Raw genomic sequence first — 1,129,506 nt, forward strand, 5'->3', positions numbered from 1 at the left:
TCCAGAGATGCACCTTCTCATATGGATCCCTACATTTTGTCAATGGGCTGACAAGGACACACGCTGAATTTCATAGCCCAGCTAACACCAAATTATCCTGACTTCAAGTGAGGGATGATGGGAGAGGGGTCTATAACAAAGCACCCATTTGAAAGTAAGAACCAATAGCTTAAATTTTAATATAGTATCTGGAGCTCATCAATGGAGGAAAAAGCAGAGGATGGATACTAAATCTTTCCTGTAGCCAAAGACTAACTGACATTCTGATCAAGAGTATTTCCACTGCAGGTGACATAGTACGTTCCAGCTACCATGATGCCATATTCTAGCTTTAGGATTAAAAGTGCTCCATACATCACATAATCTAGTTCAGACGAGTTAAAAGGGAGCGGTTCTGGAAAGTAACATGTTTTAAACTAGCAAAATAGGAATAAGACTTGAAAATTTAGACTGACAACAGAATGTAACATTATTCAGTTCTTCATTTTTCAGTAAATTTGGTGAGAAGTCCAGCTCCTAGACCACTCTCCCTGTAAGAGTGAGCTTCTCAAAGTATAACTGATCCACGCTGTAGAAGGTTCTAAAGATGCTCTCAACTCATTAACGTGTTTGTCCACATGTTTCAAGAATAATTCAGTTTTAATAATGCATGGACTTCCATGTAATGGATAGGTGGGTGTTCACTGGCAACTGGTGGAGCTTGAAGAAGGGATGGGGTTGAAGCTTCATTTGGGAAACTAGGGGCATTACGACCATTCCATGTGAATAGTGATGTGGTTAACCAGTACAAAGTATTCAATATATACCATTACCCATGTCTACCATTTTCCAGATCGGCTATTCAGGATGCAGCAATTAAAAGAGTAACCAGAGAAGTGGTTTAAAAGACTGCTACTCGATAAATGGTCTAATAGCTCATAACCTCGCTTACATGGGTTAGATAGAATAGATTGGGAAGACCGCCCAGTTGTCCCTTCTCCTATCTTTGCATTAAAATCGCCCCCAGACATATCCCAGCCAATTTGTACTTTCCAAATAAATTGTCCAAGTCCTGGATAAAGTTAAGAAGGTGAACAAAGTCAGCATTAGGTGTGCTTACGAAGTCATTATTATAAAAATTGATAAAGCAGATGGAAGCCCCTCGTGTATAGATCAGTACTTGGAAGTTAGCATTCTCGGTTGGAATTAGTTTTACTCTACCACCTGAGGCAATGCTAACCCATATTGATAGACCCCCTGAAGGTCTGCCATATTTAGGGTTAGGGGAAATGGTATTAAAACACTCATACCCTTCGAAATAAAACTCTTTGGTTGCCCAAGTTTCTTGAAACATAAGGATGTTGAATGTGTTTATCATAATTGCCCAATCTTCTATATTTAATTTTGAGGCCAGACCTGCCACATTCCAACTCAGCACCTTCAATATTGAGTCAGGGCAATCAATTACTTGAATCGTTTCCACCCCAGGACTGGTATTAGAAGTCTTCTTGGCTACCACATGGACCAGACCGATTTGAGTTTTGGTTGGGAGTCAATCAAGATTGTCTAAATCGGAAATAGCTTAAAATCTATTAGCCGACTGATGGGACGGGCTGAGAAGTGGACACTGTATAGATGACGGTTTATAAAAGAAATCAAGTGGTAATACACAGATGTTTGTAGAAAAAAGGCATTTGGTTTCTTTTACTGCTAGTATAGATCCGACAGTCCTAGGCCGAGAAAAATTAATAACAATGCAATCACCCCTGATAGTTTTTGCTGCAGGTCCCACCCAGCCTACCCTTCGTACCATTAAAATGTCATGTATATCAGACCTCCTATATCCTTTGTGTTTAGCCAGCCAGTCCACACATTTATTCCGCAGTTGTTCCCAGGACTCGGATTTATTTTTCTCTAGTGGTGATACCCCTGCAAGGGTTATCACATATGGGCAGGATGCAGGGGGTAAATTTAAGACATCCTGATTAGATACTACATGCCCCCTCAAGCCAGTATCAGCTATACTCGTACTGACTATCGGACCCTTTTGAGAATCAACAGGGTTAACATTTTGAGTATTAGCAAATCGAGTATATGGCTTAGAGGCTAGGGGGTTTCTCGTTTTATTATTAGAATCAAGGGGGACAGGCAGCAACTTTACAATTTGGGGCACTTGACGAGCCGGTTGCGCATTCTGGGAAGGATTTTCCAAGGTGCTAACCTGTCGAGCTAGCTCATTGCATTCCCTACAAGATGATATTGCCTTAGTAGTTAGGGATTCCAGACGATCTAAACGCTTCCATAACTTATCAAAACTTGTGTCCACAAGCCCTTTAAAACGATCAAACAATGTATCAACTATGATGTCTATAGCAGTATCCCCAAGTGTGAAGTTAGAAAAAGCAGTCTGCGTGGACTTCATCTGAATGGGATTATCTTGGATGTCCACATCAACTAGGTCAATAGAGTCACTACTGGGAGTTGGGTCTGCGGGGACCATGGGGCCCTTAATCCACATATTTAACGTTGTACGTTGTGAGTTCAGGCGTGGGGGCTGTTTCCGTTTAGAACAGGGTGGTCTCACCACCTTCCTCTTCTTTCTCGCTCCACTTACTTCTGGGTTAGGGGTTGTGGCCAGATTGACTGTGGTTAGTGTCGATGAAATAGTTGGACTACACCCAGATTCAAAATTTACAGTCGATCCTATGGGGCCCCGCCCTTCCAACCCGGATGTATTCTCTCCAGTAGGGATGTGAGGTGATTGTTCAGTAATTCTGTGCATCAGTACCTCTGGGTTACTTATATCATTTTGTGCTTCACATTGGGGTTTAATGGGGCCCAAGGACCATCTTCTCTCCGTCAGCTCGATCTCAGTGCTGACCATATTCGCCACCCACTCCAACATTGTGTCAATTGATGTAATTTTGCGTGCAGGGGTGGTAGCGTTACGTTTGCCCATGTTGACAAAACCCCTACACATCCATAAAGTACCAAATGAAAAAAAGCACCACTCGCCACTGCAAAATACAGTTGTAGTTCTAGCTCTGTCTTCGGTTGTTGGAGGGATAGCCCAGCCCAGCCCAGCCTCCCTCGGCCCCTGACGGCCCGCCCTTTGCCCGGGCTTCGCACGGCACGCGCCCGCGTCCTGCGAAGCGGGAGCCGCGCTGTTATTTGTGTGCCTCCGGGCGCGACAGGCAGCAGAGCAGTATGGGAGGCGTAGTCCTCTCTCTCTCCGTGTGCAGTGGCGGCGGCGGCAGTTCCTCAGCGGTTCATCATCTGTGTATTTAATGCTTGATTCTGTATTTTTGGTTATTTTGCAGTTCAGGTCATTGAAATTACATAGGTTGGGGTACCAGGATTCCAATATTCACTCAGGGGGGGGCCTTGTGTTCCAAAACTGATTCAGTGGGGGTCCACAGATTCTAGTAACAATTAAATAGGGGGTCCGCAGCAGAAGTTTAAGAATAACTGGGCTAGAGCAGTGGTTCTTAACCTGTAGTCCGGGGACCCCTGGGGGTCAGAGAAACCTACTCAGGGGGTCCAAGACTGCTTAGAAAATTAATTAACATTAACAGGTTAATAAAGTGTATGCAACAAAATAAACACAACGTAAAGCTGCAAATTTTAAAACATTCTGGAAATCTGAAGGAATTTGAAATAGGTGGCTAAAAATGAAGTTGGTACTGTCAGATTTATTCTTGGGAGCAGTGCAAGAACATCAAACAGAATATAGTATGAACGATGAGTGGCCTTAATTGACTTTATAAAAGCTCCAATCTTAGTATTAAAACTAAACATTTTGATTTTTGTAAAAATATTTGTGAATTAAATAAAATATGTAATCGTTTGTGAATTGGTTGGGTGCATGCTCGTTTTTTTTTTAGTTTTTGTGTTATTGTTTTGTGGTTCAAATCATCGAAAATGCTTGAGCCGAGATCCCCGGCTTCCAGTAACGACTCAACGGGTGTCCATGGATTCCAAAAAGGATTCAGTGGGGTCCCAGGAATCGGTAATGATTTAGTGTGGGCCAACCGAAGACAAAAGGAGAACCACTGGGCTAGAGAATAGCTCCTGCTCACAAAATGTAGCGACCTTGAAGAGTGAAGTTTATTAATCAAACATGATTACATTTTAACTAACTTTTAAAGCCCACTTTACCACGGAACAGGTGTTAAATAAAATGTATAATGAGGAGCATTCGCAAATCTAAGTAAAATTAAATCCCCTTGGTTTTTAAGCATCAATTCGCGAGTGTTTCTAATCATGGATACACTGCCACCTAGCGGCTCATTTCTAGAACATTTTAGGATTTACAGACAACAAACAGGGACTGTAAAAAGCATCCGTATACTTTCAGGGATCAGACAGTTTGAGCAGAAATAACGGCGATAGGTTTCAAGACTTCCAAACATGTTCAATTATTGGGGGCGGAGGTGTCACATTTTTCTATCACATTTAGAGAAACGTCTGGGAAAGTCTTACTGCATATATCTATATAGAAAGCTCTTTTGTAAAGTCCTCTGTTCTCAGCACATCAAACTCGTTGACTATGGAAGATTCTCAATCAAGCTCAGCTATTTCTCCTGATCAGGGACTAAAAAGGCTCTCCGAGAGGGTTGTGAAACTCAACAGTGACCCGCAAGGCAAAGGTGTAGACAACCGGACCTAACGATACATTAAGGTCAACAGTTCAACAAAACGTAAGGCACACGAATCTAGAAATATTCTCTTCTAACGTGAAGAATCATGTCACACGGCATTGAGTGTCAACAAGCAAAGGAATATCACTGGGAAACATACGATGTACACCGATGGTCAGGTTGCTGGATGAACTTAGTTCGTTTTTCTTTACAGGACTGCAAATGTTTCCAACTCCAAGTGAAAACTTCTAAAGATATGTCGGCATCAATGGCGTAGCTAGGGGGGGGGGGGGGGGGGGGGGGGCGGTCCGCCCCAGGCGGCACTATTTTCGGGGCGGCCAGCGGCAGCTGCGTGGCACTGGTGCTGTCACTGAGCAGCCACTACACCACACGTGTTACTGTACGTGCAAGCGCACCTGCTTGCACCCAAATGCCGCACCACACAAAATGCTGCTCCACCTAACAGTGGTGGTGCGGCGCCGGGCCTGGCGTACTGTTTATGTGGGTCCCAGGACCGTCAATCTTTTAGCGAGCGTAAAGCGCTACCAATGACGGCCCTGGGAACAATTTGTGGCCAGCCCCGCGGTGTCTACTGCAAGCAAAGCTACATGGCTATCTTTCCCTTCTCCATAAAACCCCTCGTTTTAGACGCTTCCTGCTCCCAGCCTGACCAGTCCTCCCCAGTCCCTGTGGTGTGTTCGAAGGCAGAGTGAAGGTGAGGGTGAGTGTGTCTTCTCTGTTTATTTAAACTTGTCATTTAGTGTTGCGTGCACGAATTCAAAGCACATTTCACCGGAGTTTATTTTCCGTCACATTGAGAAGAGCTGTGAACTGGGAGACAGAAAGCATCGGTGGGGGTGGATAGAAGGTAATAAGGAAAGGGTTACAAGAGAAGCAGACACAAGGGGAGGCGGTGCAGGCAGAGGGGGAGATGGTGCACGCAGAGGGGGAGATGTGCTGGGGGTGAGATGGTGCAGGCAGAGGGCGAGACAGGACAGGCAGAGGGGAAAATGGTGCAGGCAGAGGCTAGATGTGCAGAGGGTGAGATGGTGCAGGCAGAGGGTGAGATGGTGCAGGCAGAGGGAGAGATGGTGCAGGCAGAGGGGAAGATGTGCAGAGGGTGAGATGGTGCAGGCACAGGGGGGGTTGGAGCAGACAGAGGGTGACACGGTGCCCTCAGAGGGCGAGATGGTGCAGGGAAGGGGGACGAGGTGCAGGAAGTGGGTGAGATGGTGCCAGCAGAGGGAGAGATGGTACAGGCCAAGAGTGAGATGATGCAGGCAGAGGGTAATGTAGCGCAGGCAAGCGGGAGATGCTGCCAGCAGAGGGGGAGATGGTGCAAGCAAAGGGGAGATGGTGCAGGCAGAGGGTGATGTGGCGCAGACAGAGGGTGATGTGGCGCAGACAGAGGGAGAGATGGTGCAGGCAGAGAGTGAGATGGTGCAGGCAGAGAGTGAGATGGTGCAGGCAGAGAGTGAGATGGTGCAGGCAGAGAGTGAGATGGTGCAGGCAGAGGGAGAGATGGTGCAGGCAGAGGGAGAGATGGTGCAGGCAGAGGGAGAGATGGTGCAGGCAGAGGGAGAGATGGTGCAGGCAGAGGGAGAGATGGTGCAGGCAGAGGGAGAGATGGTGCAGGCAGAGGGAGAGATGGTGCAGGCAGAGGGAGAGATGGTGCAGGCAGAGGGGGAGGTGGTGCAGGCAGAGGGGGAGGTGGTGCAGGCAGAGGGGGAGGTGGTGCAGGCAGAGGGGGAGGTGGTGAAGGCAGAGGGGGAGATGGTGCAGGCAGAGGGGGAGATGGTGCAGGCAGAGGGTGCGATGAGATGATGCAGGCAGAAGGTGAGATGGTGCAGTCAGAGAGTTATATGGTGCAGGAAGAGGGGGAGATTTCTGCAGGCAAAGAGATGGTGCGGACAGGGGGTAAGATGACGCAGGCAGAGGGTGAGATGGCGCAGGCAGAGGGCGAAATGGTGCAGGCAGAGGGCGAGATGGTGCATGCAAATGGTGAGATGGTGCAGGCAGAGATGGAGATGATGCAGACAGAGGGGAAGATGGTGCAGAAACAGCCCGTAGCCGGAGGTAGGTGTTTTGGGGGGGCACGATCCCCAATAAAAACACTTGGGTCTCGGTGATGGGCATGGGTTTCGATCCCTCACAATATCTTTTAATGAAAGACATAATATGGTGAGATTTAAAAGAATGTTGCACATTTTGCAGTATTTTTTAAGTGTTATTATTCTATATTTACAACTGTTTTTAATAATATATTGGAAATGGCACATTTTAAAGCACAGTGAGCAAGGGACACTGCTACTTTCAGTAAGTATGTGTTAAATGCTCTCCAATAAAACTGCTGAAAAGTAAACACACATGAATGTAATTAGACGTGATATTGTGTGCTCCCCCTCAGCACTCCTTTGGGGAAAGCTGTGACAAAGGCAGCGTTTCTAGGTACATTTTGTAAACAACCATTGATAATAATTTAGGGCCTAGTTTATGAAAAGTGTGGCATCGCTGGTTAAAAACAGCGATGCAACACTTTTCATTGCGCCCTCCTTGCAACACCGTGGATGGGTTGTATTTACTGTATGGAGCTCCATGTCCCAGGGAGTCAACAGATACGTCAGGAATCCTGACGTATCCGCTGGCACAGTAATGACGCATTGCTGGAGTGTGCCAGAAACTTGAGGCAACTCTAGCAATGTGCCATTGCCCATGGGCGAGTCCCATGTGAAAGGCACTGCGTCAGTCCTTACGCCTGCTTGAAGCAGGCGGAAGGATTGTGATGCAGTTAAGTTGTAGAAGTGGCGCAGTGAAATCAGTGGCGTAGCACTATTTCCGTGGTGGCCAGCGGCAGCTTCGTGGCACTGGTGCTGTCGCTGAGCAGCCAGTACACCACACGTGTAACTGTAAGTACAAGCGCACCTGCTTTCACCCAAATGCCGCACCACACAAAATTCTGCACCACCTCCGCCTAACTTAGTGGTGGTGCGGCGCCGGCGTACTGTTTATGTGGGTCCCAGGGCCATCAATCTTGTAGCGAGCGTCAAGCGCTACCAATGACGGCCCTGGGCATAATTTTTGGCCAGCCCTGCGCTGCAGCGGTGATGCACACTATCGCGCACGCCGCACACCACCACATGCGCTCTCTTCTGAGTGGAGGAGTCTCGTCCCGGGAAATGCAGATCTGCTGCAGACACTGTCTGCATTTCACACGGGTCGGATGTCAGGTCTGTTTCCTTTCCCTTAACCACAGTGTTACTGGGTAAGAAGTGCTTTCATTGGATGTCTGTTGAGCGCGCAGCTCTTCCACTGTATGTGAACAGCAGAGCGGGTGACTGCCTCGTCGCCAATGGCGTTCAAGCGTTTGAGCAACCAGGCGTTATAGCAGTCCATAGCACGCACAGGTTTTTGCATGTGGGGCATACTGAATTTTCTCTGATTTGCTTTGTTTGTGTAACAAGAAATATAACCAATATATTTTCTCTCCTTTCCTATAATCAGTTTTTGTTTTGTTACTTTGTGTTCTGTTTTTATTTCTGAAAAACCTTCGCGTAAAATGGTTTATGAACATAGGTTGCATCTTGGAATTTTTTCGTTATCCCTTTTTACCCTGGTTTATCAGTTGATATAATATTGACACGAGCAACCCCCTTGAGCCATTCCCTTAAAAGCAAACAGCAAAACTTGTCCAAAAGAGAATTTGATCTGATCAATGTTTGCACGAATGCAGGCCCTCCGCACATTATCTGAGTAAAATGCATCATTGCAGCGCGCTACAATTCTCTGCTCGTCTGTATTATCAGCAGCTGATTAGTATTAATCACGTCGGGGTCCGCACTATATTTACTTCTGGGTCGATAAATCGAGTTCCTTATTGACTAGTGCACTAATAACATTTGTTATGTACGGCGTTATAAATTTTAAATTATAAGAGTACAATTGTATATGTACCAACTAGTGCCTGTCATGTGCGCCACCGCCAACCAGTTTTGGCTATTAAGATAATATTTTTGGCACATACTTTCAATGTTTAAAACGCAACTAGAATGCGGCCAAAAAGGTAAGACAAGCTGGAAGTGTGGCCACATAGCATTTGACCATATCACTTGAACTTGTGCTTGGAATCATGGCAGTCGTAGTCATAATTTGAACATAGCCTGTAGGTGTTGCTCAAGTCACAGATTTAGCCAATGGCGATAACGGTGCGTACTTTTTGTGAGAAATCAAACCATTCTGCACTGAACGGATGGAGTGGAGCGTAGAATGGCGGGAATACGCAAGGGCCTCTCCTTGTGGCGTGCGATACTCTTTTATCCTGGGTTAGAGGGGATTGTTTCCAAAAGTGTGTGGATGAACTTGTTTTTCGGCTCCAATATTTAGTCACCTTTTGGGTGACCGCAAATGTTCTGTCGTCATATCGCGCACAAACAGAAAATTGTCCCAAGGCGCTTGAATGATAGTTACTTCTGCCCAGATTCAAACGATTTGCCCACCTTACTGGTATTTGAACCCATGACATGTGTGTTGCCGCACAGTGCTTCTTCCCAACAGGCCCTGTTAAAGGAATTTTTATTCAGGTGGGCCAAGGATACATTCGGGTGGGCCACTGCACGCCCAATTGTTACTTATATGCCAGGCCTGCTTCAGGGCCCTCCTTTATCTCTCCTTTGTCTTACAAGGGCTCATTAATACACATTATTTTCTTTCCAAATCCCTTTCTAAATGTTATCGCTCTCGAAATAGAGTATATTTCTTTGTAATGTCTCTTTGATGGGAATTGAAGGTTTCTGAGGTGGGAGTATCCTGCAAGTGACACTTCTTGGGCTCTCCCTCATGACCTCCTCAGGATTCCCTCAGCTGAGAACAACCCATAGCTCTTTCAAAAAGCTTATTGCAATTGTGAACTGAGCACTCAGTGAGCTGTGAACTGTTCACAGCTCTTTTTGTGCTCAGTTCAAAACTGCGAGCTGAGAATTGGGAGAGCAAATAGCAGCTGACAGCTCTCCGAGAGCTAAGTTCACATTTGTTGTTATGCTGCTATGGTTTATTAATACAAGCATGTATACCTTGGATTCCTGGCACTATAGAACAACTCAATAGGAAAAAACAGTGTAATAAAAACAAGGAAAATCATAGAGAATTATAGATCAAAATGATAAAATACAGATTACATACAAGTCTTAAGTTTTTTTTTATGCACAATAGGGGAAGGTCATTCTCTAGCCAATGCAAATTAGAAGGCCCTGTCCCAAAAGGAAGCTATTTTATTCCTGAGGACATTCAGCAAATTTTTATTTGTGGCGTGCAAAGTTAATATTGGGCTGTATTATTAAAGTGTATCCCTGATACAAAGAGGAGAGAAAGAGTAGATAGAACGGTGTACAATCACTAGGGTCTTTTATGCCTCACAAGAAGCCAGCGGAGGATCTCATAATTAGCGTAACTTGTCCAAGAGTCTGAAAATGATACCGGGACAAGTTCAGCATATTTCTGTGTGGCCCAACTTCTTGGCAGGGTGAATGGTGTTCACCTTGAGAAAATAGTGGGTGGACGCACGCAGCAAACTCAGCTCCAACCTTTGCTTTCACCTGCAGTGGAATAGAGAGTGGTGTCGTAACTTAAACCCTGCCAATCCACCCCCGCTGCTCACCGTCCTTTTTCCCCAGCCCCGCCCGCCCCTTGCTACTGGCCATGGGTGGCAATCTGAGGGATAGCCAAGGGCGCCAGAAGCTCTAGCTACGCCACTGGTCGGCATGTACGGGCACAGTAAGGCTGACTTTTATGATGAACGTAAAAGGCCTCTTCGTAGGCTCTGTGCTATAACTCGTGGAATGTTGTATTCGACTGGGCAGCAAACACAAACTGAGGTAGTGAGATATTGAGGCCACTCTGTATCCTCGTTGCAGCTCGATGTCCCCCCATTTTACTATCTACAAGTGGCATTGTTTATCACAAAAGGCAGCTATGATCCGCACAACATAGGTACCATTCTGAAAGCGCAACAACGTTCAGAGTCAGCGTGCCACTAAGTTAGTGGGCGTACTAACCCAGGAAAACAAAACAAGAGTGCCCTTTATCTTAAATGTCAACGAAAGGTATACAGACCTTTACTTTGTAAGTTCAGAACATTTACACAATTTACACTGAAATCGTGCCCATATAACAGTTTACAAAGAAGTGCCTTTTCACCACGTACATCAGAGAACCAAAGAGGTCTCTTAATCTTCAGCCCCATATGCTGATGGTTTCATTTATTAAGAAAAGCTTTAATAATGACACAAACAGAGCATACTTTGGTAAGTGGTTGACAGACTACTTTGGTGGAGTCGTATTCAATGACCGTGGTAGATACACTGAAAAAATGCCAAAAATGTCTCAGGCTGGCTTATTGCTAAGAAAAGATGAGATAATGTAACCAAAAGTCTCATCTTTACTCTTTCCAAGGTCATGCACTAATTCCTCCTTCACCATGCAGCCTAATGTGTAAAGTTTTAGGTCTTGCTTACAGATAGCTTCAGGAGTCAGTTGCCGCCACACCTGTGTACAATATACATTTTTAGTGTTCTGGCTCAGGCCACTGCTTATCATTGGTTGGCTTCTCGTCAGTCTCATTCACTTGCTTGTTATTCAACAGCTTTTCTCCTCTTCTTTGTTTTGTCCCTCCCTAAGAGCATAGCTTCTTAACTAGCCTTTTGACTGGATTAGTTGAATCTTTTCATGGCTGAAATCAGGGACTTTTCTCTTTCAGCATGTTTTCCACTCACGCGGTGCTTCTCTCTCAGATCCTCAACTCGTGCTCTTCATGTTGCTTTCCCCATCCCTCACTATTCCAGCTTGCTTTTTTTCCGTCTAATTTTTTCTTTCACCAGCTCTCCCTGCACATTTTACTAGAATTCTTTTTTAAACAGCTTCAATTTGCTAGGGGGAAACGCCTTCCTCCATAATGAGCTTTTGCGCATTGTTATTATTTTTCAATTTACAACTCAGATGTAGGCCTACCACATTTGAACGGCAAATTAAAAGTAAAAAAATATATAAATATAAGTTGTGCAGCTGTGCTGTAAAACATATGTGATCACGCTTGAGTCACCATTTTGGTTTTTATTTTTGCCATGACGGGCAGCATCGGTAACAATTTCGTTTTTCCTTTTGGTAATGCTGTTCAGCATAGGCAACAGGCCCTGGCAAAGCCAAAAGGTTGGCTAGCGTTTAAATGGTAATACCTACTGCCTTAACCAATACTCGTTTAATTCGTCATGAACCTTTTTTCTGGCTCTAAAACTACAGAGAGGAAACATTTTAAACATAAATTTCCCTTGATTTAATTGTTCGAGGAATTTCATACACGCAAAGGTAGCTGACATATGCAAACTGTTTAAAATTTGGCTTAATCACAAACCAACAGCTATTTGGCGTTATGTTTAAAGAAAAGCATCAATCCTTTCATACATAAATGTATTTACCATATGAATGAATTTCCCAAAATGATGTAACTAGGATATTTCTTCAACATTTTTGATCGATGATGCTGAACTATATTATTCTATGGCTAAAGATGTGATTTTGAGATTTGTCAAAGTGGGACTCAGACAAAACACAGTTTGCAATTTTTTTTAAAAAGATGCATATAAATAACATTGTTTATAATACATATAAAAAGTGAATTAGCTGTGCAAACGAAACTGCAATTTTTGTTGGTCATAAAGGGATAAAAAAGGTACAACCACCCCCCCCCCCCCTTTAAAATATAAAATTAAAAATTAAGTATTGTGCCATTAATATCATACTAAGTGACAGCAACAAAAAAACATAAGGTGTCATACTGCCCTCAAATTGAGGGAGGGTGGGTGGAAGGGGAGGGCTGGTAATCACTATTTTGTATATCTGCCACCTGTGATATACAAAGATCTAAGAATTAATTTCACCAAACCCTACTTATCAGTGGCCTTGCCTCCAGCCACAACTGGGCAATATGTAGTTATGCAAGGATAATTGCCACGAATATAATCCCTGTGTATTTCCGAGGGACATCTTTAGTTGATCCTAGAAATATCAGTTTAGATGAGAGGAGAATATTAATATCCAAGCACATTCTTAGGTCTTCACAAACACTTGCCACCAGTAACTCTATTTCTGTACAGTGAATAAATGTGTAGTGTCGTCATTAGTTTGAAGGCAGCTAAAGCAATCGGAGTCATTTCAACAGCCCCACGAGTGCAACCTTTAGGGAGCAAAATATATGCTCCTGTATTATTTTTACAGTGATTGATTTTAAGTCGGGATACATTCGAGTCCATTACTCTTTGGGATACTTAGCTCTATCTTAGAAATAGTGATTACCTGTAAGACCCCAAGGCCATCCCTCAGCTATCAACTGTTTATTATTGGGTTGCTTCTACTCCAATAAATGGTACACCTGGCCTATTAGTCCTTTTATATATTGTGGACAACAAGAACTCTATATATTTTATGCGATCCAAATGTAGATCAGACATTGGTATTTTTTTATTACAAAATGTCGAATCTGCAAATACAAAAAAAAAATCTCACAATATTAAAAGAAGAAAGAGTGGAAAAGAGAAAAAAAGTAGAAGAGTACTGCCGTGCCAAGCGGGTAGTCTCAGCTGTGCAGGATAAGTCAGCAACCCTGGATGCCAGGGGGGAAGAGTGCCTGCCGTGAAGAGTACTGCTGTACCAAGCAATCAATAGCTTGTGTGTTCCGATGAGCCAGTGACCCCAATTGCCAAGTGGGGCTGCCGTGAAGAGAGTCGCTGTGTCAATTGTGTCGGAGCCAATGTGCAGTGATGGACAGTGATGCCGTAAGCCAGAGCTGGCCACCAGGACCAATCAAGAAGTGAGACCTGGTCGAGATTGTGACAGCATTAGAAAGGCCACAGTGGCGACCCTAGTGGGCCTGAGCAGTGACTGAGGACCAGTGCCAGGATCTTCAACCCACCACCCCCATATGCCAGATGGGGGCGCTGTGAAAAAAGCTGATGTGCTGATCAGGTCAGACCCTGTGTGCAGTGGAGAGACACTGGTGCTGTATGCCAGAGTTGGCCAACGGGACCAATCAAGAAGTGCTACCTGGTCAAGATTGTTATCAAAGTAGAGAGGCCACCGTGATGACTCTAGAGAGCCTGAGCAGTGACAGAGGACCAGCACCAGGATCTTCACCCCACTACCCATGGGAAGAGACGAAGGACGTATTCACCTTGAAGGAACATAAAGAACCCCCCTTCCCGAGCCGCAAAAGGACCGTGTGTGAGGAACTCTAGGAAAGCCACATGCAGCCATCAGGGCAGTGTATAAAAGTGTTACGGGAGTCAGCTGCTGCAGCTCCAGCGTTCACCGATTGAGCACGCTCAGACTCCGGTTGCTCCAATCCCACTGGTGCAGTAAGACTGATTTTGGGCCACTCCGTCCTGGGGAACTTGCTTGCCAGATAGCGTGTCAGCAATGGAACACCTTCGACTTTCATACAGTTGGAGTGGGGCATCTGAGACTTGGACTACTATTAGGGCTTAACCTGAATGTTGCCAACAGTGAATGGGGAATAACCACTATCGCTAACTTGAGAACAGTGTAACTCATGTATCGACCTATGAAACACTAGAGCCATGACCTTTGAGGACTATGTATGGTTTATGAGTCTCATTTTACTTTCCAGTTGTAGATGAATACTTTCATCACAAAAGCAAGTATTTGATTGGACAATCATTTATTGCTGCTGCACGTATTTTTAGTTTTGAGCCTTATTTACCACCTATGTCCATCTACCAACCCTCAGAAGTCATGGACTGCTCGACCTGAGCTACTACTGAGAAGCATAAGTGCAGAAGGGGCTACTTGGCCCAGTTGCTCAGGATCCATAGTAGATCATGGGACATTAGGAGCAGAAGGCCTCAAACACCATGGCTAGGCCCAGTATGCCCTGTGGTCCTCTGAACGGGGTTCTAACAGTTACATACAAGTCAGGCCTGATTGTGTGCCAAAATTAAAGCACTGACTATTTAGAGTGTAAAAGTGTGTGTGTTTTACAGGGAGAGAAAGTAAGGCAGGATTAAGAACTGGATATTCTGAATTATAATGCCAAAGGTGTAATTCTAATAGTGTGCAATATAGCAATATCATTTCCAGAGCTGTAAGCGGACATTAGTTGAACAAAACACAGTACTAAAAAATTCATGCCTTGTATAAATTAGACTTGGAAGGAAAAAGACATTGCTACATTTACCGTCCTTCTGTAGCAGATGCATGGCTACTTCTGGAGCAATTATAAAAGAAACGGCGGAGCAGGAAATCCACCTCTTCTCTCCATAGTGAAGAACTGAAGGCAAAAGTATGAAGGGATGTGCGGATTTAGGAGGCGCAGACACAGGGAACCTTAAGGGGACACACCAAAGTGCTTATATCCGACTGCAGACCTGATGCGTTTAGAAAGCATACAGAGACATTTACACGGCTTGGCTCGGAAACAATTAGGAAGTTTAAATAACCATTCAGCCAACATAAAATTCATGAGGCTGAGCTATTCGGTAGGATCTAGATTAATCAAATATGGCATGTAGGGATGTGTGATGAAATATGCTTGTTTTTTTCTAATGTTCAATACATTTTCTATTATAGATGGACTCCTGACTGTCACGTAGAAACCACCGCGAACACAAGCACTTTCGTAAAGCAGCATGATGCGGTCAGGCAAAACGCTAGGACCATGTACTGATGGTGCTGGGATCCTACCGTAAACCTCTGGTGTCTATGGGTGTGCATAATTGAAAAATGAAAATAGGCATGCCTGAAAATCAGAGACACCAACGCATCTCCCACTTTGAGGGCCACCGACATTATCCTGAACTTCTCCAGCCGAATGTACAAGTTCAGAAGGCACAGACCAAAGGTGGATATTGTATCTGATCTCCATCCTTCTTGGGCACCAAGAAGTAAACTCCCATGCACCTTTTTTCCGTAGGTACTACCTCAATGACACCTTTGATCATCAGGGCAAGAACTTCTTCGACCCCACTCCACAACACATAGTGAAGGTAAAGGGCAACAGAGCTAGCTTGGGGTATAGCTTTTCATTAAAATATATGATGCTAGAATTCTAAATGGATTTTAGGAAATCATGATAGTAGATGGATTTATTATATTGTTTTGAATAACCAATTATAGTATATTTACTCTGGTCACTCAATCTGAATGCACATCTTCTGAGGGGACGTTGTTCTGTGTAGTCCAGAATAGGACTGCTCTAAGATGGCAGCTGCTTAGCATACAGCAGCAATGTTCAGGGTTGACCTCCTCACTTAATATTTAGTGTAGAGGGGCATCTTTGTTACTTTGATCTAGACTAATGACTTGAAACCCAATTATTCATACCACCTAATATTACTATCTGCTGCTGCGTATAACAATATTTAAAATCCTTATAAATGTAGAAATGTTAAAGCATTGCTATTACAAGATTATGCTCAATGGAATACTTTATGTATTAATCGCCTTAATCAACTGTCTGAAACTTCTGTTTTATGCAGTGCTCGGAAAGCCACAAGGGACAATCAGTGAATGTTAGATTATCGAGTATTTCTAAATATGAAAAGTTTGCTCTTTATTTTTACTAATGCAGGACAAACATTTTTGTGCTTTTCTAAATAGGAATTTGTACGTGATCACGGCACATGGGCGTGGTAATGCCATACAACATAACTCATCAAGCTATGAACTTTGTCCTCAATATTAAAGGAGCCCCAATGATTCATAGTCATATACAAGGAGGATTTTAATCGTTACAAGATGCTGACACTTACTTTATTCACATTTCTAATTATTTGACTACTTAACTTATTGGGGTTTCGTGACAGCTTATAAATGTGTATTAAATAAGGGAAATTATTGAATTAAATGAATAGAATTTAAGAACATTTATTAATAGGGAGATGTGACAAAAATGACCACACTATTAGAATAATAAATAAACAGGAAGGAAAGTGACTCCAACACAATACTTGCCTCATGGCAATGGGAAAATGACATTTTCATATTACTGTTTAAGACCAAAAAGTAAGTGAGTGACATAAAAACAGTCAATAAACAAGATGTAAACCTTGTAGTTCAGAGATTTATTTTAGAAAATCAGTGCCATAAGAGATACATGGGGATAGCTCCTTGAAGTCGTTTAGAGAAACAAAAGCAGCCCTTTGGTGAGTGATTATTTTTGTGCAAATTATGTTCAGCACAGGTGTTGGGAATAGCAAATCAAATACGATATATAACTAGTCTTCATTAATATAGAAACTTAAGAATTGTGTATTAGACTTATTTTGTCAAAATGATAGAAGGTATAGTCATCTACTACTGAATACAAGGATACAATTACTTAACGTGAGCTTACTCTCTGGTAATGGTCTAGATGTGCAAGTTGTAGTGTTAACACTTTTGTTCAGGGCTTGTGCTTGGTCTTAACATGAGATTAGTGCTGTAATTCCTAAAGTCATTTTGTATTCTCTTCAAGTTGATATTGGATTTATCTAATTTTGTTTTTAACGGTTATTTGGAGGATTTCTTTCCTGACAGCCCTGAAGAAGTCTCTCTTTGTTGGAACTAAATGCGGTGGCTGAATGTTGTGTTTTTAAAAAAAAAATAACAATGAGGTAACAATAACTGAAGGACTCCATTTTGTAACGTTGTAGTGCCCGTCTCATCTTTGTATGAATGTTATTTACTTTTTGGGGCACAGTGACAGTCGATGAAAGAAGGAAGGCACCCTTTAAAGGAACAGTCTTGAGTGCAGCAGGGTTTCCTACAACTACCTCGGTTCAGTGATTAGAGCTGCCCTATAAGATAACATGGGTTATTGTGTCCACAGTTAAAACTAAATAATCTTGTGTTTAGAAGCTATGAAGTCTTTTGGGATCTTAGCTCTGGCTCTCAATACCACACTCTGTTTTTAGTGTTGAGAAATGAACTTACCTGTAAATGAAGCCTTTTTTCTTTAGTAAGACTACACTGTCTTGGCATCGGAATTACCACCAGTTATTTTATGTATACTGTGAAGGAGGGTCTAACCTCTCACCATCTCCTAGAGTAAATCTTGCCAGCTCAACCTTGCTACCCTGAGAGAGCACAGTTCTAAAAGGAGTACCTAGTCATCCGGGTGATGTGGAATATTTAAATTTTAAGTATGGTGAAAACTTCTTAAGGATTTAATAAAAGGTGATAGGAAGTCAAAAGATGGACAACAAAATGAAATTAATGACACTTACCTACTACTAGTCCACACTCAGGACAGATCATGTCCCCAGCTCTGTAATCTTCAACCAAAATGGCATCCGGATGGTTTGGACATGTCACTCTTGGAAGGGCATCCACTCTAACCAAGGAAAATAACATTAAAATCTATATGTTTTATACGCTACAAGACAGAAAAGTATTGTATCAAGGTATATCATGCATTTAAATAAAGTGAGCTTCCATGATGAACATTTTTTTAGTTTCTATAAGAAATTGTAACAGAATATCAGTTTAACAGATACATATACGTTTTGGGGAAAAACAAACTGCTCATTGAAGACTGAATAAAAACATTTCTAAAACTTTAGAAATCAGCTTTTCCAACAATGTTGCTGTCTTTTGTGTAAGTGACAATAGCTGCTGTGCACTAAATCAGAAATCTATGGATCATGTCTATTAACGTTTAAACACATTTCAAGTACTTAAAGCTTAAAATGTGAGGATGCACTTACGCTCAATCACTCCTAAATCCCCTTGTGTCCCGAGAGACTGCGAGAGAGATAATAGGAAAACTTCGCAAAACTGATATAGTGAAGTTTACACTTGGAACACATTAACTTTTTTTTAATAGAAATTTACAAAGCATTCTTGGTGTATTCCTGGAAATTTGGATAGTTGTGGATTTCCAGGAGTACAGAGATATGCAACTATTCCTGCAAGAAGGAATGCAACATTTCTGCATGGGGAAACATGATGCAAAAAAGTATTGGCAATTCAAAATGGCCCAATTTCGGTGGGACTCTCTCCTCTTCCCCACTCTAAAATACATTTACTGCCGCCCTTAACCGGAATACATTTGCAACTACATTATTAACCCGGGAATAGTCGCAAACCTGCCATTTGAAGATTTGCTTGGAGAAAAATATCATTCAGGCAGAACGTCCATATAATCAATTCTTATATGCGAGGACCAAATCATACAATTCCTAATGATTTCAATTAGGATTGGAATATTACAATCAAAAAGGCTTTTCGTTTTGCCACCTACATTGAGCAAAGGTGTGCAAACAGATTTGTGAATTACCTAAGAGAGCTTTCCACAAAAGTCACTTCATCATCAATTGTTTCACGGATATGGAAAGAAAACATTAGTCAACTTGCAAGCCAATGAAACCCGAGCACACTGGCTCCACCCCTGTACCATTTTCCAAAGTTTCTGTTCTATTATGGTAGGTACAGCTTTCTTTCTCGAATAAAAATGCAGATTCTTTACAGATTGCCTCTTTTTAAAGAATTCATGGAAATTTCAGAGGAAAGACTCCACACAGATGACTAAATAGACAAATATTATAGACTGTCTAAACTCAATTTCATAAACCACTAATCCTTAAAACGGTGAAGTTGACAACACACGACTTTCACCTTTTCTAACAACTAACCTCAGCATGCACCCTCTCCATGTTTTTGTTATCAAATATTTGCCTTAGTTTAAGAATTATTCCCAAGCTGGAAAGCTAATGTACGGCCCAAGAGAATCCGCATTATCTTATTACTTACGCAAATCTTTAAAATAAACACTAAAACTTCATCTAATCAATTTCACTAAGCCAAGGCAAGTACAATCAAATGTATTTAATATCATACACACAGTTTATCTATTGTACTATAACTGCTGGAACTTACCAGGTTTAAAATTGTTTAAAATGTGTTGCTCTTCATGACAGATCCGTTCACCGGTTTCCGGAGACCTCCTCAATTTCACTTAAGCAGACATTCAAACTTTTGCCAACAAGAACGAATGTAGAAACAAGTAATATATATTTTACAAGAGCTTTTCATTCTTTTCCCATTATCTTTTCCAATTTATTTTGTAATTTACACTTGGGCTCTCTTCATCTATATACTTAAATGGACCATCACATCACCTGGGAAGTTAATGCTTGGAGGACCCCAATAACTACTAATGTGGTACCAGAGACCTGCCTACACAAAAAGCCGGTATTTTGACAATTTTGGCATCACCATTTCTGGAGACCATGTTGAAGTGTTCAAATACACATACCGTCAAAAAACCAATGAGTAGGAAAAATAAAATTAACTTTTTACTTAAAATTGCCAAATTTTGATCAGTTAAATGAAAAAGGCGAACAATTGGATATGATAAGTGATTCAATAATACAAAAAGAAGAAATTGAAAACTGGAAACCGAATTACAGGAAGAGGTAACACGACATAACTTGTTTTGAACAAAAGTGTGAGGGATTAGAATATCAGTCTAAAAGACCTAGAAGCATCACTGCGAAGGGAAGATGGAGTCTGTGCCTGAAGTGGTGCCACCGTTTACCGAAACCCATTTTGTGCTGCTAGCAGAGTTGCATAGGGGAGTGTGGATCGCTATGCCTGTCTAAGACTCAGGATCCCACATTACCAGCAAATCGTGCCGTTTGACAAGTTGGAAAACACCTGCTAAGCAAAGGAGCTGACCCTGCAGGGGGCACCACATCCAACGTTACGTGGCACTCCTCAGAAGATCCCCAGGAGTCTGGACTATGTGGGGGGGGCCTTTTTCTTAGTGCATGAAGGTGTTGCAACACACAGTTCAGCAATGGCCTTAAACAATTACTCTATGACTCATGGTAAGGAAACCCCACCTAGCGCCTCCACCCGACGGCCTTTATTATTTTTTTCTATACCCTGATGAAACATCTAGCCCAGTAATTTTAGACAGAACCGCATCAATCCCAGCTGGGGTCAGGACAACACCCAAGGCCACTTGAGTACTCCCACCCCAGCTTTGAAGCCTTACTATAGCTCCAGCCGATCCAGATTGTTACACGTCCTCGTGCTGAGCCCCTGCACACACTAATTGTTTACCTGTCTGCTTGTCATTTGAAGAACAGTGCTTGTTGCTGGGCCCAGCTGGGACTGGAGGCATAATTCTCCAGCCTTTCTGCTGGTATAAAGGTGCCCAAACAAAGATGGTGACCCTGAGCAAGGCGTAGCTGACTAACACAGAAGTGGCACATTCATTCAAGATATATCCACCAGGTACCATTTTGTCTCTGCTAACACTTAACACACGTTATCATGGCCTCAGGTAAGGCCTCACGCCATTTGCTCTTCACAGAGGTCGTGGGGAATTTTAAAATGTAGAAAAACGCCTCATCCCCAGAAGCTTCATTGGATGACATATTAGGGCCAATTACAGCTGTGGGGTTCAGATTGGGCTCCATAGAAACATCAATTATCGCTCTCACGATATAAGTGAAATCCACACTATCGGATTTAAGAGCCTTTGATAACCTAATTGAAGGGATGGAGAGCAGAATCTAACTCTAGTACTTGCAATAAAAAGTGACAGATCTTGACAATCTTGCAAGGCATGATATTAGATTGTATGGTGTTTCGAAAAAGTTTGAGAAGGACATCAAGGCCATTTTAGTAGGCCCTCTGTCCCAGTCCTGACTCATAGGCACAACCCACACTCAGGAGCTAGGACTACAGAGGGCACAGGAGATAAGAAATAGGAAGTCACCTATTGCGGAAACAGACAGACCAAGTCCCGTCATTGCGCGCCTTCTTCGCCAAGAACAGGTGCAACAGATTTTAACTGCATCAAGCAAACATGGACTGTATAACCGAGATGGACACAAAATCCATGTAACTGCAGACTACTCAACTGACACCAACAGTAAGGTATTTCTGCCCACAGACCCTAACTTCGTAAAAGGAATATTACATATGGCCTCTTCGATCGGGCGGTGATGTAGGTTGACAATGGGCCGCAAACTTAGTCACTACACGGATCCAAAAGATTTAGCACAATGTCTGATGAGTTTGTGAAACCGCATAGAGACACTGCCTCGCGACCATGGCCTGCTGTCCGATGCTACCGTCATCTCGACAAACCGTTATGGATGAGGACTGGAGCAACAGCTTGGAAGGGACCAAGTGATACAAGCAGCGTAGCTTACACATGACTCGCAGAGACAATCTAGGGCTCCACTGAAACCCATGTCACTTTCTGGCGATAAGACAGTCATGACGAACACTGATAACCTGTAACTGAGAGGCCAGATGAGTACTACCTGTATAACTCAATCTTTTTAATGTGATAACCAGTTTGTGATGATATGGTCCTTTTCTTTGAACTATCTCCTGTATTCCAGTCCCTATTCCCTTCTTCCTCTCCTCCTTTCTTTTGGGGATTGTCTCCATTAGCTGAGTAGGCAGAGGGTTTACTGAAACACTCCTGAGAGAATACTAGATCAGTTGAGTTATATGTATGCTCCAAATTAAGAAGAAGAGTACACTTTGTCAGTTTGCGAACGCCAGAGATTCATCTGCAAAGACAAAAGTCACTCTACAGAAAGTTACAAGAGATACGACCCGCCTTGGTCTTAGTACCATTTGAAAACTTATTTATCCACTACATTGAACAGAATTGTCTACTGTTCTCTGCTCACACATACACAATTGAAATCAGTCATCCGAGTTGCATCCAACACCATAACCTTCTCTCGCCTCCCCCCACCCCACCTCCCAAATCGTGTACTTCCCTCATCACATCTCATTTCTGGGGAGATACCTTACATTACCTAGAACTAATGACAACAGCAGGTGCTGACCAAGACTAAAGATAGCGACCCGACCATTCTCCAGATCATTGAATACTAATGTGCTAAACCATTGGATTAAAAGGAAAAAAGTTTTAGCATACTTAGCATCTAAAGGCATGGACATTGCACTTTCACAGGAAACACCTCACCAGGCCTGAGCGCGAGAAACTAAAAATGGATTGGGTGGTGAGGGCTATATGCAGCTGCAAATCCCCCTCCACCCCTGCTTGGAATCTCCAAAATGTAACCCACGAATCAAGCTGAAGAAATGTGGAGGGTCAGTTCTGTTGATGAAGTCACTCATGTACAGTATTTAAATTGGGGGCAGATGAGGATGGGAGAAGGCTGCTGGCCAAAACTGTGGTATGGCTCACGAGTGATCTTTGTAGGTATTGCCCAATATTAATTTATGCTCTACTCAACAAGATTTTGATCGAAACAGGCATGGCACACACGATCATGGGAGAAGGCTGGAATCTGGCACTGGATGATGTTCTAAACAGGACAGGTCTTATGACCAATAATGGTGACAGAGCAATACTTGGTGACAATTTAAAAGATCATGGTCTAGTGGACATACAGCGTCTCCTACATCCTTCGGATAAAGAATACATGCATCTTCCCGCAGCACACCTTTAACAATCCAGATCAGACCACTTCCTTCTCTCACATTCAATAGTTCCACTAACATTTGTGTTAGAAATTGGGTTTCTGGATGACAGAGGTATGCACCCTGTCCAAGCAGGAACCACAATCCTAGTCAGGGTAAGTCACAAACACACCCAAATGTAACCTGGGCTCACCCTCTGGAAGCTTGACACAGACCAGTCAGGCTTAACTTAAAAAGCAATGTGTAAAGGATTTGTGCAACACTTTAAACAGTAATGCAGTAAGAACACCACAAAGCAAGACCAAAACTATAAAAAGTAGTAGAGATATGAATTTTTAAAGAAGAACTGTAAAAGAGCGCTTAGAAGCAATAAGCGCCTATTTGGAATATCTGGATGCACAGAACCAGGGCAAAGTCAAAAGTTCAGGCAGACCACAATGGAGTGAGGTCCAGATACAGGGACCCACTTGTACCAGCTGAACAAATGTAACTTGATCCAGACTAGTTATCGTTGAAGATGCGAGGTGCAGCCCAAGCGATGCATGCGTGTCGAGCCACACAGTGGATGAGATGCGCCGAATTTCCCCACACAAGGTCATTGATGCATCGGTTCAGAGCGTAATGCGATGGTTCTGAATACAATGCACTTCTACTGCAGCGGAGGCTAAATCTGTTCCGAGCGCGATGAATGGGTTCCAAAGGCAAGGCACAGGGTCCACTCCACACAACTACAGGACGCGCCAGTTCCAATCCAAGCAAAGGCAAAGATAAGCTGGATCCAAGTGATGCAAAAGAGAATATGCGTTGGTTCCAATGGGGAAGCATGGGTTGGCTTGAAGCACCACCTTAGGCCTCGTTTCCAAGGCTGGCACCACTTGGCAGGGCAGATACACAGATGGCAAAGTAAGAGGGAAGTATTCTATGTTCCTGATACTTCAAATCAGGAGGCAAGCCAGCAAGCCCATAGTCACTCTGGGTTCAAGCTATGGAGGACCAGTCCTTCTCACCCAGGCAGGGAAAAAGCAGGCAGCACAGCAAGGCAGGAGTCCAGCAAAGTAGCAGTTCTGCAGAGTTGCAGTCATTTCAGCTGCACAGCAGTTCTTCCTGGCAAAGCGGTCATAGGTCCTGAAGTGTACTGAAGTGGTGGTGTAAAAGGTCAAGTACTTATACCCAGTTGTGCCTTTGAAGTTGAGGAGACTTCAACGAAAGGTCTTTGGAGTGAACAGAGGTCCTCCCTTCCTGTCCTGGCTGCAGACACCCTACAGGGGAGTATGCAGTCATGTGTGTGTGGACAGTACACCGCCTATTCACGTTAAGTGTAAGCCGGTGCTCAGCTCCTCCCTCCCATTTTCCCAGGAAGACCCATCAAATCATACCCAAGTTTTCATTGTGTGTGGCTAACTACAGGGAATACACAAAGCCCAGCTGTCACCCAACCAGGACAGGCAGCAGGCACCAAATGGCTAAAGAAAATGCCAGCTTTCTAAAAGTGGCATTTTCAGAATGGTCATTTAGTAATCCAACTTCACCATGAGTTGTGATTTTAAATTGTGATTCCAGAGACACCAGACTTGGAGGTCTTATTTCTTCCCAATTGGAAAATATACTTACAAAATGTAATAAAGTAATCTCAATGTTTTCCTATGGGAGAGATAGGGCTTGCAGTAGTGAAAAACGTATTTAAGGGTTTTTCACTACCAGGACATGTAAATGGTAAATGTACATGTGCAAATATTTAAATACACTGCACCCTGCCCTTGGGCTGTCCAGGGCCTACGTTGGGGGTGGATTCTATATACCTATCCACCCCTACGTTAGGGGCGGATTCTATATAATAAAAAGGAAGGGTTAGGCCAGCTAAGAGGTTTAACTTGCTAGGTCATCATGGTAGTTTAAAACGGCACACACAGGTTCTGCAGTGGCAGGTCTGAGACATGGTTAAGGGGCTACTTTAGTGGGTGGCACAAAAAGTATTGCGAGCCCACTAGTAGCATTTAATTTACAGGCCCTGGGCACATCTAGTGCACTTTGCTAGGGACTTAGTAAAATAAATATGCTGAATGGGTACGAGCCAATGTTACGATATTTAGAGGCAAGAGCACATGCACTTTAGCAGTGCTAAAGTGCTCAGAGCTCTCAGGCCAGAAAAACAAGATCAGCAAAAGAGGAGGAGGAAAGCAAAAGGTTTGGGGTGACCCTTCTGAGAGGGGCCCCTTTGCAACAATTTGGAAATTATATTTTAGCGGGCTCGATCACTGAGCGCCAGAATGCATGCGTGTCAATTGGCGCTTACACAGACCTATCCGAAAACCGTGGCAGCTAAACGTCTTCCATTATAATCTTATATTATAATAAGGAGAATGCAGGGTCGTCACGTCTGCAAAAAATACTACGGGCTGCAACTAAAGTTACTATCAGGAGCCAAGTCGAGCGTGACTCAGCGATGGTCAATAAGAAGAGGGCCAAGGGACAAGTTTTTCTTGAAAGAAATATTATGTTCTTCACCTGGGAGTATACAACACACTTTATTGAGTTCACAGGCAAAAAGACTAGTGAGGGAAAAAATGGAACTGAACAATCTTTATCCCTCAAAAGCTGAAAGTATGTTTTACAAGCTAAAAGCCCACCATTACGAACAGGGTGAAATAAAGGGTCCACCGTTGGCGGCTCAACTGAGTCAGCAAGAAGCAATGATAAGCATCCCTGCCAATATGAACAGCACTTGCCACTTAGTCCAGGAACCGAAAGATATAGGGTAAACCTCTCCTGCCTATTATGGTAAACTACTTAGTGCAGAACTAATGCGAGATGAGAAACGGGAGAATAGATTTGACAACATAAAATTATCCCGTCTTAATGAGGAGGACAACTCCTTTTAGAAAGGGAAATAAAGAAAAGAGGATATAGCACTTACTATCACAACCCTTTCCTACAACAAAGCCCTGTGGGAGGACAGCTACTCATGGGAATTTTATAAATGGGCTATAGATTAGCTTGTAGATACTCTCTACGGAGCCTTTAAAGAACCAGACCAATCTGGCAGCCATGCAACTCTCCCTAACAGGGCTTTGATTGCCATTCCCCCAAAATCCAGAAAAGCAGTGGGAGTTACTGTCCAATCTCCCTGCTAAATGTGGACATTAAGATTTTAGCGGGGATACTGGTGTCCAGGATGAAACAGTTAATACCAACACTAGTTCACCACTCACAAGTAGGCTTTGTGCCTGGACGAAGCGTCATGCAATCACATGCACCCCTTACCACATTTATTCTGGTTTGACAAAGACTCCCACGATGGCCCAATCTCTGGACACTGAGAAGGCGGTGGCAGTTTCAACTCCGCATATTTGGACATCACACTTAAAGATTGGACCTGGGAGATGAGTTAATCTCCAAAGTCAAATGGCTGTATGATTCTCACACTGCACAAGTCAATTGTGCGGTGTTCTCTCATACCCCTTTGTCATGAACAGAGGGGTGAGCCAGGGTTGCTCAGTCTCACCACTATTAATCCTGCATGTGTTAGAGCTTCTAGCAGCTGCTATTCATTGGTCCCACGACATTGTACTCCCACACCAGGGTCACTAAACAAAAGACTGGTACTATTACAAGACATGACAGACTCCCCTACACTCCTGAACCAAGAAAGACATGTGTTAGCCTCTGCAATAACTGCAGCCAAGATCTGCATCTTGAGGCATTGCTGATCCCCCCCCCAGACACCCAAACAAGAATTGTGGATTGAGTTGTACAAGACTGCTTTGTATGAGAAACTAAGTGGAAACCTTTTAACACATCTATTCCCTATTCTTCGCACACATCTGATACTTCCCCAGAAAGGGAGACCCCATAAAGCTACAAAGCCAGACTATTGTTAGTTACTCTACCGGAGAATGAGTTATGCCCATCCCCTTCTTTTTTCGTGTCTATATTTCTGTATGTCCTCACAGACGTCTTCTACCACACTATGGACTAGTGCACTGTCTTTGTCCTCCATCCCACTCCTTTTATCTATTGGAAACGTTTACACCGCAGCCAGCCCCTTTCACTTGTCTGCACCACTCACTATGTCCCCCCGCCCCCTAGAATAGGGCCCTTCCTTACCTAGTATGGGTGAGCAGTTCTTTCATGCATAACTACAACTTGGGTTATCTAAAGGTGCAAGCCCTTCACCATGTTATGGAATCTCATTCTTAGTTACCAACTATATTGGGAGTATCTAGGTCCTGTTTAGCTTCGTCCAGCTCAAAATATGTAGAGGGCATAGAACAAGGAGAATTTATCAAGCCTATACACTGGAGTCTCCGACCTTTGCCCACAGTACGTTCCATCGATTCCCTTTGTTATTCAGTTTATATTGTCGTACAGTCCAGCGTTATCGGTTATGAATAGCGATGACATTTCTTCTGCAATTACCAATGACGGTCCCTGAGGTTCTTGGGCACCTGTGTATGTGTTTGGTTATGCTTATGTATACGTACCTCAGCATTCTGATACATATGCGCCATTTGATATTTCCTGTACTGTTGACTGAAACAACTGAGTAAGAAGGAAAAAGATCTTCTCTAGAGGGATCCCATCCAGGCTGAGTAGTGCTATAGGTCCACACCAAATCTCTGCCTTCTCTGTACAGTTACATCTTTTGCAGGATAAGCTCAAAGCAATGACAACTAACCAGGCTGAATTTGCTCTACTCTGCCTCTGTAAAGTCCCTAATTACCAAGTCATTAAGGTGGGAACCCTATCTTACTAGGCTCTTAATATAGAAAATGGAGAGTGAAAACGTGCGTAGCATACAATCACCCTCAGAGCAGATGTTTAAAGCAGAGGACAATCTAAAAGACTTCCAGGATTTCTAATCCTCTTTACAACTCTAACCATCCAGAAGAAAGGCAACAAGCTGCTTACTTGTCATCAGTGCCCCTCCAGGCCTTAACCCAAGATCAGGAGGAAATGCTTGAATCCTCCAAAAGGTCCAGACGACTATCAAATCAAAGCTGGATAAAGTGCCTGGCCCTGATGGCTTTACCAAAAGCTTTTATAAAACCTTTGCTAACTCCCTAGCTGGGCACACAAATGGGCTCTTCAATGCACTTTGGGTGGAGGGGAGGGTGACTGCAAGAAATTGACTGCCCACCTTTAAACAATAATCAACACGTCAGGGTGAACTCTTAAGGTCACTAGATTAACCTGAGCTCAACCCCCTGGTATCCATGGCACACAACAGGCATGCTTAACTTACGGAAGTGTGAAATGCACAGATGCAGTACAAAAACAGTAATAAAGTCAAAATGAAGAATACAGATCCAAGATCGAATAAGAAACTAGTGACATGAGAAACATCGCTGAAATCCAGTGTTACGGTAAGATGCATACTACCGTTAATCCGTTCCTAAAATCTGGAAGTGGTGCAGACTGTACACATTATATTATGCTGCATGGGAGTTACTAGCTGGAGATGGCGGATGTGAAATCACGTTCTAAGCATTTAAACTTGTTAACGTGGAATGTTCGGGGGCTTAGTAACCCTAAAAGAAATCAGGTAAACACTTGCGTATCTTGATAGACTGCACATAGACATTGCCATTCTGCAGGAAACACATTGCGCGCCGACCGCTCATAATCATATCGGGCGCAGATGGGCGGAGACAATACACCACTCGTCATACTCATCATATTCCAGAGGGGTCGTCATCCTGATTAAAAAGGGGTTGCAGTTTGATATAGATACTACTGCCACGGATGATATAGGGCGCTTTGTTCTTATCACAGGTACGCTACGGGGACAGAGACTAGCTATCCTGAATACATATGGCCCGAACGTTGAGGATCCTGAATTCTATCATACTTTATGGTGTAAACTTAGGGATCTACCAGACATCCCTTTGGTTTGGGGAGGGGATTTTAATATCGCACTACGTGACGACCTTGATAGATCGGGTAAAACAGTTGAACCTCACAAAAGGGCTTTGGGTAAATTGAGAGATTATGATTGATAGGGGTCTTAATGACATTTGGAGACTCAGAAACCCAGAGAGAAGGGAGGCCACGCATGCATCAGCTGCACACAGTAGTTGGTCCCGAATAGATTATTGGTTAGTCTCTGATGACATAGCACTATGGTCACGCTCTGTGAATCATCTGCCCAGGACATTGTCTGATCACAGCCCAGTGTTACTTTCCTTAGAGCTGCCACTCTATGTGCCGCCCCCTTTCAGTTGGAGGTTCAATGCAAAAGCTTTACTGGATCCAGTGTATGTAACTGCCATAGGTCAGGCTGTCAAGGACTACTTTGATCAAAATAAACCCACAAGGAGGATTCTGGCCTGTTGTGGGAAGCTACAATTCGAGGAATCTGCATAAGTACTAATGCTGGCATTCTTAGGGATATAAGGCAGCAACTGGTTATGCGTGAAGACAAGCTACGTACTCTGGAGCGTGAATATGAGCGTACACAAAATACCAAAATATTGGGTGACATTACAGTTGTTCTATCCGAATATCAAACATATGCGGACGACGGACTCAAATATATAGCAAAGCAGCAGATAGCGAGATCCTATGGTGAGGTAGGTCCGGTAGAAGTTTAGCGGCTAAAATATGTGCTGGTCATGCACCGCAGACTGTCCGGGCGGTCCGGAATGGTAATGGGGAACTGCAATATGGTGCACAGGGTATACTAAGGGAATTCATGCCTGCGTACGGGGCACTGTATGCTTCGCAACATACAGCCTTCCCGGATGAAATAATGGATTACCTAGATGTAGCGATAGCGTGGCTATCGGACACGCAGCGGTAATACCTGTCCTTGCCCATCACGTTGTAAGAGGTAACGGACGTTGTTAAAATCCCTGCCAAATGGGAAAGCACCAGGCCCAGATGGGTTTACGTGCGAATTTTATAAAACCTTTATTGACCAATTGGCGCCTCATCTGGTTGAGATATATGGGAGTGCCAATGAAAAACAGATGTTGCCGCCAACATTGAGAGAAGCTTTATTAATTGCTCTACTAAAGCCAAACAAAGATCCAGAATATTGTGAGTCATACCGGCCTTTGTCAATAATCAATGTAGATACTAAGATTTTAGCCAAACTACTTGCTACTCGATTACAACCATTAATGACCAATTTAATATTACCGGATCAATCAGGATTCATCCCCTCAAGGTCTACGGCTCATAATACACGGACGCTATTTGCGTTATCGCATTATTTGACTCCTACGACTAAAGCAGCTGCAGTACTTTTAGCTGCGGCTAAAGCATTTGACTATTGAATGGTCATATCTGAACACGGTGTTATGGAGAATGGGATTTCCTTCTATTTTTCTCCAGTGGATACAAATACTGTATACTGCGCCAACGGCGCGTGTAAGAGTTAAATATATATCTGAGCCCATAGCTATTGAGAGGGGAACAAGGCAAGGCTGCCCAATGTCCCCATTGTTGTTTGCGATAGCACTTGAGCCGTTGGCATGTAAAATTCAGCAGGGGCATCACTATTCGGCGCTTCAATTTCCGCAGAGACCGTTACATAGATCGTTATATGCAGATGATATGTTGCTATATGTTCGAGACCCTGAGAATTATTTGAACCCTCTCCTGAGGGAATATATTAAGTTTGCGCAACATTCAGGCATCAAAATAAACTGGTCTAAATCCTTAATTATACCTTTAACAGATAATACTTACCCGCACCTCTTGGACTATCCACTAGAATGGCAATCTGAGCCGGTAAAATATTTGGGTATTTGGTACCATCGTGACCCCGAAATCGTAATCCGTACTAATAATGGTAGGGTAATTGACGCACTGGAAGGGAAAATAAGGCGCTGGATTCAGCTACCACTATCATTGGCTGATCGCCTAGCCATTGTATAGATGGTAATCTTACCTAAATTGCTGTACCTTTTTAATAACATACCGATCCAACCTCCAGCTGAGGTGTTTCGTCGGATTTCCTCCATGGTCCTTCAGCTAATATGGGCGGGTAAACAGGCTAGGATTGAACTACGAGCTCTCACGCTGCCTTATTCTCAGGGAGGGTTCAAGGTCCCGGATTTTTTGCTTTATTATCTATGTGCGCAAGCACAATATGCGCATTTCTGGTATCACAAGGTCCCTTACCTCACACATGTTGCAATTGAAGGTGATGCCTATCCAGTTCCATTAAACGCTATTATAACCCATCATAGGCCCCCGCTTCATAACCGTGATATAAACACTATAGACACGACAAATAGGGCGTGGCGAACCATGGGTAGAAAGGCATGCAAACTGCCATTATATGCTCCTGCACTGCTGCTTCATTGTCATCCGGAGCTTTCTGTCACTCAAGAAGAAGTAGGCATGGGTTAGCTAAGGCAAGTGGGCCTTGATACTATGGGGGATTTATACAGTAATGGGTTTTTTTATGAACACTGGATGAGCTTTCATTCATTAGCAAACAAACGTTATTATTTAAATTTAATTATCACACATTGCAAGGTGCCATGAAGAAGTTGTATCCATCTTACCCGGTGGAACCACCGACATTGTCCACTTTACAGTTGCTGTCTACGGCTAAACATATGGTGTCGAAACTTTATGTTAAACTGCAAGAAGATATAGCGGACACAACACATAAAGCTCTGGGGAAATGGAACAGTTGCCTTGACGATCCACTGACAATGGAAGAATGCGCTATGACTTGCTCACTAACTGGTTTGTTAACGCCTAATGGAAATTTGCGCATGCTGCACTACAAGTACCTTCACCAGACTTACTATACGCCGGCCCGGCTTAATAGATATGGTCTGCGAACTGACTCTAGATGTTGTCGCTGTAATGCAGAAATGGCAGATTTCGTACATCTGGCATGGTCTGGTGGTGCAGTTGCAGAGTATTGCTTAAAAGTAACGCAGATGTTGGGTACTATGGTGGGCATGGACGTTGAATGCACTGTTCGCACGTGTCTGTTGGGCCTGATACCTGGGGTACGCGCCCAGAAGCGTAAGTTTTGTGTAATTGCATTACTCCTAGCCAAAAGGAGAATATCATTGTGCTGGAACAGCAGACAGGCTCCCAAAGTCAAACATTGGATCCACGATTTAACGTATTGCAAAGATACCCTGCAAACGTATGAGGAAGAATTACCAACTGGTTCAAAGCCTAGAGACTATTGGAAATACTTGACTCAACATTTACAAGTGTATCAAGTAGATTGATTGAGTGTAACAGCTGCACTATAGAAAATTTATTTTCAGGTAACATTGCAACGTTACAGAACTGGAAGACGGATGTTGTTGTACTGCGGCCGGTTTGTTAATTTTATGTCTGGCACTGTATATTTTTGAAAATGCTAATAAACAAAAACAAAAAAGAATAAGAAACTAGTGTATCATTTAATACACAAAATGACACAAAATCCAATAAGGGGTACTAGAGATATGAATGTTTAAACTTTTGAATAGGACAAGCACCAAAAAGCACAAAGTGCCAATGATAGTCAATAGCCACTGTAAACTGGAACCTAGGGGTGACTTGAGGCTTACTGCAAAGGGGCGAGGGTCAAATACACCAACCAGGTTCTTCCAGGTCAAAGATTTTACCCTCCGACTTAGTCTTTTAAGACCCAACCAGCTACAGGAGTTCACATTTAAGGCCCTCCACATCCTCAGGAAAGGGCACTTGGAGACTCTCAGGGTATCAACCACATGCCAACAGCACAGTCCAGTTAAAGTCCAGTTGCTATTGGTCAGCCGTGCACTTCTAGGAACAGGCGTCTTGCAGCTGGTTTTCTCCCTGTAACTCAGAAGATCAGACAACTACCAATAGGAGTCAACTTTTTTGCCCTGGGTACAAGAGGGAACAGGTCCAGTCCTCCAGGGATCCTCCGAAATCACAGGGAGCAGGTCTAGTCCTCTTCTGATCTTCCACAGGTCCAGACAATTTTCTTAAGTGGGTGCCTGTAGGTGCCACCTTTATGCCTGGCACTAGCTATTGGGTGGCACTCCCTAACCAATGTGGCAAAGGTTTCCGCGCCAACACTACCCACTTTTGCATTAGCTCCTCTTTGCCAACAGTCCCAAAATGCCATGGATCAAGATGGGGAAAGTGTTTGGCCACACTTAACTTTGGCTCTGAAGGGTGGGTGTGTGTGTGTTAAGAGAGTCAGAGAAATCTCTAGTGCCCTCCAATATCGAAAACTAAAATCCAGTTTGAAGCAAGTATGGTACCCACAACAAAGCCAGAGACAAATCAGGTAGTATGAAAGCAGAGTCATTCACCAACCAGACAAGAGATCCTCAAGATGAATATTATGTGGAGTTCATTGGAATCATCTCTTCCTTTCAGTAAGTCTACGGTTTGCTCCTGGGCGGCATTTCACACCTTGTTCACACCTATTCAAGGCTGGGCACAGGTTGAGAGCTGGCAGAGGCTAATGCTAATTAGACTTCAGACATTTCAGGCAGATAAACTAACTTTCTAAAGGTTAAACCTTTCCCTAATTTTTATTGAAAATTGTACTAGACTATTGAATTGGACTTTTAGTAGCTATTAAAAATAGTGGTTTGGTTATTTTTTACGCTCGTCTCATTCCTGAGATCCAGCATTAGTATTTTAATCTATACTGTAGTTTTCTACATAGGACAGAATGGCCTGCCACAGGGAAAATCGTTTTTTGGGCTGTGTCACTGTAGGGACATGGTAATATTATACATGCCCCACTTTTAAACAAAATGCACCCTTTCTTGTAGGCTACACGGCTCACATAGGCATGACTTACTAATATCTAAAAGGCAAGGATTTTATCTGTCAAAAAGGGTCATTTTAAAAGGCTGCACTACAGATTTTAAACTGAAGTAGTTAGGTTATAATGGTAGCACTGAAGCCATGTTTTCTTTTGTCACACTTGTTAATGGCACAATAAGTGCTGCAGTCCGCTGGTAAAAGTTAATTTTTCATGCCATTGGCGTGTATCTGCACCATAAACTGTGGCCTTTAAGTAATGTGAAATACTCCCATCAGAAATTAGCTAATTGAACCAGGTTTTAAGGGGGAGCATCGTCGCTCTACTCCTGTTAAACAGGGGTAAAGTGTTCTTAAACCAGAAAAAATATAGGGTCCAACAAAAGGTGAAAAATCAGGGTGACCCAAGTAGAAAAGGCAGATTTTATACATTGACACTTCTCCCCTCCTCCCAATGAGAAGGTATACCATCTAGTAAGATGAAAATTAGGAAACATGCCTCTCTCACTGGTCCACTGTACTGATGAATGTTGGTGAAAAAATATATTCTAGAATACATGCAACCACATTAGATACCCTCCTCCAAGTCTAATCCATCCTGACTAATCAGAAATGGACACATGATATCTGCCGTTTAGTAGACCTGGTTGAAAAAGTCAAGAGAAAGTCTTTGCCAGAAGTGCCAATACTGCTAGAAGCTGAAAATGCTTTCCATAAGGGTGGACCAGTGTTTCATCGCCATGGTACACTATAAAATTTAATTCAGCTGCGGCTTCATAAAGATGGCCAAGGCGTATCATGCACCACCTCTAGTCACCTTTAATGGTAGACTGTTCCCTTTCTCACTCACGAGGGGCATCTGTCAGGAAATCCCTTGCTCCCCAATACTCATCGCTTTTATTTTCTAAACCCTTCGCTGTTATCACAAGGGCAGACGCATTGTGGAGGTGATCATATATGCTACCAGGGAACTCAAAGCAACATTTGCAGACAATTTTATCTTCACTTATGTATCCCAGACTATTTCATCACTCGCCTATGAGCCCACCTATCTGCTTCTGAATAAGCCTCCAGATTTAGAATCTAGTTAAGTGCAAAATATTAAAATTTACTTTGACCAAAGGAGTGATTGACACTTGGAAACCCAAAATGCTATTGCACTAGGTCATTCATTCCATTAGATATCTGGGTGGGGGTGGGGGGGGGGGGGGGAGAAGAGGGGGTCACATGAGCCTGAACACAGTGAACTTCTATAAAGCTAACTACCCACCCCCTATTAAATAAATTTCGAACTCAAACATGCCATTAAAAGGAACATACTACCCAGGGCCCTTCATCCTTTTCAAGCATTATCCATTACGGTTTGCAAAGACGTATTTGGCACTCACGAATTTATAGATTTTGTTTGGCAAAAAGGGCAACTTTGCTTGTCCTACAAACCTTTCTGCCAACCTAAACAGAAGGGTCCACTGGCTCTCCTCGACTTCCCCACATACTATAAAGCTGCACATCATGTCAGACTGGCCCCTCTAAGCAACTGATAAATTGTGGCTATGTACAGACAGGGAGATAGTGGCCAGACCATTTGGGATCTGGCATGCAAACATAAGCATTATCAACCTACCCAATGCCTGTCTTACCACCCCCATTAACATTAGTCAGATGGTTTGGGACTCACATAGGAGGTGCCCTGGTCTCCTCTCCTTCCCCTTACCACACACTCTAGATTCAATTCAATTTATTAAGTCTTTATTTAGACCAATCTGAGCATAAAAGACAAATAAGTAAAATCACCACAATATATCAATCATAAGCTCCAATAATTAACAAGCTATACATGACATGAGTGTAAACCATGTTAAACATACAAGTTTATGTTTATCTAAAATAAACTATACAAACGTTTTTTTGCTTTAAAAAATTTTTTTTTAAAGATTCATAAAGATCAACAACAATCCATCTAAAGTTCTAAACCCATGTGACCCTGTGCTAGCTAAAAGATACAGTACATGACCATGCGAAAGACGCTAAGTAGAAGACTGTGCTTAATGTAGTCACAGTCGCAGTCTACTTGCTTTCAATCTTGTATCGAATTCTCCACATCCATCCTAAAAACTTTGCAAGGGCAATTACAATTAACTCCCGAGTGCTGGTCTTTAATATTCGCAGTGCGGTGGCACTCGACCTAGTACCCATATTCATACAGATTGGTTTGAGCCGTTTGCTTCGTGATAAGCTGTATGCGGGACAAACAAAATGTGGGATATTGTTTCGTCCGCAATCTGGCAGAATGAGCATTTACTATTTTGAGAAGGGTACCAGGTATTAGTAAAAACTTTTGTCGATGGTGTACCTATCCGGAACTGAAAATAACGTTTCCTATCAATGGGCTTTGTTATGGAGTCCCAAAACTCTTCATACATTGGATCCTGCTTATGTTCCAGAAAAATGCTGGTCAAAGAAGTTAGTTTGGGAGAGCACACGTTACCAGCTCTGATCATAGCTTCCTTAGAAGTTTTTTGGGGGGGGGGAAACGTATTATTCGTCGGGTCTTCCCATAAATGCCTCATTCCCATGTTCACCAAGGAACTTTTCACCCGCTGCAACCAACTGATCTTGTGGGAAGAGACAGCATCTCTAATATCTTTAAAAGCTAGGGCATAGTGGACTAATTCCGGAGTAGACCAGAGTCATACTTAGTAGGCCAGCGGTCTAAATCTTGCAACCTCTGCCAGTGGGTTGCCCCCCAAAACATGGTATAAGTGTGTAAGTGGTGTGCTTTGGGGGAGGCCGATGAGTTCTCTCATGAATCTGATTTGAGCTTGGGCTATTGGATACAAACTTTCAAAACCCTAGAGCTCCGCTCCGTAAAGAATAGAAGCTATGACCTTGGTGTTATATAGCTTAAGTGCTGGACTTACAGGCTTAGTCTAGATTGACTATAACTCCTGCTTTCACCACTGCATTAACTCCAGGCACTTCCAATAACTGGGGGAAGAGAGGATGTCCTAACATATCTGGCATTTTTCAGCATGGAGAGATTCTCTCCTTTGAAAGCACATCTCCAGGGTAGGTAAGACTGAGCATTTTCACTATACCCAGTTGAGGTATTGGGCTTTGAATCCCAATATTAAGACATCAACCAACAGAGACTTAACCCCTTTTTGAGAAATGTGTGCAGGTGGCCAATTGATACAGAGGAGTAATTTTGTCAATATACAAAGTCCATTCTAGATAGTGCCCCTCCGGCATGCTGGCCCTAAAGGTGGAAATCGGCAGAGGGACTGGGGCAGAGAGACATGATGTGTAAGGGTTGCACCTTTGGCGAGATTAAATACAGACTTCTGGCTCTATACCTGGGTAGGGAAGCATGCTACTTAGTATAATTTGACTGGTACCTATGCTCAAACAAATGACAAAATATATCCAGGTTCAAGAGCTCTCTGCTGGAGGGGTGGTGTTGATTCCTGAGAACGTCAGGCATACCTGTGGGACTGCATCCATATCCAGCCTTTCTGAACAGGAATCGTGGCAGCCATGAAAACAATGCTAAGATATCCTAACACCAAATATGTTGCTCTTGTTCTTGCTGGGATTTCACTCCCACACCCTGGAACACCCAAGTAGGGCTGACCACACACTCATGTGGAATTGCTAGGAGGCGGTAAAAATGGCCATGGCTGGACAATGACGGAGGTAAGATTCACCCAACTATATGACATTTGGAACTGGAGGCTGTAGACCCGAATGGCAATGGACAGGCTACCGAGGGTGACAAGGACCAAATAAAGAGAATTAGATGCAGTAAGGACCCATTATTTTCCATGATTCCATAGTCGTGGAGATACAGGCCTTCAAAAAATCTAGTCACCCATTTGCTATGGCGAGTGATTTTATCAGGGCGAGCTAGTTTAAGGGCCTACTGGGCCATTCTGGCTAGATAGCTCAAGCTGGCAACAATCTTTGAATCTCTATTTACAGCATCATCAGCATAGAGTGGTAAGGAGTCTCTCCTGAACTTATGATGCCCCAGTTTTGGGCCTCCTATCTCAGCGTTCAAACAGATATTTACATATTAAACACATCAGATACTTAAATTCTTGTTTTTAAAAAGCTTCGTACCCAAGGTCATAAACCTTAGAAATAGAACAATTGTGTAGGTCTAAAAACGTTAAAGAAATTATTTTGCCCATACTTTTTAAATCCAAAATTGTTTAGTTGGCCAAGAAGTATTTTCTCTAGTGCTGATTAAGCAGTTTGTCGTTTCAAGTTTGATTAAATGATTTGCTTTGTTTAGTAATATTAACATCAACTTGTTTGCCAAACAATCAAATGTGTACTTTCATTCAGAAAATGAACAAGCAAAAAAGATGCCTTTAAGTCTTGTTTTTATAGTCACATTTGCTGTGCATTCAAAGACAGAGGCCAAATGCCAGCTAATGAAGTTCTACAAATTGCTGCTGCTTTTATCCTGAAGATTGGGGTTTACTTTTCTTTCTCCGACTGCCAAGTTAAAGGATTTTATAATATGAACTAAGACAACTGTGCAGATGTACATGAAGTGTGCAATGAAATATCGTAGGCTGTAAGGGGTTATGTGTACCCTACTTGTGAGCCAGATTCTCATTATACATGAAGTAAAGTTTTAGTCTAGAAAATCAAACAAAACACTTTTTTGTACAGCAGACCTGCTGAGCTCACATATTTGAAGATGCTAATGAAGAAAAAGGTTGCTCAGTAAAATATAAAATATTTGCATAGGATCACACAATTTCCAGTTTATAAAGGCAAGAGTAACACAATTAGGTCAAGTAGATTATTCAAGTCACTAGATCAGCATGTCTGGTAACATTTTTAGGATATTTGAACACCTGGATATAGGTCAAGCTAAAGGCCCAGAACCTACAGCACACATTGACATAACCACACTTCATTATGGGATTACTCATGACCAACAGTGCCTTCTGAAATATTGTTATTTCTGTGGATAGATGGATGAGTAAGGTTTATGGGGTTATAGTAATTTTGACACCTGTAATGAGAGTTATCTGAATAATCTGAACTCTCTACTGGGCTGGATTCCTGTATTATTGCTTGCAGTTTATTATATCTATGATTATGTTAAAAGCCTAATAAACATGACTAGGTTAAAAAAAAACAATTATGGCAACACAATTTGTATTACACATGCTACAAACTAATAGTTGTTTGGCAAAATAATTGAAGTTAATGTTACTAAACACAAAGCAGCTCGCTTAATCTAACTTGAAATAACAAAATGCTTAATCAGTACTAGAGAAAAGACTGATAGACCAAATAAATAATGTTGGAGTCAAAAAGTATTGGCAACGGTTCTTTCCTTAACTTTTTTAGACCAATACAATTGTTCTGTTTTTAAGCTTTATGACCTTAGGTGCGAAGCTTCTCAAATGCAAGAATTAAAGTATTTGAGGTGTTTAATATGTAACTGTTTGAATGCTGAGACAGGAGAGACAAGACTGGGGCATCATCCTGTCAGGGGAAACTCCATACCCCTCTATGCTGATGACATGTTGCTATACAGAAGAGATTCAAAGGATGTTCTAACATCAGTTGCCCAGTCCCTGAGTGTATTTGGGGAGGTGTCTGCCTTGGTAAATCTAGTCAGTTCCCCACTGACCCTGATGGAGATCAGTGCAGAGTGAACATAGGCAGTGGGGAGGTAAAGTGGGAACACAAGACCTTTTGTTACTTGAGGCAAGGCTTTACCATGCCTTATCAGAACTGTTGGACTGGAACTTGGGAAGGACATGGCGTGCCCTAAAATCTCAGTGAGTGTTTTGGAAAATATTGCCCTTAACAAGTGATGTACGGGATTGCAATAGTGAAAATGGTAATGCTACCTTGCCTCCTCTATTACGTTACAAATCTCCCAATATATTTGCCTGCAAAGTTTTTTTTTTATTACAGATCTGGATCTGGCAGCCGCAGGGCATTACTAGCAAAGTTATTTTTTTTAATAATCTTTATTCCATTTGTACTCAAAAACAACATAAAGCTGTAAATACGGCATAATAAAGCACATATTGTGGTACATCTCCATTTGCATTATTGTGCCCACTAGGTGGGGGGGATGGGTGAATCGCCATATCTGACATTACAGGTAATCAATAACATGAATTCACTTCAGAGGCTGTCAAATGTTGCTGTGCGAAGCTGTAACAAACCTAGATATAAAAAAATAAACAATACCACCTAACTAGTGTGCCTGTCCTATTGTCGTCATAAATATGTTACCTCTAAATGTGTCGCTTATGTGGAGTGCAAACTACCAGGGTCCTCCTGTGGTGGGTGCTATAATGGGAGTAGAATAGTGGAGGAGTTTTACAGTGCAGATTGCGTGTTATGCGTAGGCTCAGTCTCACCAAGCCGAAAGTGCGAGGCAGCTGTGACTATTCGCTGCACCCGCGTATGTGTAGCCCAGTGGTCCACTCGTGTATGCGCCTTTGTGTGGGTGCTCGGGGTATCTTAGGTGTAGCATCCGGTTGCGACATCCGTGCTACTGATACATCATCCGTTATCTTGTGTATCGCGGAGGCAAGCTTCTATAGTGGTTATGTATTGTTGCACATGGGGGCTGCGATGCCAGTGTCATGTTCGGCCACGTTGGAGGGCAGTCAGCCAATGCCTAGTGGAGGGGCCCATCGGGGACTTCCAGGCCATAGCCAAGGAGCGTTTGGCCAGACCCTGTGCCAGGTCAAGGAATGTGTTGAGGTTCTTACAGCATGCATTCCGTTTAGTAATGTCTAGCAAGTAGAGTGCGCCCTGAGATAAAATTGTGGTTCCCGTTGCAGCTGTCAGTATATCAGACACTTTCCCCCAGTATGCTGTGATGTGAGAGCACGTCCAGACCATGTGCATAAAGTCAGCGCCCGAGTCATGGCACCTGGGACAGATATCGATGGAGGTCGGGTACATTCGCGCAAGCCTGTGAGGGTTAAGTATGTGTGATGTAAATAGTTGAATTGCGTGAATTTCCGTCTGGCATTCATTGAGATTGTCTTGGGATTTCCCATGCATTGTTTTCATTGCTTGTCTGATTTCTGAGGAGAGAGCCATTGTCCAATATTTGCTTAATGGGGTTAATGAGGGGGCTGTGTCTGCTCTAAGGGAATTCGTAGATGGCCGTGATGGCTTTCCTGCCTGACCCATGTGTCAATAATGCCTGTAAGCCTTCAGAGGTTCAAGGTACTGTGCCGATATCCCCCCAGAATTGCATTGCCTGTTGTGTTAGTGTCGCCTAGAGAAGGAACGTTCCAGGTGGTCCACCATAGTCGTTCATCAGAGTGGCAAAATCACATAGGTCGGAGTCAACAAATAAGTCTCCCCATGTTGTCAGGCCGGCTGCCTGTCATTCGGCCAATTACGGGCGTTTTAGGAGAGTAAATGACCCTGGTGTCGTCTCGATAGGGAGATCTGGGGCACACGGTGGAGGGCGGCGTTTGGCTATTACATAGTCCAACCAGACATTACGGGCTGCCCGTAGCAAAATGCAGTCCACAGTCCGCTGGAGCTGAGTTTTAGTGCCTGACAGCCACTCTAGCAGATCTGGTTGCGACAACGTCATTGCCCAGATATCTAGTTCAACTAGGTTCTTCCTTGCAAGCATGCGCATGGGACACTGGAGCTGGGCGGCTGCATAGTATAACTCGTAATCGGGTGCTCCTAAACCTCCCTCTGAGTTAGGGAGGTGGAGCTTCGAGAGTGCTACCCTTGCTCTGGAGTTGCCCCACATCACAGATACTAGCAATGACTGTAGATCTTTGAATAGTTACTGAGGCGGTCTATACGGGAGAACAGTAAAAAAGCACAGGAGCCGAAGGAGAAGGAGCATCTTTAATATGGACTTCCGGCCCATGGGGGATAGCGGCAGGGTGGTCCAGAAAAGAAAGGACGCTCTGGCACTGGTGATCGCCTTCCCCAGGTTACCGTTTATGGGGAACGGTAGACCTGGACTCCTAAGTATTTAAATGATTTGTACACTCTAGCAAGTGGGGCATGAGGTTGTCGCTGTTCTATTGGGATGGGTGACTTCGGGAATAAGGCAGACTTATCCCAAATGACTTTCAAGCCCAACAGCCGTGCATGGGCTTCTAGTAGTGCACCTAGACCTCAGAGCACCTCGCCTTGATTGCAGAGATAAATCAGTGCATCATCAGCATAAAGGGACACTATGTGCCACTGTGTATGTACTCGTGTGCCCCATTCAGGCCGTGGCTACAGAGCGAACAGGCCAGGGGCTCCATGGCCAGGGCAAAAAGGATTGGTGAGTGGGGAAACCCTGTCTGGTGCTGCGCTCGATGTGGAAGAATGGTGATATAACGCGGTCCAGCTTCACCCGGGCTCGTGGGTTATTGTATAATATTTTCACACAACGTAGAAACTTGGGACCTATGCCAGCACTGCCAGGAAGTAATCCCACCCCAGAGTGTCGAATGCCTTTTCTATATCGAAGGCTGCTATCCGGTGTTGCTCTGGTGCTGTTTGGGCCCATTCTAGGAGTTTGAACAAGCGAAGGTTCAGTCCCATGCTCCTGCCCGGAACAAACCTGTTTTGGTCCATGTGGACCAATAAGGGGAACAGCCTCCATTAGCCTGTTGGCCAACAATTTTCCCAAGATTTTATAAGCCGAGGTAAATAATGACAACGGACCGTACGAGCTCATTAGGAGGGGGCCCCCACCAGGTTTTGGGAGGACCACGAGTACCGCCTCGCGAAGAGAAGGAGGTAGTACGCCTCCATCGAAAGTATCTTTAAATATAGTGAGCAACATGGGAGCCAACTGGGTTGAGTATGCCTCAGAGTTCTGTGGGCCAGCCGTCCATTCCAGTGGTTTTACCTCTAGCAAGCTGTTTGATAGTGTGAGATTTCAGCTTCTGTGAGCGAGGTCTCTAGGTCCTTATATTGGTCTTGCGTTACTTGTGTAAGGGCCGCCCGTTCTAGTAACAGTTGCACTGCCTGAGGGGCACCCGATTCTGGGCCCTTATATAGTGACATAATATTTATAAAAGGATTCATTGATTTGCTCCTGTGTATTGACCAGATTACCTTCCAGGGTGTATATTGCCGTGATGGGTGGTTGCGTAAGGTTGCTTTTCAACAACCATGCAAGTGTCTTGCCTGCTTTGTCACCCTCCACGTGGCACCTAGCCATGTACTGTTTATAGTCTAGGGTGAATAATTTATCCAATGCTTCCTTATGCGCTGATCTGGCTTTGGAAAGTGCTGGTAGTATGTGCGGTTCCGTGTGGGCCCTATGTTCCTGCTGTTGTATTTCAGCCCACTAGCCCTTGTATTTCTTTAGTTAATGTCACATGTGTTCCATATACTGCCTGTATGACCTGCCCGCGCAGGATGACCCTTAGGGCATCCCATTCAATGCCAGCATGTGTGCCCGTTCCCTCATTAGTTTGAAAGTGTGAGGTTATGGACTGCGATATAGTAGCACTCAGAAAAGGGTCACAAAGCGCCTTCAGAGGGAGGGCCAAGTTGGTATGCTTGGTCTGGACACGCCCCAAGTCAATAGAATTTGCAAGGGGCTGTGGTCCGATATCGTGCAAGCTGAGTATTCAGAGTGACCCACATACTCCAGTGCCGTTTCCATGCAGTAAATGCCATCTAATCGCGTGTACAGATCATGGAGAGTAAAATAGTGTGAATACACCTGGTCTGTGGGGAGTTTTGCGCGCTAACAGTTGCATCTGTGTGGCTCCTGTGCACATATGTGCAAGCCCAACAGGTTGTACTCGGAAAGGGCGGGAACGGTCCAGAATTAAATCGGGTAAGCCATTATAATCGCCGATAGTACCGAAAGGTCCCTAAGGAGTGCTGGGGTTAATGTATGAAGGAATATGGATTGCCCGGAATTAGGTGCCCAAAGTGAAACCATGGATAGTGGACGACCATCTAAAGAGCCATCTAATATCGCATAACAGCCCAGAGGGTTAACACGCATATGCATTATCTGTAGTGGGGTGCCTGGTGCCACCCAGATCAGGGCCCCTCTTGCATAGCCTGAATAAGTTGTGCTTATTATCGTGCCCCTCCATCGTTTACTGAGTGACTGCCGATTTTGTGTTAAATGTATCTCTTGAAGTAAAGCTATGGCGATTTTGTGTCTGTGGAAGAATTGATAAACTTTGTGTCGCTTGACACAACCAGCCAGGCCACGCACATTCCAGGTCACCAATAAGTAATTTTTGACGTGCATTTACAACAATAAGAAAAAGAGACAGTAAGTATACATTCCCCGCATGCGGCTAAGAGATAAATAGCACATGTAGAACAACTACAAATTCTAGCGTAGCACGCGGACATACGTTATGGATTGGCATTTTGTGGTACACTATAAACCAACTGCCCCCGCCTTAGGCCTAATTGCCAACGCGCAGGAGGCCATATGTACTTGTATGCAAACATAATAAATTAAGAAGAAAAAGAAACCAATAAATCACATAACTCAAGAGAAGTTTATAACAGACACTCATCTTGCCTGGGACGCGTAGATTCTCGCCCAGTCTCACCATGGCCTCCTGACTACCGTAGTAAAGTGTCCGTGGATAAGCCGATCAGGGGGTGATAAAATCCTTTATCCGACGGTCGCCTCCTGCTTAGATGTAGAGTTCCACGAGGATGAATTACACAGTTCAGGTGAGCCCCAGTTTCAGAAGTGGTTGACCCAGTTCATCTGAAGTTTGCGGTGTCACGGTCGGGCCGTCACCAAGCATCAACTGTTGTTGTGAGTCTGATAGTGAATATACCTGGTCCAGGGAGACCTCAGTTTCTGAGTCTGAGCAGAGAGGGAAAGTGGCGGCTCCGTGCTGTACGGCATGCTCTCTTTTCTATGATGCTTGTGCCTTGGTGGGGCGCCGACCGCTGGGTGGGCCGCGGCTTCCGCAATCTTTGGCCTTTTTAGGTCTCGCTGAGCCAGCGCATGCGCTGCTCTGCGAGAAATTCAAAATTTTGTGAGTGGCTTTTGAAAGTGCTACCACAGGCTTTTCCTGGCCTCAAGCTTGCGTTCACGCGAGCAGCCGCCATTTGGGTTTCTGTCAAGGCTCATTAAGCCTTGCGTGCCTCTCTCCGCCCTGCTTGCGCTTCAATTCCCTCCCCCACCACAGATCGCATCTTCACTAGTTTTCCGGGAGTGTGTGGAGTTCATTGAGATTAATCCATTTATGTTTGATTGTAACATGGTGGCCCAGAATAATTGTACGCAATACTGCATCTAAACGAGGTGGGAAGAATGATCTGCTAATTAAATGCCTATATAGCTTTGTTTTCACTGTTTATTTTCTTCCAAAAGGAAGAATTGTTTTCTGCTAATAAGTGGCTGGCCCAATTCTTTAAAATGTCCTAAGAACTATTTGTCTTCCTCTATGTTAAGGCAGTGAATAGCTTGATCATAATGGTTTTTGTCAGCCTTCGTTAGATTTATTTCTCTTTATGTGGCCTTTGTAGGTTCAAGAATGAGCTGGCATCTTAACATGTGGGTTGGGTTATAGTGTAGGTGGTTATAACAATTGTTTGCTCACCTAGAGACGTTTTTAGCCAGAGACAACCTCTATGGGTGAGTCGGGGGAGGTTTAATGTTCCTAACCCTGTTATTGCAGCTCTACCACATTCTCTGGTGAAGAAAAACATTGTATTAGAACATTTAGAGAGCCTACTCTCATACAAAGGCGCATGTGAACGATATGATTATGTATGACGAATATGCGGTTAAATATAAAGATTACTTTTCCATGCCATTCCTAATTTTTTTTGTCAAAGGACTTTTCTATCCAATCTATTCACATAGAGCAGGTCTGCATACAAAGGTGCCAATGGTACATCATTGTTAGTTATTTTGCCTGGAATAAAATCTATGAATGCAGTCTAGGGTTGACAAGAATAGTTACTTTAGTTAAATGTGTTTATTAGCAAAGGAAAGTTCTAGCACCTCCATATGCGATTATGCCCCCTACAACGTTCTTTCAATCATTCGAATGAAGTGATCAGGAAGGACATTTGGTGAATTAAGGCGTATCTCGAATTTTCCTTTAAACGATTTCAGCAGAACTATGCTGAAAGTACTGATCCGTTTTCCTCCTTCCATCTTCTGATATATGCTGTGCATTAAGATGTAGGGAATGGCTTCTGGCAGCGAGCAGGGTTGCCATTAACATGAATGAATCCAATCCATTATTCTGCATAATGAACGCCTGAGTGATTCATTGAGCTCTCTTTACAGATATACTTATTTTAGATTGAGACAGCACCTATAATCTGAATGCACATGATGACCGATGCACCTAGCCCACCATGACAGTAGAAGAATCAATGTTTTAATAAGTAAGGGAAAGGTAGACTGAAAATGCTGCACTGTGATCTGGTCTGCAGTGGATCCTTCCAGTGACACTCACCCCAGCTCTTCCATCCATTCTGCTCTAATCTCTTCTTCACAAACTTGCAGCTGCCCCGTTTACCACTCCCTCTCATATTCCTTCTCCCCTGTCCCATTCTTCTCTACCCACACCTTCCTCCTCGTCACTCGTGCACACTTCTCTCTAAATCTTCTTTCGCTCTGTCTCTCGCACACATATCCTCCTCTGGTATTACGCTCTTTCCTGCCACGCATTATCCACAACTCCTTCCCTTTTTTTTTAAATTCCTTTTTCCATTGGTGTCACTTATTTTTCACCTAACCTCCCATGTAACCTATTCCCCATTACTAAGTCTACAGCGCCGCAAGGTCATACAAACAGCAATAGCACTATGCAAATATGATCACTCCACTGCAAACAAAACAAGCATTGGCATAGCCAATAGGTTTCGCCTTTGGGACCTTATAAGTGTTTAGCAATGCAACAGTTGATGTTGCACCAAGGATATTGCGCTGCATAACTAAATACTTATAAGGTCCCAAAAGCTAGACCTATTGGCTATGCCAATGCTTGTTTAATTGCTGGTGTGAGTCCCCTGTGGTTTTCGCAGCAGACGCCACGCCATTCTGTTCCACCCAGTTCCAGGCATCAGCAGGAGAGTGGCAGAATACCGTGGTTCCTTTATGTTTTATTTGCAGTGAGGCTGGCTATTGTAGGGCGTATTTTCTCATGTTCGCGGAGGCAGCGTTTAACGTCCATAAATGATGTCCTGCGGTGCTGGATTGAGAATGTGTAGTCCGGTTATATGTGCATCTCTGCATTCTCGATCAACCATGGGCAGCGGGCCCTTGTGACTTGCAGGATATGGTCCCTGTCACGGTAGTTAAAAGAGGCATGCGACCACCGGCCTGGGGGTAGCGCCCAGTCGAGGAGGCCCCCCTCCCCCCCCCGGGACTCTATGGGCTCGCTCCATGGAGAAGAACTTGGAGTGCTTGCCTTGAAGGATGGCGTCCGAGAACCAGGTTTCCAGGTATAACTCCATACTCTGTCCCTCAACGCGTTCTGGCAGACCCACCAGGCGCACATTATTCCAGCGTGACCTGCCTTCTTGGTCGTCAACACAATCTTTAAGGTAGTTCACCTCATCTTGCAGTGTCTTGATTTGGGCCACCGTTGCGGACACTGAGGGCTTCACAGTGGCAATTGTGGACTCCACATCTTCTACTCGGTCTTAACTTTTTGTGGTCTTCTTGCGGGAAACTGAGCTCTACGCATACCGTGTCTATTTTAGGGACCAGGGTGGATTTAATGTCCATCAACGCCGCCATTAGCTCATCGAGGCAATGTGAAAGATCAGCCTGTGGCATTGGATGGCCCACTGTTGACTGGTCGGCACCAAGTGATGGGGCCTGTGGATCAGTGGCCGGCGGTTGCTGCCTCTCAGGTCTTTTTTTGCCCATCTTGATGGTAGTGGCACTCTATTAGTTCCAGGGGAGGGAAACAGGTGTGCTGGCCCCGATGCCCGCGTCACACTGCCGGGTTGACCACCGGTCAATGGGGATAAGTCACCAGTCCTTGCCACCGTGTGCGTAGCACCCAGGCCAAGGCGCTGAGTAATTGTGTAGGTTGTAGTGCGTGGCAGGGCAAGGCAGAGAGAATGTCAGGCCCCGTGCAGCAATTGTCCAGGGGGGCAATTACAGGGCAGTGGAAAGGTGCGTTGCCTCAACCGGATTCTTGAAGCAGGATGCCTCCAGTGTAGGCTCCATCAATAATCGCCGTGCGCCGGAGCGATACAGCCCGACAGTTGAGTCGCTGTGTGTTCCCCTCCCCTCCTCCTCACTTGAGGGAGAGTAGTGTTAATGCGGTAAAGGGCACTGTAGGACAGTCACTGCCCAGGCATGATCTCTCTCACGAGCACGAATTAACCTTGCAGGTCCAGAAGCAACCAGTGGTGCAGCCGTGCCAGGGCAGCGAGGACTGCGCCCGATGCCGATCCGTGGTAGGTCTGGTGAGCGCCAAGGTGTGGTCAGGCCTCGTAGGCCTCGCTATGCCAGCGGAGTGCACAGGTTAATTAATGACGGCCCAGTCCTTTTTGGGGCAGTCCAAGAGGCCCGTTGTAGATGTAGATCCAGCCCCCAGGTGCCCTTGCAGGTGAGAGGCTCAAGGTTGGAGGTATTACAGGGGGTGAGAGATACGGGTGGCCTGTCTGGGGCCGGGCTCATCCCCGATGTGGCACACAGGAGCCCTCTTGGCATCGGAGAATTAGCAGGACCCTCGGCTAGGCTGCGCCCTGCCGTGTCAGTCTCTGTGGCAGTCACGGACCTGCGAGTGCGACGCAACATCAAGGCGGGCCGTCTGCAGCAGATAAGGCATCCTCAGCCGAAGTGCTCGCAACGGAGGTCTGGTGGGGTAGGGGCCGCAATCCTGGGCCCGAGTCTCCGCTTCTTTGTTTCGTTGCTCCGTAACCGCAGCTGCTTCCAAAAGGTGTAACTGGATTGCAGGACGCCAGGGGTGCGTCTCGCAGTTGTCGAGGAATGCTGGCTGATCCACTACGGTTAAATGCAGGCTATTTTGTGGTCACGACGGAGTGAACTGGATATGCGTCCGCTCACGTCACCATCTTGGACACACCCCCATTACTAGCAAAGTTAAAGCTTCAATTGAATGTAAAGAACTCGGGCACAAGAATTTAAATTCTACTATTTAGATACCCAGCTACAGTGGACATTCTGGTGGCTATCTAGACACCATTTTTTCGAAATATGCCTAAAGACGTCCCAAAATGGAGAAGGTTTATTATATAGTTTGTTCCTCCCGCAAGCCTCACCCCAACACCTGCCCCGTCGCTCTTAGTGCCTCAGGAGAGGGCAACACTTCAATAGCGCACTAGTACCTATCATTAAACAGATTTGTTCACCACAAAAGAACCCTACAGGTGGAAAACAGCAGGATACATTATGATGAGGGACTTATTCTGAGATGGAGTCCTAGCCAATTTCTAAACATCAATATTAGAATACATGCTACAGGAGTCCATTCTTAACATTGGAACACAAATAATGGCGATGCACATGATATGGAAAATTGTAGAAACAGTAACATGGACTCAAACCCTGCCACCTTCAGTATACACCACGAAAAATGGGAGAAGGTTAGCAAAGTGGCACTACAGATCACTCTTAAGACACAAGGAGGGTATCCCCTGGACGACCTCAGGCATAAACGATAACAACTCAAAGATAGCAAATGGGCTTGAGCCTTGACTTAACCCAAAAAAAGTGTCTAAAATGCCCCCACACACATATATACACACACACCCCAACATTTTGCACAGAGCCTATCTCACCCCAAGAAGGGAGAAAAATAAGATGTATCCAGGGTCAACATGAGAATGCCGCAGATGTTGAATACCATCAGGTGGGTTCATACACATGAGGTTGGCATGCCCGGAAATATCACAGTAATGGAAGGTTACAGACAATAGCCAGGCAATTAAGTGATTCAGACCTATGTGAGGTGAAGGGATGTATTCTAGGCCAATTTTGTCACCCAAAAGGGTGCAGAGCTAATTCAACATTTCAAGATCTAGTGTTGCCATTTGAGAAGAGAGCCTTAACAATGGCATTAATGGCACACACTAACCATCCTCCACTCCCCATTTATTTCCCCACTACTCATCAGGTGGCGATAGTCTGTATCACAATGGGCAATATTCAAAGGTTTTTATTTTACAAAGAGTAAAAATAAGGGGGCTGAGTAAACATTTCACAGCACTGCTAGATACCCACCTCAGCTGTTCTGGCAAACTTACCCTGTCCACCCTTCTGCCACAGCCACCACCAAAGCCTCTGGCGCTACCACACATCCTTCTTAGGTCTTCTACCAGGTGTCCCTTAAATGTCTTCTGGTACTATCATGCCACGTCCTCTGGCATAGCCACTTCCCACCATCTGGTACTAGAAACCTCTTAATCCCTTTGGTACCGTCACCCTATCTTCCAGCATTGTTTAGCCTCCTCCACTGTACTCTGGCAGTCTCCACGTCAAAGGAGAGGCACTCCCAAGGCCCTCCAACAATATAGCCCCTATGTTCCCTTCCCTCTCCTTGAGTTCTCATCCCCCTATCACATCCTTCAGATTACAGTCCTATCAAATGTAATGTCACAGGATGTCGAAATCCTAAAGTATTTATTTTGCCACATAACAATTCCTCTCCTCTACTGACCCCTTCTTCTGTCGCTATTTCATCTCCTCGGTCTCCTTCCTATTTTCGTATCTCACCCCATGCCAATGTCTGATACCATTACTGACTCTATCTTGCCCTCCCCCCCACTTGTACGCCGTGGTCTTTCTGCCTCTCCCTCACTATGGTGCATGTGTCCGTTGAGGCGTCCTTGCCACCCTTCACGTGTGTCTTAAGTTTGACCTGATCTGTCCAAAACCTGCTCACGGCACGTACCACCTATCGTGCACTTCCGTGGGAAACTGCGAACACTCACCGGCTTGTTGACGCCATGATAACTCCCGGTAGCCGTCCCAGCAAGCACCGCGGCTCGTTTACTTATCACTTCTGTTCATCACGTGTTCAGTGACGAACTACGGAGCAAGAGAAGTAACAGTTCGGCTTGGACTGAGCGTCTGTAGAAACCAGTGAGAGAAACAAAAGAGAGACCTCGAACGTTGTCAAATCAGCACTTCATAGACACAAGTGTACATACATTGCTCATTTTTAGTCGAAGCAGCGGCCATCTTTGAAGGACTTTTCTGTGAGTTCGGAGTTCCCTTGACATGTAGTTTTGGGGCCATTTGTTTGCACTTTTGTGACTTGCTGCGGACGATTACATTACGCATGAAAATGTAGTATTTGTACAATAATTACCATCTGTATCAATAAATGTTTTACATACCGTGAAAGTGGTAGTAGCAGTAAAAGTACAATAGGAACGCATATATGACAACTTTTCAAGACAAATAATTGAGAGTGATTTGTGAATCGCTGCAAATACCTTCTGGGGTTACTGACGTACTGAGATTGGTTCCGTGGTATACATTGGGGTATTTTAAAGCTTGATCAACCAACACTACTGTGAACAACTGGTTGTAGCGTCCTCTCCAGCCTGGGAGCATGGAAATAAATCGATCTCACCTGGAGCTCTCTAACAGACATTTTTATTTATTTATTTTATTTATTTAGTGCATTTTTATAAAGCGCGGACGTTACCCGAAGGTGTCAGAGCGCTGTACAATAGAGCTAGTTACGTTACAAGAGAAAAGTGGTACAAAATAGAACATTACAAAGAAAAACAGGAGACTCAAAATGAAGGGTACACAAACACAACACGCAGGGGTGAGGAATGTACAGGAAAAAATACAAATTTACAATGAAGATCGAACTTCCAAGAGGGGCCTGAGAATGAAAGTATTAGTTTTGAAAGTGTCTTTGGAAGAGAAGAGATTTGAGATCAGCTTTGAAGATCCGGGTAGAGGAGGTGGCACAGAGCAATGGGGGAAGTGAGTTCCAGACTCTCACCGCATTGCCTGAGAAGGATTGCACCATCAATCTTTCCCTTTTGAAGACGGGGGGCTCAAGCAGAAGCTTTTCCGCATTGCGAGAGGGTCGAGAGCCTCCGGACAATTTCAATTTATTTGCCAGGTAACGAGGGGAGGATGTGTGCAAGGCTTTGTGTGTGATGCAGGCAGTTTTGTAAATAGATCTTGCCACGATCGGAAGCCATCGAAGAGAGGACAGGATAGGAGTGACGTGGTCGCTTTGTTATAAACCTTGAAATGAAGCGAGCTGCTGAATGGAGGATGGATTTGAGAGGGGAGAGGTGGTATTTGGCCAGGCCTGTCAGAAAAGAATTGCAATAAACCAGTCTTGAGAGAACCAGCGATTGTACCAAGGTTTTTAAGTCTTTCTCCGGGAAGAACCGACGGATCCCCCACAGAAGGCGCAACTGGTACCGTGCGTTTTTAGCAATAGAGTTGATGTGGGAGATTAGGTTGAGTCTTTTGTCAAGAATGACACCTAGGGATTTAGCGCTGTCAACAATGATGGGTTTGTTGTTGAGTAAGTTCAGCTGATCCATCCACGATTGAACGGGAGGAGGTGAGAGAGAGGTAGAAAGGAGGAGGAATTCAGATTTGGCGGGATTTAGAATGAGTTGGTGAGCTAACATCCAGTTGTGAATGGAGCTGAGAGTAGAGTTGAGTAGTGAGAGATCGAGTGCGGAAGACACCTTGAGGTAGATTTGCGTGTCATCCGCATAAAGATGGTAATGGATCCCAGATTTGCTTAGGAGGTTCCCTAATGGTTCCAGGTATAGATTAAACAGAGTGGGTGCCAGGATAGAACCTTGAGGGACGCCTTGACCTACAGCCAATGGAGATGAAAGACTGTTCGCTATCTTAATCATTTGGGATCTGTCCGAGAGGAAAGAGGCAAACCATTTAAGCACTGTGCCATCCAATACCATTATCTGTTGAAAAATGTTGAGGAGGGTGCTATGATTAACAGTGTCAAAGGCTGCAGAGAGGTCTAGAAGAATCAGAAGACACAATTCCCCAGAGTCGAGTATATGCAGCGCATCATCAATCACTTGCAGCAGTGCTGTTTCAGTGCTGCAATTTTGGATGAAGCCAGATTGGAAAACGTCGAGGAGATTATTGTCCATAATATGTAGGAAAAGTTGTTTCGCAACACATTTGTCGGTGATTTTCGAAAGAAAAGGGAGGTTGGTGATAGGGCGGAAGTTGTTGAGGTCGTTCGCATCAGCGGAGGTTTTTTTTAGCAGAGGGGTAACCTGTCCTGATTTAAGGGCAACAGGGAGGGAGCCTTGACTGAGGACGAGATTAACTAGCCCAGTCCAGTAAGAGAGAGTATGGGTGTAGAAATCGATGGCGATGACGCTAGGGATGGGGTCAGAAGATTGCCAGGTGACTAAGGATTTCCGCTCCTCAAAGGGGGTGGGGTGGGAGATCTGTTTCCACCAGTGCTTTTACCTTTTCATCAAAGAAAATAGCGAAATCGTCTGCTTTCTTTGTGGAGTCCTCTGGCTTAGTAGTTAGGGGAGAAAAGTTTGGGTTTTTGATGAGGTCAAAAAGTTTCTGGGGTCTGTTTTTGGCTGAGTCAAGGAGGGATCTGAAATGTGATGCTTTTTCATGGAAGATGTGGTTGTGGTATTTGGATCTTGCTGAACGTAACAGAGAGAGATCGGCGGTGGAAGGAGATTTTCTCCAATGTTTCTCCAGGATTCTAAGGTTTGTCCTTTCATCATAGAGAGCTTTATTGAACCAAGGTGCTGAGGGGGTGGGTCTTTTCCTTTTGCTTTGGAGTGGAGCGACATTGTCGATTTTGACTGCTAGGACTGAGAGGTGAGAACGTTGACATCAACGTTAGGGTCAAGTCTAGGAGTGACCGCATAGCAGAGTCACAAAAAGATCAATGTTTTTAGTGTTGCGGAACCAGGTAGTAGCTCTTTTAGGTTGGCCGAGAGTCTACATGGATGGGGGGAGCAGTAGTCAGCAGGTCTGCTTTGGATATAACAAGATCCAGATTTGAGCCCATGGAATGAGTGGTTTCCGAGCAATGTTGGAAGAGATCGTTGGCTGAGAGAAAGGTGGCAAGCTTGTTGGTAGCCGAGTCTTCCAAAGAGCCCCGATGGAGATTAAAGTCACCCAGTAAGATCTGCCTGTCACTTTGAGAAAATTGGTCACTGATGAAGTCAGTGAGTTCCTCCACAAAGGAAGAGCAGTTACCGGGCGGGTGGTAGATGGCATGGAATCTAAAGGGTGAGCCATGATGTATTTGAAGTTCTTGGGATAGGCATTTGAATGTACGGAAAAGGGTGGTAGGGAAGGCTTTCATTTGAAGGGAATTCCTGAAGATGATAGTGACACCACCCCCAATTTTGTCTGATATGTCATTTCTGAGGATTGAGTAGTCAGTGGGTACCAGAAAATCAAACAAAGTATGAGAGGAGTCATTAAACCAGGTCTCAGTGAGGAAGAACATATCATGATTCTGGAGGGTGATAATGTCAGAAATTTCCAATTTGTGTTTGATTGCAGATCTGCAGTTGTGGAGCAAGCAGTGCAGCTCTGACGCAACTGTTTTGGTGATGGGGGCGTTAGAGCTGTTAAGGGAGATAGGGATAAGATTCTTGAATGAGGGTGCCCGGTAAGAGGGAGGCTGGTAGGTTCGGACAGAGGAGATGGTCTGAATAGTGAACTGCGTAGAATTATTAGGAGGGGGAGTGACGCTGGTGGTCTTGTAGCTGGCTAGTAAGTTGGAGGTGTCTGTAGAGGACAGACTGTGGTTGGCTTTATTGGGGCGCGGGAGCACGGAACTCCTCGGGAGGATATTAGGGAAGGGGGACATCTTGGCACTTAAAAGTGAGATGGACGCTACAAGCTGGGAAATAGAAGAGATGAGAGAATCACGTTTATTTTCCAGGGAGAGGAGAGCTGAGCACGGAGTGTTGGGTGGTTCGATGGATAAGGGCGGGAGTGCGGAGGGTGAGGGGGGACGAGGAGGGATGGGGGAACGGAATAAGGGAGGCAGTGCAGAGGGTGATTGAGGACGGGGAGGGATGGAGGAGCGGGAAACAGGAGGGAGTGCAGGGAGTGAGGGAGGATGGGGCAGGGTGGGGGAATGAGATAAGGGAGGAAGTGCAGAGGTAGAGGGAGGGGTGGGAGGGGTGGGGGAGTAGTTGGGGAGTTGGGGAGCAAAGGTAGAAGGTGGGGAAAGATGGTGGGCGATAGGAGTGGATGGTAAAACAGTGGTGGAGGAGATTATTTTTTACTGGTGTTGAACAGAGGGTAAGTGTAGAGATCATAAATGGGAGGAGAAGGTTGATGAGTAGGAGGGGGGTCAAATGAAGGCCAAAGGTAAGGGGAGAAGAGAGGAGAAGCGTCTGAAATGGGAGGGGAGGACAGGGGGTTAGATGAATGCCAAAGGTTCGTGGAGAAGAGAGGAGAGGGGGCTGTACAGGGAGTGGAGGGAGGGGGGTCCAAGGAAGGTCAGAAGTTTGGGGAGAAAAGAGAGGATGGTGCTGGACAGGTATTGTAGGTTATGAACGGTGAATGAAGGGGGACAGGTAACAGGTGGAGTGAGGGGGATAGGGCTAGATTGAAACTGAGGGAGTAAGGGACTGCAGGGTCAGAAGGAGAGACGGGGAAGGAATTGTTGAGGAAGGCGACATGGTTAGAAAGCAAAGGAAGAGGGAGGGGAGGTTGAAGAGAGAAGGGAGGTGGAAGAGAAGAATTTAGGGGACGGGGAAGCGCGGGGAAGGGCGGAAAAGGATGAGGTGAAAGGGGGAGGGAAGGTAAGGAAAGTTGATCGGTAGACCAGGTTGTAAGACAGGTGGAATAAGAAGGGGGGGAGGTTGGTTGGATTAGGGGGAGGCAAAAGCGTTAGAGAATCGGGCAGGTGCAGGGTGGGGAGGAGGAGTGGATGGCGGAGGCAAGGCAGACGAGATAGGGGGAGGAGCATATTGGGAAGGGGGAAGAGTCGGAGAGGAGGGAGCAAAAGTAGGGGGGAACAATGGGTAGGCCTGTGACTCCCAGGAACGCGGCCTGATGGAGTATCGGGGAGTCAGGGGGGAGAAAGGGAGAAAGGAGAGGAGCTCAAAGGAGAATCTAGAGAGATCATAGTTGTATGGGTTGGACGAAGGGAGTGGAAGAGATTGTCAAAGAGAGAGAGAGACAGGAGTCTGTAGCTTGTATCATGACAGTGCCATTATTGTAAAGTGTAATGGTGAGAAAGCCATTAAAGCTAGCGAGGGGGACATTTTTAGCCGCTGTCCTTACGGGATAGATGAGGAAGAGGAGACGTTGAAGGAATTGAAGAAGCTGGTGGACCAGGAAGGGATATCGTGAGTGAAAAAAATCAAGTCATTTTTGAGTTTCCCTAGGCACCCATTATGGAACTGATCAACAAAGAGGGAATCAGGGAACTGTTCAATGCTGTTCTGCTTGAACCGTTTTGCTGCTGCTTTGGACAGATTAGGAGGATAAAGGACTTTGAAGCAGTTAACTCCCGACTTAATTCGAATGGAAGCTATGATAGGGAGAGGAGGGGCCACTAGGGTAGCGATAGCTGCAAAGAAGAATAATATGAAGAGGAGGGTGCCTGTTCTGGAAGTCGAGTGAGGATAATCCAATAAGATTGTGGACAGGAGGCAACTAGAAATGCAGGGCCAGGGACTCTGGTCTAACTCCCCTCTAAACCATCATACCGGTGGTATAGAAGGCTAGCTTGTCTCCAGTGGCGGAGAGGGAGTGGGATCATAATGGGGCAAACCCTACCACCAGGGATTAGGACCTCCAAGTATGGAAATCAGCATGGAAATGGGAGTCCCCTAGAGGATCACAGTGATAGGTAGAGACATTTATCCTGACCTGGATCGAAACTCCGGGCGAAGGTAGATGGCCGCCGTAGTAGCAAAACCAGTGGGGAGGTCTTACTGGTTAAGCAGAGACACAGGCGGTTGGAGGGCAAGTAGATTAGGACCGATAAGGAGGAACTCTTGGCCACCCGAGGTGGGCCAGCTGGCCAGAATGAAAGAGATGTCCAGGACTGGTGATTGACTCCAACGGCTCCCAGATAGCTGCCTCATTAGCTCAGCCAGCGAGGAGGTTCGTGGGAGTCCCTTCTTTGTTTACATGGCTCATGTGCCCCAAGCAGGAGGAAAATGGCTATCTCTGCAGTGTAGTCCCCCTTATTTATTTCAATTAAGTATCTTTGTCCTAGATCTGTCACTGCTGTGTATAGTCCACTTTCGTTTTCCGTTGAGTGTACCTTCCATGGGTGTGGTCCTGTTTCACTGAGCTTCATATTTAAATTATTATAATGTGTACTGTTATTTTGAATTAAAAGTATTTTAACATGCACAACTTGAAACTATTCTTGAGTAAAAGGTCATATCTAAAAACCGTGGTTCGGTGTACTGCATTGGCTCATCGTCTATATTCTCAAACGTGCAATAAAAAGATGATGCCACATCTACATTTAGTGTCTCCACCGGGCGCCATTTTAAAGTCAGCTGCCCGGCTTCAAAGCTCTATGCCGACTCTCAGGTCCTCCGTGAAAACTTGTGGCCCGCTTCCCCAGCATAACTTATGTCCCTGTGTAGTTAGCTAAGGGATCCAGGCAGCAGAGCTTACCTAGGGCCAAGAGGAAGGGCAGTCGTGTGGTAGAAATGGGAAAATGGCGTCCGTCCCTAGCGTCCACCGGATTAATGTCGGACTCTTGTTCCAGAGTCCCACTGTACTCCACTCAACAGCGCGGGCCCCAGCTGTAAATCCGAGTGCGCGGCGCCCCGGAGCCTGCTGCAGCTTCAAGGCCGTACATGCAACTTGATGTCGGGTATGAAGCGGCCCAAGACGGGTCTACAAGCGGTGGGCGCCATTATGCACAATCCAGCTGGCCGCTCAGGCCCTCTCCGCAATTGCGCCATCCACTCAGCAACAAAGGCCCCACTTGCGAGCTCCGCTGCCCAAGTTCATCGCAGCTGGGTCGGCCTCCAAATTAATAAATGCGGTGCTTACACAATGTTTCAGGGGGTTTGTTAGGAAAAGAGAGGATTTGGGGCAAAGCACAACCGCACCTATCCCTAGTGAGATTATTTAAATGAATGGTGCTAATGACCGGAGATCCAAAGCCTCTAAATCTCCTGAAGCTACACGCTTCAAACAACCAAAGCAAAATTCAATGGTCCAGCACCCAAAAAGCAACAGATATTAAACATTTGTTTATGACATAAATAATTGTCGACAGTTCGTCTTTCAAAAAACATGGACTTTCAGCAGAGACGATTCTTTTCTTTTTTTGATCCTTTATTCAGAAATTTTCTTTCAACATGTTAAAACAGACCATAGCCAACGCGTTTCATCCTCGCAAGCTTCTTCAGGGCTATAAACAATACATATATATACATAAAATTAATATACACTATTTACATAAAGTTTCTCATTTTATATTACACTATATACAATTCAAACAATCATAGCTTCTGATTAAGTAAAATTAGATATAAAAATGAATGTACAAACCATAGTGGTTCGAGGTTCCCAATTCTTTATAATTAAGACAATGAATTAACAATTCTTTTAACATGAAAGAATAAAGCAAAAGTAAAAAGGGATATACAGAAAAATGTCTGAAACAAGCAGAATCAAGGGCATTAAAAATAGATCGCAAAACTACTCTAACATCAAGCCAACAAAAAGTAAATATAGGGGCAAAAACGGAAGAAATTCTGTTTATAACCAAGTATAATGCTTACAGTGATCATGTATATAACATCCTACGAAAAAATTGGCATTTAATTGCCAATGAACAAATGCCACCTGGAAGTGTATCTAAAAAACCGAGAGTGGTTTATAAAAAAGGTGAAACATTGAAAAAGATTCTCTGTCCAAGTTACATTAAAAAAACCGACACAAAACCAACCACATGGCTTCCTTGTAAACCATCAGGGTTCTTTACATGTGGTTCGTGCAGTGTATGTAAATTTGGATGCAACAAAAAAACAGACTTCCGGTACAACACGCAAAAAGGCTATACAATTAATACTTTTATTAATTGCAATTCAACTTACACAGTTTATGTCCTTGGATGTGCCTGTAACAAAATCTATATAGGCAGCAGTATTAGAAATTTAAAAATCAGGATCCAGGAGCACATAAGGGCCATAAAAAACAAGGATGAACGTTATCCAGTAGCAATACACATCCAGGAACATCACCCATCGAAAACAGATATATGGTTTCATGCATTGGAACACATAAAAATACCGGAGAGGGGTGGTAACAGAGAATCGATTCTTAGAAGAGCAGAAGCTGGTTGGATTTGCCGCTTAAGAACAGTAGCTCTGGGTCTAAACACAAATGATGAACTTTACCATTTTTTGTGAGTCTGAATGCCCTAAAATGATCACAGATGAATAGTTCCATCTCTAAATAAATCTTGTATGGATGATGATTGACACATATATAAGGGGTATGTAATTCTTAAGAAACTGGCCCCCTTGAACCTAAAGTCTTTTCTTTAAAAGGACTATTAAGAACTACCTGGGGTATAATGCCACGCATGGGGGAGAATCGAAATACAAACAAATGCCTTCATTCCCCTTGTGATAAGTGGCATCGATATATAGAATATTATTCAAAGATGGCAGAATCTAAATAGAGCAAAAATTGATGATAAATCCTTTAAAGAGATCCTAGTACATATTACATAACTAGACAAAGTAAGACAGGGAGCACTCATTAATAGCTATATAGGGAGCATGTCATTGGGAGCACAATGTAGGATTGATGGTATTGTGAGTATAAAATAGAAATCCTCAATACACTAAACCCTCGTAATGTAAAAAGCGGTGTGTATCCTCAAAAGTTTAAAAAAAAATCTTTAATTAACAAAATTTACCTGGTATTAGAATGATTTGGAGAGTTTAATATGATACATAAAAGATTACTGCATAGTCCTTATATACGAATACTTATGAAGTGAGGAGTTTTTTTATACATTGAAGCATTCCCTATTCGAAATGGTGGTATGCTTTGAATACAAACATAACAATAATATATGAACATAACAAGTGTTTACAATTTGTTTGAATAACAAAATATAGTATTCAGACACACGCTAGTGTGAAACATTATGTTATCAAGAAAGTTTTACTTAAAAAAGTGCTATGGATAAATATAAATAATAATATAGGGCATATACATAATGTATTGTAAGATCGAATATAACCCACTAATGTTGATAAAATATAGAGCCATGTTATTAGGAAACAAAAATATATACACTAAGGGAGACGTTTTTCGAACGCGTGTGGATACACTAAAAGTTTCTAGTTAGCCATATGGCAGCATGCTTTAGTATACCATTCCAAGATGGCGACTTAAAAAAAATTGGGTGAAGTTTTGCGATAGGTTGATGATCATATGACTAGGCTGAATGAACAGAAAGCGGATACTATATACACGCATAATATTATATTATAATATTATGCTTGAGCGTACCAAGATGAAAAATTACATACACGCCATTGAAACAATCCTGTTCCAAAAGGGTGGTTTGCCTTCATAAAAAACCGAATATAATACACTGCACGATCGGGTACAATTTAGGCTCTTAAGTAAAAGAAACGAGAATAATATATGGTAAAACACCCATTCTAAGATGGCGACCAAAATCAGAAATCGCTAATGGACGATGCGCCGACTAGATACAGGTGCAGGCACATGTCTCGGTTCAAAGAATAGGAAGTGGATAAAATATATTTGTATATAATATTGCGTAAGAGTGCACCAGACAAATTAATTAAATGACTAAAAAGATCTTTTTACGTAAAATAAACGAGAATAAGACATGTCAAAGTACCTATTCTAAAATGGCGCCCAAGATTACGATTAGCTAATGAACGAGGCGGCGATCTAACACAGGTGCAGTGCATTTCAATTAAAGCTGGGATAAGTTGATGATCATATGACTATGCTTAATGAATAAAAGAAACGAGAATAATATATGGTAAAACACCCATTCTAAGATGGCGACCAAAATCTAAAATCGTTAATGGACGATGCGCCAACTAGATACAGGTGCAGGCACATGTCTCGGTTTAAAGAATAGGAAGCGGATAAAATATATTTGTATATAATATTGCGCAAGAGTGCACCAGACAAATTAATTAAATGACTAAAAAGATCTTTTTACGTAAAAAAACGAGAATAAGACATGTTAAAGTACCTATTCCAAAATGGCGCCCAAGATTAGAATTAGCTAATGAACGAGGCGGCGATCTAACACAGGTGCTGTGCATTTCAATTAAAGCGGGGTATTTAAACCGGACTATTACACTGCTTTTGGTAACAATGACGCCATGCGATCAGCCGGCAGATAAAAAACGGAAAGGTAAGCCTATGGATATAAATATTGGAACTAATGGGGAACTAATTGAATACCAGGGAAATTGCGTTTTTCTGTAGCTAAAACATTTGTGTGATATACATATTGGAACCAACTAAGACTAATGGGCAATTACTAGAATACCAGGGAACTTGTTTTTATTTTTATTTTTTTTAGCTAAAACATTTTTGTGATATAAAATTGAGGAGAAATACCCACCTTAGAATTGAGGGTTGTGTTAGTATTGAATCCCTACAGCCTTGTGAGCATGTTTAAATTAGATCCATATAAAGAATTGGGACGAAAATTTAAATATACTCAGTTTTGGATTAACATTATATCCAAATTAAGATAATAACACAGTAGCTTGTGTGCATGAAATAGAAAAGAGATAAAAAAAAGAAGGGGAAAACTAGGGAGTAATAAAGAAGTATATGTACAATCCAGGCACATGATTACCACGGATGGGGATAGCAACATACTCTTGTTATTTACTTTTTGATAGATACTCTCTGACTGAGGAATGGCGGATATTGACTAATCCAACAAACTGGGAAAATATAAGGAACTGGTTTTCCAATCGCCAGAGCACTCGTAGGGATATGCAAAGCCTGTGAAATTGGAGATTTGGAAAGTAAAAAATAGCATAAATCCCTGTGTCCTAACCTTATTATCTATTTGTGGATAACACTACGAAGTCTGTATACATATTTCGCACCTTAAAAGATCTAAAGAAATTCTTTTATATAAAATATGAAATAAAAAAAAAAAAAAAAAAAAAAATTTTTTTGATAGATATTGCAAAAACGTACACAACAAATAGACTACCTACAATCGTAAGGAAAGAGCACAGACCACAGAAAAACAAAGCTACTATTTAATGGTAAGCCTGATGGAATTGATACCCCTTTTTTACTACTCTAGCCAAGGTTGTTGAGATGCTCCAATATGACAGTATGTATTGATGTGAAACGTATACGGAATCGTAAACAAATGAAATGCGCAAGGAATAGTATATATAATTGTTCCTCTCTTGTAATTTGGAACTCAGCAGAGTGATTATGATCCCATAGGAGATGTACTGGAAATGGGCAAAAGGAAGTAACGAATTTTGAGTACTTTTGCTTTATTCTTTCATGTTAAAAGAATTGTTAATTCATTGTCTTAATTATAAAGAATTGGGAACCTCGAACCACTATGGTTTGTACATTCATTTTTATATCTAATTTTACTTAATCAGAAGCTATGATTGTTTGAATTGTATATAGTGTAATATAAAATGAGAAACTTTATGTAAATAGTGTATATTAATTTTATGTATATATATGTATTGTTTATAGCCCTGAAGAAGTCCGCGAGGATGAAACGCGTTGGCTATGGTCTGTTTTAACATGTTGAAAGAAAATTTCTGAATAAAGGATCAAAAAAAGAAAAGAATCGTCTCTGCTGAAAGTCCATGTTTTTTGAAAGACGAACTGTCGACAATTATTTATGTCATAAACAAATGTTTAATATCTGTTGCTTTTTGGGTGCTGGACCATTGAATTTTACAATGTTTCAGGGGGCCCGCTCCAGCTTCAGGGTCTCACCTGCGGCGCAACTCCAGGTCCAGGGCAATCCGCTACAGGTCCGCTCGCGGCAGGCGTCATTTTGCTCGCCGGAGCCAAAATGAATTCACGGCCCATTCTGTGCTGATTCTTCAGGCTAGAGTGGCGGTTTTAAGCCCAAAAGCTTCCGAACATGTTCCGATGCCAGATCCTGTTGTTTTTGCTGGGGTAGAGTGTGGTTAAGCTGACGTCTGGAGCATGGCGTGCGGGGTTGCCACATTTCATGCCGTTTTCAAGGCACAGCTTCATTTCTTCAGCCGCTAAGCCGCTTACTCAGCACCCATCACATACTGCAATCTCATAAGTCATAACCTTTAACAACAACACCTTAACACCTCCCAGCAAATTATGGTCTTGTCAAGTGCTACACATCAGGTTAGACATTTTATCTTATTTTTTATCATAGTTTTCCTTATTTTAAAATGAGGCTAGGAGGGCGGCAGGCGGCAGGCTGCTCTGCTTCGCCCTGGCGTGTGCGTAGCGCTGCCTGCTACGCCTACTTCGTAAACCGCGAAGCAGGCAGCTCTACGTACACTCCGTGGGCGAAGCGGAGTACTACGCCCGGGGTAATGCTTGGCACCGGCACTTAACTGTCAGCACCATATGGGAGTCTGCCACAGGTTGGCACTGTTTTTCTGATTTAGAGATGAGCACATCTACAGTTGTTTATTAATTCAAAATACATAGAAAATTACTCTTGCCTGCCACCAAAGCCATTCTTGTACTTTTCAGGATCTGGAATAGTCTGAAATGTCACACTTGTAGCAGACATGCCAACCCTCCCGATTCAGGCGGGAGTCTACCGATTTCAAGGCTAGTCTCCTGCCTCCCGATTCAAGCATCTAGAAACCTGATTCCTCTGGGTTTTAGCTGACAGGGCTTGGTATTGTATAACGTGCTAATTCTTCCAGCAATAGTCAGAGTGGCGATGCAGGGGCTCTAGGAGGGGTGAAAAACCAACAAAGCCTCATTAACGAATGGTCTTTTAAAGTCCTGTGAAGTACTCGGGGGCGGCTGTGTGGGTGCCCGGGAAGTTATTTCAGCCCGGGGTGCCACACACGGGGGGAGGGGGGCGGGGGTGGGGGGTTGGTGTATGCACTGCCAGCAATCTGCCAGGCTAGTGCACAACACTTGCATCACCCTCTCTCTGCCTGCCATTGCGCTCCATGCTTCTGAAAAGTAAGACAAAAACGTGCATTTGCGTTTCAAATGTCCGATCCTGCAGCAGCACACTTCCAAAGCCCATACACTACAGTAACCAGATTCACGACCCCATTCTCCCGATTTTTTCTGAAAAATCTCCTACTTTGCTCTTCTGAAATGTTGGCATGTATGCTTGTAGGAGTGTGATGGTTAGTGTGTTGGTGCTGTCCTTGGCAGCACATGCAGGGGCAATGAGTAGGGCATGCTGCAGTAGCCTCCTGACCAGGGCCCTGGCACGTATTGCTTTACAAATTAAGCACTGTGTATCCCTGATGAATGAAAGCCTGGCGGCTCCCCCTCGTGCACACCCGTCTCTCCCTCTCTCTCCACCTGCTAATCCCTACCCTCTCCCTCAATCCGCTCACCACTTCCGTCCTCTGCCTGAGGACTGGCTCACTGTGACAGCAGCTCAACGGGTTAAGCGCCCGCTGCTCGTGTGTGCACAGATTTCAATCCCTGGCGACTTGTCCTGTTGTTTACAGCGCAATGAAACACGTCAGCGGCGGTAGGCGCTAAGGTATTCATTGCGATCCTTCCCCAGGCATCATCCCTTTACATCATTCACCAAAGAAAGGCAGACTCAGAAAGTTCCAGTTTTCGAGCCCGGGCTGAGACAGCTCCTGGGCACACACAGCCGCACCGCACCCGAATACTTCACAGGTCTTAAGAAGACCATTTGCTTGCTAACGAGGCTTTGTTCTTTTTCACCCTTTCTTAGAGGCCCTGCATCTCCACTCTGACTATTGCTGGGAGAATTAGCCGACCCCCGCTTCCCCCCCCCCCCCAGATTTGGGACACAGTGTGAGTCGGCCCCCTCCCAAACTTCCTGCCAGCTCTGAATGAATGCCGCGACATTAGCACATTGTAAAGCGAGATTAGCACTCGATAAGAGTGTTTCATGTAAACAGATCTACTCCTTGTCAGCTGTGTTGCAATTCTTTCTGAAATAGCCAATTTCACTGAGCTTGAAGTTCCGGTACTAAAGCGCAGAAAATTTAGAAGTGCCGGTACTCAGTACCGGCGAGTACTGGCCCATTTAAAGCACTGGTTACGGATGAGAACTCCATTGACGGTTTGGGCCAGTTGTTGACTGCACTGGGCCTGGCACAGTTCTGCCCAGTAAGAGCCAAGACCAGAATAGCCGCGACCGAAATCCAGATAATCAGACACTCCAACGGCCAACTCACCTAGTATTGGCTGCACTAGACTGCAAGGTTGCTGCTGAGGCAGTCATGCACCTCCACCACTCTCCAATAACGGCCGAATCATTACGCTGACCGGGCCGCATGTTTCGAGCTGCAGCGGCTACAAGTGTGCAGCTGCCAAGGAACTGAAACTAAGGCCCGCTGCCCCGCCCGTGCCTGCCCACCACGGCGCCTATAGTGATTGGGCAAAGTAAAATCATGGGACAGACCCGCGACCTGATGTTAGTTATTGCCGGTGGTGGGTAAAATATTGTAGCCTGCCATGAGATGAGCCAGCAATTTAGAGCTTTGGCAGTCAGATGAGCTGCTAAATAGCAGCGCTCCTGCGGAGTGCTGGGGCTCTATAATGTGTGACAATTAAAGGTGGCCTTGTGGGCGTAGTGGGGCTACGTGAAGCAGCACGTAGTGTGCCCAAATCTACGCACACTACGTGCTTCGCGTAGCCCCACTACGCGCCACCCGCCTCCCGCCCGCCCTCCTTTTAAATCATACCCCCGCATTTACAATAAATACTAAATTAAAGAAACTTACCTGAAACGCGGCGTCTCCGGGGCTCCCTCTTCCATTTCAAACTTCTTCTGACAAATGCGCATGCGCGGGCTTCCGCGCATGCGCATTTGTCAGAAGAAGTTTGAAATGGAAGAGGGAGCCCCGGACACGCCGCGTTTCAGGTAAGTTTCTTTAATTTAGTATTTATTGTAAATGCGGGGGTTTGATTTAAAAGGAGGGCGGGCGGGAGGCGGGTGGCAGCGGCAGGCAGCTACGCTTCGCCCTGGGTGTGCGTAGCGCTAGCCTGCTTCGCCTACTTCGAAAACTGCGAAGCAGGCAGCGCTACGTACACTACGTGGGCGAAGCGTAGTGTCTCGCCCAGGGTTAGTGACAATGCATTTCAGTGCGGTGATGCGGATCACCACACTGAAATGCGTCCGTCTCACGCCTGATGCGTGATACTTGGCAGGGCTGCGCATCAGTGTTGCCAGATTTTGAAACCCGTCCCAAGCCCAAAGACGCTCAAGTATAAGGCCAAATTTAGCCCAACATAGACCAGTGTCAGCCTAAAGTCGAAATTCTCATATTTTGGAAAAGTAGTCTTCAGAAAACATTTTAAGGATGAATCTAATTTCTCTTCAATATACAGATAGTGGGAGGAGGCTAATGTTAATTACTAATTTTGAAGGCCAGTCCCCACTTTGACTTTTCATCTTGTACTTCTGTCACCACAAAACCAAATCCAAACCTGACATTCATCAATTACCTCTACAAACGCAGATTATAAACCGCTTTATGTCTATGAATAGAAATTTCAATATTTCAACAATGTTGCTCAAATAAAGAATACTGAAAAGGTTATGCAGAATTAACGCCCCACAATGATCTACATTTTAAGAAACATTCCCTTGTAGTAAAGTAATTGCAACACAATCTGTTTAGCACTGCTTACATTTTATGTACTTGACTGAAGATATTCAACAAAAAAACTCCTTTTCAATGGCAGTATGGAACAACAGCAAAAATAAACACCACAGCAGGCAAATCTGAAATGCAGTTTTTGTGCAAAATAAGTTTACGAAAATGTAAGGCAACAGTGTAAAAATGGAGGGTTGCTACAGTAAAACAAGAGTTCCACACTTTTCCAATTAAAATGTAAGCAGAAGCCAAAAAAAACAGACAGTCGCCTACTCTGACCGATTCCCTACCCTCCATTCCAAAGTCCTTGACCGTGACCACTTACTCTGGCACTATAAAGTATAGAGGACATTGTTTTTTCCATTGTGTTGCAGCAAGCACTCGACTAAAGATCCTAGTCTTGGCAAGCTGCAGGTGGGTTTGTTTGGGGTACAGATAAATGCAACGCTGTTGGAGCAGAAAGTAAAATGATCCGATTTCCCAGAGCTTTTGGCAACACCGTCAACACTGACACTCCCTCAACTCTACTGATACTGTCATACTGTTTGTGTTCCATTCCACTCCATTTCCCTTCATCATCAGCACTGTCCCACTCCAATACCACCATTGGCCTGGGCCCTCTCATGAGGCCCCTTTACTCCTATCACCCAGCAAGGGCTTTAATTATTCATGCACTTAACTTTAAATTCTCAGCAATTACTGAATACCCTAAGGTAATCCATGCCAGCAAAGCAGTCCATGCTTACATTTCTTGTGTTTTACTTCATGCAGTCTTCCCTAAGAATATTTCCTTTATCCAGATGATGTGTTTCTCTAGTTTCATTTTCACAAAACATACTTTTATAGTCCAAATTGTGAAACAAGTCGCCTTCAGGTCTGGGTGAGTTCAGAATGCAAGTTGACATTTATGATAGGCCTGATTGAAAGTCCAGAGGCTGAAGGCAGTACTGCTTTCTCACAGTGCCTGCCACTGGGTCATTACGTTTTTCAGACAAATTGCACATCCAATTCTTGGCCTCTTCGGAGAGCGCATAAAGCAATGGTTATTTAAATGCCAATAATAAATTAAAGCACTACTATGCATGTGCACAATGAGGGCTATAATGTGTAGGAGTCATATCATGCACACTGGTAGGTATTATATATTAAGAGAACTTGGTCTGCAGAAACACACATTCAGGATTAAAACGCTATCCAGTTGAATATGCTAATAAGTCTTTATTATTCAAAGTAGCCATTTTTAACAACCTTGGAATTGCAAAAGATTGAGGATAAAAACAAAGTTCTAAAGTGATTCCTTTCAGTTTGCATGCAGTCCCTTGATGTTGGGTTATGCCTCATTGTGCTGTATTAGGATTGCGACATATTAGCTGAAAATAACAAAAAGATCTCTCTGTTAAAAGAAGTGGCGGCCGGTAATTTTACCAGGGAGGGGGCGGCGACGACACACGCACACATACACCTCGCTTACACCCGTGCATTCACACACACGCACACACACCCACTCACAACACAAACATTTTATTAAATTATTGGAGAGTTATTTATAGCGCTAGATAGATAAACATGCATTAATACATACACACATGAAACATTAAAAACGCATAAACCTTACCTTAACTACAGCTCTCTGAGAGAGAAGCCTCAGAGGTCCCAGGAGGGTTGGGACTGCTGCCTCCCCTCATTGGCTGATTGGAAAGCAGCAGTCAGTCCCAACCTCATCACAGAGTTGGATGGGGTCAGTGAGACAGCCGACCCCACCCCACTCTGTGTCTAGGTGCCACTGATGAACACTCTGCTCTGGGCACTTCAGGGCTTAAAACTGAAGCGGCCAGGTCTGAGCAATCAGTGACGCTCCCGTTCATTACAAGTGGGAGGGCCTCAAGGCACTTTTGCCCGACTGAGGAGGTCCCACCCACAGGGCTGGGAAATCCTCAGCCTGTCAAAGTTCAGCTTACACATCCGAGAGTCTGCACATTTAGCTCATGTCCAACTCCTGCCTGACCTGAACAAGAAGAGCGTCTTTCAAGCTGGCCTTTGTGCCACCGCAACACCCATTGATTTTGTCGCTGTCCCCTATTTACAAGGGTGGTTTAAATACGAGGCAGCACCAAAATTTAAGACTGGAGAAAATCTTATCTTAACATGGCAAAACAAGGAGAAATGCCAAATTTGGTAGCTGTTTCCATGTGTGCTGCACAACGCGGTGCAGGCCGACGACGTGCATGACCAGCAATAGTGTTTCTTTCTTTTTGGGATTCATTTCACTGGGGAACGAATAAAGGAATGTAGAGGAAACAGAGGGTAAGAGACGTTTATTGAAATCCAGATTTTCAGCAAGTGAGGAGGAGAGAGACAGAAAGAGGAGGAAGAAGAGGAAAAAAGAGAGGGGGTCTGCTGCAAGTGGCAGAGCAGGAGAAGTGGACACATCTAACCACTAATCTTACCTTCTTATTGAACCTGCTGGGCTTCTAGGGACTCTCACATGCAACAGAAGCAGGCTACAGGGTTGGCCAACCAGCCCTTGCCTTGGCAGTCCTGACTCCTCGTCTCTCGAACTCCACAGCATTCCGAGTTCGCCTTGCCAACTTCCATTGAGCTGCAAGAAATAAAGGTGCCTTGCGTCCCGGCCCAGACCACTTCTGGACCACATTAGTCCAGAAGTCCAGAAGTCATTCTGGGGGCGGGCCAGCAGGATGAAGCAGGGCCGTCATGCTACCAATGATTGACAGCCCTGTCAAACTTACTGCCTAAGACATCCAGTGCGTTTTGTTCTCATTTGCTCGCCAATCCCCGCTGACCCTTGGCTGTGCGCCACTAAGTGATAGGCGCAAGTGTCGCCTGTGCTGCCCCAGCCACAAATTTGCGCTCAATGGGCAAATATCAACCCAACAAATAGCCACCCTCCAGGTATGGGTTTTCCCTGCACAAATGGACATGTTTTTGCCCATTTGTGTGGGAAATAGCCCAACCTGGCAGCACTGTTTCAGTGTGGCGGTCCACATCACCACACTGAAATGCTAAGTCACGCATATTAGCGCTTGTGCCTGTCAAGCACTGGGGCCCGAGCACTGGCGGTTATTATAAGAACAGTAGTGGAGTGGCAGTTATAGGGTGAGTGGGTCGTTACGTGGTGTGAACGGGCGGCAGTTAAAGTCAGAATTTGGCTGCGGTTGATGAGCTCATTCTTGCGCTGCGGTAATGAATCCTGCAGTCTTCGGCATGGCCAGCTCTGACACAGCTGGGCCCACCGTGGCTGACTCACTGAACACCCGGTCTCTCACTGCGCCGGCTGGAGTGGCTGTTTATTTGCAGCCCCAGAGCACCAGGTCCCCTGACTGTGGCATTTAGCTGCTCAGAGCGAGCCTGAAGCCAGCTGCCAGTCACCACAGAGAAAGAAGAGCCAGGTGGCTGGCGTGTACAGAAATGCCGCTGCTCTTGCTGCCTGTCAGCGACTTTGCTACAAATTCTAGTAAGTGTGTGCCTAGCCCTAGAGTCTGGTGTGTAGCGCTGCGAGGCCTAGACACAGCAGCTGGTGCAGCGCTGTAATTAAATACACACCCACACAGTATGCTGCGGGCTGGCCGGAAGACCCCGAGCGGTCTCGCGCCGTTTATTTAACTCCTTGGGTCGAGCCCGCCCCCAGGAGTGTGTGCAGACAGCAACATTGAAGTGGAGAGCCTGGATGGCTCTCTACATCGCCCCTTTTCTTTAGCGACAAACCATAATGGTTTCCAGGCTTACGGGGATGTACACAAAGTCTATCAGCTTCTGGCAGGGGCAGGGTTTGGCCAGAGACCATACATCTGGCTCCAGGAGTTAGAACTGGACACTGCATCCACCTGGGTGTTTGGGGGTGAAACAGTCACAACATCTTGGCTGAGCCTTCCGGCATCAGGTGCAGTCTCTTCGCTTGCAAGTGTCTTGGTGGGGAGGCCAGTGGCCCCGGCAAGCCAAAGCGAGTGAGTCTCCGGGTATCATTCAGTTCTTTCGACTCTTCATGGTTTGTGTTTGACTCAAATGTCTTCTTGAAGCTTGACATGTTCCTAGTGATGACTTGCTGTCCTCGTTGGGTAGTGACCATGGTTCCTTGTACCTTGACGTTGGTCCACTCTTCCGGTTTGTAAGGTGTCCTGAACTTTCAACCTGGGTGTCTGTTCTTAACCACTAAGCAGTCCCCCACTTTCAGCTGTGGTAATTTTGCTCTTCTGGCTGTGCTCGCTTTCAGGTTGGCCGTTGTCCTTTTAGCCTGTATGGCTGCACTGTCCCCCTCTGGGGGTTTCCACGCAAGATCTGTCGGAATGCTGTCCCGCGGGGCTCTCTTGAAGAGTAGATGAGATGGAGCACACCTGGTGGTGCTGTGTGGCGTCTGTCTGTAGGCATCCAGAAACTGGTTGAGTGCCGACTCCGCATCTTTCCCTTGATCCACAGCAATGCGCAGGGCCCGGTTGAGGGTCCGCATGAAGCGTTCCACCTCTCCATTGGCTTGAGGCCACAAAGTGGTGATCTTCCTGTGATGAATCACTCTTCCCTCCAGGTACTCTTGGAATTCACAGCCTTGGAATGGAGGCCCGTTATCTGAACGAATCTTATCCGGCAGGCCCATGAGGGCGAAGGTCTTGTCAAGGACTTTCCGGACGTTCATGAACACCGTTGTTGCCACCACCTCCACGACTGGAAACTTCGAGAAGGAGTCGACGAGCACCAGCATGGTGCGACCATCAGGGAAGCTTCCGAAGTCGATGCTAACTTTGGACCACGGGAGCTTGCTTGGCTCTTCAGTGATGACTCGCGCTGGTGCCGGGTCTCCGCCAGTAATGGTGCATGCGTGGCATTGCCTCACCATGTCTTCCACCATGGCATCCATGGCTGGGAACCAGACCTTGTTCCGTAGTCGGGCTTTGGTCTTAGCCATCCCTTGATGCCCTACATGTGCCAGCTGGATGATTCAGTGTTGCAGTGCCGTCGGGATTATGATGACATGCCCTCTCAAAATGACTCCCTGCTCTCCTTCGCTTAGTTCATGGCGGACCTGCCAGATCTGTTGCCGAGCGTGACTGTCTTCCGCTCGGAGCGACTGGGCCCCGTCCAGGAAATGTGCCCATCCGTTGTTCAGCAGGGTGTTTTTCACTCTGGTCAGTGTTGCCTTGGTGGCAGTCGCTTGGCCAATCTCCCCTAATGTCATGGCTTTGGGGCAGGCCTCGTACGAGACCATCTTCATGAATGCTTTCGAGTAGGCTACATCCGGAGGTAGACTTCGAGTGACCAGAGACTCGGGGTATCTCAAGAGGTAGTCCGCTGGGTTGTGGGCTCCAGGACGGAACATAACCTTGAAATTATATGCTTGCAGCTGGACGGCCCATCTTTCGATTCTGGTGGGCGCCAGTCTCTATGACCCTGCGAAGAGTGGGAGCAGCGACTTGTGGTCGGTCACCACTTGGAACTCCTGTCCATACAGGTAGAGGTGGAAATGCTGGCAGGCCCATTTTATCACTAGAGCTTCCCCCTCGATTTGGGTGTAACGTGTCTCAGTGTCCGACAGCGCCCTGCTGGCATATGCAACTGGCCTCCAGGTCTGATCACGCTCCTGAAGGAGGACTGCGCCCATGCCTAATGGGCTGGCATCTACAACCAACTCGGTGCACCATCCCGGGTGAAAGTAGGCCATCACCGTCTTGTCCATGAGCGCTGTCTTGCTGGCATTGAACACTGTGTTGGCCTCCACGGTCCATTCCCACTTGTGGTCACAGCGGGTAAGGGTGTGGAGTGGTTCTGACAGGGAGGCCAGGTTCGGTATGAACCTGCCACAGTAGGTGGCCATGCCGAGAAAACTGCGAACCTCTGTAGGAGTCTTCGGAATGCTTGCTGCTTGTATGGTCATAGCCTCCTTGGGATCCACCTGTAATCCTTCTCTGGTGAAGATGTACCCGAAGAAGTCAACAGACTCCTGGTAGAATGAACACTTTGCCTTGTGAAGTGTCAGTCCACAGACTTCAGGTCGCTGGAGGGTGGCCCGGAGGTGGGTGTGGTGTTCTTCCAGGGTGTTGGAGAACACCAGGATGTCGTCGCTTAAATTGATGACGCCCTGCAGGCCAGACAGTGCTTCCCTGATGGCGTTCTGGAAGACTTTGACTGCTGACGACACCCCGAAGCTTAGCCTCTTGTACCTCCTGAGGCCGATGTGGGTTGAGAACCTGGTGATGTACCTGCTCCCAGGCTCGAGCTCCAGCTGGTGGTACCCAGCGTTCAAGTCCAACTTGGAAAACCATTTGGCTCCGTTCAGGTCCGCCACAATGTAATCCATGGTGGGGGTAAGATGACATTTCCTCTTGACCGCCAGGTTTGGAAGCCTCATGTCCACTCAGAGCCGAATGGTACCGGGTTGTTTCGACTTTGGGGGCCACAACCAGCGGGGACACCCACGGAGTTGGGCCTGACACCTTCTCGATGACATTGTGGTCTTCAAGTTTCTTCAACCCCTGCTCCACCTGCGGGTGGAGGTTGAACGGCACTCTCCGGTGCCTCAGGGCAGTAGGTCTCACAGTGGTGTCTATGTGGAGCTTGAACTGTTTTCCTTTTAACTTGCCCGGTCCTGAGAATAGTGCAGGGAACTCTTGAAAGATATTTTTGGCGTGTGAATCATGGATCTGGTGAGTAAAGGAGACCAGGCCTAGGTCTTCTGCTGTATGGCAGCTGAGAAGAGTGCCTTTTTTCCCTTCTGTAATGTGGAACCGGGCCTTCGTGACATGTTTTCTGCTGGTGACTTCCGCCTCTATGACTCCTCTGAGGGGAAGTGGGTCTGTGTCATCGTAGGTGTAGATTCGGGCTTTGGTGGGTGCAAGTGGGGGCCGTGGCGACAGTCGGTCATACTGCTCCGAATCCATGACATTGACGGATGCGCCTGTGTCGATGAGTGCTTGGACAGCAGACCCTTCCACTAGGATAGAACACATCGGCGGTGGTCTTCGGTGTTTGTCCGACCTGCTGACAAAGGACACAACAAACACATCATCATCATTGTCTTCGAGGTCGAGGCAGCCCCCACGTGGCAGGTCATCTTCTTGCGACTGTGGATCATCAAGCGACACCTGGCGCAGGCATTGTGATATTCCTCGTGGAGGGTCCTGTCGGGAACAGCTGCTTCGACACACCTTGGCAAAATGGTTTATCTTCCCACAGCAGGAGCACGTCTTCCCCCTCACTCCGCACACTGCTGTTGTCGGATGATCCTCGCCACAGTTGTCGCACTCTCCACTCGTTGCCGACCTCGGAGCCAGGCGAGCTGTGCTTGGGCGCCGTTGTATCGCTTTGACCCTTTCTTCTTTGATGGGCGCATATCTTGGCGCATGTGGCGCCACAACGGTCCTGTGCAAAGCGGCCTCCATTTCGCCTGCTCGGATATCTGAGAGTTCATGAGACCTGGCTAGGATGAGGATCTCATCCAGAGAGATTTCCGGTTGTCGAAGGATCAGCTTCCGTAGCAGCGCGGAGCGGCACCCCTGGATGACTTGGCCGCATATTTCCTCCCTCTGATCCACGAAGGCGCACGTGCTGGCTAGCCTGCACATAGAACATGTCCACGGACTCCGTGTCTGACTGTGTTGCCTGTCTGAACTTGAAACACTCGAAGTCAGGGTTCAGTTGGGGGTCGAAGTGCCTGTTGAGCGCAGCCTCATAGTCGTCATCGTTCCCTGTGTTGGGCAGTGTCTCGAAAAGATCGTAGATCTCAGCACCACCGTAGTATATGGGCAGTGACCTTTTTACGGTGCCCTCAGTCTCTCTGGAACCCTTGAAATAGTGGTTCAAGCGTCCGATCCACGCTGTCCACCGTGGGGCCACCGTGGCAGGGTCAGCGGTTTCTCCGAAGGGCGGCAGTGGGGAGAAGACCGTGTGACTGTTCCCTGGGGTGGAGCGTTGGCACCTCTGTGTGGATTGTCTGCTTCGGCCTGTTGGCCAGCTGTGACTGCCGTGGGCGGCCTGCTCATGGTGGTGGCGCGCTTGGGCACGGTTGCTGTTGTGCAGTGTCTTCGTTAGGGGCCCTGGATATCGGGCATGGAACGGCGAGTGGCCACTTGTCTGGTGGGGCCTGGGGGTCGCACAACAGGCTCGGCTTCCCTTCCTTGGGCGTGGTGGCTGTGTGTTGGGGCAGGTTGTGTGGCCCCGCGGCGTTGTGCAGCACTGGTGGAGCAGGTGCAGGGTGTCCCTGTTGTACTGGAACCTGCCGGGCCTTTGCACGTGCTTTTGTCTTCCCCAGTGGGTTTGTGGACTCACCAAAGTCAGCTGAGGACTCCCACACAGGCGCTCACCGCCGTCTTGTGCATACTCCCTTTTGGCAGAAGGAAGCCTGCCGGCGGGCACGTGTTGGAGGCACTGTCACCCTCACAGGCGTTGAGTTGCTGCAGGCCTGGGATACTGCGCGACTTTCCTGGTATGCAGCAATGGCAGGCAGCCCCCAGACGTGCCGAGGCGGGACAAGGAGCACACCGGAGCGGCAGCGCTGGGCACCGGAAGTACAGTCCCGGCCACCGGAAGCAGGCTCGCGAGCGGGTGAGTCATCGCTCCTGGAGTGGCAAAGTGTCGCGGGTGGGCACTGCGTACACCACAGCGTTTTTGGTATGGCTTGGGGTCAGACATCCCTGGTCGCCAATGTGGAGCTGCGAGGCCTAGACACAGCAGCCGGCGCAGCACTGTAATTAAATACACCCCCCCACAGTATGCTGAGGGCTGACGGGCTGGCGGGAAGACCCCGAGCGGTCTCACGCCATTTAGACAGACAGCAACATTGTAGTGGAGAGCCCGAATGGCTCTCTACAAGGTGCATAAATCATTCAGTTCAAGTTGTGGGTAGTAAAGTTCCATATGTGTTTGACTTCCTCAAAGTTACATGCACACCCGCAGTCACACACAAACTTTTCACTTAAGCCACTTGACAAGCACAGACAACATGCACAGCACGCACCGTATCTCAGGCTGAGAATTGATAATGTAACATTTCTGTGCTGGTCTAAATGCAGTAACTGACACTTCTACTAGTGCTACTACATGATCTTCCACATAATTGCCCACATGCATCATGCACATTATAAAAAGTGTGCATTTAATTCACGGACAGCTGTGCTCACTGGCCATTATTGTGCGCAGTCTCACCCTTATACGGTCTACGCAGATGAGACCTTCACCCTGCTCCCACAAACTCCCGCTCACACACACGTCCTGATATAAGCTGAGTGTCTAGTACCCGTGGTCGCATCATGAGTGCATGATTTGTGGGAAGAGACAACGCTTGCGCTCAATACAAGAATACTAGTGGTGCAGTTACTAATGGACAGCACGGCCGACTTCTCCGGTGCTGTCCGAGGACATGCATGATCTGCAAAATGAAGCCTGCCAATGTCTATTATTTAGCGCATGAATGGTGAAAGGTGTGGTGATTGGAGTTAGCGGTGACTTTTGTAGAAATTCGAACAAAACCATTTCATATAAAGTGTACCATCTGTCTCCAAAGCCAGTACCAGCCACTTGTCTGCACAGAGTGCGGCTTTTCTTATTACACAAAATAACGCGCACTAGACTTTTTTTTTTTTTTTAAGGATGTTAAGTAAATTTATTTAAGTGCATTGACCACCACAGTAACACAGGGCGGGACAGCTGATTGCACCTGTGGAATACACACAGCAGCACCCACCTCTGCTGGGACTAACTACCCTGAGGAAGTGTAGAGGCGGCTGTGAAGCTGGCCTGTTAAGCTGATGTTTCTGGGAGCAGGCCTTTTCAGATCACATTATGTCCAAATCTCATTTCAGGAAGTTCACTACAGTTCTTTTCACCAGGGACGATCGGAATACCTGAAGGATTCCTTTTTTTAAGTTCAAATAATTTTATTAAAAGAAAAGAAATCAAGTGTCCATACAAAGATACACTTTAAAATTTGCATCTCGCTGCTTAGAAATAAAGGAAATAGACAAATAATACAAAGATAAAACACAAAAGAGAACAATATACAATAAATGAACCATGTGCACTATGAAAAATATGACAGAGACTTAGCGAACTCCGAGGAAGGTCAAGGTGGTTTGGGGAACTCTTTTTGAGACAATTTTGGCATAGAACATCTTTTGGCACTAAAATCAATAAATGATGTAACAGGTGACCACAAGTCAACACGTTTTGTAGCCATTTGAGGTGGGTATACAAAGGAAGTGTCTAACCTGTGACAAACAGTATACCACCAAGATCTATATGAAATCTTCGTGAAACCTTTCCAATTAATAGTAATTTGCTGAAAGGCAAGCGCTAACAATAAATCAATAATCTTAACATTAAGGGAAACCCCGTCCCATATGGAAGAGAGACTACCCAAAAAGATATGATTAACAAAAAAAGGGAATGAAGTACCATATATCAAGTTAACCTATGACCATACCTGCTTCCATAAAGTTTGTACTCGCGGGCAGATAAATAACATATGAAACAAGTCAGCATTGGGGGAAGAACAGGTCCAACATGTGTCTGGAGTGGCTGGAAAACGCTTACATAAACTGGCTGGTGTGAATAAAAGTCTGTTGTAAACAAAAAATAGTGTTTGTGTGGTATTTGCTGCTCTAGATGTCTTACGTATTTTGGACCAAATGCCTTTCCAAAGTGAAAATGTCCAGCATACCGCAAATTCTTTTTCCCAAGCGTCTTTAGTTTTTGTTTTCTGTCTATCAGTGTCAGTGCCATGTAGGTGTTTATATATAGTAGAGGCTTTAGGATTGGTTAACAGCAGGGTGTGTAGGTGCGAAGAAGATTCAGATCTATTGGGAATGGGAGGCCTGTCAGGGAGATGGGAGTAGGCTTCCAATACAACTCGTTTAAGGGAATTGTATTTATGAATAAAGAAAGATGGTAAGTTGAATGTTTGCATGAGCATGTCAAAAGGCAAAAAGTCTGAGTTTAAGAATAATTGACGAATCCATATCAAACCCATGTCCCTCCAAGTTCTCCAATGAAGGGATCTATTATGGACCAATTAATCTTTATTATGCCAAATTGTGGAATTCAAAAAAGAATCCTTCGAATCAAGAGTAGAGCAGAAAGGTAAGCCGAGTAATTTGGAAGTGTGCTTCAATATAGGAGTGGAGACGGATTGCGGTTTACGCGGAACAAAAAGATTCTCATGAAAAGAGTAAGGAGACATAAACAGGCATTCAATTGAAGTCCAGAGAGGGCAATCATCTACAGAGTCAAGCAACCACAGAGAAGCCTAATGCAATAGAAAAACTTTGTGATAAGCCTGAAAGTCTGGAAAGTTAACTCCACCCTCTGTTTTAGGACGGATTAGTTTTGATAAGGACATTCGAGATTTTTTATTATTCCATTAAAAAGAGGATAAGGTAGAATTAATTTTTTTAATTAACTTGGAAGTAATGGGGATTGGGATATTCAAAATGGTATATAAGACAATAGGTGATAACATCATCTTTATAGTGTCCAAGCGGCCCCACCAAGGCAAATAAAGAGGATGCCATTAAGAAGTTAATTCTGTGATCTTTTGAAGGCATTTATTCATACATAATGATACCATTTCTGAAATTGAAGGTGTAAAATATAAACCTAAATATTTAATATGATTTGGACTCCATTTAAATTGAGAAGCTTGAAATTGTGGGCTAAAAGTATATTTTGTTAGCGGTAATATTTCGCATTTATCATTATTCAATTTATATCCTGAGATAAGCGAAAAAGATTTCACCTCCGCTAAAAAAAGCTGGAATTGATTCTTCTGGCTTAGAAACAAACAGTAGAATATCATCAGCATAGGCTGCCAGTTTGATATGAGCAAGTTAAAAAGGAAGGGAGAAAGAGGACAGCCTGGGCGAACCTCCCTGTGTAAGTCGAAAAATTAGGAAATTAAGCCATTAGCACAAATTGCTGCACGAGGATTAGAATAAAGAAGAGACAATAAATTAATAAAATTGGGTCCAAAACCAAACCATTTAAGGGTGTAAAATAAATATTTCCATTCAACTCTATCAAAAGCCTTTTCGGCATCTAATGCAATTGCCGCCAGAGGGTGATCAAGATGTGAAGATTTAGATAGGATATCAAAAAAAGCCGTGTATTATCATTAATAACTCGCCTTTTAACGAAGCCGGATTGTTCCTTATATAGTAACTTTGGGAGATAAGAATCAAGACGTAAAGCTAAGGCTTGAGAGAAAATTTTCTAATCAATATTGACCAGCGAGATAGGTCGATAGTTTTTGCAATATTTAGAGTTTTTACCATCTTTAGGAATAAGACAGATATGAGCTTCAGAAAATGATCCAGAAGAATTTTTTGAAGAGCAAAAGAAATTCATAAGTGAGAATAGTTTGAGTAATAAAAGGATAGAAAAATGAGAGTAAAATTCAACGGTAAAGCCATCCGGGCCAGGAGCTTTATCTGTTTTGAGAGTCTGAAAGGCTTTTAATAATTCATGCTGGGAGAGGCTCGATTCTAAGGGGGAAAGATCCAAGGAAGAGAGTTGAGGTTTTTGGATGTTAGAGAAAAATTGCGAGAGGAGATGATCAGTAGGTTGGGTCTCTGATGAGTACAAAGATTTATAAAAGAGAGAGAATTCATGTAAAATTTCAGCATCTTTACATTTTAAAACTGCGTGCTCATCAAAGATAGAATCAATGTTTAGTTTGTTTTGACGGATTTTTAAGTAATTGGCTAAAAATTTTCCTGCTTTATTTTTACCCCCATAAAATTTTGCGCTGGATTTTAATAAATAAAGTGAGGCATCTTCTTTTGATTTTTTGTTAAATTCCAATTTAGCCTCTGATTTTGATGTGTAGTATAAATGTTCTAATGCCTTAATGTCTTGAAGAAGATCCGAAGTAATCTTACGCGCAGCTTTTCGTTTCTTTGCCACGTAATCTAAAATAAAAATCCTTGCGGTTGCCTTGAAGGCATCCCAAATGATTATGGGTGATAGGGAGTCTGTATTATTCCTTTCAAAATAATCTGTGAAAAATGAAGCAAAAGCTGTAGTGAATCTGGAATCTAAGAGAAGTCCATTGTTGAAATGCCATCTTCTGGGAGAGTTATTCTTAGGGAGTATATCAAAGCTAATAGAAACCGGTGCATGATCTGATAGGAGAATAGGACCAATATCTGCATTTAGAAGGGACTGTGAAATGTTATGAGATACAAAAACATAGTCAATTCTCGACTGGGTATGGTGGGTTGAAGAATAGAATGAATATTCTCTAGTAGTCAGTTTACAAAGGGGCCAAGCGTCAAGCAATTTATGTTGATGTATAGTGTGGATAAAAGACTTGTGTGATTTGTTGGGTACAAAGGACACTTTTAAATTCCTATCCAAAAAGGGGTCGAACACTTGATTACAGTCTCCAGCCAAAATAAAATTGTCTTCCATATGTTCAGAGACATGCTTCGCCAAAGTAGGCCAAAAGGAAGCGTCCCCACCCGTGGGTGCATATACATTAAGAAGAGAAACCAAAACACTCTTTAATGAAAGTTTAACAATAAGCCATCTCCCGTCACCATCCGATTCCTGCGAAACTAATGTAACTGGTAAGGATTTACGACATAATGTCACCACTCCATTTCGTTTGCCATCTCCTGGAGAAAAGTAAGCCTCACCCACCCAGCCTTTTTTTAATTTTAGAGATTCAATATCCTTAAGGTGAGTTTCCTGGAGGAAAACAATATCAGCATTCAACCGTGCCAAGTGTGACAATACTCTTTGTCTCTTAATAGGGGAATTTAGACCCCTAATATTCCATGAAACTAACTTAAGTGACTTGGGATATAAAAGTGGAATGATAAGATCAGCAAAAAATAACAACCTAATTCAATAAGATAAAAGAGATCAACAAAAGAGCAATACATGTTTGCAATGCAAAAGTTCAATATAATGCAAAGAAATTGTAAAACATTGAAAGATATAGAAAAAAGAAGAGAGAATGAAAAAGATTTAGGACACTGAGAGATGCAGAAAGTATGTGAGCAAACCCATGAAAAAATGAAAAAATAATATAAAATCGTGCAACAGTCTAATCTGTCATAAAAAGATTGCAAAGAAAAAAGAAAGAGAAGAGAGAAATATAGGAAGACCATGAATCAAAGCTATGAAAAAGTGCACAGAATAGATTCCCATAAACCAGGATGAAGAAGGAAAGTAGCAACATTAGAAGAAGTAGGCATAAGAGATGGAGGAGAAAAGGAAAAGAAGTTGGATAAAATAGTTAATGTAATGACAGGTAAAAATATGCAAAAAAGAAGACAAAACGAGACAAAAATGTGACAGACAACATGCTCTGAAGACAAAACAAAATATAGGAAGAGGTAAAAGACAAAAAAGGGAACAAATGACATACCTACAAAAAGGGAACACAAATGTAGGGACAGGTGGAACCACATGGAACAGACGAGACGTCTAGTGAGAGCTGAAACGGACCCGGGGAAAACACGTCAGGACTTGAACATGACTGTGGAAGTAAGAAGAAAAAAAGAATAAAGATTTAAGCAAAAACTTAGGTAATAAACAATGAACAATAAAAGTAACAACAGTTGAAATCAATAACAAGCGTTAACAAAGTAGCATTAGTCTATGAAATCAACGAGGATACAACTCAGCGAAGAATCTGTAAAAGAAGGAAAAAAAGATGATTAAGTAAAAGGATTAAGAAAGTCAAGTAACATGTGAAGAAAATGGTCTTGAAGAGTCCATGAAATCTGCTCTATGAGCGTTGATGAAGCTCTGCAGTCGTATCGGATCCTCATAGGACGTCGTTTTATTTTTGTAAGTGACTTTAAATAAGCACGGCTGGAAAAGGCCATATCTGGCACCCATGGCACGAAGATCTGGTCGCATATCGAGGAAGGCTTTGCGTCTGGACGCTATGGCCTTGGAATAATCTTGTGCAAAGAATAGTGTGGCACCAGACCATGAGATTCTTTGAATGGCCTTAGCCGCTGCCAAAACTTTTAATAGGTCGGTGTATTCTAGAAAATATGAGATGACGCCTCTCGGCCTCTGGTGAGATGCAGTGTTAGTAGCAATCCGACCCAGCCTGTGAGCTCGCTGTATGTTCAATATGGTATCTTCAGGCAGGTGTAAGATCTTGGGGAGAAAGGATTTAAAGAAGTCAATAGGATTCATACCTTCAACTCCTTCCGCCAAACCATAAATGCGTAAGTTATTCCTTCTATTTCAATTTTCAAGGTCCTCAACTTGTTTTTGTAACATTGAGATCTGAGAATGCATGGCAGGTACGCTTTTAGCAACAACGTCCAGTGAAGAAACAGTATGTTCCACTGTTGTAACTCTGCATCCAGCTGCAACCAATTGTCTGAAAGAACCTGTAGTTTGGTATCAGTTTCCTCAACAAATGGCCTGAGGGCCCTGATTTCCTGTAACAATAACTCTATTGAGACTGGAGAGTTCGATTTGGGCAGGGAAGGAGGATCTTTCTTAAGGCGTTTCACATTGGACTTTCCTGATGGTGGTTGTGCAGGATCCATATCTGATTTACCTTGGTCCATTACAATACCTCCAGATGCTTCCAATTTAGATAGTGCCGAAAAGACCTTTGAATTTTTGATGAAAACACGTTTAGGTGTCAGAGTAGCAGAGAGAGTGGCCTTTATTCTGCCCATCAATTTGTAGTAGAGAAATCAGGAGGCGCGTAAACAACTTGAGAACAGGGGAATAAGCAAAGGAAAACACACGCCAAATGAGCGAATGTATGGCAGAGCAGAAGAATGCACTTGTGATAAAGGCTCACAGTCTATTCCACGAACATCTGACAACAGTGAAAGACATGAACCATCCTAGACATATCCTTCAAGTCAATCATCGTGATGCATCTCTCCTTCCAGAACCAGAGACACTATTATATACACATCCCAGAGGCAGAAAGTAGCCAATATAGGAAATGCACCTTATAAGACGCCAGTAAAAAAACATGAATAAAACCAGAACCTCACTGGCACACACTGTGAAGATTTTGCAGAAAAAAAGAAAGAAAAAAAAATGCTGTAATTGCAAGAAATGGTGGCCGTAACCTCCTCACCACAGGAATGAGAAGTGAAGGTGAAACAGGGTCAAGTGCCACCTAAAACAGCAGCTGAGAAAATAATTGCAAAGTCATTAATATGTCCATCACACCATCAGATTTTTAATTGTAGACAGCACAGTAACCAGGTTGTTGCAAATTAAACAGCCGAACCAGGACATTGCTTGGTGACAAAATAGAGCTCTTGATTTGCGCTGGAGTGGAAAAAATAGCGGTTAACAGTGCATAAATTCCATGGTGCGCAAGTAGGAAAAAAATTATTGGTAGAAAAACCGTTGAAAAATTCCATGAGGATCAGCATTTTAATATGCAACGGCTTATTGGCTACAAACTTCAGTATGCTTCATGAAATGGCGGCTGTACCAGCAACCCACAGCAATAATAATAATACCAAATGACGATCACTACATATCCAAAAATGGCAGCTGGGTGAAGAAAAACCCTTCATAAGCATTAAAAACCGTTGAAAACTAGCCAACAGTAAAAGAAAAAAACATAGCCAATGTGTCACTTGAAGAGATTAAGAGCGCTCGATCCGCGCTTCAGTAAACAAAATGGTGGCGCTTCAAGCGCAACCTCCGCGGTACGCGCGTTATGAAAAATACAAAGCTGACTGTACCAGTAAAACTTTCCAAAGGTACAGCATCCTTGCGGGCAGTTATTCAGCAGCCGGGAACTGCACTAAGAAGCACGCAGCTTGGTCCCTGAGCCCGTCGTCCCTCCGCCGGTCCGGGAGCCTCACATCGGCGCTGCCATATTCGCCGGGCGCCAAGCCACGCCCCCCCACACTAGACTTTTGACAATGAACACACACACACTTCTCTTTTAATTTGCTTATAACAATTTATGTGTGCCTCAGTCTCACTCTCCTGAGGCTTGCACAATGTCCAGTGCATTCTGCGGCGGCTGGAGCAAGTCCCAGGCTGTTGTTGACCAGTCTATTAATTTATAATTAGGCAGCCGGAGAGATTAATTTTGGGGCCTCTCACATCCTGTTTTAGAGACTCGGCCTAGGTCCATGAGGGACAGGTAGGCACTGGAGTCCAGACTGATGCTATTTGATTGGTTGCCAGGGAGGTGCAAGTTGTCCCAGACACTCGGAGTAGGCTGGGTAAGGCAGAATCCTAATTGTTTTTCTGTTACCCTGCCCAGCAACACGTGTGCAACTACACTAGGCTGTGGCAGGTCTGATTTTATTTCCTCCATCAGGCTGTTCCACAGCCCGGGCCCCCAGTAATTGTACCTGTCTTGAACACGTGCTCTGAGTTCAGGAGAGGCTGAGCAGGTGGCGTTTAGTTAGGGCAGGCAGGCCTCTCTCATGTTAGTTGAGCAGTGCCACCGTGACTCGTTCTGCACTGAGAGCTCCTCACCAGCGTCTAGCATCATGACTGCAGACAGACTGACTTTGCTACTGTACAGCAGCTGAGAGTGCATGCAGCTGGCCAGTTCACTGCTTGATTTTGCTCGTAAGAAAGTGTCACTCGTAGTCGTTGAAATGTCATTCATAATTACACTGAAATTATGAAAATGTCACACATATAATCTGAAACCTTGGCTGCTATTAAGTTACGTAATTCCTCTGTGGAGTCTGCCCAGAACCACAAGGGTTCTGTCATGGTTGCACATCTCACTCCCACGTAGATTTTGCTGCAGACCACCGGCGAACTACCATAATGGCCAGTCCCGCTACCGAGCATGCGCGGGAACTGGCAACAGAGCTTAAAGCCTCTCTGACCCCGAGCTGAGATAATTCGCGTTCCAGCTTCAGGTTTCAGAGTATTCCTTCCAGGTCCTTACCTGAGCTTCCTGGTCTCCTTTTCCTTGGATCCTTTGTCAGGTCTCAGGCATTCTGCTCCCTACTTCGTTGTGTCTCCTGCCCACAGCGTTCTGCTCCCTTCTTCGTCACGTCTCCTGCTCGCAGCGTCCTGCTCTCCATAATTGGTCTCTTGGCCGCTTCTATGGTTGCTCCTTGCGTTGCTCCTTTGTTTGACCCCAGCTTCCATGTGACTGCATATCGGATAAAACCCCTGAAAAAGGAAAAAACAAACAAGAAAGCTACATTAATACTTTACGGTAACAGCGTTTCTAGCGCTAAACATACTAATTATTTTTAAGTTACTTTGATACTTATCTGATGTTGAATCAGTTTCCTTGGAGATCTGTTTTTCCCCTGCCTTTGTTTATTCCAAAATCATTCCTGAAAGCAAAAGAATTTCTGTTAGATCTACCTGACGTTAAGGTGGACTTTATTTAGTCTTATATCATTTTTACCACATCTACCCTAGGTTGGCTTTACCTTAGAGTATTAGTTCTGGAATTACAAACCCAGTCATCATGTGCCCATAGGTCGGTTTCAGTGTGCTCTTCTTCTATTTCCTTTTCTCATTTCTATTTCCTGAATTCTTCTATATTTAAGTTCTGCCTTTTTTATTTTCAGACAAACCCTCCCCCCACTCAAACAACTTCTCAGGATTATTGGAAGAAGGGAACTATCCAGGTAGTTAGAATTCCACATATTTTCTTGGATAGACTTATAGGATTAGTATTCCCTGTATACTCACACTTTCTGTCTTTTGTTCGACAGAGATTTCCCCTGACTGTTTGCTCCTGTCCTAGAGCGTCGCGGGACATATCTTAGTCCTTTATTTTCCCTTCATCCTCTGGTTACTTATGATACTTTGATGTAGTTGTGTGCAATACGTGATCAGGAGAGGTTGGGACCTTTCATCTTAGCAAACGTAAGTAGGAATTTGACAGGTTCTGGCGCACATTATAATTCACTGCACTACATCTCCCCCTTAGTTAAATAAAAAGTATAAACAAAACTCACGTCATAGTTCTTCAATGTCGTTGAAGTGCTCACACTAGTTGGCCACATCAAGTGGCATGAGGTAGATGAGATGCACTCTGATTATGCATCAATGGCACATGGTCTGATGCTTGTTCTGAACAATTAGCCGGCGTCGCCTCATTCATGATTGCAAGAGTTGATGAACGTAGAGGTAGGTGCTTAAAGTGTGATGAGTCTCATGTGATGGACTTCCCGGCACGATGTGTCACGACCGTGTGTCCTTCGCATGTCACCACCCTCAGACGATCGTCAACAAATGGAGTGTCTGTTTTCCGCTTTCGTTTCTGCTTGACCCTAACCCAGTCACCTTCATCGAAGACTGTTTCCTGACCTCGTAGACGATGATCGGTACGTTTTCATTTTGCACTTTCAAGAAGTGCCTGTGACATAAAACATATCACCATTCATGGATCAGTTGGCTATCCACTGTTGCAATTTGGGTCCGATAGCTCTCCCTTATAACTAGGTGGTAGTACTCTCACCAGTTGTGGAGTAAGGAGTTGAATGACAAACATGGAGGGCTTGACACAGGGCCTGGTTTAACTTGATTCCCTCCATCGATGCTCATTGAACTACCATTTTTAGGGTACCCGTGAATCGTTCCACAACACCATTGGCTTAGGTCTACAGAGGTGTACTCTTTTGATGCTTGACATTGAGACTGACTAGAAACTCCTTGAATTCTTTGCTATTGAACAACGGATCATTGCCAGATTTGAGAATGGCAGGGATACCCCACACTGCAAAGATGTTATGCAGCCGCTCAATTACCTTGTCATGAGTTGTTGATCATAGTTCCTCTAGTAAAGGAAAGCGTGAGTACTCATCAGTGACGTCCATGAAAGCATGTCCATTTCCTAAGGGCCAAAAAATCAACTTCAACTCTTTCCCAGGCATGTTCAGAAACGTCAGACATTGTCAATGTATGCTGCTTCACTTTAGGGGAAAGGCAGTTGGAAAGACTGCCCTCTTTTAGTTCCCTCTCAACTCGCTCATCTAGATGCGGGAACCACACTCGGGCTCTTAGGGCTCTTATGGTGGCTGCAATGTCATGAATTCCTTCATGTGCTATGTCAATGGTTTGCGGTCTTAAGCTCTCAGGTATACGATTCTAGAACCTCTCGATACAACACCTTCCTTGGTAATGGACAGTTCATCCTGTACATTTTTGAGTTTTTGAAATTTAACATTGTCAGCAAAAGGTTGAGTACTCTTCTTCCACGACTGAGTTGAAATGATGTCTTTGAGGATAAGCATGTTGTTGTCAGCATTAGTGGCAGCAATAATCTGTTCAACGGATAGGGCTGCTGGCATGCTGGACCCTACAAAGAAGTTGACGTACTCATAAGCCGCTTTGGATGTCGAACTATGACAATGTAGCAGTATTTGTGAAAAGTAATCAGCAGGGTTCTGCTCTTTACCTGGCTTGTGTACAATTGCATAGTCGTACTCTAGCTGTCGCAACCCCCACCTCTCAAAGTGAGTTGGCATGTTGGGTTTCAGGTTTTCAAAAATAGTGAACAACTCTTGGTGGTCTGTAATGATAGTGAAACGGTTTCCGTATAGAACACATGAAAATGTTCGCATGCCCACAACACATCCAGACTCTCCTTCTCCAGCTAAGAATAGCCACGTTCTTTGTCAGACAGGCTTCGACAGCCATAGGCCACAATGTGTCTCTGAGCATTCGGATGACCATTATGCTGAGCAAGGATTACCCCAGCCACACCAGACTCGCATCTACTGTGATCTCAGTATGTAACTTGGGGTCAATATAGGCCCTCTCAGTTGCGTTCTCAATTGCATTTTGTTGGAAGGTGGATTGTTAGAAGGAGTAAGTCTGCACCTAACACTAGTAATAAGGCCACCAACACAATATAAGGTCCAAATAAAGTCTCAATGAATTATTCCTTTGCTCAACCCATAGTAGCTAGCAACTAGCAGGCAGGCTTAACTTATGAGACAGGTATGTCAAGCATTTAAAACACCAATACATTAAATAAGTAAGACGCAACATACAGTTAAAATCCCACACCAATTTATATAAATAGGAAATATTTTTATCTTTAAAATGACACCAAAATGACAAAAAAACAATATAGGGAACTGAAGATATGAATTTTTAAAGATTTACCACTTTTTAGTGCTTAAAAACATAGAGCGCCAACTTGGGACATCTGGTCATGATTTTCCAGGACTAAGTCAATGTTTGAGGCAGACAGTGATGGAGCTGTGGTCAAATGCACTAAACGGGTGGCACCTGTCGAAATTTTACCTTCGGACCTAGAAACTTTCCTGGAGGATTTTCTCTCAACGCCGTGCCGCCTGCTCTAGCAGGCAGATTTCAATGCAATGTCATTGAATTGCTTCTTCGCGAGGCCTCGCTCAAATCCTGGAAGTCTGGAGCTCCTGAGCTTTCAGTGGGGGCATACCTAAAATTCAGGCCAGAATGTTTTTGAATTCTTTAAGATCATCAAATATAAGCAATCCAGCCAACGCGTTTCATTCCCATATAGGGAACTTCATCAGGCCTGTAAAAATATGAAAAAAACATATATATATTACAATCAAATCATACGGCACAGGACTGAAAACAAAACACACTATACCAAGAGAGACTATACAAAGAGAAACGAAAGGAGAACATACATCAAACACTTGACTAGACCATATAACAGACATAAAGTAATATCTACAAAAACAAATTGAAACATTTATCTAAAACTGTTTTGTGCATTATATACTACACATAAACAAAAATGTATATATAAAACTTATTAAGCTCGTGCGGGGCATCAGTACAGCTGCTAATTATTTGGACATCTAAAATCCAATACACAGCCTAAATAGCTATAATTTCAATGTACGACCATAATGGCTTGGACTTATCATGTCTAAAGTTATAAAATAGACAAAGTTAGACGAGAGCAGAACAGAAAAAAGAAGAAAGAGGAGAGGAGAAGAGGAGAAGATGAGGGAGAGTCACATTTGAAATTGATAACATAAACCCAGTTTCTGAATTTAAGAGGGAGTTAAGTACACAAAATGAATAAACAAACAAACAGAACTTTTTCCTACCAGAGAAATATGTCATTTGTAATGTCCAAATTGCCAAAGTGCCAACAGTGTTTATTAATAGTTTCAGATAAGTTGGCTTCTCACAATCGACAGTCTATTCCTATGTAAGCCTGCGTGAAGAACATAAAATTATTGGCATTGACAGACATACTTGGCTAAATCAAAAGTATGCACGTTGTATTGAAAGGGCGTATGATTAGAACATGTCTAATGAATACATGAACAACCAGTTGTTTGACAAGAGAGGACAAAACCCCAAAGTAAATGGCTCCACCCAGTTAGAAAGAACTTGAGTTGAACATATGACCCATATTGGATATGGGTTAAGAGGAAGGTACACTAGAATTAAAAGGTATAGAACTGTTTGGTTGTAATAAATTGGCAAAATCGAACAAAGATTCAGGAAAGCTCGAGTAATGTGTACATATCCTCAAAAAACACACAGAGTGAAATAGCCTATAAGCTTAAACACACCTGTATAGAATGGTTTCTGAAAATTCCAACGATTGCCAGAAAGACGGATCAGAATATGATAAAAAACACACCCAAGGAGACAAGCAGATAAAATCTATAGAGCAAAAAGATGAGAAAGCAGTTTGTCAACAACTGTATGGACACTTCTCAAACCTATCCATGGTACCACAACCAAGCGAAATTTGAAAAAAGAGATAGGTGAGGTATGTATTTCCTCTACGTTCACATGATTAGAATTAGTGTATCGATATAAACACACCTGTTATAGCAGCCCAAAATTTTCCCATGAAGTTCTAGTAGGCGAATCCGTTTGGCACAATACAAAAACCCCACAAAGAGAAGTCAACCGGTGAATATGATTTATTGCGCCTAGGGGAAAACAGAAAATATATATATAGAATTGTGGACACTTCCTAGACACAAGTAGGTACCCCCCAATTTATATATAAACATCTTATCATCAGGCAAACAGTGATAACAGGATATCATACCGCTATTGTCCACTGTTTATCCTACACAGTTTCCAAAGAATCAATAGGTCAGGTGTATTGCACTGTGGCCCATGTTCAGTTTAAGAGAATACAAACATTCCTGTTGAGTCGAAAGGAATTAATGATTAGAATAAGTAAAACGAAGATAGACGTATATCGACTATCCTGTCCATAAAACCATGACTCCCAGCAAAGCTCACTGTCCTCTTTCAGTTGTCCCTAGAATCACCTATACCCCTTCTCATACAACCATCCCCAAATCAAGAGAGTGAAAAAGGAACTACACTTCCCAGTAACCACCATAATACACGTAAACAGAAAACAAGACACTGCTTCAAATTACATTGAAAACAATTTGTCTTCAAATGAAATAACAAATAATCTCTTATCTTTAGACAGAATCGGTTCAAATACGTGCTACCGCTGCCCCTGAAATGATATTAAATTCCTTACTGCATATACCATATATCAAATCAAAACGTTAGAATCACCCATGCGGTCACATATAGAAACAATAACCCCCATATGTATGCTATTGAAATGACAATTTGCAGGAAGCCCAAGTCGCAAAATTCATTGCGATCACCCCCGCACTGCGATCTACGACGATCACTGTCCGACATTGTAAACACCCAACACCTCGAACTTTTTACAAAAAGTGTAAGGTAAAAATAGGATAGCCAGATAAGCTGACTTGCAAAATATGACGCGCTTTGCAATAGTTACAAACTAACCCTCCATCACATATTCCGGTCTGAGGGACCATTACCACATTCTAGCCACAAAAATCCATTACCATATCCAAAGAAACAAACAACCCTTCTTGTCGTCCAAAATCTTCTTACCTCAGCGTCGCGGCTGCAACTTCTTCTCTCTTCTGTGTACGATCGGAATTCTACCGCCGATGATACAAATACCCGGGGCTCCACCCCCAACCCCTTCGAGGTAGCCAATTAGATGACAAAGTGTAGCCCAATCCGAAGTAATATCTATTCATTAAGCAGAGCGGTTCCGCCATTTATAAGTGACCGAAATTGCTATAAGAAGTAGGTACATAAATGCCCCACATTGCAAATGCAAGCGTAGAAAAAAATATAACATCTAACCAGAAATACCCATGAGGCATAGTGTAGCCCAATCTGAAGCGATATCTATTCATTAAGCAGAGAGGTTCCGCCATTTGTAAGTGACCGAAAACCCCGAAATTGCTATTAGAAGTAGGTTCATGAATGCCCCACATTGCAAATGCAAGCGTCGAGAAAAATATAACGTCTAACAGAAATACCCATGAAGCAAGTGTGCCATAATAAAGCATGGTTTCTACTGGAATTCAAAGTAACGAGTCTATATAAATAGGAAATAGTATAATAAATTCTAAGGTAAAAAAACACTTGTATCACGGACGAACGGCGGGTGGTGGGGGTTGAGTGCGATATAGGTGTAATGGACATAATAAAGTAAATGGACCGCCATATGTGAGTGTTCAAAAGCTGTTGAAATTACGATATATGATGCATACAGGTAATGGCTGACCATGTAAGCTCTAATGCATAGATCAAGACAAAGTCTGCATATGGGCTACCTGAGCCAACTAAAAAGTAATGTTTAACAAAAAGGCCACAAAATCAAACAGTCAATAAAGCCTCAAGGAGTAAACCACACAATGTGTTCAGTTAATCTCTTGAACAAATATAAAATAACCACTGGGCGAGTTCAATAAAATGAGGCATGATTCCTCTTAGAGTTCAAGGTAACAAAACTAGTAAGGCACAAGAATCTATAGCCAAGTCTCGCTTGTATTACGATGGATGACTGGAGGGTGAGGGAGAGAGTTGAGCGCGACAGGGGCGTAATGGGAACAATAAAGCAAAACAGACCGCCATCGGTAAGTGGTCCAAGGTGAGAGAAAAGCCCGATCCCTCATTCTCATGAGAGTTCAAGGTCACGAAAATAGTAAGACAAAAAATTCTACAGTCAAGTACCACTTGTATTATAGCAAATGATGGGAGGGTAGGGGGGAGAGTTTGGGCGCGGCAAAGGCATAAAGGGCACAATAATACAAATTTTCTAATAAATTGAGAAAAAAGCCCAATCTTTCATTCTCAAGGAGTGGCTTATCATATAAGTTCTGATTCAATGATCAGCAAAGAGTCAGCATTAAAGATGCCTGGGTCGACTAATTAGTACTATATAGTACCAATATAAATTGGCGCAAAATCACACAGTCGGTAGAGTCTCAAAAAGCAAAACACACAATAAAGGTGTTCAGTTATTCTTTTGAAAAAAGAGAGAGACAGGGGGTAATCACGACAAAAAAGTAACTAGTATGTTAATAAAAAAGAGTTAGGAGGCAAGAAATCAAATGATCAACGGTACATATTTGAGATAGTCAAGTCCCCTCATCAGACCAATAGTACCTAATCTCCACTGACACATTCAACCATTTTCCAGAAAATAATGCATTTCATGATCTATATTGAAACCATAGGTGATGCTCCGGGGTTTGCAAATCCATTTGGATTCACATTGCCTTAAATGTAGCTCCCGATCACCACCTCTAGCTGCCATCTCTACATGCTCAATGGCATGGAACCAAAAATCAGGCTTGCCATTATGATTTTTCACAAAGTGTTCAGTGAGCGGGTATCTAAGATCCCTTTTGAGGATTGCCCTTCTGTGTTCATGAATCTGTATTTTTAAACTCTGTTTGGTGCTACCCACATATCCACATGGACAGCCAATCATGTAAACCACAACAGTGGTATTGCAATTAATGAACTTGAAGATGTTAAAGGTCAATGACCCATTGTATGAAAAACGCTGATTTTGTCCACCCCTAAATCACAGATGTTACAAGTACTGCACGTGTAAAAGCCCTTAGGTTTAAGCGACAGCCATTTAGAGCTCTTCTTTGTGTCAGTCATTACGTAACTGGGACATAGATCATTTCTCAATGTTTTTCCTCTTCTGTATGTGACTGAGGGGTTATTTCGAACCACCTTCTGCAAGCTTGGTATTTCCTCCAGTAGATGCCAATTTCTCTTCAATAGTTTAAAAATTACATCACTGTATATGGTGTATTGTGTGGTGAACCTCATACCAGGCTCTTCCCTCCTGATTTCTGTTCTATTACCCTTGGCCAATGTCGATTCCCTAGTTATTGTTCGTGCCCTCGTTTCAGCTGAATTTAGCACCTTTCTCTTGTACCCTCTTGCCAAGAATCTGTTTTTAACAAGCTGAATATTATTGCTAAAGTTGTTCTCTTCACTACAGTTACGCCTCATGTGGACCATTTCCCCATATGGTTGAACTAGCATGCGCACTCTGAGGAAATTTGATTACGGCTCCATCATGCGTATTGACACCATTGTGATGTTGCCCTCACTCAGGCACCGACGACCTTTGTAGCGTTTCTTCGTACTCTGAACTGTAACATGTTAAATGACCTTTTTCCTTTTCCTCTGAGCAAGGTACATTCTGGGACCCGGCTCGAAGCAACTAATTTCCGTGATAACCATCTATTGACCCTTGGTGATCCTTCTCTGCCTTCCCTTTGTTTTACGAATCACCACCTGCATCACGCAAACATGTCCTGTTGTAAATTAATTAAACTTAGGAATGCTCATGCCACCTGGCCTATAGGCTCAGGTAGAGAACACGACCCTAGGGAAGGAATTTCTATTACCTGTTATCCTGTATCTTGTAAAAGGAATGTTTGCTAGTGGATGACATGTTTTTTCTTTGCACATTGAGGGCGTTGTTGCTTTAGGGGATTTAAGCGCTATAAAAGACTGTGAGCCATGGATTGAAGTGGCAGTCTCCTGAGAACCTACCACTGATGTACTTCTAGGACAACTGTACCTAGCTGCAGCTAATAAATTGAAGTTCCTATGCCAACAGAGGTGTCTCTGTACAATTAAGCAGGCGAACTCAGAAGATTTCAGGCATACCCTGCGCCGCCAGGCCTAATTCAGCCTGGTGCTTCAAATGGTGCCCTCTGTGAGGCGGCTTCAGAGGTAGCGGTTTTGCCTGAAGGTCGTGAGGAACCCCGCAAGAAAATTCTGGAGGAATCGCGAACCACGTCAAGTGACCCATGTATGTCGAAGTGGTCCGAAGGTCTTTTTCAGCGCGGTTTCTCCTTCCTGACGGCTGCTGACTGCTGCCCTGACTGCCGCCTTGCTTTGGCCCCCTTTTTGGTGATGTATGGTATCTCGAGACGTTAGACGGTCCTCTGTTGGCGTAAGAAGACACTTAGTTAAGTATTGGTGGGTAGCTCCCACAATTTTGTTTGATTTGGGTCTTTGATTAGGCTATTGCAAAAGCCGAAGCCGAGGGGTGAGTACATTTGTGCTGTGTTATTTGATTTAACTTCTTGATGTTTGTGAACAGTCCAGTGAAATAACGATACCTGGTCTGAGTAAGTTTAGAAAGTCTTGTTGTTTTGGTTGTGATAGGGATTCCCGGCTGGAGGACTCTTGTCCAATTCCTCCGGTTGGAACTATGTGAATTAAATTAGCCGGCTCCCTTGAGGGAATACCTAAATAGGTTTAGGTATAAAAACATATTTCTTCCTTGGTGATTCTGTATCCCCAGGGAATTAAAATATGGACATAATACATACAAGGATCCTTTGTCCTGCGCAAACTTATGAATGGAGTGTATTTTGGCTTCTTGGACATATAGCAATCTGTTGGGCTGTTTTTTTTTTTGCAGTCTTTTGGAACACTATTAAGAAGCGTTTCTTCTAAATATGACTTGCAACTAGTATTTACAAATGGTTTGGTTTAAGTTCAGTCTGTGGGCTGTCCTTTGTTTCTGTCCTACGTGTTGATCTGTGGGTTAAATGTGTGTTTCTGTGGGTTAAATGTATGTGTCCTGAGTGTTTGACCCCTTTCTGTTTATGTCTGAAATGAGCTCAATGTGTGTTTGTGGTTTTTCTTGATGTTTTCAGTCTGTTAAGCAAAATGTCAGTTAATTAATATTAAGTAGAAATTAAATAAAAATCCAGAAATGAACCATGTGATATGCTAAATAGCTATATGTTGCTATATAATTTATAGAGTAAGCAACTGTGCACATGTATAAACTGTTAAATGCTTTAAAAAAATAAAATTAAAATTCACATTAACTAGGAATACAATGGCCTCAAAAACGAAATTGTGTGTTTTGTAGAAAAATAAACTTATAGTATTTTTTTTTTACTTACTTTTTTTACTTTACTTACATACATTGTATTAGATATTAACAGGCAAACACTGCCTCGTGTTACAACACTGAGAGACAAGCTATTATTGTCGCTAAGCAAGCAGCTCTAATAGACAGAAATGTTTACTCAGCCAGGACTTCGCCCTCAGTTGAACACGGGTGAAACTTTGCATTTCAAAATGTTGTTTTAAAAAGGTTCCAAAACTAAGGTTCATTATTTTGTATTACAGGAAGACATTTCAATTAAGGGTTTCCTCTCTTTAAGCATTTTAATAAGAATATTCTTGGTTTTAATTTAAGTTGTGTTGTACTGCATAATGAGGACATTTGTATATGGAATTTCACTTGGCGTAGGCTTTAAAAAACTAATTTTTCTAAAGGATTTGCAAGAGATATGTCTAATATTCAATATCTGCAATCTGTAAGGAACATTCTGAGGATGATTAATATGTAGCACAATTATAGGATATTTATTTTTAAGTGCCCCAAATACCAAAGTCGAAATTGGGCAAAATAGACTATTTAAACAGCATTCCTGCCCTTTAAAGTGCCTTAGGCTTCAGTATATTTAGGTATAATACAAATTTGCAGGTTGTTCCCATTTGGGGTTGCTTTTAATGTCTCAGTGAGCCAATGTGCCCAGTGCAGAGGTTTGGGTTTAATATCAAGATTGAAGGTTATAACTCTAGCTAGACCTATTGAGACGTTCATCCTTTTAAGGTTGATGAACTAAGTACCGTTGCATAGGGTAGTAACAAACATTTGTTCTAAAGCTAGTATGTTATGTTATTATGTTCTGTGAGTTATTCACAGTAAATGTTTTAATAATTTAAGAATAGAAATAAATTGTAGCCCCCAAAAGAAGTAATATATATAACATGTGTTTTTAAAAAGGGTTAATTATTGCAGGTTAGGAAGAGTCAGAATGTTTTTTTTTTTTGTCTGTGACAAGCTTCAGGGTTGAGGAGCGCAGAGCGCGAGGCAGATTTTGACCTTGAGGTCAGTAAGGTGGGAGTTAGAAGTGAGTGTAAACAGATGGAGAAACCATTGCTTGGAAAAGCTTCTCTGACAAGAAGACATTAATGCTTGCACACTATAGGAACCTTGAAAAGTGGTGGGTGTCAGGAGTGCTCGCAGTGGCTGGTTCCGCGCTGAGGTGCTATTTTTAGCTTCTCTTATAAGATAGGACAGCCGATAATCGTTACAGAGCCCTGTCTGTTCCCATATTGTTCAAGACAAAATAAAAAAAAAAATGGGTGCTGAGAAGAAAATGATACATTGGTATTTCTGCTTTTGAAAAATAATGTCCACGTAGTTGCCTTCATTTAACAAATGTGGCATTAGCCTCAGACAAAAAGTAAGATGAAGCTCTTTCTTAGAATTTTGTGGGCTACATGCCTAGGTAAAAACGATCAGCAAATTAAGATTAATTTTTCACAGGAGGAATTGTGGCGCAAGGGAACACAGAGTGTCTGTGAAAATGTTTTCCTTTTAGACAGTTAAAATTAAGGTGGCTTAACATGCTTACATGTTTTAGTCATTGCAAAATTGACAAGATGGTTACAGTTAAGTGCCACTAGGTTTGTATTCTTTATTTTTTGTGTTTTGTCAATGTGTGTTAGGTTTTGTCTCCTGATTAAAAGTTATAGTTGATATTTTTGTGTGTTATGTGAAGTGTTTTTCTTTTGTGTGTTGTGTATTTTTTTGCTTCTGTCCACAGATCATTCATGGATTGTTCTGGGTGATTCGAGGGCTGACAAGACTACAGTTGGACACGTGAGTTGGTTTGACGAAGATGTCAGTTGTGAAGAAATAATGGTGAAATGAGCACCCTGAATGGCTATAGGCAGGAAATCAGGGTGAGAGGAGACTAGAAAGGACTGAGAATGTTACAGTAGGTGAAGAGGAGTAGTGAAAAAGCAGGGGTTAACAGCCAACGAAACAGCGATGGTCCATATCATGAGGTGGTGGAACGAGTGTTCCATATGTCCCTGTGGGACCTAATCAATGTGCAAATTGCAAAAAGGAGGGTGCTGTCAGCTGTGTGTTGAAACAGATGTGTTTTTGCATAACTTCTTTGGAAAGAAATGTTTGTGTTTATTTTTGTGCATTTTGTCTTTCTATGAATTGTTCCTGCTGATCCTGTGTGTCAGAAGCGACACAGTCAGTTGTTTTGACAGCCGGTCACCACTTTGGTTACTTGCTGTCAAAAGAAAAGAGTAAGGAAATGGAATATTATTTTTGAGCCTGACAAATTAAGCAGGCCAGAATATTAGTAGTTGAGTTGCAAGTTCATTGTGCATAAAGTGCATGACATAGTGTTGTGCGTCACCGTTCATTTACATATGATATTGAAATTTGTCTATGCTTTCTGTGCTTGGTATACAGCAAGTATACCTGATGGCTTGGCATGTGTGTTTTTATTTTATGCACGTTTTTTTGTTTTTGCGTTGTGTTTACGCTTTTGCTTTTAATACTGTTACAAGCTCCCCTTTGTTGTGAGGGGATGGTCATGACGATGCCCATCGCTACGCAACAGTTGGTTGGACTTGTTCTGGTTACTAAATTTCACAGATATGATATTTCATGCTGTGAATATGACAGACAACACTTCACCAGTGCATGTCTATTTGGCTATAATGGTATTGAAAAAAAAGGATTAAAAGTGTGTCACCTGCAGTTAGTCATGTTACTGCTCCTTCCTTTAAGGGACGAGCAGCCTAGATTGATGTTCCCTGATTAGACCCTAAGGATGAACTATAAATCTGTGGCTCTTGTTAAAGGTGACCTAACTTTCCTTATGATATTGCACTTCTACATGTAGTCATAAGAGACACCAAGAGTTATTAAAGGGAGGTATCTGCATGCCCCTGATAATTTGTATCATGCGTTTCCCCTTTTGAGGTGTTCTAGATAAGGAATGTAGGAACACACAGATGTAGTAATTTAAGAGATGTTTTTCCCATTAGAAAATCATGAAATTAATATTTGTAAATCCATAAGGGACTGGCCTATCTGTAAAACTGGTGCCACTATGAACCACGTCCAGTTTTACTAATGATACCAGAATGTTTAATTGATTGGTTATTGAATTTGCCTTTTGGATTCCCCTCCTTTATATCTGTCCTACCTCATGAGCACTTTCTTTTTTCACACTCCCCTTGGAGCAACCTCTTTCTCTATTAGGAGCATTTGATATGGTGATCTGTTCCACAAGTCTCTTAGTTCTCTCTGGTCTGTATCATACCCTGTTCTCCTCAGGTTTTGAGCTGATCATGCATCTAAACTGACACATTTTCACTCTGACTCCTGCAGTCCCGCATTTTGGTGGGTCAGCACTGATTACAGCTCAGGCTACTGCTGCCATACCTTTTTGATGGTGCACTGTTCATACACATGTTGTGACTGATAAAGGAGAGACTGCAACATGGTCAATCTCCTTGTGGCTTAATTATATTGAGATTGGATACAGACTGTCATGTAGCAGATCCTATAGGCTGGCACACTGTGTGTTTGAGTGTTGGTATGAGTTACTGTGATACGTTTGGCTGGCTGTCACTCTTAGGGTCTTGAGATGATCAGTGCTGCCTTCTTTAATAGGCACCTACTCTTAAATTGATTCTGGGCTTAACTTCACCTCAGAGAGCTACTTTGAAGGTACTGGCGAGCTACCAGTGGCTCCCGAGCTACTCGTTGGAGACCCCTGGACTAGAAGTACTGCCTTTGCCTTTGCATCTTATGAGAGTGACAGTGCATTCTAAACCAGAGTTGTCCCATGGCTTCTGGCTACTCCCTTGAAGATTGCAGGCCACCTGCCTGCAGTCCTATTATTAAATACAATGAACTGTTTTTATACTAAACTGAAGGAAACTAACAACTGTGTCACATTTCCTACGTCACTAGATTCTGCGGGAATTAAGTCATAATAACCTGCAGAACATTGATTTAAGCCTAATTCCCATCAGTGACAGCTACAGATGAAAGGCGGACGTCTTGGCCCTACAGTCCCAGCACCCAGAAAGTAGCAAGGCTGGACAGCGATCGCCAGCACGCCATCAATGGTATCTCCAAAGCATCGTACTTGCTCCATCAGACGGCGCTGGACATCACAAAACCAGAGTTTCAGTGTAAAAGAGCGAAAGAGAAGGATCCCTGTTGTTGATGGCAGGGCTGGTTTGAGGCTTTAGTTTTTTATCTGTCATGTGCTGGTAACCTCTGACAGTGTGCAGTCCCTTGAGCCCCTTGGCCTGAGTTTTGGCCACCCCCCCTCTCTTTTCTTTGCTCCAACGGAAGGGCAGTGCACCGGAGGATCTAAGGCACTACATGATGAACGGAAAATTAAATAAAAGAGCAGCCCAATCATCCTCTGACGCTGAATAGCGAGTGTTGGAGCCTGAAAGTGTTGCTGAGCGTGAAAGTCTGTTGCTCTTTCCGATTAATAGTACTTGGGTCTGCATGAGATGATCTGTGCCCATGACCAACGAAGAGCACAATATCTGTAGTGCTGCCGCAGAGGAAATATATTGGTGCACTGCCTTGAGACATTGAGACTTTCGAGTGAGCTGTGAGTGTTTGCCAGGAGGGCACTCCAACGGATACTGAGAAGCACTATTTTCATGGAAGGCCTGAATGAAGAGGCCCAATGCGGAAGAAAACAACAGAGGCAGATTTGATGGACGATAGAAGCCTACCAGAGAGGCTTAGAACGGACTTTGGCATAGTTATGGTTGCACAAGCGGTTCCCGTGCAATTGCATAGAATGGGTGTTAGGAGACTGATTCTTATTGTTTTGCTGGCATTTTTTTTAGAGTAGTATTCTGTTTAGTAAAAGCAGAATGAAGTCTATCCTCTGTTGAAGAGTATCCCCATTTCACCTGAGAGCATTGATAAGGATCGCCACTGTTTCACCTGAGTATACAATAGTCACTGAAATGCATAAGAGCCCTAAAAAGGTTCGCTAAATAATTTTAGGATTTGCTTTTGCCTAGGGTTGTGAAAAAATGATAATCCTGTTTGTAATAATGGTCATTACTTTCTTCTGCTATCTGAATGTTCATTATGGCTCAATGCTTTGTTCTCTTTGTATCCCTGTTGATAGCTTACATATACCTGCTTAAATGAAATGTGTAGAATGGAAAATGCTCACCTAGCAATGAATTAGGATTTGCCTGAGTAATGGCAAAAGGAGGGTCTGAGGAAATTTGATTACGGCTCCCTTCTTGCGTATTGACACCATTGTGATGTTGCCCTCACTCAGGCACCGACGACCTTCGTAGCGTTTCTTCGTACTCTGAACTGTAACATGTTAAATTACCTTTTTCCTTTTCCTCTGAGCAAGGTACATTCTGGGACCCGGCTCGAAGCAACTAATTTCCGTGATAACCATCTATTGACCCTTGGTGATCCTTCTCTGCCTTCCCTTTGTTTTACGAATCACCACCTGCATCACGCAAACACGTCCTGTTGTAAATTAATTAAACTTAGGAATGCTCATGCCATCTGGCCTATAGGGTCAGGTAGAGAACACGACCCTAGGGAAGGAATTTCTATTACCTGTTATCCTGTGTCTTGTAAAAGTAATGTTTGTTAGTGGATGACATGTTTTTTCTTTGCACATTGAGGGCATTGTTGCTTTAGGGGATTTAAGCGCTATAAAAGACTGTGAGCCACGGATTGAAGTGGCAGTCTCCTGAGAACCTACCACTGATGTACTTCTAGGACAACTGTACCTAGCTGCAGCTAATAAATTGAAGTTCCTATGCCAACAGAGTGTTCCGTGTCTCTGTACAATTAAGCAGGCGAACTCAGAAGATTTCAGGCGTACCCTGCGCTGCCAGGCCTAATTCAGCCTGGTTCTTCAACTCCCAGCGTGTAATATCGCATTGCAAGCAGTTTCTTTTTGACACAAGGTGCTTTGAATTCGTCCGCCCTTCACATAGAAATGAAGGTCTAAAAAGTTGATGCTCTCCTTGTTGTATTCAATTGTCAATTTGACATTGAGGAAATTATTGTTCAGATATTGAAAATAATCAAGAAGTTATAACTCAGTACCAGACCACAGGCAAATAATGTCGTTGATGTACCTCCCCTAGAACACAATGTGGTCTGTCCAGGGGAAGGCACATCTACTCCAGGCATGCCCCCTCTCATACCACCCCATAAAGAGGCAGGCATAAGAGGGAGCCGACCTGGATCCCATGGCCGTACCCCTTTTCTGATGATACCACATGCCGTCATGCAGAAAATAATTTTTGGTAAGAACTAGTTTCATCATTTCAAGCACCATCTGATTTTGATCTAAATGGTCTGCCCCATCTCTGGCTAAGTAAAACTTAAAAGCTTTTAACCCAAATTCATGCTGGATGCACGTATCTAAACTTGTTACATCCAGTGTCACAAAAAACAACTCATCTGACCATTCGAAGTCTTGGAATTTTGACAGAATATCTTTGCTGTCTTGGATATAAGATGGCAAGTCCAAGACATGTCTACTGAGTTTTAGGTTGATACATTCGGAGAGCCCTTCCGTAGCTGAGCCCACCCCTGAAATTTTCGGTCTTCCTGGGGGACAGTCCCCTTTTTTGTGGATTTTTGGGAGGATGTAAATACAAGGAAATCTAGGGTTTTCTACTTTTAGATATCTGAATTCTTGCTCACTAAGTAGACCCATGTCTCTCCACTCCCCGAGCTTCAAATTGATCTCAATGACTAACTCATTAGTGGGATTGTGACCTATTTTTTCATAACACTGGGTATCCCCCAGTTGTCGTTCAATTTCCTTCTTGTAATCTACGGTGTTCATAACAACGACGTTCCCGCCCTTGTCTGCCTCCCTTATAACAACTTCTTTGTCATTCTTGAGTCTCTTTAATGCCTCTCTCGCTCCTGGTGTAAGATTGTGATGTGGCTTGTGTTTGCACCTACTTTGCTTTTCTAGTTTGTATAAACCTTCACTCACACGCTCAGTAAATATGTCAATATTACGATGGTAAGTGGTCGGGGTGAATTTAGATTTAGGACGTAAACCGCTATCAACAGTAATGTTTTCACTTATATTTAATTCCTCTAAGATTGAATGTACATCAACCTCCTCTCTATCACTCAAAGAGAGTAGACTTTGTACATTTTTTACTTCAGCTATGGTCACATTGGCATGTTCCATGGTCCCACCAGTAACATCTTTGTATAACATTTTATCATTGAAAAAATCTTTTAATTTCAACAATCTAGAGAATTTAAAAAGATCCACGTGTACATTGACAAAATCAACCTCCTGGGTAGGGCAAAAGCCCAAACCCTTACATAGTAAATTTGTTTAATCCGAATCCAATGTCCTGTCTGACAAATTAACAACCTTCAATTCCAAATTCCCATTAACCTTCTCTGGTTTACACGGCATGTCTGAACCAATTGCTGTTTCTGTCTGGCCTTTGCCCTCTCCGATCTCCTTACTGGATCCTTGGTTGTATCCGCTGTGCCTCCCTTGCCACCTTCGGCCCCCTCTCCTAGTCTTTTTTATTGTTGCCCCTTTTTTGCTTGGTTTCCACTTATCCTGAGTCTGGCCATTTCCTTTTGGAAGGTAGTGGAGGCCTCCCCTAAAGGGTGTTCCCCCGTGGTGTTGTTAGAGGATGCACTGTCTAAGGATGATAATGAAGTGCTACTTGCCGTTCTAACTCCCTCACTGTCTTCTCTAGGTTTTTTTCTTTCTTCAGACACAGTCACATTGTCAAACTTCTTTGCAAATGTATAGATTTGTCCCTCTCTATAATCCCTGTCATCGCGCTTAATCTTACGCAATTTTTTCTTTTCTCCTTCAAATAGTTTTGGTGACCCTCAATTATTTTCTTAAGGATATCATAGTACTTGTCAACTAAGTCCTTGTTCTCACAGAACTCAATCTCTTTTTCTATAGCTTCAATTTTTGACAGGAGCTTAGCCCCTTTCTCAATCGCATGTCTAATTAGTATTTGCTTCATTATCAGAGAAGCACCCTCTAGGTTCACCTCCCACTCTTTAAGAAGCTCGTCACTTAGGTCCTCAAAGGTGGGAAAGATTAAGATGCGTAACCCTCTAGGGACTTTTTTGCTGTCAATATATTGTTGGAGGATTACACCATCCCACCGCTTTGACAATTATTGTTTTTTTGGATCGCTCAAGTTTCACCAACAGGGCACGTAGTCCAGAAGTACTTTGTATTGTTTGTCCCAATTGTGTTGTGTTGGCATTTTGTCCAAACAGGTCCTGTGCCATTTCTTCTCGTTTATCATCGAAACGTGGCATTCTATCACACGGGATGGCAATGAGTGCTTGCTGGTCCAGTACAGACAGATATCCAAGAGCAACAACGGCGGACCTCCTATGTCACAATAGTTTCTGATCTGGAGCACAGTGACGCCACTCAACGGCTGGCGCAGGGGTAGATTGCACAGCAAACTCACTTATAGGAACTGGCACGAGGTGCGGCATAGGAGGTCCGCCGATGTTGCTCTTGGATATCTGAAATTCAGGCCAGGTCACGGTTGAAGGTAGCCAGCTTGACTATTGACGACGAGTCGGTCCCCTTATGGAGTTTTTTCCAAAAGTTGCTCTAAACATTTTGAACTTCTTCCTGAAGTTCCGCTTGAAGGTTCAAAGTGTCCAAAACACAAATCCAAGGGCTTAGAAGCATTGCACAGATCCTTGGAAGTTTGGGGCTACAATTGCCACAATGCACCTGGCCAAATCCTTAAAAGTCCACTGGACGCACCCCAGGCTGGGGACTTCTTGAGGGAATGGTGCAGGGAAGCTCTGTTAACCTGTTGCTTTCAGAGAGTCCACTCTTTAATCCTTTTTGAAGCAAGGCAAAGTCCTCAGGGCTGTAGTTAGAAGTGTGCAACAGGAGTAGTCCTCCAGGGAACAATCCTGTGTGGTGCAGACCAGGGTTCCAACAGGGCAGTCCTTCTTTGCCTTGTAGTTTCAGGCAGCAAATCTGAGTTGCAATGCAGCTCTCACATATGTATTCAATGATCTGGGGTGACAACCAGGTGGCACCCCTGTCCAAGGAGGTGCAGGGTGCCACCCAAAAGCATGATAGCTTCATCCAAAGTGTGGCATATTCTTCTCCCACAAAGCACTGCACTTGTAAATTCAAGATGGTGATTTTCTCTCCTTTGGAGTAAGTGATGGCTAAACCAACCCACTGGCATGGCTCATGTGTCTTAACACTTCCCCTTCACCTGCTGCAATTTCCATTCCTGGGCCTGCCATCTGGCTGGGGGTACAGGAAGAGGGGGTGGGCCTGGCTGGCATTCCTTAGTGCCCTGCCCTCTTTGAAGCCCAGTTTGATTTACCCAGCCCCAACCTGGCCTGTTCTCTGCAGCTGCAGCTCTCACTCATCAGATAACCTCAGAGCAGGCCACTTATCACCTCATCAAAGCAGCTTAGCTAAGCCTTAGCTGACCAAACAGGAGAGGCTGCTAGAAGGCTGGATTTTGGCTCACAAAAAAGAAAGCTCTAAAACCTCCTTTCTGGTCTAGTTATGATACATTCAACAGCGACAAGTTGTTGAAATTATGATTGCCAATCATTTAAGTCCTTGAAAGATATTTTAGCTCCTTCCTAGCAGTATTTATACTTAAATCACCTATTCCAATGTTAGCCTATGGAGCTAATAATCTACAATGGGGAAAAACAAAATTGGCAGTTTTCCTTCACCAGGGCATATATGCATCTTTTTATAATGTCCATGCTTATAGTTACATGGCACCCCACTCTTGGGGCACCTAGGAGAGAGCTTAGGGGTGATGTATATGTAAAAATAAGGTATATTGCCCTTTGGCAATATCTATAATTCCAAAGATGAAATTGTATATAATTTACTTTTAAAGACAGTCTGCAAAGCAGAGCTGCCTTTAAAAATGACAGCAGGCAACACAGTAGTGCACACTTCAGTTCAGGAAATCTACTGGGCCTCTAAACCTCCCTGCCTTATTATATATTAGGGACTTGTAGGTAGTTTGAATCCCCCTTGCTTTATTATATACTTGGGACTTACAGGGGTCTGTCATTTCCAATTGTAATTATACCAAATACACCAGCACACGGGCTGACCCAGGCTCAGCAACCTTAGGCTCACTATACAATAGAGTAATCCCAGTAATCCAATGTTATCCAGACTGATCACCTGCTGCTTGGCCATTCCTCCTGCTCTTTTCAGACTTTCTCCCTAGAGGGACCTCCTTTCTGCCGCCAATGGGTCAGCTTAGGCAGGTCGCCCAGTTCGGCCACTTGCACCCCTGTAGGTTCCTGGGCATCCCCCTTAAGGTCTGCCTTCTCCTGGACTGTGGGAACTTCGGGCCAGTTTCCCGCACCCCCTGCCTCTTCCCTTTCTTGCAGGCACCTGGGCCACTCTTTCAGGCTCCAGGTCCTCTTGATTACCCTCACTAGCTGCCATTGACTGAGCGGTCACACATGCCCACTCAGGCAGACCCAAGATCTCTAGATGAGACGTGTTCAAATATCATAGTTTAGTCTAGATCAGGATGTAGAACTTTCTTGCAAAATCCTGGAGTTCCCACCAAAAAATGGAAACATTTATTTTGGGGGTTCGAAAACTAGTTGGTAGCAATTCATGGCAAAAAATGAAATCTTAAACTGGTATTATTGTATAATTGCCGGGGATCTGAAGGCTAAAGAATATTTGATGCCTTGCAAGGAATAATACCAGGCAACTTGTATGATAGTCGGTGGGATAAGTATACTGAGACTGTGGAACATTTAACAGATCACTTTGTTGATGATCCTAGTAGTGGTGTTTTGACAGAGACCGTTATTATCTCATGAAAGTACCAATAGTTATGAGGCTGAGTTACTGGTTTTGGCATCCTCCTGTGAGTTTGAGGGCTCAGTTGAATAGTATTTACATGATCAAATAGTTTTAAGTTCATATGACAAAAAGACTCAGGAGGGTCTTCTGTGTTTTAAGAAACCTGAGCCTTCATATTGTGAAAGAAATTGAGTGGCATCATGGGAACTACCTAAAATGGGAACTGTTGCTACTTTTCCGCTTTTGAGCAAACCATAAGGGATGTGTGGAAGAGTGGCAAAATGAGTGGCAAAGGGAATTCTTGATTTAGAAGTGGTCCGGGTTTCTATTTAGCAAGCTTAAGTGGCTGTCATGCCAGTAGCAAGACCAGCAAGACTTGCATAAGAATGACATTTTTCCAAAATGTGCCACATTCTCAGAAAATTTTGCAAGACAACAAAATACAAGAGAATAATTAGATTAGGGTTGTTAAAATAATAAAAATTTTATTCTACCTTGGAAAACAAGTGAGATGTCTTTGCATAATTCCAAAGGGGATCTGATGTGTGATATTGTAATTGGAATATGGCATTAGATGTCACTGTTGACTCCGGTCCCCCAATTATGATTATATCTGATGAGTTATTATTCAAGAAATGGCAAGATAACAATTTCTTTTCCATCTATTATATATAAATTTGAATTTGGTGAAATCTAATTGATACGTCGGGATAATTTTGGGAGAATTTGAAATTAAAGGATTAGAATAAGGCATAATAAAGTATATGTTGCTAAAAAGGTATATTATTTTTGGTTAGAACGATAAAGGCACCTTTGTGATAGTGTTAAAACCAGTTACTTTGTTTGCAGTCTCCCTAGTGGAGTGCAGGAGATTCTGAAAGGTCAATGTAAAGTTTTCAGTGAGAAATTAGAGTGTCTTAAAGTATATGAACATAAAATACTCTTTAAAGAATCTGCTGTTTCAGTGTGCAGAATGTACCCCACGGCATCAGAGAACAATTGAGGACCACAGCAGCTTACTGTTTTGAAATGTATTGAGCCAGTTGATGCTAAGACATGGGATTTTCCCATTGTGATAGCAAAAAAATGAAATAATTAAATGAGATCTGTCTGTGTGCTGATCTTCGGTCACTAAATAAAAATGTAATAGTACATTGTAATTCAGCTACTACAATGAACAGTTTTACCCAGAATTGTTCCCATATTTATTAACAAACTTCACACTAAAATATATAAAACAGCAAAGCCTCAATAAGGTCATTTCATAGCTTACAAAAGTAGTAGAATACCATTCTTAGAGGACGACTACCTACTCTCCAAGTCATCACAAATTTTTTTCCAGTCCTGAGATTTTAACTGAAAGCCATTGAGCAAACGCTGGTCCTATTTTGGTTTAAATGTCTTGCTTTAAGCTAACAATAAGTGAGCATTGCTAGACAGTGTGTTAGTCTAATTCAGGTGTGTCCATTTTTAGGTCTCAGCTTGGCAGCGCATGCAATGTCTCTTCGAGACATGTTGTTTACAGTCAGTGGGCTACAGCCGGCACATGGCTTACCATTTGTTCCCTTCAATGTTGCTCTCATATCCTTTGTTCTAATTTGTCATTGCATGCATGCCTCATGCCCCTTCTTGTGTTTCGCTCTCACTTGAGCATGGACCAAGTATTTGTGTCCTTCCACTGCTCCCCTTTTTGGAGCTACATTTTATATTGTGCTTAAGCACTTCATTTGAGTGTTTGTGTTTTCAATCACTCTTTTCCCTTCCCACCCACCCCACATTCATTTAGCTTCTTTTCCCCTCCAACCTCAACATCCCTGTTGCTTATTTTCTGTTTCACCTCCTAGCCCCGTCTGTTATTTCTTTACCCCCCCACCGACGCCCTTTATTTGTGTTTAAGCACGGCATACGAGTTCTTGCTACTTAAGTTCCGTTCCCATTTCTTTTACAATAACAAGTTGTCATGTGGTCACATTTAGGCCCGAGTAGGTGCACCACCATTTTACATGCTCATGTTTTAAAGTTGCCATCTTTTCTTAAACGCTGATATTTGAAACACATTTGCTTGCGTGCCGTTGGCAGAATAATACTCTCTGAAATGGCTTTGCTTACATTCACACTTCTTTGTAAGCATATTATTGAGTGCATTGAACATTCTGTACAAGGGCCAAGCTCACTATGCAAAATGCTGTTGTTTGTTATTGCCCGCACACCGACAGAGCTATCACAAAAGAATCAACAATAGCGGCCTGACTTGGGCTTTGGTATGTTTACATGAGTGAAGTTTATTATAAAAACAACATCACTCCTTTGTTAAAACAGAGGAGCATTTCGCTGACAATGTTGACTTTGCCCCATGATGGAATTTGAGTCCAACTGATTCCTGTTTACCTCATGCGAGGGGTGATGCCCTGCTCTCCACTAAGACGGGCTCCCTGATGACACTTATCCACAAGTAACGGTGGAGTTAGATCACCTAACATGGATTATGTCAGATTCACCCATCCTCGACACACTATGATAAGTAGCACTAGGTAGGAGCACAAAATATAACAGTACTCATGTGAGAACATATAATTTACGTAACAGCACAATGGTTGAATTGTACATTTTCTTTACCTTTCTTGTGATGCTGATTGCTTTGTTTCCTTCTATTAATAATTGCAGCACACATATTTTACACAAGAATCATATTACTTCAGTAAATATTGAAATGCCATGTTGTATATTTCTTTGTGTATGCATGAGTTACCAAACAAAAGGGTTCTAGAACTGGTTCCACAATTTCCTTGGGGAGTCAGGGTTGTCATGTTCTTAGGTTGCAGATTCCATCTGTTACCTTGCCAGGTAAGGGGTACAGGTGGTGCACTGTGAACTAGCAGGACTCAGGCCAACAAATCCTGATGATGTGCTGGGAATCAGTCCTTCACAGTATTGACGTTTATGTTGTCCAACAAACGCACAGTTTTACTGTGAAAGTATGAACTGTACGACGTGGCGCTGCTGTTGATATTGATAAAAACGATGCTAATGCTTATGATGGTACACCTGCATACACTAATTATATTTTATCGCTATTGTCAAATTCGCCTGTCATGAACTCTCCATCAACCCCGACTCGAAAACTAAGTGATCAGACAGACTCTGCAAACCAGGCACACTGTAACTGATTGACAGGTCACAGGTGGGGGTCCCACGTAGTCGGCAGATAAACGCATGAACAGGAAACTCAGGTCCATCCCCCAGATAAGTGCACAGCTGATGGGGACTCTCCCAGGATTGAAGTCCAGGATGATGGCACGATGGCATTGGTGTCCCCAGGCCATGTGTCGAACACTGAAGAATCGACGGTCATGTCGGAGCCAGAGACAGGCATGGAAGATGTTACTGGGTGAACTTTTGTCTTCTTGGTGAGTTTCATTATATATTCTGGGGCTTAGTGTCTGCCTTTCATTCTTTTCTCTCTCTTTCTTTCCCTTGCATGGGGGGGATGTAGTGGAATTCCAGCGATTGATGTTGAGTGTATGGACCGAGTTCAACATGTGATGTCTGAATATACGGTGTTGTTTGCGTTGTTTAGGAGGTGGTCATTTTAGAGAGACTGACAGTGTTCTTTACTGGTTGATATGGTATTGTATTGTTTGCGGGGCGGGGTAGCTACCTCGACATTTGTGGTAAGCTACAGTTTGGGGGTTGGAGTTAACGATGTGAGTGCTGGCAGACTGGTGAGACATGGATATACAGTATTTTTTCTTCTTCTTGTTGTTCTGTGTGTCCAAGAGAGGGAGAGGTTTAAAGGGAGTTATTGCTGGACTCTGGCAAAGTCGCTGGAGGTTCAGTATTTATGAAGTGCTCTTAAGTCATTCTCTGGTTGCTTTTACCTGTCCAGGTTGCTATATGATGGTGGTGGATTGGGGTTGGAGGTAGCTTGGATCCCTGGTGGATGAATGAGTACAATACTATGGCTGACTGTACAAATATTGTGACATGGAGTGTGTGTGGCCTGAAGAATTACACTAAGAGATAAAGGGTCCACTCATTCCTGAGGTGAGACAAGGTGCAGATAGCCTGTCTACAGGAGACCCACCTTATCTGGGAAGAAGCCCAGAAGCTAGTTAAAAAGTGGAGGGGACAGCTGTTTCCAGCCACTTACTCTGCTTATGTGCGAGGGGTGGCTATCTGGGTTGCACTGGGGTCCAATTTAAGCACACGCATAGTGATGCGGATATAGAGGGTCGGTACCTTCTACTGCGGCACACTAGATGGCTGGCCTATCAAGCTCATTAATACTTACGCACCTAACACTGATGATAAGCACTTTTTCGATCGTAATCAGGACTTGCTGGAAGACAGTATGGGACACTCAGTGATATGTGTGAGGGATTATAACTGTATATTGGATGAGAATGAAGACAGGTATCCCCCCAGACTAGGAACTAAACCCCTGATGATCAAGTTGCTTGCCACGGTGATGCATAACTTAGGATTCTCTGACAGCTGGCGAATATCCCACCCAGGGAATCGCAAATATACCTGTTACTCTCCTATGCACAACACTTATAGTCGATTGGACCGCCTGTTGTTGGCTGGGGTGGAACCCTGGAGATCGCTTGGGGTGTCTCATCTTGGGAGGTATCGCTCTGATCATGCTCCAGTCCTGTTGCTCATGTGTGGGGGATTGTTATGCATCAAGAGCATAGATGGTGCATGCCTACTGGTCTCCTTATGGACACATATGGACAGCCTCGCTTACTGACTTTCCGGCGGTCAATTGGGGGACTGCGTCCTGCAGGGTGCTTGATTGGGAGGCTCTCAATGCGGTCATGAGAGGAGCCTGTAGAGGCACTACTTGTGGGGTTAGAAAGCAGCTGGTGGCTTTACTAGTGGATCGGGACCACCGCCTGACCACACCAGAGTGTCGGGCGCAGTAACTCGGCTCCGTAGGGTGGTGCTGTGTCAAATCTGGCAGGTGGCTGGCCTGGTTCCTTAGAAGGGAGAATGAGATCCCCCTGTGCTTCATCTCTGCTCAACCGATGGTGCCCTGGTGACGAGTCGTCAGTCCATAATGGATGTTTTTGTTCGTCATATCACTCAGGTGTATCGGACAGGTGGGGTGGGCCCTGAGGGGAGAACTGGAGTGGGAGATTACGGTGGATGAACTGGGCGAGGCCATTAAGGTTCTCAATAGATCTAAGGTGCTCGACGGGGATGGGTTTGCTGTGGAATCTATCAGTCCTATTCCGCTGTACTTAAAGACAAACTACTAGAGTTATTTCAGGAGGCACCGAGGAATGGTATTTTTCCATCCACTATGAGGGGGGCAATTGTCTGTATTATGCCCAAGCCAGACAGAGAGGCTGCGGACCCTTCATCCTACAGACCCTTCACCATGCTTAATTCGGAAATTAAGATTCTATGTAAACTGTTCTCATCCAAATTGGTGGGGGTACTCTAAGTGTTGGTGCATGAGGATCAATGCAGCTTTATGCCCGCGCGCAGCACAGCGCTTAATCTCCGCAGGCTTACCCATGTACTACAAAAGACATTTGATGATGATTGGAGGCTGGCCCTAGTCTCTATCGATCTAGAAAAAGCCTTTGATACGGTTGAGCGGGCCTATTTACAGGTGGTATGGGCTTTGGGCCCGTGTTCCGCAGCTGGGTGCGGCTTTTGTACACTGTATGGTCCGTGTTTGAGTCGGGGGTGATCTCTCGGGCCATGGATGGTGGGGCGGGGGACTAGGCAGGGTTGCCCCCTGTCACCCGTGCTCTTCGCACTTGCGATTGAACCTCCAGCTTTGTTGTTGCACCATGAGCTGGCACGGTGGGGGATTCGAATAGGGGACACTCTGCATGTTGTTTCCCTCTATGTGGATGATGCATTCATTTATGTTCGCTCCCTGGACCGATTGGTACGGATTCTGATGGGCTTACACACTACCTTCAGACAGGTGTCTGGGCTTAGGGGGAATGTCCACAAGTCACAGTTGTTTCCCTTGGGGAGCTTGATCGGGTGCCAGAGGCTCGCTTGCTGGAACTGGGCATCCAATGGGAGACTGAGGGGTTCCAATATCTCAGCATTAAAGTTTCCCATTCTGAGGCTGTTTTTGTGCGTCTAAATGTGGATACTCAATTCGAATGCGTAGCTTTCTGGTCCAGACTATTAGTGATGGGTAGGATGGCAGTGGCAAAGATGATCTTCTTACCTTGATGTCTCTACCTGGTTCAAAATATTTTTTTCCTGCTTCGACCGGCATTTTTAAAACAACTGGACAGTTTTCTTATCTCGCTGGCAGCGCAAGAGGCCCATATGCGCCTTACCCATACTGATGATATTATGACCTGGGGGTTGGTTCTGAATAACTTCAATGTGAATGGTGACACTCGCTCCGGGAGGGGTCGGGCTCTGAGGAGTGAGATTTCTAAATGGAAGGTTTATGCCATGTACGGATCGTAACGGCCAAGTGTGAGGAATTATGCTCCCTGTTTTCACCGAGAAATTGGGAAATGTCCTTGATCCATCATCCTATTATACTAAATGTATGGTTTTTATGCCTCCTAAGAGCTACACGTAATTGTTTTGTATTGTTTTAACGATTATGACATGGGCTGGATGTAAGGAAGCAACTTCCTATTGAAACCAACTGGGTTTTTTTTGCAGTTTGTTTCTTTCTTTTCTATTACTTTTATGAGAAACTCAATAAAACAAAGTTTAAAAAAACTATATATTGTAGTTGTTCACCTGGAGCAACACAGATTTTATGCACAGACAAAAAATGACTCAAAATGAATATGTTTTATTAACAAAATACCTACATTTTAAACAGCTGGCAAGCATTTGAAACTGGATAGATGCTTCTGTTTACGTACTTGCACCTTGATAAATGTGTTGTGGGCGGGAAACGCAGTTTTTTTACTTTAAAAAAAAATTGGATACACAGCTATGGATAATAGATAGGAATTTGCAGTTCATCGTAATAATGCTCCCACTTCCTCATGGCACTGCTTCCCCTCCCTCTTCATTGCACTACTGCGCCTCCATCTTCATGTCACTGCTTCTCCCCTTTCCTCCATGTGCCTCCACTCCCCTTCTTCATCGTATCCCTCTCCAATATACCCTACTCCATCACACTTCAATCTGCCCCATGCTTTCCCCATCTACCCTACTCCAATGTACCCTAGCCTACTCCAATCTATCCCGTCTACCCCACTCAATCCACCCCAATCCAATCTACCTCCAGCTACTCCACTCCAACTACTCCAATCTACCACAATCTACCCCACCCAACCTACTCTAATCTACCCCACCCAACCTACTCTAATCTACCCCACTGCAATCTACTCCAACCAGTCTACCCTACTCCAATGTACCCAATCTACCCCACTTCAATCTACACCACTCCAACTACTCCAGTCTACCCAATTTACCCCAATCCAGTCTGCCCCAATCTACCACAATCTACCCCGCTCCAATCTACCCCATCCCAATCTACTCCACCCAACCTACTTTAATCCACCCCATTTCAATCTGCCGCCTTCTAGTTTACCTCACTCCAATCTACCCAAATCTTCCCCACCACAGTCTACCCCTCACCAATCTACCCCCCATAATTTAACCCTCTCCAGTCTACCTCATCTAACTCTCTCCCATCTACCCCACTCACATCTATCTCACTCCAATCTACCCTACTCCAATCTACCCCCCAAATCTACCCCACTGAAATCTACCCCATATCTACCCCACTCCAATCTATCCCACTTCAATCTACCCCATTCCAGTGTACCCAAATCTACCCTACTCCAATCTATCTCACTCCAGTCTACCCCATTTCTATCTACCCCACTCCAATCTACCAACCCCAATCCACCCCACTCATCCTAACCCACTCTACCCCACCCCAATCTAACTCAATCATTCTCAATCTGCCCCACCCCAGTCTCCCCACCCTAATCTACCGCACCCCAAACTACCCCACCCCAGTCTGCTCCAACCTCCCCCTACCTACCCCATCAAAATCTACTTCATCTCAATCTCCCACACTCCTAGCTACTCCAAACCAATCGACACCACCCCAGCCCACTCCACTCACTTTTAGCCATGCTGAACAGCAGCCATACTAGTGTACAAGATGGCTAAAACATATTGCCAAAGTTAATAGCGCTGGTATAGGCAAAACCTACTGGCTTTGCCAATGCTTGTTTGTAAATGGGATCCAGTTACAGCTTTTTTGTTAGCTAATGGGTCGGTGAGCGCCACACAAAAAATTGCCGTAATGTGATTTTGCCATTGCCTCAATGGGTTTCCCTGAAGGGCACGTGACTTGTGCGGCACAAAATGAGAGTACAGTTTAAATATTTAAAATTGTAGGGATGGCATTCTTTAGTGGCAGTCTAACAGGTTTGCACAACATCCTAAAATGAAAGAGGATTTGGGGCAGTGTATATCATTCACCCGTGAATGTGTATCTTTCACGTTGGAATTATCTGGTTTTGCAATGACGGAGAGGTGCCGGGGCTGCTCTTTAAACATACCCACTGGAGTCTTTTGCCCTGATGGAAACGAGACCAGGGGGGCAGATTTATAAACTCCTTGCGCCACTTTTGCGTCACTCTTAACATGGGACAAGTGATGCAAATGTGGCGCAAGGGGCTTGTAAATATGCCCCAAGGTTTCGATATAATAAGATACTGGTTCACTATACTGTCAAATACGGGTGAGTGTGTGCGCGTAGCAAAACTCTGGCCTCTGGATGATAAACCAGTAAACACCTACAGACATTCAGTAAGAATAACAGAGAAAGGAGGGAGTGTAAAAGGAGGGGGAAACGAGGGAGTGGTGGTGGGAGGAAGAGGAGGGTGATAGAGGAGGAGAAAGGCAAAATAATAATCAAGAGAGAGGATGGGAGAGGGGGAGAGCTGGAGTAGGTAAAGGAAAAAAGAGAGAGAAAGTGAAGAGGGAGTTAGGGAGAAGAGAAAGAGAAACTAGTGATATATATATATATATATATATATATTCACTGAAAAAACCAAAGGTTTCAGGGGCGTTATAGTTAGGAATTGGCATTCAAAAAACCTTAGAAATACACTGAAAAAATCATAGGTTTCAGGGGTGTTATAGTTAGCTGGACATTTCCCTCGTACAAAACCCTAGAAATTCCCCTGTTATAGTTAGTTCAGCTAACTATAACTCGCGCCCCCGCAATGCACTGCTGATGACGTCACATATTACATCACTCATGACATGGCCAGTGACATCACTGATGACATCACTGATGACATCTCAAATGACATCACTGATGACATCACTGATGACATCATCCAGTGACTGTGTGTTTCTGTAAATTTTAAATATGTTTTTTATATTTATAGTGAAAGGCCTGTGGAAGAGTGAGTGGCTGTACAAGTGTGTGAATGGATGATTTTCTAGGTGCGTAACTGACTCTATAAGTGAGTCATTAAATGTATCTTACTGCAGACTAGTGACTAAACTGTGTGAATGTCTGTATGTTTCTGTCTGTTGGTGTAGAAGTGGCTGCATGGTTTTGTGAATAGCTATATGAGTGTCTATATGGGTTATCGATTGGTTGTCTGAGTATCTGTATGGGTGCCTGAGTTTTTGTGTGGGTAGGCTGTGTGTGACTCTGTGCATAGATGTGTGAGTGGGTGATTCTATGGGTGCATGGTTTTAAGAGTGCATCTGTGATGAACTGTGTGGTTGAGTGAGTGTATGTATGAGTGTGTTAGGGATTGAATGTATATCTCAGTGGTACATTTGTGACTAACTACATATGTGAAAGGCAGTATATATGCGTGTAAGAGTATATAAGTGGGTATATGTGAGAGTGTGTGATTGTGAGAGTGGCTGTATGGATGAGTGTGTGCTTGTATCAATGATTGTATAAGAGAGTAAGAATGTGGTACAAATTTTATGAGTAAGTGAACTTGAGTGTGTATAACTGCATAGGTGAGTAAATGGGAGTGTGATTAATTATTTGCATGACTGACTAGGTGTGACAGTACCTCTATGGATGATTGGTGGTGTGTGAGTGTCTATGTAGGTGTATAAATGCATATGATAGTCTTGTACTTAGTGACTGTAAGTATGAGTGACGGTACATGTGAATGAGTGGATGTGTATGTAGACCTAAGAGTTAATAAGTGGATATGTAGTTATTGGTATTGGAGTATCTATGGTTTTGAGAATGGACATCTGAAATTGTGAGTTCGTGTATCAACGGTTAAATTAGGGTGTGAGAAGATGCAGTAATTTATCACATGGATGATGTCATCAGTGATGTCATGAGTGATATTATTTGAGATGTCATCAGTGATGTCACTGACCATGTCATGAGTGATGTAATATGTGACGTCATCAGCAGTGCATTGCGGGGGCGCGAGTTATAGTTAGCTGAACTAACTATAACAGGGGAATTATGGTTTTTTCAGTGAATTTCTAAGGTTTTTTGAATGCCAATTGCTAACTATAACACCCCTGAAAGCTATGTTTTTTTTAGTGAATTTCAAAGGTTTTTTAAATGCTAATTCCTATCTATAACTTATCTCTAAAGATATCATGAAAAGCATTCTTTTTTAAAAGTAGGGTGCACATTAGTTTTGTGGAAAAGCATCTTTGTGATTGGTTAAGAAAAAGCAGTTTCAACGTGGAGTACATATCATAGGATAAAATTTGCTCAGCTCAACCACACCTGCTACTTGCATTTGGAAGGCACTGTTCGAACTTAAAACAATCGTCAAATTTTAACCTGCACGTGTCACTAAATGTTCAAGAAAATGTTACAAAAAAATATCATTAAGTTTTAAAAAATTGATGAACTTTTAACCTGCACGTATTGTAGAATGTTCTAGAAAGTGTGTTGATAGAATACGTTGCACTTTTGACTTCTATGTGTTGTTGAATATTAAAAAAACGGTTCATATGGAAAATTAAAAAGAAACCAATAGAGAAGTTTTGAAACCTAAAAGAATCAAGGAGCTATTCTAATTTATTCTTTACATGTATTTATGTGTGCAGCAACAAAATTATAGGCACAACAGCACTAGGAAGAGGAAGAAGCAGAGAGTGGAGGGAGGGGGGAGATGGGCAGAATGGCACACATGCACAATTAAGTACAACACACATATAGACTAACAATGGCCAAAATGAAACACACCAACAAGGAGCACAAGTTACACAACCCGCCAACATCACACCACTGAACCAGCATAGAAGTGAAAACCACGCTGCATTCATACAGGATGTGTACAAAGGCCAGTCGTTGGTGTTGTGGGATGTCTGCGACCGTGGTCATCATGGATGAGATGCCCAGCACGTCGCACATGGGCGAGTTCACTGTCTGTTACGTTGCCAAACAGCTGCTCCTCCCTCACACGAGCCCCCACACTAATGTACGGGGCGCTGTTGTATCTCGTGCACTCGTACGGCAAACCATTGTAATGCCTATTCGCGCATGTCCTGCTGCATTCCAACTACACCATCACAGTGCCGTTTGGAGGTGGTGCATGCCACATTACAACATCGACTGCTGCGGCCCTTGTGGCAGGCCACACCAGAACACAGAGACACACTTACCGCACTTTCTGTACACGGACATGTCCGAGACACCCTGTTCCCCTTGCCGAATAGGCACACCCCTGCGCTGACCTGTGTACCCCGGACCAACAAACGCCGGATGTACATGCAGGAGGATGCGTGCGTAGCTACATGTCCAGGCTCACTGCCAAAGCTGAGGTGACAGCACACTGTGATATTGCAGGGCTCGTGCCTATCATGCTAAGACAATGACCACAGGGACATACTTGCTCAGATGCGGGTTTGGGGGGCATTGGCGGTCCTCAAGTTGTTGCGATGAGTCTTGTGGCCCTCATGGGTATCCCTGTATCATGCTCATTGACTCTATGGCACCTGTGGGTGTTCTGGTGTGCCTCTTGGCTGTGTTCCCTTTCATGGTGCAGGTAGTTGTCCTGCTTAACACCAGCAGAAAGCAGGTGTAAAATCCCTGGTGCTAACGTGTCTTTGTTTCGCATTGCAATTGGTGTGAAAGTTGTGATGTGATTTTTTTCGTGTGCAGAACAATATACGAACTGAGCAGTGTATCTCATCAAGATTCAGCACCTGATGCACTATTCCCAATCAATATAAACACAATGAGATTTCTTAATAGATTTTGTGTGTACACTGTAAGTGCAGCCAATACCTCAGTGCAATTCAATACAGAATTTTAGTATTTAGAATAAATCGGAAAGGTGCACCTCGTGTCTTTTTGGCACGGGAACGGCTACTCTCCATTTCATTTTCAGCACTTTAACGGAAGTAAAGATGAGATAAATCTAACACACTATTCAGAAGTTGGTGCAAACTGCAGATATCACCAGTATTCCATCGATAAGTGCCCCAAAATTTAACACCATGGTGGACTCCATCAAATAAAAGTAATAAGAACAAGAAAGAGTCACACAGCAGTTAAGAGAACAACCAAAAACGTTATTAATTATTTTTTCAAACTTTATTTTTTATAATAATAAACATATAAACAATAAACTATTTTCAAACTTTATTTTTTTATTAACATATATATGAACAATAAACTAATAAACAAAATGTAACAACAATAATACAAAACAACAAGGCGGAACACTCCTGTGGGAATCATGGATGTCAACGACAGACCTGGAAAATCAGAAAGATTGTTAAAAAAAACAACAACATGGTATTCTCAACAAAATACCACAAGAAACAAATCACAGATATATAAAATGCATACAGCTAACAAAATTTTATAAGATTAACTTACAAAAACTGTAAATATTGCCGCTTTAAAATATTTACCGAATCTGAGGAAAAGTTTTTGCAGAAGGCACCACGCCCACAACGTTTTTCTTCAGTGGTGAGGAAATTTTTTACTTTTCCCAAGGGGCAAACAAAGACCAATGCCACCTTCATCACTCGCAAGATTTGCCAAAGAGTTCTGTTACGAGGGGATCCTAACAAAAAATACTCGTGCGGCACAGCAAGTATGATGAAACACCCAAGGACCCTTCATCCAAACAATCTTGCATGAGAAGAGTGCAAACAGATGAGAAACACTCCTGTTCTGTGTCTGTAAAAAAGAATCACAAATAAATGTATATCAATAACTTTAAAATTTATACTATTCCATTACTGTACAAACACATTTTATATAAAAACTGACTAAGAAACTTTAGCCCTGAACCACAAGTGTGACGATCATTAAAACACTACATGCATAGTGAATCCTACTTTGAAGCAGTTCATGCCCTAAAGCCTACCTCACTAAGGGCCATATGTAGGTAGCTAAATACCGGTCGGTAACGGCCGAAAATCGGTAAATATCCCGTTACCGACCGGTATTTAGGCAATTGAGATGTAGGTGGCTGGATTTCAGGATTCGGTAATTCACTGAATCGGAATTTTAAGAAATCGGTAAAATACCGATTCGGTAAATTACCGAATCCTGAAATCCTATGTAGGGGGCACTCAAGTGAGTGCATTTTTGGTTTCTGGATTCGTTATTTACCACCAACTACAAGTTGATGGTAAATAACGAATACCTTTTAAAAAGCAATTTTGTGCTTTTAGAAAAGTGCCATGTGGCAGACATACATGCCCTTAGGGCATGTATGTGCGCCACATGTGCACACATGCACGATTCAGGGGTGCAACAGGGTGTCAATGTGACACCCTGCCACCCATGAATATGCTCCCCCTATTACCCATTCGGTATTTACCGAATCGGTAATAGTGAATGGCTTCCCATTCATTCCTATGGGCCTCCAGGCCCATAGGAATGAATTGTAAGGGATGCATTATTACCGATTAGGTAAATACCGAATCAGTAATACCGAATATTACCGATTCGGTAATAATTATCGAATGTTTACCTACATTCTATTTACCGATTCATAAATACCGAATCGGTAAAATTCGGTATTTATGAATCGGTAAATAGAAATTATCTACATATGGCCCTATAAAACTACATGCTAACTGACTAAATGATTACAGTACTATAAGGAGACACACCGCTCAAACGTATTACTTCTAAGCGTGACAAGGATGCAAACCGGTGGTTCAACGCAGAGCTTAAGGCCACCAAACTTACTGTACGCCGCGCGGAGCGGGCTTGGAGGAGAAGTTATTGCCCCACTTTAAGACTGGAGTATACCAACATCCTTACCCAGTACAAAAAAGACATCTTGGTGGCCAAAGCCGCCTACTTCTCCTCCAAAATCCTTGCTGCAGAAAACCAGCCTAAGGAGATTTTCACGATTGTCCATAACCTGGCGTTCTCTGACAGAACAACTTTGAAGCTCGCCCCCTCCGAGGAACTCTGCCACTCCCTCAACAACTACTTCATCCATAAAATTTCTACTATTAAAGCTAACATCCCGCCCCCTTCTCCCTCTTTTGTTGACCCCCAATGCCCCCCTCCCAAGGGACAACTCACTGCCCTCCCCCCCATATCTAAGGAAGCCCTGTCTTCCTTGGTACCTTTGGTTAAATCTGGCTCTTCACTCGACCCCTGTCCTGCTCACATTCTCCGTCACATCTTTGTTTCCTGCCCGGATCCTCCCCTTCACCTCCTCAACAGTTCTCTGGCTAAAGGTGTGGTTCCTTCCCCCTTGAAGTCTAAGGTTATTGTGCCGATTCTAAAAAAACCTGGGGCAGACCCCTCTGTCCCTGCCAATTTCCACCCCATCTCCCTCTTACCTTTTCTGGCAAAGGTGCTCGAGCGCCATGTCACCGGCGCTTTGAGCTCCTTTGTAGAGACTCATGGAGCTCTCGCTCCCCGCCAGGCAGGCTTCCGCCCCGCACACTCCACGGAGTCCGTTGTTATTTCGGTCTTGGACAACCTCAGGGAGGGTATGGATACTAACCGGCGCCAGGCCCTTGTGCTCCTCGATCTCTCAGCCGCCTTTGACACTGTGGATCATACCATCCTGCTTTCCCGTGTCAGGGCGGCCGGGATCGGAGGGACCGCCTTGGTCTGGCTATCATCCTTCCTGAGCGACCGCACCCAGGCCATTCGCCTGGGTGATTTTACAGCGGACGTCCGAAAAGTCCAGTGCGGGGTTCCCCAAGGCTCCTCCCTTTCCCCCCTCTTGTTTAATCTCTATATTGCCCCTCTTATCTTTTCTCTTCAGCAAATGGAGGTCGCCGTATTTAATTATGCGGATGACCTCCAGCTGGTCTTTAACCTCTCCTCTTCCCCCTCTTCTGTCCTTAATTTTCAATCTGTCATGCTCCACATCCGGGACTGGATGAACCACAATCACCTTAAACTCAACCCCGACAAGACCGAGCTGGTGTTGACGGGTGGTTCATCCAGCCCCTGGTCCCCTCTCTTCTGGCCCTCTTCTCTTGGCCCCTCTCCGGAACCCTCTACCTCTGTTAAAACCCTCGGCATAAAACTCAACTCTCAACTCACCCTTCACTCCCAGGGTAGCTCTGTGGTATCTTCCTCTTTCCTTTCACTGCGCACTATACGCAGGGTGTCCCGTTTCTTCACCTTCTCAGCTCTCAAACTCATCACCTTAGCCATGGTGGTGTCCCGCCTGGACTACGGCAACGCCCTATATGCAGGTATCCCTGCATATAGTTTACGGCGTTTGCAGCAGATACAAAACCAGGCGGCCCGCCTGGTCTTCAATCTTCCCAAATTTCACCGTTCCTCCCCCCTCTTGAAATCCCTGCACTGGCTCCCTGTGCGAGCCCGAATCCAATTCAAGCTCGCCTCCATCACCTTCTTGGCCCGACTGGACCTGGCTCCAGCATTTATCTCCTCAGAGATCACCCCCTATGTACCCACTAGGGAACTCCGCTCGTCCTCCCAGTCCCTCCTCACTATCCCACGCTACCGGACTAAGAAGTGGGGAGGTTCGAAATTTGCTACCCTTGCCCCGATCCTCTGGAACTCCCTTCCCCTGGATCTGCGATCCATCACCCTGTACCCGCTATTTCGCAAACTTCTCAAAGCCCATTTGTTCACAAAATCCTTTGATTAAATGCCCAGCAGTCTCCCCCGTTTTTTAGCCCTGGATCTGGTTAGCAGTAGCGCCAAGAAACCGCAGGTGTACGAGCGCTTTACAAGTATTTTAAAACTCAAACTCAAACTTAAACTCAAACTGGGTGAGTGACAGGGTGTTTGCTAGAAGAGTATGAATACTAACTAGGGAATTGAAGATGTGAAACACAACTGTGTAGGTGATTAGAGGACTGCATCCATACTGCATAGGCATTTAAAGCAGTCCATGTGCTAAGGCCTGGCTCACTGTTTCACTACTTGGGTACTGACTGAATGATTAGAGTACAGCAAGAAGAGTGCCTAGCTGAATTTATAAGTGCTAGGCTTTTCGCACAGGGAATGGATTAGTACTTGGTACTGAATGGGTCACTAGAGGAATGCAAAGGCAGTGACAAGTGCTGGACTGTATGGATACTGAATAGGAAATTGAAAGTGTGAAAGACAAGTGTCTAGGTGGTTAGAAGACTGCATGCATAGTGCATAGGGGTTTGAAGCAGTCCATGTGCTAAGGCCTGGCTCAGTGTATGAATACTTATGCACTGACGGAATGATTAGAGTACTGCAAAGATAGTATCTTGCTGAATTTATAAGTATTTGGGTTTTAGCACAGTGAATGGATTAGTACATGGTGCTGAATGGGTCAATAGAGGACTGCAAAGGGAGTGACAGGGTATTTCCTGAAAGTGTATGGAATTGAAGGTGTGAAAGACAATTGTGTACGTGGTTAGAGGACTGCATGCATAGTGGATAAGGGTTTGAAGCAGTCCATATACTAAGGCCTGGGTCACTGGATGAGTACTTGGGTACTGACTGAATGATTAGAGTACAGCAAGGAGAGTGCCTGGGTGAATTTATTAGGGTTTGGCGAAGTGAATGGATTAGTACATGATGCTGAATGGGTCCCTAGAGGAGTGCAACGGCAGTGACGGAGTGTTTGCTGGAAGTGAACGGATACTGACTGGGGAATTGAAGGTGTGAAAGACAAGTGTGTAGATGGTTAGAGGACTGCATGCATAGTGAATCGGGGTTTGAAGAAGTCCATGTGCTAAGACCTGGCTCAGTGCATGAATACTTAGGCACTGACTGAATCATTAGAGTACTGGAAAGAGAGTGTCTTGGTGAATTTATAAGTGTTTGGGTTTTAGCAAAGTGAATGGATTAGTACATGCTGTTGAATGGGTCTCTAGAGGACTGCAAAGGAAGTGACAGGATGTTTCCTGGAAGTGTATGGATAATGACTAGGGAATTGAAGGTGTAAAAGACAAGTGTATAGTATGTTAGAACACTACATGCATACTGCATAGACATTTGAAGCAATCTATTTGGTACTTAGAAACTGACTAAATAATCAGACTAATTCTAGGACAGTGCTTAGGTAAAACATTTAAATGTTCAGTTTTGCCACAGTGAACAGAATAGTACATGGTACTGCACCTTAGTGTCAAACCCTGACTCATTTTATCAAAGCATAAGCAAAGACTAGCTTCTAATGCTACTAAAGCTTGACAACATGAGAGGTTTTAAATTTGTTATCTGTCAGCAAATACAAGATGTTACCAAATGCTTCTCTCACAGTTGTTTCCAAATGCACACAGACTCACAGTGTGATTCTAGACAACAACCACTATACTTAGGAGTTTACCAAAAACCATTCACTACTGTGGAAGTGGTAAGGGAACTGCACACAATCTTCATATTTGAGGACTGCACTTTTATGTCAAAGCCTAACTCATATAATCAAAGCATAAGCAAAGACTGGCTTCTAATGCTACTAAAACTTCACAACATGACCGGTTTTAAAACAGGTATCAGTCAGCAAATACACGATGTTACCAAATGTTTCTCTCACATTCCTTACCCAAATGCACACAGACTCACAGTGTGATTTTAGACAAGCAACACTATCCTAGGAGTTTACCAAAACTCATTCACTAGTCTGGAAGAGTTAATGGTACTGCACACAATCTACATATTTGAGTACACCACATCAGTGTCAAAGCATGACTTATTTAATCAACGCATAAGCAAAGACTGGATTCTAATGCTACTAAAACTTCACAACATGACAGGTTTTAAAACAGTTATCTGTCAGCAAATACATGATGTTACCAAATGCTTCTCTCACAGTGATCCCAAATACACACTAACTCACACTGTGATTCTAGACAAGCACCACTATCCCTATGAGTTTACCAAAACTCATTCACTACAGTGCAAGTGGTAAGGGAACTGCACACAATCTACATATTTCACAACTGCAATTTACTGTCAATGCCTGACTCATATAATGAAAGCATAAGCCATAACTGTCTTCTAATGCTACTAAAACTTGACAACATGACATGTTTTAAAACAGTTATCTGTCAACAAATACACGATGTTACCAAACACTTCTCTCACAGTGGTTCCCAAATGCACACAGACTCACAGTGTGATTCTAGACAAACAACACTATCCCTAGCAGATTACCAAAACTCATTCACTACAGTAGATGTGGTAAGGGAACTGCACACAATCTATATATTTCACGACTGCACTTTAGTGTCAATGCCTGACTCATTTAATCAAAGCATAAGCAAAGACTGGCTTCTAATGCTACTAAAACTTGACAACATGACCGGTTTTAAAACAGTTATCTGTCAGTAAATACACAATGTTACCAAATGCTTCTCTCACAGTGGTTGCCAAATGCACACAGACTCACAGTGTGATTCTAGACAATCAACACTATCCTAGGAGTTTACCAAAACTCATTCACTAGTCTAGAAGAGTTAATGGTACTGAACACAATCTACATATTTAAGTACAGCACATCAGTGTCAAAGCATGACTCATTTAATCAACGCATAAGCAAAGACTAGATTCTAATGCTACTAAAACTTCACAACATGACAGGTTTTAAAACAGTTATCTATCAGCAAATACATGATGTTACCAAATGCTTGTCTCACACTGATCCCAAATACACAATAACTCACAGTGTGATTCTAGACAAGCACCACTATCCCTAGGAGTTTACCAAAACTCATTCACTACAGTGCAAGTGGTAAGGGAACTCCACACAATCTACATATTTCACGACTGCAATTTACTGTCAATGCCTGACTCATTTAATGAAAGCATAAGCCATAACTGTCTTCTAATGCTACTAAAACTTGACAACATGACCGGTTTTAAAACAGTTATCTGTCAGCAAGTACACGATGTTACCAAATGCTTCTCTCAGAATCCTTATCCAAATCCACACAGACTCACAGTGTGATTTTAGACAAGCAACACTATCCTAGGAGTTTACTAAAACTCATTCACTAGTCTGGAAGAGTTAATGGTACTGCACACAATCTACATATTTAAGTACAGCATATCAGTGTCAAAGCATGACTCATTTAATCAACGCATAAGCAAAGAATGGATTCTAATGCTACTAAAACTTCACAACATGACAAGTTTTAAAACAGTTATCTGTCAGCAAATACATGATTTCACCAAATGCTTCTCTCACACTGATCCCAAATGCACACTAACTCACAGTGTGATTCTAGACAAGCACCACTATCCCTAGGAGTTGACCAAAACTCATTCACTACAGTGCAAGTGGTAAGGGAACTGCACACAATCTACATATTTCAGGACTGCACTTTTCTGTCAAAGCCTAACTCATTTAATCAAATCATAAGCCATAACTGTCTTCTAATGCTACTAAAACTTCACAACATGACAAGTTAAAACAGTGATCTGTCAGCAAATACACGATGTTACCAAGAGCTTCTCTCACAGTGGTTCCCAAATGCACACAGACTCACTGTGTGATTCTAGACAAACAACACTATCCCTTGCACTATACCAAAACACATTTCTTCATCTAGAAGTAGTACTACATTTTACTATAGAAACTTAACATAACTCATTTCACAAATTCATAAACAATGACTGGTTTCTAATTCTACCATAATATAAAAACAGCACAGTTATCTGTCTACAAACACATGAAAAACACAAATGCTTATCACAGAATGGTTTCTACATGCACACACATTGTAGAGAAAAAAAGTACTCCCTACACTTTAGCAGGAGAAATACATTAGTCTGATTAAAATCAAAATAGTCTACATACATCCCCTCACAATTAAATAACTCATCTTTCAAGTTCTTTTGTAGATTAAGAAGTATATCAATCACTCACAATATTTTCTTTTACAGAATCTCTGCACTGTGCACCTCTCAGCAAAAACAAAGAATGGAAAAGTTTCCCTTTCATTTTCCACACATATACATGTAAACATCAAATCACAATCCTTCACACATAAACTCAAAAGCAAATACACATTTCTATTGGTTAAACATTTCAACCCTTTCCAACTGAAATACATTTCAACCCTTCCCCCAATCTGCCTTCTGCCTGTTACCATAGAAAAAGATTATGGAACACTGCACTGAGCTCACAGGTCACAAGTTCAGCACACAATGTTCCTACACAAGACAGGAAGTGTGCTTGACTTTTCAACATATCAGCTTATCATATATAATGTTCCTTACAATCTGTTTTTGTTAACCAATAAGAATCATACCTTTAAAAAACAAAAATATACACCCTACCTTTCAGTGTAGAAAGTAGTCATACAACCAATGATTTCTTGTCTTTTTTCAAAAAACATTGCCGTGGATCCGCGCACCCAACGTGTGAGAATCCGTGCACCCAACGCGTTAGGATGCGCGCACCGTGCGCGTATTTCGCCGTTTTTTTTTTTAAAGTCAGGCCCCAGGGGGTCCTTCTGGGACCCCTAAGCACCTCTAGAGGGTGAGCGTATTTCCACTCTGCCCCCTTTCTATGTTCTACACACTTCTTCTCCTTGCTTCTTCAGCCTCGCTTCTACCGAGGCAGAAAATGGCCGCCAACAGTTCCTGGTTTCGAATGTAGGGAGACACTCGACAGCCAATTAGCATTCAGCGCGCGATCGGGAGGGTGCACGCTCGGTTCGAGGAGGGTGCGCTTATGGTGCGGGTACGGTCCGCGGATCCTCCGCGGCCATAGATATCACTAACTTTTTTACCCTAATTTTCTCAGGAACTACTGAACGGATTCAAACCATATATGCAAAAGGCACAAGTCCGAACTGAGGACTACCTCTTTGCCAAATTTGGTGTCATTCCGTTCAGCGGTTCGGACTGTAGCTGCGACAACAGATCCTATGGGAAATTGCATGGGGAAAATGCGTTTTGGGACCCCCCTTTTTTCTCGGCCCCCGCTTGACGGATCACCGCAAAACTTTCAGGGTAGGAGCGGAGCGGAGCTGGCCAAAAGTTTGGAAAATTTCGCGAGGATTCATGAACCGGCGCCAACGTTATTCCAAATAGAATGTTGCGGATTTCCTATGGAAAATAGGTCCTAACTATAACTATCTACTGGCAACTGCCAGTAGATAATATATATATATATATATATATATATATATATATATATATATATATATATATATATATATATATATATATATATATATATATATACATATATATATATACACATATACATATATATATATTTTTTTATTTATTTATTTATATATCTATATATATATACACATATATAGCGAGAGAGAGGTATGCATTTGTTTTATATATGTTTTGTAATTCTACCTTGGCTGAAGTACTGCTACATTTTCTTGATTTCTGAATATATATATATATATATGTGTGTGTTTATGTGCAACAAAAATCTCTCCTTTCACGCTCACCCCACTCTGTCTCATTTTCTCCCCCATTCTCTATTCTCTCCTTTTTATTTTTTGTCCCTGCTGTCTCTCCTTTTCTGTCACTCGTTTCCCCTTGCTCTTCTCTCTAGTCTCTTCTCCCTAACTCCCTGTTTGTTTTCTCTCTCTTTTTTACTCCCCCACCACCAGCTTCCCCCTCTCCCTTCATTTTTTTGTTGCCTTTCTCCTCTCTCACTCTTCTTTTCCTCCCACCACCACTCCCTCGTTTCCCCTTCCTTTTATTGTCTCTCCTTTCTCTTATTCTCAGTGTCCTCTTCCTCTCTCCCACCATTCTCCTTTTCCTCTCCATTCCTCATTCCCTCCCTCCTCTCTCTACCCTTCTCTCACTATCTCCCCAGTCACACCCTCCCTTTCTTTCTATCCCTCATCCCTCTTTTTTCTCTCCATTCGTTCTTCCCCTTCTCTGTACCTTTTGCTCGCTCTGTCTTCTCTTTCTTCCTCCTTTCTCCCTCCCTCTTCTTGCTGCACATCGCGTGCCTACATGAGAGCTCGCGTGGCCCCGCTCTTCTGAATTTAACTCAGCTAAAAATAAGTGCACAGCCGAGTGCTTGCTGAAAATACAAACATATTGCTTAGCTGTTCAAATCTTGCTCCTAGCGTGTATGTACATGAGGTGTAAACAAGCTGGGCCCCACAGGCTATGGCGCTCCAACAATGCGTAGAAAGCAGTTTATTTTATTGTATTTGTTTTCTTTTGTTTTGAATGTAGTCGGGGATAAGATTGTGCTACTGCTTGCTTTCCTCAGAAAGGGACTCCCTATTGCGAAGAGATATATGTGCCTCTCCGCAGTCAGAATGGACAGCAGTACCGATCACCTGTGTGCTGTCCCGCTCTCATCCTAAAAGGCTATTTTTACTGAGAGCCTTCGCCCGTCCACCTGCCGCTAGCACAGTGACTCATGCACGTAGGCGGGAATTATCGGTCACAGCTTTGTGGAAAGTGTGCACAAGCCGGATAAAATGCGTCACAGGGAAGGACGTTGGATGGAGGCCATATAGTGGACAAACCAGATCTAATTGGTACAATGGAAGCGAAGCAAGGCTGCAACACCCACATTCCATGTGTCAAATGAAAGTTCAGGTTTGGAAACACTGTCCACGTTGGCATGACGTTTGACGTTCATCTGACCTTAAGGTGTCCAAAGCAGCTCCTCCCATTGAATGAAGGGCTCTGTAGGGCGGCACCACCTGTGGTGAGATGGATTCCTAAAGCATCTATAGCCCATTACACCCCCATTCCACACAGCAGAGCTCTAAATAGTGCCCCATTTAGAATACAGATTGTACCCGTTATTACGAGGTATGACATTTAGGGGGCGAATGAATGTGGCCCATAATCGAGCCAAAATTGTTTCATTCAGGAATATCAGATCCCGCCACCACTGCTAAGTCTTGAGGGGGCAGTTAGCTTGCTGTGAGAAAGAGCCAAATTTATTTTCCATATGTGTCAGTTTCTCTAACAAGGAGTGACACATGGGGCCTCTCTTTTTATTTATTACATTTCAACACCGGTGGAGAGGTTTCAATTGTGTAGGTTACACAAGAACAGAGCAAATGAATGGAAGCAAAGCATTAGGTCTTACAGCACCAGCCAAGTAATCAACACCTACCTACACGTGTCACATGACTCTCCACCAGTGCCCTTAACAGCCAGAGACGGCTTGAGTGTTTCATTGTGCTGGTCAAGGGGGCTCTGGGCAAGTAGTCCTCATTTGTGACAAATATGTAAAAGGGGTCCCATAGTTTCACAAAATGTTCAAGATTGTCACGAAGGTTTGCAGATATTTTTCAATGACGTAGACCACCCACAATTCTATCTACCAGACTGTCAGAGAGGATTGTCTGACTATTCTAGAGATGGATTGTTAACAAGAATGCCGCTAACAGATGCTGGGATATCGGCGTGCTGGTCATGGAATGGAGAGTACAATTGTCATGTTCATCCACATCCTCCAGCAGCACCACCACAGGGCTGAGTGATAAGTGGAGGCCTGCAAACTCTGCAGTTTAACTGAATACCTCCTTCAAATGGGAAGAAAATTATCGCTGGTCCACCACATGAGGGCGAGGCCCCTTGTCAGCAGCCTCTCCTGCAACACATACAGATAGATGTACCTCTTTGGAGTCAGGAACGAGCGCAGAAACATCTTGCAGGCATTTGCTTTGTCCTGCATGTATATCGATACCTTGGCTATCCTACACCGAATATTAGCCCACTACTACTCATTAAGGATTCATCTCACTAGTTGCCCCACTTGACTATCTATTTATTGTTTAACAGAAGAGTCATGAGGTGTTCTCCTTGGAGGACAGTGATGACAGCATGTGCCTTCCCTCAAGTGTCCTATGAAGAAGCCCTCGGTTTTACAAAGGCATGACTTATAATGGGCCCGATTAGGAGGCAGGCTGAAACGGCTCTGACCATCGGTCGAAGCCCGTCAGCCCGCATCATACTCGGCTGGTCGGATTCCTTTCTGACCGACCCATTTTGATGGGGTCCGTCGGAAGGGAGTCGGAATGGCCTCCGACGGGAGCCTGTCCGACATTCGGAAAGCCTTCAGTAATCCCTCGGCCGGCTCTTTCCGGCAGAGGGATTATGATGGCAAATTCCCACAGCCTTTCTTTGTGGCCTTTCCGACACAGAAAGGCTTTGGGAATCTGTCTTTGGAGGTCCCCAGCAGGGCCTCCATGGGTGCATGTTGATCCCTGCACCCCGTGGCAAGCAGGGCCGGACTGGGAACTGAAAGGAGCCCTGGCAAATGTTGCCAGACCAGCCCCCTTTCGGCGAGCCCGACTGCTAATAGGAGGGTTTGGGGGGGTTCTTTTTTTGGAAAACAACAAACCAAAATGGTGAATTTTACAGCACATTTTTCATTACATATTCAATTGTATCAACTTTCAAAGCACAGTAAATAGTAGATGATGACCTTAAAGAGCACCAGGTTACCAAGTGGGGGAAAAAAAGTAGGGGAACTGTGGGCGCAGAATCAGAGGGTGGGAATAACCAAAGGATTGGATCAGTGGGCAGAGCCAGAGGTGTGGCAAGAATGCGCAAAGATCCCAATTTTTAGTATTTGTTTGGCATTTCACTGCCCAGTTTAATCAACCAATGGATTAACGTGATTATTTAAGGTTATAATGAGTTATTGACATTAAAATACATTCACAAAGTGGGATATGCTTCTAATCACAGAATGTCCCAAATACGATAAAATGTGGAAGCCCAAGCCATTTGTCGCCGAGCCATGGAGTTTCTATCATCAGCACTTCTCTCTTTTTCCACAACAGCAGTTCAAACATGAATGGCAAAATATCCTAGTTTGCAAATGTTTTCTATATAATCATGGCTCTGCCATATTTGCCTCATAATGCAAGATCTGCTGCATGATCTGACCATTTAAACTAATAAATTGTTTAAAGCTCAAACGTATCAAAAGTTAATAAAAAATGTGACTTGTGTTGCTGCGGAGTGGATGGCTTATTGCAAAGGTTGACTGGTCACCTTTCTCACTGCTGCATTTGAATGTTCCACTGGTACTAATGAGGCAACATCTTTCCAGAGACTGTTAGCATGTGTACAAATGTCAAAAATAATAAAATATCAAAAAACATACTGCATTACGCTGCAGCCTTTTTTTAATGCATAATTTAGTCAACACTGCGGCATCATTTTGTCCTCCTTTGCTGCATAATTAATTCCAGTGGCCCCACAGCACGCAGCACATGTTAAAAGTGCTTGTGAATGAAGCAAAGAGGACGTGAAGTTTGTGAACTTAGTTTGGTGTGCGTGCAAATCCTGCATTGCCAATACCTGGTGAGTTGTAGGTACTACTGCTGAAACGTGGCCAATGGAGGTACCTATGGGTGAGACAGACTGGCCTCAAGGGCAGGGCTGTCCATAGCACTGGTGGTGCCCTGTGCGTTAATGTTTGTTAGTGCCACCCAATGACCACCTCTGCCATGGATTCCCTCACAACCACCCTTTAACAGTGCCCCTCAAGTCTCCATACCCACACTCTCTATCAGATGCATTTAATTTGATTTACAGCACCACTCATACCATTGTAGGTTGTCAGAGCACTTTACATCACACACATTACACAGAGACAATCAATATGTGTGTAAATCACTGTATAGAAAATGTTACATAAGACTAAGGACTACAAGGTGTAGGAGTCACATGACAACCATACTAGTAGGTCATATAGTTTAATAGTGATTGGAAAATTTAAAACAAAATACCATGGTTGGGGGTTCTCTTTAATAATCAGAATTGACTTCTGTCCAAAAGAACACTTTTGGCAACATTAGGATAATCAAAGACTGGGGAAAAAACTAAACGCTCTAATTTATACCTTGCAGTTTGTATGCAGCTCTTAGATGACAGTTAATAGCTCACTGTTCTACGTTAGGATTTTAAAACCTTGCATGCTTCTGACGGAACCACTCCGTCATGAGCCACAGGCGCCGTGTGATCATGACGGAGTGGTTCCGTCATGCTGCGGCCGTTGGCGGCCGCTCCGCCCACGCGGCGCTGTTTCCCCGCCTGTGCGGGCGATCAGCGCAAGTGGGTGGAGTCATGACGGAACCACGCCGTCATGAGCACAACTCGCCCGTGACTCATGACGGCGTGGTTCCGTCATGAGCATGGCGGCGCCGCGCTCACCCCAAACCCCCCCAGCGCTGCGGCGGAATTCGCGCCGCAGCGAAGGGGTTAACGCATAAACTGCAAGTAACAAAAGGATCTCTCTGACAAAAGCAGTAGCCCACTAACCTATTTACATTATGTGTACTTTGTGATCTGCATGGCACATGTTCTTTGCAGCAGGCACACTAACCCTCTGAGCTACCTTTCCATGAGTCAAAACTTCCACTAGACAAAATTCCGATCTCTCTCTAGGAAGAACATTTATCACCAGAGTCATCATGACATTTTTATTGTTTCCGAAAATTGCTGGAGGCCAGGCTGGAGGCAGCAAGCGCTTTTAAAACCATAAAATACTTGCAAACATGATGCCTCCACCCAAAGTCAGCACCCGGTGCGGTCACACCGGTTGCACCGCCTTAGAGCTGGCCCTTCTCAAGTGTCCTGTGACCTCAATGACAGAGTCACTGTTGTTTTAGGGTGTGCTGCTTCATAGGCTTGCCCGCAAGACTGGAGGTGAACTTCAGTATGGATTGTGGTGGACATACCTTCAAGGTTAACCCACACTACCCACGCTAGGGGCCACCTGCTGGTGCTAAGACACCAGGGCTTCTAAGGTCTTCCGAAGCCTTCTACAGTCTAGCATGGGATTGTGCTCTCTCAGGAGAGTGGTCTGGTGGACTGGTCATGACGGCTGAACCTGGTTCCCCAGTCCCAATTCAGCAGCTCTGACCATAGTGCCACATCCTCTCCCCCACTGAACACTATACTGTCCCACTGAGAAAAACTCACACTGCCTTCAACTATAACCAAATTGTTCAGAAATCAGTGAGTGCTTTTGCCTGAAAAGTTAAGGACATGACAACAGGGCCCTGAATGGACCCATTTCAATGTCCATTATTTATATCCTTACAAAAACGTCAGCAGTATGATAAAAAGACCACATCCGTAGACGCAGAGCCACAGTACACATTTTGTTTTCTAATCCACACATTGCAGTACCTCCAGGATTGGTGCACTAGTTGCAAGCCCAGGGAAAACAAAGACAAGAAAACAAAAATAGCGCTTCACTGGCAAACTAAGTAAAAGTGGCGCTAATGTGTTTGGGTGTGAATAAAATCAATCTGGCCAGTTTGCTTCCACTCTTGTCTTATTTTATTTAGTTATTTTTCATATTTTTAACGTTTTATTCCCGATGCTGCACCTTGGAATTAAAATGTCAGAAAAATACGACATTTCCAGCAAAAGTGTCTTTATTTTTTGGATCCATTTCACAGGGAAGCAAATCAAAAAAAGGAGCGGAAAGAGAATGAGAAGCAGCCCTGCCCCTGCCCTGCCCGTCACCGATCACGGCCCTAACCAGGCCTTTTGCTTTTAATTTCGAATTCGAATCCGGCCCACGTGCCCAAGCCCAGACAGTGCCCCGCCCCATGATGAATCCTGATTACAACAGCATGCAGACCTGACACTCACAGCATGCATTGCAACTTAAATGACTGGACCGGGCGTTCCTGACTAGACTCACCTGCAGGGGGCCGGGGGGCTAGAAATAATTAAATTTCGTGCCTCGCTCCTTTTCTCTGTCGACTTGTCTCTGCCTCTGAGATCACAAGATCGATGCCTGCCTCCTTGACCTCGCACGCGCACTTTGCTCGAGCCCGGCCCCAATGCTCATGATCTCAAAAACCAGACCCCAACCTAAGGGGAGAACTACACCTCGGCTTGCTGGCCGCGCGCAGGCGTGGGGGCCGGGCGGAGGAGACATCTGCGCACTGCGCGCCATGGATCTGCTTGAGCTGCAGCAGGTGCATTTATTTAGTAAATTATTCATGGAATACTGCCAGCATTAAGCACATTTGCAATTTTCAATTATGCAGCAGATTTAGCTGCTACTAAACTGACTCAGGTCGGTCACGGTCACAGACCATCACCAGGGCCCAATTCCAAACCGGCCCCCTGGCACAAAACCAGCCCCCTGGCACAAAACCGGCCCCCACCTCATCCCGCCTACCGGGGGATTGCCCGGTGCCCGGACTTACCAGTCCGGCCCTGGTGGCAAGCACAACAAAGAATGTCCATGCACACGTTATGAGTAAATACTGTGTCAATACAGAAAGTAATGGCAAGAACAGTAGAGTAGACACAAGTTACAGAAATCCAACACGATTCTTTTTCTTTGTTTAATATGATTCCGTTGCCCAGCCAACACGTGTTTCGTCCGGGTGTAAGACCCACGACTTCTTCAGGGCATCAGGCGCAACGTGAATAGTAAGTGAATCTCTCCGCCGGTTATAATTCCGTCCCGGCTGACCGGGAAAAAAACCAATAATAGTCACTAATTGGACGAGTTACACAAGGGTGAGTAGCCCAAGTGAGTCAGGACCTGTGGGACGAGTGCGTCAGGAAGTGTCGGTGGAGTCAAGATTTCGTTTGGGGTGCCAGCCAAGGGATGAACTGCACCTCTGCTATTTATAATGAGACCATGCATTCCATTCGGAATGCATGCTCTCATTGTAAAGTATAGGATTACGACCGCTCAGGGTTCGGTCGCATCCTACTTGCTGGACTGGAACCGACGACAGGAGGTTATTCGGTTCCAGTTTCTAAACGATGTCAGAAGGACTCAGGTCCATCGGACATTGTAATCGGGCCCAATATGTTCAAACACCTATGTTCAGTGTTAAATCCATTAATCCACTTACAGAAGAATGTATACACATGTATTCTACAAATGTTTTAAAAATAATATAAGTGCATTTAGTAACGTTCACTCCTGCTTCTTAACCAGGAGTATGACCTGCTTACAATTTGAAACTAACATCAAAACAGTGGTAAGATATTATTTGAATGTGTGCCTATTTTAGGGCATAAATGTAAATGAAAGAATTAACGTTTGGGAGTCTTTATAACTGTGTTTATAAAACAGATTTCTGAAGCGTGTTTCACGGAGGGTTCCAGAATTTGTAGAACAGTAAAGTGGTTCACTGACAGACTCTCTTTTCCAAAGGTAAGGCAGCTACTGGGGGAAGGGGGGTTGATGACTTCTTCCATGACAACCTCTCTTTTCCAAAGGTGAGGCAGCCACTGAGGGAAGGAGGGTTGATGACTTCTTCCATGACAACATTGTATTTGTCCAGTCAACAGGTAGACCAGTTAGGAGGAGACTGATTTTGTTTGAAACAGTTTCTAAAAGCCAGCTTGAGGAGACAGGAAGTCTCCAAGGAGAATTCAATTGCCACTTCCCAATTACTGGAAGTTTCGATCAAATGAAATTGTAGCATAGGGAGTGGACTGATCACTTACTATTAGCTAAAAGCATGAGATTTTCAACAAACTAGGGGCGGAGTGTGCTGAATGAGAATGCCTTGTTTCCTTGGTGATTAGGTCTCGCGAGCCAAAGGCTCGAAGAGACATTTTATATGTGGGATTTTCAAAGTGCTACCCACAGTCTTTTGGCTGGCCTAAACCTTGAGTGCACGACACATGCACGTGCACAGCTGCTCCTCTGCTCATTGCATTCCCCCCTCCCTTCTCACCCAGCCTTTTGATGCTCTGCTCGATTACTTTCACTTTTGCCGCTTTGATGTTTGATCGCAAACGCGATCACTTCCGCTTGGCATAGCCTGTACTTGTTCTCTTTGTCATATGCTCTTCCCTCTGCAGTTTTTTTTTTTTTTTATACTATTGCATGCGTCTTGCGTGTAGGATGCATTCCCTTCTATTGTTCACGTTTACCTTAATCTATTATCGGCACGTGGGGCTTGTGGCGTTTTTGTTTTTAAGATTGCGTGTGTAGGCTTACCAAACCGCTTGTAACTTTACCTCACACAAAAAACAATCTTCCTTTACGTCCTACTTTTTCAAATTTTTATTTAATCATTGACCTTTCATTTATTTTCATATTTAATTAATGAATATTAATTGTCATCGCCGTTCCCCTTGTGTGCCGTTGCTCTGCGGTCTTCTTTGAAATGTGTGCTCTTCGTGTGGCTCCCGTCTTCTCCTCTCCTGTGAAGTCGGGTGTGTACTTCTGTTTCGCTATACTGGCTCCATAATGCGCTGCTGTTTGTTCCCTTGGCGTCAGTATTTCTCGGTGCCTTTTCTAGGATTTTCTTCCTCGCTTTCTGGTCACAGCTGCCCCCTGATGGTCCCTTCGATAATATCAAAACGGTTTTCAAACACAAGGCCACGCGGGCCCTGTAAGTTGGTCGGAGAATGGAGGGGGTTCAGGCCGACGTATATGCTCCATGCCCACTGTGCAAACAGATGTGACCCCTTTTAAGGATGCAGGGGCACCCCAAACCACACAGAGGCCTTGATTGACACCTAACTAAACTACTGAGGAGTGAAATTAGGGAACTGCTGTTTGTAAGCTAATGACGACTGTGGGCGACTGGGCATGTGCTCGCCACCACGGACGGAGCCTCTTCTGGGGTCAAAGGTCAGCTCGCCCACCTTTAATCACTGGTCCCTCTCATCTCCACTCTCAAACTCGGATTAGTAGTTAGGTCCATTCCATCTAACCCATCACCTCTTGCGCGCCTAGGTTTTTATTTCAGAGCGCCACAGTGCTGCAAAGATTTCTAGTTCTCCAGTGTTTGGTATGAATAGTTTTCTCAAGCCTCTTTTTATGACTTCATTGAGATGACGCAATTGCAGTACAGCGTTTGTCAAGAGAGAAACAAAACTACACTTCGGGTTGTTTCCGGGAAAGCTATGTTGTTTGATTTGCGTTGGCACATATTTCTTTTTTAATTCGCATGAAGGCTTTTAACATTGTTGTGCAGCTTGGAGATCGGGAGATACTGAGAAATTGTGCAAACAGAAGCTACTGGCCAGGATAGATTAGTCCTTTTAATTAAGGATAGAAACAATGTTGACACCGTCTGTGGCGCTTAACAGGAACCCAGGGGGAAACTCCTGCTGACTATTAGATGTTTTGCAGTGGAATAATTCATTTTGTATATGTTTTTGAAAAAAAGACGGGGATTTCCACTATTTCATATAAGAGCAAATTGAAACTAGCAGTCGCTAAAAGAAAGTGAATGTGTACATATAACTATACATATATATTTATATATGTCCGCATATATATGCAAATATATATATTACCTACTGGCGGTCGCCAGTAGGTAGTTATAGTTAGGACCACGTTTCCATAGGAAATCCGCAACATTCTATTTTGAATAACTTTGGCGCCGGTCGACGAATCCTCGCGAATTTTTCAAAATAGGTGGGGCGCTACGCTCCGCTCCTACCCTGAAAGTCTCGGGGGGATTCGTCAAGCGGGGGCTGAGATAAAAGGGGGGTCCCAAAACGCGTTTTTCCCATGCATTTTTCCATAGGACCTTTAGACAGGGCTACAGCCTGAACGGCTGAACAGAATTACTTGAAATTTGGCAGAGAGGAAGTCCTCAGGTCAAGGAAGTGCCTTTTGTAGGTTTGGTGTAAATCTGTTCAGTAGATTCTGAGAAAATAGCCTTTAAATCAATATATATCTGAGCCAGCTTACGGTGCGCTTACGGTACGCTTACCGTACGCGTACGGTGGCGTGCGCGAGCGCGATTCTGATTGGCTCTTAGATCTTAGTAAACATTCGAATCGGCCGAAACCAGGAAGCGGCGGCCGCCATTTTCTCTCTCGCACTGAGAGTGATGATGAAAATACAAAGCACAAAAACATGTAAAGGGGCTGTTTAGACAGCTCCCACACACATAGCCATGTTGAGGGAGTCCCCAAAGATCCCCCAAGGCCAAAAACGGAATTTTTTTTTTTCCGCTAATTTCGCCGATTACGCTTACCGTACGCGTACGGTAAAAAATTATATAAAAAAAAATTATCCACACTCTCCCCACCCTGTGTGCAATTGGTGGCCGAAGGCCACCAATTGTGCATGGCTTATAACAGATGAGATAAACATATAATATTTAAAAAAAAAAAAAAATGATCCACACTCTGTCCACCCCGTGTGCAAATGGTGCCCGAAGGGCACCATTTGTGCATGGCTTATAAAAATTACGAAAAATTAAAATATTACCTTTCAAAACGAAGTGCATCATATGTCCTCCATGTGCGCACGGTGCACGAAGCGCATCGTGCGTACATGGCCCATCTAGCGTAACGTGGGCACGCGGTGCGCGTAGCGCACCGCGTGCCCACCGTGCGTGCACGGCACTAACTGCGTAAAGTGGGCGCACGGTGCGCGAAGCGCACCGCGTGCTTACTGTGCGCGCACGGTGCGTGCACGGAACGAACTGCGTTAAGTGGGCGCGCACGCCACGAATGGCGTAAAGTAACTTAGCATTTAAAAAACCGTACAAATTCACTGAAAAAAACATAGGTTTCACACACGTTATAGTTAGGAATTAGCATTTAAAAAACCTTGCAAATTCACTGAAAAAACCATAGGTTTCACACATGTTATAGTTAGCGGAAATTTTACTGATAAAAAACCAATGAAATTCCCCCGTTATAGTTAGTGCTGGCAACTATAACTCACGCGACCGCAATCTTCTGCTGATGACATATGTGTCTTTATGAAAAAAAAATATTTGTAATATATGTATAGCTAAAAATGTATGGAAGAAGACATGGGCAAATAAGTGTCTAAATACAGTATTAGCATCAGCAGAGGATTGCGGTCGCGTGAGTTATAGTTGCCTGCACTAACTATAACGGGGGTATTTCATTGGTTTTTTATCAGTAAAATTTCCGCTAACTATAACATGTGTGAAACCTATGGTTTTTTCAGTGAATATATATATATTTACAAATATATATTAATACATATGTATGCATACATAAATATTTACACATATATATGCTAATAAATATATATAGGCATACATATATGCAGATGTGTACATACATATGTATGTGTATATATATATGTGTATATATTAGTGCATATTTATAAATATGCATACATATATATGCATATATATACATAGATCTATGCATATATATATATTTCCAAATATAAATGCATACATATATATGCATAGAAAAATATATATACACATATATGCATATATATACACATCAAAAACATACACTAATAAATACAAAACTAAAAAAACAATACCATTTAGAAAACAAATTAATTTAACAAAGGCGAGACCTATTGCATTTCCAATGCTTGTGTTCTTTTTTCACCCCTTCTTAGAGTCCCTGCATCCTCCACTCTGTCTATTGCTGGATGAATTAGGCACCCCCTCCCCCCCCCCGAAATTTTTATTACCCCCCCCCCACCCACACCCCCTGAAATTTGGCTCTAGTCTGGCCTCTGTCTTCCACCCTTGCACATCTGAAGTATTATTGTTAGTAATTAGAGCTGATATAGCTGGAGCATGCAGGATTTCTCAGGCTGGTAGTGCGGTGGAGTATATAGAGGTTATTTTTATTGACCCTACCATTGCAGGAAACTTAATTAATCTCGAGTTCAGAAGCTGTTCCCCGGATTGTTCTGCAATCCAAATGAGGTCCACTCCTACTCGGTTATCTCGCCCAGATGATTCTTCCAGCCCGTCTGTGGGAGAGTCATGTCTAGAACAAAATGACTGACTGTCTAAAGAACCCACTTTACCTGTTCCCCCAGCTTGTTCTTCATTATTTAACAAAACCCAAAATACTGAGTTGGATACTTCGGCCAGTGCAGAAATTCATGGTCTTACAGTAGATTTGGCAAGGATAAACCAACTGAGTAGCATCTCGGAGGCCCATCAGGTAGATAGTGTACCCTATCCAGAGTTTGGGACGCTCTTGTCCTGGAACATTGCAGGTTTAAAATCTAAGCTGAAGGATCCATACTGGGCATTGTTTATTAATTCTTATGATGTCTGCTTATTCCAGGAGACCTGGCTACTTGAGGCCCAGTTTTTTCCAGGATTTTTAAACTTCAATGTTCTGGCAGTTAAGGGCAAAAAAGGGCGCCCTTCTGGCGGTCTTACTATTTGGATCAGACAGGACCTTGGCATTGTTGTTAAAGAGCTTCCTACTTCGCATCTAGACATCCAGCTCCTCAACCTCAAGTTTAAAAATGGAAAATCACTGGACATCTATAATGTTTATGCTAGAAGTACCGGTGGAAAAAAGTCTGACACAATAGCTCGCCTGGATGAACTTATTGTGGAAATGTGGATTTTCCTGATCAGTTATGTCCCCTATCTTGGACCCCAACGGTTCTATATGCATGTTACAAGTACATGTATGTTCCCTCCAGTTCCAGTTTCTAAGACGCAAACATATGTGTGTCTACCGTCGACATGTTCTCTGTCAGATCCGCCATCAATGGGCTGGATATTCGATTCCTAAGCATGAAAGGCCACCGACTTTATATGGCTAAGTTACTCCATTTTTACAGTTCAGGCAAGTAGGCCCGATTCTGTCCTCAAAGCCTTTCCCTGCTCTCTGTCTCTGACAGCTTCAGCTTGAGCTCGCATCTGTATCCATGAACTTTGTCCTACTCCCTGTGCAGCTAACGGTGCCTGCCTCGGCCAGTTTTCGCCTGCCTGCCAAGAAGCTGTATTTCACCTTCGAATTATCTATTTTGCTCTTCAGCCGATGCATTCCTGTCTAGTGATTTAGGTAAACATTTCCTTTAGCTCACAAGCAAAGGACTCAGCCTTTCCGTCCTCCTGCAAGTGATTCATAGCCCTGCTGCCATGGAAAGTTTTCTGCCCCTCGCATCTCATATAGACACTTAGACGCTTGTACACGCACATACAGTTAGTATAGAATAGATTCTGTCTGAGAGTCCTTCCTTGTGGATAACATAGTTCTCTAAACATAGGATGTTAGATATGATTTGGGATTAGGTTGACTTGACCCCTCAGACTTCTCGTCTCCACATGTAGAGCTAAATGTCAAGTCCCCTTCACCCCCTAGTTGCACGTCAATCACACGTCATGCTGCTGCGCACGCATTTATGTTAAGTATTATCGTATAGATCCACCTATGTAAGATAATCAGAGCCAATCATGTTTCTTTTTGCTCCTTATTACGCCTAGTTTCGATTACGTGTCACTATGTTAATTTATCTTATCAATTGTTACGCCTTTTTGCATTCGTTTCATTGTAAATGTATAACCTATAAAAGTTATTTCTTGTCAATAAAGTATTGTACTTCACTTCCTGAACCCTCGTGGTGACGGAACCTGAAGGCCGCGACTCGAGTCGGCCATTTTGAATGGAATAAAGCCCATTTAGAAAACCTCTTATACCACGGATTCTGCCTCTTGTTATTTTGAGCTATTTTACTTTATTTTAAGACTCCGTATGAAATTCAGTCCGGTAAAGAAGATTTTATTTACCACATAATGGCGCCCGAATAGGGACACTTTCTCATCTCACGCGCCGGCGGTGCGTTGCAGGCCCGGTCTCCTGCCATAGCTGGACGGACCATAAACGCGTACCAGCAGGATTTCCTGTAAACTCCCTCCGGTCAAGCGGGGGTGACTGAGGCTGCGATCAACCCAGACGAGGCGGTGAGAAGTGCGAAGTATCCCGACCAGAGCCTAGCTGAGAGAGCAAGATCCGAGGTATACAGAGGCCCACCAGGCTTTTCGAAATCCCGATGTCCAGAGGGTCCGCTGTCCGCAGTCATCGAGTCCTGTCCATTCTCTGAGGCCTTCCGTTTCAAGGAGCTACTCGGTGAGTACCATCGCCGGGGAGGCGTGTTGACGCACACATAGGTTGTGCCGGTCAAGACGGATTTGGGTACACAAATCCGGTCTGCACTGTTTAGCAGTGTATATGTACTGTTTAGCAGTATATCAAGTATTCCGAAGTATTCAGTTATTGTCAAGAATTCAGCGTGGTGATTAGTTAGGCAGACTGTCATCATTGTCGGTCGTTGTTAAAATGTTTAATGTTTAATGTTTAAAGTGTTCAAATATTGTGGTATGAATGAGTGTTCATTGTTCACTGTTCATTATTGTGTTTTTCGTATTAAGTGAGTTCAAGAGTAAGTATCAGATCAGTTGTCAATATGCCGCTCTTCTCGAAGTTAAGACAGATTACTACCAGAAAAGGGGTGCTTGAAGAAGCAGTTCCTATTCCTCCTAGGGACACTCCAGGGCATTTTATGTACCATAAGCATGGCTTAGATGCCATATTGTTTCTTGATCTATGGGTAGATTATACCAAGGGATTGCCGGAAAGTCAAAGGTGGCCCGTAGCGGGAACCTGGGATGCAGAGTGCATCATGAAAGTGGAGGAAGAGTTATGGAAAAGAAAGGTCAGACAGTCACAGAAAGACGCTGTTGAGTTATGGCGTAAAGAATCTCATAGACGTACAGAAAAAGCACGTAGACAAGAAGAGAGGAGTAAAGAAAGTTCAAATAAAGCTCAAGAAAATCTATTAATTGAGGAAGGTATCCGAGTGAAATCAGAACAAGTAAATAGACAAAGAAATGCTCTTATGAATGGTATGTATCCCCTCCTAGCCGAAGGACTACCTAAGGCTGCTCCAGAGATGCCAAAAGACTTGCCACCCCCATTATTTCCAATTAAGGTACATCCTAAAGGGCATCCCAGAACCGCAGAAGATGTTTTTCTTTCCTCATATCTAGACGACGCAGCTCCCGAGTATGCTAACGCCACACCACATAGACCGTCTGGCGGAGGGGTTCAACGTCAGGATCAGGTATCTGTCCCTGTGCAACAGCAAGTCCCGATACAAGCTTCGGCAAGCACATCTGTTTCCGCATCTGTCTCCGCAGTCGATTCTTCAGAGGTATCGACACCCATAGTTGCTGTGTCACGTTCGACGAACCCATTCACACCCGACGCCCCAGATGGGGCCACGGGAGGTGCTAGCAATACCTTTACACCACCTAGAATAAATAAACTTGTTTTTCAAGAGTCAGCGCATTCACGTACACCTAAATTCGTAAGTGAACGTACGCTTAAGGAACTCCTTGTAAATTGTAGATATGACCCGGTGGTTGGTAAAGAGGACGAAATGGTCCTGGCATCATTACGTATCAGGCGAGCCGCAGAGTATTTAGCAAGGTTACCAGGAATGACTACGCATCTAGATAACATATATCATTTTGTTCAAACAGGACGAGATCCAGGATGTATTAACAGAGCTATGGAATTCCAGAAAGTAGAGATACAGGGGGAACTGTTACGTTTCCTCATAAACTGTGTGATCAGAAATCAAGACCGTCCGGGGGTAGACCCGAATGCAATGCTTATTCTTACAAGATGGAGTCAGAATATATCAGAAGGGAGACACGATAAGCAAAATTGTATAATAGCCATGTGCCGAAAAATCCGTAAAGAAATAGAGCGTATTCATGAAGAAAGATTGGGAACAGACGAGTTTGAGCAAGATGAAGTGTCCGAATCAGGGAATTCCGCAAGACAGTCAGAGACCATAGCCTATGTAGGCAGAGGAAGATCCTGTGAAAATACTAGATGTTTTTCTGATCCCATACACTCTGTATGCCCAAATAATAGCAGAACGTATCCGACGCCTGTAATAAATCTGAAGTCTCCTGAACATTCGTTTCAAGCCGCAGATAAAATACTACGAGAACGAAGGGGTTACCACCTCCTCGATTCCATGGATGAGCAAGAATTAGCCAGATCAGCTGTTCACTGGATTGACAGCCCTGAAAAATACGGTGATGAGACCGTAGCACACACGTTTTTTAATCTCAGTACAGATGAACAACGTTTAGCTGGAATCTATATGATTCAGCAACTCCTCATATTATATAAGAGCCAACATGCTGACCCTGGTCCTTTACCTGATATATTAACGGAACTACTCACGAACAGATGGAGAGGTTCTAGTAACAAGCTAATTAAAGAGATATTAGTGTCACGTAAGCAGTATGTCCTTTTTGTAAGTCCGGATTCTCTCTCGCTGCCCCGCAGAGAAAGAGCGCCGTACTATATGGATAGACAAAATCCTTTACGAGAAGTGCACCCAATAAAAGGCGAAGACAATGAGTTTCACCGTGTATTTGTTTACACACCCATATCAAAAATGGAATTATTGGAAATGAAGAAAGTAGTACCTAGTCATGACAAAGACCCAGCGGGTTTCCACCGAGAAATTAAAGACATGTTACTGATGGGAGAGTACACCTTTCCTGATATTATGACGATATTAAAGGTGCTTTTGCCTGCTGGCATTTATGAAAAATTGAAAGAAAAAGAGTGGGAAGTGGGAGACCAAAAGATAGACTGGACAGCATTAGCAGAGGAAGAAAGGGGCCGAACTGCAGGTTCAGGGCTCGGGGATAAAGTTAAACTGTTACCAGGTTTACTAGTACAGGTACTGCCACGTTTATTAACTACAAAAAAGGAAGATTGGGGTGCAATCACAGCCTGCAAACAAAAGCAAGATGAAGACACAAGCGATTATTATGCTCGATTTGAAAAATGTTTTGGTATAAATAGTGGTATAAAAGCAAGTAGTGACTCATATCCACATTTATTTGTGACAAAATTAGTGGAAAATGCATTGCCTCCAGTGAAGAATAGAATATTGAAATTCGAGAGTACCTGGCAAAGTAACACTCCGTCACAAATGCTACAAATGTTACAGTATCATCACAATAGAATTAGGGATGAACAAGAACACGAGCATAGACGCATGAAGGATACAAAAATGAAAATGCTAGTTTCTCAGACAGTACCAGCAGATGGTCACAAAAAGGGTGTGACACATTCTGGTGATTCTGCAGTTCCTGTAAAAGGAACCTGCAATTACTGTAAACAACTAGGCCATTATGTACACGATTGTCCAGTCCTGAAACGTAATATAGCTACAGGTATTGCAAAAGAGAGACCACGATTAGTTAGACACGATCAGAATGAACAAGGAACTATGCAGCATGGACAGTCCATGCCAGTTCAGCAACAGTCCATGCCAGCCTCACAGCAACCCATACAGTTTGTGCCAGCTGCACCACCGTTGCCTGCTACTGCCACACAAACCACAACACGACAAATGTATCAGACTGCACAGTATGAATACCCTGAGTATCAGCGTTACGCATGAACAAGCCTAGAGAGGGAAGTTGACTTACCGCTTATCGAGATTCCTGTAGATCAAGAAGGACCTTATGTACATAGTGAATTATTAGGTCAGGATAGAAAATTCTTACTCGATACAGGGGCAAGTCGAACAACTATAAAACGTAGTGAAGTTCCAGGGGCACCCCTCTCAGGCTCTCAAAATGTTTCCCTTGGTTTTTCAGGAAAACCTATTGTTAATGAAGTATCACAGCCTCTACCACTTACGATAGGACCTTTGACACGAACTACAGATTTACTGCTTACTAAATCATGCCCAGAAAATCTGTTAGGAATTAAAACTCTGAAAGCACTAGGAGCCATAATATGTTGTTCTCCGGAAGGAGTAAGGTTGTTTTTACGTGATTTTAAAGGTCACTATGTGTCTAGAGACATGGATCCCCGACTACAGACTTTACCAGTACATCTATGGGCACAAGGCCCTACGGATGTTGGCTGCATGAACATTACACCCTATCGAGTCACATTGAAAGCAGGAGTGGTATTACCACGAATGCGACAATACAAGTTACCGCATGATGCTGTAGTGGCTTTGCTGAAAATCATTGATGAGCTGATTGCTCAGGGAGTAGTTGTAGAAACAGACTCCAATGTATGTAATTCACCGATAATTCCGATTCTTAAACGAACTGATCCTACTGCCCCACCAGTGTACCGATTGGTTATTGATTTGCGTGAACTAAACAAGTGCATTGTACCACAATTTCCTGTGGTCCCTGATATATCATCATTATTGACAGCAATTGATTCCGAAGCAACATTCTTTACTGTAATTGATCTCAAGAATGCCTTTTTCAGCGTCCCAATAGATCCGGAAAGCCAATATTTGTTCGGATTCAGTTTAAATGGGCGCAGCTTTAAATTCTCACGCGCTCCCCAAGGATTCACAGAAAGCCCCAGCATCTACAGCCAAGCACTAAAACGAGAACTTGACAGTATCCACATGCCAGTCAATACTGCACTGCTTCAATATGTCGATGATCTGCTGATCACCGCGAGAAGCGAGCCAGAATGTGAAAAGGCTTCTCTGACAGTTTTACATTTTCTAGCCGACAAGGGGCACAAGGTGTCTGCTTCTAAGCTGCAATTCTGTGTCCAGCGAGTTATTTATCTTGGTCACTCGCTGTCCAAGGAGGGAAGGCAGCTTACACCAGATCGCATCCAGTTAATTGCTAACATGTCAATACCCCAGACACAAAAGGAGGTGCGGGCTTTCATAGGCCTCACTTCATATTGTAGGCAGTGGATCCCTCAGTACGCATTTCTAGCAAAACCACTCATTCAGTTAACCACACAGGAGGCAGCCACATCGACTGTTCTCCCTTGGACTCAGGAACATACACAAGCTTTTGAAAGCCTAAAGGAAGCTTTATGTCAAGCACCTGTTTTAGCAACACCATGTTATAGCAAACATTTTACACTCTTCGTTACAGAACGCGCAGGTACTGCCTTGTCAGTACTCACTCAGGATCAAGCAGGATCACGCAAGCCATGTGCTTATTTTTCCAGTACATTAGATCCCGTAGCTCAGGCTTTGCCTGCATGCCTGAAATCAGTGGCAGCGACAGCTTTAGCAATCAGACAAAGCGATGCCATAGTATTAGGACACCCATTGACAGTACAAGTACCACATGCAGTAGAGGTTCTTGTGAACCGAACACAAACACAACACTTGACCATAGCAAGACTTACCGGTTATGAACTGACATTGTTTCAACCACACATAGAGATCCGACGGTGTAATACGTAATTGACATACAGACACATGCCACAGCAGAAGAAATAAAGAAGTGGACTGAACTAGGAGGGATCCAGACAGATCAAGGATGGATGACGAAGGAGAAATCTGTATGGTTTCTCCCTGATTCCATGGTTCAAGCCATTATAGCTACAGTTCACAGTCCAGCACATTTAGGAGAGAAGGCTATGCTAGACAGCATTCAGCACATTTGGTTCAACAAACATTTACGAGCAGCAGCTAAACAAAAAGTTCGTACCTGTATGATATGTTGTCAGTTTAATCCAGGAAAGAGTGTTCCCGTAGAGCAGGGTGGATTTCAGCCTCCTGACCATCCTTTTGAAGTCCTCCAGATGGATTATATTCAGATGGAACGTTGTCGAGGATTCAAATATGTTCTCGTAGTTGTCTGCGCTCTCTCCCGTTGGACAGAGGCGTATCCCGTATCAGATTACACTGCCCCGACTACTGCCAAGCAGCTAGTTCGAGAATTCTTCCCACGGTACGGTTTACCACGTGTTGTATATTCAGATAACGGCCAGCCTTTCTCATCCGAATTAATGAAACATGTCTCACTTTTGTTGGGATATCAGTGGAAATTCCACTGTGTCCGACACCCCGAGGCAGCAGGTCTCGTGGAACGACATAATCAACTTTTAAAAATCAGATTGTCTAAAATATGTCAGGAAAAAGGTGTGGACTGGATAGTAGCCTTACCAGTTGCGCTATTTTACATGAGGATGGTAGCACACTCTCGAACAGGGCTATCCCCTTATGAGGTGATCTTTGGTAGACCACCGAATATGTGGGGGACGCCTATACCCCGTAAAATAACTGATGTTGACTGTAATATGCTGACAGATTACCTGGCTTCCTTGATGTCTGCACTACAATCTTGTCGTTCACAGGTAGTCGCAGCTTTTCCCGACAACACCGAGGTGAAACCTCATGACGTAATTCCCGGCGATTATGTTCTCGTCAGGAATTTCGATCGGAAAACCCAACTGGAGCCAAGGTGGAGGCTTCCTAAGTTGGTCCTGCTGACGACCAGAACAGCTGTGAAGATCGAAGGGAGAAAAGGCTGGGTGCATTCCAGCCATATCAAGAAATTTCATGGACTTCCTCCTGACACAAACAGTACTCCCCGTGTGTCTTCCCCCATTGACTCAAAGCTACCTTTGGCTGAGGCCAGTAGCACCGAACTCTATAAGCAGAAACTCAGGTCCAGATCCAAACTGTCGGACGATTTGATTGTTTAAGTCCTCTCCAAGGTGAAGCGGTTGAATCTGTCCCGACATGTATCCCTTAGGTCTGAATGATGTAGAGTCCAGAATCATAATGAAACGACATGCTTATTGTAAATTACTGCGTAGCCACTGTATTGTGACTTTATTAATTTTGTTTTTCTTGAGTTTTTTAATAGTTACTGCAAGTATATTGTTGCATATGTATTATCCTGTTCCTAAACGTGCTTTCAATATAACTGATGAACATTCTTTTAGTGACCTACCCCCACATGAGTTGTCCTATAGACTTGCGCTGCGCAATAACACCTTCATTAGTATGTTACATCATTCCCATCAGACTAGTAATGCCACCAATTGTTGGGTGTGTGGCCGACTCCCTCCTTATCAGAATAACAAAGGAGTTCTGCCTTTATTTCCACATCCGTTCACACACAATGGCTCCTGTGGAGCATGGTTTAGTTTATTAAATTCCATAGACCCAGACACAGCAGTTTATCAACAACATTGGATATGGGGAAATTTGAATCTAGTTTTATTCAAAGTCTGTCACCCTAATAAGGAGGGTCACCCCAGTAGAACAGGAACTGATTTAGAAAATGAAGTGTATAAATTAGGTAATTTTACGCCTAATCTTATGATTTTGAATGTCAAATCCGAAGTTGAACTAATTCTGCCCACTATGTCAGTATTTCCAGTCAAGGGTGAATTATGTGTGAGAAAAGTTGGTTCCATACATATGGGCCATAGTAAATGCGTTACTACAGTAGAATATAGTGATCAAGGTAAATCTTCATTTAGAGCTTCTAGCCATTCTTACTTTATATGTGGTCAGACGGCATATATGCGTCTGCCTCTAGATTGGGATGGTACCTGTTACATAGCATTCCTTTTGCCACCTGTTTTCCTAGCTCCCCCTGATTATTATCGAAATGTTCATTTAGTACACAATAGAGAGCGAAGAGATCTCCCAGTTGTCGATTATACTGAGACGGCATGGGACAAGTATGTAGATTTCAATAAAGGTATCTTTCCCTATATAGGTACAATATCAAATAGTAAGCTGATACGCAGACTCACCAAGACTCTTGAAGCTGTAGTAAACGAGACTATAGCCGCCCTAGGCAATCTGACAGAGGAACAATCAGTGATGAGAATTGTTGTTCTCCAGAATCGTCTTGTCCTTGACGTCATCCTGGCCGATAGGGGCGGAGCTTGCAGGGTCATCGGATCCAGCTGCTGCATATTCATACCAGAAAATTCGCCATCTGTATATAAAGCTATAACACGCCTTCATAAGATTGTAAGCCAGATACACGAGAATCCAGGCACTTGGACGTGGTCCGGGTGGTTTTGGAGTGTGATATCAGCCTGGGGATGGAGAGTTCTATCTTTCCTAGGTATTGGCTTTCTTATGCTCTTCAGTTGTTGTTTATGCCTGCAATGTGGACCAGCAATTTGTGGTCTGTGTGCCACATCATGCATTCCATATCACAGTTCTCGTTCAAAATGCCGGAAGGAGAAGGAAGAAGAAATGATGCTCCATGAGCAAATCGATGGAATGATGAAGATTGATATCTCTTGAAGGGCAAGTAGGGGACAAGGAGGGAATGTGGAAATGTGGATTTTCCTGATCAGTTATGTCCCCTATCTTGGACCCCAACGGTTCTATATGCATGTTACAAGTACATGTATGTTCCCTCCAGTTCCAGTTTCTAAGACGCAAACATATGTGTGTCTACCGTCGACATGTTCTCTGTCAGATCCGCCATCAATGGGCTGGATATTCGATTCCTAAGCATGAAAGGCCACCGACTTTATATGGCTAAGTTACTCCATTTTTACAGTTCAGGCAAGTAGGCCCGATTCTGTCCTCAAAGCCTTTCCCTGCTCTCTGTCTCTGACAGCTTCAGCTTGAGCTCGCATCTGTATCCATGAACTTTGTCCTACTCCCTGTGCAGCTAACGGTGCCTGCCTCGGCCAGTTTTCGCCTGCCTGCCAAGAAGCTGTATTTCACCTTCGAATTATCTATTTTGCTCTTCAGCCGATGCATTCCTGTCTAGTGATTTAGGTAAACATTTCCTTTAGCTCACAAGCAAAGGACTCAGCCTTTCCGTCCTCCTGCAAGTGATTCATAGCCCTGCTGCCATGGAAAGTTTTCTGCCCCTCGCATCTCATATAGACACTTAGACGCTTGTACACGCACATACAGTTAGTATAGAATAGATTCTGTCTGAGAGTCCTTCCTTGTGGATAACATAGTTCTCTAAACATAGGATGTTAGATATGATTTGGGATTAGGTTGACTTGACCCCTCAGACTTCTCGTCTCCACATGTAGAGCTAAATGTCAAGTCCCCTTCACCCCCTAGTTGCACGTCAATCACACGTCATGCTGCTGCGCACGCATTTATGTTAAGTATTATCGTATAGATCCACCTATGTAAGATAATCAGAGCCAATCATGTTTCTTTTTGCTCCTTATTACGCCTAGTTTCGATTACGTGTCACTATGTTAATTTATCTTATCAATTGTTACGCCTTTTTGCATTCGTTTCATTGTAAATGTATAACCTATAAAAGTTATTTCTTGTCAATAAAGTATTGTACTTCACTTCCTGAACCCTCGTGGTGACGGAACCTGAAGGCCGCGACTCGAGTCGGCCATTTTGAATGGAATAAAGCCCATTTAGAAAACCTCTTATACCACGGATTCTGCCTCTTGTTATTTTGAGCTATTTTACTTTATTTTAAGACTCCGTATGAAATTCAGTCCGGTAAAGAAGATTTTATTTATTTATTTATTCCCAGCATTCCCATGTAATTTTAGGTGCAGATCTTAATACTACCTTTGAACCCCTACTTGGTGTTGATTGGAGCATTTCGGAGGTTGAGGATAGTCTATGGGGTGCTCCAAAACTAGATCTCGAACCTGTCACTCGTTGGTCTGAACTGGCAATCCAGATCAACGCCCTCTGTTTGAATAAAGGGCTTCGTGCAACAAATGACAGGTCTGAGCAAGATAAATTAGGGTCTAATACTTTTAGGAGTGGCTCACGTGCTAGCAGAATTGATTATATCCTGCTATCACTAGATCTATGGGATGTCCTGAGGGGTATGGTGGTTATAGATAGATTGGAGAGTGATCATAATCCTCTCTCTCTGTCTACCTTGTTTTGGGTGAACCCCATTGCCCCTAACGATCTCTCTCCTCAGTATCACCAAGATGTAGTTGTCGCAAATGATATGCGACACGTGAAATGGGCCAGGGTAGCTCAAAGTCAAGAATGTCTTACCCGTATTTTTAATAGTTTAAAGCTTGCCACTAAGGATTTAGGGGTCTTGTACAACCAATGTCCATTGGAACCATCCTGCATACCTGGAATATCGATCCATGACTCCTTCTTTTTAGAACTTAAAGATATCTTTGTAAGGCCCTGCAAACCATCTACGCTTAAGTCTGACCCCTCGCCACGATGGTATACTGTCGAGTGTAGGGATGCTCGCGCGAACCTGGGTATCGCCCTGAAAACTGGCGATAGTATAAAAGTTCGCTCTGCTAGACATGCTTATAAGCAAGCAATTTTAAAATCTAAGCGAGCGTGGGACTACCAAAGATGGCAGGATCTCAGGGAAGCAGGTGCCCAAAAGGACATGAGACGTTTCTGGTCCGTCTTAAAGTGGGGGAATGGGGGTAACCCTTATAAACCCCAAAATTGGGTTTCGCAAGACGCATGGGTCAAGCACTTTGAGTCACTCTATGCTGTTGGAGAGGATTTGTCCACTTCCCCCAAGTATCAATTTACCTTTTATAAGGAAGATCCTTTCACCTTGGGTGACGTTGCTAACGCCCTCAAACTTTTGGTTCCAGGAAGGGCCCCTGGGATGGATGGAGTCCCCGCAGATATTTTTCTGTGTAACAGCGAATTTTGGGGAAACTATATCCTAATCTTAGCTAATCTGATTGCCAGAGGTGCCCCGATTCCCACTTCCTGGAAAGGCGCCGAAATTATTCCGGTGTTCAAGAAAGGGGATAAGTCCCTCCCTGCAAATTATCGACCAATCAGCCTGATTGATACCATGCAAAAAATCCTAGGCAGGCTGATCTTGAACAAAGTGCTGGATTGGGCTTCTGAAAATGCAATTCTCTCCCATTTACAAGCAGGTTTTAGAGCCAGAATAAGCACCATTGATCAGGTGTTGCATTTTGCTATGCTGTACTGGAAGGTGGTTTACTTGGGGGGAGGCAGTCTATATGCTGCCTTTATTGATCTTAGGGCAGCCTTCGATCTTGTCCCCCGGGCATCTCTATGGGCTGTCTTAGATAAGATGGGTATGCCACCTGTGCTAATTTCCCTTATCGCTAGACTTCATGTAGATAATTTTGCACAGATTAGGTGGGGTGGTGTAGGTCAAGTGACTAGCCAGTTCCCTATCCAGAAGGGGGTTAGGCAAGGCTGTGTTCTTGCTCCTACCTTATTCTCCTTGTATAATAATGACGTGGCCAAATTACTAATTGATGCAAACGTAGACGCCCCCACATTGGCAGGTGCTAAAATCCCTATTTTAATGTTTGCCGACGATTGTCTCATTATTGCCAAAACCCCGAGTGGTCTACAGAACTCCTTAGGTATTTTCGAGGACTTCTGTTTAGCCCGCGGGCTTGAAATAAATGTTTTAAAATCAAAATTTATGACCTTCAACCAGTCCAAATCTTTCAAAGGCAAAATATTTATGAACAATCTGCCATTGGACCAGGTTCAAGATGTTATTTACCTAGGTATTTGTATCCAACATGATTTGGGATGGAAAAAGCAAGTAGATTTGGCAACTCTTAAACACTCACAGCTCTCCGGTGCACAGAGTAAAGAACACATCCAATCCTTGACCAAACCTATTGATCCTGCACTTCGTGTGTATGATGGCAAAGTGGTTGGTGCTGTGCTCTACGGAGTTGAGTTATGGGGATTTGATAATTTACACAAACTGTCTACCTCTGAAAATAGATTTCTACGAAACCTTACTAAACTACCTCAGAGTACTCCCCTGTGCCCTCTGTTTTATGATCTAGGAATGAGACCAATAGCTTTAATTGCCTCATTTCGCCCCATATTGTATTGGCGGCGCTTATGGGTCACTCCAGAACTTAGGCTCTTTGCTCTTGGTCTTATGGATATTATTAGATTGGACACCTTCCATAAGGTTAAGTGGCTCCGTAGGATATATGAGTCGCTTAAGGACCTGGGCCTAACAACCTTGTGGGAGGATCCACTTAATGCTAGCTTTCCGCCTAAGCAAGTTTTGAAGGCTTTGTATTGGGAAATGGTGGCTACTCGAGTTTACAGAAGTACAGCCCCGCTCTCTTTGACTGGTGTATTCTTTGATTTCAAGGATACGACCTCATTGGCAACCTTTTGGGATGACATTACAAATCCTCTGGATAGGAAGCTTTATTTTCAATTCAGAGTAGGCAGTCTCCCAGTAAGAGAGTTTTCATCTAGATGGGCCTTGTCTAATGTGCTCAATTGTCCTGGTTGTACTGCATCTGTTGAATCTGTCAACCACTTCTTGTTTCAATGTCCATCCTATGCAATTCCGCGCCGGACCTGGTTAAAATCAATGTGCCGGCAGTTGGGCACGAGAAATGCCAAAGTGGCAGTGCGAATTATGCGTTCTGCTGAAATCCCACTTGTTTATATTTCTGTCGCTAAGTTCCTTGGAAGGGCCTGGGTGATCAGGAGTAAAATGTTGGTTGGGTAAATCATCCTAGACCCTGAAATGTTAATCTTTCTGCAAATACCTTTATTTATTGTTTTAAACCATTTTAATATGTTCTGACTATTTTGTACATATATAAATTTTTGTACGCTTTTATGACAATTGTCGAATAAAGCTTTCTTGACTGACTGACTGGTAGTTTTGTTCGAACGAAGAGGGCGGTAATCATCCTTGAAATCTGCACAGTATTTTCTGATCTGCAAACCCCCCCACCTCCCCCAGGCTGTCCCCTTGTGTGTGACGAGTGGTGCAAACCCAGTGTCAGGGAATTACAGAGTGCCCCCCGGGCGCAGACTAAGATGTGTACGTTTCATTGCATCGCACCTCGCAGTTGCAGTCAGCTGGTTAACAAACAAGCATTGACAAAGGTAATAGTATTTCCTTTTTTTTTGAAGTGAGAGTGTTTTGTTTATGCGTCACTAACAGTGCAAGCGTCCCTCACCCACTGAACACATACAGCACAACGGCAGTTCAGCGAGTATAAGGGGTCAAGAAGGTGAAAAAAAACAGAACAAGCATTTACAATGCATTAGGTCTCGCATTTATGAGAGTTTGAGCTATTGGCATTGTAAATGACAATGCCTTTTATTTATATGTTGTTTTTAAAACGGGTAAATGAAAGGCATTGTCATTTACAATGACAATAGCTTAAAATCTTGCAAATGCAGGACGTATTACATTGCAAATACGTGCTATAAAAATAAAATAAGCTATTAGCATTGTAAAGGACAATGACTTTTATTTATGTTTTGGGTTTTAAAACATAAATAAAATGCATTCTCAATTACAATTCTAATAGCTTAAACTCGTGTGAATGCGAGACCTATTGCATTGCAAATGCTTGTTTTTATTTGACTTTCAGTTTGCACCACTTAAAATATCAAATATCGGGGGCGTGGCCAAGATGGCAGCACGGTAGGGCGGAGGAGTCCTTTTGCTGCCTCCTGCGACATTGCTGACCCAGTTTACTACATGCTGGGAGTGGGGCCTGGACCGTGAGTGTGAGGCGCGGTCCCGTGGCTGCTGGCGGACTCTGGCGGGGACCGAGACGGCACCTCCCCGGAGCGCGACTCCAAGAAGCGGCTCGTAATTCCCGTAATCACTGCCCGCGCATATGTACCCTCCGGTGGGGCTCTGTGAGGAAGAGGCCGCCCTGGCTGGCGATTGCTTGGTCCTCCGCCATTTGTCCGCCTCCCTTGGCTTTTTGGGACGCCTGAAAGAGGTAGCGCTCGCGACCTTCGGCCGTCGAGTTATGCGAGGAGGTGGTGTGTGAGGACCGCTGGGTGCACTGGATTATGTGGCCTAGCCTCCGCAGCGCGGCGGCGCGAGAGCCAGGGGAGCCACTACCTTTTGTGCCCAGAGGCGGGCCTTGAAATAATTGCGGCAGCAGTCTGAACCCCCGGTGAGTGAGGGACTACGCGCGAGCTACGTGCCTGCAGCCCGAGGCTGGGCTCCTTCACTACTGCTGTGGCCGGGACAGCCCTGCTTTGACAGAGGGCGACAGCGCAGTCCACCGCCTGGATACTCCCGATTTGTGCCCCTCGCTGGGGGAGATTGGCACCTTTGGGACAGTGCGCCGCACATGCAGCTTGCTGATCTGCGCTTTGGATGGGCCTCACACCCTGCAATTAAAGCGAGCTGAGCTAGGTCTCTCGAGGCTGCGGCGTACCGCGAGAACACCATAAATCTCGAGGAGCGAGAGGGCGCTGCGGAGCACGCAGGGCGCCTTCAGAGAAATACATTAGGCCCTGCTGACCACCAGCCCTGCAGCACGTTTTCACAGCCCCTGGCCTGCACAGTGGGGCTACCGACTCCTACTCCACGTAGGTGCTATTAGACTACATCACTGCTGACCTCATACAGGGGGACCCACGGGCACTACAAAGCACCATGTCCTCAGCCCGGGCGAAGATGGAGAAGTCCCTCAAAGACTTGCTCCTTAAGGAGACAAGCGGCCCTGATATAGCAAGCACCATGCCGGTGGACCTGAGACAGTCGGAGTCGATGGAGGGGGTGGACAGCCCAGCTACGAAGGCCTTCATGATGGAGCTGTTTTCCGCTATTAAGGAGGACATCCTAGACCTGAAGGGCCAGCTTTCCACTGATCTCAAGGAGGTCTGGCATAGACGAGGTGGGTTAACGGGTGGCCATCCTTGAGGAGCACAAATTGAGCCAGGAAGACGACCCTTATCAGCTGCAGCAAGAAGTTATCCGGCTACAGGACCAAAACTTGGACCTACAGGCCCACGCAGAGGATCTCGAGAACCGCTCTCGGAGGAATAACATACAGATCCGTGCGATGCCCTGGCATGCAGAGGAAGAGGACCTCAGATCATACGTCTTGGCTCTCTTTCAGCAAGTGTTGGGGGAGGACGGCGCTCGAGACATCCAGATGGACCGGGTCCATCGTGTGGGCCTGCCCAGAGGAGATAAAGCCCCTCTGCCGGACATTCTTCTCTACGTACATAATTTCCAGCTCAAGGAGCAAATCCTACACAAAGCCCGGGCAGTTCACCCAATCCAGTTTCGGGGCCACATCCCGGCACTTTTCCAAGACCTTGCAGTGTCCAAGATGACCAAAAGGCGAGAATTCAAAGTGGTTACTTCCCATCTCTGCGACAACAGAATCCCGTACTCATGGGACCGCCCCTTCCACATTATTTTTAAGCATCAGGGAAAGCTGCGACAGATTCGCTCTCTTGCCCAGGCTCTCAACATACTGGGATTGGAAAGCGCTACGACTGAAGAGCAGAAGGAGTGCCCTCGAGATCGGGCCACCCGGAGAATCTCACGCTGGCAAACAGTTGGTAAATCATCATCCAACTTAAAGCCAGACCCAGAAACGATGGCCAAGGAGCGTGAGGCCGTCCTTTCCTCCCTCTCTCAGCCTCAAGAGCGTCAGAGCTCTCCTTGAGTTTATCATACAGTTCCTTGGGGATGGGTGTCATGGAGTGAGGCCGGAGGGACACTTGTGACTGCTCCTTCTCCCAGGCCAACAGAATGTTTCTCTGCAGCCCTTAGACCACCAGGTACTCTGTCTCTATTGACGAACCTGTGTCCACTGTTACTGTTTGCGGTTGAATTACAGAGGGATGTTTTATTATTTGTGAATGTTGTCGTTCCTTTTTGTGGGATTTCTGTACCAGGACATGTGCCTCTATATCCTCCTCTCTGGCCCCCACTCGCTCTAGCTCACCACCAGCGCTTCTCCTCCTTGTCTGTCACGGCTGCATATTGCATACTAACCCTCATACTGAATGGTTAAAGACCTGAAGATTGTAAGTCTTAACGTCTGGGGCCTGAATCACCCTGTAAAGCGCAAAGACAAAAAGACACTCCCATCAACAGCTGACCAAAGGTTCAGCACATCACCCCAGTTTTCATGAACATTAAGAGTCCTGTGCAAACACTTCCAGAGCTTGCCGCTGTAAAGCTCCACTAGTAACCAAATAAACAGTCTCTGTAGAAAGTGGAAGGTGCACCAAGGATAGAGTCGATTTTCTCCAAATATATTCAAAATAGCATTTTACTATAGTTGGTAGTAAAAGATGGACATCAGCCAACGCGTTTCGTTCCACTGGGGGAACTTCATCAGGGCTCAAATGTTAACAAAGAGAACAATACTTCCACGCTCAAGATCAACAGTCTCTCAATTAGGAGTCAATACAGTACGTCCAAAATCCTTAAGTGTAAGGCATGTAAAAATATATATATCTAGTCTGCACGTTTCGTTCTTTACGACAAAACCCTGCAATAAGGGTAAGCAAATTGCAGTCCAATCCTTGATAAGATGCTTCCGGTCTTCTCCCGCATGAAGATTCAAAACCCTGTAAACCGCACTGCGATCCTTTCTTTACTAGAGCACTCTGAGGGGGATATCTGTCTGCTGTGGAACACCCACTTGTTATCTAAGGACACTAACCGCATGCGTATTCGACGATTCCCTCATCAATACTGGTCCTCAAGTGCAGTGAAAAAGAATGGGGTGGCCATTCTCCTGTGGGCAAAATTTGAGGGCAAGGTGCTATCCACTTTCTATGAGTCCAAGGGCAGGGTCCCAGCACTCCGGATACAGTGGGAGGCCACGCTTCTCACTTTGATTAATATTTATGCACCTAACACACACCAAGAGCCATTTTTACTTAGGCATGTTGCAGAAGGCCTGGCCTCCACCTGACTCTGCTTTAGTGGTGGGTGGGGACTTGAACCTGGTTATGGACAACGACTTTGACCCGTCTGGCAAGCGATACACACAGGTGGGTGCCCTCTCCTCGGAGGGTAAACAATGGCTGGCCGATAATAGCCTTCACGATGTATGGCGCCTTAAGCACCTGACCACGCGGGATTTCACCCATTACTCTGCGGATCACAAATCGTATGTACGCCTGGACATGCTCCTTGTTTCTAATACGCTTCTACCCAGGATTAGTGAAGCCTCAAAGACACACGCTCCCTTTCTGACCACGCACCTATCTCCATTCACATACAACCGGAGGGGTTAGACCCACTCCTGCTAGATGGTGGATGAGGGTGGGACTCTTACACTCGCCTAGCACTGTAGAGAGCGTAAGCTCAATGCTCACGGACTACCTCCTACACAATGACACTGGAGATACCTCATTAACGACCCTCTGGGAAACTGTTAAATTGGTTATTCAAGGGGATCTCATAGAAATCTCCTCAGCTGATACCAAAAAGCGTAAGGAAGCCTGTCAGAAACTAGAACACGAAGTAGCGGAACTAGAGGCGATACATAAGTACGCAGGGGCCCGAGGGTCTTTAGGACCTTGGAAAGAAAGCAAATGCTTCTTAAACACATAGACCTTGAGAGGACGGAATACGCTTTGCTTTGCCTCCGCAACAAGTTCTATCTGAGTAGCGATAGGTGTGGGAGGATGCTGGCACAGAGATTACGCGCCAAAGCTGTGGCTGTGACCAACTACTCCTTGAAGCGGTCAACAGGCGAGGAGATTCACTTGGACTCCCAAATCGTGGAGGAGTTCAGACAACTCTACCAATCTCTTTATAGCGAAGAGGCGGTTAGCCCTCCTGATGCAGGCGCATACCTAGAGTACAGTAAATTTACCCGCCTCCCTAAGGTGCTGGCAGAGCTGCTGGAGGAGCCCATTCAGTTAGATGTGGTCATTTCAGCTAACTCACGGCTAAAGCTAGACAAATCCCTGGGTCCCGACGGCTACCCTGACCTGTTCTATAAAACATTCTGTAAGGAACGGGCACCTCTCTTGACCCGGCTTTTCAACTATTTCCTAGACAGTGGGGCGGTCACAGACTCCATGTCCGAAACCACGATCTCAGTTATCCTCAAGCCTAATAAGGACCCTGGGCTTTGCAGCTCTTACCGCCTGATCTCGCTGCTTAACATCGATGCGAAGCTCTTCACGGGCATACTGGCAGCTCGGCTGAACCCTCTAATGGCGGGCCTAATCGATCCGGACCAGGTGGGGTTCATTCCTACTTGCCAGGGCGGCAACAATACAAAATGCCTTCTGCATCTCGTGGACAGTGTCCATCGCTCCCATGTGGGAGTCGAGTTCTTCTCCGTCAACGCCGAAAAAGCGTTCGACAGGGAGTGCTGGAAATATTTATTTGATACTCTGCGGGGCTTCGGGTTTGGACTCCGCTTCCCTCGCTCCCACGCACTCTGGAGCTGAACTACTTGTCTCTGGTATACCAGACTAGGAAGGCACTGGATGGATGGACTAAGCTTAACTTGTCTTGGTTCGGGCGCATTGCCGCGGTAAAGATGACGGTCTTGCCGAGGATACTGTACCTGTTCCAAACTCTGCCTCTAGTGCCTCCACCCAAAGCTATGCGGGCTATGCAGCTGGCCATGAATAAATTCATCTGGGGCAACAGGAAGGCACGCCTCTCCATAGCACAACTGTCGCGCCCCAAAAGCGGAGGCGGGGTGAACCTGCCGTTGGTCCACAGATATCTTCAGGCCACCCACCTTTGGTATGTACTGGAATGGAATTGCCCCCTCTCTGAAAAGCACTGAACCTTCATGGACCAGGCAGTAGCTGGAGCAAATGTCTGGCGAGAGATCTGGCTTCCTCGTCGATCGCGGGGTCTCTACTCCTAACCAGTCACTGCAGCAACAATGAAGGTGTGGAACGCGGTGGCTCTCACGAGAGGCCTTACAACCTTTTCCTCCCCGATGACACCGATGGTTGATTACCCTGATTTCCCCTCGGGATGTAGGTCTGAGGTTGCTCAGTGTTGGAGGGAAGCAGGCTGTAAGCGCTTGGGCCACCTATTCGACCTCAACGGCATCATTCCCTTCACTCGGGTGCGTCAGGACCTCAACCTTCCCTGTACAGACGAGTTCTATTACCTACAACTACGGCAATGGGCTACCTCCGGGGCGTACTTCCACATGTTTCTTGCAAATTTACCCCTTTCGAGAGGTGGATAGCGAGCAAGAAAGAGGACAAGCATCTTATAGAGGAACTCTATGTCCTTCTTGCGCCAAACCATAAAGGGAATTACTCGAGAGGCCAACTCCGCTGGGAGGCAGAATTAGGGCGGGCTCTTATGGACAAGGAGTGGGATAACATCCATTACAGAACCCATCATATGGCCTACAATACTGCTGGAGCCGAGTCTGCGTTCAAGGTAGCATCTTATTGGTACCTCACACCCACTCGTATCCATCAATGGGACAAGAACCATACAGAGGAATGCTGGCGGGGCTGCAGCCTGACGGGCTCCCTTGCACATCTTCTCTGGCATTGTCCGAGATTGGAGAGATTCTGGGAGCAGGTGCTCAATGATATTGACACCGCATTGGAGACTGAGATACCTTGCTTCCTGGCCTACACTCTCCTAGGACTTTCGAACCCAATAACTTTCCCATTGCGGTCGTTGCGAGGAATGCAGATTGCATTACTCGCAGAAAGTCAAGCGATTCTGGTACACTGGGGCACAGCTACTGTCCCGGAACACGCGGCATGGCTCCATAGACTTTGGATGACCTTAGCTATGGATCGCCTTTCTCTAGTACAAGATCAGAAAGGCAAGAAATATGCAGAACTATGGGATCCTTTCATTGCGTTATTATCGAAAGACGTCTGAGAAGTCACTTGCCTCAAACTCTTGCAAGTCCTCCAGCTGATCCCTCAAGCTCAGGAATAGGGTGTTCCCTATCTGGGTTAAAGGGAGGATTTGGATCGAGCCTGGCAGGTGGTGTCGGGTCACTGTCTAGCATCTGAAGGAACATGGTATCGGCCCCCTCTTTCTTCTTTTTTTTTCTTTTGGGGGGGTTTCTATCCTTGCATGGGTTCCTGTTTTCAGACCTGCACTGTCTTTTCAATGGTTTTCGTTTGTTCTTACTTATCAGGCATGTTTGTTAGTGCTGCCAGCCTCCGGGTTGTAGGCAATGAAGCTGTGTGCGTACGTATATATCATATGCAGCTTTTCCTAGCCGCGGACCCTGTTGTTGTAGGCTATTGGCTGTGTATATTCATTGATATGCCTTTTAAAATGAATAAAAAGATCTGTTCCATAAAATATCATATATCCCGTCAAGTGTTGCAAGTTGTGCCCCTCTAATTTATACTGTTTAGAAGTGCTGACTTCCTGCAAGGAAAAGCTGTCCTTATTGGTAGCTGATCAAAGACTGTTAACCAGGCCTGAGAAAGCCTTGACCTTGTTACTCAGGCTGCTGAGGCACATCTGGTGCAGAGGTGAACTCAAGGGTGCCCTTAAGCCAACTGTCAAGAGACTGCGCTTAAGCACTTTGAGTGATGCATTGTGGGAAGTTGGTCTCTGTTGCCAATTAGTCGTGATAATTTCCTAAAGTTAGCAGTAGTGAGAACTTCACAAGTAGTGAAGAAATTCCGCCCAAAACATAAGTGACTTCCTCAACTTTATTCAAGGAACTAGTAAGAACCCTTCTCATTGATCAGTGAAAAGCAGGATCTCTTCATCATTTCACCCTACTCTAACCTTTTGACTCACCACCTACTTGAGAGCCCTAATGAGAGAGCTATAACTCAAGCTATCCAGTCTTTTGAGGTCCTATCAGGCTTCGCCTCTTAGATCTTTATAAAATAGACAGGGGGTAGTGGTGTCACAGACAGTCGTACATCAGAAAAACAAAGAAGTGTTAAAATGGGCAGCGTGTTGGCAAATTCCAAATATGAAAAATAATTAGTTTAGGTGCCAATCAGTGTAACAGAAACACCCCAAAGTTTGTAGTGCTAAACTTTAGACAGACAGATGTACCCCAGCACTCAAGAATATTACTACAACAGTAATTTTTTTAAATTGAAACACAAGATCTATGTATTCTATCGATCGCTCAAATTACAGGATATGACAATATTTAGATTTGTACTGGGGTTCTCTCAAATGTAATAATCAGTGTGACATTTAGTCAATACATGCTGTACATATATTCATACAATATATGTACAAAAAAAGAACAAAAGTTAACCACTATAAGAATTTCTGACCCTGCATATATTCAAGTAGACGGTGTAAGATACATTACTTATTCCTATTTGGGCCACACTTACGTGTTTCAATAGATCCCCTCTTCAATTAGTTTTTCTCATTCCCCTTTTCCAGTTCTGTGCAGAGTGCATTAACTACGGATTCATATGTTATTACATAGCCACCACAGAGGTCCCAGCATAGCGATTCAACTACACAATCTGTGTTGAAACAGGTATTCTAGATTCAATCTTGCTTTTCTTTGTTGAGCACAAGGAGATGGGTTCTTTGTTTGTTCCAATCTACAGGCATATCACAAGCTTTTTCCTAGGTCATTTCTACAATTAATTGCACTTCTTGTCACTCTGGAGAAGGGCTATATAGAATTTTCAATTTTCTCACATTAACGGCCCCCTCTTTTCTGTTCACCTGAGACTTGCATGAATCAGCTTATTAGAAGAAATTTTGAATAAAATTTGTCTTAAGGAATACATTAAATACCTTCATGTTCCCCATATCTGACATACAGTGGTTTTGCATTTTCAGAATAAAAGTAGCCCCTCTACGGTTTTTAACTCCTTGATGGTCCTGAGGAAGGTGATCTTAATCACTCTATCACCGAAACGTGCGTAGACCAGACCAACTATTTTCACAACTGGAAAATAAACCCCTATGGATCAACTTAAAACCGAAGGAAAAAAAGAAAAAGTCATTTTGGAAAAAAATGTCAGCAGAATAATACGTTGACAGATAACAATTAAAAGAACACCTTTCCAGTTGTAAAATATATGTTTTACAATCTTTTTTTGTGTATATTATGTGGTATGTGGTATGGATGTTGGTATGTGAGATTAGGCAGCTAAATCTTTATGTACATATTTTTTGTTGTTATTTGAGGGGCACTGTCAATTATTCAAGCATTATTTTTGCTTTAGGCAACGATCTAATTGTTGGTCACATTTATTGATTATGTATATGTATGTTTTTTGATAATTTATGTAAATCACAAAACAAAAAAGAAAAATTGAAAATGTTATATGAATATATAATTTTGATACAAAAAAATTATGTTTTGCTTTTGACTAAATAATAAAAACAAAAGAAAAAGCATCTATGTTGTGAAGACAGTATATTTATGGGGAACATTGTGGGGTTTGTTACATTGATTTAGAGATTTTTCTAGCCAGTAAAATGAGATAGGTTGGTTAAGAGGTCCATACTTCAATATTCTTGATTCTTTTCCCCCCTCTTGAACCTTAAATTAACCGGGGAATACCTTTTTATATAGTGTATTTTTTGCGATTTTTTATCGCAGGTATTTTGAGAACATTCATTCATACACAGTCTCAGTCTCCCTCCCCCTTCTATTTTCTTTTCTAATTTATTTTTCTTTTTAATTTCCTGTTTCTTCTGCACAACATTGAAGCCTGTTTCCAACACAGAATTGAGGATATATTCCTTCATAAATCCCAGTGACATATCATGGAAGGCCTCAAAACCTTCGGTTTCTCCGATGATGACTTTGCAGCCATGATAGGACAAATAGCAGGCAATAGTAACACCAATCCTACTATAACAAGTAGTAGCAATTCAGAATGGATGAAACTGTTAAACCTCAAAAAAAAGGCAAAGAGGATGGAGTCCCACGCTTTTTTCATGTTAGAATACCTAAAATCTGGAGTAATCCCCTCAGGACTGAGGGTTAGAAATGTGCCAGCCCTTTTTAATGAAGTACGCCAGTTCCTGGAGCGCTGGTCGCTCATCGCCAACCGGTGTTCCAGAGATTGGATGCTTCTTATCATTGAGACTGTACGAGAAATGATAAGCCCACTAAATCAAGAAATCTTGGAGTTAGAAGAAAAGCTAAAAACTAGCTCCGCCTTAGAGGATGCAAAAACCAAGTTAGATAATATCATTCAAGAAATGCAAGAGTTCGATGATTATCTAATAAAGAAAAAGACAAACAAACTGAAAAAAGACATTAGGTGGTTCTCACATGAGAAAATATATCCTTACCTCTTGAGTAACTATTACCAAGAAGGTCCGCAACAACCAGGCCAATACAATCTACGACCTGATAGAAGAAACAAAATTGTGACATTTGAAGACACCAACTCGTCTGATTCAGATTTGGAAGCATATAATGGAGGTGAAGATCCCAATTTCATTGATAGAAATCAAAGAGGCCATCCGTCTGAACAACAACATAGAGGCCAACAATCGTCTCCTTTTTTATCGAGAGGCAGAGGCAGGACAAGGACAAGATTCTCAAGGCCGGCGAGAAATTATTATCAACCACAAGACCATCCACATCAGCAGCCATATATGAGGACAAGGAACCATCAGTATTGGAAATGACATCATACTCCCTACATGAACAAATCCCCATCTTTAATTTGTCCAAACATGAGCTGTCCATAGAAGAAACTAAACTTCTCAGCAAAGGTCTCTCGTTTATACCAAGCACACAACTTAACACGTTTAGACTAAATAAAGATATTTTTTCGTTCTTTCGAAAAATAAGACTGAAAAAATATTTTTCTACAGCAAATCTAGACGAACAAGAAAATAATTATTCAGGTTGTAAACCTCCGTCCAACTTCACTCCAACTCTAGACATGGTTGGCCCAGAAGTGGCTATTTTTGAAAAGACAGTCGTTAAAGAGATAAAGAGGATAACCAAATATATCCCCAAACCGGCACCTAATCTAACCTCCAAAGAAAGAGAGGCCTGCAAATCCTTACAGGATAACTCACGTATCACTATTAAACCGTGTGATAAAGCAGGAGGAATCGTTATCATCGACACCTCTCTCTATACTGACAAAGTGAAATCCATGTTAGCAGTATCTGAACATTATCAGCCATCTAACATGAGAGCGATCAACTGTCTAAAAGACAGGATCTATGATATCACTACTAAAGCCTTTATAGATGGTTACATCTGCCAAAAAGAATTAGACTTTCTGAATAAAGCAAATACAGTAACACCTGCCTTATATGGGATACCAAAGACCCATAAAAATATCCTAGACCCCCCTCTAAGACCGATAGTTTCCTCCATTAACTCATGCACGGAGCCCTTATCGCAATATGTTGATACCTTTCTTTGCCCTCTTACCACCCAGTATGCTTCATATATCAAAGACACAGGGCACATGATATCAACACTCGAAAACACACCCTTTGACCAGAAAACCCAATTTCTTGTCACTCTGGACATAGAATCTCTTTACACCAACATCCCCCAGAACCTAGCAATAGAGGCAGTGGCAGCGCTTCTGGCTAGAGTTCCTGGGGTAAGACCAGATGGTTTCATCATAGAGTGCTTACAAATAGTATTACAACATAACTATTTTGAATTTAAACAAGATATTTTCCATCAAATCAAAGGGACTAGCATGGGGGCTTCTTGTGCCCCCAGTGTAGCTAATATCTACATGGGTGAGTATGAGAGGAAACATATCTATAATGAGGCAGCACCATTTTTTGAGAATGTCACTCAGTGGCGAAGATTCATAGATGATATTTTTTTCATCTGGTCAGGCACAGAACCGGATTTATTAGAATTCATATCCTGGTTGAACTCTAGCGATAACAATCTTAAATTCACTTGTCATTATTCATCGGACAAAGTAGAGTTTCTGGACATATGGATTATGGGCAGAGAAGGACAGCTTGCAGTTAGCCTATATAGAAAACCAACAGCCAAAAATACAATTTTAGATCATAGCAGCTACCACCCACCATGCCAAAAAGATTCAATCCCATTCGGAGAATTCTTGAGAATTAGGAGGAACTGCACCAACATGAAGGATTATATGACACATGCGGAGCAGCTACAAGGGCGTCTCCTCCTTCGTGGCTACCCAAAAAGACTTATAAAACAATCACTTAAGAGAGCCAAGTACTATAACAGAGATACTCTCTTCAATAAGGAACCTAAACCAGCACAGGATAAGTTAGTCTGTGTTATAGACCATTCCAACCTTAATTATAAGATCAAACAGGTCCTGGAAAAAAATTGGAAAATCCTCAATACTAGTGATGAAGAACCCACACAGAAACCGCTGGTAGCATTCAGAAGAAATCCTAACCTGAGAGATAAATTAGTACATAGCAGAGAACATCCTCAGGCAAAAACCACACAAACCACCATTGATGGTTTACCTCCACCGATAGGCAATTACAGTTGTGGTAATTGTCATGCATGCGCATCAGCGATCATCACCAAGACCTGGTCCTATAGAACAAGAAAAGGGAATCTTAAAACTATGACCAACTGCAGGAGTTCCAACATAATCTATATGATAATATGTCCCTGCGACTTAGCCTATGTAGGGGAAACATCTAGAGAATTCCGTATACGTTTGTCAGAACACAAATCTGCCATAAGAACAGGCAAATTACAAGCACCACTAGTCAAACACTTTATGGAAAATCAACACACAGAAACAGACCTTCGTTGGGTCATTTTAGAGAAAGTGAGACCAACACCAGGGAAAGATCCAACTAAAATTCGCAAACAACGCGAAACATTTTGGATTTTTTCATTGGATACAGTAGACCAAGGCCTCAATGAAGACATCACATGGCTAGTAACCTCCTGAATTTTTGACATCATTGTCCATACTAACAGCTGTTCACTCAGTTAAATTCCTTGCTAGGCTTAACCAGTAAGCAATATTAGTGTGGTACCGATACACAGCGCACTATACACGTCTCCCCTCTGAATAAATGGGTCATAACAACCGTTCTGATCACTTTAGAAGACCACAATCAGTCTCCCTTATGTACCGTGATTCCTTGGATTAACGTCTAGACTAATAGAAACAACCTTATACTTAGTAATATCTAGAAGCACCTCTAGACCTTGAGTATCCATAGATCTTGCCAATCTCTGCATTAGAGTATATATTACAAACCTTTTAGGATAACAAATCAACATATTTCACCACTCCAAGATGGCGCCCGCTTTGTCTCATCTCATCCCTGATATGTATATCCACATCTTTTTCGTGAGATTATTATGACAAACATTACGGACATCTATGATCAATGTACTTTGCCTACCCCTGATTTTAAAGATTCAAATTCGGCATTAAACCACTCGATTTCTATTACTGACGTGTTTTTAACAATTATAACACGTAGTAATACTATATTCCCCCTATTAGTCATGCCCGACTTATCCTCATAAATGATGCAACACTAAATACAAATATCTCTTAAACATATCAGATACAGCACACGTCGCAGTACAATACCCTCTCTGACATCTATATTTGCAGACTTTGACCTTTCCAATATGTCACCCAGACTAAACCATCGCTTAGAATTACGGCACCAACTAGGCTGATAATATCGCGATATTACGCGTTAATTAGCAGACATTTAAAGCTGGCTGTTTCCACCTACCATAAACATGACATCGAGCAACAAGAGGGACACGTTGTATTGAAGCACGAGAGGTAAGATGATATCAACGACGCCGATACCGCTTGCTAGACTTTTAACTATATCAGCTTGTTTCTGTCCATCTAATTAAAACAACTCAGACTTTCCTCATACTTTGAATCAGCTGTTCATACATAGCGAGTACCCGTTTTCTTCTTTTTTGTATAATCATCAAAGATGACTTTAGGTTTAGAATGCTCTTGATCCAACGTTCGTTTTCATAAAGCGTTATAAACCAATTGGAACCAGGAGATTCCTCGCAATTTTGTCTGCACCAGACCTATTCCAACATGGCGCCTCAATCACCGGGCTCTTAGCAGTAAAAGACTGGTCACGCATATATCATCGCGAGACTACGTTATAGTCGGTATACAGACAAATAAGCTTGTAAGCCTCCGCAAATAACTAAGTATCAGGATAAAGGAGGTTATATACTTTAGAATCTTGAAAGGCAAGACGAGATCGTCCATGTTGACACCCTTTGTTTAGGTTCACTAACTACAGCCTCACTGTGTTTGCCTAAACCTACATGTAACTACATTATAAGCAGATTCTCTCCCTACTTTGACTTAAATCAATCTGGAGTGATCAGTTAGAGTGCTTGCATACTTTGGTCAACGTTTGGTCCCCACTGACAAATCTACTAAGGTCAGTCCCCTCTTTATGTAATACGCTCGTATGTCGTAAATTGCACTAGCCTGCAATACTGATCTGATCTTCCCTTAATTTACAATATAGACGAGTCATACCACCCCGTCTGTCTAAATTACTGCCAGACACATGTTTTGCTAACAGAATATTAATGATGATTAAATAGAAGTTCCGCGCTGGAAAAAAACAGCTAATAGTTAGGCAAGCTAAGAATTAAGTAACCAACATGAAAAGACAAATAGCTTTGCTCGGTCACATAAATTTTTGGAAAAATATTCGGAAACATTTATTATCCAATATAGAGTATTGTTACTGTGGCAATGAGGTAGAAAAACTAAATTTTTCTTAATGCTACTATATCTACCTTCCAGAACCAATACCTTGAACACAATGTATAAGGTATACATGAACAACAGGCACCCCAATGTGAAATAGACAACCCTCTTGTCTGGCGTTTTGTACTTCGCTAAGAGGTAAGATCAACTATAGACTTGTTTGCACATAACCATACTAAATGTTATGGTACACATTTAACTTTCCCTATATGTTTCTAGTTTGTAGATACATTCTCATGCAAGAAGACATTAATGGCGCAAGACTAATACAGGCCACATAGAACAAAAGTTAACCACTATAAGAATTTCTGACCCTGCATATATTCAAGTAGACGGTGTAAGATACATTACTTATTCCTATTTGGGCCACACTTACGTGTTTCAATAGATCCCCTCTTCAATTAGTTTTTCTCATTCCCCTTTTCCAGTTCTGTGCAGAGTGCATTAACTACGGATTCATATGTTATTACATAGCCACCACAGAGGTCCCAGCATAGTGATTCAACTACACAATCTGTGTTGAAACAGGTATTCTAGATTCAATCTTGCTTTTCTTTGTTGAGCACAAGGAGATGGGTTCTTTGTTTGTTCCAATCTACAGGCATATCACAAGCTTTTTCCTAGGTCATTTCTACAATTAATTGCACTTCTTGTCACTCTGGAGAAGGGCTATATAGAATTTTCAATTTTCTCACATTAACGGCCCCCTCTTTTCTGTTCACCTGAGACTTGCATGAATCAGCTTATTAGAAGAAATTTTGAATAAAATTTGTCTTAAGGAATACATTAAATACCTTCATGTTCCCCATATCTGACATACAGTGGTTTTGCATTTTCAGAATAAAAGTAGCCCCTCTATGGTTTTTAACTCCTTGATGGTCCTGAGGAAGGTGATGTTAATCACTCTATCACCGAAACGTGCGTAGACCAGACCAACTATTTTCACAACTGGAAAATAAACCCCTATGGATCAACTTAAAACCGAAGGAAAAAAAGAAAGTCATTTTGGAAAAAAATGTCAGCAGAATAATACGTTGACAGATAACAATTAAAAGAAGACCTTTCCAGTTGTAAAATATATGTTTTACAATCTTTTTTTGTGTATATTATGTGGTATGTGGTATGGATGTTGGTATGTGAGATTAGGCAGCTAAATCTTTATGTACATATTTTTTGTTGTTATTTGAGGGGCACTGTCAATTATTCAAGCATTATTTTTGCTTTAGGCAACGATCTAATTGTTGGTCACATTTATTGATTATGTATATGTATGTTTTTTGATAATTTATGTAAATCACAAAACAAAAAAGAAAAATTGAAAATGTTATATGAATATATATTTTTGATACAAAAAAATTATGTTTTGCTTTTGACTAAATAATAAAAACAAAAGAAAAAGCATCTATGTTGTGAAGACAGTATATTTATGGGGAACATTGTGGGGTTTGTTACATTGATTTAGAGATTTTTCTAGCCAGTAAAATGAGATAGGTTGGTTAAGAGGTCCATACTTCAATATTCTTGATTCTTTTCCCCCCTCTTGAACCTTAAATTAACCGGGGAATACCTTTTTATATAGTGCATATATTCATACAAGAAAGAGATTTTTCCCAAAACATTTCATGTTTCTACAGTTATTTTTTTCAAGGTCCAGTTCTACTTGCTGGAAGAACAGAATAGCACGGTGAAATAGAGAAATGACTGCCAACATGTGTTTCGTTTGTAACTTCTTCAAGGCTTAGCTACGTAAGGTGGGGGGGGGCGATCCTCAAATGTTCATAAAGAATCCACCAGTGTCGTGTCATCTTTAGAACGAAAAAGAGTAGCCAAGAAATAAGTCCTTATATGTGCTGTTTGAAATCTGTTGATGTATTTCAAACATCGTGGAAGAGCCACAGGGATAAACTATTTCAGCAGTTCATGTGGTCTAGACTTCTCAAGCATTAAAGTGATAGTCAGAGAGAGCGTAGGATATGAGCATGAACTCGTCACAATTCAGGAGTCGATTATCCAAATAGGTAGTCCTCCATTCCTAATCTGTGCAAGGTTGTCATCAAAATACGTTGTATGCCTGTAAGTACCTAAGCCATGAAGAAGTTACGAATGGAACGAAACAAGTGTCGGCTGTCATGTCTCCATTTCACCTTGCTATCCTGTTCTTCCAGCAACAAGAACTGGACCTTGAAAAAATAACTGCATAAACATGAAATGTTTTTGAAAAAATCTCTGTCTTGTATGAATATATGCACAGTATGTATTGACTAAATGTCACACTAATTATTACATTTGAGAGAACCCTAGTACAAATCCAAATATTGTAATATCCTGTGATTTGAGCGATCAGTAGAATAAATAGATCTTGTGTTTCGATTTAAAAAAAATCAATTTTGTAGTAATATTGTTGAGTGCCGGGGTACATCTGTCTGCCTCTTAGATCTACGCTAGATCGATCTGAGCTAAGTAAGTTTTGAATCTGAAGAACTGAGAAACCACTTGGGGCGCGACCCAGCTAACCTGCATCAGTAATTTATTTAATAGGTTATTGGCAGCATTAAGGAACTGATGGAGCGGGGATTAAACGCCAAGTATAATCATCATACAAACCCCACCACTGGTTGTATGGACCTTTTCTATTCGACGTAGAGAGAAAGTTAGGAGCTAACATTTACATTCTTTTACATACACGGTGAAGACCAACAAGACTCCATAGGATATGACAAGGAGAGATGAAGTGAGTTTAAAAGGGATCTATTAACAGTTTAGTTCAACTCATATCATTGTTCATTAAGTACTCCATTTTAAGCATCATCATTACAGATTAGTTGATCAAGGAGTTGATATTTCAAAGTAAAGTAAAATAGGACATTATCAAGGATTACAAAATGAATACAAAATATGCAACAAGCGTGTTCCATAAAAGAAAACCCCTAACCTAAAATTACGTAAGGATAGGTTGAGAAAGGGCATTTTGTTAGGCAACTAAGATAGGGTGTCAGCTTCAGAAAACAAAACGAAGGTTTCTAATGAGAGAATAAGAATGCATGGGCATAAAGCCTTTAAATTCAGGCAGTGGAGATCAGAAGAGGTGAGAACAGTATTCTCAGACTGAAGTCAGCAAGCATCTTTCTAGCACACAAGAGTATGAATGAGAAAGTAAGGCCCAAATTCTCCTAGCTGTCTAGGAAATCAGTGCAGCAGGCAAAAATGCTGACAGGGAGAGAGCAGAAGAGCACGATAATCACAAAGATATGGCTATCTCCTCCCCACTATGCCTAGACATGTGAAAAAGCATTTCCTACTTTGTATGTGTGCTCCACAGTGCAGCACGTATACAAAGTTGGAAAAGCACGAAGAAATGAAATCATTTCTCGGTTCAAAGCCTGCTTTTCAGCTGCGGTAATTTTCGGTACTAAACCTTTTCTACTGAAGGTTGAGAATACTGTTTAGTGTAAAAAATCATGGATGGTAGCACAGGAATGCCCATGTACCACCCATGTAATGCCCCTTTGACGCAAAGTAATGCAAAGCAATGTAACACGCTCCTTTGCGTTACTTTTCCATGCAAACCAATGCAAATACCAACATGTGTTGGTTTGTGGTCCCAAAAAAGGTTTCACGTCGGTTAAGTGTTATAAAGGTAATGCTAACCCGATGCTAAACCTTTGAGAATCTGGGCCTAAGTGTCTTATTCTAAGGAACACACTATTGTAGTTCAAAAAAATCCCGTATCGCCAATATTTCAGCTCGTTCCGACTCTGAAGAGCCAATCAGTCTTCTCCAAATGCTGGGAGCAGGTAAACTCCCTACCATGTCTACAATAGTGTAGACATGGTTACGTCCTTGAGTTATTACAATGTGTATAGTCAGCTCTTCCCACAAGTTGCTCTCCCATCCTGGCATCTTCTCCTCCTTCCAATGAGAATTTCACTATCAGTTGTTTGTCTAATACATAACAAATGCCTATTCACTAGCTAGCAAAAGGCTACTGGAAAAACACAGCATCTTCAGTGGGAAGAAAACATAACATGCAAAACAATAGAAAAAGAGATGTGCAGGCCTCTTAGCCTTAAATGTATAAATGTCGATATTCAAAATGGCAATAATATTAGGCTAACTTAAATTATACAAACATGTTAATTCAAATACTGCTCAATATGACCAAATGGGGTCACCTACTACAAATTATATATTTAATAGGCATGCATTGTTTATCGTTGTAAATCACACTATGCTTAATAGTGTGTTTAATTATGCAAATTAAATGTTGCGCTCTCCAAGAACTATCGTCTGTCCGGAACTTTTTACGTTTTTGACATTTATTTCCTTGGAGACTCCCAACACTGCTATAAGAAGTTGTGGCCCATTGAGCTAGCTCGTACCAACGACCATTTCAGAATGTTATGCTACAGAGAAATGACAATGTGTGAAAGTAACTTTTCTGACTGACTAATCCTCCATCTAAAGCAGATAACATTCACTCAGAGTCAGACTTTCCCAATAGCCTTGATAGTCCTGTACTGAACCCTTGCCATATTTTCACAGATCTTACAGTCCTTATAGACGTCAGTGATCCCAAATAGGCTTGCACTATACCTCAAACTTCTTTGAGATTTATTTTAAAATCTTTAGGATTCTTTTTAGCACTTTACCACATTTTTATTTTCCCAACGTTGTGTGTTTTAACTAAACATTTATTTTTCATAAACAACCTTGTTTGGGCATTAAATGATAATACTGAATTGTTTTCTGTTTTTAGGCATCACAGCACTTCTGGCTGAGTTAAAGCCTTGAATTCGGCTAGTGTAATAACGTACTTTAAGAAAGCCCTGCTGCCCTGCCTTCTTTAACCACTGGAGGTGGGTGTTGTGATTGGTGCACCCTTCCACCACATGCAACCAGGCAGTTCTAGGTGGGCATCACCACAATAGTAGAACACATAGGTCACTGGGGAAAACATGGCGGCCGGCTAGTGGCAGGACGTGGGTGAACTGGGAGGCGAGCAGCAGAGTTTTGGCATTTTTGAGATGGAGAGCTGGAGCCATGATTGATTGCGTTTGATTGCGGCGAGTAATGGGACTGAAAATAAAAGCAGTAGCAGTAAAGAGTGTTACGGCTGGAGACTAACGGAGCTTACAGGTATAGTTTATGTTTCTGCTCGGAGCTGTAAAGCGCCCAGGCGGCCAGGCGGGAGAGAGCAACCTCGTCCTGTCAGTTGGAGGTGAGAGGTGTCCTGAGGAGAGAGCAACCACGGCAGAGCAGCCATGGCTGAGAGCGGCTCTGGATCTGCACCGGGGGCGAAGGATTCTCTTCCGGGGGAAACTGTGGAGGAGCCAGCAGAAGTGTGGAGGTTAGAGGAATTATCGAGAACAGCAAGCTTTTGCAGGACCATTCCGTTTCTGGTACAACAGAGGTGCAAGTACAGGCACTAGCGGTGCCTATATCCGCAGGGGCCCGGGAACTAAAGATAGATGGTAAGGAAAAACTAACAATAAATAACAAAGTAAGTAAAGCAAGTACATAAAGTGAGGGAAGGGGCAATGGTACTGATGTGAATACTAGTGCAAAGGGAATTTCCAGATACACATTGAGGAGTGTGGGTAAGGGGAGTAGGGTGGAAGTCCCTGAGCTGCGGGAGAATACTCCTAAATGTGTTAAAGAGAATGGTGTGAGCAGGAGAGAAGTAAAAGAAGTAAAACCTAGGGGAGGATTATTGGGTAAGGAAAGCATAGTCCGGCAAAAAAATCTAAAGAGAGGTAGTGCCGAGCATAAGATCAAAGTGACCCCCTCTCTTAGGACCTACTTTAAAGTAATACCAAAAACCCTGGTGTTAAGGGGTAATCCTGCAATGGCGGTAAGTGAGTCCCATTTCAATCAGCAACACCAACCAGTTGTGAAAAGGAATATAAGTGGCCCTCCAAATCTGGGGGAATGGACAGCAGATTTGAGCCCAAATCATTTCGAGGTATTGGCCTCGGAGATGGGGGGGGGGGGGGGGGTAGATGAGTCTCCGGAGGGGGAAGTTTCTCCAAATGCTAGTATGGGACTTTTAGACCAGGCCCCACTGACTCACAGGGGGATCCCGAAACAATGAAGCGAGCCAGATTGAGTTAATGTCTGGGGGCCATCCTAGTGCTGCGCAGAGAGAGATGGGCACTGTTGGTATAAACCCCGAGAATGGAGATTCCTCTATCAGTAGTCTGCTTGCCACTATCACGCTTAAGATACGTAACAGATTTGAAACCTCAGAGCTGAATCAGAGAGAAATAAGGTCTGCGTGCGATGTCTTGGAGAAGAAGGTAGATGATAGATGATTTAAGTGGAAGGACTCTAGCTTTAGAAGCAGAAGTAAGAGACCTTAAAGAAGTGGTGCAAGTCAACAGAAAAGAGATAGAAGGTCTTAGGGAAAGGGAGAGAGTTCAGGATGAAAGAGTGGAGCGGCTGAGGGTAAGGAAGGTAGTGATATTAAGAGTTATGTGATTCAAATGCTTAAAAGGAGCTTCAGTTGGAAGAAACGGAAGATGAAATTGCCAGAGACATTCAAAGGATCCACAGAGACCCGTTTAGGTTAAATGCAAATAGATCTAAACCTAGGAGAATCAAGGTTAATTTCATCTCGTATTTGTTAAAGAAAAAGATCCTGGATAAGGCCTTGAAGAATAAATCGTTAGATCTGGACGGAGCAAAAATCTAAATAAGATTGGATCTCTCAGTAGTAACATCAAATAGGCATTGGGGGCTGGGGAAAAGAATGGAGCCTTTAAGAAAGTTAGGAGCTTCGGTTCAGTTGAAATTCCCAGCCCTACTTAAAGTGATGTTAAATAATAAAATGCACTCTTTCCAGATTTGTTGAGGAGGTTGATAAATTCATTGAGGAGCTCCAATCGGAGGCTTAGTAATAAGGTCCCACTCAGTTGCTTTATTGTGTATTTTATCTATACGGTAACATTCGTATGCACGCCTTGAGGTTCACCCATAGGGCTTATGCCATGGGAAGTCGGTTAGGGTTTTCCAAGAGTGGGGGGGGTGGGGTGTGGTGGGGTAGGGTGGTGGGAGCACAGATTGGGGAGCATAAGGGGGAAAAATACCTCAAATGTCTTGATTTTCACCAAATTAGTCAGCACTGTCAGCTTTTTAGGGGATGTCTGGGAATAGGGCAAATGAGATAAAAATTCTAGCGTGGAATGTAAATGGGCTCTGGGTAAAGGGCAGGAGAGATAGGATTATGCAGTATGTGAAAGATTGCCCAGTTCAAGTGGTTATCTTGTTTGAGACACATCTCACAGAAGAGGAAAGTAGGAAGTTTTTTAAATCACAGAGGTGGATTGCACATGCAGTTTACACGAAGCAGACAATGGTCACGAAGGGGGTAGCACTACTGGTTAAACAAGGTACAAATATTTCAGTAGAAAGAAGAGTCTCAAATATTGCAGGAAGATGGCTTTTAGCAAAGCTAAACATTTCTGGTCAGAACTATACTTTGGTGGGGTATTACGGACCAAATCAGGACGAAACAGGTCCACTGGATGAGTTAGTTAATGAGCTCTTAGGTTTCCCAGATCAGATCAGTATGGCAGGAGATTTTAATACCATCCTGGAGCATAAATTAGAAAGATCCCAGAACTGCAGAGCGGCGTTTAATCCTAAAATGTCAGATAGGGTCCGACTGTTGATGGCTCAGTGGGGTCTTTGTGACATATGGAGATGCATGGCTGGGTAGCAATTAGGTTTTACTTATTACAACAAAAAGTATCAACATAAATCTCGGATTGAGTACTTTTTGATTGACAAGGTTTTAAAGGATTCCGTAGTGGAAGTTAAATATATTGGTGTACACCTGTAAGACCAGCTATCCTCCTTCATTTGAGGTTAGGAGAAGGGAGTGTAAGTTTGAAGTGAACGTTAGACTGCACAATTTTATCGGAGGATGAGACTGTTGAGATTCTAAGAGAAGAGATCAAAGAATTCTTTGAGATTAATCAGGGCTCAGCCACAATTAGGACAGTCTGTGATGCTTAAAAGGCCTATTTAAGGGGAAGACTAGGAACTTTAGCGGCAGGGAAAAGGCGAGATTACTACGGAAAAGTGTTGGAATTAGAAGATCAGATCCGGAAGCAGGAAGGGGTTTTGAGCAATTTAGGAAGATCGGAGGGAGGCGAGAGGGAGCTGGCCGAAATTACTAAATTAAAAGCTGGTTTGTCGGGAGTTATAAGTGATAGAGTTAGAAAGAGGTGGGAGTCCAGCCAGTTGGCACATTTTGAGTACGGCGAAGGTGGTAGTAAATTACTAGCGCGGAAGGCGAAGAGTGATCAAGTCAGAAACTTTGGAAAAGAGATCAGCTGCGAAGAGTCAGGGGTAGTGCTGAGTGATAGCCAAGGGATTAGTTTGGCTTTTCACAGATACTTTGGGGAAGTTTAGAAAGAAGATCTGGTTACAAACGAGGATAGTGTGTCGTCTTGGCTGGATTACATAGAACCTTTACCCGAAGAGGCAATGGAGGAACTAAATTAGGAGATCAGGGCGGAGGAGCTTGAAGAGGCGATAAGGGATGGCAAGCGGGGGAAGGCTCCAGGGCCAGATGGCCTTCCACTTGAGGTATATAAAGCCTTGGCCAGTACTATAATTCCAATTTTTAGGCAACTTTTTAATGCGATATTTTTAACAGATTCATTTCTGCCTGAATCTTGGAAGGAGGCAATTATAACTTTAATTCCAAAGCCCGAGAAATCCCCCAAAAAAGTGGATTCATATAGGCCCATTTCGCTTTTAAACGCCGACTACAAGCTGCAAAGGTTATGGCGGGAAAGCTAAATGGTTTTATGTCTCAGATGGTGAATGAAGACCAAAAGGGGTTTATAAGAGGAAGAGCTCTGAAAGAGCTGATGTACTCACTGATTGGCTCTATAGATATGGCAACTGCCTACGGTCTTCCCCTGGCAGTTATAGCGTTAGACGCATCTAAAGCGTTTGACCGTGTTAATTGGGCCTATTTGCAGAATGTGGTTAAACATTTTAACTTAGGTTCAAATTTCTGTAGAGTATTGAGAGGTATTTATTCTGCCCCGGAAGCCAGAGTGTTAATTAATAGGGTTTTGACACCGCCAGTGAAGATCATGCGAGGTGCTAGGCATGGTTGTCCCCTTTCTCCTCTTTTGTTTGATCTTTATATTGAGCCACTGGCCAGAAAAATTAGGAGCAGTAGTGGTATCTTACCGTTTGAGTTTAATGGCTGGACAAAGAAGGTTGGGCTATATGCAGACGATATTCTAATTTTTACAACAAACCTTATGCAAACCTTGAGAGTGGTGATGGAAATAACAACTGAATTTGGCAAAATGTCAGGATATGATATTAATAAAGTTAAGACGGAAGTGATGAGTTGGAATATGGGGGTGGTTGGGATTGATACTAAGCGTGAAATGAGATATTTAGGAGTTAAGATCACTCAGAATATTGCAGACCTCACTAAGGTAAATTTTGACCAGGTGAGAAAGGATATTGGTGCTAGTTTACAGGTTTTAACTTTATTTGGCAGAGTGAACTTAGTAAAGATGATCGTGCTGCCGAAACTAACCTTTTTGTTTGAATCGATCCCCTTATCTTTTAGAAAAGAGTGGTTTGTTAAACTACAGAGTGATATAAGTACGTTTATCTGGGCATCAAAGGGGCCGCAAATATTATGGCGCAAACTTAAGAGGAGGTTGGCGAAGGGGGGATTAGCGCTACCAGATCTATTGTTTTATTCCTGGGCCTTTTTACTAAAAAAAGGTAGAATGTTACTGGACATCCCCATAGATTCAAAGATAGGCATGGTGTTTAGAGTGATGCTGACAAAGGAAAAGGGAGCTGACGTGGGTTTTAGGTACAAATATGCTAATCCGAAATAGTTTAAGAAGGTCGGGCTTAAGATCCTAAAGGACATGGCGGAAATGTGGTTTAAAGTCAGAAAGGTCTTGAATATGCCATATTTCAGCTACTGGTCCCGATTTGGGATGCTTATTATACACAACAAAGGACCTGTTCACACGGTGATATCACAACTCGTAATCCTAAAACAGTTGTCATATATTTATACAGTCTGTTGAGCCAGTGGTTACACCATCTGTATTACTAAGGAACGGATCACCAAAAAAGGGAGAAAGAGTTAAACGAGTTAGAGTCTGTCTGTGAAAGAAGTAGCCTGTGTCTCCAATTACCCTGAATGTAGTGAAAAGATGTGAGAAAGGAATGGTGGTGCCTCACAGTAGCAACACCAAGGAGGGTAAAGCAGGAAGGTACTCGCCTGCTACCTCAAGGTCTCATCATCAGCTACCACCACTCCAGAGCAGATAAGCGTAGAGAAAAGTAAGAAAAACCCAGAAAGACAAGGTGCTAAGGTGTGAAACAAAGATTATCTGTGCATCAATTCATGCAACAGGTTCAACCCCACAATTGGGACTAGGGAATCAGAATATTGCTCCCCTGGTCCCAGTCTAAAAACTGAGCTAGATCACACTTGCTAACAATCTTTATTCTGTGCTGTGTGTCTGCTCATTAAAAAGCCGACATGTTTCATTGCCACAGGAGAAAAACTCACGGCAATTTCTTCAGGGCATGGGTCAGTCACTCCACCCTGCACCAACACTTGTCTATTTTAAAATTTCTATAGGAGACACATGGAAACAAAAAACAGACAAACAGTACATAGCATAATTAGTTGGCATCTGGTCACGATTAAAAAGTTATGCAATATTAGAGACTTCCCACACTGATTTTGTCATGAGATTTACCGGGATGTAGCCCACCATGGGCATACCTTTACCCTCAAGCACTTGTGTATGTGTATTCAATCACTCCTTCACTGGCTCTCCCAGTCACTTCCTATCGTGAATCTGTAAAACATGGCAAAGTATCGTGAGGCAATGGGTGCTTAACACTGCACAATTTTAAACACATGTGCTCTTCTATTATGCCCTTGATCTCAAATGGCACCGCGCGTGCAAGTTTTTATTGCGTATGTCTCCCTGTCTCAAACACATACTCTCACTATGGTATTTAAGAACAGAAAGGTGGGATCTATCCCTTGCTATGTTGCTACCTAGTAAGACAAATTCTCCAATATTCATTATTATTTATCATAGTCATTGCCCCCGCCTAGCCTGTGTACAGAGGGCCATACCCAAGGTAAACTTACCGTGACCGTAACAGTGTCCGGTATCAACTCAGCACCGCATCAGTCCGGCTGTTGCCTCGAGTAATTATTAACGCACTTTAGCGCGGCGCGTCACCGCGCATACTTGGCACCTCCTTCACTACGGGGATCACTATCCACGCCCTGCTAACCTCGGCGCCATTGTTAAACAGTGGAAAAGTGGTTAGAATACTGATTTCTTAGTTATTCTAACGGAAATCAGATGTTTCACTGTCAGTATTTAGAACATTAGATTCTTTTTTGTTTCGATGCAGCTTATGTAAGCTTTGTCATCTATTCATCAATACTTTTTTTTAGAAACATATATGCACTGCCCTTCACACGCCAGTGCAGATCCCAGTGTTCGTATTCTGCATAGCTTTAACCTTTTGTATTTGTGAAGCTAAAAACAGATTCAAATGTTAGTGCCCGTACTCGAGACACAGTTTTTTAGAAATTGAAGATTTGATAGCTTTATTTAGCCCGTGATGAACAATATGGCCATTGATGTATTTCTCATGCAGTTTCCAACGTAAAGATATCTTCAATATTACGTATAAATCAACAACAATTATCTCCTCCCCTCGTATGAAAAATAAAGGGTGTTGAGCACGCTGCCATGTATGCACTGCAGTTTACACGCCAATGCAGACCCCAGTGTTCGTATTCTGCATAGCTTTAACCTTTTGTATTTGTAAAGCTAAAAACAAGTTCAAATATTAGTGCCTGTACTCGAGACATAATTTTTTAAAAAGATTGCGTATAAATCAGCAACAATTATCTCCTCCCCTCGTATGAAAAATAAAAGGTGTTGAGCACGCTGCCATGTATAGATGTTTAACAAACCGTGCTCAATTTCACTCATACTAACATCATTTATTTATACATGGCTTCATAGGGTTCATAGGGGAGTCATAGGAAAATAAGCATTGCTGGGGGACCATAGTTGGATTTGTGAATTATACACTGACCTTATTCCATTCAATAAGGTCGTTCAATCCAGACTGATCTACACCCTCCTGATAGATCCACCGTGCCTCTCTGGTGCTGAGTCTGGTTTCCATATTATATTGGTCCCCCATTACCCTCTCGAGGACAACCCAACGAACATCCTTGGGGGCATGTTTGTAGGTTTGAAAATGCTGCTCCAATTTGGTGCTAAGTTTCCCTGCACGCAATGTGCTCAAATGTTCTTGTATCCTTATTTTGACCTTCCTTGTCGTAAGGCCAATATAGTGTAAATCACATGGACATGTCAGTCTGTAAATGACTTTGGATGTGTTACAATTGCTAAACTTATTTAAAAACCAAGTTTTGTTGCCAGCAAGTGTAACACTCTTTGTAGGAGATGTATATTCACACACAGAACAACTCCCGCTTGGATAATGTCCCTGCGGGACACTAGTCTCTCTCAGTTCTTGTTTCGGTCTGGTATGCACCAGTCGATCGCGGATATTAGCTGATCGTTTAAAAGCAAAACGGGGCTCGGGCATTTGCATGTCTGGAGTGCTTAGCAAATACCAATGCCTCCGAATGATTTGTCTGACTTTCGTAGAAAGTGGACCAAAAGTAGTGACCACAGGGATACATTCTCCACTTTTCTTGGGTGTCTTTTCCAAAAGTGCGGCACGTGGCGTGTTATACGCTCGTTTTCTCGCCTGTTTAATGACCTTCTGGGGTATGCTCGATTCTCCAATTTGCTGGCTAAGGCAGTTGCCTGTTCTGAGTATTTTTGTAGAGAAGAGCAGTTACGACGATATCGTAAAAACTGTCCCACAGGCAGATTATCTCGGAGAGCTCTGGGGTGATATGATCTGTAGTGCAATAACGAGTTTTCATCAGTTGGTTTTTGGTGCACAATAGTCACTAACTTGTCATGTTCTGCTTGAAAGATCAAGATATACTGCTGACAGTCTATTCACAGACCATGTGAACTTGAGGCAGTCATCCAAGTTGTTTAACCATGCTAAGAACTCGTTAAGTCTCTCTTCCGTTCCTGACCATATGCATAGCACATCGTCTATATATCTCTTCCAGAGGACAATGTTTCTCTGGAAGAGATTAGTGTCAGAGTGGATATAGTAGGCATCAAACTGGCCTACATAAATGCAGGCCAGACTTGGAGCAAATGTTGCCCCCATCGAAGTGCCAGACACCTGAAGGTACATCTGGTCCTTGAAAGCAAAAAAGTTTTCAGTCAATGCAATCTCTATGCATTGCAAGACAAAAGTCTGGGGGGTGTCATAAAACCACTCACATTCCCCCAGAGCGCGCACTGCTCCCACCAGAGTTGCTTCCTGGGGGATGCTTGTGTACAACGATTCAATGTCTATAGTGACTAAGAATTGATTATGAGGATCGTATGTTACATCTTCTAAAATTCTGAGCACATCTGTTGTGTCTTGGACATAAGAAGGTTGGGTGATGACACATTCCCTCAAAAAATAGTCCGCGAACTGCGATAAAGGTTCCAGCAAGGACTGTATGCCCGAAACAATCGAGCGTCCCGGAGGGGGTCGTTGTGCTTTGTGGATTTTGGGTACTATATAAGTACTATATAAAATGCCGGAACTCTCGGTCTCATATTGATCAAAAATTCGGCTTCCTTATATGTCAACCATTTTTTCTCCTTTGCTTCTGTAACCAGTTTAATAATGGTTGCCTGCAGTTCTTTTGTAGGATCCCTCACCAATGGTCTATAGTTACAGCGATTTCCCAGAAGTCTAGCTACCTCGGTCTCATAGTCCTGAGTGTCCATCACCACCACCGCCCGCCCTTGTCGGCCGGTTTGATGGTGATGGCTGGGTTACTCTGTATAGTTTTTAATGCTTGCCAGTCCCTATGACTCATATTGTTATGTATATCAGCCTGCATATTTTGTTCCAAAACTAAAATGTCTTGGAAAACTTTCTGTTCAAAAACCCGTATCTCAGGACCAACCGAGCTGTTAGGTAGGCAGAACTGTGACGGGCAACGCAAATTGGTCTAGAAGATCGAGGGGCTATTCTGTTCCTTGCCTTCAAAAAACGTTTTCAATTTAATCTTTCTCATGAGACCATATAGTTCACCCCGGAGTTTAAACCCATCATGTTTAGGGGTTGGTACAAACCCCAACCCCTTGTTGAGCACTTTTAGTTCATCATCAGTCAATTGATGTTTGGAGAGGTTGACCACTATATTGCTGTCACTCACAGTGATAGGGGTGTTCTGCCCCTGCTGCGTGTGATCCTTGGAGAGAATGTCTGCCAAGTTGAGTTCAAATGTTGGCGTGCGCGGCCCCTCCCCCTGCCCCTGTGACTGACCCCTCTTTGATCTACAGGGTGTTGAGTTTGTTGTCCTAAAAAAACCCTGAACATAGCTTCCAAATCCTCATTGGTTCTATCTTGGGGGTTAAATCTCACTCTTTGATTAGAGGTAGATGGTTGGGTAGTATATTCCTCATCCTCACTACTCGGGTTCTCAAATGTCCAATTATTTGGAGTTCTTCTGCCCTGTCGACGACCACCTCTCATGCCTGTTGGAAATGATGGCTGTGATTGAATTTGTTGATAATATTGGTCTTCTACATATGGGAAGGCCCATTCATGACTTAATCTATCTAGGTTCCTCCTAAGTCCCTTGATCTTTTGATTGACCATGTATGTCTGGTATTCCTCCAAATCACTTTGAATCTTAGCCAGTTGTTCTTTCATATCAGCAATAGTTGTATCTGCTTTAATTGCTTCCTCTATCTCTAAAATCTCTTTGAGGAGCTCATCGCTAAGTCTCTTTGCTGTGTTAATAATCAAGACAAGCCAATCCCGGGTGTACTTGTTAGCTATATAGCTCCAGTCCACCCGGAATTTCTTGTCTTCCAAAAAGATTTTGGGTTCTATACGCACCAGGAGACTGGCAGGTGCTGCACCCGCCCTGAGATACTCAGTGATTAAAGCTCCATGGAGCACAATCCTCACTTGTAGTTTCCTACTGTTTGATAGTCTTTCCCATTCATCACGGGCCGTTGACGTCCCATTTAGGGGGGCATTGGGTAGTAGTGATGGACCCGAAAGTATAGATGCTATATGTTCATCAGTAAAAGCCAAGCAGAACTTATCCATGTTCAGCTCAATATAATCAAAAAGAGATAGTGAAAAAAGGGTAGGCAGTCCTCGATAGTGAATCAGTGCCAACTAAAAAACAACAACTACCGCTTAAATAAACAGCATTGTATGTTATGTTATGTACAGTACGTCCTTATGAGAAAAAAATTTGTTAAAAAGCTCTCACGGCTAAGCTGCCGTTCTCAAGACCAAACACAATAAGGAGCTATAGGGGCAGAGAACAGGTCTTCCCCCACTCAGAGAATTATACACAACAAAGGACCTGGTCACACGGTGATATCACAACTCGTAATCCTAAGACAGTTGTCATATATTTAGACAGTCTGTTGAGCCAGTGGTTACACCATCTGTACTACTAAGGAACGGATCACCAAAAAAGGGAGAAAGAGTTACAAGAGTTAGAGTCTGTCTGTGAAAGAAGTAGCCTGTGTCTCCAATTAACCTGAGTGTAGTGAAAAGATGAGAGAAAGGAATGGTGGTGCCTCACGGTAGCAACACCAAGGAGGGTAAAGCAGGAAGGTACTCGCCTGCTACCTCAAGGTCTCATCATCAGCTACCACTACTCCAGAGCAGATAAGCGTAGAGAAAAGTAAGAAAAACCCAGAAAGACAAGGTGCTAAGGTGTGAAACAAAGATTATCTGTGCATCCATTCATGCAACAGGTTCGACCTCACAATTGGGACTAGGGAATCAGACTATTGCTCCCCTGGTCCCAGTCTAAAAACTGAGCTGGATCACACTTGCTAACAATCTTTATTCTGTGCTGTGTGTCTGCTCATTAAAAAGCCGACATGTTTCATTGCAACAGGAGAAAAATTCACGGCAATTTCTTCAGGGCGTGGGTCAGTCACTCCACCCTGCACCAACACTTGTCTATTTTAAAAATTTCTATAGGAGACACAGGGAAACAAAAAACAGACAAACAGTACATAGCATAATTAGTTGGCATCTGGTCACGAATAAAATGTTATGCAATATGAGAGACTTCCCACACTGATTTTGTCATGAGATTTACCGGGATGTAGCCCACCATGGGCATACCTTTACCCTCAAGCACTTGTGTATGTGTATTCAATCACTCGTTCACTGGCTCTCCTAGTTACTTCCTATCGTGAATCTGTAAAACATGGCAAAGTATAGTGAGGCAATGGGTGCTTAACACTGCACAATTTTAAACACATGTGCTCTTCTATTATGCCCTTGATCTCAAATGGCACAGCGCGTGCAAGTTTTTATTGCGTATGTCTCCCTGTCTCAAACACATACTCTCACTATGGTATTTAAGAACAGAAAGGTGGGATCTATCCCTTGCTATGTTGCTACCTAGTAAGACAAATTCTCCAATATTCATCATTATTTATCATAGTCATTGCCCCCGCCTAGCCTGTGTACAGAGGGCCATACCCAAGGTAAACTTACTGTGACCGTAACAGTGTCCGGTATCAACTCAGCACCGCATCGGTCCGGCTGTTGCCTCGAGTGATTATTAACGCGCTTCAGCGCGGCGCGTCACCGCGCATACTTGACCCCTCCTTAACTACGGGGATCACTATCCACGCCCTGCTAACGTCGGCGCCATTGTTAAACAGTGGAAAAGTGGTTAGAATACTGATTTCTTAGTTATTCTAACGGAAATCAGATGTTTCACTGTCAGTATTTAGAACGTTAGAAGTGTTTTGTGTCGATGCAGCGTATGTAAGTTTTGTCATCTATTCATCGATACTTTTTTTTAGAAACATATATGCACTGCCCTTCACACGCCAGTGCAGGTCCCAGTGTTCGTATTCTGCATAGCTTTAACCTTTTGTATTTGTGAAGCTAAAAACAGATTCAAATGTTGGTGGCCGAGCCGAGCTGCAAGATGGCCGCCGTGTAACGGGGCTCTGCCGGCCGAACGCCTAAATCCGTCAGTTCATCCGTTTTACGCCGACATCCTGTCCCGACAAAGCTGAGGCGGAGGGTGCCCGGACGTAGAGGCATCGATCCCTGCAATCCGGACCGAAATCGGTGGCGGCGATCCGGAGCGGTGCTCCCTTGAAGCCCAGGAGGTGGCTCTCCTGACTCCCGGCCGGGGATCCCAGCTACGCAAGTCCCGTGTCGCGGGCCAGAACACGACGTGCAAAGGCCGCGGCTGCCGGGGGGGGGACGAATCCTGCTGTCCCTGGCGCCCCGGACGGCCCGGGGGGCCCTAAACTGCGGCGATCTCCCCGCCTCCTGACAATCTGCGCGAGCACTGACGGGACGGCCCTGGGGCTGCGAGAGCGACGCCAATCCTGCTACCCTCGACGGTGACCCGGGTGGTGGAGTGCGCCTTCCTTCAGCCTCCGCCCGGTGCATAACTATCGAACTACGGAGGATCCAGGGACTGCGGAGTGTGTGCCCGCTGTACGGCCGCCCCAACTGCTGGTCACTAGCTGTGTGCCCATTTGGAGGGCATGTCCCGGCCTCGGACCCGCACTTGGTGAGAGCTGCAGGCCTGCTGGGCCCGACTGTGCGTTGTAGATTCCCGCTGACGGCGCAGACGGCCGGGCGGCCTTGGGAGGGAGCAGATTGGGCATGGTGGGCCCGTGACTTTGTCCGGACTCGAAGGCCTGTGCATACTCTGTTGGGCCCATTTTTCCTACCCACCCTCCCGCTGAGACTCTGATGGTGTGACCCCTTTGCTGCGCCATGGGGAAGACGGATGCTAAGCAGAGGAAGCTCCAGTTTGGGAAGCACATGGCTCAGGACACTGAAACTGTCCCAGCGTCCCAGACGGTGGTCCCTGAAACGCAGCTGGAGCCGACGCAGGACGCCGAAGATGTCAAGAGCATGTTTCGGGAGTTGAAGGGCTGCCTAAAGGAGATAGACGGCAAGTTGGACTCCATGGCCAGGCGACTGGACGGAATATCGCACAAGGTGGATCAACACGAAGAACGGCTGGCGGCGGTAGAGGCGCGGGTTGCCGACTGTGAAGAGAGTAGCGGTGATACCCGGGAGCAGCTGCTGCGCATGGACAAGGTCCTGGAGGTGATAAAGAGTCGCAACGAAGATTTGGAAGCCCGCTCTCGCAGAAATAACGTGAGAATTATTGGTATTGCGGAATCCACGAACATTGGCACTATGGAGCACTTCGTTGAAGGGATGTTCCGCGACCTGTTTGGTGAGGCCCTGTCGGCCATGTTCCTGGTTGAGAGGGCACATCGCACTCTGGGGCCGCGGCCGGTGCCGGGGGCGCCGCCGCGCCCGATCCTTGCCAGGATCCTCAACTATCGAGACAGAGACACGATCCTACGGCTGGCACGTGAAAGAGGTGAGCTAACATTCCAAAACATGGCAATATCACTGTTTCCCAACTTCACCCAGGCTGTGCAGGCCGCCAGGCGTGAATTCCTCCCGGCGAAGTGGATCTTCCAGAAAGTGGGGACAAAATATGCGATGTTATATCCTGCTAAGTTAAGGGTCCACCACGGGGGGAAACCGATGGTCTTCACGGCTGCGACGGAAGCACTCAAATTTGCGAGGCAGGCGGAGCGGGCGCTGAGAGACAAACGTTCCGGGCAGGGGACACCGCCGCACGACCAGCTTAGTGACGTTGAGTAACTAGGCCTACATTCTATGTACTCGTTGAACTGGAACGTATAGAGACGCCGGACAGCTTGGTTGTACCGTATCACTTGTTGCTCTATTACGGAGACTCTGAACTTATAGAGTGTCGTGGCTGCCGTGGGGAACAGAGAGGTCAAGGGATACGAGGTTCGGGGACTACTCTTGAACATTGACAGAGAACTTGTGAGGGGATCGGTGTTGGGCTTACCCCGCCGCAGGCAGATAGTGTATATGTTAATGGGCGGTAATGTTCGGCCACCCTGTCGCCTTTTGGACAGGGGAGTATGCCGGTGACCCACGCCCTCACAGGGATGATTCCCGTAATTTCACTGATGCAATATAGTTGTTGGGTGGGGTGGGGGGGGGGGCGAGTGTCTCAACCTGATTGGGGGGTTGGAGTGGGTGGTGAGGGGATTTGGTTAATGTTGTTTGGTTTTCTTACACTGCACTATTTGAATGTAATACTACAGGATGATGTGGCCCTGCCGCTGACCGCTGCCATGTTCTTCTTGCTGTTCCGAAATTCAGAGCGAGAGCTCTTCCTGCAGACCACATGCGCGCTGCCGCTACTGAACCCATTGCTGCGTAGGAAACACCACCGCACACATACCTGACCGCGCTGCGTTGTTTTACTTGGAATATTCGTGGTCTGAATGACCATCGCAAGATCAGATTGACCCATGCATATCTGACACGACACCAAGTTGACATCTGTTTCCTTCAGGAAACGCATTTGCCCCAAGTAACCGGGGTGAGGCTTCGACATGCTAGATGGGGCGAAATACACACGTCCGGCTACTCCAGCTACTCCCGGGGAGTGGCCATTTTAATACGGCGAGGCCTACCCTGGCAAACATATCGGGTGCATGCCGACACTGAGGGACGCTACATAATACTGCAGGGGAAGCTTTTTCACATGCCAATGACACTAGTCAACATATATGGCCCAAACTCGGACGACCCTGATTTCTTCCGACACGTCTGGCACAAGACACAGTCGCTGGGAGAGGGCGCATGCATGTGTGGCGGCGACTTCAATGCGGTAATCTCGCAGGAACTAGACAGGGAGGGAGCGGCCCGCGTGCATCACCCGCATGTGGCTGACCTCCTCCGTGGCCTAATGACGGACTATCAGCTATTAGATTCGTGGCGCGTTCTGCACCCCGAGCTGCGGGAGGGCACCTGCTTCACCCCACACAGGGGAGCTTGGTCCAGGTTGGATTTTTGGCTTTTAACCCCACAGGTACATGCATGGGTGTCGGACGCCGCACACAGGGCGCGCACCCTTTCTGACCACTCGCCAGTGGAACTGATGCTACGCGTGCCACAGCCATATGTGACGCCCTTCGCGTGGCGCTTACCAGCACAGGCCCTGACCGATCCGGTGTTCCGGGAAGATATATACCAACGCGTTACGGAATATTTTGAACAGAACACTGGCTCTGTTACGTCGGAAGGCACCCTGTGGGACGCTTTCAAGGTGGTAATACGAGGTCACTGCATCGCGGGACAGGCCGCGGTGCTGAAGACCATCAGGGGAACGCTGAAGCGGCTGGAAGACAGCCTGCATGCTCTGGAGGTGCAGTACTGTTCGGACCTATCGGCGTCAACTCTGGCGGAAACACGCACCAAGCTCACGGAATACCAGGCTGAAGCCGATAGGGAGCTTAAGTTTCTGACTAAACAGGCGGTGGCCCGCAGATATGGCGAGGGGGACCGACCGGGCAAGACGCTCGCTCTGCTGCTGCGTTCGCAGCGGCCATCCCCCTTCATCTCCTCAATGGCGACACCGGAGGGCGGGCATGCGTATACTCCTCCAACTATTCTAGATACGTTTCGGACTTTTTATAAAGAATTGTACCGCACCCGGGGTGCGCCGCCGCTGTCGGAGCTGTCGGGATACTTTGATACGATCCAGCTCATTTGGTTCAATGCACACCAAAAGGGGTACTTTGATCGCCCCTTTGAGATAGACGACGTTAAAGAGGCGATAGGCGCATTGGCGGCCGGGAAAGCGCCGGGACCGGACGGGTTACCGGCACAATTCTATAAGGAATATGCAGATCTGCTGGCCCCCAAACTACTAGCAGTATATACTGAGGCCGTTGAAGCGGGTGTGCTCCCGGAATCGATGAGAGAGGCGGTCATTATCGCCCTCTTAAAACCGGATAAAGACGCTCAACACTGCGATTCCTATAGGCCGCTGTCCTTAATTAATACGGATGCAAAGATTTTCGCGAAAATGCTAGCATTGCGGTTGCAACCGGTACTGCCACTCATGATACGGCCTGACCAATCGGGCTTTGTACCGGGCCGCTCTACGTCTCACAATCTTCGAACTTTATTTGGGGTGCTACACTACTTAGCCCCGCATGTACAAGCCGTAGCGGTGCTGTTGGATGCAACAAAAGCGTTTGACTCCCTGGAGTGGGGATTCCTGTTTCCCTTGCTGCAGCGAATGGGTATGAGTGAGGCATTCATTGGCTATATTCGCTTGTTGTATACCAACATCACTGCCCGGGTACGGGTTAACGGGCTAGTCTCTGCGCCCTTTGCCATCGGGAGGGGTACGAGACAGGGCTGCCCCTTATCGCCCCTGCTATTTGCTATCGCCACAGAGCCCTTGGCGGCTCGCATCCGACAGCACCACGCAAACCGGGGCATAGGCTTTTCGTCGAGGGCACTGACCGTGCCTCTGTACGCGGATGATATTACCTTGTATGTAACCGACCCGCGGGAAAACCTTTCGCCCATGACAGGAGAATTGATAGAGTATGGCTTGCTATCAGGTGTAACCATAAATTGGGAGAAGTCGGTTATTCTACCTTTGACGGCCGGGACGACTCGCTTTTCCCCGAATTGCCCGCTGAAATGGGCGGACGGACCGGTGCGATACTTGGGGGTCTGGATCAGCACTGATATGCAGCAAATATGGTCGGAGAATTATGGGCGTACACTGAGCTGGGTCGAGGAGCGGGTCGGCCGCTGGAAGCATTTGCCCCTTTCGCTGGCGGGCAGGATTGCGGTGGCCAAGATGGTCATCCTGCCGAAGTTCTTATATCTCTTCGGGAACATTCCGCTGCCCCTGACTGCTAGTTTTTTGCGCCAATTGCGCTCGCAGATGGTGGAGCTGGCGTGGGGCGGTAGGCAGCCGAGGGTGGCGTGGGAGACCCTGCACCCAACGCCGTTCCAGCCACATGTGGCGATAGAAACGGATAGAGCGGCACCGTTGCCACTCGCCGTGGCCCTATATGCGCCGCACAAACGGAGATGCGCTGACATAGACCCGGTGCACGCACTTAGATGGGCCTGGGATGGGCTGCGACGCAGGGCTGGACTGGACCTCTTGTATGCCGGATCGATGCCGCTGCGACATAACCCGATGTGGTCCCCGCTGCAGAATATGCACACTGGCGAGCGGGCTGCGGCGCACGGCCTTCGCACAGTGGGTGACTTGTTCCCAGGGGCTTCCTTCATCACGCTGGAGCAGATGTGTGGTGAGGAGGCCCCGACGCTGTTAGACACGCTGCTTTACTGCCAGTTACGCCACACAGGTCAAAAACTGTTTCCCACGTTTCCGGCTCCTCCGCCAGATTTACCAGCCCTGGAGAACGTGCTGGCGGTGGAATCAGGACGCAAGCTTATATCCAGATTGTACCAACGTATGCAAGCTAGCCATCCTGTAGTGATTCCGGCGGCCCGTGAGCTGTGGTCTGCGGAATTGGGTTCCGACATTTCTGATGAACACTGGGATCTATGCTGCAGGCTCCTGGGGGTCCTATCCCCTAATTACCGACTTCGCCTGATACACTTGAAATATATTCATATGATATATCGTACCCCTCACCGGCTCCACCGCATGGGACTGAGAGATTCCGATGCTTGCTGGCGGTGTCGCGCGGGCGGGGCGACCTTCATACATATGGCGTGGGACTGTCCCCCGCTGGCGGCTTTCTGGGTCAAAGTGTTAAACATAGTGGGAACGATCACTGGTCTGCAGATCCCATGCACCCCGCAGGCTACACTGCTAGGTATATTGCCTATGGTCAAGCCCAAACACCGGAAGTTGCCAGCGATGCTTCACCTACTAGCCAAACGCCAAGTTGCGATGCACTGGGGGGTGGCTACAGCGCCTAATATCAGGGACTGGGTGCGAAGCGTAGTATATTGCCAGTCGCAACTAGCGCTATATTGGGAGATGATGCCGACGCGTTCCAGGCCAAAGGATATCTGGGAACCCTTTACTCACTGGTTGGCGCAGACAACGCTTCAAGAACTGTAATTTTCATGTTCATTCCCCGCTATTGCTGGGGGACGGATGCGGGTCGGATGGCATGTAGGGCACGCTGGACTACATAGATGGGTCGGGAGACAGTACGGCGGGAGGGGGTGGGCGTATGGTTGGGTCAAGCGCATGGGGATCGAACACTTTGTGAGGGAGCATATCTATAGTATTACTAGCGGTGAAGTGGTGGGCGGCAGTCTCGTCCATAACATGTTATATGTACACAGCAGTGGATTGTATTGTTTTCTGTTGTTTAAAAATGCAAATAAAAAGAATTAAAAAAAAAAAAAAAAAAAACAGATTCAAATGTTAGTTCCCATACTCGAGACACAGTTTTTTAGAAATTGAAGATTTGATAGCTTTATTTAGCCCGTGATGAACAATATGGCCACTGATGTATTTCTCATGCAGTTTCCAACGTAAAGATATCTTCAGTATTACGTATAAATCAGCAACAATTATCTCCTCCCCTCGTATGAAAAATAAAGGGTGTTGAGCACGCTGCCATGTATGAACTGCAGTTTACACGCCAATGCAGACCCCAGTGTTCGTATTCTTCATAGCTTTAACCTTTTGTATTTGTAAAGCTAAAAACAAGTTCAAATATTAGTGCCTGTACTCGAGACATAATTTTTTAAAAAGATTGAACATTTGATAGCTTTATTTAGCCCGTGATGAACAATATTGCCATTGATATATTCCTCATGCAGTTTCCAACGTGGAGATATCTTAAATATTGCGTATAAATCAGCAACAATTATCTCCTCTCCTCGTATGAAAAATAAAGGGTGTTGAGCACGCTGCCATGTATAGATGTTTAACAAACCGTGCTCAATATCACTCATAGTAACATCATTTATTTATACATGGCTTCATAGGGGAGTCATAGGAAAATAAGCATGGCTGGGAGTCCATAGTTGGATTTGTGAATTATACACAGACCTTATTCCATTCAATAAGGTCGTTCAATTCAGACTGATCTACACCCTCCTGATAGATCCACCGTGCCTCTCTGGTGCTGAGTCTGGTTTCCATATTATATTGGTCCCCCATTACCCTCTCGAGGACAACCCAACGAACATCCTTGGGGGCATGTTTGTAGGTTTGAAAATGCTGCATCAATTTGGTGCTAAGTTTCCCTGCACGCAATGTGCTCAAATGTTCTTGTATCCTTATTTTGACCTTCCTTGTCGTAAGGCCAATATAGTATAAATCACACAGACATGTCAGTCTGTAAATGACGTTGGTTGTGTTACAATTGCTAAACTTATTTAAAAACCAAGTTTTGTTGCCAGCAAGTGTAACACTCTTTGTAGGAGATGTATATTGACGAACAGAACAACTCCCACTTGGATAATGGCCCTGCGGGACACTAGTCGCTCTCAGTTCTTGTTTCGGTCTGGTATGCACCAGTCGATCGCGGATATTAGCTGATCGTTTAAAAGCAAAATGGGGCTGGGGCATTTGCATGTTCGGAGTGCTTAGCAAATGCCAATGCCTCCGAATGATTTGTCTGACTTTCGTAGAAAGTGGACCAAAAGTAGTGACCACATGGATACATTCTCCACTTTTCTTGGGTGTCTTTTCCAAAAGTGTGGCACGTGGCGTGTTATACGCTCGTTTTCTTGCCTGTTTAATGACCTTCTGGGGGTAGGCTCAATTCTCCAATTTGCTGGCTAAGGCAGTTGCCTGTTCAGAGTATTTTTGTAGAGAAGAGCAGTTACGACGAAATCGTAAAAACTGCCCCACAGGCAGATTATCTCGGAGAGCTCTGGGGTGATATGATCTGTAGTGCAATAACGAGTTTTTATCAGTTGGTTTTTGGTGCACCATAGTCACTAACTTGTCATGTTCTGCTTGAATGTCAAGATCAAGATATACTGCTGACAGTCTATTCACAGACCATGTGAACTTGAGGCAGTCATCCAAGTTGTTTAACCATGCTAAGAACTCGTTAAGTCTCTCTTCCGTTCCTGACCATATGCATAGCACATCGTCTATATATCTCTTCCAGAGGACAATGTTCCTCTGGAAGAGATTAGTGTCAGAGTGGATATAGTAGGCCTCAAACTGGCCTACATAAATGCAGGCCAGACTTGGAGCAAATGTTGCCCCCCTCGAAGTGCCAGACACCTGAAGGTATATCTGGTCCTTGAAAGCAAAAAAGTATTGAGTCAATGGAATCTCTATGCATTGCAAGACAAAAGTCTGGGGGGTGTCATAAAACCACTCATATTCCCCCAGAGCGTGCGCTGCTGCCACCAGAGTTGCTTCCTGGGGGATACACATACACAAGTGCTTGAGGGTAAAGGTATGCCCATGGTGGGCTACATCCCGGTAAATCTCATGACAAAATCAGTGTGGGAAGTCTCTCATATTGCATAACTTTTTAATCGTGACCAGATGCCAACTAATTATGCTATGTACTGTTTGTCTGTTTTTTGTTTCCCTGTGTCTCCTATAGAAATTTTAAAATAGACAAGTGTTGGTGCAGGGTGGAGTGACTGACCCACGCCCTGAAGAAATTGCCGTGAGTTTTTCTCCCGTGGCAATGAAACATGTCGGCTTTTTAATGAGCAGACACACAGCACAGAATAAAGATTGTTAGCAAGTGTGATCTAGCTCAGTTTTTAGACTGGGACCAGGGGAGCAATATTCTGATTCCCGAGTCCCAATTGTGGGGTTGAACCTGTTGCATGAATCGATGCACAGATAATCTTTTTTTCACACCTTAGCACCTTGTCTTTCTGGGTTTTTCTTACTTTTCTCTACGCTTATCTGCTCTGGAGTGGTGGTAGCTGATGATGAGACCTTGAGGTAGCAGGCGAGTACTGTCCTGCTTTACCCTCCTTGGTGTTGCTACCGTGAGGCACCACCATTCCTTTCTCACATCTTTTCACTACACTCACGGTAATTGGAGACACAGGCTACTTCTTTCACAGACAGACTCTAACTCTTTTAACTCTTTCTCCCTTTTTTGGTGATCCGTTCCTTAGTAGTACAGATGGTGTAACCACTGGCTCAACAGACTGTCTAAATATATGACAACTGTCTTAGGATTACGAGTTGTGATATCACCGTGTGAACAGGTCCTTTGTTGTGTATAATTCTCTGAGTGGGGGAAGACCTGTTCTCTGCCCCTATAGCTCCTTATTGTGTTTGGCCCGATTTGGGATGCACCAGGCTCTCCTGAATGGACAAAAGACTCATTGGCTTTACCCTTAAAAAAAGCGGGCATTTTTAGGTGGAAGGACCTGTTGCTGGATGGTCAGATGGTTTCGTGGGGGAGGTGTGAGCAGGTAGTAGGCCCAACGCTTTCAAGGTTTAAATTTCTCCAGGTTCAAAGTTGGTTCTTGACAACAGGGGTAACGTTTGGAGATCCTAATGAATTTGAGGAAAAACGTCTGTCTACTGGTGTGTTAAAAAAAGAAATCGCACTATGGTACTGGATGATTCTGGAGCTGGAAGACAGCGCGTTTACCTTGCCAATGGATCTGTGGTGAGGATGCATGCCAGAGACCACGTTGAAAGCTCAATGGCAAGTATCTATGTCTATGCTTTACAAAATAGTTAAACCTGCGTATCTGAGGAGGAACCATCTTTTTACAGTGCATAGGGCGAACTGGACTCCACAAAGGCTTTCTAAATTTGGGTCAGGAAGAGTGGTGGTGTGTCTCAAGTGCGGCAGTCAGAGTAGAGACGACCTACATATGTTTATATATTGTCCGAAGTTGCAGCTGTTCTGGGCGGCCGTAAGTAAATGCCTGGCTAGTGCTTTAAACCTGCAGATTAAGGTAAGCGCTGTTTTGGTTATTTTTGGAAGTTTGGAATGCCAATGTACTGTTACTAAAACTGTGCAAAATTAGTATTTTATGCTATGCTTTTAGCATGTAGGGAGATATGTAAACTGTGGATATCTCCGACACCTCCAACAATGGATGATTGGTTGAAATCTATTCGGATCAGGGGAAAAGGAAATATGAATTTTGGACTCCTTCTGTGTCTAGGGGAACTTTATGAGTGGTGGAACTTGAAAAATTAATCGGTCCAACGATTAAGCCTTCTCCTACCTCTGCTGGTTATAGTCTTTTCTGCGTGAGCAGAAGGACATCGGGAAGCGTCTGCGGTCGAATAAAGGAGGAGGTCTCTTTGAAAGATGGCAGGGATGTTGTCTTGGGAGCCTTCACCTTGTTACACCTATTACAGCGCATGAGGTTTGATAACCCAAGGTTGGCATAGTTTGAAGGACAAAGGGTGGAAACAAGGCAAATGAGGACAAAAAGAAAATAGTAGAACACATGCACAGGCTAGCCCCATTACAGATGCCTCAATAAGAAAACCAGAAATTATGTAGGCCAGGTGCTGCAGAAGGCCAGTGACATGCCACTTGTGGCTTTTACCAGACCAATGACATGTAAGGTACCCAAAATTACGGGGAAAAAGGTGGGAGGGGAAAAAATAAAATAAAAAAAGTGTATTGGAGGCGTGGCCAAGCGGTCCAACATGGCGGATACGTTTTAGCTCGGCTCCCGTAGCCTCGTAAATATCTGACATAATTCTGCCGTCAAGCCCTCTCTACTGTCTTCGCTTCACATCACATTCGTCACCCCGTGCTCTGTAGCGACTCCTCATTCCCCCGCAGCTTAGAGACGACCCCCTAGGCCGCCACAGCACCGAGATAGAGACTATAGCTGGCGTTGCCTGGGCCGTGTGGGGAAACCACGCCCTCCTGTGAGTGTCGCCCAGCGGGGCTTCGGCAACCAAGCTCTGCCGTGGCCGCTGTCCGGTGGCGTGTGAACTCATCAGAATGCTGCGGACTAGGAGGGGCGACCACTGAGGTAGACATGGACAAAATCTCCCAAATAAGAAGGTGAGGTGCATCGCGCTCCTGCGCAGCTCAGGCCAGCCCATATATCGAATCCAGACATGGCATAACCAGGGGTAACATCATCATTAGATGCCATAGCACAGCTACTATCTAGAACGCGCAGTACTCCAAAGACAGATGGTTAGCCAAAGTGGGCCAGGGCGCGCATCAAGGAGGAGGTATTAATACTTTATAACATGAACTCAAGGGCCTAGAAGCAAGGCTATAGAGACAAGGCCTAGTGAATCCAACTGGCCCTTTCATTTACCAGACTCCCGGAAACGCTGCATGATAAATTGGCTTGAGACAGCCTTCGATGTAGGGAGATACGACAACACAAAATAGCACCAAGCAGCATCCATCCGTAGGAGCAAGTCTGCCAAACCTCCCGCCTAGCTTTATTTGTAACCTCCACGAATAATCAACGACACCTCTGATGACACCAGACACACTGTAAGCATGTCTAAAGGTCAGGCTACGGGACAAGCCATGAAGCAAAGCATGATTGACAAATTCGTAGGCGTAACCACTGGATCAACAACAGCCATCGACACCCAAACTACTATACCAGACAGTGCTACACTTCTTCCCGTAATGACTTACTCGCAAGACACGTCATGTTGCTGCTCCAAAATCTCCGTAATGCCGTGGAACGCTTAACCCAAGCTGTATCCAGTATCTCTGGCACAGAATATACGCTTGTCACGCTTGAGGGAAAGGTCAACACTCTTGAAAAACTTACATGGGGACTGGCCACATGAGTTGAGGATGCAGAGGGGAGAGCCTGTCGAAATACCCTAAAATTTGTGAGTTTTCGTGAGGAATGTGAAGGCTCGGACATGTGTGCATTCCTAGGTAAATGGGTCAAAACCTGGATTCCAGCTGAAAATCTCTCCTCCTGCTTTGTCCTTGAGCACGCCCACCGGGCACTCACAGCTAAACCTCCCCCAGGTGCCAGGCCTCGGCCAGTCATTGCCCAAATACTTAACTTTCACGATAGGGATATCATACTGCAGCAAGCCAGGATGCAAAAGACCCTCACCTTCAAATCCCATCCGATAAGGATCTTCCCAGACTACACCAAACTGGTGCAACAGCAAAGACAATCCTTTACTGCTGTGAAAACACGCTTCCAAGAACTACAGGTCCCATACATGCTACTCTTCCTGGCCTGCCTCAGAGTCAGCTACAAAAATAGCACCTTGCTCTTTGATACTCCTGAGGAGGTCTTCAATGGGCAGAAGAACGCCAACCGGTCAAGCATCATACACCTCCCCCCTGAGTCTCAGACAAATCCTCTGGAGACCCACGCCTACATCAGAACAATAAAAAAGATAAACAAAGGTACCGATTGAGGTCATCTTGGCGCCCAGGTCTCGAGGTGACCAGCAAGCTGAGCTACCTGACAACTGACTTGAAGAAATCTAACACTAATGTACTCCCAAACCACATGGTCGTCTACGATTATACCTCTCAGAATATACATTGCTCTTACCGGCACCAGCATGGGCTACTATATATAAACTGATCACCTCAGATTCCAGGGACTTTGGCCAGGGATGTGAAGTTTGGGAAACCATTGGACTGTTTCAGCCCTCACCCCCAGGTAGGGTTGGCACTGCTTACTTTCCGCGATAGATGCTTCAATGTTCTTTGAGGTATTAGGGTGGGATTGAGTGGGGTGGGAGTTCCAGTTACATTTTTTGTATACTTATTGGTTCAATTGCGCATTCACCATATTGACTGTACTTGGCCCTTGATCGATACACCCCCAGTTCTTCATGCCGCATGCCTTGATGATACATCAGAATAGTCAAACTCCAGTAGGGGAACTTACGGTAGTAACATGAAATGTGTGGGGTCTGTTAGACAAGATCAAACGAGGTGAAATCTTCAAACAGGCTAAACGTGCAGGGGCTGACGTTCTGCTCCTACAAGAAACTCACCTAATGTGGACTAAGCCCCCATGTTTGGCCCGCTTTGGATTCACATATGTCTTCCATTCTGGCTTTACCAGAGGCTACAGGGAAGTCACAATATTGATCCTTTGTAGAATATTCTTCAAACATACTCACACATGGGCTGATACACTGGGCAGGTATCTGTTCATTCAAGGCACGATAAGTGGTGAACCTATAATGTTGGGTAGCATATACGCCCCCCCTCCCCTCAACCAAGAATTCATTGAACATATTCTTTTTTTTATAATTCTTTTTATTAAACAGTGGGAATCGAAATCACAAGGCAAAATTCAGTACATTCTCATTTCGTATCTTGACAAGGCTCTCACTCAGATAATAATGCACAATATATTGACAATTGGTGACTTGTTACATGTCTACAATGGTTCATCTTGAGCTGGTACCAGTGGTGGGGTACAAACATTTCCTCTATATTCATTCCAGTCGTTCCAAATGCAGGACCATATTTTGGGACATGCCCTAGCTACATATACATATTTTTTATGAAACATGCACCAGTCCATGTCCCTCTTCCATGCGGAGACCGCAGGTGCCTGTGATGCCCCCCATTTCTGAGCGATGTTACGTTTCGCTATCATCAACCCCAACATGACCCAAGTGATATGTGTATTGTTTAGATCCGTGGGCTCCCATACATTCAGGAGACATCTCTTAGCCTCCAGAGGGAGTGCAGGTTCTAGCACTTCGCTCAGCACCTCATGTATCTTCTTCCAGTACTTCTGGACAAATGTGCATTCCCAAAGTATGTGGAGGAAGGTACCCTCACTTCCACAGCCTCTTCTACATTTGCCATCTACTGCTCTCCCCATCTGCACCATACCGGGTCCCGTGATATAGATCCGGTGCAAACTTTTGAGCTGTACTAGCCTCAGCCTCGCTGCAATGGCTACCTCCCGTGGTGAAGCTACCGCTGTTACCCAGTCTTCGTCGTCAAGTATTATACCATCCCATTCCCACTTTTCCCGCAATTTCACAAGGGGGTCTCCAGAGTGATTCACTAACTTCTTGTATGTGAGCGAAATGGCCTTCGTTGCTAAATAGCCATTGAGGAGTCTGTAATCGAGAGACGTGGACTCGGGGGGGGGGGGGGTCTCTCCCTTTTGGAGGCAGGATTATAAGGCATGGCGGACTTGTAGGTATCTAAAGTACTCTGTAGGAGCAAGATCATATTCTTGTTGCAGGGCGGAAAACGACTTGACCTCACCTTTTACCCATAGGACGCCTATTTTTGATATACCTATGTGGTCCCACTTGTCGAAACCTTTTGTTGACCACAGGTTCCCAAGCCGCTCGGAATCCCATAGTGGCGTAGCCAGGGTTATCCTATGGTCCCACCCCATACTTCTGGTGGCTGCCTTCCAGACCTGCACCGATTGCTTGGTTGGTCCGGTCAGGTGGTGTTTCCCGGCGTTCGAATAAAGCGCACGGTTATAGTTCCCTCCAGGTAGTACCCAGCGATCCATTGCATAGCCCGGGTCGCCCGCCTGCCTGTAAGTGCCATGGTTAATGGCTGTCAGGTGAGCTGCCCAATAATTATTTTTTTAAATCGGGGAAGGCGATCCCCCCATCATACCAGGTGAGGTTCAGTTTAGATAGTGCTATATGTGGCTTTCCATTCCATAGTAAACGGCGTTGTAGAGTCTCGATCTCTTTGAAATAGCTTGCGGGAACGAGATGTAATGAATTTTGTTGGACGTAAAGGAACCCGGGCAAGAACATCATCTTGAAAATGGAAGCTCTGCCCAGCAGCGAGAGCGGCAGCTTCATCCAACGCTCCGAGTCTTTCTTCAATCTCTGCACGGGAGGGAGTAGGTTCTGAGCGAATCTATCTGCGGGGTTAGAAGTGATATAGATACCGAGATATTTGAAGCCCTGTGTAGTGATCTGTATCGGGCAGTTCCTGGGAAGTCCGGTGAGAGGTCCCTTCGGGACATACAATACTGATTTGAGCCGATTAATGGAATATCTGCCAAAGATGGCAAAGATATCGAATACCGCTGTAAGCGAGGCCTTCGGGGATGTCAGAAACAACAATATGTCATCCGCATACAATGAGATGCGGTCCTCCCAGGTTTCAGCCCACTTAAAGCCACGAATCACCAGATCCCGCTGTACCCAGGATGCCAGGGGTTCCAGGGCCAAGGCGAATAAGAGGGGAGAGAGCGGGCATCCCTTCCTAGTGCCTCTACCCAGTTCGAACACCTCAGATTTTTTGTTGTTTACTACAATCTGGGCTAGTGGTTTCGAATAGAGGAGTCGCACCCACTGGATAAATTGGGGCCCAAAACCCATTTTCTAGAGAACTGCAAATAGATATGGCCATTCGAGCATATCGAATGCTATAGAGGCGTCCAGAGACACCAACACCGCCTCCTCCTGTATGGTGGCTGCCCTCCCCATCACCCCGTGCACTCTGCGCAGGTTTAACGCCGTGTTGCGCTGAGGCATAAAACTGGATTGATCCGGGTGTACCAGGTTATTAATGACTTTGATCAGTTGATTGGTGAGGAGTTTAGCTAAGATCTTTAGCTCGGCATTCAATAGGGAGATTGGCCTATAGGAGGAACAATCTGTCCGGCATTTACCTTCTTTGTGGATCATCACTAGGGTTGCGATTCTTTGGTCTTGAGGCAAATCCCCAAGCTCCTTACTCTCCTCAAACATTTTACACAGGTGGGGGGGCAAGAGTGTCTATTCCGAGTTTATAAAGCTCAATCGGTAGACCATTGGTTCCCCATGCCTTTCCTGAATTAAGCCCCCTAACTGCCAGTGCCTCCTCGTCCAGTGTGAGCACCCCCTCCAAGTACTCTAACTCTGACTCTGCGAGTTTTGGCAACGTAATATCTCGTAAGAGGTCAATGGAGTCATGTAACGTGTTAGGGTTCTGGGACGTATAGATCTGTTTGAAGTGGGCGGCGAATGCGTTTGCGATGTCCTGGGGTCCGTGATTATGTGTGCGTCTTTGTCAGTTAGCTCCGGCACCAGTCTTCTTGCTAGGTTTTTTGTTTGTCGAACCATGTGATTAGTTTCCCTGCTTTATCCCCTTGAACGTATATTCTACCTAGCATGTCTCTTCCTAGTTCCTTGGCCGTGTCTGTCACTAAGGCCCTATAGCTATCTTGATTTAACTGTAAAATGTGTATGGTGTCTGGGTGAGGTCGCTCCGTCGTTTCCTCTTCCAGTCGGAGGATCTCCGTCTCTAGCGCTTCCTCCTCCTTAACCTTTTCCTTTCTCACCCCCGCTATTTGGGAGAGGGCTTGGCCCCTAACCACCGTCTTAAATGCCTCCCATAGTGTCTGATACGAGCTCACCGATCCCTCAAGTATTGTTCGATCGTGGTATGAAGTGCTTTGTGGACTACCTGATTGCGGAGATGCCAATGGTTGATGGGGGCCACCCTTTCCACTCTATGATGGCCCACCACCAGGTGCATCCACAACGGGGAATGATCAGATTGCCCCTCGCCATGTGCCTGACATCTTGTATGTATTGCAAGTGGTCTGGGGGAACTAGTAAGTAGTCTGACCTGGATTGGGTGTTGTGGGCACCCGAGTGGAAGGTGTATTGGGTAGTGTCAGGATGCAATGAACGCCATGTGTCCTGCAACCCCAGAAAATTCTATAACCAGCTGTTGGATGGGCGAAGCTGTCTCAGCGGGTTTCTGTCTTGTGTGCCGTCCACCACTGCGTTCAGGTTCCCTCCCACTATTAGGAGTCCCTCGGGGATCGTCAACAGAAGTGATCCCAGGTCTTTAAAGGCTAATTCTTGGAGAGCCGGCGGCACATAAACCGACATGAGGGTCAATACCTTCCCCTCCCATTGTCCCGTGATACCCGCATATCTCCCCCGGCATCCACCCATGTAGATTTAATCATCAGGGGAAAGGAGTTCCTCAGTAATATGCCTGTTCCTCTCAATCCTGAGGTAAAGCCTGAGTGCGCAACTAGGTTGCAACCCCACCTGTTGAGGGCTTTACACGAGTTACCCACCAGATGCGTCTCCTGTAGCATTACTACATCAGGGGCATGTCTCTTCACATATTGTAGCACCACTGTTCTCTTAACTTTGTCCCCCAGACCATTAACTTTCCAGCTCATCAATTTGAACCCTTTGTCCCATTGCATACTCATTGACATTCACGTGTCACCCATGTGTCTGTGTTGCCAGATTGCGATGCCTTGACGATTCCTTAAAAACATATAACAATCCTTGAACCCCTCCCAACTCCCCCCTCCCTGCTCCCCTGCACTCTGGGCTCAAAACTGCCCATGATTACATAGAGTGCCTGTCGCCCGTTAAGTTGAACTAAGTGAAGAAAATTGGGGGTATACTCTCCTCCATCCCTCCCCTCCCTCCCACAATATATTGTAAGTGGGGCACCCTGGGTCGGTCTGCCACACGCTGGCCTGGAATGTCACTGATCCTGCAGAGAGATTATGCACCCTGGGGGCTCAGCCAGGGTCTAAAAAGAGAGAAAGCCCCCCCCCCCAAGTCAATTGGCAGAGCCTAGGTACCTCCTAGTCTCGCTGGGAGCTATGATCCGTTGGGTCTCTCCACTCGTCCAGCCAATCAGCAGCATCCTGAGCCGTGCCGGGAACAACATGGTGTATTTGAGGCCCTTGTCTCTCAGTCGCTTTTTAACCCCCAAGAATGATCGACGCTGCTTTTGAATCACTTGAGTAAAGTCTGGAAAGAAACTGACTTCCGAGTTTTCAAGTCGTATTGGTGGTGCTACTCTGGCCGTTTGTAGTATGAGGTCCCTGTCCCGATAGTTCAAAAGTGTGGCCAGTATGGGGCGAGGGGGGGCTCCTGGCTTTGGTCGCCTCCCCGGCACCCGATGGGCTCTGTCGATGATGAAGAAGTTGGATAGGGCTTTGGGCTGAAGGTGCTTGGTGATTAGGTTTTCCACAAATAGGTCTGTCGCTTGTCCCTCTGCTCTTACAGGCACGCCAAGGATGCGCATGTTATTGCGCCTACTGCGGCCTTCGTAATCGTCTAGCATCCCTTCAGCAAATTTCCGAAATGCTTGGAGCTCCCGTACCTCAATCTGGAGCTGGTTGGTATCGTCTACGAGGCTTGTCGTGGTGATCTCCAGTTGTTGCACCTTCTCCCTGTTCGTGGCCAGATCTGCCCTAATTAGCATGACTTCCGAGGAGATCCCGTCCATTCTCTGCTCCAATGACGTGCGGATCCCTCCAATGGTGTCCAGCACATCCTTCAAAGTGTGCTCTGGGGATCCCACATCCAAGCCCTCCCCCGTTTTCTCTTTGGGCGGGTGCAGCGCGGCCATGGCAGCCTTGGGGCAGGTGTATCTGTCCAGTTTGTTATTTTGAGTTGTCTTAGGGCCCCTCGAGTTTGACATATCTGTCGGGTGGGCAGCTGCCCCCGGGCGTTGGAGAGATATGTGTTGAGTCTCAGGCGCTGGTGGGGCCCGCCTGCACCGCTCCTTCTTGTGTTCCGTACCACCGCAGCCTTGTCTTGGTTGTCCAGGTTCCCTCCAGGCAACGGGGAGCAATATCGGGGTCAATGTAGCAGTCCAGTTTCAGCTGTCCGGTGGAGTCTTGGATTGGTGTATCACCTCTCCAGTGGTGAGTCCCGGCCGCCACCCATCTTGTGGGTCCACGGGGGGTGCCTGCACCTGGGGGCCCTCTGCTCGTGTTTATAGGCTCAGGTTTCTGATCAGGGCATGCACTCCTCACACGTCCTCTGCTACTCAACCGCTCTTCTCGTATTCCGCTGTTGCGACTAATGGGCCAGTACTATCGTTCCTCGTGGTTGATCCTTCAGGGCCCCCTCCGGGTTGCGTCCTCTCCGATTGCGTCTCTATGCACTCCCTTGCGAACAGCGCGTGGCACCAGCGGGGCCCACAGCGATGTCCGCGCCACGCTCACCGCGTCCGGATCCTGTCCACACCGCACAGTCCCACAGTCTTCAGGGCGCCACTTCAGCCACATCCCATTCCATACAAGCTGTATATAAGTAGGGCTCACCTCTCTTCTCTGGGCCCTGGTGCAGATTGACAGCTGGTTGTCGCCGCCTATGTCCCCCGAGAACCCCCGGGTCCTCCCGCCGATCTCAGGCCCGCTGGCCGATCGCTCCAAGTTTTAGCCGGGGGTTGGGGGGGTAAAGGGGAGGGGCCACAGCGCCGCTTTGGTGGTCACGATGGGCTTCCACCCAGGCAGGAAGAGGCCCGTCCAATGGGGCGTCTGCTCGGGGCACCCAATCACCCACTGCAGGCCGATAATTGGCGTGTCCAGATCTTCGGCTTTACGGGTCAAATTGCCCCGATCGTGGGCTTGTTTTGCTCCGCGGGTCCTCCAGCAACTGATTCCGACCCCGGGCTACGGATTAGTGAGTCGGATTTATGTGGGAGGAGGAGGTGAGCCTCGGAGAGTCCTTAGCTCGCGGCCATCTTACTTCGCCACTAGGCCACGCCCACCATTGAACATATTCTTGACACTTGGGGATCACTACCGGATGTCCTTGCATTAATTGGTGGGGATTGGAACAATATAATTCACCTAGATCATGATAGATTGTGTCACACTCCCCTACACTCTACACCAAGGGAGTCTCGTCTCGGACCCATGGTAGAAGCACTGGGCTTTTCAGACTCACGGAGGACCCTGCAGCCCACAGATGCGGGCTATACATACTTCTCTGCCGTTCATGGATTTTCTCTAGACTAGACTACATCTTTATCACCTGGGAACACATCCATACATTAGTTAAAGCAGAGATCTTGCCTTGAGGTTTATCAGATCACTCCCCATTAAACTACGGTTATTAATCAGCCCCAGGTGACTCCTGTTCTGCTGGGGACTTTTGCCATGGCACATGCACAACCCTATTTACAAAACCAACCTACACAAAGCCCTACTAGAATACTTCTCATTTAATGAAGAGCCGACGTGCTCTGCCACTACACTATGGGAAGCAATGAAACCAACCATTCGGAGTTTCGACATCAGCCACTGCACAGTGGCTAAACGTAAGAAAAGGAAGACTCTACTAAAATTCGAAGCACAGATCATAAACACTGAGAGACGTGCTTGTGAACCCAATGGTAGTAGTGCCCGCAAACAATTAGTTATGTTGCAGTGACTATATCAAAGCGAGCTACTAGACAAGGCCAAACATACATGGCAGGCTACGCAAAGTAGGATATATCAATGGGGGGAAAAATTAGGGAAACTTCTACAGAGGCTGTGCTAACACACCCTGAAACTGGTTCAGTTACCGACATTTAAATCACACACCGATGTGATGCTCACCAACCCAACAGAAATCACACACTACTATGATGAATTCTATCAATCCCTCTATACCACACATGAAGTTCTAACTGAATCCCAGATAGAAGACTTCTTCCGGGACATACCACAAAAGGCATTGACTGACACTGCACGCAAATTGCTAGAAACCCCCTCTCGCATGAAGAATTAACCCCAGCCATTTCCAATATGACAACTGGGAAATTGCCAGGACCCAACGGGTTCCCATGCGAACTCTTTAAAGAATTCACATCTATACTGGGGCCTCAGTACCTCGCTACCATCGGTGAGACCCTCAAAAATAAATGTATGCCTCAAGCTTGGGCGCCCACCTGAACTCTGCTCATCCTATCGGCCAATCTCCCTTTTAAATTCAAAGCTAAGTTTCTGGCTATGGTGCTGGTGAATAGACTGATCCCACATCTCAGGGACCTGAATCATCCGGACCAAGCCGGCTTCATTCCGCAAAGAGTGACCCGGCATAATATACGGCATAATATACGCCGAGCTCACAATACGATCGCCGCAGTGGATCGAATAGACAGACCAACAGTGCTACTTTCGGTAGATTTTGACAAGGTTTTCGATTCAGTAAGCTGGACGTATATGTTCATACTGCAGAAGCATCTAAACATGGGCCCCCAATTTATAGCTCATGTGAAATTATTATATACAGCCCTTACAGCTTCCATTAGGTTGGCAGGAACATCGACCCAATTCCCAATCAAACGAGGGACTAGACAGGGATTTTATTTGCACTTGCCATTGAACCTAAAAATACCAGGGAAAGACGCAATGCAATGTTTTGCGGCTTTGAATGCTCTCCCGAGATATCTGATCGCATAGCACCATATGCAGACGATGTCCTTGTTGGACAGGCCACACGAAGGGCTTGCTCCCTCCCCGCATGACAGGGCCTAAGCCCCGGCCCGCCAGGCGTGACCCACACGAATCACCCGCACTCCGTCTCCCGACGGAACTCCTGCCCCCGGACCTCCATGTATCACGGGACCGAGCCACCACCGGCTCCCCCGGCCGGATCAAGCCGCCATCTTGGGCCCTGCGCCACGAGGCCGCGTGGCCTCCACCCGACCCTAACCCTGGGCCTGGCCGGCCCCGGCATCCCGGCACCACCATCCACCAGGAGGTAAGCGGACCACTTGGCAGGTCAATGGGAGAACGAAGCGTCAAGGGCTCTCCCCCGCCAGGTGCCGATCGCCTCCAGCTCCCCCAGGCGCTGGCTCCACCCCCTGCTGGGTGTCTGGACACCTTCATCCCGGACCCTCCGACCTCCAAGTGCGAGGGTCCGGACATCAAAGGGCGCCAGACCTATAACTAGGGCAGCTCCGGAGCAGGACGGCAGTTGTATCCTGGAGTCGAGAGACACCGAGAGAACTCAGCCTTGACGGACTACTGGCGCTGCCGTAGCCCTATCTTGTGAACTATCGTCCTGCCTGCTGGCGCTGCCGCGGCCTTCTGCAACATCCATCCTCGTCGGGACCTGCTGGCGCTGCCGCGGCCCGTTGTAACGACCATCCTCACCGGGACCTGCTGGCGCTGCCGCGGACCGTGCATCGACCATCTCTACGGGACCTGCTGGCGCTGCCGCGGACCGTGTATCAACCATCTCCACCGGGACCTGCTGGCGCTGCCGCGGCCCGTCCCAGCTAGAACACCGAGCTCGAGGATTGTGAGCTATCCACCGTACCACCTCAACTACCAGACTGGTAACCAGACTGTCCCGCTACCCCCTTCCCCCATCTTGAGAGACTTGAATCGAGGGGACCCCTGAGTCCAGACCTCCTTGTACCTTCCATCGTACCGTAAGAAATTGCCTATAAAGAACGCTAAATCTTCTCCTTGTGTGGTGTCTGTCTGTGGGGGGGAAGTTATTTATCTGTACGATCGCTGGAGACGGCTCTCCCCGGAGACCTCTCCCCTTGTCCTCGGCCGACCCTCCCGGTCCGTCTAACATTGGTGGCCAGCGGCGCGATCCGAATCAACGCGTAATCGTACAGAGAGTAGCTCACCCCACGACAAAACCACGATGTCAGCCAAAGATAGCGGTTCCACTGAAAAGTTCCAAATAGATAAGTTGGAAGAATATAGCCACCGCGAACTTAAACAATTCTGCATGGAACTAGGCATTGCTACCACCGGCCTGAGTACCAAAGACGATTTAAAGCGCGCCCTTGAGTCGTGGGCGGAAACTGGGGTCACCGGATCCCCCGACCAAAACAGTGTCGCACCAGAGGGGAACGCCACGGCTCCCGAGGAGCGGGGAACGGGCCTCTCGCAGGAGGAGATCCAAGAAAGAGAAAGAACCAGATTACATGAGTTGGAAATGGCACGACTCAAGATGGACGGTGAACTGAAGTTAGCCGAGCAGAAACTAAATCTAGAACATCTGCGGCTCCGAGAAGAGCGAGAAGAAAAACAGAGACAGAGAGAGCTCGAGGAAAAAAGAATAACACTCGAACACGAGCGCAAACTGGCGGAAATAGAACTCCGGAAACAGAATAAAGAACCGGGGGTGCCTGAGCGACCGCACACCCCGGGAGCAACCGAGAGAAAAGTCCACATCCCCAAGGATGTTGTCCGAGAATATGTCCGAGAGGACGACATACAACAGTGGTTCAAAGCCTACGAGATCGCCATGACCTCCCACCGGATCGACCGGAGTGATTGGGGAGCCGGACTATGGGGGAGGTTCGTCAACGAAGGCCGCGATGCCCTATTGCAGCTCCCAGATCACCAGATGTCGTCCTACGACCACATGAAGGCTGCCCTCCTCACCCGCTACGGCCTCACGCCCGAGATGTACCGCCAGAGGTTCAGAGACTGCACCCGGATCCCGGGTACAACTTGGGTGGAGTACGTCAACTATTTCAGCCGAGCCTTCGAGGGTTGGATCAAGGGGAGCCATGTAACGACCTACGAGCAACTCTTTAACCTTATGGTATGGGAGCACCTGTCGAACAACTGTTTCGTCGAGCTCAGGCAGCACCTCCTCGACAGTAAATTGACTGACCCCCGGCAACTCGCCGCCGAAGCTGACCGATGGGAAAGCACCCGAGTGGGCCGGAGAGGACCGCACGAGCAAAACCGAAACAACCAAGGCCAGCACCGTCCCCGGGGAGGAGGAGGAGGCCAGGGGCGAGGGAGAGACACCATCCCGGCAACACCCGTGGCCAGCACCCCGCCCCCGGCCGGGCGGGGCAACCCCCCGATGCGCCCGGGGTTCTGAGCCAACGTCACGTGCCACCGATGCCAGCGAGTCGGCCACTACGCCAATGACCCGAGCTGCCCGCAGAACCAAACACCAAAGCCCCGCCAGGTAGCGGCCGCCGCCCTGGGGGAAGAACGACTATCAGAGGAACAGGAAGAATATGAGCCGGCCCAGCAAGAGTGGGAACCGGCCGCCATGGTTCTAGCATGCCTAGGGGGAAAGGACATGGTTCCGCGGGCCCCCCTACCCGCCAACACCCGGAAATATGGCCAATGGGTGACCATTAATGGACGTCGGGCCGAGGCCTTACGTGACACAGGCGCCAGTGTGACGGCCGTCCGCTGTCACCTGGTGAAGCCCGAGCAGATCCTGCCGAACATTCTCTGCCCCGTCCGCTCAGCCGACAATTCCGAGAGTCTGTGTCAAATGGCCTGCGTCCCCTTCGAATGGGGAGGGGTCTCCGGCCTGTTGAAGGTGACGGTCCGGGATGATGCACCCGTGGACTGCCTCCTGGGGAATGACCTTGAGAGTTCCCCGTGGGCCACCGTCGAAAGAAGAGAGCCCCTGGGGATGCTGGGCCTCCCGGACTGGGCCTGCGTAACCACCCGGTCCATGGCCGCCCGTGCCGTCCCCCGATCAGAAGATCCAGAATGGCCAGCACCTCCGCCCCCGGTCGCCCCAGTAGAGGACCACGACGAGACCCACCCCCCAGAACCAACGGCCGAAGGGGTCGCACAACCCCAGGACCTCCCCGGCCTGGCTCAGTGGCGTCAAGAAGGGGGGCCCACCCAAGAGCAGTTCCGCCAGGAGCAAAAGACCTGCCCCTCCCTCGAGGGGCTCCGCCAGCAAGCCAGCGCCCAGAGCGCAGGGGACTCCACCGGAACTCATTGGGTCTATTGGGATAACGACCTGCTATACAGCGAACAAAGAATCGCAGAACTAGGGGCCAGTCGAGTGCTGGTGGTGCCTCTCCGCTTCAGAGACTTCCTACTAACTCTGGCCCACGATGTCCCCCTGGCTGGACACCTGGGCCAGGACAAAACCTACAGTCGCCTAGTGACTCACTTTTTCTGGCCGAAGATGCGGAACGACGTCCTTAACCACTGCCGGTCCTGCCCCACGTGCCAAGCCAGTGGGAAGAGCGGCCGTAAGCTGAAAGCCCCTCTGCAACCCTTCCCAGTGGTCACCACCCCGTTCGAGTGGGTAGGAATAGACATTGTGGGGCCCCTGGACCCCCGCACGGCACAAGGACATAGGTTCATCCTGGTACTGGTGGACCACGCCACCCGCTACCCCGAGGCGGTGCCCCTACGAACTGTAACAGCCCCGGTGGTTGGCCGGGCCCTAATGGGGATCTTCTCCCGAGTGGGCTTCCCCCGAGAAGTCGTCAGCGACCGAGGCACGAACTTTATCTCGAAATATATGAAGTCCCTCTGGCAACAGTGCGGGGTCACCTACCGATTCACGACCCCCTATCACCCCCAAGGGAACGGACTAGTGGAGCGATTCAACCGCACCCTCAAGGGGATGATTGGGGGATTGGAAGAGCCCCTCCGTCGCCAGTGGGATGTACTACTCCCGTGCCTCCTCTTCGCCTATCGAGAAGTTCCCCAGAAGTCCCTCGGCTTTAGCCCTTTCGAACTCCTGTACGGGCACCCTGTGCGAGGGCCCCTCAGCCTAGTCAAAGAAGGTTGGGAGATGGCCCCCCTAAAGACCCCTCCAGACATCTTCAAGTACCTCCTGGCCCTCCGCAATCAGACCCGACGCTTCAGGGAGATGGCAAAAGCGAACCTCGAGGCCAGTCAGGAGGACATGAAAAAATGGTACGATCACAATGCCTCCTCCGTCGAGTTCGAACCTGGTCAACAAGTGTGGGTGATGTCCCCCACCGAACCATGTGCCTTGCAAGATAAGTGGACGGGGCCCTTCAAAGTGGTCGAGCGCAAAAGCCCCGTCACTTACCTCATCGACATGGGGACCCCCCGGAACCCCCTGCGGGTCCTCCACACCAACAGACTCAAACCACACTTTGTGCGCTCAGAACTCAGCCTCCTGATGGCTACGGACAGTGGGGCGGAGGAAGACTCCGAACCCCTCCCGGATCTCCTGAAGACTCAGGAGAACGACGGTTCCGTGGACGGGGTCCGGCTCTCCGATGCCCTCACCCCAGAGCAACGCCAGGGCTGCCGGGACCTCCTACTGCGGTTCGCTACACTGTTCTCCCTCACCCCCGGGATCACCCCTTGGTGCTTGCACGACGTGGACACCGGGGACAGTCCCCCTGTCCGACACCGGGCCTACCGCATGCCAGATCGGGTACGGGCCTGCATCCAAGAGGAAGTGGCCAAAATGCTCACGATCGGGGTCATCGAGCCCTCGGACAGCCCCTGGGCCAGCCCAGTTGTACTGGTCCCCAAAGCCGCTGCCCCCGGCACCACGCCTGAACTGAGATTCTGCGTCGACTACCGGGGCTTGAACGCTGTCACCCGGACCGACGCTCATCCTATCCCCCGAGCAGATGAATTGATCGACCGGCTGAGGGCCGCCCGCTATCTCAGCATCTTCGACCTAACAGCGGGCTACTGGCAGATCGGTCTCACGCCCCGGGCTCAGGAACGGTCTGCCTTCTCTACCCCCGATGGCCACTACCACTTCAAGGTCATGCCCTTCGGCATGAAGAATGCCCCCGCTACTTTTCAACGTCTAGTGAACCAGGTCTTGGCGGGGCTCGAGGAGTTCAGCGCTGCCTACCTGGACGGTATCGCGGTGTACAGCCGCCACTGGTCCGACCACCTCCTCCACCTCCAAGAGGTCCTGCAGGCCCTCCAGCGGGCCGGCCTCACGATTAAGGCTGGCAAATGCCAAATTGGTCAAGGGTCCGTGACCTACCTCGGGCACCAGGTGGGAAGCGGGCTGGTGGCCCCGCTGCAACCTAAAATTGCTGCCATCCAGTCCTGGCAGCCCCCCGTCACCCAGACCGAGGTCCGAGCCTTCTTGGGACTCACCGGCTACTACCGGCGGTTCGTGAGGGACTACGGCAGCATTGTGGGGCCCCTCACGGGTCTCACGTCCAAAAACCAGCCGAAGCGGATTAACTGGACCACCGACTGTCAAGCGGCCTTCGAAAAGCTGAAGGCCGCCCTGTGCACCGCCCCTGTGCTCCAGGCCCCCGATTACAGTCGGGAATTCATTGTACAGACAGACGCCTCCGACCACGGCATCGGAGCGGTTCTTTCCCAACTGAACCCCGAGGGCCATGACCAGCCGGTGGCCTTCATCAGCAGACGTCTCCTGGCCCGAGAACAGCGCTGGAGCACAATCGAGAGGGAGGCCTTCGCAGTGGTGTGGGCCCTCAAAAAGCTCCGGCCCTATCTCTTCGGTACCCACTTTCGGGTACAAACCGACCATCGACCCCTGCAGTGGCTGATGCAGATGCGGGGGGAGAACCCAAAACTATTGCGCTGGTCCATCTCCCTGCAGGGAATAGACTTCACCGTGGAACACCGACCGGGCCAAGACCACGCCAACGCAGATGGCCTGTCACGCTTCTTCCGCCTCGACGAGGAGAGTCCCCAGGAAGATGGGTGACTCTCCCCGCCTTCAGCTGGGGGGGACGCATGTTGGACAGGCCACACGAAGGGCTTGCTCCCTCCCCGCATGACAGGGCCTAAGCCCCGGCCCGCCAGGCGTGACCCACACGAATCACCCGCACTCCGTCTCCCGACGGAACTCCTGCCCCCGGACCTCCATGTATCACGGGACCGAGCCACCACCGGCTCCCCCGGCCGGATCAAGCCGCCATCTTGGGCCCTGCGCCACGAGGCCGCGTGGCCTCCACCCGACCCTAACCCTGGGCCTGGCCGGCCCCGGCATCCCGGCACCCCCATCCACCAGGAGGTAAGCGGACCACTTGGCAGGTCAATGGGAGAACGAAGCGTCAAGGGCTCTCCCCCGCCAGGTGCCGATCGCCTCCAGCTCCCCCAGGCGCTGGCTCCACCCCCTGCTGGGTGTCTGGACACCTTCATCCCGGACCCTCCGACCTCCAAGTGCGAGGGTCCGGACATCAAAGGGCGCCAGACCTATAACTAGGGCAGCTCCGGAGCAGGACGGCAGTTGTATCCTGGAGTCGAGAGACACCGAGAGAACTCAGCCTTGACGGACTACTGGCGCTGCCGTAGCCCTATCTTGTGAACTATCGTCCTGCCTGCTGGCGCTGCCGCGGCCTTCTGCAACATCCATCCTCGTCGGGACCTGCTGGCGCTGCCGCGGCCCGTTGTAACGACCATCCTCACCGGGACCTGCTGGCGCTGCCGCGGACCGTGCATCGACCATCTCTCCGGGACCTGCTGGCGCTGCCGCGGACCGTGTATCAACCATCTCCACCGGGACCTGCTGGCGCTGCCGCGGCCCGTCCCAGCTAGAACACCGAGCTCGAGGATTGTGAGCTATCCACCGTACCACCTCAACTACCAGACTGGTAACCAGACTGTCCCGCTACCCCCTTCCCCCATCTTGAGAGACTTGAATCGAGGGGACCCCTGAGTCCAGACCTCCTTGTACCTTCCATCGTACCGTAAGAAATTGCCTATAAAGAACGCTAAATCTTCTCCTTGTGTGGTGTCTGTCTGTGGGGGGGAAGTTATTTATCTGTACGATCGCTGGAGACGGCTCTCCCCGGAGACCTCTCCCCTTGTCCTCGGCCGACCCTCCCGGTCCGTCTAACAGTCCTAATCTTCCTTACTGACCCCCACAGATCCGGTCCCAGAATCCTTCAGATAATGCATATTTTCGGAGCTATATCAGGCCTATACATAAATATAGACCAAAGTTGTTGGTCTGGCCATTAAAAGGGACCTTGGGGAGTAGCCGCTGGGCAGAAGACCTTACAGTGGTTATGCACGGCTTCACTTACCTGGGTGTCTTCATGTCGGACAGCCAAGCAGTCTCATGAACATGAAACCTAGAAGCAATGAAAGAACAGGTCAAAACTAAGGTGAAGACCTGGTCTACACTGCCCTTGTCACTCTACGGAAAATCAGCCATCTTCAAGATGGTTTCCTTACCTCGATTACTATATTGACTACAGTCCCACCCCTATCCACTTCCTTTGCCCTAGTTCTGTCAAATCAATGCAATACTAGACCATTTCCAATAGGGAGGTAGCACAACCCGGGTTGCCCTACACACTTGCTTTCAATTCACATACTGCGGTGGTATAGCTGCCGCTGACATACAATCCTACCATGCTGCAACACATCTGCAGATCGTGAAAGAATGGTGGTATGGGCCCAGAGACAACCCAGCATATAGAGTGGAACAGTGGGTAATGGGAGAACCCTCCTTACACACACACACACTCTTATACAACAGGTCAGACCCAAAAGACCTTCCGCCTGCGACACGGGTAGTGATCCTAACCTGGCAACAATCCCTTCGCCGAATGGGTTGGTGGGGCCGCAATTACAAGGGAGACTCCAATTTCCATATTTGCTTGCTCCCACAGGTTGCAGACCTTCAGGTATTCATTGGCTGGGATCGAATCGGAATCTCAACCCTGGGCGATGTAATGAAGGGGCACATCCTCAAATCCTTCCAGGACTTCCAAAAATAATTTTGTATGCCCCTCAAGCAATTTTACAAGTATTTACAACTTAAATATGCCCTACATCCATATATTAGAAACCTAACCAACCTTCTGGAATTCAGCCCACTGGAAGGCAAACTTCTGTTGGGGGACCTAGGAGACCACAAAATATCAAAAATCTACCAAACCCTGATTACTAATAACCCCACTACCCTGGATACCCTAAGAGCAACATGGGCTACTAATTTAGGATCCATTGATGATGACGACTAGGCTGAAGCACTCCAGTCACCACGAGAGGCGACAATATCTATCCGGCTCCGACTTATACAATTCAAATATTTGCACAGGGTGTACTATACCTGACATAGATTATGGAAGGCAGGGTTAATTGCTTCCCCACAATGCCTACGGCATGACCACTCATACACACGAGCTGGTCATGCCCAACCCTAGATTGCTTCGGGCGAAGCGTCTTAAATTGCCTGACCGCAGTCCTGGCATGAGACTTACCTAGATCCCTTGCACTCCTAAATTGGACAGAAGGAATCGGGGGAAATAGAAGGTGTACTCCCAGTACATTGAGAGCACAACACGAGGAGTCACTACATCAGGAGTCACTACATCATGGGGGCGCTAGAGAGCGTGCGGCCAAGATGGCTGTGCCTGAGTGAGGCTCCCGAGCAACGGAGCCGTTCTCCTTTGGTTCTCCTGCCCGGAGTGCGCTATAGGGCTGCCAGGACTGCCTATTTCTGCCCGCGGGGTCCCGGCGCCCGGTGAGACGAGCAGTGGCGGCGGGGGCGGCCTCAGCCTGCGTGCCGCTCCCTTGGGGATCTGACCGGTGAGCAGTGCGGAGAGCGCTGGAAGCAGCGTTCGGCCGCGAGCATCACCCCACGCCGCGGCCTGCCACGAGGCAGCTGGGCCGCACGTCAAGGAGCGGACCGTCCGCGGGAGGACTGAGGACCCGCGAGGGACTCCCCTGGGGCAACGGTGCACCTGACGCCTGCTGCATCGCCTGCGCTGTGCTGACGACCACATACGCGGTGATCCTGCCAGTCCCAGCACCCCAAGACAGCAGGGGCCTGCCGCGGTGGACGGTGGTGGAGGACATGGCGGCCGGAGGCACTGGAGGCGGACATGAAGCCTGCACCGCCCAGGGGCCCGGTGAGTGACTTGATGTGGAGGGCCCCTCTCTGAGTGTGAGGCTGTGGACGGGCCCCTGGCAAGCGCCCGACTGCTGCCCCTTGGAGGCGAAGCAGATCACTGTGGTGGCGGAGGCGACCCTGGCGGCCGCGTTGTGGCCCTACTGCTCGTGCCGATAGGCCGGGATTGGGGTGAGGCGCCCAGGGGACTGACCGCTTGCCTGCTGCTGGACGCGGGGGAGTGGCTGCTACGGACCCGACGGAGTGCGGCCTGGCGGACCTTGGCTACTGGTTGCCCACAGCTCGCGAAGCACCTCCCCCGCCGGCGGCGCTGCCCTGCGCCCTGACACCCCTGGCGTTGGCCCGACTCGTGGCGGTGGGACTGGACCCCCTTCGTTAACGGCGTCTGGTAGTAATTGGAGCCCCGATCGGCCTCGTGCACCACTGAGCCCTCTGAATGCCATCGGCGCAGCAGCTGGCCATGGGGCGGCTTCGGAACAAGCAGGCTGAGACCAGACTGAGGGCGGACGGCCCTGATGCGACACCGGGGCGCCCTGTTGTGACCGTGGCGCCGCCTGCATCGACCCTGGAGGCCAAAATGGACGCCATGTTGGCGGCGGTCGACCGGCTGAGCAACACGCTGGAACAAACCCGCACCTCATTGGAGTCCCGAATCGACAAAGTCACGGTTGACTTCACCCTGCTCCACGCCGACCATCGCGGGCTGGCGGACACCGTTGCCGGTCACAGCCAGGCGCTACAGGACGTGCAGCCGATAGTGCGCAATCACTCTGCCACCTTGCAGGACCTGATCGACCGCGTTAACACCCTTGAGGACCGTGCGGAGGATGCGTAGGGCCGCTCTCGGCGCTAGAACATACGAGTCGTGGGCCTGGTGGAGGGCGAGGAAGGGCGGCGACCTGAGCAGTTTGTTGAGGACTGGTTGCGAGACATCCTGCCCCCAGGAGTGCTCTCCCCGCAGTTCGTGGTGGAAAGGGCGCACAGGGTGCCGATGCGGAAGCCTGTCCCTGGAGCCCGGCCGCGTCCTTTCCTGTTTCGCCTCCTCAACTACCGGGACCGGGACGTGATCCTCCGGGAAACGCGGAAGATGGGTGCCCTTACAATAGGGGGTGGACCGGTGATGCTGTTCCCGGACTACACTGCGACTGTTCAGAAGCGGAGGAGCAACTACCTGGAGGTGAAACGCCGGCTCCGTGAGCTGCACATCCAATACTCGCTGCTGTTCCCCTCGCGCCTCCGGGTGGTCACGAAAGATGAGACACGATTTTTCGATGCCCCGTCCGATGTTTGGGACTGGCTGGAGGAAACGGGCCAACATGGTGGCCCCCGGCCCGCGGACCCGGGGCCTGTGGTGCGTAGGGAGAAGAGGCTGAGATGGCGGAGACAGAGGGACCGACGTGGTGGGATGGGGCCGAGTCCCCCGGCTGCGCCGAGTCCGGAGAACATGCGTGTGGAGCGGCTGGAGGCTCTGGAGGCGGTGGCCACTCTGGGGTCTGTGAGCAGCCGGGGGGACGTGGCGGCTCGCATTCACAGTGACACTGAGACTGACCTGTCCTCCTCCCCGTCCATCCGGATTCCGGAAGACCAGGTGTTGCCAGAGGTGACCCCCCAGACAGCCGACCTTCTGGGGTGAACTCTTGTTTGTTTGCACTGTGTCCACTGCAGGTACCCTGGGGTGTCGGGCGGGTTGCTCCGAACTACTCTTGGGGGGGGGGAGCTTTCTGCCTCTGTTGTCCCCTGGACTGTGACTACTGGGGCCCTGTATGCTTCCGTGAGTGAGCAGGTTGGGGTGCTGCGGGGGTCGCGGGGCTGGAGGGGTAGCGCGGGTCCCCTTAGACATGGGCCGGGGACCGGGGTTCCGGGCTTGTTCTGGTTGCGGGGGAGCGGGGTGATGGCGATCCCCACACACACTCCTCTGGGGAGAGGTTGGGCGATTGGCAGCCCTACAGGCACACGAGGCCCTGACGGGGGTACCATGGGGCACTTGCAGGCCAGGACCAACGGTATTGCTCTTTAGCCCCTCGTAAACCCATCTTTGATCTGGTAGTTCACAGGCGATTGAGCCTTACATGTTTGGACGAATGCCCGGTTCTGGGGTTCGCCCCTGCGGATATGGAGTTCCTTTTGTTCATATTGTCTTTACTTTTGCCTCTTTACATTCTGCAGTGTTCTGCAGTTCTCTCACACACCATGTTCTTGCAGCAGGCGATCTGGGTAGCGGTCCTTCTGGTCTTTTTCCCCCCCCTTCCCCCGGCCGGCCCGCTTCGGCCGATGGGCCTAGTGTTGTCCGCGCTCTACACCGATGGCTGACACTGCAATAGTCACTTGGAACATTAGGGGCATGCACACACCGGCCCGCCGATATTCTGTTTTTGCCTCTCTCCAGAGACACAAGATAGGGGTGGCCCTTCTTCAAGAGACGCACATGACACGGCCGGAACTGGACAGGCTGCGCGCCCGATGGAGGGGACAGCTTTTCGGGACCACATACTCCGCGCATGCTCGGGGTACACTGGTTTGGGTACGGGCAGGCACACCCTTCATATGCTCCGAGATGGTGCTTGACCCTGACGGTCGATACACTCTGGTGCGGGGGCGGCTCAATGGGCACCCTGTGCTCCTGGGATCTATCTACGTCCCGAACGTTGACCAACCGTCGTTCCTTGATCGCCTCTCGGTGGCCCTGACCCCGTATGTGGGTCTTCCCTGGTTGCTAGGTGGGGACTTTAATGCCGTGCTGGACACGAGCCTTGATAGATCCTACCCGCCACTCCGTAGTACACAGGCAGTCTCGAACGCGAGGAACCTTACTGATTGGCTGTCACGGTGGGCCCTTCATGACGTCTGGCGCACCTTACATCCCACTGACCGGCTCTATTCATATTATTCTGCGGTACATGATCTTCACGTCCGCCTTGACAGGGTGGTGAGCTCTCCGTCGCTGGACCCTTTGATAATCCAGGCGGATTACCTGGGCCGGACTCACTCTGACCACAATCCTCTTAGACTGCGTCTCTGCTGGGACCCGGGGAGACCCCCCATTCCCACTTGGCGCTTGCAACCGGCTGCTCTTGAGGACGCGGAGTTCCGGGCCTCGCTCGGCACAGCGGTCGAACAGTTCTTTGACCTCAATGAGGGCACGGCGGAGAGCACGTTGACAGAGTGGGACGCGCACAAGGCGGCCATGCGGGGACACTGTCTGGGGGCGACAGGGAATATCCATAAGCAACTTATGTTGCTACTCACCGCTCTGGAAACCCGACTACTGGCATGCGAACGTCATGGCCAGGGTGGTGGGCGTGACTCGACCAGGCTGGCCCGGCTCCGGGCACGCCATGCTAAGCTGTTGGAGAGGTTGCGCTGCCACAACTACGCTGCCCATTCGGCACGGGTCCACGCCACATCGGACAGGGCGGGGCGATTGCTGGCCTGGCTGATCCGACAGGAATCGGGCTATGCGCCAATAGCCTCCATTCGCGGGTTGGACGGCACGCTGGTGCACACGCAGCGGGAGATCCACCAGATACTCACGGCACACTACAAAGACCTGTACACCTCGGTGGGGCGACGGCAGGCACAGGATCTTGATCTGTTCCTGGGGGCCGCCGGCCTCCCCACAATTCCGGATGCCCACCAGGAACACTGGAGGGTCCCCTCACTCTGGAGGAGATAGGGGACGCGGTGGCCTCACTGGCCTCTGGCAGGGCGCCTGGGCCGGATGGTCTCCCGGCAGGATACTACAAAGCATATCGGGAGTCTCTGGTGCCCCGTCTGCACGCGTTATATCTCACAGCCCTTGAGGAGGCCACCCTGCCAGCCTCCATGAGGGAGGCCTACCTGATCTCTTTCCCCAAGCCGGGGCGTGATCCTACTCATCTAGGGTCCTATCGCCCCCTTGCCCTCCTCAACACCGATTACAAGATCCTGGCCAAGGTCCTAGCGGAGCGGCTGGCCCCCACCGTGCCTGTACTGGTGCACAGGGACCAGAATGGGTTTGTGCCGAAGCGCAGCACTTCGCTTAATCTTCGCCGGTTCTTCCGTGTTGCCGCACACGGTGCACAGCATTGGCCACGGGCGGGCTGTCTAGTGTTAGACCTCGAAAAAGCCTTCGATAGCCTGGAGTGGGGCTATCTGGTGGCAACACTATCGCATTACGGACTAGGCCTTGGGTTTCTGCAAATGGCGGCGCTCCTCTACAAGAACCCTGTGGTCCGGGTGAGAACTGGCCCGTATATTTCCGAGGCCATCTCGGTTGGCCGAGGTACCAGGCAGGGGTGCCCCCTCTCACCCCTCCTTTTTGCGCTTGCCATAGAGCCCTTGGCGGCCACCCTGCGGAGGGTCTTGACGGACGGCATTCCAATGGGCGACACCACCCACCAGGTCTCCTTGTACGCGGATGACCTCTTGATCTTCGTGCGGGACGTGGCAAATATTTCAGGGGACCTTGAACGGGTTCTCACGGAGTTTGCAACGCTTTCCGGGTTAAGGGTGAACGCAGCCAAATCGTGTCTCTACCCGTTCCGTGATGATGCTCTGGATCCCCGGTTTCAGCTGGGGGGTGTGTCTGTCCGGTGGCAACCGGACACCTTCCGTTACCTGGGCATCCAGGTGTATCGGCGACCCGCTGACTTAGTGGAGGGTAACTTGGGCAGGGCGGTGACGGCGATCAGGGCCCAGATGCGTTTCTGGGGCACCCTCCCCCTTGCGGTCACGGGTCGCATTGCACTGGTCAAAATGGTGGCCCTGCCCAGACTCCTCTACTATTTTGCTAACCTGCCGACCTACATCCCGGCGTCCTTCTTCGCCGCCTTGGAGCGCTCGCTTCGGGATTTTGTATGGGGCAACGCACGCCACAGAGTGGCGCTCTCTAAGTTGTACCTCCCCACGGGTCAGGGGGGACTCGCGATGCCCTGCTTTGCGCACTATTACCTAGCAGCACAGCTGCAATGGGTGGCCAGGTGGTTGGCCGACCGGGAGAGGGATGACACGGCATCCATGGAGCCACCACTCCCCCTGACGGATATTATCGCATTGTTCCACCCGACGGCCAGAGTGGTCAAGCCGGGGCCCCTTCTAGTGGCGGTGGCCTGTAAGTGCTATCGGCGTGCCCTCTACTTGACTCGGTCGCATACCCCATATGCCCCTGCCATGCCGATTGAGGGTTCACCTAGCGGTCGAGGGATATTGCGCTCGACGGAGCTTGCCGACTGGCACACGGTGGACATCTGTACGCTGGGGGACCTCTACCACGATGGTGCGCTTATACCGTTCGCTCAACTGGCGGAGGAGACGGGGTTAGCGGCCGGTCAGTTCCTCCGTCACCGCTCGCTAATCGCGACGCTGACGAGTCGGTGGGGTGCTCTTCAGGAGGAACCGGCACAACACCTCATGATGCAGTACCTCCACGTCATGGGACGGGGCGGTCACATGATTCGCTGGTTCGTGGCCTCCTTGCGCACGCTGGTGGCGACGGACCTGTCTCCATTGCGGGGTAAATGGGAAGTGGATCTGGACCGCCCCATGACCGACAAGGAATGGAGGGATACGCTACGGGGGCCCACACGGGTCCCCAGGAACCTGCGGTTTCGCCAAATCCAGTACTTCATACTACACAGAGCATATCTCACTCCCGACTCCATCAATCGCTATTTCCACCGGGCGGACGCTGAATGCCCACGCTGCAAGGCTCTGGATGCTGGACTGGTGCACATGTTATGGAGCTGTCCAGCGCTCGACTCATACTGGCGGACGGTGCATGGAGCGTTACGTACTTGCGCCGGTCTGCTGGCGCGGCGGGACTGGCCATCCTGTCTGTTACACTTGTTTCGTAGAACTCCCCCCACGAAGGTTGCCTGTCGTTTCCTCGACCTGGGCCTGATTGTGGCGAAGCGGTTAATTACTAAGCGCTGGAAGGCGGCTGAGCCCCCCCGGGCGCAGGCGTGGCGGAGTTCCCTGCTAGTGTGGGCGGGGGCGGAGGGTACGGCTCTCTTGCGAGAGGAAACATTAGGCCTCAGACGCACACCCATAGCGAATCAATGGGACGTACACTTGCAGGTCCTGATGCAGCTGGATGGGGATGCCCTGGGACTCTGTGGGACACATACTGCGGAGCCACTTCCTGGAGGGGAGGGGAACGGAGGTGACACTGGGAGACCCACTTGGCGGGGAGGTCTTAGCCGAACCGGGCGGATGTGCGGACAATGACAATTGCCTTTAATAGAACGATATGTCACGGGGGATGGGGGGGCCGGGTCTGGGGGGGGATGGACTGGGGGGAGGTATCTTGAGGGTCGTATGGTCAAAGATCGAACCTGCTGCTGTTGTTCTGTTGGGCTTCTGTTGTTTAACCTGTTTTTTTTACCCCCTTTCGGTTGTTCCATGAATCTGTTTAAATGCGGGCGGTGGCCCTGACACTTATCAGTTTGCATTACTCCACACATCGTAGTGGCGATGGATCCTGCGGTTCACCGCATTCACAATTGGGGGATACTCCTCCGAGTACCAGACTCATTGCCTGTGGGATATTACATTTATGATGTATGCTATGTCTATATTAACAAAATGCTAATGAACAGATTTCATAATAATCAGGAGTCACTACATCATGAGTAGGTTCTCAGTATTATTAACTCAGGAGTTATTTAATTGTAGGTAAATATATGTAAGCATTCAAATTGAAATCTTTTTAAGTTCTTTACGATAGCTCTATATATACATACACACACACACATAAATACACATCATCATATGTATATGTTGAATATTCATCCTAGAAACTAAAGAATCAGAACCATAATTAATTACTAGTTCACTTCTTCAGGCAGAAATCAAATGAGCTTTGAACTAAATGTGTTCAACGTTTTGATCATCAAGGAAAAGAGGATATTCTGATTAGATATTAGAAAAGATGGCGGAAAGGCTCACTTTAAAAAAATGAAATGAATTGCTAACAGCTAAAGAGACCAGAAAAGATAAGACTGAGCCTGTTATGTACTGCTGCCTCCAACAAACAGCCATCTGTAGTGGTGAAAATGTTGGGCAAGCAATAGAATGCTAGAGAAAGTGATAATGTTATAGTTACCATCATCACACCCACTCCATGAACCACTGATAGCTCATTAATGGGCATTCTGGTATTGAGTTATTGTAACGTCTGGGGACAACCAACGTAAATTCTGTCTATGCAATCTTGTGGGAACAAGATGTGAATTCTAGAAGCTGATTCCCTATGCCACCTAGAGTCTTGCAACCAGTAGGGAATCAAAAAACTCTCCAGGTGACAGCAGTTCTCAGGGGAAAAGGAAGTGAAGAAAATACAAAAAAGGTGTCTACGACTCCTTCCTAGTAACTAAATTAACCCATGGTACTAGTGACTCCTTCAAAGACTAGGTCGTCAATTGGCTGGAAAATAAATAAAAAAGTGTTAAAGCCTTACTAGTCTAGATACTTGAAATAAGCATTAGAAGTATGCACTTACCTACAACCTCCCACTTTTCCATGTGTCTTTAGAGGCCGGAACCCATTCAGTGTAAACAGTGTTTAGTAATAGTCTTTTGTTTCTTGCGTATTACAAACATCCATATTTATTAACAGTCTTTTGTTGCCCAATTGTGCAACATCCATCTGTATTAATACTGTGAACATCTGTGAATTTAGAGGCAGGATAGTAAGTATATATCCACATTATTTTTTTAATTTTTTATTTTTTTATTTCAAACATGCTCAGCACAGTAGAATGCACATTTTCACATGACGAATAACATAGTATCAACAGTCCAAAAAGCAGAGACCTATGTTGCAGCTCGGAAACCTGGGTAACAGGAATCAAGACTAAACCCGTACCAAATATCCTCCCTTCGTCACAGACCAGATACCACATTAACACATTCACTCATACATTCATTGGTGGGGCCCATAACACCAACACTCACGCTTCACTTCACTAGTCTGCACTTACAGGAGAGATGGATGTTCCAAGCGCTGACATGAAAGGAATACCTTATAACCTATAGAGAGAAAATTATTTACATATCTATACACTAATATCCTTATCTCTACACATCTTAAACCTAAACATTAAAATACTCCTCCCACATGATCAATGGATCATTTAGTTGGATTGGTAGGGTGATTTAGTCCTGCTAAAACACACTCAAGATCCTTATCTATCCTCTCTCAATAAACGACCAAAACACATTTGTTTGTTAATCAATAATTTGTTTATCTAATTAATGCAAGAATTTTTTTAGTTCCATCTAGTAAGTTTATTAGTCTTTACGCAAATCACAGAACACCATATTTACCTAATCTGGCCATCGGTCATCCTCTAAATCATCAAATTTAGTCGTCAATCAGTCAGAATTCTAAAGTTCTTCATGCAGCACGCTACAGTCCCAAAGATTGGGTCAAGGACCAGAGACGTGCAAGCATTGATCAGTGCCCATCAATTTTAGGAAGTCCTCAGTTCATCAAGAAATTGGGCAGCATTCAGTCTGTCAAAGGTTCAGGAACGCAGCAGTCTTGTCGCGTCACCGTCGTCTCCGTCAGCAAAAAGGAAACACGCAATCTCGAGTCCTCTCTATTCTACCGTCATTTTATAATGAAAGTAAGGTCTAGAAGATACATTTTACAAAATTTGGGCTTCACCCATTGGTCGGTTAGGATCGTCTGGAGAGGTTTCACACAGTACAAGAGGTCATATCATTTCTCATTATGGTTCCAGTTTTTTGTAAATGTCCATTGTCAAGATACTTGGCAGGCCTCCCACCGTGGCCTTGCTTGGGTACAGCGAGAGCGGGGTCATGTCGAGGCCACTGGTACATGTTGTGGCGCAGGCGCACTTCACCCGAAACCTCGTGGAATGGTGGCCATCACGTCGTGTCAAGTCGGCGGCCACCTTGTTTTTTTTTTTTTTTTTTTAAACCTTTATTACAGAATACAAAAGATATACAAAGATGGGCCTACAACCTTCAGGCCGGCCGTTAGCAAACAGTGAGAGCATAAAATACAGTCATTAAACACAAGCGGCAAGTGATAAAGGTCCCAGAAGTCGAGGGAAGCGTTGGCGGCCACACCGGCCGGACCCCCCAAATGGCGGTTCCATTTTTATAAGAAACCACAAACAAATCCACAAGGCAGCAAAAGTCAAAGCAGCGTTATGAGCTCCCCTGGGGAGGACCCTACCGATCCATAGGATTAGGGGGGGGGGGACAGGCCGGGACAGAAACAAAGTAGACACAATGCCCAGAACCAAGGTGACAAGCAGACTAGGGAGACTGGGCCACTGCCAAGTCAGGCGTCAGTGGCGGGGTACAAATCCCGCCACGATAGGAGCTCCAGGGGCCCCACACCTTCACCCATTTCCCAGGCTTACCTCTCGCCACATACACTACCTTCTCCCGAAACATACACCAATCCATGTTGTCCTTCCACACCGAAACCGTTGGTGACCTCTGGGAGCCCCACAATTGTGCTATGTCACGCTTGGCCACCATATATCCCAGGGTCACCCACCACGTCTGCGGCACCGTATAATCAGTCGGCTCCCACACATTTAGCAGACATCTCCTAGCCTCGGGAAACAGCGCCACATGCGTGACCGCTTGCAACACCGCATGTACACCACGCCAGAATCGCGCCACCTCCGGACATTCCCACAAAATATGGATAAAGGTCCCTTACAAACCACACCCACGCTTACACAGTCCATCCACAGCATATCCCATACGCATCAGACCCGGCCCCGAAACATAGACCCTGTGGAGTATTTTGAGCTGGACGAAGCGAAGGCGGGCCGGTATGGCCACCTCTTTCGGGGAGGCCACCGCAGACACCCAGTCCTCGTCATCCAGCTCCAATCCATCGGCGACCCATGCCTCACGAAGGCCAGTCAGCAGTCCGGAGCGATCGTTGATGAGCTTTTTATAAATCAATGAGATAGTGCCATCCGGTACGTGCCCATCTAGCACTCTATCTTCCAGAGGGGAGCACTCCGGTATGGAGGCAACATCCGGGAATACAGAACACAGCGCGTGACGAACCTGTACATATCGGAGGTACTCCCTGTCCTGCAACTGGAATTCCTTCTTCAGCACCTCGAACGTTTTGAATCCCCCCCTCGTCCAGAGATCGCCCACCCTGCTGATGCCTATCATGTCCCACTTCTCAAAGCCTTTCGAGGTCCACAAGCAGCCCAGTCGCTCAGATGCATACAGTGGCGTCGCCCGAGTCAACCGATCCTTCCACCCCATAGCCAAGTTTGCCGCGTGCCACACCCGTACCGCGACCCGCGTAGGGCCCGTCATACGCACGTCGAGCGATGTAGAGTAAAGCGCACGATTATAGTCACCACCCGGCAGTAACAGTTTGTCCATTTCAAAAGCCGGGTTAAGGGCGGGCCCATAAAGGCCGTGGTTTATCGCAGCCAGCTGGGAGGCCCAGTAATACCGTTTGATGTCTGGGAGGGTGACCCCCCCGTCATACCACGGGAGCGTCAGCTTCGCGAGGGCGATACGCGGCCTCCCATCCCAAAACAGGTGGCGCTGCAGACACTCCACCTCCCGAAAGTAGCGCGCCGGGACGACGTCCATCGTGTTTTGTAAAGCGTATAAGAAACGTGGCAACGACATCATCTTAAACAGTGCCGCACGGCCGAGCGGCGAGAGCGGCAAGCGCCTCCAACGCGCCACATCCTCCTTCAGGCGCTGGAGGATGGGGAGTAAGTTCTGTTTATATCGGGCCGCAGCGTCCAGGGTAATAAAGATACCCAGATACTTAAATCCCTGCGGAGCAACCTGGATAGGACAACCCCGCGGAAGGATAGGAGCCTCCCCCGAGAGGACATACACACAGGATTTAGCCCAATTGATAACTAAGCCGGAGTTGCGGCCGAGTAAACGCAACACATCCACTAACACAATCAGTGATTTGCGCGGGGAAGCAAGGTACAAAAGAATATCGTCCGCGTAAAGGGATACGCGATCCTCATACTCGGGGGTCCATCGGAGACCACGAATCGAAGGGTGCCACCGCAGCCACTCCGCCAGGGGCTCCAAGGCAAGCGCAAAAAGGAGCGGCGACAGTGGGCAGCGCTGCCGCGTGCCCCTGCCCAGCTCAAACGGCGCCGATACTCTACCATTCACCGCCACCTGCGCCAGCGGTCCGGAATACAACAGTTTCACCCAGCCAATGAATCCCGGGCCAAACCCAAACTTAGCCAGCGTCGCCCAAATATATGACCACTCAAGCGTGTCGAACGCCATAGTGGCGTCCAAGGACGCCAAAATGGCTGGTTCTCGTATGAACGGGACCCTCGCGAGCACCCCGTGCAGACGCCCCAAGTTAAGCGCGGTGTTGCGATGAGGGATAAAGCCGGACTGGTCCTGGTGGATCAGATAGCACACCACGCCAACCAGCCGATTAGCCAGCACCTTGGCGAGAATTTTCGGCTCCGCATTCAACAGCGAAATGGGCCTGTAAGACGTGACCCGATCCCGCGGCCTCCCCTCCTTATAAATAACCACAATAGTGGCAAGACGCTGGTCCAGCGGGAGGGAACCCGCCGACCGGGCCGCGAGGAACATAGCGCGGAGATGCGGAGCCAGCGTGTCCGGTCGTAATTTGTACAATTCAATGGGAAGGCCATTAGGACCCATGGCCTTGCCAGAGGCGACCGAACGTATGGCGAGGGAAATCTCCTCAGATGTCGGGGCCGCGTCCAACGACAATTTATCCTCCTCCGAAAGGGAAGGCAGCGCAATGTCTTTAAGCAGGTCATGGGAATCCTCTTCCGAGCGGGAAGATACCGGGGAATACACCCCACGGAAATACTCAGCGAAACATTCAACAATTTCCTCCGGCTCAGTGACACACACACCATCCAGTCTCTCAATCGACGGGACAACTCGACTCGCTCTCTCCTTTTTATCCAGCCACGCAATCAATGCCAACTTGGTTTTAGGCCCAAAGGACAACTTAAGCGAAACAAACATACAAGAGTAATTAATACATAGAAATAATGAATAAAATGTTAAACCCTCACTAATTCCCTTATGTGCTTGTAATTATCTAGCATATGGCGACATTTAAAGCGTTCATATTCACCCATTGATGTCATCTAGTGCGACATTATGATAACGTCACAAAAGCAACATATATCATGCGATATTCTATTTTCCTAGTATTGGTAGGCGTACATATGTTAATTACAAATTATATAGCCATGCAAATAGCAAATCCCACATGTATTTCGTATATTAGTAATGTTGATTAAATGTCACGCAAACACATTAATAGTATTATAATTAATAGGTTATTCTAATTAGTATATTCATGCAGCATAGGGGGGGTATACAAAATTTTGAACTACCCGCTCCATCAATCCCCCCTTTGATGATTTTATCACCAAACCATTAAAATTTTGTATTACTTTTCATGGAGTTGAAGTAAGTTCTTGCTTTGATTTACATCTCAGTCTCCCCAATCTCTTCCCTTTTTGCTGTCTTATACATATTTTCCTTAACTTCCTCTAATTCTATTTCTTCAAATTCTCTCTCTTGTTTCTTATCTTTTCTCCTTAAATTTTCTCTTTTTAACTTTTTCTGAATTTTCTTCTTTTTATGACAAAGGCATCCTAATCTTAATATTAATACTAAGAAAATCAAACATGTTAATGGAAATAAGATTTTACCTAAAAAGGTACTACCTAGGTTTACTAAGAAATTCTTAATAGAAGATATTTTCTTTCCAATCTTTTCCCAAACACTTTCAACCTCCAGTGGTGCAATTTCGTCATGCAGATCAGTTATATTTTTAATATAAATTTTCAAATCTTTACTTTCGTCTGGAATGTAAGTACAACAATGTTGAACTTTCAGCATTCCACAGACTCCACCCTCTTTTGCCAATAATATATCAAGGGGAAGTCGATTTTGCATTACCATGGCACGCATGGCAACCATTTCAGTATTTACCAATAAGAATCCTCCAGCGGTGCTTGTTGACAAGCGATCCACTACTGTTGATAGTCTTCTAATTTTGTTTGCATTTAGAGATATTCCCACTGCTGGTATCAATGTTCCAAAGATGTCACCTATAATCTCTGCAGTACAAAAGGGGGTGGTGATGGACGGAGCATCAGAACCAATCAAACACTCACACCCAGTCAACAGATCTGGGTTTGATCCATCACCGTTCTTTAGCCCACTCTGCCACCCCAGTTCAGACATGGCCATATGCAAATCAGTCTGACCCTGTGCCTCATGGGAACAGTCCAACCCGAACTGCCAAGGCATGTCTTCCCTGGACCGGAAACAAGCTTCCTAGGACCGGTTTCTGGCATTTCAGCCAGGCTTGCTTGAATCCAGTGGCAAAGTGAGCAAGGGACTCACGTCTGAGCATACCCTGGCAACTTATGGCGAACAAATCAGTACAAAAGGGGGTGGTGATGGACGGAGCATCAGAACCAATCAAACACTCACACCCAGTCAACAGATCTGGGTTTGATCCATCACTGTTCTTTAGCCCACTCTGCCACCCCAGTTCAGACATGGCCATATGCAAATCAGTCTGACTCTGTGCCTCATGGGAACAGTCCAGCCCGAACTGCCAAGCCATGCCTTCCCTGGACCGGAAACAAGCTTCCTAGGACCGGTTTCTGGCATTTCAGCCGTCTTCAGCCAGGCTTGCTTGAATCCAGTGGCAAAGTGAGCAAGGGACTCACGTCTGAGCATACCCTGCCAACTTATGGCGAACAAAGCAGTACAAAAGTGGGTGGTGATGGACGGAGCATCAGAACCAGTCAAACACTCACACCCAGTCAACAGATCTGGGTTTGATGCATCACCGTTTTTTAGCCCACTCTGCCACCCCAGTTCAGACATGGCCATATGCAAATCAGTCTGACCCTGTGCCTCATGGGAACAGTCCAGCCCGAACTGCCAAGCCATGCCTTCCCTGGACCGGAAACAAGCTTCCTAGGACCGGTTTCTGGCATTTCAGCCGTCTTCAGCCAGGCTTGCTTGAATCCAGTGGCAAAGTGAGCAAGGGGCTCACGTCTGAGCATACCCTGCCAACTTATGGCGAACAAAGCAGTACAAAAGGGGGTGGTGATGGATGGGGCATCAGAACCAATCAAACACTCACACCCAGTCAACAGATCTGGGTTTGATCCATCAGCGTTCTTTAGCCCACTCTGCCACCCCAGTTCAGACATGGCCATATGCAAATCAGTCTGACCCTGTGCCTCATGGGAACAGTCCAGCCCGAACTGCCAAGCCATGCCTTCCCTGGACCGGAAACAAGCTTCCTAGGACCGGTTTCTGGCATTTCAGCCGTCTTCAGCCAGGCTTGCTTGAATCCACTGGCAAAGTGAGCAAGGGACTCACGTCTGAGCATACCCTGCCAACTTATGGCGAACAAAGCAGTACAAAAGGGGGTGGTGATGGACGGAGCATCAGAACCAATCAAACACTCACACCCAGTCAACAGATCTGGGTTTGATCCCTCACCGTTCTTTAGCCCACTCTGCCACCCCAGTTCAGACATGGCCATATGCAAATCAGTCTGACCCTGTGCCTCATGGGAACAGTCCAGCCCGAACTGCCAAGCCATGCCTTCCCTGGACCGGAAACAAGCTTCCTAGGACCGGTTTCTGGCATTTCAGCCGTCTTCAGCCAGGCTTGCTTGAATCCAGTGGCAAAGTGAGCAAGGGACTCACGTCTGAGCATACCCTGCCAACTTATGGCGAACAAAGCAGTACAAAAGGGGGTGGTGATGGACGGAGCATCAGAACCAATCAAACACTCACACCCAGTCATTTGTCACCCCAAGTGGGAAGGGTATGCCCAGACGTGGGTCCCTTGCTCTCCATGCCACTGGAATCAAGCTATCCTGGCTGAAGAGGGGTGAAACCCCGAAACCGGTCCTAGGATGCTTGTTTCCAGTCCAGGGAGGACCTGGCTTGGCAGTTCGGGTTGGACTGTTCCCATGAGGCACAGGGTCAAGACTGATTTGCATATGGCTGGGTTCAAACTGGAACGGCATGGTGAGCAAAAAAACGATGGATTTAGGCCCAGATCTCTGTACTGGGGTGAATGTATGACATTGTTCTGCATTCTGTCCATCAATTGTTGTTTTTGCATTTGTCACCCCAAGTGGGAAGGCTATGCCCAGACGTGGGTCCCTTGCTCTCCATGCCACTGGAATCAAGCTATCCTGGCTGAAGAGGGGTGAAACCCCGAAACCGGTCCTAGGATGCTTGTTTCCAGTCCAGGGAGGACCTGGCTTGGCAGTTCGGGTTGGACTGTTCCCATGAGGCACAGGGTCAAGACTGATTTGCATATGGCTGGGTTCAAACTGGAACGGCATGGTGAGCAAAAAAACGATGGATTTAGGCCCAGATCTCTGTACTGGGGTGAATGTATGACATTGTTCTGCATTCTGTCCATCAATTGTTGTTTTTGCATTTGTCACCCCAAGTGGGAAGGGTATGCCCAGACGTGGGTCCCTTGCTCTCCATGCCACTGGAATCAAGCTATCTTGGCTGAAGAGGGGTGAAACCCCGAAACCGGTCCTAGGATGCTTGTTTCCAGTCCAGGGAGGACCTGGCTTGGCAGTTCGGGTTGGACTGTTCCCATGAGGCACAGGGTCAAGACTGATTTGCATATGGCTGGGTTCAAACTGGAACGGCATGGTGAGCAAAAAAACGATGGATTTAGGCCCAGATCTCTGTACTGGGGTGAATGTATGACATTGTTCTGCATTCTGTCCATCAATTGTTGTTTTTGCATTTGTCACTCCAAGTGGGAAGGGTATGCCCAGACGTGGGTCCCATGCTCTCCATGCCACTGGAATCAAGCTATCCTGGCTGAAGAGGGGTGAAACCCCGAAACCGGTCCTAGGATGCTTGTTTCCAGTCCAGGGAGGACCTGGCTTGGCAGTTCGGGTTGGACTGTTCCCATGAGGCACAGGGTCAAGACTGATTTGCATATGGCTGGGTTCAAACTGGAACGGCATGGTGAGCAAAAAAACGATGGATTTAGGCCCTGATCTCTGTACTGGGGTGAATGTATGACATTGTTCTGCATTCTGTCCATCAATTGTTGTTTTTACCTATAATCTCTGACCAAGATTCTCTCTTTCTACGTGCTAAATAACTTCCTAACTTATGTACACCATCTTCTCCTCTTCCCATATGAAAAATCTTTGGGAAAACCAGGCCTACATAACATGTGCCATACCAATGGTCTGGCAAACGATAATACGCCCTGTTCCCAATATAATCCAGAAAAGACTGGATCTCTTCCTCCTTTAAATCCCCATCCACCCATGATTCAGTATGTATCATGGCACACACTATTCCCTACAAAGTAATTATCATATGCAGTTTGATTCCTTCTAATACACAATTTCCCTTTCTGAGGCCAATCTTAAGCCATAGTTGGACTAGCTTCTCCCTTCAAGTGTTTTTCCATTTCAACATCCCAGACTGTCTTTTCCACTTTTCCCTCAGATACTTTCTTTTGCATTTTTAATCTCCTTTCTTCAACCATATCCAAAAATGTATTTTCTTCTTTCTTTAGTCAAATTATTTCTAAAAATATATTCTAATGTTAGTTCTTTAGTCTCTAAGAAACATTTGCCTATTACTTTAGCAGGTTTTACCTTGTTTAGCTTGTTAATTGATGGTACTTGTGAAAATATGTTATCTACATCTGAAAACTGAAAAATAATATTCTAACTTCCCTGTTTGGTAAAATAAACTAGCAATTACACTACATGTTATTCCATATGTTACTAGAAGGTGGTGATAAGTCACTGTTCTGCTTGGGTTTTCGGATCAGATAGAACCCGCTCATCAGAGCCTCACTAACCCAGCCAGAACGTTACCCCCTCCCTCTCCCTAGGGCCTATTTACAATAGGTAACCACATATATCTACCACCTAAGGACAGGGAATTCCTACTATACATACCAAGACCTCTTATAATCGGCGGCCTCGCGATCCCATACGGATCCAGACCTCTCTGCCCATACAACAGTATCACAAGTGGCGGCCTCGCGATCCCATACGAATCCAGACCTCTCTGCCCATACGACAGTATCACAAGTGGCGGCCTCGCGATCCCATACGAATCCAGACCTCTCTGCCCATACGACAGTATCACAAGTGGCGGCCTCGCGATCCCATACGAATCCAGACCTCTCTACCCAGACGGCAGTCTCAGCACAAGTGGCGGCCTCGCGATCCCATACGAATCCAGACCTCTCTGCCCATACGACAGTATCATAAGTGGCGGCCTCGCGATCCCATACGAATCCAGACCTCTCTACCCAGACGGCAGTCTCAGCACAAGTGGCGGCCCCGCGATCCCATACGAATCCAGACCTCTCTGCCCATACGACAGTATCACAAGTGGCGGCCTCGCGATCCCATACGAATCCAGACCTCTCTACCCAGACGGCAGTCTCAGCACAAGTGGCGGCCTCGCGATCCCATACGAATCCAGACCTCTCTGCCCATACGACAGTATCACAAGTGGCGGCCTCGCGATCCCATATGAATCCAGACCTCTCTACCCAGACGGCAGTCTCAGCACAAGTGGCGGCCTCGCGATCCCATACGAATCCAGACCTCTCTACCCAGACGGCAGTCTCATACGACAGTTCATCCTATGATCACCATAACATACAAAAAGGGAATCAGTCTCACTATTCATCAGATCACACAAGGACTGCCAGTTTGAGCATAGCCTGTTCTCCGGTTCGAGGGGCTCCTCTTTCCCTTATTCAGTTACCACTTACCTGATCAGGGTTAACATCTGTTCATGTAGCCGCAGCTGACTAGAAGAATAGGCTACCCTCTCATACAAGAACACGCAGCACATGTTGGTTCACTACAAACTGGGTACTTTATTACTCATTACATACGCAATCACATAACATTACAATATAACACATAACCTGCAAAGAAAAGTGAAAGATTAAGTTGTGCACTCTAATAAGAAAGGGTCGACATCACCTTAGTAGTGTGTAGCCTGCACTCAGTGGTCATCTAGGTTCCCTTCTCGTCTGTGCCTCGGCTCGCCTGGAAGTCACACCTCCGCAGTCACGGATACACATCTGCACCACTATGCGCTATTCTCTTCACCCTTCTCCGAGTCACTGGGACCTCTTCCTTATCGGCTACTCTCTCCTCTCTGGCTATTCTGCTAGGAGAGTATCTGTCTCTCGGTTTTTCTCCGCCTTCAAGATGGCGTCTGTCTTCCCTGGAATAAGTAGTAGCTTTACTGCTAACGGCTAGATGCCGCCTACGGACTGAACATGTAACTGCCTCAGACTTTCACTAATATAGAGGTGCGTTTCCTCATGGAAAATTCCGGCCCGTAACCTGCCGCCCACCAAATTCTTGTACCTCCCCGTACCAAGGACACGTTCCCAGCCGGCCGGCCTGATGTAGTGTCTTCGGCATGAAGAAAAATACAATCCTTCGATAAGGGCCGGCCTGAACCGGTTCTCTCCAAGCGAATAACACCTCATAACTAAAACATTACATTTGACCTAGAAGCATCCCAAGCTGCCGGAGCAGAAAGAAAGATGGAGTCTCTCCCGTTTGAGGCCTACCAGGCCTGAATTCAGCACGGCTCCATGAAATACCCTCACTACAGGTCAGGTTATCCCTAATACTAACGAATCTATCCCCTAGGCTATGTGTGCAAGCCCTGATCTATGGGGAAGAGCACAGGATCATGTCGAAGTGCCTAGTAAATAGGCTCCATTCACTACTCTAACCCTTAGACTTGAATGATAAGAGACTGAAGTCACATTCAATCACCTTTCCTCACAAGAAGGCCGGGAAAATCGAGCAGAACAGTCACTCCCTCCGATACAGATGCTGGTAACTGCATTCAAACATAGCAGTCCCTTACGTCCATTGTTTTTACATATTCATACAGTAATTTTGAAAATACATTGTTAGAAAAATCAGTTATTGACCTGTCTTTATGCAAATAATTTCTATCTATTTTAGTTGGAACTATCTTTTGAATCTTTTCTATATTAGTTTTGTTTTCACTATGTCCTATCGTATCTATAGTAATTTTAAATGAGATCATCAGAGCAAGTATACTCCACAGAAGCATTAGTAATCCTGTACAACAACACATTTTACACCTTCGCTTCAAAAATGTACATCTACTTTTTCTACTATCTATGTTTGCCATTTCTGTAAAAATGAGCAGTGTCTTTTGACTTAGCCTCTTCTACTACACAACTAGTTTGTCTAACCCAAGGCTCTAAGCACCTACTTGGTTCTACCAGTTTTTTGTCTTTTCCCCGTAATTTATTGTCTTTCCATTAGCAGCTTTCTTGTCTCATTCAGTTTGGCATCTCATTGTCCTTCACTTTTCCTTCGGGATCTAAATACAGAACTTCCTGAACATCCGCTTCTTCTCCAATATCGGACAAGATAACTCTCAGGATTTCCGATTCCTCATCTTCCGCAACCACTTCCGGTACAGTCACCTCTGGGTTTCCTTGGCTATCCGCCTCTTCTTTTATTTCAGGCAGGGCCACATACGTCCATTCCGGCGACTTATACTTCTGGTTAGGTTTCCTCGTTCTTTTGCTTTCTCCAATTACAACTATTTCCTCGTCTTTTGATTTTTCTTGACTTGTTACTTCATTCACCTGTTCAGCTCTTGGTGAATTTACTCGTGTCAGTCGATATCTCAGCCTCTTTATTTTATTCGGCCAAACTTCGTCTTTTGCTGATCTTTTCAGTTTACTTCCATTATCAGTCTTTTCAGTTCTCCAAGCTCTTTTTCTTAAGACTCGACCTTCTGGTACTTCGTCTTGGCTTTCCTCTGACTCTGTTTCAACTTGCTTTTTACTTTCAACAGCTTTTCTTTCCACCACTTCTTTTGTTTTCCCTACTTCTGTCCCTCCTCGAGACTCCAGCACGCAATCTTCCTGCTGACTACTTGTCCCTTCCTCTAACTGGATGTTGGAGTTCCCTATATCTCCTCGGGGGTCTTCCGCATGAATCTTTCCCTCTCTCTCTGTATCTGGCACCTGTTCATCTAAATTTCAGGTGGAATTTCTCTCAATTTTTCATCTGGAACTTCTCTCTCAGCAATTTTTTTAATTGTCTTTTCACTTTCTTTTTCTTTTCCCGAACGTAGAGTTCCTTGTTCCGTTTCTGAGTCTGAGCTGGCATCAGATATCTGTAACTTTCTCCTCAGGGAAATACTTCTTGGGACAAAAGTTAGATTTGACTCTGATTCCCCCCTTTCAGGGTTTTCTTTTGTTCTTGTCTCTTCATCATCTGATTCAGTCCTAGATTCTGATTCATCAAAATATTCTTTTTCTGTGCTATCCACTGGGTTTGGAATTCTCAAAGTGTGACTTGCATGAATCCAGTTCTTCAATCCAGCACACTTCACAGCTGTTGTTGTGGTCAAAATCACTTGTCGTTGTTTTTCCCACCTTGCAACCAAACAGTTTCTTCTTCAGTGTACTTTGATTCTTACCCAGTCCCCTGGGCTCAGATCATGAGCTTGCTTCTTTTCAAGGGTGGTGGCATCCGCTCCAACCTGATGAAACACAGAATGAACTGCGTCCGCCAGGCTTTTACAGTAATCTAACACCATGTCATCAGTTATAGGCAACAGCTTGTTGACTGATATGAACACATGACGCATTGCTCTACCCATGAGAATTTCATGGGGGCTCAACCCTGTAGTTCTCTCTGGAATTGATCTAATAGTCATGAGTACTAGAGGCAAGACATCAGGCCATTTCATACCTGTGGCTAAACACATTTTTCCTATCCTGTTTTTGATAGTACCATTCATTTTCTCCACCACACCAGAGGCCCCTGGGCGATAGGCACAATGTAGTTTTTGTCGTACATTTAATGCTTCACAAATCAATTTTATGATCTCATTATGAAAATGTCTTCCTCGATCTGATTCAATTGTTACTGGGAACCCAAATCTGGGAATGAATTCCCTCAAAAGCAATTTTGCCACTGTGATTCCATCATTTCTTCTTGTTGGGTATGCCTCTACCCATCTTGAAAACAAACAGACCATAACTAGAACATATCTCAACCTGTTACAGGGAGGCATTTCAATGAAATCTACTTGCATTCTGGTAAAAGGCCCTCCTTCTCGACCTATTGTTCCTAGACTTACCACTGTCTTTCTTCCAGGGTTGTATTGCTGACATATAAGGCATCTCTGACAAAGACTCTCTGCTACAAGTCTAAATTTTGCTTTGTACCAGGTCTGCTTAAATGACCTGATCATGGCATCTCTCCCTATGTGTCCCTGACCATGATACATCCGTGCCATGGCAGACATCATGCTATCAGGCATAACTGGTCTTCCATCCCGATAGACCCACAGGTGATCCTTTTCCCTTGGTGCACATCCTTCTTTTACCCACTGCTTCATTTCCTCATCCCCTGCTTCTTCCTGCAATTGCTTTACTTCCTCCCAGGTACCCACAATGTTAGTAAACATTAAGGTGCAGGAACTCACTTCTTTCTCCTTCGCCCGATTTATAGAATTCTGGTTTCGTGCACAGTATTGGGCCATATCATTGGCGTACTTGTTGCCGATGGTGATATAATCGCCAGACTGACTCGTGCAGCACACTTCACAACGGCCAACTGCTTAGGCAGCTGTATCGCCTCAAGCAATTTTCCAACCACTCCAGCATTCTTAATGGGAGTTCCACTTGATGTCAGAAATTCTCTTGGCCAAAGTCATGCACCACACCAAATCCGTACAGATTGTCCGTTATCACAGTCACTCTCACACTCTTCCCAATCTTACATGCTCTAGTTAAAGCAAAAAGTTCAACTACTTGGGCTGATCTTACTCATTTCAGATAGGATGCTTCCATTACTGCTGCAACCGTGCATACTGCATATGCTGCACTCAACATTCCATCATCTGTTCTCAAGCAAGACCCATCTACAAACATCACAAAATCACTTTCTGGTAATGGTACATCTTTTATGTCAGGACGTGGTTTGGTACAGAAATCGAGTACATCCAGACAATCATGATCCGCTTCGTCTCTGACTTCCACCTTCTCAGCATCAGGCAATAACGTTGAAGGATTCACGTTCAAGAATCTCACAAGACTCACATTTGTTGCACCTAATATGACTTTCTCATACTTAGTCAGCCGACTATGTGTCATGTACTGAGTGCGACTCGTTGTTAAAAGGATTGCCACATCATGAGGTACAAACACTTTCACAGGATATCCCATCACAATTCCTTCACTCTGTTCCAAACTCCGACAGGTAGCAGCCACTGCTTTCAAGCACCCAGGTAAGGCTACAGCTACTGGGTCTAGCATCGATGAGAAGTATGCAATTGGTCTCCTCAGTTTTCCATGCTTCTGTATTAATACAGAAAGTGCACATCCATTCCTCTCACTGCAATACAACTCAAACGCCTTCTCATAACCAGACATTCCTAATGCTGGCGCTTCACACAAACCATCTTTCAATCGTTCAAACGTACCAAAGGCTTTGCAATCAGGGAGAAATTGCTTATCCACTGGCGACAGTATCCAAACATTCCAAGAAACATTCTCACCTCTCTTTGAGTCATGGGAGCTCTCATTCCTTTTATGATCCTAATTCTGTCTATTGTTATCTTTCTCAGTCCTTTTTCAATATTATGGCCTAAATAATGTACTTCTTTCTTGCAAAATTGTAACTTTGATGGTGACACTTGAAGTCCTCCATTAGCCAAATGATTCAGTAACGGCTATAGTGTCTATTTCACAAGCTTCACGAGTTTTCGACGCCACAAGAAGGTCGTCGATATATTGGACTAACACTGAATTCTCGGGCACCTCTAGACTTCCTAAGGATTTCTTCAATATCTGATTAAATATTGAGGGGCTTTCTGTATACCCCTGTGGAATTCGGCACCAAGCCAAAATACGTTCGCCAAAACGAAACGCAAAAATTTGCTGGCTGTCATGGTGCAATGGAATGGAAAAGAAAGCATGGCATAGATCAATCACAGTATACCATTCGGCATCATGGGGAATCTGATACAAAATCACAGATGGATTTGGTACAATGGGACAACACGATACAACGATTTTGTTTATCTTTCTCAAATCTTGCACTATCCTGAACTTTCCATGAGGCTTTTTCAGACCCATAATCGGGGAAGTACATGGACTACTCATTATTTCTCTCAAAATGCCTTGTTTTATCATTTTTTCAATCACAGGAGTAACTCCTTCAATTATCTCAGGTGCCAATTTATATTGAGGGACATTTGGATAGCTTATTCCTTCCTTCACTGTTATTTTTACTGGGTCTACATTTCTCATTAGTCCCACATCATCTCCTGTGAAATCCCAGACTTCTGCTTTTACGGTCTGTTTCAATTCTTTAGGTAATTCATCAGGCTTAAATACAGCATAGGCTTCAGTAACCTCAGTTTCCCTGTTTGCCATAGTCATTTTATACAGCACATCTTCATCAGGGGTCTCAAATGCTATCCCATCAGGGGTACAGAATATAGTGCAATTCATTTTGCCCAGCAAATCCCTACCTAACAAATTCACAGGACTTGTATCGCACACAACAAAGCGGTGCATTTCAGAGAATTTCCCAATGCTAACTTTCACTGGTTCTGTAAGATAAGTTTTAATCTGTCTGTTGGATACACCAACTACTTGGATTGTTTCATCCAAGAGAGGAAGATTCTTAACATCAGCTGACCTAACAGCTGATCGAGTAGCACCAGTATCGACTAAGAAAGTAATACTTTCATTATTTATTTTTCCATCTTCAAATGGGCCTGCCTGGTCTACTTCTAGAGTTGCGCAAAGTACGCACTCCTCTTCCTCCCTTCGGCACCGTCAATAACCTTCTGAATCGCTCTCATCGCGTTTTAGCCAATACTGCGAAACAGCGCTAGCGCGCGGCAGCTTTGTCACCTGTTCTTCGTTGTAGAATCCTATCTCATTACTGTATTACTGTGAGTTTTTGCTTTGTGGAAAAGGCGGTTTTGGCACCTGATTCTGTTGGGTAACAACCTGCTGCTGTCGCTGCTGTTGACCACTCACCTCATTCTGCACCTGTAAATTCAATGATGCATTTTCATTACTAGTACTTGGGGGAAATTTACACTCGGATTTCCAATGCCGTACTCTACCGCAATTATCACATGGGAATTTCTTTTTAGCTTCTTCTATATTAAAATTTCCCTTACCTTTCCCAGGAGTGAATTTTGGTCTGGGGCCTGTATTATTTGCTTGTTCCGCTAACTGAGCTTCCTGTCTTTCTGCCACTTTTACTTGTGCCCACATAGCTTTCTCTTTTAATTTACGCAGTTTGGCTTCAATCTCATCACTGAAATATTTGGCATGTCTCAATACTTCGTCTATTTTCTTATTTTGCCAATCTACAGTATGTTGTTTGATCATTTCACTAATTTCTGGACGTAGACCATATACAAATCTGTATACAAAATGAGTCAAGTCCTTTTCACTCAAATTTTCATCACCACTGAACTGTTTAAAGGCCAAAATAAGCCTCTCGTAATATGCATGTACCGACTCCTTACTTTCCTGATGAGTTCTGTCAATTTTCACCCAATCTGTCTCTTTGGGAGGAACTTTATTTTTCAAAAAGGCAATAACCTGTTCATATTTCTTCATAACTTCTGGGTCAGGGGCTCCTGTCTTTGGATACCTAGGGTATTCCTGTGTTGGCCAATTTATCATAAGTTTGCACTCTGTCCATAAATCTGCTGGTACTATTATGTCAAATAGACTATTCAGATCAATCCATAATACTTTAGATAATTTCACAAATGTGTCCACTTGCCTATACCACTCGACGGGCTTTTCGCGTAGTCGAGGGAAATCATTTGTAAATGACAAAATATCTTGTCTAGCCCATGGAACATGTACATATCCTCCTCCTGGAATTTCTCTCATGGGACATTCTGTTACTACCTTTTCCTTTTCTCTCACTGGGAACGCTCCAAATGTTTTATCTGAGACATCATCTCGTTTTCGGTACCACCTGCTTCTCCATTTATCCACATCTCCCCATTTTCTCAACAAAATAATTATCTCCTTAATCTGACTTATCCGTCCTGTGGTGTTCACATTTTCAATATCTTATTCAGTAAAATCTATTAGATATGGTTTTTGTAAAGCCTTCACCTTTTCAATATGTATACCCATTTCATTTGCTACTTCTTCTAGTCTTTCATGCAGATTTTTTGCTCTCATGTTACACTTTTGCACAGAAACAGTAATTCCTCATCCTGATAAGTTTTTAACTTCTCTGTGGGGATAGTTCCTACTATTAACTCTTCTAATACCATTCGTATTTTGGCCACATCTATTGATTGGGATTCTTTGTCTTTTCTTTGCAAACTTCTCAACCATTCGCTCAATTCTTCAGAAGTTGGACCTACTGGTTTCTCCACATTACTTCGTTCTGAGTCCCTTTGAGTCTCTAATACTGATTCCATTGTCATTGTATGTCTTTCTGCTATATTTGGACCTATAAATTGGTTATTCGAAACATTTGGTTCAATCGTACTCATTATCTGTCTCCATGGATTTTCATTTAGACTCTGCTTTGGCTTCTCAGTCTGTTTATTACTGTTATAAGGAACTGTTAAACAATGTTCACTATCTTTCTGTTTATCAAAAATAGGCTTCACAGGGCCTATAGTCACTGGAACAGTTACAGCTTCTAAATTTTTGGTCAATTCTCTTATCTTTTCAGTTAATTCTAAAGTTGTTTTGGCTAATTCTGCCGAATTTTCACCATTTACTTTATTATCCGATTTTCTCTCTATTTCTCTAATGGAATTAATTTTCCCTAATTCTTGGGACACTGGTTCAGTCTTAATGATTCGTAAAGTTTCTCTCATTAGGGCACTTGGTGTCAACATTTCAGATTCTGGTTGATACGGAGGTGCATTTTTATAAAACATGTCATCAAGAACATCATCTTCCGATTCATGCACTCCATACCCTCCTGATTCTACATTATGTCTCTTTTCCGTACATTTTCTACCTCCAACTTCATCAGCAGTTCACACAGGAAACAGACCTTCAGTCATACTTGCATTCCGCGCCTTCGCATTCTCTCATCATTAGTGTCATGCCCATATCTACCAAACATGTACTTATACCTTCCGCCACTCCTCTGTCTCTCTCTGTCTTTCTCTGTATTTCGCAACCATAAAGGATGCGGGGGTTTTCGGAGGGGGAAGTAACTGTCCTTCACTAGTCACAATCGGTTTGTCCTTTTTAAACCACTTCTTAATTCTCCCAAACCAGGACTTTTTCTCCTTTTCTGATGGATCGTAATACATAATTTTTTTTTTGTCTCTCGTGTATCACTAGTCTTTCCTTACGACTGTTCTGTTGTTCTGATCAATCGTAGCGCGACTCACACTAACGCACCAATCCGGAGCATTTTCGTCACTTCTGCAATTCTCCAATCCCAGCGCGTCTCACACTTGCGCACCAATCAGCGACCTCTACATCACCCTGTAATTCTCCACTCCTAGCGTGGCATACACTAGTGCATCACTCAAGGGCGTCTACGTTTCTCACTGACTAGCCAATCCCAGCACGTCTTTTCTGACGTCAACTTTTCTCGCTGTCGCAGCTCCTGCTCCTGCTCCCGTTGACCCCTCCTTTACAAAATTCTCTCGGTAAGCTTTTTACGTTCTTAAAATTCACAGATCTGTTAGTAACGACATAAAAACACCACCATCATCTGTTTCACTAACCAAGGATAGACGAAGACCTTTCTGACAAGAATTCCGTCTTTCTCGAGAGCAGCGCTTACCTCTGCCCTACTACGGAATCGTTACTTCTGTTGATAAAGCAGCACATCCCTCTACCTTACCCTACTAGCAAGCATCAGCTAACCGATTCTCCAGAATTAAGACACCTAGTTGGAAACGCAATGCTACTGAGAAATAAAACCAGAGTTTCACAATTAATCGGAATGCCTTTTCATTCACGCACTTTCACACAGAAAATGTAGTACATTCACACAGAATTCTGTCTTTCTCGAGAACAGAGAACAGTCTGTCCTACTACAGAATTATGACACTCATTAACAAAGTAGCACTTCCCTCTACTTTATCCTTCTAGCAAGCTAAGGGAACACCTACTACCTTTTCAGTGATAAGCGTTATCAGAGTACCTTCTGGACTCCTGTTACTTAATACCAACATTTCACAGGTGACCTTGCTACCATGCACTCCTCTCATACAGAAAATGCCTCTATTGGCAACAAACGATGATGTTACCAAATTGAACCCAGACAATGCGTCGTGCAACTCCAATCGTCACACGTTTTCCCCGTGTACCTACGGGCAACAACAATTCCGTCTTTCCCGAGAACAGCACTTACCTCTGCTCTACTACGGAACTGTTACAAACTTCCGACTTCCTACATCCCAGAAGCCGTGCAAACAAGATAGAACCTGACGCGACTCAACATAGAGTGTTAATACATAAATCAATACCAATCAATAATCAATAATCAATAAGCAATGTACAAGCAATAATCACCAAACCAAAACAATAAAACCATCTCTCTGCTACCAGAATAACTGTTGCAGCGCGGAAACCTGGGTAACGGGAATCAAGACTAAACCCGTACCAAATATCCTCCCTTCGTCAGAGACTAGATATCACATTAACACATTCACTCATACATTCATTGGTGGGGCCCATAACACCAACTCAAGCTTCACTTCACTGGTCTGCACTTACAGGAGAGATGGATGTTCCAAGCGCTGACATGAAAGGAATACCTTATAACCTATAGAGAGAAAATTATTTACATATCTATACACTAATATCCTTATCTCTACACATCTTAAACCTAAACATTAAGATACTCCTCCCACGTGATCAATGGATCATTTAGTTGGATTGGTAGGATGATTTAGTCTTGCTAAAACACACTCAAGATCCTGATCTAACCTCTCTCAATAAACGACCAAAACACATTTGTTTGTTAATCAATAGTTTGTTTATCTAATTAATGCAATAATTTTTTTAGTTCCATCTAGTAAGTTTATTAGTCTTTACGCAAATCACAGAACACCATATTTACCTAATCTGGCTATCGGTCGTCCTCTAAGTCATCAAATTTAGTTGTCAATCAGTCAGAATTCGAAAGTTCTTCATGCAGCACGCTACAGTCCCAAAGATTGGGTCAAGGACCCAGAGACGTGCAAGCATCGATCAGTGCCCATTCATTTTAGGAAGTCCTCAGTTCATCAAGAAATTGGGCAGCATTCAGTCTGTCAAAGGTTCAGGAACGCAGCAGTCTTGTCTTGTCACCGTCGTCTCCGTCAGCAAAAAGGAAACACCCAATCTTGAGTCGTCTCTATTCTACCGTCATTTTATAATGAAAGTAAGGTCTAGAAGATACATTTTACAAAATTTGGGCTTCACCCATTGGTCGGTTAGGATCGTCCGGTGAGGTTTCACACAGTTCAAGAGGTCATGTCATTTCTCATGATGGTTCCGTTTTTTTGTAAAAGTCCATTGTCAAGCTACTTGGCAGGCCTCCCACCGTGGCCTTGCTTGGGTACAGCGAGAGCGGGGTCATGTCAAGGCCACTGGTACATGTTGTGGCGTAAGCGCACTTCACCCGAAACCTCGTGGAATGGTGGCCATTACGTCGTGTCAAGTCGGCGGCCATCTTGGTTTTAGGCCCAAAGGACAACTTAAACGAAACAAACACAAAAGAGTAATTAATACATAGAAATAATGAATAAAATGTTAAACCCTCACTAATTCCCTTATGTGCTTGTAATTATCTAGCGTATGGCGACATTTAAAGCGTTCATGTTCACCCATTGATGTCATCTGGTGCGACATTACGATAACGTCACAAAAGCAACATATATCATGCGATATTCTATTTTTCTAGTATTAGTAGGCGTACATATGTTAATTACAAATTATTATAGCCATGCAAATAGCAAATCCCACGTGTATTTCATATATTAGTAATGTTGATTAAATGTCACGCAAACACATTAATAGTATTATAATTAATAGGTTATTCTAATTAGTATATTCATGTAGAATAGGGGTGGGTATACAATATTTTGTACTACCCGCTCCATCACCTACCTCAGAGCAGTGGAGTAGTCACACTACGAAACCCCTTGTGTGGTCCTTGGACAAGACCTGGACCCCCCACTCCCTCCCTGTGAACATTAAAATCCCCTATAGGCTTGCCATGCTCCCCAGATCTTTTCCCACTTCTTCGGGCAGCCTCTACTTTGATAAATTATTTTTCTGCCCGCAGGCACCAATCCAGGTCTGTCTTCCAATCAGCGAGTAAGGGCAGAATTGATGAGCCCTCGCTATGTTTTTTTTTTGCCACCCCTGCCGCAAGTGGCAAAAAAATGTTTTGAAACTTAGGCCATATTGTCTCCCCGAGATCATCAACAAGAGCCATTTCATGTCCATAGGTACCTCCTGGGCCAACACAGCCGCCATTGGCCACTTCACACCATCCTAGTACGTTTGTATCACTGGGCACTCCTAAAGAATATGAAAGAAAGTGCCCTCCCTGCCACAGCCCCTCAGGCATATTGAAGTGGGGGACTTCCCAATTTCCACCAACCTGGTCCTTGAGCAATAGGAGGAATGAAGAATCCGAAGCTGCACCAGGCGAAATTGCACTCGAACGGTCATTTCCCGAGGACTTTGCAGGGCCTCCTGCAAATCATCGTCATCTAGATTATTGAGTAGCTTCGCCCTGGCCTCCCTCAGAGCCCCACATGGTTCTGGTGAATTATTGATCAATTTACGGTATATCATGGATTTAACCATATCAGGGATATGGTCCATTAACAATTGATATTCCTGGGGAGAGGCTTCTGGCAACTGTTCACCCTCTTGATTATGTCGTGCTAGGGCATGCCCCTGCTGGAGATATCTATACCTCTCGCTTTCGCTTAGCTCATACTCGGTCCCCAAGGTTTCAAACTTGATATAGGTCGGATTGCGCCAAACATCCCCCAAGTGTTCTACCCCAATAGCCCCACTTGAAGAAGCCCTTTAGCCCACTCACCTCTATGAGCAAGTCACTGCACCACAGAGGGGTCAGCAGTGTTGTTAATCCCCCGCCTCCAAGAAGCCGGCCACCTCTTGCCATGCCCTAACATCGCGTGAGGGTGGGCGGAATTTGCGTAGTCGCGCTACGCAAAGATCGCGAAACGGTAAAAAATCTCCGCGAGCACGCAGAGTTCCGTGAACACCTGGAATTGCTTGTTCTGCCCGTTCACAATGCTTTTTTCCTGTTTGCGATCGCGGTTTGCGTGCTCTGGGGAAAATATCTCGCGAACACGCATTTTGAAAGCACGAACAAGCAAAAAATTCCGCGAAGCCGCGGATCGCAGAATTTTGGGCAATTTGGCGTTCTCCGCGGAACGCAAAATTATCCAAATTGTGCGAGCGGAACGGAATTTACCGCCCAGGCCTAGTATGATCCTTTGGTAGAGCGATGTACACATATATCTTCAACTCTATACCAATATTTGTATTTAATTGTGGAGTATGAGCTGTAGTTAAGATTGTGACTTTCTGTTTACCTACATTCTGGCATATTGAAAAGTCACCTTTTAAGTCTATTGCCTTTGGGAAGGAAATCCGCTGAGTTCCCTCTGTCCTGTCACAGTTGCTAACTCACCTTTTTTGTATATTAATTCTGCATTCAATTTATTAAACTGTGATACTGTGCTAAATTTACCTGTATGGGACCGATGTTTTTGTTAGCATACATTCACCCTTGGTCCCCTCAGACCTCTAGGGTCTCCTTGTTGCATTTTGGCATTGTAAATGCGACGCATCTGTGGTGGCACAAGGGGAGAATTGCGTGTCACATCTATTCTGGCGCATCCCTGCTGATTTGAAAAGATGCGCCAGTCCTTGTAAATTTGCCCCCCAGATTGGTTGCAGCCAGGGTCGCAACTAGAGCCACATTTTGAGTGGGGGAGGGGGTTATACTTCCAGCAATGGGGCAGGACAAGAATTTCCAGAAGTGGGATCTGAGCTATCCTCATAGACAATATGAGAATAACAAGCGCCAAACTTTGCAAATAAAACATATTGGACAAACTTGATATTATAGCAAGCCTGTTTTTGTAGATTTGACACTGTTCCTAAGCTACTCACAGTGATCTTTGAAAAACAGATTGAGTGCACTGAAAATTAAAAACAGCTCCTATAAAGTTGAATCTAAAGCACATAAAACATGTTTTCACAAAGATATTTCAAGATAACACCTTTTTTGCCTATTCCCGGATTCCATTTGTGCAGGACAATGTGCATGTGAAATATAATGGAAAGTTCAGAAATATGCTCCTGCCTCATAAATGACTGAAGGCACAATTTAGTTTTCCCAATTGGATGTTGTAAAATATTCATGGGTGAGGCTGCCTTTAAGTACAGGTCTCAAAATATTAGGCTTAGTGGCAGTGCTTAAGTTGAGCCGATGGTTGCAGGTGGAATCCACTTGCACTAATTTTTGGGTTACTGTACTAACTTTGCTCCCGAAGAAGAGAGAGAAAAACACAAAAGGGGGAAAGGCAAAAGTGAAAATGGAAACATTATGACAAAATGAGAAAGCAAAAATTAAAAAGAACCTGCAAGAATGAGATAAGGCTTGGTCAGGAACTGCCTTGTGGTAGATGAAAGTGGCACACAGTAGAATCAAGCCTTGGCAGTGTTGGTATTCAGCTCTCCTTACATTTGAAATTACAGAGCACAGGATCCTGAGCAAACTTTGGGCCCCGGCATTTATGATTTTATGAAATAAGGACTGCTTTGTGGGTTATCACATGTGAAGTTGGGGTAGGTAGCTGGTAAATCATAGGTTTAATTCCCCGAATACCATTCCTTCTTCCGCAGTTGTGTGCCAATGAGTTGGTAATATTACTGCATGAAAATGCACTGCCATACACCTGTGCTACACTAAAAAAAACAATGGTTATTGTTAGCACGCCACATTGAACAGTTCCCAAATATGTAAACATATTGAGCCACAATCAGTAGGAATACACCAGATGGTTGTCCACGAGCTGGCAGAGAAGTTGATTTGTAGGGAGTATTATGGGCAGAGGTGCCACTCTCAATGGCAGAGGCCTAGCTAACTACAGACACAAAGTTATTTTTAAAGATTTGTCCAGTTCCTGTAGCAATGGGCAGAATCAAAGGCAAGGGAGAGGTCAAGTAATAGGCGTGCCGGTACTCCGTTTGAATCCATTCCAGTGTTTAAATCAACCCATGTGGAAGTCAGTGCTGCTTTCGTGCCACAGCCATACCAGAATCTGTTTCGGTAATCTAAGTGAAGGTTACTTTCTTCAATGAGTGTAGTTATTTGTCTTGAAGTTGAGCTTTCAATCTATTTGCCTATAAACAGTTTGTTATTGTCTGGAAGTTAGAAGGAGACCTTGTTTGAAAGCCTCTTTGTTTTAGGTAGTTATTTTGAGAAGAGACCCTGATCCAAGGAGTTGTTGCTAGTTCTGGCTAGATCAGATGCAGTGCTATCAATGAGGATATTCTTGCATATATGAGGAGGACCTATTTATCCAAGTGATGTGTCAAACATTCAAACTCCCCTAAAATACTGACGCTTGCTGAACTGCCCACCAGAGACAGGTCCAAGGAGCTATTGGACCAATGCTAAAGTATCACTTGCAATCCTTTGGCCACGCTGTGTAGTAACAGTAACTGAACGTGTCTGACATGAGAAGATGAACAGAAAATCTCAATGCTGGTGCCTGTGTTCCCATGCAGAGCCGAAGATTTGGTGTGCTTTCACAAGCTCCAGCCACTCAGCTGGAATATTGTTGAAACATGAGCACAAGTGTCCTAAATAAGCTGGTGCGCACAGCCCTGGAGAGTTCTCCACTGTGCTACCTGCCACCACAGAGCACTGCCATCTTGCAGGCCAACAGTTGCAACACTGATCTACAGCATGGCTTCAGGAAAAGCGAAAACACCCGCTGCCTCTGCAGGCCAAGTGAGCTCAGGTGAAGGATTAAAAATTAAACCCGGGCCCAGTGCTACTTCCCCAGCTGCAATGCACCTTCCACCTAAGTCCCCACTCTATTCCATCACCAGCTCACAGCCTGCTTCCCCCTTCTGCAGCATTTACCTGCTTTCTACTCCTGTACCAAATAAACACTTGCTCCCAGCTTATCCCCACAGCCTCAGACTGATCATCAGTCCCTCACCATCCCCCAAAGCCTCTGCCCTGATCTCCCTCCTTTTGCCATCACTCTCCCATCTTGCACCGGCCACGTAGTTACAAATGGGACTGACTAGGTATCCAGGGCCTCATTTGCAAGGCCATTGCGCCACCACTGCTTCATATTTTGTGACGCCCCGGCAGCGCAGTGTGCCTGCTCCTATTTACAAAGCCACGTAAAGTCAACCTGCTTGACTTTTAATGGCCTTGTAAATATGGGCCTCTTTCACACATTACTCTGCGTTCCATGGGTGTTGCTGTGGGTGGGAATGCGTCAGAATCCTTCACCTCCCCAGGGGAGGCATAGGAGTGGTGCAACGGGCAGAAATACTTTTATTTCTCCTCATTTTTTTCCTCTTTCTATGCATGCTGCATTATGCCATCAATTATTGTTTTTGTGCAGGAAGGTGTTCCTTCCTGCACAAAAACAATCATCCCCCACAAGACACACACCGTTGCAACAAGACACAAGGGTGCCTGTACTGGCACATGGCAGCCAATTGTGTGCCAGCACAGGGAAAAGCACTCAGATGCATTGTATTGTTAATACGATGTATCTCTCTGCTTTTACAATGACGCAGCTAAGCGCAGCAAGATGGCTTCTAAATGAGGCCCCTAGTTTTGCAGAAAGAACAGATATTTTGGAGGTGCCTTGTAGAAATGTATATATTTATGACAGTTGGGTAATTTTTAGGTCTTGCCTGTGAAAGAGTATGTGCTGCTGGCGCATGCACTCTAGCTGCAAGACATATGTTATACAACGAGGGGCTTTGCCAATGCTTGTTATGTGTGCAGCATAAGAGGTGAGATCATGTAAAATGTGGGTGATTGTGAACAGTGTGAGTGAATGCAGCGTGAGTTTTGCGAATGTAGGGTGAAAGGTGTGCCAATGTGATTTCAGGGCGAGCTACATGTCTGTAAAGTGAGAGAAGGGCCATTGTGAATGCCAGTTGAGAGGAGTGCATACAGAGTGAGAGGAATGAGTGCAAGGTGGGTGGTGTGAGCGGTGTAAATGCAGAGTGAGTGATGTGCCTGTGTGCATACTGGGTGACAGATATGCCTCTCTGAGTGCTGGGGGAGCGGCACGTGTGAAGGGTGAGCTATGATAGTGAGCGCATGGTGTGAGAAGTTAGTGCAGGGTGAGTGGTGTATCCCTCTGAGTTCTGGCAGACTATTGTACCTGTGTGCAAGAAGAGTGAGCTGCGTGAGTGATGGGTGAATGCACTGCCTGTGTGAATGCAGGCTGAGCAGTGTGCCTGTGTGAGTGAAGGGTGAGAGAAGGGAGTGCAGGGTGAGTTGTGTGAGTTCAGGGTGAGTATTGAGTCTGTTTGAGTATTGTGAGTGCAGGGTGGGTGGTGTGCCCATGCGAGTGAAGGGTGAGCTGTGGTGAGTGACCGGAGTGCCTATGTAAGTGCAGGATAAGTGATGTGCCTGTGTGAAATTAGGGTGAGAGGAGTGAGTGCAGGTTGAGTGATGTTAGTGCAGGGTGAGGGATGTGCCCATTTGAGTTTGGGTACCGGTGAAAGTGCAGGTGGAATCGTGAGACTGCAGGGTGAGAGTGACAGGAGAGTAGAGTGTCATGTGAGTGCAGGCTGAGAGGTGTGCTCCTGTGGGTGCAGGGTAAGAGGAGGGTGAATAGCGTGAGTGCATTGTGATCGTTGGAAATACAGTGTGATCGCAGTGAGTGCACGATGAGGTGGGCTAGTTGTCTGAATGCAGGCTAGATACTTTGAGAAACTCAGCATATTTGTTATCCATGGTAGCGATAGGGGCCTCAGATATAATTTGTATTACGGCATCCATCCAGGATGGAGGGTGGAGAAAATAAATAATCTGTGGATCCTGCAACAATCTTTCAGACTAATGATATGTCGTAATATGTGATATATTGCTATGCCTTGAAATTGGAAAGGGTGTCACATAACTGTCAAAGCTGCTGGCTTTGAGTTGGTGAACAAGTTTCAAGTCTCAACGCCAGCTCAACATCTTGTGATCCTGGGCAAATTGATTTATCTTACCGTGGTTTGAAAAATGAATGTGTCCTTCTATAATGTAACTGGTGCTCATGCAAAGTGCCTTAATACCTTCGGGTGGAGTTCGAGCTATATAAAAATGCAAAAAAACTAATCCTAAGGTTACTTTTGGAAAATGCCTTCTCACACTGTGGCAGCAAAAGTAATTTGCAACATTAAGGAATAGGCAGAGTGGAGATGCAGGGGCTCTAGGAACGGGTGAAAAAACAAAAAAGCCTCGTTATCAAGTAAATGGTCTTTTAAAGACCTGTGAAATACTCGGGTGCGGCTGCGATAAGACGCCAGACCAGCCAGCCCACAGCAGCTCAAGAACTGTCATTGTGTGTGTCCTGGAAGCAGTCTCAGCCCGGCTGACACATATGACGGGGGTGCTGAAGCCCTCTGAGCCCTATGTGCGTTGCGCTGCTGGTTGCAAACCAGGTCATATTATATATGTACAAGCTTCTCCCAGTAATTTGAAATATCTTACTAGCAACATCTACCCAGTAAAAAAGAGAACTTTTGGAACATATGATAACTAAAAGGAATAATAACTGAACTTAAGTGTAGCTCGCCACCTTGAGGAACATTACAAGGGCAGAACTGTGTCTTTAGATTTGTTTTGGAATAGACCAAATTCCAAAGAATCCCAGAGTTAGGGAAAAAGATTCAGGTCGAGTTTTAACAGTGAAGAGGAATTAATTGTGTATTTATAATAGGATGTATGTAAAATACATTGGCTATTGCAACATAAGACTCTTTCTTGATTTCGTTTTTAGGATGCACTTTTAATAGAAGACCTGCCATCAAGAAAACATTCATGGCTCATTTGGGCATTATTGAGATTATTGTCCGGCATAGTATTTTCACACAGTGTGTATAAAATGTATTAATGTAACTTGGCATACTATATGAATTAAAACTGTGAAATATAATTCAACGAATATGAGATATATATATGACATTAATTTGAATATGATCTTTTTCAGTTTTATAAATAAATATGAAATATTGTTATGCAAAGGTGCCATCAGGATATGCTGGGTATATTGTTTAAATTATGCACAAACACATTTTGGAAATCCATTTAAATCCATTTTGAAGAGTCACCTCCTGCGGTGAGCATTATCACCTATAACAAACAGGTGTAAAAGTGAATGATCTACCAGAATGCACTTCAATGTGTAGGTAGGTCTATTATAGAACACAAAGAAATTATGTGATGTTCGGACAGTCCTCTCTATGTTTTTATATATCTGCACTTGCACTTTGCAGTCCATCATGATTCAGCCTAACACTATAGTTAAAAACAAAGGAAAGACTAACTCTGTTTACCATGAGCAAGACCATTTTGGTCGAAACGTGTTGTTGGCTGACTATTTCCCACAAGAAAACTCAGAAACTCAATTGGAATCCCGGGTAATTGTGCCCAGTTATCACGTGACAAGCCAGAAAGGCGTACATTGCAAGCATGTCACAATTGTGGGTTGACAATCAATTTGCAAAAAGCTGTACGGCCGCCTAAGAAGGAATGTTCACAAAGCTCAAGGTCTGGCGATGGCCGAATAGCTTATAGATTCCAAGAGCACCAGCTGGTTGAACGTCACTCGGTTCAGTGGACGCAGAGTCTACTCTCACCAGCAGGTGGAACACATTTTAAATCCTGTATTTTGACAGGGGTTGACAGCGAGCGGGTGAACTACTCACCGTAACCAAAAGCTGATTTTATATTTCATAAGACGTGATGGCAGCTGTAAGGGAGCAGAATAGAATAGAAGCTTCAGTGACACTGTTTTCAAATAAAGAAGCAAGTCTGCCTGTAGGTAATTGGAGCGACCAAAGCATGGAATACTCTCCCACAACACCTTAGAGTCACCACAAATCACCTGAATTTCAGGAAGGCACTTAAAACATGGTTATTCACGCTCTAATGTCCTATTCCAACCCAGCTCAATCTAAGGATGAACATCCTATAATAGCGCCAGGACACCTACGGGTAACAGACGCGCTCTGTAAATTTCTATAACATAACATAACATTCTGTGTATAATAGCTGAAACAAAAACAAACATTATGGAGAAACTCTAACTTTTGGCAAAGCGCTCAAGGCCTATTTTTCCCGCACAAAATTGTCCAAGCAGGAACCACAATCTTAGTCAGGATAAGTCCGATACACACCCTAAATTAAGGTGTGCACAGCCCCTGGTAGCTTGGCACAGAGCAGTCAGGCATAACTTAAGAGACAATGTGTATAGTATCTGTGCAACACTTCAAACAGTAACACAATGAAAACACCACAAAAAGATACCACACCTAGTTAGAAAAATAGAGCATAATTTATTTAACAAAACAAGACCAAACGACAAAAATTCAATATGTAGAACCGGAGTTGTGATTTTCTAAAGAATATCTTAAAATATAGTGCTTACTAGTATAACGTGCCTACCGGGGCTATCTGGTCAGGCTTGACCAGGTCAAAGTCAAACGTTCAGGTCAATTCTGATGGAGAGTGGGCTGGCTACAGGGTCCAAGACCAAACCGCTGCGAAGTACCTTTGTTGCATCGTTGATGGGGTTGCGATGCGAGGAACAAAGAAGCGATGCATCGTCGTTGAGATGCAGCGTGTAGGCAATGTGTTATCATCGAGCCGTGCAAGTGGAGGATGCTTCTGGAATGGAGGAGATGCGCCGCACAGTCGACAAAGCGATGTACTGGATCCTTGCAATATGTCACCACCGAAGGAGATTTGCCAGTTCCGTGCGAAACAACGTTGTTAGTGTGTAGCTTTTGTATAATGCAGCACTTTATACCCCCTTTCAAAGCCCCAGGACTGGATTGGCGACACGTGGCAGGGCAAGACTCAGATGGCAGAGCCCAAGTGCTGTTTGTTGAGTGCTTTGAAGCCTTTTGTGTCCCTGAGACTTCAAACAGGAGGCAAACAGACAAGCCCTTGGAGTCACTCTGGGTACAAGTGGTGCAGGTCCAGGCCTTCTCATCCAGGCAATGAAGGCAGCAGGCTGAAGGCAGGTCAGCACAGAAAAGCAGTCCTTCTTGAGAAACAGTCCAGCAGCGTGGCAGTCCTTCAGCAGCACAGCAGTCTTTCCTCCAGGTGGAGTATCCACAGGTCCAGAATTAAATTGAGTTGGTAGGATCAGTAGTCCAGTTTTTAACTAGTGGTGCCTTTGATGTGGGGGGAGACTTCAAAGAGGTGTTTTGAAGTGCACAGAGATCATCCCTTCCTGCCCTGGCTCCAGACTCACTATAGGGGGTTAAGTAGTACTTTGTGTGGGGACAGCACACATCCCATTAGTGTGTAAGTGTGAGGTTGTGCCCAGTTCCTCCATCCCATCCTGCCCAGGATGGCCATTCAGTCACACCTAAGCTCCCTTTTTGTGTGGCTCTCTAGAGGGAATTCACAAGGCCCAGCTTTCAATCACCCAACATGTATTGGAGACAGGCGGATAAATCTGAATTTACCATTTAAGAGTATTTATCATTACTATTCCACAGGTACAAAACAGGACAGCCTGGCCTCCTTTCAAATGGGAATTACACTTATATGTAACAATGGATCCCCAATATTAACCTATGTGAGGGGTAGGCCTCAAAGTAGTGAAAAATTAATTTGGGAGTTTTTTACTACCAGGACATGTCAAACTTAAAAGTACATGCCCTACCTTTTAATTACATAGCACCCTGCCCTATGGGCTACCTAGTACCTACATTAGGGGTGTCTTACATGTATTAAAAGGGCAGCTTAAGAATTGGCAGGGGGTTTTAAAGGCCATATCGACATGACACTGTAAACTGTACACACCAGGCTCTGCAATTACAGGCTAGGGACATGTTTTAAAGGGCTACTTAAGTAGGTGGCACAATCAGTGCTGCAGACCCACTAGTAGTATTTAATTTACAGGACCTGGGCACATGTAGTGCACTTTACTAGGGACTTGTACTTAAATTAAATATGGCAATTGTGGATAGGTCAATCAAACAATGTTTAGGGATAAAGCACACGCACTTTAGCTTTGGTTAGCAGTAGTAAAGTGCCAATGAATCCTAAAACCGATAAAAATGAATTCAGCAAAAAGGGGAGGAGGATGGCCAAAACCTTAGGAGTGACACTGCCGAAAGGGCCATTTCCAACAGCTTTCAACAAAAAGACTGTCAAAAAATGGGTCTCTGGTTGCCAGAGGTTTGCACCTTATCCAAGTAGGGACTACAATCCTAGTCGGAGTAAGCTAAATACAGTCTTTAAATAAACCTGTGCTCAACTGTAGTAGCTTGGCACAGAGCAGGCAGGTTAACTTAAAAGGCAATGTGTAAAGTATTTGTGCAACACACACATACAGTAACACAAAAAACACACCACATACATTCTACACACAGGTTTAGAAAAATAGAGACTCTTTTATCTGAGTAGAACAAGACCAAAATGGCAAACAGCCAATCATATGAATTTCTGAAGAATACATGCAAAAACAGTGCTTTGAAGTCAATATCGCTAAAAGGTTACTTAATGTCGCGAGGGACGGGGTAAATCCAAAGTTCAGTCCGGCTATGAGACTCGCGTAGGTCCTGCTGAAAAAGTACCATGGATGGAGAAAAGCTGTGACACTGAGGGCACGATGCGTCGATTTTTTTCCGTGTCGTCGAATCGCTGCGTTATCGTCGGGCTCTGTTGAGATGCAGGCAATGCATTGTCGGTGAGCCACACAGAGCATCATCGTCAGCCGCACAGGCTGTAGAACCACTGTTGAACAGCCTCTACGACAGCGTAGAAGATCAATGCTTCGGTTTCAATTGGTGCAAAGGTGACAATGCACTGGTTTCATAGCAAAACTGCTGCAGATTCCACTTCTGAGGCATAGGACCGGAGGGGGGTACATCAGGCAAGAGTAGTACTAACAGATCACAGAGTACAGCAACATCAGCAGAATTGGAGGACGTCTTTTGTATCACTGATACTTCAGAAAACAGGAGGCAAGCCAGCAAGCCCTTGGAGTCACTCTGAATTCAAGTGAGATGGGTCCACTCCTTGTTCTCAGCAGGGCAGAAATCAGCAGGCAGCAGGGCAGGTCAGCAAAGCAGGGAAGCAGTTCCTCAGAACAGTTAATCAAGGCAAAGTGATAATCCATCCAACACAGCAGTCTTTCCTCCAGCAGAGTTCTTCCTAGGTCCAGCAGTGTACTGTCTTGGTTGGGTCAGAGCCCCAATACTTATACCCAGATGTGTTTTTAAAGTCGGGGTGATTTCAGAGCAGCTCCTTCAAGTGCACCGGTCCCCTTTCATCCCAGCACTGTCTGCCAGGCTATCTGTGGGAGTGCAGGGTGGGTAATCAGCCCTTTGTGTGGGGACAGGACAAAGCATATTCAAATGTTAGTGTCAGCTCCCTCTCCCACCTCCTTCCCAGGAACGCTATCAGAATGCAGATTAATGCAGACGATTCCTCTGTCACATCCCACCATTCCTGTGTTTGTGGCTGTCTAGAGTAAATGCACAAAGTGTAGCCGTCACCCACACCAGATGTGTCTTGGAGACAGACACACAGAGCTAAGTTAAGAGCAGAGAAATGTCCACTTTCTAAAAGTGGCATTTCTAAAATAATACTGTTAAATTTAACTTTACCACTAAAGAGGATTTATCATTACCATTCCAAAGATATGAAACATGATTTAACTATTCCTTTCTAATTAGGAGTTACAGCTTTAAAGTGTTTTAAGGAATTCCCAATGCTAGCCTATGAGAGAAGTAGGCCTCACAGCAGTGAAAAACGGATTTAGCTGTTTGTCACTATCTGGACATGTAAAACTTAAAAGTACATGTCCTACCTTTTACTTACACAGCACCCTGCCCTTTGAGCTACCTAGGGCCTACCTTAGGGGTGACCTCTGTGTGATAAAAGGGGAGCTTAAGGCTTGGCAAGTGGTTTCAAGTGCCACGTCAGTAAGCTGTAGCTCTGAGAGCCTACTTGTGTGAGTGGCACCACCAGTGCTGCAGGCCCACTAGTAGCATTTAGATTACAGGCCCTTGGTATATGGTGTACCACTTTACAAGGAACGTATTCATAAACTAAATATGCTAAATAGGTTCATACCAATGTCACCATGTTAAGGGAAGAAGCACATGCACTTTAGCACTGGTTAGCTGTTGCAAAGGGCTCAGGGTCCTAAGGCCAGCAGAAAAAGATACTGCAAAAAAGGATGTAAGCAGGCAAAAAGCTGGGGGAAGACCACCCTAAGGATGATAGGTTTAACAAAGACCATGACATCACAAATATGAGGGTTATAGATCTCCCCCATACCATGTCCACCCATCCAATCATTACAATAGATCACTCTCCAAACCCGTCTATTTGACAAGTTCTCTTAGCCAGTTATCCACCTTATGTCCCCGATTGGCCTTGCAGCTCAGTGTGATCTCACGTTTTGCAAGAACCAAGGCCAACTCAATACATTTGTTCGTAACTTTAAATTTGTCCAGTCGATGATACCAGCCCGTACACACAGGCCTGGGGAGCAGGAAACATTAAGTTGAGTAACATTTATACAGGCTGAGGCCTCTTCCCAGAATCCTGTGAGGAAAGGACAGGCCCTGACAATATGATACAATTCAGCTCCCCACCACACCCCATCTAGGGCATGTGGCCTCAGCAGTATTGTAAAACCTGTTCATGCTGCCGGACGTAAGATACACTCTGTGAAGAAAATAGAAGTTAATTACCTTAAACCAAACATTCCTTGATATCTTTAGGATTTGTTCCAGGATTTTTCCCCAGTCTACCTCAGGAATCGAGCCCTTAAATCCTCCTCCCATTTCTCCCAGAGTTCAGTCAGGGGCGCAATCATATCTGCGCTGACAGGCCGATAAGAACACACAACCACTTTACGAGTGCCTGTGGAGGTGCAGATTAGATAGCAGCCCCTGATGTGCCACCACTACTATACAGAGCAAGAAGTGACCCCCTGAGAGCTCAAATTCCAGCTGCAGGTCCTCGAATGGGAGCAGCACACCTATACAAAACAGATCACCCACCCAGGCAATACCAGAGGCTGTCCACTCAGTCAATCCTCACCAATAACCCCCATTGGGCAGCACTTCCAGCCACTGTAATGGTATATCAGGAGAGTATGGGCACCCAGGCTTTCTGCAAACAATGCATCTAGTACTGCCTCAGAGCCCTGAGCGCACCAGGACTCTCTTGGGGCAGCCAACAGGGATTCAGGAGCAGTTGAAACAATTGCCGGGGCATGGAAATGAGAGGGCCCATCTCCTTTCCAGGTGACTGCCAACAATCTACCCATTGTGTGAGCCAGTGCATCTGTGCCGCAAAATAATAAGCTTCACAATACAGGCCAGGCCACCATCCGCAACCGGATGCAGTAGTTTTGCCATCGCCACTCTACGGCGACCCCATCCCCATAAAAAAACAACCATGAGCGACTTAAGCTCCTGAAATATACTTTGAGGCGTCAGTAGCAGCAAAAAGCACAGCAGGCGAGAAGTACCACCATCTTTGAAATGGCGATCGGCTAGCTACGGACACCGGCAAGGACTTTCAAAAGCCCATGTTAGAGTGACAAGCCGGATAGTAGCGTCCATAATACCTTCCAAGAGGTCCTGTGTGTCATGGCACATTTTAACCCCCAGGTTTTGTCAAGCAGGTGGGTTCCCACATCAATCCCCCTGAAGCCAGGGTCAGTCACAGTCCCACACTCTAGGGAACAAGCTAGACTTCTACTAGTTAATACCGAGGCCCAATACTGCCCCAAAATGATCCAATAAACCAACTGCTCTGGCCGTCTCTGTGGCCACATCATTAAAACAAGCATTGGCATAGCCAATAGGTCTCGCCTTTGGGACCTTATAAGTTTAGCCATGCAGCAGATTATCCCCTATTAGCATGCCCGCACACTCAACATTTTCGAATAATCGTACACTTTTTATTTAAAGTCGATATGAAATGAGCCAAGATGCGTTGGAGATGAATGGGCAGCATGCCTGGAGTATGGGTGCCAAGGCGGGACATGGCAAGTGGAATGGTGACGAGCACGCACGTGTGACTATTGACCTTGGCAGCATTATTATGATATATTGAGAGGGTGGCTCTATAAAAGGGGGGCATGCTGTATTAATGCTGTTGCATGGTGCAGCGCTGCTTACTTTTTACTTATAGTTTATAGTTACAGGCTTGCCTGATCTTTCCCCAAACCCCTTCTGTTTTTTCTGGATTTTAAGAATGAAAAGGAAGTATATGCGATGTGGAGCATTTAGCGCCATGTGTGCAGTGGAGGTAATCAGTGCCCTGGTGTTATTCCTGGCTCAGAATACGGAGGGGAAGAGTATCGAACAGTAGGAGTTGTGCCAAAGGCTACTCCTGTTGGAAGTGACCCGTTCATCAGTGCTCGTTCTGTCAGGAGCTAGACTGAACAAGGATTCTGTGATTCATAAAGTGATGCTTTCTTCTTCAAGAGGCCTGCATGCTTTTAATATATTATTTAGCCCCAGAAAACGAACCCACTGTGTTTAAATAGACTGAGAAGTGATGGCTGCAGGGCTGGAACAGGGCAATGACTGTACCACCGCATATCAGAACTTGCCATACATTTTATTGTGTTTGGTTACAATATATTGAGGAGGTGGAGATTAAACAGGCACCCAGGCATAGCAGTATTTCCCCCACACTCTCTTCCATATTATTTGAATTATTTTGCTGTGAAAAGACCAATTAATGCCGGGGAGAAAGCGCTGGTGTGCTGACACAGCCAGAAAAGACAGCATTGTGTGGTTTTTGGCACGCCTCTATGTTTTTGGGTTGCGTGGTTTCAATGCTGATCGTAATTACATATGTGAGTGTTAAACTACATTTTTATCTAGCCTTGACACATATAAGGTCTAAAGATTTCTAAATCATAATCAAAGTGTCACCATTAATGTATACTTACACTACAAGCCTTAACAATTCTGTTGCACAAGGAAGCTAATACTGTGGCAATTCATAAAGGGACTTAATTCAGTGAGAGGTACAACCAAGGGGACATGTTTTAATCAATGTTTATCTAATACAGTAAGTAACAATCAGTACGGTGTTCGGAACGGCTAATACACATGGAAATAATCTGCATTTAAATTCCCTGCATGCAAACTTCTCTCATACATATTCATTATGCATACACTCAAAACCTGACTGGATTCAGTGGCTCAAAAAGCCAAGCCCTATTTTCATCCATTTCTTTTCTCCACTTCAAACGCCGATTTGTTCAGTTTCGCCGGTTTGGTTGAATCAAATGCGGATTAAAACTGACACACAAACACAAAGACGTTTGTAAAATCAGAGATATGGATCCCACAAGAGTGTTAGCCTTTAACAATATTACACAGCCAGAGGTAAAGTTGTGGAGGGTCGAAGGCAGAAAGACACAGATGAATGGAAATATTAAGCACGACGGGAAGAAAAGATGCCCCCCCCTGAGCTCTGCATAGATAGTCGGATTCTGCCAATGCTCCCTAATTTTCTATTCCGCGGTTTAAGAGCTTTGAAAGGCTTCGTTATTAACGTGCACAAAAAAAACAAACAATTTCAAGACAAGCATGTTCGCATACACAATATTCAGTCTAATATTAGCTGTAGTACCAAGTATGTAGTATATGTGATACTATGCAAATGTGAAAAAAATCTATATAGGCAGTACAATCAGAGCCTTAAAGGATCGGGTTAGCGAACACATGAGAGCTATTAAAAATTATGATGCAAGATATCCAATTGCTGAGCATGTGTATAATTGCACAGCACAAGGTCAGATGAAATCCTTTCAATTTTATGGCATACAACATATTGCACTTGATCCACGTGCTGGAAATAGAGAGCTGAAACTGCGCAGACTTGAGGCACGGTGGATCATGCGCTTGCAGGCGGTGGAGGATGGTCTTAATTATGACCGGGAGCTGAAATACTTTTTAGGTGATTAATATCAGAGTTCATTGTTAAATAAGTAATTTGTGATTAGGTCTGGTAGTTTGAATATCATACATTATGATTTTACTTGTTTCTTGACATGCTATTATCAATTCAATCTTTGAGGGCACTATCTGCGCTTGGACTTTCCCATTACGACAGGTTCTTTACCTTTGTATCAATAAACCTTCAATTGTGTTATACGGCCTGTTTGTGTTGATACTTAACTTTGTCACACATGGGTGCATGTTGTTAGAGATTTATTGAGTGGTCGGTACTTTATTATTCTGTTATTAGCTAGGGGATCTGGTTTGATTTAATAGCTCTATTCTATTTGTAAGAGTAATGCTTACCAAACGGAATCTATCGTAATCACGATATACGATAATGTCTATGACACGTGATCACATTATTACATGGCAGCACAAATGAACTGACTCTTTATGGATATGTTTAAGGTTGGCTTAGATTATCATGTCTAAGCTTGCTAAATAACCATTTTTGGTACATCACTGCAAGATATTGGCTCTAAGCGTTATGCATGTGATTGTATTTAGGAAGTCATATGTAGTGTAATTTTATGTTTGCGTGGTGCCTATAAATACAATTGTAGAGATAGGCACTTTTTTATGCTACCTATGTACTTCATGGGAGCGGTATTGGGCAATAGTATTTATTATCGTCACACGGGCTTTTACTCTTGCCCGAGACAATTAGTTGTATATGAGTACAATTTCGAATTTAAAACTGGTGTCTGGATTTGTTTTCACTGTATGAGATACATACGATTGATGCGCGGCAATAACTGTTAGGAACTTGAGTTTATTTAAACAGATATATTGTTGAAAGATATTCAAACATGGCGCTTAAAATTATCGGCTTGGCGCCAGTGACTTCTTTTATTTTCATTCCCTCTTTTTTATGTTTACGGAAACAATTGCATGTTGGGAGTACTTGCTACCTGCACTCGGGTGTCTACAACGCTTGTGAGGTGAGTCGGGTCAGGGCGGTTGTCCGTTGAGTTAAATTGGTTTTAAGTACGGAGTGGTGTAGGGATTGCAGTAACCACAAAATTATTTTGTTCTTAGATTCTACGCACTGTGGATACGATTTGACGAAACGTACTCGTTTGTCAGTGAACTGATATCCGACGCGGCATTGCCGTCAATAGGGTAAGCGTCTGAGATGTGAAGTCCTTTTCGCTGTGTATACTAGCGTTTTTGATCAGTCGGGCTGTGTCATAAAGACTACGCACGATTCTGATATTGGAGGATATTATTAGCGGATATACAAGATTTTGGAAGGTACCGTTACCACTATGAATATTTTACTAGTGCTCTGGTTCATCTTGCCTCATGTGTGACGCAGTTAGCAGTTCACTAATTTAGTGTAATTTGTACTATTACAGGTTCTCAATACTACAGATTTATTTTTATCATTTTGTATTAGCTGCACAAAGCATGTAATTCACTAGGATTGGTGAATGAATCAACTATTAGCAATAAATCATGTTGTCACAAAAACATAATTGTAATTTTGGTTCTCACAATGTGTCTATTAGGTTCTGAGATTATTGTATAAATTGCTATATTTATTACTTTCACATTTGTGTATACCTATGAAGCACCTGTATGCACCTGTGATTCCTCTGCACCGGTACACAATTTTGGGGCATGTTTTTGTATGTTGCCCATTATTATTACAATCCGTTACAATTGATATTTATGTTGCTTCCAGCCCTGAGGAAGTCGTATGGGTTATACCCCTCAAACGCCGAAACGCGTTGGGAGTGGAAGAATCCTCTATGAATAAACAAGAAGAACTGAAGTCCATATTGGATAATTGTTTCTAATGTGTATAATTTTTCTTAAGCGTGTGCATCAATAACATTGAATGTTATATCAATCTATGATTTGAGCCTGTAGTGATTTTGGGTGGTGTTCCCTATATTGATAGCACCGCTGTAGAATTTTCATTTCTATATCTGATTCTTTAACTAATTGTGTGCTATCTTGTTTGTAGCGCCATATAGCCTCTCACACCCATCAATCATTGCCCCTGTAGGGGGCCCCTGATCTCACACTGCAGGCCAAAGGCTCAACCGTGAACATGAAGAGTAACGGGGTGACAAAGGGTAGCCCTGCAGGTTCCTTGTCCCATCACATATTCCTCTGAAATCACCCTGTCAGTTTTTACGCTGGAGTCCATTTAATAAATCTCCTCCCAAACCCCATCTTCTCCAGCACTCTATGGAGGAACCCCCACTCCAGACTATTGAAGATTTTCTCGATAGCTACCGCCATTATCTACCAATGTTTGCTTATAATATGTATCATCTGAAATCAGTGCCAAAAACCTGCAGATACTGAGCGCCGTGTTACGGCCTGGAATGAATCCTGCCTGGTCTGTGTGCACTAGTCGAGCCATGTAGGGTAATAACTGTAGCCAGGACACGACTCAGAATTGAATAATTTATGTTAATCATTGATTAAAGGCCCATATGCTCTCATATTATAGGGAGAACAGCCACGTTTCAATACTGGGATCACCAGTGCTTCACATGTAGGGGCTAGAAAGTGGGCGAGAGCTAACACTGCTCTATAAGCCCCTCCAGTTTGGGGGCAAGCACATCTAAATACATTGCATAAAACTCGACCGGTAGCCAATCTGTCCCCGGCACCTTCCCATAAGCCATATTCCCCACCACAGCCCTGATCTCTAACATCATAATGTCCTCTCCCAAGGCCGTAGCCTGCTCCCGAGTAAGCTTCGGGAGGGTGATTGGATCTAGGAAAGCGTTAATCCCGTGCTGCAATTGGCCAGGAGCACTCAAAAAGAGGGATGTGTAATACTTCCTAAATCTATCATTTATATAATTCTGCCTATAGATCTTCTCCCCCCTTGCCGTCTCAAGCTCCATAATCATGGAGCCTTTCTTAGTAGGGTTAGCCAGCCACTCCAGCATAGACCCAGATTTTTCCTGCTCCGCATATGCCCAAGCCACATACTTCCAGTAGTTGAAATACCTGATCTTCTTTACATGGACTAGTTTTCTCAGCCTCTAATAGCGTCTGCTGCAAAGCAGCATTACCTGGTCTCCTCTCTGTCACACAGTACCACCTCCTGGATCTCAACTTACAGTAACAATGTTCGCCGCACACCCACTGCCTCCGCAATACATCACCCCTGGATTACCACTTGAAAGGCATCACACTCAAGCTGCAGTGTAGATGCTGTAGCCTCATTAGTTTCAAAGTACTGCCTGATTCCCTCCCCAATCGAATGCTAGAATACTGGGTCTTCAAACACCTCAACCTGTAAACACCATGCAAGGATGTGGGAGTGCACCAACTCCCAGTTTAGGAATACAGAACCAGTTATGATCTGAGAGCGTTCTGGTCAAATTTTCAACATCCTCCACAGCCACAGGCACCCGGGAGAGCAAAGGAATGGACATGCAGCTTGTGGAGACTCAAAATGAAGAAGTAGTCCCTAGTCAACGTGTGAGTAGGCCATCATTACTCAACAGGTCCCCACTGGAGCTTCCAGCCCACAAACTTCCAAGCTGGTCTATTAAGTGGGGAGTTCTGCTGGGAGGATGCGGCATATCCAAAGCAGAGTCTGCAGCACTGTTAAAGTCATTCCCTATAATGACGGAGTGCTCCAGATAGGGTGCCAGAACCCAGGACAGCACATCCAGGAATCGGTATCTGTTTTGGCATTTACAGTGTTGAATGGAGGATAGAAGAACAGAAACCAGTCCATGATCTAGCGTGCGATTTTTGGATTTAGGTAAAGAGTGTATTCTCTCTCTATAAAATTATTGATATGATATGAATATTGGTGGCATTGGTTTTCCGGGTTTGAAAACTTTGTTTTTCATTTTTTCCTAGTTTTTCCCTTTCCTGTTTTCTGTTTTTGCACATCGTGGGGTAGCATGGTATCTTTTCTCGTATATTTTTTCCTCTCTTTATCACGCACTTCTGCTCCTTATGTGCACGGTTTTGTGTTCTTCGGTGTTGGTTCTTCACAGAATTTTCAGACATGTGTCTGGTAAGTCACAGTCCTGTTTTGCCATCTGCATGGAGAATTGTGCAAACTAAGTAAGACTCATTATTGGACTGTGTCATAGTTATCTGAAGAATATAATTTATGATTTAATATGTTTTGTTTGTTTACATATGTTGTTTATTTCGATGTTCAGTTGACAAATTTGAATTTATTGTCATATTGATAGCCCTGAGGAAGCCCTTTCGGGTGAAACGTGTTGGCTGTGGCTGTGTATATCTCTCATCCTTTTGAAATAATAAATGAAGAAGTTTCTACATTGAAGACTGTAAAGATTCAGCATTCTTGGCATATTATATGCAACTTGCTTTGTGCCTCTCTGTGCTTTGCTTTATCTATGTTTATGTATTAGGTCTTGTGGCAGTGGACCTCAGAGGTGGGCACGCACTCTGTTAAAAATTTGTTTCAGTCACATGTAGTGATTATAGGATTAGTGCGGCTTTAATTATCCCTTACTGCCATTCTCTCCTGTTAAAAGTGTCCAGAAATCTCCTAATAACTACTACATATCACCCTGTTGGGGCCACAAGTGCCCCAATTTTCTGAAAGAGTACCCCAGGGCTTACCTGTATGAGAACCCCTCGTATAAATGCTGGTATAGTAAGTTTGGCCTCGCCAGTACCAGTCCCTCAGCAGCAGTTAGGTGGGATACCTACAAGAGGGCAATATGAACCCCCCCATCAACACGGAGCATAACAGCCAGATAACGAAGTCTTCTTCGTCCCAAGCCACACACACCCAGGACCACAACAAAGATTAAGCCCAACAAAGGGCTCGGCTCAACTCAGAAAAGCAAATCCAAATCCTTAACCTCAGGACAAGAAGGTAAAATCTCCCCATCCAAACCATTATTTCAAAACCAACCATACTTGCAAGCAACACATGTGAAACAACTGTAGGGCTGGAAACCAACATGAACGTCACCTGGCTTCGCATCATACCATCCAGTCAGGGCTGATCAGAACATTCGTAGGGCAGAGGGGTCCTGGCCCACATACAAGCTACTAAAGCATCAGTCCACTCAGCATACTCCCCCTATTTCGCATCCCCAACATATCAGGAACCAACACCACTCAGAGAAGATCATCAGCAGTGTGGGGTGTCATCCGCGGCAAAACAGCATCGGAGCCCAACGCAGAGATTGAGGCTCAATCAGAGCCTGTGTCCCTGAGTCCATCATCACCCACTGTCAATGGTGGACTCTCCCCTGCTTCACTCAGTGTCACTGCCACAGCTCTCAGTTGTTCATGATGGGCCTAAGATTTAGAGGGCACTGCCGTGCTACCACTCCACACTCTCCTTCTCTACATTTTATCATGAGGTACTGCACCGGGAGATTGTCAGACAGCAGCTGACAGTCAATCCAGTCCCTCGCTTCCTGCGGAGAGGTAAAAAACTGCACACCCTCCTCAGTCACCACCCACAGCCTAGCAGGAAAAACATTGCATACTGAACCCCCATCTGGCAGAAGTGCTTATTAGCACCCAAGAATGTGTCTCTCTGCTCTTGGACTTCTCTTGTGAAGTCAAGGAAAACCATAACCCTATGATTATCAACCCTCAGGTCCCCTCGCAGCCTGGCCTGGCGCAGAATATGATCACCGTGCTTATAATTTAGTAATTTGGCCACCATATGTCGTGGGGCCGCACCAGGCGATGGGGACCACGCTGGTACTCAATGCGCTCTCTCCAGGGCAAAGAAAGGGGCGAGGCCCTCAGGTGCCACCTCCTCTTTCAAGCACGTCTCCAAGAATTTCAGCATATTGGGCTCCTCAACCAGTTCCGACCAACTGATCAATCTAATATTGTTTCTCAGGGCCTATTTTGGTATCCTCAGCCCTGTCTTCTAGAGACTTAATTCTCCCCTTCATGGACTTCCACATGCAGAGATAACTCAAGCAGCATTCCGTAGTTGTGACCCCCCCTCCACCAGGTGCTGGTGATCATCTTAAAGAATCTCTATATCTGCTACCACAGTGTCCATTAACATCTCCAGGGCTTCACTAAGTCAGTAATCGCCTACAGGATAGGGTCCAATGTGGCCCCCTTTTAGCCCTCAGATGGGGCAGGCACGGTACAGTCACCCTCCTCAACATCACTGGTCACTGGTGTATGGGGCCGGAGGGGATCCGCCTTCTGCTTCTTGGTGACTTTGCCCATAGTGTTTCCTACCAGGAGTGCTAGGGGTCTTCTCCTGGTGCCTTGAGTCAAGGCTGGAAACTCAGCAACCAAATCTTAGGGCCAACAAGCACCTCCAATTGGCCCAAAGGGGGGGGTGGCTCCGCAGCAGTGCTAAACATTGAGCATATCCCTCTGCGGGCAGGGCAACAAACTAGGATTCCACACTATGGGCCCTTCCGGTCAGCTACATGCCAGGAACCAGCAGGGGTGTGCACAATCTGCCCATCTCCAGGCCTGGGTCCCCTCTGCAGGGCAAAATAACAGGTGATTCCCCAGCTGCAGCCGATCACCAGCTGCACCAAGTTGTGGCCAAGTCCCTGGGGCCCTAAGCCGACCACCTGCACAGAGTCTAAAAGAAGTCCCACTGAGAGGGTTCACCGTAACAGAGTTCTAGGGCCTCCCTTGGCTCACATCTCCTCGTCTGAGGGCCGACCAACAAGGGCAAGGGCTGCTGCACCCGCAGCGCTCACGCAGCACTGCAGCCTCACATCCGTACCATCGCTGCCTCTCTCCTGGCTCCACAGGGCTCTCCAGGCAAAGTTTGGCCATTACTAGTTTCCCGGCTTCCATCGCAGCACCATCCACACCGGAGGACACTGCACCTGGTGATTCCTCTCCCCTCGCTCAGGGCTGCCTTATCTCCACACTGCTGCCATCTTGGGAGCGCACTCGTGATGTTCCAGCCCACGGCCAACGGAGTCCTAATTATTCTTTAACACACAGGCCATCTTTTCATATTCTTTGTCCTGATGAAGACCCGTGGTGATGCCAGATATGAGCACGACAAAATAGGTTGACGATCATTACTGGTGCTCCGTATTGCGATCAAGCATACCCCACATCCTAGCAATAAGGACATAGGCTTGAATCTCTTTGAACAAACATCCGAACACCACCATTGAGTTTTTTCTCTTGTACTGTTATGTAACATATGTAATGTCTTGTGGATTTGAATGTTACATTTGTGATACGCTGCACCCATTGTGTATTTTGAACACAATGTTGCTTGTTCAATCATTGTATTTATGAAACCAATGCCTCTTTGGGCTAGTGCAAGCTCTAATGGTATATGAATGTCAATATACCTCCAGATTCTCTAACCGTCTCTGGTGTCAATGATTCGTTTTATACATACATTTGTATAAATTGGTTTTTGGAAAAGACTTGCCAAAGAGCCCGAATTAAATTAGGAACTAAACTGATTGAAATCGAATACCCTACAGAACCAATTGTTGTTCATACCAATTGCCTTCCCCAGGTTCTGCGGGATACTGGGTCACCCCATTTACTTTAACTATCTTTGTTGATCAGCAGTCCCTGTATTCTTGTACCTGAACTACTGGCTGCTTAAGACGGGCTCCCCGGTTTGATGTTTTAATCCTTTTTTTTGTTGCCGCCAACAACAACAGTTTATACTTCTATATTAAGTCCCCTACCTCCCTGGGCAGTGACAGTGTGGTATTTTCTCTGGCAGATATCTGCCATGACAGTACCTGCGTACCACTCCTTCCAGCTGAGCTCCACTTAAAGCATAACTATCTGAAGGACTCTAAGAGCCCTGGGGCAGGTGAAGTCTTCGTAGGTTTTAGATAAGAAGTGCAGTACAGGGCCCCAGGTTTTCACAAACCTCTGGGCTTTGCCGTGTAATACCGAGGTGATCCTTTCACAGTCTGTTATCCCAGTCTCCTTTGGAGGGGACATGAGGTTTACCCCACATACAGAGCATTCAGTTACAGAGCCTTTGCCTAGTATTTTTGCATTACCTGCTTATGGTATTTCAGATTTAGCATACCACCCAGTAGTATTCTGACCAGGTACCTGGTACCTGGAGACTTTAGCATAGATTATCTATTCTATATAGCTCAGGATAATTTACAAGCACATCGTCACCTTCAGGCCGTCTCGCAGTATGTGTTGTATCCACCCAATCGGGTTACAACCCCCCAGTAAAGATTAGAAGTGTTTTCCTTTATCAAATGGAGCCCATGTGGGTAAGATGACAATAAATCAGAATCTTACTAGTCGCTTCCCTGATCCGCACATGTTATATCTCTGTAGGCATTGCTGAAGATGGTGTACAATTGTTCCTGTGTAAAATGTACCCTTGTTTCCTTTTCCCACAGGCCCTTTACTAGTAGTTTTCATATCAGTGAAATCACATGAGTATCTTCTGTTACTCTTGTTAGTGGATTCTCAAGGCCTATACGTGGGGGGGCAGCAGCCTCATTGATGTCTTTCTGCAGAACCCAGTGTCTAATATGAGTATATCTATAATGTTTGTTATCTCCTAAAGCAAAGTCTCTCTTTTACTTGTTCAAAGGATGTTATACCATTACGATAGCTACACCCTAAGGGGGTAGAAGTTGCGTAATCCCAACATGTTATCCTATTGTGTCCAATATTTGCAGTTTGTCCTAGTTATGTGGGAGTGTGTTAAGTTGGTGGCCCTACATTTTCGTTTTTGCCACAGAATTGCGCAGATGGACAATAAAGCAACATTGGTGCTCTTATTCCAATCTGCGCCATTCTATTTGGAAATGCACATGTTTCGCTTGATAATAGGTCTTAAAGCTCGGGATCTCCAACCCTCCTTTTGTCACTGGCTGGTAGGTGTGCCTTGCTGTCATTCTAGGTTTTTTACCCCTATGTATGAAATCCAGACATGCCTGTTGTAGTTCCCTCAGGATATCTTGGTCAATCATAATGGGAATTGCCTGGAAAACAAACAACACTTTTGGCAACACATTCAACCTAATAGAGGCTATACTTCTCTGAGAGAGAACCACCATACCAGCTTTGTAGATCTCTTTACATCTCTCATTAATGCCGGGAAGTCTATGTCGGGAATTGCTGCCAGTGCATATCATTGGCATCCATTTTGAGTCCAATCACCACAGTTTTGTACAAATTTAGTCTAATTCCTGATACCTCACAGAAGGCCTGTAGCTCCTCCGTGAACAGGCTGAGGAAAACCTTTGGGTTCGCCAATGAGATCAGATCATCATTGGCAAAAAGAGAGAGCTTACATTTTCTTTGCCCAGTTTGACCCCTCAGATTCATGGGTTGGAGAGAATACTCTGTGCAAGTGATTCTAAATAGAGGGCAAAGAGCACAGGTCACAATGGGCGCCATGTGCTGTCTACCACTCTATTCTCACCGCTGGTGAGTCTTGCTCATTGACACTAATGTTTGCAGTGTTTTTATTGCACCCTGCTAAAACCGTCTAAAGTGTTTTCCTGCTACTCTGTCCCTCAGCACCTCCTTCAGAGACGTGGGTCCCGTGCTCTCCCTGCCACTGGAATCAAGCTATCCTGGCTGAAGAGGGGTGAAACCCCGAAACCGGTCCTAGGATGCTTGTTTCCAGTCCAGGGAGGACCTGGCTTGGCAGTTTGGGCTGGACTGTTCCACAGGGTCAAGACTGATTTGCATATGGCTGGGTTCAAACTGGAACGGCATGGTGATCAAAAAAACGATGGATTTAGGCCCAGATCTCTGTACTGGGGTGAATGTATAACATTGTTCTGCATTCTGTCCATCAACTGTTGTTTTTGCATTTCTTTTCCGTAAGAAGTAATCGCAAAATACCCACCAAACCAGATCACTCATCTGGGTGCACCTTGTTGCCGAAAGGGCAACGGTACCCCTCTGTTTGAATCCTGAGTGATCCTTCACACCTTCTAGTACCATGTTCCAGTCGTCTTTCACCAAAAGGGTCCACATGCCAAAATTATTAATCTACGCATTGTTTGACAATAAAACTCTTCCTGACCCTGGTTTGGACCATATATTGCCACAGACAAGACATAACATCTCCTCAGTAAGCCGTTTAACAATAGCTATCTCCCCTTTCTATCTTTATGGACATTTACAGCTGAAAAGCCCACCTCCTTGGTGTTAGTGCCGACAGAGGAGTAATATTGTTGGGAGAAGGCACAGGATCGCATCTACCAAGTGCCTTTGTTTAGGTAGTGTGTCACCTTAATAAAATTCATATCTCCACGGAAGTTTGTAATTACATGGAGAACCCTGTTCTTTTTGCCGGTTTACAGATGTTCTGAGCTTCTAGGCCATATGCTGAGGGTGCCTTGCCATCTCACTGCCCAGGCTAGAATCTTTAAACTTGTGAAGGAAAATATGCAAGCAGCTGCCTGGTACTGACACCATCATTGAGAATGTAACTCCCCCCCTTTCTGGATTTCCCAATGAAAAAAACTTTTGTAACCATCTTTTAAGTATACCAGTCATGAACCTTGTTCAGTTCAAAGGTATAAATTCCCTGTTGCGGGACACCTTAGAGCAATCCCTCCCCGATGCTCCTCTCTGTGAGAAGTGCCTATTGTTTGTAAGGTTTTTAGGACAAAATATCAAGTTGGAAATAGTGATACAGAAATATTGTTGACAACAATATTCATTTATTTTATTTATTTATTTTTAAAGTTTTATATTGCGCGTACAAGATCCCGAAGGATATTAGAGCGCTTTACAAAATGGATGGAAGGGAGGACATAAAATTAATGTCGACATCAAGTAAGAATACAAAAACAGGAAAAATCGCATAATTACAAGGCAATTTAGACAGGAAGAGTAATAAAGTAAACAGCTATATAGCAGGGAGGCACACTATGCGGTAAGAAAGAGCAGCATCAAATGTTGGTACAATGGATGTAGGATCAATGGCTTCGAGCAGGTGAACCTAGCCCTTTAAGGTAAGAATTTATTCATTAGGAATCTTGTGGCTTCCAGTTTGAAAGCAGTCATTAAGGAGATTCTGCATACTTCCGGTGGAAGAGAGTTCCATATCTTTGGGGCAGTGCCGGAGAAGGTTCGGTGACAAGTTCTCTTTTTGCTAGGGATGAGTGGTTTCAGGAGGATAATGTTAGCGCTTCTTGAGGCTCTACCACTACAGGATAATTCAAGCTTTGCGCTAGGTACTTGGGAGTTTTGAGATGCAGACCTTTGTGTGCCAGAACGGCAATCTTTAACTGAATTCGAGCTTTGTAGGGCAACCATTTAAGAGATTTTAGGACTGGGTATATGTGCTCATTTCGTATGGTACCAGTCACCAATCTAGTCGCAGTGTTCATTGATGCCCTTAATAGAGCCAGGGTTATTTGGAAAGGCCACAGAGCGTAGCGCTGCCGTAGTCAAGCCTCAGGAACACAAGCGCTTGGACTACCTGCTTGAAATGAGTTTGTGGGAGGAATGGTTTGACATTTCCAAGTGTCCTCAACAAGTGGTTACACACATTGCTGATGTGATTTCTCATATTCAGGTGCTTGTCCAGGGGAGTTCCGAGGGATTTGGCAGAGTCTATGATGAGAGGGGTGCAGTTGAAAGCAGTGAGGGGATTTAGGCAAAAGTCTAGCTTGGGGACGTGGTTCAGAGGCGAGATGAGAAGGAATTCAGTTTTGGAGGTATTGAGCAGGCGATGGTTCTCAGTTAACCAATTTTACGTAGACGTTAGGGTAGAATTGAGTGATATGATGTCTTCCGGGGATGAGCTTTTCAGATAAAGTTGCATATCCTCCACATACATATGGAAAAGAATGTTCGTGGAATTTAGGGAATTAGCTAATGGTTCCAAGAAAAGGTTGAGGAGGATAGGAGATAGGGCTGACCCTTTGGGGACACCCATGAGTACTAGAGAGGGAGTGGTTTGCCTTAACTCTTTGTGATCTGTGGTGGAGAAAGGACGAGAACTATTGTAGCACCCAACCAGAGAAACCCATCCTATTCTTCAGAATGGATAGGAAGTTGTCATGATTAACCATGTCGAAAGCGGAGGAGAGGTCAAGGAGGATTAGGAGGCATGAATCATTTTGGTCAAGCATTTTTAAGAGGTTATCCATAACGTGAGTGAGAGCCGACTCGGTACTGTGCCCCTTTCGAAAGCCTGATTGATCCTGGTCTAGGAATTGGAAGTTTTCTATGTGAGCACAAAGTTGGGATTGTACACATTTTTACTAGGAGTTTGGCTAGGCTTGGGATGTTGGAGATAGGGCGGAAGTTAATGAGGTCAGCTTTATCTGTGTTAGTTTTTTTTAGTATAGGTGACACCTGAGCTGCTTTTAGGCAGTCAGGGATCGTGCCTTGTGATAGAGAAGCGTGTACAATCCTCGTCCAGGTGGGGATGAGTACATTCTTGATTTCTTTGAAGATGGCCGGGGGCAACGGGCCCTTGAAGTGGTTAGATGGGTTGATATTGTGAAGAATCTTGTTGATGTCCTTTTCACTGAATGGGGAAAGGTGCCCCATGGTGCGTTGTTCTTAGTATTCAGGCTGATAGGTTTGCATTTTTCTAAGAGGTCAAGGGGTGCTTCGGACCCTGAGGATGGCAGGAGGCAAGATAAATGGATATGAGTTGTGATTTCTCAATGAAGAAAGCAGCAAGATCGTTGAATGAGGGTAGGCTGCCTCCAGAGTCAGAGAGGTTTGGACCTACCACTGATTGCTGTTTGACCAATTTGAAAAGTTTCTTGGGGTGGTTAGCAGCTTGATCAAGTTGGTGTCTGAAGTAGTCAGCTTTAACGCACTTGATTTGTTTGTTGTAGAAGCACCTAACCTCTCTAAGGAGTTTTAGTTGTTCCAAGGAGGGTTTGGATCTCCAGGGACGTTCAACTGCCCTGAGGTTGCGGTGTTCTGTGTTTAAATTGTCATTATACCACGGTTTGGATATTTTTGTTGAGGCATTTTTTTGTTGGAGTGGTGCAATGTCATCCATGATGTTGGAGATGGTCGAGTTGTAGGAGTCGGTGAGTAGCTGAACCTCACCCAAGTCAGCTTGGGAAGGGAGGGTAGATTTACAGTGGGCTGCTAGTTCGACTGAGTTAATTGATCTGAGGTCCCTTTTCCAGATCTTTGATTTCGTTGGTTGACCCTTCGTAATCGACACCTCCCTGTTAATATAAAAGAAGATGCAGTGGTGGTTAGACCAATCGCAAGGGGTAATGCTAACAAGAGTGATGGTCTGCCCTTTTGAGATAAGGAGGTCTAGAGATTCTCCTTTATTATGAGTTGGTCGGTCACAGTGCTGAATCAGTTCTTGACCATTTAAGAATGATTTAAGGCAAGTTACCGCAAGGTCATTGGAGTTGGACCAGTGAAGATTGAAGTCACCAAGGAAGATTTGGGACACAGTTGGGTTGACATTGCCAGAGATGTTTTCCATTAGTTGCTCGATGAAGGGGAGATTCTCTCCCGGGGGGTGATAAAAAGTGTGAAGTTTACAAATCGGCAGGTTATTACTTGAGATGCTGAGACAGAGGTATTTACAGGAGGAAGGCAAAGAGGACTCCATGTGAGAAATCAAGAGTGTGTTCCTGTGAATACAAGCTAGGCCACCATCCAGCTTCCGAACTCTGTCTAGTCTAATTATGTCGTGAGTAGGAGGTAGTAGGAGGTCTAAGATAGGAGTGAAGGCGGGATTTAGCCAAGTTTAAGTGAGGATGATAATGTCTAAGTCATTATGTTAGATGAGGTCGAAGATATCGGAGGTGTGTTTACTGGCTGACCTGCAATTGAGTAGAGCACATTTAAGTTGTAACGGATTTATAGGGGAAGGAGTCTGGATGACTTTCACTCTCATGAGGTTGTCTTTATTGATGACTTTAATCTTGTGAGGAGGTCTCTGTTTGGGTTAGAATGGAAGGTTTGTAGTTGTTTCGGCGGGATCATGTTGGAGTTGGAGCTATTAGAGTACGAGTTGTGAAGGTCATTGAGATCATTGGATGCCAGGTAGGTCTCAAATCTCCTGGGTTGGGAGGGCGCATTAGGTAGGGGTATGGTTTTCAAGACGGAGGGGGCTAAAGGCTGGCCCATACGATCTCTAACACTAGGGAGGGCTCTGGGCAGATTTGCGAAGGTGAGAAAGGAGCTGATCATGGACAAAAGATAATTTGCGAGGGCTTTCAGGTCATGTAGTTCAGTAGTGAGAAAGTGCAACTGGAGAGATATATCATCCAGGCGTGCACCCACGTCTGAAAGGGGTAAGGGGTGTGTTGAGAAAGCAAATGGAGGCGGGGGGCCTCGGTGTAAGCCCGTGGGGTCCAGGGTGATGGTGAGTAGTTCCTGGGGAGGGAGTTGATCATTTGGGACTAGCTGAGCTCCATGGCCTTTGGATATGGAAGTTGTAGCATTAACAAGGGTGGTATGACCATTAAGCTGAGGGTCAGGAACAGTCCAAACAGGAATGAGTGGGTTTGACCGATCATGGTTGGTGGAGGGCATTTGCCCAGCCTCCAGCATAGTATGAGTTGTGGGGAGAGGGATGGGGGAAAAGGGATCATTTGTTCAAGGCAATGATAGTACACTGGGATCTCTCCAATCGAGGAACAGATAGAATCGGACTGGCTAGCTGTGCGACGAGTGAGCCTGAAAAGTCGCTCACCTTCGGAGTCGGGGTCTAGGGGGTTGGGGGACGTCAACAGAAGATAGAGCCACTATGTGATCATCTAAAGGCGGAGAGTGATTTAGATAGAGTGAGGGCCACCCCAAGGAGGCGGGGAACGACTGGTAATGTCCCGAGTGATGGTAGGGTGAATGCAGGTGTCATTGGGTTTTGCAGAAACCGCGTTTTTGAGTAGCGGGAAGATAATGGCTATCTTAACTAGATTGGCATTGGAAGCTTGGATTAGGATGATGCCATTGTTATAAAGGGTGATGGTGGCATTGGTGTTGAGCGTGGACTATGGCACCATTGTTAGTTTGAGACCATGAGGTGTTTTTCTAGTACCTGATATTCAGAGCATAGAGTGGAAGATTTGTCGCCAACATGCTCTTTTCCTGGTGTAGAAAATAAGGTCATTAACTTTACTACCTTTGCTTGAACAAAAGTAGACGTCCGAGATTAACGTTTTGGGCCTAGCCCTGAGTATGTGGTTTTTGGTGGCGTTTTTCGATAGGTTGGGTGGGTAGTTGATAATGAATGCGTTGGATCCTGAGGGATCAGGACTTAAATCCATTTTGAAATTGTGTCTATTGGCCGATTGTAGTGACTTATCAGTAGAACATGGATGGTGTTAAGGGGAGAAATCTTGAACCAGGTGTGTGGGATAATGTCAGCATGCCCACTCCAAGATGGTCACCAAAAACAGTGGGTGGAACCAGACCTTTTCTCTTTCTATGCCCAGCCCAAGTGTGTGGGATAATGACAATATGTCTATTCCAAGATGGCAACCAAAAGCAGAGGAGGTTATGCCTATGCTTTCCTTTCTTGTTTGGTTAACTATCCTTCTGTACTCCAGTAAAATTTTATATAGTGATTAGAAAGTAAGGGTTGAGGTGGCCAGCGGGGCATAGCGGGAGAGTGGAGAGGCAAACAGCAAATAACCCCGGCGGACTTCCGTGATCCGAGTGAGCAAGTAATTGGCAAATGAATAAAGTAGAGTAGGCAAACTTTGAGGTGTTGAGGCAGCCAGCAGGGGGCAGCAGGAGACGGGAGGTAAACAGTAAACTGCCCAAGCAGATGGCCGTGATCGGAGTACAGCACAAGGAATTGGTAAGCAAGAAGAACAGAGTTGGCAGAATTGAAGCGTTGAAGTGGCCAGCAGAGGACAGCGGAAGAAGGGAAGTAAACTGTAATCAGTACAAGCAGACGGCCATGATACACGTGACGCACCAGGAAATTGGCAGAAGAAAGAGCAATCGAATAAAGCAGAAAAGTCAAACCATGTGGCACGTTGCAGGGACATAAGAGATGTGTGTGTAACTGTGGTCGAGCTCTCAATGCAGGCAGCACCTAGGGGGGTCGATGCAGATGGGCGATGCGATTTCGTCACAAGTCACGGCTGCAATGGAAACATGGGGGAGAGAGGGGACAGCTGTGGGATATGCCAGAAACACAGGTGGTGGAAGGGACGCTCTCCCTCCGGTACATCCTCACTCACGGCTGCAGGCGACCTGCCCACCCTCGAAGCAGTCGAGCTATCCTGCGCTGCGTCTCGCGAAATAGTGGCCGACCCCAGGGGGGCGAGACAGGCCGGTTGCAGAGGTCAGGATGGGGGCTTCCGAGAGGAGATGGCTTCCTCTTGAGGACTGCAGGCCGGGACTGATCCGCAGCAGCAGGTGTCAGGTGTCGGGATAATGAGGGAGCCGTGGAAAATAGGCCGAAGCAGGCCGCTTGAAGAGGTCAGGATGGGGGCTTCTGAGAATCCTCTTAATGGGAGTTTCAGGCCGGGACTAATCCACGGCTGGTGGCGTTTGGTGTCGAAGTGAGACTATATTTTTAAGTGATATATTATTTGTGAACTACTGGGCTTGTAGAAGTATAAGTTGGAAAGTTAGGTAATAATTAACATTTAATTAACAGTTTATTACAAATGTTTCCATTAATTACTAATTATGTACATTTCGTAATAATTATATTTTTAAAGTTATTTATTAGCTGAGGTTGGTGGGTTTGTAGGGGTATAGGGTGGGAAGATAATTATTAATTGTTAAACTAATTAATACATAGTTAATAATTGATTTATTAATGAATTTAATGATTATTGATTGATTTAATAATTGGTATTGAATGTGTTATTAATTGTGGTAATTGTGTTACATTTATTTATTTTAGTTATATTTTAAGTATGGACTGCTAGGTTTGTAAATAAGGGCCAATTTCTTTAATTGATAATTATAACATCGTTAAATAATTATGTTAATTGTATCTTTCTCTCTCTCTCTCTCTCTCTCTCTCTCTCTCTCTCTCTATATATATATATATATATATATATATATATATACACATCTAATAATTTTTGGGGTTAATTCATAAAGTTTATATTTTTTTCAAATAAATTAAGTACTTTCCCTACTGTTGCATAGACTGGAATCCAAATAGTAAATTTTACCCCTCTGAAGTTCAACGCTTTACCTACTGTTGCATAGACTGGAGTGTGAATTGTAAATGTTACCCCTAGAGTCCAACACTTTCCCTAATGTTGCACAGATTAGAGAGGAAAAAGTAAATTTGACCTCTCGGAACTCCAACGCTTCCCTTACTGTGTCACAGACCTAGAATGGGAATAGTAAATGTTACTAATCTGGAGTCCAGCGCTTTCCCTACGGTTGCACAGATTAGAGTGGGAATAGTAAATTTAACCCCTCTGAAGGGCAGTGCTTTCCATACTGGTGCCAAGAATTGAGTGGGAATAGTCATTTTTTTTTTCTTTTCCGAAGTCTTTCCCAACTGTTGCACAGACTGCAGTGGGAATAGTAAATGTTAACCCTCCGGAGCCCAATGCTTTCCCTACTGTTGCATAGATTGGAGTGGGAATAGAAAGTTTTACACCTCCAAAGTGCAAAGAAAATTTTACCCCCTGGAGTCCACGCTTTGATTTGATTTGTGCATTTAAATAGCTCACGAATGCCCAGGGGCGTTTTGGCGCTCTCCCTACTGTTGTATAGACTGGAGTGGAAATAATATGTTTATTATTCTGAGAAGTCAATACTTTTTTAATAATGTTTAAATATATTGAATATTAATTATGTATTTGTTTAATTTTATATTATTTGTTTATATATATTTTTATAACATTTTTTAAAAAATGTGGGTATAAATGCCTTTTTTTGTTGTTTAAATGTAATTTGCTAATTAATTGCATGTTCTGCATTTGATTTGCTAACTTTTATGTTTTGTATATTTATATATACACACACACGTTTTTTATAGTAGTAAATTAAAAAAACACAAAAAATTTCATACATTGCAAAATATATTTTTTAATAATAGTTATATATATGTATGTATAAACACAGACACACATATATTTTTGTATGTTTATATAAGTTTATGTTTATATATAGTATCAAATGTCACATTTATTTATTTTTATTACATTATTGTTATATATTAAAACATTTAATATTTGCTATTTTAAACCATATAATAAAACCAATATTTTTTAATGCTTTTAACAAAATTAGTATGAAACAATATTTTTGGGGATATCTTTGTATTTACCTTTAGAAGTGTAAGAAAATGATATTTTCGTAATCAATATTTTTACGCAATATTTATGTTTCATGATATTGCTGTGGTCGATATTATGTCAGTGATCCGTTTGTACTCATTTCATTCCTTCTCCCATCTTGCCCCTGCAGTGACAGCTCATCCCCAGGCCCAGACTACTTATTAACAGACTGCAGACCTGGTCTGTAGCATGGCTAGCTCTCGACTCAGGCCAAGTTGTCCGACTCTCCTCCACTTCTAGTTCCTCTGTTTATCAAAGGTTTTCAATTTCTGCTTTCTTTTCCTTTTTAATGATCTCTGGGTGCTGTTTGACATTTTGTCTGCATTGCACTGTTCTTTATCGCTCCCTTTTCTGCATGGGGTACAAGGGTCTCTTTCTGGCTGATCTGAAGTGCCATTGGTTGTGGTAGAGTCCTAGAAATACCCATGAGCCTCTACTCTCCTCCCTCCACCAGAGACTCTATATGCAATGGTGTGGCCATTCAAAGCAGATTCAAAAGAGATGGCTCAATTTGTGGGGCATCACACGTCAGTGGTTGGAATTCTTTTCTCTTGAGGAGTCTTACCTTCGACAAATCCTGGTACATGTAGAATTTATGTTTTTCAGGCCTTCATCTATCCTGGATTATCACTGCTGCCATGACCTTTTACTTCAACTGAAAATTATGGATTATCCTTATAGTATTAGGGACCAACTTCTTTAATAATCATTATTCGCTATTCTATAGGTTTGATCCAGTTTAATCGGTGCCACGCTGTCTTCCAATGAAGGAGGGCATGAGTCTTTGTGTGAAGCTTTCATTGCCCATGCTTTCAAGCCGCATCAGATGGCCAGTATTCCTAATTTATTGCTCCTTGATCTGTTCTCAAGAACTTTGGGCTTTTGTTGCAGGAAGATGTTTTGTTTCGGACTGCAAGTAGTTCTGCCCTTAAGGAGACCTTTCCTTATTTCTTCTTCTTTCCCATTGGGAGATTCCTCCAAACCAAAAACCTTTGTGCCCAAGTGGTTGACATCTCTCCAGACTTTCTGCAGCTCCTGTTTGGGGTCATGAATGACCTTGGCTGATCTGAAGTGCCATTGGTTGTGGTAGAGTCCTAGAAATACCCATGAGCCTCTACTCTCCTCCCTCCACCAGAGACTCTATATGCAATGGTGTGGCCATTCAAAGCAGATTCAAAAGAGATGGCTCAATTTGTGGGGCATCACACGTCAGTGGTTGGAATTCTTTTCTCTTGAGGAGTCTTACCTCCGACAAATCCTGGTAGATGTAGAATTTATGTTTTTCAGGTCTTCATCTATCCTGGATTATCACTGCTGCCATGACCTTTTACTTCAACTGAAAATTATGGATTATCCTTATAGTATTAGGGACCAACTTCTTTAATAATCATTATTCGCTATTCTATAGGTTTGATCCAGTTTAATCGGTGCCACGCTGTCTTCCAATGAAGGAGGGCATGAGTCTTTGTGTGAAGCTTTCATTGCCCATGCTTTCAAGCCGCATCAGATGCCCAGTATTCCTAATTTATTGCTCCTTGATCTGTTCTCAAGAACTTTGGGCTTTTGTTGCAGGAAGATGTTTTGTTTCGGACTGCAAGTAGTTCTGCCCTTAAGGAGACCTTTCCTTATTTCTTCTTCTTTCCCATTGGGAGATTCCTCCAAACCGAAAACCTTTGTGCCCAAGTGGTTGACATCTCTCCAGACTTTCTGCAGCTCCTGTTTGGGGTCATGAATGACCTTAAGGATATCTTTCAGAATTTGTTTTGTTGCTCGGTAACTATCCATACCACTCGGAGGGTCTAGATCAGTATTAATGGCGGTGAGTTCTTTTTTCTTGCTATCATGATTATTTGCCATTGCTCTGGATGGTGTGAATCTGCAGAAGAGGTCCCAAACAGACTGATCTCATGTATTTCTTCATAGATACCATAGCAGCAGATCACTAGTCGGATTTGGTGGTGGGGAGCAGGGTTGTCCCCTGATGGACAATCATGGCAGTCTTTCTCAGATGGGGTTCTTGGTGGTTGATGCCAAGGCTCCATGGAGGCCTTTGTCACCTGTAAATACTCATTTACAGGTGACAAATAATCAATCAATCAATCAGGGGTTGGTGAAGCGTGGTACTCACCCGTGAGGGTCTCAAGGTGCTGAGGGGAGGGAGGGGTGGGCAGCTCCGGATCAGTCGGTGAACCAGGTCTTGAGGTCTTTCCTGAACATGTGCAGGCTCAGGCGTGCCTGATGTTCACAGGGAGCTCGTTCCAGGTCTTGGCTGCGATGTAGGAGAAGACTCTCTCGCCTGTTCTGTTTCTGCGGATGTGGGGGACCTCTGCTAGGGCGAGGTCGGCGGAGCGGATGCTCCTTTTGGGTATGTGGAAGGATACTCTCTCGTTGAGGTATTTGGGTCCGGTGTTCTTGAGGGATTTATTGGCGTGGGTGAGGAGGTTGATAATAATAATCATTGTTTTCCACCCTCTATCCTAGTCGAGCAGTTAAGTTGATGTGCCTCTTAGAATGACCAGTTAACTCCCTGTCAGTGCAAAGGACGATGGTTAAAGGCAAGTTATGAAGCGGTGCTCTAAAGAACCCAACAGTGTTCGTCGTCTCGGTCTGTGTGGTAGTGTAGTGGCTTGCCCCCTAGCTCAGTAAATCAACAAGGGTTGAGCCATACTGCATTGTCCATCATAGGCCTCTGACACCTGCATCCAAGCACTACAGAGCCTCCCCTATTGCCCCTTCAGTCTATCACTTAGCTGGGGTCAAAACTATATACAGATGACTCAACAGCAAACACGAGGCAGTAAGTTGAAACACCTTTTGGCTTAAGCGTTAGGCCCTGATTGGGTCATGGTATCAGTGACTGGCTTCTGGCTGCTGGATGGCATACCTATGCTCGTGTTAGCGCTCCAACAGATCCCCTCCAAGCCAGGCAAGGCTCTTGAAAGGTGCACTGCTATTTGAGGATCATGGTGGTCCCCGGTTCTCTGGGCCAGTGTGCCATGAGGCTCCTCCTTCTGCCCTGCAATGGACTGAGGGCATGGCTGTATCCCGGGAAGTCAATGTCCCTCCCAATCCGACAGCTCTTCTAAGACCAGCCACCCAAGTGCTCTGTTGCCACCATCAGATGCTCCCATTCTCTGAAGAGGAGCCCCAGAGATCTGGACCGGGATCCCTGGCCTTAAACTCCCTCTGGGCAGCAGTTCACCTCAGTACACTGTGTGCGGGTCCCCTGAAGTGAAGACTGGAGCAGCCCTCATCTAATTGGGCCCATCCTATCCTTCCCTGGGTCTGGCTGCTGCTTAAAGCAGCCATCTTGATTGGGGCCTCACAGCCAGGCCGGCATCAATCCAAACTGCACTAGAGTGCAGCAGGACTTCTCCCCTCAGTGTCTCTGGGAGCCTTGCTGCCCCAGGCGGCCCTCGCCAAATCTTCATGTCAGCAGGATGAAAATGTATTGCTTTATTGCTTTGCGGGCCTAGGTCTTACTGCTCTGCTATCTTGGCAATGCCCCCCACTGCGGATCTTTTGACATCTTTGAAATTTACCTCATAGGAGTCGAAGTTCATCACAGGGGCTTCAATTCATTGATGTGCTATCGGATGCAGGCAGGGCTTTTCCTCTGCAACAACGAGCCCAGGACATCGGGCCATGATGCTGATGTTTTGGCCTTGATCCTGAATGCAGGTGAGGGTGGTTATGAGGTTTCATGGCCTTTTAGCCTTATGCATCATTCTTGTCAACTATGACAGGGCGCACATGCAAGCAATGCAGGTCATCAAGGTTGCCTTTCCGACACCATTTAACATATGACACACCCACCAACGGTGTGCACAACCGCTAACCCACTTCACCATTTAACATATGACACACCCACCAATGGGAGGCTCAAATGAGACTGTGCATTATGGGAAGTGTAGTGCGGAAAGCAGTTAATCAAGTCCTGTATGGACCCTGCAAGTGGGCCCGTCCTCGATCCTATGTACGGCTGCTGTTCCACTTTGGTGAAGTGGGTTAGCGGTTGTGCACACCGTTTCCGTTAAAGCCTCTGAAGAGAAGCATATGGAGCTTCGAAACGCGTCAGGCAAATCCACTACGGAGCGGCTCCTACAAGCGGATCCCCGTCCCTACCTACACATAAATCAAGCTGCTGGTCGAGTGCTACTTACAGGTGGACAACCTTGGAGCAGAATATAACACGCGGCCGTCCAGCCGCGGAGTATGCACCACCCCGGAAGCCTTGGGGGCCACGAAAGTGGAACAGCAGCTGTACATAGGATCGAGGACGGGCCCACTTGCAGGGTCCATACAGGACTTGATTAACTGCTTTCCGCACTACACTTCCCATAATGCACAGTCTCATTTGAGCCTCCCATTGGTGGGTGTGTCATATGTTAAATGGTGAAGTGGGTTAGTGGTTGTGCACACCGTTTCCGTTAAAGCCTCTGAAGAGAAGCATATGGAGCTTCGAAACGCGTCAGGCAAATCCACTACGGAGCGGCTCCTACAAGCGGATCCCCGTCCCTACCTACACATAAATCAAGCTGCTGGTCGAGTGCTACTTACAGGTGGACAACCTTGGAGCAGAATATAACACGCAGCCGTCCAGCCGCGGAGTATGCACCACCCCGGAAGCCTTGGGGGCCACGAAAGTGGAACAGCAGCCGTACATAGGATCGAGGACGGGCCCACTTGCAGGGTCCATACAGGACTTGATTCACTGCTTTCCGCACTACACTTCCCATAATGCACAGTCTCATTTGAGCCTCCCATTGGTGGGTGTGTCATATGTTAAATGGTGAAGTGGGTTAGCGGTTGTGCACACCGTTTCCGTTAAAGCCTCTGAAGAGAAGCATATGGAGCTTCGAAACGCGTCAGGCAAATCCACTACGGAGCGGCTCCTACAAGCGGATCCCCGTCCCTACCTACACATAAATCAAGCTGCTGGTCGAGTGCTACTTACAGGTGGACAACCTTGGAGCAGAATATAACACGCGGCCGTCCAGCCGCGGAGTATGCACCACCCCGGAAGCCTTGGGGGCCACGAAAGTGGAACAGCAGCCGTACAGAGGATCGAGGACGGGCCCACTTGGAGGATCCATACAGGACTTGATTTGAAGACCTGGGAATTTTAAGCCCAGCGGTGCAGGGGAACACACCCTATGACTTCGGGTTCTTCCTGTTTCAGACCTACAGAAACACAGAGTCTTCTGGGTGAAGTCAAAGATCAGTTTATTGGCTGCAGACCAATTACAGGTATCCTAGAAGTACAACAGCGTGTATGTTCTCAGGAGACTGCTTAAAGTTACAGAAACGGGCTTCTCCTTAACCCCTTCGCTGCGGCGGGAATTCCGCCGCAGCGCTGGGGGGGGTTTGAGGGCAGCGCGGTGGCGCTGTGCTCATGCCGGAGCCACTCCGTCATGAGCCACGGTTGAGCTGTGCTCATGATGGAGTGGTTCCGTCATGACTCCGCCCACTGCGCTAATCGCCCGCACAGGCGGGGAATCAGCGCAGCGTGGGAGGAACGGCGGCCAACGGCCGCAGCATGACGGAACCACTGCGTCATGAGCACACGGCACCCGTGGCTCATGACGGAGTGGCTCCGTCATGAGCGCTGAAGGGGTTAAATACAAAATATCCTGCTTCAGGCACACATTCCTTGTTTTATGATATGGCCATATAAATGTATACATTACAAACGAAAAGGCAGAGTCATGATGACCATCCCACATTCCAGTTAAGCCAGCCCACAATTATTTACCCAGATCCAGCAAGGCTCAGATCCCACATCAGATATCAACAGGCCCCAATAAACACGAGCATCTCCTGTTTGGAAAACAAGCCATAAAGCAGGACCAGTGTGAAAGAGATTAGCTGGAGGCTCGTGTGGGATGAAAAGGCTTTATGGTGTGTCAAGCCCTGATGCTAATCACAGGTGGCCGTAGGACGGGGAGCTCGTGGGACCGGACTGACCTGGGGCAGCGGAGCCAAGCTGCCCAGGTCACAGAGAAGTCAAAGGAAGGCACATGTGCTCTAAAAGGCCCATATTTGCTTCATGATATGTAGCCTATGTGAGGGCAACCATAAGATGGCCACCGCTCTAAGATGGAACCCACGGAGTGATGTATAATATCGTATACACAGTGCTTTCATAGCTAGAACGTTATACAAAGCACTTGTACATACCGCATCGACCATTCGCGGTTCGCTAATACCGGGATAGACAGGGGTGGGGCCCTGCCTCCTACGCGGTCCCAAATTTTAAAGTACCACAGACCCTCCTTTTGCCCTTACATAGGCAATAACTACACTCATTTCAATCCGAGTCTAGGTCAATATTCACGAAGTCATGGAGATGTTGCTGTAGCATCATCCTATTACTTAGCTCGTCCCTCGATACAGGTTTCCTTACACATAATGTAGCACAGAGGCCACATATCGCAGGAGCACACTGGATGCACAGACAGAACAGGAAAAGGATGGCTAAGATCATTCCAATGACCATCAGAATCTTCCAACCCCAGGCAGATATCAGTTCCCAGAACCACCCCACCAGTGACCAATCTCCTTTATCCACGTGTATGGATTCAGATATTTTATGCAGTTTGGAGATGGCTTGATAAACTGTTGGAGCGTTATCTGGTATGAAAATGCAACAACTAGATTGGATGACCTTACATACCCCACCGCGGTCTGCAAGTATAACGTCTAGAACCATGCGGTTCTGCAAAGTCATGAGGCGATCCGCTTGGAGCTCAGCTGTCAAATTACCAAGGGCACCAGCCGTAACATTAACAGTGGATTCAACCACACGAGTCAGTTGTCTCAGGTTCCTACTATTGACCATAGGTCCCCAAAACGGCAGGAAACCCAAAAAGAAGTCTCCCGCTTCCTGACCGGCAGTATCCTCCTTACTAATCACGCCTCTCATAACTCTGGTCTTGTGATAGTCGGAGGCAGCAGTAAATGTTGGCGGTAGCAGATTTGCAATATAACATGTGCCCGAGAAATCAGGGGGCAACCATGTATATGCTCGGTCATTGCAGACAAAATATGTACCCTTGGCAGCCAAAAACGCAGGGGAAAACTGTGATGGAAAAGTGTACGTTTCAGTACAGTCACTTCTCCCCAGTTGAGCTCTTGGATTCTGACCATTACCTTGCAAACAGAACCGACCTATGTGGGGTACGACCCAAATTGGGGATGAGATTTTTCGCTGTCTTTCACCCAGACTAATACTATACCCCGTCGCGTTCCACCCTACATAAGCTCTCAATTCTTCTTTGGGAATAGATGAGTATGCATCGATATCTCTGCTCATATCGGCAACTCCTTTCATTAAAGCTTTATTATTTGTGCTAGGTCTGATGGAACGCGGTTGTCGCGGGGAATAGGCATCTAGTGCAAAGAGAAACATGGTCTGGAATGCCCATGACGATCCATTGTAACTAAACGGCATCACTAGATAAGGAATACCCTTATTAATGGTATGTGGCATTAAACCACACACCCAGCAATTGGTTGTATTCATGACTAGTTGGTGCTGGTGCAGGAGCTGAATAAACGAGTTGTTTACAAACTCTGATCGTCTAGCTTGTTCATGTTCAGGCAGAGGGTGAAAAGAGTGTGAGGAGACAGTAGGAGGAGGTATAGGCTGTACAGTGGGTGCAATGGGCTCTTGAGAGGAGAAGAATACAAATCCTACGGTAAACACAATCATACTACATAATACAAACAGATATAAAAATACAAAACGTTTGCTCTTCATTATTTTACACATTCTTGCTTTAAAGTTCATTTCCTCAGCGAGTCTCTCCATCTTGAAAAACTCCATCCTCTAATCGTGCCGCTCGCGGCGGGTGAGTATCTTCTGCTAAGGAGTACGCCTGTCGGTCCAGGGAACGCCCTAGACCAACCAGAGCCGTTGACCTAACGTCTTCGGCCTGTACCCCAAAGTCTTGGCACCGCGACCCTGCGGCTGAACCCGGATGGTGGTTCGAAAAACAAAAATCAAGAAAGTCCTTCAGATGGGAGAGCTATGGTATCAAAAACCAAAAAGGTAAGGAAAAGAATATTTATTTGTCCATAGGCCTTGGTCTTAAGTTATAGTGGAGACGGCCAGGTACTGTCTGATCTTGAAACAAGAGTTCAGGTTCTGTGGTGTCCAATCAAATTGACGGTGGCACAGCTTCTTGTAAAATAGCGTCACTCTGTTGTGCTGAAGTTGTGCCTCTCACGCGTGCATCACTGAACGGCACAAAACGAGGTACAGTGTCTGTTTCAGAGTCAGCGATACCCTCCTGGACCCACTGGTCATACGGCAGAGGCAAAGGGATCCTTTTGATGTGGGCGCCGTGGATCCAGTTCTTTTTCCCCTTTACTCGAACAGCTGATCTTGTAGACAGAAGTACGAGGTGAGGGCCAATCCAACGGGGCTCATTGTTGCTTTTGCGCTGGAAATTCTTGATGAGCACCCATGTGCCAGTGTCGATAGGGTGTCCTGGAGCCTCAGAGGCCTGGGGGAGAGTATCATGCACCTGTTGGTGTAAAACACGCAATTTAGCCGTCAATTCGTACAAATAATCAAGCAGTACTGGATGTTCGATTTCACTGAATTTCGCCGGTCTTGGCACACCCCATACATTGGCCGGGCGGCCAAAAATAATCTCGTATGGGCTAAGTCCCACTCGTGAGTGTACGGTCATTCTGGTGGACAGGAGTGCTAGAGGCAGAGCGTCAGGCCATTTAAGACCGGAGCTCGCTTGGATTTTGGCTAGCTTGAGTTTTAGAGCGCCATTGTAGCGCTCTACTAATCCAGCTGATTGGGGGTGATTTGCAGCGTGAAACTTCTGCTTAATCCCTAATCCCTCACACACATTCTTCATTACTTGGCCCACAAATTCACTCCCATTATCACTCCACACCATTCTTGCCATTCCAAACCTAGGGAAAAATTCCTTCACAAGGGCTTTGGCTGTGGATAGAGCAGTGTTGTCTTTCAGGGGATATGCCTCTATCCATTTTGAAAAGGCGCAGGCAACCACCAATACATATTTCAGGTTGTTGCACCTTTCCATGTGGATAAAATCTAGCTGCAAAACTTCAAATGGATATGATGGAGGCGCAAAATGACCAGCTGGAGTTGGGGTTCCCCTACCAGGGTTGTACTTCAAGCATACCATACAATTCTTGACCACATTCTCTGCACACGTGGGAATTCCAGCATTCTGCCATACTGGAGCCAACAACTAACAAATTCCTTTCATACTGATATGTGCCATTCCATGTGCCATAGTAACCACTGGAAGCACATACGCATCAGGTAACAACCATCGCCTATGTTCTGACAAATCAATCCAACAACCATTCTCATCCAACTTACCCGTACTTTCTCTCCACTTGCTCAACTCTTTCTCTGTGGCTTCAGCTTGAAGGGACTTCACACTCTCTATTGTGTTTTCACACATTCCAACATCACCAACCCATCTTGCAGGGCCTGCAACATACATTCGAGTCTTCACATCTTTTGCTGTTTCTTTCGCGGTTTCATCAGCAAACGCATTACCACGACCAACATCATCAATGATTTTCTTGTGCGCACTGCATTTCATAATCGCAACTTGTAACGGTAGGGTCAGTGACTCAAGGAGATCATTCACCAACTTGCAATTCTGAATCTTAGCTCCATGCGAAGTCAGGAACCCACGTTCTTTCCACAATCGCCCAAAACTGTGCGCCACGCCAAAGGCGTACTGGCTATCCGTATATATGTTCACTTTCATTCCTTCAGACAACACGCATGCTCTTGTAAGGGCAATCAGTTCTGCTGCTTGAGCCGAATTTTGTGGCACACGTGCAGTTTCAACAATCGTGTGCAAAGTCGTGATAGCATATGCAGCAGTCGTATCACCATTCGGAAGCTTAAAACACGAACCATCCACCCATAAAGTACCATCACACTCAGTCAGGGGAGTATCTTTAAGATCTACTCTCCCTTTCGTCTCTTCTTCTGTTCTGAACAGACAATCATGTTGCTCAATCTCATCTAGGTCTGCTGGAATCGGCAATAATGTAGCTGGATTCAACGTGTTGCATCTCTTTATGTGTATATGATTTGCTAACAGTGTCAGCTCATATCCTGATAATCTCGCACTAGTTAAGTGTTGTGTCTTGGTCCTGTTTAACAATGTGTCCACAGCATGTGGAACCATAACAATCAATGTATTATCCATTACTAGGCCAGCAGACTGTCGAATAGACATAGCTGCGGCGGCTGTAGCTCTCAGACAACTTGGCAATGCCCTCGCTACCGGGTCCAAGGTTGACGAAAAATATGCGCATGGACGCGGTCTATCGCCAAAAGGCTGTGTTAACACTGATAATGCGCAACCATCTTTTTCATGAACATACAATGTAAAAGGCTTGCTGTAGTCAGGGGTACCCAACACAGGAGCTGAACACAATGCATTACGCAATTCCCAAAAACTTTTCTGACACTCTTCAGACCATGGAATAGGATTCGGTGTGTCTTTGCATGTTAATGCTAACAAAGGTTTTGCCAACAAGGAAAAATTGGGAATCCAATGCCTACAGTATGAAGTAATGCCCAAGAAAGCACGCACTTCTCTCTGTGTTCTTGGCACACTTAATTGTGCAATGGCTTGAATTCTCTCTGGGGTCAGTTTCCTTCCCTCCTTCGATAAGAGATGACCTAAATAGGTCACTTCTTGTCGACAATATTGCAGCTTTGAGAGAGACACTTTGTGATGAAAGGCAGACAAATGACGCAACAATGACAATATAGCTTCTTTGCAAATCTTTTCAGTATCCGCGGCGATTAGTAAATCGTCAACGTACTGAATAAGGATAGCGCCACTGGGTAAAACAAGTGCATCAAGCTGCGCTTTTAAAGCCTGACTGTATATTGATGGACTTTCACAGTAGCCCTGTGGAGCGTGTTTAAAGCGAAAGCTTCGACCTCCTAAACTAAAGCCAAAAATGTCTCTGCTCTCCTCTGCAATTGGGATGCTAAAGAAGGCATTCTTCAGATCGATCACTGAGAACCATGCAGCGGAGGCTGGAATCATGGTTAACAAGGCAGTTATATCAGGGACAACTGGAAACTGTGGCACAACAATCTTATTAACCTCTCTAAGATCAATCACAAATCTGTAAACAGGTGGCTGTGAAGGGTCCGTTCGTTTTAAGACAGGTAAAACAGGACTATTGCAAACGTTGCCTCTTGTCTCTTCAATTACACCCTTTTTAATTAAATCGCTGACAATTGCTAACAACGCTTTCTGACCTTCATTGGAGATCTTGTACTGGGGAATGCGTGGCAATCTGACATTGGCTTTTAAAGTGACCACGTATGGCGGTATTTCCAAAAGACCCACATCATTGGGACCAGTAGCCCAAAGGCCATCCGGAAGGGATGACAATTCAGGTGGCATTGCATTTTTAGACAAATACATTGGGGAAATCACTTTCTTACCTAATGTAAGTTGTACTCCTGAGGGAGAACAATATACTGTTGCATGCAATCTTTTTAGCAAATCTAATCCTAGCAAATTTTCACCACAACCTGTCGTTAGGATGAGGGGTACTTTTAGTTCACAAGGTCCAACAGAAAGTGACATAGGACTAGAAATCGGGTTCCTAACTGGGGCGCCAGAAAAACCTACTGAAACATTCATTTCGCCAGACAAAGGCGCGCCAGGGAGTTTTGAATGCATGATTGAACTCTTTGCAGCACCAGTATCCAGCAAAAAGGGCTCCGTTACATTTGCTGTAGTTACTTTAACATAAGGTCCGCTGTGATCCACTGACACTGAAACAACTCCCTCTCTCTGTCTACGGCTGTCCTAGTAATCATTATCTTCTACATTGTCATCTTCTGCATAATAATCATTATTATAGTACTGAGCTGTATTACCAGTCGCGTTGGCTTGCTGATCAAAGCTATTTATGGTATTTTGAGGCGGAAGAGGACGCGCGTTCTGGGGAACATTTCCACGCCCTCTGCCTCTAGGAGCTTGCTGACCACCTCTACCTCTTGCGCCATACGCATTACTGTTAAGCTGCATTAATTTAGGGCAACTATACTTAAAATGACCTTCCTCTTTGCAATATGAACATTGATTGGGACCTATAGGGATTCGTGGTTGATCATACCCATTCATTTGCTGATTATTCTGGAACTGTTGGGGCTGCTGATAGATACCTTGTGTTTGCCTATAATTATTCTGTCCTCCACATGGTGGATAAGCCTGCTGCAAAAGGACCTTTGTTTTCAGTTCTTTCGTTTTCTTATCTGTTCTATCCTTCTCATCTTTATCTCTATTTTCATAATACTGTGCAGTAGCCAGTATTTGCGCTGAAGAGGAAACAGCCCAGAAACTTTCTGAGTCTTTTAATTTCTTACACAACTCGGGAAGTAGATTCTGCACAAATTTATCAGCAAATAACCGTTGGCCACCTTCAGTGCTCATGTCTTGACCACTGTGGTCGATAAACGTTTCTTCAAACCTGGTAAAGAAATCAGACACTGTCTCATCTTTCTTCTGCTTACATGCGGATAGTTTATCCCAATTTACGCGCATTGCGGGCATTATAGTCTTCATGTATGTGATAATTCTACCAGGGAGGTCTGCTACTAAAGGGTCAGGTTTCGCACCACCAACTTGGCCAGCATCTGCAGCAATGATATTAGCCCATGTGTTACCCAACTCTGCAGCGTGATCTACATTATGAATGGATCCCCATAAAGGCTGTGGAACCACATTCCCAAACAGCATATCTATGTCAGATAGATTCATTACACATGATTCGGCAGTTTGTGATAACTCCTTATAATATCCGGTAGGGTTTTTACGGGGGTCAGGCAATGTCTGCTTAAGCGCTAACACTTCAGATCGTTTCCAAGGGACATGCACCCAAACACGTTGAAAATGTGCTGGGACAGCTGGATTAGCATTTAGATCAGCAGGTCTCCACACTGGAGGAACCTCATGCATCGGATATTGGCGCGCTTTTACCTTCTTCCCCACAGGGAGTTCCTGTTCGAACAATGATTGCTGACAATCGCCATTTCTGAAGGACAGTAAAGTCGCAACTGCTTTATCTACATTGGGACCCACAATTGTACCTGTCCCAAAGTCAAATCGCACTCGACACAATTCCTGGGGGTTTGGGTTTGAACCATTATCTTCCAATTCCTCACAGAGGAATTCACACATTTTGTCAAAGACATACCTCTGTGTTGGGGCATCCCATTGGTGAAAAACGTTAACAACTGATTCCACATCATACAGTGAAGGGAAACCAATCCACCTACGCGCCAGATGATCTAACACCTCTTTCTCGTCGGGACCAGGCAGCTGACTGCGCAATTGCTTACGCTGTAAGCCGGGAGTCACACTAGATGACCCAAAGAGAGGCGACATTAAACTAGTAACTACATTAGCTAGTCGTTGTCGTGCTGAAGGAGAAGTTGAGGCGAAAACGGGGGGATAGACAGAGGGAAGAAAAACGGATTCAGATACAGGTACCTGGGTAGTGTAAGAAGGAGCGCCAGGGGAGGCAGCTGATGTGCTAGGCAAAGTCGCAGGAAGCGCGGGGGCAACAGGTAGCAAAACTGGCGACCTTTGAGAGGGCTGCACTGAAGGGATAGGAGCCAGCTGAAGAGGAGCTGGTGGCTGCGGGAAGGCTTGCGGCATATTTACTGGAGGCTGCGCATTTACAAGCTGTGGAGGTGCTGTGGCATTTTGCGCATACGGGGGTGGCGAACTTAACAAATGGGACATTAGGGAATCTTTCTCTTTCTCTTTTGTCTCATCTTGCACAAGGGGTGACAAAACAGGGTAACATTTATCAATCCCTAGTGTGCGCTGTCTGTGCAATTGCTCATTCATTTGTTCCTCCTCATTATCTTTAAATTGCACAGCTGCTTGCATCACTGACATACCTCTTTCTCTCTTATTCCTTATTCCTTTTCGCTAGCTTAATTTCCTTCTGTTTGGCTTCCTTTCGCCATAGGCGGAAAGAATCAAACATCGCCGGCCGGGCTTTCTTTTTAAACAATTTCACTTCCAAATTATCTAAGATATCTGTATTGAAACTACCATTTTGGGGCCATTTTAAAACACCGTCCTTTCTGGTGTATCGGATCCATACTTCATTATATGCAATGGGGCCCACGCCATGTTTTACATAAAGCTCATAAGTTGGAGTTCCAATTGGAGGAACCGGACATGAATCCTCTAACTGGAAATCCCTTCCACAACCCAAACAAAACAATCTTCCAAATACACTAGAACCAGGCATCTTCGCTCACTAGTCTAGTTCCAAACTTCAAAGGATTATCGATTACGATAGTCTCGTGAATACACGAGTCCTCTGGCTTTGGCGTTTGCAAACTCCAAATCAAAATAATCCCGAAGGATACCAAAAATCCCAAAGGATACCAAACAAACTGGGAGACGCTCCACTTATACTTAACTGAATATCGATGATCAATGGCGTCACCAGAAGACTCTCTCGATTGTTTCGCTGTACCAAAATCGTCAGGGGTCCAAAACAGGGCGATTAATCAGGGCAGCAGTCCTTTGTAGCCGTCGGGACGCGGAGAACCTCGCAGAAAAGACTTTCGGACCACGTCGACATGCAGGGGTCGATGAAGTGGCGGCCTTCCTCCAGAATTTCCACACGAAGCTCCTCACGAACCTCTGGCTTGGACCGGTACCGCTGAAATCGGCCCCGCATTGGGCGCCAACTGAAGTACTGGGAATTTTAAGCCCAGCGGTGCAGGGGAACACACCCTATGACTTCGGGTTCTTCCTGTTTCAGACCTACAGAAACACAGAGTCTTCTGGGTGAAGTCAAAGATCAGTTTGTTGGCTGCAGACCAATTACAGGTATCCTAGAAGTACAACAGCGTGTATGTTCTCAGGAGACTGCTTAAAGTTACAGAAACGGGCTTCTCCTTAAATACAAAATATCCTGCTTCAGGCACACATTCCTTGTTTTATGATATGGCCATATAAATGTATACATTACAAACGAAAAGGCAGAGTCATGATGACCATCCCACATTCCAGTTAAGCCAGCCCACAATTATTTACCCAGCAAGGCTCAGATCCCACATCAGATATCAACAGGCCCCAATAAACACGAGCATCTCCTGTTTGGAAAACAAGCCATAAAGCAGGAACAGTCAGGTGTGAAAGAGATTAGCTGGAGGCTCGTGTGGGATGAAAAGGCTTTATGGTGTGTCAAGCCCTGATGCTAATCACAGGTGGCCGTAGGACGGGGAGCTCGTGGGACCGGACTGACCTGGGGCAGCGGAGCCAAGCTGCCCAGGTCACAGAGAAGTCAAAGGAAGGCACATGTGCTCTAAAAGGCCCGTATTTGCTTCATGATATGTAGCCTATGTGAGGGCAACCATAAGATGGCCACCGCTCTAAGATGGAACCCACGGAGTGATGTATAATATCGTATACACAGTGCTTTCATAGCTAGAACGTTATACAAAGCACTAGTACATACCGCATTGACCATTCGCGGTTCGCTAATACCGGGATAGACAGGGGTGGGTCCCTGCCTCCTACGCGGTCCCAAATTTTAAAGTACCACAGATTAACTGCTTTCCGCACTACACTTCCCATAATGCACAGTCTCATTTGAGCCTCCCATTGGTGGGTGTGTCATATGTTAAATGGTGAAGTGGGTTAGCAGTTGTGCACACCGTTTCCGTTAAAGCCTCTGAAGAGAAGCATATGGAGCTTCGAAACGCGTCAGGCAAATCCACTACGGAGCGGCTCCTACAAGCGGATCCCCGTCCCTACCTACACATAAATCAAGCTGCTGGTCGAGTGCTACTTACAGGTGGACAACCTTGGAGCAGAATATAACACGCGGCCGTCCAGCCGCGGAGTATGCACCACCCGGGAAGCCTTGGGGGCACGAAAGTGGAACAGCAGCCGTACATAGGATCGAGGACGGGCCCACTTGCAGGGTCCATACAGGACTTGATTAACTGCTTTCCGCACTACACTTCCCATAATGCACAGTCTCATTTGAGCCTCCCATTGATGGGTGTGTCATATGTTAAATGGTGAAGTGGGTTAGCGGTTGTGCACACCATTTCCGTTAAAGCCTCTGAAGAGAAGCATATGGAGCTTCGAAACGCGTCAGGCAAATCCACTACGGAGCGGCTCCTACAAGCGGATCCCCGTCCCTACCTACACATAAATCAAGCTGCTGGTCGAGTGCTACTTACAGGTGGACAACCTTGGAGCAGAATATATATATATATATATTATCTACTGGCGGTCGCCAGTAGATAGTTATAGTTAGGATCGTGTTTCCATAGGAAATCCGCAACATTCTATTTGGAATAACTTTGGCGCCGATTGACGAATCCTCGCGAAATTTTCAAAATAGGTGGGGCGCTCCGCTCCTTCCCTGAAAGTCTCGGGGGATTCGTCAAGCGGGGGCTGAGAAAAAGGGGGGGTCCCAAAACGCGTTTTCCCCATGCATTTTTCCATAGGACCTTTAGTCCAAGCTACAGCCCAAACGGCTGAAAAGAATTACTTGAAATTTGGCAGAGAGGTAGTCCTCAGGTCAGGGATGAGCCTTTTGCAGGTCTGGTGTAAATCTGTTCAGTATTTCCTGAGAAAATAGCATTTAAAACCATATATATATCTCTATAAGCGCGCATCGTGTGCGTAGGGTAAAACTTACCGTACGCGCACGCTGCCGTGCGCGAACGCGATTCTGATTGGTTGTTCGATCTTAGTAAACATTCGAATCGGTCGAAACCAGGAAGTGTCGGCCGCCATTTTGTCTCTCGCAGTCTGAGGGGGTGAAAAACAAAGGTGGAGAACGTGAAAAGGGGGCAGGGTGGACAGTTCCTGACACCCTAGCCTTTGTCAGGGGGTCCCAGAAGGACCCCCAAGGACCAAAAGTTCCTTTAATTTTTTTGCGAAAAATCGCGGAGTACGCATAGCGTGCGCGTACGGTAGAAACGGAAAAATTACGCGAACTGCGTAACATGGGCGCGCGGTGCGTGAAGCGCACCGTGCGCGTACGGTACGCGAAGCGCACCGTGCGCATACGGTACGCGCACGGTGAAAAACCTTAAAAAAGAAACAAAAAAACCCCCATAACTTAGCATTTAAAAAACCATACAAATTCACTGAAAAAACCATAGGTTTCACACACGTTATAGTTAGGAATTAGCATTTAAAAAACCTTTCAAATTCACTTTAAAAAACCATAGGTTTCACACATGTTATAGTTAGGTGGACATTTCACTCGTGAAAAACCATTGAAATTCCCCCGTTATAGTTAGTGCAGGCAACTATAACTCACGCGACCGCAATCCTCTGCTGATGACGTCAGATATTACATCACTGATGACATATGTGTCTTTCTGAAAAAAAAATATTTGTAATATATGTATAGCTAAAAATTAATGGAAGAAGACATGGGTAAATAAGTGTCTAAATACAGTGATGTAATATCTGACATCATCAGCAGAGGATTGCGGTCGCGTGAGTTATAGTTGCCTGCACTAACTATAACGGGGGAATTTCAATGGTTTTTCACGAGTGAAATGTCCACCTAACTATAACATGTGTGAAACCTATGGTTTTTTAAGTGAATTTGCAAGATTTTTTAAATGCTAATTCCTAACTATAACGTGTGTGAAACCTATGGTTTTTTCAGTGAATATATATATACATACATACATAAAGCAAAAATGACACTGCACCTCGGGAACTCTGATTCTCAGGGTTTATTCGATAAATGGTGTTGCAAACACAGGTGTTTTCTGCACCATTTATCGAATAGAACGCTTTGAAGATATTGAGAGGATTCGCATTCCTCCTCTGCACCAGCACCAGTATGTGGAGCGCACCACATACCCTTAGACCGCCTTGATTTGAAAAAAAAAGAAAGGATATATATATATACATATATATATATATATATATATATTCAAACACACCTGGTCCTCAGCTAGTGAGTAACGTCCGTTACACCCACCTCCACACCAAGGAACCACGAACCACCGATTTGAAGCAACAAGATGTTTATTGAAGCTGTAAGTCCTCTAGAATACGCGTTTCGGGCGCCACTCGCCCTTGTTCACATCAACATATATATATATATATATTCACTGAAAAAAACATAGGTTTCACACACGTTATAGTTAGGGATTAGCATTTAAAAAACCTTGCAAATTCTGTGAAAAAACCATAGGTTTCACACACGTTATAGTTAGCTGGACATTTCACTCGTAAAAAACCAATGAAATTTCCCCGTTATAGTTAGTTAAGCTAACTATAACTCGCGCGCCCGCAATGCACTGCTGATGACGTCACATATTACATCACTCATGACATGGTCAGTGACATCACTCATGACATCACTCATGACATCTCAAATGACATCACTGATGACATCACTGATGACATCATCCAGTGAATGCGTGTTTTTCTGAAAATTAAATATGTTTTATATATGTATATCTCAAGGTCGAAGGAAGAATAAATGAGTATATAAGTGTCTAAATGGATGATTTGTTTTTGAAAAATTGATTGTATTACTGACTGATTAAGTGTATCTTATTGAATACATGGCTAAGTGAGTAATGTTTAAATGTGTAAATACCTGTATCAGTCTCTCAGTTTGTGTATAAGTGGCTGCATGGGTTGGTGAGCAGCTACATGAGTGTCTATATAGGTTATTAGTTGGTTTTTTGAGTATCAGTATGAGTGTCTGAGTGTCTGTATGGTTCAGTGGGGGGTATTACGTAGTGCATAAGTGCATGAATGAGTGACTCACTGTTTGTATGTGTTGAAGACAGCATATGTGCAGGACTGTATGGGTGGAAGAGTGTGTGTATGGGTGTGTTAGTGAGTGAATGGCTGTCTCAATAGTGTCTTTATGAGTAACTACATATGTTTTAAACTAGTATATGTGACTATTGGTGTATATAAGTGAGTGTATGTGAGAGTGAGAGATTGAAAGAGTTCCTGTATGAATAAGTATGTGTTTCTATAAGTGATTGTTTAAAAGACTAAGTATGTGTAAGTTTCCATAGAAGTAAGTGTGGTGGTGTGTGTATAACTGTATATGCAAATAAATGTATGTTTGATTCTTTATTAGCATGAGTAACTATGTGTGTGAGTAACTCTATGGATGAGAGGCATTGTGTTACAGGATGTATAGGTGTATGAGTACATATGATGTGTGAGTAAACGAATGAGTGACTGTACAGGACTGTTGGTGAATGAGTGGATGTTTATGTGGATCTTAGAATTATTGAAGAGGTTGTTGTAATTGGTATTGGTATGTCCATTTTTTTGAAAATTTCAGTCTCTATTTTTGAATGTGTGTATCAAAGGTTATATTAGGGTGAGAGGAGGTCTGCCACTCTATCACATGGATGATGTCATCAGTGATGTCATCAGTGATGTCATTTGAGATGTCATCAGTGATGTCATGAGTGATGTCACTGACCATGTCATGAGTGATGTAATATGTGACGTCATCAGCAGTGCATTGCGGGCGCGCGAGTTATAGTTAGCTTAACTAACTATAACGGGGAAATTTCATTGTTTTTTTACGAGTGAAATGTCCAGCTAACTATAACGTGTGTGAAACCTATGGTTTTTTCACTGAATTTGCAAGGTTTTTTAAATGCTAATTCCTAACTATAACGTGTGTGAAACCTATGGTTTTTTCAGTGAATTTGCAAGGTTTTTTAAATGCTAATTCCTAACTATAACATGTGTGAAACCTATGGTTTTTTCAGTGAATTTGCAAGGTTTTTTAAATGCTAATTTCTAACTATAACGTGTGTGAAACCCATGGTTTTTTCAGTGAATTTGTATGGTTTTTTAAATGCTAATTCTTACCTATAACATATGTGATTCCCATATTTTTTTTTATTGATTTTGTATGATTTTTTATTATAAATTCTTATATTAAATGTGTTTTTTTCTTTAAAAAAACAAGTTTTTTTAAAAACTTTTTATTCTCTTAAAACACTATGTTTTTTTTTTTAAAAAATCTGCAATATATCAAGTTTTCTCTTTTTTTTTTTTACCAAACAGGTAAGATATATTAGTATAACATAGAAAATCTATATATTTTTTTTTTTTTAGTGCGCGTACGGTAAGCGTACGGTAAGCGTACGGTTTACGCAATGTCCGTAATTTATCTACTCTGTTTGCATATAGTTACGCAATTTGCGTAGCCGCGCGTACTGTGCGTGGGGCGCGTAGGCGTGTACGCTACACGCGCACGTTACGCGGAAGTGTTGTGGAGTGACTGTTTTGCGCATGCGCGCGAGCGCGTGTCTTTTTTACGCGCATGCGTACTTTTACCGTAAGCGCACCGTAAGCGCACCGTAAGCGTAACGTACGCGCACGGTGGGTCATGTGATCATGAAACACAACTTTTGATTGGTTGAAACTACTTTCAGTTCTAGAACTCTCCTACACCACACCCATTCCCCTCATTTCTGCTTGTGATCCCTTAGGAGAAGGAGCTGACTTGTCTTTGTGATACGATGGCAGACCAGCACTCTTCTACTGAGAGTGAGGCTAGCAGCACCACCATCAGGCAGAGAAAGAGGAAACAGAAGAGCTCTTTCATATGGGAGTATTTCAGTTTTCCAGAGGGTGAGAAAAAAGTCAATGTTGCTTTGGTGACTTGCAAGCTGTGCCAGCGTGTGCTTTCGAGAGGAAATCCCAACAAGAAGTATTCCTTCGGGAATCACACTATGTTGAGACACCTTGAGGATGTGCATCCTAGGACACATGCACGACATACTAGAGGCAACCCTTCAGTAAGTCGAGCAAGCACATCCACAGCAGCTCAGCCGAGTCCTTCTTCGGAAGCTCAGCAGAGCCCTTCATCTGTGGGGGCACAATCACCTTTTTCTGATCCTCTGGAAACGAACCCTCGGTTTGGTAGGGTTACTATGCGGTGTTCATTTTGCCATGATCTAATTGTTCATAGGGAGACCAGTGTTCCCCTCATTAACAACAAAATAGACCAGCACAAATGTCCAACCAGCTAATGTTCCCATACTTCCTTTCCTCTGTCCCTGCATGAACACAACGGCTCTTTTAAGAGCCAACCTTACCTCTCAACTTTTTTTTAGTTTTTCTTTAAAACTTTTTTTTTTTTTTACCGTACGCGTACGGTAAGCGTATTTTTTTTTTTTTTTTTAAAACACTAAAAATCAATTACCACATCTCAAGATCCTTGAGGAATTAATAACTAAATACTAAAACTCTTTTTGAGATAAAGTGGAAGAAAGAGACCTTCTAATTTCTCAGTTACCTGTCCCACCCAACAATTTAATTTTTAATTAAAATGTAATTGAAATTACTTGAAAAAATGGTTGGTTTTTTTTGAAAATGTTCTTTCACAATCTGAAAAAAAAGAAAAAAGTATTAATATTTAATAAATCAATATATAACACAGTACACGTATTTACATATTTTTCCCCAAAAATTTTTTGCCTTTTTTTTGCTGTTTTCAGAATATATTGCATTTCACTATAAATTGTGAAAGCAATTGCATTCATCATTTAACAGTGGGCAAAAAAAAAATAACAATCTCAAAGATTGTTTTAAAAAAGCCCACAATCTCTTTTTACTTAAACATAACATTATAGAAATGCATAATATTCTAAAAAAATATCATCTAATATCAATACTTATTTCTTTAAAATACCGTCTGACATTTTTGTTTCAGAAGTATAATCACAAAAATATATCTCAAATAACTCCACAATACATCTGGTTCAATTTCCTTTAGGCCAAATAGTAATTTTAAAATTCTTTTTTGATTAAATTTCCAATGGTAATCCAATAAAATTCTAAAGTTTAAATTGTACAGATCTCACCGATTCTCTGTAACATTTTGGTTTCCGAAAGATTAATTAATAATTAAATAAGTCCACAATACAATTGTTTACCTTTCCTCATGGCCAAATAGTAATTTTAAAAATCTTTTTTGAATAAATTTCCAATGGAAATCCAATAACATTCCAAAATTTAAATTGTGCAGATGTTACCGATTTTGTCTAAATTTTTGGTTTTCCAAAGTTTCATTAAAAATTTAAAAAGTCCACATTACAATTGGTTACCTTTCCATTAGGCCAAATGATAATTTGAAAAATCATTTTTTTTGAAAATTCCAATGGTAATCCAATAAAATGGTAAAATTGTTTTGTACAGATCTTGCCAAGTCTCTCTAAAATTTAGGTTTCAGGAAGATTAGATAGGAATTTGCTAAATCAAAAGGCAAACGTTGCTTGAAAATCAATTGGGAATCATTACACAGTGTCCAGCCTTTTTCACATTTAAGATAAACTGTGTAATGTCCAGAAGTAACAGTAGGTCCTTCATGGAAAATTATTGCAACTGTTACAAAAGTTTTTCCTGAAATTGATAATTGCTGTCCTGTAAACTTCTTTATTAAAGTATCCAATTTTGAACCATCAGCTTTACATCGTTGCATCATTAAAATTACATATTGTCCGTATTCCTTTAAAATTAACGTTGAAAACATTTCAGATTGACACTCACCGCATTCCATGTTATGATTAGCATCTTTAACTAATTTAGCAAAAGTGACTGTTTTACTTTCTGGCAATGTTAAATAAATAAACCTTTCAGAATCAACATTAGAGCCACATGTATTGTAACAGTTTTCACAACTATGTTCCCATTTATAAGAGACACCAAACATATTTTCAATGGGAACCCCTTCTTCTTCCAGTACCTGAAGAAAAAACATCAAGAATTCCTGTGCGTCTTGCTGTACATTTTGAGAAAACTGTGTTCGTCCTGAACATACATCTAAAAGTTTTCTAATTTCAGTAGCACTTTCTATTTGAGTTTTATCATTACTCAGCTTTTGAAAAAGGAGACTCAACTCAGAACAGAATCTTTTTCTCTGATTTACTATTTTCTGCTCTTGCACACTTTCCAGATAAAATGCAACATTCAGCACTACATTAGCGTAGCAGTTGACACCAGAGCTATTTTCAAAATGACATCCTACAACCTCTTCTTCATTTTCCTTTTTCTTTTTGCTTGCAATTACATCACTCCTCTTTTTTTTCCTCCTCTCTACATCTTCATTACAGATATTCTCATTTCTCCTTTTACGAGAAACTACACGTTTCTCCAACACAGGATACTGACCTAAATGAGGAGCATAGGTTCTTCTTAATCTATTATACTCCTTTACACAATTTGTATCAGCACTAACTTTTGAGTCATCAAAGTCTATCATGAATAAACCAGATAATGTTTTCACTCGTGACAAAGCTACATAAGCCATACCTTCTTTGAACACAGTTGAACCAATGTTCACAAAAGCACAATCTACAGTCAATCCTTGAGACTTGTGAATAGTTACAGCATATGCTAGCGAAAACGGAAACTGCTTCCTGCGTACATATAAGTCTTTCACAAGCATGAAACGAACTGAACAACGACAAATGTCTTTAACTTCTTCTATCTGATCAAATTTTATTTTTAAACATTCAATTCCATCTTTTTTCTGATAATTAATAAAACCCACAACTCTTCCCATAGCTCCATTAACTAAACCTTTTTCAACATCCAAATTTCTCCTTAAAAATACTCTACAGTTCATGCAAACATATAGATTTTTTTCTAATCCAGCTGTTTTGGAAATGTTCTTCTCTAGTGAATCCAATTTATTTTTCAGTGTGCCTGTTAATGTGATAGTAATTCTTCCATCCTCAATTTTGTCCACTGCTTCCAATTTCCTGATATCTTCCTTTTCCAATTTTAAAAGCTCCTCATTGAATATTGAGCATTAACGTAGAGTTGGCATTAAGCAGATGACACTTTTCTTTTCTGCAATGTTCTTGTATATCTTCTTTGCAACTATTTCTTCCTTTGGAAATAAATTATGTAGCAGCCGACTCTGTAATGCTTTTTTGCCAACTTCTGTGAGTAGTCCAATTCTGATATCTTTCAGAATACTTCCATATTCTTCATCGTTTGCTTGCCTCATATTAGTAGTAAGTTCCTTGTACTCAAAGAAGGACCAAATATTTGCATTACCGATGCTTCCCAATGACTTCTTTGTGTCTTCATGTTTCACAGTATTAAACACTGGTTGTCCTTTAACTGGAGTAAGTTGTAGAAGATCCCCAAAAACTATGACATGTTTTCCACCAAATAACACGTCATAGTCTGTCCTTAGAATTTGCTGCATTCTTAAATGCACAAAGGCAAGCATTAAGTTTGATACCATGCTCACCTCATCAATAATGAGAACTTGCATCTTCTTCAATACTCTTGAAACTTCCAAGCATGCTTCTCCAGTTAGCTTGTTGTATTGTATTTTGTTCTCATGCTCCACTGGTAACATTAGCAAACGATGTAAGGTGATTCCTTTTATGTTATATGCTGCTAACCCAGTTGGAGCAGTAACCACACAAGACAAAGTAGAATTCGTTTTTTGCTGTAGGTAGCTTCTGATGACTTTTATTAGGAAACTTTTTTCAGTTCCAGCTTGTCCGCTTACATACATCCTGATTGGATGAAATGATGTGCATGAGCACTCTTTTCTTTCATGTAGAAATCCGTGATCAATTTTGCTTCTGATCTCTTCATAAATTTGTTGCTGCTCTTCATTCAGTTGTCTTTCCAAATTTTGTAAGTCTATAAATTCTTCTTGAGCTTGATTCATAGCCGTTTCCACTTCATTCATGGCTATTGATGCTTCATTTTCAACGATTGGTTGTCCTAGGGGATCTTGACTGAGTGTTCCTGAACTTTGGCTGTCTTGAGAACTGTCTCTAGCTACTTCAGCTGCAATTGTAGTTTCCTGTTCAATTTCTTCATTTAACATTTGCAGATAAGTTGAGAATGTACTGCATTGTATGCTGTCTTTGCAAGCATTAAAAGAATCTTCATAGCTTTGAAATTCTCCCAGTAGTTCATCCTCTGTACGCCATGGTTTAAACAGCTGTAAAAGAGCCAAGTAGTAAAATTCCTTTTTGTCAGTAGTGTCGCAACTCAGCTTCCTGTGATTTATCAAACTTCCTTTTGTTTGCTTCACCAAACATCCTTCCTCACCAATGACTTTATATTTTCCATTGTTGATGTCTTCTGCGGCTTTCCGTGAATAAATGTAGTTCTGCAGCACTTCATAGAGACACATGTTCTCCAGATGATGACTTCTTTTTGGATAATATGTGTCCAACATGTTTGATTTCAAAATATCTGTACTTTCTGGGTCATTCTCGGCCAAATATTCAATTTCTCCAACAGATTTCAGTACCCGATTTCTCATTGCTGCAAGGCCTAAACTTGCCCAAATTATTCTTCTTGATTTCGAGTAGAGACTTGCAGAAGATAACCTATCTGAACATTCGTAGGATCCAATTTCTCGATGCGATAACATCTTTAAACTGAAACTGTACAGCTTCTTACTGACAGTCTTCTCGTGAGAAATCTCTTCCCACATTTCTTTCAATTCAGTTTTTTCAGATTTAGTAATGTAAGACGTTACATATCGAGCAACAGCAATGGAATTGTCAGCTACATACTGTATATCCATGTTAGCATTCCACATGGATAAAATGACTGGGTTGTAGTCATTTATATTTTTTGATTCTTCTTTTCTTTTTAGGTTGTAGGTATTCTTAGGTGATTTTCTTGTGATAGTATGTCTCACAGATGACATAAAACTGTTTACTCTTCCATTTGAAAGAACAGGTCTAGGAAATCCAAATCGACATTTAGGTGCCAATTCCGATCCGGTAAAAACCGGGTACGAACCGTCGGACGGAGCCTTTTCTCCGTCCGACTCGTACCCGGTGCGAAATCCATCCGAAAATGCAAGTACGATTCATACGGAAACACCATTTCCGTACGAATCGAACAAAACACCGACCGAACAGAAACTAAACACAATTCCGATCCTGAAAGGCGCCGACGTGACGTCGGTACGCATCCAGCCTACGTTTCACGAACCAGGAAGTACGATTCGAACCGACGTCATCCCGCACGGAAAATATTTACCGGCTGCCAAAAACTGCCGGGAAATCAGGACGGCACACGCAAGGAGCAGCTGGACGCGACGAACAGACATGGACCCGAACCTACGTGCCATCCCTGCCCTCCTAGCAGTCCACCTGGCGTACAGGAACCGACGCAGACGCCGCAGAAGGTTAGCACAACAACCAGGGGCAAAGGGGGGGGCAGGGGCAGGACACACAACACCAACACATGGTACCAAATCACACATGGCCTGGACATACCTGACCATCAGGGCCTGGACACTGCCAGGGTGTGGGGGCGAGGCCAGCAACGCAAGCGTCCGCCACAACGGAAGTGGATGGTCACGCGAACCGGTACGTACCCTACCCAGGCCGCAAGAGCGTGGGTACGGAACGTACCACGCGTCCCCCTACGTCACTCCAACAATAGCGGTACGGCCCGTACCCACGTCAGAAAGGCCTTGGTACAGCTCGTACCAGCATTGCTGGGGTCATGTAGGGGTACGCGTGGTACGACCCGTAGCCACGCCCCCAAGGCCTGTGTACGGTGCGGACCCCACGGCCCCGCAACAATGGTGGGACGCACCGTACCCACCCACCAAAGGCATGGGTACGGCCCGTACCCAGGCACGCAGAGCGTGGGCAGGGGTATGTACGGACCGTACCCCCACCCGTGGAAGTACGGCCCGTACCCCCACCCGTGCATGTACGCCCTGAACCCCCACCCGTGTATGTATGCCCCGAACCCCCACCCCTGTATGTACGCACCCAAGCGCCACCCGTGTATGTACGCACCAAACCCCCAGCCGTGTATGTACGCACCGAACCCCCACCCCACCCTGGTATGTACGCCCCGAACCCCCAGCCGTGTATGTACGCCCCGAACCCCCACCCCTGTATGTACGCACCCAAGCGCCACCCGTGTATGTACGCACCAAACCCCCAGCCGTGTATGTACGCACCGAACCCCCACCCCACCCTGGTATGTACGCCCCGAACCCCCAGCCGTGTATGTACGCCCCGAACCCCCACCCGTGTATGTACGCACCCAAGCGCCACCCGTGTATGTACGCCCCGAACCCCCACCCGTGTATGTACGCACCCAAGCGCCACCCGTGTATGTACGCACCAAACCCCCAGCCGTGTATGTACGCACCGAACCCCCACCCCACCCTGGTATGTACGCCCCGAACCCCCAGCCGTGTATGTACGCCCCGAACCCCCACCCCACCCTGGTATGTACGCCCCGAACCCCCAGCCGTGTATGTACGCCCCGAACCCCCACCCGTGTATGTACGCACCCAAGCGCCACCCGTGTATGTACGCCCCGAACCCCCACCCGTGTATGTACGCACCCAAGCGCCACCCGTGTATGTACGCACCAAACCCCCAGCCGTGTATGTACGCACCGAACCCCCACCCCACCCTGGTATGTACGCCCCGAACCCCCAGCCGTGTATGTACGCCCCGAACCCCCACCCCACCCTGGTATGTACGCCCCGAACCCCCAGCCGTGTATGTACGCCCCGAACCCCCACCCGTGTATGTACGCACCCAAGCGCCACCCGTGTATGTACGCCCCGAACCCCCACCCGTGTATGTACGCACCCAAGCGCCACCCGTGTATGTACGCACCAAACCCCCAGCCGTGTATGTACGCACCAAACCCCCACCCTGGTATGTACGCCCCGAACCCCCAGCCGTGTATGTACGCCCCGAACCCCCACCCGTGTATGTACGCACCCAAGCGCCACCCGTGTATGTACGCCCCGAACCCCCACCCGTGTATGTACGCACCCAAGCGCCACCCGTGTATGTACGCACCAAACCCCCAGCCGTGTATGTACGCACCCAACCCCCACCCGTGTATGTACGCACCGAACCCCCACCCGTGTATGTACGCACCCAAGCGCCACCCGTGTATGTACGCCCCGAACCCCCACCCGTGTATGTACGCACCCAAGCGCCACCCGTGTATGTACGCACCAAACCCCCAGCCGTGTATGTACGCCCCGAACCCCCACCCCACCCTGGTATGTACGCCCCGAACCCCCAGCCGTGTATGTACGCCCCGAACCCCCACCCCACCCTGGTATGTACGCACCGAACCTGCTATAAGAATGGGGTGTGCAAAACACCCCCAGCAGTGCCCAGACACAGGAGGGGTGGGTGCAGAGTCCTCCCAGCAGTGTCCAGACCCAGGAGGGGTGGGTGCAGGGTCCTCCCAGCAGTGCCCAGACACAGGAGGGGTGGGTGCAGGGTCCTCCCAGCAGTGCCCAGACACAGGAGGGGTGTGTGCCTATCACTCCCATCAGTGCCCAGACACAGGAGGGGTGTGTACCTATCACTCCCAGCAGTGCCCAGACATAGGACAATATACCCCATCAACAAGTTCAGTGACCTACAAGGGTGAAACCCCAGATGCAGGCGGAGCCATCGCTGAGCCAGCATGGCTATATTGAACGGCAACCCTCACACATCCAGGAAATGTAGACACAGCACAGCACAGCATTTGGGAGACACCCTGCAGGGAAAATGGCCTGGGCCACAGAGGATGGAACACACCTTGGGACAATGTCACCATACAGTGAGAGCAAACATGACCAAATACCATTGGCAGAGACCTTTGTGATGGCACGCAGATGGCAGGGTACACCCCATGAGCAGCACACTCCAACATTTCACAGACCCCTAACACATTATCACCACCCCAACGCAGGGAGCACCAGCACCAACAGCAAGTCCAGGAAAGCATCAGTGTGCAAAACAAAAAGAAAAGGCTTTATTCAGCAGGAAAATATATCAGAGAAAATGTCCACTATGTACAAGGGCCATGGGCCAGCCCAGCAGCAATGTCCGGGGGGGGGGGTACACATCGGGACGTGTGTCCCTTAGCTTGCCTGCACAGTTCACAAGTCCATTTCATCCACAGAAGAGGGGGCATCAGGGGGGAGGGTGGAAACAGGCACCGCAGGGACAGGAGGGGAAAGGGTAGGTGTTGTGGGTGCAGGGAGGGATGAATCTGCCACAGGGGGGGTGCCAGCGCCAAAGGTGGAGGACAGAATGGCGCTGCACACGTCGGCAAGTTCCCCCAGCGACTCCCCCGCACCCAATCCAACCACAGGCCCCAAGGAGGGGGGGGGGCAAAGGGATGGGTCGCAGCGCCACTGGGGGAGGGTGTGGACAGGGTGGGGGACTCAACTCCCCTGGCCGGGTCCCGCCTCCACCGCTTGCGGGGTGGTGTCATCCTGGGGCTGGGGGGCACACTCGCAGTGGATGATGCTGTCACTGACTGTTGGCCAGGAGAGCTAAGGGGAGTGGATTTGGAGGGAGTGGGTTGTGTGGAATGCGGACTCCCACTGTGGCTGCGTGTTCTACGTTTCCCCCCCGACCCAGTGGGTGTGCCTTCCTCACCCTGTGTGTGCGTGACAGGAGGTGTGCGCTTCGACTTCCCTGGTGGTGTGGTGCCTGTGTCTGTTGGGGTGCGTGCACGCTGACGTCTGGATGTGCGTGGGACAGGCACGGGAGTGGGAATTGGGGATGGGGCAGGGGTAGGGGGTGTTACGCAGCGCTGCAGGAGATCCAGTGCTGCAGTCAGTGTGGAGTCTATGGACCTCAGCAACTGCCGTTGGTCAGACTGCGCAGCCGACATGCCCTCCATGTATGCCTCCATCTGGGTCAGCACCTGGGTGTGGGCATGGAGGACATTTAGCATCGCAGTCTGACCAACCTGCAACTGCCTCAGGATGTCCACAGACTCCGCACTCACCGCAGCAGTGGTGACAGGGGCAGGGGGTGCGGTGCCTGGCAGGAAGGAGACATGTGGGGACCGAGCACGGAGGGAAGGGCCACGAGCATGTGGGAGGCCGGTGATGGAACCTGAGGTGGCGGGGGGATGTGGAGGGCTGCCATCAGCTGGGGGGGCAGACTCCGCCACCTCTGGGAGCTCAGCCTCGGACCCGTCTGCGTCATAGTCTGTGTTGGCAGTCAACAGGTCCTCCGCCTCACTCCCTTCGGCCTCCGTGCCACTCCATGTGGCAGACAGGACAGCACTGCTGGCACTGGTGCTCAATCCCTCCTCCCGGTCCGTGCTAGTGTCTCCTTCCGTGTCCCCCGGCGATGCTGTGGGCAAGGTGAAGAGACAGGAGAAAATCAGACACCTGTACACTTATGTCACATGAGTCAAATATACATAGGTCACATTGCATAGCCTGAAAAGCAACAGGAGTAACACCTACAAAACAATGTACACATGTAGGCCATGGAACACACAGTTTTTCGACCCACCATGCCACTGAGACACAATGGAGATCATGACACAACAGCAAATCACTGCACCTGAAATTTTAGAGAGGAGTCAGCCTCTGGGGACAAATGTGCACGGCACCTGCACCACACTGCGTCGTCAAAAAGGGATGAGCATGAATGATATACCTTTACTCTTGCCGCATGCTGCAAAGGCAATACATGAAACCAGGCCACACATGACAGGGTCACTGCACCTTGAGCGTATGTCCAGTCAAACATCACACACAGGCTAAACCCAGCAAGGAGGATGAAGCATCTGACATGTAGGCCTTGTACGCACAACCCACCCACACCTGAGACAATCTCATTGAGACGGAGAAAGTATGTACACCTCTTACTCTGGGATGGAAACACATGGCCTCCACTAATTCATGACTGTACACACACAGCCCCTGGTGGCCATGTCCACACATCATTGACAGGCAAACATCATCAGATTGTCTCAACAACACACACAGGTAATGCCCACTGTGAGTATGCACAAGCAAAATGGGTCCCCCTGTACAGTGGACACATGTAGCAACCTGTAGGTCCTAACAGTTGAGCCCAGGGTACAATGCCACCCTACGCAACCCATGGCGAAGACACAGTGAATGGCCATATTGTTGGATGACGCACATGATACCTAGGAAGAGGTGCCCCAGGGCACAGTAGTGCCCACACTCCTCCATGGTCCAGGATGGACATGACTGCAAATTAAGCAACCGTCCCTGCACTTAGCAGGCCTCCCACTCAGGCACATCATGTCAGAGGGCACACAATTGGACATGCATGCTGGAAGGCTGTACATTTTGGAGACACACCCCTATGTCGTGATTCACAATCAGTGCCAAGTGACATGGACACCACAATGACTGAAATTGGCCATGGCACACGCAAGGTCCCCATACCTGTGGCACATCACCCCCACACATGATGCTGATAGCATAGGGCACCTGCATGAACTGCCTGCCTAAATAACCTTGTGCAAGAGTGGCGACAGACCAGGGAACACATTGCAAGGAGGGGAAGGGAGGGAGTGAGAACAGCACTGTGCTACTTTGTGGAGAAGTTGACGCACTGCACAATCAAACCCTGGCAGTGTATCCATGCAACTGCACACTTACATTGGCTGGGGACACACAACTGACACACATGTACCTACCCCCTTCCTGCTGCTGCCTCTCCTGTAGGCGCCTGTCCATATCGGGGAAGACCACCGCCAGCACACGCTTCTGGATGTGGGTCAGACGACGGCGCCCACGGTTCTTACGGCTCTCAGGTGAGTCCCCCAGCAGGAGCCGTGCAATCCTCCTCGTCCAGCACCGGATGTCCTGCCAGCGTTTCCTCACCTGAGACAGGCTCCGCCTCCGACCCTCTGTACCCCTCACGGCACTGACGGCTTCCCTCCAGATCTCCCCCTTGGCAATGGCGCCTACCTGTGAGGATGCAAAAGAGAGAATACATTAATCCACATGAGCAAAGACACAGAGACACACATATAGAACAATCCTCATTATGAACAGGCCATGGTATGCATGCAACTAATTGCACCTTTGTCATAGGGACATTATCCACTGTGGAAGGCCAAATGCACTACGTGCCAGTGAAAGCACACGGGTGGCATGAGGGGTACCACACACTCACTGACCAGGGATCACACTGTGCCTCACAGGCTACACCAGGATTATGTACAGCACCTCACAGCAGTCACCTGCCCCAGCACACTGATGCTACCTCAGCAGAGTACACAGACACACACAGGTACAGGACAATCACATGGCATTGCCAACTGCGGGTACACACCTCACTCTGCCCATGTGCCAGTAGACGGGGGTGTCACAGGTGTGGGGCTGGCTCAGCACGGCATGCACACAGCACTGCTCCCTGCTCACATCGGATGGCCAGGCCATATCCATCCCTCATGCTGCTTGTGTGCAACACTCCCCATATGCACTCACCCACATGACAGGGGACTAACACACACACCAATGTGCAGGGGACGAACACGGCCTTTGGACACTCACAGCACAGGTACACTGAACAAACACACATCCATGGGTACTGACACCTGTCACACTGGGGGGAACACAGGATCACATCAGGACTGTGGAACCAACATCCCCAGGAGGAGTATGCAGGCAGAATGTGGCATGCACCTTGCATTCATTGTCACAGTAGGCACTATGCAAGTGAGGAGTGCACACAGGAAACACAGCATGCTCTGCATGGGTGACATGAGGCCTTCCACACCCTGGGACCCACTCCAAACAACAGTGCATGTCTGTCACACATGGACACAATGCCAGAAGTCACTGTCACACAAAAGGGGCACAGTCTAAGCTAGTGGAGTCTGCACTCACCTGAACCCCTGGTCGACCATACAGGCTCTGGAACTGTGGGAGGATCACATCTATCAGGGCAAGGTTCTCCTCCTGGGTGAATGGCTGTGACCTCTCCACAGTCCTGGACATGGTGCCAGAGGAATCACTATCAGCAGCAGTGGTCATGGATGAATGGATGTGCAGGCAAGTGCTCTCTCATGGGACCTGGCTGCCTTATATATGCCTGGCTGGCCTGTTCATGTATAGGAGTACAGATTGATTGGTCAGTCACATTAGCATCCTACGTTTCATCCAATCCCTTCAAACCTACCCCAGTGTGTGGCTTTGCATGGTTTCAGTTTTGATAATGATGTCAAGTCAACATCCACATTGCAACAATGTAGATTCTTTCAAACTGACTTCTGTACGGTCCGGATCACAATATGGGCGCTGGCGTATGCGTACGCCACAGTAGTACGGACTGTACAAGCGCTTGTGCGGTCCGGATCACAATATGGGCGCACAGCATACGCCAGCGCCCATATTGTGATCCGGACCGCACAAGCGCGTGTACAGTCCGTACTACTGTGGCGTACGCATACGCCAGCGCCCATATTGTGATCCGGACCGCACAAGCGCGTGTACAGTCCGTACTACTGTGGCGTACGCATACGCCAGCGGAAATATTGGCCCAGGGACCCTATACACGCGCTCCGAGCGTATGTACGGTGCGTTTCACAACTGTCAGTGGTGACAGGCGGCACACAGACAGGAATGGAGCGGACAGGTATTGCCAAGGGTGGACACCAATGCATTGTCTGTGCAATACCACATGTGTGTGACACAGGTGTGTCAGGATGTGATGTGGCACTTTACCCCTGAGGTGTGGGCAAAGCACATGTACGATGAGCTGTGTACACATGTCGTGTGTGATGGTGCGCATTGTACCACACATCCCCTGCACTCCTTTGACATGTGTGCATGTCGTACACACTAGTGGAGCCATGAGTCACTTGCATGTCCCAGTCACGGACACCCGCACCTGTCCCCTGATGCCAGGTACACGGAATATTACACATGACACGTGTATGGCTGCGTTGCACGCTGCAACCATGTCATGTGTGTGGCATGTCTTTCCATGATTTTGCTGTAGGTGTGTGGTTCAATGCGTCAGCAGTTGCTGCTGCCAACATGTGTCTGTGTGTCGATGGGCATGGCACACTGTTCCGCACACCAGCCCACATATGTGATTTGCCATGAGGTGTGTATGTATCCAACTACACGGAGTATCAACACAAGTACCTATCCACATGCTCCCTATGTATGTTCTGTCTCGACATGTACTCCTCAAAGGCAATGTGTGTGGCCTGTCCTATTCCTATGACATGTGACCAGTGCATATCGCATCCAACTACCTGTCTGTACCATACGCATACTACTTCTGCACATGTGTGGATGTCTGTGAATCCTGTGATGCGTGTGCATGTTCACTTACACTGGCCCACAGCTAGTCTCATGCCATGTCATCGTGATCTTGCCCCCCTCCGTTAGTGGCTGTCCCTTGGTAGGAGTGTCACCTGACTGGCGTACGTGTCCAGGAACTGTGGCACAGACCTGACTCACAACGTGGCATATGTGTATTGGCTGTGTAACATGTGCTCAGTGCATTGACGATGTTGTTGTACAGTGCTCACTCTTAGGTGTTCCTTCCATTTCACTGCAGGGCTCCGCCTCTCCCTCGACGTATGCCAGACATTGCTGCCCTGCATGAACGGGACTGTATACGCCGCTACAGATTCAGCCAACGGTTGATTGATGAGTTGACTGGCCGGCTGGAAGCACAACTCCTCCCGCGCCACAGGTATCCCAGTGCACTGACACCCAAGTTGAAGGTGATGGCATCCCTACATTTCCTTGCCACGGGTACGTTCCAACATACCATTGCTGATGTCGGGGGCATGTCCCAGACGATGTTCAGCCGTGTTCTGCATGATTTCTTAGAGGCCATGTTGGTTCACCTGGATGAGTACATTAAATTCCCAAATCGTGAGCAGTTGACAGATGTCAAGCGTGAGTTCTATGCCCTGGGAGGGATGCCCCATGTCATTGGGTCCATAGATGGGACACATGTTGCGTTGGTACCACCACAGGCACAGGAGGTGGTGAATAGGAATCGCAAACATTATCACTCCATTAATGCCCTTGTGGTGTGTCTGTCCAACATGGTGATTTCACATGTCTGTGTTCGCTTTCCAGGATCAGCACACGATGCCTTCATCATGAGGCGTAGCAGGGTGCCTGAAATGATGCTGCAGCTGCGGAACGAGCGAGCATGTATTGTTGGTGGGTACACTCTGGCAGTTCAGTGTTTGGCGTCATCTTCCAATCTCACTGCCTGTGCTGACACACTTCTGTCCATGATGTTTCCTTGTAGGGGACGCTGGCTATCCCAACATGCCATGGCTGATGACGCCTGTCCGCAACCCCAGCACGGCTGCCGAGCACCGCTACAACAACGCACATGGGCGGACCAGGAGAGTCATTGAGAGGACGTTTGGACTTCTGAAGAGCCGATTCCGGTGCCTCCACAAGACCGGCGGAGCACTCCCATATGCCCCGGTGAAGGTGTGCAAGATCATCATCGTCTGCTGCATGCTGCACAACATGGCAGTGGAGGAAGCTGTTCCACTCATACTGGATCAAGATGACCAGGACCATCCACCCGTGGAGGATGAAGGCCTTGGTGACGGGGCAAGTGATGTGGAGGAGGAGGAGGCTGTGGAGGACATGCGGAGTCGGCTCATACGCAACTTCTTTGCTTAGTGGTGAGTTCCAGTGTCTGAGTGTGCACGCATTGGGCCGTGTGTGGTATGTGTTGCAATGTGTGTGTCCATCTGCATGTCTGCCAAGTGAGTCAGTGGTGTGTATTGAAGTGTCACTCAAGTGATGGCGCAATGGAAGGATGTTGTCTGAGGGTCATCATTGTCACCTGTCATGTTAACAACATGATACGTGTTGAGTACATGCTTGCGGATGTGCTCCTTTGTGCTGAATCCTTGTGTGTCTCTCTTCCACAGGTCCATGTGCATGCTGTCTGCTGGTGGCATTGTTGTGCTCCTGCTACTCCTCATGAACACAGCAACATGTGCTGATTCAGCGTCACATGCACGGGCAAGTGTTGAAATCTCCTTAGGGTAAGGGATGCCTCACGTCGTTTTGGGTGTGTGAATTGTTTGTAGTCTGTGTGCACTTCTCCGGTTCATGTGTGTTCCATTTGCATACATGGTGATCCTACATGGGGAACATGACATGGGGCAGGCTTCACCTGGAGCCATGCTCAGACTTGGTGACTGTCATGTGGCAGGGGATTGGGGATTGTGATGAGGCCATCATTGTGTGTAACACTGGCCTCGGAAACATACAGGTTGCACCGGGTTGACATGGTGTGTGATTGCCCCATCAGGGCCTCAATGGTGTATAGCGGCCTCTCCGTGGCAGCAGGGGGTGTTTAGCTGTTATCCGTCACTTGTGTGCCAGGTCAATGGGATGCCAGCATCTGTGTTGCAATGGGGGGTGCCAGTGTTGCTCCCACATGTTCATCCACATGACCTGTGTATGTGTTGACAGAGTATCATTGTCATTCCAACACACATGACTAATAAATTTGTCCCTCTGTCTCCAAGGTGCCTCTTCCCTGTCAATGGTGCCCTGTTGCCACTGTGCGTGCGGCAGGTCTGGCATAGTTTTCATAGGTGGTGCATATGTGTCTATGTGTAGAGTGACAAGATGCTAGGGGTTTGTCAGGGAGTGGGAACTGTATTATGCACAAGATGCACAGTTACATCCACCTCAATGCAAGAGAGACCATCCCCCAGGGCAACTACTACATCCGTGTCGAATCCTACCCTGCAGTCTACGGACATGTGCCTTACGACTCCCATGGTACTTGTCCATATCCGGAGTGCATCTGCACAGCTCTGCTACTGCGTCGGGCAACCAGGCCACATCAACGTCCAAACGGGATGGGGGGAATGTTTCACAGGCAGCTGCAGGATGACCTTCTCGATCCACGCCCACACTCATGATGCAGCCCACAACCCCAACACAACCATGTGGCACTGTGATCCTAAACTGCATTCTGGCATCTCCATGCATCCAACCTTGGCCTAGCCACCATTCTCAACATCCGCCTGACGCAAGCATGCTGCACATTGTAGGGACACATGTCTAGACATACCTGGGAGCGGCAAGCCAGGTCACTCCACATGATCCCTGACCTCTGCGCATGACTGTTGCTCCCCTGAATGTGTCTGTAGCCACAGTTGTGCGGGAACCACTCAGCTGGTTGGGCCCAGCACAGGTGAGTATGGTACTCCATGTTTGTATCAGATGAGACATTGGGACCCATGTGTGTCCTGGGCAAGACTGCTACCCCACGGTTTGGATGGTTGGAGTTAATTCTGAGATCAGGCATGCTTTGACTGTACGACACACACATGTATTGTAATAATGTAGAATCACGGCATCATCTTGTAAGTGTGATTAATTTATTTGTGGTGGGGTACGGGTTTGTGGGGATGACAAGAGGTGCACAGCGGGAGTGTAGAATCCAAAGTTCACTGGGGGAGTTGGTATCCTTGCCGTAGCAAAATGTCAGAGTCCATGCCACAGTCTTTGTCAACATAGGTCAGACAGTGACCAGCAAGTCCATGTGGCAGAGAATGTCATGTGCTGCTATTGGGCCAGAGGGCCAGGTGCCAGGCCAGGTGACCTGGGAGATGGTGATGTTCTGCTGACTCTCACAGTCTTTTTCGTGGACGACCCACCTTCCTGCGGGGACCCTCGGAAGCAGTCCGTGACGATGTCTGTGACGCTCCGTCGGATGAATCCTCCTCCTCCTGATCCCTCCCTGTGTCTGGTAATGGCCTTCGCCTGGTGCCACAGGGAGGGTTGCCCATGTTGTCGGCAATCCGACGGAGTACACCGGTCATTTGGGTTTGCACCGCCACGAGCTCAGCCTGTCTATCCTCCATCCTTCCTTGGTGTTGCAGTTGACAGGCATGTTGCTGGGACTGCAGGGTCTTCATCTCCTGGAGGGTCCCCTTGATGTCATTGAGGGTGGACGCAATCTGGTCCATGCCCCTGGTGTCACGCCGGTATGTATCCAGGATGTTGCTGACCTGGGACACTACCGGGTCCTGAGCTGCCTGGTCAGGTTCGCGCCTCCGCCGTCCTCCACTCCCGCCACCCCTGCCCACGTGCACCTGGCCTGCCGTTGTGGGTGCATCGGGTCTCCGGGACCCCTGAGGGATGGCATCTGCGTTGCCGCCTGCCTCCTCCTGGGTGCCCGGAGGACCGTGTCCCTCCTGGGCAGACTGGCTGGGTGGTCGTGTGCGGGCAGGGCTCCTGGACGTCTCCTGGGATGTGGCTGGAATGGGGGTGGTGGTTGGCACAGTTGTACCTGACGCAGGTGCTGCAGGTGGTTGGACACCAGAGGGGCCAGGTTGGTCTGCGTCATCCACGGAGTGGTGAGAGTCATCGCTGGCGGTGGGGTCCTCATCCCGCGGAGCCTGGTCCTGTGAGACTTCCCCCCCAGTGTTGGGGGGTGTTCGTCGACGTTGACCTGTGTGTGAGAGAGACAATGTTAACGGTGTCACATGTGGCATCCATGTTGCATGCATTTCTGATTTGGCACTCTTCCTCTGGGTAGTTGGATCTGTCCTGCATTCCTCTCACAGTGCACTTGTGCATGGCTATGTCCCTTGGCCACAGCTGTCAGGGCTTTACGCATGTGTGAGACACAATCTTAGTTGATGCATCTATTTGGGTACACAGTCAGCAGTGTGGTGTGCGGGCGTAGCGAGCCATGCAGAGGCGCCTTACGTGTTGCACTGTATGTGGCCAAATGGTGTTTTGGCAAGGCAATTTAATGTTGCAGGTAGGGGACTGAAGCATTTGTGACAGGGTTCTTACCGACACAGTGGGTGGGTATACTGGGTGTGTGGTTAGGTCTGTGCCTGCAGCACGGATGGACTCGTGCACAGATTGACACATGGACCGGTCTTCATCTACGGAAGGGGGGGTTGAGGCACTGCCAGACCTGGTCTGCATGCACACAGTCCACCGGCTGACGAGTGGGCATGGCCACACCACCCAAGGGTGATTTAGTCTCCCTGTGTCTCCCTTCCTCCCTCCCTCTGTCACCCTCCTCCCTCCCTCTGTCGGTCTCCCTCTGTCACCCTCCTCCCTCCCTCTGTCGGTCTCCCTCTGTCACCCTACTCCCTCCCTCTGTCTGTCTCCCTGTGTCCCCCTCTGTCTCCTTCCCTCTCATTCCCCCTCTCCCTCCCTCTCTTTGTCACTCTCTGTCACCTCAGGCCAGCTTCCTGGGCACACACAGTTAGCCGGTCTTTGAATGGCCATTGGCTTGTTCATGTGAGTTAGTCCCTGTTCTCCGGGCACCCATTGGGCAGTGTGTCTGAGTGTAGGCTGCTGCTGTGGCGGTGTGTGCTGAGACTCTATCAGAGCGATGCATCTTCATTGTCTGCTGTTATGTGCAAATTGTGCCTTCAGACCCATGGCATCCTGCATGGCAGCCACCATTTGCAGGCAAGACAGTACTGTGTGGGTACACACAGTTTGTATGGCTGTGCCCTGGGCCATATGGGCTGAGGGCATTGTTGTGTGCTTGTGAGTTGCTCAATGTTAGTTTTGCTGCCCCCACTCCCAGCATCGACCACATCCTGTGTTGTGTTGGTGTTTTGTGTGGCCTGTGACTTGGCATGGCCCTGATTGATGCATGGGGCATGGAGGCGCTAGTGGCATGTGTGTGTTTGTGGAGTGTTGTTGTGTCCGGTGGTGGCTTGGGGGGGGTGGCATGCATGATTGATTGTGTATGGCATCCCCCCCATGTGAGGTGAGTTGTTTGTGTACTCACCAGGGTCTGGGAGTCCTGGCAGTCCGTGTAGTCCCTCCACCGCCAGCATGGACATCACCTTCTCCTCCCAGGGATGGTATTGTACCGGTCTGGGGGGCGGCCCTCCTCCAGTGATGTTCCCCTGGTTGTGATTGTCAGTCATCTTCCTCTTGACCGTCCTCCGCAGATCGTACCACCTGGATTGGCACTCGTGCCTGGTCCTTCTGGTTGTCCCAACAGCATTCACAGAATCGACGATCCTCTGCCACATGGCGGTTTTTTCGGATATGCTGGTCTGTCTGACCAATGTCCCAAAGAGCTGTGGCTCGACTCTGAGGATTTCGTCGACAAGGTTCTCCAGCTCCTCCTTTGTGAACTTTGGATTCTTGGTGGTGGACATGGCGTGGGGTGTGGGTGTGGATGGTTGTGGGGGTGTGGGTGTGGATGGCTGTGGGTGTGTGGGTGTGGTAGTGGAGGTGTGTGTGTGAATGTGATGAGGGGGTGTTTGTGTAGGTGGTTGTGTGAAGGTATGCAAGTGTGAGGTTCAAGTATGGTGGTGTGGGTCGTCTGTGGGCTCTGGCAGCAGTGGGTCTGTTGCAAAGGCTCATGGTTTGTGTGTGTGGTCCATTTTTATTGGTCCATTTGTGGGTGTGGCTGTGTTTGAAATTTGTGTGGGTGTGTTATGAGGAGTGATTGAGTTTTGGGCGTCTGTGTGGCAGTTTGGCAGTTGCAGGTGAGTGTATGTGATGTTTGTGGGGTTGTTGGGCATGTTTGGTGGTGTGGGGAAACTCTACTTGACTCTCCTTGTGTAAATATGGTTTGTCCGGGTTCAGTACGTGTTTTTTTGGCGTCAGTACGGTCCGTACATGCACTGGTGGGGGTGCGGTCCGTACATTCCCTGGTGGGGTGGTGGTTCGGTGCGTACTTACACGGCTGGGGTGGGGGTTTGGTGCGTACATACACGGCTGGTGGTTCGGTGCGTACATACACGGCTGGGGTTGGGGTTTGGTGCGTACATACACGGCTGGTGGTTCGGTGCGTACATACACGGCTGGGGGGGGGTTCGGGGGCGTACATACACGGCTGGTGGTTCGGTGCGTACATACACGGCTGGGGTTGGGGTTTGGTGCGTACATACACGGCTGGTGGTTCGGTGCGTACATACACGGCTGGGGGGGGGGTTCGGGGGCGTACATACACGGGTGGTGGTTCGGTGCGTACATACACGGGTGGGGGTTCGGGGGCGTACATGCACGGGTGGGGGTTTGGTGCGTACATACACGGGTGGTGGTTCGGTGCGTACATACTCAGGTGGGGGTTCGGGGCGTACATACACTGCTGGGGTGGGGGTTGGGTGCGTACATACACGGGTGGGGGTTCGGTCCGTACATACACGGGTGGGGGTTCGGTGCGTACATACTCTGCTGGGGTGGGGGTTTGGTGCGTACATACACGGGTGGGGGTTCGGGGCGTACATACACGGCTGGGGTGGGGGTTTGATGCGTACATACACGGGTGGTGGTTCGGTGCGTACATACACGGCTAGGGGGGGGGGTTCGGGGGCGTACATACATGGGTGGTGGTTCGGTGCGTACATACACGGCTGGGGGTTCGGGGGCGTACATACACGGGTGGGGGTTCGGTGCGTACATACACTGCTGGGGTGGGGGTTGGGTGCGTACATACACGGGTGGGGGTTCGGTCCGTACATACACGGGTGGGGGTTCGGGGCGTACATACTCTGCTGGGGTGGGGGTTTGGTGCGTACATACACGGATGGGGGTTCGGGGCGTACATACACGGCTGGGGTGGGGGTTCGGTCCGTACATACACGGGTGGGGGTTCGGTGCGTACATACTCTGCTGGGGTGGGGGTTTGGTGCGTACATACACGGGTGGGGGTTCGGGGCGTACATACACGGCTGGGGTGGGGGTTTGATGCGTACATACACGGGTGGTGGTTCGGTGCGTACATACACGGCTGGGGGGGGGTTCGGGGGCGTACATACACGGGTGGTGGTTCGGTGCGTACATACACGGCTGGGGGTTCGGGGGCGTACATGCACGGGTGGGGGTTCGGTGCGTACATACACTGCTGGGGTGGGGGTTGGGTGCGTACATACACGGGTGGGGGTTCGGTCCGTACATACACGGGTGGGGGTTCGGGGCGTACATACTCTGCTGGGGTGGGGGTTTGGTGCGTACATACACGGATGGGGGTTCGGGGCGTACATACACGGCTGGGGTGGGGGTTTGGTGCGTACATACACGGGTGGTGGTTCGGCTGGGGGGGTTCGGGGGCGTACATACACGGGTGGTGGTTCGGTGCGTACATACACGGCTGGGGGGGGGTTCGGGGGCGTACATACACGGGTGGTGGTTCGGTGCGTACATACACGGGTGGGGGTTCGGGGGCGTACATGCACGGGTGGGGGTTTGGTGCGTACATACACGGGTGGTGGTTCGGTGCGTACATACTCAGGTGGGGGTTCGGGGCGTACATACACTGCTGGGGTGGGGGTTGGGTGCGTACATACACGGGTGGGGGTTCGGTCCGTACATACACGGGTGGGGGTTCGGTGCGTACATACTCTGCTGGGGTGGGGGTTTGGTGCGTACATACACGGGTGGGGGTTCGGGGCGTACATACACGGCTGGGGTGGGGGTTTGATGCGTACATACACGGGTGGTGGTTCGGTGCGTACATACACGGCTGGGGGGGGTTCGGGGGCGTACATACACGGGTGGTGGTTCGGTGCGTACATACACGGCTGGGGGTTCGGGGGCGTACATACACGGGTGGGGGTTCGGTGCGTACATACACTGCTGGGGTGGGGGTTGGGTGCGTACATACACGGGTGGGGGTTCGGTCCGTACATACACGGGTGGGGGTTCGGGGCGTACATACTCTGCTGGGGTGGGGGTTTGGTGCGTACATACACGGATGGGGGTTCGGGGCGTACATACACGGCTGGGGTGGGGGTTTGGTGCGTACATACACGGGTGGTGGTTCGGCTGGGGGGGGGTTCGGGGGCGTACATACACGGGTGGTGGTTCGGTGCGTACATACACGGCTGGGGGGGGTTCGGGGGCGTACATACACGGGTGGTGGTTCGGTGCGTACATACACGGGTGGGGGTTCGGGGGCGTACATGCACGGGTGGGGGTTTGGTGCGTACATACACGGGTGGGGGTTCGGTCCGTACATACACGGCTGGGGGTTCGGGGCGTACATACCAGGGTGGGGTGGGGGTTCGGTGCGTACATACACGGCTGGGGGGGGGTTCGGGGGCGTACATACACAGGTGGTGGTTCGGTGCGTACATACACGGCTGGGGGTTCGGGGGCGTACATACACGGGTGGGGGTTCGGTCCGTACATACACGGGTGGGGGTTCGGGGCGTACATACTCTGCTGGGGTGGGGGTTCGGTCCGTACATACACGGGTGGGGGTTCGGGGCGTACATACACGGCTGGGGTGGGGGTTTGGTGCGTACATACACGGGTGGTGGTTTGGCTGGGGGGGGTTCGGGGGCGTACATACACGGGTGGTGGTTCGGTGCGTACATACACGGCTGGGGGGGGTTCGGGGGCGTACATACACGGGTGGGGGTTCGGTGCGTACATACACGGGTGGGGGTTCGGGGGCGTACATGCACGGGTGGGGGTTTGGTGCGTACATACACGGGTGGTGGTTCGGTGCGTACATACTCAGGTGGGGGTTCGGGGCGTACATACACTGCTGGGGTGGGGGTTGGGTGCGTACATACACGGGTGGGGGTTCGGTCCGTACATACACGGGTGGGGGTTCGGGGCGTACATACTCTGCTGGGGTGGGGGTTCGGTCCGTACATACACGGGTGGGGGTTCGGGGCGTACGTACGCGGGCGGGGGGGGTGGTGGGGTGTTCGGCGCGTATGCGGGCACATGTCTCCATGGTTGCTATGGGAGTTCGGTTCGGACGGTGTTTTTTGCGTACGGTTGTGAAATGGGGAGGACGGGAGGGATCGTACTTGCGCAGTCGGACTTTATTTTTCCGCACGGTGGGTTTCTCGCCCGGGGACGTGTCGGTGACTTTTCCCGACCCGAGGACGTGTGGGGAAATCTTCCCAATGCGATTCGTATGGACTTTTTTCCGTTCGATTCGTACTTGGCAGTTTGTACGCTACTTTGACGATTCGGACGGAAAAAAATCCGGATACGAGTCGGACGGGGAATTTTTTTACCGGATCGGAATTGCCACCTTAGTGTAGTATTTATCTTTGCTCTTGTATTTCCGTCGACAGTATTTTCCACACCGATGACTTTGGAAACGTAAAACTTGCTCCTTTAACTTTTTCTCTTCTGTGCTTTTTGGTATAGCACATGTTGCATATTCTTCAATGTAAGATAACACTGCTTCGTCAGTATCTGTTCCAAACTTTGGGGCATCCTTGATCCACAACAGCATATGAATATGAGGAGCACCTCTTGCCTGGTACTCTTTTCTCCAAAAGAAATCCACTACTTCTCCAAGAGGTGGATTTTTTTTATTGCAGATGAAGGACATCATAGCCTCAAATCTATGATTGAAATATCTGCAAACATTAACCGGATCCAATGAGCACAGTTCTCCTGCTGTCTTGTATTCAATGTTTTTAATGTTTGAATTTGCCTCTCGTAGAAAATCCAGTAAATCATCCCAAGCGTACTCAGCACAGCTTAGGGTAAGGAACCATGTTGGTGTTCCTAAATTCCGTAACATGCATTTTAATTCACCATGGAGTCGGTACCAATATTCATTTGTCCCACGCTGACAAGCCATCAGATTGATCAGTTGTGTTTCCAAATGATCATCTTGGTGCTGCACTTTCTCCATAAAATCCTTAGCAGACACATTTTGTAAATGTACTCCACTTTTTAAAATGTGATTTACTGCATAAGATAGTGCAGACAAGTCGCTTTCAAATAAAAGATGGAACAAATAAGGAATACTTTGTCGAAATCTGGGATCTTCTGCATATAGTCTTGTAGTCCGATACTCAGAAGCTGGAATCTGTTCTGGACGTTCATCGTATCGTCCTCCTTTTCCTTTAGGAAACAGCTGGGGAAAACATCGAGCTTCCAAGCTCTCCTCCCATACACTCACGGGAGTTCCTTTTGCTTTCTTCATCTGAAACAGATCAATATTGTCTCCCATAACTTCTTTTGAATGTAGAGGATGTATGCTAAAATGTTCATAAATTTCTTCTTCCTTTGACTTGTCCACTTTTTCAATTTGTCCAGTTGGTGTTTCTGTGTCTTCTTGTAAATCTTCTTCTTCTTCTTCTATATAAATTGATTCATACCATTTGTTATTCCTTTTCAAATACAAATTTGCTCTTTGTACTTTCCGTACATCTACCAGCTCCTGCCAAATCTTCTTATTCTTTGTAGGTACACCATTAACCATAATAACTAATGGTTCAGTTTCCAAAGTATCTGCATCAATAGTTTCCATATTTTTTTTCAAATCCAAGGGCAAATACACGACTCTACCTTTTAAACCTCTCAGTAAATCTGAAGGAGGTAATTTACCAGTTTTGGGCTCCATACGTACTATGGTCTGGAACGGATGAACACATTGAATAAGTATAGACTCATATGTATTTAATTCAGAAAGTTCGGCAGGAATAACATCCAATTCTAAATTATTATGTACAGCTCTGGTTGGCATTCTATTTTCCTCTAACTTGTTGTAACAGTATTTACAAATACGCTGATCTTCACCCAATTCAAAACAATTTTCAAGAAATATATATGTGGCAAAATCCGTCCACTTATAATTATCTTCATTTTCACTCTTTCTGTAGAGATAAACATTCCTAGTTTGTTTTCTATAATGAGTTCTGCGGCAACAAATATAAGTTATATTTGGTCTTTCATTAGAGATTTTTGCAAATTTTGTTATGTGATCATTAAATGTTTTACTTACAGAGGGTTCTACATTCTCTTCCACTTCTTCCTCATTTACTGTGTCCTTTTCTGCACTGTCTTGTTCAGGACCAAAGTAACAAAACTGAATTTCATCAATAACCTTCTCTACATCTGATACCGATCCACGGAACAGAGCCCTATTCAATTCATCTAACTTTATTGCTGGACTTTTAGCAAAATACAACCGTCTCACAAACTTTCTCATTTCAGTATGATGAACAGCCAGCATCCTAAAATGATGGAAAACACTGTTACACACTTTTCTAGATAGACAAGCCAGAGAATGACCCTGCAAACCAGTATTCTCTCTCACTCTGCATGGATCTAGACTTTGAAGCACCTTAATCTTCTGTTTTACACTTTTTTTACTATATTCTCTTAGAAACTCACGAAATTTATCAATAGATTCCTGACGCACAGTGAAAATACTACTACAATTCCAAGTGTACACCGGGGCTTTAGGACGTCTCCCCATAGCCTCATCCGCCATCACTTGTACCTCATCTCTTGGAACCATTATCTCCTTCTCCATTATGCAACCATTTTTCACTTCATAAGCACGACCACTGGTGTCAACTGCATGCAGCAAACTATTACTTTGAAAATAACTCTCTTCATTAAAAAAAGGTTCACTACTTGAACTATGCATCCATTCTCCTAAAAACACTTTACAAAAGTTTGTTCTTTTCACTACTCTTTTCCTTTTGCTTTGTGATTTCAGTACATTAACCATTTTATCTAATGTACGCATCCTATTCAAAATTAAAATGAATAGTTTCCTTTTTAATTCTAATGCCTTTACTGCAATGGCTTCAATTCTTTTTTTCTCTTGTAATATTTTGCCTTTTTCTTATATTTCTTCACATCCTTTATCAAATTGGACATAACTCTTCTCTGAAACATTTTTCTACGTATCTCTTTAAACGCTGTTTTTCTGTTTAAGTTAATCTTTGGTATTGCAGAAGGTATATTTGCATTAACTAAATTCTCAATTTTTTCCTGTTCTTTTCTATTGAAAACATTCTTTCCAGTACAGACATTTTGTACATTTTTCCTTTTTTTGAAGATGTTCTTTAAAAAATCTTTTGTCTGCTTACCAGAAGACTTTCTCTTTTTCCCAACATGAGCATCTCCAACTAACTTAGGTCCTCCAGTTGTCTTCAAATATAGTTTTTTTTTTGTGGTTTTTCCTTACTCTGGATTTTGTAGGCATCTTAAATTTTGTTCACTGCTCTTCAGCAATACCTGAAAAAAACTAAAAAAAAAAATCCTTTTTTATATTTAAATATATTACTACTTTTTTTATGATCTTTTCAAATCTTAAAATACTAAGTACCCCTTTCCTAGAAGTGAAAATCACAATAACACCTTCACAAATTAAATATCTAAAAACAATTCCTGTGTGCACACAGAGTCATGCTTTGAAATTAGGCAGAAAACGAAATTTCTTTGCCAATTGGAAAGCACACATTCTACTACTTTTTTGGCAAGTGATAAGTACTTTTACAGACTGACACATTTTGAATCCACTTTTCAGATTCTGATAAAAGCACATGTCCAAACTGCTTTTTGAGACCAGCACCATGTGTAACCTGGGTGACTGACTACACTCCAGCAAGGGCAACCAGCCTTAGTGATGCTGAATGTATTTGCATTACTGACTGCAACCTCAAACCCAACTCGGTTGTGAATACTGTGCATGATTCCACAGGATAAGCAGCTGGGTGTGTGCTAAGAGTCTGCTTCTGCATAAAAAAATAGCTCCCCCTTTCCATCTAATGCAAATGTAAAATCACCAGAGCAATACCAAACAGATTTCTGAGACCAGCAACATGTGTAACCTGGGTGACTGACTACACTCCAGCAAGGGCAACCAGCCTTACTGATGCTCAATGTATTTGCATTACTGACTGCAACCTCAAACCCTAAAAGTATTCCTCATTTATACCACTACACCTTAATTTATGGTGCAACATAGTCCATATTATTTTACATGTTTGTATTTGCATTACTAAGTGCAACCTCAAACCCCACTCGGTTGTGAATACTGTGCATAATTCCACAGGATAAGCAGCTGGGTGTGTGCTAAGAGTCTGCTTCTGCATAAAAAAATAGCTCCCCCTTTCCTACTAATGCAACTGTAAAATTACCAGAGTAGTACGCAATAAATCTCTGCCTGTAATTCCTCTTTGCACACGGAGTCATGTTTTCATATTAGTCTGAAAACGTAATTTCTTTGCCAATTTGAAACCACACTTACTACTCTTTTTTTTGGCAAGTGATAAATTCACTTTTCAGATTCTTAAAAAAGCACATGTCCAAACTGCTTTTTCAGACCAGCAACATGTGTAACCTGGGTGACTGAGTACACTCCAGCAAGGGCAACTAGCCTTAGTGATGCTGAATGTATTTGCATTACTGACTGCAATCTCAAACCCCACTCGGTTGTGAATACTGTGCATGATTCCACAGGATAAGCAGCTGGCTGTGTGCTAAGAGTCTGCTTCTGCACAAAAAAATAGCTCCCCCTTTACATCTAATGCAAATGTAAAATCACCAGAGCAATACGCAATAAATCTCTGCCTGTAATTCCTCTTTGCACACAGTCATGTTTTCATATTAGTCAAAAAACAAAATTTCTTTGCCAATTTGAAAGCACACTTACTACTCTTTTTTTTGGCAAATGATAAGTACTTTTACAGTCTGACACATTATGAATCCACTTTTTAGATTCTTAAAAAAGCACATGTCCAAACAACATTTTCAGACCAGCAACATGTGTAACCTGGGTGACTGAGTACACTCCAGCAAGGGCAACCAGCCTTAGTGAAGCTGAATGTATTTGCATTACTGACTGCAACCTCAAACCCCACTCGGTTGTGAATACTGTGCATGATTCCACAGGATAAGCAGCTGGTTGTGTGCTAAGAGTCTGCTTCTGCATAAAAAAATAACACCCCCTTTCCATCTAATGCAAATGTAAAATCACCAGAGCAATACCAAACAGCTTTCTGAGACCAGCAACATGTGTAACCTGGGTGACTGACTACACTCCAGCAAGGGCAACCAGCATTAGTGATGCTGAATGTATTTGCATTACTAAGTGCAACCTCAAACCCCACTCGGTTGTGAATACTGTGCATGATTCCACAGGATAAGCAGCTGGGTGTGTGCTAAAAGTCTGCTTCTGCATAAAAAAATAGCTCCCCCTTTACATCTAATGCAAATGTTAAATCACCAGAGCATAACGCAATAAATCTCTGCCTGTAATTCCTCTTTGCACACAGAGTCATGTTTTCATATTAGTCTGAAAATGTAATTTCTTTGCCAATTTGAAACCACACTTACTACTCTTTTTTTTGGCAAGTGATAAATACTTTTACAGTCTGACACATTTTAAATCCACTTTTCAGATTCTTAAAAAAGCACATGTCCAAACTGCTTTTTCAGACCAGCTACATGTGTAACCTGGGTGACTGAGTACACTCCAGCAAGGGCAACCAGCCTTAGTGATGCTGAATGTATTTGCATTACTGAGTGCAACCTCAAACCCCACTCGGTTGTGAATACTGTGCATGATTCCACAGGATAAGCGCAGCTGGGTGTGTGCTAAGAGCCTGCTTCTGCATAAAAAAATAGCTCCCCCTTTCCTACTAATGCAACTGTAAAATCACCAGAGCAATACCAAACAGCTTTCTGAGACCAGCAACATGTGTAGCCTGGGTGACTGACTACACTCCAGCAAGGGCAACCAGCCTTACTGATGCTGAATGTATTTGCATTACTGAGTGCAACCTCAAACCCTTAAAGTATTCCTTATTTATACCAGTACACCTTAATTTATCGTGAAAACATAGTTCATATTATTTTACATGTTCCTCACATTTAAATTTCTCCCAAAACAGAAAATGATAAACACAACTTCAACAAAAGGAATTCCAATTCTATTATTCATTTCTTAATTTACCATATACATCCCCTCTCAAACTCTAAACTCACCTTTAAAATTAGTTAGCTGTGAAAGAAATGTGGCACTCAAACAGCAGATTATCAGAGCCAGGATCTCTGTTCTGTACACCTCTCTCCTCTCAGCAGAACCAGATAATGGCAATGTTTCCCTCTCTTTTTCCACACATATACATGTTAATTTCAAATCTCAGTGCTTCCCCCTTTTTTTCAAATGTAATCACACATTTCTATTGGTTGAAAACCAACCCTTTTCAAAAAGTACCCTTCCCCCAACTTGACTTCTGCCTAGTACCCTTCCCCCAACTTGACTTCTGCCTGCTACCATAGCAACAGCTCATGGAACACTGCTGTGTGGTGTCAGGTCAGAAGTTCAGCAGACAATGTTTCATTTTCAAAGTGCAAGAGTGCTTGACTTTTCAAACCTAACAGCAAATCCATAGTACTGTTCTTTGGTAACACATTTTTCTGTACCAATACAAAACATGCTTCTATAAATTTACACATACAGCCTAGTTTTTATTGTAGAATGGTATGAAACAGCCAATCAGTTTAAAAAAAAATATGTATGCCACCATTTCCAAACTGTCTTTCATTTCTTTTTACCATTCTACTGAATTACACCTCCTGAGTGCATCCAGTTCTCCTTTGAAGATGTTCACAGTGTGGATTGTAGGGCACAGCTATGTCTTCTGGAGTGAAAAGTATGCAGAGAAAACAGGTATGGTGAGAGACCTTGCTTTGCCAAATGTAGACATTAAATGGATTGGTCAGAGAGGGTTAAAGTGGCACCAATTGATGCCATTGGTGAAATCCTTCATGCAAATCCAACACCCTGACCTCATAATAGTGCACTGTGGTGGCAATGACCTAGGCACTTTGACTGGGGTAGGTCTGGAAATGCTTATGAAGGAGACCTTTGCACAACTGTTTTCACTTTTCCCTAAAACTGCCTTTGTGTTTTCTAACATATGCCAAAGGCAAAAATGGAACTGGTCCAATCATTTCTGTCCACAGATTGACAAAGCAAGAAAGCACGTCAACAAATCTGTTTCTGCTTTCCTCCGAGACTATGGTATGGGTTCCATTTACCACAACAACTTGCGTTACGACATGCAAGACATTTATAGAGGAGATGGTGTACACTTCAATGATGAAGGGAACAGAGTCTTCCTCTTGAACCTTAGAATCTGCATCGGTACTTACTTGTAGGTACCACTAAAAAATCACTTCATAAACACAACGGCTCTTTTTAGAGCCCCCTAATATCTAAACACTTAAATCTGCATTTCATTTCTTTTTTTATATTTTTTCTACCGTACGCGTATGGTAAGCTTACCGTAAGCTTACCGTACGCGTACCCCGCGATTTTTTTTAAAATTAATAAATGTTTTTTTTGTACTTTTCTGTCCTTCTTTGACCCCCTTTCAAATGTTATGGGGTCTGTAACTCTATTCCTTGCCCCCTTTTCAAGTTATCACCCTTTTTTTCTGAGTGAAACACACAAAATGGCGGCCGCCGCTTCCTGGTTTCGACCGATTCGAATGTTTACTAAGATCTAACAGCCAATCAGACTCGCGCTCGCGCACGTCACCGTACGCGTACGGTAAGCGCACCGTAAGCGCACCGTAAGCTGGCTCAGATATATATATTGATTTAAAGGCTATTTTCTCAGAATCTACTGAACAGATTTACACCAAACCTACAAAAGGCACTTCCTTGACCTGAGGACTACCTCTCTGCCAAATTTCATTTAACTCTGTTCAGCCGTTCGGGCTGTAGCTGTGTCTAAAGGTCCTATGGAAAAATGCATGGGAAAAACGCGTTTTGGGACCCCCTTTTATCTCAGCCCCCGCTTGACGAATCCCCCCGAGACTTTCAGGGTAGGAGCGGAGCGTAGCGCCCCACCTATTTTGAAAATTTCGCGAGGATTCGTCGACCGGCGCCAAAGTTATTCAAAATAGAATGTTGCGGTTTTCCTATGGTAAGAGGGTCCTAACTATAACTACCTACTGGCGACCGCCAGTAGGTAATATATATATATATATATAGTTTAACAACTAAGATGACATTTTAAAGAAATTATAACTATTTCCTGTTTTCTTCTCCAGAGCATTCCAATTTCAAGTAACAGTCCTGATAGGATTTAGTAGGAGTTATTGTAAAATGACCACAAAGCTGGAAGGTGGCTTTTGTGATTAGTGTGTTTTCTTTCTCTCTTTTCTAATCCCCTTTACCACTTTTGGTATGTTCAAAACCCCCAGTACATACTTGGGGAGGTTTGGACAGATCAAGGAGGGCAGATAGAAGTTTCAGCATTTTGGGATTACTATCACCCCCTCAGGACAGCTACAAGTACAGTTTAGTACATTTCAGCTGCAATGGAATAAGGGGCTCCTGTGCATCTTCCCTCTACTACTTCCCCTGCTACGTGTTCTGCTTAAATTGAACAAGGAACTCAAGCAAGTACACCTCACCAGTACCTCTCCTGCTGCATGCCCTGAATAAGATAAAGAATGACCAAGCCCAAATCATCCCAATTGTCCCATATTGGGTGTGGCACAGAGTGTGGCATCCAGAGCTTATGGCCATGAGCGTCTGTCCTCCGATCAAGATATTACTTTTTAGTGAGGGCCTCCTGTCTCAGGAACAGGGCAGGATCCTTAACCCAAATTTACACAATTTACCCCTCCATACATGGAGATTGAGCAGCGGCAATTGACTGCATTTGAGTTGCTACCTGAAGTGGTAGCCCTCATCCTCTTCAGAAGCCGTCCCTCTATGAAATTCATTTATGCTGGGCTCTGGGACATGTTTGTAACCCAATGTGGTGCCTAAAACACTGAACCATTGCAGGCTCTGCTGGGCAGACTTTTCATTGTTTTGTTTTTGCCCAGCAAAGCCTTGCATTGGGCACTGTAAAAGATCATTCATCAGCCTTTTCTGCGTTTGCTGGACCAATGTTCATGTTCAAATGACCTGTTATGAGATTTCTTAAGGGTTTGACACATGCTCCCTCACAAGCCGTTTATGGTGCCACATGGAGACCTTAATTTAGTCATAACATTCCTCATGTGCAAGCCATTCGAGCCTACGCACAGCTACTCACTATGTCTTATGACCTAGAAGACTGTCTTTCTCATTGTGATTACATCAATCTGTCTTGTAAGTGAAATGGAGATAGTATCGGTGCACCCGCCTTACACCATGTTTTTTCCAGACACACTGGTTCTGACTACTCTGGAGTCTTTCTTGCCAAAAAGTCATGCCTCCCTTCCACATGCTATTGGTGTTTCTGATCCACTTTTCTCCTTAGTTGTGTTTATCTTTGGTTTGGCAACAACCAATTCTACGATTTCCCATTATTTTACTCAATGTTTTGTATCTTCCCCAGCCCTGAAAAAGTCAGGGGATAGTTCCCTCATGTCACGAAACACGTGTTGGCTGGTTGTTTTTCGTTGTTGCATCATTAAATACATTTGAATAATACACTGGTATCGACCACAGATATTGGTACAATACGAGACATTTCAACCATTGTTATATCCTTATTACGTGTGCCCAGGACTGTGTTCTAATTATTGGAGTGGGTTCTTGATTCACATATTTACGGGGCTACAGGGTATTTCCCCTGACCTGGCAGCACGTGCATACTCTGAGCATAGTAGAAACCCCGCGAACTAGTCTGAGCTCCAATCTTCCTGTCTTTACTAAAAACCCCACACCGATATGAGCCTACAGATATGATCTGATTGGCTGCCACCACATCAACAAAGATGTGAAGGCAGCCATTTTAGGGCTCGGGCACTTAGTCACCTTCCTTGACAAAAAGTTCAAAAACAAATATAGGGGCAGAGAAGAGATACTCTGCACCCCTAGGACTGATTGAGGGGGGGTCCCAGAGGAACCCTCCAGGACCCAAAAAACGATTTTTATTTAAACAGAAGCACACTTTTAATAAATGAGCCCCCGGGGTGGACTAGGGCCCAGGGACGGTCGACGCGATTTATTTTTAAAGAATGGAGCACGTGGCCCCCCCTCCCTGAGCCTTATGGAGGTCCCGGGGACCCCATCCCCTGGCACATTATAAATATTTAGCGGAGAGGGGCATGTGGCCCCGGTCCCCAAGCCTTATGAATGCCCACGGACCACATCCCCTGGGCTGTTTTTAATTTTTAGGGGATGAGGGCATGTGGCAACCTCCCAGAGCCTCTTGGAGGCCCTGGGACCCCATCCACAGGGCCAAGTAATTTCATAAGGACTGGAGCACAAGCAGCCCTCCTCTGTTAACATCTTAGAGGCCCTGACGAACCCTCTGCACCCCTAGGACTGATTGAGGGGGGGTCCCAGAGGAACCCTCCCGGGCCCAAAAAACGATTTTTATTTAAACAGAAGCACACTTTTAATAAATGAGCCCCCGGTGTGGACTAGGGCCCAGGGACGGTCGACGCGATTTATTTTTAAAGAATGGAGCACGTGGCCCCCCCTCCCTGAGCCTTATGGAGGTCCCGGGGACCCCATCCCCTGGCACATTATAAATATTTAGCGGAGAGGGGCATGTGGCCCGCTCCCCAAGCCTTATGAATGCCCACGGACCACATCCCCTGGGCTGTTTTTAATTTTTAGGGGACGAGGGCATGTGGCAACCTCCCAGAGCCTCTTGGAGGCCCTGGGACCCCATCCACAGGGCCAAGTAATTTCATGAGGACTGGAGCGCAAGCAGCCCTCATCTGTTAACATCTTAGAGGCCCTGACGAACCCTTGCCCTACAGTCTAGTTTTACAATTTGAGGAGGGGATTTCTGGTCCCCCCCTCTGTGTGCTATTTACCGACCCTGGGGATGCCATTGCCTGGGGCCCGATGAGTGGTGCAGTGTCCCAGGGACCCCATCCTCCGGGACATTGCTTTGTTCCCTGCCCAGGATAGCGCGGGTAGGGAATATAAACTTTATTTCCTGCCCACACTCTCCTGGCCAGACAACACTGCTTTGCTTCCACTTGGGCGCGAGCAGGGAAAGCAGCTGCTCTCCTCCTGGGCAGGAGCAAGGGATAGAAGCCAGTCCCCTCCACCACCCATGAAGGGTGTGGGCTGGGTAGCCAGCAGTAGAAGTAGGGGCCTTGGGGCTTCATGAGTTGCCAGGTTGTGTGTGCCCCAGGTGGGGGCCGCTCATTTATTATTCACTGCTTCATTACAGAAACACAGTAATTCTCCTGGGTAATTGAATCCATGACCCCAGGAGAGATTACCAATTTTTTTTTTAAATCACTCTGAGCTCAAAATGTATGCTTTTCAGCTAGAATGCAGGGCACCCTTGTGGGTTCTATGGTTGCATTTTGTGGCCTGAAAACGGTTTAAAAAAAGACTCAATGGCATTTTTTTGTAGGGTTTTATTGGAAATATTTTATGACAATCACTTTTATTAAACATTGCAGGGTGTAAATAAAAAAAATATATATATCTCAGAGTTATTGGTGACTTTTTGACAAAGTGTGTAGGTATCCATTATATATGTTGATGGGCTGACCCCTTCATAAAGCTAGTAGACCTGCTTTTTATATTTGTGCGTTCCGACCCTTTGACAAAGTCAGAAGGACTGCCTTACTTAAAATGTCACCCTTTCCATCACAGTCAGATATGTGCGCCAGTGTGGCCTGCAGCCATGCCTTTTGCCCAACCCCATACTGTACACAGGCGTGTGTAACTAGGGCTTCCTATATATCTGTGGTTGATTGTTAATATGAACTAAGCTAACCATGAAGTGTCTGGTATAGGGTCAATGTTGCACATAACACATGCTTGCTACACCTAAGGGAGTTGTATCTGTGATGGCAATAATGATGCTCTATATTAATCTGAGCTTTTTTGTAACTACATTCATGCCTCCTCTGTCGTGCTAGTTTAGAGTGTAATATGTACAAAAGAAGATTGGACAATGTCATCAATGATGTCATTTTTAGATGTCATCACTGATGTAAATTATATCATAGAACAGTTCATGAGAGATGTAATATGCGAGGTCATAAACAGTGAGTGGCCGGGGGCGCAAGTTATCATTAGCTGTACTAACTATAACTGGTGAACTCCTGTGGTTTTGTGAGTTCAAAGCATTAATGTTGTCACTGACGTATTCACCTAACTATAACGTTTCTTTAATCTTTGTTTTTTTGTGAATATATATACACTGGAAAATCTTTCTTGAAAGTGATTATGGATGCATGCCAAGCTTTGCATGCCGTATGGACAAAGAGCCCTGCAGTCTACCACAAAGCCAATGACTAGGCTAGTGTGCTCGCAACCTCTCTTTACCTGTGCTGGCGTCCCACCCACCCTAGAGAGATTTAATTTAGCTGTGTTGGTCACTCTCGAGTGGCAATACATCCATATTTGACTATGGGAGCCTGCTCCATCCTAGGCCCTTTATATTTTGGTACACAGTTACTGGACTTCCTCTGCGTGTCTTACCAGAGAGCAGGCTTTTCGGAAATACTAACGTTCTTATTCACAGTTTCACCCTCTCATTTTTTTTTCAGAGCTGCATTATATGCCAAGTTTACTTATGCAAAAGTATTCCCCCAAGGGCTGACATTGTGTAAAGCCATGTATTCACATTTGGATATGTTTTCTGTTCTATGGCCTCCTCTCAATAATTTGCGTCCGACCAACTTATTTTCCCCGTTACTTCCTACCTAGGTGACATTTATTCACAAACGTTTAGTTCACATATTTACAACCGTGAAAAACATACAGACCAGGCAAACCGAGCAAGCAGATATAGTTAAATGCAGTTAGATTTTATCTATAATTTGGGGTCATACTAGTTAATGTTTTAGCCAGTTCAAAGGTCATGTGCTTTGTCGTTCTCCACCCCAGTCTTTCTGGAGAAACATCTCCCTTACCTCTGGTGCCTGGGGTCATTGTTTGGAGCCTAGTCCAGCGCTCCCCCGTTTTTGGTCCCAGAATCTTCTTCCTGCCAACAATGCATTGTTTGTAAACATACTGAATAATCAGTCTTACAAACTCTTGTAGCAAGAAACATTGTAAAATGGTCTGTCGTTTGCACCATCGTTTAAGTATGTAACATTTGCACAGTACGTTAAGGTATGTTTTCCCTTCAAGGGTACCAAAATATAGGGCCAGATGTATGAACACATTTTCCCATAGACACTGAATGGGTAAAACTGTTTGATACATCTGGACCATAGTTTAAAAAATATAATTTTGTCAATGCACTATAAAGGCATCCGTGATTATTAGATAATGCACAAACTGCATTTGAACGTATTTGATTCAAATAATTAAGGATTTTAAAATTACTTCTAAGACTTGAACATAGATAAGTGATTTGAAGAATTTCTCTATAGTCTGATCCTGTAAAAGTACGTAAAACCTAGGGGTCTGCTTCCTATAGGCTGAGCATGTAAAATATTTGTAATGCGCACAATATCATAATAGCCTGTTTATTAATCCCTGTTTAGGCAAAAAGCCCGTAATACCTCTGCTAGTCAATCCGAGTAAGTTTTTTGGGGTGATAAAACAGTTTTAAGGTTTTAGGGATGGGTAGTTTTTCTGGGTTGGTAAGAAGAAGCTGATCTGGACTAATGGAACAGTATACAGAGGCAATACAATTATGACTCATATATATCGATAGCTGGTTTGTAGTGTGGAAAGGAGAGTTGAAACAGCATACACATTTCTACAGGCATTAGTTGGGAGTAGTATGAACCTGAGATAACTTACACTAGGAGCTATACAAGTGTTACATACCTAGATGTGTGCCTGTAGGTCAGTGAGGGCAAGATGGTAACGAGATTGCATAGAAAATAAAGAGCAAGCAACAGCCTGCTGCATAGCAAACACAAGGAGTTGATAGACAGAGCGCTGAAACTTTTCAGACACTCACAGATCTGGGTTGAATCCATCATCGTTCTTTAGCTCTCTTCGCCACCTCAGTTCAGACCCAGCAATATGCAAATCAGTCTTGACCCTGTGCCTCATGGTAACCGTCCTTCTGTTTGCTTTGACAGCCTGCTACATGCCAGTAGTCATTATCCTGATTTTCCAAAGGGGAATATCCCCTCCTTGGGGCAAAAAGGGATTGTAGCATAGGTGAGGAATATCAAGCAGAGAGGATGATCATGTGTGAAATGAGGAAAAAGGGTATTCTATTCATGGGATGGCAAAAGCATCAAGCAGAGTGAATGAGGTGAGGAGGGAAACACTATTGCTACCTATGGGCAATAAAACAAAGCAGAGTATCAACTGGCAATCTGCACAGATCTGTAATATCAAGGGTAAAAAGTGGAATACCTTAATTTGAGAAGAAACTCTAGTAAACTAGATTGGAGGTAATCCTAATAGGCATAGGAAATGCATTGTATTAAAGGATCGGATGATAAGCCATACAGAAGTGAAGACTCTGGACCTTGTATGGGCAAGAAAAAGAAAGAATATTACAGTTATCTAACCAAGTCATGCAGTAATAACAAATTGTAATGCCTGTTTGCATCAGGGTATACAAGGAGAAGTTTACAGAAAGGTATATGTTGCTATACACCTTACAGAGTGTTTGTCCTAGATTGTCCATGCATGGAGTGGTATGTGGGGAGCATTATTTTCCCAGTGAAAAAAGAGGTTCCTTTAAACAGTGAAGGGCAATCATGAGAGAGGAAGTCAGTTAATTGGTAGATACACACTGTAAGGCGCTAGACACTGTAAGGAGTTTCACTCCTTACAGTGCTTGTAAAAAATTGAGCTTCTTTGAAGTCAACAATGTAGAAAGGCCTGCAACAGGAGGAGACATCTAATCGGAGTTCAGAAAGCTGGAATTATATTCCATTTCACTATTTGACATTCACCTACCTAGTGACTTAAAAAGTGCCTTTATTTCCAACATAACTATTTAACCTTTTGGGCTTGACATTAGGGGATTTCAGCATGGGCCAAACAAGGCTAAAAACTGGAGCTGATGTTACCACCTTAGCAGATGGCACAGCACTACAGTCCTCCCAGTACTTATACCAGGAAAACAGTGAAACATAACAAGTAATTGTATGTATTTTGATACATATTTATATTTGACTTAGATTTAGAGTTTGGCAGACATGTTACTCTGTCAGAAATGTGATGGCTATCCTGTCCACCCTAATACAAGTGTATTATATCTAACTTCCCTTGTAATACGGTGGGCAGGATATCCATCACGTTTGTGATGGAGTAACCGGTCCACCAAAGTCTATATCAGGTCCTTACTAATCTATAGATATGATGGAAAGACCAAGCTCTGTAACATCATTTTGTCTGGAGAACGACCTTTAGTAGGTTTAAATGCATGGGCCATTCCATATTAAATCTTTTTATTTGTACCACTTGAGTAGTATCGGATTCTTTCCTTTTTGGCAAGGAAGGAGGGAAAACAAAAAAAATTACACATATATATATATATATATATATTCTCTTTGAGAATAACTCGAGGTATATAGACTTTTTACTCCAGGAGTATGTCCGGGAGCTCCCCTTCTACATCAGGGACACCAGAGATTTCCTGAAGAAGATCAAATGGAATGACCAATTTGTGCGTATGACTCTGGACGTCAGCACATTATATACTAGCATCAATCATGTTGATGGACTCGGGGCATTAGCACATTACTTGGGGAAAAGACCGATGACTCTGCATCAACATACTAACATGTTACTCCAAATGGCTGAGTTGTGTCTCGACAATAATATTTTTAACTTTGATCAATTGCCATATAAACAGCTGCAGGGCACTGCCATGGGCACCTGCTTCATCCCCAGCTATGCGAATTTGCATATGGGCTGGTGGGAGGAGCAATTGCTCATGACCAAGCATGCCAGAGAAATGCATGACAATGTCATTCTGTATGCAAGATACATTGACGATTTATTCATTGTGTGGCAGGGGTCCCAAGAATCAGCACAATAATTTGCGGGAGAACTCAATGAAAATAGTTTGAATCTGTCTTTCACATGTACCCTAAGTAAGACCACTGTACATTTTCTTGATTTAGAATTGTTAGTGCAAAATAATCAGTAACATTCCAGAACGTGCAGGAAGTCAACATCTGGTAATTCAATTCTACACTTCAGTAGTTTCCATCCGACAAAGCTTAAAGAGAGTATCCCCTATGCAGCGTGCCTCCGCGTGAAGCGCAATTGTAGCACAGCAGAAAGTTTAAGCGATGCCACGGACTATTTATTTACTAGGCTTAGATCCTGAAGGTATAGCAACGCAACATTCAATAAAGCGCAGTTTAAAACATCACCAATCAAGAGAGAGGACTTGCTCTTTGGTAATAGCAACAAAACCAAGAAACCGAGAGCGTGCCAATCCGGTACCCCTAGACTCATTACATGGTACTCCACATACCCTGCTAATCTGCAAATAATTCTCCATAAGAATTGGCAAATTATCAGAAGTGATTCAGTAATTGGACCAACAGTAACGAGGGTTCCTCCCATTACATTTAGGAGAGCTAAATCAATGTGCAGCGAGCTAGTCCGTAATGCACCAAAAGCGAAGTAAGGGACTGATTGGCTGAAGTCGCACGAGGCTTCCAAAATTGTCTAAAGTGCAAGGCGTGCCGCCATGGCGTGAATATCAAGTAAGTGCTAACACCACTAAGAAAAGCACCCTTTGTAATCCGTGGCAGTTTTACTTACAAAAGTGACTTTGCAGTGCACCTGCAAGAAAAACTATGTAGGTAGCGCAATTCATCGCGTACATGTAAGGATCTTGCAATACCTACGGGTAATCGCTAACGATGACCCCAGTTATCCTGTCACTAGGCACATCAGCTCCTGTAATGGGGGCAAAGCGACGGATTTAAGTTACTTTGTTATCGACTCCATCCCCAAGAACCCTAGGGGTGGGAACAGACAACTGGCACTTAGGAGGCTCGAGTCAAGATACATTCTGTTGCTAAATTCCAAGATCCCATATGGGATGAATGCTGACAAAGCGTTGTCGGTGCATCTCTAAAATTGCTAGTATGTACTAATCCTGTCTTTCTTTCTCTTCTTTTCTCTGAAGCCCACTCTGGGCAGAATTTTATGCACACATTTTTTAGTTTAGCCGCACCTTAGATCTTTGAATGCCATAGGTAACTTTTTCTGAGGCTGGGCTTATACTTTCCTGAACTCCTATTTTTATAGTGGTATATATATATATATGTGGTAGCAGACTAGCCCACTTGGGCAGGACCCCAGTGCCAGTACTGCCTCATGCAACAAAGGCAGAATCTCTGTGTTTCCCCTCTATGTACTACTCATCTCTTGTGTTCATTGTTGACACCTTTCTAATTTATCAGTATTGACAATGCAATTGCTTAAATATCGGCAAGTCCACTGGGACGGTAACCCTGGGCCACCTTTATCGCTGAGGGTTGTCTACGATATATTTTAAGATTACTATGCGACCACTTGAGGAGCTTTGAACCACGCAGCTCCCAGGGGACACAACTAACACGCACTATGAGTACCACTTCAGTACACACTTGCAGTTCAATCTCTATGTTCCCGCTACCACAATTTTGCATACCTACTAGCCTCTTTTCTTCTTCTGTATTTCTACATACCTGACAGTTATAGCACTGGCTGTTTCAACTCGTGAACCCGTGCAGAGCAAGAACAGACTGCTACTAAGTCTGTTCTTCCTTTATTCTTTCTATTCTATATCGTGGTATCCGCCATTTTATTTCATGACTTTCACTCAATTTTATGTTTATTTTGGTTACATGCACTGAGATTATATCAGTATATATTCTGTTATTTTTTGTCACACAGACTGTTTAACAGTGTATAAAACTTTCAACTTTTATGTTTATGACATCGGTTGATGTGACAACCATGAGTGTGGTGACTATGCATTTAAGGCAATACATATTACGTTCATAATTTTAAAAGAAACAAAAAAACGTTTGGTTGGGTTAAAAAGAGGAAATCTAAAAGGATTGTAAAACAGCTGATGACTTTTACATCGTAAAAAAGTGTGATAATTATTAATACATCTAAAAGATAAGTCAAAGTGCAAAGTGATACAGTAATCAAAAGGATTATGAAAGACAGCTGATGGCTTTTAAGTCGTAAATCAGTGCAATGCTATAAGTGCATCTAAAAGGTAAGCCATAATGCAAAAGTGATACAATAATGATAGTAGAGTTGTGATGCACACCGGCAGGAGATGTGAGGCTAGTGTGTTATTTTACTATTGTCTTTTGTTCTTGCGTTTGGCATAGAGTCTTTCCAGCTACCGCAAATAACTTCCCAACTCGTGCAAGCTCCATTGGCACTGTGGTGGTATAGATAAACATTAGAGCCTCCTTGCATGTTCTTACATTTTTTGGAATGAACATAGTTCTTAGATATAGGCGCCTCGGGCTTAACAAAACTGGGTAACATCAGATGACGTGCTCTGTGGATTCTGTGTGATATTGGCACAGGCAACATCCACTGCTTCCTGTTAGTGTGGTTTCCCAGTGTGCCCTGCAGTCCTGTATTGGTAAAGTTAGTAGCCTGGTCCTCAAAACATTCTGAAGAGCTTGTCTGCCCAGACCTGCTTTCAGGTATGGTTGGCATAGAGTAGCTTTGTGTGAGTGGACCAAGCCATCTGCACCACAAATGGCTCTGATCTTTTTGATGTCCTGGTGTCTTGAAATGATCTTTCCATGCTTTTTAGCAGGTTTTTTAAGCTGGCCGTTGACAGTTGAGTGTCCGTTGGAAAATCAGCTGGCAGGCACAGTGTATTATTGGCTGACACAAGGTACCTTGCCCAATGACTAGTATTATTCGTGAAGACTATTCGAAGTGCTTCTCTGAAAGTACCAGGACTTGCCTTAGTCACATGATGATATCATTTCACTATATCCTTTTTACATTCTATGTCCATTTCTGTTAAATTAAACTCTAGTCGAATCATTGTGCGCCTTGTTGAATATGGCAGCCTAAAAACCTTTCTAAAGGCCATGATGTGCAGATGCTCCAATTTGTCGGTCAACAGGCCTGGGAAGGCAAGATGGCCATAGCTCAGTGTTGGAATTAGCTTGGCTTGCATTACTCGTCGTATGCCCTCTGTTGAATAGCTTTCAAGCTTCTGATCTAATCTGCATAGGGCATGTGGGACCTTGGCCGCTTTTGCCACCAGTGCTTTGGCCTGTAGTGTTGTTCTGCCGGTATCTGAGAATTGTACTCCCAGGTAGGTATACTTGTTTGCTGTGGCAATCCTTAATGGGCCGAGATGCCAGCCTAATAAGGATTTTCTGGGTTTATGTCCAAAGACCATTACCTTACTGCTTTGGGTTGGTTTTCCATATTATAGCGGTGTAGTGTCTCCAATGCCCTTTTCATGCCTATTCTGGTTTGGTCCAGTAGGACAAGGTCATCCGCGTATTGCATGATTGGTAATCTGAAGTGGCACAATTTGGGTGGGAAGATGTTGTTTTTAGAAGAGCATTTCCCAAGTCCGCAGTATACAAATTGAACAATGTCGGTGCAATCACGCAGCCCTGTTTTAGCCCTTTGTTTGTATAGATCTTGGCAGTTGTAAATGCCTGTGTGAGTTTAGTGCGGACCCAAATGCCGGTGTGGAGAGACATGATGGCCGACAGGAGTTTCCTCGCAATGCCCCACTTTGCAAGTTTTTCCCACAGTATATTGCACTCAATACCATCAAAAGCGGCACTGTAGTCGACAAAGCATGCGTAGAGGGGGGTGTCGCCCTCTATGGCCTTATTTGCCAGGTATGGTAGTGCAATGGCGTTATCCATTGTCGATGAGTTCAGCCGAAATCCTGTCTGGTATTGCGGTATAATTTGGTTATCTGTTATCCATGTCTCTAGCTCTTTCAGGAGCACTTTTGCAATTAGTCTATAGTTCACCAGCTGTGAAGCATCCCCTTTCTTATAGATGGGTTGCAGGATGGAGCCTTTCAATGAGTCAGGTACTCCTGAAGTATTATAGCAGTGATTGAATAGACAACGCATGTGGGGGGCCCAGAAGTCTCGATCTTCATTGAAGATACTTCCTGGTAGCCCATTAGGCCCTGGAGTCCCGTCCTTCCTGATTCCCATCAATGTAATCAAAATTTCTTTTTCTGTGGGGATGAGATCCTCGATCTCATACTCACCAAGGTATTAGCCTTCAGCCTCCATTGTTTTTGCCCTCAATTTGTCCTGATCCACATATAGCCTTTTTGCGTGGGCTGCCCATTCGTTGGCAGGTACGGCATTGTGTATGTAACTTCTGCCATTAAGTCCATTGACATGACTCCAAAATTCCCTGCTGTTGCTGGGAGCGAGCAATGCATAGATGTATTTCCAATTGTCATCTGTGATGGTTTGTTTCAACTTCCAGAGCATTTTTCTCTCCTGTGCTGTTGCGCTGCCTGACGACACCGCTTTTTACTTTCTTTAAATTGAGGCCAGAGAGGTTGGCTAACCTGTTTCTACTACATTTTCCTTTATGTGTGGATTGCCTTTCTTTGGTCAGTGCATTAGATAGCGAGGAGATGATTTCTGACCATCTAACCTGAGGACTGGTCATGCATATGTCCTGTTTCCAATTGTTGTATCTCACTTGGCTTATCGGTCCCCATTTGATGCATTTTATCAGTGCTGAATCAGTGTATGAATGAAGCTTTTTACCCGCAGTTAAGTGTTCAACATGCATCATTGTGCTTATATTGACTAGGATTGATATTGGATGGTGGTCGCTCGTGGTGGTATGTGTCACCTTGTATTCTTCACATCTCCTAAATAAGATTTGGCTCAGAAAGATGTAGTCGAGCGTGGAGATGTTTTTTGAAAGTTGGATGATGCTTCGTATTTTGCTGCCCCACTTGGTTTACGGACTCCAGGTTGAATTTGTTGATGCAAGCTTCCATAATGTTTCGACCTTTATCTCCTCGACGTCGGTCCGGGTGGCACAGGTCTCTCATGTTGAAGTCCCCGGTGAGGATGCATTCGTGGCTGGGGTTTTCATAGAGGTATTCTCTAATTAGACCTGTAATCATTCTTGTGTTTGCTATTTTTACCTTGTTGTTTGGATTGATATAGAGGTTAATTACTGCAATTGTAGTTGGAGTACCCTCTAATATTATTCCCTTTATAGTGGCGATCTGGACGTCCGGGGAATTTGTAGGCCATTCCTCAATTTGTACCTGCAGGTTTAATTTTACAAAGATTGATACCCCACCAATCGGTCTTCCAAAGATTTTTTTCTTATCGGCCAAGGTGTGTATTGCTTGGAAGCCTTTGATGGGGTTGGTGTTACCGTCCATGTTTCCTGTAGTCACAGGATATTTCCTGTTTTGAACAGATTCGTGGCTTCCTTATAACCCTAGAGTCGATTTAAGACCTACCACGTTCCAGCTTATTACTCTGAGATTGGTTCTTGTTCTTGTTTCCTCTATGTTAGGAATTTGCCCTCCCGTTGGTATGCAAGGCCGTTGAGATCCAGATCCAGTCAACCGAAATGGCATCCTGGGGTGCTCTTATCTCCATGCATTGTCTGGTTACATCCCCCTTTATGAGCTTGATTTTGATGTTATTGTCACAATGTAGGCTCGGGGTTGATTGTATGCCTTTTAGAATACTTTTCTGTGGTGCTGTAGCTGTTTGTTTAAGCAGCCTCTGTAGTAGTATTTGGGGATATTTTCAATTGGACATTTGTCTACCCGGATACCCCAATCCCTGAGTAGATCTTTTGCTGCCATGATGTTTTGGATATCTAGCTTATTGGTCCACTTTGTTAAGGTTGACTCCCTGTTACTTATCCAGGGGTAATTTTTGAAATGCACCAATTCGAGATGGCTGGATTTTAGGTAGGCCAGTGAGGGTATGCACAACAGGAGATATAGGATGTTTGAGCAATTTAAGATGTCGCCCGGGCCTCTTGTCTCGAATTCAGGCGTAAGGATCACTATATACTCCGTGTCTGGCAGATGGCCGTTATTCCAGTAGTCATGTCATCAGTGATGTCATTTGAGATGTTATCAGTGATGTCATCAGTGATGTCACTTTGCATGTCATGAGTGATGTAATATGTGACGTCATCAGCAGGGCATTGCAGGGGCGCACGTTATACGTAGCTAAACTAACTATAACAGGCAAATCTCTCTGGTTTTATATGAGTGAAATGTGCAACTAACTATAATGTCCCTGAAACCTATAGTTTTTTCAGTGAATTTCTAAAGTTTTTTAAATTCTAATTTCTAACTATAACGTTTTTAAAACCTATGGTTTTCTCAGTGAATTTCAAAGGTTTTATAAATGCTAATTTCTAACTACAATGTTCCTGAAACCTATATTGTTTTTAAGTACATTTAAAAAAAAGAGCAGAATTTTTGTAGTGAAAAACTAACTGTAACAGTAGTCTGTTATAAGTTAACAATGTTTAAATCTTAATTAGCACTAATTAACATCTAAGGGGCATATGTATCAAACTCCCGTTTAGCGAATCCTAAATTGCGATATTTTGCGATTTGCAAATTGAGATTCGCTAAGCCGGATGTAAAAAATTAATCGCAAATATATTGTGATTTCTTAAAAATCGCAAATTATTCTCAGACACCCGTTTTGCGATTTCTTAATAGCAAAATTCGCTAATTAAGAAATCGCAAAAACGGGAATCTGCAATCCAGGTGCAGCCTGATGACATCACAAACAGGAAACTGGAGTGATTTCCTGCACCTGCTTACCTGAGCCACACCGAGAGGCTGCTTGGGGAGCGTGAGGAGGCATCCTAGGAGAGTGCAACCAGCAATGGATTCCACCAAACAACAGCAGGGCAAGGATGCAGAGAAAAGGAAGAGAAAGCATAAGTTCTCAGAAAAGGAGCAGGAGGTCCTCATTGAGGAGATGGTCTGCAGCCATGAGCTCCTCTTCGGCAAGAAGGCACTGCGTGTCCCAGAGGCGAGGAAGAGGAAAATTTGTCTAGAAATACAAAATAAGGTGAATGCAGTGGGAGTCACCACTCGTACCATCGAAGAGCTGCGCAAGCGGTGGTACGACATGCGCCAGAGGTCCAAGGAGAGGGTGGCAGCCAGACTGAAGGACGCAAATCAGACTGGAGGAGGACCATCCACTGCAGAGCAGCCAACACCCCATGAGGAGCTTGTGGAGTCTACACTCCTGCCTGAGAACGTTGGTGGTGTGGCTGACATAGACAGCTCCGACCCTGCATCCAGCAGTCAAGGTAAGATGCATGCAAAATCAATCTGCACTCCTCCCCATCCAATGCACACTTCCCCAAATGCGCATAGTAAACTCCCAAAATGTCATTCCAGCCCAGGTCTTACAGCACACCCAGCAATGCATCATGGGACTCGTAGTACTGTGTCTGACAGTGTGTCCATGAGACAAAGGAAATTGAATGAAACATGTGGGTTGGGGATAAGTGAATGATACAGTGTCAGAGGCTAGCCAAAAAAAACTGTAGGAACTTTATTGATTGCCACATGCAGACAATAACACAAACTCATGTAGTCCCCTTTACATCCACAGCACATTCCAGGGCACAAGAAGACAGCGCAGAGGGAGAGGAGCCTGCACACCCTGCAGACTCCAGTGATGACACTGAGCAGCAGCCAATCCAGCGCAGGAAGTGCGTACATGTACCCCCACTGCCTCCATTTGAGGACGAATTACCTGCCACAGGGGATGACACCGACAGGAGAGAGGGGAGTCAGGGTGTGTCACACATGCCCATTCATGACACCCAAAGGCCAAGGAGTAGACCACAGGACACAAGCAGATCAAGGCCCAGGAGCAGCACTGCGACTGAAGCAGAAGGATCCGTGTTCTCAGGCCTGGAACAGAGCATGCTGCAGGAACAGCGCCTGCAAAGCAAAGCACTTAGATCAATAAATAGGCAGCTATGCCGCATACACAATGAGCAGAAGAACATGGGGGAGAGCTTCATGGCCATGGCAGGGGCGATCCGTGAGCTCTGTGACACTTTGAGGCAAAACCAAGCCGCCAATGACAGGGCTGGCCGACGTGCCAATGCACGCCTCCACAACTACATGAAGGCCGTGAACCGCCTCTGCACCACCACTAGCACCCTCACATGCAGAAGCGTAACTATGCAGGTCGAGATGGCACACTGCTGCCAGGACATAGCCCGAGGGCGTGCGCAGGTTACCACTGCTGTGGAGCAGCTGCAGACGGCCAATGCTGGTGGCAGCGCACTCATGGCCTCTGCCGACAGTGAGGACACCTCAAGTCGGAGCAGCGTCACTCCCACCTTGCCAGGGGAAGGACGACGCAGTGCCAGACAGGGCGCAGGACAAGGGAACACCATGGGGGGCACTCAGCCTGGACGTCACCGAAGGAGGTGAACATGTGCGGTGACACTTACTGCAACATGGGTGAATGAACCCTACAATGATGTTTGCACAGTTACTTGTGCCTTACCTGCACTGTGTGCACAACATGTGCTGGGGACAGCTACTATTTCTTTAATGTGAAGTGTGAATAAACACTTCACACATCATCAAGCTTTGTTGTCTCATTTCATCATTACTCACCTAGAAGTAGTTTTGTGTGATCTCTGTCCGTCTCTGGCGTCCAGCAGCTGCCCCAACTCCTGCTGCCCCAACTCCTGCTGGCAGGGGGAGCAGGGCGCTCGTCATCCGATGTGTCTGTATCGGTCACATCAATTGTGGTGCCTTTCCTCATTGCCATGTTATGTAGCATTGCACAGCTTGCCACGATTTTACAGCAGGTCTCAGGGCTGTATTGCAGTGCGCCTCCACTTTTATGCAGGCACCTGAAGCGGCTCTTCAGGATTCCAAAGGTACGCTCGATGACGCAGCGTGTAGATCTGTGTGCCCTGTTGTAGCTCCTCTCACTTGCATTTGCAGGATCCAGATTAGGGGTCAGGATGAAGTCGCGCACTGCATAGGCACTGTCACCTGCATGGACAAACACAATAGGTAAGTCAATGTCCCCCTTCTCAAGTGATGTAGTGGATGTCTTGATGTGTGCCATGAATTTACCTAGCAGGTACCCCTCCCCAAACTCTCCAGCACTCAGACGTCTGTGTATTCCACTGTGTCTGAAGATGAAAGAGTCATGTGTACTGCCGGGGTATTTGGGTACGATGTCTGTGATGATATACTTTGCATTGCACACAATCTGTATATTGAGGGAATGGTAGCATTTCCGATTTCTGTAGACATATTCAGTTGCTGATGGGGGTGTGATGGGGGTGTGATGGCCACATGGGTCCCATCGATGCAGCCAATGACGTGGGGGAAACGTGCAATCTGGTAGAAGTCCAGTTTTGTTTGCTGTAATGCCTGTTGGGTGGTGGGGAAGTATATGTGATGTGATAGCCTCTGTAGCATTGCATCTAGAAAGGCATGGAGAAAGCGCGAAAGTGCACTCTGTGACACCCCACCAACCTCCGCTATTACCCGTTGGAAACTCCCTGACGCCAGGAGGTGCAGGGAGCACAGGACCTGCACATGTGTGGGAATTGTTTGTGTCCTGCGTGTAGGGTGTTCCAAGTAGGGTTTCAGCTCCTCAATCAGGTCCATTATGGTCTGTGGGTGCAGCCTGTACTTGTCATAGATGTCCTCTTCCGTGTGCTGGAACAGAGTGATGCGCAGCCTGAATATACGTTCCTGTCTCATTCTCCTCTGTGCAAGAGCCCGAATACGCAGCCTCCTGGCTATCACGAACATTGCTGCCATTGTGGGTGGGTCTAGCTATTTTCAGAAGTGATTCTGTCCGTGAGCATTTTTCTCTCCTGTGCTGTTGCGCTGCCTGACGACACCGCTTTTTACTTTCTTTAAATTGAGGCCAGAGAGGTTGGCTAACCTGTTTCTACTACATTTTCCTTTATGTGTGGATTGCCTTTCTTTGGTCAATGCATTAGATAGCGAGGAGATGATTTCTGACCATCTAACCTGAGGACTGGTCATGCATATGTCCTGTTTCCAATTGTTGTATCTCACTTGGCTTATCGGTCCCCATTTGATGCGTTTTATCAGTGCTGAATCAGTGTATGAATGAAGCTTTTTACCCGCAGTTAAGTGTTCAACATGCATCATTGTGCTTATATTGACTAGGATTGATATTGGATGGTGGTCGCTCGTGGTGGTATGTGTCACCTTGTATTCTTCACATCTCCTAAACATGGTTCCCTCTAACCTGCGCGCCTGAGCGGGCGCGCACACCTAGGTTTCCCTCCGCGCAGACACCTACAATGAGCGCGCACTACAAAGCGCGCACTACAAAGGATTCCAGTAAATACTTCACTGGAGCCCTTGAAGTGCGGCTCATGGCGATGCTGCTGCGCTTCCAAATGCATTTCTAAAGACGTGTTTTTCGTCTTTAGAAATCCTAATGGGGGACGTTTAAATGCCTGCAACGCTGTCATTAAACAGCAGGAGAGAAGTCCGAGAGCTTTCTCTACAACCAGAGTCCCGTTGTTTCATCACCGAATGTCAACGAGCACGCTTTGTTGCTACCGAAATGGGGCACAAGTGCACGGTATATGAATAAATTAAGTTTGTGTTAGGGAGCCCGCCCGGGCAGTGGGTTCATATATACAGATGAACCAGACAGCGCTCTAGTTTACCAAGCATCGTGAAAGTGGCAAATTCGATTAAAAAATAAAATTACAATGCAAAATACATTCCCGGTGGGGGCGAACTGCGTGATTTGCCTCAGGTTCTGTGCTTGCAGTGTGCCCAGAGGTGCCCCCGCTGAGTGTGTAGCTGAGCTGTGTTGTCACTTCCCCAAAGTCGTGATTGAAGCTCCTACCTGTCTGCCTCGGAGCAGTCACAAACCTCTCATTTGTAGCGAGGGTTTCTTAACACCGAAATGCTCGTTCAGCTTGAACTTTCCACGGAAATTCATTGAACTGGTTGGTTGTATTTAGTAAACAATCACATTTGCAAAGTCCACGGACCTCTAGCTCCTCACATAGCTGCCAAGGTTTCAGATTGCCATGTGTGACATCTTCGTAATTTTAGAGTAATTATGAGTGCATTTCAATGACTGTGAGTGACTGAGAATTTCATTATAAATAAAATTGAGAATAATTTTTGCTGAAAGTATATGAGAAATCTTTCAAGCTTTTAAAGTGAAGTAAAAGGAGGTGTAAAATATAATTAGACTGCTGTTAATCAGGGGAGCGGTGCCCTTAACCGAAATCGATTACATTCAGAAACTAAAACAACAGATATTTATCCACTATACCAATAAATATATCGATCTAAAACATTAGTATTGCTAAATCTCTCTCATGTAACATAGTGATAACATTACATGCAGTGTCAGCTAAGTTTTTTTTGTCGCCCAACTGATCTGAAAATGGTGCCTGCATGTTCGTTTTCGTATGTGATTCATTTTACTAGTCTGGCATAGGAAGTAGAGTGGTGTGAAAGCCCATGTATTTAAGATGCGGCTCCATACTTATTTTTTAGGTCCAATAAAAAATATAGCATCCTACAACACTGAAAAGGAAACTAGTAAAATGTGCTTTACTAGAGAACCCATAATAATACGTTGATTTTTATAAAGCATTTTTTACTGCACTTTTGGGGCTTCTCACTTCTCTATATAACAGGTGTTATTGTTTCCTAAACTAATGGCATCCAGTTTATCGCGAGCAAAATCAAGCAATGAAGACAAGGGGAACACATAAATATCAGAAAGATCACTAATTTGAGCAACGAGAAACTAAGTTAACTGCTGCAAAACGTAAGAAATATAAACAACTTTGCTTTATCAGACTCTAGCCAAAATTGCAGACAAAAGATAAGGCACACTGAAAGCTGCGTGACTCGCAGACTCACATACAGCGACAAGAGCAGTAAGCACAGCTGCATTCTAAAGCTGAGAGTGGGAGACACGCATTTAGGTCACAACTAAGCAGGCAGCTGTGCTTTATGGGAATGCACTGTGATTGACATGATCCACACTTTACATGTACAACTGGGCGAGCAGTCCACCTATGTTTGCACTGTCTGTTGCCATTAGAATAATTGCTTGAAATTCTTTGTATTTTAAGAAGATGCCCTAATAAATGGAAAGTGTGCCATTTAATTGGGCACCAAGAATAAACCGGATACAGCCTACGCTATTTTACAAAACGCTCTAATAAATATTCGTTCCCTATGGGAGATGGTTTGCTGTGCTGTGATAGCTGATCTGGCCGGCCGGGCAGACTGAGGGTTGCTGTATTAACTAAGTGAACAATCCACCTTCATGTGCGGCTTCTGACTTTTTTGCCTCTGCATGTGAGGAAGATAGACCTGGCGCTGTCAAGAAACGGGGGTGGGACTCCTTGACCAAGAAATAAAACAGGCCACAACCCGCTTCAGATACCCGCTCTCCCAAGGCTCCACAGAGAGACACCCAAGGCGCAGCGGAACACAGGCCATGAGGATATATCAATATAAATGCATGACTTTGCATTAGAGTGCAGGTGATGCAGATCACCACACTGAAATGCGTTAGTCTAACGCCTGATGCATGGTACTTGGCAGAGCTGCCTCCACCTTTTGCTTTCTCCTTCTGTGTCTGGCTGTGGTATCACACATGCTTGTCGGTATGCTGGTTGGTCTCAGTTCAGCAGCCTCTGCTATTTTTGCTGCCCATTCACCTCTGCGGTGACTTGTTAAACGCTCTTCACCGGCGTGCTGCACCTTACTTCACTGCCTCCGACCAGGCCACCTCCTGATTTCTCCAGTTCTTCTTTTTTTTGCACTGTGTGGCGTCACTGGCTTCACATGTGCTTTTACTGTTTGTAAGATGCTTCCATCCAATACAGCACCTTCAGCTGTTATTGTTAGTCAGTTACCTATGCAGTGACTCCTAAAATGCTCCCTACTGCATGCTGCCATTCACATTTGTGTCTCCCGCCTCAAACTGCTCAATATGTTAGTTTTTCATTCCACTTCTCGAAACTGCCAGGAGTTCTGCAGTATGTGCCGTTGACACTTAGGCAGCGATTACACACACAGCAGCAGGGCTAGTTCTAGGGTTTTTGGGGCCCCAGACAGATTAGGAACAAATGAGTGCCCTTTTCATATCTTTTATTAGTGAAACAGGTTATTGCCAACTGTATACACATGACAAAGCAAAAGATAAACAAATAGGGCAAATATTTTAGGCTTAGCAGAGAATACACTCTAAGTGGCCACAGAAAATACTTGCCCAGACACTAAGTACTTAAAAGATCATCAGGCATTATGGGGCATTTGGGGAATGACTTAGTAATATTACTTATCTGATTATAAAAACAAACGTCAAGTACTTTGGAATGTGTAACAGAAAGCAAGGACTGGCAGTGGACTTCCCAAACAATAGGCCTTTGCCTTTGCCTACAAACCAGTTCACCAAGTTCTCCCACTCACCTCCATTAGAAACGTCGCAAATCAACATTTTTCAAACAATCATAACCTTTTTGAAAGTATCTTTATTTGAATCAATCAATCACTCAGCATTTTTAGTGTGCAGCGCTATCACCCCAAGGATATCTGGGTGCTGGGATGCAAGGCCTCCGTCAAAAAGCCAAGTTTAGAGTTTGTTTCTGAACTCCGCATGGGAAGGTGTCCTGGGGGAAGTAGAGGCGCTGGGCAACAGGCGGAGGAAAACGGCAGGATGAGGGCAAGAGACGCGCAGAAAAAGCAAAACAGAGGGTGAGAAATTAGCAGATAAGGCAGAAACAGAGGGCAAGAAGTGAACAGAAAAGGCAACAATAGGGCAAGAAACAAGCAGAAAGACAAGAAAGAGGGCAAGAAACAAGCAGAGAAGGCATAAACAGAGGTCAAGAATTGAGCAGAAAAGGCAAAAAGAGGGCAAGAAATGAGCACAGAAGGAGGCACAAACCAGGGGCAAGAAACAAGCAGAAAAGGCAAAAAGAGGGCAAGATACGAGCAGTGAAGTTAGAAACAGAGGGCAAGAAATGGGCAGAAAAGGCAAAAAGAGGGCAAGAAACGAGCAGAGAAGGCACAAACAAAGTGCAAGAAATGAGCGTAGAAGGCACACACCGAGGGCAAGAAATGAGCTGCTTTGTTTAACTTTATTATTGCACACATGTCTGCCATTTTTAGCCGATAGCATGTTGTATTTTTCTACTTTTATTCTTTCAATGTATCTTGCAAATGTGACTCAACTTGTGTATGTGCTGTATTGTGGTTGTGTATGTTGGTGAATGCAAGAATGAATAAGTGATTTTATGGATGCACAAGTGCAAGGATGATTGACAGGGTGCATGTGTGATGACTTATTCAGTGCTTAAACCAATCAGAGACCAAGAAGTCACTTTTAATTAAAAGCAAGGCTTATTGGCAGTGCCAATGCTTGTCATTTACCTATAAGTGGTAGCGGATCGACTTGCCTTGTTGCACATCTTATCACTCAGTTGCGCACACAAGCAATAAAAGAGTGCACACCTACATTCTATTGCCGCACGTAAGAAAGAAAAATTAGAGGGAACATTGCTCCTAAATAAGATTTGGCTCAGAAAGATGTAGTCGAGCGTGGAGATGTTTTTTGAAAGTTGGATGATGCTTCGTATTTTGCTGCCCCACTTGGTTTACGGACTCCAGGTTGAATTTGTTGATGCAAGCTTCCATAATGTTTCGACCTTTATCTCCTCGACGTCGGTCCGGGTGGCACAGGTCTCTCATGTTGAAGTCCCCGGTGATGATGCATTCATGGCTGGGGTTTTCATAGAGGTATTCTCTAATTAGACCTGTAATCATTCTTGTGTTTGCTATTTTTACCTTGTTGTTTGGATTGATATAGAGGTTAATTACTGCAATTGTAGTTGGAGTACCCTCTAATACTATTCCCTTTATAGTGGCGATCTGGACGTCCGGGGAATTTGTAGGCCATTCCTCAATTTGTACCTGCAGGTTTAATTTTACAAAGATTGATACCCCACCAATCGGTCTTCCAAAGATGTTTTTCTTATCGGCCAAGGTGTGTATTGCTTGGAAGCCTTTGATGGGGTTGGTGTTACCGTCCATGTTTCCTGTAGGCACAGGATATTTCCTGTTTTGAACAGATTCGTGGCTTCCTTATAACCCTAGAGTCGATTTAAGACCTACCACGTTCCAGCTTATTACTCTGAGATTGGTTCTTGTTCTTGTTTCTTCTATGTTAGGAATTTGCCCTCCCGTTGGTATGCAAGGCCGTTGAGATCCAGATCCAGTCAACCGAAATGGCTTCCTGGGGTGCTCTTATCTCCATGCATTGTCTGGTTACATCCCCCTTTATGAGCTTGATTTTGATGTTATTGTCACAATGTAGGCTCGGGGTTGATTGTATGCCTTTTAGAATACTTTTCTGTGGTGCTGTAGCTGTTTGTTTAAGCAGCCTCTGTAGTAGTATTTGGGGATATTTTCAATTGGACATTTGTCTACCCGGATACCCCAATCCCTGAGTAGATCTTTTGCTGCCATGATGTTTTGGATATCTAGCTTATTGGTCCACTTTGTGAAGGTTGACTCCCTGTGACTTATCCAGGGGTAATTTTTGAAATGCACCAATTCGAGATGGGTTGATTTTAGGTAGGCCAGTGAGGGTATGCACAACAGGAGATATAGGATGTTTGAGCAATTTAAGATGTCGCCCGGGCCTCTTGTCTCGAATTCAGGCGTAAGGATCACTATATACTCCGTGTCTGGCAGATGGCCGTTATTCCAGTAGTCATGTCATCAGTGATGTCATTTGAGATGTTATCAGTGATGTCATCAGTGATGTCACTGAGCATGTCATGAGTGATGTAATATGTGACGTCATCAGCAGGGCATTGCAGGGGCGCACGTTATACGTAGCTAAACTAACTATAACAGGCAAATCTCTCTGGTTTTATATGAGTGAAATGTGCAACCAACTATAATGTCCCTGAAACCTATAGTTTTTTCAGTGAATTTCTAAAGTTTTTTAAATTCTAATTTCTAACTATAACGTTTTTAAAACCTATGGTTTTCTCAGTGAATTTCAAAGGTTTTATAAATGCTAATTTCTAACTACAATGTTCCTGAAACCTATATTGTTTTTAAGTACATTTAAAAAAAAAGAGCAGAATTTTTGTAGTGAAAAACTAACTGTAACAGTAGTCTGTTATAAGTTAACAATGTTTAAAACTTAATTAGCACTAATTAACATCTAAGGGGCATATGTATCAAACTCCCGTTTAGCGAATCCTAAATTGCGATATTTTGCGATTCGCAAATTGAGATTCGCTAAGGGGGATGTAAAAAATTAATCGCAAATATATTGCGATTTCTTAAAAATCGCAAATTATTCTCAGACACCCGTTTTGCGATTTCTTAATAGCAAAATTCGCTAATTAAGAATTCGCAAAAACGGGAATCTGCAATCCAGGTGCAGCCTGATGACATCACAAACAGGAAACTGGAGTGATTTCCTGCACCTGCTCACCTGAGCCACACCGAGAGGCTGCTTGGGGAGCGTGAGGAGGCATCCCAGGAGAGTGCAACCAGCAATGGATTCCACCAAACAACAGCAGGGCAAGGATGCAGAGAAAAGGAAGAGAAAGCATAAGTTCTCAGAAAAGGAGCAGGAGGTCCTCATTGAGGAGATGGTCTGCAGCCATGAGCTCCTCTTCGGCAAGAAGGCACTGCGTGTCCCAGAGGCGAGGAAGAGGAAAATTTGTCTAGAAATACAAAATAAGGTGAATGCAGTGGGAGTCACCACTCGTACCATCGAAGAGCTGCGCAAGCGGTGGTACGACATGCGCCAGAGGTCCAAGGAGAGGGTGGCAGCCAGACTGAAGGACGGAAATCAGACTGGAGGAGGACCATCCACTGCAGAGCAGCCAACACCCCATGAGGAGCTTGTGGAGTCTACACTCCTGCCTGAGAACATTGGTGGTGTGGCTGACATAGACAGCTCCGACCCTGCATCCAGCAGTCAAGGTAAGATGCATGCAAAATCAATCTGCACTTCTCCCCATCCAATGCACACTTCCCCAAATGCGCATAGTAAACTCCCAAAATGTCATTCCAGCCCAGGTCTTACAGCACACCCAGCAATGCATCATGGTACTCGTAGTACTGTGTCTGACAGTGTGTCCATGAGACAAAGGAAATTGAATGCAACATGTGGGTTGGGGATAAGTGAATGATACAGTGTCAGAGGCTAGCCAAAAAAAACTGTAGGAACTTTATTGATTGCCACATGCAGACAATAACACAAACTCATGTAGTCCCCTTTACATCCACAGCACATTCCAGGGCACAAGAAGACAGCGCAGAGGGAGAGGAGCCTGCACACCCTGCAGACTCCAGTGATGACACTGAGCAGCAGCCAATCCAGCGCAGGAAGTGCGCACATGTACCCCCACTGCCTCCATTTGAGGACGAATTACCTGCCACAGGGGATGACACCGACAGGAGAGAGGGGAGTCAGGGTGTGTCACACATGCCCATTCATGACACTTAAAGGCCAAGGAGTAGACCACAGGACACGAGCAGATCAAGGCCCAGGAGCAGCACTGCGACTGAAGCAGAAGGATCCGTGTTCTCAGGCCTGGAACAGAGCATGCTGCAGGAACAGCGCCTGCAAAGCAAAGCACTTAGATCAATAAATAGGCAGCTATGCCGCATACACAATGAGCAGAAGAACATGGGGGAGGGCTTCATGGCCATGGCAGGGGCGATCCGTGAGCTCTGTGACACTTTGAGGCAAAACCAAGCCGCCAATGACAGAGCTGGCCGACGTGCCAATGCACGCCTCCACAACTACATGAAGGCCGTGAACCGCCTCTGCACCACCACTAGCACCCTCACATGCAGAAGCGTAACTATGCAGGTCGAGATGGCACACTGCTGCCAGGACATAGCCCGAGGACTTGCGCAGGTTACCACTGCTGTGGAGCAGCTGCAGACGGCCAATGCTGGTGGCAGCGCACTCATGGCCTCTGCCGACAGTGAGGACACCTCAAGTCGGAGCAGCGTCACTCCCACCTTGCCAGGGGAAGGACGACGCAGTGCCAGACAGGGCGCAGGACAAGGGAACACCATGGGGGGCACTCAGCCTGGACGTCACCGAAGGAGGTGAACATGTGCGGTGACACTTACTGCAACACAGGTGAATGAACCCTACAATGATGTTTGCACAGTTACTTGTGCCTTACCTGCACTGTGTGCACAACATGTGCTGGGGACAGCTACTATTTCTTTAATGTGAAGTGTGAATAAACACTTCACACATCATCAAGCTTTGTTGTCTCATTTCATCATTACTCACCTAGAAGTAGTTTTGTGTGATCTCTGTCCGTCTCTGGCGTCCAGCAGCTGCCCCAACTCCTGCTGCCCCAACTGCTGCTGGCAGGGGGAGCAGGGCGCTCGTCATCCGATGTGTCTGTATCGGTCACATCAATTGTGGTGCCTTTCCTCATTGCCATGCTATGTAGCATTGCACAGCTTGCCACGATTTTACAGCAGGTCTCAGGGCTGTATTGCAGTGCGCCTCCACTTTTATGCAGGCACCTGAAGCGGCTCTTCAGGATTCCAAAGGTACGCTCGATGACGCAGCGTGTAGATCTGTGTGCCCTGTTGTAGCTCCTCTCACTTGCATTTGTAGGATCCAGATTAGGGGTCAGGATGAAGTCGCGCACTGCATAGGCACTGTCACCTGCATGGACAAACACAATAGGTAAGTCAATGTCCCTCCCCTCAAGTGATGTAGTGGATGTCTTGATGTGTGCCATGAATTTACCTAGCAGGTACCCCTCCCCAAACTCTCCAGCACTCAGACGTCTGTGGATTCCACTGTGTCTGAAGATGAAAGAGTCATGTGTACTGCCGGGGTATTTGGGTACGATGTCTGTGATGATATACTTTGCGTTGCACACAATCTGTATATTGAGGGAATGGTAGCATTTCCGATTTCTGTAGACATATTCAGTTGCTGATGGGGGTGTGATGTGGGTGTGATGGCCCCATGGGTCCCATCGATGCAGCCAATGACATGGGGGAAATGTGCAATCTGGTAGAAGTCCAGTTTAGTTTGCTGTAATGCCTGTTGGGTGGTGGGGAAGTATATGTGATGTGATAGCCTCTGTAGCATTGCATCTAGAAAGGCATGGAGAAAGCGCGAAAGTGCACTCTGTGACACCCCACCAACCTCCGCTATTACCCGTTGGAAACTCCCTGACGCCAGGAGGTGCAGGGAGCACAGGACCTGCACATGTGTGGGAATTGTTTGTGTCCTGCGTGTAGGGTGTTCCAAGTAGGGTTTCAGCTCCTCAATCAGGTCCATTATGGTCTGTGGGTGCAGCCTGGACTTGTCATAGATGTCCTCTTCCGTGTGCTGGAACAGAGTGATGCGCAGCCTGAATATACGTTCCTGTCTCATTCTCCTCTGTGCAACAGCCCGAATACGCAGCCTCCTGGCTATCACGAACATTGCTGCCATTGTGGGTGGGTCTAGCTATTTTCAGAAGTGATTCTGTCCGTGAGCATTTTTCTCTCCTGTGCTGTTGCGCTGCCTGACGACACCGCTTTTTACTTTCTTTAAATTGAGGCCAGAGAGGTTGGCTAACCTGTTTCTACTACATTTTCCTTTATGTGTGGATTGCCTTTCTTTGGTCAGTGCATTAGATAGCGAGGAGATGATTTGTGACCATCTAACCTGAGGACTGGTCATGCATATGTCCTGTTTCCAATTGTTGTATCTCACTTGGCTTATCGGTCCCCATTTGATGCGTTTTATCAGTGCTGAATCAGTGTATGAATGAAGCTTTTTACCCGCAGTTAAGTGTTCAACATGCATCATTGTGCTTATATTGACTAGGATTGATATTGGATGGTGGTCGCTCGTGGTGGTATGTGTCACCTTGTATTCTTCACATCTCCTAAATAAGATTTGGCTCAGAAATATGTAGTCGAGCGTGGAGATGTTTTTTGAAAGTTGGATGATGCTTCGTATTTTGCTGCCCCACTTGGTTTACGGACTCCAGGTTGAATTTGTTGATGCAAGCTTCCATAATGTTTCGACCTTTATCTCCTCGACGTCGGTCCGGGTGGCACAGGTCTCTCATGTTGAAGTCCCCGGTGATGATGCATTCGTGGCTGGGGTTTTCATAGAGGTATTCTCTAATTAGACCTGTAATCATTCTTGTGTTTGCTATTTTTACCTTGTTGTTTGGATTGATATAGAGGTTAATTACTGCAATTGTAGTTGGAGTACTCTCTAATATTATTCCCTTTATAGTGGCGATCTGGACGTCCGGGGAATTTGTAGGCCATTCCTCAATTTGTACCTGCAGGTTTAATTTTACAAAGATTGATACCCCACCAATCGGTCTTCCAAAGATGTTTTTCTTATCGGCCAAGGTGTGTATTGCTTGGAAGCCTTTGATGGGGTTGGTGTTACCGTCCATGTTTCCTGTAGGCACAGGATATTTCCTGTTTTGAACAGATTCGTGGCTTCCTTATAACCCTAGAGTCGATTTAAGACCTACCACGTTCCAGCTTATTACTCTGAGATTGGTTCTTGTTCTTGTTTCTTTTATGTTAGGAATTTGCCCTCCCGTTGGTATGCAAGGCCGTTGAGATCCAGATCCAGTCAACCGAAATGGCATCCTGGGGTGCTCTTATCTCCATGCATTGTCTTGTTACATCCCCCTTTATGAGCTTGATTTTGATGTTATTGTCACAATGTAGGCTCGGGCTTGATTGTATGCCTTTTAGAATACTTTTCTGTGGTGCTGTAGCTGTTTGTTTAAGCAGCCTCTGTAGTAGTATTTGGGGATATTATCAATTGGACATTTGTCTACCCGGATACCCCAATCCCTGAGTAGATCTTTTGCTGCCATGATGTTTTGGATATCTAGCTTATTGGTCCACTTTGTTAAGGTTGACTCCCTGTGACTTATCCAGGGGTAATTTTTGAAATGCACCAATTCGAGATGGGTTGATTTTAGGTAGGCCAGTGAGGGTATGCACAACAGGAGATATAGGATGTTTGAGCAATTTAAGATGTCGCCCGGGCCTCTTGTCTCGAATTCAGGCGTAAGGATCACTATATACTCCGTGTCTGGCAGATGGCCGTTATTCCAGTAGTCATGTCATCAGTGATGTCATTTGAGATGTTATCAGTGATGTCATCAGTGATGTCACTGAGCATGTCATGAGTGATGTAATATGTGACGTCATCAGCAGGGCATTGCAGGGGCGCACGTTATACGTAGCTAAACTAACTATAACAGGCAAATCTCTCTGGTTTTATATGAGTGAAATGTGCAACTAACTATAATGTCCCTGAAACCTATAGTTTTTTCAGTGAATTTCTAAAGTTTTTTAAATTCTAATTTCTAACTATAACGTTTTTAAAACCTATGGTTTTCTCAGTGAATTTCAAAGGTTTTATAAATGCTAATTTCTAACTACAATGTTCCTGAAACCTATATTGTTTTTAAGTACATTTAAAAAAAAAGAGCAGAATTTTTGTAGTGAAAAACTAACTGTAACAGTAGTCAGTTATGAGTTAACAATGTTTAAAACTTAATTAGCACTAATTAACATCTAAGGGGCATATGTATCAAACTCCCGTTTAGCGAATCCTAAATTGCGATATTTTGCGATTCGCAAATTGAGATTCGCTAAGCGGGATGTAAAAAATTAATCGCAAATATATTGCGATTTCTTAAAAATCGCAAATTATTCTCAGACACCCGTTTTGCGATTTCTTAATAGCAAAATTCGCTAATTAAGAATTCGCAAAAACGGGAATCTGCAATCCAGGTGCAGCCTGATGACATCACAAACAGGAAACTGGAGTGATTTCCTGCACCTGCTTACCTGAGCCACACCGAGAGGCTGCTTGGGGAGCGTGAGGAGGCATCCTAGGAGAGTGCAACCAGCAATGGATTCCACCAAACAACAGCAGGGCAAGGATGCAGAGAAAAGGAAGAGAAAGCATAAGTTCTCAGAAAAGGAGCAGGAGGTCCTCATTGAGGAGATGGTCTGCAGCCATGAGCTCCTCTTCGGCAAGAAGGCACTGCGTGTCCCAGAGGCGAGGAAGAGGAAAATTTGTCTAGAAATACAAAATAAGGTGAATGCAGTGGGAGTCACCACTCGTACCATCGAAGAGCTGCGCAAGCGGTGGTACGACATGCGCCAGCGGTCCAAGGAGAGGGTGGCAGCCAGACTGAAGGACGCAAATCAGACTGGAGGAGGACCATCCACTGCAGAGCAGCCAACACCCCATGAGGAGCTTGTGGAGTCTACACTCCTGCCTGAGAACGTTGGTGGTGTGGCTGACATAGACAGCTCCGACCCTGCATCCAGCAGTCAAGGTAAGATGCATGCAAAATCAATCTGCACTCCTCCCCATCCAATGCACACTTCCCCAAATGCGCATAGTAAACTCCCAAAATGTCATTCCAGCCCAGGTCTTACAGCACACCCAGCAATGCATCATGGGACTCGTAGTACTGTGTCTGACAGTGTGTCCATGAGACAAAGGAAATTGAATGAAACATGTGGGTTGGGGATAAGTGAATGATACAGTGTCAGAGGCTAGCCAAAAAAATCTATAGGAACTTTATTGATTGCCACATGCAGACAATAACACAAACTCATGTAGTCCCCTTTACATCCACAGCACATTCCAGGGCACAAGAAGACAGCGCAGAGGGAGAGGAGCCTGCACACCCTGCAGACTCCAGTGATGACACTGAGCAGCAGCCAATCCAGCGCAGGAAGTGCGCACATGTACCCCCACTGCCTCCATTTGAGGATGAATTACCTGCCACAGGGGATGACACCGACAGGAGAGAGGGGAGTCAGGGTGTGTCACACATGCCCATTCATGACACCCAAAGGCCAAGGAGTAGACCACAGGACACAAGCAGATCAAGGCCCAGGAGCAGCACTGCGACTGAAGCAGAAGGATCCGTGTTCTCAGGCCTGGAACAGAGCATGCTGCAGGAACAGCGCCTGCAAAGCAAAGCACTTAGATCAATAAATAGGCAGCTATGCCGCATACACAATGAGCAGAAGAACATGGGGGAGAGCTTCATGGCCATGGCAGGGGCGATCCGTGAGCTCTGTGACACTTTGAGGCAAAACCAAGCCGCCAATGACAGGGCTGGCCGACGTGCCAATGCACGCCTCCACAACTACATGAAGGCCGTGAACCGCCTCTGCACCACCACTAGCACCCTCACATGCAGAAGCGTAACTATGCAGGTCGAGATGGCACACTGCTGCCAGGACATAGCTCGAGGACGTGCGCAGGTTACCACTGCTGTGGAGCAGCTGCAGACGGCCAATGCTGGTGGCAGCGCACTCATGGCCTCTGCCGACAGTGAGGACACCTCAAGTCGGAGCAGCGTCACTCCCACCTTGCCAGGGGAAGGACGACGCAGTGCCAGACAGGGCGCAGGACAAGGGAACACCATGGGGGGCACTCAGCCTGGACGTCACCGAAGGAGGTGAACATGTGCGGTGACACTTACTGCAACATGGGTGAATGAACCCTACAATGATGTTTGCACAGTTACTTGTGCCTTACCTGCACTGTGTGCACAACATGTGCTGGGGACAGCTACTATTTCTTTAATGTGAAGTGTGAATAAACACTTCACACATCATCAAGCTTTGTTGTCTCATTTCATCATTACTCACCTAGAAGTAGTTTTGTGTGATCTCTGTCCGTCTCTGGCGTCCAGCAGCTGCCCCAACTCCTGCTGCCCCAACTCCTGCTGGCAGGGGGAGCAGGGCGCTCGTCATCCGATGTGTCTGTATCGGTCACATCAATTGTGGTGCCTTTCCTCATTGCCATGTTATGTAGCATTGCACAGCTTGCCACGATTTTACAGCAGGTCTCAGGGCTGTATTGCAGTGCGCCTCCACTTTTATGCAGGCACCTGAAGCGGCTCTTCAGGATTCCAAAGGTACGCTCGATGACGCAGCGTGTAGATCTGTGTGCCCTGTTGTAGCTCCTCTCACTTGCATTTGCAGGATCCAGATTAGGGGTCAGGATGAAGTCGCGCACTGCATAGGCACTGTCACCTGCATGGACAAACACAATAGGTAAGTCAATGTCCCCCTTCTCAAGTGATGTAGTGGATGTCTTGATGTGTGCCATGAATTTACCTAGCAGGTACCCCTCCCCAAACTCTCCAGCACTCAGACGTCTGTGTATTCCACTGTGTCTGAAGATGAAAGAGTCATGTGTACTGCCGGGGTATTTGGGTACGATGTCTGTGATGATATACTTTGCGTTGCACACAATCTGTATATTGAGGGAATGGTAGCATTTCCGATTTCTGTAGACATATTCAGTTGCTGATGGGGGTGTGATGGGGGTGTGATGGCCACATGGGTCCCATCGATGCAGCCAATGACGTGGGGGAAACGTGCAATCTGGTAGAAGTCCAGTTTTGTTTGCTGTAATGCCTGTTGGGTGGTGGGGAAGTATATGTGATGTGATAGCCTCTGTAGCATTGCATCTAGAAAGGCATGGAGAAAGCGCGAAAGTGCACTCTGTGACACCCCACCAACCTCCGCTATTACCCGTTGGAAACTCCCTGACGCCAGGAGGTGCAGGGAGCACAGGACCTGCACATGTGTGGGAATTGTTTGTGTCCTGCGTGTAGGGTGTTCCAAGTAGGGTTTCAGCTCCTCAATCAGGTCCATTATGGTCTGTGGGTGCAGCCTGTACTTGTCATAGATGTCCTCTTCCGTGTGCTGGAACAGAGTGATGCGCAGCCTGAATATACGTTCCTGTCTCATTCTCCTCTGTGCAAGAGCCCGAATACGCAGCCTCCTGGCTATCACGAACATTGCTGCCATTGTGGGTGGGTCTAGCTATTTTCAGAAGTGATTCTGTCCGTGAGCATTTTTCTCTCCTGTGCTGTTGCGCTGCCTGACGGCACCGCTTTTTACTTTCTTTAAATTGAGGCCAGAGAGGTTGGCTAACCTGTTTCTACTACATTTTCCTTTATGTGTGGATTGCCTTTCTTTGGTCAGTGCATTAGATAGCGAGGAGATGATTTCTGACCATCTAACCTGAGGACTGGTCATGCATATGTCCTGTTTCCAATTGTTGTATCTCACTTGGCTTATCGGTCCCCATTTGATGCGTTTTATCAGTGCTGAATCAGTGTATGAATGAAGCTTTTTACCCGCAGTTAAGTGTTCAACATGCATCATTGTGCTTATATTGACTAGGATTGATATTGGATGGTGGTCGCTCGTGGTGGTATGTGTCACCTTGTATTCTTCACATCTCCTAAACATGGTTCCCTCTAACCTGCGCGCCTGAGCGGGCGCGCACACCTAGGTTTCCCTCCGCGCAGACACCTACAATGAGCGCGCACTACAAAGCGCGCACTACAAAGGATTTCAGTAAATACTTCACTGGAGCCCTTGAAGTGCGGCTCATGGCGATGCTGCTGCGCTTCCAAATGCATTTCTAAAGACGTGTTTTTCGTCTTTAGAAATCCTAATGGGGGACGTTTAAATGCCTGCAACGCTGTCATTAAACAGCAGGAGAGAAGTCCGAGAGCTTTCTCTACAACCAGAGTCCCGTTGTTTCATCACCGAATGTCAACGAGCACGCTTTGTTGCTACCGAAATGGGGCACAAGTGCACGGTATATGAATAAATTAAGTTTGTGTTAGGGAGCCCGCCCGGGCGGTGGGTTCATATATACAGATGAACCAGACAGCGCTCTAGTTTACCAAGCATCGTGAAAGTGGCAAATTCGATTAAAAAATAAAATTACAATGCAAAATACATTCCCGGTGGGGGCGAACTGCGTGATTTGCCTCAGGTTCTGTGCTTGCAGTGTGCCCAGAGGTGCCCCCGCTGAGTGTGTAGCTGAGCTGTGTTGTCACTTCCCCAAAGTCGTGATTGAAGCTCCTACCTGTCTGCCTCGGAGCAGTCACAAACCTCTCATTTGTAACGAGGGTTTCTTAACACCGAAATGCTCGTTCAGCTTGAACTTTCCACGGAAATTCATTGAACTGGTTGGTTGTATTTAGTAAACAATCACATTTGCAAAGTCCACGGACCTCCAGCTCCTCACATAGCTGCCAAGGTTTCAGATTGCCATGTGTGACATCTTCGTAATTTTAGAGTAATTATGAGTGCATTTCAATGACTGTGAGTGACTGAGAATTTCATTATAAATAAAATTGAGAATAATTTTTGCTGAAAGTATATGAGAAATCTTTCAAGCTTTTAAAGTGAAGTAAAAGGAGGTGTAAAATATAATTAGACTGCTGTTAATCAGGGGAGCGGTGCCCTTAACCGAAATCGATTACATTCAGAAACTAAAACAACAGATATTTATCCACTATACCAATAAATATATCGATCTAAAACATTAGTATTGCTAAATCTCTCTCATGTAACATAGTGATAACATTACATGCAGTGTCAGCTAAGTTTTTTTTGTCGCCCAACTGATCTGAAAATGGTGCCTGCATGTTCGTTTTCGTATGTGATTCATTTTACTAGTCTGGCATAGGAAGTAGAGTGGTGTGAAAGCCCATGTATTTAAGATGCGGCTCCATACTTATTTTTTAGGTCCAATAAAAAATATAGCATCCTACAACACTGAAAAGGAAACTAGTAAAATGTGCTTTACTAGAGAACCCATAATAATACGTTGATTTTTATAAAGCATTTTTTACTGCACTTTTGGGGCTTCTCACTTCTCTATATAACAGGTGTTATTGTTTCCTAAACTAATGGCATCCAGTTTATCGCGAGCAAAATCAAGCAATGAAGACAAGGGGAACACATAAATATCAGAAAGATCACTAATTTGAGCAACGAGAAACTAAGTTAACTGCTGCAAAACGTAAGAAATATAAACAACTTTGCTTTATCAGACTCTAGCCAAAATTGCAGACAAAAGATAAGGCACACTGAAAGCTGCGTGACTCGCAGACTCACATACAGCGACAAGAGCAGTAAGCACAGCTGCATTCTAAAGCTGAGAGTGGGAGACACGCATTTAGGTCACAACTAAGCAGGCAGCTGTGCTTTATGGGAATGCACTGTGATTGACATGATCCACACTTTACATGTACAACTGGGCGAGCAGTCCACCTATGTTTGCACTGTCTGTTGCCATTAGAATAATTGCTTGAAATTCTTTGTATTTTAAGAAGATGCCCTAATAAATGGAAAGTGTGCCATTTAATTGGGCACCAAGAATAAACCGGATACAGCCTACGCTATTTTACAAAACGCTCTAATAAATATTCGTTCCCTATGGGAGATGGTTTGCTGTGCTGTGATAGCTGATCTGGCCGGCCGGGCAGACTGAGGGTTGCTGTATTAACTAAGTGAACAATCCACCTTCATGTGCGGCTTCTGACTTTTTTGCCTTTGCATGTGAGGAAGATAGACCTGGCGCTGTCAAGAAACGGGGGTGGGACTCCTTGACCAAGAAATAAAACAGGCCACAACCCGCTTCAGATACCCGCTCTCCCAAGGCTCCACAGAGAGACACCCAAGGCGCAGCGGAACACAGGCCATGAGGATATATCAATATAAATGCATGACTTTGCATTAGAGTGCAGGTGATGCAGATCACCACACTGAAATGCGTTAGTCTAACGCCTGATGCATGGTACTTGGCAGAGCTGCCTCCACCTTTTGCTTTCTCCTTCTGTGTCTGGCTGTGGTATCACACATGCTTGTCGGTATGCTGGTTGGTCTCAGTTCAGCAGCCTCTGCTATTTTTGCTGCCCATTCACCTCTGCGGTGACTTGTTAAACGCTCTTCACCGGCGTGCTGCACCTTACTTCACTGCCTCCGACCAGGCCACCTCCTGATTTCTCCAGTTCTTCTTTTTTTTGCACTGTGTGGCGTCACTGGCTTCACATGTGCTTTTACTGTTTGTAAGATGCTTCCATCCAATACAGCACCTTCAGCTGTTATTGTTAGTCAGTTACCTATGCAGTGACTCCTAAAATGCTCCCTACTGCATGCTGCCATTCACATTTGTGTCTCCCGCCTCAAACTGCTCAATATGTTAGTTTTTCATTCCACTTCTCGAAACTGCCAGGAGTTCTGCAGTATGTGCCGTTGACACTTAGGCAGCGATTACACACACACCAGCAGGGCTAGTTCTAGGGTTTTTGGGGCCCCAGACAGATTAGGAACAAATGAGTGCCCTTTTCATATCTTTTATTAGTGAAACAGGTTATTGCCAACTGTATACACATGACAAAGCAAAAGATAAACAAATAGGGCAAATATTTTAGGCTTAGCAGAGAATACACTCTAAGTGGCCACAGAAAATACTTGCCCAGACACTAAGTACTTAAAAGATCATCAGGCATTATGGGGCATTTGGGGAATGACTTAGTAATATTACTTATCTGATTATAAAAACAAACGTCAAGTACTTTGGAATGTGTAACAGAAAGCAAGGACTGGCAGTGGACTTCCCAAACAATAGGCCTTTGCCTTTGCCTACAAACCAGTTCACCAAGTTCTCCCACTCACCTCCATTAGAAACGTCGCAAATCAACATTTTTCAAACAATCATAACCTTTTTGAAAGTATCTTTATTTGAATCAATCAATCACTCAGCATTTTTAGTGTGCAGCGCTATCACCCCAAGGATATCTGGGTGCTGGGATGCAAGGCCTCCGTCAAAAAGCCAAGTTTAGAGTTTGTTTCTGAACTCCGCATGGGAAGGTGTCCTGGGGGAAGTAGAGGCGCTGGGCAACAGGCGGAGGAAAACGGCAGGATGAGGGCAAGAGACGCGCAGAAAAAGCAAAACAGAGGGTGAGAAATGAGCAGATAAGGCAGAAACAGAGGGCAAGAAGTGAACAGAAAAGGCAACAATAGGGCAAGAAACAAGCAGAAAGACAAGAAAGAGGGCAAGAAACAAGCAGAGAAGGCATAAACAGAGGTCAAGAATTGAGCAGAAAAGGCAAAAAGAGGGCAAGAAATGAGCACAGAAGGAGGCACAAACCAGGGGCAAGAAACAAGCAGAAAAGGCAAAAAGAGGGCAAGATACGAGCAGTGAAGTTAGAAACAGAGGGCAAGAAATGGGCAGAAAAGGCAAAAAGAGGGCAAGAAACGAGCAGAGAAGGCACAAACAAAGTGCAAGAAATGAGCGTAGAAGGCACACACCGAGGGCAAGAAATGAGCTGCTTTGTTTAACTTTATTATTGCACACATGTCTGCCATTTTTAGCCGATAGCATGTTGTATTTTTCTACTTTTATTCTTTCAATGTATCTTGCAAATGTGACTCAACTTGTGTATGTGCTGTATTGTGGTTGTGTATGTTGGTGAATGCAAGAATGAATAAGTGATTTTATGGATGCACAAGTGCAAGGATGATTGACAGGGTGCATGTGTGATGACTTATTCAGTGCTTAAACCAATCAGAGACCAAGAAGTCACTTTTAATTAAAAGCAAGGCTTATTGGCAGTGCCAATGCTTGTCATTTACCTATAAGTGGTAGCGGATCGACTTGCCTTGTTGCACATCTTATCACTCAGTTGCGCACACAAGCAATAAAAGAGTGCACACCTACATTCTATTGCCGCACGTAAGAAAGAAAAATTAGAGGGAACATTGCTCCTAAATAAGATTTGGCTCAGAAAGATGTAGTCGAGCGTGGAGATGTTTTTTGAAAGTTGGATGATGCTTCGTATTTTGCTGCCCCACTTGGTTTACGGACTCCAGGTTGAATTTGTTGATGCAAGCTTCCATAATGTTTCGACCTTTATCTCCTCGACGTCGGTCCGGGTGGCACAGGTCTCTCATGTTGAAGTCCCCGGTGATGATGCATTCATGGCTGGGGTTTTCATAGAGGTATTCTCTAATTAGACCTGTAATCATTCTTGTGTTTGCTATTTTTACCTTGTTGTTTGGATTGATATAGAGGTTAATTACTGCAATTGTAGTTGGAGTACCCTCTAATACTATTCCCTTTATAGTGGCGATCTGGACGTCCGGGGAATTTGTAGGCCATTCCTCAATTTGTACCTGCAGGTTTAATTTTACAAAGATTGATACCCCACCAATCGGTCTTCCAAAGATGTTTTTCTTATCGGCCAAGGTGTGTATTGCTTGGAAGCCTTTGATGGGGTTGGTGTTACCGTCCATGTTTCCTGTAGGCACAGGATATTTCCTGTTTTGAACAGATTTGTGGCTTCCTTATAACCCTAGAGTCGATTTAAGACCTACCACGTTCCAGCTTATTACTCTGAGATTGGTTCTTGTTCTTGTTTCTTCTATGTTAGGAATTTGCCCTCCCGTTGGTATGCAAGGCCGTTGAGATCCAGATCCAGTCAACCGAAATGGCATCCTGGGGTGCTCTTATCTCCATGCATTGTCTGGTTACATCCCCCTTTATGAGCTTGATTTTGATGTTATTGTTACAATGTAGGCTCGGGGTTGATTGTATGCCTTTTAGAATACTTTTCTGTGGTGCTGTAGCTGTTTGTTTAAGCAGCCTCTGTAGTAGTATTTGGGGATATTTTCAATTGGACATTTGTCTACCCGGATACCCCAATCCCTGAGTAGATCTTTTGCTGCCATGATGTTTTGGATATCTAGCTTATTGGTCCACTTTGTTAAGGTTGACTCCCTGTGACTTATCCAGGGGTAATTTTTGAAATGCACCAATTCGAGATGGGTTGATTTTAGGTAGGCCAGTGAGGGTATGCACAACAGGAGATATAGGATGTTTGAGCAATTTAAGATGTCGCCCGGGCCTCTTGTCTCGAATTCAGGCGTAAGGATCACTATATACTCCGTGTCTGGCAGATGGCCGTTATTCCAGTAGTCATGTCATCAGTGATGTCATTTGAGATGTTATCAGTGATGTCATCAGTGATGTCACTGAGCATGTCATGAGTGATGTAATATGTGACGTCATCAGCAGGGCATTGCAGGGGCGCACGTTATACGTAGCTAAACTAACTATAACAGGCAAATCTCTCTGGTTTTATATGAGTGAAATGTGCAACTAACTATAATGTCCCTGAAACCTATAGTTTTTTCAGTGAATTTCTAAAGTTTTTTAAATTCTAATTTCTAACTATAACGTTTTTAAAACCTATGGTTTTCTCAGTGAATTTCAAAGGTTTTATAAATGCTAATTTCTAACTACAATGTTCCTGAAACCTATATTGTTTTTAAGTACATTTAAAAAAAAAGAGCAGAATTTTTGTAGTGAAAAACTAACTGTAACAGTAGTCAGTTATAAGTTAACAATGTTTAAAACTTAATTAGCACTAATTAACATCTAAGGGGCATATGTATCAAACTCCCGTTTAGCGAATCCTAAATTGCGATATTTTGCGATTCGCAAATTGAGATTCGCTAAGCGGGATGTAAAAAATTAATCGCAAATATATTGCGATTTCTTAAAAATCGCAAATTATTCTCAGACACCCGTTTTGCGATTTCTTAATAGCAAAATTCGCTAATTAAGAATTCGCAAAAACGGGAATCTGCAATCCAGGTGCAGCCTGATGACATCACAAACAGGAAACTGGAGTGATTTCCTGCACCTGCTCACCTGAGCCACACCGAGAGGCTGCTTGGGGAGCGTGAGGAGGCATCCCAGGAGAGTGCAACCAGCAATGGATTCCACCAAACAACAGCAGGGCAAGGATGCAGAGAAAAGGAAGAGAAAGCATAAGTTCTCAGAAAAGGAGCAGGAGGTCCTCATTGAGGAGATGGTCTGCAGCCATGAGCTCCTCTTCGGCAAGAAGGCACTGCGTGTCCCAGAGGTGAGGAAGAGGAAAATTTGTCTAGAAATACAAAATAAGGTGAATGCAGTGGGAGTCACCACTCGTACCATCGAAGAGCTGCGCAAGCGGTGGTACGACATGCGCCAGAGGTCCAAGGAGAGGGTGGCAGCCAGACTGAAGGACGGAAATCAGACTGGAGGAGGACCATCCACTGCAGAGCAGCCAACACCCCATGAGGAGCTTGTGGAGTCTACACTCCTGCCTGAGAACATTGGTGGTGTGGCTGACATAGACAGCTCCGAACCTGCATCCAGCAGTCAAGGTAAGATGCATGCAAAATCAATCTGCACTCCTCCCCATCCAATGCACACTTCCCCAAATGCGCATAGTAAACTCCCAAAATGTAATTCCAGCCCAGGTCTTACAGCACACCCAGCAATGCATCATGGGACTCGTAGTACTGTGTCTGACAGTGTGTCCATGAGACAAAGGAAATTGAATGCAACATGTGGGTTGGGGATAAGTGAATGATACAGTGTCAGAGGCTAGCCAAAAAAAACTGTAGGAACTTTATTGATTGCCACATGCAGACAATAACACAAACTCATGTAGTCCCCTTTACATCCACAGCACATTCCAGGGCACAAGAAGACAGCGCAGAGGGAGAGGAGCCTGCACACCCTGCAGACTCCAGTGATGACACTGAGCAGCAGCCAATCCAGCGCAGGAAGTGCGCACATGTACCCCCACTGCCTCCATTTGAGGACGAATCACCTGCCACAGGGGATGACACCGACAGGAGAGAGGGGAGTCAGGGTGTGTCACACATGCCCATTCATGACACCCAAAGGCCAAGGAGTAGACCACAGGACACGAGCAGATCAAGGCCCAGGAGCAGCACTGCGACTGAAGCAGAAGGATCCGTGTTCTCAGGCCTGGAACAGAGCATGCTGCAGGAACAGCGCCTGCAAAGCAAAGCACTTAGATCAATAAATAGGCAGCTATGCCGCATACACAATGAGCAGAAGAACATGGGGGAGGGCTTCATGGCCATGGCAGGGGCGATCCGTGAGCTCTGTGACACTTTGAGGCAAAACCAAGCCGCCAATGACAGGGCTGGCCGACGTGCCAATGCACACCTCCACAACTACATGAAGGCCGTGAACCGCCTCTGCACCACCACTAGCACCCTCACATGCAGAAGCGTAACTATGCAGGTCGAGATGGCACACTGCTGCCAGGACATAGCCCGAGGACTTGCGCAGGTTACCACTGCTGTGGAGCAGCTGCAGACGGCCAATGCTGGTGGCAGCGCACTCATGGCCTCTGCCGACAGTGAGGACACCTCAAGTCGGAGCAGCGTCACTCCCACCTTGCCAGGGGAAGGACGACGGAGTGCCAGACAGGGCGCAGGACAAGGGAACACCATGGGGGGCACTCAGCCTGGACGTCACCGAAGGAGGTGAACATGTGCGGTGACACTTACTGCAACACGGGTGAATGAACCCTACAATGATGTTTGCACAGTTACTTGTGCCTTACCTGCACTGTGTGCACAACATGTGCTGGGGACAGCTACTATTTCTTTAATGTGAAGTGTGAATAAACACTTCACACATCATCAAGCTTTGTTGTCTCATTTCATCATTACTCACCTAGAAGTAGTTTTGTGTGATCTCTGTCCGTCTCTGGCGTCCAGCAGCTGCCCCAACTCCTGCTGCCCCAACTCCTGCTGGCAGGGGGAGCAGGGCGCTCGTCATCCGATGTGTCTGTATCGGTCACATCAATTGTGGTGCCTTTCCTCATTGCCATGTTATGTAGCATTGCACAGCTTGCCACGATTTTACAGCAGGTCTCAGGGCTGTATTGCAGTGCGCCTCCACTTTTATGCAGGCACCTGAAGCGGCTCTTCAGGATTCCAAAGGTACGCTCGATGACGCAGCGTGTAGATCTGTGTGCCCTGTTGTAGCTCCTCTCACTTGCATTTGCAGGATCCAGATTAGGGGTCAGGATGAAGTCGCGCACTGCATAGGCACTGTCACCTGCATGGACAAACACAATAGGTAAGTCAATGTCCCCCCCTCAAGTGATGTAGTGGATGTCTTGATGTGTGCCATGAATTTACCTAGCAGGTACCCCTCCCCAAACTCTCCAGCACTCAGACGTCTGTGTATTCCACTGTGTCTGAAGATGAAAGAGTCATGTGTACTGCCGGGGTATTTGGGTACGATGTCTGTGATGATATACTTTGCGTTGCACACAATCTGTATATTGAGGGAATGGTAGCATTTCCGATTTCTGTAGACATATTCAGTTGCTGATGGGGGTGTGATGGGGGTGTGATGGCCACATGGGTCCCATCGATGCAGCCAATGACGTGGGGGAAACATGCAATCTGGTAGGAGTCCAGTTTTGTTTGCTGTAATGCCTGTTGGGTGGTGGGGAAGTATATGTGATGTGATAGCCTCTGTAGCATTGCATCTAGAAAGGCAAGGAGAAAGCGCAAAAGTGCACTCTGTGACACCCCACCAACCTCCGCTATTACCCGTTGGAAACTCCCTGACGCCAGGAGGTGCAGGGAGCACAGGACCTGCACATGTGTGGGAATTGTTTGTGTCCTGCGTGTAGGGTGTTCCAAGTAGGGTTTCAGCTCCTCAATCAGGTCCATTATGGTCTGTGGGTGCAGCCTGTACTTGTCATAGAGGTCCTCTTCCGTGTGCTGGAACAGAGTGATGCGCAGCCTGAATATACGTTCCTGTCTCATTCTCCTCTGTGCAAGAGCCCGAATACGCAGCCTCCTGGCTATCACGAACATTGCTGCCATTGTGGGTGGGTCTAGCTATTTTCAGAAGTGATTCTGTCCGTGAGCATTTTTCTCTCCTGTGCTGTTGCGCTGCCTGACGACACCGCTTTTTACTTTCTTTAAATTGAGGCCAGAGAGGTTGGCTAACCTGTTTCTACTACATTTTCCTTTATGTGTGGATTGCCTTTCTTTGGTCAGTGCATTAGATAGCGAGGAGATGATTTCTGACCATCTAACCTGAGGACTGGTTATGCATATGTCCTGTTTCCAATTGTTGTATCTCACTTGGCTTATCGGTCCCCATTTGATGCGTTTTATCAGTGCTGAATCAGTGTATGAATGAAGCTTTTTACCCGCAGTTAAGTGTTCAACATGCATCATTGTGTTTATATTGACTAGGATTGATATTGGATGGTGGTCGCTCGTGGTGGTATGTGTCACCTTGTATTCTTCACATCTCCTAAATAAGATTTTGCTCAGAAAGATGTAGTCGAGCGTGGAGATGTTTTTTGAAAGTTGGATGATGCTTCGTATTTTGCTGCCCCACTTGGTTTACGGACTCCAGGTTGAATTTGTTGATGCAAGCTTCCATAATGTTTCGACCTTTATCTCCTCGACGTCGGTCCGGGTGGCACAGGTCTCTCATGTTGAAGTCCCCGGTGATGATGCATTCGTGGCTGGGGTTTTCATAGAGGTATTCTCTAATTAGACCTGTAATCATTCTTGTGTTTGCTATTTTTACCTTGTTGTTTGGATTGATATGGAGGTTAATTACTGCAATTGTAGTTGGAGTACCCTCTAATATTATTCCCTTTATAGTGGCGATCTGGACGTCCGGGGAATTTGTAGGCCATTCCTCAATTTGTACCTGCAGGTTTAATTTTACAAAGATTGATACCCCACCAATCGGTCTTCCAAAGATGTTTTTCTTATCGGCCAAGGTGTGTATTGCTTGGAAGCCTTTGATGGGGTTGGTGTTACCGTCCATGTTTCCTGTAGGCACAGGATATTTCCTGTTTTGAACAGATTCGTGGCTTCCTTATAACCCTAGAGTCGATTTAAGACCTACCACGTTCCAGCTTATTACTCTGAGATTGGTTCTTGTTCTTGTTTCCTCTATGTTAGGAATTTGCCCTCCCGTTGGTATGCAAGGCCGTTGAGATCCAGATCCAGTCAACCGAAATGGCATCCTGGGGTGCTCTTATCTCCATGCATTGTCTGGTTACATCCCCCTTTATGAGCTTGATTTTGATGTTATTGTCACAATGTAGGCTCGGGGTTGATTGTATGCCTTTTAGAATACTTTTCTGTGGTGCTGTAGCTGTTTGTTTAAGCAGCCTCTGTAGTAGTATTTGGGGATATTTTCAATTGGACATTTGTCTACCCGGATACCCCAATCCCTGAGTAGATCTTATGCTGCCATGATGTTTTGGATATCTAGCTTATTGGTCCACTTTGTTAAGGTTGACTCCCTGTGACTTATCCAGGGGTAATTTTTGAAATGCACCAATTCGAGATGGGTTGATTTTAGGTAGGCCAGTGAGGGTATGCACAACAGGAGATATAGGATGTTTGAGCAATTTAAGATGTCGCCCGGGCCTCTTGTCTCGAATTCAGGCGTAAGGATCACTATATACTCCGTGTCTGGCAGATGGCCGTTATTCCAGTAGTCATGTCATCAGTGATGTCATTTGAGATGTTATCAGTGATGTCATCAGTGATGTCACTGAGCATGTCATGAGTGATGTAATATGTGACGTCATCAACAGGGCATTGCAGGGGCGCACGTTATACGTAGCTATACTAACTATAACAGGCAAATCTCTCTGGTTTTATATGAGTGAAATGTGCAACTAACTATAATGTCCCTGAAACCTATAGTTTTTTCAGTGAATTTCTAAAGTTTTTTAAATTCTAATTTCTAACTATAACGTTTTTAAAACCTATGGTTTTCTCAGTGAATTTCAAATGTTTTATAAATGCTAATTTCTAACTACAATGTTCCTGAAACCTATATTGTTTTTAAGTACATTTAAAAAAAAAGAGCAGAATTTTTGTAGTGAAAAACTAACTGTAACAGTAGTCTGTTATAAGTTAACAATGTTTAAAACTTAATTAGCACTAATTAACATCTAAGGGGCATATGTATCAAACTCCCGTTTAGCGAATCCTAAATTGCGATATTTTGCGATTCGCAAATTGAGATTCGCTAAGCGGGATGTAAAAAATTAATCGCAAATATATTGCGATTTCTTAAAAATCGCAAATTATTCTCAGACACCCGTTTTGCGATTTCTTAATAGCAAAATTCGCTAATTAAGAATTCGCAAAAACGGGAATCTGCAATCCAGGTGCAGCCTGATGACATCACAAACAGGAAACTGGAGTGATTTCCTGCACCTGCTCACCTGAGCCACACCGAGAGGCTGCTTGGGGAGCGTGAGGAGGCATCCCAGGAGAGTGCAACCAGCAATGGATTCCACCAAACAACAGCAGGGCAAGGATGCAGAGAAAAGGAAGAGAAAGCATAAGTTCTCAGAAAAGGAGCAGGAGGTCCTCATTGAGGAGATGGTCTGCAGCCATGAGCTCCTCTTCGGCAAGAAGGCACTGCGTGTCCCAGAGGCGAGGAAGAGGAAAATTTGTCTAGAAATACAAAATAAGGTGAATGCAGTGGGACTCACCACTCGTACCATCGAAGAGCTGCGCAAGCGGTGGTACGACATGCGCCAGAGGTCCAAGGCGAGGGTGGCAGCCAGACTGAAGGACGCAAATCAGACTGGAGGAGGACCATCCACTGCAGAGCAGCCAACACCCCATGAGGAGCTTGTGGAGTCTACACTCCTGCCTGAGAACGTTGGTGGTGTGGCTGACATGGACAGCTCCGACCCTGCATCCAGCAGTCAAGGTAAGATGCATGCAAAATCAATCTGCACTCCTCCCCATCCAATGCACACTTCCCCAAATGCGCATAGTAAACTCCCAAAATGTCATTCCAGCCCAGGTCTTACAGCACACCCAGCAATGCATCATGGGACTCGTAGTACTGTGTCTGACAGTGTGTCCATGAGACAAAGGAAATTGAATGCAACATGTGGGTTGGGGATAAGTGAATGATACAGTGTCAGAGGCTAGCTAAAAAAAACTGTAGGAACTTTATTGATTGCCACATGCAGACAATAACACAAACTCATGTAGTCCCCTTTACATCCACAGCACATTCCAGGGCACAAGAAGACAGCGCAGAGGGAGAGGAGCCTGCACACCCTGCAGACTCCAGTGATGACACTGAGCAGCAGCCAATCCAGCGCAGGAAGTGCGCACATGTACCCCCACTGCCTCCATTTGAGGACGAATTACCTGCCACAGGGGATGACACCGACAGGAGAGAGGGGAGTCAGGGTGTGTCACACATGCCCATTCATGACACCCAAAGGCCAAGGAGTAGACCACAGGACACAAGCAGATCAAGGCCCAGAAGCAACACTGCGACTGAAGCAGAAGGATCCGTGTTCTCAGGCCTGGAACAGAGCATGCTGCAGGAACAGCGCCTGCAAAGCAAAGCACTTAGATCAATAAATAGGCAGCTATGCCGCATACACAATGAGCAGAAGAACATGGGGGAGGGCTTCATGGCCATGGCAGGGGCGATCCGTGAGCTCTGTGACACTTTGAGGCAAAACCAAGCCGCCAATGACAGGACTGGCCGACGTGCCAATGCACGCCTCCACAACTACACGAAAGCCGTGAACCGCCTCTGCACCACCACTAGCACCCTCACATGCAGAAGCGTAACTATGCAGGTCGAGATGGCACACTGCTGCCAGGACATAGCCCGAGGACTTGCGCAGGTTACCACTGCTGTGGAGCAGCTGCAGACGGCCAATGCTGGTGGCAGCGCACTCATGGCCTCTGCCGACAGTGAGGACACCTCAAGTCGGAGCAGCGTCACTCCCACCTTGCCAGGGGAAGGATGACGCAGTGCCAGACAGGGCGCAGGACAAGGGAACACCATGGGGGGCACTCAGCCTGGACGTCACCGAAGGAGGTGAACATGTGCGGTGACACTTACTGCAACACGGGTGAATGAACCCTACTATGATGTTTGCACAGTTACTTGTGCCTTACCTGCACTGTGTGCACAACATGTGCTGGGGACAGCTACTATTTCTTTAATGTGAAGTGTGAATAAACACTTCACACATCATCAAGCTTTGTTGTCTCATTTCATCATTACTCACCTAGAAGTAGTTTTGCGTGATCTCTGTCCGTCTCTGGCGTCCAGCAGCTGCCCCAACTCCTGCTGCCCCAACTCCTGCTGGCAGGGGGAGCAGGGCGCTCGTCATCCGATGTGTCTGTATCGGTCACATCAATTGTGGTGCCTTTCCTCATTGCCATGTTATGTAGCATTGCACAGCTTGCCACGATTTTACAGCAGGTCTCAGGGCTGTATTGCAGTGCGCCTCCACTTTTATGCAGGCACCTGAAGCGGCTCTTCAGGATTCCAAAGGTACGCTCGATGACGCAGCGTGTAGATCTGTGTGCCCTGTTGTAGCTCCTCTCACTTGCATTTGCAGGATCCAGATTAGGGGTCAGGATGAAGTCGCGCACTGCATAGGCACTGTCACCTGCATGGACAAACACAATAGGTAAGTCAATGTCCCCCCCCTCAAGTGATGTAGTGGATGTCTTGATGTGTGCCATGAATTTACCTAGCAGGTACCCCTCCCCAAACTCTCCAGCACTCAGACGTCTGTGTATTCCACTGTGTCTGAAGATGAAAGAGTCCTGTGTACTGCCGGGGTATTTGGGTACGATGTCTGTGATGATATACTTTGCGTTGCACACAATCTGTATATTGAGGGAATGGTAGCATTTCCGATTTCTGTAGACATATTCAGTTGCTGATGGGGGTGTGATGGGGGTGTGATGGCCACATGGGTCCCATCGATGCAGCCAATGACGTGGGGGAAACGTGCAATCTGGTAGAAGTCCAGTTTTGTTTGCTGTAATGCCTGTTGGGTGGTGGGGAAGTATATGTGATGTGATAGCCTCTGTAGCATTGCATCTAGAAAGGCATGGAGAAAGCGCGAAAGTGCACTCTGTGACACCCCACCAACCTCCGCTATTACCCGTTGGAAACTCCCTGACGCCAGGAGGTGCAGGGAGCACAGGACCTGCACATGTGTGGGAATTGTTTGTGTCCTGCGTGTAGGGTGTTCCAAGTAGGGTTTCAGCTCCTCAATCAGGTCCATTATGGTCTGTGGGTGTAGCCTGTACTTGTCATAGATGTCCTCTTCCGTGTGCTGGAACAGAGTGATGCGCAGCCTGAATATACGTTCCTGTCTCATTCTCCTCTGTGCAAGAGCCCGAATACACAGCCTCCTGGCTATCACGAACATTGCTGCCATTGTGGGTGGGTCTGTTGCATTGTGGGGTGGTTTAAGTACCTTGCACCAGTTTACCACCTGCATGCAATTGGTGTTAATAGCGATTTCTTAATGTGCGAATTTCGTGAATTCGCAATTTGCGATCTTTTCATACATGTGTCAGCGAATTCTTATTTTGCGATATCCTTTTAGCAAATTTCGCTAGGTTGCGAAATCGCAATTTAAGAAATCGCAAGGAAATTCGCTATAATCTTGTTTCGCAGCCTAAGAAATCGCTAATTTAGCGATTTCTACGTTTTCTCTAAGTATGTGTTGCAAACGCTGCTTTTTGCGATTCGCAGCATTTGCGACTCATTTTTGCTTTCATACATATGGGCCCAAGTGTGGAAAAAGTGTGACGCAGCAGCTATGATACCTGACTTCGAACAACAGCGTTCACAGTTCGATTCCCGGCTCAGGCAGCACGTTAGCCCACTACTACCTGACTGTGGGCAATACCTTGCTTAATCTTCCCGACGTCCCCGAGCACCGGGACACCTCTCTGGAGGTAGCTGTACGCTTTACAAATACTGACATTTTTTAATTTAAAACCATAGTGATGGGAAATATTAGCACGTATTCTTTTTTTCTTCTATTCTGAACGATATTTTTATATCTTCTATTTAGAATTACGGCAATTAATAGATGTTTTTAGTCACGAGAAAGAAAATGACACGGTTTGCCAGGTAACAATTTTTAAGCTCTCCAACGTATTTACATATTAAGGAGCTTATACGTGTGAGGATCGAAATCGAAACCTTTACCGCTTCACATTTTGTAACTTTTCCCAACACGTGCACAAGTTAAACAGTGAAAACGTGAGCACGTGTCAACTGTAAAACGTGACATCTAAATGGGTGGAGCCGCATGTTCCTTCCATAGACTACTCAATAACCAAAAAGTATATAAACCACACCCGTTGATCGATTAGTTTTGTTTTTGCAAGTTATTTACGCGTGTCCATTCTGTGATGCAGGTTCCGTTTTCTAGCATCGGATTTTTCTTTTGCGACAACAAAACATATTATGGAGTTGTAAGTTGTTTGATTATGGCATAGCAGCTATTTATAATACGTAGCTATTTGTGATTATTTAAAGATTTGTATTTAGAAAAAAGTGTTATTGATTGTTTTTGCCATTTATATGTAACGACAGCAGCTTGTATTCAGAAACAGACAGAATAGAGAAAACACTGTTCCTTTTCTGGCTCCTTTGAGCTCATATAGTGTGACTTTGTATATTATAATATTGACACTATACTTGACCTCAGGGGTGTTGGTGACCCGTGGGCGCAAAGACTAAAGATTTATAAGTAACGTCAGCAGCTTCTCGTTCTTACTCTGTTTCCCCCCGGGATCATATAGTGTGAGTATGTATATTGTAATATTCACAGTCTCAGAGGAGTTTATGACCCGTTGACGCGAAGACGAAAGATTTCGAAGTCCCAGAGAAAAGAAGCTTTGAACATATTCACCGCTGGAAAATATTTTGTTATTCATCTTGTTTTGTGTTCATGACTTTATTTTCCTTTTCCTATTGTCTGGCATCAGTGACACTCTGTATATTGTACAGTGTCATTTTTTCAGACAACAAGAGTTGGAGATTTGTTGGCGCCAGGAGTAAACCATCTGAAATACAGCTTACTGACCTTTATAACTGATTCGATCAGATATTTTTACAGTGAGAATATGTTTTGGAATTGCACTTTAAAAAAAGATTGTTTGCATAGATACTTTCTTACTGAATGCCTTTGATAAACCCTATATTTCTGAATGATATTTTGGTATTTCTATTTTTCTCTGTTGTGGTTCCTATTCTCCTTCTCCCTATGGAATATATAGGAATAGTAGTGTATATCATGTTACTATCCTATATGTTCTTAAAGGAGTACGTGATCTCTTACCGGAGCAGTGAGCAACCTCTAAGCACTACGACAGAACTTTGCTGAGTTCCACAGAATAGAAATTGTACAAATTTTGATTTTTTTGTTGCGGTCCTTATTCTTGTTCTTCTGTGGAATACTATAAACTCACCCGGGATTTTTTAATACTGTGACTTTATAGTAGTTCAAAGGGGTTGGAGATCTATCTGTGCGAGAAATTAACAACATATACTACAGTTATTTCCGTTGATAACTTAGTACCTCACAGTTTGTAAAACTGCTGTTTTATAAAATAGTAGTTGCTAAAGAAAAACCTGTATACATAGTGCTTAATTTAATATTTTGATAAAGCGTACATTTCTATGTAATATGATGTCATTTGTGTTTAACTGTTTGTTACTTGTTGTTGTTGTTGTGACCTGAGATGATGTGGTGTGGGAGTGTTTCTTGTAGCACTTCTTTTCTACTTTATCTAAAAGTAACTGATGCCCTTTTATATTAACAAGAATATGGGGCAACTCTTTTACAAACTATAGGTGACAAAAAAGGGAGGGTATGGCCACGCTTGAGGGATATTTTATGAATTGCGTTTTTATTTGTTACCCCTCTGATATATACAGCTTCACTTTCCTAAGAAAGTATATTTGTGATTGCTTAATAAAAACTGTTTCAAACTTAGACTGAAATGTTTGCAGCGCAACCACACCTACCCGTCAGAAAAGTAAACACCACATTCTAAGTAAATAGTGCTCCTGGGAAGTATCCCACCCGTGGACTTAAGAAAAAGAAGACCACAACACACTCTGTTATTTTCCCGATATGATTTGGTGGTGCCACACAAATGATATGTGAGAATTGAAACCCTGTACGGTTAGAAATTAATCCAAGGGAGGACGGCGGCGCTGGTGCTGTAATGCCAGGGTGCGTCCACAGAGTAAGGGGCTACTTGCCCAGTGGAGAAGTGTAGCTCACTGGTTAGAGGAGGCATACCCTGAAGCAGAGGTCAGACCCGGGACCAGGGTTCAATTCCCGACGCGGCAGGGTCCGGAGCCCAATTGTCCACGGACTCGATAATTCTCGCTTCGGTGCCCACTCTAAGCACGAGTTCACACTATGCAGCTCTGGGCAACAAGCTTGCTTAATCTCCACAACGGCCCCCCCGCGGCGGGATGCCTGGCTTTCACCTTGGGGATGCCCAGTACGGGTTATCTCACAGGGAAAAACCAGGACGGGTTCCCAATGCAAGCGCCAAGATGCCCAAGGGTAAGTTGAGCGCTATATAAGAACACATAATAATAATAATAATAATAACTTGCCGATCACAAGGGAAGCCGTGTATTCTCATACACGGCTTCCCTTGTGATCGGCAAGTAGCCCCTTACTCTGCGGACGCACCCTGGCATTACAGCACCAGCGCCGCCGTCCTCCCTTGGATTAATTTCTAATTGTACCGGGTTTCAATTCTCACGTCCCCATGATAGCAGCTACTCCGCTGAACCTAATACCCTGGATGCTTCCCTCCCCGCACTCGCTATCAGGCATTGTGTGTTCAGGCTAGTTTACTCTCGTCCTGATGATGATCTATGTATCTCGGTATAGATCGAAACGTCGTCGACTCTTTAGACAGCATGCACATTAAACTCACTTGTTAAAAAGCTTGTGCATTACTGTCTCCTTTCAAAAAGCTTGTCCCTACCATTGTAATTGGCGTTAAGCTGTCGTTTTGCCTGAAAAATGTCTTTTTACATGCGATTGTCCTTATATGTTTTATGTTGAAGGATACAGGACTGTGTCCCACTCTATCACTTTCGTTTTGTTTTTGAATAATTACGGTTAAAACATTAAATCTATATGTCCGGATGGACATTTCTGCCTAATATAGTACTGATTCTGGTCTATATTTATCGTTTTCTTATTTATTTTTGTTTGAAGGACCAATTGTTTCCTATAAGTAGTAACTACCCAAGGTCCTCTTCACCCTATGGGTTCCCTTGTTGAGAATAAATATATATGTCCAAGAGAACAAGCATTTACAATGCAATAGGTCTCGCATTAACGCGAGTTTAACCCCTTCGGTGCTCATGACGGAACGGTTCCGTCGTGAGCCACGGTTGAGCTGTGCTCATGACGGAACCGTTCCGTCATGACCCCGCCCGCGCAAGATTCCGTCAGCACAGCGGCGGAATCTGCGCAGCATGGAAGGGGTTAAGCTATTGACATTGTAAATGACAATGCCTCTTATTGATGTTTTAAAAACAAAAACAAAAATAAAAGGCATTGTTATTTGCCTTGTCAATAGCTCAAACTCGGGTAAATGCGAGACCTATTGCATTGAAAATGCTTGTTAATTGCTGGTAGGTCTACGTACCAGGAGGGACCCTGCCCACGTAAAGCCCTGAGCACTGTACGTTTCAAGCAAGCGCCCTCTACACGAGACTAAAGGCTCCTTACCCTTTGACCCAAGGCACCCTGCCCAGTGACACTGGCTCCTGCTCACAGTATGAGGTTCCTATCCCTAAAACTCACCACCATTGGCTCACCGCATGAGACCAGAGGCAGCCTCAAGCCGCGCTCATGAGGTGGCATCAGAAAAGAGGCAATACCAGCACGCGCCCTGAAGTTCTCGTAAGGCGCCACTTAGGTGCTCTAAAAATGTCAAAATAAGTACAATGAAATAACAAGCCCGAGAGTTGTGTGCGCGTGTGCTAAAAGAACATTTTAAAAAGCACGCAAGTGTTGCTCAGAGGCGCTTGAGCGGGTGGCGCTGGCGATAAGCGGGTGCGTGATTGCGCATCCTGCTCTTTTGCAAAGCACATACTCGTGCTTGTGGCGCGTGGCTGCGCACTCCCGCAAGCCATATGCTGCCACAAGCACGAGTATGTGCTTTGTAAAAAGAGTTGCACGACGACTAAAGGTCTCCTATGCAGTGCATGTGCACTGCGTAGGCGAGACCTACAAAGAAAGGTAGTCAGAATGAAAGGAAGAGAGTGAGAATGGGACAGAGAGCGAGCGTGTGGAAGGGAGAAGGGGAGGGAGAGTCAAAAGAACAGAGGGAGGAGCAGACAGAGCGTCGGCCTACTGCACCCAGGCCTCACTGTTCAACTCCCATCACCTGTGTGTCTGGGACGCTGGGGTCCGCAAGAAAGAGTGCAGTCCAGCAAGTCTTTCAAATGAAACAGAGATATGAATGAGGCAAGAGATTATATTATCTACGGCAACATCGCTTGTCTGCACCTGTGCACCCAGGCTGCTGCACCCCAGCCCCTTCTCCCGCACTGTGCTCAATTGCAGCTCCTGCGCACCGAGGCTTCACTGCTCACCTGCCACAACCGGTGTGTCCAACGACATGCCGGTGCGAGCTCCTACTCCGGGGTGCCGCTCTTAGGGTGGTACAGCAGGTCTCCGGTCAGGAACTGTGTCTTGATACTACGATGGAAGGCGTCAGGAGGCCCAGGGCATTATCACGGGCTGAGCATCCACTCCGCCGATTATGGTGCCACTAACTCAGTGTTTGAAAAGGGAGAAATAATATAATGGTGGAAACGTCTTAAGGTAAATGAAGGTTTATTTCAAGCTCAAGAGAGAACACCAGTTGAGTGCATCCTTCCTTCTTGAAGTACGATCTAGCAACTGTTAGTGGTAATCGTGGTTCAAAGAGGAGTTGGAGTGCACGAGAATACACAAGGGTAAATAGTAATATATTATGCCAATGTTCACATACAAAGGAACAGAGCGCATGCTAGAAGGATAATGTGCGCGTGCAAAGCAGTTGGGCAAGTCTGTGTGCATATACATTTAGTAATCAGCTCACTACAGTGCCCCAAAATGCATGTTGTGTGTACTATAAGATGTGTACACAGCAAAAAAGTTTTCAAAAAAAGCTCTGTAAGCAGAAGAGGTGTCTCTCATCAAACGGTGTAGAGAGAATGACTAAAATGGGTGGGGTCCTCCAACTGTTACAATAGGAAATGTTATGAACCAATCAAAAGCTTTTTTTTAAGGTCAAATTGCAAGCGCGCATTTTGCGATTTTGAGAAAATATATTTACCATAATATAAGTTTATTACAGTTAGAAATATATAAATGTGGAAAATATTTGATTATCGCTTGCTCTTATATACACTTTAAATTTATTTAGATATAGTTTTGAGACATAAAAAAATAAATGAGGGAATGGCGTACCCGGCGCGATACCATACGTCTATGATGTAGCACAGGGCCTGGCAGCATGCACTCGTCGCATACGGAACGCGCAGCCGGAGCAACCCTATACGTAGATGACTTAACGCGCGTATTGGTATCGCGCAGCCGTCGCATACCAAATTAGGAGCAGGCGCGACCTTGTATGTATATGATGTTAGGCGGGACACGGTGCTACGAAGCCGTCGGATACGGAATGCGAATCCTTAACGAGTTTCGCAATATCACGGATAGGATTCGCGTAGGTGATGGAGCTTGGTACACTACCGGTACGGGAGTCTAGATTTCTAAAAAAAAAAAATATATATACATAGTTTTTGGGGAAGATATAAAAAATTACATAATTTTTCAAATAAAAAAAAAAAAGAGGATAATAGAGTTGCAAAATATTACAAAAAAAATATAGGTTTCATAAATATTAAAATATGAAATTAATATTTTTAAAAAACCTTTGAAATTCACTGACAAAACATAGGTTTTACAGATGTTATAGTTAGGAATGAGCATTTAAAAAACCTTAGAAATTCACTGAAAAAAACAGGGACGTTATAGTTAGTTGGACATTTGACTCATATAAAACCAGAGAAATTCGCCTGTTATAGTTAGTTCAGTTAACTATAACTCGCGCGCCCGCAATGCACTGGTGATGACGTCACATATTACATCATTCATGACATGGTCAGTGACATCACTGATGACATCTCAAATGACATCTGTTTCAAGTGTAACATCCACAGAAGTAACAGCAACTTCTGTGGATGTTACACTTGAAAGTGTCAGTCCATTAGTAGATATGTGAATGAATGTTTAAACGATATCTGGGGCTGTGATTGCATGTGTATGTAGGTTTGTAGGTAAATCTCTTTGTAAGCTCAGGATTATTCTAAATGTATATTTAAGGGACTGCATCGTTCCCTCTTGAATATACTACAGAGTATTAGGTTTTTTAGCTGTGTCTGCTACTGGTTACATTAGGACTAAAGTGATATCACTTATGTCTGACTAAATCAGTGAGTGTTTAGCTCCTTTTATCACTGACACTGCATATTTTACTACCTGTATGCTTTCCTAGTAAGGTGTGTCACATTAAGCTCTAGTTGGCAAATAGATGTTTAATAGGGCATATGAGTTTGTATGACTTCATATAGATCAGTAAATCTTCAAAGTATATGTATTACCTTTTAAGCATATACCAAGCTCCCTATGGCCTAGCTACATTATGGGTTGAGCCTTGTAGAGTTTAGCGCCAGGATGCAGTTATTCAGCTAGTTCAACTTTCATATTTTAAACTGCCCCACAAGGCAGAAACTGATGTTTTATTAGATACAAGTCATCACTGAGGTAGGCTGCAGCTAGCCCATTGGGCAGGCTTATATGCACTTAAAAGGTAACACATGTAGACTGAAGATTCACTGAGATATATGCTTTATACAAACTCATGAGCCCCATTAAATCCACTGTACCAACCAGAGTTTAATCTAACAAACATTAGTAAGAAAGCAGATCAGGACTAAAACACCCACTGACATAGTGACAAAAGCATCTGAAGATTGTCTGATATAGACAGCCAGACGTAATATCTGTGTAGTGCTAATGAAGGCAGTTGCGCACACACACACCTGAAAATCTAGTACTCACTAAGACATCCAGGAGACAAACCATACAGCTCTTTACAGACACATTAACATAACCATAGAGGTTACGAACAGATACGACTGAGACATTCATTCACATATCTGCTGAAGAACTGGCACTTTCAAGAGTAACATGCACAGAAGTAGCCTTTGCATCTTCTTTTGGACCTTATACAGTTTAGTTGCTAGATTCAGTTTTATTGCTTGCCTAACCTTCATATTTTAAACACTTACACAAGGCATAGACTGATCTTTTAATTAGATAAAAGTGACCTCTGAAGTAGGCTGTAGCTATGCCATATGGCTGCTATGTGCTTAAAAGGTAACACATGCACTGTGAAGATTCACTGAGCTATATGCGTTCATACAAACTTATATATAGAATTAAACATTCACCTTGCCAACCAGAGTTTAATCTGATACAGCTTAGTAGGAGTGCAGACAGGCACTAAAACACCCAGTGACATAGTGACAGAAGCATCTATGTCTGTCACGCTAATGAAGGCAGTTGCACACACACCTAAAACACCTAATACGCACTTAAACATCCAGGAGACAATCCATGCAGCTCCTTACAGACATATTTAGATATCCTTAGATGTTACAAACAGAAGTAGCACTTTACCCACAAACTTATATGCACATGCAATGACAGGCCCAGATATAACTAAGACCTTCATTCACATATCTGCTAAAGAATTGACACTTTCAAGTCTAACATGCACATAACAAGCCTTTGCATCATGTTTTGGGTCTTGTCTAGTTTAGTATCTGGATGCAGTTTTAGTTGTGGCCCAATCTATATATTTTAAAGTCCTACAAAACAGATAAACTGATCTTTCACTATATATAACTCAGTACTAAGGTGGGCTGTAGCTAGGCCATAAGGCAGGCTATGTGCTTAAAAAGAAACACATGTAGTCTGAAGATTCGCGGAGCTATATGCGCTCAGAGAAACTAATGTGCCCTATTAAACATCCATCCTGTCAAGTAGACTGGTAGTAAAACACCCACTGACATAGTGATAGGAGCACTTAAATATTGATTGATATAGAAAGGCACAAGTGTCATCTATATAGTGCTAATAAAGGTAGTTGCACACACACCTCGAAAACCTAATACTCAGTAGCATATCCAACAGCCAAACCATGCATCCCTTCTAGACCTATTTTGAGAATCATATATGTTAGGAAAACATATACTCATTTACCATGAAATTTACATACACATGCAATTGCACCTTATATAGAGACTGATACACTAACTCATATGTCTGCTAAGCAAAGATACTTTTCAATCTAATGTCTAGAGAAGTATTCTTGTATTATGATTTTGGCATTGTACAGTTTAGCCTTTACCTATAGTTTTAGTGCTAGGCCAACCTTTACATTTCAAATTCCTACACAATATATAAAGTGTTGTACTGTATATAGGTTTCCTTTTAAGGCAGTTGTACACACACATAACAAACTTAATACTGACTAATACATCCATGGAGATACATTTAGAGAAATATAGAGGTTAGAAAAAGAGGCATTCATTTACAAAGAAACTTACATACATATGCAATGACAGCTGCAGGTTCAAAGTGAGAGATGTATTCACATATATGCGAAAGAATTGACTCTTTCAAGTCTTACATGCAGAGAAGTGGTCCTTGTATCATGTGTTTGGGCCTTGTACAGTTTAGCTCCATGTATCTAGACATAAGGGAGGTAGTTGCACACACACTTCAAAAAGCCAATATTCACTAATACACCCAGTAGGCAAACCATGCAGCCCATTTTATTCTCTTTTAGTGAACCTAGAGAGGTGACAAACAGAGGCAGGTATCTATCCACAAATTTACATGCAGATGCAATCAGAGCCAAAGATATTGGTGAGACACTCATTCGAATATGGGCTAAAGAACTGACATTTTCTGCTCTAACATGCACACAAGTTGCCCTTCTATCATGTTTTGAGGCCTGCTACACTTGAGCCACTGCATGTTGTTTTACAGCTAGGGCAACTGTCTGATTTAAAACTGCTACACAAGCCATAAACTACTCTTCTACCACATATAAGTTACCACTGAAGTACTCTGCGGCTAGGCCATAAGGGAGGTTGATATGTGCTTAAAAGGGAACACTTGTAGTCTGAAGATTGAGTGAGCTATATGCACACTCATATAAATTATAGGTTTAAATAGTTAAAAAATGTAATGTGATTCTATATTTTAACTAGTGAAGTTTTCAGACTATCACCCTTATGCATCAAGCCAAAATCCAGTCGGTAAAATACCGATTCCTTATTAGCTCCCGGTATTAAGTAGAAAATACCCAATCCCAATGCATCAACCCAAAAGCAGAAATCGGTATTTAAGGAATCCTTAAATAGCGATTCTTTAAATAGGGATTCCTTAAATACCGATTCCTTAAATAGCTCTTGCATTTAAGGAATCCCAAAGTGAGATTCCTTAAATGCAATGCATCAAAGTTAAAAAATTAGCGATTTCGCTAATAAGGGGAGCAAATTACCATGAAGATGAACTGCATGGTAATTTGCAAAAACTTTGAAAAATGCACTTTTGTGCATTTTTCAAAGTGTCATGTTGCGCACACACATGCCCTTAGAGCATGTGTGTGTGCAACATATGTGCACATATCATTTTCAGGGGTGCAACAGGGTGTCCTTTTGACACCCTGGCACCCTTGAAAGTGCTCCAGCTATTAGCGATTCGGTAATACCGAATCGCTAATACAGAATGGCTTTACATTCATTCCTATGGGCCTCCAAGCCCATAGGAATGAATGGGTAGGTATTCCTTATTACCGAATCGGTATTACCGATTCGGTAATAAGGAATGTTAAGGAATCGCTATTTGAATAGCGATTCCTACATGCATAGCCTTTTGCTATTCCTTATTAGCGATTCCTTATTTTTCGCTAATAAGGAATCGCAAATGCTAATGTTGATGCATATGCCCCTATGTAGACTATTTCACATCTACTTAGCTACAGAGAGTTACAATGCCATCAAAACCTCAGAGAAGAAAACAGCAGCAAACACACCATCCTCAGAACTGAGAAACAAAAAGGGCAAAATGCAGAAAAGGTGGTCAAAGAGATAAGAACTGCTGGTAAGAGTGTATGTGTACAACTGGAAACAGTGCAAAAACAAGTAAACACAAATAAAAGTATTACACCAACTATCAAAGGAAAAAGGTCTCCGATATAAAAAGTAAGGAATTGTCAAAAAAGGAGAGGCTTAACCAGAAGGCAGAGGCAGTTCAAGGAAATCAAGAATGTTCTGTACTAGAGTAATTCACAAGTTATTAGCACCTATGAAGAAGTATAAAAGAAGAACACAAGCAGTCAGACAAAAGGAATATGTTGAAGGTGTAGTTGATAGGGCGTTTGTTCTGAAGAGGAAGCTATTTATCTTGATTTTACACAGAATGAACACATCGGACAAAGTAGTATTGTGTATGAAGAGGCAGAGTCAAAAGAAAAAACTTGTTAATATAAGTAACTTTTACAAAGTTTTTAGTGGTGAATGGACACATACTTTGAGTACTGAGCCTTCCTTAAATGAAGAGGGCTACTTGCAAGACAACATATTAGTGTATGCAGTTGATGAATCTAGACAATGTTGTGAGGTGAAGAATGGTACTGCTACTGCAAAAGAAATAATGGTACCTAGCAATGTAGAAGTAGTGATTGCTGAAGAGGTGCAAGGGTGGCGTAGACAGGACCCTGTGTACAAATGAAATTGTAGTAGTGTTTGCAGTATTCAACAACAATCAACTGATATATTGAGAAATTCCCTACAAATCTTTCTTTGCAGAAGTTTAAAATAGAAAATACGTATTTTGCAAGGATTAGATCCATGAAAAGTAAGAAAGCATACTAATTTACAAGGGCACTCATTAGCTTGCCTATCAAAAAAAGTGTGTCAAAGCACCTTTTTTCATTTCAGAATGTAAGGTGTATACCCCTCAAAAATGAGAACTTTCGTTAGAAGGCTTTACTATGTAAAAAGCTCTTGCTCTATGTTAAAATAAATATATATACATAGTTTTTGGGGAAGATATAAAAAATTACATAATTTTTCAAATTAAAAAAAAAAAAGAGGATAATAGAGTTGCAAAATATTACAAAAAAAATATAGGTTTTATAAATATTAAAATATGAAATTAATATTTTAAAAAAACCTTTGAAATTCACTGACAAAACATAGGTTTTACAGATGTTATAGTTAGGAATGAGCATTTAAAAAACCTTAGAAATTCACTGAAAAAAACATAGGTTTCAGGGACGTTATAGTTAGTTGGACATTTGACTCATATAAAACCAGAGAAATTCGCCTGTTATAGTTAGTTCAGTTAACTATAACTCGCGCGCCCGCAATGCACTGGTGATGACGTCACATATTACATCATTCATGACATGGTCAGTGACATCACTGATGACATCTCAAATGACATCAGTTTCAAGTGTAACATCCACAGAAGTAACAGCAACTTCTGTGGATGTTACACTTGAAAGTGTCAGTCCATTAGTAGATATGTGAATGAATGTTTCAACGATATCTGGGGCTGTGATTGCATGTGTATGTAGGTTTGTGGGTAAATCTCTTTGTAAGCTCAGGATTATTCTAAATGTATATTTAAGGGACTGCATCGTTCCCTCTTGAATATACTACAGAGTATTAGGTTTTTTAGCTGTGTCTGCTACTGGTTACATTAGGACTAAAGTGATATCACTTATGTCTGACTAAATCAGTGATTGTTTAGCTCCTTTTATCACTGACACTGCATATTTTACTACCTGTATGCTTTCCTAGTAAGGTGTGTCACATTAAGCTCTAGTTGGCAAATAGATGTTTAATAGGGCATATGAGTTTGTATGACTTCATATAGATCAGTAAATCTTCAAAGTATATGTATTAGCTTTTAAGCATATACCAAGCTCCCTATGGCCTAGCTACATTATGGGTTGAGCCTTGTAGAGTTTAGCGCCAGGATGCAGTTATTCAGCTAGTTCAACTTTCATATTTTAAACTGCCCCACAAGGCAGAAACTGATTTTTTTTTTAATTGACATGTTTTTATTAGGGTTTTTCATGTAATGCATTACAAGTAATAATCATCAGTATAAGCGTAAGTTATTGTACCACGGCACAACATAACATTAGGGATCTGTAAGGAAGTTAGCGTGTGCTGTAGTCCGTCAGTGGCTAAGATCTCCCGTGGTGTCTTGAGAGACTCGTCTTCCCAGTGGTCGGCTCCATCTGGCCCCCATGTATGTCGTCCTGGTCGTGCCTACATTTTTCGGCCTCGGTCGGGGGTCGGCTGCACCTTCCCATCGAGGTCCGAGCTGCGGTCCCTTCCTTCCTGGATTCCCTGTCATGTCATGTAACTACAAACAACGGTGTTGAAACCGCTAACTGGGGCTCTTGCTGCCTACGGGGCGGCTTGAACAGGGCCCTTGAGTAGGGGAGGGGTCTCGGAACTGGGTAGAGTAGGGGAGGGAAGGAGGTGATGGGGGAAGTATGGGGGGAAGAGGGAGTGCGGGGTCGGCAGACGAGAGAATCTCGTGGTAGATTAGGTATGGACTGGTGGTAGGTGTGTGTGTGGCGTGTCCCGGGTATTCCTGGGTGGGGGGGCGGCGGGCCCGCTACTTGGCATGAGGCGGGGGGGTCGGGTTCATACTTGCCCTCGCGTCACAAGGCAGAAACTAATGTTTTATTAGATACAAGTCATCACTGAGGTAGGCTGCAGCTAGCCCATTGGGCAGGCTTATATGCACTTAAAAGGTAACACATGTAGACTGAAGAGTCACTGAGATATATGCTTTATACAAACTCATGAGCCCCATTAAATCCACTGTACCAACCAGAGTTTAATCTAACAAACATTAGTAAGAAAGCAGATCAGGACTAAAACACCCACTGACATAGTGACAAAAGCATCTGAAGATTGTCTGATATAGACAGCCAGACGTAATATCTGTGAAGTGCTAATGAAGGCAGTTGCGCACACACACACCTGAAAATCTAGTACTCACTAAGACATCCAGGAGACAAACCATACAGCTCTTTACAGACACATTAACATAACCATAGAGGTTACGAACAGATACGACTGAGACATTCATTCACATATCTGCTGAAGAACTGGCACTTTCAAGAGTAACATGCACAGAAGTAGCCTTTGCATCTTCTTTTGGACCTTATACAGTTTAGTTGCTAGATTCAGTTTTATTGCTTGCCTAACCTTCATATTTTAAACACTTACACAAGGCATAGACTGATCTTTTAATTAGATAAAAGTGACCTCTGAAGTAGGCTGTAGCTATGCCATATGGCTGCTATGTGCTTAAAAGGTAACACATGCACTGTGAAGATTCACTGAGCTATATGCGTTCATACAAACTTATATATAGAATTAAACATTCACCTTGCCAACCAGAGTTTAATCTGATACAGCTTAGTAGGAGTGCAGACAGGCACTAAAACACCCAGTGACATAGTGACAGAAGCATCTATGTCTGTCACGCTAATGAAGGCAGTTGCACACACACCTAAAACACCTAATACGCACTTAAACATCCAGGAGACAATCCATGCAGCTCCTTACAGACATATTTAGATATCCTTAGATGTTACAAACAGAAGTAGCACTTTACCCACAAACTTATATGCACATGCAATGACAGGCCCAGATATAACTAAGACCTTCATTCACATATCTGCTAAAGAATTGACACTTTCAAGTCTAACATGCACATAACAAGCCTTTGCATCATGTTTTGGGTCTTGTCTAGTTTAGTATCTGGATGCAGTTTTAGTTGTGGCCCAATCTATATATTTTAAAGTCCTACAAAACAGATAAACTGATCTTTCACTATATATAACTCAGTACTAAGGTGGGCTGTAGCTAGGCCATAAGGCAGGCTATGTGCTTAAAAAGAAACACATGTAGTCTGAAGATTCGCGGAGCTATATGCGCTCAGAGAAACTAATGTGCCCTATTAAACATCCATCCTGTCAAGTAGACTGGTAGTAAAACACCCACTGACATAGTGATAGGAGCACTTAAATATTGATTGATATAGAAAGGCACAAGTGTCATCTATATAGTGCTAATAAAGGTAGTTGCACACACACCTCGAAAACCTAATACTCAGTAGGATATCCAACAGCCAAACCATGCATCCCTTCTAGACCTATTTTGAGAATCATATATGTTAGGAAAACATATACTCATTTACCATGAAATTTACATACACATGCAATTGCACCTTATATAGAGACAGATACACTAACTCATATGTCTGCTAAGCAAAGATACTTTTCAATCTAATGTCTAGAGAAGTACTCTTGTATTATGATTTTGGCATTGTACAGTTTAGCCTTTACCTATAGTTTTAGTGCTAGGCCAACCTTTACATTTCAAATTCCTACACAATATATAAAGTGTTGTACTGTATATAGGTTTCCTTTTAAGGCAAATATACACACACATAACAAACTTAATACTGACTAATACATCCATGGAGATACATTTAGAGAAATATAGAGGTTAGAAAAAGAGGCATTCATTTACAAAGAAACTTACATACATATGCAATGACAGCTGCAGGTTCAAAGTGAGAGATGTATTCACATATATGCGAAAGAATTGACTCTTTCAAGTCTTACATGCAGAGAAGTGGTCCTTGTATCATGTGTTTGGGCCTTGTACAGTTTAGCTCCATGTATCTAGACATAAGGGAGGTAGTTGCACACACACTTCAAAAAGCCAATATTCACTAATACACCCAGTAGGCAAACCATGCAGCCCATTTTATTCTCTTTTAGTGAACCAGAGAGGTGACAAACAGAGGCAGGTATCTATCCACAAATTTACATGCAGTTGCAATCAGAGCCAAAGATATTGGTGAGACACTCATTCGAATATGGGCTAAAGAACTGACATTTTCTGCTCTAACATGCACACAAGTTGCCCTTCTATCATGTTGGAGGCCTGCTACACTTGAGCCACTGCATGTTGTTTTACAGCTAGGGCAACTGTCTGATTTAAAACTGCTACACAAGCCATAAACTACTCTTCTACCACATATAAGTTACCACTGAAGTACTCTGCGGCTAGGCCATAAGGGAGGTTGATATGTGCTTAAAAGGGAACACTTGTAGTCTGAAGATTGAGTGAGCTATATGCACACTCATATAAATTATAGGTTTAAATAGTTAAAAAATGTAATGTGATTCTATATTTTAACTAGTGAAGTTTTCAGACTATGTAGACTATTTCACATCTACTTAGCTACAGAGAGTTACAATGCCATCAAAACCTCAGAGAAGAAAACAGCAGCAAACACACCATCCTCAGAACTGAGAAACAAAAAGGGCAAAATGCAGAAAAGGTGGTCAAAGAGATAAGAACTGCTGGCAAGAGTGTATGTGTACAACTGGAAACAGTGCAAAAACAAGTAAACACAAATAAAAGTATTACACCAACTATCAAAGGAAAAAGGTCTCCGATATAAAAAGTAAGGAATTGTCAAAAAAGGAGAGGCTTAACCAGAAGGCAGAGGCAGTTCAAGGAAATCAAGAATGTTCTGTACTAGAGTAATTCACAAGTTATTAGCACCTATGAAGAAGTATAAAAGAAGAACACAAGCAGTCAGACAAAAGGAATATGTTGAAGGTGTAGTTGATAGGGCGTTTGTTCTGAAGAGGAAGCTATTTATCTTGATTTTACACAGAATGAACACATCGGACAAAGTAGTATTGTGTATGAAGAGGCAGAGTCAAAAGAAAAAACTTGTTAATATAAGTAACTTTTGCAAAGTTTTTAGTGGTGAATGGACACATACTTTGAGTACTGAGCCTTCCTTAAATGAAGAGGGCTACTTGCAAGACAACATATTAGTGTATGCAGTTGATGAATCTAGACAATGTTGTGAGGTGAAGAATGGTACTGCTACTGCAAAAGAAATAATGGTACCTAGCAATGTAGAAGTAGTGATTGCTGAAGAGGTGCAAGGGTGGCGTAGACAGGACCCTGTGTACAAATGAAATTGTAATAGTGTTTGCAGTATTCAACAACAATCAACTGATATATTGAGAAATTCCCTACAAATCTTTCTTTGCAGAAGTTTAAAATAGAAAATACGTATTTTGCAAGGATTAGATCCATGAAAAGTAAGAAAGCATACTAATTTACAAGGGCACTCACTAGCTTGCCTATCAAAAAAAGTGTGTCAAAGCACCTTTTTTCATTTCAGAATGTAAGGTGTATACCCCTCAAAAATGTAAAAAGCTCTTGCTCTATGTTTAGGAAAAATGAATAGAGCTCTTTTGCATAGTAGTTTAGTAGAAGTAGAAAAGGTTTCTGATGATGTGAAATTCAGTTTTTTTGGTCCTGAACAGAAGTGTAGGGAAAAAGAAGAGTTGGTAACAACAGGAGTTGTGGAAGAGGACATAGTTATTACTGTTAGTTTTGAAAAATAGATTAGAAACGCTAACACAGTCTGTTCTGAGCAACCAAACTGTGATTGTATATGTTGTTGAGGCACTCACTACAAAAGTGAAACTCATAATGTTGATTTGTACATTAAAAGTGAAAAAGAGAATAATAATAAGTGGCGTGAATTTGCTGTTTACCCATTTGTGGAGGAACGGTTTGACTTGTCCACCCGAAAAGTTATATGCAAGTGCTGATTTAATAAGTTAGAGGAAAACAAAATACCTGCTAGAGCAGTACACAGAAACTTATAAGTAGTACCTATTCCAGAAGTACTTAAAGATGTGAATGTTTATGGATCCATATTAATACAGTCTATACATCCATTTCAAGCTATGGTTTGTATGGAGCCAAAGACAGGTAAATTACTTCCAACTGAGCTCCAGAAAGGTCTCAAAAGGTAGAGTTGTATAGTTGCCATTAGAATTTAAGAAAAATATTGAAACTATAGGGGTACGGAGAAATTTGGGAGAGGGACTTATAATTCTATTAAATGGTGTCCCTATGAAGAGTAAAAAGATATGGCAAGAGTTAGCAGATGTTAGTAAAGCTAAAAAAGCAAGTTCATATCTGGTACAAATTAACATATATTACAAAAATGTAAATATTCTTCAAGATATAACACATCTAGAGAACAACACTTCACCATCTACAGGTCAGATAGAAAAAGTGGATCAATCCAGAGTAGAACAAATTTATGAACATTATAGCATCCATCCCCGACATTCTAAAGAAATTGCTGATGATGCTATTGATCTATATCAACTTAAACAAGCAAAAGGAGCTCCCTCAAGTGTATGGGAAAAATGTTTAGAAGTTAGCTGTTCCCCACATCTCTTTCGTACTGGAGTAAGTGCTAGGTATGATGCTCGGCCTGTACAAATACCAGCGGCTGTGTAGAGGTCTACTAGACTTTATTCAGAGGACCCTAGATTTTGTCAATTTATTCCTTATTTCTTTCATCTATTTGAAAGTGACTTGTCTGCATTGTCATATGCCATAAATCACATTTTGAAAACAGCTGTAAATCTGCAAAAACCATCAGCAAGAGAATTTGTTGAGAAAAATCACGGAAAAGATGAACTGGAAAATAACTTGATTAATCTAAAAGTATGTCAATGCAGTACAAACGAATATTGATATCGTTGTCATGGTGAGCTCAAATGCATGTTGAGAAATGTACAAGCTCCTTCATGGTTTCTAACACTCAGTTGTGCTGAGTATGCATGGGATGACCTTCTAGAATTCTTGTGAAAGGCAAATATAAAAGTAATTAATCTGAAGACACCAGGAGAATTCTGCTCATTGGACCCTGCAAACATTTGCAGATATTTTAACCACAGATCTCAATCCATGATGGATTTATCTGCAATAAAACTAATCCACCTATTTGTGAAGTGACTGATTTCTTTTGGTGCAAAGAATACCAAGCCAGAGGTGCTCCACATATTCACATGCTTTTATTGGTTAAAAATGCCCAAAAGTTTGGAACAGACTCTGATGAGTCTGTGTTGCCTTTCATAGAGCAGTATTTGAAATGAAATGAAATTTGGATTTGTAACGCGCGCTAATACCCAGAGGTGTCTAGGCGCGGTGACTGGCGTCTTCCCAAAGGAGAGTGGTGACAAAATGTTAAGACAAATTCTATGATTCCAAAAGCATAGGCATGGGAAATACTGTAGTAGAAAATACAGATTGAAAGGAAAATATTTTACATGATGTCGTTTTGGATTCTCACGACCTGTGTTCTCAGAAGTTAACAGCTTTTTGTCTGCAGTCAGACACACTCTTACATGGAAATCAACGAAGAACACATACAACCTCAGAAGAGCATAAGGTTCAAAATACATCACCGACTACAATGATACAATCCTGTGATTTTGAAGATGTGGAATGCAAATATGACTCTACGGATGGTGGCACATAACTCAATTGCTGTTGCACGTTACGTCCCTTCTTATGTAACCAAGTCAGAGAAGACAGAGATGGAGGAGAATTTGGCAGAAAAGAGTCTTACAAAGAAATTGTACAACGTTAGTTTGAAAATGCTTTCCCACAGAGAAATAGACTCTTAATAATGCATAGACAGGTTAAGCACAGCTAGTTCGTTTTCTAAATCCATAGGAGTCCTGTGGGTGAGTTTAGGGCTTGCTAACAGCCGAAATAGAGCAGTGAAGTATTTTCCTGAAAAACAATATCTTGCAGAATTTCAGCCTGAGAGTACAGACATTCTGAAGACTAACAATACTGGAAACGTACTATCCAAGAAGGAGTACTCATCTTGAAATATATGAAGTACTTCAACATTACACAAATAGAAGTCATGTAAGTGAAAACATAGACGAAGGACAATTTGCACTCTTTGGATGTGAAGGCTGTTTGGTGAGACATAACAAAGGAAATTGAATTAACCATAGAAAGCTAAGTTGTCAAATTCCAGGCAAAAGAGAGTTTTTCTATTTAGCACTGTTGCGGTTGGTCAAGTCATGGCATGCTGAATCAGAGTTACTTGGACACTTTGAGTGTTATAAAGACTTGTTCAATGCTGTAAAAAACAACGTTGAGTGTTCAGTGTTTCCAGTGTATCTTCAAATGTTGAGAGAAGAGATTGGCATGAAGAAACAATTGCTGCAGAGATAGCAAGAGAGCGTTCTCAGAGCAGCCGAAGTTCAGTACCTGCAATCCAAGACCCTCTTGAAGAGACAATCATTCAAAATGAAGCTGCTATAGCTATGCGTGAGGCGGAGAATGCAATACAGCAAGCAAGACAAGAATCTGTGGGTTTTGAACAAATAATACAACAACCGAATACAGATCAAAAACATTTTGTTATGAAGTAAAAGATAATGTAAAACATGGATTCCAGCATGTGACTGTTCTATACATAAGCCAGTTCTACTCTACATAAATGGTCAAGCTGGAACTGGTAAAAGCTTCTTGATTAAAGCACTTACAGGTTATTTACAGAAAACTAGACTCCAATTTATCATGTGTAGTTACTGCACCAACACGATTAGCTGCACATAATCTTAAAGGAGTTACTCTTCATCGATTATTAATGCTACATGTTGAACATGAAAACACATTAGAATACAATAAATTATCTGGTGATCCTTGTCATGAGGTAGCAAGAGTATTAAAGAAATTGAAGCTTTTAATTATTGATGAAGTGACCATGGTGTCGAACTTAATGCTTGCTTTTATACATATAAGGATGCAGCAGATATTAAAAACGGACTAGGACGTACTTTTTGGTGGAAAACACTTGACAGTGTTTGGAGACCTGCTACAACTAACATTAGTCAAAGGACAACCTGTATTCGAGACACTATTACTTAATGAAACAATGAATTCCCTAGGAAGTATTGGAAATGTAAATATTTGGGAAAACTTTCAATACAAAGAGTCAGTAAAAAATGTGTGCAAGCATCAGATGTGCAATATGGAGATCTACTCGAGGACACAAGGGTGGGCGTTCTTACAAAAAAAGGAAAAAGTGCATTAGAAAGCAGTCTTATCAAAAATCTATTTTATGTAATGTTACAGCTGCTCAACTAATGCATAATGTCATTAAAGAAGAAAAATCTATAGTTTGTTTGATGCAAACCCTTCAAGAGTGTTCTAAATTCAGGGAACAATTACTACAAGTGAAAAAAGAAGACAATATAGAAATTACAGCAACTGATAAAATAGAACATCAGGGAGTTACAGTAGTATTCACAGAAAAACTGAAATCAAAATTAAACACTTTAGGGAAGTCTGTTTCCAAAACTGCAGGATTAGAGAAAGGGCTACGTGTCTGTAGAAATTGTCATGTAATCTTACATCAGAATTTGAATGTTGAAGAAGGGCTAGTAAATGGTGCAGTGCATGTATTCATTAACCAAACGGAAATTAAGTGGAATACAAGTTAAGTAGGTTGGTAGATGCATTGTACGTTTTTTACTCATGAAAGACTTGCATGTCCAGCAAAAGCAGTTCCCACCATCTCTAGCTTATGCTGTAACTAACCGCAAATCACAAAGGTTAAGTGTAGATGCAGCTTTCATTAATATTGGTTGTACTGTATTCAATGAAGGAATGCCATATGTAGCATTGTCGCGAATTAGAACATTGTCCGGTTTGTTTTTGATTGACTTTGATCTGGAAAAAAATAGTGCTGATGCTAGCTGTGCAAGGGAACACAATCGGTTAAGGAGTTTATTTGCGCCTCATTTAGGCCAGTGTCCAATTTATGAGAAACAAGTAATCTGTCCAAAGTGAAAGAACAAAACAGAGTATAGATGATCAACAAAAGGAAGTACAGAAGAGAAATCCCCAAGAATCAAAGAAGAGGAAACAAAATGATGAAGAATTTGTAGGTTTCCAAATCAACAACACTACAGGGATCAAGTGCTATGCAAATGTTGTCAATGAACTATTCCATTTGTCGATGTTGTTACCAAAACCAAACAAAAAAGATAGGAGAGTATATAAAGCACTCTATGGTTTGCTGCACCATTTGCAAAATGATAGAACTAGAATACATGCTGTTTCAGGACTAAGACCTCTTATAGAAATGTCTACTGGATCAATAGTATTTACTCCCAATATTCAAAAAGATACACAAGAATTTGCTATGGTGATGCTAGGAGTATTGGAGGAAGAAGGAGTAAATATTAATTACCTATTGGGATTAATATATAATTGGGTCCATAATTGGGAAGATTGTCAATTCACCTCTACTTCTGTAATCAATTAAGAACGATTCTTGACATTACCAGATTGTAAAACTGTGCCTTTTCAGCAACTTGCCAAAAACAGCAACAAAATATGACCTGCCCAAACTGTAGATCAGACGTTATAGCTACATTGTATCTACAAAGGACAGAAAAATACATTATAATAATGTAACATCGATGCAGAGCAGATGGTTCAAAACTGGATACTGAAATAAAAAACTTTGTAGCTGGACAAATATCAATTTCAGGAAGGACTTTTACTACTTTGGCAATCATCTTTCATAAGGAGTAAATACAATGTCCGGACATTATAAATTTTATTTAAGATCCCAATCTAGATGGACTGAATGCAATGACACTAACCTAAAACTAAAACCAAGACTACATAGGAGATTACCAAACTATTATCTGTTATTTCTTCAACTAAAGTTCTGAGGATTATTTGTAGATAAACACTGGTGTACCGTATTTTCTGGCATGGCATTTATGGTCTATTAGACATTGTCCAGCCTATTGGGGGTAATGTCTTTATAATATTGGAAACACAACAGTCCTTTTACATTCAACAAAGGAGATTATACAATATCTAAATCCTACATCCTATTACACTTACATACTGAGTGGATATACTGCAGTAACAGCACCCTTGACTTACCACCTAAAACTGTTTATAAAAATATAAAAAACCTTTTGCTTCACCAACAGGAACTTCTACAAACTACTGTATGATATTTTGTGTACATGGATCATCACCATTTTCCACATTATATTACCTACAGGAAACAATGGTTTCAACAGCATCTGCTTCATAATTGTATGTCATATTGTACCAGATATAACAATATAAAAAACATTTAAAAACAACACTTCTTGGATAATTGTACTAATTTTAGAAAAAGCCAATGATTAGTGAAATGTAGTGAGTGCTATGTATAGTATTACTTATTTGAAAAGATGTACTATGCAGCATTGTTTTGTTTTTTTAACAAGTCATTGATTGTTTTTTTTCCCACTGTTCGTTGATGATGCTTCATACAGAGCACTGTTTATGGTGAACAAGTATGAAAGCTGAGAGCAGTAAAAAGGAGATTTTTTTTGGGGTGTCTTATATTGAAATGTACCAGCATATGCAATGTATATTGGTATACTTTTGAAGAGGAAATTCTTACATATGTTTTCCTTTTCAGGCTGGATGGAGTACAGCAAAATTGTATGTCTCAAATTATTTCACTACAACTTAGGCCTTCATTCAATAATCCATGCACTTATTCAATCATGCATGTCCCACTCATACCTCACTGATTCACTCATTCTTACATCAAATGCACCACTAATGCACTCAATCATTCACACACCATCCTTGCACTCATTCAAGTACCACTCATGTATTCATTCAATTATCCATGCACCTTTTATGCAGTCTTTCCAACATGCACCACTCATATACTCATACTAATATCCCTGTACCACTCATTCAATCATATATGCACCACTTATGCACTCAATCATCCATGCACCACTCATGCACTCCTTCATGCAGCACTCATTCAACCATCCATACACTACTCATGTATTAATGCAATCATCCAGGCACCACTCATGTACTCATACTAACATCCACACACCACTCATGCACTCATTCAATCATCCATGTTCATCCTTATATCTGTCTCAGAGCGAGCAAGTCCTGAGTCGAATAAGTAAGCGTTACCTTAGGGGAGTGATCTGAAATCCCACAACACAGCCCTCCCTGCAGCCCGTCCTCAGCGCGGACGGGCGCAGACGGGCTGGACTCTGGCGCGACTCCGGTGCGCTCCGGCTGCGCGTAAACGCTGCGCGCAGCCACCATGACCTTAAGTAGATATAAGGCACGCCCTCCTGACGACTAGAGCGCTGCCCAAGATGGCGTCAGTATCCCGGCCCAGTCTACCCCCCCAACACTGTCCAGGAAGTCCGGTCTAAGAGGCGTGTGTCCCGCGAAAATCGCGGTGAGTGTTGCAGTAATTTTATGGTGCAAGAATGCGGATACGAGTAGTTTTAAAAACAGGGGAAAACTACAACATAAAAATAAAGCAAATGTATAACACAGGAGCTTTAAAATATCGCTAACATCAATAACATCGCTAGACCAGCAATCTAATAGCGCTACGATTAGAGCAGAGCTAGCAACTAATCATACCGTGTAGGAGAATCTCCGGCTAAAATGAAGCCTTAAGTACCCATCAGGCACGCCCTCCTGACGACTAGAGCGCTGCCCAAGATGGCGTCAGTATCCCGGCCCAGTCTACCCCCCCAACACTGTCCAGGAAGTCCGGTCTAAGAGGCGTGTGTCCCGCGAAAATCGCGGTGAGTGTTGCAGTAATTTTATGGTGCAAGAATGCGGATACGAGTAGTTTTAAAAACAGGGGAAAACTACAACATAAAAATAAAGCAAATGTATAACACAGAAGCTTTAAAATATCGCTAACATCAATAACATCGCTAGACCAGCAATCTAATAGCGCTACGATTAGAGCAGAGCTAGCAACTAATCATACCGTGTAGGAGAATCTCCGGCTAAAATGAAGCCTTAAGTACCCATCAGGCACGCCCTCCTGACGACTAGAGCGCTGCCCAAGATGGCGTCAGTATCCCGGCCCAGTCTACCCCCCCAACACTGTCCAGCAAGTCCGGTCTAAGAGGCGTGTGTCCCGCGAAAATCGCGGGATGATTCAATCATCTATGACCACTGATACACTCATTCAATCATCCATGCACCACTCATGCACTTGTTTAATCATCCATGCACCAGTCATGCACTCATTCAATCATCCATGCACCACTCAAGCACTAATTCAATCAGCCATGCAGCATTCATTCACTCATGCGAACATTGATGCACCTCTTATGCACTCATTCTAACACTCATGCACCACAGATGCACTCATTCAATCATCCATACACCACTCATTCAATCATCCATGCACTTTTCATGCATTCATCCATAACCCACACATTCTTAAATCCATGCAGCTCCAACACACTCATTTGATTACCCATGCAATATTCATTCAATAATTCAATAATCCATACACCACTGATGCACTCATTCAATCATACATGCACCACTCATGCACATATTCAATCATCCATGCACCACTTAGTCATTCAATTACCCATTCACCAGTTTTACACGCAAGTCAAGTCAAACAAGCTTTATTCAATTTCATATATAAATCATAAAAGCATTACAGACATTATAAGATAAATATACAGATATCAGAATCGCAATTAGTACGACTCATATAAAATTACATTATCATTTTGGTTAATTTATTTAAATGTAATTATATTTGAGGTTTTATATAGCGCGAACATGACCAGTTAGGGTTTCAGAGCGCTTTACAGGGATAAACACATTGCGTACAGTATAGGCATAGACTAAATACAAGGATGAGCTTAGGGAATTGACTACAGTAGGACAAAAGTCAGAGCTATATACAATAAACAGTAAAGTACCAAAATCAGCGAGCGAAATGTCAGCAGTAAAACAAGGGGAACAATTGATACATGGAGAGTGCTAAGCAATACAGGCGATTGTGCACAGAAACATAGGTCATGAAAAGGCGGAATGTGCGATAAAGGAAAGTTATTGGAGGAATTTGCTCATTAGGAAGGTTTTCGCTTCCTTTATGAAGCGTGACAAAGTAGGAATTCTTCTGATGGAGGGAGGTAGCGAGTTCTAGATTCTTGGTGCGGCCCTGAGAATTCTCGGTTATATGTTTTTACATTGCGGAAGCTGGGTGGCTGGAGCACATGGTGTCTGGCGGACTGGGAGTTTCTGGTTCTCCCAGATATCACAATTTTCTGGGAGAGATACTTCGGGGTGTTCGTGTACAAGGCTTTGTGAGTGATGCAGGCCAGCTTCAGCTGGATTCTGCCTTCAAGAGAAAGCCAGTTCAAGGCCTTCAGATGTGGTGAAATGTGGTCAAATATTTTTGAGCCAGATAAGAGTCTGGCTGCTGCGTTGAGGCAAGCTTTTAGCGGGGCCGTCAAAGTCTTTGGTAGGCCAGATAGGATAGAGCAGCCGTATTCAATTCCGGAGATAACTAATGCCTGAACTCCGGTTTTTAGGTCGGCAGTATTAAGGAAGGGTTTTAGTTTTCTCAAGTAGCTCAGATGGAACCTGCCAGTTTTGGCCATCGAATTGATGTGTTCACGCATATTTAGGTTGCTGTCCAAAGTTATCCCAAGCGATTTGGCAGAATCCACTATGGTTGGCGTGCAGTTGAGTGCTGTGATCAAGTTAATCCATTCAGGGATGTCACTGGATTTTTTTGGGGGGGGATATGTAAAGGAACTCAGTTTTTTGGGCATTCAATTTGAGCTGGTTGTTGGCGAGCCATTGAATAGTCAGATTCAGGGCATCATTCAGAAGAGACTTTGATGTATATCCGAGCGTCATCGGTGTACATGTGGAAGGAGATGTTGGCCGTGCAAAGAATTTCAGCTAATGGTTAAAGGTAGAGATTAAAGAGGGTAGGGGACAGAGCAGAGCCTTGAGGGACACCAATAGAGATCGGGGAAGGAGCAGATAGGTTGTTGTTGATGAAGAATCTCCGGGTGCGGTTCTGGAGGAAGGAACCAAACCATTTGAAGATAGTACCTCCTAGGCCCATCCTGTGTTTGAGGTGTTTCTCATGGTTGAATGTGTCGAAAGATGAGGAGAGATCCAGGAGGATCAAGAGACAGGATTTGCTTTGGTCAAGGGCTAGGAGAGCATCGTCTACGATGTGAAGAATAGTGGTTTCAGTGCTATGCCCAGGCCTGAACCCAGATTGGAAATCGTCAAGTAAATTGAAATCAGCGATGTGTTGGCTTAGTTGTAGCTGTACACATTTCTACAGCACTATCGCAAGAAGAGTAATATTCAATATAGGTCTGAAGCTGTCTGGAATTTCCGGGTTCAGAGAGGGGATGACTTGACCGGTTTTCAGGGAGTCAGATATGGACCCTTGAAGAAGGGAAGCGTTGATAATTGTAGTCCAGATGGGAACAATGAGCGGGGAGGTCGCTGCCAAGCAGTTGGCCGGGAGTGGGTCGTTGAAGTCGGTGTTTGGTTTTAAGGAGGGCTAGAATTTTAGAGATGGACTGGTCATCATAAAGTTCGAAGTTGGATCAGTGAGCCTTGTTTTTGGGTGTTGTTTCAAGGGGATGAGATGGGAGAAGGGCTCCAGTAGGAGGAGAAGGGCAGTTTGAGGTGGCATTGAGTTTGTTACCTAGTGAGTTGATTTTGGTTGAGAAGAAGGAGGAGAACTCATCGCAGGTTATTAGAAATTTAGTTGTTTCTTTTGAGGACTTCGCTAGTTTGTTTCATTGAAGTATTACTATTTTGAAGAGTTTGCGGGGTTTCTTCTTGGCATTTTCCAGTTCTGATTTGAAGAATTTTTTTGGGGACAAGAGGATATTCTTGTTGCAAGTATTTCTGGCCCGGCGGAGAAGTTTAAGATGGTAGGCTGAGGGATGCGGTCTCCACTTTCTTTCTTTAAGTCATAGAGCTCTCCTTTCGCTATTGAGGGGTCCGCTGAACCAGGGGTTTTTGTCTTTGATTTGGAACCTTTAGAGCTTTAACGGGCCAGATCATCCTACATGTTAGTCATAGTCGAATTGTAGTGCTCTGTGAGGTCGTTTACCTTAGTAAGATTAGGGGGAGGTGAAGGTCGCTCTCGCAGTGAGCTGTCAGCTTCTCGAGGTCAAGGATCTTAGTGTCTGAGCCAGTGTTTTAGTTTCACCAATTGCCCAAGACATTTCACGCGGTAGTCAGGTATTGTGAAGGTGATGGCGTGGTGGCCTGACCAGTCGCATGGCTCAATTGAATTCAGCCTGACCGCTGATGCCTTAGCGATTATCCAAAGTGGCGCCTTTTCTGTGGGTAGGTAGGGTGCATGCCTGGGTGAGTGATTGGTCAGCGAGGAAGACTTTGACAGCGTTGACTTGGGAATCATTGGGGTCTTTCCAATGCAGATTAAAGTCACAAAGGAAAATGTCATTGGAGTGGGGGGGAGACCTTAGCAGTTAAAACGGTTGTCCCTTAAGATATTCTTAAAATTAAATAAACAAACTCTCCCTCTTATCCATACCTTTTTCTGACTGCGATCGCTCTTTAAATAAAATTGAGGACACAGTAACAGATATCAGGAGAAGCCAGAGAAAGAAGAAACCCAAAACTTTCAATATAAGAGACAGGTGATGAGCCCTCAATAAATGTAAAAGAAATCTATCTCTGTTTTATACAAGACACAAAACAAGGTATAGTGCATGGTGCTTTGTTTTGTTATGTTACTACATGGGCACAATGGAAGATTATTTGCCCATCTGCATTGCTGCGGTCATATATTCAATCAATCAGCCATGTCCCACTCATGCACTCAGAATCATCCATTCACCTTTCATGCACTCATTTAATCATCCATGTACCACTCATTGAAACATCCATGAACACCTCATCCATATATTCAATCATCCATGCATCACTCATATTAACATCCATGCACCACTCATGCACTAATTCAATTATCCATAAATAACTCGTGTTTGTTCATTCATGCACCACCCATTGAAACACCCATGCACCACTCTTGCACTCGTTCAATCATCCATGTACTACTCATGCATTCATTCAACCAAGTATGTACCACTCATGCAATCATCTATGCACCATTCAAGCACTCATTCAAACATGCATACACTTGTCATGCACTCAATCATCCATGCACCAGTCATACACTCATTTAATCATTCATGCACCACTCATGCATTCATTCATTCATCCATACCCGACTCATCCAGTCATTCTTACATCCATGCACCACTAATTCAGTCATTCACACACCTATGCTCTGCTCATTCAATCATTCATACACCACTCATGCAGTCATTCAACCAATACACAACTCAACCATCCATGCACCTTTCATGCACTCATTTAATCATCCATGTGCCACTCATTGAAACATCCATGAACCACTCATCTATATATTGAATCATCCATGCATCACTCATATTAAAATCAATGCACCACTCATGCACTAATTCAATTATCCATAAATAACTCGTGTGTTTGTTCATTCATGCAGACCCCACTCATTCTTAAATTCATGCACCTCCCATTGAAACACCCATGCACCACTCTTGCACTCGTTCAATCATGCATGCACTACTGATGCATTCATTCAACGAAGTATGCACCACTCATGCAATCATCTATGCACCATTCAAGCACTCATTCAAACATTCATACACCTGTCATGCACTCATTCAATCATCCATGCACCAGTCATACACTCATTTAATCATCCATGCACCACTTGCATTCATTCATTCATCCATACCCGACTCATCCAGTCATTCTTACATCCATGCACCACTAATTCAGTCATTCACACACCTATGCACTGCTCATTCAATCATTCATACACCACTCATGCAGTCATTCAACCATCAATACACAACTCAATCATACATGCACTACTCATACACTGATTCTAACATCCATCCACCTCTCATGTACTCATTCTAACATGTATGCACCACTAATACACATTTTAACATGCATTCAACACTCGTGCACTCATGCAATCATCTAGACACCACTCATGTAGCCATGCAATCATCTATACATTACTCAATCATCCATGCACCACTCATGTACTCATTCAGTCATCCATGCACCACTCATGCACTCATTTTTACAACCATGCACCTCTTGCACACTCATTCTAACATGCATGCATCACTCATGCATTCATTCTAACATCCATTCTCCACTCATCCAGTCATTCAACCATGTATGCACCACTCATGCAATCATCTATACACCTCTCATTCAATCACCCATGGACTCATTCAATCATCCATGCACCGCTCATGCATTCATTCATTCTTCCATACCCCACTCATCCACCCATTTTTTATTTGAATTTGATTTGGACATTTGTAAAGCGCACAAAGTGCCCAAGGGTGTCTAGGCGCTGCGTGGTGAGGTGCCGAAAAAGAGTGAGAGTGGAAAAAACTTAGCTAGTGAAGAGCCAAGTTTTTAGTGCCTTTCTGAAGGAAAGCAGAGTTGGCCTGTTTATGTCGGTCGGGAGTGAGTTCTACGATTTCACTGTCCCCAGAACAAAGCTTCTTCCACCCCAACATACTTTGTTGAATCTGGAGGTTTGGCAGGAGTTTGCTCTGCGCTGACCTTAGATTTCTGGCAGGAGAGTACCAGGTAAAGTGTTGTTTCATGTACTGAGGACCATTCCCATGCAATGCCTTGAACGCTAGGCATAAGGATTTAAATTCTATCCTTTTTCCCACTGGGAGCCAGTGTAGCAGTCTGGCTGCAGCGTTCTGCAGACGTTGCAGCTTAAGCAAATGCTGTTTTTGCAAGCCCATATAAAGGGCATTACCATAATCGAGTCTGGACAGGAATAGAACTGTCACCAGTGATTTCACAGAATTTGATGGAATGAAGGACCGGACTTTTCTAATTGTCTTCAGAATAAAAAAAAGACAGTGGATGAGAGATTGTTGATCTGATGTTGAAAAGACAGGTTGTCATCAATAATGACGCCCAGATTCTTCACCTTCTTGACTGGGACCGGGGAATCACCTAGACCAGCTGGCCACCAACTGTGCGACCAAAAGGAGGTGTCGGAGCCCAGAAGGAGTACCTCAGTTTTTCCCCCATTCAGCTTCAGGCAGTTCGAGCTCATCCACCGATTCACCTGGGACATACATCGGTTAAAGCGGTCTGTTGTTTCCTCCATATTACTAGAGATAGACACCACTATCTGGGTATTGTCTGCATAGGCTATCACAGAGAAGCCAAACTGCATAATTATATCAGCCAAGGGGGTCACATATATGTTGAATAATGTGGGGCTCAGTGAGGAGCCCTGAGGTACACCACAGGGAAGCATGAAGTGCTCTGATGAGGATGTTTCGAGCTGAACGTACTGAATCCTTTTGCACAAATAGGATTCAATCAGTTTAAGGGAAAAATCCTTTACCCCTGCCTCTGAAAGTCTTCTGATCAGTATACCATGAGTTACGGTGTTGGAAGCCACAGATAAATTCAATAAGATCAGAGCGGCCTTGGCACCAGTGTCCAGGATTGCTCTGAGCTGTTCGGCTGCCATGACTAAGTCTGTTTCCCTGCTATCCCCTTTTCGGAAGCCATATTGCGAGGGATCTAGCAGATCCACCGATGTTATAAAGGCTGTTATAGCTGGAAGTTCAACATTTTTCCAGCACCTTAGCAGGGAAACATTCTGGAAATTGGTCTATAGCTGCTGGTGTCACATGGATCCAGATTGGGTTTCTTTAAGAGAGGTAGGATTGAGACTGTCTTCCAAGAATTGAGAAAGGTACCAGAACGGATGATCTCTTTGAAATTCATACAAAATTGTTCACTGATGAGATCAGGTGCCAGCTTAAATATTTGTGGGGCCATGGGTCCGAAGGTGCTCCAGACTTTGTTGTTCTGACCACCTGGGATATCTGTTCTGTATTCGGTGGGTCAAAGGACACCAATACATTGTCTGGTGTGGGAGTTGTACCGGCTGATGTATTTCCAATATAGTCGGTGACACTGTCGGTAAGGGATCTGTACACGGTCTCCACCTTATCCTTGAAGAACTGTGCTAGGGAGCTAAAAAAATCCTTGCTGCTGTCAAAGTTGGTTGATTCTGGTATTTTAACTAGACTTTTTAGTGTTGTAAAAAGTACTTTGCTAGAGTTGCTAGCCTGCAGAATTTCTTCTGAGAAATACTCGCTTTTTTTAAAATTATCATTTTCTTGTAGTCACTCGGTGTTTCTGCATTTAGCGTTTTATTCACTGCACTGTAATTCCTTCTCCATCGTCTCTCTGACTTTCTACATAGTTGTTTCTGTACTCTCAATGCATCAGTGAACCATGGATAAGAGATTTTTTTTCCCCCGATGGAGAAGGTTTTTTCCGGGTCTAGGGTGTCTGCTACTGCTTTGATCCAGTCGGTAAATCTACCGGCCGCCAGATTAGCCTCTGTTGTCAAATTGGGCTTTGAGTTGGACAAAGATGACCGCAGTATCGGAGGGTCAATATTCCTCCAATCGCTCCCTTCTAGTGATCTGCGTGGATTGTGGGGACGAGGTAAGTGATGTGTGGTAGTTACTGTAACCAATATGGCTCTATGGTCGGATCAGGTGATTGGCAGAACCTCTACAATTTTCAAAGAAGGATTCGATGTAAAAATGCCGTCTAATGTGTGTCCAGCGTCGTGTGTGGAGTGCTTGACCACCTGTCTCAAGGATACACTAGCCATCATGTCCATTAAAGAGGATGTATGTAATCCTCAAATTTTTCCAAGTGGTAGTTAAAGCCTCCCAAGATCGAAAAGTCCTCTGAATCAATACTAGATTCGATAAAAGGGCTGATGACTTTCGAGTAACTGTTTTTAGGGCCAGGAGCTCTGTAGAGCAAAAGTCCTTTGAATGTATAATTTTATTTTAGGGTAATTCTGAAAGATAGCAGTTCCCAATCTGGGCTACTTACAGTGGAGGATCCCTTAATTGTCAAAGTTACTTTGAGGATAATAGCTAGACCCCCGCCCCGTTTGTCTTGTTGATCACCTCTGATGATCGTGAAGCCTATCGGAATTGCTAAAAGCAGATCGGGGTAGGACGTTCTGTTCGACCATGTTTCGGTGATAAAAGCCATGTGTATCTTATGAGTGGTCATCATTTCAGCGAATTCTAGTTTATGTTTAATGAGACCGTGCGTTGATGAGCATACCCAAGAAGGTCTTGGACGTGGGTGTCTAGGGATTTTCCAGGTTGAAACTGTTGCAGGCTCTTGTTTTTGTAAACTGCAGATTTAATAAGCAGTGATTGCAAGCTTTGGGACCGCTTGGTAAGTCGAGCAGGGGGCAACTGTTGGACTTGTCTGTTCAGTTAAGGCTCATTAGTGCGCTCCTTGAATATATAACAATGGGTCAGACAGGGGTTGTGGCCCTGGGCACAGTCCAGGCAGCACTCATTCAATCATCCATGCACCATGCATGCACTCATTCAATCATCCATCTACCACTCAAGCACTCAAGGAATCATCCATGAATCACTCATGTACTGATTCAATCATCCATGCAGCACTCATACCCTCATTCAATCATCCAAACAGTTCTCATGTACTCATTCAAGCATCCATACACCACTCATGCATTCATTCATCCATGCATTACTTATGCATTCATTCTAACATTCATACACCACTGCTGTACTTAAGCAACCATCGACACATCAGTCATTCACTATTGCAATCATTATAAATATACCTATACACTCATTCATTCAGGTTTTTTTAAATGTAAAAATGGTTGGTTTTTTTGGGGGGGGGAGGTTTGGAGGTTTATTTTGTGATTTTTCAACTTTTACATTTTATTTTTATTTTTGATGCAAAAACTAACTGCAACTGGCAGTGGGACAACTTGATGAAGCTCTCAAAAACAGGAGAATAATGTCAAGCGCCCAAAGATAAAATCAATATTCAACATCTGTGAGTCTTGCAAGTGTTGCAGAAAGCTGTTCTACTTTGCTCACCAACACTAACCACAACGCCACAGTCCATACAATAGGTTGCCATCTGGCTAAGTTCTGGAGCAATATCTTCAGACTGTCTTTGTACGTCTGAAGGCAGTCTTTGTCCCGGTGGTGATGCACTTGCTAAAGAAGTAGATGGTTCTTCAGCCTCTCTTCATTTCTTTGCAGCTTTGAATCAGTTGCTGTGGTAAATTTTGAGGTGGTTGAGCATTGAAGTTGTTCCACAACAATATTTTTGACTTGTGCCTCTCTACAACGTTTTATCACAAATTGTGCCTTGCACAACCTTAGTCACAGTTTTGGATTCTACAGATGGAATCGTGAAGAACTCTCATGCGATGCTGCTTATTTTCTGGGACTCCCCTCATCTTCAGACTCTTCAGAATGTACTTCCTGGTCATCCTGCTGCTGCTGGTCTCCAACCTGTTGTTGGTCTGGTGGCTGAGTGGCCATTTGCAGGACAAAGTAGAGAAAATCACACCAGTAAATTGCAAACACCTCCTCACACTACAGTACTCCCAGAGAATGAACCAGAAAGGTTTAAAGATGTGTTCTTCCCACTCTTATAGTTGAAAAGAGTATCATCCAATCATATTCCTTTCTTTCCTGGTGACATGATCTTTGCGACGACTGGCGCCCTCACGAAGACTGGAAATTGAACAGAATAACATTTTAATTGAAAATATCGCAAACATAAATCTTTATTGACTCATATTACACCCTAAATGTGTATTATACAATGTAATATGTATAAATATGTATTATACACTTCATTAAAAACACGCGTTCATCACCGTTAACGATGTCATCATGACTTCCGGTATCGCCGTGATCGCGCAAAACAGCAAGTAAAAGGCATTTACTTCAAAAATTCTTACAAAGGTTAAGTTTGAAGAGTATATCAGTAACAACTTGTGTCAAATATTAATTAAAATATGTGTAAGTATGTGTTCTTGCGTTTAAAAAAATGCACTTCACGACTACAGACAGCGCCGCAGTCTACAATCACTGCAAACACATAAAACACCACAGTGAAGTGTTTTTTAAAAAAAATAAAACAAACAAGTATAAACTCTACATTACTAAACAACTAGTGTCTCCTATTAATTAAAATCTGTCTATATATATGTTTCAGACTTCCTCAAAAACATGCACCCCTTCTAATATAAACCAATATAAAAAAAGTAGGAAAAAAAACTACACTTTTTAATCCACTGAAGGAAATACAGGATTACAAAAATACACGTTACAGAGCCATTATAGATAGGAAATACAGTTTAAAAATCGTAGAAATTCAATTTAAAAAAACATAGGTTGCAGGGATGTTATAGTTAGGAAATAGAATTAAAAAAACCATGCAAAATCACTGAAAAAACCAAAGGTTACAGTGATGTTATAGTTAGGAAATAGAATTTTTAAAAACTAAGAAATTCACTGGAAAAAAACAAGGTTACAGGGACGTTATAGTTAGGCTCAGGTTTCCCTTGTACAAAACCAGAGAATTTTAACAATTTTAGTAACCTGAGCTAACTATAATTCCCCCCCCCCCGCAATGCACTGCTTATGACCTCACATAATACATCATCATGACATGGTCAGTGACATCACTGATGAAATCTCAAATGACATCACTGATAACATCATCCACAGAATCACTCACGCTGCAAATCACACCCCATTGAACCTTTCAAAGGTTCACTCCCAGTCCCACAGCACCATTCACAAACCCATTCACAGACCCATACCAGTACTTACATATCCACTCACTGACTCATAGATCTAAACACACATCTTCTCACTCGCCCATAGTCACTCATACACTCACTGACTTGTTAATACAACCACTAACAAACACTTACACACACACTCACACACTGAGTCAGTCACCCATAAAGCTACTCACACACCTACTCACTCACCTGTGTTCAATCTCACAGCCACTCATTCACCCATATAGTTACTCATACATCCACTCACTTACTTATACAGATAGTAACATGTATTCACTCACCTATAGTCAGTGACACAAGGGAACAAATCCCTGACACAGCGACTAATACATTCACTCACTCACCTATATAGTCACTCATATACCCCATCACTCACCTATTCTGCCTTTCACATACCTGTTTACTCACTCGTTTACTACTGACACATCCACTCACTCACCCACACACACACTCATACATATGCTCACTCACTCACCCATACAGCACCTCAAACACTGCATTCACTAACCCATACAGCCACTGACTCACACATTCACTCATCCATATACGCAGTCTCACACACCCATCCTCCACACACACACAGACATTCAGATACCCATACAACTACTCACACAACCAATCACTCACACATACATACAGCCACTTACAGACCAACTCAGACTGATAAAGACATTCACTCAACCAATCACTCACCCATACATTCACTCAGACATCTAACCCACTCACTTACAGTCAGTCACATACTCACTGAATCATTCGTACAGGCACTTATATACCAAAACCTTCACCAATACACGTTGTTATATATGTTTAACACTCAAACGTTTTAAAAACACTCAGTCACAAGATGTCATCAGTGAGGTAATATTGTAAATATTGTAAATTGATACTTGTATAGCACACTACTCACCCGCAAGGGTCTCAAGGCGCTTGTACGAATACCGCTGTGGAACCCATCTTGGCTTTCCCTGTGAGGTGTCCACTCCTGGGCACCCCCAAGGTGGAGGCCAGGCATCCTTAGCGTTGTGGGGGCCGTTGTGGGGATTAAGCAAGCTATTGCCCAGAGTTGCAGAGTGGGATTCCATGATTGGAATGGCACCGAGGCGAGAATTATCAGGTCCGTGGAATTTTTAAGCCCAAGACCCGCCGAGGCGGGGAATTGAACCCTGGTCCCGGGCTAGACCTCTGCATCAGGGTCTGCCGCTCTAATCATTGAGCCACCCTTCTCCACTGATCCACAGGTTACTGAACATGTCAAAACTGATGCAATATGTGAGGTCATAAGCAGTGTAATGTGCGGGCACAAGATATACTTAGCTCAGGTAACTATAACTGCTGCATTTCTCTGATTTTGTAAGAAGGAAGCCTAAGCCTAACTAGAACGCCCCTGTAACCTTTGACCTTTTCAGTGAAAATATTTATCTTGAATCCAAACATATATTAAGATTCAATATAAAAACACCTGAAGGGTTGAACACTGAAGAAGAGCTGTATGTCACCTATAATTGAGAATGTGCACTGTATTTATGGCTATTGAGTAATTTGTAAATATTGGACCTTGGCCATCTGTTTTGTGAAATGTATATATGAATATTATATATTACCTACTGGCAGTCGCCAGTAGGTAGTTATAGTTAGGACCTATTTTCCATAGGAAATACGCAACATTCTATTTGGAATAACGTTGGCGCCGATTGACTAATCTTTGGAAATTTTTTCAAACTTTTGGCCAGCTCCGGTCCGCTCCTATCCTGAAAATGTCACGGTGATTCGTCAAGCGGGGGCCGAGTAAAAAGGGGGGTCCCAAAACGTGTTTTCCCCATGCATTTTCCCATAGGACCGGTTGACGCAGCTACAGCCCGAACTGCTGAACGGAATTACACCAAATTTGGCAAAGAGGTAGTCCTCAGTTCAGACTCGTGCCTTTTGCTTAAATGGTGTAAATCCGTTCAGTAGTTCCTGAGAAAATTAGAGTTAAAAAGATAGATATATCTGGGCGGAGCCTAACCACACATCTCATCGTGAGATCTGATTGGCTGTCAGTATTTCATCCAAGAAGTGTTGGGAGCCATCTTGGGACCAATATACATGATCGCACCTCATTAAAAAGCATTGCAGTTAATAGAAGGTTTTAAGACTTTAGTTACATTATAAATCATTTGTTGATGGTACCATACTCATTTTAGGAATTGTGGTGTGTTCTAAGGGGATTCTACCTTGTGATAAAGCCTTCTGCTGTGACATCATTAATCATGTTTGAGAGAAAACTATTTTCTCATGCTTTTCCCACAGAGGTTTGGAAGGTGATCTATAAGCTAAACTGAGAGCATATTTTCTGTAAATTCACATTATCTTTCTCAGTCATGTGAGAATGAAGTCTGACATTCTCAGTAAAACATGTACATCCAACAAGGGCAGAGACTGTCAGTTGATTCCTTTGTGTTCTACTGCAGCTTCCCAGAGTGTTCTAAAGAACAACTAGAGCGCTAACAGCCCTGCTTATGACAAACGTATTGCACACCTGAAGCCATCTTGATTGGAATAAAGTGGTAACTCTTAAAACATTTAATTTAAAAAGGAACAAAACGAGGGGGTTCATTTTGCCATAGAAAGTATGATTAGTGCTGCAGAAAGAAAAATTAGGGCACATTTTGAGTGACTTCTCAAATCCTCTGCTATTTCATTAAAAAATTCTGACATGCAGACTGAAACATGCACTTTCAATACCAGCAGCAGACTTCCCTGGTGAGCAGTAGCTTTACTACAGTGATCTAATAAGCAACTAGAGTGCTAACATTCAGAATTTATGGCAAATGTGTGACACATCGGAATGCCTTCTTGATGGAATCAAAGTAAAAAACTGAAAGTATTTCCTACTGAGGAGACTGTAGTAAATGAGGAAATTAGGAAACTTCATAACAAATAAGTCTCCCAAAATGGCCACCAGAGACAAAAGAGCCCAAATGTAGCACAAATATCACCCAGATGTAGCCCAAGTATAGCCCAATGACAGAATGTCCCAGAGTGTTCTACCGAACAACTAGAGCGCTAACAGTCTTACTTATGACAAAAGTATGGCACACCTGAAGCCATCTTGATTGGAATAAAGTGGTAACACTTAAAACATTTAATTTACAAAGGAACAAAATGAGGGGGTTCATTTTGCCCTACAAATTATGAATAGTGCTGCAGAAAGAAAAATTAGGGCACATTTTGACTTCTCAAATCCTCTTCTATTTCATAAAACAATTCTGTCATGCAGGCTGAAACATGCACTTTGAATACCAGCAGCAGACTTCCCTGGTGAGCAGTAGCTTTACTATAGTGATCTAATGAGCAACTAGAGTGCTAACATTCAGAATTTATGGCAAATGTGTGACATATCTGAATACCTTCTCGATGGAATCAAAGTAAATAACTGAAAGCATTTCCAACTGAGGAGACTGCAGTAAATGAGGAAATTAGGAAACTTCATAACAAATAAATCTCCCAAGATGGCCACCAGAGACAAAAGAGCCCAAATGCAGCACAAATATCACCCAGATGTAGCTCAATGGCAGAAGTGTGCAAAACACTTATTTTTTGTGTATTTGCAGTTTTATATAGTGCAGACTTGTCAGGTATTGGAGTGCTTTACATAAGCATTGGTTACATCACACAAGATCAAATTCATTTTGGTTGTAGACATGGGGAGATTAAGTGATTTGACCAGAATCACAGAATGTTGAGCTGAAGCAGAAACTCCAACCTGGTTCACCAGTTGCAAAGTCTGCAGCTCTGGAAGTAACACCACATCCTCTCCCCTAGGTGCAATATTTAATCAAGTGGTCAACTGCATAAAAAATATAAAAATTACAAATAATTTAAAAGTTATTTGTCGCTATTTGAAAACTCAGAAAATATGTCCTCATTTTAGTTTTTTAGAGCACTAACCATAATTTTTATGCAAATAAGACCCTCTCATATATGTAATTTCTAAAGGAAATGCTCTAGGTATTACAGTTTTGATTACATCAAGATGACGCCAGGCGTTCCACACTTTTGTAATGAATATAGAATGTTAGCAATCTAGTTGTTCATTGGGATACTGTTGAGAGGCAGAGGCCAGGGGCACGGACTCTGAAAATTGAAGGCAGGTAGGAGAGTGCAGAGGCAACAATTTGACCACACTGGGCAGGCCGGTAGTGCCGTGGCAGCACATCAGACTATAGAGGGCAGTGGAAAGGGGGGCAGGGGCAACAAACCAACAATACAGGACTGGCAAGAGAGGCTGTGGCAATATAATAGACCATTGTGGGCAGAAGGGAGAGGCAGTGGTAGTACAACCATACATGCCAATAGACCCGTTTCAGCCAGGAAACGTCCAATGTTTTTAAGCTCAAATGGGCTTTATTTGATCTGTCTCCTGTCTACAATCTCCTCTTTTTCAATGTAACTCAAAGGGGAAAATCAATACCCCAGTTTTTTTTCAAAATCTCCCTCTTACCAAGTTCAAAATGTTCGCAAGTATGGTACATTGGATCACAGGAGGAATTGGGGTAGGGACATGGACTCGGATAACAGAGGACAGGAGGGACATGGAGAGGTGCACCAAACTGACCCTACAGGGCAGGCATCAGGGTTTGCAGCAGCACAATACACCACACAGGGCATGCGGGACGGGAGTGCAGCACAACAATCCATAGAAAGCAATAGGGAGGGGACAGGACCATGCACATGGACAACAGAGAACAGAGGGGGAAGAGGCAATGGTAGCTAGCTGACCATAACGGACAGACAGGAGAGAAAGCTGCAGCATAACGGACCATAAAGGGCAGGAGGGACGGATCAGGGGCATTACAATGGAACAGACAAGCCAGGAGGGAGGGAATAGGGGTCTGCACATGGAAACAGAGGGCTGGGGCAAGTGGGCAGGGCAGAAGCAGCAAGATGACCATGGAGGTCAGGCAGGATGGGCACTAGAAACAAGACACACCATGGAGAGCAACAGTGAGACTATGATGGCATACACACAGACCATGGAGGGAAGGTGGGAGGGGGTCAGGGGCAGCTAGCTGACCACACAGGGAAGGTGGGAGGGGCCATGGCAGCACAGAAGACCATGCATGGCAAGCGGGAGGGTTAGTGGCAGCACAATGGCTATGATGGGCAAGAAGGAGGGTGCAGGGGCATGCACAAAGGACCATGGAGGATAGAAGGGAGGGTCAGGACCTGGGCACAGACAAGAGAGTTCAGGGGAAGGGGCCTCACAACAGACCGCGCGGGGCAGGCAGGAGGAGCAGTTGCAGCACAACAGACCAGGGAGGGCAGAAGGGTGTGGCAGTAAAAGGGACCATGGAGGACAGGAGGAAGGGGATAGGGGCATGGCATGTGGACAGGCAGGGTGGAGGTGGCAGGGACAGGTTACAGTCATCTGACAATGCTAGGCAGGTGGGAGGGGAGTGACAGCTCAACAGAACACTCAGAGTAGATAGGAGTGGCAGGTCCATGGAACATGGTGGGCAAAAAGGATGGAGCAGGTGCATGCACAAAGACATCGGAGGGCAGGGGGAAGGAGAATAGGGGCAGCAAGCTAAGCACAGAGGCTAAGCAGGAGGTCAATGATGGGCCATAGAATTGGGCAATGGAGGGCAGGAGGAGTGGACTGGTACATCATGCTAAATGGAGGGTAGTGGCAGCACATCAGACCCTGCATGGCAGGAGGGAGGAGGCTAGTCCATGGATTCAGACAACAGAGGATAGGGAGGAGGTGGATGGGGCAGCAAGCTAACTGTTCAGAGAAGGTGGGTATTAGGAACTTTATTGTTTTTAAAATGTGTGTCTGTGCGAACTACTTAAAATATGAACAAGTATGCAGCATAATCTCACTTTTATTCAGGAAGAAGAGGACGTTTGTGACTGTGACTCCGGGCTCACTTGGCAGAAACACACCCTGACACTCCACCCCCCATCGCAAAATGTAATGCCTGTGAAAAGGGTAGGTGAACGCAGTGTTATATAGAACATAGTCCTGAGAGCACGATTGAAAATGAAAACTAGATATAGTGTATGGTATAAACTATGCACCAAAAAGTGTGATATAAGATGAACTGGGTCGTGAAATATAATATGCAATACATTGTGCACAATGACAGATTCATTGGAGAGCGCGAGATAGCACAGGCACTAACGCGTGTTATGCGATATGCGCCTTGGGAGTGTAATATGCACAGGGCAGTGTTGTGTAACCTAACTAGTCTCTAAAGCTGTAATATAAAATATGTGCTGGGGAGTGTAACGTTGCAAATGCACTGTGACAAAGATATGAATCCCAGATTGTAATATGTATGGCATAGCGCTGTGCGTTATAACATAGGCATCGAGGAAGGCACGTTAGATGGGGCAATATTACCCGTGCGAAGGCAAGTGTGGCATGACATATTCACGGGGTGGCGTTACAGGGCACATGGGCTAGAGAGTGTCATAGCATACGCACTAGCTGGTTGAATACAACACAGAGGTGTGTGGCACTCGGCGGGCACTGGTGGGTGTAACGCAGCATTGGGCTCAGCCAGGAGCACGCTGTGACTCTCAAGTGAGGTTCGTCTCCTTTCCAGAGAGTAAAATAAAAAGTATTACACATCTGGCGGTGGATGTGTGTTTTATTAACCGTGAGGGGGGTTTCTTGCATAGTTTGGTTGAATTTTTGTCGAATCCCCTTTGAATGGCTTAGTGTGCGTGTGTATTAAATGTGCCCGTCAATAGCTACCCATGTTTGTATAAATAAACGACAAGGGTGTCTACTTGGAGAGTACCCACCGGCAGGGGCGCCGGGATTCGGCACGGTAGGGCGTCAGACACGTCCGAGCTTCAATAGCGGTGTAAATACATTCCACGTGGATTCATTGTATGCATAGTCGCCTTTTAATGAATATCACGCAAATCGTCATGGTGATAGGTACATACGGTTTGTCCAGCATGTCCTAGGTGTTTCTATAAATATATATATTTTTTAAATAATAAAAAACAAAGGCCGGACCCGGGGGATGGGGTCCCCGGGGCTATAAGTGGCCTGAGGAGGGGGGCAACGCAGCCCCCCTCCTAAAGAATGAAAAAAAAAAAAAAAAAAAAAAAAGGCCATGTCCCGGGGGTTGGGGTCCCCGGGGCCGATTAAGGCCTTTGGGAGGGCCAAATTAATTTTTTTCAACAAAAAAATTAGGGTGCAGGCCCTGGGGGATGGGGTCCCCAGGGCCAATAAATTAGAAAAAGAAGGGGGGCCACACAGCCCTCCTGCTTCAAAAAATAAAATAAATTAAAGACCGGCATCGCGCTGGAAGCCACGCCCCCTTCCTTGCAGCACTCTGCAAACGCGCCCCCTGGCCAGTTGTAAGTTGGGGAATTAATTCCCCTTCAATACTGAGGGTCCCTGAGGGCCAACTAGCCCAACAGGTATCTCCAGTATGCGCCAGGGAGCTGCGTTGCAGACAGGTGTTCTGAGGCCACGCCCCTTTTTACACCTCTATGCAACGCAGCTCTGTGGCGCTTACTGGAGGTACCTAGTGGGCTAGTTTGACCCTAGGGACCCTTAGGATTCAAGGGGACTTAATCTCTCAACTTAGAACGGCCACAGGGCGCGTTTACACAGTGGGGAAGGGACCTGAGGTGACGTGTGGAAACACGCCCTGTGCCGCGTTTTAAGTTGGGGAAATAATTTCCTTTCAATCCAGAGGGACCCAGGGGGCCAACTAGCCCACCAGGTGCTTCCAGTAAGCGCCACTGCTCTGCGTGGCAGAGAGGTGGTGCAGGCCATGCCCCTTTTTACACCTCTCTGCAATGGCGCTTACTGGACGTACCTAGTGGGCTATTTTGCCCATAGGGACCCTCAGGATTCAAGGGGACTTAATCTCCCAACTTAAAAAACGGCCACAGGGCGTGTTTACAAAGTGGGGAAGGGAGGGGACGGGGCCTGAGGTGACGTGTGCGTTTTAAGTTGGGGAAATAATTCCCCTTCAATCCTGAGGGCCCCTGGGGGCTAACTTGCCCACCAGGTGCTTCCAGTAAGCGCCACTGAGCTGCGTTACAGAGAGGTGGTCCAGACCATGCCACTTTTTACACCTCTCTGCAACGCAGCTCTGTGGCGCTTACTGGAGGCTCCTAGTGGGCTAGTTGGACCCTAGGGACCCTCAGGATTCAAATTAACTTAATCTCCCAACTAAAAACGCCCACAGGGCGTGTTTACACAGTGGTGAAGGGAGGGGACGAGGCCTAAGTTAAAGTGTGCAAATACGACCTGTGGCGTGTTTTAAGTTGGGGAAATAATTCCCCTTCAATCCTGAGGGACCCTGGGGGCAAACTAGCCCACCAGGTGCTTCCAGTAAGCGCCACTGAGCTGCATTGCAGAGAGGTGGTCCAGGCCGTGCCACTTTTTACACCTCTCTGCAACGCAGCTCTGTGGCGCTTACTGGAGGTACTTAGTGGGCTAGTTGGACCCTCAGGATTCAATGAGACTTAATCTCCCAACTTAAAACGGCCACAGGGCGTGTTTACACAATGGGGAAGGGAGGGGACGGGGCCTGAGGTGACGTGTGCAAACACACCCTGTGGCGCGTTTTAAGAGGTAGTTTTAATCCCCTGCCCTATTATATACTAGGGGCTTACAGAGGAGGTCATGCTAATCACAGGGGGACCCCAACGCATAGTGTTCCCTAGTGTATGTAGGTTTTTTCCCTGTATTCTGAGTGTCTTTTAACATAGCACTGGCTCTAGGACTGGTTAGTCAGACTCAGTTACCACCAGTATCCATCTGAAAAAGTTGAGGGTACAGGATGATTTTGCAACAAGGCTTCTTTCTGCTCTTCTGTTTGTTCATTCTGCACGTTATCCTTCTTCCAGCACTTTTCTTCGTCTTTGAGGACTTCTGTTGCTTCTTTCTGCATTTCTTTTTTTTCTTTCTGTGCGTTTTTTCTTCTTTCTTCACATGTCCTATCTCTGTAGGCATAGTTAGAAATTAGCATTTAAAAAACCTTTGAAATTCACTGAAAAAACCATAGGTTTCAGGCACGTTATAGTTAGGAATTAGCATTTATAAAAAACCTTTGAAATTCACTGAAAAAACTATAGATTCAGGAGCGTTATAGTTAGCTGGACTTTTCACTCGTACAAAACCATTGAAATTCCCACGTTATAGTTAGTTCAGCTAACTATAACTTGCGCGCCCGCAATGCACTGCTGATGACGTCACATATTACATCACTGATGACATCTCAAATGACATCACTGATGACATCATCCTTGTGATAGAGTGGCAGACCTCCTCTCCCCCTAATATAACCTTTGATACACACATTCAAAAATAGAAACTAACATTTTCAAAACAATGGGCATACCAATACCAGTTACAACAACCTATTCAGTAATTCTAATATCCACATACACATCCACTCATTCACCAACAGTCCTATACAGTCACTCATACATGTACTCACTCATCATATGTACTCATACACCTATACATCCTGTTACACAACACCACTCATCCATAGAGTTACTCACACAGTCACTCATGCTAATAAAGAATCAAACATCCATTTACTTGCATATACAGTTATACACACACCACCACACTTACTTCTACAGAAACTTACACATACTTAGTCTTTTAAACAATCACTTATAGAAACACATACTTATTCATACAGGAACTCTTTCAATTTCTCACTCTCACATATACTCACTTATATACACCAATAGTCACATATACTAGTTTAAAACAGTCATTCACTCACTAACACACCCATGCACACACTCATCCACCCATACAGTCCTGCACACATGCTGTCTTCAACACATACAGTGAGTCACTCATTCATGCACCTATGCACTACGTAATACCCCACCGAACCATACAGACACTCAAACACTCATACTGATACTCAAAAAACCAACTAATAACCTATATTCTGGCAATTCCTTCTAGGTCCTTGAGATTTACACAGCTAAAGGAGTTAGCTCTGCCCTTTATGGGGCGGAACTCTGGGGCTTTTCGTCCACTGACGCTCTGCAGAGATCTGAGAACAAATTCTGCAGAGAAATAATGTCCCTTCCACAAGGCACCCCGACACTTCCTTTATTTATGGACCTTGGCTGTACCCAGATTGGCGAAATCGCGAAATTTCGCCCTTTATTATTATGGGCCCGTATTTGGCGGGTAGAAGAACTAAGCGGATATGCCAGAGGCCTCAAGGAAATCATGTCATCACCAAGCTGGTATAAAATCAAATGGCTAAAAGACATGAAAAACTTATTAATTAAGTTGGGTCAACTTGAATCATGGCTAAGTAGAACTTCACCCCCAAAGCAAACACTTAAAAAGCTTTATTGGGACTGGATTTGTTCTCAAAGAAACTCTAGCACCTCCCTGGGCAGGCTAACTGAGGACTTTCTGAGGTTCAAAGACTGCCCCAGGCGGGAACTGTACCTGGATGCAATTGGAAAACCCTTTGATAGGGCCTTGTATTTTAGATTTAGAACGGGAACCTTACCACTTAACACCTTTACTAAAAGATGGAAATCTTGTATGGAAATGTCTGAGCTATGCCCATCGTGTCTTGTTAAACCGGAAACATTAGCACATTTTATGTTTGTGTGCGGCGAATATGCTACTCCAAGGAGGGTCTGGCTTAAAAACCTATGCCATCAGCTGGGGGACTAGGAGTCATGATGTGGCAATCAGGATACTTATTTCGGACAGTAGCGTACCCTATGCTTGCGCCCTAGCCAAGTTTCTATCCTGGGCTTGGGCTATCCGAGCCAAAAAACTAAAACAATCTGTTTAATTCTTTGTCAGAAAAATTTCTTAAACTGAAAATGCTGCCATAATTGTTTAACCTCTAAAATGTAACCAACTAGTTGGCTAGTTTAACTGAACAAACATTTTTTGAAACTATTGCCCTTCCTAAATGTTGGAACAGAGATATAAAATCTTTTTAAATTTATTACTGTTGTTCTTAACTGTAACTTTTTATATATTGAGCTGCTTTTATGATAATGACTTTTTATCGAAATAAAGCTTTGACTTTGACTTTGATATAGACACTCATGTAGCTACTCACCAACCCATGCAGCCACTTATACACAAAGTGAGAGACTGATACAGATATTTACATATTTAAATATTACTCACTAAGCCATGTATTCACTAAAATACACTTAATCAGTCAGTTATACAATCAATTTTTCAAAAAAAATCATCCATTTAGGCACTTATATACCCATTTATTCTTCCATCGACCTTGAGATATACATATATAAAACATATGTCATTTTCAGAAAAACACACATTCACTGGATGATGTCATCAGTGAAGTCATTTGAGATGTCATCAGTGATGTCATGAGTGATGTAATATGTGACGTCATCAGCAGAGCATTGCGGGCGCGCGAGTTATAGTTAGCTGAACTAACCATAACGGGGGAATTTCAATGGTTTTGTACGAGTGAAAAGTCCAGCTAACTATAACAGCCCTGAAACCTATGGTTTTTTCTGTGAATTTCTAAGGTTTTTTAAATGCTAATTCCTAACTATAACGTGCCTATGGTTTTTTCAGTAAATATATATATATATATTCTGGCAATTCCTTCTAGGTCCTTAGAAGGAAAAACAAAGTCGTGTGCGGTTTTTTAAACCCTTTTATTCAGCCACTCTGCCAAACGCGTTGAGTGCAACACACTCTTGTTCACTGACTTGTCAGTGAACAAGAGTGCGTTGCACTCGAAACGCGTTTGGCAGAGTGGCTGAATAAAAGGATTTAAAAAACCGCACACGGCTTCGTTTTTCCTTCTAAGGACCTAGAAGGAATTGCCAGAATTTAATAGGACCCGCTTCTGTGGGGTCCTCCCGTAACGAAGCGACTTCTGTTTTGGAGGAGGTAGTTTCTACACAGAAGACGCTTATATATATATATATATATTTTGAGGAAGGCGTGCAGCCGAAACACGTCTGTCCGAATAGAATTTGTGTGGCAAATATTTATAATTTACCTCTCCAGTGTGCGCCTCGATCTGTGACCACAGAGAGAAGGTCACCTTTGGGTATATATATGTCAGGAATCACAGGAGGTTTCCTCCCTCTACCTCCACAGTGGCTACCATTTTCTCGCTACAAACCAATCAAAGAGCAAGTAATCCCTTTAGTTGGAATAATTGTTGGCACCACAGAAATTCCAACATGGCTGCCAACATTCTGACACTGCAACAGCACACCGCTGTTTAGCAGTCAAGTGTTTTTAGCATCAACTGCCTGAGGAATGTTCTTCAACATTCCTCTGTGCACTTCACTGAGGAATTCATAGGAAGAGCACCTGTTATTCAAAGCATCGTGGAAGTTAGTCAGGGTAGTCGCGTTTTCCACGGGGTTAGATTCGTCGGTCAACATACATACTTAAAGAAAAGGTTAGCACGTTTAATTCTGCTTATAAATAAAATAAAACTAAAATATTCTGTGAGGAATTAAATAGGTAAATGTTGGCTTATTTGATTGCTAGCCGGTAAAAGAAAAAATCTTGTGGTATTTAATTTCATAGACACGTAGTCATTCTTCTTGGCAGTTCGGAACAGTCATAGTATCTGACTGGCGCTGGCATGATCTCTCTCCACGCAGCGTCTGTCAGGAGATTCCGAAGGCTGCAAGGAATTGTTAACTGAAATGCCGGCACTGTAAACCTTTGTGCCGCGTTATGAATAATGTGGAATAGGTTCATTTAAACCTGGACGCGCCTGTGAGGAGCCTCCTCTGAAGGCTCTCGTAATATTCCAAAAGAAATCGAAATAAGAGCAAGAATGCGAGAGGTTGCCAACTCGCAGCGTTTCTAAGAAATGAAAGTAACTTAACTCGAGTTCACGGATGAACTCCGTGTTCGCGTTCTTGAGAAGTCAAGAGGGAAATAAAAATACTTCGACACAAGGTCACCAAGGGCTTAAATGTAATTAGCTAAGTAAGCTCAGGCCGTGGTGAGCTCGTATTGGAGACGCTGATGTATAAGTGTCTCCTAAAATTCAAACCTTCACATAATTATCGATTCTAAGATTTATGCAGCAAAAGAAGAAGTTGTTAAACTACAAGCACATATTTAGTCAATAGCGCCACCTGCTGCCCTTTAAACAAAGTATTAAATAGAGTTTTCTTCGGTTAAACTGAGTTATTAGTTATGCTGGAGATTTGAAAACCTGCTGAGTAGAAGAAGAGTCAGGATTAAATTTCTGTTACTCCAATATAAAGAACTCGCATTCAGTTCTTTACATGGAGGATCAGGAGCTGAGGAAAACCTGAAAAAGACAACCAAGAGAACTGAGCGAAGACTTCTCAAGCTGTAATCTACAAACAAGAGAAGTAAGAAGAGGGGCAAGCCCAAAACTCCTTCCCGGTAAGATAAGTAATCCACAGTTAATATTAAAAAGTAAGTTTAAGGTTTCCACAGAAAATGTATGAATGCAAATGTTTAATCTAGACGGAGAGTAAGGAAAGACGAAGCTGTACAAGCAGAGTTTTGGAGCTGTCTCTTCTCTGTCCCAACCCCTTTCCCCCTTTAGAACTTACCTGCGATGGAATTTTAAAAGCCTAGCAGGGAGGGTTCTGAAGGGGGCATTGGTACTTAGCGTCATTCTGCTCCTGTGTGATAAAAATAGATTGGAGGTACAGGCCTGACAGAGTGAAGTGCCCACGTTGTCATAAGCACCTGAGCAGAATGGCGGAAGGATTAGATTTAAAGAAATTAGGGGAGATTTTGAATAATATACAAAGAGACTTGGAGGCAGTCAAAGAAGAAAATAAAATATTAAGGCAAGAGATTATAAATTTTAAAACAGGAGCCTCAGTTCAAAGTACTAGTCAGGGTACCACACCTTTTGGGACTCAGAATCTCAACTCTAGTACTTCGACCCTAGCCCCCACTCAAGTCATCCACTCCTTATCCTCAGTAATCCCCCTAGCCCCTCCAGAAAGATTTAACGGAGACCCGCAAAAGGCCCAAATATTTTTGACACAATGTTCTCTCCACTTTATGTGCCGCCCCACGATTTTCCCCGATGCTCAGTCCAGAGTGGCATTCATCCTATCCTATCTTAGTGGAGATGCCGCCTCTTGGTCCATGCCACTGGTGACCAAGGATGACCCAATATTATATAGCTTGGATGATTTTAAAAAAGAATTTCTTCGCATTTTTGACCGAAGAACTGCCTCTCAAGCATCAGATCATGAATTGTTGGAGCTGAAACAGGGAAATCGGGAACTTGTGGCTTACCTAGCCCAATTCAACAAGTTAGTAGTAGAGGCCAACTGGCCCGAGGATAAAAAAAGCTGCAGTATTCTACAGGGGATTGCGAGAGGAATTGAAGGATGCTCTATCGCAAATCCCAAATCGTCCCACAGACATTTCTGCATTAGTCGATTTAACCTTGGAGATTGATTACAGGCAAAGTGAACGGAAAGGAGAACGTAAAAGAGAGTTTAGATCTAGCGTTCCTCGCTTCGACCGAGTCAAGACAGAATCCATGAGGTCAACAGAGAGTACTTCAGGAACAGAGCCTATGCAGATCGGAGTAGTCAGAGGTCCACTCTCTAAGGAGGAAAAGGAGAAAAGAAGACTAAATAAACTGTGTTTGTATTGTGGCGGAAGTGGACATTTTGTTAAGAACTGTTTAAAAAGACCTAAGTTGCCGACAAAGGAGAAGGGAAACTATAGGCACTACAGGTAGGCGGAGTAGGACCTGTGGATGTGGATGGAACTACAACTCCAACAAGTCATCAATTGGCAAACACTCTACAAGTCTCTTCATCCCATCTGGTAATGGCTGTAACGCTAAAGTTCAGGGGTAACATTTTAACTGGAAAAATCGTTATGGTAGATTCAGGAGCTACTGGAAATTTTTGTGACCACAAATTCGCTGGCCAGATCGGATTACAAGCTGTCAAAAATGAAAAAAGTGAAAAAGTCCGTGCAGTGGACGGTACAGAGTTAACTTCCGGACCTATTACTAGTCACACAGAATTAGTACATATGACTACAGTCGAAGGTCACCAAGAAACATTACAGTTTAATTTAATTGACGCCCCCCCCAATTTCAATTAATTTTAGGCCTTCCATGGCTGACCGAACACAACCCATTGATTGACTGGGGAACCCGAACTATTCAACTAAATTCAGATTACTGTACAAGTCATTGTTTTGAAAAATTACAAATCCTACGGTACCTGGCGCAGTTACTCAGTTATGCACTAATGGCAGATCCGTATGTGTGATCCAAACTACTGAGATTCCAGAACCATATCAAGATTTTTTAGACGTCTTTGATGAAATCAAGGCCGAGACGCTACCTTCCCATAGGCCTTATGACTGCAAGATCAACCTGGAGCCGGGAGCTAACCTACCTTGCAGCAGAGTTTACGCTTTAACTGAGAAGGAAAATATCTACTTGAAGGAATATTTAACAAAAAATCTCGAGAATGGATTTATCCGACCGTCTCAGTCCCCAGTCTCTTCCCCCCTTTTTTTTGTTCTGAAGAAGGGGGGGAATCTCAGGACTTGCATCGACTTCAGGGCAATCAACAGGATGACCGTAAAAAAACGATACCCATTACTTCTCATATCAGTTCTGATTGACCAAGTAAAAGAAGCAAAAATCTACACTCGTTTAGATCTACGAGGAGCGTACCATCTCGTTAGACTCCGAGAAGGTGATGAGTGGAAGACTGCCTTCAGAACCAAATTCGGGCTCTACGAGTATTTGGTAATGCCGTACGGTCTTTGTAATGCACCCGCAGCCTTCCAGTACTTTATTAATGATGTTTTAAGCGAATTCATCGATCGATGTGTGATAGTGTACATCGATGACATTCTGATTTATTCAAATACGACTGAAGACCATCATGACCGGGTCAGAGCAGTTTTACAACGTCTCCGAGAGAACTCTCTATACGTAAAATTGGAGAAATGTCTATTCAACACTGATACAGTGGAATTTCTGGGCTTTGTGTTATCGCCTAATGGAGTTCAAATGGATGCGCAGAAGGTGAAGGCAATACCTGACTGGAAATCTCCTACCTGTGTCAAGGAGGTTCAGAGTTTTATCGGGTTTTCCAACTTTTACAGACGATTCACTCATGCGTTCTCTACTAAGATATTACCTCTGACTCGTCTTCTGAAGAAAGGCGTTCCGTTCCAGTGGTCCGAAGAGGCGGAACAGGCCTTTCAGTTGATGAAAACCAGTTTCATTACTGCACCAGTTTTACTCCAAGCTGATCCCTCTGAACCTTTCTATTTGGAAACGGATGCTTCAGACTCAGCCATCGGAGGAATACTCTCCCAGAGGCATAAAGACACAGGACAATTGCATCCAGTGGCTTATCGGTCACACAAACTCAACCCTGCGGAATGCAACTATACAATTCGGAAAAGGAACTCATGGCAATTAAGGATGCCTTCAAGGAATGGAGGCATTACTTAATGGGGGCTAAACACACTAACGGTGTTCGCAGATCATCGCAACCTAAAATTCTTGCGATCTGCTCGTACTCTTACACCACGCCAGTTACGTTGGTCCCAGTACTTCGCGGATTTTGACTTCGTTATCACCTTTCGTCCTGGATCTAAGAATGGAAAAGCTGATGTCCTTTCTAGATTAGATACAGAGAATCAAACCACAGTCATTAATGATCAACAAATCATACCTGAAGATAAATTCATCGGAATGATCTTGTTGGAACCCTTTGAACAACATGTTCGAAATTCAATGTCGGACTTGGAGATGACGTCTTGGGCCTTAGTGGATCCTCAACGTTTCATACGTAATGGCCTTCCCTACCAGGGTTCCACTCTCTATTTACCCACCAAGGAACTCCAGTTAAAAGCTATGCAGGAATGTCATGACAACCCTCTCGCTGGTCACAAGGGAATTTTAAAAACCGAAGATTTGCTCAAGCGAAGTTTTTGGTGGCCCTTCATGTGCCGAGATGCTCGTCAATATGTTTTGAGCTGTGAACCTTGTGCACGGGGAAAATCAGATAGGCAGGCACCAAAAGGCCTCTTACAACCCATGCCCACTCCCCCATATCCTTGGCACACGGTTTCATTAGATTTGATCATTGACTTACCTTCTTCCCATGGTTACGACACCATTCTTGTAGTTGTTGACACGTTTAGTAAAATGGCACACTTTATTCCCTTCAAGGGAACACCTACAGCCAAACAACTGTCCCAACTTTTCAATCAACACATCATTCGCCTTCATGGGATTCCTAAAGTACTCATTTCAGACAGGAGCTCCCAGTTTCTCTCACGATTTTGGAAGGCTTACATTCAAGGTCTTAATACTGATCACCGTTATTCCACTAGTTTTCACCCTGAAACAGTTGTTCAGACAGAACGCATTAACCAAGAACTAGAACAACATCTCAGACTATATTTGCCAGATGAGGAGGGTGACTGGCCTGACCATTTATGGACTGCGGAGTACGCCTATAATAACGCCCTTAACGTATCCACAGGTTTCTCCCCTTTCTTTATAAACTCAGGCAGACATCCTAATTCCTATGCGAATTTTGATAATCTGAACATCCCTGCTCTTCAAGAGATTGCCTATCAGTTATCTAAGATCCATCACTCAGTGACCCAGAATTTGTCATTAGCGAAGGCCCGTTACAAACATTTTGCTGATCGAAAACGTAGAGAACACCCTGGGCTTCATGTAGGGGATTTAGTCTGGTTATGCACGAAAAACCTCAAACTTAAGGGTCCCCCTAAATTTCAGCCCCGTTTTATGGGCCCGTACCCAATTGAAAAGGTCATTAATCCAGTCACTTATCGACTTTCTCTTCCTGGCACTACTAAGATTCATCCTGTCTTTCACGTATCTCTTCTAAAACCAATTCACCCGGGGTTGCGTAGACTTTCCCCTCCTGATCCTCTGACTCTTAATGGTGAGGCTGAGTATGAAGTCAAACGTATTCTAGACTCTAAATTCGTTTGTAACAAACTTTTCTATCTCATTGATTGGACTGGCTATGGTCCTGATGAACGTTCCTGGGAACGGAGTACTGATGTCCATGCTCCTCGTCTAATTAAAGCATTCCATGCCAAATTCATTAATAAATCTCGTCAGGAGGAAACCCCGTTGGGAGGGGGTACTGTCAGGAATCACGGGAGGTTTCCTCCCTCTACCTGCACAGTGGCTACCATTTTCTCGCTACAAACCCATCAAAGAGCAAGTAATCCCTTTAGTTGGAATAATTGTTGGCACAGCAGAAATTCCAACATGGCTGCCAACATTCTGACACTGCAACAGCACACCGCTGTTTAGCAGTCTAGTGTTTTTAGCATCAACTCCCTGAGGAATGTTCTTCAACATTCCTCTGTGCACTTCACTGAGGAATTCATAGGAAGAGCACCTGTTATTCAAAGCGTCGTGGAAGTTAGTCAGGGTAGTCGCATTTTCCACGGGGTTAGATTCGCCGGTCAACGTACATACTTAAAGAAAAGGTTAGCACGTTTAATTCTGCTTATAAATAAAATAAAACTAAAATATTCTGTGAGGAATTAAATAGGTAAAAGTTGGCTTATTGGATTGCTAGCCGGTAAAAGAAAAAATCTTGTGGTATTTAATTTCATAGACACGTAGTCAGTCTTCTTGGCAGTTCGGAACAGTCATTGTATCTGACTGGCGATGGCGTGATCTCTCTCCACGCAGCGTCTGTCAGGAGATTCCGAAGGCTGCAAGGAATTGTTAACTGAAATGCGGGCACTGTAAACCTTTGTGCCGCGTTATGAATAATGTGGAATAGGTTAGTTTAAACCTGGACGCGCCTGTGAGGAGCCTCCTCTGAAGGCTCTCGTAATATTCCAAGAGAAATCGAAATAAGAGCATGAATGCGAGAGGTTGCCAACTCGCAGCGTTTCTAAGAAATGAAAGTAACTTAACTCGAGTCCACGGATGAACTCTGTGTTAGCGTTCTTGAGAAGTCAAGAGGGAAATAAAAATACTTCGACACAAGGTCTCCAAGGGCTTAAATGTAATTAGCTAAGTAAGCTCAGGCCGTGGTGAGCTCGTATTGGAGACGCTGATGTATAAGTGTCTCCTAAAATTCAAACCTTCACATAATTATCGATTCTAAGATTTATGCAGCAAAAGAAGAAGTTGTTAAACTACAAGCACATATTTAGTCAATAGCGCCACCTGCTGCCCTTTAAACAAAGTATTAAATAGAGTTTTCTTCGGTTAAACTGAGTTATTAGTTATGCTGGAGATTTGAAAACCTGCTGAGTAGAAGAAGAGTCAGGATTAAATTTCTGTTACTCCAATATAAAGGACTCGCATTCAGTTCTTTACATGGAGGATCAGGAGCTGAGGAAAACCTGAAAAAGACAACCAAGAGAACTGAGCAAAGACTTCTCAAGCTGTAATCTACAAACAAGAGAAGTAAGAAGAGGGGCAAGCCAAAAACTCCTTCCCGGTAAGATAAGTAATCCACAGTTAATATTAAAAAGTAAGTTTAAGGTTTCCACAGAAAATTTATGAATGCAAATGTTTAATCTAGACGGAGAGTAAGGAAAGACGAAGCTGTACAAGCAGAGTTTTGGAGCTGTCTCTTCTCTGTCCCAACCCCTTTCCCCCTTTAGAACTTACCTGCGATGGAATTTTAAAAGCCTAGCAGGGAGGGTTCTGAAGGGGGCATTGGTACTTAGCGTCATTCTGCTCCTGTGTGATAAAAATAGATTGGCGGTACAGGCCTGACAATATATCAAAGCTCCTTTGTACACTATAGAACAGGAGCACTCACGGCCGGGTGCCGGCAACACGGTGGCGTTCTGTGTAACAAATCAAGGCTCAAAGTTCCTCCTTCCTTCACTCGGAACACAGCCAGTACTCACGGGGCAGTTTGCGTAAAGTTTTTATTTACTTTTCAGCAACAACAAACACGTTTCTGCATCCGCCTTCATCCGTGTTACTAACACAACCGAGGCAGCCGTTTTTAAAGTTGTTTCAATTGCAAAAAAACCTTTTAAAATTCATAGACATGGAAAGAGGAAGATTTTTTCACTCTCAATATGTAAGTGCTATCTTTGAATGGATAAATATCATAGCTTTACGTATATGTTACTGACAACATAGTGCTTATAAAATATTGGTAACATAATTACTGCTTTATATCATCTTATTGTACCAAACATTCCAATGCTTACACAAGACATAATTTAATCATACCGTATATCGGTCAAATATTAAATATGCTCATTATTTTCACCGTATATCGGCCTATCACAGGCATATTTCAATTTCTACAAAAGCCACCAAACATTTACTAGCGTCGTATATCTACATTGAGCCCCAAATGTTGTCTGTAATCTAATGTACAATAAAACAATTTCAACCATGCCTAACAATTCATAAATGGACATGTTGTAAGCATCACTATTCAGCAGTGTATCGGCTAGTCTCCCAAATGAACCGCCAGCTCCTCCCCACTATTTAGACCTTTCGGGGCTTTTATCTGGAGGTCAATAATAAAACGAGACACTAATCTGCGTAGCCTTAAGATTCGGTCCCCCCTCTGATGTTAACTGGGACATGATCCAGGCCAAAAAACGACAACAGATCCCTGTTGCTATTATGCACAGTAGCAAAATGCCTGGCAACTGGATATGCTTGATCCTGTTGTACAATTGCCCGCATATGTTCAAGCACACGGATGTTTCCCGGGTGAATGGTACTTCCCACATACCATAACCCGCACGGACATACTAAACAATAAACTACATATGCCGTATTGCAGGTTATATACTTAGCAATGTTTTTTCTGATTTTAGTTTCTGGTATTGTGCAGCCCAAGAACCTTTTACTTGTTGTGCAGGCCTTGCACTTGCCGCATGGAAAGAACTCCCTCATTTCTTTGAGAGTCCCCTCCTTAGGCAAGTCTCTTGCTTGATGGCTGTGAACTAGCATGTCCTTAATTGCCCTGGCCTTTCTGAAAGTCACTAATGGTCCTATGGGTATGTCTTTGCCAATGGTTGCATCAGTTTTTAAAATGTGGCAATTTCTTTTGAGGATTCTTTTCAAAGTTACAGCTTCATCCGTGTAGGTGGTAATCATCCTAAATTTGTTTTCATTCAGATCTTTTTTGTTTATGCCTTTTTTGGTTTGGCACCTGGTATTGTCACCTACAAGACTATATCTAGGGATCTGCCGTACCCTTTTCAATGTTCTTTCCAAAAACGACCCTTCATAGCCTCTGTTTTTAAATCTGACAATACAGTCCTGTACTGCCTGCTCAAAGTCACAATTCCTCGTGCAATTCCTTTTTAGTTTAAAAAATTCTCCATTTGGAATGCTTTGTACTAGTTTAGACGGGTGACTACCAGACTAGGGGCTCAATGTGGATATACGACGCTAGTAAATGTTTGGTGGCATTTGTAGAAGTGTAAATATGCTCGTGAAAGGCCGATATACGGCAAAAATTATGAGCATATTTAATATTTGACCGATATAAGGTATGATTAAATTAGGTCTTGTGTAAGCATTGGAATGTTTGGTACAATAAGCTGATTTAAGGCAGTAATTATGTTACCAATATTTTATAAGTACTATGTTGTCTGTAACATATACGTAAAGCTATGATATTTATCCATTCAAAGATGGCGCTTACATATTGAGAGTGAGAAAATCTTCCTCTTTCCATGTCTATGAATTTTAAAAGGTTTTTTTGCAATTGAAACAACTTTAAAAACGGTTGGCTCTGTCGTGTTAGTAACACCGACGAAGGCGGATGCCGAAACGAGTTTGTTGTTGCTGAAAAGTAAATAAAAACTTTACGCAAACTGCCCCATGAGTGCTGAAGGAGGAACTTTGAGCTTGAGAGTACCACCGCTGCTGCTCCTGAACAAAGGGTGCATCGTCGATTCGGACCTCCCAAGCAAGGTTCTCTTAATTGCCTCCGTTCCCTCTGCAACAAGGATGACGACAGCGTGTACAGATGCAAAACATTTTTTATTTGCCGGTCACTATTGGACGCGTTTCGGCTGCCCAGCAGCCTTGTTCAGCAACAACGAAGTAAAGTTTTCAATCACTTTTTAAACACATTTTTTGCCATGTGTCACGTGAAAACTACAGTGAAATTACTAGTGAAGACAGACTGGTAGTTTTTTGTGCTATATCGTAAAACCCTTACTAAATCACCGTGATTTATCACAATTTGATTCAAATACTGACAAATTAATATATCATGAATATTGATCATTTCTAATCATTCATAAATGCATTCAAATATTGGTATAAAACCACAATAGTTGCATTTGGGAGCAAGAAACTTTATCTACATAATTATGACAGTCTTAATAGACTTGCACATGTATCGAAGTCTTCTTCTGTGCTCCGTTTTTAGTCACTTACAATTTCGCCTAAGTGGGCAAATGATCAACATGAAGTTATGTATGTACCCAAACTCCTAATTAAAATTTTGCCCAAGTGGGCACATTAGTCCGTATTAATTATAATGCACAAAGTAACTGTCTTAAAAAATGCTAAGTGCAATTGTGTAATAACTCAAATAATAACAAAATAATAACAAAGTCTTTGAAAAAGAGACATAAATAATTATTTACAAATACTGCGGGATTAGGAAGTTCAATAATAGCACCTACTTTTCATAGATGAGTATGGAAGTCTTCTACCATATTCAATACCTCCGGGATTTTGGTGTCTAATTTGATAATATAACAGGACTCCAACTTCCTTAATTTATTTTCCCGATTGCCACCCCTAATATTGGGTGGGACTGCATCAATTACATAATAAGTCAAACCTTTCACATCTTTATTTTGGAAACTTTCAAAATGGCGTGCAACAGGGTATGCTCTGTCGCCATTTTTGATTGCTCTTAAATGCTGAAGTATGCGTTTATGCACTGCCAGAATTGTACTTTCCACGTACCTCAGGCAACAAGGGCACTGGAGCACGTAGACCGCAAACTCTGTCTTCCAGTTAAAGTCACCTTTGATCTTCTTAACTTTGCTCGATAGGCCCGATGTATAAGACGTGGTATTTTTCCCATGAAGACAGGCTTTGCACTTTGGGCATTTTATAAAGCCTCGTTTCCTATGAAGCCAAGTTAGTTTGGGTTTTGTTGGTTTCACCTCTTTCAACATATTACTAACTAGTGCTTTTTTCAGGGACCTTGCAGGTCTGAATGTTATCAATGGTTTACGTGGTACCTCTTTACCTAAAATCGGATCGTTACGTACAATATGCCAATGCTTTTTTAAGATGTTACTGTGCTACTTGTTATATGTAGTTAAAAATAGGTTTGTATGTCAGGCCCATAGTTCTCAAAGGAAATATTAGGACTGCAAGAATCAGATTACAATGGGTTGTAAACGAAAAGCTTAGAACAGAAAGCCTGGTCTTGAAAGAGGACTTCATTTAGAAATGCTAGTATAATTGGATGTTTAGACCACATCTCTCTAAAATATATTGCAATAGCTTCATCTGAGATATAGCACTAAATGATAATTTGCATGCAACACTCAAAGCGCTTCACATGAAAAACCTGCCTGTCTTGCTCCGTGTTCTCTTTAAATGCTAACTGTCTTATAGCTCCCAACTTCAGCTTCATTTAAAAGCTGACAGCATTCTCGCTTCTCTAATGAGGTTTCCATCTTTTTGCCTTTGGTAGCCCTCTGTTTCTTTTATACAGTGGGTGTCTGTATTTTCTTAATACTTTTCCTGATTACCATTTAGGTCTCTGGTTAGGCTGTCCTCTTTCCATTTGGAATAGGCCGTGTCTCTTTTACATTGTTCACACCCTTACTTTTCTCCCACATCTTTCCTTTTTTTGGTCACCTTCTGCCTTACCAGGCCATATTCAAGAGTCTCATCTACCAGGTCATTTTTGACCCCCAGGGCCTTTCTCGCACTCGTCACCAACAGTGTCTTCGGAATTTCCCTACAACTGCTCATTGTGTTTTCTATGATGGGAGGACATGGCAGCCATCTTGCTTCCCACGTCGCACTGGCAACCAGCCCATTTTGGCTGTCACATTGTAGCATTAGAAGGCTAGGCTCTCTCTACCTGCCAATGTCTCCTCTGCACTGCACTCTCACAAGAAAGCCTGAAAATCCCCCACATTAAAAAAAAGTCATCAAAACTAATGAGAGAAAGCTAAAGGACTGAAAAGCACCAGGAAGCACCTATTATTGGCAGGCCAAACCCCTGACACTAGAACGGTGTCCTAAAGGGCACTGCTACTAAGAAAGACAATAATGATAAGGACATTTTAACACTGTATTGCATTAATTTTTCCTTTACCCAAAAAAGAGGGAGAAAGCAAGTGATTATTTTAGAGTTTTTAAGTGACAGGAAAGACTTTAATACTTACTGTAGCACCATCGTACTTGTGCCTATCATCAGCCCCACTAAGCACCATCACTTTTTGCATCAGATCTAAATGTGATAGGGGCATTTCCATCTCTCATTACCCTGGCTCAGTGCCAGCTTTAGCAGGCAAATAATAACTCTAGTGCACTTATTCAAGCCTCCCTTGATAAAGCCCTGGACAAACTGCCATGCATTTAGCACTTGTCCTTTGCTGGCAGCCTCTCAAGATCAATCCCACAAAATGCATTCTATCTTCCAAAAACACAAAGCGTAAAAACTACCAAGTTCCTGCAGACGCAAACACGTACATGAGACATTTCCAGTGGAAAAGGTGACAACATATAGTACACTTCTCTGAAGAAACCATGATGCTATATAGTAGAAGACAGTATAGTTAGGGCGTATAAAGTACAAACGTTAACCCATAAATGTCCATTGGTGCTGCTAAACCACACCATAGCCAACAGGTCAAGAAAGAAAAATGACCATAGTAAATAACCAAGGAAAATGACAGATCTCCAGAGCCTTCCTAAACTCCAGAAGATTAGAGTCTTGGCACAAGGAAAGTAACAGTGAATTACATTTGACAGCAGCAATCATGGAAAAGGTTTGACCACCCAGGGACTTCCAGTAATACCTGGGAACCTCAGCAAGAGACTTCCCGTGGATCATAAAGAGAGCCCAGAGGTGTGCCATTTAGAATGTTGGCATAGAGGAAGGGGTCGAGAAGCAAAAACAACTTTGTGTACAAGGCACATACATTTAAACACAGTGCATTCCCCAACTGGCAACCAATACAAGGGACACAAGAGCTGGAAGGGCATGTCGAAGTCACCTGAGATTTTAAAAATAATTTGCACAACATCTGCATACATAAAGTCCAAAAGTGACCTATTTGATTAACCCCTTCGCTGCTAGGCCTTTTCCCCCCCTGTGCTAAGCCTTTTTTTGGCTATTTGGGGTAGTGCGCCCTTACGCCCCTGTAACTTTGTGACCACATAAGGTATCCACTCCAAATTTACGTCCTTTTCTTCCAACATCATGGGGATTCTAAAGGTACCCAGGGTTTGTGAATTCCCCAGGAGGGGTCCCAGAAATTAGCCAAAATACAGCAAAATGTTGTTTTTTGGGGGGAAATGGGCTGCAAATGAAAGCATCTGGGTTTTTCCCTGCAAAGGTTATCAAAAAAGGGTTTGTGGGGCTGAAATCACCATTTCCCCAGCTTTTAGGGAATGACAGACGTTTGTCAGAAAACTAACATTTTTTACACAGTTTTGGCATTTTTCTAGGACACAGCCTATTTTTGCTATTATTTTTTCAACCTCCTTCCAGTTAGAAATGGGTGTGAAAGTAATAATGTATCCTGGAAAGCTATACATTTCAGAAAAGTAGATAAAATTCTGAATTCAGCAAGGGGTCATTTGTGTAGATCCATCAAGGTTTCTTTATAGAAACTAACAGTTAAATATAGGAAAAAATGAAAATTAGTTGAAAAAAACAGCCTTTTGTGTCAACGTTTTCACCTGTAACTTCTAATTATGACAGCTCTTTGAAAGCAATATACCGTTGCATCCGCTGGACCTTCCTGGTTGTGGGGATATATAGGACTTGTAGGTTCACCAAGAACCCGACGAACCCAGAGTCAAAAACTGAGCAGCAATTTGCAATGGTTTTTTATTATGTTCCGGGTATATAGCAATTGTTGTGGGAAAATGTATACATGGAAAAATTGGTATGAAAGACACCTATGTATTTCTGAAATGGGAACAAATCATAGAGTTTAGAAACAGTACAAATTTGCACATTTTCGAAATTGGAAATACTCATACTAGCATGAGAATCCCTTGCAAACCTAACAAATTGTCCAAAAAACCCACATTTTCCCCACATTTCTGTGGTAGAAAGTTCTGGAATCTGCGTGAATCCACAATTTTCCACCCACCACGCGTCCCCCAAAGTCTTCTAAGAAAAATGGTACCTCACTTGTGTGGGTCGGCCTAGTGCCCGCGACAGGAAACAGCGCAAAACGCAACGTGGTCACACCTCAATTTCGCAGTAAAAATGACCCTTTTTTGGCAAAGTGTCTAGCTGTAGTTTGTGAACCCTAGCTCTGCCGGCACCTAGGTAAAGCTACCAAACCCACACATTTCTGAAAACTAGACACCCGGGGGCTTCCAGGGACGTATGGCTTGCGTGGATCCCCCAACGTTTCCTAACCCACAATCCCCTGCAAACCTCAATTGTAGCTGAAAAAAATCTGGGTACTTGGGCCACCCACACAAGTAAGGCACCATTTTTATCGGGAGACCTGGGGGAACGCTGGGTGGTGGGAAATTTGTGTGAGCCCGGTGATGCCACAACTTTCCCACACAAAAATGTGTGAAAAAAGTGTTTTTTTAAGCTAATATTGAGGTTTGCGGGGGATTCTGGGTATGGAAACGTTGGGGGATCCACGCAAGCCATACCTCCCTGGAAGCCCTCGGATGTCTAGTTTTCAGAAATGTGTGGGTTAGGTAGGTTTCCCTAGATGGCCGCCGAGCCCCTGACCAAAAACTCATGGGACCCCCTTGCAAAACCAGGTTGGTTTGTGATAGGTAATATTGATGTCACATCAATAGGTTTTGGGCCCTTCCCTGCCGCGGGTACTTGGCCCACCCATACAAGTGAGGTACCATTTCTATTGGGATACTTGGAGAAATGCAGGGGGGTTGGGAATTTGTAGTTACTTTCCTCCGTGTGAAAATTTAGGCACAATAATGCAAGGAAAATGTCACAGTCCCAATTTGAGGATTGCAGGACATTATGGGTAAGATAACTTGTTGGGATCCACAAGAGAGACATCACCATGCACTCCCATGGGTGTTTAGTTTACGACAAAAACTACAGTTGTTAGGTTATTCTTAAATGAAATGTACAGCTTGGCAGAGAGACAAAACAGACAAAGATTACTGCACAGCCATCTATTCCTGAAACACACACACATACTGGTTGGATTTGGCACGAGGGCGAGTGATGGTTCAGTATATAAAATGTTATTAACAAGAGATTTCACAAAAATGAAATGCACTGTCAATAATTGAAAGGACAAAAACTGAACCAATGACTCGCAGCTCGTGAGCTGTAAAGCCACGTCAAGGCACCAACCGCTTTACAGGCCATTCACACACCTTTCATACATGATACACACAAGACCCTTCACACCACCAGGCACAAAACCAACACATTACAACATTCACAAAAACAGAATAGAATTTTATTTCTACACAACCATCTATTCCTCAAGCACACATACATACTTGTTGGATTTGGCACGAGGCTGAGCGATGGTTCAGTATATATAGTTGTATTAACGAGAGATTTCACAAAAAAGAAATGCACTGTTAATAATTGAAAGTGCGAGAAACTGAACCATTGACTCACAGCTCGCGAGCTGTAAAGCCACGACAAGGCACCAACCTCTTTACAGGCCATTCATACACCTTTCATACGTGTGACACATACAAAACCATTCACACCGCAAGCAGCGGGGCCCACCACATTACAACACTCACACCAGCAGACAGCGCCATTCAAGGGCCCATCACTTTCACACGCTCACATTCCTGACACAGCAACCACACCAGCTCACGGATTGCTTGGAGTGGCGTTTGGCTAGCAGTGTGTGTAGTGACCAGCAGCTAGTCACTACTCCCACACCGCCAGCCAAGCGTCAGTCCATGTACACCGCCAGCCAATCGCCCAACCGCGCACACTGCCAGCCAACGGCAAGGCCACTCACCACTCACCACCAGCCAAGCGCCAGTCCAAACACACCACCAGCCAAGCGCCAATCCACGCACACTGCCAGCCAAGCACCAGCCCACTCACCGCCAGCCAAGCACCAATCCACACACACTGCCAGCCAAGCGCCAGTCCATGTACACCACCAGCCAAGCGCCAATCCACGCACACTGCAAGCCAAGCGCCAGTCCACTCACCGCCAGCCAAGCGCCAGTCCAAACTCACCGCCAGCCAAGCGCCAGTCCAAGCACACCGCCAGTCAAGAGCCAATCCACGCACACCGCCAGCCAAGCACCCATCCACGCACACTGCCAGCCAAGGGCCAGTCCACTCACTCATTCTATTGCCAAACGTGAAACTGAACAACTATATCAAACCAGGCAGTACACTATTAGACTCATGGTTGCTCCCAATAACTCTTTTTAGTGTGATACAATCTGAAACTTGAGGGCACACACAGCCCAGGATTAGAAGGGCAATCGGCACAGAGCATACGACTCTGCTTCCGCACACCTCTTCACAAGCAGACTCTACATCTCTTACAGGGATTGTATTTTTGGGGCGTGGGAGGAATTAAATCAGGAAAGTGGCGATCTTTCAATCTAGCCACATCCTCCACCACTCCAACTCTAAGAACACTTGCCTGTTCCACAACAACAGGGCTTTCTATCACAGACTGATGAAACTGAACAAAAGTCAACTTTGACTCAGGAGACCACTCCTTGTACACAACAAAAGCATTGAAAGTTGCTAAATTGAAGAGATAGATGGCCAACTTTTTGTACCAAATGTACGCCTTACGAATAGCAGTGTAAGGTTTCAACCTCTGATCTACTCTATCAACACCACCCATGTGCTTATTGCAGTCTAAAATGCACATAGGTTTGCGTACTTCACCAAACTGACCCCAAACAGCCACAGGTGAAGTACTCTCATCATGGATGGTAGTCAGCATGTACAGATCCCTCCTGTACACAAATTTCACAGCAAGTAGTTCATCACTACGCAAGGAACTGCACTGCCCCCTCTGAGGTTTTTTGGAAACAAGCTCTTTTGGATAACCTTTACGGTTAGAGCGGATTGTGCCACAAGCAAAAGTGTCCACTTTGAACAATTCCTTAAACAATTGCACAGTAGTGTAGAAGTTATCAAGGTACAAATGGTGGCCTCTGTTAAACAGTCCTCTAGCAAGATTGCACACAATTTTCTCAGAAATTCCAAAAGTGGACGGACAACCAGGGGGGGGGGGGGGGGGGGGGGGGGGTCAACAGTGGAATCCCTACCAGTGTACACACGGAAATTAAAAACATCCTGTCCTACTCTCAGACAACATATACAGCTTAATTCCATACCGAGCCCTCTTGCTAGGGATGTACTGCCTAAAAACCAAACAGCCCTTGAACAGGACCAAAGACTCATCAATAGATATTTCTTTCCCTGGAGTATAGATCTCTGAAAATCGATCTACAGAATCTTAAAAAGACGGTCACAGTCAGGGTGATCTTGTGGCAACGTCAAAGTATTATCAACAAGATGCAGCATCCGAAGCAAAAGTAAATACCGATCACGGGTCATCGCAGGAAATATGGCCGTTGCCATCAAGGGACTGGTAGACCAATATGAAGCCATGGACGGCTTCCTTATCAAGCCCATCAAAAAGTCACACCCAAAAACTGCATCTCATCCAGATTTGTGAGAGTCCACCGGGTAGCTCTAGAGTGGGGCTTAAATGTGGCACTGTGGTCCCTCAAAAGCTGTTCAGCATAACAATTAGTCTGCTCAACAATCTCAGCCAATAATACATCATCCATAAACAACTGGAAGAACTGTATAGGCAAAAATAATTCACAATCCACTCTACACCCTGCATCCACACTAAAGGCAGGCAACACCGGCTGCACCATGTTAGGATCAACCCAGAGTCCAACATTTCCAGTAGGAAGCCTTGCAGCCTCAGGCTGCAATACCGATGTCTCTTGCTGCACCATCGGCACATCAGTGTCCCTCTCTAAAACAGGCACTTCATCCGCACTGAGAGTACCTTCATCCGCACTGAGAGTATCTTCATCATCCGATGATTCCATGTGGAGAGAAAACTCACTGCCTGAATCTTCCCCTCCCTCCTCTCCCTCAGACGCACTGTCAGTCTCATAATCCTGCTCAGAGGAAGATTCAAGCAGCATACCAACAACCTGCTGAGCAGTCATTCTACGGCTAGCCATAATCCTTACTAATAAAGGTAACTTGGCAAACAAGTCAACAACAACAAACACTTTGTAAAATAAGTAATAGACAAAATGTGTCTATCAGAAAGACCTACATACTCCAAAACTATACCACTCACTTGCCAGAAGCAGCGAGACTCACCACCACCTACTCTGCACAAACACAGTAAGGATCAACAATATCCCACTAAAAAAGAAAAAGAAAAGAAAATGACACATAAGAGAATGCAAAACACATCGCAAAGAATTTCATGCTCAAAACACTAACTATATATGCTGCCATTATGACACCACTTGCAAAAAAAATTCATTCATGCATGACAATCATACTCATTTGGAGTAAATACAACAAAAAAGTTTTTCTTACCAAAAAGATGCAACTACGCAAAACTGCAGAACAACCACTGCCAAAACCGCAAACAGGAATCAAAAGCTTTACACTAGAATAAAAAGGAGAAAGAAAACATTACAATCACATATGCAAATAATGCACTAGTCCACATGCTATCCGTCAGCCAAGCAAAGGTGGTAGGTGAGCCTAAAAGAATAAGGTCGATCTGGCCCCACAGGGAGCAGAAACAGGCCAAAAATTCACCCTCATAAAGGGGGAGCGACACTTGCCCAAGGGGCCACTCCCCAACACCAACATTTAAAAAGCCCTGGTGTCTACTGGCTTCTGCCCCCCATAGGGGACAGATGGGCCTGAAACCATATGGCCGATCTGCCCCCAAAGGGGCAGAAACGACCACAATAAATACCTTGCCCAAGGGGCCGCTCCCAACAACACAAAAACAATCCCTGGTGGCCTGGTGGGCATACCATAAAATTAATTATTTATTTGGGTCGATCTGCCCTTCCAAGGGGTCAGAAACGGCCCAAATAAATGCTCCCCAAAAGGAAAACGACCCTTGGCCAAGGGGCCGCTCCCCAACATCACTAAAACAATCCCTGGTGTCTAATGGCTTCTGCCCCCCGTGGGGGCGGATGGGCCTAGACTCACAAGGCCGATCTGCCCCCAAAGGGGGCAGATACGGCCAAAATAAAGGATCCCCAAAGGGGAGCGACCGTTGCCTAAGGGGGCGCTCCCCAAAAACATAATCTAATTTAAAAAAAATCCCTGGTGGCCTAGTGGACACAGGGGCAGACCCCCCTAAACAAATTGCTCCCCCAAGGGGAGCGACCCTTGCCCAAGGGGCCGCTCCCCGACACAAAAGGGCATTTACACAAAAAAAAAACATCCCTGGTGGCCTAGTAGGCACACACCTATTTTTTTTTTATTTTTTTTATCATATCTGCCCCCCCAAGGGGACCAGACCCAACTAAACAAATTGCTCCCCCAAGGGGAGCACTCCTTACCGAAGGGGCCGCTCCTCAACACACACAGGGCATTTAAAAACAAAAAAATCCCTGGTGGCCCAGTGGGGGCACACACACATTTTTTTTATATAAAATAATAACGATCTGCCCCCCCAAAGGGGGGCAGACCCAACTGCATACATTTCTCACCCAAGGGGAGCGAACCTTGCCCAAGGGGCTGCTCCCCGATAATTTGGGCATATAAATAAAAAAAAAAATCCCTGGTGGCCCAGTGGGGGCACACACACTTTTTAAACATATAAATTAATAATGAATCTGCGCAACCCAACAACATAAATTTCACCCCCAAGGGGAGCGGTCTGACACAATTTGGGCTTTGAAATAAAAAATAAAAAAACATTCCTGCTGCACGATCATATCGTGCCCCAGGCGCGATCGTGCAGCAGGAATGCTTTTTAAAAAGACATCGGAGGAAAGGAAAACCCTTTCCTTTCTTCCGATGCCTTTTTAAAAATACCGCCCCACCCTCCATGGCGAGAAACTCACCTTTCTTTCCCGACGCGCTGGAAGCAAATGGCTTCAAGCGCGTCGGGTAAACAAAGGGAAACCCTCAATGACGTGGCAGGGGAGGGCGGGGGAAGGCAGGGGGAAGGGCTTCCCCTGCCTTCCCCGGTTCAGGCAGCGAGATCGGTGTCCCACGGGGGGAGCGCCAGCGCTTCCCCCGTGGCTGGGTGTCACGACGGCCGGGAGCCGTCATGAGCACAGCCCCACTGTGACTCATAATGGCTCCCGGCCGCCGTGAGCACAGAAGGGGTTAAATTAGCCAGTGGGATCATATAGATCTTCCAATCCAGCGAGCGGTTCTTTAACAGAGGAGTCACACAGGAAGAATTAAGACACTTGGGAACACACCCCTAACTTAAAGCTTCACTTAGAACAGTCGTGGGCTGGGACTGGTCCACTAACAGTGTCCTTATGTATCTTAGGTGGAAATGCCCTTAGAATTTGAAATTCCCCACCCAAAGATCTACGTGACAACCAATTAGTCCTCTACTTCAGAAAAAAACGTAAATTATTTTTTAGCAACAAATACCTGAATACTCCCTCCTAAAACATATGTCCTACTGCCCTACTTTCTCCCTCTGACCTATTTTAACCCGACCATCATTGCCTCTGGAACGAACAGATGAGTCACTCCCCCGATTTCTGGTAAAAACTACCATCTCTACCTCCAGAAATTATTAATCTTCTACTCCGCAGTTCATTGTATATTGCAACCGTTTACTATAGCCTCATAGCCCGCCGTAGCGGTCTATAATTAAAGGCCCGAGCCAAAGGCGAGGGACTTTAACAAAAGCAGCGGGACTTTAATAGCGGTATAGCCCTGCTACGAAGGGTTATAAGGCTATTAGAGCATTCTCCCACTAGAAGGCAGAATGTTTTAAGAAATTAAACAAAGGCTTCTCGAAGCTCGAGGGGATTTAAATCCCCTCGAGCTTCGAGAGGCTTTTGTAAAACATTGGAATGTTGCTCTGCGGGCCTTTACCGGCCCGTAGAAGCATGGAGCACTCCATTGTCTACAATGGACTGCTCCACGTTCCAATGTTCTAATATGTATTATTACCCTGTATGCATATCATTTTTCTGTGCTTTCCTTGTACATTATATGCTATCCAAAATGTGTGTAGTTCTCCAATACCCCTGGGTCAAGTCAGCGCTATATAAAACTCAAAAAAATAAATAGATATCTAGAAGCATCTGGGTGCCTTGCCCCTACAATAACTTAAAGGTAGTTATGAAGTTCCTCTCAGGCCTCTCTAACTCCACTTTAGATTGGTATTCCAGGTATATCTGGGACTCCAGTGATTGGAGACATGGCGGGACCATTTTGCTTCTTGCTTCAACAGCCAACTTCCTATCTTTGTGAGATCACAACGAGAGCCTGAAGCCTGGATAAAAGATGCCTTTCATCAGGATTGGTTTCAAATGCATTGCCTTATTTTTCTCCCCTTTCCAGAGTCGTCCTATTCGTGAAGCACTTCCTCTGCAAAAAGGTCATGATAACATCTCTCTGGCCCTCCCATGCTTTGTTCTCTCATCTAACACAGTCAGCAACAGATTACCATCACCTTCTCTTCAACTCACATCTCTTCTCCTGTTGTGAAAAATCACGAGGGGATCCCGATAATGGTCAGATTTTTTGGGAGACCCTGGATGACAAGTGCTGGGCTCCAGAAACCAGATATGCCTACAGCTCTGCCTGGGCAGCTTTGTTTTTATAGCATGGGACAGGATTTTGATTCCCTTACATCCTCTTCCTACGGTCTAGCCAAATTCCTCTCTTCTCTTTTTTCTGAAGGCCTTTCTCACAGGATGTTAGTATCTGCTGCTCGGTTATTACAGCTCACCTTCGTTTAGCAAGCGCTGTGCTTGAGAAATCTATTGTTTTTAATATAAGCTTAAAAGGGACTTCGATCCCGCCTCCTCTCTTTCCTGGTTTCTCATTGGTTCCTGTGCGTGCTTCTCACTTTTACTCCATTTGTATTGGCTGTACCATATTTTCCTGCATTTATCAATGCTTGTGCCTCGTCCGCTTCTCTTTGCAGTTTCCAGTCGCTTAAATACTGTTAACATCCGCTTTGGTCGAACAATTTTTTCATACAATTTTGCCTCTTTTCAATTTTTACACTTGCAGCAGATTTATATAACAATTTATCACCAGGGAGATTAAGGGATTTGCATAGAATCACGTGATGTTGCTCCTACTGAAACAAGAACCGGGACACCCAGCTCTTGACTCAGCAGCTCTGGCCGCTGCTCCACATCCTCTCCACTCCCTTGTTACTTGTTAGGGGGCTCTTTCCTTCTCCCGGTCAATTGATAAAAACAGTACTTTATTCATCAGACTGTCGAAATCAATGCGTTACCAATGCTTGTTTTAAATAGATCTCCTTGGACAAGGACTCATTTTTGCGGTGTCTCATGAAAAGGATTTACCTCAAATAAATTCATCTTTCTGCTGTTCCTCGATCTGGGATTTCTTCGAATTGGTTTCCTTTCTGTCCGTTTCCTAGTCTCCTTGCTCTCCCTGAAGAAACTCTCATTTAAGCTTGCCTGCCTGATGTGTCCCATTTCTGTAAAAAGCTCTTAGAGATATTTATGTCTCTGGTCTGCTCTCTTGCCTCATGGCGCAATTTTCTACATTTCAGCTCACACCAAAATAGTCTTTCCTTAAATTGTCATCTTCCTTTAAGTGTAGATATATTGTAATTCTTATCTGCGTTCTTATTCAAACCTACTTCTTCTCTCCTTTAAGTGTTGCAAGCAGTTCTCTTGCACCACCCTAGCTCATAATATCGGACACCAGAGAGTACACCGCCTCTCTGGTGATCATTTCTTCCACAGAGCCATGACTTAAAAGTACTCCATTACTGGTCTAAGATTGGAGAACATGTTTAAGGCTGCATATTGGTCTCGTGCAGCAACCTTTAGAACTTTCTATCTGAAGCCAGACGAAAACATGGGTGAACGAGCCCTTTCTGGGCTTTAAACTTGCATACTGTGCCACTTTATTGTCTTGTTATAAACCATAGATTTTCCTAGTTGCAGAGAAGTGGAAATCTAAGATTTTAACAAATATAATGAAAATAGCACAATATCCAACTCACCCATCGGTGTATATTGTGGGTTTGTATGAAATCTTGAAATTCTAGAATTCTTGATCTTTGTGGGAGTATGTCTCTTGAGACCCCGATGTATTCTAATACTCGCACTTTCTTTCAGACTCTTCATAACCAGGGCATACTTCTTGATTAGACAGATGCTCAGAAGGTGCAGTCATCTCCTAACATCTTTATCAGCCTCATGCTTAAAACTGAACATCATGATCCAGCTGTCCCTGATTTCCAGTTTAACTTCATCATATTTCCCCAACCCCTATGTCGTTCTACAAGTTCGGTTTCAACATGGTCCTTTTTTTGTTCCTGTTGTGCACACTTCCACTTGTGTTTACCCTTGGCAATAAGAGGGGATTACTGATGTGGCTACTCCTTACATCCCATGGTGACATTGCAATTTGTTTATTTTCTCATCAACTCTATTGCTGCTGCTAGGATAGTATTAAAGGGATTCGCATATTAAACGTGCCTTATTGTCTTTAATAGAATCTTAGCTTTCCTCTTCACTGCAGCTAGAAAAATCCCCATTCCTTTTAGCAACTACTGAACCACAGATTAGGGGCCTTATTAAGAGTTTGGCTGTCTTGCAGCGGGCCGTCACGCTAGCATCCCGCTGCAAGAAACCCAAATCCGTAGTCAGACCCCCTGCCGGATTATGAGTTAAGAATGTGGGGGTGGTCCTGCTGCGGTGGGCCCACAGCGGTGCGTATCTAAGGCACACAGGTGTGCCTTAGACATACACTACCGTGAGACCGCAGCAGCCTGTTGCTGCACAGAAAGCAATGGCCAATGTTGTGCATTTCTTTCTGTGCAGGAACAGGGGATGCACAAATACAGGGGGGCACAACGTGTGCCCCTCTGCATCTATTCCCAGGCCAGGAGGCAAACCGCCATGGAAAGTATGGCAGTGAGGCAATTCGTAATATGCTTGGAGGTGCAACCGCCGCGGCATCACGGATACATAGGGGTTGCAGCGGTCCTGTGGCAGTTCAACTGCTAAAATTAATAGGGCTGGTAGATCGCCGTCTGGTGGTCCATGGACACGTCTTAAGGCATTAAGTAACAACCGAGCTACTAGCAATACCTGAAGACCGGAAAATCAGCTCATGTGCAGATCCTTTATAACAACTGACCTTACCATATGGAACGCACTTCCATACCCATCTGCACTTTTATCACCACAACTCTCCATGCCAGAGCCAAGCACATCATCATGTGCTTCCACACACCACCCTCCAGATGCACTTGTCTGCCTTCTGTAGCTTGGTGCATCAAAGATACATTCACTGTAATTGTGCTGTGGCTTGCATTTGTGAACATTCAAACTATGCAATACAGTGGCATATCTAGTTGGTAATAGTGTAACGTAAGCCATTAATACACAAATGATGTATCTGAACATTATTTTGACGCCATTATGACATTTCTCTTTTTCAAACTGCTTGAGCTGTTTCTATTATGAATGCACTACCATCTACTACAAGTCTGGTCAAGGTAAAAAAAAAAAAAAAAAAAAAAAGGGCATAGCCCCTGTTCTCGAATTGAGACAGTAAAGTCGGCCAAAAGTCAACAAATATTGCTTCATTTCTTTTTAGAAAAAGACTTTCAGATCCAGAATAATTTATCAAAAAATGTCCGCAGACCACTTCAGAAAGTTACATCACGATGTGCAGTTTAAAATTGCTGTAAGCCAACCATGACTTTTGATAGGTCATGGTTGACATATCTGGATTGCAGCAGAATTAATATTTAAAATATGACGTAGACTAGACAGGATCTTATGAGTGATATTAGGTGGCGCCAAATTTTATTAGAGACAAAGCGTAAACACCCCATTAGAATGGGGAGATAAATTACAGAAAACCCACCATTCACCCAACAGCTCTAACTGCTGTGTTTCTGTATGTTCACCCCAAAAGATGGTCTAACTGGCTATTTAAATCCTAAATTACAACAGTTTTAATTCCAAATTACAATCATTTGTTTCAATTTAAAATGTAGAAAGCGGTAAAAGTACATTATTTTAAAGTGTATTTTGTCTACACAAAATGCATTTTTAATCTTTCCCCAGGAGATCAAATATCAAATTTCATGATTATTGACACAAAAAAATTACATTTTACAGCCATGTAAAACAACCATTTTCAGCCTAAAACAAACGTTTCACAGTCATCAAGAATTCTCTTTAGTCCAGTTCCTCAGAATGGCCTCCGCTGAATCAAGTGTGCTGTCTTTCTGTAGGTAGAGGAGAGAACCGAAATAACATATTACACAAAGGTAACAATGATGGACTTTTAAAGCTCATTTCTAAAACAAAATCATTTAATTTACAAGGAGTTTATTTTCAAGTTTTAATATGCATATTACATATAAAGTACATTTTCTTAACCCTTTCCTTTTCTTCTTCAAGTACAACAGTAACATGGACTTTGAGTACTCAAGGAATCACTTAGCTCATGTGTATTTTATTTCAGACCTGCAATGTTAAAAATTAAAACAACAAAAAAAACCTCCAGCTCCACTGTTGGCCTTCAATACAAACACAATAGGCATTCCATGGACCTGTACAAATGCTTGGCCTCACCTTCAACCTGCAGCTCCACCCTTAGCATCTACAGAACGGGCATTGCTTCTGGAAATCTAATCAGGAGCCATTTGCTAACAAAAGGGTTCATTGCATTTGTAAAGGGAGCCCTTTCACCACAAGCTCACAATCAGCTGTTCCATTCGTGAAGGTCATTCGGCTGCCCTTGTGACTTCGCTAGAACCTGTGCGCAGAAGGCAGAAAGGAAGGTGGGGAGAAAAGGAAATACAAATCTGAGGGGGGCTGAAATAGCAACAAGGATGGAGGAAAAAGTGAACAACCAAAGCAATTAAAAAGAGACAATGGGAGGGTAAATGCGAAAAAAACATACAGAGTGGAATGTGATAAAGAACTCATGCGGAAAAAGTGGACAATGCTAAATTGGTAGAAATGAATATATCGTAGTTTAAGAGAAGGAATGAGAGAAATCGGCAAAAGATAGCAACAAAGGTGAAAGGAGAGGCTTCAGACAAAGGGAAGCAGCTTGAAACAAAGGACAGAAAAGTGAAAGTAATGAAAATAAAAAGAAAGCAGAAGGAAAATATAGAAGCCCTGGGCGATACAGGTAAAATATGAGAGATATAAGCAGAGGGTGATGCACCTAATGCAGATTAGTGTGTGTAATCTTCCACCCTCCGACTCTGGTGAAATAGTTCAGTGGTAAATAGAATGACTGCAGCCATAAATGTGTAGGCTGCAGGTCACCGGTCCTAAAAACATTCATAAAGCCCGATGGGTTAATGCACATACTGTTGAGCTGTACGTTTCATATCTCCATCACTGGCTTAAATCATAGATGGTTCATCGTGTTTAATGCCCCTGATGCAGAAATGTGCATGTTGTAGGTATCGGTCCTAGTGACAGGCCTCCCTCCCAGGTAGGGCACTTGCAGTGTGAGTTATGTATAGGAAGAGTCCTAGGGTTAAAATGAAGCGGTTCTAAAAACGAATGTAAGTGTGCATTATTGCAACGTTGCAGGAACCAAGAAAATGCATGCCTTATGGTGCACCGTGAAAACTAAACAGTAGTGTGCATGATTTCATCATTGTGTGTTGGACTAATCGGTGGATTGCTGCATGCCAGCGTGTGTGCATATTTGCAGGACTGTAGCAGGTCGGAGTCTGAGGACTATCGTAGCCATGGGGAGCAATGTGCATAGCTGCCAGTGTGCGAGTCTGGCACAGGTGCGTGTGTGTGTGTGTGTGTGTGTGTGTGTGTGTATGTATAAAGTTTAAATCGGTTTTTAATATCCGGTCCAAACCACCACTCTGCATTAGAAACTAATGCTATTTGAAAGGTGTCCTCGTTTAAATGTGCTTTGAAAGTTATTTTTAAAAGTTGAGGTGAGACGCAATCAGTTTTAAATTGTCTAAATCATTCGACCTATATTGACGTAGTGTAAATGTGATTCATTTACAAGAGTCTTTCTTAAACATGGCTCGGATTACCAATAGTTGTGCACAGGGAGGGAGGAGCCTAGCGCGCATCCAAGATGGTCGCGTGAGCACAGGGCTCCCCGGACCCTCGCTGCTCCTCGGAATTTATCCTGAGATTATCCTGATATAGTTTACGGAATCTGGAAGATGAAGGCTGGCTGAACACGGATCTCCTTTTAGAAATCGAATCGGACCTGGGAATCCTGATTTATCGTGGTCTGAACTTTTGGGACCCACCCGACGGCGGTGCCCGGTGCGAGGGCGAACTGTGGAGCCGGGGCGTAATTGAACAACAGCGGCTACAGCGCTGTGCCAGTGGCCGCTCCATCACTTTCGGTTTCACTTTTGGACTTTAAAGGGGCTGGACGGCGGAATCGCTTGGTGTGGCTGGGTGTTTCCTAGGCCTCTGCGTGAGGCCTTTGTCTCCGCCTGCTACTAGTGTTCCCATTGCCTTGGGTCCCCTCACACCGCTATATTGCGGACTCTGGTAAGGCACCCGTCTGCGGTGCCGGTGCCCATTCGACCCTTGATCGACGGTCCCCTTCGGTGAGCGTGGCCCAAATGGGGGGCAAGGGGGGCCCCGAGGGGCGTAAGACTAAAGCTTCCCTCCGCGGGGGACCGGTCCAGGCGAACAACATGGACCGCTACACTCATGGCAGAGGGTCCCCTGGAGCGGCCGGCGCCCCCCCAGACGCCGCCGGTGGTGGCACGTCCGTCTCTCCGGAGCTGTCCCTGCAGGACATCATGGGCGCCATGATGGCATCAGGGAGACCATCGCCACGCAGTACGAGGCCTTGGCCCGTAAAATCGACACGGTGGCAATCGATGTCACATTAATTCGGGCGGATCTCTCTAAAACCAACGAGAGGGTTCAAGCGCTCGATGTGCGGACTTCCACCCTTGGTGCGGATGTGTTGGACCTGCAGACCACTCTTGGCGACATCAAGATGGCCAACGATCAGATGGCCCGGCGGCTGGAGGACTTCGAGGGACGAGCCCGACGCAATAACATCCGTGTCATAGGCGTACCGGAGTCCTCCGACAACCGCCCGGTTGACCTCCTGATTGAGGAACTCATCCTCCAACAGCTGGCCCCCGCTGGCCTAAGTAAGTTCTTTGCCGTGGAGCGGGCCCATCGAGTTCCGGGCGGTCGACCGCGGCCGGGGGCCCCCCCGAGGCCTATTGTAGCCAAACTTTTCCACTATAGAGACCGAGATGCGATTCTGCAGGCCTCACGGGTCCACGGCCCGGTTCGTCATGAGAACTCGTCAATTAACTTTTATCCGGACTTCACCCAACTTGTCCAGAAACAGCGGATGGGTTTCCAGGGGGTGAAGCGTCGTCTCCGTGACCTGGGCCCCTAAGTACTCTATGCTTTATCCCGCAAAACTTCGAGTGGAACACGAGGGTCGGACTGCCTTTTTTGACTCTCCCGCGACTGTGAGTGACTGGCTAGACTCGCTGCCGGACAGGGGTGACCGGCCTGGGCCCTCTGCCGGTACCGAAGGTGACGGGTCCCCTTTGGAGTGACTTTTGGTCCTTGACTTTGCCATTTTGCACTGTTCGGCTGGGTTTTACTTCTTTTGTTCATTTTGTCTTACTATGACCTGTGTGGGGGGCGGGCGGGGACGGGTCCCTTTCCTCCTCCGGGGTCTTTTCGTAGAATGGGGTTAGTAGGGCGACAGGCACACTGCAAGTTGGGGGGGTTTTTTGGACCGCAGGGGTGCAGGGTGGGGGGAGTTGGATTTGGGGGGGGCTTGGGGGGTGGGGGGAGTTGTTTTGATGTGTGTTTTTTGTTTTCAGGGCGAGGTATTGACTTTTGTCCAGTTTCGGGGGCTGTGCTACTGGCTGGGGGACCTTTGATCTACTGGAGGGGATGGGGGGGGACGGGTTGAGGTTAATGTCATGGAACGTCAATGGGTTGGGTGACCGTATCAAGCGGGGTGTTGTGCTGCAGTATTTGCGTCGTCTGGCTCCTGATGTGGTGTTTTTACAGGAGACGCATCTGGTTGGTAATGTTTGTCATGCAATGAATAGGGGGGGATACCGCCTCGTGGCTCATTCTGGTTTCACCACAGGTTCTAGAGGGGTGGGCATTCTCCTGCGATCCTCACTTCCGTTGGAGATCACCAGGGTAGTCTCGGATGATAGAGGGCGCTATGTGGGTCTGACTGGGAGGTGGGAGGGGCAGTCCCTTTCCTTGGTCTCAGTTTACGTCCCCCCGGGCCTCCAGAACTCCACCTTTTCGGACTTGGGTCGAATGCTGCTGGAACTTCCCGACAGTCTTTTGCTTATGGGCGGGGACTTCAATTCGGTGCTTTTGGGTGACCTGGATCGTCACCCGCCCAGGGCCCTCCCCGCTGCCCAGGCATGGCTCGGCGGACTATTGGAGACCTTCGGTCTGGTAGATAGTTGGAGATTGATGCATCCGACACAATGTCAGTACACCTTTCACTCTGGGGCGCATGGGAGTCTTTCCAGATTAGACTATTTCCTTATGCCCGCGGCCCAGACTGCTCGAATTCGAGAGGTTAGGCACCTGGCGCGGGTTATCTCTGATCATTCCCCGCTGTGGCTGCTCTTTGACACCGGGTCGCGGTCTGCAGGGCGGATCGCTCCCATTAACCCTTGGTACCTGCGAGACCCTACGACTCGCGACAGCTTGGTCAAGTCGATTGACCAATACTTCCTTGAAAACGAGGGGTCGGTGTCGTCCGCAATGTCCCTGTGGGAAGCCTTTAAAACCGTGCTCCGCGGACACGCCCTCGCCCAGATAGGGGATAAGAAGATCAAGAGTGAGGCAGTGGTGAAGCTGGAGACTGACATCTCGGGGCTGGAGTCGGCCTTGGAGGCGGGTGTCACTCCGGACGGGCTCCATGCCCTCAGCTTGAAGCAGTTTGAATACAGGTCTCTTGTTACTGATGCTGCCAAGACTATGTATAGGGAGCAGCAGGGTAGATTGTATGACGCCGGGGACAAGGCGGGTAAATTGATTGCTTGGCTGGACAAGAAGGAGAGAGTGAATCGTGTGGTCCTGGAGCTTCGGGCCTCGGATGGAGCGTGTGTGACTGAGCCTGGTGAGATTGTGGAGTGTTTTGCTGACCACCTCCGGGCCGTGTACTCCCCGGTGACGGATAGGGATGAGGAAGATTCTCGCCTTCTGCTGCGGGATATTGCTTTGCCCGGCCTGTCCGTCGAGGACCGTGAACAGCTGGACACCCCCTTGTCTGTTGACGAGATTGCCACTGCGATTCGGTCCCTTCGCTCTGGCAAGGCTATGGGTCCCAACGGCCTGCCTATTGAGTTGTATAAGTTGCGCCCGGATAAAATCGCGCCTTTCCTCCGTCGTATGTTCCAGGAGTCCCTCGAGACGGGTTCCCTTCCCGCCGACCAGCGTCTGGCTACTATAGTCGTGATCCCCAAGGAAGGTAAGCCACGAGACCGCTGTGCCTCCTACAGGCCTATTTCTCTATTAAACGCCGAGCCTAAGATACTGGCTAAAGTCCTCGCCAATCGTTTGCTGAGCGTTATCTGTGATCTGATCCATCCTGATCAATGCGGCTTCATCCCTCATCGTAACACCGCTCTTAACCTGCGGCGGCTCCACGGCGCCCTCGCTAGGGCAGAGTACCTCTCCGAACCAGCCGTACTGGTTTCTTTGGATGCCACGATGGCCTTTGATACCATCGAGTGGCCATTCCTCTGGGCTGTCTTGACCAAATTCGGCTTTGGGGAGGGATTTCTTGGCTGGGTGAAGCTTCTTTACACTGGACCAATGGCTCAGGTGGTTGTCAATGGGCGGGTCTCTCGGCCTTTCGCTCTCGGTAGGGGTACGAGGCAGGGGTGCCCGTTGTCCACTCTGCTCTTTGCTCTCGCCTTGGAACCGCTCGCTGCCTGGCTCCGCTGGGAGCCCTCGATTAGAGGGATCCGGTGGGCCCCGGGCTTCGAGGATCGGGTCTCGTTGTACGCGGATGATATTCTTTTGTATCTCACCTCGCCGCGACAGTCGCTTAATGTTCTCTTTGATGTTCTTACTTCCTTTGGGAGAAACTCGGGTTTGACGATTAACTGGTCTAAATCCTGTGTCTATCCTATCTCTGGTGGCCCTCCCCTCTTGCCGCCTCGGCTTCCGATCCAACTATCTCTGTCCGGCTTTAAATACCTGGGGGTGTACGTCTCGTTGGACCCGGCCGTTCGCTATGAGCAGAACCTCCTGCTTCCACTTCGGCGTTTGAGGGAGGATACGGCTCGGTGGTGTAAGCTGCCCTTGTCCCCGCTTGGTCGCGCAGCGCTGTTTAAAATGATGTCCCTTCCCAGATTCCTTTATGCACTACAAAACTCCTTCGACGTCATTCCGGTGGCCTACTTTCGGGAGGTGGAGAGCCTGCAGAGGAGACTGGTATGGGACGGGCGGGCGCGCATCGCTCTGGCAAAGCTTACTCTCCCCTGGTACGACGGGGGCATCGCGCTTCCCGACATTAGAAGGTACTATTGGGCCTCACAGCTATCGGCCATTAACCATGCCACGTATGCGCCTGGCTTGAACCCGGCGTATGAGATGGATAAATTCCTGCTTCCCGGTGGTAACTATAATAGGGCGCTTTACTCCCGCTCGGCTGGAAGGACCCTTACGGGCCCTACTAAGATTGCGGTAAGGATCTGGAAGGCGGCTAATGTAGCCATGGGCTGGAGTGAGCGCTTAACATGTGCCACTCCTTTATTTGCCTCCGACCGACTGGGAAGCCTCTGGAAAACGAAAGGCTTTGAGCGTTGGGACACGATCGGTATTAGCAGAGTGGGAGACCTATGGATTAAGGGCGCGGTTAAAACCTTCGCGGCGCTCCAGAGTGAATACGAGCTTACTGAAAGGGAGTTCTTCCGCTACGCCCAGGTTCGGCATGCCCTGCTATCGGTCTTTGGGGTAGGGACCAAGGTCCCGGCTTCTTCGCCCCTCGAGGACCGCATACTCGATGGTCACGTGCCTGACAGCACTATCTCTCTAATTTATAAAAAACTTATTAATAATCGGGCTGACCTCTTGGTGCGTCTTCGGGAGGCATGGACGGGAGATGGGGTGGAGCTGGACGACGAGGACTGGCAGTCCGCACTGTCGTCCCCTAAGGAGGTGGCCATCCCGGCCCGTCTCCGTCTGGTCCAGCTTAAGATTCTCCACCGGGTGTACGTGACGGGTCCCCGTTTGGTTTCGATGGGATTTTCTGACGACGGGCTCTGTAAGCGGGGCTGTGGGCTTAGTGCCACCTTTCTCCACATCCTTTGGGAGTGCCGCGAGGTGGCGGAATACTGGCGCCGGGTGCATGTGGTAATGGGACAAGTCACCGGGGTCGCTCTGTTGCCGGAGGTGCGTCGCTGTGTTCTGAATGTGTGGGAGCCCAATGATTATAACGCGGCCCAGACTCGGTGGGCGGCCCTGGGGAACATGATTGCCAAGAGAGATATAGCGCAGCTTTGGGGTTCCCAGCGGCCGCCCACTGTGTCTGTATGGAAGGAGAACATGGACTGGTGCATGTTCAGGGAGAAGACTGTGTATGTGGCTCGTGGTAAACCGGGGGCATGGGGTAGAATCTGGGGGCAATGGAATCAGTATCGGGGAAATATCTGTGCTCCCCCCTGGTGGACACTTCCGAGGTTGACCCTTGATGGTTCCTTGCGTATTTGGAATATCCGAGTGTAGACCTGGCTCTCCCGTGACCCCCCCTGACCTCTTAGTCCTCCTTTCCCTTAACCGCCATCTGGTGGTCGGATGTAGGGTCCCCCTGCTGTAGTCTGACGCCCACTTCATGTCACTACGCCTCGCCTTTTGTTTTTAGTTGTTATTTATGGTAAACGTATGTATCCTGATTCCCTTAGGAGTATCCGGAGCTTCTGTAATGGGCTGGGGACCTTGGGTCGGTTGATGACTTTAACACTGTGTGAGCCTTTTTGATTCTAGCGGCCGGCCCTGGTGGTTGTAGGCCCATGCTTGTATCCTTTTTTCTGTTCAATAAAAACCTTTAAAAAAAAAAAAAAAAAAAAAATAGTTGTGCACAGAGTTGTAGCTTTACTGTACTTATAAATATACCACTTACTACAACAGTTTAGTTAAAAAGCATATTGTTGTGTTAGTCAAAGGAGGCATAACTCGACATCTGCCGCTGTATATTTTTGTTGGGTGTGTCTTACTCCATGTTTTTATGTTTGACAGTTATTGTATGTTGTGCTGTTTGTCTGTGACTGTGGGTGCAGTTGTTGCAGCCTACAGCACCTTCCTTGCTGTCGTTGCTAATAGATGTGTGTCGCGCTGGCGCATCAGTTGTGTTTTCTTTTTTGCATGTTGCAGTCCTGGGGTGTAGGTGTGTGTGTGTATCATCTATTCCCATCTCTAATTGATGCTAGTGTTACCAGCACATGTGCCCTGCGGCGCTTTTGCTTATACAAGGTGTGCTCACTCTCTCCAATGCACTGCTCTGTCCCACAATGTACCCCTCATTATATCCTCTGTCACTCCTGGCTCACCCCAAACCTCATTCTAAAACCCTTTCTCAGTTCTCCCCTCTTGTAACCCTCCTTTGACTCACCCCAAACGTCTTTTGCTACTATGATCTCCCTAATCCCTTTTTAGAGACTCTTCCCTCCTCCATCTCTCCTTTTTACTTACCTAAACCTCATTTTACTAGTATGATGTCACAAATAACACTTTCTAGGCTTTTCCTCCATTATCCAATTCAATCCAACTAACAGACTCACATGTCCACCCTCTGATTAACTTATATTTCCATATTCTAATCCACCACTAATTCTTTTGGGTTCTGGAGTAGCGTACTATGTGCTGAAAAGGGGTAGTAAGTGCTATATAAATACAATTCCAATGCAATACCTCAACATTCCGAGCCATTGGGAGCAACACCCACCACAAATATACATCTGATACCACAAAGTGACACTTTGTGGTGTGAGAAAACAAATTAATGTGTGAAGCTTCTGATGAGTCATCGCTAAGGTGAAAGATCCGTTTTAAGCAATGTCGATACATTGTTGTATTGTAAAGTGTAACTAAAGATTGAGAAGGTAGTTATAGGTTCAGGCTCTTGCTAGACTTGGCAGCCAATAAACATACCTCTTGAAGTAACATGTATATACAGTAAGGTCTATGTAAATCTGTCTTTAATGCATTTACGAAGCTTTTTATTGCAAAGTCCTCTGTCCCATAACAGCCGCATGATTGGACACTGTCTCCATCCAGTGTTAAACTTTGCCTGCAATATCTTTCGACTAGTAGCAAAAGAGGGACTTTTGTGTAACTGGCATGGGCATAAGCCATCTACAGTAGTTCTGTGGTCAAATGTATAATATTTAACTTACTGACTCTCAGGGCATTATCACAAGGTAAGCTTACGGTAAGGTTGCAATCATTTCTTTGTGGCCGAATAGGAATGCTGCGCTTCAGAGCTCCTCTCCCTGAGCAGATTTGACCCTGGCACAAACCTAGTGAAAAATGCTTAGTGGTACAGAATTTTAAAAAACATCAGAGCAGAAACACCAGTACCCACTGTAATTACCCATTTGTGAGTAGAATTTCCAACGCTGTTACATCAGTAGTTCTTGGTGCTGGATTACTGATGCTTTTGCTTTAGCCCCTCGAGTAAGGATAGTTTATTTCATTTGAAGTTTAAAGGATAGCACCTATGAAACGCCTTTGTACTTTTCTCACCCATTTTAGTCCACGTCCATGGTCAGTGATCATCTGGTGTCATGAGCTTTAGAATCAGAGACAAGCATTTCTGTCATTGCTGCAGTAGCCAAAGACTCATCTGTCCTGCCCTGGGTATCAATGAAGCAGTCTCGGGCAGATATATACTTTAGCCTAGCCGCCTAGGGCTGGTTTTTTGCAGGCTTATTAGTAGTTGGTTGCAACTGACAACTAACGGGTACATTATTTTAAGCCACTGCAGGATTGCTGTTTGATGAGAAACAGAAGTAAGGAAAGGGATTTTGCAAGACAGTGATTTCGAGGAGAATATATGGCTCACAGTCCCCTCCTGCCTTTGGCGTCCATTGGTCTAGGAAGCAAAACATTTGTGAGTTCTAGAGCTCAGAGTCTTACAGGTTACAGCATTGCATGGTTTGTGTAGATACAAAAGCATCAGAACCGCTTGCAAACTCTCTAGCCAACCACTAGTTTTTCTCAAACGACAACTGTTGTTTTCCCAGTTAATGTAATGCACTGAACTCCCAAAATTAAGTTTTACTTAATGTTATGTTGCAAATAGACTGTCAAACCATTCATTTATTTACAGGAGGTGAAGGCCGCCATCCAGAAGAGCACGAGAGGGAAAGCACCCGTGCCGGATGGTGTCCCAATTGGCATTACTAAGTGTAACATGGATCTTTGGGCCCCACTGTTGACAAGCGTTTATAACAGCCTGAACAGGTCATTTATCCCCCTGATCCTGGGCTTCCACAGTCATAGTCCAGATCTTTCAAAAGGGCAGGGCGGAGCCTAAATGTTACAGTTTGACTTCCCTGTTCGATATGCCAGCCAAAACCTTAGGCAGCGCACTGTAAAATAGAGTAGTAGGTTGGGTCACTGAAAATAACGTGTTAAAATAAATGTCAATATGGATTCCGCAGGGGTATAGGGATCAATGCCTCAACTTAAACCTGATCATTGGAAAATATACGATGGCCAAGCAGTCTGCACTATATCTAGCCTTTATATATGTATGACAATGGCCTTTGATTTTAATAAAGTGGGCTAAGCTGTGGCAATCTCATTAATCTGCAAATGGATCCATCCCTAGTCCACTTGTTGTTCTCCTTGCATATGGACATTAAGGCCAGAGTCAGGTTTGGGAACGAAGGAGAAGTCACTGATTGATTTAGTATAGTCGGTGGGTGGGGGGGGGGGGGGCAAGGGGGTGTTTTAGCCCCATTTCTTTTTACTTTGTACATACATTATCTTAGTAAGGAGCTTATTAAGTGCACCCCAGACGTGCCCATGGTGAATAGTGCCCCCTACCAGCATTATTGTATGTGGATGACACTACTACTAATTGCTCGCACCCCCAAAGCCTTACATCATCTAGTGCACTCCTTGTCTATTTTATGTCCAATCTGGATTTATCAGCTAATTTTACTAAGACTTTTATAATGACTTGTGGCCCAAAGCACATGAAACCCTTGACTATTACGATGGGTAATGAATTGCTATTAAGCACCAGCTCCTTCTCTTACCTGGGGGTCACTTTCAGCTTGTCTGGGGCTTGGTCTGTGCATATTGCACAAAGTAGGACCAGGTTTTCCAGAGCTTTTGGCTCAATGCTAAGTCTCCCATTACCCAAGGGAGAGAGGGTGTTACACCCCTCTTGCAAAAATATTCAGCACAATGCATCACTATAGCAACTCATGGGGCAGGCATATGAGGCCCAGGTGACTCTGCTGCCCTCCAAAGGGAGGAAGATCTATTTTGTCAGAAAGTACTGTCAGACCATGTGTCAACCTCCAGCTTCATTTGCCAAAATGAACTGGGCTTAGACTTTGAGCGACTATCTGTAGAGTGGCAATCCTCTTGTGGCTTTCTATCTGGAGCCCAAAAGAAGCTAAATTAACTAGAGAGATAGTTTCAGACTGCTTGGCTTGGGATAAGGGTCTTCCAATCCCCTGGCTATCGTACATCAAAAAATAGCGGGCAGCATCCGTTAGAAAGCAAGTGCAAGTCTTGTTGCTAGAATGAGCAAAAGAAGAGAGGATCAGGGCTGAAAGACAAAAATCAAGTGTTAAGCATTATTTATATTTTAATCTACCAACTACCTGCAGAACACTAACGGTGGGATAGTACTTTATTGTTCAGCTTCCGGGCTGGTATTATGAAATATTAACTTTGTTTTCCGGCTGAACATCAAGTCCAGCTCGACTCTAGGGATTGCCCATGAACTAACTTGCATAAACAAACTATGGTACATGTCCTCTTCTTCTGTGAATATTATAAAATGTATACGAAAATGTTCCTCATACCATTTCTGAAGTTTAGGAATCTACGGCTTCGTATGCAAACATAAGTAACGGGCAACCAGATAGCACCACAGTCTGAGTACCAAAGACTTGCGGGATATTAAATCACCTTCGGAAAAAAAAATACTGCACCTTGTTGTTTTTTCTCGGACAATTTTACTGCCCCATTTAGGGTTGGAATGTTGAGAAACTTGAGGATGTTCCTGAAATCGACTTGCTTTTCCAATTACTGATTTGTTTTCCCGGTGTAAAAACCTATGGGTACTAGTTGGAAAGATGGCACTACCTGGAGGAATCTGTACAGGGAAGAAAACACTGAAATGGAGCAAAGTTGCACAAATCGGAGTCGTTAAATTGCTCCTAATTACTTGGAAATGCCCCTGGCACCTGAAATGAGGGCCTTAATGTCGAATCACATTCCTGTTCAGCATTCACATGATTCATGTTAACTCGTGTTGATTGAGGAGAGAAGGTTATGAAAAAGCATACGATACAAGAAATGAAGAGATGGGAGAGACTTTTGTAGGAAGAGTCTCAAAACAATGTTATTCGACGAACCACCAGCCTGGATATGATTACGGTTCAAATAAATAAGTCTTGAGGTGAGTGCCTAAAACAAGTGAAAGGATTTTCCACATCTGATTACCTAAACTGTCTAAGTTGTTGTATAGCAAAAAGTCCTGATGCTGCTTGGATACACCGTGCAAAGTCATGGCAACTTGATAAGGGCTATTTTTCTGATGAACCGTTGAAGCTACTTCCAAGTGAATGAGCTGTAAAGAACTTGGGGCCAGATGTATGACACGCCAATTAGCGAGTCGCAAATTGCGTCGCATTTGCGACTCGCTAATTGGAACGCACAACAGTGTCCCAGACTCTGTTTGCGATTCCCAACAGGGTCGCAAATTGCATGCCTCATTAATATTAATGAGGCAGGCGCAATTTACGACCCCTTTAGGCATGGCTAGCATTCACAGGGATGGTGGCCTGCTGGGGTCAGCAGACCACCATGTCTGTGACTGCTTTTTAAATAAAGCAGTTTCTTTTTTTTTTTTAATGAGCAGCCTGTTTTCCTTAAAGGAAACGGGATGGATTTAAAAAAGAAAAATTTAACTTTTCAGTTTCATTTTTTTAAGGGCAGGCAGTGGGACCACTGCCTGCTCTTAAAAACTATTTTCCCCCATACTCACAAACGGGAAGGGATCCCCTGGGGAACCCTTTACTCTTACTTGAAGTAGGTGGTAAACTGCCAGTTTTTTGCGGCAGCAAAAAATTAGTACATAGCATGTTGACTCGCTATTAGTAAGGGTCACCCCTTCCTAATAGCGAGAGTCGCAAATACTATTTTGCGAGTCAGTGACTCGCAAAATAGCATTTGTATATGCTATTACCCTTTTTTGCGGCCACAAACTGGAGGATCTCCCGTTTGAGGCCGCAAAAAAGGGTTGTACATCTGGCCCCTGGCCTCTTGCTGCTTCATTGCCTTGGGTGCATGCTTCTGCAGGAGGCACAGGCCTTGACGTTGTGGCCTGACCCCAGACACCACAAACAGATGTTGTGTAGATCCATGATGAATATTTGTCCACAACAGGTTCTGAAGGGTTTGAAACCTGAACGTTTAGGGGGTACCTACCTGTACAGCACCTGTTAATAAAATATGGACAGTGACGAACATCATGAAGAAAATTCCCTGAGGAGAGCAAAGCTCTGGATTGGCATTCATGGCACGGGAAAATGGGGAAGGACGCCAGGTCCCAGAAGGGGCATTTTACGACTCCAGCGGCATCCCAATGGTGTCACTTTGAACGCTAAAGTACAGCCACCGCGCCTTACCAGAGTGGAAAGCGATTGAAAAGTTTACAGATTCAGTCTGATGCATGGGTTATTGAAAAGGTAAGAGGTATCTGCAGGAAGAATTATCCACCAGAAGTTTCTCTTACTGCGGGCTTTAACAAGTTGGTGGCATTAAATTATGATCAATTCTAGTATCAAATTAAGCAAGAATCTGAAGAAGTGGGATTGAATACAAATTAGCCTCATAACTAGTTGTAATATTTTCAAAATGTTCATATTACGAAAATGTGTATGTCTCTTTACGGCAATTCCACTTTTTTGAATAATGAATGCTCTGTGCAGTTTTGTTTGGGATGCAAGTGCTCCAAGAGAGCACTGAAATATGTAGTTTCCCCGTAAGAGTGGGGGGTGGGCCATGCCGAATTTTAAATATTATTCAGCTATGATCAGCCACATAGCTTTTCTGTAAGCTAAGTCTGGGGTGCCCAAGTTGAGTTTTTTTACTTTGTTCCGCTGAGCAAAGCCATTATAAAAAGTCCACTTTAAGACAGTCTAATCAGCTATTAAAATCTGGTGAATTTAGGTTAGAGAGTTTATAATTACAAAATATAATAACACTCTTTTTTGGCAGGTACCTTTACTTCCAGATACCTTTTGGGATCATTATTGTAAAATTTGGGAAAACTGTATTAAACAGCTTGGTCGAATTTTCCCCAAAATATTATATATACTTTTACTAAAATCCAGAATTTTAAGCTACCAAATGAGTCATTTTTAAAGGTATTTGACAATTAGGGATTTCTTTCAGAGGACAGATAGAGATTAACTTAAGTTAAAGCAGAATTAAATACTGTAAACGATTTTAAAGCCTTCAAATGTAAATATTAAGGCACACTGCACAACTTTTTATTCAGGGTCCGCACAATGACTTAGATGTTCATGCAAGCTATTGGGGCACCAAGCTGAATTCAATTATGGATCTGAAACTATTTCGACAGTCAATTGGCTTTGGCAATAGGCTACTGCTCTCATTAAATCTTGCAATTCAATATTACAAAACCATCTTCTGACTCCAATATACACCGGAAAGATACTGAAGTGAGGGTACATAGCAACTCTGAATTGTTGCCAATATCAATGCTTACATCTTGTTCACAACTCAAGAAGTATAGGATGCATAGGTTTACAAATTATCAAAGATATTTAATGTACAAGATTCACTTTCAACACAACTGGTCATGATGGGCACTGATAATGGCAATTTTTTGGGGTATTTTTATAAAAGGTGTATTCCAAACTCATTTTGGTGGCGATTATCATAGATAGAGTCTATATTGTTCCAGACTGGCTAGTTTGATCCTGCAAACCTTTTGGCAATGCTGGGAAAGATGTGGGGCCTGTTCTCTTATAGACCATTCCATGTATAAGAGTAAAGATAAAGAAGGTCTTAGGAGAGGCCAAGAGATATGGAGCCCAGTAAAGAATTCATGTGATCAATATTTATCTATCCTCTCCGTACGGAGGTACAAATCCTATGTAATATGCTGTTGAACGCAATGTAGGAAATGCTTTTGTATTGCCTGCATCTGCAATAATGATTTCATTATTGATGTATCAACTTCTTCACCCTAAAAATAAAATGTTAGCAAATGAGTGACAAGAAAGATAACCAAGGGTAAGCAATGATCATATTCAAAGACCCTTTAATATTGGTAAACAGTGGCCGAGATCTAAACATGGCAAGCAGTTGCACTTCAGCATGCTACTCTCTACTTGGAGCATGTCACAGAGATGTTTTATGTGCTTTGTAATGTCTCGGTGTAGCCCTCTTCACCTATTTTTTGGTTTTACATCCAAATACATTTATGGATTAATGGTGTGCTTGCTAATGTTGCATCTCTTTTGTGTATGTCTTTCATTGAAGCGGTACAAAAGGGGGTGGTGATGGATGGAACATCAGAACCAATCAAACACTCACACCCAGTCAACAGATCACGGTTTAATCCATCACCGTTCTTTAGCCCACTCTGCCACCCCAGTTCAGACATGGCCATATGCAAATCAGTCTGACCCTGTGCCTCATGGGAACAGTCCAGCCCGAACTGCCAAGCCATTCCTTCCCTGGACCGGAAACAAGCTTCCTAGGACCGGTTTCTGGCATTTCAGCCGTCTTCAGCCAGGCTTGCTTGAATCCAGTGGCAAAGTGAGCAAGGGACTCACGTCTGAGCATACCCTGCCAACTTATGGCGAACAAAGCAGTACAAAAGGGGTCCTAGGAAGCTTGTTTCCGGTCCAGGGAAGACATGGCTTGGCAGTTCGGGCTGGACTGTTCCCATGAGGCACAGGGTCAGACTGATTTGCATATGGCCATGTCTGAACTGGGGTGGCAGAGTGGGCTAAAGAACGGTGATGGATTAAACCCAGATCAGTTGACTGGGGGTGGGTGCTTGCAATGTTCAACACTCCGTCCATCATTTCCTTTGGTTTTGCTTTGTCTTTCATTGAATCCAGCATGGCAAAAGTCTGCCTTAAACTGAACTCCGACAAAGCACAGGAGATGATTTTCAAAGGAAAATGCTACCTGTGAACTTATAACTTCTGGCCACACAACACGGATACTCCTAGTCCAGGGATCACCATTCATAATTTAGGCTTCACGCATGATCCAGATTGATCCTTGTCAATCCTGGTTCAGGTGTGCCATTTTGGGGGCACATATGACAGAGAAAATATTAAATACAGTGTTCAGGTAAATGTAACCGTAATTGAAAGGATAATGCTATTGGTATGAATAGGCATGATTTGAGGGTGGAAAGGCTTCTTAATTGGGCTTTAACTTATTCGGTTTACTTTTTAAAGGGAAACCTTTATCTTTGAGAGCATCACATCGGAATAGGAGCATTATGTATAAAAAAAACACTCTGCAAAGGAAATCTAGAGAGATCACGTGGCCCAGGCACTATGCTGTTATTTTCTACAACCATCTGTCAAAAATAGTCTATTTTGGGGTTGAATGAGTCATTTGGGGTTTGGGCTCAAAAAATAAATACTATTCTAAATATTTAAAACTGCAGCTAGATTGGAGAAACGTGCAGCCTTTTAGGTTGCCATTTTGCATTTTACTCTTTTCACAGACTCCGTGCAGGCATTTACAGAGGTTTACAAGATAAGATCATCAACAATTTCAAAAGTATCAACTTACTTTGATGAAGCAAAAACGTATATACTTTTCAAACTGCGTGGTAGTTTCTGGACCACAGAATGCACTTATTGGAATAGCTGCCAATTTCTACAAAAATGAATTTAAAAAAACGATTACAATGATCAACATTCTAACAGCTCACAATAATTCTGTTTTGTTAGATGTCCTTTGGTCTTTTAGTTACACATGCATATATTACATACATTCTGAGTTTGGTGAATTACTTTGCTGGTAGAGCCTCAAGTGGTAAATATTTTGACCATGGTTGTTCCAACTGGTTGGTTTTACTAGGGTATTGATGCAGGTTTTGTATTGTTGGAACTGAGGATGGTTTTACTGCTTGCTAAAACAACAGGTTTTAACCCTTCCCAGCATGTTTTGCACACAAACTTTCTTCTGAATTATATGTGGAAAGATTTCTGTGGGAAAACCGCTTGTGTAAGCAGCAATTTGTACTGAAGATCAAGTTACTTACCTTTAGTAAAAGTCTTTCTGGTGGATACTGTATCAATCTCAGATTCCGAACCTTGTAGTAACCCCCAAGCACTAGACAGGATCTGGGGATGTTCACAGCATTGCTCCTGTGCGTCAACAGGTGGCGTTGTGCAGCTCGGTGTTGGCTTCATCGTCCCAGCAAGTGTGATACACAAGAACCACTCTTGCATGCTGGCATCAATTTCTTTCTTGATTCTGTCCGCTCCATTGAACATAGAGCCAAACATTTGGAGAGATGTGAGTGTGTGGATCTCCAGATTGGGATCTTTCTACAGACATAACAAGAGACAATTCCACAGAACGTGGAGGTGGGAGGGTGGAGAGGAATCTGCAGTTAGAGTATCCACCAGAAGGAGCATTACCAAAAGTAAGTAATTTTTCTTCTAATGGATACTTCTAACTGCAGATTCCTCACCTTGTGAATAGACACCAAAGCAGCACCTCCCAAGACAAACCCAGGCAGGTCGATAAAGGGGTCCCACAAGAGTCATGCTTTAGCCCCACTTTATTTAACATTTATGTGCCTCCCCTCGCTAAAATCATCAGAGCATATGGGTTTGATATCCTGTCATATGTGGACGATAATCAGCTGGTCAGGTCCTCTGATGAAGATTTTGACAAAGTGAAGGACTGCTTCTCAGCTGGTATAAAGGCGATTGCCAAGTGGATGTCGGATACCTTCTTCCTGTTGAACTCAGGGAAAACAGAGATTACTGTTTGGGAAAGCCCAAACCCTGTGGACTCCATATTGGTGTCAGTTAGGCAAGGCCCCCTATCCAAGCAAGGTAGTAAAAAACCTAGGAGTCAAGATAGAGCAGTACCTTAACATGAAAACAAGTCCTAGCTACAGTCGGTTCCTGCTTCTACATGTTATGCTTACTAAAGAAGGCATTACAATTTCTTCCTTTATCTGCCAGGAAGACCTTGGCACATGCTCATGTTGCGAGCCGGCTGGATCACGGCAATGCTCTACTGGCTTCTGCCAATGAGTCATTATTGTACAAATTGCAGTTCGTACAAATCACTGCAGCACGGTTGATTTGTAATGGACCGCCTAGTACAGCCTCCACTCACCTTTTAAAATCTCTACATTAGCTGCAAGTAAAGAATAGATGTGGTGGAAGATCTTTCTCCTATTTGGCCTCCACCCTCTGGAACAAATTGCCATTTTCGGTTGGAACCTGTTCTTGACTACAGTAACTTTTGGACAGCACTAAAAACTTTACAGTTTTAGATTTAGTTTTAGCCTTTTTGTGCTGAATGTGCGCCAAGATACCCTGGTTGGGGTGATTCATGCATGTTATCAAATCATAAAAAAGGTGAAGGGTCTGTGGATTGTCTCAGACTAAAACGTCTTGAAGGACCAAATGGGCAAAGTGCCCCTCCCTGGCTATTAAGTATTCTATTTATTTGTGGTTTGATCCAGTTTAGACACAGGGATTAATTAGACAAAGATCCACAGACAAGCACAACTCCACTTGCCATAAATTACCACAATGATTTAATGATTACGAACACACATAATGAATTCATTGTGTTCAGTTACATTACTTACAAGTGAACAATTTAACCTACTTTATTGTGCTAGCACAATCTATTAATACATACATATGAGAAACTTCTATAAACATAATCACAACATAAGCGAATACTGAACAGTCTTATGTAGCGTGTCCTAAAAATGATTTATGGTATGGCATGGTACTATTTGCGGTAGGCCGATTTTGAATCTTAGGGACCGACCTCAATAAAACTGGATAGTTCACTGTCCAAGCCGCTGAGCCGCAGTCGATCCCCATTTGGGAGACACAATTTATCAGTACCCCACCGCTTCAATATTAGGCATCACTCACAGAGTGAGGGTGCACCCGACGTTATAGCTCGAACTAGTGCAGCGCTCGTACAGGGTCAGAGACTATGACCCACACACACCAATAAGACCTAGGCTTTCCTAAAGAGACCCTACTGTAACTTTGGATTTCCTAATGCCTTGGAGCACCACCCAGGAGAGTCATAGCTCAGGACACATTTAATATATTTGGTGATATGATGATCACAAGGAATTCCTGATTCTGGGAGAAAATTACCATGGGTAGGCTTTGCATGAATACTTCTTATCATGACAAACAGTAGAATAAGCCAAACCCATGTGAGAAATGTTTGTCTAACTCTAAGAAAAGATACCGGTGTCCTGTAGTAATACTTTGGTTTTGCCCTGATGAAGCCCTCATTGGATTCCGATCCCGTCACTTAGGTTGAAACGTGTCAACTCCTCACTTGTGAATGAGGAGCATACACTATTTATGGCACTTTTTAAACTGCTTACTGAATGTTGGGAAACTGCAGGTGTCATTCTATAAGACTTTCGCCCTCATCAAGGCACTACATGAACTGCAGCAACAAATCTTTAAAAGTAGTCCTTAAAACATGTACCAGGTGCAGACTACATAAGAGTGTTCAGTAATTTTTTTTCTTATTGTCAAATATGTGTAAAAATGTGGTGCTATCACGATAAATAAGGTTAAATTGTTCACTTGTAAGTAACATAACTGAACACAATAAATTAATTATGTGTGTTTATAATCATTAACTCATTGTGGCAATTTATGGGCAGTGAGTCTTGCTCTTTGTCTATGGAGTTGGCTATCAAGGCATTACTGCTTCATGAACATCTGAATTGATGCCACATCACGGCTTGACAGATGTTCCGAACACATACCCTGCATGGTAACGCATTGGAAGCGGCCTTGATCTGGTCAAATGAGCTCCAGGCCCTCTGGAAGCTGCTTCTTGGACAATAGATAGCAGATCTCAACACAGAGGAGCATGCACCTTGATATTGTCCTTTTGTACACTAATTCACCCTTCTTTGTCCCAGAGTACCCCACAAAGAGCTGATATAAGCACTGTAAAAACCGAATGCTCCTTTGAGGTTCAAGCGATGAAATCTCTGCTCTTCAAGCAATTAAGTCTCGCCTCCTCTACTGAAGGGTGAGGTGGAGCAAAAAATGCTGGAAAAGTAATGGATTGGCCAACATGAAAGGGAGTCACAAACTTTGGCAGGAATGCCACTCTGATCCCAAGCACTAGTCTGTGCAGATAAAAGTGCTGTATGGCGCCTGAATGGATGGAGCTTGTAGTGCACTCATGCGACAAGCTATCGCAAACAGTATGACCGTTTTAAGCATCAGGAGACGAAAGGAACAGCAGGGCATAATCTCAAATGAAGTACGTATAAGAAATGTGAGGACCAAATTAAGGTCTCAGTAAAGCACGACAAAAGGTTTGGGTGGAATCATGTGAAATAAACCTTCAAGAAAACACATCACAATAGGTGATTTCAATAACAACGGTTGATCTGGCAAACTCAAACGGTCGAAAGGGTTGATGGATAACCTTGAACTGTTCCCAAGGCAAGCCCTTGCGGTGCTAAAGACAGCACAAAAAACAAAACATCGGACAACTTTATGTGTTATGGGTCTGTATAGCAGGAACTACACAAGGCTACAAATTTATCCCAGCACCCAGCGTAACCAGATTTTGTAGAAGGACACTGGATAATAGAATTACAGCCGTGACTTTGGGAGGGAAATCAAAATCAGTCAACTCTAGCGGCTCAATCTCCACTCATGGAGTTGTTGAATGTGCAGGTCCGTGCCCTGCTGCTACAACTGAAGATCCTCCCGAAGCGACAGTCTGATTGGAGGACAGCTGTTCTAGCCTAGAAGTTCCAGGACCACTGTCTCCTGGCCCAATCCAGAGCCTTAGAGATAATATGGGCCTGATCATTCTTGATCTTTTCAGAACTCAGGGTAAGAGAGGTAGCTGCATGAAGGAATAAAGAATGTGTCCAAGAAAGAAAGCCTTCTTGGAGCTCAAGTGTGCAAAAGTGTAGACATTGCACGTTATCTGCAGTGGCAAAGAGATCGAGACAAGTTTCTTAACATTGCTGGAAGACAACCTGTACCACTTCCAGATAGAAGTGTCATTCGTGATTTGCTAATCATCGGCAGCTGAGTTTGACTGCCCTGGCATTCAAAGATCAGGCCAGGTGGTTTACAGCCAGAGAGATTTCCTGACTTCTCAACCAGTTCAACACCAAATGAATGGCCCGTATCTCCAACAGACGAATAGGGAAGCAGGTCTCCACCGAAGAACACAGCACTCTGATCACAACCTCTCCCAGGTGGCCTTCCTAACCCAGCAGTGACATCAGTCACCAACGTCTGCCCTGGGTTCAGAAAGAGAAAGATGTCTGCTGCCGGACAGATTGTGGTCCAACCACTGCAGGTCTTTTGCAGTCTCCTCCTAAAACTGGTTGGAATCTGACCGGTTCCCCTGGTGCTGAGCCTAATGAGACCTTAGAGACCAGCGCAAAGCCCACATGTGCCATCTAGCATAGTCCACAAGCAGGATGCAAGACACCAACAGGCCAAGAAGTCTCAGAGCCCCTCTCACTGAGGCTAAAACCTCGGGATCACAGCACAAATGTCCTCAACTCATTGAACCGGAGGGAAGGCTCAATATTGCACCATTTCAGGAATGGTTCAGATTAACGTAAGCCTCTGCGAAGGAGTCAAATGCGACTCCGAAGGTGTGCAGCGACCACTGCCATCACTTTCATGAACACAAAGAAGCTGACAATGTTCTTGGCCCAGCTTGTACCGCAGGTTCCACTGTGGGGCAGCAGAATGGGAAATGAAAATAAGAGTCATGCAAGACCAGCGCTACCACCCTGTCTTCTTGATCCCGAATCAAATAGAACCTGGGCTACCCTGAGCATTTTGAATATGTATTTTTTCAGGAAGAAGTTGAGAGGGCAAAGATCTAAAATAGGACAAAGGCGCTCTTTGGCACCAGGAAGTGACCGAAATAACATTCAGTTCCTATTTATGATGCTGGAACACTCTATATGGCTTTTTTATCTAAAAGAGTTTGGACTTCCAACTGCAGAATGGACAAATGGTCCCTTGATAGCCGCTCTGAATTAGGTAGAATATGCGCCAGGTCACACAGCAATGGCAGAGGGCAACCCTGTCGATCGATTTGGCTGACCCACTTGGGGCCAGATGTATGACCGTGGAATAGCGTCTCGCAAATTGCGAGTTTTTTGCGGCTCGCAATTTGCGAGGCGCTATTTCCAGTCGGAGTCTGATCCAAACAAGTTGTAAAGGGTTTGTGGGTGACTCCCCAGTATGGGTAGTGTTCTGATATTAATACAATTCAGAACCCATACTAGGAAAGTCTGAATTAAACAATAAATTACACAGTCCAAAAATAAAGTACAATTTCGCTGGTTTCAGGAAAACATATTCAACCAAAACACTATCAAAGCATGCAAACTGAAATATGCTTCAAGAGAAGATGGGATTAAACTTGTTTTATTGAGCTGTTTGAAAGGATACCATGCCATCAGAGTGCATATTTGTAGTATTAAATAAACTATCAATTTTAAGGTAAAAATAACTTCAAGTGCAAAAACACAAGATCATTTATCTAGGCTAACTAACCTTGTTATGGGTCTCATGTACAAAGCCCTTCATGGTTTTTGCAAAACCTGCAATTCACAAAATTACAAGTTTTGGGACTCCAAAAGTGCAGTCCACAATGTACAAACGCCTTTTGCAAATCGTATCTTGGCTTGGCATGCACGAGGTGCCTGCCTCCTATTTCCATGCCGCAAACAAATGCATTGCTGGTTTGTGACCTGAATTGTGGTAGGAAACCATTGACCACTTACAGTGCCTCGAGTTTGGTAAATGATTTGCATTAGGGACAAGGCTCTTAAGCTTCTTTAGTCAATTTGTAGAACTAAATGGCCTCAGATCCTCTTCCTTCGCATTACCTTGTGGGGTCCCTCAAGTATCAACTCTGAGTCCTTTTAATTTGTACGTTACACTTTTAGCTAAACTGATCAAAACCTTTGGATTCGCGGTAGTCTCCTATGCTGATGACACCCATATTTTGGTGTCTGTCACAGAAAATCCAGAGAGGACTGCCTCCTGCTTTCATAATTGCATGTAACGGATAGGGAGATGGATGTCAAACAATTGTCTGAAATTGAACTTGTGCAAAACCGAAGTTCTGCTATTTGGCGTTCAAACATCGTCCTGGCCCCCAAACTGGTGCCCTCAGTAACTTGGACCACTTCCGACCCCTGTCGCTAAAGCAAAAAATGTAGGAATATGCCATCGCCTTATCCTGTTTTCAGATGTTTAAAACACGCAAAAAAATCTTCCGTTTTACTCCTATGGACCTAAGTAAGGCAGTGATCTCTACACTTGTTTTTTCTAAAATTGATTACTGTAGTGGACTACTCCTTAATGTGCATAAAAAATCCTTACACAAGTTACAGATGATTCAAAATGCGGCAGCCAGATTACTGCTTGGGATACCTAAATACCAATCAGTCTCCCATACTCTCCCATTACTCCATTGGCTTCCGTGAAAAAGCTGGTGGAATTCAAATCTATTTGTACTTCTTTCAAGTCCCTGCACCATGATAGCCCGGAATCCTTGAGGCAATATTCCCAGTGGTATATGCCATCAAGATCTCCAAGATCTGCATCCTTGGCTAATCTGATTATTACTAAAGTCAAGAAAGCCAATTGGGGCGGTAGAAGTTTTGTTGTGGCAACTGCCAAACTATGGAATCCTATGCCCCTGGAATTGAAGAAAAACCCCCCGAAATTATTGACATTCCGAAAGGCCCTCAAGACATGGATTTTTAATTAATTGGTATGGCTACACAGATATAGTATATCCTCTACATGTTATCTTTCTTACTAGGTTTTTATTAGGTTCTTCTTCCCTCGTGCCAGAAATTCTCAGCGCCTAGACACCTTCGGGTAGTAGAGCCCTTTATAAATTGCAATTTCATTTAATTTCATTTCAAAGTGAAAGTTGTTCCTGGGGGAATGGCCCGCTTTGGAAAAAGGAATGAAGCGATCTTCAGGAGTTCCTTCATCGTTTTCAATTGCAGGTATTAAAATTATCTGAGCCAGTAGTCATTCACAAAAGAACAATATTTTTGGTGTCTTTTATTTAAACAAACGACCTCATTGTGTTTAAATTATGGAAATAAAATGAAACATTTAGATATCTGTGTTGAGTTGCTTTATTCACTTTGTGAAAATAATGCCCCTACTCATATCATGGGAAATCCTTTACAAGTTAATAAAATGAGCGGACACTAAAAAAAAAAAAATTACTAAACCGAGAGCCATTTCAATCTCTTCCCCAGATGTATCTTGACACAAATATTGGTCACTTGGGTTGAAAACCCATGCAATATAAACAAAATTATTACTTGATTTTAGTTTAGCTCTTGGGAATCCTATAGTAATATTGCGAATTTCATTATTTTGTAAGATCCAAAACAATCTATTAAGACATCTCAATATCTGTATTTGAAATTCAGACATTTAGGAATAGCTGATCTAAAAATGTAATTTGATTCACTCAACTACGATTAACTTCGAGCTTCCATCTCTGCTTCCCTCCTCCAACAAAGGTAATTAGATTTGCCTTTTTAGGTCGAGCCTAACGCAGCGCACAGCACTGCTTAGGATGACCTCTGGGAATCACTCCGGACTTTTTGTACATGTACTGCACTGTTTCCAATGAGCACTCGTGCATGTTTGGCGTGTACCTTGCGGGAGCGAGCAGCTGCACCATCTGTTTGAAACTATCACTTTCGCGGCCACACTTGTTAAAGTAAATGGCTCTTCTGTGACTTTGAGGGAGGAGACAGGCACACGGTGAGTTTATTCAGCGAGAGCTGCGCCATCTGTTTGCAATTATCACATTCGCGGCCGCGCTTGTTAAAAGTGAATGGCTCTTCTGTGGCTTTGAGGGAGGAGACGGGCACACAGTGACTTTATTCAGCGGGAATTCCCTGCAGCAGACGTAGAGACGTGCGAGTGCAAACTACTCTGCCTCTGAAGCAAGAGGGCGAAGCAAAGGTGGATAGCGGAAGTAAGAACTCTGCAGACGTGAGCACCCTCTTCTTGCTCAATTAAAGAAACCCCTATAAGTCGAAAGGAAACAGAAGCCAGCACAAAGTCTGTGTGCGCACCTCGATGTATTTCCACGTTATCTATTATGAAATACAACTGTATAGACTGGCTCAAGCTTCCATTACGTTCAATAGATGAAACTTTGTTGATTACAGTGCTAAATATGATACAAATCAAGGTTCACTTTCTCTCTCTCTCTGTATTCCTGCCCCCTTTCTTTAGCCTTTTTGTACCTTCCCTCTCTGTTCTCATTTGCCCCCATTTTTCACTCTCCAAATTTATTTTATTGGCTCGCATTCTTTCTCCCTTTCGCTCTCTTCGTCTCTGCCTCCTATTTCTCCTCTTTTCTATCATCCTCGTCTTTATTTCCACCTCCATATCTCCCTTTCTCTTCTTGTTTTCTTTCTAGTTTCCAGCATCTCCTTTCTGTCTCATTGTCGTTTCTCTCCCTTCTCCACCTCTTTCCTCTCTCCCCTTCATTTATTTCATCCTCCATATCTCTCTCCTCCTCCTTTTCCTCTCCGTTTTATTCATTCTCTCTTTCTTACACAAACAGGCATGTGCAAAAGTCCTACTCCATTTCATTTGACACTTCTGTCGAGTATTAATTTAGTTCGCACAAATCCTTCTTTCTAACGCCACAACGAGAAAAGGCAAACTTTGGGTCTGTTACAGCTCTGGCCGTTTCATTCAGCATGGCCACGGGATGCCCACCCGTCTGTTTTTCAGATTCTTTTTTGATCACTAACCCCTTGGCCCCCCTGCTGTGACAAATCCTGCAGCTGAAGTGATTGATCACTTCTGGGCCAAAGTCGGTGTGCACCCGTGCTAATAAACAAACAAGCCAGCTGATATCCATCGCAGGAGTCAAGAAGTACACAGAAGCAAGAATACTCGCAAGAGGAGCTTTGTGACATACAGAGAGGGTGTGGGGGCGGTACTGTTCACAATCCATGTGTTTTTTTTCAAATTATCCACCCCATCATCCATATTAGGGACTCTGTTTGGATGTGGGTGAAGGGAGATGCAACCCTTCCCCTTTCTGACGTAAAGCGTCCCTTGTAGCTTGTACTGTATCTTGCCACCCCTAAAATCGTGCAACGGACGTAGGGTGCATTCTGTTGTCTACGTGCGCGCAGGCTAGTCGTAGCTGAGCAGCACCTAACAGGGTTCTTCAACCGTACGATGTGCTGAAGCTGGGGTCTGAGAGGCAGTGAGATGCAAGCATGGCAAATATAGTGTGTTTTCTGAGTGTTGTCACAAGATGCGGTTCACAATAGTTTCTCTTTCACTCTCTTTCTCTCTCTTTCACTCTCTCTCTCTTTTTTTTACTCTCTCTCTCTCTCTCATGAGTTCCTTTCTTGTTAATTTAAATAATAGGTCGAGGCAGCAGGGTGAGCGAGACGTGTTACTAGGTCCTGCAATTTTCCAAAAGTTGGTTGCTCCTGTGGTGTGCTGCTTTTGACAAGTTAATGTGTATTAGCCACACAATTCAACTCCACACATTTCCAACCCACACCACAAAATATGACACCAAACCACATAATGCAACTCAATAACACAATTACACAACACACCACATACATCCAATCCACACCACAAACGTTTGCACCAAACCACAGAATTCAACTCAACAACACAATTACACAACACACCACATAAATCCAATCCACACCACAAAATTCTATATCATGCCACAAAATTCAACAGCGCACCACATAATTAAACTATACCTCTCCACAGTACAAAATGCCAATCCACATAATTACGCTAAATAATACACAATCCCACTCCACAGATTTCCAGTACACTCAGTACCACACAATTACTATCAACATATTTCCACTGCATACTATGCCACATAATTCCACAACACAAATCCACTTCACACCACAACATTCTACACCACACAATTGCCCAACTAAAAATTCCTATCCAACCCACATAATTCCATTACACACCACATACATAACACATAGGTAAAAGAATTGCCATTTACAGCGCCAATAGCTCTAACTCAAGCAAATGCAAAACCTATTGCATTTCTAATGCTTGTTTAATAGGGTGGTTCAGCTGTACATAATGCCTTCCTGGTTATATATAAGGTAACAAAAATGCTTATAACACTTTTCTATTATAACTTTCCAACATGCTGCACAGCAGACACACTGCTCTACACCATGGCTTAAATACATTGGCAAAGCCAATAGCTCCGGTTAAACACTTACAAGGTCCCAAGGGCGAGACCTAATGGCTATGCCAATGCTTGTTTTCTTTGAAGATATTGCAAGTGTAAAAGCAGTTATATTCTACATTGTTGTTTGTACAGTTTTGGTTCCAGTGTAAAAACCTAAAAACCCCTGAAATTTACCAGTTGCTAATATGGTATACAATAAATCACACATACCCCATATAGTGCTCATGACCCCACCCATGCAAAAAGAACTATTGATGGACAGAATGCAGGACAATGTCATACATTCACCCCAATACAGAGATCTGGGCCTAAATCCATCGTTTTCTTGCTCACCATGCCATTCCAGTTTGGACCCAGCCATATGCAAATCAGTCTTGACCCTGTGCCCAATGGGAACAGTCCAGCTCGAACTGCCAAGCCAGGTCCTCCCTGGACTGGAAACAAGCATCCTAGGACCGGTTTCGGGGTTTCACCTCTCTTCAGCCAGGATAGCTTGATTCCAGTGGCATGGAGAGCACGGGACCCACGTCTGGGCATACCCTTCCCACATAGGGAGAACAGCAAAACACACAAGATGATGGACGGAATGTTGCACATTGGCAAAACATTCACCCCCAGTCACAGATCTGGGTTTGATCCATCGTTATTTTGCTCACCACGCCACCCCAATTCAGACATGGCCAAATGCAAATCAGTCTTGACCCTGTGCCTCATGGGAACATTCCAGCCCGAACTGCCAAGCCATGTCTTCCCTGGACCGGAATCAAGCATCCTAGGACCGGTTTCGGGGTTTCACCCCTCTGGAGTCAAGCTATCCTGGCAGAAGAGGAGCATCACCAAAAGGGCAAGCTGAGATCACGCTTCAATAGACTGCCAAAGACGCCTAACCTTACTAATGAGCCCAATGTCAAACCCTCTTTTTTTTAACCTCAGCTCCACTGAAAGTCAGACTGTGACATAAAGGGTCCCTCATGCTTTCGTGATGCTTTTAAACAACAACTTTATCTCGGTCCCATTAAATTCTCGCTAGACAACTCCTTCTGAATACTGTGTGTGGGAAATTATTTTGCCTGTGAATAACTTCCTAGTAATTTTATTTTTTACCCGTGTTGTTGGCAAAATCTCATTGTCGGAGGGGGCTATGCCTGTGATCCATCTAATGGACAATAATTGCACTTTAGTCTCTCGATGCACTTTATTTAACATCTGTACTGCAGATTATTGCATGTTATAAAAAAGGTATAGTGACTGTTGTAACCCCATTTGTTTTCTCTCTTTTTCTGGTTTTTAGAATTTTTTTCAGTGCTCAAGTGCCCATTGATCCTCCAGGTTTGACTCCATGGTGGATATGTTTGAATGCACTTTTGGTGCACAATAAAATATATCTACCGAGCACCGTACCAATCTCCCAGGTAGCCAACCCCAGCAAGGCAAGGGATTTGGAAGTGCATGGTGGAATTGGCCACTGTGCCCAAAATGTGTCCTTAACTTCTAATCACAGAGCCACTCCCGCAGCACATATCTTTTGGCTTTGTGCAGCGGGAATTGAGTAAAAGCCCCTGCACCAAATCGCCCATACCTACTCCTCTCCCAATCCCCCCCAAAAATTACATGCAGTTAGCAAGCTAAGACCTAATCTGGTTTGATTAAGTAAGCTTAACATGCTAAATCTGTCAGTCAGTCATTCAAATTCTTTATTCGGTTTATAAAACCTTAAAAGTAAAATGAAAATCACATTTAAATTTTTTTAAATAAATTTCAATATGTAATCCAAAGATAAAATCTTAATAACATCCTCACATTTTCATAAGTCTCAATTGATATATATATATATATATATAAGCTAAATTCATGTAGTTTACAATTAAGAACTGCATAAAATAGTCAGAGCGAGATAAATAGAATAAAAGAAGTCAATATATGCAAAGAGAGATATATTAAAATGTTTAAAACAAATTATTAGAATGCCGCTACACAACCTAAAAGAACAAACTTAATGACCTTCTCTCAAAATTTCATCTTGCCAGCTATATTTTATATCCAATCAGTTTTAAAAGAGCTTATTCATAAGGATCGATACAATAAGATGCCATACAACATAACAATATTCCTATGATGTTCCTTATCTGCACTGCAGTGGAGAAAATTAGTATATCATTTCACATATATATTCAGTTTTAAGAAGCTGAAGGTAATAAAGTGTTAGCAAGCATTTTCTAATATTCAATACCCTTAATAGTGGAATAATACATTACTTCCACGGTTTAGAATATAAGCAACAAAAAAAGATAAAGTGCATCATATTCTGGGCTGATTTAGAGTCACATGGACAAGGATCAAGGAGGAAGTCGGAATATAGTTTGCTGGGGTAGGAAACCAAGTAATATGCAATGCTGAACCTAAATCTAATCAGATAAAACGTTTTGGAATGACAACAAGAAAACAAAAGGTAAGGTTCTATGCTTCCAGTGGAGACCAGAGGCAAATATTCAGCCACTCTCTTCTTGCCCTGCTCCATATGTTCCCGGTGTTCCCTTGACAGAGTTAAAAGGTCCTGTTTTAGCTGAGTTTGATACAGTTGCATCAAGTTGCAGGTTAGAAAAACAGTCTGCTCTCCCCAAAATTTCAAGCTGCTTTCTAACATGGGTATGCCATGGTATTTTGTGCATGTGGTCAAGACCTAAGCAGTCCTGTATTCTTGCTCGATTGAGTCAGGTTCCTCTATAGACCAGATACATCGCCATAGCATAATTAGGGCGGTTTGGATAAGATGTAATAAAGGCACCAAACCTAATTCCATGTGACATAGTATAATTGGTAAACTAGTATGAGCTTCCAAAAGCCTTCTAAGAAAAAAAAATCTATTATCTGCAAAGGTGAACCATTACAAAAGCCCCATCTGTCAAATCTAGTGCAGATCCACCCAACAATGTCACAGTAAAAAGCAAATCAAACATGAATTGCTCAGGAGTACTGCAATCTTTCCACATGATTCAAAATTGTGAATCTGTGGAATTTTTTTTTTTTTAATATAAAGCGAGCTGGTGTACTACAAGGGACTAGAGGGGCAAAAATAGACAGATCAGGAGAAAAACATTCCCTCATTTACCGCATTGCAAGGTCTGACATTAGCAGTGGAAGAATAAAAGTAATTTAATCAAAACGTTGAGACCAAAAAGCTCCCTTTTGCAAGACAAGCACAAGAATAAAGAAGGATACGGACACACAGGAAATTCATCCAACCATGAGCAAGAGGTGTGACCACAGCCCACTATAAAACTTTATTTAATCAAGATTTTAAGGCTTGAGGTCACTGGTAGTGTATATGGGACTAGAAAGCCAGATAGGACAAATATAGCACTGTACCTTAGTTTGAATCATCCACTTCACAAATTTGTAGTCATATGGCTCATTCGTTTTCACATGGGAGAGATCCACTTCTAAAAGAAAGAAACGTGTTTACCATATTGCATACAGGGCTTTTGACAATTTAGGAAAAGGTGACTTCTGTTTTCATTAACATTATCTAGATGAACAAGTTACTTCCAATCAATAATGCTCATTCTAGTTGATACTCCAGCTAACCACAGATTCCACCCCCTCCAGAAGTCACACTGGATCTGGAGATTTTTTCACATAATGCTCCTACTCGCCGCTAGGTGTCATTGTGTGGCTTAGGCGCATTTAAGTGTCACATCTGCATGCAGATATAAATTTCTCATCTTTAACATTTCTGCACACACAGATGCAAAGATTGAACAACTGTTGGCTACAGTGTGTGGAATACTAACTTGGAACCTTTTAGATGTTAAAAAAGGCCACTCCAAAGAAAATGGGTGGTCTGTGAAGAGTCTGCAGTTAAAGTATCCACCTTAGAGCAGATATCAGAGTAGTACCACCCCAAGATGGAGGGTGTGTGAAGTGGGTTCAGACAAAACGCTCTCTTGCTGGAGTGAGAAGATGAAATATCTTTCCCACTGGACCTGGGTGTCAAGGCAGTAGTGCTTTGTAAAAGTATTCACAGATGACCATGTCGGAGTTTGAGTCTGGCAGATGTCAAGGACAGGCACTCAGCATGCCAATGCAGTGGTAGCAGCCTTAACCCTAGTGAAATGGGCTCTCAGACCTTTAGTCTGCAGTTTCTTGGCAGATCTTGATGCAGAGGGCTATCCACCTCACCAAGGTCCTCTTCTGCACCACCTTCCCTTTCTTAGCTCCAGAGAATCCCACTAACAGCTGATCGTCTACTTGATGGTCCTTTGGAGCAGGAGTGGAACCTATGCGAAGGCCACAACTTCTTGTGTTTTTCGACATTCAACTGTGCTTCCTGGTCTCGGGTCGTTTTCAGGTGCAAGAGGGCACATGTATCACATGACTTAGAGCTGTGTCCTGAGCCCAGACCCCCAAAGACACCTCATGTGGGTCTGTGACAGACATCGGCTTCCTGCAGTCACAGCATGGCTTGAAAGCTGTTGTTTTCAGTGGAGACACCGTTCTCTAGCACACAGTGAAAATGTTTTGAAAGTCATCTGAAAAATGACAAAATCAGGAGCAAAGCTCTGGGTCTGTGTAAGAAGGCATAGAAAGAAAGGATCGGACATTAGCATGCAACCGAGATACTTATATGCAGCTTAGCTGCATCACTTCTGGGGTGGTGTGAACCAACAGACAGCTGCACAGTAACTCCTAGTGGGACGTTGGATCACTGCTATGAAAAAATCTCTGCATCCATTCTGGCACTAGGGGTATAATCTAAGGTGTGGAACCTGCAATTAGAATCCTCCATCAGAAATAAAATTGCCATTGTCTTGAAGTATTGCATCCACAAAAGCACAATATGTTGATTTAAAATCAAAGACATCAGTCTAGAAACCTGTGCCCTGTTATGTTGTAACCCTAGGAGGAGGAGTTGGCCACATACGGGAGGGCGGAATAGAAGCACTCATCCCTATTAAAGTTATAGCCTGATGGAAGTGAACCTTGGTGCATTTGATGTATAACAGTTGATTGTAGCTCCTGCTTACAAGTCAGGTAACTCTATTAAACTATTAATATAATTATTAAAATAATTCAAAGTAGGTGCTGATGACGTGATTTAGCCCCTGGCAGAAGGAGTACCTCCTGTCAGTGTGGCAGAGTTCTTAAAGTACTCAACCTTGACAAGCGGTGCCAGTCTTAAAGTACTCAACCTTGACAAGCGGTGCCAGTCCTATTTAGCGATAACCACCAGCCAAGCAGTTATCTCTGTACATTAAAAGGAACTGCTTTCACATGGTTCCATTCAAAGTAAAAAACGTTTGGTGGAAGGCCGCTGTCGGTTTGACGGCCGTCCACCAAAACCAAAGTAAGAATTTGTTATTGAAAAACAAAAAATAATGACCCTCATGTCCGGTGAGTTGTGGGTCATTCTTTTTCTGGCCCTCACATTGCCTGTTAATAGAGTCGGGGTTTAATGACTTTACACTGACGGCCCCTACATCGTTGGGTCATTGAAGGTAGTTTTCTGTTAAAATAGCCAATGGGGACACAGTCAATGGACAGCAAATAGCCATTCCAACCCTAAATAGAAAGGGAGGGCCGTCAGGTTGGCAGGCATAGTACCCTCATAGTTTGCAAAAGCAGCTGACTGATGCATACCTCTCACAAAAAAATTACAACTTTAAGTTACTTTCCTTTGCTAACACTCTTACTGGTGGATGTGTCATTTAAATGCAGATTCCTCACCTTTTGAATCCTTCCAGGAGCCACACTGGATCCAGAATATTTTCCTCCAGTAGCTCCCGTGTTTTTGGCAGCTCTGACTCGCCTCAGGAAGTGGCGAGACCGAGCTACATGTAGGTACCATTGCTGTGCACTGACATCAATTCATTGACTTAATCATTACACACCCTCAGACGCAAAATGTCTGACAAGTTGGGATGTTGACATTGTGCTTGTAACCGTATAACCTACCAGAAGCTCACTCCATAGAACAGGGAGGCTCGCCAGGCAGAGATTAATCTGCAGTTAGGTAGAGTATCCATCAGAATTAGCTTTACCAAAGGTAAGTAGCTTGTTCTTTTTTAAAATTGTTTTTTTTTAACCACTTTATTTTTCAAATAAAGGAGAAAATTCACATTGCATTGCATATAGTTTCTTCACAACCAAAACAAATCGTACCTGACATTTTGTAGTATAATAGTGGACAAGATATCGACCGGTACCGTGGCAACACACAGCAGACAATGGTTCCCAGTCCCTCCCCCCACCCCCACCTGCGGTCCCATTCCGAACTCTAATGTTTAAGGCAGTCAATGCATTGCAAACACGCTGATCAGTAGTCTCACATCGCGTTTCCGCCACGCGGTGCTGTGCAACTGTGTGGCCAGAACCTCCCCCTCAGCCCACTCACTCCGGCAGTATGCAATTGTCTGCCTGAGAGTTGGAAGCCTGCTTAGCTGCGTCCAGGTGTGCTCTCAGCGGTTTACATATGTCTTTGGGGCAGGATGTCGGAGGCATAAGACTGGCATATAACTCTGCGTTGGTGTTGCAATACACTAAGCTACTCAGCCAATCTTGTAGTTTGGGGGCCGTCTTCCTGCCCCAGTGGATGGCCACTTCCCTTTTCGCCAGCAATAGCCCCAGGGACGCCAATCTCCTTACTTTCTTGGGAAACTGAACTGTATAACCCAAGAGGACAATTTCAGGAAGGGGGACAAGTGGAATCCCCATTATTTTCCCTATTGTCTCATGCACCTCTGCACAGTAGATCTGCAAACGAGGACAGGACCAAGCCAGATGCAGAAAGTCAGCATGTGGGGAGGTGCATTTTAAACAATTGTGTGACTTAGTAGCATCAATCTTGTGGGCCATGGCTGGTGTGAAATAGGCACGGCAGAGAAATTTGAAATGTAGCAACTTATGGCAGCTGTTAAGCGAGATGTCCCTGGTAACCACACAACACTTCTCCCATTGTTCGTCTGTGATCAACCCTCCCAGTCCTGTCTAATTTTGGAGTCATCCACAGGGAGCATTTGGGCGCAGGTCTTGTACATTCTGGAAATGAGGCGTGCGCCATTTGTGCTCTCCAGGACCAAATTAAGTGGGGGGATCGAGTCCGGTTCAACCGGATATGAGGGGAACGCCGCACGCAATGCAGATTTCATTCTGCACATTAGGAAGCGGGTCATAAAACTGCAATCAGAGAATCTGTCGTCTTCGTCTATGGATAAAGTATGACCCCCAGGGAACAGATCGCCCATCTTCACTATGTCTGCTGCTGCCAATGTACGCTGTACTATTCCTTCTCCAGTGAGTGGGAACCATCTGGTATTGGGCAATGATAGGGCGGAGGAGTATGGAGATGTGGCACCTGTGTGCTTTCTCAGCTTGTCCCAAGCCCGAGCAGTCATTGACATCGTCTGAATGTCCCGCCTGTCCCGTGGGAAACCACCCGGCAGCACCTTGCTCAATTTGTCTGGGAGAACTAGGTCCGCCTCTGGTCTTAAAAACGGGATACGGGCGTCGGGGTGAAACCAAGCGTGCGCGTAGCGGCATTGTGCTACCAAGTAGTACAATTGGAAGTCTAGGACGTTGAAACCCCCTCTGTCGTATGGCAGGGTCAGTATGGACTAGCGAACGCGAGGTCGTTTACCACCCCATACCAGTCGGATCATAAGTGTCCATAGAGTGCAAAAGAAACCGTCCGACAGGGGCACAGGGATATTATTAAATAGATATAAGAATTTGGGGAGAACCACCATTTTTAATATGGCCACCCTGCCCGCTAGTGACAAGGGTAGTCTCAGCCATTTGTCTACCTGCTCTTCTAGCTTTTGAAAGGTCTGCCCATAGTTTAAGTGTATAATCTGAGTGGTGTCCCGGTGGATATGGATGCAAATATATTTCACCGAGTCTTGGCACCATTCAAGAGGTAATTCGCAATCCCATTTGACTGTGCCCTCTGTTAGCGGGAATATGATGGACTTCTGCCAATTGATGCCCAGCCCCGAGAATCTACCAAAACGGATAATTTCACGAATTAGAGGAGCCAGGTTTAAGTGGGGCTCCCGGACATACAGGATGGCATCGTCCGCATACAGGGAAGCTAAAAGTGGGCCCGTTATGAATTGTAGCCCTCTATGCAGATTGCGCACTTGGAAATGCCTGATAAAGTGGGTCCATTGCTAGAATGAACAATAGGGGGGACAGGGGCCATCCCTGTCTAGTCCCGCGGTGTAAACAAAATGACTTGGACAGAGTACCATTCAAGCGGAGTTGAGCCGAGGGGCCACTGTATAGTAAGAAAATGATTGCGATAAAGCCATAAGGTAGACCCATGCGCTGCACCACTTCCACTAGGAATGGCCACTCCAAAGAGTCAAACGCTTTCTCAGCGTCAAGTAACACCGCTTCCGCCAGAATCTCAGGTTGTATTCTGTGCAGCACGATGAACAGTGTTCGGAGGTTCAAGGATGTGGAGTGTTTGGGGACAAAGCTAGACTGCATTGGGGAAATGATATACTCCATCAGCTGTGAAAGCTTGTTGGCGAGTACTTTCGCCAAAATTTAGTAGTCCAAGTTCAATATGGACAGCGGCCGGTAAGAACCGCATTGTTTGTGATCTTTGCCTGGCTTCGGAAGAAGGATAATCACAGCTTCACGCGTTGTGGGTGGGGAGACTTGGCTTTTCCAATGCCTCCGCATACACCTCAATTAACTGGGGGGCCAAAATGTCCTTGAACACTTTATAGAAGTCACCGGTAAAACCATCTAATCCCGGGGCAGTAGATCCCTGCAGGGTGTCTATGGCTAGTATAACATCGGCAACGGAGATTGGTTTTGCCATGAAGTCTAGCATATATTTCTCCAAGAACACCAATGCGATTTCGTCTAGGTATGCAGTCTGGGCCGTACCGTCGGGGTCTGCTCTAGATGTGTAAAGTGTAGTATAATAATCTAAGAACTCGTCCCAGATAGCCACCGTGGAAGTGAGAGTGGCGCCGGTTGCGGAGTGTAATTCGGTGATATAATTTTTACTGTAAGGTGGTCTCAGCATTTGCGCCAGGACTGTCTATCAAAGTGGAGACCCACGAGTTTGGTTGGAACAATGTTAATGTTCCAAGAGTGTGCTGAAGGAACCCGAGGAGGAATTACTATTTTCAGACTTTTCATAAAAGCCATAATGACTGGGATTTTGAACAGTGACAGATGCTGTCTGTTTTGGGGACAGGCAGCCATTGCGGCAAGGTGTAACCTAATGGAAGTGTAAGTTAAATAATCCTTTTGCAAATGAAGTAGGTAGCAGATAATGTCTTACACTGTGGCTTTCACTGAATCAATTTATTTAGGTTACAGTAATAAACAAAACATTTCCACAAACACGCTAACCCACAACTAGAGCATGTTATTGCATTAGTTGTGGGTTAGCGTGTTTGTTTAAGAATGTTCATACGTCCTTCAGGTAAATTAAGATAACCTAACTCTATGACCTCTGGAGCCAAATTGCTATATTGAGAGCTTTGGGGTCTGGATGTCGCATTTGTCCTTGATTCTGAGTGAGAAGGTCATTCTCGGCCTGTTGGGGAGCTTTCGTGAGGAACCACTGAAAGATCTAATAGTGTTGTGAAGCAGGGCTGACGCGCCCAAGTGGTAGTAGCAGCCTGTGGAGGGAGTTCCGTGGGGTAGTGAGACAGGATGTGGGGTAGTAAACACCGGAAAATGGATGAACGGAGGTAAGTAAACAATTAAATAAAACAAATTTCATTGCTTGCGCTGCATTGCATTTTGTGATGCAGCACGCGCAACGAAATTCGTTTTTTAAATTTAATTGTTTACTTACATCCGTCCATCCATATTTCGGTGTTTACTATCACCCACCCTGCCTCACGGAACTCCCTCCACAGGCCGCTACTGCCAAGTGGGAGCTACTAGGATCATGGTGACAGATGTTTGCCTGAGTATCCAAACCAGAAATGGAATGAGAGGGAGAGGTAGAAAAGCTTAGGCAAATATTCCTGACCAACTCATCTATAGCGTGTTGCCCTTGGATAGTAGGCGTGGATACCGGAAGGTGAAGTTTGGGAATTTTGTGTTTTCGGCTGTGGCGAAAAAGGTCTATTTGAGTTAAACCTCACTTTTTAATGTAAGGAAGGAACACTTGTAGCTGGAGTTCCCACTTGTGGGTCTGTTGCTGCATCCGGCTGAGGAGGTCTGCAAAATCGTTGTCTACTGCTGGCAAATGATTTGCCAAGAGATGAATGTGGTGGTGAAGAGCCCAGTTCCATATGGTCTGAGACAGCTGTGATAGTTGAGAGGATAGTGTCTCCCCCCACCCCGTTTTTGTAAATAATATATGGCTGTCATATTGTCCGTCCAGACTAGGACAACCTTGTGAGATAGATGAGGAAGGAAAACTTTTAGCACAAGAAAGATGGTGGAGTGTCTCTAGTAGCCTGGCTATTAGCTCTTTTAAGAGCTGTTGTGGATACTTTGGAGACAGGTGGGACTTGACCCCTGATAAAAAGGGGGTCGGAGGGAGCTGCCTTATATTTTTTGTCCACCTGTGGGGTGATAACTCAGGCAAAGGCTGGCTCTTTAAAAATGTCATATGCATGCCTCATCATGCCAGTAAGCAAGTGTAAATACTGTGTGTCTCTATGAGTGGAAGATAGGGTGTCAAACAAAAAATCCTGTTCCAGGGAATCTTTGTGAAGCTCAACATTATGGAAAGAAGGTGCCCTAACAAAGACATGTTGGAAAATAGTGGCGTCTTCTGGAGGGGAGGGACGAGCAGGGTATAGATCTGGGTCATTGGGGTAAGAGGATCAGAATCATATGCATCCCATCGGTCAGAATGCCCTAATGCCCCTTGTAACCCTTCATCATCTGTACCTGCTGACCACGGAGGTGTGGCATCAAGTGGGTCATGTGCTGAAGATGTATGAGGTGGTGGAGGAGGGGGTGGAGATGGTGGTGTTGGTGGAGGAGGAGACTGATGTGTAGGACTGGTGGCTTTGTCCTTCATGTTCCTCTTTTGAGGGAATAGGGCTGTCTAGTGCTTCTTGGAAGCACAGCTCCCTCTTTGGTGGTGGATCTGAATTTTCCATTGTCAAATGTCCATTTTCTCAAGAATTGGTTAGACCAGAGACATGTAAGCCGATGAAGATTTAGAGGCTTTCGTTTCTGTAATTTTTGGATCAGAGTGTTTTTTGGTCAGAGTTAGATGTGGTTGGTTGCCGGCTCGATCCTGAAAGTAGGTCTCAGTTCGAAGAGGTCGACGCCAAAGGTTTGACCTTGGTATCAGTTTTTGGTGTTGGGGCGATCAAAACAGTCTTTTGCATCAGACTATGGCCCGAAGGCAGTGATGATCTGGCAACCTCTTTGTGAGGATGTTTTGAGGTGTGATTGGGTGTTGGAGCCAGGTCAGGGGCAATAATACTCACACACTGACCAGATGGAAGGCTATGCATCATCATATCTATTTTGACATACGAGCCAGAGCTTTTATCAGGGAAGAAGGCGCCTTGTTCATCTTCCGAAGCTGGCTCCTTCTGGGCATGTTCCTCGCTGAAAATGTTGTCGGTGTCTTCTTCACTTCTGCGAGACATTTCCAACTGAAGCGCTCTTTGATCCTGAAGGGTTTCCTTAGACTGAAAGACTTACATGCGTCTGTCGGTCTGACAATGGTCCAGCAAAAGACGCAAGTTGCATGTGAGGTGTTGGTCGGTGTGCGGATACTTCGCGTGGCAACGTGGGCAAAATCTGAAGGCTGTGCATTCCATCAGAAAGGCATCCTCGATGGAACTGAATGCACGCGAGAGTAGGCCAGAGAATGCGGCACCCCAAACAGCAGTCGGTCGAAGCCCGAACTGCCGAAATTCGATAGCAGCACAGAGGTAGAAAGCGCGATCGTAACAATACCTTCAAAGACAGTAAAAAGAACCAAAGAGTCTTACCGAACAGAATCCACAAACGGAGCAAAGGCTCAAATGTCCGAACCCTATGGCAGAGAGAAAAGAATCTAACAAAGGAGTCGATGCCCATGCGCAGTGTCACAGAAAGGAGGTGTCACACGATCTCATGACTTGAAAGACTTCTTCGAAGAAAAACAACTTGCACAACTCTGGACCCAACACTAGATGGCAGGAGTATGTAGAATATGTGCATCTACAGCCACACATGCCATTGAACACAGCATTACCGAAATTAAGTAAATTTTTCTTCTGTTGGATAATTCTAATTGCAGATTCCTGACCTTTAGAATGTGTCAGGATTGTCAGGTTGTCAGCAGCACACGGTATTACAGATAACGCCACTAACCTTATTTCCAGGGCTCCAGCAGGGACGATGAATTGTTCCCTGACTCCCTTGAACAGCGCCCCCAACAGAGGAATAGAAAACCCTCCTGCGAGAGACGCTATCTGGGGGATGCAGGGAAGGGGAAACTTAAGGAAGGGGTGCAATCCTATGCTTGTTTCTGGCTGAGCCGAAATGGCGACGGTCCTTGACACCGCAAGGATTCCTGAAATAGCCTTTGTTCGTCGAGCGGGGACAGTGATGTCGTCTCACTCAGTCCCGGGTCAAGACAAACTGCACAGGAAGGGAAAACAGAACAAATGAAATCGCGGAGATAAAGAACCAACACAAGGGTATTTAGAACGGAGTACAATGGCAGCCGGATAGAAACCACTTCATGCCAAACTCCTCATAAAACAAACTTCGGTCCAAAGTCTTGCTGCTAGTATGCGCGTGAATACTAAATGATTCTATCTGGCCCTTTCTAACTCTAGGAAATAAAATAACAGTCTCGAAATATGCACTCTATCCCAGCGCACACGGGGAAATACGAACGGGACTTCTCGTTCCTCCTGCACTCAATGTTTGTACACGGAAGGCACGTAAAGCCACAGAACGCTGCAAACACGGGGAAGGAACTCGGAGAAGCAGGGGAAAATGTTACGGAGCAATTCTCCGCGGTACCTGACTCCGGTTTTCGAAGGTTCGCTCACGCTTCCTGTGAGGAGATGGGACTCGGATACTTCTTCCTCGAGGTTCTCTAAGGAGACGGGACACGGCCCGACACTGGACTATATGCGGCAATGCTTCTAGCTGAATTCCGACGGGGAGCACCATCCGCCATTACAATCCTGATATGCTTCTTGTTGTCAAGCACCTTACCCTCCTGGCGGCGGAGCTTATGTATTGCAGGCGTGGAGATGCGCCCCATGGCCTGCTGGGAATCGTAGTCTTTGGGGCACAAACTATGAAAGTGGCGAAAACCTGGCATGGGTGTGTAACGAAGCCTTGTGTTATGGGTGATCGCTACAGTACCCCTTCTCAAGGACCGACGACTCGGCGGTCGGCCCGCTTTGCCCGGATAAGCCTCATGAAAGCGCTTAAGCAATTCGGGGCAATGCAAATTGTCTTCCGGTTCCCAAGTCCTATCCTCCACCCCATAGCCTTTCCAGTCCACCAGGTAGTGTATTCGCCCGCGTACCAAACGGGAATCTAGGACCTCCTCTACCTCGTATTCCTCCTGCCCATCGATATCGACGGGTACTGGCTTCCGGGGTAAGCTCATACCGGGTAAGCAGGGTTGAAGAAGGGACACATGGAAAACCGGATGGATTTTCCATGAGTGAGGTAGAGACAATCGCATGGCTACAGGGTTGATACATTCCTCAATACCATACGGCCCTATGTATTTGGGTTTGAGTTTATTTATACCCCTTAAGTGTAAGTTCTTTGTTGAAAGCCAAACCTTGTCCCCCACTTGGTACTCGGGTTCCTTGGACCTTTTCTTATCGGCTTGGGTTTTTTGGGCCTCCTGAGCACTGGCTAGGTTCTGTTTGGCTTCTATCAAGATCGCTCGGAGATGTGCATGGTGTTCGTGTATGCTGGGTACCGGGGACTGAGCTGGCCATTCAAAAGGGAGCATATTGGGGTGATGACCATAAACACAAAAAAAAGGAGAACAACCCAATGTGGAATGTGTTGCGTTATTGTAGGCGAACTCTGCCAACCATAACAATGTGGGCCAATGTAAGGTGTTTTGCATGGTAAAACAGCGGAGATATTGCTCTAATGTCTGGTTTAGGCGTTCTGTTTTGCCATCAGTTTGGGGATGGTAACTAGAGGACAGTCGTGCTTCCATATTCAATATCTTGCAGAGGGATTTCCAAAAGCGAGAGGTAAACTGTGTTCCCCTATCAGTTATAAGCACATTTGGAAGTCCGTGTGCTCTGACCACCTGTTGGAGAAATATCAAAGCCAGTTCAGATGACGTGGGTAACCCCTTGAGGGCGATGAAATGACCCATCTTGGTAAGATGATCGACTACCACCAGGATTACTGTTTTCCCTTCACTGGGGGGCATTTCAACAATGAAGTCCATGGAGAGGGTGTGCCAGGGAGACGGGGGAATCAACAAGGGACGGAGTAATCCCGTTGGTTTGTTGTGGGTAGCTTTTCCCTGTACACACACCACACAATTCTTGACATAGTCTTTGACATCCTGGCGTAACCCCTTCCACCAAAAGGAGCGTTCCACACAGGCAATGGTTTTGTAGATCCCTTGATGCCCTCCCAGTACTGAATCATGCGCCCATTCCAATACTTGACGTTGTTGTGTCTTGTGAGGGATGTATAAAGCATGGTAGTGATAGACCAATTCATCCCTTTCCGATCTGTGTTCCGGTTCCTCCTGGATCCAAGCAGGGAGGTCTACATCCGTCAAGGAGATTTTCACGTCCTCAAGGAAATCCGGGGAAGTTAGCAGTGCCAGGGATCGTTGAGGATTTTCGACTTCGGTGAGTATGAGCGGTTGTAGCATCGGGTCGTGAGCCATTGTGTCTTCTGATTCCCCGATACGGGAGAGCGCATCCGCCTTCCCGTTCTGAGGTCCCGGTCGGTATTTGATCACAAAATCATAGTCCGAAAAGAACAGGGTCCACCTCAGTTGACGAGGGGTCAAGGCCTTTGCCGTTTTTAAAAACAATAAATTCCTGTGATCAGTGTAAATCTCAATGGTGTGAAGGGCACCCAGTAGATAATGTCTCCATTCTTCACATGCTCTTTTGATCGCTAGCAGTTCTTTGTCGGAGATGGTGTAATTGATCTCACTGGGAGAGAGTTTTTTGGAGTAGAATGCCACTGGGTGAAGTTGGCCGCTTTCGGGGTGTCGCTGGGAGAGTACACCTCCTAAGGCATATTGGGACGCGTCTGTTTCCAGAATAAAAGGAAGTTGTGGATCCGGATGGCGCAAGACGGGGGCCTGCGTGAATTTGCTCTTCAGTATTTGAAATGAGTGTGCTGCCTCTTTCCCCCAAACAAACGGAACCTTCTTTCTTAGTAGGCTGGAGATGGGTTGAATCACTGCAGAGTAATCCTTTATGAATCGCCGATAGAAATTGGCGAAACCGAGAAAACTCTGCACTGCTTTTACGTTCTGAGGGGTTTGCCATTGGGTGATCGCTTCCACCTTTCTTGGATCCATGCGAAACCCCTGAGGGGAGATGATATAACCTAAAAATGCCACTTCCGTAACGTGAAAGAGACATTTCTCCAGTTTGGCATACAATGAATGCTGCTGAAGTCTCACCAACACCTTTTTCACTTGAGTGATGTGTTCCGTGAGGGTAGAGGAGTAGATTAAAATGTCATCGATGTAGACAACGCAAAACGTGTCTAAATACCCTCGCAACACCTCGTCCATAAAAAACTGAAAAGCCGCGGGGGCGTTGCAGAGCCCAAAGGGCATCACCTGATACTCATAGAGCCCAAACTTGGTTCTGAAGGCCGTCTTCCACTCATCCCCCTTCTGAACCCTCACGAGGTGATAGGCTCCTCTGAGGTCGAGCTTCGTGAAATATCGTGCCCCCTTTAATTGATCCAGAAGCACCGGGATTAAGGGCAGGGGGTAGCGATTCTTAATAGTCACCCTGTTGAGTGCACGGTAGTCAATGCACGTTCGCAACTCCTCGCAATCCTTCTTCGGTATAAAAAAAAGTGGAGAGGATGCGGGAGACGAGGAATGACTGATGAACCCAGAGGCCAGATTATCGTCCAGATAGGTCTTCAAATACTGTGTTTCGGGTTCCGTTAAAGCGTACACTCGGCTGCAAAGAATGGCCGCTCCTGGTATCAGATCGATACGACAATCATAGGGTCGATGGGGTGGCAACCGTGTTGCTTGTTGTTTGTTGAACAGAGTATGGTACACCCGATACTCGTCTGGGAGAATCGTAGAACAGTATTTCTCTGGAGTGCAGGCGGTGGCAAGGTATGTCGCTGGTGTACTCTCGTAGTCTGTAGGACAAACGTCAACTGGTTTGCAATTTTCTTGGCAGTACATTGATGACATGGCGATCGTTCGAGCGGTCCAACTGATTACAGGATCATGCAAGGTCAGCCAAGGCATTCCTAAAATCAACCCGAACTGAGGTGCGTCTATCAAATCAAAGTGGATGTCTTCATAGTGGTCCGCACCTATGGCCATGCGAAGGATCGGGGTACGGAATCGTACCATACCTGAAGAAAGCGGCGTTCCGTCCACAGATTTCACCAGTTCTGGGAAGTCCTTCTTTACACATGGGATTCCCATTCTGAGTGCGTATTCCTGGTCGATGTAATTACCTGTGGCTCCTGAGTCCAGCAAAGCGTCCACTTGAACTTTGTCTGAGGCGGAAATCCATAAAGCCACGGCTATATGGAGGTGTGCCACGGCGGATTGTTGTGTGTTAGCTAACACCGACGAGATCATGTTAGGTGACCTGCTCAAGCCAGAGACCTCATCCTGACTTGGGCTCCTCAGTTTTCCGTCGGCTCTTCTCGTCGGGGAGCAGATAGCCCTCGCGGACTAGTGTTTCTGCTGTCTCCTGTGGTTCGGGCTCGGCATTCCCTTATGAAGTGGCCCCCTTTACCGCAATAGAGGCATAGTTTTAATCTCCTCCGTTTGTCTCTCTCTTCCTGGGATAGAGGGCCTCGAATTCCTCCCAACTGCATTGGCTCGGGTCCCTCCAGGGCTTTGGACTGGTCGTCCAGAACTGCTCTCGAACGTAGATAAGGTGCTCTTGTTTCACTCTTAGTCTTGTCCCCTTTGCGTTCCAGCAAGCGATGATCTAACTGCACTGTCAGGTCGATGAGCTCTTCGCAGGTTGGAGGCAGTTGGACTACCTGAGCGAGGACGTCCTTCAGTTCCCCTCTCAACCCCTGGTAAAACAGAGTGATTCTTTTCTCCGGGGGCCATTCCGTTTCGACCACCAATCGATTAAATGATGTGATGTAGGAGAGGAGATCTTGAGATCCTTGCCGTAAGGTGAGTAGTTCGCGGTCCAAGGTCATCATATGATTCTTCCGATCAAACAGTTTCCTTAATTCTTGGCAAAAGCCTTGGAAGTCATGGAGGATCGGATCGTTTCTTTCCATATGAGGAATAGTCCAACTGGCGGCGTTTCCGCCCATATACGACATCATAAAGGCCGTCTTCGATTCCTCGTCCTGGAACACGGCGGGTTTACAGAGGAAATGAAGTCGACATTGATTCAAGAAGGTGTCGAACTTCTTCGGATCCCCATAAAACCTTTCTGGGGGTGCCAAGGGGATACTAGTGTTTTGCACTATATGTACTGTAGGCACCGTATCCGACGTGGAGGGTGGATGCAGATTTGGGGTAAAAAACCCCACTCCTGAACTGCCAGGGTTGGGAGTGTGTATAGACGATACAGGAGGGGGCAGAGTAGCGGGTCGGATGTATGAACCCTCCCCCGGGCCTCTACGTGAAATACCCGCTACTTCCCTTCTTAACGAGCTTACTTCTTTATGCAAATCGTAATTCTCTGCTCTGGAGGTCTGTACCTCTACTCTGGAGGTTTGCACCTCCTGCTGCAGAGCCGTCAGACTCTCCAACAAGGAAGCCAATACCGTATTGGTATCCATCGTCCGGGCTGTGCGTCTTTTCGTGGGCTTGACAAACTGTCAGGATTGTCAGGTTGTCAGCAGCACACGGTATTACAGATAACGCCACTAACCTTATTTCCAGGGCTCCAGCAGGGACGATGAATTGTTCCCTGACTCCCTTGAACAGCGCCCCCAACAGAGGAATAGAAAACCCTCCTGCGAGAGACGCTATCTGGGGGATGCAGGGAAGGGGAAACTTAAGGAAGGGGTGCAATCCTATGCTTGTTTCTGGCTGAGCCGAAATGGCGACGGTCCTTGACACCGCAAGGATTCCTGAAATAGCCTTTGTTCGTCGAGCGGGGACAGTGATGTCGTCTCACTCAGTCCCGGGTCAAGACAAACTGCACAGGAAGGGAAAACAGAACAAATGAAATCGCGGAGATAAAGAACCAACACAAGGGTATTTAGAACGGAGTACAATGGCAGCCGGATAGAAACCACTTCATGCCAAACTCCTCATAAAACAAACTTCGGTCCAAAGTCTTGCTGCTAGTATGCGCGTGAATACTAAATGATTCTATCTGGCCCTTTCTAACTCTAGGAAATAAAATAACAGTCTCGAAATATGCACTCTATCCCAGCGCACACGGGGAAATACAAACGGGACTTCTCGTTCCTCCTGCACTCAATGTTTGTACACGGAAGGCACGTAAAGCCACAGAACGCTGCAAACACGGGGAAGGAACTCGGAGAAGCAGGGGAAAATGTTACGGAGCAATTCTCCGCGGTACCTGACTCCGGTTTTCGAAGGTTCGCTCACGCTTCCTGTGAGGAGATGGGACTCGGATACTTCTTCCTCGAGGTTCTCTAAGGAGACGGGACACGGCCCGACACTGGACTATATGCGGCAATGCTTCTAGCTGAATTCCGACGGGGAGCACCATCCGCCATTACAATCCTGATATGCTTCTTGTTGTCAAGCACCTTACCCTCCTGGCGGCGGAGCTTATGTATTGCAGGCGTGGAGATGCGCCCCATGGCCTGCTGGGAATCGTAGTCTTTGGGGCACAAACTATGAAAGTGGCGAAAACCTGGCATGGGTGTGTAACGAAGCCTTGTGTTATGGGTGATCGCTACAGAATGAATACCAAAGCAGTACCTCCCCCTTTGGTGGGTCTGTGAAGTCATTCAAACAAAAAAATCCTGCAGTGCCAATTGGCCAAAATGCCCTTCCCTCAAACCTAGCTGTTAAGTTAATAATGCTTTGTTAACATGTGATACCTTTGGTGCAGCCGGTCAAATACACAGGACAGGCACTCCATGTACCAGTGCAGTGGTAGGAGACTTGGCCTAGTGGAATGGCCCTCAATCCTTCTGGAGGCTGATTCGTGACCAGCTCATAGCAGATCTTAACGCAGAGGACTATTTGCCTGAATAAAATCCTCTTCTGCACTGCCTTGCCCTTCTTTGCCCTTGAAAACCCTACAAAGAATTGATCTTCCACCCAAAGTTCTTTGGTACGATTGATGTAAAAGCTTAGCAGTCTTCTGGCGTCCAAATGATGTAGTCACTCCTCTCTTCTTTGGAAGGGTGAGGTGGAGCAAAGAATGTCAGAAGTGAGATGGACTGTCAGACATGAAAGGCACCTTTGGTAGTAAGTTTGCTCTAGTCCTCAGCACCAGTTTGTCTGAAAGAAAGTTGTGTAGGGCAGCTGGACTGACTGAACTTGAAGATCACTCACATGATGGACTGAAGCTACTGAGATAAGAGAGACTGTTTTCAAGGTCAGGAGGCGCAGCTGTGCAGCGGCTCAAAAGGGGTGCATATGAGAAAATTAAGAACCAAATTAAGGTCCCATTGTGGCATCACAATGGGTTTAGGAGGAAATGTGTTGAGGAAACCTTTGAGAAATCAAATCACAAAAAGTGATTGAAATAAGGACGGTTGGTCTGGTAAACACAAAAAAGTCCGAAAGGGCATAGAGATAACCAATAACTGTGCCCACTGCCAGTTCTTGCTGTGTTCTGTTTGTGGTGTGCCCACTGAGACTTCAGATCCCACTACATAGACCTTATATGCCACATGGCATGGTTGAGGAACAGGAAGCCAAGAGTCCTAGAAGCCTCCGCACCACCCTCATTGAGACCCATAACCAAGGCTGAAACATCATGATTATAGCCCGCATGCTCTAGACTCTTTAATCCAGAAGAATGTCTGGTAACACACCATATACTGGACAGTTGTGATGAAAGGGAGGCTCTGTAAAGGAGACGTGTCATTTCAGCATGTTGATAGTGAATCCAAACAATGTCGGGAGGTTTGCTGTTGTATGGAGGTGGTCCACAATCGACAGTGGTGAGCCCGCCTTCAGTAGCCAGTCATCGAGGTAGATGAATGCTGGTACACCTGACCTCAGAAGGTATGCTGCAACCACTGCCATCACATTTGTGAACACCAAAGTAGCACTGGTGAGACTGAATGGGACACAGCAAGTTGAAAATGCTCGTGGCTCATCCTGAACCACAAGTAATGCCTATGGGCCTGCAAGACAGGAACATGGAAATAGACATCCTGCAGGTTCAGCCCTACCATCCAGTCTCCTGGATCCCAAGCGCACAGAACCTAGGCCAGCTTGAGCATTCGGAATTTGTCCTTCAGCATAAAGAAATTAAAAGGTAGAAGATCTAAAATAGGATGAAGGCCTCATCCAATTATTTCCTTGTACTGAATAATGGCGATCTACTCTATGGCTCCTTTCACTAAAAGAGCCTAAACTTTCAGCAGTAAAATGGACAGATGGTCCTCTGAAAGCTACTCTGATGTAGTTGGAAGAGGAGGTGAGTCGGAAAGAAATGGCAGGACCCTGATGAACTATCTACAGGACCCATGTGTCGGATGTTCTGGTCTGCCACTTGCGGAGCAAATGGTTGATTCTGCCTTCCACTGTGTGGTTGTGTGCCACTAAGGGCAAACTAAAGCAGCTTAGAGACTGCTGCCTCAGGGGGAGAGGACTAGTCTGTTTGCTGTCCCTGCCTGCCTGAACACAGTTTGCTGGATTCCCTGCCCTGACCCTGAAAGAACTGGTCTTGTCTGTTGTTGGGATGGTGGGCTTTGCTTTGCTGATAGGCGAAATCCCTGGCAATGCATCAAAAGGCGTTGAACTGTTCGGGATTCTGCCTTGCAAGTGTGGAAAGACCGAGAGACTGCGCTGTGGTTCTGCTGTCTTTAAAGCACGGTAGGGCAGAGTAGGCCTTATCACTAAACAGGCGACACACATCAAAGCGTACATCCATGAGAGATGCATGGACATCACCCGAGGGGCTTCCATGTATGGTGCCGGAGCACCACACTAGTCCCCACTGCCCTTATTAAATCATAGCAGTACAAAAGGGGGTGGTGATGGACGGAGCATCAGAACCAATCAAACACTCACACCCAGTCAACAGATCTGGGTTTAATCCATCACCGTTCTTTAGCCCACTCTGCCACCCCAGTTCAGACATGGCCATATGCAAATCAGTCTGACCCTGTGCCTCATTGGAACAGTCCAGCCCGAACTGCCAAGCCATGCCTTCCCTGGACCGGAAACAAGCTTCCTAGGACCGGTTTCTGGCATTTCAGCCGTCTTCAGCCAGGCTTGCTTGAATCCAGTGGCAAAGTGAGCAAGGGACTCACGTCTGAGCATACCCTGCCAACTTATGGCGAACAAAGCGGTACAAAAGGGGGTGGTGATGGACGGAGCATCAGAACCAATCAAACACTCACACCCAGTCAACAGATCTGGGTTTGATCCATCACCGTACTTTAGCCCACTCTGCCTCCCCAGTTCAGACATGGGTGTGAGTGTTTGATTGGTTCTGATGCTCCGTCCATCACCACCCCCTTTTGTACCGCTTTGATCGCCATAAGTTGGCAGGGTATGCTCAGACGTGAGTCCCTTGCTCACTTTGCCACTGGATTCAAGCAAGCCTGGCTGAAGACGGCTGAAATGCCAGAAACCGGTCCTAGGAAGCTTGTTTCTGGTCCAGGGAAGGCATAGCTTGGCAGTTCGGGCTGGACTGTTCCCATGAGGCACAGGGTCAGACTGATTTGCATATGGCCATGTCTGAACTGGGGTGGCAGAGTGGGCTAAAGAACGGTGATGGATCAAACCCAGATATGTTGACTGGGTGTGAGTGTTTGATTGGTTCTGATGCTCCGTCCATCACCACCCCCTTTTGTACCACTTATTAAATCATAAACAATGCTGAGGTCTGATTATATCACACATTTGCCATATCCTGGTCATTTTACATGGTTTGGGACAAATTAGCACAGAATTCTTCTGTGATTGCTGGCAAGATTTCTGCAGCCATGTCCCATAAATGAAGGGCAAGCCTAGCTGATGACAACATTCTCTTTCCGAATGCCTCAATTCTTTTCGACTCTGTCTGGTAGGACCATGGGAAAGCAATGAGATTAATCTTGCTACATGATGCCTAAACTACCAGCCTCTCAGCGGTAGGATGCTTTGTAAGGAAAGCAGGGTCACCTGGGGCAGTTCAATGGCATTGCACTACTTTTCTGTTCACAGATAGCCATGAACAGGATTTTTTCTTTTTATCTGTTTATTCTGAATTCAACAGGAAGAGACAAAATCCTTATACATAAGGCAGGAATAAACATTCACAATTGTACATCCGACTGGGATTAGCCCAAATCACCATGAAGGGGTCAGTTAGGGTTTTGCTGATCACCATGAAGGTGTCAGTTAGGGTTTTGCTGAATGGCAGCAACGACTGGGACGTGATCTGCCCACGTTGCAAGCCTTCAGTCAGAACGTTGTTTTTTACCTCAACAGATGCAAATTGTATGTTCAGGACTCCAGGCGCACGTCGTAGGACTACAGCAGAGGAGGCTGTCGCTTCCACAGGAGGGCCAGAGGGGGAAACCAACTCTGTGTCATGGTAAGTGTCAAAATATTGGCCTTTTATAGCTCCAAATAAAAACTGTCTCCTTTATACTGTGGGGGGAATTCATCCTTATCATTATCATTGTCACATAATGGCAGACTCAAGTCAGACTGATTGCTTCAGGCCGTCTCATAAGCAAAGGTACAGTTTTATCAGAATCAGAATGAGAAGGGGCCAGGTGCGTCAAAACTGTTCCAGAGCTTGACTTCAGCTGAGGAAGAATCGGTTCAGAGTTCCCCAGTGGATGACCAGGAGTAAGACAGAGAAGCACCTTGGCGTCATCACAATAACTCAGAAGAGTGGCGATGCTGGGACGAGGCCCCCTTGGACTTCTGGTGTTTTTTTTTTACATTTTAACTTACTCAAAAACATGGACTAAGATGACGACCTATTGCAGGAATGGCCCAGAGAGCAGGAATGGGACAGTGTTCTCGGCTTCGAATGGGATTTATGAAACTTGCTGGCGATGTAAAACATGGCTTAGTGATATTGGACTGCTTTTGGGGGCATCAGGGCACACCCATCACACTACTTGGACTCATGGCCCAAAGACAGACATCATAGACATATCTCATGGGGATCTGTCCCAGACATCTGCTTGTGACAGTCCCTACAAGGTTTAAACCGTATAGTTTTAGGAAAGGACATGTTCTTTTGCAGACTGGAGAAGAATTTTGAGAGAAAGTTTGTCTAATGAGGTGAAAAAGCTAGGAACTTACTCTGGATCCATGTACAAAGGTGTGGAAAGAAAGGAACTAACAGCAGCTCCAGTTGTTACTTCCATGGTGGAGCAAGGTCACTATGGAGTCATACAATGCAACCCATCGGTGCGCATGGTCGAAGCTGAAAAATCTTCCAGATCCAATCTAGTGCCTGGGGATATTCTAATGGGGAAGAATATGCAGTGAAGTATCCATCTGAAGTCATATCTATCAGATTGCTGTCCTCAATTATAGAACACAGTTGTGTCGCAGTCAATGGGTAAGTTCTGTGAGTAGTGCTGGATCTATCCAAGTCAGAGTCTGAGATGATGTTAAAATTGCCTACCTAGAGTACCGACTAGGGATTAAGATTGGTAACTCTGGCCCACACTTCCAGGAAGAAGGAAGAAGAAAAGTCTGTTGGAGTCAGAGATGCATAAAAGGTTATTTCTGTGCTGTGTATGATGTAGCAGCCTATTTGGTCTACTGCACACTGCAAGGTCGAAAGGGGAGTGTATTAAGGATGCTGATGGCTACTCCTATGGCATAGGTGGAGTATGATGCCATGCAAGCAGAGTCAGGCCATCTTGTATTAAGTGTGTGTGTATCTTTTGGTCTGAGGTGAAGTGTAGTGAAACATCAATGTTGTGTCTATTGCTATAAGTCTGAAACATTCGGGGCTTCTTCGGATTATTAAAACAGTGCGTGTTCCAGGTCAGTGCCTTAATTTCTCTCATAACGGACACCTGTGATATTCATGCGTGAAGATGCATGTCAGGGGCTCCCAGCCACTGCACATGAGCATATTGTGCCATACAGCGTGTGCCCAAAGTGCAAGGTTAGCATGTGCAACACTTTTAAACCATTGTGTGTGTGTCCACTATAGTGTGCGTACCACCCCCGCTCACTCTGGCATCTCCAAATAACCAGAAAAACTAGAGATCCAACAACCAACCACCAATAACCTTGCAGCAACAGTTTAACAAAAACAGCACAATAAGCCATAGCCATAGCTGTCAAAGACAGCCAGAGAAACCACCAGGTTCAATGTCTCCCAATCCAGTGGATCTAGAATTACTCTTGACATAATGAACAGTAACAGTAATAAACAGGACCGAACAGGGGGATTTGCCTTCAATGGTAAGAGCGCAGAGCCAGGTATCCCCTCTAGTTCCAAGAGGGTGGCCAAAGGGGTCAAGTTATGCACCATGGATCTAATAGAAGGGAAATGCTTTTCTGAGTTTCTATTCTGCCAATGCAGGTTAACAGAGGGTTCTAGAGACCGCTTCATGCTGCCTAGCCAAGTTTTTTCAGCAGGACAGATGTCCCAGGTTTATGTAAGTTCTGAAGCTGGCCGAGTAGCATCTCAACAGTGCTGTGTTGTCGATGTAGGATGCCATGTGGTACACAATCACAGCAAATCAGTTGAGGGTTCCATAGGTCATTTCACATCACTGATGTTGTATGGGGAACCATCCCCATCCAGATTGCAGTGCCCCAAAGGAGTTTTTTTAATTTTGCAACTGAATTTGACATTTTCGTTTGGTCGCTAAACATTTGAGATTTACATTCAAGTATGACGTGGAGCTTGGCCGGCTACAACAAAGGACAAAGTATAGCTGCTTTCTGTAGGTGATGGAGATAAACACCCTCTGGCAGTTTGTACCAGAAGGGTGAAATCCGGCTGGGTTGACAATTTGCTCCGGTCATGTGTAATGTCTTGGTGTTCTCTGCCCAGAGGCAGAGCTGTGTATTTGTCCGTAAAGTTGAAAAATCGTGCTATGATTGGTCAGGCAGGTGCTAGATGTGATGGAGCAAGGTTTCGTATAAAAGAGACTTACTCGTATGCAATCCTCTTGAATAACATGTAATAATGTAACCAACATGTTTTTGGGTACTAACGTTGCACCACATTTTAGATACTGTATCTAGGGGAAGCTTTTCTATGTGCTTTAGTAACCAGTAACCAGAGTGTCCTTAAAATGGCCGCCGAAAACGCGGGAACTCGCATGCGTCAACTGCATCTACGTAGTAATGAGAACATGTGCCCAGCAAGGACATGGGAAACTAAACTCTTGAACTTGCAAAAGGAAGAAGCCGAAACATTGTACTTCAAATTTATCGATCCACATATGAAATGCTTGTGGGAATAAACCTTGTGGATATTAAGTTTAAGGGGCGGGGTATTAGACAATAGAACTAAAGAAAGTTGTTGCACTTAGTATGGTGTGATGTCATCACCCCACTGCCTGGCCCTATCAAATTGTGGGGTGTACATAGAATTGAAACATTTGGGGGTGGATCATACACCCGAATTGATATAACAGAGGTAAGTTTAGTTAGACACACTTGATGCTGCACATGCGGATGCTATGCTGAGATGCTGCCCAAATTGCTGCAAACTGATTGAAGAATCTAACACTAGGGAAGATCTGGGGAACAACCGAGGAGGTACATCTAGGAAGGGGTCCGGACGAGCCCAAGCCGGAGAGAGTAGCACCAGAGAGGAGTGTAACGCTGGTGTTGCACTAGAAGAGGTCACCTTCCCGGTCCTAAACCTGTCCTGAATCTTTGATACTCTGATGCCGAGGTCCTCACACCATCCTAAATAATGAATATGCTACTTACCAGTATGCATCTGTTCTTGGCATGTAGGGCTGCTGACATTCATATCTGTGCATAGATCGCCGCCTAGTGTTGGGTCCGGATGTTTGCACGTTGTTGTCCTGGAAGAGTCTTCGAAGTATCCTTGGATAGGTGACTCCTCCCCTGGACTACAGTGCGCATGGGCATCCTCTCCATCCTCAGATTGTTTTTCGCCATTGTGGCAGTGATGGAGTAGATACAGAAAGTGATGACCATGCTTGCAATAATTCTGAGAGCTGCAGCTGCGACAGGCGCCGGGGAGGAGGGAGGGCGATATGAATGTCAGCAGCCCTACATGCCAAGAACAGATGCATACTGGTAAGTAGCATATTCAGTTCGAGGCATGTGGGCTGCTGAATTCATATCTGTGCATAGAATACATAGCAGTGCCCTCTATTGGCGGCGGCTACCCGTGCCAGCTGCAGCGGTCCGAAAAAGTGTTTTGAGAACAGCCTGTCCTACAGCTGCCTGCTGTTTTGACTGCACATCTACGCAATAGTGTTTTGTAAATGTGTGTGTAGTGGACCATGTGGCTGCTCTGCATATATCATGCAGGGGAATATTTCCTAGGAAGGCCATGGAAGCCCCCAACTTGCGTGTTGAGTGGGCTCGTGGTGGAATAGTTAATGTGCGTTTTGCCTTTTGATAACAGATTTGAATACACTTAACTATCCATCTGGCTATCCCTGCTTTGGAGATGGCGTTACCTTTGTGGTGTGGGGCAAAGGCAACGAACAGTTGTTTTGTCTTCCTGAAGGGTTTAGTCCTGTCGATGTAGTACATGAGGGCCCTCCGTACATCTAGTGTATGTAATGCCCTCTCTGCAACAGTTTGTGGGTTTTGGAAGAAAACGGGCAGTTCAATAGTCTGGTTCATGTGGAACTGCGATATTACCTTGGGCATGAATTTGGGGTTGGTACGTAGTACGACCCTGTTGGCGTGAACCTGAATAAATGGCTCTTGAACGGTTAGTGCCTGGAGTTCACTAACTCTTCTTAGGGAAGTGATCGCTACCAGGAAGGCTACTTTCCAGGTAAGGAATTGAATCTCGCATGAGTGTAGAGGTTCAAAGGGTGGACCCATCAGGCGTGTGAGGACCAAGTTGAGGTTCCACATTGGAGCCGGTGGGTGACTAGGTGGAATGACTCGTTTGAGTCCTCCCAAGAATGCTTTGATGGCAGGCACTCTGAAGAGAGAGAGGTGCTGCCTGGTTTGCAGATAGGCTGATATTGCGGTCAAATGGACACGTATAGAGGTGTACGCCAGATTGCATCGGTATAGGTGTAAGAGGTAACATATGATGTTGTGGATGGATGCGTCCAGCGGGTTAATGTCATTATTACCGCAATAAATGACGAACCGTTTCCATTTGGCTGCATAGCAAGCTCTTGTAGTGGGTCTCCTGGCCTCCTTGATGATGTCCATACAGTCAGGTGGCAGATTGAGATAGCCAAACTCTAGGACTTCAGGAGCCAGATCGCCAGGTTCAGCTGTTGCGGATCTGGGTGCTGAACCTCTCCATGGTTCTGCGTCAAATGCGCGGGTTTGATCCGCAGCCTTTGATGCGGTACCACGGAAAGTTCGAGGAAGGTGGTGTACCACGGCTGGCGTGCCCACGTGGGAGCAACTAGGACGAGTGTCAGGGAGTGTTGTCGGAGTTTGCGAGCCACCAGCGGTATCAACGGTGCTGGGGGAAAAGCGTACGCAAATCTGCCGGACCAGTTCATCCATATCGCATTGCCCTGCGACTGCGGGTGTGGGAATCTGGCGGCGAAGCTTTGGCATTTTGCGTTTTCGCTTGTCGCGAATAGGTCTATTTCTGGGTGACCCCACTGCTGGAAGTACGGTTGGAGTACCGATGGGTGTAACTCCCACTCGTGCATCTGGTGGCTGTGTCTGCTGAGCAGATCCGCCATCTGGTTGTCCTTGCCGGGGAGGTGTTCCGCCATGAGGAACATGTTCCTCTGAATGGCCCACTTCCACATGCTCTGAGCCAGATGAGACAACTGTGGAGAGTGTGTCCCTCCCTGCTTCTGTATGTAGTACATTGCGGTCATGTTGTCCGTCCGGATCAACACGACCTTGTTGCACAGATGCACTTTGAAAGCCTTCATGGCCAGGAAGATTGCCATCAGTTCCAGAAGGTTGATGTGCATCTTCTTCTGTTGTGTCGTCCATAGTCCCTGCACTGTGTAGTGGAGTACATGAGCTCCCCATCCCTGGAGAGACGCGTCCGCTGTCAGTACTATTTGTGGAACAGGCTCTTGGAACGGTCGGCCCTTGCAAAGGTTTTGTGGATTCCACCAATGCAGAGAGTTGTATGCCCGACCGCTCACCAACACTAGGTCTTTCAACTGTCCTTGAGCCTGATTCCACTGACGTGCTAGGCACTCCTGAAGTGGGCGCATATGTAATCTCGCGTGCGGGACTATGAAGATGCAGGAGGCCATCATGCCTATCAACTGCATAAACACTCGCGCTGGAAGCGAGTGGTTGGGTCTGAACTTGGAGATCAGCGCTTGTATGCCGGTGATCCTCAGTAAATTCGGCTGAGCTGTGGCCGCCAGAGTGTCTATAGTCGCACCTAGGTACTGTTGTACGTGTGCGGGCTGGAGATGAGACTTTGGGTAATTTAGTGAGAATCCCAGACTGTGAAGAAGGTGAATGGTACGGGACACGTGGCTTGCACATTGCTGGGCTGATCTCGCTTGAACGAGCCAGTCGTCTAGGTAGGGGTAGACGTGTATGTGCTGTCTCCGTAAATGTGCCGCCACCGTAGCTAGGCACTTTGTGAAAACCCTGGGCGCTGTTGTCACGCCGAAGGGAAGGACTTTGAACTGATAGTGCTGCCCCTGAACAGTGAACCTGAGGTATTTTTTGTGTGAGGGGTGGATGGGTATGTGAAAATACGCATCCTTGAGGTCCAGTGATGCTAGGAAGTCTCCCTGCTGGAGAAGCGGAAGGACTTGCTGTAGAGTGAGCATGTGAAAGTGCTCCGAAAGAATGTACTGGTTCAGGGGTCTCAGGTCTAATATAGGCCTGAGCGACCCGTCCTTTTTTGGAATTAAGAAGTAGAGGGAGTAAACCCCCGTGCCCCGCTCGTGGACGGGTACGACCTCGATAGCGCCTTTTAGAAGCATACTTTCTACCTCTTGCTGTAAGAGCGTCAAGTGCTCTGAGGACATAGGACGGTTTCTTGGTGGTATTGTGGGTGGAGTGGAAGTTAACTCCAGACAGTATCCGTATTTTATAATATCTTTGACCCACCTGTCCGTGGTGATGGAGTTCCACGTGGACAGGAACCGTTGTAGCCTTCCCCCGACAGGTGTTATGTGGTCGGGAGGAAGGGAGAGGGCGTCACTGCTTGTTCTTGGGGGAGGACCTGGTGTTGCCGTAGCCACGTCCTCTGCCCTTGGTACTGGAGCCACGATAGCCACCTCGGGTGTTCTTATCGTAGGTGGTCTGCGTATTACCCTTGTTATATGTTTGTTGTGACCCCTGTCCTCTGCCTGCTCCCTTGTTTCCGGGGCGACGAAAGGAGCCGCTCCGAAAGGACTGAGTTTGTAGGGCGCCCATGGACTTTGCAGTGTCCGTGTCCTTTTTTATCTTCTCGAGGGTGGCGTCAACCTCAGGCCCGAACAAAAAGTCGGGGTTGACGGGCTGATTAAGTATATTGTTTTGTACCTCAGGCTTGAATCCTGAGATACGTAGCCAGGCGTGACGTCGTAGGATGACGCTAGTGTTGATGGCCCTGGCAGCCGTGTCAGCAGCGTCTAGTGCACATTTGATGGCAGCATTTGTGAGTAGCTGTCCCTCTCTGATAAGGATTTCTGCACCTTCTTTGTAGGGGTCAGGGAGGTGTTGAAGGAGTTGCTCCATTGTGTCATAGTGCGCCCTATCGTAGCGAGCGAGGAGCGCTTGAGTGTTAGCTATGCGCCATATGCTTGCAGCTTGTGCGGCAACTCGCTTGCCGGAGGTCTCCAGCACCTTGGACTCCTTGTCCGGGGGAGGAGCGTCACCCGTTGTCTGCGAGTGTGCCCTCTTGCGGGCATTCGCCACAACGATGGAGTCGAGTGGTAATTGTCCTCTGATGTAAGTAGGATCCCCAGGTGCTGATCTGTATTTCTTATCGATCCTGGGGTTTATCACTCGTGCCCTGGTGGGTTCCCTGAAAATGTCAGTGGCTGGCTTAAGGACCCCCTTCAACATTGGCAGAGTCTTTACATGTCTTTCTGAGGATGCAAAGGTGTCCATTAGAAAGTCATCTTCGATGATATCAGAGTGAAGCTGTACATCATGGTTGTTCGCCGCCCGTTCAATCAGAGCGTTGAACGCCGCAGTATCCTCTGTGGGTGACGTTTTTGCCCCATATAGTTGTGGGTCCTGTGCATCAAGAGGTGCACTGGGGTCTGCAGGGTCGCCCCAAGTTTGGTCAGGGTCCTGCTGGTCATCAGGGTCCGTGTCCACATGGTAGGGGACTTGTTCACCCATGTAGTCCTCCAATGCATCCGTGTCGGAGCGTGTGGGGGAGGCCCGGTGTGGATCCTGGTAGGGTGAATGAAAGGGTTCATACAGGAGAGGTTCTGTGTCCACAGGCAGCTTCCTCTTTAGCGGGATCCTGAAAGGTTCCAATGGCGGTTCCGAAGTTATCCTTCGGTCGTGGAGAATCATCCTGCCAGTGTCGGCGTCGATGACGCGTGACGGAGACGGCTCGACAGGCGTAACCGCAGTTTTGGTGGCCTGTGTCCTGAGTTGAAACGCCTTCGGGATTGTGGATGGAGGCAAGCCGAAGGTAATGCTGGTCGGCACCGACGAAACCGCTGGATCGATCGAACCCGACTGGTCCTGGAGGGCAGCCTTGGTTTTGCAGCCTGGCATTGCGCCAGGCCGTACTCGGGGCGCCTTAGAGGTCGTGGCCCCCGCCAGGGTCGTCGAGGCGGCTGCAGATATCTTCTGCGCCCGTGGTGCATCGAGCCGAGGTGCGGAGATCACCGTCGACGTCTTCGACACGTGAGGTTTCGGTGTCGTCGAGGGAGTGCTGCGAGGCGTAGCAGGCGGGACGGCCCTCGGTGTCGGTGGCGTCGACGCCGGTAACCGAGCAGGTTTGTCGGCGCCGATGGCCTTCTTCCGTTTGTCGACTCCCATGTCGCCCGTCTCGAGTTCGGCACCGAAGTCCCCCTTGGTGCGGTCGGTGCCGACACGGTGCGCCGGCGTCGAAGGTGTTGAAGGCCTCGATCCGACTAGCGCCACTTTCAGTTTCGGTTTCGTAGGAACCTGAGCAGCTTTCGGTTTCGGTTTCGTGGAAGGGAAACCAGCTGGCTTAAGCGGTAATGGCTGCCGCTGAACGTCCGAGGCCGGCCCCGAGGGCGGGGCCGAAGGACTGCGTGATAGGTCTCGGGTAAGGCCCGAAGGCGATCCCTCGACCGGAGCCATAGTCTGTGGCACTGGTGAATTCTCGGTTTGAACAGGTAGGCCTTGTTCATCATCGGAGCTACTCTCTTCGGCCCCTAAGGCCTCCTCGTCGTCTCCTACCTCGGTGTCGTCTTCACCTCTGTGGAAGAGTGACTCGTCGGCCTCGTCCGATCCGGGTTCTTGGTCGGAAACGGGACTGGAGGGTAAGACTTCTACTTCTTCGACGTCGTCCGCGTCGTCGAAGATGTCAGCTGGGGCCGGTGCCGCGTGCTGCGCTTCGAGCCTCGCCGCTCGACGATTCCGCAGAGTCTTCTTTGAACGGAACCGGGCACAGGCCATACATGTCGACTCGTCGTGGTCCGGCGAAAGGCATTTGTTGCACACCGGATGGACGTCGATGTGTGGGTACTTCGCATTACATACCGGACACCTTTTGAATGGCGTCCTCGATTCCATCGTCGAAGTAGTTGATGGACAGGTAAATGCGAACAAAGTCGGTGCTGAAAATTAGTAAACTAACAGAGAGTATCGAAAACCGATCGATAAACAGTACCGACGCGAACTAAAGGCCTTGTGGCCTCGACAAAATTTTTTCCTAACTTGAGCTAAGATAGCACATCCGAACCCAATGGCGGAAAAAAACAATCTGAGGATGGAGAGGATGCCCATGCGCACTGTAGTCCAGGGGAGGAGTCACCTATCCAAGGATACTTCGAAGACTCTTCCAGGACAACAACGTGCAAACATCCGGACCCAACACTAGGCGGCGATCTATGCACAGATATGAATTCAGCAGCCCACATGCCTCGAACCTATAGTTCTGAGGGTAATGCTCGTATTTGCTCTCTGTTCTCTCTCTCCTCAGGTACTGTCATCATGAGAATTTAATTACTGTGAATTGATTGTAAGCTAACTGTACTATTTTCCTGATGGAGAATTTGGTGTATCTACGTGTATTCTGACTTGACTCCCAAAACTATTAATTTAGATAAATCTATAAAAATCATTTGAGTCTGTGGTTCTTTAAATAAAGGTTAAATGTGTTATTATTTCCTCCCTATTCTAATCTACAACTAGATCTATTGACAAAAGTACATTTACTTAAAGATACAGGGAATGGTAATGATACTGGTGTAACAGGTCTCTAAGGTAAATCGAAATTGATGACCAGCGGATATTTGCTAGCTCATTGAATGTATGAATGTATATGGGCCCAACAAGAGTTGTGTGTATGTGTGTGCCTAGAGCTGGTAAATTCCCCTGCATCAGTTTTACTTGGTAGCAGAGGCATGGTTTGTTTAGTTATTTGGGGGGGGATTGTATTTGAAAAATTGAATTATTAATTTATGTTTTAACCAAACCCGTTATGTATTGTTTTATGTTGTTTGGAAATTCCCGGGAATATTGAATAGCGGGGGGTCAATGGAATCCACACTGCAGTGTGGTTATTGGTCTGGATCGAGAAGGTGCTGAAAGTTACGCAGAACTAGAAGCACTAAGTTAGGGATTAATTTCTTGTATGTTAGTGAGAATAATTGATAGCAAGGCGTTCGCTGGTAAAAAATTTGGTTTTATATCACCTAGAACGAATAAGACAGAAGGAGTAGCAGGTTCTCTGATGCTTGTGTGAAGAGTAAGCGGAAGGGTTTTACTCGCAATGAAAGAAATGTTACTATTCTTTGAATTAGTGGGTCAGACACAATAGCAAATGTTTCTACGTTGTTAATTAATGAAAATTTGTGTGAATTTGTGGGAAAAAAATACGTTTTTGCATGATTTTGTGAAGGAGGGGTCAGTTGAGGGTGCTGCACTGACGTCACTGAGAGCCGCGCTGGGATTGGTTGAAACAGCGGGCGTATAGTTGATGCGAAACTTGTAAAGGAGGGGTCAGTAGTAAGGAGTAATACTGACGTCACAGAGAAGCCAAGCAAGCATTGGCTAAGCGATCGAGCAGAGTAGAAGTTGATTGGTCCTAAGAATAGAAAATGTGCTGGTATTGAGGAATCATTAGAATTAAAGCAAGCGCCTGATTGGTCACCAAAATAGAAATCCCAAGAATAATAATAGATAGTGGAGTTTGCATGTACGATCCAACATTAACAGGGACTCGCCCGGACAGAAGATTTATAGGATTTGCTTACGAACAGTATCTTAACAAGCACAAGCACGCAATGTATGGCGAAAAGAGAAAGATGTCATTTATACAAAAGGTTAAAAATTATTTTAAAAAGGATAAACCCATTAAGAGTAGACAAGGGATTCTTTTTTTTTTTTTTTTTTTTTGAAAAACCTTTATTTTATATCAGTGACACAGCTATTCAGCCGACATCCCGGAGGTACGGCAGCTTTAGAAGTTCAACACATGCTTGCGTTCACATATCACTGACAGGAGAGCCAAAGGTTTCATTTTGCACAAACATAAATACAACCCTAAACACAAGCAAGGCGAAAGGTACCGTAAGCACCAAGAGAGGTTCCCGTCCGGGGGGACGAGCCCCATCACGTCCAACAGGCACTGATCTATAGTAAGGGAAAGGAGGGAAAGGCAGAGACTCTAGAAACAATCACATATCAGCGGGAAAGTCAAAGCCGGAAAAGGACTAAGGGGAAAGTTGCTCCTCAGGCGGGTCCGGGTCGGGGGGCAAGCATATGTCCCCTCTGTACTGGTTCCATGGCCCCCACACAGCATGCCATTTCCGAGGGCGCCCCCTAGCACAATACACTGTCTTCTCCCTAAACATGCTCCAGTCCATGTTTTCCATCCACGCTGTCAATGTGGGCGGCCTATTGGAGCCCCACAGCCGAGCGATATCGCGCTTGGCTACCATGTTCCCCAGGGTCACCCACTGAGTCTGTGCCGCGTTGTGGTCAGTAGGACTCCAGACATTCAGGAGACAACAGCGCGCCTCAGGCTGCATAACAATTCCTGTCACCTCCCCCATCACCTCGTGGACTTGCCTCCAGAACTCCATAATCGCACCGCATTCCCAAATAATATGGAGGAAGGTACCCACCAAACCACAGCCTCTCTTACATAGGCCCTCCTCAGAGAAACCCATGTGAACCAACCTGGGCCCCGTCACGTAGACCCTATGGAGTATTTTAAGCTGCACCAGCCTCAGGCGCGCGGGGATAGCGACCTCTTTGGGAGAAGAAACTGCGTACTGCCAATCCTCATCATCTAGTTCAAGGCCGTCCCTTATCCATTGGGCGCGCAACCCTAGGAGAAGATCCGCCCGAACATTGATAAGCTTCTTATAGATAAGCGAAATCGTGCTTTCAGGCATGTGACCATCCAGGATCCGATCCTCCAACGGAGAGGACTCGGGCACCTTCTCCCCCTCCACAAGGACTGACCGCAGGGCGTGGCGCACTTGTGCATATCGGAAGAACTCCGTGCTCCCCAGCTCGTATTCCTTCTGCAGCTTCTCGAACGACTTTATCTTACCCTTAACCAAAAGGTCTCCAACCCTGGATATGCCGATCAAATCCCATTTCTCGAACCCTTTTGTGCGCCAAAGCTTCCCCAGAATCTCAGAGTCAAACAGAGGGGTGGCAAGGGTAAGCTTACCCCTCCAGCCCAGCGAGTCCGTCGCCACCTTCCACACATGGACGGCCACTCTGGTGGGCCCCGTGAGGGTGGGGTCCGACGATTTCGAGTATAACGCTCTGTGGTAACTACCCCCACGGAGCAACCAGCGGTCCATGGCGAAGCCAGGGCTGAGCGCCAGACCATAGACACCATGGTTATTCGCGCTCAACTGGGTGGCCCAGTAATAACGTCGAATGTCTGGAAGCGCTATACCACCGTCATACCACGGAAGCGTCAACTTAGCGACTGCGATACGCGGACGCCCGTCCCATAAGAGCGCGCGCTGGTGGCTTTCGATCTCACGGAAATAGCTGGCCGGGACCAGGTCAAGAGTATTCTGCAGGGCATAGAGGAAACGGGGAAGGGCCATCATTTTAAACAGTGCAGCGCGGCAAAGGAGGGAGAGCGGCAATCGCCGCCAGCCCGCCACATCCCGCCGCAGGCGCGCCAAGGGAGGGAGCAAGTTCTTCTCGTAGCGCAAGATGGGGTCGGTGGAAATATAGATCCCCAAATACAAAAAGCCCTGCTGGGCTATCTGGATCGAACAGTTACGCGGAACAGGCGGGACATCCCCACACAGGACATACAAGTGTGACTTCCCCCAATTAATGACTAGGCCCGAGTTTCTACCGAAAGATGTCAAGACGTCACAAACCACTATCAGAGATTTCTTAGGCGAGGCAAGATATAACAGAATGTCGTCAGCGTAGAGTGAAATACGGTCTTCGTGGTCAGGTGACCAACGAAGCCCGCGTATATCCGGGTGCCACCGTATCCACGCCGCCAACGGCTCAAGAGCAAGGGCAAACAGCAACGGCGACAGGGGGCAACCCTGCCGGGTGCCTCTCCCGAGCTCGAAAGGTGCCGACGCCCGCCCGTTCACCACAACGCTTGCAAGAGGCCCCTCATAGAGCAGCCTCACCCACCCCACGAATCCAGGCCCGAAGCCGAATTTGGCCAGCACCGCCCACAAGTATGCCCACTCTACCGTGTCAAAGGCCATCGTGGCGTCGAGGGACGCCACAATAGCCGGCTCTCGTATCGTACCCGTCCTGGCAATCACTCCGTGGAGGCGTCTAAGGTTTAGTGCAGTGTTACGGTGCGGGATAAAGCCCGACTGATCCGGGTGGATCAAGTCACCAAGTACCCGGACCAGGCGGTTCGTGAGAATCTTGGCAAGGATTTTCGGCTCGGCGTTGAGGAGCGAGATCGGCCGATAGGAACCACACCTATCCCGGGGCTTTCCGTCTTTAGGTATTACCACGATCGTCGCCAGCCGTTGTTCGAGCGGAAGAAACCCGTTCCTCCGCGCCTCCACGAACATGGCGGTCAAGTGAGGAGCAAACTTATCCGGACAAAGCTTGTACAGCTCTATCGGCAGACCATTTGGGCCCGAAGCCTTGCCGGAGCGCAACGCACGGATAGCACCTGCCACTTCGTCTACAGTGATATCACCATCGAGGTCTTCCCTATCAATGGCGGAAAGGCGGGGCAGAGCGATGTCACGCAGAAGATCACACGAGTCCTCAGTCGATCTATCCGAGACCGAGGCGTATACCGTACGAAAATAGTCTGAGAAACACCGGACTATACCGTCGGGATCAGTGACAACCTCTCCCCCATCCGTCAACAACTCCGGCACCACACGATTAACACGCTCCTTTTTGTCCAGCCATGCCAGCAATTTCCCGGCCTTATCACCAACATCATACAACCGCCCCTGCTGCTCCCTGTGAAGGGTCTTGGCGGCATTTGTCACCAGATCCCTATACTCCAATTGCTTCAGGCTCAAATTGTGCAGCGTGGACGTCTCAACATCCCCGTCTAAGGCCAACTCTAAAGCCGCTATCTCGTCCTCCACTTGTATCACCTCGGCGTCTCTCCGCCGCTTGGCGGCCACTACCAGGGACAAGGCTTCTCCTCTCAGTACAGCCTTAGAAGCTTCCCACAAGGACACCACGGAGTCAACTGAGCCCTGGTTTTCTCGAAAATAGTGGTCAACTGTCTTCAGCAACGCGCTGTGCAGCTTGGGGTCCCGAAAGTACCAGGGGTTAACGGGAGCCACCCTGCCCCCCGCCACCCGGCCTATGTCCAGACGTGCCCACACCGGTGAATGATCTGATATGCCCCGTGCCATGTGCCTAACCTCAGTTACCAAAGAGGCGTGTGCCGCCAGAGTGAGCAGATAATCAATCCGGGAGAGACTCCCGTGGGCCCCGGAGTGGAAGGTGTATTGTCGCTGAGTGGGGTGCCGCAGCCTCCAACAATCTACCAGGCCAAAAGTATCAAAGTCGGGAAGCCACTTCTGAGCCCCCCCGGTGTCTCTGGGCGGGTACCTATCTAGCATTCCAGAACCAACCGCATTGAAGTCCCCTCCCACCACTAGCATCCCTTCGGGGAGTTCCAACAAGGCCTTGCCCAGATCAGCAAACGTGGAGGCCTGCAAGGCAGGAGGGACATAAACAGAAACCAAAACCAACGTTCTGCCCTCCCACCTCCCCGACACGGCCACAAAGCGCCCCCTATCATCAGCAATGGTGGAATCAACCTCAAATGGTAGGGAAGCTCTGACAAGTATGCCCGCACCCCTGGATCCCAAGGAAAACCCCGAGTGAGCAATGAATTTGTAGCCCTTTCTGTTAAGTGCATAACACATATTCCCTATAAGGTGGGTCTCCTGCAGGAGGACCACATCTGGCAAGGTCCGTTTCAAAAATTGCAGGACTATCCCCCGTTTTATACGGTCCCCTAAGCCATTAACATTCCAGCTGAGTACGTTTAAGCCCCTATCCCCCATCCCTGAACACAAAGAGACCTCCCCCCCCCCCCCAGAGAACCACAATCGGACAATCCTGACAGTCATTGCTACGCCTTGCAAGAAAAAACAACAACCCCAAACAACAACCCCAACATCCTGAAACCCCCCCCCCCACCCTGCACCCCTGCGTCAGCTTACAAAGCCCCCCCAACTTGCAGTGTGCCTGTCGCCCTACCAAAAACAAATCTACAAAAAGCACCCCAAGGGTGGAAAGAACCCCTATCTTACCCCCGCCGCCCTCCCATTACTGCAATAAGGTGCGAGTCACTGTCCAGGGCCGAATCGAAGCAGGCCAGCACCGAAGGTATCACTTCTGTCCATCCCGGTCGCCTTCCACCCCATCCACGCTGTCCCTGCCGGGCTGTCGCCGAGGGAGTGCATCCAGCCAGTCCCCTGCCATGTCCGGCGATTCGAAGAAGAAAGTCCGATCCTCATATACCACACGCAGCTTAGCGGGGAAGAGCATGGCATACTTCAGGTCCATATCCCTAAGCCGCCGCTTCACCCCCAGGAAACTTTGCCTCTGTTTCTGCACCATCTGGGTGAAATCAGGGTAAAAGCTCACAGAGACATTTTGAAAAGGCACCGGGCCTGTCACCCTCGATGCTTGCAGGATAGCGTCCCGATCTCGAAAGTGGAAGATCCGGGCGACAATCGGCCGCGGGGGGGCTCCCACCTTAGGCCGTCCGCCAGGCACTCGGTGAGCCCGCTCCACCGCAAAAAACTTGCCGAGGCCCTTTGGCGCAAGATGATTCACCACCAGGTCCTCGACGAGGAGGTCCACGGAGAGCTCATCCGAAGTTTCCGGGACCCCAATAATGCGCACATTATTGCGCCAGGCCCGACCTTCAAAGTCCTCCAGCCGGCGAGCGGAGAGGTCATTCGCGGTTCGTAGCTTGCGGACCTCAGCCTGGAGTTCCGAGACATCGTCCGCGAGGCCAGTAGTCTTGAGGTCCAGGGACTTGACCCGCTCATTGGTTTTCCCCAGATCCGCGCGAATCAAGTTGACATCGACCAAAATCATGTCCACCTTGTGCGCCAGGGTCTCGAACTGTCGCCCAATCGAAGATTGCATCCCATCTATCGCCCCCTTGATATCCTGCAATGATAACTCCGAGGCTGGGGATGAATCGGCCTTCTGTGCTTCCAGCGATTGTCCCGATCCACCAGGCGACCCCTTCTGCTGGGCATAGCGATCCATATTGTTGGATTGGACATAGCCTCCCCGCCTGGTAGTCTTAGACTTCGACCTGTCTGCCTCCGATTTGGTCGACATCTCGGACAGCAGGACGGTCAGTCGCAAGAGGACGTCCCTCACTCAGGTAGAGGAGACAGGTACGACTAGGTCTTCAACAGCCAGTCAGGACCGAGTGGAGGTCTTCCAGACAACAGAGGATCTGTATGACGCACTCCCAACCCGGAGCAAACAAAGGGCGAGAAAGCGAAAGTGAAAGTGCCACGGCATCCGTCCGTCAGTTCACACCTCCCAAGGCCGCTGTTGTTCAATTAGTGGCCGGGCATCCTGCCAACGCAAGCCCCTGGCATCCTTCGGAGGTAGGCCGCAATCTTCCGCCATGCACAACTTCGGTCCCCGGTGGGCGATCTTGACCCGGACAACGTCAATCGCCCCAGCTGTGACTCATCTGCAGGATTCCGTGCATGAAAATCAGGATTTAGGACAGGATGAGTGCCGGAGGGCGCGAGGGTAGCGGGAGCTCAAGGCTCACGCGGCCATCTTGGTCAAGCGCTAAGCTCCTCCCCCCGAGAAGGGATTCTTATTCCTCCCCCAAATACGCCTGCATCATACATGATGGTGGAAAGAGGATATCATACCTGTGTATGGTTAGCAAATTGGGTAGAATACACAAAAGATGATGGAATATTAGCATTTCCTGAGTACGGAAGCTTTAATGGGAGAATACTGTATAACTTAAGAACTCGGATGAATGAATTAGAACCCAGACCTAGATTGACCCAGTATGGAAGCCTTTGAACGTGACAGACCACGACGTAACAGGACTCTAAGCAAATATTATCCAAAATTTCCCAGAGAGACTAGAGATAGTGAAATGAAACAATGGAGACAGGGCATGGTGGCAGAAGGCCTATATCCTGTGTTAACATCAGAAGAGCAGACTGGAGGCAAATGTACAGAGAAAACCAAGCATTTAACCATGACAGGTAGCCGAGAAGTAGAAGAATGATACTTAGAAGACATATCGATGAAAAGTCCTCCCCCTTATAATGACAGATTTAATAGAATGACCCCTAGTGCCCCGATGATAGGAACACCTTTGGTTCCACAAATAGTGCATGACACAACAATAGACCGGGTACTTCAAGAAAAAGAAAGGGAAGCAATAAATAAGAATAGATATGAATTAATTCAGATAATCGCTCAGATAAACGCTCATCCAGAAGCACTGACCATACCAGTGACAATAGGTCCGGTAGTCCCATTGTATGGCGAAAATTCAAACTGTCCCAAAGTTCCTGTAATACCTACCCCAAGCATAGAACCTAGAAAAGAAAAGGCAATAGATGATCAAGCAAGTGAATCAGTAATATCATTAATAGATTTACCCATAAGAGAACCAATAATGGAAACCCCAAGGAGAAATTTGCCCAGTTGTTCAAACAAAGTTAGACTAGAAACCTCAACAGGAACCAGAAGTGCCACAATAGTAACCCCAGAAGATATAGAGAGATGGACTCAAGAAACAGAGAAGCCAAAGCCACAGCCAAAAATATTAGACATTTTCAAATTGCGAGTAGAATTGGAAGAAATGGTAGCCGGAAATGTGAATTTAGACAGATTAAACACATACAGTGAGGAAAAGTTGTTGTTTATTTGTAGAAGCATCACCCGAAATACAAAAACATTTCATGAAAAGTTGACAAATCTGGCATCTGAAATGGGAATTGAGATAGGGAAGTCAAAGGTGTTACAAAAACCGTATAGAGCAGAATTTTCCGATAAAGATTTGGAAAACACTAATATGTCCGGAAGGAAACTACAGATCACGGAGTTGTTATTTCTATTACAAGAAGCACAGGTAAATCGAACAACATCTGAATATGCAATGAGAGAAACAGAAAAGGCTGAGAGGTTGTATCCAATGAGGGAAGTACCCGGAGGGGGGTATGTACAGGTGCCATGGACTACACAAGATATTTTGTTGTTTACAAATGATTTTCCTAAACTGAGAGAGAAACCAGTGGAATGGCACAGACAAGTTGAGAGGTTTGTGAAAGTTTCAAAGGTTTTGTTAAAAGATCTGGATGATCTGTTTGAGAAAGTAGTACCAGCAGATTTGTGGACAGAGTGTAAAATTACTGTAGATTGGCCTAGTGAAGAGTATCCAAGAGATTCAAAGACAGGAGCTCAGTCAGAAGATGTAATGAAAAAATATCACCAGGTGATCACTTTCCTGAAGAGTAAAATTCCCCCCAAAGAAACGGAATGGGCAAAAATAGACAGAACAACCCAAGATAAAAATTAGTCTGTGCATGCATACTACGAATGTCTTTTACAGGTGTTCAAACAGTATAGTGGTTTTGAAAGTATAGAGAACAAGGACATGACTCATTTTGTGCATCGATTTGTGACAAGGTTAAGATTGGATATATCTCAAATGATTAAGCAGCACATGTTATGTTGGCAATCAAAGCCCATAGACGAAATTTTAAAGTATGCCAAATATTGTGGGGATGAACTTGATAACAGACAAAGTAATGTGGGCTCAAGTAAAATTAGCTGAACAGCAAGAGCTTCAATTGAATAAACGGTCAGAAAATCAAGGAAGGGTACAAGGTCAAAATGACAATAATGGGGGAAAACCTCGGGGAAGATTGAACAGGGAAGAGGCAAAGAAAAGGTTTTCTTGTCAAAGGGTGCGGGAAGTTGGGGCATTGAAAAAACGAGTGTAAATTCATTCGAGTTAATAAGGACCCAAATCAAAATTTAAATCCACAGACACAGAATGAGGGGTTAATCAGTCAACCGCAACAGGGTATAGATCTTCAGAGTCAATTGCCACATGCCCCTAAGCCAAATTTTGTGATTCAAGCCAAGTACAGTGTGGGCACTGGATTCCCAGAAGGAAGTGGTAAGAAAATTTTTGTAACCTCGCAGTTTCTTTTGCAGGACCCAATTATGAGCAGGAATGACGGTGCCTGAGGGGGGAGGAAGGGGGGTGCGTTCTTGGCGCATCCCTACCGGTAGATCAGTTAGGTCCATACATAGAAGGTTAAGTAGAAGGAAATGATGTCACTTTCTTGTTGGACACTGGTGCTACCAGGTCTACTGTGAGAACAGCAGACATACCTGACCTGCCCCTCTTGGGGAAGCCATCCAAGTAGTAGGTGTCTCGAACAAACAGATTAGAACCCCGATCACAGAACCCATGGAGGTGCAAATTGGTAATTTTAAAGAAATGCACAAATTCGTAGCTTGTGTCTAAAGTCCTGTAAACTTGCTTGGAAGGGAATTATTGTGCAAAATTAATTGCACCATATTCTGCACACCAGATGGTGTCACAATACAAACCCCAGATGAAGACCGAGTTTACAAGTTCATGTTAGCCAAACAAGGAACAGAAGTAAATGAAATGTATTCAATGATAACCAAGGATGAATTACCTGCTGAAGTCAAATTGACGGTAAATGCAGAGATATGGGATTTTACTGGAAAAGAAATAGGATTAATGGCGAATGTATATCCCGTAGAAGTGACAGTGAAAGAAGGTGCTATTTATCCAAATACTCGACAATACAAAATGAGTCCTGAAATAAAGGCAGGTGTTGCAGCAGAGATTGAGCGATTAGTCGAACAAGGCATTTTGAAAGAAATAATGAGTAGCCCTTGTAACTCACCTATAATTGGCATTAAGAAACCGAACAGGAAATATAGGGTGGTTCAGGAACTGAGAAAAATTAATAAAATTGTTGTACCATGTTGTCCAGTGGTGCCCAACCCAGCTGTGATTCTTTACCAGATACCATGGAAAGCAGGTTGGTTCACAGTAATTGATTTATGTCATGCATTATTTTCTATTCCATTGCATCCAGATAGTCAGTTTTTATTTTCATTTAAATTCGAAGAGCATGTTTACGTGTGGAATCGTGTGCCTCAAGGATACACTGAAAGTCATTCAATCTTTAATCAGATTCTCAAAAGAAGTCTTGAATCTCTTGTGTTGCCCAGAGAATCAGATCTGGTGCAGTACATTGACGACCTATTGGTTGCGTCAAACACACGAGATGACTGTCACTGATTCAATAGCATTGCTAAATCATTTGGCAAAAGGTGGACACAAAGTGTCCCCCGAGAAACTTCAGTTTTGTAAAACCTCAGTCAAATACCTGGGATATGAAATAGAGAGAGGAATTAGAAAGGTGACCTCAGAAAGAATCAGAATAATAAGACAAATGCAGTTGCCACGAACCCAAAGAGAAATAAGAATGTTTATTGGGGTCGTGGGATATTGTAGGCAGTGGATTGTAGGGTGTTCTTTACTGGCTAAACCCCTGATACAGATGACCAAAAAGAGAGCAAAGGACCCCATAGAGTGGGATGATGAAAGCATGGAATCGTTTATAAAATTATGAAATTGTTTGTGCGAAGCACCTGCTTTGGGAATGCCAGACTACTCAAGGGAATTTGTGTTGTTCTGCTATGAGAGAGATAATTGTACACTCGCAGTCCTGACACAGAGACATTGACTAATGCGAAGACCAGTGGCATATTTTTCTGCTACACTAGACCCTGTGGCATGTGCATTGCCAGGTTGTCTGAAAGCTGTAGCTGCAACCTGTGTGAGCATAGAACAAAGTGAGACAATTGTGATGGGACACCCTGTAAAGGTGTACGTTCCCCATTCAGTTGTGATTTTGCTTACCAAAACTCGAACGCAGTATCTCACTCCCAGTAGGATAACCAAATATGAGAGAATACTACTGGGGGCTGAAAACGTGACTATAGTAAGGTGTACTGTTCTCAATCCAGGCACCTAACTACCTGAGCCATACCAAGAAGAGGTGAAAGATGAGGTCGTACATGAATGTCTTGACGTGACTGAACTTAGCACCAAACCGCATCCTGACATACAAGAGGAACCCCTGAAAAATGCAGATCATGAGCTATTTGTAGATGGCTCATGCATGCGACACAAGGAGGGAGGATTAAGTGCTGCTTACGCTGTGTGTACTTTGGCTGGAATAGTCGAAGCATCCTACTTACCAGAAGCCAGATCTGCACAAGTAGCCGAATTAATCGCTTTAATTAAAGCATACAAAATTGGGAAAAATCGGAGAATAACCATATTTACCGATAGCCAATATGGTTATGGTGTTGTGCATGATTTTGGTCAGCTATGGATGCAGAGGGATTTCCTGACTTCCTCAAGAACTCCCATTAAAAATTGAATTTTGTGAGAGAATTAATTGAGGCAATTCAATTACCAAAAGAGGTAGCCGTGGTTAAGTGTGCTGCTCACCAATCAGGAGATGACTATGTGACAGCCGGTAACCGATATGCTGACAAGGTTGCTCAGCACTGTGCAAGACATAAAATTGCATTAAATAAGAAAATCGAAACTTGTTGAATCAGCTGCCAACTTATGCTACTTGCAGGAGTATGATCCCGTGAGGAGGTAAAAGATCTGCAGGATGCAGTCGAAATTAGAGAAAAGGAAGAATGGGTGAAAATAGGATGTCAAAGAAGAGCAGAAGATGGTGTGTGGGTTTGTTATGATGGTAGGCCAGTAATGCCAGACAGTATGCTTGCACCTATGGCTAGGATGCATCATGGAGACACACATGTAGGCAGAGATGCAATGATTCGACTTTTCAGAAAAGATTGGTTTAACGCAAAATTCAGGGATGTAGCAGAGAGTCTTAGCCAAAGATGCTTAACATGCCAACAAATGAATCCTGGCAGGAAAACCATGGTTAGTATGGGAAAGATTGGAAAGGCAGAAGGTCCCTTTGTAAGACTTCAACTAGATTTTATTCAACTGCCTGCTTGTCGAGGGTTGAAATATGTATTTGTCATAGTTTGTTTATTCTCAAAGTGGGTGGAAGCATACCAGACCCGAAGAAATGACAGCTTGACAGTGGCCGAACTCTTAAGAGAACTCATTCCTAGATTTGGTTTTCCAGTAACGATTGAATCAGATAGAGGGTCTAATTTTAATAATGAAACAATTTGACTAATATGTGAAGCATTCAAAGTCGAACAAAAATTGCACTGCGCTTACCGCCCAGAGGCTTCTAGGGTGGTAGACCAATTGAATGGCACAATCAAGTCAAGACTCGGAAAGGTGTGTGCATCCACCCCACTGGAATGGCCTGATGCTTTTCCTCTTGCTCTGATGGGACTAGTATTGAAGTATTCCTGACAAAATTATTGGATTGAGTCCCCATGAAATACTCATTGGAAGAGCAATGAGACAAGCATGTGTACCAGGACAGAAGCTGCTGAATATAACTGATGACTTGGTTTTGGAATATTGCAAAGAGTTGGCTGACAGAGTGCATTCTATCTTTCATCAGGTTGGGGAAGACGCAGTCAACAGACAGCTGAGCTAAGCACAAGAGCTGAATACCAGTGATTGGGTAGTAGGGAACAATCACACTCGAGAATCGTGCCTAGCACCAAGGTGGGACAAACCACATCAGGTTATACTAACTACTTCAACAGTTGTAAAGTGTGCAGGATTGCCTAATTGGATTCATGCAAGTCATACCAAAAGGGTACCAGCTCCTGAAGAAGAGGATTTTCAAGTGACACGAGCAGTTGAATTTGCTAAAGGTTGCGCAGCTGAAGAATTTCCCATAGAAGATCCTGAAGTAGCTGCCCAAGAACAACCAAACACCTATCAGGACAACTGGATCCCAGTGGTGGACATACCTGAAGTAAATGTAAGAACTAGAAGTCAAGCGCAGTTAGATAGACAGGAAAAGAGTGAGAATCAGTCAGGTGTAGAAGATCTCTCTCAGGAGAGTAGAGATACAACTATTAGGGAACCTGAGCAGGAACAGTTAAGGAGGGAACAATATACTCAGACAGAAGAATATCAAAGCCCCATTCCTGAGTCTGAGGAGGGACAGGTAGGGTTTAGGGAAACCATTCAGGCAGAAGAAAGTCAAAGGGTAAGAAGACCTGAACAGGACCAGACAGGCATATAAACACAGGTTCAGGATACAGAAGAAAACCCAAACATCACCGATCCTGAACAGGGTCAGATTGAGGTGAACATATCCAGGCAGAACATGCCAAACAATAAGCCCTGGACAAGGTCAGATAGAGATGAAATCTGAAGATGAAGATGATCAAATTGTGCCACAAATAAAATAAAAGAAGCCTTGAAGAAAGTGAAAACTAAGAAAAGCCGAAAAGGTGATAATTGGTCAAGGATTATCAAGAGACGGAAATATCGCCTTAAGACAATCAGTGAAGAACCTGATCAAGTAAACAAAGTATCCAGCCAATCTGGACCTTGCACTGCAACTCCAAAATGAAGGAGCCAAAAATTGAAGAGATTGAATAACAAGTTCAAGGGTCCTTAGTGGACATATGTCATTTTGAAAGATTTTGAACATCTCGACATAAATGAAGAAAGTGACGAAGAACGGAATGTTGAACGAATGGATGAGGAAGTGAGACAGACTTGAAAGAAAAGAAGATGCTTAAGGTGTTATCTCATACCAAGTTTCTGAATTAAAGAAGAGAATCTTCTTGTCAAAAAAAAAATGTCTGATAATAAAGTTACTGGAAAATCAAAACAAAGCTGTATAAAGAAGTATTGTAGGATTTGTATATGTAGCTTATTATTAGTCTTCATAATGTGGGTAATATTAGCAATAGCTATTCCCTATTTAATGGTTACGAACAAACAGAACAGTACTAATATACATGCAAAGGTGGAAAACATTGAAGGAGATAGAGCAGACTTAGAAACACCAGATGAGTTAGATTTACACCACACTGAATAAAAACGAAACTGATTTAAATGTATTTGCAAACTTATTAGTACATTATGAAGAAACAATGGAAGTTAGTGATTGTTATGTTTGTATGAAATTGGCAACCTCAGTAGCTGAAGGGGTAACTTATCACTTACCTTTGACATATGGTATTTCATGTAGTGTATTAGCTAGTTTATTCTATAGAACTGGGAAACTACAGTATTATTATTCAAAAGTAGATGTAATATTTTCAGAGGTTCATATGCGAAAGAGCATGACCCCCCGTCCTTCGTACTAGAGACTCACAATTCATGGGTGAATATTTTCTAACAATGAAAGCAATAGATATAGCCGATGCACACAAATACAACTTAAAATGTAAATTACAGGAAGAAGAAAATATATTTTTGAATTTAGTAAAACAAAGGAGACAAGATTTCCAACCGAAACCTCTGATACCTAAATGGGCTGAGAAGGAAGACATTTTGGTAACTGGCAAGACTCATGCTGCTATGACCCTGGATTTCGAAAAGAAAGGGAAAATCTGTCTCCACAGATTAAAACAGAATATAACAATGCATTTATTGGTTCCAGTGAGTGTGAACATAATTTCTTAGTAATTGGGGACTAAAAGGAGGAACTGATCCAGTATTTCCTGGAATATATTATATATGTGGAAACAAAGCCTATTTTAGGCTGCCTGATCATTGGTATGGGAGTTGCTATTTTGGAATAGTATTCCCTAAAGTCTATCATGTTAAAAGAATCACTGGAAGCAATGATGACAGTAATGGACTAACCAGATATAAAAGAGCTAGTTTTTCTGAAATAGTAGGTGACATATTTGGTGCATTGATACCTTCAGTGGGTGTTCTGTTGAAATCTCGAAAAATCTGTCAATTGTCTACAGTAGTTGATCGGTTATCTACTGACACTGCTCCAGGATTCTTATTGATCAATACAGAATTAGTTGCTGTTAGATCTATGGTTTTACAAAATCGACTTGCCCTTGATATCTTATTAGCAAAAGAGGGTGGAGTCTGTAAAATGTTGAAAGCGCAACATTGTTGCACTTATATTCCTGATAAAAGTGTAGAAATTGGAGCGTATATTAAAAATATTACACATTTGGAAGAAGAACTGAAACCACTGGAGGTTGACCGTGTATAGAAGAAAATAACTAATCGTTTTTCCGCTATAGGTGGTTGGTTTTCTAACATAGGTAAAGGTCAAATATTACTACCAATCATGGGCATAACTTTGTTAGTTCCGATAATAATGTGAACAAACAGCAAAAGGTGCACCACTTTCAGAAAATACAATGTATTTTGAATTAGTCCATATCCATGGTGTCTTTTCTTTTCAAAATTCTTTTTTATTTTTCCTTTGTTATATAAACATTAAAAACAGCCGACGCGTTTCGTCCAACTTGGACGAAACGCGTCGGCTGTTTTTAATGTTTATATAACAAATGAAAAATAAAAAAGAATTTTGAAAAGAAAAGACACCATGGATATGGACTAATTCAAAATACATTGTATTTTCTGAAAGTGGTGCACCTTTTGCTGTTTGTTCATATAAAGTTCCAAAGTTTGGAACAGCATTGTGCTGGCGGGTGCTAATCAAGAGTGCACACTTGGGGTGAACTTGAAATATCACCAATTGATATGATGGGTCAATAAGAAATCCAGTGCTGTCCTAGAGGGATACCGTTAGCCTTGTCTTTTCAGTGTTCTGATAATAATGTGTTGCCACAAATGTAGTGGGAAGAGAAAGAGGTACGAAGTGAATGAGAAGTGTAGAAAAAGGAAATTAGACGAAATACGACTTGAAGAATTGAAAGGAAAAATCGACAAAAAAAAAATGAAAGGATCACAATTTAAAAAAAAAAGGAAGGAAGGAAAGATAGGAAGAAATCGAAATGGTAGAATGCTAAAGTTGGCATCTGATTTAATGATAGAAGCTAGTGATGGCATAAAATGCCATCAGAGAGGGGATTGATGGAGCCAGGGCTGCATGCTTAGCAATCTAAGCGCCTGCTCCACAAAGACCACAGAGGTGAAGGCAGATCTATCGTAGACACTCACTAGCAAGTGCTTTGACAATCCCCCATTCTGCCTGAGGCTGTGGATTCCAGGGATGTGTTATTTGCTTTAGTGCAAGCAACTTGGACAATCACACCTATATGTCCTACGGGGTGAACCTCCGCGTCTCCCAGACACGTGCCCCATTAATGTGGCAGTGGAAGGGTTTAAGTACCTGGGAGTCTTCATCACCACCAATAAGGCTCTGTCATACGAGCGCAACCTCAAGCCGCCGCTCGCTCGGCTCCAACGGGAGGCCAAATCCTGGCAGCACCTGCCACTGACGCTGCTGGGCCGGGCAGCCCTATTCAAGATGCTAGCGCTACCGCGGTTTCTGTACGCGCTGCAAAATTATCCAGACTTAGTCCCCAACAGCTACTTTGTGGCAATCGAGGCCGCACTGCGCGACCTCCTCTGGGCCGGCTCGCCCCGAATCTCCCTGGCCAAACTCACATTGGGATGGTACGACGGTGGTATAGCCCTCCCTGACATCCGCAAATACTACTGGGCGGCCCACTTGTCCGCGATCAACCAGGGTACATATGGAGACGGGAACGATCCCGCCTACGGCATGGACAGATGGCTGCTTCCCGGGGGGGACTATGAGATAGCACTCTACTCCAGACGGGGTATACGTCCACTGACCGGACCTACCCGTCACTCGGTACAGATATGGCACGTCGCCCAGAGGAAGCTTGGATGGGCAGGAGTCCTTACGATGGCCACGCCATTGTGGGCCTCTGACAAGTTGGGCAACCTGGGGCGCACCAAGGGGTTCCGTAATTGGGACTTAATTGGTATCTCCCAAATCAAGGACATCTGGGGCCCTACGGGGATCCGCACATTCGCCCAAATGCAAGACACATATGAGCTAGCTCACACCGAGTACTTTCGATACCTACAGGTGCGACACTCCCTCCGGGCTAACATCCCACCGGAGACCAAGATACCACAATCCTCCCCGCTTGAAGAAAGGTTGTCAGATGGGCACCTCCCGGAACACGCCATATCACTCACGTACAAAAAGCTGATCAATTACCCCCCCGACACGCTTCTGCCCCTTAGAGAGAAATGGGCCGCTGATGGGCTGGAGATAGACGACGAAGAATGGCTATATGCTCTGGCTTCTCCCCGTGAGGTCGCGATATCAGCCCGGCTGCGACTTATCCAACTTAAGATCCTTCATAGGGTATATATCTCCTGCACTAGGCTACACGCGATGGGGAGGGCGGACTCAGTACTCTGTAGAAGGGGATGTGGGGGCACAGGTACCTTCTTCCATATGGTGTGGGATTGCCCTAAGATTCAGCGCTATTGGAGAAGGGTGGTGCAGTGTATGGAGGAGGTATGGGAGGTGGAGATTCGCCCGGAGGCCAAGCGGTGCCTCCTCAATATATGGGGGCCTACGGACCTGTCACCGAAAGGGAGGCTCTGGGTGACGCTCGGACAAATGGTGGCGAAGAGGAACATAGCCAGGCTCTGGGGCAGTCCTCTCCCGCCCAAAGTGTCGGATTGGCACAGCGACATTGACTGGTGTATGCTGCAGGAAAAGACTGTATATGTAACAAGAGGATGCCCCCGGAAGTGGAGGGAAGTGTGGTCCAATTGGAATGATTTCAGGGGAGGCATATGCGAGCCTCCTCCCGAGGGGCGGGAAAGCGCAGAGGATCTGTAAACCCTAACGCTGTGGTGGCTCCGGGTGCTAAAGGATGGGGTGCGATAGTCACATCAATGGTATATAGGCGACTTATGGTGCTACGTGATGACCTGGCTTGTGGGGGGGGGGGGGGGGAAACGGCAGTTGGGCGCTGTTCACCAGTTTGGCAATAGATCCATGTTTTAGGGTTGAGTATAAAGAGAAAAGAAGTCCTGCAATATCCTCCTTTACACTGTGATACACTCACACCGTTCTAACGCCGCCGAACCCCCGGGTTGACGGCAATGGGCTGTGTTCTTAACAATGGACTTAAAGTACATCCTCCGCGGCCGGCCCGAAGGGTTGTAGGCTGTCAGCTGTGTATTGTGTGAGTCTGCAATAAAGGTCTTGTTTAAAAAAACAAAAAAAAAAAAAAAGTGGAACATGTGCTCTACGTGTACCTCAAATTGTTTTTACTATAGAAAGACTAGTAGCTCCATTGGCGAGTACAGGGTTATACGCTCACAACTCAGCTGTGCTAACTTCTGAATGGGATTACTAAAGTTGGTACTTCACGGTATCACAAGAATAGTTGCATTGAGAAAGTAACTTAAGGTCGGTAACGCCTTATCCGGTAGTAGCTGCAGATTCCTTACCTTAGAATTATCTCTTGTTGTGAGACTGGAACCGGAATCTTTATCGTGAGCAGGACCCCTGTGTGCCCATAGGTGGCGTCGTTCGACTCTGCATGGCGTCATCCGCGCTGGAAGTGATGTAGGCGCCACTCCAACACCCTGATGTTAGTTTCTTTTAGCAACTTTCCACGCCAGGAGCATGGAGCCACGAAGAACATTGACCATTTGTGTGGTAAACTAGGTCCCTAAGAGAGGAAAGCCCTTTCGCTAGAAATCCTTTAGCAGAGCAGGGATGATGGGTGGGTCAGTATGGAATCTGCAGCTAGGCTGAGTTTCTACCAGATAAGGTGTTACCAAAAGAAAGTAACCTGTTCATCTGATAGAGACTTCCAGCTGCAGATTCCTTACCCAAGCAATACCTCCCTGGAGGTAGGTCTGCAAAACGGATTCACACTAGAAAAAGTCCTGCAGGACCGACCGAGCAAAGTGCCCCTCTTGACGAACCTTACTGTCCAGGCAGTAATGTTTTGTGAATGTGTGTAGGGAAGCCCACATTGCTGCCGGGCAAATATTCTGCAATGGAACTCTGCATGCTAGCACAGAGGTCGCGGCCTGAGCTCTGGTTGAATGAGCACGCATACCCTCAAGGGTTTGCTTCATGGTCAGTGTGTAGCAGATCTTAATTCAGAGGACAATCCATTGGAAGATGGTCCGTTTCTGAACAGCCTCTCTCTTCTTTGCTCCGACATACCCCACAAAGAGATTGTCATCCACTCTGAACTCTTGTACGGTCAAGGTAGAACGACAATGCTCTTTTTTGGGTCCAGTCAGTGAACTGGATCCTCTTCCTAAGAGGAATGTTTTGGAGTGTAAAAGGTAGGCAGGGTTATGGCCGGTCTACATGAAAAGAAGTGACAACTTTCAGCAGAAAGGAAGATCTAGTGGTAAGAAACAGCTTGTGTGGGTAGATGTTTAGGCAAGGAGGCTTGGATGACAAAGCGTGAAGCTCAATGAACCTCCAGGCAGATGTGATCGACACAAGAAAGGCAGTCTTGATGGTAAGGAGCCCAAGAGGAAAATTGTGCAATGGCTCAAAGGTAGAGCACATCAGAAAAGTAAATTCCAGATTAAGGTCCCACTGAGGCATAATGAAAGGTGGAGGAGGAAATGTGTTGCAAACCTTTCAAGAACCTAGGGGATTTGAAGAGGGAGGGCTGATCAGGCAACCACAGAATGCCTGAGATGGCAGAAAGATAGTCCTTGAGGGTGCCCAGAGCACAGCCCTGCTGGGTAAGAGAAAGGATAAAGAGAAGGACCTGAAAGAGGGGAGCAGAAAGATGGTCAACCTGTTTTTCTGCATGCCATGCCACAAAATAGCCCTAACAGCAAGTGTATACAGTCTTGGTGTAGTGCGCATGGCTGCCAAGATAACAGTACAGACTTTGGGCAGAAGGTCCAATGCTGTCAACTGTCGCCCCTCAGTCTCCATGCATGTAGGCGAAGCGTGGACAGGTTCAGTTAGAGCACTCTCCCCTGCTGCTGCAAGACAAGATCCTCTCAAAGAGGCAGCCGGATCGGACGCTGGATGTTATGTTATGTTTTACTTTATTTATATAGAGCGCACATACACCAGATTGGTTTCATGGTGCTTCTCTAGAGGTGCCGGTCTGAGATGTTACTCGTATGCCTGTCTAAATAGCCAAGTTTTTAGGAGTCTACGAAAACTCATGAGGTCTGTGCAGGATCTAATTTCTAGAGGCAGGGAGTTCCAGTATCTGGGGCCTATAATGGCGAACCTTGTTCCACTGAAACGTTTCAGTTTAAAGGGAGGTATAGTCAGAAGATGCATATGGGCAAATTGCAGCTTGCGAGTCAGAATGCATCTTTCAATCAGGCTGTTGATGAATTTGAGATTTCTACCATTCAGGGACTTAAAGATAATACATCCCACCTTGAAGGCGCATCTCTGGGTTATGGGGAGCCAGTGTAGCTTCCTTAGAAGAGGAGTGACATTTTGACGCGTGTTTCCCTGAAGAATTAGTCTGGCTGCCTGGTTGTGTACTAGTTGTAGGCGGTGGGTGAGATAAGCGGGAATGCCGAAGTATAGGGAATTGGCGAAATCTATATAGGATATCACCATAGCAAGTACTGCCTGTATTTTTGCTTCCTGTGTTAGGAAGCTGCTAATTTTCTTTACTTTCCTTAGTTGGAAAAAGCATGTTGAAATTACGGATCCTATTTGAGTTTTCATTGTGAGATCATTATTAATTAGGACTCCCAGAGTTTTGGCAGATGTGGAAGGAATAGGGGGCTGTCCCAGCTGTTTAGGCCAGAACCTGGAGCTCCAGGGGTTTAAGGAGCCTCCTGTGAGAATCACTTCCGTCCTCTCTGGATTTAACTTCAGGTGATAGCTGTTTATCCAGTCACAGATGAACAGCATCGTAGTCTGGAATTCATGGATGGATGTAGGAGAGTTACTGATAGAGAACACTAGTTGGAAGTCATCCGCGTAGTTAAAAGTGTGAACTTTCCTTTCTTTCAGGGCGTGGACCAGAGGGAGAAGGTATAAGTTGAACAGATGAGGGAAAAGTGAGGATCCCTGAGGAACGCCGCATGTAGTTCTTATCTTGGGGGTCGTAAATTGGCCTAGGCAGACCGCCTGAAATCGGTTTGTTAAAAAGGAGCTAATCCATTAGAGGCCTGAGCCTTGAATTCCTGCATCCTTGACACGATCGACCAAGATATTGTGATCGACCCTGTCAAATGTCGCGGAAAGGTCCAGCAGCACCAGGGCTTGCGGAGAGCCCCTGTCAGCCTTTTCCCGACGGGTGTCCAATACTGTCAGTATCAGTGCCTCTGTGGAGTGAGCTGGGCAGAACCTTGCTTTGTGTGTGTCTAGATAATCGGACTGCTCCAAAAAGGCAGATAGACTTTTGGCCACATGGGCTTCGAGTAGTTTGTGCAGGTAAGGTAGCAATGAGATAGGGCGGTAGTTGGTTAGGATTTTAGGGTCCGGTCCTGGCTTCTTTATGAGAGGGGATGACAGAGGACTCGTTAAAGGTGTCATAGCCCTGGGACAGCGATTCGTTTGAAAGGGACATAGCTGGACTCGGGCAAGCAGTAAAGGCTTCCCTTAGGATCCAAGGGGGGTAAAGATCCCTAGGAGAGCCAGATTTTACTTTTGTCAGCAGGTCAGAAAATATTTCTTGAATTATTAATGGAATCTGTTCCAAAATGTAGGAATTCTTGGGTATTGTTGGACACGCAGGGCTTGAGCATTTGGGGATACTTGCTTCAATAGCTTTGATTTTATCGATGAAGATGGATGGCCATGCTCAACAGCTGGGGATACTAAACTCACTTTGCCCAATTGAAGCCACAAGAATGACTTGGGCCTGGTTGTTCCTGATCTTCTTGAGAATTCTAGGCAGAAGTGGTATGGGTGTGAAGGCATACAAGAGGCCCGAGCTCCACTCGAGACTAAAAGAGCCTCCGAACGAGAGCTGCCTTGGAAACTCCAGTGTGCAGAACTGCCGACATTGTGTGTTCTTGGCCGTGGTAAACAAGCTAACCAGGGCTCTCCCCACCACTAAAAGAGACCTTACACCACCTTTGGGTGGAGAGAGATGTTATTTGTGATCAGTTAGGCATCTTCGGGCTGAAGTTGCCTTCCCTGGCATTCAGATCGCCCGCCAGGTGTTGAACCACCAAAGATGTGCCCTGACATTCCAGCCATGTCCAGAGATGCAGGAACTCTTGACAGAGGGTCCACGACTCCACTTAGCCCGGACCACATGGCTGTGGTGTTGTCGGTGAACTCCTACTCTAGCCTTTCTTTGATGGAGGGTAGAAAAGCTTTCAACGCAAGCCAATCGCCTTGAGTTCCAGTAGGTTGATGTGGAATCTGGATTCCACCAGAAGTATCTGAGCTCCAGCTCTCCCAGATGGCCACAGCAATACAGGACTGACATCTGTCACCACTGTCAGATCTGCTTGGGGAAGGAAGAGGGGTTTTCCGCTGACCAAATATTTTGCATTACCCTCCGATTTCCCTGATGCTGCGCCCACTGAACCTTAGGTATCAATGCAGAGCCCGCATATGCTGCATTCAAAGCCCCAACACTCGCCTATAGAGCATATGAGCATAAAAGCCCCAGCTATTTGAGGAAGAGATTAATTCCACAATCCTGCGGGAGCACTCCGGTCCAACGAGCAAAAACCTTTATTTGTCCTGAGGACCGACAAGAAGATGTGGATGTTTGGATTCAGGATCTGACTTATTGCAGGGACACGCTGCAAACTTATGAGGAGGAGCTGCCACAAGGTCCAAGCCTAGGGACTACTGGACATACTTAATTCGATATTTACAATCGCACCAAGTTGACTAGCCATTTTGCAACACAACACCAGGTATGATGAAATGTCAGTATAATGGCATGTTGTTGCATGCTGGACGAAGGATGTTGTTGTGCCATGACCTGTAAGTTGTTTACATGTCGCCATTGTATGTTTTGCTTACTTTTGGTTAAAACATGCTAATAAAACTCTATAAAAAATAAAAATAAAAAAACAGAAGATGTGGATGTTCCTTTTCTTACCTGACCGCCAAACTCTGGAACTCCTTAATGTCAATCCTTCGTTTTGCACCCTTTGAATCAACCTTTCGCAAATTGTTGAAAACATACCTGCTTAATAAGTGGGCTTCCTGTTACAGTGTGGACTAATCCCTCACCACACCTAAGAACCGCTGGTGCCGAGAAGCCTCTTTGAAGCAGCTGACCACTTTATGCATTTTATTGTATTTTTCTTAACTGTATATGCCAGCGGGCTTGTGTCACAATCAGAGAGAGTCTCCCGGAAATCCAATACAGTGGCGAAATATTGCTATCATAGCCTGAATATCAAAGACTGGCTGATCGGGAGGATGAGCCCGAAACTGCACCAAGTCAAGAATAGCTCCGATGAAATTGAGCATCTAAGGGGGTTCAGGTGTGGACAGTGAACCCCAGTGAGTGCAGGTGGTCCACCGTAGTCTGGAGGTGAAAGATGACAGACTGGAGCAAGGTCGCCTTCAATAACCACCCGTGAGATAAGGGAAGACTGGCACCCCTGGTTTCCGCAGGTGAGCTGCAACCACCATCGCCACCTTTCTGAACACCAGAGGGGCAGTGGTAAGGCCAAAAGGAAGCTCTGCGAAGTAGAAGTGGTTGTGGCACACCATAAAACCCAGGTAGCATCTGTGGGAAAGCAGGAAGGGAATGTGAGTATGCATCCTGCAAGTCCAGCGCTACCATCCAGTCTCTCGTGTCCAGGGTAGCTAAGACTTGAGTGAGCGTGAGCATTTTGAACTACTTCTTGAGGAAGAAATTGAAAGGGTGCAGGTCTAGGAAAGGACGAAGGCCTTCGTCCTCCTTGGGCACCAGAAAGTAGCAGGAATAATGACCACAACCTACTTATGTGGGTCTCTTAGCCAAGAGAGCCATCACTTCCTGGTAGAGCAAGGAGAGATGGTCCTCCGTCAGCCTGTTGCAAGTGGGTGGTATGAGTGGAGGGGTAGTCATGAAGGGGAGGGAGTAGCCCCTTCGGACAATCCAAGAACCCAACAGTCTGATGTTATAGACCTCCAGTAGGGCAGATGATGGTGTATCCAGACTCCCACTGGCTGCCCATGATGGTAAGAGGCCATACTAAAGGGGTTTGGAGACTGCGGGTGCCAAGAGGGTGGTACACTGACCAGACCCCAGGCTGCCTGGCCCATGGGGTCTGTGGGTACCGCGCACTTGGGCACGCAGAGGCTGGGAAGCTTGCGCGCTGTGATGGCTGGGTTGGTAAAGACGTGCCAGGAAGCCCCCTCTGTGGCCACGAAAAGAGGGAAAAGCAGACTGGGGTTGGGGAGGGGCCATGGAAAGGCCCAAGAACATGGCCATAGCCTTGCAGACCATGAAGATCTGCAGGGCTGAGTCCGCCTTGGGTCTGAAGAGATGGGAGCCATCAAAGGGCATGTACATAAGCGATGATTGGACAGCCCCTGAAAAGCTAGTCGTTCTCAGCCAGGCGTGGCACCATAAGTTCACCATCAATGAAACCGCTCTGCCTAGCGAGTCGGTGGTATCCAGTCCACATCTGATCACGAACTTAGCTGCTTCTCTCCCGTCAGCAACAGCTTGGGAAAGTATGGTCCGGGCCTTCTCCAGAACCATGGGCAGCACCTGCGCAACCGAATCTCATAGCACATGGGAGTAACAGCCCAATAGGCACGTGGTGTTCATGGACTGCTAGGCTGTTGAAAGAAAATATCGTCTTGCCTAAGGGTTTGAGCCTCTTGGATTCCCTATCTGATGGGGCAGTATGGAATGTGCCAGGATTTATACGAGAAGTAGAGGCTTGGATGACCAAGCTCTCCTAGGTAGGGTGTTGCATGAGAAACTGGGGGCCCCCTGGGGCAGGGCGATGGCAGCGGGCAATTGTTCTGTTCACAGGAGTTCCTGCGCTGGGGTTTGGACTAAGATCCAGGACCTTCTCACCACCATAGCAAACAATGCTCTCTCCTCTGTAGCCGTGGTAGGGGGAGAAAGCATGCCAGTATCTGGGGAAGTGTCCAGTCCACTGGCCTCCACCAAGTCCTCACACCAGTCCAGGGTGGGATCTAGGGGCTTCTTTTCTTCAGGGTCCGGCGACCCCTCCCAATCCTCCCCAAGCCCTAGCCCATAGGACTCCAGCCTGGAAGACACGGCTCCAGTCAGCGACGAGATTAAGTGTCGGACAATGCCTCTCCAGCACCGTGTTAGAGTCAGGGATTAGAATGAGAATGGCAGCGCCGGGTGCATCGGGTAAGGTCAAAATGGTACGACTGATGCCAGTCTGGATCAATCTGTGGATCCAAGGGGCCGGACTGAAGTGGAAAGAAAAGAACTGATGCTAGCATGCTGGGGTGGTGCCTATATAGGCACCGCGCACATCAAACCGGCACAGACGACGACACGCTGAGCCGAACGACACCACCTACCGGTGCATAGGGAAATTGACAAAAATGTTTCCGAATCCAGTCTGCTGCCTGGTGATAATTCTAGGGTAAGGAATCTGCAGCCAGTAGCCTATATCATATAAACTTAACTCGATACCCACGTCACATTTAATGCAACTTTTAGGTAAATGGCAACTTTAGAATGTTATGTCAAATGGGTATGCAGTTTAAGGAACTGCTACCCTTTTGACATACGTGAAATGTATTAGGGGCACGTATGCTGGACATACAAGCGCACCTGGCCTCCTCACCCTTATTGATACAACTTTAGGAAGTTAACACTATCTTGTTTTCCAGTGACTGTTTATGGTTGTTGGCCACAAGACATCAATCTGTGGGGGGATGTGTGAATACCTCTTAGGAAGGAAAACAAAGGGCCTCCTTTGGAAGATGAGTTACCTCTTACTGTCAGGAAGGCCAGTCAGGGTGTGAACCCAAAAGGTGAGCTTCGAATGAAAGTCCTGTTTAAAGGGCAAATGGTAGACACACATGAGAGGGGCAACTCTTTAGTTCTGGTAGACTGGTTGTCATTGATGGCATTAAAGGGTAAACAGCTGCCAAATCAGTTTTCCTGTGTGCGTGTAGACCTCAGGTAGCATACACCTCTAGGGTGGGCTACCAAGCTCCAAACACCGAGAGAGGGGTTCTACCATCTTGGAAGTCAGCTGAATGTTGCATTCTGGGATGCCACTTTGCAGGAAGTCATCATCAGGCAGGTGGGGACCTGGTAGCCCATTGGCTAGTGGTCACTGCATCCCCAGAGGGAAATTTCTGGGCATACAAGTGGTACCCCTCGCACCCAGTTCTCAGATCAAGAATGCACTGGAGAGGAAACTGAAGAAGGACTGCCCCTGCTGTTCCCTGGACCTGGCAAAGAGGCTGCACGAAAGACAGGACTGTACCTGCTGATCCTTGGGCTAGCAAAGAGAGGACTGTGCCTGTTGGGTCCTCCTCAAGGAAAAGTTGTCCCTGAGCCCCAGAAAGAAGTGACTCCAAGAATCAGTTGACTGACTTCCTCTTTCAGCTACATGGCCACAAAAGCTGAAGAAGCCACCTTGGTGAGTTGGTAGCCGCTGCAGACCGCATAAGCACACAGCCTGGGAGATCATGTCTCGGTGTTTTAAAGTTGCCCCCTAGTCTGCTGGACCCGGGAGAGTCAGAGTGCTGTTTAGTCACCGAAGATGGACACTACTGGGTGGCTCGAGAAATACCTCCTTCACAGGATCAGCATCCTGTATCCCTTGCATCAGGACCACTCCATTGAAGCCTTAAACTAGTTCTCCGATAGAACAAGGAATTGGACTGGAGGCTTCTTTGACTGCGAAGTAACTGTTTTCATTGACCCCTGTGACTCGCTCCCTGTCAGATTTGGTTACAGACCGGGACGAAGTAGTCGTACTCAACTTTACAAAAGTTTTCCAAGTAACTACTAACCGTAATAGTTGCCAATGCTTATTTGAGATTTGAATAAAAAGCAATGATATACTATTTGCTTACTAATTTACATCTCCGGAACCCTCCTGTGTATTTTATTCACTTTAATGTTTAAAAATTAATAAAAATAAAGGCTAGTTTTATAAATTGGTGACAGATGTTCTTTGTGATGTGTTTCATTCTTATTCATCTGCTTTGGTACTTCTAAATGCTTTGCACTTGCTCCTTCAACAAAGCCTGATTGATTGAAGCCACAGCTACCCATGATTGAGCGAAGGTTTGCAAAAGAGCCTGACTGGACCCAAGACTGGCTGGTGATTTATTACACGGTGAGGTCAAACAACCACACCATATAATAAACAGCTTTCCTCACATGATGAATATCCAACCTGGGAGAAAGGGCTGTGAAAGGAGGGGTTGTGGGGGAGAGGGGAGGTCACAAAACACGTTATCCCCATAATTTTTTCCATAGGAAAAACTAAACCAGGATAAAGAGTAAACGGAACTAAATCAAATTTGGCAGAATGCTAGATCTTAACCCAAAAAGCATACTTATTGTGATTTTGAGAAAAATTTACAAAACTAAGGTTGAAAATGTATATACCTATTGACTGGATACTGTGAAACTGCTGCAGGATGCAAATTCAAACATTGGAACAATCTGAGAGTCAAGCGGTAGCAAGGGATTGGATTGGTTAGCGGCAACAAGCAAGAAAATGTAGCAACTGCCATTAGAGGACGCATGGACTAGGAGGGGTACTCTGACATCCTGATCCTTAGGGAACAGGGGCATTCCAGAGGGCCCCTCGCCCTGGGGCCCAAAAAAAAACTCCTGTGGAAATTTAAACAAAAAGAGGGGTGGGGGAGGGTGTCTGTGGCCGGATGGCTGCAGGCTGTGCTGTGTGAATAGTTGTGCTTAGGATTGGGTGCTGAGCCTGGCTGCAGGTCAGGCCCTGTGGACACCGACCCCTGCCCCCCTCAAGAGGACTTGCCCGCTAAAGTATCGCAATATGATATTATTTACCTTAACAAAACCTCAGAAATTCACTGAAAAAACAAACATTAAAGCAGAAGGTAGAAAGATTTTAACGTAGAAAATCACTGAAAAAAGCACTAATGTTTAAAAAACAAACATTCAGGTAAATTAGCTAATTATTAGTAACTAACATACGTTTAATTTGCACCATCACTGATTTCAGATGTCGTATTATCAGTGATGTAATATGTGAGGTCATAAGCACAGCATCACAGCAATGCAAATTATACTTATGTCAGTTGAGCGTAACTGCTGAATTTCCCTGTTATTTTGGTGGGAGGGGGTTTAAACAGTAGTGCTTTCTTAACCTTAACTTTTGTTTTATTCAGAGAAAATACATATATCTTAAAACCTGTAAAGGTAGATTTTCTAAAATATTATTCACAATAAAAAGATCGTGGCAGCCACTGTAGAAATAAAAGTCTTTAGTAAACCCTGGAAAAAGACTTCTCTTTATGCCACAATGTGTAATCACCATTCTAATTGAAAATCACATCTCGAAAATCACAAACTCTTAAAAACCGCTCAAACAGCTACTTACTAAGCACAGAAATATCAGCTATCATGAAGTAGCCTCCTTCAGGAACGACAGGATTCAATCCAGCTTCTTTGAGTAGACTTGCCATCCTGTCGCGCTTAGTTTCAAGTTCCCGAGGCAGTGAATTAAAATAACACTCCGGATCATCCATACGGTCCACATCTTTCAAAATTGATTGAGCCAAGGCTTCCTGCAGACGACACAAATAAAATAAAAATAGATTCCATGGTTTTGAACTCATAGGATTTTGTTACGCGAGTATAGTAAAATTTGGAAAGGAACATATAATTTGTACTGTAATACATAAAGATACAAACAGATATGGTACGTACATGCCACAATCAAGTATGCTGTACACCCAGAGTGGGAAGGGTATGCCCAGATGTGGGTTCCTTGCTCACTGTGCCACTGGATTCAAGCTAGCCTGGTTGATGAGGGGCGATTCCATGATACCAGTCCCAGGATGCTGGTTACCAGTCAAGGGAGGACCTGGTTTGACAGCTCGGGCTGGACTGTTCCCATGTGGCGCAGGGTAAAGACTGATTTGCATATTGCTGGGTCTGGACTGGAGTGGCATGGTGAGCAAAAGTACGATGGAATTAACCCAGATCTCTTGACTGGTGGTGAATGTTTGATTTGTTCAGTATTCCGTCCATCATTTGTTTGTGCAGCTTTTTTCACCCTACGGGGCCGAATATGATGTTGTTTGGAAAGGCTCCGAATGGGATTCGGAATCTCAGAATCCGATTCGGAAGCTATGTTTCTGGCTGAATCGTACAACTTTCCAACTGACCGATTACGATGCCCAGAAATCATTCGGGCTGTCCGATTCGGTTCCGAAAGGCCTTCAGACAGTCCGAGTCTTTCGGAGCTGAATCTTACAACTCTATGGACACGTTTACGAGCAAGCGATGACTATGACCAATTCAAACAGCCGTTCCGATTAGGCCAGCCCGACATGAAACGGTGTCGGAATCTGACTTTGGGGGCCCGTTGCAGGCCATCCTTCACCTGTCTAGAAGAAAAATTATCCCAGTGGACAACTTTTGTGAACAATAATTACTAATGCAAACGTATTCAATGGCTTACACTATAAAGTTCTATTCAAAATTGTTTATTCATGTTGAACACCCAAAGGAATGTTCAAAATCCAGCAAACATCTGGAAAATATTTACACACAATAGTGCCCCGAAAGGAAGGGAGAAAGAAAAATGAGTGCATGGAGTGAAGGTTCAATGAAAAAGGAAAGGTAGTGACATTATATACATCCACATCATTATTTACACAAGAAAACCTGTCCAGCCTGATGATTTAGCTAGCAGTTACTACAAAGCCATTTCGTTAAATCGGCACAGCGAATGAAACACTGTTAACCACACTGGCGTAGACAGTGAACAAAGTCAACGTTTCGACCCCAAACAAACGTAGGGTGTCCTTGATCCTTACACAGGGGGTCTTCCTCAGGACTGAAAAGAAGGGGGGGGGGGAGGTGTGGGGTAGGCGGGGTCACCGTGGACCACCAAGGACTGGGGTGGTTGAATGATGATGGTGGGCCTGTGGGCTCCTCTGACAGAGCGACCGGATGGCAACTTATTTTAAACGATCTTTTGTGAAGTTTTTTGCGATGATACATGGCCCAAAAACCATTTAAAGGAATTCCAAATTGCTCGAGGAGAAGTCTGTGGACCGTCTCACAAAAGACGCTGCAAATAGGCCAAATCCAAAACCATGCCACTGGGTTCAAGCGAGCCTAGCTGATGAGGGGTGATAACCCGAGACTGGTTCCAGGATGCTAGTTTACGGTCCAGTGAGGACCTGGCTTGGCAGTTCGGGCTGGACTGTTCCCATGAGGGGCAGGGTCAAGACTGATTTTCATATGGCTGGGTCCAAACTGGGGTGGCATGGTGAGCAAACGAACAATGGATGTAACTCAGATCTCTTGACTGGGGGTGAATGTACAATTTGTTCAGCATTCCGTCAATCGTTTGTCTGCACAGCATGGGAGTGTGCAGCATACTTTCAGGGTAGCTGATTTACCTGGAAATCTGAGTTTGTGCTGCAGTTCTCCCTGACGTTTGCAAGGACCACACAAAAGTGATTGTTGCTCCAGGCCAACCAAACCTTAAGGGGGACCTCAGGTCAGCTTTTAAAGGCATAAGTGTGTATGAGCAAATTGTGTAACCACAACACTTGCTTCAAAGTTTTATTTTAAGGCACTTAAGCACACAAAGGAGCTATAGAGGGAAAATTAGATCAGGCCACCCTCCACTCAAAGCAAACAACAAAAACAATTAGACCTGATCATCTAGGGCAATACATTCTTTTAACTTTGAGTGGGAGTTCATTTTCTACCCCAATAGCAACCCTTCATATTTCTTAGGTATTGTCCCTACTCATACTAGCCCCATCTTCTCATTAATTTAAAAGAACCACGCTCTGAATTTTCAGTCACTGTGTACTACACCAATACCCTCCACTTCAACAGGTATATAGAACACACAAATGTGAACCAAATTTTGTGAAAGAGTTTCGTAAAAAATTGTGAAAAAGAGAGATAGCACCTCATGTGCGCAACACCATAGGAGCTTACTGGTTAATCATCACTAGTTGTGCCCACGTTTTTCATCATTGATCGCTATCTCGCAAAAATTAATTACATTGGTGTCCAGAAAAACAGTGAAAAAATGCATATATATGTGCTGCCAACAAAAATAGACCTCGTGAAGTTAAAATTGAGCTAAGCCACACCGTCAACAAACAGCCACTTTTATTCTCAACTCGTGGGCTTATTCAAAATAAAAACATGCTTGCAGACCATGTAATGATGGGCCAACATGTTTCATTGCCTGTATATAGTAGTGGCAATTTCTTCAGGGCATTAGGTCTTAATCCTCCTTTACTGGACCCTTGTTTAGTATACACAGTGACTGTTTAAACACAAAGAGGGTTTGTCAAAAGCACAACCAGCCACTTAGATATCCATCTAATTTCATTCCCCATATGTATCTTGTACATTTACACCCACAATTCATATTTACCCGGTAGTAGTCAAGGCCCCTCGTACCAGCTATCCACCACGTCACACAGGGACTCTATTCTATTGTAAGCCCTGTTATCAATTTAAGGACACTTGTGTGGTCCCAGTTCTAAAAAAGACAAACAAACATTAATGCCTGCATGTGTTTAAAAAACTGCCCCCTGTGTGGCTCATACAAGTGCAACCCAAATCCCACATTCTTTTTGATATTTACTACACAACACTTGTGACCAGCTCGTATCCCCATCCTGTTACTAGCATCACACTATGTTGTAGTTATCAATTACATGTAAAATGACCCCACTTGGTGAGACACTGTATTTTAACAGATGACACCAGCGGACTATCTTGCAGTCAGAATGTCCCGCTTAACCCCGTTTCAATTACTGCGCTCTCAATCATCATTGAATGGTGAATCACCACACACCTACTTCTGTATCAGCTCAAATTCCACAACCTTATACTCAGTAAGTCCACCCCAAAGTTCTTACCGCGTCTCCAAACGGACGAGCGTTATCTCGTTCCCGTGTTGATCGCGGAGGGGAAGCCAGATTTAAATGAGGCGGTTCGTATCCCGAAAGCCTGCTTGTTTACAAATCACGTGATCGGCGCTGCTCTGTGGGCGCCATATTAGAGTGGGGAATTTTTACCATAATTTAGTCATGATTCCCGCACCTCATTGTGATCTGAGCTACCATCCCATTATTATAATGTATTTTGAACCAAGCTTTTCAACATATGTAGCCCGTTTTTTACATATGTAATATAATATTGCACGCAACAACAATATTGTACTCCTACATCCTAACAGTGTATGTAACTAATATCGAAGTATAACCTCATGGGTTTTCAAGAACTTATGGAGCTCATTTATATATATAGTTAAATACCCCAGAATATTATGGGACCCTACCGACTCAATGCTAATGTCTGTTTACAACTGAGTGTTCCAAAATCGTTTTGAGTGTCTAGCCTGAAATAAGAAATTCGTGGAAAGACTGAGACCAGGATAGTCTCCATAAGAATGTTGTTGGAGAGACCTCCCCATATAAACACTGTCTACTGAACAGAAAAGAGCGTAATCAATATCAGAGCCCTGATACAGTCAGTCACATGCTGACCTTATTCCACTCTATGTAGTCGTTCAGACCAATCTGGTCTGCTTTCTCCAGAAAAATCCAACAAGCCTCTTTTTTAGATAGTATTTTGTCAATGTTATGAGTGTCCCCTACTACTTTCTCAAGAATAACCCAAGTCAGTGATCTGGCTTCATGATTTTGTTCTTTAAAATGTTGTACTAGTCTTGTCGTGAGTTGTCCTGTTCGGATCGTACTCAAGTGCTCCTGGATACGGATCTTGATCTTTCTAGATGTGAGCCCTATATAATGCATTCCACACGCACAGGTCAGACGGTAAATCACATTCACTGTATTACAATTGGTAAATTTAGTCAGATGCCATATTTTCCCATTCAACAACTGAACATGACTGAACATGACCAACATAGATAATGTCCTGGAGGGAGCGTGGACTCCTTCGGGCAAAGTTTCGGACGGGAATGCACCAATTTGTCCTTTAAATTACAAGCCCTTCTGAACCTAAATCTTGGTTGGGGAATTTTGAAATCCGATGTTGACAGTACTGCCCAATGTTTGCGAATAGCCAGGCGGATTTTGGTCGCCAAGGGATCATAGGTCATGACAACCGGCAGGCAGTCAGTTTTGGTTGTCACATTTTTCTCCAACAGCACATTCCGTGGAGTGTTCAAGGCTCTTTTTCTGGCATGCCTTACTATTTTGCTCTGGTACATTCTTTCCACCAATTTCTCACATAACTCTTCTGTTGTACAAAATTGTTTATGGAGGAACAGCTCCTGTGTTATCGCAGGAATTGCCCTACAGGCAAAGTATCTCTGAGTGCCGAGGGTGGAATGACTGGTAATGCAGAAGTGAATTCCTGTCAGTTGCCTTTTGGCATACCGTGATGCACCGTTTGTCCTTACTCACCACTATATCCAAATCTAGATACACTGCTTTTTGGTTGCTAAATGACCAAGTGAACCTCAAACTTGTGTCCAAAGTATTTAGCTAAGTAAAAAAATCCAGCAACCCTTTCTCAGTTCCTGACCACATACATAAAACATTTGTCTATATACCGCTTCCAGAGGCGAAAATTCGCCTGGAAGGGATTAAACGGATGATCAATGCAATGTTCCTCGAACTGGCCCACATAAATGCAGGCCAGACTGGGCGCGAAGGTCCCACCCATTGAAGTCCCCGAGACTTGTAAGAATAAATAATGTTTGTAGCTAAAATAGTTTCTGGTTAAAGCTATTTCAATACACTGTAATACAAAAGACTGTGGAGTATCGTAAAAGCAATCTTGTTCCCCAAGTGCCTGCGCTGCTGCCACGAGCGAGGCATCTTGGGGTATACAAGTGTACAGTGACTCGATATCAATCGTGACCAAAAACTCACAAGTTGAGTCAAACTGTATGACCTCCAAAATATTAAGGACATCCCAAGTGTCCTGGACATACGAAGGTTGTTTTATAACCGACTCTCTTAAGAAGAAATCAGCCAACTGTGACAAAGGTTCGAGTACCGATTGCACACCCGAAACTATTGGGCGGCCTGGCGGAGGCCTTTGGGCCTTGTGTATTTTTGGCAGTATGTAAAACGCTGGTGTTCTCGCTTTGGGATTTATCAGAAATTCCGCCTCTTTAACGGTGATCCACTTCTTCTCCTTTGCCACACCAACTATCCCTTTGATCATCTCCTGTAGTTCACTTACTGGGTCACTAGGCAGTGGACGATAGTTCTCACGCATACCTAACAGTCTCATAACTTCATTCTCATAATATGTGGAGTTCATAATGACCACAGCCCCACCTTTGTCCACTGATTTTATGGTGATCAATGGGTTCTCCTGCAAACTCCTTATTGCCCGCCAGTCATCACTATTCATGTTATAAGACTGGTGCTGTGCAGTATGTTCTAAGGAGTTAATCTCCTCCAGTACTTTGTGTTCAAAGACTAGGACTTCCGGGCCTAATACAGAATTAGGAGGGCAAAATTGTGAAGGCTGATGCAAGTTTGTACTAAATAATGACGGAGGATCCTGTGTTTTATTAGCAAAAATCTTTTTGAGTTAAATATTTCTCATGGTCTCTGGAAATTCGATTCGGCACTTGAAAGACTCATGTGTAGGGGTAGTTAAATATCCCAACCCCTTATTCAAAACCTGCAGCCCACCTGATGTAAGCATGTGGTCAGAAAGATTGACCACTATGTTGTTCATGATTGATTCCTCCCTCGACTGCGGGTTATTCGTGGCAAAAATGTCTGCCATGTTAGATCCTGATTCTGTCGTGTACTTCCTCTGTCTCTCTGGCCTCCCCCTCTGTTGCCCCTCTGGTTTGGTCCTAAAAAAGAATGTAAAAGTGCTCCCAGATCTTCATTAGACTCCTCCTGATGATTAAATCTAACTCAATTGAGAACTACAACATAGTGTGATGCTAGTAACTGGATGGATGTACGAGCTGGTCACAAGTGTTGTGTAGTAATTATCGAAAAGAATCTGGGATTTGGGCTGCACTTGTATGAGCAACAAGGGGGGCAGCTTTTTAAACACATGCAGGCATTAATGTTTGTTTGTCGTTTTTAGAACTGGGACCACACAAGTGTCCTTAAATTGATAACAGGTCTTTCAATAGAATAGAGTCCCTGTGTGACGCGGTGGATAGCTGGTACGAGGGGCCTTGGCTACTACTGGGTAAATATGAATTTTGGGTGTAAATGTACAAGATACATATGGTGAATGAAGTCAGATGGATATCTAACTGGCTGGTTGTGGTTTTGACAAACCCTCTTTGTGTTTAAACAGTCACTGTGTATACCAAACAAGGGTCCAGAAAAGGTGGATTAAGACCTCATGACCTGAAGAAATTGCCACTACTATATACAGGCAATGAAACATGTCGGCCCATCATTAGATGGTCTGCAAGCATGCAGTTTGTTTTTATTTTGAATAAGCCCACGAGTTGAGAATAAAAGTGGCCGTTTGTTGACGGTGCATCTTCTCAATTTTAACTTCACGGGGTCTATTTTTGTTGGCAGCACATATATATGCATTTTTTCACTGTTTTTCTGGACACCAATGTATATAATTTTTGCGAGATAGCGATCAATGATGAAAAACGTGGGCACAACTAGTGATGATTAACCACTAAGCTCCTCTGGTGTTGTGCACGTGAGGTGCTATCTGGCTATTTCACAATTGTTTACAAAATGGTTCCACAAAGTTTGGTTCACATTTGTGTGTTCTATATACCTGTTGAAGTGGAGGGTATTGGTGTAGTACACAGTGACTGAAAATTCAGAGGGTGGTTATTTTAAATTAATGAGAAGATAGGGCTAGTATGAGTAGGGATAAAACGGATTAGTTACTTACCTGTAATCCTAGTTCTCTTCCAGGGGTATCCTCATCAAAGTCATAAGCATTAGAATATTCCCGCCCACGCGCGGGACCCCGGAAACACTATATTATATGCGCCCCACATATATATATATATATATATATATATATATATATATATATATATATATATATATAAAAACAAGCAATTGCAGCCTAACCAACATCAGAGCTGAAACATGCTGTAAGGAATTTCCACTAAACATATAAAACATGCATTAGAAACAGGGGAAACAACCATAAAAAATTGTTTAGAAACTGTTTTAATGCTCAGTATACAGTAGAAATTCTCATAAACCACTGAAAGCATAGTAAGCTCCCAGGCTGCATTGCAAATACCCAGTCTAACAAGACTGAAAAGCTAACCTGTAGCTGCATAGCAATAAACTGACACCATGCCTTTAAGGGACACCTAACCCCCCAACTTCCCATCATGCCTCATGGGTGGCAGTTAGCTCAGTTGTTCTTTGCGGAGACTGAAAAAGCCATGGCACAAAGAGATGACCACATCTGTCAAAGATAACTATCCTTTGCCCGGGGAGGCGGGAGGGTTGCTTATAACTTTGATGAGGATACCCCTGGAAGAGAACTAGGATTACAGGTAAGTAACTAATCCTTCTCTTCCAGGGGATCCTCATCAATAGTCATAAGCATTAGTATAGAATAGCGAGCCTCACCTCATCTCCCTGCGGGCAAAGGAGAACATAGAAATGTGATCAGAAAGCTTAACCAACCGAGCTCGGATAGAGTAAAAAAACTATCCAAACAGATTCCTCAAGGAGGCCTGGCCTACTTGAGCATCAGCCCTGGAATAAGATTCTAGGCAGTAGTGCCTCGTAAAGGTATGAACTGATTTCCAGGTGGCTGCCTTGCAGATCTCTGACATAGGAACGTCATGCAAGAAAGCAACTGTGGCCGCTTTCCCCCTAGTGGAATGAGCCTTTGGGGTTAACGGTAAAGGCTTTTTCGCCAGCTGGTAAGCTAAGGTAATGCGGGACACAATCCATCTCGAAATGGATCTCTTAGCGGCTGGGAAGCCTGTTCTCATGGCGCCATAATAGACAAATAACTGGTCAGATTTTCGTATGCCTTTGGTACTTTCTAAATAGAATTTAAGTACCCTCTTAAGGTCCAAGGAATGGAGCGACCACTCCGCCGGGGTCGCAGGATTTGGAAAGAAGGATGGCAGGGAAATGGACTGATTGATATGAAAATCAGACACTACCTTAGGGAGAAAAGATGGATGCGCCCTCAAGACCACTCTGTTATGGTGAAAAACAGTGTAAGGCTCTTTGATACACAGAGCTTGGATCTCGCTTACTCTGCGCGCTGATGTAATGGCTACCAGAAAAGCAACCTTCCAAGACAAATGCTGCAAGGAAGCTCTGTGGATGGGCTCAAACGGTGGGCCCATCAATTTGGATAACACCAGGTTCAACTCCCACGGAGGAGAAGGGTTTCTAACCGGGGGATACACCTTTTTCAACCCCTGTAAGAAGTCCTTGACCACCTGCATCTGGAAAAAAGAGGGCTGCCTAGGTGATTTCCTGTATGCCGTAATGGCAGACAAATGGACCCTGATAGAAGCATACTTTAAACCTGATCTAGCTAGGTATAGAAGATAAGACAGAATTACATCTTCCTGACCCTTTGTAGGATCAAGGTGATTTTCCCTACACCAAAGAAAAAACCTTTTTCACTTGAACGCATATGACGCACTTGTGGCGGGTCGTTTTGCTTCTTTCAAAATATGCATACAATCAGGAGGCAGATTCAAATGTCCATACTGCAGGACCTCAGGAGCCATGCTGTCAAGTTCAGTGAGGGAAGGTTGGGATGCAGAATCCTCCCGCCCATCTTGGTCAGCAGATCCGGCCTGCAAGGCAGTCTCCTGTGTGGAAGTACCAACAGATGAAGAAGGTCCGGGTACCACCACTGCCGTGGCCAGTCTGGAGCGATCAGAAGCATCGTCATGCTGGATCTGAGAAGTTTGGACACCACCTTGGGGATCAGGGGCAGAGGAGGAAAGGCGTAGGCATATGTCCCTGACCAGTCCATCAAAAGCGCATTCCCCCTTGTCCCTGGACGGTGAAATCTGGACGCGAAGGCGTGACATTTTGTTTTTTTCGTCGTCTGCGAAGAGATCTGTCTCCAGACGACCCCAACGATGGAAAAGGTCCGCCACCACCTCGTCGTGCAGCACCCAGTCTGGCTGATCTTCGAAGTGCCTGCTGAGTGAGTCTGCCTTGATGTTGAGCTCTCCTGGAAGGTGCACTGCCACTACCGAGAGGTTCCGGGCGAGAAGCCAGTGCCAGATCGCCTGAGACTCCAGGGAGAGAGGACGTGACAGAGTTCCACCCTGCTTGTTCAGGTTGTCGGTCTGGACCAGGACCGAATTGGACTCGATTGCCGGTAGGAAAGCTTTGAGAGCAAGGTGGACTGCTCGGAGCTCCAGGATATTGATGTGGTAGGTCTGTTCTTTCGCCGACCACCGCCCTTGTATCTGAAGGCACCCCATGTGTGCCCCCCAGCCTTGTAGAGACGCGTCTGTCACCACCGATTGCGCCGGAAGTGGCTGGTGAACAGGGACTCCCACCATCAGATTCCGCTGCTGAGTCCACCATGTGAGGGAGGATCTCGCCGCCTGGGAGAGACATATCCGATCTTCCCATTGACCTGTTGACTGATCCCACTGGTCCTCCAGAGTTTGTTGCAAAGGCCGCATCCGCAGCCTTGCGTTGGGGATAAGAAAGATGCAGGACGCCATGGAACCCAGCAGGGATGCCACCTGTCGGACCAACGGTTTCTGTACCTGGAGCAGTAGGCCGAATTCCGTTTCATTGAGGACAGTCTCTACTCCGAAGGGTACGCTCTTCCCATGCTTGTGTCCAGAGCGGAGCAAAGGTAGTGAATGGTTTGGGTGGGCTGCTGCACTGTCTTCTCCATGTTGACATGAAGGCCGAGATCGTGCAACTGTTGAAGACATATCTGGAAGTCGTGCCTCACCTGCAGCTGGGATGGACCTTTCAGCAGCCACTCGTCCAAGTATGGATAGACGAAGAGACCTCTTCTGTGGAGGGCAGCCGCCACCACTGCCATGCATTTGGTGAAGACTCGCGGAGCCGACTTGAGACCAAAGGGCAGGACCTTGTATTGATAATGCTTGCGGCCGACCACAAACCGCAGGTACCTGCGATGACGCTTTGCTATGGAAATATGGAAGTACGCATCTTGGAGGTCCACTGAACACATCCAATCCCCCACTTGCAGATGTGGACATATCTGATGAAGTGCCAACATGCGATACTTCTCTTTGACTATGACCTTGTTCAGAAGGCGAAGGTCCAGAATTGGCCGAAATTTGTGCTCCTGATCTTTTTTGGGGACCAGAAAGTACCGGGAGTATACTCCCTTGCCAATTTGAGACGGAGGAACCCTTTCTATAGCCTGCTTTTGGAGAAGGGTCCTTACCTCCTTTCGGAGCAGTAGTAATTGATGATGACTGGACTGTTTTGGTGGAATGTCTTTTGGGAGCGCACGGAAACGTAGCGCATATCCACTGCGCAGTATATTCAGCACCCAGCGATCTTTTGTGATGCTGACCCACTCTGCCAGATGTTGTGAAGCACTTCCTCCCACTGGAGTGGGCAACGGCGGCAGAGGAAGCCACTGTTCATGACTTTCTGCCTGCCTTCGCTGTGGTAGAGGACTGCTGCTGGTGGCCTCCTCTACCTCTGCTGGCCTTTCCTCCTCGAAACTGCGATCTTCCCTGCGCTTTGCTCTGGGTCCACTTAGGGGTTTGAACCCTCTGTTGAGGCCCTTTGCGTTGGTTGGGTCTGTAGCGGCGTCAAAACTCTTTCTTCTTCTCCAGCCCAACCGCCTTGAGAGTGTCCAGCTCAGTTTTCATGTGGGTCATTTCCTCATCTGCATGCGTGCCGAACAGAGAAGAGCCAGAGAATGGGAGGTTTAATATTCTCTGTTGAGCATCTGGCTTCAGCCCGGTCAGTTTCAACCAGGACGATCTTCTGGCGCACACCCCATGCGCGTACAAATGAGCTGCCAGTAATGCCCCATCCGCTGCCGTGCTGATTGACTGATTAGCCACCAGAGATCCCTCCGTGATAATTTCGTCTAAGTCTTTTTGGTCCTTCTTTGGAAGCTTGGCTTTAAAACGGTCCAAAGAGTCCCAGAGGGCCCTAACGTAACGGCCCAGGAGCGCCGCCGCGCTGGAGACCTTCAGGGATGCAGCCGCTGACGTACAAGCTTTGCGACCCCATGAGTCCTGAGATCTGCTCTCTGTCAGGAGGGACAGAGGAAGATGCCGATACTGCGTGAGTCTTCCTCGCTGCTGCTACTATCACAGAGTCCGCCGGAGGGTCCGACTTGACAAACACCGGATAAGAGGCAGCCGGCTTATACTTTTTTTGGATGCGAGCAGGCACCGCCTTGATGGTTGAAGGCATTAAAAAGGTGTCCATAACAGGTTCGAGGATCCCCGGAACCAAGGGAAACAGAGGGCGAGACGCTGACTTCTGGTGAAGAGTCTCAAAAATCACAGTTGTTGTGACCTGAGGGACTGACATTTGAATGTTTCGTTTCTGCGCACCTCTTTGTAGGACCTCATGATACGTATTGATATCATCAATCTGCGAGACCCTGGATACCGGGCTGTCCGAAAGTGTGGGGGGGTAATCCCGCCTCGAGGACCGGGTGGATGAAGTTGAAGAAGTAGATGGGGTTCTCCTACTCCGCCGATTATCCCTGGATGTCTCCGCACGATCATCTCGACCCCTGGATCTCCCAGCACGTTCATCTCGCCTGGGGGAGCGCGATCTAGAGCGCTGTCTCACCGGTGACCTCTCACGTGCTCGTCTAGGCGGACTCCCCCTGTCCACTTCTTCCACCAGCCTCTGGAGAGGAGACCTATGGTGCAGACCGGCATATTCTTCCATCCTCCTAGTCGCCCCTGAATCCCGCCAGTGATGCACGGGTCGCAGCCATTCGGGCGACAGCTGAACCGACGAAGTGGTCTCATGTGGTCTTGAAGGAGACCTGTGGGACCGGCCAGTATCCTTGGGACGGCTTTGAGGAGTCACTGACCTCGGAGAAGCCCTCCTGGATGAGTGTGAGGATGAATGGCGCGAAGCTGACTCCGTCACCAGTACCACGGATTCCCCAGACCTCACCGAGGCTTGTCTCGACGTCGACCGTGCTCTTGACGTTGATCTGTGTGCATGCCTGGCCTCCCGTCTGCTCGATGTCGAACGCCTTGGCGACGGATATCTGTGCCGATCAGAGGTAGGCGAAGAATGGTGCCTCGACGGCGAACGGCGATGCAAAGCCAACGACAGAGGAACCCTCTCTCTCGACATCGAACGCCGTGTAGACGACGGCGGAGCAGTGTCCATTCTCGACGTTGACAGTCTGTGCGACGACGGCTGAGGGGTAGTTCTCGCCCTCGAAGCCGAACGCCGTTGAGACAACGACGGAGACTTCAACCTCGACGCCGATCGTCGCCTGGTTGACGTTGGCCGAGGGGTCTTATCTCTCGACGCCGAGCGTCGCCTGGTTGACGCCGGCGGAGGGGTCTTATCTCTCGACGCCGAATGTCACCGGGTTGACGACGGCGGAGGGGACTTGTCTCTGGACGCCGATCGTTGCCGGGTTGACGATGACGGACGACTCTTCGACGTCGACGACGTACCTTTCCTCGACAGCGAGCACGCTGTCGAGGGTCTTTTTGAGGAGATATGTCCCATCTGAAGGTCTTTTTTCAGCGCCGAGCCCGACGCTGAAGGAGAGGGACGCAAGGACTTACTTCTAGAAGGCGTCCTGGACCTCTTGGAGCCCTTCTTGACCGGAGATCTTCTAGATGGATTCGCCAGGCCATAAATGCAAATCCTTTCCCTGTCTTTCAAAGTTCGTTTGGACAGGTTCTGGCAGTGAGGACAGGTCTTAGGATCATGGTCCTTCGGCAAACATAGGATACAGACCCTATGGGAATCAGTCTTGGCCTTCTTTTTGCCACAAGAAGGGCAAGGGTCAAAAAGGGATGGCATTTTAGGTATTAAAAAATGCCTAAATCTGTGAAAAAAAGACAGCTTCTTACTTGAACAGATAGAAAACGTCGAAGTAAGGTATAAAAAGTTGTTAAAAGTGAAATGATTTTTTGAAGAAAGCAGAAAAAAAGTGGAGCTGTGTTGCTAGGGTCCTTCCAGAAGGAGCCGGAAAGAACAACTGAGCTAACTGCCACCCCTGAGGCATGATGGGAAGCTGGGGGGTTAGGTGTGCCTTAAAGGCACGGTGTCAGTTTATTGCTATGCAGCTACAGGTTAGCTTTTCAGTCTTGTTAGACTGGGTATTTGCAATGCAGCCTGGGAGCTTACTATGCTTTCAGTGGTTTATGAGAATTTCTACTGTATACTGAGCATGAAAACAATTTCTAAACAATTTTTTATGGTTGTTTCTCCTGTTTCTGATGCATGTTTTATATGTTTAGTGTAAATTCCTTACAGCATGTTTCAGCTCTGATGTTGGTTAAGCTGCAATTGCTTGTATATATATATATATATATATATATATATATATATATATATATATATATATATATATATATATGGATATTTATATGTGGGGCACATATAATATAGTGTTTCCGGGGTCCCGCGCATGGGCATATTCTAATGCTTATCACTTTGATGAGGATCCCCTGGAAGAGAACTAAGAAATATGAAGGGTTGCTGTTGGGGTAGAAAATGAACTCCCACTCAGAAAGTTAAAAGAATCTATTGCCCTAGATGATCAGGTCTAATTTTTTTGTGGTTTATTTTAGGGCACACCAGACCCTAACTTCAAGGTGGCAAGCTTCCCCACTCCACCTTCTCCATAGGCTGTGAAGTTTGTGGGATCATCCATGGCCCCTTTCAAAACCCCTTGCAACTTTACCTCTTCCTAAAGAAGCTGCATGTACATCTACCCTTCACTAGTGGCTAATATATTTAACGTCAAGGTAAAAATTGTGCTTCCATATGCTTCTGTAATGAGAGGTGTTCTGTTTTAAGTGTTGTAGAAGAGTTCTTGAACTTTCAGGTGGCTCCTTTTGTGATACCAAATTGTGTAGAAAGTATTAAACTCAGTGATATTGCTTATTGTGCTCTGTACTCTTCATCCGTAGCAGGGCTCATAGTTTGAGGGTTGTAGGTCATTTATTGAACTGGGAAAAAACCTCAATGTTCTTTCTTTTGAGCATTTATATACGATTGCACTTAGTCTAAACAAAGTCAAGTAGACAGCAAAGTGATTTACAATTAGCAAAAGGCAATACAACCATTGTGACAATAAATCTATATCATTCTTAAAGTATCTTTACATGGCATTACATATTTGTACTATTTTTGATGCTTTGCTTTTTCGATGGCGAGAGTTTCTTCTGTGACATGAATTTGAAAGTTCATGATGCTTAATTATATCATAGCATGATTTTCTTCAAGGGTCAAACGTTGCTCCTTGTTATGATGTACTTCTATCCTATAAATTGAGGTATGAGATCTAAAACAATAGTTAGTACAAAAGCAGCAGATGTATTAAAAAAAAAAAAGAGCGGTTTTGAAACACTGATGCTGAAAAGAATCCATCACTGGATATTTTCTGAGTACAGAAGGGGTGTTGCTCAGTATCTTAGGCACTGCCCCAGATTATCGTCTCAGCATTTTCTGCTTGTTGAAGATTTATTTTCAAATAGCTGAATTTTGCAAATTCAATTGTCAACAATTGTTTACTTCCGAAGATCTTGTATGCCTTAATAGTAAGCAGAGGCTAGTTCATTATAAATATATACAAAGAATCTCCAATAATTCCAAGGGCCTGGCAGGATGACTTGAGAGAAGATGCAATATGGTGGCATTCTTGAGTCCCGGAAGCAGGTTCCATCATCTGGCCTCGAACTGCCCTGTGGTGGCAGATACTGGCCGTAGGTTTCAACGCCCTATCTTGAATGGTGTGGATGACGTATCATGGCCTTTTTGGTGAAAGAACAAGATGAACTATGAAAATACACGGCAATTGCATTGTTACATCCAAAAGGACAGGTGGTGATGAGTTGTGGAAGGGGATCCTGCCCCATTCGTTCAGGATAGGCTGAAGGATTTATATTATTACAACAACTGTATGGAAAAGCAAGTGTATTTTCTCCCACAATCAGGCAAACCGAGACATATGGATCTCTTTATGAATTTATGGAGTGAACCAAGACCAGTTCATCCACTTAAATTATTTGTGAAACGTTGAAGGGCATGGTGTGACAGAGATATTATTTAACAGTCTGCAGAGAAAACATATAGCCGGAACCCAACGACTCACCAACAAAATGTACAGATGCGTATACTATGCTGCTCTCACACGGGGTTTCTACATAAACGTACTCCAAATACTTAGGTGTTTTGACCACTGTATCAGAATTTCAGCAAGTACACAACAGAGGAACTGTATAAATGCATGTATTATATTATACATTTCTTTGTATAAAATGAATAAAATAGTTGCTTCGTTTAGTTGTGCCTTGTTCAGTTCATGACAATAAAGAAGTTTCTGCCTATTTTTTTTCACATGGCTGGTTTTAGTGCATTTAAATTGGGGATAGACTGCCTTAGCTTCTGTATCCTTTCTAATGCTCTTGCAGATTTCTTCTCATCAACATAGTTGGAGAACCCATGCAGTTGCTTTTTATTCTTTTTTGTCATTTGAAAACTTGTGAAGCTTTTCTTATACAGCACAGATTCTGTTTTTTTATATGATTATCGTCTGTTATACCAGACTGTGAGGGTTGTTTAGCGGATATATATTGGCAGAGCCTTAGTATTTTGGCTGACTAGTGCTCTCCAAGGATAATCCCTACTGGCCTTGGTTGAAAGGTTGATCAGTATTCAACATTTATGACAATCTGAGACAACTCAGGCTGGTATTTATTTAAGAAAAGTATCTGGGCATGTAGTTAGTTTGTCTTCTAATGTTGGTGCTGTAGACACAGCATGGAATATGTTTTTTAAGACCATGATTAACCTGTAGTTTCTGTTCTACCTTCAAATTATGTTCTGATATTGAACAAGAACAAAATAAAAAGAGAGTTAAGCAAAAGCAACAACACAATACACATTTTAACACCCAAAATGAAACAAATATCATGAATTAAGAACAGGTAACACAATATAATGTAATTAGTACTTACTTGCAAAGGAGTTGCACAAGTATAAACTGAATTCTGCTGCACAGTTTGCAGATGTTTAATCAGATGCGGTGGACCAACTGACCAGCCAAGCTTAAGAAAATAATAGCATACAGAATATTACTTACACATCTAAATAAGGCATACAATCTATATATTACTATACAGTCCAACTTAAGAGAAAACATAACACTTCACATCATTAATGTCAGTGATGATATCAAGTATCATGTCAAAACTGGATGAAGAGATGGTGTGTCCATAGAAAGGACACAGTCAGGTTAGGACGTTTGAGAGGAGAACTAGTTGTGTAAAGTTGGTATTAGTACGTAAGAAGTGAAGGAAAGAAAAGAGGAGGGTGGAGGCTAGACAGGGAAACAGGAGAAGGGGAAATATGAAGAAGGTGAAGAGGAAATGCTATGGAGAGAAAGAAAAGCACATCACCCATACTCTTTGCTCTAATTTTCCATCTCAAAAACGATTCTGTTGTCTCCAAGATCATCGGTAAATGGGTTGTATCTCAATTTTCCATTTCGTAGCTCCGCAGCCATAACATTTTAGATGGTTTCCTCAACTGTTTCCTTATTACAAATGTGTATTTTCTATTTTCCCATGAAGGAGCAGTCCCTTTAGAATTTTAACTGCCAGTCATATAATATTATGGAGCAATGTAACCTTTGTTTGGTAGAAACGCCATGATATTACAAACCATGAAACGTTTTCACCCTAGGTTTTGATGGTCTCAGTAACGAGGATTAGAAGTTCTGTGGAAAAACAAGGCAAATGTCTTGTTTCCCCAGTGTATCTAGCTGTTCAAAACAGCCACAGCTTCCGGAGGAAAGTGTCGGGAGGAATGTGGATCTACCAAGTGAGTCAGACCTGGAATTATGGGCTCACCTGGTAATTTTTGTCTGTAAGGAGAACCTCAATATTTCACCCAGAACACCCACTAATTCTTCACCCTCGGAATTAAGAGAACCATCGATAATGTTAACTTTGGGAGTGTGGAAGTACTGGGTGTGTGTACAGGGCTCTCATATTGAGGCCCTTAAAATGGTAGTTGGATGGAGAAGGGAGAATGGAGACGTTGTTGCTTCCAGGACTCTGCTGGAGGACAACAGTCAGGTGCTTGAAACATAGGATAGAAATCACGTCACTTATCTTATCCATTGTTTATTCGTGCTATTGAGTGAATCACTGAGCCACAGTGTTCTGGAGGAAATGTGTAGAAGGCTGTATATCAGTATGTAATGATAAGAATCAACCTACAAAAATATTAAATCCACAGTATTGACTATCATTATATTCAAATGTTATATTTATATAAAGAAGTATACATTTACTAATGTTAACATCTACTTACCTTGATGATATAGTAGATTTGGTATTTTTCTCACCCTCTTTCTCAATTTACTCTATCATCCCTTCTTCACTCGTCCCCCCTCTATTTCTCCGAGATATATTACAACCGTCTGCCTCTTTGTCACCTCTGTCACACATCTGCCTCCCCCTCTCTTACAAAAGTGTCTTTCTGTCCTGTCCACCTTCAGTTGCTTAACTGTATTTCTCATTGGTTTATCACTTCTTTCTAATACCTGACTCGCCCTCTCTTTTTGTTGCTTGTACTGTCTTTTCCTCATCTGTTGTTAGTATGTCTTTCTCATCTCTCTCACGAGTCTCAACCTCTCTCACATCTGATTGGGGCGGGTGCTCGGGGGCATCTCAGTAGTAGAACTCCCAGGTCACGAATGGTGTTATTGTCAGGATGTTACATTGTAGTGGGCATTCCACTCTGCAAGAAAGTATTCAATTAAACATTCAGTCCTACCTGTGGTAACTGCAGGCTACCAAAAGAACATAAGGCTCATGAGAGCCTTGTTTAACTTTTGTTCCTGCCGCTAGCATTAGAACATGTAAGGCCAGAGGGACCTAAAGGCAGTGCCAGGGGTAGCAAGGGGCACACAATAAATGACGTGCATGACCATAGAGTCTGCAACAGGCATCTGTTACATTTTAAGGCCTTAATATCCGAGGCTTTTGTAAGGATGGTGGAATCACAAAAACAATATATTGTTCCATCCATCAGACCCTTCTGGTCGCAGGGATATATAGGGTTATGTCGGTTTACCAAAACCATTTGATACCCAGAGCCAACAAATGAGCTGCAGCTTATAATGATTTTTCATTGTGTACCGACAAAGCAGCAATTCATATTGTAAAATCTAATGTATCAAAACGGAGTATGAAAGAAACCGATGTACTTCAAAAAATGTGCACAAGATACTGAGATCAGAAACCATGCTTATTTGTACACCACTCAATTTGGAGTTAGACATACTATTCTGTGATTGAGGGAATCTTGTAAAGGGTGTTCATCAATGCACTCTGGCTTACAACTGGATGTCAAACGCTGAATATGCTACTTACCAGTATGAATCTGTTCTTGGCATGTAGGGCTGCTGACATTCATATCTGTGCATAGATCGCCGCCTAGTGTTGGGTCCGGATGTTTGCACGTTGTTGTCCTGGAAGAGTCTTCGAAGTATCCTGGGATAGGTGACTCCTCCCCTAGACTACAGTGCGCATGGGCATCCTCTCCATCCTCAGATTGTTTTTCGCCATTGTGGCAGTGATGGAGTAGATACAGAAAGTGATGACCATGCTTACAGTAATTCTGAGAGCTGCAGCTGCTACAGGCGCCGGGGAGGAGGGAGGGCGATATGAATGTCAGCAGCCCTACATGCCAAGAACAGATGCATACTGGTAAGTAGCATATTCAGTTCGAGGCATGTGGGCTGCTGAATTCATATCTGTGCATAGAATACATAGCAGTGCCCTCTATTAGCGGCGGCTACCAGTGCCAGCTGCAGCGGTCTGAAAAAGAGTTTTGAGAACAGCCTGTCCTACAGCTGCCTGCTGTTTTGATTGCACATCTACACAATAGTGTTTGGTAAATGTATGCGTAGTGGACCAGGTGGCTGCTCTACATATATCATGCAAAGGAATGTTTCCTAGGAAAGCCATGGAGGCCCCTAACTTACGTGTTGAGTGTGCTCGTGGGGGAATCGTTAATGTGCGTTTAGCCTTTTGATAGCAAATTTGAATACATTTAACGATCCATCTGGCTATACCTGCTTTGGAGATAGCGTTACCTTTGTGGTGTGGGGCAAAGGCAACGAAAAGTTGTTTTGTTTTCCTAAAGACTTTAGTCCTGTCGATATAGTACATGAGGGCCCTCTTTACATCTAGTGTATGGAGTGCTCTTTCTGCGACAGTTTGTGGGTTTTGAAAGAAAACAGGCAGTTCAATAGTTTGGTTCATGTGGAACTGCGATATCACCTTGGGCATGAATTTGGGGTTGGTACGTAGTACGACCCTGTTTGTGTGAACCTGTATGAATGGCTCTTGAACGGTTAGTGCATGGAGTTCACTAACTCTTCTTAAAGAAGTGATTGCTACTAGGAAAGCTACTTTCCAGGTGAGGAATCGAATCTCGCATGAGTGCAGAGGTTCGAAGGGTGGACCCATCAGGCGTGTGAGGACCAAGTTGAGGTTTCACATTGGAGCCGGTGGGTGGCTTGGAGGAATTACTCGTTTGAGTCCTTCCAAGAATGCTTTTATGGCCGGCACTCTGAATAAAGAGAGGTGCTGCCTGTTCTGGAGATAGGCTGATATTGCGGTCAAATGGACACGTATAGAGGTGTATGCCAGATTGCATCGGTATAGGTGTAAGAGGTAACAAATTATGTTTTGGATGGATGCGTCTAGCGGGTTAATGTCACTATTACTGCAATAAATGACGAATCTTTTCCATTTGGCTGCATAGCAAGCCCTGGTAGTGGGTCTCCTGGCCTCCTTAATGATGTCCATACAGTCAGGTGGCAGGTTAAGGAAGCCAAATTCTAGGACTTCAGGAGCCAGATTGCCATGTTCAGCTGTTGCGGATCTGGGTGCTGAACCTCTCCATGGTTCTGCGTCAAATGCGCGGGTTTGATCCGCAGCCTTTGATGCGGCACCACGGAAAGTTCGAGAAAGGTGGTGTACCATGGCTGGCGTGCCCACGTTGGAGCAACCAGGACGAGTGTCAGTGAGTGTTGTCTGAGTTTGCGTGCCACCAGCGGTATCAATGGTGCTGGGGGAAAAGCGTACGCAAATCTGCCGGACCAGTTCATCCATATCGCATTGCCCTGCGACTGCGGATGTGGGAACCTGGCGGGAAAGCTTTAGCATTTTGCATTTTCGCTTGTGGCGAAGAGGTCTATCTCTGGATGACCCCACTGCTGGAAGTACGGTTGGAGTACTGATGGGTGCAACTCCCACTCGTGCATCTGGTGGCTGTGTCTGCTGAGCAGATCCGCCATCTGGTTGTCCTTGCCGGGGAGGTGTTCCGCCATGAGGAACATGTTCCTCTGAATGGCCCACTTCCACATGCTCTGAGCCAGATGAGACAACTGTGGAGAGTGTGTTCCTCCCTGTTTCTGTATATAGTACATGGCGGTCATGTTGTCCGTCCGGATCAACACGACTTTGTTGCACAAGTGTACTTTGAATGCTTTCATAGCCAGGAAGATTGCCATCAGTTCTAGAAGGTTGATGTGCATCTTCTTTTGTTGTATTGTCCATAGTCCTTGCACTGTGTAGAGAGACGCGTCCGCTGTCAGTATTATTTGTGGAACTGGCTCCTGGAACGGTCGGCCCTTGCAAAGGTTTTGTGGATTCCACCAATGCAGAGAGTTGTATGCCCGACCGCTCACCAACACTAGGTCTTTTAGTTGCCCTTGAGCCTGATTCCATTGACGTGCTAAGCACTCCTGAAGCGGGCGCATATGTAGTCTCGCGTGTGGGACTATGAAAATGCAGGAGGCCATCATGCCTATCAACTGCATAAACACTCGCGCGGGAAGGGAGTGTTGGGGTTTGAACTTGGAAATCAGCATTTGCATGCTGTTGATTCTCACTAAATATGGCTGAGCTGTGGCCGCCAGAGTGTCTATGGTCACACCTAGGTACTGTTGTACGTGTGCGGGTTGGAGATGTGATTTTGGGTAATTTAGTGAGAACCCCAGACTGTGAAGAAGGTGAATGGTGCGGGACATGTGGTTGGCACATTGCTGGGCTGACTTTGCCTGAACAAGCCAGTCGTCCAGGTAGGGGTAGACATGAATGTGTTGCCTCCGTAGATGTGCAGCCACAGTAGCTAGGCACTTTGTGAAAACCCTGGGCGCCGTTGTCACGCCGAAGGGAAGAACCTTGAATTGGTAGTGCTGCCCTTGAATAGTGAACCTGAGATATTTCCTGTGTGATGGGTGAATGGGTATGTGGAAATACGCATCTTTGAGGTCTAGTGTGGCCAGGAAGTCTCCCTGTTTGAGCAGTGGGAGGACTTGTTGCAGGGTGAGCATGTGGAAATGCTCCGAAAGAATATAGCGGTTGAGGGGTCTCAGGTCTAGTATAGGTCTGAGTGACCCGTCCTTTTTTGGTATTAAAAAGTACAGGGAGTACACCCCTGTACCTTGCTCGTGGACGGGTACAACCTCTATTGCGCCTTTTTGCAGCATACTTAGCACTTCCTGCTGTAATAGCGCTAAGTGCTCTGAGGACATAGGACGGTGTTTTGGGGGTATTGTTGGTGGAGTCGAGGTTAATTCTAGGCAGTAACCGTGTTTGATAATATCTTTGACCCACCTGTCCGTGGTGATGGAGTTCCACGTGGACAGGAACCTTTGTAACCTTCCCCCGACAGGTGTTGTGTGGTCGGGAGGAAGGGAGAGGGCGTCACTGTTTGTTCTTGGGAGAGGATCTGGTATTGCCGTATCCGCGTCCTCTGCCCTTTGTGCTTGAACCACGATATCCACCCCTGGTGTTTTTATCGTAGGTACTTTGGGTGTTGCCCTTGTTGTAGGTTTGCTGTGACCCCTGTCCTCTACCTGCTCCTCTATTGCCGGGGCGACGAAAGGAGCCACTCCGAAAGGTCTGCGTTTGGAGAGCCCCCATGGACTTTGCAGTGTCTGTGTCCTTTTTTATTTTTTCTAGTGTGGTGTCAACCTCTGGCCCGAATAAGTAGTCTGGGTTGACCGGCTGGTTGAGGATGTTACTTTGCACCTCAGGTTTGAATCCGGAGATTCGTAACCAGGCGTGTCGTCGTAACATGACGCTAGTGTTTATGGCCCTGGCAGCTGTATCTGCGGCATCCAGTGCACACTTGATGGATGCGTTTGTGAGGAGTTGTCCCTCTCTGATGAGGATCTCTGCTCCCTCTTTGTATTGGTCAGGGAGATGTTGTAGTAAGGTTTCTAGTGTGTCATAATGCGCTCGGTCGTAGCGAGCCAGGAGCGCCTGAGTATTGGCAATACGCCATATGTTAGCTGCTTGGGCTGCAACCCGTTTGCCGGAGGTCTCTAACACCTTGGACTCTTTGTCCGGGGGAGGAGCATCCCCAGTCGTCTGCGAGTGCGCCCGTTTACGAGCATTCGCGACTACTATGGAATCCAGAGGCATCTGTCCTCTAATATAGGTAGGATCCCCAGGCGCTGACCTATATTTTTTGTCGATTCTGGGGTTTATTACTCTTGCCCTGGTGGGTTCTTTGAAAATGTCCTTTGCTGGTTTGAGGACACCTTTCAACATGGGTAGAGTTTTAATATGTCTTTCTGAGGATGCGAAAGTATCCATGAGAAAATCGTCCTCGACGGTGTCAGAGTGGAGTTGAACACCATGATTGGCCGCAGCACGTTCAATGAGGGCGTTGAATGCGGCAGTGTCCTCTGTGGGAGACGTTTTTGCACCATATAGCTGCGTGTCCTGCGTATCCATAGGTGCGTTTGAGTCTACAGGGTCATCCCAAGCTTGGTCAGGGTCCTGTTGGCCTTCAGGGTCCATTTCTCCGGGGTAGGGGACGTGGTCACCCATGTAGTCCTCCAAAACGTCGGTTTCGGAGTGTGTCGGAGAGAAGGACTGTGGATCTTGGTGAGAGGTATGGAGAGGCTCGTAAAGAATTGGTTCCGAATCCACTGGCAGCTTTTTCTTTAGTGGGATCCGGTAGGAGTCCAAAGCTGGCTCGGAAGTTATCTTCCTCTTGTGAAGCATCATTCTGCCTGTTGCGGCATCGATGATGTGTGATGGCGACGTCTCCGTAGGAGAGTGTTCTGCAGGTGTGATCCTGGTGTGGGTGACATGTGTTCTGATTTCGAACAGTTTTGGCGCCGTGGATGGTGGCAGGCCAAAAGTGATGTTGGCCGGTGCCGGAGAAGCTTTTTGAGCCTTTTTCGGCTCGGAGCCTGACGTGTCCTGGAGGGCTGCCTTATCTTTGATGCGTTGCAAGGATGCTGAAACTTGCCGCACCTGGAACGCCGACGGTTCTTTGGCGCCGACCGGTTCCGTTGAGGCAGGCGTGGACTTCTTCGGTGCCACGGGGTCATCGAGTCGAGGAGAGGTAGTAGCTGTCGACGGCGTCGATGATTGTGCCTTTGGTGCTGCTTTCGAAGTGGTGTGAGATCCAGCAGCCATTTTGACCTTTGCGGTCGGAGCCGATTGTTTCGGTGCCGGGAGCCGAGGCGGTTTGGCGGTACCGATGGTCTTTTTCCGTGTGTCGGCGCCGACGTCGGCTGCTGCAAGCTCGGCACCGAAGTCCCGTTTGGTGCGGTCGGTGCCGACGGGTTTGGCTGGCGTCGAAGGTGTGGTGGGCTTAGATCCGACCAGTGTGACTTTCAGTTTCGGTTTCTGCTGAACCGATACGGCTTTCGGTTTCGATGAAGGGAAACCAGCCGTTTTGGGTAGTAATGGGTGCCGCTGAATGTCCGAGGCCGGGCCAGAGGGCGGGGCCGAATGGATGCGGGATAGGTCTTGGGTAAGGCCCGAAGGCGATCCCTCGACCGGAGCCATAGACTGACGCACTGGGATATCCACAGTCTGTACAGGTAGGCCTTGCTCGTCACCGGAGCTACTCTCTTCGGCCCCTAAGGCCTCATTGTAGTCTCCTACCTCGGTGTCGGCTTCGTCTCTGTGAAAGAGTTGTTCTTCGACGTCTTCCGATCCGGAGTCGTGTTCGGAAGCGGGGCTGGAGGGTAGGTTCTCCACGTCTTCCACATCTTCGTCCTCGGCGTTGATGTCGGTCGGGGCCGGTGCCGCTTGCTGCGCTTCGAGCCTCGCTGCTCGACGATTCCGGAGAGTCTTCTTGGATCGGAATTGGGCACAGGCCATACATGTGGACTCGTCGTGATCTGGTGAAAGGCATTTGTTGCACACCGGGTGGACGTCGACATGGGGATATTTCGCATTGCATACAGGGCACCACTTGAATGGCGTCCTCGATTCCATCGTCGATGTCGGGTCGATGGTCGGGTATGATGCGAAAAAGTTGGTCTGGAAGTTGGTAAACTAACAAATAACTATCGATACCGATCGGGAACAGTACCGACGCGAACTAAAGGCCTTTTGGCCTGTAAAAAGTTTTTCCTAACTTGAGTCAAGATAAGCACATCCAAACCCAATGGCGGAAAAAAACAATCTGAGGATGGAGAGGATGCCCATGCGCACTGTAGTCCAGGGGAGGAGTCACCTATCCCAGGATACTTCGAAGACTCTTCCAGGACAACAACGTGCAAACATCCGGACCCAACACTAGGCAGCGATCTATGCACAGATATGAATTCAGCAGCCCACATGCCTCGAACACAAAGAAATCCAATTGGTGATAACAAATGTTCAATTATTCTGTAGTTCCACGCATCTCCCGATGAAAACAGTACCCAACTTGTGTGGCTGGCCAGGGTCTCCATGACAGAAAGCACCCTAAAACGAGACACGGCGACAGCCCTTACCACTAATCAAAATCAATCCTTTTTCGCAATGTAGGTACCTGTGTTATGTGGGCCCAGGCTTGCACACCACCTAGAGAAACTTACCAAAACCTAGATATTCCTGAAAAGTAGACTCTCACTGGAGTTCAAGGTGGTCTGACTCTTGGATTCCACAAATTTGCTTTTTAACTTTTCTCTTTAACAGAGAAGGCCTTGTAAACCTCAACCATTTTCCTCATATTTCTGTGAAAGAACGTTCCAGTAGCTGTGTGGATTCACGAGACTTGTGCCACCCAGCATTCCCACAGGTCTTCCAAAAAAACAGTACATAATGATGTGGCTGGGCTTAGCGCCTGCAGCTCAAAAAGCACAAAAAATGACATGGCAACATCACATCTCGCTTAGTAAAATCCACACTTTTCTGCAATGTGGGTAGCTGTGGAATTTGAGCTTTAGCTCAGTCACCACCCTGGGAAACCTACCAAACCAAGACATTGCTAAACAGTAGACACCAAGAGGAGTTCAGGGGAGTATGACTTGCATGGATCCCACAACGTTTTGTTTATCCAGACAGTCTTGCAAACCTCAAAAGTTGGCTACATACACCCATTTTCCTCACATTTCTGAAACACAACGTTTGTTTGAGTTTAAGACCTGGAACTGAGACAGTGTACCACACAATATCCGCTTTCTTTAGTCAGTCATTTGGTGAAGAGACAATACCATATGGTGGCAGGGAAGGCCAGCGGTAAACCATTGTGCTTTCCAGCTCCTTTCTGAAGACTTTAAGTAGGTGAAGTCCATAAAGGAGTGTCAAAACATCTCAGGATATCAGCCGTAGCAGGTGGGAGAGGGTTGAGGGGTGTAGGGGGCATTAGTGCCCCTCAGGCAGTTCTCTTCATGAAACACCGTCCCCTCCAAGGCCCTAACCCTCCTCCCACTGTGATTTTTCTTTTGGTTGGCAGGTATTGACCTGATCTCTACACATAAACAGTGGAATGTTATATAGAATGCTCATGTCTGTTCTGGATGGCATGACACCAGTGACAGACTAATGAAGGCTTCTCCAACGAGTAGCTTGTGAGCTACTTGCAGCTCTCTAGCTACCTTTTGGTAGCACTCTTGTATGCAACCTAGCCTAATTGGGAGTGTGTTTGAGACAACAAATAGTGTATATTCAGAACACATAAAGCTGGCATTTGGAGTAAAATGTGGAATGACCAAAATATGTTTATGTTTGAGAGATCTGATGTTGGGTAGACTATTGTTATTAGTAGTACCTTGGTGCCAGGAGCTTTGGACCTATGGCATTCCAAATTGACAAATCAATTTTTACATCACTGCTGGCAGCCCTACCTAATGCACCGAGATAATCATAGCTAGTAATTTTGCATATGGTGGCCACTATTGTACTCTTGTCTGCAGTGGTCACTGTTTCGACACTAATAGTAGAAGCTCAGGATGATTTTTTTTTAACATAAACCCTTGCGGAAGAAAAAGTTCGAGACCCCTCGACTAATAAATAATGTTCAGTAAACAGTGCATCATTTGAGTCAACTGGACATTAATAGACTGTAAAAAATAAATAAAAGAAAGGACCATAACGTTTCTATAGAGAAAATGTCACAGCCCTGACAATTATGCAAGAATGCAGTTTCCTGGGCCCTTTATTCTTTTTCACTACAAATGTTTAATTTCTCAGCACATTAACTCACATGAAAGTTATAACATGTATATTTAAATCTGTTAAATATCAAATTTGTCCATTGTAACAGTTATTTTGGCTCTCACTGAAAAACTTCCTTACAGACGACATTTGGACCACTGTAAAGGTTTACAAATATCTGTGTAAACAACCCTAAAATACACACATTAACCATAACTAAAGTCAACATCTGATAGACAAACAAGTCTTGCATAATGACTGCTGCGAGTGTAATTAACTTCTTGGAAAAATCATTGGCTCAGAAATATGTACACATCATTGTCAGGGCCATATATGCCCATCTATGCTTGCAGCCTTTCAGTGTCCCTTACTAGCTTCATGTTTATAAAACCTCTGTGGTATCCTTGGCTGTCTATCTGTAGAGTGTGATAAAGCTGAAAACGTTTATGGAAATTCTGCCAGGTCATGCGGGGAGCGGTAGATCCAGTGGTTCACCACTATCAATTGTGACGCCCAATAGTATAGTCGCATATCTGGGAGTGCAATACCTCCGTCGTACCAACCCGTAGTCAATGTATGTAACGCTATAAGGGGTGCCTTCCCGTCCCATAATAGCATTCTAAACTCACTCTCTGTTTCTGAAGTAGGAGTCGGGCACCCTGTGTGGGCAGTTTTGAAGGATATACAGAAAACAGGGGAGAGCAAGCATCTTAAAAAGGCCAGCACGTCCCAACAGGGAGAGGGGCAGTGACCTCCAGTGCTTGACGTCATTACGTAGTCTCTGCAGAGGGACGGTCAGGTTTTTGTCGTGGAACATCTGAGGATCCAGACTTTTATAAATTCCGAGATAGCGGAATCCCTCCACCTCGCATCCTGAGGGGAGTTTTGGAATCACAAAAATCACCAATTTAGACCAGTTAATTGAATAACCAGAATATTTTGCAATGTTTGTGAAGATATTGAGTATTCTATTCACCGATTCATAGGGGGGGCGCCAGATATAGCAGGATATCATCGGCGTAAAGGGCTATCCTATCTTCATTTCCTTCTGCCCACTTCAACCCTCTAAACAATGGATCCTCCCTCACCCATGAGGCCAGTGGTTCTAGTATTAATGAGAAAAGCAGAGGGGACAGGGGACAACCCTGTCTTGTACCCCTTCTGAGTGAGAAGGTCCTGGACAGGCGGTTGTTGACCCTGACCTGGCCTTTTAGGTCTGTCTTTTTTCTGTCTGCTTTAGCAGATTAATCCAGTTTATGAATTTCGGGCCAAACCAGCGTTGAGGCACTTCAAAGAGGTACGGCCATTCTATGGAATCGAACGCCATTTTGGTGTCCAGAGTCAGTACCACTACGTCTTCCTCTATCAGATGTTTGCAGCCCTGAACATTATGAAGACGACGGATGTTTAATGCAGTGTTCCAACCTGGCACAATGCCAGACAGATCTGCATGAACCAATGAGGGCATCCTTGAAACCAGGCGAGACGCTAGGAGCTTGGAAAGGATTTTCGCTTCAACGTTAATTAACTAAATTGGCCTCTAGGTTCCGCAGCTGTCAGTGGAGTTCCCAGGCTACCGAATAACCACAAAAGAGGCCAACCTTTGGTCTTCCGATAAAACTCCTTTTTCATAACTTTCATTATACATTTCTCGTAAGTGAGGTGCAACTTGTGAGGCCAATGTTTTTAGGAATTCAATTGGGATCTCATTGGGCCCCATCGCCTTCCCTGATTGTACACTATTTATTGCTATGCGGATATCATCTGAAAGACCCTCCTCCAGTATATTCCTATCTTCAGCGGGCAGGGTGGGTAAACGAATATCTGCTAGCAATTGGCGAGAGTCTTCTGCCATAGCAGTGGTCGAGGAGGTGTACAGCCTCTCCAGATGATCTGCAAATGCATCTGCGATGGCCTGCGGGTCTGAGAGTATTAACTGTAATTTCAGTGATGGTAGAATAATCAGAAGGCACAGTTTGTGCGAGTTTTTTGTGCAGTTGTAAAACTGTGCATTATTAACAGCATTCAGAATATAGATTTACACTTGAATTTGCATGTGTACACTTATCTGATGGTATTGCTTTTGAAACTAGTTTGGTGTAATTTGTTAAAGTGCTATTTCTTTGCTTTTGCTAACTAGGCATCGGTTAGGCCACAGCGCCATCTTGTTCAAAACAGGGGCCGTTTTATGCAATGCAGCGCATTTTCCTTTCTAGCGCCGGGTGCACCTTTTAAAAGGTGCACCCGGCACTAACAAGGAGAGTGCGCTGTATTATATTGTATGTGCTACCCACCGGGCAGCCACAAACTTGTGCTGCCCTGAGGGCAGTGCTTTTAAGTGAAATATGTTGCGGCTGCTTCTAAGCTGCTCCATGTTTTACTGTGCAGGCGCAATCCGCCTGCACTTTTAAGGGGGATTAGAGATCCCCTTGCAGGAGGGTGCACTGAGTGGCTTAACCCACTGCAAGGGGATTTCCCCCTTTCAGGGGGCTATCGGGGACGCACTGACAGTGCGCCTCCTGACACCTTCTTTGCCTCTCTTCCCGTATCTATAATAAGGCATGGGCGCAGATGCATAGGAATTCCTTAATTTGCATGGGGCTGCGCCCTCATGAACAGGAGGGATCACCCTCTGGTGATAGCGCAGGGGCTATATGTGCACCAGCGCTATCTGTATTACAGAAAGGACGCGCACAAGCATCTGTGGCCCTTTTGGAATACCGGAGTGCCCCGCAGGCGTGCAAAGCAGGCGCACATGCCCTTTGCGGCCCTGGGGCACTTTCTTCAATACGGCCCCAGATGTCTCATCCTGAACGTGCTCTGTTTATTATTTTTTTTTGCTCACAGTCAAGCAAACTAATGTTTATTTTCATTGACGTTGTTCTCGCTGCTCTCCAAGTAATACATTAAGTCTCTTCCGCTAGTTCCCTGTATTGTAATCATTTATAATATTTCAATGTTGTTTTGTAACTAGTTTGTTCTGCCATCTTTGGATGTCTTTAGCCCCTCTAGCTGAATCAATATTCATGTGGTGGGATAGTTCTTAGTTAGTAAAGCACTATGATGCTTAATTTAACTGTGTTCTTACTTTTCAAAATTTTAATTCTGCTCACACAATGATGAATTTGAAGTTTCAGTTATGTTCCATGAGAAGATTTCTTATGGAAACCTCTGCTATTGGGGGTGAGCCACAGACCTTTTCAATACTAGGAGGGATGCTCTTTGATTTCTTACTGAATTAGTTGCACATTTGGGACAATTTTCTGCATTTCCCTATTCCTGGAAGCCTTCACTACAATGACTTCATGTATCTGCATTTGAAAGTTTTATATTGTACCTGATCAATTTTTGTAATAAATCTTCCTAACGTTTCTAATTCAGCCCTACAACTTATTGAGTCTGTCCTGACTTTATTGACTGCATTTTGATATGCTGTATGGTCGCTTATCTTGGGGACACACTGCCTCATTAAATTGAGGTTTAACAACGTCCCTGACTCGTCTGCCCCTGGGTGTGTAGTTGAGGTGCATTGCGGGGTGCTCAATTGTAGTTGTTCCCCCCCTCGTCCACAACTTGATGGTAGCATGAAATGCTCAGCTACCATGAGACGTTTGGGTTTGGAACTATATATACACTAACTTTCTTATGTTTGCTGTCACTGAGAGCCAGTAGTGCGAACGCTGGGTTTTGAATGCAGTAATTTACGGCTGCTACATCACAGTAATAGGAAACAAAAGTTTATTCCTACTGCTGTAATATCAATGGTGTCAATAGTCTTGGCAGATGAATTTCAAAACTACAACAGACTTCTATGGAGAGGTCCTGATGCCAGGGAATCATAATTTAGAAAATGCTGAAGGATGCAGATCTGGTGATGGGGGTCTTCCTGGGGCTACTCCTCGGTCCACGAATACAGTGGGGAGACTTTGGCCACGGGGGTTGATGCCCCTCAAAGTCTAGCTGGAGTCCAGTCAAAAAACAGTTACCGCTGGCCTATTGATCTCCGGTTACACTGAAACCAGCGGTTCCATTTACCTGATGATAACTTCCTTGCCAGGTGTCCAAACTACACTTTGACGACTCTCCCAGGTCCAGCAGACTTGGTGCAAGTTAGGAGGGTTGGAACTTGGTCTCTGAAGCTGCAAGTCGGCATTCAGGTGGTCTTGGCTCCCAGCTCACCAAGGCAGGCTTCTTCAGCTTTTGTAGCCCTGTAACTGTAACAGGAGGTTTGCCAAATTACTCTTGTAGTCACTTCTTCTGTCTGAGGCTCGGCGATGACGCTTACTCAAGCAAGGCGCCACAGGCACAGTTCTCTCTTTGGTAGCCCAAGGGTCATCAGCTGCTGTCTAGTCTGAATGCAGCCCTTCTTCACTGGATCTATGGTACAGCATGGCAGTCCTTCAGTCCATTCTTCAGCAGAGACATGATTCTGAGGTCTGGGTGCCAGGGGTGCCTCTTTCATGCCCATTACGTGTCCAGGGGGATGGGGCACCTAATAAGCCAATCGGGCTATCAGGTCCCTCCTGCCTGATGACGTCTCGTGAAGTGTGGCACCTAGCTATTCCAGTGAGCATTATTCTGCTCACTCTCAACATCACAGAACCCTTCTCTTGATGTGTGGAGCGCCATAGCCCATCCCAGAGGTGTGGTTACTTAGGGCTCCACTCCCCTTGACAAATCCAATTTAACTAAGGCTTTTACCCCTCTGCCTGAGATGCCAGCCTGTCTGCAAAACCAAAAGAGCACCTCCTCCTCTGTATGATCACCATTTACCCTTCAAAGGTGATTTCCCCTTTGAAGATTGCCTTTTGGGCTCACACCTTGTTTAGCCTTTCTGCCAGGGGGCAGTCACACCCCCTGCCCTGGCAGATCTTTTGTGATCCTACCTGAGAGTCGTTCACACTTCTCCGCCTGAGGGCAAAAGGCTGTCTCAAGGGTAGCAACTTATGTGCAACCTTAAACAGTCACTGGAAAACTTGTGCAACAAAGTTACAGATTTCTAAAGAGCCATTTGTGCAAAAGATAGATGATATTCACCTTGAGGAACAAGTCAGGTTTATTGTAAGGATTCTTCTGATACCTTGAAGTATCATATTTAGTACTCGCATTCATATGTTAGCACTACTGAGTTGTCAGTGCATAATCCTGTATTTGTAATTGGGCTACAAGCCTTACTATAGTAAAAAGGACTATGTGGGGTTTTTACTGTCGGGGCAGATAAAGCACATATCTTACTTTCGGCATTAGGGCTCGCTGGGGCTGGCTTGGGGTGACATATATTAAAAAGGAAGGTTTGGGTTTTGCCATTCCTTAAAATGTCAAAGTTAAATTAGCATTTTAAAACTGCTCCAGCAGCCTGCAGTGTAGACTGGGGATCATGCTATACTTTGCATTACCTGTGGTGGCCCAATAAGTGCTGCAGTACATGACAGACACTTTAACTTACATGCCCTGGGTACCCATGGTACCATATACTAGGGTCTTATAAATAAGTTAACCTATGTCAATTTGGTATAAGCCAATTAAACATACACTCTTAATGGTCAGAGCACATGCACTGAGGCCAGGTCAGTAGGGGCCAGTGCATTACAGAGTCATTAAATCAGTACCCGATAGTCAAAATTGGGGAAAAATGTGAGGGTGAAGCAGCAAAATGCCTAACCATCTCTGCTTCAGCAGGAGTAGAGGAAAGATAGGTCGAGTATTTTTTATTTGGGCACAGCGAGAGGGAGGGCTGAAGAGAGAATGGAGTAACTGAACTGCAGAATACCATGTATTGTTTTTTCTAATTTGGGCGGAGGGTGGATGATAAACGCAGAGGGTGATGGGGGTGGGTGCCAAGAGGTCAGGCCTCAAGTTTTTTAAATATTTTGCAGTGGAAGGAAGAGTAATGCTGAGGGGCAGTGTAGGAGGGTGGCATGATGCCAGTTAGTTCTGTCAAAATTTGGGTGGTGGATGGGTGACATGATCAGAGGGTGGTGGGGTGGTTGGCAGGACACCAGGTTTAATACAGGGCAGTGAAAGGATGCGGGTGTCTAGGGCTGCCCCATGGCTCCTCTACTCCTGCACAGGTGACAACTACAGTGGAAAATGGAATAAAATGCCATACATAACATAAAAATAAAGATGGGTAATTTAATAAAAAAATTAATGTTTTTCGGTTCAGGGTGAGTACATAGGCAAACCAAGTTTCTCACGCTGTCTAGTTGATGTCACAAACAACCCGTCAATGAAAAACATCCCTGTTATTCATAGTTATAAATCTATATTTTGTTAATTTACAAATGCTTATTTACACAATTTCAGGAACTGTAAAGTTAATGCATGAGCCCATTTTTTAAAGCATTCCGATTTTCTAACTATATGCGACTTGATAGATGCAGTTTGCCTTTAAGTACATTGATGGAATTTGAAAATAAAGTATACTTCTGATAAACCAAATGGGCCTTTTTCTGAAAGCTGAAAATGATCTTAGGCTCGACAAATGCAATTTTTGAGACCACAAAATTCTGCGGGTGGGGATTGTATTTATTCCAAAACTTAGCAATAGCCCCATAAGTGAAAAGCTATCAGAGCTTTACATATCACAAATACCAATTGAGTATAAATTCTTCTTCCACATACCTTCCAACCTGTAACACTGTATGCCTTCCCAGCACTTCCAATTGTTATTGTTCTTTCCCACATACCAGGCAATGTAGCTGCACATAAAGAAATTATGTTAATATTTTGTAAGTGAATCATACACTATTTTAGACTTTTTCTAAATTTGGCAGTTTTCGGAAAAATAGATCCTCAAAATTAGCTGCTCTTGTTTTCGGACAATTGTTAGGGTCCTTTTTACATGGCTATAGTTTTTCCCAACCATTGCCATCATCATAAAATAGGATAATGTGTATGGATTGTTGAGACACACCTTACAAAGGATGCTACATATTTTCCATTATGAATAGAACAGTGTTTAGAATGTGGGTTATGGTGTTGGGAAAACCTGCAAGAAGGAGCCTACGTCCGCAACGGTGGGTGGATGGGTGTGGTCTGATTTGAAAGGGGCCATGCTTTTTTCAAGTGAGGTCCATCTCAAATAGGAATTACAGAGGAGGTAGTGACGAAGATATTGCTCCAAATAAGACCCGCATTATTGGTCTTCTTTGGAGAAGTTTATGACCGACACCAAAGGATCTCCCAGAATCCTGCAGAGCAGTGGTGTCACACTGAGGGGAAAGCCCTAGACCACCAAAGATTGGCCAGAGACATCCTTACCACAGATGAGGAATATTATACTTCTACCATCCTGTTGGCGAAGACATTTCAGGTCAACAAAGCAGCGAACCACTGCAAAGGAAAGGCCTGGACATGCAGGAAAACTGACTGCTCTGACCTTTTTCTTAACCGCCAGCATTAGCAGAGTCAGGTTATTTTTAGTAATCCTTCTCCACCCAGGCATTACCGTCTGGTGAATACAGGGAAATAAATACACTACAATGAGGCCTACATTTAAAGACATAGTCAAGCATATGTTTTGAAGTGACTGCAAACACGGTTATACATGCTACAAATGGCTAACCCTGTAACAGAAATGCTAATGTCTTGAATATAAAATCAATAAAATACTTTGAAATAAGAAAAGAAAAAAAAAAAAATCAGTGACTGCATCCCTCTCCTTCCCCAACAAAGGCTCAATAGACCACATCACAGTTCTCATGATTGAAGCCAGACGTTTGGATGGGAGTTCACTTACAAAATAAAATGATTTAAGAAAATTAATCTCGAGAAAAGGCAACTAACCACAGAAATTCCTTTAACTCAAAAGAAAAGTCCTGTTTCTAAACCAAGCTACAGAACCAAGAAACATTTATGGTAGGTAAGCCTAGGTTATGAAACCAAAGCAAATGAAAACGTTTATTTTGCTTAGCATAAGACACTTCTGAGTCATGGGTAAAAAGACAAACTAATATCTCGGTTCGGTTCAAAATCTTTATTCGATTCATACAATGAATCATAAAAGCACAAAGTTAAAAAGCGATAAAATACACAATTAAGATAATCCATCTATAAAACAATAATTGTAATTTGAAAATCCATCATACAGCATAAATACAAATCCCATGGCAAAATACAGTTCTACAGCTAAATTATCCATAGCGTTTCCTAATCTGAAGTGAGACTCGTATGAAATTTAACATGGCACCTCAAGTTTCAACAGAAGATAATGACAACAAGTAGTCGTAGCCTTCTTTATAAGTACATGGTTGCCGCCCCTTCAGGATAGGCTTAATGAATCTAGTCCTTGGTTCCTGATATAAAGAACAAAAGAGGACAACATGTATGGTACTTTGGCTAACTCTGTCATTACAAGGACAAGGGGGTAGCCTCTCACACCAGCCCCCTTGTTTAGGAAAGGCGAAGAGAAAATGAAGGATATTTAGCCTAAACCTCGTAAAGTAAAACCGCCATTGGACATTGGTTGTAAAAGTTAAATAAAACTGATGCTGTAACTTAGGTGCATAACTAGTTGGGCCTCCCTAACAAGATGTATCTAAACATTTCCAATAACTTGCTTTAATTTGGGTTTTTATGTTTCCCTGGATATTTTCAGGATTATCATAGGCATAACCCAAACCTATCTTGTTCAGCATGTCACTGACATATGACAGCCAGGGGATCTGCTTTGCATTATCCAGGCTCATACAGTCTAAAAGAATTTCTCTGGAGAGCTGCAGGTCATCAGATAACCATATTTTACCCCATAATAATAGGGGCGACAGACGGATAATATCAGTCACTTTGGTCATTCCCATTTCGTTATGACAAAAACTGTTTGATGAGCCCGATGGGATCAATAATACCCGTTTTAGGAATTTATTTTCCATCACCTGTATTACTGAGGGATTTTCGGTCCCCCATACCCCTGCCCCGTAGGTGGCCACAGACAAGCATTTGGATATATATATCAGGTTTTAAGATGCGCAACAGGTTTTTGACCCAGCTTACCACAAAAACGGAAAAGACCTTCTATGGAGCGGGTGGCACTCTGGACTCGAGCCTTCATTAATGGGGCCCAACTTAGTTTGTTGTTGAAAAGATTTCCAAGGTAATTAAAATTATCCACCTTTTCAATGGTAAAGTGATTCACCACAAATTTCCTTGATTTTGACCCTTTTGGACCACAGACCATTGCAAAAGGTTTTGCAAAGTTTACTTTCAGGTCAAGGTTCAGCATAAAGGTGTTAAAAGCATCTAGGCACACCTGCAAACTATTTCCAGTGAGGGTCATCAAAACAGTGTCGTCTGCATATGAAAGTATGGGAATACTCCTACCATTTACCTTTGGAAAGTCACAACAGTGGTCCAACAAATACTTCTCCAATCCGTTTGTGTATACTAGGAACAAAAAAGGCGCCAAAATGCAGCCTTGACGCACCCCCTCAGTTGAGGGAATGGATTTTGTTGTTTCGCCCCCAGGTCCAAACCTTATAGCCACAGACGTTGCTGCATGCAATCTACGGAGAAGTGTCACCAGGGGTTCTTCAAAACCCATGTCGTCCATCATCTGCCACAACTTACTTCTACAAACAGTGTCAAAGGCACTTGACAAGTCCATGAAGGCAAGGTAAATTGCAGAACTCCTTGCCTTCATGTACTTGCCAATTATTAGCGCCAAATTCAGACACTGTTCAACTGTCCCCTTCCCACTTCTAAATCCATACTGGGAATTCACAATTAGACCAACAGAGTCTACCCATGTTTCCAATCTGGCCAAAATGACCCTTCCCAATAATTTACATGATGCATCAATCAAAGATATAGGGCGATAGCATCGGGGATCACACCTATCGACCTTCTTAAAAATCGGCACCACCACTGCCTCCTTCCACGATACAGGGATACGACCAAGAACAACAGCCCTAAAAACGTTCAACAATAATGGTGCCCATACTTCAGTATTGTGTTTAAAAAAGTCCAAAGGGACAGCATCAGGGCCCGGGGCTTTTAATAGTATACCTTTCCTCAAGGCTTCTTCAACCTTTTCCAATGTGAGCGAAGAGCTAAGGAGCGAAGCTGTGGATGGTACCACCAAAACCCCTGCGTCATCCAACAGATCCGGAAGTAATAGTGCTTTGGGATTAAAAATTTTACCAAAGTGAGCTTCCCAAGATTCACCAGTAACCTGCGTCACTATGCTTTCCTTGTCGTCACTTTTAAACAGGGGGCGATTTACTACTTCCCAGAAGAGCCTACTATCTTTTAACTCAGAGGCCTTCTCTAGATCTTCCCAGGCACGGTTTTTCAACTCCTGCTTCCTCTTTGTGATGGCCTCTTTATAGGCCCTTCTAGTCGATCTTATCAATTCTTTGTTTCTTGGTTTTTGTATGAGGGCCGCTTTTAGGGATTTATGTGAGGCGGAGCATGCGGAATCAAACCATCTAAAACACCTGGTTTTTTAAGGTGCTCAGCCACGTGCCCGCATAATTTTTCGAAACTCCCAATGACCTTGTCTGAGTCAGATGTTGGCAATAGGCATGAATCGATCTCAGTTTCACAAACATTCAAAATCTCCGCCTCTAGGCCTACAGCATCTATTTTCCCCCACTTCATGGTAACACCCTGATTTTTATTATATTTTATGGGTTGCTCCCAAACCGGATGTTTTCTACTAGCAGGAGCACACAAAGATAGCATTAAAGGGTTATGATCACTTACAGCATTTGCTATTACCTCAAGCCTATTAACATAATGGAGAAAATTACTGGACACAAATACAAAATCAATAGTGCTCATTGCACCTCCTATTCCCTGAAAGGTTGGTATTGGCGATATGTCTGGGGCGACCCAGGGCTCTACCATACATAAATCATTTAAGACAATGATATTATTTAAAGCGTCCCCCTGGGGCGTGTGTTTAAAATGCATCAGGGGCTGTTCGTTTAGGTCCTCAAGACCACACACATTTGAACCCCCGTACTTGCACAATGAACAATTAAAATCGCCAACCCAAATAACAGATAATAGAGGTCGTTCGCTACGAGCCTTACGTATTGCTTCCTCCAAACTCTGAATTGTGGATACATCATTCCTATCAAAAACATTGTGGTACCAATTAATTAATAACAAGGGCTCTGGGAACAAATTTTCCAACAGGAGCAACTGGTACCAGGGAGTATCCACTATTTTTGAAGTTATCAAGTTCTTCAATTTAATGGAGAGTGATGTCATTATCCCACCCCTAGCCCTCCCAGCTGGTGATGGCACCGCCAAGACATTAAAAGATTTCCCCACCCGTTCTACTCCATGTCTCCTGGAAGCACAGGATATCCTGGCCACCCACGTAATCCAGCCAAGCTTCGTCCTCCAACCTACCCGCAAGACCTGCAATATTCCATGAGATTAGGCACAACGTATGTTCCCCTAGTTTATCATCCACAAGCTCTTTTGGAGTTACCAGGTCGTGCCCAATAATAGGTGGGTTTGGCACACAGCCCAAATTACTGACAACCTGAGTGTCCAAAAGTAGATTAGGCTGTGCATTGTGGTTGAAAACATCCACCACCGAGTTATCCTTCTGCCTTTCCCCCTCATTCTCCACCATGGCCAGATCTGGAGTAAATGAAACATTTTCCCTTTTCTTGTCTAATGGTCAATCTAAACCCTCCATTCCCGCCAATGGGTCAAAACGGTTTCTTAGAGGAATATTGTTATTTGACATCCACCCTAGGTATTCCTCCCCCTGAAATCTTATTCTTGATTGATCATAGGGCAATTGTATGAAACTATTAAAACTTTTCGGCCCCATGTAACCTCCATCACCCTGGTGCCACAAACCAGGATGATTTTGGGAAGGTCGAGATGCAGTATTACTCTGTATCCACCCAGAGTAACTATTGCCCTGCAATCTTGACCCAGAGTAGCGAGGATTAAAGGGAGCATGATACAGGTTGGAGTAAAAGTATTCAAGGCCTATACATTGAATATCCCCCATTCTGGCAAACCTTGCTTTGTTACAAATTAAGTCCTTGACCCACCTATCCCTAAAGTTAATAAGGATACAATCCCCCTCTAAATCCTTCTTGCTTGGACCAACCCAAGGGACCCTTCATACACTTAATATTTTTGTAACAGAAGCTGGGGGAAGTGGTCTATTGTTGTCGAGCCAAAATTTGACTTTATTTGATAAATCCTGACTTGATTCATGTTTATTTTGTGCGACCACTGGGACACCTGTCAGGATGGCCATAAAAGGGGCAGAATCAGGAGGTATGTTCACACAGGTTGATTTGCTTGAAGGTGCCATTTTACCCAAGACTAATGAACTGCTCAGTGGAGTTAATTTATCTTCAGGTGCAGCCGCTAGCTTAGACGTAGTTGAGCTCAATGTTGACGCCATAGCTGTAATAGACATTAACTGAGTGCCCACATCAGCCGCCAATGTAGGTTTAGTTGAAGCTGACTGTACGGGGATTCGCTGGGAATCAGCAGATGCAATAGGCTGGGATAGATTACTTTGATTTTGAATAGAATTTTTCTGAGCCCCCTTCTTTGTTCTAATACGATTCCCCAAGGACTCAGGGGTTTTACTGTTATTAGCCAGAGTTTCCAGCGAATGTGTGTTAACTGATATTAAATGCTCTAGTTGGTCCAATTTTAAGTTAACAATTTGTGTTCTCTCTATAAGGGGTATCAAAAGACTTTTTACCAACTTCTCAATGTGTATTAACAAATCTTCGTTGGTATTATTTTGGCAGCAATGAGTCAGATAACCGGGATCTCCCGATCGTATTCCCCTTCCCTTCATGTAACCTCCCCCTCTTTTACGTTTGCTAATTTTTGTAACTGCTTGAACAGGATCCGAAACTTGGGATTGTAAGGGAATAGGCCCCACCAAGTTCAAATTAGAGTGTTGGTTCCCATCCCCAATGGAACTCAATACAGTACGATCCTCTATTGGGCCGTTCGCTACATCATCCATAGGTATTTCTTGAAAATCTGGGGTTACAACTAAATTTGGGCTAGCTTCCAAATCATTAACTATACTCTTTTCAGGAGTGACCACAGAGGCAAACCGTCCCAGGGATGAACGTTTCCCCGTAACTAAATCCAGAGACAAACGCTTTTCTGTGAGGGCGATTTCTTTATCCAGTATCCCTGTAGCCCGGATAATGAAATCATCCAGGGTTCCAGTGGCTTTACCGCTACTTGACTTTACTGTGACCCGCCTACCCTTCCCTGATAATGAGGACATCATTAAAAAGTATATACAATTTAAAAATACGGATGCTTCAAAAAATAAAAATAAATCTAAACTTACACACAGTGACTACATTAAGTATCTCATCACATTCGTAACTAAAACATACTTTAAGTCCTCAAGTCCACAGTGAAAGAGAATGGGCCCGGCCCGTCCCTGTACGCCCTTGGACGGCTTATCCCCGGGCGCTCCCGCGTCGCTGAAATGACCTTCCCTTAATAGGAGGGGTGAATAGGTACGGGGGCGTGACGAACAGGGAGAGCAGCCCAGGTGGAAGCAATTGGGCACGCAGGGACTCCTGGGCAATGGAGTCCCCTGCAGCTCGCAGCCCTGTTGGCTACTGCTCACCCCGCTTAGTTCAACCCTGTTCCAGAGCACCCTTACGGTGTTAAGAGGGCGCTGCGGGACCCGCGCAGCGGGTCCGGCGAGTTGCTGGCGCTGAAAAGGAGTCTCACTGTAAATCCCACGACGAACTGGACTCGTGACACGTGCTGCTAAGAACTTTGAATCACGGAGCTTAGCTGCATCTCCTGTTTCATTTAGTTACGGTGCCTCTCTCTGAAGCGCCCACGCGCTGTTCCCTTTCCCCTCGATGATAAAGACTGAAACTGACCTCGATAATCAAAAAATGTTAGCTGAAGCAAGAGGTGAGTGAGTGCTGTCTAGAATCCAGGGCCAGGCAAAGGATTGCGCAAAATAATGGCCAACTGCCCCACTGTAATTAGAGCATGTGGTTTCAGCCCGTGTTCAATATTAAAAAATACAAGTAATCCATGTAGAATTAGCCAATGTTCATGTGAGAAAATGGGTTGTTGGTTGAGTGGGGTGTTAACCCTGCTCAAGCAACAGCCGCAATCCCTGTCAGGGTGAACCAATAAAGTAATTAAATTAATCTGTGCTTAATCCTCTGTGTCAGCTTGGCACAAAAGCAGTCATGCTTAACTTAGCGGCAATGTGTAAAGTATTTAAACGGCACATAAACAGTAATAAAGTGAAAACACAACCCAAGAAAAATTTCACACCAATTTAGAAAAATTGAGTAAGTTTTAATAAATTATTTTACACCAAAAAAAGAGTGGGTCTGAGGGTCCTATTTTTATAAAGATCAAAAAATGAAGGGGGGGCTGGATCACTTGTACCTTCATAACCAGGGTCGTTAGTGATGCCTCTTGTAAAAAACCCTCATACACGTACGTAGGTGGAAGGGCGGTATATCTTGGTTCTCCGCCTATTCGTAGCGTCACAGCATCATCATAGGGTTTACTTTTCGGTATGCTGACCTCCACCAGGAGGTAAACCACTGGTATTGCAGTAGTGTCCAGAGACCAAAAGTTAAGTGCTCAGTGTGGAGTGAGGTTAAAATTCTTTCTACATCCTCTTTAGGGAGCAATTATTTATTGAGAGGGGTATGTTGAAGAAATTAAAAACAGTGAGTGTGCATATATGGATCGTGTTACTCAATCCAGAGCACTAGTGTATAGTCCGTATATAGGGTCAACATGTTTCAGCCCCATTATGCCCAGCTGAGAATAGGGGGCGTTTTCGTCAGGACCAGTGAAAGTGAGCTAACACTATTTGTGCAGCTATTTGGAGTGGGTTTCTGTATCTGTCCACTCTGATGAGTAGGTCAGTAGTAACTGGGGAAACAGTGTGTGGGCTTCCTGGGGGGGGAGGGGGGGGGGTGGCAAGATTCTCCCTGCCTTCTGCAGCTGCGGGATTATTTACTTGTTCTTGCTCTGGAAACGGTGCCCTCATCAGTAATTTGGTGGAAATAGACCGAAGACGTCACGTCTCCCGCTCCCCTTCGTAACGACCGCAAAGCTGGCGGCGTTCATTTAAATCATTAATCTCCAACCGGCTGGTGGAGACCTTTAGAAATTTGAACATTTTCCCAGGCCACAACCGCTCGGTGTGCGTCTACGGATGCGGAATTTCCTGGATCCTTTACTATTCATTACATAGGATTCCTCTTCGATTAATTTTGGCTGTCAACTATTGCTCACCCATCCTTTGTCCTGATGAAGACCCGCCCTTGACGCATGTTAAGCTGCACTAGTCTCTAGGGTCGAAACGTTGACGTTGTAGTCACGCTAGTCTATGCAGTTGCACAGACCCCAGCACACAGTAATTCTTGGTCTTGTATTCATGCATTGAAAACATTGGACAGTATTACATTACTACTGTTGCTGTTAAGTGTGGCCTATTTGTATAATATATGTATAGCACATTTTTCACATATCACCACAAAGTCACTTTTTGCACTTTAATCACTTAATTACCCTATTTTGTATTGTTCTATTGACAGCCATGTTCATTGATTTATGTACAATACAAAATATTTTGTTGGACCAAAAAAGAATTGTTCTTGTGGTGTGTTAAAATAGTACAGGTTGGTTCTCCAGTAGGGACGTTGAACCTTGCATAATAATCAGTTATTTCACAAGAAAATCAAAGGTTGTGAATACGGTGATTTCACTTGTACAAAGCAATTGCCTCATTTGAACCATCATGAATTTACCTGATCCTTCGTCCTCACCCTCACGCTTATGAAATTTCCAAGAAGTGGTGTTTAAGATTTCACCCGCTTTTGCGTGCCAGCATTATTTGAATTAACTAGATGGGGCGGTGATCACGCTGACCCGACCTCAACATTCCAACACGGATTTACCAATTAGGATTCATTCTGATTAAACCATAGGCTGTCCTCCCTCCTCCCCCCAGTCCTGATTAAGACCCGCATTGACTAATCAATAGTGCATATATTTGGGTTGAAACGTCGATGACATTTTCTGGTGCAGTTCAAGGCTTTGCTTGCAAACGAATAAACCTGGATATAGCAGTATAGTCATTGTGTACTCTGCCCCCCTTTCCCTTGTACATATGCGAATCACTTTGTACATAATACACCTTTATCACTGAGCACAATATGTCACTTAATCACGTATCACCTTGTATTTTCATATTTTGTTGACAGCCTCTATATCGACTTGTGGGTATATATAAATGATGCAATTTATATATATAACGCTATACCCCATATAATTGTTGTCGATCTTTTATGTGTGTCCTGTGTGTGTTCCTTATGCCATTTAATGTTTTGAAGAATTGCATAATAACTACTAAGAAAACTGAATTGTTGTTTTCAAAGAAATTGTTGTGCATAGCCGACAGAACAATTGTTTTTGTTTATAATTTATACCCAGGTTCTGAGGTACACAGAGTCGCGCATTGTTTTTTGTATTTAATGTGCGAGGCATGCACACGGCACGCAAGAGATATGCAGTATACGCTTACATAAAATGCCAAAATGCGCAAATTGCACTGCTGCATGAAACACACTTAATGGCAGGAGAGCTCGACAAGCTACGCAAACGCTGGCAAGGTACATTCCGTGCAACGACATATTCTGCGTTTGCGCGGGGAACACTCATTTGGGTGCGACCAGGAGTTTCGTTCCAGGAACTGTCCAGAACGATAGATGTAGAAGGTAGTTATGCCCTATACCAGGGGCTCCTAGACGGCCAACCAATTCTGCAGGGAAGTATCTATGCAGCAAACACAGAACAGGGGAAGTTTTGGGACTCCCTCTCCCACCCACTGGCCCAACATACCCAGAAACCCTGGTAACTAGGGGGACACTACAATTGTACACAAAACATCCTCTTAGACATATCCTACCCGCCACACCCAGCCTCCCCGGCAATAACACAAAGCGCTTTAACACAATGATGGAGCACTCTACGCTAGTGGATGCACGGCACGCTAGATATCCCAATACTAGGCTATACTCATTTCACTCTATATCACATGATCTCGGGGTCTGCCTGGACCGCTTCTTATGCTCCCCTCTTATTATCCCTATGGTCCAGAAATCGGAATATCTGGGCTGGATCCTATCGGATCCTGACTCACATATGCTCACCCTAGCATGGCAGCCACACCTACCACCGGTCCCCACCTGACACCTGCCACGTGAGTGCCTGGAAGACCAAGTGTTTAAATGAATGCAAAGAACACACATCCAAAACTATTTCTGCGAAAAAACAATACAGCAACAGCCAGGACAGTAGAGTGGGACACATTCAAGTTGGTGATAAGACGAACGTGTATCCAACACATCTCCGGAGTGTGTAAAACCCTAGAGCGGCGTATAGTTGAAGAGGAACAAAAACTAGCAACACTGACACAGGCGGCAGATAGAAATGAGGCCACGCTGGCAGGTAGCCGACGCTGAAACTGCATACACGTAGGTGCTCACAGACCTCCGAAGATATAACTTTAGAGCACACGCAGCCAGGGTACACAGGGAAGGAAACAAAGCTGGCACACTGCTTGCATGGCTAGTGAAACAGGGCACCATCAAACAAACTATCACGGAAGTGCCCACCATCACAGGCACCCCAGTCCACTCCCAAACACTCATATTGTATGCGTTTCAGGAATACTACACAGCCCTATATACAGCCCCTAACCCGGTGCCTTAAGAAACACTGGAAGCACTCCCTACCCTGTATAGCGACAGCTGACAAAAGTGCCCCAGAGGAGCACATCGCTGCAACAGAAGTGACACAAGCTATACAAACCCTGGCCACACAAAAGGCACCAGGTCTAGATGGCCTACCATTAGAGTTCTTCTGCACTTATTCAGCCCTGCTAGTCCCCGACTAGTAGAACTCTATAAAGCAGCACTGGAGGACGGCACACTACCACACTCCATGCCAGAATCAATAATACTCTAATTTCTCAAGCCAGACCGAGTTCCTTGCCACCTAGGCTCATACCGGCCTATTTTCCTGCTGTCCGCAGATTATAACATTTATGGCAAAATACTAGCAGAACATAACTTCTCAATTCTCCCAACACTAATTCACTCGGACCAGTGTGGATTTGTATCAGGGAGAAATACGTCTCACAATATCCGGCGACTGTTCCACAGGCAGGATCAGGTTCGGGACCGTTACCCCCCCACGCTGCATGCTTGGTCCTGGACCTGGAAAAGGCATTCAAAACCCTATCATGGCCATACCTCTTTGAGGTTCTTTGCAGACTAGGAGTGGGGCCCCATTTACAAGCCTACACTAAACTCAAACAGTAGACAGACTTCCAGGGTCAAGCTTGGGTGCCATATATCTCCCTTGTTTCCAGTGCTGAGAGGTACAAGGCAGGGCTGCCCACTTTCTCCACTGCTATTTGCCCTAGCGATGGAGCCATTAGCAATCCGGCTTCTAAAAGAGGGGGAGTAGTGGGCAATCTCACTAACGGGAACCATACACAGTGTGTCACTGTATGCGGATGATCTGCTCCTCTATGTCCAAGACATTACCTCAGACGTCACTTCGATCTTTGCCACTCTCACAGACCAAGACCGTAGCGGGCCTAAAAGTAAACTGGGCCACTTCTACAATATACCCTTTATCAGCTGATCTCCCCCCCTCCCCAACAGGTACGCGCTTGAGGAATTGACCTAGTCTGGAATGCTCATGCAACGCAATACCTAGGTGCGTGCTTGTATCACACTCCACAAGACATTTACGAGGGTAACTACTGAAAAGAAATAACAGGCATATGTTTCTCTGTCAATTTCTGGAAAACTCTCCCCTTAGCCCCCATCGGGAAAACAGCAGTGACCAAAATTCTCCTTGTCCCGCGACTGCTTTATTACTTTGCTAATCTCCCAGTTGTCCCCCGCGCCTTCTTCCAGGAGTTAGACACTCTCCTCAGCACTTTAATTTGGGGGAAAAGTCGCAGGCGGGTAGCACTGGCCAAACTTGATCTACCGGTGAACCAAGGTGGACTAGGGGACCCCTCAATTGAAGTATACTTCCTAGCAGCTCAATTACAATGTATGTCGCAATGGATGGTGGGTGTGCATTGCGAGAGACCCACACAAGCACGGAGCCAATCTCTGCCCTAGGGATCCAATGCATGCTACTGCCGGGAGACAAACTTACTCCGAACTGTCCATCACAAACGACGGTGGTGCACACATGCATGAAGCGCTTACATCGGATATCACGCGCAACATTTCTTTATTCCCCCCTACTACTGCTAGTGGGCCTTCCAAAAGATAGTAACCATTACACAACACAAAACCTACATACATGGACAGAACATTCGCTTACGGAAACAAGCTCATTGTTCACAAACGGTCACCTGCTTTCATTTGTAGAGTTAATAGCAGATACCGATCTACCAAGGGGGCAGTTTCTCACACATACAGCTGGTGGCAGATTTGCCACTGCACTTGGGACATGACGGACACTGAGCCAACTACACACCCAGTCCTTCAAACTATCCTACAGATGGGCTCCGGGCATCATATTGTGACCTGGTTATATAGAGCAATCAGAGAGCTCAGCGCGGTTACACTCGTCACCCTTCAGGAAAATGGGAGACAGAATTTCAGACACCACTCCATGACAGAGTGGGAACAAGCACTGGAATTCCCCCAAAAAGTATCCTGAAATCACAGATTCAAGAATATACAATACTTCGTTTTACATCGGGCATATCTAACACCAAAAAACCTTCAACGATACTACCAGAACACACATTTCTCTTGTCCTAGATGTCAAGAACGGAACGCGACCTTTCTCCATACGTTCTGGAGTTGTCCGACACTACAATCCTACCGGAAACTACGCGAGGTGACAGGGCTCACGGATATTGCAACATGGGAAGCCAGTGCATTAGGCATATTTAAACATCGGAAGTCCCATAAAGTAGAAATACGATTTGCATCCCTAGCCCTCTTGATAGCCAGATGAAGCATCGCTGTGAACTGGAGGGCCCCGGCGGGACCTCCACTGGCTGCCTGGAGAGGAGCAGTTACTAAATTAGGAGCATCAGAGGAAGAAGCGCTAAGACATGTGGAGGTCCGCGGCACTCGGAAGAATCACATCTCCATGCAGTGGGAGACACAGCTCCACACCTTCAAACCTACTATGCCACATGCAATATCCCAACAGTTAACATCAACTTCCTCCCAAGCCCTTCAGGAAGAAGATCACTCCAGCAACAAGCTGGATAACCACCTTGCCGCGCCTACCGCGCAGGGCACGGAGGTGGAACAAATATAAACCCTACAGCCCACACCTGCTTTATGCATACTCTGAGACCTGACTCATAATGACCAGAAACTAAATCTCACAACAATACTCATCTACACTAAACTCACATTTCCTCATACAGAGTGTATCCCAGTTAATTTTACCCTCAGTTCTTGTTATGTTCCCCATTGCAGCACATTGTCCGACATCTATTAAAACCTGTACAGGCGACAACTACCGTTATGATACGTTGATTTTCTCTATCTAGTAATCTCTCTAGTGTAAGGTTTGATACTCTTGTGGCTTCAAGTGTATCCTGTCATCTTGTTTTCTCATTCGATAAGGGTGAAAACAAGGAAGGCACCTGCTTTAATCACCTGAAAAGGCTGGCCCACAAAACACTTATTACGGTTGGCCTTGGGATTTGTAAAATGGTCATGTTTTTGGATTTAGGAGTAGGTTCTGTCTCAATAGATTAGGTTTATACCACTTTTACCTACTAGTGTTCAGAAAAGTTTGATCGATTTTTATCAAGGACTAAATTCCTTTCCTATGAAAACTCCTATACAGGAAAGAATGATCTGTGTGAATGAAATAATAGCAGGGAAGGAGTCTTCTGCCTCACATCTTCCTGGTCTGCGACCAATAAGGGGAATCTTCTTAGAATAATTAAATTTTCAGGTAGTGATAGAGTATGGCATCTCAGTACTAAAGAGACCAGAGACAATGTAGTAGACTCTGCATTGTCAATCTTCAGTGAAAGTTAATAATGGCATCAGCAGGTCCAGGGCTTAAAATGAGTTCCAGAGAATGCTTTCTTAAACACTGTCTCTCCTCTAGGTGTTTCTTTTCCTTAATGAGGAAAAGGAGACATCCCTTTTTGGGATCTAAGTTATTTTCTTCAGGTCACAAATTCTCACTAATAGCAGATACAGAAAACAGAGCATTGCGAGCTGGCTCCCTTGGCGCCACAGTGACAGAGTAAAAAGAACAAGAGTACTAAGTATGGGTTTTGTTAGTTCAACCCCTACACCAAAAACAATATCTGGAGCAGAGAAATCATGGAGCATCCAATACATCCCAACTCTTTCAGTTTAGAAAGTATGTGTTGAACATGGTGCTGAGCTGACTTTGTGGCAGTAATAAGTGGCTCTAGATTTTTAGAAGACACCCTTTCTTGATCGCTTCAGAGACCAGTACTGGCACATTCAGTACGTTTGGTAAATGATCCTTCAGACCTTCAACTGGAGGCACATTTGTTAGCTATATAATCTGAAGAAGTTGTATGGCAAAGCTCACGAGTGAATGCAAATGAGAGCATGTTTTCATACATCATCATTAACAATTAAATATGCGCTTTAAGTAAAAAATGTTTTTTTTTTAAGTTTCAGGGGCGTGGCCTCACTGCCAAACATGATGGCCACACCATAGTCAAACTTCAGACTCCTCTTGGCTTTGTTACTCTGCAGGATCAGACGGACAAAAAACACAATGCTCGCCCTGATGGGTGGCAGGGGGTCCTGGGATTGCCTATGATGTGACGTGAGTCTCCTGCTGTGGTTACGACCTGTCGGGCTTGCCCGATGGTGATCCTGAGATCGACGACCTTCGCCCAGGGTGTGGTGTGCAGCTTTGCTCCTGCTTCTCTGCAAGTGCAGGGGCCGCACTCGTAAGGACACCTGCATTCACACCGTGGAGGGCATGAATCCCCTATATCACGTCTCCAAAGCCTTCCCCACCAACTGCATGCCTCCTGAGCTGATCCCAAGGGGAGTGAGGCCCCGGATTGGGAGATAAGCGACCTATCTGCTTCACAGGCCCCCCTCTGCACACTTTGACCTACCACTGGTGAGCTGGACCTTCTATTCTGGGACAACGGACCCCATGTGGGAGCTCCCTACCACGGGGATCGTTTGGGGGCCCCCACAACGCTTTCCCTTCTGGGGATGCCACGGTTGCATACTCCCATACCAGACATAGTACTCCAGAGGAATATTTGCATCTTGATCATGGGACCCCCCCCCCCCATACATATTTCTACACCGAATGTTTAGCTCTCCAAAATATATATTTACTCTTGGGCCTCCAAGTTGCTCGTTCCCCCACTCCAACCTAGACGAGTATCGCCTTGGCTGGTGAGGCGATCCTTTGGGCTATACAACTTCTGCTACTGCCCTTTACAGATACAAAAGCTTTTATATGGGCCCTTATTATTACAGAATGGGTAAACGCGGAGACGCCTGCAAATAACGCATATGTGAACCGACTGATGTCCTGCACTGTCCCTCTGGACCTTCTGTCTTTGTGGATCCCATTAACCATCCTAATATGGATTCAGCCCCTACTTCCCTACTATTGCAGCACTCCTGCCAAGGGACAGAAGGGCCACCAGAGAAGTTGAATATGATTCTGGCGCCTATTGCGGAGTCCGGCACAGCCTTTGATGCCGAGCTGGATACTCTGACCAATGATATAGCTCTCTTGTGAGAACAATAGAACAAGTTATCAGAAAGGGTCAATACTAACACACAGGCCATCAAAGCTATGCAGCCTGTGAAGCAAGACCTGACTGCCCAAATACACTCTTCTGGAAAGACTGCACCTGGCTGAGTCCAGGCTGGAGGATGCTGAGTGACCTTTGTGTCAGAATAAGTCTGTGTAGTTGGTCTGCCTGAAAGGGGAGACCCCGCCACTTTTCTGGAAAACGGTCTGAAATCCTATATAGCCCTAACCTTGGTCTCACCCTTTTTTGTGATTGAGTGTGCTCATGGAGTCTGGGGAGAGTGCCGAGACCCTCAGGCACTCTCCCAGACCCATAGTTGCCCAAATTTAAATATTTTAGGATAGGAACGCCATATTGGTAGTGGTCAGAAAAAAATTATCGTACGTGACAACATGAAAGTGTTGTTCTTCCTGGACTACTTTCTGGCGATACAGCAACAGGGAGCTTTGTTCACTCAGTTCATACAGAACCTTAGAAAGCTAGACCATAAAATTATGCTCTCCTATCCTCCAGTAAAACAACGGATTTCAAATGGACAAAACTCTTATTTCTTCACTCCACCTTAAGCAGCCTGGGATTAGATAGAAACCTTTGACAAAGGTAGTGACAAACAGACCCCCCAGTAGCCCTTCACCCTACCTATGGCTCAGATCTTAGTCACAGTCTGGAGAATTTGTCGCTGAGGTGTCGGGGAAGAGGCCCCTCCTGGGCCCAGAGCCAGAGGGAGCCGCAGTAGGAATAGCAGCATCCTTGCAGGATCATTTAGCAAGCCCACAACTGCTCTCCTCTGAGTTCCACACTTCCAGAGATGACCATCTTTCGCACTATCATGGTTTAGACGTTATTACACCACCTGTGTTCACAGCCCAATCCTTAGATGACATTCTATGACTGGATCACTTGGACCTGATGTGCTGTTGGTGGCTGTCCATGGCTCTCGTGATGGTTCCTGGTAACATCCTCGTCTATCAGTGAGGTCGGAACACCTCCTCTGCATTTGTCACTCCCTCTTCCTTTTATTCTACAAAGCCCCATAGCTGAAGGGATGAATGTTTTCCGTGTTGTTTCTTATATTCTGCTCTTTCTAATTGTGGGTTTCCCAGTTTCCCTTTTTATGGACGAAACACTTCGATATCTGTCCTTCTATTGCTGATAGTTACTTGTGTATTGCCTTAGTTATGGATATATCCAGCTGTTGATTTGCTCCTTTCACTTATCTTCCAGGAACCTGTATTGCTATGATCCCCATGTATCACCCTACTGGATTGCCCGTTTCTTACTGTGCTCCAGGTCCTGTTCTTTGCTTTCTTTACCTTAATTACATGGGTTATGAACTCTCTGCAGAAGTGTTGCACAATACTCACAGGGCTCATACGTTGGAACGCGCAGTTTGCCTTTTACAGGAAACCAATTTAACATGTGGGAAACTCACCAAAGTGCAAACCAGATGGCGAGGTCAAGTATTTCCCTTGCAACTCAGCCTACACCTGGGGAGAGGCACAAAGGCTTTCTGCAGGGGTACCATTCCTGATGGCAGTCGTATATCTAGAAGACAGCGGCCACTTCACCCCGGAGCAGGGCCACTTAGATGGCACACATTTAAATCTTGGGATGGTTTATGTTCTCTTTCTGGGCCCGCCTGTTCACCATCTAAGTAGACTGCCCCTGGATAACTTGAGCTGACTTTAGCTGGGTCCAGGACACCAACATTGCCAGATCTAACCCGCCACTTCCACAATCTCCCGTACACAACACAACACCAACAATAGTTAGCACATTGGGATCTAGCGGACATGTGGTGCTTGCGACACCCTCACTGCTGAGAGCACTCCTTTAATTACCCTGTGCACAGTCTACATTCTCGTTGTGATAGGTTTGTTTGTTCATACGCTATTCATAACCGAGTGACATCGACCGCCTATCGCCCTCGCACATAACCCCCTAGACATGGTATTAACCTGGGGCAAGACATTGGCCCCGATGAAGGATCTAGTGTTCCAACAGATGCTCCTAGAGCTTATAGCTGTATTTTTTTTGTGAGAATAAGAGCACAGCCTCCTCTCCCTCCACTGAGTGGGAAACGTTTAGAGAACTTACTCTGGGTTTATGCATCAAAACTACTGTAGGCACCAGAAAAACTTTAAACAGAGATATTTTGTAATGATAAGTTTCCCAACATGAACTGGACCGCCAGACCCCATCATCACCTCCCCACCTTGACCATCTTCACTTTGCCTGGGCCTCTTATTTCGATACTTTGGAACTGCTACATTGCCACGATTTCTCGGGATACTGTACAAGAACACATAAAGAGGGAATTGGACCTGGTGCAGCTATCTTCCACCATCCTCAGATTACGATTCCTCTTAGCATTCTCTGGGGTTCACTGACAATATCGTGGTAAAAAATATATGTGTCAAAAATATTGTCAAAAATATTGTTCTCCTACACTCATAACGGTAACTACAAAAATATCAGAAAAAATATCGTACAAAAATAGACAAAATATTGAAGTTTTAATATAGAGTTTAAAGTAGTAAATATTAAATATTTTAACCTATAAATGTAAGATAATGTAAATGAAATATTTTCCACTAATATTCAATACTAACTCTCACGCTCTCTCTCTCAAACATTTGTTTGTATTTATATAAACATATGATAGTGTAACTAACAAAAATATTTATTTGAAATTATATTACATTTTTATATATTTACTATCATGAAAATATATATAATAAAAAAATATGTATTGTACATTATATTAGGTTTGGTAATATTTTACATTTATTATATGAACACACACACACATATATATATATATATATATATATATATATATATATATATATATACACACACACACACACACACATATATATATACACACACACACATTACCTACTGGCGGTCGCCAGTAGGTAGTTATAGTTAGGACCACGTTTCCATAGGAAATCCGCAACATTCTATTTTGAATAACTTTGGCGCCGGTCGACGAATCCTCGCGAATATTTCAAAATAGGTGGGGCGCTACGCTCCGCTCCTTCCCTGAAAGTCTCGGGGAGATTCGTCAAGCGGGGGCTGAGATAAAAGGGGGGTCCCAAAACGCGTTTTTCCCATGCATTTTTCCATAGGACCTTTAGACACAGCTACAGCCCGAACGGCTGAACAGAATTAATAGAAATTTGGCAGAGAGGTAGTCCTCAGGTCAAGGAAGTGCCTTTTGTAGGTTTGGTGTAAATCTGTTCAGTAGATTCTGAGAAAATAGCCTTTAAATCAATATATATATCTGAGCCAGCTTACGGTGCGCTTACGGTACGCTTACCGTACGCGTACGGTGGCGTGCGCGAGCGCGATTCTGATTGGCTCTTAGATCTTAGTAAACATTCGAATCGGTCGAAACCAGGAAGCGGCGGCCGCCATTTCGTGTGTTTCACTCAGAAAAAAAAGAGTGATAACAAGAAAAGGGGGCAAGGAGGAGAGTTACAGACCCCCTAACATTTGTAAGGGGGTCAAAGAAGGACAGAAAAGTACAAAGAAAACATTTATTGATTTTAAAAAAAATCACGGGGTACGCGTACGGTAAGCGTACGGTAGAAAAAAAAGAAAAAAAAAGAAATGAAAATCAGATTTAAGTGTTTAGATATTAGGGAGCTCTAAAAAGAGCCGTTGTGTTTATTAAGTGATTTTTTAGTGGTACCTACAAGTAAGTACCGATGCAGAGTCTAAGGTTCAAGAGGAAGACTCTGTTCCCTTCATCATTGAAGTGTACACCATCTCCTCTATAAATGTCTTGCATGTCATAACGCAAGTTGTTGTGGTAAATGGAACCCATACCATAGTCACGGAGGAAAGCAGAAACAGATTTGTTGACGTGCTTTCTTGCTTTGTCAATCTGCGGACAGAAATGATTGGACCAGTTCCATTTTTGCCTTTGGCATATGTTAGAAAACACAAAGGCAGTTTTAGGGAAAAGTGAAAACAGTTGTGCAAAGGTCTCCTTCATAAGCATTTCCAGACCTACCCCAGTCAAAATGCCTAGGTCATTGCCACCACAGTGCACTATTATGAGGTCAGGGTGTTGGATGTGCATGAAGGATTTCACCAATGGCATCAATTGGTGCCACTTTAACCCTCTCTGACCAATCCATTTAATGTCTACATTTGGCAAAGCAAGGTCTCTCACCATATCTGTTTTCTCTGCATACTTTTCACTCCAGAAGACATAGCTGTGCCCTACAATCCACACTGTGAACATCTTCAAAGGAGAACTGGATGCACTCAGGGGGTGTCTTTCAGTAGAATGGCAATATGAAAAGAAAGACAGTTTGGAAATGGAGGCATACATATTTTTTTCAAAAAAAAAAGAACTGATTGGCTGTTTCATACCATTCTAGAATAAAAACTAGGCTGTATGTGTAAATTAATAGAAGCATGTTTTGTATTGGTACAGAAAAATGTGTTACCAAAGAACAGTACTATGGATTTGCTGTTAGGTTTGAAAAGTCAAGCACTCTTGCTCTTTGGAATTGAAACCTTGTTTGGCGAACTTCTGACCTGACTCCACACAGCAGTGTTCCATGAGCTGTTGCTATGGTAGCAGGCAGAAGTCAAGTTGGGGGAAGGGTACTAGGCAGAAGTCAAGTTGGGGGAAGGGTACTTTTGGAAAAGGGTTGGTTTTCAACCAATAGAAATGTGTGATTACATTTGAAAAAAAGGGGCAAGCACTGAGATTTGAAACTAACATGTATATGTGTGGAAAAAGAGAGGGAAAGTTTGCCATTATCTGGTTCTGCTGAGAGGAGAGAGGTGTAGAGAACAGAGATCCTGGCTCTGATAATCTGCTGTTTGAGTGCCACATTTCTTTCACAACTAACTAATTTTAAAGGTGAGTTTAGAGTCTGAGAGGGGATGTATATGGTAAATTAAGAAATGAATAATAGAAATGCAATTCTTTTTATTGAAGTTGTGTTTATTATTTTCTGTTTTGGGAGAAATTTAAATGTGAGGAACATGTAAAATAATATGGACTATGTTTTCACAATAAATTAAGGTGTACTGGTATAATAAAAGAATAGTTTAAGGGTTTGAGGTTGGACTCAGTAATGCAAATACATTCAGCATCACTAAGGCTGGTTGCCCTTGCTGGAGTGTAGGCAGACACCCAGGTTACAAATGATGCTGGTCTGAAAAAGCAGTTTGGACATGTGCTTTGTAAAAAATCTGAAAAGTGGATTCATAATGTGTCAGTCTGTAAAAGTGTTTATCACTTGCCAAAAAAAAGAGCAGTAAGTGTGCTTTCAAATTGGCAAAGAAATTTCGTTTTGTGACTAATGTGAAAACATGACTCTGTGTGCAAATAGGAATTACAGGCAGAGATTTATTGCGTATTGCTCTGGTGATTTCACAGTTGCATTAGATGGAAAGGGGGAGACATTTTTTGGTGCAGAAGCAGACTCTTAGCACACAGGTAGCTGCTTACCATGTGGAATCATGCACAGTATTCACAAGCGAGTGGGGTTTGAGGTTTCAGTCAGTAATGCAAATACATTCAGCATCACTAAGGCTGGTTGCCCTTGCTGGAGTGTAGGCAGACACCCAGGTTACAAATGATGCTGGTCTGAAAAAGCAGTTTGGACATGTGCTTTGTAAAAAATCTGAAAAGTGGATTCATAATGTGTCAGTCTGTAAAAGTGTTTATTACTTGCCAAAAAAAAGAGCAGTAAGTGTGCTTTCAAATTGGCAAAGAAATTTCGTTTTGTGACTAATGTGAAAACATGACTCTGTGTGCAAATAGGAATTACAGGCAGAGATTTATTGCGTATTGCTCTGGTGATTTCACAGTTGCATTAGATGGAAAGGGGGAGACATTTTTTGGTGCAGAAGCAGACTCTTAGCACACAGGTAGCTGCTTACCATGTGGAATCATGCACAGTATTCACAAGCGAGTGGGTTTTGAGGTTTCAGTCAGTAATGCAAATACATTCAGCATCACTAAGGCTGGTTGCCCTTGCTGGAGTGTAGGCAGACACCCAGGTTACAAATGATGCTGGTCTGAAAAAGCAGTTTGGACATGTGCTTTGTAAAAAATCTGAAAAGTGGATTCATAATGTGTCAGTCTGTAAAAGTGTTTATCACTTGCCAAAAAAAAGAGCAGTAAGTGTGCTTTCAAATTGGCAAAGAAATTTCGTTTTGTGACTAATGTGAAAACATGACTCTGTGTGCAAATAGGAATTACAGGCAGAGATTTATTGCGTATTGCTCTGGTGATTTCACAGTTGCATTAGAAGGAAAGGGGGAGCCTTTTTTTGGTGCAGAAGCTGACTCTTAGCACACAGGTAGCTGCTTACCATGTGGAATCATGCACAGTATTCACAAGCGAGTGGGGTTTGAGGTTTCAGTCAGTAATGCAAATACATTCAGCATCACTAAGGCTGGTTGCCCTTGCTGGAGTGTAGGCAGACACCCAGGTTACAAATGATGCTGGTCTGAAAAAGCAGTTTGGACATGTGCTTTGTAAAAAATCTGAAAAGTGGATTCATAATGTGTCAGTCTGTAAAAGTGTTTATCACTTGCCAAAAAAAAGAGCAGTAAGTGTGCTTTCAAATTGGCAAAGAAATTTCGTTTTGTGACTAATGTCAAAACATGACTCTGTGTGCAAATAGGAATTACAGGCAGAGATTTATTGCGTATTGCTCTGGTGATTTCACAGTTGCATTAGATGGAAAGGGGGAGACATTTTTTGGTGCAGAAGCAGACTCTTAGCACACAGGTAGCTGCTTACCATTTGGAATCATGCACAGTATTCACAAGCGAGTGGGGTTTGAGGTTTCAGTCAGTAATGCAAATACATTCAGCATCACTAAGGCTGGTTGCCCTTGCTGGAGTGTAGGCAGACACCCAGGTTACAAATGATGCTGGTCTGAAAAAGCAGTTTGGACATGTGCTTTGTAAAAAATCTGAAAAGTGGATTCATAATGTGTCAGTCTGTAAAAGTGTTTATCACTTGCCAAAAAAAAGAGCAGTAAGTGTGCTTTCAAATTGGCAAAGAAATTTCGTTTTGTGACTAATGTGAAAACAAATGTAGTAATATATTTAAATAAAATAAAGGAATTTTTTTTTAGTTTTTTTCAGGTATTGCTGAAGAGCAGTGAACAAAATTTAAGATGCATACAAAATCCAGAGTAAAAAAAGAGCAGAAAAAAAACCTATATTTGAAGACAACTGGAGGACCTAAGTTAGTTGAAGATGCTCATGTTGGGAAGAAGAAAAAATCTTCTGGTAAGCAAACAAAAGATTTTCTAAGGAACATATTTAAAAAAAGGAAAAATGTACAAAATGTCTGTACTGGAAAGAATGATTTGAATCGAAAAGGACAGGAAAAAATTGAGAATTTAGTTAATGCAAATATACCTTCTGCAACTAAAAAGATAAACTTAAACAGAAAAACAGCGTTTAAAGAGATACGTAGAAAAATGTTTCAGAGGAGAGTTATGTCCAATTTGATAAAGGATGTGAAGAAATATAAGCAAAAGGCAAAGTTTTATAAGAGAAAAAAAGAAATTGAAGCCATTGCAGCAAAGGCATTAGAATTAAAAAGGAAACTATTCATTTTAATTTTGAATAGGATGCGTACATTAGACAAAATGGTTAATGTACTGAAATCACATAGCAAAAGGAAAAGAGTAGTGAACAGAACAAACTTTTGTAAAGTGTTTTTAGGAAAATGGATGCATAGTTCAAGTAGTGAACCTTTTTTTAATGAAGAGAGTTATTTTCAAAGTAATAGTTTGCTGCATGCAGTTGACACCAGAGGTCGTGCTTATGAAGTGAAAAATGGTTGCATAATGGAGAAGGAGATAATGGTTCCAAGAGATGAGGTACAAGTGATGGCGGATGAGGCTATGGGGAGACTTCCTAAAGCCCCAGTGTACACTTGGAATTGTAGTAGTATTTGCACTGTGCGTCAGGAATCTATTGATAAATTTCGTGAGTTTCTAAGAGAATATAGCAAAAAAAGTGTGAAACAGAAGATTAAGGTGCTTCAAAGTCTAGATCCATGCAGAGTGAGAGAGAATACTGGTTTGCAGGGTCATTCTCTGGCTTGTCTATCTAGAAAAGTGTGTAATAGTGTTTTCCATCATTTTAGGATGCTGGCTGTTCATCATACTGAAATGAGAAAGTTTGTGAGATGGTTGTATTTTGCTAAAAGTCCAGCAATAAAGTTAGATGAATTGAATAGGGCTCTGTTCCGTGGAACGGTATCAGATGTAGAGAAGGTTGTTGATGAAATTCAGTTTTGTTACTTTGGTCCTGAACAAAACAGTGCAGAGAAGGACACAGTAAATGAGGAAGAAGTGGAAGAAAATGTAGAACCCTCTGTAAGTAAGACATTTAATGATCACATAACAAAATTTGCAATAATCTCTAATGAAAGACCAAATATAACTTGTATTTGTTGCCGCAGAACTCATTATAGAAAACAAACCAGGTATGTTGATCTCTACAGAAAGAGTGAAAATGAAGATAATTATAAGTGGAAGGATTTTGCCACCTATATATTTCTTGAAAATTGTTTTGAATTGGGTGAAGTTCAGCGTATTTGTAAATACTGTTACAACAAGTTAGAGGAAAATAGAATGCCGACCAGAGCTGTACATAATAATTTAGAATTGGATGCTATTCCTGCTGAACTTTCTGAATTAAATACATATGAGTCTATACTCATTCAATGTGTTCATCCGTTCCAGACCATAGTACGTATGGAGCCCAAAACTGGTAAATTACCTCCTTCAGATTTACTGAGAGGTTTAAAAGGTAGAGTGGTGTATTTGCCTTTGGATTTGAAAAAAAATATGGAAACTATTGATGCGGATACTTTGGAAACTGAACCATTAATTATTCTGGTTAATGGTGTACCTACAAAGAATAAGAAGATTTGGCAGGAGCTGGTAGATGTACGGAAAGTACAAAGAGCAAATTTGTATTTGAAAAGGAATAACAAATGGTATGAATCTATTTATATAGAAGAAGAAGAAGAAGATTTACAAGAAGACACAGAAACACCAACTGGACAAATTGAAAAAGTGGACAAGTCAAAGGAAGAAGAAATTTATGAACATTTTAGCATACATCCTCTACATTCAAAAGATGTTATGGGAGACAATATTGATCTATTTCAGATGAAGAAAGCAAAAGGAACTCCCGTGAGTGTATGGGAGGAGAGCTTGGAAGCTCGATGTTTTCCCCAGCTGTTTCCTAAAGGAAAAGGAGGACGATACGATGAACGTCCAGAACAGATTCCAGCTTCTGAGTATCGGACTACAAGACTATATGCTGAAGATCCCAGATTTCGACAAAGTATTCCTTATTTGTTCCATCTTTTATTTGAAAGCGACTTGTCTGCACTGTCTTATGCAGTAAATCACATTATAAAAAGTGGAGTACATTTACAAAATGTGTCTGCTAAGGATTTTATGGAGAAAGTGCAGCACCGAGATGATCATTTGGAAACACAACTGATCAATCTGATGGCTTGTCAGCGTGGGACAAATGAATATTGGTACCGACGCCATGGTGAATTAAAATGCATGTTACGGAATTTAGGAACACCAACATGGTTCCTTACCCTAAGCTGTGCTGAGTACGCTTGGGATGATTTACTGGATTTTCTACGAGAGGTAAATTCAAACATTAAAAACATCGAATACAAAACAGCAGGAGAACTGTGCTCATTGGATCCGGTTAATGTTTGCAGATATTTCAATCATAGATTTGAGGCTATGATGTCCTTCATCTGCAATAAAAAAAATCCACCTCTAGGAGAAGTAGTGGATTTCTTTTGGAGAAAAGAGTACCAGGCAAGAGGTGCTCCTCATATTCATATGCTGTTGTGGATCAAGGATGCCCCAAAGTTTGGAACAGATACTGATGAAGCAGTGTTATCTTACATTGAAGAATATGCAACATGTGCTATACCAAAAAGCACAGAAGAGAAAAAGTTAAAGGAGCAAGTTTTACGTTTCCAAAGTCATCGGTGTGGAAAATACTGTCGACGGAAATACAAGAGCAAAGATAAATACTACACTAAATGTCGATTTGGATTTCCTAGACCTGTTCTTTCAAATGGAAGAGTTAACAGTTTTATGTCAGCTGTGAGACATACTATCACAAGAAAATCACCTAAGAATACCTACAACCTTAAAAGAAAAGAAGAATCAAAAAATATAAATGACTACAACCCAGTGATTTTATCCATGTGGAACGCTAACATGGATATACAGTATGTAGCTGACAATTCCATTGCTGTTGCTCGATATGTAACGTCTTACATTACGAAATCAGAAAAAACAGAATTGAAGGAAATGTGGGAAGAGATTTCTCACGAGAAAACTGTCAGTAAGAAGCTGTACAGTTTCAGTTTGAAGATGTTATCGCATCGAGAAATTGGATCCTACGAATGTTCAGATAGGTTATCTTCTGCAAGTCTCTACTCGAAATCAAGAAGAATAATTTGGTCAAGTTTAGGCCTTGCAGCAATGAGAAATCGGGTACTGAAATCTGTTGGAGAAATTGAATATTTGGCCGAGAATGACCCAGAAAGTACAGATATTTTGAAATCAAACATGTTGGATACATATTACCCAAAGAGAAGTCATCATCTGGAGAACATGTGTCTCTATGAAGTGCTGCAGAACTACATTTATTCACGGAAAGCCGCAGAAGACATCAACAATGGAAAATGTAAAGTTATTGGTGAGGAAGGATGTTTGGTGAAGCAAACAAAAGGAAGTTTGATAAATCACCGGAAGCTGAGTTGCGACACTACTGAAAAAAAGGAATTTTACTACTTGGCTCTTTTACAGCTGTTTAAACCATGGCGTACAGAGGATGAACTACTGGGAGAATTTCAAAGCTATGAAGATTCATTTAATGCTTGCAAAGACAGCATACAATGCAGAACATTCACAACTTATCTGCAAATGTTAAATGAAGAAATTGAACAGGAAACTACAATTGCAGCAGAAATAGCTAGAGACAGTTCTCAGGACAGCCAAAGTTCAGGAACACTCAGTCAAGATCCCCTAGGACAACCAATCGTTGAAAATGAAGCATAAATAGCCATGAATGAAGTGGAAACAGCTATGAATCAAGCTCAAGAAGAATTTATAGACTTACAAAATTTAGAAAGACAACTGAATCAAGAGCAGCAACAAATTTATGAAGAGATCAGAAACAAAATTGATCACGGATTTCTACATGAAAAAAAAGAGTGCTCATGCACATCATTTCATCCAATCAGGATGTATGTAAGCGGACAAGCTGGAACTGGAAAAAGTTTCCTTATAAAAGTCATCAGAAGCTACCTACAGCAAAAAACGGATTCTACTTTGTCTTGTGTGGTTACTGCTCCAACTGGGTTAGCAGCATATAACATAAAAGGAATCACTTTACATCGTTTGCTAATGTTACCAGTGGAGCATGAGAACAAAATACAATACAACAAGCTAACTGGAGAAGCATGCTTGGAAGTTTCAAGAGTATTGAAGAAGATGCAAGTTCTCATTATTGATGAGGTGAGCATGGTATCGAACTTAATGCTTGCCTTTGTGCATTTAAGAATGCAGCAAATTCTGAAGTCAGACTATGACGTGTTATTTGGAGGAAAACACGTCATAGTTTTTGGAGATCTTTTGCAACTTACTCCAGTTAAAGGACAACCAGTGTTTAATACTGTGACACATGAAGACACGAAGAAGTCATTGGGAAGCATCGGTAATGCAAATATTTGGTCCTTCTTTGAGTACAAGGAACTTACAACTAATATGAGGCAAGCAAACGATGAAGAATATGGAAGTATTCTGAAAGATATCAGGATTGGACTACTCACAGAAGCTGGCAAAAAAGCATTACAGACTCGGCTGCTACATAATTTATTTCCAAAGGAAGAAATAGTTGCAGAGAAGATATACAAGAACATTGCAGAAAACAAAAGTGTCATCTGCTTAATGCCAACTCTACGTGAATGCTCAATATTCAATGAGGAGCTTTTGAAATTGGAAAAGGAAGAGATCAGGAAATTGGAAGCAGTGGACAAAATTGAGGATGGAAGAATTACTGTCACATTAACAGGCAAACTGAAAAATAAATTGGATTCACTAGAGAAGAAGATTTCCAAAACAGCTGGATTAGAAAAAAATCTATATGTTTGCATGAACTGTAGAGTATTTTTAAGGAGAAATTTGGATGTTGAAAAAGGTTTAGTTAATGGAGCTATGGGAAGAGTTGTGGGTTTTATTAATTATCAGAAAAAAGATGGAATTGAATGTTTAAAAATAAAATTTGATCAGATAGAAGAAGTTAAAGATATTTGTCGTTGTACAGTTCGTTTCATGCTTGTGAAAGACTTATATGTACGTAGGAAGCAGTTTCCGTTTTCTCTAGCATATGCTGTAACTATTCACAAGTCTCAAGGATTGACTGTAGATTGTGCATTTGTGAACATTGGTTCAACTGTGTTCAAAGAAGGTATGGCATATGTTGCTTTGTCACGAGTGAAAACATTATCAGGTTTATTCATGATAGACTTTGATGATTCAAAAGTTAGTGCTGATACAAACTGTGTAAAGGAGTATAATAGATTAAGAAGAAGCTATGCTCCTCATTTAGGTCAGTATCCTGTGTTGGAGAAACGTGTAGTTTCTCGTAAAAGGAGAAATGAGAAAATCTGTAATGAAGATGTAGAGAGGAGGAAAAAAAAGAGGAGTGATGTAATTGCAAGCAAAAAGAATAAGGAAAATGAAGAACAGGTTGTAGGATGTTATTTTGAAAATAGCTCTGGTGTCAACTGCTACGCTAATGTAGTGCTGAATGTTGCATTTTATCTGGAAAGTTTGCAAGAGCAGATAATAGTAAATCAGGGAAAAAGATTCTGTACTGTGCTGAGTCTCCTTTTTGAAAAGCTGAGTAATGATAAAACTCAAATAGAAAGTGCTACTGAAATTAGAAAAGTTTTAGATGTATGTTCAGGACGAACACAGTTTTCTCAAAATGTACAGCAAGACGCACAGGAATTCTTGATTTATTTTCTTCAGGTACTGGAAGACGAAGGGGTTAACATTGAAAATGTATTTGGTCTCTCTTATAAATGGGAACATAGTTGTGAAAACTGTTATAATATATGTGGCTCTAATGTTGATTCTGAAAGGTTTATTTATTTAACATTGCCAGAGAGTAAAACAGTCACTTTTGCTAAATTAGTTAAAGATGCTAATCATAGCATGCAATGCAGTGAGTGTAAATCTGACATGTTTTCAACATTAATTTTAAAGGAATACAGACAGTATGTAATTTTAATGATGCAACGATGTAGAGCAGATGGTTCAAAATTGGATACTTTAATAAAGAAGTTTACAGGACAGCAATTATAAATTTCAGGAAAAACTTTTGTAACAGTTGCAATAATTTTCCATGATGGACCTACTGTAACTTCTGGTCATTACACAGTTTATCTTAAATGTGAAAAAGGCTGGACACTGTGTAATGATTCCCAATTGATTTTTAAGCAACGTTTGCCTTTTGATTTAGCAAATTCCTATCTAATCTTCCTGAAACCTAAATTTTAGAGAGATTTGACAACATCTGGAGAAAACAATTTTACCATTTTATTGGATTACCATTTGGAATTTACAAATAAAAAGATTTAACAAATTATCATTTGGCCTAATGGAAAGGTAACCAATTGTAATGTGGAATTTTTCCATTTTTTAAGGAAACTTTGGAAAACCAAAAATTTAGAAAAAAATCAGTAACATCTGCACAATTTAAATTTTGGAATGTTATTGGATTGCCATTGGAAATTTTTTCAAAAAAGATTTTTAAAATTACTATTTGGCCATGCGGAAAAGTAAACAATTCTATTGTGGACTTATTTAATTATTAATTAATCTTTCGGAAACCAAAATGTTACAGAGAAACGGTGACATCTGTACAATTTAAACTTTTGTTTTTTATTGGATTACCATTGGAAATTAAACAACAAAAGAATTTTAAAATTACTATTTGGCCTAAAGGAAATGGAACCAGATGTATTGTGGAGTTATTTGACATATATTATTGTGATTATACTTCTGAAACAAAAATATCAGACGGTATTTTAAAGAAATAAGTATAGATATTAGATGATATTTTTTTAGAATATTATGCATTTCTTTAAAGTTATGTTTATGAAAAAAGAGATTCTGGGCTTTTTTAAAAACAATCTTTGAGATTGTTAATTTTTTTTTGCCTGCTGTTAAATGATGAATGCAATTGCTTTCACAATTTATAGTGAAATGCAATATTTTCTGAAAACAGCAAAAAAAAGGCAAAAATATTTTTTGAAAAATATGTAAATATGTGTACTGTATTATTAAATGTTTTATTAAATATTAATACTTTTTTCTTTTTTTTCAGATTGAGACAGAACATTTTCGAAAACTATAACCATTTTAAAAGCAATTAAAAATAAATTAAATGAATAAATCTTTTTTTGAGTGGGTATGGTAAGTCAATAATGTCATGGTCCCTTTTTTCCACTTCTCTACAATCACATTTGCAGTTTTTAATTGTAGTCTCTCAAGGACCTTGTAATGTGATAATTGATTTTTAGTGTTTTTAAAAAAAAAAAAAAAAGTTTTTAAAAAAATATATAAAAAATAGATGAAAGGTAAGGTTGGCTCTTAAAAGAGCCGTTGTGTTCATGCAGGGACAGAGGAAAGAAAGATTGGGAATATTAGACGGTACGACAAGTGTGCTGATCTATTTTACTGTTCACTAGGGAAACACTGGTCTCCCTATAAGTAATTAGATCGTGACAATGGGCGCACCGTACTTCAACCCTCGCAAACCGAGGGTTAATTTCCAGAGGACCAGAAAAAGGAGATGCTCCCCCCACAGATGAAGGGCTCACCTGACCTGCAGAAGAAGGACTCGGCTCTGCAGATGATGGTCCAGGCTGAGCTGCTGTGGATGTGCTTGGTTGATTTACTGAAGGGTTACCTTCAGTAAGTCGAGCATGTGTCCTTCTGTGTACATCCTTAAGGTGTCTCATCATGGTGTGATTCCCAAAGGAATACTTCCTGTCAGGATTACCTCTTGAAAGTACACGCTTACACAGCTTCCAAGTCACTAAGGGTGCATTTACCTTTTGCTGGCCTTCTGGAAAAGTAAAATAATCCCATACGTAAGAGGTCTTTTGTTTCCTCGCTCTCTGCCTCAAGGTAGTGCTGCTAGCCTCACTCTCAGAAGAGCTCTGCTGTTCTGCCATCGTATCACAAAGACAACCCAGCTCCTTCTCCTAAGGGATCACAAGCAGAAATGAGGGGAATGGGTGTGGTGTAGGAGAGTTCTAGAACTGAAAGTAGTTTCAACCAATCAAAAGTTGTGTTTCATGATCACATGACCTACCGTACGCTTACGGTACGCTTACGGCAAAAGTACGCATGCGCGTAAAAAAGACACGCGCTTGCGCGCATGCGCTTAACAGTCACTCCCCGACACTTCCGCGTAACGTGCGCGTGTAGCGTACACGCGTACGCGTCCCACGCGGAGTACGCGCGGCTACGCAAATTGCGTAACTATACGCAAACAGCGTAGATAAATTACGGACATTGCGTAAACCGTACGCTTACCGTAAGCTTACGGTACGCGTACTAAAAAAAAAAATAAAAAAAAAAAGGAAAAAATGTATTGCTAATAAATTTTACATGTTTATTTTATAAAATATAATAAAAAAAACATATTATAGAATTTTAAAAATTTAACCATAGTCTTTAAAAAAGGATAGAAAATTAAAATAAAAATATGTAAAAAAAAATAGAATAAAAAAAAAAAAATTAGCATTTAAAAAACCTTGCAAATTCACTGAAAAAACCAAGGGTTTCACACACGTTATAGTTAGGAATTAGCATTTAAAAAACCTTGCAAATTCACTGAAAAAACCATGGGTTTCACACACGTTATAGTTAGGAATTAGCATTTAAAAAACCTTAGAAATTCAATGAAAAAACCAAAGGTTTCACACATGTTATAGTTAGCTGGACATTTCACTCGTAAAAAACCAATGAAATTCCCCCGTTATAGTTAGTTCAGCTAACTATAACTCGCGCGCCCGCAATGCACTACTGATGACGTCACATATTACATCACTCATGACATGGTCAGTGACATCACTCATGACATCACTGATGACATCTCAAATGACATCACTGATGACATCATCCAGTGAATGTGTGTTTTTCTGAAAAAAGTCTGCTGCTGGTATTGAAAGTGCATGTTTCAGTTTGCATGTCAGAATTTTTTAATGAAATAGAAGAGGATTTGAGAAGTCACTCAAAATGTGCCCTAATTTTTCTTTTTTCAGCACTAAAATGAACCCCCTCATTGTGTTCCTTTTAAATTAAACTACTCACTCTCTACTACTCACTCGCTACTACTCTCTACTACCCACTCTCTACTACTCTCTACTACTACTCTCTGCTACTCACTCTCTACTACTCACTCTCTACTACTCTCTACTACTCACTCTACTACTCTCTACCACTCAATCTCTACTACTTTACTGCTCACTCTCTACTACTCACTCTACTACTCTCTGCCACTCACTCTCTACTACCCTACTACTCACTCTCTACTACTCTCTACTACTCTCTCTCTTCTACTCACTCTCTACTACTCACTCTACTACTCTCTACTACTCACTCTCTACTACTCTCTCTCTACTACTCACTTTCTACTACTCACTCTCTACTACTCTACTACTCGCTACTACTCTCTCTACTACTCACTCTCTACTACTCTCTACTACTCACTATACTACTCCTTACTACACTCTACCACTCACTCTCTACTACTCTACTACTCACTCTACTACTCTCTACTACTCTCTCTCTACTACTCACTCTCTTCTACTCACTCTACTACTCTCTACTACTCACTTTCTACTACTCTCTACCACTCACTCTCTACTACTCTCTACTACTCTCTCTCTACTACTCACTCTCTTCTACTCACTCTACTACTCTCTACTACTCGCTCTCTACTACTCTCTCTGTACTATCTACTACTCTCTACTACTGTCTCTACTACTCACTCTCTACTACTCTCTACTGCTCACTATACTACTCCTTACTACACTCTACCACTCACTCTCTACTACTCTACTACTCTCTCTCTACTACTGACTCTCTTCTACTCACTCTACTACTCTCTACTACTCACTTTCTACTACTCTCTACTACTCACTCTCTACTACTCTCTACTACTCACGCTCCACTACTTACTCTCTACTACTCGCTCTCTAGTACTCTCAACAACTCACTCTACTACTCACTCTCTACCACTCTACTACTCTCTACTACTCTCGCTCTACTACTCACTCTCTACTACTCTACTACTCTCTCTACTACTCACTCTCTACTACACTCTACTACTCACTCTCTACTACTCTCTACTACAGTCTCCTCATTAGGAAATACTTTCAGTTTTTACTTTGATTCCATCAAGAAGGCATTCAGATGTGTCACACATTTGCCATACATTCGGAATGTTAGCACTGTAGTTGCTTATAAGATCACTGTAGTAAAGCTACTGCTCACCAGGGAAGTCTGCTGCTGGTATTGAAAGTGCATGTTTCAGTTTGCATGTCAGAATTTTAATGAAATAGAAGAGGATTTGAGAAGTCACTCAAAATGTGCCCTAATTTTTCTTTTTTCAGCACTAATCATAATTTCTATGGCAAAATGAACCCCCTCATTGTGTTCCTTTTAAATTAAACTACTCACTCTCTACTACTCACTCGCTACTACTCTCTACTACCCACTCTCTACTACTCTCTACTACTACTCTCTGCTACTCCCTCTCTACTACTCACTCTCTACTACTCTCTACTACTCACTCGCTACTACTCTCTACTACCCACTCTCTACTACTACTCTCTGCTACTCCCTCTCTACTACTCACTCTCTACTACTCTCTACTACTCACTCTACTACTCTCTACTACTCTCTACCACTCAATCTCTACTACTTTACTACTCACTCTCTACTACTCACTCTACTACTCTCTGCCACTCACTCTCTACTACCCTACTACTCACTCTCTACTACTCTCTACTACTCTCTCTCTTCTACTCACTCTCTACTACTCACTCTACTACTCTCTACTACTCACTCTCTTCTACTCTCTCTCTACTACTCACTGTCTACACTCACTGTCTACACTCACTGTCTACTACTCACTCTCTACTACTCTCTCTCTACTACTCTCTCTCTACTACTCTCTCTCTACTACTCTCTCTCTACTACTCTCTCTCTACTACTCACTCTCTACTACTCACTCTCTACTACTCACTCTCTACTACTCACTCTCTACTACTCACTCTCTACTACTCTCCACTACTCACTCTCCACTACTCACTCTCCACTACTCACTCTCCACTACTCGCTCTCTACTACTCTCTACTACTCACTCTGTACTATCTACTACTCTCTACTACTCTCTCTACTGCTCACTCTCTACTACTCACTTTCTACTACTCACTCTCTACTACTCTACTACTCGCTACTACTCTCTCTACTACTCACTCTCTACTACTCTCTACTATTCACTATACTACTCCTTACTACACTCTACCACTCACTCTCTACTACTCTACTACTCACTCTCTACTACTCTCTCTCTACTACTCACTCTCTTCTACTCACTCTACTACTCTCTACTACTCACTTTCTACTACTCTCTTCTACTCACTCTCTACTACTCACTCTCTACTACTCTCTACTACTCACGCTCCACTACTCACGCTCTACTACTCGCTCTCTAGTACTCTCAACAACTCACTCTACTACTCACTCTCTACCACTCTACTACTCTCTACTACTCTCGCTCTACTACTCACTCTCTACTACTCTCTACTACTCTCTCTACTACTCACTCTCTACTACCTCTACTACTCACTCTCTACTACTCTCTACTACTCACTCTCTACTACTCACTCTCTATTACTCTCTCTCTACTAATCTCTACTACTCACTCTACTACTCTCTCTCTGCTACTCACTCTCTGCTACTCACTCTCTGCTACTCACTCTCTGCTACTCACTCTCTGCTACTCACTCTCTGCTACTCACTCTCTGCTACTCACTCTCTGCTACTCACTCTCTACTACTCACTCTCTACTACTCACTCTCTACTACTCACTTTCTACTACTCACTTTCTACTACTCGCTCTCTACTACTCTCTACTACTCACTCTGTACTATCTACTACTCTCTACTACTGTCTCTACTACTCACTCTCTTCTACTCACTCTACTACTCTCTACTACTCACTTTCTACTACTCTCTACTACTCACTCTCTACTACTCACCCTCTTCTACTCACTCTACTACTCTCTACTACTCACTCTCTACTACTCACTCTCTACCACTCTACTACTCTCTACTACTCTCGCTCTACTAACTCTCTACTACTCTACTACTCTCTACTACTCTCTCTACTACTCACTCTCTACTACACTCTACTTCTCACTCTACTACTCTCTCTCTACTACTCACTCTCTATTACTCTCTCTCTACTAATCTCTACTACTCACTCTACTACTCACTCTCTACTACTCTACTACTCTCTACTACTCACTCTCTACTACTCACTCTACTACTCTTTACTACTCTCTACCACTCACTCTCTACTACTCTACTACTCACTCTCTCTATACTACTCACTCTCTTCTACTCACTCTACTACTCTCTACTACTCACACTCTACTACTCTCTACTACTCACCCTCTACTACTCACTCTCCACTACTCACTCTCCACTACTCACTCTCCACTACTCTCTACTACTCACTCTCCTCACTCTCTACTACTCGCTCTCTACTACTATCTACTACTCACTCTCTACTACTCTCTACTACTCACTCTCTACTACTCACTCTCCACTACTCTCTACTACTCACTCTACTACTCTTTACTACTCTCTACTACTCACTCTCTACTACTCACTCTCTACTACTCACTCTCTACTACTCTCTTCTACTCACTCTCTTCTACTCACTCTCTTCTACTCACTCTCTTCTACTCACTCTCTTCTACTCACTCTCTTCTACTCACACTCTTCTACTCACACTCTACTACTCTCTACTACTCACCCTCTACTACTCTCTACTAAACACTCTCCACTACTCTCTCTACTACTCGCTCTCTACTACTCTCTACTACTCACTCTACTAGACACTCTCTACTACTCACTCTCTACTACTCACTCTCTACTACTCACTCTCTACTACTCTCTACTACTCACTCTACTACTCACTCTACTACTCACTCTACTACTCACTCTCTACTACTCTCTACTACTCACTCTACTACTCTCTACTACTCACTCTACTACTCACTCTCTACTACTCTCTACTACTCTCTACTACTCACTCTCTACTACACACTCTCTACTACTCTCTCTACTACTCGCTCTCTACTACTCTCTACTACTCACTCTACTAGACACTCTCTACTACTCTCTCTACTACTCACTCTCTACTACTCTCTCTACTACTCACTGTCTACTACTCTCTACTACTCACTCTACTACTCACTCTCTACTACTCCCTACTACTCACTCTACTACTCACTCTCTACTACTCTCTACTACTCACTCTACTACTCACTCTACTACTCACTCTACTACTCACTCTCTACTACTCTCTACTACTCACTCTCCTACTATTTACTACTCTCTACCACTCACTGTCTACCTCTCTACTACTCACTCTCTACTACTCTACTACTCTCTCTCTCTGATCCTCACTCACTCTCTACTACTCACTCTCTACTACTCACTCTCTACTATTCTCTACTAATCACTCTCAGCTACTCACTCTCTACTACTCGCTCTCTACTACTCTACTTCTCACTCTACTACTCACTATCTACAACACTACTACTCTCTACTACTCTCTCTAATACTCACTCTCTACTACTCTCTCTACTACTCACTCTTTACTACTCTCTACTACTCACTCCACTACTCACTCCCTACTACTCACTCTACTACTCACTCTCTACTACTCCCTACTACTCACTCTCTACTACTCTACTACTCTCTACTACTCACTCTACTACTCACTCTCTACTACTCTCTACTACTCACTCTCTACTACTCCCTACTACTCACTCTACTACTCACTCTCTACTACTCCCTACTACTCACTCTCTACTACTCCACTACACTCTACTACTCACTCTACTACTCACTCTCTACTACTCTCTACTACTCACTCTCTACTACTCTCTACTACTCACTCTACTACTTACTCTACTACTCACTCTCTACTACTCACTCTCTGATACTCTCTCTCTACTACTCTCTACTACTCACTCTACTACTCACTCTCTACTACTCTACTATTCTCTCTCTGCTACTCACTCTCTACTATTCACTCTACTATCTACTACTCACTCTCTACTACTCACTCTACTACTCACTCGCTACTATTCTCTCTACTACTCACTCTCTACACTCACTCGCTACTACTCTCTCTCTACTACTCTCTCTCTACTACTCACTCTCTACTACTCACTCTTTACTACTCACTCTCCACTACTCACTCTCTACTACTCGCTCTCTACTACTCGCTCTCTACTACTCTCTACTACTCACTCTCTACTACTCACTCTCTACTACTCACTCTCTACTACTTTACTACTCTCTACTACTCTCTCTACTACTCACTTTCTACTACTCTCTACTACTCACTCTACTACTCTTTAATACTCTCTACCACTCACTCTCTACTATTCTACTACTCACTCTCTACTACTCTACTACTCACTCTCTACTACTCTCTACTACTTTCTCTCTACTACTCATTCTCTTCTACTCACTTCACCACTCTCTACTACTCACGCTCTACTACTCTCTACTACTCACTCTCTACTACGCTCTACTACTCACTCTCTACTACTCACATTCTACTACTCACTCTCCATTATTCACTCTCTAGTACTCGCTCTGTACTACTCTGTACTACTCTCTCTACTACTCACTCTCTACTACTCGCTCTACTACACACTCTCTACTACTTTCTACTACACACTCTCTCCTACTCTCTCTACTACTTGCTCTCTATTACTCGCTCTCTACTACTCTCTACTACTCACTCTCTACTACTCCCTACTACTCACTCTCTACTACTCCATTACTCTCTACCACTCACTCTCTACTACCCACTCTCTACTAATCTCTACTACTCACTCTCTACTACTCTCTCTCTACTACTCACCCTCTACTACTCACTCTACTACTCACACTCTACTACTCTACTACTCACTCTCTACTACTCTCTACTACTCTCTCTCTACTACTTACTCTTTTCTACCCACTCTACTACTCTCTACTACTCACTCTCTACTACTCTCTCTACTACTCACTCTATACTACTCTCTCTACTACTCACTCTCTACACTCACTCGCTACTACTCTCTCTCTACTACTCACTCTCTACTATTCACTCTCTACTACTCACTCTCTACTACTCACTCTCTACTACTCTCTACTACTCACTCTCCACTACTCACTCTCTACTACTCGCTCTCTACTACTCGCTCTCTACTACTCTCTACTACTCACTCTCTTCTACTCACTCTACTACTCTCTACTACTCCCACTCTACTACTCTCTACATCTCACTCTACTACTCACACTCTACTACTCTACTACTCACTCTCTACTATCTCTCTACTACTCTCTCTCTACTACTTACTCTTTTCTACCCACTCTACAACTCTCTACTACTCACTCTCTACTACTCTCTACTACTCACTCTCTACTACTCTACTACTCTCTACTACTCGCTCTCTACTACTCTCTACTACTCACTCTGCAACTCTCTACTACTCACTCTATACTACTCTCTCTACTACTCACTCTCTACACTCACTCGCTACTACTCTCTCTCTACTACTCACTCTCTACTACACACTCTACTATTCACTCTCTACTACTCTCTCTCTACTACTCACGCTCTACTACTCGTTCTCTACTACTCTTTACTACTCACTCTCCACTACTCACTCTCTACTACTCGCTCTCTACTACTCTCTACTACTCACTCTCTACTACTCACTCTCTACTACTCACTCTCTACTACTCTACTACTCTCTACTACTCGCTCTCTACTACTCTCTACTACTCACTCTACTATTCTTTACTACTCTCTACCACTCACTCTCTACTATTCTACGTCTCACTCTCTACTGCTCTACTATTCACTCTCTACTACTCTCTACTATTCTCTCTCTACTACTCACTCTCTTCTACTCACTCTACTACTCTCTACTACTCCCACTCTACTACTCTCTACATCTCACTCTCTACTACTCACTCTCTACTACTCACTCTCTACTACTTACTCTCTACTACTCCCTACTACTCTCTCTCTACTACTCTCTCTCCACTACTCACTCTCTACTACTCACTCACTACTACTGTCTCTCTACTACTGTCTCTCTACTACTCTCTCTCTACTTCTCACTCTCTACTACTCACTCTCTACTTCTCTCTACTACTCACTCTCTACTACTTTCTCTCTACTCTCTACTACTCACTCTACTACTCACTCTCTACTACTCTCTCTACTACTCTTTACTACTCACTCTACTACTCACTCTCTACTACTCTCTACAACTCTCTCTCTGCTACACACTCTCTACTACTCACTCTTTACTACTCTCTACTACTCACTCTCTACTGCTCACTCTCTACTACTCTCTACTACTCACTCTACTACTCACTCTCTACCACTCTCTACTACTTACTCTCTACTACTCTCTACTACTCACTCTACTACTCACTCTCTACCACTCTCTACTACTTACTCTCTACTACTCTCTACTACTCACTCTACTACTTACTCTACTACTCACTCTCTACTACTCTCTACTACTCACTCTCTACTACTCACTCTCTGCTACTCTCTCTCTACTACTCTCTACTACTCACTCTACTACTCACTCTCTACTACTGTACTATTCTCTCTCTGCTACTCACCCTCTACTATTCACTCTCTACTACTATCTACTACTCACTCTCTACTACTCACTCTACTACTCTCTACTACTCACTCTCTACACTCACTCGCTACTACTCTCTCTCTACTACTCACTCTCTACTACTCACTCTCTACTACTCACTCTCTACTACTCACTCTCTACTACTCACTCTCTACTACTAGCTCTCTACTACTCTCTACTACTCACTCTTTACTACTCACTGTCTACTACTTACTCTCTACTACTCTACTACTCTCTCTACTACTCACTTTCTACTACTTTCTACTACTCACTCTACTACTCTTAATACTCTCTACCACTCACTCTCTACTACTCTACTACTCACTCTCTACTACTCTCTACTACTTTCTCTCTACTACTCACTCTCTTCTACTCACTTCACTACTCTCTACTACTCACGCTCTACTACTCTCTACTAAACACTCTACTACTCACTCTCTACTACTCACACTCTACTACTCACACTCTACTACTCACACTCTACTACTCACACTCTACTACTCACACTCTACTACTCACACTCTACTACTCACACTCTACTACTCACACTCTACTACTCACACTCTACTACTCACACTCCATTATTCACTCTCTAGTACTCGCTCTCTACTACTCTGTACTACGCTCTCTACTACTCACTCTCTACTACTCGCTCTACTACACACTCTCTCCTACTCTCTACTACACACTCTCTCCTACTCTCTCTACTACTTGCTCCCTACTACTCGCTCTCTACTACTCTCTACTACTCACTCTACTACTCACTCTCTACTACTCCCTACTACTCACTCTACTACTCACTCTCTACTACTCCCTACTACTCACTCTCTACTACTCCATTACTCTCTACTACTCACTCTCTACTACCCACTCTCTACTAATCTCTACTACTCACTCTCTACTACTCTCTCTATTACTCACTCTTTACTACTCTCTACTACTCACTCTCTACTACTCACTCTACTACTCTACTGCTCACTCTCTACTACTCTCTCTCTACTACTTACTCTTTTCTACCCACTCTACTACTCTCTACTACTCACTCTCTACTACTCTCTGCTACTAACTCTCTACTACTCACTCTCTACTACTCACTCTCTACTACTCTCTCTACTACTCTCTACTACTCACTCTATACTACTCACTCTATACTACTCACTCTATACTACTCACTCTCTACACTCACTCGCTACTACTCTCTCTCTACTACTCACTCTCTACTATTCACTCTCTACTATCTACTACTCACTCTCTACTACTCACTCTACTACTCTCTACTACTCACTCTCTACACTCACTCGCTACTACTCTCTCTCTACTACTCACTCTCTACTACTCACTCTCTACTACTCACTCTCCACTACTCACTCTCCACTACTCACTCTCCACTACTCACTCTCCACTACTCGCTCTCTACTACTCTCTACTACTCACTCTTTACTACTCACTGTCTACTACTTACTCTCTACTACTCTACTACTCTCTCTACTACTCACTTTCTACTACTCTACTACTCACTCTCTACTACTCACTCTCTACTACTCTCTACTACTTTCTCTCTACTACTCACTCTCTTCTACTCACTTCACTACTCTCTACTACTCACTACTACTCACTCTACTACTCTCTACTACTCACTCTCTACTACTCACACTCTACTACTCTCTACTACTCTCTCTACTACTCACTCTGTACTACTCGTTCTCTACTACTCTCTACTACTCACTCTCCACTACTCACTCTCTACTACTCGCTCTCTACTACTCTCTACTACTCACTCTCTACTACTCACTCTCTACTACTCTCTACTACTCACTCTCTACTGCTCTCTACTACTCACTCTACTATTCTTTACTACTCTCTACCACTCACTCTCTACTATTCTACTTCTCACTCTCTACTGCTCTACTACTCACTCTACTGCGCTCTACTACTCACTCTCTACTACTCACTCTTTTCTACTCCCTCTACTACTCTCTACTACTCCCACTCTACTACTCTCTACATCTCACTCTCTACTACTCACTCTCTACTACTCACTCTCTACTACTCACTCTCTACTACTCACTCTCTACTACTCACTCTCTACTACTCACTCTCTACTACTCACTCTCTACTACTCTACTACTCTCTACTACTCTCTCTACTACTCTCTACTACTCACTCTCTCATTCACACTCTCTACTACTTGCTCTCTACTACTCGCTCCCTACAACTCTCTACTACTCACTCTCTACTACTCCCTACTACTCACTTTACTACTCACTCTCTATTACTTCCTACTACTCACTGTCTACTACTCCACTACACTTTACTACTCACTCTCTACTACTCACTCTCTACTACTCCCTACTACTCTCTCTCTACTACTCACTCTCTACTACTCACTCTCTAGTACTCTCTACTACTCACTCTCTACTACTCTCTCTCTACTACTCACTCTCTACTACTCACTCTCTACTACTCACTCTCTACTACTCACTCTCTACTACTCACTCTCTACTACTCTCTACTACTCACTCTCTACTACTCTCTACTACGCTCTCTCTACTACTCTCTACTGCTCACTCTCTACTGCTCACTCTCTACTAATTTCTACTACTCTCTCTCTGATACTCACTATCTACTACTCACTCTCTACTACTCTCTACTACTCACTCTCTATTGCTCACTCGCTACTACTCCCTACTACTCACTCTACTACTCACTCTCTACTACACTCTACTACTCACTCTCTACTAATCTCTACTACTCTCTACTACTCACTCTACTACTCACTACTACTTACTCTCTACTACTTACTCTCTACTACTCACTCTCTGCTACTCTCTCTCTACTACTCTCTACTACTCACCCTCTACTACTCTCCACTGCTCTCTCCCTGCTACTCACTCTCTACTACTCTACTACTCTCTACCACTCTCTCCACCACTCACTCTCTACTACTCTACTAATCACTCTCTACTACTCTCTACTACTCTCTCTCTACTACTCACTCTCTTCTACTCACTCTACTACTCACTCTCTACTACTCTCTACTGCTCACTCTCTACTACTCTCTACTACACACTCTCTACTACTCACTCTCTACTACTCTCTACTACTCACTCTACTACTCACTCTCTACTACTCTCTCCTACTCCCTCTACTACCCACTCTCTACTACTCTCTCTACTACTCACTCTCTACTACTCACTCTCTACTACACACTCTCTACTACACACTCTCTACTACACACTCTCTACTACTTGCTCTCTACTACTCGCTCTCTACTACTCTCTACTACTCGCTCTCTACTACTCATTCTCTACTACTCCCTACTACTCACTCTACTACTCACTCTCTACTTCTCCCTACTACTCACTCTCTACTATTCCACTAATCTCTACTACTCACTCTCGCCTACTCACTCTCTAGTACTCCCTCTCTCTACTACTCACTCTCTACTACTCACTCTCTACTACTCTCTACTACTCACTCTCTACTACTCACTCTCTACCACTCACTCTCTACTACTCTCTACTACTCACTCTCTACTACCCACTCTCTGCTACACTCTCTCTACTTCACTCTACTACTCACTCTCTACTACTCTCTACTACTCTCTACTACTCTCTACTACTCACTCTACTACTCACTCTCTACTACTGTCTACAACTCACTCTCTTGTACTCACTCTCAACTAGTCTCTACTACTCACTCTACTACTCAGTCCCTACTACTCTCTACTACTCACTCTACTACTCACTCTACTACTCACTCTACTACTCACTCTCTACTACTCTCTACTACTCACTCTCTACTACCCACTCTCTGCTACACTCTCTCTACTACTCTCTACTACTCACTCTACTACTCACTCTCTACTACTGTCTACAACTCACTCTCTTGTACTCACTCTCGACTAGTCTCTACTACTCACTCTACTACTCACTCTCTACTACTCTCTACTACTCTCTACTACTCTCTACTACTCTCTACTACTCACTCTCTATTGCTCACTCGCTACTACTCCCTACTACTCACTCTACTACTCACTCTCTACTACTCTCTACTACACTCTACTACTCACTCTCTACTAATCTCTACTACTCTCTACTACTCACTCTACTACTCACTACTACTTACTCTCTACTACTCTCTACTACTCACTCTCTGCTACTCTCTCTCTACTACTCTCTACTACTCACCCTCTACTACTCTCCACTGCTCTCTCCCTGCTACTCACTCTCTACTACTCACTCTCTACTACTCTACTACTCTCTACCACTCTCTCCACCACTCACTCTCTACTACTCTACTAATCACTCTCTACTACTCTCTACTACTCTCTCTCTACTACTCACTCTTCTACTCACTCTACTACTAACTCTCTACTACTCTCTACTGCTCACTCTCTACTACTCTCTACTACACACTCTCTACTACTCACTCTCTACTACTCTCTACTACTCACTCTACTACTCACTCTACTACTCTCTCCTACTCCCTCTACTACCCACTCTCTACTACTCTCTCTACTACACACTCTACTACACACTTTACTACACACTCTCTACTACTTGCTCTCTACTACTCGCTCTCTACTACTCTCTACTACTCACTCTACTACTCATTCTCTACTACTCCCTACTACTCACTCTACTACTCACTCTCTACTTCTCCCTACTACTCACTCTCTACTATTCCACTAATCTCTACTACTCACTCTCGCCTACTCACTCTCTAGTACTCCCTCTCTCTACTACTCACTCTCTACTACTCACTCTCTACTACTCTCTACCACTCACTCTCTACTACTCTCTACTACTCACTCTCTACTACTCACTCTCTACTACTCAGTCCCTACTACTCTCTACTACTCACTCTACTACTCACTCTACTACTCACTCTACTACTCACTCTCTACTACCCACTCTCTACTACCCACTCTCTGCTACCCACTCTCTTACTCACTCTACTACTCACTCTCTACTACTGTCTACAACTCACTCTCTTGTACTCACTCTCGACTAGTCTCTACTACTCACTCTACTACTCGCTCTCTACTACTCTCTACTACTCTCTACTACTCTCTACTACTCTCTACTACTCACTCTCTATTGCTCACTCGCTACTACTCCCTACTACTCACTCTCTACTACTCTCTACTACACTCTACTACTCACTCTCTACTAATCTCTACTACTCTCTACTACTCACTCTACTACTCACTACTACTTACTCTCTACTACTTACTCTCTACTACTCACTCTCTGCTACTCTCTCTCTACTACTCTCTACTACTCACCCTCTACTACTCTCCACTGCTCTCTCCCTGCTACTCACTCTCTACTACTCACTCTCTACTACTCACTCTCTACTACTCTACTACTCTCTACCACTCTCTCCACCACTCACTCTCTACTACTCTACTAATCACTCTCTACTACTCTCTCTCTACTACTCTCTCTCTACTACTCACTCTCTACTACTCACTCTCTTCTACTCACTCTACTACTCACTCTCTTCTACTCACTCTACTACTCACTCTCTACTACTCTCTACTGCTCACTCTCTACTGCTCACTCTCTACTGCTCACTCTCTACTGCTCACTCTCTACTGCTCACTCTCTACTACTCTCTACTACACACTCTCTACTACTCACTCTCTACTACTCTCTACTACTCACTCTACTACTCACTCTACTACTCACTCTACTACTCACTCTACTACTCACTCTACTACTCACTCTACTACTCACTCTACTACTCACTCTACTACTCACTCTACTACTCACTCTCTTCTACTCACTCTACTACTCACTCTCTTCTACTCACTCTACTACTCACTCTCTACTACTCTCTACTGCTCACTCTACTGCTCACTCTCTACTACTCTCTACTACACACTCTCTACTACTCACTCTCTACTACTCTCTACTACTCACTCTACTACTCACTCTACTACTCACTCTCTACTACTCTACTACTCTCTCCTACTCCCTCTACTACCCACTCTCTACTACTCTCTCTACTACTCACTCTCTACTACTCACTCTCTACTACACACTCTCTACTACTTGCTCTCTACTACTCGCTCTCTACTACTCGCTCTCTACTACTCTCTACTACTCACTCTACTACTCATTCTCTACTACTCCCTACTACTCACTCTACTACTCACTCTCTACTTCTCCCTACTACTCACTCTCTACTATTCCACTAATCTCTACTACTCACTCTCGCCTACTCACTCTCTAGTACTCCCTCTCTCTACTACTCACTCTCTACTACTCACTCTCTACTACTCACTCTCTACTACTCTCTACCACTCACTCTCTACTACTCTCTACTACTCACTCTCTACTACTCAGTCCCTACTACTCTCTACTACTCACTCTACTACTCACTCTCTACTACTCTCTACTACTCACTCTCTACTACCCACTCTCTGCTACACTCTCTCTACTACTCTCTACTACTCACTCTACTACTCACTCTCTACTACTGTCTACTACTCACTCTCTTGTACTCACTCTCGACTAGTCTCTACTACTCACTCTACTACTCACTCTCTACTACTCTCTTCTACTCTCTACTACTCACGCTCTATTACCCACTCTCTATTACCCACTCTCTATTACCCACTCTCTATTACCCACTCTCTATTACCCACTCTCTACTACACACTCACTCCACTACTCACGCTCTACTACTCTCTAATACTCACTCTCTACTACTCATTTTCTACTATTCTCTCTCTACTACTCTCTACCACTCACTCTACTACTCACTCTCTACTACTCTCTACTACTCTCTCTCTGCTACTCACTCTCTACTACTCACTCTCTACTACTCTCTACTACTCACTCTCTACTACTATCTCTCTACTCTCTACTACTCACTGTACTACTCACTCTCTACTACTCACTCTCTATTACCCACTCTCTATTACTCACTCTCTACTACTCACTCTCTACTACTCTCTACTACTCACTCTCTACTACTCACTCTACTACTCTCTACTACTCACTCTCTGCTACTCTCTCTACTACTCTCTACTTTCTATTATTCATCTTCTACTTTCTACCTCTCTACCTCTCTCTACCTCTCTCTCTACTACTCTCTACCTCTCTACCGTTCTACCTCCGCCTCTCTACCTCTACCTCTCTACCTCTACACCTTTACCTCTCTACCTCTCTCTACATGCACACATATGCACATATATATATGCATATATACTCTCTGTGGAATCCTGGTCTAACAGCCTTGTCGGCGCCTGCCCTCTCCCTAACACGGATCCCGACATTGCCAATCAAGACTATGAAGAGTGGATCCTGCACTCTCTTGAGGCCACACTCCCCCTTCGTAAAATCACCACGAAGCGACCACAAAAAACCACCCCCTGGTTCTCCGAGGAACTCAGGAAGAAAAAAAGACTCTGCAGGAAATTAGAAAGACGGTGGCGCCTGGATTTTTCCTCGGAGGATAAGTCTTTACAGAAACGCGATCAGAGCTTATAAAGATGAGATCAAACTTGCTCAAGCGACTTATTTTTCCACTCAAATCTTACATGCCAAATCCAAACCTAAAGAAATCTTTCAAATAATAAAAAGCATCAGAAAACCCCCACCGCCCTCTACGCTACCCTGTAAATCGCTAGCTCACTGCAATGACCTGGCTGTCTTTTTCCTCCAAAAAGTTCTTCAAATTTACTCCTCATTCTCTGACATTGATTCCCATCCCGCTCCTCAGATATGGTCCTGTCAGGCGGAAGCCCTCCATCAATCCATGGCTATCTTGGAACACTTCCCTCTGATAGAACAGGACTCCCTGGAATCCCTAGCACGACAAGTGAAATCAGGGTCACCCTGCGATCCAGCTCCCCCAGAGGCTATGATCTCCGTCAGCCAGGTCGTTCTCCCTACCATCAAGAACCTCCTCAATGCCTCTATTACCTCCGGCAGGGTCCCACCTCCCTGGAAGCAGGCTATGGTCCGGGCTTTACTGAAAAAACCCAACCTGGATCCTGGCGATTTTAGCAACTATCGCCCCATTTCCTTGCTCCCCTGGGTGAGTAAGATTCTGGAGAAGCACATTAATATACATCTGACGGCTTTTCTGGAGACCAATAAGCTGCTGGATGTCACCCAAACTGGTTTCCGACCAAAACATGGGACGGAGACTGCCCTATTAGCGGTCACCGAGGAAACTAGAAGGATCTTGGACCAAGGCGGATCAGTGGCAGTGATCCTCCTTGATCTGAGCGCAGCTTTTGACACAGTTAGCTACGATGTGCTTCTCTGTCGCCTTTCTGAAGTGGGTATTTCAGGTAGGGCACTGTGCTGGCTTAAATCTTTTTTGAGTAATAGATCCTTTCAGATCTTTGAGGGTGACACTGTTTCCTCTAGCAAACCCCTGAGCTGTGGGGTCCCGCAGGGCTCTTCGTTAAGCCCTGCGCTTTTTAACATCTATATGAGACCACTGGCTGAGGTTGTTCGTCCGTTTGGAATTAAGATCATTTCCTATGCAGACGACACTCAGCTAGTGGTATCCCTGGCACAGGAGGACAGCCGATCCGCGCAAATGGGACTAAGGCAATGCTTGGAGGACGTGAAAGGCTGGATGACGAGATCCTCCCTCAAACTTAATGGGGATAAAACTGAGCTGATGCTCCTGGGCCCTGCCACTCCACTCATCTTTGATCCCCTCTGGCCCCCTTGCATAGGCACCCCGCCTGCACCTAAGGACAACATAAAAAGCCTGGGGGTATGGCTGGACAAAGCCTTAACCTTTGACACCCAGGCTACCAGGCTGTCTGCGACCTGTTTTGGATTCCTCAGGATGCTCAGGAAAGTGCTTCCACTTCTACCCATGGAGGCCAAGCAAGTTGCTGTTCAAGGCTTGATCCAGTCTCGACTGGATTTTAGCAACTCCCTGTACCTTGGTGCCCCCGACTACACACTTCGTAAGTTGCAGATTGTTCAAAACTGCGCTGCTCGCATCCTATTACAGCTGCCACGGAGACTATCAGCCAAACCTGGGCTGAGGAGCCTGCACTGGCTGCCGATCCGACAAAGAATCACCTTCAAGGCAATGTGTATTGCCCATCAAGCCTTTTGGGACAAAGGACCGGCAATCTGCCGCAATCTTACCACACAATAAAACCCTAGGAAACAACTTCGCTCCGGCCAGGCCTTCCTAGCAACAGTCCCAAGAATCAGGAGAGCGAGAGCTGGCGGCAGGATGTTCTCGTACAATGCCGCCAAGCTGTGGAACCTCCTTCCCCTTCAGCTGAGATCCAATCCCAACCTGTCTTCCTTCCGAAAACAACTATAGACTTTTCTTTTTACCTCTCTAAACTAATTCCGGCTGATCGCCTCTGATGAACCTACCACTCTCTTCAGGCAGCGCTTGGACGCCTCAGGGCAGCAATTGCGCTTTATAAATCCACGTTTCATTTCATATATATATGCATATGCATGTATATATATGTATGTGTATATATATATATATATATACATACATACATACATAAACATATATATAATCTGCATATCTATATAAATACAAATATAAATGCATGCATGCATATACATATACATATATGCATACATATGCATGTTATGTACATGAAAGTTTGAAAAACACTAATAAAAGCAATGCTAAAAAGCCACAAAATTACAATCAGAATTGCTTGAAATTAAAGAGGGCGAAACCGATTGCATTTTCAATGCTTGTTTACTTTGGTTCCATCAAGAAGGCATTCAGATGTGTTACACATTTGTCATAAATTCTGAATGATAGCACTCTAGTTGCTCATTAGATCACTGTAGTAAAGCTACTGCTCACCAGGGACGTCTTCTGCTGGTACTCAAAGTGCATTCTTCAGTCTGCATGTCAGATTTTTTTAGTGAAATAGAAGAGGATTTGAGAAGTCAAAAGGTGCCCTAATTTTTCTTTCTGCAGCACTACTCATAATTTCTATGGCAAAATGAACCCCCTCATTTTGTTCCTTTGCAAATTACATGTTTTAAGTGTTACCACTTTATTCCAATCAAGATGGCTTCAGATGTGCCATACTTTTGTCATAAGTAAGACTGTTAGCGCTCTAGTTGTTCTTTAGAGCACTCTGGGACATTCTGTCATTGGGCTATACTTGGGCTACATCTGGGTGATATTTGTGCTACATTTGGGCTCTTTTGTCTCTGGTGGCCATCTTGGAAGACTTATTTGTTATGAAGTTTCCTAATTTCCTCATTTACTACAATCTCCTCATTAGGAAAACTTTCAGTTTTTTACTTGATTCCATCAAGAAGGCATTCAGATGTGTCACACATTTGCCATAAATTCAGAATGTTAGCACTCTAGTTGCTCATTAGATCACTGTAGTAAAGCTGCTGCTCACCAGGGAAGTCTGTTGCTGGTATTGAAAGTGCATGTTTCAGTCTGCATGTCAGAATTTTTTAATGAAATAGAAGAGGATTTGAGAAGTCATTCAAAATGTGCCCTAATTTTTGTTCTGCAGCACTAATCATCCTTTCTATGGAAAAATGAACCCACTCATTTTGTTCCTTTTTAAATTAAATAGTTTAAGAGTTACCATTTTATTCCAATCAAGATGGCTTCAGGTGTGCCATAAGTTTGTCATAAGTAAGACTGTTAGCGCTCTAGTTGTTCTTTAGAACACTCTGGGAAGCTGCAGTAGAACACAAAGGAATCAACTGACAGTCTCTGCCCTTGTTGGATGTACATGTTTTACTGGGAATGTCAGACTTCATTCTCACATGACGGAGAAAGACAATGTGAATTTACAGAAAATATGCTCTCAGTTTAGCTTATAGATCACCTTCCAAACCTCTGTGGGAAAAGCATGAAAAAATAGTTTTCTCCCAAACATGATTCATAATATCCCAGCAGAAGGCTTTTTCACATGGTAAAATCACTTAAGAACACACCACAATTCCTAAAATTAGTATGGTACCATCAACAAATGATTTATAATGTAACCAAAGTCTTAAAACCTTTCTATTAACTGCAATGCTTTTTAATGAGGTGCTATCATGTATATTTGTCCCAAGATGGCTGCCAACACTTCTTGGATGAAGTGGTGACAGCCAATCAGATCTCACGAGATGTGTGGCTAGGCTCCGCCCAGATATATCTATGATTCTACTTTTGATTTACTCAGGAACTACTGAACGGATTTACACAATTTAACCAAAAGGCACGAGTGTGAATCAAGGGCTAAATTTTTACCAAATTTGGTGTAATTCCGTTCAGCAGTTCGGGCTGTAGTTGCAATTAAAGGTTCCTATGGAAAATTGCGTGGGGAAAACACGTTTAGGGACCCCCCTTTTTTCCGGGCCCCCGCTTGACGAATCACCCCGAGACTTTTAGGATAGCAGTGGACCGAAGCACCCCACCAATTCGTGAAGATCCGTCAACCGGCGCCAAAGTTATTCCAAATAGAATGTTGTGGATTTCCTATGGCTAATAGGTCCTAACTATAACTACCTACTGGTGACCGTCAGTAGGTAATATCCATATATATATATATATATATATATATATATATATATATATATATATACATATATATATATATATATATATATATATTCAATGAAAAAACCAAAAGGTTTCACACATGTTATAGTTAGCTGGACATTTCACTCGTAAAAAACCAATGAAATTCCCCCGTTATAGTTAGTTCAGCTAACTATAACTCGCGCGCCCGCAATGCACTACTGATGACGTCACATATTACATCACTCATGACATGGTCAGTGACATCACTCATGACATCACTGATGACATCTCAAATGACATCATCCAGTGAATGTGTGTTTTTCTGAAAATTAAATATGTTTTATATATGTATATCTCAAGGTCGATGGAAGAATAAATGAGTATATAAGTGTCTAAATTGATGATATGTTTTTGAAAAATTAATTGTATTACTGACTGATTAAGTGTATCTTTTTGAATACATGGCTAAGTGAGTAATGTTTAAATGTGTAAATACCTGTATCAGTCTCTCACTTTGTATATAAGTGGCTGCATGGGTTGGTGAGTAGCTACATGACTGTCTATATAGGTTAATAGTTGGTTTTTTGAGTATCAGTATGAGTGTCTGAGTGTCTTCATGGTGCGGAGGGGGGTATTACGTAGTGCATAGATGCATGAATGAGTGACTCACTGTTTGTATGTGTTGAAGACAGCATGTGTGCAGGACTGTATGGGTGGATGAGTGTGTGCATGGGTGTGTTAGTGAGTGAATGACTGTCTCAATAGTGTCTTCATAAGTAACTACATATGTTTTAAACTAGTATATGTGACTATTGGTGTTTATAAGTGAGTATATGTGAGAGTGAGAGATTGAAAGAGTTCCTGTATGAATAAGTATGTGTTTCTATAAGTGATTGTTTAAAAGACTAAGTATGTGTAAGTTTCTGTAAAAGTAAGTGTGGTGGTGTGTGTATAACTGTATATGCAAGTAAATGGATGTTTGATTCTTTATTAGCATGAGTGACTATGTGTGAGTAACTCTATGGATGAGTGGCATTGTGTTACAGGATGATTAGGTGTATGAGTACATATGATGTGTGAGTACATGTATGAGTGACTGTATAGGATTGTTGGTGGATGAGTGGATGTGTATGTGGATCTTAGAATTACTGAATAGGTTGTTGTAACTGTTATTGGTATGTCCATTTTTTTGAAAATTTTAGTCTCTATTTTTGAATGTTTGTATCAAAGGTTATATTAGGGTGAGAGGAGGTCTACCACTCTGTCACAAGGATAATGTCATCAGTGATGTCATTTGAGATGTCATCAGTGATGTCATGAGTGATGTCACTGACCATGTCATGAGTGATGTAATATGTGACGTCATCAGTAGTGCATTGCGGGCGCGCGAGTTATAGTTAGCTGAACTAACTATAACGGGGGAATTTCATTGGTTTTTTACGAGTGAAATGTCCAGCTAACTATAACATGTGTGAAACCTTTGGTTTTTTCATTGAATATATATATATATATATAATACATTTAAAATAATATAATTTAAACGAAATATTTTTTATTATGCCAGTGTGTATAGAATAAAACCATAAAAAATGTAAACAATTCAATAAGAAAAAATATATTAATGCAGACAATAAGCGATATAACAGAAACAATTAATGCTATAATATCTATTTAACTAATATTACGAAAACTATTGGAGTCGAAGAATAATAAATAAACTATTCCTACTTTATGAAACGGAAGGAAAAATGTTGGATTTGGGAGGGGTTACATTTACTATTTCATCACAAGTCACCGTTATAATAGGGAATGTTTTGGAGTTCAGAGGAGATAAGATTTACTATTGCTATTCCAGCCAGTGGAACAGTAGGGAAAACACTGGACTTCGGGGGAATTTACTATTCCCTCTCCAGTCTAGACAGTAGGGAAAGTGTTGGATGTCAGAGGACTCAAATTTACTATTCTTACTCCAAACAGGGCAAAAGTAGGTAAATCGCTGGATTTCAGAGGGGTGAACTTTACTATTCCCACTCTAAACAACAGTCGCAACTGTAAGAAAAGTGTTGGATTGCAAAGAGGTGAACTTTACTAACCCTACTGCAGTCTAAGCAAGAGTAAGGAAAGTAATTCACTTCAAACACTTTACATATGACTAAACCCATGAATGTAAAAAAGATATTTAAAATTTACTATAAAAAATATATTGTAGAAGCAAGGCCAGCCCGGAGTTCCGCAGGCGATGTGACTTCAAGCCTATTACCAACAAACTGTGAGAGCTGAACATTCGCTATCAATGGGGTCACATCGGGGGCGTGGCCGAGCCAGCCAAGATGGCGGACTCCTCTTCCTAAGGCTCCTGCTCGGCGGCCCGTAAAACACTTATTCCTACCTGCCCCGGGCATCCATCGGCCCCGCAACGAAGCGCACTGAATCCGACCGCAGCAGCGACACACCTGACGGTCTCCGGATCCCCGAGATCGGAGCCGGGACGGCGCTGAAGGCTCCGTGTGTGGCCTCGAACAAGCTGCACACAAGATGGCGGACGGAGCGGAACGCAGCGGTGAAGAGAGGAGGGAGCCGCAGTGTCCCAGACGATGTATGTGACCTGGCTGGGGGTCGCGACCGCCCGTGGAGGTGCACTGCGGCGCTGAAGCAGGAGCGAGACCCGGAGGCTCCGGGAGCGAGGCGACAGGAGAACGCTGCTCTCCCTGCCCTTCCCCCCCTGCGGCAGTAGATAGAAGGTACTCGGCGACCCATAATACCATCGACCCTGCCTACCCGGGCGTCCATTGACCCTGCAGCGAAACGCACCGTGTACAATAACAGCGGCGACCCACCGGACCAGCTCCGACTCCACGCGGTCAAGGCTGGAACGACGCTGGAGGCTCCATGTGTGACCTCGGACGGGTTACACACAAGATGGCGGAAGGAGCGGAGCGAAACGGCGACAAAAGGGGTGAACCGCGGCGTCTCAGCCGAGGTGTGTAGCCTGACCGGAGACCGCGACCACCCGAGAGGGTGCACAGCGACGCCGAGGCAGGAGCGGGACCCGGAGGGTCGATCTGGGGGCCCCAGCGGCTCCGTGAGAGAGAGGCGGCGTTGATCCCCCTGCCCTTCCCCCCAGTGGCGGTGACCGGAGGATACCAGGCGGGATTCGAGCCAGGACGAGGACGACCGGACGGGACGACCCACTTAGCAGGTGAGCCCCGAGCGGGGCGCGGACACCGGAGAGACTCCAAGTGTCCCCCCCCCCCCCCCCAGCGTCCTATATCAGGGAGGGAGCTGGTGCAGCGCTGGACGGGGGTGCGAGGGGTGGTCCGGCATAGAGAACTCACGACGAGGGACCCCAACCACGACCCTATCGGGAAACCTCGGACTGGGACACCGACGGGGGAGAGAGGGGCGCCCCGACCGTGTGCCGGCACTGGACTGGTCCTGTCGAGCGGGCCGCGCGACCTCCGCGGGACTGGCAGATCGGGAGGTGCGTGCAGCATGTGGCCCTGAATTCAAGAGACCCAACGGACTCGACGGGCCTGGTTGTAACACCTAGAGACAGAGGAGGACGGCACGCACAACTCCGCCCTAGAAGCGGGATCAGTGGGTGCTGCGGGATCGCGGCGCCCCGTACACCAGCCCCGTGACCGAGTCGAGGATAGGAGGACCACGGGTAGTGCACTTCCCGACGAGACGGTGAGACGTGACCCGATGGTGATGGCCGCCTGACGTGCCACGACGGCGAGAAGAGCGGACCTACCGGACGAACCAGCGTGTGAGCATCGGTGAGTGGACGTGTTCACAGACGCGAAAGGACCCCTCCCCCTCCCACGATGGGCCGTCAAAAAACGGCGGGGATGCCGCCGGCCTCTCATCAGACTAGGACGACCGAGTCGACACCGGCGAGACCCCCCCACGCCACGGAGCCCGTCAAAGATGACCCCATGTCAAGAAAACTGGACCAGGTCCTGGCAGCCATAGAACAATCACGAGTGGCACTAGAAGGGAAATTCGGCGAGCTGTCATCGGACCTGGGCCTTCTTCGCGACGACCACAGAAAACTGGCGGACAAAGTGACGCACAACGAGCACGCTCTCCAAACACTGGAACCGCAGGTGCAAAAGCACGACACCACGCTCCAGGACCTACTCGCTAGGGTAAAGGTATTGGAGACTAAGACAGATGATTTGGAAGGGCGATCCAGGCGAAGCAACATCCGAATCATGAACTTGCCGGAAGGCATTGAAGGGCCCAATCCGGTCAAATACATCACGGACTGGATAGCCACGTTCACACCCGCAGACGCACTCACCGCGTTTTTCTCCGTGGAAAGGGCTCACAGAGTACCGGCTCGCAGACCGCAACCGGGTATGCCACCTCGCCCCTTCTTGCTTAAACTCCTCCATTATCAGGACCGAGACGCTATCCTACGGGCTGCCAGACAGCGGGGACGGCTACAGCTGGAAGACAAACAAGTTATGCTGTTCCCGGACTACTCCTGTGCAGTCCAGCAGCAACGGGCCACCTTCCTGGCAGTGAAGCGTACCCTGCGCTCGAAGAACATACAATATGCGCTCCTTTTCCCGGCCCGCCTCAAGATCATCTATGGGGGTGAGACACACTTCTTCACGGACCCGGGCGCCGCGGCGGTCTGGGCGGAGCAGCACACACGACAACTCGGAGATGGCCCCGGCCCTCGCCTGTCCACGAAACCCGTGGGGCGTCCTCCACACCGCTTAACCGACAAACAGGAACTACCACCGCCAGCTCTCCAGACCTCGCTCAGATAATCGCGGAGCGACAGAGGGCGCTCCAGGCGGTGGCCACCCTGAGTCCCCAGGATAGGGGCTCGGACTCGGAGCGAGGCCCTCACATCTTTAGCTCAGATGACGAAAAGAGCGCAACGCCAGGATCACGAGAGGGCTCGGTGACACCCCCTGTGGTGACCCCCCAGACCGCGGACACGCTCATCTAATGAGGGACCCACGGATCGGGTCGGCGACAAAACAAGCACGACCAGCCCGGCAGACCACGAGGAACAGTATAACCACGAAGCCCGACACTGGGCAGGACATGTATAGACTTCAATAATTTACGGATGAGCGCCGGAGCAGGAATCGGCAGCCACTAGATTCACCACCCCCGCGCTTACGAACTAAAGCTACGCCAAGGCAACCAGTTTGGGCGCATCGCTTCGCACGATGCGCCCCCGGCATTGGGACTGTTTCCCACCCTTGTTACGGTTCATTTCCTTATCCCCTATGTTCCTTCCCTGTCATTCCCAGCGTGGGCAAGATAATCTTCGCAGACGAGGCAATACACAGATGGATGGTGGGTAGTGGACGTGCGACCGGGGGAGACGGCCGAAGGGCCCACACTACTACAAGGACGTATTACACATGACCTCCCACAACATATCCCACAACTCTCCCAACACGGACATAAAATTCCTGACACTTAATGTTCGGGGGATGCATACAGCCCGCAAGCGTTATTCCGTCTATGCCTACATCAAGCGACAAAAGGCCCAGTTAGCACTCTTACAAGAAACACATCTGACGGCAGGGGAGGCGGACAGACTACAGAGAAAATGGCGAGGCATCATCTGTGCCACGACCTACTCAGCGTTCGCTAGGGGTGCGCTCGTCGGGATTAGACCGGGGGTACCCTTTAAAGAGCAAAACAGACTTGTGGATAAAGAGGGCCGCTATGCACTACTGACGGGACTGCTAGAGGGCCGACAACTACTGATAGGGAGTATATATGGCCCTAACACAGAGCAGGAGAGTTTCTGGGGCAAGCTCACCCACACATTGGCCCCCCACACATCGGTCCCATGGCTCCTGGGAGGGGATTTCAATTGCACCCTGGATCCACACCTCGACCGTTCACACCCGCCACAGGCCCACTCGCCAGCATACAAACAAGCCACGGACCTTCGCAACTGGGCAGACAGATGGGGACTGACCGACATTTGGAGAGCACGCCATCCCACCACGAAGCTGTACTCCTTTCACTCGATCCCACACGATCTGAGGGTCCGATTAGACAGATTCCTATGTTCCGCGTCGCTCCTATCCTCGGTACAAGAGTCGGACTACCTAGGCAGAGTAGTGTCGGATCACGACGCACACACGGCGGTCCTCAGATGGACACCCCCTCACCCCCCAATCCCAACATGGAGGATGCCCCGAGAATGCCTGACAGACCCGGTATTCCGCCAAAGCCTAGAGGAATTTATGCAAGGCCACTTTAGACAAAACGATAACACGGCGACCGCACGATCATTTGAATGGGATGCGTTCAAAGTAAGCGCCAGAGGCCACTGCATTCAGCAAGTAGTGGGGGTCAGAAGAATGCTAGATAGGACACTGCAGGGGGCGGAGACCCGGTTCGCGGAACTCTCAAGGCGAGTAGACTAAGGAGCCGCCACCGAGGCGCAACTATCAGCGGCCAAATCCTCCCATGCCTCGGCGATGCGAGATCTGCGCAAATATAACTTTCGAGCATATGCAGCTCAGACACACAAAGAGGGGAGTAGGGCGGGATCCCTGCTGGCTTGGCTAGCCAAGCAAGACACAGTGTCGCGCCCAATCACTGAACTCCGGACCCCGGACGGGCAACTCAAAAGTACACAGACGGATATCCTACATGTCTTCCGCACGTACTACGCGACCCTGTACCGCTCCCCACGGGTCGAGCCCTCGGGAGACCTTACCGGATTCCTGGATGGCTTGACCCTACCCCGGATCCCCCCCGCGATCGGAAAAGACCTCGACAAGAAACTCAAACCGGTCGATGTAAAACAAGCGATTAAAGCTCTGGCACGCGGGAAAGCACCGGGCGTGGATGGATTCCCGGTCGAGTACTACCACACGTTCGCGATGCTCTTAGCACCGCGGCTGGTCTCCATATACGAAGAGGCGGTGACCCGCCAAATGCTCCCGGACTCGATGCGGACGTCGATATTAGTGACCTTCTTGAAGCCATATAGAGACCCCGAGCTCCCGGCGTCCTATCGGCCGATAACACTTTTGAACACGGACTGCAAGATCCTCGGGAAAATCTTAGCGGATCGTTATAGCCAAATTCTTCCCGCACTGGTCCACACGGACCAGTGTGGATTCGTTCCCCGGCGAAACACCTCACATAATCTGCGTCGCCTCTTCCACATTCAGGATCAGACGAAAGAACGATATCCCCGGGCGGCATGTCTGGTCCTGGACCTGGAGAAGGCGTTCGATACCCTGCTGTGGCCGTACCTCTTCGAGGTTCTACGGCTCGTGGGTGTGGGGCCCACGCTGCTGGCCTACACCCGGCTGCTGTACAACGGCCTCACCTCCAGAGTGCGACTCGGTAAACTCATATCGGCGCCGTTTCCGGTGACCCGTGGAACCAGGCAGGGATGCCCCCTCTCTCCTCTCCTTTTCGCCCTAGCAATGGAGCCTCTGGCAATACGACTACGACGGGAAGGGGACGCATGGGGGATACCCATAGCGGACGTTACCCACTGTGTGTCACTATATGCGGACGACCTCCTGATATATGTCCATGATATCTCGGCCGACCTCACGCCCATTTGGGCAACGCTGCGAGAATACGGGGAACTCTCGGGACTCCGGGTCAACTGGGAGAAATCGTCCATTTTCCCTTTGAGCGCCCGCACGGAACCCCTAGAGATCACGTTGGGCGATCGGGCGCTGCGATGGGACGGGACGGCCCCCAGATACTTAGGGGTGCGCCTATATCACTCCCCCAGTGACCTCTTTGAGGGGAACCACTGAAGAGCGCTGACGGGTCTGCGTTCGGCGGTAGGGTTTTGGAAGACATTGCCGCTAGCCCCCATAGGGCGCGTCGCTCTGGCAAAAATGATCATGGTCCCAAGGATGCTCTACTACTTCGCGAATCTCCCCATCATACCGCCACATTCCTTCTTCCGGGAACTAGACACGTTGCTGACAACCCTGATTTGGGGGGGCGGCCGCCACCGAGTGGCGCTGCGCACACTGTACCTCCCCACGACCGCCGGCGGCCTGGGAGCGCCATCCTTTGAATCGTATTTTCTCGCGGCGCAGCTCCAGTGGCTGTCACACTGGACGGCGGAACGACATGTAGGGGAGACGATCACGGAGGGCGGCAAACTTCCTCTACCGATGATCCGCCGACTGCTCATGCCAGGCTCCAAACCGGCACGTACACACCCGCTCCAGGTTGCTATAGCCCGCAGATGCATGATGCGGATACACCGCATGTCGAGGGGCCAGCCAATATATTCCCCTCTGCTCCCCCTTGTGGGCTTCCCCCGACGGAGCGGATACTACACCGCGGAGGCCCTCCGGGTGTGGACGGATCACGGGGTCACTGAGATGGAGGCGCTGTTCCAAGAAGGACAACTGCGGACGTACGCACAGCTGGTGGAGTGGCATGACCTCCCCCAGGGGCAGTTTTTGAAACACAGACAGCTGCTGGAGAGTGGCGGCCAATTCTGGCACACACGCGATGGGGAACCACCGACACACCCGGTGCTGCACACGGTGCTGCGGATGGGGGCGGGCAACCACCTCATCACCTGGCTATATAAAGCGATTCGGGAGCTCACAGAAGTCTCCCTAGACAAACTCCGAGAAACATGGGAAAACGACGCCGGCAGAGTATTCAACGACGCGGAATGGCGTAAAGCCCTGGAATCTCCTAAAAAGGTGTCCAGGAACGCGCGTTTTAAAAATATCCAATTTAATATCCTACACCGGGCATACCTCACCCCGGACAGGCTCCACTGATTTTACCCCGATACGCGATTCGCATGTCCCCGATGCCACCAGGTAGACGCCGATTTCAAACATATATTCTGGGCCTGCCCGTCCATACAATGTTTCTGGGGGGGGGGGAGTACACCAAGCCCTTCAAGCAACGACCGAACTCCCGCCCGCCACCACATGGGAGGAATGCACGTTGGGGATGACCCCGAGGAGAAAATCCGCGAAGGTATCCGGGAAGTTCATTTCCTTGGCCCTTCTCCTCGCGAAGAGGAACATCGCGATGTATTGGAGGGCCCCAGAAGGGCCCTCCAGCCAGGCATGGGTGGGCGCGGTGCTCAAGTGGGGTGCAGCAGAGGAGGAGCTACTGCGAGAGGAGGAGGCGAACGGCGCCCGCAAACACCCGATATCTATGGAGTGGGCTCAGCTCCTCATCCTTTTTAAGCAAACAGGAGCAACGGGGGAAACCCCAGACCTAACACATTCCGCCCCCCACGCCCCAGTGCCCCCCCCCCGATGGCCCCGATGCGACAAGAGACACAGGCGACCCATAAGGCAGACAACATGCCTAGACGCGAGGGCACGTATGAACCCGACCCCCCCGCCTAATGCCAAGTAGCGGACCCGCCGCCCCCCCACCCAGGGATACCCGGGGCACGCCACACACACCTACCACCAGTCCATACCTAATCTACCACGAAATTCTCTCGTCTGCCGACCCCGCACTCCCTCTTCCCCCCATACTTCCCCCATCACCTCCCTCCCTCCCCTAGTCTACCCAGTTACGAGACCCCTCCCCTACTCAAGGGCCCTGTTCAAGCCGCCCCGTAGGCAGCAAGAGCCCCAGTTAGCGGTTTCAACACCGTTGTTTGTAGTTACATGACATGACAGGGAATCCAGGAAGGAGGGGACCGCAGCTCGGACCTCGACAGGAAGGGGCAACCGACCCCCGACCGAGGCCGAAAATGTAGGCACGACCAGGACGACATACATGGGGGCCAGATGGAGCCGGCCACTGGGAAGACGAGTCTCTCAAGACACCACGGGAGAGCTTAGCCACTGACGGACTACAGCACACACACGCGCTAACTTCCTTATAGATCCCTAATGTTATGTTGTGCCGTAGTACAATAACTTACGATAATACTGATGATTATTACTTGTAATGCATTACATGAAAAAACCCTAATAAAAACATGTCAATTAAAAAATCAATGGGGTCACATCTTTGCTCTCTTGTTACCCTGGGAAGGCAAACATGAAACCCGGTCCCTGGCGGAGGCGAGGCATCTACTGGGACTACCAGCCAATTCTCAGGGCAAAGACCCATCACCGATTGCCAACTAGAGAAGGACTGCTTCCTGTCTAGACCACGACGTGGTCCCATTGTATGGACAAAAAACACAAGGAAGGAGCTTCCCAAGAGACCAAACGTGACATTATTCAGCATCTTCGTAATATAGAAAAGGGTTCCTCCGCAGGTCCTTTTAGCTCTGGCTCTTTCTAGCACTGAGACACTCCTGTAGTATCGCTTAGGGCCCTCTTCTCTGCAACGGACACCGCGATCTCCAAGACTCTGGATTATGGATGTATGATGCCAAGGGGGTCTGGAGTTCACCCTGATCACGTAAGCAGGCTAAGATTCGGAATGAACCAAAGAGCCTGCCACCCAGGAATAGCACCCCAAGAGGGTGACTCCTCATGGAGGATTTGTGCATACTCATGTGACATGAAAGACTCAGTTGGGTCCTGTTAGTCTGTTGTTTTTTGGGTTTCATTGTTTGCTTCCCTTTCTTAGGTCAACCAGTGACGGAGTGTGTCGCTCACGCTTTCTGTGCTTTACACGCTTTTGGAAAATGGCCCTCTCTGAAGGGTCACCCCAAACTTTTTTGCTGAACTCTTTTTGTTGGCCTTAGGACTCAGAGCACTTTACCACTGCTAAGCAGCGCTGAAGTGGAAGTGCTTCTCCCCCAAAACATGATGGCATTGGTGTATAACTGATTGGCATATTTAACGTAATGGTAAGTCCCCTGTACAGTGGTATACTATATACCCAAGGCCTGTACTTCAAATGCTACTAGTGGGCTGCGGCACTTTTGCCACCCACAGAAGTAGCCTTTCAAACCTGTCCCAGAACTGCCACTGTGTTGCCTGTGTGCAGTTAACTGCCACTTTGACTTGGCATTTAAAAATACTCGCCTTGCCTCAAAATCCCCTTTTATTACATATTAGTCACCCAGGAGGTAGGCCCTAAGTAACCCTAAAGGTAGGGTGCTATGTACGTAAAAGGTAGGACATGTACCTTTATGTTTTGCATGTCCTGGCAGTGACAAACAGCCTATTTCGTGTTTTACTACTGTGTGGCCTACCCCTCTCGTAAGTCAGCATTGGGAATTCCTTAATACACTTTTAAACTGTAATTCCTAATCAGAGAGGAGTGGCTTTTTCCCCGTTTGATATATTTGGAACGGTAATGATAAATCCTCCTTACTGGGGAAGTTGGATTTAACTTTACGGTTTTAGAAATGCCACTTTTAGAACGTGTACATTTCTACGTGCTTACTGCTCTTTGAGCCCAACAGCCTGTCTCCAATCAACGTCTGGTATGGGTGACAGCTACATTTTATGCATTCCCTCTAGACAGCCAAAAACACAGGAAGGTGAGGCTCATCTGCTTTCTGGTCACTCATCTGCTTTCTGATGGGTCTTCCAGGGTAGGGAGGAATGGTAGGGGCTGACACTTACACTTCAACAGGTAGTGTCCTGTCCAGAAACAAAACACTGATTTACCCCCCACAGGTAGCCTGGCAGACAGGACTGGGTTGAAAGGGATCCTTGTGCACTTCAGAGAGATCTTTTGAAGCCACTCTCTACATCAATGGCACTTTGGGGTATTGAGTACTAGGTCTCTGCCCCTCTAGAATCAGACACTTCTGGATCTTGAACTGAATCTGTCAGAAGGACTGTTATGCTGCTTAAATGCAACTAGGCTGCCTTACTGGAAGGACTACTTCTCTGCCTGTTGCCCTGCTGCCTGCTGCTCCCTGACTCTGCTGGAAGAAGATCTGGACTCTGCCTTCCCTCCAAGTAATCTCCAAGGGCTTGCTGACTTGCCTCCTGAAGTCTCTTTGACACAAAAGACTTTCTGCTGGTGGACTCTGCCTTCTGAGAGTCCTACCTTTGTTTGAAGTGCCCTCTGCAAGTTCTGGGCCTCAGAAGTGGGTTCTGCATCTGTTTTTGTACAACTCAACGCATCTTCACCTTTGCACTGATCGGAACAGACGAATCACCCTTCAATGCCTACACAGAGGAGGACAGTAGGCTTGACAATGATGCTCTGCACAGCTCGACGACGACACATTGCCTTCACCTCAACAAAGCTCAATGATGACACAGCGACCAGACTGCGTGGAAAAAAGATCGGTGCATCGTGCCTGCAGTGTCAAAGCTTTGCTTCATCCAAGGAACTTTCCCAGCGGGCTCTGCGTGGGTTCTATATCTGGCCTGCCCTCCATTGTGGTCGGCCTGAGCTTTGGATTTGCACCGGTCCCTCTCGACATCAAGTAGCCTTTTGACCGCAAGTGACTTCTAAGCACTGTTTTTGCACTTAATCTTGACAAATTCATCTCTCAACTTCTACTGATTGGATTTTTGCCGTTTTGGTCTTGTTTCGCTCAGATAAATATTCTCCATTTACCTAAATCTGTGTAGAGTCTTTCTGTGGTGTATTCATTGTGTTACTGTGTGTTTGTGTGTAGCACAAATACTTTACACATGGTCTGTTTAGATAAGTCTGACTGCTCTTTGCCAAGCTACCAGAGGGTGAGCACAGGTTATTATTTAGTGTGTATCTAGCTTACTGGACTAGAGTGGTTGTTCCTGTTTGGCCTGGGTACATACCTAAGCCAACCTGGCATCCCATTTCTAACACAAGCTATATATTATCACGCTACCATAGGAAATACACTGGGGCCCCCCCATCTTCTTTATTGGATAGCTTGGATATGCCTATCCTCAAGGTCATCCCAACTTGCATGTCCCTAACACTGGGTGAGGCCCGTCACTTCCTTCCTAGCCCAATCCCGTTGCTGTCCTGCGTGCGCCATGATGTCACTACGCATCCCCCCACACCATGGATTCTAAATTGCTCACACTAACTAACCATCTGTGGACTTAGCTCACCTATCAAGCCTAAACAGGTCTGCGGATACATATTGTATTTTTTTTTACCCAGATGTGGTCCTCCTACAGGAGAACAATCTTATGGGGGAGGAATGCCACCAGATGGTGCATACAAAATACCTGCCTTGCTCCTGGGCACACGCTTGTACCAAGATGCTGGGGGTGGGTATTCTGTGCAAGTAGGCTTCTGCTCAACTATCTCGAAAGTAGTATGAGAGAAAGATGGCCTCTACCTGAAAGCATGCTTTCGGGCACGATACTACTTGCACTATTCAACATGTATGACCCACATCGCAGGACATATACCTTAGGAACACACTGAGACTAGCTGGCAGGAATGGATGGCGACATCATAGTTGGCAGGGATTTTCATTTAGTATGGGATCCAACCCTAGATAGGAGTACTGTCACTTACCAGGGCACTAGGGCTATGTCTGCTAAACTCAAATGAGAGATAACAGAGATGGGACTGGTTGACGCTTGGCGTTACATGCACCTGGATGAGCTGGATTACTTTTTTACCCCGATGTTCATACATCATACTCACACATTGAACATGTTTTCCTAACTCCCTCCCTTCTTGGTACACTAGACAAGATGGACATTTCAGAAATCATCATCTCGGACTACGAGGACGTAGAATTGGTATGGAATAGCAACCTCTCCTCGCGAAGACCCCCCCTGCGTTGGTATATACCCCCAAGCCTTCTCCGAGACCCGGTGATGTAGACAAGATCCGTAAAGGGATCACTGATTAATTTGAGCTGAACACCATCAGATGTCTCGATGCATACGCTGTGGGGTGGATTTAAAACAACTATACGTAGGGTAATTTCCACCATAGCTACAGCAACAGGAGGGAGAAGCTCATTTGGTAGAGACAAACCTGGCTGAGATTAGGCCGTAGAAAAGCAAGACCTGGCCATCCCCAATAGGCGCAACAAATAGAGGCTAGGTATTCTTCATGGTCCAATGCATGGGCATAGAGCTAATAGAGCTGAGCTGAACGCTCCCTCTTAGCACTAAACCAGACATATTACGAGGGGGGAATAAAGTGGGATCTATGCTGGCCAGCAGACTCCGCATAGCACAGGCCAGGACCCATATTGATAAACTGCTCAGCAGGGGACGAGGGCTGGGTGATTTCTGAATGGGACAAGCAAAGGGGGTTCCAAGCTTACTATCAGACTCGCTATGGCTAGAGGACATCGCTCCGATTTTGATGGATGAACACTTGAGCACATACGAATGGGACCACATCTATTCCCAACACGCTAAACTCAATGAAGCACCAATGGATTTGAAGGAGCTCCATCAAGCAGTGAAAGGTCCTGCGCTCTGTAAAACCCCAGGTCCTCACTGGCTCCCTGTCCTTTTTTTACAGAATGTTTCTACCTAATTTTCAGGCCCACTTAACAACTTTTTTCATCTCCTTTACACACAAGAGGAGCCTTCCACCCTCTATGACTGCAGCGGAAATCTCCCTTATACCCAAACCGGTGAAGGATCCTACCCACTGCTCGCCCTACCTGCCCATAGCTCTTCTCAATAATGATGCGACAAACAACGAAAGACAAGCAGAGGACCCAAGAACCAGAGTCAATAGGCTGACATTGTATGCAGGAGGTATTCCACTGCAATTACCTGGTCATTTTCACCATGTTTGAATAGCGGAACTGCAAAACAACAAGCGACAATGACTGACATGATACGGAGCTCTGTATCTAGGCGGCGTCGCGTGCCCTACCACGTTTGTGATATCTTCTGAGCTCTAGGGCTGGACCTTTTGACTGCCAGCTCCTCTTACTAAGTCAATAACAAGGGGTCCTGAGTACCGCTAAAAGATCTGCTGCCTGACTCTCTCACAAAGGAGGGAGCCGATTATGGTGAAGAGGATTTCATAGCATACACCTGCAGGAATAAACCCAATCCATAAAAGGTGTTCACAGGTCTGAGGCCACCTGTCTGAGGATGTTGTGCCAAGGAACCAAGAATCCACCTCTCCATGAATGCTGCAAGATTGAGGGGTGCATCCGCCATACTAGAACTGTGGTGAACCACCTCCCTTGCAGAAAGTCCAACCCAACAGGACTTGAGCCTGCTCAGTCCTCCTTTCAGCAGCTTGGAAGGTGTGTCCTCTGGAAAGAAAAACTTGTTCTCAACATCCGCGCCAGGCCAAGGGATGCCCATGCGTGAGCATTGAACCCAGGTTTAGACTTCCAACAAGGAACACCATGTGCCATTGCCCACCACTGAGAGTCAAAGTGTCCTGCAGGGTGGGCTCCCAGGTTCTTTGGGTGGGGAGGAGGGGCACAAGACCTAAATCAAGTACTAAAGCTGTCAATTGAGTGTGGCTTTATCTATTGGGGGGAAGCTTCGGTGCGATGCGCCACCAGCTAATGTCAGCTCAGCACTCACATTGAAAATATCGGTGTCTGCAAGTGGTACCTGTTTGTTTGCCTGCTGGTCCCACTCCTACGAAAAGTTATGCTTGTATGTGCACATATCGAAGAGCAGGGACTGTACTCTGAGTGGAAGCCTCCTACACTAAAAGAAACATTGCAGCCAAGGGAAGAAGCAGACTCAGTATGGGTGTGGCTGCTGCCTTCTCTGAAAACACTCCCAGCTGACCTCTTCCTAATGTAATCAAGCCCCCTTGCTACAATCTGACGGCAAGAGTGTGTTGTTGAGAATCCTTTATGGGACAGGTCTTACTTTATACTATAATCCTTCTTTGTCAAAGCCAGTAGTCCAAATCTCTCTACGCAATAGATCTGTTTATGGTTTAAAGTCTGTGTTAGCGGAGTTGTTTCATCTTATGATGGTTTCTGCATTTGTGTGAGGTGTTAGCTGTGTATAGAGTAAAGAGATTTTCTTTTTAAACACTAAAAAAAATAATAATGATGCGAAAATCTTTATGAAAATATTAGCCACTTAGTTGGAGCGCTATCTCCCTGGTCTTATTGATTCGGACCAGGTAGGCTTTACTCGCGACCAGCATGAGGCAAACAACGCACGTTGAGTGGCACACTGGTGGAAAAGGCTCACTGTCACAACATCCCAGCCTGCCTTCTCGCACTTGAAGCGGAGAAGGCTTTCAACAGTGTGGGCTGGTCCTTCCTCCGAGCAGTTCTGACTAAGAAGCAGTAAAATTGCTAAAATTATGGCTTCATATGTCGCTTCTACAGCAACTATCCATGTCAATGGGCAACACACGGCACCCATTAACATCCAAAGAGGCACCTGTCACGGGTGTCCGTGATCACCCCAACTATTTGCCATAGCCGTTGAACCCTTGACCATCTCAATTCGTCGCAACGCTGCTATTGCAGGCATTCCATTCAGGGGCCGAGATCATAAGATTAGCTTGTTTTCAGTCCATCCTTTACTATCCCTCGACCAGCTACCACCCTACCTGCCATTATATAGCCTTGCTGCGTTCGAAACGGACTCTGGTATTAAAATCAATATAAGGCGCTTAATATTACAATCTCCAAGCGAGACCTCCCTATGTTGCAGGTCATAGCCCCGTTCCAATAGGCCTCTATTGTGTTGGGCTCCACTTTAAGGAATTTACTACACAATAGCCTTATTCCTGTACTGTTATGATTGTCTCTGGCAGCGCTGTTGCCGTCTGTTGTGTTATACTATAAACGTTTAATTAGAAGATTATGAGTAAAAGAAAAATATATGTACTAAAAAACAATCAATTTACATACTAATTAATAAAAAAGTAACTCATTGTTATTCAATTACAATTAACTTCCCACACTGAACCCCTACAAACCTAGCAGCCTGAACCAATAAATATTAAATTGTTAATTACTTAATTAACTTCCCACCCTAGACCCCCTAAAAACCAAGCATCCCGCAGCTAAATAAAAATAAGTATTCCACAATTTACATATTTAAATACATTTACAAATATTAATTATTAGCTAATAATTTCCCACTCTATACCCCTACACATCAAGCATCCCACAGTTTAAATACAAGTAAAAAGAATTCATAAATTCCATAATTAAAAATCAATTAGGAAATTAACAATTAATTATTACTTAATAAACTTCCAACCTTTTACTCCTACAAACCGAACAGCCCGCAAACATAACAACAAATCAGTATTACATAATTAACATATCAATCATACAATTAAATGAACTGTATTAAATACTTAATTACCTAATCAACGTCCCACCCTATCCCTCTACAAACCCAGCAAGCCACTACAAAACTATAAATTACCATTACAAATTAAATGAAAAATTCTAAATCACTTACAATTACCAGCTATATTTTAGAAACAATTTATAACATTTATATAAATAGTAATATAAAATGTGTATATTAACTAAAACATTAAAATAAATAAAAACAATATTTGTAACAACTATATTAATGAAAACAATATTAAAAACATCAATATTATTTAAAATGATATTCCTTAATTCAAAACACAATATCATTGTCAAAGATATTTGTGCATCACGATATTTGTGTGTCACAATATTTCATTTCTGATATTTCTGTCTCACAATATTTTTAACGCAATATTTGCCCAAACGCCATTCTCTCACCGCCAGGGCGGAGCCCATGCACCCGTTCCAACATTAATGGCTCCGTCCACATTTATTATGTCACTTATATCATGCTCCTCATCACACTTGGAAAGATTCCAGGGTATTCCAGTTGGATTGTATTCGCTCTCTGTTCCATCAATGGCACCGCACCTTCAAGTTTTATTTGCTTTCAGATTCACTTCTGGTTTCCTCCCTCCACTTTGAGGGAGGCCATTACCTCTACAATGTTAAAACCTCAAAACTTCGACCGACCTAGCTTCTTTCCGCCCATTCTCTATTTTTAATACGGATTCGAAGATACCGGCTAGTAGATTGTAACTAGAGTTGCCGGATTTGGTCCATGAGGATCAGTCAGACTTCATCCCTGTGCGCAACACTTCCCCACAACCTTTTGAGGTCATGGCAGGAATCAGCAGATTTGTTGACCTTAGCAGCGTGTATAGTAGTAGATATGGAAAAAGCTTTTGATTCCCTCCACGGGCAATACATGCACCAGGTGGTTGGATTGCTTGGATTAGGTCTTTATTGACGGAAATGGGTGTAGTTTCTATACAGTAACTCTACATCCCGGGTGAAAACCAGAACCTACATCTCTTCTGCCTAGACTGTGGGATGTGGTACTCCGCTGCCCTCTGTGACCTTTATTATTTGCCATGGCAATGGAATCCCGGAGGGCCGTCTGCGGCAGCACGGAAAGCGGTGGGGCATGTTGAATCCAGGGGCTCTGCATGCCGCGCCACTTTAAGCTGATAAAATGTTGGTGTATGTACCAGATGCTAGTTCCAATCTATCATCTATTGGACATCTGTTGGGGGTTTACACGTCGATCTCAGGACTTCAAGTAAACTGGGCCAAATCTTGCAATTTCCCGTTACTTGCAGACTATGATCCATGGTTGACATATGAATCGACCACCTTTAGATAGCTAGAAATTATTATTATATAACATACTCTATCAGATCTCCGTGATGGTCTTCTGGGTTGGGCAATCTGTGCCTTATGGTCCCAGTTTGCTTTTGGTCTTCTCTGCCACTGTCATGGATGGCTCAGGTCTCCCTTGTTAAAATTGTAGCATTGGAGGGTGAGGCCAAGATGGCAATGGGAGCAATCGCATAGACGTGTGCTCTGCCCTGATGCCACAATAATCCTGGTTTCTACTGGGATTTGAGAACTCCCCCACCCTGCTGCAAGCATTGAACAAGTCGCTGCTTTTTTGTGGAGACTGGGGCCACCGGCACGAGATCCCTGACAAATTGAAGGGGGCGGTGCAGAGCTACGATGACCGCTCTGAAGGCAGCGAGGTGCACCACCCTGCAGGCTGGTTGTAGGCCTTTCACCACAGACGACGAAGTGCGGGGGGGGTTGGTGGACTGGTGCGGTCAGAGACATTGGGACAAGAGCCTGTGCCCCTTTGCTGCTGGAAGGAGTCCGTTGGGAGTCAGCCCGCCCCCATCGCCTTTCGTTGCATATGCCGAAGGCCCAGGGGCCTACGTCTTTCCTGACTATACTCCTTCCCACTGCAAGCGAAGGTCCTCTGATGTGGGCGGTACACGATCCTGATTGAACTTATTGGACCATGCACAGTTGAAGTGTTGGGGGACTTCCTCGTGTGTGACTCGATTGGAGAGACACTCGTACCGGAACACTGAGCTTGGCCTCCGCCATGAGGTGAAAGGAGGACACTGCGGACTGCCACCTATGGTGTGTCACGGACAACCTCGTGGGCTTCTTTTCCCGTACCTCAGCTGCCTCTGACAGCGCCATGATGATGCGACAGAAAGGTTCCAAGCCCGGGGACACCCATGCGAAACCCTGCCTGTCTGAGGCGTGGACTGCCCCAGAGGGGCCGCCCTGAACATTTACCTTGTGTTGCAGGACACTAATACTAAGTTCACAGAGCTCCTTGCTGCCATGCATGGCCTGAAGATGACTTTGGAACTGAAACTAGACACTCTGATTATTGACATGGGTCGCATGTGCAAGGAGCACAATAAATTGAAAGCAAAAGTGACCACCCATGAGGCAACCATAGAGGCGATGCAGCCCGCTGTGTGAGAGACACAGACCCAAATATTGGCCTTGCAACAGGAAGTGGACCTCCCGAAATGCAAAGCTGATGATGCGAAGGGCAATAGTGCCAGAATAACACAGTAGTAGGGCTTCCCAAGAATACCAAGGGCCCGAGTATGGAACTTTATCTCGATCAATGGTTGGCACAGATAGTTCCTGGGGGAAAAACCTCCACCTTTTTAGTTGAGTGGGCCCATTGAGTACCAGCCCGGCTGCCCCCATCCGGAGTACCCCCGCTCCCAATGGAGGCATGCCTGTCCAATTATCGGGGAAGGGACAGTATCCTGCAGATCGCCTGCACCAAAGGTCCATGGCAGGTAGAAAATCAGGTTGTTACGATATTTCCAGACGACACTGCAGATGTGCAAAGAAAAAGGGCGTCCCAATATACGGGGAAGTATAGGCTTAGGCAGATGAGGCTCAAATATGCGCTGATTTTCCCGGGTAAACTCAAAGTCATGGAAGGTGATAGGGCGCTCATTTTCCAAATGTCCCAAGAGACCTGGGACTGGCTGGAGTTTTAGGGGGGAGCATCTTCCATAGGACCAACCAGACGCTGAGGAGGGTTGGACACTGGTAAGGACCTGGCACTGATCGACTCGCAGGACCTGCTCCAGCCTGTCCTGGTAATAAGCAGTGCAGAAGAGAGCTCAAGTGGTAGATGTACTGGTGCGAGGGGGATCCCCTGCTCCGGCACTGGCGCCGTGGATGTCTCAGCGACACATTTGAGTGGCTCCCTACCAGAAGAGGTTCCAGAAACATTGAGCGGGGGCCCTGAGGTTACCCCAAGGACAGCTGATCTCCTCTGAAGACTCTGTTATCTTATCCTTTTCTCGGATGTGGGGAGGTGATGCTGTTGGCAGTGAAGGGAACTGGGTTCCGCACTGGTTGGGGTGCTTAGGGACGCTATCGGTTTTCTTGACACACACTGTGGTTGCCATGTACCACCCTACACAATCCACAGGACTTTTTCCTCTGTATGTTTTATACCCATTGTAGGGTTTGTGGCCAGATGTTGCACTGTGCGTGGTGGCTTGGGGAAGGGAGTTTGGGCTCCTGTTGTGTTCGGGTACGCATGTGTGTGTGTGAGGTTCCATGTGTTGTCACTGTCCCCACGGCTTCTACACTTGGGGCTATCCCGTGGATTCAGATGTACTCACTCATGGTATTACAGGAATATAGGCTCCTTACATGGAACTTGAGATTCATGGGTTCATATGTCAAGCGGCACCAGGTTTATGCTTACTTAAGGAGGTGTCAGGTATAGTTTGCGTGTCCGGGAGACACCTCACAGCATTGAAACTCACCAGATTGGGTAGGCGATGGAGGGGTGGGGTATTTGGCATGACGTTCGAGGGTGCTCTTTACAGTGTACCACACTAAATTAGACCCAGAGGTCCACTTAGCAGTAAAGCTAGGGTTGTTAGATAGGTTGCCATTGAATCTGGTGGCGGTATACACCCCCAGCCACGGGGCAGGCAGCCTTCTTTACGACCCTGATGCCCACCTTGTTAATGGACCTAGCTGATTTCACACTTTGGTGCGATGGCTATAATGGCGTCCTGGATGATCCACACACCCCTCTACCAGGGGCACAATCCTGTACTTTCTCGCAACACCTGAACACATGGGCCCACGACATGTATGCGGGTGAGGTCTGGCGACTCTTAGATCCGGATTATAGGAAGTACTCCCACTACTCTGTAGTGCATGCGTGGCACTCTAGACGGCATGATCTTTGGCCCATCAGGGTTGGTTATGCAGTGCACGCACGCCGAGTATCTGGAACGTGCAATATCGGCTCACCAGCCCTTGCTGATCTTGTTTGGATGGAGCAGGTCTAGGCAGAAGATCTCCAAGTGGCACTTCACCACAACTACTTTAGATGATGCAGGGTTTAGTTCCCAGATCGGTGAAGACATAGACCAATGCTTCCAGGACAATGAAGAGACTGCCTCGGATGCTCTGACTGAATGGGATGCATTCAAAGTGGTTTTACGGAGGGTTGTGTTTGAAGACAGCGTATAGTGTGCACACATACTGGATATAGAAAAACGCCTTGGGAGGCTTAAAAGGGTATATCTGACCGACCACAGTAGGCTTGTGGTCCTGCTGGCCTTGTAGAGGGAGTATAGGGCATTAGTGGACAGGTTGCCCAACTTTGACTATAAGGTCCACTTGCAGCAACAACATAAACATGAGGATAAAGCTGGCATGTTTGTTGCACTTAGAGACCCCCAGATGCCCAACTGCTGTACTCCAACTCTGGAAGGGGCGGGTAGTGAACACTCAAGTAGAGATAAATGGGGCATTTAGGGAATATTATAGCGGTTGGAAAGTCCGATTAACTTGGAAGTAGTGAGGTGGCAATAGCACAGCTAGCCTACGGGAAGATAACGGGCACTGATGGTTTCCCAATCAAATTCTATGCACATTACTTTGCCCAGTTGGACACTCGGTTGCTGAAGGTGTAGCAGGGGGCGGTGGCAGGTGGCACTTTGCCGACTTCCATGAGGGAAGGAGCGATTGTTATTCTTCCTAAACCAGGGCTTGATCCTTTCAATGTGACATCCAATTGCGCTCTGTCCCTCTTAAACCTCAACTACAAGGTCTTGGCAAAGTCCTGGCCAATCGTCTGACTTGAGCAGTCTCCTCCTAGGTGCTTTCAGACAAAAACTGTTTTATACCTGGGTGCAACACATTCATTAATCTGCGGCAGTTATTCCACACTATGGACTGGGCAAAGCGCATGAGGACAGCATGCTAGGCCACCTTCCTTGACTTAGAAAAGGCGTGCACCTTGGGATGGCCTTATCTTGTGGCGGTCTTGAAACACATGGGGTTTTGGTTGACCCCTCCTTAGATGGGTGGCATTGCTGTATACTAGGCCGGTTGCCCAGGTAAGCACAGGGGGAGTGATATATTAGTTTCTGGTGATAGAGGTACTACACAGGGCTGCTCTCTGTCTCCATTGCTGTTCACCCTGGTGATGGACTCTTGACGTGCATGCTTCGGGACCGTGCGCCGCAGTGGGGTCTTGCGATACTGGGACACCCCCAGATCGTATCCCTATATGTAGATGATGCACTGATTTATTTGAGGGCCGACTTCACCGTGCTGCTGGGAGTTATGACAGTGTTGGACGACTTCAGGATGATGTTGGAACTCCATATTAATTGGGATAAGTCCTGCTAATTCCCTATGGCGCTAATACCAGATGACCAGAGAGGCGCTGCCATCTAAGGGGTTGGCCTGGCAGTTCAATTCCACCAAGTATTTGGGGGTGCAAGTATACTACGAGGCACATGCCTTCATTGAGGGGAACCTGGGGAAAGGGATGGACTCCGTCCGTTGTTCACTTCCCTTCTGGACCGGGCTGCCATTGTCACTGATGGGCAGGATTGCAATCGCAAAAATGTTGGTACTGCCCAGATAATTAAACTTCTTTGAAGCCATCCTGCTGATTATATGGAAGGCATTCTTTGGGGACCTGTGGGGCGTTTTGACAAGTTTGATATGGCGTGCTGGCCGGCGACAACAGGCTATATGAAAGGTATTTGCCCCGTCCCCTCCCCCCGCGCCCCCGACTATGAACTCTACTATGCAGAGGCTCAGCTGCAGTGCCCGATGAGATGGTTAGTTGATGCACCACTACTCGAATGTGTGGGAATTCTGGATGAGCTGGCAGGACAACTCCTCTCAAACAGGCTCTTAGACACTGTTCTCCCTACGAACTCAGAGTGTGTGTCACTGCGAATGGCCTTATATGTCTGGAGACAGTATGCCTGCGAAGAAATGCGATCCACGCCCTATGTGCCCAGTATACCAGTCTGGGCAATACCGGAACGTGAGGGTCTAAAGGCAACATATCGCATTAGGGACGAGGAGGAAGCAAGGATCAGGTCCTGGGTAGATGTCATGTCAGAGTAGGGAATCTGTTATTTTGAGGCCCTAGTACTATTGAGGCCCTAGTACTAGATTGCAGGCTAGAACCGGAACAGTTCTTACTGTCCTCAGCCCTCAGAGATGTGATGTGGAGGACATAGGGTTCTGACCGGGATCAGCCTCCTCTAGAGATGCCATCAGAGGAGGTTCTGACAGTGGGGAATTCTACCAAGGCCATCACATGCTTATACTGCATGCTGCAGCAGCGTCCTTTTAAAGAGATTGAAAGACTGCAAGATTAGTGTTAACTGGCACTCTGAACTGATATCCCGTACAAAGTGTGTAGCTGATGCCTCCAGTCAGTTAAGCAGGTGCCACGGAATTCACGACTCATTCAGTTTCAATATCTCCATCATGCATATCTCACCCCACAGAGGATTGGTAGAATGTTTCTGCGTGCGACTAATACATTTCCCAGGTATGGAGTGGAGGAAGTAGATTTTCCCCACATGGTGTGGTAGTCGGTGGTGATACAATCCTTTTGGGTACAGGTTACACAAACGGTGTCGGAGGAGATGGCTGTCTGTTTCCGCGTGACCCTGTCCAGTGCCTACTCAAAGTAGAGCACTTCACGAAGAAAACAAAGGGTTTGTTGTAATTCCAAAATATAGTGCTGATTTTGGCTGAACTTTGTATTACTATGGCCTGAAAGTCGGAAAAGGCACCCCCACTGAAACATTGGCAGGCCAACATGCGTAGACAGGCACTGGCTGAACTGGCGTTCCATACACACAAGGGGGACGGGGCGGACCCACTGGAACGCTGGGAAATCTATGTGGAGAGTACGGATGAGTACGAATACGGATGATCTACCTCCTTGAGGGCACTGTTGCTGGCCCTGTGCGGACAGCGGTGGTGGAGACCTCACTCAGTTTACAACACTGCTGGCCATTTGGAAAGATCAAGGGACTGGGTGGACACATGTCCTGGCCACACCCAAGGGCAACCAGTAGGGTCCCTGACTGTGAGACATCTTGGCCAACGATTGAGTACTACACTGGGCCCACCGGAGATCCAGGTAGTAAGGGTATGTTGAGATTTGTCACAAGTATACACACACACATGCGGTTCAGGGGGAGTGGGGGTTGATATTTGTATTTTTCCATTTTGGGATGTAAATGTACTTGCAGCAGCTGGCTTCTCTTTGTTGAGGAGATGTTATCCCTGCTTATTATTGGCATGTGCTTCATGTTATCCTGGCGGGTCCTCTGGCCCTCAAGGGATAATAAGTCTCAGTAGGATGGTGAGCGAACCCTGCACATTGTACTAGAAGGTATTGTGAACAAATACAATCGAAATGTATTTGACTTCCTTCCTCCGTTATGGAGTGTTGCTATTGTATGCTAAACGTGGTTCTGTTGACTATGCTAAACAAAAATCAATTAAGATTATTTGTTTTTTTTAAATGGTTGTATTACCGTACTGGTTATATTAATTATGAAACTTCCTTTATGTGTTCCTTTTTCCGAGACATTGATTCAAACTTTGTAGCCTTCATTTGGGGATCAGGCAGGCGCCAAGTGGAGCTCCAGCAGTGTCACTGCCGTGTCGGCTGGAAGCATGGCCCTTCTGGATATCGAGCCCTATTACGTAGCCTCACATCTCCAATGGGTGGCTTGATGCCTCTCTGGCCGATTTCTGGCAGAAACAGGTGACATTCTGGGGGATTACCATGCGTATAATCCTTAATTACACTTTGTTACCAGGTGCAACTTTACCTCCGCGACCTACCGGACTGCTTCTCAAAGCACTTGCATGCCTCAGCAGGGCACGAAATCTTACTTCCACTGCAAAACTGTTTGCAACTGCTGTTGCTCGGTTAGGGCTTTCTACCCACATGGGGAAACTCCACCAGGGGCAGATCTGCCAATGGTCCACAGTAGGCCAGTCCTCGCTATGGCATTTATGAACAAATTTCTTGATTTATGGGAGATTGAGATTACCTATGGTCTCCCACCAGGACAATTTCTCACCTACGAACATGTACGACAGTCACTTATTACCCTTTTCAGCATTTACTGTTGTGCTTCGGCCACCCATGCTGTGATCCAAACACTATATGTTGGGGACCGCATGATGAATGGTGAGGTGGCTCTGCAGACAATTCCTGCAAAAGATGGACCAAACTCAGACACATCTCCAATCCACTTGGGAAACAGATCGTGTCAATACACCACATGACACGGACTGGGTCAAAATATTGGGGTACCATCAAAAAATATCACGCCATGCCCGGTTTAAATATATTCAATTTAATATGCTCAATCAGGCTTACCTTATGCCCAGCTGCTTTAGCACCGGCATAATGTCCTCACTGTGCCCTTCTAATGCAGATATATTGCATAAGCTCGGGTCTTACACATCCCTTGCAATTTTTTGTCAGAGGGTCGTTGTATTGCTATCCAATACGACGGGCTGCACCCAGCCTGCCACCCCTGAGGCAATTCTGCTGGGAGTCTACCCATGACCTGATCTGGGCAGAGCAGCCACAAGACTTCTCGATCTCACTTTGTGGTTGGCGAAACACACTATCACAATGCATTGGAAAAACACAACACCCCCAGCCAATAACACCTGGTCTGTGACTGCACTCTCTTGGTTCTGGTCGGAAAGCACACGGCTACATAATAACCAGTGGTGGCTGTCAGCTACGGGGAGTGGTGGGGTCGGCAAACGGGAGGTGGGTGCAACATAACATCAACAAAACTGCTGTCATGCATTAAAGTATTGTAACTTTAAAACTGTAATGTAATGCATTTCGGCAGTTTTGTGTACATACATTATGATACATTACATACATTTAAAACATATAAAAAAAGAAAAGAAAACTCACTTACCTTGCAGCACATCAGCGCTCCCGTGCGGTTTCCTTCACTCCTCCAAGCCCCTAACCGATTCTGGAGCAGTTCTCAATCAACAAGCCCCTAACCAATTCTGAAGCAGTTCTCAATCAACATGAGAGCAGCGCCAGGACTGGATGCAGCAGGCTCTCTCAGCGCTCCAAAGAGCACTGGAGGCCTTTGCTTGGTCTCAACTCAGCTGTCTTGGACAGCTGGGTTGAGAGGTTTAAAGTGTATTGCAAGACAGCCGGCCATAGAGACATGCCCACTTTAAACCTAAGTGCCCTGCCCATGACTTCTTTATGCAGCTGCTAGTCAGCAGCTGCCCCGCCCCTGTTGTGACTCTCTGTTCGGGACAGCGTTACAGAAAATACGAAATGATAATACATTAACTGTTTCACCATTTTATTTTTCATCTCTGGGGAATGAGGGGCATTTTCATAGGTGGGGCGACACTCCTCTGCCTTAATGGTGTGGGACCCCCTGTTTATAACCCAAACATGGGATGCCCTAGTAGAGACATTCAGTGTGGCTACTAAAGATGATGAAAGCCCACCGTAGAATACCCCTGACTTGACTCCTATCTATGTCCATTTGTGTTGTTCAAGATAAAGGTTGATATTTTATCTACCACTTTACCACTTTTTCTACGTAGGCGGACACCCAATTGAGATACAGGGTACTGACCTTTTTTCCTATTGGGCTTCTTTAAAGACTAAGGGTCTGCCTGACATCTTATGCTTTCACATCCATAGAGCACTGACGGCTGGATAAGGAGGAAGGTGGTAGGGAGTTAAATGTGATGAGGTTTTTATTTTACGTTCTGTCATTAGTCATTAAATGAAAAAGTGGCAGGCACTTGTGTTCTCCGTATTGTATGAATCAAGGCACTCAAATAGATATAAACTGATTTGCTTTAATGTGCATGAGATAAATGTGCAGCATTGGACTGTATACCTCACCTGTCACAATAAAAACTAATTACAAATATATTTTTTTTAAACTCCACTGAAAGTACATTGGTAAAACACAGTTTAAAAGCAAGCACACACAAATGTGATCAATAGCCACAGCGACTAGATTTACAGGGAGATGAAAAGTACATACCTATTTTTACGTGTTTATTACCAGAATACACAAGCCATTCGTACACCTCATCACTGATGCACAGGGTGTCATGTTTAACACAAAGGTCAGCAATAATCTGCAGTTCATTCTTGTGAAACACCTGAAACACAAGTATTTAGGGAAAACATTTGTATCAGTGCAGCAAAAAACGAGCTTTTGACTATGTATGGAAATTCTGAAAAAAAGCCGGACCTTGCCCATGGGATTATTGGGTGTATTCAGTATGATGGCTTTGGTCTTAGAATTAAATTTACCAGCTAGTTCTATAGGGTCTAATTCCCAGTCCGCACTAGACAGTGAACCACTTCCATCCTTTTGTTTCTGCAGAAAGAAAAACATTCATTATTGTGGATCAAGAGTAAAGAGATCACGGTATCATGTACGCATCTAAACACATATTTCCAGTTAATCAGAAGCGGATACATATTCTACCTCCAAAGCAGGCTGCCAGAAACATATAATCATGCATAGCTTGTCCAAAAATATACTCAAGTAAACCAAACATCAAGTGGCAGAGGGAACATGTTTTTAAATTCTATCTGAGGGGCTCAAAGCAATGCTGCTTTGAGGCTCAATTGCAAAAGAAACCATTGATAGACGGAATTTTAGACAGTCACAAGGATCTGGGTTAAATCCATCCTTTTTTTGCTCACCACACCACCCCAGTTTGGACCCAGCCATATGCAAATCAGTCTTGACCCTGTTCCTTGTGGGAACAGTCCAGCCCGAACTGCCAAGCCAGGCCCTCCCTGGACCGGAAACAAGCATCCTGGGACCGGTTTCAGGGCATCATCCTTCATCAGTCAGGCTTGCTTGAATCAAGTGGTGTGGTGAGCACAGGACCCACGTCTGGGCATACCCTTCCCACTTAGGGAGACATATGTAAAAGAAACAATTGATGGACGGAATGCTGGACAATGCAAATATTCACCCAAGTCACAAGGACCTGTGTTAAATCAAGGCAGCAGCAAAGATGACTGTACTTACATGCTGATACTTAGAAGCCTCATGAAAACATGTTGCTCGTTTTTTTTCCTTTTTTCCATCCTTATTTAGGTTTTTTTTTTTTTAACTTATTTTTATTGTCATTTTCATATTTCACACATTGTGCATCATACACAATCTTCAGATAGTCATATCAGATTATACATCCAGTAATGGTATTCAGCAACTGTATATACCGATGATTCGTAACCAGGAAGCATGAACAATGTATAGCGATATCATGATATTTATATCCTGTTGTCTCGGGTTCCATTCATGGCATAGAAACTGGGGTGTAACACAGGCATAAACTAGGGGACGGGTATGGAAGAGCATATCCAGTTACACTATTGAGGGTATGCAGCGTCGTATGGGTAAGGCACCTCTGACATTCATGTTTGCCTATCCTAGTTGGTGCGACCGAGAACTGCGATAGTATACCCGATGCTAGGGCTTGTTATGAGCTTGCGTGGTCGGGATTCCGAGAAATCAGCTGGGTAGGGTCTGTGACTGTGTGCGTTGGACTGACAATGTAGATGCGTCGTCTGGTGGGTCCGCCCCCGGGGAGAGCTGCCCAAACTGATACAATAACATGGCCCATTCCATTGATATAGGGTGCTTACGGGTCCCTTTCACCTCCTCCTCCCGTAATGTCTCCTCCTCTGCCGCCGCCCATTTGTGTGTAGCTCCCACCCACGCCGCCAACGGTGGACTGGGGGGGGGGGGAACGCCAATGCATGGCGATGCTGCGTTTGGCCAAGAGCACCGCAAGGGAGAGAAAGCGAGTCTGCACCTTACTTGCGCAAAAGATGCCTATGGCGCTGGCCTCCCAAATGTTCATACAAGTTAGCCCAGTGAGGGTACCCAAAGCAGTGTGAATGTGGTGCCAGAAAATTTTCATGACGGAGCAACTCCAAAACATATGTCGGAAGTCTGCATTCCGCTCATGACATCTGAGGCATAGGAACGGAGTGTCAGGGTAGAATAGTTGGAGGCGTGCAGGTATTAGATAGGCCCTGTGTAGGATGTAATATTGAATGTTTTTAAAGCGTGCGTTTCTAGAGACCTTCTTAGGGTACCTCAGACCTCTCTCCCAATCCCCCTCATAGAGCACCCGCCCGATTTCCGTCTCCCAGGTGGCTCGTAGGGTCTCTAGTGGCTTATTAGTCAGTTCCTGTATGGCTTTATAAAGCCATGTGGTTAGATGTCGTCCTGCTCCCATGCGTAGAATCGTGTGGAGAACTGGATGTGTGTGTGGTTCCCCTTTGCTTAGGTCCTGATACGGTCTGTAGCTATCTAGGAGTTGGCGGTGAATCAGGAATTGTCCTGGGGGAAGATCGTACTCCTCCACCAGGCTATGGAACGGTCGTAGTTGCCCGTCCTCGAAAAGGGACTCTACCTCCGTTAAGCCACACATCGTCCATGCGCGAAGCGCGCTATTTGTGTAGTAGTGTTCCCGTTTGGGCCATCCCGCCAAAGTGAGTAGAGGAGAGTACAACGGAGTCCCGGGGGACATGCGGTGTATCCGCAGCATGCACCTACGTGCCACTGACACCTGTAGAGGGGATCCTTATTTCGGGTTTATAAGCATGTTTTTGCAGTTGATCTAATTAGGTCTATTACATGATCAGAAATCTGAGAGTTTCTGTCATTGATTGGCAAAATGGGTGGCTCATACAAATCTTGGCCCACAAGTCAGTATCTGTAAGAGGACAAGCGGCAAACACCCAATGCTTCAGTCACCCGGAGCAAGGCGGAACTACAGGTACCTACGGCAAGAGATGGTACCAAGTGTGTAGGAGAGTGGTCACACAATGACCCAAGATGTTCCACACATCACAAGAGGTACACAATAATCTAAAGCTGCTGTATGTGCTCATGTCAGGTGTGGTATCTTCAGGCAGCCCTGGGGTCTATGCCAACAGCATTTTCCATGTTTAGGTTTTTGAGCCCCAATTTACAATGTGAATAACAATAGTACAAGTCCTGGAGTTTACCATCATGCTTTTTGAAGCGTCGGTGCTAGCTAAAGGGGTCACAAATGGCAATGGAGTCGCCTGGCAGTTTTGAATACCCACACAAAAGCACAAACACTTTAAGGCTTGTGCAGAAATGAGGAACGTAGAGAGATGCATGCTGATAAAATCTTTATTTGGGAGTTTAAGGAAGAAAAGCAGAATTTAATATGGTGCTACTCAGGTTATTAGTTGCACATATTAGTATATTTTGGCAGGGAGTTATACCATTTCATATGTTAGACTTTTCAGAATCGTTCTATGAAACAATGTGCAGGCGTTAGTGTCTTAAAGATGTGTTTAAAATGGTCCACTAATCGCCATTTAAATCAACTTTGTCCTGTGAGTGAAAGAGCTAGACGAATGGAGTAAGTAAGAGAGCTAGAGACAGAGTGCAAATAGAAAACAAGGAAAAAGTCTGTGCTTAGCAAAGACTACAGGAAGCTACTCAACCTATTGCCAATAGAGAGAATATTGTACATTCTTCAATATTCATGCTATAAATGAAATATTTTGTTTTTATTCAACTGTACGTCAAACATGCATACCTCTTGGACTGTGAAAAATGCTTTTTTTATGAACTTTTTGGGGCATGGGTTTCTTTAAAAAAAACAGTAAGCAAGAGGGTCTGAGGGATCACACAACCAGCCTGGACAAGTTCCCCTACTAATAATGTATAAACACAGAAGTCCAGGAGTATGGAGCTACAAAAAAACAAAAAACTAAACCAACCAAAAGAAGCAATGAAGCTCAGAGAACCTGAATGGAATTAAACTAAAGCCAAGTCAAAAAGTCCTCAAAAGGAAGGCATAATCCCATCACCCACCGTGGTGGCATGCTTCATCATGTGGGATCTCCTCTCAACCAAACCTAGTTTGGCTGAGGAGCTACTACTCCCAGTGTACAGTTAAGGGAGGAGCTCACGGATGTTTTAATCTACGCTAATGGAGCGGGATCTCCTAAAGATCAATGAGGCTAGCCGAAGTCAGGTGAGGACCTAAAGTGCAGTGTAGAAAAAGGTGAGTTAAAATTGACTACGGGAACTACCGGTCAAGAGGGTAAGTACCCGTAATTAAATCGGGACTGCGCCTGCCGCTCCTGGTAGCAACTCAGGGCGTGAGGCAACGCTCTCTCCGTCGCTGCCCCGGGCCTCCTTCCTGAATGCTGACGGCGGCCGCCCTGAGTTGCTACCAGGAGCGGCAGGCGCAGTCCCGATTTAATTACGGGTACTTACCCTCTTGACCGGTAGGGTTCCAAAAACTTTTGAAATTGATCCTTCGGTACAAGGTTGGTTGTATCGTTCTGTCATCACTTAGACACTAGTTCACGTGAGTGCCCTAGGCACTCCTTTGCAGTTGCAGTAGTTTTTGTTGTGGTCCTGATGAAAGCCTAGAGCCTAATTTTATGATCGATTTTGGCTGAAACATGTAGACCGTTTTCTGGTTCATTGTGAGCGCGTTTGGCAACTTGGCCAGGCCGCGCTACTACTCTGCTTTTAACATTGGCACAGGGACATTCCTAATTAAAGTTTTTTATGTTCCCGTAGTCAATTTTAACTCACCTTTTTCTACACTGCACTTTAGGTCCTCACCTGACTTCGGCTAGCCTCATTGATCTTTAGGAGATCCCGCTCCATTAGCGTAGATTAAAACATCCGTGAGCTCCTCCCTTAACTGTACACTGGGAGTAGTAGCTCCTCAGCCAAACTAGGTTTGGTTGAGAGGAGATCCCACATGATGAAGCATGCCACCACGGTGGGTGATGGGATTATGCCTTCCTTTTGAGGACTTTTTGACTTGGCTTTAGTTTAATTCCATTCAGGTTCTCTGAGCTTCATTGCTTCTTTTGGTTGGTTTAGTTTTTTGTTTTTTTGTAGCTCCATACCCCTGGACTTCTGTGTTTATGCATGGGTTTCTTTACCACCAACTCGCACAAATTCACAAAATGCAGCCAATGGAAAAACCACCAGAATTCATGAAAAAAATAAAAGCTTGAGAAAAGGAAAACCCCAATATGAGTAACATGTGGAATAACTGATATTACATAAGGGGTTTTGACCAGGAGTGGTATAATGAGACAGTCTATTGCTCGGGAGTGCAATGTTGATCCAGGAGGACAGGCTCCATGCCAGAGTATCAGGATGACTACTATGTGAATGAGTTCCATCAGGATCGACTGTACTTATTAATCTTATGTGCATTTCCCAAGCATCTGCCATGGATCTGGCCATGTTGCATCCCTGGCCTAAGGTAACACTATGCCCTACCATTTCCAGATTAACAACCCCTTTGGGGAGAGAGGCTATTGCTGCAGTGAATTGGCTCCCATTATCAGGAGATTACTGAAGTCATGACTCGCACATGTGAGAACTTTAATTACCAAAACATGCAGACAGCCAGCAAGTTGATCCGATGCTGCTGGGAGGAAGGAAACCTTCCGGTGTGCACTGAAGATTTGTTGGCAGTGGCAGGGTATAGCTTTATCCGCCATCAATCAAGAGCAGCGAATAATTCTGCCAGTGCTGTTGATGGAATAGAGGTTTATGGCAACATAATCAGTAGGAACCAGCTAAACTGGCTTAAGCACCATGATTATTATCTGATAAGGAATGATTTCTAATTTAATCACATCTGGCAATATAAAACGAAGTGCTGAACGGATTTACAGAAGGGTAACACATGAATGGCATCAGAAAAAAAGGACATACACTATGAACATTTGGGATAAAGATAATTACCAACTTGTGCAAAATTGTTTTTAATGAAACATTCTGCATGTAGTTTTCAAAGCAAAAGAAAAGCATGCTTACGCATCGCAAGGGGATATAGACAGGCGTTGCTCCCACCATCTTGACCATGGGCACATAGCAGTCATAAAACGGTTCTATGATAATCACCTAGAATAGAAGAATATTAAAAACACGATTGAAGCATTATGTTTAAAAACAAATTCTTGTTTTTCAATCATTCGCTTAAGCCTTACACTCCAGTATTGATATCTAGAGCTGGCAGTAATAAAGTTAGGGGGGGGGGTTAAAACATCACTAATTACCCATGAACACATTCTGCCATGCAATTGTCGTACACAAAAAGAAAACCAGTGCCATGAAAGCTCGAAATCAGGTCGAAAAGTAACAGCGGAGGCAGGGGCGGGGGCGCAGGCAAAGGAAATAACTAGTAACAATAAATGACATATTACATTCCAGCTAGACTAGGTCCAAATTATAGCTCTTGTACATACATGTAGGACCTTGGGGGCTTCTACATTAAACTAAAGATGTGTGGACGATTTACTGTTCGTGGTTGATACAGAACTTAACTTTCTAAGCACATAATGGGGAATTCTGCTTCTTTGACACCGTAGCAGAGGAGATGGACTTCTACAAACGCCACATTGTGGCCGGGTCTGTTTCCGGGCGGCCACTCCGGATCATGCGAGTCCCCCGTCCTCTTCCGCACATCCCCCTCCAGTTTGACACGGACTGTTCTATCTCATTCCTTCTGCAGCTCTCCTCTCCATGGTGGTGATGTTCGTCCTAGCGGTGGGAGACGCCCTTAGCCCAGTCATTCCTCTCTGCCAGTTGTACCTTACTTCCGGAGATCCACACACCTATCCGCAAGTCTCCACCATCAGAGGGTCCACATCTTCGAGGCACTGGCTCCCCCCGCTGGTGTGTACAGAATTGTTACACAAGGGTTTAGTTCGCTTTATGTTTCAGGGATTCACTGGACGCTTTACTGTCTGGTTGGGTGAGGGGTAGGGAACAAGTTCTTACAGAACGTTTCAGTTATGTCTGTTTTCATTGCATATTGGATATTTGATGTGCTACATATTGACATGGTACGCATTAATATGTTTTGTGGTTCTAAAGGCCTGCCACGTGACTTTCTGGGGAGGGTGGTCGATATTCATTTTATCACTTGGAACATTCGTGGAATCAACAAACAAAGCAAAGGCAAACAGGTTCTCGCACACCTACTCCACCATGATGTTGAAATCACTTTTCTACAGGAGACACACCACTCCCCTGGCGGTTCTCTGGTGTTTGCAATCCCTTGGGGTACACGTTGTTAATTCTCCTACTATCGCTCCGACTCCAGAGGGGTCTGTATACTCCTACATAAGAGTGTCCCCTTTTCTCCTCACTAGCTGTTCAGACCCAGATGGCAGTTTTGCTATGCGGACCAGCATGGTGGCAGGCAGGCGCGTACTGTTGGTAAATGATAATGCCCTGAACACTGATTCACCTGCAATTTTCGAGGATTTCTATGCCCATATGGGTAGGGTGGAAGCGGATCTGGAACTCCTAGGGGGTGACTTCAATGTAGTTCTAAATCCCACAGCGGATTCCACCAGTATGGAACGGAGGGGTAAGCTGAATGCCAGGGTAGTCCTTTGTCATATCGTTGACAAATAGGCTCTTACGGGGCACAAGTCCTATAAAAAGACGTCGGGGGGACTGACCAAGTTAGAAACTATGCAAGTGACATCATGACGCATGCCATACAGCACATGACGTCATGACATAGCCCTACAAAAGAAATAAAATAGTGCTATTTAAATTATTTGTGTAAAAACTGGGAAATACCACCCCATCTGAGTCTTGCAGTGTCAGCACTTATATAAAGGGACAGAACAAAGGCAAAAACATGCATTTCTTAAGTACCAGTGAAGAGATAGCAAGTTGTGAGTGCCTTTGTTTGCCTCTGTGGCATTTTCATTTGTATGAGGTTCCAAGCCACCTCCAGTCAAGATATTCAAACAAAAGGAGGCCTGATGGCCCCTTAACTTCGGCCTGGCTGGAGGTAAAAAAATAAATTTAAAAAAACACCCCTTGCTGCCTGCACGTTGCTGCTGGAAATGGAAAGCAGACAACGTGCAGGCCCCTGAACATGTCCTGGTGTAAAACACCAGGATACGTTCAGCATATTTCTGTGGGGCCCAACTTCTTGGCTGGGGGGACGGCGACCACCCTGTGAAATTAGTGGGTGGACGCCGTGTACCTGCGTGTACCCCTGACTCATGCCCTGTGCTCTTAGCAATGTCTGGCATGTAAACTATCCCGCCTCATGAGACTACATTTTCTACCCTTGCCCCCACGATGAGTGGACACGGCTTGACTGCTGGCTCTTATCTGCCAATGTCGCACTTTGGGTTACCGACTTCAGGCTTTTGCCACACACCCTCCCAGACCACAGCCCGGTGCTGCTGACTCTGGGTAATCCGGGAGTGGGGGGCGACGTGCCTGGAGGTTCCCGGGTGAGGCCCTATATAAGGTATTTTGCACAGAACTGCATGTCATTATTTAATATTTTCCTCTGAATGCCGGCACTGTGTCAACTTTGGCCACCTTCTGGGAGGTCTTTACAGCCTTCCCCCCGGTCATCTGCATGTCGAAATATGCAGGCATTGTTTGAGAAATCCACGCCCAATTGACCCGAACTGAATTTGCACTGCGCAGCATTGATCGGACTGACTCCCGTCGAGGCTCCTTCCCCCTACTACATGCCCACTTGGCCCTATTTTTGTATTATTTTTTATAATAAAATGGTACAACGAATTTTCATTACAACCAGGTGTCTCAGTCACATACACATGCATAGGTGGAGTCATACATCAAAATCATGTCTAGACTTGCGATGCAATGGGGATCCACCATGAAGCCGTCAACGATTGGATGGGTTGCAGAGATGGATAGATGCATGATTGCAGCGAAAGAAGTCTATAAACAAAGGGGATGCCCCAAGAAATGGGACAAAAAATGGAGAGGGTGGAATGCTTTTAGAGGTGAAATATGTACTTCTCCCACTGAAGATATGACAATGAGTAGATCCCGACCTAGTACCCTTTAATCATTAAGATCTACACTGTGCCAAAGCTAACAGAATGTATGATATGACCCTTGAACTTTGTGATACTGTAATGATGACTGTGCTTTATTTCAATAAAAATTGTCTAAAAAAAAAAAAAGAAATCCTGTCTAGACAGTAGATCGAGGCCAGGCACAATGCGGTCAACTATGTTGTGATACTCAGTATAGAAAGCATTACAGCCGTTTCCATTTTACGTAATGTAATGTACGAAATCTCTACTTCGATGTGCCGTTTCATACTTGGTCTTTTCAAACAACAAGGGGACCCAAGTAAAGTCAGCCAGGGACCTCGGGAATCAATTATTTTGTGCTACAATGGTCCCTAGGGAGGTAGGGATAGGAAGTAACAAATGAATACAGACCTAATCAGTGCTGTATTGGTTAACTTATCCAGCCCGACAGAGGTTCAATATTTAATTTATCAGCACGTTTTTTGGATATAAACAAACACAAATACTGAAAAGTGTGACGCAAGCCTGCATCCTACTACACAAACATACAAACATAAAATAGGGAGAACATTTAAGCGAGGCTCAGGCAACGCTTACGGTTTGTTTTGACAAGTAGTATGAATTTTAAGAAACAAATCGCAAGTAACGTCTCAACAGTTAATAATGCATCACATTTAGTGCATGAGGCATTTTAAGGTGTCGACGGCGTTTCGATCTAAGTGAGCAATGCGTGGATCATCTTCAGGACATTATATTAGCATGCCTGTATATAAGTGCCGGCCGGCGCAGATACTGGCAGGTCGAGGATCAAGGGGCACTTCAGGGAGCACTTCAGGAGGGGCTGCGTGTAATATGACTTCGCGATAGCCTCAAGTAAAGAAATTGGAGGAATTCACGGGAGTGGAGCCACAGGCGTGTGCTCGGACGGCGTAATGACTAATAGTCGATGAATGCACCGTGCTGCTCAGGGGGTCAGCATCTGGGATAGTCGCATTGGTGGTATCTGCATGCCCCTGCATGTTGACATTAAGAGGAGTGTACCCACCGATCCTGCAAAGCCATTCGTCAGTGCTTGGCCCTCCTCCTCGCCCATATCCTTACTGATCAGATAATTGGTAAGGACCCTAGCAATTTCTGGATCTTCTCTGGGGTGGAGGTAGATCACTGTATGTGTCTGACTGTGTGTTACAGTAAACCATGTCTGCATGACAGTCTTCTATGGTCGGCGCTGGACCCCAGGCTCCACCTCATTGCCACTCAGCACTTGGCTAGTAGGGGACCGTTAGCTACCAGTTGTCTGTGTTATCAACACCTAGATCGTATTCGAACAATGCCAATCTTGGGTCAGGGTCCAAATCAGTACCAGTTATAGCCTCCAATTCTTGAAATATTTTGTGCCAGAACACTGGCACCCCAGAGCATTGCCAGGCCACATGTAAACACTCAGCAGCTTACTCTCCACACCTCTGACACTTCAGGGAATCACTTAACCCATTGCGATGCAACCGCTCTGGTGTGTAGTACACTCAATAAAGGTACCTAAACTGTATCAATCTATACCGCCCACTCATAGAGACGGTTCTGGTTCTGGTACAGCATTATGGCCACTGGTTATCACTGATAGGTCTTCCTAATTCTTGTTTCCAATCCATTCTGGCTTTAACATCCCATGCCTACGAGCCTCTGGTGCAGTTGTGCAAAATGTGGTTATCATTTTCGCAGGCGTTTCTATCAGTAGCAGAGCTGTCAATGTCGGCATGGCCTGCGGATCTAACATATCTGCTCCCAGTATATCCTGCAACGTATAATTATAGTATCGAGCTAACGCTGAGGTGGCTGGTGCCCTCTCCCAAACTACCTCCCACGTACATAGTTTACCATCTACAAAGAAGTCCCCTACAGTTGTTTAACCTAGTGTTTTCAGTGCTGGCCTCACCCCCTTCTCCTGACCCATCGGAATGTATGAGCACCACTGCAGTGGGATAAGCGGTGAAAATAACAGAGCTCCCGCCTGCCTAACCAGCAGAGTCGCCAAGCTTGTGTCATGACAGCTAGAAAGTCTAAGACCCCGTGGCATCTCGACGGGTTACGAAATAGGATCTGGTTGAGAGTATAAGGATTGGCAGCATCTTTTTCAAGATACAAATGAGGCAGAGACTGTAGGCCATGTATCCAATAGTGTGCGGATGTACTCTGGGCAGCTCTTTACTACATTTGAAAGTCTGGTGCATTTAGGCCACGCATGTGGACAGACAAAGTGGGGGTGTCCCACCTAACTCTAGGCTGTTTTTAGGCCCAGGCGAACCTTAACATAATAGAGCGCAGTTTGTCACATATGGTTTGTGGCAGGAGCAACGGAATATTCTGAAATAAAAATAAAAATCTAGGTAGCACAACCATTTTCATTATGACTACATGTCCGACCAGAGACAACGGTAGGGTCTGTGTGAATTAGTATCCTGAGATAGCGTACGGAATCATCCGTCCACTGCAAGGGATATTCCAGAGTCGGTGGGGTCATGGCGGGAGTGAGAGGGAAAATGATAGACTTGTCCCAATTAACTTTGAGGCCAGAGAGATAGCCAAAGGGCACTACTTCCCTAAGTATAGGGGAGAGGTTTATATCTGGGTCACAAATATATAAAGTGCATCATCCACATAAGTCGATATGATGAGATTGCAGCCTGGGAAGCGCAAGCCCCTATCACCATGGTATTCACGCAGTGCGCAAGCTAGAGGTTCGGCCACTAATGCGTACAATAATGGCCACAAGGGACAGCCCTGTTGGGTGCCTCTAGTGATGGCTATGGGGGAGGAGACCGCGTCGCCCACTCTTATTCTAGCCGAAGGGCATGTGCATAAGACTGATAGAAGACATATAAAGAGCTCTCCAACACGTTTTCTACGGAGAATCGCATACATGAACCCCCACTCAGAGTCAAATGCCTTTTTGGTGTCGAGGAACACGGCCGCTGCCTTAACCTCTGGGTTGACCCTTTGAATAGCACCGAAGAGTGTTCTAAGATTATATGCTATGCTGCTGCTAGGGACAAACCCAGCCTGCTCAGGGTGTACTACTCCCGGTAATATGGGCGCTAATCCGTTAACTAAAATGTTTACATACATTTTAGTGTCAACATTTAATATAGAGAGTGGTCTGTAGGAAGAGCAAAGGTTGGGTTGCTTCCCAGGTTTTAACAGTGTGACTATCAGCGCCTCCCACATTGTTGGGGGCATTGTGCCTGACTGCACTTGTTACATGTCTGCTAGGATGTGGGGATCTTTTGAAATCTGTTTTCCACGTGGGCCATTTCCTTTTCTATCCTGGTCAACGGCTCCTAAAGGAACGAAGGACACCTGCATGTTTAGAAATAGTGACCCCTTGAATATAAACCTTAAATGTTTCCCATACTATAGCGAAGGTATCAACTGACCCCACACTGCGCTGAAAAAATGGCTTATGCTAGCTTGGCCTTGAAAACAGTCTAGTAGAGCAGGGTGGGAAACGCCAATTGAAGGCTGGAATCCTTCATGCCCTATATTCTAATACCAGCAACACTGGGGAATGGTCTGAATAAATCCTGGGAAGGGGGTTCACAACCCCGGGCACCGGTTGCCAGGCTTTTGGAGATCAGCCAGAAGTCTATGCGAATGTGCGTGTCGTATACTGAGGAATAATGAGAGTATCCAGCCCCCAAGGGGAATCTGTGCCTCTATACATCCAATAGGTTCTCCCTTTCCATCACGTCTAGTATAGTGCGAGCCGCTGCAGAGGGATTCCTAGGGGTGCCCTTAGATCGGTCTAAATCAAGGTTCAGGATGCAATTAAAATCTCTTCTGCAGAGCTGTGGAAGCCCGGACCATTGGCAGAGATGCGTCCCTAGGTAGTGACAAAACTGGGGATCGTCATAATTTGGGCCATATACTCCCCCTAGCATAAAAGCAAGATGTTCTTCATTACAATGGGCTATTACAAATCTACATTCTGGGTCCACACATCTCTTCAATCTTGACACCAGATTCCCGGTTAACCCATATGAGGACGCCCCTTGCATGAGAAGTAAAACCAGCTGCACAACAATGGCTGCATTCATCGCTGAGTCAGAATGCTATTCCCAGGTTTATGGTGGGTTTCCTGTAGGATTACTACATCTATTCTAGGTCTCTTGAGGTAAGCAACAACTTTGTGTCTTTCTGTTATCATTTCGGCCCCTGACATTCCAGGTGATGAATCTTAGAGCTTTGCAAGCTGTCTGGCCTGCCACTTCGCATCTTCGTCAGTAATTGGTCTCTGAGTCACAATGAGTAGGTCACACCTGGTCTTGTAGCGATCTATATTTTCCCCTCTAATTAATCTATTTGTAAAACAATCAAATGCCCTCCCACGCTATGTGTATCCCCCAAATTCCATAGCTTCGGTAAGTCCCACTCTCACCTCCCTGCCCAATCCCTTGGAAAACGGCAACAACCCATAGTAGATAATTAGTGAAGCACACATAGGGGTGGATGTTACCGGCTTCTACAGCCCCATCCACCTGAGTTATCACAGGAAAAATAGTGGGTGCCCCCATACATCACCCAGACAAATTGGAGGGGCATATGTGACCTAACTACTGTCTCTCAATTTTTTGGTAACAGTCCATCAGCTAGGTGGTATAGTTCAGCTATGCGGATTAGAGCTGGCTAGATCACCTTGGCTGTACAGTAGATACGACCCAAACCCTAGTAAAATTAGAACCTTCGTACTAACATCCTGAATTCGGATTCCCCCACCGGAAAGGACATCACTTTGGCACTGACAGAACGAATAGAGATGAAGTCACCATCGCTGTGCTCCTCTCCTATTAGACCTCAGGCACCCACTAGCTCAGAATGGCTATGCAAAATATCTCTGTTGCAGTTCTACAGTCAATGTAGTCACCTCTGATTGGCATAGAAGAGTCATTGCTCCTCCGACTCTTGCAAGGGGTCGCCTTCCCACTAAGTCTTTCTTAGGCAGCCTTTTATATTGTTCACTAGTTGTTGCTTCTTATGTTGCTGCAAAGCCATTTTAGGATCAGTGAAGTAATACGCTTTGCCCTCCGACACAATCTGTAGTTTGGCTGGATAGAGCAAACTATAATCCAGATTGAGGTCATGGAGTTTTCTTTTGACTGGGACAAACAGACGTTGTGCTTCCTGCACCTGCTGAGTGCAGTCTGGATAAAGGGAGATCTCAGACTCTTCCTCATCGTAATGTTCCCAGTTTGCGAGCCTTGTGCACGGCCACATCCACGATCCCTATAGTTCAGCAGCCTCGCTATTATAGGCTGTGGTTTGGCTCTAGGTATAGGCCCCAGAGCCGTGGAATGATGGGTGCGCTCCACGACGAACATGTCTGAGAAGGTGTCTCTGCCTAGCAACTAGATCAGGATGCGTTTAATGTACTGCTCCATATTATTTATATTGGTAGTTTCCACAATGCCCACGATTCTGATACGGTTTCTTTGGGACAGGGCCTCTAAATCTTCCACTTTGGCCTGAAGTGTATGGAGAAGTATGCCCATCGATTTATGGGCCCCAGTGTCGGATTGCAAGTTATTCTGCGTATCGTTTCGTTTTCCAATCTTTATTTCGACCGTTTGGTCATAAAAGATACACATGCATAAAAATCACATTTGATAAAACATCAGTGCATAGTTTAAAAATCCACTTCAAACATTATTAACAGTGTTAAAAATAGAGCAATCTACAGACTACCCAGCATTTTTTAAAAGACGATTACGCGTATGCCATACATTTGGAAAAAATTTGGCAAGCGCAAAAACAATTGGGCCGGAAACATCACATTTTAAAATCCTGTACATAGGTATATATTCCCTGCCACCCAAGTTCTTAATCAGAGGCAGCAGCCAGTACTTTCTGGCTGCCTTATATGCTGGGCAGAAAAAGATCACATGTAAGTCATTTTCCTCTTTGTCAGCGCAAAGGGGGCAATACTTAGTGGAAGGGGCTTGCGACCAGGTGCTAGAAAAGGAGCGCAAAGGCAATGTACTGTATCTCCACTGAAGAAATAACTTTCTAGTGAGTACGGGATATATGGGATCAAAAACCTTTTCAAGTGCATAAACATCCTTATTTTGCAGGAATTTAGCAGAAAGGGACCCCTCTGTCTGGGTAGCTAAAGCCCTTACCCTTTTGTGTTCATGATACAGATTCACCAAAAATCTCTTGGAGATTCTAGGTGCTGTATCTGCTGGTTTAGTCCACAATTCGGGGAGCCCCAGATCTGTGCAGGTTGACTGGATATTTTGGACCCAGGGGATACTGAGCGCCTTGGGGTGTTTTAATAGTTCGACCAGTTCCGCCCTATAGTCGGCGAGATCGTCGCTGCTCCAAAGCCTGCGCCAGAAGGCAATGGGTCTTAGACTTATCTCGTCGGCGAGAGGCCGTAGCCCTAGATCAAGCCTCAAAGGGAGAAGTGGGGTACTAGAAGGAAGTGCGGTAATTTGTCTTAAGAATCTGTTTTCCGTGGATGACAGATTCCGACATGGAGTGTAGCCCCACAGTTCAGCCCCATAGAGGATCGCCCCCCTGGCCTGTGCTTTATATATCTGAATTAGGGCCCCCAATGGGCGATAGGTCGAACCGGTCATCATCCGGGAAATACCCCCGGTAGTTTGTACTAGTTTAAGGTTAGCCCTGGTTTGATGGGTCCCCCAGGTCATATTTTCGTTGAGTGTCACGCCGAGATATTCAAACGTGGCTACTCTTTCCAGCCGTGCTGCTCCCAGCAGGGGATTCGGGCGCTGTTTGGGGCTTGGATTCAATACCATATATTTGGTTTTTGTGGCATTGATTTCCAGTCCTCTGTCCTGACAGAAGGCCACAAAGGCATCAAGTATCCTTTGGATGCCCATAGGAGTTTTGGATACCAACAGTGTGTCGTCCGCAAACATTATTGCGGGCACACTGTTGCCATTTAGTTTGGGGGCATCTGTGTAGTCGGTGGCATTCAGATGAGCGATTACCCCGTTGACAAAGAGGCAAAACAGGGTCGGCGCCAGCACACAGCCCTGTCTTACCCCTCTGCCCACGGGGAATCTGTCAGTCAGCTCCCCCGACCTCCCACACCTCACCTGGGCATAGTTGTTATGGTGCAGCCTCTGCAAGGTCAATAAGATGTCAGGTGGTACGCCCATCCCTGCCAGAATGACCCAGAGTTTTCCCCTGGGCACGAGGTCGAAGGCGGCTCGTAGGTCCACGAAAATCGTGTACAAACTGCCACCCTCGAACCTCACTGTCTTCCAGTACACCAGGTTCAATCTGAAGACCTGGTCCACAGTCGATACCCCTTTCCTAAAGCCTGCCTGGTATGGACTGAGGGCGTCTGCCTCCTCGATCCATTCCTGAAGCCTGTTCAGGAGAACCCTGCCGAACAACTTCTGCGCTACATCTATCAGGCTGATCGGTCTGTAGTTGGCTGGGAGGAGGGGGGATCCCTTTTTGAAAATCGGGACCACCTCAGCCCCCAGCCAAGTACTAGGGATTTCCATCCCACCGAGGATACCATTAAAAAGAGCAGCGAGGTAGGGCGCCCAGACGGTGGGCTCCTGCTTGTACAGGTCTCCCGGTAGCCCATCCAGCCCAGGGGCCTTCCCCGAAGCCAGGCCTGAAATAGCAGCAGTGACCTCGCTCAATGTTATTTGGTCCACCTGAGAGCCCTGCCTTTCTGGTTCAATTGACACAGGAAGTTCTCCAAGCTCGGCGCTATATAAGGACTGGAAGTGGGCCTGCCACACTCCAGGAGCTATGTTAGGCTCCACTGCCGAATGTAAACTCCCTGATCCCCCGTTCACCATTCTCCAGAACAAGCGTTGATCTTGCACTGCTAGAGCCTTAGTGAGTTCTTCCCACTGGTTTTCCTCCCATTCTATTTTAGCCTGGGCGAGAAGTTTCTTATAGGCTTGCCTATATTGCTTAAGGCGTTCCCCTCCTTTACCCTCCTTTATTACGCCGAGGAGTTCTGTTTTGGCCCGCCTACAGGCCACATTGTACCATTGGGTTTTGCCTTGGCACCTCTCTCTTGACTTTCGTACCTTACATGTGAAGTGGGGTGCCGCAACTTTTATAAGTTCCTTGTGGGCATCAGACAATTTGCTCCTTATGTCTATTTTTCTTGCTACACTCTCTAGGTCCCCAACAATTTCCAGGATAGGGGTAATCTCTGCATAAAGCAGTGGGAGTTTGTCCTTTTTTGTGACCAAATGCTCCCACCTAATTCTTCTCCTACTGTTGTCTATAAGGAGCGTGGGGTGGTTCCCTTCTTCCTGGGTCACTAAGCCCTGCGGTGCTGGATGAACAAGATCTAACTCAAGGGCATTATGGTCACTATCTAACCTATCTATTACCCTAAAATCCTGTATAGTTGACCACCTCGCTAGTTGGACCAGAATGTAGTCCAAGTGTGACTCTCTTCCCCGGCGGTTGTAGGTATTTTTGCCTGGTGTGTCCGATTTAACTCTCCCATTACACGCTCTAAGACCATACCTTAAGGTAAGGGCAGTGATTTGCAACGCTAATGGGGTCCAAGCTTTCGGAGATGGAACATCAACCCCTGGTACTGCCCACCTAGCTTCTTCATCTGATAAAAACCCTTCCTGAAGACCGGGGAGTGGCTCAAAGTGAGAATTAAAATCCCCACCCACCACATAGTATGAATCAGTCGACAGTTCAGATAAAAAGTTCGAGAGCTCGTTAAAAGTCGGTGATTCTTTTGCCTTTCCCATCGGCCTGGAATAGATGTTAACCAACAAGAGGTTTACTTTGTTTGGCCATGTTAGTGAGACCACCAGAATGTCATCAGAGTTACATGGAAGCCGTGATGCCACACAGCCCAGATGGACAGCAACCCATATCACAAGGCCCCCTGAAGGGCGGCCTTTGCCTTCCCACCTAGCTGGAATAGAGAATGATATGAAGCCTTGGTGTCCATGGTCCTCTCTAGCCCAGGTTTCCTGGAACATGCATATGTCGCCAGATTCTATATACTTTTCCCAAGTCGGCTCTTCCAATTTGTTTGATAGTCCCGCGATGTTCCAGGAGATTATCCTCAGATGTTCAGAAGTGGGAGGTGTCAAAACACAAGGGTTGGAAGAGGTAGGTCCTGGCACCTCTCGTGTTGCAAAGCCTGGAGCGTGGGCAGCATAAGTTTCATATGGCACCATGGCTCCCCTCTCCCCCTCGCCAACAGGGAGGGGATCCAAAGTTATCCCCTCGGCAGCAACTACTCCATCAGTGGCTTGGTGAAAGAATTCGTTTCTGCCATGATCTATGGTAGGTGGGTCATTCAATAGGCCAAAACTTGGGCCGGAGGACAAAGTGAAATGCTCCAAGGACCCACGAGAACCCCAAACCCCTGGCGCTGTCTTACAGGCGGTAAGTCAGTCGACCCCATCCAGACAGTTGAAGCGATTGAAATCGCAAAAAGGTGTATCTGGTGGTTGAAAATACAGGGGTTGTACAGAGCCTTTATGCTTGCGTCTATGTTCCACCCTTGTCCAGTCATCGTATATTGGGGCCTGACGCTTAAGAATCGGGGGAAAGAAGAAAGATACTGGGAGGGTCTGTATGGTGGAATCCAGGGAACGGTTCATTCCTCTGCAAATATGTCGGACCGTGCCTGGATCCTTAAAAGTTACCATGATACAGTCCCCCACTATAGTTTTCCTAGTCTTCCCTAGCCATGGGACCCTTCTCACCATGATGATTTCATTATTATACTGGGGAGGCAAAGGTCGGTTCCAATTGAGCCATTTGATTACCTTTTTCTTAAGTGACTGGTAATCCTCGTTTTCCCCTGATCTTAAGTGAGGGGCACCCGCTAGAACCACCATTAATCTGTTGGCCTCAGGTGGAAGGTCTGGCCTCCGAGGTCTGGGTGTTGGACAAACGGGCGTGAGTGGGGGAACATTGACCTGGCCTTGATGCATTCTAGAGGACTCTATTTGTGGGCTATGTGGAATTAAAGCCGCATTATAAGTAGGTCTGGGGCTTTGGTTGTTGTGCCGTGCCTGAATTTGAGTGGCCATGAGGGGTTGCAGAGGGGGAGCAGATGGCATACTTCTGGGGGGGGCTCTAGTGGCATTAATTGCGGCATCTTCTTTGGAAGGTTCCTCAGCCGGGGGAGGGATTTCCACTAGTTTTGTCTGCTTACTTACTAGAGTGCTCAAGGTGGTAAGAGAAGTTTCTAGTAAAGTAAGCCTAATCTCGACCTTTTTTAAGCTGTCGGAGATGGGCTGTAGAAGGGAGCGGAGTAGGAATTCAATGTTCCCCTTAGCAGAGAGTGGATTATTTGGCTTTGACGTAGTGCCCTCTTGTTCATTGGTGGTGGCAGTAATTCCGATGTTTGAGAGCTTAGAAGGAGGCACTATCTCCGTGTGCTTCCCCGGTAGAGCAATATTTGGCCGTTTCATGCCAAAGTCCAGATGGGATATTTTGGATTTCCCCGCCCCCCCATTGATTTCCGGGCACGTTTACCGGGTGGGGGCCTATGTAACTCCACCACTACGTTTATTTTGGGCTTACTCTTATTGGCCACTTGGATAGGTGGAATTTGGGTTACCAGGTTGACGGGGGAATGAGAGGTCTCAGGGGGGACTGGCTCTATGTTTTGTACAAGCGCTATCCCTGGGGTGGGGGGGATTTCCCTTAATAGGACAGGGAAGTCCTCTAGTGTCGAAATGTTTAGACTGCTGGATAGCACGCCTCCCTCTTGAGTGGTGGGGAAGGGGCTGATGTCGATCAAGGGCCTGTTTTTTATAGATTCAATGGAGCGCCTGCGGTCCGCCCTGCGTTTCTCTAGTGAACCCTCCATGTCCGCCTCACCTTTATTGGGTTTGAAGTAGTTATCCAAAGTCCCGGAGCTGGAGGCTCCTTCCCTAGAGGGGGTTTCCCGGTGTATAGGCGAGGGCATTTCCTTAGTTATTGCGTGGGACGGAATCAAGAGAGAGGGCCCAGCCCGGCCTCCTTCGGCCACTGACGGCCTAGGACGGTCCCGCCCTTGTCCCGGGCTTCGCCCGCGCTGCGGATCAGTGTGTGCTGGGAAATATTGTGACGTCAAGGGGCGGGTCCGGAGGAAGAGGCAGGCAGCAGCAGCAGGAAGCGGAGGGCTGCTGGGCCCCGCAGTCCTCAGAGCGCTGTTTCCCCGTGCAGGAGGTCAGTCTTTCACCACGAGCGGCTCCCGCGAAGCGGGGTCCGCGAGGTTTAAATCAATGTCCAGGTGTCCAGGGGCGGGTCCGGAGGAAGAGGCAGGCAGCAGCAGCAGGAAGCGGAGGGCTGCTGGGCCTCGCAGTCCTCAGAGCGCTGTTTCCCCGTGCAGGAGGTCAGTCTTTTCCACGAGCGGCACCCGCGAAGCGGGGGCCGCGAGGTTTAAATCAATGTCCAGGTGTCCAGGGGCGGGTCCGGAGGAAGAGGCAGGCAGCAGCAGCAGGAAGCGGAGGGCTGCTGGGCCTCGCAGTCCTCAGAGCGCTGTTTCCCCGTGCAGGAGGTCAGTCTTTCACCACGAGCGTATCAGAGACTCAGCATTCAACAGTATTGAGCCTTTCTGAGTGTTTAACTAGCCATTCGAACATCCTGTCCATTCAAAATGTGAGCGCAGCAATTTTCCCATAGATCTTGGACAGGCTCTGCTATATAGTGTGCAATATTTGTTTCAAATCCAACTCCGCCACAGCCTCCATATCATGCTATGCAGCACCTTGCGCGGAAGCGTCCAACTCACGAAGTGTGTGGGGGGGGAGGGAGGATCCTGCACAGATCGTAATGCAGCTTTGTTTGGGACCTGTCCGTTTTGCCCATCATGTATTACCTCTGCTGGCTCTGGCTTCCAAAGACTGATGCCTGTATAGTGTGCCCAGATTTACCTCAAGGTGATGAGAGACTACAGGTCTGGCGCACCAACTTATTCTGTAGGCTCTACTTTCTGCATACATCTGTCTAGTGAAAGTACACCTGTGCCAGCGAGACATTCCTACAAGTCTAAGAGTAGCAGACCAGAGGCGTGGCACACCACGCAATAATTGGATGTCGGGGCCCCCTCCGTCGTGCGACCCGCGTCTGCCGCTCCGCCGGTGGAGTGCCCAGTCGCTGGCTAGTGCTCCTGGTGGGTTGTCCTGTGCTCCCCCATGCCGACGACACACAGTTGGTGGTGGCTCTCTCGAGCGTCCCCGAGCAGGATGCCATGAAATTTCAGAGCGACCTCATGGCAGTCGCCGAGTGGATGACCACCAACTGTCTCCAACTGAATGCCAACAAGTCAGAGGTGTTGTTGGTGGGAGGGAACCATGACCGTTGGAACGAGCTCTGGTGGCCAAAGAGTCTAGGCACTGCCCCTGTCCCTAAGCCTGCAGTGAAGAACCTAGGGGTCTGGATGGACACTTCCCTTAACTTTTAGACTCAAACCAAAAAGGTGTTGGGAACCTGCTTTGGTCTGTTGCACGAACTCAAACCCATCCTGGGCTTCTTTGATGCCCCGACAAGGCAGATCATTATCCAGGCCCTGATCAGGTCTAGACACGACTATGCCAGCTCATTGTATCTGGGAGTCAACAAGTCAGAAATACAAAGGCTACAGAGAGTCCATAATGCGGCCGCAAGATCCCTCCTCGGTCTGCGCAGAACCTGCTCAGTGACAAGCGCCATTCGCAGTCTCCACTGGTTGTCTGTGGCCAGGCGAATCGAGTTTAAGGCACTGTGTATAGCCTTCAAAATCCTGAAACTGGCATCTTCACAAATCGTGACCACCCTACTTTTACCCTACACCCCCACGTGATCGCTCCATTCTATGGGACAATGCCTGGTAGTGATCCCCCGTGTAAGAAGGGTAAGCGCCAGAGGTCGTTCCTTTCGGAACAGAGCTGCCATCCTTTGGAAGTCCTTGCCGGCCCACATTCGGGGACTCACTAACTACCTCCAATTCAGGAAAGACAATAAAACTTTTCTTTTCCCCTCTCTGTAGGCCTTCCTGTGCCTTTCCGTGTGTGGTCATTTTTCTGCTGTTCAGCGCCGGGACGCCTCTTTGCTGGGGCAGCTGTCGCGCTTCACAAACTCTTCACATAACATAACATAACAATGCTACATATGCAGATTATCTTATGGCTTCAGATCCAGTTGGTTCAATCCAGTATTATCACAGGCTCTCCATTCGCTCAGCAGACTCTCACTCATTGCGGACTTGAGGAGGTCCCTATTATGTCTAGGCCTCAGTAAGTGTCACCAACATCAAGTCATGCAGCACCTTCAGACAGTCAAAGGACCCTCATCTGCTTCACCATTCTCCTGTTGCCTTCGAGCTCCAGGGACCGCCCGCTCCTCTCCCACGAAGGTCTGCATGGCGCGGATCCTCCAGCAAGGCACCCGAGTCGACACTGGCCGAAGGCTAAAGTGCATCAGGCCAGTCACCACCTCCAGGAACGACAGGCTGGCCACACACTCAATACCCAGGCCCGCAGCACTCTCGTCCTCCAATTCCCTGCGCTACTTCTTAAGCAATGCACTTCCTACAGACCCAAAGGATGGCCTGCATATTTCTCCTCTGATCTCCAAAAACCCGCGAGTCTTCATGCGGCAAGGTTAGGGAGGATCAGGCAGCGAATCAGGGCTCAACTGTACGGCCGCCCACACCAGCAGTACAGGGTCTGCTACTGTCACAACATCCAGGCTGCACACACAGAAAGTAGCCGCAAGCCCAGCTCCTCTTGCGAGGGGTCTGGGTTGGGTGAAATTTCCCGTCACGGGATTGCCCATGGATTCACGCCTTCCTGGGTATAATCGTAAGAGGTTCTGACTCTGCTAGGGAGTGCGGGCACCAGGGTTATGTCACTTGGTTGTGGCAGCTGCAGCTGTCTTCGAGTCAGGCAAGCTCTGCCCCACTGCGTGGCCCTATTGAATGGGTTCTGGGACTTCGCAGACAGGGAGGTGATGTACATGGAGAGACATGGCACTACCAGACGCTGTGGGGAGGGGAGCGACCAGGCCGTACGCTTGCTTCACCCTGACCATCTCAGTGGACACGTTACCAAAATCCATACCACTGCTGGGACCAGTGTTTCTGATACAGAGAGCATATTGTCTGAGTTCCAATCTTACTATGAAAATGTATACACCTCCCTCTCTCCAGCTACAGAGTCTGAGATTGCGGCATATCTTGCTGAGATTGCTATGGTGTGAGTGGCAGATGGTCAGCGAGGATTCCCGAGTGAGTCAATAACATCTGAGGATATTTTACAGGCCCAGGCCTCAAAGCCCCGGGTCTTGACAGCCTTACTGTTGCATTCTACAAGGCTTATAAACATCAAATTGTTCTACATTTATTCGCTATGTATACTGAGGCACAAGATATGGGCTCCCTACCTTCCTCACAGTGCTAGGCAGTGCTTACACTCCTTCTGAAGCCTGGCAAAGACCTGCATCTCTGCTGCTTCTACCGACCACTTTTCCTCTTTAATTTGGATAGTAAAACATATTTTTCCTCTGCTAATGGAACACATTACTTCCCCCGTATATTCCAGCTTTGTTCCCCACAGGTCCACCTCTCTTAATTTGAGGACACTATTTGCAGTACTGAATAGGATCTCCCTGACCATCCCTGCAGTGCTGGCCTTGTTGGATGCTGAGAAAGCATTAAACTCCCTTAAATGGTGTTTCTCTGGGTGACTCTGACAAAGCTGGGCATTCCCCATGCTTTTATCTCCTCAGTTATGCTTCCTTATATCAACCTGATGGTGTGTCTTAGGGTCAACAGCTCTTTTACTGACCGTTTCCCTGTCACCAGGGGGACCAGGCAGGGTTGTTCCTAATCTACGCTGTTTCTCATTGCTCTGGATCCTCTGGTCCGCCACCTCCAAGAGCGACACATGCACCGTGGCCTCCAACTCACCCACGATCCATTTCTCCGTTCATAATGTGCCAATGACATTTTATTGTTTGTTCGTAATCCCTCAGATAACCTCCCTCCTTTGATTCAGGAGATTATACATTTTGGTAGTCTTTCGGACCTCCTTTATAAACTGAGACAAGTCTGAACTTTTCCCATTAACTGCTAGCACTCACTCCATAGATGTTGAATATCATTTATTATGGACCACAGACTCTAGCAAATAGCTAGGCATTAATTTACACTTAGACAAAGATCAGATTCTTCGCTTCAATTATGGACCAGCTATCGACAAGTTGTCAAACCAGGTGGAATGCTGGATACGACTTCAAGTTTCCATGGCGGGACAGGTGGCAATTATCTAAATGGTTGTCCTCCTTCGTATTTCTCAATATCCCAATACCGCTCAAGCAACATTTCTTCATCACCCTTCACAGCATTCTTCTGAGGTTCAACAGGGCCGGACACAAATCGCAGATCAGATGGGACACGTTGACTCTCCCTTATGTGCAGGGTGGGTTTGGGGTCCTAGACCTCTAAATATATTATCTTGCTACTCAGTGCCAGTATGGGCACTGCTGCTACCACATGGGCGCTCACATCCCCCATCTCAAAATGGAGAGAGATCAACTCTGTGAGATACCCCTCTCATCTAAACTGCCGAAAGGCATCCTCATGGACCACACTGATATTCAAACTATCTACCACCTGTGGTGGAAACTTCGTTGTGTACTGGGTGGGGGTTATCCTTTATTCTCAACCTCTTCCAATCGACAGATAATCCTTGGCTCCCCCTAATGCGTGAGAAACCCGTACAAGACACCCTACAGCGTTATGCTCTACATACCATGGGAGATGTGTTGCCTGATGGACATGTTCTCACGCATGCCGAAGATGCTCGCTTCAGGATGCCCCTAAATGGATAATTTTGTTCTAAGGCGACTACTTAAAACCCTGCACTCTTGTCTACAAAATACTTACTCGCCCCATACGACTTTCCACCATTAATGCTCATTATAATCGGACTACGACAGAGGTAGACTAACTTCCAGGCTTTATCACACCTGCTTGTCCAGGAAACCAGATTCCACTAAACGCGTCAGGGAGGTCTGGAGTACTGATAAAGGCTATCCGCTTTCCGACGAAGTGTGCTCCTTCTGCTGTTCCCAAACAAAACTAGTCTCTGTTAACTACAAAGAGACCCATACACTAAGTTTCTACACTGGGCTTACATCTCGCCTGTGGATATTGCATATTTGACCCTGCGCGCTCGTCACAATGTCCCAAGTGTCATTCTTCAGATGCCGATTTTCCCATTTAACCTGGTCGAGCACAGACATAGGCCACTACAGGACCTCTATCTTTTCTCTCATATGCACGATCATAGGCACCAGAATTCTTCCTGACCCTGCGATGGCATTACTTGGGTACACTTACGATACCCCTAAAATTACAAGGCAGATTTTCATCTGTAGCATTACTACTCACCAAACAGGAACTGACTGTACATTGGGGAACCAGACATGTCCCCACAGATGCTGCCTGGCACAAGTCCATGTCATATTGCGACAAAATCAGTGAAGATGTTGCACAACTACAACCCCCTTACTCTAGGCCTAGGAATGTTTGGCAGCCCTTGCAAGACTACCTTCTCACCTTAGAGACAGATTAACCTGATTGAACTGCTTAGCAGTTAAACTTACTGTTCTACCCCTGCAGGCTATCCCCGTTGTACTGTTCTACCATCTGCTGGATTCCATGAGACCTGTGCATTACTGTCTCCCTTCCACCCCACTAACCCATTGCAGAGCGTGGTACTGTTCGTATGTCCTGACGTACCATGTATTGGATTTACAAAAGCTGTACCTCCATGCAATGTGCGGTTGTGCGTTTCCCCTCATTGTGAAAACTCAATAAATACATTTAAAAAAAAGAAATATTTTAAGCACGTTAACTATCTGATTATATGAAACAGAACCACCAACCGTATATTAAGAGCATTTCAACATGCCATATCATGAGTCTAAAAAACAAATACTTTGATTTAATGTTACATCATGTGAAGCACTTTGCTAGTGGTTCCGAACCGGAGGTCAATAGACCCTGGTGGACCATGACACTCACTGAGAGGGTTCACAACTTTGAGAAAATCAAATATTACCAGACTATTAAGCTATATGTAGATGAAAAAAACAAAACGTCAAGCTGATTTCTAACATATTTGAAATGCTCTGTAATTGTAAAGGAATGTGAAATTGGAGGCTAAAAATTAACTTGATTGTGCAAGTACAGCAGACAAATTCTTGTATGGAAGATTAGTGGCCTCAATGTAAGCACTGGTATGCACTGAAAAAATAGAAAGCATGCATAAAGAGCAAAACAGACAAAGTGATGTGCTAGAATCTAGCATATGTCTTCATTTTCAGAAATAATACCAAACTATGAAAAGCTTAAAAATACCCATTAAAATTTCGATTTTTGTATTGTCAATTAAAATATTTCACATTATGTGCATTTTTTGATGTACACTTGTTTCTTGTCTGTTTGGCCTCCCTGTAGTGATTCAGTGGGGGTTCGCATAAGTAAACAGGTTAAAAACCACTTCACTAGACAGTACTTCAGAACCCTATCATATATAATTAGGAAAGCTTTATTCTGTGCAGCATGCAGTACAGAAACAGCTAAAGGCGTGTCCAGACAAGTAATTGCTTTCATAGATTTTTACAAACAACTACTATTGATTAAGAAGGTCTCATCCCTTCATGGAGGGGGGCCAGCTTGAAAACACGGTTTCTGGTGAAAATTCTACCCAACCACAGATTGCTCACCTTGTGTATATTCCCAAAGGCATCAGACTGGATTTGGAGACTTTAAAGCAATACTCCTGCACGCCGGTTGATGGTATCACACAGCCCTGTGCCCGAGCTGTTCCCCTCTGGAAGTGACCTCGGAGCTGCATAGAAGTACCACCCATGCGCACTGAAGTCAGTTGCTTTCTTAGGCTGCCCGTGCCCTCTGACACAAAGCATATCAGATTGGTATGTCAAGTGTGCAGGTCTCTGGATTGGGACCGTTTTACATGGAAAAGGAGCCCAGTTCAAATAACAGTGAGATGGGAGGGTTGGTGAGGAATCTGCAGTTAGATAGAATATCCCCCAGAAAGAGCGTTAAGTAACTTTTTTTCCAACTTATTTTTATTGGCATTTATTAAAATCGCATACAGCTAGGTACATCCATTTCAAGCTTTACACCTTACCCGATATAGAATAGCACAGTATGCTTTAGTCCGTGTCTTCACATCATGAATAAGCTTTTCAGTGACTATACACATCTCGTATCAGCAACCTTCTTAATACTACAGTAATAAATAGTTCTAGGATATTTTGTTGTATGTGGGTTGTACCTCTTATTCACTGGGTGTAGTTCTTCAATCTATAATCGACATCTTGTGGCCTAGGCTGTCTCAGATAGGGACTCTAACAGGGAAGTCTCTAATATAATGGTGTTCAAACAAACTAAAACAAGCACTGGCATAGCCAATAGGTCGCGCCTGTGGGACCTTATAAGTGTTTAGCCAGAGCTATAGGCTTTGTCAATGTCTTTAAGCTATGTTTTACAGCAGTGTGGCTGTTGTGCGGCATCTTGAAAAGTTATAATAAAAGAGTATTATATTAATTTTGCAACCTTATATATAACCAAGAAGACATTATGTACAACTGAACGACCCAATTAAAAAAATAATTAACATACATTTTTTTTTTTGTCCTTGCAATTTCTTCCTGCCTGTTCTAATGCTTGTTTGTTTGCCAGATGCCAGATTCCGAAGGCAGACTGAGGAGGTGTTGCTGAGTGATGCTGTGGTGGCAATGAGTGATGCTGTGTTGATGCAGAGTTATGCTAAGGTGGTGGTGCTGAGCTGGTGCTCAGGCATTGCTTAGCTGGAGCTCTGGTGGTGCTGAGTGATGCTGAGTTGGTTCTGTGCTGAGGTGATGCTGTGCTGATGTGGATATGGGGCAGTTGTAATGCTGAAGTGGTGCTACATTGGTGCGGAGTTGCTGCTGAGGTGGGGGCTGCGCTGGTGCCGAGGTAGGCCTGCGCTGGTGGTGGTGCACTGATGCAGAGGTGGTGCTGATGCTCAGATGGTGCTGTGTGATGTTGAGGTGGTGGTGAGCTGGTGCTGCACTGATGCTGAGTTGGTGCTACACTGGTGGTATTGTCCGGATGCTGGGATGGTGCTGTGCTGAGGTGGTGCTGTGCTGGGTTAGGTAGGGCTGAGTGATGCTGGGGTTGCGCTGAGTGATACTGGGGTAGCGCCGAGTGATGCTGAGGTGGTGCTGAATCATTCTGAAGTAGTGGTGCTGATTATAAGTTGGCTGGTACTGATGGAGTGCGAACTCCATGTGAAATGTGTGCTCACATGCAGTGACCCATGTGTTCAAATGCAGTGACACTGTGCCGGTATGAGTTAAACCACAGGCTGGGGAATAACTGTGGACCCGGAATTACTACGCATAAAACCACATGGAATTCCATGATTCCCTGGGGTTTGACGCACACTTTAACCAGCTGCTCCGAGAATGTGGTGAAAGTGTGTGGCAGATTCTGTAGGAGGTGAGGGTGAAGTGAGAGCGAGAGTGATGGAGCATGGTTTCGCATAAAAGAAACTTGCTCGTATGAAATCCTCTCGAATAACCTGTAATACTATAACCAATCTGTTTGTGAATACTAATTTTGCACCACATTTTACATAATCGTATCTAGGGGACGCTTTCCTATGTGCTTCACTAATAAGTAATCCGAGTGTCCTAAAATGGCCGCCGAAAACACGGGAATTCTTCTGCGCATGCGTCTACTACATCTACGTAGTATGACGTTTTCTGTCCCTTGGGGGGAAAACTTTGCAGCTGCGCAATAGCTTCTAAAATGGCCGCTTTAAAGTAACGCATTAATGCGCATGCTGAGCTGAAACTAACCCATGCTAGTTCTACCAAGCAATTAATGCAAATGATTTATTAAGTAAAAGGGGTTAGAGTAGAAGTAAGTGGTATACAGTGAATTCATTTAAGGTTGTATTCTAACGGGTTTTCCTTTGACTTTATTAATAGTTCCCATTTGGGCCTTGGAGGGTGACCGCGTCTGTTTCCATGTGAATTCTACACATGCGCTGTTTGCTCTGAACAAGTGAACTAACTTGGTGGACTGCCAGACTCAAGCCCAGCAAGGACATGGGAACCCAACTTTTTGACCCTACAAGAGGAAGGAGAAGAAACATTGTAAAAAGAGACTTACCGATCCACATATGAAATATCTGTGGGAATAAAGCTTGTGGGTATTAAAATTAAGGGGCGGGAGTTAGACAATAGACTAAAGAAAAGTATTGCACTTGGTATGGTGTGATGTCCTCACCCCACTGCTTGGCCCAATGAAAATTGCGGGAGAACATGGAATTGAAACATTTGGGGGTGGATCATACATTTGAATTGGTATAACAGAGGTAAGTTCTAGATAGTTAGACACACTTGATGCTGAGATGCTGATGCTATGCGGAGATGCTGCCAGATTTTGCTGCAATCTGACTGAAGAATCCAACACTCTGGAAATTCGTGGAGCAACCGAGGAGGTATATCTAGGAAGGGGTCCGGACGAGCCCGAGCCGGAGAGAGTAGCACCACAGAGGGGTGCAACGCTGGCGTTGCGCTAGAAGGTCACCTTTTCCCTGTCCTGAATCCTTGACCCGCTGATGTCGGGGTCCTCACACCATTCTAGGTAAATATATCTGTAGGGTAAAGGCTCCGTACCTGCTTTCTGACCTTTCTCTCCTCAGGTGCTGTCATTGCAAGAATGTATTAATGCAAACTGATTATAAGCTAACTGTACTATTCCTGATGGAGATTTCTGGTATATTCATGTGTATCTTGATTTGACTCACAAAATTATTAATTCAGATAAACTTTTAAAACTCCTTCTGAGTCTGTGGTTCTTTAAATTAAAGTTAAATGCATTATTGTCTTTCCTCCCTATTCTAATCTACAACTAGATCTTTTCGACCGTTCATTTACTTAGGAGACAGGAATAGTAAGAATATTGGAGTAAAGGTTTCCTAGGGTAAATTAAACTGATGACCCCCAGGATATAGCGGCATGGATTAGCAAATTTAGCGGCACAAATATGGAAATTTAGTGGCACAAATATGGAAATTTAGCGGCATTTTTGCAGCACTTTATTTTACTCATAATCATTCATTTTCAGCCTGAAATCAATGGAAGCTGTTTTAGCAGAGTATTCCACTTTGAAATAGCCATGTTTAAAGTGTCTGCAGCTCTACAGAAGCACAGCTCCAGTCCTAACCTTGTGGGAGTGTGCTGTATTTCTCCCTGGGATGTTCTAGTGCCCATGTATGCACCCCTGTCGGGCATCACTGCCTACGGATCCGAGAGGCAGGACACCTCTTCCTCAGGCACCTTTTTTTGCCAATTGTGGGTGCCACTGATGCCCGCAACATTGGTAAAAATCGCGGCATTTTTACAAAACTGACGATTTCGCGATTTTTTTGCAAATCACGAAATCCTGGAGGGTCTGAGCTGATATTTGCAAGCTCATTGCGTGTATGTATGTATATGGGTCCAAATGAGTGTTGGGTGTGTGAATGTGTAGAGCTGGTAAACTCCGCTGCATCAGTTTTACTTGGTAGCAGAGGCATGGTTAATATAGTTAGTTAGGTGAGGATTGTATTTGAATTATTGATTTATGTTTTAACCAAAACCCATTATGTATTATTTTACGTTGTCTGGAAATTCCTGGGAATATTGAATAGCGGGTGGTAAATGGAAGCCACACTGCAGTGAGGTGATTGGTCTGGATAGAGAAAGTGCTGAAAGTTACGCAGGACTAGAAGCACTAAGTTAGGGAAAAGTTTGTGTATGTTAGGGAGAATAATTGGTAGCGAGGAATTCCCTGGTGAAATTATGGTATTATATCACCTAGAAAGGGTAATATGAAGGAGTAGCAGGTTCTTTGATGCTTATGTGAAGGGTAAGCGGAAAAGTTTTACTCGTAGTGTGTGAAGAGTAAGCAGAAGGGTTTTACTTACAGTGTAAGAAATCTTACTATTCTTTGAATTAGTGGGTCAGACACAATAGCGAATGTTTATACGTTGTTAATTAATGAAATTGTGTGAAAAGTTTTGTGAGAAAATAAGTTGTTGCATTACCTTGTGAAAGAGGGGTCAGTTGCGGGTGCTGCACTGACGTCACTGAGAGCCGCGCTCGGATTGGTTGAAACAGTGGGCGTGTAGTTGATGCGAAATTGTAAAGGAGGGGTCAGTTGTAAGGAGTGATACGGACGTCACTGAAAAGCCACGCAAGCATTGGCTGAGCGAACAAGCAGAGTAAAAGTTGATTGGACTACAGACTAGAAAACACGCTGGTATTGGAGAATTATTAGAATTAAAGCAAGTGTTTGATTGGTCATCAAAATAGAGATCCCGAGAATAATAATAGATAGTGGAGTTTGCATGTACGATCCAACCTTAACAGGGACTCGACCAGATAGAAGATTTGTAGGGTGTTTGTCCTTTTTGAAATAATTCTTAACCTTTTGCATGAATGTCATTTTTCTCTTTTCTCCGTACATTGCGTGCTTGTGCTGGTTAAGGTACTGCTCATAAGCCATTAAAAGCAGAGAGAGGATTCTCATTCCTCCTCCAAACACGCCTGCATCATACATGATGGTGGAAAGAGGTTATCATACCTGTGTATGGTTAGAAAATTGGGTAGAATACACAAAAGATTACAGAATATTAGCATTTCCTGAGTAAGGAAGCTTTAATGGAAGAATATTGTACAATTTAAGAACACAAATGAATGAATTAGAACCCAGAACTAGATTGACTCAATATGAAGCTTTAGAAGAATGGGAAATGGAAGCATTTGAGCGTGACAGACCACGAAGTAACAGGGCTCTAAGCAAATATGACCCAAAATTTCCCAGAGAGACTAGAGATAGTCAAATGAAACAATGAGACAGGCCATGGTGGCGGAAGGTTTATATCCTGTGTTATCAGAAGAGCAGATGGAAAGTAAATGTACAGAGAAGACCAAGCACTTAACCATGATAGATAGTGGAGAAACAGCAGAAGGGTATTTAGAGGACGTATTGATGAAAAGCCCTTCACCTTATAATGATGGATTCAATAGAATGACACCTAGTGCCCCGATGATAGGAACACCTTTGGTTCCACAGATAATACAGGACACCGCAGACAGGGTACTACAAGAAAAGGAAAGGGAAGCAATAAATAAGAATAAAGATGAACTGATACAGAAAATAACTAACTCAGATGAATATACATCCTGATGCCTAGACCATACCAGTGACAACAGGTCCAGTAGTTCCATTGTATGGAGAAAAATCAAACTGTCGTAAAATTCCTGTGATGCCTACTCCAAGTATAGAACCTAGAAAAGAAAAGGTAATAATAGATGATCAAGCAAGTGAATGTGAATCAGTAATATCATTGATGGATTTGCCTATACCGGAGCCAATGATGGAAACCCCAAAAATAAATTTGCCCAGTTGTTCAAAGGAAGTTAGACTAGAGACATCATCAGGAACTAGAAGTGCCATAATAGTAACTCCAGAAGATACACAGAAATGGTCTCAAGAAATAGAGAAGCCAAAATCACAGCCAAAGATATTAGACATTTTTAAATTGAGAGTAGAATTGGAAGACATGGTTGCTGGAAACGTGGATCTAGACAGGCTAAATACCTACAGCGAGGAAGAATTACTGTTTATTTGTAGAAGCATTACACGAAATACAAAGGCATTCCATGAGAAACTGACAAATTTGGCATCGGAAATGGGAATTGACATAGGGAAATCAAAGATGTCGCAGAAACCATATAGAGCAGAATTTTCTGATAAGGATTTGGAAAATATGAATGTGTCTGGAAGAAAGCTGCAGATCAGGGAATTGTTATTTCTGTTGCAAAAGTGGGGAGATCTTGAAAAATGGAAAGTTAGATGGGCAAAGAAAAAGGAAGAAGCACAGGTAAATCGAACGTCATCTAAATATGTCATGAGAGAAACAGAAAAAGCTGAGAGGTTCTATCCGATGAGAGAAGTACCCGGAGGGGGGTACGTACATGTGCCATGGACTAGACAGGATATTTTGTCTTTTATGAATGATTTTCCAAAATTGAGAGAAAAACCAGTGGAATGGTACAGACAGGTTGAACGGTTTGTGAAAGTTTCAAAAGTTTTGTTGAAGGATCTGGATTGTCTGTTTGACATAGTAGTACCTGAAGATTTGTGGACAGAATGCAAGATTACTGTGGATTGGCCTAGTGAGAAATATCCAAGCGACGCAAAAAGAGGAGCCCCGTCAGAGGATGTAATGAAAAAGTATCATCAGGTAATCACCTTTCTAAAGAGTAAAATTCCCCCGAAAGAAACAGATTGGATAAAGATAGACAGAACATCTCAAGAAAAGGAGGAGTCTGTACATGCCTACTATGAACGTCTTTTACAAGTGTTCAAACAGTATAGTGGGTTTGAAAGTTTAGAAAATAAAGACATGACTCATTTTGTGGATCGGTTTGTGTCTGGGCTGAGTTTGGATATATCTCAAATGATTAAGCAGCACATGCTGTGCTGGCAGTCAAAGCTCATCGATGAAATTTTAAAATATGCAAAATATTGTGGGAACGAGATTGATAGCAAACGAAAAGCTTTAGAAGAAAAAGTAATGTGGGCTCAAGTAAAATTAGCTGAACAACAAGAGCTCCAATTAAATAAACAGTCAGAAAATCAAGGAAGAGCACAAGGTCAAGGTGATAATGGGGGAAAGCCACGGGGAAGATTAAATCGGGAAGAGGCAAAGAAAGAATTCCCTTGTCACGGGTGCGAGAAGTTGGGACATTAGAAGAACGAGTGTAAAGCCATACAAGTTAATAACACCCCAAATCAAAATTTAAATCCAGAGACGCAGAATGAGGTGTTAATGAGACATCAGCAACAGGGTAAAGATCTTCAGAGTCAATTGTCACCTGCCCCTAAATCAAATTTTGTGAGTCAAGCCAAGTAGAGTGTGGACGCCGGATATCCAGAAGGAAGTGGTAAGAAAAATGTTGTAACATGTCAGTTTCTTTTGCAGGACACACTGATTAATTATAATCAGGAATGATGGTGCCCGAGGAAGCAGGTGCATACTTGGCGCATCCCTACCGGTAGATCAGTCAGGGCATTACATAGAGGGTAAAGTAAAGAGAAATGATATTACCTTCGGGTTAGATACTGGCGCTACCAGGTCTACTGTGAGAACAGCAGACATTCCTAACCTGCCCCTCTCGGGAGAGAACATTCAAGTTGTAGGTGTTACAAACAAACAGATTAGCACTCCAATTACAGAACCCATGGAGGTGCAAATTGGTAATTTCAAAGAAATGCATAAATTCATGGTATGCGACTCAAGCCCTGTAAACTTGCTTGGAAGAGACCTGTTGTGCAAAATGAGTTGCACTATATTTTGCACACCGGATGGTGTTGCAATACAAACCCCAGATGAAGATGGAGTTTACAAGTTCATGTTAGCTAAACAGGGAACAGAAGTAAATATATTTGATGATGACACAAAATGAATTACCTGCAGAAGTCAAACTAACTGTAATGCAGAAAAATGGGATATTACTGGAAAATAAATCGGATTAATGGCAAATGTAGATCCCGTAAAAGTGACTGTGAAAGAAGGTGCTGTTTACCCGAACACCCGACAGTACAAAATGAGTCCAGAAGTAAAGGCAGGTGTCGCAGCAGAGATAGAGCGATTGGTCGAACAAGATATCCTGGAAGAAATAATGAGTAGCCCTTGTAACTCACCCATAATTGGCCATAAGAAATGGGACATATAGTGTGGTTCAAGACCTTAGGAAAATTAACAAGATTGTACCATGCTGCCCAGTAGTGCCAAATCCAGCTGTGATTCTTTATCAGATACCATGGAAAGCAGGATGGTTCACAGTGATCGATTTATGTCATGCATTCTTTTCTATTCCATTGCATCCAGACAGCAGGTTTTTATTTTCATTTAAATTTGAAGAGCATGTTTATGTTTGGAATCGTGTACCTCAAGGGTACACAGAAAGTCCTTCAATTTTTAATCAGATTCTCAAAAGAAGCCTTGAATCTCTTGTACTGCCCAGGGAGTCAGTTCTGGGGCAGTATATTGACGACTTATTGGTGGCGTCAAACACACAAGAGGACTGAGTTACTGATTCGATTGCATTGTTAAATCATTTGGCAAAGGGGGGGGACATAAAGTGTCCCCTGAGGAACTTCAGTTTTGTAAAGATTCAGTTAAATACCTGGGACATCAGATAGAAAGAGGAGTTGGAAAGAATCGGGATAATAAGACAAATGCAGTTGCCACGAACACAAAAATAAATAAGAATTATCCTTGGAGTTGTAGGGTATTGTAGACAGTGGATTGTAGGATTTGCTTTACTAGCCAAACCTCTGATACAACTGACCAGAAAGAGAGCAAAGGATCCTATAGAATGGGATGAGGAAAGTATAGGATCTTTTAGAAAATTAAGCAAGTATTTGTGTGAAGCACCTGTTTTAGGCATGCCCGACTATTCAAAAAATTTGCATTATTCTGCTAGGAGCGGGGTAATTGCGCGCTTTCAGTTCTGACACAGAGACACGGATTAATGAGAAGGCCAGTGGCATATTTTTCTGCTACCTTGGATCCTGTGGCCTGCACATTACCAGGTTGCCTAAAAGCTGTTGCTGCAACTTGTGTAACCATAGAGCAGAGTGAGTCAATTGTGATGGGACACCCTGTCAAGGTGTATGTCCCTCATGCAGTGGTAATTTTACTTACCAGGACCCGAACACAGTACCTAACTCGCAGTAGGTTGACAAAATACGAAAGAATAATACTTGGAGCTGAAAATGTGACAATAGTAAGGTGAACTGTTTTTAATCGAGCTACCTTATTGCCTGATCCTTATGCAGAAGAAGTGAGAGATGAGGTTGAGCATGAATGTATTGACGTGACTGAACTTAGCACTAAACCACGTAATGACATACAAGAGGAACCTTTGAAAAACGCAGAACATTGTAGACGGCTCCTGTATGAGACATGAAGAGGGAGGATTAAGTGCTGCTTACGCTGTATGTACATAAACTGGAATAGTCGAAGCATCCTATTTACCAGAGGTCAGATCTGCACAAGTCGCTGAATTGATATCTTTAATTAAAGCATGCAGAATTGGGAAAAACGTGGAGAGTAACCATATTTACTGACAGTCAATATGGTTATGGGGTTGTGCACGATTTTGGCCAACTGTGGATGCAGAGGATTTCCTGACTTCTTCGGGGACTCCTATTAAAAATGGAATTTTCGTGAAAGAATTGCTGGAGGCAATTCAATTACCAAAAGAGGTAGCCGTGGTAACGTGTGCTGCTCACCAATCAGGAAATAACTATGTGACAGCTGGTAACCGTTATGCTGACCAGGTTACCCAACATTGTGCAAGGCATAAGATTGCCTTAAACCAGAAAATCGAAACTTGTGGAATCAGCTGCCAACTTATGCTACTTGCAGGAGTGGGGACCTGGGAGGAGGTGAAAGGTCTGCAGGATACAGTAGACATAAGAGAAAAGGAAGAGTGGGTGAAAATAAGATGACAAAGAAGGGCAGAAGATGGTGTGTGGGTTTTTTACGATGGCAGACCAGTCATGCCAGACAGCATGCTTGTGCCAATGGCTAGAATGTACCATGGAGACACACATGTGGGCAGGGATGCAATGATTTGACTCTTTAGACCAGATTGGTTTAACGCAAAGTTCAGGAATGTAGCACAGAGCCTTTGCCAGAGATGTTTAATATGTCAACAAATGAACCCTGGCAGGAAAACTGTGGTCTGCATGGGAAAGATTGGAAGGGAAGAGGGACCTTTTGTGAGACTCCGGTTAGATTTCATTCAACTGCCTGCTTGTTGAGGGTTGAAGTATATACTTGTCATAGTTTGTTTATTTTCAAAGTGGGTGGAAGCATACCCGACCCGAAGAAATGACAGCTTGACAGTGGCCAAACTTTTATTAAGAGAACTCATTCCTAGATTTGGTTTTCCAGTAACGATTGAATCAGATAGAGGATCACATTTTAATAATGAAATAATTCGACTAATCTGTGAAGCGTTCAAAGTCGAACCGAAATTGCACTGCGCTTACTGTCCAGAGGCTTCTGGAGTGGTAGAACAATTGAATGGCACAATCAAGTCAAGACTCGGAAAGGTGTGTGCATCCACCCCACTGAAATAACCGGATGCTTTGCCTCTTTTTCTGATGGGACTCGGAAGTATTCTCAGACAGAAATACTGGATTGAGTCCCAATGAAATACTCATGGGAAGAGCAATGAGACAAGCATGTGTACGAGGACACAAGCTGTTGAATATAACTGATGACTTGGTTTTGGAGTATTGCAAAGAGCTGGCTGACAGAGTGCGTTCTATCTCTCATCAGGTTGGGGAAGACGCTTTCAACAGACAGCTGAGCCACTCACATGATCTGAATCCCGGTGATTGGGTAGTTGTGAAGAATCACACTCGAGAATCGGGCCTAGCACTAAGGTGGGATAAACCGCATCAAGTTATTCAGACTACCTCAACAGCTGTAAAATGTGCAGGGTTGCCTAAATTGGATTCATGCAAGCCATACCAAAAGGGTACCAGCTCCTAAAGAAGAAGAGTTCCAAATGAAACCAGAAATCAGTGGTGCTGAAGGTTGCGCAGCTGAAGAACTTCCTATAGAAGATCCTGAAGTAGCTGCCCAAGATCAACCGAGCACTTATCAGGACAACTGGATCCCAGTGGTGGACATACCTGAAGTACTTATAAGAACTAGAAGTCAAACACAGTTAGATAGACAGGAGAAGAGTGAGGACCAGACAGGTGTAGAAGAACTTGCTCAGGAAAGTAGGGACACGACTGTTAGGGAGCCTGAGCAGGAACAGATAAGGAGAGAATATACTCAGACAGCAGAAGTTCAAACCACTGTTCCGGAGTCTGAGGCGGGACAGTTAGGATTTAGAGAAAACGTTCAGGCAGAAGAAGGTAAAGAGGTGAAAAGACCTGAACAGGACCAGATAGGCATATAAATGAAAGTTCAGGATACAGAAGAAAAAACAGACATCACTAATCCTGAACAGAGTCAGATTAAGGTAGATTAACTCATCCAGGCAGAACAGGCGAAATAATAAGCCCTGGACAAGGTCAGATAGTGAGGAAATCTGAAGACGAAGCTGATCAAGTTGTGTCAAAATCTAAAGAAAATAAAAGGAGTCTTGAAGAACCTGGCAGTGCAGTGAAGTTTAAGAAAAGTTGAAAGGGTGATAATTGGCCAAGAATTATTAAGAGACTGAGATATCCACTTAAGACAATCAATGAAAAACCTGATCAAGTAAATGAAGTAACTAGTCAAGCTGGACCTTCCAAAGTAATACCAATGCGGAGGAGTCAAAGATTGAAGACATTGAACAACAAGTTCAAGGGTCCTGAATGGACATATGTTATTCTTGAAAACTTTGAAAATCTTGATTTAAATGAAGAAAGTGATGAAGAACTGAATGTTGAGCAAATTAAAGAAGAAGTGAGACCGACCTGTAAGAGAAAGGACGCCCAAGGTGTTATCTCATACAAGGTTCTGAAGTTAAGACGATATAATCTTCGTGCCCAAGATGTCTGTTAATAATGTTGCTGGAAAACCAAAACACAGCTGTATAAAGAAGTGTTGTAGGATCTGTATATGTAGTTTAATATTAGTCCTCATGAAGGAGGAGCCTAGCGCGCATCCAAGATGGTCGCGTGAGCACAGGGCTCCCCGGACCCTTTCTGCTCCTCGGAATTTATCCTGAGAATATCCTGATGTGGTTTATGGAATCTGGGAGATGAAGACCAGCTGAGCACATATCTCTTTTCAAAAATCAACTCGGACCTGGGAATCCTGAGTTGTCGTCGTCGGAACTTTTGGGACCCACCCGACGGAGGTGACCGGGGTGAAGGTGACCCGTGGGGCCGGGCTGCAATTGAACAACAGCGGCTTCAGCGCGGTGCCAGTTGCCGATCCACCACTTTCGGTTTCGGTTTTGGACTTCAGGAGACCAGCTGGCGGGTGCGCTCGGGGTGGCGAGGTGCTTCCTGGGCCTCTGCACGAGGTTTTCCTCCACCTGCCACTAGAGTGCCTATCGCCTCGGACCCCCTATACCGACATTTTGAGGTCTTCTTGCTGGTGCCCTTACACCTCTTGATTGGAGGTCCCCTTCAGTGACCGTGTTCACATGGGGGGCAAAGGGGGTCCCGAGGGGCGCAAGACCAAGGCCTCCCTCCGCGGGGGAGCGGTCCAGAGCAACAACATGGACCGCTACACCCAGGGCAGAGGGTCCCCTGGCGCTGCTGGCCTCCCCCCGGACGCTGCAGGGGGAGGCACGAACGTCTCTACGGAACTTTCCCTGCAGGACATTATGGGCGCCATTGCTGGCATCAGGGAAATCATCGCCACGCAATACGAGGCCCTGGCCCGTAAGATCGACACCGTCGCGATTGATGTCACCCTGATCCGGGCCGACCTCTCCAAAACTAACGAGAGGGTCCAGGCCCTCGATACACGGACCTCCACCCTCGGTGCGGAGGTGTCGGATCTGCGGGCCGCGCTTGGAGACATCAGGGTGGTCAACGATCATATGGCCCGGCGGCTTGAGGACTTCGAGGGACGGGCCCGACGCAACAACATCCGCGTCATAGGTGTACCGGAGTCCTCCGACGGCCGCCCGGTTGACCTCGTGGTCGAGGAACTTATCCTGCAACAGTTGTCCCCGGCTGGCCTAAGTAAGTTCTTTGCCGTAGAGCGGGCCCATCGAGTTCCGGGCGGTCGGCCACGGCCGGGGGCCCCCCCGAGGCCTATCGTGGCCAAACTATTCCACTATAGGGACCGCGACGCTATTCTGCAGGCCTCACGGACCCACGGCCCGGTTCGTCACGAGAACTCGACCATCACTTTTTACCCGGACTTCACGCAACTGGTCCAGAAACAGCGGATGGGATTCCAAGGGGTGAAGCGTCGTCTCCGCGAGCTGGGCCTAAAGTATTCGATGCTCTACCCTGCAAAACTCCGAGTGGAACATGGGGATCGGACAGCCTTTTTTGACTCTCCTGTGACTGCAAGTGACTGGCTGGACTCGCTGCCGGACGGAGGTGGCCGTCCCGGACCCTCTGCGGGCACCGCAGGTGACGGGTCCCCTTTAGAATGACTTTTGGTCCTTGATTTTGCAGATTTGCAATGTTCAGTTGGGTCTTACTTCTTTTGTATATTGTGTTTCACCAGGACCTGTGAGGGGGGCGGGCGGGGACGGGTCCCTTTCCTCCTCCGGGGTCTTTTCGTAGAATGGGGTTAGTGGGGCGGCAGGCACACTGCAAGTTGGGGGGGTTTTTTGGCCCGCAGGGGTGCAGGGTGGGGGGAGTTGGACTTGGGGTGGGGTTGGGGGGGAGGAGGGGTTGTTTTGTTGTGTGTTTTTTGTTTACAGGGCGAGGTATTGATTTTTGTCCACATCTGGGAACTGTGCTGCAGGCTGGGGGACCCTTGATCTATTGGAGGGGATGGGGGGGGACGGGTTGAGGCTTATGTCATGGAACGTCAATGGGTTGGGGGACCGTATCAAGCGGGGTGTAGTGCTGCAATATTTGCGTCGCTTGACTCCTGATGTGGTGTTTCTCCAGGAGACGCATCTGGTTGGTAATGTTTGTCATGCAATGAACAGGGGGGGATATCGCCTCGTAGCCCATTCTGGTTTTACAACTGGTTCCAGGGGGGTGGGCATTCTCCTGCGAACCTCCCTTCCGGTGGAGATCACTAAGATAGTCTCGGATGACAGAGGGCGCTATGTGTGTTTGATTGGGAGGTGGGAGGGGCAGCCCCTTACCCTGGTTTCAGTCTACGTCCCCCCGGGCCTCCAGAACTCCACCTTCACTGACTTGGGTCGAATGCTGCTTGACCTTCCGGACAGCCTCCTGCTCATGGGCGGGGACTTTAATTCTGTGGTTTCGGGTGAACTGGATCGTCACCCACCAAGGACCCTCCCCGCTGCCCAGGCATGGCTGGGTGGGATGTTGGAGACCTTCGGCCTGGTGGATAGCTGGAGATTAATGCATCCGACCCAATGTCAGTTCACCTTTCACTCGGGGGCGCATGGGAGTCTCTCTAGGTTAGACTACTTCCTTATGCCCGCGGCGCAGACTGGTCGGATTAGAGAGGTCAGGCACCTGGCGCGGGGTATCTCCGACCATTCTCCGCTGTGGCTTCTTTTTGACACCGGGTCGCGGTCTGCAGGGCGGATCGCTCCCATTAACCCATGGTATCTGCGAGACCCTACGACTCGCGACAGCCTGGTTAAGGCTATGGACCAATACTTCCTTGATAACGAGGGGTCGGTGTCGTCTGCAATGTCCCTGTGGGAAGCCTTTAAAACCGTGATCCGCGGACACGCCCTCTCCCAGATAGTGGTGGCTAAGAAGGTCAAGAGTGAGGCAGTGGTGAGGCTGGAGACTGACATCTCGGGGCTGGAGTCGGCCTTGGAGGCGAATGTCACTCCGGACGGGCTCCATGCCCTTAGCCTGAAACAGTTTGAATATAGGTCCCTGGTCACTGACGCGGCCAAAACTATGTATAGGGAGCAGCAGGGTCGACTGTACGACGCCGGGGACAAGGCGGGAAAGTTGATTGCGTGGCTGGACAAAAAGGAGAGAGTGAATCGTGTGGTCCCGGAGTTGCGTGCTGCGGATGGTGTGTGTGTGACTGAGCCGGATGAGATTGTGGAATGTTTTGCCGACCACCTCCGGGCTGTGTACTCCCCAGTGACTGACAGAGATGAGGACGACTCTCGCCTTCTACTGAGGGATATTGCCTTGCCCGGCCTGTCCGTTGAGGACCGTGAGCGGCTGGACGCCCCCTTGTCGGCGGATGAAATAGCGACCGCGATCCGCTCCCTTCGCTCTGGCAAGGCTATGGGTCCCAACGGTCTGCCCATTGAGCTATATAAATTGCGCCCTGATAAGCTTGCGCCCTTCCTCAGTCGCATGTTCCGTGAGTCTCTTGCGGCGGGTTCCCTTCCGGCTGACCAGCGTTTGGCCACGATAGTCGTGATCCCCAAGGAGGGCAAGCCGCGAGACCGCTGTACTTCTTACCGGCCTATTTCACTGCTAAATGCAGAGCCTAAAATCCTGGCGAAAGTCCTTGCCAATCGTTTGTTGAGCGTCGTGTGCGATCTTATTCATCCGGACCAATGCGGCTTCATCCCGCACCGCAACACCGCTCTTGCGGCGTCTTCACGGCGCCCTGGCCAGGGCGGAGCTCCTCTCCGAACCGGCCGTGCTGGTTTCTTTGGATGCCACGATGGCTTTTGACACCATCGAGTGGCCATTCCTCTGGGCTGTCTTGGCTAAATTTGGCTTTGGGGAAGGATTTATTGGCTGGGTGAAGCTTCTTTACACGGGACCCATGGCTCAGGTGGTGGTGAATGGGCGGGTCTCTCGGCCCTTTGCCCTTGGCAGGGGCACGAGGCAGGGGTGCCCGTTGTCCCCTTTGCTCTTTGCTCTCGCCCTGGAGCCACTCGCTGCTTGGCTCCGCTGGGAGCCCTCGCTTAGAGGGATCCGGTGGGCCCCGGGCTTCGAAGATCGGGTCTCGCTGTATGCGGACGATATTCTCCTGTATCTCACCTCACCGCGGCAGTCGCTCAACGTCCTCTTTGACGTTCTGACTTCCTTTGGGAACAATTCGGGTCTCACGATCAATTGGTCTAAATCCTGCGTCTATCCTATCTCTGGTGGTCCTCCTCTCCTGCCGCCTCGGCTTCCGATCCAAATATCTCTGAGCGGCTTTAAGTACCTGGGGATATACGTTTCGCTGGACCCGGTGGCTCGCTATGAGCAGAATCTCCTGCGTCCACTCCGGCGATTGCGAGAGGACACGGCCCGGTGGTGCAGGCTGCCCCTGTCCCCGCTGGGTCGGGCCACGCTGTTCAAAATGATGTCCCTTCCCAGGTTCCTCTATGCACTCCAGAACTCCTTCGACGTTATCCCAGTGGCCTACTTTCGGGAGGTGGAGAGCCTGCAGAGGAGACTGGTGTGGGACGGGCGGGCGCGTATTGCTCTTGCTAAGCTTACTCTCCCCTGGTACGACGGGGGCATCGCGCTTCCTGACATTCGCAGGTACTATTGGGCCTCGCAGCTATCGGCCATTAACCATGCCACGTATGCGCCTGGCTTGAATCCGGCGTATGAGATGGACAAGTTCCTGCTTCCCGGCGGGAACTATAACAGGGCACTTTACTCCCGCTCGGCTGGCCGGACCCTTACGGGTCCTACTAAGATTGCGGTGCGGACCTGGAGGGCTGCCACTGCGGCCACGGGCTGGAGTGAGCGACTAACATGTGCTACTCCTTTGTTTGCCTCCGACCGCCTGGGCAGCCTCTGGACTACGAAGGGGTTTGACCAGTGGGATACGATTGGTATCAGCAAAGTGGGAGACCTGTGGCATAAGGGCACGGTTAAGACTTTCGCGGTGCTCCAAGCCGAATACGAGCTTACGGACAGGGAGTTCTTCCGCTATGCCCAGGTTCGACACGCCCTGCTCTCGGTCTTTGAGGAGGGGACCAAGATCCCGGTTTCCTCGCCCCTCGAGGACCGCATACTTGACGGACATGTCCCTGACAGTACTATTTCTTTAACTTATAAAAAACTGATTAATCATCGGGCTGACCTCTTTGTGCGCCTCCGGGAGGCTTGGACGGGGGATGGGGTGGAATTGGACGACGAGGACTGGCAGTCTGCACTGTCGTCCCCCAAGGAGGTCGCCATTCCAGCCCGTCTCCGGTTGGTACAGCTTAAGATTCTTCACCGGGTGTATGTGACGGGTCCTCGCTTGGTCGCGATGGGATTTTCCGACGACGGGCTCTGTAAGCGGGGTTGTGGGCTCAGCGCCACCTTTCTCCATATCCTGTGGGAGTGCCGCGAGGTGGCGGACTACTGGCGCCGGGTCCATACGGTTATGGGACAGGTCACTGGGGTTGGGCTGCTGCCGGAGGTGCGTCGCTGTGTTCTGAATGTGTGGGAGCCCAATGATTACAGCGCGGCTCAGACTCGGTGGGCGGCCCTGGGGAACATGATTGCCAAGAGAGATATAGCGCAGCTTTGGGGCGCCCAACGGCCGCCCACCGTGTCAGTATGGAAGGAGAATATGGACTGGTGTATGTTCAGGGAGAAGACTGTGTATGTGGCCCGTGGTAAGCCGGGGGCATGGGGTAGAATCTGGGGGCAATGGAATGCGTATCGCGGGGGTATCTGTACGCCCCCCCGGTGGACACCGATATCGCCATGTCCCCCTGACCCTTGATGGTTCCTGGCACCTTTCGGAATAACTACATATGGACGTTCATCTCCCTTGGCCCCCCCCCCCCGTCCCCAGCCTCCCGGTACTCCTTCCTTTTGCCGGCTGCTTAATGGTCTGCACTGGAGTTCCCCGGAGGAAGCCTGACCCGCACTGTTTGCCCTTATGCCTCGCCTTTTGTTTTTCTTTTAGTTTTTGTGTCTGTTGGACTTAAGTCTCCTGTTCCTTTAGAACTATCCGGAGCCACTACGGGGCTGCGCCCCGGGACTTGACTGCAGCCTTGATCAATGTATATCTCATTCTGTACCTAGCGGCCGGCCCTGGTGGTTGTAGGCCCGTGCTTGTAACCGAATTATTGTTCAATAAAAATTTTATAAAAAAAAATAAATATATTAGTCCTCATAATATGGGTGATATTAGCAATAGCTATTCCCTATCTGATGGTTACTGACAAACAAAATAGTATTAACACACACACAGAAGTTGCAAACCTTAAAGGAGATAGAGTAGACTTAGAAACACCAGATGAGCTAGACTGCAGATAAGAATGAAACTGATTTAAATGTGTTTGCAAATCTTAGTGCATTATGTAGAAACTATGGAAGTTAGTGATTGTTACGTTTGTATGAAATTGTCAAGCTCAGTAGCTGAAGGGGTAACTTATCATTTACCATTGACATATGGAATTTCATGTAGTGTACTAGCTAGTTTATTCTATAGAACTGGAAAACTGCAGTATTACTCAAATGTAGATGTAATATTTTCAGAAGTTCCCATGCGAAAGAGCATGAACCCTGTCCTTAGTACTAGAGACTTACAATTCATGGGTGAATATTTCCTAACAATGAAGACAATAGATATAGTTGATACACATAAACGCAACTTAACCTGTAAATTACATGAAGAAGAAAATATATTTTTGAATTTAGTAGAAAACAGGAGACAGGATTTTCAAAGAAGAGCCTCTGACCCGAATCCGCAGATACCTAAATGGGCTGAAAGGGAGGACCTTTTAGTAACTGAAAAGTCTCATGCTGCTATGTCCCTGGACTTTGAAAAGAAAGGGAAAAATCGGTCTCCATAGACTTAAAACAGAATATAACAATGTATTTATAGGTTCCAGTGAATGTGAACATAATTTCTTAGTAATTGGCGGTTGGGGACTAAAAGGAGGAACTGATCCAGTATTACCTGGAATTTATTATATTTGTGGAAACAAAGCGTATTTTAGGTTGCCTGATCACTGGTATGGGAGTTGCTATTTTGGAATAGTATTCCCTAAAGTCTATCACGTTAAAAGAATCACTGGAAACAATAATGACAGTGGTGGACTAACCAGATATAAAAGAGCTAGTTTTTCTGAAATAGTAGGTGATATATTTGGTATATTTGGTGCATTGATACCTTCAGTGGGGGTTCTGTTAAATTCTCAAAAATGTGTCAATTATCAAAAGAAGTTGATCGCTTATCTACTGACACTGCTGGAGGATTTCTTTTGATCAATACAGAATTAGTTGCCGTCAGATCTATGGTTTTGCAAAATCGACTTCCCCTTGATACCTTATTGGCAAAAGAGGGTGGAGTCTGTAAAATGCTAAAAGCGTAACATTGTTGCACGTATATACCTGATAAAAGTGTAGAAATTGGAAGATATATTAAAAATATTACACATTTGGAAGAAGAACTGAAACCACTGGAGGTTGACAGTGTATGCAAGTAAATAGCAAATCGTTTTTCCACTACAAGTAGTTGGTTTTCCAATATAGGTAAAAGGTATCTTAGGTCAAATATTATTGCCAATCATGGGCATAACTTTGCTTGTTCTGATGACTATATGTTGTCACAAATGCAGTGGAAAAAGAAAGAAGTACGAAGTGAATGAGAAAGGTAGGAAAAGAAAATTAAAAGAAATACGACTTGAAGAACTGAAGGGAAATATCTACAAAAAGAATGAAAGGATCACAATTTAAGAAAGATAAGGGAAGGAACAAAAGATTTGAAGACATCGAAATGGTAGAGTGCTAAAGTTGGCATCTGGTTTAATAGAATTTAGTGATGGCATAAAATGCCATCAGAAAGAGGATTGATGGAGCAAGGTTTCGCATAACAGAAACTTGCTTGAATGCAATCCTCTCGAATAACCTGTAATACTATAACCAATCTGTCCGTGAATACTAATTTTGCACCACATTTTACATAATCGTATCTAGGGGACACTTTCCTATGTGCTTCACTAATAAGTAATCTGAGTGTCCTAAAATGGCCGCCGAAAATGCGGGAATTCTTCTGCGCATGCATCTACTACATCTACGTAGTATGACGTTTTCTGTCGCTTGCGGGGGAAAACTTTGCAGCTGCGCAATAGCTTCTAAAATGGCTGCTTTAAAGTAACGCATTAATGCTCATGCTGAACAGAAACTAACCCATGCTAGTTCTACTAAGCTATTAATGCAAAAGATTTAGTAAGTAAATGGGTTTAGAGTAGAAGTAAGTGGTATACAGTGAATTCATTTAAGGTTGTATTCTAATGTGTTTTCCTTTGACTTTATTAATAGTTCCCATTTGGGCCGTGGAGGGTGACCGCGTCTGTTTACATGTGACTTCTACACATGCGCTGTTTGCTCTGAACAAGTGAACTAACTTGATTGACAGCCAAACTCAAGCCCAGCAAGGACATGGGAACCTAACTTTTTGACCCTACAAAAGGAAGGAGAAGAAACATTGTAAAAAGAGACTTACCGATCCACATATGAAATATCTGTGGGAATAAAGCTTGTGGGTATTAAAATTAAGGGGCGGGGAATTAAGACAATAGACTAAAGAAAAGTATTGCCCTTGGGTATGGTGTGATGTCCTCACCCCATTGCTTGGCGCAATAAAAATTGTGGGTAAACATGGAATTGAAACATTTGGGGGTAGATCCTACATTTGAATTGGTATAACAGAGGTATGTTCTAGATAGTTAGACACACTTGATGCCGAGATGCTGATGCCATGCTGAGATGCTGCTCGATTTTGCTGCAATCTGACTGAAGAATCCAACACTAGGGAAATTCGTGGAACAACCAAGGAGGCACATCTAGGAAGGGGTCCGGACGAGCCAGAGTGAGTAGCACCAGAGAGAGGTGCAACACTGGCGTTACACTAGAAGGTCACCTTTTCCCTGTCCTGAACCTGTCCTGAATCCTTGACTCTGATGTCGGGGTCCTCACACCATTCTAGGTAAATATATCTGTAGGGTAAATGCTCCGTACCTGCTTTCTGTCCTTTCTCTCCTCAGGTGCGGTCATTGCAAGAATTTATTATTGCAAACTGATTATAAGCTAACTTTACTATTCCTGATGGAGATTTCTGGTATATTCATGTGTATCTTGATTTGATTCACAAAATTATTAATTCAGATAAACTTTGAAAACTCCTTCTGAGTCTGTGGTTCTTTAAATTAAAGGTAAATGCATTATTGTCTTTCCTTCCTATTCTAATCTACTACTAGATCTTATCGAACGTTCATTTACTTTGGAGACAGGAATGGTAAGAATATTGGAGTAAAGGTTTCCTAGGGTGAATTAAAATTGATGTCCAGTGGATATTTGCCAGCTCATTGTGTGTATTAATGTATATGGGCCCAAATGAGTGTTGTGTATATGAATGTGTAGAGCTGGTAAACTCCGCTGCATCAAGAGGGGAGTAGAGAGTAAGGGAGGGAAGAGGCAGATACTCCTGGTGGTGGTCAAAAAATGCTACCCTGCAAGAAGGCAAAGTCAGGGGATGAACTTTGGCTGCTGTTGCAGCTAAAGCCTCCTGTGGTGTTAACAGGTGGAACTGCCACCTGGTAAAATCAGTTCTGGTATTCCCACACCGGGGAAAACTAGATGTGACACCACCCCACTCGTGATCGGATACAGCAAAATTCTAACGGTAATTCCATTCTTCCTGACTGGTAGTCTGTCCTTAAGAAGAGTACCTGAAAGCACAGACGTAGTAATAATCTAAGCTTTCGTAGCATTATGTCAATATTCAATTTCTCAAAGCACTATAATAAAATGGTGGTTAGTGTCATCCAACTGAATGGCAGAATGAACGGCAGAGTCAGCCATGCCATTATTTCACCAAACCACAACTGACAAACAGTGAGGTCAATAACTCAATAAAACCTTATAAAATGATGACATTAGGTGCATGAACTCACCTGGGATGAAGGCCAGCATTAGATGAGGGCACATTGATGTGTTTCATTGGGAGTCTCTTATGCTGCCCATGAGGCCTCTGTCAGTGAAGGTGCGCTTCACAGAAAGCAAAAACCAAAGGAAATGATGGCCGGAGTGTTGAACATTGCAAGCACTCACCCCCAGTCAACTGATCTGGGTTTAATCCATCACTGTTCTTTAGCCCACTCTGCCACCCCAGTTCAGACATGGCCATATGCAAATCAGTCTGACCCTGTGCCTCATGGGAACAGTCCAGCTCGAACTGCCAAGCCATGTCTTCCCTGGACCGGAAACAAGCTTCCTAGGACCGGTTTCTGGCATTTCAGCCGTCTTCAGCCAGGCTTGCTTGAATCCAGTGGCAAAGTGAGCAAGGGACTCACATCTGAGCATACCCTGCCAACTTATGGCTTCACAGAAAGCCTAACTCCTGCTAGGGCTTCAGTGCGCCTGGAAGCAGCAGAGATGTTGAGAAGCCAGACACCAGAACAAAATCCAATGTTTATTTTTGAGTACTGGATTAAACAGCCTGATCCCACAGTACACTTGGAGTTTGTGCAACAACCATTGTGAAGGTTGGAGGAGCTCTTGGCCACAGGAGGAAGTGCTCTGCTTGGAAAACTGTATTTTTTGTAGGACGGTGTCAGGACGAACAGTACAAGGTGCAGAATGCGGGCAGTGCAGCTGCTCCCTGCTAATTGGATTCCAGAAAGAAACCCCAGGCCAGGACGCTCTGCTTGCCAGACCGTTGTTCATGAACATTGAAGGCATTAACTCTTTCAGCGCTCCTTCATTAATAGGGAGCACTGAAAGAGTTAATAACTGAGTAAAGAAGGGAGTCGCTTGGACTAAAAACGAACGTATTCAAAATTGAAATCTTCCCAAACTCCGTCGTGCAGGCAACCATACTCTGAAAAAGGCAACATTTTAATAGAATATCATAATGTTTAGGGCCCTGACCAAACAAGACAGCACTGGCATTGAGCCTGTTACAACAGTTACTTGTTTCTCTCACTGAGAAATTGCAGCGTAAGATCAAACGCAGAGAAACATGATGGGCGTTTAAATGTATACTTACATTTCTTTTGAACTTGGTAAAAGGATGATGTTTATTTATTTATTGAGTTTTTTTTATAGCACTGGCTAGGCCCGGAGGTATCAGAGCACTTAACATGAGGAACATAGCAATAAAGTTTCACAGTTACATCAATTAAAAAAGGGCATAGTAACAAAACACAAAGAACAAGTCCAAGGAGAAAAAAAAAGGGGAAAAGGGTGAAGAGTCAGTTGTTGGAGAAGAAAAGCAATTAAATCAGATTAATCGGCAACAGAAGGTAGAAGTTCAGGGTAACAATTGACCGGCTGGAGATCAACAATCATAACTCCCCGGGGTCGCGGAGGGTGGAACAAAATGAGAAGGGGTGAAGGGGACCTAGGGGGAAACGGTCCGACAGGCGAATCAAGGACGGCAAGAGAATCAGGCAGGGACCGTCAAGATGCTGGACCCATGACTCGGGCACAGAGTAGCATAAACACAAGATGGCGGAAGCATGTGAAAAAGTTAAAAAACAACAAAATAACAAAGGAGCTGGCTCCGGGGGCAGCAGCCGGGGCTAGGAGGGAGGGGGACTGGAGAATGCCGTTAAAAAACTGGTTGTTGCCGAGAACAGAACTCGGGGTTGCATAAAAGGGGGGGCAGCCGCAGGAACAAAGAGGGCGCTTCTCTCACCGGCTCGGAGAGTGGAGACGAGCTCAAGGAACTGGATATCAGTGCTATGAAAAGTCCTTTGTTGTTCCCCCGTTGTTCAGAAAGCTGCAAAAAGTCAGCATTGAACGCCTCCAAAAAAAGGGAGGCAGCAGCAGAGACCAAGAGGGCGCTTCACTCACCGGCTCAAGGAGTGGAAACAAGTATGGGGGCACTAGTCATCCGTGCTGTGGGAATCCCTCCGTAGCACCTCCATAGGGGGAAACGAAATTCACGCGCCCCCGTTAACAATCCGGCAAGGCGAAAGCAGGGGACAAGCAGTTGCGAACAAGCCCGGAAAGGAGAACAGCCGGAGGGTAGATCACCAACACATCACCTCAGCAGCCACCAGTCAACTCCACGGGGCAGCATGGAGCGCAGAATTGAAATCCGCCATCACAGAAAAACCTTGGTGAGTCGTAGATAAAGGCGGGAGAACCAAACGGAGAGACAAAGGAAATGCATATGAAACCTGGGCAAGTAAACAATAGTGTATTCCTTAAGGGGAAACGCCCCCCAAAAAATTAAACAGTGTCTGGCGAGTGGTGTGCGCATGCTGAAAAAACAAGCGCGGCCCCTGCCTGTAGATGATGAAGCGGAGAGGTTGAGGGGGGGGCAGGAGGTGAGCCCGCGAGTGGTGCGCACACGCGCGCTTAGGAGAGCAATCTGCTTATTTTCAAGCACTGCACTCGTGCTTGTGGTGCGATCCTGCACGCCCCCGCAAGGTGTATGCCGCCACAAGCACGAGTGTGCGCTTGAAAATGAGCAGAGCGACGGCTAAAGGCCCTCCTATGCAGCACATGGGCACGGTGTAGGCGAGACCTAAATATGGGAAAAGAAGGAAAAAAAAAAAACTTTTCGTGGGTGGTTCCTCGTCTCAGAATCTGGATATTTCCCCCCAGGCATATGCCCATACAACCAGGTCAGGGAGGGGGGGCGCAGGCTGGGCAATCCTCAGCTATCCCATGTAGTCCTGGGTGTATACTTCTGTGGAAACCCAATTCATGCATGGGTTGTCCTGGGTCTGATCCATCGAATGGTTCCTGCAGGGGCCATCATCTCCATCTACAATCGACGGCATCAGATGTGTACCTGATTTCGGAGCAATTGACGATGTCGCGATTCCCTGACCTATTTCCTCATCAGCCACTCTCCCCCGTGGATATGTCCCGTTCCAGGTGCTCCCAGTTGTCAAGTGTGTCCCTCCATTGTGCTGCCATAGGACTCCTACGCAATTCTCTTGCCTCCTCTCTAACCAGTGCCCTGCTTTCTGCGCCGGCCCAGAATGTCACATATTGTTTCCAAGCACTCACTGTTGGCCAATTTCCAGGCCATGGCAATTCGTCGTCTGGCGAGGACTAGGCTCAAATCTATAAACCTATTCCCAACTTTTCGTTTGGGTGGGCGAGGGAAGAGCCCCAGCAAGCAAGTATCAGCCATATGACTAATCTCCCATCCTAATGTCCTACCCAATGCTGCTGTCACCTCCTCCCAGAAAATCACTAATTTGGGACATGCCCACGTCATGTGTATGAAGGTTTCATCTTATTGGTTGCATCTGGGGCAACCGCGTATCTCTCCACCACAAGCAACATTCAGTCTATGGGGTGAAACACAAAGCCATATGCAAATGATTAAACTGTGTATTTAAATCTGGTGTTGGGGGATACTTTTTTAGGGTAGCCTAGAACCCTGTTCCATTCTGGGTCTGTGAACTCCTTCTCCAATGCCAACTCCCATCTTGCACGCAGTTGCGCTAGAGGGATATATGTCATTGCAGTCAAGGAGCAATATAATCATTTTACTACGTGACTGGCAGGCCCCATGGTCAACAGAGAGTGCAATACCGGGATGGTTGTTGGCTCCTCTCTGCCTCCTCCCCAAAATTCCCCAAATGTCCACATCAGACCTTCATATTGAAGGAATTGGCCAGGTGGGAGACCTATATCCTTGATCAAGGTCTCAAAAGGAACAAGACTGCTTCGATGATAAAGATCCCCCACTGAGTCCAATCCGGCAGAGGACCATGCTGATAGTTGCTCAGGCATAAAGACAGAGACAATGTCCCCATGTGGAAATCCTACCAGAGGCAGAACCGGCGAATATCTAGGAGTATCCGTTGCTTTGGACACTTACTGTCTCCAACATTTCAGAGCCATCATCAGTAGTGGCGACCACTGTCGGGTATCCACCGCTGGGTTGAGCAGTCTGGCCAGCAGCCAGTGCTGGGGAGTATTTCCCACTGCCAAAAAGAATAGTTCAAAGTTTGGTACCCTGATTTCACCTTCCCTTATAGGTCTTAGCAGGGTAGTTAAGGACACCCTCCGCCTTCCCGTGTCCCAGATAAGGTCCCTCAGTAGTGAATTTAGTTGACAGAACCATCCCTTCGTCAACGTGACTGGAAGGTTAATTTTGTAATATAATAAACGCGGGATCATGACCATCTTTGATAGCGAAACCCCGGCCATTATGGGCAGTCGTAGCGAACACCAGAAGTGGACACTAGACCGAAGAGATGGAAGAGCCCTCCCAAGATTACCTTCACGCAAGTCCTCTAAGGTTTGGTAGACATGAATCCCTAGATATCTAAAAATGATATGTGCCCACTTGAGCTCCGCGGGGATGTCTGGGGGTCGAAGGAGGGAGTCGGACACGGGAACCAAATAGGTCTTGCTCCCTTTGATCTTCACACCTGACATGCCTTCAAATGTTATGCGTTCGAGGGCATGGCTGTGCCCTTCGCTACGTCAGTTACATATATCAAAAGATCATCTGCGTACAGTGAGATAATGTGTGTGCGCCCCTGTAAATGTATTCCCATACCTTCCCCGCCTGCTCTAAATACGACCACTAACGGTTCAATCACCAAGGCGAACAGGAGCACCGACAGGGGGCATCCTTGCCTCACCCCTCTGCAAATTCCATACCGTTGTGATACTATTTTACCTGTACGAACTCTCGCTGTGGGTTTTCCGGATAACAGCTTCATCCATTTTAGCCTTTACCAGGTTGATCGACAAAAATGTAGCCTAGGAAGCTGTCAGCCAATACAGGTGGAACAAAACCGAAGATTGAGCAAAGTATTCGTGAATGGTATGAAACCATTCTGATCTGAATGGATTAGAGCTGTCATATGGGGAGCAGCCGGAGTGCCATAATTTTACTAAGGATTTTAAAATTCATGTTCAACATGGAAAGTGGCCGATAATCTTTTGTGCCAGTGCCTGGGGTCGTGGTCTTGGGAAGTGGTATCACAACTGCGTCTCGCAGTGTGCCCGGGTGATGCTGGAGACCTAGTGACTCCGCGTAACGTGCTATCAATCTAGGGGCCAATATTGGGGCATAAGCAGAAAAAGCTTCCACTGGGAGGCCATCAGGACCCGGGGTCCTCTTTTTAGCCATATTTTCAATGCCGATTCAAACTTCCTGCTCCATCACCGGGCACCCCAGTGTTTCACTGTCCTGGGGGTCTAGTTTTCGAAATGGTAGTCTGTTCAGAAAATCTGTGTGTGTCTGTGGCACACCGGGACGGGTGTGTCACATAAACTCTTATAATAGTCATAAAATAGGGTGTTAATCATCTCCGGATCATAGACAATGGTGCCATCCATACCCTTTAAGTGTGTGATGGGGGCCCTCTTGATTCTGGTCTAATCAGCCATGCTAGCAAATGCCTTGGCCTCCCTTCCTCTTCTTGAACCCTCGTAAGGTAACCTGTATAGTTGTGGCACTGTAGTCATTAAATGGCCTCATTATATTACACGCACGTGCCACTCCATATCTTCAGTCTCTGTCCCCTGCATGCTCTCCAACTGATGTAGTTTGTCCTCTAATCTCTTCGTTTCTAAGTTCAATTCTCTCTGGGCTCCTACTATCTGGCCTAAGCAATGTCCCCATAATACCATCTTAAATGCTTTCCACTCCATGTGCATTCTCGGATGAGTGGGTCTCGATGGCAGTCTTTAGGGTTTCCCTATAGCAAGCGTCTTCTAGGGTCGATGGATTGAGTTGCTATAAGTGGACCAGAGGTCGATTCCTCAATGGTTTAAGCTTGAGTAAAAATTGGCAGTGGTCCGATATCGTGCGTCCTAGTTACTCAGTATGAGATATAGTTGTGAAAGGGAGTGCAAGCACAGAAAGCCATCTATTCTTGTGTGGAAGTGATAGATAGGTGAGTAATAAGAGTAATCCTTTACATTTGCGTGCTGTGTCCTGCATATGTCCTCCATCCCTCAATTTGCCATCAAATCTCGCATCCCGGACGTGTTGCGTGTGCTGAGGCTCCCGGCAATGGGGGTGTCAAGCGATCTAACAGGACATCTGACACAGTATTAAAATCCCCCCTAATGAGCTTATCTCTTACAGCAATCTCAGCTAATGAAGCCGAGAATCGATGCAAGAAGGGGATCTGATCCTGGTTAGGAGCATATACCATCCCAAGTGTAATTTCCCTTCCCCATAGCCTTCCAGTAATCAAGACAAATCGTCCTTCCATATCAATGAGTGTATTCTGTGGTTCAAACAAGACCCCTGCCCTAATCCATATCAACACTCCTCTTGCATACGCTAATAATAAGTGGCGAATATTTGATCCCTCCACCTCCTGAGTAAGCGGTACACCTCGGCTTGGATAAGGTGTGTTTTTTGCAGTATAGCCTTTTTGCACTCCCCTCCTATGTAGATACCTAGGAATAATGTGTTGCTTAGCTGCCTCTAATGTTCCATGTTACAAATTTCCAGGTGTAGTGCGATGCAGCCATTTGAAGTTATTCCGCATTGACCAGTACGCCATCCCCCCCACATGCTGAGCATAATTGAACCACCCATGCATATAGAACAGACCAATACTAAGCGAGGTCCAATGTGTAGAAGGAGGCGAGGCCCTCCGGGACCACCTCCATCCTCAGCCAGTTCTCCAGGTAAGATACCATATCTGATTGTTCCAATCCATCAGGTAGGCCTACTGCTCAAACGTTTTTGCGCCTATTGCACCCCTCCAGATCTTCTGCTCTTCGCTCAAGTACACGGACCCTGTCTGTGAGTTCCATGAGCTGCAGGGATGTCGTTTTTTGTGCAGGCTTTAGCTCGGCAAGCAAGGACTCCGTATGTTTTATTCGTTCCGCCAGTTTATGGTGTTCTGCTCTAAGCAACCCCAACCCCACTGACACTGTGCTTATGTCCTTGTGATGGGTGACTTTTGTATCCACAATGGCCTCCAATATTTTAGTGAGTTGCAATTTTACTTGACCACCCATGGGTTCCAATTCCATTCTCTGTGCTCCCAGTGATGGCTCCTGGTCTGGTGGTAGCTCCGACTGTCTTGCCCTTGTTTTATTTGTTTTTGTCAGAGTAGTACATAGATGCTTCCCAGGGTGAGTCGTGCAACAATTCACTTAATGACCTCCAGCAGTATATGTGCGGTAGAGCGGACAGCACAATATTCCGGATGGTGGGGGGGCACTGTGCACCAGTTGGAGAGTTAGTAATATGGGCTGTTTAATCTAGGACGCAGGGTGTATTCTCACCTCCACTCTAGTTCTTCCAAGACCCGTTTGTGCTTGCGTTCATGTCAGGATCCGATTCTGGGTCACTGCGATTCTGGGTCACTCCCTGATTCCTTCCCCGCTGAAGCCAACAATCCAGGGTTCAACAATGCTGCACTCAGAGCCTACGGCTATAAGATCGGTGGCTGCCCAAGGTCTGTGTTCTGTTCATGCCTAGACTCAGGCTGCACTCTGCAAGGTGCCCAGGGGACCAGGCCTCCCCTCAGTTGGCCAACAAGTGCAAAGCATCATGCCCCGATCTGGGCCAGAGCCTTCTCTCGGGTCGCTGGCCCCAACAAATCCAGTTGGCCAGCCCAACTGGGCTTTGGTGTCCAATCGTACCAACCCCCCGCCACCACTCCCCCAACGGGGTGGAGTGCTCCCTACCAACTAGGAGAGAGCCCGACTCCTCACCAGCTCCGCGCAGCGTCTCTCTGCACTGTTCCGTCCTTCACTTCAGGTCTGCACAGTTTTCCAACAATCATCGGGCACCGGGCCCCAAGTCCGCACTCTCCACCCAGGGCGTCCCCCGTTCTCTCACCCGTAGCTGCTTACCTGCCAGGGGTCGTGCATCTGTGTGATTAGTGCCAGCTTTGTATATGAGCCAAGTCTATGAGTCAGCCCTCGCTACCTGAGGAGTGGGCATAGTGCACATTTCTTTCCCTTGATCCATCGAGCACCACCGCTCCAGTCTGGCCGGCCGCATCTCACACAGCTCGGCCTCGCGGCTCTCCTCAGGTCTCCGATATCACCACCACCATCTGACTGAGGCCGCGACCCGGTTTCTCTGTCTCCGCCACTCCGACAGCCCTCCGTTTCCTCCTCAGCGCCCACAAGTTCTCGCCCCAGGCAGCAAGCTGATGCAGGTAGTTCCTTTCTCCAGCCAGCCGGTGCAGTCCTTGGCTCCTTTATCGGTACAGGGGCCTTTCCTGGCTAACAGCCGCTCCTCTAGCTTACTCAGCAATGTGCTGGCGTCCATATTCGGATTGAGGTGCTGCTGAGCTCGTCTTTTCTGTGCCAGCCCCCTCTCTATCTGGCGATCATCTTTCCTTGTCAGGAAATGCAGGGATTCGACCCGAAACTTCAGAGTAATACTAGGGCCAGGGCAGAGCTGTAAGCTCACACCTCTGCCATCTTCAGCGGTCAAGCCACGCCAGAGCGTTAAGTAACTTATTCTTCTGATTGATACTTCTAACCGCAGATTCCTCACCTTGTCAATAGATGCTGTAGCTTTATTTCACCAAGGTCTATGAATGGACTCAAATGAACAAATGAAAAAGTCCTCCAGGACCAAGCTGGCAAGATGCTTCTCTTGATGGAACCGACTGTCCAAGCAGTAGTGCTTCATTAACTTACCTACTGACAACCAAGTAGCCACCTGAATAATATCCAGGACAGGTAGTCCGTATGCAAGCGCAGCAGAAGCAGCCTTAACCTGATGGAATGAGGCTGTTTCTTCGCCAGTGGTTAGCAGATCTTTATCCAGAGAACAATCCAATTGGAGATGTCTGATTTTTTAATGCCTTGCCCTGGAGAAATCAACAAAGAGCTGATTGTCCACCTGATGTGCTTTGCTGCCATCAATATAAAAGTTAGGTGCCCTTTTGTTGGGTCCAAACAAAGTCTCTCTTCCTCCTTAGACTGGTGAGGTAGGGCAACGAATGGACAGAAGGATTATAGCCTCCCCAACATGAAATGGAGTGACCACTTCCAGCAGAAAAGAAGCTTGAGTCCTCGTAATCATTTTCTGTGTAAAAAATGCAGTATAAGGTGGTTTGACAGAAAGAGCCTGCAGCTCACTCACAATCCTTGCTAATGCAATGGCAATGAGAAACACTTTTGCTACAGGAATCTTAATGGACAACTGTCCAGCGGCCTAAAAGGGATGCACATTAAAAAAGTGAGAACTAAATTCAAGTCCCACTGAGGCATCACAAAGGGTGTTGGCGGACACAAATGTTGCAAAGTTATCAAATATCGCATCAAAACAAGTGACATAAAGAAGGCTGATCCAGTAACCATAAAAAGCTGAAAGACGATACATAGCCTTTAATTGAACCCAAGGTACGCCCCTGCTGGGCCAGGGACAAAGCAATTAACAAAACTTCAGAAACTTGGCTTGTAGTGGGTCAATTTGTCAGGTGCTGAATTGTTGGAAGTGGGGGTCCTTCTCGCTTACCGCCGCCACCAAATGCCGGAGGCGGGAGTCCCGGACCACTCACTTCAACGTCAGGCTAAGTAAGGGCACCGTTTGAGATAGCCTTGCTCACCCCCTTAGTAGCTTGGCACGAGCAGCCAGGTTCATCTCCAAGGCACGAGTGTACAGTATGTGCAACCACGCTCACAGTAACCCAATGATGTCACCACAAATAGACTCCACTCAAGTTTCGATAAATTGAGTATAATCTTTATATAAGAAATTATACGATACGACCACACTATACAAAGTCAACATATAAGAATGGGTAGTATTCTTTCCGGTGGGTTTGTAGGTTCTAATCCCAACCACCACTTCTAAACAACATTTAAGCTTACTTCTAACTGTTTCCCAAACGGTTGGGCAAGTCGTATTGCCAGAATCACATACGTTGCAAAAGGAAACAAATACTACAATGCGTAACAATATTCTCTTGTACTGTGCAACAGATAAACAATGCCATACGTAGCGCCACAGTCATGTACTTTGCAATTGAAGGAATAATGCAATGCATATCACAACCAGCATGCAGTGTGCCAGTAGGAAACAAAGCAATGCGTCACGCTACAATACTGTACGGTGCAATGAAGAAATAATACACTGCCCCACGCTATAATCATATACTGTGCACGGAAGAAATAATACAATGTGCCACGTTACAATCAGGTAATCTGCGAGGGAAAAATTATGCAGTGCGTAGCGCACCAAGGATGTAGTTCGTCAGGCACAAATGAGTTCAGGCGTCATACGCTCGTAAGCAGCAATAATACAAAGTGTAATACGACAGTTTTAGGTGCTCCGTTAACAGTGCCCCCGTTATGGATCAAATGATGACACAAAAGTACGGTTTTCTACTCCGGCCCCAGTACTGCCCCTCCTTGGGTCAGCACGGGCCGGGATCCGAGCCGAAGCAACGGCTAGCGCAGCTGACAGAAGCGAGAGGCCGAGAGTGTGTCCCACCGGGCCCGCATCCCACTCCAGGTGGTGATCCACATTACCTGGGGGGGGGGGGGGGTGCGACCCCACTCTCCTCTCCGACGACAGCGACTTAGGCCTTGATCCAGAACTCCGTCACAGGGTGCGGCGGACTAGGGCCGGCGGCTCAGCTCCTCCAGGGCTGCCTGTTCGGGCCACTACTGGTATACTCAGAGGGCCCGAAGACTTGGCCCTCCTTCCAGCTGTCTCAGTCAACACCGAGAACCGCCCTCAGCACTGTGGAGACTTTACTTCAAATTCGGTGCACACCCTACCCAGGCACTCCTCCTCAGCGCCTCGGGTTGCACTTCGACACGCACACCGCGTGTCCGAGACTCGCCTCTTCTCTGGTGCTCACGGCGACCTGGCGCTTTTCACCAAACGCCTCGCTTGCACCTCGACACGCACCCTGCGCATCCGAGTCTCTCCTCTTCTCCCGGTAAACACGATGTCCAGGCGCTCTTCCCAAACAACCTGGCTGCACCACGACATGCACTCTTCGCGTCCAAGTCTCACCTCTTCTCCCGGTGCCCACGATGTTCAGGTGCACCTCACCAACGCACTGGCTGCACCACGACACGCACTCTGCTCATCCGAGACTCACTTCTTCTTTAGGTGCACATGATACCCAGGCGCTCTTCCCCAACGCCCTGGCTGCACCACAACACGCACTCTGCGTGTCCGAGTCTCACCACTTCTCCCGGTGCCCACGATGTCCAGGTGCACCTCACAAACGCCCTGGCTGCAACACGATACCCAGGCACTCTCCACTGAGGCCCTGGCTGCACCACGACACACACACTGCGTGTTTGAGTCTCACTTCGTCTCCCCGTGCACTCTACGACCAGGCGCTCCTCACCAACGCCATAGCCTGCACCACGACATGCACCCAGCGCATCCGAGACTCACCTTACTCCTGTGTACCCACGATCTCAAGGCACAAAGTTGCATGGTCTCAAGCTGCAAAAGCACGCACACACCGCGTCGCTTGGGACTTCTCCGGAAACTTTTATGATCCTGTATTTCCAAACAGGGAGCAGCTCACCTCGGGCCCTTGTGGTTACAAGACTCAGCACAAAGCACAGTCTTCAAGCAGGGGGACCCAGCGCCTCCAAGCACAGTCCCAACAGCCTCTCCTTTAGTTAGAACAGCAAACTGCAGACCAGCCCCAGATCACGAAGCAAGGATTGGTCTTTCCACAGCAGTCTCTTCAGTTGCTCCTTCTTTAGCAGAGGTTCCTCTTGACTACAGAATGGGTCCAAGCCTTTTCAGTCTCAATCCATATCTGTTTCATTCCAACGTTCAGGGGTTCATAGTTATACCCCTGACTGTCTTTAAAGTTTGTTTGTGCTCAGTGGTCCCTGACCCCTTCCTAAATCAATCAGTTCTGGGTGTCTTCCTCCCAGTGTCACCTTTCTCCCTTTGATACTGGGGGTCTGGATCCTTAATCACTCAGCAGGAGATGAGTCAATTGGTTTATAGCACCAGCCCAGGCCTTTTCATCTCCCGGGCTTCTCCTCCCCCTACTCTCCAGATGCAACCCCTCCCTGGGTCAAGACCTCTCCCAGCTCCTCTCACCTTTCAGTTCCAGAAAGACAATCCACATTTCAGCAGAGACACATAAATGCCTAGAGCACAAAACTCAGCCACTTTCTAAAAGAGTGGTTTCTGAACGCATAGTGACAAAACCACCTTCACAGAAAGATGTGTTATGACACTGAGTTCATACATACTTAACTTCACCTCTCCATTATAAACTGACAGGAAACTAGGCTAACACACACAACACCCAGCCTCCCCCATTCTGTCCTATGGGCAGGATGGCCTTTCAGCAATAAAAAATGAAATGGAGTGTTTTTCACTGTCAGAACATAGCACACACCTCAGTACATGTTCTACCTTTTATTTACACTGCACCCTGCCCTGGGGCTACCTGGGACCTACCACAGGGGTTCCCAATGTGTATGTAAAAGGGAAAGTCAGGCCTGACAAGTCGTTGCACTTGTCAGGACAACATGCTAACTTAGAACTCTGCGCGCAGGCCCAAAACTGCAGGCCTGAGTTTCCTTCACTGCGTGCCTTTGCATTACTAACCCTGGCAAACACAGTGCACATCACTAGGGACTTTACTAGTAAGGCAAACATACCAATCATGGCCAACCAATCACCATTACATTTTACATAGTGAACATTTGTACTTCGACACTGATCAGCAGTGGCAAAGTACCCAAAGCAGCTATTTGGCATCTCTATGTCCAGAAAACAGTCTAGGGGGAAAGCATAAAGTTTAGGGAACTTTAGCCAAAAAGGCCAAGTCCTACATGAATCAAACCACAAATTTTTACCAACAAATGGCATACAACGATTTTGACCATAAAGATCCCCCACGGACCCCTACTCACTGCACATCTACCACAGGGCCGCCGCCGCCATCGCACCCGAACTAGGACGTACCATTAACGCCTCTTTCGAGGCCGGCATTTTCCCCAGACGACTGGAAGCGGGCGGAGGTTAAAAACAGACCTGAAACACTACCGGTCCATTTCCCTCCTCCCCTTCGCTGCCAAAGTCACCGAGAGTTTCGTAAACACCCAGCTGACCGCCTTCATCGAAGATAACTCCATCCTAGAATCCTCCCAGTCCGGATTCCGCAGCAACCACAACACTGAGACCGCCCTCCTCGCTGCCACCGATGACCGCCGTATGCTATTCGACCAGGGACACACCGCGGCCCTCTAGACCTCTCCGCAGCCTTCGACACCGTCTCACATCGCACTCTCGCAGCCAGACTCCACGACGCTGGGATACGAGGAACCGCCCTCTCCTGGGTCCGATCCTTTCTCTCCAACAGAACCCAGGTGATCAGACACCCTCCATTCTCTCCGAACCCACAGAAATCAACTGCGGAGTACTCCAAGGATCATCATTCAGCCCCACGCTCTTCAACATCTACATGGCCCCCCTCGCCGCCATCGTCAGACAGCACGGGCTCAGCATAGTATCATAAGCCGACAACACCCAGCTCATCCTCTCCCTCACGAAGAACCCTGAAGAAACCAGACTGCTTCCCGGAAAGAATGAGGGACGTCGCCGCATGGATGAAAAACAGCTGCATGAAGCTCAGCTCTGAGAAGACCAAGATCCTCATCCTTGGATCCTCCACCTCCGCCTGGGACAACAACTGATGGCCCTCCGCCCTCGGGAGCCCGCCCACCCTGACAGACCAGGCACGGAACCTCGGCATTATCCTAGACTCCTCCCTCACCATAATCTGTCAACTCCATCCCCTACTCCAGCTTCAACTGCCTTCGGATCCTCCGCAAGACCTTCAAATGTATACCCCCCGAATGCAGAAAAATCATCACCCACGCTCTCATAACCAGCAGACTGGACTACTGCAATGCCCTCTATGCCGTAATCAACAGAACTCTCATTCACAAGCTCCAAACATCCAGAACACCGCAGCCAGACTCATCCTTGGAACCCCACGACACAAACACATGACCCAACACCTACGCGACCTCCACTGGCTTCCCATCGAGAAGAGAGTAACCTTCAAAATGCTCACCCACGCCTACAAATCCCTCCACAACATCGGACCCAAATACCTCAACGAGAGTCTCCTTTCACGTACCCAAGATTAACCTCTGCTCTACCAACCTCGCCCTTGCAGAGGCCCTCCGCATCCGCAGAACCAGAACACGTGGAAGAGCTTTCTCCTACGTCGCAGCCAAAGCCTGGAACAAGCTCCCAGTCAACATCAGACGCTCCCCCAACCTCCACACCTTCAGGAAGGACCGCAAGACCTGGCTCTTCGACTGAGCCGGAGCTGCAACCCCCCCCCCCTCTCTCCTAGTGCCTTTAGACCCTCATGGGTGAGTAGCGCGCTTTATAAATCCCTGTTTGATTGAATGATTTTGTGGAAAAATATCTTGCTACTCATCAATGCCACTCAGTTCCCAAGCATGGAGATGCAAATTGTGCAGTTCGGGGTCCAGTACTCTGTCCTGCTACTGTGACAGAAGATCCTCCCGAAGCAGCAGCTTGATCGGAGGACAGATGCTCATGTCCAAGAGTTCTGGGTACCACACTCTCCTGACCCAATCTAGTGCTGCTAAGATGACTTGGGCAGAGTCATTCCTGATTTGCTTCACCTTCAACAACCTGAACTTGGGGTAGGAGGCAGGGTTAGGAGGCATACATGAGTTCCGATCGCCACTCTAAAGTGGAGTACAGCTTCCACCGGAAACCTCTGATCTTCACCTCTTCCAGATGGCCTTCCCAACCTAGAAGCAATGCTTCTTTTAGCACTGTCAAATCTGGATAGGGAAGGAAGAGAGGTCTGGCACTGTCCCAATCGCGGTCGGGTAGCCACTACTGCAGATCTTTTTACATTCTCCTCTGAAATCAGAATACAGTCCAACAAATTCCCCTGGTGCTGTGCCCACTGGAACATGATGTCCCAATGCAGAGCCCATGTATGCCCACTGGTGTGTTTGACCAGCAGGTTAAGGAGACCAACAGTCCCAGCAGCCTCAGAATCATCCACGCCAAGCTCCAGGACAGAGGCTGAAATCTCTGGATCATAGCCTGACTGTTCTGAACGCTCTGCAACTGGGAAAATGCACAAAACCATACTGTATTCAAAATATCTCTAATGAATAGGAGCATCTGTCCAGTAAGGTGTGACTTTGGCTTGTTGATAGTGAACTCAAACCATGATAGTATGTTTGCGTTGTCTGGAGGAGGTATACGGCTCAAGGGGAGACCTGCCTCTACAGCAAGACCGCGACAGAGGGGAAGATTGGTACCCCGTACCTCCAATGTTGGGCTACTACCACCATCATCACTTTTGTCATCACCCTAGGGGCGTTGGGAAGGTCAAAGGGGAGCACTGCAAACTGAAAATGTTCCTGGCCAACTGTGAACCCAGGAAACAACTGAGGGCCTGCAGGGCGGGAATATGGAAGTAAGCGTCTTACAGGTCGCTTGTACACAATAATGAATATGAATACATTTGTAAGTGTCCTTTTAAGAATCCTTCCTGTTCCTTCATAAAGACTTTTAGCAAAAAATATAACCCCCAAGCCTCTCAAAGTTTAGATAATTGAAACCTAGTCTTATGGCTCAAATAAGATTCAAGAAGCGTTTCAAATGTTTGTTTTTAACACCACAAGACTTCAGGGTACTTCTCTGTAATCCAAAATAACCATAGCACAATCCTTTAGGAAGCAACAGGTCTTGGACAATGAAATCCTAAGCGGTAAGCAGTACCTCCAACTCAATTACCTGACAACCTCGCTCATACTTATTTTTTAATTGAAAATTTGTCAAGCAAAGGTGGCATTTTGCGTGAAAGTCTCAAAAACAGAAAACACAGCAGTATCAATGAATCAATCAACTTTATTTGGTCTTTGAAATAAAAACCATAAAAGTAAAGCAAGCCATGACACTTTAAATTCATCCTCAATACCAACAATTTAAAAATACAAGGAATAAATACACCGTTAAAAAGGTTCTACAAAATTAAAAAGGTGACAAATGTCCTGTACTCCGAGGGATTTAATCACAACTGTTTCTGAACCTAACAGCAACTTTTAAAAAGCTAAGAAAGCACTATCTAATAAACAAAATGCAAGAGGTAAGAAGGAGCAAATCTGAATTTTAAGAAATGCAATTTCTAAAGTATTCTAACAAGAGAAAAATGTAGGGTACTTGACCAGTGAGGCTTAAGATACAATTTCAAGGTTGATTAATAGTTTTGATTTTCATCTGAATAAAAACAAAAACAAAACTGTGTACCAACTTTGCATTTTGCCAGCATAACAGATCAAAGTCATTTGCTTTTTTTCTTCTAATTCTACATTTCAATGCACTCATTTATTTCAATAGGAGACATGACTCAATAGGACTTACTTCATCGCCTTCATCAATGAGCCCCTGTATTGAATTAAAAAGGGATCCATAAGCTCCGACTGTAACAAGAATTTCTTTGTATGGATCAATCTCTCTGCCACAGACTTTACCATATACTTGAGACAACGCTTTCACTAAGCCTGGATGTCCCTGTGCAAAAGAGAAACAATCATTTAACAAACAAGGAGACATAGATAATTAAATAGAAAAATAGCTTCACACGAGTCAGCTCAGTTTCTTACATACAATTTACTGGGAGTAAACTCATTTTCAACAGCTCAGAACATAGTTATATGTGTTAAGACTTGCCCTCTCATTTGCTGGAAGACTCAGGATGCCACATTAATCAATAATTCCACAGACCAGAAAGTTATCAGAGACAAACTCATCTTGGGCAAAATGTATCAAGTTAGTGGTAGCAAAAAGGTCACAATTTGTGACCACGGTGAAATGAGGCTTCAGTTCTCACAGGTGAGAAGGCCTTCACATCTTAGTGTTACCTCGGAGTACTTTATAAACAGCTTCTAAACAACTTGCGCTATAAAATGGTAGTCTAATAAATGTAGAGCTAGTCGTTAGTTCACACACCCCTTCCAAATACTGACTTGGTATCCATTTCTATATCCATTTCAGGAGTCAGTAAAACTTTAGTGACTCCTAAGATGGTTTAGTAAATTATAAATAACTTCTTTGAAGTTGCTGAATCGCAGTGTTTTTTACCAGAAAAAAAAAAGATTTGTACATCAGGCTCCTTGTGGGCATGAGCTAGGGAAGGAAGAAAACGAACAAAAAAAACCACAAATCACCTTTTGTTGCTTGTGGGAGGCTGTTGTACACATGGAATCTTAAACAGTTGGTATTATTTTGGAATACTAGAACTAAACATTTAGTTTCAATTCTATGTCAGGACTGGAGGCGAGGATTATGCCTTCTTTCTCCACTTTATTCTTACAGCAGCACAGAAAGAACAACAAAGACTACGTTTCCCATGAGTCATCGGGAAAAAACAGTAGTCAGCAACTTTGTGGTAACAACCAATCAAAACAACAAAGAGTGTCCAATCAGAGCTTCTCCAGTAGATATAGTCCCTTGTTAGTGTCCAGATCTCCTCTTTCTTCGCTGCTGCGCAGCCAGTTAAGTCCCTCAGGGTTATACTGTTTGGGGGGCTTTGTGATAATTTTTCATAACTATTGTGCTCCATTTCGACTGTATTTGAGAGCTTTTGCTTATGTTTCATTGTATTCTGTGTTACTGCTTGTCAGTATTGCTCTTATTTCGTCAAGGTTGTTTTTTCCTGCCACAGATATTTGAAATGGTTTTTTCCCCGCTTATTAGGTAGGGGGGTTTTTGTTGTCCATTTCGTGTTGTTTCCTTGGCCGCGGGACCGAGAGATCGGCTCTCGCTCCTACGCGGCAACGCTGGTGCGCTCTGGTCCTCCCGCCGCCTGAGGGCGCGAGAGGCGGTGACTGATCGCGACGCGTCTCTGGTTTTTTCAAAGTTTCCAGAGACGCGCGCGCGTTCGTTTACCTCCGGAGCCCTGGGCTGAGATTGACACCGTGTGCGGTCTGTATCGGCCTCGCGAGTTAATATTCTGCTCGCGGGCCTAATTCTTGCATTTCTGACGCTCGGGCCCCATGTTTGCTCTGCAAAGGGGAACTCGAGTCTGGTATTGTGCACAATAGTGCTGACGCCTCCCTGGAGGTCTTGTATACGCCGTTAGGCTTGCTTAGGGGACGTTTTTTCGAGCCCAGACCGTCTGCACTAAAAATTTGAATTGCTTTCTACCAGCTTTTGTGTCCCCTCAGGGCCAGTCACCCTGTCATTAAATTGTGGCTCTGCCACCTTCAAGTTTATCAACTGACACCCAGTTGTAAATACTTCTTGCGTGTGCAGCGCAAAGGTTTTCGCCCTTTTCCCCTATAATGGATTTTTACGGGGATTATCAAGATGAAGAGGAGGATCCTCTGGCGGATATGCCGTGGGGCGATGCCTTTTATGAGGCGGTGGATACCTCCATTTACAGGGCGGTGGACCAGGCCATTTCTCCTTTGGAGGACAGGCTGACGCAAAAAATTGAACAAGCATTTTTGCGACTTGAACATAGATCGTCTCTACCTTCCAATGCCCAGGAACTCCCGGGCCCTCCCCCTCCTAAACGCCCCCGGGCCCCGGGGGTGGATGTGGACGCTTTTGAGCGCCTCAAACGGGCCTTTATTGATAGCCAGCCTCTGGGGGGTACGGGTGATTCACTAACCCCTAATCTCAATTCCCCCCCCTTCGCCTCTAGGTCCTTCTGGGGATCCCGATGCCAGCCCGTCCAGGTCTTGGCTTCCGGCCCGGCCCTCACAGACCCCTTTGGGGCCTTCTGATTTACAACCTCCTCCTACTCCTTCCGACATGTTGGACCCTAATGACATTGTACATCCTCGCTCTTCAGACTGGGTCCCAGCTGACAAGGTTGCGACGTACGTCGCGGAACATATCCGGCGCCCACTCGAAAAAGAGGCCCACAACTGCCTCAGAGCGGAGTGTCCTCGCCCCTCGCTAGAGGGTAAGGTGGCCCTGACCCCCGATATTGATCCAAGGATGTTAACGTTCCTCCAGAAATTTATCCGAGACCCCAACAAGGGCATTGACAGGTCTTGGAGGGCGTGCCAAGATAAGCTCTTGGACGCTTTGGGGCCCGCCACGAAAATCCTGGATATGGCGGAGGAAGCAAAAGCTTCGGGGTCGATGATTTCTCCCGAAACCCTCTCGGGCTGGGCTCAGCGGGTGGTGGTCTTCTTAGGCAACGCCAACTGTGCCCTCTCTACCGAGCGGAGGAGGTCCCTTCTGATTAAGATTGACCCGAAACTCGGCGACTTAGCGGATTCGGAAGCAGGGGCAGTCGCCCAAGGAGGTCTATTTGGTGAACCTTTCATTAAAGAATTAGGCAAGTTCGTGAATACCTTCACATCACTGGACAGGGCGCAGTCCACTATTAGAAAAGTGTTCCCTCGTGTTTTTCGCGGGGCCGGTCGAGGGAGGGGCCGCTCGGCCGGTCGCCAAGGTCACCAAGGCAATCGAAGAGGCTCCGGTCAGTATCAGGACCAGTCGAAGTTTGGAAACTTCTACCCCACGAGAGGACGCCGTGGCAAAGGCAGAGGTCACAGGGGAGGATCATCTAACGCAAACTCCGGTGAGTGTTATCCCTTTTTCCCCACAAAGAATAGGGGGGTGCCTGGCAAGCTGTTACGGGGCATGGTCACATCTCACCCGCGATGCCTGGGTTCTTCAGACGATAAGGGGGTTTCATATAGAATACTTTGGAAAGCCTGTGCAACGGGTTCCCCCTCGCCCCATTCAGTTTTCAAGTCACGATGCTCTTCTAGTGGACGAGGAGGTGGCTTCCTTGCTTCGCAAGGGCGCCATCTCTTTCGCGACGCTCCACCCACGAGGTTTCCTCAGCAATCTCTTTTTAGTGGACAAGTCCGACGGAGGCAAACGTCCAGTCATAAACCTCAGTGAATTCAACGGGTGGTTGGTTTACCGCCATTTCAAAATGGAGGGTATTCATCTCCTGCGGGATGTTCTCCGTCCTCACGACTGGATGGTTTGTTTGGACTTCAAGGACGCTTATCTGGTGATTCCTATTTTTCGGCCTCACCGCCGTTTCCTCCATTTCGAGTGGCGGCACCGGATTTACGAGTTCACATCACTCCCTTTCGGGTTGTCTTCCGCTCCCTGGTGCTTCACAAAGGTGCTCAAACCAGTGGTAGAATTCCTGAGAGTTCGCGGAGTCCGGTTGATCGTCTATTTAGACGACCTTCTCTTGATGGCTCCCTGTCCCATCCTTTTGACCAACCAACTACAAATGACAGTGTCCTTGCTTCAGGACCTCGGGTTTGTGATCAATGGGAAGAAGTCCCTTCTCCAGCCCGCGCAGTCCGTCACCTTTTTGGGGTTCGTCGTCGACTCCAAGTCCTCCACTCTCAGTCGGCCGTCCAGGAAACTTGCGAAGATCCGCCACGAGTTGCGTCGCGTTCTAGTGCAACAGCGCGTGTCCCTCCGCCAGTTGGCCCGGGTCGTCGGTCTTCTGTCGGCTTCTATCCAGGCAATTTTTCCGGGTCCGCTACACTACAGGGTCCTTCAACGCCTCAAGGCGTACTTTCTGCGGAAGGGGTATCCATACTCCCACAAGATCCGCCTATCCGACGAAGCTCGGAACGAGATCCAGTGGTGGCTATCACACATGGAGGCATGGAACGGCAGGGCGATTTTCGGTTCCGTTCCGGATTTGGTCATCGAATGAGATGCCAGCAGGCTGGGTTGGGGCGCACGCTGTGGAGATCTTTCCACGGGAGGCTTGTGGTCTCCCGCCGAACGGAAATTACATATAAATTGTCTCGAGCTTCTGGCCGGCTCGTTTGCAGTGAAATGTTGGACCAAAGACTCAGTGCAGTCTTGCGTACTCTTGAAAATGGACAACGTGTCAGCTGTCCGTTATATCAACCATCTCGGGGGCACCAAGTCGAAAGCCCTCTCGGATCTGGCGGCGAGCTTCTGGCAGTATTGCCTAGACAGTCAGGTATCGGTCACAGCAGAGTATCTACCGGGCCGAGACAACGTGGAGGCCGATTACCAATCTCGTCACTTCCGAGACTCCAGCCTCTGGAAGTTGGATCATTCGGTTTTTGCCTCCCTCAGCGATCTTTGGGGTCCGTTTACGGTGGATCTCTTTGCCTCCCGCCTGGACCAGCAGCTTCCGAAATTTTTCAGCTGGAGGCCCGACCCTCGGGCAGCATCCACGGATGCATTTCTCCAGGACTGGAGCGTGGAGCGCGGTTACGCGTTCCCTCCCTTTGCGATGATTACCCGGGCGACGGCTCAGGTTCGCAGGCAGCAAGCGGACTTGGTCCTCATCACACCGCTGTGGAGATCTCAAGTGTGGTTTCCAGTTCTGCTGGAACTTTCATGGGATTTTCCAATCCTACTCCCCAGGACTCCGGATCTCCTCCAGGATCCGTACGGAGCTCCTCATCCTCTATTGGCAACGAACTCGTTGTGGCTCATGGCGTGGAGGATTTCCGGGGTAGATGGCAAACCCCGGGCCTTTCGCGGTCAGCTGAAGAGCTCATCGCTAAATCCTGGGCGGATAGCACCATTAAGCGATACAAATCTGCGTGGGGCAGATGGTCCCGTTGGTGTTTGCGACGGAATTACGATCCCGTGGTCGCAGATGTGGTCCATGTGGTAAACTTCTTGGCGCATTTGGCCTCCAATGGCTTTGCGTACCGGTCTATCAACACTTTCAGATCAGCCATTTCCTCGGGTCACGTCCCGGTTGGCGGTTTGGCGGTGGGTGAACACCCTTTGGTTTGCAGGCTCCTACGGGGCATTCGACTTTCCTTACCCCCGGAGCCGCGATACTCGGCTCTGTGGGATGTTAATCAAGTCTTGAATCTCTTCTTGTCCTGGCAACCCAATAGGTTTTTATCCCGTAAGGAGTTGTCGGCGAAGCTTGCAATGCTTCTTTGCTTGATCTCTTGCCGTAGAGTGTCAGATGTGCGCGCTCTGGATATCTCGAGTCGGATGTTCACTCCGGATGGAGTGACATTTACCCTCTCTCGCCGAACAAATTGTCATACAAGAGTTGTCTCTTACCCGGCCTTCATGGATTCGCCGAAGCTTTGTGTGGTCCGTTGCCTCAAGGCCTATGAAGAAATGACAGAGGACTATCGTCCTCCGGGTGAGCGTCAATTGCTCATTGCGCTCCGGAAAACCTTTAAGGCCGTCTCTTCGCCCACCATCGCGACATGGGTGCGTTGGGTGATGCAGGAGGCTGGCATTAGCCTCTGACATTTTGGAGCTCACTCCGCAAGGGGAGCTATGGCCTCGAAGGCGTTCGGTCTGGGTGCCCGCTTGGAGGACATCCTCAACGCGGCAGACTGGTCCTCGGATTCCACCTTTAAGAGGTTTTACTTCAAGCCAATAATCAATATGGCGCAATTGGTTGTGGGCAAGCTTTAAACAAGCATAATCCTCGCCTCCAGTCCTGACATAGAATGAAAAATTTCCTAGCTATCGTAACGGAAAGTTTCAATTCTATTAAGGACTCGGAGGCGAGGATTATCCCGCCCTGTGTTCTCAGAGGAGATCCCTCCCCGTATAGATGTAAGTAAAAAAAATTCCATTCATGTTTATATTGAAGAAAGTTGTTGCTTGATATGTCCTAACGATTTCGTTCCCTTTCTGAACTAATACCTAGGGTTGTGTTTTCCCCTTGGTAATACTGCCTTGTTTGTTGCAGGTTCTGATACCCACAAACAGGATGCCTGAATGAGTGCCGGGCTGTCTTCGCGCTCCGAAAGAGGAGATCTGGACACTAACAAGGGACTATATCTACTGGAGAAGCTCTGATTGGACACTCTTTGTTGTTTTGATTGGTTGTTACCACAAAGTTGCTGACTACTGTTTTTTCCCGATGACTCATGGGAAACGTAGATTTGTTGTTCTTTCTGTACTGCTGTAAGAATAAAGTGGAGAAAGAAGGCATAATCCTCGCCTCCGAGTCCTTAATAGAATTTAAACTTTCCGTTACGATAGCTAGGAAATTTTTCATTCTCTTTCAGGGAGACCTTCCCTGGCACACCACACAAACATTATTCACCTTGCAATGTGAGTTCTGGAGTTAAAGACAAGTGAGAAAAATGGGGCAACACAAGCACCAAGTTAGACATTGTTATTTCCAAAGGATGACCACCTATCACACCTGCATACATTGGCCTGTACAACAGACAATTGATGCGAATGAGCCACTGAATTAACTCATCACTCTCAAGTCTCTTTTGAGACAATTTGTTTGCATCTTTATCTAGGCCTCTACATTTGGCTTGTGGTAATACAATGGAAGGAGATATTTATCCTCTGCCAAACATACATCCCAACTAATATAACTTGTATAAAAGACTACCAGTTGTTTATATGACCATTAATAGTAATGAGGTGACCAGTATCCCTCAGAACCTGGGCAATCTAGTAGTATGCGACAACAATTGGTTCTGTGGGGAATTGTATTTCTTTAACCAGAACATTAATTAATTCAGAAATATTTTATGTAGGTCTGGTAACTCAATCACGCCTTGGTACAGACCACCGATTATATTACACCAACACACAAGAGTATGGAAACATGGTATATTAATAATCATATATCAAAGTGATAGACTGAATAATCATAATGAATTACATAACACAGGACTGTTAGGAGACAAACATTGATAGACACGGAATGAAGACATATACCAAAATAGAAGTACAAAAAATTGTGGACTAAAAACTGTTGAACATACACAAATACAATGGTTACATAAACAATTATTTTTTCAGGGTATCCCAACAGAGCAAATGCCTAGCCAAGCAGATGTCCTTTCTATATTTATAAGTGGAAATAGCGGGAATACCAAAGATTATCATCGACGTTTCTACCCCTTATTTATGTAAATCACAATCATCACTTCAGGTCTTCATCAGGACAGGGCCAGAAAAACAGCCTATGTGTTAGAGAATATGTTGGTGTCAAGTGGTGGAAAAACTAATTTAGACAAAGAGATTGGATAATCCTCCATGTATGGCTCACCTATAGTGATAGTTAGTAGTAGCCTCTATAGTTCTCATCTGTAACGCACCTTTGAGAAGGTGTCGGCTGGTCCACAAGGGAACCAATAATTCTCACGTGGAAGCAGAGAAAAGGAGAGGAAGGAAGGAACGGGAGGAAATCTATCAATCCCATGTGGATTAGCAAAAATTGATTATAGAGCTCAGTCCAGCAAGGGATCTTACCTGAGAAGCCTGTGAATCGATTTACCAGAGATGTATACTCAATGAGCTCATGAAGTAGCTCTAATTTGAAGCAATGATTTTCGGAGATCCGATTTGGATTCTCTGTAGGAAAACCGTTACATAATCAAGACAAAGGCCACATAGCAATACTTCACTAGCCATAAAAATAGTGAAGCACCATTGGTATAATTGCCATGGCAATGGACGCTGACGTAGTAAACGTGGACGCGGACCCTATTCATCCCCTTTCTAATACTTGCGTCTCCTGCGCTTGGCGGCTTTGTTCTGACTGCTCCAGCGTTGAAGGAGAGTGGATTCATTCCCTCCCGCTCAGGTGAGCTATACAACTACTGTACCCTGACTAGCAGGGATTGTGCCCGTTTCTTTAATAGTAATTCTTTCAAATCTAACAGTACACCTGGACTTCAAATTAGAGCTACTTCATGAGCTCATTGTGTATACATCCCTGGTAAATTGGTTCCCAGGCGTCTCAGGTAAGAACCCTTGCTGGACTGAGCTCTTTAATCAAGTTATCTGATCCACATTGGATTGATAGATTTCCTCCTGTTCCTTCTTTCCTCTCCTTTTCTCCGATTCCAGGCTATTGGTTCCCTTGTGGACCAGCTGACTCCTCAAAGGTGCGGTACAGATAAGAACTATAGAGGCTACTACTATCACTACAGGGAGCCATACATGGAGTACTATCCAATCTCTTTGTCTGAATTAGTTTTTCCACCACTTAATAAAGCATTATCCGCTAAAAAACATAATAGTCATCTCCCAAGATAGTTTGTGCATCTAGCACTATGAACACTACTTTACCTGCACTTTTGAAGAATTGTCGTTTGCTACCACTCTAACCTTTGGAAATAATAAATAAGCTATTCACTACCTTATTCTTTTGGAATAAACTGATGTTTTTAGTTTGTTTCAGGCCTCGGTTACTTTTGACTCCTCGACCACGGCCAAACCGCAGGCCTCATCCTCCTGGACCTCTCAGCAGCCTTTGACACTGTCTCCCACCGCACACTAGCCACCAGACTCCACGACGCTGGCATTCAAGGAAAGTCCCTCGACTTAACATGATCATTCCTCATGAGCAGAACACAGAGAATAAGAATCCCGCCCTTCCTCTCAGGACCAACAGAAAACAGATGGGAAGTACCCTAAGGATCATCCTTCAGAACCACCCTCTTCACAGTCTACATGGCCCCCCTCGCAACCATCGTCAGAAACCATGGGCTCAACATTGTCTCCTACGCGGATGACACCCAACTCATCCTCTCCTTCACCAAGGAAGCCAACATCACTAGGCCCAACTTTCAAGAAGGGATGGAGGCCGTCACAACCTAGATGAAGAACAGCTGCCTGAAACTCAACTCAGAGAAAACTGAATTCCTCATCCTCTGCTTCATCCCCTCCGCAAGGGACGACACCTGGTGGCACCCCGCCCTTGGAAGCCCACCCACCCCGACAGACCATGCACGTAACCTGGGCATCATACTGGACTTACAGCTCAGTATGAATTACCAGATCAAAGCTGTCTCCTCTGCATGCTTCAACACCCTCCGCATACTACATAAAACATTCAAATGGATACCCTCCGACTACAGGAAAACGGTCACTCACACCCTCATCACTAGCAAACTGGAGTACAGCAACCCCCTCTATGCTGGAATCAACAAAGAACTCCTCTGCAAACTTCAGACCAACCAGAACGCCACAGCCAGAGTAATCCTCGATATCCCAAGGCACAACCACATCACCCAACACCTCTGCGACCTTTGCTGGCTCCCTGTCGAAAGAAGATTAACTTTCAAGCTGCTCACACATGCCTACAAGGCCCCCCACAACATCTGACCACATACCTCAACAAACGCCTCTCCTTCCATGCTCCCAAGAGAAACCTCCGCTAAGCAGATCTCTCCCTAGCCACTGTCCCACGCTTCTACAGGAACAGAGCAGGAGAAAGGTCCTTCTCCTATCTCGAAACCAAGACCTGGAACAATCTCCCCCTTCACCTCAGGCAAAGCCCGACACTGAAACAATTCAGGAAAGACCTCAAGACCTGGCTCTTCGAATGACCCTACCTGAGCTGCGCACTACCCCCTCTCTCCCAGCGCCATGAGACCTTAACAGGTGAATAGTGCGCTCTATAAACTACTGATTGGGTTTGATAGAGCTTACATGGCCAAGAACAATTGGTTTACTACTTACCTTCATCCTACTCAAGGGAATATTTGTATCAGCACATCTCAATTTTTATATTCTAAGATAAATACAACTGCAAATTTGTCCAGAACAATGTGCAAATTAAATGCATTCAGATATACATATTTTACTTTTCCTGCATTTGTCAAGGACTGAGTTGGGCTCATCTATAAAGCCCTCTGAATAGTAGTATACAGATGAATCCTCATTTGACACTTGTACGACGAATGATAAAGAGGAATACACAATGAGACATAAACAAGAAGTCTTCGTTGATATACATGTGTCACGTTTTTAAACCAGCATTGACAAAGCCAATAGGCCTCACATTTGGGACCTATTGGCTTAGCCAATGGAGTTTAGCCACACTAAACAACACCCCCGATGCTGTACAGCATGGCTAAAGTTACATTTAAAAAAATGCCTTTATTGGGGCCACAAATGTCATTTTGTAGACTTGAGGTTCTTACCCACAAAATTAAGCAGGAATTTTCTTTTTTCTTTTTAGCTACTGATGAGAGTTGGATCGGTAACAAAAAATACAATCAAATGTGCTAAAGCATTTTTTTTTAAAGCAGTTGAGGGGAGTGGAAACATCAGGGAGAGGGAAGTGAAGAGGGTGGCGGCAATGGGGGTGGAAGCAGCACGGGGAAGAGCAGGGAAACAGAAGCAACATGAGGGAGGGTGGGTGACTTGGTAGTAAGCAGAAGCAACACAGGAAAGCTTGGAGGAAAGCAGAAGCAATATCGCGTTGGGGAAATTAATGCTGAGGGAGCGGATGGGGAAACAATCACGGGGAGAGAGGAGGAAGGGGAGGGTGGAAGAAGCAACACTAAGGGTGCAAGAAAGCAATGAGGGAAAAGCACATACAAGATGACAGGAAGGGAGGGGGGAAAGCACAGAATGTAGGATGAGAGTACACAAGGGAGACTGTGCGAAAACACAAGTAGTGCTTGAAAAGCAGGTAATAGGAGCAGGGATGAGAGCCATTCAAGAATAGTAAAGAGACAATGATTGATGCAAAGGACAAACACAAGATTGACAATCTGGCATATGAATAAGAAGCAGAAGAACGAGTGACAGGAAAGCCAATCAGTGGTAAGCAATGGGCGGGCTCCAAACACCTCTATGTTCTTAATAATCCACAATATGTCTTGCAACAGACCGCACATGGGCGATCTAGAAGGCTCGACCTAAAGAGGCGTGTTTGTCCAATATAATGCTGACAAATGGAATAAAAAAAATCAGATCTCGTACATTTAACTGATTTAGGGCTTAGCAAATTTTCAAAGGTAAAATAACAAAACATATGCCACTTAAGAGTTTATCTTTCAATATCTGCTTTATTTGAGACCTAACAGAAACAGGGCACGTTTTTCTCTGTGAATGAAAATCTAAACTCTCATTCTTCTTATTACTGCACTTCCTTTATGTGAAGGATCTTATATAATTCTGAAGCTCATCACAGTTCAAATGATGGTCACTGTTGGACTTGGCCCTTTTTGCATGGTTATCCCAAAACCTTTTGCTTCTTCCTCCTATTTTTGCCTGACCTGTTGTTGATTTTAGGACTCTGGGCCCTTTACCACTGCTGATCAGTAGTAAAGTACATATGCTCTCTGTGTAAATTGTTATTATGATTGGTTCTCCCTGATTGGCATATTTGATTTACTGGCCAGTCCCTAGTAAAGTGCACTGAGTGTACCGGGGCTGGTAAATCAAATACTACTAGTAGGCCTGCAGCACTGATTGTGCCACCCACATGAGTAGTTCTGAAACGGTAACTCAGACCTGCTACTGCAGTGTCTGAGCGCAGTTGTTAACTGACATGTCGACTTGGCAAGTGCACCCACTTGCCAGGCCCTAACCATCCCTTTTTCTCACATGTCAGTCACCCCTAAGGGAGGCCCAAAGTATCCCTGTTGTCAGGGTGCAGTGTATGTGAAAGGTAGGACATGTACTGGTGTGTGTGACATGTCCCAATAGTGAAATACAGCCAATTTAGTTTTTCACTATTGAAAAGCTATCTTGCCCCGTAGGACAGAATGGGGAATGCTATATAACATTTTACAAGCATATCTTCCCATAGGGAAGAGATGGAAAAATAATGTTTAGGCTTTGAACTCAGAATTTAATAACACATCTTTTACTAAAGATCGTTTTCAAATTGAGTGTTTGAAAATGCTACTTTTAAAAGTAGGCATTTTATTGTTTAACCATTCTGTGTGCCTCTGTCTGATTGTGTATGGACTGTCTGGTTTTGGAGTGACAGGGGCTGGGGAGGTACACTCTCTCAGACAGCCACCATTGGGGGGGGGTAGGGGGGGGTTGATGTGTGTCCTGCCTTTCCTGAATGAGTCAAGGCTGGGCTGAATTGACCTGGGCTGCATTTAGACTAGGGGGAGGAGATTTCCCTTGCACCTGAAAAGGGCCTGTCTGCCTTACACAATGCTGTCTCCACCTCCTGCCTGGCAGCTGCACCAGAGAGGACAGAACTGGTTTGGGCTGGGCTCAGAGGCCCTTGCACAAAGAGAATGAAGACATTAGACCTAAAACCCCTAAACTTTAGACTACTTCTGGAATCAAGAGGAACATTTGCTGAAGAGAGCTGGAGAAACTGAGGAGAAGTACTACCCTTGCTATGTGTCTGAGGTTGGCCTGCAGTTGCTGTTTCTGCCAAAGAAAGGAGAAGGACTTTGCTGTGTTCCGTGTCCCCTGCTTGAGGAAAGTCTCCCAAGGCTTGAGTAGAGCTTGCCTTCTGTTTTGAAGTCTTAGGAACACAAAGACTTCACCCCCAGCTCCCTGAACTTCCTTGCTGGGAGTTCTGACCTGCCAGGAGTGCCTCTGACTGTGTGGGGCCTCCGGAGATTGGTTCTGCCGCTGGGAGCAGGAAAGCAATGCAACACCAAGGAAATGGACGTATCGAGGGATCGCGGCTGAAAAGGTCAACGCTTGCCGCTGCATCGTCCGCCGGCGCGCCCTGGATTTCCACGCATCGTCGCTGTGCGGCAAGTTTGCCCTGGCGAATCACCTGCGGATCGGAGTCGTCTCAGAATCGACACATCGCTTCCCCCTACAGATCAGATCCGACATCACTCCCCTGTGTACAGCGGAACTGAGGCATCAAATCCACAAAGGTCTCAGGAACAACGCATCTCTGTTTTTCAACGCTTCTCATTGCTGCGGCGGTATGGCTTGGTGAACTTTGTCGCAAAAAAAGGTACTTTGCAAGAAATCACGCATCCATCGTTTTCTATGGACTCCGTTGCTAAAACCTTTTAAGTCATTTTTCTTAATACTTGTATGTTGGATTTTTGTTGTTTTGGTCTTGTTAAGTTTAGATAAAGATACTTTATTTTTCTAAACCTGTGTGGTGTGCATTTGTAGTGTTATCACTGTGTTACTGTGAGTGTTGGTACAAATACTTTACACATTGCCTTTGGGATAAGCCTGTCAACTCGTACCAAGCTACCAAGGGGGTGAGCAGGGGTTATCTAAAGTGTGTATCCCCCTTACCCTGACTAGAAGCAAGGGTCCCTATTTGGACAAAGGTACCTACGACTGCCAACTAGAGACCCCATTTCTAACATTCTAAAGCTCATAACAGTTCAAATGATGGTCACATGGTTCTACTCGCCGCCACAGATGACGTCCACACCCTCCTAGACCAAGGCCAACCGTGGCCCTGATCCTACTCAACCTCTCCGCAGCCTTCAACGCCGTCTCCCACTGCACACTAGCCGCCAGACTCCATGAGTGCCCCAAAGGTAATCACTCAGCCCTACGCTCTTCAACATTTACATGTCCCACCGGCTGCCATCATCAGACAGCACAGACTCAACATGGTCTCCTACACCGACGACAGCCAGCTCATCCTCTCCCTCATGAAAGATCCAGTCACCACCAGACTCAGCTTCCAAGAAGCGATTGAAGGACGTTGCATCCTGGATGAGCAGCAGCTGCCTGAAGCTCAACTCAGAGAAGACAGAGGTTCTCATCCTCGGACCCTCTCCCACCACATGGGACAACACCTGGTGGCACACCGCCCTCGGCAGCCCTCCCATCCTCACGGACCACGCCCAGAACCTCAGCATTCTACTAGACTCCTCTTTCTCCATGACCCGACAGGTCAACGCCATCGCCTCCACCTGCTTCAACCCCCTTCCCATCCTGCGCAAGATGTTCAAATGGATCCCCTCGAATCAAGAAAGACCATCACCCACACACTCATAACCAGCTGACTGCACTACAGAAACGCCCTCTATGCCAGAATATACAAGTCTCTGCTCTGCAAACTCCAAACCATACAGAATACCGCAGCCAGACTCGTCCTAGGCATCCCTCGACAAGAAAACATCACCCAAAACCTGCGATACCTCCACATACTCACCCATGCCTACAAATGCCTACACAACACCTCTATACTACCAAATGCCTCTTAGTGAGCTATGAGCTGACAAATCGTGACCACATGCACGCAATACCTGTCTTTTGGAAGAGATGGTCAAGTTGATGGCTTCAGCAGTACACATGAAAGCAGCTCGGCAGGCTGGGGGAGAAGCACACAATGGCATGTGTAACACTGGGTGGGGAAGAAGCAACAAGAGAGCAGCACACAAAGAGCAGTACGGTGCGGGGTAGATGCGACAAGGGAGACAGCACTGTGGAATTTGGGGGTGGAGGGGAGCAGGTGAGTTTAAGTGGAGAAGCACACGAGAGAGAGCAGCACACTAGAGATACAACAACTTAGTGGTGGGGGCTGGTATGTAGCAGTGTGAAGCATACAAGAGCGCTGGAAAACACATGCCATCACAGAGTACTTAACAAAAAAGAAAAAACAAAATCCCTAAAAGCAAGCACTGGAGGGATTCAAATCAGCCAATCAAGAGGGTGGTAACAATACTATGCTCCAAGGAAGGACAAACACAAGAACAGGAAATCAAGCCATGGACTAGGAGTAGGAAAATAAAAATAACAATAAAGCCAACCAATGGTAGGCAGTTGGTGGGCTGTAAGTTCACAATAGGTCGTTTGCAACCAGCCAGCTTAGGCAGCTGGAATGCAAGGGCCAAAAAATAGTTCAAAAAAAGAAAACTGATAGGAAGGAACAGTTAAGATGGTAGACTAAAGGGAAGTGTAGCTGGAATGACAAAAATGAGAATGGAGGAGATGGAGGATGGGGCTATGGAAACTACAATCTAAGAGGCAGATACTTCCTGGGTTGGGTTTAAAAAATGCAGCTATGGCCACCACAGGGCTGGAGCGTTATAATGGTTCACCGGACCCACAGACTACTGTCTGGCAACATCAGTTGTTTCAACTCCACTAGGTTTTTGTACCAGTTAACACCTGAATTTCAATCACTCACCTTTGTTGCTTTCACTGGTCAGTCTCCTCAGTTTCCCTTGACCAGATTCTTGTGTCCTTGTTTAACCAGTGTATTGAACTTTTGCTTTGGACCCCCTTATGTGTATGTGTATGTAGCACAATATCACTTCCCAGTGCTATGGAGTGTCACATGGCCCGTGGGAACTGTGCCATCTTCTCTAAGTTAGCATGAACACGCTGCAGCTAGCCCGCTGCTTTGTGCACGTTACTACATGACTATTTTTGCAATAATTTCTATGGCTGTTCTCACATGAGAACTCATCGCTGGGTTCACACTTTGCAGGTGCCTGGGATTTTGACTGAACATTGTGAGCAAGGTCGATCAACAATGCCGCTTGTTATTTTGTTGTTGCCAGGCTCTAGCCCTTAGACAAAATATACTGATGCAGCTATTTGGCCAACGTACTTTGGTCTTATTGGAATACACGAATAGGTAGCACACACTTGGAGAGGGACCTTTCCAGGGAGAAAAGCGAGACAGCACCTATGATGTATTTCTACTCTCTATAGGCTAAGGTATGGGGTCTGCTGACAAAGCTCAGAGATCTTCTAATATATGACAATACTGCTTCTTAGCAAGGGGAGGGAGGTAACGCTCTATTGTCAGTCAGTCAGTCAAAGATACTTTATTTCGAATTTAGTGTATAAATTCATAAAAAGTCGTGTACATACAAAATTAAGAATCACAGCCCAAATATAAAGATCCCTTGACAATTTAACAATCCATAACCGCTCTTGATTTCATTATTGATTTTAAAAAACGGACAATAAAATATATACAATCCATATGCAGTAATTGTAAAAACATTAGAGCAGGTTTAACTTGGGTAAAGTTAATTTTCTTTAAAATTGGTGTCAGATATAGGTTTTCCTTGGGACAGAATAAAAATTACAAAAAAACATAAAATGTACTAGGTTTTGTGAAGATTGTCCATCACAACCGCATACCGGTAACATCTGTCCCAAATGACCCACTTTGGGTCTAGCCAATAAAAGATGGAATGTATTACATCTAAGTCTGGTTAATAAAAAAATTTCATGAGTCGTAAGGGTAGACATTAGGTAAGGTTCAGCAGTATGTGTAGTTATTAAAGCAATATGTGACCGGACACTGGGTTTTGTAAGCTCAATCCCTTCCCTCTCTTGTGTCCTATAATTCAAAAAGAGGGATTTAACCAGTTGAATGTCCTTTTTAAGGATCTCTTCAGGTTTAGAGAACAAGGAACCCCTTCCAATTGATTCAAATCCTTTCTTAATATAAGAAAGCCACGGGATCCGTATCTTATTCTCCAGAGCCAGACAATCTCTGAGTATATCCTGAGTCAAGGGTATGTCTTGGTTGAGCCAGCACTGTAGCCAAAAAGTCATGGGGCTCATTGCTATCTGGTCGGCTATGTAAGGTACTCCAAGTTCTTCATGGGCCACCAAGTTTGGAGTACTTAACGGGACACATAGAAGTCTTTTCAGGAACTTATTTTCCTCGACCTGTATGGGATTTATCACAGCACGTCCCCACAACTCACTACCATAGGTTGCTATGGCAATGCTCTTTGCTCTATATACCTGAAGCATAGCCCCTGTAGGTTTCTTCCCTATTTTAGTGGCGAAGTTAAAGATTGCTGCATTAGCCCGCGCCATCTCCCCCCTTTTTTTGTGTATAACGGCGTCCCACTTTAATTTATCATCAAATAGGACTCCCAAATAAGAGAACACCTTGGTGCTAGGAATTAGATCTCCCCCTGTTTTAAAAATAAAAGACTTCCTTGATCGTTTGCCCAAACTCATGGTGTATGACTTTGTGCTGTTTATCTTCAGGTCTAGCTTGGTCATGAACCCATGGAAAGAATTTAACAGGGTCTGGAGCCCAATTTCAGTTCTAGCTAAAAGTACAGCGTCATCCGCGTACAGCAGGACGGGAATACCCCTTCCCGCTATACGCGGGAAATCTGCACCAGTCTCTACCAGGGTCCTCTCAAGATCATTGATGTAAAAATTAAATAAAAACGGGGCCATGATACATCCTTGCCTAACACCTTTCTTAATAATAAAGTCAGTTGTAACCTTTAAATCTTTGCCATACCTAACATTTGCTCGGGTTGAAGAATGCAAATCCCTTAAAAAGTTAATCAACCCCGCATCTACCCCACTCGCCTCCATGGCCCGCCAGAGCTTCGACCTGTTGACACAATCAAAGGCTGATGAGAGGTCCATGAAGGCAAGATGAATCGAACCAGGATTTACCACAGTGTATTTACTAAGCAATAAATACAGGTTAAGACACTGTGTGGTAGTCAAGCGTCCTGCATGGAAACCGTACTGACAATCTGTTAAAATCTTGTTTTCAGCTGCCCAATCCTTCAGCCTAGTTAGAATAGCACGCCCCATTACCTTCACAACCGAGTCTATAAGTGATATTGGTCTGTAGCAGCTCGTGTCATTTCTGTTACCTTTTTTGAACACCGGCACTATAGTGGACAGTGCCCAGCTATTTAAACAGCCTTCTGTGGCTGCCGCGTTAAATACCGTACAAAGAATAGCTGCTCAGAATTGGGGGTCTGATTTGTATAAATCCGGAGGAATCCCATCGGGCCCCGGAGCTTTGTTGCTTGTCAGACCCTTGATTCCATCCAAAATCTCCAATTCGGTAAATGTTATTGTAGAAGCAGCTCTACAGTTCACTCTATTGTCGTTAAGTTTGGTCGGGCAATCAAACATTACTTTAAAGTGATTGACCCAAACACTTTCGCCAATATGAGCCACCAGACCATCCCCTCCCACCTGATGGAATAAGGGACCGTTTACAATTTTCCAGAACCTAGCACTATCTTTTAGAGTGCTACTGTCTACTAGTTCCTCCCAGGCCTCTTCTTTTAATGAGGACCTACGGAGTGCTAAAGTATCCCTATACGACCTTCTCAGAGTACGTACTGCCACTATGTCTCTGTTTTTTTTTGCAAGTGCTTCTTTTAATAGTTTGGCAGCCTTGGAACAGTTTTTATCAAACTATTTAGGGCCATAGTTAACATTATGTCCTGAACTTGTTAACAATAGTTCAGATATTTTTATGGACAAGTTGACAAAGGCGTCCAAAACGGATCTGGCCATTGTTCCAGCAGTTGTACAGGTGTCTATTTCTCCCGTACAATAGGTCTTTACTTTTTCATTGAAAACACTGGGCGATATTTGGGTCCACTTTAGCCTCCTTTTCCCATCGGTGGGTCTTAAGACTCCTGTAGCTGGTTTAGAACATATAGGATCAGACAGTATACCACCAAGGTAAACCGACAGCGGATTATGATCGCTAAATTCATTAGTTAAAATAAGAAAATCCCCTAAATGGGAAATTAAAGAAGATGAAATCATGATATAATCGATAAAAGTTCCATTCCCTTTACCTATAAAGGTTGGGATGGTATACAATGTGGACGGACTCATATGAGACATAACTGACCCCATATCATATTCACACAGGAAATCATTTAGTTCCTCTCCATGTGATGTATGCTCAAAGTGTAGACCAGGTATTAGTGGGCAACCTAAATTTGCTAAATAAGTAGTGGAACGATTACCGCATGGGTGGATATTAAAATCCCCTGTATAATCAAACTATGCAGGATATTGGCCATATGTTTTTTTATACATATAGCCAGGGACTTGATGTTTCCTCCATCTTCCACTGTAGATGAGGAGTTATAAAAGTTTATTATCCCCCACTCTACATGCCCCTTCCTTAGTGTGATTGCTAAAATTCCGGGGTGGGAATGGGTGATCAGGCGCACATCACATTTAATGTCTAATGAAACATATGTTACAAGGCCTCCCTTAGGCCTGCCACTGGCCGAGGGAGAGGCCGGAACAAAGAAAGCCTGATAACCATCTAGGTAGTAGTTGTTATCCATGTCCCAAGTTTCCTGTAGGTTTATAATCATATACTGGGTAACAAACGCAATCCAACTCGGGTCACTACTTTTCCTAGCCAACCCAGCAATGTTCCAAGATAAGATATTATTTCTAGGAATCAGAGGTTTATCTATTACAATATCTTTATTTTGAACCTGTGTGGAGATTTGGGGATTTATTTCAACTAACGCCTGAGGGGTTAGTCAGTCACACTCATCAATATCTGATAGTGGCTGATATCTGTTCGTTAATTCCAATCCTTGAGAGAAGGGAGGATTAACCCTATTCCTCATATGTTGGGAACGGGTATTTATTCGATGAGAGGGATTCTGTCTCGTAGTATCCCTTGGGTGTGTGAGATCTTTACTATTGATATCAACTCTATACAGCCAGGGTTCCTGAGGGTAAAAGTATCCAAGGGACAAAATCACTATGTTAGAACCAGAGCCCAGATAACCAATTTGAAACTCCTGTAGAATTTTATTGGCAGTATATGGATTATCAAAATTCACAACAATACAATCGCCATTGTGTGATTTGGTTCTTTTGCCGATCCATTTAGTTCTACGGGCCATAATTATGAATCTATTAACATCCTGTCCCCTGTATAAGTTGTTAGTGAACCATTGATTCAATTTATTTTTAAGTTGATCAAAATCTTCTGTAACTCCTTCCTTCAGTTGGGGGACATTACTCAGGATTACAGTATAAGGTACGGATTCCCATGGGAGATCAATCGAGTGGAATTCCTGCAGATGATAGTCAGAGGATATCCGTTCCTGATTGATCATATGGTTATCAATGGTACTGTTGTGTTTTTTAGATTCCAGTGGCCCCTGGGTGGGTATAGATTCAGTCAGTGGAAGGGACTCGACGGCTATATTAGCCGGGACCTCTTTTCTCATGGTTAAGTCAACCTTATGTGCTTTGGAATTGCCACCTAGAGACGCCTCAGCTATAGTATTTTGTGTGATGAGTGGTCTGCTGTCAAGTTTCCCCCCACTGTTCCTTTCTATAATTGCTAGTCTGTTCTCTATACTTGTAAGCTTTTTTAAGATCGGATCCAGAAACTTTTTCAGTAACATTTAAAGAGTTTCTGGGTTGTCCTCCTGTGCATGGCTGCCCTCAATGACGTTCTTAGTTACCTGTCTCGCCCCGGTAATATTAACAAGGTCAGTAGTGTTTGGAGTTAGGGTGTTGGCTGTTGTCCCACCCTCGCTTTCTTGTACACCCACTGGCTTACGTTCCCTTTTTCCCTTCTTTCTGGGGTTTGGAGCCTTAGTTGTCTTATTTTTGCCCTGTTTCCCCCTGGTAATCATCCCTCTATCCACAACCGCTAATTCCTCATCCACCGGAGTATCCATCTCCTCAGTGGGCTGAGACAATGATATATTAACCGGTGAGCCCTCAGCAACATCTAGTTCTAATGGTGAGGGGAGTTCCGGTGTTGCTGATAGCCTATTCATAGAGCTGTGGAAATCTAAGGAAAGTCTACGTTCAGTATCCAGGATCTCTTGGGTCAATACAGAGTTCGCACTGGATAAAAAAGCATCCAAAGTGCCCACCACCCTATTGCCCAAATTACCCTTAACTTTGTTCATTGTCGATTAGATAAGGGGATTATTTTAAACAACAGGGTTTTTAAAGTACACAAATAAACAGGCTATAAGCCAGGCAGTCCAACACGAAAGGGAACAGTACCTTAGAGATTGTTAAGCCACTCTGCTGATCACTCTTATGGGAAGCTCCAGCCAAATAGCATGGCCCAGCCCAGCCTACTCCGGGCTATGACGGGCAAGGACGGGCCCGCCCTTGGCCCTGGCTTCGCCCGGGCGCTGCCCGCGCGCGTCCCGCGCTGCGTGAAGCCTGCGAGGCTTATGAGGAGCCCGGGCGCTGCCTGAAGCCGTCAGCGGCAGGCGCCCGGAGCTTAGGATGCTGGGTCTTGTAGTTTTTAAGCCGTTCACCTCACGGCGGTGCAGGAAGATTCCCGGTGCACGGCAGGGAAGGCGATACTCCCCACAAAAGCCGTTCCCCTCACGGCGAGCTTTCAGGGCTTAATGGCAGAAGGTTTGTAGTGCGCTCTATTGTATTTTCATGATAATATCTCCCTTCATGATTTATGGATTAGCTGCTATGCGGACTGTATTTGTACTATGCATTTTCCTTCTTGTGGCACGTATACTGTATGTTAGTTAAAATAAATATTTTAAACTGTTTCGTGCCTCTGTCAGATCTAATTGTGTACAAGTACAAGAGTGCGTGCGAAAGGGTGTGTCTTGTTACTGCGATTCCTGAGAGATCTTGGAGTGTTGTGTTCTGGGGTGTCTAATCATTGATTTCTCTGTGAGTGAGTAGGAGAGCAAGTGAAACACTATAGCTATTCGGTCCTGGGTTCATAGGTATTAAGGTGGTAGGATAACTCTGTCCCTATACACCAAGGTCCCGTAATCTTGTGCATAGTTCTGTTTTTGGACAGAATCCCTGCAACAGGAGCTCTTCCCTACTTAGGTTCCCTGGCAATGTTCTGGGTTTTCCTGGAGATAAGTTACAGTGCAACTCCTTACTTCACTGGGTAAGTATTCCATGTGTTTACTGATAATCTCTAGTACTTGTGAAACTCATGTTTCTCACCAAACACTTACTGGGTTCCGTCTTTCTATCTTGACAGGTAAGTTACATGTCTTACCTCGCTTCTGTGATGCTGTGCCATGCTGTAACTGAGAAAGTCCATACCAGGTCATCCACCACCCAGCCTGCTGGAACGAGTGGCGCTCTCTCACGCTTCCATACCCACCTTTCAAATAGGTTCTATTCACTGTTCTGAGATACATCTAGGAAGCGGTCTCACCTACAAAGGGAGTAGGTGGGATTGACCTCGCTGTCAGACAACAATATATCCAAGGGTCTAAGATCCATTGTCCTAGACCATGTGCTTCTAGCAACTTCTAAAAAGATGTCCCAAACATGATCATGAAGTATGATTCTTGCAATTCCTGGTTTACATCATAAGTAAAAGTCAGAAATACATACAGAGTTGTTTCTCCATAAGTATAGAGTCTTTAAAAGCAATTATGCTCCAGAGAAGAAGAGCAAAAACTTTTTTTTTTATATAAATCTGGCACCATTTAGGAGTAAATATCAGATACATGCAGAATAAAATGCTGCAAAAGTCACATTTCATGGGGAAGTTCAGAAGTGATAATTTTCATAATATCATGAAGGTTTCCCATTATCCTACGCAGAAGTAATGAAGAGCAACAACTTTCCAATTTTGCATAAGCCTTATTGTAACACACAGTAATGGCATACCGTGTGAGCCCACAATAACATTATGAAATTCTCAGAATTATTTTTCATTTATTTTTTATTTCATGCAATTTATAAAGCGTGCAAATACCCTTGGGTGTCACAGCGCTGCGGACGACAAGCATAAACCTGGATCTGATAACTATTGGTTAAAAAGCCATGTTTATACCATTTTCCTGAAGGCAAGCAAGGTCGGGCTAGTCTTGATATGAAGGGGGAGTGTATTCCACAGTTTGGCGGTGGTGACTGTAAATCGTCTATCATCCCATGAGACTTTTAGTACGAGGAACCCTTAAAAGGTTGGCCGTTGATGAGCGCAGGGGTCTATTGGGCATATAGGCACCAAGAACTTCCTTCAAGAACTTAGGTCCAGTGTTGCGCATGGCCTTAAAAGCGATGAATTTAATACGGCTTCTTATAGGTAGCCAGTGGAACTGTCGCAACACCTTTGAGATCAATTTGTACTTCGGGGGGCCTGATAGAATCCTGGCAGCTGAGATCTGCACCAACTGTAATTTGTTGAGGACCTTATTTTGTGCATTCATGAGGAGACCATTGCAATAGTCAATTTTTGACATTACTAGAGTACAAATGAGGGTTTCTTCAGCACTGAGTGGAAGGAATGGTAAGAGTTTTTTTAACATGCTGCGTGTGTAAAAGGATGATGAGACAACTGTGTAAACTTGGAATGCGAAGGACAGCTTGTTGTCGAACGGGACGCCCAGATTTCGGACCTTTGATACAGGGGTGGTCCCAGTTTGGCTGGCCACCAAGTAGGGGACCAACCCGGGGAGAGATTGCCAAAATCATCACCTCAGTTTTTTCCGAGTTTAATTTTAGGCAATTGTTAGTCATCCACATGCTGATGGCCACCATTCCATCCTGAAAATTAGCTGCGACTGCTCCTCCATCATTATGTACTGCAAGCACCAATTGTGTGTCATCGGCGTAAGATGTAAGACCCATCCGTTGTGCTTTGATGACTCTGGCCAAGTCCGACACATAGATGTTAAATAATGTCGGACTCAAAGATGATCCTTGTGGCACACCACACGGGAGGGTAAATGATGGGGAGCTGAAAGCGCCTAGACTCACTAGTTGGGTGCGGTTGGAAAGGAAGGGGGCTAAAAGGGCTTTTGCTCGGTCTGATACCGATGGTTGAGACACGGTCGATCAAGGTAGTGTGACACAAGTAGCGGTACTTTTTAACATTTTTATTAAAGACTTTGTTTCCTTCATAGTAGGGGTGAATCCCTTCTGTCGAAGTATTGCGCAGTAGCATACCTGTGGGTAGTAATTCTTGCCTCTAAGTAAATGCAATCTAGCTGTGAGATTCTGAATTATTGACTTAGGGAAAGAGATCCAAAAGGTTAGGAATCTTGCAAGGCAAAGTGCAGGTTCAATGAGTTTTGCAAAAGTAAGTCAAGAAACAAAATAATAAAAATCCAAAGCAATTTTGTGAAAAAGGACTTTAAAAGCCAAAATGACACAAAAATGGTCAAAGTTGGGTTAACAGACTCAGAAATATAATTTTTTTTAAAGTTTATATTAAGAACTGCAGAGAAAAACAAAGCTCTGCTGGTTCTAGGATCTATGCTCAATTTCAGGATGACCTTTGTGGAGCTAGTCAGATAGGCGTAGCTGGTTGCACTGGTACAAGGGTTTTTCTAAGCACTTTCTAAGGATATTAATAAAGAACAAGTTTCCCATCTTCTGTAACACTCTTTCTAGTGGATGTAGAAACTTCTAACCGCAGATTCCTCACCTTAGAAAAGATACACAAGCAGTACCTTCAAAAGGTGGAGTGTCTGAGGAAAGTCCTGCAGGACTGAGCAGACTAAATGGGCCTCTTTGCAGACCAGACTGTTGAGGCACTTAAAAAATATATGTACGTATTCCCTTGTTGTAGACTTACAGATGGCTAGAACAGGAACACCACTCACCAATGCCGCTAATGAAGCCCTGGCTCTGATGTAATGAGCCCGTAGGCCCCAGTGGGATCCTTCTTGGTCAGGGCATAGCTGGTTTCCATGCGCAGAACGATCAATCTGGACAGGGTTTCTTTCAGTACTACCTTACTGTTTTTAACACCAACAAATCCCACAAAAGCTGGTTAACGCTCTATGGAGAAGCGGAGAGCTCTCGTTTGATCTAACTGATAATACCTCTTCTCTTCTTTAGAGGGAAGAAGTGGCATGAAAGATGGAGTAAAGGTGATTGGTTAACCCACGTGTCAGTGCTTTTAGTAATCTCTTCACAACAGAAGAGTTGAACAAATAACGCTGATCAGGGAAAAGTAAAAATACAGCGGGAACTGAATTTTATAGTACATTTATTAGTACTACTCATGTTCTAGACAATAATATTCACTAACCTACGTGCGGAGGTCTCTGCCTCTCCTTCTACGTGCAGAGATCTGACCCAACTGTGTGGATTTCCGCACATATATGCCTACATTTTAGTAGTAAATGTGGGAGGGGCCGGGAGAGTGGCTGGAAAATGGAGAATACAATGCATACATTTTAATAGTAAATGTGGGAGAAAGAGTGGCTGAAAGGCTGGAAATACTTACTACAAAATGAGTGGGGCTTATAGAGGTGAAAGGAGGGGTTTAAACAGGGGCAAGGAGAGGTTTAGGGAAGGACCTGCAATTACCCACAAAAGAGTAAGCCAATTCCTATTCACAAACTGCACTTCTAAAGTTACTACAGGAAAAAAACGACCCAAAACAAAACATCTTATATTCTGCGACATACAGCTTTGCTTCTTGGTCCTGGATCACCTTTAGGTGCATGAGAGCACATTTATCTCCTTCAAATTGTGTCCAGAACCAAACACCGAAGACCCACCTAAGCAGATCTGTGATAAGCATCTAATTTCTTCAGTCACAGCATGGATTGAGGCAAGGAGAAACCTGTTGTACCATCTTACCAAAGCACACAATGTGAAGGCCCCTATAAAGGGTACTAGAGTGCCAGAAACATATGTAGGAGTGCATATCCACGAAGGCAACAGTGCTGCTGTGCAATGCAAGCAAACTACCCCAATCAGAACCTGGGTAGAAAAGCAAAAGACACCTTACATCAACAGGTGTTATAGCCCAATACAGCCATAAAACAATATATGTCCCAAATAACAGCGACCATAGCCCGTTTTTGACAGTTTAAGAAGTAATATAAAATACCTGTTGGAGCACCTCACTGGCTGCAACCCGTAGGTCAAGTTTGAAAGAAAAAATGCAATGGGCACTGCCCTAGAACGACTCACATCTGAAAGAAATCAAGGAGACCATAACCCGTACAAGCTCAGTAGGGGAGAAAGAAGAGAAGCAGATGGTATAGCAAAACAGGGTTTAAGGTTCTGCTCCACCCAGACTGTCTTGAAAACGGTGTAAAGAGGAACCAGCATGATTGCTGAACAGATGTTGATCATCGAAAGGAATGTTCACAAAGATGGATTGAACAGCCTCCGAAAAACCAGTGGTGCATAGCCGGGCACGACAGCAAAATGCCACTGAAAGAGCCACGGGTCACCCGACAAAATATGTTTATCCATGCCACATCAAATGAGCAATTTAGCTGCTTGTTGGCCATCATGGAGTAACTGAGTAAGATTGTTCTGGGTCTCATCCAGGAGCAAGGGGAGTAGGCGCAAGATCGAATCCCACAACACGTGAGAAAAACGGCTTAGAACACAGTCAGCATTAAGTGACCGCAAAGCGGAACTGGTCGCAGAAAAAAATATGCTGGCCAAAAGTATTAAGACCTCTACACTCCCTTTCTGGAGGGACGTAAAGAAGGGTGCTGATGTCAGGGGAGGCTGTAGCAGACATTCACAAAGCTGAGTGGCCTATGCTTCCGGAGAAGGCAGGCCAGGTATCCAGAGGAAGGACGGCGTCTATGAGCTATAGACTGGTCCACTAGGGCCCCCGAAACAAGTTTAGCCCAAGAGCCCAACAAAATATCAAATAGGGCTTCACTGACTCACATTACTCCACCCCCGTTTGGCCGTGATGAAGCACCCTAATTAAGGAGTTGCAGCTCAAGAACCACAGCTACCATCCTTAGCTCAGCGAAAGCACACCTAAACTTAGTAGCGAGGCCAGGAGGAGAAAACAAGGCAGAGGAAGGGGAGGACTCAGGCCACTTGGTTCACCTAGCTCAGATATCCAATTAACCTCAAGAGGAGGCTGAGCAATGTCAGTCATGGGCGGAATCAACCTCATTTATTCTCCAGCTCCACAAATAACCTGTTCTCCTGAAGGAAAACAATAGGGGCCTCCTCTGAAGAAGGAAGAAAATAGCCCAATGTGAACTGCTCTACCGACACTGCCCCAATGTCATCCGGCGTCAATCGGTTCCGTCGACGTCCAAGTCAGCTGATCAGGTGGGAACCATGAATGGCTGTGCACGACATGGATCCGACTATGGATTCAGAGAGCCTCACTGACGCCATGGGAGACCCCGCCGGCATGGATTTAGTCAAAGCTCCTCTGGCCTCCTTGGGGCTGAGATGTGCAATAGAGGGATGAGGTAATACGAAGATGGCATGAAGGGATTAATAATATACCCTCATATGGTCTAGAGTCGCACCTTCTCCCGTTAACACCAAAAGGCGCGGGGTAGACTCTTGCCCCAACTCTTCAACTGGAGAATGGGGAGATGAGTCAGAGACAGTGCGCGTACGCAGCTAAGTCAGGGAATGCCACGACTTCAACCCCGTACGTCGCAACTTAGCTTTCGACATCGAGGTCAAAGGACGCCCGCAGGAAGGACTTCTGGATCGAGAAGGTGACCGTGAACAACATGGAGCCTACAACAACTGGGCCCCCAAGAGCTTCATGTGGCATTCCCGTAACTCCTTCGGCTGAAGTTGGCGACATGAATCGTACTCCTCAGAGTCATCGTGTTTGCCAAGACATGACATACAAATACTTTGAGGGTCTGTGGCCGACACCTGCCGTCCACAGGACCCACAGGGATTGAAGCCTGTGAATATCCAGAAAAAAAGCACACTGTTAATCAACAAAAAATTTCAAGATAGGCCGAAGAACAGCCAGAGGAACTGCTCTCCGAATCCGCATTGGAAGAAAGAAACTGACGTTACAGTGTCAGGTGAGGGCTTATATGGACTCTGTCAATGTCACATCCGGTGGAAAACGAGGCAGAGAGGTAATATTTTCCAAATCCATTCTGGCGCCTGGGGATAAGTCAAAGGTAAGGAATTTGTGGCTAGATGGCTCCATCAGAATTTCTTTTAATATAAATAACAGTATGTGGATACAATGCAGGTTTTTTCTAGGCCTTCCCTTCGAAAAATAGATCTTTATTCACCACACAGCTTTTACAAGAACTTTAAGTATCCTTTCACTGCAACAGCATACAAATATAAATGTTGGACATGTCAGATTTTATTTATCTACACCTTGCTCGCTTTAAGGTACTACTTATAAGTAACATAGCAAATGTCAAAAATTAGGTTGTTAAATATTTCAAAGCCTGCCTACTCAACAGTGCAGGACTGCAATTGGAGTCATGAAAATATCAATCAGGGGCTTATAAAGCGCGCTACTCTCCCGTAAGGGTCTCAAGGCGCTGGGGGGGAGGGGGATCAGTTGAAGAGGATCAGTTGAAGAGGCAGGTCTTGAGGTCCTTCCTGAATGTGTGCAGGGTAGGGTAGGGGAGCATCTGATGTTCACAGGCAGCTCGTTCCAGGTCTTGGCTGCGATGTAGGAGAAAGCTCTCCCGCCTGCTCTGTGTCTGCGGATGCGAGGGACCTCTGCTAGGGCAAGGTTGGCGGTGCGGAGTTTCCTCTTGGAAACTTCTAATATCACTCAAAACTACACTGCAGTCTTATGTTAGTGCTAACTTTTGTGCCACTGTTTCTATTTCCACACCACTTTATGTTGGTCTTACCTTAAAGGTATACAAGTCATTTGGTGGTTAACCAATCTGATCCTATGTTTTAAAGCACATGCATGGTTTCCCTGTACCCACAGTCAAGCTATAGCAGTAGATCTAGACTAATGATAAACAACCTATCGAAAAGATGCTGTTTCTGATACCAGTCATTAAGTAAGTTTAATATATGTGGCTGATACACGGCATAGCACTTTGCAGCTGTAGAACTATGCTGGATTTCCAAGTAGCTGAAAAAAAATTGTTTGCAATGCAGAAAACGTCACTATATTATACCACCAATAGCATGATATATTTTAGTATTACAACTCTTTATAACTGTTTTTTTTGCATGCACATTCATATACATTTATGGTCATACATTGCCTCTACTGTCGCCCGGTATTTGCTTCACAAGAGTGACATACAAGTTCAGAGTCTGATTCCTTCAGTTCTCACAGGCCGAAACAGTCTGTGTTCATATGCAACTGTGCACAAAATATCAACTCCACCACTTCTTTACTCCAAAGAATCCTCTCAATAAAGGTAGCAATAGCCACTCTTTTATGACTCTCCCCCTCTGTTACTTTCCACTTGTGTCCTGAGCTTGCAATCCCATCCCCGCGCCCCAGCTTCAGTCGCAGGGACCAGCAGAGGGTCTAAAGATCCCCTTGATCCCTCAATCTCTCGCATTAGTCACTGGCTCCCTGCGCCTGTAAGCATTTCTATGTTGTTATAAGTGATGTATTCAAAGAGGTGAATAATGCTGAACAAAACCTCGGTCCAGGGCAATTAATAAGTCCCTTTTCTGTAAAGACATATTCCTGCCCTGACATTGGTGGCAATTAAAGGAAAGGTTCCCATATCGTGCCAAAATAACCCGTTCACACTTTGCAATTCTGGCAATTCGAACAACCATTCCCAGAGTTTGTGAAGAGAAAACCTCCTTCAAACTCAGAGAACAGACACTTTTGCCGCTGAAAACGCTGTCGCCAGCAAGTGTTAACTAGGTTTCCTGGGCACTTCACAGTCCCCTATGTGTAGAGGAGGGCCAATTTTATCAAATGTGTTACCTGTATTCCCATCATACCTGTTAGAGTGGACAAGACAGGCATCCAGTAGGAGTCGAGGGCATTGCCATAGTATGTGTGTAAGACCAAACCCCACATCTCCAGCACATACTCTTTAGTAACAGACTTGCCCTATGCAATCTCTGGAGAGTCCAGTACCAGTTGTGTAATATTTGAAAGTAACTGAATTTCAATTTAGACTCCCTTAGTAATTTGTTGTGTGCTCATCAGACCTCTAGAATATATTTGTGATGGATTACTGTCTACTAGAATTCTTGCGACCTCTCCCTTATGGGACTGGAGTACAAGTAGTCCATCAGGAGCCTATAGACGCCAGATACCAACTCCTTAAACCTAGCCCAGGTCTGCAGATATTGGCATATTGGGGAAAGTGGCAAGAGTATGTGACCCTACGCAGGCTGCCAATAGACAGTGCATCAATTGATCAGATTTACAATGCTGGGAGTGATCAATGCCAAATTCTAAGATCTTGGAATGTTTTCAGTGAGTAGCTCAAGAGCAGTTGATCAATGCGGACAATGTCAACTGCCTTCCACGCAGTCCAAGATATGAAGAGTCACCCCCCCCTCCCCACTATGTACCAGGTAGTAGAAGCCTTGCCTGAAGTCGAGTGTGTGTGTATTTTAAACGCATCATATTTTATGTGGAATTGCGGTTTCACTGAATCTAGTGTTAGGGTTCTTTTTTTATTTAAATATTAACTTTTCTACTGTTAAGATTGGTTGAACAAGGGTGGGACTAGGGGACTTACTTGGGCACTGGTCTGTCTTTCTGGTCCGCCACATGTGTTCCAGTTTGAGCGGAGGTTGACAGACGAAGCGTCCTCACTTCCGCTCTTACACTCACCTCGGGCTTTAAAACAGAGAAGGCTGCGTGGGCGCCATAGGCGTGCCAGAGGCAAGCCCGTCTGCGCTCAGACCACGCTCAGCGCCAACCATGCTGCCCGGCAGCAACCGGAGTTAGAGACTCCCTGCAGCTAATCATGAGAAGCACTCATGGCCTGGAGTCAGGAGAGTAAGGTTCAATGTACTGCTGTAAAAGTCCTGTTGGATTTTGAGCACGAATGGTCTTGCAACTGCTGTGACTTGTCAGTTAAACTGCAATGGATGGAAATAACCAAGAAAGCTTTAAAACTAGGCGATACGAAGAGAACCATTAATAACAGTTTGCGCTGTGCGCTTATTAATGCTAGATCACAATAAAAAATGAATTGGAACTTTTTGAATTTATACAGTCACACAAATTAGAGTTCATTTTTATCACAGAGACTTGGGCAGATGATAGCTCTGGACCACATTTAGTGCACGCCATTCCAGATGACTTTGCTCTTCTGAGGCAAGACAGAATCGGGAAAAGGGGCAAGGGACTAGTCCTACTTTAAAAAAAATAAAAAAAAAATAGGCTGAGAACTAGCGCATGTTTATTATATGCTTTGCCTTGCTTGTGTTTTTTATTTTTTGGTTTACATTAAAACTAAACCTTTGTTACTCCTGATGTACGGATATGGCTCTATCATTATTAACCTCCTTTCTCACAGACAGTGTCATTGGATGACTACTGTTCAGACCCTTTCTCTCCAGTGTGGGGTTCCGCAGGGATCATCGTTGAGCCCGACCCTGTTTGAGCTTTACGTGGGTCAGTTGGCGACATTGAAAATAAATGTGGGTTTTTCAGTGATCTGCTATGCTGATGTCACACAGTATTGTCTCTGTTGCTGTCAACCACAAAGTGTCAGGGGCCACCTTTAGAAAATGCATGGGCAAGTGGATGTCATGCAACTTTCTGAAGTTGAATTCAGATAAAACTGAGGTGTTGTTGCTGGGAAATAATACCTCTTTCTGGTCATTATATTGGTAGCAGGAGGAGCTAGACTTTATCCCAAATCCGGTGACTTAGGTGAAAAATCTGGGGGGGGATTTTCGACAACTATCTGTCATTTGACAAACAGGTGAATGCCATTACTTCTAGCGCCTTTTTTACATTAACATTTTTAAGGTTCTACCTTATAATTCCTTAGGAGCTGAAGAAACTGGTGGCAACTACACTCAATCTATCCAAAATGGTTTATTGGTACATCAATATACAGAAACAACTCCTCAGCATATTGGAAATATTGTAGAATTCGGCAACTTGTTTATTGATGGGAATACCTAGACAAAGCTCAGTGGCCGAGGCTCTAGTGGAGCTTCACTGGCTGCCAGTCAATAAGAGGATAGACTTTAAGGATTGTGTAGAGCCTATAAGGCCTTACATGGAGATGGCCTTAAATATTTTAAAATTAAAGTGACTAGATATACCACCGCTAGGACACTTCGATCATCCTGCCTCATATAACAACGTTATTGGCAGAGACAGTTAGAAACATTTTGACTCAGTTGAAGGATTGTAAAAAGATTCATATAGCAGGCATATCCGAGAACATGCCAACATATTTCAGTACCCACTTTTATTAAAAATGAATCACTTACAAAACCTCGGGTATATTGATTCATCATGTCAGCCGCTGCAGCTTTCATCAAACCTTCTTTCACATAACTTGGAGGAGATATATCAGGAAAACCCTGGCCCAGATTCACAACTCTGCTGTCAGCAGCAAGAGAAGTAAATTCAACCCTGGAAGAAAAGGCAAAGTTTAACACTGTATTTTGTGTATCGAGTGAATTCCGCCATTCTAACATTTACAGCACATGAATCCCCAATTTGCAAGTTACAATACATTATTCAAAGGCTCTCAGCCTTTCCTTGACAGAATATTTCCTCAGATAGAAATAAAATGCCAAAGAAGATGGAACATGTAATTTATAGAGAACACATGGCATGTCATATTGCATGCCTGCGTAGTTTGTGCTTTAAATGTCATACCGGAAATCTCAGTCTGAGGTTTCCTTTTAAGTAAAGGTTTCTTTCAAACATTTTTTGAAAAATAATGCATAGTAAATAACTGACCTGGGACGTCAGCTGGTGTATGCTTGATAAACACACTGGACACAAATATGCATAGCTTTCAATAAACACCCCATAGACCCCCTCACTGCCTTGATCCAGGTCATGCAACATAGTTATACCCCGACACTCTAAAAATTATATTCCTTCTAATGTGGAACCTTAATACGTTGACTTCACAAAAATATATCACCAATATGTCACAGGCAAACAGAGATGAGTTTGTACAAAATACTTTCTTTTCTTTAATTTATGCAGATATCTTGAAACATAACAATTTCAGTCAAGATTGTAAAAACCCCTGTTTCAAAAAACATACAAATGGGGAGATGTTATACAAAGAATTCAATGCTACACAGTCTTGATCAAGATGCGCGAGAACAGCCAACACGTGTTTCGTCACATCCAGTGACTTCCCCAAGGCTTTCTAGAAAAGATTTAGTACTCGTGATAGTGGCCAACCCTGCTTGTTCATGGACTTTGCAGGACGCGACTATAATGTGAAACCCAACAGTGTTTTTCGTATATTTCCCAAAGAGACTTCGACCTGTTTCACAAGCTGTAGATCAACCTAATTAGTTGCCTCAAATACTTATATTGTAGATCCTAAATGTATCTGATAGCAGGATGCAACGTATATAACAGTTGTCCAGAGCGTGTTGATAATTGGAAGCCCAAAGACAAATTCCAAAGTATGTTTGTCCCTATGTGCTTGTCGTAGTTCCTATGTTCAGTACTAAAAGGTACGTGTATCCTCCGAATTTTGTTTGTGAAACCGCATCAGTATTCAGAATTCCGATCGGGCTATAATAGGCCCCTCATAGTTGCTTGAGCGATTGGACAGCGTGGGCTTCCAAATTCGTATTCAGCAAAGAAAAGCATTCCAGGTCATATCTACCTGCCTAAAGCAGAGGTTTAATATTGCTTCATGGTATACGTTCGATCTCTCGTATACAACAAGCTGTATGGAGGTATCACAGTTAAGTTTCTCTGTTCCCCACTCACTGAAGGGCGAGTAACCAATGGGTCACTAGTCACTGTGAAGAAATCATGGGTGCAGTGGAAGGTGTGTTAAACTTGTTACTCAGCTATGAGACCCCCTCGCCCCCATCTTTGAACGCCAATCACTTATTGTGAAAGACTGGGCGTAACTCTATTCAAGCAACTGTCGGACTTCTAGCAGAATGTGAATACACAACATCACAGAGGAACAATGAAGAAGGTATGGACTTGTAAAATATGTCAAGATATAAATGTATATCAATCCTTTTACCACATTCAACTACATACCATTGCATTAAAAAGTCCACGGCTTCAAAGCTCTCTCTGCTCAACCACAACTCCAAAAGCCTATGCCTTCCTCAAACAGATGCATACCCTTAATTAACTTCATTCTTATCACATCTACACGAACCCTCAACCTACCCTTATCAGATACCTAATGATTCCCAAAACATCACACACATTATCCCTAATTGTACCCTTAACTCTAATTTTGTCAAAAGCTAAACCTTAGCAAGTGATTTCGGATTATTTTGTTTCAAAGTACATATTTTACAATATTAAAATGTACCATTTTGTTTAGTTTGTACTTTTATAGTAGTCTACAATCCGTTTATTCAAATAATGTCAAAGTTGTAGTCCAGATGGTATGGTTTAAGTAACAGTATAATTTGAAATAAGGAGTTTCGGTTTTAACACATATGGCATGGGGAAAGGCTACTGCAACATCACTCTCCAGCAAAAAACTTTGCCAAAAGTTCCCAATATTCTGATAACTCATCAAGACAATTTCCTCATTCGACAGCCAGATTTACTACATTCTATTTTTCCAAGCTGGAGTGTAGTACCATCAGAATGAGTTTTGAAAATGGTTGTGTGGTTTTTGGCAACCAGCACCTAACTATCCTCTCCCAGTTGCATACCGAGCAACTTGGACAAAGTCTATCGGTATCACCAGAGAACAGTTGGCCTCTGAAATGCTAGGATCTTATTAATGACTGAGATAAAATTGTGCCTTGCCCACCCCTGCCTTAGTACCTGAAGTGGTAAACAAGTGAGTGTTGCATAAAGCCACAGGTTTGAATCTACATACCAGGGCCTCCGTTTTAGAAAAATGGATTCATTCAAGCAAGAGTCTAATTCTTCACACCTTTTTCGAAAAAGTTATTGATCCTAAAGCATGCCTTTTCAGTGAAGTCCCAAATATCCCCTATCATATGCCTGGTATAAAATCAGGATTAATAAAAGTTGGGGAAAGGTAGTGATTTTTTTTTTTTTTTTTACTTATTAATCTTGTCCTATACTTCAAGCACAGCTCTTCTCACTGGTGAAAGAACCAGAACCCAGCCTCTTTTTCTTACGTTTCCAGCAAACGTTGTAGAGAGCGAGCACTTTTTTGTGGAAGCACATAACTTCGGTCCAATCAAAACATGTAATCCTGCAAACATTTGGGTGGAGCCAAACCTTTCCCGCAGATGCTCACATAATTGTCTGATAACAGCTGCGCTGTCAGGCCAGACCATAAAAATATTTCACTGAAAAAGTTTTGGTTGTATTTTTCAAGTGTTTGATAAGATGTTCCAAGTAGCAGGGAGCTTCGATCCGGCTGGGAAGAGAAAAGTAATAGGATTCTACCAGCTGGGTGACAAAATGTTCTTTCGAGTGGTAATTATCTCCCAGCTATGAAGACCAGCACTTGGCATTCACCTTTCAGCGGATACGAGGGATCCCTTTTACTTCCCGTGTAAAATGAAGTATGCTGATAAGGACCATTTATGATTGAAAACGAACAGCAGATCTTGCCTTCAAAAAGGTCACACACTTTTATCCTCGCAGACCGTGGTAACGCGAGACCTTCCCTCTTGTCAAATATTTTACGTACTTACGAACAGAGTTTTTAGTGGGTGGCGACCTCAACCAAGGTCGTAGCTAATACATGATTAGCTCGACATATAGTTAGGGCCAGGCAGGGGCATTAACAAAAGAGGGGCATAGGTGGCTAAGGGACTATGGGCTTTTAGATATCTGGAGGACACTTCATTCCTATACACGACTAGTCTTACTTTTCCCCACGCACACAAGACTTACACCCGACTGGATCACTTCCTGGGAACGAAAGACTCAAACCTGTCTCCGCAGCAGAGGTTTTCCCGGCAGCACTCTAAGACCATGCAGCAGTGACGCTGGAGATGAGGTCTCCCCCCCATGACCCGCCTGGCCCGGACTTGGCGATTGAGTGACAACCTATTACAATGCCCTGAGGTTGTACAGCCAATTCACGGACTATCTTGCTGTTGACGACACCCTTGACATTTTCCATTGCGGCACTATGGGAGGCCCTTAAAGCCATCATTCACGGGGAATTTCTCGCTATTTGGGCTGCGTACAATAAAATGACGCAGAGAAAAGAGGGACCAGCCTTCTAGACAGGCAGAGAGCTGGAAGGTATACATCAGTGTACAGGTGCCCCGAGAAGATGGCATCAATTAACAGCTGCTCCCACCCAATTTGCCAGCATTGATCTCAGAGCGGATATGCAGCGCTGCGTCACACTTTTAATAGGGGGCGATAAGGGATGGCGATCTATTGGCAAACAAGCTGCTCGTTCAGCAACAGAAAATGGGTGTACACTCCCTATATGATGACACAGGGACTCAAGTCTTGGATGACATAACCGTCGTGGACACCTTTAGGGATTACTATGCAGAGCTGTACTCTGGCCAACACTTGGACCCTGCCAACAGTGGACTCCCACGCGTAATTCCTATCTCTACACCAGACGGACTCCCTGGATGCAGAGATCTGGGTGGAGGAGGTCATTTTGGTGATCTCCCGTCAAAAGACCCAGAAGTCCGCAGGCACACACCGATTCCTGTCCATATTCTATAAAACATTTTGCCACATCCTAGACCCACTGCTGACACAACTGTTCAACTCTTTCAGCTCCAGGGGCTATTCCCCATCGATGCGGACAGCCTTGCTGACGGTAATCCCCAAGCCTAGCAAAGATAAGCACCAATGCAGCTCATACTGCCCAACATTTCTATTGAATGTAGACCTCAAACTGTTCACCAGCATCTTGACGTCTCGTCTGGGTTCGCATATGGCGTCTTTCATAGACCCAGATCAGGCGGATTTTATTCCTCAGACTAGTGACAATACTAAATGTGTGTTGCATTTCATAGAAAAGGCCTCGCGAATGCAGGGAGAGCAAATACTTCTAGCAATCGACGCTGAGAAAGCCTATGATAGGGTTCACTGGCACTTCTTAGAACAGGTCCTGACCCATTTTGGGATAGCCTGGAGATTTCGATCTTGGGTATTGAATTGCTATCGCTCTCCCACAGCATCAGTCAGAGTAAACAGATGCGTCTCTACCCCTTTCTCCATTGGTAGAGGTACCAGACAGGGTTCCTACCTGTCACCTCTGCTGTTCGCCCTCTTTATGGAGCCCTTTAGCTTAAAAGGTCAGAGTTAACCCTGAGATCAGGACCACGATCGGGGGGAAAACAACATAAAATTACCCTCTATGCTGACGATGTGTTGGCGACATTAGACAATCCAGTATTGACCCTTCTGGCATTTATGATGGAGCTGGAGGCATTCAGACTTGCTTTGGAATTTCAAATTCATATCACCAAATCTCAGGCCCTAAATCTCTCCATGCCGCCTGCTTTGGAAACACAACTCGCTGAACAATACCAAATTATATGGGCGACGTCAGCAGTCCCATACCTGGGCATCCAACTAGCCACTACCGTACAAGCAACCTCTTTGCTCAACGAGCAATCCCTATACAGACATATCAAGTCCGACCTGGCCCGCTTGAAACAGCACACAATCACCTGGTTGGGAAGACTTGCGGCGATTGAGATGACAATTGTGCCCAAAATTCTGTACCTCTTCCAAACGCTGCCCCGGATACCCCCAAAAGAGATAATTTCTAAACTGCAATCTGACTTTGCACCAATTTGTCTGGGCTGGGAAGCGCCCACAAATAAGGAGAGAAATCGGCTATCTTCGGCTAGGTGATAAGGGCTCTGGATACCGAACCTCCAAATAAACTTTCAGGCAACCCAAATATGATACTTGGTAGAATGGAACAAAGAGGATTCAGCACAGCACAGACACTTTCAGGATTAGGCTGTGGCGGGTACTTCCTTGTGGAAGATTCTCTTCCTGGAAAAGCTGCATAGACCCCAGAATCTTTACCTCTCCCCATTTATGAAAGTCACAATGGAGGTCTGGGACCGGTATGGCACTCTATATGGGTTTTCCTCCATTCCTTCGCCGCCGATACCCCTGCTTCATAATCCAGATTTCCTGCCAGGGAACAGTCCTGGGGCATTCCATAGATGGAGACTGATTCCCTGCCGCTCAGCGGGACATATGATGGATGTGGAGGGGGGCGATCCCCTTCACACAGGTGCGAGCAGACTACGCCACCCCAGAGACGGAACAGTTGCATTATTGGCTTTTTCACCTTGATAAGGAGGCGGTGCCTTACCCCTTATGAACAATGGCTGGTCTCCAAGACCTCTGACAGACGGTTAATATCTGATCTCTACACCTTCCTAACCCAACACTCTAAACATATCTACAAACCGAATCAGGTGTGCTGGGAAAAGGAACGAGGGAGACAGCTGAGCAGTAAGCAGTGGGGGAATATACATTGCAGAGCGCGTCACATTGCCCGCAACACTGCCCTCAACAAAACATTTACTAAGGTGGCCACATATTGGTACCTAAACCCCAGAAGGCTTACATAGGATTGACCTGAATAAAAGCGCAACGTGTTGGAAGGGGTATGGAGAGGGAGGGGCCCTGGTGCACCTCCTGTGATATTGCCCACATTTCCAGACATACTGGGACAAAAGCTAGATGATATTGATAAGCACTTAGACACACATATTCCCAGATTTCCTTCATACACACTTCTGGGTCTGCCAAACCCGGTGACTTTCCTCTTGAAGTCCAGGCAAGGGCGGCAGATTGGTCTGGCTCTGGGCACGGTGATCCAGAATATAGTGTTACACTGGGGAAAGACACATTAACCACACATTTTGGGTTGGCTTCGCCACCTCTGGCTTATACTCGGTATGCGAAAGATCACTTTGTCTATTACCAATCAAGGGGAATCCTTTGGAAAGCTATGGCGCGCCTACTTATCGCTCCTTTCACAAGACTTCCAAGAATTATCCTGTCCAAAGTACCTTCGTATCCTACGGCTGTCCGAATTGGCCCCCACAACTGGAACTGTGTCCACCTCATCAACTGAGAACTGATCTCACTGCTGAAGCAATTAGCAGTATCATCCTGAACGTTTTGGGAGACGGAGGGAGAGGGGAGGGTGAAAAACCTTTTTGTTTTATTTGTTGATTACTTAAACCCAGAATTGTGGCTTCTCACCCTGGCGATGCATATTAGGTCATTTACAGTGAACTTCTTGTAACACTGAATAAAGAGATTTCAACAATAAATTCAACCGGATCGAATTGGACGTAACTTATGTATTTTGTAATTTGATTTAGCGCCTTATGTCAATTTTTGTCCATGTGCTCCTCTTCATAGTACCTTTCCCATTCTTGTCTTACCAAGAGTAGATCTATCCTCGGATAGTATCTTAGAAAAACTTGTGATTGAAACCTTTGATAGTAATGAATATAACTGTTGTGAGCGGGTGTGAAGGAGTGGGGCCCCTGGAAGGAATATGAGAAATTTCTTAGTGCCTTGGATATCCTACTGTACTACAGGAACAACCCCTGTCCCATCTCAAAGGACATCCAGGCTTTCAAAGGGAGAAATCTTACATTCAAAAACATTTTTACGGGTTTGGGCATCCTCACTCTATGCACTTGACATGACTATGTGTTTGGCCACTGGTCTACATTTTGACATCTCCCACAGCGAATCTTGTTGCACTAAGAGAGTCCTTGCTCAATGCATATGCTCATACATTGCTAATGTAGAGTCCTTGTTGCTGGTTTCAATTTAGTACACCCTTTTTCAAGGAGGAAATCAGCACAAAGCAGGCCTAGAGTAAAGCTCATTTATCTTTTGGAAATCCACCAGCCACATAGTTCCAATATTTCAAAATGGGTTGTAAGTTGATATACAGACGAAAAACATGAAAGATATGAATATTGCTTCTCAGAAATTGGGAAACAAAGTCTTTGTTTTCCTTCTTCTTCATTAGTGCCATTATATGGGGTCATAGGGATGCTTAAACGTGCTTCCAGATTATTATTTCAAGATGCCAAACATACCGTGGGGCCTATATTAATGACAATAGAGTTTTAAAAATTGAAAAACAATGCGTTTGTCCTCGCTTACCATATATTACTATCAATGCCTTCAATTCGTTTCGCATTTTTGTGCTTTTGGGACATGATCTGAAAAATAAATGAATATGGTCAAAATCCGCAAAGTGATCAAATGCATTAAACACTGGACCCCTACTAGAAAACCTAACATATTCTGCTTTTCTTGACATTCTATTCTCACCTCTTAGGTATGGATGTATTTTACTAACTCCTATAGTATCAACCTAACATTGTTGCAAAGAACAAAAAATGCATTCATAACACAAAATGACCAAAAGAGGAGAACATTGTACATCAGTAAATGGGTGAACTTTCAGTTGAAATAGGGGTGGCTAAATAAACAAGTTCTCTAGATGCTACAGACCATGTACCTTGTATACCAAGTGAGTTACTTGCATTGCTTATGCGGAGGATCGCAACATGAAGGGATATTTGGATGCCTGTGAAGTAAAGCTACTAATACAGCCATAACATAGTGACAGTAATGGGTAGTTTCTGGGGTTATACCACATTAAAACAATTAAAGCATTGCATATTTTCTACTTTGTGTATGTAAAACATTGTACATGTTTTTAGCCTCTTAACTGTTTCATAACTTTTTTACCGCAAAAGTATCCAGGCCAAATTTGCATCTTTTTGCCTTACACATATTGGGGATAGTAAAGCTACCCAGGGTTTGTGGAGTCACCTGGAAGGAACCAAGACATTAGCCAAAATATAACAAAATAGTATATATTTTTTTTTTTTAAGGAGTAAAACAGGCTGTGCAATTAGCATATTTTCTTCTTTAAAACTGCAATCAACAAAGGATTTGCTGAGCTATGATCAGAATCTTCTCAGCTTTCCGAAACAAGCAGCGATGGAAAAAATATCAATTTATTTTACTGCAATTTCTAAATGGTAGTCGTTTTTTCCTAATTTGTTGTTGTTTCTACTTACTGACAGTTTGTGATGGAAAAAGGTGGAAAACTCATGGGTGAACCCAAAAAGCTATATATTTCTCAAAACTAGACAAAATTCCAAATTCAGCAAAGATTAATTTCTGTACATTTGTTTTCCCAAATAAATTAATCATTGAAATAAAAAACAATAAAAAAAATAGAACTAGTTGATGTTTGTATTTTCATCTGTATTTCTTTTGTCCAATTGCAGATTTGCAAAAGTGATATACTGTTATGCCCACCAGACTCTTCTGGTCTCAGGGTAGATAATGTTTGTTGGTTGTCCAAAAACACATGACACACCCAAAAACAACAACTGATCTGAAGCTTATTATGAAATGTATTGTGTGCAGAACATGCAGCAATCAATTCATATGGTAAAATAGAATGCATGAAAAATGGGTTTGAAGGAAAACTATGCATTTTTTAAATGTGCCAAAGAAACTGAGTTTAGAGATATTGGTGATCTGAATTTGGTGTGAATCATAGGAAATTTCACAAAGTGTGTGCTTCTTGCACACTCCCATCTATTTAGAAGCAAAAAAAGCTGAGAAATTCAATTGAAAATAAGAAATACATTTTGCCACTCTGGATTCCTACACTTCTCTCCTGATAAAAACGGTATCTCACTTGTGTGGAAGGGACTATCGTATGTGACAGAAAAGGTCCAAAAAGGCAAGGTACACACATTTAATTTTTGCCATTAAAATCAACACACTTTCATGATGCGAGTAGAAGCACTTTTATATTTTGATTAAAGCACTAACCAAACAGACATTTCAGAAAACTAGTCATATGAAAGAGGGGGGAGAATGAGCCACAAAAGGTCTTGATGCCATATCTCAGGAAAAATCATCTCGGAGACCCTCAACCACACATTCACAGTCAGCGGTGTACATAATCTATGCTTAATGTGGTTTGCTGGTTAGTGTCATCATTGAGTCTGTCACTTTAGTGTCTTGTTCTCCAGGTGACCTCCTAAACCTCTGCCAGGAGGGAGACTGTCTGGATCTTAACAGCGGTGAGTGAATTAAAATGACCTCCTATTCTGTAGGTATATCTTTATTGAGGGAAGAGAATTAGGATAGGGGTAAGACTAAAAACAAAATCGGTGTTATGTGAATGGGTCACTGATCCACAGCACCTAGTGGTCAGGTCGACATGTTTCAGCCAGGAACAGCCCATAAGGGTCTATGGCATTCGTCAGGACTGGGATTGGGAAAGCCTTATGTTTTAGGGCTATCCATTAATTGTGTGGACTCACTCACCAGTCTTCATCAAAGAACACACTTTGCCCAAGACGGAACGTGGTTAGAGGTGCTGTCTTTGGCCCATAACTTAAGCACATTCATATAACATAACGTGGATTGGAGAAATAAGAACAAGTGAGTTTTAGCATGGCTTAAAACTTTCCTCTGCAGAGCTGCTGCATGATTCCCTCCATCAAGGGTAGTGTAATTTGCATAGATACCGCACCATTATTTTACCCAGAATGCTCTACTAGAATCACACATTTCTGTGATGGATAGTTATGGGATCTGCAGGGTTCCACTAAATTCCTACCACCCACTGTTCCCAAACTTCTCCCGATAAAAAAATACTCCACTTCTGGAGAGGAACTTCACCCCTACACAATAGGCTAAAACATTCAACCAATTTTCACCAAGATAATAGACCCATTTTTTAAGATGTGGGTAGCTGTAGTCTGTGGGCCTAGATGCAAAGCAAGGAAACCTTCAAACCTACAATTTTCTGAAAACTAGACTTCCAGGGTGGTCTGCTTTGCATGGATCTCAACATTCTTGTACAGCAAATGCCCCGCAAACCTCATAAAATCATGAATTTTTCCTAAATTTCTGTAAGGGAAGGCCCCAGAATCTACATGGATCCACAAATTTCTATCACCCAGTTTCCCCACACTTTTTCGCACTAAAATCTGTACTGTGTTCAAAGGTGTGAATTTTTTCACATGGGTTACAGTTGGTATACAGGTCAAGCTAAACCATAAAAGCCACTTCAGACCTGGTTACACTAACTACTTTGGAACACATGGCTTTGAAGTTCATACACCAATTCACTTAACAAGAGAGAGCCCTCTGCAGTGCCCGACTGCATGCAATATACCTTCAACAACCTCCACCCCATGGCTAAGAGGACTTTCAAATTTGAAGTTATTTCTAGGTCTAACCAAATGCCAAGCATGATCAGCTTTGAAACTTAATTTACTGACCGCAATACCAATGTAATTTCAATAAGCCTGTAAGTTTTAGCAAGAGTATGTATTTTGAAAACTAGATGCCCAACATTTGACTTATTGACAAGGTTAGCCGATCGAGAAATAGTTCACCTTAAATGAAACAATAAAAGAAGATTACATTTTTAAGCTATAAAGCTGCAGACTACTTTCTGCGCGTGCTGCTCCTCCATTGCCGCTACCGTACTCTCAATACTCGTATAAACCACGTTGCTTGCTGTGCGGCCATGTTGCTTTCATTTCTTCAACTCAGCCGGATCGCCTTTCTTTTTGCGGTGCTGCAGCACTTTGTGTTCGGGCCCGAATTTTGTGCCTAGATTCTACTGTACGCACAACCACTGGCACAGGTGGTGGTCAATGGGAGGCTCTCAGAGGACTTTCCCTTGGAGCGTGGGACCAGGCAGGGATGTCCCCTGTCCCCCCTCCTGTTTGCTTTAGTGCTCGAGCCATGGAGAAGGAGGGATCCAGTAATACGTGGGCTGAAGTGGGTAGAGGGTTGGGAAGACCGCATTTCCCTCTACGCAGATGACATCTTGCTATACATGGCGAACCCTAGACGGTCCCTCTCCTGCCTGCTTGACAACTGCGACTCCTACGGCAGAGTCTCCGGGTATGCTATTAATTGGGCAAAATCGGGGTTATATATACTTAAGGGCCCTCCTCCCACGCCTGCCCCGGGGTGTTGAGACACAGATCGCAGAAGATGGGTTTAAATACCTAGGCATACATGTCACGCCACACCCCACACAATTCTTCGAGCGTAATCTCCTGCCCCCCCTGAAAAGACTCCGTAGTGATGTGAAATGGTGGCATTCCCTGCCGTTGACGCTCTTGGGGAGGGCGGCTCTGTTCAAAATTATGGCTCTCCCCAAGTTTTTATATGCTATACAGAACACATCTGCCCCAGTCTCTCACTCCTACTTCAAGTCCATTGAGGCGGAGGTGGGCCACCTCCTGTGGGAAGGGAAGCCCCCACGAATAGCAATGTGCAAGCTAATATGGGGTTGGTATGATGGTGGAATCGCCCTGCCCAACATTCAATTATACTATTGGGCCTCTCAGCTCATAGTGGTTAATCAATGGCTTCACGCTCCAGAGGAAGAGCCAGCATTACGTATGGACAGGCCACTCTTGGCACGGACTGAATCCTGGGCGCCCTATATAATAAATCTCGGAAACACGCACTGATATGCTCCACGACACACGCTGTGCACGTCTGGTTCATAGCACAGCACGCGCTTGTTTGGGAGGGAGTGATAACACAACACACGCCACTCTGGGACACCCCCAGGTTGGGCAAACTGCACACAAGTAAGGGTTTCTTCCGATGGGATCTAACAGGCATTTCTAAGGCTGGGGACTTGTGGAAAAAAAGAGGGGGGGGTGGAGTAGTCACTTTTGCTCATCTACAGGCAACGTATCAGATGGCAGGGACGGAGCAATACCGATACATGCAAATCAAACACGCACCGACGAAGGCCATACCTCCGGGAACTGACCTCCCCGAGTCCTCGCCGCTCGAGGATCAATTACTAACAGACTGTCTAACCAAAAAAGCTATTTCTCTAACATATCGCCAATTGGTTAATCATCAGAAAGATCCCACACACAATCTTAGAGAAAGATTCCAAACTGAGGTGGGAGAGATGGACGAGCAGGACTGGCAGGCGGCGCTGGCATCACCGCGGGAGGTGGCGATCCCCTCCAGACTAAAACTCTTGCAACTTAAAATATTGCACAGAACATACTACACCAGAACAACACTCTACAAAATAGGGAGGACTGATACACCGCTGTGTCTTCGAGGTTGTGGGTTAGCGGCTCCTTTTATCACACATTATGGGATTGTCCCCACATCACACAATATTGGAGGGCAGTCAAGGCCACGATCTCTCGAGTATGTGGCTTCAATGTCTCCCCGGAACCAAGGAGTTGCCTACTCAATGTGTGGGAACCAACAGACCTCAACCATGCGGAGCAAGATTGGGCGACCCTGGGTATAACACTAGCCAAACGAAATATGGCTCAACACTGGGGGGCACAGACGGTCCCTTCTCACCAACAGTGGTGTCGTGACTTAGACAGCGCTATGATAGCGGAAAAAGCAGTATTTATTCATAGAGGGTGTCCACGGAAATGGATGAGAGTATGGGGGAAATGGAACACATTGAGGGAACTTATGCACCCTGCCTCCAGAGATGCTCTACTGGGGAGACTTTTTATGTACTGTAAAGGCAATTCTCAGGGGTATTGTGGAGAAGCGAAGGTACATATATGTGGTGTACTCTGTGGCACTGCCATGTATAATATTTGAACTGCCAAATATACATGATTGCAATCAGCTATGTTTGACGCAAATAATAAAGTTTTTCAGAAAATAAACAACTCAGCCGGATCGGAGTGCAATCTTGCCTGCCTCAGACGGCAGCAACGTGTATGCCTGTAAACTCACTGACATTTGCCGCTTTGTCGTTCTGCGGCCATTAACGCCTAGATGCAGGGTAAAGTCTCTGGCATGCAATTGCAGATGCCAGGATTTGACAGTAGTTGGAGTGGGCTGGTGTACATCCCCAACGAGCCTTGCAAACCTCAATTTCTCTCCACTAACCGCTACTGGGCCCAGCACCCCCGGGGAGCTGGGGGGGTAGGGTGTATTGAGGAGCTGTAACCCAGTGTTGGGTGCAAGGAGGGTGAAGAGGAAGCTGCTAGGTGTCACTGGAAGGCGCATCGGATGAAAAAAAGGGGGTGTCAGAAACTAATTCAGCTGAGAACGAAGCGCGGACTGATGGAGGCAGATGTAACATCAAGGCAGAGTGGGAGGTAAGCCTTTTGCACTTGTAGCACTTCTTTGTTTAAAACCCGGCGGTCCGAATTAAGGTGCAGCTGATTAACTGTAGCAGGGAAGCATAAAGGAAAAAAAGCCACTGTGTAAAGTGAAGACATGAGGGGGCAATGGACTAAAGAAGGGCGGAAAGACACCTCAACAAAAAAGTAACACCCTCTCCCCACGCCGGGAGCTCCAACAAAGCGAATCTGTGGAGAGTACTATCATTGCCCCCCCCAGAATAAAATAAGTCTCCCAGCAATATTGGGGAGGAACATTTGACAGGCACCCAGGCATACACCATGGAAGAAGTGAGCGTGATACTCTTGGGACAATCTATAAAGGAATTTGTGGGGAAATACTTTAAAAGAAAATCTGATGCCCGTGATCGTTTCACACGGTTGAGAAAGCCACTAAGCAGGGAGTAGAGTGTAACAAGTGACTCTTATTCTGGAAAGAGCACTGGACTTAAACTCAGCTCCAGGGGATGATCTGGGTAAAAATATAGGGGATGGGGATGTTCTTACCTGAACCAAGGTTATCCTAGTCACCCCCCCCCCCCCATCCCTTTGTGGTCAATAGCTTTATGGAAGATACCGAGGCCCCACATCGAGTGGTGAATGGGCCTGGGAAAGAGGGAATGGGAGTGGAGAGAGCAACTCATTGGTACAGGCAGGAAGAGCTATCCCTCGTTTGCATTCCACTCCCTTCCCAACCTGGGAGGAGTGGATGCTTAATGTAGGTTCCAGCTACTAAAAGTGGGACGAGTAAAGAAAGGTTATAATGGAAGGGACAGCTTATTAGTATACCTGGACCCTTGGGGAATTGGAATAGGTATAAAGCATCAGAGGAAGCTCAAGCCACTGAATTGCTCCTATTTGTTACAAGTATTGGCCAAATGTCCTAGTCTAGCAAGATCACATTGGGTAATATAAAGCAAAAAGGGTTTACAACAAATGTGGAAGGAAAAGAGGTGAAAAGGCCCTTTCTACTAGCAATGTGTAAAACAAATGATAATGAGGGCTGATAAACAATTAGAGAAGGAGGGTATAAGATTGGTACAGATGGATGAGTTGGGAATGGAGGGGAGGAGCCTTATGAACCTTAAGGCCATGACCTGCCATGCAGGACTATGTCAAGATCGAGTACAGAATGGCTCATCAGGGTTTCAGCATGGAAAAACATTTATTGATAGGTCGGTCTATGTGTAACCATAGCAAGTGCCGTCAAAGAACCGATGCTGAAGAATCGATTTGAACCCCTATCTGATTCAATGATAAGGTATGATGATAATAGAAAGGGGAGATGAATGACTTGGATTAGGAATCGGAGTCTTCGCACAGCCGGTTGGCCTCGACTTGGAACATAGGGGGATAAAGGAAACACTTAACACAAGACAGCTTTAAAGAGAAACATGGAAGGAATGAAATCATGTGTTTTTAGGAGGCTTGGCTGTACAAAGTACCTGAGCCAGCAGATGGATTTTTAATGCTCTCTAAAGATGCTGTGTGATTGGGCCCAGGTCGGCCCGCAGGCGGATTGATCACCTTAGTAGCGATTAAAATAGCCAATAAAGTAACTATGTTGAAAGTTAAAAGCCAATGAAAGTCAAACGTCAATGGTTATTGGTCAGCCAGATAGAGCTCTACAGTGGCCCTTGGGTAAAAAGACAAATAATTGTAGTTAATACATACATTCAACCAGGGAATATAGTAGATTATGAAGCTCAGTTGCGACTGTTAGAAAAAGATCTGGAGTCAATCTTAACAGGAAGGGCAATTCAATTGATAATGATATGTGAGAAGTTTAATTATAAACTAGATCCATCCTTCAGCGACAAGATGTATAAAGATTTGTTAGCTGCCGCACAGGTGCCTCTGGCCATTTTCCCTAGATCAGGCGGTACTGCGCGAGATGAAACCTTTGTAAAGTTCCTAGGGTCTATTGTGCTGTTTTCTGTTAATGGACAGGTAGATACAGACCGCCCGCAAGACAGACTTTGAGCAGGTAATCAGATCTGCCCAATTTATTATGTTTATATACAGTTTTTTTCACTTTTCTGAAGTAGAGGGGTTTGAAGTGCTGCAAATTGAGGGCAGTGATCACTGACTCCTACATGTACCACTTAGGGTAGAGCGAGGGGTGCAAAGATTCAAAGTTGTCCCGCTGCAGGTAGAGTTTTGCCGACGTGTTACTACCCGTATAAAAGAGGACAGTTTAAAACTGCTTCATTACCTGATGGTAGATTATATGTTACTCAGCAAGTTTGAGGACCAGCATAATGTTCTAATATGGTTTGAAGGTGGTAAACTGTTTGAGGGTAAAGCTCAAATCTGGGCCTCTGAGTATGGAATGTTAACATAAGGGGTGGGGTAAGAGAAATGGCTGGTTTAATAATAAGTGTAGAAGTTTACAATTGAGGGTTCAAAGATGAAAAAAGATTATTTAGGAAAAGGCACGATAAGGTAACATAGGAAAGCCTCCAACTGGCAAAACTGGAGTATAAAAATCAGTTCAGGGAAAGGAATTTAAAGCATACAAACAAAAATTGGTAAACTATGCTTGGAGTGATAGGTACAAATAACATTAGGAAGTGATGGCAGCTGGTGTGTGATGGGAACGTTCAAGGGGAAATTAGGTGTTTAGCAGGAGAAGATGATTGGATCAACCACCTCAGTAACCTATATGGTAGTAACAATGTAGATGAGAATTTGAAGAATCCTGTTAAGGTTGGTGTGGATATCAAGTCTTATTTCTCTTTTTAGAAGATAAAATAAACCATTCATTCTCCTAAATTAACTAAAGTGGCAGGCCCAGACAACCTACCAGCAGTTATAATTTTAAAAAATATGGGACTTGTGGACAAGCCTTTTATATCATCTTCCAAATATGTTGACCTCTGGGTATTTTCCTGAGAGTTGGAAAGGGGTAATAATTAGGTCAATATATACGAAGGATGACGTCACACAGCCCAAGAATTATCGCCTAATTAGTTTGCTGGATGTGGGGGGAAAGTATTTTAACAAAGTATGTTAGGCTTAACAAAGTCTTGGGTAGAGCAAAAAAATGTCATCCCGATGGAGCAAGGTGGCTTTAAGGAAGGCCATTCAACAATAGATCATTGCCTTAGCTTATGGACAAGGGCAAAGAAGTAAATTGAGTTGCAATGCAGATTATTTTGTTGCTTTGTTAATTTCCAGGCTGCCTTTGACTTGGTTCATTGTAAATTACTATGAGATATGCTGAGGCGGCTCTGTATCAACAAGGCATTGCTCTTACTTATTCAGTATTTGCACAGCCAGACTGGGCCCGTGTGATCTTAGATAACCTGGGATCTTATTAAGAGAGTGTACAGATAAAGAACAGCCTACAGCAGGGCTGTGTTCTGGCCCCACTATTGTTCTCTTGATTCTTCTCTGACCTCCCAAATACACTACACAAAGCTGGCGACCTATGCCCCATATTGGGCAGAATCCATATCCCTTGCCTACAATATGTTGATTATTTGGTGATAGTAGACGTGACCGAATTGGGTCTGCAAAGAAAACTGGACATTTTCCACAATTTTTGCTTAAAGAAAAAACTTACGGTTAATTTGGAGAAGACCTAAATAATTGAGCTGGTGAAAGGAAAGGGGGGTTTTAATTGGGAGTTGGGAGAGGACAAAGTTGGTGGTTGACAAATAAATACCTGGGTATGTGGCTTGATACCAAGTTACCCTGGGGAAGCCACAGAGAATTGTTCAAATTAACTGCATTATACTCGTTTTGGGGCCTGAAACAGTTGAGTCCGAAGTATGAGGGGCCGTCCTTTCGCCCCATATTGTCAGCCTTTAATGCAATGGTTCACCCACAATTCCAATACAGGGTGGAAGTGATAACCTTAAGTGGGAACATGGATTGGACCCAGGCCATAAGGGCAGAATACCATCTTACAGTTTAGAGTTATCAAGGGCTGCAGGCTGCGCTGAACTTTTGGCAGATTGAATGGAGAGGGTAACCCTAAAATATCCTTCCTATGTAAAATGGAGATAGAGAAAAGTGAACTGAACTGGGCCTTCCAAGTTACATGCAAGTTACGGAAGTTTTGCATTAAATTGTCTTTAATGCCAAATCAGTGGAAGATAGGGCAACATACCACCGGGCAGGAGTCTATGCGCTATTGCAAGCAAAAGCGCAAGAGAGGAGTACCTGCTTTACTTGGGGAGCAAATCAGCTACCCAGTTTTTGGTAAAAGGCTGAAGAAATGAGAATGTGTTTCCCTATATCTAGACCCTGTCAAGCTCGACACATAGGAAGGCTGTGCTAAAAAGTAGGGTCGGGCTAAACCCATGTTACGCAGACACAAAGATAAAAGCAGCAATGAGAAGGGCTTATGTACATGTGGACTTAATCCAATAAAATATGTTGCCCACTACATTTTGCTTTGTCATTGGTTCCTATATGAACTGCAAGAGTTTTTATTGCTTATAATCAGAATCAAGCCCTCATTCTGTTGATAAATATGAGATTCTTAAATATTGTCTGTGCAGTATATCCATTTTTCGATGCCATAAGGGAGCCCCTAAAGGGGCTGAAAAATAATCTGTAAGGGATATGGGATGGGTATGAGATCTTTTATTAATTGATGTACACTAATATGGACCTTTTTTCAACCATTCTTAAAGTTATGGTTTTAGGATGTATTTGTGGATGTATTAGGGTAATGTTTATAGGCCATAGTCTAAATAAACATTTCTTGAACTGAAAATAAAAGCAGATTTAAGTTTTACTGCTCCGCTGGTGATCTGAACTGTTAAACTTGATTTTCTTTAACTAATACACCAAGATATTTTCTTCCCAATTACTTTCTAACAAATATTTAACCTTTAAACACAGTATGAATTGGTAAATAAAAACAAAACACAAATTGAAACATAAAATCAGCAAACATCAACCGATCTGACCTACTTTTGGGATAAAAACGGACCCATTTTATGTTGAAAAGAACTAACTACCCAGTAAAAACGAGTAAGCACAATATTATAGCCCACATGCACACCACAAGATTTGTACTACTTCGTTTTTTCAGTCCTGTGCATAAGTTGCTTTTCTTTGCCTAACAGGAATTTATTTCTAAAATAAATATTTGGTGGCTCTTATGAATGATTTTAAAAAACATCCTCGACCCGACATTCCCCATCCAGAGCATCCCTGCGTTTCTGATCACTGATTTGGACACTCCTAGCGTTTACCTTGGAGCTGCTCTCAACGTAACATTTTTTGTTGGTAATCATACACAATAGTCTCTCCTAATCTCGCTTGATCTTATGGGTTGCACGACAATGAGATTGCAAGGCCCAATGAGAGTCTAAACTCTCAGAGCTTAAACCCAAACAAAAGCAAAGACCCAACCTGGATTCTGGGGAATTCCACAGGTAAACATTTTGCGATATTGTTCTTTTGCCATTAATGTGGTGTGCTCACTGGAACAGAACTGGGGTACACCAGGGGTAGTTTCTTGGTCTACATGTACTCTTAACAAAATACTATATTAGGCAGTGTGCAACACGTTTTCAGAAGTTGCTCTGTCTTTAGGAAGGATTGGAGACCCCTGCTGTAGCCTTTTTACAAAGCCTAATATATCACACAAACTGCTCTTCTCACATGCTAATGTGTTACAAGCTATGTCTAAACATGGCAATAAATGTGTTTTAAGGAACTTTCAGGGAGGGGGTTCTTTTTTTTATTGACTTGATGTGGGTCGTAAAAGGCTTTGTAATTTAATTTTTACTTTTCTTTTTTTTTATGGTGCAAGTTGTAAGCACTTTAAAACAGCACAATACTACATTACGAATCTTTTTTAGGCAAAGGGAGATTCAGTGATTGGTCCAGAATCACAGAATTTTGAGACTAGAATTTCAACCTTGTTCTCCCATGTTGAGAGAATCACAGCTCTACCTGCCACATCACATCCAGAAATGGAAGTTCAGTTTTCTACAATATACATACTCAAATATTTATACAATAGAAATTGTTGCAATGGAAAAACAGATAGACAAAACAGAATAGCTTTTGATTCACTTTAAATTTTCCTAAATGCAAGAGTTATTCTGCAATACTTGGTGAAATTAATTTTAAAGATTGCTAGTCACAGCCTAGATCAGCAATGTGACTAGACCAAAATAAATCATATCTACTGCAAAGATGCAGAAAAAGGGATAGTTTGTGCCATACTACAACCTCACAAAATGAATCATTCTTTGTAAGATGTGATTACCCGCATAAATACAACTTGACTTTCAAACTTACATAAGGAAAGGCTGGTAACCGTTAATTGTAACTAACATTTGGATAGTCAAGTGGAAAATAAATCATGCTAGAAGTGAGCCCTTTTGTTCGCAGTGGAGTTAAGAGAGCAGATTCCAGCCATCTGAACCTTACAAAATGACATGTCAAATGCCAGCTGATCTTCGGATGGATGTATGTGATTTCAAAGAAAAACGATTATATGGAATACCAATACTGAGAAACCATTTCTCCTGACCGGTTTAATGGAAATTTAAAGGATGAATGAGATTTAGCATTTCACAGAAAGCAATTCATTGAACGTCTTTTTTCTGAATTGTCCTTTGCATACTTATTTTTATGTTGTAGATGCAATGATTGCAGGTCTGACTTTTAGAAACCTTTTTGTCGGAGGTATTTATTTTAGTGCTTTACTGAATGGAACATCGGTTCGGATTTATATCTTTTACATTGTCAAACAATTACTTTGGGTGCTTTTAATTCACTGACCCCTCACAGCTCCTAAACATCCATCCGTGACCCTCTCACAGCCTCTAAAAACCATTCCTCCCGGCTCCTAAAACATTCACTACCCCTAAACTCCACCCATGCCTGACCCCGAAAAGCCCTTTCTACCACTAAACACCACCTATTACTGAACCCTAAAAAACCCTCACTGTACCTAAACTACTCCCATCCCTGATCCCTAAACTTCACCCATTCCTGAACTGTAAAAGCCCTTTCTAAGCTTATCTCCAGCAATCAAAGAACCCATAAAACCCTTCACAACCCTGAACTCCACCACCCCAAACTCCATCTATGCCTAAAACAAGAAAAACAAACCTCACCACTGTTAACCTCCACCCAGCCCGGAACCCTTAAAACCCTCTCATCTGTGAACCCTAAAACCCCTCTCCATCCCTAAACACCTATTCCTGAGCCCAAAAAAATCTTTACCACCCGTCCCTGGACCTTAGGAACCCCTCATCACCTCTAAATATCAAACATCCCTAAACCTAAAAAACCTCAGTACCCTAAACTCCACACAAGTTCAATGTCATTTCACCCTTTTCCTTTAAAGTATCTTTCCTTTAATTTTCAATTTATTGGTAGTTCCTTAAAATGGTCTTTCCTCAAAATAGTTTATTGATTGAGGTTCCTCCTATGTGTTTTTTCAGTTTTTCCATTAATTCACATACATCATCTACAGAAGTGCAGTGATAAACTTGAATAACTGAAATGCCAAACATGGCAGCATACACTTAAATTGCAGAAATTAACCGGTCCTTTCTGGAATCACAAGAGGGCTGGGCTACCCTGGCCACACACTCAGTGACGTAATGCAAAATGACGGGCTTCGTTGCTGATTGGAATAAGGTCTCCCCTGTATTAAACATCTCACAGATACTCATAGGTCTTGGGCTGAATGGGGACGCCCAGAAGGGTTAAGGCCCCCTCCCTGCGCAGCAGGGAAGGTTGTTTTGGTACACCTTTAAAAATATGTTTTTCCTGTTAATTAAAACCATTGCAATCTATAGCAAGATAATAAAATATTCAAATAAATAGTAATCTGTTCACTATGTCAATGTATACGTGCGATCGTCAAATGCGAATGCTTTTTGCATTAGCGTTACATCCCTGTATGCACTACGAAGCATGATGCTTGGTTGCAGGGTAACAGATTATGTGCCCTGCAACACACCTCGACATTTGGAATATACCAGCATGAATTTGCGTTTGACACGTTTAAACAATAAACACATGCAATAAATATACTGTGGACTCTACGGAAGACAGGGAAATGATTAAATGGAGGGAAAAAATGCTCTTATTGTGCCACAATACTTTAAAAGTATTGCAAAGAAATTAGCTGCAATACCAAAAGAACAACGTGATAGAGCGTGAAATTTGATAAACATAATATGTGAACAAAACAGAACTGACAACACTAATTCGAAAATTACACGTTGCACACACTAGATAAAAGTTTATGAAAAAGAAATGAGAGTAGTAGAAGCACCGTAAAAGAGTGCTATAAAGAGTAAATATAATAGTACATGCAAGTGTACAATTACATATAAAAAGTAATAAAAACTGCAAGATGAAACGGCCTACTGTCACTGAAGAGTATTATGGAGAAATTGCACAGCGTAAAATTCTAGGTGTTAAAGCAGGTAAACAATGAATTATAAGGTTCACACTTTGAAGACTAATATTAGGAGTAATACAGAGTATAAAAATATTGAAACGATTTAGATGACATGCAAGTAGAAAAACGTGCATCATTTAGAATGAATGTCTTTTTGCAGTAATTGAACATCTCTCGGAAAAAGTTGAATGTTATGTTGATAATTAATGAATATGTATATTGATTTTTTATAGTTATGCTTTTATCTCATTTCAGCAATGTCCTATAAAACAGTAAAATAAGTAAATGTGAAGTCAAGTTAAATGTTTCATGTTACCATGTCTGGTTTTGACCTTTATCCTACAAATTAACAATGGATTTAGTGATCTAGAATAATGTTGCATTTCATATCGCAAATTGTTCATTCTTTACTTTCGTATAACCCATACACCCATGGGAATTTCATGACTGACTTAAGACATCTGTTATTCTGTGTGTTGCTACTATGCTTCTTTTTGACAGCCGGTGTGAATTCATCAATTTAGCCATTCTCATGAGATGTATGGGAAAATTATGCCGATATTTCTTTTCTTTAGATGACTTAATGCATGTCCTCAGCTGATGGTCTTTCGATGGTGGTGTGACAGCACATGACTCGTACTTTTCATTATGAAATTATAACAGAAGAAACCCGGGAAGAGGGGCAGCGCACTCAAATTGTTTCGTTTGCATCACACAATTTTTTTTATGAGTTGCCTTTTTGGATTATTATTCGATGCTACTGTCAGTAGAAGATGGACTGAGAACTTTCTTGTAAAACCCGAACTAGAACTCTTCCCTTTACTTAAGCTATATGCTAAAATGACATGCTCCTAGAGACTTCTTTTCTCAGAATCAGAGTAGGTTACTTCACTTAGTTGAAGAATCATCCTACTATCTCATGGGTAACAGGACTTTGTAACTCTGTAAGAGGACTTAGAACTATTCCAGCACAAATGTGGAGTGCTTGTATTAAAACGGTTATATTACTAACTGAAATTATGAAGAGATTGCTTGACAAAATTTGAATCTCTAATACAATAATTTACTAAATCTAACTTGATTGAGACTCTCTTCGTGTCAAATGTTACTTCATTGATCTATGCATTGGATGGGATTTTGTCTTGGTTGAGCAATTGATAGAGATGTGTGGGACTTTCTAGAATCACCCCTTCCATCGTCAAAATGAAAACCCAAGGAGGAAGCAAGGAAGCCTACACCTCTGATTATGGTCTGAAATGTTAAAGGGCTATATCTAAAGAAGATTTTACTCAAATTGTAGGAGGGACTAGTGCAGTTTGTGTAGACTGAGGAAATGCAGATGTACTTACTTTATGTGAGGTGTAAATGGTAGGCTTAAGTTGAAAAAACAATCTCCATCAAATATAAAGGCAATGTCTCAGGGTCATCTGACGACTAAGCCATTGCCCTTAAATGCATGACTATTCCAATTTAAGCCCAATTGCCTCAGTTTATAAACATCTAGGAATATGGAGCCTGCACATTGTGATAAAACATTCACGCCTTCCAGGTTTTCACAGCTACACAAGAAGGGTAGGTGCCCACCACACAGGGGGAATAAATTAAAGTAACAAAAGTCGTCCTCTAAAAGAATTAGTCAGTGCAAGCAGAACCCAGGACAATTCAACAAATGATAGAATTTGCTTAATTGCTTGCCAACTGTTGTTCATATGGACGTAGATATTATTTTGAGCGCTCAAGAGGGCAGAATATTTTTTGGTAAGAAAACGAAACAGCACTTCACAACAGCAACCTCCTATAAACGATGCACTCAGAAAACCGATTAACAGAGTTGGAAAATACTCGGCCAGAGTGTTTGACATAAGCGGAGAAAAATGTTTGTGGGGTGGTGGGGGGTCCCAAAGGGCAACATCTCAGACTTTTTGGGAACAAGATCATGTGAAAACGGCTGAATGGAATTACATCAAATTTGGCAGAAAGTTAGATCTTGGTACAGAAAGCATACTTCTTTATTTGGTGGCTATTACAGGTCTCAGGGGCTTAGTTCCTTGTCTTAACAAAATTTAACGCAAAAAAAGGAATATGAAGGGTATACCCCTACCCTACCCCTCTAGCTTTGGTGTGTTAATTTCGCCAAGATCACCCATCAGATCCACAGAAGGATTGCGGTTGCATATTTTTTTTTCTTCTAAAGGCAGCCACTATTTAAACAAAAAATGACCCGTTTGGGGGTGGGGGCAGGGGTGAACCAGGACTCCTAGGTCAACCCCTGGGGTGAGCACAATAATAATGAAAAGGGAAGGGAGCAAGCGGCTGCCCTCCCAGAGCCAATTACGGCCTCATCGGCCCGGCACAATACTGAAGAGGAAGGGGGCACTCAGTCGCCTTCCCCAAGCCTCGAAAGGCCCTGTTGACCCTATTCCCCCGGGCAGGCTCCCTTTTGGTGTCCTGGGGTGTCCCCCCACCCCACAGGACACAGTTTGATTGCCCACCGAGGCTTGGACAGGAAAAACGTGTCTGTTCTGGCCCAATGAGAGCTACAAAAATGCTCCTGCCAGGTGAAAGCAGACCTTTGTGAAAATTAGATTACTCTCGCCTGGCAGGAGGAGAGAAAAGAGACTGATCCTGCCCAGCAGGCTCCCATTGCACCAAGGATGGGTGCGTGCAGGGGAGCCAGCGGAACTGCCAGGGTCCTAGGGCTCCCGTAGAAGCCTCCAACATTGTGTGTTATGGGTGCCCCGCATGGGGAATGGTGCACCCACATACATTAGGTCTCGGGGAATGGGATGCCCCGGCCTGCTTGACCCTTTTCATGAATGTTGATCCCCGGGCATGGTGTCCAGAGGCTTGTAAAGGTAATGCACCCACTCCCCTTAAAAGATTAGAACATGGCCCGGTCCTGGAAAGGCTCGGGAGGGGGTCAGTCACGCCCCTCTCCTTAAAAGAAATTTAAAAAAAGAATATAGCCCTGGGAATAGGGTCCCTGGGGCCTGTAAAGGCTTGGGCAGGCAGGCCGCAAGCACTAGAGCCTTCTAAGGTTCAGGGAGGTACACCTCCCTCCCATAAAACATACATAATTTGCCCAAGGATGGGGTCATCGGACCAGCAATGGTTTAAGCAGGAGGGCCACATAGCCGCATCCCCTTTAAATGGAGTTGGCCGCAGGGATGGAGTCCCCAGGCAAGTGTTTCCTTTGGGAGGGGGCCACATGCACCCTTCGTCTTTAAATACATTTCAGCCCAGGGCATGGGGCCCTGGAGCTAGTTGTTGTGTTTGGGGGGGGGGGGGGTTGTACATGCCCCCTGTCCAGGCCCTATATCCTTGGCTGTGCGCAGTTGGCTACCTGTGGTGGGCTGGACGCAGGGCCTGGCAGCAAAATTATTATTTTGGTATTGTGAGCCTTTGACAAAGCCAGTATTAATATGACACCATTTATGGTATTACATGGCATTGTCAGCTGTGCACAGAGGCGGAGAGGTTCTCTACTCACAGGAGTTTTTATGCAGGACCTGGCTGCAGGCCAGAACCTGCAGCCAACCACAAACTGCACTCGGCCAAAGGCTGGTTAAAGAGACGTTATAGTTAAGTGCAAATGTGAGTTAAAACATACAGTTTTAAAGTAACAAATCAACTGAAATTCACCAGTTATAGTTATCCCAAGTAACTATAACTCGTGCCCTAAAATAACTATAAATGGCGCCCTCACCATGCACACTAATTACCTCTCATATTACATCACTCATGACATGTTCTATGACATCACTAGTAACCTGACTGTGCAACATCTAAAATTACATCATTGATGACAAAACTGTGCATAGTGGGGGGAGGGGGGGGAGGAGTTATAGTAACTTTAGGGCACAAGTTAATGTTACTTGAGTACCCAGAGTCAACAAGTAATTATAGTTGGGACCACACTTTCATAGGAAATTGATTTTTGGGTTTGCCAATAACTGATACCATTTGACAAATCTTAAGATTTAAAACAAACAAAAAAAAAAAAAGTCTTATCCACCTCATCTCTTATGGAAAGTTTCGGAGTGATCCATAAAGTAGGGGCCAAGAAAAATGCGGGCTTCCCCATTCAATTTTCCATACAAATATTATGACACTGGTATAGTCAAAACAGCTGAACAGAATTCCACAAGATCAGAAAGCTAGATCTTGGTCAAGGAAGCATGGTGTTTGTGATTTGGCGTAAATCCGCTCAGTAGATTTTGAGAAACCAAGGTTAAAAAATAACAGATGTATCACGCAGCAACAAATCAGAGGATTCAACAGATCAAAAGATTAGATTTGATTGTCTGCCACCACATCAAGAAAGATGTGGCAGCAGCCATTTTAGGTCTTGTGCGGCCCTCTTCCCAGAGACTCTTTGAGACCCTGGGGAGCCCCATAACCCAGGGCGATAATTAGGGAAAGGCAAAGGGGGAATTGCTGCCCCTCACTATGTGCCATTGTATGGCCTCAAGGACCCCTATCTGCGGGGCCTGGATCTTGAATGGTGTCCCAGGGACCCAAATTCCTGGGACACTGTTGTTTCCCTTCCTGTGCTCTAATGTACTAGAAAACTGCTCCTGCCTGGTGGGTGGAAGAATAAAGGTGTTGCTGGCTCCTGTGTACCCCAGTTAAAATAAAAAATGTGCTGTTGACTTATTGATGTGCCACCTCTTGTGCTGCCAATTGGGCTGCTTGCGGGGATTAGACGAGGCATGGGGAACCTGTGGCTGCCCCCACGCCTTCCAACAAAAAGAAAACATATTGGTGGCCCAGGTGAGCACCAGGACCCTTAATTCCTCCCCCACAATAAATGAATAATAAATGAGCAGCAGGAGCCACACATTTAATATTCAGTGCTCCAAGCAAGAAGCACCACAAAAAGCCCTGGGAGGGCTTTTAATGATTTTTTGGAGCCTGCTTGTGCCCTAGGAGCGGCACCACCAAGCATTTTTTCAAATGTTGTGGGGGGCTCCAGGAAGTGCAGCAGCCCCCCAGCAACAATAAACAAAATCAGCACCTGGGATGGGGAGATAAATTGATAGCCGAAATCCCGCTGTGGGACAGCGACCGCCTTGGGGAGGAGAAAAAATTGCGAAACCATATAAAATTGAGTCTGTTAGGGGTGGACAGTCCGTGGGACATCTGGAGAGGGGGTTAAATACTTACTTTCACTGAGCTCCAGAGAGAATATGCCCTGGAGCAGAGGGAGATGTTTCAATACCTACAACTGAGACATGCACTGAGGTACCACCAGCCCAAGGCAGAACAACTGCCAGACTACTTGCCCATGGAGGATCGGCTGCTCCTGGATCACGCGCCAACTAAGGCTGTCTCCCTAATACACAAGGAAATGATGAACAATTTACCTGGCATTCTACGCCCACTACGAGAGGCATGGGAGGGAGATGTAGGCCCCATGGAGGATGAGGCTTGGGGGGTGGCTCTGCAGAGCTCCAGGGAGATAGCCATGAAGGCCTCCTGATGCAACTCCACATACTGTATAGATCTTATTACTCCCGCTCAAGGTTACACCGGATGGGGAGATGCGTTTCGGCCCAATGTACCCAAAGGTGCCACACGATCTCGGACTGCCCCATAATTCAGCGCTTTTGGAGGGAGGTCACGGCGGTGATGACTGCAGCTACAGGACTTATAGTCCCAATGGAGGTGAAATGGCGGATGGTGGGTATCACTAGCGAAGAGAAATAGTCTAAATACTCTACTCTGTAGCAAAGAGAAACTTAGCCAGACTGTGGGGAGCGTGTAGACCCCCAACGGTCCAGGAATAGGAAATTGATCTCGTCTGATGCCAGGATGCGAGGTTGTCACGACCACCAGTTTGCTAAGTAGTGTATGTATTCCTGCCAGCGTTGTGACTATGCATCACATTCAGTTACCCAGCTGTTATCTGTATGCTGGTTATCTGTATGACTTGGTTTTCTTTTGCTCCGTTTTATTCCTTGTCCTAATTCTGATCATCTTGTTGCCATAACTACAAACTGTACTTGACAGCTTATTCCGTAGCCAGTAGCATAAGAACTGGAGCCTGCAGACTTCACACGCGCTACGTTTTTAAATTAGGAATGCGTGTATTTCACTTTGCTTTACACGCTGGTGTTCTCTTTGGCCTGTTGCTCCTTTTTTACCCACAGACGTTTCCGTACTCATTATGGCCGCTATCGGCCGCACCCATCCGCCCCTCGCGGATTATTCCAGCGCTTCAGTTTAAGAGACATAATTACAAAGCTAATTGCGTTTGTTCTTTAAAAGGCATTCAAGGCAATTGAGACAGTATTGTTGGACCTCTTCTAGGTGCTTGAATAGAACACTGATTATTTGCCTAGGGTCTCAAGTTAATTCAGTTCAAGGTGCTTTTTTGAATTACAAAGGAAACTTAGTTCATTTAAGTCAAGAGACATTAAAGAAAAGACTTATTGACAATAATTCTTATGGATGACTAATCATTAGCGAATAAGAATAACAGTAAGAACAAGTGAACTCTTTTGATGCATGAACAATTTCATTATTAAATCAAGGTATCATACTTGGGATGCGCTCTATAAGAAATAAGTCAAAGCGCTATGAGACGTTATAAGCTCTCTCAACATAATGAGTGATTAAAGAACAGTTCATTTCATTGGACCCCAAGGCATTTTCCTTTTGCAGGTAAAAGATTGTTTCTATACTTTGTATATGTTAATTGTACTAAGAGAAAGGTGATCAAGATTCAAACTGCTGTACCATTTTCGTTCCAGATCTCCCTCCCCGCAGTACCCTCCCTAATTCCCTTCCCCTCGTCTGGCCACTTTGATCCTCTGGTGTTTCAAGTGCAGAGTCAAAGCTGCCGGAATGTGGGCTACTTGAGGGTACTGCTCCTGAGGAACTGAGAACCTGACAGAGGTCTATCAAGGGTGAGGATGCCCTCGTACATTTGCCAAGATTTGGGAGCCTGGACACAATACAGGGGGACCTAAGAATGGGATCAGGTGGGTACAAAGGGAGGATACAGGGCTGTGTGTTGTCGAATACATCCCCGGGTATATACACTACATGATAGGTACTGTGTATGCCAAGGTTAAATCAGTATTGGCCGAGGTTGATCAGTATTGAGGTGAGAAATGTACAGGCTCTCTGCGAGTGGCCCATTATGCTTGTCTTCCTTTAAATCTGTACTGCTGTGAATCTGAACTACTGCCTAATAAAAAGAGTTATTAATAAAAATGTAAAAAATCAGCAAGCCTCATGGGTCATTAAATCCATGACCTCTGGAGAGTTTGCCAAATTTTTAAAGCACACTAAGCTGCACCGGTATGCTCTTCAGCTGGGTAATAATGTTTTTTTATGCTGTATTAACAATAATGTGAGACAATAACTATCATTAAACATTGCAATGTGTCAATTAATGAAATATAAATTTGATTATAATTTGTGTTTTTTTTTTTTACTAAAGCCAAAGTTCAGCTTTATATAGGTTGATATACTGACCCCTTGGTAAGACCAATAGGCCAACTTTTTATATCTTGGTGCTCTGACCCTTTGACAAAGCCAGTAGATCTGACCTACTCAAAATGACACATATAACATTGTAATTTCACATAGTCAACCATGGGTGCCCGCAGGGTTTGGCGAAGTGTGCTAAACCCGACAAAGCGCACGGCAGTGGGTGTTGGGTGCCTGCATGGGTAGGGCCTGGCTAAAGGCCGTGTGCAGTGGGAGGGGGAGGGGCAGGGGGAGGTGGAGGGGGGCGGCAGGACGTCAGTAGGGCTTGGGTGAAAAGGTTAAACCCTGCGCTAAACCCCAAAGGCTGTGCGCAGTGGGAAAGGTTGGGTGCCAGTGGTGGGTTAGGTGCAGGGCTTGGCAGCAGGCCCAACCTCAAGCTGTGCACAGCAATCAATATATTACTTAAAAATTTTTTTAAAGCATAGAAATTAACTGAAAAACAATGGTCAAAGTTGCATTCTAGTTGGGAATAGGCAAAATCTGTTACTTTACTTTTTTTTAAACCTTCGAAATTCTATAAGTAACTTGCGCACTTGCCATGCACTGCTAATTATCTCTAAAACTGCATCATGCTTGACTTTTTCAATGACATCATTGATAAAATCACTGCAACATCTGAAATTAAATGAAAAACAACACTGCATGGTGAGGGTTTGCGAGTTATAGTCCCTCTAGGGCATGTGTTATACTTACTTGAGATAACTATAACTGCTGAATTTCAGTGGTTTTGTTTATTGACAACGGTATATATTAATTTGCCGTTTTCATTAACAAGAACGTCCCTTCAATCTTTGTTTTTTACAGTGGGGAAATACACACACACACACACACACACACACACACACACACACACAATTACATCACTCATACCATCTTCGATGACATCATCGTTAATATCATCGCAAGATTTGCTGTTGACTTATTGACGAGAAAACTGTGAATGACGGGGGCGCAAGTTGTAGTTCCCTTAGTACACGTGTTATAGTAACTTGAGATAACATCATTAGCAGTTCTAGTTCTCAATGCGGTTACTACCCACGTGCATAAAATTTAAAAACCATGCAGATAAAAGTGAACCCATAAAACAATATTGCACATGTACTCAGTATTTGGGTAGATTTTTGATTTCATTATAAAATCGTGAAAGTGCAGTGCCATGCATTATAACATCTAAAAATCTTGATACACAAACGTTCAGTAACAGCATGTTAAAACACTACCTAATCTTAGTCAGGACAGTATAAAAGTAGAGAATTCTTTCCTGGCTTAAAGTACAGCCCACAGAAATCTTGTCATATTACAACATATATTGAGGGTTGCCAGAGATTGCAGATAAAGATAATTAGGGCGACATTGTGAACAATTACGGGGTTTTAAAATAGGAAGAATTTACACAAGAGGACTACATGCATTGGTGCTCTGTGCCATCAGAGCATCACCGGGTAAGTTTGCTAATGTCACATACTAGTCATTCATTGCAGGGAAGCTGGTTAAAATTGTGGAAAATATCCATTCTTAGGTTAGTAAGAACAAATCTATGCCTAGAACTTAAAACAAGACTAAGATATGGCTGCATTCTATACATAATTAGCATAGACTTTAATACACCAGGCTTTAATATTTCATTGAACAACCTAATATTCGAAGTGCGCCATGCATTCGTTTTTCAAATCTTTTCCATCAATGATTTCCAACGATTCAGGATTCTCATACTAGTGGGGGTTACCCATATCACAGAAAAAACGTTGGATACAAAATCAACCACGGGATGCATAGCGGTAAACTCACATTGAGACAGTCCCTGATAATGGCACGGTTTAAGCCAGTATGCTCCGATGTCCAGATTCTGTGCCATAGTAAAATGGGCTGCAGTCTTATTAAATCTGGGAGGAATGGCATTCCCAGTTCCGCATGACAAGCAAAGGACGAAGAGCTCTTTGGGACGGCAAGAAGTTATTTAGAAACTCGTTCTCCACAGTCGGCAATGACCTATAATTGGTGTCCCCACACTCCAGCCACATATATGGCAACAGTCGGAGGATTCATACCCAATCTCCTAGCAAAATTCTGCAGGGCCATAGTTGATTTTTCAAAGCTAGTTTCCTGGTGGTAATAGTGAGGGTCCATGTGCCCTCTTTATCAAATAATAAGCCCTAATATGAGAAAGTCGTGTAACACTAATATTTTTGCCATTAATATTCGTCTTGACACTGCACTGTTCTTCTCCCACATTTCATTATAAACATGTTAGATTTATTAACTAGGAGTCCTAGGTCCTGCATGTAGTGGACAACATTTGTAAGGAGGTTCTGTCGGCCTATGGGAGTTCGTGCCATAAGAATGGTAACATCCACAGAGAAGGGCCGGACTATGTCCAATTCACGAAATATCCTTACAGTGGCTAGCTAGCACAGCTCCTACGCTGTTTATGTATAATGAAAAAAGAAAGTGTGCTAAAACGCAGCCCCGTCTTCTCCCTCTCTATGATGAATATTTGTGTACATTTTCCTCTAGTGCTATAAGAAACCCTATCTCTACAACCAGAATACAGTTCCCTTAAACAATGTATAAGGGGTACCTCCACCCCAGCTCTATCAAAATAGTCCACAGCTTAGCAAGTATAACAGTCAAACGCAGATGACAAATCAACAAAGACCAGATAAATGTTCCCCTATTTGAACTTTCCAATTAACATACTCAAATCCATTCCCTGCTCAATGGTCCCGATGCCAGGGCTGCAGATCTGACAAAATGTCATGAGATTCCACCCAATCCTGCAGCCTTTTCAAAATAATGCGCACAGCTATCTTTGCTAAGAAATCTAGAAGGGAGATTGGTCTATAGCAGAGGTCTTCAAACTTTTTTGCTCCAAGCCCCCTAAGCAAAATGTTTTGATGCCGGGCCCCACTCCAAAACTTTATGGCGAGATTTGAGTGAGTGGGTGGAACAAGGCTGATCGGAGGGGGTGGGAATTATGAGGTTATTTCCTGGGCTACTTTTTCTTTAGCTCAAAAATAACACTAAACATGAAACCTCTAAAAAAACACAAAATCACTAAACAGAAAATGACTAACACAAAACTACTTCCCATAATTCGGTGTTATCAATTCCTGTCACACTGCTAGGCCCCAATGCAGCTGCTGCACTAATAATGCCTATGGTTATGAGTAGCAGGCTGTCTCCTCTGCCTCCTTCACCATTTATCCACCATGCCCGACCATCACTCCAATCTTGAAATTCGCTCCGTCTCTTTCAGAAAAAAGGAACTTTCATCTCCTCTTTGCAGCACAGAAGGCCTCAGGCCTAGTACGGACAATGAAAATGAGCCACCATGCCCCTTTTGCAAAGTGAAACAGTCATAATTGTGATGAAATGGGCCAATCATCGTTCTGGGCTCGAGAGCCACTGCGCCTGCTTTACTAATTAGAAACTGTCCTTTTAATGGATTTATAAAACTGTTTAAACAGGGCACAGTCTGCTTACCTAGTATTCAAAGGTATTCTTTGAAAGCACTTCTTTTAGCCTAAACACTAAATCCTTTTGTGGCAGCCTATTTTATAATGTGGCCAACTGAATTTATGATTATATGATTCTGTGGCCACAGCGTTTTCTGCATATGCCACATAATCCATCATCCGATGCATATTCTGCAGATTTCAACAAAAAAATAATTGTTTGTAGCTCAAATGGAACAGAAGCTACTAAAAACATGGCAAATTGTGTCCTTGTGCAGTGGAAAGCCAGTCACAAAGGTTGACTGGTCAGCTTTCAATTGCATATTACTGTATTTGGGTGGTTAACTGGTGTTAATCAGGTAAAATCTTTGTCCACACAGTGCTACAATATGTAAACATTACGAACAAAATAAAATAATATTAATCACAACTAAATTTGCCGCACAAGTTGCCTTTTCTTGAGGTTTAATTCAATCAACCCTGCGATATAATTTGGTCCTTTGCTGCCACAAAATTCCAGTAGCTCTGCTTATACTGGGCTTAACACAATTTTAAATAAGGACTTTTAAATATTCACAGTGCTTGCTGTTACCTGTTGGGACTTCTTAGCACTGTATATACACAGTTCACTGTTCGGAACTGCATCAACTGGGATTCAATTCTGCGACTATGGCCTCACAGACAGACATTTGGAGTAATCGCAGTAAGCAAGTGAGATTCTAAAACATAAGATTACGGTTATGATGTAAAGTTCATTAAATTGTGTTTTACTTACCTGTGGTGTCTTCAACATTTTCTCTTACCTCACATTGGAATTCTCCTAGTTCAGTATTCTTCAGTTAAAAGGAAAACGTGTATTCTTCTCTCACAAGTTAGTACTGTGCAGTGCAGTCGCGGTTTCCTTCGGTGATCTGCACACCTAAAATTCTTCATATTCAATTCTTCATTGACCCGTTGACTTTTTTTTCTAATGCTCTGGTTGTCTTCATCACATTTCAGGTGTTTTTAAAAAATTATTTTTATAATAAGAAAAGTGTTGACAACCTGCTGAATATTTAAGTTGCTTTTAGCTTTGGTATTGGTAATTTTATTCTACCAGGGTAACTAATCACTTGTCTTGGCTTCATTTTCTAGAGATATTTTGAAATGTGTGATCCCCATTCAAATGTCATTATGCCACCTCTGTTTTTGCCTTCACCAGGTACTCCGGCTATCATATGGGAGGATTGGTTTGCAATGTTAGAGAACTATATTGTTGCTCTTGATGGTGCAAACTTTTCTCCTGCAAGGAAGAAGGCTCTACTATTAAGTGCTCTTGGAAGTGAGGGTCAACGTGTATTTAAATATCTTCCCGTTGCTTTGGGTCCAAACGGTCAACCAATGGATGACGAATACAAAGAAGCCATCAAGCGTTTAGAAACAAGGTTTGCAAAAGAAGTGAACTTAGTTATGGCTAGATACAAATTTTATACTCAACCACAGTCTGAGGATGAAAGTATAGAGGATTTTGTAGCTAGGCTACGAGAATTCTCAGTAAAGTGTCGTTTTGGGTCAATGTCTGAAGAATTAATCCGAGATCAACTTATTGTACAATGTAGAGATAAGAAGATACAAGAGACTTTGGGCTGCCAAGAATCCTTCAGTTGAAGAGGCTATTGACTTAGCAAAGGTAATTGAGGAGTCACAAAAGTGTTTAAAGGAATTAAGTAAGAGAGATAAACCTTCCAACGAGGTAGGAAACATTTAAACTAGTAAGGAAGATGAATCGGATGTAAATGCAATCACTAAAAAAAGTAGTAAGAATGTAAGTAGTTTTGGGAATGTTTCCAAATTAAAGGGTAGAGAATGTTTGAGATGTGGTAGCCAATATCACTTGGCTGACTATAAAAAATGTTTTGCTCTAGACAAGGTCTGTAGAAAATGTGGTCGTAAAGGTCATTATGCACGTATGTGTAGGTCGTCTGAAGGCATTGACAAATCCAAATCTAAGGTTAATGTTGTTCAACCTGATTTTGTTTCTAAACGCACAACAAATCGAGTGTTAGTTTTGGGAGAAAACTCTGACACTAGTTTGGTGGGGGATGACATTCAAGATGGAGGCTTACGAGGCCCACTGCTGAATTTAATGTGTGTGGTAAAAATGTTACTCTCATGGTTGATTCGGGGTCTATGTTTACTATAATACCAGAATCTCTTTTCAACACACTTTGGGAGGGCGTTCCTCTTTTGAACAAATACATAAATCCAGTTAGTTACCAGGGTGAACCGATTGACATTCTTGGATTTATGCATGGGTCAATAAGATTTGGGTCGAGATCTACTGATGGGAAGGTTTACATTGCTAAGGATGGCCCACAAATTATTGGTTGGATGCATCAGTATGATCTACACCTCATAATAAATCCAAGGTCACCTAACCAGATAATGGTTGTTGAAGAGGATGTCCAAATCGATCATATTTTGCAAAGTGCCCACAAAGTTTTGGAGGACAGATTGGGGTGTGTGAAAGGGTACTTGCATAAAATAATTCTTAAACCCAATGCTTGCCCTGTCCAACACAAGTTAAGGAAGGTACCATTGTCAGTCAGGAAAGGACTAAAAGACCTCCTTCAGGAGTTGTTAAGCTCAGGAGTTATAGAACCAGTGGAAGCTTCACCATGGGTTTCACCAGTGGTTTTGACTCTTAAATCCGATGGCCGTTTGAGGTTTTGCATTGGTTTGAGATCACTTAACCGTGATATTGTAATGGATACGTTCCCCTTGCCCAATATTAATGAGTTGTTACAGTCTGTGGGTGGTGGTAGGTACTTCTCAAAAATTGATTTGAGGAGTGCTTATCACCAAATTAAACTTCACCTAGAGTCTAGACCTCTCACAGCCTTCATTAATACCGAGAGCACTTTTCAGTTCACGCGAATGCCTTTCGGCTTGGCGTCGGCTGCGAGTGTCTTCCAAAGAATGATGAGCAATTGGTTTCAAGGCTTGTTGGGAGTGGTTTATTTTCAAAATGATATTTTAGTCTCTGGAAAGACCGTTGAAGAGCACAATGCCACACTAAGACAAGTTCTCTGGAAACTTGAAAACATTGGGTTGACAGTCAATAGAGACAAATGCAAGTTTCTAACTGAACAGGTTGAATATTTGGGGTACATTATATGCAGTGGAGGCCTGACTCCTAAACGCAACTTGTTAGAGGCTATAAAAGATGCACCTCATCCCAAAGACAAGAACCAACTTAGATCTTTTTTAGGTCTAGTCGAGTACTATTCTAAATTTGTTAGGGCATTTGCTGATGTTTCGGAGCCTTTGAGAAGTCTTTTGCATAAAGGGGCAAAGTTTGTGTGGAGCAAGGAACAAAAGGAAGCCTTTGTGAACGTCAAGAACAAGATTTGCAATGCTGGTATCTTGGCTCCTTTCGTTCCCGAATGCAAATCTATTATCTCTGTAGATGCTAGTCTCACTGGAATTGGTGTTGTGTTTTCGCAGTTTCAACGGGGTGTGGTTAGAACAATTGCATTTGCTTCTAGAACTCTAACACAAGCGGAGAGGAATTATTCTGTAATTGAGAGAGAGGCGTTAGCTGCAGCATGGGGTGTTGAGCATTTCAGAGTGTATCTTTGGGGTTCCAGATTTACGTTGAAAACGGACCACAAACCACTCTTGAAAATTTTGTCTGCGGGAGGCACCGGTAAGGGGTCTGCTCGTTTAGCTAGATTTGCTGCTAGATTACAGGAATATTCGTATGATGTTGAGTTTATTCAGGGCTGGAGGAATTCGCAAGCTGATTGTCTATCCCGGAGGTCATTGAATTGGGAAATAGTTGATAAAGATATTGTAAAGAAATTGGAGTCTGAAGAAGCTGTGGCTACAATATGTGAAGTTTCTGATTGTAGTTTGGGTGCATTTTCGAAGGCACAGTGGGTACACGAAATGCAATCGGACTCATCGTTGAAAGAACTCATGTCATTGATCAAGAAGGGGGCACCGCGTGAAATCATGGTACCCATTGCAATTAGGCCTTATTGGAAACTCTTGGACGAATTGTCTGTGTGTGGTCCTGATGTCATTATGAGAGGTGACAGGTTTGTACCTCCAAGTGGGCTTCGCTTACATATTTTTAAGCTTGCTCACGAAGGCCATTTAGGACAAGGATTGACTATTAAAAGAATTAAACAGGAATTTTGGAGGCCAGGTATGGATAATCAAATTCATGAATGGGTTGAAAATTGTTTTCTGTGCAAAGAAAGTGAAAAGAGACTTAAAGTGGGAAATCAGAAGAGCATAGGACATATCACTGACCCTGGTAAGGCTTAGCATACTATCTGCTTAGATTTTATTGGTCCACTGTCAGAATTTTCCTTAGATATGCGCTTTGCGGTGGTCATTGTCGATGTTCATTCGAGGTGGTTAGTTGTCAAATTTGTTAAGGACATTACCACTAAATCTACCATTGAAGTGTTGGAAAAATTGTTTCTGGATGAAGGTGTTCCACATGTTTTATTGACAGATAATGACACACAGTTAACTTCGGGTGAAATGCGCGGTTTCTTGGGAAAAATGTGGTACTAAGCATTCTTGTACATCTCTCTATAACCCAATGGGGAATGGTATGGTGGAGAGAGCTAATAGACTTGTGAAGGGCACTTTGCAGTTGGCGTTGGCAAATGGCCAGTCTCCGAGACGTTTGATTGAGGAAATGCTTTGGGCTTATCGTTCCATAGAGCATAGTGTTACTCATGTGTCTCCCTTTGAGAGTATGAGAGGGCGACCACCTGGTTCTAGATTAGTTCCAGCATGGCTTAAGGATTGGGTGTCAACTGATGGAGGGTCTCCTGAAGATTTTTCTGATTCTAAGTGTAGGGTCGGTGATTGGGTAAAGTTGAAGTGTGGACGAATAAAAGGTGGTCTTAGCAAATTTTCAGGTCCCTTTAGGATCATCAGTGTTGCCAAGCATTTTGTTGTTGAAGGGGGGGACAGAAATGGAATTTGCGTAGAGTTGCACTTTACCAAAGGAGGGGATCTGTAGTCAAGCATTCTGGTGATAATGAGTGTTCTGGGGCGATGTTTATGCCAGATTGTCATCTTGATTCTGGAACAGAGAAGATGGGTCAGGTTGTTGTTGAACGTGGTGTCACACAGGAGCTGGGTGGTGAACACAATAGTATTCGGGATGATGCTGGAAGTGCAGAAGCTCTTGACTGTCTTGGCCCTAGAGTCCGCAAACCTCCTTCATATTTGAAGGATTATGTTACGGTTTGATTTTTAGGTCTTTGATGTTAACTTATGTACCCAATGCAATCCAGGTACTTTGTTTTCCAGTTACTTTGTTTTTCTTTGGCCTTTCCGGTTTCTTTCTTTCCATTCCACTGTTCTCTTTTCTTTTCTTTTATTTTAAAGAAGAAGGATGTGTTATGATGTAAAGTTCATTAAATTGTGTTTTACTTACCTGTGGTATCTTCAACATTCTCTCTTACCTCACATTGGAATTCTCCTAGTTCAGTATTCTTTAGAATGTAAGGTGGATGACACTCGATCGGTGTCAGTTGCTGCTGGACCATCGAGGGTGTCGGATGCCAGGTTCCTCTTCTTCAATAAATCTTCTTTTCTTCCATCTGTGGTGTCCAGTTTCATGACGACGCTTCACAACAATTTCCTCTCCCACCATTATTTTAAATTGCATTGATTTATCACTTAAACATGTGCAAGAGTTCTGGATTACAATTGCCATGCTTGTTTTATGGAGGTAAAACGCTGAATGTAAATGAAGGTGCCCTGTAAAGGCATCAAATAATCAAAGTCTGCCTTGCAAGCCATCTTCATTTACAAGTCCTTAGAGGTATTTGAGCCCCCCCCCCCACCCCACCTGGGAACAAGGCCACGCCCCCTAGTGGGGGCATGCCCCACAGTTTGAAGACCTCTAGTCTACAGCATGCAGGATTAAGACGATCTCCCTTTTCATAAATCAGGGCAATAATTGATAATGCCCATTTTGGTAAACAAAACTGTATTACAGCATGCCCAAAATACCGGCATCAATAAGGGGCCCCACAAAGTAGTATTAGAAATCCACTGGTATAGCATCGGGGGTCAGGGGCTTTCCCACACTTGCTTGCATTTATTGCCCATTAACTTCATCCCAAACTAAAAAGCGGACTGATGGGACCTTGAAATGTGGTTTCAGTAATAGTTTTACTAGCATCCTGGTCCATTTCCAGTGTACCGAGGGGATTTGAATAGATACCAGAGAAGTGTTTTGTCCCCTCTAATTCTAGGATTGCAATCTCCATCCTAGGGTGTTCCTCTGTTCTCAATGGTGGAGAGTTAATTACCCGGCAGAAAGCATTATTGTCATTACTAATACTTGCCTAGTACAAGGTTTGCAGGCTTCATCCCTCAGGCATATTTTCCTTAGCTTCACAGCCCTTTTATAATCTGTTCTAAATGCCGGTACCTGAAATTTACATCTACGAGATTTATGTAAAGCCTCCTTGAGAGCTCTTATGGGCCTTAGAACATTCAGAGTCAAACCGCCCTTTTCTCACGTCTTGGGTGCTCTCTAGCAACAAAGAGGCCCTTTTTTATACCTCAATTAATCGCCATGTAGGCCTCAATAATGGCTTGTGGTTCAGAAGTATTACCTAGAAAAATCTCAACAGCATCTCTATCGGTCTTATTTAACTTTAAGAACCCCTCGGGCACTACCTGTGACCAGCGCAAGGATAAGTTGAATGCTTTGCGGTAAGTGATCACTTAGTGAGATGTCATGAGTAACAAAGGTATATGTGCATGCTGCGTAATTGTTAGACAATAAAACAAAATCCATAACAGTGTGAATGTCCCCGCCATTAAAACAGCTTTTACATGGAGCATAAGGGTAAGAAATTTAATTGGAAAAAGCTAGATCAAATTTATATAACAATGAAAAATTTCCTAGCTATTGTAACGGAAAGTTTCAAGTCTATGAAGGACACGGAGGTGAGGATTAGGCTTTTCATTCCTCACTTTATTTTTCTCCAGCAGCATTTTAAAACAAACCATCGTCAACCAAAAACTACGTTTCCCATGGGTCCTTGGGAAAAGAAGAGAAAAAAGTCATGCAATCAGAGGGCTGGATCATCCTATAACTGTCCTCGATGCCTCTCTACCTTCTGCTTTCTTCTTGCGACATAGCCGTATTCTGCCACTCCTGTTTATTGGAATCCGTCACTGAAAAGAAGTATGGAAATTATATCCATTATCTATTTCCAGACTGGATGACAGAAAAACATCAATGTATGACAACAAGAAAAATTAAAGGCAACAATTGATTGAACGCAAAGTAAACAATCATTTTCCAAAGATATAACTCCCAAAGCGCTGGGTGGGTTATGTGATGGATGTAGTATACAGAAATATGTATGCATACCGGCCTCTGTATTAGGTGAGCTAATCCTCTCTTCCGTGTGCTTAATAGAATTGAAACTTTCCGTTACGATAGCTAGAAAATCTTTCATTCTATGTCAGGACCCGGAGGCGAGGATTAGGTTAGTTCACAGCTTCTCCACCACTAAAGTTGACAGGTCAGACACTGGTTTAAAATAGAACCTCTGAAAGGTTGAATACGCAGCCCAGTCCGCTGCATTGAGAATTTCCTCCAGTCTGGCCGCCAAGGAAAAGGCTTTAGAAGCCATAGCTCCCCTCACTGAGTGAGCTCCAAAACGGGAGGTGTCAATACCCGTTTCTTGCATTACCGATCTGGCAATCTTAGGGGAGGAAACTGCCCTATGAGGTTTGGTAAATGCAATGAGCAGTTGTCTCTCGCTGTGAGGGCGTATTTCCACTGTTAACGCCTCATATGCCTTCAGCTTCTTAATAATAATAATAATACTGATATTTGTAAAGCGCGAACAGCTACCTCACGAGGAGGTGTCCCGGCGCTATAGACCGCTGGGGAACCCGTCCTGGCTATCCCTGTGAGATGGTCCCTTTCAGGGTATCTCCAAGGTGAAACCAGGCATCCCCAGCGTCTGTGGGGGGCCGTTGTAGAGATGAGGCAAGCTTAATGCCCAGAGTTGCCGAGTGTGTTCCTGGTTAGAGTAGGTACCGAGGCGAGAATTATCGAGTCCGTTTTGACCCTGGTCCACGACCCTGCCGCGTCGGGAATTGAACCCTGGTCCCTGGCCAATTCTCTGCTTACGGGTCTGCCGCCTCTAACCAGTGAGCCACACCTCTCTACACACACACACACAATTTGGAAACCTTACGAAATGAAACAAAAGACAATTCTTGAGTTACATTTTGTATGTCTCACGATATGAAAGGAAACCCCATCCGGGGTGAATACTCTACCCCTTATGTCCAGAGCACGGACATACGGGACCCTACGACATGAGACTAGGCATAACAACATTGTCAATTTTGCGGACAGCGGTTTCCTAGACAGATATCTGTTGGCATGCCAGGATTTAAAAAGGTGAAGAGCATTGTTCACATCCCACAATACGGATTACCTGGGTTCAGGGGGCAAAAACAATCTGATGCCCCCCAGAAGTGTACACACCAAAGGATTTTCCTCCATGAGGGACCATCCACCGGTAAGCGGCCTGGCGAAATCGCAGAACAGAAGTATTTATAAATCTGTACGCTAGACCTGAGGAAGCCAGATGCACCAGAAAATTCAAGCTACGGACAACATCTGCCCCCAAGGGGTACACTCTGAGGTGAACACACCAACCCAGCCTTCTGGGCCATGCTGAACAGCATCTCTTGGCGAGTAGGACGGCAGCTTCCCCTGAAATGCCTGGGACTTTCCACCGTTCCCAGTAACCCTCCAGGCCATAAGACGCAGAGAACCCGCTAGGATCAGCGGATGTCGATTTCCCTGGATATCCTGGAGTAGATTGGGAAAGAGGGGTTGAGGGATTGGAAAATCCCAGGAAAGTTCCATCACTGCTGGAAAGCAGGCTGAGACATCCAAATTAGGGTCACCACCACCAGATCTTCTTCCTGCCTGCGCACCTGCATTGTTAACCTCATTAACATTGCGAATGGGGGAAAGGCATACGCGGTCTTTCTGCTCCAGTCCTGAAGGAAAGCATCCGTGGCCACAGCAATGGGGTCTGGACGCCAACTGCAATATTGTTGAATTTGGTAGTCCAGTCGAGATGCAAAGAGATCTATGGAGAAGGGACCCCCATCTCTCCTGGATGTGTTAGAATAATCTGGGGTGTAGTTTCCACAGGGTGACATCTCTCCAATGACGGGAGTGCCAGTCCGCCACCTGATTGGAGTGACCCATAAGATCTTCCGCTGTTAACAACATCTGGTTGGCTAGACAGTAATACCACAGCGTGCACACCAGGTCTGATAGGGTTTCGGACTTCGTCGTCCCCGTCCTCCTCCACCCACCCAATCCCCCCCCCCCCGAGATGATTGATGTAACGGACTGCCACCACATTATCCAGCTTTAAAAGGACTGAGGACTGGACCGAGTCTTTTGTTCAACACCTGAGAGTGAATGAACCAGCCATTTATTCCAGGCAGTTTATATTCAGTGCTTGTTCAGCAGCGGACCATTTTCCTCCTGTAGCAAACTCTCTGCAACGAGCTCCCCACCCAGATCCTCAAATTTAGTTGGGAGACGAAAATTGCTGGGCCATTCCAGGCTTCCATGTGAGCAATCCATCACTGTATTCCCTCTCTCGCTTCCATCGCCAATGGCACCACGTGGGTCATCTTCATGGAGGCCCAGGGAATATGGCCTGAATGGAAGAAGAGACAAGTCCCACAACTTGAGCAAGTTGCTGTAGGGACACCTGGGGCTTAGCCAATGTCCTCCGGAGTTTGTGTTTGATCTTTGCCATCTTACGCGTGGGTCAACTGAGGCCTTGACAGTGGCCTTGACTGAGTCTATGAGAAAACCTAGAAACTGTGTGAAGTGAGCGGGAATGAGAGCCGACTTGGCTATGCTGATCACGAATCCAAGAGATTACAGCAAGTCGATAGTCATCTGCAGGGATGTAGAGAGGCATAGCAGACATTGGTTCATGATCAACATATCATCGAGATAGATGATCATCCTCAACCCTTGAGTCCATAGGTATTCGACCACCGGTCTCATCAGCTTGGTAAAATACCAAGGGGCAGAGGGCAGGCGAGAGGTGAACTCTAACACTTGAGATCTCCATTGGAATTGTAAAAATCGCTTGTGAGGGGGGAAATCTGGAATCACCAGAAAAGCATCCTTCAGATCTATTCTCACCATCCAGTCGCTCGCCAGAAGGAGATCCCTGAGAAGATGGATGCCTTCCATCTTGAAGTGGCGGTAGACCAGCTACTTGTTGAACTCACTTAAATTGATGACAGCGCGCTGGTCCCCTTCCCTCTTCTACACGAGGAAGCGATTGCTCTAAAACATTGATGTGTAAGGAGGAGCTAGCGATCGCACCTTTTTGCAGAAGTTTCAAGACCTTTAGGTTTACCAATCTGGCTTGCTATGGGGAAAAGGAAAGGGGTCTGGGTTTGTGAGCTTGAGTGGGAGAACCATAGAATTCTATCAGATAGCCTCTCACCGTTTGGAGAACCTACGCATCTGTGGAAAGAGCCTCCCATTTCTCAAAAAATGCATCACTCTGGCCCCCACCTGTAAACCTTCCGGGTTCTGTAGTCTCACCTTGTGCATTGTTGAAGTTTCCCCTGGAACTCCCACGGCCACCCCTACGCCCGGGGTAGGATCTTGTCGGTTAGAGATTTACAACTTAGAGGAGTCCTGCCACTGACCGTGGCAAGAATCGTTCCCTATACCGGAGGCTTGCTGGGAATTGCAGCCGGTCGAGCGCCCCCATCCACAACCAGCTCTGGTAAAAACACAAAGCGTAAAAATGCATTTTATCGATGTCTGGGCTTTGTCGAGGGAGGTGAATGTATTTACGAACTTGCTTAGTTCGCAGACAAGTTACCCTGAGCCACAGCACCGGCGTCTGAGGTCGTAAGCTCCCCTAATTTAGGGTCTATCTTAATGAGTAACGACCTGCACCTTTCAGTTGAAATCGCGCAGTTGGCATTCCCCAGAAAGAGGATAGCCCTCTGGGCCCACGTGGAAAGAGTGTCAGGGGAAACCATCACTCCACATGCTTTCGCATCCTCGGCCATAGCCATGATCTTAGCTAAGGGGCCTGCCACATCCAAAAGCTTATCCTGGCATGAGCGCCAGGATCTGTCAATTGCCTTATTCAGGTCGCGGACAAACTTAGCGAGAAAGGTAGCCATATTGTTGTCTATCTCCGGTGTGAGGGCAACTTTGCCCTCGAGCGAAGGTCTAGGGCTTTCTGCCTGGAGGTAATCTAAAACATACTAAAAATGGGAGAACAAAGCATTACAAGAAAGGGTGTTAGTGAGATGAATGTATACAAGAGACACTTATCTTTATGCTGCTGGAGCAGCTAAGAAAGAGGAAGGTAGAGCGGTGACGAGGACAGTCAAAGGAAGATCCAGCCCTCTGATTGGAGGACTGTTTTCTCTTCTTTTCCCCCCCAAAGACTCATTAGAAATGGACTTTCAATTTGAAAATAGTTTGTTTTAAAACTCTGCTGGAGAAAAATAAAGTGAGGACAGAAAAGCCTAATCCTCGCCTCCGGGTCTTGACATGGAATTGATTTAACTTATCCCCGTATTGGTTATTGGTAAAGTGCGATTGAAAGGCATTTCCCGAATTAGTTAGTCCACATATTTTTTCTGAAGGCATTTTACACAAATATATATTGAAATCACCCCCGATAAGACAATCAAGTTCTTACTATTTCTTGTACAAAGAGACTCCAGATCGTTATGCAGTTGTTGCAAGGTAGCAATTATATGTGACATGGAAATTTTATTATAGAAGTTACTCACTGCTAGCCAAACGGAATATCACATATAATCATTTGATAATGAAAACTATGTGTCACCATGATTTGAAGCAACTGCAGGAACATATGTTTTGAAGCCATTCACATGTATAGAGTCCATTAGCCAACTCTCCTGTAAGCAGAAAAAGTGAAAACCTGCTACAAACTCTGACCATTCTATATCGCTGGTTTTGTTTCAGAAGCCTGCCACGTTCCAAAAAAGGAAACCTGTAGATATAAAGTCAATTTAACCCTTGTTTTGTCAGTGAATTTAAGTTTTTTTAATATCCAATTATAAAAACTGTCACTATAAAATTTGTTTTTCCAGTGAATTTCATTTTTTTTATGTTAGTCTCTGTCAACATATAAAAGGCTTTTCCATTGGATTTGTCAAGGAGTGACTACTTTATTATAAAAGACAAACTGTAGGAAAGTAGGATCTGATTCTTATGGTTACCCCCACTTTTAGCTGGATATTACACTGTTTTTGACTAGTCTGACTGGGATGCTGCTAATCAGGACCCCAGTCTATCTGCTTTCTCCTGGATAGATATTTGCATGTACTTGGGTACACTCCAGATTGGATACTGGAGTACCCTTATAAGTCCCTAGTATATGGTACAATTGTACCCAGGGCATAGGTACACCAGAGGCCTCCAATGGGCTGAAGCATGTATTATGCCACCCATGGGAGGCCATGCAAACTAGAACTGGAGGTCTGCCATTGCAGCCTGTGTAAGCTGGTGCCTGCACCACTGACGATAAATATAGGTTCAATATATATATATATATATTTCACTACACTTAAAACCTATAAGTCACCCCTTTAGCAGGCCTTAATAATCCTGAAGGCAGGGTACTGGGTTTTACGTACGAGGGTGCCCCTGCATAAGCAGAGCCCCTCTGCAGCCTTCGGAGAGCATTCTCCTGGGTTGTCTGTGACTCAGCCAGACATAGGTAGAGGTGCATTACAACCTCGCAGTAAATGCTATCTCAAACGGCTGAAACAAACACATTGGAATTGTTGGACTTGGCCCTTCTGGCAAGTTCACCCCTTAAACATTTTGCATTTATCCTAGCCTTTTTCCTATGTTGAATTAGTGGTTTTAGGCCTCTAGGCGCTTTTACACTGTGTCCCAGTGGAAAGTGTGTGCGCTCTGTGTATGTTTTAGTGAGACTGACCTGCCCTCCCATAGGAATGCATGGGGATCTGAGTGACCGTGTTAAGTCCTGATGTGAGAGGAGTGCAGGGTCGAGTTTGGTATGTGCGAACTCGTGAGATTGAATGCTGCGCGATGATGTGTGCGGCGTTACTGTGTCTAGTGTAGAAGTGCCACTTCTAGAAGCTGGCATTTCTGTGTAATAAATGTGAAGTGAACTTCTGGCTTGTGATTGGCTGGTGTGCCTGGCTCCAGGAGTCAGGATGGGTCTGCCCCGGTGGGGAATGGAGAGATCTGCATGTTGATTGCAGGGAGGAGTACATCTGGGACCTGAATAGGGCTGTGCTTTCCCTCCACAATGCTGGCTCCACCCCCTGTGGTGTGTCTGATGTCCCTGGCCTGTCCTGTGAATAGGGCGAGGGGCTGAGCAAAACAAAGTGTTCAGGAACCAGTTGCATCTGGTTCGCCCCTTCCCTGCACCTTTGGAGACAAAGGATTTTGTGTATAAAAGAGGGGCTGTGACCCCATGAAAATGTTCTTGTTCTTGTGTTCTGACTTAAATCTACCAGGGGCGTGCTGCTGCTGGGGCCCAGGGGAAGGCTTGCCTCCCTGGACCCTTCCCAGCCCCTGGATGCCCTGGATGCTGGAGGACTTTCCTGGTTGGGACCTATTCTTTTTCTCCAGGACTTTGTTGCCCCTAGCGCCTGGGAAGCACTATCTTTCCCCCCAAGAAGGAGGGAGGAACATGTGGGCCTTGGCAGCGCTGCGCTGCATGAGGAGGAAGAGGGAATCCCCAACGTAGGGATTCCCCCCTGGATGCCGATTTAGCGGGTGCCCACCCCGCACTTTACCGAAGGAAGAATCACCACCGTCGGCCCGGGACGGAACTCAGGCAGCGTCATGCCTGTCGTGGGGAGGGACTTCCGCCTTTCCGAGGGAAGCCCGCGCCCACGGGATTGCCGGGAGACAAAGTGGTTCGGCGGGGACCCCATTTCAAAGGGAGAGCCCCGCGGTGGTGTCCGAAGTTAAGAGGAGTCCCAGGTCCCAGGAGGGGGCCCGGGTGAAGAGAAGAAGTGCAGCCGATCCCCAGCGAGGCTCTCATGAGCGAGAGAGCCCCGCCTGCTGCCCGCAGTGTCCAAAGTGAAGAGGAGCGCCTCCCCAGACCAATCCGGTGAGTGGGGGCTCCAGGGGGCACATTGTCGGTGCCGATCGCGGCACCATGACGGTAGAAGTACCGAGTCAGAACGGCCCCGGATGGCAGCAGGCCGCTCCAACAAAGGGGGCATGTTTTTGTTTACAGAGCCTACGTGGCTCCAACGATGGGGGCAAAGTTAATTATAAGCCCAGTAGGGTCCCGAGGGCACAGAGGTGCCAGGGCCCTTTTAGTTTAGGCCACCCCAGCTGCCCCGCTAGACAGAGGGTAGCTGCAACGGTTTGCGCATTGATTTTTCTAGAGCCTAGAGGGCTCCAATGATTGGCGCAGTTTGTTCTGGAGGGCTAATGAGAGCCCCCTGCCACAGTTTGACTTCACAGCTGCCCAGCAAGTAGTGGGCAGCTGCACCGTTTAGGTCTTCCTTCCTAGGGACTTTTTTTGTGAACTCAGGAGTGGCACGCACTCCTTCGCCCCAACTTTGGCATTCCACAGCTGCGCAGCACTTAGTGCCAGCTGCAGCGTTTGGGCCCTGTTCTTGTCCCCAGCTGCCCAGCAAGTAGTGGGCAGCTGCTACGTTTAGGTTCTGTTGCAACCTGGACCCTAATGTGATTTAGGTGCTATTGTGATTTATATACTAATGCTTTGGGTGTCAGGAAATGTACCATGTGTAGTATGTTTTGCGCACCCTGTGTTTTGTACCTCTAGATATGATTTCTGCATAGGAGGTTGTTTTACCTGTTTAGGTTTATGTTAGGGAGATTATACTTCCCTGTGTGATGTACGCCCCTAGTGTAATTATACTTAGGAGGTAGGGTCTAATGCGTTAGACTTGTGAGAGATTGCATAATGTGTTTATGCCCCTGTGATGTATGCAGGATAGGTTTTATACCTGATTCTATTGTGATAATGCTGAGGTCATTATTGCGCCAGTAGTTACTGGTTGTGCTCTACAGTTATAATTTGTGTTACAGTTGGTATATGTTCTACATTTACAATTGGTGATTTGTGCTAATTCTGACAGTGGTCCATGTGGCCCTGTCTTGTGTAAATAGTCCCCTGTAAAATGCTGCCCAGTGCCAGTTGGCACAGTGTAAATTATGTGATTATCATCTAATGTGTTTATTATAATACAAAGGCTATTTTTTATATATAACCTTGTGTGGAGTTTCTTTTGTGGTGGGCCTAGGGTGTGGTTGCTGTGTGCGCGCGCAAACGCTTTACACATTGCCTCCGGGATAAGCCTGACTGCTCGTGCCAAGCTACCAAGGGGGTGAGCAGGGGTTATCTTGGCGTGTAACTCCCCAGCCCTGACTTAGAGTGGTGGTCTCTGCCTCGCTTTGGCGCAAGCCTTAGCCAACCAGAGATCCCATTTCTAACAGGAATCATACCTCCACACCGGTCTTCCGGGTACCAGCCTTCTCGACCCGGACAGCACAAAATGGATGCTGCCGACCAGAGACACATTTCTGCCCTCCTGCTGAGCCAAGCTCGAGCAGAGGAAGGCAGCACAATAGGCATCCTGTCACAGGGAGGTGTGACCACCTCCCAGACAGGATTTAGTGTATTGGAGCTTGGTGGGTGAACTTCCAAAGTGCCTGAAAGTCTGCACGAGGGGCACATTTAGTCTCCCTGTGCATAGTCCAGCTCAAACCAGTTCTCCGAGCTGTTGGCTCCTGCTCTGGCGCGAAACTGGGAGGGTCTCCTGAATCTGTCCGACCCTCTCCCGTGGGTACAAAAGGGCTTACCTGGCTGTAGGACACTAGATTCGATGTGGCCAAGATTCTGAACAAGAAACCACTGACCTTCGACCGTCTGGACATTCTGGACTTCGCTGGACTTGGACTGGGCCCGACTTAGTCTCCCTCCACGTCCAAAGCATAGTCTGTGCTTGTGCACCATACAGGCTCTGTGCAGGACCTGTGGAGCATCAAGGACAACTGAAGTATCTCCCTTGGGGTGAAGGAGTCCCTCCCCTCCATTCGCATGCACCGCAACGCAACTGACCGGTCTGCTGATCCTGAGCTCCTGTGGACTCTGAAGGCTCCAGCAACACAGGAGGGGAGTTCCTGCGTCTTGGAGGTCAAGCTGCCCTCTCACCGAGTTTGAGGCCAGTAAAACTCGTGGGGACCACATAACCCAAAACTAGCGTACTTTTGCAATTGCATATGCTTATTGGTGTTCCCCAACTTCGTGCATTGGGCTGTCGATAGCCCCAACCTCTGTGCACATTTCGTACCAAGGACTTCGGCCTCCACGCACTCTGTGACCTGCAAGCGGTTTGGTGGAACTGCTAGAGGTCCCCTTGCGATTCTTGTGCCTTCGGCCTGTGGGTCCATTTGAGGCACAATCCTGATTTCCTTGGGCTCCCCTGGTTGCTCCAGCCCTGCCCTGACTCCCCTTGCTGTGGTGAGTCCTCTGGTCCTTACTGGGCCAGACCGTAACCTTTCTTGACCTTCTTTGTGGGTTGCTGTTGCCAAGGCTTGTTGGTGCTCCCACCGGACACCGACCCCTCAGCACTCGACATCCTCCGTGGGACAGCTCGTATTGGACTCCTGGTCATCCTTGACATCTCCTGGTCCCTGCAGGTGTAGAGTTAAGGTCTCCTTCTTCGCACCTGAAGCACTCAACATCGGTGGGCATTCGTCTGCCGAGCACCTGGTCAATCCTGAGTGACCCAGACTCTGTCCCCTCTGCTTTCCGGTTCCTTCCATCAAGAATCCACCTGCGGATTCCACCGGGCACTTTTCTTCTTTCCAGCAGTGGCATTTCTTTGAAGACTTCCATTGAGAACGACAGCGGTCTCCGACGCCACTTTAGTCCTATGCACCCGGCTTCCCTGGGATAGGTAACTCTGGTACTTCAGTATCCGCCGGTGGGGTGGCTCTCCAACCTGCTATGTTCCAAAGGGTTTCCTCGTAATCCACTGGGAAGGGTTCTTTAACTTTAAAAAATTGCAACCGTGACTCTCCCATTGAATTGTAAGTAGCAAGCGGTCGTGTTCTCACACTGCACTCCGTGGGGTCCCTACTTACTCACCTTGGGTAGTCCCTTGGGGTCCCAGCGATTCTACACATTATAGACATTGTCTTGACTCGAGTCGTGGTTCTTATACCACTATTTTAGTATATGGTTTGGTCTTCCCCGGGAGCCCACTGTGTATTAGTGCTACTTACGATTGTTTCTGTGCTACAGTATTGTGTGCTTTGTGTTTATCTGCGTGTAGCAGATACTGTGAGGTATTTAAGGTGTTATAACAATAAATATATATTCTTATAACTGTGTGGTTCTCCTTTCATTTAACCAATACAATAAGATTGCATTCTGGTAAAACAAGCTGCTTAACATTCCTTCAAGACTAAGCCTGAAGGCTGCTCTCCACAGCTACCACTTGGATAGCTTTCATAAGGTTATCTTTGACCTCTTAAATCACAATAAGGGTTGTTTGGCCTGGTGCAAGGTGCCCACTTTAATTAGTGGACATTATATACCAGGCAAATTTCGCACACAAACCCATTGGCTTTCTCAAGGAATCAATGGAATGTCGATCAATAAACATTAAAAAAATTAATTTGTAGCCAAAACAACATTAAAACAGATGCTTAAGTTTTTCCTTTTACACTCCTAAAGCAACATAATGCAGCCATAAGAACAAACACAAGGGTTCCCTGCAATCGGAAGCTGTATAGCAGACGTCCACCTCTGCAAATGCTTAAATATCTCATCAAAGTTCCTGGAGCCATGTTCTACAGACCTTAGGAAATACATGCTTAATTTTTTGCAAAGTATTTCTGGGGGTCTGTTGCGCTGCCTGTAGCACCATGCCTCACAGAAAAATGTAAACACGTTAGTGGTAGCCCTACATAGTCTGACACTACCATGCAGCAAAACGCATGTAAATTATCCCATGAAGGACATTGTGGGGCGCTCCTTGACAGGAGCAGTAAATAAATGAGCAATTTATTATTCTTTTCCTAGTTTTTCAGCACCAATCATGAGAGCCCAAGTAGCTGCCTCCTTTGTTCCCACTCGGCGGGAGGAGCTTTTATTCCTGCCTTGGCACAGCCGAAGCAAAGTGGTTTCCTGCTCGGAGCGGACATGAAATTAGATTTATATTCACTGCCCCCCCACCCCTCCCCCCCAGGGATAAAAGTCAATGTCCAGGGGGATGGGATCCATGAGACAATGGCTCTTTTTGGGTCCGGGATGGAGTCCCTGGGCCATCTTATGGCTCAGGTATGTGGGCCCCATGCCCCCTCCACAAATAACACATTGGGCCCGAGCGGAGGATGGTCACACAATGCCCCCTACCCATCAAAATGAAACTGGTCCCAGGAGATAGTTTCCCAGGGGCTTACCAATGGCTTAAGGGGGGGGGGGGGGGGGAACAAGCTCCCTCCACAAGAATCCCTTACGCCTTTAAATGACTCAGGAAGGGGGGCCTCACACCCCCCCATTACAAAATAAATACATAGGCCCCAAGGGATGGGGTCCCACGGGCCCTATAATGGTTCGGGGGAACACACCGTCCCTTCCCCATCAAAATGAAACTGGTACCAGGGGATGGGCTCCAAGGGGCCTTCCAGTGGCTTGGGGAGGAAGACTGCAAACCATCTCCTCAAAAATCAAAAAATAAAGGTTGCCCTGACCCCCCCAGGGCCCTGGCCAAACCCACATAGTCCCATCAGCACAAGGGCTCAGGGTACCCCTACACTGCCTCCTGTTATGTTTTTAATCGTTTTACAGGACAGAGGACTGAGTTCCCTAATCCGAATATGGCTGCTACAACATCTTAGTTGATGTTGTGGCAGCCAATCAGATCTCATCTTTTGATCGGTCAGAGAGACGGATAATCTGCTGTGTGAAATACACACATTTTCAACCTTAATTTCTCAAAAACTACTGAATTGATTTTTGTCGACATTGTGGGAGGACAATTTCAGACAATTACACTGTTTTTCTGATATTAGATGCCGAGGAGCTGGCCTGGATTCTGCATAACTTCACTGTAAGAAATTGGAGTATTAGCTGAGGGGGATGAGAACCTACAGCAAGAAATAATCATAATCCTTGTCAGTGTGAACCACAGATATATATAAATAAACCTTTTGATGTTAGACTGGCACACAGCAGTCAGGCTTAACTTAGAAGCAATGCATAAAGTATTTATGCAGTACTCAAACAGTAATAAAGTGCACAAAGCATGGAAATGAGTATATTTAAAAAACATAAAATGGTAAAAATTCAATTAGTAGAACCAGAGATCAATTGTTAAAGATTGAACAACAAATAGTTCCAAAAAGCACCAACCATGGTTATCTGTTCGAGTTAGACCAGGTCAAAGTGAAGACCGACTGCGATGGAGAGCGGGTCGGGTACAGGGACCAAGTTCGTCTGAGGGGACAGTTTCCATTCTAACTTAGACATTTTTATGGAGAAAAGGTAGTTGTTGACAAGTCTTCTGTAGGACAAGCTGCATGCTGAATCCGACAAGGGGCTCGATGACAGCGGGTTGCTGATGAGTGGGGTCCCAGTGCTGTTTTCAACAAAGATGAGAAAGTTATGACCGGGTGAAGTCAGACATCTGTGCCAAGGAAGGCTTTCATGGGTTGCTGTTTGGCGTTGGGCCCAATGAAGCTCTCTACGTTTGGACTTAAAAACTTTTCTGTAAGTCAAATCTCGTTCAGGAGCCAAACCAGACAGCTGATGCTGACCAGCAATATGATGGCAATGGCTACCGCTTCAACGGCAATCCCAGTCTCTGTCAGTTTTCAAGGCAGAAAGTTTGCAAAAAGATTTTAAGCCCCAGCTTTTGAAGTGTGTTCAGAAGGAGTGTACTTTAAGGTCAGCAAAGGGTTCCAGACATGGGGGGGTATCACTTGGGGGTTAGGACTCACGTAAACAGAGACCAGCAGCAAGGCCGAATCTGGTGCGCTGGGCAGTTGCAGGAAAAGGGTCTCTGGATGCTTCTTGTGTCCCTGTAGCTCAAACAAGAGGCCAGCCAACTGACCCTTGGAGTGACGCCGGGGCCTTGTGTTCAAGGGAAGCCGGTCCAGTCTTCCTTCGTGTTATTCAGTGCAAAGCAGTCCCTCTACTGATTCTCCACAGGTCCAGGAGTGTTCTGATTAGAGTACTGGGGCACCACAGTTATGCCTAGTGCTAGCCGGCAATTGTAAGAAACTCCAGGCCACTCTCTAACCAATAGGGTTACCCTACCCACTTTGCAGCACTTCTTGCACTTACTGTGCATTTGACTTCAAGTTATCGTACAGTACCCATTCTTCCCTAAAACCAACATGGCTGAACCCTTTTTTCCCAGATCAGAGCTCCCTGTGCCCACCCAGGGAAGTGGCTACGGAAACAGGCAGCTCCTCCCTTGTGGTCAGTCCAAACCAGTTCTGGCGCCGTTCTCCCTGGGTTTGGACCCAAGCTGACTAGAAAAAAGTAGGTAGGCAAGCCTAGGTGTAAGCTAAACCTGCCAGTGACTGGGTAGGTATCCCCTGAAGCTCAGGAAGGGACAAACACAGCCCAACAGGCCATCCTGCTCAAGGAAGAAAAGCATCTCTCCATACCCAAGCCTTTTGTCCATTGTCTAAAAACATTCAACAGTCAGGTGGCACTGGGCCTTGGTAGAAAGGCCCTTTAGGCTTAGGCAGAGAAATGTCAACTTTCTAAAAGTGTCATTTCGTAAATAATAATGTAAATTCAGACTTCGCCATTAAGTACTACTAAAATGAGTCCTAGGATCTTTATTACAACCATGATAAAGACCCGAACGCTCCCTCCCTTTTTCCCTTAGACCTCACTTTTGACTGTACCGAGGTACTCATGGCATTGACAGAAAGCCCTTCTGGGAAGGCCCCCGGTCCTGACTGCGTACCTATTGACGTTTTTAAAGCACAGTTGGACTTATGGGCCCCTTTGTTAACAAATGTCCTAAACTCTCTGAACAAAACAGGTTTTATAGACACATGGCCCGAAGCGGTCGTTGTCCCGATTTTTAAGAAAGGTGATAGGAACAACCCCTCTAATTATCGCCCTATTTCCTTGCTCGACTCCCTTATGAAAGTCGCAGGGCGCATCATTTTAAATCGGATGCATGACTGGTTGGGTGATCAAGACATAATTTCAAATTTACAATATGGTTTTAGACAGGGCAGAGGCACTATTGAACAAGGTTTGAATCTGACCCTTATTATTGCCAAATATACTCAGGCAAAAAAGGGGAACCTTTTCGTGACCTTTGTAGACCTCAGCTCTGCATTTGACTGTGTCAACCACGAGCTCCTCTGGGAATCCCTTGCCGAGATTGGTATTGAGCCCCCATTCTCGCCTTTATTAAAGAGCTCTATAGGGGAGCATCAGCCCGTGTTAGATATGGCAGACAAGGAGAGTGCTCGGACAGGTTTTACATCAAAAGAGGTGTAAGGCAGGGCTGTATTTTAGCCCCCTTACTCTTCCCTCTACATAAACTCTGTAGGCCAGTATCTTAATAGAAATTATCACGATTACCCCACTATAAATGGGAAACCCATACCCATACTACTTTACGCGGTTGACGCAGCAATTATGTCACAGACCCGCATGGGCCTCCAAAGTGCAGTAAATGATTTTACAGAATTCATGTCACACAGAGGTTTAAAAATTAATGCATCAAAGACTTTTACCATGTCTTGTGGCCTGGGAATAGGGAAGAGAAAATGCTCCATTTTTATAAATGGTAGCAAGCTTGAAAGTGTTGACAGGTTTCCCTACCTGGGTATCACCTTCGAGAAGAAGGGCTCCTGGCGGGCTGCCGCCCAAGCTAGAGGAGCTGCCTTTTCTAAAGCTATAGGAGCACTTATTAACTTCTCGAAAAAACTAGGGGGACGGCCGATCATCCCCTTATCACAGATCTACCGTGCCAAGTGTGTTTCTACTGGCATATATGGATCTGGGATTTGGGGAATAGACCAGGCAGACCTTATACAACGCTCTGAGAACCTATTCCTACGTTACCTCTTGGCCACCCCACCTGGTACTTCTGTTTTTGTTATGCATAAAGAACTTGGTTTTACCTATATTATGGACATGATAAAATCTGCGCCCATTATATTATGGCACAAAGTGTGGACTACTCCTGAAACACACTTTAACAGGGAAATCATTATGGACTGTCTCAGCTTGACCAATGCGGATCGATTTAATTGGCTGAACTATGTCAGAAATCTGCTATACGATATAGGTCACCCAGAATTTTTCACTGATCCCGCCACGCTAAACAATATCCCTAGAGTCACCTTAAAACGATTGGCCATTAGCCATCTGGCCAATCGACGCTGGATCATTGAAAATTCCAAGCATATTGTGATGGAGCATCAACTCTGCACTACTGTTGAAGGGATGCAACATTATCTTTCTTTAATTCCATCTGCATTTTCACGTATGCTTGTGACCCGCTTCCGCACTGATACTTTCTTCAGACTGTTGACATTCCCTAACCAGAACTGTTGGTCGAGAAATTTGGAGAAATGCCCGTGTGACGGTCTGTCATCACAGTCCAACATCCACTGCATTTTATTTTGTAAATGTTATCAACTGTTAAGGGTTACTTATCTGAAACCGCTGCTCAAATCCTGGGGACTACGTTCCTGTAGGGCAGCCTATCTTAAAATGAAAGCTTTAGATAGCCCATTAGCCGTCGCAGTGGTATCTTTTTACTTAAAAAAGATCATAATGACTAGGACTTCTATGCAACCATAAAAGAATAAATTGCCCTTTTATGCAATATATTTTCTATCTGCATTAACTGAAACTGATATGTTCACTATCACTCTTTTTACATTTTATCTCATCTATGATGTTTTAATGTGATTTTTATTGTACTTTTATTGTACTTTTATGATAATGTTTTTACATATCGAATAAAGGAATTTTGAATTCTTTTGAGTCCTAGAATCATTTTTCTAGCTGCTATCAACCTGAAACGAAGCATTACAAGTCGTTAAATTGTAACCCACTGTTTTCCTATAGGAGAGACAGCCTTGCTATAGTGAAAAACTTTGGGATTGTTTCACAGCCAGAACATGTAAAACATTAAATGTACATGTCCTACTTTTCAAATGCCATGCACCCTGCCCTATGGCCAATTAAAGTCTTCCTTAGGGGTGACCTAAACTAAAAAGTAAGGTTTAGGCCTGGCAAATGTTTTATTTTGCCAGGTCCAAATGATATGGAAGTTTAAAGGGGCATGCTTTACAGTGCTACTTTACTGGATTCCACAGTGAGTGCTGCAGCACACTAGTAGCATAATATTTACACGCCCTGCATACACTTGGGCTTTTAAGTAAATCAAATCTGCCAATTAGAAATATGTCAATTTTACAATGTTTAAAGGGAGAGCACAAGCATGTTAGCACTGGATTGCAGGAGTAAAGTGCACAAAGTCCTATGGCCAACAAAAAACAATTCAGCAAAAGAAGGCAAACATCTGGAGTGATCCTGCTGAAAGGGCAGATTTTCAACACTCATAGACAACACACATTGGGTACACAGAATACATAACAGGACATAACACACACCTCTCTGAGAACTGACCAACCTGAGAAAGAGGGCTAGCTGATAACTGTAAAGATTACGCGAGTAATGGCACTGGCCCCAAATGTGGCCCCTCAAGAGATTTTGATAGATTTCCACACTCTACTGGCCCAAGAACCTTGTAATCAATTTGATGCCATGGCCCACATCACCTACAACTGTCAACTGGCCACCATGGCCTTCGATATTGAAAGAACTGTTCATAGGGTGTGATGAATTTTTCTTTCGCTACCCTAAATGTTCAGCATTTGTGTGACTTATCCAAAAGCAATTTTGGCTCTTAACCTCAATCCAAGTGCGTGCTTCTGCCAATAGACTGCCCTCACTGCCCTTTCCAACCTCACGCAGGTGGGCAAAACATTTCGCAAAGACACGAGTGGCAATACAATTTCTTCTTTGCGCTGTACATTTGTGTACAGGGTCTTTCAATACATAATTATTTTAGTATATCTGCTCTACCTTGGACCTAAAGCTTAAATTAATTTAATCTCCATCTAGATAGTTTCCTTTTTGTTCTCCTTGGTTATGTGATGCACAATTAGTTGATGAGGTGGGTCATATTAAGTGGGTCATGGAGACATAAAACAGCACACTACTTGATTTTCATTCTGCTTCTTTACCATTATTGCGCGAGGGTATCAAGCAGAGATAGATTATGTCTTTCAGTCTTGAGGTGCTCATTATTTAGTACTGCGTAGGAGGACTAAAAAGAGAAAGAAAATGCCAAACTCTTTTTAATAAAACTCAATTTTCAATCCTAGCTAGCTATAGAAATTGGGATGAATACCTGACAATTTTGGCCATCTACACATTTTCAGTCACTACTTCACAGCTGTTGCATTGCATTAAAATGTTGTTTTCCAAATGAGTCGGAGTGAACAGATTACTGCACTCTTGTATACCACATCGACAACATTCAGAAACCCAGTAAGAGTAATGGACATACATACAGTAGAGGTGGAGATTGTGCGGCTTCCAGACTGTTGCATGAGAAGGGGTATGCTGTTAAGGTTGAATCTGAATGCACCTCGGAAAACAATAAACATACTGTAAAGAAAGAGAACATAAAAAGCCCTTACAAGGAGAAAATACAGCAGCTGATGCAATGCAGGTACTGGCAATATCTTTATATCAGGTTACAAGCATTTCGTTTACAACGAGAATGTAAATGAAGAGTTAAAGCTAAACACTGGAATAACATAACGGACATATTGTCTTGAGTTTGCTAGATATATTAACTAAAGTTCACGTCACCGAGAAGAGGTTTTATGGGTTTTCGCTGTTCTCATTACTTGATGCTTGTACCTGACCACTAGATTAGTCAAAGTCAGGGACACGCGATTAATTCTAGAAGCTTCTGAAATCTGGGTATAATTTATGTGCTGCCTTTCACTGGCAAGTGCCACTCCTTTGCATATAGAATAGCATTTATAAAGCGCATGGCTATCCGGAAGCATCCCAGCGCTGGTAATTGACACGGGGGGGGGGGAGAGAAGGAGCTGCGGTGGCTTAAGGAAACAGCAGGGTCTTGAGCTGCCTTCGGAAAGTCAGAAGATCAGGGATTTTGCGGAGATGTAGAGGCAGGGAGTTCCACAGTTTGGAGGCATTATATGAGAAAAGTCTCCCGTCACTCCTAGATTTCTTGATCCTAGGGATCTCGGTCAGGTACAGATGGTTGGAGCGAAGGTTCCGGTTGACTTTGTACGGCTTAATCATGGTGCGAATTACCCACCAAGTCCAAGTCTTGCCCTGTGCACTATGCACAAGGCTTTTGAATCTGACTCGTTCCTATGATATATATTCTCTGATCACAGCTGATTTTAACAAATAGGTGTTGCCGAGACAACCAAAACCATGGTACTGAAGTTACCTTTAACTAAAGCCATGGAAGAAATTGTTTCTCTAAAAGAGATTAAAATTGCAAAATGGCATTATTCGACCACAATGTGTCCTAACTTTACTTTCTTAGAAACTGGAACTTGGAGATATGGTAACTTCGGGAGAACTGCTCAATCGCCACTATTAGAAATTCCATTCCATTTGAATATTTTTTATTTGGCATATTTAAACATAGAAAATAGCACTTTACAAACACTTAAAACATGATTTATCCCAAAGGCTTTACCATAAAACAGTATACTACACAATGAAAGCCTGCTAAAATATACCATAAAAGGCCCACATATAAGAGCTCTTAGTTCATCACAAAAGCAGCAAGGAGTTGCTTATACATTAGCTATACATTTGTGCAAAATCTCACGTAGTCCCCAGATCATAGGTAAGATTGAATTTTCACCATATTTTCTTTTCAACCTATGCCATTTCCTTCAGTGACTCCTGTATAGCAATTAAAAATCTTCCTATTGCACATGCCACATTTAAAAATCTCTTATTTGTCAATAAACTAAGTGCTTGGTCTCTACTAAAACTTTTATAAACAATAAAAATAGGTTTTAAAAAGGTTTACGTTCTTCTAAAAAGCCCAAACAATCCAGCAAAATATGTTCGCTACTGCATTTTACTTGTAGGCCACAAGAGCACAGGCCTTGGTCGTTCGCCATAAGTGTTTTATCTTCCCATTAATGTTACTTGGGTTCAGGCCGACTCTAAATTTCAATATTGCATTTCTGAGCTTTGGGTTAGGCATAGCTTCTATATAGGGGAAAATATCGTCATTGACCCATCCATTTATCAGAAACCGGGCCGAAGATTTGCTCTTCAAGTAGCATAAATCTTCTTCTTGTCCCTTCGCGTTAACAATGGCCCGTAACTCCCGCTTAGGGATCTGCTGCCCTGATTTCCAATGGTCTTGCTCTAAAGTAAGTTTAACACATAACTTATCTAGTTTATTTCTTGCTTGGACCGCCCAAGTAAGATCGCTGGTCTCCATTTCTTTCTTACAAAGATATGCTATTTGGGGGGGGGGGGGGTGTCTTCTCCATTCAATCTTTTCCAGAAATTAAATGTCGCTTGCATTCCCCGATAGTTCCAGGCTGTGAGATGACATTCTACTCGCACAGCCTGTAACATAGTTGACTATGGGAGGGCGAGAAGCTGCTTCACACATTTCCCCTCCTCTTGATTCCAATCTGATATACCCCCCCATGAATAAAGCCTCTACGCCATATAAATATTGTGGTTGGACCGATGCAGTAAAAGCTGAAAGTATTGGTCGCAGCGATGGGCCTCCATACTTCTGTTTAAATTGTTTAAGGCCCCAGACTGTGGAAAGGGACCTCGCTTTTAAGGTCTGTATGTGGTCTTTCCAATTTTATCTACTATCAAACCACATGCCCAAATATTTATATTTATCTACTATTCCAATTATAACATCCCCAAGTCTCCAGTAGAAGGAACTTTTTCTTTTTCCAAATACCATTATTTTGGTCTTTTCCAGATTAACCATGAGGCTTTTCTTATTGCAGTATTCTAAAAAGGTATCCAGTTTCTTTTGTAAACCTATCTCTGTCATGTCTGTTATCACTAAATCATCCGCATATAGCAGACATGAAATATGGGTTCCCCCATCTTAGGGCTTAAACCTCCTGCTTTACTCAATGTAGTTGGTAGGTCGGATAAAAACAGAGAAAATAACAAAGGGGTTAAAAGACAGCCCTGCCTCAGACCGTTCATTATCTGAATCTTCTTAGATAGTGTCCCAAGATCATCCAGGGTTACTCTAGCCCAATTCTTAGAATGCATATCCTGGATTAATGAAAGAACTGCTTTGTTGATTCCGAGCTTTACCAACATACTCCACAATATGTTACGATCTACCAAGTCAAATGCGGCTCAGAAATCAACAAAACAGCAAAACTAGCTGCCACGCACTTCTATTGCCTTTCTTGCCAATGCCCATAAACTAAGGCAGTGATCAACAGTCAAGTGCTCTTCTTTAAATCCCCCTTGTTCTATGGGTATCAGGTCATGATGTTCTGCCCAGGCTTTCACTACCCCTAGTAATATTTTGGAGAAGACCTTCTCCCCCACATCCAGTAAGCTTATGAGGTGATAGTTCTGGGGCAACACAGCATCATCCTTTTTATAGATTGGTCTCATAATTGCTCCCTTTCAACTTTACGGGAAAGACCCCACCGCAATAATTTGTTGGAAGGTTGTTTTTAAGAAGCTGGCCCACCAATCTGTATTATTTTTCAAAATAAAAGCAGGAAGGTTTTCTGGTCCTGCAGCTTTAGTTAGCTTTAAAGATCGAATTGTTTTTTTTATATTTTGAAAGGAACAGTGCGGTTTTAATTGTTCTAGCTCCTAAGGCTTTACTTTCAGGGTATTCTTCAAATCTTTACCCCTATATAAGTTGCTCAAATGAGTAACCCAATCATCTTCACCCACCAAGCATCGCATTTCCCCTTGTACCTTGCCCTCTTTTACCAATTGCCAGAAAGACCTTATATTGTTTGTGTTTATCACTTCTAACATTGTTTGCCAATTTTTGGATTTATATTCTAGTTTCCTTTCTCTCATTTTATTTTTATATTCCAATTTCGCCACTCAAAGACTCTCCATTGTCTCCTTATCTGTTTTTTTCCTTAACTGTCTTTCCCATTTCCTTACCCTAAGTTTCAAATTTCTGCACTCATTATTAAACCAGCTCTTTAAACTGCCGTTGTTGTTAGGGGCGGGCCCTTTTTTAACTTTTAGTTTTAGGCAATTTACCACCAGCTCGCTATTCCGCTTGTACCATGTTAGAATTTTTTCTTTTTGTGGTACGTTACCAACAGCAGTATAATCGATTAACAAATTATTAACCAATTGCAGGCTTTCCTTGGTTATACGGGTGGTTATGCGTCTGAGGTATTCAGTCTGCAAGGGGATCACTCTCTCTTTCTGGTTCCTGTTCCATCTTAATTAACAATTCTAAAGGCCAATGGTCACTACCCTCACTCTGCAATACTTCAAATTGTTCCACATCCTTAAAGTGCCATGCATCAATAAAAGCGTAATCAATTGGGCAGTTGGGTTTTCTCTGTTCTCATTACTTGATGCTTGTACCTGACCATTAGATTAGCCAAAGTCAGGGACACATGATTAATTCTAGAAGCTTCTGAAATCTGGGTATAATTTGAGTGCTGCCTTTCACTGGCAAGTTCCACTCCTTTGCATATGATATATATTCTCTGATCACAGCTGATTTTAACAAATAGGTGTTGCAGAGACAACTAAAACCATATGGTACTGCAGTTTCCTTTAACTAAAGCCATGGAAGAAATTGTTTCTCTCAAAGAGATTAAAATTACAAAATGGCATTATTCGACCACAATGTGTCCTAACTTTACTTTCTTAAAAACTGGAACTTGGAGATATGGTAACTTGGGGAGAACTGCTCAATCATCACTATTAGAAATTAGTAATAAGAGTACTCTACAAATTGTGCAGGTGCTGTCTGAAGTAGGAGTAAGGTGCTACTATTAAAACATACATTTCTGCATATAGGAGCAATCATATATTGCATACATTGATGACTAGGGAATAACTGCATATGCAGCTATGCATGTTCATTATCCATAAACGCTTGCGACATAATCCTTTTTGTATCTTGGCGACCACTGGTTATTCAGTGGAGCATTTCACTATATGCTACAAACAGAACATACATGCACGCATTCCTGTAACTAAATTTACTTTTGTAAACTATTCTTTGAATAGCTAAAAAAGGCTGCCACATTTTGATTGTATATCTCCAACCTCTTTTCTTTAGTCTTCATACCGTAGGGACAACGCATAATTACTAAGTACAGGAGAAACTGTGGCAAATTATTTTCACACTATTAATGTAACTGCTTCATATAGACAGATCAGTTGACTAAGATGGCTATTGATCCATACACTTGAAGAAGAGCTGTACTGCAGCAGCACTGAGAAATAAGAGTGAGAAATTGCAATCTTCCTAGTATTACATTGAACATGGAAATACATATTACTATTATTATACTGCGCATCTGTTTCAGAAGGACAACATGGTAGGTGGAGGTTGCCTTGCATGTTAAGCAAAGATTATGAAACATTAGCACGATTGCCAGTTGGATAGACCCTAAAGAGAGGATGAAAGAATTAAATCAAGCTTAGAAAATTGATAGCTGTTGGTTCCTTTCTATCAAGGGAAATGTTAGCAAACACAGGATATCCGACAGCTTACGGACAGCTTACGGATGCCAAAAGACCTGCTTCATCTCATACAATCATCCCTTCCAACAGAATGGCATCAAGGTCAGTCTTAAAAGCCTTAAAGCTATTTCTGATGAAGAGAATGTCTTACCATTGCTCTTTATCAGAGCTCCCTCTGGGAATGCCTTCTTACCCTTACTTACCATTGTCAATGCCTCCCTCACTCAAGGCATCTTAGCAAAAGCTCTCAAGATAGACCGCTAATTTACACATAGCACACAATGCACTCTAGACCTCTCAGCTGATTTCGACTAAGTCGACCATCCAACCCTCATACGACCCTGGAGACTTGAATGGGATTCGCAGGCAACGTCCTTCACTTGCTCTTCTATCATTTACAATCAACAACAGTTTGCTTACATGGGCACTTCCAGGTCACAAAAGATTTACATCACATGTAGCATCGTGTGGCGATCTATTAAAAAATAACAGCATCAAAATTGACCAATATACAAATGATACACAAGTCTTCATAAAACTCTCCTCTCCTTCAGGCATACAACGCCTCAAACATGCTTGCACATCATCCAGACATGGTGGGGGTAAATTTAGGTTGGTGCTGGGCATTCGCATCCAAGACAGAAATTCCTGTTATTTGCCAAGAACAATAAACAAGATACAGAACAAACCTGGTTCATTGACCTGAACCCTGGCGGAATAAAACACCAACTTTCACCAAATGTTAGCTTGGCACAGAGCAGTCAGGCTTATCTCAGAGGCAATGCGTAAAGTATTTGTGCAATTCTCTAAACAGAAAAACTGTGAAAACAAATCACAAAAAGGAGCCTAACAGTTTTAGAAAAATAGTCATTATTAATAAATAAAACAATACCCAAAATGACAAAAATCCAGTTAGAAGAAATGGAGATATTGAATTTGAGTGTTTTAGTGTACATAGCGCCAAAAAGCACAAAACACCGATTAGGGAGATCTGGTTGCGCCAGACAAAGTCACAAGTTCAGGTCGACCGCGATGAAGAGCAGACCTGTTACAGGGACCCAGTCAGGCCCGCTGAACAAAGTACCTCAATTCCTGGTTGCCAAGTGTTGCATGGATCTGGGTTCAAATAGTGCCGCACAGCTAAAGTGATGTGTCTGGTTCAAGATGTGGCGAGGCTGCAATGTGAGGTCCTGTTGTGTCATTGAGGATACCGTCAAAAGTGCTGGCGATGCAAAGTCCTCGTCGGGGATGCAGCAGGCGGTGCATCAGTTCTGAGGAACTGCAAAGCTGCAATGCAGAGTCTGATGTCGTCAATAAGGCTGCTGTCGACGAGAAATGCGAGGACCTTGGATGTGGATGCACAGTGCTGCCAGGGAAATGCATCGGTCTCAAGGTCTGCGGTGGGCCTTTGCAACGGATCCAATTCACGCAGCAGCGGCGATGCATCGATTAAGCTGGGGATGCGCCACTTAACAGGGAAGATGCATTGGTTCCGCTGGCAAGCATCTTAGGCCCACTTCCAAGGGTCTGGGACAGGGGTGGCACCACTTGCCAGGGCAGACTCACTGATGGCAGAGTCCAGCTCTAGCTCCAGACTACCTACAGGCGGCATGCAAGAACCAGCCTATTCAGATATAAGTGAGGCTAGGCCCAGCTCCTCCATTCCTTCCTGGCAGTGAAGGTCACTCAGTCACACCTAGGCTCTCATTGTGTGCTACTGTGGAAATATGGATTTTTTCTGATCAGTTATGTCCCCTATCTTGGACCCCAACGGTTTCATGTATGAATCACAAGTACATGTATGTTCCCTCCAGTTCCAGTTATGAAGACGCAAACACATGTGCGTCCACCGTCAACATGTCCTCTTTCAGATCCGCCATGAATGGGCCGGATATTCCATCCCTAAGTATGAAAGGCCACCGGCTTTATATGGTTCACTTATGCCATTTTACAGTCCAGGCAAGTAGGCCCTGATTCTGTCATCAAGCTTTTCTTGCCTTCTGCCTCTGAAAGCTCCAGTCTGAGCCTGCATCTGTGACCATGAACTTTGTCTCATTCCTTGCGCGGCTCACGGTGCCTGACATCAGCCTGTTGCCTGCCAAAAACTGTATTTCACCTTCGAAATTATCTGCTCCGCTCCCTGCCCAATGCATTCCTGTCTAGTAGTTTAAGTAAACATTCTTCCAGCTACCGAGCAAAAGGCCCGGCTTCTCTGTCTTTATGCAAGTAATTCATAGCCCTATTATTATGGAAGATTTCTGCCCTCGCATCTAGTGTAGACACTTAGACGCTTGTACACGCACTCACAGTCAGTATAGAATAAGATTCTACTCTAAGAGACCTCTCTTTTGGATAACATAGTTCTTTAAACATAGGATGTTAGATATGATTTGGGATTAGGTTGACTTGACCCTCCAGACTTCTGTCGCCACATGTAGAGCTAAATGTCAAGTCCCCTTCACCCCCTAGTTGCACGTCAATCATACGCCATGCTGCTGCGCGCGCATTTCTGCCAAGTATTTCTGCTGACATTGCGAAATTCTTTCATAGAACCACCCTATTATGACATCATACCTGATGACGTTTTTTAGTTACACCCAGTTACGCCCACTTTTGCTACGCATGTATGTTTTATCTTTACTATCAATTGTTACGCCTCCTGCATTTACTTCACTGTAATGCCTATTGTATAAAAGTGATTACTTATCAATAAAGTATGTACTTCACTTCCTGAACCTCCGTGGTGATGGAACTTGGAGTCCACGATTCGAATCGTCCACTGGAATAAAGCCCATTCCGAACCTCTAATACCACGGATTTTGCCTCTTATTTTACTGAGCTATTTTTATTATTTTTCTGTATCAAATTAAGTCCCGGTAATCAAATTATTTACCACATGATTGGCGCCCGAATAGGGACACTTTCTCATCTCACGCGCCGGTGGTGCGTTGCAGGCCCGGTCTCCTGCCACAGCTGGACGGACAACAACGCGTACCAGCAGGATTTCCTGTATCTCCCTCCGGTCAAGCGGGGGCGACTGAGGCTGTGATCAACACCCAGACGAGGCGGTGAGAAGTGCGAAGTATCCCGACCAGAGCCTAGCTGAGAGAGCAAGATCCGAGGTATACAGAGGCCCACCAAGTTCCGAAGTTCCGAAGTTCCGAGGTTTCCGATGTTCCGAAGTTTCCGAAGTTTTCGAGTCGAGTCCAGTTCGGTCCAGTCCAGTTCAGTTCCGTTCCGAGGCCTTCCGTTCCGAGCTACCCGGTGAGTACCATTGCTGGGGAGGCGTTCTGACGTGCACATAGGTTGTGCCGGTCAAGACGGGTTTGGGTACACAAATCCGGTCTGCACTGTTTTAGCAGTGTATCTGTACTGTTTAGCAGTATATCTAGTATATCAAGTATATAAATTCAGAATAATTCAGTTAATGCCGAGTATTATGTTTAGTGATTAAGTTTTCTTAGATCGTCATCATCATTGTTGCTCATTTAAATGTTAAATGTTAAATGTGTTAATACGTCCTGCATATTGTGGTATGAATGACTGTTCATTATTGTGTTTATTGTATTAAGTTTGTTCAAGATCAAGTATCAGATCAGTTCTCAATATGCCGCTCTTTTCGAAACTAAGACAGATCACAACTAGAAAAGGGGTACTCGAAGAAGCTGTTCCTATTCCTCCTAGGGACACTCCAGGGTACTTCATGTATCAAAAACACGGCTTAGACGCTATATTATTTCTTGATTTATGGGTAGACTACACCAAGGAATTACCAGAAAGTCAGAGGTGGCCCGCAGCTGGGACCTGGGATGCAGAGTGCATCATGAAAGTAGAGGAAGAGTTATGGAAAAGGAAAGCCAGACAGTCACAGAAAGACGCCGTTGAGTTATGGCGTAAAGAATCTCATAGACGTACAGAAAAAGCACTCAGACAGGAGGAGAAAAATAAGGAGAATTCAAATAAAGTCCGAGAAAATCTATTAATTGAAGAAGGTACACGAGTGAAATCAGAACAAGTAGACAGACAAAGAAATGCCCTTATGAATGGTATGTATCCCCTTCTGGCCGAAGGATTACCTAAGGCTACTCCGGAGATACCAAAAGACTTGCCACCCCCATTATTTCCAATAAAAGTGCATCCTAAGGGGCATCCTAGAACCGCAGAAGATGTTTTTCTTTCCTCATATTTAGATGACGCAGCTCCCGAGTATGCTAACCCCGCCCCACATAGACCGTCTGCCGGGGAGGTTCAACGCCAAGAACCTGTATCTATACCTCTACAACAACAAATCCTGACACAAGTTCCGGCAAGCACATCTGTTTCTACATCTGTTCCTACAGCTGTTTCTACAGCTGTGTCCACACCTATAGTTGCTGTATCGCGTTCAACGAATCCTTTCACGTCCGGTACCCCAGACGGGGCTACCGGAGGTGCTACCAACATTTTTTCTACGCCACCCAGAATAAATAAACTTACTTTTCAAGAATCAGCGCATCCACGTACGCCCAAACTCATAAATTCCTGCACGCTTAAGGAACTTCTTGTAGATTGTAGATATGACCCTGTGCCCGGCAAAGAGGACGAAATGATTCTGGCATCATTACGTATCAGACGAGCTGCGGTGTATTTAGGGAAGCTACCAGGAATGACTATGCATCTAGATAATATATATCATTTTGTCCAAACAGGGCGAGATTCTGAATGTATTAACAGAGCTATGGAATACCAGAAAGTAGAGATACAGGGGGAACTGTTACGTTTCCTCATAAATTGTGTGATCAGAAATCAAGACCGACCGGGGGTAGATCCGGAAACCATGCAAACTCTTACCAGATGGAGCCAGAATATATCAGAAGGGAAACATGATAGGCAAACATGTATAATAGCCATGTGCCGAAAGATCCGTAAAGAAATAGAATGCATACACGAAGAGAGATTAGCGGTAGACCAGTTTGAACAAAACGAGGAGGAGGAAGGATCAGGACTGCCCACAGGACAGTCAGAAACCATAGCCTATGTAGGTAGAGGAAGATCTTGTAATAGTACTAGATGTTTTACTGACCCGATACGTCCGATATGTTCAGATAATAACAGGAATTTCCAAACACCTATAATAAATATAAGGTCCCCCGAGCATTCGTTCCAAGCCGCTGACAAATTACTCCGAGAACGAAGGGGTTATCATTTACTCGATTCTATGGATGAACAAGAATTAGCCAGGTCAGCCGTTCATTGGGTTGACAGTCCCGGAAAATATGGTGATGATACAGTAGCACACACATTTTTGAACCTCACCCCAGATGAACAGCGTTTAGCTGGGATTTATATGATTCAACAACTTCTTATACTATATAAAAGCCAACATTCAGATCCTGGTCCCTTACCTGATATATTGACTGAATTACTCACGAATAGATGGAGGTTCAGGTACTAAGTTAATTAGAGAAATACTAGAATCAAGAAAGCAGTACATTCTTTTTGTATGCTCAGAACATGTCTCACTGCCCATCAAGGAAAGAACGACGTATTACATGGACAGACAGAATCCCTTACGAGAAGTACACCCAATAAAAGGCGAGGACAATCAGTTTAAACGTGTATTTGTATATACGCCCATATCGAAAATAGAATTGTTAGAAATGAAGAAAGTGGTACCCAGTCATGACAAAGACCCAGCGGGTTTTCACCGAGAAATTAAAGACATGTTACTCATGGGAGAGTATACCTATCCCGACATTATGACAATATTGAAGGTATTAATGCCTGCTGGCATTTATGAAAAACTCAAGGAAAAAGAGTGGGAGGTGGGAGACCAAAAGATAGACTGGACAGCATTAGAAGCAGAAGAAAAGGCCCGAACTGCAGGAGCAGGGCTTGGGGATAAAACTAAAGCACTACCAGGTTTACTAGTACAGGTACTGCCACGTTTATTAACTACGAAAAAGGAAGACTGGGGTGCAATCTCAGCCTGTAAACAAAAGCAAGATGAAGACACTAGTGATTTCTATGCCCGATTCGAAAAATGTTTTGGTATAAATAGTGGCATAAAAGCAAGTAGCGAATCATACCCACATCTGTTTGTGACAAAATTAGTTGAAAATTCCTTGCCCCAAGTGAAGAATAGAGTATTAAAATTCGAGAGTACCTGGCAAGGTAACACCCCATCACAAATGTTACAGTATCATCACAATAGAATTAGAGAGGAACAAGAACATGAACAAAGACGCATGAAAGATACAAAAATGAAAATGCTAGTCTCCCAGACAGTTCCAGCTGAAGGTCATAAAAAGGGTACGACACAGTCCGGTGATTCAGCAGGACCTGTAAAAGGGACATGCAACTATTGTAAACAACCAGGTCATTACATACACGATTGCCCAGTCCTGAAGCGTAATATCGCCACAGGTATTACAAAAGAAAGACCACGGCCACCTAGACAGGATCAGAATGAACAAGGAGCCCCGCAGCATGCACAGTCCATGCCAGCTCCACAACAGTCTATACAGTTTGTGCCAGCTGCACCAGCGCTGCCTGGTGCTGCCACACAAACCACGACACGACAGCTGTACCAGACTGCACAGTACGACTATCCTGATTATCAACGATACGCATGAACCAGCCTAGAGAGGGAAGTTGACTTACCCCTTATCGAGGTCCCTGTAGACCAAGAAGGACCTTATGTACATAGTGAACTATTAGGCCAAGATAGAAAATTTTTACTTGATACAGGGGCAAGTCGAACAACCATAAAACGTAGTGAAGTTCCAGGGGCACCCCTCTCAGGCTCACAGAATATTTCCCTTGGTTTTTCAGGAAAACCTATTGTTAATGAAGTATCACAGCCTCTTCCACTTACGATTGGACCCTTGACCCGAACTACAGATTTATTGCTTACTAAATCATGTCCAGAAAACTTGTTAGGTATAAAAACACTGAAAGCTCTAGGAGCTATAATATGTTGTTCTCCGGAAGGAGTAAGATTGTTTTTACGTGATTTCAAAGGTCACTATGTGTCTCGAGACATGGATCCCCGACTGCAGACTTTACCTACACAGTTATGGGCACAAGGCCCTACTGATGTTGGTTGCATGAATATTACGCCATATCGAGTTACACTAAAGGCAGGAGTGGTACTACCACGAATGCGACAATACAAGTTACAACCAGATGCTGTAGTGGCTTTACTGCAAATCATTGACGAGCTCATTGCCCAAGGAGTGGTTGTGGAAACAGACTCCAATGTATGTAATTCCCCGATAATTCCGATTCTTAAACGAACAGATCCAAAGGCCCCGCCAGTATATCGATTGGTTATTGATCTGCGCGAACTGAACAAATGCATTGTGCCACAATTCCCTGTGGTCCCAGATATCTCGTCATTACTGACAGCTATTGATTCCAAAGCCACGTTCTTTACTGTAATTGATCTCAAGAATGCCTTTTTCAGCGTCCCAATAGATCCGGAAAGCCAATACCTGTTCGGATTTTGTTTAAATGGACGTAGCTTTAAATTCACACGCGCCCCTCAAGGATTTACAGAAAGCCCCAGCATCTATAGCCAAGCACTGAAACGAGAACTCGACAGTATCCACATGCCAGTCAACACTGCCCTGCTTCAATATGTCGATGATCTGCTGATCACCGCTAGAAGCGAACCTGAATGTGAAAAAGCCTCACTGACGGTTTTACAATTTCTGGCCGGAAAGGGGCACAAGGTGTCCCCTTCCAAGCTGCAATTCTGTGTCCAGCGAGTTGTTTACCTTGGTCACTCGCTGTCCAAGGAGGGAAGGCAGCTTACACCAGATCGCATCCAGCTAATTGCTAATATGCCAATACCCAAGACACAAAAGGAGGTGCGGGCTTTCATAGGCCTCACTTCATATTGTAGGCAGTGGATCCCTCAGTATGCATTTCTAGCAAAACCACTCATTCAATTGACAACACAGGAGGCAGCCACATCGACTGTTCTCCCTTGGACTCAGGAACATACACAAGCTTTTGAAAGCCTAAAGAAAGCCTTATGCCAAGCACCTGTTTTAGCAACACCATGTTACAATAAACAGTTTACACTCTTCGTTACAGAACGCGAAGGTACTGCCTTGTCAGTACTCACACAGGAACAAGCAAAATCACACAAACCATGTGCTTATTTTTCTAGTACATTAGATCCCGTAGCTCAGGCTTTGCCTGCGTGCCTAAAATCAGTGGCAGCAACAGCTTTAGCAATCAGACAAAGCGATGCCATAGTGTTAGGACATCCATTGACAGTACAAGTACCACATGCAGTAGAGGTTCTCTTGAACCGCACACAAACACAACACTTGACTATAGCACGACTTACTGGTTACGAATTAACATTGTTTCAGCCACATATAGAAATCAGACGTTGTAGTACATTGAATCCTGCCACACTGTTACCTATAAATGGAACAGACCCACTTGCACATGATTGTATTGAAGTTATCACTATCACGACGAAACCTAGACAAGATTTAACAGATGTCCCATTGTCAGACCCAGACCTGACGTTGTATGTAGATGGTTCATGTATGAGAACAGGTACAGGAGAGCTAGTGGCCGCTTATGCAGTCACAACAGACACTGAAATCATTGAAACAAATTGCATAAATACCTTGTCCGCTCAAGCAGCAGAGCTCATCGCTCTGACACAAGCCTGTATTCAAGCCACAAATAAAAAAGTCAACATATACACTGATTCACGTTATGCATTCGGAGTTGTACATGACTTCGGCGTGCTGTGGCGAGAGAGAGGTTATTTAACTTCTCACGGTGCCCACATTCAGCACGGACCCCTCATTCATGCCTTACTAGATGCAATACATCTACCCACTGCAATATCAATTATGAAATGTAAAGCTCATACGAAAGTTACTGATATCATTTCTCAAGGCAATGATCTAGCTGACAAAACAGCTAAACAGACTGCTCAAACTCAAACATCCGACATGACAAAGACAATAGTCCCGACGCCAACACATTGTATGACGGTTAAGGATCCCGCTCTTGACGTAATTGACATACAGACACATGCTACACCAGACGAAATAAAGAAATGGACTGAATTAGGAGGGATCCAAACGGATCAAGGATGGATGACGAAGGAAAAATCTGTGTGGTTCCTTCCTGATTCAATGGTCCAAGTTATAATTAATACTGTACATAGTCCAGCACATCTAGGAGAAAAAGCTATGCTAGACAGCATCCAACACATTTGGTTCAACAAACATTTACGAGCAGCAGCTAAACAAAAAGTTCGTACCTGTATGATCTGTTGTCAGTTTAACCCAGGTAAAAGCATTCCCGTAGAACAGGGTGGATTTCAGCCTCCTGATCACCCTTTTGAAGTCCTCCAGATGGATTATATCCAGATGGAACGATGTCGAGGATTCAAATATGTTCTCGTAGTTGTCTGTGCTCTTTCCCGTTGGACAGAGGCATACCCGGTTTCAGATTACACTGCCCCGACTACTGCCAAACAGTTAGTTCGAGAATTCTTCCCACGGTACGGTTTACCACGTGTTGTCTACTCAGATAACGGCCAGCCGTTTTCATCCGAACTAATGAAACACGTTTCACTTTTGTTAGGCTATCAGTGGAAATTTCACTGTGTCCGACACCCCGAGGCAGCAGGTCTCGTGGAAAGACATAATCAGACCCTGAAAATTAGATTGTCCAAAATATGCAGAGAGAAAGGTGTCGACTGGGTAGTAGCCTTACCCGTTGCACTCTTTTACATGAGAATGGTAGCACACTCTCGAACAGGGCTATCCCCTTATGAGGTGATCTTTGGCAGACCACCAAATATGTGGGGGACGCCTATACCACGCAAAATAACTGATATTGACTGTAATATGCTGACAGATTACTTGGCTTCCTTGATGTCTGCACTACAATCTTGTCGTTCACAGGTAGCTGCAGCCTTTCCTGACAACACCGAGGTGAAACCCCATGACGTAACTCCAGGGGATTTAGTTCTAGTGAGGAACTTTGATCGGAAGTCCCAACTGGATCCTAGGTGGAAGTCGCCTCAGCTCGTACTGCTAACGACGAGGACAGCCGTGAAGATCAAAGGTCGAAAAGGCTGGATACATTCAAGTCATATCAAGAAATTTCATGGACTACCGTCAGATGTAAATGACACACCTTGCGTGTCTTCACCGATTGACTCTAAACTTCCTTTGGTTGAACTGAATAGCCATGAACTATACAAACTAAAACTCAGGTCTAACAAGTCAGGCAATTTGATTGTTTAAGTCCTCTCCAAGGTGAATCGGTCGAATTTGTCTCTGACATGTATCCCTTAGACCTGTATAGAGAAAGAAACAGAAGGATAAAACTGAAACGACATGCGTACTGTAAATCACTGCGTAGTCATTGCACAGTGACGTTATTAATTTTGTTTTCCTTACGTCTTTTAATAATTACTGCAAGTATATTGTTGCACATATATTATCCTATTTCTAGACATGTTTATAATGTTACTGCTGAACATTCTTTTAGTGAATTACCTCCGCACGAGTTGTCTTATAGATTTGCGCTGCGCAATAACACGTTTATTAGTATGTTACATCATTCCCATCAGGTTAGCAATGCTACAAATTGTTGGATATGTGGCCGACTCCCTCCCTATCAGAACTATAAAGGAATTCTACCTCTTTCCATACCCGTTCACACACAACGGCTCCTGTGGAGCATGGTTTAGTTTAATTAATTCCCTAGATTCGAATTCTGCAGTTTATCAAGACAACTGGGTATGGGGAAATTTGAACTTAGTTTTACTTAAAGTCTGCTACCCTAACAAGGAGGGACTTCCCAAAAGAACAGGAACTGATCTGGAAAATGAAGTGTATGGATTAGGTAATTTTACGCTTAATCTTATGATCCTAAATGTCGAATCGGAAGCTACTCCAATTTTGCCCGCTATGTCAATATTTCCAGTAAAAGGTGAATTATGTGTAAGAAAGAATGGTTCCATACATATGGGCCATAGTAGATGCACCACTGTAATAGAATTTAGTGATCAAGGCAAGTCTACATTTAGAGCTTCCCGCCATTCCTATTTTATATGTGGTCAGACGGCATATATACGTCTGCCTCTAGATTGGGATGGTACCTGCTACATCGGATTCCTTTTGCCACCTGTTTTCCTAGCTCCTCCTGATTATCACAGAAATACTCATTTAGTACACAATAGAGAAAGGAGAGATCTCCCAATAGTCGATTACACTGAGACAGCATGGGAAAAATACACAGATTTTAATAAAGGTCTCTTTCCCTATATAGGTACCGTTACTAATAGTAAGCTGATACGTAGATTAACTAGAACCCTTGAAGCAGTGGTGAACGAAACTATTTCCGCCTTAGGCAATTTAACAGAAGAGCAGTCTGCTATGCGGATTGTTGTGCTTCAAAATCGTCTTGTCCTTGACGTCATCCTGGCCGATAGGGGCGGAGCTTGTAGGGTCATCGGATCAAGTTGTTGCATTTTCATACCAGAAAATTCGCCATCTGTATATAAAGCCATAACTCGCCTTCATAAGATTGTAAGCCAGATACACCAGAATCCAGGCACCTGGACTTGGTCCGGTTGGTTTTGGAGTGTATTATCTACCTTTGGATGGAAGGTCCTATCCTTCCTAGGTATTGGCTCTCTCATACTAATCAGTTGCTGTCTATGTCTACAATGTGGACCAGCGATCTGTGGTCTGTGTGCCACATCGTGTATTCCACCACCAAGATTTCATTCATCCCAGAAGAAAAAAGAAGAACAAATGATGCTATATGAACAGATCAACGGATTGATGAAGATTGATATCTCTTAACGGGCAAGTAGGGGACAAGGAGGGAATGTGGAAATATGGATTTTTTCTGATCAGTTATGTCCCCTATCTTGGACCCCAACGGTTTTATGTATGAATCACAAGTACATGTATGTTCCCTCCAGTTCCAGTTATGAAGACGCAAACACATGTGCGTCCACCGTCAACATGTCCTCTTTCAGATCCGCCATGAATGGGCCGGATATTCCATCCCTAAGTATGAAAGGCCACCGGCTTTATATGGTTCACTTATGCCATTTTACAGTCCAGGCAAGTAGGCCCTGATTCTGTCATCAAGCTTTTCTTGCCTTCTGCCTCTGAAAGCTCCAGTCTGAGCCTGCATCTGTGACCATGAACTTTGTCTCATTCCTTGCGCGGCTCACGGTGCCTGACATCAGCCTGTTGCCTGCCAAAAACTGTATTTCACCTTCGAAATTATCTGCTCCGCTCCCTGCCCAATGCATTCCTGTCTAGTAGTTTAAGTAAACATTCTTCCAGCTACCGAGCAAAAGGCCCGGCTTCTCTGTCTTTATGCAAGTAATTCATAGCCCTATTATTATGGAAGATTTCTGCCCTCGCATCTAGTGTAGACACTTAGACGCTTGTACACGCACTCACAGTCAGTATAGAATAAGATTCTACTCTAAGAGACCTCTCTTTTGGATAACATAGTTCTTTAAACATAGGATGTTAGATATGATTTGGGATTAGGTTGACTTGACCCTCCAGACTTCTGTCGCCACATGTAGAGCTAAATGTCAAGTCCCCTTCACCCCCTAGTTGCACGTCAATCATACGCCATGCTGCTGCGCGCGCATTTCTGCCAAGTATTTCTGCTGACATTGCGAAATTCTTTCATAGAACCACCCTATTATGACATCATACCTGATGACGTTTTTTAGTTACACCCAGTTACGCCCACTTTTGCTTCGCATGTATGTTTTATCTTTACTATCAATTGTTACGCCTCCTGCATTTACTTCACTGTAATGCCTATTGTATAAAAGTGATTACTTATCAATAAAGTATGTACTTCACTTCCTGAACCTCCGTGGTGATGGAACTTGGAGTCCACGATTCGAATCGTCCACTGGAATAAAGCCCATTCCGAACCTCTAATACCACGGATTTTGCCTCTTATTTTACTGAGCTATTTTTATTATTTTTCTGTATCAAATTAAGTCCCGGTAATCAAATTATTTACCACACTACGGTCTAGGAGGAATACACATAGCCCAACTGCCAACTACACACAGTCAGGTGACCAGATACAGGCACAAAATGGCTAAGGCAAGAAAATGCCTACTTTCTAAAAGTAAGATTTTCAGAATTTAAATTTTAAATCTGACTTCACCATAAGTTAAGATTTTATATTTGGATTCCAGAGACACCAAACTTGAGGCAGGTATGTCTTACCATTTGGAAATTATACTTATAAAATGTAAGAAGGGAATCCAAATGTTGTCCTATGGGATATAGAGGCCTTGTAGAAAATGAAAAATTTATTTGAGAGTTTTTCATTACATGTAAAACTTAAAAGTACATGTCCTGCTTTCTAAACACATTGCACCCGGCCCTCTGAGCTGGCCAGGGCCTACAATAGGGGTGACTTATCTGTATTAAAAACCAGAAGGTTTGGGTCTGGCAAAAGGTTTATCCTGTCCGGTCGAAATGACAGTTTAAACTGCACACTCGGGGTCTGCAATGGTAGGCCTGAGACATGTTTAAAGGGCTACTTAAGTGGGTGGCGCAATCTGTGCTGCAGGCCCACATACCACATGTACTGCACTTTACTAGGAACTAATAAGTAAATCACAAATGCCAATTGGGTATGGGCTAATATTACCATGTTTAGAGGAGTGAGCACATTCACTTTGTGCACAAAGTCCTAAGGCAAGCAAAAAACGGAGGTCAGAAAAAATGGGAGAGGTAGGCATAATGTTGGGTGGAAGACCACCCCAAGGCTGACAAATGCTGCTCTAATTTAGGAAAGGCTCACATCTTTAAAGAGCACTACTTAGCAATGCATTAACAGGCTACAACCCAGTTTCCTTTATTAACCGTTAACTTTATGCTTGTCTTTGACCATGTACAATGCTAAGCTACCTTTTGACTAGGTTTGCGCTATAGATATAGCAAATACATAGAATAGTCAGAATCTTAAACACACTAACATATATTAAGGCATGTTCAAATAGCACAGGCCTTTGAAGATGGCAAGCATCTAATAAAGAACCAAAATGCAAACCTAGCTCACAGAATGTGCTGCCACAGAAAAGGAAGGTGCTGGACATAAGAACTTTCACATCCTTCAAAAAATGTTTTTGCTTGAGCTGTAAGAAGTTCTAAAGTGAGGGATGCTCTGAAAATCATTCTTTATTTACTCACATTCTATCTATATTTATTTTTCATGTTTTGGGTCATTGGAACAGTGGTTTAGCGCATCTCTCCTTGGCTGCACATCTGCTCCAGCCAGGCAGATAAGCACTCCCATCAATCAGCCCTGCTGTGCAGCAGCTGTGGTTCCCGCAGCCACTAGACCACGTCGCGGGGGAAGTGCGTGAGTGTTGGTGCAGTGTGTCGGCACGGGTAGAGAGGTGAACTGATCAGTGAGTGAGTGACTTATTTTTTTGGGCTTACTAAATTGAGAAAGTATTTTTAAGCACTAAGGTGCGGTTTCTTATTATAAAATAATATTACTAAATTTGCTTTGAATGTAGTCTTTCATACGGTGTATTTATGGGTATTTCCTTACAAAGTATGAAAAGTCATATTTACCATGCAAGAATCTGTTTGTAGGGTAAAGTGCACTTGTACAGTGATTACTTTGAAGAGTTATGATGCAATAGAGGTGCTGTTTTATACCCCCAACATTTGACGTTTCATGCGGAGATCAAAATGAAATCGAGGGAAATATTATAGCCTTACTTTCTTGGATTTCTCATGTGGTGGTTGCATAAGTAAATATTATGATGGCATCATTATAACAATAGTTTATTATAATGATGTATATTACAATTATGTACTCATTCTAGAAGCTGTTTACACTCTATAAGTGGATAAAAGTGTCCACAATGTTGCACGATTACATCGGTATCATTACCAATGTACTCTCTGAATACACACACTTTAAAGCAGTAAGTGACTTTTCACATTTAAACATGGCGACCACAGTGCGACTCTGCTTTTGAATCAAGAACACTGTCCTCTCTCTATGCGCACCTCCCGCAGCACCGTGGGCTTTTGAAAAACTGTGCCAAAGAACGCCGACACTATGTTGGACGGTGAACTCGCAGAGAGGGGAATATTACGAATCAACATACCGGTAAGGAGGAGACTTACTTTGAAGCTGGTGGATTTTCGGCACGTATAGCCGAAGAATCGCTGGATTCTGATACTGCCCTTTTTTTTCTCCTTTCTATATTTGCATATTACTCGAAGACAGGAATGGATAAGCACTCGGATATTTTCCCAGATCCGGGGTATATATGGGTTAAAGTTCATATTTAAGGATGTCCAGACTTTACTTATCAGCGTTATCGCAACGAACTAAGACTTCCGTTATGGTAAGCAGCATAAACCCTTTTTCTTTGATTATTTTTATATTGCGCGACATATTATCAAAGGGAAATGAATATTTGAGGAGATAAATGGGGAGAGGATGTAGCCTTACGGCTAGAGCAGGCGACCTCAAAGCTGGGGAACCGGGTTCGAGTCTCGGCAGCGACGCTCAACATCCTGTGATTCTGGGCAAATCACTTAATCTCCCCGTGCCTATACAAAAAAATGAATGTGTTCTTCTGTAACAAAACTGGTGCTCATGTAAAGCGCTCTGATGCCCGATGTCTCGGCCCTAGTTCGCGCTATATAAAACTCTAAAAATATATATATATATATTTCAGCATCAAAGTTGCCCACTGGCGAAGATGCACTCTGGTAGCAGCAAATCCCCAATAGACTCTGCCAAACACGGGATGCAGCCTGACGCGTTTCGAAATAAATCTTAATCATAGGCTTGGTTCCGTATGATGCACAGCGTTTTACACCACCGCTTGTCGACAAGAACAAAATCAGACCCAAGATCATAGTGAGGATTCACTGACACAAAGAACTAGGAACCTGGGAATTGACCAGGAGGCACCATGGAGTAACTTTAAACCAATCTCTCAATTCTTGCCTCAAATGCCACAAGACGCTATTGATGTCTTTTCAGACACGGTCATTAAGGACCTGGTACAACTACGGGAAAAGGACAAACGGGGAACATCAAGAAGGAACTTATCAAAAGCTCAGGAGGAAGCTCTGAACAATTTACAGAAGGATCCAACCATAATCTATAAACCCTCCGACAAAGGAGGAAATATTGTCTTGATGTCTAGAGAACAATACGTAGGGGAAGCCCTACGTCAACTAACGAATAAACATGATTATGAACCAACAAGAAAAAAATATGAAGACAGTGTAAACGATTATCATACACTGATTAAAACACGGCAAGACAAATCAATGCTGACTATGGAGGAATTTATTTTCTTGAGAACTTTGAACCCCACTATCCCCACCTACTATCATCTACCTAAGATACACAAAGACGCATTAAATCCTCCAGGCAGACCCATAGTGTCTTCATTGGGGAGCCTTACGGAAAACTTGTCTGTCTTTGTGGATTATTTTTTATTTCAAGCTGTAACACAACTATCTTCTTACATTAGAGACACGAAGGACTTTATTTCCCATATTGATGGACTACAGTGGGAGTCTTCCTTTGTCTTCATAGTTTTAGACATCACAAGTTTGTACACTTGTATAAATCATGAACACGGATTAAGGGCTGTGGAATACTTTTTGAATAAGAGGCCACTAAAAATGATGGAACATAACAAAATGTTGATTGAATGTCTAAGATTTTGTTTATTGAACAACATATTCCTATTCCAGGGGGACCTCTACAGACAGGTCTCGGGGACCGCGATGGGCACCTGCTTCGCCCCCAGTTACGCAAATTTATTTGTGGGCTGGTGGGAGGAGCAGGTGGCCTGGTCACCCCAAAATGCTGTATGGACTAATAACATCATAACCTGGCACAGATACATTGACGACCTCTTCCTTGTTTGGAGGGGGCCGGTTGAGAGTGCCAAAGAATACATCATCCATCTGAACCAGAATAATCTCAATTTGCACTTCACAGGCGAGATAAGTTCAGTGGCAGTGAACTATCTTGATCTGGAAGTAAAAATAAAAGACGAGAAAATAACAACTACCCTGTATCGAAAGCCGACAGCAGGCAATAGTACATTGCATGCCACGAGCAGTCATCCAGTAAAATTAAAAAACAGCATCCCATATGGGGAATTCTTACGTTTGAAACGTAACTGCTCAAGGGAATGCGACTTTCAGGCAACAGCTAAGGAAAGTCTTAAGAGATTTACTTCTAGAGGTTATGATTTAACATTGTTAGAGAACACATTGAAGAGAGTAAGCAAGATACCCAGGGAAAAACTGATAAGGGACAAGGAGAATGGAATAAAGAAAGAGGAGGGGAAATTCCGCCTTATTACCACTTACTCTGAAGATGTTGACTCCATAAGAAACATCTTTCGAAAAAATTGGCATATCCTGAAGACAGACACCATCATTGGTAAAGACATTCCACCGATGCCATTGATGACCTTTAAAAAAGCTAGGTCACTCAAAGATAAATTAGTCCACAGCCACCTGGATAATCCCACAGTAAGACAAGGCACTTTAAGTGAATTGAAGGGCTTTTACCCTTGCGGTAAATGCAAAGCTTGTGCATTTAGCAGACGGGTACTAAACTATGAAATCAGAGGTGTGAGAACTCGCAAAACTATCAACAAGTTCATAACATGCCATACCACTCATGTGGTTTATTGTTTGATATGTCCCTGTAAGCTGCAATATATCGGTAGCACCATACATAATGTAAAAATAAGAATTTTAGAGCACATGCGTGCAATTACAAACAGAGATATGAGCTACCCAGTGGCAAGACACTTCGCCATAAAGCACAACAGTGACAGGAACCTACTCCAATTCTTCGGGTTAGACCATGTACCACCACACATCAGAGGAGGGGACAGAGTACTCAGATTGAGAAGCTTGGAGTCGAGATATATCATTGATTTGCAAACAAAAAATCCTAATGGCATGAATAGTGGAGAGGAGCTTATAGTGCACCTGGGAAATTAGTCAAACAAACAATCACAGTGAACTCTAATATGGAATGTAGTACTGTAAAACTGTAAAAATTCTTAAACCAAAATGTATATAGATGAATTTTTTCAAAAAGCCGATATACGGCTATATGAACACACACAAGGAAGGACAATGGGCGGTTTATACAACCGCTGGTATGCCGATCCACGGCGAGATTTGTATTAATCATGGTCAGGACAATAATATTAAGGATGTGTATTGATGACAAAATAATATTTGTTAAACAACACGAATTATATCGATGAATTGACTGTAATAATGTATGTTTAACGTGGTGTCCTGCACATTGAAAGATGGCGCCCAAGAAATACGTAGGGGCGTGTCAGTCCTTCCTTGCTTGCAACCTTTTTGAAACATGTAAATTTGTATATAAAAATGGCGCCGCGCTTTTTAGATCGTTAACACACTGACGAAGGGAAACCCCGAAACGCGTCTGTGAAGCGCTAAGGAATAAAACTGGCCCTGAAAAACTGAAACCGTGAGTGCTGTTGCCTTTTTCTCCGGACGGAGTAAGGGATTTTGTGAGCTGTATATTTCACACGGGGCACCACCGTGCAACAACAGCACCCGCCAGCGAGTGATCCGTTTTCTTTGGTGCAGTGGAGCAAGTATATATATATATATATATATATATATATATATATATATATATATATATATATATATATATATATAGCCCTCCAGAAATATTTTAAAGTGGAGACGAGCAAGGGAAGTGAACTGGAATGGTTCAGAGTCACTGGATTACTCGTGAAGCAAGGTACAACTTTTTAATATAACTCCTGGCATGCACGCAATCTGCTGAACTTTAACATATTTTGCGCATAGAATTGCCACAGAAAAATGGATATTTAAATGCAACATTTGCACGAAGGGATTTTGCAAAGCTGCTGAATATATCAAAAGGGCTGAGTGATGTTCTCTGCGCAAGCGCATGTAAATGACACTCAAGACTCCACAGAAAGCTTAATTAAGGAGCCTTTAAAACACTTGGTCATTTCTGGAAGCACTAACTTGTATTTTCCCGTGAACAAGGCTTGAAAGGAAGCTGAAACACGTTGGGACAGATATTATTGCTGCATGCCAAATGAATTTACATTAAATAAAAGTGCCTGGATTCCCTGGAATTTGGCTTCGAAGTCTTTTTCTGTTCGGAGGAGGTTTTGCTGGATATATTATATATATTGATTTGGCTATTTATTAAATTTGAATTATAGGAACAGACTATATGTGGTGCATTTCCCGCACAGGGGGTTTCTTTTCCTTATGACTGAAGTTTGGCTACACAGCTTTGAGGTAGTTATATACAGGATACTTGAGGTTGAACTAATTATTATATCCTTTGGGATGGAATTATCACTGGAAGAAAAGTAGGTGCCTTATATTTAATATTACAATCCACTTCAGAAGGATACTTACCAATGGTTGATATTCTTACAGTATTATACTTTTATTTTTTTCTATTAGGTATTCTATACAGAAGATATAGGTATTTATGTTTCCTTTCCTTACAGGATATGCTTGATAATCTTAGTGGCGGGCACAGTGTGGATTGCACTCTCCACGTAGATATTGGGCTTACCCAATCATATGGGTTGTTTATCACAGATCTATATTTATAATTAAGGCTTCCTGTTTTACGTTTTGACTGATGTTTACAGATAAATACAGACAGAAAACCATTTATTTTCTTATCTGTATTTATTTTTGAATGTGGATAAAAACGGAAATTGGGTGTTATTGGAGTGATTCTAAATACACTGACAAGACTGGCAGGCCAATAACTGTGGGTTGATAGGTAAGGGGATTAAAATAAGGTATTTTAGTAGAGAGGCTTAAACAGCTGTCGATATGCACAAGGCTAATACTGAAATGTGCATATTTTCATATAAGTGCATTGATTTATCTTCTGCGTGTGTTCATATCATTAAAACTTGGCAGGCATTCAATCATGACTGCATATTTATTGGTTAAATAAATGTGGAAATAAACCAGTTTTAGCTTTATATTTTCATAAAAGCCATAATAAATCTGGATAAATACAGATAAAGCTGACAAAAAATAAATATGGATAAATACAGACGGAAATATCCCAAAAATAAATACCATAAAACCGGGAGCCCTATTTATATCACAATGCTCATCTACACCAATATTTCTTACAAGTTTTCTTTATAACGTTTTAATTTTATGTGGAATTACTAAAATTTTGGAAACTAAGTTTAGTAATGACATAACTATGCACGTGGGTTTCCACTACTTAATGTCACCAAAGTTGCATTGAATTTTTAACCTTTTGGATGTGTAGAAATGAGATTCTGATCAGTCTCACGGGTGCAGGGACACCCTTCTGTCTACGAGTTCAATAAATGAGGATCGACACTGGAGTGGGAATAAAGACAAATGTATTATATCTCATGAGATGGCGCTGTCATACAGACACTACAAGTCCCTGAGAGGGAACGAACTAGAACAGCTTGTGGCCTGCCTTTTATACATTCTGGTTATCAAAGGAGTTCATTAGAAAACCCCTTAGTCATGGTTACATCACACTTTACATAACCCTCTTGTGGCATTTTTACATAACTCTTACACAACCCCCTTACACAATGCTGTACTGTACAATCCTGATAAACCCCTACCCACGTTACTTTCATAGATAAGGGAGGTTACAGACATTGGTGGGCTAACAGTTTAGACATCTGTGCACATAGGCCCTTCGGCAGGGCAGAGCAGCTTACACTGACACGCGAATGTTATCAGTATGACCAGCTTTAAGGAACACGCAATTTCTAGCTTAGAAAGTCCCCGTAAAACACAAAATGGGGCTGGCAGGCAAAATGGCGAAGAGCAGAGGCTAAATTAACAGAATACAATATTTACAGTTTAACAGATGTTTCACTAAAGTCTCGATGAGGTGATTTAACAATAAGGAGTTCTGAGCCTTTGCTACAGTGGTTCTTTTTTCTATGTAATTTTCTCAGCCTTGAAGAAGTCGCAGGATATTGTGCACAAATTGCAACGAAACATGTGTTGGCTAAGAAACTAAAACAGCTGAACAAAAGAACAACAAAAGAAAACACAATTGTCTATACTGGCATTATAATATTATTTGGACTGTACTTTGCTGGGGACCTTGTAAGGGTATAGTGCTCTAGACTAAAAAAAAAAATCCACTTAGTAAGGGAGTAGTGAAAATGGAGTGTAGAGAAAGACTGCTATGGTGAGCTATATACATTGTAAGTAGTTAAAGTAATGATGAGTAAGTAGGAGCAACATGCCAAAACAGCAACCTTTTAGGGAAAATAGATGCTACAGGTTAATAGTTTCTGTTTGTAGTGTCACGTGGTCGCTAGGGACATTGACGACATCTTTAAGTTAGCTTGAGCCCGGTAGCCATGATACTGCTTTTGAGCACAATACTACATGTCTTTATTTTTGCAAAACTTTTTTTTATGTCTTTCACATGAGAACTCTCTGCTGTGCTTGTTCTTTGCCTGTTCCTGGAGTTTAGTCTGAACATTGTGAGCAAGGTCGATAAACACTGCCTCTTGTTATTCTGGTCTGGTCAGGCCCTAGCACTTAGACAAAACATACCAATGCCACTGTTTTTGCTGGAGACTCGTATTTTGAGATTATGGGGATGCATGTTTAGGTAAAACACACTAGGAGAGGGACCTTTCCAGGGAGAAAAGCAAACCGCACCTGTGATGTAGAAGTACGATATATGGCCTGAGGTATGGGGTCTGCTGACAAAGACCAGGGATCTTCTATTATATAATAATACTTCTGCTTAACAAGGGGAGGATGGTTAGGCCTTATAATCCTTTATCCACTGTCTTTATAAGAGGATATTTCCCTTCATAATATATGGCCTTGTTGCAATGCTAAATTTATTGATATTATGCATTTTGCTGCTGGTTGTGGCTTGTACACTGCATTTTAGAGCACGTTAGTTGAAATGTCAAACGATCTTCATGACTCAGTCAGATCTTATTGTGGCCAACTACAAGAGTGTGAGCGAAAAGGTGTGTCTTGTTACCGCGATTCCTGAGAGATCCAGGAGTGTTGTGTTCTAGGGAGTCTAATCATTGTTTTTTCCGTTTGTGAGTAGGAGAGCAAGTGAGACACTATAGCTAGTCGGTCCTGGGCTCGTGGGCACTAAGGTGGTAGGAAGGCTGAGCCCCTTTACACCAAGGTTCCATAATCCTGTGCATAGTTCTGTGTCTGTGCAGAATCCCTGTAACATGGCACCACCAACATTTGGTCTGGTACGTATTCGCGAAACCCTTGAGTAGCACTTGTGCTTGTCACAAAACTCTCTCACCAATTACCGGAGACATCCTTGGTGCAAGGGATTAACCTCCTATATCACAGATTATAGGTTTTTCAAGCTTGGATTTAAAAAAAAAAAAAAATAATAATCTTTAAATACCCAGTGTTGCACTACCATTTTCCTTCTTTTCCACTCAGTTTTGATAATGGCTATTGCTGCTCATAATCGTGCAGCACTAACTGCTCATTTGACTCAACATGGAGTCCCGGTTACGGGGACAGACATTATCTTTGTGGTAGAAGCAAATGCTGCTTTCACTTTGAGGTTTTTTTTACTCTTGGGTAAAGTTTGAGGCGGTGGATGGGAATGATAATTTCTTTCATGAATATGAACATGCTGCAGTTCGCCAGGATTATAGATCTCATCGGTTACTTGAAGTTCCGTTGTCAGCTTGGGAGCACACCATCTGGTTTAATGGCACCCTACCTCACCCGGTTACAATGGTCCGTTTAGGCCCTTTATCGGTCGACGGGGCCACATGGCCCGTTTTGGATCACACCCAAATTATCGTGGTGTTTCACACGCAGATCTGTGTCAATTACATGAATCTTTAGTTCATATACACAGAAGCGTGATACAATATATGTCTCGCACTGTATAAGCAGCTCCGGCTGATGCCCCTCCTCAGCAACCAGGACATGGAGGCATGGTAATTAGCCCAATCATGATTATTCATTAATGGGAAAGCGTCCGCAAAATAGGGATGATTTACCGTTCTGGATAGCAGAAAGATTTGAGCAACTCGAAGCTGTATTTTCCAATACTACTCCTTTGGATAAACAGAGGATACTTAAAATGAGTTTACCAAATGGTCTTATTCCCAATTTAGCAGACTGCACCACTTGGTGGAAGGTGTTTGAGGTGCTGTATTCACTATGCGTTGGCACCCCCTCCATGACAGTGCTTCCAACGGTTCTTAAAAAGGTTCAGGAGGAACACAGGGCGGAGACTTGCCTGGAGTTGGGGATGAGACTCGTTGGGGTATTCCCTATAGTCTCCGATATGATACTTGTCAATATAAAAGGGGAAGCAGTTACTTTGCAAGTGAGTCAGCGCCTTGTGGCAGTAGCTGACGTGGATAAACAACGCAAATTGCTTAAGATTATCGCTAAGGTGTATAAATCATTATGGCGTAATAATTAGGGGATTAAACGTTTTACTCAACCGCAGAATAAACTCCCTCCTGAAAAGGAGGGGAGTCCATTCTTTCCTAAGAATAATTGGAACAAGAATAAACACCACCACCACCAACAACAGTAGAAGCAAGGTTTGCGTGCTGGTTCACCGACACCTGATGCTTCAGAGCGTGTGTATGATTTGCGTGACCGCTCTAAGATTAAGACACCAGCGAGGTTTCAGGTTCCTGATCCTCGCTCTCCTCGTTCCTTGCAGAACTCGTCGGATCAACTGCCCGGTGGCGGGGAGCGTCAAGATCGTAGACAAGGCGAGACCACGCAACAACGTCTTGGTCTGCCATGCCAATTTGGCGTAAAGGCAAGAGCTTACTGGGAGATGTAAACTTTGTTTACTTCTTTTGATTCAATTGCACGAGCACAATTGACAAAGATTTACATTTGGAAAGTTCACGACTTTATGTATATTGTGCAGAGTACATGGAGCAATTTACACCCTACATGTGGCATCATTTAGCCCTAAAGAGAGGGAGATTCTGAGTGGCAGAGTGAGAGTGTGTTTTGTCCATATAAAGGATTAAAACCAAGGAGGCAAACCGTGCAATGGGTGTAAATAGTTAACTCTTGTACGTAACAATATAGTGGACTGTAAAGAGTTCAAGTATAGGAAGGTAAGAAAACAGAAGACTACAATAACCCTTTAGAAGGGATTTTTCTAGGGCATGTCCAATGGTTGAATAGACATTGCCAGTCCACTACTTCTCCACTTCAAACATAACTTCTTAGGACGATTAGCTAAATATAAAGGGAAAAGGGAACACGATTCTCCCAAGAATAAATTAAGCTTTCAACTGTCAATCAGTCTATCTAGTCAGCTATGTCTCTTTGGCGGAGACCTCCGTAAGCATGCTTGTGTGATATCTGAGCATGTGTGTGCGCTGTGTGGAAGTGCTTGTGTATATATTGTTTGTGTCTGTGTACCTCCTAATGTGGATGGAAAGAGTAGATCTGTTTGTATATGTGCTGAGGTTGCTGGATATCTGACAATCTGATGGTTTTGAGCAGGGGTGCAAATCCGTTTGCTTACTTTGATACAGTATGGGTAGATGGAGATCTGGTGTGCATGAATATTTTAGATGGATAGGCGTGTGCGTGCATGGATGTCTGCAAGTGTGTTGCTCTGTTTTCATATTTGAATTTGTGTATGATCTATGCCAGTGGGCGTATACACGTGTTGTGCCTCCCCTCTATGCATGCACCTTACAAAAAAGCCAGACCTATTAATCTTTGTCAACGCTGGTTGTTGCTATACTTAGAATGCAATGGGCACTTTTTCCTTCGGATGCAAAAGGGAGTTACACAAACAGGATAAATGAGGAAATCGGATTGCTGGGAACGAAGGCCGACTTCTGTGGAAAACAGATGAAGGCAACAGACAAGCAAGCGAGGGAGTAGGGAGTGTAGAAGATGGAGTACGGAAAAGAGCTTAAGGACCAGAGGTAACTGGATACATGGAGGGGCCGGTAAGCAGAAGAGAAGAGTGAAAGACAATTGGAGAAGAAGAGACCATTGTTTAAAGGGCGGGGTGCGGGGGGCGACAATAAGCATGGCCACTGAGAGAGTAAAAAAAAGTATGACCGTCGAAAGATATAGGATGTTGTTCACATTAATATATTAAAGGAACTATTGAACACCAACACGGTTCAGCGCTGCACAGGTACGCTCATAAAGCCGGCCCGCTGACGGTCAATAATGCACGCTATTGGCTATAAAATATGCACTAACCAGACGTAAGCGAATTGCCTTAAACGTCTTACCTTCTATATCCGTCATATTCTTTCATTATGGGGTCCCATTCTTTATACGTCCAGTCCACTTGTCTCCAAGTATCCTGGCTGCCTCTGAGGTTTCATGTCCCCAAGGCATTTTATTAACTGGTTAACTGGCTTGAATGCGTGCCCTCCGCCCTTCCTGGCTCGTGCAGGTTGACGGGTTCTCTGGGTCCAGCATTCGTGAATTTTTTTTCCAGACGGTGTTACTTTTGGCACAGGAATGGGTGTACAAGGTAGTAGGAACAGTAAACTATTAACGATAAAAAGATAATGAGTGACTCGGTGTTACAATACAGTTTTTTCACTGCATTCTTCTCGCACAGACAAATTGAAAACGAAACGATGGGCAATTTTTCTCTCTTATTGCAACCTCCCTTTTGACGCCTTTGTCATAAAAAAGGGATGGGGGGCGGAGGAATGCAGGTTTCCTTTCTTTCTGCCTTCGAATAAGTTGTTTTGTAAATATGGTTGTTGAAATGCTAATAAACGTTTGCAATGCTCGTGTGGTCATTTACTGTAGCCAGTTCTACCCGATTTAATAATGTTCCTGAACAAAAACCTTCTACTGGGAGATAAATGAGTTCGGGTATGCCTCTATCCTTTCGAAGGGAGGCGAAAACTGCGTTCCTCTGTGCATTTTTGCCTTTTATCCCAGAAAAAACGTATTTGTAACCGTAAATGAGTGTTTACGTTTGTGGTCTGATTTAATAGTAGCACGAGCTTACCTTACTATTGACACGATTAGTCTCTATAGAAGGGTCTTATCCATATCAACTTGTGGGACCCCGGCACCTAGTGGCAGGCATGAGAAATGATTTAAAAGTGGCTAAATCTGAAATGAAAGTGCGGATACTGCATATGGTGCGTTCATCTACTGTGCACGCAAGAAAGTTCCCCGTCTTATAAAACATAAAAACACATTATGATAGTCTAAGAATAACCACAAACGTAAATGTATCCTTTTCCTATATGGTCACTCTACCCCCATTCTCAGAAGCAGGAAATGTTCTCAGTACTAACAAACAAAGCCAAGCACTGGCAAAGCAAATTTGGGACCCAGTGTGTAAGCCAATGGTTTTAGCAATATGTTACTGACCATACATTTCATAGTTTACATTAAACAAGACTTTCACTTTGTTAACGCTTGTAAACTCTTTGCTTTAGAGCAATATTGTAGTGCAACTGTAATGTACTTTGCTAATTATCTGCAAACCCAAGAGGTTTTGCCTCTAAAAGGCAGAACTACTGGGTTTTCCAATGTTTGTATGCTACATGTGAGCGGAGTCTCATCTGGGTGTCCCGGTGAGTTCTGGTTGTGGAAGGGTGTTCATAATGGGGGAACGACAGCTGAAGCCAAAGCCAGTGCGAGTCAGTGGGCCACAACAGTGTTCAGAAGACACGCTCATCCAAACATTGGCTAGACTTTGCCAAAGTCTTTTTGCAATGTTGATAAGCAGCAAGGCTCCTGTGCAGTATGGCTAAAAGTTAGCAAAAATGTGCTGGCCTCTTAATAGCAACATGGTCAAGAGGCTGGTGCATGGTCAAGTGGCTGGTGGGAGGGATCGGGCCACATGGATGCCGGGAGGGTGTGGGGTGGAAGGGAAGAAACACCACCGAAAAGGAGGGGGAGGGAGGCTGAGAGGGTAAGACGCAACATGAACATATAAGAAGCAACACAATGGGAGAGGGGGTGGAAAGAAGCAACACTGATATGGGGGTAGGGGCTAAATAAGCAACACGAACATGGGGGGGAAGAAGCAATACAGACATGGAGGGCTGGGAGGGGAAAAAAAGCCTCATGGACATGGAGTGGGAGGGGAAAAAGCATCACGGACATGGGAGGGGAAGCAGCAACATAAACATGGGGACGGAGGGGGGGGGGGTCGAAGAAACATGGGCATGTGGGAGTGGGAGGGAAAAAGCAATACAGACAACGATGACAGGGGAAAAAGAAAATACCTCAAACACAGCAGGAAAAGCAGAAGGGTGGTTATTGAGATGAAGCAATCAGTGCTTGGTCCATGCTCCACACAAAGGTAGAGGAAGTGAAGCTGGTATGCGTTGTCCAATTAGGAGGCAGCAATATGCTGACAATTAAGCCAACAAACGGTAAGCAATAGGCGGCCTCCAAGCATCTTGCTTCTCACAAGATCGCTCTCAAGTGACAGCACATGCGCACGGTCTTAGACAAGACCTAAAAACCCATCTTACATGCTGAAGCACGGTGAAGGGTAGGCATCTGCGCAGAACACATGGGCATGTAACATCAAACTGCAGTTCTTAAGGGTCTGGGGGATGGCCAGCCCAACCTCTGCTAGAGCTACCAAAGGCATCGAGAGCGTCAGCGAGCCTGAAATATTAAATATCATGCTATATGATTAATCAATCATCTATTACCTCGGCCCCAACAACACTTCACTGCAACAAGGAAAACCGCCACCCTTGGTGCAAAACACAAAATGCATATACGCACTCTAATTAAATCTATTTACTCATCTTGTGCAACGCTGCCAAGTGCCACACATTGCACGACAATCTCCAGTCCTTGTGGGTATGCGAGAAAATGAATAAAATGCTTTAGGCTGACCTGGTATGCGTAGGACTTTACAAGGCTTGGGGGGGGAGGGAAGCAACATGGTTAGAGTGGGCATGGAAGCAAATGAATAGGGAGAGAACGATGAGGAAAGTTCAGTGGATGAGAGACCAACGAGAGGAAGCAAGGGAGAAGCACACAGGTAAGTGTAAAAGCACAACATGGAACACAGTGGGGGAAGAGAAGGAGAAAGTTGGAAATCACATGCACCCTTGTAGAGTGCTTAAAAAAAAAAAAAGTACAGCCAGCAGCATTGGAAGGACACAATGTGACCATGCTCGAGAAGAGGGACAAACACAAGAAGAGGAAGGAAAACCCACAAGCTAATAAATGAGAAGCAAGCAAATGAGAATGACAATCAAGATAATCAATGGCAAAACTAAACATGCATTGGCAAAGGCAATAGGTCTTGCCTATGTGAGAGCTATTGGCTTTGTCAATGTCTTTTCGCTAAGGTGCACAGCAGAGTGGTTGCTGTGCAGGATGACTACAAGTTACTTATGTGGCACAGAAGAGAGTGGTGCGGAGTGGAGTGACGTACAGTAGAGTGGCATAGGGTAGTGTAGAGTGGCATAGGGTAGAGTTGCGTAGACTGGATTGTGGTGGAACACAGTAGAGTGGCGTAGTGTGGAGTGGCATTGACTGGAGTGTGGTGGAACACAGTAGATTGGCATAGTCTGGAGGGGTGTAGAGTTCCAGAGTGTGGCTCTGTATGGAGTGGAGTAACGAGGCGTGGAGTAGAGTACAGTGGTATAGAGTACAGTGGCGCAGAGTGGAGTCATGTGGCGCAGATTGGAGTAGAGTGGCATAGAATAGAGTGATGTTGCGTACAGTGGAGTGATGTGGCGTAGGGTGAAGTAGAGGCTCGGAGTGATGGGAGGTTGAGTGGAGTAGAGTGGCATAGAGTAGGGTGTTGTGATGGTGAGTGGAGGAGAGTAGAGTGGATTGGCATAGAAGTGGAGTGGCGCAGAGTGGAGTGGCGTAGAAGTGGAGTGGCACAGAAGGGGAGTGGCACAGAAGTGGAGCAGTGACCTAGACTGGCACTGCATCGAGTAGAGTGGCTTGGAGTGGAGTGCCATAGAGTAGAGTGGCGTAGAGTAGAGTAGCATGGCGTGGAGTGGTGTAGAATAGAATTGAGTGGTGTAGAGCAGAGTAGAATGGAGTGGGGTTGAGTAGAGTGGCGTGGCATAGAGTGGTGTAAAGTGGCGTGGTGTAAAGTGGCGCGGAGTGCAGTCGCATGCGTAGTGTGTCACAGAGTGGCATGTGGTGGAATGGAGTGGCATTGTGTGCAATGGAGTGTCACAGAGCAAAATTGAGTGGCACAGAATAGAATGGAGTGGGGTAGAGTATATCAGAGAGGTGTAGAGTACAGTGAAGTAGAGTGGAGTGGCATGGAGTAGGGTGAGTGGAGTGGCAGAGAGTAGAGAGGTGTAGAGTAGAGTGACACAAAGTAGAGCGGCAAAGTGGCATTGTGTGGTTTATCTTCACTGTGTTTGTGTTGGGCATGGTGCCACTGTGCCCACTGCACAAATGTAATGTCCGGTCTGGTAAGTGTAGTTCAGAATGACCGATAGAGAGGTGTGTTGTTGGTAGTGTGCCTTGAAGCAGGGTGATAAGTTGTGGTGTTAGCAAACAATAGCTGTGAAAGAGCATACTTTGCATTTTAACATGGAGCTATGGTCCAAATGTATATTTTGGTTTAGGCAGTGTGTTGGTTCACACAGTGTGTTGTATCCCCTAGTGCAAGCAAAGGAATTGTGTTACTTGTGTCTTTTTAAAAAAGTAACCTGAAGCATTAGCATAGGTTTAAGGTTTCCATTAGTTCTTATTGTCCTGGTGTCACTGCAGTTGCTGTTTGAAAATATATCACATGTTCCTGGAAGAGCGTGTTCAAAGAACTGGGAAGAAAGAAATGGTTTGAGGTGCTTAGAAGAGCAGTGATGTTGTTCTTTGTAAAGAGCGACTTTGCCTATCTGCTTATGCTGAACTTGTCCCAGTGTGACACCGGGATACATTTAGCAGTGCCTGCACTGTTGTCTGCTTTCAATCTAAGCAGCAACATGCAGGCAGGGAGGGTGGGTGCGTTTTTATTTATTTTCACCTCCAGCTGGGCCAAAGACAAAAGGACGAAGTTAAGGGGCCTCCTTTTGTTCAAAGTTGATCCTGGCTGGTTGTGGTCTGGAGGCTTACAGCTTGTTATCACTTACAGGTGCTTAAGAGAGGCAGGTTTTTGGCTTTGTTCAGTTCCTGGTTTTAAGAGAAATGCTTGCACTGTAAGCATGTCAGATGTGTTGGTCTGACCCAGAAGTTGCACAAATAATGTAAATACCACAATTTTATTTCTTTCAGAGCGCAGAACTTACATATTATACATTGACAATAAATTATGTATGTAAATCAATGTAGAAGATGTTTGCTGCATAAAACAGTGAGGGTTACAAGGTGTAGGAGTCATATGTCCTTCACTGCTCACTGAGCTAGTTAAGAAGGAGTACAATTTATTAACTGCAAGTAAACGAATCTAGGTGTTAAAAAGCAGTAACCCACTTACCTATCTAGTTAAATAAATAAAAATCTGTCATCCGCATATTTACCTGATGTGGTATTTAAGGGTTATGTTACAGCCTCAAGTTGGAGCATAGGAGGGGCACGAGCTGGCTGCATGGGGCGAGTAATCTGCATTCCTCTTTCTTATAAACGCTCTCGCTTTGAAGTCAGTGAAAGCAAAGTAAAGTAAACCCCAAGCTCCCTCTGAAGACACAGCTTGACATTTTTCCTCTATCTTTAAATGCCCAACAAATGCGCCAAGGTAAGAACAAGATTTAAAGCAAGTTTGTGGAAGAATACAGTAAACAAGGTTTGGGCAACAGGAGGGACGAGCGCATGCTGGAAAGCCTAAAGCAAATAAAGCCATCAAATAGAAAGCCACACAATGCGAGTTACAAACCACAATGGTAAGCAATGCGCCGAATGCATTCCTAGGTCAACTTTCTGAATGTCCCCAAAATGTCTATAGCAAACAAGCCAGCTGTGCTGTCTGGTAGGCTGCAACCTACAAAATGAAGCTTTAGGAAGCTTAGGCAAGCATGTTGCACAGAAAGACAACAAAGAAAATTCAGCATTGCTCCAGGAAGAGCCCAGAAGAAGTCTGACAGAACAGGTCTTAATACTATTACCTAAGCAATCATAGTTCTGCTGGAGGGTGCTCAGACAACAAAAGGAAGTTCATAAGAGACTGTGCACCACCTGATCCGAGGATACATGAGTACCAGGCCTGTAATTTTGTTCTGCTTGGGTTTTCGGATCAGATAGAACCCGCTCATCAGAGCCTCACTAACCCAGCCAGAACGTTACCCCCTCCCTAGAACCTATTTACAATCCTGCAACCACATATATCTATCACCTAAGGACAGGGGATTCCTACTATGCATACCAAGACCTCTTATAATCGGCAGCCTCGCGATCCCATACGGATCCAGACCTCTCTGCCCATACGACAGTATCACAAGTGGCGGCCTCGCGGTCCCATACGAACCCAGACCTCTCTACCCAGATGGCAGTCTCAGCACAGTCGGCGGCCTCGCGATCCCATACGGATCCAGACCTCTCTGCCCATACGACAGTATCACAAGTGGCGGCCTCGCGATCCCATCCGGATCCAGACCTCTCTGCCCATACGACAGTATCACAAGTGGCGGCCTCGCGGTCCCATACGAACCCAGACCTCTCTACCCGGACGGCAGTCTCAGCACAATCGGCGGCCTCGCGATCCCCTACGAATCCAGACCTCTCTGCCCATACGACAGTATCACAAGTGGCGGCCTCGCGGTCCCATACGAACCCAGACCTCTCTGCCCATACGACAGTATCAGCACAATCGGCGGCCTCGCGATCCCCTACGAATCCAGACCTCTCTGCCCATACGACAGTATCACAAGTGGCGGCCTCGCGATCCCCTACGAATCCAGACCTCTCTACCTAGACGGCAGTCTCATACGACAGTTCATCCTATGATCACCATAACATACAAAAAGGGAATCAGTCTCACTATTCATCAGATCACACAAGGATTGCCAGTTCGAGCATAGCCTGTTCTCAGGTTCGAGGGGCTCCTCTTTCCCTTATTCAGTTACCACTTACCTGATCAGGGTTAACATCTGTTCATGTAGCCGCAGCTGACTAGAAGAATAGGCTACCCTCTTATACAAGAACACGCAGCACATGTTGGTTCACTACAAACTGGGTACTTTATTACTCATTACGTACACAATCACATAACATTACGATATAACACATAACCTGCAAAGAAAAGTGAAAGATTAAGTTGTACACTCTAATAAGAAAGGGTCGACATCACCTTAGTAGTATGTAGCCTGCACTCAGTGGTCATCTAGGTTCCCTTCTCGTCTGTGCCTCGGCTCGCCTGGAATCACCCTTCTCCGAGTCACTGGGACCTCTTCCTTATCGGCTACTCTCTCCTCTCTGGCTATTCTGCTAGGAAAGCATCTGTCTCTCGGTTCTTCTCCGCCTTCAAGATGGCGTCTGTCTTCCCTGGAATAAGTAGTAGCTTTACTGCTAACGGCTAGATGCCGCCTACGGACTGAACATGTAACTGCCTCAGACTTTCACTAATATAGAGGTGCGTTTCCTCATGGAAAATTCCGGCCCGTAACCTGCCGCCCACCAAATTCTTGTACCTCCCCGTACCAAGGACACGTTCCCAGCCGGCCGGCCTGATGTAGTGTCTTCGGCATGAAGAAAAATACAATCCTTCGATAAGGGCCGGCCTGAACCGGTTCTCTCCAAGCGAATAACACCTCATAACTAAAACATTACGTTTGACCTAGAAGCATCCCAAGCTGCCGGAGCAGAAAGAAAGATGGAGTCTCTCCCGTTTGAGGCCTACCAGGCCTGAATTCAGCACAGCCCTGTGAAATACCCTCACTACGGGACAGGTTATCCCTAATACTAACGAATCTATCCCCTAGGCTATGTGTGCAAGCCCTGATCTATGGGGAAGAGCACAGAATCATGTCGAAGTGCCTAGTAAATAGGCTCCATTCACTACTCTAACCCTTAGGCTTGAATGGTAAGAGACTGAAGTCACATTCAATCATTGTGCCTCACAAGAAGGCCGGGAAAATCGAGCAGAACAAATTTCTAACTTGACAACCTTACAGGCAAGTGGAGGACGACTCCCCAGGCTTATTTTAATAGGCCAAAATGGCCAACAGGTACAATTTGCAGGTGTCTACAAACACCTCTGATTAAGCCAAAAACTTAAGACAGCATGGAAGCATGTCGGTCTTTCAATTAACCAAAAGCTCTTGTACAGAGCACTGAAGCTGGAAGAGCCAGAACAATCTGAAAGTGCCAGAACGTCCTAAAAAGAGCCAAAGGGTTCCAGACGCTTCCTGGTTAGGATAAGCTGGGAAGATTTAGGTATCGATGTATCACACTTTGCCTGGCATGGTAGCTGGCGCGTTCTGTTTTCCGGCTACATAGTTGGCACCATTTTAATTCTCTATACCGATTTTGCTTTGCTTCTCTTTGGCTCCCTCGGGTGAATAGGCCAGCTCATGTTAACCCTTTCTTCCACAGATTCCGAGCTATGCTGTCATTAAGAAATCCCTGCTACAACCTCAAACACTTCAACCCATTGTGGCTCCTGGAATCTCTCGTATTGGAAGTAGGCTATAGTTTACGGTTCCTGGACTGTAGCCTGCTCATCTAGGGTCTGGTCACAGCCTCTCCGCTTCTATACCCTTGCAAATCATTTTACTGATACTCACAATATTGTACCCTGTTGTACAAAAATATATTTGGATTAACAGTAACTTGACATATATGATTATGGGAGTTACCAGTCAATCCATTGCAGACTAAGGATCCTTTTGCATGCCTTCCACCAGTATGTGCTCTAGAGGTCAACAGGCCAAGATGCTTATGAAGTGTTTGTCACTCTAACTCCCTTCCACTTTTATCTCCTGTACAGTCACTTCACTTGGGAGTTCATTACTGATCTTACTTGGCTAAAAGTGGAAGGAGTGTGATTTAGCATGGGAGTCCAATCACAAGAAAACTCCACTGGATGTGTGGAGGGGGGAACTAGAGGCATGGGGTTCTAGGAGCAGCAGCCTCCAATATTAAATGTTCATCACAAAAGAGCTGCTCCTAGTGTGATAACCCAAACGAGTTACAAGAACGTCGTGAGTGTGGGCATCTCACAAAAAGATACGGACTGGTCTCACACACCACCTGGTGTCATGCTTCATCATTGACCAGTCCTCGCCCTCCAAAACCTTCGTTTGATGGAGGACGGGCATACACTTGACGACAAGGATGCACTTCTAAGTGATGGAGTGGGGGCCCGTGACTATGTGAGTGAAGTTAAAAATCATTATAGTAGTCAGTAGCAATTCTTTAATGTGAGATGAAAACTATATGATATTAAAATATAAGTGCGACGGTGATTGGGATGTTTATTGTTCCCAACCGTCTAGTGAATGATCTCGTGGATGGTCGACATGTTTCTGCCTGGGTGGCCCCGAAGGGTCCGCGGCATTCATCAGGACCTAGATAGAAGAATAATGGGCTCCGTTCTTACCACAATTGGTAATGTGTCACCACTGCGGGAGTGTGGTATAGGTCACACTTCACCGTCTAAGGGCTGCTTCCAATAGTGAAGCCTGAAATAGAGTTTTATTAAGAAACAATGTAACTCGCTGGGTCATTTGTACCTGTAAAGAAAGAAGGAAGGAAAAAAGGACAAAACAATGCATGCATTGGGTGTCGTGCGTGACACAAGTGTGTGCGTGACTTAGTGGCACTCTATTTGTGGACACTAGTGCGAAAATGTGGTGGCAGACAATGCTGCCACCAGGCTTACCCTAATAGTTTGGACAAGTTGCCTCATGGGAGAAGAGGCGGAGAAGAAAACCACAGTTGTGTTTCCTCTGTAAGAGAAAACATGACAAAACAATTCTTCAGAAAAAGCGTTATGTTAAAAGGGGATATGTCGTCATGTTTAGCCAGACTCATGAGGTGAGTCAGTGTAGTTCCACCTTTTCACATACCCATGCTGTCTTGCTCACTCTACCATCAATCACTTCAGACACACTCTTACTGTAACTCGTGATCAGCGCGTCCTGCAACCTATGCGTCCGCTCCCGGTCCTCCCGAATGTGAGAATGTCAGGGAGCGGGCGGGGTATATAACGGTGACACCCCGGTGCTTAATTGGGTAGGGCGGAACAATTAGCGTGAATTGACTTTGCGTGGATGATTCCCGGTGTCCCCGGCTGCTGCTGCCTGGAGCAAGGATGTCGGACAGGGGCGTGTGAGAGCCTCAGGAGACGCATGTGATTCGAAGAGAGGAGGCTGGGTGTTAACGGCCAATAGTTGGCGTCGAGAGATCTGTGCAGGCGATAGTGCGCCGATGGAGAGGTGCTCTCATAGGATGCACTGTAGAGGAAATTCTAAGACCCGCTCTGATAGGAGGAACTGAGGCGGGGGGCGTGGCCGAATAACAAATGCGATGTAGCCATTGATATTTCGTTGGCATGGAAACGCACAAGTGGTGATTGCTCATGGAGTGGTGGCGCGATCCTCCCGAAGTTGGACTCGGAGTGGAGGTAGCTCTGTGCTGGGTATGTGATATCGATGCAGACGATCATTGTGAGGGTCTCATGCTGGACACGTGCGAAGCAGATTCTATACCATGCAGTTGAGTGATGACTATGCTTCATGCAGGGTCATAGGTGGCGAGCGCAACTCTTGGGTCCATAGAAATTTATATGGTCATACACAGAAGCGACCTCACGTACAGTGAACTCCTATGGTTTTTAAGGATCGCTCCCATACATACAGCAGTCAGGTGGAGCTGTGGTGAATAAAGTCTAAACAGTAGTATCTCAGTCATCATAGGTTAAGCCAGAGTGTACACGTCCCATACACACTGATGCTCACACTGGGTGTTACGTATGGGAGGGGGTGCTAGAGTGTTGTGTAAGAGTCAAGACCATGGTGTGGCATGAGTTTATAGAAACACGTATGCATCATTGGAGAATGATAGTGTATACTAAGTACATTCATCCTTCTATCCTGTCAGTTGTAGCCATGGAATATCGTCGTTAAGACCCCTCTCATGGGTACGGAGGCGGTAAACCCATCGTTGTTCTCTAAAAAGGAGGTTGGTTGTAAGGTCAGATTTCCCTTTTCTCATGACTTCAAGTACAGTCCAACTAAGGTCTGTTTCTTTATGGTTTGCTTCGGAGAAATGGCGAGTCAGCTTAGTATTGGTCTTTTTGCACCTGATAGTGCTTCGGTGTTCGTTGATACGGGTTCTTATCTTCCTAGTAGTCATACCTACATACTGGAGCATGCAAGACCACTCAGAATACAAGGAATATCTGACCCAATCCAAATTGACGAAACTGAAGAAAGATGTACTGAAATTCAGTAAGGAAACGGTCTATCCATATATAACGGATGAACATTACGATAAACCAACCCCCCAACAAACAGGGAGAAAACAACGTTTCAGACCTACCCCACAGAATTGGACATTCAGTTCAGGAGATGAAAGAAGCGATTCCAGCGGTGACGAAGGTTCAGGACCACCTTTCGGAAGACAACCCCACTATCAACCTCTGATGCAAATCCAACAACCGCAACACCCGCCTTTCGGCTACTGGCAACAACCGTATTTCCCACCAGGGTTTGGCTATCCCCCCGGCCCCCCTTCTTTTTTATTCCAGGGCAGAGGGAGAGGCCGACAAAAAAGAAGAAACGCAAGGGTCCAATGGGAAGACCAACAACAACAACCACAAGGGATGACAACCAGGAGCAGAGGGAGAACGGAGATGCCCTCAACCAGCAGGGATTAACGAATATTGTTAACATTAGTACATACACCCTCACAACCGAAGAAAAGTCCGTTCTTGAGAAGGGTCTGGGCTTTGTTCCCACACCAAGAAACGACCCCTTTGGCCTTAATATGGAATTAGCCCAATTCTTTCGCAAACTTAAACTCCGCGACTTCTTTGGCGAAACAACAGAAACCAGTGAAGACGGCAGGAAATCAACAGGGCTACGTAAAAAATCAACTTTCCAACCTCCTATGCAGAGTATCTCGTGTGAAATACTAGCATTTGAACATGCTGTGCTCAGAGACATTGAGAAAATAGATTTCCAGAGCACCAAAGGGTTTGACAATCTAACGGGGAGAGAACGTTTGGCCCTACAAAAACTCAAAAATAACCATAACATCGTTATAAAACCAGCGGACAAAGGGGGCGCCACTGTCATCCTGGATCGCTCAATGTACCATGAAGAGTGCCTACGACTGCTAGCGGATATCAACAGCTATGCTATACATCAAACAGATCCCACTAAACACATTATGAACAGAATAAAGAACATAGTGGAAGAAGGACTCAGTAACGATTGGGTTACGAGACAAGAAGCTGATTTCTTGACCAATACGGAACCTAGGATGCCAAGATTCTACATCCTCCCAAAAATCCACAAGAATCGGATGCCCCCCCCGGGGAGACCCATCGTATCAGGGATTGGATCCGTGTTGGAACCCCTATCACAATTTTGTGATTGGTTCCTGCGGCCAATTGTGAAGGAGGCCGCGTCCTATCTAAGGGATACTAAAGATGTCCTGTGCCTCCTAAGAGATCTGGAGATAGATCCCGTCAGTGACTGGCTTATAACTATGGACATCGAAGCCCTGTACACGAGCATACCTCAACAAAGAACACTGGAAGTCGTAGAAAACATCATTCTACGCAGGCAATGGGATTTCATCACCCCCCAACACTTTGTCATGGAATGTGCCGAACTGGCCCTAACAGAAAACTTTTTCCAATATGAACAAACCATCTACCATCAAATAACAGGAACTTCGATGGGGAGCACCTTTGCCCCTAGTATGGCCTGTCTGTACGTCCAACAATTTGAGGATGACTTTGTTAACAATCCGGTGAACCCGTTTCTAAGTCATCTCAAGATTTGGAAACGGTATATAGACGACGTACTGATTGTGTGGAATGGAACAGAAGAAAATGCAACCGCTTTTGTACATTGGGTAAACTCCCAAGACCGACACCTAAAGTTTACTCATTCCATCCACAAGGACCACGCTATCTTCCTGGACCTAGACATCACAATCACTGGTAGAGGGTTTTCAACCAAAGTCCATAATAAACCCACAGACAAAAACAGCTTACTTTTATATGAAAGTTACCACCCAAGAGCCCTCAGACAGAACCTTCCGGTCGGCCAGTTTCTACGGATAAGAAGAAACTGTTCTGAAAAAGAAACCTATACAGAACAAGCGAAACACCTTGAGAACAAACTCATCGCACGGAACTACCCCAGAAAAATGGTTAAGAAGGCCAACAAAAGAGCAAGCAATAACCCCAGAGAAGCCCTACTGGAAGACACCGAGCAAGTGAAAATGAACAGACAAGTGTGTGTCACTACATTTACACCAGCATCAAACTCTATACAGAAAATCATCAGAAAAAGATGGCATATACTGAACAGCGCTGGGAAACAATGGGAAGCACCTCTGTTTGCATACAAACGCAACAGAAATCTAAGGGATGAACTGGTACACGGCCAGATGACTACATTGGAGGAGACTGAACAACCTAGACTCTGGGACCAACCACGTGTAGTGGGTCATTTTGCCTGTGGCATGTGCAACTCTTGTAACCTCACAAAAAACACCAAAGAGGTTGACATAGGTACGGGAAAACCCTGGAAACTCAATACATTCAGCAATTGTAATACGGAGAATGTTGTCTATCTCCTAACTTGTCCCTGCATGCTCCAGTATGTAGGTATGACTACTAGGAAGATAAGAACCCGTATCAACGAACACCGAAGCACTATCAGGTGCAAAAAGACCAATACTAAGCTGACTCGCCATTTCTCCGAAGCAAACCATAAAGAAACAGACCTTAGTTGGACTGTACTTGAAGTCATGAGAAAAGGGAAATCTGACCTTACAACCAACCTCCTTTTTAGAGAACAACAATGGGTTTACCGCCTCCGTACCCATGAGAGGGGTCTTAACGACGATATTCCATGGCTACAACTGACACGATAGAAGGATGAATGTACTTAATATACACTATCATTCTCCAATGATGCATACGTGTTTCTATAAACTCATGCCACACCATGGTCTTGACTCTTACACAACACTCTAGCACCCCCTCCCATACGTAACACCCAGTGTGAGCATCAGTGTGTATGGGACGTGCACACTCTGGCTTAACCTATGATGACTGAGATACTACTGTTAAGACTTTATTCACCACAGCGCCACCTGACTGCTGTATGTATGGGAGCGATCCTTAAAAACCATAGGAGTTCACTGTACGTGAGGTCGCTTCTGTGTATGACCATATAAATTTCTATGGACCCAAGAGTTGCGCTCGCCACCTATGACCCTGCATGAAGCATAGTCATCACTCAACTGCATGGTATAGAATCTGCTTCGCACGTGTCCAGCATGAGACCCTCACAATGATCGTCTGCATCGATATCACATACCCAGCACAGAGCTACCTCCACTCCGAGTCCAACTTCGGGAGGATCGCGCCACCACTCCATGAGCAATCACCACTTGTGCGTTTCCATGCCAACGAAATATCAATGGCTACATCGCATTTGTTATTCGGCCACGCCCCCCGCCTCAGTTCCTCCTATCAGAGCGGGTCTTAGAATTTCCTCTACAGTGCATCCTATGAGAGCACCTCTCCATCGGCGCACTATCGCCTGCACAGATCTCTCGACGCCAACTATTGGCCGTTAACACCCAGCCTCCTCTCTTCGAATCACGTGCGTCTCCTGAGGCTCTCACACGCCCCTGTCCGACATCCTTGCTCCAGGCAGCAGCAGCCGGGGACACCGGGAATCATCCACGCGAAGTCAATTCACGCTAATTGTTCCGCCCTACCCAATTAAGCACCGGGGTGTCACCGTTATATACCCCGCCCGCTCCCTGACATTCTCACATTCGGGAGGACCGGGAGCGGACGCATAGGTTGCAGGACGTGCTGATCACGAGTTACAGTAAGAGTGTGTCTGAAGTGATTGATGGTAGAGTGAGCAAGACAGCATGGGTATGTGAAAAGGTGGAACTACACTGACTCACCTCATGAGTCTGGCTAAACATGACGACATATCCCCTTTTAACATAACGCTTTTTCTGAAGAATTGTTTTGTCATGTTTTCTCTTACAGAGGAAACACAACTGTGGTTTTCTTCTCCGCCTCTTCTCCCATGAGGCAACTTGTCCAAACTATTAGGGTAAGCCTGGTGGCAGCATTGTCTGCCACCACATTTTCGCACTAGTGTCCACAAATAGAGTGCCACTAAATCACGCACACACTTGTGTCACGCACGACACCCAATGCATGCATTGTTTTGTCCTTTTTTCCTTCCTTCTTTCTTTACAGGTACAAATGACCCAGCGAGTTACATTGTTTCTTAATAAAACTCTATTTCAGGCTTCACTATTGGAAGCAGCCCTTAGACGGTGAAGTGTGACCTATACCACACTCCCGCAGTGGTGACACATTACCAATTGTGGTAAGAACGGAGCCCATTATTCTTCTATCTAGGTCCTGATGAATGCCGCGGACCCTTCGGGGCCACCCAGGCAGAAACATGTCGACCATCCACGAGATCATTCACTAGACGGTTGGGAACAATAAACATCCCAATCACTGTCGCACTTATATTTTAATATCATATAGTTTTCATCTCACATTAAAGAATTGCTACTGACTACTATAATGATTTTTAACTTCACTCACATAGTCACGGGCCCCCACTCCATCACTTAGAAGTGCATCCTTGTCGTCGAGTGTATGCCCGTCCTCCATCAAACGAAGGTTTTGGAGGTCGAGGACTGGTCAATGATGAAGCATGACACCAGGTGGTGTGTGAGACCAGTCCGTATCTTTTTGTGAGATGCCCACACTCACGACGTTCTTGTAACTCGTTTGGGTTATCACACTAGGAGCAGCTCTTTTGTGATGAACATTTAGCATGGGAGTCCCTCACAAACGATAAACAGTTACAGAAACCCGATGTTCACACATTATCATTTGGTGGTTGCTATATACTTTTATCAGTCAAACTGTATGTTTTAGCAAATATAGTAGCCATTTGAATGGAAAACGTGCGATCTATAAATGACAATGCGCTATCCCACAATGCTATAGTTACATTCAAACATTAAAGCTAGGTAGATCATGAAAGTATATTGCTCTAAAAAGTGGGTTGTGGTTCTAAAAGGTTTGAGAACTACTTTGCTACAACCATCTTCTTACGTATGTAAAAAACTTTTCTGCTACATATGTCACTAAGTCCTGTGTCTCAGGAGTTTTATGTTTTGCTGCATGCAGGTCTAGCTGCATGCAATGTGTGTGGACATAGGAAGGAAGAAAAAAAAAAAAAAAAAGAAGTAAGCTCTCATGTTGTACTTTTCAACAAAATCTATTGTTCAAGTATGCTCAATACTGATACAAATGCCAAACCTGGGTTGAGCTGACCACTCATCGCTCCACTGAACACCGTGCCAAGAAAAGGCTTATAAGGTATTGGTAGAGGGACGAGGTTAGACACAGACTGGTTGCTGGAGAGAGGGAGGAATCATGGTATCCAGACATTGAGCCTGAAGGCACCATAATGCTGGTAGGCCACTGAATGGTTGCATATTAGCATGTTGATGTAAAATTACAACTAACTCAACAATGTCATTAAAGGCTGGTTACAGCAGTTCAGGCAAAATTGGTAGAATAGAGGCAAGGGGTGGAAAAGTATTAAGGCATTTTTGACCCTTGCACTAATATACTCATTTGTATTCCACTTTGGCCTTGTCAGAGAGTTATAGCTAGAATCCTGTGGCAGATTTAGCATGGGATCCACCTCTGTGTATGCGTGTCACACTAAGTGTGGCGTCGGCTGCAACAGCCAACAAGGTGATGGGAGGAATGCTTAAATTAATTGTGAGCCACTGCTTTTTGCTTGGGCCATATCCCACTCCATTGTATTTTGCCACTCCAGACAGAAACCAGCCACAGGCATATCAGTCTTAGTCCTGCCGAGACTACTGAAGAAATCTTAAAATTGAGGATAAAAGGCAGATATTCTCCTAGATCAGCTAGTCAAACTAATGCTGGAGGGCATTTCTCTTCTTCTGCCAGCTGAAAACACCAATCCCAGTCCCCGACTCGAAGGAGAGATATATTGGTGGAAGGTTGACAGTACCATAGGATACCTGTCCAAGCCGGATCAGCGGTCTCCACTAGACTCTTAACAGTCTTTGTTTTGGAAGAGCTATCATCAATCCTGGTGGTGCACAATATTTCTGCCCCATCAGTACAACATTAAGAGGAGATGAGATGTACCAACAGTACAATGCAAAAATCTGGGGAACTGGTACCTGAACTCAGAAGAACCTCTTAGGTAACACAGCAAAAAGAGTGATCAATATCCAATCTGGCAAATATAAAATGAAAATTAGTTCCTTACAAGTTTATGTCTCGATTCAGAGATTGTTTCAAGGTTATGTGCCTGGTTCTGGATACCTCTGTCCGGTTTTCTTGGGAAGAACAACTTCCTGCCCTAGTTCTACTCTCTATTTCATACCTACGGAACTTGGTGAGGGGAATGCAGATAGGTTGAGGTGACCCAAACTTGGATAGATGTTCTTTGAACATTTACAAACTTCCCTATGTAAAAACCTGAAATCTTTAAGATAAGTAGCAAGGGAGCCTTGTTGACTGTTGCGGTTTCCCACTGGGAAAGAATGTGGAGGTTCTCACCCCTAGATCTGGCTATATTGCAGGAATGCATTTTCACAAATAGCACAATGTCCCTCTCAGTTTTACTCCACAGGCTTGAAGATACAGCTGTTACCATTGAATCTGAAAGGCTTGGACTGCAAAGAGAAAGCATCCCCAAAGCTTGGTAGTAGAAGTAGAAGCCTCACGTCAATCCTTCTTTCTTTGTGCAATAACAGAAGCTGGCAAACATAGAAATATGAACCTACCTATTTTTTTTTTTTTTTTAAACACTTGATGGTTTCAATGAAGCATTGGGGGGGGCGGACATGGCGGCCGATTAGGCAACGCGGTCGCGGAGCTCCGGCGTTCCTAAAATACACGGATAATATATACGGATAATACAGACAGGCAATTTAAAAAAACACGGCAGAAATATCGGGCTTGCCCCTGACTCTTCAACATTGGATATTAGATGCGGCTTTTTATCAAGTACGTACTGCAATTAAACTCAACGGGAGTGCACTGAGGACAGTTTGCGGCTCATGGTGGCGCGAGTTTCTTTACCCGTTCTTGGCCCCAGTTCTGGTGTAGCAGTGGGAGTGGAGCGGGAGAATTCGGTGAATGCAGCTACGCCCGCGGCAGCGTCTGCGAGTGTCTTGGACTTCCCGTGGTGGCGAGCGGCTCGGCTGCTGAGAAGAAGCCGGCTCGCAACAGTGCGACCTCCCTTCCCCTCCCTTCCGGGTTACGGAGACGAAGCACGCAAAGAGACCTGTGGAGGAGGAGAAAGGCATAAAGCAGAGCGGGACTGGTCGCGGATACAAGGTCATAGGGGAGAGATTGTGACAGAGTGGAAAAGCGGGGGAGAGAGACTGAGAGGACAAAGGGGTGTGCTATCTAACAACCAAGTTGGATGATTGGGAACAACTAAACCCGGAATTACTCAGAATAACGGCAGAGAAGACCTTTCAGGGCATTGTGTGGGCTACCATATGACCCCCAAAAAGGGCAGAATTAACTCCAAAAAGAAAAAAACTTCCAACTCTGGCCCTGGAGAGGCGGGGGGGGGGGAGGAGGCAGAAGCCCAGATACGACAAGACAGCACAGATTGCTCAGACAGGACAGATAAGACAGTAGCTGATAAAAAAGGAAGTGAAACGACCCCTGAGATACCAGAACTGACTAACAGAATATTAGATCATGACTATACTAATGTTTCTTTTAAAGAGGGCTTCTTACATGTTGATACGAAATTGATAAAAAATACTCCTTGAGGAACGAAGAGTGCATACAGTTGTTAGCGGAGGGAGAAGAAGGGAGTATTGATAAGGATAAGGGGAGATTTGGTGACGTAGTTCCAACGCACGTTCCCCCTGTTATGGTAACATCAAAATCTTCAATCCAAAAGGACAACACACTTAAACCAAAGACGCCGATAAAATGGAATAAAAATTATATAGGGAATCCGAAAGTTACTCCATCCCTAAGATCATTTTTCAAATTGAAAGAAACAGATTCTTTAAGTACACCGACACCATTGAAGTCTCAAGCTACTAAAGTCGTTACAGGAAGTATGGCAACTATAGGGGTGGAAAAGCAGATAGTGCAAAATAGTTTAACTACCTCAAACAGATTTTCCATTCTAGAACAACATGAAAGGCAAGCGGTAGAGGACATAGGTACGCCCTTAGAGGGAAACATATCATGTGTTTCAACGGAAAGTGAGCATAGCTCAAACACCTTAAAAATTAACACATATTTAGAAGGCCCTCCGGATGGACAAACAAAAGGAAGCTCCGAAGATATAAGCTCACTTCTAACACAACTCTTTAGGGAGATAAGAGAGCAATTTGCCATATCGGAAAATAATCAAATGAGGATACAGGAGGCATGTGCGAATCTGGAAATCAAAATGGCAGATATAACAGCAAGACTGACAACAATGGAGACAGCTTTCGAGGGACTACAAGGAGGTCAAAAACAACCAAAAGGAAATCAAAACATTAAAAACTAATGAGAAAGAGATCAAGGATAAGCTGGAGGCCTTAGAAAATAACTCCAGAAGTAACAACCTAAGGCTCCTAAATGTCCCGGAAGGCATGGAGAAGGGAGATTTAAAAAATGTTGTGGTAACTATTATGAAGGAAGCCATGCCCGAATTTCAAACTTGGGACCTGGAACAAGATATACAGAGGGCACATAGAGAACCTTTTAGACGAGATCCAAAAAGGGATAAACCAAGAAAAATACTGGTGAATTTTCGTACCTATGTCATTAAAGAGGCAATTTTGTCAGCAGCCCTTAAAGCAAAGGCATTTCAAAAAGACGACTGGTCTTATTCTAGAAGGTCAGATATAGCCAATACTACATTAACTCAACAATGGGAGTTAGGAAAACACATTAAAACTCTTGAGTCATTGGGGGCAACAGCGCAATTAAAATTCCCAGCTATATTGAAAGTTATGTGGAGAAATAAAATGCATAACTTTAGGGAAGTCAACGAGTTTGAGAACTTAATAGATCATATAAAAAGCCAGAAAGACACACATTAGTCTTAAAAAAGAAAAAGGAATGCCGGGGCTCCAAGGGGGTGCAATGCGATACCCCATATGGAAGAAGGGAGGGTTCCAGCAAGAGATACGCACAGTTTCACTTGTAAATAGTAGCACTGGGTGGGGAGCATTAGGGGGAAAAAATCAATAAAAAAATTAAACTCATACAAGGCATAGTTAGACAGCAAAAGAAAGAGGTCCTAAATATCAAGAGTAAGGCCAGGGGGGCAGAAGAAAATGAATAATCTTAAAATAATATCATGGAATGTTAATGGCTTGAGAGTACATAAAAGAAGAAGAAAGATTTTAGAATTCATTAAAATGTCGGACAATGACATAACCATACTGCAAGAAACATTTAAGGGAAGAGGAATGGAAAAACATTCTTAATCAAAACAAATGGATAACACATATGGTATGTACTTCACAAATGTGTAATGTTAAGGGAGTGGCTATATTATTCAAAAATCAGGCTAATACTAAGATAGAGGATTACAAGGTAGACAAAGGGGGGAGATGGGTAATTGTGAACGTTAAAATAGATGATCTAGGTCTCACATTGGTAGGATACTATGGTCCTAATGTAGATGACCCTTCCCCTCTAAATGAATTATATAGACATTTATTAGACACTAGAAATAATATAATTATGGCAGGAGATTTTAATATCTTAATGGACCCATTACTTGATAGATCGTCCTCACAGCATATCATAAGAGCACCAAAAATGAGAAAAAGTGTTCACCAATTGATAAAGAACCTAGGTTTAGTGGATATTTGGAGGCTCACGGCAGGAAATAAAAAATAATTTACATACTATAATAAAAAATATTCACACGCCTCAAGGATTGATTTAATCTTAGTAAGTGAGAGATCAAGAGAGAAGAACATAAGGGTTACACATCAACCAGAACACTGGTCAGATCATGCTGCAGTGAGGTTAGAAATGTTAATGAGAGGTAATGCAACCGATCGGAGATGGACCTTAGATAGAACACTCTTGGGTAAACATGAAGTGGGGAATACACTAAAGAAAGAAGCGACTGAATTTTTTGAGAGCAATCTAAGATCAGCGCCACTACATATAGTTTGGGACACCTTCAAAGCCTACCTGCGGGGAAAACTGATAAGCCAGGCTGCTTTTTATAGAAAAAAACAATAAAAATATATGAAGAAAATATTAAAATAGCACAAGAAAGACTTATAAGTTGTCGAAATATAGCCAAAAGCCTAGAACTACAAGATACGTTAAATGAGGCCAAAGCACAGTTAGTAGAACATCTGGATGGGAAGATCAAAGAACGTTGGGACGCTAGTAAATTGGCCCATTACGAATATGGGGAAGGCTGTGGGAAACTCCTCGCATGGAAGGTAAAGCATGACCAGCTGAGAAACAAGATTAGGAAAATACAAGAAGGAGCCACTCACAAAATGGGCGAGGACAATGCTAGCATAGGCAAGGCATTCTGTAATTTTTTTAAAGAATTATACACGGAAGAGAAAAGAGATTCGCAATCAAACTTAGATCAGTGGCTGAGACAGGACCCTCTACCTGCTATAAATACAGAACAGCAAAAAACTCTAAATCAGGAAATCACTATGTTGGAGGTAGAAAAAGCAATCTCCAAATTAAAGAAGGGAAAAGCCGCAGGAACAGATGGTGTCCCCAATGAAATTTATACAATTATAAACAAGACATTAACCTCTTTTCTCCAAAAGCTATTTAATAACATATACATACATCATGCCCCCATCCCCCCTTCATGGTATGAGGCTGTAATTACTTTAATATTAAAACCTGGGAAAGACCCACTAAAATGTGAATCATATAGGCCAATCTCATTATTAAATAGTGATTACAAAAGTTTTACACAAATTTTGGCAACAAGGCTAGGGAAGATATTGGGGAACATTATACATCCTAATCAAAAGGGCTTCAAGAAAAATAGACAGTTAAAGGATCTGACACATGAATTAATGACAGCCATTGATATAGCTACCATCACAAAAAAGTCATTAACGGTAATAATGATAGATGCTGCTCGAATTAATCGAAGGAGATTCCCTTATTTCATGGGATGCACTTGTCTAAAAAAAAAAAAAACATACCTTGTCAAAACTTAAGTATTTTCAACTGGCAAGCTGGATCCGGAATGAACGACAGCTCAGTCCAGACTCCGAATGGGAAAGCGAATTCGTGAAAGATTATGAATTTAAAAAGTAAGTGTCCAAGGGGTACTGGATGCTAGTGGAAGCAGAGGACAGCAAATTACCAGCACCAGGGGAGTTATGGAGATCGGACATGCCAGACGCAGTTATTTACACTTTATGGCAAGTCTCATATGCAGCACTGTGGTCAAATATCCGTTCTGCACCTTTAAAAAGGAATCAACTTTTTACCCTATACAGAGCCTACTGGTCCCCTAAAAAACTAGCCAAACTGGGCGGAAGCATGAGAAGATATTGCCCTAAGAGTGAGTTGGAAAACGCAGATGACGTTCACATGTTATGGCAGTGTCCGGTAATCCAGACCTTCTGGCGTCATGTGGGTGAGTTCGCTTCCACAACATTAGGTTTTGAAGTCCAGGTAAGCCTTGATCTTATTATATTTGGCATAAGACACAAAGGTAATAAAAATTACATCGCAAACAAGCAAAAGCAGGCACATTTACTATGCGCACTGATAATCATGGCACGTAGAGAGATATGTAAAAAAATGGGTAACGCAAACACCACTATCATTAAGAGAATGGATTGCATACGTTAAAAACACCTGCAGACTAGACTGCAATAAGGGTTCAGCTAGGCGGATTAAAATGTGGAAACCAATTTGGGATATGATTGTAAGCGATGATTGGTAAAGGTAATCTAAGAAGCATACTTGTCCAAAGATTAGGGCATATTGAACACTACTGGAGTTCGGACAGACTACATATATCTCCAGATACATAGTTTACTAATGCCTTGGCTCTCTGGGAGAAGGTACAGAAAGCGATTATCTCCGTTAGTACGCACCCAGTCCCAGCCATCGGTTGTATGCCATGTATGAGGACAAAAACAAAAAAAGAGATGGTTTCACTTTCAACCTTGAATACAGTAATCGGCTACAGATCCTTTAGTTGACCCTGTAGAGGGTATGCAGAAAAATGCTACTAGATTTCAAAGTATCTTGCTGCATCATTAAGACTCTTGGTGGTGAAGTTCTTCTTTCAGTGCAACACTTTTGAAAAATTAGGGTTTTCTCGCATATCACAATAAAACATAGGTGACTGCCTTTCAATGCATTGACAATTTATTTGCGACGCAAGCATATGGCTTGGGTATATCAACAATTAATTAAGTACTGGTCCAAGGCAGATAATTCAAACATAATATTTAGATAACACCCCAGAGATCTCATTACTCCAGTTTACTCTTCATTATCCCAGACCCACATCCTCTGTCCCGCCAAGAGTTCACTTTGCTTAGCCCTTTAAGAGCTTTGGCAATTAATACAAGTGGAGTGCTAGAAGGGGGCTTCAGTTAAGGATGCAGACATAGTGTATGAGAAGCCTCACATGTAACTATGATAAAGATTAGAAAGCCTTATGCGAAAGTCTGTAGCCTCAAGAAAAGGAAAGGATCAGTAAACGGAATAGAAGTAACTTGAATACCAGCAAGTAGGCAAATATTACTAACAATATGGTCACTAGTTAAATCCCAAGCTTTAGAATGACTCATAAGACAATAATGAAGTAAATCAAGATCAGCTTTTATAAAAAGGCACCAAGGAATGAATGCACATGAAATAGGCTGCTGTACCATGCAGTTTGTCCGCTAAAGAACACACTAGTCTCTTTTTTTTTTTTAACTGTCATTATTGCTTGTTACAGGGAGAGAGGTAGGAGGATGACTTGCCATCTACCTAGCCTGACTACTTACTGCTCGTTCATACAGCACAGAGACAAAAAGCCTGCCGGGGGCCACGAGCTCGAGTAACAGACAGTGCCGCAAGGACGTCGATGAAAGGGACGGGGTCCGCAAGCCGAGGTGAGAGGCAGGCCCCGCTACAAGCATCAACTGCGGCATCCGGAGGGCAGCCCCGGAGACCCTTGGATGACAGAGACCAAAGTGATAGTTAAATCAAATCGGGGCTTACAAGATAAGCAGAGGACGGGGGCTGTTGGGAGTGGTTCCGGTTGCCGCACGGCGCTCCCCCCACCCACGGACCGTGCGGAGAGACGCATTGAGGCCTGTTCCTGCCTGCAGCCGCGGGCTCAAGTAGAGGATGGGGCCATGAGGACATAGACAAAAAAAAGGAGCCGGCAAATTAAGGTGAGAGGCGGGTCCGCTACTAGTATCAGCCGCAGCGTCCAAAAGGCCGCCCGGGGACCGCAGGGGCAGTAGGGAGAGCTCATTAAAATCAGGACAAACCAAGGCAATAAGAATATGGAGTCTGGCTGAATCATCCTGGTGGCTGCGTGGTGCTCCTGCTCACGAACCGCAATGAAGAAAAAAAAAAAAATTGCACGGGGGCCTGCTACTGCCGGCAGCTGCAGACACAAGCGGCGGAGATCGCCGAGAGTACATCATTGTAAGAGACGAGGCCCACGGGTGGAGGGGAGAAGCGGGCCCCGCTACAAGTACCAGCTGCGAAGTCCGAATGGCGGCCTTCAGACCCTGGAGCAGAGAGGGGCTGAAGAAAAGTCTTATTTAAATAAGGGTAAGCGAGGCAATAAGTATAAAGTGAACTCGACGACAAGACACTAAAAGGACAGCTGGGTAAAGCCACAATTCCGGCAAGGGGTCAACGGAACAAGCGCACAAAGCAGTAGGAGCAGATTGAACAGAAAACTAAGCACTCCTTCTGCCCACACCCAGCAGATTCCTTGCGGATAAGAAACCACTGACCCATGCTCAATATAGGTGTGGCTAGGTGATCTGAGCGGGTAGTCTCGTTAGTGCCGCAGGATACCCCCTCCACCACTAGATTACAACAGTCTAAGCTCTGATATAGAGCGGACATCGGAGAAGCTCCCTACCAACATCCGCTACATCTAACGAGAGAGCAATCCCCAAAAACAATAGAACATAACATAAGCTAACACAAGGCCACAGCCCATGGTTAATAGGCTAAAGTCCAGCCAGGGCACCCGAAGGCGGAGCAAGTGTAGAGGCGAGGGAGATCCACAGAAGGAGATCCACAGAAGGAGATACACAGAAGATCGCTCATGAATAACTAACCTGCTGGGGGATCCGACATGCCGAGCGGAGTGCACAGTGGTTGAACTTTATGGCCAGGCAGAGGGCAGTATCCTGGTGGGACGAGTCACCACGCAGGGGAAGGGTTCCCCACCTCCGCCGTCTCTGCACAAGGTGCGATGTCTGAGAATAGAGGGGCCAAGAGCACTCAGACAAAGCTCGACAAATACGCAACATTAAGGACAATGGACAAAGAGGCGGCAGCCAAAGCAGAGACAACGGAAGGATGGGGATCACAAACAGAAGACCCCACACTAAAAGATATTATGGAAGCCATCACCGGAGTGCAAGCGTCGTTAGAGTGCAGAATGGATTCGATCACGGCGGAGGGAACACTCATCAGGGCGGACCGCCAAAAGATGAACGAAAAGGTCAAAACGATGGAAGCGGCCACAAGCGACCTCCGCCAATACTACTGTAACGCCCTGAACGTCTCAGGATCGTTTAACAGACACGACAATGAGGACACAACCACTTGTGAAGGGTTAGTTCTTTTAATGAAGGCAAATAAAATACAAAGAACAAACAAAAGTTATAGTCACTGGAATCCTCCAGGCTAAGTACGTTACCAGCCCACAGCACGGATGGTCCTAACCGTCCTCTGCATATACGCCGATCCCGGCGTATGCCAACAGAGGGCAGAAATGAAATGGCCGACAATGCCAATCGGTAGGCTGTGAGGGGCACGAAGAGTGTTGGGGAGAATCGAGGAGTCAGGGAAACACCCAGCCGGGGTCTCTACCTGAAGGGAGCAGCCGCTCAACCTCTTCCTCAGAATGCACCGGGACGCGGAGTCACCTCCTGGTGATGCGTCACCGATACCCCAATCACAAGCAAGAAGACTGAACCGAGTGCAGCCGCTCGATCGATCCTGTGGACTTCCGAGTCTGTAACGCGGCAAACACCTCCTGGTGTGCGTTACAGCTGGCAGTCCCTGTGTCTCTGGTCGGGCTGGGAGTTACGACTCCAACCAGCAAAAGCGCCACTGCGCTTGGACTCAGCCGAGTCAAAAAGCGAAGCTCAATGGTTGACCGGTAGAGCTTCCGGGTCCTTCACAGGTGACGATGGGGCAAGACACGGCCCCGGGAGTAACGACTCGACCTACCTCCGTTCTTGCCTTACTGGAGCACCACTCCGGAACACTGCTCTTCACGAAGCAGGTACGTCGGTGTAAACACAATATCCGACAGCCTTGTACCTCCCGGTTCCTCCCTTTATAGGGCGTGTTTTCCTTGAGTTATGTAACAGCTCTCCTGTTTACATAAGGGCGTGTTTCCCTTGAGTTATGTAACAGCTCTCCTGTTTACATAAGGGCGTGTTTCCCTTGAGTTATGTAACAGCTCTCCTGTTTACATAAGGGCGTGTTTCCCTTGAGTTATGTAACAGCTCTCCTGTTTACATAAGGGCGTGTTTCCCTTGTATGACAGGAATTCTTGACAACTACAAAATGATGCAGCAACAGATTAAAAATCTACAGGCCACAAGCAAAGTGATGGAAATTAAACTAGATGATTATGAATGGAGTTCACGTCGCAACAACAGTATACTCGGCGTTCCTGAGCAGGCAGAGGGGCCCCATACCAGACCTCTTTGTCGAGGGACTAAATCACAAATCATCTACAACCGAGAAACCTATCCAATTTCTTCTCGGTTGAGAGAGCACATCAAGTCCCAGGTGTAACACTTAAGAGACCGAGGCATTGTGTTACAGACTACCCGCACCGCCCGCCGATCAAATTCGAAAACAGTGAGATAACTATCTTTCCCAACTTCACAGTTAATGTACAGAAACAGAGACGCTCCTTTCTGGGAACCAAAAAATTGCTTAGAGAAAAGGGGCTGAAGTACTCAATGTTGTTCCCAGCAAAATTGCGTGTGGAGTCAGAGGGAAGAACATGGTTTTTCGACACCACGGAATCAGCAAAAGAATGGCTGGACGGATGGAGACCGGCCAAAGGTAACGGCTCTCAGCATGGAAAAAGAGAAATCCCCCAGAAGAGAAAGGGGGCGAAAGCTCGAGCAAGGCAGAGAACCGTCTGTGATAACCCAAAGGATTAGAGACGAGGTGAGGGCCTAAGAGACTAAAGTACTGTACATTCAAAAGCAGAGTTACCCGACTGAAGAACATAAACGCACCGCTTCTAGAGACAACTGTTGGAACTTGACTAAGTGACTTTCAGTATTATATCCAAGTAATTGAGTGGAACATTTATGCATTTCAAGGTATATTAGCGGTAGATAAAGGTGAAGAGAATTCACCCCCTCACAACCTTTAGTATAGTTTAGAGATGGGGCGACAGGCACTCTTCATAGTTGGGGATAGGGGTAGTTTTGAGCCCAGACTGCAGGGAGGGAGAATATGGGTCATTGTTAGGTTCAGTAAGTAGTTTAGATGATATTACCTCAAAACGAAAATGGAGACTATACGATCCAGTAGCGTTTGATGCAGACTCACATGCCCTAACCCGATTCATGGTACCACCCGAAAATGACGAGAGACACTCTCTCCTATTGAGGGTAATTAGATCACATGGGGCAGAAGGCTTGAATAAGAATGGGTCCACCAGTGAAAAAAGGACTTGGGCTACTATCCTGGAATGTGAACGGTCTCGGGGGCAAGCTTAAAAGAGGAATAGTGCTCCAATACATAAAGCGACACTCACCTGATGTGGTGCTACTGCAAGAAACTCACCTAATCGGAAATACATTTAGAGCCCTTACTAGAGGAGGATACAATCTTGTGGCGCACTCCGGGTTTACTACTGGTTCCAGGGGGGTTGGAATTATGATCAGGAAAAACTTCCCAGTGGAGATCGAACGCCCCTGGAACAACATACAGGGTGGATACACGGCAGCATCGGGGAGATGGGAGGGCAGCACACTCATTAGTGTCAGCATATGTCCCCCCAGGTCTCCACACAGTAGCTTTTAAAGATCTGGGAAACCTGTTGCTATCCCTACCAGCGGGAAGGCTCCTAATAGGGGGAGATTTTTTATTTGGTTGTGTCAGGACGACTAGACCGGTATCCTCCATGTGACATACCACCCTCATGGGAATCTCTCCGTGACTTCATTGGAGCTATGGGTGTGGTGGATGCTTGGTTTATCCCCCATCCCAATGAGACTCAGTATACATTCCATTCTGAATCCTACAATAGTCTCTCAAGGGTAGACTATATACTTGCTCTGGCAGATCAGTCTGGACAGATTAAAGAGGTGTGTTAATTGGCAAAGGGTATCTCCGACCATTCACCAATATGGGCCCTAGTTGAGGTGGGGGAACCACAGATTGGAAGAGTAGCTACGATAATCCCCGGGTACCTTAAAATCCCCTCAGTAAAGGGAAAAGTAACACATGAGATTGAGCTTTATTTCTGGGAGAATGGGGGCTCGGTGTATTCTGCCCAGACGATTTGGGAGGCCTTCAAAGCAGTGGTTAGGGGCCACCCGGTCTCCTAGATCGCGGGGGCCCAAAAGGAGAAAAAGACAGTCCTAGACAGGCTAGAGATGAAATCCTACAACTGGAAGGGATGATGCACATAGACAACAGAGAAGAAACCAAACATACTGGGATTGAGAAAAAATAAAAATAAATATATGAATACATCACCCTCGCCACTGACGCAGCAAAAACTACACAGGGCTACGCTCTGTAGAGTGTATGAAGCCAGGGACAAGGCAGGGAAATTACTGGCGTGGCTTGATAGAAGAGAACAGGCAAGCCGATAGGTTACAGAATTCATAACAGAAACAAAAGAAAAGATAAGTGACCAACAAGCCATTGCAGACGAGTTTGCAAATCATTTCAGATAAATATATGAATCCCATAAAACCTCGTCAGAAGAAGATTCGGACTCCCTGTTATCTGAAATGCCCCTCCCGGACCTCTCAGCGGAGGGCCGTCGGTCTCTGGACAGTGAACTAACAAATGTAGAAGTTGAGCGAGCCATAAGGGACCTGCAGTCCGGGGAAGCGATGGGACCCAATGGCATTCCCATAGAACTGTATAAATTAGCCCTTAGTAAAATAGCTCCATTCCTCATACATATGTATTCAGAAAGCCACGAGCAAGGGAAGCTCCTTGCCGATCAAAGGTTAGCCATCATACTGCTCAACCATAAGAGCGGTAAACCTAAAAATAAATGCTCCTCGTACATACCAATATCGCTGCTCAATGCAGAGGTAAAGATGTTAGCGAAAATACTGGCCACACGTTCGATCATCACCAAATTGGTACATCCCAACCGGTCGGGATTTATGCTGGCAAGGAATACTTCACTGAACCTTCGTCACCTGCACAGGGTAATGGGGAGAATAGATACTTTAAGAGAGGACGTTGTGGTGATGTCTCTAGATGCTACCATGGCCTTTGACACAATTAAATGGCCATACTTATTCGCAGTCCTTAGGAAAATGGGATTTGATCCTAACTTTATGAGCTGGATTAAACTCTTATATGCAGGTATGCTGGCGCAGGTGGTGGTCAACAATAGAAAGACCCCATATTTGCCCTTGGCCGGGAGATGAGGCAGGGTTGCCCCGGTCTCCGTTGCTCTTTGCACCGATGCTGGAACCGTTGGCGTTGTGGTTCCGGCATGATCCAATCATAAGGGGACTCAGGTTGTCAAGGGATGGGTAGACCGGATCTCCCTATATGCAGATGACATACTGCTATACCTAGTGTCACCTAGAGCTTAAATCAGCAGAGTCCTTAATATATTAAAAAACTCTGAAAAATATTCAGGATATACAATAAACTGGACTAAGTCCAGTTATATATGTATTGAGGGGAGAGTTTCCCCCCTTCTACCCAATGGATATGGGGTGACAGAAGCACGCGAGGTATTTCAATACCTAGTCATATATGTTACTAAAGAGCCTACATTGCATTATGAACGTAATCTCTTGCCCCCACTACAACGGCTGAAGAATGATGTGAGGCACTGGAAGACCCATCCACTATCAATACTAGGCAGAGTCACATTATTTAAGATGATGTCCCTCCCACGTTTTTTATACATTCTACATAACTAACCAGGCCCAGTCCGGACCTCCTATTTCAAAGCCATCGAAAGCGAACAAAGGGAGCTCCTATTTGGGGACAGCCACCCTGCATAGCGACTCAAACTGGTAAGGATTTGGTATGACGGAGGTATAGGACTTCCAGATATTAGAAAATATTATTGGGCAGTACAGTTAGCAGCCATTAATCAGTGTATACACAGGTCTCAGAATGACCCAGAATATAAAATGGTGTGGCATACGGTTAACAAAAGCTTGGGGTGGGCAGGTCAGATCACATAAGCTACCCCCCTACGAAACACAGAACGATTAGGATCTATGAGAACAACCAAGGGCGTTTATCGCTGGGATATGATAGGAATCTCTCGGGTAGGGCACCTGTGGAAGGGGGGAGAAGTAGCTCCCTATGAGCATCTAAAAAAGTAATTTGAACTGGCAAATACAGAGAGGTTCAGGATACAGATAAGGCACGCCCTGCAATCCCTTATCCCTAAGGGTGAGCCCCCAGCGCGTTCGTTCTCTCCGCTTGAAGATAGAATCCTTGAAGAATACATGCCCAAAAAAAAAAAAACAACAGCGATCTCCATGAAATATCAAAAGCTAGTTAATAATGCACCCGACCCCCTCCTGCAACTCCACTAACATTGGGAAAGGGACATTGCAGACCTGGAGGATGGCGACTGACAGGAATCCCTGTCCTCCCCCAGAAAAGTTGCAATCTCCTCCAGACTCATGCTGGTGCAACTTAAAGTGCTACACAGAACATACTTATCAGGTTCAGCACTAATAAAAATGGGGTACAGAGATGACTCGGAGTGTAGGAGGCGGTGCAGTCAGGAGGGTACATTTATCCATATCATCTGGGAATGTGTACACATTAGAAGGTACTGGGCAGAAGTGCTCCAATGTATTGGGGAGGTGTTAAGAACAAAGATTGAGCCCGAGACGGGACTGTGCCTCCTAAACATCTGTGAACCCACTAAAATAAATAGTAAAGAGAAAACCTGGGTAACGTTGGGAATGGTGGTAGCTAAACAAAACATCGCAAAAGCATGGGGTGCACAAGAAGCGCCATCGATTACAGAAAGGAAAAAAAGACATGGACTGGTTTATGTTAATGGAAAAGACAGTGTATGAATCTCAGGGTTGTCCTAAAAAGTGGTTGCAAATATGGGACAAGTGGAATGCTTACAGAGGAAACATCCGGGCACCCACCCCCCCTCCTCCCTGACAACCCAGTTCCCCACATTGATCAGTGATTAGCAGAATACGCTAGGAGTGTAAAGTATGGATCTCTGCACTACATTGTGAAATAAGGTTGGTAAGATGTCATCATTTTTATCAATAAAAATGATCCCAAAAAAGTGGAGAGTGGAGGTTGGGAAATTGTACCTGAATTACAAGTAGCGGACCCACACTAGAGGAGAATAAACAGATGCCAGATTCTGAGGGCAGACTGAAGTGGTGCTGAGTGATGCGGAGGTGGTGGTGGTGGTGTGCTGGTGCAGAGCTGATGCTTAGGTGATGCTGAATAATACTCATGTGGAAATGAGTGATGTTGAGGTGGTGGTGCACTGGTGCTCTGATGGTGCTGGGTGATCCTGAGTTGGTGCAGTGCTGAGGTGATGCTGCACTGATGCCGAGGTGGCGCTGTGCTGTAGCGGAAGTGGGGCTGTAATAGTGGTGGTACACTGATGCAGAGGTAGTGCTGTGCTGATGCTGAGGTGGTGCTGCGCTGGGGTTGCACTGAACAAAAGAAAGGCACGGCCGCTATACTTAAAGAGGAGTGAAGAGAAGAGCAGCGTAAGGCACAAGGACAGAGTGGGGAGGAGAAAAGCAGCATGAGGCACAAGGACAGAGTGAGGAGGGGAAAAGCAGAGTGAGGCACAAGGAAGGAGAATGAGGAGGAGAAGACTGCATGAAGCACTAAGAAGGAGAGGAGCAGCGTAAGGCACAAAGAAGTAGACTGAGGAGAAGAGTAGCCTGGGGCACAAGGAGGGAGACTGAGGAGGAGAAGAGCAGCGTGAAGCAAACTGTAAGAGCCTGAAGAGAAGAGCAGCATGAGGCACATGGAAGGAGACTGAGGAGAAGAGCAGCATGAAGCAAACTGTAGGAAACTGAGGAGAAGAGCAGCGTAAGGCACTTGGAAAAAGACTGAAGAGCAGCGTGAGGCACACGGACGAAGACTGAGGAGAAGAGCAGCATGAGGCACACGGAAGGAGACTGAGAAGAACAGCGTGATGCGCATGGAAGGAGAGTGAGGAGAAGTGCAGCAGGAGGCAAAAGGATGGAGAGGTACAGGAAGGTAGCACTTATCTTCAGTGCACCCACTGTTGCTGAATTGTTGCTGGACAGAGTAGGTGAAGTCAGCACTGCACACAAGAACAACCCAGTGCGAGTTCAGAGGCAGGGTAGTCAACCGTCCACTTTCTGCAAATTTACATCATTGTTCACGATGAGCAGCTGCAGGATGCCATCTGTCCCACTTATTGGCACTCACAGGTCAAGCAAGAGGGGAAGGATTGGAGCTGCTAGGCAGGACACCTTGAATAGCCTGCAAGACTATCCAACTCACACTATTTCCGCTGCTTTATAAACTTTAAAACAGGTGCTCATCAGTGGCCGAGAGGGAAAACCTGCAGCATAAGAGGATTGTTGTACCGTGTGTTGTGGCGCGAGGCCGGTGGTCACGCCAAGTTGTAAGGGGTAATTTTAGAAAATGAATCTGATCTCCGGGATCCTGCACAATGCAGCTTTAGGAGAATATTAAACTGTAATAATGCAAATAGAGAATGACACCACCTGCTGTAAAACAGCCCTGAAGAGTGAATTAAAACCGTGCTGGGGACATGTACAGGAAATATGCATTTAGATTATATTTTGTCCATTAAGCCCGTTTCAGAGAGCTTGTGTACTGTCTGATCAGTGGCCAGAGGCACAGTGAAATAAATGGATTTGCCCAAGCTTAACAGTTTGCTACAGTAGGAGACCTGAGCCAGCAACACACTACTACTTACTGCAAACCTTAAAATTAGGACAATATATATGTACCACCATATTGCCTTTTGATCAATAAACCACTGTTCACCTCAGGGTAATAACCAGTCCAGTTTTTTTAGTTTGATCAACAAGCTTACTAGTAGTCTTAAAACATTCTAATCTAAATAACCCCTATCTCAACAAAAAAGGAAGCACAGGCATAAATTAAAAAGTGAATGATCAAGAGCACGCGATTCCTAGTAACGAGGCCAGGATTAAATATTATGCCTCCTGGTTCCACAGTTTCCAACTAACCCCCTAAATCACAACTGTTGTGAAAGTGACTACACTGGACACTTGAAAGAGAAATGAGACCGAATTGCTGGACCTGCCTAGCTATAGAAGTGTTCATTTCCAGCATAGTAGGTGTAGTTGTAAAACTGAGATTAGATGTCAAGTGCTGTACTTCCGTGGTTAAGATGCACCCACTGGACCACATCTATTTCTTCTGAGTACCCACCTTGCAATAGAGCCAGTCAATATTTGATTATTGCAGTCACTCTGTATTCAACACGTTTCTAAGTTCCCCCTATATTTTCAAATAATAAGAAAAAGGCCTGAGTAAATGTCATGTACATTTTCTTTGCGTTCTGTAGCAGTAGGTGGTTACAGAGCAGTATATGATGAAAACTGAAATTTACCATTGGTGTTTCAGAGTTTTACTATTTCACTTCAAGTGGATAACAGAGTTGTTTCTTTTGTAAAGTGATTTCGAAAATAGCATCAACAAGCAGTCATGGTTAACGCCATGTGGTAAGCATATGGCAGCCAAACACAGTATGACTTGATATTCATAAGCGATATGCCTGATATCTGTCCAAGTTACATTCTAAGATTACACGAGTAAGAGAAGGAGGTCATGCAATGAATTCAATCCAAAAATGTACCCAGCAACCCTGCCCTTAGCTCCCTAACAAATGTCAAGTGTCTCCGTGCGCATGTGTCCTGCGAAGTCATAATGGTAGATAGCATCCCCTAACTCGGAGGCTGGCATCGTGGAAAGAATTTGATGGCTTCGGGAAAGCAGGATCGTTACGTCGTTCGACTACAATAAGGCACCGTAGAATGCACCAGTCTCCATATCTCATAACAAAGGACCAAGTAAGGGCAAACACAATCATAGCTAGCTTGGAGTTGGGTTTCACTTATGTGCGTAGTCTACGTATAAAAGATATTCAATTTTGAGACTAAGTTGAATCTCACCACATCACTTAACCAATACATACAACCCTGAGCAAATCGGACTGGCCACTCACAATGACACCGGAGCCCCTGCCCACACCACACGGTCAGATTTAAATTTTCACCAAAAAGTGCTCTTGCTATCAGCCTCTGATGGGTGCAAGCTCAACCAAAAAAAGGTTTAAAAATGTGGCTTTGGAAGAGAGCTCTGAAAGTACCCCCCAAACTCAGTAATACAAAACGAGTAAGAGCACCGAAACGTAAAACGCCTAAAAATCACCTGGGTGCTCTCTTCCCAGGCCGAAGCGTTCTGCTGGGTCCAGCACATCACCAGAGGGGGTGCCAGTGTCTGCACCTGATGCAGCTTTGGGGGGTGAGTGTTCCTGTTGTGTCCACACCACTTCCCATTGTTCCGGAGTCAGGCAAGCCATTTAGGATCGGCAAGAAGTGGAAAGGCACCCCTCCACAATCTCCCAGCCACACCGTGTCTCCCATCTGCATGACTCCGCCTCCACGTGCCACTACACCACCTGGTCCAAGGAGCCCTTCAGCTTGCCAAGCCACTGATAGCCCTACCGCAGCTGGTCCGCTCTCTCCCCAGTCAAGTTCCCCGACAGTCCCTGAGACACAACCAGCTCCCAGTCCGCCTGACAGCCAAGTCTGAGTGGTAGTCACCCTCACACACCTGTCTCTCAAACAAGTGGGCCTATACTGCACATTGTTAACCCCTGACTGTGTTGCTGACCATGGAAAGGTACAGTCGCACACATTCGCTGTGCAGCTTCTCACGGACATACTCTGCACTTAGCCCTTGCCACTAGCCTTGCTGTTTTGCCCTTGCCTGTGCAGCTTCTCATGGACATACTAGCTCTGGCCACTGGCCTCGTTGTTCACTGCTGTTTTGCCCTTGCCTGTGCAGCTTCTCATGGATATACTCTGCACTTAGCCCAGGCCACTGGCCTTGCTGTTTTCCCCTTGCCTGTGCATCTTCTCATGGACATACTCTGCACTTTGCCCTGGCCACTGGCCTGGTTGTTCACTGCTGGTTTGCCCTTGCCTGTGCAGCTTCTCATGGACATACTCTGCATTTTGTGCCTTGCTCTTCTCTTCTCATGGTGCCTATCTGTGCAATATGTGAATAAAGACAGTTGCCCCTGTTGTCTATTGTGTCAGTGTCCTTACTGAATAAAGTTATTTTGCTGTGTATATGTGATTTACTGTGCCACATGGTCTGTGTGCCACGTCAACATGGTCAATGTTTTGGCTCCCTACTCAATTTTTTTTAAAGGCGTGACAGGGACCTCAGTGCTTCCTCTCCCAGATACTTGTGGGGGCAATGAGGTCAATTTAGAATGGAAAGCAGTTGTCATTTTCTTAATTTGTTCATGTTGGCTATATTGTAACCATGTCAGGCTGGGGGGGGCACTGCCAGCACAGAGTGGTATTCTATCCACAGTACTGCAGGCAGGCTGGCCAGGGTCATCATGTATGTTTATTCTTCCTTTATGTGTGCCCAGTGGTGTATGTGTGTGGTCATCTTGTGATGGCCAGTCATCCTAGTCCCATGGTTTACTTTCCATGTGTGCTCTTGGATGGTCGGGAAGTGTGCAGTGTAAAGGGGGTGAGTTTGTTGGGAGTGTTGATGTGTGCATGCCCCTGCAGTGTTAACTACACATGTCACCCAGGGGTTGTAGGCTTGTTTTGATTGTTCAGCCCTGTGGATGTGGTTGTATGCACATGTGTGAGTTGTATGTTGTGCACTGTGCAGTGTGTTGGTGTGTCCTTGCAGTTCTAGCTGACTCCTACTTGTTGTTTTTGTTACCTGTGAGTATGCTGAGTGTGTGACTGACAACGGTCGATCCAAAGTAGGATCGATCATATCCTGGTAAACCTGGAAATCTGGCACATTGTGCTAGATTTGATAGTACAAACTTGCCCTGAAAGCGACCACAACCCCTTGGTCCTCACTATGGATATTCAAGGCTTTAGTCCCACGGCTGTTGGGAATACAGTAAGTTGTTGTGCCCCGTTAGTAATGGGCAACGACTTGAGAAGGGTCAAATGGGCTAAGGTGGCACTTGATGAGACAAAGGTGTTAGAAATTAGGGCCCTGGTCTCAAGGGCCCTAGGAGAATTAAATGAGTGTAGTTCACAGGAGATTCTCAATGCTAAATTGCCATTGATCCATATGGAGCTCACTAGTAGGCTGAAGAGTTATTTTATTAATACAAAGCCTATGAGGGTTAACCAACAATCTGAACCCAATTCCTGGTACAACGAGCAATGTAGGTCTACTCATAAAGTCCTTTTGACCGCTATCAAATCTAGGAATCACCCTATAATTAAACAGGCCCGGATTCTGTATAAATCCATCTTAAGGCATGCTAAAAGAGAGTGGGACGAGGAACGTTGGAAGGACCTGCTGAAAGCATGTAAAGGCAGGAATATGACCCAATTTGGGGATTTAATAAAGTGGGGGAATGGGTATAGGTCGATAATCCCTAATAATAATGTGGACCCCCACCATTGGGTTGCCCACTTTGAAGGCCAATACCAGCAGGGCTCGGAGAGGGTGTCCTCTGTTCCATCCATATCCATAGATGCTCCTTTACGGTTTAGTACCAAGGAGGTTGAGGTGGTCCTGAAGAATATCCCGAGTGGTAAGGCACCCGGTCCTGACTGTATTCCAGCGGACCTATTTAGGCAGGATGGTGATCTTTGGGTCCCCTATATAACGAACCTGATGAACTCATTGGCGGGGGGAACTTCATTTCCCAATTCTTGGTCCAGTGCGGAAATAATCCCGATTTTTAAAAAGGGGGATCGCTCCGCACCGGGCAATTATAGGCCAATCAGCCTTATCGATGCCTTACAAAAGATCATTGCCCGTGTCATCCTAGGAAGGATCCAAAGTTGGATGGATGAAAAGCATATATTATCCAATCTTCAAGTAGTGTTTCGGGCTCACATGGGAACACTGGATCAGGTTTTTAGGTTCGTCTTACTTTATTGGAAGGAGGTCCTTTTGGGTAAGGGGCTAATTTTCGCAGCATTTGTGGACCTAAAATCCGCATTTGATCTTGTCCCCAGATCTAAACTTTGGGATGTTTTATTAGGGTTAGGGATGCCTAAGGAACTAGTGGATTTCGTGATCAAGCTTCATAGCTCCAATTATGCTCAGGTTCATTGGGGGAAACCAGGAGAGGTCACTGAAAGATTCAAAGTAGAGAAAGGAGTTCGCCAGGGGTGCGTCCTGGCCCCAACCCTGTTTTCCCTGTTTATAAACGGGGTTGTACAGTACTTTGACAACTACCCCACTGATGCTCCAAAGTTGGCTGGCCAAAGGGTGCCCCTGCTCATGTTCGCTGATGATACCCTGATATTATCTAAAACGCGGCAGGGTTTGCAGCGGGCCCTATTTCGCTTTGAGGCCTTTTGCAGCGAACATGAGCTAGAGGTTAATGTGGAGAAAACAAAATTCATGGTACTCCACGGGGCAGGTACTGTTTCGGCAAAAGTTTTTATGTGTGGGAAGCTCTTGGAGCAGGCCAAAGTCTTTACTTACCTAGGCATTACCCTTGGCGAAAAGTTGAGCTGGACTCCTCAGGTGAAGCTCCTAGCATTGAAACACTCACAGCTAGCAGGAGCCCTTTTAAGGGAGCATAGGCTCTCTCAAACTAAGCCAGTGGCTCCACCTGTTAAGCTGTACTCCCTGAAAATAGTCCCTGCTATTTTATATGGTGCTGAGATCTGGGGTTGTAGTAATCTGTCCAACTTAGTCTTGGCCCAAAATACATTTTTAAGATCATTTGTGGGCCTCCCAAGATCGACTCCACGAATCCCTCTTTTGTTCGATCTTGGTTGCAATCCCATTGAGGATATTGCACAGCTTAGAATGTTGTTCTTCTGGAGAAGGCTATGGTCTACCCCCGAATTACATCCATTCGCAAAGGCCCTGCTTGAAGTAAGGGGGTTGCACCATTCAAACAAGATCATATGGCTAAAAATTATCAAAACTCTACTTATTGATATGGGAATGAGGGATTTGTGGGTATCCCCGGAAGCGGCTGTTTTCCCAACTAAAACAGAATTTAGAGTAGCATACTGGAGCTTAGTAAAACTTAGGAGATACTCTACTCTGGTAGGCTCTCCATTGACTAGAGACTTCTGGGACTTTAAAGACGAACCATTCCTCGAATCTTATTGGGACTTAATTACTAAACCTAGAGACCGCAGGTTGTACCATCAATTCCGGGTAGAAACGCTCCCACTTAGGGAATTTACCAGCAAATGGAAAACTGGTAAGGGAGATAGGTGTCCATTTTGTCCTAATTGTATAGAAAATGTAAGCCACTTCCTCTATGTTTGTCCAGCCTATCATTCAGCTAGGAGCATGTGGCTTAAACCCCTGAGCAGAACTCTTGGTACGACATCTGCTCTGACTGCCAAAAGGTTACTGAAAAATGGTGAAAACGAAATAATTATTATAGGGGTAGCCAAATTCCTTAGCTGGTCTTGGGCTATTCGCGAAAGAAATGGCGGACTATATCCTTTTTTTTTTTTTAAAGAAATTTTAATGGATATTTAAAAAATGTTAATGTATTGTATTGGTTGTGTAAAACCTTTATATTCTGTGATATCCAATTTATGGTTGTGGTATTTCACACTGTTTTATTTGTATATTTATGTCTTTTAAGATGAATAATCGTAATAAAGACTTCTTTGAATTGAATTGAATTGACTGACAAGTCAGTGTTGTGTTTTGTTGATCATCCAGGTGTCTTATTACTGATTGTGGTGACGTTTTCTCATGCATTGCTGTCACATGGTGCCGTCTTGCCTCCAGTATGGCATGTTGTGTGTGGTGTCATCCCATCCCCTATCTGTGCTTCAGATGCCTACCCATTGTGGGTCTGCACTCCCTCTCTTTGTGTTTGGTACACTCCTGCCATGTCCCCTATTGACATGCAGTACACTTCACTTTGATGTCAGCTGTCCCCTTGGTTTACATGTGTGTGTGCCTCCCCATCACTTCATTTGTGACACTGTGCTTTGTGGTGCAGTTCTTTGGCCAGGATCAATGTGTCACTCAGGGCATTTCCCCAATGGGTTGTATGTGATGTTCTTGTGCTGTTTGGCAGTCATGGTTGCTCATATGCAGTTAAACGGTGTGTGCTGTCCAGTCCTCTGGTCAGGTTGTTTCCACCTTTGTGTCCCAGACTTGTGCACTAGTTGGTGTTGTGTTGGATGTATGTGTGTGTGTTGGCTGTGGTATTGCTTCACTTCCTGGGTGTGCTGTTGTCTTTGTGCTGTGCTGATTGGTGTTGTGTGGGTTGGTGTTCGGTCACTCGTGTCTGTGTGTAGCTGGTTTGCTTGTTGTGCACACCGCTGGTTGTGCATCCAGTACTGTGTGTGTATGTTGCCTTGTCATTGCCTCGTGTGCATCCCCTGATGTCCTACTGTGTTTGCTATGTGATTTATTTACCTGTGCATCTATTTTTTTTAATGATTTGGCTGTGTTGTTCTGTGATGGTGCACTTCCTGTGTGTGTTGTGCTATGTTGTCTGTGCATTGTTCCTGAGTGAGGAGGTTGTGCACTCCTGTTGTGTCTGTGCTCCCATTGCCTTTCCACAGTTTAGCTGCACAGGGCATGTCTGTTCTTGTTGTGGTTCTGTGTGTGTTTGTTGGGTTATGTGTTTGTCTGTTGTTTTTGTGCAGACATTTGTTCTGGCATCTGTGTGTGTGTGTGTGTGTGTGTGTGTGTGTGTTTGTGTGATGTGTGTGGCTAGCCCCAGGGTGTGTGATTGTTTAGGTGTGTATTTACTGGCAAGTATTGCCAACCTTCAGTATGTTTGGAACTGGTGTTGTGTGCTGCTGGTGTGAGGGGGGTATGTGTGTAGATTACTACTGGTGTTTGTCAGTCATCGAGTGGGTCAATAGGCCCTGCGTGTTGTGCTGCTGTTGTACTCCTGTGAAGTAGTTGTGTACATGTATGGCTGTTCACAGTTTGACTTCAGGGCCTTCCTTTCATCCTTGTGCCTATACATGGTTTGCCTTGCTGTCTCCCTGTGTTGTTGCACCGTGATGTCTGTGGTTTGACTTCACTGACTGTACCAGCCATGTGTGCTTTGATGGTCTGAGGGTGTTGTTCTCTGTTCCTTGTCTTGCACGCGATGTACACATGCTTGTTGTTTGTCTCCATGGCCTTCCATTTGTGTGCACCCCACTTTGGCTTTCCTATTTGTTGTGCGCCATTGCTGTTGGCATGTGGGATGTGTGTTAGTATGTGGTATGTATGTGTGACTATGCAGGCTGTGTGTCCATTTGGATGTTTGTTCCTTGTATGTGTTAATTTGGTGCTTGTACTCATTTTTGTTGCCCAGAGTGTGGTGTTGTTGTGGTGTGTGTGTTTCCCTGGCCCTGTACTACTCTGCTGTGTGTTCCTGTGCAGCCACTCCTGCAGTGGCTGTCTCCCTGGTTGTTTGTTGTGTGGTGCAGGGTGTGTCTTCACCCGGCTTGTTGTTGTGCATGGAGGTGCACAGGAGGGGCACATGGCATGTGCCTTCAGGGGGTGTGGTGGGTGGAGGTGTGGCCCTGTGCTTCTTGTGCCCTGCCCGGCGCTGGCCCTGCCTACTGCATTGTGCGCATGTATTCCCTTGTGTTCACCGCTGCGGTGACGTGACCAGGACATTGCTGCATGATCACGGAAGATGTGTGTCCAGGATGCAGAGGGGTGACTTGGTGGCAGATAGGTCATGTGTGGGTGCCCTTGTGGATGTGTTCCTGTCCCCACCAGGGTGTCTGATGTGGATTTGGACCCTGTGTCAGCCCATGTGTTGTGTGATTGCGTACCTGCGGCGGCGTCTGCGGCGGTCCATGAGTTGCTGGTGATGTAGCAGGTACAGCACCAGAAAAACGTGTAGAGCTGGATCCATGGCAGTCGTGACCGGGTGGTGCGGACCGGGATGCTGGTTTCGCGCTCCGCTGTCGAGCTTCTGCCGTCGCTGGTTGGGTGGTTTCTCCGATGCGGTGCGTCTGCTTGTTTGGGCCATCCTAATTTGTGGAGCGGGGCGGACGTTATTCTGCATGGCGGTGAGTCTCCATTGGCTCCCACCGCCGCGGTGGCGGGCGCACTTTGATGGCGGTGCGCGGCGCACCACGGCGGACGGGAAATGAGCTATGTTTGGCCATACTAATATGGCGGACGTGAGTACCTCTGCTCGCGGGCGGGAAAATACATTTTTCCGCACCGCCAGGACTGCGTTGGTGCTACCGCCCGACATCCTAATAGACCCCTAAGTATCAAAAATAATAACTCCTTGTCCTCAGGTGACTCCATCAATTAAAGCATAAACTAGTTTCTAAGTGCCTTTACATTTGGTGATTAGCCAATTGCACACATTTAAAAATTTTCAGGTAGCAGGCACCCTGGTGAGAATGCCTGTCTCGTCATTAGTTGTGTGTCCCTCCCTGAGCTTCACAGCACAGGAAAACTCCTCCCCACCTCAACCCTGCTCTCCCTTCACCTTCACGTAGAGGCACTTCAAGGGCCTCAATAATTGTTCAGGAATGGTTGTTTTAAGAAAAATTATGGGAATTGTTTCTGTACAAGTAAAAAGCATGGGGCATTTGGTTCTCCATTGATCCCGTCCCCTGCGACCTATGTTCACATGCACATGTCCTTCACGGTGAGTTAAGGGGGTGACAGGGTGGAAGCCAGCAGGGTCAAGTTCAGACATGTGCTCCAATTGTCCAGACCCCCTTGGGCCTCAGAGTAACGGTTCAGGAGAAAGAAGAAAGTAGTGAGATCCTTGTATAGCATCACAAAGATATTCCAGAGGAAGTGGCGCTATATAGGGGAGGAGGGGGGCTCATTTTTAGGTCTCGCCTGACCCAGCGCATGCGCTGGTCTGGCGAGACTTGATGTGAGGGCTCCAAAAAGTGCTACCACTGTAGCCTAGAGCTACAGTGCATGTGGGCGGGCGCGCGCGCCTCACTCGCTGCCGCATGGCCGCTTTGATGTTCTCTGTGAACCAGTTTTTAGGTCTCGCCTGAGTCAGCGCTTTAGCGCTGCTCTGGCAAGAGTTTTAGTAAGCGGGTTTTGGAAGCGCTAACTAGTGGCTTTTTTTCAGGCCTCCAGCTACAGTGCATGTGCGCCGGGCGCGCGCACCATTTGTCAGCCTGAGTGATCACTTTTGCGGCCGCTTTGATGATCTCCGTGAGCCGCGCGGCCACTGAGAACATCAAAGTGGCCGCGAAAGTGATCACAGTTTGCCAGCCTACGTGCCTCTCTACGCCTTAGTGCGCGCGACGTGCCCAACCCACCTCCCTTATCCCACTTCCTGCTTGTTCTCTTTTAGAGGACAAGTACGCGCTACTCCAAAATCTTATTTACTTTTTTTTAATTTTCTTTCATGCGCTTCTTCCCACTATGTGTTTCTTTCTCGCCCTCCCTCAGTTGTCGATGCTGCTTCCCCATTACCACTTACCCTTACCGTTCTTGTTTGGGTTTAGCCCTCTGCTCGGGAAACCTCTCCGCACCAACAAAAAAAAAAAATAGGTCGGCTAGGCAACTACCTCAAAGGAATCGCCCGCTTCGGAACAAATTGAACACAACGACTGGGCTATCCGGCTGGTAAACAAAATGCAGGTTGCCAGGTTCTCCTCGTTAGGAACCTGTCGAATAAATACTGCAGCGTGAGGAACTTATTTATAGGTTTTACAATAAAAACCTATAAAAAAGGGAAAAATCTAGCACGCAGTGCCGAAATACGCGCTCTCGTTCTTGCCGGCAAACCTTGGGGTTGATACCCTTTAAGGAAATGTATAGAAAACCTTGGACTGGTACCTATTAGAACATTTACTGTAACCTACTGGCAGAACATACACACAACACAATAATTGACGTGCTTTCAGAACAATTAGTTCAATTAATTCTACTTGGGTACGGACGTTTAGTTCCGCATAAAGACAAAAGAAAGACTTAAAACATCAGACTTCTTTATTTAAACAAAAACTTTATTGAAAATATCTTGTTTGGTCAGAACCCTGGAAGAAAGGCTCATGCGCACAGTTTTTAAAATCGCAAAATCTGGGCTGTACAATAATCAGGAGGGTCCCTCGCACTCTGGCGATTAGCACTCAGCAGTCTCCATGGACGTGGTTTCAGAACGTGAGCTACCGCCGACCGATGCGTTGTCACTTGTTTTTCATTGCTGAGCACGCATACAGCTCCGCCAGTGCGTCTCAATCTTAGTCTGCAGGGTGCCCTGTCCTTCCATTACTGGGACATGAAAACAGCATTGCCAATGTATCTCAATCAAGATCCACGACCCACCCTTTCTTTCCTAGAATATGCAAATGGAGCTGACAGTGCATCTCAATCCTTATTTGCATGCCATAGGTCCGACATACAATGGCTGTCCCAGGTCTCCTCAGTCAGAGCTCTGTGACTCTGCATGTCAAACCCGTCTTAGTCCTTATAACAGCACCGGGACGCACGCACAGCTCTGCCAATGCACATCAATAGGGCAGTGGCGCAGCAAGGATGCATGGCATGGGCCTTAATGCGACCATAAAAAACACCCCTCATTCCCTCGCTTGCAGTGGAAAGTTAAAGAAGGCCATAAATGGAAGGCAGCGAGCCCTCACAGCCCTGAACCCTAGCGCTTCGACCTCCAGGTACAAGCGCTGTAATTGTGCAATGCAGCCTCGTCTGCAGGTTTGGCCTGTAGACCCTAACCCTATTCTGCGGCCATCCCTCGCTATTCGATTGCTAGGACACATGCAGAACTCCGACAGTGCACCTCAGTCCTGTAGAAATAAACGATACGCACTTTTACCATTTCTCCTCAGTAATGTACTGAAACGCGCCTGCTATTTAAGAAACAAGACCCACACAACTCTGCAATCACGTTCAGTCCTGCCCTGCTCTTCTATTATAGGGGCGCGTGCAGCACTCTGCCAATACACCTCACACCTCTAAAACTGTCTATTCCATTACTGAGACCCACACAGCTCTTAGTGGTACCTCAGTCGGGCGCTCTGTTCCTCCACGCTCCAGCCCCCTCGCTTCCTAACACATTGCTGCCTCTCTGCTGTTCTGACTGCCCCCCACCCTCTGCTCCCCCCGCGCCCCTTCCCCCCCTCCGCCCCTTCCCCCCCGCGCCTCTTCCCCCCCTCCGCGCCCCTTCCCCCCCTCCGCGCCCCTTCCCTCCACTAAGTGCTTCTCCCGCACAATGGCGCATTCCGCTGATTGCATTAATTACCCGCCTCATTGTTGGCTGTCGCCGGATCCACGGCTGGTGCGGCTCGTTCCCGGAGCGGACAGGCGCCTGCTCCCCGCCGCCCTTGCGCGTGTGCAGGACAAATCCTCCCTCGGAGCGGCGGTGAAATGGAGTGTGCCGGCTTTCAAAGGCTGACACCTCGTCTCCTCCTCTGGGCTCGGGGATGCATGCGGCCCCCTCCACACATTAACTCTTTTATCCCTCCTCCCCCTGATCCCTTGCTGGCAGTTTCTTCTTCAGGTGGGCGAGAAGTACCATTTCAGTGCATATATTACATACACACACTCGTCCATATGAGGTTAGAGGTGAGAACGCAGCGCAGTAAGAGATATATTTGCTTCTGTCGACTGTGGCAGGCACCCGTGGTCGGACTGGGACTGAAAATAGGTCTGGGTACCAGGATATAAGTGGCCTCCTTTAGTAAATTAGATAGCTAAAACAAGCATTGGCATAGCCAATTGGTCTCGCCTTTGGGATCTTATAAGAGTTTAGCCATGCAATTGTTGCATGGCTACGCACTTATAAGGTCCCAAAGGTGAGACCTATTGGCTATGCCAATGCTTGTGTTTTCTCCTGTTTATTACTTCTATGTAGTAATGATGGCACCCGTGCGCCGCCATTACTACAGAGCAGTAATAAACAGAAACAAGCACTGGCATAGCCAATAGGTCTCACTTTTGGGACCTTATAAGTATTTAGTTATGCAACTGTTGCATGGCTAAACACTTATAAGATCCCAAAAGCGAGACCTATTGGCTATGCAAATGCTTGTTTTAGATTACAAGTGATAGACACAACTTCCTCAGAAAGATTCCTTGAGGAACGTGGGGAGTTTTTAGGTAGTAAAAAAAAAAAAGAAGAAGAAAAAAAAAAAAAAAGAAGGAGTTTAGTGCAGCAAGTGCAGTTGCATTGGGGCCCAGGCTCACAACACCCCAATTATGGGGCTTGGTATTTTTGGTCAATTTCTGTTTTGGTTTGTGTACTTTTATAAGTCTCACATATAGCATAGATGATTATGAACTATAGTAAAATACTCCTGAAATGATCTCCTAAATGCAGTCTCGGAGCTAACCACTGCCCCTCCCACTTTCCCTATTCTTGCCATACATTTTTTAGAGGGGTTGCCCCAACTTCAAAATATTTCGCGTAGGGGGCTCAGAGCAAAAAAGTTTGAAGACTTCTGGTCAAGAGCCATCTAAATGTATGTCCATCAGTGAAGCCTGCACGCTGCCAGAAAATCAGTCGACCTCATCAATGTGCGTCTTCAGATCAGAACACTGGTACCAATAGCTCTGCCAATACAATTCATGTTATCTAGACTTGCACAAATGACATACGTCATTGTATCTTACCCATCAAGAATAGTTGGAGCTTGGGAGGCCCTAAAGTAATCCGGGATCTCCGGCAAGATGTCACTGGCAATGTTCTAAAGGACAGGTGTGCATCACCCTTTGAGAAGTTGTCATCTGCCAGCTTAGTACTGTGGTTTATGAAACAGTCTGTTTTATAAACCACAGTACTAAGCTGGCAGATGACAACATCTTTTTGCCAAAAGCATCAATTTGCCTGGGTTCTCGATCTGGGGGACTGGTATGAAATTAACCTTACTGGTCAAAAGCTGACCAATCAGATTTTTCGGGCTCGAGTGCATACTGAGGTAGTTGTGTTCCCCGGCCGCAGGCCTGTGTCACCAGTCGACTTGTCGACTGATGGGAGTACAAGCACATGGTTTCAACCATGCATACATAAGGTATTTGTATGGGTATTATTAAATTGGAGTAACTGACCTCATCAGGGCTTCTCTGTAATCCAAAACAGTGAACAATCGCTAAACACCCAATTCGCCTAGCTGCCGACTTTGGAGCTGGGGAACCAGGTTCGAGCCTCGGCATCGGCTCAACATTCTGTGATTCTGGGCATATCACTTAATCTCCCCGTGCCTCCCAATAATGAATGTGTCCTTGTGTAACGTAACTGGTGCTCATGTAAAGCGCCCCTATACCTTTGTTTGGCTCAAGTTCGTGTTATGTAAAAAAAAAAATCTACTAAACTAAAAATAAAAAATAAAAAAAAAAATAAAAAAAAATCAATAACATGATTTTAGTTAAAACCAACTAATTATATGCATTCAAGTATAGTTGAGACACTATTCAGGTGATGCCGAATTGTCACTAAACCCCAAACTTCAAAGTCTTTCGGCTACAAATGTATTTCGGGCACGAAGCAGTCACGTGTGTCAGGAATGACGAAACACCTGTTGGCTAGAATATAAAGGAACACCCTGACTCTACAAAGATTGTGATGCTTCTTTTGAGGAGTGCTTGAGGGACCAATGCTGCGCTTCTAATAGAGTTAAGGCACAAGGAATAAAACTAGATGCAATGAAAGGCTGATTTATGTGGGAAAGTTTAGAGCATAAGATAGCCTGCATCATCTTAGAAAAGTGATCCTTTTTTAACAAGTAAATGTTTGAAGGAATATTATGTCACACTTTCAAACAAGTGGTGAAATAGTTCTCTACGTCTTCAACAAGCTTGCATGGTTAGACCTACAGCACCTAAAAGTGAATTCATTAAATACTGACGCAGAACAGAAATAGCTTTGCAACCAGGTTACAAGGTTATATGGGACTTTCACCAAAAAGTGGTGGATGCCCCATCTGTCATATTTACAAGATGTAGGCCTTATATGCACTCTAATTATTGATGGATGTTCTGCATCTGTCGAACTCTAAATAAGGCTGCCTTCTAATCATTGCTGGAAGTTCAAGGGCTCACACGTCCTAATTAACATAGAAAGTAAGCTTATTTAAATGTTGTGTAGAAAGAAAACATACTTTGTCATCTCTCTTCTGGTATCTTACACAATTAAAAACCCACAAATTCAGATGAAGTTTGAATGTTAATGTTTGAAATCTCAGAGACAACTTGCCCTACGGCCAATTTTTGAGAGTGCGACGTAATTGCACTAATAAAGATGATTATTTCAGAAACGCCAAAATGCTCCAAAAAAAACTTATAGCACGAGGGTACCCAAAGAAATTGGTGAAGGGAGCATTAAAGAGAGCATGGTACACCCCGAGGGAAACACTCCTTGTACCCAAAACGAAACAGGAAAATGATCAAATGGTATGTGTCCTTACATTCAACCCTAAGGCTAATAAGATCAAGCAGATTATTCTAAGAAACCTCAAATTGGTGGAACATTTGAATATCTCTAAGCCATTATTTGCGTTCCGCAGAGGGAAGAACCTTAGAAATCATCTAGTCAAAGCCACCCGCCTTTCCGTGGTACCCACTGACCTGAGAGGAATGATGGGCCTTCCGGCACTCACCGGACATTTCCGGTGCAATGGATGCGGGGTATGCACGCAAACAAAAAATTCTAAGTGTGTGGAAATCAATAAAGCAGTGCATTCACAGCTAAGTTTTTCCAATTGCAACACCAAAAATGTGGTGTATGCAGTCACATGCCCGTGCGAAAAAACCTACATTGGACAGACGACTCAGGCCGTAAAGATGAGGATTTTACAACATAAATCCCGTATACGATGTGGAACCATAGGGGCCCCTATGGTACAACATTTCATTGAAATGAATCACAATGAAGATGAACTGTACTGGACAGTGTTAGTGGTGGTGAAAGCATCCACTAAAACAGCACTACAAAATAAACTTAATCACCTTGAGGCACGTATGATCGAACGTTATCATACATCCAGATTAGGTCTAAACGACCGCGATGAAATCTGGGCGTTGATATAAGTACCATAGTCCCGTACTACTGTCTTTTGATACTGAACCAAGTATAGGGTTAGGGGTCTTGCATTACAAGGTCCTGACTAGTGCGAATGCCCTATTACATTTCCCGTTACACACTTTAGTAATGTTTTTATCTATTCGTTTTTTAGTTTGACGGTGGGCTGTGCACTGGGTCCGTGTTGTGACATCAGTTTCGCTAGTCTGAGATATTGACACACTGGTGGTTAGTAAATAATAGTCCCTTTGCAGTGAACATTTAGATCTTCCACGGGTGTTGCATTTAGGTATTAGTCCCCGGTTCACCTTTGTGCCCCTTGGTGACGGTCACCGACCACACTCACCCCGCAGGGCGGCATGGAGAACTGCTACGACTTTGCTTGTGATTAAGTTCATGTGTAGGCAAGATGATTTATTTTGATATTTATATGTGTATATACTTCTTTTTTGTAGTGTGTGTACATTCTGTGTATTAACCCTGTCCTGAGGAGGCCGAGGAAAGTGTATGGCCGAAACGCAATTGCGTAGACCCGGTTATGAAGGAGGAGTCCTTGAAAATAAGCACAGTGTGGTTACTCACCGTTTAGTGTGCTGAGAAAGTCCGACAATAATTTGTTGAGTCGCAGCGCACTCTGTGGACTACCTCCCAGTGGTTCGTCCTGAAATTATTGGGAGGACACTAATAGAAAATTAAGTGTTTGTTTACGGGTTAACTTATTTGTGTGTACAAGTCTTTTCATGTATGTGATGTTCTGCACATGTTCAATTTATGTGTACATTTGTATTGTTGTATTTTTGCCCTGTTGCTCTCTTCAAGGTCCGTTGTCATTTTTGATGCAGGAATGTCCAAATATTTTGATAAAATCTGTCTAGATTAATAAACTAGATGTAGAGTTAATTAGTGTGCTCTTGACCAAAGTTATTTCCTTATCTCTCCCTTTTGTACCATTTTTTGTTTGCACTTTATTGTTCCTTACCCAGGTATTAAAGGGTCAATTGGGTATAACCCTGTTGTTTGCCAAATGTTTGAAAGCAAGACAATAGGGTTTTACTAGTGCTCTGCGTCTTTAGTGGCATTTCCACAATGCAGCAAGAGTACATTAACCTCATTACACTCATGCATCACAATCCAGCCATCTCATCTAGTGATCCAAGAAATACAGACTCAATAACAAGAAGGCACTGAAAAAGTCTGTAAGAGAAAACATGTATACAATGTATATAGTTATGTCGCAAAATAACACTGCTCGAAAAAAAATGTACCAACAATAAATCTTAGCAAAACAAATTCACTGGTGTTTACTTTGAACAACATTATGGCACTATATTGAAATGTTATATCAGAGGGCGTCAGGATGCCTGTATGGTGAGTACCACCAATTCACAAAAGTTTTCATCAAAGATCCTAAATTTCAGTTACCCTAGCCATATACAATTCTTATTTCATCAGTAACCCCTACCTTTCTGCTACCGCTGCAATGGTATTAATGGGAAGCGAGGTCTATCTAATATTGTCAAAGAACTGCTCAAGTTTCCATGACCAACTGCCTCAAGCTCAATAGACACAAACCAAAAATTCGTATCTGCGGTCATAGGGCACTGGACTGGTCTCCTTCTTGATGGTCCACCAAGTAGGGCTCTTCACCAGACCCTGTCTCTTCAGCCAAACATATGGACATTATCACTGACAACGCACATTTGGAGAAAAAAAAAACCACAGGTACCCAGAGCATGCTGCACTCTTCTCAAAACCATTATTCATTAATTAATTACTTCCCGCATTAAATACAGCAATTCGATCTATCTGGGGATTCCAGACAACCTCACTCATCATCAGGTCATCCAGAACTCGAGCAGTAAGTGAGTTAATAAAAAAATGTGCCAATATTCTCAAACATGTACTTATGCTTTACACATACACTTGTGGTAGAAACATGAATTAACATTCTCACGCCAAACGTAACTGCCATGCAATCGGTCCTTATATGCATTTAGCTATGCAGCACATTCGCCTGGGTACTGAAAACATCTACTGTTCTTTAACATAGAGGGAAAGTAAGAACCAAACTGCGTGACACGCCAGGTATGGGAACACAGAGAGAAATATTGACTTTCAGCTGGAAATGGTATAGTCCCAAGCTCTGTTTTTAATATAAAATCAGGGCATTCGGTGGTCATATCACTGAAAATACAAGATTTGATAAAAAATGTATTGTCTATGGGTGCCCTTGGAAGACAATTTCTATGGACTGGAATCTAGAGAATTCTAAAGTGATTCTGGTATTTTACTGACCTCTGATGGTCGTTTTCTAGCAAGAAAATTAAATAGAGGCAGTTGCCAGAAAATTAAAAAAAAGAAAGTCCCTCAGCAGAAAGTATTTTACTGACCTCTACTGGTCATTTTCTATCAAGACAGTTAAATAGAGTCAGTTGAACAGAAAGTAAAAGTGCCTAAGCGGAAGCAGACAAGTCCTAGGACTGATCTCCAAAGCCCACAAAGTACACACACATGCAAGTATATACTAAAGTATATACAAGAGGTCTCAAATGCTCGACATAAAAAACATTAAAATGTACAGTTGGTGCACATCAACACCCTCACTTGGAAGTCTACATTGACTTTAGAGGAAATCTAGGACTCAAGCATGACGAACGACAACCAGGGAAATGTGATTATGATGTAGAAGGGTGGAAGTGTGGACAAAATCTTGACATGAGGTGTACCAAGATGCTTCATTGCAGTAGGGTTTCCACAGCAAGGCAGAGTGTACTCAACAATAACATACCTATAAATGCAAAACAGCAACTCAACAAGGTCTAGAGTTCTGCCACAGAAAGACTTACCTTATGAATAAATTTGGCTTCTTTGCTGTGTGTAGTTTTAGCCGATCAGGAAGGTTTTGATACTGCTTCTTGTTGGCAATCTAAATAGAACACATTTTTTTACAATGGGTTTAAGAAATGGGCTTTGGAAACATGATTCCACTTTGAAGCAATGGCATTCGATGGCTTTTTTCTCGACACTCCTTAATTTTCCTTCCGATGTTCCTAATTATGTTAATATTGTGCATTGATTAAAAGCATAATTGAGTTTGAACTGAAAACATCAGTTTGAAAAATAGAGAAAGGAAACTAATAAAAACAATGATGTGCAACACATAACGAAATTAACAAACAGTTGGTACACGGTCACTTACACAGACACTTTGTGGCAGCTCGATAAGTGTTAGAATGGTCTACCTTAATGTTACTCATTTTCATACCATAAGAAAGGTAAATGGCCGAGGAGGTCACAGAGACTACTGCCCAGCCTGAAGATATACATTTGTGGCAAGACCCAATTATCTCGAAGATCTTACTCACTGAAGGAGAAATAGGGCAGGGGGGAGAGGTAGGCAGAAGGGAATTTTAAGATGTACTTACAGTTCCAAGCTCAGCTGGCAAATGTAAGGCAGAATCCAATATTTCCTCTGCACTCCCCACAAACGAAACAGTTATATACTGTGGCCACAACAAAGTGCAAGAGGAGGAGACAGACTTTTGTAACCAGAGAGAGCACACGTTGTTCCTCCAGTCTCACGCCACTAGGCCAGCCGATTAGCAGCCAAGCACTCAAACTGTGCGGATTCAAGCCCAAGCAAGTGTGGTGGAGCAAGTCATGCTCACTGCCCTAGTAGCTGCCCTAGCAGTACAGCAGGTCCTATGTGGGGATTGGGCTGAACTCTGCATACACATGCATGACTGAGTGCAGAGGGTGAGTCCTGGTCGCATGAAAGAGCCAAAGTGCTCCGGAGGAAAATAAAGGAGAGATTCGTAGGAAACAGTCCATGTACAGCCAAAATAAGGTCTGCCTTTTCACTTGAATTTGGTACATGTACCAGCCGCTAAATTAACCACAGTTTTAGAAGCCCTGGTCTTTCCAGGGCATTTTTTGCTCTTAGCCTCTCTTTAACCTGGCTGCCCCTTCCTGATTCCAGTTTTAGAACTCTGCATCATCAACAACAGAGTAACGTTGACAGAGGAGAGGGCAAAGACAGGAGAGCTCAAGGGATGATAATCCATTTGAATGGTCAATTTGAACTTTACTGCTTTTAAACAGATATTGGAATATGTAGCAGCCAATAACTTTACAGGATTCCCTTTAACTGGAACGCTGCCTTTTCCTGTGCCCTGTATTAGTATCTTCAACACAGTCAACAACTGAGTAACATTGAGTAGGGTGCCTCTTGTGAAGCCAACGAATTTAGAAAAGGATTAGAAATGTATTTCATTCCTGTATACTGTGGGGGAAAGACACTTACGAAATTACGGAAATCAATGTTTCTAACCATTTAAGATAAAGAACTTTTTCAAAACAAATGTGCAAAATTAATTACTTCGGCACACTGCTGCAATATGAGCGATTCAGGGAGTCCAAAATACACATTACCTCTTGAGAAGGACGCTAGTGATTGTGAGTTAATCTGTAAATAGAACAAATGATGGATGGAATGCTGAACAAATTGAACACTTCTCCCCACCCCCCCCAGTCACCAATCTGGGTGTAATCCATTGTTTTTGTTCACCACACCACCCCAGTTTGGACCCAGCCATTTGCAAATCAGTCTTGACTCTGCTCCTCATGAAAAAAATCCAGCCCGAACTGTCAGGTCAGGTCCTCCCTGGAATGGAAACAAGCATCCTGGGACAGGTTTTGAGGTATAACCCCTCAGTCAGTCTAGCTTGAATCCAGTGGCACAGTGAACACGGAACCCACATCTGGGCATACCCTTTCCACTTAGGGTGACAAAAGCAAAAAGAACAAATGATGGACGGAATGCTGAACAAATCAAACACTCACCCCCAGACACCGATCTGGGTTTAATCCATAATTGTTTTGCTCACCACGCCACCCCAGTTTAGACCCAATCATATGCAAATCAGTCTTGACCTGCTGTTAATCTGTCAAAGTCAACAGGGGTATACCCAAATAACCCTTTTATACCTGGGCAAGGGACGCAGTTTTATACAATAACAAATGGTATAAAGGAATAAATACAAAGTGATTTCTGAGTAGGGCACATTTAATTACCCTCTCCACAATTATCATTCTTGATGAATTGTATCAAAATATATTTATAATCCACATGGACAATAGCACATAATCAATGAAAAAAAACACAAAAAATGACATATCACAACCTTTTTGAAAAGGTTCTCTCTTTGGCTCCGCTTTAAAAATTGAAACTTATGCGCTTTCCTTTTATCATTTTTATTCCTATTTGAATTGTGATTGGGGAAATTATTGGGGGGCGTGGTACCTTTCCGTTTTGGGAATCAGTGTTTAAATATTAATGATTTTAACCTCCACCCGACTTGAGCTTGGGGAATATAATGGTGGCTTTTTAAACTGTGCATTATGTTCGTTTATTTGCTTTCCTGTGTTACCAGTGTTTAATTTCCTAGCTCCCTGTACTTTGAGTCCAATTTCGGCCTCAGCTGCCATTTTTCTTGTGCCGCTTGCCTTCTGCGGTCAGCGCTATAATCGCTGCACGCTGTACGCCGCCCTCAGCTCACGTCACTTAATGGCCTCTGCTCGGGCGTGCAGCTGGCGCGCTTAAGGCAAGCCCGTCTGCGGCAAGTCAGCGGCCAGGGCCAGTTATGCTGCTCGAGCTGGGCCTTATGCTGTTAATTCATGTCAATACTCTGGTGAGTTTCTGAAAACACTCCAGCCTCCCCCCTGTTCTTCACACGGAGGTGGTCCTATGCCCTTTTAGTCGGCTTGTGGTTGTCTAGAGTGTGGGTTTACATTGATGCCTGCTTCATTTCCTGGTCATCTGTCTCATGAAGCAAAAAAGCGGTGCGTATTAGCGCTACCCTGATTAATGCTAGATCTTTAAGGAAGCACTATCTAGATGTGTTTGATATGATCACCGAAAAATCCTTGGATTTGCTGTTTGTTACGGAGACTTGGCTGGACACCTCCTCTAATCCTGTTGTGGCATTGGTAACAGCCTCTGGCTACAAGCTTCATTGGGTTGACCGCGTAGCTGGCAGAGGGGGTGGCCTGGCTATTTTGTATAGGGAGTGTTGGGTGCTGCATGGTGAGGCCTCCCTGCATGGAGTGAATGTGAGGTTCTGGACTTTAGTATACAGTTCTCACCTCACTTCACTCTAGGAGGCTCTCGTATTTATCGCTCTCCAGGCCCGTCGGAGGCGTTTAAATCATGTGGGGATGCTATGGCTGAACGTGCTTTGCGTTTCTCCTGCTATCTGGTTTTGGGAGACGTTAATCTTCATCTCGATCAATCTGACGCACGAGACACGGTTGAGTTTCTTAGCTCCCTGGAGTTGGAACATCTTTCTCAACGGGTTTCCCACCCTACTCATCAGGCGGGCCATATGTTAGATCCTGTGTGCGCTAACTTCCCGATTCAGGTGGTAAAGCCCTCTCCCGTCAGACCATTTCTTCATAGGCTTTTCTTTTTTTTTTTTTTGTTGAAAATAATTTTTATTATTTTCCGTTGAACAGGACATTGTATTGTTATTCGAGTACACAATTGTCCCGCATCGTACTTCATAGGCCTTTCTTGGGAAATTACTCAGCCTGTTAGCAAGGCGGTTGACTTTTGCCCATCAACTTTCAGTAAGATAGATCCTACTCAGTTCTCTGGCTCTTTGGCTGCATCTCGGCCCTCTCCTCAGGTAGATCCTGAGGGAAACCTATCTAGGTTCACCGATTGGATTTCTGATTCCGTGTCTGCGCTTTCAACCCCTCGCCGGCTTAAGTTTGCTGGAGAGTCTCCTTCCAAACCTTGGTTCTCTTCTGAGCTCAAAGCTTTAAAACACGAATGTAAAATACTGAAGGGCCTGGCGCTCAAGTGGCTATTGCCCTCTAGCCAAACACAAACTGAGAGCTAAACAAAAAAGTTATTATACTGCCATAACTGCCGCAAAAGGCTGCTACTATACCCTACGTATTGACCAAGCGAGTAATAATTCCAAAGAAATATTCTCCATTGTGCAAAGTTTTATGTCTCCCAGTGCCCTAGCTCGATCTGTACCAGCTTCTGAGACTTGGTGCAATATTCTTGCTAAGTTTTTTTTGGACAAGATTTGCACTATACAAGCTAGCTTTTCCTCGTTTAGTATGGCAGCTACTAATGTCTTGTCGTTTTTTGAGCCTATTGAGCTGGATTGTTCTCGCAAAATTCTTAAGTCCTTGAAGTCGGGATCTCCAACTGACCCCTGTGCTGCTAGACTTTTGGCCTTGGTTGCGGATACTATTAATCCGGAAGTCAATAAAATCATTAATAGGTCTTTGCAGGAAGGCTTTGTGCCAGCTGCCTGGCAGCGGGCACAGATCCTCCCTCTTCTGAAGAAGCCATCTCTTGACCCACTGACACCGGGAAATTATCGCCACATTTCACGGTTGCCCTCTGTGAGAAGACTGTCACCAAGCAACTGACCAATTTTGTGGAGTCATCGGGTCTGTTGCACCCGGACCAATCAGGGTTTCGTGCCTTGTTTAGCACTGAGTCTGCCCTGCTTGAGGTGACGGAGGCAATCCGTGAGTGTCTGGACGCCGGTGGAAGGGCAGCATTGGTTATGCTGGATCTCTCGGCGGCGTTTGACACGGTGCCACACTCTTTGCTTCTGGATCGCCTCTCTGAGATTGGGATTTCCGGCACAGTTTGGCGATGGATTAAATCTTTCTTGGAAGAACGTTCACAGCAGATCTGGCTCCCCCCTTGTGTCTCGGCATCGCAGCGTGTAGCTACCGGCGTCCCGCAGGGGTCATCTCTTAGTCCCCTTCTTTTTAACATCTATGTTACTCCGCTGATTTATTAAGCGGAGTCACTTGGGGATAAGGTGATGGCCTATGCGGACGACACTCAGCTCCTGTTTTCTTGGGGTAAGGATAATGATTCAGTCTTGATGGCTCAACACAGTCACTCTTCAGTCTTCAGCTGGCTTGCCCGGGCACAGCTCAAATGTAATGAAGAGAAATCAGAGGTCCTCTTGTATGGTGTCTTTCCAGACAACTTTCGAGAGAGACTTTGGCCCCCTGGCCAAAGTGTCACTTCTAAGGAGGAGTCGTTGGAATTGTAGTGATTGTTTGGACACCAGCGAGAATAATTTTTTAGGGTTACTGTTTAAGCTATTGGCATTGTAAATGACAATGCCTTTTATTTATGTGTTTTTTTAAGTATCACATAAAAAAAAAAGGCCTTATCATTTTTAATACCAATAGAAAAAAAACTCTCGCAAATGCGAGACCCCTCTAATGGAGGTCATTTCCCTTTCTTTAGACGCTGCTTGCCTATTCAGGTTACAGCAAGCAGCGTCTAAGGAAAGAGGCGTGGCCAACATTAAAGTGAACGTGCGTATGGGTGCACGTTCACCGAAGGCAGACAAAAAGTTACATCGGTCCACACTGTAAATTAAATAATTAAATAAGCACGCCCATTGAACTGAAAGTGGCCTGCGTTGTAAATTAAATAAACGCGGACGCTATAGTTAAAGTGGACAGCGCTATAATTTTAATAATATAAAAGCAGGCGGCCCTGCTGCGATGTCGTGGGTGGAATAGGGGAAGATCATTAAAGAAAATAGTGCTCAGCGAGTTACAAAGCAGACCGTGTAACAACAAAGCAGACCGTGTAACAACACAAGTAAAACGATCAGTCTTTATGGGAGGTTACAAATGCATTTGTCCACAATTGGGAGCTTAGGGGGTAAACAAGAACAGGTCGCCCCCCCACTCTCATAAACTTCACCTCAACAATAGACCTGTTCCATCTTTTTGTGTGAACATATATCAATGTTCACCATATACTTTTAGAGAAGACACATAACTTTGTGTATCTCAGAAGAGAATGACGATTCTCCAATTATCATACAGAGAGAATCTTGATTTCATTAAAGACTACAGAGGCTAACATTATGCAATATACTTTTATTGCTGCCCCAACTGCAGCCCTTTAAAGAACACATTACATCATGAATGCATTACATCATGAATAACAAAGTTCCAGAAAATAATACATAGCGCCATAGCAACAGGTCAACGTCCTCTAGAGCTGCGACGGACAAACCTAGATGAACAGATGAAGAGGCGAATTTCACAAAGATGAAGAATCTGGAAGAAAAGAAAAATCTAATTGGTAGTTCCATTTGAATAACGAATACATATGGATTTCACTCTTAAAAAATCTTAAAGTATAAAGGTATCTTATGCTATAGGGAGTGAAAGAACAAGGTTAAAATTGATAAAACTTAAATAACACAAAATAGTTAGATCTCCACCAGGGAGTGGTGATTGGGATAATCGTTAGCCTCCGTAGTCTTTAATGAAATCAAGATTCTCTCTGTATGATAATTGGAGAATCATCATTTCATTACAAGACCGGAGGCTACCATTATGCAAGTTTAAAGCTTTTTAACGCTGAATTGCTCACATGCTCCACAGGTCTGAGATAAAACTGATAAAACTGATAAAAAGTGGAAACACTTGACCAATCAGCAGTTTTAAGGATATCAGTGAGAGAACCTCCTGACCAGAATATTTTACTGGCCATAGCTCCACGAGAAGAGTGAGCCCAAAATTTAGATAAGTCTATTCCTGCTTGTGACATTATAAACTTAACCCATCTGGCAATGGTAGCAGTTGAAACCGCTTTGAAAGGTTTCACAAAAGAAATTAAGTTGTTTTTCATCAATAGGTCTAAGGTTTTGCATTAAAGAATCATACGATTTCATACAGTTTCTTGGAAAGAGGGGATAAAAGATGTTTTCGGTCATAGTTTTAGTTATCTTCCAAATTTCAAAATGTACACCCTCTGGAGAATGATATCTACTAGATATATCTACGGCCTTAACGTCAGAAACCCTTTTAAATGATATTAAACAGAGTAAGGTTGCTAGTTTGGTCGTTAATTGTTTTCTTGAAAGGGAAGGATTATCTGGCAATGAAGAGAAAAGTTCAAAAATGAGGTTAACATTCCATAAAGAGTCATATCTTGACTTAGGGGGACGTTTTAGTTTAATTCCTTTCATTACTCTACGGATCAGTGGGTCTGAACCAATTGAACATTCATTAACTAAGGAGTGTCCTTACAGTTGATTGTTCTATAGCTTAGACCTGAATTAAATAATCTAGCAAGGAAATTAGCTAAATCCACAATAGGAGCATCCACGGGATCCAGATCCCGCTCCAGGCACCAACTACACCATTTTTTCCTAACCTCGATGTATCTTCTCCTTGTGCCTGGTGCCCATGATTCGTCCAAAAGTTCTTTAGCCTGTCCTGAAAGGCCTGAGTATCTTTTTGATTTCCTGAAATCTTCCAGGCAAGAAGGTTCATGTTGCCTTCTAGGAGAAGAGGATGTTCTTCTCCGTTTTGACCCTGAAGAAGACCACTCTTCCCTTGGATAAAACGTGGAATATCTATTGCTAGTTCCATTGTTCCCGGAAACCAAACTTGTGTGTTCCAGAAGGGAGTAATTAGGATTATTGTGCATTGATCTGATCTGACTTTCAGTAGAACTCTCTGAATTAGGGAAAAGGGGGGGGGGGAGGGGAAGGCATAACCGTTCTGATTCTTCCAAGATTGGGCTAGGGCATCTACTGCTTGTGCGTTGGGATCTGGTCTCCAACTGTAATAGGTTTCGATCTGAAAGGTAAGTCTGCTGGCAAAAAGGTCTACCTGAAAAGGACAACACAGGTTCTGGATCTTCCTGAAGATAAATGGGTTCAATTTCCAATCGCTCGAGTCTTTCAGGAATCTTGAGTTGCGCTCGGCCCTTGTATTCAGATGACCAGGGATAAAATCTGCTTTTAAAATAATTTTCTGGCTCCAACAGAAATACTAAATCCTTTTGGCTAGATCCGCAAGGTTTTTTGATCTTGCACCCCCCAATCGGTTGATATCAGAAACAGCTGTGAAATTGTCTAATTTGATCAGGACAACACTGTTCTTCAGGGTGGTTTTGAAACTCAAGAGCATTTAGGCAAGCTAACATCTCTAAACAATGTATGTGGAGAGAGAGTTCTTCTCTGAACCATCTCCCACCTGTTTCTAACGCACCCATCCTGGCACCCAATCCTAGATTGCTCGCGTATGATTCCACCGTGTGTTCGGGGGTGTTTCCGAAGATTGCCTTCCCATTCCAACTGTCTAGGTTGTTCCACCACCAAAGAAGATCTTCTCGAGCCTCTTCCGAAAGAGGGAGAGTATCTGAATACCATAGTCCCTTCTTTAACCCCAAGGATTTTAATCTTTGCAGGGCTCTGTAATGTAATGGGCCTGGAGAAACTGCTTGAATAGAGGAGGAGAGTAGGCCAACTATTCTGGCCAGCTCGCGTAAACTGACTAAGTTCTTGGACATCACGCAAGAAACCTCTTTCTTTATTTTGGGGAGTTTCTTTGATGGAAGTTGTAATTAGCTTATAGTTGTGTCTACTTGGAATCCCAAGAACTCTAAATTTTGAGAGGGTGTCAGAATAGATTTTTCTATATTGATAACGAACCCCAAACTTTCCAAGAGGTCTCTTGTCCAGTTCATGTGTTTCAATAAGACTTCCTTGTTTTGAGACATTAGGAGGATATCGTCTAGATAAATTATTAATCAGACTCCTTTCATTCTTAGTGCTGCCACAACTGGTCTTAACATTTTGGTGAAACACCAAGGTGCTGAGGAGAGTCCAAAGCGAAGGCTTTGAAATTGGTATGTTATACCTCTCCAGGAGAATCTTAGAAACCTCTGGGAGTCTTTGTGCATTGGAATTGTGAAATAGGCGTCTTTTAGATCCAGTTTCACAACCCAGTCCTTCTCTTGAAGGATATCGCTTAGGAGGTGAAAACCCTCCATTTTGAAATGTCAGTAAACCAGAAAAGAATTTAGTTATTTTAGGTTTATAACTGGACACCAGCCCTTGTCTTTCTTTTTTACTAAGAAAATCGTACCTAGGAAACCCTGATTTGAGTCGGATACTCTGCAGATAGCATTCGTTAATAACATCGGATTCACTTCTGTATCTACTAGGGTGGATTGTTCCTTGTCCAAAATTAATTCTCTGGGATGATGTGTTTGGAAGGGAGGGGGGGGGAGGGGGGGGGGAAATAAAATGTATTTTGAATCCTTGTGCGGTTTCTAGAACCCAAGGGTCGTTCGTTAAAGCAAGCCAATTTTGGTAAAAAAGTCGGAGTCTTCCTCCTACCTTTATATGGGAAACATGTGGATTTATAGATCTTACCTTGTTCTCCAAAGTTTTGAGATTGGTTTCTGCCTCCACCACGGGTACGGAAGTTTCTGCCTCTTTGTGGGAAGAAGTAGGGATTCACGTTGGTTTTGGAAATATGGGGACCTGTACTGTCTGCGGCTGGCAGCCAGTCCCCTCCTGCCAGCCCGTCCAAAAATTCTATTGCCTCCAAACATCCTTCTCATATTAAATTGAGCCTTACTGAAGGCCGAAAAGGTGGCAACACATTTGCCTAGAAGTTTAACAAAGTGTTCGCCAAATAGTAGTCCTTTGGTGTCACCCTGGACTTCTTTGGAAGCGAGGTCCCCCAATTTAGGGTTGATTCTCATGAGAATTCCTCTTCTACGCTCAGAAGTTAGGCCCGCGTTAGCATTTCCAAGTAAACAAAGAGCGCGTTGGCTCCAACCCCTTAAAAGATCTACATCTACTGGGGTGTCATTTAGGGATGCTTCTTCTGCCAAATCTAGAATTTTGGCTAGGGGACCAAGAATATCAAGTACCCTATCTTGGCACTGTTTGAGGCAGCGTTTGAGACCTTTTTCTAGGGTCTCTGCCTGTTTTGAAGAGAAAGGTTAAGAGTTCAGGGTCTAGGTTAGGGGTTAGTGCACACTTATTTTCTATAAAGGGTCTGGGGCACTCAGCTCTCATGAGGTTTCTGGTTTCGCTTTCAAGGGGTTTAGAAATCCAGAATTTAATTAAGTTGGATACATGGTCCAAAGGCCACCATTCAGATCCTCTTGGGTGAGTAATTAAGGTAGGGTTAAACATCTCTACCCCTGAGGGGTCTTTAATTGAATTATTCTTAGAAGCTTCTGTTAGATCTTCGTCAAGGAGGTCGAGGTCTAGATTCCCAAGGGGGTCAAAGATGTATTTGTCTTCTTCTTCGTCAAAACTATTATTAGAACAGAAATCAAAGTTATCCGTTTGCATGATGAGGTCATTTGTGCCAGGACGGTCACTATATCTTCTTGTGTCGCGAGGGGCACCTATTCCTTTTGCGCCAATAAGGCTGCTCTTTCTAATTGTGTCGCTTGGGGCACCTCTTTTTGAAGTAATTTGATCTTTGTAGTGCGTAGGCTACCTTGTAATAAAATTTCTTTTGTAGCGCTTAGGCTACCTGATGAAGAGGCTTGATCTTTGTTAGCGCATAGGCTACCATGTGGTTCCATATGTTTTGTTTTTTTAGCAACCTTGCCTCCCTTTTGGGGTTAGGGTTCGCATTCTTCAGAGAGGACGATTGAGTCTTCTTCAGTTACAAAATCTATTTTCCTTTTATTCATATTGGAATCAACAGCCTCTTTTAAGGAGGATTTAAGGTGATTTTCTAAGAAAATCATTAAATTATTCTCATTTGGGACAGTATTGTCATCTTCCTCATATTCTGAATGATTGTCCATTTTTTTCCTCTCTCTCTCTCTCTTTTTTATGTATTAGTGCTATAATTGTAATTGAAGGCTATATCTTTGTAAAATGAGGTCTTACCGGTTTTCTCCGTGTGTTTTACTATAGCCTTATAGCCCGCCGTAGCGGGCTATACCGGCTGTTAATGGCCCGCTGCAGCGTTAAAGGCCCGAGCTGAAGGCGAGGGACTTTAACAACAGCAGCGGGCCATTAACAGCGGTATAGCCCTGCTACGAAGGGCTATAAGGCTATTAGAACATTCTGCCACTAGAGGGCAGAATGTTCTACCAAAACAAAGCCCTTCAGGGAGCGCGAGGGGATTGAAATCCCCTCAGGCTCCCTGAAGTCTTTGTTCACAGCCAGAGCTGTGAACAAAGACACATTGGAATGTTGGTGCTCCGGGCTTATACCGGCCAGTATTAGCCCGGAGCGCTCCATTGTCTTCAATGGAGCTGCCAACGTTCCAATGTTCTAATGTCCGTTAATAACCTTGGTATGTGAACTGAAATTCATTAACCGCTCCCGTATCTGTCACTGCAATTAGTCAGTCGATATATCCGTGGGTGTCCAGGGACTGAGCGCTGGCCAGACACCCACGGATATTTCGACTGACTAATTGCAGTGACAGATACAAGAGCGGTTCATGAATTTCAGTTCACATACCGAGGTTGAAGGTATGCCGAAGAGGGGCAACTAACCGATAGAATAAACGGAGACAAGAGGTGCAGTGAGGACGCTGACCTAAACCTTGATGAAATGGCCACAAAATCTGTAAGGCAATGAAACATGTTGGTTTTAATTGAGCAGACACACAGCAAGGAATAAATCAATAGAGCTAGTGTGCCTAGCTCGTTTTTAAATCAAGGTACATTGGGTTTCTATGCTAGATCCCGGTCTTCCTTCAAGGGTCACCTGTAGTATTCATATCACAATTTTTGATTTTTTCCTCACTACCTTATCTTTTTTTCAAGTTGGCAGATGCTAATGATGAGAACCTGAGGATACAGGAGAGTACCAGCCTGCAACCTCCCTTGGTGTTACTCCCGTGAGGCACTGCCAACTTATCCTCACCTTTTTCACTTTTTTCCTCTTCTTGTTTCTCCTTTCTGTTCACCCGCACGTTGGTGGGGGATCACGCATAAGTAGACAGCGTACACCACAGTTAAAAGTAGCGATTTTGGTCACAGTATGGCAGAAGTAAGATTTGGATTCTCTGCTGAGACACACGAAGTTATGTGTCTTCTCTAAAAGTATATGGTGAGCATTGATATATGTTCACACAAAAAGATGGAACAGGTATATTGTTGAGGTGAAGGTTACAAATGCAGACAAGGCGGTACGAAGGAGGGACTACTAAGCCTATTCACAAATAAAAAGCAACAATTTTGGACAGTAACAGGAGCCAATTGCAAAGATTGCAAAAGCTAAATTCTGGAATTTGCTAGTGACTTGGTTCCCCCACCCAGCAAAAAACAATCCTATTAGGTAATAGGCTGGTGAGTAAGGGATCTCCTTGTCAATGACCTCTCCTATCCATAGCACTCCTTCCCAGTAGACCCGTAGGTGTGAACATGTCCGTAACATGTGTAGAACATCATACACCAGCATTTCACCGCAGCGGGGACAGGCTGCTCTCTCTACCTGAAAGTATCTGCCTATGCGTTCTGGAGTCAAGTAAGCCCTGTGAATGACGTAGTAACTTATTAGTCGTGCATTCCTGGATACCTTAGGGGTCCCGTCTAGTATACTGTCCCAATCCTTCAGTGATATCGGGGGGTGTCAAGATCTCCTTCCCATTGGTTGCGTAGTGCTTCTAGCGGGCGCAACCCATCCGCCTGGAGTGCTCTATAGTGGCAGGAGACCCCTTTAATGACGCCTGCGGAATAAAGCTGGAAAGTTTATATAGGGAGTGTTTATGCCCAAGTGCTGAAAAATGTTTATTAGAAATCTCAGATGACTAGGTATGCAAACTAACAAACAAATAAAAAATATCTTTGAAGAGGGAAGTGGGTATATAACCAACTGTATATTTACCACCTGACTCCAACTTTTTTTTTTGAGAATGGAACAATTTATACAGGAATCGTTTCTGGTTATTAAGTAATGTAATGTTGTATAACATGTAATAGTGGCATAGTGTGAAGACTCCTTAAAAAGGATGAAAAAAGCCTCACAGGAGCACCAGAAGGAAAGACTATTGTGCATGGAAAGCTTCCTAGACCTGTCATCAGTGCAAAAGTCACTCAAAGCTTCCATAAAGGTAATTCAAACTTATATTAACACACGTTAGACAAGCAACAAATTAAAGGGGGTCGGCTTCTCTTGTTTTCCTTTCCCCTCAAGCCCCGACCATTCCTCAACAGTGCTGTTGCTGCCTAATATTATCATTTACTAATCTGGCCTCACCCGCCAGCTATGTGAGGAGCAACGAAGGATCTGAATTAGGTTTCAAAGAGTGACTTGAAAAGGAGTCTGGCAATCACTTCACACTATTCATTGTGTGTCAGCACATAAGGAGCATAAAAACACAACACAGTAACTTAACTAAAAAAAATTACAAATAAAAAATAAAAAGGATTGAGCCACCCATTCAGAGCCCCAATCCTGATGGCATAGGAATTTCCTTCATCAAGGAGAACCTGGAAGGTTGGACCAGTATATTGTATGACTTTTATGAAAGTGTAATTGGAGCTTCTGGGATTCCTCTAAATGTAAGTGATCTATTCGTCAACTAATTTATAAGTTTAGTCCTAAATCAGACTATACCTTAGAAGGAACAAGGACTCCTATAAAAGAGACTTGCTCGGATGCAATCCTCTCATATAACTCATAACACTGTATTAATAGAGTATTGTGTAAATTAACATGCACCTAATTACATTTTTAGCAAGATGAAGCTTGCATACGTGTTTTACTAACAAATAACCCGAGTGAGACTTAAAATGGCTACTAACGTGGTAAACTGTACTGAGCATGCGTCAACACAGTATGTCGGTCTTTCGCTTGGAGGGAATTTTCTGCAGCTGCGCATAAGCATCTAATATGGCCGCTTGGAAGCACACATGCTAAGCATCTGCCTTGCTGAAACTAAAACATGCTATTTACTAAATGCTCATGCGGAGAGAGCGATTATAAGTAAAAGGGATCAGAGTAGAGATAGGTGGTATACAGTGAAATCATTTTATTCTCGAATTAATACGTTTCTTTTTGACTTCTCTATTAGGGCCTCCGAGTGAGACAGAAGTCTATGTCTCACGTGACCCCTCACGCAGGCGCAGTAATGACAAGTCGGGTAACCATGATATAGAACTTAAAACCCGTCCAAGGCCATCATAGCTACATGGCCTGGGAACCTAATGGACATCCTGAGAGCTGAATAGAAATTAAGATCAAAAGTATACATTTGACTGATAAAGATGTGAATACGGGTGGGAAATAAAGCTTGGGAATAAGGATAAAGGGGCGGGAACTTTAAACAAAGAAAATTATTAAAACTTAGCATGGTGTGATGATCATCCCCCCCCCACTCCCCCAATCCCCCCCGCCTGTCCAATCAGAATTAGGGCTTCCATGAAACTGAAACATTAAGGGGTGGTACATGTCATTAGAAAGGTAGAATTGAGGTAGTTTAGTTAGTTAAGCTTGTGTTGCCGAGATGCTGAGAGACCGGGATGCTGTCCGAGAGCTGAACAAATGCTGAAGAAGAATCGATTTGCAGACTTAGAATTTAAGCTAATTAATTAGAAGAACATTGCAGAAGAATCGAGGAGGGAAAATAAGGCAAATAAGTAAAAGAAGATCGCGGAAGAATCGAGGAGGAAGATAGTGTCAGAGAGGGGTGAGACGCAGGCGTCATATCTAGAAGGTCATCTTATCCTGTCCTGAAGTCGTTGTAACCTGATCTTTCCCAGGGAAACCTCCTAGCTCCTTGGCCAAGGGGTTGGTTTCCACACCATCCTAGGTAACTATAATTCTGTGTAGTATGTCATTGTACTGCTCTCTCTATCCTCTCCTTTCTGAAGTATTGTCATTGTGAAATATAAATTCAATATAGGTGACAAAGTAAAGAATTAATTGACTTTTCTTCCCTGGAGAAACAGAGTCTGTACTGTATTCTTGTTTGGCTCACATGAATTAACTAAATAAACATTTAAAACTTCTCCCGAGTCTGTAGTTATTTCAGAATGGTAAGGAATATAAATAACACTGATGTCATTTCACCATCAACTAGTTCCAACTAATAGGTCCATTGACCAGAGGAAAGAACTTTTTGATCAGTGAAAGATTAGTTACATTTGGACAGGTAACTAATCTCATAAAAATTGACCCCCAGCTGTGTTTACTAGCCTATGCGATTGTGTTTATGGGCCCAGGTGATTATATGGTGTTGGAGTACCTGAGGTTGGTAACCCGCTGGATCACCAGTTACAGTTTAATTTCTTTACCCAGTTAGGAGGAAAATATAGTCTGTTAACGGAGCTTGAAAAGTGAAACAAGAAGGTCTTTCTAACCTCAAACAGACTGACTTTCAAAAATATTTCTAAATGATTGACAATTTCATGTTTTTGTTTCTGATAGCTTTAAATAAAAGGTAACTAAAGAAACAAGCATTTGCAATGCAATCGGTCTCGCCTTTGGGACCTTTTATGTATTTAGCTATGCAGCCAGGGTGCTGAAACATTACTGAACTTTAACATGGAGGGAAAGTAAGCACCAAACTGCGTGACACTCCAGGTATGGGAACACATGGAGAGAAATATTACCTTTCAGCGGGAATTGGTATCCAAAGCTCTGTTAAATCAGGGCCTTCGGTGGTCATTTCACTGATCATACAAGATTTGAAAAAAATATTATTGTCTACAGGTGCTTGTGGAAGACAATTTCTATGGACTGGAATCTAGAGAATGCTAAAGTGAGTGTTGTTACTGGCCTCTGCTGGTCGGAAAGTCCCTTAGCAGGAAGCAATTTTGATATTTTACTGACCTCTACAGGTCGTTTTCTATCAAGACCGTTAAATAGAGGCAGTTGAACAAGCAGAAACCAATTCTGGTATTTTATTGACCTCTACAGGTCGTTTTCTATCAAGACAGTTAAACAGAGGCAGTTGAACAGAAAAAAAGTCCCTAAGCGGAAGCAGACAAGTCCTAGGGCTGATCTCCAGAGCCCACAAAGTACATACACATATAAGTATATACAAGAGGTCTTGAATGCTCGATCTAAAAAGACTTTACACCTCTTTTATGGACTACACACCTTTGATCGTGGATTTCAGGGTAGCTGTGGGCCACCCTACTTGCCTAGTGGTATCAAATAGGGACCACTATATTTTTCAATGTAACAATACATATAGGACAGGGTTAAGTTTAATTATGGATGTGGTCTATCTCCCAATATATGCAAGTAAAACATTCAAAAACATGGGTACACACATCTACCTTTGTTGTTTTCTCTTAATATGGCTGTTTTAGCGGGAGCCCATGAAAAAGCAGGCAGCCCCCAACTATCATGAGAGGGCTGAAAATAAGGAGCTTAACCTGTGGCAATGGCTTACTGTTACTGTCACATACACAACTGGTTTAGAGATGCTGTTAACCAGGCATGATTAGTACAATTACTCTAACACACTAAAGGTTAATCACAGCATAATAAAAATTAATTCTTCTGTCACCTGAATAAATTGAGATTTAAGGAGAAAATTAACAAATATAGTATTTAAGAAGCAGATTAATATTGCTATTTGGGTGTTTTCAATAATGTATTTTTCACTGAGAACATTGACTTAACTAATGTTACACATAACTGTTTAGACGGTACTGCCATGCCATCTAGATTGAAACTCCTATATGGCGGTAGAGCTACTAGAGAAGATTTGAATACTTTCAAAGTCAAACAAGCCGCAATCATATTGTATGAAGTGATAAAGTTACTGAAAACTCTATTGCTCAAACATTCTGGTGCCGATCACGATCCGGTAAAAAATGTCCCCGTACGACTCGTATCGGGTCTTTTTACCGTACGAATCGTACAAGTGCCGTACGAACTGGCAATCACGATTCGCATGGTAAAAAGTCCATACGAACCGCACTGGGAATATTTCCCCACACGTCCTCGGGTCGGAAAATGTGTCCGACACGTCCTCGTACGATTCACCGTACAAACGTGAAAGGTGAACTCCGACCGGGGAATCACGATCCATCCCGGGCGTCCGAATGTACAACCGTATGGTGAAAAGACCGTCCGCACCGAACTCCCATAACAACCATGGAGACGTCCAAACAGGTGCCCGGTACGTGCCGTACCCCCCCCAGCCCCCGTAGGTACGCGCCGACCCCCCCCAGCCCCCGTAGGTACGCGCCGACCCCCCCCCAGCCCCCGTAGGTACGCGCCGACCCCCCCCAGCCCCCGTAGGTACGCGCCGACCCCCCCCCAGCCCCCGTAGGTACGCGCCGACCCCCCCCCAGCCCCCGTAGGTACGCGCCGACCCCCCCCCAGCCCCCGTAGGTACGCGCCGACCCCCCCCAGCCCCCGTAGGTACGCGCCGACCCCCCCCAGCCCCCATAGGTACGCGCCGACCCCCCCCCAGCCCCCATAGGTACGCGCCGACCCCCCCCCAGCCCCCGTAGGTACGCGCCGACCCCCCCCAGCCCCCGTAGGTACGCGCCGACCCCCCCAGCCCCCGTAGGTACGCGCCGACCCCCCCCCAGCCCCCGTAGGTACGCGCCGACCCCCCCCCAGCCCCCGTAGGTACGCGCCGACCCCCCCCCCAGCCCCCGTAGGTACGCGCCGACCCCCCCTGTGTGTACACCCGTGTACGGTGCGTACCCCCCGTGTACGCTCGAGTCGAACCCCCCCGTGTACGCTCGAGTCGTACCCCCACCCGTGTATGTACGGTGTGTACCCCCCCGTGTACGCTCGAGTCGAACCCCCCCCGTGTACGCTCGAGTCGGACCCCCCCGTGTACGCTCGAGTCGGACCCCCCCGTGTACGCTCGAGTCGGACCCCCCCGTGTACGCTCGAGTCGAACCCCCCCCGTGTACGCTCGAGTCGAACCCCCCCCGTGTACGCTCGAGTCGAACCCCCCCCGTGTACGCTCGAGTCGAACCCCCCCGTGTACGATCGAGTCGGACCCCCCCGTGTACGCTCGAGTCGGACCCCCCCGTGTACGCTCGAGTCGGACCCCCCCCGTGTACGCTCGAGTCGAACCCCCCCCGTGTACGCTCGAGTCGAACCCCCCCGTGTACGCTCGAGTCGAACCCCCCCGTGTACGCTCGAGTCGAACCCCCCCGTGTACGCTCGAGTCGAACCCCCCCGTGTACGCTCGAGGACTCCCCGTGTACGCTCGAGTCGAACCCCCCCGTGTACGCTCGAGTCGGACCCCCCCCGTGTACGCTCGAGTCGGACCCCCCCGTGTACGCTCGAGTCGTACCCCCACCCGTGTATGTACGCGCTGGGGGTACGCACCGTACATACACGGGTGGGGGTACGACTCGAGCGTACACGGGGGGGTCCGACTCGAGCGTACACGGGGGGGTTCGACTCGAGCGTACACGGGGGGGTCCGACTCGAGCGTACACGGGGGGGTCCGACTCGAGCGTACACGGGGGGGTCCGACTCGAGCGTACACGGGGGGGTCCGACTCGAGCGTACACGGGGGGTCCGACTCGAGCGTACACGGGGGGTTCGACTCGAGCGTACACGGGGGGGTCCGACTCGAGCGTACACGGGGGGGGTTCGACTCGAGCGTACACGGGGGGGGTTCGACTCGAGCGTACACGGGGGGGGTTCGACTCGAGCGTACACGGGGGGGTTCGACTCGAGCGTACACGGGGGGTCCGACTCGAGCGTACACGGGGGGGTTCGACTCGAGCGTACACGGGGGGGTACGCACCGTACATACACGGGTGGGGGTACGACTCGAGCGTACACGGGGGGGTCCGACTCGAGCGTACACGGGGGGGTTCGACTCGAGCGTACACGGGGGGGTCCGACTCGAGCGTACACGGGGGGGTTCGACTCGAGCGTACACGGGGGTCCGACTCGAGCGTACACGGGGGGTTCCGACTCGAGCGTACACGGGGGGGTCCGACTCGAGCGTACACGGGGGGGTCCGACTCGAGCGTACACGGGGGGTACGCACCGTACACGGGTGTACACACGGGGGGGTCGGCGCGTACCTACGGGGGCTGGGGGGGGTCGGCGCGTACCTACGGGGGCTGGGGGGGGGGGGGGGGGGTCGGCGCATACCTACGGGGGCTGGGGGGGGGGGGGTCGGCGCGTACCTACGGGGGCTGGGGGGGGGGGGGGTGTCGGCGCGTACCGGGCCACCTACTCTGGTCGATTCGCGCCGTACTTCGCTTTTGCGGCACTTTTTGGGTGCCGTGAAAATATTGCCGTCCGGACTGCTGTCGGTTCGAATCGTAATTCCTGGTTCGTGAAACGCTGCCTGAAAGCGTCCCGACGTCACGTCGCAGCATTCCCGGATCACATTCGTATGTATATTTTCGTCGGTCGGTGTTTTTTACGATTCGTACGGAAATGGTGTTTCCGTGCGAATCGTAATTCCATGTTTGTAAAGTTTTACAACCGGGTACGAGTCGGACGGGGAATTCGCTCCGACCGACGGTTCGTACGCGGTTTTTAACGGATCGTAATCGGCACCTTTGTCTATCCAACAGACACACAAGCTCCTGTCTTTGAGGCAAGTGACAACCCAATTTAGAATGCCAAAGCAATTACGCTTTACAGCACTGTCTTATCAGAAATATATTACCTACTGGCGGTCGCCAGTAGGTAGTTATAGTTAGGACCCTGTTTCCATAGGAAATCCGCGACATTCTATTTGGAATAACATTGGCGCCGGTCGACGAATCCTCGCGAAATTTTCAAAATAGGTGGGGCGCTACGCTCCGCTCCTACCCTGAAAGTCTCGGGGGGATTCGTCAAGCAGGGGCCGAGAAAAAAGGGGGGTCCCAAAACGCGTTTTCCCCATGCATTTTTCCATAGGACCTTTAGACACAGCTACAGCCCGAACGGCTGAACAGAATTACTTGACATTTGGCAGAGAGGTAGCCATAAGGTCAAGGAAGTGCCTTTTGCAGGTCTGGTGTAAATCTGTTCAGTATTTCCTGAGAAAATAGCATTTAAACGCATATATATATGTGGGCGGAGCCTAACCACACATCTCATCCTGAGATCTGATTGGCTGTCAGCACTTCATCCAAGAAGTGTTGGCAGCCATCTTGGGACCAATATACATGATAGCACCTCATTAAAAAGCATTGCAGTTAATAGAAGGTTTTAAGACTTTAGTTACATTATAAATCATTTGTTGATGGTACCATACTCATTTTAGGAATTGTGGTATGTTCCAAGGTGATTTCACCATGTGAAAAAGCCTTCTGCTGGGATATCATGATTGAGAGAAAAATATTTTCTCATGCTTTTACCACAGAGGTTTGGAAGGTGATCTATAGGCTAAACTGAGAGCTTATTTTCTGTAAATTCACATTATCTTTCTCAGTCATGTGAGAATGAAGTCTGACATTCTCAGTAAAACATGTACATCCAACAAGGGCAGAGACTGTCAGTTGATTCCTTTGTGTTCTACTGCAGCTTCCCAGAGTGTTCCAAAGAACTACTAGAGCGCTAACAGTCCTACTTATGATAAACGTATGGCACACCTGAAGCCATCTTGCTTGGATTAAAGTGGTAAATGTGAATACGGGTGGGAAATAAAGCTTGGGAATAAGGATAAAGGGGCGGGAACTTTAAACAAAGAAAATTATTAAAACTTAGCATGGTGTGATGATCATCCCCCCCCCACTCCCCCAATCCCCCCCGCCTGTCCAATCAGAATTAGGGCTTCCATGAAACTGAAACATTAAGGGGTGGTACATGTCATTAGAAAGGTAGAATTGAGGTAGTTTAGTTAGTTAAGCTTGTGTTGCCGAGATGCTGAGAGACCGGGATGCTGTCCGAGAGCTGAACAAATGCTGAAGAAGAATCGATTTGCAGACTTAGAATTTAAGCTAATTAATTAGAAGAACATTGCAGAAGAATCGAGGAGGGAAAATAAGGCAAATAAGTAAAAGAAGATCGCGGAAGAATCGAGGAGGAAGATAGTGTCAGAGAGGGGTGAGACGCAGGCGTCATATCTAGAAGGTCATCTTATCCTGTCCTGAAGTCGTTGTAACCTGATCTTTCCCAGGGAAACCTCCTAGCTCCTTGGCCAAGGGGTTGGTTTCCACACCATCCTAGGTAACTATAATTCTGTGTAGTATGTCATTGTACTGCTCTCTCTATCCTCTCCTTTCTGAAGTATTGTCATTGTGAAATATAAATTCAATATAGGTGACAAAGTAAAGAATTAATTGACTTTTCTTCCCTGGAGAAACAGAGTCTGTACTGTATTCTTGTTTGGCTCACATGAATTAACTAAATAAACATTTAAAACTTCTCCCGAGTCTGTAGTTATTTCAGAATGGTAAGGAATATAAATAACACTGATGTCATTTCACCATCAACTAGTTCCAACTAATAGGTCCATTGACCAGAGGAAAGAACTTTTTGATCAGTGAAAGATTAGTTACATTTGGACAGGTAACTAATCTCATAAAAATTGACCCCCAGCTGTGTTTACTAGCCTATGCGATTGTGTTTATGGGCCCAGGTGATTATATGGTGTTGGAGTACCTGAGGTTGGTAACCCGCTGGATCACCAGTTACAGTTTAATTTCTTTACCCAGTTAGGAGGAAAATATAGTCTGTTAACGGAGCTTGAAAAGTGAAACAAGAAGGTCTTTCTAACCTCAAACAGACTGACTTTCAAAAATATTTCTAAATGATTGACAATTTCATGTTTTTGTTTCTGATAGCTTTAAATAAAAGGTAACTAAAGAAACAAGCATTTGCAATGCAATCGGTCTCGCCTTTGGGACCTTTTATGTATTTAGCTATGCAGCCAGGGTGCTGAAACATTACTGAACTTTAACATGGAGGGAAAGTAAGCACCAAACTGCGTGACACTCCAGGTATGGGAACACATGGAGAGAAATATTACCTTTCAGCGGGAATTGGTATCCAAAGCTCTGTTAAATCAGGGCCTTCGGTGGTCATTTCACTGATCATACAAGATTTGAAAAAAATATTATTGTCTACAGGTGCTTGTGGAAGACAATTTCTATGGACTGGAATCTAGAGAATGCTAAAGTGAGTGTTGTTACTGGCCTCTGCTGGTCGGAAAGTCCCTTAGCAGGAAGCAATTTTGATATTTTACTGACCTCTACAGGTCGTTTTCTATCAAGACCGTTAAATAGAGGCAGTTGAACAAGCAGAAACCAATTCTGGTATTTTATTGACCTCTACAGGTCGTTTTCTATCAAGACAGTTAAACAGAGGCAGTTGAACAGAAAAAAAGTCCCTAAGCGGAAGCAGACAAGTCCTAGGGCTGATCTCCAGAGCCCACAAAGTACATACACATATAAGTATATACAAGAGGTCTTGAATGCTCGATCTAAAAAGACTTTACACCTCTTTTATGGACTACACACCTTTGATCGTGGATTTCAGGGTAGCTGTGGGCCACCCTACTTGCCTAGTGGTATCAAATAGGGACCACTATATTTTTCAATGTAACAATACATATAGGACAGGGTTAAGTTTAATTATGGATGTGGTCTATCTCCCAATATATGCAAGTAAAACATTCAAAAACATGGGTACACACATCTACCTTTGTTGTTTTCTCTTAATATGGCTGTTTTAGCGGGAGCCCATGAAAAAGCAGGCAGCCCCCAACTATCATGAGAGGGCTGAAAATAAGGAGCTTAACCTGTGGCAATGGCTTACTGTTACTGTCACATACACAACTGGTTTAGAGATGCTGTTAACCAGGCGTGATTAGTACAATTACTCTAACACACTAAAGGTTAATCACAGCATAATAAAAATTAATTCTTCTGTCACCTGAATAAATTGAGATTTAAGGAGAAAATTAACAAATATAGTATTTAAGAAGCAGATTAATATTGCTATTTGGGTGTTTTCAATAATGTATTTTTCACTGAGAACATTGACTTAACTAATGTTACACATAACTGTTTAGACGGTACTGCCATGCCATCTAGATTGAAACTCCTATATGGCGGTAGAGCTACTAGAGAAGATTTGAATACTTTCAAAGTCAAACAAGCCGCAATCATATTGTATGAAGTGATAAAGTTACTGAAAACTCTATTGCTCAAACATTCTGGTGCCGATCACGATCCGGTAAAAAATGTCCCCGTACGACTCGTATCGGGTCTTTTTACCGTACGAATCGTACAAGTGCCGTACGAACTGGCAATCACGATTCGCATGGTAAAAAGTCCATACGAACCGCACTGGGAATATTTCCCCACACGTCCTCGGGTCGGAAAATGTGTCCGACACGTCCTCGTACGATTCACCGTACAAACGTGAAAGGTGAACTCCGACCGGGGAATCACGATCCATCCCGGGCGTCCGAATGTACAACCGTATGGTGAAAAGACCGTCCGCACCGAACTCCCATAACAACCATGGAGACGTCCAAACAGGTGCCCGGTACGTGCCGTACCCCCCCCAGCCCCCGTAGGTACGCGCCGACCCCCCCCAGCCCCCGTAGGTACGCGCCGACCCCCCCCCAGCCCCCGTAGGTACGCGCCGACCCCCCCCAGCCCCCGTAGGTACGCGCCGACCCCCCCCCAGCCCCCGTAGGTACGCGCCGACCCCCCCCCAGCCCCCGTAGGTACGCGCCGACCCCCCCCCAGCCCCCGTAGGTACGCGCCGACCCCCCCCAGCCCCCGTAGGTACGCGCCGACCCCCCCCAGCCCCCATAGGTACGCGCCGACCCCCCCCCAGCCCCCATAGGTACGCGCCGACCCCCCCCCAGCCCCCGTAGGTACGCGCCGACCCCCCCCAGCCCCCGTAGGTACGCGCCGACCCCCCCAGCCCCCGTAGGTACGCGCCGACCCCCCCCCAGCCCCCGTAGGTACGCGCCGACCCCCCCCCAGCCCCCGTAGGTACGCGCCGACCCCCCCCCCAGCCCCCGTAGGTACGCGCCGACCCCCCCTGTGTGTACACCCGTGTACGGTGCGTACCCCCCGTGTACGCTCGAGTCGAACCCCCCCGTGTACGCTCGAGTCGTACCCCCACCCGTGTATGTACGGTGTGTACCCCCCCGTGTACGCTCGAGTCGAACCCCCCCCGTGTACGCTCGAGTCGGACCCCCCCGTGTACGCTCGAGTCGGACCCCCCCGTGTACGCTCGAGTCGGACCCCCCCGTGTACGCTCGAGTCGAACCCCCCCCGTGTACGCTCGAGTCGAACCCCCCCCGTGTACGCTCGAGTCGAACCCCCCCCGTGTACGCTCGAGTCGAACCCCCCCGTGTACGATCGAGTCGGACCCCCCCGTGTACGCTCGAGTCGGACCCCCCCGTGTACGCTCGAGTCGGACCCCCCCCGTGTACGCTCGAGTCGAACCCCCCCCGTGTACGCTCGAGTCGAACCCCCCCGTGTACGCTCGAGTCGAACCCCCCCGTGTACGCTCGAGTCGAACCCCCCCGTGTACGCTCGAGTCGAACCCCCCCGTGTACGCTCGAGGACTCCCCGTGTACGCTCGAGTCGAACCCCCCCGTGTACGCTCGAGTCGGACCCCCCCCGTGTACGCTCGAGTCGGACCCCCCCCGTGTACGCTCGAGTCGGACCCCCCCGTGTACGCTCGAGTCGTACCCCCACCCGTGTATGTACGCGCTGGGGGTACGCACCGTACATACACGGGTGGGGGTACGACTCGAGCGTACACGGGGGGGTCCGACTCGAGCGTACACGGGGGGGTCCGACTCGAGCGTACACGGGGGGGTCCGACTCGAGCGTACACGGGGGGGTCCGACTCGAGCGTACACGGGGGGTCCGACTCGAGCGTACACGGGGGGTTCGACTCGAGCGTACACGGGGGGGTCCGACTCGAGCGTACACGGGGGGGGTTCGACTCGAGCGTACACGGGGGGGGTTCGACTCGAGCGTACACGGGGGGGTTCGACTCGAGCGTACACGGGGGGTCCGACTCGAGCGTACACGGGGGGGTTCGACTCGAGCGTACACGGGGGGGTACGCACCGTACATACACGGGTGGGGGTACGACTCGAGCGTACACGGGGGGGTCCGACTCGAGCGTACACGGGGGGGTCCGACTCGAGCGTACACGGGGGGGTTCGACTCGAGCGTACACGGGGGGGTCCGACTCGAGCGTACACGGGGGGGTTCGACTCGAGCGTACACGGGGGTCCGACTCGAGCGTACACGGGGGGTTCCGACTCGAGCGTACACGGGGGGGTCCGACTCGAGCGTACACGGGGGGGTCCGACTCGAGCGTACACGGGGGGTACGCACCGTACACGGGTGTACACACGGGGGGGTCGGCGCGTACCTACGGGGGCTGGGGGGGGTCGGCGCGTACCTACGGGGGCTGGGGGGGGGGGGGGGGGGGTCGGCGCATACCTACGGGGGCTGGGGGGGGGGGGTCGGCGCGTACCTACGGGGGCTGGGGGGGGGGGGGGTGTCGGCGCGTACCGGGCCACCTACTCTGGTCGATTCGCGCCGTACTTCGCTTTTGCGGCACTTTTTGGGTGCCGTGAAAATATTGCCGTCCGGACTGCTGTCGGTTCGAATCGTAATTCCTGGTTCGTGAAACGCTGCCTGAAAGCGTCCCGACGTCACGTCGCAGCATTCCCGGATCACATTCGTATGTATATTTTCGTCGGTCGGTGTTTTTTACGATTCGTACGGAAATGGTGTTTCCGTGCGAATCGTAATTCCATGTTTGTAAAGTTTTACAACCGGGTACGAGTCGGACGGGGAATTCGCTCCGACCGACGGTTCGTACGCGGTTTTTAACGGATCGTAATCGGCACCTTTGTCTATCCAACAGACACACAAGCTCCTGTCTTTGAGGCAAGTGACAACCCAATTTAGAATGCCAAAGCAATTACGCTTTACAGCACTGTCTTATCAGAAATATATTACCTACTGGCGGTCGCCAGTAGGTAGTTATAGTTAGGACCCTGTTTCCATAGGAAATCCGCGACATTCTATTTGGAATAACATTGGCGCCGGTCGACGAATCCTCGCGAAATTTTCAAAATAGGTGGGGCGCTACGCTCCGCTCCTACCCTGAAAGTCTCGGGGGGATTCGTCAAGCAGGGGCCGAGAAAAAAGGGGGGTCCCAAAACGCGTTTTCCCCATGCATTTTTCCATAGGACCTTTAGACACAGCTACAGCCCGAACGGCTGAACAGAATTACTTGACATTTGGCAGAGAAGTAGCCATAAGGTCAAGGAAGTGCCTTTTGCAGGTCTGGTGTAAATCTGTTCAGTATTTCCTGAGAAAATAGCATTTAAACGCATATATATATGTGGGCGGAGCCTAACCACACATCTCATCCTGAGATCTGATTGGCTGTCAGCACTTCATCCAAGAAGTGTTGGCAGCCATCTTGGGACCAATATACATGATAGCACCTCATTAAAAAGCATTGCAGTTAATAGAAGGTTTTAAGACTTTAGTTACATTATAAATCATTTGTTGATGGTACCATACTCATTTTAGGAATTGTGGTATGTTCCAAGGTGATTTCACCATGTGAAAAAGCCTTCTGCTGGGATATCATGATTGAGAGAAAAATATTTTCTCATGCTTTTACCACAGAGGTTTGGAAGGTGATCTATAGGCTAAACTGAGAGCTTATTTTCTGTAAATTCACATTATCTTTCTCAGTCATGTGAGAATGAAGTCTGACATTCTCAGTAAAACATGTACATCCAACAAGGGCAGAGACTGTCAGTTGATTCCTTTGTGTTCTACTGCAGCTTCCCAGAGTGTTCCAAAGAACTACTAGAGCGCTAACAGTCCTACTTATGATAAACGTATGGCACACCTGAAGCCATCTTGCTTGGATTAAAGTGGTAACTCTTAAAACATTTAATTTAAAAAGGAACACAATGAGGGGGTTCATTTTTCCATAAAAAGTATGATTAGTGCTGCAGAAAGAAAAATTAGGGCACATTTTGAGTGACTTCTCAAATCCTCTTCTATTTCATAAAAAAATTCTGACATGCAGACTGAAACATGCACTTTCAATACCAGCAGCAGTTTTCCCTGGTGAGCAGTAGCTTTACTACAGTGATCTAATGAGCAAAAAGAGTGCTAACATTCTGAATTTATGGCAAATGTGTGACACATTTGAATGCCTTCTTGATGGAATCAAAGTAAAAAACTGAAAGTATTTCCTACTGAGGAGACTGCAGTAAATGAGGAAATTAGGAAACTTCATAACAAATAAGTCTCCCAAGATGGCCACCAGAGACAAAAGAGCCCAAATGTAGCCCAAATATCACCCAGATGTAGCCCAAGTATAGCCCAATGACAGAATGTCCCAGAATGTTCTTAAAAACAACTAGAGCGCTTACTGTCTTCATTATGACAAAGGTATGGCACACCTGAAGCCATCTTGATTGGAATAAACTGGTAACACTTAAAACATTTAATTTAAAAAGGAACACAATGAGGAGGTTCATTTTGCCATAGAAATTATGATTAATACTGAAGAAAGAAAATGAGGGCACATTTTGAGTGACTTCTCAAATCCTCTTCAATTTCATTAAAAAATTCTGACATGCAGACTGAAACATGCACTTTTAATACCAGGAGCAGACTTCCATGGTGCAGTAGTTTTACTACAGTGATCTAATGAGCAACTAGAGTGCTAACATTCAGAATTTATGGCAAATGTGTGACATATCTGAATACCTTCATGATGGAATCAAAGTAAAAAACTGAAAGCATTTCCTACTGAGGAGACTGCAGTACATGAGGAAATTAGGAAACTTGATAACAAATAAATCTCCCAAGATGGCCACCGGAGACAAAAGAGCCCAAATGTAGCCCAAAATCACCCAGATGTAGCCCAAATATAGCCCAATGACAGAAGTGTGCAAAACACTTATTATTTTGTGTTTTTGCAGTGTTATATAGTGCAGACTTGTCAGGTATTGGAGTGCTTTACATGAGCATTGGTTACATCACACAAGAACAAATTCATTTTGGTTGTAGACATGGGGAGACTAAGTGATTTGACCAGAATCACAGAATGTCGAGCTGAAGCAGAAACTTCAACCTGGTTCCCCAGTTGCAAAGTCTGCAGTTCTGGAAGTAACACCACATCCTCTCCCCTAAGTGCAACATTTAATCAAGTGGTCAACTGGATAAAAAAACATAAAGATAACAAATAATTTAAAAGTGCTTTGTCGCTATTTGAAAACTCAGAAAATATGTCCTTATTTTAGTCTTTTAGAGCACTAACCATAATTTTGATGCCAATAAGACCCTCTCATATATGTAATTTCTAAAGGAAATGCTCTAGGTATTACAGTTTTGATTACATCAAGATGATGTCAGGCGTTCCACACTTTTGTAATAAATATAGAATGTTAGCAATCTAGTTGTTCATTAGGATACTGTTGAGAGGCAGAGGCCAGGGGCACGGACTCTGAAAATTGAAGGCAGGTAGGAGGGTGCAAAGGCAACAATTTAACCACACTGAGCAGGCAGGAAGGGCCGTGGAAGCACAACAGACTATGGAGGGCAGTGGAAAGGGGGGCAGGGGCAACAAACCAACAATACAGGACTTGCAAGAGAGGCTGTTGGAGGGAAGATCTATTACGGGTCAAGGAAGCTAGGGGCGGTCCCCAGATCCTCGGGAGCCACCACAGAACTGAGCAGGAGAGTGAGTCAGGGACAAAAGGGGCACCTTAATTTGAGCCGGGGTGCCTAGGAACGCTTGCTCCAAAAATGAAGAAAACAGACATATGAGACATGGAATTGGAGGCAGAATACAATGGCAGTTTAATGAGAAGATGCAACTTCAAAGAAACCGCAGAATAGAGACATAAAGTACAAAATACAGAATCCAGATAATCATACAGCTGTCATAATATTCTCTGTATCTCAATTAATGTACTGACAGAGAGAGAGAGAAAACACATCTATAAATGCATCATGAGAAACAAGTTACACCAAGGAAAATGTTACCTAGGAACACTCACGTTTACTCTTAGAGCAAGCATTCCTGCAATTACAATACAAAATCTTTTAAATGCAAAAGTAAAGAGAACAATGGTTAAACATAACATGACATTTCATATAGGTAAAATAGAATAAGATACTTCAAGCAAAGCAGAGCAAGACATTTTAAGCAAAGGAAGACAAGAGCTCCCAGCTCTTGGGGAAAACCAGCACTGCCTGTTAACCTACATACAGACGGCGAGGTAGTCTGTCGATATCTGTGGGTGCTCCCTTTTTATATCATTTTGTGGGCTCCTTTGCACGCTACATCTACCTACGTATGCTACCCAAAAGCTTCGTCTGCAGATTTTACCAGACATTTCGTCATTTACCCACTTAATGCTGACAATGGACTGGGTGAAAAGGTCAGTCTCTCAGGCCAATCGCTTATCGTAAGTTCCATAAAGCAAGCAGAAAATAATGGGTATTGTACGGGAATTCAATATATTCATGTATAAAATCTCCTCAGTTCTCCTAACTTGACGCTCTGCGGTTGCCACTTCCTTAAAAGCGGGAAACCTGCCCAGGAAGCAAGTACCAGTCCAGGATGCAGCCTACTGTATGTCGACAGCTTCAGGGGGATGTTGAACTTTGATACCGAGCACGGAGCACTCGGGTAGGGTGGGGGCTACTAGTTTGGATCAGAAGGCCTCGCAGACCTGCCTTCAGACTGCTATACACTAAAATTGCAGAGCTATGGTCAATTTAACAAAGAGGCCTACATATTGAACAGAAGGGCCTACACAGGGGTTTTATGCTGGCTGAGTGGTAAGGATGTCTCAGGATAATTATATAGCAACACAGGACCCGCTGGTCAATTTAATACGGCCTACAAATGCAGCTGGCAGGGCAAGGACAAGGGTCTCATACTTCAGGTGTGGACAGAACGGGCCAGGGGCCCCCTGTGATACAAAACCTACCCTCCTTCAAGGCTGTGGCAATGTAATAGACCATTGTGGGCAGAAGGAAGAGGCAATGGTAGTACAACCATACATGCCAACAGACCCGATTCAGCCAGGAAACGTCCAATGTTTTTAAGCTCAAATGGGCTTTATTTGATCTGTCTCCTGTCTACAATATCCTCTTTTTCAATGTAACTCAAAGGGGAAAATCAATACCCCAGTTTTTTTTCAAAATCTCCCTCTTACCAAGTTCAAAATGTTCGCAAGTATGGTACATTGGATCATGGAAGGAAATGGGATAGGGACATGGACTTGGATAACAGAGGACAGGAGGGACATGGAGAGGTGCACCAAACTGACCCTGCAGGGCAGGCATCAGGGTTTGCAGCAGCACAATACACCACACAGGGCATGCAGGACGGGAGTGCAGCACAACAATCCATTGAAAGCAAGAGGGAGGGGACAGGACCATGCACATAGACAACAGAGAACAGAGGGGCAAGAGGCAATGGTAGCTAGCTGACCATAATGGACAGACAGAAGAGAAAGCTGCAGCATAACAGACCATAAAGGGCAGGAGGGACGGATCAGGGGCATTACAATGGAACAGACAAGCCAGGAGGGAGGGAGTAGGGCTGGGGGCAAGGGGGCAGGGCAGGAGCAGCAAGATAGCCATGGAGGTCAGGCAGGATGGGCACTAGAAGCAAGACACACCATGAAGAGCAACAGTGAGACTGTGATGGCATACACACAGACCATGGAGGGAAGGTGGGAGGGGGTCAGGGGCAGCTAACTGACCACACAGGGAAGGTGGGAGGGGCCATGGCAGCACAGAAGACCATGCATGGCAAGTGGGAGGGTTAGTGGCAGCACAATGGCTATGATGGGCAAGAAGGAGGGTGGAGGGGCATGCACAAAGGACGATGGAGGATAGAAGGGAGGGTCAGGACCTGTGCACAGACAAGAAAGTTCAGGGGAAGGGACCTCACAACAGACCACACGGGGCAGGCAGGAGGAGCAGTTGCAGCACAACAGACCAGGGAGGGCAGAAGGGTGTGGCAGTACAATGGACCATGTAGGACAGGAGGAAGAGGATAGGGGCATGGCATGTGGACAGGCAGGGTGGAGGTGGCAGGGACAGGTTACAGTCATCTGACAATGCTAGGCAGGTGGGAGGGGAGTGGCAGCTCAACAGAACACTCAGAGTAGATAGGAGTGGCAGGTCCATGGGACATGGTGGGCAAAAAGGATGGAGCAGGGGCATGCACAAAGACATCGGAGGGCAGGGGGAAGGAGAATAGGGGCAGCAAGCTAAGCACAGAGTTTAAGCAGGAGGTCAATGATGGGGCATAGAATTGGGCAATGGAGGGCAGGAGGAGTGGACTGGTACATCATACTAAATTGAGGGCAGTGGCAGCACATCAGACCATGCATGGCAGGAGGGAGGAGGCTAGTCCATGGATTCACACAACAGAGGATAGGGAGGAAGGGGATGGGGCAGCAAGCTAACTGTTCAGAGAAGGCGGGTATTAGGAACTTTATTGTTTTTAAAACATTGTGTCTGTGCGAACTACTTAAAATATGAACAAGTATGCAGCATAATCTCACTTTTATTCGGGAAGAAGAGGACGTTTGTGACTGTGACTCCGGGCTCACTTGGCAGAAACACCCCCTGACCCTCCACCCCCTATCGCAAAATGTAATGCCCGTGAAAAGGGTAGGTGAACACAGTGTTATATAGAACATAGTCCTGAGAGCACGATTGAAAATGAAAACTAGATATAGTGTATGGTATAAACTATGCACCAAAAAGTGTGATATAAGATGAACCGGGCGTGAAATATAATATGCAATACATTGTGCGCAATGACAGATTCATTGGAGAGCGCGAGATAGCACAGGCACTAGCGCGTGCTATGCGATATGCGCCTTGGAGTGTAATATGCACAGGGCAGTGTTGTGTAACCTAACTAGTCTCTAAAGTTGTAATATAAAATATGTGCTGGGGAGTGTAACGTTGCATATGCACTGTGACAAAGATATGGATCCCAGATTGTAATATGTATGGCATAGCACTGTGCGTTATAACATAGGCATCGAGAAAGGCACGTTAGATGGGGCAATATAACCCGTGCGAAGACAAGTGTGGCATGACATATTCACGGGGTGGTGTTACAGTGCACATGGGCTAGAGAGTGTCATAGCATATGCACTAGCTAGTGGAATACAACACAGAGGTGTGTGGCACTCGGCAGGCAATGGTGGGTGTAACACAGCATTGGGCTCTGTCAGGAGCACGCTGTGACTCTCAAGTGATGTTCGTCCCCTTTCCAGAGAGTAAAATAAAAAGTATTACACATCCGGCAGTGGATGTGTGTTTTATTAACCGTGAGGGGGGTTTCTTGCATAGTTTTGGTCGAATTTTTGTCGAATCCCCTTTGAATGGCTTGGTGTGCATGTGTATTAAATGTGCCCGTCAATAGCTACCCATGTTTGTATAAATAAACGACAAGGGTGTCTACCAGGATTAGGCACGGTAGGGCATCAGACATGTCAGAGCTTCACTAGTGGTGTAAATACATTCCACGTGGATTCATTGCATGCATAGTCGCCTTTTAATGAATATCACGCAAATCGTCATGGTGATAGGTACGTACGGTTTGTCCAGCATGTCCTAGGTGTGTCTATGAATATATATTTTTTTAAAATAATAAAAAACAGTGGCCGGCCCTGGGGATTGGGGTCAAAAAAATATAATTAGGAGACTGGCCCTGGGGGATGGGGTCATCAGGGCCAATAAATTAGAAGAAGGGGAACCAAACAGCCCCCCTTCTTAAAAAACTAAAATAAATAAAAGACTGGCATCGTGCCGGAGGCCATGCCCCCTCCGTGCAGCACTCTGCAAACGCGCCCCCAACAGGCATCTCCAGTATGCGCCAGGGAGCTGCGCTGCAGCCAGGTGTTCTGAGGCCAAGCCCCTTTTTACACCTCTCTGCAACGCAGCTCTGTGGCACTTACTGGAGGTACCTAGTGGTCTAGTTTGACCCTAGGGACCCTTAGGATTCAAGGGGACTTAATCTCTCAACTTAGAACAGCCACAGGGCGTGTTTACACAGTGGTGAAGGGAGGGGACGGGGCCTGAGGTGACGTGTGCAAACATGCACTATGGCACGTTTTAAATTGGGGATATAATTTCCCTTCAATACTGAGGGCCCCTGGGGGCTAACTAGCCCACCAAGTGCTTCCAGTAAGCGCCACTGAGCTGCATTGCAGAGAGGTGGTCCAGGCCGTGCCACTTTTTACACCTCTCTGCAACGCAGCTCTGTGGCACTTACTGGAGGTACCTAGTGGGCTAGTTGGACCCTAGGGACCCTCAGGATTCAAATGAACTTAATCTCCCAACTAAAAATGGACACAGGGCGTGTTTACACAGTGGTGAATGGAGGGGACGGGGCCTGAGTTAACGTGTGCAAAAACGCCCTGTGGCCTGTTTTAAGAGGTAGTTTTAATCCCCATGCCCTATTATATACTAGGGGCTTACAGAGGAGGTCATGCTAATCACAGGGGGACCCCAACGCATAATGTTCCCTAGTGTATGTAGGTGTTTTCACTGTATTCTAAGTGTCTTTTAACATAGCACTGGCTCTAGGACTGGTTAGTCAGACTCAGTTACCACCAGTATCCGTCTGAAAAAGTTGAGGGTACAGGATGATTTTGCAACAAGGCTTCTTTCTGCTCTTCTTTTTGTTCTTTCTGCACGTTATCCTTCTTCCTGCACTTATCTTCGTATTTGAGGACTTCTGTTGCTTCTTTCTGCACTTCTTTTGTTTCTTTCTGTGCATTTTTTCTTCTTTCTTCACATGTCCTATCTCTGTAGGCATAGTTAGAAATTAGCATTTAAAAAACCTTTGAAATTCACAGAAAAAACCATAGGTTTCAGGCACGTTATAGTTAGGAATTAGCATTTAAAAAACCTCAGAAATTCACTGAAAAAACCATAGGTTTCAGGGGTGTTATAGTTAGCTGGACTTTTCACTTGTACAAAGCATTGAAATTCCCCCGTTATAGTTAGTTCAGCTAACTATAACTCGCGCGCCCGCAATGCACTGCTGATGACGTCACATATTACATCACTCATGACATGGTCAGTGACATCACTCATGACATCACTGATGACATCTCAAATGACATCACTGATGACATCACTGATGACATCATCCTTGTGATAGAGTGGCAGACCTCCTCTCACCCTAATATAACCTTTGATACACACATTCAAAAATAGAGAGTAAAATTTTCAAAACAATGGACATACCAATACCAGTTACAACAACCTCTTCAGTAATTCTAAGATCCACATACACATCCACTCATTCACCAACAGTCCTATACAGTCACTCATACATGTACTCACTCATCATATGTACTCATACACCTATACATCCTGTTACACAATGCCACTCATCCATAGTTACTCACACACATAGTCACTCATGCTAATAAAGAATCAAACATACATTTACTTGCATATACAGTTATACACACACCACCATACTTACTTCTACGGAAACTTACACATACTTAGTCTTTTAAACAATCACTTATAGAAACACATACTTATTCATACAGGAACTCTTTCAATCTCTCACTCTCACATATACTCACATATATACACCAATAGTCACATATACTAGTTTAAAACATATGTAGTTACTCATAAAGACACTATTGAGACAGTCATTCACTCACTAACACACCCATACACACACTCATCCACCCATACAGTCCTGCACACATGCTGTGTTCAACCCATACAAACAGTGAGTCACTCATTCATGCACCTATGCACTACGTAATACCCCCCACCGAACCATGCAGACACTCAGACTGATACTCAAAAAACCAACTAATAACCTATATAGACACCCATGTAGCTACTCACCAACCCATGCAGCCACTTATACACAAAGTGAGAGACTGATACAGATATTTACATATTTAAACATTACTCACTAAGCCATGTATTCACTATGATACACTTAATCAGTCAGTTACACAATCAATTTTTCAAAAACAAATCATCCATTTAGACACTTATATACCCATTTATTCTTCCATCGACCTTGAGATATACATATATAAAACATATTTAATTTTCAGAAAAACACACATTCACTGGATGATGTCATCAGTGATGTCATTTGAGATGTCATCAGTGATGTCATGAGTGATGTCACTGACCATGTCATGAGTGATGTAATATGTGACGTCATCAGCAGTGCATTGCGGGCGCGCGAGTTATAGTTAGCTGAACTAACTATAACGGGGGAATTTCAATGGTTTTGTACAAGTGAAAAGTCCAGCTAACTATAACACCCCTGAAACCTATGGTTTTTTCAGTGAATATATATATATATATATTCACTTAAAAAAACATAGGTTTCACACGTTATAGTTAGGTGGATATTTCACTCGTAAAAAACCAATGAAATTCCCCCGTTATAGTTAGTTCAGATAACTATAACTCGCGCGCCCGCAATCCTGCTCATGACGTCACATATTACATCACTCATGACATGGTCAGTGGCATCACTCATGACATCACTGATGACATCATCCTTGTGATAGAGTGGCGGTTGCGCGAGTTATAGTTATCTGAACTAACTATAACGGGGGAATTTCATTGGTTTTTTACGAGTGAAATATCCACCTAACTATAACGTGTGTGAAACCTATGTTTTTTTCAGTGAATTTGTACGGCTTTTTAAATGCTAAGTCATGTATGTATTATTTTTTTTTTATATATGTATTTTACAATAAACTACGTATTCAAATGTATTTTTTTTTTTTTATAGTTTTTCACCGTGCGAGCACGGTGCGCGCACCCCCGCGATTTTTTGAAAAAAAAATTCAAATGTTTTTTTCTGCCTTCGGGGTCCTTCAGGGACCCCCTGACAAAGGCTAGGGGGTCAGGAACTCTCTACCCTGCCCCCTTTTCAAGTTCGCCACCTTCCTTTTTCACTCTCGCACTGAAAACAAACAAAATGGCGGCCGACACTTCCTGATTTCGACCGATTCGAACGTTGACTGACATGTAACCACCAATCAGAATTACGCTCGCGTACGTTAGAGTGCACGCACGGTGCGCAGCTATAGATATGTATGTGCTTTTAACTGCAATTTTCTCAGGAACTACTGAACAGATTGACACCATATATCCAAAAGGCACATGCCTGACCTGAGGACTACCTCTCTGCCAAATTTCAAGTAATTCTGTTCAGCCGTTCGGGCTGTACCTTCGACTAAAGGTCCTATGGGAAAATGCATGGGGAAAACGCGTTTTGGGACCCCCCATTTTTCTCGGACCCCGCTTGATGAATCCCCCCCGAGACTTTCAGGGTAGGAGCTGAGCGGAGCGCCCCATTAGTTTGGAAAATTTCGTGAAGATTCGTCAACCTGCGCCAAAGTTATTCAAAATAGAATTTTGAGATTTCCTATGGAAACACGGTCCTAACTATAACTATCTACTGGCGACCGCCAGTAGATAATATATAATTCCATATGATTTCCGGTTTTCAAAGCAAAATGAATAAAGCCAATTACTGCCATGAAAACATATCCCAAATGAAATGGTTGAAAAGAATTTAGAGTTCATGCTACTTAATATAAATAGATCTTTAAAAAGCGGGAGCAAAAACCTTGGTACAGAGTGCAAAATATCAGAATGTGCAAAGTACTTTGTTTATCATACACATTATCATAGGGGCAAGCTGGAGGCAGTGAAACCAGGTACCACTCACAGGAAATGCTAAACAAAAATGTACAGTGTTCAACATAAGGCGCGTTAGATAAACCTATGCTGAGCATTATGAACACACAATAGATAAAGGTCAGAAACGTATCTTGTGTGTTTTTGTATAGCTTACGGCTACCCGTTTGGGCCTCCCAATGCGGAGGCAGGCACACCTGCTGTATCCTAGCTAATTTATATGGAGTGAACACAGCACAGATTAGAAGAGATTAGTATTTAAGAATTTCTGAAGGTGGTTTCGGAAAGATCCATTCTAAGGTTGGTAGGGAAATCATTCCATAACTTGGAGGTTAAGTGTACAAAAAATTGTCTACCATGACACCTCGCCTTTCTGACCTTGGGTACTGTCAGCAGCTTTAAGTTCCCTGATCGTAATGGCCTCCTAGTGATATAGGAGCTAAGAAGTTGCTGAATGAGGGGAGTACCCTTCCCACGCACTGCATGACCAGAAGCCAGTAAAAGGCAGCCAAGGCTCAGGCAGCTGAGTGATGTTTTAGGAGTCTATGAAGAGTCCATGCAGCTGCATTCTGGATAACTTGTAGTAGTCGTATAACATACTTGGGGCTTCCCAAGAAGAGAGCTGCCATAGTCGAGAGGAGAGTTGATCAATCCCTGTATGACTACTCTTATTGTTGGTGGGAGCCACTGAATCAATTTCCTTAGAGTTCACAAGAATCTGAAACATGCAGCTGAAACTTCTTGGCTTGGGTTTCCATTAATAATTTGTTGCCCTGCCAGAAACTTTAACTTTTCACAGCCTGGGGGTTCAGGCTACGCCTAGTTCATTCCATCTTGAGAGGTTATTGCCAACAACTCAATTTTCCCACCATTACACTTGAGGCTGCTATTTGACATTCAGTCCGTAGCCTGCTTTAGGCATGAGTTTAATTGACAGGATGTGTGCTCGGTTTCTAGAGTAAGGGCTATGATAAGCTGTGTGTCGTCAGCATAAGACACAAAGCGAGAGGCTGTGTGTCTGCACTCTCTCTACCAGAGGGAGCACATATAAATTACAAAGTGTAGGGATAAGGTAAGAGTCCTGTGGGTAGCCACAGCCGATGGAGTAAGTGGCAGAACTTTGACACATTACCATCGCAGAATGTTCCCTCGCCCCCGATTTCAGATTTTCTGTTAGCATTCCTAGAGCCTTTCGGTAATCATACAATAAATGCATCACTCATTATTTTCTAGACTCGTTGATAAACTCAGAGTGTTCAAACATCTCTGGGACCCCCCCCCCCGAAGGTACTACGGTAGGTTTTACATAATTAAGCCAGGATATGGCTTTTGTGTTATCCAATGGCATGCAATCCTAAAATAACAGTCTTGGGAAACCCGGTTTCCGATTTTGCCCAGATTGACACCCACAGAATGATCAGTTGAGCTTCTGTAAAATCAGATATATGAGGCAGATGGAATCAGGGCATGATTTCAGGAATGACCAATAGGCAACACAAAGTTATGCTCAACCCTCTGAAGGAGCTCTTTGGTTACAGAACCTCAAGTCAGTCTCTTAGGTGCCCGCAGAAATGCATTTGGAATTATACATCTCTGTCAAGACCTTAATTGATTTAGCTCCTAATTTAGTTGCAAATCGGAGCATAGATTCGGTGGAGCTAAATAGTTGTTGGGTTCTGATAATAAGCAAGTGCTTCCAGTCTATGGATGAAGCAAAAGGAATACCCAAATATGAGAACTGTGTTACGCTCCCTAGTTCTATATTAATTATATAATGGGGTCTGATCTTAGTTGCCTTAGAGCCACGCCATAACATGATTTGGTTAAATTGATGTTTAAATCCAAATCATTCATGAAAAGGAGCGAAAGCATTGAATAAAAAATGAAGTCTAGTAATTGTCCTAGAGTGTAGAGTGTAGCATGGCATCATCTGCATACAATAATACCGGAACTGGGTGTCTTCCCAACCGTGGACAATTTTCACCTCAGCTGTTTAAAACTTTTCCAACCAGCTCACATACAAGGAAAATAAAAAGGGCACCAAAACACACCCCTGTTTAACCCCTCTTGAAAGTTCAGTCACGAAAAGTGGCACAGAATACATTTGCCAGCAAACGGGATTAGATTTTAAGAAATCAGCTGGTACATCATCCTGTCATGGGAACTTACCCGACTGACTGCTTAACAGAGAACAGCTCACTTCCAGAACATTGTATTGGAAAAGTGTGCCAACCCCCCGGTTCAGCCACTACTTCCTGCGGTTCCGATACACCCTGGCACTCTCTTGGATTAAACACTTGTGAAAAGTGTTCCACCATTTATCGTCAGGGATTATAGTATCCGAAGAAGATATGTTATTGATGAAATATTGCGCTTTAACCTCAAAAAGCTACACTGTCCTTAAATTTGGCAGCAGCTTCAAGATCTTTGCGGGCACTAATCTCATCCTTCCTCTTTTTTATTGTATTATTAAAAAATATGTAAAGCCTACATTCCCTAATTTCATCCCAAGATCTTGCCACTTTTTATTAAAGAGAAGCTAAAACTTGTTTGTGGGCACTAGAGCAAGTATGATTCAAATGTCCACTTCCATCTTCCCGATGATGGTTCATAACTGTGTATTTAAGGGGAATGGCAGTACAGAGAGATTGAAACATCTCAAGATCCAAACATATCTCAAAAGTGGGTCCTTCATCACCCAATATATCAAGCAGGAACCTTGAAGATCCCTCACTTCAACCTGACACCATAATTTTCTGAACATTTAAATCGACAACCCCTTCTCCTGCTTCACACCCAAATAAATGGTCAGAGAAGATTATGGTCACTAAGGCACTCGTGTATTACTTTAAAATTTGACACTAACACACTTCTGGTTGTTAAAATCAATGGTGCTTCTTAATCCTTCCCCTGTGAATGCCGGGGTCATCAACTGCGGTGTTATCTTGGTAGGGGAAACATCAGTAATTTTTCATAATTACTTTGTTTAAAGATTCACCATATGCATCATGCCTGAAGTAGGACAACCCTAAACCATTAATATTGGTAAAACCACAATACTTTTTAGTGCAAGACCTGCAAGTCGAGACTTTAAAAGCACCCACCCACATAAATAGAGGTGGAGTTTGAAATTTTCTCAGCTGCCTGTCTATATCGAAGTCTAGGGATTTCACTACATGCACACAAGAAGGACAAAAAATATTATGATTAAAAAAATTTTTAATTGCCCCGCTGACCCCCAAGTTTAACAAGAGTACTTGATAAGAAGGCGAGGCAGATAACAGTAATGTATGAAAATCTGACTGATTGACTGACACCAACGCAGCAAACTCACCATTGGCTCTGCCCATGGTTGAGTGAACGGCATGATAACAAAGAGTTAAAACCATTAACATGGAAATCAGTATGCCCCGTTTTTTGGCAACAAATCAAGTCTTAAACACTTATGAAGGATAGACAATATTGATTAGATAACTTTGATTAAAAGATTAATGTCAACCTGAAGCACAAACGTCTTTATACGTGAGGGAACTATCATATTCTATAACCCCCTCACCACCACCACCACCCCTCACAGTATAGAATCGATAACCCGGTAATTAAAAGGTTGTAGAGAGTCAGTCGATTTCATTTACATCTTGGAGTGGTTCAAAGGCATAGCTAAGTGAAATATTAAAAACCAGCTACTTAATTGGGACTTTATCACACCCATTGGGTAAGGATTACAAAAGTAGCCTAAGGGCACAGCCTTAATAATGCTAGAAGGAGAACTCACACATTGTACCATATGAAGTCAAATTGCAACCAAGCTGAGGCTTTTAAAATGTATAACAACATAATCCCTAGGGATGTTTTAGTCCCGAAGCCAATCAAGGGTACCCTTCTGACCAGGTTGAGTTCATCATAGAAGTCTCGCAACCAGCCAGGATACATTTTACGCCAGCATGCAGCCTTAATCCTTAAATCAGACTGACCCTCCTTGAAACCATCAGCTAACGGCAGCACATTTCCAAAACAATGACGTAGGAGTACACTCGGAGGGTTATTGTAAATTGCCCACAGACTCCTCCTGAGCTGCAGTGACAACCTAACAAGTTCACCAGGAAGAAGACACATTTTGATAGACATATGATTTCCTGCCCATAACGTGCATGTGCCAGCCCTTCTACAACACACATGCAGGGAGTACAATTAAACATGCATGCACGAATTCCACGCCCACATTCATACATGATGAATGCAGGAGAAACAGGACTGTGGATGCCCAAAGCCACACAGATCCCACCTCTGCTTTCTGAATGGCCATACACTACCAGCTAAGATTATCCAACAAGCAGCAGAAGATTAAACATTTTTTTTAAATCTTACATTCAGTGCCGCTCAGATAAATCCATAAATCTATACCTGTATAATGGTGCAACTTGCTCCGCATACTGACAGTAGTGCTCAACTATGCAGAACACCAACACAGCAAAAATCGTTTGTTTTCTAAACTCAAAGGTGTAGCCATATCCCTTTGAGCCTTTCAGACGGAATCTGGAGCAAAATGTGAGAGGTTTAAACCCAGCAAGAACCCCGCTGTTAGAAACTGGGTAGTTGGTTGACTGGGGTATGAGCCCTAGTAAAGCAGTAACCACAATCCTAGTCAGGATAAGAAACACAAGCCAGATACAGAGACCCACTGAGTCCCTCTGAACAAAAGTACATTGATCCTGGCTGTGTCGACGAAGAATCGGTTGTATCCAAAGCAATGGGTCAGTATCGATCGACATGCACCAGACCTGATGCGCGCAGTGGTGACACTGTGTTAGCTCCGATGAGCTGCGATGCAGAGTTTCGTCGTCGATGATGCCATTGACAGAGATGCGGAGACCTTGTGCAGAGGTGATTTCAATGGCGATGCGTTTGGGCGTATCCATACAGCAGGGGAGCTGTGGCAGTTGTGGTCATGCAACATGAGCGATGCGCCGGCTCCAATCCACGTAACTGAGCTGATTTCGAAGAGGATGCACGGGATTCGCTGAAGCAAGGACCTTAGGACTCATTTTGCAAGGGTTCAGTACACGGCTGACACCACTTGGCAGGGCAGACTTACAGATGGCCGATTCCAGGTGCCGAAGCAGACAAGTTAGAAGTCTATTATGGCCTGAGACTTCAGGTCAGGAGGTCCGCCAGCTAGCCCTTGGAGTCACTCTGGGTTCAACTGGTGCAGGTTCAGTCCTCCTCACCCAGGCAGAGGAACAGCAGACAGCAGGGCAGGACAGCAAGGCAGGAGTCCAACAAAGTAGAAGATCAGCAGAGTGGCAGTCCTTTCAGCATAAACAACAATTGATGGACAGAATGAAGAACAATGTCATACATTCACCCCAGTACAGAGATCTGGGCCTAAATCCATCGTTTTTTTGCTCACCATGCCATTCCAGTTTGAACCCAGCCATATGCAAATCAGTCTTGACCCTGTGCCCCATGGGAACAGTCCAGCCCGAACTGCCAAGCCAGGTCCTCCCTGGACTGGAAACAAGCATCCTAGGACCGGTTTCGGGCTTTCAGCCCTCGTCAGCCAGGATAGCTTGATTCCAGTGGCATGGAGAGCAAGGGACTCACGTCTGAGCATACCCTTCCCACTCGGGGTGACAAATGCAAAAACAACAATTGATGGACAGAATGAAGAACAATGTCATACATTCACCCCAGTACAGAGATCTGGGCCTAAATCCATCGTTTTTTTGCTCACCATGCCATTCCAGTTTGAACCCAGCCATATGCAAATCAGTCTTGACCCTGTGCCCCATGGGAACAGTCCAGCCCGAACTGCCAAGCCAGGTCCTCCCTGGACTGGAAACAAGCATCCTAGGACCGGTTTCGGGCTTTCAGCCCTCGTCAGCCAGGATAGCTTGATTCCAGTGGCATGGAGAGCAAGGGACTCACGTCTGAGCATACCCTTCCCACTCGGGGTGACAAATGCAAAAACAACAATTGATGGACAGAATGAAGAACAATGTCATACATTCACCCCAGTACAGAGATCTGGGCCTAAATCCATCGTTTTTTTGCTCACCATGCCATTCCAGTTTGAACCCAGCCATATGCAAATCAGTCTTGACCCTGTGCCCCATGGGAACAGTCCAGCCCGAACTGCCAAGCCAGGTCCTCCCTGGACTGGAAACAAGCATCCTAGGACCGGTTTCGGGCTTTCAGCCCTCGTCAGCCAGGATAGCTTGATTCCAGTGGCATGGAGAGCAAGGGACTCACGTCTGAGCATACCCTTCCCACTCGGGGTGACAAATGCAAAAACAACAATTGATGGACAGAATGAAGAACAATGTCATACATTCACCCCAGTACAGAGATCTGGGCCTAAATCCATCGTTTTTTTGCTCACCATGCCATTCCAGTTTGAACCCAGCCATATGCAAATCAGTCTTGACCCTGTGCCCCATGGGAACAGTCCAGCCCGAACTGCCAAGCCAGGTCCTCCCTGGACTGGAAACAAGCATCCTAGGACCGGTTTCGGGCTTTCAGCCCTCGTCAGCCAGGATAGCTTGATTCCAGTGGCATGGAGAGCAAGGGACTCACGTCTGAGCATACCCTTCCCACTCGGGGTGACAAATGCAAAAACAACAATTGATGGACAGAATGAAGAACAATGTCATACATTCACCCCAGTACAGAGATCTGGGCCTAAATCCATCGTTTTTTTGCTCACCATGCCATTCCAGTTTGAACCCAGCCATATGCAAATCAGTCTTGACCCTGTGCCCCATGGGAACAGTCCAGCCCGAACTGCCAAGCCAGGTCCTCCCTGGACTGGAAACAAGCATCCTAGGACCGGTTTCGGGCTTTCAGCCCTCGTCAGCCAGGATAGCTTGATTCCAGTGGCATGGAGAGCAAGGGACTCACGTCTGAGCATACCCTTCCCACTCGGGGTGACAAATGCAAAAACAACAATTGATGGACAGAATGAAGAACAATGTCATACATTCACCCCAGTACAGAGATCTGGGCCTAAATCCATCGTTTTTTTGCTCACCATGCCATTCCAGTTTGAACCCAGCCATATGCAAATCAGTCTTGACCCTGTGCCCCATGGGAACAGTCCAGCCCGAACTGCCAAGCCAGGTCCTCCCTGGACTGGAAACAAGCATCCTAGGACCGGTTTCGGGCTTTCAGCCCTCGTCAGCCAGGATAGCTTGATTCCAGTGGCATGGAGAGCAAGGGACTCACGTCTGAGCATACCCTTCCCACTCGGGGTGACAAATGCAAAAACAACAATTGATGGACAGAATGAAGAACAATGTCATACATTCACCCCAGTACAGAGATCTGGGCCTAAATCCATCGTTTTTTTGCTCACCATGCCATTCCAGTTTGAACCCAGCCATATGCAAATCAGTCTTGACCCTGTGCCCCATGGGAACAGTCCAGCCCGAACTGCCAAGCCAGGTCCTCCCTGGACTGGAAACAAGCATCCTAGGACCGGTTTCGGGCTTTCAGCCCTCGTCAGCCAGGATAGCTTGATTCCAGTGGCATGGAGAGCAAGGGACTCACGTCTGAGCATACCCTTCCCACTCGGGGTGACAAATGCAAAAACAACAATTGATGGACAGAATGAAGAACAATGTCATACATTCACCCCAGTACAGAGATCTGGGCCTAAATCCATCGTTTTTTTGCTCACCATGCCATTCCAGTTTGAACCCAGCCATATGCAAATCAGTCTTGACCCTGTGCCCCATGGGAACAGTCCAGCCCGAACTGCCAAGCCAGGTCCTCCCTGGACTGGAAACAAGCATCCTAGGACCGGTTTCGGGCTGTTCACCCTATGTGGGAAGGGTATGCCCAGACGTGGGTCCCGTGCTCACTACGCCACTGGAGTCAAGCTATCCTGGCTGATGACGGCTGATAGCCAGAAACCGGTCCTAGGATGCTTGATTCCGGTCCAGGGAAGACATGGCTTGGCAGTTCGGGCTGGACTGTTCCCATGAGGCACAGGGTCAAGACTGATTTGCATATGGCCATGTCTGAACTGGGGTGGTGTGGTGAGCAAAATAACGATGGATTAAACCCAGATCTGTGACTGGGGGTGAGTGTTTTGCCATTGTGCAACATTCCGTCCATCATCTTGTGTGTTTTGCTGTTCACCCTATGTGGGAAGGGTATGCCCAGACGTGGGTCCCGTGCTCACTACGCCACTGGAGTCAAGCTATCCTGGCTGATGACGGCTGATAGCCAGAAACCGGTCCTAGGATGCTTGATTCCGGTCCAGGGAAGACATGGCTTGGCAGTTCGGGCTGGACTGTTCCCATGAGGCACAGGGTCAAGACTGATTTGCATATGGCCATGTCTGAACTGGGGTGGTGTGGTGAGCAAAATAACGATGGATTAAACCCAGATCTGTGACTGGGGGTGAGTGTTTTGCCATTGTGCAACATTCCGTCCATCATCTTGTGTGTTTTGCTGTTCACCCTATGTGGGAAGGGTATGCCCAGACGTGGGTCCCGTGCTCACTACGCCACTGGAGTCAAGCTATCCTGGCTGATGACGGCTGATAGCCAGAAACCGGTCCTAGGATGCTTGATTCCGGTCCAGGGAAGACATGGCTTGGCAGTTCGGGCTGGACTGTTCCCATGAGGCACAGGGTCAAGACTGATTTGCATATGGCCATGTCTGAACTGGGGTGGTGTGGTGAGCAAAATAACGATGGATTAAACCCAGATCTGTGACTGGGGGTGAGTGTTTTGCCATTGTGCAACATTCCGTCCATCATCTTGTGTGTTTTGCTGTTCACCCTATGTGGGAAGGGTATGCCCAGACGTGGGTCCCGTGCTCACTACGCCACTGGAGTCAAGCTATCCTGGCTGATGACGGCTGATAGCCAGAAACCGGTCCTAGGATGCTTGATTCCGGTCCAGGGAAGACATGGCTTGGCAGTTCGGGCTGGACTGTTCCCATGAGGCACAGGGTCAAGACTGATTTGCATATGGCCATGTCTGAACTGGGGTGGTGTGGTGAGCAAAATAACGATGGATTAAACCCAGATCTGTGACTGGGGGTGAGTGTTTTGCCATTGTGCAACATTCCGTCCATCATCTTGTGTGTTTTGCTGTTCACCCTATGTGGGAAGGGTATGCCCAGACGTGGGTCCCGTGCTCACTACGCCACTGGAGTCAAGCTATCCTGGCTGATGACGGCTGATAGCCAGAAACCGGTCCTAGGATGCTTGATTCCGGTCCAGGGAAGACATGGCTTGGCAGTTCGGGCTGGACTGTTCCCATGAGGCACAGGGTCAAGACTGATTTGCATATGGCCATGTCTGAACTGGGGTGGTGTGGTGAGCAAAATAACGATGGATTAAACCCAGATCTGTGACTGGGGGTGAGTGTTTTGCCATTGTGCAACATTCCGTCCATCATCTTGTGTGTTTTGCAGTCCTTTCAGCATCACAGCAGTTCTGCCTGACAAAGTGGTCACAGGTCAAGAAGTGTACTGAAGTGTTGGTGTCAGAGGTCCAGTACTTATACCCAGTTGTGCCTCTGAAGTGGAGGAGACTTCAAAGAAAGGTCTTTGAAGTGCACAGATATCCTCTCATCCTGCCCTGGCTCCAGACTAACTACAGGGGAGTAAGCAGCCCTTTGTGTGAGGCTCTGCTCAGCTCCTTCCTCCCACCTTCCCAGGAAGACCCAACAAGTCTTACCCAAGTTTCAATTGTGTGTGGCTGTCTAGAGGGAATACACAAAGCCCAGCTGTCACCCAACCGAGACAGGCAGCAGGCACCAAATGGCTAAAGTAAGGAAATGCCAGCTTTCTAAAAGTCAATAGAAATACTAGGACTACAAAGTCTCAGGGTGTGCACTACTATGCTCTTAGAGAAACGTCATACCAAAATTAACCAGTGTATTTAGTGATGAATGATACATTCGCACATTAGCAAAACATCATTTACATAGCACATGTAAAAAGATAATGATCCAACAATTATTCCAAGTTTCATCGATTCATTGCTTCATGAATCTGGATTTATTTGTTTGAATTTTCTTTTTAGCAGAGTTTCTTACAACAGGAAAATCATACGTAATGGGCGTAAGTCACTCTATACCAATGCATATCAGGTGCTGATTACACCCTTCCTCAGGGAATCTATAAACAAAGAATGACTCCAATCAGTAAATATCACAGTGCATTCTCATAAAAGCAGATAAACTTGTTACAGGCCTGCTTGTACGCGAGGTATGTTTTGAAAAATCAGTAATGTGATGCGTGTTCATGACACGCAGAAGGAGAGACATGTCCTTTAAAGAAATTGAAGCATCAGAAATAGTGGATGTGCTCGATAGGGATATACTCGACATATTCATAACCATGTGCCCCTCAGTATGTTGGACCCGGCGCAAAACAACAGTTCACCCTGCCTACATAACTCAACAGAAAAAGTGCTGAGAAACGTGCTCTTAACCAGAATAACGTTAGTCATGTGCAGAGTGAAGCTGTCAAGTTGAAAAAGTGTCTGTGCACTGTTCGTACTTCCACGCCCATTTTTCGTCAACCGACTAAGAAAGAGATTGAGTTGGTGCTCTGACTTAGAGCGATGTGCCCACAGTCCGTAAAAATATGTTATGACTGTTGAAAGCACTGACTCGAAGACCAAATTGCTTATCCCTGAATGGTTTCACAAGAATGAAAAGAGAAACCATAAGCTGCTATAATGACATGTTCGATCTGTCAACCACTGGCTACCGACAGCTAACTGCTTGTTAACTCACTAGTGTTGCAGAAAAATCCACGACTGTTCTAGGAAGCCTGTATGCAGAGTCCCAAAATTCCTATGTGTATCTCCAGCTGCAAAAAAGAACAGTGCAGCTGAAACCCTGATTATTTATTTATGCATTTTTATAAAGCGCGGACTTTACCCGAAGGTGTCAGAGCGCTGTACAATAGAACCAGTTACGTTACATGAGAGAAATGTTACAAAATAGAACGTACAAAATTAGCAGGACACAGAATCAAACACAGCAGGCAAGAGGAACACAATATCAAACACAGCAAGCAAGGAATGTACAAAAAAATAAATAAATATAACAAATTTACAATGACTAACGAACTTCGTGGCGGGGTCTGAGAATGAAGGAATTAGTTCTGAAAGTGTCTTTGGAATAGAAGAGATTTGAGGTCCGCTTTGAAGATCCGGATGGAGGTGGTGGCACGGGGCAAAGGAGGAAGCAAGTTCCAGATTCTCACCGCATTACCCGAGAATGATTGGGCCATCAATTTTTCCCTTTTGAAGGAGGGTGGCTCAAGCAGGAACTTTTCCGCATTCCGAGAAGGTCTCAAGCCTCCGGACAATTTCAGTTTATCCGCTAGATAGCGAGGGAAGGAAGAGTGCAGGGCTTTGTGGGTGATGCAAGCTGTTTTGTAAATAGCTCTAGCCTTGATGGGAAGCCATCGGAGAGAAGACAGGATAGGAGTGATGTGGTCACTTCGTTTGGACCCTGAAATGAAGCGAGCTGCTGAATGGAGGACGGATTTAAGGGGGGGGGGGGAAGGTGAGATTTGGGAAGGCCGGTCAGAAGAGAATTACAATAATCCAGTCTAGAGAGAACTAGCGATTGGACCAAGGTTTTTAGGTCTTTCTCCGGGAAGAACCGACAAATCCCCCACAGAAGGCGCAGCTGATAACGTGCGTTCTTGGCAATGGAGTTGATGTGTGAGATTAGGTTGAGTCTTTTGTCAAGTATGACACCTAGACAGGGCTCGACAAATCCACTCGACCGCTCGCATTTGCGAGGTAAATTTAATGAGGTCGAGCTATTTTTTGGTCCTACTCGCCCTTTCTGGCGAGTAGGAAAACATACTAACTTTTGTCCTCTGTCTTTGAAAACAAAGCAAATGTGACAAGATAACAAGATTTAAAGGCCTTTTTATTGCTCACAAAGCAAATGAGCAATAAAGATGCCTTTAAATCTTGTTATCTTGTCACATTTGCTCCGCTTTCAGAGACGGAGGTCAAGTAGGTTACTGTTAGGTCGAGGAGAGTTTTCAAGGTACTAGACCTGCAGGACTAGTATCATTTTTCAGATTTTTCGAGCCCTGCTAGGGATTTAGTGCAGTCGACAATGATGGGTTTACTGTTTAGTAAATTCAGCTGATCCATCCAGGATTGAACAGGAGGCGGGGAGAGAGAGGTAGAAAGGAGGAGGAATTCAGTTTTGGAGGGATTGAGAATGAGTTGGTGAACTAACATCCAGTTGTGAATAGAGTTGAGAGTAGAGTTGAGTAGTGAGAGATCTTGAGAGGAAGACACCTTGAGGTAGATTTGGGTGTCATCTGCATAGAGATGGTAGAGGATTCCAGATTTGCTTAGGAGGTTCTCTAAAGGTTCCAGATAGAGATTAAACAGAGTGGGTGCAAGGATGGAACCTTGAGGGACGCCTTGACCAATCACCAGTGGAGACGAGAGACGGTTCGCAATCTTGATCATTTGGGATCTGTCCAAGAGGAATGAGGCAAACCATTTAAGCACTGTGCCTTCCACGCCCATTCTCTGTTGAAGAGTGTTAAGGAGGGTGTTGTGATTAACAGTGTCAAAGGCTGCAGATAGGTCATGAAGAATCAGAAGGCACGATTCCCCCGAATCGAGTATATGCAGCGCATCATCGATCACTCGCAGCAGGGCTGTTTCAGTGCTGCAATTTTGAATAAAGCCAGACTGGAACACGTCAAGGAGATTATTGTCCATAATGTATTGGGAAAGTTGTTTTGCAACACATTTTTCTGTGATCTTTGAAAGAAAAGGGAGATTGGTGATGGGGCGGAAGTTATTGAGGTTGTTCGCATCTGCGGAGGTTTTTTTTTTTTTTTAGAAGAGGGGTAACCTGTCCTATTTTGAGGACAGCTGGGAGGGATCCTTGACTGAGGAAGAGATTAACTAGCCTGGTCCAATAAGAGAGAGTATTGGTATAGAAATCAATGGCGATGACACTAGGTATGGGGTCAGAAGAATGGTTGGAGGGTTTGGTTTCGAGGATGCATTTGAGGAGGTCATCTTCCGAGATGGCGGCAAAGTTCTGCCAAGTGACTAAGGATTTTCGCTCCTCAATGGGGGTGGGGTGGAGTGGGTGACCTGATCCACCAGTGATTTGACCTTTTCATCAAAGAATATAGCGAATTCAGTTGCTTTCTTTGAAGCATCCTCAGGTTTGATGGTTTAGGGAGAACAGTTTGGGTTTTTGATGAGGTCGAAAAGTTTTTGGGGTCTGTTTTTAGCTGAGTCGAGGAGGGATCTGAAATGTGATGCTTTTTCATGGAAGATGTGCTTGTGGTATTTGGATCTTGCTGAACGTAAAAGAGAGAGATTGGAGGTGGATGGAGATTGTCTCCAATGTTTCTCCAAGGTTCTAAGGATTTTCCTTTCGTCATAGAGAGCTTTATTGAACCAAGGTGCTGAGGGGGTGGGTCTTTTCCTTTGGAGTGGAGCGACATTGTCGATTTAGACTGCAAGGATTGAGAGGCAATGGGGAGTGAGATCGTTGACATCCGCGTTAGGGTCTAGACTAGGAAGTGAACGCATAGCAGAAGCACACAGAGTCTCAAGATCAATGTTTTTAGTGTTGCGGAACCAGGTAGAAGCCCTTTTAGGTTGGCCGAGAGTTACAATGTGCGAGAGGTGAAAATGGAAGGGAATGAGGAAATGGTCTGACCAGTCTACATGGATAGGGGGAGCAATGGTAAGCTGGTCTGGTTTAGAAATAACAAGGTCCAGAATTGAGCCCTTGGCGTGTGTAATTTCCGAGCAGTGTTGGACAAGATCGTTAGCTGAGAGAAAGGTTGCAAGCTTGTTGGCAGCCGAGTCTTCCACGGAGCCCCAGTGGAGATTGAAGTCACCTAGGAAGATCTGCCTGTCGCTTTGTGAATATTGGTCACTAATGAAGTCAGTGAGTTCCTCCACGAAGGAAGAGCAGTTACCGGGTGGGTGGTAGATGGCATGGAACCTGAAGGGTGAGCCGTGATGAACTTGAAGTTCTAGGGATAGGCATTCGAATGTGCGGAAGAAGATGGTGGGAAAGACTTTAATTTGAAGGGAGTTTCTGAAGATAATCGCAAGACCTCCCCCGATCTTGTCTGTTCTGTCGTTTTTGAGGATAGAGTAGTCGGTAGGTATCAGAAGATCAAACAAGGTGTGAGAGGAGTCATTAAACCAGGTCTCAGTGAGAAAGAGCATGTCGATATTGTGGTGGGTGATAGTGTCAGAGATTTCCAGTTTGTGTTTGGTTGCAGATCTGCAGTTGTGGAGCATACAATGTAGCTCGGACGCAACTGTTTTGGTGATGGGAGTGTTTGGGCTGAAAAGGGGGATAGGGATTAGATTCTTGAATGAGGGTGCCCCTTGGGAGAGAGGCTGGTAAGTTCTGACGGAAGAGATGGTCTGAATGGTGAATTGAGTAGAAATGTTAGGAGAGGAGAGTGGAGGGGGATTGACCTGATATGCCGGAGTTAAGAGCCCTCTTGCCAACCCATTCAAACCAAACTGACGCTTCCTTTAAAAATGTATTGGGGAGAGCTCCTGTGCCGAGAGACCAAGTCTCAATTCACTCCTGTGCCGTAGGGCGAAACCAGTGCCAGTCTTCCGTGCGGTGCGTAATCCGCTGTCAGCTAAAAACTAAAGACGTGACGAAATTACCAAATAAATATTCATTCCAAATCATGTAGCAACCCATGCTTATTGTTTGGAATGAAGTACTCCCTTGACGAGTGTCCTGTAAATACTGTGCTGCTCTTCTCTAAAAGACGTGAGTTCTAACCCAAAGAAAGAACCGCCGCATTTATATCAATCCCCTCTTTCCCAGACGCATGCCCTTGTGACGCAGCGTGACCCACCACCGATAGTTAAAAATAGACAAAGGACTGCAAAAACATCTCCAATGGGCAGGAATATACAAGATGTCTGCCATAATCATACTAAGAACGTCAAAACTTGCAAAAAGAAAGCCTTCAGATTAACCAATATTGGTGTTATGTTAATACAGACAAAACATTTGGCATGTAATACAATCAACCTGAGTGGAATATACAAGATGTCTGCCAGAATCATACTAAGAACGTCGAAACTTGCAAAATGAAAGCCTTCGAATTAACCAATATTGTTGTTATGTTAATACAGACAAATCATTAGGCATGTAATATACAATCAACGAGTGGATACACTTACAAACACAATCATATTTGAATCACAAACAACATAACATAGCGTGCTGAATATGCCATTGCTACTCTATACTTACCAAATGTAATAAAGTAATCCCAATGTTATCTTAAGGGAAAGATCGGCCTTGCTGTAGTATAAAACGAATTTAAGGTTATTTCACTACCAGGACATGTAAAAGGTAAATGTACATGTCCCAACTTTCTGAATACACTGCATCCTGCCCTTGGGATGTCCAGGGCCAATGTTAGGAAGGGTTAGGCCAGCCAAGAGGTTTAACTTGCCAGGTCTATATGGTAGTTTAAAACGGCACACACAGGTTCTGCAGTGGCAGGCCTGAGACATGGTTAAGGGGCTACTTTAGTGGGTGGCACAAGAAGTGCTGCAGGCCGACTAGTAGCATTTGCATTTAATTTACAGGCCCTGGGCACATCTAGTACACTTTACTAGGGACTTATAATATAAATATGCCAATTGGGTATGAGCCAGTGTTACACTGTTTAGAGGTGAGAGTCCTATCCAAAAACTGTGGCAGCTAAATGTCGCCCATTATAATAAGGAGAATGCAGGGTTGTAAAGTCAACAAAAAAACTGTGGGACTCAGCGATAGTCAAGAAGGAGAGGGCCAAGGAACAGGTTTTTCTTGAAATAAATATTACAGTCCTACACCAGGGAGTAGGCAGCACACCTGACGGAGTTCTTAGGGAAATAAAAAATAAAATCGAAATACACAATCTTTATCCCTCAAAAGCTGCATATATGTTTTACATGCTAAAAGTCCACCATTACGAACAAGGTGAAAAACAGGGTCACCCACTGGCGGCTCAACTGAGACAGCAAGAAGCAATGATAAGCATCCCAGCCAGTATGAACAGCACTGGTGTTTAGCCCGGGAACTGCAGGCTATAGCGTAAACATTTGCTGCCTACTATGGTAAACTGCAAAGCGCAGAACTAATGCGAGATGACAAACGGGAGAATAGAGTATTTGACAACATAAAATTACCCCATCTCAATAATGAGGGACAACTTCTTTTAGAACGGGAAATAACGAAAGAGGATATAGCACTTACCATCACAAACCTTTACTACAACAAAGCCCTGGGGAAGGACAGCTACCCAGGGGGGGGTTTATAAATGGGCTATAGATGAGCTTGTAGATACTCTCTATGGAGCCTTTAAGGAAGCAGACCAGCCGGCAGCCTTGCAACTCTCTCTAACAGGGCTCTGATTGCTGATTCTGGGTTTAGGGAGAATGGCAAAGTGGGAGTTACTGTCTAATCTCCCTGCTAAATGTGAAAATTAACATATTAGCAGGTATACTGATGTCCATGATAAAACAGCTAATACCAACACTAAGTCACCACTCACAAGTGGGCTTTGTGCCTGGATGAATGTCATGTAATCACATGCACACCTTACCACATTTACTCCCAGCGCCCTCGGCACCCAGATACCCTTAGAGGTGACAGTCCTGCGCTATGCAAATGCTGACTGATTGAATTTATAGATAAGGTTGAATACTAACTGTGAAAACAGCTCGTTCAGTTAAGAATTGAGACGGGTTATATACATGTTGATTTGACAAAACAGAAAGGTCATTATTCATAGCAATTTATTTACCAAGCACCACATATGAATAATGACGAATGCTCGCTACCTTAAAGATGACTCTCATAGTAGATGATGGGCATCTAAAATTTCTGTTTAAATACATATAAAAAGAGAATTTTAAATCCAAATGGGTCGAAAGTTAACCTTTATTCGTTTGAAGACATAAACACCACAAAAACGCAGTACTTCCACTAGCCTGGCTTAACAATACCACCCTGCTGACCTTCCAGAATCAAGACATTTCCCCAAAAGTTACTTTACCTCCTTCTCAGTATTTCTCATGCATGCTGTCGCCTCTAATGCAACTCTGACTTTTAACTGATTGACAGGCTGAGGGGAGGTGCTACGATTGTATCCAGTAGCGCCTCCAAACAAAAGATTCTGACTGGCTAGAAAAGTGACCCGCCCCGAACAATACGATACTCCCATTCCCAAAAGAACCACGCAGGTGCTAACCGGAAAGCCCGCCCTCACTGTCCCGGAAGGCTTCCTCCAGTCGCGTGCAAGACGGGGTTATAGTCTTGAGTACGCTGTGTTATGATTTGCATTGTTTTTTGCACAGTGAGTGCTCTGAAGACGTACAGACATTGACATTGGTGCCACTAGTTCTGTTGTGTAATATCTCGCATCTCATCTAAAACGTATTTCTCATGCCCTTCGGCTATTTGAGTAGCTCTGCCCTATTGGACGACTGCGCTTTAGCCACGCCCATTGTATAAGACTGGAACTTTAGCAGACAGAAGCAGAAGCTCTCAGAGCTGAGGTACTCTGTCCTAATTGGGCCCTCTGCCTGCATCTCTGTTGGGCGCTGAACGGGCTGAGTTCGTTTACCTTGCTCTCGGCGCTGCTTACTTGCACCGACAGCCTCGTTCGATGTCAAATAAATGCAGAAAATATAATGCGAAGTAAAGGAGGAAAATAAGGGGAGACCGTGACTATGGAAGGAAAATACGAGCGGAAAGAAATCGACACGAGGGGAAGATAATGTAAGGGATGCAAATAAAAGATTTGAGTGAGGGGAAAAGACAATAATGCAGCGAGAAGAGAGAGAAAAGAGGTAAAGGGCGTGGGAGTAAATAATGGAAAATAATGTACACGAAGAAAACAAAAAAAGTTTGACTTTTCAATAACAATAGCTGCTTTAAGACTGCATGGATACAACATGAACAAAACCAAAACACACTTATTACTGTGTTTGCAGGGGTAGAGACAGCCCCTATTTTGTGTGACACGTCTCATTTTTAACCTACAATTTTATCGCAGGACTTGAACTATTATCTTTTAACCAGTACTGGAAATAGAAAAAAAAAACCTCCATGAACGTATACATTGGGGTCAAGTTCCCGGGTGCTCCTTCTGGCCAAGCGGTGCATAGCGATGCATTGGAAGGGGCCGGAGGGTCCTTCCCTAGCGGCATGGGTGGGAGCAGTCAAACAGAGGTGCACAGCAGAGGAAGAGGTACTCCGGTCTGAAGAGGTCAAGGGAGCCCGCAAACATCCTATATCTATGCCATGGGTTATGTTACTCCATTCCTTTGTGCAGGAAACATCAGATGCACCAGAGACCCAGGCTATCCGCTCCCCCGTGGTACAGGTGAGCCCCGCGGCAACTTAGTATAGTCCTCAGGTAGAATAGACGCTCGGTGGGTCAAGGCTGATTGCCAAGCATGGGCGATACGCGCATTACTGTTCCTGCGACACTCCAGGACCCTCCCCCCTGCGCATGCATAGTCCGAGACCTATCTCCCAGCGGATCCACTGGGAGTGTACTGCAGCCAGCAGTAAACTGGGAACCTGGGACACCGACACTTGTGCTACGCTTGGGGGGGATGCGGTCAGCCAACATAGTATGCTGCCGTCCCAACAACTGGGGTAGCAAGGTGTTTCAAACACACTGGGACACCATGGCAATAGAACATTGGCACGTCCAGTGTGTAACCAAAGTTAAACTTCAATGGCGCAGGTAATTTGTCACCGCTAGGGATGCTCCGGGCTGGCACTGTAGACAGTGCGACCTGCTCAAATCAGACAGATTCTCTAAGCTGGTATGCCTAGGGGGTTTCACCACAGAGGGAACTGAACGGGCATACTGTTGGGAACACAATGTAAGATAGCGCGAGCTGTCACGAGCGTGGATCTTTATCTAAGCTCGTGGTTAGCTCGTGTCATGTGAAGAATGTGTAGTTTCAAAAAGGGTGGAAGGTTGGGCATGCGACTGGTGGAAGGGTGGTTGACATTCTTGACCTGTAACTTGCTGAGTATAGACGTGTTATTAAACTCACGCTCTATCTTCATTTACCGACTCCTGTTTTCCTTGGATGGATTATGCTTTTCTAACACTGGCGACGAGCGGGATACATTTACAATCGAACCAGCCTGGTTATATTTTTATTTTTTTGTTTTTGTTCGTTTTCTTGGAAAAGCGGAAGAAATTCATTTTGTAACGTGACTTTTCGTGAGGACGTGAATTGCTGCGCAACAAGGAAAAAGAAACTTACGGCTATACTGGAGTGGTAGCATTAGTCCAGGAAGCTCGAGGATTACAGCCGAAGTAAGGAATATTTCCGCAGTTGGAAACCTCAACGAGTTCATATCTCGCAAGGCATCATACGTATGCTAATGCGCGTCAGACGCACGCTGACGTGTTGACGTGTGACGCGAAGGAGCAGGAGACACCATTTTGTTTCACGGTATCCTAGCAACAACTCGGATCAACGTGGAATTAACAAAAAAAGGTGCAAAGCGAAGCGTTGAAGAGGAGATTTATTGCGGTAACAGTTTCTTTCTCATTTAGAGTCTAATTCTAACCAAATAAATCGTTTAGGCTCATTTATTATTTTATTTTATATCTAACTATATGATATCAGTTTTTTTTTCATTGAACATTTCACCATGTCTGGCATTGTTCCTCCTCCTTCATTTTTATCCTCTCCTGGTGATCCTCCTATGCCGTGGGAGATTTGGGAACCTGTTTTCATGGCATATGTAGAAGTTTTGGAGGGTGAAGAATGTGAACCAGAGAGGAAACTATCCCTTCTTAAGCATTGTTTGGGCGGAATTGCTTTGAAAGAATTTAAAACTCTACCTGCCTTAGTCAATCCAGGAAATATTGATGTATATAGCTATGCCTCATCACAACTCAACCTGCGTTATGGGAAAAAGAAAAATATAGTGATGGAAAGGTATATATTTTACTCACGAAAACAACGCCCTGATGAACCTGTGGAAGATTTCGTATCAGCTCTCAGATCCTTAGCTGTTACATGTGATTTCGAGCACATATCTTATGAGCAAGTACTTAGAGACCAAATATTGATGAGAACAAATAATAAAAAGGTTCAAGAACGCCTGTGGACTACGTCTGACATGTCTTTGAACAATGCTATTGACATTGCAAAATCAATTGAACATTCAGAAAAATTTGTGAAAGAGATCAGAGGAAATGAAAAAAGTGATGTTTTTAACGTAACTAAGGATACTGATAAGCAAAGAAAGTATGTTCCACAGAGAAATGATAATTCTTCTAAAACTGATAATAAATTTAGAATGACAAAATATGAGAAGAAAAACCAACATCAACTACTTTGCTATAGATGCGGAAGCGATGGACACTTAGCGGATTTCAAGAACTGTCCAGCCATCGGGAGAACGTGCTCAAAGTGCAATAAAAAGGGTCATTTTGGGAAATTCTGTAAATCAATACCTAAAAAAGTGAATTGTATTTATGATGAAAGTGATAACGTAGAGGATGACAATGAATATGAGGTCAACACCGTCATTAATGTATGTGGTAGTGGAGGGTGCGCTAAATTTCCTTCATGTTTTATCTCTGTAGATGATGTTAAACTAGAATTCTTGGTTGATTCTTGTGCCTGGTACACCATTATTTCATTAAGTGTGTTTAATGAAAGTTGGTCTACGAAAACTTTGCTTCCACCGGATGTTTCCCCTGGTGGTTACACAGGACACAAAATTGACTTAATAGGGTTTTTTTGTGCCAATCTAGAATTTTCTGGTCGTCATACTTTTGGGAAAATATATGTGGCAAGGTCAGGATTATCATTGTTAGGGTGGCCTCACCAACATGAATTAGGAATCAAAATTGACCCTAGAGCTGTTCCTCCTGTCTATGTTGTTGAGTCCTGTGATATTTCCCACGATGACAATTCTCAAATTGTCAATAAATTAAAAGGGTTGTTTCCTGATGTCTTTAGTGGGAAATTAGGAATGTACAAAGGGTTTGAACATGTAATAAAACTACATGACAATGTTGTCCCTATCCGTCATAGAGTAAGGAATGTCCCACTCACTTACAGAAACAAATTGAAGGACATACTAAAAGAATTATGTCAAAATAATATTATTGAGCTCATTAAATCATCTCCGTGGGTTTCTCCCATTGTGATTTCCATTAAACCTTCAGGCGAACTTAGGTTGTGTGTGGACCTTCGCAGTGTGAATAATGCCATTTGGGTGGATGCCCACCCTTTACCCAATTTACATGAGATGGTTTCCACATTAGCGGGTGCACAGGTATTCTCGTGTATTGATTTGGCTAGTGCGTACCACCAAGTTGTTCTTGCTGAGGAATCAAAAAACATAACTGCATTTATTACTCCTGAAGGATTGTTCAGGTATTGTCGTATGCCTTTTGGTCTTGCTAGTGCTGCTTCAGTTTTCCAAAGACTTATGAGAGACACTTTGGAGGGACTGGAGGGCGCTATTGCATTTCAAGATGATATTCTTGTTTTTGGGAAAAACAATGAAGAACATGATTCGAATTTAGAAGGTGTTATTGCTGCTTTGTCAAAGAAGGGTCTCACTTTACGCCTTGATAAATGCAAGATGTATGTATGTATGTATGTATGTATAGATATACTTGTATAGCGCAATGACTGTCACCCAAAGGGCATCCTGGCGCTTAGACTGATGGAGAAAGAAGCCTGCATGAAAAGAAACGATCCACTGTATAAGAAAAAATTACGCCGCTCTTGGAAAAAGGTGAGTTTTCAGGGCTTTTTTGAAGGAGGGGAAATCGCCCGTACTCCTCAGTGCAAACGGCTGAGAGTTCCACAGCCTTGCTGCTGTGAATCGAAAGGACCTGCCTCCCAAACGAGTCCTTAAGATTTTTGGAACTACAACCAGACATGCCGTGGCGGAGCGGAGAGACCTACGCGGAACATACCACGAGAACATTTTCTGTAAGGGAAAAGGGCCTTGTTCATGAAGAGCTTTAAACACCAAGCAGAGGGCTTTAAATTCAATCCGCTGAGGGACAGGTAACCAATGGAGGTCCCTGAGCGCAGTAGTGGAGGAGTCCGCGCGCTGGCGTGACAGAGCCAGTTTAGCCGCCAGATTCTGCACGCGTTGAAGTTTACCCACCAGGGTCACCGGGGCTCCCAGAAGTAGTGCGTTACAGTAGTCAAGTCTACTTAGGATGGTACTCCGCACTACCTCTGGTCTTGCCTGCGCTGGGAGAAAAGGCAAGATTTTCCTTAACGTGCGAAGCAAGGCCATGCATGTGGCCACTGTTTTATTAACAGAAACATCCAGTTGAAGGTTGGAGCCAAAATAGACTCCCAAGTTCCGCACACAATTCGTTGGTAAACTGGTGCCCTGGAAGGATGAAGGCCAGAAGTTCGATGGAAAAGGCCTCAGGGTGCTGCCAGATGGGCAGTATAGGACCTCAGTTTTAGAGCTATTAAATTAGATCAAGAAAAAAGAGGTAGAATATTTAGGGCACACTATTAGTGGATTGGGGATCAAACCCAAACAAAATCACGTGGAAAGTATTGTAAATGCTCCCATACCTACCTCCAAGGAACAACTTGTGGCCTTTTTGGGTCTTATTGAATTTTACGCAAAATTCATACCGAATTTTGCTTCTAAAGTGGACCCCTTCAGAGGTCTATTGAAGAAAAATGCTAAATTTGTGTGGACCCCAGAGATGTCCAAAGCATTTGGAGTGTTGAAAGAGTTTATAGTGAATGCCCCGTGTCTTAAGCCGTTTGTTTGTGGAAAAAAGTGCATCATTATGGTAGACGCTAGTAGCACTGGGTTAGGTGGTGTTCTTTTACAGAGAGACAATGGGAGAGAGTGGATTGTAGCCTATGCTTCAAGGGCTTTGAGAGATGCTGAAAAACACTATTCTGTCATTGAGAGAGAGTTGTTAGCCTGCGTTTGGGGATCTGAACACTTTAGAACGTTTTTGTGGGGTACAAAGTTTGTCATTAAAACGGACCACAAACCTCTTGTTTTTTTAATGTCACCTGGTGGGGGGCGAACCATGTCCGCACGTCTGGCTAGACTAGTTTCCAGGTTACAGTCTTTTCAATTTCAGATTGAGTACGTTCAAGGCAAAGCCAATGTACATGCTGATTGTATGTCTAGGTTGATCTCTCCTACAGAATTTCCAGATACCAGCAGAGATGAGGAATGCGAAGTGGCTTTCACCATGGGTGATGTTAATTCAGTGTTGGGTCAGCATTCTTTCTTACAAGAGGATGTTTGGTTCACCGAAATGGGAAAGGACATAGAGTTGCTTAATGTCAAGAAGTATTTATTGCAAGGTTGGCCAGAACAAAGGAAGTTATCTGGAGAGATGATGGGTTTCTTTAAGGTGCAGGATGAACTGGCTGTTGAAAATGGTTTGATTTTAAGAGGAGACAAATTTATTCCACCGTTCTCCCTTAGAAATACTATTCTTAAAATTGCTCATGAAGGGCATTTGGGAATATCTTTTACCAGGAGACGTGTCAAGGAATCATTTTGGTGGCCAGGTATTGATAATCATGTTGATCATTTTGTTCGTTCATGTGTTCAATGTGCGGATAGTGACAAATCTGCTGTCGCTCTACGCCCGGAACCTCACCCTGTTGAATTTCCAAATGGTCCTTGGCGTAAACTCGGTTTAGACATCATTGGTCCATTTAACATTTTACCCAAGAATGAATCGTTTGGAATTGTACTTATTGATTATTTTTCAAAATGGCCTGAGGTCAAGATGGTCAAGGAGGTTACTTCTCATAGTGTGATTGAATTCTTAGATGAGATATTTTGTAGAGAAGGAATTCCGAAAGAAATTGTAACTGATAATGGACCTCAGTTTGTTAGCAAAGAAATGAATGACTTCTTTGTTAAGTGTGGAATCATCCACAGGAGGATTTCTGTGTTCCATCCAGAGGCCAATGGACAAGTTGAAAGATTTAACCGTGTTGTTAAAGAAGCTATTCAACTATCTGTTAAGGGTGGTTTAAATTGGCGTAATGCACTTCATTCTATGTTATTGGCATATAGAACTTCTCCAAATTCGGTTACCTTGGTTAGCCCTTTTGAACTTTTAAGGGGGCGAAAACCTAGCACTAAGTTAACTCCCTGGTGGATGAAAGAGAGTAGGAATGATTCAAATGATTTTTTTAGTGTGGATTATGAAGCTGTCCAACGGAGAGTTGAAGTGTACAAAAATAAAATGAAACATGATATGAAAAAGAAAATAGGCCCACCAACTAAACAGATGATTAAAGTGGGAGATTGGATTCGCATAAAGAAAAAAGAAGGTGTTGGTAAAGGGTGTCCTGTATGGTCAAGTCCGAGAAAAGTGATTGAGACATTCAAGAATGCCATCAGAATTGATGGTGGTTCGGTGTGGAATCTAAACAGAGTTTCTTTGTTCAAAGGAGTTGTTAGTGGTCAAGAAGATTATAGCAGCAATGTTTTTCTTGATTTTGAGTGTGATGACAGCCGTGAGGAAGCGTTTGTTCCTACTTGTTGTTCTGGTAATTCTAGGGTGGTACGCTCACATCGTCTTCCTGAAAAGTACAAGGATTTTGTTATGGGATAATTTAGTAATTTTCTTATTATGTATAATATTGTGTTTAGGTTCATGTGTTTTTTTTGTTTTTTGTTTTCTTTTAAGGGGGGAAGGTGTGTTGGGAACACAATGTAAGATAGCGCGAGCTGTCACGAGCGTGGATCTTTATCTAAGCTCGTGGTTAGCCCGTGTCATGTGAAGAACGTGTAGTTTCAAAAAGGGTGGAAGGTTGGGCATGCGACTGGTGGAAGGGTGGTTGACATTCTTGACCTGTAACTTGCTGAGTATAGACGTGTTATTAAACTCACGCTCTATCTTCATTTACCGACTCCTGTTTTCCTTGGATGGATTATGCTTTTCTAACACATACTTCCCATACGGAATAAGGGATACATGGCAGGGGCAGGAGGGCCCCTTGCCCATTGTCACGCACGTCTGGTTATGAGCACTCCTGTGCGTCAGGATTTGGCAAACAAAGGGACTGTTCAAAGGTTAAGTATAATCCTTCTCGCCTTTATAGCCAAAGTCGGCAGGCGGGTGGGGGAGTGGTCACCTAGCATGGGGGCTGCTGTCCCACAGATGGGGCACGCAGGGTCCAGGCACACACGGTGCTAAAAAGACGGCAGCTAGGTGAGATCAGCAAACAGATGGGGCAATGTGAACCTGCAGGAGTGTGAATAGTTCTTGGCACAACTTCTCAGGCTTGACGGGCCTTTGGTTTCATCAGACACTATCTGACCCAGGCTAGCGTCAAGGCTTTGGGATACAGATGGGGCCATCCATAACCAGTTGGGATGGTTCTCTGCATTTAGATTTGCAGGAAGCTCTAGACAGAAGAGGCTGCAGCTGTTCTGGTGGGGGGCCCTGGCGGCGACGGTGAGCCGCCTCCAGGGCTGTGGCGGAGTTACAGGGCGATCTGGAAGCAGGCCGGTACAAAGGGTACCTCTGCGCGGCACCATAGGGGGTGCCTGAGCCAAAACCGAGGAGCCTCAGGGGAGGGTCCCGAAAGCCGTGTCGGCGCCCCACTAGTCCTGCGGGCGGTTGTGGGCCGGGGGGTTTGCTATGCGACGCTCCGCCCCGAGAGGGGGGGCGTGAGTAGAAGTTACCAACGGCACGTGATCTTCGAAAAGAATCACCTGGATGGCAGCAAAGGCGGGGTTCGCTCCCTCGCTGCCTGGCTCATCAGGCGGGCAGGCGGCCCAGTTGGTTGCCTGCCCTTGGATCGCCCGTAAGATAACCCACCCATTACATATTGTAATATGTAATAAACCTGCAGCAAATTTTACCCAACTCAACAGTCTGTGTGTGTGTTATTTGGGTATGCATTTTGGGAGAGGGGGGACAGAGGGGTGCCCCTGGCGGTACTATGTTTGCAGGGGTAGAGACAGCCCCTATTTTGTGTGACACGTCTCATTTTTAACCTACAATTTTATCGCAGGACTTGTACTATTATCTTTTAACCAGTACTGGAAATAGAAAAAAAAAACCTCCATGAACGTATACATTGGGGTCAAGTTCCCGGGTGCTCCTTCTGGCCAAGCGGTGCAAAGCGATGCACTGGAAGGGGCCGGAGAGTCCTTCCCTAGCGGCATGGGTGGGAGCAGTCAAACAGAGGTGCACAGCAGAGGAAGAGGTACTCCGGTCTGAAGAGGTCAAGGGAGCCCGCAAACATCCTATATCTATGCCATGGGTTATGTTACTCCATTCCTTTGTGCAGGAAACATCAGATGCTCCAGAGACCCAGGCTATCCGCTCCCCCGTGGTACAGGTGAGCCCCGCGGCAACTTAGTATAGTCCTCAGGTAGAAAAGACGATCGGTGGGTCAAGGCTGATGGCCAAGCATGGGCGATACGCGCATTACTGTTCATGCGACACTCCAGGACCCCCCCCCCTGCGCATGCATAGTCCGAGACCTAGACATAATGCAGTAATCATACCAAGTGGTGCAATATATGACACAGTTGGAATTGGGATGAACGATCTCTGCTGGCTCAAATGTGAGGAGCTTGGTTAGTAAGGGGTATTTACCTGGCTCTCCTTCTTAGATCTTTTGGAGGGTCTAGGGGCCTCTTCTTGGTCAGAGGTATAGTCCGTGAAGGTGTGCTCATCCTCATCCTGATGCAGTTCAGTGAACGCTGCCTCTTTAGATGGGGTGACGTAGTCGTGATCACTTGTCATAGCCTAGGCTAGCTTTGCAAAACAGCAGCGTGGGGGTTTCTGACCCCTTCCCCACTGGATTTGGGACGACTGCCAGAACTGGGGAGCTAGCCCTGCCTTCTTCCATGGACCCAGAGGGTTCGTCCTCAAAGTATTCCTCCTCGTAAAAATATTCGGACATGATGGTACACTGTAGTGTAGTTGTGTGTATATATATATATATATATATATATATCTATATATATCACAGGAGATTTGTCTCCAACACGAGGGGTTAACCCACACAGAAAAAGGGCTTATATCCAGTCTAAGAGTCCAGGGGGGAGTGGAGCAACCACAGGCAAGCCAAGATTCAATGTAAACAATTATGAGGTGGAGAGAGGGTTTGCCAGTCCACTCTAGGCAAAGCCTATACACAATTATACAGCCCCACACACACTTATATGAGGGCGTCACTGGGAGCTTGAAAAACGAGCCAAGTGGGATGTTGAGCTGGTAGATGTTGCTCCCACGCTCGTTTAGCCCCGCAAATGCAAAGAAAATCAGGCAAAATGGCCGCTGCGCATGCGCGATGCAGGCCGCTTGTATTCACAGAAAGAGGACTGCGCGCCAGCCCGATGTGCTTCCTCGCTCCATTTCCTCCTTCTCCACCAAGTGACAACACGGGCGCAAGAAGCCCGGTCGGGGAGGCAGATCGCTCCCAAATCCACTCGTACCACACGGCGGTTGAAAAACGGCTATGGAATCTGAACAGTAACAAGGAAATTGATTCTGGAGTCAAAACCACAGTAAGCCAAAAACTTGATTACGAGTGCAAATAACGTCCTCAGACTGAAATTCGTGGCACGTTTGGGTTAAATGGGTGGGTTAGGGTGGATTGGGAGTTGGAGGGTTGTTCGGGAGGCATTGCCCCCATAGATACAGAACCTTGTAGGTTGGGAAGGTAGCACATAGCTATGATCGGATACATAGTAATGTGATTGACTGATGTACTTTCCAGCTTTTGTATGGCTTAATTGGTGTGCATCAACAACTATGTGGCACCATTGGTAAGACTGCACAAGATACCTGTGTTATATCCTTAGACCTATGTATAAGTACTGTATTTAATGCAGAATGTAACTCATTGCTCCTTCCTATGCAAAAACTGAATAAAAATTTGTTATAAAAAAAAAAACGAGTGCAAATAACGTTAGCTTTAAGCCACACGAATTAAAATAGATTAATCAGTCAAATATATATAAATAACATCAATACTATACATTAAAGCTAGTTACAACAACAAGCAATATCAGTATAATGGGAAAGCACTTAACTGCCTGCGGAGCAGCAAAGGAAGAGGGCACTGTTACCTTGGTCAGAGCTTATATAGGGATATACTCTATGGTTGGTCATCTGACATTAAGGTGTTCATGGGTAATGTAGTGTTTTATTAAACTTTTCTTTTATTGGCTGCTGTGAATAAACAGTAAAGAAATGAGAAGCATAATCGGAGCCTCCGGTCCTGACATTGAATCTGTGTGCAGGTTCATTCATTACAGGTTTGGCACATCATAAAATGGCATAGAGGGTTGATGTGTCTGCTGCAAAGAACAATGTCTGTATTTCTGCATCGCAGAGTTGTATTTTATGGAGCCAGTTAAGTGGGTTATTGCTTTTGTTGCAGTGATCACTGTGTGTCTTGCAGGTCATAGTAGAATCCTTGTAATATAACTTAATGCATTATAAACTGGAATTGCTGCATGCAAATTTTAAGTGTGGCATTGTAATGGGACCAACTAGAAGTGTAGACAAGCATTGGCAAAGCCAAAATATGTCGCCTTTTGGACCTTCTGGCTGCCAGTAGGTTTTAACCAGATACTGTGCATCATGACTAAAGAATACAAATTTTTAAAAAAGACTTGATGAGAGTGGCAGCGTCATTTGGTAGGAGCTCGCACCGTGCATTCAAATGCCTACAAAATGACATAGGTTCATTTTTAATCTTTAGTTACAGATGCAAGTTAGATAGGTAACTAAAAAAAATGTTAGGTTGCAAAATGGGGGATGCGAACAGGGAAGCAAAACGGGGTGGCAGCCAGGGGCGAAGAAACATGGTTGATGGAAACAATATTGGAGGGACTGAAAAGCCCACGAGACAAAGCAACACAGGGGAGCAGTGAAGCACAGAGCGAGATGGAGGATAGTAACACAGGGATAGAAACAGCATGGGAGGAGCAGAGAAGCACACAGCGAGAAAGGGCAACAGGAAGACCTGGGGGGATGGGAAGGGAAGCATAAAAACACATGGCAAGATAGAGCAACACAGAGATCAGGGTGGTGGACAAAGGCTCACATGACATGACAGAGCAGAGATTGAAAGGAGGCAGAGGAGCACGCGAGGAAGACAGCTGGAAAACACATGCATTGTTGCCGGTGCACAAGCGCATAAAGTGTAAAACCTTAACACTGGTCCACCAAGGCCTCCACAACAAGGGTCCCTTGTATTTGAATGAGGGAATCGAGGCGTACAGGCTAGGAAGAGGTGATGAGCTCTAGTAACACTGGCTTGTTAACAGTCCTTCATTTTAGAAAACAGAGGGGGGGTTGCTCCTCCACATCATGGCAGCAACCATATGGAACCAGATGCCTGGCCATCTGAGATCAATCACTAAAGAAACAACTTCTGGATGCCTGACAGAATCTGCATCTCCACACCTGTTTCTGATGCCTAGCGGTGGAACACTCATCGAGTAGCTGTGCTATATAAGAGCCACTCATTCATTCATGCATTCTTTAGAGCAGGGGTCTTCAAACTGTGGGGCGCGACCCCCAGGGGGGCCGTGGAGTGATGCAAAGGGGGTCGCGCCTTCCCAGTCACACTTCTGCCCAGGCCCAAGGGCTTCAACCCCCCCCCCCTTCCCCCGTCCTGTGTCTCAGCCCGGGCTGCTGCAGTGAAACTTGAGCTGCTGGGGGCTCAGCTGGGCAGTGTCTGGATTCCTATCTCCGGCACCCCCGTGTTTTTTCACAGGTCTTTAAAGACCATTTAACATGCCTTTGTAAACTGCTTACAGAGGCTTAGGTTTTTTTGCTGGTTCCAGTGCCCCCTGGGTCCCCACTGTGCCTATTCCTTACATTTGGATTTTACATTCACTGCTGTAGTGTGAGAATGCATTTCATGGAAAGGAATACAAAGTTGGCTTCCTGGGGGCGCCGTGAGTGAAAGTTTATTGTGCTTTTGAAGCACCTGCTGCAGCGTTTCTTTCCCGGCAATTACCAGGCCTCACATAAATGTCAAGATAACTGGTGTGATTAATTATCTTCCTGGAGAGAGATCAGAATGTTGTATAGTTGAGGTTTTGACTTGGGTGATGTTAGTGCAGAGGGTTAATATGCCTGCTGCAAAGAACGTGTACCAAGTAGATTACAGAGTGCGTATGATGTGAAGAGATCAGCAGGTTACTGCTTTCAAAAGAGACATCCTTTTGTTACATGCAATTTATAACTTAAAGTCCTAATAGAGAATAGTGAGCTATTAACTTTCATCCTAGAACAGCATGCACACTACAAAGAATACATTATTAGACCATTGATTAATGTTGCAAAAAGGGTTAATTTGGCTAGAAATCAATTCTTATTATTAAAGGAAACTCCCAACTATGCTGTTTCTTTTTCGACTCTGAGTTTGTGCTTCTCCACACCAAGCACTCTTGAACTATACTGCCTACCAGTATGGATGACATGTGACTCCTATACTTTTAGTCCTTTGGCTTATGTAACATTTCCTATACACTGATTTACACACTTATGATTGATTGTCTCTGTGTAATGTGTGTGTGATGCAAAGTGCTCGGACACCCTACACTGGTATGAGTGGCACTATATAACCAATTCAATGCATCTGAGAGTGTGGGGTTATGGAGACTTGGTCACTGTTAAAGGGTGCTAGTGAGAGAATCCGTGGTGGGGGTGGTCATTGTGGGGGGCACCAACAAACATGGTCGCACAGGGCACCACCAGCACTAAAGCCGGCCCTGGGAAGTATGCACAGATAAGCGCTGAAAATACCGCTTTAGGTGACTGGTTTTTTTTGTACCGACTGGGCCACCAAAATAATCTGCTGGCAACCCTAACCATAGGACTGGAAGTTTGTTGCAGGATCAGCACATTATTTATTTCCTTCACCCTCGATCCCCGATTAATGCTGCAATAGTTTAACTTAGATCTTAAAGTCTACGCCCCGTCAATAACATGCTGAGTTACTTCATGGGTCTGGGAATGCACCCTGCATTCAGACAACTCATTCCTCATTCTCGCCCTTCATTGTCACGCTCACCCTGCACTCACAGTGATCACAATGCACTCACACTGATCACCATGCACTTGCACCATTCACCCGCTCACCTTGCACTCACAGCGATCACAATGCACTCACACTGATCACCATGCACTTGCACCATTCACCCGCTCACCCTGCACTCACAGTGATCACTCTGCTCTCAAAATGCACTTGTCCTGCTCACACTATACCTCAACCTGCAGTCACACGAGTACACTACTCATCCTGCACTCATGTGACACTTCACTCACCTGTCCCCCTCACTACTCAATATGCAACTCACTCAAACAAGCCCATCAGTAATCATACATTCATTCATCCCATTCTGAACTTGCATCCGCACCCAAAATGAGAGAGGACAGCAAGGGAGTGTGAGAATTTGATTGAAGAGGTCAGGGATGAGGAGAAATGTGAATTGCCGAAGAGAAGTGTGGACACGCAAGAAGTGAGTGTGATCCAAAGGTGAGGGCTTCTGTTAGAACAAAGGGGAGATGTGAAAGAGGAATGGGGGGACTGGAGAGGTGTAAGATACAAATAGACAAAAATTTGAATGAAGAGACGAGGTGAATGAGAAGTGCTGAGGGGCACGGGAGGTGACAGGGCCAGAGAGGCCATGAGATAAATGTGAGAGACTGTTAGAGATGAGGGCAGTGAAAGGACAGAATGGCAAGAGGTGATTAAAGGTGAAGTGAGAGGTTGAATGGGGAGAGTTCAGAAGTTGTAAAAAGGGGTGAAAGAAAATGACCTGCAAAGTGAGAGAGGGATCCGGGGTTAGGAGAGGAGAGAGGGATGGAAGGGAGGGGTGAGAGGAAAGCTGCATGGGTAAAAGGCTTAACTCTACACAAAACCGCCAGGGTTTTAAGGGACCCCTGCTTCTTCCGGTCAGGGCCAGGTGAGCTTCTAATGTGGCAGCACGTATTGCTGCAGAGTGGAAGGCCCTTCACAAAGGTTGACTTGAAATCTTTCTGATGATAATTGCTGTATTTTGGTTATAAATGGGTACTGATTGGGTGAAATCTTTCCTCAGCGTTACTGTGTGTAACAAATATCAAAATAATGAAGCAATGCTATCCCAAAATACGCGGCATCACATAACCTTATTTACATTTTCATCCCACGCAATTTAGTCAACAGGTTTAGACATTTTTGTCAAGAGGGGGTCCTTGCGCCTCAAAATGTTGACAGGGGGGGCTCGGCATCCAAAAGTTTGAAGACCTCTGCTTTAGAGTGATTAACTACAAAGACAAAGTAGCATAAAAAAGTGTAAGTACACCGTAATGCATCCATGCTCCAGAGGAGGGACGAACTCAGAACGGGGGAAGTAAAGCCCTCACAAACTACTAAGTAATAAACTAGCAAATGAGAGGGACACTGAGACCAGCCAATGGTAAGCAATGGACAGGATCTAAACCCACTGTAAATAGTCTTGCAACAGACAGCGCATGAACTTTCTTTGGCGAGACCTAGCCATCCCATCCGTGGGAGCAGATTAGCATGGCAGCACCTCCTCCAGGCAGTGCTGGCATAGAGATGATAGCGAATGATACTTGTTCCGGAAAGGCACGAAAGTTTTCAGAGGAGAGACTGATTCCTGTCACTTTATCATCAAAACACTTGAATTCCAGAAAGATCATCTAAAAAAAGGGTTCTCGGACATTATTTAGTAATGTGTAAGCTTTAGGCAATCCCATATAAGATGCAGCAGAGTCCAGGGTGACCCGCAACCTCCTCAACAATCTGCGCTGCGCGATGGGTTACCCCATGAAGTCTTACTGGTTTGAGGTACCAGTAAGTGGCTCTTTTAGTAGCTGTCTCAATGCGGGCAGTATTGCACACTGTATGTCTTGTCCAGTAATAGATCTCTCCCCACTCTTTATGTGTTGGGCCCGCTTCAGTTCGAGCTCCCATCTCTACCGACCTGCTGTTTTAACCACCGTGTGGCCTGTTGGAGGATAGCATGGAGTTCTGTTGTAAGATGACTGTTAGTACTCCTAGTCACAAGCCACTATTTAGGTCTCGCCTAGGCAGCGCTTGACCTGTCTCTTCGAGACATGCTGTATTCAGGATATGGGCATAAATATCCGCCCACTTTCCACCCATCTTTTTAATTGGCACCTGTCCTTTGTAAATGGTGGCTTTTCATTGGTCAATAGGCTTAGTAGTACCTCTTTAGTACCCCTGTTACATGTGGTGTTACTCCCTAGGTTTTAATTACAGCCTCAAGGGACTATTTTCTTAAAAGGCAAGACACACACTCGGTCTTAAGCTAGGCTGGCATTGGTTACTTCATTCACTAGAACATCTCACATTTATATGAGACCGTCTATAAATTTCCCTTCATCAGCTCCACACAGAGTACATCCTAATCCGAAATTATTGTAATAATTCTTTTGTGACATTTCAAAGCTACTAATTGTATATATGGACGTAGATATTTGAATGTACTCGTAGTACTGTCTTGCATGCAATGCATTATTGCTAGGGTGGATATACCTTATCTCCTGCAGGGTGCAGTACCATATGGGACAAACAGAGGTCTGCAGTGCTGGTGCTTTGCTCACTAGGGACCTCTAGGAGCAGTTTGCCGTACTGTACATAGACATGCAGTGCTGGTGCCTTGCTCACTAGGGACCTCTAGGAGCACCTTGCGGTACTGCACTGAGACATTAAGTGCTGGTGCCTTGCTCACTAGGGACCTCTAGGAGCAGCTTGCTGTACTGCACCGAGACATGCAGTGCGGTTGCCTTGCTCACTAGGGACCTCTAGGAGCAGCTTGCGTACTGCACCAAGACATACAATGCTGGTGCCTTGCTCACTAGGGACCTCTAGGAGCAGCTTGAGCTACTCCACTGAGACATACAATGCTGGTTCCAGGCTCACTACGCAAGCATTTGCAATGCACTAGGTCTCACATTACTGAAAGTACGAGCTATTGGTGTTGCATTATTATTTGTAACGCCAATACCTTAAACTATCAGTAATGCAAGACATTGCATTGCGAATGCTTGTTTAAAGGGTGCAAGTGGGCACTGTGTCCCCGTACAAACGGCAGGATTGGTGACCCAATGGCGGACCTTAAAATAACACCATTGAATTGACTCCGGCAGTCCAAAGTCCTCATGGAACTGCTCAAAAGGAACAGGACCCCCGCTAGTGGAGGAAGTCAAAAACCATGAGGGAGAGTTCAGAGACCTGGAACTAGCCAGACCTGGGACCCAGATGCTAAAGAGCTGCTGGCATTCTAAACTGAGAAGCTCCGCTGCTTCAACTACTGTGAATATATGGTTCATGCCCACACTGAGCATGATAAAGCAGGGGCCATACTAGCATGCTCGCCAACCATGCATCCAGGAGCTCTTTGATCCTAGAGGTAGAATTGGAAGTAGGTGAGCGTCTCTACTGCACTCAGCACAGCAAAAATAGTAGATTTGAGGAGTACTTGACTACTCATTATGCCCCCCCCCACTCATATACTCATATTGCCCATCAGATTATTGCTGAATTCTTGGATCCAGAGGTACTTTTGATGCTTATGCGGGATAAGGCAGATGACTTAGAAGGCGAGTGTTGCACTCAAGGCCATGGCAAGAGGTGAAGTTCCTGGTACTGATGGCCTGGCAGTAGAATTTTATGCAACGTATGTTGAGGAAGTGGTACCGAAGTTAGTGGCCTTCTATGCTGCGGCCCTAGAAGTGGGCCACTTGCCTGACTCCACTAGTGAAGCTTTAGTGGTCCCACTACTAAAACCAGGCTACCCCCCTCATGATCTCATGATGTTAGAGCGTACATCCCCTTATCTATGCTTAACATGGACTATAAAATTCTTATCTGGATATTCGCCACTCTCTCTTATCTCTCAAGCCCAAGTTGATCCGTGATGTGATTAAGATGGGTTCTTTCTAGGGCATAATACAGCAATTAATTTTTGCAGGCTCCTTTCGATGCGGTGGTCCTAGACAAACACAGAGCAGCGATTGTGGCAACTGACATAAAAAAAATCCTTCGCTAGCCTACATTGGGATTTTCTATAGCGGGTGGTGTAAAATGGGTTTGGGGCGTAGATTCGTCCACTGGACTAAGCTCCTTTAGTCGGCGCCTACCTCACAAGTTCGAACCGGTAAATGTATTTCCAACCCCTATGGTGTAGGTCAGGGAACTAGACAGGGATGCCCACTTCCCCTGCTACTGTTTGCCATCGCAGTCAAACCATTTGCTAGCAGGGCACGCTCTGACGTGTCGTATTGAGGGTTAGAACTACAAAGCATTTCACACTACACTGCCTTATATGCCGACAATATGCTCTTGTTCCTGCGCGATGTGCACAAGGACCTACCAGGTGCGATAGCACTCCTGGAGCGCTTTGGAAGGGCATTAGGCCTATGTATTAATTGGCAGAAATCTAATTTATTCCTGCTCTGTGGTGATGCGCCTTAACCTCGAGATCTGCGTGGACTTGCCTGGGAAGGGACTTGCCGGAAATACCTAGGTGTTAGACTTTACCATGACCCTCATGATCTTCTGGAGGGTAACAATGGCGCAGCCCTCAGAGTGCTCCACACCAGTGTAGGCTTCCGGAAGTCCTGACCGCTCTCCATGGTGGGTAGAACCACAGTGGCAGAAAATGGTGAGACTCCCCCGGCTGCTGTATTTCTTTTCCGCATTGCCTATTGTTATTCCCCGTCAGATATTCCCGGTCCTGGGTTCTTTGATGATTGAATTTATCTGAAGGACGGGTAACGCACAGTGGCATTGTCCAAGTTGGAGCGGCCAACAGCGCAGGGGGGACTAGCGGCGCCGGATTTGATGGCCTACTATTTGTTGGCACTGCTCCATTGGCTCAACAAGTGGATTTATGCTTGGATGAACCCAGAGGGGACGCCACAACATGGTGCCAAGCCTCTATATTCTATTTCAGGTACTGCTGAATCCCAAGCAGCTACTCCGAGAGGGTCCCATGGACTTGCAGACTATTCTGTGATGCTGGCAGCGCTGCCTTCAGCGTACCCGTATCTGCACACCTTACCCACCGGATCTTCCTTACTGGGGTTGGAATAGGTGGCTCGGGTGGGGCATTGAGCGGATTTGCAGAATGGTCTGCATACAGGGTGACCCAATTAGGTGACCTCTGCAAAGATAGGGAGCTCCTAGCGTTTGATGACTTCAAATGTTCCTGTTACAGCGGACGGTGGTTGCGACACTGTGCGAACTCCCTCCTCACAAATGCTGCCAAGTTCTATGCACCAAGACTGTCCGTTTCAAGACAGTTACATGTCTATATCAGGCCTTATGGACTGATATTCTTATGCCTGCGTGGGAAATGAGAAGAGGACATTACCCTCCAAAACACAGAGGGGGAATGGGACACAATACTCGCCAAGATGCATACAGTGTATCAAAACACTGGATTTAAATTAATTAATTGGTACTTTTTGCATACGGCATATCTCACCCCAGACAAAATTATTATGATTTTCTGAGCTGCCAAGGCTTCCTGCTCCAGTTGCGGAGAACAAGGTGCAGAAATGCACCACATGGTGTGGCCCTGCTCCACTTTGGTTGACTTTTGGAGAGAGGTAGTAGAATGTATTAATAGGATTAGCCAATGGATGAACTCCTGTACTCCTAAAGCGTGCTTTCTGGGAGGTTCCCGCACCCCAATACTTATAAAATCACTACTAGATTTGTGGATGTGGCCCTGATCCTTGCGAAGCGCGAAATTACCATGCACTGGAAGCCCACTAGGGGCTCTAGATTGGTCAAATGGAGGTATGACCTTATCCAGTGGGCGGATATAAATGTGCAGTATTATTTCAAGAGTTGAGGAGGGGGCGCGGTTTAATTGATAAGGCTGGGGCGTGGAACGACTTAGTAGATTGTCTCAAGGAGCCTTAATTGGTATCCCCTGATTATTCCCCAGTACCTGTGGATGAACTAGAGGAGCAGCAGACTTAGACATGCCTGATTCCTACACCTCATGGGTTGAAAGGATCTTTGAATGTGTGGGTAAACTAGATGACCACTGGGTACAGGTGGCACATTATTTTTCACAGGACACCTAGGGCAGAGGCAAGGGTTGAGAGGGAGTGGATTGGGTTGGAGGAGACGCTGTTAGGAATGAGATGGACTGCCCCCAAAATTGTATTATGTACATTCAGTTACTATCTTTGGATGTGTCCACTGCCATTGTATGACGATTGATGGACAGCGAATACTGACGTGCGTAGTCTTGTGATATTGAGACCCGGACTGTATTGTTTGTAATGTTGAAAATTACAATAACATTTTTCTTTTAAAAACAAGTTACAGTTCAAAATTAAAGTGAAAAATATTCCTTTTGGAAGAAAGGGATTCACTGTGGAAAAGCAGACAGAAAAAAAGTTGGATTAAAGTGCAAGTTCTTCCTTGAGTAAGATTTCAACATGGCCTCATGTTTAAGTCTTTAAGAAGACAAAGATTGACTGATGCTGAAAAAGAAAAGGTTGAAAACATTCCAAAAAAGAGAACTTGCAAATGGAAGTATTGTGAGCCAGAAAGAGTCTTTGAAAGACAGTTGAATTCAGAAACTAGTGGGAGTGAATCACCAGTTGCTAAAAGATCAACTAGAAGGAGAATTCCAAATCAAAAATATGTCTTACGCGAGTGGCTGTATTTAGCCACAGTAACGGAAGAAAAAGTAGACAAAATTGAGAAGGATTATTTCCGAAAGGACAAGTTCCAATACAGTTTTGAGTGTGGTTTAGATCCTGAGACTGAAATTGGAGCAGAGACAAAAAATGTGTATTTGATTATTGTTTTAACTATATAAGAAAAAAGGAAAATATTACTGTTTCAAAGAATTGTTTTGTTTACTTTTGATTTTGCCACAAAAAGGTTTTTTGTCCCGAACGAGAAGATGGGAAACTGCAGGTACTGTATTGTACGGATGATACTTTTAATCATAACATCATCAGTATTAGTTGGCCTGTTGGTATGTTTACTGATTCTTCTGAAAAATATCTCAGATTGTATCATTTATAAACATCCTTTGGTCTGTCAACAGATACCAATGACAGAACCAGAAGGAGCAGAGGGATTGGGTTTTTGTCTAACGGTTTCAGCCCATCAATCTATTGCTGGAGTACTGATCTACCGCCCCCCTGGGCCGGCCGGAAGGTTCCTGGAATCGATAGGCAAGGCATTACGCCCATTATGTCCACATTTGGACAATGTCTGATTTTAGGGGACTTTAATATTCATTTTGACCAAGCGACAGACTCAGACACAACTAAACTCTGTGAATTATTAAACATTTTTAATTTGGCTCCATATGTAACTCTCCCTACACACGAAAAAGGTCATATTTTAGATCAAATCTTTTCGACTACTGATTTGGAACCAATTGTTCCTGAGCGTATTGTCTGGTCGGACCACTTTCTGGTAAATTTTACAATTAGTAAGACGCCGGCCAAGTCTCAGTTTCATTATAAAACTCGGCCGGAAAATTTGAGATCTTTTAACCAAATGACACCTGAAGCCATAATTCATATGCTCAGTCAACATCCCATACCAGTCAGTGACAATCTGGAGCAAGATGTGTTCGCCCTGGAAAACTGGCTTTATGTAGCATGCAGCTAGCCCCCATTAAAACATGAGTAGCCAAACAAGGCTGAAATTCGGCACCATGGTTCAATGAGTCCCTAAGGAAAAGTAAAAGTGCTTGTAAAAATCTAGAACGCCGTTGGAGAAAGAACTTTGACCCTGCTGAAAAACTCACATACAAAACGGCTCTGAAAGCTCATAATGTAAAGGTCCGTGCTGAAAAGAAACAATTATTGGGCAGAAAAATTGAACAATCAGACAACTGTGCTAAGGAATTGTTTAAGATTGTTAAGAACTTTACTGTTCCCTTAGCCTCTAAAAGCGCTTTTACTCCCACTGACACTTGGACAAATGAAATCGCACAATATTTCTATAAAAAAATTCAAATAATTCAGGACTCTTTTGGTAGTCCTTGTCAGGATGTGACTAGCAGTTTGCATAGTTCCTCACTCACAAGTCTTCCTAGTGAGAACACTTTAATGGAGTTTGTGCCTATGCCTATGGTGACCTCTCTTAAGATTATGAGAGCCCTAAAATCCGGATCGCCATCTGATCCGTGTCCGGCAAAAATATTGGCATCAATTGCTGAAGCAATAAATCCAGCAGTAAATAGAACACTCAATCTTTCTTTGTCTGAAGGAAGGATGCCCATAATCTGGAAGCACGGAAAAATTCTTCCACTTTAAAAAAAACCATCAGCAGATCCACTGGTAGTTAGCAATTATCGGACCATATCTCTCCTACCCTTTTTTTCCAAGGTGACGGAGAAATATGTGAACACAATCGTTACAGATTTTATTGAAGGAGGCAATCGGGCTTTAGAGCGAACTACAGTATGGAAACCGCTCTACTAGAAATTGTAGAGACGATTAAAAGTACCCTAGACACCGGAGGAAAGGCGGTGCTGATATTATTAGATCTATCAGCGGCTTTTGACACTGTGCCCCATGACCGGCTCCTTCATAGATTGAGGGAGAGCAGCATAGGGGGCACGGTGCTCAGATGGTTCACTTCCTTTCTGGAAAATCGTTAACAAACAGTCTGGGTCCCTCCTTTTTCTAGCCCCATCCAATCTTTGAATGTAGGGGTCCCGCAGGGTTCGGTGCTAAGTCCAACCCTTTTTAATATATATATGGCCCCTCTTGGCCCTCTTGCTGAAAAATATGAGGCAAAAATTATATCATATGCAGATGATATGCAATTGCTGTTCACCTGTGGGAAGGATGAGATGTTTAACTGAGGTGTTCAATTGGTTCAACCAAAACCAGCTACTCTGCAGTTCTGATAAACCAGAAATTATCTTTTTCGGGCACACCCCGGATAATGAGTGGCGCCAATGGTGACCTAAAAATCTCCCCCCCCCCCCCCCCCCCGGAGAAACCCGCCCTCACTGTGAAAAATTTAGGAGTAAAAATTGACTCTGATATGGCCATGAAGTCCCAGGTTCAATCAACTGCAGGCACCTGTTTTGGACTATTAAAAATTATGAGAAATGTTCTCCCACTTCTCCCGATCGCGCATAGGAAAACTGTGGTCCAGGCCCTGATCATGTACAGGCTGGACTACGTCAATGTGTTGTATCTGGGCCTCCCGAACTACCTATTAAATCGTTTGCAGGTGGTTCAAAATGCAGCGGCGAGGGCAGTTCTTTCTGTCGGACCTAGAGCCCATATGTCTTCCCATCTGAATACCTTGCATTTGCTACCAGTAAGACAAAGGATTTGTTCCAAATCCCTGGTTTTAACTTTTAAGGCCTTGAATAATGTTGGAGCCCCATATATTAGAAATAAAATTCAGCCCTACAAACCCTCTAGAACACTGCGTTCATCATCCCAACAACTGACAGTTGTGCCCAAATTCCACCGCTCTCATAAAGGCGGCCGCTCTTTTCAAGTGGTCGCTGCCAGATTATGGAATAGCCTCCCTCTTATCCTGCGGCAAGAATGTGACCTCCTCAACTTTAGACGAGGCTTAAAGACCTGGCTTTTCCAGAAATAGTGTGGCTGTATCTGATGGTAGCTTTTCTGTTCTGGGGTTAGGCTAGCGCCGGGACACTCTGTGGAGTAGCCGTGCGCTTAACAAATACCCTATAACATAACATATTACGTTAAGTCTCTCTCATGGGGCACTTGGTGTCATGAATCAGGCACAGCGGCGCCTACCTCACGGATTCCGAGGTAAAAACTACATTTCCCATGATGCAAATGCGGAAGTGTGCATAAAGGCGCGTTGATTGCCGGAGCCGGCGCGCGTAATTCTTCAGTCACTTCCGCCCAGGACTGTGTGGACGAAAGGGCTGTTTCGGAAAGGCTTCTGAGTAAGCCGCTCGGCGAAACCTGCGAGAACCTCAAGGGGGCCGGAGTAGAGAGGCGGCGGAATTGTGAGTACCGCAGAGGAGAGCAGTAGTCGCTCTCGCCATTGCGTGACTTGGTTCGTTAGCGCCCCCTCTTAGCAAAACCCGAGGGGCAGCGGTAGGCTATCTTGATTGGTATGGGTTAAGAGGAGGCGAAGAGACTCTTCATCCCTATTGTTATTTTGTTACAAGAGACAGCGGAGCGGCGCGGTGATTGGAACTGCACGCTACCGTGTGTCCGTTTTTTGCAGGACTTTAAAGACATCATCCCGGTATTGAATGAAACAAACTCTGGGGACACTCAAGGAGTGCAGCGGTGTAGGAACCGCTTACTGTTACAGGACCCCAAATAGGGGAAGGATATTTGGTTTGGTGAACGAACTCTTGGGGCTAATACTCAATTCCTCTGGACTAAGGAGTCGCACCGTGCACACGCACGTCCCCTATTGGATACAGAGGAGAAACTGGTGTGGGTACGTGTGGTGTAATAATCGCTGGTGCAGAGTGTATGAAGAAGGGGAAGGGGAGAACAACGCCATTAATGTTGTGATATGTTGTTGCAGAACCTAATAACACCAAAGACTGTCGAAGTTATTCTGAGAGGAGGTTTGCAGCATTTCCCATTCTCAGGAATAGCAGATGATACATAGCGAGAATACATGAGAGTAGAGTCTTTTGCAAACGTCTTATGCCCTTGTTCCTTTCTGTTTACAGGTTCTACCTTCCCTGCTGTTCCCTTCCCTACCCTTTCCCTCGCCTGATCCCCCGAATACCCTGTTTTGTTTCATCGGGGTGTTGGTGATATCAGGAGGTGGACCTTTCTCTACTACCGCTGGATCCCGTGGAGCGTATCCTGACAGAATTACGCACCCACGAATTTAGCTCTGCCCGATCCAGGGGCGGTAGAGAATGGCGTCTATGGATGATGTCCTCCAGGCGTTGTTGGCTGTACAGCAGGAATTGGCAGCCTCCAAGGCAGAGACAGCGGCGTTGAGGGATAAAGTGGAGAGGTTGTCTCGGAACCCCTTTGACGCCTCTCCGGTAGCATCACAGATACAGGTCACGGTGCCTCCTCCTATCCCTTTGGCTAGTCTGGAGAGATACGCGGGAGACCCGTTGAAGGTGCAGGTATTCTTAACACAGATAATGCTGCACTTCTCTTGCAAGCCGGCCTCGTTCCCTACACACCACTTGCGAGTCGCTTTTGCCATATCATATCTCGTAGGGGATGCGGCCAACTGGGCCGTCCCACTGGTAAGGAACAACGATGCTGTCCTTTCCGATTGGGCGGCCTTTAGAGTGGAATTCGAAAGGGTGTTCGATCGAAGGGCCACCACTTTTAGTGCTGAAAAGGAGCTCCTGGAGCTTAAACAAGGGAAGAATGAGTTGCTCTCGTATCTCACTACCTTTAACAGACTCGTGGCAGAAACGGTGTGGCCAGAGGAGAAACATATGTCCTTGTTCTATCAGGGGTTAAGGGATGAGCCCAAGGATTTGTTGGCCCAGATAGATCCTCAACCTACTACGTGCACGGACATGATCAATCTGACCTTACGATTGGATGGCCGCATGGCCGAGAGAGGGGACAGACGTAGGTGGGACAGAGGACCAGGCCGCCCGGATAGAACCCCGCGACGACTGGTTGAACCTCAGGCGCCGGGGTCGGAACCCATGGAGATAGGGGCGGTTCGAACACCTTTGACTAGGGAAGAAAGGGAAAATCGACGGGTGCAGGGGTTATGCATGTATTGCGGTAAAGGGGGTCATTATGTGAGAGAATGCCCTTCCAAACCGAAACATGCAGGGGCCTGGCCCCGGAGCAAGAATGCGGCTGCATCCTTGATGCTTCCCACCGGACAGGCGGAGGAGTCTCAGGGAGGAGGGGTGGCAGGAAAGGGTTGGAAGATCCCCTCCTTGGCTACCACGTGGTCAAAGGAAATTGAGTCTCATATAGTGCTCCACATGAACCTAGAGAGCCGGCGACAGAGCCACCCGGTGAAGGTGATGATAGACTCAGGGGTTACAGGGAACTTTATCCATGACGGTCTGGTGAAGACCCTTAATCTCTAAAGAATAGCGAAAGAGGCGCCCGAGAAAGTATTGGCGGTGGATGGTAAACCGTTAAACTCGGGGTTGATTACCGAACAAACAGAACCGGTCTGTTTGACTCTCCGAGTCCAACAGGAGAAACACCTAGATAAGTTGTCCCTGAACATCATTGAGGCACCGCAATACGAGATCATTTTAGGTATGCCTTGGTTGCGAGACCACAACCCCACCATCCATTGGAGAGCTAGGTCCATTCGGTTTCAGTCGAAGGAATGTCTAGGCCATCTGGTGCCTCTCGAGCGCTCCGCGGCTACGGAGATGACGAGTCCTCATGTAGTCGCCACAGCGGCAGAGAAAGAGACCCAGTTGCCTCCAGAATATGCCCAGTTTAGGGATGTGTTTAGCGAGATCGAAGTCGAACAACTGCCTCCGCACAGAGAGTAAGACTGCTGCATTGATCTAGTGGAGGGAGCCACGATTCCGGCATGCAGGGTGTATGCGTTGTCTGTGCCAGAGACCAAGTATCTGAGGGAATATCTGGATCACTATGTAAGGCTAGGCTTTATTAGACCGTCTAGATCCCCGGCGGCTTCTCCGCTATTTTTTATAGCCAACGGCGATCTCATGGCATGTGTGGACTACCGACAACTCAACAAAAACACGGTGAGGAATAGATATCTGTTGCCCCTCATCCCGGATTTGCTTGACCAGGTACGGGAAGCCTCTGTTTATACGAGGTTGGACCTAAGAGGAGCGTACCATTTGGTACGCGTCCGGGAGGGGGACGAATGGAAGACGGCGTTTAAAACCAGATACGGGTTGTTCGAATATACTGTTATGCTGTTCGGCCTCTGCAACGCCCCGGCGGCATTCCAGTATTTTCTAAACGACGTTTTAAAAGACTATGTGGATCTGTTTGTTGTCGTACACATAGATGACATCCTCATCTATTCCAGAAAGGTGGAGGATCATGTTAATCATGTAGGCCAGGTGTTGTCTCGATTACGTACGCATGGGCTTTTCTGTAAGTTGAGCAAATGCGAGTTTGGGGTGGAGAGTATGGAATTCCTGGGGGTGATGTTGTGTCCCGAAGGACTACACATGGCAGAGAGGAAAGTCTAGGCAGTACATTAAAGGCCAGCTCCCAAGAACATCCGGGAGGTACAATGCTTCCTGGGCTTTGCTAATTATTATAGGAGATTCATCCTTCAGTTCTCCAAACTCGCTGCCCCATCACTCGTCTCCTACGAAAAGACGCTTCATTCCACTGGTCCAAAGAAGCTGAAGAGGCTTTCCGCGCTCTGAAAACGGCGTTTACCACAGCTCCTGTGTTGGCACACCCTAGGCCAGAGCATCCGTTTATTGTGGAAGCAGATGCTTCGGAGGAAGCCATAGGGGCGGTCTTGTCACAAAGGAATCAACACACCGGACAACTGCACCCTGTGGCCTATCTGTCGAGAAAACTGAACCCGGCAGAACATAATTATACTATAGCCGAGAAAGAGCTACTGGCTATCAAAAAGGCATTTCAGGAGTGGAGACACTATCTGTGGGGGGCTAGTCATCCCACCACTATATACTCGGACCACAGGAACCTGCAAAATATGAAGACCGCCCGACACCTCTCACAGCGCCAAATGAGATGGATGCTTTTTTTCGCAGGCTATGATTTTACTATCACGTTCCGACCCGGAGTGGAGAATCGCAAGGCAGATTTGTTGTCCCGGCAAGACTCGGCGAGTAGTCCTGAACAACGCACGACTCCGGATTCCATTATAGACCCCTCCAAGGTGTTATGCGCTGTTACTATAAACAACTTCCTGGAATGCGTGCGAAAACACGCCACTAGTGAGGCTTGGCAGGAATGGGTCCAGAAGGAAGAAAGACGCACAGTGCGTGACGGGTTGCCCTTTTTTGAGAAGCGGCTCTATCTTCCCACAAAGGAACTCCGTCAGAAGGCTTTTTCATGGTGTCATGAATCTCTGTTGGCAGGACATCCCGGAATCCTGAAAACCTTGCAATTGGTCCAACGCCGTTTCTGGTGGCAGTTCTGGAACAGAGATGTGACCTTCTGGGTGACCAAGTGCGAGGATTGCGCCCGAGCCAAGACGGAAAACAGCAAGAGGAGGGGGAAGCTCATGCCCCTGCCAACCCCCAGGCTTCCATGGCACAACATTAGTCTCGACTTCATCACCGGACTACCGCCAGAGAAGGGGTATTCCGCCATTATGGTCGTGGTGGATGGGCTCACAAAAATGGGGCATTTCGTTCCTTGCGGGACTCTACCCACAGCTGGTCAGACAGCACAGTTGCTACTTAGCAACATCATCAGAGCCCACGGAATACCCGAAGTGATAGTCACCGACAGAGGACCCCAGTTCATAGCCAGGTTCTGGAGAATGTGGTGCAAGGCCTTGCACATTGAGTCCGCGTTATCCACGAGCTTCCACCCACAGACCGATGGCCAGACAGAACGCCTGAACCAAACGCTAAAGAAGTATCTCCGGTGCTATGCGAAGGGGGCACAGGAATCCTGGGTTGACCTGTTATGGATGGCGGAGCTGGCCTATAACAATGCCAAACACAGCTCTATAGGCGACTCCCCGTTCCATGCCACCTACGGCTATGATGCCCGCATCCTGCCCATCATGATCCCCGAAGAAGTGGCAAGCCAGCCATCGGTGGCGACTCAGGTGAGAAAACTGCATGCGTTACACCGCAAGATAAAGGCCCATCTGTTACGGGCCAAGCTGGCGTATAATAAATGGGAAGACAGACATCGGAGTGAGGGACCACAATACCAGGGTATGGCTCTCCACAAAGAACATCAGGTTTAAGCTGAGGAGCATATTCCATCCACGTTTCATCGGCCCCTATACCGTAGTACGACAGGTAAATCCTGTGACATACAAACTGAAGCTGCCCGGTTCCTTACGTATCCATCCAGTGTTCCATTGTCAGCTCCTGAAACCGGCTGTAGGTGCACGCAGGAGAGCACCACCACCGGTGTTGCGTGATGGGGGATGGGAATAAGAAGTCAAAGGCATTAAAGACTCCAAGTGGAGACGAGGGGCTCTATGGTATCTGGTATCATGGAAGGGATACACAGCTGAGGACGACCCATGGGAACCCCATCACAACGTTTATGCTCCCGCGGCCGTACAGGCTTTCCATTGGCGTTTTCCAGGGAAGCCCGGACCTGGAAGGCGCTAGAAAGAGGGATCTACTGTCATGAATCAGGCACAGCAGCGCCTACCTCACGGATTCCGAGGTAAACACTACATTTCCCATGATGCAAATGCGGAAGTGTGCATAAAGGCGCGTTGATTGCCGGAGCCGGCGCGCGTAATTCTTCAGTCACTTCCGCCCAAGACTGTGTGGACGAAAGGGCTGTTTCGGAAAGGCTTCTGAGTAAGCCGCTCGGCGAAACCTGCAAGAACGTCAAGGGGGCCGGAGTAGAGAGGCGGCGGAATCGTGAGTACCGCGGAGGAGAGCAGTAGTCGCTCTCGCCGTTGCGGGACTTGGTTCGTTAGCGCCCCCTCTTAGCAAAACCCGAGGGGCAGCGGCAGGCTATCTTGATTGGTATGGGTTAAGAGGAGGCGAAGAGACTCTTCATCCCTATTGTTATTTTGTTACAAGAGACAGCGGAGCGTCGCGGTGATTGGAACTGCAGGCTACCGTGTGTCCGTTTTTTGCAGGATTTTAAAGACATCATCCCGATATTGAATGAAACAAACTCTGGGGACACTCAAGGGGTGCAGCGGTGAAGGAACCGCTTACTGTTACAGGACCCCAAATAGGGGAAGGATATTTGGTTTGGTGAACGAACTCTTGGGGCTAATACTCAATTCCTCTGGACTAAGGAGTCGCACCGTGCACACGCACTTCCCCTATTGGATGCAGAGGAGAAACTGGTGTGGGTACGTGTGGTGTAATAATCGCTGGTGCAGAGTGTATGGGGAAGGGGAGAACAACGCCATTAATGTTGTGATATGTTGTTGCAGAACCTAATAACACCAAAGACTGTCGAAGGCATTCTGAGAGGAGGTTTGCAGCATTTCCCATTCTCAGGAATAGCAGACGATACATAGCGAGAATACATGAGAGTAGAGTCTTTTGCAAACGTCTTATGCCCTTGTTCCTTTTTGTTTACAGGTTCTACCTTCCCTGCTGTTCCCTTCCCTACCCTTTCCCTCGCCTGATCCCCCGAATACCCTGTTTTGTTTCATCGGGGTGTTGGAGATATCAGGAGGTGGACCTTTCTCTACTACAGCTGGATCCCATGGAGCGTATCCTGACACTTGGTGTCAATAATGTGGAATCTGACTGATAAGGGGGTGGATTTTTATAATAATGTTGTCAAGAACATCATCCTCCGATTCATGCACACCATATCCTTTCGACTCGATATTATTTCTTTTTTCCATACTTTTTCTATTGCTAATTTCTTCAGCATTTCTCACGGGAAACAAACCCTCAGTCATATTTGTGCTTCGCCATCTCCTCAATCTATCATCATGATTCTCCTGTCCATATGATCTACCAAACATATATTTGTACCTTCTGCCACTTCTCTGTCTTTCTCTGTCATGCATCTCATCTTCCCATTCTGTCAATGCTTCAAACTGTGTTGGTCTAGGTCTTGGTTCTAGATTCATCATTCTCTCTCTCAAATTTCTCAAAACCGCTAAATTAAATGAACCATGTTCCGGAAATGCCAAAACTCCATCATCTTTTGTATACTTTTCCCAATTGTCCAACCAAATACAAGTATGATATCCATATTTCGCAACCATAAAGGATGCGGGCGCTTTTGGTGGAGGAACCAACTGTCCCTCTCTAGTCACAATCGGTTTGTCCTTTTTAAATAAACTCTTGAACTTTCCAAACCTTTCTGGTGGATCGTAATACATAATTTTGTCTTCCGTGTATCGCTAGATTTTCCCTACGACTATTCTGGTGTTTTTAACCAATCGTAGCGCGACACACACTAACGCACTAATCCGGAGCGTCTATGTCACTTCTGTAATTCTCCAATCCCAGCGCGACTCACACTAACGCACCAATCAGGAGCGTCTACGTCACCCTGTAATTCTCCACTCCTAGCGCGCCTCACACTAACGCACCAATCAGGAGCGTCTATGTTTCTTACTGACTGGCCAATCCCAGCGCGGTCTTTCTGACGTCAGCTTTTCTCGCGACTCCTGCTTCTGCTGACCCCTCCTTTACAAAATTTATCGGCAAACTTTCTTACGTTCTTTCCGACTCACAAATCTGTTAGTAACGACATAAAAACGCCACCATTATCTGTTTCGCTAACAGAAGAATAGTTAATGACCTTTCTTACAAGAATTTCGTCTTTCCCGAGAGCAGCGCTTACCTCTGCCCTACTACGGAATCGTTACTTCCGTTGATAAAGTAGCACATCCCTCTACTTTACCCTTCTAGCAAGCATCAGCTAACCGTTTCTCTAGAATTAAGACACCTAGTTGGAGACGCTCTGCTCCTGAGAAATAAAACCAGAGTTTCACAATTAACCTGAATGCTATTTCATTCACGCACTTTCATACGGAAAATGTAGTTCATTCACACAGAATTCTGTCTTTCCCAAGAGCAGCGAACAGTCTGCACTACTACAGAATTATGACACTCGTTAATAAAGTAGCACTTCTCTCTACTTTATCCTTCTTACAAGCTTAGGGAACACCTATTACCTTCCCAGTGATCAGAGTGCATTTTGGGCTCCTGGTACCTAAGACCAAAATTTCACAGGTAACTTTCGCTACCATACATTTCTCTCATACAGAAAATGTACCTAATGGCAACACACGACGATGTTACCGAATCAAACCCAGACAATGCGTCGTGCAACTCCAATCGTCAGACGTTTTCCCCGTGTACCTACAGGGCAACAACAATTCCGTCTTTCCCGAGAGCAGCGCTTATCTCTGCTCTACTACGGAACCGTTACAAACTTCCGACTTCCTACATCCCAGAAGCCGTCAAACAACATAGAACTCGACGCGACTCAACATAGAGTTTTAATACATAAACCAATACTTTCCCACAATCAATAATCAATAAGCAGAGGGAGGAGCCTAGCGCGCAACCAAGATGGCCGCGTAGGTGCGAAGCTCCCGAGGACCTCCGCGACCTCCTGAATTAATCCTGATTATATCCTGTCTTTGACGAGGGGACTGTGTCTGTGTACCCGAGCTGAGGCGGCACCCGTTTTCCGTTTTCGAATCGGACCCCGGACACTGGTGGGAGCACCGATCGAAGATTGCGGCCTTCTCCGCGCCGGCCCCCCGGATTGGAGTTGTGGGGCGATCCGGGGACAAAGCGAACAACAACGGCGGGCAGGGCTGGGCGACTCGCGTACCCCGCGCTTTCACTTTCGCTTTTGCGCCCTCCTTGCCCTCAAGCGAGGTAGGGTTGCGGAGCGGGGTGCGGTGGTGTGGCCTTGCCCCTGTGCCCGGCTGACCCGCCGGCTGTGAGTTGTCCTGCGGTGCAGTGGTCAACCCCCCCCCGGAACCTGTGAACTGGTTTATCGGCCCTTTCGAGGAGATTGGCACGACTTTGGGAGTGCGACATGTCCACAAAGCAAGATGGCGACCGGGCCAAGGTGAAATCGACCCGCCGCGGCCCGGCACATCAGTCAAACAGTATGGACCGCTACACCCTCCAGAAGGGATCCCCAGAGGCACAGCGTACATCCCCCGCGGGCCCGGCTGAGGCGTCTGCTCAACCCGCAGATCTGACCCTCCGGGACGTCATGGGCGCCATTGCCGAAATGAAGGCCTCGGTGGACCAGCGCTTTGATACTCTGGCGCAGAAGATAGACTCGGCCCTGGTGGAGGTGGGCCTGGTGAGAGCCGACTTGTCTAAAACAAATGACCGGGTCGATTCCCTGGCCCACACCACCTTAAGTCTCACTACAGACGTGGCGGCCCTTCAAAAGGAGGTGCACCGGCTTGGCCAGGCGAGCGCCATGATGGACCGTCGATTGGAGGACGCCGAGGGTCGGGCCCGGAGGAACAACGTTCGTATTGTCGGGGTGCCGGAGGGACGGGAGGAGGAGGCGGCAGATTTGTTTGTGGAAGACCTGATCCTCACCCATCTCCAGCCCCGGGGGCTGAGTAAACTTTTTGCGGTGGAACGTGCTCACAGGGTCCCCGGAGGAAGACCTAAGGTCGGAGCTCCGCCGCGGCCTCTCATTGCCCGGATTTTTAACTTTCGGGACAGAGACGCTATCTTGCAGACTTCCAGGCTACAGGGACCGGTCAAGCTTGATAATATGGACGTGAATTTCTACCCTGACTTTACTCCGACGGTCCAAAAGCAGAGACTGAGTTTTCTCGGAGTTAAACGTCGCCTACGGGACATGAACCTTAAGTACTCAATGCTTTTTCCAGCTAAGCTGAGGGTGGAGGTGGATGGTCGCACGCATTTTTTTGACCGTCCCGAGGCGGCTGGGGACTGGTTGGATACTCTGCCTGGGGATCGGGGCCGGGGGGGTGGGGGGGGTGCGGTTGGCGGGGAGGGCGCACCGGATCAGAACTGAGGGGTGACTAGTAGGCCTTGCTCTGGACAACATTTTGGTTACCATTCACTGATCGTGTATGTTCCCCTCCTATGGAGGTCGTACGGGGTCCGTTGGGGGCTTTCCCTCCTCCTCTGGGGGACTAGTTAGTTTTTCATCTATGGGGCTGTGGTAAATAATTCTCCTTTACCTGGACTTAATTTGATACAGAAACATAATTAAATAGCTCAGTAAAATGAGAGGCAGAATCCGTGGTATTAGAGGTTCGGAATGGGCTTTATTCCAATGATCGATTATAATCGGTTGCTCCAAGTTCCATCACCACGGAGGTTCAGGAAGTGAAGTACATACTTTATTGACATGAAGTAACCTTTATAGTACATACATTACAATGAAGCGAATGCAATAGGCGTAACAATTGATAAGGAAAATGACGATTTGTCTGCGTAACCAAAAAATGGGTGTAATAAGGAGTAAAAAGGAACATAATTGGTTATGATGTCACCTATAGGTGGATCTATAAGATAATACTTGGCATAGATGCGCGCGCAGCAGTATGACGTGTGATTGACGTGTAACTAGGGGGTGAAGGGGACTTGACATTTAGCTCTACATGTGGAGACAAGAAGTCTGGGGGGTCAAGTCAACCTAATCCCAAATCATATCTAACATCCTATGTTTAAAGAACTATGTTATCCATAAAAGAAGGACTCTCGGACAGAATCTGTTCTATACTGACTGTGTGTGCGTGTACAAGCGTCTAAGTGTCTACACTAAATGCGAGGGGGTAGAAATATTCCATGGTAACAGGGCTATGAATTACTTGCATGAGGACAGAGAAGTCGAGCCTTTTGCTCGGTAGCTGGAAGAATGTTTACTTAAACTACTAGACAGGAATGCATCGGCTGAGGGGGAAGCAGATAACTCGAAGGCGAAATACAGTTCTTGGCAGAGAATAGGCTGATGTCAGGCTTCGTGAGCCGCGCAGAGAATGAGACAAAGTTCATGGTCACAGATGCAGGCTCGAACTGGAGTTTTCAGAGGCAGAAAGCAAGAGGAGTTTGATGACAGAATCTGGGCCTACTTGCCTGGACTGTAAAATGGCATAAGTGAACCATATAAAGCCGGTGGCCTTTCGTACTTAGGAATGGAATATCCGGCCTATTCATGGCGGATCTGACAGAGGACATGTTGACGGTGGACGCACATGTATTTGCGTCTTCATAACTGGAACTGGAGGGAACATACATGTACTTGTGACATGCACATAGAACCGTTGGGGTCCAAGATAGGGGACATAACTGATCGGGAAAATCCATATTTCCACATTCCCTCCTTGTCCCCTACTTGCCCGTTAAGAGATATCAATCTTCATCAATCCATTGATCTGTTAATATAACATCATTTGTTCTTCTTTCTTCTTCCGGGACGAACGAAATCTTGGTGGTGGAATACACGATGTGGTACACAGACCACAAATCGCTGGTCCACATTGCAGACATAGACAGCAACTGAATAGTATGAGAAGGCCAATACCTAGGAAGGATAAAACTCTCCATCCCCAGGCCGATATCACACTCCAAAACCAACTGGACCAAGTCCAAGTGCCTGGGTTCTGGTGTATCTGGTTTACAATCTTATGAAGGCGAGTGATGGCTTTATATACAGATGGCGAATTTTCTGGTATGAATACGCAGCAGCTCGATCCGATGACCCTACAAGCTCCGCCCCTATCAGCCAGGATGACGTCAAGAACAAGACGATTTTGAAGCACAACAATCCGCATAGCAGACTGCTCTTCCGTTAAATTGCCTAAGGCGGAAATAGTCTCATTCACTACTGCTTCAAGGGTTCTAGTTAGTCTACGTATCAGTTTACTATTAGTAACAGTACCTATATAAGGAAAGATGCCTTTATTGAAATCTGTGTATTTTTCCCATGCTGTTTCAGTGTAATCGACAATTGGGAGATCTCTCCGCTCTCTGTTGTGTACTAAATGAATATTTCTGTAGTAATCAGGAGGAGCTAGGAAAACAGGTGGCAAAAGGAATGCAATGTAGCAGGTACCATCCCAGTCTAGAGGTAGACGCATATATGCAGTCTGACCACATATAAAGTAGGAGTGGCGATAAGCTCTAAATGAAGATTTGCCTTGATCACTGAATTCTACTGTAGTAGTGCATTTACTATGGCCCATATGTATGGAACCAACCTTTCTTACACATAATTCACCCTTCGCTGGGAATACTGACATGGTGGGCAAGACTAGTTCAGCTTCGGATACGACATTTAGAATCATGAGATTAGGTGTAAAATTACCTAATCCATATACTTCATTTTCTAGATCAGTTCCTGTTCTCTTGGGGCGACCCTCCTTGTCAGGGTAGCAGACCTTGAGTAAAACTAGGTTCAGATTTCCCCATACCCAATGATCTTGGTAAACTGCTGTGTCTGAGTCTATGGAATTGATTAAACTAAACCATGCTCCACAGGATCCATTATGTGTAAACGGATGTGGAAAGAAAGGCAGGACTCCTTCATAATTCTGATAGGGAGGGAGTCGGCCACACACCCAACAATTAGTGGCATTACTAGTCTGATGGGAATGATGTAACATACTAATGAAAGTGTTATTGCGCAGCGCAAGTCTTTAAGACAATTCATGCGGAGGTAAGTCACTAAAAGAATGTTCAGCAGTAACATTATAAACATGTCTAGAAATAGGGTAATATATGTGCAACAATATGCTTGCAGTAATTATTAAAAGACTCAAGAAAAACAAGATTATTAATGTCACTATGCAATGGCTACGCAGTGATTTACAATACGCCTGTCGTTTCATCATTTTTCGCGACTGTCCATAATTCAGGTCTAGAGGATACATGTCAGAGACAGATTCAACCGCTTCACCTAGGAGAGGACTTAAACAATCAAATCGTCTGACGTTCTAGGCCTCAATTTAACTTTGTAGAGTTCAGTTTCAGTCTTTTCAACCAAAGGAAGTTTTGAATCAGTCTGTGAGGGAGTGCAGGGCACAATGTCTATATCCGAGGATTGTCCATGAAATTTCTTGATATGACTTGAATGAATCCAGCCCTTGCGGCCCTCGATCTTCACGGCTGTTCTTGTGGTCAGCAGAACCAACTTGGGTGTCTTCCACCTGGGCTCCAGCTGAGTCTTTCGGTCGAAATTTTTCACAAACACGAAATCACCCGGAACTACGTCATGGGGTTTCACCTCAGTGTTGTCGGGAAATGCTGCAGCAACCTGTGAACGACAAGATTGTAGTGCAGACATCAAGGAAGCCAAGTAATCTGTCAGCATATTACAGTCAATATCAGTTATTTTGCGTGGTATAGGCGTCCCCCACATATTTGGTGGTCTGCCGAAGATCACCTCATACGGGGATAGCCCTGTTCGAGAGTGTGCTACCATTCTCATGTAAAAGAGTGCAACTGGTAATGCTACTATCCAGTCGACACCTTTCTCTCTGCATATTTTGGACAGTCTGATTTTCAGTATCTGATTATGTCTTTCTACGAGACCTGCTGCCTCGGGGTGTCGAACACAGTGGAATTTCCACTGATATCCTAGCAGAAGTGAAACATGTTTCATTAATTCGGATGAGAACGGCTGGCCGTTATCTGAGTAGACAACACGTGGTAAACCGTATCGTGGGAAGAATTCTCGAACCAACTGTTTGGCAGTAGTCGGGGCAGTGTAATCTGAAACCGGGTATGCCTCCGTCCAACGGGACAGAGCGCAGACAACTACGAGAACATATTTGAATCCTCGACATCGTTCCATCTGGATATAATCCATCTGGAGGACTTCAAAAGGGTGGTCAGGAGGATGAAATCCACCCTGTTCTACGGGAACGCTTTTTCCTGGGTTGAACTGGCAACAGATCATACAGGTACGGACCTTTTGTTTGGCTGCTGCTCGTAAATGTTTATTGAACCAGGTGTGTTGAATGCTGTCTAGCATAGCTTTTTCTCCTAGATGCGCTGGACTATGTATAGTGTTAATTATAACTTGGACCATTGAATCAGGAAGGAACCATACAGACTTTTCCTTCATCATCCATCCTTGGTCCGTTTGGATCCCTCCTAATTCAGTCCATTTCTTTATTTCGTCTGGTGTAGCATGTGTCTGTATGTCAATTACGTCAAGGGTAGGATCTTTAACTGTCATACAATGTGTCGGTGTCGGGACTATTGTCTTTGTCATGTCGGGGGTTTGAGTTTGAGCAGTCTGTTTAGCTGTTCTGTCGGCTAGATCATTGCCTTGGGAAATGATATCAGTAATCTTCGTATGAGCCTTACATTTCATAATTGATATTGCAGTGGGTAGATGTATTGCATCTAATAAGGCATGAATGAGGGGTCCGTGCTGAATGTGGGCACCGTGGGAAGTTAAATAACCTCTCTCTCGCCACAGCACGCCGAAGTCATGTACAACTCCGAATGCATAACGTGAATCAGTGTATATGTTGACTTTTTTATTTGTGGCTTGAATACAGGCTTGTGTCAGAGCGATGAGCTCTGCGGCTTGAGCTGACAGAGTATTTATACGATTAGTTTCAATGACTTCAGTATCTGTGGTGACTGCGTAAGCGGCCACTAACTCTCCTGTACTTGTTCTCATACATGAACCATCTACATACAACGTCAGGTCTGGATCTGACAATGGGACATCTGTCAAGTCTTGTCTGGGTTTTGTCGTTATAGTAATAACTTCAATACAGTCATGAGCTAGTGGGTCTGTTCCGGTTACTGGCAAAAGTGTGGCAGGATTCAATGTGTTACAGCGTCTGATTTCTATATGTGGCTGAAACAATGTAAGTTCATACGCTGTAAGTCGCGCTATAGTCAAGTGTTGTGTTTGCGTTCTATTTACAAGGACCTCTACTGTGTGTGGTACTTGAACTGTCAATGGATGTCCTAACACTATGGCATCGCTTTGTCTGATTGCTAAAGCTGTTGCTGCTACTGATTTCAGGCATGCAGGCAAAGCCTGAGCTACTGGATCTAATGTACTAGAAAAATAAGCACATGGTTTGTGTGCTCCTGCTTGTTCCTGTGTGAGTACTGACAAGGCAGTACCTTCGCGTTCTGTAACAAAAAGTGTAAACTGTTTTCTGTAACATGGTGTTGCTAAAACAGGTGCTTGACATAAAGCTTTCTTTAGGCTTTCAAAAGCTTGTGTATGTTCTTGAGTCCAAGGGAGAACAGTCGATGTGGCTGCCTCCTGTGTTGTCAACTGAATGAGTGGTTTTGCTAGAAATGCGTACTGAGGGATCCACTGTCTGCAATATGAAGTGAGACCTATGAAAGCCCGTACCTCCTTTTGTGTCTTGGGTATTGGCATGTTAGCTATTAACTGAATGCGGTCGGGTGTAAGCTGCCTTCCCTCCTTGGACAGCGAGTGTCCAAGATAAACAACTCGCTGGACACAGAATTGCAGCTTAGAAGGGGACACCTTGTGCCCCTTTTCGGCTAGAAATTGTAAAACTGTCAGTGATGCTTTTTCACATTCCGGTTCGCTTCTCGCGGTGATCAGCAGATCATCGACGTATTGAAGCAGAGCAGTGTTAACTGGCATGTGGATACTATCGAGTTCTCGTTTCAGTGCTTGGCTATAGATGCTGGGGCTTTCTGTAAATCCTTGAGGTGCGCGTGAGAATTTAAAGCTACGTCCATTTAAACTAAATCCGAACAAATATTGGCTTTCCGGATCTATTGGGACGCTGAAAAAGGCATTCTTGAGATCGATTACAGTGAAGAATGTTGCTTCGGAATCAATAGCTGTCAGTAATGACGAGATATCTGGAACCACAGGGAATTGTGGCACAATGCATTTGTTTAACTCGCGCAGATCAATAACCAATCGATATACTGGCGGGGCCTTAGGATCTGTTCGTTTAAGAATCGGAATTATCGGTGAATTACATACATTGGAGTCTGTTTCCACAACTACTCCTTGGGCAATAAGCTTGTCAATGATTTGTAGTAAAGCCACTACAGCATCTGGTGGTAACTTGTATTGTCGCATTCGTGGTAGCACCACTCCTGCCTTTAATGTGACTCTATATGGTGTAATATTCATGCAACCAACATCAGTAGGGCCTTGTGCCCATAGACGTGTAGGTAAAGTCTGCAGTCGGGGATCCATGTCTCTAGACACATTGTGACCTTTAAAATCGCGTAAAAACAACCTTACTCCTTCCGGAGAACAACATATTATGGTCTCCTACCTCCCACTCTTTTTCCTTGAGTTTCTCATAAATACCAGCAGGCATCAATACCTTTAATATTGTCATAATGTCGGGATAGGTATACTCTCCCATGAGTAACATGTCTTTAATTTCTCGGTGAAAACCCGCTGGATCTTTGTCATGACTGGGTACCACTTTCTTCATTTGTAACAATTCTATTTTCGATATGGGCGTATATACAAATACGCGCTTGAACTCGTTGTCCTCGCCTTTTATTGGGTGCACTTCTCGTAAGGGATTCTGTCTATCCATGTGATACGTGGTTCTTTCCTTGACGGGCAATGAGACATGCTCTGTGCATACAAAAAGAATATACTGCTTTCTTGATTCTAGAATTTCTTTAATTAATTTAGTACCTGCACCTCTCCATTTATTCATAAGCAATTCAGTCAGTATGTCTGGTAAGGGACCAGGGTCCGAATGCTGACTTCGATATAGTATAATGAGTTGTTGAATCATATAAATCCCAGCTAACCTCTGTTCATCTGGGGTAAGATTCAAAAATGTGCGTACTACTGTATCATCACTATATTTTCCGGGACTGTCCACCCAATGGACAGCTGCCCTGGCTAAATCTTGTTCATCCATAGAATCGAGAAAATGATAACCCCTTCGTTCTCGGAGTAGTTTGTCGGCGGTTTGGAACGAATGCTCGTTAGACCTTATATTAATTATAGGTATTTGGAAATTCCTGTTATTATCTGGACATATCGGACGTATCGAGTCAGTAAGACGTCTATTATTATTACAAGATCTTCCTCTACCTACATAGGCTATGGTGTCTGACTGTCCTGTGGGCAGTCCTGACCCTTCTTCCTCGCTTTGTTCGAACTCGTCTACCTCTAATCTTTCTTCGTGTAGGCGTTCTATTTCTTTACGGATCTTTCGGCACATGGCTATTATACAATTTTGTTTATCATGTCTCCCTTCTGATATATTCTGGCTCCATCTTGTAAGAACTCGCATTGCTTCCGGGTCTACCCCCGGTCGGTCTTGATTTCTGATCACACAGTTTATGAGGAAACGTAACAGTTCCCCCTGTATCTCTACTTTCTGGTATTCCATAGCTCTGTTAATACATTCTGGATCTCGCCCTGTTTGGACAAAATGGTATATATTATCTAGATGCGCAGTCATTCCTGGTAACTTTCCTAAATACACTGCGGCTCGTCTGATACGCAATGATGCCAGGGTCATTTCGTCCTCTTTACCGGGCACAGGGTCATATCTGCAATCTATAAGAAGTTTCTTCAGCGTACGGGCACTTATGAGTTTGGGTGTACGTGAATGTGCTGACTCTTGAAAAGTAAGTTTATTTATTCTGGGTGGCGTAGAGAAGATATTGGTAGCACCTCCCGTGGCCCCATCTGGGGTGTCGGGTGTGAAAGGATTCGTCGAACGTGACACAGCAACTACAGGTGTGGACACAGCTATAGAAGTAGCTGTAGGAGCGGATGCAGAAACAGATGTGCTTGCCAGAACTTGGGACTCGATTTGTTGCTGTAGGGATACGGGTGTTGGATCTTGGCGTTGGACCTCCCCGGTATGCGGTCTATGCGGGGCGGAATTTGCATATTCGGGAGCTGCGTCATCTAAATATGAGGAAAGAAAAACATCTTCTGCGGTTCTAGGATGCCCCTTAGGATGCACCTTTATTGGGAACAATGGGGGTGGCAAGTCTTTCGGTATTTCTGGAGTAGCCTTAGGTAATCCTTCGGCCAGAAGGGGATACATACCATTCATAAGGGCGTTTCTTTGTCTGTCTACTTGTTCTGATTTCACTCGGATACCTTCCTCAATTAATAGATTTTCTCGACCTTTATTTGAACTTTCTTTATTCCTTTCTTCCTGTCTACGTGCTTTTTCTGTGCGTCTATGAGATTCTTTACGCCATAACTCAACGGCGTCTTTCTGTGACTGTCTGACTTTCCTTTTCCATAACTCTTCCTCGACTTTCATGATGCACTCTGCATCCCAGGTTCCCGCTGCGGGCCACCTCTGACTTTCCGGTAATCCCTTGGTGTAGTCTACCCATAAATCAAGAAATAATATAGCGTCTAAGCCATGTTTGTGATACATGAAATGCCCTGGAGTGTCCCTAGGAGGAATAGGGACGGCTTCTTCGAGAACCCCTTTTCTAGTAGTGATCTGTCTTAATTTCGAAAAGAGCGGCATATTGACAACTGATCCGATACTTAATCTTGAACACACTTAATACAAAAGCACAATAATGAACAACCATTCATACCACAATATGCAAGACGTTTAACACATTAAATATTAAACATTAAAACATTTTTAACCGTTAGAATAACCAACAATGATGATCGTCTGCATAACTAATCACCAAGCTTAATTCTTGACAATAACTAGATACTTCGGAATACTTGATATACTGCTAAACAGTACAGATACACTGCTAAAACAGTGCAGACCGGATTTGTGTACCCAAACCCGTCTTGACCGGCACAACCTATGTGCACGTCAGAAATGCCTCCCCAGCAATGGTACTCACCGGGTAGCTTCGGAAACGGAAGGCCTCGGTAACTTGAACTTGAACCGGACTGGACTCGACTCGACTCGTCGGACACTGGGCTTGACTTCGAGCTGGTGGGTCTCTGTATACCTCGGATCTTGCTCTCTCAGCTAGGCTCTGGTCGGGATACTTCGCACTTCTCACCGCCTCGTCTGGGTGTTGATCGCAGTCTCAGTCGCCCCCGCTTGACCGGAGGGAGATACAGGAAATCCTGCTGGTACGCGTTATTGTCCGTCCAGCTGTGGCAGGAGACCGGGCCTGCAACGCACCGCCGGCGCGTGAGATGAGAAAGTGTCCCTGTTCGGGCGCCATTCATGTGGTAAATAATTCTCCTTTACCTGGACTTAATTTGATACAGAAACATAATTAAATAGCTCAGTAAAATGAGAGGCAGAATCCGTGGTATTAGAGGTTCGGAATGGGCTTTATTCCAATGATCGATTATAATCGGTTGCTCCAAGTTCCATCACCACGGAGGTTCAGGAAGTGAAGTACATACTTTATTGACATGAAGTAACCTTTATAGTACATACATTACAATGAAGCGAATGCAATAGGCGTAACAATTGATAAGGAAAATGACGATTTGTCTGCGTAACCAAAAAATGGGTGTAATAAGGAGTAAAAAGGAACATAATTGGTTATGATGTCACCTATAGGTGGATCTATAAGATAATACTTGGCATAGATGCGCGCGCAGCAGTATGACGTGTGATTGACGTGTAACTAGGGGGTGAAGGGGACTTGACATTTAGCTCTACATGTGGAGACAAGAAGTCTGGGGGGTCAAGTCAACCTAATCCCAAATCATATCTAACATCCTATGTTTAAAGAACTATGTTATCCATAAAAGAAGGACTCTCGGACAGAATCTGTTCTATACTGACTGTGTGTGCGTGTACAAGCGTCTAAGTGTCTACACTAAATGCGAGGGGGTAGAAATATTCCATGGTAACAGGGCTATGAATTACTTGCATGAGGACAGAGAAGTCGAGCCTTTTGCTCGGTAGCTGGAAGAATGTTTACTTAAACTACTAGACAGGAATGCATCGGCTGAGGGGGAAGCAGATAACTCGAAGGCGAAATACAGTTCTTGGCAGAGAATAGGCTGATGTCAGGCTTCGTGAGCCGCGCAGAGAATGAGACAAAGTTCATGGTCACAGATGCAGGCTCGAACTGGAGTTTTCAGAGGCAGAAAGCAAGAGGAGTTTGATGACAGAATCTGGGCCTACTTGCCTGGACTGTAAAATGGCATAAGTGAACCATATAAAGCCGGTGGCCTTTCGTACTTAGGAATGGAATATCCGGCCTATTCATGGCGGATCTGACAGAGGACATGTTGACGGTGGACGCACATGTATTTGCGTCTTCATAACTGGAACTGGAGGGAACATACATGTACTTGTGACATGCACATAGAACCGTTGGGGTCCAAGATAGGGGACATAACTGATCGGGAAAATCCATATTTCCACAGGGCGACAGGCACACTGCACTTTGGGGGGGCTGTCTGGGCTCATGCAGGGGTGCAGGGAGGGGGGAGTTCTGTTGGGATGGGTGGGTGGGGGTGGAGTGTTGTTTGTTTGCACCGCAAGGCGAACCCTTTACTGTATTGTTGTTTTTGAGATGCTCTTTGGGGGACGATTGATGGCTTCCATGTATGATGGGGGGTAGGGACCTGACTGTGTTATCATGGAACGTTAACGGACTGGGGGATAGGATTAAGCGTGGTGTGGTCCTGCAGTATCTGAAACGAATTTCACCAGATGTGATCTTCCTGCAGGAGACACACCTTATAGGTAATTCCTTTCATGCCATGAATCGGAGAGGCTATCGCTTGGTGGCCCATTCGGGCTTCACCTCGGGCTCGCGGGGGGTGGGCATCATGATTAAGAACTCGCTCCCATTGGAGATTGATGAGGTGCGCCATGATGAGAGGGGACGTTACACTGTCTTGGTGGGTAGAATGGAGGGCAGAGTGGTCGTTTTTGTATCAGTGTACGTTCCGCCGGGGTTGCAATCTACCACGTTTGCGGACCTGGGGCGCCTCCTCCTTGACCTCCCGGATGGGCTTCTGGTAGTTGGGGGGGACTTCAATGCGGTGGCTTCAGGGTCTATGGATCGTCATCCCCCCAGGGACCTCCCCCGGGCACAGGCGTGGCTGTCCGGCCTCTTAGATACACTAGGATTGGTGGATTGCTGGCGACTAAAGCATCCCGCTCAGCTGCAATACACCTTCCACTCGGGTGCCCATGGTAGCCTCTCGCGGCTTGATTATATCCTTGTTCCTGCGGCCTATGCTGGGAGGGTGGGAGAGGTGCGCCATTTGGCGCGGGGTATTTCAGATCACTCCCCACTACTGCTGCATCTGGATGTCTTCCCGAGGGGGGAGGGCAGGGTGGCCCCAATTAATGCCTGGTACCTGCGCGACCCCACTATTCGAGCCGAATTGATCAAATCCTTGCAGCGGTACTTTGAGGAGAATGTGGGGTCTGTCCCTTCTGCCATCTCCCTTTGGGAGGCTTTTAAGGTAGTTCTTAGGGGGGAGGCCCTCTCCTTTATCTCCCATGCCCGGAGGCGCGAGCGGGAGGAGGTAACCCGGGTGGAGGCCGAAATTACTGAACTAGAGGGTGACCTGGGGAGCGGGGTGACGGATGCCACATTGCATGTTCTACACCTCAAGCAGGCGGCCTATAGGGCCCTCGTCACGGAGGCGGCCAGGGGCCTCAGTAGAGAGCAACAGGGGCGACTGTATGATGTGGGTGATAAGGCTGGTAAATTGATAGCGTGGTTGGATAAAAAGGAGAGAGCGAGTCGTGTGGTTCCGTTGATCGAGAGGATGGATGGTGTATGTGTCACCGAGCCGGACGCCATTGTCTCCTGCTTCGCGGATTATTTCCGCGAGGTATATTCCCCGGTTTCTCCCTGCTCGGAGGAGGATTCCCATGCCCTGCTTCGGGACATCGCGCTGCCCTCCCTTTCGGTGGAGGACAGGGATTCGCTGGACGCTCCTCCCACCTCGGACGAAATTGCCCTTGCTATCCGCTCGGTCGCATCTGGCAAGGCCATGGGCCCCAATGGCATTCCTATCGAGCTGTACAAGCTGCGACCGGATGTGCTGGCGCCCCACCTGCGCGCGATGTTCCTGGCGGCCTGCTCGCGGGGTTCCCTTCCGCCGGACCAGCGTCTGGCCACGATCGTGGTGATCCACAAGGAGGGGAGGCCCCGTGAGCGGGTCACATCCTATAGGCCTATCTCGCTCTTGAATGCGGAGCCCAAAATCCTCGCCAAGGTGCTGGCCAACCGGCTGGTCGGCGTGGTGGGCGACTTGGTCCACCAAGACCAGTCCGGCTTCATACCCCATCGTAACACGGCCCTTAATCTGCGACGCTTGCACGGGGTGCTCGCGCGTGTCCCGTTCGTGCGGGAACCGGCCATCTTGGCGTCCTTGGATGCCACCATGGCGTTTGATACGCTTGAGTGGCCATACATTTGGGCGATGCTGGCGAAGTTTGGCTTCGGACCGGGCTTCATCAGCTGGGTCAAATTGTTGTATTCCGGCCCATTGGCGCAGGTGGTGGTGAATGGACGAGTTTCGGCCCCATTCGCACTGGGACGGGGTACGCGACAGGGCTGCCCCCTGTCGCCTCTCCTGTTTGCACTGGCCCTGGAGCCCCTGGCGGAGTGGCTGCGGTGGCACCCTTCCATCCGTGGTCTCCGTTGGACCCCCGAGCATGAGGACCGTGTGTCCCTCTACGCTGATGATATCCTTCTATATCTTGCCTCCCCGCGTAAATCACTGATCGTCCTAGTTGATGTGTTGCGCTCATTCGGTCGCAACTCAGGCCTCGTCATCAACTGGGCGAAATCCTGTGTATATGTGCTTGCCGGGGAGGCTCCGGTCCTACCACGGGACTGTCCGATCCAGATCACCTCCCAGGGGTTTCGGTACCTGGGTATATATATTACTCTGGACCCGGAGGCCCGCTACGAGCGGAATTTGCTGCCCCCCCTCCAGCGCTTGAAGGAGGACGTGGTGCGTTGGCGGCGTCTGCCGCTTTCGCCGCTTGGCCGAGCGGCCTTGTTTAAAATGATGTCGTTGCCGCGCTTTCTGTACGCTCTCCAGAACACTATGGATTTGGTTCCGGCGCGCTACTTCCGAGAGGTGGAGAGTTTGCAGCGTCGCCTGTTCTGGGACGGGAGGCCACGTATCGCCTTGGCTAAATTGACGCTCCCGTGGTACGATGGGGGGGTTGTCCTCCCGGATATTAAACGGTATTACTGGGCCTCCCAGCTAGCTGCGATTAATCATGGCCTTTACGGGCCCGCCCTGAACCCGGCATTTGAAATGGACAAGATGCTCCTGCCCGGTGGCGACTACAATCGGGCGCTTTACTCTGGCGCGCCGGACCCTCGCCTGACGGGACCGACGCATGTCATGGTGCGTGTATGGCACGCGGCTAACGCAGCTATGGGGTGGAAGGACCGTTTGACCCGGGCGTCACCGCTATATGCATCGGCGAGGTTGGGCTCCTTGTGGACCTCGAAGGGCTTCTAGAAATGGGACACGATCGGCATCAGCACAGTGGGAGATCTCTGGACGAGGGGGGGATTCAAAACTTTCGAGATGCTGCAGACGGAGTTTCAGTTGCAAGGCAGTGAGTACTTCCGGTACTTACAAGTCCGCCACGCGCTGGGCTCCGTCTTCCCGGATGTCGCGTCCATTCCGGAGTCTTCCCCCCTGGAGGACAGAGTGCTGGATGGCCATGTCCCAGACAGCACGATCTCCCTCATATACAAAAAACTGATTAACGACCGATCGGGCCTGCTGACTGGCCTCCGCGAGGCCTGGGTTGCCGATGGGCTGGAGTTGGACGACGAGGACTGGATGTCCGCGGTGGCTTCTCCGAAGGAGGTGGCCATCCCGGCTCGCCTTCGCTTCGTCCAGCTTAAGATCCTCCACCGGGTCTATGTGACGGGGCCAAGGCTTCTACGTATGGGCTTAGCTGAGGATGGACTGTGTAAGCGTGGCTGTGGTGCTTTGGCAACTTTCTTGCATATTCTGTGGGAATGCCCAAAGGTGGAGCGATTCTGGCGTGGTGTGCATGAGGTCCTGCGAGTGGTTACGCGTGTCGTGCTGTTGCCTGAAGCGAGGAGATGCTTGCTGAATGTGTGGGAGCCAACTGACTACTCGGTTCCGCAGACGCGGTGGGTGACTCTGGGATACATGATCGCTAAGCGTGACATTGCTCAATTGTGGGGATCCCAGAGGCCTCCGGCGGTGTCGGCCTGGAAAGAACACATGGATTGGTGTATGTTTCGTGAAAAGGTGGTGTATGTTGCGAGGGGTAAGCCTGGGGCGTGGGTGAAAATCTGGGGCCCCTGGAACGCCTATCGCGGGGGTATTTGCGAGCCGCCGCTGCTGCCGGCTGCTTCACCAGCTCCGTCCCCCTAGCCGACCCCCTCCCCCAGCCATGGGCACGTGGTTCCCCAGTCCCTGATCTGTTCTCATTCCCCTCTTCAGAGTTTGGCGATTGGTTGGGGTCCCCCACTTAAGGAGCGCGTGCTGTCACTTGGGATTGCGGGTTGCCTTGCGGGTGTGGTTGTTTTTGTGTTGTTGTGTTTTGACAAAAGGAAACCGTATTGTTGGTTTGGAGTTATGTGGCCTGCACTACTGATATCTCCTGATTTACCCTTTTCGCACCGCCAAGAGATTTTTCTGTATGTATGTCATATGCTACTGCTACTCTAGCGGCCGGCCAGACGGTTGTAGGCCCATGCTTGTAACTATTTGAGATTGTAATAAACGGTTTCAAAAAAAAAAAAAAAAAAAAATAATCAATAAGCAATTTACAAGCAATAATCACCAAACCAAAACAATAAAAACCATAACTCTGCTACCAGAAAAACTGATCCAGCGCGAGACTGGAAGGAAATTAGGAATAACATTCACCGATACCCTCCCTGCGTCGCAGACCCGACGTCACACTAGCTCATACACACACACAGTCATTGGTGGGGCCTGTAACACCAACACTCACACGTCTCTTTCACACGAGTCTGCACACACAGGAGGGATGAGTAATTCAAGCGTTGGACATGTGGGCGGAAACCTTATAACCTATAGGGAGAGAAAAGTTATTTTACACAATATACATTAACATCCTTCACCTATAGATCCTTAATCCTAAACATCAAGGCACTCCACCCACTTGGTCAATGGACCAATTTAGTTGGATTGGTTGATGGCGATTTAGAACCAGCTAAAACACATTTTAAGACTCAGACTCCTTATAAACCACAAACTCATATTTCTGGTTAATCGATATTTGTTTATCTAAAATTTCATAATGACTTATATTTGCATTTATTTCGTCAAAGTTTAGAATCTCTAGATTAATTCACGTAAAACGCGGAACATCATATTTACCTAATCTGGCTATTTGAAGTCTTCTAATTCATTGGCTTTGCACAACCAAATTTTGTAGTAAATTGTCCGAAAAGCAGGCCAAAGCTCAAAGTTCTTTGCTCAGCACGTTACAGTCCCAATTTCTTAAAGGACCAGAAATCGTGCAAGCATCTCATAGTTCGTAGATTTAGAAAAAGTTTGCAGTCATCAAGCGGTCGGGCAGCATCTGGATCATCAGGAAAGGCGTCACGACGAACGTGGAAAAATGATGAATGGAAAAGAAAAATCTGCGCTAGTCAAAGAAGATACACTTTTTAAAATTTAGAACAGTCGTGATTGGCTGGTTGAGATCGTACGACCAATATTCCAAGATTTTCAGTACAGTTCGAGGGGTGAGGTCATTGGTTAGCGAAGTATCGGCTTGTTCCGGTTTACTGTAAGGTTGATTGTTCCCGTGTCTTGGCGAGTGTCCTGTTTCGTCTCCTTAACCGGGGACACTCTGTGCAAAGGTCGCTACGAGGTATAGGAGATTTCTTGCACATGCGCAGCTCACTCCGCGCCTCATGAGACAGTGGCCACTTCGTCGTGTGGTGACAGCGGCCATCTTGGATTTAGGCCCAAATGCCAACTCAAGCGAAACAAACACAAAAGAGTAATTAATTCATAGAAATGGTGATTCTAATGTTAACCCCTTGCTAATTTCTCTATGTGCTTGTATTTATATAGCACATAGCGACATTTAAAGCCATTATATTCACCTTTTCGATCCAATCAGGGACGCAAACATCACAAAAGCAACATATCTCATGCAGTATTTTTTTACTGCATGAGATATGCGTACAGATTTTAGTTATAAAGGTTATTTAGCCATGCAAAATGCAAATCCCATGTGTAGTTCAAGTTTTAATAATGTTGATTAGTACACATGCAATACTCGTTTAATAATATTATAATTAATAGATTATATAATTAGTATTTTCATGCAAAAATAGAGGAGGTATACAAAACTTTGCACTACCTGCTCCATCACCTGTTCCAAGCTACCCAAGGGTTGAGCGCAGGTTAATTTAAGGTTTGCTTGTGACTTCACCCTGAGAAGAATTGTGGTTGCAGCTTAAGTAGGGTATCATCCCCCCCAACCAGTAAGCCAATTTCTTAAATGTATACAATATTTCTGTCTCCATTGTTTGCTAACATCACTTGGTTACGTGGTAGTGCTTAAGGGAGCTCAACTTCCTGCCCCTAGACTTATTGATGATTTAGGATCCGATATGCATAAGTGAATAAAAAAACATTTGTTCTACAATGAGCAAACTTTGCAGTAAACTATACACATCTCAAATCATAATATGATGGGTGTAGCTCATTACATAGCAGGTAAGTCCATTGCAACTTCGCAGGTAAATTTATAACAATTTTTTATGTATTTAAGTTATGTGAATCTATATTTGTATAGACAGAGAATTAGACAGATGTGTATACAAATATATATTACACAGGCGGTGGGAGCACCAGTGTAGTTATGGTTTGGTCAAAGCTTCCCTTGAAAAGGCATTTTTTTGTTTTCTTAATATCTTTGGTGCCATTTGACGAATCTGTCTAGACCCTTACAAAAAAAAATTACATCTTGCCCAGTACTGAAGGGGGGCGGGGGAATCAACCCCATGCTCCAAGAGTGGAAACGGTGCATAGATATGTATATGGTGCCAGAAAAAGACACATACGCCAGCAGGGGCTGTCCCCGAAAGTTTCCTAAGGCGTGGGGTGGATGGATGTAATGCTACGCCCTGGAGTTATGGGGGAGGTAGGAAGTCAAAGTCATGATGGGTTGTAAGGATGTCGCTGATCTGGGATGGTGTGAAATGTCAATGATTCTATACTTTCTTGCTATTTGCAACTGTATCGCTGGTGGATGTTTGGTATGTGGGAGGAGGGTGGTGGGGGAGGTGATTTAGTTGTCTTAAGTCATTGTTTATAATGTTATTTCTGTTACATTGGGGCTGTCTACCAGATATTCTGTATGATGCCCTTATTTTTACTGATGAACCTAATGGGAAAATCAAATACAAATATTTAAAAAATGACATCCACTTTAGGTTTTTAATGCAAAAAATGGGGGGGTGGGACCCAAAGGTTAGAGTTACCATTTCAACTAGTATAGAAATATTTGATCTTCGATACAGAAAAAAATGGTTTCGTGCAAACGTACCAAACCTTGCACGAGAGTAAACATTGTTTGTGGAAGTGCCTTTGCTTTGTTTGGTGTAACATAATTCAATAGTTTTTGACAAATTAGCTTTTAAAAGGCGTCATGGAATAGGTTACATTTTAGAGATAAAAGAAGTTAAATTAAAGCAATAGCTGAACCATTAATCTGCAAATAAATGTTTGCAGAGATCGGTGGGTCAACAAAGAAAATGCTGATTTTGCTGTGGGTTCCCTGGCTGGGAACGAATGCTGCTCAAGGTTCATGGGTATGGAACAGCAAATCCACAGCAAGCTTCAGGGGTCCATGTTGGCCTATTTACAGGGTCTGCAAAAATAAAGCCAAGTTTGCTGACCCATGTGAAGGTCAAACATTGGATCATTGGTCTGTGGATCCTGTAAGATACCTGAATCGTAATTTGTTTTTTGCAACAGAGCTTGGCCACACTCCAGGGACTTTAGGTAAAACCTGTGTCCAACGGGTTTGGTGACCTGCAGTGGGTTGAGTATAAGGTCTAGCTGGAGTCCGTAGGCCATGCACAGGAAATGGCAATTTGCAAAGGGTTGGACGCAGGGCCGGACCAAAGTTCTACCCCTGTGTCCATTCCATGTGTACCATGACCAAAGGCCTTGTGAAGCTGGTGTTCACCATCCACGAAGTGTTGAGTACAGGGGCATAACACAGGCCCCCGCATCCCCCGCGGTGCGGGGGGGCCCCCGAGTTGCAGGGGGCCCCGTGATGCAGGGGGCCCCCTCAGCCCAGTACTTATGCCTAAACGCTCCGGATTAAATCCGGAGTGGGGGCCCCTGTCTGTACATTTCAGGGGGGCCCTTTAAACTTTCTGTAGAAATATAAGGAAGTCCCGTAGACAGGGTCTCGTAGTTGTAGTTTATTCCATAATCTTGTCCTTACAAGTTCTTTAGTAAGTCTTTAAATTAGCCCCACCAGGAGCAGCCTCCTGGCTACTCAGCCCATTTCTCCAACTGTCTTCTTTCAGGAACCAACATCCCCAACATTCTACATGACATCACCTGCATGGGAGAACAGCAGGGCAAGGGAAATGGACTACATTAAAAGCAGATCACTACATATCTCCCCCCTTTAAATATTAATAAAATGAAATAGAATACAATTCTATAAACACAGGACAAGAAGATAAACCTTAAGCAAGAAATACACTGTAAATATAATAATAAAATTCACAAAATGAATTATCATACAATTCTATAAGCGTAGTAAAAGGAAGATAAACATCTAGCAAGAAACCTACTGTAAATATAATAATAAGTAAGTGTAATCAAATAACAAGAAATATCGAATTCTATGTAAAAGGGGAATCCACCTCCCTTTACAAATAGCAGGACCAGGGAGTATTACATCCCCTCTACTGCATACACACTTCACCAACTGGACAGGGGGAATCCACCTCCCTATACTCTTAACCACCTCCGAACACAATGTAAAGGGGGAATCCTCCTCCCAATACAAATGGCAGGACCAGGGAGAGTATTACATGCCCTCTACTGCATACACACTTCACCAATTGGCCGGGGGGATCCTCCTCCCTACACATACCATTGCGCACAACCAATAAAATGAAAATGTTGTCCATTGCGCACTTCAACCTTATGTAACAACTAGAGATACCCATCAAACACACAGCTAACTAACAATATAAAAAGGGTAGCGAGATTGAAACACTAATGCTAGGCACAAAAGAAAACCAACTAGGGTAGAATCGGTGTAAAGGGTGTGCACTACCCACACTGTAGTTTAAAATAGAGTGTGTGAAGACCAGCTCCAATACACAAATACCCCCACAAAACCAATCAAAGCCTAGTACCCTAAAAATAACTAGATGGAGAACCTCAACAAATAACTATCTCACTTAATGAAAGTTGAATTACACTATAGAAATCAATCAGTCATTTCTTAAAATAGCAACACTTAAAATGGTGGCATTACACATATAAACACGACCAATAACTGATGGAGGACAGTTTCACTACTCTGTGCACAAACTGGTGCACTGTAAAAGTGAAATATACTAATACTTAGTAAAAAGGACATATAAATCATACTAAATGCCACAAAGACTCATGCATGTCTGAAAAATAAACAACAATAATAAACTGAACCACCATGGTGGTACTAGTGAACCTGTGCACTGCGTCAAAAATAAATCTCCCTCTTGGCTCGTTATGAAAAATAAACTTGAAACCAGTCATAACCAGCACTGGATGTTGATGCAATATCCCCAGAAGCGTTTGGGGCCGCAATTCATCTCTCATAGAAGCGCTACAGTCATGAAGTCAGTATTTTTGCGCTTCACCAAAAATTAGATAGTACCTTCAAGCGAACATTTCTCCCTCAGCAAACTGCAGAAATGAAATACCAAAGATTCTTCACACCGATTGTGCACCCCTGAAACGACTGCCCAGAAGAATTGTAGGAATAGAGATCCAACGAAAACGACACTCAGGACCAAGTCGTGTAGGAAAGCACCAGCGTTAAGACGTTGTTAGCAACATGGCTGGCTGACAACCTTAAGATGGAGGCACGCTGTTTGACGTAATTGCAGAATGGCTTTCGGTGCGTTCGAGCTGGATTGCGTCTCTTGGCAGCTGACGGAGCTTCATAGCTGCGATGACTTGGACAAAGAAGAAGAAACCAGAACAAAGTAAGAGCGCGCGCTTATGCTTCACGCGCCTCTCTTTTTAAACTTCAGCGCTGGCGTTAAACTAACAATTTGCCTCTTGGCAGTAAAGGCACGCATTAGGAAAACAGCTACTCATTCAGTACTTGCGGTAGTTTGAATCCATATATTCTATCTTGATCACGTTGTTAACATCTGAGATGAGTAGCTTGAAAAGTACTTCAGGCTGTTTACTGTTACAGACTTTTGTTTAAGTTGTTGTCACTTCAAATTATGCCAAATTAAGCAAGCTGCCTCACAAATCATTCACAGCATGCTTCAAGTTTCCATTTAAACTGGTACAAACACTTGTGAAACGGTCTTGCATTGATTTAAAATGATAAAATGCACCTTTCCTTATTTAAAAAAAATTATATCATATAATTTCCATACTTGTTGAGTTTTAATGTTGAATCCATATTCTTTTTGGGAAAACTTAAATTCCGATTTAACAGACTTGACTCAGGATGCAGTGCGCACGCACCAACAGTCATCACTAAACACTTATTTAATTAACACCGGCTCTTGACCTTGATCTTCACAGCTGAATATGGCACTCATAAGTCTTTAGGGCTCACTCTCAGTTGCCTCACGAATTATTCACAGCTTGCCACAGTTCATATTTAAATTGGTAAAACGCCAACGAATTATTCACAGCTTGCCACAGTTCATATTTAAATCGGTAAAACGCCATAACTTCTCTGCACCTTTACAATAATTAGATGAATCTGGCAATCTTAGTTTCTAGGGCGACCGATCTTGGGGTCACTGGTGAGGCAGGTGCCAGATAATTATCCCATCCCATATAATCCCATCCTCGTCGCCAATGTAGAAATATAAGGAAGTCCCGTAGACAGGGTCTCGTAGTTGTAGTTTATTCCATAATCTTGACCTTACAAGTTCTTTAGTAAGTCTTTAAATTAGCCCCACCAGGAGCAGCCTCCTGGCTACTCAGCCCATCTCTCCAACTGTCTTCTTTCAGGAACCAACATCCCCAACATTCTACATGACATCACCAGCATGGGAGAACAGCAGGGCAAGGGAAATGGACTACATTAAAAGCAGATCACTACATATTCGTTATGCCACTGGTTGAGTACAAGGTCTGGCTGAAGCACAGCTAAAGGGATGTCTGCCTGAGATGGTTGGATGCATGGCCTGACTACAGGAGCACCATTAAAGGTTTGGATGAAGGGCCTTAAGCCAGGCCGTGGAGTCATCTCCTGCTACACACAGCCTTCAGCTGTACATGGCATTTGTCGGTCACCTTCATCAGGCTGGACGCAGGGCCTGCACAAAGACCAGGCCCTGTTGCCAAGGACCTGGCATGTATAAATATATGTATAGAAAGACACTCATAGACAGAAATATACAGTTACTCACATAGTGGCCTATTCATAAAGGTACATTTAGCTTCTAGGTGAAGGAATAAGCTGCATGATTCAGCTATATATGCTGCCTCTTTCCCGCTGCAATATTGTAATCAGGTAAGATTCTAAATCCTACCAACACAACAAGGGAATAGATATAACTGAACGTCCATAAAGCACAGCCTCCTAAACATACTAATAAACCCAATAGGTGCTAGTGGTCAATGTACATAAAAAAGCAGGAGTCCGTCTCTAATAGTGACCCACAGTCAGGGAGAGATCTCCGCACATGAAAAAAACAGTGAGTAGTACTACTAAAAAATGCAGTTTGGGAATAGGCCCCATAACAAAGAACCGATCTTTTTAAAAATCTTTCTTTAAATCACGAATGTGGGTACTAAAACAATCCACTTTAGCTAAAAACTTTCTGATTTTGTTTTTTAAACATTTTATTTGGGGGGAAAACAAAACTAAATAAATCACTAATTCAGTGGCATTAGTGCTTTAAAAAGAGGGGGTAGATCATGTCAGGAATAAGCAAGGTACCTATTGATCTCGGTTTGCTCCTGGGATGCAGCAGAGAAGACTTGTAAGAGGTTTTCCACAAGATTGTAGCAGACAGGCCATGGAGATTGGGGCACAGAGACACCTAGGCCGAATAGAGGTCAAAGGGTGGGGTAATGTCAGCAGTAACAGTATTCAAAATGCTAACTGTCACTAAGAAGTGTTCTGGCTACTTATGTTGCATTTGTGCTTTCGCCTGCTGACTTTAACTAAAGTTTTGTCATTCACATTTTTTGTTTTCCCTACTAAGGTTCCCTTGATTTCTGACTATTGCCTGCTCCAAGACCTTGATTATGGACTGCGTTTTGGCTGTGTTGTTTCACTTTGCTCTGTTCCCTCTAACTACCTTAATTTCAAGTGTGCTAGCGACCTGGGCTTGTCTCATCGATGGAACCGGCTTCCTCACGCATTGTTGCACAAGTTCCCTGTGGCATGCCCATTTAAGCTGGTAAGCAAGTGTCTTGTGTGATCCACTTAATGTGTATGCATTCATGTCTATTCATAGTGCTAAAGATAGATGTGCTTTGTTTACATTTCAGTGTTCACCTAAACTGCCTGAGAACGCCCTCCTGTGAAAACCCCATTCAGAAACCGAGAGAGTTGTATGTGATAAGATTATTTATTCCTGGTTTTCACTTCTTTCTCTCACTCTCTCCCCTTTCCCCTTCCACCCAGTATTGTGTATGTTTCTCATATATATTTTACTGTGTACAAGAACCATGTTCTGCAGAGCAGAGTGGGCTGTCATAGAACTATGAGAACTGAAGAAAACGTTTTTTGCTCTACACAAATGTTAACTTTATGGCACACCACACAACAGGTCTGATTCTTTCGAAGCAGGGATCTGTGGTTTCCTTTTGGTCCTGCAACATATCTGACAACTTCTCTCCAGCAGGGATGGCATACTGTGAGGAGAAGAACTCTTTTGCTCTTTAATTTCTCAGCAGCGAGCTTTCTCATGACCATCATTAAGATGCTTATGCATGGATGATGTTCCATAGCTGTACTTGTCTCTGTGTTATCTGCTGAGTTTCTTGTCACACAGAGTATAGATAAAATACTTAAATGTAAGTTTCTTTTCACCCAATGAAATAGTGAAAAAATCCCAAACTACCGATTCCAGCAGAGCCTTGGAAACTTCGCTTTCAACAACATGGTTTTCTTCTTCCTCTTCCTGTTCCTCTTGTTCTGGATTTCAGAAATAGAAATAGTTTTGGTTACTCAAAAAACAAAACTACAGCCAACAAGCATTTGCAATGCAAACGGTCTCGCATTTGTGAAAGTGAGTTTTTTACTTATGTTTTAGTTGTTTGCAGTGGAGTAATGTAACAGGTGAAGCAGCAGACTTTGGGCCTGGTGAGCTAAGTTTAAGTTTTGAGATTAATTAACCGTCCTGTGCTTTATGTAATTGTTTTAATTAACAGGTATTGCACAGAAGGTTCAGAAAACCCAAAAAATAAATAAAGAAGCAAAACAGTGACAGTGAAGTCACTCACTTGCTGGTTAGGAAGGACAAGGGCTGCAGAGGGACATTTATGGGGGTAATGTGGTATGTGCATTGTAACATGTCGCAATGTGTGCACTTTGCGACAGGACACTAACTACACGAGAGGCGCATGCACTATAAATCTGTTGGATACAAGGGCCGCCATTCACTGACGTGCCGAGAAGCGCACTGTCGGTCAGACGTGAGTGCGGCACTCACTGCAGGGCAGGGACCAGTGAAATGAAGGAGGAGGAGGGCACATGATGCACTTCTATGACCTCCTGTTAAAAATAAAGCAAGGGACACAAATCCGGTTAGATAGTGCATGCACTGTCTATTAGGCTCCAACTAAAAAGGTATCATTAATATTGGTACTGTCATTTGTACCCAGAGGTAAGAAGAGTCACAAAAACACCCTGGTGCAAGTAACATTAGCACCAGGTTGAAGGGGTGTTTTTTACGCAACGACGAACAGTGGTAATGATCCAGCGCAAACAACAACTCGGGAAAAAGGTGAGAACACAACTGTCCTCCTTGCGTCGTAGACCCGCCGTCACACTAACTCATTCACACTCGCTTTCATTGGTGGGGCCCATAACACCAATAATCACACGTTTCTCTCTTTCACAGGTCTGCACACAGAAGGGGGAATGATGCGCCGGACATGTGGGTGGGAGTACCTTATAACCTATAGGGAAAGAAAAGTTATCTTACATCATATACATTAACCTTCGCCACCTATAGATTCCTAATCCTAAACATCAAGGCAATCCACCCACTTGGTCGATCGGACCAAATAGTTGGATTGGTTGATGGTGATTTTAGAACCAACTAAAACACATTTTGAGACTCAGAATCCTCTATTCTCTTTAAAAGAACCACAAACTAATTTTTTTCAGTTAATCAATAATTGTTTATCTAAATTTTCATTAAATTAGCATTTGTCTCTTCAACTTTTAGAATTTCTACATCAATTTAATTAAATAACAGAACACCATATTTACTGGCTAACTGGGTTTTCTCTAATTCATTGGCTCAGCATAACCGAATTTTGTCGTTAATTGTCCAAGGTTCAGGCCAGATCTCAGAGTCCGAAAGTCCTTTGCTCAGCACGTTACAGTCCCAAAGATCATCAAAGGACCAGAAATCGTGCCAGCATCTGTCATCGAAAGGTCTTGAATAGCGTAGCGAACATGAACCTCTCATCTAAACTCCTCCCTATTCTACTACTCTTTTATAATACATTTCGGGATAACATGAAACATTTTTGGGTGGAGAAGAGAGATGATTGGCCAAGAGAAATCGTCCTATTTTATATTGTCTATTTTTACAGGGTTTTTGCTGATGAGTTCTCTGGCTATGAGCACATTTCCGAATGTTGCAATTCTTAAATTCACTCATTGTTCATTTATAACAGTTCTTGTCTTCTGGGGTCTTTGGCAGCGCCCCACTAACCTATCCTTGACAGGAACGGCGTGTACAGAGGTCGTTAGGGAATTCACGGTACCATCCGAGTTTGCGCACTAGGCTTCGCGCATCACGAGACGGTGGCCACTTCTGAATCCGTACTCTGCCGCCATCTTTTATTAGGCCAAGATGTCAACTTAAGCGAAACAAACACAAAAGAGTAATTAATACAAAGAAATTATGCTTCTAATGTTATACCCTCACTAATCCCTTTTTGTATTAGTATTTTCCTAGCTTATAGCGACATTTAAAGCAGTATATTCACCTTTACGGTCCTCCACGAAGGTGCAAACGTTACAAAAGCAACATAAAGCATGTGATATCTAATTATCACATATACTACTGTTAAAATGCGTACGTACTTTAGATATTAAAGTTATTTTGCCATGCAAATAGCAAGTTCCCACGTGTAATTCATGTATGCAAGTTGGTTAATCTTAATATATCACCGCGAACGATTAGTAAATTATAATAAGTAGGTTATTCAGTTAATACTTTCATGCAAAATAGAGGAGGTATACAAAATTTTGCACTACCTGCTCCATCAATCCCCCATTTGGTGATTTTTTTAAATATCACCACACTACCTTTACATTTTTGGAGAAAAAAAATGTGTAAAAGAAATGAATTCAATACTCTTAATCTCTTGTTAGATTACATTACTGTTTCCCCTGTCTCTTCTTCTCTCGTTTTTCTATACATATTATCTTTTCACTCTTCTAATTCTACTTCTTCAAATTCTCTTTTTCTTTCTTTGTCTTTATTTCTTACAGTTTATCTTTTTATGTGTTTTTGTAATTTCTTTTTCTTGCTACATAAACATCCTAGTCTTAGAATTAATACTAAAATAATCACACATGTTACTGGAATTCATATTTTACCAATAAAGGTACTACCTAGCTTAAGTAAGAAGTCCTTAATAGTAGAAAACCTTTTCCCAATCTTTTCCCAAATACCTTCAACCTCCAGTGGAACAATTTCCTCATGCAAATCAGTTATATTCTTAATGTAAGTCTTTAAATCTTGACTTTCGTCAGGAATGTAAGTACAACAATGTTGAACTTTCAGCATTCCACAGACGCCACCCTCTTTTGCCAAAATTATATCAAGGGCAAGTCGATTTTGCATTACCATGGCACGCATGGCAACCATTTCAGTATTTACCAATAAAAATCCTCCAGCGGTGCTTGTTGACAAGCGATCCACTACTGTTGATAGTTTTCTAATTTTATGTGCATTCAGAGATATTCCCACTGCTGGTATTAACGCTCCGAAAATGTCTCCTACAATTTCTGACCAAGATTCTCTTTTCCTACGTGTTAGTTGACTACCTAACTCATGTGCACCATCTTTTCCTCTTCCCACATGGAATATCTTTGGGAAAACCAGGCCTAGATAACATGTGCCATTCCAATGGTCTGATAATCGATAATATGCTTTGTTCCCACAGATAAAATATAATCCAGGAAAAACTGGATCATTTCCTCCTTTAAATCCCCATCCTGCCATGATTCTATATGTATCATGGCAATCACTAGTACCTACAAAATAATTATCATATGTAGTTTGATTTCTTCTAATACACAACTTCCCTTTCTGAGGCCAATCTAAAGCCATTGTTGGACTAGCTTCTCCTTTCAAATGTTTTTCTCCTTCAACGTCCCAGACGTCTTTTCTTCTTTTCCCTCAGGTACTTTCCTTTGCATTTTCAATCTCCTTTCTTCAACCATATCCAAGAAAACCTTCTCCTCCTTCTTTAAACTGCAAGTTAGATTGTTTCTAAATATTGATTCTAATGTTAATTCTTTAGTTTCTAAGAAAAATTAACCTAACACTTTTGCAGGTTTAACTTTATTCAACTTGTTAATTACAGGTACTTGTGAGAATACATTATCTACATCTGAAAAATAATATTCTAATTCCCCTATTTTGTAAAACAAGCTTGATATTACACTACATGTTATTCCATATGTTACTGGAAGGTGGTGGTAAGTCACTCCCTCAGATACAGACGCTGGCAATTGCATACAGACGTAGCAATCCCTCACGTCCATCGTCTTCACATATTCGTATAGTAATTTTGAAAATACATTGTTAGAAAAATCATTTATGGACCTATCTTTATGTAAATAATTTCTATCTATTTTAGTCGGATAACTTTTCTGAGTCCTTTCTATATTAGTTTTATTCTCTCTATGTTCTTCTATTATTTCTAGTGTAACCTTAAATGAAACCATTAGAGCTAACGCACTCCACAGAAGCATTACTAATCCTGTACAACAACAACACATTTTGAACCATCTTCTAAGAAATACACATTTAGATTTTCTAATTTCTGTGTTTGCCATTTCGAAAAATGATCAGTGTCTTTTGACTTAGCCTCTTCTACTTTACAACTAGTTTTGTCTAAGCACATACTTGGTTCTTTCAGTTTTATGTCTTTTCCGGTAATTTAGTGTTTCTCCATTTTTAACACCTTTATCTTTCCAATTTGGCATTTGATCGTCTTTCACTTTTCTTTGGTAGTCTTGTTGTAGGATTTCCTGAACATCCATCTCTTCTCCGATGTCGGACAAGATAACTCTCAGGATTTCCGATTCTTCGTCTTTCTCAACCACTCCTGGTACAGTCACCTCTGGATCCCCTTGGCTATCTGCCTCTTCTTTTATTTCAGGCAATGCCACATAGGACCATTCTGGCGACTTATACTTCTGGTTAGGTTTTCTCGTTCTTTTATTCTCTTCTTCTGTCGTTTGTTTCACTTCTTTCAATTTTTCTTGGCTAGACACTTCATTTACTTGTTCAGCTCTACATGAATTCACTCGTGTCAATCGGTATCTTAATCTTTTTATCTTGTTAGGCCAAATTTCATCTCTTGCTGGCCTTTTCAATTTACTTCCTTTTTCGTTTTTCTCAGTTCTCCATGCTCTCTTTCTCAGGACTCGACCTTCTGGTACTTCTTCATCACTGTCCTCTGATTCAGTTCCAACTTGGCTTTTTCCTTCAACTGTTCTCCTTTCCCCCACTTCTGTTTTGTTCCCTACTTCTGTCCCTCCTCGTGGTTCTTCCACGCAATCTTCCTGCTGACTAATGGTGCCATTTACTTGTTCCCTGACATCAGAAGCCTTTGGGCGATAGGCACAATGTAGTTTTTGTTGTACATTCAACTCTTCACAAATCAACTTCATGATTTCATTATGAAAATGTTTTCCTCTATCTGACTCAATTGTGACTGGAAAACCGAATCTAGGAATGAACTCTCTTAGTAATAGCTTGGCTACTGTAATTCCATCACTTCTTCTCGTTGGGTATGCTTCCACCCATCGTGAAAATAGACAAACCATCACCAAAACATACCTCAACCTGTTACAGGGGGGCATTTCAATGAAGTCAATCTGCATTCTGGTGAAAGGCCCTCCCTCTTGACCTATTGTTCCCAGACTTACCACTGTTTTTCTTCCAGGATTGAATTGTTGACATAGAAGACATCTTTGACAAAGACTTTCAGCTACAAGTCTAAATTTTGCGTTATACCATGTCTGCTTAAAGAGTCTGATCATTGCGTCTCTTCCTACATGTGCTTGTCTATGATACATCGGTGCCATGGCAGACACCATGCTATCAGGCATAACTGGTCTTCCATCCCGATAAACCCACACAAGATCCCGTGGTGCACATCCTGCTTTTACCCACTGTCTCATCTCCTCATCTCCTGCTTCTTCTTGCAACTGTCTCACTTCCTCCGATGTATTCACAGTGTTAGTAAACAACAAAGGGCATGAATTAATTTCCCTCTCTCTTCCCCTATTGATCAAATTCTGATTTCGTGCGCAATATTGAGCCATATCGTTTGCGAATTGGTTACCAGCTGACACATAGTCATTAGACTTTGTGTGTGCTGCACACTTCACAACTGCCAATTGCCTAGGCAGCTGTATCGCCTCAAGCAATTTTCCAACCACTTCAGCATTCTTTATAGGAGTTCCACTTGATGTCAAAAATCCTCTTTGCGACCAGATCTGGCCAAAATCATGCACTACACCGAAGCCATATTGACTATCGGTTATTACAGTTACTCTCACATTCTTTCCCAATTTACATGCTCTTGTTAAAGCAAATAGTTCAGCAACTTGGGCTGATTTTACTCCTTTTAGACATGACGCTTCCAAAACTGTTGCTACTGTGCATACTGCATATGCTGCACTCAGAATTCCCTCATCTGTTCTCAAGCATGATCCGTCCACAAACATCACATAGTCACTTTCTGTCAAAGGTACATCTTTTATGTCAGGTCGGGGTTTGGTACAGAAATCAAGCACTTCCAAACAGTCATGATCCACATCATCTCTGACTTCCATATTCTCAGCATCAGTCAGTAACGTTGAAGGATTCACATTCAGACATCTCACCAGGCTCACATTTGTCGCCCCTAGGATAACTTTCTCATATTTAGTCAGACGACTGTGTGTCATGAACTGGGTGCGGCTCCTTGTCAAAAGGATTGCCACATCATGAGGTACAAACACTCTCTCAGGATATCCCATCACAATTCCTTCACTTTGTTCCAAACTCTTGCAAGTGGCTGCTACAGCTTTCAGACAACCTGGCAATGCTACAGCTACTGGCTCTAATATAGCTGAGAAATATGCAATTGGTCTCCTTAGTTTTCCATGTTTCTGTATTAATACAGAAAGTGCACATCCGTTTCTTTCGCTGCAATAAAGTTCAAATTCCTTTTCATAATCAGGCATACCAAGTGCTGGTGCTTCACATAGACTGTCTCTCAAGTGTTTAAAAGCTGTTAATTCCTCTTTGTTTAACTCAATGGGGTCTTTTACATCACTTCTTGTTAAGCGTACCAAAGGTTTTGCAATCAGGGAAAAGTTACTTATCCACTGACGACAGTATCCAACCATTCCAAGAAACATTCTTACTTCTCTTTGTGTCATTGGTGCTCTCATTCCTTTTATTATCTTAATTCTGTCTGCAGTTACTTTTCTCAGTCCTTTTTCGATTTTGTGGCCTAAATATTGTACTTCTTTCTGACAAAATTGCAATTTCGATGGGGATACTTTAAGTCCTCCATCAGCCAAATGATTCAACAGTGCAATGGTATCTACAACACACGCTTCTCTAGTTCTTGGAGCCACAAGCAGATCATCTATATATTGAAACAGAACTGAACTTTCAGGCATTTGTAAATCTTCTAGAGACTTTTTCAATATCTGATTGAATATTGAGGGACTCTCCGTGTACCCCTGTGGAATTCGGCACCATGCCAAGATACGTTCGCCAAATCGGAACGCAAAAATCTGTTGACTATCATGATGCAATGGTATAGAAAAGAAAGCATGACACAAGTCAATCACTGTGTACCATTCTACTTCATGAGGAATCTGATATAAAATCATGGACGGATTTGGTACAATGGGACAACATGATACTACAATTTTGTTTATTTTCCTCAGATCCTGTACTATTCTAAATGTTCCATTAGGCTTTTCTAGGCCCATAATTGGCGAATTACATGGGCTGCTCGTTATTTCTCTCAAAATACCTTGTTTGATCATTCTGTCTATTATAGGAGTAACTCCTTCAATTATCTCAGGCGTCAATTTGTACTGAGGAATATTTGGGTAACTTATTCCTTCTTTTACAGCAAATTTTTACGGGATCTACTTTTTTCATTAATCCCACATCTTCTCCTGTGAAATCCCAGACTTCCGCCTTTTCTGTCTTTTTCAGCTCTTGGGGTAGTTCTTCAGGGTTAAATACAGCAAATGCCTCAGTAATCTCAGGTTCCATATTAACCATAGTCATTTTATACAGTACATCTTCATCTGGAGTCTCAAATGCTATACCATCGGGAGTACAAAATATAGTGCAATTCATTTTGCACAGTAAATCTCTCCCTAGTAAATTTACAGGGCTTGAATCGCACACGACAAAGCGGTGCATTTCAGAAAATTTCCCCATGTTAACTTTTACTGGATCAGTGAGATATGTTCAAAGTTCAAAAAGTACTTTATTCGGTTAAAAAACAGTAACCATAAAAGCATCAATAATACATATACAATTAAGAAGAAGAAATAGTTCAATACATAGTTATTATTACAAGTGAAAATGTCAGGATTTCTATATCGAATTTTTAAAAATTATCTGTCCATTGATTTACGTAGTTTAAAAACATTTTTAAAAAATTCTATCAATGAAATAACTATAAATACAGTGTCCATTCTTTGCAATACTAAAAATGCTGGGCGACATCTGTTTACCTTCAACTCTTTAAGAAGTGGGACTATAAATTTCCTGCGGGGCAGGGTATAGAATCTACAAAAGAACAGTACATGAATATCAGATTGCGTGGATAATTCGTCACATGGGCATAAACACAATTCATTAGACCAAGAGTTCATTACTGGGAATGTTAGTAATCTAAAAACAATATTAAACCTAAAACGTGTAAGGCAGAACCTGTCATAGGATGGCATGGAAAGGCGTAAGTATGGTTGTAGACTAGCGCCATTTAATATCAACTGGTGGGAACACACTGTCTTTTTGTTTTTTTCCACACACAGTCTTTTTTCCCTAAGATGTTCCATACAGGCTTTTTTCAATGATTTTCTTGTGATGTGTACCATGGATAGTGGATCCTCAAAATATTGTTGAAAGCACATTTCTATTAAGGAGGTCTTCACATAATTTAACCATTTAAATGTATTTACATTTTCAAGTGATAACACATCCCGAAGTGTGGCACGATTTATAACACACTCATTAGCAGTCCAGACCCTATGCCATAGTAATATGGGCTGAATTCTTATTATGTCTGAAATGTACGGCTGCCCCAATTCCTCATGGCAATTAACGGTTGAAGTGCTATCGGGCACAGACAGCATGTACCGCATAAATTTATTTTCAATTATTTGGATAGCATCAATATTTGCATACCCCCAGAGTCCTGCTCCATAGACAGCCACCGATATACATGTTGCGTTATAAACAGTTAAAATTTCCCTAAAAGGCTTTTTTCCCAGTTTCTGTATGAAACTCTTTAAGGCCATTATTGTCTTTGAGAACAAAAGAGTTCTTGCCTTGATCGCGTTTGTCCATGAACCAGTCTCATGAAATAGGATGCCTAAATAAGAGAAGGCAGGCGTATTTTCTAAACTAACGTTATTTATTAAAATAGTTTTCATCTTGTTTTTAGATCGTGTTCCACAGTTCATGGTGAAAGTTTTACTACAGTTGATTTTTAAATCCAGAGTGTTCATGAACTTATTGAAGGATGTTAATAGGTTTTGGAGGGCATTCGGTGTTCGCGCCATTAAAACAGCGTCGTCCGCATAAAGGAGCGTAGGGATACGCCTATTACCAACAACCGGGACATCCCTGCCCTCCTGCAGTAGACGGTCTTCCAGCCCATTTATGTAAATCAGGAATAGGAAGGGGGCCAGGACACATCCCTGGCGTACTCCACGCCCTATCCCAAAAGGTCTACTGCATTCCCCCCCTTTTCCATAACGAACAGTTGCTGTAGCCCCTGAATACAACTCCTTCAAAAAACAAAGAATCGAATCGTCCACGCCCAACCTTTGCATCAATTTCCATAATTTGCTATGAGACACGCAATCAAAAGCAGAAGTTAGATCGACAAATACAAGGTATAAGCGCTCTTTTTTTATCGTTATATACTTCTGCTGAATTAAAAATAGGTTTAGGCATTGCTCTATAGTTCCTAAACCCCTTTGAAAACCAAACTGAAGGTCACTTATTACCCCGTTGTCCTCCGCCCAGTTTTGCAGTTTAACTAAAATAACTCTACCCAGGATTTTTATAGTTGAATCAAGTAGGGATATTGGCCTGTAACATGCGCAATTTTGTCTGTCTCCCTTTTTATAGATGGGAACAATAATGGATGTAAACCATGACGGGCTTAGGCCCTTGGCCAATGCTGCGTTAAAAAGCTGAACCAGAATGGGGCCCCAGAGGTCAGTGTTAGCTTTATACAGGTCGGCTGGGATCCCATCCGGTCCTGGTGCTTTTCCACCCTTTGTGGCTTTTAAGCTCAATAAAACTTCAGGCAGCGTAACCACTATTTTTTCACGGACCCCCCCTTTCTCACTAGAATCCTCCGATGGTATAACCGATACATTTTGTATATTTATCTCGTTCTCGCATAAAGACTGGGAAACCTTTTGTGGGGACTGTTCTAGGCACATATATAGGGTGGAAAAATGTGTAACCCAGTCATCCTCATTTATAGCAATTTCTATGCGAGCCTTAGTATTATCAAAAAGAAGGGGGGCATTAACCACCCTCCAAAATGCCGATAAATCTTTAGCCTGTGAGGCATCGCATAGTTGTTCCCAGGCCAAATTCTTTATGTTTTTCTTTCTTTCTTGGAGTGCAAGATTATAACGGTTCCTTAAATCTCTTATTTGGGTGGGGTTCCGTGGTTCCCGGTGTATAGCGTGTTTAAGCTCAGTCAGGGCTTTAGTACATGCATTATCGAACCATCTTCTACCATTTTTGAGTCTTTTTCTAGAAGCCACCCTCAAGTTTTCTTTAATGGTGGCTGCTATGATATAAAAATGTTCAATTATATTATCACTCTTTGAGTTTTCATCTAAACAGACTCTAAAACTATCTGTGCATATATCAACTAGTTTAGCTAAGAATTCATTCGGGACCACCTTGCTCCACTTGAGGGAATACCCATTTTGTCTCCCCATCAGCACATCCGGGGCTACCTGTCTCTGCAAGCTATTTTGTTGGCATGCTGAGAATGGGATATCGATTTCAAGGACTTGTGGGTAATGATCGCTCAGTGGTAATTCAAGAATCTTATAGTTAGAGTCCCTAAAACCAGAGGTATTTGAACAGATAATAAAATCAATGGTGGTCGATGCACCCCTCCCAATAAAGGTTGGGACAAAAGGTGTTGGGCGCGTGGCCAGTTCGTTAGCATATCCCAAATCGCAGTTGAACAGTATTTCGTTCAGCGAATCACCTGTTAGAGTATGGTCAAAATGCGTAAGGTTAATGTCTTGCTCTAACATCAAACCACAGAAACCTTTTTGACCCTTTTTGCAAAGATGACAATTAAAATCCCCCCCCCATAAAACCATTACTTCTCTTGTCTTACTGACTATCTCCCCTTGTAGATCCTCATTTAGGCTTTTCATAATCTTCTGAACAGCAGTGCATGGGATATTATTATAAAAATTAATAATGACCAAGCTGATCCCCGATTTGGTATCTATAACTACTTTATGATAGAAACTACAGTTTTGATAAAAACGGACCCTCTCATATGTTAAGGTGTTTGAAAGGTAGGTGATTATACCACCTTTCGGTCTCCCATATGTCCCTCCTACTGCAGGAGTACAGTAAGTTTTATAGCCAGTTAGATGTATTGGGTCTATGGTCCAAGTTTCTTGCACGGCCATAATATCCATGCTATCCGTGGCCGTTTTCCATGATGGGTTAGAAATTCTATTCTTTAAACCTGCCACGTTCCAGAACATCACAGAACAATTTTTGTTTTGGCTAAATATTATTGCGTCGTCTATGGGTGCATAACCTCTATCCGTCTTAGCTATTTCAACTATGGGTTCGCCCATAAGTTCTTTTCTATCATTAGTTAAGTTTTGATTACTATAATAGGGTAATCCCTTTTTACATTTTATGTCCCCATGCACCATAGGTTTAATCAGACTATTCGATTCTTGGTTTAGTGGTATAATCTTATCAGACTCATTACCATTAATCAGGTCAAAATTTTCCTTGGAAATACTGAACGCTAATAGGTTTGAAGTAGTATTTACAGATGACGACAAGTCGGGAAATTCTTCAATCCCTAGGCGTCAGTCAACCATATCCAGTGGACTGAATCTATTATAGCATGGGAGGGAGGAAGGAGCAAACTGTGTCATTTGCCAATTTCCCCAGTGTTGCAAGCCTCCCTTTTGATTTCTCCCAGCTCTTCGCTGTACTAATGTCCAGTGGTCTTCTTCCCTCCATCCTTGCCTTTTATAGGTTGGATCTCCGTAATATGTCCTCCCTTCCCTAGCACAGTTTTCATTCCTAATCCCACTCCATCTATCCTCTAGTTGTTCAATTGGAGTATAAAAATAAGATAAGGATCTTGCTGTGATCGACAAATCCTGATTCCTGGGGGACCCCTGACAGATATAGTCTACTGTTTGCGGGTCTTCAAAAGTTATAACCACACAATCGCCCTTTAGTTTCTTTCTATTATAGCCTACCCATGGAACCCTCTGGACCATTAAGATTCTACTGGCCAGACTTGAAGGTATAGGGTAATTAAAGTTTAACCAGTGAATCACCTTATTTCTGAGTGCTTCAAAGGGTTCCATGATATGGGGAGCCAATTCAGGGACCCCAGTTAATACTATCACGTAGGGACTTGCATCTGGGGGCAAATTTATAATTCTGCGCTTTCCAATTTTCTCCTGTTGTATTTTAACTGAATTAGGAGTGAGTGCAGGAGGCGGAATTGTAATAGGTGTGGTTACTTCAGGAACAGGGATTAGTGTGGGAGTATTTATGCACACTGCGGTGCCATTTGTATTTAATATAGGTTGAGATGAGGGATTCATAGGAGTGCCTTTCTTCCCTTCCAGCCGGGTATCTTTTAAAATCGTCAATTTATCCACCAATATGGTCTCATTATTGGCCTTTTTTTCCAGGGTAGGAGGATGAGTCTTTATATCCTTCTGCAATGTTTGAAGTAGCCTTTCTATACCAAATAGCCTATCTTGTATAGGGGCGAGTAAAGATTTTATTAATGTTGTCAAGGTATATATCATAGAATCCTCCCTATCTGCATGTCCATCTATACCATTAGTTATCATGCTCTCATGAAGGATATCAACTAATGATTCATCTGATATAGTAACATCCATCATGGGCAGGGAGACTTTCTTTTGGTTAACTGCTTCATTTTCAAGACTATTCCCAATTTCTCTTATCATAGGATCTTTCCTACCACCCTTCTCAGACACTTTTACTTTCATCTTAGCTTTTTTGCAGGTTGAGTTTTTATTTTTAGTACACTTTTTTGGGATTGCTCCCTGCTTTTTTCCCGTATGAGTTGGGTTTGCGATCTCAATCGCAGTATCCGAGTGAGCCGCTGGTATAGATTCTCCCGGGGGATTAGATGGATCAAGACCCATAATGGTAGAGTTTTGAGAAGGAGAATCAGTATCAACACTGTTATGTAATTGCGGATGTACTTGTAGTACAGAAGAAACAAGCAGAGTATTTTCAGGGCTACGTGCCATAGCTATGTTACCCATCGATGATCTCCTGGCAAGGGCTAGGTCTTGGGATACCCTTCTCTCCATTAGTACTATCCCTTGATCTATTAGGGTATTAGTACGTACAATGAAATCATCTAATGTTCCCGTCAGCTTGTTTCCCCCCGTCACGATTTTACTTCTGGTCTCCCTCATACTCATGCTGTACAGGCTATATGTAAGACAGGATTATCCTGACTAATACGAAATACAATACCCAAAATGTCTAGTACGCATATATCAGGATCAAAATCAATTATGTAGAACTTATGTATTGAATATAACAATTAAAAAAAAAAGAAATCATATGGGGAATACATCAGCAAAATTCCACCACAACTAACCAAGGTACACAATATATATTGTGTGCCAAACTGTCAATTGCCGGTCCTTACTCTATGGCCCGTCCCGTCCTCTTCCGTCCACTGAGGGCCACAGAGGGCCCACCCTTTGCCCGGGCTTAGCCCGGCGTGTCCCGCGCGCGTCCCGCGACGCGGGGGAAGACCTCTCAACTTTAAACGCCTCCTGGCGCGAAAAGGGATCCCCCGATGACGGCTTCCTGCCGCAAAGGTTTGTGGGTAGTGTAGTTTAGATCTCCCTCCCTCCCTCACTGCGGCCGCGCTGCTGGAAATGAACGCGGCAGCGGGGAGAGACCTTCGGCGGGACCAGAGCGGGACCCGAGCTATCAGCAATCAGGTATGATTCCTCAGAACAATGTCAAACAAGCGCCCACTCCACCGGGGAAGACCTCTCAACTTTAAACGCCTCCTGGCGCGAAAAGGGATCCCCCGATGACGGCTTCCTGCCGCAAAGGTTTGTGGGTAGTGTAGTTTAGATCTCCCTCCCTCCCTCACTGCGGCCGCGCTGCTGGAAATGGACGCGGCAGCGGGGAGAGACCTTCGGCGGGACCAGAGCGGGACCCGAGCTATCAGCAATCAGGTATGATTCCTCAGAACAATGTCAAACAAGCGCCCACTCCACCGGGGAAGACCTCTCAACTTTAAACGCCTCCTGGCGCGAAAAGGGATCCCCCGATGACGGCTTCCTGCCGCAAAGGTTTGTGGGTAGTGTAGTTTAGATCTCCCTCCCTCCCTCACTGCGGCCGCGCTGCTGGAAATGAACGCGGCAGCGGGGAGAGACCTTCGGCGGGACCAGAGCGGGACCCGAGCTATCAGCAATCAGGTATGATTCCTCAGAACAATGTCAAACAAGCGCCCACTCCACCGGGGAAGACCTCTCAACTTTAAACGCCTCCTGGCGCGAAAAGGGATCCCCCGATGACGGCTTCCTGCCGCAAAGGTTTGTGGGTAGTGTAGTTTAGATCTCCCTCCCTCCCTCACTGCGGCCGCGCTGCTGGAAATGGACGCGGCAGCGGGGAGAGACCTTCGGCGGGACCAGAGCGGGACCCGAGCTATCAGCAATCAGGTATGATTCCTCAGAACAATGTCAAACAAGCGCCCACTCCACCGGGGAAGACCTCTCAACTTTAAACGCCTCCTGGCGCGAAAAGGGATCCCCCGATGACGGCTTCCTGCCGCAAAGGTTTGTGGGTAGTGTAGTTTAGATCTCCCTCCCTCCCTCACTGCGGCCGCGCTGCTGGAAATGGACGCGGCAGCGGGGAGAGACCTTCGGCGGGACCAGAGCGGGACCCGAGCTATCAGCAATCAGGTATGATTCCTCAGAACAATGTCAAACAAGCGCAGTGAGATATGTTTTTATCTGTCTGTTGGATACTCCAACTACTTGGATTGTTTTGTCAGCGAGAGGAAGATTTTTAACATCAGCTGATCTAACAGTGGAACGAGTAGCACCTGTATCTACTAGGAAAGTAATGTTTTCGTCATTTACCTTTCCATCCACAAATGGGCTTGTCTGGTCTACTTCTAGAGTTGCGCCAAATACGCACTCCTCTTCCTCCCCTCGGCACCGTCAATAACCTTCTTCTGACTCACTCTCTTTGCGTTATAGCCAATACTGCGAAACAGCACTAGCGCACGGCAGCTTAGTTACCTGTTATTCGTTGTAGAATCCTGTCTCATTACTGTATTTTTGATGATTTACGCTCTGTGGAAAAGGCGGTTTTGGCACCTGAATCTGTTGGGGAACAACCTGCTGCTGTTGCTGCGGTTGACAACTCACCTCTTTCTGCACCTGCGGATTCAATGATGCATTATCACCATTAGTATTCGGGGGAAATTTACACTCGGATTTCCAATGTCCCATTCTTCCGCAATTATGACATGGCCATTTCTTTTTGGCTTCGTCTATATTAAATTGTCCTTTCCCTTTTCCATTATTAAATTTCCTACCCGTACCAGTTGCTTGTTCAATCAATTGAGCTTCCTGTCTTCTGCTACCTTTACCTGAGCCCACATGGCTTTCTCTTTTAATTTACGCTGCATTGCTTCAATCTCATCACTAAAATATTTTGCATGTCTCAGTACTTCGTCTATCTTTTTGTTCTGCTAATCAACTGTATGCTGTTTAATCATTTTGCTTACTTCAGGCCGTAATCCGTACACAAATCTATATACAAAATGACATAAATCCTTTTCACTTAAGTTTTCATCACCACTATACTGTTTAAAGGCAAGAATCAGCCTTTCATAGTAAGCATGTACCGATTCTTTCGCTTCTTGATGAGTTCTATCAATTTTTACCTAATCAGTTTCTTTAGGAGGTACTTTATTTTTCAAATAGTTGATTACTTGTTCATATTTTCTCATTACTTCGGGATCTGGGGCACCTGTTTTGGGATCTCTAGGGTATTCTTGTGTAGGCCAGCTGATCATTACCTTGCACTCTGTCCATAAATCTGCAGGTACTATTATGTCGAAAAGACTATTCAAATCAATCCATAGGACTTTTGATAATTTCACAAACCTGTCTACCTGCCTGTACCACTCAACTGGCTTTTCGCGCAGTCGAGGGAAATCATTGGTAAATGACAAAATATCTTGTCTAGTCCAAGGGACATGCACATATCCTCCACCTGCAATCTCTCTCATAGGACATTCAGTTACTACCTTTTCTTTCTCTCTTACTGGGTAGGCTGCAAACATTTTATCCGTTGTATCCTCTCGTTTTCGGAACCATCTACTCTTCCATTTGTCTACATCACCCCACTTTCTCAATAATATGATTGAATCTTTAATCTGAATCATTCGTCCTGTCGTGTTTAGGTTTTCAATGTCTTTTTCAGAAAAATCTACTCTATATGGTTTTTGTAATGACTTTACCTTTTCAAAATCAATACCCATTTCATTTGCCACTTCTTCTAATCCTTTGTGTTAATTCTTAGCTCTCCATGTTATGCTTTTACATAGAAACATTAATTCTTCATCCTGATAACTTTTTAATTTTTCTGTAGGAATAGTCCCTACTATTAATTCCTCTAATACTATTTTTAATTTGGACACATCTAAAGGTTTAGGCTCAGCATCTTTTTGTTGTAAACTTCTTAGCCATTCACTTAATTCATCAGAAGTAGGACCTACAGGAATCATTTAATTTTGTGTCTGTTCTAATCCTTTTGGTGATCCTGGTACTGACTCTCATCATTATTGCTCTATTTACTAAACTCTGATTTACTGTCAAATTTTTAGGAGTACTTTGTTCGTAAAATCCTACCGTCTGTCCCCACAAATTTTCTCTTGTATCTCGCCTTTGTATTTCATTTTCTCTGTTTCCATTATAAGCAATCGTCAGACAATTCTCACTATCCTTCTGTTTATCAAAAATCGGCATTACAGGACCTATTGTTACTGGAACAGTTACTGCTTCCATATTTTTAGTTAATTCTCTAATTTCCTCAGTCAATTCTAAAGTAGTTCTAGCCAATTCAGCTGAATTTTCATTAGCCATTTTACTAACTTGGGTATTTTCTGTTTCTCTAAAAGGATTATTTCTTCCTGCCTCATGTGGTACTGTTTCAAATTTTATATTCTGTGGTGATTCTTTTACTGGAGCACTCAGTGTCAATATGGAATTTGGTTGATACGGGGGTGGATTTTTATAAAACATATCCTCAAGCACATCATCCTCTGACTCATGCACACCATACTTATGACCTTCTGATCCTGTATTATTTCTCTTTTCCGTACATTTTCTGCTAGTGGTTTCCTCCACATTTCTCATAGGAAACAACCCATCAGTCATATTTGCACTTCGCCATCTCTTCATTCTATCATCATGATTTTCTTGTCCATATGATCTACCAAACATATATCTATACCTTCCGCTACTCCGTTGTCGTTCTCTGTCATACATCTCATCTTCCCATTCTGTCAATGCTTCAAACTGTGTAGGTCTAGGTCTCGGTTCTAATTTCATCATTCTTTCTCTCAGATTTCTCAAAACCGCTAAATTAAATTAATCATGTTCCGGAAATGCCTAAACTCCATCATCTTTTGTATATTTTGCCCAATTGTCTAACCAAATACATGTATGATAACCATATTTCGTAATCATAAAAGATACAGGTGATTTTGCTTGAGTGATCAACTGTCCCTCTCTAGTCACAATCGGTTTGTCCTTTTTAAATAAGTTCTTGATTTTACTGAACCAGGACTTTTTCTCCTTCTCTGGTGGATCGTAATACATCATTTTCTATTTTCTGGCTCGCTAGATTTCTCCTACGACTGTTTTGTTTTTTCTATCCAATCGCAGTGCGACTCACACTAATGCACCAATCCTGAGCGTATATATCACTTTTACAATTCTCCAATCACAGCGCGACTCACACTAACGCACCATTCCTGAGCGTTTACGTCACCCTGTCATTCTCCAATCCTAGCACGGTGCACACTAACGCACCAATCTGGAGCGTCTACGTCTCTTACTGACTGACCAATCTCAGCGCGGTCTTTCTGACGTCAGCTTTTCTCGCTGTCGCTGCTCCTGCTGACCCCTCCTTTACAAAATTTATCGGCAAACTTTTTGCATTCACTTTCTCACTAACTTCTGTTAGTAACGACATAAAAACGCCACCATTATCTGTTTTGCTAACCAAGGATAGTCTTGACCTTTTTCACAAGAATTCCGTCTTTCCCGAGAGCAGCGCTTACCTCTGCCCTACTACGGAATCGTTACTTCAGTTGATAAAGTAGCACTTCCCTCTACTTTACCCTTCTAGCAAGCATTAGCTAGCCGTTTTTCCAGAAATAAAACACCTGTTGGAGACCCACTGCTCCTGAGAATTAAAACCAGAGTTTCACAATTAACCTGAATGCCATTTCATTTACACACATTCATACGGAAAATGTAGTTCATTCACAAAGAATCCTGTCTTTCCAGAGAGCAGCGCTTACCTCTGCCCTACTACAGAATTATTTCATTTGTTAATAAAGTAGCACTTCCCTCCACTTTACCCTTCTAACAAGATTAGGGAACACCTATTACCTTTCCAGTGCTAAGTGTAATCAGAGCTCCTTTTGGACTCCTGGTACTTAAGACCAGAATTTCACAGATGACCTTTCGCTACCATACATTTCTCTCATACAGAAAATGGCCCTAACGGCAACACACGACGATGTTACCAAATCGAACCCAGACAATTCGTCGTGCAACTTCAATCGTCACACATTTCCCCGTGTACCTACAGGGCAACAACAATCCCGTCTTTCCTGAGAACAGCGCTTATCTCTGCTCTACTATGGAATCGTTGCAAACTTCCGGCTTCCTACATCCCAGAAGTCGTCAAACAACATGGAACGCAACGTGACTCAACATAGAGTGTTAATACATAAACCTATACTTATCCACAGTCAATAATCAATAAGCAATTTACAAGCAATAATCACCAAACCAATGCAATAAAACCATAACTCTGCTACCAGGGAAAACTGATCCAGCGCAAACAACAACTCGGGAAAAAGGTGAGAACACAACTGTCCTCCTTGCGTCGCAGACCCGCCATCACACTAACTCATTCACACTTGCATTCATTGGTGGGGCCCATAACACCAACACTCGCACGTTTCTCTCTTTCACATGTCTGCACACAGAAGGGGGAATGATGCGCCGGACATGTGGGTGGGAGTACCTTATAACCTATAGGGAAAGAAAAGTTATCTTACATCATATACATTAACCTTCACCACCTATAGATTCCTAATTCTAAACATCAAGGCACTCCACCCACTTGGTCGATCGGATCAAATAGTTGGATTGATTGATGGTGATTTTAGAACCAGCTAAAACACATTTTAAGACTCAGAATCCTCTATTCTCTTTAAAAGAACCACAAACTCATTTTTTTCTGTTAATCAATAATTGTTTATCTAAATTTTCATTAAATTAGCATTTGTCTCTTCAACTTTTAGAATTTCTAGATCAATTTAATTAAATCACAGAACACCATATTTGCCTATTCTGGCTAACTGGGTTTTCTCTAATTCATTGGCTCAGCATAACCAAATTTTGTCGTTAATTGCCCAAGGTTCAGGCCAGATCTCAGAGTCCGAAAGTCCTTTGCTCAGCATGTTACAGTCCCAAAGATCATCAAAGGACCAGAAATCGTGCCAACATCCGTCATCGAAAGGTCTTGAATAGCGTAGCGAACACGACCCTCTCATCTAAACTCCTCCCTATTCTACTACTCTTTTATAATAAATTTCGGGATAACATGAAACATTTTTGGGCGGAGAAGAGAGATGATTGGACAAAAGAAATCGTCCGATTTTATATTGTCTATTTTCCCTCGGCTATGAGCAAATTTCCGAATGTTGCAATTCTTAAATTCACTCATTGTTCATTTATAACAGTTCTTGTCTTCTGGGGTCTTTGGCAGAGCCCCAGTAACCTATCCTTGACAGGAACGGCGTGTACAGAGGTCTTTAGGGAATTCACAGTACCATCCGAGTTTGCGCATTAAGCTTCGCGCATCACGAGACGGTGGCCACTTCTGAATCCGCACTCTGCCGCCATCTTTTATTAGGCCAAGTTGTCAACTTAAGCAAAACAAACACAAAAGATTAATTAATACAAAGAAATGATGCTTCTAATGTTATACCCTCACTAATCCCTTTTTGTATTAGTATTTTCCTAGCTTATATCGACATTTAAAGCAGTATATTCACCTTTACGGTCCTCCACGAAGGTGCAAGCGTTACAAAACGTTATAAAGCATGTGATATCTAATTATCACATATACTACTGTTAACATGCGTACGTATTTTAGATATTAAAGTTATTTTGCCATGCAAATAGCAAGTTCCCACGTGTAATTCATGTATGCAAGTTGGTTAATCTTAATATATCACCGCAAACGATTAGTAAATTATAATAAGTAGGTAATTCAGTTAATACTTTCATGCAAAATAGAGGAGGTATACAAAATTTTGCACTACCTACTCCATCAGTAACAACATAAAACAGTTCTTACACCCCATTTGCTGGTGTTACTACACCTTGTGCTGTAGATGACTTACCAAGAACAGGTCCAGAATAATGTTTTTTTTGAGCCACAACTGTGATTTCACTTTGCCACTTAGGTATACTTCTTTGTCTCATATTCACAGTCTACCCCCTCTTTGGCCGTTTGTAGTAGCACCTTAAGGCAGCTGCGTACACACTCCTTTATGTAGCACTACCAAAGCAGAAGTAAGGAAACGCAGCTCAGTTGTCTGCAATGTCACAGTCACCAGAAATACATTTCAAGACCAAAGAGCATAACATTGTATGTTTGTTAGGAATCTCCTCCCCTATGCGAGTCGTCATTCCCTCATGTGCCAGGCACTGTAATGAGCCTTTATCTGGTCCAATACCGGTCAGGATGACGAACATGCCCTGTTCAAGCACATAACACATTGTCCACGACAAACTGCCATGTGTTCAACCAACGCCACCTGAGTGTTAGGGTCTGTTGGGAACTGCCCACGATATCTGTCGATCAAGGGACTGCTGTTGGATGTTTAAGGACCTCATCTGCCCCGCAGCTTAGGATGCGCTACAGGAGGGAGGCTAGAACTACAAGCCCCAGAACACCCTTAACTGCTTACGAGGCAGGGAGGCTCAAGCAGCACATTGGTCGGACTCTCCTTAAGGAACTCATCTCCCCTCGGCATGCGTCCGGGCATTACCAACATAGCAGACAAGCACAAGCGCAACATAATTTCTTTTTTTTTTACCAATGTAGACCTGAAAGCGCAACAGCAACACCAAACACTGGACTACCATTCATTCATTCATTTATTCACCATTGTTCGACGGCAGCAGCCAGGCCGTCCGGGCTTTTGCAGTTTACCTTCATGTGCGACATTCTTGCATGCAAAACCAACACAATTCAGCACAAAATCCTTGAGAAAATGTGTCTCCGCTCCTCCGTGCAGCTCCATCATGGTTCCCGTCTTCGTTTGTCTCAGCAAGCACTTATCAGTCAGTCAGTCAAAGTGGCTTTATTTCGATACAAAAAATATCTTTAAAAGCTTTACAGAAGTAAGATACATTACAGAATTAAAATCTATAAAAACATAGACAATAAATAGCTAAAAAGGTCAAATCACAGAAACCATAATTAAACAATTAGTAAAAGCCATTTTGTCCTAATACGCCATGCCCAGCTTAAGTATTTGGCTAAGCCACAAACAAAAAGCAGCCGAGTATCTGAACTTAAAATTCGCAGGGCCACGCTACATTGTCGAGTGCCCAGCTCCCTACACAGTGGTTTAAGCCACCTGGAGCGGGGCGCTTTATAGGCTGGGCATACAAACAAAAAATGAGGGATCAATTCTATCTCCAATGGGCAAAAGGGACAGTAAGGTGTAGTTTGGGCCGGTGGTTTCCACCGGGCGGTCAATGATCTCACCGGCAGCACACCAACTCTAAATTTAAAAAACAAAGCTCTGTCCCTGGGAATTGTAATAAAGTCCAAGTAGTGTTCCCGCAGTGCCACGTCCTTCACAAGCAGGAAATCCCTAGAGGCAAGACACAAACTGGGATCAGTATTTCTTTTGCTTGTTACCCAAGACCAATATAAGTTCTTCAAAGCTGATTTCGGAGGGGCAGACCGAGAATGCCAAGCCCCTTCAAGGCCAAGCTCGGTCAGCAAACTGTTCACATCCCTTAACCACCTTATTTTTGCCCATCCAGACAAGCCTAAAATCTCCTTTAGGCCTTCAGCATAACTGGCCAGTTCCGGGACCCTCCACAGGCGGGCCCACAATAGAAGAGGGCGCAGCCTAGCCTGATCCTGGATGGGATGGCACCCCATGTCCAGCAGAAGGGGGAGAGTAGGAGTGCTCTTGGGAAGGGACATCAAGTCCCTCAGAAAGTTGTTCTCTGAGCGCACCAACTGACTCATATTGTGGGCACCCCATAACTCTGCTCCGTAAAGTGCCGTGCTGACGGCTCTGGCAGCATAAATATCAAGCACCGGGGCGATAGGTTTCATAGAGGATGCTTTCTGCTCCTTCAGAATAGCACCCACCACCCTTTTGTGGCTTAAGATCATTTTAAGGAGATGACTGTCCCACTTCATGGTGTCAAGGAGGCGTATGGCCAAATAGTCAAATTCCTTGACCCTTTCCAAGGGAGCCATATAAAGCACTGGGGGTCGACCAAGTTTTTTAGGAGGGTTCAAGACAAGAAACTTGGTCTTATCAGTATTAATCTTTAGACCTGTTAACTTACAGAATTGGTCAAAGCCATCCAAGAGACTCTGAAGGCCAACCGGGGTCTTGGAGATTAGCAGGGTGTCATCGGTAAATAACAGGGTTGGTATCTTCCTCCCTGCCAATGATGGTGAATCAGCTTGAATTTTAAGGAGGTGGTCCACAACTCCGTTTATATAAAGTGAGAAGAGTGTGGGTGCGAGGACGCACCCCTGGCGCACACCTCTATTGGCTTTGATGCGAGCGGTCCTTTGACCCTGGGTTTCCCACCTCACCTGCGCATAGTTATTCTCGTGAAGTTTTATTATTAGGCACAGTAGGTATGAGGGCATACCTAATTTTACCAAAACCCGCCACAGGCGCTCCCGGGGTACTAGGTCAAAGGCAGTCCGCAGGTCGATAAATGCCAAATACAGACTGCCTTTGCCTATCACTACCACCTTCCAATAGATCATTAGCAGTCGAAATGACTGTTCGATGGTCCCGGTACCAGCCCTGAAGCCAGCTTGAAAGTCAGATAATATTTTATTCTCTTCAGCCCATTGGAGAACCCTACTCAAAATTACTTTCCCTGCCACTTTTTGAGACGAGTCTATCAAGCTTATGGGGCGATAATTAGATGGGTCATCCCGAGACCCTTTCTTGAAGATCGGGACGACCTCTGCACCCATCCACGACTCTGGGAGTGAAGCTCCTTGCCTAGATGCATTAAGCAGGGAAGCAATAAGAACCCCCCACTCTCCTGGATTAAGACGAAAAAGGTCCCCAGGCAAACCATCCGGCCCTGCAGCTTTCATCGGCACAAGGGATTTAATAGAATGTTCAACTTCCCTAGCTGTAAAAGGGACTTCCACCCCTGGGTCAAGACAACCAGAAGAGGGTGGAAAAAAACAATCTGGTTCATCCTCCATGTTCACAGTATAGAGGAAAAAAAAATGCTCAAACCAGGACTCCTCGGGGATGTTACAGGTAATGAGCGAATCTATGGGCCTGTGTTTAGCTCTAATTAGGTGCCAAAAACCCCTCGAATTTTTCTCTGTGCTTGCTGTTTTCAAGTCACTCTAAAACTTGTCCTCCCAGTCTTTCTTGGCGACCTGTTGGACTGACCTATACTTCTTCCGCGCAACCGATACTAATCCTCCATCCCCTATCTTCACTGCCGTGATTAGTTCTCGCTTTGCTTCCCGACAGGGGGCGGAGTACCAGCCAGGATTACCCTTTGGGCGGGGCTCCCTCCGAACGCCATCCACTCGAGTGGGTATGGAAAAAAGGTCCCCTATTAATCTAGTGGTGCTACTAAACAATGAGGAAACCTCGTCAGCATTTAATGTAGCGGCTGATAACCTTGGTGTAATATTTGACATAATTGCCCTTATGCCCATGACCTTCTCCTCATCGAGGATAAACTTGTCCCATTTTAACCGCCTCCCACAATTTGAAGGGCAGACTTCTCCGGTCATCCTTGTGACAGGAGCGATTACACTGCTAATATTCTTGCACCATAGGGGAGTAAGACTCAAAGAGAGCAGATTATGGTCGCTATCCGTGGATGCAACAACTTCCATGTCTACCAAGTGGGACCAAAGACGGAAATCTAAGAGGATATAATCTATCCTAGATGTATGTCCAATCCTATTGTAGGTATGTGCCCCTTTCTGGTCAGAGATAGATCTCCCATTGGTCGCCCTTAGGCCAAACTCCAAAGTGAGTGCATTTAGTTGGATTGCACATTGGGACCATCTCTTAATTGGACTTATATTAAGAGGTGGAATACCTCTTTGGGTGTCCTCGCCTAGGGTGTCTAGGACATCATCCCCTGCAAGTGGCTCATACGTACAGTTAAAATCCCCCATAACTAGGATGTATGAGTTCGGGTTGCACTCCCTTAGCCCATCCTCCAGGGCCACTAGTGTCGGGGAAGGCAGACCTCCTTTTGGACCTCTAGTATAGATATTAAAGATCTCCTGGGGGCTGCCACTGCGAGAACCCCTCATAGACAGTCTCATTAGGTCAGGGGAGTTAGTCTTAAGCTGCTTCACGTGTAAACCCGAGGAAAGTCTCACCCAGATAAGTAACCCACCTAACGGGCACCCCCTTCCCGTAGTAGAAATACTTGCAGCAACATAAAAGATCATATAACCCACTTTGTGCCGAGGTTCTATGGACCAAGTCTCCTGAAAGGCACAAATATCAAAGGATTCAATGAGAGAATTCCAATCAGCCAGCTCTAAGTTACGGCTTATGCCCGCCACATTCCAGCTGATCACCTTAAGGTTCTCAGTGTTAGCGGTGTGCACTTCATGGAATAGAAGGGAATCGAGGTTCGGACTGGTTGGAATGGAGATACTTCCAGCATCAGTTGTTGCCGACTCGATTCCGTTTAGGACAGTGCTGGACCCAGTAGGGGCTATTCCATTCTGACTGCTATGCAAGGGGGTCAAAAAGGGAGACGGAGAAGGATCGCTGACACAAAGAGGCTCAATATGTACTGCTACACTCAAGTCGCTGTATATAGCCCCAGCGGTCCCCAGAAAATTCAAATTGACCGCTCCATGATCATCACGTCAATAATCCTGCCACGGTAAATATGAGCGGGAGCCGGGGTTCCGAGACATGAAAATGGGTTCAAGAGTAACATAGCGGGGGTGCCAACAGTCCCTCCCCTCTCTATATGTCTGCCTAACAGGCCAGTGCGGTGGTGGAGGCCGATAAAAGTAGCCAAGATCACAAGTGCTAATGGCAGATAGGGCATGGTCGGACTCCTGGCTACAAATATGCCTAGCTGCTCTCGGGTCTCTAAAGTTGACTAAAATACAATCTCCCTTTTGATTCTTTGGCCTATTACCCACCCATCCAACCCGTCTTACATGAATAACCTGGCCATCGATGTTATCAGGTAGGGGTCTATTTTCTCTGAGCCAAAACATTGTTTTATTTTTTAGCTCAGTATAAGATTCTTTGTTGCCTGGGTTTAATGGGGGGACCCCAGTAAAAACCACCACAAATGGTTGGCAACCAGGGGGAAGACTCGGGTATGGTGCAGTTAAAATCTCTTTCTCTCCAATTTCCTGAACCTTAGGTGCTGGAGTAGAGGAAGAAGAAATTGGGAGTGTGGGACATGACCCGCCAGCAGGAGCGCTACAAGGAGTATTGATGTTCTTGGCCAAAGCTATAGTTCCCTGTTTTGCGTGATCTGTGGGCTTGATGGCAGATTTGGTAGATTTTTTTAAATTACCAGTGGTTTTGGGCTTTGTTCTGTTAACCACAGTTGAAGTCCCTGGTTCCTCCCTCCCCCCCTCTAGATGCAAGGTGGATTCACACAACATGCTTTCCCTGGTTACAACCAGTATCTTCCCTGCTATGTGTGGTGTTGAACCTGGACTCTTTGCAGGGGGCCCAGATAGCAAGTAAGGGGGTTGCCCATCCTCTCTGAGTTTAGAGTTGAGTTTAATCAGAGATTTTACCGAGAAAAAGTGGTCGAGGACTGTTTGTTCAAAAGCATCCACCCGCTCGGACAGTTTCTTTAGCTGGTCTGTGACTGGAAGTAATAGTGATTTCACTAAGCATTCAAACTTCGGGAGCAAGAAATTCTCCAATTCTCTTATCAGTAGCTGCTGCCTTTATCAAGCCCACAGGTAAAGCAAACGAGTCCTCGCTGCCGCCCAATCAGACAGCTCAGTCAATGTGGCTATTCACCTTCGGGAGCCACGGACTGGCAAGGCGAGCCTCTCTGCTACCCCAGTCCCCTCGCTTGTACCCGCGCATCTCTGCGAGCTCCTCAAATAAACACGGCTTTCACATCAGCCAGCTTGTCACATGATCCGCAGAACCACTTCAGAAGTAATAAGCACGGCAAGCCTGCTGTAGGAGAAACTCAATAAAGAAAATAGTGCTTACAAGACTAAAAACACGTACCCTGTAACAACCGAAGTAAAGGGGCCAGTGGAGGTTACAAATGAAGACAAGGCTGTACTAAGGAGGGACTAACAAGCCTATTTATAAATTAAAAGCCAGCATTTACGAAGGACAGTGACACAAGCCAATGACAAATCTGGGTGGAGAGTGGGGGGGGGGGGCTTCTATTTCATACTCCATTACAGCAAGTCTCGCAGAGCAGCGCATGCGGGCTGAATCTAGGCTCAACCTAAAAATGTATCTGTTTCCTCTGCTGCAGGATTGCGCAATGGCAAGGCCACCAATGAAGTGTGTTGGAAACTCAAGAACTATTTGTATCAGAATGAATACATGAGTTGAAAACCAATCAAACCTATGCAATCGTCCATAAGGATGCATGGGTTCTCTATGGCTCCTATGAAATAGGCCTGGGTGGATCAGGCGAAATTGGGAATGCGGTACCTGGAACTGAAAACACAATTCCCACAAGGCTTAAAACATGGAAAATTAAAATATAACTATACAGTTGTGACTTTCTCATGTATTTTTAACATGCCTATATTCAAACTATTTAGAACAATAGTATTTACTATTGTACATATTTATGGAGTTTGCATAACCTGTTTTTCATATCACTGGACTTGGAAGAGAAGTCCCACTTTCTGACATCACTGGTAGGATGACCAGAATTTTAAAGCCAAAAACCGGGACATTCACAAAAATAGAAGAAGGACTACAAGAATGACAGCGCTCCGCAGCAGAGATTTAAAGAACTGGCATTTAGAACATATATAAAATGCAATTTTTAAACCCAGTAGCTTGCCTGTTAATTAAGTGCTTTCTTGAAACAACTGCTAACTATCCCTACATTGTAAAACATTAAAGAAAACCTCCCGCCGTTTTCAGTCGCCACCTCTAAAAACCGGGACATGAGCTAAATTTCCTGAAATCTGCCGGGACAGATGGTGAAAAACCAGGACCCTCCTGGCAAATCAGGGACACCTGGTCACCATAATCACTGGGGACTGCAAAATCTCCACGAATCCGTAAGGATACAAAAAAGGAAGGAGAGATATTATTTTTTTTTTTTTTTATAAAACCTTTATTTTCAAAAATCTGGACACAGCTATTCAGCCGACAACCCGGAGGTTCGGCAGCTTCGATAAAGAGGAACAGAGACGCGTCCACAGTACAATGAAGGAGGAGTGCAAAGATTCCATTTTTTAAATAAACACAAAACACACAACAACCCCCAGCAAGGCAAGAACACTGAATGCCCATGGTGATAGCCCCCCAGGGGAGGCAGGACCCCAATCATCTACCATTTACAGTACTGTGAAAAGAGGAAGAAGGGGGACAGCAGAGGCCAAAGAAGTCCATTAACCATACTGAGCTGGAAAGAAGGTTAGGAGGAAAGCTGTTCCTCGGGGGGATCCAAATCAGGGGCAAGACAAATTCCCCCCCTGTATTGATTCCACCGCCCCCAGATGGCGTGCCACTTCCGAGGGCGGCCTCTAGCGCAATATACCGTCTTCTCCCTTAGCATACTCCAGTCCATATTTTCTTTCCACGCGGTCAATGTGGGGGGCCCCACGGATCCCCACAATCGCGCTATATCTCTCTTAGCGACCATGTTCCCCAGAGTCACCCATTGGGTCTGCGCCGCATTATGATCAGTGGGCCCCCAGACATTCAGGAGACAACACCGCGCTTCCGGCTGCATAGCAATGCCCGTCACCTCCCCCATCACTGCATGGACTCTCCTCCAGAATTCCGTGATGACACCACATTCCCAAATGATATGCAGGAAAGTACCTACCATACCACATCCCCTCCTGCATAGGCCGTCCTCCGAGAATCCCATGTGAACCAGCCTTGGCCCCGTCACATACACTCGATGCAGTATTTTAAGCTGCACCAGCCTCAGACGCGACGGGATCGCAACCTCCTTAGGAGAGGAAACAGCAGACTGCCAATCCTCGTCATCCAACTCGAGGCCATCCCTAGACCACTGGTCCCTCAACCCCAGAAGCATATCCGCCCGGACGTTGATCAGTTTCTTATAGATGAGCGAGATCGTGCTCTCGGGCATATGGCCATCAAGGACCCGGTCCTCCAAAGGAGAGGACTCAGGCACCTTCTCACCCTCTATGAGGACTGATCGGAGGGCGTGACGCACCTGAATATAGCGGAAAAACTCAGATGGCCCCAGCTCATACTCCTTCTGCAACTCTTCAAAGGACTTCACCCTCCCCTTAATCAGGACATCTCCGACCCTGGAGATGCCGATCAAGTCCCATTTGTCAAAGCCTTTTGTGTGCCAAAGCCTACCCAGTCTCTCAGATTCAAACTGCGGAGTAGCGAGGGTGAGCCTATCCTTCCAGCCCAGCGAGTCAGTTGCCATCTTCCACACACGCACCGCCACCCCCGTGGGCCCCGTGAGGGACGAGTCCAGGGACCGCGAATACAACGCCCTGTAATAGTTACCACCACGCAGCAACCACCTGTCCATGGCATACCCAGGGCTGAGGGCAGGGCCATAAAACCCATGATTAATCGCACTCAGCTGGGTGGCCCAATAGTACCGTCGGATGTCTGGAAGCGCAATACCCCCGTCATACCATGGAAGCGTCAACTTTGAAATAGCTATTCGCGGCCGCCCGTCCCACAGCAACGTTCGTTGGAGGCCTTCGACCTCCCGAAAGTAGTTGGCCGGTACCCAATCCAAAGTATTCTGCAGTGCGTAGAGGAACCGGGGAAGAGACATCATTTTGAACAGGGCCGCGCGCCCAACGAGGGAGAGCGGCAGCCTCCGCCAGCCCTCCACATCCCGCCTCAGGCGCGCTAGGGGGGGGAGCAGGTTCCTCTCATATCGCACGGCAGAGTCCATGGAGATAAAGATCCCCAGATACACGAAGCCCTGCTGAGCAACCTGGATCGAACAAGTTCGAGGGATCGGTGGAACCTCGCCACTAAGAACATATAAGTACGATTTACTCCAGTTGATAACGAGACCCGAGTTCCTACCGAAAGATGTGAGTACGTCACAGACCACTATAAGTGATTTCTTGGGTGAGGCAAGATACAACAGGATGTCATCAGCATAGAGCGATATACGGTCCTCGTGTTCAGGCGACCATCTAAGTCCCCGTATATCCGGGTGCCAGCGTATCCACGCAGCCAGCGGCTCAAGGGCGAGGGCAAACAACAATGGCGACAGGGGACAACCTTGCCGAGTACCCCTCCCAAGCTGAAACGAAGTCGACGCCCGGCCATTTACCACCACACTCGCAAGAGGGCCCTCATACAGCAACCTCACCCAGCTCACAAAACCGTGGCCAAAGCCGAACTTGGTCAACACGGCCCACAAATATGCCCATTCCACCGTGTCAAAGGCCATCGTGGCATCGAGAGACGCCACAATAGCTGGTTCACGCAGCGTGCCCGCCCTGGCGATTACACCATGAAGGCGCCGAAGATTTAACGCTGTGTTACGGTGCGGGATGAATCCGGATTGATCCGGGTGGACCAAGTCACCGAGTACCCTAATCAACCGGGCCGCCAGGATTTTAGCCAGAATTTTCGGCTCTGCGTTAAGGAGTGAGATAGGCCTATATGAGGCGCACTTATCTCGGGGTTTGCCCTCTTTGTGTATAACCACAATCGTCGCCAGTCGCTGATCCAACGGGAGGGCCCCACTCCCCCGCGCCTCCACGAACATGGCGCGCAGGTGAGGGGCAACCCTATCCGGAAACAGCTTGTACAGGTCGACCGGCAAGCCGTTCGGACCCGAGGCCTTGCCCGAGTTCAACGCGCGGATAGCCCCCGCCACCTCATCGACCGTTATGTCACCATCTAGATCGTCCCTATCTATATCAGAGAGACAGGGCAATGCGATATCACGCAGGAGGTCACGCGAGTCCTCGGGCGGCCTGTCCGACACTGAGGCATAAACCATACGGAAATAGTCCGAGAAACACTGCACAATCCTCTCAGGTTCCACAATCACCTCTCCCCCCTCTCCCGTCAACTACGGCACTACTCTATTGACCCGTTCTTTTTTGTCCAGCCAAGCCAGGAGTTTCCCGGCCTTGTCACCAACATCATACAGACGGCCCTGCTGTTCCCTACCGAGGGTCTTAGCGGCATTCGTCACCAGGTCCTTATACTCGGATTGCTTCAAGCACAGCTCATGCAGTGAGGCCTCTGTAACCTCCTCCTCCAGCGCTCCCTCCAAAGCCGCGATCTCTTCCTCAACCTGCAAAACCTCGCCATCTCTCCGCCGCTTGGCAGCCACTACAAGGGAGAGGGCTTCCCCTCGCAGCACGGTCTTAAATGCTTCCCACAGCGACACTGCCGAGTCCACGGATCCCTGATTGTCCTTGAAAAAATTATCTACTGTCTTTACCAGCGCGCTGCGCATCTTGGGGTCTCGGAAATACCAAGGGTTGATAGGGGCCACCCTTCCCCCTCCCTCTCGACCCAGATCCAGCCTGACCCACACCGGCGAATGGTCAGATATACCACGCGCCATGTGCCTGGCCTCAGACACCAATGAGGCATGCGCAGCCAGAGTGAGTAGGTAGTCAATCCTGGAAAGGCTACCATGCGCCCCGGAGTGGAAAGTGTATTGGCTCTGTGTGGGGTGCCGGAGCCTCCAGCAGTCTATCAGGCCAAGCGTATCTAGAAAGTCTGGAAGCCACTTCTGAGCCCCCCCAGTGTCTCTGGGCGGGTATCTATCCAGCAGGCCGGAGCCAACAGCGTTGAAATCACCTCCCACTACAAGCATACCCCCCGGGAGATCCAGCAGGGCCCTACCCAGATCTGTGAACGTGGAGGCCTGCAGGGCCGGCGGGACATAAACCGAAACTAAAACCAAAGTTCTTCCTTCCCACCGCCCCGCCACCGCCACAAACCTCCCCCTATCATCAACAATGGTGGAGTCCACCTCAAATGGTAGCGAGGCTCTGACTAGGATGCCCACACCCCTGGACCCAGAGGAGAATCCAGAATGAGCTATGAATTTATAACCCTTCCTATTCAGGGCATAGCACGTATTACCTATAAGATGCGTCTCCTGCAGCAGGGCAACATCCGGCAATGACCGTTTCAAGAATTGCAAAACAATCCCACGCTTAATGCGATCCCCCAAACCATTAACATTCCAGCTTATAACACTTAAACCCCTACCCCCCATCCCCAAACGTAAAGAGGCCCACCCCACACCCGAAGAGCCACCATGGAACAGTCCTGGAAATAAACACTATGCCTTGCGAAAACAAACCCCCCAACAACAAACCCAAAATCCCGGAAACCCCCCCCACCCTGCACCCCTGCTGCAGCTTACAAAGCCCCCCCAACTTGCAGTGTGCCTGTCGCCCTACCAAACCCAAAATCTACAAAAAGTACCCTAAGGGAGGAAAGAGCTCCCCTCGTCCTCCCACAACCTCCGTATTTACTGCAAGTCATTATCTAAAGTCAGTCCGAGTCAGCCCGGTTCCGAAAACATCAACCTTGTTCATCCCGGCCACTGTCCCCGTCTACGGCAGTGTCCTCTTCCGTGCGTCGTCGAGGCAGAGCGTCCAGCCATTCATCCGCCATGGCAGGCGACTCAAAGAAGAATGTTCGGTCTTCCAACACCACACGTAGTCTGGCAGGGAAGAGCATGGCGTATTTCAGTTCCCTCTCCCGAAGCCTCCTCTTCACCCCCAGGAAGCCCTGCCGCTGCCTCTGCACCTGCTGGGTGAAGTCAGGATAGAAATTCACCGACGCGTTCTGGAAAAGGACCGGGCCCGTTACCCTCGAGGCCTGCAGGATAGCGTCCCGGTCTCGAAAATGAAAGAGCCGGGCGACGATCGGCCTCGGTGTGGCTCCCACCTTGGGCCGCCCACCCGGCACTCTATGGGCCCGCTCAACTGCGAAGAACTTCCCTAGACCCTTAGGCTGCAGATGATTGAGCACCAAGTCCTCCACGAGCAGGTCCACTGAAGTCTCGTCCGAGGACTCCGGGACCCCGATAACGCGCACGTTGTTGCGCCTGGCCCGGCTCTCGAAGTCCTCCAGCCGACGGGCGGCGAGATCACTCTCGGTCCGCAACTTACGGACCTCGGTCTGCAGGTCCGAGACATCATCGGCGAGGCCCGTGGTCTTGATGTCCAGGGATTTGACCCGTTCATTTGTTTTGCCCAAATCCGCGCGGATCAGATTAACATCCACCAAGATGGTATCCACTTTGTGCGCCAGGGCATCAAACTGTCTCCCAATCGAAGTCTGCAGCCCGTCGAGTGCACCCATGACATCCTGCAGTGAGAGCTCCGGGGCCAAGGGTGAGGCAGTCTTCTGTGTGTCCGGGGACTGGCTCGGTGCACCCGGTGACCCCTTCTGCTGGGCATAGCGGTCCATGTTATTGGCTTGAGTGTAGGCTCCCCGCCTGGTGGCCTTGGGCTTCGGCCGGTCCACCTCCGCTTTGCCCGACATGGTGGGCTCAAGCAAGTCGGTTCAAACAGGACTGCCCTCTCTCAGCGAGAGAGATCAGGAGTGCTCCGTCTTACGATGGGTCGCCAGTGTGGCATGCAGAGCGTCCAAATGATAATAAAGCAGATGCGAGCACTCCCTGGGCTAGGCAGACAAAGGGCGAGAAAGTGGAAGTGAAAGGATAGGGACCTCCGTCCGGCAGTTCACACCTCGCCTGGCCGCTGTTGTTCAATTAGAGGTCGGGCATCCTGCCAACTCGAGCCCCTGGCATCCCTCGGAGATGGGCCAGGAGAGATATTATTGGTGAAACACATAAAACACCTTTCAAAAACCAACTGTTATTCATTAGAAAAAGGACCACTCCCCTTTGCTGACAACCTTTAGAATCCATAACTGCACAGAGAAGGAGATTAACAGCTGGAAAGTACAGCATCTTTTAAAACAAGCATATCCAAGAAAAACAGGCAGCAGAGCCAAGATCCAAGAGCATCTACACAAGTCAGGGAGCTTCTAACCAGCAGCATGATGAAGGTGTAGAAGTTATTTGGAGTATCCACAACTTTGATATAAAGTGAGCAGCCACAAAGGGAATCTTGGTCTGGCAATTTTGTACACATCCAAGAGGTGAAAAGAAAGTCAATGCCTTCAAGGTAACTTGCACACTTTGTGACAAGGTTCTACAAAGAGGGCATGTAGTCCCTTGGAATGACAGGGGTGATACAACGTCTTATGGCAATTTATCCCCATGAATTCTCCCATGTTGAAGTGCAAAAAAGAAGGCAAGGGCAGCAGAGGAAGATGTTGTGATGGAAACTGCAGAGTGCTATGAAGTAGAATGTGATCCGTGACTTAATCTCCTGCAAGACAGTTCAGGCATTAAAAACAAATGAGTCCTCTCAACAGAGAAGAACCAACACCTTAAGAAACACCATAAAGACTTATGTTCAAACCTAAAAAAGTAAAGTACTAAAAAGTATTATTAATGGTTGCTTGTCCTTGAGGCCATGCACTACAAGGTTTGGCCGCCTACTGGAAGTTGGTTGTAGCCCCTGCAGCCAACCCCAACCAAATGCAAGTATCAAGTTTATTTTATTTGCATATTTACTTAAAACCACTGCAATAATAACATCAAACAATAAAACATTGAATACATACGTAATATCGTTTTACACATATACAAAAAAAGCTTGTTGTACCCTTTGACATTTTCTATCTCTAGGAGCAAGTATCAAAGAAGTGAAATGCAAGAGTGCCCAAAAAAAGTTAAGTGTAAGCTTGAGGCTACAGAAAATAACAAGTGCAAGAGTTCATAAGCGTAAAGTGCTGTGTGAAAAAGTTGAGATTGGGTATCCAGAAGGATCCTTATCGGAGGCTACTACGCCTGGGATGGAGGCCAAAGACCCTCACCTAACATCCAGGCTCTGAGCCCAAGTGCAGTACGTGTAGAGTGCAGGAGGCCATAGGCCGTAATTGCAAGGTGCTAGGAGAGACTACATTGAGTCAGCATAGTGTATCCTTTGGCAATTTCTTGTGCACCAGTGCCAGGAATTTTACTAGTCGACAGATAAGCTGTGGATCTTCAGGAGCGAAGCAGGCCAGCACAGCCTGTCTCTGGGAACGGATCCCTCTTTGGTTGAAGGGACTTTTCAGCATTTGACTTGTTTCCGCCAACAGCTCTTCACAGGTGCATAGCAGGCGCGGCAGATCCTTAGTATCAGTGCCACACAAGCGGCAGATCTTTGTTATGAATTCTCTCTGCCAGTGGAGGATGGCAGCAACCCCAGATGATATTTCAGAAATTGCTCTTTGATCTAGGGAAGCCAAGGCGGAAGTATTTCTGGGGTGCTGGATCAATATAGGTGTTTAATGACTTCCAGGTGTGAGCTTCGGCTAAAATGCTGCCTTGTCTTTCCAACTAAAGAGATGAGTTTTATTGTTTTCTACTCTTTTTTTTTTTTAGCACAGAGTTGCTAGTTGGGAGTATCCCATAACTGAGTCATCCCTGTCCTGATCAGGGATTCCTTGAGATATCCTCTGGCAGGCGATAATTCCCTCTGTTGGAGTTCCTGCCATAAATAGCAATTAAGAGTGCGGGAAGCCGCTTTCCTGATTTTGCCCCAAAAGTTGACGAAAGCTCCTCGCCTCACCAGGGTATGCCTCTGCAGTCCAAACTCCAATCTGATCTGTGTTGGCGAGGTGTGCTTAGGTAGGCTGAAGATGATCCTGTAGGTTTTAACCAGGATACTGTCTAGGATTTTGGTGTCCCTGCCTCTTTGGAGTTTGCAGCTCTATGTTATTGTTGGCCGAAGTTTGGCATGCACTACCCAGAAAAAAGAATATAGCCTGTTTAGTTTTGATTTTAGATTCTTTAATGAAACTGCTAGTGCCAGGCCTTTCCTTTTTATGGTGTCCCTTTGTTGCACAAAGGTGCCTGCTTTGTCAATGGCCCCCCTAGATATTCATAGTCCGTGGCTGACTGAATTTGTGTCATGCTCCAGAGCCGGTGGATTTGTCCTGTTATTGCCAATCGTCATAGTACGTGTTTTGTCAAAGCTGATGTTCACTGCAAGCCTACCTTGGTATGGTTGACCAAAACTACATCGTCATCATCCATGCAGCTCTCCCCTGCTTCAACCCTTTGCTTGTTGGTATTCGCCTTGAGAGATGCGTTCCTTCTCCTAACTTCACCTGCACCCATGTGTCTGTATGAAGAGCGATTACCAAGTCCAGGAGCATCTGGGTAACACCCCAGCATGCCAGTGTGCTCCAGAACCTGGTCCTCTCCACATGGTAAAACGCTGCTCTGAAATCAATTAAGCATATATGAAGTGGCTTTCGCCTTGTGTTGTCATACTGGAAGATTTTTAAAACCCAGTTTGGTTGAGTGATATTAGTCCTGTTTCAGATGTCCACGTCGGGAGTTCCCCAGTAGTGTCCCTGCAAAATATTTTGCCTCGTTGATGATGAAGTAACTAGGCGATAGTTCTTTGGCATAGACAGTGCTTTAAGTGGGAAAAAAAACTGGGGGTGCTCTAAAAGGGGCGTGGTTAATGTCTTGAAGGGGCGTGGCCTATCCGAGTAGGGGCGTGGTCTAAATCAAAATAACTAGCACTGTGTGCTTAAGAAAATCATGATGTCGCATCCAGCAAAGGATAATAAAATAGGCAAAAAGGTATATTTATTAAGTATAACCCATAAAAATACCAAACACTTAAAAAAACACGCGTTGGGGTGTTGCTTTCACCAGCCCCACATAAAAACCATAAACAAAAACACCCAAGAGTAGCTTTGACCTCGCTGGCCTTTTAATGTTTGCACACATGGTGCCCAACTCTAAGAATCTAGGATTTTCCAACAAGGAAGAGCTGGCGAGAATCACCGCGGCCTGCGCATATTTTGTGTTTTATCGCCCTCTGTATATTATGCGCGATGCAACGTTTTGAAAAAAAAAACAGAAAAATACATTAAAATAATAATAATGATAGTAAGAAATATATATATATTTTATTAGCACGGGGTATTATAGTTCCAGTCATTGTAATGACGTCACGCCCATTCCCTTTTCCAAAACGCATCCCGGGCACAGCAGGGCCCAACTGAAACTGTAAAACCCGCCGCGTCGCTGTTCCAAACCCCCCGAGACCGGAAGTCTGTCCATTCGCTACTTCGACTGCATTTGACTAAATGTGTATATTTTTCAAAAGTCGGAGAAATAAACTCCGCCGTTACGGTCGCGTTTCTCTCGACCAAGTTGTACCGCTAATGTTTTTTTATTCTTACCCAAAGCCTCTTTCGCAGCCGGTATACGTCTTGCGCAAATACGAGGTTCCTCGGACCCCGGCAGGCTATTTGTACTTTACTCTGCGGATACATGTTATATACACTGTATACTGTAAATTAACACGCATATATTAATTAATGAATGGCCAAAAGACACTCTCCCTTAAATGGTAGCAGATAAGTAAGAGTAAACCATCTCGAGGGGGCTACTTCTGGCTGTTATTCTTCGAAAACGTTGCTAACAACGCTTGTCACTTTAACGTCCTGTATCCCATTAAACGTACAAGTTACCAACCGACCTACAAAAAATGTGCTCGTTCTTCTGAAGTCCTTTTGACTTCAGAAGTTTAAGGAGGATGCGCCAATGGGGGAGGGTGGTCACCCTCGAGGCTGCCCCTGGGGCGAGGGGGGTGTACGGAAGGCTACGGACGGGTTTTAGCCCAGGGCGGAACATTACAGGTAGGGCGAAGAAAAGCAATCTAGAAAGCGTGTTGTTTTCATGGAACTATGAGCTGAAAGCTGCAAGCCACGAGGGGCCGTGTGCGAGACTCGTACAGTAACGTGGGCATGGAATGCCAACCATGACAGTGCCAGGCTCCTACTTGCCTGGTGGCGCTGCGCCTACTTTTAAAAGAGTTTAAGAACCGGGCTGAAGAATGTACCTTGGCAGCAGCATGCACGAGAGAGGTTCACACTGTGCAACCTTCGCTCCAGTGCAAGACCCTTCGGGACAGAGACGCACCACAGCACATTGAAATTAGGTTCAGAAACACGTTCCTCATACCAACCTTCTTGCACCACGGCATTTAAGTGCGGGGGAAGGCACTCGTGCAAGGCACCTCGGAGAGTCGGAGCCTCGTGTGTTTATCTTTGTTGCAGGAGGGGAGACTCATTCAAGGCAGCTAGGTGCACGCCGAGGGGCCTTCTGTAGTGACGTCAGGCCGTGACCACTGAGCTGATAGGTTCCCAACAAGTTCAGCAAAGTGGAGGATGGCGAAGGGAGACGAGGTCAGGTTACCTAACAGTGCAGCAACAGTGGGCAGAGTCTGAGCACCGGCAGTTTTTTTTTGGGCCCTCAAAACGGGTCCGAAAAAAAAAAAAGAAAGAACGGACTACCTTTAGTAGCCACGAAAATAGAGCCCGATAGAGACCCGTTTCGAGGGCCCCAAAAAAAACTGCCGGTGCTCAGACCCGGACAGACCCGGCCCACTTAAAGCCCTGGGCATAGACCTGTCCCAGTTTGTGTGTATTAAAGATATGAGTGACCCTCTCCAGGAGTTTGGAATTATACAGCTGAGTCCGATTTAGAGAAAGAGTAGCTCTAGTGCTTCTGCCCAAAAATCCACATTGTGTTTAAAAATCGCCGGGGGAATGCTGTTGGGGCCTGGGGCCCGTTCTCTCCTGCCTTTGCTAATTGGGGTCCTGATTAAATTCATCCTGGGTGACCTCGGGGGATGGCTATGTCCATTTGCTGATAGAGTAGAGGCTGCCAGAGGCAATTGCTCTTCAGACAGGTGTTTGGCCAGGTACAAGTTGGTATCAGACTGACTTCTAAACTTGTGGAATCTGCCAGTGTGTGCTCTTTAAAGTGCTTCCCCAGAAACTTTGCTCAAACATATTTAGGTATGAGAGGTGATTCCCCTGTGTGAGGGCGTGTAAGCTTGTTGATTGTCCTTCAGAATCGTCCACTATCATTGTGCTTGATATCTGCGAATAGCATTACCCAAACCTCGTCCTCTCGTGCTCTGTTGATGGTCCCCTTCAGCTTCTTCACTGTTGTTTTTTGCTGCCGTAGTGATCCTTGCAGAACAAACACCTCTGGGGTGCGTTGAAGGGACCTTAGCGTGCCATTTATAGATCTTTTGAGTTGCCTGAGCTGAATCCTTTGGACTTTTTAGAATGCCTGAGCAAACTTACTTCTCTTGTAGTTGACGGTATAAATGGTGTTAGGAGATTCCTTCAACGTGTTAAATATGGGCATGATTGTTAATAAGATTGCCTCTTGAGGGCAATGGTTGCTGTCACCTAGAAGTAATTTAATGACCTGTTGGAGCAATGGGCCAGAGACAGGGGTGTAGTCTATAGTCATGCAAGTGAACGAGGAGTGGTAGGAGGCCGCTGGTGGATTATCTTCCTGAAACCTACCAATAAGAGCTCTATGATTAAGATGCGCTAGATCAGTGATACTCAAAGTATGGACGTGGGCCGCTTACGGCCCTCTTGACGTTTAAATGCGACCCCCCCTGGTGAACAGTGTCACCAGCTGCTGTTTAGTTGCTGAGCACTAATATTCAGAAAAAATGTTAAATAAACGGGCAAGCATTTATTTACCTACAAATAAATGCTGCCTGTTTATTTAACATTTTTTTAGACTTACTTACACAATCCCTGACCCACCCAGACCCTCTACTACCACCCTGCTGGCACCAGTGCAGCCCTCGGTCACACCACAGACTGTACGTTGTGGCCCTTGGGCAAATGTTTGCGAGTAACCATGCTCTAGATCGGCAAGTAGGTCTTTTCCGATATTGGTCAAGCAGCCCTTGTTGTTTCTTCCTTGCACTAATATGTCCCAGGTTGAGGTTTGAGATGCTGCGGTTTCATCTTGTGCGGCGCTCAGCTGGTTTAAGTTCAAGTCCCCGGTGAGGACGATGTAATCCACAAGCTGATCAGCCAACAGTCGAGCGGCTTTGCCTTTGTGTTTCTTGTGGATGTAAGTATTGATGATTATTATCTCAGTAGCTAGGTTCTGAGGTGGTGATTTTGACAGTGTTAATAGTTGGCATGGTTGAGTGTAAATGAGCTGCTGAGGCGATGCCAGCTATTAAAAGTTAGGTTGCCAGGCTGCCCGATAAGTGGCCATACTTTGTCTTTGTAGCTGCAGGTGTGAAAAGACACATGTATCCCTGCAAATGGTGTGGTTCAGCCAGCCATGTTTCCTGCATAAGGATGATATTGAAGGTTCTGATTTAATAGAGAAAATCATGGACTGGGATTTTGCTACCGAGACAGTTATGTTCCATGTACACATCCAAAGGCGATCTTTGCAGTGCTTGAATTTTGCTATTGTTTCCATTGCTTGTCATTGGTTGCCAGGTTGAATATTGATTGCTGTGAGCAGCAGTCAACCCATGTAGTGCATGACTAAAGGTGCTGCGGTGATTGGCCACCTGCGTTGGCTTGGGCGTAGGAGTGGACCACCCATGGCAGGTCAGGGACATGGTCTGGCCAAACACTGCAGGCCAAGGCCTGCCTGAAGTTCAATATGGGGAATATGATTTAAAAAAATCATAGAAATTCTAAAGATATTACATCATAAAATCACTAGGTTACAGAGTTAATCAAATGAAAATATTTGTCAGATATTATAGAAGGATTACAACTCTTTGACACGTATCAACAAGAATAAAAGATTAGCTTCCAAACTTCTTGGATCTTCCATCCAGTCATTCTTTAATGATTATAAAGATGACATAATCAAGTTCATTTGATCTCAGAAACCTCAAACACTGAGCTCTAAAAATTGCCTGTGGCTCATTAAGCTAAATCTAAAAACAAGTCCTAAAAGTAAAGAATAAACAGGGTTGAAATGGTAAATGGGACACAGAAATGTCAGGAAACAGTCTTTACTACAAAGTGCCTTTATAGGACAATCTCTACCACAAATAGGTCTTTACTACACATGAATTTCCCACACGTCTTTACCACCCATAATAGTAAGTATAGGTCAATTCATTTTTAATATACTTTAAATGTTTTTAATTGAAAAAATAATTTAATTACAATGTATATTTGTTTAAAATATGCAGAATGTTTTTTTTTAGAAGCGAGGTATAAGGGATCTAGGTGTGGAGAAGTGTATTAATACTCAGGTATTCATTAAAATACTAGTGTATTCCCAGCGAATGCAGGAGGTCTGCCGTAGTCTGGAGGTGGGAGACGACAGCCTGGGTCGAGCCCACCTTCAACAGCCAGTCGTCGAGCTAGGGGAAGACTGGAACCCCTGATCTGCGCAGATGAGCTGCGACCACCGCCATCACTTTTGTGAACACCCGAGGGGTGCTGGTAAGGCCAAAGGGGAGCATGGTAAACTGAAAATGCTCGTGGCTTACCGTGAACCATAGGTAACGCTGGTGGGCAGGCAAGATGGGGATGTGAAAGTACGTGTCCTGCAAGTCCAACGCTACCATATAGTCTCTAGGGTCGAGGGCAGACAAGACCTGAGCCAAGGTTAACATCTTCAACTTCTCCTTGCGGGGTAAGAGGATGCCATCCCTGAGGTCTAATATAGGCCGCAGGCATTTGTCCTTCTTCGGTACCAAGAAGTAGTGGGAGTAGCAACCATGACCGTCTTCTGGCACAGGGACACATTCGATAGTGTCAGGCCCCCACAACACTCACCGTCTGTTTGTGGAGTGATCCCGCAGGGACGACGTGGATAACCCCCTCTGGCTCCCTCCGTCTCCTAGAAAGGGCTGAGTACTAATCAAGTTGAAGAGGGGACTGGGGTAGGCAACCAAAATAGGGTGTAAACAGCGTAGAAGGATGCTGGGAGTGATCTGCCCTCCGATCCTCTTGGGGTCTCGTGGTGGACACCGCCTAAGGGACGGAACAGAAGGGTAGTACACACGCCAGACACAGGTAACAAGGAGAAACAACACAGAATAGAAGGAAAAGTGTAGTCACCTGAGACACAGCGCTTATAGAGCGGAGAAGACCAGTTAGCAGTGTTCTGGATCCCCAAAGAAGCAGCGTTGCGAACACCACTGATCCGTAAGTAGCCAAACGGCAATCTCGTGGTAGCGCTCCTGCGCTTGGGGGAGAAACAAAAGTAAACGCAACTCCGTGCTTCACACGGGTCGCGTAGAGCAAAGAAAAGCGCTCCTGCGCTTGCGGGGAACAACAAACCAAGGACAGCGCTCCTGCGCTTGCGGGGAACAACAACAAAGTAGACGCGACTCCGTGCGTTTGCACGAGTCGCGTGTGTCTCTGAAAGCGCTCCTGCGCTTGCAGGAAGGTCGGAATAAGTGCGGCTCCGTGCCCTTGCATGAGTCGCGTATCCAGAGGTTCTGTAGTCGTCCTTGCGCGGTCCGGAGGAATTCCGATTGCTGTTAGGGCATTCGCTCCTGCGAAGCTCAGTACTGCAATACGAAGCACCGATTACGGCGGCTTCGATTTGGATATAGGTCCTCCCCCGGAAGTGCCGGTCAGCTGTTAGTTCAAGGCAGGTCCTGTCTAGGAAGACTAGACAGCCAACCTGCTACGGCTGCTTTCGGCAAAGGGAGCTGGCACGCACGCGCACACAACACCTCGTGCGCCAGCCATACCAGAAACAGGGAATATGACAGATAGGTCCCTTGGCCAAGACAGCCGTAACTTCCTGGTGGAGAAGGGCCAAATGATCCTCCTACATGCGATGGAGTGTTGGTGGAATGGAGGAAGGGGAAGGCTCGAAGGGGAGGGAGTAGCCCCTTTGGACTATTTGCAAAACCCACCGGTCCGACGTGATGATGCACCAGTGGGGGAGGTGATGGTGGATCCTGCCGCCTAGACTAGGTCAGACTAGTAAGGATTGGAGGCTGCTGCAGGGGGGGCATTGATGGACTGGCCTGCCCACTGGCCCCCAAACCCACAACTCTGGGTCTCACGTCCCCGGCGGCGCAGAGGGTGGGTAGTGTGTGCAGGCCTGTGGCTCTGGACAGAATGTGGTGGGATACCCCTTCTGTAGCCACAAAAGGGGTGAAAGGCAGACTGCATGGGTCGAAAGGTAGCAGCGAGGTCCAAGAATCTGGCCATAGCCTTAGAGTCCTTGAAACGCTCGAGCGCGTTGTCCGCCTTTTCACCAAACATACGACGGCCATCAAAAGACATGTCCAAAAGAGTCGATTGGACATCCCCAGAGAAGCAAGTGGACCTCAACCAGGTGTAGCGCCTCAGGGTTACTGACGTTGAAAACGTTCTACCCAGCGAGTCAGCGGTATCCAGTCCACATCGGATGGTGAACTTCGCTGTGTCTCAACCCTCTGCAACAGCACAGGTTAGCACGGCCCGGGCCTCCTCCGGGCACTGTGGCAGCACTTGCTCAACCTTGTCCCACACAGTGTGTGCGTAGCGGCCCAAGAGACATGCGGTGTTCACCGACTGCAGTCCTAAGCTGGCAGAAGAAAACATCTTGTTCCCAAGATGGTCCAGCTTCTTGGATTCCCTATCTGGAATAGGGAATGTGCCTTTTGAGGTTGAGGCTTGGACCACCAAGCTCTCAGGGTAGGGTGTTGGGAGAGGAACAGCGGGTCGCCAGTGGGCGGGTGGCGGCGTCTGGCAATCATCCTGTCCACAGGAGCCCCTTAGCTGGTCTTGGACCAAGTACACAGAAGGATGTCAGTGAGGGACTCATTAATAGGCAGCAGAGGCTGCTGCCTGCTGAAGCACCTCAGTCAGGAGGTTAGTCCTGACTGCCACCGTAGGAAGCTCAATGCCCAGGGCCTCAGCTGCCCTATGCAACACTACAGCGTAGGAGGCTCACTCCTCCGTAGCCACAGTAGGGGGAGAAAGCATACCATGGTCTGGGGAGGTATCCAGACCACTGGCATCAGCCAACTCCTCTCTCCAGTCAGGCTCATCAAGTTGGTCTGCAAGAGGGTCAACAGACCCCTCCCAGTCCTCCTCACCCTCCGACGGGCTGCCACTCAGTGCGGTAGGGAATGCCTGGGATGAACAGTGGGACAAAAGTACCCTCTGGCGCCGGTACCAACGTTCACAGACAGCAATCACAACAACACTGCGCGTGCCCCAGTCTGTCTCCCTTGAGAGGCATCTCGGCGACAATAGGTCTCGAGAGCGAGACCTAAAAAGGACTGTGTTCTTTGTGGAAACTCATTCATATTTGGATTTATTCATGTCATTTGGGTGAAAGAGCAAAAATGGGTTTTCAGCAACTGAATTGGACAATTTGGGACTTTGGAATATATTGATGCGTGAACCATTATCCACTACTGTGTTAAGTGTTGTGACTCTCTTGGAGAGTGCTTTTTTAGTTCCTTTACGCTTTTTGTTTGTTAATGTGTAGGTGTATCCTTGGGTAGTAGGGTGCCGGAACTGTAGTAGCATCTCATTTTTCTTGTTTACTTGGGGCATATTTGTGTTATGATTCCCGTGTTTTAAGAATATCTCTAGTTACTGTAGTAATACGAGGTGCAATAAATCCCCCGTTTTGGGCCACTTCTACCTCGATCTTTTATATACAAGGCTGCATTAACAGAGGCCAGCCCATCCCCAGTTTAAGCCCAACTTGGTTAAGCAACTGTCATTCAATCTGAGTTGGCCCTCAAACAGTTCAGCTTGTAGGTCCCTTCTAACCCCAGGAAAGGAGGAGGGTGGAGCAGGCATGAATGGGGGTGATCCACACAGAATGCAGTTTGCATCAGAGTCATTTTCACTCTGCTCACAAAAGTAACTGCTCAGAGGGACCCAAATATCTTTCAGCCTGCTCTTCGGGGGAAGCAAGAGGTAATATGTGTCCCGCTGTTCTTGGCAGTACATTAGGTCATGAATCCATGCTTTCACTTCGGGTGGTTTCACCCTTCCCTAGTCACATGCCAACCGCCTTTTTGCCATCTTCAGGGCAATAGATACATATTGTTGGTCTTCGCATTCAATGTCGCGTGTACGGCCTATCAATGCTAGCTTAGGCGATGGCGACAATTGTTTCCCAATCATTCCCAAAGGGGTATGAAATATTTTGACCCAATATTTGGCTATCAGTGGACAGCACCAGGCAGAATAATTAAGGCAGCCTCAGTGACTCCACATTGGATACACCTGTAGTCCGCCCTCAGGCCCCAGGCACAGAGTTGATGTGGGATACGGTACACCCGATGTAAAAATTTAAAGTGAATGAGTCAGATCCGACCATTGGGAGGCAGTGCTCTAATCTGTGTACAGCAAAACATCCATTCTCTTGGGGTGAGTAGGGCTCCCAAGTCTCTCTCTCTCATGCAGCTTTTGCCTCCACTATTAATAAGAGTGCATAGTCTGTATTGTCATTAAGAGGCGAGTAACCAAATGTCTACAGGACGTAGCTGTTAATAGGAATGTCAGTGCCTGGCACTCTAGGGTGCCGCTGGGAAGGGTGGTGTAATGCACTTTACATTGTGCATGGAACTACATATACAGAAACGAGTCTAGGGTTGCGGGCCCCTCCCTGTCTGTCACAGCAGATGCTGGCATAAAGGCACCCTCCGGGAACAAGTCTCCCATTGATTTCACCTTTAAGGTAGCCACCCGAGCCAGGGTGTGGGACCCGAAGGAACTTAGCAGCTAGGGGTAGTGTGTGAGAGCTTGATGTGGTGAGTATAATCCTCCTTCTCCATAGCATTTACAAATGCCCACCCATGCCAGCTGCGTGGTAGTCACCATGTGGATCTCCGAATGCTTGCGCTTTCGGCACTCGCCCGATGAGTGTAGGGAGCGGGTCTGGGAAGGCTGTGTCATGCTCAATAGCGGTGTGCACCATATTGGGCAGCTGGTACAGCCAGTAGTAGGCATAGAGGTAGAATAGCTCAAAATCAGGTGTCACCAGGTCAGCGGCGTCACTAGGGTGGTGCGGGGGGTGCGGACCGCACCGGGTGACACCCTTACGCGGGGTGACACCAAAGGGCCGGTCACTGTGGTGCAGACTGCAGAGCAACGCAACGACGCAACCTAACTATGCAGCGTGAGGAGCGAGGAGGTGCCTGTGCGCAGCGCGCACTGTCTCCTCCTCCGCCGCGTCTGCGCGCCTCGGCAGTGACGTCACGTCGTCACTAGAGGGGTGCAGTGATGTTGTTTTGAGTACGGGAATCCCGCATGCGCATGCGCATTGGGCCCCAAGTGCGCGTGACTTGGCATCACGAGGGACGAGGAGGAGGTCGTCCCGTCTCAGGTCGACCGTCGCCGCGCCTATAATTAAATTTTATTCCAAGCAGGACAGGAGCGGAGCCTGGTTTAAGGGGGCTAGCCGCCGAGGTAGTCCCCCCCCACCCGCTGTCTGCCACCAACTCAGGTTGGTTGAAATGCGCTGATGTTGGTAGATATGGAAATAGTAAGATATTCTCTAGTCTGTCAGCCTCAGGCTCTCACCAATTTGACCAGGTTGAAATGCGTAGATGTGGGCACCTGTTTATGAAATGTCACTCTCCGATTCAGACAAGCGGCCTTCATGGGTGCAGAGTCAATCCATGATCGGAGATTTAAGCACAGTTCCCCCCAGTTGTGTGGAGTGGAATTCTGCTCCGAAAGGCTCTTTCTACTGCTCTGGAGGTTGTTACCTCTCGCATTACCCTTAATAATATTTTATAGATCCAGGCTGCTCAGTCGGTTAATGCACATACTGCGGTCCTCTTTAATTCTGTGCTATCTTATCACCAGAGAACTGATTCACAAATACATGTTTGAAGGCGGGCCTGCTTGAATACCCGACTTTCTTCTGGAATCCGGATGGGTGTTCTGCTTTCAGAACTCCTGTTTGCACACACTTCAGTTATGATACCTGGGTGCAAATTGCACATTCCAGGATTATGTTTTCTCCGTCGATGTTTGGCAGGTGAAAGTTGGCCTATTGCCTATTCACACAAGTTTCTTGTAATTAATTCCTGCAAAGTTCTCTTCTCTGCACACGGTCAAGACAGCCGTTTGTTACTTGGTCTGAGCGCCGGCCTTATCATGATGAGTTATATATTCCCGTAACCTCAGCACTGTCAGCAGCAAGCAAGGCAGTGTCTGGCATGACTTGAAAACCCATTAAATGTAAATTTAATAGTGAGGAATCACTAACAAAGTATGAGATGTCAATATGCTTTCAATTTGTTAGGCACATATTTTTTGTACATGCACAAAGTCTCTAAAAATGTTTAACTTGCAGTGCAAAATATTGCATAGTCTTTGCCCACGGGAGAGTGCTTTGAGCAAAATATATCTTGTCTGAAGAGTAAAACTGTCATCCAAAAACCCTTTCTCCTTGAAGCAGTCTCCTGTTGATATACTGAATGATTTTTGAATGAGAGATGAATCTTCACATTCTATTTGCACGTGAAATTGCATGTGAAATTTGGTAATTTGTCCCCAGTTTAACCCTCTTCACTCTATGCTCCGTCCAAACTTTTCTTGAGGACACATTTTAAAAGATATTTGCACCTCACATACTGCAGGAATCGGTCTTTTTCTGATCTTTGAATCCCACGGTTGCCCATAGACTTCATGAGCTACACTGTCTAATATTTTATTTGTGAATTTCGCTTGTTAGCGTGAGTTCCTTCTTTCGATTTAATCTGCTCTTTCGAATTTTGGAATTCTTTCAAGCCAGGGTTATTATAATTTTCGCCCGATAGCCACAGTTTTTTCACTGTTTGGATAGTCTATCAATGAAAGCATCTGTTGAACTGAAATACAGTTGACACCGATTCACAAAATAATTTATGAGTACCGGAAGTACTATATGAGTTCTCCATTAGGTATTCAAAAAAGCATTTGTGAATTTGCCCCGAAACCTCCAACATCCTCTAATAAAAATGCAGTGAGCAGAGTCCCATCTATTTGTACTAATTTCACAAGTTTAATCCCTAAATATTCCCATAATAAATGTTTGAGCCCAATTCACACAGGCATGCAAAAGAGTGCTTCAGGAGCCCGACTCTAGTAAACCAAAAATGCCTTTGTGAATAGGTCCCGGTGCATATGTTTAGTCAGTTCTAAATTACCACTTTTCGTTTTTTTTAAATTTTTGATAGAAGAATCAAGAAGCGTATGAATAAACTATCTGATGCTGGGAAAACTGTTGCAGCACCGTGAATTGTGGAACTGTAATTACTCGCACAGCAGATGCCTATCTATTTCCCTGGTCCATTTTTAGTGGTGCATTTAGGTTATTAAGTACATATTGTTATTTTTCTGCAGAGATACTGCCCGCTGCATCCACTCCACTGTATTAGAAATAGCCCTTTTGCATTAACTGTTTCATTTTGGCTGCTGTGGCTGGTGTAGCAAGGGTCACTTCAATCAGGGCCGGCTTTAGTGCTAGTGGCGCCCTGTGCGACAATGTCTGTTGGCGCCCCCCCCAATGACCACCTCCGCCACGGATTCTCTCACTAGCACCCTTTAACAGTGACCGTCTCCATAACCACACTCTCTCAGATGCATTGAATTAGTTATATAGCGCCACTCATACCAGTGTAGGGTGTCCGAGCACTTTGCATCACACGCACATTACACAGAGACAATAAATCATATGTGTGTAAATCAGTTTATAGGAAATGTTACATAAGCCAAAGGACAATCTGGCACATGCATCAACAAAGACTTTTGCGATTCCTTAATTGCGATTTTTAAGGAATCGCAATTAAGGCATTGCAAAAGCCTATGCATGTAGGAATCGCTATAAAAATAGCGACTCCTACAAATTCCTTAATTGCGAGTCGCAAATTGCGAGTCGCAATTAAGGAATGCCGTCCCATTCATTCCTATGGGCCTCCAGGCCCATAGGAATGAATTGGAGATTGCATGAGCAATTTGCGAGTACCAGTAGGTACTCGCAAATTGCTCATGCAATTTCAAGGGTGCAAGGGTGTCAAAATGACACCCTATTGCACCCCTGAAATTGATCTGTGCACATATGTTGCACACACACATGCTCTAAGGGCATGTGTGTGCGCAACATGAAACTTTGAAAAATGCACAAAAGTGCAACTTCATGGTAATTTGCTCCCCCTATTAGCGAAATTGCTAATTTTTTAACTTTAATGCATTGCATTTAAGGAATCTCAATTTGGGATTCCTTAAATGCAATCGCAATTTAAGGAATCGCAATTTAGAGATTCCTTAAATTGCGATTTTTGCATTTGGGATGATGCATCCCAAATGCAAAAATACCGGTCGCAAAGGGGCAGATTCTGAGAATCTGCCCGTTTGCGACCGGTTTTACCTTTGATGCATGTGCCTATAAAAGTGTAGGAGTCACATGTCATCCATACTGGAAGTATAGTTTAAGAGTGCTTGGTGTGGAGAATCACAAACTCAGAGTCGAAAAAGAAACAGCATAGTTGGGAGTTTTCTTTAATAATAATCGATTTTTAGTCAAATTAACCCTTTTTGCAACATTAATCAATGTTCTAATAATGTATACTTTGCAGTGTGTATGCATTTCTAGGATGAAAGTTAATAGCTCACTATTCTAAATTAGGACTTTAAGTTATAAATTGCAAGTAACAAAAGGATGTCTCTTTTGAAAGCAGTAACCTGCTGATCTGTTTACATCATACGCACTCTGTAATCTACTTGGTACACGTTCTTTGTAGGCATATTAACCCTCTGCACTAACTTCACCTAAGTCAAAACCTCAACTATACAAAATGCAGATCTCTCTCCAGTAAGATAATTAATCACACGAGTTATCTTGACATTTATGTGAGGCTTGGTAGTTGCCGGGGAAAGAAACGCTGTAGCAGGTGCTTCAAAAGCTTAATAAACTTTCAAACACGGCGCCCCCAGGAAGCCAGCACCCGGTGCGGTGGCACCGGTCGCACCGGGGCACCGCCCTAAAGCCGGCCCTGACTTCAATCACAGTTCCATTAATTGCTTACAATCCAGGGCGATTGCCAGGCAGAGGAGCTGTGGAAATGTAAAATGAGCCAGCTGCACATTTTCTATTTGCAGTTCAATGACACCAAAAGAGCAATTTTATACCAAAGAAATGGCATCCTATTTACCTTTTTAGATAAGGCCGATATCATCGGTTTTATGTCAGAATGTGAAATACACAGTCAGGTGGCTTCCTAATGAACTCAGCCTCGGCGGGGCCTACGGTGTCCGACCAGGAGCATATTGAGAAGTTTATTCTCTTGCAAATCAAAACAACCACAACTGGAACTCACGGGGGAGTTTATGAGACCTGCAAGACTATCAACAACACGCTGGTGTGCTCATCATGCTGCAGTAAAGGCAGTGAAAGAAAAATTTGATGAATGTGTGGCGGCAATTGAAGCTCTATGTGATCCAGATGAAAATTTAGACACAAGAGGTACAGCCCGAGGTCTTTTGCCTGCTGTCTGCAATTTCACGTTTCTGTGCTACCTCTACTTTTGGTGTGATGTACTTGAAGAAGTTAATCTTACACAGCTGTACCTTCAGACTAAGGGCTTAACTCTTGACAAGGTGGTGACAAAGCTAGAGACGCTAAGACTATTTCTGTACGACGAGCAGCGCAATCATCTAGTGGAGCAGGCAATTGAACAGGCGCTTTTAAAATCAGACCAATATGGAATTTCAGTAGAGAGCAGACCCAGGTTCAAGAATAGGATGACGGGTGAGGAAACAAGAGATGCTGGACTAACTCTGCAAGAAGAAAACAAGAGGGCGATGCTTGAGTGTATTGATCGTTTCCATTCTGAACTCCAGATCAGATCAAGAGCCATCAAGGAAGTAGCAGCCATGTTTGAGGCTGTTCAAGCCAAGAGTTTGATATCTGCCACTGAAGAAGAGTTACTGGTGTCCATTCCAAAATTGTCCACTTTCTATGATGAGTTATCCGAGGGAGAGCTTTTATTAGAAATACCAAGGCTGAGAAGGCACCTGAAGGCAGCAGAGATTGATCTTGAAGAAGCCAAAGACTGGTCAGTATTTGATGTTTTAAAATTCATAGTTGAATGGGACTTCCTAGAATCTCTCCCATATCTCTCAGCGAGCCTAAAATTATTTCTTACAATCTGTGTGCCTGTAGCTTCATGTGAGAGGAGTTTTTCAAAGCTAAAGTTTATAAAGAACTATTTGCGATCTACCATGGGACAGTCAAGGCTTTCTGATCTTGCAATATTATCAATTGAAAGTGATTTGGCCAAAGGAGTTGATTTCGATGAAGTAATTAACAAGTTTGCAGCTTTAAAGGCCAGGAAAGGAAAGTTCTGATTAGTGTGACATTGTAATTTGTACTGTTGCATACTATTCTGGCAGTTGCTGATTGTGCAAACCCAATACAGAACGGTTACAACCCTATCTCCTGTAACAGTAAAATTTAAAGTTTAATGTTGAAAAAGTAACATATTTTCTATGTAGTTCTTAGTTCTTAACTTATTACAGTATTGTACCTCCGACCTTGTTGAATTCAATTTTTCTTCTATGGCCTTTGTAAATATAGGACCTACATTTACAAACGTTACTAAGGATTCTGTATGGTCCCGTTATTTGCCAACTGTGTCCACTGGCGGACTCGGACCATGCGGTAAGTCGTGAGGGGGTGACACCATGAGTTACCCGCACCGGGTGACACCAACCCTAGTGACGCCACTGCACCAGGTCTCCCTCTTAATAGGGCAGCGTAAGAGTATTCCAGCGGATCCGAGGTTGCTTACGGGCCCAGGTCAGCTAAATCACGAGCGAGATGAGTGTGATGATGAATTGCTTGTGGGGGTGGAGCTAAGGGAGCTCCCGAGACCGCCACCACTATTCAGCCGAAACCTGGTGCCCGAAGCAATTCACTGTCTGTGTGGCAGAGAAGAAGCTTAGAGCAGATACGATCGAAACGCTCCAGGAAACATAATTAATAGAGATAGCGGAGTGGCTGGAAGAGACTGAAGAGAGCTGAGGCCTACTGACTGGGGCGCGTGCGCAACCTTGGAATCGTGTATAGGTTAGACCCCCAGGCTGGCTAATAACAGCGGCTGCTAATTCGCCTGTGTCCACCGGAGCTCTCACACAGTTGGCTCAGAATCGGTGTGGACACGAGGGGTGAATGAGAGGCCAGCGGAGAGACAGCTGATATTGGACTGCCCCGGGGACTACTTGCTCCTCAGAGACAAGGTGACACTAGACTGAGGTCACACTGGCTCCAGTATCTCTGAGAGCCTCTGCCCTTTTCCCATTGATGGTTACCCAGGCGCTGTATTTGTTAGTGTTAGCAGGCACCTGGTTTCCTGGGACCATCTCACTGTCCCCTAGTGAGACGAGGGTAATATCTCAGGGATCCCCACCCTCCTGTGGGTACCCCTCCTCCCCATGCGCTACACTAGCCAACACCTTGGTCTGTCCACTGGTGGGTGGCTGGTCCCTCTTGGGGCACATGGGATACCCCCTTATGTGACCCACCTGCTTACAGGCAAAGCACGTCTGGGGGCTTGTCTCCACAGGCTTTCCTGAAGAGACCCCTTGTTTCTGATCACCTGGGGGATGGGAACTTTTACCCTGTGTAGTAGTTTGGGGCCCTTTAGATAACTCCTGTGCTTAACCCTGCCCACTGTCAGACTAACCATGCACTCTTACCTTAAGTCCGCAAGGTCGAGTTTTGCAGAGACGTTATGGGCCAACTTCCTAGTACCCTACTGTGGCAGGACCGATGGAAACACTGAGACTGGTGTGTATTGTAAGGAGGGTTTTATTGGTTTTATGACCCTTTTCCAGTACGTGGTTGGTCGATAATACGGTAGTGGGGAATCTGACTCGGGTTCCGGGGATAGCCGGCCTCTGGTAAATGGCTATCCTCTTCTGAGTCGGTCCAGGTTGGCGGCGTCTCCGCGGGAAGGGAACTCAGGACCACGGCGTGAGGGAAACAAAATAAAAGAAAAGGGAGACTGGGGTCAGTCCGGTGTTCACTTCACACTCTTATGTGAGGGAAAAGGGGTGAGGAGTCACACGGTGCTCTATTCCCTATTACTAGGTGTCGGGGTCGTGAGGGATAGGGTAAAGTGAAATCCGACTTTTAGGTTTTGGTAGTGCCTTTTTTTATCGCCCAACCCAAGATACGAGCACGTACCTGCTGGAGCCACGCTTCTCCAGAAACGTGGCGGGGCGAGTCGCAGGGTCGTTGACCTCCCGGCTCCGGCACCGTAGGGTTCTTCGTCGTGTTGGCTCCTCCGTCGTTGGACACGCAATCTCCTGTCTCCTCCGCACTCTTTCTCGTCTCGTTCTCTTCCTCCTTCGGTCTCGTACCGCCTCCCCTCTCTGCACTTCCTGGATTTGAACTCCTCCCGGTCTCTTCGTCACCGGTGTAGGCGGGGCCTGCTGTCAACTCTGCCCAGTTAAAGAAACACTGGTTGCTTTGTCCTGTAGTGGTTCGGGTGAGAGGCTCCGTTTTCCAACTCTCCGATTGCTGGAGGGATAGAGGGGAGATGTGATTGTTCATGTAGTCAATTATCAGAGGTAGACTCTTATTTTCGTCTATGGGGATCTCCTCGTCACACCTACCTTATAAACTGTGTATTCTTCAATTCATTAGGGATAGGCAATAGGGTTCAGAGAGGAGGGCAGGATACTGGACTCTTAAAGAATCTTTGTAGTTGACCTACAAGGCAACAAGAATTCACTATTAGTATGATCTATTTCTATTTATTAAGTCAGTCCCTCCCTTGAGACAAGAAAACCTCTTTGTTAATTAACCACTCCTACCTGCGAGCTAAAGTTGCTAGGCGCAGCGTCCTGGTATTCTTGTGTAGTGGATGTAGTGGATGAAGTTCTGTAGCGATGTTACTCAACGGTGTTACTCCTGTAAGCTCTTCAGGGATTGTAGTACTAGGGGAACAAACACCACAAGTTTATACTTATATAATCATTGATTCCCTAACACACTCTTACTTATCACTTTTTGCTATAATACTTACTATTAGTGTTTACACAAACGTCTTTGTCCACCACTAAATTGGGAAGTAAAATAAAAAAATAAAGAAAGAAAACAAAACAAGGCCTACAATACAAAGTCCTTAATGTATAGTTCTGTCTTTGGTATCTAGATAACAAGCTGTTTTAATTGTCTTCCTTAAATGCAAACTTTAAGAAAAACATTCCAAAAATTAGTTTGTGTTCTTCATTAAAAAACACTTACATTTTTACATGCAATTCTTTCTTGCGAAGGGTGATGTGAAAATTAAGCATGTGCACTTAGCTTTCTTTTTCTGTTCCTTGGGGTTGAAAACGAGATGGAGTCCGAAGTAGAAGTTGGATCGAAGGACCGCCGCGTCAGTTTCAGGAAGCGTCCCTGGAAAACGACTCTCCCTGACCAGAAGGCTAAACAACTTCCAGAACTGGGGTGTGGCCTTAAGTATGCCACACCCAAGATGGCCGCCACACTGACGCACGCACAGTGTAACGCGGCGTTGCTAGAGGCCATTCATTTGAGTAAGGCTACAGTGCAGATGCGCGTAATACAACCAGCTTTAGTTTATAAGCTTTTCTATTCTTTTGTTGATAAACTGTAAATCTTGATTTCTACTTATCTACAAGCCCTAATGGCCGCTCATGAAATGCTTTAAGCAATCAATCAATCAATGAGTTTGTTATAGCGCGACTACTGACCCGTGAGGGTCTCAAGGCGCTAGGGGTGCAGGTTCCAGTCCATCCAGGAGGGGGTCTGTCGAAGAGCCTGGACTTGAAGTTTCTCGTGAAGATGGCGAGCAATGTTGTCTGTCTGAGGTGGAGCGGAAGGGTGTTCCAGGCTCTGGCCGTCCCGATCTGGTCTTTCTGGTGCGGGGGACCACGGGTTAGGAGAGCTGGGCTGATCGTAGGGTCCTTTGGGGTGCGTGGAATTTGAGGAAAACGGGCAGGAAAAGGAGGAATAAGGGAGGCATATAGGAGTGCAGAAAAGAAGTGAAAATGAGGGTAAAAACGAGTGAAAAGCGGAGCGAGAGAAAGAAGACAGAGGTCCACTGGACCACCAGGGATGAAGCGCAGGTAAACCTGCGGGTGGAGGAGGGTCTCGAACACCAACACTCGAGAGTGCAGGGGCTCGGGGAGGCCTCACTTAATGGTGGAGCTGCGATGGTGGGAGAGCCATTTCACTGACAATGAGTCAGTGGTCTTGCATTAAGTACTTTAACCAAAAAACAAAATAAGAGCGATACAGAGCACAAGTTCATATAACACACAGTAATGAGAGTCATACAGTCACAACAAAGTTTTTGTATATGTAAATACTTTCAAATACACAGTCGTGCTGGTTGCAAGAGACGGGTGGGTTTTTTAGGTACATGATTCATCATTGGGAATTAACATTGCCTTTATAACCTATATGAAGCTAAACGGATAGTGTTTCCTGGCACAGCCTTACAATCTAGGTGGAACATCTGAGAAATCATGACACCCACCTTTGCCAGCTTTCTTGTGGACCCTGGTACTCACCCAGTGATCCGCCTCCATAGCAAGCTTCCTGCGGTCAGTCAGCTTACTATCAACCAAATGCTAGTGCAGCTCTGCAAAACATAGACTAGACAAGTGCTCCCATGCAATCAAATTGTATAGCCCCTGAAAATCTGTGACATTACTGTCCTTCACCCAGCCATCCATTGACCTGCAGAAAGAATCCACATATTCCAACCAAGTGCTTGCATCAGTTTTCTTACTGGACCTAAACTGATCCCTGTATTTTTCAAGAGTGAGACCATACCTGGTGAGAAGGGTGTCCTTCATGTCAATGTAGGTGAGGTTCTGCCCCTTACCCAAAGCTATCAGGCTATCTCTTGCTTCTTCTCGAAAGAGAGGCCACAACCTTGCCCCCCACTTATTCTCAGCGACCCCATTCATGTGGATAGATGCCTCATGACCCTGAAACCACCTTTGTATGTCGTCCCTCTTCTTGAATTCCTTGCCCACATTCTTGGGGATGTGCACAATTCTATCTGTCTGCACTGAAGAGTTTCTGCCACCATCAGTGTTGGATTTGTTCTTCAGCTCCAGCTCCTTGAGCCCACACTCATGGTCTAATACCATCCTCTGTGACTCCATCTTGAGCCTCTCAAGCCCTATCTCATGCCTCCTAGCTTCCCTTCTGTCCTCCAGCTCTTCTTGGGATAGACCACTGCTACCTGGCGGGACCCTCCCTCCCAAAAAAACATCCACCCTAGGGGTAGTTTCCTCCGTCTCTCCACTGAAATCTCCAGTCAGCCCACTGGCCTGTTTGGCTGCTATCCAGGCCCTCAGCGCCTTTTGTAGCTCCTCCTTCCAGGTGAGTCCTCTGATTTGGACTTTTAGGTTTTTACAAATGGCCTTCAACTCTTTGACGTTGTAGTTTCCAACCTTTCCTCCTCAAAGGCCACCTCTGAGGATGCAATGGATGATGCTGCTGTACCAGGCATGATGCAGTGCCGCCGCCGCCGCCGTGTGAAGCAAGGCGGTGCAGAGTGCAGTGCCTACAGGTCACCACGCAAGCAGCAGCTCGGAAGCGGCATCAGGTGGCATCGTCCGTGAGACCAGGGTTTCGGTGAGAAATCCAGTGGTGCCCTCTGCGGTGCTTTCAGGACACGGAGTTGGCAGTGGCGTCGTTGACGGCGTTGGGTTGCTTTTTCTTCTGTTGCAGCACAAAACACACTGTTCCCAGTGCTGGTAGCAGATGAACTTGAAGTCTTTGCTGTTCCTGAGACTTCTTGAACAGGGGCAAAGCTCTAACTCAAGCCCTTAGAGAAACTCACACAAAGAAGTTGCAGAAAGGTCAGTCCAGTCCTTTCACTGCCCAAGACAGAAGCAGCCACTGCAGGCCAACACAGCAAATCACACAGCAAAGTGGAAGCTCCTCCTCCCAGCTTCTCCAGCTCTTCTTCTAGGCAGTCTTCTTAGTCCCAAAAGACTTCTAATGTTCAGGGGTCTGGGCCCCACTTTTTATAGCACAAATTCCTTTGTTCTCTGGGGCAGAGAAGCTCTCTGCCCAGCCAAAACCAGTCTGTCCTCTCTGGTGCAGCTTCCTGACAGGAGGAGGAGACAGCATTATAAAAGGCAGACCAGGCCCATTCAGGTGTGAACGAAATCTCCTCCCCCTACTGTAAATGCAGCCCAGATCTATTCCGCCCAGCGCTGACTCACCTTGCAAAGGCAGTACACACTTCACCCCCCAAGTGGCTGTCAGAACAGAATGCACATCCCCAGCCCCTGTCACTCCAAAGCCAGACAGTCGATACACAAACCTAGCAGAGGCACACGGGATGGCTAGGCAAGAACATATCCACTTTCTAAAAGTTGTATTTTCAAACCCAGCATATAAAAATCATCCTTACTAAAAGATGCATCTTTATATTCTGAGTTGAGGCATACCAAACTCCCTTTTCCAATCTTGTTCCCATCTGCAATTATACTTATAAGATGTTTTAAGTAAACTCCCTAGTCTATCCTATGGGACAGATTGCCTTTCAACAGTGAAAAACGAAATTGGCAATATTTCACTATCAAGACATGCCACACACATCAGAGTATGTCCTCCCTTTCACATACACTGCACCCTGCCCACAGAGATACCTAGGGGTGACTCACATGTAAGAAAAGGGAAGGTTAGGGCCTGTCAAGTAGGTGCACTTGCCAGGTTGACATGGCAGTTACAAACTGCGAGCAGACACTGCAGTGGCAGGTCTGAGAACACTTACAGGGCTGCTTGTGTAGGTGGCACAACCAGTGCTGCATGCCCACCAGCAGCATTAGATTTATAGGCCCTGGCACAACCTGTGCACTTTACTAGGGACTTACCAGTAAATCAATTATGCCAATCATGGAAACACCAATCTATAACACAATTTACCACAGGAGCACTTCCACTTTAACACTGAACAGCAGTGAGAAAGTGCGCAGAGACATAAAACAGAGTCAAAAACGGGAGGTCAAAAAGCAAAAAGCCTGGGGAAACACGCCAAAAGATGCCAGATCTAACAACAGGTGAAGGTCTTTTTCATAGACCAGCAAACCCAAAGACGGTGCTCTACACAATATGTCCTTCAGAGTCCAGAATCTAGCAACATCCTCCTTATTCCAAAGGAGGGGCTCCTGAATGCCTATTCACGTCAATCTTAATAAAGATTTTGCAATTAGTGAGAAATTAGGTATCCGGTGTCGACAATAGCCTGCCATGCCCAAAGAGGCATGCACTTGCTGCTGAGTGGTGGGCTGTGGAATTTCAAGGATGGACTGAACCATTTTAGGATTCAAGCCCTGCTGGCCTTGCGAAAAAAGGGGACCCCGACTGAGCACCTCAGTTTGAGTAAATTGTATTTTGTCTGGGGACGTTATGTCGAGAGTAACTAAGAAATTCAACAGTCTGACAGTATCTATTGCGCATGTGTCACTATCCACGCCGGCCAACAGTATGTCTATATACTGAATCAAAATCACACCAGCGCTGCACTGAAACCCATCCAATTACTTTTTAACACCTGATTATATATTGAGAGACTTTCAGTGTAGCCCTTTGTAATCCTCTTAAAACAGAAGTAGCTACCCCCCAAATCGAAGGTGAAGAGATACATGATATCTTCATGAAGAGGGATAGAGAAGAAAGCGTTCAAGGACTTTTCAGGGGGCAACGTAGATGGTATATTAACAATATTAGGCACATCATGGAACTGGGGTATGACTATTTTGATAATCTCTCTCAGGTCAACTACGGACCTCCAAGAATCTCCTTTCCACTTACTGTGACCCTTTTTTTAATGCTAGAACTATGGCGCTTTAAAAAGGGCTCCCTAGTATATCTTTCACTATGTTCCCTTTTACTAAATTCCCGACTATCTTCTGACAATCTCTTCAAACTCTCCTGTGATTTTCTGTATTGGTGTATCCTGGATAAGTATGTGTGTTGTCTTTGACTTTAATTCTTCTTGTGTCGGTGGTGTGCATTGCCCACATTCTGTGGTCTATCTCCTTCAGATGCTCAGGAGGGATGTGCAATATTCCGCGTAACAGAGATCTAGTCATCATGGTCACATTATCTGAATCGCATTTCAAATAAATTCCACCTGCTGTACACCTGATGACCGCATTCAGTTTCATCAACAAATCTAGACCTAAAAGATTAAAGACACACTTGTCTGAGATCACAAATTTATGTTTGTCTATTATAGGACCAACAATCAAGGGCTGGGAGATGGAACTGGTGACTGTCACATTGGTAAACCCCGCAGTCACATTTAATTTACCGTAGAGTGGGGCATGGTCTGTTTAGTCAGTGAAGAGTTTGTGGCCCCTGTGTCTAGTAGAAATTTAACAAAGTTGTTCTCTACTGTCCCCATCACATATAGGCCGCTTAAATCTAGGGACAGCACACTTCTATTCACCAACCCTCCCAGGCTTCCTTCCTTATCTTCCCCATAGTAATCACTATAGCGTGGTATTTCATTCATCGTCACCATGGTCTCTTAGGCTTGTGGTTGTTGCATGGTGTTGAAGTAATTATTATTCTGCCTAGGGCTATTTTCTCTTGTTGCATATGACCAGAAGAAGGCGGTTGGGCTCTCCCTCTCTGTGTGCAGGGGTGTGGAAATTCTCAAACCCAATGGTCAGGACCGCCACATTTATGGCATGTACCTGGAGGAAACATGTTTCCTAGTTGAGGAGGTGTTGAACTGGTCTTCTTCTGAACCCCCCCTCGTCCTCTTCCCCAATTTTGATATTGTTGCAGCTGTTGTGTTAGTAATTTTTGTTTTAACTCCCTATTTTGCTTCTCCTTCATCTTCTCCTCCTTCTGCTCTATTTTCTCATAATGCTGAGCCAGGGTCTTTACCTCTGCTAAAGTCTTATGTCCCTTTGTAGTTTCATAAGTGTGTATGGCCGTTCTATATCGGTCCCTCAAGCCATTCACAAAACAGCTACTCAAGGCGAACTGTGCACTGTCCATATCCATCAGTATCCAAATGTGTTGTGAAAGCCTTTTGCATACATAGGCTGACACCTTCTCTTCAGGCTCCTGTTTGAATGATATAAGGGTTTGTCCCAGTTGAAGCTTCGCTTCTGTAAAGGACAAATGATCCTGACCTCCTGGGCTTGACTAAGGGAAAGCAAATATGTTTTCTCAGCAATTCCTCATAGAGAGACGATCTGAATTGATTTGTGGATGTGAATGTATCGTTGATCTACTAAAGCGCAATCTGTAGTGACTGTGACAAGTGGATTCTTTCATGTCTTTACCTGGTGAAAGCAGAGTCCATGGTTCTCCCTTTAAATGACTACTAATATACAAATGTGCAAAATCACCTGAAACACCACCTGTTTGGCCCCGCCACATTCACCTCAGTAGTAAGCAATTGTCTTCCCAACGTATAACCCTCCCAGTGTGTTCCCTGACAGTTTTGGTGACGCCTTCTTGATGCCAAGGTATATGAGGACATCTCCACCAAACAAAGAAGCATTTACTTCATATAGTTAAAAGGAAGGAACCTTGCTTGGTAGAGATTTACCTCTTTGTAGTCTTGTCTTCTCTATAAAAAGATTCATGTTATCACAGATTTATAGATGAAGATGCATGAGAAACACTAACATTGCCAAAATGCACAAAAGGTCACTGGAGACATTTCCTCGTGGGCCACTACGCAACTGTAGTGTAGAATATGTAGTAGATTTTTACCCAATAAGATAGAGCTTCCTAATTAACCAGCAGAAAGTACTCCAGTTGGGTAGACATTTTCTGCAAAGCTGTGGATTCTTGGTGGATAAAGGGGCAGGTGAGGTTCCGTTCTGGCACAGTCACTCACACAGCTACTAATACACCCATACAGTCACTCACACACCCACTCAAGACTGCCACTTCCACCTTCTGGAGACTTTTAGAGTGAGCCTGTGTTAAGTCTGGATTATTACCTTTGTGAGCATGGTACTCACTCCCGACCTAGCAGCAGCGCAGTTTTTCACATCTGACAAATCTGTTTCCTGCAGTAGTGCTATGACGGGTCGCAGGATATGTAGGTAGGTTAGTATTTTCTTCCTTCTGATAAAATGTGTCAGGCAATTAATGTTGAGCGAGAGTACATTAAGTGTATTTTGAGTAGTGGCTGAGTGCATCTACAGTCTGAAGTGGCTGGGCCTGAGATAGGTGTGTGGGGAAGAGGTTGACCGAGATGGGCACAGATTGGTGGGGGCATGACAGTGGTCAATCATCCCAGCACCTATGTGGTGTCTGTATTCACTAAGCTTTGAACAGGGTAAGACTGTACCTTGCAGGAAGTGTCTGGTTCCCAGTGGTCATCAGCATGTCTCTGGGTACATATGAATCCTAGCAGCTTAACATGGGATTGAGGTGTGTGGTCTCAGATCTAGATATCTCTCGTGGCTCCCCATGGCTATCTCAGCAGTACCAAAGGACAGAAACTATAGTGCCGTGCATCTTCTACTGTAGCGACTATCATGCATATTCTGCAGCATCATGTTGTAAGCCCTGGGAGTCGTGTTGGTGGTGTGCCAGGGTCTACTCATTGGACCTAGCCTGGGTGTACGGGCGACAGATAATGCGTGGGATATTACGTCAGAAACATCACAGTCTAATACAACCTTACTTAGGGCTTAAGCAGTCCATGATTCAACAGATTAACCAAACTACAAATGGTATGCGCGGAACTGGAATTGGTAGGTCATCCACTGGATAGTGCAGTGTGGGCCCCTCATTAATGTGGTTTTAGTGGTGATCGAGATTGTCTCAAAGTGGTTGCTGTTGAGCTTGGTGTTGAGGTTTCTTTTTCTCAGCCCACTGGTGAAAGACTTCTTCCGTCTGTTCCTTTCGGTTCTATGATGGCGGTCGGTGGCTCTGGCCTGTAGGACTTGGCCCTGAGGAGAATGCAGATGTTGTGTGCCTGTGGCGGCTATGTCCATATTGGTATCCTCCAGGTAATCCAGGAAGCCCTCCAGCTAGCCATCATATTCCAGAATTCTGTTGTCTTAGTCACCATAATGGCTGGGTCCAAAAGCCGTACCCAATGTCTAATTTTTTAAACTACGGCCGAAGGGCCAGGGACCACTTTCTATGTTGTGGTAAAAGTCTTGTGAGAAATAAATGCACATCCTTTGGTAGTGGTAGGGGCTGTGTTTCTTTGCTTTCAGAATTACTTGACGTGTTAGTGAAGGAAGCACACCAACAGTTCTTGTATTCCGGAGAAGCAGAGGTTGTCCTCTGGGCTTCAATCTGTGACTTTGCTTTGGAGGAACCAATAGTCCTGCTCCCAGTCGATGAATGATGCTGTCTTTTGCTCAACCACTTGGAGTATATCCTTCACCAACTGTTTGTGGGCGTTGAAGAAGGCAATGTCCGTTTGTGTGTTTTCAAGATTTCCTTAAGGGGGATTTTCGCCTGGAGCACTATTCTAGGCACTTAGAGCACAAGAGTACATGCAGCGATCTACACACATTAACTGTCCTGCCTGGGCGCGAAATAGACATTTTAGGGAAGAAAGAACCCTTCTTCTTCTGCCTCTTTACCTGTTACCGATCCTGGTGAAGAACACCGTGACAGTGCTTTTTCTTATCAGAATTCTCTGGTTTTGTCTCCATGCTGCATGCTGTTTAGAAAAGAGTGACTGCAGTGTTTGTATCTGAAATCTACAATTAAGCAACTGTGGTGTGACTGTAAAAGTGCACACCATTACTCCAAAATATCAAACGGGGCGAAAAAGGAGTAAACACAATTCAAGCCCATGTAGTTATTAGAAAATTACTAATTAGAATACTCACACGTCAAAGTGAATTGGCTCAAAATTCAATGTTAATTGGTGGCATTACCACACATTAAGGTCGTAATATCAGCTTTATTGTTTCTGTGTTTTGTCACTCATAGGGGATATTTTTATCGAAGTGTGAAATTCTGTGTTGCCCTGCAGCAATTTGAGTCAAAGACAAATGTCTCTACCCAACACTTTTATCATAAAGCAAACATGGCATTTTAATCGTAATGGAGGGCACTCATTTTGCCCACTGCTTTGCTCCTGGCGTGCTCCCTTTCCAGTGCCACTGGGGTTGGAAGGAATGTCTAACAATATCACTGCAGCGCCTGCTCTGCTACTGACTGAGACTGAGTATATTTATTTTACTTATGGAAAGGCCTGACAGGGCTTTTGTTTCAAAGATCCACTGATGGCCTTGGTGAGCGCGTTTGATTACCCTTTCTTGGTGAGCTTGAGGGATCACTATTTTGCCTCAATGCAAAGGTCATTTGGCCTGCTCTCCATAACGCTGTTACGATGGGCTAACACTCATGATTTCTAACTCTCATCCCAGCCATGAGTGTCTTCCAGATAGTGTCTCTAATTTCCATATTTGCCAGGTGTTGGCATTCGTCTATCTTGGTGTTTTGCAGAGTTTCATTAAAAAACATGCCCAGAGGCCACGCTTATTGGGCCACGAAATTGATGTGTCCTTTGATGTCCTCAGTTTGGGACTTAGCAAGTGACGGTGGGCTGCTGGGTGTCAGGAGGAGTCAGAGGTAAACCATTAATTAGTGTTGTTAGTACATGTTCCCAAGCATGATAATCCTCAAAAAAGGTACCCGGACACACATGTGGACATGGTATGTATGCTCTTACTTTGAGAGAATGTGCACAGTATCCAATCAGAACTCTCTGTTGGTGGTGGTCCCTAAAAAGGACAGTGGCCCTCACAGATTGAAATATGCTTCATTATAGGGGCCGCCCTTATTGTGGCTCCCAGAAGGCAGACATGAAGGCCCCCTGGAGCTCTTTTGAGAAGAGAGAGAGTTTGTAGTCTCCCTAACTGTGAGGGACATGTGACCGAAGAGGTTAAACATCTGTGAGGGATGGTTGATGGTGCAAATCCTCTTTTATACCCTCCTACCACATGAATAAAAATAGTGTGCTTAAGAGTCTGTGCAATGCAAACCACAAGTTCAACGGAAGCATGTTTCTCCCACGCAGTCCAAGACCCTACCCAGGTCCGGGGCATTCGTCAGGGTTCTGTCCCACCCAGCTTATACCTCAACCCACAGCAGTTAAGTGTTGATTGTATTATTATGTGTGGAAGAAGAAGGGAAAAGGTTTAAAGATGCAATTACACCTTTCCTGAAATGCTTCTGCTTCCGGTGCAAAGAGGTATGAGAAAGTAAAAAGAACACAGCTATTTGAACAAATTCTCCTGTGTTATAAAAGGATACAAAATACATCTTGTGTCATACCCAGTACGATGCAGCCTGTTCTTTCAATTATATAATCAATGTATTCTTTTGAGGCTTCAAAAGTTGAGGCAATTTGCTGCGAGTCCCCCGTGGTCACTGCAATACACACAGTACACCACTACAGCGCCCAACACCATGTGACCACGCACAGAAAGGGACTCTGCACACTGTTAATGCCCGCCTGAGTGGCTGCATAAATTGTCACCTGGCGTAAGCCAGTAGCAAGTTGTCCCATTAGACAAGGATGGAAAGTTAGTAAGATTAAATATGCGGCATGGTGCTCGAAAATAGCTCATGTAGCCACACAGACATGAATTGTTTAATGGAGGGCATGTAACTGGTCAGGGGGCTATATACTGCTTATGTCAGTGGGTGCTAATGTCAGTGAGGGAGGAGGATGCATTATAGCCACCATCTTGAGAGGGAAGAAGTAGAACACAACAGTTCTCATAGCACTAGTGTTTATTGTCAATGTGTGGTTGCCATCTTAAGGACAACAAATGAAAAACATTCTTCAATCTTATTGTATAAGCAGTCAAGTCAGTGTATACTAGGACAGAAAAATGACCAATACAGTCTGCCCAGTATAACTGATGCAGTCAAGAATACACCTATTGCCTGGAATGTAAATTATGAGTAGTAACTTCACGTGATGAAAGTAACTCTGCATAGTTTGCATGTCGTATTCGTCCAATAAAGGGATTAATACTGGAAAGCAAACAGACTAAATGAAATCACTGAATAAGTACAGTGTTGTGTCAAATAATATTTTCTAAAAGGATAGGGCCATAACCTCATTCTGCAAAAAAAATCGATCATAACAAGAGGCATTCTGAAACCTGTAATGTTGCTTTATCTGGTTCCACTCAAATTTCATTGTTTAGACAAAACCAAGTGAGCTGCTTGTGTTCCAGTTCAGGGAGGATCTGGCCTGGCCATTTGGACTGGGCTGATCCATTGGAGCAGGGTCACGACTGATTTGCATTTGGCTGGGTCCAAACTGAGGTGGCACGGTGTGTAAAATGACGATGTACTGGGATGCAGCCCCAATTACCAGTTGCAGAGATTTATCCAAGTATTTTTTTTTTACAGAGCTTTATATAGCCCGAACCTGACACGAATCGGGTATCAGTGCGCTTTATATAGCACGAGTTGCATTACGTGAAGACACGTTCATTTTTTTTGTTAGGCACGGGGAGATTAAGTGATTTGCCCCGAATCACAGGATGTTCAGTGTCATTGCCAAGACTCGAACCCAGGTCCCCAGATTCGAAAGCCCTAGCCGTTAGGCCAACTCCTCTCCCCTATTGCAACCATCACTTTTTTGTATAAAAACCGTAATATGCAAAGTTATGTTAACTACATAAAAATCTGTAGCACAATTTTTACCACTCTCTGACTTAGTCTAAATGAGGGCCTTACTGTCTAAGTTTCAATTATATCTAGCTTAGCATAGCCCTCATAAGTATTTTCTTTGGGTGGCCATGTTGTGATATATTATGCAAACAAACCTTTTGCCTCCTCTGAACGCGCACATCCTGTAACTCGCTATCCATAAACAAAAAGGGCAATGCTTCCAGCAGTTCCTTAAGGCCCTCCCCAATTTCCCTAGGCGGTGAAGAAGGCTCCCAATAGCACCTTCTTCACTCACAGACTCCAACGGCTTTCCGAACGTTTACCATCTAAAATATGTCTGCATTATTTAAGTCCAGCTAAACTGTTGCAGAGTCACTTCCCATATGTGTAATGCTTCTGTTGCAATGTTATTCCAAGCTGTTCTATTTTCTTCCCTTGAACAGCTTTCATCTGACATTCAGTCGATTTCGTTGCCTGTAGTTACATGTACACAATGTTCCCGAGCCCTGCATAATTTATTCATTTACAGATCAATCTCAGTATCAGCAGCCCTCCTCGTCCAAGCAAGAAAGGCCTTTAACATTCAGCATATAACAATTTATGCTCCTTATCCATGGAATGGTATTTATAATCACACTCTGTTGTGTGATTTACTAAATCTTCTCTTTCAACAGCAACATACAGACAAAGACACAAACAAACATGAAAACATAATGTTTTGTTCTTCTACATAGCGCTTGAACCCCTGGGGTTTCAAAGCGGTATTTTCTAGTCCACTGTATCAATCAATCAACCAGGATTTATAAAGTGCGGCTAATCAACCGATAGGGTATCCAGGTGCTTGCACGTACCGGAGGCTTATTCGAACAGCCAGGTCTTGAGACCTGGCTGTTCGAATAAGCCTCCGGCCATTTTGCTATTTTTTATTTACTGTTCCATAATTGCTAACAGCAATTTAAAGGCGAGACTTGTTGACTTTGCCTCAGCTTGTTTTTGTATTCTACTATGATGGCCCAAAATGCATCCACTTTTTGTTAAGCAAAATGGGTATGGCAAATGCTCCCCCGGGTTGTGAATTCCAAATCTAGTGCCAGTTAAAGTTATTCGTTTTTAGGAGCCAGTGACCAAAATATTAGTTCCTGAATACAACAAACTATTCCAAAAATGAGGTGCATTTTGAAATCATGCACTTGCCATTGGTTGTCTTTCATTTGGTAGCGATAGAGATTTAAAAAAACACTTGCCACCTTTTTCAATTTGCTACTCCTCCGTGTGTGTTATAGTCATAATTCAAAAACAGCTCAATCAATGGTAGCTTTTGACTTCCTGGCTCGTGTTTGAATACTTCTCTGGCTCTTTCTACATTCAAAACATTGAAAACAGGTACACTGAAGCATGTCTCTCGGCTGCTTGTCTGTCAAACACAGGTTGCATTATGCAAAACACAAATATCTGACCACAACTGTGAAGCTCATTACATGTTGTTGTTATTGGCATTTGTACAGTGTAATGTTTTTTCAAACATACAGTATGCAGAAAAAAATGGCAAAATATAAAAAACTGAAAAATAAAGAAGTTGCTAAGCACCTTGAGCACATCATCCTTGACTTGAAAGTGAATTGGTGGCTGTGAACACGTGGTCTGGCACAATGCCATCACTCAGAGTGCAAGATAGCCAATGAATTAAGTAGGCTGACCCACTGCCCCATGTTGTATGCTGTGGTGGGTGAGAACTAAATGTGAATTGAATTTAAAATATTCTTATATAGCGCATGGCTACCCGGAGGCATCCCAGCACTGCGGATGGGCGTCGAGGAGCAGGTGGAATTATGGGAATAGCCAAGTCTTCAGTTGTTTGCGAAATGTCTGTCGTTGGCTTCCTTGCGGATGGAGAGAGGGAGGGAGTTTCAGAGTCTAGAGGCGTTGCAGGAAAGAAGGCGACCCCCTGACCGGGCCCTCTTGATTCTGGGGACTTCCGCTAGATGGAGTTGGTCTGAGTGGAGACTTCTGGTGGCTTTGTAGGGCTTGATTAGGTTTTTGATGATGGGGGGGCCTTTATTATGAAGGCTTTTGTGTGCGATGCAAAGTGCCTTGAAGTGTATTCTTTCTTGTATAGGGAGCCAGTGGAGTGTCTTCAGGGCAGGCTTGGCTGAGCAGCGGTTATTAGTGCCTGTGAGGAGCCTAGCTGCCGAGTTTTGGACCACCAGTAGTTTGGAGATAACTGAGCTGGGCGCGCCCAGATAGAGGGCATTGCCGTAGTCCAACCTAGAAAGAATAAGCGTTGAACCAAAAGCTTTCTGGAGTGGACAGGTAGAAGAGGGAGTACTTTCCGTACGGTACGGAGCATACCATAGCAGGTGGCGGCGTTTTTTTTAGCTTGTGTCCTAAAGGTGAGATCATGGTCGAGCCAAATGCCTAGGCTCTTTATTTCCTGTTTAGGCGATGGTGCGGACCCCATGCACGGTGGCCACAGGTTGTTGGGGTTGAAACTTGCTTGATTGCCCAGTAGCATGAGCTTGGTCTTGTCACCGTTAAGCTTGACACTTGAAAAGACCAAATTGAAGAAGAGAGGTGACCAAAATCCCCTGTATATATGCAATTGTATATTTTAATTTTGAGAAAACATGATTCTGGTGAAGTGTAGCTCAGCATGCACCGCAAGAACTGATGGTGACAAAACCATGATGCTAATAATAAACTGCTCAAACATTGTTTTTTTAAATCTCTATCGCTACCAGATGAAAGACAACCAATGGCAAGTGCATGATTTCAAAATGCACCTCATTTTTGGAATAGTTTGTTGTAATTAGGAACTAATAGTTTGGTCACTGGCTCCTAAAAACGAATAACTTTGACTGGCACTAGATTTGGAATTCACAACCCCGGGGAGCATTTGCCATACCCATTTTATTTAACAAAAAGTGGATGCATTTTGGGCCATCATAGTAGAATACAAAAACAAGCAAAGGCAAAGTCAACAAGTCTCGCCTTTAAATTGCTGTTAGCCACGATGGAACAGTAAATTAAAAATAGCAAAATGGCAGACAGTGTGTCTGAATATATATGTGAGTATACATGGTGGCCATCTTGAAATGGTGAAAACATTTTTTTAACTATTCCAAGATGACCTTCGAGTGCTGTCTTACCATTTTTAACTCATTGACCCAAAACGACTCACGGCTATTTTGACAGGGTCAATTTTAAATATATGAAGGAGATGGGGAAGAACGAACAGGTAGCGGTGTGTGGGTGCGCGGCCCTCACAGAATAATAACGAACTAAATAAAAGTGTTTCACAATAAAGTGAGGGGTGAAGATCAACTATCAGTGAAATGAGCAGCTCAGCAGCAGTGTGCAGCTGCTGGGCCCCGACAAAATCAGTACAATAAAAACGAAATAATAATAACAACAAAACAGAATGTGGCAAAGTGCATTTATTGGGGCTTATAGTGAGTGGCTTGGAAGATCAGAGAAAGTGATGCACTCTCATTGAGTGCTGGAATGGAGCTTGAAAGTAGTTCCTCATGTGAGCATTGGAAGGATACATTTGAGCCAGTCAGAAGCATTGTAAAGCAGTATTGTTCCTGGAGTGAGGCAAACAAAAGAAGAGGAAGGAAAATCACTAAATAGGACGCAGTGATCTGTGATAGACATCCAATCATGAGCCACAGTGTAGATTCCATTGTTGACAATAGTTGTTTGAATACAGTCAGCTTATGCTGTCTATATACAAAACTTGGGGCCAGATGTACGACCGTTTTTAGCTGTCACAAATGGAAAATCAGGCCATTTGCGACCTCTATAAAAGGTTGTAGCATGTACAAATCCTATTTTGCAAGTCAGTAACCTATTACTGACTTGCAAAATAGAGTTTGCGAGCTGCTATTAGGAAAGGGTGTGCCCTGGGTGTCCATTCCTAATAGCGAGTCGCAGGGGGATGTATGATAGTTTTGCGACCACATTTGCAGTTGTAAAACAATCACAGTTACCACCAATTTCAAACTGGTGGTAAGCCAGTCACAAACGGGAAGGGATCCTCCGGGGACCCTTTCCTCTTTGTGTTTAGCAGCGAAAATATTTTTTAAGGAAAACAGGCTGCATTTGGAAAACAAAGTTGGTTTATCTAAAAAGCAAACAGAGACATCGTGGTTGGCTGTCCCCAGCAGGCCACCATTACTGTGTTATTGCCCATTCCCAATGGGTCGCAAATTGTGACCTACCTCATGAATATTGTTGAGGCACGTCATTTGTGACCCCAAATGTGTCTGAGACACATTAGTACATTCAATTTTGCAAGTCGCAAAAACAGAATGGTTGTACATCTGGCCTTTAATCACTTACACTTCAACAAGAAGTAGCCGGCATTCACAGTTGTTCTTAAGAGAGGCACGTGCCTGGGGTACTATATACACCTAGCATTCCGGTACTGGAAGTTGGGTCCAGACACTTTCAACCGGTCGTGTTGGGCACTCAAGACTCTGCCGTATGACCCATGGAACCTGCAAAGAGCTTTTTCAGATCCGCCTGCTCTCATCCCTCCCACACACCACAGGTCATGGACTGAATGAAACTGAGAGTCAATGTTTCTTAAGGGTGACTAATGCAGATTAACCTTTTTAATTTAAACATTCCGAATTACTTCTGTTCTGGCAGACATTGCTTATTTTTGATTTGGTGCTTGAGGGTTCATAGTCAATGTGAAAATATATTTGAGGTGATATGAGAGGGAGAGTGGGGTAACTTCTAGCCGTTGTTATTTTAGAAGTTCTTTCCTATTTCTTCATGTACAAATTAATTCTGCAGAAAGTTGGAAGGCATATTTTCCATTACTGTGAGTGGAGCGATGGGCAGGTAGCTTGTTAATTGTCCACAGTCTCCTCCTGCAACCTCCCATTTCACGAAGTGTCCCAATTACATATTCCTGCCCCACACCTGCTCATCAAATTATGGTCATTGCAATCTGGTTTCAACTCAGTCTCAGGTGCAGACTATTGTTTCATATACATCACATCAAGTTTGAGATGCTCCTCGAGTACACAAATATTTTCCACAGATCCGTGGGGTTCAAGCTATATTAAATAGTAATAACAAAATTAAAATAAGCTGGGTCTCTTCAGTCAATTGCTAGCTTTTCGTATTTATTTTTTAATTCAATGAATTGATACTTTAAGAAGTGGGCAGATTTGAAGGACTACAAGAACTCTGTTTAGATCAAAATATTTATTATCCTCACTCTACTGATGTCACTAACGCCCCAACCCTCGATTCTCTAAATATTTGTTAGTTTTCTTCTGGTCCCCCTCTGCCCAGCAGCTCCTGTTTATATTTGGGACACCACTAAGATAGTCGGGAAATCCCAGGCTTAAATCGCTAAGAAACCTAATCCTTAATAAATAAGGTCCCAGAGCCACACTGACTGCCACAAACGAAAGGTGGCGCTGTAGCAGCTACATTGTATTGTACTTGGGTTTATTTTCACCCAAATGCAAGGACGACCCACTGGTCAAATGATATAGAACAAAGCTCTTTAATTTTTCCCAGCTCAGGTTTTTGGGGACCCAAAATAGCATTAACATTTATGCATAGGAAAGCCTTTCAGACCAAAAACTGGTATGTGCTAATGGAAATTAAAATTATTGAACGTTATCTTCCTATGTGCATTTTTGTGTATATATGGTGGTACTTCTAGTTTTACTTACTTACTTATCTTTCTACTAAATGAGTCTTTGGACTGGTATATTTGTTGGGGATGTATGATGATGCAACGCAAACGAAAACAACGCATACCATAACATCGCATACCTTACATCGCGTGCACCATTACATCGCATGCATTTCCCACGCAAACCATTACATCGCACTCTGCCTTCACATGCATGCAAAAGCCCTTTACAACGCACACAAAGACCACGCATTCTATCACACCGCAAAATTCTCCCTAACGGTCCCCCAAAACACCATATGACACAAAACAGTAAAGTGTATAAACGACCCAACAGAACGACCTAATATAGCAACGTACCAAACACACTATGACCCCCTGACACTACCCTCAACCCTAAGGCGTAAACAGTAAAGCCAAAAACAGTACCATACACTACTATTAACCATAAGCCCAAACCCTAAAGCCTAAAACACTACCATATACGACTCTTAACCCTAAAGCCTAAAACACTACCATATACTACTATTAACCCTAAGCCCTAAACCCTAAGCCTAAAACACTACCATATATGACTCTTAACCCTAAGCCCTAACCCTAAAGCCTAAAACACTACCATATACTACTATTAACCCTAAAGCCTAAAACAGCCCCCTCCACTACACTCCCCATCAACTACCCTAAACCCTAAAACACTATGAGTACAGTGTCGTCCTTACCTGTCCCTCGTCGTGGTTCCAGCGTTGTCTCCCCGTCGTCCGTGTCCCGGCGCCTGCGTTGTAAAAGCGCCCGCGATGTAATGGCGCCCGCGATGTAATGTCGTGTGTAGTGAACGCACGCGACGTAAACGCATGCGATGTAACGCATGCGTTGCGATGGTCGTTCGCCATTTGTTGGTCTCTGCCTTCAACCTAATTGTCGAGAAACAAATGTAACCCTATCCTTCACGGTGGGACCTTCTGCCCTCATTCCTGTGATGGTGATACATGAAAGCAAGCAGAACAACGTTTTGGAACGGCTAGGACATCTCCTAATGGTCTCCAGCCCTTTCTACATCCATGGCTCATGGCCAAGAGCATGGGTGGCTGTTGCCCAAGGGACCTTTGCGCAGCTGGATTCTAGTTGATAATCTGGCACAGTCTCTTTCCCTGCAGGTATCTTTCTAGTTAAACATCTACCCTTCTAAATACATATATCCGTATCTGTCACTCATAGGACACAGCCTCGATGCTTGCCTAAAACACAATGGAAAAGTCTTTGGAAGTAAGACTGGGCGAACAGTAAAATCTATCAAATATTAAAAAGCATGTGTGCATTTTCAGCAGATTGATAATCGTGTCTTAGAATATCGATATGTATTTAAAGGCATGACTATTGGCCAGACACTGAATTGTGTAGCCTGACACTCCATCTGCCACGGAAGCAGATTCCTCTCTTCCACCAAGGTGTCGATGGAAAGTCTGCAAAGGGTGGCAGGGATTCGGCACCAAAGTGGACATGTTCGGCGTAGGAGGAGCCACTTTGGCAGAAAAACCAACATCAGTGAAAAATCCACCCATGCCAGCTGCTGCTGGTGAAAATGTCTTGGGCAAATGTGGCACCGAAAATACAACCAACAATTGGGAATACATCAAGTCTACTAACAATGTGGACGAAGGAGTGTTTACCATCATGTTAAGAACAATATACTCAACAGTGAAAGTGTGCCACTTTTGTACATGTCGAACCGTCTCGGAGGTATCTCCCCAGACGAGGTGGAGGATCAGCCACTCTAAATTGGGAAAATATCCCAATTTCTCGTGGTTACCTCCAAACGTAAGCTGGTTAAATGTGGATGTGCAGTCTGTAAATCTTCCCTTTTTTGCTAGGTTGTTGGGTACCAGCATCCACTAAATAAGCCCTCTGTGTACATGTAGCAATGAAAACTGCAACCTTGCTTCATTATTAGCAGAATACACCTAAGACTGCTTTCAAACCTGTACACTGGGCTGACTCTAAGCAGACAGATGAGATGGAAAATGTAATTCGCAAGATTTGTAAATAATTGAATCACAAATATTACTTTCCATAACATGAGCAATGAATGATGTCAGACAGACAACGCTGGCCTGAGGAAATCATCCGGTAATTGTGGTCAGACAGGAGCCATGTACTTTTTATTTGTAGAAATACATGCAGTTCTCAATGCCGAGCAGAGGCGGTGACGATTAGAGGCTGCAGTGACTGCATCAATAAATAGAAGATTTAAGAGGCCTGTGTTAAACTATGCCACAACAACCATCGCATGTTTCCACACTACTTCAATTAACGCAGCATTTTGACAATAATATTTTTCTCCAAATTTGGCCTTTAACCTGCGATACTTTATTTGTCACACCAAGACCACTTCCTGGGTGATGGATGACTCGATTGCTGATTGCCTCCAGCCATAACATGGAATATTATGCCCCTGAAATGTTGTTGTGCTGGACGAGATTAAAGCATCTTCAGCAGGACAATTCATTGTTGAGGTCAACCCTTAGGAGTCAGACCAATTAATCTGTAAAAGAGAGTATCCGGATAATGCAGAGGAAAAGATGTACTGATTATTCCCAGAGCTCTTTCAAAGTAGGTGAGAAGGTATTGAAATACTGGAGTCTAGTCAAGTCAGATATTGACTCCTTGGAAATATCAGTAATAACACGAGGAGGAACAAGGTGGCATGCTTTTCTTTTTAAGAATAAGAAAGGCTTACTCAGGCATGTGCAACCTTTGGATGGTCCAGAAAAGTACAACTGGGATCAGGCCCAACATATGATTGGGACAAAAGACCTCCGTTCTTCCCTCCATCATTAACATTAATGTCTCAGGCAGTGCTGCCAATATGGTTCAGTGTTGGCCAGATCAAGCCCTCTCCTAAAGATCACTGCTGACCTTAAACCTATGACTCAAGGTCATAGACAGATGTGTGAAATTGCAATGCAAATAAGGCATCTTATAGCTCTTACCTACTTATCTCTTTGATGACAGCTATTTGGATTCAGGCCAGGCCAATGAAGCTCTGTGAACCCCAAATAAAGAGAGATCCTGATTCTTCTGGATCTGCCCACAGCTTAGATCATGCTATTCACCTCGAAACTCTAAAGAATCACTGGGGCATTGGTGGACATGTACACTACTAGTTCTACTAGTAAGTGAACATCAGCACCTGACATTAAGACTGAGAACTACATATCTAACCCTGTCCAATCCCTTAAGGTGTTCCCAACACTCTACCACAGGCTCACTTTGCTCGTCTTTTAAGTTTGAATAGCTTGACAATTTTCTGCAAGACTCAGACAGAGCCCACTATATATATTGAAGACACCGCCTGCTCTTTTAAGGTTTCTTCGGGGTCCGATAACTCTCAACTCTATCTCTCTCTCAAATAAATAAATAAACACAAACTTGGATTTCAAAGCACCATCTCAGAATAACCCGCCCCCCCCCAAAATTAATCTATTTTCTAGAGTACTCTTCCCTACAGTGTATTTGAATCACGACAGAGTGCAAAGAAGGAATGAAGAGGTGCATTTTTTGCAAATTTCCATGTGAGACAACACAGTTGAGCTGTCTGGAAGGAAGCACATTTTTATATCCTTTATCTGGAAGAAAGGTGGAGGTAATCAGATATGACTGGAGTTACATTAAGTATGAATGAAAGTGCCTGCAGTGATAGGTTTGGCATGCTCCTGTAGGGGAACACTGTAGCGTGCATGCAAGGTCTAGAAGTGACTGGAATAACGTCATAGTAAGCTGAGTGAGGACCTCACTGTGTCTCCGGCAGGTCAGCTATAAGGAGGATTGGCTCTGCCAAGTTTGGCAACAGGGTAGAGAGTATACATCTGCCTTCAAAAAGATGCTAAAGAAAATCAGTCCCCTCTATGGAGGATGAACCTGATGCTGAGGGACATAAGGACCGAATGATCATTATTCATCCCGGAGTGACCGCTGGGCATATTCGCAGAGGGCATCCATATCAGATCCCACCCACAGGTGTCAGTCACAGAGGATTAAGAGGAGCCATTTAAACCTAGCCCAGTTGATTCTCGTACAGACAGGGAAGACCTCATTACATGTTCCTTGTTAATCCTGCAGGGAGATACAAGGGCTAGAATTAATGATTGAACGAGCGCCTTTAATTCAGCTGCTGAGAGCTTTTTATGCTTCCCCCAAGCTGTTGTATGGGCTGGGGACAGCAGTAGAACACAGCCCCCACAGCTCCAGAAAAGGCTTAAATTCGTTTGTTGCAGAATCTGGAATTATCAAGTATGGAGTTTGGGGACCCAATAATTCCGGGCCCAGATATACCATTAAACTCATAGTTGCCCTGAACAGTATCTCTCCATGGAATACTGCTCTGGGCAACCTGGAATGGAAGCCTAAGTGGCAAAAACATTCCAAGTCAATACTGTTGTGGCTACCAAACCTTTTGGTCAGACTTAGGGCACCATGTGGGATACTGATTCATTGGCAAGGGTTATGACCTGCTCATGACATGGGTTTACATTAATTCCAGAGCCCTTTCTGGATAGGAATTATTGGCAAAGCAGGCGGGCTTGGGAGAGATGGACCATACCCTTGATTGTATGTTTTCTTTGCTACCTCACTACTTGTTAGTTACAGCTCTAAAGTGTGTGTAAAGTGCTTCTGGGTTAAGAACAACTAGCATGGGAGGTGGTGCCCCACGTTGTGATGGAGGGAATGCCTGAGATGAAAAGAAGTAAAGAGATCGTATCTGATTGCTGTCCATATTCAAAAGTAGTAACCCCACTGGCCTGGCTACTTCTGTATTGACTCTCTTTGCTGTGTACAGGTTTGATTAGCAGGGTAGACTCTACTATTTTCTAACCTGTATGCATCTCTGATCTTGACTGCTTCAAACTCGCACTTAATCTGAATCGGCCAGACTTCAAAAACAAAAATTGGAGACTGAAAATAGACCTTCTCAAAGACGAATCAACCATTAAAACAATTAATGCGGATCTTGCTCTCTATTTCAACAGAATGCAAACCAGTTAATTAGATCGCATTCAATTTTGTAGAGAGGCAACGAATCTAACGAAACATAGCACCATTATTAGCATCGCTTCTGGTATTACAAAAAGAGATGAAAATGCTGGAATGCCCTCATCTTAACTTCAATAGACACATAACTTATAACAAAGGAATAGCCTCAGATATGAGTACAATAAGATTGCAGAGATGCCGGTCAATGGGAGAATTACTAACACCTCACCATATAAAAGGGGAAGAGGTACACACTTAGTCCACCATCCAAACAATACTGCACAGGACAAGGTGGCAATGAATGTTTGTTATTGTTATATTAACATCCAAGGGTGGTGGTGGTGGCATAACCTGGTTTGTGTTATGTCTACCTGTGTAATTAGCTAAAAGTATTTTTTAAGTATCCATTTAGCACAATCTGTGAAAGGAAGAACCCCTCTTGAAAGAATGAGTGAATGTCTTGATGGTATTATGTTTAATAATAAAGGGCCCCTCGAGACACTCAAACCAAACACAAGCATTTGAAATTAAATGCATTTCAATTAGCAGACTTTTTTCTTTTCAAGTTTGGCCACCCCAAATTAAAAAAAAAGAGTCAGGTTAAAGATCCTCTAAGGAGCAGTCAAGATCTGGTATCAAGTTAGGCTGTCTCTACAAATACCTTACTACAGTGACTCAGCTCCTAGTTGGGATTCTCCTGGTACTCCAGCCTGCCTCCTAGACACAATTGAAACCCCATTGCGGGAGTGTGGTATTCTTAGCTGGGGCAATTTATAGTGGACACCAAATTAATCTCATGGCAGCGACTTTCGGAGATTTCTGATGATTCAGTCTCTAAATTTAAATATTATCAACTAGTTAGTTGGGCAAATATGTTGGGAAAGGGGATACAAAGTTGGAGACCAGAATTCGCTCATGACCCCTTCTGCGGAAAGAAGTCGCAGAATGGTATTGGATGTTAATCCAGAATGGAGAAGAAGCACAAAACCCGCTGGCGGAGATCTGGAGGAGGGAACTGCCAGACCAAGACCTTGAATCATTAGGGCAAGTATCTATGTCTCATTTGTGGTCATATGTGAAATCTGCTTCACTAAGGAAGAACCATCTCTTTACTCTCTATAAGGCCTACTGGATACCACTGAAAATATCGAAGCTGGGAAGTCGAGAAGTGAAGAAGTGTCCCAAGTGTGGAGAAGACAATTTGAACGATGTCCACATGTGCTGGCAGTGCCCCTCAATCCAGATCTTTTGGCATAAAGTGGGTAAAATCATTTCGGGCATCTTGGGTCAGGACATTAAGGTGAGCTTAGCTTTGGTAATCTTTGGAGTGGTACTGAGTGAGGAGGGAAATCGGGGTCTTCTTAAGATACACAAAGCCCTAATTTGTGTTTTAACTCTCCTTGCACGTAGGGAGTTGTGTATCAAGTGGATCCTTCCCTGTCCTCCTATTTAGGCAGAATGGATCCGATCTGTACAAAAAACATTGTCTCTTGACCGGGCTAATAAACTAGTTAGGAGAACAAAATTTGGGGAACTCTGAGACGACTGGTTAAAGTCATATGATTCTAACTTAACACAATGAGCGTTGAAACTCTCCTTTCCTCCTCTGTTCCTTTTTATCCTTGCTCTTCTCCTCAGCTTCTTGTATAATGTTGGTATTTTGAAAATCTACGGTCCGATGATTAGTGATATGCTACACAGGTTGCACCAATTCCGGGGGCACCCATTCTACACCTGTAAGAGGACACAGCTCTACTGACTAGGCAGGAGGTCTTTGTTTGGCTCGGGATGTTCCTACATCCCTCCCCCGTGGAGAGACTTGGTACTCCTTGCCTTAGTTGGTTAGACTTTTTTGACACCCGAGCATAAACTGACAAATGCAGACTTAAAAAAATGCATTTAAAATAGGAACAGACCAAATAGTGAACATGCTTAATTAAATCACAGCCGGTGACCACATCACCATGTAGTAGGAGGCATTCCTTCAGAGAATTTGGGTCCTGTAAAATACATAAATATATAACAAGCATTATTCCAGATTGTTAAGATAACTACATTTATCTAAATGGTGTAATGGGAAAAATCTGGCATGGATCCGGCCCTCCAGGACTGACTTTGGAGAACCCTGATTTAAATAGTAAAGGACTCTGTGTCCTAATTACTACAAATTCCTCCCCTGCTTCCAGTGCCAGAGGGCATTCACAAACCCATGCGCAAATGCTGGGTGCGTTAAAGGCACACAAAAGAGACCCAGCAGGCTTCCGGGTTCAGTTTTAAAAAGCCTTAACTGATGGATGCGCCCTCTCCATCATGAATGGTGACAGTCATACACCAATATACAAAACTATCCACGGGTCTGAAAAATAGAAAAAGGATCTGACAAAAAGAAGAATCCACCTCACTATCAAATGGACATTAGTCAAAGTCCTCGGCAAAATTAAGAGCCCTACTTAAAAGGACGAATTCCCATCAGTCACCATTGGTGTTATCTTTAAATCATCATCTGGGTTTTCTCCTTAGCATTCTCTAAAAACTCACCCCAACAGGAAGAAAGGGGAGAAAAAGAGAGAGAACTCGTGGATACTGTCATTCGGACCTGTTGATTATGTCCTAACGAACTCACGAGTGAAGCGCCCTACAGACGTAAGCAACTTTTAAAGCATGATGGGAAAAAGATGCAGTGCATAAAATGTTTTAGTGAGTGAAATAAAATTGGGCAATGAGAGAAGAAAACTATTTAATGATATCCCTCAGTGCTCAAATCTAAAAACAGTCCAAAAGGACAGCTTTCAACAAATAACTGTCATGGTAATTTAAGGGGTCAACATGTTTCAGCAAATGAGGAAAGAATTCATCCTCCGCATTCTTCAGGACCTCGATAGTTTTGCTACTGCAACGTGCAAAATATTATAAACAAGATACAACTCAATATAATATACAGGTTGGAAAAAATCTTTTAGGGTGAGTTTTTAGAGAATGATAAGGAGAAAATCCAGATGATGATTTAAAGATAACACCAATGGTGACTGATGGGAGTTCGTTCTTTTAAGTAGGGCTCTTAATTTTGCCGAGGACTTTGACTAATGTCCATTTGATAGTGAGGTGGATTCTTCTTTTTGTCAGAATCTTTTTCTATTTTTCAGACCCGTGGATAGTTTTGTATATTGTTGTTATAGATGGGGAGTGTATCCACGCTAGGTCTCTAAATATTCCCTGAGACCCCTTCCTAACTGATGTTTTGACAGTCAGACACCAACAAATGATACAAGCCTGTGAGCATCACACAGTAGTGTGAACACCTCAAATACAGTTATAGTGATACTAGTCCAATAGTCATGCCCTCAAAACGATGTGAGTGGTTTCCATTGCGTGTCTCTATTTAAAAAACACCTTTGTAAAGTGAAAAACAAAATTGGACTTATTTTAAGACACCGCATTTGAATAGGGTTTGAAAAAGATTTTTAAAACAAATTTGTTAGTAAATGATAACATGCTTAATAATCACAGTAACTCTCACAAGCAGTACATGATTAGAGGAATCTATTATTTGATCCCCTTTGTACCCATCTCCACAGTATATAACCAGGAGCTCCATATCTGAAAAAAGCCTTGGCAAGGCCAATAGCTCTCAGTAATCCGAGAGCAACTGATGTTGTCAATGTCTTTTACCCATGTTGAATAGCTGGTATGATTGCCAAGAGTTTCCGCAGGAGCGTCAGGAATCTGGAGAGAATACCTCAGCCTTCCCCTATGGCCTTCCGACTCAATCTGACTCTAGAGTAACGGATGACACACCAGAGGAAAACAGGGAAACAAAACAAGGAAAGGCGGGAAAACTTCTGGTAGGGTTGAGGGCTCCACGTCTGGGATAGTGGAGGCTGGATGCAGCTGTAGGAAAAGAGGGGTTAAATCGAGCCTTCACATTCGTAATGCCTCCCAGATATTTAAGTGAAACCCCTTGTCACACATACCATCATTAGGTTAGTTCTATGCGGGTAGTGGATAAATGGAATAGTGTCAATGTAGAATGTCCTGTACAACAGAAGAACACAAGATTAGAAAGGGGTTTTCATTACACTTGTAAACCACATACTAGTAATGTATACCACTTACCCCCACTATGCTACGGTAGAACTGAGAGCGTATTTGGTATAAATCCACCTTGGGAAACGGTGTTTGTTCTATACCTATGCGTGGAATAATCAGCCAAATGAGTATGAGAATTAAGTAGCCCCCTTAATCACAGAATATCATGGCAAACATAGATATATATATAAACAGGGGCAGCGCAAAGCGCTGTTACCGTAATTCTGACGTGAAGAGCCTATAATGCCAAGTGGTTCACGCAAGTATCCCAGTGGAATATCCGGACAAAGACTCTTGTAGGACTGCGGGGCACCCCGGCTATGCCAGGCAAGGAGCACACAGGTGGGGAGCCGCCAACAGCGAGGATTGGACTGAGCACGAGACGATAATACAAAGGGAAGAAACGAACTGGGGAAAAATAAAGAAACAATATAGATGGGGAAGAAGCACGAGGCTAGGTTTCACACGCCTCCTATCTCCCAAGTCCAGAGTGTATGGCCAGAGCTCTGCCCGGCTGGATGAAATAGCCGAAACCCCGGTGAGACACCCGGTGGAAGGAGCCTTTAAAGGAACACCAAAATCTGCTTCGGTAACAATCTCCCGATGGAGCGGGGAGATTCAAAGAATGTATCCAGCACACAAAGTGGACTAAAAAGCCCTGCGGGATCATGCACCAATGTTGGAATCGCTAGCGAGTCAAATTCTTCCTTCGGTACTGAGAACGCTCAGAGAAACCGGAAGAACAGCAAACGGAAGTCAGGCACAGCGGAACGGACGGAAATGGGGCCAAAAGCTAGAACGCTAAGCGCGTTCGTGAGCGTTTACGCTCCTTTTATGTTCGCAATGTCTCGGGGGCAGGACTACGGGACATGACAGCACACTCCCCCCACAACGGTCCCCCAACCGTTTGGGTTTCTCTGGATGTCTCTGGTGAAAAAGGCGAACCAGACGGGGAGCGTGCACATTACAAGCTGGTTCCCAAGTGCGTTCTTCCACCCCATACCCCTTCCAATGAACAAGGTACTGGAGAGATTTCCCTACTGTACGAGAGTCCATAATGGCCTGAACCTCATATTCCTCTGTATCCTGAACAGTAACAGGAGCGGGTTTTCGGGGTATCTTGTACCCGGTACAACAGGTTTTATCAAGGAGACATGGAAAACGGGGTGGATCTTGAAGGTGGTAGGCAGTTCCAATTTGAGGGCCACCGGGTTGATCACTTTCAATACCTTGTAGGGACCAATGAACTTAGGGTTGAACTTGCGAGGACCACTCAGCGTTTTGTATTTGGTGGAAAGCCACACCTTATCCCCCGGAGCATAGATAGGTTCTAAACTCCTGTGCAGGTCCGTCCCCTCTTTATACTTCACTTTGGCCAGGTCTAAGTTCTCCCCAGTCTCTCTGTGTATATCCCTTAGTTTCAGAACCAGAGCAGCAGCTGCCGGAGTAGGGCTGTCAAGGGAAACCCCGGATGGCAATAGCTTGGGGTGAAAGCCAGAAGAGCAAAAGAAGGGTGTGTGAGAGATAGAGGAATGTGGGCTGCTGTTGTACGCTATTTCCGCTACCCACACCCACTCATTCCAATTGGAGGTGGAATGGAGGACCTGAGTTCTGATGTACTGCTCAAAACATTGGTTGACCCTCTCAGTCTGACCATCTGACTGAGGATGATGACTAGAAGACAACCTGACGTCTATCTGGAGCAAGGAACATTAATTTCTCCAAAATCGAGACACAAATTGGGTCCCCCTATCCGAAATCTAGACAGATGGGAATCCATGGAGGCGAACCACTTGATGTAAAAACACCGAAGCCAATTTAGCAGCAGTAGGTAACCCACCCAAAGGGACGAAGTGAGCGGACTTAGTGAAAAGATCCACAACCACCAACAATGTATTGTTCCTTTTCGCTGTGGTCGGCAACTCTACAATAAAATCAAGCGACACCGTATGCCAGGGACCAGGTGGGGTGGCCAGTGGTAAAAGCAGGCCCACTGGGTTTTGACGGGATACCTTGGTTTGAGCGCATACATGACAGGTTTTCACATACGTTTCTATGTCTTCCAGCATTTTAGGCCACCAAAAGCGTTCCCGAATCGCCTTGGCGGTCTTCTTGATCCCCGGATGGCCTGCCATGGGATGTGAATGATACCACTTCAGAACCTGTTCTTGCAATTCTCGGGTTGGCAACACCACTCCACCTTGAACGCAAACATACCCCTCTTTGACAGTTGTTTCATGAGAGCCCACCAGAGTCTGCATTTCCACTGCGGATTGGCCCTGTCTGATCAGATTCTGGAACCCCTTCTCGGAGAGCACCCCTCCTATGATGGCTTCTCTAGCGATTATGTTAGGCGACTCAGATGGTTCGTCCGGTTGTAAGAAACCCAGTCGGGATAAGGCATCAGCCTTGCCATTCCGTCGTCCAGGCCTGTATTGTATGGTGAAGTCATACTCACAGAAGAATTGTGAAAAGCGTAATTGACGCATTGACAAGGCTTTGGCTGATTTCAAATATTGGAGATTACGATGGTTGGTGTAAACTACAACAGGATAACGAGCGCCCAACAGATATTGCCTCCATTCCTCAAAGGCCTTCTTTACCGCAAGAAGCTCTTTGTCTCCTACCGCATAGTTGTATTCAGCGGGGGTGAACTTATAAGAAAAATAGGCCACCGGGTGACATTGACCTATGATAGGATCCACTTGACTCAATACACCTCCCACCGCTACTTGAGAGGCGTCCACCTCCACCACGAAAGGTAAGGCGGGATCCGGATGGGGTAAGACAGGAGCTTGCGTGAAAGCCCGTTTCAGCCGTTGAAAGGAGTCATCAGCCTCCTTAGACCATACGTACGGAACTCCCTTCTTCAATAGTGCGGTGAGGGGATTAGCCAATTCCGAAAAGCTCCGTATAAACCGCCTATAGAAATTGGCAAAACCCAGAAAGCTCTGCAGGTCTTTAACAGCACAGGGCGCTGGCCAGGAGAGAACAGCCTTGACTTTGTCAGGATCCATAGCAAGACCCCAGGGAGACACTACAAACCCCAAAAAGGGGACTTCTTGGGAATGAAAGGTACACTTCTCTAACTTACAATATAGGTGGTTGTCACGAAGGCGTTCCAACACCTTACGGACATGGTGGGTGTGTTCAGCCATGGAAGGTGAGAAGATCAAGAGATCGTCGATGTAGGCGATCACAAACTCGTCCAGCATGTCCCTGAGCACCTGGTTGATGAAAAATTGGAACGCTGCTGGAGCGTTACAAAGCCCAAAGGGCATTACAAGGTACTCAAACAACCCATACTTAGTGCAAAAGGCTGTTTTCCATTCGTCTCCCATCTTGACACGCACTAGGTGGTAGGCGCCCCGCAAGTCCAGCTTAGTGAAAAACTGGGCTCCACGCACTCTGTCAAGGAGGGAGGCGATGCGGGGCAAAGGATACCGATTCTTAATGGTAACAAGGTTAAGTCTTCTGTAGTCAATACAACAGCGAAGACCCCCTTCTCGCTTCGGTATGAAAAATAACGCAGAAGAGGCAGGAGAGCGTGAGGGACGAATGAATCCTTTATCTAACATGGTGTCTAAGTACTCTCTCAGGTATAGATTTTCCTTTTCTGTCAGGGCATAGACCCGGCTACAGGGAATTCTGGCTCCTGTCTCAAGGTCTATACGACAATCATACACCCTATGCGGGGGAAGAACATTGGCTTCTTTGGGATCAAAAACTGTCCTTAAATCCTGATAGCAAGAGGGTAACTCCGGAGCGGGTTCATCCTGGTCTGAATCAAGGTTTACCTGTGCTGGAGCAGAGTTTTCTTTTAGAAAATTCATGGGCTTTTGAAGCTCTGGCATGTCTATGCGTTTTATTAATTTATTAATAATTAACAATTAACTATTTGTCTTTGTGCAAGTGTGTTTTATTAATCAACCCGTTTGTCTTAACATAAGAGAAAGTTACACGAGGGTTAGCTTATTTGTGCTGTTTCTGTCTTAATAATAACGCGCAAGTTTTCATGTTTAAACGTTGCTGTGTGCTATTTATTTTGAGCACAAAACGCTGTCTGAATTAATGCTTTTTATGTCGCAAAGCTAGATAAATACATACACATAAGGGTATTAGTGGGGTTAACACTGTTTAATCATTATGCTGTAGTAATGTTTTATTTTGTCTCTTTAATTAAAGATGGTCTATTGTGGCCTATGAAGGCCTTAGCCGAGCTGACTGTATTTCGAAGCCTGGCTGTGGCATATTCTGTGATGTGGCAAGAGAGACCCCTGCTGGAAAAAGGTCGAAGACAACTGACCGTGGTCCTTATTGTATTTTTCCATGAGGACATCAGCAGTTTGGAGGATCTCCAAAAGAAATGGAAACGTCCTTGGCAAACAAAGGAGCTTCAGAAACAGACAATGAACTGTGGCTCGGCTGCCGAGGGAAGTTGAGCGAGTTGGATACTTTGATAGTTTCTTGGTTCCTGTTCCGTAGTTCACGTCTTGTGACTTTTCCTGAGCGAAGATTTTCAGATGTAGCAATGTTACATCCCTTCCTTCTCGCTCTGCTCAGTGATACAGTTTATCCTGCCAACTTTATGTGTGTTTCTATTGTATTTTTCATTATAAGAATTGTTAGCTTAGGGAGGGTTTTTGCCACTTGCCATTTTACCTTTGCTGCGTGAAGCTGCGTTGCGGAGGACCGTGCTGAGGACTTTGTCCTGAGAGACTTTACCGAGAGACTGGTCCTGACCCGTTCTGACACTTAGTTAGAATAGGTAACTATGAGAAATGATTTATTCTGATTGATTTACTTTGACTAATTTTAGATAAAGCAATATAATTTTAAACATGGTGTTGAATATTCTTTCTTGTCAATTATTGTGTATATTTTTGACTATTGTTGTATAGATTGTATAGAATATGTTTAAGGATAACCACTATAATCAGGTCCTATCGTCCTAGATATAGATGCAGGGTTTTCTTCCCACAGGTCTTATGCTGGTAGAGTATTTGAGCGTATGTTAGTGAAATGGGCCCTAGCGTATGATGAATGTATGTGCGTGTAACTGTGAAATTACTCTATCTGTGGAAGTGGGTTTATTTTAGGTACCCTGATCTCTATCAATTTCTCTGGTAGCAGAGGATGGTTATAGATGGTTGTCTTGATCTGATAAGATAAGATTGCTTGTATATTAGCTTATTGATTATTGATTTATTTTTGATGATATTGGTATATGTACTAATACTATATGTTGGAGTCGTCATGTTGAGTTATATGTAGTGCTTCTGGAATTTGGAAGCTGTTGTAGCAGTTCCGTAGTAGGGCAGAGAAAGGTGTATATGCTGCTCTCGGGAAAGACGGGATTGTAAGGAATAGCGTGTGACAATTGAAGTTGCGCGTTCACATTGTCTGGGTTCGGAATCAGTGACATTATTGTATGTTACTATTAGAAAACATTTCTGGTATATAAGGAGTGTGTATCGTAGTGAAGGTTATCTGTAAAACTCTGGTCTTAAGTCCCAGGGATCCGTAAGGATTGCCGTTAAAGCTTATTGCGGGAGGAGTAATAGGTATTCTCTGAGCTTGTTTGAGGAACTGGGCAGAGGTAAGCTGCTTAGTTGTTGTGAGTTATAATTCTGTAATAGGACAGATTGTGCGCTGTTCTCGGGAAGCAGGATTCTGTGTGCATGTACTATATTTTCTTGTATGAATGTGCGTGAATGTATATACATTTATTGATTGTAAGACTCTTTGGATACGTCCTAGAGGAAACAGTTATGAGATGTATGAAAGTTTGGTGATTCTTGAGAAATAGACTCTTTTTTACTATTCTGTGGTTAGCGAAGCAGACAATGGAGATGTTTTTATGTTGTAACTAATAGATTTTGTAGAAATTTTGACACGAAGTCTACTGAGAGTTTTTTGTAAAGGAGGGGTAGACGAGTGACAGAGACAGGAGACAGAGACTGCAGCGGCTGTTGACGTCAGAAGGTCCGCGCTCTGATTGGATAGCGCTAGGATTAGTGCGTTGGTGTGAGTCGCGCAGGGATTGGAAGAGCTGTTTAGTGACGTAGACGCTCCAGGATTGGTGCGTTAGTGTGAGTCGCGCTGCTATTGGTTGAAGACTTGTATTGTATATTTATAATACGGAAAGAGTAGAGAGTTTTAGTAAGCGCTAAAATGTATTACCAAGAAGAGAAAAAGAAAAAAACCTTCTTTGGAAAAGTTAAGAAGTGGTTTAGCAAGGATAAAGAGGTTAAAACGAGAGAGGGTGAGTTGTTACCTCCAGCGAAAACACCTGCATCCTTCATGGCTGCGAAATATGGATTACATACCTGTATATGGTTGCAGAATTGGGTTAGGTATACTAAAGAAGATGGTGTTTTAGCATTTCCAGAACATGGTTCATTTAATTTGGCAGTGTTGAGAAATTTACGGGAAAAGATGTTATGCTTGGACCCGAAGCCGAGACCTACACAGTTCGAGGCTTTAGTGGAATGGGAAGAGGAAGTTCATGAGCGAGAAAAGCAAAGATCTGGAGGGTATTACAGATACATGTTTGGGAGGAGACATGATCGTGAAACACATCATGATCGAATGAAAAGATGGCGAGATGCTAGTATGACAGAGGGATTATATCCAATGAGAACAGTTGAAGTTTCTGCTCCTTCAGAAGAAAGGGTTTCTGAGTCAGATATGAGAAGATATGGAGAGTATGAAGATGAGGTTTTAAATGACATGATTTACAAGAGACCACCTCCATATAGACCAGAACCAGATGAGAGTACACCAGTTGTTTCTCCGATAAGAGATACAGTTGAGAAAGAAAAAATGACACCTGAATCAAGAGGTAGTAGTTCTTTCAGGGAGAGAGAGAATCGAAGTAGTGAGGAAAATGCTAGAAAATTAGCAAAAACGACAACAGAATTGACTGAGAAAATTAGGGAGTTAACGAAAAATCTGGAAGCTGTTACGGTGCCTGTAACAATAGGTCCAGTTATACCTGTGTTTGACAAACAGAGAGCAGGTGAGAATGGATTGGTGATTCCATATGTTGGGAATAACCTGACAAATTCAGTTGGTCCTTCAGGAGATTCAGATAAAAGAGCAGAAAGAAGTGACCTGAGACGAACAAGACATGACACATGTAGTGAACTATTGGATGTTAGTGAACCTGGTTGTTCAGGGATGCCAATTTTAGAACCGCAGAAAAAAGTGGTTCCAGTGAGAAAAACTGCTGAAATAACAGTTGATGATTTGAATGATTGGAGGAAGGTTCTTCAGAAAAAGGATAAGGATTCACAAGTTATTGATGTGGTTAAGTTACGTATAGAATTAGAAGAACTTGTGACGGGAACAGTTCCAACAGAAATCCTGAAGAGTCATCATGATGGTGAATTAATGTTTATGTGTAAAAGCATAACATGGAGAGCAAGAAATACTCATGATAGACTAAGAGCGATAGCAAATGAGCAAGGAGTTGACATTGATAAAGTAAAGGTTTTGCAGAAAACTTACAGAATGGATTTCACAGAAAAAGACATTGAAAATTTGAATACTTCAGGTAGAACAGGACAGATTAAAGAAATGGTGGCATTATTGCGAAGATGGGGTGATGTAGAAAAGTGGAAGGATAGGTGGTATAAGAAAAGAGAGGAATCTGAAGATAGAACAACTTATTCAGCATTTCCAGTGAGAGAAAAGGAGAAACCAGTGGAGCAATATCCCATGAGAGAAATACCTGGAGGAGGATATGTACATGTTCCATGGACCAGACAGGATATTTTATCATTTACGAATGATTTCCCTCGATTGAGAGAAAAGCCCGTCGAGTGGTATAGGCAGGTAGATAGGTTTGTGAAATTGTCAAAAGTGCTGTGGGTTGACCTGAATAGTCTGTTTGATATAATTGTTCCAGCAGACTTGTGGACTGAGTGTAAAATAGTTGTGAGTTGGCCTACTGAGGAATATCCAAGAGATTCAAGAACAGGGGCACCAGATCCAGAAGTAATGAGAAAATATGATCAGGTGATGGTATACCTGAAGAGTAAAGTTCCTCCAAAAGAGACAGACTGGGTTAAGATAGGTCGAACACAACAGGAAGCAAAAGAATCAGTTCATGCTTTTTACGAAAGGTTGATACTGGCTTTTAAACAATTCAGTGGAGATGAACACCTGGGTGACAAGGATTTGAGTCATTTTGTATACAGATTTGTATATGGTTTAAGACCTGAAATTGGTGAGAGAATTCGTGAGCACACAGTGGATTGGCAAAGTAAAAAAGTAGATGAGATTCTGAGACATGCAAAATACTTCAGTGATGAAATCGAAGCAAAACAAAGAAAGCTGAAAGAGAAAGCAATGTGGGCACAGGTGAAAGTTGCAGAAAGACAGGAAGCACAGTTAGTGGAACAGGCGAATAATCCAGGAAATAATGCAGGAAATAGACCCAGATATGCAGGAAAGGGGAAAGGAAGTCTTGAGGAAGCCAAAAAGAAGTTCCCTTGTCACAACTGTGGCCAGCTGGGACATTGGAGATCTGAATGTCCTAATCCACCATTAGTGAATAATGAGGGTAAATCCTTAAATCAACAGGTGCAGAATGAAGGAAATAACCAGCAACAACAGCAACAGAAAGTTGTGAGACAGCAGAGTCAAGAGCCAAAACCGCCCTTGCCGCAGAATAGAGGGGTACAAAAGTACAATCAGGACTCGGGATTCTTCAATGATGAGCAGGTAAACAAACCAAGACGTTCTAACAAAGTACAGCAGTACTTGTTAAAGAGTGAAGGGAGTGAGTCTGAGGGTGATTATTGACGGTGCCGAAGAGAGGAGGAAGAGTGCATACTTGGTGCAACTCTAGAAATAGACCAGGCAGGACCATTTGTGGATGGGAAAATAAATGAATAAATGAGGAGAGTGTTACTTTTTTGGTAGAAACAGGTGCGACAAGATCAACTGTCAGGTCAACAGATGTTAGAAATCTTCCTCTCTCGGATGAAGCAATCCAAGTAGTTGGTGTAGCCAATACACAAATCAGAACACGTCTTACTGAACCAGTAAGAGTACAGATAGGGAAATTTTCAGACATGCACAGATTTATTGTCTGTGACACGAGTCCAGTGAACCTGTTAGGTAGGGACTTATTGTGTAAGATGAACTGCACAATCTTTTGTACACCAGATGGAATAGCTTTTGAGACACCAGATGATGATGCTTTGTACCGAATGACTCTAGAAAATAGAGAAAGTGAGTTAATTGGTGCATTTGCTGTGTTTAATCCGGAGGATTTGCCTCAAGAGTTGAGAGACACAGTGAAAAGAGCAGTTTGGGATTTTACAGGAGAGGATGTGGGATTGATGAATAATGTGGATCCAGTGAAAATTGCAGTGAAAGAGGGAATTACATATCCTAACATTCCTCAGTACAAAATGACACCAGAAATAATTGAAGGGATAACTCCTATAATTGAGAAAATGATTCAGCAAGGAGTTCTGAGAGAATTACTGAGTAGTCCGTGTAATTCACCGATAATGGGACTGAAAAAGCCCAATGGCAAATTTAGGATCGTGCAAGATCTGAGGAAAGTTAATCAAATTGTGGTGGCATGTTGTCCTATTGTGCCAAATCCATCAGTGATTCTGTATCAAATTCCACATGATGCTGAGTGGTATACAGTGATTGATTTGTGTCATGCGTTCTTTTCAATTCCATTGCATCATGACAGCCAGCCGATTTTTGCATTTAGGTTTGGCCAGCGTATCTTAGCATGGTGTCGAATCCCACAGGGGTATACAGAAAGTCCTTCGATATTTAATCAGTTATTGAAGAAATCGTTGGAGAGTTTGATTATGCCTGAAAACTCAGTGTTAGTGCAGTACATTGATGACCTACTGGTGGCATCAAAGACACGTGAAGCTTGTGAAGTGGATACCATAGCTTTACTGAATCATCTGGCAGATGGAGGGTTAAAGGTATCTCCAGCCAAATTGCAATTTTGCAAAAAAGAGGTTCATTATCTTGGACACAATATTGAAAAAGGTCTGAGAAAAGTGACTACTGACAGGATCAAAATAATCAGAGAAATGAAAGCTCCAAAAACCCAGAGAGAAGTGAGAATGTGCCTGGGTATGGTGGGATATTGTCGTCAGTGGATAATTAATTTTTCCCTGATAGCAAAGCCATTGATTAAATTGACAAAAAGTGAAATGACAGATCCATTGAATCTGGATGAAGAACAATTGGCAGCATTTGAAGAGCTCAAAAGTAAAATGTGTGAGGCTCCAGCTTTGGGTATGCCTGACTATGAGAAAGAGTTTGAATTGTACTGCAGTGAGAGAAATGGATGTGCACTTTCAGTGTTAATCCAGAAACATGGACAATTGAGAAGGCCTATTGCATACTTCTCATCGACACTTGACCCTGTAGCTGTGGGTTTACCAGGTTGTCTAAAATCTGTGGCTGCAACATGCAGAAGCCTGGAACAGAGTGAGGGGATCATAATGGGATATCCTGTAAGGGTATTTGTACCTCACAATGTGGCAATTCTTTTGACAAGAAGCAGAACTCAGCATATGTCACATAGTCGGCTGACTAAGTATGAAAAAGTGATTCTGGGAGCATCAAATGTGACTCTTGAAAGATGTGTGAATGTGAATCCAGCGACACTCTTGCCGGATATTGAAAATATGGGTATAAAGATGGAAGATGATCATGATTGTTTGGATGTGCTTGAGTATTGTACAAAACCGAGACCAGACATAAGGGATATTCCCTTACCTGAAAATGACCATGTGTTGTTTGTGGATGGATCATGCCTGAGGAATGATGATGGTGTGCTATGTGCAGCATATGCGGTGTGCAAAGTTTCAGAGGTCATGGAAGCATCACCATTGAAAGGAGTGAAGTCTGCGCAAGTTGCTGAATTAGTGGCATTGACAAAAGCTTGTGAGATTGGGAAAGATTTGAGAACAACCGTGTTGACTGATAGTCAGTATGGATTTGGAGTGGTGCATGACTTTGGCCAGTTGTGGCTGCAAAGAGGTTTCTTGACATCAGGGGGAACACCGATAAAGAATGCTGAATTGATTGGAAAATTGCTTGAGGCGATACAGCTGCCTAAGGAGTTAGCAGTTGTAAAATGTGCTGCCCATGGTCCAGGGGATGATTTTATTACTGTTGGTAACAGGTACGCCAATGATGTTGCGCAGTATTGTGCTAAGACGAACCAGTCAATTAATCGGGACAGAATAGAGGAAATGTCTTTTCTTTCTGTGATGTTTACTAATGTCCTAGAAACGTGGGATGAAGTAAAGCAGTTACAAGATGAGGCAGGAGAGGAAGAGAAACAAGATTGGGTTAAAGCAGGATGTGCTCCAAGAGAAACAGACCATGTTTGGGTCTACAGAGATGGCAGACCAGTGATGCCTAACTCTATCTTGTCGTCAATGGCAAGGATGTATCATGGCCAGGGACATCTGGGGAGGGACGCGATGGTAAGGTCGTTCAAGCAGACCTGGTACAATGCAAAGTTCAGGACAATTGCAGAGAGCATCTGTCAAAGGTGTTTAATTTGTCAGCAATTTAACACTGGGAAAAAGACAGTGGTGAGTCTGGGAACAATAGGCAGAGAAGGAGGTCCTTTTACAAGAATGCAGATTGCTTTCATTGAAATGCCCCAAGTAAACAGACTGAGGTATGTTTTGGTGGTAGTCTGTTTGTTTTCAAGGTGGGTGGAAGCTTACCCGACTAGAAGAAATGATGGATTAACAGTGGCAAAATTACTGTTGAGGGAGTTGATTCCTAGGTACGGGTTTCCAGTTACAGTTGAGTCTGATAGAGGTAGACACTTTCAAAATGAACTCATAGGTTTAATTTGTGAAGCATTGAAAATACAGCAGAAGCTACATTGTGCATACCGACCAGAGGCTTCTGGTGTGGTTGAGCAGATTAATGGCACAATCAAGAATAGAATTGGAAAGATGTGTTTAGCCACTGGCATGAAATGGCCAGATGTGTTACTTCTAGTCCTGATGACAATGAGATCTACTCCAGATAGAACTACTGGTTTGAGCCCGCACGAGATAATCATGGGACGTGCTATGCGCCATGCATTCGTGCCTGTGAATAAGTTGGTGTCAATAACTGATGATATGATTTTGGATTACTGTAAAGGCCTGGCTGACGCAGTTCATTCTGTGTTTCACCAGGTTGGAGAAGAAGCTACCACACTTGAGAAGAAGCAACCCCATGATCTGAGTCCAGGAGATTGGGTGAGGATAAAAGTTCACAGGAGAAGAAATTGCTTGATTCCAAGGTGGGGAAGGCCAAGACAAGTTATTCTGACTACAACGACTGCAGTAAAGTGTGCTGGAGTGAGGCACTGGGTACATGCAAGTCATACTCTGAGAGTTCCAAGTCCGAGAGAGGGAACTGGTGAAGAGTATTTTGAAGAGTCAGATTCTAGTGATGGTGAAGATCCTGAAGATACGGAATCAGTGAGAAAAGAAGCAGAGAGAGCTTCAAGAGAAACACTGCGAGTATCAGAAAGGAGATCAAATTCTGTTAAAGAGCCTGAAGTTTCAAGTAGCAGTGGAGGAAAAAGAAAAGAAAAGAAAAATCACACAGAGACTACTCCTGAATCAGAAGAGGAGGAGATTGAAGAACCACTTGAGATTATTCTTGAGGAAACAGGGTCAGAAGAAGAAAGAGAGGGACAGATTGCGGAAGACCCCCGAGGAGGTGTAGGGAACATTGATGAGGAGCTAGGTGAAGGGACAAGTAGACAGCAAGAAGATTGCGTGTCGGAGACCCGAGGAGGGACAGAAGTAGGGAAGTCTCAAACAGTGGTGAAGAAATCTGTGGAGAAGAAGAAAACTGCTGGGAAACGAAAACAAGAGGCTCTTGAAACAGATGATGAGGATGAACAAACAGAGGGTCGAGTTCTGAGAAAGAGAACCTCGATTGGAGAAAAGAGTGTTAAAGAATTAAGGCCGAAAAAGGTTGTGAAAGGAGACCGTTGGCCTAACAACCGAGTTAAAAGAGTGAAATACAGAGTAATAAGAGCAAATTCATCGAAAGCTGAACAAGTAAATGAAATATCAAGTCAAACTTCAAAGGCTGAAGAAGAAGAATCAAAGAAATCAAAAGAACCAGTAGAAATAAGAAGAGTTAAAAGACCCAACCAAAAGTACAGATCACCGGAATGGTCTTATGTGACACTGTCTGAAGAAGGAAATGAAGAAACAGTGACTCGAGATAATCCGGAAGTGGTCTTGAGAAAAGTGGTTGAGGAAGATACTGGTGAAATTCTGAAAGTACTCTTGACTGACATTGGAGAAGAGTCGAGTACTGAGGATTCCGACGTTGGAGATCTGATACAATTTGATGTTGAAGAAATTGAAGTGAAGAATGACAAATATCCAAACTGAATGAAAGAAGGATTCACTTGGATCAAGTGAACGAGGAGATCATTTGGATAAACTGAAAGCTGAAGAATTGTTGAAAAATTGAAGAAGTTCAAACAGTAGTGGAGTAGTAGAGGCTAAACTAAAATGGCTAACATAGAGGATAATAGAAATAGATGTGCCTTCTTTAAGAGGTGGTGTAGAATGTGCTGCTGTTGTACTGGATTATTAATGCTTCTATGGGGTATTTTAGTTTTATTAGTTACTTTTAGAGTAGAATTTGGAATGAATATAGAGAATGTGACAAATGTAGAGAAGAATTCTCAAAAAGTAGTTCCAATTGGAAGTAGTAGTTACATACACAAAGCTAGGTCAATTAATAATTTTTCTAGTAATGTTTTTTCTAAACTGTTATATGAATATGTGAAGACAATGGAAGTAAGGGATTGCTACGTCTGTATGCAATTACCTGCATCTGTCTCAGAAGGTGTTACTTATCACCATTTACCAGCTACATATGGTATTTCTTGTAGTATTTTGAGTAGTGTTTTTTATTTGTTAGGGAAAGTAGATTATAAGATGTCTAACAGAGATAGTATTTTTGGGCACTTGCCAATGAACAAAGAGCTGAATCCAGCTAAAGAAGCTAACACTTTTGGTGAGATTTTTATTGAAGAAAAAGGATTAACATTAGATTACATTTTTAAGAATAATTTAACATGCAGTTTGAAGGAAGAGGAGAGAGCTTTCCTGGATATGGTAGAAGAAAGGAGAGTGAACATGCATGAGAAAGGGGGAAAATATGAAGTGAGTGAGACAATTTAGGACATTGAGATGGGAAAAGAGTTGAAGAATGGGGCTAGTCCAACTTTAGCTCTAGATGCACCGCAAAAGGGTAAACTTTGTATTACCAGAAGGAAATCCCAGTATGATACATATTTTGTGGGAACTAGTGAGTGCCATGATACATACTTCATTGCGACAGGTTGGGGTTTCAGAGGTGGAGAAGATACGATTTTTCCAGGAGTGTACTATGTTTGTGGGAACAAGGCTTATTACAAGTTGCCTGACCATTGGTATGGCACGTGTTATGTGGGCCTGGTTTTTCCTAAGATTTTTCATACAGATAAAATAAGAGATGTAGAAGATATTAATTTATTAACACGTTTTAAGAGAGAAACTTGGTCTGAAATTGTGGGTGATATTTTTGGGGTTTTGATTCCAGCAGTGGGAATTTCTTTAAATGCTTATGGAATACGGAAACTGTCCACAGTGGTTGATCGCTTATCGACAAATACCGCAGGAGGGTTTCTTTTGGTGAATACGGAATTAAGTGCCGTACGTGCCATGTCTATGCAAAATCGACTTGCCCTTGATATTCTTTTGGCCAAGGAGGGTGGAGTTTGTGGAATTTTGAAAGTTCAACATTGTTGCACTTACATTCCTGACGAAAGTAAAGACCTGAAGGTCTATATCAAAAATATTACTGATTTACATGAAGAATTAGTACCACTTGAAGCTGGGAGTTTGTGGACTAAAATAGCTAATAAAATGATAGCTGTTAAGGATTTTATTGCAAAAATAGGTAGTACTATTATAGGTAGAATATTGTTTCCTTTGTCTTGTATAATTGTGGCTTTGTTAATAATAAGATTGGTGTGTGTGTGTTGTAAAAACAGGGGAGGGAAAAAGAAATTGAATACGGAAAAGAAAAATAAGAAGTTGAAAAGAGAACCTCAAGAAATTGAACTAGAAGAATTGAGGGAGAGTGTTTACTTAGAGACAAAGAGAGATGATGAAAGAGTGACTGGTGTTTAATGTCGTGTAAGGGGAAAAGACATTTCTGATTTTCCTAAAATGGGACTAAATTTTCACTAATTTTTTTTTGGGTTTATTTGGTGATAAAATCACCAAAGGGGGGATTGCTGGAGCAGAGTTTTCTTTTAGAAAATTCATGGGCTTTTGAAGCTCTGGCATGTCTATGCGTTTTATTAATTTATTAATAATTAACAATTAACTATTTGTCTTTGTGCAAGTGTGTTTTATTAATCAACCCGTTTGTCTTAACATAAGAGAAAGTTACACGAGGGTTAGCTTATTTGTGCTGTTTCTGTCTTAATAATAACGTGCAAGTTTTCATGTTTAAACGTTGCTGTGTGCTATTTATTTTGAGCACAAAACGCTGTCTGAATTAATGCTTTTTATGTCGCAAAGCTAGATAAATACATACACATAAGGGTATTAGTGGGGTTAACACTGTTTAATCATTATGCTGTAGTAATGTTTTATTTTGTCTCTTTAATTAAAGATGGTCTATTGTGGCCTATGAAGGCCTTAGCCGAGCTGACTGTATTTCGAAGCCTGGCTGTGGCATATTCTGTGATGTGGCAAGAGAGACCCCTGCTGGAAAAAGGTCGAAGACAACTGACCGTGGTCCTTATTGTATTTTTCCATGAGGACATCAGCAGTTTGGAGGATCTCCAAAAGAAATGGAAACGTCCTTGGCAAACAAAGGAGCTTCAGAAACAGACAATGAACTGTGGCTCGGCTGCCGAGGGAAGTTGAGCGAGTTGGATACTTTGATAGTTTCTTGGTTCCTGTTCCGTAGTTCACGTCTTGTGACTTTTCCTGAGCGAAGATTTTCAGATGTAGCAATGTTACATCCCTTCCTTCTCGCTCTGCTCAGTGATACAGTTTATCCTGCCAACTTTATGTGTGTTTCTATTGTATTTTTCATTATAAGAATTGTTAGCTTAGGGAGGGTTTTTGCCACTTGCCATTTTACCTTTGCTGCGTGAAGCTGCGTTGCGGAGGACCGTGCTGAGGACTTTGTCCTGAGAGACTTTACCGAGAGACTGGTCCTGACCCGTTCTGACACTTAGTTAGAATAGGTAACTATGAGAAATGATTTATTCTGATTGATTTACTTTGACTAATTTTAGATAAAGCAATATAATTTTAAACATGGTGTTGAATATTCTTTCTTGTCAATTATTGTGTATATTTTTGACTATTGTTGTATAGATTGTATAGAATATGTTTAAGGATAACCACTATAATCAGGTCCTATCGTCCTAGATATAGATGCAGGGTTTTCTTCCCACAGGTCTTATGCTGGTAGAGTATTTGAGCGTATGTTAGTGAAATGGGCCCTAGCGTATGATGAATGTATGTGCGTGTAACTGTGAAATTACTCTATCCGTGGAAGTGGGTTTATTTTAGGTACCCTGATCTCTATCACCTGAGCGCTTGCAATCAAAGAATCCTGACCAGTGGCAGCATGAAACACCAGAGTGGATTTCTCCCAATCTATTACCGGATTATGGAACTTTAACCATGGGATGCCCAAGAGCACTGGAATTTGAGGAGACCGGATTAAGTCGAATTCGATGTCTTCGTGATGATCGGGGTCTATACTCATGTGAAGCAGAACCGTACGATGTGTTACTGGCCCTGAAACAAGGGGACTACCATCTATACATCTATAGTGGTATTTGTTCGCTGATTCTTTTCTTATGCAAGGTATTATTAGGTTCTCTCTTGCCCAATCAGAATCCATGTAGTTCCCGGAAGCCCCCGAATCTATCATGACTGCTACGTGAATACCATGTTGTTGGAAGGATAGATACGTGGATACATACAGATGTGTGGTGGGTGTGGTGTCGTACTCAGAGGAGGAGACCGTACATCCAGAACTACCCGGGATTCTTGTCTCACAGGACCCCGGGCTCTCTAGTTTCCCGACTTCAAGGTCTGAGTCGGCTTAATCGGACAGAACCGCAGAAAATGGCCAGCCTTACCACAATAAAGACAGAGTCTATTGGCTCGTCTTCTTTGCCTTTCCTCGGGCGTCAATGGACCCTTCACTACCCCTATCTGCATGGGCTAACTTTCCTCTATACCCTTAGGGGGATCGGTCTTTTTATCTCTGGTGGACACATAACGGGGTTCAAATCTTCCCTTCTCCTGTTTCCTCTCCTGTAACCTATGTTCTATCTTGACCACCAGGTCAATGAGGTCAGTACAGGACTCGGGTAGGCCGACTATTTGGGATAGTGCGTCCTTCAAATCATCACGCAGTCCCCTATAAAAAAGGGTGCTACGCTTCTCCTCAGGCCAATTAGACTCTACCACCAATCTGCGGAATGAGGTTATGTACTCTACTAAGTCGTGGTTACCCTGTTTCAGTGCCAACAACTCGGTATCAGCTGAATGCGTGTACATGTGTCTATCAAATAACTTCCGAAATTCACGTTTGAAGGCTGCATAACTGTGTAACAGAGGGTCATCTCGATCTACTAAAGGAATGGCCCAGTCAGCTACCGACCCACTAAGATATGAAATCATAAAGGCAACCCTGGAGTGATCAGACGGAAAACAAGTAGCCTTACACGAAAAATGCAACTGACATTGGCTAAGAAACGCCGCACACCTAGCGGCATCCCCAGAGAACCTCTCTGGAGGGGCTAGGGGAATAGATGGAGGGGTAGTGACGTGTATCACAGGGTTTGGAACATCTGAACTACCTCCCGCGGCCGCTACGCCTTGCTGTCTTTGGAGCGCTAAAGCCTGAGTCTCAGCCTGCAGGTTGCCAATCATACCGGCAACGTCGGCCAGTGAGACCGCTCCTAGATCCATGACCCTCGGGCAGAACACAGCACGTGGGCTTAGCGTTCTGTTATGATTGCCAAGAGTTTCCGCAGGAGCGTCAGGAATCTGGAGAGAATACCTCAGCCTTCCCCTATGGCCTTCCGACTCTATCTGACTCTAGAGTAACAGATGGCACACCAGGGGAAAACAGGGAAACAAAACAAGGAAAGGCGGGAAAACTTCTGGTAGGGTTGAGGGCTCCACGTCTGGGATAGTGGAGGCTGGATGCAGCTGTAGGAAAAGAGGGGTTAAATCGAGCCTTCACATTCGTAATGCCTCCCAGATATTTAAGTGAAACCCCTTGTCACACATACCATCATTAGGTTAGTTCTATGCGGGTAGTGGATAAATGGAATAGTGTCAATGTAGAATGTCCTGTACAACAGAAGAACACAAGATTAGAAAGGGGTTTTCATTACACTTGTAAACCACATACTAGTAATGTATACCACTTACCCCCACAATGCTACGGTAGAACTGAGAGCGTATTTGGTATAAATCCACCTTGGGTAACGGTGTTTGTTCTATACCTATGCGTGGAATAATCAGCCAAATGAGTATGAGAATTAAGTAGCCCCCTTAATCACACAATATCATGGCAAACATAGATATATATAAACAGGGGCAGCGCAAAGCGCTGTTACCGTAATTCAGACATGAAGAGCCTATAATGCCAAGTGGTTCACGCAAGTATCCCAGTGGAATATCCGGACAAAGACTCTTGTAGGACTGCGGGGCACCCCGGCTATGCCAGGCAAGGAACACACAGGTGGGGCCCCGCCAACAGCGAGGATAGGACTGAGCACGAGACGATAATACAAGGGAAGAAACGAACTGGGGAAAAATAAAGAAACAATATAGATGGGGAAGAAGCACGAGGCTAGGTTTCACACGCCTCCTATCTCCCAAGTCCAGAGCGTATGGCCAGAGCTCTGCCCGGCTGGATGAAATAGCCGAAAACCAGGTGAGACACCCGGTGGAAGGAGCCTTTAAAGGATCACCGAAATCTGCTTCGGTAACAATCTCCCGATGGAGCGGGGAGATTCAAAGAATGTATCCAGCACACGAAGTGGACTAAAAAGCCCTGCGGGATCATGCACCAACGTTGGAATCGCTAGCGAGTCAAATTCTTCCTCCGGTACTGAGAACGCTCAGAGAAACCGGAAAAAAAGCAAACGGAAGTCAGGCACAAGCGGAACGGACAGAAATGGGGCCAAAAGCTAGAACGCTAAGCGCGTTCGTGAGCGTTTACGCTCCTTTTATGCTCGCAATGTCACGGGGGCAGGACTACGGGGCATGACAATAGCAGCACGTCTGCTGTTCAGCCTGGCTGAAAGTGAAAATCAATTACTCCAGCACTTAATCAATGGAAACGAGAGAAAACATGAAGAACACACCAACCATGAATAAATCATGAGACTGTATTAAACAATTAATCACTTTTTACTTTTTACATTTTTAGTATAGAAATAACGTAGTAGGACTGTCACAGGTGATAAACAAGGATATTCTGTAAAATGGCGCAAGAATAAGTGACTGAAGTGCAAAACAGTGCTGAATGCGAATACAATATATACAGTGCTGTTGTACTGGTTTAAAATGGTTATTCAGAAGTAATCCATCCCTAAGTACATAAATCTCCAGTCCTCATAGGACTTAGTTTGCCTTTCACACGGAGTGGAGAAAGTAGGGTTTTGGATTCAGACAAGCACGTCAACGTTTCGACCCAGAAGAGTGCATGAATAGAAGATGGTCACGGTGGGCCTTCCTCAGGATGAAGGAACAGCCTACACAATTAAAAAGGGACTACTTAGTGGGTGTGTTACAGTTAGTGAGAACCAAATACGGTAGGTGGCCAAGAAACCGATGTAGATTCCACAAGCTAGATCCACCGAAGGTTGGGTCCTGGAATCTGAATAAGGTAAGAATAATTAGAGTCAGCTGATGTGGCGACCACGGGCGGAAATGAGTAGATGAGGAGGATTATTTACCAGATCGATGTTCGAGATAAATCGAAACAAGGGACGGAAACGGCACTGTTCAGTTGTTGCCAAAGGAGGGAAGAAGGTTATGGTCATCAGTGTGGCAAAGCAAAGAGACTAAGTGCCAACCATAGATGGGTGAGTGTGTGTGAACAGTCAAGACGCTCCAAGGTGAAAAATGCCCAAGTGTTGGGGGCTCACACGTGGCACCATCATGTGTAGGTCGTGCGGACAGGACACATTCAAACTGATCAACGGTGAGTGCAATTACCTCAAGAGGGATAATTTTACGGAATTACAACTGTGGTCATGCAAGTAAGGTTAAAGAAGCCGCAAAGTCAGGTGTGCGTGACAACGCGGATGAGAGTCAAGACTCCGTCTGATGGTGGGAGTGTGATTGGCATCTAAACTGATGTGCCTCTGGTAGCGTGCCACTGAAGGACTAGTAGGTAAAGTCTTAAAGTGCATCAGGTTGGCGTGTCACACCTCAATGAAGGCACCTGAAGGCACGCCCTCAGGGCGGAGGCCCATGCTTAGATGAAGGCCCGCTGTGGGGAGAGCCACAGCGCAGTCACATCAGCTGACTGCAGGTCATTGAGGCGGAAATGCCTGATGTGGAGTGATTGTCATGCAGATGAAAGTGTGGCAGACCACAGTCGCGGTAGTTTGAATGCAAGCTCTCATGGTGGATGCCTAGGTCAAGAAAGATGGCCTGCTGTAGGGAGTGATTGCCATGCAGATTTGTGCAGCTGCGAGATAATTGTAAAAGGGTGCACGCGGCTGGCATGTCCGACAGCAGTCGCAGCAGCTGACTACAGGCCCTCAGGAACGAGGCCCTTGTAAAGGAACCCCGCTAGGGAGAGTGCTATAACATGCAAGGGTAGTCCTAAATGCCTTGTGTTGACAGCAACGGATCGTCATACTGGGAGATAATTGTTAAAAGGTGCACGCGGCTGGCGTGTCAGTCCGCAGTCACTTAATTCCCAAAAGGGGTGCGCTCAGTCTTGTGACTCAAAATAAGATACATCAAGGTTAAATAAGAAAATCTTCTCCCTTTCCCCCCACATTTTAACACGCTGTTCTAGAGCACCGTCTGAATGCTCATTTCTGATGTTAATGTTTTACATGGGAACATCAGGAAAAAAGTCCAATGGAATTAATACATGCTTGGCTTAGAGGCATAGATATAGCACATGGGATCGTAGCACTTCACATTACAGACCCTCTGTTACTGTGACATCTGTCCACCTATATATCTCAGTAATCACTCCAACACAGCTGAACAGCTCATCTTAAACACTGGTCTCTGGGCCTTGTCAATATACTTGACTGTGATGTCTGCTACCGATGGCACAAGCGTTTATGAAATGAAGCCAGCTGTTCAATGCTGGTCTTGAGTAACCAGCAGTATGCTATTTGGGACAGCCTATAAACACACCAACCTTTAGGGGGTCAAAATCTAACAATTATGACCATCTGCAGGCTAATGAATATGGTACAAATAAAAGATAAGTATGGATGTACTACTCTTTCTTATCACTGAATCAATATATGAATGTGAAGTTAAACTTGCCCCCCACAAGAGCCATACTCCTACACCCACAGCACCAGCCATGCATGCATGCTTCTGTCTACAATAAAGCGGAAAGAGCTGAGCACAACAAAGCCCTGCAAAAGACAGTAGGGGCACAACAGTTTTATTACTAATGATCCCTATCCTCCTATGTTGAAAAATAAATAGTTCCTTTGTGAACTGATTTCCAAAACAAATCACACGATGTGTCCACCACTGAACAATGAGTGCATGAACACTCAAGAATGACCCAGCTGAGCAAGGCAGCAAACACAAAAGGTCCCTGGACATAAATAAATATGATATGTATGAAAACATGCACTACAAAGAGGGCATGGCCCAATGCACCAAAGCACGACAATCATATGACTGCCAATGAGGACGATACCAAAACAAACTACAACAATGCGGGAGGGGTGGGAAGGACAGGGCAAGCAATAGCATTGCCGGAGTGGGTGGGAGGGGCAAGGGCAAGCTGCAGACACATACAGTCTTATTGAGTTGTAGCCAAATAATAACCAGGAAGGAAGCACAAGCCCATCACGCTGCCTCAACCCTCAGGGGAGAAGTAACTTACTGCCAACCAGACACAGAATTTAGAACAGAGAGGCAGAAGTAAGGAGTTGCTAAGGCATTTGCCAACTCGATCTCCTAAAAGGTAAAAGCGGACTCCAACAGGCAACTTAATTCCACGGAATCGTTTACAAAATCATTGGTCTTCTAACAACTAAAACTGTTGGAGAGTTTGAGAAAAAAACACTTACTGGATTGAAAAGCCAGTAACCCATTAAGTGAAGGTTGCCAATTGGATATTTATGACGAGCAATGAAAGACAGCACACTGTTAATTTGAACAATTCCATACCACACTTTAAAAATGATTGGTGTCTATGAATAAAGCGAGTGATTCCAATATAAAATACGTTTCGCTCAGACCTCAAATTCACGAGACAGTGCCTCCCACTCACCTTTCTATGTCCCTTAAAATAGGTATGACCAGCAAGCGCCCTCCAGCCCCTGATGCTTCCGGTTCACAAACAACCTCTTCTCTTGGGGAACAGCGTGCAGCAGTTACAGGGTGTCACAATCTTTGACTACAAGCCTCACCGTCCGATCCAGCGCAAGCCACTTAAGAGCAAAGAGATGCCAGGGACACCAGAGTACCATAGAGAGTGGAATTGTCGCTCCGTACATTTAAATAAAAGAAGGACGACATGTGCGCTCTCGTTTATAAGGGAGTATTTCGGCCATTTCAGAATAGCAGCTGTACAGGAGAGTCCGACAACTGTTTTAAATAATTTGCCAAATTACTTTGTTATTTTTTTTTAAACATTTTATTGAAAAAGTACACATCGAGTCAAATCGTTCACTATTATGACAAGTACAGTTGTGTTGACATAACACACAAGGCAACATCATTATGCATAGTACATGTATCAGATCGATCATTAAATCCATCACACCAACTTAAAAGTTTGCAATTCCCCCCCCCCCCCCAAAGAGATGGCACCCCATGATGAACATATTACCAATTTTAGTCACTCAAGTCCTTCGGTGGGGGGGCACAAATGTTGCCCCTAAACTTGTTCCACTTTCCCCAGACACGCTGCCATTTTCGGGAGCAGCCCCTATTAATAAAGACCGCTCTTTCCGCAACCATGGCACCGTCTAGGTCGCAACACCACTGCTGAAGGGATCGACGGTGCCCCCCAATGTCGCGCAATATTCCTCTTTGCAAGTATGAAACCAAGGGTTGCCCAGGCTTGCTCTGCATGGTTAAGATCCGTGGGCTCCCACACATTAAGCAGACATCTCCGTGGTTCGGGGGGGAGGTCGTACCCCGATACCCAGGAGACTGTGGCCATAACCGCCCTCCAGTATTGAGTAATGCAGGGACAGTCCCAGATGGTGTGATAGAAAGTACCCTGGAGACCCCAACCCCTCAAGCAGAGCGGTGTATCTGCCCTCCCTATTTTATGTAGTGTGAGTCTTGTGTAGTATGTTCTGTGCAGTATTTTAAGTTGCACAAGCTTTAATCTGGATGGGGTTGCCACTTCCCGCGGGGACGCCAATGCCTCCTGCCAGTCCTGTTCGTCCATTTCTCCCACCTCTGCCTCCCATTTTTCCTTTCGTTTAGTTGTGGGATCCTTCTGGTTGTTAACCAGCTTCCGATATGTTAGTGAAATAGCCTTTTTGGTTAGTTGGTCTGTCAGCAAACGATCCTCAAGTGGGGAGGACTCAGGTAAGTCAGTTCCCTTAGGTATGGCCTTCGTCAGTGCATGCTGTATTTGCAGAAACCAATACTGTTCTGTCCCAGCCAGTTGGTATATCGCCTGCAACTGCGCAAAAGGGACCACCTAGCCCTTTTTCCATAGGTTGCCGACCCTGGAAATGCCTATGAGGTCCCATCTCGCGAATCCTTTACTCTTACGCAACCTGCCAAACCTGGGGGAATCCCACAGTGGCATATGTTTAGTGATCACCCCCTCCCATCCCAGTGCTCATTGCGCCGTGTACCATATTTGCACGGTGTGAGCCGTGGCGCCGCCCAGTTTGGTTTTTTGGGATTTATCGTATAGGGCGCTAAGAATTCCATCCGCACCCAAAATGAACCTGTCCATGCATAAAGTTGGTTTGTCCTGTGGGGCGTGTAGCCATTGATTAATTACAATAAGCTTAGAGGCCCAATAGTATAATCGAACGTTGGGCAGAGCAATTCCGCCGTCATACCAGCTCATCATAAGCTTACATAGAGCTATATGGTGCGGCTTACCTTCCCATAGGAGGTGGCCCACCTCCGCCTCAATGGACTTAAAATAGGAGTTCGGGACCGGAATGGGTGTATTTTGTAGTGCATATAAGAAACGAGGGAGAGCCATCATTTTAAATAACGCGGCCCTCCCCAGTAGCGTCAATGGGAGGGAGTGCCAGCTTTTGACATCGCTCCGTAGCCTCCTCAGGGGCGGGAGCAGATTGCGCTTAATGAATTGCTCAGGACTAGGCGTAATATTGATACTGAGATAACCCTCCTCGGCGATCTGTAGCATCACTCCCCTGGGCAATCGTGGTGGAGGGCCTTTTAGAATATATAGCACTGACTTCGCCCAGTTGATTGAATAGCCGGAGACCCTACCATAGGATTCGCAAATGTCGAGTAGGCAGTTAATGGACCGTCCCGGTTGTGTCATGTATAGTAATATATCGTCTGCGTACAGAGTGATACGGTCTTCCCATCCCTCTGTCCACTTCAGTCCTCTTATCACGGGGTCTCTCCGTATCCACACCGCTAGGGGCTCTAATACTAAGGCAAACAGTAGTGGGGAGAGAGAGCAGCCCTGTCTAGTCCCCCGTCCCAGCACAAAGTCCTCTGACAATCTCCCATTGACCGGCACCTGTGCTAATGGCCGTGTATAGAGTAGCTGTATCCAAGCACAGAATTTAGGCTCAAAACCAAAGTGTTGGAGTACCGCAAATAGAAACAGCCATTCCACTCTGTCAAAGACCATACTGGCATGTAGGGAGAGGATGGCTGCCTCCTCCTGGATAGAGGGCCCACTAGCCCTATGCCGTGCAGTCGTCTAAGATTCATCGCCGTGTTCCTACCGGGCATGAAGCCGGATTGGTCTGGGTGTATGAGTGTTGCTAAGTGGGGCTGCAGTCTTGCCGCTAGAACCTTTGCCAATATTTTCACTTCCGCATTCAGGAGAGACATCGGTCGGTAGGAGGTACACTCCTGGGGGGGTTTGCCCGGTTTTAGTATCGTTATCAGTGTCGCCACCCTTTGATCACGTGGCAATGATACATTCTAAGTAAATGTGGCACCACCGTATCCGCCTCCCGTTTGAACAGCTCCACTGGGACACCATTTGGCCCTACTGCCTTCCCTGACTGGAGGCCCTTAACGGCTGCAGCAACCTCCTCTGTCGTGAGGTCAGCCTCTAGTAGTTGTACGTCTTGTGGTGTCAGTCTTGGAAGTTGTAAGCCTTTTAGGAATACTAAGTTCTCCTCAATAGTTGTCGTTGCTACGGGCGAGTACACTTTTTCATAATGATTTGCAAAAGCCGCGACAATGTCGTTAGGGTCCGTCACCGTCTCCCCAGTGGGCAGTCTCAGCTGCGCAACCCAGCGGCTGGCCCTCTCTTTTTTATCTAGCCATGCCAGCAGTTTCCCTGCTTTGTCCCCTACCTCATAAATCGTGTGTTGTGTTTTCGCCATGCGCGCCCTGGCCACCTCCCATACGTGATCTCTGTAGGACTTGTTTAGCGAGGCGAAGTGCGTGGGTATTTGTGTCGTTAGAGTCTTTGGCGTGTTCGCCCTCTGCCCGGTCAACCGCCTCTTCCAGCTCTGACACCATTTGTGTCATGTCTCGTTTGTGGGCCGAGATCACTGAGGTGGTCTGTCCCTGCATAACCGTTTTGTAGGATTGCCAGAGGACAATTGGTGAGGTCACTGACCACGTGTTTTCCTGAAAGTAATGTTCCAAAGTTATATGTAGGGCTTTCCTTATGCTAGGGACTTTAAGATACCCCGGGTGGATGAGAAAAATATGTGTCCTTCCCGTGAGGTGTGATGTGTATGTTAACAGTATTGGCGAATGATCAGATATGCCTCTGGGGAGGTGTTTGACCTCCCGTATTCGATCAATGCCCGTAGGGGAAGTGAGAAAATAATCTATGCGGGAAAGACTATTATGCACGCCTGAGTGATACATATATTGATGTTCTGTGGGGTTTCGCATGCGCCAAACATCCAACAGTCCCAGTGCGTCTATAAATTCTTGTAGAGGCGATGAGAACAGTCCCTGACCTCTTGAGGGATGCCTATCCCATTCGGCGTTCATTGTGGTGTTAAATTCACCCCCTATTATGAGTTCCCCGGGGGGTAGGCCCAACAGAAACCCACCCAAAGCCAGGAAGGCAAGTGCATGTAGCGCTGGAGGGATGTATACTGTGACAAAATTAAATACGCGCCCCTCCCATTGACAAGAGACCGCTGCAAAACGTCCCTAGTCATCTGTCCATGTCCCGGTCACCACCAAGGGGCAGCTTTTCTTGATCAAAATCCCGACCCCTCTAGAACCAGATGTAAATTCGGAGTGCGTCACCATTTTGAAACCCCATCTGTCGCGTGCTCTGATGGCCGTACCCACCAGGTGAGTTTCTTGTAGGAGGGTGACCGACGGGGCGTGTCTCTTGAGGTGTTGTAACACTAGCCCTCTCTTTATCTTGTTACCCAGGCCATTCACATTCCAGGAAATCACTGCCAAGGGGGCGCCCGAAGCATGTTTGCTATCTAGTTGTGAGCCTGTGGCCTCTATGGTGGTGTTTATGGAGTGTTTGGATAATGACATAGTTTATGGTGATATCTTGTGGTGTGCCAAACATACCCCGCAGCGTTCGCGGGAACAACCACTTCCTCTGTGTGTGTACTCGCATGTGTAAAGTAAGGTAATTAACCAACAAAGAATAATAAAAAACATGAAAAACCAAAACTGAGAAACAGCCCCCCACTACCACCCCCCTCCCTGCTTCCCCGCCAGACAGATCCCAACTACCCGCCACCTCAACATAGCAGAGTGCTCCAGTCCCATTAAACAGTACTTGCGTGTGGGGGGGTAGAGAAGTCTGAGAGGCGCAGTAGTCTACCCCTTCCTCAAAGACAATCAGGCAGCCGCGGAGCGTTACGCCACAAAGTTAGTTCATGCTGCCTGGTCCTTTGTTGTTCCTCCCGGGGTGGAGATCAGACTGGCTGAGCCCCCGCCATCGTTCAGAGGTGCACCTCGTGTTGGCTCAAGCTGTACATGTGTCCCTCGGTTCTGGTCAGTCCCGACCATGCGGTGTCACCATACGTCATTTCTCGGCCCCAGTCTGCGAAGAGTTTTCTCCCTCGCGCCTTAGTCTGTGAACCCCGGAGTCGTCGTCCTCCCCGAGTTGCTGTTTGCGTCTCTCTGACCATCTGGATCCTTCCACCCGTCGCCATCCCTCGAGCCAGTCATGGGCCTCCTACGGCGTTTCGAAAAAACACGTTTTTCCATCCGCTACTACCAGCAGTTTCGCTGGAAACAGCATTGAATAGGGTAGTTCTCTGTGTTTAAGTTTTTTTTTTACCTCAAGGAAGCTCCTGCGACGCTTTGTGACTGCCGCCGTATAATCCGGAAGGAAGGAGACCACCGAGTTATGAATGCGTAGCGGTGGAGCCACCCTCGCTGTTTGTAGTATGGCATCCCTATCTCGGAAGTTAAAGATGCGGGCCAGGACGGGTCGAGGGGGGGCCCCAGGCTTGGGCTTACCCCCCGGCACCCTGGGTGCTCTTTCCACGGAGAAAAAGGTTGAGAGCCCCCTGGGTTGAAGTCTGGCTTTTATGAGGTCTTCTACGTAGAGATCCATGGCAGGGCCGCCCTTGCTTTCCGGAGTGCCCGTGATTCGTACGTTATTGTGCCAGGAGCGCCCTTCCTGGTCATCAAGCTTTGCCGCCATGAGTTTATTTTTGGCCTCTAAGTGACTGACCTTTTGGAGCAGGGTGGTATTGTCTTTAGTAAGGGTCTTCGTCACTTGTTCAACTTTAGTGACCCTGGTGGCCCTTTTTTGAAAGTCTGCCCTCAGGAAGGAGACATCAGTGGAGATCGATCCCACCGTTGATTGCACATTGGTGAGTGCGGACATAATATCCTCCAGCGTTACCTTGGCTGCTCCTTCTAGTGCAGGGGCCTTGTCGTTCAGGCAGGGCTGGAAAGTCTTTCGCGTAAGCGTATTTGTCCAGCTTGACCTGGGAGGTCGCGCGTGGGCCTCGGCCATCTGTGGCTAGGTATTGGGGCGCTGGTCGGTAATCGCTGACGCGTGATCTCCCGCCACGCGCGGCCTGTCGGTTTTCTCGCCGCTCCACTTATTCTTGAGTCGTAAGGCAGTGAGGCGGTTGGTCGTCTCTTTTTTCCCCCCGTTAGTCCTGCGGGGCTACACCGATGATGTACACTCCTTCCCCATGGGCCCTCTCTGAGTCTGGAGGCCCTCAGCTAATGGGTCCGTCCGATATTGTGCATGCGGCCTTGGGCGATTTTGTTCTTAAGAGCACTGCTGATGCGAGTGTTAGGTAGGGAGCCTCTTGGGGCAAGGGCAACTTTCCCCCCTACCTGGCTTCAATTTGGATGCACACAGGTCCGTCTGACGCCGTCCCGGGCGCCTCACAACTCCCCACGTCACTTGCTGTGCTGTCGGCGTTGCAATCTCCTGCCGTGATGGGGGCTGCGTGGGCGGGCGCTTTCCAATCCAGGCTCCATACACCTTCAGTGTCGCGCACCGCACCGCCTACTGCCCGCCGGGCCACGCACGTCTCAAGCGGGCCTTTGCATTAATTTAGTCCCCGGCTTCGGTCGCGTGACTAGGCCGCTCTTTCCTCCGCGTTCGTGCGGAGTGTCGATTTCGGCCAGATGTGGGATCGGCCAATGCTCCGCACGTTCCGCTCGCCATCTGTGTCCTTGGGGCAGGATTAATGACCGGATGATGTAGCGGATTGTTAGGGGAACGTGCGCCTTCCTCGGAACTCCGCTAGGCTGCGACCATCTTGTTCGGCCGCAAGCCACGCCCCCCCATAATTTGCCAAATTAAACACTTCAGTAAGGACATTTGTAAAATGTAAGACATGCATTTTTATACTTTCTGTACTGATTAGATTAGATTAGATTAAAAGTTTGTAAATCAACTGGTTAATCCAATCGGAGTGTCCCTGCGCTAAGAATTCTTCCTCCTTGTCAGAACCGACCCTGTCCGATTTCCTCACCACCAATCTGCCTGAGATGACCTGAAGAACCAGGTTTTTAATTTCCTGTGGAACATCACTTCCGATGGTTGCATCCTAAGATCTAGCTGCAGTTGGTTCCAAATTTTTGCTGCTAGAAAGCCAAACGATATATCTCCTAACGTGCTCTTTGCACTTTATGAACAGTCAGCCTAGCAGTGCTCGCGGATCTAAGATTCCTAATAGGTCTGTAAGGGGTAAGTGGAGGGAGTAGATAGGTGGGGCCTTTCTCGTTTAGAATTCTGTGACAGAAGCATAAAGCTTTAAAAGTCACTCTGTCCTGCTCCGGCAACCAGTGTAGTTCTACGAGAGCCACTCCCAACGGGTTCGCCTCGAGATGTTTAATAGTAGATGGGCTGTGGCTTTCTATACTCTGCAACATTCTCATTCTACCTTTGGTGACCCCTAAGTAGAGGACATTACAGTAGTTCAATTGGGAAATAATCACCGCCTGGATAATGATTTTGTTTGCTGCTTGAGGTAGCAGATCTAAACTTCCTCAGTAGGCCAAAACACGTACCTGCCAAACCTGATATATGTTCTGCAAACAACAGTGTGTTGTCAAACCACACCCCTAAGTTTTTGATCTTATGATTAGGAATCGGGGCCGAAGCTAGTTCATATGGCCAGCAGACATGAGACCAGATTGAGGGTTGTTTACCAACTACTATAATGTCAGTTTTACCTGCATTTAGTTGAAGACAGCTAAATTTCATCCAATTGGCCAGGTCAGTTAAGCAAGCTCTAAGCTTAGGAACAGCCACTGCTTCATTCTGTTCTAGCGTAATAATCAGTTGAGTGTCATCAGCATTGGACACTAGCTTCACCCCATGTTTTGTGAGTATGTCTGCTAAAGGGCACATGTAGATATTGAATAACGTCAGGCTTAGAGCAGAACCCCTTGCAGCAAGGATTGGGTTTCAGATTTGAAAGGACGCTGAAAAACTTGGACGGACTTATCTCAAAAGAAATGATTGATCCACTCCAAAGTACCACCTCCGAAATCCCACAACCGTTTCAAAAGAAGGCTGTGGGATACCATGTCAAAAGCAGCGCTCAGATCCAGCAGGCTCAGAGCTGTCGTCTTACCTTTGTCTGTGGCCATTTTCAATGATTCAGATGCCAAAAGTAGTGCTGATTCAGTGCTGTACAATGATCTGAAACCTGCTTGAGTCTCATGAAGCACATGGTTTTCTTCAATAAATTTGGTCAGTTGGAGATTGAGAAATTGTTCAGCTATTTTAGCAAAGAAGGGAAGCAGGGATGCAGGTCAAAAATGTTCTAGGAGCGCAAGGTCCAGAGAGGGTTTCTTCCCCAAAGGGACCACTTTCACATGTTTCCAGTGGCTTGGGACTTGCCCTGAACAAAAGGATGAATTCAGCAGGTTTGTAAGTACCGGAGCAGTAGCTTCCTTCCCTCGTAACAGCATGTTAATGGGGAATGGCATCTGTGGGAGAACCAGATTTAACCATTGAGAGAACATGCGGGTTTCTCTCACAGTAGGGGTTTGGAAATTAAATAGCCCTTCATGTGGTTGTTTATCCTTTGGGGATAATGAATTTAAAGTTTCTGCTGGCCTTTGGAAAAGTGGCATATATTTTCTCAATTTTTTCAGCAAAGAAACTAGCCACTTGATTACAATAATCTGTGGAAGAGGGCATCAAAGCTGTAACATACTCAAGGGAGGTGAGCTCTTTGACTATACAGAAGATATCTTTAGGAGCATCCATGGCTAATTCAATTCTCTGCACATAAAAATAATGAAGTGTTCTCCTTATCTGCTTGTGATAGTGTTTTAAAGCTTCTAGGTGACTCATTTTGTCCTCAGGTTGATGGTTCCTCCTCCAGAGATTTTCAAGACGCTTACATTCTTTTTTAAAGAGTTAATATTTCCTCCATAAACCACTCCGCTGAAGGGTTAAGGTGGGAACTCTTACAGAGTTTCATTTTTTTTTTTTTTAACTTTTTTTATTTTCATCATCACAAATGGCACTTAGATACTATGATACCAAAAAAAACATAAGAGAAAAGTTTTATATCCTCTTGATAATACATAATAGTAATAAATAATAAATCCCAAGAAAAGAAGGGAAGTTACAGAAGGAAGGAGAGCAATAATCCTATATTCAACAATATATAGACAATATTTCATACAATAAATACAATGATATGAAATTATATTATCAAAAAGACATAGGTCGCCACAATAATTCAAATTTAACTAAAGAGCGAATTCCCCTTGCTTTGGCTAGGGCAGCCTCCAGACCATAAGTTTCTTTAATTATGACCCAACAATCTTCAACCAACGGAGGTGTGGGAGAAATCCATACCCTGGCTATAGTTAATCTAGCAGAAGCCATCAAAACTGAAAAAAGACGTGCTATATTTGGATTATTCTCCTTATATCCCAACATAATTTCTGAATCAGTAAGTGGTTGTTCAAACCCAAGTTTACACTGTAACAATTGTTCCATTTTCTGCCAAAAAACCGTCAATGCTGGGCATGATATGAACATATGTAGTAAATTAGCTGCATAAAGTCCACATTTAGGGCAATATTTTTTATCGCCGATCACATTTCCTTGGGCCCATTTAGCTAGTTTAGCCGGCGTATAATACAACATACAGACCGTTCGTAGCTGCTGGAGTTGCAGATTGACAGAATGGACCGACTCTTTCAAATTCCCTAATGCTTGTTTGATCATGCTGGGTGAGACCATTGTACCCAAGATTTGACTCCAGCGTTCAGCTAATTTTTTACTGCCATCCAATTTAAAACCATGTAAGTGTGTATACATTAATCCTATTAAAGATTTGGTCTTTCTTCCATATATACATTCCCAAACATTTGACTGCGTAAACTCAATTGTCCCAAGGTTTGAAATCAAATAGTCCCTTACTTGCAGATATTTAAAAAAAAAATGTGATGGTAGATTATATCTTTGACACAAATTTTCAAATGATTGGATTTCCTTCCCATTATATATCTCACCCAAACATGTAATTCCATACTTAGCCCAAGATTTGCCAGCCTGATCCTGAAAAACCTCAGGGAAAAGAGGATTCCCCCATAATGGACATTTGTCGTGGAACATTGATAATTTACATTTATAAGACATATCTTTCCAAATATGTAACATGTCCCTTACAGTCTTAAACTTTACTCTCTTGAAGTAGTTAGGGTCATTTATTCCATACAAGAACATATCTCGTTGATTACCCAAAATGAGGTTAAAAAGTGAATCTGTCTGGTCCATACCCAGCAAACAACGGAAACGCACGGTAAATGAGGCCCAAAAATATAGTTTGAAATCCGGGAAACCTAGTCCGCCCTGTTCATATGAGGATTTAAGTAGCTCAATTGCCCTCCTAGGTTTCTTATAGCCCCATATGAAACTACTACAGATACCCTCGAGTTTTTTAAACAAAGTATTAGGAATTTTCAAAGGAATTGAACGAAATAAGTATAAGAATTTGGGGAGTATTTTCATTTTAATTAAGTTGCATCTGCCAAGCAATCCCAAAGGAAGCCTATGCCAGATTTTAAACAGCTTGCTAGTCGCCTGTAAGAGTGGTACATAAAACTCTTACAGAGTTTCAATGGCGCTAAGGAGTCCACTACTTCCGTAATCCAGGAAGTAATTTGTTTGCTAGCTATCCGTGGACAATCCTCAAGCCTGGGAGTACTTGATGTCAATTTGTCCATAAAGGCACCTGGAGCTAGTTTTGACAATTTCGGGGTCATTTTAGGCAATGTATTCTGTTTCGCCTGGCCTGAGCCCTTCCAAAATTCCATGATCTTAAATGGGAGAATGGAGTGGTCACACCATGCCACAGGCACCGGAGGCAGGGCTTTCATCTGAGGACTATTTGAAAAAATATTATCAAGGGTGTGACCCCTAATGTGCGTAGAGCATGTACTAGCTGAACCAATCCTAAATCCTCTAGTTCTGTTATGAGCTGTGAGGCCTTATGGCTATGCCTATCCTTCAAATGTAGATTCAAGTCCCCTAGGACCGCAAAAGTTAAATAACAAATGACATAAGGGGGTAGTACCTCTGCCAAAGCATTAACAAACGCCCTAGCAGGACCAGGAAGCCTATAGATTAAAAAACCTGCCACAAACCAGTCACTATTAAAAGATATAGAGAAAAATGCCGCTTCACAGCCAGAAATCGACATTTCAGTTACTTTAACTTGAAAGTCCTTCTTGAAAATCACTGCTAACCCCCCACCTCTTTGCGAAGGTCTGTCAATTTTTTTAATGACACAGCCCTCAAGTAACGCCTCCAGTATATCCAGAGCTGACTGCCCATGAAGCCAGGTTTCTACCAGGAACACCCCACTGGCTCTTGGTTCGTTAATATCTCTAAAATGTCATATTTATCCTTACTTAGGGGCCTGCAAATTAACGATAAACAGAATACAGAGCTGGTTCCAGGCCTTGAACCCTTCATGCTCCTATTCTATCTTTGGTGAGGTCTTAAAAAAAAATGGCACCTAACACAGCCGTTACCCCCAGCACTGGCCTATATAGAATGGAGACAATCCTTGCCCACTTCTGTTCTAAGTGATAGGATCTCCGAAGGTGAGTAGCAGACTGCAACCCTCCTTGGACGGGCAGGGGTCTTGGCCCCTGGCACCATCCAGGCATGGACGGGCTTGCCTTTGGCGCACCTTCGGCGCAGCCGTGCCATGATTTTGTAGCCAGCCTCTCTCCAAATACAGAGATCGAGAAGGCAGCCAGCTAAACGGCAGTTAGGCAAAGAGTGCCGCAATTAAAACTGCAAATGCTAAAATTAATTAAAAACTAATAAAATTAACTAAGTAAAGCAGTGAGCCCTATAGATCAGAAACAGGGGAGCCAGGCACATCCCAGAGACTAGTGTGGTACAAGGAACAAAAAGCTAGGTGTAACACGGGAGCCAGGCAACTCCCAGCGCCTAGAGCGCAACAAGGAAACCAAAATAGAAGATTGAAAGACTGGGCTAGAAAGGCTCGGGTAAGCACACACATTCTCACCACAGAGACGGAATCCTGTGACTGTTAATAATGTAATGTGTCAGCCTTCGCAGGAGCAATTCCCGGCGTGCCATTTAATAGAAGGTTCGGTAGTTTAAGAAACAAAAGAGGGACAAAAATGAACGGAGCGACTGGTGAAAGAGTGTGGGATCGGACAAATAATAGAAAACAATGTCTAGGACCGGCAGTTCCTCTTGCTTTGAAGTTAGAGAAAGAAAAGTAAACAGCTCTCTGCAAACAGTGTCTGACATTTTACCTCAGTTTTTGAATGCACAGAAGAATGGCCCTAAGAGTAAGTGCTGGTGTGAAGTGCTAAAAATCTATTTAAAAAGTAGTCCCAAGAACAGTTACATTACTGTAACCATTGGATGAATAGTAGTAATTGGTCCCTACTCTCGGGGAGGGCTAAACACACGAAGAGGTATGACACATGCAAGCTATGGACAAATGGTAGGAAGAATATAAGAGCGACGATGGAGCCAGCAAATGGGAAGCCTATGGGCGGGCTGAAGCCCACAAAGTATATACAACATGCCTCTTCAAGACAGCGCTGCCTAGCCAAGACCCATTTGGTTATCATGTTGTGAACCAATTAATGAGAATATCTGCTGTATCTCAGTTATAGCCTGTGCCCAAAACTTTCCTAACAGGCCTATTAGTCAGTAATGGGCAGAGAATATTACAGAATGACCTCCAGTTTTGTAAAGAATGGTGTTTTTTTGCTTTAAAAATAGGAGGGTCTGATTGGTGCTCATAATTAACACTATTAAACGCACCTTTGGCACACTGCTCATAGAAATGAAATAAAAAGAGGACTAATTGAAAACTATGGTCTATTACTATCTTTAAAAATCAATTGAAGGAACAAATAGTCCCCCTCCACTTTAGTTGACGATTGGAATGTGCCTTATTGAACTGATTTTCCCTCTATCTCTGCTTTAAAATGTAGAATTATTAAATGACCACCAAACATCATAAGAGGCACAGTTGAAGCGCTTTTGGTAATAGATAGAAAATCTAAAACACAACTTAAACACTCCCCACTAATGCCACTTTAGGTGAACAACAACATTACAACATTGCCCACACCTAACGACAGTATTTATAATGTAAAGCTGGTGTGATTTGTTAGTGATTTATTTATAAGGAGCATCCCCTTTTCTTTACACAACTTAAACGGAAATGCACATTTCCCAGTGTTAACATTCATATATTGTAAAGGGCATTCAAAATCCAATTTATACAGATAGGTTATTTCTCAACCATCCCTTTCAAAGAAAATCAAATTGCGAGATTTATATTATTAAACAGAGCATCATGGACAGCGGTCTAAACATTTACAGAAGGTCTTGCTGCGTCTGGTGCCTGCTGGTACCGCCTTTTCTGGCAGAGGGCACCTTTCTGTGCATGATATAATATTTGAAAAATAAATCGTTTGGTGATGAATTAGAAAAAGAAAGAATATTAATTTATGAAATCAGAATCAACCCTAAGTAAATAAATCTTGGTGTCTTCCTTGACTCTCCAGAATATTTAGGAAGCAAATGCAACCTTTTAGTTCTCGATGATCTAATCACTCTAGACTTGTAATCAATTCTCGGCAGCTGTGGGATTGACTCATCACTCTTGGTGGTTATGGGTGTTACATGATTAAATGCCAGCCCATACATTTAAACAAACTGTTTTTCATATACAGAACAGGGCCAAAACTCTGGAGAAAGATTGACCACTACCTTCAAAAAGCTCAACTGCTCTGAACTAAGTAACAATGAGCTCTATGCTGCCACCTGAATAATGCTTCACTAGAGCACATCTTGGCAAGCGATTTGCATATCACAAAGTCCTAATCCTGTTCTAGAGATGAATTTGCCACTGCTTATTTTCTCTGCTTCCCCATCTGCTCTTCTCTTTGCTGTGTTTTCTCGCTGTTATTTTCTCGCTGTTATTTTTCCTTATTTTGCCTATCGGCCCGTCGTTTGATAATCGAAGCCTATTTTGGTCAAGAACAGTTGATTAAATTTTAACAAAGTGCTTTAAATCACATGAGATTATACTAAAGAAGCTGTTTAGGTTATTTCATTTATTGGATCAATGAATCAGAATAGTCCCTCTATCAGCAGATAGTGAAGAAAAATGCAATGATGGCAGCCATCCTGCTAGACTTGAGCTCAAATTAAACACTCATGTTGATGTACACCACAGTTTTAAGTTTCTGTGCCACTGGCTCATTGTAAAGTCTATTTGCAACGGTCTATTGATTGTCAACGCCAAAATGTTGACACATCATTGCTCAGGTCCTCAAACCATTATTAAAATATTTGGATTGCTGTACCAACTTTTCCGGCTGTCAGTCAAAATGGTTGTAGGTGAACTTATTAGCAAATTGCAGAGGTCCAAATAATGTTAAAGGGGCAGATTCACAGAACTAATCTGAGATAAAATCCTAAACTTACTACTTTCGGTATTCACAGAAGGCATTTAGTAGTAGTAAAGTTAGGACTCCTAGCTTTACTACTGCTAAACTGAGACAAAATCCTAACTTTACGACTTTCGGTATTCGCCAAAGGCATTTTGTAATAGTAAAGTTAGGAGTCCTAACTATACTACTACTAAATGCCTTCTGTAAATACCAAGGGGCATATGTATCAAGCGATTTTTTACTCGCAAACGCTGCGAATCGCAAAAAACAGCGTTTGCGAACAAAAAAATCGCTAAACGGTATGTATGAGCCATGTTTCAGTGCTAATTTAAGGAATCGCTAATTTTGCGATTTCCTAACTTTTCGCAAGCATTTAAGAAATCGCAAATTGCGATTTCTTAAATGACATGTAAAAAGCACCCAAGTTGTGCGAATTATCCTTAAGAAATCGCAAATTACCACCAACTTCCAGTTGGTGGTAATTTGCGATTTCCTTTCAAAATGCACTTTTTTTAATTTTACAAAGTGCCACATGGCGCTCATACATGCCCTTAGGGCATGTATGTGCGCCATATGCACACACATGCTAATTTCAGGGGTGCATCAGGGTGTCATCATGAAATTATTCTCAAATAGCGATTAGCAAATTGCGATTCGCTATTTGAGAATTACTTCCCATTCATTCCTATGGGTCTCCTGGCCCATAGAAATGAATGGGCAGGTATTCCTTAATTGCGATTTCGCAATTTGCTAATCGCAATTAAGGAATGTTAAGAAATCGCAAAAAGTTTGCAATTTTTTAAATACATCCCGTTTTGCAATTCTCAAATAGCGATTCTTTAAAAATCGCTATTTGAGAATCGCAAATGGTGATGTTGATACATATGCCCCTATGAGTAGTAAGTTTAGGATCTTATCTCAGATTAGTTCTGTGAATCGGCCCTAAAGCTATTCATTGCACACACATACCACCAGTTCGTCTGAGGCCTGGTGTTTAATGATAGAAAACTGGGATATACCAACATGGTTTTGATACAGACACACAAAATGTGAGGCAGAGGATGTTCTTTAATTATACTGCTATATCAACAGCTCCTTGCTCACTTCGAGTCAGTATGAAAAGTCTGTGACTGCCATACACAATGTATAAATAAATGTATAGGACAATGGATCTCAATAGGGACGGTGCGATGCATGTTCATGATGTGCAAAGGAACTAAAGTATTCCCAGTCTAGGATCATTGGCTAGTACCAAGGAGCTTAGTTTCAGAATGCATCATGCACCAAGCATGTTTGGTGAAAATTAAACTAAATATGAACTTGTTTTATTTAGTGCTTGCTACCACAGACTTTGCCATTGCCTAGCACTGTAATACACGTGTTACTATCTTTCAACTAAATGTTAATTGATTTATCACTCTTTGAATTAAGAAAGGTTGAGTTCACTCTACCCGGGTCTGAAAATGTTACTTCCAAGACATACAACAATGTTACGATTATGAAGTAGCTGACCTCTATTACAAACTAAATACCATCATACAAATCCCCACCTCTTGCATTGGACTATGTATATCTATCTACAAATGTTATTTGTGATGACCAGCTATGCAAACCTGGAACAGAACATTAGAGATGGGGCACAACATGGCACACATCAAGACAAGAGATTTTGGTCTCTTTACAAAACACAGAGGTGTGGAAGAGTGAGTGGCTCCGCAGAATATATCTTTTTTTACAATATGGTGCTATCACACTATGTATCCTTGCAATTTGAGGAAGAAAATTGCCTAGACCCTGATGATGTTGACAAGCCCTTTATCATGGCAGTAGTTGTAAATGGAAGAATGACAAGAGAAAGTGTTGTAATCAGTGTTTCTAATGTAGGCCATACTGCAGGAGTTACAGAATGGACAGATTTCATAACATCTATCCAATACCTAACCCCAAAAACGATTGGGTTTAAATATTTGACTGGGGAAATGAGAGCAAGCAGTGGTACCCTAGATCACTGCGTACTCCGCTTTAATTTGCCACCCTCTTTCCTAAAGAAGACCCAGTCTTAAAATTAATCAGGCACACATAAATGGAGATGCTAACCTCCTTGTGCTATTCCTCTACTAATTACAACAATCATTGCTCCAGGTATTCAAGACTTGGGATCATATTGAGCCCACTGTGGGATGTGCTTCATTCCATCAGGGCAGCAAAGGGGTGTACTTCACTGCCCTTGTGGACTATAGCCCACCATATGTAGAGATCTCCACCTACATGTTGGGGATCTCTGTGACTTTAGAGGAGGCAGCACCAAGGCTGATCCTCTGAATTCAGAGAAGCTATCCAGTGCGAATGTCATGTGCATAGCACCCACAAAGCAATGTGTTTAGTTTTTCAAAAACACACTCCCAATGTGAGAGTTTGGTTTTGAAAATACAAAAATAAACGTTCTGGACATGCTTGGAGTTTTCTTCTAAAGTCTGGGGGTCATTTCTTTGTTTTCCAATCTGAATCCGCTAGGTGTAATATTTGCCCTAAATATGGCAGACGGTCTGACGTATTTGACAGTTTGGTAAACAGGGTAATCCAGTAGGTTTGTGGCGAAGTATCCTGTCTGCTAAGCTCTAAATCAGTGTGGAAGAGTGTTGAATTACCTGTGCACAACATTTTTCTTCATCTGTGGGTTTATGAATAGCCCTGGTGTAGGAATGATTAGAAACATAGAAATGGCGCAGAGCTGCAAAGTAAATCTGGAGTTGTTCTCCATGCCAGAGTAAATTGCAATCTTCAAATAGATCTGCTCCTTAATTGTTTAGGAGCATCTGAGTCTTAAGGACTGCAAAAAATGGCTGATAGCGTTATTGTTAGTGGCCGCCTGCAAAACCGTGTCATGGATTCTGACAGAGACACCTTGGAATGCTTGGATACCCTGACTTCTTGCTAGTCAGGACGACTCTTAGGTTACCTGTGAAAATAGTGAATTTTACTTCCTGGTAAGAAAATCATCAACATTTTTCATTAAGATATTTAATTTGAGGTGCACAAAATGGTGTTCAAGGAGTGGCCCCACTGCTCTCTGAGCTAAGGACCACCATCACTGTTCCCCCAGCCGATTTGTTCTTGTTGATGTCTTGAAGGAAGCTGGCATATTTCCCAAGTCGCTGTGTCAGCTCTTTGTGCAGCTCCAGAAGATCTTGCAGTTCTTTTTCAAAAGTGTACGACAAGTAGTCTACAGCTATCAAATGAGGGAGCCCCAGCACACAAGAGTTGGGCACCTCCTCATATAGTCTAGGAGTTTCAAGTAAGCATCCCGTTTTAAAAATACTGTTCATCTCACAGTTCTTGAAGGTAGACAAGTCATTCACTGCTAAGCCAGTCTCGAACAAACGAGTCTGTGCCGCAGTCATCCTACTTTTTGTCACCACCATCTCCTTTTCGACATTCTTTATCTTTCCGGAGAGTCCATTCATCGTGCTCCCATCGCAGAGTCAATTCTTGCAGTTTTCTTCTCTAAGGCTGCATGGAATGCACTGATTGACTTCAGCAACATGTTTTTATCTGCCGTAAGCAATGACTCCTTGAGAGGCTTGGTCTCCACATGCTCTTTCTGTCCCTTCTAGCAAACATTACTTCTGGAGTTTAAATGTTCTCTTTATGCCTCCTTTTGTCTGCCGTACTTGTACACCGTTCCTGTGTGCAACACCATGCCAAATGTTGGTGCTGTGTTTAGGTGGGTGGTTTAATCAGCCTTACACTCATGGACTTTGATTCTTTAAAAGGCCAGGGGTAGCAGAAGGGACATCATATACTTTTTCACCTTAATGTTGTCACAGAAAGTGACATCACATGACCTTTGATTCGATTAGATTTGATTTATGGATTTATAAATTGCATGAATGCCCGGGGGCGTCTAGGCGCTAAGATCAGGTGGACCAGATAAGGTTGCCGATGTGATTGTACATAACATGTTAGTTGGTGAAGAGCCAAGTTTTTAATGCCTTCCTGAAGGATGGCAGCATAGGGCTGTTCTTTACAGCGACTGGTAGTAGGTTCCATGTATTGACTGTCACTAACAGGAAGCTTCTCTTCCAGTGGATTCCCATCAATAGTTGTAAGCCCTGAAGAGTCCCGCCCATGTGCAGGGACCCTAGAGCATTAACAAAAAATATATGCATATATACCCGACTTATTCGCAGAAGCAGCAAACGCAAAATGCCATGCCTTGGTATCGTGGTACCCTCAACCAGGCTCCAGAGGGAATGCCCTGTTGATCGACTGGTCAGAGAAATGGCTTTACCCCTTTCCACCAGTCCCTCTCATTCCACTGGTGATCAGCAAGCTCTACAAATCCAGGACAGAGATGATCCTGATCGCACCAGAGTGGCCTCGCCAGTGGTGGTACACGGACCTACTACACCTCTCCAAGACACCACAGAGGAAGGAGATTGCCATGCCATCCGGATCTGCTAACCAAGTCAGGAGGGAAGGTTTTTCATCCCAACCTCCAGTCACTGAGATTGACAGTATGGCTCCTGAGTTCCTACAGTATGGTCACCTAGGCCTCTTGCAGGACTGTATGCAGATCTTGAAAGAAGCAAGAAGGCTTTCGATGAGAAAGTCATATGCTTTCAAATGGAAGCAGTTTTTATCTATGGTGTACAGCTAATGGTCATAACCCTATCATGAGTCAAGAACAGGTTATTTTGCCATATCTTTTGTACTTAGCTAAAGCGGGCTTAAAGTTATTTTCCATCAGAGTACATCTGGCAGCAAAACAGCTTATAGAATGTTTCCTACTCAGGCTTCTTTCTTTCAAATGCCAGTTGTTAAAGAATTCCTGGAAGGGCTAAAAAAGGTCTACCCACCAATTTGGTTATGCTTCCCCTGCCTGAGAACTTAATGTGGTCCTTTCTAAATGAATGGGTCCCCCCTTTGAACCCATTCACAAGGCTTCTCTACAGCACCTATCTTGGCAGGCCGTTTTTCTAGTGGCCATTACCTCTGCCCGCAGGGTAAGCGAGATTCAGGCCTTATGTTCTACAGAGCCTTATCTTGTTTTCCATGCTAATCGAGTGGTTATGAGAACTCAGCTGAGTTTCTTACCTAAAGTGATCTCGGACCTTCATATTAATCAGTCTATCGCTCTACCTACATTTTTTCCAAATCCTTCCACACCTGCTGAGAGGGCATTGCATTCACTTGATCTAAAAAGGGTGTTAAAATTCTATCTGGATAGAATGAAATATATAAGAAAGTCGATCCGTCTCTTTGTTTACTGTGGTCCAATCCACACTGGTTTTCCCTCTTCTGAAAGGTCCATCTCTCAGTGGATATTATCTTGCATCACATTAGCTTATCAGCTAGCTCACAAGCAGCTCCCTGGCAAGCCAAGGGCTCACTTTACGAGAAGTAAAGCCGCTACTCCGGCTATGCTTAAACATTTACCTATTCAAGAGATATGTAAAGCAGCTACATGGTGGTCTGTCTACACCTTTGCCCGCCTTTACTGTTTAGATTCTGATACTCAAGCGGATGCTCAGTTTGGTCAAGCATCCTTTAGGATTTTTTGGGGATAATTGTATAATTAAGAATATGTTTGATATGCAGGTATTCGTCCGCAGGGTCCAGGGATAGGCTTTCTATTCTATTCAGTACTTATGACTATTGATGAGTTTTCCCTGGAAGAGAAGGATAAGTTACTTACCTGTAATCCTAGTTCTCTTCCAGGGGTATACTCAAAGTCATAAGCAACTCTCCCTCCTCCCCGGACAAATACCTTGCCTATTACAGAATGTTTTTTCCTCATTTTATTTACACAATGTAATACGCTGTTAAAAAGACCTGACTTAACTGTCACCTGTGGGACATGATCGGAGTGTGGAGGTCCTGGAGGTCTTAAAGGCACTGCGCCAGTTTTTTACTGTGAGCGTTCTATACGCAGCCTTCTTGGCTAATCTGCCTGCTATCACCTTGCCTTTTTCTCTGAAAATAAAGGCTGTGTTCAAATAACTTGAGAGTACATTTATCTATGTCATGGAAATGTTATTTTATATGATGTTTTTCAAATGAAAAATACAATGCAACATTGGCATATTGGAGCCTAGATTTGAAAATTGGGCTGCATATTTATATACATGTGTGTATATTGTAGATATATGCGTGTGTGTTTGTGTGTGTGTATATATTTTGTCAGTGCTCTGGGGTCCCCACACGTGGGCAGGACTATCAGTGCTTATGACTTTGATGAGTATACCCCTGGAGGAGAACTAGGATTACAGGTAAGTAAGTTATCCCTCTTCCACCCCAGCGTGCTTTTTTAAATCTATGTGTTTGTAGGAGTTTACTATGTGCAGATCTTAAACTTTTTGTTGCTTAAACTTCTTGACCCTACATCATCTCAAGAAGTGATGTCACATAACCTTAATCCTGATGACATCACAATAATTAACAGTGCTGAATTTATATAATTAAAACTATATATTCTTTTAGGGAAGAACAAAAGGTGGGGGTTTCTCTTCCCTGAGAACATTTTTTTAAAAAAAAGGGTTTTACTGGTCCATTTTAATGCACAATGTTCACATAAATATGCTAACAAGCCATAGCGTTTAAAAAACACACTTACTAAATATTCAAGTCCTACTAAAATCTGGTAGTCCCCATGAGTTCACCCAATTAGGTTTTTAAAATGTCCTATGTGTGCCCCCTTATGTCAAAAATTACCTCCATTGCTAAGACCATAGTTTTGCCATTTTGGCCCCTTTTTGCCAAACATTACTTACCATGCCAGTGCCAGAATTTTCCTAATACTGATTCTCATGTACTATGGGGGTCCCTTATGTCACAGATTATGTTTAATATGTCAGGGACCATATTTTGTCTTGGATGGCTCCATGAACTTGCCACAGTTGTCTTCTCATATGCCAAGAATTTCCTCCAATGTGCCATTGCCAGCAATTTGCCACAGGTGCCAACTATGCCAAGAATTTGCCCCATGAGACCAACTCTGGCATCTTTTCATGGGTGCTCCATGCCAAAATTTACCTACAGAGTGCCAGCAGTAGCATTCTGTAGAGAATATCCCATATACAAGTATTGCCTCCAGTATTCCAGTGCTAACATTTTGTCAATGGTGCTTCTATGAGCCAAGAAGCATGCCAGGTCCTCCAGTGGATCTGAAACCATAACAGCACATGCTCACTTACATTCACTTATTCAAACTGATTCTATCATTAGAACTGACTTGCACTCATTCATTTTCGCCTAGTCTTGTGCACTCACTCTCACCCTGAATCTTTCATTCGCACTCTCTCACTCACTCTTACTCACTTATACTTACTCTTTCATTTTGGCACACACACACACACACATCCACGATCTCATATACAAACATACATGCTCACACATATACATGCTCTCTCACCCAAACTCACTCTCACCCACATGCACACACACAACATACATTAAAACCATTTTATTTTTCTTATTTAAGTTACAAGTGAAGGTCCAGATCTTGCCGCTCCACTTTTTTATTACACAAATAGTGAAAAATGAACTTTTAATGTAATATAAATTAGCAGAAAACGAGGTTAGGGCCTGACAATGCGAGACACCCCTGTGTTCTTGGCTCTGCTTTATCACCTCTGAGGCCAGGGGTCGCAAAGGCAGAGCTCGGAGTAGTAAGGAGCAAGCTAGGGGTCGGAACTGCAACCCCTAAATGATGTCCAAGCTTACACTACCATCCAGGATGTCTTTTTCAGGGTTCACAGTCATCACCTGAATTGACCCTTTCTGTCCTGCAGTTTAGGATAGGACAAGGGGTCCATCACCTTTCAGGAATTATGTGTGTCCACTTCTGGCGGGTTCCATCTGTTGTCCGCTCCTCCTCAGGGGGTCTGCCAGGAATCACCATGATCTGCACCAACCACATCTCGCTGCTCCATCTTGCCCCCAGTTTGCCTTGTAGGCTCCAGCTAGTCCCTGTCGCAGGGATGAAAGAGCCCATGGGGTCATGACGATATGCTGCATTAGGTCCAGTTCCTTCAGTACACCACTGAGTGCCGGCCACAATAGGCAGGAGAAGAGTCTGTCAAATGCAATCTGGATGCTGAAGGGTCATGCTTCACTCACCTGGTGCTATGCACGGTCTGCAATTTTGACAGCTCAGACAGGTTCTATGTCTCCCCGCCACACACTTGTTTTTTAACTTGTAATGAATGAAAAAAATAGTAAGTATCCTTAATTTTGTTTAAAGTAATTTTCAAATGAAAGATGGTCTCCCCGTAGAAGAATTTTGATTCTTAAACCAGGAATGTCCTCGCTAAAAGGTGCACTCTACGCAAATCCCCCTGATATATTGATCAGTCGTGAATACATCCATTCCAAATCATGTAGTCACCAAATTAACTTTTCAAGTTTCCAGATTCTTGATCAAGCCTTCATGTTTAATGATCAACATTTCACATTCTTCACATACTTTAATCAAATGTAGTTGATCTTCTGTTTTAAATTGACATGTCTTTTGCTGATGGGAATTCACTGAATACATTATGAGACAACTGCCTCTGCATTAGGAGTATATCTATTTCTGAATGTGTTTTGCTTTAGTTTGAGTCAGAAGGCCGGTAGCCCTGCGCTTGTTCTCCTAGTGCTGAACAGTTGTACTATCAGAGGTTAACAGCCTCATTGTACCCTAAAAATAAATATGAGTAAACGAGTGGGTACTATGGTATGCCTTGATGCACCACTAAATTGCACAGTTCGCAATATATGTATCACAAATGAATGGTACTAGCCTCATACAAACTTGTAATGTAGATTATTGATTCAATTACTTACCAGTAATCTTCATTACTCTGCATACCCTTTTTCTGGTACAACCACTTTCTATTTGTGGTGTTTAGACTCCCCCAGGCACCAAATGACTTAGCTGAAGCCAAATAAAAAGCATCAATCCAAGCCTCATCCATGCCCCTCCTACAAATGTGGTAATAAAGGAGAACGGAGCCCACAACACTTCCTTTGCCTTCCCAAGCTATATAAGGGAATTCAGGTTGTGAAGGGGAATGGGAGAGAGAATTGTAAGTATTGGTACAAAAAAAAAGTGTATTCGGAGTAATGAAGATTACTGGCAAGTAATTGAATCATTACCTCCTCAACCCATTTTCTCGTACTACTACTTAGTATTTGCGGATATACCAGAGCAATCAAAACAACCTGATTCCCTGATAATAAGTACTCCCAAATGATGCAAACAAAAAATTGTAATGCAAAGGTAGGAGATACAGTACTTTACGGAACAGCAGCCGCCAATACCCTAGTACCAAAACTCATAGACTCCGCTTTCTGCACGTCCAGGCTATAGTGGGAAACAAAAGTAAATGGTGTAATTCAGGTAGCAGCTTTGCATATATCCAAACAGAAGCCCCACCACCCTCAGCCCAGGATGCAGCTATACTGCAAGTGGCTCTGCCCTGTACTCTACCCATCAAGGCTGTCCCCTCTGGAGCATAAGCCATAGAAATGAGAGTTTGTCCATCTATTCAGTGTCTGAGTAGAAGTCCTTTCTCCATGATGGAAAACACCAAAGTTCACAAACATGTTTTCTCATTGTTTATAGTCTAGAGATCTGGACAAGTAATTTTTCACAGCTCTTGATACATCCAATGTATGTATGCGTGTTCTTCCGCAAGGTAAAATTATCTCTTGTTCTGATGAAAGGGAGTCATAACCTTAGGACAGAAACCTGGTCCTAAATTAAGTACCAATCTGTCAGGGGAAAAAATCTTAAATAAGAGGGCCTCATGCACAATTGACACAATACTCCAAGCCTACGAGCTGATGTGATGGCCATCAAACAATATATCTTCAAAGACAAATGTTTCAAATCTACCTCTAAATCAAGAAGGAGGGACAGAGAGCCGGGTTAGGAGGTCCTGCACACAGGCTCCGGGGTAAGGTTAAGAATTATAACAGAGTATGCAGCTCCTGTAAGGGGATGTGGGGAAGACAGGTCTTACACTTTGTGTCTCTAGCACACCACGATCTAAGGTTAGAGGACCTACAACTGTACCTGTTGTCCTCCTACCACTCCCTTGCAAGCTACCCGTAATCCAACCTCAGCGAGGCAACTCTAACTAAGAGTTACATCAGCACCCCACACTTTCCCCCTCCTCTCCAGTCTCTCGCCCTAGTATTCATTTAGCTCAATTCATTTTATTTCATTAGTACACTGCTTCAGCTAAACCTTTACACCACCTAGAACAAATTTCCCGTGGTCATTACACTAATCTTTGTTCCTTGGCTGTAATTTAATCTTATTTTTTTTCAATTAATTCACATTCGTTACAGTCCCTTTTGGCTTCAGTGAACACCTTACACCACCTAGGGTAATCTCTCTAGTGGTGATTACACCCCTCCCTGTTTCCTTGTCTGTCCCTACACAACAAGTGTACATCTCAATAAAGTTGCCTGGAACGCATCCTCCCAAGATGGCCGCCCAAGCGTTAGCACTCTAGCTTCTGGTACAAATACGAGCAATCCGGAAGTCTTCCCCACAGGTCCCGGAGCAAGGGTAGGACGCAGGCAAGTTTTCTCTAGAAGCCTGGAAGTATGCCTTGCATGCAGGCGCCTTCAAACTACCAGTAAGCTGCCTGAGCACTTCTTAACCCTACCTAAATATTCCTACGTCCCTTTACAGATCACCGGAGCAACAACGTGCTCTGGCCCACCCCGTCAGCCACAGACGCTCGTACTAAGGACGAGTCCATGCGAGTATCGGGAGCATGTTCACGGTTGTATGTGTATCTGTAGACGGTGTCCTTTCACTTTTGAGGGCGCACGAGAAGATGTGTTTGCTCCTGTAGTCAATTATCGAGCGCCCACCGCATCTGTGAGCTAAACGCCCCCTTGTTTTACTGCCTTACCGCCAGCTAACCGACGCCTGCATTTTGGTGTTGTTTCTATCCTTGGTTGTGTTTTGTTTTGTTAACGGTTGTTTTAACTTTTACTACTAGCCCACTTTCTTGATTGCCAACACGGCACTCGGGGGGTTTGCTTTTGCCTTAGTTCAGCGGTGCAGAACTCCTGCGTCCACGTTTTTAACATTTACAACAAAGTATTCACGTATGTCACCATGTACTTCTAGACTTATGCTACCAGCCTTGGCATAATGGTACATACGCAGGCACAGCAGGGTAATATTACGTGCGAGTTTAGTTACCATCTTGCACGTTATGTATGCACCTAACTCAGCTTGGTGGCCAATTGTCACCATTTACTGTATAGAACCTTTTTAACTGTCCAGCGGCTGCCATGACCTTAACAGTTGCATTGTCACATGTAATGCGGTTGTCACTACCTATACTTCCCTACACAGTATACTAATCCACATGCATTTATGAGAAATGATATTCCCACTTTAGTTTCAAACAAACCGTTCACTAGTGGTGAAGTCCACTCCTTTGACCCAGCTACCCTATGGTTTTACTTGTCATAATTTTATTTAATTGTTTGGATACCCAGATGTAGTATCACGCTGTATTGCTACAATTAGCAGTACCTTTCATCCAACCTGACCTTTGTCCTAATGCCCTATTGGGTTGTCCTTCCCTTCTTGCTTCTCCTTTCTCTTACAGGTCTACTGATCGCCCCAGTACACGTCTACTAGGCCGTCCTACCTCCCTAGTAATTTATGTCACTATACTGAATACCAGGTGATAGTGCACTTCTTTACACATCACCGGTCCTGACGAAGTGCCATTTGACCCGTTAGGGGCAAACCAGGCACGAAACATGTTGACCATTCACACATAACTTGACCCTTGAGGAACATTATTTTCCACACAGGGGTACACACACCATTTTTCATTAGGCGGGAGCTACCTAGCTTATTAAAATTTAACCCAATAGGACTGTTCCTTACCTATTTTAACTATCTCACTCCCTTGTGCACTACCCAGCCCCCACACCCGCACGCA

General features: G+C 45.0%; 2 protein-coding genes across 12 annotated transcripts in view; both read right to left on the reverse strand.

Moving 5' to 3' along the window:
- The window catches only part of GTF2B (general transcription factor IIB), a 158,531-nt gene extending 107,681 nt beyond the window's left edge, over window positions 1–50,850 (reverse strand). Inside the window, exons 1-2 of the mRNA XM_085602133.1 lie at window positions 50,712–50,850; window positions 17,885–17,991 (exon numbers count right to left, since the gene is read on the reverse strand). Coding sequence (XP_085458259.1) covers window positions 17,885–17,991; window positions 50,712–50,728 — 124 coding nt within the window. The 5' untranslated portion in view covers window positions 50,729–50,850. The remainder of the gene's footprint in view (window positions 1–17,884; window positions 17,992–50,711) is intronic.
- A 400,496-nt stretch (window positions 50,851–451,346) lies between these two features.
- KYAT3 (kynurenine aminotransferase 3) lies at window positions 451,347–944,285 on the reverse strand. Of its 11 annotated transcripts, none has more exons than XM_085602142.1 (16): window positions 944,062–944,124; window positions 890,384–890,463; window positions 808,501–808,597; window positions 790,946–791,006; window positions 758,422–758,480; window positions 750,612–750,756; window positions 718,530–718,679; window positions 659,579–659,665; window positions 653,963–654,091; window positions 653,750–653,870; window positions 574,480–574,556; window positions 557,395–557,484; window positions 540,661–540,847; window positions 482,669–482,742; window positions 468,593–468,679; window positions 451,347–451,803 (listed from the first exon to the last, which is right to left on the reverse strand). In XM_085602142.1, the coding sequence occupies exons 5-16, from the start codon at window positions 758,475–758,477 to the stop codon at window positions 451,741–451,743; spliced, it is 1,266 nt and encodes a 421-aa protein (XP_085458268.1). In that variant the 5' UTR covers window positions 758,478–758,480; window positions 790,946–791,006; window positions 808,501–808,597; window positions 890,384–890,463; window positions 944,062–944,124; the 3' UTR covers window positions 451,347–451,740. The 11 variants fall into 11 exon arrangements, with proteins under 11 accessions (XP_085458268.1, XP_085458262.1, XP_085458260.1 ...); XM_085602136.1 differs by lacking the exon at window positions 790,946–791,006 and adding an exon at window positions 919,302–919,324 and having other exon boundaries at window positions 944,062–944,081; XM_085602134.1 differs by lacking the exon at window positions 790,946–791,006 and having other exon boundaries at window positions 944,062–944,199.
- Window positions 944,286–1,129,506: the final 185,221 nt, after the last annotated feature.

This window comes from Triturus cristatus, chromosome 4_2 (genome assembly GCF_964204655.1).
Source record: "Triturus cristatus chromosome 4_2, aTriCri1.1, whole genome shotgun sequence".
In the NCBI taxonomy this organism is placed as follows: Eukaryota; Metazoa; Chordata; class Amphibia; order Caudata; family Salamandridae; genus Triturus; species Triturus cristatus.

Coding starts and splice junctions, on each gene's coding strand:
- KYAT3 (XM_085602134.1), bottom strand. CDS start 944,082: ATGAGAAATACTGAGAAGGAG. Junction 718,680..750,611: donor ATCAATATACCCGAGGTTTT/GTAAGTGATTCA, acceptor TCTTTTGCACAG/GGACATCCAGGCTTAGTGAA. Junction 557,485..574,479: donor ACAGTGTTACAGGTTGGAAG/GTATGTGGAAGA, acceptor TATTTTCTTAAG/CTTGGCTGGTCAGTTGGTCC.